Source organism: Phaenicophaeus curvirostris, chromosome 1 (assembly GCF_032191515.1).
Source record: "Phaenicophaeus curvirostris isolate KB17595 chromosome 1, BPBGC_Pcur_1.0, whole genome shotgun sequence".
In the NCBI taxonomy this organism is placed as follows: domain Eukaryota; kingdom Metazoa; phylum Chordata; class Aves; order Cuculiformes; family Cuculidae; genus Phaenicophaeus; species Phaenicophaeus curvirostris.
This window is the reverse complement of record NC_091392.1, coordinates 78,906,091-80,059,523: the sequence shown is the minus strand read 5'-3', so window position 1 is coordinate 80,059,523 and position 1,153,433 is coordinate 78,906,091. Positions and strand designations below refer to the sequence as shown.

Genomic DNA, 1,153,433 nt, shown 5'->3' with positions numbered 1-1,153,433 from the left:
AAAGAGAGCTGGTGACGCAAATACAGCGCCAACTAGCCAAGAGGCCAGAATCATGTTCTTGGCTTTCTCCCTCGACACTTTGAAGCTCAAGGGGTAGACAATAGTGTAGAATCGATCCACAGCTATTGAGAGGAGCACATATATCTGGACGCCAGGGGTGAGGTGCTGCATGTAGCGTATCAGCTTGCATATCACGCTTCCCAGTGTCCACCTGCCATAGGTAAACTGGAGCAACAGGAAGGGTGCGCTTGTGACACTGATGAGAAGGTCTGCACAAGCCATGGACACAACAAAATAGTTCGTAGTGGATTGTGTCCTTCTGCTCCTCTGGATCACAACGCAGACAAGGGAATTTCCAAAGACAGAAACCAGCCACAACACTCCCCAAACCATGCTGATTGCTGCGATTTCCCCCGGCCTCAGGTCATAGTGCAAGAGAGTGTGGTTCCTGCTTGAGCCGGGTACTGTGGGTGACTCTGTCTTCTCATAGCCAGCAGGCGGGCTGGAGATTTCTGGGGAGCTCTTGTTCTGCAGCAGGAGCAATAAGGTAGGGTGAACCAAAGGACTGCTGCTGTTATCCATGCTGTAGGCGAACATGGCCAAGTCTTTTGCTCAGGCTGCATAAAGAGAAAAGCGAGAAGGTTCTGTTTAACAAGTGTGCGCAAAGATCCTACTTTAACCAAGGGAAGATAATTCTAAGTAGTGTGCATCCAAGTGACAGTGATAGATTTCAGAGAAACACTCTATATGTGAGGTTAACTGGTGGAGCAGAGGCATTTCAGGTTAATTCAGATTTCTGTTAACAGAGCATGGAACCTCTGCCCACAGCTGTGTCCTGGGGAAGCCCTTGCTCAGCTATGGGAAGGGATGAAGTTGCCTTGTCTTGGCCTTGGGATATGTCAAATTTGGGAGCTCAGGAATCCTCTGTTGACGTGACCTGCTGCCACTGAGATAGTATCTATGGCCCAACCTATGTTTTTCCTCTGTGGGTAAGTTTCTTTTTGACAGCAGAAACTTACACTTCAGCATGATGAGTAATACTCCTAACAGCAACATGAGGGTGAAAAGCTCAGCATGTGCAGGGCTCTGTATGGGTCTAGGGTATGAGTTACTAGTGATTCTGTATCTTGCCACATGAGGTAGCTCCAATTCCTGTGTACCCATTTGCTGCATCGTTTATTGAAACATGTTTTAATTGTTAGTGAACTACTGTTCAACCTGCATGTATCAGATGCATAAGAAAATAATGATAAGTTCATTAGCCTCCCTCTGACTCGCAGGTCAATAAGACAGTATTTGAAATGGAAAAAGTAGAAGTAACATACAGCATATATGTGTGGCCTAATTACATTTTCATTTAACAACAATTCTTCTGTTTGATTTTCCCTTTTAACTTATATATCACTGATCTGAGTGAAACGATATTTTCTAGTAATTGTGAGTCTGCATGGATTCAGCAGCATCAAAATTTTCACTTTTTATTTTGAACATTTTAGAGTGGCAATCCTTTTAATACTGATGCAAGGACTTCCCGTATTGCTTTTTAAAATCCTAATCTTGTACGTTTGCCGGGGGAAAAGAAAGGATGTGAAATGACTTGTAATTGTCAAAGAGGTATTCCCTATGTTACATTTTCTGTTTTATAGACCTTAATTTGCAGTTTCAAGATCCAAACACTCAATTTTTAGAGCTATCCCTTTGGATTGATACCGAAGGAAACACACTCTTGTTAACTCTCCAATACAGATCTTCTACTTAGAGATGAAGCATGTCAGCCACAGGAACCACTTCATATAATCACTGCCAGATCTACTTTGCTGTTGCATGATGCCCTTATGGCATAGTTACTATGTACTTGCATGTTTACCATCTTGTCTGGAAACGTAGCATCCATTGCACTTTGAAGGGTAAAATCTACTAAACTTTGGAAGAGTAAAACCTAAACAACTCGGGTTCTTTGGCCTGGAGAAAAGGAAGCTGAGGGGGGCTTTGTCATTGTCTGTAACCACCTGAAAGGAGAGGTTGTAGAGAAATGGGTGTTGGTCTGTTCTCCCAAGTAACAAGTGACAGGATGAGAGGAAATGGCCTCAAGTGGTGTCAGGGTAGGTTCAGATTGGACCTCAGGAAAAATTTCTTCACCAAAAGGGTTCTCAGGCACTGGCATAGGTTGCCCAGGGAAGTGGTTGAGTCCCTATCCCTGGAGGTGTTTAAAGACAGATAGAGGAGGTGCTTGGAGATCTGGTTTAGTAGTGGACAGGTATGGCTGGACTCAATGATCTCAAAGGTCTTTTCCAACCAAATGACTCTATGATTCTAATAAGATATGCAAAGGAATGCAATAAATGTTATTTTTAATACTTAATTCAAAGAATAAACATTTCTTTCCCCAACCACTGCTTTTTGAAGATTAAGAAGACACATTACTTAACCTAGCACTAGCAGAGCTATTCAATGTATGTTATCTCTCTGCATCGTAACTGTAAAACACCAAGTAAGCTTCAGACCAGCAAATTATTTCAAAAGTGTTAAGCTGGTAATTTACTCCATGAACTTCTCTCTCTGACGAATACCTTGGGAATAGCTGCCAGACTGGAAGAGGAATGCTTTATCTAACTGAGTTTAATCAACATTAGAAGTGGGAGTAAATTGAATCAGAATGAGGAGGCTTCTGTCTGGGTGTTAGATGCTAGAAGGTGATGTTCATCTCTGCATAAATTCAAATTAACTACCCTGTGCATGCATCGTCCCAATGTAAAAACAGAGGAGCACAAAGCACAAAGTCTTTTAACCTCTATGTGTTTCTTGCTATGCAGAGACGACTATGTGCATATTGCGGCCATTTAGTACTTTCACTTCCCGGCGGAGGAATGTGGACACACATTTTATAAGCACACAGATTCCCTGCCCTGGTCTAGGGCTCATAAAAATGCTCAGCTGTCCTGTTTATCTTATGAAGGCTTTTCTGTTCTCTGGGCAGCTCTTCTGAGCAAAGTCTGAAAATCTCTTGAGGAGAAGTGTATTCTTTCTCACTCTCTGCATTACAATGCATGGGGATAGAAAATATCTGTCCCTCTTTTATCAGAATAAAATGTTTTGGATGGAGCAAAGCTTTCAAGATCCACATCCCTATCTCATGTACTGCTGCCCGCTTCCTGGCTCTACACAGCTGGTGGAGATTCCTGTTCTGCAGCATGGGTAGCTAAAGATGACTAGAAGTGTGGATAGGCTGTTTTGTGGATGAAACTTTCAGGGACAGTGTGGTCTCAGCTCAACTTAGGGTAAAAGCTTCTGAACTGAACTGATGATGTAAGTTGATATATGTTATTGCATCTTATATCAGCCTCTGAGAGAATAACTTGAACTGCAGGGTGAGATCATGGGAGCAGGTAATATGGACAGAATAAAATAAAGGAAGGAAACGTTCTTAATTTCCAGCACATCTAAAGAATATATGTTACGCTCGGCTACTGCATAAGCATGAATCTAAACAAGATTTTTCTGCTGTGTGCTTGAGGAAAGTAAAGGCAACCAGACAGTCACTTTGCCAACAACCTTCATTGACTCTTCCTGTTCTTACCTGATTATTTTAACAAGGTATTAAATCCACTTGCTGGAATTGGGGCCAATTTATCTTTTTTTTTTACTAGTTGCTTAAGGAAAAATTCTTTCTCCACTGTATCCCTTTAACAGAGCTTAGGAAGTGATAAGCCATGCAGTAACTACCTAGGCCAAGAACAGGGTGCACCTACTGCTTCTGGATCTGCCAGCTCATGTGAAGCAACTACTCTGACTGTGGACCTGTAGCACTGGGTCTGAGACCTGTCCAGGGGCAAATCCGTGGGGCATAATTTTGATGAGCAGTCAGGGTTCAAAAACATGCATAAGTCACAAGTTACTGCATATTGGCTGAGTCTTCTTAGAAGCAGCTCATTGTGGTGTTAAAGGTCCTGGGAGTAATGTTTTTTTCCTACTTTTGAATAAAATGATTTTTTCTCATGTATTGATGGTGAGTAAAGACTGACATGTAGGCAGTTACTGTAGCTCTATTGACCTGAGGTAGTTGCTAAGACACAATAATTTATTCATGCACCTAAGTCCTAAAAACACATCTATTCTCTGTTGGCAGTGGGAAGGAACAGTACCTGCCTATTCCCATCATCATGCTCTGGTTCAGAGGCAGGTAGTGGTAAAGTAAGAGCCAGATTTGCGCTCATTGCTACCCAGACAGACACCCTCACCTCATTGGCATCTGCAGAGCTAGGGAACAGGTGTAACTCTTCAATCAGGGCTTTGCTGAAGCACATGTAGAGTTTGAAGCTCTCAGATTTGTAGAGAGAATGACCTTTCTGGAGAGACAGGCAGGGTCACCTACAGCAGTTGGATCATCTGTATGGTCCAGGAGAGACATAGCCTTCCTTCCACAGACCTGGGCTGTCCCAAATGAATTGCTGGGTTTGCCATGACCTTTTGACAGTCTGATTTTTCTGTCTGGCTCCTCTCCTACTGTCGATGGTCTGGTCTAGCTAATCACTGGAGACACAAACAGCACAACGCTCTGTCTACTACCTCATGAGCATAGTGAGTGCAACACACTGTTTACAAACAGGTACACAGTGGGTTTGAGTCTCCTGTTGTAGACGTGGCTCTTTTTCCCCAAAGACCCTCAGAGTTTTAAATGTATCAGAGCTTTATTTTATCCTCCTACTGCTGTGACTAATAGGCAAACTTCTAGATTAGCACTGATCTAAAAAAGATAGCAGAACCCAGACTTATGCACACTGTGACCGTGGGGGCATGAAAAAGTGGGAGCAAGGAGAAGAGGGACCGACCTAATTACCAGCTCTGCTGTCAAAATGCATTACACCTACTTGAGTTGTCCAAGAAGACTGAGGAGAAGGTGGAAATATACTTTTGCAGGCTATTTAACTTCCTTAGGGGATTGAGTCTGTCGTTGGACATGACTAGGCTGTACTGATTCACAGCTTAAAAAATAGGTGCTTTCTCCCACACACTTACATTAATTTTTGGCAACACCAGCCATTGCCCACAACACAGCACGCTCTTCTGCTTGACACGAGGAACACAGTGCTTACCAGGGCGGGTTTGTCATGGTGGGTGTTGAGAGCTAAGTTGTGGTGAATCGCATGCTTGGCTGATTTCTCTTCCCATCACTTGGAAATGCTCACCCTCTCCCTGCCAGGTGTCCTCTCCCCCGCGGGGAAAACATGCCAGCAGCTTCAGTGAGGACTCTGGCAGTTTAGCTCTCCCTCTCACTAGCAGTGAGCACAAATTTTCCTCCTAGGAGAACTTCAGAGGCTTTTTGTGGCTTCTATGTAATAAGATCTTATAGAAATGAATTATTGATATCAAATCTTGTAAAAGCTACTTCCTCAGCACACAAGTAGTTAACATAGTAATAGGATTTTTTGCACTGATTCAAACATTTATGCTGGGATGTGAGAGTGCCTTGGCCCTTTTTTTAGTAATGTGGGTCTAGTTCTCCCATGACACAGGTTACCTGTGCCAGACATAGTGACAGAGAGTGGGATGGCACTGGTGTCTAATAATCATGCCAAGGACAGAGTTGCTGGCTATTGCTAAAAAAACCCCAAAAACTAAGCATATGATGAAGTCAGCTGTTGAGCATCTCTATATTCTGGAGGAAACCCTGGGGGAGGGTCAATGTCCTTACCTTGGCCAGGAACCTCCCAAGCAGCAATTCTCTCTCTGTGCAGCTGTGGACTCAGGCTACCATGTGGAACCTGTCCTCTACCAGCCTGAAGTTTCTGCAGATCTGTGGGTGACCCAAGCACAAGTGAAGCAAACAAAGAGTTGCCAGGAGCAACTGACCCCAACACAGAACATGGGACCTCTTCCCACAGCTGTCTCCTGGGGAAACCTTTGCTCAGCTCTGGAAAGGGACTCAGTTGCCTCAGTCTTGGGCTTGGGATGAGGCAAATTTGAGAGCACAGAAGTCCTCTGTTGACATGCCCTGCGGCTTTGCAGAGCTGTGGTGATTGCCAGAGGACTCCAACCCCTTGACTTTTGAAATGTCAGTGGCTCAGCTTACAGTGCATCCTTTCTATTTTTCCTCTTTTCCTTTCAAGTAGGTCCCCTTCTTTGCTTGCCAGACCCTTGCAGGCCTCCTTCATTCCATCCCCTGTACAGATGTGACCTTGCCTGGGCACTGGTAACACTTAACTTTCACGGCTTTGAGGCTCGGTACTGAATGTCACCAAATGGGTGAGCACAAGGCCAAAGAACAGGTTAGACCTGTGTTTCGAGGGGTTATACGGCTCTGTTAGCTGTGAAACTGCTAACTAGTCGGTGGCCCGTAGTTGAACTTGGGGGCCCCTCATTTTTTCCCTCTCTAAAGCAGCACAGAGCAACCACCCAGTGGCCTCATTGGTGACTCCCTCACCAATCCTACAACTAACACAATCTGTAATCCCTCTGCTTTTCAGAGGGTGTTTGTCACCTGCATGGATGCAAGCATGACCTCTGTATTTCTGGGTGAGCACCACGGTACAGATTCTGGGATCAAACTGCAGTGGGTCCTTTTTGGCAGTGTTGTACATCCTGTGGTACATGACAGTCGTACCAGGACAAGAAGGAGACAAGAAGGAATCTGTTGGTTGGTTTTGCATTGCAAGACTTTTGGTAGCAGGGCTGCTACAGGAGTGGCTGCTGCTGGAGGCTGCTGGAAGGCAGGGCTGTCTGTCTCCATGGAAGGCCGGCCTCCGGCCGAGGCCAAGCCAGCAATAAAAGTGGTAACAGCCCATTGGGGAAGGGGAGAAACCAGAGTAGGGGGCAGCAACAGCAGATGGAGAGAGAAGAGATGTGGGAGAAACAGCCCTGCAGATAGCAGATGTAGAGGAAGAACACTGCAGACATGCCAGGCAAATAGCAGTGCAGATAACACAAAGTTAGGTGGAGAAGAATGGAGAGAGAGCATCCCTTGCAGCTCCTGGAGGAGGTTATGGTCGAGCAGGCAGTCTCCATTGGCCTTCTTGGCCACGTGGGCACACTGCTGGCTCATGTTCAGTTGGCTGTCAACCAACACTCCCAAGTCCTTCTCCTCCAGGCAGCTTTCCAGCCAGACTTCTCCTAGTCTGTAGCACTGCATAGGATTGTTATGCCCCAAGTGCAGGACCCGGCATTTGGCTTTGTTGAATCTCATGCCGTTGGTCTCAACCCAGCTGTCCAATCTATTCAGATCCCTTTGCAGAGCCTCCCTATCTTCCAGCAGATCGACACTTCCACCCAGCTTAGTGTCATCCGCAAACTTGCTTTGGGTGCACTCAATGCCTTCATCCAGGTCATTGATAAAGATGCTGAACAGGACTGGACCCAGCAATGAGCCCTGGGGTGTCCTGAGCCCTTGCTTGCATTCCATCATTATTTTCTAGTAGCTTTGCCTCTTAGATAATTGCTAGTTTCTCAAACAGCTCCTGCTTGTCTTTCCCCTGCTTCCATTGCATCAATCTGCTCCCCTGGAGAGATCCTGCTGCCATCAGCTGCCCATAGGCTATTTGGGCTGCTGCCTCTGGCAGAGTGACAGGATGCACTGACAGTACATCCCACTAGTTTACAATCATCAGGATTACCTGTGACAGAATAATACCTGTGGATCCTGTAAACCAGATCGAAAAGAGCACGATGGACTGCTTTTCTTCCCTAAGTTCCCTTCTTGTCATGTTCTCATGATATTTCTTCTAGCAAGCCCAATCTTCTGTGTGTGTCTGTTCAGCCCTGGGATGTTTTGTTATGCAGGTGGCTAAACCCCAAAATTGTTATAGGGCTGTAGCACTCAAATAGTACTTTTTTTTTCCTGTTATTTTTTTTCCTAAAAGCTGCTGTTTCCTGTCTAACTCCAGTTCTCTGCAAACATGTCTTTGAGAAGACAGGAAATTAGCAGCCTGAAGAGCAAAAAGTATGAAGCCCTCTTTGAGGCATGTGTGGACAGCTAAGGGGTAGGTACCTACAGAGGAAGATGAATGATCACTTGGAAATGCTCACCCTCTCCCTGCCAGGTGTCCTCTCCCCCGCGGGGAAAACATGCCAGCAGCTTCAGTGAGGACTCTGGCAGTTTAGCTCTCCCTCTCACTAGCAGTGAGCGCAAATTTTCCTCCTAGGAGAACTTCAGAGGCTTTTTGTTGCTTCTATGTAATAAGATCTTATAGAAATGAATTATTGATATCAAATCTTGTAAAAGCTACTTCCTCAGCACACAAGTAGTTAACATAGTGACAGGATTTTTTGCACTGATTCAAACATTTATGCTGGGATGTGAGAGTGCCTTGGCCCTTTTTTAGTAATGTGGGTCTAGTTCTCCCATGACACAGGTTACCTGTGCCAGACATAGTGACAGAGAGTGGGATGGCACTGGTGTCTAATAATCATGCCAAGGACAGAGTTGCTGGCTATTGCTAAAAAAACCCCAAAAACTAAGCATATGATGAAGTCAGCTGTTGAGCATCTCTATATTCTGGAGGAAACCCTGGGGGAGGGTCAATGTCCTTACCTTGGCCAGGAACCTCCCAAGCAGCAATTCTCTCTCTGTGCAGCTGTGGACTCAGGCTACCATGTGGAACCTGTCCTCTACCAGCCTGAAGTTTCTGCAGATCTGTGGGTGACCCAAGCACAAGTGAAGCAAACAAAGAGTTGCCAGGAGCAACTGACCCCAACACAGAACATGGGACCTCTTCCCACAGCTGTCTCCTGGGGAAACCTTTGCTCAGCTCTGGAAAGGGACTCAGTTGCCTCAGTCTTGGGCTTGGGATGAGGCAAATTTGAGAGCACAGAAGTCCTCTGTTGACATGCCCTGCGGCTTTGCAGAGCTGTGGTGATTGCCAGAGGACTCCAACCCCTTGACTTTTGAAATGTCAGTGGCTCAGCTTACAGTGCATCCTTTCTATTTTTCCTCTTTTCCTTTCAAGTAGGTCCCCTTCTTTGCTTGCCAGACCCTTGCAGGCCTCCTTCATTCCATCCCCTGTACAGATGTGACCTTGCCTGGGCACTGGTAACACTTAACTTTCACGGCTTTGAGGCTCGGTACTGAATGTCACCAAATGGGTGAGCACAAGGCCAAAGAACAGGTTAGACCTGTGTTTCGAGGGGTTATACGGCTCTGTTAGCTGTGAAACTGCTAACTAGTCGGTGGCCCGTAGTTGAACTTGGGGGCCCCTCATTTTTTCCCTCTCTAAAGCAGCACAGAGCAACCACCCAGTGGCCTCATTGGTGACTCCCTCACCAATCCTACAACTAACACAATCTGTAATCCCTCTGCTTTTCAGAGGGTGTTTGTCACCTGCATGGATGCAAGCATGACCTCTGTATTTCTGGGTGAGCACCACGGTACAGATTCTGGGATCAAACTGCAGTGGGTCCTTTTTGGCAGTGTTGTACATCCTGTGGTACATGACAGTCGTACCAGGACAAGAAGGAGACAAGAAGGAATCTGTTGGTTGGTTTTGCATTGCAAGACTTTTGGTAGCAGGGCTGCTACAGGAGTGGCTGCTGCTGGAGGCTGCTGGAAGGCAGGGCTGTCTGTCTCCATGGAAGGCCGGCCTCCGGCCGAGGCCAAGCCAGCAATAAAAGTGGTAACAGCCCATTGGGGAAGGGGAGAAACCAGAGTAGGGGGCAGCAACAGCAGATGGAGAGAGAAGAGATGTGGGAGAAACAGCCCTGCAGATAGCAGATGTAGAGGAAGAACACTGCAGACATGCCAGGCAAATAGCAGTGCAGATAACACAAAGTTAGGTGGAGAAGAATGGAGAGAGAGCATCCCTTGCAGCTCCTGGAGGAGGTTATGGTCGAGCAGGCAGTCTCCATTGGCCTTCTTGGCCACGTGGGCACACTGCTGGCTCATGTTCAGTTGGCTGTCAACCAACACTCCCAAGTCCTTCTCCTCCAGGCAGCTTTCCAGCCAGACTTCTCCTAGTCTGTAGCACTGCATAGGATTGTTATGCCCCAAGTGCAGGACCCGGCATTTGGCTTTGTTGAATCTCATGCCGTTGGTCTCAACCCAGCTGTCCAATCTATTCAGATCCCTTTGCAGAGCCTCCCTATCTTCCAGCAGATCGACACTTCCACCCAGCTTAGTGTCATCCGCAAACTTGCTTTGGGTGCACTCAATGCCTTCATCCAGGTCATTGATAAAGATGCTGAACAGGACTGGACCCAGCAATGAGCCCTGGGGTGTCCTGAGCCCTTGCTTGCATTCCATCATTATTTTCTAGTAGCTTTGCCTCTTAGATAATTGCTAGTTTCTCAAACAGCTCCTGCTTGTCTTTCCCCTGCTTCCATTGCATCAATCTGCTCCCCTGGAGAGATCCTGCTGCCATCAGCTGCCCATAGGCTATTTGGGCTGCTGCCTCTGGCAGAGTGACAGGATGCACTGACAGTACATCCCACTAGTTTACAATCATCAGGATTACCTGTGACAGAATAATACCTGTGGATCCTGTAAACCAGATCGAAAAGAGCACGATGGACTGCTTTTCTTCCCTAAGTTCCCTTCTTGTCATGTTCTCATGATATTTCTTCTAGCAAGCCCAATCTTCTGTGTGTGTCTGTTCAGCCCTGGGATGTTTTGTTATGCAGGTGGCTAAACCCCAAAATTGTTATAGGGCTGTAGCACTCAAATAGTACTTTTTTTTTCCTGTTATTTTTTTTCCTAAAAGCTGCTGTTTCCTGTCTAACTCCAGTTCTCTGCAAACATGTCTTTGAGAAGACAGGAAATTAGCAGCCTGAAGAGCAAAAAGTATGAAGCCCTCTTTGAGGCATGTGTGGACAGCTAAGGGGTAGGTACCTACAGAGGAAGATGAATGATCACTTGGAAATGCTCACCCTCTCCCTGCCAGGTGTCCTCTCCCCCGCGGGGAAAACATGCCAGCAGCTTCAGTGAGGACTCTGGCAGTTTAGCTCTCCCTCTCACTAGCAGTGAGCGCAAATTTTCCTCCTAGGAGAACTTCAGAGGCTTTTTGTTGCTTCTATGTAATAAGATCTTATAGAAATGAATTATTGATATCAAATCTTGTAAAAGCTACTTCCTCAGCACACAAGTAGTTAACATAGTGACAGGATTTTTTGCACTGATTCAAACATTTATGCTGGGATGTGAGAGTGCCTTGGCCCTTTTTTAGTAATGTGGGTCTAGTTCTCCCATGACACAGGTTACCTGTGCCAGACATAGTGACAGAGAGTGGGATGGCACTGGTGTCTAATAATCATGCCAAGGACAGAGTTGCTGGCTATTGCTAAAAAAACCCCAAAAACTAAGCATATGATGAAGTCAGCTGTTGAGCATCTCTATGTTCTGGAGGAAACCCTGGGGGAGGGTCAATGTCCTTACCTTGGCCAGGAACCTCCCAAGCAGCAATTCTCTCTCTGTGCAGCTGTGGACTCAGGCTACCATGTGGAACCTGTCCTCCACCAGCCTGAAGTTTCTGCAGATCTGTGGGTGACCCAAGCACAAGTGAAGCAAACAAAGAGTTGCCAGGAGCAACTGACCCCAACACAGAACATGGGACCTCTTCCCACAGCTGTCTCCTGGGGAAACCTTTGCTCAGCTCTGGAAAGGGACTCAGTTGCCTCAGTCTTGGGCTTGGGATGAGGCAAATTTGAGAGCACAGAAGTCCTCTGTTGACATGCCCTGCGGCTTTGCAGAGCTGTGGTGATTGCCAGAGGACTCCAACCCCTTGACTTTTGAAATGTCAGTGGCTCAGCTTACAGTGCATCCTTTCTATTTTTCCTCTTTTCCTTTCAAGTAGGTCCCCTTCTTTGCTTGCCAGACCCTTGCAGGCCTCCTTCATTCCATCCCCTGTACAGATGTGACCTTGCCTGGGCACTGGTAACACTTAACTTTCACGGCTTTGAGGCTCGGTACTGAATGTCACCAAATGGGTGAGCACAAGGCCAAAGAACAGGTTAGACCTGTGTTTCGAGGGGTTATACGGCTCTGTTAGCTGTGAAACTGCTAACTAGTCGGTGGCCCGTAGTTGAACTTGGGGGCCCCTCATTTTTTCCCTCTCTAAAGCAGCACAGAGCAACCACCCAGTGGCCTCATTGGTGACTCCCTCACCAATCCTACAACTAACACAATCTGTAATCCCTCTGCTTTTCAGAGGGTGTTTGTCACCTGCACGGATGCAAGCATGACCTCTGTATTTCTGGGTGAGCACCACGGTACAGATTCTGGGATCAAACTGCAGTGGGTCCTTTTTGGCAGTGTTGTACATCCTGTGGTACATGACAGTCGTAACCAGGACAAGAAGGAGACAAGAAGGAATCTGTTGGTTGGTTTTGCATTGCAAGACTTTTGGTAGCAGGGCTGCTACAGGAGTGGCTGCTGCTGGAGGCTGCTGGAAGGCAGGGCTGTCTGTCTCCATGGAAGGCCGGCCTCCGGCCGAGGCCAAGCCAGCAATAAAAGTGGTAACAGCCCATTGGGGAAGGGGAGAAACCAGAGTAGGGGGCAGCAACAGCAGATGGAGAGAGAAGAGATGTGGGAGAAACAGCCCTGCAGATAGCAGATGTAGAGGAAGAACACTGCAGACATGCCAGGCAAATAGCAGTGCAGATAACACAAAGTTAGGTGGAGAAGAATGGAGAGAGAGCATCCCTTGCAGCTCCTGGAGGAGGTTATGGTCGAGCAGGCAGTCTCCATTGGCCTTCTTGGCCACGTGGGCACACTGCTGGCTCATGTTCAGTTGGCTGTCAACCAACACTCCCAAGTCCTTCTCCTCCAGGCAGCTTTCCAGCCAGACTTCTCCTAGTCTGTAGCACTGCATAGGATTGTTATGCCCCAAGTGCAGGACCCGGCATTTGGCTTTGTTGAATCTCATGCCGTTGGTCTCAACCCAGCTGTCCAATCTATTCAGATCCCTTTGCAGAGCCTCCCTATCTTCCAGCAGATCGACACTTCCACCCAGCTTAGTGTCATCCGCAAACTTGCTTTGGGTGCACTCAATGCCTTCATCCAGGTCATTGATAAAGATGCTGAACAGGACTGGACCCAGCAATGAGCCCTGGGGTGTCCTGAGCCCTTGCTTGCATTCCATCATTATTTTCTAGTAGCTTTGCCTCTTAGATAATTGCTAGTTTCTCAAACAGCTCCTGCTTGTCTTTCCCCTGCTTCCATTGCATCAATCTGCTCCCCTGGAGAGATCCTGCTGCCATCAGCTGCCCATAGGCTATTTGGGCTGCTGCCTCTGGCAGAGTGACAGGATGCACTGACAGTACATCCCACTAGTTTACAATCATCAGGATTACCTGTGACAGAATAATACCTGTGGATCCTGTAAACCAGATCGAAAAGAGCACGATGGACTGCTTTTCTTCCCTAAGTTCCCTTCTTGTCATGTTCTCATGATATTTCTTCTAGCAAGCCCAATCTTCTGTGTGTGTCTGTTCAGCCCTGGGATGTTTTGTTATGCAGGTGGCTAAACCCCAAAATTGTTATAGGGCTGTAGCACTCAAATAGTACTTTTTTTTTCCTGTTATTTTTTTTTCCTAAAAGCTGCTGTTTCCTGTCTAACTCCAGTTCTCTGCAAACATGTCTTTGAGAAGACAGGAAATTAGCAGCCTGAAGAGCAAAAAGTATGAAGCCCTCTTTGAGGCATGTGTGGACAGCTAAGGGGTAGGTACCTACAGAGGAAGATGAATGATCACTTGGAAATGCTCACCCTCTCCCTGCCAGGTGTCCTCTCCCCCGCGGGGAAAACATGCCAGCAGCTTCAGTGAGGACTCTGGCAGTTTAGCTCTCCCTCTCACTAGCAGTGAGCGCAAATTTTCCTCCTAGGAGAACTTCAGAGGCTTTTTGTTGCTTCTATGTAATAAGATCTTATAGAAATGAATTATTGATATCAAATCTTGTAAAAGCTACTTCCTCAGCACACAAGTAGTTAACATAGTGACAGGATTTTTTGCACTGATTCAAACATTTATGCTGGGATGTGAGAGTGCCTTGGCCCTTTTTTAGTAATGTGGGTCTAGTTCTCCCATGACACAGGTTACCTGTGCCAGACATAGTGACAGAGAGTGGGATGGCACTGGTGTCTAATAATCATGCCAAGGACAGAGTTGCTGGCTATTGCTAAAAAAACCCCAAAAACTAAGCATATGATGAAGTCAGCTGTTGAGCATCTCTATGTTCTGGAGGAAACCCTGGGGGAGGGTCAATGTCCTTACCTTGGCCAGGAACCTCCCAAGCAGCAATTCTCTCTCTGTGCAGCTGTGGACTCAGGCTACCATGTGGAACCTGTCCTCCACCAGCCTGAAGTTTCTGCAGATCTGTGGGTGACCCAAGCACAAGTGAAGCAAACAAAGAGTTGCCAGGAGCAACTGACCCCAACACAGAACATGGGACCTCTTCCCACAGCTGTCTCCTGGGGAAACCTTTGCTCAGCTCTGGAAAGGGACTCAGTTGCCTCAGTCTTGGGATGAGGCAAATTTGAGAGCACAGAAGTCCTCTGTTGACATGCCCCGCGGCTTTGCAGAGCTGTGGTGATTGCCAGAGGACTCCAACCCCTTGACTTTTGAAATGTCAGTGGCTCAGCTTACAGTGCATCCTTTCTATTTTTCCTCTTTTCCTTTCAAGTAGGTCCCCTTCTTTGCTTGCCAGACCCTTGCAGGCCTCCTTCATTCCATCCCCTGTACAGATGTGACCTTGCCTGGGCACTGGTAACACTTAACTTTCACGGCTTTGAGGCTCGGTACTGAATGTCACCAAATGGGTGAGCACAAGGCCAAAGAACAGGTTAGACCTGTGTTTTGAGGGGTTATACGGCTCTGTTAGCTGTGAAACTGCTAACTAGTTGGTGGCCTGTAGTTGAACTTGGGGGCCACTCATTTTTTCCCTCTCTAAAGCAGCACAGAGCAACCACCCAGTGGCCTCATTGGTGACTCCCTCACCAATCCTACAACTAACACAATCTGTAATCCCTCTGCTTTTCAGAGGGTGTTTGTCACCTGCATGGATGCAAGCATGACCTCTGTATTTCTGGGTGAGCACCACGGTACAGATTCTGGGATCAATCACGGTACAGATTCTGGGATCAATCACGGTACAGATTCTGGTACAGATTCTGTGTCTAATATACATGCCAAGGACAGAGTTGCTGGAGATTGCTGGGTGCTTCCAGGAGGACTTATCTAACAGGAATAAGTGGAGAAGACCTGGATGAGCAGTAGGAGAACATTCCCAAGAGCCTCCATCAGAGCATATGATCATTAGTGAGACCTAGTCTTCCTATCTGTGGTGGAGACGCTGGGAGGGCTGAAGGTCATGCAAAACCCACAGTTAAGTTTGAAGTGCCTGATGTAGAGATAATAATTGGAAGGGATGCCTCAGCAGAGCTAGGTTCAGGGAGGACAAAAGCAGGCTAGGAGAAGCCACTGAGGCAAGGTGCTGGTTTGCTGACTATCCATTAACCAGAGATGTCTCCTTGGGCAGGTTGCCGGCTGCAAGAATTGTTTTGGCTGCCTGTCAGAGGGGAAGTATAAGGAATGATAGAAGCTGCTGAAATGGAGAAATCCCGAACACTCAAGTGCTGTGTCATGTTTTGTTGCTGACAGAACTGTGTTTGTGGCGGGGAGAGGGAGCAGACTCTGCTTGTGGATATTAGGTGGTTATTCTGCACTGTCTGATTCAAACTGCTGTCTAAATTGCTGAACTCCTGAAGGAGGGTGCCTGGTGAGTTTGCAAAGGAAAATGAAGATGGACATCACATGGTGTGACCCAGAGGGGAAATTACACTGCACAGCTTTGCAAACAGCAGCTTCACAGAACTGCTGGGGAGTAAGTCTGCAAGCTCTTACTTTAAGCTGAGGAGCAGACCCCAAATGTATCTAAGGTACAGAAATTCCTCCCCTTACTGACTCATCTGAGACCAGGATGTTTAAAATAAACCCATAATTCAAGCTTCCAAAAATGCGTATTTAGACACCAAAATAAACATTAGCTTTTAAGGATGCTTCTCGGTTGGCATCCATGTTTTTCTGCAGACCAACCCACTTGTTTAAGTTATTAACAATGGCTTTAATAAAAAAATCTTCAAGAACTACATTTGAAAATCTTTGCCAGAAAATTGGCTATGAATCCTGCCTCATGCACACAAATGGCCTTTTGAAAACAGAACGCCGTTTTACTTCTCCATTACCCTGTACAGCCAACATACAGTTTGACATGGTGGAAACCAGCTGGATAAGTGAAAAATATTACTATGCATTCTTAGAGTGTATGTGCCTGAATTAGCAAAACCAGAACAGCCTTCTCGCCTCTCCTGGCAAAGAGTGCGGTGTTTCCCTAAGTAGTGACATCCAGGCACCTGAACACAAAAAGGGAGACAATGCTTTCTGGAAGGATGATTTCAAATTAATGGCTGAAAAATATAAAAGCAGGTATTTAAGTGCAATTACACAGGGAAGGAAGAAGCTGTTTGAACGTATCTAGAGAGGGCCCCCCCACCTTGATGGGCAGATTGGTCTGCTCCATCTCAGTAAAAGTAATTTTATACTTTTGTTGAACCGGTCATGTCAGGGCATTGCTTTAAGACAAATAAGTGGCATAATTTAAAAATAATGTATATAGACAGAATGTAGATTTGTGCCGAAAATATAGATAGCCATTCTGCAGCAATTCTACACATCTTTCTGCTTTCAGCAGAATCAGCTTAAAATTCAAGCCCTACAGAGTGTTGACTCCTGAGGAATGGACTCTCTTTGCTTAAAACCAAGGATTTTAAATGCACATAAGTGAATACACAGAAGATAATTTACTGGAAAAGATCTTGTTGCTTGCCTCTGCAGACAGAACTACCCCTTTAGCCGCAGCTACGTTCAGCACAGCACCTATCCATCCACATACCTGCTCCAGAGCATAATCCCAGAGGCGCCGATCTCATCCTTTGTCTGTAATTCCAAGGGAAGGCACCCCTGGGGAGGTGCCCATCATACTGGAAACCACGGAGTATATTCACATCTGCGGCTTTATAAATCTAGTTGAGAGGGAGGAACGGGGTATTCTACCCCTCTTCTTTGATGGAATAAAAAATGACGTTACGCAGGGCTGGCTGCTGCCCCCAGTTTCTTTCTGTCATGTGGGATGCGGATCACGTGTCCGTCCCTCCCTAGGACCCCTCGGCCACGGACCCTCCTCTCCCCGCCTCTTCCCCTCCCGTCCCCCCGCCCCGTCGGGGCCCGTCAGCACCACGGACAGCGGCGCCGGCCCCGCAGCCCCGACGGGGCGGACCCCGCGCCTTGGCCGAGGCGGAATCCCCGGGGTCCCCGCTCCTCCCGGCCCCTCGGCGGGCTCGGGCTGCCCGTGCTGACGTCCTGGTTGCTATGGAGAAGTGCGGCTGCTGGAGAGGATGCTTTTCTTCCACTCTGGTCGCCATGGGACCCTGCCAATTGAAAGAAACAGAGCTAATGAATAAGGAGAAGGGGATGGAGAGAATATTTAATTAGCTTCCTGTGGGAATTTGTGTTCCTTCTTTCTTTATTTTTTTTTCTTTTTTTTTTTTTTTTCATTAACCAAAAAAATAAAAAGAGAAATTGGACTGTCTGGTCTCTCCAGTCCCTTTTTTACTTTTTGTGGAATGGCACTGACAGCATTTCTTCATGTTCTGTGTGTCACACACACTTTATTAAGAAAGACAGAGTAATAACAACCCTCTCCAAATCTCAGGTAGCAGTCCTTCACAAATGTTTGTCCCACAGAAACAAAACAGCTCCCTAATTTATATTACATCGTAAGGGAGGAGCGTATCATTTTAGTCCTGACAAACTTTTCTGCCTGTGACCTAACCAAGGAAATTGTTTGGTACACGAATTTCTGCTATTTCAGGATTTCTCATTAGATTCACAGGCAAGGTGAACCAACAAAGGTTGACTTGAAGGCTGGATATTCTCCTTTGTTTTCCCTCATTTTTCAGTGGATAACTCGAGTATAGATTCATAATTTTTAATTAGATGTTACATCAATGGAGGAAAAATGCAATTGCTTATCGAAAGCTGTTTACAAGGAAGAACACAGAAATAAACTGGGTTTCTTTCAGATTACTTACTGCAGTTAGTTTCATTTCAAATGTATTCTATATATTCCACTACCTGAAAGGGGCCTACAAGAAAGCTGGGGAGGGACTGTTTACAAAGGTTTGTAGTGATAGGACTAGGGGGAATGGGCATAAAATGGAGAGGGGCAGATTTAGACTAGATATAAGGAGGAATTTTTTCACTGTGAGAGTGGTGAGGTTGCCCAGGGAAGTTGTGGCTTCCCCCCTCCACGGAAGTGTTCAAGGCCGGGTTGGACAATGCCTTGGGCAGCCTGATCTAGTGGGAGGTGTCCCTGCCCGTGGCAGGGGGGTTGGGACTAGATGATCTTTAAGGTCCCTTCCAACCCAAAGTATTCTATGATTTTTAAGCTACCTTGCACACAGTGGAGCAGGTATTCCAAGAATCAAGTCAGAAATACAGAATATGTTCTATGCAAAAAATGGTTTGAATAGATCAGGACTGTTTTGCCTAATTAGGAATGGGAAAGGTGTGGGCAAATTTGACAGAGTGAATAACATGAAGACTATCAAAACAGACTGTCCTTTCATCTTCCAATAGAAGAGCTTGCAGGGGGGGATCAGATGAAGGAACTTGGTTCAGAACACACAGAAAGGGTTGTTTCCTTGAAGTATAGGGGTAGCTTCATGGGGCTTCTTGTCAAAGGATGTTGTGGGTGCAGAATTTCATGTGAATATGAGGGGACATTGAACAAATGGAAAAGTGTTAAATAGATCTGAAATGTCCTAAACTGATAAGCCATATCACTTTCAGAAAATCGTCTGAGCTCAGAATATTTGGATGTTGGGAGAGCTCTTGGAGAAGGTATTGTACTGAAGTTCAGTGAAAGGTATTTTTATAACCAAGCCAATAATTTTATAAAGTACAGGGTGGGAGCGTGACTTTCCAAATACATCTACAATATATCCTTGCCCAGTCAGGGAATGGCAATAGTAATGGCAGCGTGACCATACACCAGCATTTCCAGCTATTTCAGACTCTGTATTTCAAACTTCACTGATTTTTCCTATTAGGTTTCTATTTTTTTACTGTTTTCCTCCCCATGATTGTCAGTGTCAGAAAAAGATAATCTTATTTTTCACCTTCTTTGAAATTTGGTGTCACTAACAGTAAGAAGGGGGAAGGAAGGTCATCTGGCAGCTGTGTTGATGGAGTGTTGCACAGGGACATGGAAACTACTGGACTGACTCACACCATTATTCCTCTAGTTTAGGGATGCTGCCTTTGGCAGTGGTAAATAAACGATGTTTTGGAAGAAGGCATAAAAATCTGAGAGTTGTTGAGGTAGCTCACTTTCTCCTTCTTGCCATGTAGACATAAGGATTAAAACTTGACATATGTAGTGATAGTTTCTCATGAGCTTAGCTCACATTGTTTACTCTAGTGGCTGCTGAATTAATCAAGCCTTTATAAAAGCCATGTAGATAATTTCAGTATTGATAAACTGGAAGAGGGATAAGGACGTACACCTCATTCAGCACCCCCAGAGAGCCTGAGACATAATTTATTATTTGAAGACTTCTTTCTTTGTGAAAACCCAAATGTTTTCTCAAGTTTGTCCTGAGTGCCTCAAATCAGATGTCAGTGGTTGCCAGAGCCACAGATGCTCTTGATTATTTTGGAGCTGTTTTCGCAGTGCAAAGTGATTTTCACTTGGCATTGGTCTGTTTTGAATTTTGCATTTGTGTGAACAAAGCTGGAAGTAAACATTGGATTCATTTTTTGATGCTTGTCACATTCCTGGTATTAAAGAATATTTTATTCCTGGTGTCTTCTGCATACTGAGACCATTATGCCTGAGGTACTTCAAGTGGGGCATATGGTGTCTGTGTTTGTACAGTCAGGCAGTGGAATAACAGTATGTGATTTATGAGCTGTGATCCATCCTGAGGCTTTCTATTTCACTCATTGGGGCCAGGCTCTGGAGCCTGGTACAGAAGGGTCACTAGCGTTGGAGGGCAGCTTAGATTGCACAAGAAAAATTTCAATGTTAAATTGCTGTCTTGTCTGATTCCTCAGACGTGCAGACCCGGATACATCATTTAACCTCTCTAGGTCAAATTCTGCTCCTAAGCCCTGGAGTTAACTGAGGGTAACTCCACTGAAGCCACGAGGCAAAGCCCAACCTGTTACTAGTCAACATGTACCTGCCTCGCTCTCATGGGGCTGAACATAGCTCAGGGATTTGAGAACTCAGTCCAGTGCATGAAGGACCCCATATTCTCTGAGAATGCTGCATTTCAACCTGGTTTTGTTTGAGGACTGGGATGGTGACTTGGTATACCTCAGACAGGATCCCTCAGGACTTTCAGGTCTAGAGTGAATTGTGCCCTTAAAGGATAGTCCATTAAGGACTGGGTTTTGTTAGATTTTCTCTGTTGTTTTCACCTGTTAAAATCCCAACAGTGGTTCAGAGAGTAGTGAGGAGTGGTGTCCCACAGCTGAGCTAAAGCCATAGCTCTCCTTAGTTCTGCTCAGACACCTGCAAGGTCTGAGCACAGATCCATAAAGAGAGAGTGAAATTCTGGCATAACAAGCTCTGGGGGCAACTTATCTCTGCTTGGTGTCGGAAACAGTAAGTTATCTGAAGGAAACATGACTCACTCTTATTTGTGTTCAGAAAAATGGGAGACTGTCTAGGTTTCCATTTAATCAAAGCTTAATAGGACCTAATTTTCTTTGTTCCCTCCCCAAACATTGCAAGCAAAGCAGCATTCACTGGCCCTGGAAGTTAATACACTGTATTATGCATTCTAATAGCTGACATTTCATGTGACCTACATCCACAGAGTGCAGCTAGGGTGAGTCAGATTTCTGTGTCTGTGTCTGCCACATCTTCTGCATTCTTAAATCAATGCATTTATTTGAAATGTAGGGAGGACTGATGCAGAAGCAGCAGCAAGGTGTGGACCTGCCTTAAGGAGGAGTTAATTTCCCTGGAGACACTGATGTTGTGCCTCTTACTCAAAAGCAATTTCCAATCACACAGTGATGTTAGAGTCAGTTCAGCAGGATCAGGACAGAAAGGATTTCTTACAATGCCAGTCAGGAGGCAGTGTGGTAAAGGATACTATGGCAAGCATAGAAAGCATGCATGATCCAATGCAAAAGAAAATGGAGTCACAATTTATTATTTTAATCTGATACACACTTCTGAATTTGAGTATGTTGTGTTTTATCCCCCCTAGACTAAATGGGAGATCCTTTATGGATTGTTTGGGTACCTACCTTTTTCTTAGCAGAGCAAAAAAAAAGAGCTTTTACTTCCCTGTTGCAGAGTTGGATTTTTTTTCTTTGCATTAATAGGAGAGAAGTGACAGAAATGATCTGTTGGAGATATGGAGTCAGAGAAACACAGCTTAGTTTAGGGCCATTGTATGGACCAGGACTGGTGGTGTGAGCTTGCCTTAAACCAAACCAAATCAAAACTATGCCCAAATCTATGGATTGCTTTGATCTGTATATTTTCAGATAAGAAGGCTGCTTCACTGCAGGCTTCCAAGGCTCTCCTTAGAAGAACTATTGCCATTATAATTTTAATACACTTTTGAACAGGCAGGATTGGTTTCTTACAGTGTTCGCCCAGCTTTATGCCAGCATTGCTCTGCTGGGCTGCAGAAATGTGAACTGGCTATACACCAACACTGTAAAACGTAATACTTTTCCTGAGAGCTGGTCCAATTTTACAGAAATGTGGTGGGTGAAGAGGATGTGGTCTTTAGCTGCTGGGTAACACACCTTAGTCAGACCAGGGCAGTTTCCAGCCCTGAAATATGTGCTACAGGTTGGCACAGCAGCACAAGGGTCTGCCCAGTTCAGTGCCATGGACAGATGTCCGAGGAGGACAGATATTTAAAGAAATATTCTTATCACAGAAGTGTCTTTTAGAATGCACAGACCCTCTGTAGCCACAAAAGTAACAAGCTAGCTACATCCTGCCAATCAGTATCCCTTAATCCTCAGCATCTTTCACCCAGCTAAGACTTTTACATAAAATTTTACTCAGTGAGCCAAAAATGATCTAGGCACTCCAGAAACCAAGCCTTACGCGCAGGCGATGAAGGTGACTAGTCCCTTCAGGGTTGAAGTGTCTTCTGGAAATGGGACGGTAGCTTTGCTTCTGACATAGGCCTTGCTGTGTTCAAGAGAGAAATGCATAAATATATTTTCAAAACCTGATGTGCTCTATTTTATGTTTGGGGAAAAAGAAGCAAAAGAAAGTGAAGTACAAGCAAGCTCCTAGCTGAACAATAGCTGGGAGCGGTTGGCTGTACAAGCAATTCCCTAGTAGAACATTAAGTTTAGCTATAGATAAGGTAGCGTGTTTATGGATGCAGAAACCGTAACAGAATGCTGCGTTCTTGATCATAGTGGTCGCACAAGATGTTAAAAGTAAAATAGCGTATGACAGGTAGTGATATATTAGCTTAAAGGGGGATGGATATTCAATATGCTTGTAACCATGGAACATATAATTATGTGTTTGATCAACCAATGAAATTATAATACAATGATGTAATCAAGTAGAAGAAAAGTATATAACCTGATTCTTTCTCAATAAAGATGGCCTTGCTTTATCAATCATATTGATTCGATCGCTTGGTCCCTCCCGTCCCGGCAGAGGTCAAGATATAAAGCATCCTTCCTACTTGACCTGGGCAAATAAAGAAATAGGTCATGTTACTTTTTTGAACAATCACTATTTTGGACTTCTTGAGTTTTCCCAGGAAAAAAATTGTGATTGAAAAGACTAAGTGTATAAACATGCCCATAAGCATTTTTACTTCTTCACGTCTAATACATTGGCTGTGTTCAGACAGTTTTTCCTAAAGTCCTTGCATTGGTATAGTCAGTGGCTTGTCTCTGCTCAGGTGAAAGAGAACCAGAGACTTCCCTACATTGCTTGAAATCACATAAGGCACCAAGGATTTTCTCATTTTAGTACTTCCTTTCTCATGCTGCCTTTTAAATGTGTAGACACTTGGCTGTATATGATAGAGTTTGATAGCAAATCTGGTGTAGGGCTTGGGAGTTCTGTATGCTGGAATTATCCTTGTTCACAAATCTCTGGTCAAGCCTCTTGCTGATGATGATGGCTGGAAAATCAAGTCCATCTGTTCTCTCCAGAAGATACAATAAATTAGCTTTAGCAGGGAAAATTCAACCAAGAAGTGCTACAGGCTTGTTTGCTTTCAACCTGATGACAGTCTCATTACAATCAATAAAGATACTTCCACTTACTTCAGTAAGGAAATAATTTCCTACTCTGAAATCGTCTGCTTGAGTTACACAAAGGAAGCAATGTCAAGCTTTTTCTTCAAGTTACTTATATAAATAACTTATTACAGGGTTAATAACTGATGACTCAATTCCTGTAGAGTCCATGAGGTCAAAGAGTTGCTTACGACAAGTGATAAAACACCCTTGACTGATGTTCTCACAGCACCCCTGATAAATGCTGATGACAGGTATATCACACTTATCCATCAGTCCTTTATGAGGTATTTATGAAAAACAAATTGTTATAAATCTTGACCAGCAAAAGAAGTAACTTCTGTGTCAGAAAGCTGTGCACAATGTTTGGATATGTAATCTGAAGGGCCACAGAAAACAGTGGCAGTAGGTGGTTGTTGTTATTTACTGTCTACAGTCAGTGTGCTTTTGAGACAGGGATGTTCAAAGGGGCCTGCTCCTTGTCCCAGCATTCTGTCTCAGAAGGTTGAATCATAGTGAATTTGACTGGAGTGGCTTATAAACCAGGAAAGAGATGTTGCCTCTGCGCACCAGAAACCTGCCAAAGCCGCACTTACATTTTCTTAGTGACACTCCATTGTAACTTTTCACATGACAAAACCCCACATCAGTTTTTCATGAAGGCTATTCAAGAATTCTCCCTCCCTTAAGGATGATTTTGTCTAAGAGCACATGCACGACGACTCAGAAAAAAGAAAATCAATGCTGCCCTCTTGCGGTCTTGGGCTTTCCATGCCAGGATGAAGCTGCACAAGTCCATTAGCCTCCGGCTGTTTTTTCTGCTCTGGAGGGAGAACTAAGAACCACCAGGCAGTGGGATTTCCACAGTGGGGTTATTCACACCTCCTTCCATTCTGGCTCCTAAATTAGGTGCCTGAGTTTGAAGTTCCACCTAGTAAATCAAAGTATGATAATAGCTTAACTGAGCTGTTCACCATCGCCCTTTGGAGGTTCGAACTCGACTTCTTGCCTTGAGTAGGTGGTGAGCTCCGGACTGGCAATGCAGAGGCAGCAGCCTGGTAGTCATTGGTACCAACACATCTGGGCGAACATCAATATGTGAGGTTATGCACATATGAGGGTAGAAATTGGCATCCCTTCCCCTCCCTAGCTTTGTAGTTGGGAAGGAAAACCAAGAGTCACAAGGAATCACTACAGAGGGCAAGACTGCCCTTGCAGGATCCAATTTTCTATTTTTTGACTGGATTTTAATGCTTATCAGATGTGAAGTTCATAGGAGGAATAATGAAGCCCAAGTGAGGTATTACTTATACTGAGAAATAGCTGAGCTTGTAAGTATGTTGGTGCTGAGGGACCATACTGAAAGCAGATTATAATATATTATATGCAGTTGGGGTTATAGTTAAGGCTGGTTTGAGGTTACCACCTTTGAAATAAAAATGGCATGTTAGCCACATGGCTGAATTGCTTGCTTTAAGAGCAGTGGATAAATCTATTATGTCCCAGCTTGCTGCTGGCAACTTTGTGCTGGGGCCACAAAATGAATTACTTGTCTCACTTCAGCAAGCCAGGTCTCACACTATCTCTTCCTCTAGGGGCTACGTATTCTGATGAAATTCAGTGTGTGTTTCATGATGATGATGCTATCCCTCTTCTTGCAAACCAGCATCATTTAGAAAACATCTGCCGATACCAGCATCGCTGCCCTTGGTTTGCAAATGAACCAAAGTTTTGCTGTAATGGTACAGCACTGGTTTGTGCTCGCTGGTGCTCTGGAGCAATGAAGTTATGGGAATTCTAAAATTCTCAGGAAAGGAAAATTGAGATGGATGTCTCCCCTATTGTTGTTAATACTGTCTGACCTTTTTTCCTGTACTTTCTTCTCTATGTCATTTCTCATGTGAACACTTCAGTGAAGAGGAGAGGAAGGAAGTGTCGTTAATGGGCCCTTTCATGAAATGGGGTAGGTTGGATGAATTTTTTTTTTTTCTGTAGAAGACTGTAGGTTTAATACTGCAGACTTTAATCTTTTAAAATGCTTAGTCCTCCCCTAAACTGAGAACTTGACCTAGAAATGATTCAGATGTAGGTCTCCATTTATAATTTTTACCCGTTCCCCCAGCATAGTCTAAACGTCTGGGCAACCCTGAGAGTGCTAAAAGCTTTCTTCCTATCTTTCAAAACTAAAACAACCACAGGATATCAGTAGTGGGGTAATAAGAAAAGGCCAGGTATTGTGAGACCTAAGTTAACATTGTAGGAACTGGCAAATCTGTCCTCTCACATACAGGCACTGGCTTTCTAGCAAAACTATGCCTGGCTGTGTCACATCTTGATGCGCAGCTATCTCCTGGGATGAAAGGGGTTACTTTTCATAAAAGTAGCCTCTGGATTATAGTGCTTATGCCTGAATGAGTGTTCTGCTTGTTTAAGGTTAAATCCCATCTTTCCACTTACACTGAACGGTACATTGTTTTCAGATGACATGCTGTACAAGTCTCCATAGATAGGAATGATGAATAACTGTATTGGAAGGAATTGAAAATGTTTTGTGTTTGGTGCTTCTGACAGAACATACATTTGTCCCAAGATACCAAAGAGTTAGGCTGCCAAAACACTGGGAATCAAGGGGAGAAGGACTCCTGGGTGTTAACATAAAGATATAGTCTTTTTAACACCAGGTGCTACTTAAACAATCTCTATGTTAGCCATTATAAAGTATGACAGCACTTTTCCTGTCTTACAGGGATGCCGAATCAGTCCTATGTATGCATTGACTGCCAGTGGCTTGGGGAAGATGTCTTTGGCCTGTAGTGCCTGAGAGCAGGGCATGGCTTTTGCGGGATAAATAACTGGTAGTGGGACAGTGGTGTGAAAGGACAGAGCTGTAAGAGAGGTGCCTTCAGGGGACTTCATATGTATATGAACATTCATATGTCTCTGAACATTTCAGCCTTTCATGATTGTTTAAATTTGTACCCTCTGAGGCTAAACATGTGGGGTGCTAATAGTTCAGAGGTGGGAAGTGTCTCATTGACAGTGTTTGACATTTTGTGGTGCCTTGGCAGCCAGGAGCCGTGTCCTTCCTCTCCTTCCTCTCCTTCACTTCATCCCTTCTTCCACAGTCACAAATGGCTGAGATTGGAAGGGGCCTGTGGTGATGAGCTGGTCCAGCCCCCTGCTCAATCAGGGCCACCTCGAGCAGGCTGCCTAGGGTAGTATCCAGTCAGGTTTTCCATATCTCTAAGGATGGAGACTCCAGAGCCTCCTCGGGCAGCCTGGCTTTGCCTACTCCTCTCCTTCCCCAGTCCCTGTGCACTCCTTGCTTCACTCAGTAGGTGTCAGCGAGCTCCAGCCAATGCTTCCAGGGCCACCAGCCTGCTTCCCGGGCATCCTGCTCGAGAAAACACTGGCAAAATACAGAGGAAATATGTGGCAAACAAATATGGGGTGGAGGATGGTGTGGAAACGGGATATTTGGTGAGTTTTTCCTCGATGAGTCAGCGCAACCTCACTGATGCTGGCTGTGCACCATGGAAAGATGCAAGAGGGTGTTTCGCCACTGATTAAAACACGCTGAGCTCCTAACTTCTATAGTACTCCAGGCAAATCTCCCAAGTGTTTTAGACAAATTCACCTCATCCTGACTTTACTAATACAGTGTTGTCTTTGGCACATGGCCTCATCTCATGGGCTATGGTTTGCCTGTCTATAAAATAAATCTGATAATCATCACCCACTGGTGTCCAAGGGCTACGCCACAAGTTACTTTTTTCACACTCAACTCAAACAATTAAAATTCAGTAGAAATGAAGATATTATGCCCTGGGATAGGGACAATTATCCAACTTCTGTGTTCTTACCCTCTTCGGATTGACTTGCAAAAAGATGACTTTGTCGACATACAAAGACAGCTGATAAATATAGTTAGGGAACAATGCTGCTTTGTATAAAGGAGCTGTGAAATCCATGGTGACTGTCTTTTGAGATCTAGACTAAATTATTGAATGGGTGCAGGAATAAGCAAGTTGCCCCACATAACTGCTCTGCACTGGAGGTGTCTGTATGCCGCAGGGTGGTTGGTGTAATTTGGTTGTGTAAAGCCTAGTTTCTGTAGTGGCGAGTTGATGAAATGTTGGTGACAGTGACAAACTGAGTTAGAGGTAGATGGAATTTTGTATCTGGCCCTGCCAGTGCTCTCCATCCTGCCTGTGGGGTATCAGGTACAGCTATGGCTGCTGGGAGATGAACTCTGGGGTCTGGACTAAAGAGAGCAATGAGAAGGTCTTCACTCTCCAGGGAGGAGACAACTTGTTTATATTGTGAGTGAGATGTAGTGTTGTGACACAATGTTCAAGCTAGTTACCCAGAGAAGGGAACTGAATATAGCTCTACTTCTTTTTAATGACTTGCGATGAGCCATGGTCTGAAAGCCCTGGGAACAGGAGGTCTAAACACTCCTTCAGTCTTTCGAATTAGGCATTAGAGAAATATAAGTCTCTCAGGAATACCACAGTAGGTGGTCTAACTATAGCCTTTAATCATTCTGTGCTTTGGCTCCCTTTAAGACAGAGATAGGGATACTTTGCAGCCATGCTGGCAGTATAAATAACTCAGGGAGGGTGGTATACTGCTATCTTGTTACTGTGGTGGCAAAACATATAGGCAGAACATTTCTATTAAATTTCCAGAGCTGCTTTCTAAACAAGAGAGTGTATATTTTGGAAACAGATTGAGAGAGGGGGGGAGACACAGAGGACTTGCTCAGCCTGGCTGTGAGACAGGGAATGGGTAAAGAGGCTGCTCATAGTCTGCCTTTCTGGTTATGGAGAGGTTGATGGGAAACCTGTCCAGCTCACAGACAGGCTTCTGCTGCGGCACTGAGCCCTGAAGGTCTGGAACTGAGGAACAGAAGTATCAGGAAACCTGTCAAAAAATACCAGGAATCCATTGTCTGCCTTAAGAACCTTCATCAAATAATAAAAGGTTGCAACATCTGGAGATGTATCCTTACATTTCTGAGCATGAGAGATGAGTACAGGTCATGGAAACTTTGGGGTCCTGCAGCAGTGCTTTTACAGGCAACAGCACTTTGGAGCTTTACTGAACAGTACTGTACCTTATAGAAGGCATAAGGATAGATCACTAAACTTGTGGGCACCAAATACTTGACTTAAGGAAAGAAAGGATCTAATTTGGGTTTTAATGTCTCAAATGGATTTCCTGACAACCTTGGACATGAGATTTTTCTTACAGAGATTATCTAGGTTATTTGGTAGAAATGGAAATCAGAAGACATGGGCATGGTTAAAGGAGGAAATGAGGAAGGGATGGTGTAACTGTAAGTTTTTTCATGGGTTGTGGGAAGACAAAAACGTATTTTGGGATATGGAAGACAGACTCTATTTTTAAAGTGAGGAAAATGACTGAACTTTGAAAAGCCATGATGTGAGAGGGATGGAAACGGAGGATATTTAGAAATATACGACTCTGAGACCAGGAAAGTACAGTTATGAATTAGATGTGTAGTCAAGTGCATATTAATGAAGCAGTGAGGAAACGAGATCTCTACGTATACAACAGGTGTTTCTTTCTTTTTATTTAACATGTTCCTGGGATAACTTGGAAAAACTACAAAGATGGTCCAAAAGAAAATTGCTGGTTCATATAAGGTTTTGGCTTCTAGCTGGAACAACACTTGTTTTGTTCTGCATCTGATACAGAACCCTCAAACTCGGACCTGAAAATGAAGGTTTGTTTTATCCCTGTCTTGGTTACTGCATCTCAGCAGTTAACTGTAGGAGTGTCTGAGAAGTTGCTGTCAGTTCCTCAGCCCAGACACTGAGGCTGGCTGAGCTAGCATCCTTCAGAGAATCTGCACCAATGATCTTTTTATGAAGGAGTTTGGAGATGTGTAAGTATTATAGTGTATACATACACACACATACTTATCTGAGGACAATTGTCCCCTGAGGTAAGCGCCTTTCTTCCCCAATGGTGGAGCAGGGTGAGAGGTCTTCGTCTGCCTCCTCCTTGGCCTGCCACCTGCCTAGAGGAAGAGACGAAGTTGCTGGAGGTGGGAAAATTTTAGAAACTATCTCTCTGTGCTGGAGCCAAAAGACATCAGTTATGTCGGGAGCTCAGCAGAGGGAGCCTTGGGTTCAATCCTGGAGCTGAGGAAGGGAGCAGACAATGCAATTCAGAAAGCAAAGGTTGCTTTTCTTTTCCTCTGAGGGCTTACTGCTCAGCCTGGGAATGGTGAGGTGACATCACATGGTTCCCCTGTGTGTGTGTATGAATATTTTATGTCACACATGCAGTTTTATGAAGTGCTTGGAGCCTGCCCCTGTGATGTTGTGCTCTGAAACTCGGCTCTCCCACTGCATCCCTGGGATAGCTGTCATTCTTCTGGCAAAAGGAAGCAGTGCAGGAGGAGAGCTCCATTTAGAGTTGGTCTGTGCGTCTCAACTTGTTTGCTTATTCAGTGTAGTTATAGTACGTTGAAACTGTCCAAATATCCTGCTGCCTGGCATTGGCTTTGCCACCAAAGAGCTGGTGTGGCCTGGCTAGAGCGAGAGATGTTTCCATTTTATGACAGCTCCCAAACAGCCTCCCCGTGTTAAATATTAACTTATTGTTGCTGATCATACGGATTATTTTCCTGTATCTCAAGCTCTCTTAACACAACGATGATATTTGGAGTGTAATGTGAGTTTCCTATACCTGGCTATTTCACTGTTAATTTTTTGATTGAAGAATCAAGTTTTTGGCTAAATGAGTATTTTTAGAAAATACCTGCTTTCTTCATGAAATATTTTTAGTCAAAACCTAACATTTCTTAACTTTTGTCTGAAAGGCTTTCATTTTGTGACAATCATTGTGTGAAAACATTTGCTCCTCAAGTTAACAGGTCCTTTTTCAACAACAATTAGGATTTTGTTTTGGAATCTTCCTGTTTTCCAAAGAGTTTTGTGTTTGAGCAGCCCATGTGCCAAACCCTAGTTCAACAAAAGCTGTTCATGTGCCAGGCCGCGAGGCATTGGAGAAGATGGATAGCAGTGGTGCCTTTGTGGCTGATCATTGTTCAGGAGACTAACTGTTAAGCAAATATGGCTTTAAAACAAAAACAGAAAAACTTTTTTTTTTTTTTTTTGGTGAATTATGTTGTGAAAAACCTTTCCTGCTTCTTCATCCCAGAACTTCAAGGTCTGAATTACTTTCAGGCAGACTTTGAGTAGATTTGGTTATTTTTCGTTTATGTGTCCATGACTTCATTGAGATAAGGCAGTTATTAAAAAGCTGTGTCCTCAGTGGGCAGGATGTGAAGCCCAAGACATCAGACATGATGTACCTGTGAGATCCCTTTCTGTTTTCCTCACTACTTACCTCTTTTTCTCTCTGCAGCGAATGAGGATTCCAACCCCTACAGAGTCCTGAATTGAGTTTTGATGTAATAACTTTGTAACTTCAGCTAAAACTGGTTTGCCTGTTCCAGCAGGTTAGACTGAAGAAAACAAGCCCCATTAAAAAATGTATTGGCCTGCCTATGATTTTAAGCACAATTCTAGCATATATTTTCATTTTCATTAAAACATGCCAGCTAGTAAAAGACTAGCTCTAAGAGAGACTTCAGATGAATCTCATCAAGTTAATACATTTTTTAACATGTCCTGCTCCATCATTTACAAAGACCCATTCGAGAACAAGCACTTATGCTTTCCAGAGATGCTGCCTGGTCTACTGGAGCACATGGGGCACTTCCTAGCTTCAGTCATCACTCCCTCTTGCAGAAACACAGAGTAATAAACCCAAGAAACAGCTTGAGAGCCTCTGTCTCATGTACAGACATGACCTAATCAAATAGGGCAGAATTTGCATCCTTCAGTAATAGCGTCCATGCAAATGTGGCTGCTTTGGTAGACAGATCTCCTTGCAGAGGTTTCACCCTTGATCAGAGAAAGTTACAGGCATGAACATCTTGGGCAAACCCTATTCTGTGAGGATGGTAAGTATTCCAAAGTGGAAGTGGGATGAAAGAGGGACCTTGAAACCCCTGCCTGATTCTCTTTAGAGGAATCTAATTTGATTTTTCCCACAGGCACACTAAATCTCCTCACCTGACCATGTCAGCTCTTCGAACTTGAACTGGCCAAGCTTATGGACCAAAATCTGCATGGTCACTCTTACCTGGGCTGACAGGCAGCTCATCCCCCAAATGAAGCTGACTTCGTGCTGTTCCTTTCTGAATATGGAGAACTGCCATGGATTTCTCCCACATAACATGTCAAGTTGGCACACTGAGTTGGGCTCCATGAGAAACAGAAGGAATGCAGAGGGGTTGTTTAGATAAACAGGAAGGAACGGCTTTTTTCCAAAATGCCTCCCAGGTGCTGTGCTCCTTCAGCAGAGGAGGTGGCTAAGACAGGATACATCTCTGTCAGCCCTTCTGCACCTGCACTCTCCTGATCTTCTAGTCCAGCTGATGTGTTTCACAGGGGCACCTTCGAATTTTGCCCATGTGAGTCCAAAATGTAAAGCTCTGGATGACTGACTTAGACAAATGTGCGTCCTTGACTTGAGAACTGATGACTTACATATCCCCTCAAATGCCTGTCCTGATGGACAGTGTCCCCAGGGCACTGTTTGCTTCTTGGCAGCACAGAGACATCTGCTTAAGAGCTTGGTGCAGATGCATCATAGTTTATTTCTTATAACAAACAACTGCAGACCTGCGCAGCATTTAATTAAGGCACACTAGCAAATCCTTCAAGCAAAGAAGGCCTCTACAGGCGACGCCTGCAACAGACAGTGCTCAGCATTTCTGAGTGGGCCAAGTTTTAACCAGAGTTGGTGCAGAAGGCATACAGCCCTGCTGCTTCGGTGTGAAGAGCACATGAAGTGATAGGAGTTTGGGTCCAGGGCTGTGGCAGTGTGGTCATCCAACTCTCAAACTAATAAGTTCTGCTCCAAAACTGACCCATAAATGACAGTCATAGAATCATAGAATCATGGAATCACCAGGTTGGAAAAGACCCATCGAATCATTGAGTCCAACCATTCCTATCAAATACTAAACCATGCCCCTCAGCACCTGATCCACCCATCCCTTAAACACCTCCAGGGAAGGTGACTCAACCACCTCCCTGGGCAGCCTGTTCCAGTGCCCAATGACCCCTCCCGTGAAATTTTTTTTCCTAATGTCCAGCCTGAACCTCCCCTGGCGGAGCTTGAGGCCATTCCCTCTTGTCCTGTCCCCTGTCACTTGGGAGAAGAGGCCAGCACCCTCCTCTCTACAACCTCCTTTCAGGTAGTTGTAGAGAGCAATGAGGTTTCCCCTCAGCCTCCTCTTCTCCAGGCTAAACAACCCCAGCTCTCTCAGCCGTTCCTCATAAGGCCTGTTCTCCAGCCCCTTCACCAGCTTCGTTGCTCTTCTCTGGACTCGCTCCAGAGCCTCAACATCCTTCCAGGAGTGAGGGGTCCAGAACTGAACACAATATTCGAGGAGCGGTCTCACCAGTGCCGAGTACAGAGGGAGAATAACCTCCCTTAACCTGCTGGTCACGCCGTTTCTGATACAATTTAGTAACTCATTTAGATGAGTTACTGTTGAGGACCCCTGAGCTGATGGAGATCAAACCAGTCCCTGGTTTGTGGAAAGTGTGAAGATGTGACCAACATCTCTAGAAGAACGGAGCATTTCAAAGTGAAATACCAACTGTCCAAATCCATTTCTTTAGCCATGCTGACTACCAAGGGTGAAGAGGATAGGCTTGAACCTCAGCTTCTTGCAGTGAAAACAGCCCCACTGGGCACCTGCGAGGGCTGGCAGGGCTCTTTTTCAGTTCCCCACCTTGGGAGAGAGGGCTTTTGCTTGAAGGAGGTTTGTGGTGGACATCCCAGCTGGGGCATCAGTATAGCATCAGCAAGGGAAGGGGAAACAGCTGGGAGGTGGATGCCACCTCTGAGGAATGGTGGTGAGAAGCTGTGAGACGTTGAGGGTGTTTGTCCAAGAGCCTGGTGGCTGCACTAAGCATAGCCTTTGGTGGGCTGTTTGTCAAACACCAGCCACTAATCAACAGCAATTACTATGTTTTCTACTGCTTCTGAACAATGTTCGTTGCAAACTGTGTTTTCTGCCATAATGTAAAAAGCAGATAGTTATTAGATGAAAAAAAAAAACCCAAACCCCAAAAAAGGGCTTTGCAGGGATTTTATGCTTTTCTTTTAAAGTTAACAGGTGTTCCTGGTCACCCTGCAAAACCTCAGTGAAAATATCTGCATACCACTGAAATGAAGCAACTCTAAACAAACCCTTGTGAAGAAAATCCTATCCTTTGCTTTGTTTTGTAGAAATGAATGGGCAGAAAAAGCTTCAGCTATGGGTTTTCACAATGATAGAGCAGGAGCTTTCACCACCACCCCAGTTTTGGATTGCATTTGATGCAGGCTCATGGAGACAGGGGACTTTTATTAGAGCTGCGTGAATAATCTACAGCAAGTAACTGAATGGAAGTGTTTGGCCTTTTTTGTGTTTGCAAACTATCTGTGAGCCTGCCTGGGTGTTCTTGAATGTGTTTGTTGTTTGAAATAATACTGCCCATAATTTCTGTGAATAATCATTTATTTGTAGCTTGCCTGCAAGCATTTAGACAGTCAAAAAGTCATTTCTGTTCCATGGTTACATGTGTGCAACCCTGAGATTTCCACCAAGAGTACCCACAGTCAGCAGTGGTAAATTCACTTTCTGTAAAAGCCTACTGAAATCTTTTTGGGAAATACATGTTCATCTACAATATTAATGGGAAAAAAAAGAAAACCAGGGGAAATGCAATTAATAAACAACACTTTGTATAGCATTAAAAAACATTTCCTATGATTCCTTCTATGGCTAAATGGTTGATTTAGATTCTTATGGTGCAGTCTGAAACCACTCAATCAGAAGTAAGTTTGCTTTGAGGGTTTCTTTAGCTGGATGCAGCCTCCCGGCCGTACAGCTCCAAAAGGGTATCTGAGTGTTGTGGTCCAGATCCGAGCCAACTCTGAACTCCAGAAACTGTATACTGAAATACCCAGGTCTCTGATTGCTGAAGAACAGTACAAAAGTGAAAAGAAGAGATCACTATTTGGTTTCTGAATGGGGCTATCCCTGACGTAAAAGATCACGCCAGCTGTCAGGTTGATGGTGTTCTCAGCACAGCCTGTTGCCTCATTTCTTCTCATAGCCACAGACTTGGACACCAGCACCATTAGCATGTCATTGAGCTGAGTTTAGCATAAATGACCACAGCTCACTGGTGCTTCTTGCCAGGCTTTTAAGAGAAGTGTGTGTACCCCTTCCAAGAGGAACCCAATGTACCAGGGACATTCCATGTGCTCATGGCACCAATGCAAAGACAAAGCACATGCCCCACAAGCTATCAGAGCTGCTGGGGATGCATCTGGATCAGCTGGGCAGGCATGTGGTGACACGGTTTTATAACCTCCTTGCCCTCCAAAAGATTCACATGTACCCAGTGCCTAGAGCACTCCAACCTCCGTCCTGTCACAGCCACATGACCAGTAGCAATGAAGTCTTCAGCCACCAATAAACTCTGCTAGCAGCTCTACAAGGATTTTCTGTGGTAAGAGCATCGGACTGCTTCCCACCTGCCCAGGCAAGACTAAGGGGGCTTTACGGAGGATGGTCCAGGAACAGGTCTTGTGTTCGTTTTCATCCACAGACCTGGCATACACATCCTGGTAACCTGGCATGGTTGGATGGTTTTGTGATAAAGACACCTTGAAGCATAAATTGTATGGTATAGTAAGGAAGAAATAGTTGATACCATACATAGGCTAAGCAACTCCACCTCAATTTGACAATATATTCAAGGGAAGAAGTAATGTTTTGCAAACAAAACAGTGCATGAATTCATTTTGGGTCTCTGAAAATTTTCTTCTTCAATTTAATATGTTTGCTGTTTACCGATTGCATTCTGAAAGAAATGTACTACAGAAAGGTTTTTTGGTTTTTTTGGGGTTTTTTTTTTTCCCCTGCAAATATTCCCCAGCTCCAAACCCTCTGTTTCCAAACAGCTCTTCTGTTTGTGTGGGCAGGCATTTTCAAAATACTAGATCTCTCTTGACATGCCAAAGGCAGGTTGGGACGCCAACTTTCTGTATCTATGTCATGAATACTCTAGGCAGATCTGTTCTCAGAATTGAGGCTGTCCTCTGTCTTGCATGCCAGAGGTCCTTAGAGCAATGGATTTTGTAGTATTTTAAAGCAATACTTGCTAATACCCTGTAACTTTCTGAAATGATGTGGTGTTAAATCAGCTTCACTGAAAATTTTTGTTGCCACTTCATTACCTCCTGGCTGCTTATGAAAATAATGAATAGCAGGAGATCAATAAATGACAGTTAAATCTAAAGTAATGTGAACAAAGGTGTGCATCTGGATTCAGGAAGTGAAATAGACTGTGACCTTGTACAACACATTTTATTCTCTTTCCCCTTCCAGCCTTTGTCTTTACCTCTTAAACCACGAATCTCCTGGGTTTCCTACAACAGATTAAGAAAAGGAAATTAAGTTTATTGTAATGGGAGGGGGGAGAAAAAAATAACCCAGTTCTTCCATTCTTTCACCCTTCCTGCTCTCTCCCCAGCACCTTGTTGGGCCCTTTCCTCCTCTTTCTTTGTCAAGCATTCCCTTCTGTCCTACTCCTCGCTGGAAATCCTTTACTACCCTTCTCTTCCTCCCATCCTTTTGTCTTTTTTTACCTTCCCCAGGAAGGTTTCAGAGGAGAAGGAGAGAATATTGGCCCATGCAACTTGTGGCCAGTACAGGCTGAAATGAGTGTTGAGCTGATGATGAGGCTCTGCTGTGGAAAACAAAAACAAAATTAAATTTTTCTCCTATTATTGACATTTTTCTGAGCGTATTGTTGTCTGTAGAGTGAAGTAAAGCCAGAATTTTTGCACTTTGTATACTGGAATGTTTTGACCAAAATTTGCCATCCTCGAGTTTATTTTTAGAGTTCTCCAATCAAGAAAAAAATTAAAAAGATTATTTAAAAGAATCTTTCCCACACAGGTCCCCCCTCCCCTTGGTTTTTTTGGGGGGTGGGAGGTTTGGTCAAAGAATTGATTTTCTGCTTGCACTAGTTCAATACAGTCTTCTTGTTTCTGAAGCCACTTTACAATATGTTGAAAAATGAGTCCAGAACCAGCTGAATTAATGCTTCACTCATGGTCATTTGTACCTTTTTAATTTCTCTTTACATTTTTTTGAGCTGTATTTGGTGGGAAGTGTTTTATAGGCTGATGTATCCCAGGCACTTCACAATTCTCTTTTAGTGCTGTGATATATCACTGACCTGTATAGCTACCTGGGGTACAATAGTGTGGTCACTTCATTTCCAGAACCTGAGGGGGCCCTACAAGAGAGGTGGGAAGGGACGATTTACAAAGGCTTATAGTGACTAGGGGAAATCAGCATAAACTGGAGAGGGGCAGATTTAGACTATACATAAGGAGGAAATTCTTCACGATAAGAGTGGTGAGGCACTGGCACAGGTTGCCCAGGGAAGTTGTGGCTGCCCCATCCCTGGAGGTGTTCAAGGCCAACTTGGATGGGGCCTTGGGTAGCCTGATCTAGTGGGAGGTGTACCTGCCCATGGCAGGGGGGTTGGAACTAGATGATCTTTAAGGTCCCTTCCAACCCAAACTATTCTAAGATTCTGTGATTTCACAGACAGATAACAGCTGATGATGGAGATTCATGTCTACAGCCACTGTGTGATCTGGGTGTCAAAGGAAAATATCTTTTGTAGCACCTCTTCCCAGCCAGTTAGTCTGAATGACCATCTGTCCTTTTGTCCTCTATATAATCTATACGGGGAGGATAATGGAGGTTTGGGATTTACCCCAGTGAGATAGGAAGAGTGCTTGAATTGAGGTGGAAAGAGGATACAGAGCTTGACCCAGTTCTTAAGGCATTAAGTCATCTCTGTTTCCAGCCAGGACAATCATGCCAGTGTCATTTTATTAAGAACTGAAATTCAAAGGATGAGCCAGCTGGCTTGCTTTAGTGCCCTATGGCATTAAGTTATAAGACTTCATTTGTGGTGATGCCACAATTAGGTCATAAGGAAGGTTAAATTCTGCTTCTTGGGTGTGTCAGAGACTTGGCCTGAGATGCTTGCAGGGTCTGGCAGCACCCATAGAAAGGTGTTAATGAGCTGGCAAAGTGGATAGCTGCCTGCTTCATTTTCACTAATGACAGTTGGTCACCGTGGTGCAACTCAGGAGAGGCTAGGACAGTTAGTTACAGAATAAGGTTTGATTATAATCCCTGCTAAAACTGAGTGTATTTCTTTCAGAGTGGATATACAAGACCTAAGAAGATTTTGCACGTATTCTGAAAATGTTCTTCATCCTTGTAAACTTAGGGCTTTGTGGTGTGATCTGGAAATATAATAAAAAGGGAATTGGGTGGCTTTGCACTCCTGTGACTCTAAAGCAACATTTAAACCTTATCCAATTCCAGTGTACTGTCACTGGCCCTTATAACATCATAAACTTTCCTTATATAAATCTGAAGATAACAAACTTATGTCTTAAGTTGTCACTGATTAGCTAGAGACACAGTCCTGGAGCAAAGTTTCAACAGATGGATAAGATGGTCAAGACCAACATGGTCAGTAGTCCTCATGGCTCTGCCTCCAGACTTCCTCCACACAGCCTGTCCCAGCATGAGTTTTTGTCAAGCGGACATTTAGGAAATGCCCAGCACAAGAAGAATCCAGCTTAATTGCTCATATCACAGTATTCCCACTGGTTGTATTTACACCTGGATAACAAGCTTTGCTATCCTTCTGGTAAAGGTGAGCATTCACATTAGTGTCTGACAGGCAAGAAGGGGGGAATTCAGGAGCAAAGACGTATTTGTCCAACTCCTAAAACTAAGGCTTTGTCTAGATAAGTGTGATCAGTTCCTTAGAGCTTACTATGACTGAATAGCCAAAAAAAAGGAGTACATTTTAACTTGTTCCCTCCCTCCTGAGTCAGATGTAAGGTTAAATTGGTATAGTTGAACCTGGTGACAAACTGGAGGAGTAGGAAGGCAGTGGTGATATAAAGACATGTTTACAAACCAAAGGAAGAGGTGTGACTTCTACATGTGCCAGTCGTATTTCCTGTATCACCAGTTTTCAGCTGCAGAGACAAGAAATCAAGTGCTGGAATGCTCTTTGTGAAGACCATACAGATCTTGTGTGCTGGCACTTCATGACTCTAGAAATATCATTGAGCTTGGCAGGACTGGCCTAAAACCAGCAGTACCTCAGACCAGAATGAAAGTTCATTGACCAAGTAGTGTGGAAGAATTTTGGCTGTGCTTTAATTTATTGTCTAGCATTGCTAGTAAAACTAGGTACATAAATCATTACGATTAATAAATATGTTATGTCCTTTTTTCCTATTTGCAAACTGTCTGAATGGTTTTCTCAACTGCATTTGTTATTCAGAATTTTTCAGTGAGTAATTTCTGGAGATAATTCTTGCATTTTTATCTTGTCTGGGAAGTTATGCTGTATTTGAGGTTGGAGCTGTTTTCATTGGAGACATAAATCTTTCTTTTGTTGTTTCAGAATCACATTTCCCATGCTACCATTTGCAATTACAGATATGAAACTTGCTTTCTTTGACTGCTCTTCAACATCCATTTATCACTGGATGTTTCAACTGCTGCTGAAATGCTAGTAAACTATCACCCTTACATTTGGGATTAAGCACTATACACAGAAGCATGAGTGTACTTGCACAGAAATTAAAATACTGAATGAGCATCTGACCTGTGAAGTTTCTTTTTTTATTTTTTTTAGAGTAGTTATAATTTGTGCATATGGTTTATATTTTGTCTGAGTGCAAAGCTGATGTACAACAGAAAGGTAAGGCCATCCATGGACTGTGAATTTTGATGGCATGTGTTGAAGTATATAGCATAACTCTTGCTGTTTGCTTGCCAGACACTTATGTGTCAACCTCTAATCAAAATGGCCTGTACAGGCACTAGACCTGAGAGACATCTCTGCTGACTAGAAAAGGCAGAAAGAAATAATTCATTATGGCAGCGAACCTTCAAACGGGGCATGTGTAATATAGTCATTTGAGCAATGCTGGTCCAGGTTCAGCAAGAGTGATGAGGAACAAGGCTAGCTGAACATCTGGTTCCCAGCTGGACGGCAGATGCTCCTTAAGGGCATCCTAGAAGACTGAGTCCCTGCAGATGGAGAGAAGGGGAAGTGGGTAGGAAAGTGAGTGGCTGTCTTCCTAGGCCAGTGCGCTAATCAACAGAATCACAGAATCACTAGATTGGAAAAGACCCATCGGATCATTGAGTCCAACCATTCCTACCAATCACTAAACCATGCCCCTCAACACCTCATCCAGTCGTCTAATTTGAAAGACCTCCAGGGAAGGTGAATCAACCACCTCCCTGGGCAGCCTGTTCCAGTGCCCAATGACCCCTCCCGTGAAATTTTTTTCCTAATGTTGAGCCTGAACCTCCCCTGGTGGAGCTTGAGGCCATTCCCTCTTGGCCTGCCCCCTGTCACATCGGATAAGAGGCCAGCTCCCTCCTCTCCACAACCTCCTTTCAGGTAGTTGTAGAGAGCAATGAGGTCTCCCCTCAGCCTCCTCTTCTCCAGGCTAAACAACCCCAGCTCTCTCAGCCGTTCCTCATAAGGCCTGTTCTCCAGCCCCTTCACCAGCTTCGTTGCTCTTCTCTGGACTCGCTCCAGAGCCTCAACATCCTTCCAGGAGTGAGGGGTCCAGAACTGAACACAATATTCGAGGAGCGGTCTCACCAGTGCCGAGTACAGGGGCAGAATAACTTCCCTGGACCTGCTGGTCACACCGTTTCTGATACAAGCCAAATGCCATTGGCCTTCTTGGCCACCTGGGCACACTGCTGGCTCATGTTCAGTCGCTGTCAATCAACACCCACAGGTCCTTCTCCTCCAAGCAGCTTTCTAGCCGCTCTTCCCCTAGTCTGTAGCACTGCATAGGGTTGTTGTGCCCCAAGTCCAGGACCTGGCATTTGGCCTTGTTAAACCTCATGCCATTGGATTCTGCCCAGCGGTCCAGCCTGTTCAAACCCCTTTCAGAGCCTCCCTACCCTCCAGCAGATCAACACTTCCACCCAGCTTAGTGTCATCTGCAAACTTGCTTTGGGTGCACTCAATGCCTTCATCCAGGTCATTGATAAAGACATTGAACAGGGCTGGACCCAGCACTGAGCCCTGGGGAGCAACACTTGTAACTGGCCTCCAGCTGGAGTTAACTCCGTTTACCACCATTCTCTGGGCCTGGCCATCCAACCAGTTTTCCACTCAGGAGAGTGTTTACCTGTCCAGTCCAGAGGCTGACAGTTTCTCAAGCAGAATGCTGTAAGAAACTGTGTCAAAGGCTTTACTGATGTCCACAAAGACCACATCCACAGCTTTTCCCTCATCCAGTAGGCAAGTCACTTTTTCATAGAACACGTTGTAAAGAACAGGGGTATAAAGAAGAAGGAAGAAGGCAGGAAGGTGAACATGGACCAATACTTCATACTTTAAAAGAAAGTGCTGACCACTACAGTCTTTTGGAGGGAGGAGAATCCTGAAAAATATGCTCTGAGAATGGTTACTAGGTCAAGAGCCCCAGGGAAAAGAGAAGGAGAAATATTTTGTTCCTTGATCGTAACTCGGCTTAGACACTAAGCTGCTCAGGCATCTTCAGGCATGCGGAAATGGACATTATTTGTCTCCGGGATCAAGCTCCAGCTGAGAAAATGTTTCTCCAGGAGATAGTTTTTGGAATTGGGTACTCAAATTCCCCTGAGATATCCCTGGTTGCAACCTCTTCAACCTAATCTGATGTAAGTGTAAGGCTTTGGGGCATGCTCCTCTGATGCGAGCGGAACATTTTCTATCATGAAAGGAGAATCTGGGATGGAAACATTGTTTGCAGGAAAACATCCTAGTGGAGGAACTTTGCCATTGTTGCTGGGATAGTGTTTTTGACTGGACTAATAAAAGGGAAATTTTCTACCAACCTTGAAGTCTAGAGCATTCACCTTGAATGAAGTAAAGGGTGGTAATTGGTGGAATAAGCACATCTGAACTCAAAAGTGAGCCAATGCATGCATGCAAAAACATTTGGCAATTGTTTAGTGGAACAACAACAGCCTTAATAGCACAGCATTAGGCAGAGGGCCAAGAGGCAAAAATATTTGTAAATAGGGTTTGCTAATTTTTTCCACTGGCAAACATGACAAAAGAGGGAGGAGGGAATTAGTGCTCTGAAGAGGCAGGCCTGGGAGCAGAGGTCCCTCTAGGTTTATGAACATAATCCCTCTGTAACCCACATCCCAAATGCAAATAAGTTTGTGTGTGTGTGTGTGTGTGTGTGTTTAGCAGAGGGATAGAAGGAAGATATGGTAAGGAGGCATTCCTCCCATTCAGAAACAGGAGCTGAAAGATCATCAGAAATATAAAGGGAATCTTCTTCCTCCTCAGAAACATGACAAAGCGTAATTGTGAAACTTATGCTGGTGGGCGATGATGAATATTTCTGCTTATGGACCTGTCCTTTTGGAGGCTCTCTCATGGTGTTGATGTTTGTGAGCTGCTGGAGTGGCCATGTCTGAAACTCAGCTCTCCTCTCTCCCCTACATGGCTTCCTACTGCTTTGACTGTATGAAAGAGTCACCATCTTAGAGATGTACTCTGAAGGGTGGTCAGATAAGATGATTTGGGACATCTGTAGCAGAACCAGACAGCAGCTGGGCCTGGATTTACCGTCACACCTTCACATGTTACTCTGAGTCACCTCTTCTGCAATCGCTTTTCATTTAGAAAGAAATTCTCCTCAGCAGATCCTGTATTCTGTGGCTGTTGCAGATGCTCATACCTGCATAGTGAAGTGGACCTATGGGTTGCTCACACACAAACACATGGAAGTCATTGGGGATGTCGCTTCTGTAGAAAACATGTTATTAGCCAGCCTTTGACTACAAAATAGTAGAGCTCTTCTTCCAGCTCATTTCTACTCACAAACAGAAGTCCTTTTCACAGGATTAGGGGCTGAAATTTGGGAAGAGCAGTAATTTGTCTCCCTTGTGACACTTGTGCATCAAATGAAAAGACCTACTTTTGAGTCCACGTCTTGCTCCTTGCCACAGTAAGAATAAGCTTGGCTGTGATACAAATTTTCTGCAGAAAAGAGCAGGCCATAAGGGCTATTTTGGACTTATGCAATGGCTGAATTGAATGGTCTCCTCAAATTCAACATCGTACTGTTAATGTTTCTTCTTGACCCTGAAGCGCAATAACTCGTCTCTCTGATCTACACACATTTCAGTATCCAAGTAGGTGATACTTGTATCTTTACTGAACTTAAACTGATGTGTTTTGAGATTCCCATCTGAGGCAGAGCTTATCTGTTTCAGTTTGGCTTTAGCTTAGCTAAAACTCAAACTCTGAATAATTTCTATCTAAACAGTGAAAAAGGGAGTTTTGCAACACAGACTGTTCATGTGGATAATATAAACTGTTACAAAACCCCACAGGTGATTAATGATAAACCTCCTGTTAATATTTACCTGACAGAAAGAAATAAAAAGCCATCTTAAATGTGACAAGCAAGAACTAATGGATGGTATACACAAATAATGCTAGCATTTCAGTAGTAGTATCTAAATCATGGTCTACTGTTCTCTCTCCCTCTGAAATAATCTGAGCTTTTTAAAGGAAAAAAAAAGAAAAGACACATTCAAGGCAAAGCTTACACATTGAGGAGTACTTTCAGAGTGGACTGTGAGTAGAGCAAGCACAAAATATGTTAAGCTAAAATTATCATGTGCTGGGTAAAAACTTCCCACTGGCATATTTAATTTTTCTACAAAATGTTTTGTAGCACAAAGTTTTTACTTGGATGGAGATAAGAAAATGAGCGACTGTGTAGAAAAGCTTTGGGTGTCCATCCTATTTAAAACCAAGCAATGGGCTGCATCCTTGCTGATGTACAGAAGGGAGGAGTGTGTTCTTAGGACAACTGGTCAGTTTGGTGAAGGTCCAGTCATGGATTTTTACATCTCCTTTTTAACTTCTGTGCTGCATGCCTGAAGACAACTCATCCAGCTGTGGGAGATTGAGCCAAATTCCCTTTCCAGTCCACTGATGCTGCATTGCAGCTAATGACACAGATGAGCATGCAGCTTATCTATGGAGGCGATCTGTGAGTCAGGTAGGAACCATGTGAGATAGCTGAAACACCTTTGGCCTACACTAAACTTCTCCTGTTCTTCCTCTGGCACATATTAGTCCTTGGCCAGTGAGGTGGTGATGTAGAATCAGTAGTGAGACGCTCAGTATTGTCTAGGTGCCTGCAGACTTGGGAGGCAGGAGCCTAGAACTTGGTTCCAGGAGTTTAAGAAATTGAACTTATTTATTAATGCATTTAATAAATATTGAAAGAGCAAAAGATCATGGGCTGACCCTCATGCAAAAGTTTTGTTCCTTGCAGAGAATACAGGAGGTTGTTTACAGGGAGCTTAAGAAGGAAGCCCCACAGCTCACTGCTTTTGTAGCTTGTTACTGAATCCCACTAGAAATAACTTGTGATTTATTTCAGCTGCATAATAATATTACAAAGTAATAAAAATAAAGGCATATTTCATGATGTCCTTCCATTGAATAGTATGCCCTGGCTGTCTACCAATGGCTCTACAGACCTACTGGCGCCTGTGTCAAGATTCTTTCTCTCAGCATGAGGAGAGGTATTCAATACCATGATAGAGTCCTATGTACTACCAGGTTATGCTGCACAATTTGTTTATGTTAAGCAAGTCATCTTTTCCTTCTCTTGGCCATTGCAGCTTTGTTATGCTAATAAATACCCTCTGTACTGGGACCCAATTTAAACAAAGACTTGACATAGTAACTTTTCTGGACACATCCAGAAAGGGACATCTGGGTCTCATCAGAGCCAAAGGTCTCTTCTCTCACCCTGCCATCTTCACAACATATCAGTGCTCTCAAGCACAGTTTTCTACAAGTCTCCAGTATGCATTTGTTATTTTCATTATTAGTTGAAAAAAACCCCAGGCAATTACTTTTCAGAAGACGAAAGGAAAAAGAGTTTTCAGCTGTAAAAGGACTGGAGAAAAAAATGAAGACAGGAATTACAATTGTGGGATAGAAATAATTTATGGTCACCTTTCTTCTTAAAGGATTCAGGAGTGTCTTACAAACTGGATACAGGTGACTTCCCCCAAAACTATAATGCTGCTATCTCTTAGGCAAAAGTGCAGCAGCTGTGCTTGCTCTCCTGCTGCACAAGCAGTGTATGTGCTGGATACCATCCCAAACAACAGTTCAGCAGGGGATGGCTGAGCAGGCAGAACTACTGTCCACCAATAGTTCAGAGTCTCAAGTCTCTTTCTACAATAAGTGCAAGGTCACGTGCTTGTTGGGATCTCCATTTTCTGTCTTTGCTGAGCTGTTTGGGCAGGAAGTTTTTCTCAGACAGTCTAAGTGAAGTAAACTACTATATAAGGGGTTTGGTTCATCTCTGACCCATAGATGGTTTCCCACATACCGAGTTACCAGCACCACTTTCTGTAGTGCTTGTGTTTTCCTTGACAGTTTCACATCTAAGGCTCCAGCAATGTTGACCTTGGTTAATTATTTCCAGAGGGAATGTATACATGTAGCATCCTCCCACACAAGCTGCACTGCCAGATGAATCCTAACCTGTTCCAGAGGTGGAGGAAAAGGAGCCTGGGGGCAGGAGAGCAGCTCTGCCTGCTTGCTGCTCTCTCTGAACAACCCCCTCATATATCATCTTGGCTCCTCTTGTTCTTAAATAGACCTCAAACTACGATTTTCTGTTTACTTACACTTTTAGTCTGAAAAGCCAAGTGAATCATTCTTCCATTTACAAACCAGTGGCCAGCACTGAAAATATTTTATTTATTTTTTTATCCTCTTCTTATAAAATATTGTTTATTTAGTCAAAGGAACAAAGCATAAATAATTACAGCAAAGTTTCCGCCAAGTATTTTTGATACACTTTAGAAAGTCTCCCATCTTATGAAGGATTGGATCCAGTCATCAGTCATGGAGCTGTTTTCTGAGAGGGAGAAAGAAATAAAATTCTTCGAAGTGCTACTGTCTTCTGGGTCTTCTGCTTCTCAGAGATGGTCCTGAGTGACAAGTTTTGTAACCTGGCTAGGCCAGGAAGCAAAGCCTCATGGCAGACAGTGTAGGCAGCCCCTCCTAACAAATCCAAAGTGTTTACTGAATCTGTGTGCTTAACTGAGACCTCATGCTCTCTTGCTTGCTTGATTTACCATGACAGTCTGCTATTAAATTCACCCAACATGTTAGCACAATGAGAATTTAATACTGTATTACATAATTATTACAGATTCTATAAAATTAAATATAAAAGGACATATCACTTTATACAGAATTAACATGTTGTTTCGGAGAAGCTTCCTTTGCAGTCAGTCCCCAGTCACAGTGACCTTGGTAAAAGGACAAAATGATAATAATGAACATATGCTGAAGCAAAGCATTTAATAGCTGATGTTTTCTTTATATCTCATATATCAGGAGAAGGAGAAGACAGAGAAGGAGAGTACAGCATTTTTCCCTTCCTACTTTGCATTTTACTGAAATTGCAGGTTGAGCCTGTTCTATGATAAAAATATAAACAAAATCCTGAGAGCTGGGGGTTGTGACTCCAGGAGATTGGCTGGCTACATGCAGGACCTAACCTTTAATCTGCCTTGATTGCTCCTCCAGGATCACTTTCAAAGGCTCTTTTTCTGCACCCTAATGTTCTGCCAATCATAATTTGTATTTCTGAATGTGTGAAAGAACTGTTTCCTGACACTGGTGGAAAAAGGGAGGAAAAATTTCTATTTAAAGTCAAAATAAATTTTTTGTTTTAAAGCCTACTATGAGAAAACAAAAGCCATTTCCATTTGGGCACAGTTCAGACATCTCTTTAAAAGTGATCACACACGGGAGGTGTTAACAAGCCATGTGCACAGGGTTACATTCTCTCTTCCATTCAAGTGTCAGTTTTGCTAGCTTGCAGTCAGAGGCAAATCAGTGTTCCATGGCTGAGCACATCAGAAAAGTATGATGTAATGGGCCCTGTGCTCAATCCATCCTTCATGCTGGTGATGGAGCCACTGTCTCATTGAGTTAATCACTGACATGAAAGACTTGCCTGGGAGGGGGCTTGGGAGGGGAGTGTATAACCCCCTCCATAGCTGAAGCTGAGAATTTTTCTTTCTTACCCAGCCACGGAAGCCTTGAGGAGGTGTTTGCCACTGCCGGGAAAAAGGCTCTGCGACGGGAATTGCATGCCAGCTCCCTGTTTGGAGGTGCTGGTTTATGTGTAGCAGCTCCCCACCACCACTCCGCTAATCTCTGTTACATATCTACAGACAAAACAGCTACTTGGCATTGTGTTGCGGATGTCTGCAACTTTTGCCAGGACGTTGAACAGGGGCCAGGAACTTGGGTGGAGACAGGAGCTAGAAGGTCATCTGGGGTTGCTGCTCTTTGTTGGAGCTAAATAACATTGTGAATGTATTAAGCCCCTTTCCACGCACTGATTTTTCTTTCTCAATGCCTTCAATAGTCTTTTTTTTTTTTTTTCCCTCACTGGGCTGGATTCATGTACAAATATGCAAGACAGAGCAGTCTGCTCATTTGCACTTAGCATAAACCCCTGAGTTTTGGGGATTTTTAGAGAAAAACGAACTAACATACTGCAAAAGTTTGCTATGTGAGAACAAGAACTTGGGTGCTTTGTCATTTCCTCTCTTTCAGACACCGATCAGACACTCACCTTCTCAAAACAATCGGATGATCTCATTATTGTTCCCTAAGAGAAGTTTAAAAAAAAAGAAAAAAGCTGGAGGTGGGCTGAAGCAAATTGTGGCATCTGGAACTGCGAAGTTGCTGCTGGATCCTACAGTCCTCTGAGCACGGGTCATGCTGCTGGGACGCCCTGGTGGGGACCGAAAAATGGCATGAGTAAGATTTGCATTTTATACAACTGATGTTATTAAATGAGTTCTGTGGCTGCATGGATGTATCTGTTTATTCTGACCTATGAGATGCATACACATATATTATTGAGTCGTTAGCATGAATCTCGTTCTTAAAACAGGCTACAGACGAAAGGAGGTTACTAATTCAGCAATCTGAATTATGTTTACTTCCCATATCAAATTACAGCAAAATAGTTACTGACTGACATGGAAATAGTAAACAATTTGCTCTCGGGAGAATCATGTTATATTCTTCTTTTTGACACTATGGCAAATGCATGGCTGGATGAGCATGTAGAATTCAGGGATGCATGGCAAAGCCTCCTCTTCACTGGTGAGACTAATGCACCTATGGCTACAGACAAGTGGTTTCTTCCTTTTTCATCAGGTATTCTTTCGCCTGTGAACATGTACTGTCTATTGAATTTTACCCATCCCTGAACCCCTGCCTGGACTACTGCAGTTATGGGAGATGTGTTGTTGACGTTGACATCACCAGGCTTTTTGGTGCTGGCAAATGACCCTGTTCTTCTCCAGGCCAGACAATTTAGATGTGAACATCCTCATTCTGTTATTCTTTCAGCCTGTGTTTTTTTTTAGCCAGCCCTTTCTCTGATAGCTAGTGTGCTGTAACACAAGGAAATCACAGCATGGCCCTAAAACATCACAGATATTCTCTGTGGTCACCTCTGATGAGTCTGGCATGATGTGTTTTAAGACAAGATGCAAACAAATGCCACTGGCCACTAGTAAAATCCCACATTGCCTCTAGCATTTCCCAAATTGCGTTCTGTGATGAACTCCCTCCTGGTCCTTGGCAGTCCCTGGAGAGCTTGTTCATACATCTGATACATCCTTTGCAAGGCCTCTCTCTCAGGAAGAACTTTGTGTTGCTTCCTTGGTACAGAAAAGGCAATAGAAGTGTTAAGCATTACCCGTCTGTTACTCCAGTTTGTCTCTGGAACAGGGTTAATTTGTATTGTGCAAAAAGGTCCTTGCGTGTAAGATGAAACTACATATGTATCTTTATAAATTTATAGATGGGTATTTGAATCCGTATACACAGTAAACAACGACATATGTATAAATGTTTTATTATTTACTAAAGAATAAATATATGGGTTTATTTTTAATTTATTCCCTGGAGTCTTGTTGGATGAAAGTTGTCATAACATAAAATACTTTATGCATGGCTGTATTTATCCAGACTGTGGCACCATTTTCCAGAGGCGTTATCTAATTCTAACATCTGAGAGAATCTTAGAATAAGATTTTGTGGTAACCATGAAGAACAAAGGGAGAAAGATTGTGGAAAGGTAAAAAGGCAGATCTTGATTTGCAGCAGGCAAGATGATAATTCCCCATAGTCTCTCAATCCTACATCCCCGCCTTTTTGTGCTGCTTTGCTGTTCAGTATGACTTCTTTCTTTCTAAAGGACAAGACAAGTTGTCTAGCCACAAAAATTTAAGCAATGCATTTACTGTGACTGAAGAAATGTGCTATGCTGCTTTGTTGCCTTTAAAAATTTACTTTAAAAATCTTTTGCAATATCACAGCAAAAGGTACATTCATGGAAGGGCAGCTGTAGCTTAATATACCTGTGCCATATACTATTTATCTCCACTGATTTACAGTTCTTAATAACCCTCTTGCCATTTTTTTCACTGAGAAACCAAGGTGAAGCTTGCCATGGAGGCAGGGGGAGGTAGACTTCTCCCCCCACCACTGCTTTTATCTGACCAGCACTGTCCCCACCATCCTGCAGGCAGACAAGTGAGTTGGTAACTGATGTATGTTTTTAAATTACCTACATTTTAAGAAAAAAGAAAGTTCACTGTAGGTTTTTTACTCTGACACTATAGGGAAATGCACTGAACCACACAAATTTTTCTTCAACATAAGTAAACTTGTGCTTGACAGGGGCTGGTGACATCTTAGTGCTCTTTTTACATGGCTCAAGCGCCTTATATATGTAAGACTCTCCATCCTTCATCTCCAGCTCTGTCCTTTTTCTCGTAGCCCAACACATTCTGTTTCACAAGCTCCCAAATTGCTAGCAAGATTCTGTGTGCACCCATCTACACAACTGTGACAGCGGTATATAAATGGGCTGTATAAAACTCGCAAAAGACACAGGTTTAGATAGCGTCCCTCGTTTCCCTTGAAGGAAGGCAGCGCCAGATGCTGCTGCCCACAACAGTATCACCGTGCTGCTCTGGGACCCAGACCAATGCCCCAACAGGCTGCTGGGAGCAAAGGGGAGTTGCTGGTGTTTCCCATTTATTCATGGAGTTCACTGCTTTCCTTGACATGTCAAAATGTACATCTCGTGGTTCTTGGCCATACAAAGAATCTGATACATGGCTAGTAAGGTCAGAAAGGTTGGCTGGTCCTTGGTACACACATTTTCTTAACACAACACATGGTTGGGAGGATCTCTGCACTGCGTCAATGAAACCATCTCTTCAGCATCATAGCGGGAAGAAGGGGGACAGATGGTCTCTATTACCCCATGTAACCAAACACAAGATGCAGATGATCCAAAATGATTAGAATGAGCATTTTCCTATCACAGAGTTTTAAAGAGATTTCGTTCATCACACACTTAGTGACATGGATCCAACTGAAGGATATATGAAATGATGATTTAAAAATACTAGTAATAAAGTTTTTCTGCTCGATATAAAGTTGTGATTTTAAAGTGTAATATGCTTGATTCTTTAAAAGCAGAAGCAAGCTTTATGCATCACCCTGATCCTGCGAATTTCCCTTTTCCAATGGAACCAGAAGAGTGTTTCTCCACTTTTTTCTTGCCAAGGACCACCTAAATTTTCAGGAAAATGAGTTGGCAGACCAATTATACCACCTCTGCCACAATGGCTTCATTTACAGCAGCATAACCCCAGGCTGATCTTTGTGTGTTTTCTCCCTTTTTCCTTCCCTGCTGCTGTGCTGTGAGAATGTGTGTGGGTTTTGTGTGTGAAAATATTTTTAAATAGAATGTGGATCCTCTCCCGAAATTTCAGGGACCACTAGAGGTCCCCATCCAGCACAAAACACTTGCCCAGGACTCTCCAACTGCCAGTTTACTTTGGCCCATCAGCGTTGCAGGGGGACAAACTGCTGTCTTTGGCCTCTTGCTGACGTAATTGCACGGGAAGAAATGTCACGTTTATACCAACCTGGGGAAAATATTTATTTAACAGGTGTGAACGTGTTGGTTTTACCCCGTGACCACTGAAGCTGCTCAGGGCTTTGGAATGCTCTTTGCCTTTACAGAAGGGACTGATGGGCAGCGTGACAGTTACTACCATATAAACACAGCTGATCACATGAACCCACCACTTCTCAACACCTCCTTATAAGAGAAAGGATGGCTTTGGAAAAGATCATCTGAAAGAGGGACCTAGAGAATCAGACTTTTAAATCCATATTTAGCTCCTGAGCTGGTATTTTTTTTTCAGAAGTGCTGTTCCTAAGTAACTCCTCCAGTTCAGTAGAAATCATTGTAATAAAAAAATCTGTGTGTTTGCATACCATATATTATAAATCACCTCATCTCCTATTGAAGCATGGCCACTTCTGGGTGAAAACACAGCAGATGTTTAACATGTCTTGTCACAGCAGCTCTCCGTAGCAGATTTCAGTGGGACAGGAAGAATGCCATGAAACTGCAAGAAGGATTTAGTTAGGCGAGACATAATTACCAAAGTTGGGCTATGTCCAGGACACTGGGGCAAACCTTCCTGCCTTGGCAAATTCGATTTTAACAACTTCAATTTCAAACACCTGATAGTCATATTTCTTTCCAAGGGAACAAATTGCTGTAAGTAAGAGACGCAGCATTTCCTAAGCAAAAAAAATCTCAGAAAATGAAGAAAGGAAAAAAAAAATGTTTCCTTTTATATGGTTTGTGATACCTCCATGGGAAACCATGAAATATCCACTGAAGAAACACCTTTTCTGCACTGTAGGTCAGCTTGGCTTATACTACCCCACAGCCCGAGCCAATATTTTGTGTACCGGAAGTGATGAATTGTAGAAAGTGGAACAGGCCAAGGATGTCAAGGGCAACAAGAAAAGCTTCTGTAGGTACATTGGTGATAAAAGGAAGACTAGGGAGAATATAAGCCCTCTCTGGAAGGAAATGAGAGACCTGGTTTCCCAGAATATGGAGAAGGCTGAGGTACTCAACAACTTTTTTGCCCCAGTCTTCAGTGGCAAGGCTTCAAGCCAGCTGCCAAAGTCACAGAAGACAAAGGCAGGGACCAGGAGAATGAAGAAACATCCATTTAGGAGAAGATCAGTTTCAAGGCCATCTAAAGAACCTGAAGGTGAACAAACCCATGGAACTTGTTGAAATGCATGTGCAGGTCCTGAGGGAACTGGTGGATGAAGTTGCTGTGCCACTATCCATCATATTTGAGAAGTCACGGCAGTCTGTTGAAGTTCTCATTGACTGGAAAAGGGGAAAAATATCCCCATTTTTTAAAAAAGAAAATAAGGAAGACCCAGAGAACTACAGGCTGGTCAGTCTCACCTCTGTGCCTGGCAGGATCACAGAGCAGATCCTCCTGGAAACTCTGCTGAGGCACATGGAAATTAAGGAGGTGATTGGTGACAGCCATCATGGCTTCACTAAAGGCAAACAATGCCTGACAAATTTTGTGGCCTTCTACGATGTGGCCACAGCATTAGTGGATAAGGTATGAGTAACTGACATCACCTATCCAGATTTGTGCAAAGCACTCAACGCTATGCCACATTACATCTTTGTCTCTAAAATGGAGAGACAGGGATTTGATGGATGGACCACTTGGTGGATAAGGAATTGGCTGGATGGTTGCACTCAAAGAGTTGAGGTCAATGGCTCAGTGTTCAAGTAGAGACTGGTGATGCACCGCATTTTGCAGGGGTTGGTCTTGGGACCAATGTTGTTTAACATCTTTGTCAGAGACATGGACAACGGGGTTGAGGGCACCCTCAGCAAGTTTGTTGATGACACCAAGCTGTCGACAAGCTGGAGGGAAAAAATGCCACCCAGAAGTACCTTGACAGCCTTGAGAGGTGGGTCTGTGTGAACCTCATGAAGTTCATCAAGGGCAGGTGCAATGTCCTGCACCTGTGTCAAAGAAATCCCAAGCACAAGTAAAGGATGGGCAGAGAATAGATTGAGAGTAGTCCTGAGGAGAAGGACTTGGGGGTGCTGGTGGATGAGAAGCTCAACATGAGCGAGCAATGTGTGCTTGCAGCCCAGAAAGCCAACCATATCCTGGCCTGCATCAAAAGAAGTGTGACCATTAAGGTGAAGTAGGGGATTCTCCCCCTCCACTGTGCTCTCATGAGACCCCACCTGGAGTATGATGTCCAGTTCTGGAGTCTTCAACAGAGGAAGGACATGGATGTGTTAGAGCTAGTCCAGAGGAGGGCCATGAAGATAATCTGAGGGCTGGAGCACTTCTCATATAAGGACAGGCTGAAAGAGTTGGATTTGTTTAGACTAGAGGAGAGAAGACTCTGGGTAGACCTTATAGCAGCCTTCCAGTGCTTAAAGGGGGCCTACAGGAAAGCTGGGGAGGAGCTCTTTATCAGGGAGTGCAGGGACAGGATGAGGGATAGCAATTTTAAAATGAAAGAGGGGAGATTTAGATTAGATATTAGGAAGAAATTTTTTACTGTAAGGGTGGTGAGGCACTGGAACCTGTTGTCCAGAGAAGTCGTGGATGCCGCATCCCTGGAAGTGTTCAAGCCAGGTTGGATGAGGCTTTGAGCAGCCTGATCTTGTGGAAGGTGTCCCTGCCCATGGCAGGGAGCTTGGAACTGGATGAATGATCTTTAAGGGTCCTCCCAACCCAAAATCTTTCTATGATTCTACAATCAGTGTAAAGAGGTCAGGTCAGAGCAGCACAGAAACAAAACAAGAATAACCTGCCTAAAAGGAAGAAAAATCAATTTTTTTTGCTATTAATACATACTTATGCACCAGTATTTATTGATCACATTATAAATATCCACATTCAACAACCAAATGTTTCAACACACCAGCTTGCTTATGTGGCATTCAACTGCGTCAACAGCTTTGCAACCAAAGCAAAATGAATACCTGAAAGAAAGCACCTTGTATAATGAAGAGGCTCTGAATCTTGGGAGGAATGTTGTTGACCCTGTCTACCCCTAAGATTTGCCACGTAAGCAGAGCAAATCACTTCTAACAACAGTTCACAGGCTTTGAAATAACATGTCCTGGTCCTGCTTTGGCACAAGTGGATGGAGTAAGTTACATTCTGAGTTCCTTTCCAGACAAACACTTTTGTAATATTAAGATCCACCCTCAAAGCTTATTATCAAGGATCCAAGGGATAATGGTAAAATAATAAAGCATCTACCATAGCAAGTTGAGAGCTTCTACAGGAAAGTATCCTACAGAAGGGTACTTCAGAACAGTTTGCAGAGGAGTTGCTTTAAGTAGAAGAGCTTGCTGTCCTTGTACTGCCCTGAAAATAACTAAAAGCACATGGAGAATCCCTTTTCCCAGCTTTTCCATTGAAGTGAAACAACCTTCTCCAGTTGCTGCTGAAAGGAATTTAATGAAATAATCCATCCTTGAGAGATTATTTCCACGTTTGTACAAAGTATAAAACAAGTGTCCTGGGACTTGCTCTGTCCCATTTTCAGCTCAGGTTGTGTTGCACATGGGACACATTTATCTTGGATGGAAAAAATCTGAACTACTGATTTCCCTAGCACATATGCTGGTCACACCGCGGTGTCAGCGGAAGGTAGGTTATGGCTGTTCAGTCACACGTGCAGCTTATATTCACAAAAGAGGAAGGAGGAGGGCTCAGGTTGATGTAGTTGTACCTACTTATCAGCATGCTGAAGTTACAGGACATTGTGGACTCCTGTTGCTGCTACCTCGTCTTTAGTGCCCAAAGTCTGAACACATCGCTTTGCTTCTCATTATGAGAATGTGCTGCTTTGAGTTTTGATGGGCAGCCATAGAACCCTGCAGCTCATCAGACTCACAGGTCAGCAAATAAAACCTAAACAGCTTTGTTACAGGATTAGGCTTGGTACATTCAACAAACTGTTTATGCCAGGGAATGAAGCAGATTAAGGCTTCAGTGTATGGCTTTTTCAATCAGGTCTGCTGCCTCATTTAAAGAACGGGAATGTTTTAGACACACCCACTATTAAGATTATATTATATTGCAGCTTTGCTACATACTGACATAACCCCTCATGCAAGCCATGTTAAACAAGGAAGTGCGATTTGCAAGTCGAACAAATTTAAGAAATATTCCATATTTTACTGTTTCTTCATCAGCATGGTAATGAAACACAGACATACTTTATTTGCCTTGGTGATGATGAAGCTCAGACACTAATCAGAGGTTTGTTGTTACTTTTGGCTGCCTCACACACAAGAATAGAGCATAAGCCATTTTTTCTTTATCTTTTAAACCCATGTATGTAGAAAGGAGGCAACGCATGGCTTAACAGAGTCTAGCCGCTTGACCATTTACTCTGTACAGTAAAAAGACTAGTGCAAAACACCTCAGCCCTCATTCTCTTCTCGTGTAAATGAGGGTGGTTCCACCACAGATCAGTGAGATGCAATATAGAGTAGACCAAGCACAATTACATCCTCTAGTAGATGTATATGAATTTCCCTTTGCAAACATTGGTATGAAAAAGGTATTTTCCACTCCTCTGCCTTCTTCTTTATCACTGTATTAACTTCATCTGCAAGTCTGCCATTTCAAAAAACATTAACAAATGTATAATCAGCAAGCAAAAAGAAATCACCTTGTCTAATGAGCAGAAAACCCTTTTCTACACTAGCACTGAGCTTCCATTCACAATCACAGCTAATTAAGATGCTAGAAACACTGACAGGCTGAATGTTCAGCCATGGTGTCCACCTTTCACTTTGAATATATTGAAATTCCACTCCAAGGCCACTATCCGCATTGGTATCCAAAACTGTTGCTGATAATTTAAACAATTGTTTTACAAATTCCTATGACATATTAGTGTCCCAATTACAAAGAATTTAAGGCAGATAATTATTTTTAAATGTACACTCAAGCACTGAGATGTTTTGGTATTAATGTAAAATAACCTCCACATGATCCTTTATTGTTTCTTTGGGACATCAGTACATTTACAGTCATTATTTCTCCTAATAAAGAGAAGCATCCCTTTTCCCCTTGAAACAAAGAGACTCAGTTATTTCATGACAACCTCATGCATGCTAGACTTCAGGCTGTGTATGCACAGCTTGTGCCGTCCTGGTCAGAAAGTAATTCTGCAAATAACCTTGGTACAAACCTCAGAGGTGCACAGTGACTTTGGTCTGCTTTAAAATCACAAACATACAGAGAAACAGAAACAGTTGTGCAATTTTTCTTAATAAGAAACACAGTTCCACCAGTTCTAGTCGAAGTTTAAAAATAAACCCAAACATACAAAAAGCCCAGTCCCACACCTTAAGGCTACATCTCAACGGGCTGAAAAGCATATAACGGACTGGCATGGCCCACAAACACACTGAAGGCTCTGCAAGCATGTAATGTGAAGTTGCCCCTTATTCTACTTCACTTGGGTTATAGCTCCTTTTGACATCAGCTGGAGCAAGGTTTGCTCCTAAATAAATCAAAAATTCAAGTGAGAAAACTGTATCTCATGACTCTTTTTTGCAGGTGGAAACAGGATCCAACCTCACAATTAGCCGAGTATCTTTATCTCGGCATACAGAAACAGACTAAAATCACTGTCTTGTACTGTTTGGGGGAAAATCAACCATTATTTATGTCCAAACACTTGTAGCTCTTAATTGGGAAAAAGAATCACACTAAACTCTCCTGGTGTGGCATGTAATGCAGGGTGTATGACTGACACACCACTTCTCATGTGTATACCTGACACACATAGTGTGCATGTTAATTTTTACCCTCTAAGAGAAAGCTTAGTTTGTTAAGATTTGAGACAAAGAGCAGTAGTCCATCATCATGTTGTTCTAAAACCCCAATATTTACAGAGCTCTTTCAAAAAAAGTTCCTTAAAAGTTGTGTGCATCTTAAGGCCATATGCAGCAGTGTAATTTAGAGCATACATTTTATAGGTTTTTTTTTCTAGCTTACATCTCTATTATCCCAATTGTCAGGGGAATAAAAAAGTAAAATAAAAAGTAGGTGATGGAAAAGCATAACAAATGCTATAGAAAAGCAGTCTATACAACACTAAGATTGTTGCTTGTGTGACATTTCAATGTTATTAATGCCTTTTTGCATCTTATAGAAAGATTAGTAGTATGAAAAAAAGCACAAAATGTCAACTAAACAATCTCCCTCATTCTTACTATGTTATTTGAAGGAGCTGGCATTTTAAAACTCTGTAGACAAATGGACAGCAAATTTATTCTTTGTTTTCACTTTGAAAACTCATATACCTAGAATAAAGGCTGGATTTGGCCCAGATGGGAACAGGAACGAAAAATACATGAATGTATCTGAAAATCTCTCCCTGTTACAACCAAATCCTTGTATTTGGGGCAGATATACAGGGCTAAAATGGCTGCTGATAGAAATGGAAACATTCTCCAATAATTTCAGCTTTCTCCACTGAAACCCCAGCGTTTGCACCCTAGTGCTATTACTTATGCCCTGAATAGCTGCAAGAACAAAACTCTGTATCCGATGAAAGAAACACAAAGAAAGAGGTGGGAATTGGTTCTAGTGTGTCATAGAACCATAGAATCACCAAGTTGGTGAGACCTTTGAGATCATCGTGTCCAACCATACCTATCTGCCACTAAAGCATATCCTTAAGTATCTAATCTACCCGTCTTTTAAATACCTCCAGGGATGGTGACTCAATCACCTCCCTGGGCAGCCTCTGCCAGTGCCTGATGACCCTTTTGGTGAAATTTTTTTTCCTAATGTCCAATCTGAACCTCCCCTGGCGCAGCTTGAGGCCATTCCCTCTTGTACCCTGTCACTTGGAAGACGAGGCCAGGTCCCTCCTCTCCACAACCTCCTTTTAGGTAGTTGTAGAGAGCAATGAGGTCCCCCCTCAGCCTCCTCTTCTCCAGGCTAAACAACCCCAGCTCCCTCAGCTGCTCCTCATAAGACTTGTTCTCCAGCCCCTTCACCAGCTTTGTCACTCTTCTCTGGACATTCTCCAGAGTCTCAACATCCTTCTCATAGTGAGGGGCCCAGAATTGAACACAGTATTCAAGGTGTGGTCTCACCAGTGCTGAGTGTAAGGGCAGAATAACCTCCCTGGACCTGCTGGTCACACCGTTTCTGACACAAGCCAAGATGCCATTGGCCTTCTTGGCCACCTGGGCACACTGCTGGCTCATGTTGTGTCAGCTGTCAATCAATATCCCCAGGTCCATGGTGAAACTCAGTGAGCTGTCCTTGCCAAAACCAAAGGGGTATGTAAAGATGGACAATATCAAAGGCCCCAACTGTACACTGACTCATCCAAGCATATCATTACATGTATAGTTGTTTTAACTATTTACCGCTTCCTCATGTACGATATTAAACTGCTAGCCTTAGCCAGCTTCTGTGATGTTCAGACTTGCTTACCAGTGGTTTATATAGCCAGTAATTTCTCAACAAAGTGATTCCAGTTTATTTGGCTTAACCCCATCCCAATGAAAGTTTTTCCTGTTTTTGCTGCTGCTGTCAAGAACACATCTCTGTGGGATGCCCCCACGTATCCGTAGCCTGCACACCTGGTTTTTGAATGTTGAGGAAGCTTGGCAGATGTTTCCAACCTCTCCCATGCAGAGCAATCCTGTGCTTGCCTTCAAGAAGTTGTCTTCTTTGCAGCAGCTTGCATATACGTTTTGACTCACTTTTTTGCCCATTAATCTGGAGAACAACACATAAACAGAACTAGGGTTAAGACACTGATAAGGGCTGCTTGTCAAGCAATCTCTAAAATCTCAATTTCTTATCAAAGAAGTAATTTAGACTTCTCGATAGCTCATGAATGAACAAAACTAATACCCTTAGCGTTTTCTGCATAAAGCTATGTAATACCAAGTAAAACAAAGGAAATGTGCGGGCTATAATCCAGCTAAGATCAAAAAGACTTTGGACGCTCTTATGTAAGTTGAGCAATGTGACATTTTGCTCCAACTTTTAGATCCATGGCTGCAGTGTCTTCCAGACAGAAATATTTTTTTTTCCTCCTTAAAAATAACTAAAATACTCTGTAAAAAGAACAACAGAAGACCTATATATATATGGGGTATTCAATTTCTGCTTATTAGATCAAACTGCAGATTCAAGGAGGACTGCATAAAACTTTGCACTGTCACTGAATTATAACTAATCCTTTGCTCAGACAGCAAGCACTGTGGCTCATGGAGAGAACACCCACTACATTTTCATACATATGTGTGACTGAATCTTTTGTTTCAGGTGCAAATTTAAATCAATCTTAACTACAGAACCATGATTAGAACATAGAAGTTTCCCTACGAGTTCTTTCTCTGCCTCTCAGCCTTGCAAAAAAACCCAACTAACAAACCATACTTTTTTACTTTTTTCAGGTAAATAAGGCAGAATTAGGTGAAATGGAAGCTAGATAGTTATTTATATTTACAGCTTATGGGATTTACCTCATGTAAATTGTCTGCATTCATATTAATTAATTCACTCCAATTTCAGCTGAGAATGTGGGCTCCACATTTAAACCTGAGGTTTCTATACAGTCAAGTTGGCAACAACTATCATGTCAGTATGAAGTCTTGGATTAATTTCAATACAGAACATTACTGGTGGGACAGCTGAAATTCTGTAGGCTTTCATAGTCAAGTTTGTGCAAGGAGATTCTTGCAACCAGCTTCCTTAAGGATAAATCTACATGGCACAGTGCAAAGGAGTGCAGCAGTACCTGAGCTAAAGTTAAATTTTTGGAGCAGGACATGATTTTGAGGAGAGAAGATTTCTTCTGGGAAGGATCTTGCACCGCTAACTCAGTAGAAAAGCAAATGCTGCTTTTATTATAACTCACAGTATTCTCTCAGAGAAGCAGCAGAGGAAAGGAATAGCAGTGATTAAAAAAAAGCTTACATTACCAGATGTAGGAAAGCCTGGCCACAGGGACCTAGGAGGGAAAGATTCTTGTTGGTTAAATATACCTATCCAAATATCTGCTTTCCTTTCCTTCCCTTCCCATAAACTATCTGCTTCAGAAGTAAGATCAGCTACTGAAAACATGGAGTTGTTACCAATTCTCTCTCTTTGACCTTTTGCAAAGGAGGCAAAGATGCATTAATATCTCCCAGGAGAGCCAAGATCTAAGTGTATCAGACTGAGGCCAGCCAAAATAAAATGGAAAAGACGAAGAGTGAAGAGCTGGCATAGTCTGCCAACTTTGACTACTGAAAAAAAAAATAAAAGAAAGGAAAAGGCAAAAAAGGCCTATAGCCTGTATCTGAGATACTTTGGAATCTGAGGTTGTTCCAGAAAACAGAGCAGAACCAGACTGGGTCTGCAACTAAAAAGGAGAGAATGGAGATGGAGTATTTTTGCATAAAAGGGTGGGGAGATAAAAGAAAAAATCTGCATTTGTACTGATGAGCTCTTTGTGTGCCTGAGAAGTCAAAGGCAGTAGGAAAACCTCTGCTTCTTCCACTTTGGAGGCACCAATGTCCACAAAATCCCATGGCTGTTTTTTAATACAGTTAATATTTTAATGCATTTCTTTAATGGGCCACAGCTGTCTTTGAAAGTCTAAATTAAATGCACATTGCTGGATCTTAATGTAAAGCATTACAAAGTTCCTTGTTGGCCAAAGCAGAATGCAGATAACTTGGTTAAAATCCAACTTCAGATCCTAATCCTAAACTAAACTTTCATTATGGAATGGCAGATGAGTGAATGAGTGGAAGCATGGGGTCAGACTGTATCAGTAGGTATGACTTTCCCTGGCTCAGTTGTGCCTGAATTAATTCAGTTATGCCCAGAGGAAAAACATTCCTGCAGCCAGACGGAAACTTCTAAAGCATCCTTCAGCTGGCAATAAGGAGGATGGATGTGTGTGTGTGTCTGTGAAAAAAGGACTGAGAGAGGGACTGATCTCCAGACTCACCAAAGAAAAAATTGCAAACTATTTTCTTGGTCCATCTTGTGCACCCAGATTCCCTGGGGGAGAAGTGTACTGTTGTTCGACTAAAGTGTTTTCTCTTACGAAAACACATGTGGGAAAGCATTAAAACTGTGTAGCATGGTATTCTGGTTTCCACATCCCCTGATGAAATGTTTCTTGCCTGGGGAAAACAAAAGGGAAGAAAAATATCCCCTGGAAATATCTGCATAATTTACTCCCACACACCTAGTAAGAGATTTACAATTGAACAGCAGTTCCCTCAAACCATCACAATGTTCTGCTCTGAATTACACTTCTGTACTCCTACTTGTAAATTATACTGTTAATTAGTTAATGGTTGTAAAGTGCTTTGGAGAATAAAAGGGCACTCATTAAATACTATTGTTCTGTACTCCAGTGTGCAATGTTCCACTCTTCATTAATCTCCAACCTCTTCCTGAACCTCTCGCTAGCAATTAAGTTTCATACCCTCAAACAGCAAATTAGTCTATTGTCTGACTTATTGAGATCAACACCACTGTTCATAAAAGTGTTTCCTGAAACCTTAGCTTCAATTATCTTCTAGGCAATCTCAAGCTGGAGTCTCACATCAAATTCCTGAAAGAAAATCCTTGGTCTTCATCTTGAAAACCTCAGTGTTGGATAAACCAAACTCTCAATATGTTCAAGGGAAATATAATATATGGGATTTTTTTTCAAACAAGCTCAAATCCCATTGAGAAGAGAAAAAGATGAGCTACATTTTCAGAAGGGATTAGCGTGCAGGATCCTGAAGACTTTCAAAAACATAAAGCTCTTTTCTGGGTGCTAAAACCCACTCCTGGGGGCAAGTCCTGGTGAGAGGCATTTGAAAAACTAGCCCCTTCTGACACCTGACCAAGTTTAAGATCCATCTGCCCTTAGAATTGCTGGATGGCTTCACTGAGTATAATAGCCAAGCTGAAGCTAGCAGGAGATCTGGATGCTTTCTCTGGTTACTGAACTTCCTCCTAAGGCCTAGCTGGCTGAGTTGTGTTCCTTATTGCATTTGGGAAAGGGTGCACACGGCCATACATATAAGCAAGCAAAAAACCAAAAAACCTCTCATCTGATGGGCAACCTTGTTTTCCTGTTGGATTCCTCCTTGAGAAATCACCTCACTACTTATCTTAGATTGCCTTCTTAAATGTCTAACCCTCCTAACCATACCAATTATCCTCCAGCAAGAAGCAGTCATTATCTTATTGCTCTGTGACAAATTCTAAACAGATCCCCTAGGCCAGAAGTGGGGGTTGTGGCACAGCACCTTTGAAAAATACAACCATTGATTTACAAGCATGCCCATTGGTTTAGAGTGTGCCTGCCTCCTCTTGCAGATGCTTCTTTGCAAGGTTGCACTTTCTTAAAGCAAGACTGGTTTCCAGGCCCACCAGAGAATTTCTAAGCAGCTGCTGTGACCATGTTTGATCATCTGAGCCACACCACATGTTCACATACCTGTCAAAGACATCTGTTTTCTTTTCTTTCCCTCAGAAATCTTCTTGCCCCCTCTTGTCTTGGAAGTTTTGAGATTCTCAGTCATCTGGTCAAAGTGGTGACTCTTGTCCTCCTTGCCCAAGGGGCAGTTCAAGTGCTGCAGGGGTCTCTGAGCATCTTCCACCATGCAGGTGTGGTAGAAGGTGGGCACCTTGTGACCCTTGAGCTCTTCCCACTGCAGCAGTCCCTCCAACAGCCTGTCCCAAAGGAAATCAAAGTTCCAGTTCTGCTGAGCCCCCTCAATGCTGTTTTGTAGCATGTGCTGGAAGTCCTGCTGCAGCTGTTCATTGTCTATGGGGCCAAAGAGATTCCTGCAGGCATGGGTGGTCGTCCCTGGTCTCCACTCCATCTTTTCTCCCTGGTGCCACCCTCCAGCGCATATAAACAGCAATGACTCCCTGCCAAGAACAGAAAGATCATCAATCACCCTTTGCAGGCTCAGTTTTTTGGGCACTGCATACTCTCTCAGGGGAGTGTAGTAGTAAACACAGATACTTTTGATCACACTATGGGATACCTTGCCTTATTTTGAAGGAAATCTATCCTGATCTCCAGTCCAGAGCGAGAATTCCCATCTATAGGATGTGTCTATAGAAGGATGCGGAAAGGTGAAATACCCTCACCTCTTTTGTGCATCCTTATTTCAGTGTACACTGAGTGAGGAATTGCCTTAAGGGCACAGAGCCACATGAGGAAGTGGACAAGGTCCCTTGTGGTAGTGCAGCAAAAGATAAAAAGCACAGAAGTGGTACTTAGGGAAAACAACCATGATTATCACCCTAAACAAAGGAAAGAGCCTGAAAAGGAGAACTTTCAGGACAGTGAAGGTTGAAGACAACGTGTGAAGTACAGAAAATATTTAATTTTGCAGTGGAGGTGGTATCTCTTTCCTGACCACTCCTATCACCATTTGTTCTGCAGTGTCAGGCTAGTTGGAAGCTAAAGATGTTCAGAGCAATCACCTGTTTCTTGCCTGATGTTTTAATTCTCTTTTCTTGAAGCAATTGATTGAGAAATGGTCCCAGTCACAGACAAAACCATTCTTTCCTACAATGGCAAATCCCATGCCAGCATCAGTAGGTGGATTTCCCATTTGGCAGGCTGGTGTGGGAACACAAGTGCTGGGGTTTGCAACCTCATCTGGGAGGTTAGAAGGGGACACGGCAAGATGGAAAAGAAAAATCAAGCATTTTGCAGATTTCATAGGCCCAGGAGGGCATAAATATTCCAAATACATTCACCCACTAATTTCTGCACCAGGTCTTTAATTTTTGGAAGAGCTTGAAAATAGATCTAAAAGGTTATTTAATTCATTCTCTGTATCCATAAAACTCAGTCCCTCTCACAAGCTGAAATGCATAGTAGAGACGGGCTAAGAAGAAACATCAGAGGAACATTAGCAAACTGCCAAATTCTGGATTTGTTGCACTATTGAATTCTGAAAGGCATAAAGAGTTTGGGGACAGAGCTGAGGTCAACTGATGGTTTATCTAGAGATCACACAGACAGCCAGAGCAGCAGAGGTCCTGCAGAATCTCAAGCTTTGGACTTGGTCTCCAAATCCTAGAGGGTGCTTCAGCTGTAGCAGACACAAACCCAGATGCAACTTGAATAATCACAACCTATATTATCTTTGCAGGGTTGTATCTAATCCGTGTGAACTCTGAGCTTCCCCTTGCAATCGCACCCTAAGTGCCTACTCTGAGAATGTCACTTAGTGGCTCCAGTATCAAGAGCTTGTCAGCAACAGGACAGTGCTGATGTCATGGAAGGGCAACTTAGATTGCTTAAAGAACCACTGTCAAAGGTATCAGCAAAAGTGGGTTTAATACGATGTTGTAAATGTGCCAGTTTAACAAAGGATCCAATGGAATTTACTAGAATCGAAATAGCAACTTAAAGGAAGATCCAAGAATGGCAAGGTTCACACAAGACTTATTGCAGGTTTTCCTAAATCAAATCACACACACATGAAGACACATAAATATCCAGACACACAGAGGTTAACCTGTGATAAAAATTCCCCTTATCTCAAGCTTAGTCAATTACTCACTCTTAATGTACCAACATTCCTCAATGGGCAATTGTTGAGCCTTGAGAAATCTGACTTTACCCTTATCCTTCACTGGATTTGGTAGCAGATGATCTTAGAATCCTTGCAAAATCTGACTTCTTCGTCAGCTTCTGTTAGTGGACAACCCTCGCAAAATCCTACCCTGAGAGGGATCCCAGCTCAGGGGGAGATGCTGGTCACAGCCCACTGTGATCCAGAAGAGCTCCAAGGGTCTTACAATTACCATTTACAGGATTGTGAGATGACTGACTTTGGTCAGTATTTTTCCATTCTGGATGCAACTCATGTTAAGTAACCACGGTACTTTCTACCAACCGTACAATTCCAGTACTTTCCAGCCTGTACAGTTCTGGTACCAGTCAGTTCTGGCTATAATCCATGCAGCAGGAGTCCCAGGTAAGGTCAGGGAGCGCCTAACCATCCCAGCTCTTGTCTCAGCTCACTGCACCAAGACAAAAACACAATGGAAGTTTTCTCCCAAGACATGCATGGCTTAACCTAAAATTGCAGAGTGGCCTGGAGGGAGAGGCTGCACCACCAGAGTTGGCATGTAGGTGGTTCTGTGCATAGCCTGCTGCAGAAAATACAGATACTGAGAGATATGGCTATGTCCTCCTATGTGGAAGATGTATGTCAGTTCTGAAGCTGATAGCACACTGATGGCAGAGGTCCAAAGAGGCGGATCGGCTCCCGCATCTGCTTGTAAATCTTATTCCTTGCTCCTAGCAGCTCTGAAGTGCATGGCCCCCAGCCGCAGTTAATTAAACCAGAGAGTGCCAGGTCTGGGTTGCCCTTCTGGTGATTTATTTCCAAATATTGGGTGTGGTTCTCTGGAAGCTGATGTCTCCCATGGAGCTCTAGGATGAGGAGGAGAGTAGCCCTGTTTGTTCTGGGACACTATCTGTGGCTGATCATTAGGGCTGATGGGACTAAAGTGCCTCCTAGGCCTCAGCCAGGTCCTTCTGGCAGTACCACACCATGCTGCGTGGTTCGTCCAGGATGAGCCTTCAATACTCAGATGCCAACAAAAGCAAAGCTAGTAGGTGCCCAGCAGATGCTCCTCGCTCCCTGCTGGGATTAGAAAAGGTGGGAAAGCACTTTTCCTGAGGAAAAGCAGCTGGAAACACAACAAAAAGGATAATCCTGTAGGTGGCATCCAGAATCCTCGAACTTCACATGGAACTTTTCCCTGGGCTGCATGTAGCCTCGCCTTTATCCAATAACAGTCACACCTCCATTGCTTTTTCATCTGATGTCAAGCCCTTGGCAGCTTAAACAGAGCTCATTCAAAGGCATTTGTGTCTTAGAAAAAGGCAAAAGTTCTTAGGAAAGGCTATTCAGTGTTTTGCAGGAAATATTCCTCTGCATTATAAACTTCCCTCATATATATTAGGAGGTGACTGTTTGATAATAGTGAACTAGGGTTAGGAGGAACGAAAGTATTTATCAAGCAATAATGGCCTTTCCTAACAGCACTTTTTAATATCAAATAGGAATGAAGTAGAAAAGAATCTGCCTTGTTCTGTTAATTATTATGGCTACTCCAGCACAGCCTGTGAATCCAGTGCCTTGTCTTTAAGACTGTCTGATTCCAGGTGTTTCAAGGGAAGACAAAAAGACTGCAGAGAGGGTAATTATAGAATAAGCTTTCCCTATGGAAAATTTTCTCCTAATGCTCTTAATTACATCATAAATCACAAATGCTTCTAACTCTTCTGGACTTACATCATATGTATACACTGCCTGTTGCCATTTCTGTTATTCATGATCATAACCAGGGTGAAATTCTGGCCTTACAGAAGTCAGTGCAAGTTTACGGCAGCGGAACCAAGATGTGGTCCCTCACTTTTTTCTGGACCCTTTCCAAGTCTTGACTCCAAAGCTGCACTGTCACTATTCCCACAGCCTAGTCTGAGCTTTGTGAGTGTCTTAAAATGAGACTGAAATGTTTCTGAAATGCAAACCCATTACTGCTAGGGTCCTTTCTTTCTTAACCCATGATTTCTGCCCCCCGCCCCCGAACAAATTGTGAGTCCTATTCTGTCAAACTCATAACTATCCACATGCACATTCTTACTGCAAGATGCAGCACAGATACTGAAGGCTGGAGCTCTGCACTGGCAGGGGCCACTTCTGTTTTCTCTCCCATTCTGTGCTACCTTGCATGCATTGAAGAGAAGCCCGAACTTCCTATGCTGTTCAGTGCTTGCTCCTTGTGTATATCTTCCAAAGCACTGGAGAGATGTCCCCTCCCATTTCTAAACTTCCTATATAAGCGTGAGTTAAAAAAACAGACGACAACAAGCAAGGGAATTAATGCTGCTGATATTTCATTTTCATTATTTCAGTGAAGGTCTGTTTCTGGAATAATTTTGACACTGAAAGTGGAATGGGGAGAACCTTTTTTGTTCTGTTTTCACTGCAGGTGTTCCTGTGCTAGTCCACCATTTCAGCGTCAAGGCTGGAGAAGGGGAGCTTTCTTTTTTAAAGTTTAATGGCAATTTCAGTTAAGAAAACCCACCTCTATATTGCAAAGTGTTTTTTTGTTGCCTTCATCTTTTAAGAAAGCTTCGTGTTTTAGGCATTTTTTTCTTGAGCTTGTTCCTTTGTGAAATCACAAACTATGAAACCATGTGTTTTGCTGGCAGCATTTGTTTTTGTTGTAGTTTAGGTAGAGTAGTTTCCTATGGGAGCAGTAATGCAACTCATGTTAGGGCTCGATGTGTTTCACAGAAAATTGAACTCTTTGGAAACAGAATTCTGTCTTTTCTTACTGGATTTTTTTTTCCAGGAAGCTCAAATTAATAATACAGTTTCTGGCATAGCTGAGTGTAGTCATGTGCCTTATCTTAGGCATGCGGACATGTTTGTGCCAAATGCTGTGACTCATCTTTTTAGCCATTTCGAATCATGACCTGAGGTTTCATAAGATTATGATGGCAATGCATGTTTAAGCATCACCACATCCTAAAGGTTCTGCTTTTTGTTTGCAATGTGCTTTTTACAGCAGGGATTACTCTCTAAAGGATTACTGTCAGAGTTGGTTTTGCCATCCATTCTGAATTTCTGAGATCACTTGCTCTTTGATGTCTCTGACTCTCATACACAACTACTACTTTACAATTAATTGACAGCAGGAGAAGACAACAGGATGGCACAAGGGCTTGCAGCAGGAAGAAGGCCATATGAATATGTTTCTCTTCCAGTTATGTGCTGATTGTATCCATTGGGATCAGCAGTTCGGGATGTGATGCTGCCTTTGTAGTTCTAGATGGGAAAAGTAGATTAAAAAAGGCAGGAGCACTGATACAGGTGATCTTTACAAAGATATTTTTTTCACAGTTGTGGCTCTGTAGAATTTTGAAGATACAGTGTTTGTATTTCAGGACATTATGTGACAGCTTAATCCAAAACCTGAAGAAAAATGAAGGATGATAGTGGGTTTGGTGGGAAAGGACTGTTGATTTAAGGCAAGTGTGATAAATGTGAAGAGTGACAGCTACGTTATTAATGTATCAGCTCTGGTCTCTGGGCAAAGCCAAGGGTTTGTATTTTCTTTAACTTGTAGCCTTTATGAAGTGCCAGTGAACCAAAAGACAAATTGCTTGCAGGACACCAATGCTCTCTAATAGGATATACCTTGAAAAATGTTACTGAGTAAGTTCCTATTTTCAATTAACTGTATAAATGAAAAGATAAATGGAGGCAGAAGAATCACTGCTCCATTATCTATTCACCTGTTCACTGGAGATTAATTTTCCAATAGGCTTAGGAGTATTGATGATAACATAAAAGCCAGACATTAACACTGGAAAAATTAAGGGCCAGACAATCTTTCACACTCCATTTATCCTCTTACACTGCATTTAAAATCCAGTCACAGAAACTAGACCCTATTAGATTTTGAGGACATGGGAAAACTGCAGATATTTCCCCCCTCTCCAACACAGAAAACAGGTTTTCCATTAGTTTTCATATCTGGAAGCTCCTTATCTGCTGAAATAAAGCTACTTTTACTTTCTAAGAATGAGAAAGATATTCTGTCTAATTTAGTTTGTGTACAGAAAATGTAGTCAAATATATTTCATGGCAAATACACCCTGTACTAGAGACGGAGCAGGCACGTGGCCTTTTGCCTGTTGATATACCCCTGAGCAAGGTGAGCAAGAACAAATATTGAAAGAGAAAAAACAAAGAGGAAGGTTACTGCTGTAAATATTAAAAATACTTAATGCAGAAGTAACATAGATGCTAGTCCAGAGAAAGTTGATACAATGTGGGAGAAATGAAAACCAGTTGGCTGTATGAAGAGGGAGACAGCTGCAGAAGTATAGCTGGAAGGCTCTGTTTTGGCAGAGCTTTCTCTGCAGGGAGGAGAAAGAGGATGGTTGTGGTGGGTGCTCTTTGTGAAAAGTGGTGGTGGTGTAGGTGGCTTCAGCTTGAAAGGGAGTGACTGCTCATGAGATGTTCAGGACCTCCAAATTGCAGTTTGTGGTGCTCAGAATTGTGTAGGCAGGACAACTCTGTGCTCTAGCTGGATTCAGTATTGCACAAGAGAGGCTGAGGAGGGCTAGGAGAGCAGGACAGACAATGAAAAGATGGGTTTCCAATAGAGAAATGTGGTATCAGCTGTCCGGTTACTGTCAGCAAATACAGCTCTCAACCCTGCCTGTGTTGAACATGCAGCTCAGGGGAGTAGTCATGTCTGTACCCACCCCCTGCGCTGTTGGAGAGGAGCTGGAGAACTAGGATGGTGTGTCTTTAAGAAGATACAGGCAATGTGCCAGAGCTGCTGACCAGGTTTGCTGGGCACTGTCAGGATGCGGCAAAGCAGAACATAGGTGGAAGTTGTCAAAACAAATTGGCATTTCTTTCCCTCCTGTGCTTCTCCACTGGTACTGTGCTGGGTGCTCCCTGGTGCCTCCCCACATGGTCTTGCAGGTTGGGAGAGCAAGGGAGGAGAATTCATGCAGCAATGGGAAAGGCCATTGGTCATGAACCTACACAGCCCTCCCTAGTGCTCTGTGGCAGGACAGCGGAGAATCAGTCAAATGAAGGCAAAAGTGCAAGACAATTTGCTGTTCAGTTCTAACCATGGCCACAGGGTTTCTCTTGGACAGTGAGTGTCTGAAGGGGATGCTTGGAGGTGCTCTGTGCCACCTCTGAATCAAGTTCTGGCGTTCTGTCTTTGGGCAGCAAAATTCAGTCATGCTTGCCTTTTGGACAGTTTTTTTTTCCTCAAGTAACAACCAGCAAGATTACAAAACAAAGCACGGTGAATTAATAGCATACTTCTGGAGAGAAATTCTTGAGCTATATATGATGTCATCTGCCTTCATTCACTCCCATGCAAAGGTGTCAAAGGTGTAAGCAGGAGATGGAAACAGTGCTCTTGACCCTTTGCTTTTATTCTCATTCCTTTTTTGGGCAGCAGGTGCTATGGTTGGTCTAAATCTAGGTACCTATAAGGTACACCATGTAAAAGAGAATGCAGCCTCTAAGTCTTGCTTGCTTGGCAGAGAGGGACCTGGGGGTATTGTTTGACAGCCAACTGAACATAAGCCAGCAGTGTGCCCAGGTGGGCAAGAAGGCCAGAAGCATCTTGGCTTGTATCAGAAATAGCATGGCTGGCAGGACCAGAGAAGTGATTTTGCCCCTGTACTCGGCACTGGTGAGGCTGTACCTCAAATACTGTGTTTAGATTTGGACCCCTCACTACAAGAAGGATGTTGAGGGGCTGCAGCATGTCCAGAGAAGGATAATGAAGCTGGTGAAGGGGCTGGAGAACAAGTCTTAAAGGAGGAGTGGCTGAGGGAAATGGGGTAGTTTAGCCTGGAGATGAGGAGGCTGAGGGGAGACCTTACCTCTGTCTACAACTACCTGAAAGGAGGTTGTAGCGAAGTGCGCGTTGGTCTCTTCTCCCAAGGGACAAGCAATAGGACAGCACGAAACAGTCTCAAGTTGTGCCAGAGAAGGTTCAGATTGGAGATTAGGAAAAATTTCTTCACCAAAAGGGTTCTCAGGCACTGGCAGAGGCTGCCCAGGGAGGTGGTTGGGTCACCATCCATGAAGGTATTTAAAAGATGGCTAGATGAAGTGCTTAGAGATATTGTTTAGTAGTGGACAAGTATGGTTGGTCTTGATGATCTCAAAGGTCTTTTCCAACCAAGTGATTCTATATGTAGAGAGAATGTAAGTTAGAGCATCTCAATGTCTCTAATGTTTATCTGGGAGGCCCGTGAGATTTGAGGAGTGCAAGGTGTCCAAGGTCTGTCCACTAGGGATGCAAGTCATGGTTATCCTATATCTTCTGCTGCTTACTCTCAAAAACAAGGACATGAACTTCTGGTGCATCACTCATTCCTGGTCACGTGCAGACCATAAGTGTTAGCTCCCTCCCTGGCTTGGCTTTATCATGGCCAGATTGCATACTCTGAGGTTGTGCTCTGCTGTGGTTTGGGGGACCACGTGCCAAGAGCCATTTCTGACCGCCATTGTGGATAGGAATGCATGATGTTTGGTGGCCTCCATGCAACACAGTTATTCATCTCTACCTCAACGAGCTTTGCGCCCTCAAGCACCTGTAAATGCTCTCATGACGTGCTCCAGGATTTCTAGCACCTCCCACTTTGAACTGAAAAATAAATAAATTGGAACTTAAGCCTACCTTACAGGGCTCAATGGGTAGCCGGGGCCAGACTCTAGACTACAGGGAGGTAGGCAGTGTGTGCTGCTTAGCCTCCTGATCAGAGAATGGCCCCTGACCCTGTTTCACTTAGTGTTGTAGATCTTGCCTGTGCCTCCACATCTCTCTTTTGGTAGCAATAAAGATGGGCTACACATACTCCAAATTTCACTCAAAGCAAAACGATGCCGTTCAATTATGATCAAGGATTTGTCAAACCAAAGGCTGCTTGAGCGAAGTTACCTGTAATAGCACAACCATGGCGGGGGACCATGGCGGGGCCTGCTTTTGGTCACCAAGTGGCTACTGCAGCTATGCTGGCTTGGGGGACATTACAAGGGCTTGAAGTACGTGTGCTTTAGCGTGGTGCCTGATGGCTAGCAGGTGGAAGAGCAAAGCTTTCCTCCTTACATAATGCTACATGATTAGGTGTGCAGTGGGTGTTTTATGACTTCTTCTGGAGCAGCTGGCACTGGCCACTATCTGAGACACGATGCTGGGCTGGGTGAAGCACTGGTCTGCCCCAGTGTTGCAATGCCGACACTGCTGTCTCCCTGGTGGGCTAGCGTTCTGTGATATCCTTCCAGCTGGTAATGTGCCCAGGACAGAGTTTTAGCACCATCCACCACTCATGCTGTTTGCAGTCTCAGTGTAGTGTTACTAAAAATAAAGCCATTTGAATGAAACAAGTGTTTGGAAATGAGCTGTCTCTCCCCCTCTGTCTTTCTGTCTCCCCCTAGGGGCGGCAGAGTGTGCAAAAGCAGAGGGAGGAGAGGAGCTTGGTGAAGGCTGGCCAGAGCTCAAGCCCTCCCTCTTTTTCCTTGTTGCTCGCCTTGGGGAAGCACAAGCAAATGCTCACAATGCATAGAACACAGTCACCAAAAAAACACCCTAACGGCTTCAACTGCAAAAATAGCTTTCAGGATCAGTTTCCCATCCCTTAACCCTTGCCTGACATGTTGAAAGGGAAGACAAGAGCCAGAAGCCAAACACAACATTAATCAGATTAGGACCTTTCTCGGGACTTCTTTATTTTTACTCCAGTTTCCCTGTTTCTGTTACTTACCTAATTTCTCCCAGGAGTGATGGTCCAGATAAATAGCCCGTAACATCCTTCACAGGGTAAATTTTCTAATCTCTGGCCCAAATGTTTGGTCCTAGCTCTGATTAGTCCTCAGCTGAAGCCATTAGCCAATTGGCTGGACAACTCTTCACACAGCTTACGCTTTCATCAGGGGCTGAAATAAGCCTGTACTGCCCAGGGGGGGCGGCAGACTTTTTCATCCTTTTCTCACATTACAGGCTCAGAAACAGCTCAACTGGGACAAGTTAAGTCTTGGGGGCAGGTGCATTGCTGCAGAAGTGTCAAAGAAGATTAAAAACAGGCACAGAAGTTTGACTGCTTGACTAAGCCCCAGAAGGAAAAGGGAAAGGAAAGGAGCTTTTTGTCTGAAGTAGCTTAGAAACTGTGAGCAAAGACATTGCTGCCTTTTCATTCCTACAGTGTGTGTGCAGGTTACAAGGCTGTGTGCGCATGCTCTGTAGTAAAAGAGAGAAGCATAGTAGCCATTTTTTTCCCCATAAGAGAAGAAAAAGGCACAACATTCATTCTAGTGCTTACACTAGAAAAGGTGATGGCAGTGGTGGTGGTATGAGTTTATGAGCACAGTTATTAAATGGAAATAACCATACCAATGCTTCCTTCCATGTTGTCCCTGAGCTCCCTGCCTGACAGTGCAGAAGAGATGGATGCAAAATGGCACCAGCATGATTTGCTTAAAAGACAGTGGGTGGGAGAAGGGAGTAAGGTTAGACTAGCCTGCTAGCATTTCAAACACATTAAGGCAGAGGCAAAGGCTGGAGCATTTCACGTTGCACATCGTGAGTAACAAGAAGCCAAAGACTGGGATACAGGATATACAAAAGGAAAGTTTAGTCTCTGTTTCAGGAAAGATGTTCTGTCAGCTGTTATATTGTTGACTAGTTTCCCAGGGGAAATCATGAGGACAGGATTTTTTAAAACCAATTGAGGCAAAGAATGAGAAAATCCACAAACAGAACCAGTTCCAAACTGGTCCCTGTATGAAAAACCGAGGTCTCTTCCCTTCTTTTCTGCTCTCTCTGGTTCTTGCTCCCCAGCTAATTCCTCCTCATTAACCCTTGTTTATACGAACAGGCACACTACAGTTGCTTGTTAACATGGTACATTTTCTTCCACTTCCCTCCTGCTCTGTACTTTCCATTCTTCTTCCTACGCTTGCTCCCTTGTCTTCTCCTCCCCTGCTACCTGCCCCCAGGGTCCGAGCTGGATGTCCTCCTACTTTTGGCTCCTCCTTTCCCCAAATGTTTTGTGAATTTCTTAACTGCATGGTGTGCCATGTTCACACAGTAGTGAGTCACTGTCCAGGAGACATGTTTTTTTCATCCCTATAGCTCCATTCACCTGGCTGAGAGTGAGGAAGACTGTTATCCATGTTTTGCTTCTGTGAGGAAGCTGAGAGATGGCCAAGAGAAGAGTTTTGAAGTGGCATGTTCAGGCCAGGAATGGGCTGGCTCAGTTATCTAGTATCCCATCCCAAATCCTTTCCACTGGCCTGTGGTTCCCGCACTCATGTCTGACCTATCCAGGAAAGTCTGTAATGCAAGAGCATTCCCAGTATGTTAGGGAGTACATAGGAAAAAACCACGATACTGAGGGAGATTAAACTTAGGTGTAATGCTGGAAACTTCCTACTTCCCTCTGGATTAAGCATTTAAACCATTGTTGCCATTTCTTTCAACAACTAAACAAGGCAGATGTAGCATTATTTACCAAGTAAGGAAGTCTCCATAAAACATTCCCCAGATTTGAAGTAATCATGTTTTTCAATGGAATATTAAAAAAAAAAAATTGGCACACAACATTTTCTCTTAAGTCCAGGCAAGAAGCACACATTTATTTCCAGTAGCAGCACACAGCGTACAGTCTGTAACTAGGTGAGAATGCTAAACAGACCCGATTTCCCTGCTGGCGTCTGAAAACAGGGATAAATTCCTTCACAGACAAAAGACAGATGGTACAGGCGTTGCTAAAATCCCAGCTTCCCGGAGTCAGAAAGCTATGCAAATTCAGAGATTCAGACTATGAAAGATTGTTAATTAATTATGATTTTCATTGGGATGTTGTCATGCTTTGCCAGTGGCACTGAGGTCTGGCAGAAAGTTTAGCCCTACGGGCAAGCGAAGTATTTCTGAGATGGTCTTAATTTATCCTTCGCTGTATGAATAACACACTTTTCTCTTGACGGGATAGAAGTCAGGCTTTTGTTGTTAACAGAGGTTGAAGATGCAGAAAAAATGATCAGAGAATAGACCGGGGCTTTTGACAGCTATTTTCTCCTGATACCCTTAACTAATTTGTGGGGAACGTGGGGGGATATCTGAATGGAAAATTGTTATGGGTTTGATATGTTTAGTGTAGCATGATTTGCTGCCTCTGCTTGTGAGCGCTGTGTCTCTGACACCCTACCTCATAGTGAAGCTGCTCCAGCATTGACCATTTGGGTTGGCATGGCTGCACACACCACATCTAAGCCCACATTTTGTTTTGGGCTTAGAGCTCTCCATATTCATCCTGTGACTGCTGCTCCAGTGCTGTACAGAGTACCCTTTGGGGTTTATTCCGTGGTGTGTGGTGGCAATCCATACCATGAAATGGACACTGAGGAACAGGTGAGGGGACACCCACAGCTTCTTGTGTGGGATGTGGCTTTTGGACATCTGTGCTGTACTGCCTGAGTATGGAACAAATAGTGTGAAGGGGATACAATGGTGAATGTGAGCAGGTTGTTAAACATGAAGCTGAATCAATGGAAAGCTGACTAGTGGCTAGGCTGAGGAAGAAGGAGGAGGACCAGTGAAAGCAGGAGCACAGAAAGAGAGTGGGAATAGAGATAGGAGATCTGGTTGTCTTGCTGGGAAACAGAGAGATGAGAGGTATGCCTCAGCTAACGAGGAAGAAAAGGCCTGGAGCAGGGAACCAGAAACTAGGAAGAGATATAACAGGACAGTGTAGGAAGGGGCTTATCTATAATTTTTTGCAAGAAATATCTTTCCAGGGAGCAGAGCCCCCTCAAACCTGGAAAGGAACCAGAGTTTCTGATTCTCCCCTGCTGACAAGTCTCTGTGAAACCTGAGGGCAGTACATCCATCTAGCTGTACTATAGGGACATGTTTTCAAGTACCTGATGCATAGCTAATGTTACAGAGGTGTCCTGGGCATCAGTCTTGGTGATGAGCCAGCATAGTTTTACCCAACCATACCCTATTTTCCACTTCAGACTGTCTCTCCCTTCTTGTCAGTCATGGTGTTTACATGCCTAGTGCTTAACGTTGACTTTAGCAATGTGCATTGTCCTTGTGCAATGATGCTTCGCTTTGGCTTATGTAGCTGGTTCTCATCCCACACTTCTCCACAGCTCAGAGTGCATCTCAGTTCAGCACTGCAGGCTCTCTCCTATTGCACCACCCTATATAGCATCTGCTGTGACCTCACACATGTAGTGTGCATATGTGAACCTGTAAACGTGGATTGCTGGGAGCAGTGGTCAGCAGTGCGTCCTGTAAAGGGATGTGCCAGAGTGTGGCTGCAGCACTACACCACAACTGAGGTGTTTGTTACAACCTGCAGGTGTGTTCCCGTCTTTGCAGTGGATATTGTCTACCTTGACTTCAGGAAGGCTCTTGATGTTGCCTTTCATAAGATCCTCATAAAAGAACCTGTTGAAGTGTAGGCTGGATGAGTAGACAGTAATGTGGACTGAAAAATATCCAGGTCCACAGGGTGGTGATCAGACACAAAAAGTCTATTTGGAGGTCCTAATGGAGTAATCCAGGGGTCAGTACTTGTACCAATACTATTCACCATAGTTAATGATGAGGATGATGGGGCACAGTGCACCCTCAGCAGGTTTGCAGGTTACACAGAATTGGGAGGAATGGCCAATACACCAGAGGGTTGCGCTGCCATACAGAGGGACCTGGACAGGCTGGAGAAATGGGCCTCCAGGAACCTCATGAAGTTCAACAACAGGAATTACAAAGTCCTGCACCTGGGGAAGAACAACCCCATACACCAATATATGCTGGGGGAAAAGCTGGAAAGCAGCTTTGAGAAAAGGATCTGGGGGTCCAGGTGGGCAACAAATTGAACGTGAGTCAACAGCATGCCTTGGCAGCTACGAAGGCTACTGGTATCCTGGGCTGTGTCAGGAAGAATGCTGCCAGCAGCTTGAAGGAGGCGATCCTTTCCTTTTATACAGCCCTGATGAGGTCACACTTGGAGTGCTGAGTCCAGCTCTGGGCTCCCCAGTACAAGACATGGACATGCTGGATAACGTCCAGCAAGGAGCCACTAAAATGATGAGGGAACTGGGATATCTCTCCAGTGAGAAAATGCTGAGAGAACTGGGACTGTTTAACCTGGAGAAGAGAAGGCTCCGGGGTGGACCTTATCAATGTGTATAAACACCCAAAGGGAGGGTACAAAGAGAAGCCTGGCTCCATCCAGGAGCAGAGGGAATATGCATAACACACAACATAGGAGTGTCTGTCTAAACATAAGGAAACACCATGAGGGTGACCGAGCACTGGCACAGGTTACCCACAGGGGTTGTGGAGTCTTCCTTCTTGGAAACATTCATAAGCCCTCTGGACGTGGTCCTGGGCAACTATCTCTGGCTTGAGCAGGAGGGTTGGAGCAAATAACTTACAGAGGTCCCTTCCAACCTCAACCAGTCTATGATTCTGTGACTCCTCAGGCTTTCGCATCTTCACATACTCCCCTCCTGAACTTTAGTTTTGTGGCCTCTCCTCATAGCATGACCGATTATGTCAGCTGGTCCTCTCCTCCCTCCTTTCCCAGAGCTGGACATGGCAGACTGAAGTACTTGAGAGGCCTTAAGTATCAAGGAAGACTCTTGAGAGGTCTGTAGTCAGATAGTTGAGTAGCAACAAGTACAAGTGAATGTTGCCAGTTATTTCTTTGTGTGACCAGCAGTGTTTCTGGAAAGGCATGTTTTACTTATGCATTGACTGATAAATCAGCATCCAATCCTGTTAAGGGCCATATCTGGAAAAACATTAATCAAACCAGCCAAGGTTGATTAAAAAGGACTTCCCAAAAGGCTTCTAAGTGCACATTTTTTATTGTCATAAGTGAGACATAAATATTCCCTTGATCTTCCCAGAAACTGTATTGAGATTTCTCCCTCATTTGATTTGAAATGAGCTTTTCTCTCATTTCTCACTAGTTTATTTTTTTTTGCTAGTACTGATGTGTTATTTTACAGTGTACCAAAGTGCTGAAAATTTATATGTAGCTCCTCAAATTTGTACAGATTACAGGATGGGGAAGGAGGTGGAGGAAGAAAATAAATTCTTTCACCACTTCTGCTTCTAATGCTGGAGGCTTCTTTCCAGTCAAAACAAGGCGATGTCAGGTTTACTTATCTTGCGGATCTTAAACACGTTGTTCTTCAGGCAAGAGACCTCACCCTCTCTGTGCAGTGCTGAACAGAGGCTTGAGCCTGCTGGCACGCTTGGAGACTGATGACTGTTGCTCCACTGGAGAGCCTTTACAGCATGAAAACAGTGGCTCATTGGCCACCTGCTTCCTCACAACCTATAAAGGAGGATTGTGGGTTACTGGTGTGTACTAGTTTCATGCAATGTGACTGCTGGGTCACATGTCACTGTTGTTTTCTTAGTTCCTTCCCTCTGTGTCCTGAAAGCTTTTCATTAGTCATCTAAGGGGGGGGGTAGGGTGGGGAGGAACTCTCAGCCCTCTCTATTCACATTCTCATGGTGAATTTTCCAGCCTGGATTTTTTTGCAGTCATGAAGAACCAGGTCAGGAAACCATGATTTGTAAAAAAATGGGTCATTTGGGCTTCCAGGTTTGTGGCTCACTTGATTTTGCTGGCAGACTGCACAGCAGTCTGTCTCGGTTCTGCTATGCAAGCCATGGCTGCTCAGCACTTCTGGAAAATTGGGTCACTTACTGTAAGAAGATCAAGAAACAGAATTATATTACTGATTTCTAACCCTCTAAGTTTAAAGAAAGGCTCTTTGTGGTTTTTGTGCGGGGCTCCTGACACGAAACAGACCCTGCTATTTGTAGCAAAATCATAAACATAGGCTTGACATGACATTGTTAGCCAAAGACCATGAGTTTTCCTCACAAGCTATCAGTGGCCATTTTTCTGGACTAGTAGATGTGAAAGGATAGAGATAACTTGCCCTTGTGTGAGTCTCAGACTCTGCCTGAATCCTTATTTATCTCGCCATTGGGCTGATTCCAGACCTTTACAGGTGACTGGTCATTAGAAATATTGTATAGTGAGTAAGGGGATGTTGTGCAGGGCCAGTCAAGCCCTTGATAGTCCCTGGTTCAGTCCAACTTACTTAGGCTCCTTTTGGTAGTCCCAGCTGTGGAGCTTGAAGCAGCTGGAGATCTTTAACCATATAAGGTCCTTGTTTGCACTTGCTGTGATATTCTTTCCTATTTTCCTATTCATTAGGAATATGATTTCCTATTCATTAGGAAAAAATTCTTCACAGAAAGGGTCATTGGGCACTGGAACAGGCTGCCCAGGGAGGTGGTTGAGTCACCTTCCCTGGAGGTGTTTAAGGCACGGGTGGACGAGGTGCTAAGGGGCATGGTTTAGTGTTTGATAGGAATGGTTGGACTTGATGATCCGGTGGGTCTCTTCCAACCTGGTTATTCTATGATTCTATGATTCTGGTTATTGCTATTATTAGTGCTGTGGCCATCCCACAAGGTGATCAGCTCATGTCTGAGTCCTAGCAGTTGGCTGGCATGGCCCTTGGAGGTAGTTTGGTTTCCCAAGGGAAACCAAGGGACTCTCTAAAGGGACTTCCAGAGAGGTGCCGAGGAATTGACATGAGAGCTTATTGGGGTATGGGTCTGGGATCAAGCAAAGAAATCAGATTCACAGTCATCTTAGTTGACTCTCACTTGGGTGTCACAACATAGAGCTTCAACACTGTAGCCAGAACTAAGTGGGATTTATTTGTTCTTGTTGTTGTTGTGATCCTACTTTTTGACCAAAGGTACTCTGTGTCTCTGTTTCCCTGTCATTCCTTACGTGTTGCTCTTCAGCCCTTCTTACAACTCTTCCATCTGTCTGGGATCTCCCCTGTTTGGTCTTGGCTTCACAAACACCCTAGTCTGAGATGCTGAGGTTTCAAGATAAACAGCAAAAGGAGGGAGTTAATCTCTGAATGGCAAAATTTCCATAGAGTTTTGTTTATCTTGGAATAAATCCTCTGGAAATTTCCCCTGGTTTCCACATTGCTAGAATTCTCTCTTCTCTGCATCCTCCCTCATTTTTTCATGTTTTATGACCTCCTTGCCCTCTCTTAAGTCTTCAAGGACTGAGGAGGTGGTGGCACCCTGTTGTGGCAGCAGGATGGAAGTTGGGTAGAGTGGGTCAGGGGGAATGAGGGTGCTGAGACCTGGTGCTGCTTGTGCTGCCAGTCAAGGGGAAGCAGTGGATTACAGGAGCAAAGTCCTGTCTGTTTGTTTTCATGCCTGTGCTCCTCTTGCACTAGCCTGGCTGTGTTTGGGGTATGGAAGTCATATAGTTCATAGTGCACTGTACCTCTGGGACAGCTTGGTGGGCCTGGTATGAGCTCATGAAATCCCTGCAGACCAATGCTGGGGTATCTCTGTCCTTTTGTCTTTCTGTTGTCCCCTCCCTGGATGTTTGCAGCTCACGTAGGCTTGGTATAACCATAGCTTACCTTTTTTTCTGTTTTTTTATCTAGGGAAATGTTTTCTTAAGTGGCTCACCCCTTGCCTTTATCCTGTCTTTGGGTGACATGTGCTCTTTGTGATAGGAGGGTGGTGGCCCCACTGTGAAGGTGTTTCCCTTCAGCCTCACCACTGCACCACACTAGCCCAACTGTACCCTCTCAGTGCCCATATGATTGAGTAGGGGCTGTGTCACTGGGAGAAAGGTGCTCATTGGCTCTTAAAATGGGGCATATTGTAAGACTGAAAGAAAATCAGCAGTACTTAACTCCTTGCCCTGCTGAGCCATAGCACTACAAAATATTCCCCAGGAAAGTCCCCATTAAACACTTGTGATCGTGTGGGGATTTATGTAGTTGGTGCATGAAATGAATGGCAGAAGAACATGTCTCTGCAGGATACCTGGCTGGCTGGTGTAATGTAAGGACAGAATGCAAAAGTGGAGCCCCATCCCTCACCAATTTCTCTTTACTAGTATGCCCAGGAGGGAAAACCAGCCATCTCCAAGGCACAGCTTTTTTCCCTGCAATCGCAGTATGTTTGACACGCTATATTTCCAATCCAAGTCTCTCATGCTAGGCTCTGAAATCCATTCCTGAACACCCATGCAAAAACCAATGTCTTGTCTGTGTGTGGTCTGAGACCAAACAGGGGAGGGATGGAAGGAGAGGACATTCAATACCCTAATTCAATAAGGTATTTTTATGAATTTTAAGGTATTTTTTAAAATTCAGATTTTAAAAAATGAATCCATACCCCTGCAGCGTGGCAATACCTCCCCTTTCCCTGGCCCAGGAGAGATTGTATCAGGCTGCCACAGGTGCTGGGGTGCTTTGATGGCACAGCCATCACCCAGGTGGGCAGGGAGCTGTGCCTGCACCCTGTCCACACTATGCCATGAGAGCAAGTAGTGACAGCACACAGCTAGCTGGTGTGCCAGACATCATGCCAGTAGGCTGGCATTGGCTCTCAATCCTCTCCACATTTAACCACTTCTTCACAGGTGATGACAAACTACTGCTGGATCCCCTCATCTCCTGTCCTACTACCCAGGACAAGACTTGGTTCCAGGTTACTCTGTGCATGCATTAGAAACTGGGACACAAACATGCATATGAACAGAAATAACATGCAGCTCCAGAGGCCTGTGTGAACCCTCTGAGACATAAATGGGGGCTGTGGCCATAAGCCTGCAATAAATTTGCTTGTAGTTTAGAACTTGTTAGTGAAGGAATATGCAGTTTCTCTGTATCCTCTGGGGCTTTCCTAGGAAGACAGGCAACTTCTACAGTGTACCAGCAATGCAACAGCAGCTGGCTTTTCTCTCTCTTCTGTACAGCAAACAACAATAAAGCAGCCCTCTTCCTTCCCTAGCTCCCAACGGGTGAGCACTGGGAATTGGTACAAAAGCCTCTGGGCTTCTTATTTGGCAAGGCTGTGCCTCTGCTTTTTAGAATTTGGGGGATGGGAAGGAGAAGGAGGCTCTGCTGGTTTTGTAGAGATGGGTTGTTGAGGATGGGTGCCTGCTGTGCACGCCATGGTATTCAGCTCAGAAAGGTGTGCTGTCTTGGCTGCCTAGCTTCCTTATCACATCTAGCAAAGCCCCAGCCTTGTAAAGTATTCCTACTAATATGCCATTCGGGGTACACGGGTTGTTCCCCTGACTTTAAGGAGAATGCTGTGTCTTTAAATACAGACAATCTGCTAACATGCTAGATGGCTTTGGGGCCCAAACAGTAAGCTCTGTCCTGCAGTATCACTCTGTGGTAGTGACTCCCATTGGAACCAGAAGCATCTGAAGGACCTTAGCACTCTGAGGGAAGAGGCTTCTTTTCCTATGTAAAGTCTAGAGGTTGCTTCCCCACTGCTGGGTTCACTTGAGAGACCTTGTTTGGACCCACTTCTGCTTCTCTGAAGCCTGTAGGCTCACGCTGCAGTGACTGTCCAGCCTGGCTGGAGCAATGCAATGGGGACTCATGGCCAGAGTCTATAAAGCAATGGGAAGCCCCTACATATTCTGGTTCTAAGCGCCAATTGCTGTATCATCCGTTATGGATACATTACAATAAGCTAAAGCCTTTCCATGATTCAGCAATAAATTATCTATGATCTTGGGAAAAGAAGGAAGACAATTTCAAAATCTGAAACGATAGTAAACCTCTTATTAACACTCTCCTTCAGGCTAGAATTGTTATTTGTTGTCATATTAAATGATACTGCTGTGTCCTACTGTAGCACATAGCTGCTTAGAAATTGCTTTAAAGAAAAAAGGAGAATGAGTTACAGATCCCAAAGTACAGATGTTCAGGCAGCAGAAATCATCTTTGATGTAAGTCCAGTGAATTGTACACCTATGCTGACCTTCTAGCCAACTAAATTCACTAGCACAGAAATAAATAACAATTCATCAGAATACTTAAATGGAAATACAACTAAACTAATTACTGTTAGAAATCTGTGGTGGAAAGTCACCCAAAACTGGTATGGCAATTGTGGTTGCCTATGATCTTTTTGAGAGTTAGGCACTCAGCTGTAATTCAGCAGGGCCTGTGCCCCTGGTTACCTGACTTTGTAGGCTTTAAAGATTTCATGTATTATGTAGTGAAGCTATACGAGCATTTGAATTCTGTGGACCACACTTCAATGGCAGCAAGGACAATAGTAGCAGCAGTGAGTAATTTTGTGTATCTGCCAAGATAAGTGCATATTCCAGTACCTGAAGGGGCCTAGGAGAAAGCTAGGGAGGGACTTTTTACAAAGGCTTGTAGTGATAGCACTAGGAGCAATGGCTATGAACTGGAGAGGGGCAGATTTAGACTAGATATAAGGAGGAACTTTGTCACAATGAGGGTGGTGAGGCTCTGGCACAGAGTGCCCAAGGAAGCTGTGGATGCCCCATCCCTGGAGGTGTTCAAGGCCAGACTGGTTGGGGCTTTGAGCAATCTGATCTAGTGGGAGGTGACCCTGCCCATGGCAGGGGTTTGGAACTGGATGATCTTTAAAGGTCACTTTCAACCCAAACTATTCTATGGTTCTATGATGTTGTTCCCTAGAGACACGATATATGAATGTAATACTTTATTGATACAGGGATGTAAAAAAGCAAGAAAATATCAGCATAACTGTTTCATTGAAGCCTGTTCTCATGGATTTGACAGAGAGGAGCTTTAGGCTAGTGCCAATTGCCACTGGAATTCCCACCAAAGGGAATGTACTCGCATCCAGCCACCCATAATGGGTATGGGATAGCAAAGGCTTTGCTCTGCATGAAGCTGTCACAGCTGAGGCAAATGCTGCTCTGGAGTTACCTGATTGATGACAGAAGTTAATGGGGGTTTTGGCATTGCATCTGCACATCTGCAATTTTGTCCATGACTTTAAAACACACCAAGGATCTTTGAAGCTGCAGGAATGGATTTTTTTTTTTTAATGTGTGTGGCAGGACTTCCTTATTCTCAGTGGATAAAGAGAGGAGAGTGCACCAGACCGACGCATGAGCTGCTTTCCTTTCTATTTGCGATTTTGAGAAAATCTATTTTCTTCTGGAAATTACACCATCTAATTCATTATATCAGATTGTTTTGTAGTGCCTGGTAACTTTTTTGTGCTAAGGGCTGAATTAGCTTATAATTTAATGGCTTAGTTCTGAGCCTTATTCTTTAGTAGTCTGAGTTTGTATTTTAAGCTCTGCTTAAACAAAGCTTTGCAGAGAAGGACAACAATTGCTGCAGTGGTCCATGGATAGCCCATGGTGGAAGTCAGGGTGGGTTATATTGTTTCAGATTTTAAGAAAAGGTAGCCAATGCAGCAGCCTTGATCGTGATACTGGAGGGAGCAATGCATAGGTGCCAGATCAACATGCTCTTTGTACTGGTATAGAAGATAATGACTTGGGCATTTCTGCTGCTGCAACAACAAGGACGAAGCTGAATTTTGTATGTGCTATGGAAAAAACTTTTGATATATGGATGAAAAAGCAGGGAGGAGGAATCTGTTAGCTCCTAGATGATGAGTTTGCATGATAGAGAGAGGGTTGGGATGGTCAGCTGCAGCAGAGAGCGGAGGGAGAGAGGTGAGTAAAGACAGGAGGCTTTTGGAGGAAGGAAAACATGCTTGATCTTAGCTATATTAAACCTGATTTGTGATGGAGAAGCATAGAAAGGATAGAAAGAGACATGAGGCTGGCATTGAGAGATAGTTATAGGATGGGGAGACCCATGGGGCCCTCCACTGAGGGACAGTGTGGGGCATGGCTCTGCTCCCCCAGTTATGCTCCTCCAGCCTTCCTCTTTCTACCACTGTTTCTATTGCCCTCAGCCTGGGGGGAATCACTCCTGGTTCTCCCTCCACACATTTGGCTCGGTCTCCACCTCTGCTCACTGACCTCCCCACCACTGATTGGGTATTTGCTCAGCAGGCAGTGATGCTGTTTAGGGGGAGTTTAGTTCCTGGAAGTGGGCAGGTGCCTAATTTCTTGGGGGTGGCAGGACGCCAGATCCCTTTGGGGCTGCTGGGCCTCTCCTTTTAGATAGGCTATGGGTAAATGGGAACATACTAGAGCAGCTAGAGTGATTTGTTCAAAATCTCTCCCAATCTGAAATTGAATTAGCATGAGATCTGCATTTTGTTTTGATTCTTAAGTACAAACAGCTGGAGTGAAGGAGGGGAAAAGAATAAAAAGAAGCTGCTTAATCAGCTCTGCTTTTGGGCAACTGCTTAGAGATCTCCCTGTAGGGCTGGGTTGCTCCTTCCCATGTACTAGCACCTCTTCCTGGAGTTTTTATTTGAGTTTGAAAATGTAGGTCAGTGATAGAGTGCAAGTCACACCACCCTGGAGTATGTAGGTCAGGCAAACTGTACCAAAGAAAAAAAAAAAAAGACATTTTTACAATTGCTTCCAGCGGGAAAAGGCCACACTGGGAATTTGGTTTTTGAATGAGATATCCTCTGCTGATCCAAGTGTCCCGGCTGGGATGCTCAGTAGTTTGCAGCCAAGAATAACACAAGGATCAGAGAAGGGGAAGGGCTGGGACAGAGAGGGCAGGGGGTCTGACCAGCTCATATGACCCTCTGTTAGAGACCTATAAAAAGGGCTGGTGCGAGCTTATTTTTCATGAGTTTTAATCCCTCCTTCTTATGATGCTGAGCCAAGGGTTTTTCTGGAGAATCTGAGTCACAAGGCTTGCAGCTGGAAAGAGAGGATTGATAGCAGTTCAGCAGGCACAACCATGTCTGGAGTGCTAGGAGGGGAGCAGCAAAGTTGTTGTTTTCAACACCACCACAGTTGCCTTTGAAGGAATGGGGAAGAGTGGGAGGAACACAGCAAAACTATTAGAAAGGGGAAGGTGGGGGTTGTCCTTATGTCACTGTTTCTGCTGCTGCTCTCAGGAACTGCTGGAGTGGAGGATTTTTACAAACAGGGTTGTGCATGTGTGCATGCATGTAGGGGAAGTCAGCTTTATGATTTCTTGGTAGGCTTAGCTGGAGGCACGTTTGGGAGCAAAGAGATCTCTTATGAAGTCTGGTGTCCTAGCTTGTTTTTGCCTGTCTTTGATTTTATTTGGAAACTGAGGGAAATAGGAGGGCTTTTTTTTTAATTAAAAAAAAGTAGTATTTGTGAAGGGTGGAGTAAAGAAAGATTTGGGAATGAAGAAGACTTGCCAGCCACCAAGGCAGACGAGTTTCTCTCCTCATCTCCAGACCATGCAGTATTTTATAGAGAGAGGGTTTTTTTGCTAGAGCTTGACTGCAGTCCTGTCCCTTCTGCTGCCAAGTCTGATATCTAAGCAGGAGAAGGGAGGAGCAGAAGGGATGCTTTTGCTCTGCCTCAGCCTCAGTGTATTCCCTCACGGTATGGGCTTGGCTTCCTTTAGTCAGGAGAACATTAAACCCATTTGGTATGAAACACAGTGCTCTTTCCCAGTCCAGCTGGGTTTTCATGTCTGTCAGTCAGTACTTCATTAGTGTGTTTTGTAGCAGATGCTGAGAAGCGACAAGAGGACCTATGTCCTGTTGTATCACTCTGTCTGCTCTTTCTGTCTGACAGTCTGGAACCTTATTTTCTATTACCCTTTTCCCAGGATAGGTGGCAAGCAAGGACTATTGGCATATTTAGATTTTGTTAACTCTAACAGGAGTTGCCTACACGTCCTCACTATGTGAATGGGAAGAACACCTTGGGTGTTAATCAGAATGTGTCTCTCTTCAATCCTCATTGCATACTGATAGGTACAGATGGCTCCTTTCTACTTCAGTTTTAATTGAGGGATCTGATGAGGGGTATCTCATGCTGTGCTGGGAAAGGGCAGTTACACAATGACACAGATCATTTTGGAGCCCTCTCTCTGGTAAGCTTAGCTTACAATAAGTGTGTCCCCGACAGGTACAGCACTTGGCTTCCCTGGTCACATTTGCATTGCTGTCACCTGAGCAGAGGAACTTTAGAAAGAAACAGGAAAGCACTTGCTGCAGCTATGTTTAGAAAAATTTTGGTTGTTTCATTCTTTTCTGGCACTTGAAGGAATTTGAATTCATATGGAGGAGGGAATTTAACTGGCTGTACCATTTTAGCTGCTTAAACAAGGTAAACCCCAGGCTGCAGGCTGTCTTCATTTCAAAGCAGGACCTCAGAATGCGTGTCAGTGCTTCTTGCACCGTACTAACCAGGCACAAGATACTTGGGCTGAAAGGGTAGTGCTGCCTCCTCCAGCAGGTCCAGGTCCAGGCTATCTGGACACCTGAAGGACCTGCAAAACAGTAAATGTCTGTGCTGCAGTGCTGGACTGCACACAACAGACTCTTAGCTCTGCCTATGAACGTGGCTCCTGCCCCTCAGCTCCTTGCCATTGCACACCTGCACAGCTGACCTCCCCGAAGTACCTTCAGTCCTGCAACTCAGCTGTGGTGCTGTTCTTATCCTGAGTCTTCCTTAACCTTACCTTGCTGTCATCTCTGAGCTTACCCTGTAACACTCTCAGTTCTACCCTGTAGCACTCCTCCCCCTTTTTCCTGGGCTTTACATGCTGTCCACTCTCCTTCCTACTGTTTTCCCCAGTAATCCCAGTCCTGGGCGCTTTGCACAGCTTGGCCCATATCCCCAAGATGAGACCTGTGCTGTGCTTCCTCCCACACTATCCCAGTCCTAAACCCCCACAGAGCTCTGTGTGACCCTGTAGCCCTCTTGCACTCCCCATTTTGAGTCCACCCATAACCTCTGCTAGCCCCCTTCAGCCCTCACTTGCATGACGTCTCCCTTGCTGTTCCCATTGGGGCAGACCCATGGGACCCATAAGCCCAGGACTTATTCAAACTAATTCATGACCTGTCTACTGTTCCTGCCTCTTGGTAAGGTTGAGACAGAGACAGTACAGTTTGCCTCATGGCAGAGAGGAATAAGGAACAACATAGTGTTCAGATGAAGAGTATTTTCCTAGGAGGGGAAGAGCCAATGGACTCCAGCTATTGGTGCTGGAACTGCTACTGTCTTTCTTGCTCTTTGTTTGATCTGTGCTTCGTAGCACTAGGAAGGATAAGGTAGTATTTTACATTCTTGGAACTTTTTAAAAGTTCAGTTGTATCTCATTCAGGATCCTGAACCAGGAGCAAAAGCAGCTGTGGCTGTGGAGCTTATTAACAGATGTTTTGGACTAGCTGTCCCAAATATCAAGTCTCAAGAGCTCAATCGGAGCTTTTACTCCTAGTTGCACCCTTACCTAACTAAATTCTCTTAAAAGGTGGACCAAAATAACTTCTGAAAATACTACATGGGCAAATAAATCACTGAGAGATTGTTTGGAAATGTTTACTTGTGGCCTTTGTTATGAGTCTGTGGCTAAATGAATCTGTCCCAAGATGTGCAGAGCTGATTGCTCTCTACAACTACCCGAAAGGAGGCTGTGGAGAGGAGGGAGCTGGCCTCTTCTCCCAAGTGACAGGGGACAGGACAAGAGGGAATGGCCTCAAGCTCTGCCAGGGGAGGTTTAGGCTGGACATTAGGAAAAAAATTTTTCACAGAAAGGGTCATTGGGCACTGGAACAGGCTGCCCAGGGATGTGGTTGAGTCACCTTCCCTGGAGGTGTTTAAGGGACGGGTGGACGAGGTGCTAAGGGGCATGGTTTAGTGTTTGATAGGAATGGTTGGACTTGATGATCCGATGGGTCTTTTCCAACCTGGTGATTCTATGATTCTATGATTGGCCTCTCTGATCTGTTATGCAAGTCAAGGGGAAAAACTGACCTGAATGTGATGGATTGATTCTGGTGTAAAGCTGACCTGAAAGTGAGTTAACATCCAAGCCTGCATCAATTTGCTTTCAGCTCCTGAATTTGCGTTAAAAAATAAACCAAGCAGAAATATCATGGAGGAAAGTAATACAAATTCTTCAGCTCTGAAGAAGCTGATGGCAGTACGGGGCAATACCATCCCCACCTCTATATGCATTTATATATTCATCTGCAAATACTCTTATCTTCCAGTGCAGTGTGTGAAATGATGGTGTTACATCAAGGCTGGACTGTCATGATACTCCAGCCACTTTATTGACAGATGACCCTGAAAGACCTGATTTTGGACTCTTAATGTTATCCAAGTGTCTTATGAAGTTCAGTGGAAGCAATCATTTGCTTATAAATGAACCACAAATACATGTCATCGTTGGCAAGCTTGGAGCCTGGTCACTTACCATAAGGAATGAAATTGGTCAGGGGAATCACATTCAAATCAGAACAGGGAACGGGTATATTACATCTGTTTCATACAAAGGTAGAAGAGTCCTACAATGCAAAGACTTGATTTTCCTGTGTTTTACTAAATCAAACTTATGGGTATCTTCAAGAGCAGTAAAGAAATCCCACAAGATCACATGGCAGTGGTGCCTCCAGCTGTGTGGTACAAGCAGTGGTGTGTCGATAGCTGGGAATCTTGCATTCTGGTATGGCTTTTTCCAGCATTATCTATAGTACCGCCTATATGTATTGCCATCATCATCTGCACTTCATACGCAGGATAATGGTATGAAAAGCCCCTGCTGTGCTACCCTGCCTAAGTGCATGAGCCATGCCCCTGGCTGTTGGGGGATGTGTGCCAAGATGTGAATGTCATGTCTGGAATCCTGTGCGCTGAACTTAACCTCATATCCTTCAAGTGTAGTAAATACTGATTTATACTACTGTAAAAGTGTGAAGAATCGGTTCGCTCATAGAAGGGCTGAAAATTTTAAGAAAACATGGGTTTTGCCATCAGCCTGGAAACAACATGATACAAACTTTCCTATAGCATTCTAGCATCTATAAAACAAGTTTTCAGTTTATCAGTGCAAATGGTTCTAAGCTTTCTGGGTTTGAAACCAGTTTCCTTTAGCAGAGTTTAGATCAGAGGTCTGCTATTTTACACCAAGTGCTGAGGTAACTGTAAAAGTGATAACTTTTTTCCAAATGCCAAAGACATTCAGGTTTGGTTGGAGTACTGAATAAAGCTTTTGGTTGATTTGACATAAACCAGGTAAATTGAAATGGTCTAAGAAGCCAGTCTTTCCTTGTCCATTTCTACTTGCCTGGAATGTGTTTGGACCCTCTCCTGCCAACAGATAATCATGCAGACCTGGGGGCTGGCAGCTCTGGCAGGGGACTGAAGAGCAGCTGCGGACAGGCTGTCGTAATCTCTTTTAACAAGCACGGCTGCAGCTATAAGAGAATGTGTGTACACAGCCTAAGGGCTGCAATTATTTAAGTACCCAAATATGTAAGTGGCAGCATCACTATGAGTGAGTTGGCCTCTTCAGAGGACAAAATAATGTCAGAAAAGTCATCTGAAATTACTCCTCACATCCATAGGTAAGGTGCAAGTCATGTTTATTTCTGAAGACACACAGACTCCTCAGGAGGTATTTGTGAGAGGGCAGAAGATGTCAAGCAAGGAGAAACTTCTGTGGGTTTTTTTTGTACTACATGGTAGTTCGTAGGCTTCACCAGGAGGTCATGGGTAACCAAAGCTCATCCAGAAAGTAATGCTGTTGTCTGTGAGCTGCTCTCACCAGACCAAGGGAGAGTCAAGAGGGAACCCACTTTTTTCTTCTTTTTGCCTATTAGTACAGAGGAAAACTCAAAATAATACTTCTTTTTCAAAGCAGCAGCCCATATCCTCCCTCTCTGCCCAGCTGGGCATATTCTTACTCTTAAACCTCTGCTGAAACTGTCTATTAGACAGATTTTCTCAACTCTTTCCTAACCAATTAACACATTAATTGCTCCATAGTAAGAATATCCTGATCCTTTCTACAGTCTTCCAGAGGTGCTCCTGCTCTTCCTTTCCTGGCTTCTGCAGTAGATTTGTCACCATGAGTTGGCTCTGTCCTGCTTCCTCCTCCTTGGGGTAAAGGTTAATGAAAGTGGCTTCATGCTTCTGTGTGAAGACCTTTGCAGAGCTTGGAGGGGCACATGCATGTTGCTTATGCTTCTGTGAGTCCTGAGTCTGCAGAATCAGCAAAGAAATGCCATGGAAACGACATTAAAGTGTCCTTTTATAACACCTTGCATTCCTTCTTCTCCTGTCTTCACTACCCCCCAGACTATGCAGCAATTTGTTGCACAACTAATGTGAGCAGATAACATGAGGTGTGTAACAGCAGCTGCCTTCTGGCATCTGTGAATACTTGGATGTTAGAAAGCAGCAGCCACTGTCCAGTGGTGTCATCCTTCTTTACATTTCTCTGCATTGACCTCAGTTGGATTCTTCCGGTTTTGAGTATTTCCACCCCAGGAACGTCTAGGGGTCTAACCAGCAGCTGGAACAGAAATTGAGTTTGTTATCACAGGATGCAAATCAAATAATTACACTCTCAACAGTGATAATAGTGATGTAAGAAAAATTACATATTATTAGGCTTCTCATCCTGCAATTGGCTCAGGATTGACCTTGTAAAGAGTATATCTCTATAAACACTCCTTTTTTTGACAACAACAAGACATAAGAACTCAAGTTCACTTGTTGTCAGCTCTCAGACAAGGCCTGCCTTCCTTCCTTCCTTCCTTCCTTCCTTCCTTCCTTCCTTCCTTCCTTCCTTCCTCCCTTCCCCAACTTTGAAAGGGGTGAGATGGCTGAAAAGATACAGATTCAGTTTCTGTCCAGGGAGGTGAGGTGAAGTACCCTTTCATGTCACTGTGATGAAATCACTAAGGTGTACATTAATCATAGAATCATAGAATAACCAGGTTGGAAGAGACCCACCAGATCATCGAGTCCAACCATTCCTATCAAACACTAAACCATGCCCCTTAGCACCTGGTCCGCGCCTTAAACACCTCCAGGGAAGGTGAATCAACCACCTCCCTGGGCAGCCTGTTCCAGTGTTCAATGACCCTTTCTGTGAAAAATTTTTTCCTAATGTCCAATCTGAACCTCTCCTGGCAGAGCTTGAGTCCATTCCCTCTTGTCCTATCGCCTGTCACTTGGGAGAAGAGGCCAGCTCCCTCCTCTCCACAACCTCCTTTCAGGTAGTTGTAGAGAGCAATGAGGTCTCCCTTCAGCCTCCTCTTCTCCAGGCTAAACAACCCCATCTCCCTCAGCTGCTCCTCGTAAGACTTGTTCCTCAGCTCCTTCACCAGCTTTGTCACTCTTCTCTGGACACTCTCCAGGGTCTCAACATCCTTCTCATAGTGAGGGGCCCAGAACTGAACACAGGATTCGAGGTGCTGAGTACAGTGGCAGAATGACTTCCTGGACCTGCTGGTCATGCTGTTTCTGATACAAGCCAAGATGCCATTGGCCTTCTTGGACACCTGGGCACACTGCTGGCTCATGTTCGGTCATCTGTCAATCAACACCCCCAGGTCCTTCTCCTCCAGGCAGCTCTCAAGCCAGACTACTCCTAGTCTGTAGCACTGCATAGGGTTGTTGTGCCCCAAGTCCAGGACCTAGCATTTGGCCTTGTTGAACCTCATGCCATTGGACTCTGCCCAGCGGTCCAGCCTGTTCAGATCCCTTTGCAGAACCTCCCTACCCTCCAGCAGATTGACACTTCCACCCAGCTTAGTGTTGTCCACAAACTTGCTAAGTGTGCACTCAATGCCTTCATCCAGGTCACTGATAAAGACATTGAACAGGGCTGGATCCAGCACTGAGCCCTGGGGAACCCCACTTGTCACTGGCCTCCAGCTGGATTTCACACCATTTACCACCACTCTCTGGGCTCGGCCATTCAACCAGTTTTCCACCCAGGAGAGTGTGCACCTGTCCAGGCCGGAGGTTGACAGTTTCTGAAGCAGAATGCTGTGGGAAACTGTGTCAAAGGCTTTACTGAAGTCCTGGAAGACCACATCCACAGCTTTTCCCTCATCCTGTAGTCGAGCCACTTTATCACAGAAGGCGATCAGGTTTGTTTGGCAAGACCTGCCTTTTGTGAATCCAAAACAGCCATCTTAAATAATTTTGATATTTTTCCTGTATAAGGCAACAATATTGAAACATCCTAGGTCTAATATTTCACGTTAGTATGAAAATTAGCTAAAAATGTGCATCTATTTTTTTTCTGCTAGCAGGCGCAATAGCAAGTTGAGAGTGTAGCTGACAGGATGATGCTTAAATGCCATGCAAACCAAGTTTTCCTTGGAAGTGAGTCGTGGCTGTTATGTATGAGATTTTTTTCAGTACTGTCCTGTGGGAAACAGGCTAACCCCATTTCAGGGAAAGTGAGACAGCAAGGTGATGAAAAGATGTCCCCACCAAGATGCTAGTGCCCAGGGAGGCTGGGAGCAGGGTGGGGAACCCAGCTGGGAAATAAGACTTTTAACTAGACCTCAGTCATCCTTTGTCTCAGAGGGAGATCTGGCCCTTCCACGTTTTGTATAAATTCAGTAATTAACAGCTTGTTTGTGAGTTTAAGGGGTTTGGTACTGGTGAAGGGAGTGATTACATGGTATTTCATATTTTCAAAACAATTTGTACTCACAATTTGTAAGGTATATTGAATTGTTTACAGCTTATCATTCAAAACAGACCAAATCCTTGAGGGATGGAAGTAAAGGGGGAAGGAAAGAGAAGAAAAATGTAAATAACTAAGTATCTTCATATTCGTCGAATCTAAAACTCTAATCCTGAACTACTTGGGGGAGGGATTCCATAAAGAAAAGGTGAGTTTTGCTTTAGCAGAGAAAACAGAGTTCTGATCTTTGACTTTGTGTAAATAAATGCAGGAGGGAACTTCCAGAATCAGCAGTAGTGGGCATTGTGGAGCTAAGTAATTTTCTGCGTTAGGAAGAAAATATCTAAATGTTCTAATTATAGCTACAGTTCAGCATACAAGGGAAATCCCCACTGTTACTCTTTAGTAGCTGCTGCTACAAGTTTCAGGGTCTGAACCATGACCTGCTTGTTAATTTATGTTTACTACAAGTCTGTCAAACTCAAAACTTTTCTGTTGGTGAAAAAATCCTTCCCTGCTGGGCCATTCCTTCTCTGTCTTGTATTGAGAAATATCTGCATTAGGAGCAGACTGAAGCTAGCCATTTCCATGAGTGCACTGGTGGCCTCAGAAAACTAGGGATCACAGGAATACTGATGATTTTGTTAATCTATTTGACACACAGAAAATCTCGAGAACTTCCTGGGGCACACAGACCTCTTGGCCATGTGTTTGAACAACTCATTCTGTGCCTCTGCTGAGCTTTTCTTGCTTTCCTCAAACTCTCTTTCACAGATGAATCACTTCAGCAGTAATGCCTGAGAGTTTCCAAGGTGGGGTCATCCACATTACAAAAATGTCCAGCTGCATCTTTCCTTCTTACATGAAAGTGCAAGTAGAAGCTGGGATGTGGGGCAAAAGGGCAGCCAAGGCACTGTGTTAATACTGGGAGAGACCGTGGTTCCAGCTGGATTCATGACTGCTGAAACTATGAAACCAAGAGGTACAGCTGAACACAGCTTCTCCATCTCCAGCATTTGGCCTGGACCAGGCCTTCCTGCTGCTCTTCAAGATCTGCCACGTACTGTCTTTGGCACCTGTGCTGGAGGTAGCTGACTCGCTGCTGAACAAGAGCCTTAGTTTCACATAGTTTGCAAGCAGGGCTTCTTTAATTGACTTCAGTGAGGTGCTGCTCATTTATGGAAGGTTAATTCTTTTCTTTCTCTTGCTGTTCTTGTTTGATGTGTACTGTGATGCTGCAGTTAGAGCACCATAGGAACAGGATGTGCCTTCATGTGCAGTAAGCATGTATGAAGCATGGTAGATATGGTAAGTAATTAAAGCAGAGTCTGCTGCTGTCCTGTAACCACATGGGATGGGTTCCTAGTTAACCAGGTCCTTAGCTTATAAGTCCTACGCAAGCTAGGACATCCATTTAAAGAGACATGTTAGTCTTGTAAAGAAATCTTGTTAGAAAAGAATTAACCATTTGGCTGGTCTAGCTAAGAAAACAATTTTTATTTTTTTGTCACACATATAAACCCTTATCAAGGACTTCAAATTAAATGAATTTGTTCCTTCCCCAAGCTGAAAAGATTACACGGAACCTCAAATGATTTAGGAGATCGTTCATGAATATGATTCAGCTTCTTAAATCTTGGTTTTGATTTAAACTTCTCCACCCAGCATCCATCTTCTCCTGGATGCAAGCATCTTTGTTTACCCTGCAACTACAGCTATTGTCTATCTAATTTTCCATAGAAATTCCCTCTTTTTCCATCTGAAATCTGAGGATTTAGTAGTACTAAGATCTCCAGATGCCTCTGAGCTTGGTTGGAGCAGTTGCTTGCTGCACATATGCTTGTCATTTCTGTGTGGTGCATATTCAGTAAATTCAGTGTGTCAGAGATCTTCTGGGTGTGCTGCTCACAGTATGTACATACATTTCTCTCAGCACAAATGTCCAAAAAATCCCTTAATCTGCCTTAATCTGAGCTGCGTAATGTCTAACTCCTGCCTGAGCCTCAGCACATCCAGAAATGAAGCAGAGCAGCATGGATATATTACAAAATATAGTACACCTTGTCTTCAAACCCATTACCAATGGAAGCCTCCTCCTCAAGTCCAGTGTTTAGCATACTGGAGGTTAAACTGGTTGAGATTTGTCCTAAATCTAGAGAAACATTAAGTTTCAGGAGGACGTCTCTTGTTAGAGCTATGCTACTGTACACCGGAGGATGCCAGATTCCTGCAGATGGAAAAAGAGCAAATAGAGATGGTTTCTGTAGCGTAATCCTTACAGTAGTTGGGAAGGAAAGCCCTTAATCCAGTTTATGCTCCTGTGCATTACTTCTACTCTACCCTTTATGTACCTTCCAGTACATTATTGGTGGATAATCTTAGTGATAGTCTTGGGGCTGGGATAAAGACCATAGGATTCACCAGTCATTACCCCAGAGCACTATTTCAATTCTTAGTTCTTTGGTGGTTAAATGAAAGTTTTGTATTGACATGGCTGTTTTGGAGAGGAAAAGATGCATGTTCAGAAAAGCCTAGAGAGGGTAGCTATTACTGCATTTCTGAAGGTGCAGTAGTTTTAACCCTGCCATGAAGACAACAATCATATCTGGGAGGTGCTCCTACCACTCACATTAGGGTCTATGGTCCTCTTTGTTAGAAAAAACAGTGGTGGCAGATGCTGCACTGAGTGATGATCCTGAGCTGGTGTATGGGTTTCACATACCTGTTGAGCAGATGCAGCAGATCTGCCTCCCAGGCCAGGCTCTGGAGCCTGACTGGACTCAAGGCAGTTGCCTGTGTTTGCTCAGCCACCTGTATCCAGGTGAGAACCAGAAGTGTAGATCGCTGAGGAGCTTGGCTGGTGGATAGCATGGTAGGGGAGAGAGGGGATTATGTAGTTTAAGATCCCAGTGCCTAAATTCTGTAAGCATTTTGGCCTACACTGTCTTTTCTGGTATAAAGATTCTACCATAGCTTTCCTCTATAGCACAGGCTATATGGAATATTTCCTGTACAACATACAGTATGTCTTTTCAAAGTACTTGTCCTATATATTGGTTCTAGTTGATCATGCGATTTATATTTTTCAAATGTCCTGTGTAAGCATATATATACATGTGCATGTATAAGGATGCACACACGCATGCATATATAAATTTGCATGTATATTAGTGCAAACACGCATACGTGTTTACATATGCAGGAGTAACTAGGAATTACTTATTTAAGTTGAATCTTTTATTACTCATCAGTAGCTAGTCAGCACAGACTGAGTGCTGGGAATCTCCTCAGCTGGAGGGACAGCTTTCTGACAACAGAAATTCCCTGCATGCTGCCAAACACAATTTCTCTGGAAAGTGTCCTGCATTTTTCACCACAGCAATCAATAACCTGTGGCCTGCTTCCATATTAGGGTTTTGTACTTCAGTTGTATCTCCATTGGATTTAAAGTTTGCACGACCACGTGTAATATTCAAGCAAACACAAAAGCTAATGGTATAAGCTCCACCTGGCCAAATTCAATATCCAATGCCTGTGTGAATGATGGCATTATTGTGTCAGGCAGAGTTTACAATGGAAATTCAGAGCAGCTACGGGTGGTTTGAAATCAGACAAAGAAAAGTCCGTTTACTCAGCGAGCTTACTAAAACATGATTGTAATTCAGTATCAGCTGATGATCGGTTCTTTTAGATAAGCAGCCATCTGTCATGCACCATGTGCTTTCAGTAAATAAGAGTCCTCTGTGGTCTGCTCCTGCCTTGGGATTCTCCCTGGATGTCTGCTCCACTCTTCTCTTGAGGTATGGCTGGTAAGTAGGCTGCAGTCTAGGCCCTGCTTTCAGGCTTCTTGGAGAAGAACCCCACAACACTTGCTGTGTGAGGAGTCAGGAGGATGGGGTTGTATTGGCCATGGAAAAGAAATTATTTGACTCAGTTGATGCAGGACTCCCTGCCCTCAATTCCTGTTACATGAGTACATACACTCCTGCACAGCAAAAGCAAAATGTGGTTTCTTAGGCATGTATACAATGGACCTAAATACCAGAACCAGACCTCCCTCTTCAAACCGTGATCCGCTGTTGCAAGACTCACACGGGTGTGATGGACCAGGGCTAAGGAGAATCTCCATCCTTTACTAAAGGAGGAAGATTGTGAGGATTTGGGCAAACATGATAACAATGGACAAGAAAAAGGCTGAGGTACTTAATACCTTCTTTACCTCAGTCTTTAATAGTTAGACCAGTTTTTCTCTAGGTACCCAGCCCCCTGAGCTGGAAGACATGGATGGGGAGCAGAATGGAGCCCCCCATAAAACAAGAGGAAATGGACAGTGAGCTGCTACACCACGTAGACAAACACAAATCTTGGGATTCACCCAAGGATACTGAAGGAGCTGTTGGAAGTGCTCTCTGAGCCACTTTCAGTCATGTAGCAACAGCCCTGAAAAACTGGGGAGGTCCCCATTGACTGGCAAATATGATGCGAGAAGGGCCAGAAGGAGGATCTGGGAAATTACAGGCCCATCAGCCTGACCTTGATGCCAAGGAAGGTTTATGGAGCAGATCATCTTGAGTGGCATCATGAAGCATGTACAGGACAACCAGGTGATCAGGCACAGTCATCATGGAAAGGCATGTCCTTCTTGATTAACCTCATCTCCTTCTATGACAAAGTGACCTGCTTAGCAGATGAGGGAAAGCTGGTGGATGTTGTTTACCTAGACTTTAGTAAAGCCTTTGACACCATTTCCCACAGCATTCTCCTAGAGATACTGGCTGCTCAAGGCTTGGGTGAGTGCTTGGCACTCTTTGCTGGGTTAAAAAATGACTGGATGGCTGGGCCCAAAGAATTGTGATGGATGCAGTTAAATCCAGTTGATGGCCAGACACAAGTGGAGTTACCAGGGCTGAGTGTATGGGCTGGTTGTGTTTAGTATCTTTATTAATCACCCAGATAAAGGGATCTAGTGCTCCTTCAGTGAGTTTGCAAGTGACACCAAGTTTGGGGGAGTGTTGATCTGCTAGAGGGAAGAAAGTCTTTGTAGAGGGATCTGGACAGGCTGGATTGGTGGGCTGAGGCCAACTGTATGGCATTCAATGAGGCTAATGGTTGAGTCCTGCACTTGAGTCAAAACAATCCCATGCAATGCTCCAGGCTTGGGAACGAGTAGCTGGAAATCTGCCTGGAGAAAAAGGACCTGGGGGTGTTGATCAACAGCTGGCTGAATATGAGCCAGCAGCATGCCCAGGTAACTAGAAGGCCAACAGCATCCTGGCTTCATAAATGGTGTGGCCAGCAGAAGTGGGGAAAGGTTTGTCCCGCTGTATTTGGTGCTGGTGAGGCCACATCTTGAATCCTGTGTTCAGTTTTGGGCCCTTCACTCCAACAAAGACACTGAGGTGCTGGAGCGTGTCCGAAGAAGAGCAACAAAGGTAGTGAAGGGTCTGGAAAACAGGTCTTAGGAGGAGCGGCTGAGGGAACTGGAGTTGTTTAGTCTGGAGAAGAGGAGGCTGAGGGGAGACCTTACTGCTCTCTGTAAATACCGGAAAGGAGGTTGTAGTGAGGCAGGTGTTGGTTTCTTCTACCAAGTAACAAGCGATTGACCAAGAAAAAATTGTTCTTAAATTGTACCAAGGGAGGCTTAGGCTAGATATTAGGAAACAATTCTTCATTGAAAGGGTCATCAAGCATTGGAACAGGCTGCCCAGGGAGGTGGTAGAGTCACCATCTCTGGAAGTATTTAGAAGACATGTAGATGTGATGCTTAGGGATGTGGTTCAGTGGAAGACTTGGCAGTGTTAGGTTTACAGCTGGATTTGCCCCAAAGTGGGGCAGAGCTATGGGACCGAAGTGCTGGGGGGCTGGGATAGAGGATGCTATGGGGCTGGCAAAGTACTCTTTTCTGCAAGAGATAATTAGAGAGTCTTACTTACGCAACAAGGTGCAGCTTCCAACATGAAATGAAGTCTTCCAGGGAGAGATCCTGGCCTCATGGATGGCAGACTGTGTGGGGAGTAGAGGCTTAACTGAGGGAGGGGGAAAGACTGACCATCCTTTTCAGAGCCCACCCCACCCCAGATCCCATTGAAGTTTTCTCCAGAAATTCTAACAGTATTCCTGTCTTTGAGGGCAGTGCTTTCTGAGTCTTCATGTCCAGAAGAAGTTGAATGCTATGGATCTCTCTTCATTGTTCAGCTTTACCAGATAGTGTGATATTCATTCCATGTTGAAGGATGGGTTGCTGATTTCAGCTGTTGAATAATTCAGGACTGAGCAGAATGCCTCTGTGGTAGCTGACAATATACTCAGAATTGCTTAACTGTGTCTTGTTTTTAGCTGGTGGATTATAGTTGACCTTTTCACGTGCTTGTTGTGGGGCATTTCAGGAACACAAGAGGAAGGTATGGCCTAGCTTCCAAGCTGTCTGCAGGTAGCTCCACCACCTGCAGCCCTGGAGACTTGCCTGCAGCAAGCTGCTCTTGGATGGCCAGCATGGAGCTGTGCACAGTTATGCTGCCAACGTGCAGCAGTATATCTTAGGGGATCATGAGTAAAGGGTCTTTCAGCAGCCAGTGTGTTGGACCTGCGTAGGACTGATGGATTAGGAAATAATGGTTGATCTTCTGGTGTGAGATCACAGTTCTAGAGAAGCAACTTCCCCCTGAGCTGCCCATGGCTAGTAGTTACTCCAGGCAGAAATTAGATCTCTCCTGTTGCCAAATAACTTTTGATGTGGCACTTGCTTTATACCTCCTAGTTTGTGATCCTGTCAGTCCACTGAGGATCCTTTCAGAAATAATAAATGCAAGCCCAGAAGACCCTTTTGGCAAGGCATAAGTTCTCAGAAAAGTCCTCTTTGTTCAGGAAGATTGTCTTTATGCTGGTGAGCGCCTCAGCCCCCGCCCCAGCACTGCTTTGCCCCTGTTACCATGTATTTGGGATACAGCAGAAACCTGAAACCTGAATGAGATGCAGGGAGATAATAGAACTGGTAGATAAAGTCAGCATCTACAGTGGCAATTTCCACAGGTAGAGTCTCTAAGGTCCTATTGCTTTTATGGTCATATGACAGAAGCCTCTCTACTTGTCTGGTTTTGAAACTTGCCCTAATGCAGCTGCAGTGGACAGGGGTGGGGAGACAAATCTCTTGTGTAGGCAAGAGGAAGGAAGGCTTAATTGCAAAGAGCATTAGATCTGGAGAGTTACTGGGTGACCTTGGAAAAGTCACTTAGATGTCTGAGTTTCTGTTCCCCATGAGTTACTGGGCGAGCAGGGCTGCCCTGCCTCACAGCAGTATTGTTAGGATAAATACTGTGAAGAGGTGGGTGTGGCACAGCATGCTGTAGAAAGGCCTAAAATCAAGTTGCCACACAAACTGGGTGCATCACGGTGTTTAGCTCTTCTACAGCATCTTTCTTGTGTGAATTCCAAATGACTTACCAGGTATCACTTTCTTTAATACTCAGACTACTTCTGTCAGTTGTTGGGACCCTTCTGCAGTGGAGATAATAGCCGGGCAGTGACTTTCCAAAGAAAGCAGGAGTGGATTCAATTTTCCTGAATCTTGATGCTGTCCCTTAAACACAGGAACTGCCTTTCTTAAACTTCAGACTCTTTGGTGTTTTGTTTCTTTTTGTTTGGTTGTGGGGTTTTTCGTTCATACCTTTTGAGGAGAGGAGAAGCAGTCTGGGTAGGTGTAGGCTCAAAGATTTTGTGAATCTTTTCACAAAAGTACAGCTTTTTACCTTTAGGATTTCACTGCAGAGCTATCTCAGACTTGAATCCTGATGTTGTCCCTGACCCCAAAGTTTCCACACATGGCCTCCCCCACCAAGTGTGACAGTATCTTCAGCCCTGGCTGGCAGGTTCAGGGAGGCTTTGTTGTTCTTATCATTTGCAGAGAAGATGAAGCCTTAATTACTAAAATCCTTACAGTCCCAAACTATCTTCCTTTGGTTTTCTGCAGAAAAGCAAGCATATTCCCCTCCCAAGTGCCTTGTAAAAAATAACAGAATGGATTAGTGTATTGTAGCTTGATCCATGGGCTAAATCCATAGAATCTGACTGACTTATATAGGAGAAAGAAAATTTGGGATCCACAAGCCTTTAGAGTCTGTTAGGGGGATCATGGTCCTGGGAGAGTCCATGCACTGCCACAGAAACACAGAATCTAAGGACTGATGAGGATGGAGGACATCTCTGGAGACCATCTAGTCCAGCTGCCCATCTCAGCATGGCCAGCTAGAGCAGGTTTTTGAGGCCACGTCCAGTTGGGTTTTGAATATTTCAAAAGGAGAAACTCTTTTGACTTTTTTAAGTTTAAACCTTCATGCTCAAAACCCCAAAACTGTAATCTGATTAATCAGAATTAAACATAATCATAAACTTGAGCTACTTTTGCAGTAAATCCCTATTTTAATTTATACTCAGCACAGGATGATAGTAGGCGAAATATTTTTTTGATGTATTAAAATAAATTTTGATATCTGGAAGCTGTAAGGAAACTACTGAGTGAATGTAGTTTGGCTTAAGCTGGTCTTCAGTGAATAACTAACTGGGTAGGTTGATGATCCATGGACTGGATGGTCGGGGAAAAAAACCCAAACTACTTCATCCTAGTTTCAAGCCCCTCAGAGAAGATGGCAGTGAGATGGTGAGGTGAGCTGCATTGCCATCCAGGAAAGGTGTAGCAGACCCTAATGATGCCACTCACTGGCAGCTCTGTCTAGGATTACAGTTACGCAGTATGTCATGAGGAGAAGAAAAACAAATGCTTTTTATATCTCCTCACCCATCTGCACTTCCTCCTTCTGGACCAGTACTGCAAACAAAATTATCAGAAGCATCACATTGGCAGTATTTTTAGTAAACAGCAAGAGACTCATGTGAACTTGTTCCTCCTTCTCCTTGTCCTTGACCTCTACACATAGAACAGATAGGAGGATTGTCTGAGCAGAACCTTTTGAGGTTCCCCTATTCCTGCTTTCCAGACAGAACAGCTTGACTCTAACACTGCAGGCCTAGAGATAACTGGAGAGACAACTGCTGTTTAGGTCAAGGGAATAATTTCTTCCCTGTGTGCTAAGTGCTTCACCAGGTTAGGATTCCTGGAGTTCCATAGATTGCCTTGCTGTTAGGTCATGAGTGGCTCAATACGCAATAGCTGGCAAAGGAAGATAAGGAAATTCAGAGGGGAATACAGAAAAAAATAGAAAGTGTGTTTATTAATAAAACATGTCCCCAAAGGTTCCTAAATTGTCCAAAAATAGGCACACACATTCCTAAGGACAGAGCAAATGTGGGTAATGAGATCCTCCTGCTACTGTTTGGGGAGAAATGGAGAGGGAGGTGCAAAATAAATTACAAAATGTATTTTCATTCAGTTCTCAGGCTTGGCTTAAGCAAGAAAACAACCATCAACTTTTATCCTGTGCCATCTCGAGAATGTTACTGTTGACATCTGTATTCAAAGAGTGCTTTGTGCTACCATCAGCTGAGGTCTTCCCCTAAGCCACACCAAAGGGAAAAGGTGACTGGACCAGTTCCTGCCTGGTGCTTCAGAAATGAACTACATCAGTCCCTGTAACCTCTCTCTTCATCTTTGTTTCCTATATTAACTTTTTCTTTTTTTTTTTCTGGTTTGAATTGCCACATAAACAGCACCTCTGGTTTTATAGTCACATTTGCACACCCAGTCGTAAGGCTTTTGATGCAGAGGGGCGCTGCTTGCCTCTGCCCCACCGTTACAAAAGGAAACATCAATTTAGTGGTCTTCACTTTCCTGCTTACCTTTCCGTTCCCCCATAGTTCAGAGTGACACCTAGCGCCTGGGACAACTTCTGCAGGGCTTTGCTCCTTTTGTCGTCCCCTACGGCACAAACACATGCTTTATATAGATAAGTGCCATGTTTTGACACAGAAATGTCATACCTGCACAGGAAACAGCCTTGGACTGGAGGAATTTATCAAGAGATGCTGAAGGAGGACCTTAACTTACAGCCTCATGCTCATCTACTGTCCAACATCCAGCTGCCTTTGAAGTTGATGGAGGGCTTTCTCTGATTTTAATGTGAATCAGGCTAGTGCTTAAATAAAGTACGATCTCCTCTCTCTTTTGGCCATGGTTTTCAAGGTACATCTTCCTGCATTTCATCAGAGATGTTTTCTGGAGTGAAACCTGTCTGTTTTATTTTGTGGAGGTGGTAAGTGTCCATAAATAGCAAACTTAGTCTGGGCTAAATTCATTACTGCTGTTTGTTGTATTTTTCATGTTCCTTTGTTTAATTGTTTGGAATAAAGCAAAACAAACCCCAAATGTAATTACTGAGTATTTCTTGACTTTTCACAAACTTCCTTTTTGAGTCATTGTTTGTATGCCCTCCCTGGGAACTTGGTTGTGATCTCTTCGACTTTCTTGCTGACATGGTCTGAAATATTTTGAAATCTGCAGGCTAATTTAATCAAGATATATTTCTAACTTTGCATTTGGCATCATAATAACTTTTAAAACATGCTATTGTTGAATGTCTTGGGTAAATTCTGAAATTAATGTTCCATCGCCTTCATCTGTGAAGTCCAAAAATTAGCATGGATTTTTCAGGATCTGTTTTGCATTCTTTTGAGATCATAGAATCATAGAATAACCAGGTTGGAAGAGACCCACTGGATCATCGAGTCCAACCATTCCTATCAAACACTAAACCATGCCCCTTAGCACCTCGTCCACCCGTGCCTTAAACACCTCCAGGGAAGGTGAATCAACCACCTCCCTGGGCAGCCTGTTCCAGTGCCCAATGACCCTTTCCGTGAAAAATTTTTTCCTAATGTCCAGCCTAAACCTCCCCTGGCGGAGCTTGAGGCCATTCCCTCTTGTCCTGTCCCCTGTCACTTGGGAGAAGAGGCCAGCACCCTCCTCTCTACAACCTCCTTTCAGGTAGTTGTAGAGAGCAATGAGGTCTCCCCTCAGCCTTCTCTTCTCCAGGCTAAACAACCCCAGCTCTCTCAGCCGTTCCTCATAAGACCTGCTCTCCAGCCCCCTCACCAGCTTTGTTGCTCTTCTCTGGACTCGCTCCAGAGCCTCAACATCCTTCTTGTGGTGAGGGGCCCAGAACTGAACACAGTATTCGAGGAGCGGTCTCACCAGTGCAGAGTACAGAGGGAGGATAACCTCCCTGGACCTGCTGGTCACACCGTTTCTGATACAAGCCAAGATGCCATTGGCCTTCTTGGCCACCTGGGCACACTGCTGGCTCATATTCAGTCGGCTGTCAACCAACACCCCCAGGTCCCTCTCCTCCAGGCAGCTTTCTAGACAGACTTCTCCTAGTCTGTAGCACTGCATAGGGTTGTTGTGCCCCAAGTGCAGGACCCGGCATTTGGCCTTGTTAAACCTCATGCCGTTGGACTCAGCCCAGTGGTCCAGCCTGTTCAGATCCCTTTGCAGAGCCTCCCTACCCTCCAGGAGATCAACACTTCCACCCAGCTTAGTGTCGTCCACAAACTTGCTAAGGGTGCACTCGATGCCTTCATCCAGGTCATTGATAAAGACATTGAACAGGGCTGGACCCAGCACTGAGCCCTGGGGAACCCCACTTGTCACTAGCCTCCAGCTGGATTTTGCACCATTTACCATCACTCTCTGGGCTTGGCCATCCAACCAGTTTTCCACCCAGGAGAGTGTGCGCCTGTCCAGGCCAGAGGCTGACAGTTTCTGAAGCAGAATGCTGTGGGAAACTGTGTCAAAGGCTTTACTGAAGTCCAGGAAGACCACATCCACAGCCTTCCCCTCATCCAGCAGCCGAGTGACTTTGTCATAGAAGGCAATCAGGTTAGTTTGGCAAGACCTGCCTTTTGTGAACCCATGTTGACTGGGCCTGATCACCTGGTTCTCTTGCATGTGCTTCATGATAGCACTCAAGATCACCTGTTCCATGACTTTCCCTGGCACTGAGGTCAGACTGACAGGCCTGTAGTTTCCTGGGTCCTCCCTGCGACCCTTTTTGTAGATGGGCACAACATCAGCCAGCCTCCAGTCCAGTGGGACTTCCCCAGTCTTCCAGGACTGTTGGAAGATTATGGAAAGGGGTTTGGCCAGCACATCCGCCAGCTCCTTCAATACTTCATGTACACAAATTAATTCTTCATGTACACAAATTAATTTAAAAATACATAAAGGAAAAAGCCATTTTTGTATGGGCAGAAGGAGCAGGGAGAGCTAGTTAGAGACTGATATTCTTTATGACTCTAATTTTCAAAAATTCTCAGAAGTGCTGTGCTCTATGGCCCTATGCCTCATCTGTTCTTCTAATGGCCATCCTCACATCAAGGGATCTTGCAAAGGGGTCTTCAAAGAACAATTATGAGTTTATAGAATCATAGAATCATTAGATTGGACCCTTAAGATCATCAAGTCCAGCTGTAAACCTAACACTGACAAATCTACCACTAAACCATGCCTCTAAGCATGTCTTTTAAAGTACCTCTAGGGACGATGACTCAACCAGTTCCCTGGGCAGTCTGTTCCAATGCTTGATGACCCTTTTGGTGAAGAATTTTTTCCGAATATCCAATCTAAACCTCCCCTGGCACAAATTGAGACCATTTCCTCTTGTCCTATCACTTGTTGCTCAGGAGAAGAGACTGACACCCATCCCGCTACAACCTCCTTTCAGGTAGTTGTAGGGAGCGATAAGGTCTCCCCTCTTCTCCAGACTAAACAACCCTAGTTCTCTCAACTGCTCCTGACAGGACTTGTTCAAGTAATGAGGGTGTCTTCATTCTGCAAGTATCCCTCTTGACTCAAGAAAGAATTAAAGACAGTGGAAAGATCTCAGTCATCCTTCCTGTTCAGGGGTTCTACAGGTCTCGTGTGGGCAGGGTGAGCAGTAATAATCACAGGTACACTTTAAAATTATTGGTCAAATCTTGCTAAGTGATATAGATGCAATGCTGGGAAAGGCTTACAGTTGGAAGACAGGAGTTATCCTGAAAGAAAGATGTCCCTGTGGAAAGCTGATAAGGACAGCACCCAGTTCCTGTCTGCAACAGATCTAGTTACCTGAACAGCGCCATTAACACAGTGCTGTGAGAGGACAGATATCCCAGAGGTGTCTTTTTTCTGATAGTGCTGGGCCATTTGTTCTCTTCATTGCACATTCCTCTCAGTGCCTCGTTTCTTTCTGTTTCTTTCCTGGGTCTGTTTGTATAATTGCAGCAGCAGTTATCTTCCACGTTTTCCTCACTTGCAGTATGTGCTATGTGTTGGGCAATGCTCTGCTTCATGCTCTCCTTAGGGTCTTCACTGGCCACCCCAAGCAACCACTGAGCCTCTGGAGGGCTTAATCTCTTCCTAAGAGACCTAACAGTTCATAGTCATTTACTGATGATGTGGGGTTACGTTTCTGGGCCGGGGAGTGTTTCTTGATTTCTTAGATTAGTTTTCTGTCATTTGAACTGTTACATGAGTGCCTTCAAGATATAATGTCAACATTGGGCTGGCAATCAACCACAAGGCCACTGCACATAACTTCTGGCTCTTCACAAAACTTGACAAGTCTAGATTATTGTAAGCCACATTCCTAGATTATTGCAAGTCACGTTCTTCTACCTCTTTTTCTTACTGATTTCTCATCCTGCATGATATTTCTTACAGTAAAGCACATCTGAACTTGTATAAGGATGGTAACCTAAGAATTCTATGAATAGCCAAATGTTATCACATTACTATGAATCCCCCTCCTCCAGACCGACAATAAATGCATGGTAAGGTATAGATTCTAGTAACACAAATTGACAACAATTGGGTTAGATTATTTTGTTTCTGTTTCCCCCCCCCCCCCCCGTGAATTATAGGTTGGTAGAGAAAGGACTTTAAATGACACAGCTCATGATGTGCAAACATGAAGTGTTTTATATTCCTGTCCTAAATTCCTTGGCATTAACCTATGAGGCTTTAAGAAACAAAAGCAACACTTAGTACCAGGGAAGTCAATCAGAGTTTGCTCTTTGCAACTGCATTTTTTTTTTATCCTGCACTTTTGCAATAAGCTGATTTCCAAGCTTACATTTGCTCCCCCAGATCTCTTTAATGACTTCGTGAGCAGGAGTGGAGGGAGTGCTGGGGGTGATTTAATTTAATACAAATTTGTGTTCTTTTTGGCTTTTATCAGATTCACTTTGAAATGGTACAGATGAAACATCTTACAATATCTGGATTTTCTTTCATTAATCATGTTTTACATTCATAGAAAAATAGATCTTGTATCAAGTAGTTCATGTTTATGTGCACTGCAAACTTAACTGAGTAGTCACTCTACACTTGTGCCTATGACACAGATTAAAAACACATCCAAAATACTTCAGGTCCTCTCTTAGTATCTTTTTTGGCATACCGAACCATGAAAGTCTTTTTAAACATGTTAGATTTGCCATACGTCTGGATACAGTTGTGGTTGCTCTATAGAAGCCTTGTTATGTAAATGGGTTGGCAGGGGTGGTGGAAGGAATTATGCTTCAAAATTAGGACAAGACCTGTAAATGCAAAATATTGAAATGAAGGTAAGGTATACTGCAGTCTGAGTACAAAGTATTCAGAAAAGATACTCAAGGAGGCTGTAGCTTACCTTGATCTGTTGTGAAGAGAGTCAGATGCAGATTCAAGAGGAATGGCAGGAGGCACAGCCATAGGGTGTTCATGATCTCCTTCCTTATCTGGCTGGTCCCCATGATAGAAGGAATTAACACACTCCCAGCAACACACTGCAATGTCTCTGGCTCCTCAGCCCCTCTAGGCAGGATTTGGAGAGGCAAAGGCTAAACAGTGCCATGCTGTTCCCTTCCTGGGTCTTCCCCTTAATCCTTGGAGTTGCGCTGTGCACCTGCCCTCTTCTCAGGTGACCAGAGGTAGCTACCAGCCCTAATGCTAGGAGCAGGGGAAGGAAAAACAGCTCTGTCTCTCAACCAAAGTCACTGGTCCATGGGGGTGTATGTGCACTTGAAGAGTAAAGCAGTAGCTCTGTGGTGCTGAGCAGGAGTTATAGGAGCACACCCAGAACCTGAGTGGGCTCTTGTGTGATCAGTGTGTTTTCAATGGATTTGCCATTTGACCAAAGGACACAAGAGGGAGTGCAAGTGGCAAGAAAAATTACTGGGGTGTAATAAGAATAATCTAAGTAAATTGGTGACCCAAATAGGCAGAGTAGTGGGACAAAGGTTGAAATTTGTTTCTTACAGCATGTGTTGGAGAGGAGGGAAGAGCTATGAATTGCTTTTACAAGTAAGAGTACAGCCTATGGTCAGAAGTGATTCATTTTGCCTTGGCTGTGAGGAGCAGAGATATATCTAAAGGGTCAGGTAAGTGGGTGTCTGCCTGTACTTGCCAGTTCTCACTGCTGTTACTCCCTCCCTCACGCCCTGGCCCTGGTCATATTGCCTCCTTGCCTCTGGCTTGATACCTAGATGAAAGCCAGTCCTTCAAGTTACAACTTTATCCCATACTCGGTGGTTAGAGTAAGAGCAAGTTGCACAGAAGTACTGGGCTGAGAAGAGTGTATGTAGAAGCTGAAGAGCAGCAAGGAGCAGCTTAGGCTAAATGTGCACTGAGGATATATTATCAGTGTCGCTGTGGAGAAACAGAGTGAAACATATTAGAGAAAAAGTGGTTCTGCTCTTCCCACCTCAGAAAAGATATGCAGAACTGGAAAATGTTCAGAGAAGGTTAGCAAAGGTGATCCAAGGCATGAGATGGCATCCCTATAAGCAACAAGTAGTTAAGCCATCTCTTTTAAGCTTCCCTAATTCTTCAGCCTGGGAGAGAATTGATAGAGGGCATCTGTGATAGAAGCCTATAAACTCAAGTATGTCTTGGATGGTGTGACTGTTGGAACAAGTTGCCCAGGGAAGTAGTGGAGTCTCCTTCCCTGCAGGTGTTCAAAAAATGTGTAGATGGTTTAGTAGGCACAGTAGTGTTGGGCTGACAGTTGGACTGGATGATCTTAGAAGTCTTTTCCAGTCTTAATGATTCTATGATTCTTCCAGTACAAAGCAAATAAATTGTCAGGAGGAAAGTTCAGAATAACCAAGGGTGAGCAGTTCTTCCCATCATGTGTAGTGAAGCCCTGGGACTCCTTGCCAGTGAATGTGGATGTTAAGAGTTTACATAGGCTCAGGTGGTGATTGAACAGGTTAGCTGAAGGGAAATCCATCCCAGGTTATTAAACACAAAACCACAGGAAATTCCTGAGTCTCAAACCATTTGAATTTGGGAGAACATTCTTGGGAAACAGTGTTATATGCTTAATTTGTTAGTATATTATTCGCTAGGCATTTGCTTCTAGCCAGTGTCAGAGACATGAAATTGGACTAGATGGACCTTTTGACTGACTGGTACACCCCTAGCCTCCCTGCAGTCATCATCAGCATGCCAGTGTGTAAATGCTTGCCAGAAATAGGAACATTCATCACAGAAAATTCTGCTAGCCTTTAAAAAACAGCATGCCCTGTGAAATTGGTCTAGATGGTCTCTAAAGTCTTCACCACCAACCGTTAGCATGATAAAGTGCATGCAAGTTTTTAACTCAAGTGGAATTATCAAAGAAGGTGAACAGCAAAGCTGGCAGTTGGATATTGAAACAAATGGACTGTTATACCTTTGCACATTTAGATGATTGCTTAACTGTTTCTTTTTAGTTTTCAGTGGGGCTTGGTGGTATGAACCCAGTACTCAAACTTGTTCATGTGGAATTCCCTCTGATAAATAACTTGATTTATCTGAGGTACTGTATTTAAAAACAAACAAACAAACAAACACACACACCCCAAAACTGAACTTAAATGTGTCATAGGAGGTGATCTTTCAAGTCCAAGTGAATCATCTTCCTTTAGAAAATTTTTCTGCTATTAGACTGATAGTCAACACATTTGGTCAATTTGCATGAGTTCAGACCCACATGAGTTCAGACTCCTTTCCAAGTGAGAGCTTTTCATCTGTCCTGGCAAGTCCTACTGGAAAGCAGGGGAATCTATTGGCCTTGTAGCAAGAGCCTTGTTCCCTCAGTGAATCTTTAAAGCCACTCCTTAGTTAGGTACCCCTGGCTACTAAAAGTGGAGATCTAACAGGTGAGTTAAGTCTTTCTGATGTGGGATATGCTGCATCAGTTCCACGCTGACATCAGTGATGGTCCCAATTTCAACTCATTGCCACCATTTCTCTTTTAAGCTTTCATAAGGCAGTGTGAACCATGTGCATCCTTAAAACATAATATTTAGGTCCAGTTGCTGTCAGTGTAATGTTAAGCATATGCACAATTGTTTTTCTTGATTGAAGGTTTTAAGGCTTTTATTCTGGTCTTAGGCATAGTTCATAGCCTGTTATGCATCCTTGTCACAAACCAGGAGCAGAAATTTGTTTTCCTACCTTTACAGGAAATCTAGCTCATGTGAAAGTGCTGAATATTTATAAATGGATAAGGCCTGTGAGCTTGGTCCAACGCCTTTAACCCCTGGCAAACCTTTTATTTCATAATGGGACTAAGAGGAGAAATTACTCTAATAGCTGTATGAAAGTAAATTAAAAGAGATACTAATTTGCAGTGGGTGTAAATGGGTGTGACTCTTTTGAAATAGATGAAACTGCCCTCCCTTTCACCAAGTCTGGATTTGCTCCACTCTCCTTCCCCACGCCTGTGGAAGAGCAGGTGCCCAGCTCAGCACAGAGCCTGGGTATGTGTCCTCAACTGTCAGTCTTCCCTTACCCTTTCTTTTTACCAAAACAAAAACAAGCCCAAAGGAATTTAAACCTGCTGGTTTTGTTCTATTAATAAACACAAACTGCAAACCTGCTTTTCTTGCTCTCTTGGTGAGGAGCGAAGGACAATATGTGGACAAGGAACCAAAGATGAGAGGCCACATTAAATAGGTAGTTGCACTTGTGGAGGTGGGGAAGGGTGGTTGGAAGGGTTAAATAGGCCTGCTTCGAAAGCAGTGGAGAAAAAAGAGCATGACAGTAAAAATATATTGAAAATAAAACCAAAACATAAAAAACTGGCTGCAAAGAAAGACTTGGGCAAAATCATTTCATGTGAAGAGTCATGCACACATATGGGATAAATTACTGAGAAAAGGCCTGGAAACAAAACATCTTAAATGTATATTTAAAAGCAAAAGAGCAAGAGGGAGAAGAAGAGACATGGGATGTTGCTAAAGCAATATGAGAGAGAGATGGTGTAGGAGACAGCAGGAAATGGCAACAAAATAGCTGCCTGCAAAAGTGCCAATGGAGCTGATGGTGTGCTGCTACTCTTGTTTATTGAAGATCTTTGCAAGACCTTTCTTACTGGATTTAACGTGGATGCACAGTGTGGTGGGTGAGGTCTATGCACCTGAGGACACCAGGAAGGAGCAGTGTGGAGGAGATGAGGTTAGTGGATGCCCCATCCCTGGAGGTGTTCAAGGCCAGGCTGGCTGGGGATTTGAGCAGCCTGGTTTGGTGGAAGGTGTTTCTGCCCATGGCAGAGGGCTTGGAACTGGATGAGGTCCCTTTCAACATTTAAGGTCCCTTCCAACCTTTAAGGTCCCTTCCAACCCAAACCATTCTGTGATTCTATGAAAATGGAAAAGAGAACTAAAACACCTGGTCCCTCATTTGGGGAATCCCTGCAAACTGCAAAGTGGGAGGAAGAAGTAAGATGAAGGGAGCAAGTACTCTTCAGAAAATATTCCCTTGGCTGCCACCCAGGAACACCTATGGGAACCTAAGGTACTTCTGGCGTGTGTGATGCTTGAAACAATCCTTATCTACACCGCAAAAATTAGAGATGTGCTGGTTATCTGCACATGTTGGCAAGGGTGGCTGTACTTGAGACTGTTCTAGTTCATATCTGTTCTGCTCTCTGCATTCCTCCATATTTCCAGTGAGATCTTCAGTGTGGCTGCTGAAACAGTGATGAACTTAGTATGTCCTTGTCTACACTTGAAGCTAATTCACATGCAGCCCTTGTTCAGCCCCTTCTGTTGCTGACACCTGTTGTCAGCAGTCAGTAATTTCGTTTTTAGGACAGCCTGCATTGCCCTGGAGCTCAGAAAAGGGCTTAAATTAGACTTAATTCTATTCAGATGTAGTTAGCAGTATTTAATTAGCGCAGTCCTGAAGCAAAAGTCAGTCTATTCCTTGGATCACTGGAGTGCAATCTGGACACTTTCCATATTGCTGCAGGAGTCTGGCCTTTATTATTTTTTTTTTTTAACTTTAGCCCAAGAAATGTGCTGGGGCTTTTCAAGCATTTTTGGAGTAGGGGCCACATTTTAATAGACAGATTCCTTTGCGGATGGCTTCCTGCTTGTTTGCAATTGCAAAATCTCACTGAGGAAATTACCATGATTGCAGACATGGGAATGTGACATTAGGAAAGCATTTAATGTATTCTCAGCATCTGTTACAGTATTACTACAAATGGAAACCTATGGGAGATGCCAGCACTATGGGTAGGATTCAGCTTGCTTGACTGACTGGAAGTTCACGTCCAGTCTGAAATAGACATAGAGGTGCTCTCTGTAGACAGTGAACAGACACAAGCATATCCAGAGCATGATTCACCTATCCTGAGTTGGAATCCAGAGGAAGAAGGATGACTTGTCCTCTGACAGTGCCCTATTTTGTAAGGAAGTGTGTAGTTTAGACTAACAACCCCATAGCAGGCAGCTAAAATTAAGTGACTTGAATTTTGTTCTCTGTGACCGCTGTGATCTTTGCAGACCACTGGAAACTGTCCCAGAAATGATGAGCCAATGCTAATTGCACCTCCATGGACTGTTAGCTGACTAACTACGAGATCTTCCACTTGCCAGAAGAGTTCAGTTTATTCCCAGAAAGTGGTGCAGGAGCTGGCAAGAAGATACTCTACAGGAATAAGAAGAAAGAGAAGTGTATCAGCAGTATCGAGAAAACCCCCAGTCTCCAGATTAAAAGCCTCAGCTGTGTAAATCAAGTAGAGAAGAATGCTCTAGGAGCTATTAATTTTAACTTTGCTGCTTTTTCATTCAGTTTCTTGCCTAGTTTCTCCTTTCTATGGAAATGCCTACACCATGTAGCTAAAACCTTATCCTCCTTGAAACCATTCATAAATGAAGGTTCAGACAAGACTACTGAACTGCCTTAGTGTCTTAGGGTCAGTTAGCCCTCCTCTGGTGAAGTATTTTCATTTTGCACACCATAATTAAGTATCAGAATGAAAAAAATAGACAGAAAAATATAGTATAGTATATATCAGTTAAAAAAAAATCTAAATTTCAGGTCCTTAACACAAAAAAACCCACAAAAGACAATGAAGAAGCCACAGGCTGGGTAACCCAGGAGAATATGTTGGGTGGGGTGCAGGTGGGATCTGAAATGGGGATGCTATATAAGCTCCATGCTGTGGGAGAGGATACAGCCATGATTTAAAGATGTTTTTCCTCCTCATTTCTGGAAAGGAAGAGTCTGGGTACCTTTGTGGCTGTGGGTCTTCAAATGAAATAATCTTTTATCTCCCCTGCAGCCCAGAGCTGCCCACTGAAATAGCACAGACTCAGTCAAGTTGGGCATCCCAAACAGCCTAGTTACTGCAATGCAGGGAGGTTTCACCTCCTTCATGTCCTCCTCCAATGGGTTTTCTGGCTTGCATAGAGCTTGGGACTTGTTGCAGTTTCATGGTTACCAGGACAGGTTGCAGCTGCCATGGGTGGTGACTATTGCAGGCCCTGAGAGCAGCAGGTCTCAGGCCATTGCTTTTCATCTCAGCCTTTCCTATTACTTGCCTAGTGTGCCTGCTCAGAGTGCTGGCTTCAGCAGACCTTCTCCTTAGACGTCCACCCACATCATGGAGGGCAGTGGGATCTAGCAACCTCGCAGCAAGTGAAACAGATCATTTTGCTTGTCTTGCATGGAAATACTAGCTTGACTACCCTCTGCAATGCAGTCTGTGAGGCAGGGACCTACTAAGGCCAGTTGGGCTGCAAAGCACTGGCTGGGGACTAGGCAGTCTTCTCCATGCTGGGCACTTGGGGCCATGCATAGATGCTACAGTGGCCAAAAGATTTGCTGCTTTCCCCTGCTCCAATATCTATTAACCTATGGGTCCTGCCAACGCAGGTGTTGGCGGGGCTGGACTGTGGACCAGAACTGGGAGCTACACTGAGTGTTAAAGAAGGCTTCTCTGTCCCTCCTTTATTACTAATTTAACTGGGGGCACTTCAGTGACCTAGCTTGAACTGCAGCTTGACAAACAGCCACATCCACTCCACTGAGGGGGAATGTGAAATCAGGGTGAAAATGCACAGCTGGAAGTGGTGATGGTGGTGAAAATATAACATTGACACAGATCCTAGAACTGTTTTTTAAAGAAAATAGCTTAGGCCAAGTTTTTAAGAAGTTAGCCTGAAGTGTGAGTAAATGTATTTTTTTTCAAATCACCAGTAGGGGACAAAAATCCTGCATCTTTGAATTTAATCTTCAAGTACTTCTGAGCCTTTTGGTTTGGGCTCCTACAAACACTCTGATGGGGCACTGCCACAGAAATCATCCTGCTCGCCTTCCTTCTTCTCCAAATCCTCATTCTGCTTCTCTATGACAAGTATTAGTGCAGCTGTATGCAGGGATAGGTTGGGCAAATAGTTCTGGGTCTGCTCCTGAGTTTAATGTCTCCTTTCCTTCCTCAGGGAAGACCACTTCTGGGCCTTCGTTTCCCTCTTCCTTGGTTGTGAAAGTGCAACTGTTTACAGCAGAGCTGCAAAATCATCTGGATTATTTCTCCCTCACAACCTTTTCTACTTCCTTTTCTTAAATTTTAAGTGTTATTTCAAAGACCTTGCTTAAAGTTGAGGTGGAAACAAGTGGCCAAGGGTGGCAATGAGTGGAAACCTATTGCATTTGGCTATGTGACGTTGTAGTGAAGTTGTGAATGGAACCATGCAGTGAATTGTAAGGTTTAACCATGACCTTCCAGGATGGGGACCAGGAGCTCAGCTGGGCTTTTGGGGCTGAAGACCATCCTTTTGCAGCCCCTCTGAAGCTGAGGAGTGGTCTGTACCTGTCTTCAGACCATACCATGCCATTCAGTCCCCCTGCAGGCTTTTGAGGGGCTCTGACAGGCTGTGGGGCATGCTGGCTTGTGGCAACTCACTTATGCAATATAAGCTGGATCTGCTTGCTGCTGCCAGATTACGGAAATCTGCAAATAATTGTGAAGTCTGCTGGTTTAATTGGATTGTGGTGTATTCACACAGATGGGCGAAGTCCTCCAGGCCAACATTTTCCACAATGACTTATCAGTCTCTATGCTTTAAGGTGCCCAATGTGAGACACCTTAAAAGCTATGGGTTTCCACAGATTTTTTTAAGAGAAGGACCCTTAAACTGAAGTAATCCAAACCATCAGTCACTCAGAAACCCCTTGCCCCAAAGACCTTGAGATGGGAGAATCTTTCATAGTAGCTTGATGTTAAGTCAAACTAAATCCATAAAAATAATACAAGGCATCTTAACACATCATTTGTTCAGCAGAAAAATTCAGAGTGAATGTGTATGTGTGCAGGCATTTATGCAGAAAGTATAATGAATAAACGAACATTTGTTTGGTAAGGGAAGGAGGAAAATAAAGACATTTTATTTCATGTGAGAGTCGGCTGTTGTTGTTGTTATTTTTTTTAATAAGGTACAAAATGTTACTGTGGAGCAGTGTCCCTGTGTGCTCTGGCCCTTTTCCAGGCCTAGAGCTAAGTACTTGCTGGGGAAAAGAAAGCATCGTACTTGACTTTCTGAAGTATAGGCTGTTAGTTCTTGTTAGAAGCTGAAAAGGAAAAGACTCAAATTACTTATTAATTAAATACAAACTCCGTAAAATTGTTCAGAAATAACCAGCCTCTGGGGCCCAAGCTACACATGCCCAATATTTGAATGTACAAAAGAAAACCAGTTTATTAGCATTATCATCAGCTTTTCCCACCAATTATTTGCCGGGAGACAAGAAAGCTGTAGTAGATATTGCTGTTCTCACAGAAAGATTCTACTAAATCACCCTTGCAAAAAGAAACATTTTGTAAGAAGAAACAAATGGCCATTGTAAAATGTTCTTAGGAGTGTTCACAGAAGGGGTTGTACCAACCTAAAATCAATTCAATTAAACCAAAACAGTTTTCACAGGAAGAGAAATTATATAGGTACATAATCTTGCCGAAATCATTATGGAGAATGTGACCTTGCAAGTCTGCACAACTGTAGTGAATTTGAAGTGTCCTAGTGCCGAAGTCACTCTTGAAAACAGGACTTCAGCACCTAGTTGCCTTTGTAACATCTTCCTAAGCCCTTCTCCAGGTGATATGTTCAGAGCTGAGGTCAGTCCTTCCCTGGACCAAACTGGACTTCAGTTCCCAGTATGAGCACTTCTCACTATTTTGCTGTGTGGATTAGCTTGCGGTCCTGAAGCCATGCTACTTCTTGAGAGTACTTCTTTCCTTTCAAGTAAGAAGAGTTCCTGGTACCTGTGGATAAGGAATAAGTCTCAAAAAGTAGAAGACATTAAAAAGAACCTCAACGAATATTCTTTCAGAAACCTCATCATTTTTAAAACCCCGAAGTGGTTTTGCACCCTCAGAGCCACTTACTCTAATATTAGAGTCCAACCTCTACCTCCCCACCAGGCACCCCTGAGAAGGCTCATTGCCAACCATCTTCTAGAGCATTAGAGACAGGTTTGCAAACGTATTTAGACACCTGAATGCCTTTGAGAAGTTGGCCCTGAGTTCTCGGCAGGCTTAATTTGGCCTGGCGGGTTGCTGACTAGCCTCTTTTGTTTGCAAGTGCTGAGAGTTGGGGTTTTTGTTTCTAACTCTTGGAATGACCAAACCAATTGCAGCAGAGTGAGGAAACCCAAAGGAAGGGTCTAGCAATGTCTAATAGTTTGCTCTGAAGACTTGCAAAGAGCCCACTGGCCCAAGAAGCTTTGGCTGCTCTCAGGTTCTTTAGGCTGTCTTGAAATGATGGGGTGCTATATGCTCAAAATATGTTCAGACACCCATACAGCCAGGTGAAGGCTTGGACTATTTTTTGGTAGTTTTGGTTGCTTTGGAAGGGTAAAGGAGTTCTCAGTGGTTGCACATGGCTTGCAAGCACTGGAGACCACTAGGAATAGAAGAACTTATTTCAGGACCTTACAGAGATCTGAAGAGCAGTTATTGAGTGACACCATATCTTTCGCTGCTTCTGTGATTTCCCACCTGTCTATTGCAAATTTGGAGTGGAGGACAATAGCAGAAAAGTAGAATTGCCTGGGCCTCACACAGTACCATCTATGTTTTCTTGCTGTTGTTCAAGTAAGCTATTAAATATAAACTACAATATTTGCAGTGCTAACTTTGTCCTTTGCAAACTAGAGATAACAAGGTGACAAATCTTTTAAAGTGATGCTTTCAGGTACCTGTCTTTGAATAAATGTCCCAGTTTAGCTGTTGGCAGCTAGAACAAAGGGAGTAACCAGGCAGCTTGCTAGAATCAAAAACAACAGCAGATTAGGCCTCTGCTCCAAGAAATGTTTTAACTCCTTAAGAGGGAAACTCAGAACAAACCCTGGTAAATACGAAGGTCTCTTTTTCCGTCTTTCTCACTAGCAACTGAAATCATGGTCCCAATGCATTTTGCACTGGGTTGAGTGAAATAATTTTTGCCTTTTGGCTTGCCAGCTTACTATAGTATTTTAGGCATGGTTGATTTAGATCAGCCATGAGCAGGGTTGGGGCGCCGATGGCAGCCTCTTGGTAACTTTGCTCAGCAGGCTGTTGCCCTGGCAGAAGTAACAGTGATGCAGATGAATGGTGATGGTGCGTTTCTGGGGAGGAACAAAGAGTTGTAAGTTCGGCTAGTGGCAACTGGGCAGCAAATTCTTAGAGGGCTGAGAAAAGGGGAGAATTATTTTTGAACCTGATATGCAGGTTGCTTATGAGATGATCAGCTTAGAGACAGTTCTTGGCTGTGGTTTCCCCCCTTACCCTCCAGGTGGTATCCTCCAAAAGACTGTTTGGTTGCAGTATGAGGTCACTGGGATGACAAGGTTTCTTTGTCTTGAAGTATCTGTCACCCACCTCATAATGATTTTCTTGTTGCCAGATGCTTGCAGAATACACTCCCAATTTTTTTTGTGTAATAATCATGTTACTGTAGGTTAATGACCTGGCTTTTGCATCCTGGAACCGTACAGTTCCCTTGCTGGGTTAATTAACACAAGCAAGATGTGGTGAGCTTGAAATGTAATTGGTACTGTTATATTTATAATTTCTCTGGCACTTAGAGACCTTGACTGAGATTGAAGTCCCATTGTATCCAGTGCTGTACAAACAGAGCATTTCTAACTGCTAAAAGTCTAAACAGATTAAGAAAAGGGTGAGAGTAGAAATGTAAGTGCCAAGAGTTGCAGCAATGTGCATAACATGACCCAGGGAAGCCAGAACCAGAACTCCAATCTCAAGCTGTGATAGTAATCAGTTACTTAATGCCACCACCTCTCTTAAAGAGTTTAGAAAGTAGCCAGACTAGTTCCTCTGTTTATATAAGGAAGATTTTTGTAGATCTCTTGATCCCAGGGCAATTAATATAGCCCGGAAGAGGAAAAGGGAGAGGGAGAAAGAGAGAGAGGGGGAGAAAGAGAGGAAGAGGGAGAAAGAGAAGGAGAGGGAGAGGGAGAGGGAGAGGGAGAGGGAAGTGGAAGAGGAAGAGGAAGCTGGGCTGGATTTTCATGAAAATAGCACCCAGCATGCCTAAAAGTGTAACAGATACAGATGTTTTTGTGTCAGGTTATTTTTTTGGTGAGCAATCTCTTCGTGGTCAGTTGTAAGCATCACATTTACATAGTTCTGCATTTCTGAAAAAGCCTATTGCATAAAGTTGGAATCCTACCAAATGAAAACAAAACACAACACTAACGAAAACAACTCTTCCAACAATGTTCAGTAACTGAGTTAGAGGTTAGTGCTGTATTCTAGAAAAAAAAAATAAAAATCCAGGCACCATATGATTTCATGCACTAAAAACTTTAAACATCTCAGAGGAACATAACATATGACATAGGGTGGTTTTATTTAAAATGGCTTTAAGAAATGGGGCCAGTGTCCCTACTAACAGATGAACCTTGTGCCAAGAGCGTTGCTGTACAATGTGTCATCACTTGGGAACCTAAAGAATTGCAGTTGAGAAAACATTGCTACAAAATATCATCCCCTTCCCAGAAAGGTTCACTTCAGGCTTTGTAGAAAAACAGAACAACTCATTTCCACTGAATATAATTAATCTGTTGAGAAACTTTTTAAAGGCGTGGGTTACTCTGCAAGTGGATGAAAAACTGTTTAATCTCATAGTAACAGTAATAGTTTATTACTATTACTACTTAGCTCTTCCATCATGCTATCCATACTCAGCTGGATTTACCAACACAAAGCAGTTAATCCTCACTGTACCCTGAGAAGGGGTAAAGTGATGTTGCGTGCTTTACAGGGTCTGTGCAGAGGTGCTTTCCTGGAGCTGGAGCTCCCTGAAGTACACTGCCTGAACAGGGCTGGTCTTCAGCCTGAGGTACAGCTGCTAATGACGCAAGGACCTTGCGTTTTACCGTAAAGGTCAACTACACAGTGAACTAGAGAGCTTTGTCCAATTTATTTGTACCTGAGAATATTTTATGTGGCTTGCATTGAGGGAGAGGGAGAGGGAGAGGGAGAGGGAGAGGGAGAGGGAGAGGGAGAGGGAGAGGAGGTTGTGGAGAGGAGGGAGCTGGCCTCTTCTCCCAAGTGACAGGGGACAGGACAAGAGGGAATGGCCTCAAGCTCTGCCAGGGGAGGTTCAGGCTTGACATAAGGAAAAAATTCTTCACCAAAAGGGTCATTAGGCAATGGAACGGTTTGCCTAGGGAGGTGGTTGACTCGCTTTCCCTGGAGGCATTTAAGGTGCGGGTGGATGAGGTACTGAGGAGCATGGTTTAGAGATTGGCAGGAATGGTTGGACTCGATGATCCAGTGGGTCTCTTCCAACCTGGTGATTCTATGATTCAAGGAAGAGGAAGAGGGGAGGGGATTAAATGGGAAGTCTAGCACAGATGGACTTATATTGGCTTGAAAATGCATTTGTTCATATGGTATGTTTTGTTAGGAGAAATTAGGCCAGTTTAGAGCAAGTAATCATTTTATTGATGTAAGCCTCATCACCACAATACTGTTGTTTGCTGAGATAGCTTAACATAAGTGTGTGTGCAAGCATATGTGTTTATTTTTAGGGACTGCATATGAACACTCCCTTCACTCCCTTCCTTTTTCCCGATGTGAAAATAGAGGAGTTGGTCACTCAGAGGGATGCATTGCTGCTGGCTGTGGGACTCTCTCAGCCTCCTCTTCTTCAAGAGCTGTTTAAGCTCTCTCTCATTTTGTACTTTGGGCAAAATAAAAAAAAATATAAAAAATAAAAGTGTTTTGAGCCATACCAGGAGATTCTTCCTCGAAATAATATCAGGGTCTCTTAGTCTTTAGCAAGTTGAGGGAAGGTGACAAGCAGAGACCTCCAGAGATAGAGTGCTAATCATTTAACCTGTATCTTCTCCAGACATAACTGTTTATACAACCTGCTCTATGGCACGGTAAGATCACCCAACCCCTTGCACCAGTGCAGAGAAGGTAGTTTTGATAGATTACACACTTTGAAAGACAAATCCCATTAAGGACATCCCTGAAACCATGCCCTCAGCAAGCACCCTCTCAAGGGCTTAAAATCCCCTGAACCAGACTTCGCAGCATCCAAGGCTTCTGCAAGTGTGTGATGGGGTCCAGACGCCTGGGCACAACTGCTCTCCACCTGCATCAAGTGAAACAGGGAGCAGAGCCCCCCAAAAGTGCAGGGCAGCAGGGATGAGAGCAGAGACCTTGCCGGGGTTACTGTCAAGCGGGACGCCGGGCGATGGCCTTATCTCTGTCCTTAGGCTCCCTCTAGAGTTTACATCAAACGAGCAAAAGGTCTTAAACTCTGCTTGGCTATACCCTCTCTCCCCCTGCCTCCTGCCAGTGCTGAACCTTCCTGGCAGCAGCAAGGGGGTTGCAGGCAGGGCAGACAGCAGGAGCAGCTCTCTGGCAGGGGTGCTGCCTGCTGAGCTGCTGCACCCTGCCCCTGCAGGGAGGGTTGTTGGTGCTGGATCGGGTGCTGGACACTGCTGGGTGATATCCCAGGGCCTTTGCAAGCTAAAATGGCACAGGCCTCTCTCTTCCCTGATGCACTCTGCTGTTGGACCACCCGGGGGCTCTAATCCTCTCCAGAAGGGAAGGGGTCCTGTTAAGCATGTTACGAACATCCCCAGAGCACTCAGGTGAATCCTCGGTGCCTGCACCTCAAATCGAATAGAAATTAGCGGTTTTTTCCTGAAAACCTGTAGGTACGGGGGAGGCGTGGCCAGCAGGTTGAGGAGGGGGTTTCTGCCCCTCTATTCCCGTCTTGTGAGACCTCATCTGGAGTACTGTGTCCAGTTCTGGCATACTCAACATAAGAAGGACATGGAGCTGTTGGAATGGGTCCAGAGGAGGCACTACAAAGACGATCAGAGGGCTGGAGCACCTCTGCTATGAGGACAGGCTGAGAGAGTTGAGGTTGTTCAGCCTGGAGAAGACAAGGCTCAGAGGAGACCTTATAGTGACCTTCCAGTACCTGAAGGGACTACAGGAAAGCTGGGGAGGGTCTGTTTACGAGGGTATGGTGTGATAGGATGAGGGGGAATGGCTACAAACTATAGAGGGGTAGATTTATACTAGACATAAGGAAGAATTTCTTCATTATGAGAGTGGTGAGGCACTGGAACAGGTTGCCCAGGGAAGCTGTGGATGCCCCATGCCTGGAGGTGTTCAAGGCCAGGCACCTTGGGCAGCCTGATCTAGTGGGAGGTGTCCCTGCCCATGGCAGGGTGGTTGGAACTGGATGGTCTTTAAGGTCCCTTCTGTGAGAATGGATATTAAAGAGATTCGTGTCAACATGACAGGAAATGGTGGCAATTGTGAAGTTATTAATGTTTATCCTCAAGTTTAAGTGTTTGACAAAATCTGAGATTTAGCATTTTTGCGGAGTTTAGCTGTATTGGATTTTGCAGACTGGTGTTGTGTGAGGATGGGGGGTGTCTGTGTTGGCGGAGCCTCGGGGAGGAGCTCTTGAGAGTCCCTGGGAGGGTCTGAGAGGGTCCGGGTGCACTAAGGGGAAGGAACATTCTCAAAGATGATTGCAATATTCATGAGACTAAATGAATATGCATGGGGGAACATTCTCGAAACTAAATGAACATGCATGGGGGAACATTCTCGAAGGTGATTGTAATATTCATGAGACTAAATGAATGTGCATGAAGGAACATTCTCGAAGGTGATGAGAAGAAATGTATAAAAAGGTGCGGCAAGCATGGTTTAGTGTGCGTGTTGGTAGAGCAGGAGCTTCCCACACACCCAGCGCTGTATTACCCAGCTCCCCATCCCTGGATAATAAAATACTTTGCTGCTGAATTGGCCTGGCAGTGTAGTCATTTATAACAGTTCCAACCCAAACTATTCTATGATTCTATGGGGAAACTGCATCATCTCAGTGACAGCTGAGGTGGTCAAGAAGTAAAGTTCAAGCCTCCAGCTTTCAAATGGGTGATACCATTCCCCTGCATCCTTCATACCCAGCTCTGGAAGATGTATCCTGTCAAGCAGCTCATGAATTATTGCCAATTTTCCCACTGTTTGCAAGGAAATGTCAAATATCTCGAAAAACCTAGATGCTTGATATGTGCAGTATAGATGTGCTTTGCTGGTTTACTTGACAGCCTTATAAAGTGCTGAGGGAGGCGGTGGCCAAAATGAGGACGGGAAGCTTGTCTGAGCGGTTCTGAAGGAAAGAAAACCAGCCAGCAGCTCTGCCAGTGGAAAAGCCCAAACAAGAAAGCGGAGCAGGGTACCGGGAGGAGAGGGGACAGGGTGTTCGGAGGCTATTAGAGGAGACAGGACATTCCTCGCACAGACCTCTACTCCTCCTTCCTTCCTGGGTCACTCCTCCAAGTTTTGGTTGGGATTTGGGGGAGGGGGAGACCTCGCACACCGCCTCCCCTCCGCAGCCCCGCTGCTGTGCCCCACTTTTGCAAGACGATGGCGCTCTGATCTTTCCAGATCTTTTACTGCGGAGCTCTCTAGGGGTTTTTTTTTTCTTTTTTTTTTTCTTTTTTTTTTTCTTTTTTTTTTTCTTCACGCTTCGCTGCTACTACGGGCGGGCGCCTGTCTCTCTCACGATTTGCTGCAGCCATCGGGGGTGCCTGACTGTAAACAAAACACTTTAGATCATGGCAAGGTCGCTGCAGACACAGCCTTTTTCTCCTTTGCAGCCGCAGCGATTTAAGGTGGATTGCTGAGACCGCACCGAGGGGAGGGGTGAAGGGGAAAGCCGAAAGGGATGGGGGTTACAGTCGGCCCCTACGGCCGTGGATGCCTCGGGGATGCGGATGCTCCCCCCACCCCCGCCGGCTTTAATTATTCATTTTCAATATATTTGTAAAGCATCCAGGGAGTTAGCTCCAGGCCCTTGTGCTAGGGGAAGTACAAACAGAACAATAACACAACAAATAAGGTTCTTGTCCTACAGTAACTTGCTTCTTCTTTTCCAAGCTCTCTTTGCTCTTTTCCACTGCAGTTCTGACTGGTTACCTGTGGGGCACCGTCTTCTAATATTCGGACCCCATTTTTTTTTTTCCTGGTATGTGTTTCACCTCTGGTACAATGACGTAATCGTCCCAACAAGGGGTTTGCCTTTCTTTTCTGGACTCAGGAGACAAGCAGTGACTCCTCCAGGGAGCGGACACTGCAAATTCCTCATCTAAGGAGTCAGCGGTGGGAGGTTCAGCAGGTTACGAGCAGGCAGGGCCCCGTCAGCAGGGTGAGCCCTAGGCATCTTCAGAGAGCCCCAGGACCTATTTTGTAGATGGCTTTCTTAGCATACAAGGACTATCTTGTGTAGATCAACAAAAACAAGCCAAGTGTCCTACACCTGACAGAGAAAATGAAGTTTGAAATTGCATTTCTTGCTGGTGGCTATGGAAGTTAAATACAGGAAAGCCTGGAAAAATGAATATGAAATCCTGCAAATAAAGCAGAAGAATAGGCCCTGCTTTGCCAGCTGACACAGTGCATTGTGGACTTGCAACTTCAAAAAAATGTTAGTTCCTGCAGACATGGGAACGTCTGCTTTAATTTTCTCTAAGTAAATTGCTAGAACCTGCAGTTGCTGAGAGGAGCTGGAAAACAACTTCTCAGTGCTAACACCCCTCCTTCCTCCCTCCTCCAGCAAACAAATAAAAATAAAATGGCTAATCTTTTATTTCACTCTTATGATTTTTAAACCAAATTCATTTGTATTCTTCTTTTTTTTTTCCTTGTGCACATCCTTTTTTTTGAACTTAGGTCTGGCAACACTGTGACTTCTTGGGCAACTGCTGTGAGCACAAGCTGCGGGTGCTACCTCGAGGTTGATGCGGGCAAGCAGACTGCTGTGGCTTGGGCTTGAGTGCTCTGTAATGGCTTTGTTCCCTCTCCAGTGGGTGCAGAGTTTAGTGGATGAGTTCGCAAGAGCAACTGCAGGGAAGGTTTCAGCGGCCCATCAAAACTGGAGACTCTGAACCAGAGTGAGTGTGCGTGTTTAAGTATAGCATAGGGTAAAATCTCAATACCTTCAAGGCCAAACCAGCTGACTCTTCTCTCAGCCAGTTAGACCCAGTTGTATCAAGATAGTCTGCTGCTGGCATGCCCCCTTCCCAGAAATAAAATTCAAAGAGAGTTGATCTGCTTGCAGAGGAGACCTGGCCAGATGAATTGGTGTGAAGGGCCTGCAACCCTCCAAAGATCCAGGCTTGGATTTGGGCCCCTGGAAAATTAAAAAATTTAAAAAATTAAAAAACTTCAGCACCTGCAAGGTCCTGCAACACACTGAGGGGGCTGCCCTGCCCAGTGAGGGAGAATGGCTGTGGAAGGATCTGGAGACAAGGAGGGTATAGCGGAGGACACTGCTTCTCTTCTCTCCACCACACCTGCTGCGGCTCTTCTAATAAAACCCAAATGCTTTTGTTTTCTTTCCCCTGCTTGCTGAGATCTGCAGGGGCTTTTCTAGAGCCATTTCTTCACCGAGGCCTTTCGCTGCTGAGAAAGCAGCAAGAGATGATCCTGCTTTCCCTCCCTCCTCTCCCCTTGAAGCCACTCTGCAGCCCATGAGCTCAGGGTGCTGTGGGGTTGGGGTGCCAGTCTCTCCTACGGATCCCGGGCACGGGGGGCAGCCCCCCAGCTCACTCCAAGCCTGCCCCCAGCTCCAGACCTTGGAGGGTGCTGCACTGCAAAATCAGAGCGATGGGAGACTCTTGTCACTGGAACGACTCAAAAATGTAACCAAACCACCATTATTCAAACGGTTTGGATGAGCAATGGGAGCCGCTACCTCGAGGTTGATGCAGGCAAACAGACTGCTGTGCCTTGGGCTTGAACGCTGTGTAATAGTTTTGTTCCTTCTCCAGTGTGTGCAGAGTTGAGTGGATGAGTTCACAAGAGCAACTGCAGGGAAGGTTTCAGTGGAGACCGAAAAAAAAACCTGGAGACGCTGAACCAGAGTGAGTGTATGTGTGAGGGTTATTTTTTGGTGGGGGGGAAAGGGGGGGAGGTAGTAGGCAGAAATCCCTTAGTGTGGATGAGGAAGATTGACCCTGGTCCCAGCAGCTGGAAGGGAGAGAGGGGAGGGGAGGGAAGAGAGGGGAGGGGAGGGAAGAGAGGGGAGGGGAGGGAAGAGAGGGGAGGGGAGGGGAGGGGAGGGGAGGGGAGGGGAGGGAAGGGGAGAGAGGGGAGAGAGGGGAGGGAGAGGGGAGGGAGAGGGGAGGGAGAGGGGAGGGAGAGGGGAGGGAGAGGGGAGGGAGGGGAGGGAGAGAGGGGAGGGAGAGGGGAGGGAGAGAGGGGAGGGAGAGAGGGGAGGGAGAGAGGGAAGGGAGGGGAGAGAGGACCCAGCCCGTCTCGGCGCAGCCCGGGCCACCTTTAGAGCCGGCGGCGGCGGCGAGGAAGGGCCGGTTCGACGGGGCGGCGCCCGGCGCCGCAACCAATGGCTCGCCCGGGCTGTTTAAATAGACTAGTCCTGTCAATCATTTTCTTCTTCGTCAGCCTCCCTTCAATCGCCATATTGGGCAACTGAGAAAAGGGCTCGTCTCCCCTTGTTTTTTTCCCGTCTCGCTTTTACTACGCGGCGGCGCGGCGAGGTCGCCCCCGAGCCCGTCAGCCCGGCGGGGCCGCGCGGAGCCGGATCCGCGGCCGCGGAGGCAGCGCAGCGCTCCTCCCCCGCCCGGGGCCGCTCGGCTCTCCTCCCCGGGCCGGCGCTTATGCGAGGGCGCCTCGCCGCCCCTTCTCCGCGGGCCGAGGGCGAGCGGGGCCGGCGAGCGGGGCAGCGCGGAGAGGAGGCGCGGAGCGGAGCCCCCCGAGCGCCGGGGAGTAGGAGGCGGCGAGGAGGAGGAGGAGGAGGAGAAGGAGGAGGAGGAGGAGGGGAGAGAGCAGCGAGCAAAACAACCGCCGCCAGAAGAAAAGAGGGTGGGGGGAGATGTCAAACGTCCGTATTTCTAATGGGAGCCCTACCCTGGAGCGCATGGAAGCCCGGCAGTCGGAGTACCCGAAGCCGTCAGCCTGCAGGAACCTCTTCGGGCCGGTGAATCACGAAGAGTTAAACAGGGACTTGATGAAGCACCGCCAGGAGATGGAGGAGGCATGCCAGAGGAAATGGAACTTCGATTTCCAGAATCACAAGCCGCTGGAAGGCAGGTACGAGTGGCAAGTCGTGGAGAAGGGGAGCTCGCCCGACTTCTACTTCAGACCCCCCAGGCTACTGAAAGTTGTCTGCAAGTCCGCCGGCCGCCAGAGCTTGGATGTAAACGGGAATTGCCAAACCGTGGTTTTTGTCGGTTCTCAGGGAATCTCAGAGGACACTCACTGTGTAGATCAAAAGACTGGTGTTTGTGAAAATGAGACGGACTTTGCAGAGCAGTGCACTGGGCAGAGGAAAAGACCTGCCACCGATGGTAAAGTACCCTTTCTTTAAGAATTGCGGCAGCGCTTCTCTCCGCCTGCCCTGCTCGGTGTCGGCGTTGGGGCTCCTTGCTGGGCACAGGCTCGGGGTGCTCCCCCTTTCCCCCGACCCCCGCCTCCTTTCGCCTAAAAAAAAAAAAAAATATGCCCAGGTGCTGTTTGCAGTCCCAGGGGGTCCCGCCTGAAACTTGGGGCTGGTAGATGGTTGGCAAGGAAAAGCCCTTACAGCGCGTATCCTCGCCCCGAGCCCTCGCCGCGGGGACCCGGCCTCCTGCCCGGCTGGGAGGAGGTGTCGGAGCGCTCAACGCGAAGCAAAACAGGGACGAGGATTTTAGCCGAAAACGAGGAACTTGGATCTCTTACCTAGAGAGAAGCCCTTCTCCCCTCCCCCCTGCTCGCATTCACGTAGCAGATAGCTGACAAGGGGATCCGGGAATACCCTCCCCCCCACCCCCAGCCCCATCTACCCCCGTTGGATGCTGAGCGATGGCAAGAAAATATTTTAATATCACTCTCCCCCCCCCTCCCCCCCCGTTTTTAATTTTCCCCTCTTAGATTCCTCTCCTCAAAATAAAAGAGCCAACACAACAGAAGAGGAGGTTTCAGAAGACTCTCCCAGTGCCAGTTCAGTGGAGCAAACACCCAAGAAATCAAGTCCAAGAAGACATCAAACGTAAACCGTTTAGGTAGGTTCCCTTTAGGGTCTGACGTTTAGGATGTTAATAAGGGAGAGAAAGGGTGACCGAGCCCGCTTTTGTACGGGGGCGGGGGGAGGGGGCTTCGGGCCCCTCTGGGCTAGTTGCGGGGTCTTTTTTTTTTTTTTTTCGGAGGGTGAGAGGCTTTCCCTAAGCGCCCAGGGAGGGGGGTGTGGTGGAGGGCGAGGCTGGGACGAGCAGGGCTGGAACCAAACGAGGGCGAAGCGGTGGGAGCCCCGGCGGGACCCGACCCCGGCTGCCCACCCTCCCTCCTCTGGTACCGGAGGCAGAGAAAGGCCCTTTTCCCAAGCACCGTGCGGGTGGAGAGACGGGGTTTGCAAGGCAGCTGGTGTTTTGATGACGGACGACGAGGGTTTTCGGAGGGGCTGCCGTGTGTGTTTGTGTCCCCGATGCTTTTTCACCTCCAGTGTCAGCGTTGCCGTCGCACTTAGGGGCGACCCCTCCCCCCCCAGGAGAAATAAGTCAAGAAGTTGGGCTTCAGGGGGAGTTGGGGCGCTTTGTCTAAAACCGGAGCTAGGCGCGATTGTTTCTTTATTTTTTTTTTTTTTTTGGTTGTTTTGGTTTGGTTTCAGACGTTGGCAAGGGGAAGAGAGCGGGTTAATGGGAGCTGGCTTGGATGTGGATGCTCCCCCCCACCCCCTTCTGGTTGTTGTTTTGTTTTAAGGCGAGGGCTGGGGCGGGGAGGGAGTTGGTGAATTGCGCCGGCGGTTTGGGAGCCGAGGTTAGGGAACGAGGTTTACAAACACGATTTGCGATTGTGCGGGAGGAAAAAAAAAAAAAAAAAAAAGAAGAAAAAAAAGATTAAGCTGTTAAAGCAGAAGTTGCAACAAATTAGTCCCGCTGGGGGCGAGCGGTGTGAAGCACGTCAGCATGCGTGGCCATGCAAATACCGCTGCTCCCGGCCGCTTGTTTGCGGGGGCGGGGGGGGGAAGAAGCCCTAGGCTGTACAGGAGGGATCCCACCGCCCTCCTTTTCCCCCTTCCGAGGGGCGAAAGGGGCCGGGGGGCTGCCGGTAGCGCGGGGGCCCCGCCCGGTGCCCGCCCCGGGATGCGGTGTTGGTTTGAACCGGTTGCGCTGTGGATCGCGTTTTCTTTTCGACGTTTTCTAATCGCTTTATGCCTCCCCGTCGTCTGTCTTATTTTTTTTTTCTTTTGTTTTTTAATATTTTCTTTTCCTTCCCCCCTCCCTCCCCGTTGCAGAGCGGAGGATGTGCGCGTCCTCGTTCATCGGGAGGCGATGAAGCGAGGAAGATGTAAAGTTGTAGTGGAAACGAAAATACATATCGCCGATCTCCGTGGGATGGAGGTCCTGTACAAGCACTGAAAAAAAAAACCAACAGCAGCAACAAAACAAAAAAAACAACAAAAAAAAGAAAACAATAACACTAAAATTTTTAGGCACTCTTAAAAGACCTGCCTCTAAAAGCATTGGATGTAGCATTGTGCAATTAGGTGTTTCCTTATTTGCTTCATTGTACTACCTGTGTATATAGTTTTTACTTTATGTAGCACATAAACCTTGTTGGGAGGGGGGAGGGAGTGGATGAGGGTGACCGTTTGGAACTTGCTTTCACAATCTAGCAAGCAAAGAAACGTATGAAGAGAAGCAGTGTAGGTTTTTTATTACTTAAAGATGTATTGTCCCTTTAAGTGGGTCCGTTGGGTTTTTCTACCCCCTTTTTTTTTTTCTTTCTAATGTACCAACGTTGTGACCCTGCTCAGAGCACATTATTACAGGCCGCTTGTGAAATTTCTTCCTGCTGCCTTAAACTGAAGAGGTGGGAGCTGTGATGATTCCATTATGTAGTAGCAAAAATCCCTCCTGCCCCCCTACCCTCAAATTCTAATAACAAATTTGAATGCCTGTAAAAGTCATGTAAAATCATCCCGTTGTTGCGTTGCCTGATTTCCTGGTTTTTGGGTTGTTTTATTTTTAACCTCATTTGGAGGGCGTTTGCTACGAATCTCAAATATTGTTTTCTCATCTGACCCACTTCCCAAAGTGTTTGTGTGTGAGGGAAAAGGGATACTACATCTTTAAACAGTATTTCTACATTGCCTGTGTACCTGTATGTAAAAATAAAAAAAAAAAAGTTTGAAGTGTACCTGTGTACATAACTCTGTAAAGACACTGAGAAATTATACTAACTTATTTATGTTAAAAGATTTTTTTTTTAATCTAGAAGACAATATTTTTCCCCATAAAGCCAAAGCGGCATGGTTTTGTGCATTTGTAAATGCTCTATTTGGTAGACTTTTTAGGGGGGTTTTTTTGGTTGTTTTTTTTTTCCTTGGTTTTTTTTTTTTTCTTTTTCTGATAATTAATATGGCTGTGCTTAAAGGATTGCGGACTGAGCCAATTTAATATTTTTTTTTTGTAATGTGTGGGAAAAAAAATCCAGATTGATATTGTTTCACATCAAGCAATCAATAAAGAAAACTGCCATATATGAGAAATATGTTCTTAATTAGTGTGTGTTTCAGCCTCCCTCAGCCTGGCACAGGAGGAAATAAAGCTCCTTGGAGAAATAACAGCAAGTTTCCTTTGGGTCTCTCTTCCTGTGTCCCCAGTGCAGGTGAAAGTATGTAACTCTCTTCACTCTTGGTGCCACGCTATCATTTCTTCTGTGTGATAACTGGGAATGATGTGCAAAGAAAGAAAAGAGTGGAATTCCCTCTTGTCACGATTTTTTTTCCTTTTTTTTTCCCCCTCTCTCTTTTTTTTTTTTTTTTTTTTGTGGAAAAATACGCAGCTCCAGCCCTTTCTCGTCCTTGGTCGTATAAGTTGTGAGCCTTAAAACTGGCGCCCACCTTCCTGGGCCGGACTGCAGCCCGCTCTGCGCTTAGAGAGCCACCAAACCTCCGCGCTTGCCCGCGAGCCGGGCCAGCGCCGCTCCACATTCCCGCATCCCACGGCTCCGCACGGAATCCCGGAGTCACCTTCTCCCACGACGGGCGTTTATTGCTTAACAAAGATGGCGCCTCGCGCACCCCCCGTCCCGGCAGATGCGAGCGCAGCCACCGGCGAGGCAGCAGCCTCTCCCCCTTCGCCACCGTCCCCCCTCCCCATACCCGAATCCCAGACCCGCCGCCGGGAGGGAGCGCATCACCGGCGCACCATCCAGGGAGTGCGGATCCTCCGCACCGCGGGGATCGCCCCCAGCCGAAGAAAGGGGATGGCACCGCGGAGAGGGGAGGGGGACGCGGATCCACCGCGGTGCGGAGAGCCCCGGGGGAAAACGCGGGTCCTCCGCACCGCGTGGGATGGTGACTTTGGGAGAAACGGGATGGCATCGCCAAGAGGGGGACACACACACGGATTCCCCGGGATCTCCCCCCCGACCCCTCCAACCCCGGAGAGTGGGGGGACACGGATCCCTCAGGGTGCGATAAGCCCCGGGGGGAAACGCGGATCCTCCGCACCGCGGGAGTCGTTCGCTTTAGGAGAGGTGGGATGGCACCGCGGAGGGGGGGTCGCCGGGGGTATCCCCGCGGTACCTAGAGCACCCGGAGGGGCGTAGCGGGGCGGGGGGGAGCATCTGCCCGTCCCCATCGCTGCTGCCACCGCCCTGCCCGGCCGGCAAGGTGCGGGCGTCCCCTCCCCGCTGCCCCCCCGCCAAGTAGTTTTCATCTCTAGGCTTTACGAGAAATAAATAAATACGTAAATTAATAAAACGGCGGGGTGGGGACACAACCCTCCGCGAGGCTCGCTCGCCTGTGTCCACCACCCCCTGCGCCCACCCCCCCCCCCAGCGGTGCAACACGATCCCGTTGTTTATCCCGCCGCGCCTGGGTTCGCCCTCGCTCCGAAACCTCCGCGAAAACACGGGGTTGAGCTGGGGAGGGACAGAAAAAGGGGAGCGACGGCCACCCCGCCCCCCGATCAATCTCAGCCCCCATCGTTTGGGGCAGACGGCGCTGGGGCCGAGGAGAGGGAAGGGGCACGGGCAGGGCTTGGGATGGACTTTTCCTCCGGCTGCAAAGGATCGCTGAGCACCCTGTCCTCCGCCCTCCCCCAGGGCGCTCCGGCATCCCAGCAGCCCCGCTCTGCCTCCCCCACGGGAGAGAGTTCTGGCGGGGTGCGGGAGGTGCATGCAATTCAGGCCGGGAAACGTGGAAAACCCTGGCTGAAACATTTCTTTTTTGGTGTTGTTTTTCTTTACACCCTCCCAACCCCCCCCAGCCCGAACAAAGTGATCACGATGGAAAATAAACAGCGGCACCTCCCCCTGGGCAGCCGGGCGGGACGGGAACAGCGACGGGAATGGGGGGGGGGAGCCCCCAGACCAGAGCCGAACGGGGGTGTGTGGGGACAGTCGTGGGTCCAGCTGATGCTCCATCTCGCAGGGGTTGCTCTACGCTTCGAACCCCCCTCCCCGCCGCGAGCGAGAAGCTGCAAACTCTACCGCGTTATTATTTTTAACACACATTTTTTTTTTTCCTCCCCGCTTCTGTTGTCGCGGCCGTTCACCTCCCTCCGCAGCCGCTTTCACCTGGATCGCGCCACCCTTCCCGCCCACCCCTCCCGGGCGATCCCGGGGGAATGAGCGGTGCCGGGAGGAAGGGGGGGGTGGGGGGGGATGGTCGAACACTCCCCGCCGGGGCGGGACCGCGCTCCAACCCGCCTTCTCTCCCGTTTTTGGGGGGGCGCGTTATGTTCCCCCTGGGGCGGGCGGCGGAGCCTCCGCGGGAGGAAGCGGAGCGGCGGCCGAGGGGATGGGGGGGATTTAAGGTGGCGCTGGGAACGGGGCCGAGCCGAGCGGGAGGAAGTTTTTAAATTTTATTTCACCCTCCCCTTCCTCCTTCTCCTCCTCCTCCTTTCTTTCTCGTCGTAGCGTTTCCTCCTCGGGCGGCTGGAGGCAACGTTGCCTCGCTAGTTCCCTCCGCCTGGTGCCGCTCCCCGAGCCCGGCGGGAGAGGGGAAAGAACGGGGGTGGGGAGGGGGGAGGGAGGCGGCCGCTCCTCCGTGCGCAGCGAACGGGGCTTTGGGGGCTGAGCCCCGCCCCGACTGATGCAATAGGAGCCGCCGCCCCGGCTGCCCCGCGGGAGCGCGCGGGACCGCTCCCTCCCTCTCTCTCCCTCTCTCTCCCTCTCTCCCTTCCTTCCCCCCTCGCTTCCTTCCCCATCTCACCCTCCCTCCCTGCCTTTCTCCGTTTCCCTCCTCTTTTTCCCCGTCTCCCCCTCCACTTCTTTTCCCCGTCTCCTTCCTCCCCTTCTTTTTCGCGTCTCCGCCTCCCCTTCTTTCTCCCGTCTCCCCCCCTTATTTTCCCCGTCTCGCCCCCTTCCGTCCCTATTCCCTGCCTCCCCCTCCCCTTCTTTTTCCCGTCTGCCCCCCCCTTCCATCGTTTTTCCCCGTCTTCCCCTCCTTTCCTCTTTTTTCCCTGTCTCTCCCACCTTCCCCCTCGCCTGGGGGTCAGAGCTTGCCCCATTCTGCACCCCCTCGACATGCTCTTGGTCGTGGTGTCCCCACATGCCACACTGGAAGCAGGGTGGGGGACACATTGGCCCTGGGGGAGGAGGTGGGTTATGGGGCAGGGACACAAGCTGGGCACGCTGTGTGATCTCTAAGGTTCCTTCCAACCCAAGCTGATCTATGAGTCTATGATTCCTCCAGCTCTCTTTTACCCTGGGAGCTTGACCCCCTCTTGGTGGGCACGGGGCAGCAGGGTATAGTGTCTCGCTGCCCCACACCTGCTGTGTCCCTGGGGAACTGGGACAGCCCCATGGGCAAGTGGGATGCGGGACAAACCAGGCACATGCTGGGCTGTGCACAGCGCGCAGGACCTACTGCAGAAAGGATTTGTTTTCCCTTGCATTAAGCTGTGTATCTCTGTTCCAGAGGAGAAGTATATGACCGGTTCCTTAGCAGGAATATTTTGGATGTGTGGCTGACATTTTTACTAGAGACATTTGGTTGGAAGAGAAAGTACTAACAATGTGTCCTTAAAGTCAAAATTCACACCCACTGGTTTTCAGATGTGGAACTACCTGACTCTTCCTCAAATGGGGAAGTTCTCTGGAAAATGAAGCTTTTTGACATACGTATCCATCTGTACATCTGAGTAGCTTCAGCTGAATGAAGCTGAAGGAGTGCTGAATTTCATTTGCAAAAGAAAACATTCCACTCCAGAAATGTCATCTTGTTTTGTTTCAACATCTTTCTATGGTATTTTAATATTCTCAACTTTTTGTTTTAAAAAGATTTTTTTTTCATTTAAAAAGTAAACTACCATTCTTTTGTTTGTTACTTTTTTTTCCTTTATAAAAAATACACACCAGAAGAAAATGTTCACAGTATAATGGCTTTAACAAAATGTCTGATCTGCAGCAAAATAATTGGATTATATTGTATGAATTGTTTTGCTCTGTCCCCAAGTGGGACCTTTTCTGCCTTGATTTTTACTGGAAAAACCTTGAGGACTTTCTGTTCTTTTTTTAATGTTGATTTTTTTTCCCCACCTCTGATGTTTCATTTACTTCCTGAGCTGAAAAAAGGCATTTTTCAGACTGGGCGGGTAGTATCTGCACTTGTGGTTTGCTGTGTTTCACCCAGGCTCAGCTACCTCCTCTATCCACGGAGCTTGTGTACCTTTCCTCTCCCTGCCTGATTTCTGCCTTCCCCACATCAATCACTGCAAGACTCAAAATTAGCGAAAAAACAGTGGTTTTTCTTCTTTAGTTTTTATTTTTTTTTAATTTAAAAAAATATTCCTAATTCACTTTAGTTAAAAGGCAGGCAAATGTATCTTTTCCTGTAATATATCATTGCTAATAATATAAACATAAAAATAATGTGATAACATATGAAAAGTGCAACTGCCTAAATATAACCCACCTTCACACTATCCACTCTTCGCCTGCTCCTGCCTGAAGGAAATGAGCAAAACCTGACAGCAGCTACAAAATTCCCCCCCAAAAGGTTACTAGTAATGCAAAACAAGCACTAAAATAAATGACTGGTGAAGGAGCTCTGCTTGCTCCAGAGCCTTGCTCCTGCTCCTCTCTCATCCTCTTCTCCCGGCTCCTTGGGTGCCGTGGCATAGGGGCACCAGCCCAGATGTGGTGAGATACATGGGCAAAAAGTCTTGGTCTAGCAACATGGACAAAAAATAGTGTTAAGGTGAAAGCAAAGCCAGGAGCTTTGCTTACTCCCAGGTGTCCCATGATAGATGGGAACCTTTGTGACTTGTTACAGGACTGACTTCCAGCCCCAAGCTGCCACTGCAGGAGGTGAAGTGTCCCAGCCTCAGAAGGTTTAAAGCCTGCAGATGCTTGTGTAGAACTGTGATAGGTACAAAGGAATGGATGTGTAGAGATTTTGCAGGGCACCTTCAGCTTCTCTAGGCCTAATGCACAGTCAAGATGGGATCTAACCAAACTACCAAACTTGCCTTTTTGCAAGGACCCAAAACATGTTCATATGTGTCTGTCTCCAATTGAGATATACTCAAGTTAAACAGATACAGCTGGTCTGCCTTTTTTTTTTCCTTATTTTTTTCAGCTTTCCCCTGCCCTGAAATGAAGGGTGCAGCTGTATGTCAGTGCAGTGTGGCTGCCCTGTGCATTACCACTGGAGAGAGGTCACCTCTGCTTTTTGCCCACTCCCTGCTGCTCCCACGCCCTGCTGTCTCTGAGGAGGGGGATTTGGAGTAACCCCTCCGGACTCCTCCCTTTCCCCAGCTGGGCCTGGCTGTGTGTACCCTCCCTGTCTTAATAAACCTTGTTTATCTGCAGCTTCTCCACAAGAAAAGGGCACAAGCTGTTTCTTTGCTGTTTATAGGATTGCATGAGGGCCACCTCGCAAGCCTCTAGGGGCAGTTCTCCGGGCCTGGATTTAGGAGAAGGGAGCGAAGCAGCTGCAGTGACACTTTATGTGGTGGGCTGCCACAGCTGGTGACACCGGTGCTGGTGCCGCTGTAGCAGAAGATGCCTGTTCATAGCCCAAGCTGCTCGTGGCCAGCTGCGTCTCGGCAGCTTGGCACCTGCCAGCCAGCTCTGGGTGGAAGCATGGAGCAACACACCTTGTGGTTTTGCGTTCCCTATCCACAAAGACAGGCTGTGCCAGTTCAAGCTTTTATACCTGGCCGTCCTACTATGCCTGCAGCTGTTTGGAGGAGCCAGCAGGCAGGAACATTAGTTTCGTTCCAATTTTATCCTTGGCCTCACATCTGAGACTTCAAGCAAGGATTCCAGTCGTGGGCAGACGCCCTATTTTGTGTGCTCCAGACGCTATTCCCACAAAGATCAAGCAGTCCTGTACATGGAGGCTAAAAAACAACTGTTGCCTGATAAAGCCCTTCTGTCATGACTGGCTCTACTCACATTGAAACCAGGGACCTACAAGTACAGAAAGGGCTTCTTACCACCCTACTACCTGGGCAGGCTGGAAGAGCTCTGCAAGCAGATGGCTGTGCCCTAGTAAGCACAGTTGCAGCTGTGACCCTCACTTTCCTTGGGGAGAGAAGCTAGAGGTCTCGGACTGACCATACTATAAATTTTTCCCGCCAGATGTGAACCCTGGAGTCAACACTGTAAGCTTGGTAACCTGGTAGACCACAAAGTTGGGGTTTTTATTTTTTTCATTCTGGAGTGAAGCAGTAAATTGTTCCCATACAAGCTGTTGGCTTCCTGCTGTATTTATTTCATTCTGGCTAGGGACTGGGGATCAGAAAGGAAGGCACACGCACAGGCAGACAAATATAGACAGATTTTAAAATTTTTTTTAATTGGTCGATTAGTGGAAGAGAGACCTCTACTGGCTCAGCTCAAAGAGGTGCTGCTGTACCTCAGGTACGGGGCTGGTCGTAGCCAAGGTCCACTGCTGGTGGGATTTGTCACTTGCTTTCACTTCACCTGCTTTGGAAATTTCCTCCTGAGTCACAGGCACTTGCCAAGTAAAGCTAAGAAGCAACCTTTCACATTTTCCCTTCTTTTCAAAAAATCCATCTTGTAGGGAGTCACTCAGTCACTCAGCAAATTAATTTGTGACAGTGCTCAATGTATGAAGTAAAGTAGCTTATTTCCTTTAGGAAGGAGTGAACCTTGGACACTGAAGCATGACAGAAAATTAGAGGCTTATTGGTCCTGGAGGACAAGGCAGTAGGATGTTTTCATCCACTCTATCTATTTCAGTTGCCTTTTATTCTCTTTCTGTTCTTTCTCCCAGCTGGTTATGTAGTACTGCAACAAGGATGGCTTCAGAAACCATCTCCCTTGGGTTGGTGCTGTTTAGCATCTTGCTTCTGCTGTCAGGCAGATGTTGGATAGATGTTGACTCCTACCTGGGCCAATAATCAGTGGATGCTTATCTTCATGAGTTTGGGAAAAGTTAATATATAGATATTTTTTTTCTAGCAAAGCTATCTTTACTGAACATAAGTAATGAAAAAGAGGGCTTGGTGCTTGCAAACAGGTGAAGCTGGGTGAGCCATGGTTATTTGTGGAGTGTAAGGCTTTTAAGTTGTAAGCTGCCTGACTGGCTGAAAGCAACAGAGGCAGTAGTTTCGCAGCTGAGTCTGTACTGCTTAGCCATTGGCTTAGGCATTTCTTTCCTTCCTCATCCAACGCTGTTCCTGGCATTGCTGGTGAAGTTTCTTGAGTAACTGCATTAGGGAATGGATCTGGCAGAGATCTCCCACCTTCTCTTCTTTGTTGTTTGTTTGCATGTTGGTTTTTTTTCCTTAGCTGGATCAATTTCTGATCTAGTTCATCATGTGGCTGCACTAACAACCCGACCAGCACAGTGGGTGGCAATGAGCAAGTTGGCAGCACTACCATGAAATTGCAGCTTGCAAGCCAGTAGTGTCTTCCTTGTGCTTTGCAATAAAGCAAAATCTAAAGCCTTGTGTGGGACAGCTGCCATCCATCCTACAGTGATGAAGTTCGCTAGAAGATATGCACAGACTGAGGAGTGAGAGGCTGGAAAGCAGCCCTGTGGAAAGGGATCTGGGGACGGCAAGTTGAACGTGAGCCAACAGTGTGCCCTGGCAGCCAAGAGGGCTAACCGTGTCCTGGGGCGCATGAAACACAGCGTTGCTAGCCAGTCGTGGGAGGTGATTGTCCCTCTCTACTCTGCACTGGTGTAGTTCCACCTTAAGTACTGTGTGCAGTTTTGGGTGCCACACTATAAAAAGGATACCAAGCTACTGGAGAGTGTCCAGTGGAGGCCACAAAACTGATGAAGGGTCTAGGTAGGAAGTTATATGAGGAGTGGCTAAAATCACTTGGTCTGTTCAGCCTGGAGAAGAGGAGACTGAGGGGAGACCTCATTGCAATTTACTGCTTCCTCACAAGGGGAGGAGGAGGAGCAGGCACTGATCTCTTCTCTCTGGTGACCAATGATAGGACCCAAAGGAATGGCAGGAGGATGAGCCGGGGAGGTTTAGGTTGGACATTAGGAAAAATTTCTTCACTCGGAGGGTGGTGGAGCACTGGAACAGCTCCCCAGGGAAGCAGTCATGGTACCAAGTTCAACAATATTCAAGAAGCATTTGGACAACACCCTCAGACATATGGTGTGAATTTTTGGGTTGTCCTGTGCAGGGATAGGAATTGGACTGATGATCCTTGTGGGTCCTTTCCAGCTCAGGTCATCCTATGATTCTGTGATAAAGTGCTGGGCAGCCTCTGGTAACCGCAGCGCAAGGCTCTGACTTCTGGCTTTCACCTCACATCTCTGGCCATTGACATCTGTTGATGGAATCTGCCCCTGAGATGATGGACCTGTGAGAAGGTACAAGTTCTAGCTGTCACCTGGTGGACAACCCTTCCCCCTGCATGTCTTGGACAGTTCAGTTTAGTAGGTGTTCTCACTGTATCTTTCCCAAAATATATCTGTAGCAAAACCACTTGCTTTCTTTCAAAAGACACTGGAAGAAGAAGTTGCTCTGTGGCCTTTATGCCCTTTCCTTCCACCCTCCCTGTCTGTTCCTCTTTTACCAGGCACCGAGTGGTGACAGCACCCACTATTTTGCAGATGTCAATTACCTTTTCTGCCTGCGGGGGACAAAAGACTCTTTTATCTCTGGAGAATGTTCTGGGTACCGAAGTCTTGGCTTGCCTGGGTTCTGCTATCCTTTTGAGCAGCTCCATCCTCCAAAAAAGAGTGAAGGATTTACTGTGTGTTGTCCAGAAGTCTTTTGGATGGGAGCTGGAACACGGGGCTCCTTGTTCTGAGTGTCCCAGATGCTAACTAGAGAAACCTGGGCTTTTTTTTGGTGTTTTATTTCTTTTTTTTTCCCTTTTCTTTCATCTTTCCTCTCTCTTTCCAGATCTTTGAGGTCCCAGTGGAAAGACAAGCTTGACAGACCTGATCCGTTGAGGTCCTAGGAGGTGGAAGGCTCCAAGCCCAACTAACCTCTCAGTAGCAAATTAACCACTCTGCTATGCTCATTTAAAATCTAACTTAAAAGCACACCCTTGCTTTCTAGAGCTTGCTGTTTATGTCTCCCTCCTGAAGCCATTTATTGCCCTATCTAATCTGCATTTCTACTACCTCATTTATTTGAAATAGCTCTCAGTGCCACCACATCATGTCCTAACTGTCACTTCCACCTTAAAAAGTGGCTCTAGTCTGAAAACAACACTGATGGTATTTTACTTAGCTATTCTGTTCAGCGGAAATAAGAAAGAGGGTCTCTGGGTTCATTTCATGGACAGCATTGAAGCAGGTTGCATGTCGCTCATTCATACCCAGTGGTTAGCAAGGGTATTGCAGAAGACTGCTGACTGACCACATTGTACTTAAGGAATCACTGCTTACTTCTAACAGAAACCTGCCCCGTGTTTCTGATCTGAGTGTCTTGGAATAGGGAGAGCTGCATCAAACTCATGACTTTTGCCATTATGTTCCAGATGCTTGATAGCTTGAACATTTCCTGTCTATAAAAAGTCTGAATTTCACTTTGAGGGTCATGTTCAATCCCCCTGCTTTTCAGATAGAATCATAGAATCACAGAATGGTTTGGGTTGGAAAGGACGTTCAAAGGTCATCTAGTCCAACCTTCCTGCCACGATGAGGGACGTCTTTCACTAGGTCAGGTTCCCAAGAACTGCCCCTGTCCAACCTCACCAAATACTTCTAGGACATCTAAAACCTCTCTGGGCAACCTGTGTAATTGTGTCATCGTGGTGCTTTATAAATAAGTGCCCTATCATTTCAGAGTTCAGAAGGACAAGGCGCATTCGTGGCAGCTCTACTGAGTCAGGAAACAGGCACGTGAAAGACAGAGCTGCTGTACTTCAGAGTACAAACTGGGTACAACAACAATAACCACCTGCTTTTAATTGAAGAGCCAGATACTTCTGGGAGGGTTTTTTTCTCCAGTCCATAGCTGTCCTGCATGGGTTTCATGTGAAGTCCTGAATGAGTATTGTCACTTTGAGTAAGAGTGCTTTGCGCTTGAGTTTCCATTGTCTCTTCAACTGCTAAGCATTTCAGTGCACCGAATTCCAGTTTCTGTAGACTCTGTGCCTTTTTAAAAGGAAAAAAAAAGAAAAAGTGAACAAACATTGTGTAACTCAGGAGAAGTTATGGACTGTAAAACAGGTACCCAAACTGGTATTTTGTCTGATGTGATGTTCTGGAAATCCCTTTTTTGTTAGGCCTTATCTGGGACTATCTTAGTGCTAAGGGTGCTGTGATGCTCTCTGGGAAAGCTCTGTAAGTGAAAAATGGTTTCTGTTCCTCTTAGCCCATGGAGAGCCTGATCAGAGTACCTCAAACCAAGTCTGTGAACCTCTGTGGCACTGAAGCTCTTCTTAGGGCATTTATTTGTAGAACAGAGGTTCTAAGTAACCATATGGAAATGCAGTGGCTGATTTAGGTATACTGTAACAAAGGATATGAGAGTACAGGGAGAGAGATGGTGGGATCCTATGAACTGGAAGTCTTTGATTAAATTGATTTTTTTTTATTTGTTATTTGGACAGTGAACAAAACCAGAGTAGGGAAATTACAAAACCCGTATGGAATGTAAATATAATATGGGGTTGGTTTTTTTTACTTTTTTTTGTTTTGCATTTTTCTTGAAGCATGATAAAAGTAAATTTCTCTCATATATGAAAAACCCTTTTCCATGTAAGACTGCACATGAGATGGTGGATTTTTTCCATGCTGCCGGAGTACCTTTCTGTCTGGAGATAGATACTTAATTGTCACATATGTCCTTTCAGTAATACTTGATGTAACTCAGGCTGGCAGTCTTGAAAGACCAAAAGAAACTGAGGACACCTGAATTATGCTGAAGAATCTGAATACACTTTCTGGGTTTTTTTTTTTTTTACACCAACCACAAAGAATTACAGCATTTCTTTGGCAATGGGCAAAACAGCAGTTTTCACTTTTCTGTTAGAGCCCCCCCAGAGTCTGGTTGCCTGCGATTTTGTCAGGATGCTCAGAATTTACAGATGGCCTTTGGTATTTTCTGTGGGATCTCAGCGGAGGTGGTTAATGCTCCATTTTTAATCTACACTGAAATGGATTAGGAATGAGAAATGGGCTTTTCCAAAGAAAGTGTAAAGGTTTCCCTTCTTTAAGAAAATTTACAGACTGCCCCTCCTGCCCCTTCTCCCTTAATTTGGGTTGTTTTTCTCTGCGGTCTGGGCCAGGAATCCTCTGAAGGCTGGCAGGAACTCTGGCTGAGGTTGGTTAGGCCACTGATTCTCCACTTCGCTTCAATTTGTTGACTCTTTGAAGAACAGCTGTTGCCTTTGAAGTAAACTTTTCTGGGCAAATGAGTATCAACAAATAGGGTGAGATTTTGGCTTCAGACAGACAGCAGCAAATTCCCTTCACAGAGGGGACTCTGCTGGCAGAAGGCTCACAAGATGGAGATTGAGCTGCTCCACCAGTGACTTCTCACTGAAAATGCCCAACAAGTGGCGATGAAGCAGAGGCATAACAGAGCTGCTCTGTGCTAACCTCCTGCTGGCCTGAAGTCCTTGGGAAGGGTTGACCTTGCTGCCCTGCCTGACACCAACCCCTCAATCTTTTTGCTGCCTCTCTGAGCTGATTTGGAGCTCAGGTAAGGGCAGAGTTTCAAGTCCAGGTTGATCTGCCTCCAGCGTAGGATGGTGTGGCATGTTACATAGGGTTTTTTTCTGTGTTAGTGTGAGATTATTAGGCAGGGCTGAGTCTTTCCAGAGAAGCATTGAGTTCTGCAAATGCTCAAATGTTCTTGTATTACCCTTCTGCTACCTTTTGTTCCTAGTCTTTTTTTCTTCTCATTCAGTAAGTCTTTTTATTCTCCGCAATATGTCCTAATTTTCTCTACACTTTTCATTCAACCTGCAACTGACTTCTGAATCCAAACCCACTCTTGCTGATGGATTGTGCTAATATTCATGGCTATTCCCAGTCACTCCCAAGGATCTAGCATGCATTCCCCCTGCACCTGAGTGACTGCCTTAAGCTAGAAGGAGGTGGCACCACCACTGCATGTCAGTGTACTGGAGACTGGGAGCCAGGGTCTCATTTGTCATGTTACGTGTCTAAATCCCAATTGTTTGTCCTTAAAACTCTGGGTCATCTGTTACCCATATGTGAAAGTTCTCTGAGTTTATCAGTACCTACTTTATGTTTGATGGTGCTAAGGTATCAAAGTATGCCTGGAAATACTGAGTTTGGCTGACTTGCTCCTGGGAGATCCTCCTGTAGGTATCCCTCTGTGTCACTCCTGGGAGATGCTGGACCAGTTAGGCATGATACCTTCACCCACCTATTGGAGGTTTATGGGGTGCTGCCACTGCTGGCCTCCTACTCAAAGAGAACATGCAGGGCTGGCTGCCTGCTTGCAAGAGGATGTCTTTCTACAGGACTAAATGATGAACCAGGCAAGATGACTTTCTCACTAGGATTTCTCTTTTGCCCAGGTCAGGCAGCTTCACCCTTCTGTACTTAAGCTTTGCATCTGCCACTGTAGGTGTGTAGTTCCCCTTTCGAATTATCGAGGAAGTGTACTGTGTTCAGACATCACAAATACTAATAGGGGGCATAGAATGGCAGTTTGGACACCTGAGTGAGGAAATTGTCTCTCTGTTATTTAGTTTGGTAGGATCATAAATTACTGAAATGACGGCTTTATAATATAAATTTTCAGGCAGGTTTGGGTATGGATGTATATAGCTGTATATCATACACTGTGCTGTGTACAGCAACCCTTTGGAAAGTGAAACCTGGAACCTGTCTGGTGGGTCTACTGATTTTTGGGTTTGCTTTGTACAGGGCAATTGCTAAAACAGACTTGTTTGTGGATGTCAGGTGGTTCACACTGCTGTGTTTTTATACAACATTTCACAAGCACTAGACTAAGAGAAACAGAGCAGTCCTCATGACCACTCAAATCTGTCTTGACTAAGCACACTATTGCTGATTAAAGTATATATGTATTGTTTTCAGCAGCTGTAATCCCTCTGCAGGCTTCAGGGTAATTTAATCTCTTGACATGACTGTGCAACTCCTGTTATTTTTAGGCACATACATTACAAGAAGAAAAGGTCTATTTAATCTGAAAACGTATTAGCAAGTTTTTCTGCTTTCACAAATCTGAACCAGGTACCGCAGGGAATAAACTGAAAGCTGTTAACATATGATTGCTATTTGATGGCCAGAATGAAGCAGTTTCATGCCCTCTCCTTACCAGCAGATACTGCAAAACCAGTTGCTATTCTTGAAGATTGTATCAGCAAAGATTAAAAATACATTGTAAATTCTGCAAAATCATACCCAGATTTTTTGCTGATACCAACTGTCTGCAGTCTGTATGTGCAGTGGACTGCTGGGCATGTGGGTGAGCTAGTGGGGATCAGGGAAGGGCCCGAAGTCCTCTCATGTTGATGACAATGATGGAGGTTGTGTGTTAGTACCCTCCTCTGATGATGATTGAGGACACTGAACTTGACTGGCTCCTGTCCCTGGTGTTGCAGCATAGAGGACTACCACTGCCTGCCGTCCTCTTCCTCCTAGCCTCCCAAGTCACTCAGGACAAGTGACAATGGAGCCTGTCAGGCAATAGGATAAAACTGGTGGCTGTGAAGGTGGCCCAAATGCTGGAGCTTAGGCTCTAAGTCTCCTCTTTGGCACAGCAGGAAGTTTCTGTATTGCTCACCATGGTTGCCGTGCAAAGCTGTTTTCCTCCCCGCCTCTAAAGGGGAGATGGGGTTACTAAAATAAAGCAGTTTCCTGAAAGAGGTGAGGATTTAATTTCCTTCTGAATATTCCAAACAGCATTATCCAACAGGTGTCGGGATATATGATGAAAACCAAGACGGAGTTTGTGTAGGCCGCCACTGACTCTTCTAGTTTAGCTGGGGTGACAAGGTGAAGTTATGTGTAGCAGGCTTTGCTCATGACCGCCCTTTTTGAGAATGAATGGGGGAAAGCAAAGGCGAGGAACAAATTGAGAAAAAACTGTAAACTTCTTCATTTCATGGGGTAGACTGTTGCAGCTACCAGAAGATTGTTGATTGTTTGTTGAAAAGCTTCACTAGCTGTGTTTGCTTTGGATACCATAAATCACTGGATCATCATAGGGACTGTGAGTCATGTTGCTCCTTGCAATGGAAAGCATGGATTCATTGCTATGGTGCTGTGCTCCTTGCTCAGGCGCACAGCAGGGTAGGCTGCCCCTTGGGAAATTCGGAAGGTGATGCAAGGAGGGAAGCGTGGAGGCCTTTCCCTCCAAAGAGTGCAGGAAAATGTTTCTGAAGTGTGTTTTGCTCTTCAGGCATCCATCCTTGGTTCTGGGGAGAGCTTTGCTGGAGACCTGAAAAAATGGGACATGGGAGTTCACGACTTCTTGTGTGCTTGTGTTGCTGTGGATACGGGGTTCTATTTTTGTGCCTCTTGCCTAAGTTTTGCCTGCATGCTACAACGCCTTAAATACATCTTGTGGATTTGGGGTCCTGGGTAGCTCAAAGCATTGAAGTTGCATCTTCTGTGCCCTCAGCAGGGGTTTTGAGCAGGCTGTTCTTGATGGCTTACCCACCACTGCCTCTTCCTTTGGCAGAATGAAGCCAAGTGGCAGTTTCATTCAGTCTATAGAGGACTGATGCCTTTTTCAGCGAGGTATGTTGAAGGTTCCTCTCTTTGACTCACAAGGAAAAGCCCTCAGTAGAAGAAAAGAAAATGCTAATAGCCATTGAAGGCACTGAGGGTCTAACATGCAGATCAGCATGGACCTACACTGCCTGGATACTAGTACTGATTTTGGCCCTAAATGCACAAAGCACACAAACTACCTTTGTTTCTCAGTTTTCTTTGGACCACTCCAGAATCAACCCTTCATTTTCTTTCTTCTGGAAGCGTAGACCTGCAATGTCTCCAGATGCGAGCATGAGTCAGGACTGTCACTGTGCATACTTAACAGAGGAGAAGTGCCTCTGTGTTACGTGGTGGTAAGCCATTAACTCCTTCCTTTACATTTGGGACAAGAAATTCTTTCCTTGCTGAGGGACAAATAAGTCTTTTGAACACCTTTGGTCTGCCGCACATTAACACATGCATTAGTGCTAACCAGTAAATAGTGGAATAAAAATAATAGTGTGGTTACAGGCCGTCTGAAATGAAGTTGTAGGCTCTACCAGTCCCCATGGGCTACAGGCTCCTGCCTCCTGTGAAAGAGCATGGGGCTAGTAAAGAGTCTGTGTGTGTGTGTTAAGAGAATAGATGTATTTAAGGAAATGGGGTTTAAATGAGAATTTAATTACTTGTTTTTGGCCTCATATCTGAGCAAGAATAACATGAAAACCTGAAATTAAGCACTTGTTGCATTCCAATACAGGGAAGAATGCCTCCAGTATTTGAAAATAGTTTGAAGATAAATAGAATTAATACTTAACATGTAAAAGAGGCAGCTAATGTTTTGACAGACAAGCCTCCTCCTCAGAGCCAAGAACACACATTACCTAAAGGAGGAAAATCCTCATTTGTACTGAAGGTTGCCAAGAGTCATAATTAAAGAAGAAAATTAGTCGAGGCAAGGATGGAATGAAGAGTAAAAAGATTCTTGCTCCTTAGATAACTGTGCAGGTGTTGCAGAAGGAGCACACACAATTCCAAAGATTTTCTTTTCTTGCTCTGTCCCTGTGTCCATCAAAACATTCATTGAAGGTTCTCTTACATTAAGAGTAAAAGTAGTAATGTCCCACTGAGCGAGTTGTTCTGCTGGAGGTAGAAATAAGCCTGCTTGCCATCTGTTGTGTAGAGTCTTTGATGTCTAATTAGGGACAAGGTGTATTTTTGCCATCTTAGTGAGTTCATCATGGGGGGCACCATTAAAGTTTCTTTTCTCTCTTTTGTCACCTGCTTGCACAAAATGTGAGAGTTCATACTAACTTGAATACAATTGCCCTTCTGTCACATTTGATGGAAATTTCCTGAGCAGTTGAAGAGTTTCTGAGAGGGTGAAGGGGAAGAGCAGGTAACTGGAGACATATGGACCCACCCACACACTTACGGTTGCATAAGACTCATTTCTGCAAGAAACTAGACTAAAATCTTGCAGAGGATTGGACCCGTTTATAGGAGAATTATTATTTTATATTATTAATGTAGCACTCTGGCAGCGGTTACCCCGATGTTCCCTAAAGACAGGGAAGAGTAGATAACAGCAGTGCCATGGCCAGAGAAATAGTTAACTTGAAAGGAAAAATTGAGATATTTTTCTGTTAGAGAAAAACAGTGTCTCACTTGGATATATAAAACACACAGCCTTCTCCACCTTATGTGCCTTTCATAGTGGCAAATGTGTAAATCTTTTCTTCCAGAAAGGAATCCAGATGCTCAGTAAGTTTAATTTGAGTGATGATAAAATAGCCAAATTTTCTCTGCCTGGAACATCTGCAGAAATGCCACTGAAAATTGCAGAATTCCTCCCATTTGAGGTTGGACCAAACCTCTTCTGAGGTTGGACCAAAAATACATTCAGCAGTCACAAGCTGTGTCATATTAATAGAAAGATTTTCTCTATAAAATGTCCACTACTCCTAGAGGCAGATTTGTACTATATAATCCACTGTTTTAAAGGCTAAGGACACCACCAAATGTGTCAGCCAGTCGAGATATCATAACAGATACATTACATAATCAATAGCACATGTTTTCTTCCTTTCTTTACCTATTAATGGATTTTTAAAGTAGAGAATTTGGCTGATATTGTTCCAATTGTGTTGGATGGGGGAACCCATCAGAAGAAAGATTAAGCAAAAGAACAGTTTTCAAATAATCAGTAGAAGGCTAGTGTTTAAGACTCATCAGTTCTTTCTTGTGCAGCATTTAGCAAGTGCACAGGAGCATCAGCTGTAGTTTCAGTTCTGCTTTCTGCAGTCTGACAATTTCATTAATTCTTTAGAAAAATGAATGTGCATACTACCAGAAGATATTCCAGCCTATTTTTTTAGTTCATCTCAGATTTGTAACATGTTTCTGTGCCAATGTCCATAAAACCGTCTCATTATCCTTTACTTCCTCCATTCTTCCAGATTCCGATTAGAGCATTCTTCTAATTTTGAATGGGATTAGGGCCAGAGGATGAGATAGTGAGTGATTTGGAGGCTCTGGAACGAGTCCAGAGAAGAGCAACAAAGCTGGTGAAGGGGCTGGAGAACAGGCCTTATGAGGAGTGGCTAAGAGAGCTGGGATTGTTTAGCCTGGAGAAGAGGAGGCTGAGGGGTGACCTCATTGCTCTCTACAACTACCTGAAAGGAGGTTGTAGAGAGGAGGGTGCTGGCCTCTTCTCCCAAGTGACAGGGGACAGGACAAGAGGGAATGGCCTCAAGCTCCACCAGGTGAGGTTTAGGCTAGACGTTAGGAAAATATTCTTTACAGAAAGGGTCATTGGGCACTGGAACAGGCTGCCCAGGGAGGTGGTTGAGTCACCTTCCCTGGAGGTGTTTAAGGCACGGGTGGATGAGGTGCTGAGGGATATGGTTTAGTGTTTAATAGGAACGGTTGGACTCGATGAGCCGGTGGGTCTCTTCCAACCTGGTTATTCTGTGATTCTGTGATTCTGTGATTCTGTGATTCTGTGATTTACATCAGTTGATGGGATATTTCCTGCTCTTACCACAATGGTTTTGTATAAATTAGTTATTTCATTATCAAGATAATGGAAGTTTGTGCCTGGCTTAGCTCTTTACACTAATTATTCTTCCTATCTATTACTTACTGAAGTATAGGTATTTTGGACTGAATTGAGAAACTTGGTGTTCATTCGTAGGGATAGTCCCATTGAATTAAAAAGCATACTTACTTGAATAGGGGTTTATCAGTGCAGCTTGGCTTAATTTCTGGTTTTGCAGTATTTCATGGTGTTAATATCTGATAACATCACACCATGTATGATAACACATTTTTAAAAGTGCATAGGAAAGAGAGTCAAGCACAAGAACATTTTTATTCTGTATTTCTTACCGTTGCAGTCTTGGCTTTGTCATCTTGACTTTCTGCTTAGGATTTATTGGATTTGCAGTTAAAGTTCTTAAATTATCATCATAGAATCATCAAATTACTGAATGGTTTGGGTTAGAAGAAATCTTAAAGATCATCTAGTTCCAAGCCCTCTGCCATGGTAAGGGATAACTTCCACTAGACCAGGTTGCTCAAAAGAAAAAGCGAAAGAGAAACCGAACACTCCAAAGCAAACCATTTCATCATGTGTTTTGTCTGCGTTATGTGAAGGTTCTTGCTGAGTCCCAGGCTAGTTTGTCAGCAGATTTCCCAGAACATATTTCCTAAGTCAGCCAGAGAGGCACTGGGGCAGAATTCTCTGGACTAGCCTCTCTCTAGAGTGATCCCTTGAAAGAAACATGCACCCTGGTAGATTTTTTTGTCAGCAGAAGTGAGACTCAGGGAACCAGTTCACATTCCAAAGGGACATACTCTTAAAGAGTAGTCCAACTCCTTTTGTGTTCTTGCAGCAGTGGTTGACCACCATTAATCTCCAACATAAGAAGGACATAGAACTGTTGGAATGGGTCTGGAGGAGGGCTATGAAGATGATCAGAGGGCTGGCGCACCTCTACTGTGAGGACAGGCTGAGAGAGTTGGGGTTGTCCAGCCTGAGAAGAGAAGGCTCCAGGGAGACATTATAGCAAACTTCCAGGGGCTACAAGAAAGCTGGGGAGGGACATTTTACAATGGCATGTAGTGACGAGATGAGCGGGAATGGCTTTAAATTGGAAGAGGGAAGATTTAGATTAGACATTAGGAAGAAATTCTTCATGATAAGGGTGCTGAGACACTGGTTGCCCAGGGACATTGTGGATGTCCCCTTCCTGGACGTGTTCAAGGCCAGGTTGGATGGGGCCTTGGGCAGCCTGGTCTGGTGGGAGGTGTCCCTGCCCATGGCAGGGGGGTTGGAACTGGGTGATCTTTAAGGTCCCTTCCAACCCAAACCATTCTATGGTTCTATGATTCCATTTGCTCTACAATGCTTGATAAAAGCAAAGACTAAGAATGCAAATAGGAAGGAGGTTAGTGGGCTTAGAGGCTTGGCTTCTCTAGGAATGGCTGGTTGCCAGCAACTGACCTTTTATTGAAGAGGCCAGAGCTTGGTAAGACAGTCCCCTTATAGTTTGTCCATCATTCCCCTCATGCTCTGATTCACATGAGACTTCTTCCTTCCTTCCATCATGGTTCAGGCTTGTGGATGATGCACACAGGTGGAGTTTTCAAGCTCTAAAAAGTCTCCACTCAGCCTGCCTGTACTGAAGTTTCTAGGAAGATTATAATGTGGCTGATTTGGACAAAATTGCACCAGGGCAGCAGGATGCCTGGTTTTGACTGCACGAATGCCATGTTCCTTTTCCAGTGTGTGGAGCCATTATAGGATCCCCCAAACACCTCTTTTCATATGTATAGTCTGTAACCGGGGCAAAATGTGTTTTTTTTCCCCTGGCTTTGTGCTGAGAAGGACTGAACCATTTTGCTGAAGCTTTCCCAAAAATCACTTAGCCTGGGGCAGACAGAATGCATGGAAAGAATCCAGCCTAAACAGCTGAAATTTGGCAAAGTTGAATGCAAACTGAAACACATTCTTCTCATGGAAAAGCTTTGGGTGACCTCTGACAGGCAGAATTCCCCACTCCACCTAGCTGAGACACATAGGCAAAGTATGCAGCTTACCATCTGCATTTGTCAGCTTGGGTGTGGGTTGTACTCTGAACAGCAGATTTTATGTATAAAAAAGATACACACTTCTCTATATACATGTTGCATAGCTCCCTGCTACGCAGGATTCCTGGCCCTAGGTCAGCTGCATCACTCTTATGATGTCATCCTGGCATACACCACCTCCAGCATTCTTCTCTGCCTGGGTGAATGGTCTAGTCTAGCACTGTTTTTTCTCGGATTTTTTTTTCCCTCCCCCACCCCCCAAGCTGGTTTCTGCCACTGCAGAATATCAAAGGCAGCCTAACACATTTGTCTCTGCTTTTCATTTTGTTTTACTACAGAAGTTAAAAAGAAAAACTTTGGGAAGGACTTTTGTCAGCACAAGTGAAGAAGCATCTATTTGCCAGGAAAATAGCCCATAAGTTTGTGCTTTCTGAGCTAGTAAATAGCTGCCATTGCCACCACTACCGTTTCTTTGGACATTTATTGTCGCCTGGGAGATGACTTGCTCCGACACTGTTACACACAAGGCTGGAGGATGACACTGGAGTGGGCATGGGAGACTGGACAAAATCATGTGTCTGTGACTCGCTAGAAGTCATTTCTTGCAATCTTTACTGAGACTGTATGTCCAACAGGCCATACCAAGCCCTTTAGGAAATCTGCCCTGTGTTACAGTTTCCTTGAAAGAAGAGTGGAAGGAGCAAATGGTGTGAGAACATTAGTTAGCAAAGCCTGTGAAACTGGTGCCTATGCCATGAGGATGGGACGTTTTCCTGTTCCTGCAAAAGTTGTGAAAGCAAAAACACTGCAATCCATTATCAGTGTTGTTACACAGTTAAAAACTGTCTATGTCCTTTTCCTAGAGAAATAACACTCAGCAAAGGCACCACAGGTGATCCTTGCACTGCATGTGCACAGTCAGAAGGTCCCTGTGGGAGGTTTAGCAGGACCTCCTGCAGTCAGGGGCAAGTCATTCTAGGAAATGGGCTTTACAAATATTTCCTCCTCTTTGCACAAGCACACACACCAACAACACAGGAAGAGTTGCTCTCGTTTCCGAATTTATGCCTGCTTGCTTCCCCATCTGGGCATCAGTGCTGATGGGTTCCCATGCCTCTCTGTGGTGCTCAACGGGCTCTGGCAGCTTTACATTGGGTGGTGTGGAGTAGGCACTGACACAGAGGATATGTAAGATGATTGATCGTAACAGTACCGAGAGACAAACACATCCATATTGGCAGTCAAAACAGACTGTTTTGGTGCCTGAGGCATTCCCCTGCTGTGATTTTGCAACAGGCCTTGCTTTGCTTCATGAGCTCATCCTCACGATGATCATTTGAGGTCTCGATTTATAATGCAGGAGTACCACAAAGCGTAACCAGTTGCCCTAGGTTGTTGGGAGCCAGTTGCCTGCAATACTGTCTGGTCTGGAGAGGAGAGTCCATCCCCTTAAATGGTCAGAGTGTGCTCTGCGATGTGACCTCCCCATTGCTGCCCAGGTTGGTCCCATCAGCCCTGCCTTGGACAACATGGCCTCTTTCCGTGTCCTGGTCCAGCACCACTGCTGAAGTGTCGCTGTAGAAGAAGACTGGGCAGAGAGTCTGGGCCAGGAGACACACACCTGCACTTGTCGTGTATGGTCTAAGGTCATAGGTCTCCAAGTGTGCATGAGGCTGTGAAACCCATGTCAAGAGCTGTGTAGGCATTTAAGGCATATTTATATATCATGTTCAGCGATGCTTTGTGGCCCTGTATGGCAATGAGGGAGGCAGGCACCTCCCACAGCAGTGCAGGTCCTGCTCCAAGGGTCAAAGATCTGTTGCCTCTAGGTTTTTTTTTTTTGAGTCTGTGGAAGAAATGTGTTGAGGGCCAGTCTCACCTGCTTTAGGCTGGCATTTTTTACCTACAATCTATTCTGTCTTCTTCCTTAGAAGTAAGGAACCACTGCATGAAATATGACAGAAAGAGGGATAATGGCACAAGTCTCAGAGAAATGATTTAGTGTAGCCTGATTTAATAACTCCACCACTGCCACACCTGGATGCAGGATAGCAAAGAGCACTTGCTGTTATTTTATCTCACTTTTCTTCTGCTCTGCCCATGGGACATGGCCTTTCTCAGAAGATGCTTCCTGCATGCCAGGCCCAGTGGGGGCAGCACCTGAGAAGACCACCCATGCAGTGGTGTAAATCAGCTGTGTAACTGAAATGAGCCATCCTGGCTTACACCATTTCCAAGTCCAACCCTGGAAGCAACCACACACTTTTAACATCCTTCCAGCCGCTGCTTCCACAAACACCCAAGACATGCAGTGTGAGGACCGTAGACACCTGCAAGCAGCATGGCCAGAAGGACACTTCATTTCAGCTTCCACTTAATTTCCTTTTTAGCAAGGAAATCTTTGTCTTGAAACAGAAGTTTCACAATGAAAGTACATTTACTGAGATAAGGTTTGTGGGAGAATTTTGCTTCGCATACTGCTGAAAACACAGCTAGCTTAGCATATTTCTAAGTATTTCCTTTCCTTCTTCAGCAAGGACAAGGGGGTGAAGTGTTATATGTGGAAAAGAAACATAATGTAGTTACTTATCCCCCTCCAGAAGGTCCTGGTGACAAGTACTTGAAGGACATAGAAGTAATTCCATGCCAGGGGTACCCAGGAGACCAGGTTTGGGAAACCTAACCCAGAAGCCTTTTATGAAGAAAGGAGAGACTGCAGGAAGAAAAGGCTTTTACATAGGAAGTAACAAATTAGCAGGACCAGAAGATTGTCTGGAGGGAGAGAGCAGGCAGGAGGGGGTGGCTGTTGCAGTTACAAATGACCTGAACAAGATGCTGAACTTTCCAGGAAGCCATTTGGGGTTAGCCACTAATCCCATCGCAGCCATGCCTCCATCCTGGAGGCAGTCTGGGTGCACAAGAGATGATATCCTTTCCCTGTAGGCCATTCATGCTCCTGCTTGTTGGCTGGGCCTGGCCAGATTATGTTGCTTGCTAATTGGGAAGCAAAGTAGTTTCCTACATAGTTTCCCCTCCCCATGCACTAGCAGTGAGGGTGGAAGTAGGGTGCTGGATTTCTTCCTTCCTTCTTGGGTCTGGGATCCTGGATCTGTGGCTGAGCCCATAAGGCCCTGGATGGAGAAGTAGCTGGGGGACAAATGAGGAAGCCGTGCGTTGAGCAAAAACCTTGTGCTATAGAAATTTTTTTTTCCAGAAAAACAGGGAAGGGGATGGGGGACACAGGACACCAGCTACCCAGTTGCAGCAGCAGTGTGTTGTCAATGTGATGCAAATAACTTCATGTAATTTGGGTCACGTTCAGGTTCACCCAGTTCTTGTGGCTAGAATTGAAACCAGGATGTCTTCACTTTTGCTCACAGCTCCCAATGCTCTCCTTCGTTGCTGCAACCCCAGAGCTTGTTTTGCAACAAGATTTCACTGCAATCCCAGAGATTTGTTTTCTTGTCTCTGGAGAGATGCTATTTCATGGAGCATATCATCAGCACATCATCAGCCTTAGTCAGCTAGGTAGTTACCATGTTTCCGTCCCCATTTTTGGTGGCTTTTTTTCTCCAAATGTTTTTTTTTGTTTTGTTTGTTGTTTTTTTTTTCGTTCTCCAGAAAGGTCTGATAGGATGTACTGGGAAATTCATGGGTGTGCCATGATGCTATGAGGTTGTGAAAGAAGAGGCTGGATGAGCTTGAGCAACCTAATTTAGTGGAAGGTGTTTCTGTCCATGACAGGGGCACTGGAACTGGAACTTTAAGGTCCCTTCTGACGCAAACCATTCTATGATTCTATGATTCTATGATTCTATGATTCTATGATTCTATGATTCTATGATTCTAGGAAAACTTGTTTTGTTCAATCGAAGTTGTTCACTCTCAAGTTGGGCTGACGTGGTCTATGGCACTCGTGCACATAGAAACCAGCCCCACAGCACCAAATTGTAATTGCTGAGGCACTGCTCTGTACAGCAGTTTGGACAGCTTTGAAATCAATAGCTTTACTTCTGGGAAATACAACAGATTTGAACAGGAAATGTACTGCCTTCTTGCACAAAACTTGACTTCTCCTCACTCCCTGCTTGCAGTGAGCCTATAAATGTTTTAAGTCACCTCACTGTTATCCTGTGTGGGGTCTTTGTTCCTTGCCTCTCCTGCTTATGTTGACCTAGACCCACTTCTCTTGCTGCACAGGCAGCATTAAATTCTGGGGGCACAGGGCAAAGGCAGAGCTTGGTCACTTCTTGCCTGCCCCCCTTGGAGGGTCTGACTTTTGCTGCTGCCTAATGTGGATTAGTGGGGCTCCCCTCTAGTTTCAGGCCCTGGGCAGTCACCTTAGTTGCTCTCTCCTAAATCTAATTCTGTTCTTCTTTGTCCAGATTATAATGCTCCCTGGAATTCATTTTAAATGCAGAGCAAGGTCAGGGGAGGCTTCAGGGCAAGATTGGATTCTGTTAGGACTAGGGCTGCACTAAAGGCACTTCAGGCCTGTTTAGTAGAATTGGCTGTTAAAATCATAGTGGTTTCCTGAGATGGCTGTTAAAAAATCAGTTTCAGCAAGCTCAGCTCCCTACAGCTACTGCCATCTCTCCTGGTACCCAGTTTCCCAGGCTGGGCTCTGTGCATGACTTTTTTCCCCGTCCATGCCCTCTCAGACCAAAATATCTCTGTTCCCAAGAATGGAGGGCCCAGTGCTTGCTAGTTCTTCATCCTTGCCCTGTCCTTCATGCTTCCTGGCCCTGGCCCTGACCCAACAGACAGTTCAACCTTCCTACATTCAACGCTCATTGAGCCATTTTGGTACATCGAGTAGGAGTGGCACATGGTGGAAAGGGTGCAGACCTCAAACTCTTACATTTCAAAATCACCTCTTGATTTGAAGGATCTGATCCTGCTTTATGGTCTCTCACACTTCTGTTAGGTGATTCAATCTCCTTTCACTTAAATGCAGCTGCTTCTAATGCAAAGTATGGCAATTGCTTTACACCGCACAGGATAACACTTTGGCAAAGGAGACCTAATGATTGTGCTTGTCTGAATCTGCAGAGGGAACTTAAGTTGAGGGAATGTAGTTATTAGAGTTTGGCCAGCACAGTGGGAGAAAACATCTGTACTCTTCTGACACGTGCTGTGAGATAATAACTTGCATACAGGGTAAAGCAGTCAGCATTAGGTAGGTCCCTATTCTGGATGTGCAGCATCCTGAGTAATATCCTGCTCTCTCCATATGTGGGGAACAGGGTTTTAATTCTTCATACAGGACAACTGCATGATTGAATGATTTCCCTTTACAGGCACTCATAAAAAGAGGTAGTGGTCTACTCTAATTTTGTAGGGTCCATGGGATAGCTGTTGGTAAGTCCTCCTGAAATGACTTCAGTTTCCTCGGCTTTGGTTGCACATCTAATTAGAGAAAAAAGCAAAAACTGGAATTTTGGAATTGTACAGCCTGAAGTAGTAAGGATGGAGAGGAGTAAGAATTTCTTCATTAGGGCTGATTCTCTTCCATTCTGCCCCAACTGAGACCCTAGGAGGTAAGGGGCTGAGTTTGGGTTTTGAGGTGGCAGTGCTCAAGATCCTAAGGTTCCAGTGGATGTGGTGGTAGATGATCCAGTCTGCTGGCCAAGCTGTGGCTGAAGTCATGACAGCTTCTTTGATTTCTCTGTTGTTTTGTATCATCCCTAACCCTTAAGCAGTCCCCAAACCAACTGGTGTGAGAATTTTGCCTTGTTGACCTTCTTTGGCCCTTCACAGTTATTTTTAAGTCCCCTAGAGATTATAAGCTCATCAGAGGAGAAAATCCTTTTTTTGTTGTTTTCACAGTGGCCAGCCTGAGAGGTGGTGAGATCTGTAACCTAACTTATATAGATGTGACTCATATCACAGTACATATGATAAATGAGTGTAGGTGATATTGATACCAGATTTGGTGCAATTTTGATCATCTTGGTCAGCTGTAGGATTAGCTTTGCCTGACAGCATTCATTCTTGGAGCCAGACTCCTCCTCAGCATGAACAATAGCATTAAATGATCTCTTAATATGTAAAAAAAAAGAATAAAAACTCATCCATGCTCACTGTCATCACTATAAAAGAAGTTAACTTTTTGACTGGATCACAGAATGGCTCTGAGAATGAGCAACTGTCTTTTTCTTATGAAGGAGGAAGTGCTGTGTTACTTGGAGGGAGCGAGGATGCTACGGAAAATGGCCCTAGTTCTTGGAAACCACACTATTGTTCTTTTCCCCAAAAAATTCAGGAAAATTCACGGGGATTTCCAAAGAGGAGAATTGTGGCTGCAAAGAATGGTGGCTGTTCCAAACAGATAAATCAATCTCCAAACACAGTGATCCTCAAGAGAAATCATGCTATTTTCTCCCAGCTGTCAGTGAGATAACTATTAGGATCTAAAGAAAAGTCTAATTCTTCTATGGGGAGGTTGTAGGCACTCCTTAAGCTAGGGAATGAGCCACCCAGTTTGGTCCATTTTCCTACTTTCAGCTCTTCAGACCTTCAAGGATCAGGTGAGTAGACAGCAGCAGGTTTAAATGCAGGATCCCGGCCACATGTGGAGACATGGCCCCATTGCTTGTGCTATCAGCCCACAACTGGTTGATTTTATCTTTGTTGCCTCTTGAGGGAACCATGCCTGATACATGAAACATCCCAGAGGGACAAGAAAACAAGTGCAGTTCTTCTATATCTGCCTAGAAATTGCTGAGCAATAGCAGCTCAGACCTTCAACACTTCTTGGAAGCTGCTTTCAGTTTCCAGGACTGCTTGTTCTTGGTGATCTGCTACATATCTCTGAGGCACACATCTCCTGTGCTGTATGTAAATCTGCAGCAATACATCCTAGATTCCTGTAAGCTCTTACCCCTGCCTTCAATTAATAGAAACCCCAAGTTCCTTTTCTAGCTTCCTCCAATGACCACAACTCACGTCATGAGAGAAGTCCTGCCTGCCATGCTGTCTGCCAGTGTGTGTGCATATGGTCTGCAGAACATGAATGCAGCAAACCACTTCACAGCATTGTTGTTTTCTTTTGCCTCTTTTTTTTTTTTCCTTCTTTCATTGGGAACTATTAAAGACTGAAAGCCTTTGCTAATAAAAGTCACACAGCTGCTGTTGCTGCAGATGAAATCCTAACATCACAACAGGGATTTCCAGGCAGGGATGCCCCCTTGCAAAGTGCACTGAAGAGGGCAACTCATTTTCAGGCTATGGAAAGTCATCACAAAGACATGTCACTGTGTGTTTAGCCACCAAACCTATAAATGAACTAGCCTTTAAGGCTGTTCTCTGCAGTCGGTGCAGGCTTGCAGTTCCTTCCCTCACCCTTATGCTGCCACTGAAGCTGCCCTTTGCACAAGCGCAGCTATGGTTTGGAGAAGTTTAATTCAGATGCCAATTCTGTGCTGAATGTGGGGATAATAGAGTTCATCGGAGGCTCACATCTGGCCTGTCAACAGCTGGCCATTTGTCTTCTAAGCTTTCAGCTGACTGATAATGAGATATTGTAATGAGAGTGCTGACACTATGGTGTGGCTCTGCTACAGGGCAAAGAGAAGAAAACCTCCATTATTGCTTTCTCCCTTCTCATAAACAGAGTAAAAATGCTGTTTAAATAGATACATACACATAAAAATTATTTTGCAGGTTAGAGAGTGGATCCTTCCAGAATGGTTGTTTGGGAGATGTGGCTAGCCATACTGCAGAAAAACATTTTCTGTTGGATCCAGCCATGCCACTTTGGATAGCCTTTGTAGAGTGGCAGGCACTCATCTTGGGCAGAAGTGTTTAAAGGGCAGAGGAAAGGTCAGTTTCCATGGAAGTCTCCATTTCTGGATTTCCTTCCCCTTTTCAGTACAAGCCAACATTTATCTGTAGGTTTCCAGAGGACAAGTCACTTCTGAACTAGTACATTTTGGTGCAAATATACCCTTAGTAGCAGCAGTAGAAACTTCATGTTATTCTGTCAGGATGCTAAAACCATCAACGTGCAGATATGCATGTAAGATTTCCAAGCCACAGGACTTTCAGCTCTTGTGTGTAATAATTTGTGCCATTTGCAGCAGGAGTTGCTTTAGGTGGCTGCTTGTACTAAAAGACTAGGGGCAGGAAGGCCTCTGTGGGAGTGAGAGAAGCTGTTATCCACTTCAAGGCCACCAGAGATTTTACAAAGCCTTCCTGAACTTCAGCACAGCTGGTGGCCTGCTTATTGCCCCAGGCATCATACATGCTCTGTTTGAATGATGAGGCATGAGTGGATTTATGCTAAGTGTCCTCTGCCTTTGTGGCTTGCAGCTTACTTTATCTTGGTGCTCAAAGCCTTATTTCACCTGCCAGTGGACTTCAACCACCCCGACCTATGCTGGAAAAGTAGCATGGCAAGATGTAGGCAATCCAGGAGACTCCTGGAGAGTATTGAAGATAATTTCTTAGTCCAGCTGATAGAGACCCCCACCCAAGGAGATTCAATACTGGACCTGATGGTCACTAATACAAGTAAACTCATCAGTGACATTAGGATTGGAGGCAGACTGGGCTGTAGTGATCATGCAGTGGTGGAGTTCAAGGTCCAGAGGGATATGGGACAGGCGAGGAATATAGTCAGGACCCTAAATTTTAGGAAAGCAGAATTCCAGCTCTTCAAGGAGTTACTCTGAAGGATCCCCTGGAACATGGTCCTCGGGGACAAGGGTGTGGAACAGAGCTCAATCCCTGTGTGTAGTAAATCAGGCAGGACATGGAAGAGACCAGTGTGGCTGAGTTGAGACCTGCTGGTTAAACTAAAGAAGAGGGACCTGCACAGGCAATGCAAGGGACAGGTAGCCTGGGACCTGTATAGAGATGCTGCCCGGTTGTGTAGGGGTGTCGTCAGCAAGGCCAAGGTGCAGCTGGAGCTGAACTTGGCAAGGGAAATAAAGACTAAAAAGAAGGGCTTCTACAGGTATGTCAATCAGAAAAGGAAGGTTAAAGAGAATGTACCCCCACTGATGGTAGGGAATGGTGACCTTGTATCAATAGATGAGGAGAAGGCTGAGGTGCTTAACTTTTGTGCCTCAGTCTTCACTGATAACTGCTCTCCTCACCCCTCCTGGGTCATGGGACAGCAAGATGGCGACAAGGGGGAGGTAAAACCCCTCCCACTGTTGAGGAGGATCAGGTTCGTGACCACCTGAGGAACCTGAACATTTATAAGTCTATGGGACCTGATGAGATGCATCCCAGAGTCCTGACGGAAATGGCAGATTTGGTTGCTAAGCCACTCTCCATGATAGTTGAAAAGTCATGGCAACTGGGAGAAGTTCCTGGTGACTGGAAGAAGGGTAACGTTGTGCCCATTTTTAAAAAGGGCAGAAAAGACAACCCTGGGAACCACCGACCTGTCAGCCTCACCTCTGTGCCTGGGAAGATCATGGAACAGATCATCCTAGAAGCTATGCTAAAGCACATGGAGGACATGGAGGTGATTAATGGCAGCCAGCATGGCTTCACCAGGGGCAAATCATGTCTGACCAACTTAGTGGCTCTCTATGATGGGATAACTGCAGCAGTGGACACAGGTAAACTGATGGATATGGTCTATCTAGACTTCTGTAAAGCCTTTGACACAGTCCCCCACAACATCCTTTTCTCTACATTGGAGAGATTTGGATTTGATGTGGCAACTATTTGGTGGATAAGTAATTGGTTGGATGGTCGTATTCAAAAAGTAGTGGTCAATGGCTTAAAGTCCAGATGGAGATCTGTGACAAGTGGTGTCCCTCAGGGGTCTGTACCAGGCCCAGTGCTGTTTAATATCTTCATCCAAGTTTGCAGATGACACCAAGCTGAGTAGTGTAGTTGCCACAGTGGAAGGATGGGATATCAACTAGAGGGACCTGGACAGGCTGGAGAAGTGGGCCTGTGAGAACCTCTTGAGGTTCAACAAGGGCAAGTACAAGGTCCTACACGTAGATCAGGGTAGTGCCCGTTTTCAGTACACGATGGGGGATGACGTGATCGAGAGCTGCCCAGCAGAGAAGCACTTGGGAGTGCTGGTTGATGAGAAGCTCAACATGAGTTGGCAATGTTCACTTGCAGCCTGGAAGTCCAACCGTGTCTAGGGCTGCATCAAAAGAAGCGTGGCTAGCAGGTTGAGAGAGGTGATTCTGCCCCTCTATTCCTCGCTTCTGATACCTCATCTGGAGTACTGTGTCCAGTTCTGGAATCCTTAACATAAGAAGGATATGGAGCTGTTGAAACAGGTCCAGAGGAGGGGTACAAAGGTGATCAGAGGGCTGGAGCATCTCCCATATGAGGACAGGCTGAGAGAATTGCGGTTGTTCAGCTCGGAGAAGAGATGGCTCCGACGACACCTCGTAGCAACCTGCCAGTACCTGAAAAAAGCCTACTAGAAAGCTGGAAAGGGACTGTTCATAAAGGCTTGTGGTGATAGGATGAGGGGAATGGGTATAAACTGGAGAGGGGCAGATACAAGGAAGAATTTCTTCACTATGAGAGTGGTGAGACACTGGAACAGGTTGCTCAGGGAAATTGTGGATGCCCCATCCCTGGAGGTGTTCAAGACCAGGTTGGATGGAGCCTTGGGCAGCCTGATCTAGTGGGAGGTGTCCCTGCCCATGGCAGGAAATGGATGATCTTTAAAATCCCTTCCAACTGAAACTATTCTATGATTCTATGGTTCTTTTGTTCACACAAAGATTTTAGTCTTACACCTGTACAAGGTGTAGTGTAAACTCCCATCCTATTCAAGCATCATTTGAACAGGGCCTTATTCAATTCTTGGCCTTTCTGTGGGTTTATGGGTGAAAAGGTAGAGGGAAGAGAGGACTAAGTGAAGAGGAGTAGTCATTGACTTCATTGGAAGTAAGCTTTATTGCTTGGCCAAAGACTACTTGTTCCCCTAATGATCACCTCCCTACTGGTGAAGTTCATTGCCTGAGTTCAAGCTAGACCTGACTGATCTCATTGCCATCTTCCATTGTTAGCACAAAAACCTCATGTACAACTTCAGAACAGCTATTACTTATCTACTTATTTATTTCTGGTTGTGTTGGCCTGGTTCAAAAAAATGGCTTATTAAAAAATATAGCTGGCTCTGTGGTTGCTGGTTCAAAGTTGCTTCCTGCAAGCTCTGCTCCCTGCCACTGCTGCTTTTTCACTGGAGAGATGGATTACATTTTCTTCTCTTGGTGAATGGTTTCTCTGCTCCCCAAGACTGCTCCAGCCTGGATGCAGAAGTAGCCCTTCCACCCACGGCTCCAGCTTTCTGGGCCCATTACAGCTTATCAGCTCAGCCTGCTCATGACCAAACCCCTGACAGTCCTAGATATTTTGATTCCCAGGGACTAGTTTCTGTTTTCCCAAAACCAGAGGGCTGCTCAGGTCAACACATGAGAGCTGAACGTAGAGATCTGCCACCTCTTTAGGCTTTGCTCTCCTGTTGAAGAAGAGGGCAGAGGTTTATTACATCTTCTTTTCAGCCTTTTAGACACAAGCTTCAGGCTGCTAACAAAGTGCTATTTGGCTTACTGCTAATCTGGCAGAGAGCGAGCCCTGTATCTCTTATTTACAGCTGTACTCCTAACTAGTTAGTAACAAAAATACACAATAAAATACAGCTTGTACTCAGATAGGTAGTGGCTAAAACTGTGCTGAGATACAGTAAGGTACAAAACCTCAAGACTCTGAGCCATGCTGAAGGTAAAACCCGCGGAATACAGAAAATTACCTCTACCCTGGGAAAATCAGAAATTTTAAGGTATTCTCCACGCAGAAAGCTGTGAAGCCTCTGTATATTGAAGAGGATGGAGCTTCACTCTTCCCCACTGTGGAAACTCCTGCCTAAAATACATAATTGTGATGACAAAGTCAGAAGATGCTTTATTTTTAAAATATGAATTTAAGAGGAGAGGTACATTTTTCCCTGTGTTTCAAAATATATGCCTATGATCTACCACCTTTTGATTTACTATTCTTCTCTCTGTTTTGTTGGGAGTTTGGTAGGAGGACAAAGTGAAGGCAGAAGGATCCAAACACTCATGCATGTTAACCTCACACTTTTGTTTTGCTTGGAGACCCAGAGTAGGTTTGTGGTAACATCCCAGACATTCTATGGCTAGATAGGTCTTACTCCTATCTCTCTCATCTTGCTTACTGTGACTTGGCTTTCAAGATATCTCAGACCCTTTTTTGCCAACATGAAGTGCCTTCTTGAGTTCTGTCCCATAGCCTTGCTGGGAATGGTGCTCATGGAGGCTAACAGAAAGCCAGTGTTAAGTCCTACTTCTGCCTCAGAGGACTTTGACCCATCTCTGCCAGGCGAATGTGGTGACATTTGGGTGCTCAAGACTGGGTTTTGTCAGCCCCAGAAATTGAAGCACTTTTATATCACCTTCAGCTAGTCTTCAGAACAGGAACTGGATGCCAGTTGTCTTATTCCTAAATGAGTACCCGACATACTAGGTTGCTGTTGGCACTAGCTTTTTTCTCATCTCACTTTTTTCTCTCTTTTTCCATCCCTGTGTGCAGCATGGATGCAGTGAAGTCTGTAACTCTGTGCTGTCAGTCCCATCATTCAGAAAACTTGCTGCTAAATTTTGCAGCTTGCTGGAGTGTCCTGACCTGCCTTTTGCATCTGGCACACCTTGCTGAACCCGGCTTCCCAGCTTAAGAACAAAGACTTTAGTTCTTCTTGAGGCCCTGCAGAATGTTGTCTAGGAGGCTGTGGGATGTGGTGATGTGTTGTGGTCTCTTGTTTTCTTAATTAAAAAAAAATGTTATTCTTTTTTATTCAAGAATTTTCCGAAGCACAAGCAAAACAAATGTTTTTATTTCTTTCTTAGTTCTCTGGTGTGCATGAGTGAGTCATGCTGGTAGAGAAGCTCGAGGCCAGTGCCATGTCAGATACTTACACTCAATGTGAGTGCTGCATTTAGATGCACCTTGTTGCTGCAAAAAAGATATAACTCCTCTTGCAAGTGAGCCAGAAAACATTTATCATGGATATTCAGAAAAAAATTATTTAAAAATTCTCTGCTGGCTAGATTTTTTCCTGTAGCTTTTAAATACAAGGAACCCTTTTTCATATAAAGTGACTATAATTCCTGAGAAGTGCATCCAGGCACCCGTCCATGCAGATAATCGTGCAGAGACCTGGGATGGTTTGAGTTCTCCAGATGGAAGTGTCTTTCGCTTGGAATGTGCTAGGGCCAGGGCCGTCCAGCAAGTCATTTCCACCTGATGGCAAGCTTTGCAAGCCTGTGTGAAATTACTTGGTTCTTCCACTGGTTGTTTTCCATAGATTCGGGTTTCCACACTGTGAAAGCTACAGCCACTAATAGCAGCGTTTAGCACAGTTTGGGTTCTGGCTGAGAGTCAGGCTTTGCTGTCCTGCTTAAACCAATGTTGGGCTGATATGTGGAGGCAGAGTGTCTTTAGGGATGCCCTTCTGGTAAAGAAGACAGCCATGGTGTCAGACCAGAATCAGATCATGCACTTGTGTCTGCCATGGTCTGACACCAGCCTGCTTTTGCAGAGGAATAAGGATTGGCTTTGAGGGACTTCAGTGCACCAAGTTCCCTGTTTTAAGTTTAGAGAAAAAGCAGAAAAGGACTCTGTGAGGTCTGATGAAGTTGGCTGTTTCAAGGCCAGCAGAAATGCTGCTCCCCCTGTCCCCTTTTAAGCTTTAGCAGTTGCTGTGGTTAGGGTAGAGATTTCACCCCTAATCTGGAAAGATGCTGTGTAAGTACGAATGCTGCCAGAAACAAAGCAAAGTGACATATAATAATAATTTGCTTTCCTCTGAATGAGGACCAAAGGCTCTGATGTTCTGTAAGGATAAGGAGGTATGTGAGGGAAAAACTCCAAACAATTACAGGGGAAAAACTCCAAACAATTACTGAGGAAAAATCCATGGAGGAATTAGAAAATGAACAGGAGATTAATTAAATGATCAGAAAGTTAGAAAAATAGAAAAACCAAAACCAGAGTATTTTTTCTTCTATCTTTACAACAGCTGTGTCAGTATCTCTCCTTTCTTTCTCCATAGCAGTGTGAGAACTTCAGCATCAGGCATCACATTTGAGATGAGAAGATAGCCTTCGATGAGAAAGCCTAGAATTATCCTCTGCAGACTATACAATTTCAAAGGGAATAGAGAAAAGATACTCCCCAGACAGGGCAATCGGGCACGGCTGGGCCAGGCCACCCAGGGAGGACATCCATTTTCCCCTTGCAGTCAATTCAGGGCTGCCTCCGGTGTCTGCCTCCGCAAAGATGGATGAAAGAGGTGCAGACCTGATGTACCCATCACATAACGTGTCTGCTTGTCCTAACAGGGCTGCTCCTGGTAAAGGTTGCTTTTCCCTAGCAGCAGCAGCTGGGCGAAGGCATTTCTGCCTTTTGTCAGCCTTAGGCAGAGATCAACTCATCCTGTGAGCTGGTGGTAATGCAGTGTTGGTTAGAAATGGGAGGCTTTCAGGAAGATGACATTAAAAAAACCCAGCAAAAATGGAGAAAAAACCTAAAGACCCTGGTGGGAAAGGTTGCAGGAAAAAGCCGGGTCTTATCCTGGGGAAACTTGCTTTGGCCTTTGTAATTGATGAGGCACATAAACACATTTCCTCCACTGTAGCCCATTGACTAACTTCAGAAAATGCCCCCTTCTTCAGTGCAATGTGTCCATCCTCCTTACAGCCCTTCTGGAGCCTTTCCTGTCCTACTGCAGGCCTCCTACTTATGCACAGTGAGTCTTTTGCATGGCCACTGTCCTTTCTTCTGTTTACCTGTGAACCTCTCCTTCTGCTGACTGTGACTGCTGCTGCCTCCTCTCTGTCTTTGCGGGAGGGTCTGTAGCCACAGCCAGAAGCATCTGCAAACCAATGGTGCTTTCTTCCCTTTCTCTACCCTGGGATTCGTGGGGTGGTAGCGGTGTCTCATTGCTCTGTGTGCAAGATGTGTCCTAGGATGCTCAAATGCCTGAGAGACACTGAGCTAGAACATCAGCCATCCAGAGGGCTTGCGTGGGTCTGCAGTTCTGGCACAAGCTCCAGCTGCCAAAGCCTTGCTGCAATGCTGTTTTCCCAACCCCTTCCACATTAGATAATGCCCTGAGACTTTGAAATCTGAGTCCAAACTATTGATTATTGAGAACTGTTCCAGCTACAGCTGCTACTCCCTCCCCTCCCCCCAGTCTTTTATTTCTTCTTCCTGGCACGGGCTTAGATGGGCACGCATAGTGCCATATATTCAATGACTTATGAGTTTTTAATTTCCTGTGGGAAATGTCTTATGGCCTGCAGGTAGGTGCTTTGTTATTTTTCCTTCCCTCTCCAGCCTCCCCCATTAGGCGTTTCCTTAGTTTTAGAGCTTTTCTGTGCCCTTAACTGCCCCTTTTGAGATCCTGAGCCCCTTTGGATCTCATTTACCCTGAGATGTGACTTGGCTGGTTTCAGTTGTGTTAGTACTCATTCACATCTTGGTAAATGAAAGGAAAACCAAAAGTCTCTTTGCTGTGTTTTCCTTGGTAAGTGTAAACCAGCCTACTTGTAATATTTGCAGTTCGGAAGAATTCAGTACCAGTGCATCCTTGCATGTAGTGATGCATCTAATCATCCATCTGGTATGCGAGACTCTGGATGGAGGGAGAGAGGTGAAATGGTCTGACCAGTGAAAACTTTAAGATTGCTATCTCCTGCCTGAAGAACAAAATAGGCCACGGCTTGTCCTGCCCATGTTACAGATGACACAGGCAGGGATATACAGGGTGTATGGTGCTGCTGTCGGCCATCAGCTGATCAAGGTGGACAGTCTGAATGTAAGAGGGACAATAGTGCTCTGAGACTGCGGTCTCCCGGCTTTGCACCAAGCCTGGAGGCTTGAGGATCAACAGGAGTGGAAGTTAGCTGTAAAAATAACTCTGGCATTTTGCAGTCTCTGCTTTCATTTCATTCCTGTGTTTGCAGTCTCTTAATTGCTTTGGACAGTTGATTTCCCCAAGAGGACAAATCTCAACCTTGTTGGGAGGTACAAAGGCAGCAAGCTGTAAAGTGTGACTGGGCTGCACTCACCAAAGGAGCAATGGGTGGACACGTGGGCATGTGAATGTATGTGTGTGCACTGTGTATTTGTATATCTCAGTGATTAAAATAGAGGGACGTGTATATACATAGTTATGTAGAGAGGCATCTATAAACATGTATACGTAGCTTGAGCTTTGAAATATGTCTCTTCCCCTCCCGTGTTTTTCCATCTGGGATTCCAAATGATACTCCTTTTTCATTTCACTCTATTCAACAGATTCCCTTGGCCTTTAGGATGTAGGATAGGACTTCATAAAATCATCCTTCCTGGGGACACTTGTGGTCCACAGGGCCTTTAAACATTATTTGTGAAGAAAATTTGTAACCATGCCCATCTTCAGTGTGTGCTCTGCTGCCTGCATGTTCCTTTCCAGCTGTCAGAGAGCCAAGAGTGTGTGTGCTCATGAGTCTGATCTGTCCATCAGAGTCCTGACACTGACCCCTCCAGCTATACTGATTGATTCCCCTGGCTCTACTTGGCATAGATGTGAGAACCAATGGCAGGTCTCTTTCACAGCCTGCAGCACTGGGGAGAGGCAGGAAAGGAAAACACAGCCAAGCAAGCAGCTGTGGCAACCTGTGGGGATGGGAGAGTCCAGCACCACAGGTACCAAGGAGGTGAGAGGGCAGTGTCTTGAGCCTGCACTGATATTAACTCTGTCCTTTTATGCATGTTATGCATTATGCTCCGTTCTTTTATCCTAATCCTGACATCCCATGTATTTAGCTCATTTTTTTAAGAACAGTTTGGAAACACTTAGTCTAGGTTGAGTAAAAGGCTGAAACGGCTAAGATTCCTTACCATTCGCAAACTCATTGCTTCGCATTGAGAAGAAATCAGAGCTTTTGCTGAAAACCAAAGCTTTTCTTTTTCTTTTCAGTTCTTCCTTGCTGATTTATTAACTGCCCCCGGCTTGTGTACCTGCACAGCCCCACGTTACATTTTGCAGGTGCTCAGCAGCTCTGTAAAAAGGCTGACTTTCAAATGAGCCCAGAGACTGAGCAGGTTCCACTGGCTTCACCTTATTGTAGCAGGGTTCCTGCTTCCACCTACCAGTCAGACCCACCAACATCAAAGGCACTGTGTAGATTTACACCAGATAAAAGCCTGGCCTACTCCTCTTGGGATACATCCATTCCCTGCCCACGTAATGCTACTTTCTCACCTGACCTGCTGTGGGTAGGAGTAGGGTGGGGACCATTGCTCAGCATGGCAGCCTCTGCTCCCATTCCCTCTCTGCTGGAGGAGCCCAGAGATGCAAGCGCTGCCTTAGCCCCGGGCCATGTCTACAAAGGGAATTTCACTTGCCGCCTTCTCCTCTGCAGGTAGCAGCTGCTGATGCTGCCATGGTTGCGGAGGCACGGGCATGTTTGGCTGCTGTTGCTCCTGCTCATGCCCTCTCCATGGAGGCTATCTGGGCAATTAATTCCACATACTGTGGACAGGCATAGTGGAGTCTTTTTCTGCACCTGTACAGTGAACTTTTTTGCAAGAACTTTTTGGACAGTAGCATTTTCCCTGTAGATTCATAGGAATCCAGCATAAAGTGTTCGGGCCCATTTTTTAACCTGAAAATTCCTGCAACTCTAGTCCCCTTGCATCATCCCTTGCATGTCCTGGGGTAAGGTAACTTGCTCTGCTGCCAGCTGGTCTGCAGTTCTTTCAGGGAAAACTGAGAGCTTTGCTCTCTGGGTCTCCTTTCCCAGGCACAGCGCACACCTGGATGCAGTCTCCTGGTTTTAAGTGAATTGGTTTGAAAAGCCTGGACTACACTGGGTTTCCTGTGAAATTAAATCTTGAAAAAAGAAATGGCTGCACCTTTTCCAAAAAGGCACTTCTGTCAGCAAAACCCAACTTGGAGTAGTAAAGCAGAATCTCTGTGTGGTATAACAGACTGCCTACAGGCTGGAAAGGTATGAGTTTGCACAGCTTAGCTTATATAAATCGAACAGCAAGTGCCAGCAAACTGCAGCCATATGAGAGAGCCTGAAAAGTTTGAAGTATTTCAGAACAAAGCTACTTTTATGATTTATACACTTGCCAGACAACCATCAAATTCTTTGCTGAAACTGGAGCTTCCCTGGTAGCACCACAAGGGCTGGCTGGCCTGCAAGGAATTCTTGGCATCAGAGCAGCTGTCCTAGAGTGGTACAAAGGGCGTTACCAGCGTGAGATGGAGCTATCAATAGGATATCTATCAGTGCAGGCAACAAATGGGCCACTGATCTTGGCCTCCTTTGCCTTGCTAGCCCCTGTGCATGTGATATACAGTGGTAACAACCCTCTCGACAACTCTCATAACATTTCTGTGCAAGGTGTGGTAGGCATTGAGTGGCTCCTATGCTTCATAATGAGCTCTTGATTGTTGAGCAAAGCCAAGTGTCTGGAACAAAGGGAGAAGCCTATGGGGTGTGATGTCCCTGTGCAGTCAGGCTTTGGGTTGCCCATGGGGTGCAGTGTACTCAGGGAGTGGGCAGGAGATGGTCACATGGGGCAGGATACTGGTGGCTACTGATGGTCCTTCCTGTCAGGATGGATCCAGCTGGCATGTGGGCGAGTGGTAGCAAGAGGACATCCCTAAGGACTGCCCCCCATGGGAGCTGTAATCCAAGGAAGATAGTCTGTGAGTCAGGCTTATATAGGTTTTGCTTGTTTTGTTTGTGTGGAGAGTTGAGCCAGGCTCTCAGCTTTCTTGTACTTCTATTCTCCTACGTGCCCAGCAAGGAAGCTCTTAGCTGTAACCTTTCTGAGGTACCATTTCTTCCTGTGTAAACTGGAGATTATAGTATTAATTACTTTGTAGCCACATGAAGCTTCTTTATGAAGACCACAGGAAAGGTGAGGATTCCTGAAATTTTGCCTGTTAAGAGAACTTTGGCCACCATGCCCACCTGAGTGTATGAATTAATGGCAGTAGATTGTGCTTCAGTGCTTCTCTGGAGGTGGGTAAGAAACACTACTCAGAGCCTTCACCTTAAGGTCTCTGCACTAGTGCTAAGCTTGTATGCACTGAGACATTATTTATTTAGAGAACAGCTCTTATTGCTGCTGTTTTGCCAGAAAACATCCTTTGGTTTCCGCTGGCCTCTGAGCCTGCAGCATTAGAGATTATTTTCCACATTTGTTTGCACATTGCACTCATTAATGCTTCCAGCAGAAGTCTGTGGGCACTAAAGCAAGGAGGCAGGGCACAAAATTAGTGGCAGGCAGGCAGAAGGATATGGCATGTGAAAGACTTGCAGGAATGTATTTGAATAGTACCATAGAAAAGATTTTTGGAGGTTTTGCAATGGTTGTAATGGTACACAGCCATCGTGGGGTCTAACCCATTAGCTACTGTGGGCTGACAGTTCAGATGTAGGTATTTCACCTAAAGTAAGGAGATTACATCTGCTTGAAAAGTTGCACAGGATGGGACTTCAGTTTCAGGCTGACAGTACCCAGGGATGTTCCGTACCCAACAAACTGTCACTGGAGAGTACCAGACAAATTCACAATGATATATAAACAGCGAATTTACTTTGGGCATGGACTTTGGTAAGCCTGGACAGTTCCTTCCTCTGGCTTTTCCTTACAAAGTGCACATCATGTGGAATTTCTATATCAACTGGAATGACTTATTTTGCAGGACTGGGATGGCAAGGATGTTTTATAGCAGACAGGGAAGAGCAGGAAACCTGTGCCAGAAGAGAAACATGTCAGATTCTTTTGATTGGAGTGGAGTGGGGGACTGGTCCCTTTGAAATAATGGATTTTGGCTCAGACTCCCAGTACATCTATTTTTTAGGGTGAGGCAAAGACGGAGGCCAGTTAATACATGGTGAAAGAACTGGTCCTTCCCATTAGGAACTGTTGGTTTTACCCTGCTCACCCTGTTTATTCGCAGGCAGCTGACTTGTCTTCTTTTTGGCTTTCTCTTCCCCCAGCTAATGTGGACTGGCCATCTCTTCCATTTAAACAGAATCCAGCAGTATTTTTATGCCAGGGAAAATATCAAAATGTTGCTCTGAAAGCCACAAAGGGTTCAGTTATTTCCTGGAGACGATATGAAGCCTATTGAATTGCAAGAGATGGTTATCGGCTCTTACTTGTGGACGAAAAGGGCTGGGAGTGAGTGGAATAGAAATCATTGTGCAGGCAGCTTTTGCCTATGAAAGTCATCCATCTCAGTTCATAAAATTAGGTTAGGCACAGAATGCAGGAAGAGAAAAAGGGGACTGAAAATCTTGGCACTTTCTAATACTTAAATCTTCTGCCCTGCACTGGGCCTGGACTCCAGGCTGATGGCTGTGAAAAACAAGAGTATGTTCAGCTCTGGAGAGTGGGAGAGGCAGGGATGTCTCCTGCAGTCCTCTTCACTGCTCCTGGAAAGCAGCAGCCTCTCAGTGGGGCAAAATGTGTTGACCACAGGGATTAGAGGGAGCTAATTAGCTGCCTGGGTGTTTTAGGTGGAGGAGAAATATCTGTTTTGAGAGAATAAGAGAGGAGGGCAGCAAGAAGTCATTTTAATGCCACTTTTTTAAGCTCACTTGCTTATTTTCCATAAGAGATGTCATTTTCTGATGATGAGAACCAGGAAATGTGTCTGGGAGATCATCGGGGAAAAAGTTTACATAGCATATGCTATACTGGTGAGCCTGGAAGTAAACAAGAGGCATGTGGAAGCATGTGTGCATAATACCTGTTGTACCGGACTGTCTTTGTGTGGGATTTCAAAATAGTTCAGAGACTTAATTGTGGTAAAAAAAGTAATTTTCAGTGTGTGGTATGGAGGAGCTGGGAGAAAGTGAGATTTGCTCTTTGAGACAGCCTCCTTAGCAAAGGCTGGGGAAGAAGAGTTGCCTTTATTTCACCAGTTAAAGCACCTGCATTTTGGCTATTCAGTAACAAAGTAATTTCCCTCCTGGAAGTTCAATTTTTATATATGGCTTTTGTAGAGTCAGCCAAAAATAGCATTTGTTAGGTAGCTGGGTAACAGAGTCTGGTACAAAGAGATCATAGCTTCTACAAAGAAGCCCAGATAAGAAACAGCTGATTCCAGAAGCATTGCCTGATATATAGCCCTTAATCCTATTACATCAGGCAGTGGCCTCTCCAGGTGTCTTTCAGTTTGCTGCTGTTTTGTATTTTAAACAGGCAGGATTTTCAGCTTGCTGCGTGGGAAGACACCTTTCTTTTTTAGGGAAGGAGGGGGGAAAACTAACTTAAGTGGTATGTGCATGTAGGTACTTACACAGTGTAGCAGCTGTTGTGGTCACAGCAGGGTTAAAGAGAAAGAGGAAGGTTCCTTTGTGGGCCAATAGGTGGGGATTTGAGCTCATTTTTCAAATTAAGAGTAACTAAGGAGAGAAAGCAATACCCTGATAAAGAGTCCAATATGGTGGGAGAGTCCATGAACAAGAAATACTGGCTGAGTTTGGCGTCAAGTAGTTTTTCTTGCAGAGGAATATGTATAAGGGTGGAAAACCAAGCAAACTTCCACTCCCACAGTGGCTCCAAGTTTGGAGAACCTCCTGGAACAGTCAGTGTCCCAGCCCAGAGGGGGTGAAGCAAAGGTGAAGCACGCTTGCCCTCTGTTGCTTTTACCATGGTCCAAGTCTTGGAGAGAAGCCCTCAGCTTTACTACTCAGAAATCAGTGGCATCAGGTAATCCTGGCAATGTCAGCCCAGAGGGGAGTTTTCCACCCAAACCAGACATATGTGTTCTAGTCTGGCCCTTGATGGATATTGTAAGATAGTATTTTTATTACCATACTTCCAGCACAGTCTGTAAAAGGGAGCAATATAATGGTTAGGCAAATGCCCTGCTGAGCTTGGCCACCAAATTAGAAGTCCATTGAAGTGTCAATGGTCACATTGAATTGGACCAGGTCCTGTCTCTAGCGTGTCTGAGACCTTATTGCCAGTCCACAGTGATCTGGTAAGATCCCTTCATGTGTTATTTTGATCATCCACTGGAGACAAGTCTTCAAGGGCATTCCCAGGCTCTGGAGATAGCTTTAGGCTTAACTTAGTTCCATTAAAACCGGTAGACTCTTCTGGCTATGCGGATGTACATGCTCCTCTGTCTTGCAAGTCTGTAACATAAAATCTTGAATTGTGGACATCTATGTAAAGCCAGTATTTTAAGTTGCTCCATCACTCTGTTTTACATTAGCTAGAGCTAGCCTTGAGCACAAGCTTTCCTCCCTAGCCAGACCCAGTCCTGTGAATGTTTTTGTGAGAGCCTCTGCAAGTGTCTGGAGCTACACTGTGGATTGTTAGTGACACTTTTAGGCTTGGGATGTAATTTCAAGCATTTTGTTGTTCACCAGAGAAAGCAGGGCATTTTTTGATTATGAAGATGTCCATTCTTCATTTATCTTCCTAGTTCAAGGTTTAATACAGCAAATGCTGAAAATGTATCTGTTGGTCTTCTCACTGCCTACCTCCGCACCCTCACTTCCTCCAGCTATTTGCTTTGAATTATTTGCTCAGGATTTGTTTTCCCTCTGACTTTACAAGTTTGCCTTGCACAGCAAAAAAAACCCCTGCTATTTTGTTCTCTATGGTATTTGGCAGGAAAACAGAATGAACACAAAGAAGAAAAGGATAATCATTGTTTTTTTCCTGATGATTTAGCACACAAGTGTTCTTTTTAGTGCTACTGTTGCTGCTGTGTTACAGCATCTTCTTTTCTTCCGCATGCCAAGAACTACTTGGAGAGAAGAAAACTGTGGAGAGAAGAAAACAGGGTGTCTCTTAACTGTGCTTTCCTGGGGCTGGCAGAAGGCTCTAAGCTGAGACCTGCCCATCCGCTTGGTGCTTGCTAGCAAAGCTCCCTTCAATGTTATTTTGATCCATGTGATGGAATTGGACAGAGTAGCTTTTGTGCAGTGATTTGCAAAACTCGCCTCTTTGCTGTTCTACTCCAGCAGAAGTTGAAACAGGTGTGCTGGAGTCACTGAACTCATTGTATTTTTGTCTTTTTTTTTTGTAGTTTGTGTTCCCATGCATTGTTTTGTTTTATGGCACTCCTTAATCTATGTTAAGGATAACCTTCTTCTCCTCAAGACATATTTAATGGTTGGTGAATGGTCCCCAGTGGCTTCTTCAAAATAACTTGGGAAGGACTGCTTTGACCCAGCAGGGTTGGTTGTTGGTTTGGGAGTGTATTTGAGCAGTTAGAGGCTCTAATTTGGCATGCATGCTTTCTGGTTTCATCCATGAGACTAGCCTCTCTTATGGTATTTTTGTTTTCTTCTTCCACCACCAGCTGATAAGAGGAGATGCACAGGCTGCACTGAACAAGAAGGCAATCCAGCAAGGCTGGTGAGATAAACTCTCCTAAGTGACACTTCTGAGGGCTAGAAGGAAGAAATCTAGGGTTACGTGCTGTTTGCTCCCCTTTCTTTGTCTAATGCTCTCAGTCATTCCCTATCCCATCCTGCTTGCATGACAGAAAATAAGGAGTCTCTCACCTTCCTCTTACTGCATAGTGGGTGGAAAAAGCTTGCTCACAGCCTGAAAGAAAAATTTTTCCACGACTAATTGGGCAAAAATATTGAATCTTTAGATTTTCCTCATATCTGATTTTTTACCTGCTCCTTGCTGCCTCTTCTATAATGTACCCCTCATGTGGAATGACTATTACCGAGTAGAGCAGTCCTGATGGGCTTGTAATAATGGCCTTGCCTGCAAACAACAGCTCCTCTTCTCATTTTGTTCTGCATCCACAAACAAGGGTGCTAGACTCCCAGCTGAAAGCCGGTGAGATAAGTCATCTCTCAATAACCTCTGTCTACCACTGGTGACTGAGACTGAGTGCTTAATTTAGAGGAGATGCCCATCTTTTAAATAGATGGCTTAAATTAGATGAGGCAAATCCCACCCACAAGGAAAATTTCTGATCAATTAAAACTCATGCAGTACTATGGAAATGTGTGCTGAATTTTCCATTGTTGAGATTTTAAAAAATATTGGGAAAATAAAATACCACATAACTGTATAATTTATAATAGCCTAAAACAACCTCGCAAACCACTGGCTAACTGAAAAAAAAAATCATCTTGCAGCTCTTGTGTGGTGGTGATTTCTCTATTTTTTCCCTGTCAAGATGCAGCTGTAATAACAAGGCATATGTGATTTTATTGTGACACCCTAATGTGTCAACCCTGAGAACTCAGGAGCAGGCCCATATAAGATAACTAGCTCGGCCTCACAATGATAAACATGTCAAGACAGAAAAATCAGTTCTTCCCTTACAAATGAGAGAAAGATGTCATGTAATGAGATGTCATGCTATGTTGGGATGAGCAACATTCCCACAATTAATCATACCAAATACATTATGTAGTAGTTGTTGCTTGAAGACAAAGGAGGAATAAATACTCATGTAAACATGCCAAATATGAACTCTCTACAGACGTTGATTGCCATGCCATATTTAGCTTGATGTAAAAGATGTAGAAGGTATGCTCTACATCAAGCAGAATGATACTTTGGAAAAGAGCTTACACTGTGTGGAGGCTGCAAGTAATGTGGCTGGCGTCTTTTCTAGGGTCCTCAGGAAACTGGACGTTGGGGGTTCCCCTACTGACAGCTAAGGATAATTTGCTATTTTCTTGAATTAGGGCTGTGCTGGGGCCCTGGTGAACAAGAGATGTTTGGCTGACAAAACAGTGGCTTAGAAACTGAAGGCGAGTTCAAAAGTTCCTAACAACACTTCCAAACAAGAACTTTGTGAATACAATGCAAAAGCAACCATGCAAATTTACTGGAATAAAAAAACCAAATTAGCTTCAAGCTGGGTTTGTGATTCCTCCCTGACTTGTATGTTTACTTTTCATTAATATTGATTCCTTCTGACCTTCAAGTGCCTCTTCTTCATTGTACATGCTCCACAGTGAATAACTTACTAGCAATAATATTAATAACAACAGAAAATGTTAAGTTCTCAATAGAGACTATTTCCGTGGAGAACTGTCACCTTGTGAATAAAGATTTTTTTGCAACAGGAAACCTCATTTGGGGACCAAAAGTAATATACTGTGTGACCTTTTATGTAGTAAAGATGAATGATATTGCATGAATTTTGATATCATAACAAATGGCTGACAAGCATTGCAGAGACATGCGATCCATCCTGAAAAAAACCTCAGACAAGAGATCAATACATAAGATTAGGAAGCCATAACCTCTAGGTGACCCATATAGAAACAAGAGCTAGCCTAAATTCAATGAGTAAAATGCTTGCTTAGGTCTAGTCAAAATGAAGAGGTTTTGCATTGACTTAATTTTTGCCTTTGACTTTTTTTACTGCTTCTCTTTGATTTCCTTGTCAGCAGCAAAGTTTCCATCCCCATCAGCAGGAATTTTTTGAGTGTGGTTGGAGAATGTTGCTGAAGACATTTGTCCTTTGGCATCTGGCAGGATTTCTGTAGCTGTGCTGATTCCTTCCAGTCCTTGGTCTGTTTATTTCAGCTGTCTTCCTCTGTCCTCATGGGACAGATGGGCAATGGCAGAGGTTGCTTCATCCTCTGTTTCTTAGAAGCCAATGTTCTCCCATAGGTACAATCAGAACCTAGACACCCAGCCTCCTGTGCTAAACACACAGCATGCCTAGAGTTACATGTAATATATCTAGGTCCTGCTATCCCTTTCCTGATTGATTTCTGCTATAGGGGCTACCTTGTTCAGTAAGTGAAATCATCCTAGAAGGAAAAAATGCCTTTTGCTCTATGTTTTCCATGGGGAAATAGAATAAGGAGTATGGAACAGCTTACTCTAAAATAGTGATGCTAGGAGTCTTTCTGCTCTTCCCAGAGTGAAATTTGTTTTTTTCTTTTTGTTTTAGTACTATGGAAAAAAATCTTCTTTCCAAAAGAAGCGGTTGAACACCAAAATCTTTTACAGTCCCCTCATAAAGCTGTAATAAAATTTACATGAGAGAAGAATTTGTCTTTGTTTATTTGGTGCCCTTTATACCCACTATTGCCTAGAGCTAACACATCTGACAGCAATGATGGGTCATGGATATGCAAGTAACAGTGCTGTAAAATCTTTCCCAAAATGACAGTTCTTGTGGTCTGATTTGTAAATACAAATGCCACAGTGTGGCATTTGTGGCATAGAAACTGACTCCTGTATTTTAAAAACTTAAGGCTCAAGGTTAAACTCGTGTTGAACATAGAAATCCATATTAGGTGTGATTTTTTTGGAAAGTGTCAGGAGACAAAGTGTGATGGATGCCCCACTTCCTCGGGCTCCTCAGAAGGATCCTTGCCCTCAGCTGCAATAGCAGCTACTGTGAGCTCCAAGTGTTTAAAAATCATATCGCTAAAGATGTGGATGGAGGGCTGAGATTTTCCAGAGCCTTTAGGAAGCGTTCTAATAGGCACTTAGGTTCATGCATTATTAAGATACTTTTGAAGCTTCTACCCAGGAGAGACTAACTTTAGGCACCCACTTTTGAGTTAGCCAGAGGGAAAACAAACCACTGATAAAAGTTAGACAGAGTCTGTTTTTTGTAAGTCTTCCCACAGTTATTTACACATCTGCATATTATCTTGTATTGGTCACTGTTTTTTGTAGTATTTGTATGTGTGGTTGGTTTGTGTTTTTTTTTTTTCTTACAATGCACCTACCACAAACCTCAATTCAAATGCAAACCAAACAACCAGGAAGTCACTAGCATGTTGGTACCCTATCCAAGGCGAAGGATGAGCATGTATGATTAAAGCAACGCTGTCTTGATACACAGATGCACAATGGGCTGTCTTAAGGTACCTGGCTCAGTTCTCATTGCATGGCAAGTTCACAGCTGCTCTATGAATATTGAAGGTGGTGTCATGAGTGCTCAATAACAGAGACACCGAAGCCAGTGAAGAAATCTGCTATTGCAGAAAAACTTGACTTCAACCTTTCCTCTTAACTAAGCTCCCCCCCGCCCCCGGCCTTTCCTTTACATTCTTTCAAGAATTGTGAGGCCCCAGAGACTTCAGGGAAAATTCACACAGCCCAGGTCATTTTACCAGTCTGTGCAGCCGTTCAGTCAGTAATAAACACTCTAGCGGGGCAATGATTATTGGAATAGTAGGGGGCATTCTAGCCAGCAAGCCACATGAAAATGATAGACAGTTGCTGAAATCAAGAGAACTACAAAGCAAACGAACAAAAGCATAAGTAAGTGAATCATTAGGCTGGGCTCAGAGATGTGACATACCAAGTGCTGTGCTTCCTATAAATTTGGTGAGTTGATTATTTACCATTGCAGGGCTTTTCAGAAAAGAAAATGAAAACTTCAGGAGGGCTCTTCAGTTCCAAGAAACAGCACCAAGAGAAACATACCCTTTGTGTCACAACAGCTGAGTTGGTATTGAAAGCATTGATACCAGTGAATGAGGCTAGAAGAGGCTTCAGACTCTCATTCCTATTAGGGTTTAAAAGCACTAGTGCCAGATCCTGCAGTTCTTGCTCAAGCAAAGCTCCCATTGATGTGTTCTTAATCTGGAAAAAGTCAACATGGTTATTTATGGAGCTGTAGTGCCTAGGGGCTCTAATAAAAACTGTGCTAGACATTGTACCTATATTTAGTAGCGCCAGTTCATGTCTCATAGAACTTGTGGTCTGCATAGACAAGACAGATAAAGCAGATATGGGATAGGAATTACTGTTATTCCTGTTTTACAGATGGGGAGTGAGGATTAGAGATTGCATGGGGATTTTCAAAGCCACATAGGGGTGCTGGATATTTATTTCCCATGCATTTTAAAAAGAACTGGATGTAAAGAGTCCTTGATTGTGTTGAAAGGCTCAGCCAAACACAGCCATCCCAGTTTTGGTGGGGTGACAGGAAGTCTGTGACGATGTGTAATCTAGACATTCCAGGCCAGTCTGCTCTGCCAGGAACATCCATTATTGGAGAGAGTTTGACTTGAGTTATGGCTGCAGGACCCTGACCTATGGACAATGGTTGCCATCAATGTATGAATATAAAAACAAATAGGTAGAAAACAGAATGAGAAAGAAATAGGAACCCACAGAACCTTGATTACTTTGAAACCTCCTTTGTCTTTGGTGCATGTGGCTGCCCTTTCTTGCCTTTTGTGGAAGCCAGCTGAAACCCACCAGGACTTGATTGCATTGCAGCTGGATACCTAAGCCCAGCCTTGTTAACTATAGAGAATGTTTTTAAGTGAAATTTGGCATCTAGGTCGATAGAAACCTAACCTGTCACGGGAATTTCCAGGCCAATGCCAATCACTATGTCTTGGAAAGAGACCAACAAGGCAGAGAAAAGAGCTTGGAAAATTGTAAAAAGTTCAGAAAAATCTTCATTTAGTGTTCTGATGCCTAGGAAATCTGCCTTACATTGACAGTCATCAGAAGCTCCATGTGTTTTACTTAAGGGAAGACTACCAAGTGATTTAGTAGAAATATCTGTGTGGGCAGTGGCTTTTGAAAAGAAGCAAGGTGATTTTTCTTAATTTATCTGATTATTTCCTGTAAGATTCTATGACTGAAAAGTGCCTCTGGACAAATTTGGGCACACAATCTTATTTATTTTAAGAAAGATTAATTTTACCACTAGAACAGCAGATTCTCTGTCACTGAAAAATTTGACAGCAAACCTAAATCTTTTCCCAAAGCCAAGGCCTTAACCAGGCAGAAGTGTTCATTTTGATCCAGGAGCCACTATTTGAGGAGCAAATGACAATGCTATGTAAGAGTGAGGCAGATGATCACTGCACTTTTTAAACTCACAAACTTGGAAAGTCAATTAGAAAAAGAATTTTATCAGATGTTGCCTTAAAAATTCCTGTAGCATTTCTTTAAGCTTGCATATTTCTCATCCTCATACAAAGGACTTCTTGGATTGGAGCTCTTGCAGCGTCCTGCAAATTTATTATCCAGACATTTCAGGCTAATGAAATCAGTCAATACATACCTAAATGTACTCAAATTAAGCCTGTCTTTTAAGTTTGGGTGATATCTAAAGAGGTCTCAAACACGAGTGTCTAATGCATTTGAGGTCACCGCGGGGCCTGATTTTCAGAAGCACTTAGTGTGTGGCCACCCTTCTTGTGCTGTTGGTGTCTCAGCACAGGTCAGCATCTCCTGTGCTGTGTTCTTTGGGAAAGTTGGTCTCATTCCTGGTCCTGAGCCCTCAGAAGAATGATCCCGTGATTTGCAGGTGCTTTTTCCCAATGGGATTCAGCTCTTAGCAAAAGTGTTGCGACTTAAGTGCTTGAGAATTACAGAGCCAATGAACTTCCATTTTACTCTCCATAGCTCCAAAAAATGCCTTTTGTCTTTAGTGGACAAGCCTTTCATCCTATACAAAATGAAAAGGCTGTATCTTGTCATATTAAAGCCTTTCCCCCTCTCTTCTGTTGGATCATCTGAAAGACAGAAGGGCAGAGGTTTGTTGCAGAGAGGGGAAAAATTCCCAGCATCCCCCAAAATGCCCACACAACACCCCATGAATATCGAGGGACAAGCAGGGACGCTGTGTACCGTCAGCTGCTGGGTTCCTCTCTGCTTGCCTCTTCCCCACCTGTTCCCAGGCCCCTCCGCAATTGTGAGATGGGATTTCAGCAAGTCCTGGGGAAGCGATCCGGGGGGTGGGGTCGGTGGGAGGCAGAGCACGACCAGCCGGGCTGACATATCTAGGATGAAATGTCCAGGTGCAGGGAGCAGGAACAAAAAAAAAAAAAAAAAGGAAAAAAAGAAAAGACTCTTGCGTGCGTGAACACAGATCAATAAAAAGTGTAATGCATCTTTCTTTAATTAAATCCCACCCTTGATTTCTCTGGGCAGCCCTGTCCGGCAGTGACCTCTGCCCGGCTTCATTTTGTTGACTGGCACAGCTGTTAGTAAATCACCTGCTGGTGTGCTCTCCAGGGCTTTAAAGGTCATCTGCCAGCGGCTGCTGGGGAGAGATAAAGAAGGAAAACAGAACCAAAAGTCTAAAAAAAAAGCACTTTATGAAAGCAAAGCCATTTGAGTGCTCTGTGTCCAACCTTTCTACTGTTTACTTTGCTGACACCTGGGAGTGGGAGGGCTTTTTACCCGTCCAGTTCCCCCTACTCTTTTACATTCATTTTTCCAAGTTTCCAGCTACTATAATCCTTTTGTTATAAGCTTTTCTTTCCTGTTAGAGAACCCATAACCTTACTTCAGCAGCACTGTGAGTCCCCAAGAGCTGTGCACAACTGCCATGGGAGAAGGCGATGCTGCCTAACTAGGGGGAGCAGAGGATCCCCTGCCCTAGCACCCTCATCCCCACTGCCCTGACCCTTGCTTCTGGTGCCACGCCACAGCATGGCTGGGTGTGCAGGACGGTGATGGTGGAAGGACGCAGACCACATTTCCCCTCTTCCTGGGGCTTGGCTGCCTGCACTCAAGGCTATCATGCTGCCTGGAGGTTGCCTCCATGTCCCCGCTTCTGCTCAGGAATTACTTTCAAACTGAGGGCCTCTCCCCATTGGTATCCTACTGAGCTATGCTGCAGCTGCATTGCAGTCATGTCCGTGCCATGTACCCAATTGATCTGAAGCCTGGCCCCATACCTTGACTTCCTACCTTGACCTCCCTTGTTCTTCACCACGGACTTGGCAGTTGATCTGGACTCTTGATTGAACCTGCTCTGCTAGTCTTGGTTAAGTCCTATGACACCAAGTCCTTGTTAGTGAGACCATGGTCTCTGTTGACCTTGTTATCACCCCAGTCACCTTCCCTCCTCATACCCCCTCACTCCTTGATCCAGGTTACTTTAGGAGAAGCCAGAAGAAGCTATGCAATCTCAGCTAGATGTTTTGTTTCCAGTGATCCATTGCTCCAGCACTGCAGTGCTTCTCCAAACCAGTCATAGATAAGGTATGCCTATTGAAGGGCAAACACATAACTTTACCTGAATAGGAGAGTGGATTGGGTGGAGGGGGGGGTACCCAGAGCAACTCTGTCCTGGGGTTATCATAGGTGACTTCTTGCCACAAGCCACTTCCTTAGCTATTTATGCTTGATGGGATAAGATGGTTTTATGCTCAATCAACAGTTCCATTGTCACACATTCCATTGTCATTGGAATGTTCAGTTCCATGCAAAATCTTGCCAATGAATGTTATTTTTACAAACTGGGTACATGGGTAAGGCCCAGATAATTTGGGAGCTTTTTTTCCCACCTGATAGTTACTGACATATTTTCAATAATTTGCCATTTAATTCAGCACTGAGCCTGCAGTAACCTCAGATTAGGATCCAAAGTCAGGTAGAATGTGCAGCTTCTGATACAATTTCATTTTCTTTTGCTTTGGATTCATTCATGTATTAAACTCAGAGGGAAGCGCAAGTATCTGGGAATCATCTCAAAGCAATACCATTCACAAAATCTATCATCACAGTCATTGGGCACCTCTACTATGTCTGTTTCTGTTTGCTTCCAAATACAAGCATTTTCTGTAGAATAAAAACTATTTTACTGTCTCTCATTGTAGTATATGGGTTTTACAGGCCACTGGAAAATTTTGACTCTGATTCAGAGCTTCAGTAAGGTCAATGGAACTATATCTCATTTTAATTTACCAAGTGATTATTGAGACGCATGGTAAGAGAGATTAAGCCAAATGAGTCTGTGGTTTAAGTCCATTAACTCCTTTAGACTCATACCTGCACTGAATTTAGCCTGTTTTGATCACTGACCCATGAAGTACATAACCTCTCAGTAGTCTTTGTCTGAGCAGCAATGTTCATTTTTGTCCCTGATACTCTTCCTTGTAAACTTCATGGAAAGAAATGGCTGTAGGCTGTGAGATGCAATCCTTTGGACTAAAGCTTGGTTTATGCTGGTGTTTATTGCTATTGCTTTCCTAATGAATGGATCTGGAAGGCTGGCTTAGCTTAGCTGTTGCATGGGAAATAATATGAGAACAAAGAAGAGAGGAAGCATCAGGACAGCAAAAAGGACGTATGTGGCTCTGAGAATGGAGACCTTGTTGGTGTCTTGTTGCACTCTGCTAGTCTCTGACCAAAGCAGTATCTATTTGGGTGTTTGCTAACTGGGCTGATGGAATCCAAGAGTGATGATGTTCATGGTGTAGTCAAAATCAAGAATTAGGGGCCGTACTGATGAGTCATAGTTGCTATTCCTAGCTCTTCCTGGCCTCCTGACCTGCTACCAAACAAAGGGAAAATTGTACTTACAGTACCAACCATCAGAAGCAGAAATGAGAAGAAAATCAGTAGTTGGCAGAATCATTTGTTTATCTTGGAAGAAAGGAGCTGTGTAGTGTTTCAGAAAGGAAAAAACTCTCAGAAAAAAATCCAAAAAAGAATGAGGACACTGCATTGGGCAATTGCTCTTCTGCTGCAGGAATAATACACAGGTGCTTCCTTTTCCCCACATCTTGATGATATAAAAACCAGTCTCTCCACCATGACCTTGGAGGGTCCTTCTGCTGATATGTAGGACGGGTCTGTCTCTGCATTAGAAATGGTAAAGAGTTTCTCTCTATAAGGAGAGCTGGATCATTTGTATCAAAATTCAGAAGCTACTAGCAAAGTCTTCCAAGTCACCAAACTTCAGGAGTGTAGTACCTTCATGTTACACTGTAGGATGATGACAAAGGGCAAGCTGTAGGCAGGGAGAAACTGACCCACTGTCTTTGCCTTGCTGTCACATTGCCTGTGGTGTCAGAGATGACTGAACTATGAGCTGGGCTAGCCTGAAGCGAAACATGGCTCGCTTGAAAAAGCAGAGGTCAGGAGATGCGGCAAGAGCCCACTCCTGTCCCTTCTGCAACTCAGCAACTCTGAATGTCTTGGCAGCTAGTAGTACTCATGGACATCCAGTGCTGCACTCATTCTGGTGTAAGCATTTCCATCTCTCAACGCATGCTTTGTTGAGCATTTGTTTTGTCTTTTGGCAAAGAAAACAGCCTTTTTGGTCAGAGTTGTCTATAACCTGAGATTCAGCCAGAGGCTACTTCATTTGAAACACCTAAGAATTTGCTTCTCTGTAGCTTGTTCCATAGGTAAAGTAGTTGAAAAATGTTACTAGACTATTTGATTATGTTTAGGCTTTCCTAACAACAGATGTGACAATGCAAGGTACATAGCAATAAAGAAGACAATCTGCATTTTAGATAAGAAATGCCTGATGGTAAATCTCAGGAAAATGCTTCTCAGGCATTATTCTTGAAATTTTGATTCATTGGTTAAAGAATGAACAAACTTTGCCAGTCTGATTGGACAGATGAGCTACAGTAGTTACATTAAACACAGAATTCAAAGTTCACCTTTCCTTTACCACTTGCCTTAAGTGTGTTCCTTCCACAGAGCTCTGCCCACCCAGAGGGACATCAAATAAAATCGTGAAGATGAGTTAAAATTCTGTTCACAAACCCACATGTACCAAATCCAAACCCCAAGATGAATGGGTGCTCAGCCAGGAATCTAAGCAGAGACATTGTACTTTCACGGAGTCATTCCAGAGCCCCAGGAAACTGTAAGGGCTAAAACCAACGCAGTAAGTATTTTGGCAAAACAGCTCGTTGTAGGGAGGATGCTCTTGCTGTTTTACTCTTTCATGTCTGACGGACGTTGTTGACTGTGTGATGGGGAGAGCACAAGAGAGAGCACATGCACATCGCCAGTACCAATTACTTGAATATAATCCAGAGCCTGAGGTTCTCTGGAGGTTAGGAAAGTCTGTTGTGTGCAATGGGAAAAGTTTAATGACTGTTAACAGGAGATTCAAAAAATTAATTAGACTCTTTTCTCTCTTTCAGTGTTCAATGTTTCCAGCTACCTTTGACTGTCCCTTGGCTAAGAAAAGTGCTTGTTTTAACTAAGAAAAGAGATTTCTCTTCACGCAGGCTGAGAGGAAATCAAGCCTTTTCCTTCCATGGAAGTAGAACAGTATCATCTTGTTTAGTTTTGCTGGCTGGGCTTTGCTTGAGCTAGAAATAATGCCTGAGAGAGATCATGGATCCTTTATGCTTTTCCTGGGCCACCACAATGATTTTAGCAGATCAGAATACCAAATAATGCAATTTTGCTGATTGATTTTATTCAGGCTATAGCATTTTAGTCCCTAAAACTTGCTTTTCTTTTTAAACATTGTTCAGATTGTTCAGAATAGTGCTGAACTAGCCCTACCATTTAGGGCTCCACAAGATACAGCACACCTTAAATATATTTATGAGTGCAGACCCTTCAGGGCTTAGGTTTTAAACATCAACAAGAAGAAAAAACTGCTTGAGGTACTGAGAAAAGAGGCACCAAAAGAATCCTGCTCTTTCTCAATAGCTAGTGAGCTGGGAGCTTAGTCATGGCCCTACAGAGGTGAGAGAGTTTCCACCACAGGCTCCTCTGGTGATGCCAGGACAAGGCAAGTGGAAGGATGACCTCCAAGACCACTAAATGGATCAAGCTCTGAGATTGGCAGCTGTGGCTGGAGAGCCTTTTCTTGCTTTTTACTCTCCAGAGATGGAGAGAGTGTTCACAGATTTCTGACCTGTGACACGTATTGTATATTTTAGGGGCATAGTTATCTTTTCTTAGGAATGAAAGCCCCCAGCTGATGAAAGCTGAACTTCTTATGTCCTTCACTGCTGCAGCCTTATCCTACACAGGACTTTAATCCCACACATCACTTCAGAAATATTGTCATTAAAGATGTAGGTATACATTTTGAGATAAGATTGGTTCGTGATAATATTACTGACTGTGTAATTATAGAAATGAGAAAATAATCCCCTCAGGCTTTGTTGTAATGACTTCTGAGCATCTTGCATCATCACAGGCAGACAGCAGGCTTCAGGATGCCATGCATTATTAAAAGGAATGTGGAAAATCTTGTTTTGGTTGGTGTTGACGTCTCTAGTAGGGGAGGACAACATGCATCTTCACAGTGAAATTGGATCAGGTAGAAAAACATGTGATCTTTTTGAAAATAAATAGCTAATCTTTTCTTCATCTCCTGTACTCTTGTCTTTTGATGCGTTGGTAAACTGCATTCCTGACAGCCGCCCCTGCTGATGCTGTGGCCTTGAGAGACATTGGCTGCCTGGTCTATTCCTCTGTTATGAAGTAAAAGTTGATGTGAGACCATTGCAGACCTGGCTGCACAGTGCAGGTAACTTCATTGGACAATGTTAGTTCATGGCATTATTACTATTTTACTGATGCCAGAACAGTTGCTGTAGGAATGAGCTTGCTAAATGTACTCTTTGGTCAGCAGCTGGGTGTGTGGTGTCTGTGCTGGACTCCCATAATGGAGAAATTAATAGGATGGACATCAGTGCACCATGTTAATAGAATTGCAGAGGAAAACACACAAATGAGCTTTTCTGGGAATTCTTTCTGTAATTTTGCCTGTTGTTAGAACTACCTCTGAGAGGGAACACTCGATATTGCACTAATTTTTTCAAAGAGTAATAAGGAAGACCCTGGGAATGGCTGACCAGTCAGTCCCACCTTAGTGCCCAGTAAGACCATTGAACAGACCCTCCTGGAAGTTATGTTGAAGCATATGGAAGACAAGGAGGTGATTAGAGACAGCCAACATGGCTTCACAAAAGGCAAATTGAGCCTAGCTAATCTAGTGGTCTTCTACAGTAGAGTGACTGCATCACTTGAGGAAAAGCAACAGATGTCATCTACCTGGACTTATTTAAGGTCTTTGATAGGCTCTCCCATCACATGCTTACCTCTAAACTGGAGTGATATGATGTAGTTGTGGTGCTTAGGGACATAGTTTAGTGGTGAACTCGGCAATGTTAAGGGTTGAACCTGATGATCTTAAAGGTCTTTTCCAACATAAATAATTCTATGATTCCATTGAAATGGAAACCAGTGAAGAGTGATGTCTCTCAAGGGTCTGTACTGGACCAATGATATTTAACATAGAATCATAGAATGGTTTGGGTTGGAAGGGACCATGAAAGTCATCTAGTCCAAAACCCCTGCAGTGAGCAGGGAAATCTTCAACTAGATCAGGTTGCTCAGAGTCCTATCCAACCTGACCTTGAACATTTCTGGGGATGGGGCATCCACTGCCTCTCTGGGCAATCTGTTCCAGTGTTTCACCACCCTCATTGTAATAAAATTTTTCCTAATATCTAGTCTAAACTTCTCCTTTTTTAGTTTAAGAAAGATCATTGCCCTTTGCTCTATTGCTACAGACCCTGCTAAAAAGTCTTTCTTAGAAGTCCCCCTTAAGTATTGAAAGGCTGCAATAAGGTCTCCTTGGAGTCTTCTCTTCTCCAAGCTGAATGACGCCAACTCTTTCAGCCTCTCTTCATAAAGGAGGTGTTCCAGGCCTTTGATCATTTTTGTGGCCCTCCTCTGGACCCGCTCCAACAGGTCCATGTCCCTTCTGTGCTCAGGGCTCCAGAGATGGACACAATATTCCAGGTGAGGTCTTACCAGAGGAGAGTAGAGGGGAAGAATCAACTCCCTTGACCTGCTGGCCATGCTTCTTTTGATCCAGCCCAGAATATGATCCTGAGCTCCATTGCTGACTTTTCATCCACCAGGATCCCCGGGTCCTTCTTCACATTAATTCTCATTAATCATAGAGATAGTGGGATTGAATGAACCCTCATTAAGCTTGTGGATGACATGAAGTTGAATGATGCAGTTGATACAGTTGAGGGAAGGGATGCCATGCAGAGGGACCTTGACTGGCTTCAGAAGTAGGCTCATGTGAACCTTATGAAAGTCAACGAGGCCAAGTGCAAGGTCCTGCACCTGGGTCGGGGCAATCCCCAATATCAGTACAGTCTAGGTGATGAATCGATTTGGAGCAGTCCTATGGAGAGGAACTTGAGCGTATAACAAGGATGTTGTGAGTTTCTACAGGGAGAAAATTAGAAGGGCAAAGCTCAGCTAGAACTTAATCTGGCTACTGACGTAAAAGACAGTAAAAATGTTTCTGTAAATACACTAGCAAGAAAAGGAGGGTCAAGGAAACTCTCCATCTTGTATTGGATATGAGAGGAAATATAATCACAAAGGATGAGGAAAAAGGTACTTAATGCCTTCTTTGCCGCAGTCTTTAATAGTAAGACCAGTTGTTCTCTGGGCACCCAGCTGCCTGAACTGGAAGACAGACAGATAGCAGAATGACGATCCCATAATCCAAGTGGAAATGGACAACTAGGTGATCAGGCACAGTCAGCATGGAAAGGGAGGTTCTGCTTGACTAACTCCTTCTATGATGAAGTGACCTGTCTAGTGGATGAGGGAAAGCTGGTGGATGTTGTTCGCCTAGACTTTAGTAAAGCCTTTGACACCATTTTCCACAGCATTCTCCTACAGAAACTGGCTGCTCATGGCTTGGATGGGTGCACTCTTTGCTAGGTAAAAAAAATGGCTGAATGGCTGGGCCCAGAGAATTGTGGTGGATGCAGTTAAATCCGGTTGATGGCCAGACGCAAGTGGAGTTACCAAGGCTGAGTGTATGGGCTGGTTGTGTTTAATAACTTTATTAATGAACAGGTCTTATGAGGAGCGGCTGAGAGAGCTGGGGTTGTTTAGCCTGGAGAAGAGGAGGCTGAGGGGAGAGCTCATTGCTCTCTATAACTACCCGAAAGGAGGTTGTAGAGAGGAAGGAGCTGGCCTCTTCTCCCAAGTGACGGGGGACAGGACAAGAGGGAATGGCCTCAAGCTCCGCCAGGGGAGGTTTAGGCTGGACATTAGGAAAAAATTCTTCACGGAAAGGGTCATTGGGCACTGGCAGAGGCTGCCCAGGGAGGTGGTTGAGTCACCTTCCCTGGAAGTGTTCAAGGCATGGGTGGACGAGGTGCTAAGGGGCATGGTTTAGTGTTTGATAGGAATGGTTGGACTCGATGATCCCGTGGGTCTCTTCCAACCTGGTTATTCTATGATTATATGATTCTATGATCTGGATGAAGGGATAGAGTGCTTCTTCTGTGAGTTTGCAAGTGACATCAAGTTGAGGGGAGCGTTGATCTGCTAGAGGGAAGAAAGTCTTTACAGAGGGATCTGGACAGGCCAGATCAATGGGCTGAGGCCAATTGTTGAAGAAGTCCAGTGCCAGGTTCTGCATTTGGGTCACAACAACCCAATACAATGCTACAGGCTTTGGGAAGAGTGGCTGGAAATCTGCCTGGAGGAAGAAGACCTGGGGGTGTTGGTCCACAGCCAGTCGAATATGAATCAACAGTTTGTCCAGATGGCTAAGAAGGCCAATAGCATCTTGGCCTGTAACAGCCATAGTGTGGCCAGCAGGGGTGGGGAAGTAATTGTCCCCTTGTTCTTGGTGCTGGTGAGGCTCCACTTTGAATACTGTGTTTAGTTTTCAGCCCCCACTGCAAGAAAGATATTGAACTGCTGGAATATGTCCAAAGAAGGACAACAAACCTGATGAAGTGCTTGGAGAAAAAGTCCTGTGAGGAGCAGTTGAGGGAATTGGGGCAGTTTAGTTTAGAGAAAAGGAGGCTGAGGGGAAACTTCATCACTGTTTACAACTACCTGAAAGGAGGTTGAAGGGATGTGGGTGTTGGTCTCTTTTCCCAAGTAAGAAGTGATAGGATGAGAGGAAATGGCCTCAAGTTGTGCCAGGGGAGGTTTAGACTGGATATTAGGAAAAATTGCTTCACTGAAAGAATTATCAAGCATTGGAACAAACTGCCCAAGGAAGTTGTTGAGTCACCATCCCTGGAGGTACTTAAAAGATCTGTAGATGTGGTACTTAGGGACATGGTTTAGTGGTGGAGTTGGCAGTGTTAGGTTAACAGTTGGACTTAATAATCTTAAAGGTCTTTTCCAACCTAAACAATTCTACAATTTTACCAGTGCCTGTAAAATTGGACATGAGCTGGCAGTGTAAGCTTGTAGCCCAGAAAGCCAATTGTATGCTAGGTAGTGTTAAAAGAAGTATGGCCAGGAGATTGAAGAAGGCGATTCTCCTTCTCTACTCTACACCTTGAGTACTGCAACCAGTTCTGGAGGCCCCCAGTACAAGAAAGACATGGATGAGAGCATGTCCAAAGGAGGGCCAAAAAAATGCTCAGAAGGCTGGAACACGTCTGCTGTGAAGAAAGGCTGAGAGAGCTGCGGTTATTCAGCCTGGCGAAGACAATGCTCCGGGGAGACCTTATTGTGGCCTTTCAATATATAAAGGAGCTTATAAGAAAGATGGGGACAGACTTCACCAGGGCCTGTAGTGACAGAACTAGGGATAAAGTTTTTCAACTGAAAGAGAGTAAGTTTAGACTGTACATAAGCAAGTTGTGGGTGCCACATCATTGGAAGTATTCAAGGTCAGGCGTCAGGCTGGATAGGGCTTTCAGTAACCTGGTCTAGTGGAAGATGGCCCTGCCCATGGCAGAGGGATTGGACTAGATGAACTTTAAATGTCCCTTCCAATACAAACCATTCTATAGTTCTAAGATACTCACAATTTAAAGAAAGTTAATGTGTAGGCAGAATTCTTCATATAAATAAGAATTCTTTACATCTTTGCTCTGTTCCTTTTAATTAACTTCAGAGAAGTCTGAGTTCTGAACAGGACCTCAACTAGTCATCTGCCAACCAGGATTTCACATAACTACTTAAATAATGACACATGTAAGAGTCAAACTTTCCTCTGCAGCTATGCTGCGTATTTATTTGCTAGAGGACCCCAGACTGTAAAAGTCAGGCAATTGAATCAAGAAAATAAACTGTTGGAGCATATAGTTTTAATGAAGAATTCAATTTCTTTCCAATCACATGCAAGAATTATGACAAGTTTCCTTAGAAGACACTCCTTTCCTTCCAGAAGACACTCTTGGTGGTGTTTCATCCAACAAATCCATACTTCAGTTAGCAAAGTTAGTAAAACCTGCCATGGTGCACCCGATGGTCTTCCAAAACTGTTCTTTGATGGACTAGATCATCTCATGACTCCATAGGACTTGTGACTGCTAGAAGTCTCATCAGAGTTTTGGAGTTTCCTGAAGCTCATGCCCACGCCTCTTTCCTACTCTTTCCATTTCATTCTTGGTTCGTACACAATAACGTAGATCTGATGCAGTTACTGTCTGCTTACTGCATGGTAAGGTCTGACAAAACCACATTGAATAGAAGTCAGTTCTTGCCTTGGAAAATCATAACTTGCGCTTGAATGTTTGCTGATAGCACATCTTGGTGGAGGGCCACTCAAAATACTCATGACATGCAAATGTATTAATATACAGTCTGTTCACTGTGCAAAAGCATCTCTGCTCACAGGAAGGGTCAGACAGACATGTTACCAGGTGGTCACATCAGTGCTTCTCCTGCATACTTTTACCCCTGGGTAATCAGAAAGATTTTGATAGATGGAAACTCTTGTCTTAGTTGTGGGTGTGGAGATTTGTAAGGCTAAGTTATGTTGCTTTAATTTTTTTCCATAAGTCTCATCATATACTTTGAATATGGGTGTTTCCCATCAGTATTCCTTCCTTACTGCAATTTGTTCAGGCCACACCCTATCTTTCCATCATGGCAATAGTGATGGTCGCGATTACGTGTTGATGGTATTGCCTGAACACGTAAGGCCACACTGCACTGTGTGCAGTTGCCAGCCATAAAGTGATCAGGCTCTGGCCTCACTTAAGGAAACTTGGGGAACTTTGTCTTGTGTTTAAAAAGACATATGCATGCACACATGCACACACACTTGCACACATTCTTATTTTCTGAAGGGCTTCTTCATACCTTTCTCCCACCCACTCTTCCCTTCTGACACTCTCTGCAGCTGACACCACTCATATTTTGTGTAACTGAGTTTTGCAGGGAAGGGTGCTTGTTTTCCAGACACTTTAGAGTAGTAGGTGTTACTGTATAGGTAGTGCCTTAACACTTTTATTGAGACTCATTAGTAAGTAAAAAACTGTTCCACAGTCCAAAAAACAGTGGCCATACACATCCTTTGCACACGTATCTGCAGTGCACCAGGAGGAAATTCCACCTCGTGATGGTCATAGATGTCCCTGAGCCCTTCAACTGAAAGCTGCACTCCACGTCTTCTACAGCAAAGAGACCTCCAGGGACAATTTTTTACCTGTGGCTGATGAAATGGTACCATACCTTTGATGTCTGGTTGCCCATTTAGCTGTGTGGCCAGTCAATGAGGCTATATGAAGGACTGTTACAGAAGCTCATGACCCTAACTGAAAGCCAGGAGCAAGTCAGTGCTCTGACAATAATTATTTACCATTTTCCCATGTTACATGCTGTATTTGGTCATGTTCAGTAACTCTGTAGTAATCAGACAAGATAGAACGATGGCTTGTCAGCTGATTTAATTAAAACCACATTGCCTTTTTTTTTATTGCCTTTCACACATCATTAATATTCTGTCTAAGACGTGCCTGCAATATGAAGATTGGAATCAGTCTCATTGTGCTCTTTCCTAGCTTGAATTCCCAGACACACAAACCTGGGAAAGAGTTTTAAAGGGACAGGTAATAGTCAGAAGCTAATTTGATTACATTGAAATGGACCAATCATTGGTTCAAATAAATGCTTATTAAGGGACCAGTCTTTCAGGTTGCTTTTAAATGCAGTGCAGGCTTTGCTTCCATGGATATGAGTGGGAATAGAATATATTTAGGATTTCCCAGGAATCAGGTCTTTGCTCTGCAGACTTCTGCTCATTCAAAAGGTTAGTTATGCAAATATATTACAAAAACTTTAGTAAACAACACTGCACCCATTTTAGCTTGGTTTATTATTTACATATTTAGCAACAGTGTTTTATCATCCCTTTTCTGGAGTGCCAGGAAAGATCCATTTCACAGTGACAGTATATCGACCAGCATATGCGCTTGACTTACAACCAGATTACAAGAAAAAAAAAGTCTAGCATTTAAAATTATATACAGCAGTTCATTTAAACAGTGATTAACTTTCATCAACAGTATGTGAATTTTTGTTTTCTTTAAATGCTGCCATTCTCAACCACGGCTGCAGCACCCTGTTACTCAGTGGCTTGAACTGAGCTTTACAGACAATTCACGGCCAATTACCATAAAGGTTTCTTATATTAAAATTAAGGCAACTGGAGTCAACAACTGCTGCTGAATGAAGGTAAAAGCTTGAGAAACATTTTGCATAACAGTCATTAGCGTAGCTGATAGCTATTACAGTGTTCTTGTGCAGTAAGCCTACGCAGATACTATCTCTCGCCTGTCTGTTCCAACATGCATCTCATCTCATTTGCAACCCTTTGCTTTAATTAGCTTAAGTCTTTGCTTCAGTCATTCATATGTCAACCAGCCTGTGTACACTTCCATATTTTTAATCACTAGCCTGTTGTCTTTACTTTGTCATTCACACTAGCATATAAATCTGCCCTTCTTATGATCCTCACTGCTTGGTAGAAGTCAAAACATGCTGTTTAATTTTCCCGTTCACTGATTTCCATTTGTTTCATGTTCAAATGCTGGCTCTTTTCCCCCTTTTGGGCATGCTATGAGCATTAAACTTCGTGATTAAATGCCAAAAAAACAGTCCTTTTCCCTTTCTGTGTCCATGAAAGGGTCATCCTACTCCTCACTCAGATGCTTACCTCAACAGCGCACCCTATGTGTATGCAGGCAGCCTAAATGGGGCGAGCTGCATGGGGGCAACCTGGGATGACAAAGGTTGGCTAATGATGGCTAATAAAACAGGTGCAAAACTTATGTGCTCTCCTAGGGTTGTGACTGGCTTCTTACTGTCTCTTCTCATTTTTGTTTCTTAAATTTAATCTACTACAACAGAATATTTCATTTCACCCATGACACAGCCGAATTCTGAGACACCAAGACTTAAAAATAACCAGATGTAAAAGAATGAGAGGGTGGCATATGGCTGTCCTCTGTCCCACTTTCAAATCTTGCAGTTCATTGAGGGAAATCTGAGGTTGTCTGTAGCTGTCTAACAGGTGGAGTGGCAGGCTCTGACATCTGTGCCTGTGGCTGATCCCCGACCTGAGCCTGCAGCATGTTCAGGATGTCATCTAGCTTCTGCTCCATCTGCATGACCTGTTAAGGAATCAGAAAGCAGACAAGCTGTCAAATGGTTGTGCATGCTTCTGGTGAAAGGCATTCACTGGCCAAAAGCTCTAGGAGCATAAAGCCTGGCAAGGGAGTGTTGGCGTCTGTGAACCACCAGCTCCTCCAAGTTATGTCTAGCCTGTTGCTCTAGGAAGACTGAATGACACGATGAAGTGACAGGGAAGGGTGTAAAGCCATGCGACGTGGCAGCAGAAGAACAGGACATTGCTGACCCGAGGACCTGAACACTTGAGTCAGCCTTTTTTTCTCTCAGCCTTTTCCCAGGGTTGCCAGCTTCTCTCAGTGATGATGCATCCTAAAAATATCTGCCCCGAAACTCTCATTCGCTCTTTGGTTTATCGTGAGTGTTTTTTCCCACTACCTCTCCCAGTGCTTCACCACCGTTAGTGGTAGAACATCATGCTTTCCATTACTGTCTTGGGAAATGAAACAGCTCCCCTCCCTTCACACTGTAAATAGATGTCTCTGTGATATATACTGCAGAGATCCTACCAGATATGGTGTTTATTCTCATGCATTGTTAGGAGAATAACCTCCTAAAAACCACATAATAACACCAATGATTTCATTAAAAATAAGAACAACTGCTCTATAAGAAGCTTGACGTGCTAACCCATCCTCTCATTTCTTTGCTTTCTAGCTAAAATTTATCATGCATAGTTCCTAGGCAGAGGAGTCTTTTCTAATTACTTTTAAGCAGAGAAAGGCAAATCTGTATTTTTTTAAAGGGACATCACTCCTACTGCTTTTTGAAATCCCAGCCTTTATCTAGGAGCACCAAGCAGGCATTATCTATCTGGTAGATAGATAATCTATCTATCTATCATATCTATCTATATGATCTTATGCTGGTAAGGCCTGCCCTCACTGCAAATGTGCACCTTAGCATCAGCCAGTGGGACAGGCTGGGGACTGTGGGCTGCTCTAGTTTTCTCTAAAGGCAGAACTATGGCCAGCATCATGTAAGCAACTGGGATTGCTTCTAATGATGGTTGAATACAGTACAGCTTTGTGTAATAGATGAGCCCATGAAAAGTGTGCATTTTGAAGAACATTGGATGGTTCACTTTACAATTATCTGCTGTGGAACTTGGAGCCTCTGAAAATTGTGATCTGTCCCAGTGGGTCGAATAAACTTTGATAGCAAGCCTTTTAAAGTGATATCAGATCTAAACTGAGCTTTCATTAAAAAAGGAGACAGAATAAAAGAGGGAGAGAGAAGGATTCCAGGTCTATTCTGTACTAAGATAACTTTGGAAACAGCCATTGGCAGCATGGACTGAAAGTTTAGCAGGCTGAGATTGCTTTAAAAAAAACAAGGCAAAGAAAATCACATTATCCATTTTCCCTTCCTCTGCCTTTTCTCACTCCAAGTGTTGGCTCCCCTGGGGGCCCCTCAGACCTCAAGGTACCAGGAGCTTATTCAAGTTATAGCATTTTTGGCAACCAGTATTCTCTCCTATTACAACCTGCTGGGGAAAGGAGGAGTGGAGTTTGTCTCCTGCCTCATGGAGGGAGAGATGTGTTTGTCTCTCTTTTGTTTCTACTTTCATGACTACTGTCTTCTAGAAGAAAAGCCTCTCTCCCTGTCTGTGCTTTGGTCTGCATGCAGAGTACCTGAGGCAGTATTTTCAGGCAGCAAGGAGAATGTATTTAGGGTACGGGTTAGACAACATAGCCCTTCACTATGATTTCTCCTCTAGTACTGTCAGGTGCATGCCTGAGCAGTGACCAGGGTGAGGAGGACACTGGAGGATGGGGTCTGCTCGCTGCAGCCCCACTGGGTATGGAGTGGTTGGTGCCAAGCCTGGCTTTGGATGAGTCACAGTCAAGCAACAACTCAAATAGATATTGACTGTATGCGGTTGAAGGGAAGGGAACCCAGCAGAGGCTCTGTCCGGCAGATGTGCAGCTAGTTTTCAGCCAGCCTGATCCCAAGCAGCCAGTAGCATCTCTGCCTTTTCCTATATCTAATGAGCTGCTGGGAGAGAGTGGTCAAACCTGCTGTGGCAGGTATCACTCTAGTGTCATCACCAACAGAAGCACTGACAGTACTCTCATTTTGGGCACAACAGCAACATATTCTGCTCACCATTAACTTGGTTGGAAGTCTGGAAGTCACTAGTGGTTTAAGGGTTAAGCAGAATGGGATTAATTTAAAAACCACAGCCCTTATTTTCTCCTCCATTCTTGAAAAGCCTGTTTGGCTGATGCTAGTAATGACTCAACAGAATATTTCTTAAGCAGAAATGTTGCACAGAGCAGAAACTAAAGCAGAACCAATATATTACAATATGGTAAAAAGAGGTGTAGGCAGGAAAATGGGACCAGGCAGATGAAAGATCTTTTGGGGTTTTCTTTTGTGAGGCTTTGTTGATTTTGATCTGCACACTTGATCTTAGATAAGCTGTGCCTGCGTATACCATATCATTTAAATTTGCTGTATTTCTCTCTATTTTGCCAACTCAGTGAAAGAACGTGACGGGGAGTAATTTTATGCACTTTTCTTTCCAGGAGAGGAGTAGGGTGGAGAATGTAAATATTCATTTGTAGGGAGGGAAAAAGAGAAATTCATACATAAAAGAGTAGATTACACTACACTTCTGTCAAACCTTCCATACAAGGAGCTGCAAATATTTCCTGAACAGTAACAAACAAAGCTGCTCATTTCTCCTGTCAACCATATATACAGGGTGATTTTAATGATAATTTTTGGGATTAGAAGCAGGACCCTGCAAAATTAAGTGACCTGTAAAAAGATGTGGTCAGTGGCAGATCTCTTCTAATCCTTAGATTTGTATTTTATGCACAGGCTCAAGTCACCTCTTTCTGGCTCCAGATGCTCTAAAAATGCCTTACTTTGAACATGCAACTAGAGAGGTAAAACTTTAGTCAGAAAAACAAATTCTTAAGTACCTTGTCAAATTGGAGCCTATTAAAAAGGGGTCAAATTTGGAGGCTGGTTAACTGTGATTAGGGAGAGATAAAAAGAGAATTGTGGTCACTTCAAAGCTTGGCTGAAGTCAGTAGGAGCACTTGCAGGGTTAGAAGGCTTTACACATGGGTGAAAAACCACCTAGCAGCTATTACTTTCCTTAAGCCCAAACAGAACAAGTTGCTTTTCTTGAGCAATACACCCAAGGAAGTGTGCGGGAAAAGGGTTAAATAGTGCAAAATGTTTTTTGGCTGAGTAAAGTGAGAAGCCATCCCAGGCTGGCGCAGAGTTTCCAGAGAGATGTGATATGCCTCTCGCAGGCTCGGTGGAGACAGGTGAGTTTGGCAGCTGTCCACAGGCAAATGGCAACAAAACTTCTGTTCTCCCACATTACAAAAGCGCTCCGGAGAAGATCTATGAAATTGTTAAAATGCTTTTATATCCTTTCAACTGTCCTGTAGAAAGGAGACTTGCAAAAACAGTTTTGAATAGTACACTATTGTTATTGGGGTTATGAGGTGAGCTGAAAGAGTGTTGAAAAGTATATTCATTTTAACATCCTCCCTGCAAAAAGGGGCTGGACTCCATGGTGACATTCTGGACTGTTAGACAAAGAAAGTGTCTTGCAACCAATCCCAGTGAGCCACAGCAAGCCATGAAGGGGAACTGTGTCAGTCAGCCTGTGGGACACACGGTGTCCCTGCCCTTCACCTTGAGCACCAGGTTGGCTTTCAATACCTATGTGCTATTTGAGGTTGCTTTTGAGCCTCTGCTTGTGAAAGTTGGTGTCTCAACCCTGTATCAAAAATTTTACCGTTGTGTGCTTCTGCTGCAGAAATGCCTTGCGGAGAAGAGGACACAAGGAATGGCAGAAGCATGAAAGAGGAGGGCTGGATCACGCTGGGGATTTGCCACATGCTGGATAGATTCCTAACAACTCTGAGACCTTTTTTTTCTGGCATGTTTAGCACATGCACACCATAAACAAAATGCATATGTGGAAAACTCGGGAGTAGCCACATGGTCTCCCTCAAATCCTCTCACTTTAAGCCAGAAAAATCCCTCCCCTCAGGTTGTGCCTATCTTTTTAAAATTATTTCTGGAGGCTGGGAAAGCCAGTATCAATTATATGCACAACACGCTGACTTGAACTATTTCCAGAGGAGTAGCAGAGGGGGAATATGGTCTACTGGAGCACTGAAGAAAATCTGTAAACCCACAGGCATGGTCATATGTTGATAAGTAAGTGGAGCTTTGTATCAAAAGCTTAAACCGTATGAATCAAATAAAGTTGCTGCCACCTCCTTAAGGGTCTGCTCTCTCCCTGCCCGTAGCAGTCCTGCATGAACTGATCAAAACGGCTTAGCTGCCTTTGTGCAGTTTTCTGGAACGTGTATTGGCTGCTGGTAGCAGGGATGCCGCACGAAATGGAGCAGGGAGAGAAGGCAGCCCAAATTTGTGTTACCAATTAAAATGTCATAAAGCAACAATAAGTTCTGCTGTTGGTTAAGCTGGATTGATTTTGGCTTCCTGTTTGCATCACTCAAGTCAGGAAAACTATGAAGCTGTGTCCACAGCCCAAGGTGTCACAGCAGGGATGAAGAGCCACTGCATTGTTGAGCCCCATCCCCTGCCATTGGAGCACCTGTATGATAGGTGCTTCGGTTCTGGAAGATCCACAAATATCCATGCTTCCTCTCCCCAGTATGCAACCCTCATCTTACAACAAACTGCAAACATAAGCATGGATGACAAAGAGCCACCTAAGCACAGTGGGCCATAGGAGGCAGGCAATGGCATTCCTAGAGTGTCTGCAAGGTTTTATGTGGTATTTTCCAGCTGTCACTGCAAAGTCAACCACATCTGGGGCCAGAGCTGCCATGACCAGCTGCCCCAGTTTGTGCAAACACAGCATCCCAGCCCAGCATTTCCAAACCGCCAGAGTCTTTAGCTCAGACCACCAAACAACCCTTCTCTCGCAGTGGCCCACCTCTGGGCTCACAGGCTTAATAGCACCTAGACATAACCCACTAGACCCTACCATTTCCTCTGTTTCCAGCCTTTGCTGCAGCTCCTGCAGCTCCCAAGGTAGCTAAAAAGAAGCTGGATCCACTTGCTGCAGCTCTGACTTAGAAACACTTGAGCTGAGGGCTCTAACATCAACTGCCTGGAAAAGAGCCCTCCACTGGTTAGGATTTATTTTGTATGAAGAGAAGAGCATAGTGAACCTTTGTCTGCCATGAGCTATTTTACCTGCTTGTACTTATTTCTGAATATTCCCAGATTGTTGTCTGTGATAGGTCACCTAAGTTCTAGTTCACAGCAGAAAGTGGTATCAATTTAGTAAAATCAGATATGATTTAGTTGAAAGAGTGCAATCCATTTTATGGATCCTTCAATTTCTGACTCATGTGACATTGATTTCGCTTAAGCTTGTTTTCCAGAAATTTGTCATTTTCTCATGTCTGTCATACAGTTTTTCTTCTCATACCAAATGGTGGACTGATTTGATTAGGTTCTATAAATCCTATGTTTAGCTTTATATCCATATAAGATGTTGCAGCTTCTCTCTGCCTATAGTTACATCAAATTATTAAAACGTATTACTTGGCTATTAAACAGTTCAAAGTCTGAATAGTTTATTTTAGAAATTACTTTACTTTTTAGCATGTCCTTGAGTGCATTTATTGTTGTCCATAGACTGCTGATTTTGGGAAGGGAAATCTTTTCTCTACAGGACTTCTTGAAAAACTACCTCTCTCTCTCACCTTGCATGTCTGCTGCTAGAAAAATTTCACTGAGGCAAAATGCTGAAGCCAATGAAGAATTCTTTTCTTCTTTTTAGTGTGGCCAGACATTGTGAATGTTGATACAGGCTGTTGGCAGCTGTCTGTGAGGAAGCAAATGGACATACCAGCTATTGAGTCCACAGCTCACTTGGCGAGATTTCTCTTGTGCAAGGTGCAGCTGTAGTGCAGCCTCTGTGAACCTGGTACAACAAAGTACTTATGGATGTGTTAGCTTGAAGCATGTGAGAAGTCTTGCTGAGTTCACCAAATATTTAAGTGCTTTGCTGGACTGGAGCCAGAATGGTCAACAGTTTGCAAGGCTATATCTTTAGGATAAGCTTTTGGAGCCTCTTGAAGTACTCACGCACACATGCACAGAAATATGTCTACACCACTATTTTTTTATGTTTTGAGGAACAATAATTGACATCTATGGTGGCATCCTTCATGAAATGACTTTGGCATTAATATTAGCAAAGAACTGGCAGCTTGTCTCTCCTCTTAAAACAACAATAAGAGGGCTTAGGTGATCAGGCACCCATTAACCAGCATAACCAGCTGTATTTGGAATTTGGAATTGTCCTGAAACAATGCTGTACCCCAAAGCAAGGTTGCTAGGTAGCATGTACACAGTGAAACATCTCATTGTGGTCTGTCAATGTCTTGTAGTCAACTATCTGCACTCTCTGCTCCAACACTGAGCTGTGCAGCTCCTCGTTTCATTCTCCTGAGGGTGTAAATAGCACAGAAAGACCAGCTTCAGCCAATGAGAGCTTTTGCCACCAACCTCAGAGGTCACATACTCAGAGGTACATGAGCAGCAGCTACACTAAATGCACTTCCATGACAACCTGTTGTTCTGGCAGACCCAATTCTCCATGAACAGCAAAAAATATATGAACCACCATACTGTCTTTTTTGATTTATTATGCATACCCCTTGGCAGATATCAGTTGTTTTTTTTCATTCCATGAAACTTATCTAGATAAGTCCATAATTTTCCAGGCCTCCCTTCCTTTATCCCAAACATCCCCACCCATTCTTAGGTCAGGTGTTACAACCTTTGGTGGCCTAGAATATAGTAATCTTTATTTTAAGTATAACTTCATTTGTTTTGGTTTCCATCTACCTTTCCTGTTTAAATGAAAACACAAAGGTCTATCCCCCTGCACTTTGTTCTTGGGGTATTTCCTGTCCTTACCATTTTGGTGAGCATTATATTTTTATATTTCCTATGCCACAGTTGCACTGATGGACCTCTGCAGTAGTGTCTGTGTTTGTGGTTGCTGTTTCTGGTGTAAGATGCCATTTTCTTAATCACTAAGCATCTCTCAAGAGTTCAGCCTTGGGTTTCTAAAGCAGGCCCAGTCAGCATGCAGGTTATATTAGTAATGTTAATGCTTTGTGGAAAATGTGATTATTTTAAAAAATTAATCCTGTCTTCATAAGTAAATGAGGTTTACCTGATGATGTATCTGTGTACAGGTTGCCACAGCAGCTCTGGAGTAAGGTGGCAGCTTCAGACAGATTTGCCAGAGGGACAGAGCCACAGAATCATATCACAGAATCACAGAATCACAGAATAACCAGGTTGGAAGAGACCCACCGGCTCATCGAGTCCAACCATTCCTATCAAACACTAAACCATATCCCTCAGCATCTCGTCCACCCGTGCCTTAAACACCTCCAGGGAAGGTGACTCAACCACCTCCCTGGGCAGCCTGTTCCAGTGCCCAATGACCCTTTCTGTAAAGAATTTTTTCCTAACGTCTAGCCTAAACCTCCCCTGTCGGAGCTTGAGGCCATTCCCTCTTGTCCTGTCCCCTGTCACTTGGAAGAAGAGGCCATCACCCTCCTCTCTACAACCTCCTTTCAGGTAGTTGTAGAGAGCAATGAGCTCTCCCCTCAGCCTCCTCTTCTCCAGGCTAAACAACCCCAGCTCTCTCAGCCGTTCCTCATAAGGCCTGTTCTCCAGCCCCTTCACCAGCTTTGTTGCTCTTCTCTGGACTCGTTCCAGAGCCTCAACATCCTTCTTGTGGTGAGGGGCCCAGAATTGAACACAGGATTCGAGGAGCGGTCTCACCAGTGCCGAGTACAGAGGGAGAATAACCTCCCTGGACCTGCTGGTCATGCCATTTCTGATACAAGCCAAGATGCCATTGGCCTTCTTGGCCACCTGGGCACACTGCTGGCTCCTATTCAGTCGGCTGTCAACCAACACCCCCAGGTCCCTCTCCTCCAGGCAGCTTTCTAGACAGACTTCTCCTAGTCTGTAGCACTGCATAGGGTTGTTGTGCCCCAAGTGCAGGACCCGGCATTTGGCCTTGTTAAACCTCATCCCATTGGACTCTGCCCAGCGGTCCAGCCTGTCCAGATCCCTTTGCAGAGCTTCTCTACCCTCCAGCAGATCGACACTTCCACCCAGCTTAGTGTCGTCCACAAACTTGCTAAGGGTGCACTCAATGCCTTCATCCAGGTCATTGATAAAGACATTGAACAGGGCTGGACCCAGTACTGAGCCCTGGGGAACCCCACTTGTCACTGGCCTCCAGCTGGATTTCACACCATTTACCACCACTCTCTGGGCCCGGCCATCCAACCAGTTTTCCACCCAGGAGAGTGTGCGCCTGTCCAGGCCAGAGGCTGACAGCTTCTCAAGCAGAATGCTGTGAGAAACTGTGTCAAAGGCTTTACTGAAGTCCAGGAAGACCACATCCACAGCCTTTCCCTCATCCAGCAGCCGAGTCACTTTGTCATAGAAGGCCATCAGGTTTGTTTGGCAAGACCTGCCTTTTGTGAACCCATGTTGATTGAGCCTGATCACCCGGTTCTCTTGCATGTGCTTCATGATAGCACTCAAGATCACCTGTTCCATGACTTTCCCTGGCACTGAGGTCAGACTGACAGGCCTGTAGTTTCCTGGATCCTCCCTGCGACCCTTCTTGAAGATGGGCACAACATCAGCCAGCCTCCAGTCCAGTGGGACTTCCCCAGTCTTCCAGGACTGTTGGAAGATGATGGAAAGGGGTTTGGCCAGCACATCTAATCATAGAATCACTAGGTTGGAAAAGACCTTTGAGATCATCAAGATCAACTGTACCTGTCCACTACTAAACCATATCCCTAAGCACCTCATCTACCTGTCTTTTAAATACCTTCAGGGATGGTGACCCAACCACCTCACTGGGCAGCCTATGCCAGTGCCTGAGAACCCTTTTGGTGAAGAAGTTTTTCCTAATGTCCAATCTGAACCTCCCCTGGCACAGCTTGAGTCCTTACAGATGAAATGTTTGCAGAGATTTCTGAAAGCCTGGCACTTGTGCAGAAGACAGACATCCAAATTAAGGCTTCACTGAAGGAAGGACAGAAGAGGAAGGCAAACTGTATTATTAGACTCCAGAGAATCCACACAGGATGCCCTGACCACAGGAAAAGCTTTATTCAGCTCTTGCCCCTTATTAGCCTTGGATAATCAACCACAAAATACAGAGCCACAGGAAACCAGGCAGCATGATTTCTACTGCTCCCAGAAGTACTTGTTTCTAGATGAAGAAATTCAAGTGGTGTCACTCTTTGAGTGACTTTCCACAGCAACTTTCCACAGCCAGCATTATGCAGCCGCATGTAGCTGCTGGATGTGCTTTAACTACTGAAGGAGTTTGTTTCATTTTAGCTATATGCACATGCACCTGTGTGACTGTTTGCAGGTAGTGCTTTGAAATGCTTGTTTTCTCCCCCTGATTTTCCCCCTGTAGGTAAATCAGCCTTTGCTGAACTCTCTTTCTCTTGATTTGCATATATAAATTGTTATTTTTGTTGATGCCAAACATTTCATTCTTCACTCCCCTCCAGATCCTACTCAGATCCTCCCTGTAATCTTGCCATCTCTCTTTGTGACATTGCTCTTCAGCCGCACCCTGGATGATGCACTGCCATTTCTCAGCTCATTATAATGTGTGGCTACAAGTCCTGCTGTAAAACTAGCATGGAAAGAAACAACACGCAAGAATAACAAAGCTAGTCCAGCCTCAGAGGTGGATATGCAGCTACTGTGAGTCATACCTTAATTTCACAATAAAGCAACCTTGGAACTTATGCTCCAAGATGCTCATTAATTTATTTTTTAAATCTCTAAACAATACTGGACAGAGAGAAACAAGGAGAAAATGCAGCCCTGAATATTTAAGTGGTGCCAAAGGAGTAATGAGAAAGAAGTGACCTTAGCTTTTCTCTAGATGGATGTGATAAGCTCAGCAGTTTAGATTGGTGTGAGGAACTCATTATTTGTGCCTTGCCTAAGCCTTTGAAGAGATGGTATTGAGTCTTCTACACTCTGATTGTTTTGCCTTTACTTTTGCTGTTTTGAGTTCCATTGAATCTCCTCCATGAGAACAAAATCTAACCCCACCGGTCTCTTGGTGAGGTAGACTTGACCAGTTCCTGTAATGAGGAGGATGCTTTGGGTTGTACTGCAGCTGCCTTGTTTCTTCTGAGCTTAGTTGCAAGGATTACATACAGATACTGAAATAAGTGGGCAAATTCCCTTAATGCAGGTGTACTAACTAACTAAACTAAACTAGCTAAACTAACATCTAGTCAGCACAGCTGGTGGACTGTGTATGACAAGGTAATTGTTATATGCCTTATCACAAGTATTGATATACAACTGCCCTCCACTGGCATTCAAAGACACACACATGAGCTTTACTTCAAACTATCAGTCCATCTTTTTCTTATAAATTGGCAAGAAAGGCAAAGAGAGAGGGAGTGTTATTATTGGGAGGAGCACAAGCATTATGGTGATGGCGATCTAGATAGCAAGACATGTAGGTACTAGAAAAGTTCCAGGCAGTTCTTGTAGGATTAGACTAGGACTTCATAAACCCAAGCTCCAGACTACTTCCCAGCACAGCCTTCTTGCACAGAGGACATGTCACTTTCTGGATGAGCCTCATCAATACTTGTTAACTGCATGAATCGAATAATCTGTCATTTCTTATCTTTCTGACATGAAATCACATGAAAGTGGGTAGGTTTGAGTCTTGGTACAGACCAGAAGACATTAGAAATTAGAAATCAGAAAAGTAGCCTAAAATGTGGACTGAAATGTTGGCTTTAGGAAGGAAAGAAGTTGTAATGAAAAAAAGATCAGTCCCTGTTGGAAGAGGACAGGAGGAGAGAAGAGGGTGGTGCTCCTTTGTCTTTCCTATTGTTGGGTCTTTGAGGATTGAAATGGACATGGCAGAGCAAGGCTGGAAGTTTTGCGTGTTGGCCATGCCAGGAAAAATAAATTAATCAGGAAGCAAAAGGATGATTGTCTAAGGATCAGAGAGTGTCACTGAGAGGCCACTGTCTGGGTTTCTATTTTCAGCTCTGCAAAAGAATCGTCATGCCACTTTAGCCAAACTCTGAAGTAAAATTACGGGCTGATATATGTGTAGCTTTGTGCTGATGTCAGGAAATCAAGTCTACAATGTGCCTTTCGTTGTTCCAGGGGAAGCTATGCCTGGAACATTTTGATGTGCCCTGTTTCAGTGAAAGTGATGATATGAGCTAAGTCTTAAGGGTCCCGGAAAGTGAAAACTGTACCTTTGTACTATGCACTGTTGAAAAAGGTGAATGAAAACTTTCCTCCTAATGTTTTCTCTACTCTGCAAGAGACATTCTCTAGGGTCACCTTTATATGTAACAAGTTCACTGAAACTCTCACACCCTTTGAAGGACGATACAGGCTTTCTTAACACATGCAATGCAGTTCGAGGAAGAAGCTACAGAAGCACTATGTAGTATTATATATTTAAATCACGAGGATTACAAAACACCATTGTTTGCTCATTAAAACACAGAAACCCAAAGCAAGTAAAATATTATCAGTGCTGATTGAGGATGTAGCAGTTCTTGATTCTTACTGATTGAAACATGCTTTGCTGAACTCTTTGGCTTTAGCCTGTCTGGCTTATCTATCATTTGATGGATTTTACTAGCTTGTTTGTATATACCAGGCCCAGTTAACGGCACTGCCACACACATATATGTCTAACGAATCCTTGAAAAAGCATGGTGAGTGGGTGGACTCTGGACTGTCTGGTCTGGTTTTGCAGCCACAGTGACCTGATGTTGAGGGTATCTGTCTGTCTGTTCAGTCATACCAAGCCACAGCATTCAGTCCCAGATCAGCAAAAGTCATGGGCAGAAACTGTGCAGGAAAAGCAACTACGCAGCAAGAACGGTTCATGACTTGAGCTGAGATTGCTCAGCACCTGGAAGGATCTGAGCAATACGTGGGGTGTGACAGCATAAATCAGTGCATAAACTTGCTATAGCTACATTAAATGAGGGTGTAGAACAGCAGAAGAGATTGCAGGGAGAATGAATTTGACTGCATTTGTCCCTTTCCTCTTTCCCAAGTTAGAGAATTTATTGCATAATACATTCTGTAGCTAAAGAGATGTCCCTGGGCACTTGAAATACTGACTGAGAAGAGGAGTCTCAGCAAAGCAGTTTTTCCAAATCCAGAAACTGAACGGTGGACACTTTTAGTTTCTCTTGTGCTTGAAAAATAACAGAGAATTTTTAAAAATCAGCATGGCTACATCCTTAGGGGAGACTCAAATAAAGCATTAATTAAAGAAAGGGAGGTTTCTTATTTGAACTCTGCTGAGCTAGATGGATTACCTATAAAAGCTGGCATTGACAGGACAGCTGTATGAAGAAGCCTGTGGCAAAAGTACCGGTGCCTTATACAAACAACAGAAGACAGGACGGGAGACGCAAAGCCATAATTGCCAGATAGGTTTCTTCATCATAAGGTATATGCTAAGTCAGCAGAAACCTGCTTCAGTTTTCTGTTGCAAGACACTGCATTGTTAATTAAGGGGAAAAAAAAGTTAGTTATACCTACTAATGCTCTTACAGCTCTTTAGCTTATACTGCAGGGAAAACTGCTGGAGAGAAGAGTATTGTAGATCTTGCTCAGAGAAACAATCATTTTTCTCTTGCATGTCTCTTCTTTTTCATGTATCATTGCGGAGAAAAAAACACAGCAATAAAAGAAACGTGTTAACATAAACATCACGGTGTAGAAATATGAGAATGGTCTGGTGAGATTTCACTGTCCTAGCATTTAGTAAAATAATTTAAACTAGTACTGCAGTTTAATTAAGATTTTGGATTACTGGCTTTTTGATGTTCTAGAGGTAAGCTATCTAGAGGGAAGCTATCTTACACAACTTTCTGCTGTCAGGGTAAACATCACTTTCAGGTCAATAAGCTAAACTTCAAGAAAATAAATACTTGCTGGGAATACTGAGAGCACCACAAATATAATTGACTAGCTTCACATCTACTTGATCTTTTATTACTCTTACTCACCATGAACTATGACTTTGATGTACAAACTTGATATAATCTATAATATATGTAAAATATATTTAAAAATGTCTGAATTATTTGATTTTCTACAGTGTTTCTTGTCCCTTCAAAGCAAGTTCGTTTAACTCCATAGAGAACTAGTGAGAAGGAAAATGAGATATCTGTTTTGTTGCTAATTAATACTTTAGAAAGCTTTCACTTTCATGTTCTAATGCATATTAAAAATCCCAGCTGTGACTGGTTGCTTGTCTTTCTGCATCAGCACAATGTAAACCAAAACTGACCATCGCCATGAATCCAAGGCTCTGTTTATGGCTGCCTGACCACTATGCTTGGCTCCCTTCTCTGTATACCCAACCCTGAAACCAGGATGAAAGATTGTGCTTAAGCTCTACTGCTGCTGAAAAGCATGGCCCTGCTAATCCCAGCTGCACCCTCCTGCCCTGCCTGTGCTACAAAGGGCCACAGTCCAGCCTAGGCTGGTCTCAGAGGCAAGCCCAGGAGAGCTGTACAGCACAGCAAAATCTACTCATGTAGGAGACCTGCCTCAAGAATAGGTCACATGGGCTTGGATACCTCCTCCTCTGTGCTTAAATGACTCTTCTACTGTTTGCAGTTTACACAGGAACAGGGGGAAAAAAAAGAAGCCCTAAGAGAATGGAGGCCATTTGCTGTGCTCCAGCTGAGGCACCATGCACTTAATCAAAAAAAGTTGGGGTTCTTTGCCCTGCTTTCCCTTAGAGCTGGTATAGTCAGATGGCATGTCCATGGTAAGGCATGCAACTACTTTTTCTCTTGAGGAAGTTGAGCTGAGGTTTTATTTACTGTTAATAAGGAAGTGGATTTTCTATCCTGCAAAAAGGTTAAAAATAAAATAAAACCCTGCAGACCCCTTAAACCATGCCAAACCTGCATAAAATGAAATAACTTCTTCACCACGACACCTAAATTTTTCATTATTTGCTAATTATTAGCAGAATACCAAATCACTGTGAACACATGCCCCCACAACTCTTCATTTTTAAAAACACTGAAATAACTCTATTCAAATCTTCACTTGGTTTTACATATTATTCCTAAAATGTCAATATGATTTTCTGTAATACAACAGATCCTGGAAATTTTGCCGGGGAAGAAGTCTTTCAATGTAAAAGCTCCTGCTAGCTCTAGTTCAAACACTTGTGACTTAGCATTTGCCAAAAGTGCACATGGTCATGTGCAGACGGACAGCGCAGGATACCCAGGAGCCAGGCTTGCTTGCACAGTCTAGCAAGAAGTCTGGTAGACCTGCAAGCCAGGAGCCAGGACCTCATAGATGTTGGGTGCTCTGGCAGGGGCACCAGGCCATAACTAGCACTGTGCCAAAGCCTATAATGGGTAGGTTAATTTTGGCACTCCGCTCCTCTCCTGATGAGGGGGGGACATGTTCATACTTCCTCTCTCCTTGCCAAAGCTACTGAGGTGTGTTTCGCTACCAGCCTGTTGCCCTTTATCACAGGCAAGGAGTAGCAGTGGCTTGATTACAAATACTCTAGTATGATGCATTTATTGGCAGCCAGCTATTATAAAGCTATCCTATATCCTGCTAGCCCCAGATGGAACCCTGTGTACGTCCCCTGGGTGCAGGTCTTTCCGAATCTGGGGAGGCTGTTACTCTGCCTGCATCTCTGATTTTGGCCCTTGTGCATGGTGTTGCCTCACTTACCATCGCATGCATAAGCATCGTCACTATTTTGGGGAAGGTGCCCTTCACTTCTATCGTCAGCCCTTAGAAGAGAGGTGATGGGGAGCAGGAACCACGTGCACAAGGGGGTAGCAGTGAAGGCTTGCACAAGTGTTCTGCCAGTCAAAACACCGTGCCACCCCCGAGACTCCTGCTCATTTTTCCTCACTCCATGGCCCCCCTCAAGGACTTGGGCGAGCAAGGTGAGGGATTACTAAGCTGAAAGTGGATGTGATGCTACCCCCTGAGGCAAAGCAAATGCCTTGGTGCAGGATTTTGGATGCTGTTCTGTTTATCCGCAGAAGTTGTGTACCACCAGTGAATGCAGCAATCTGAAATATGATTTTAAAGCTGGCTGTAACACTCATAAGTGGATCTACACAGGCAGCCAGAGAAGATTAAATCCTCTTGTTAGCCACAGGGAGCGTGGGGTGGCAATTAGTATGTTAAGCAGAGCTGAGAGACACTTTTGTCATGAAACCAAAAACTTGGCTAGCCCCCAAAATCTGCAAAGGTTCAAGAAACTTTCAATAAACCTGGATTGAGCCTTGGAAGATATATAATTTCAAGGAGGAACTATTAAAAACACCGTGGTTTGTGCACAATTTTGAGCCCAGACACAGTCACTCTTGGCACTTTGGGAGTTTTGCTTTGGGTTTTTTTGCATACAAATACAAAACACAATGTAGACTCAGCAGGGAGGAACTGATGCAAACCAAAACTGCTGAGTTTTGCACAGCTCTAATTATAATCTGGTTTTATTTATTATTGTTTGTACTGTGGTAGCAGTGCAGGTCTCCAACCAGCTTCAGGGCTGCGCTGTGGTAGGTGTTGTAAAGGCAGAAGAAGGAGGCAGGATCCCTGGCCTGAAGAGTTTGTAATCTAAATAAACAAAATAGATAAGGAATGAGGGAAAGACATAAAACACGTAATCAGAGTGACTAGGGGATGCTGGCAAGACAACTATTTTTTCTTAGCATCTGTCTCTCACCCATACATAAAATAGTATCTATTTACCCCATAAAGTCTTTTGGGTCAGGGCTGCATTTTCCAAATTGTGGAGGATGCAAGAAAGGAGTGGAGGAACAGAAGTGCTGAGAGGCAGTAGCAGGATCAGCAGTCCCCAGGGCAGCCCTGAAAGATTTCAGCAGTGAGCATGGGAAGGCAGAGGCAGGTGGTAGGCAGAGTATGAGGGGAGCAGGGAGTGAAAAATGGCACTCCCTAGCTCTGGTCATGTCAGAAAATCCACTACATGCACCAGATGACTTGGGACAAGTCACTGGACTGCTCTGGGCTGCAGTTTCCTCTAGGGTTGAGCAGGGCTAAAAATATTTCCCTATATGGCATAATTCTTCCTGGATGTAAACTGCTTTGAGATACTCAGGTGAAAGGTGCTAGAGGAATGCAAGGATTTATTTTTCATAAGCCTCCTCACATAGTGTTTTCACTGCCAAGTCAAGGCCTGAAGCCAGGAATTTTAGAGATGTATATATCTCTCACACCATCTATCTATCTATGTATCTATCTATGTATCTATCTATCTATGAATGTAAAAATTTATTTATGGAAGAGGCCAAGGTATATTTTTTAGAAGCAAACCCTTTATTTAGATTTCCCAAATCAACATATAGGAACTTAAATGAGCAGCCAGGTTTTAAATCAGGACACTTACTTCTTTAAAACTGGGTTGAGTAGTCTAGCTATAAGTTCTTACTTGAAAATGTTTAGCCATGAGCTAGCTGGAAATTTCATATCTTAAAAAAAGTTTGTAATGTCTAGTTGTTTTTTTTCTTCTTCTAGTATTTAGGTGAAGGTTTGGGCCAGTTATTTTATCCCAGTTATTCACCATTCTGCAGCTATTAATTAAAACAATGAGCTCTCTGAAGCTATTTCTCACAATGGGGAAGATTTATATCTTGAAACTGTTTTCTCACTGTGTCTGTTTTCTACACTGCATAAACATTCAAGTTTGTTATTGCAGCAATCACCAATGCAAGCTCTCAGAGCTCAGTGCCAGGCTTGTCGTATTTACTGTTTGTTAAGCCCCAGCTCCTGGGGTGAAGTGATCAGATGAGAACCTCAGCTAGCAGTTAAAAAATGCTTTAACTTTGCACTGGACCACAGGGCTGGGGAAGAAATGGGACAACATGAGTAGAATGGATAGTTGAGGGTCCAAACACCAGAAAGGTGGGCAAAAAAAAGAAAACCTCACCTTTATTATTATTATTTTTAAAGCCTAAGGACTCTTAGGTCAACCTCCCCTTATAATTTGGAAGGGATGGGGAGGACCAACTTATGACTTCTGACTGTCAAGGCATGGCTATCGTGGAGGTTACTATTGTCTTATGGCTGCGTGGTGGTTTGTCACTGGTTCCTCACTCCTCTGCTGAGCTGCATGTGTTTGTTATCACTCGGTGCTGGTCTCCTGCCACTTTTTGCCTTTTCAAACAACCTTACTGAGGTTAGTTTATGAAAATATACAGTGCAAGGAATTACATGGACTTGGCAAATGGAGACAATAGGTCAGTTTCTGGCCTTCCTAAATCTGACAGGATCCCTTCACCTTTCAAAAACAAGAAGGAAACCAGAACTATTAAAAAGTCTCAGCGGCCAAATAGTCACTCAGTCTATGACAGTGTAAAGCAAATGTAAACATTACATAATGAAATGCATTCTTTTTAAAACCCCTCTTTTCTCAGCAGTTAGGTGGGCTTTATATACAATGGGAAGATTCATTGCTGAAGGTAGCTCCAGCACATGAAACAAACCCCTACATATCACAGACTGAAATATCCACTTTATATGAAACAGCAACTTATGCATCGCCTTTACTTTGGGAAAACTCATTCAAGTCTCGTGATTTATGGAGGCTGTACTTCTCACTGCCTTGCCATGCCCACAAACCCTCTGGGGAGAGGCAAAAAATGTGTGCAGTGAAGGAACCTAGCTATTACTGGTGTAACTAAAGGACATAAATAACAGAAAACCAACATGAAGAACATAACAAAAACACAAGCAGGAGGAAAATGAGAATGGTTGTGTGAGGAAAAACAGCTATACAAGGTTGCGGTTTAAGACATGTGAAGGTCTGGTGTACATTGTTCACCAAGATACAAATGAGAGCTGGAGACACAAGCAGGGGTCCATAGCCAGCTCTGGCTGGACCCTGCACCCACCTATGCCTGCAAGTGTGGCAGTGAATGTGGAGAGCAACTCCCCTCTGCTTTTTCACCATCACAGCTCTTAGGAAAGGTCCTGTTGACAACCAAGGTAATGCTGTGGGTGTTTTCTACCCTGTTTTTTCTTCACATCGTGGGATCTGGGCTGGACATATTGGTTCTAAATGAATTGTCTGCTTACTGGGGGTTGGGTGCTTGGGCAGAAGAAAAGGATGGGAAGATGATACCAAAGCTTTACGCAAAACCTCCTGACTGTAGTCACAGGTGAACTGTGCTGCTCAAAGAAAGCAGATGAAAGAACAAATCATCCTCGACTTCCCCTCTCCCATTGAATGTATCCCTACTGCAGACAGTGAACTTACCAGATGACTGCAATAGGCCTGCAAACCAGTATAATATTCAGCTCATTGCTGCTGCACATTCTCCTTCCCTCGCCACCGTGGATGCTATATGTAGCACATAGTAATAACTTCTGTACACCAAAGGCAGAATGCATCCCAGAAGAGGCAGCAGGGAGGAACATGGTGTTTTCAGCCGGCTGAATGAACGGTCTATAGACATGTTGAAATTTATGTGGTTTACATTTATCCATGTATCCATATATACGGGTAGAATTCACACCTCTCTTTAGGGTGCAGTAAAATCTGAGTTCTAGTTCAAGGTGTGGCTTCAAGAATCAGGACAGCTACAACCAGCAACAGATACAAACAGGTACAGCTTGAAGGAGAGGTAAATCTCATCTTGCATGAATGAATAAATACCACAATACCTAGAAATCCAGCTGTTTACCAGAGAACCTTACATTAGGAATGTCTGTATATCTCCACTGGGACTAGTGCTAGGCATGCAATAATGAACTGGTATTGTCCTTTCTGTTTCATACATACTTTGTGAACTGGTGGAAGACAAATGCTGGACACATAAGTGCCGTCAGCTGCCCCAGTACACTTCAGGAACATAATTTGTTCTATTCCTGCTGTTAACTCAGCAACACACGCTGCCAATAAACCATAGTAATAGCTATGTCACAGGTCATCATGACTACAGAAGAGCAGGCTGCTTGCCAACATCAGACAACTTAGCCACCAGCAACAGACACTGTGGGATAGACAAATTCTCCTGGGCAATGGCAGCTCCTTTAGAATTGATGTCTTCTCTTACTGGGCTGTCCTGGGACTGAAGGGTTAAGGAACTTCTGGAACCGCAGCTGATCAGCTCAAGGGTGCAGGCTGATATAGTCCTACTCTTTTGTGCTTGCTGTTCTGGTCCAGAATGAGTCATCACCAGTCCACAGCTGCTAAACCTGTGTCAAGTGTCTTTACTCTGCATGTCTCAGCCTGTGTGAGCTGCTGGGCAAGGCCCACCATTGTCTTCTTAAGGTTACAAGGTAGGGCTGAAGTGGTCTCTAGTTAAATCATGACATACCCAGTGCTTATGCCTATGAGGGTAAAAAGCTTGAACAACTGGGTACCCATTGGAAGGAAGGACATGTCAAGCCAGAGCTTTCTGTTTTCACGGAATCACAGAATCACAGAATCACTAGGTTGGAAAAGACCTCCAGGATCATCAAGTCCAACCATTCCTATCAACCACTAAACCATGTCCCTGAGCACCTCACCTGTTTTATTACTCCTCTGCAGATTAATCAAGGGAAAAAGACAAGTATCCCACAGCAACTTGGAAAATATCTCAGTGCAATGCTTAAGTCTGAGGGATGCGTCCTCACAGAAAAGCCCATCACCTACTGCAGCCCTGTTGTTGGCACAATCATGCAATTAAACTTAAGCACCTCTTAATACTTTGGAGGCTTAAACTCAATAATGTCATGCCCAGACAAATTCTGCTGTAAAGACAAAGTCAAAGTGACTTAGGGAGATTTGTAGATTAAAATGGAAATGCCCTCACTGTACTGATTACTCGTGCCATTTTATTTTGTCCTTCACTTTTGAAGAGAACTGTTGTGTGAGCAAACAGAGCTTCAGTTTTCCTGTCGAAACTCCTGACGCCAGTGATCTTCCACTTACTTGCAAAGCGAAGCTATGTGTAAGTCATAGGGTCAATTTGTTTACCTTGCCTGTGGCAATAATTGGGTTCATCAGGTTAATTTCTGTAGTTGCTAAAAGGTCTTGAATTTTTTTTGTGGTGTCATATGGCTTTTGCCTTTTTTTCAAAGCAGAGGGTAACCATGGACTGTTCAAAAGATAATGAAGTAAACAACATTTTTCTGCATCAAACTCATTCTGCAAATTAATTCATTTGTATTTCTAGCTCTTTAAAGTGAAGGGAAGTAATACAGATGTGAGCAGTCATTTAAGGATTTTAAGGGTTATGGTTCACATAATCCAAAATAGACTCTGGGACTACTCATTCACAGAAAAGGAAGAAAAAAAGAACATGGAAATGCTGGTGTGTTGGGAAAAATGGGGAACTTTTTTAATTAAACAAAAATTATTTTACAGCTGCTAGTATTTATTTAAGCTCAAAGATGCTGGGCACATCCACCGTCCACACTGATCTGCTGTGAATTACTTCTTTGTTGCTGGTTCTAGCAAAGCTGATTTCATATTGCTAATTCATCTAATGGATTTGGACCATTCTTGTTATCCTTTCAGATAATGGACCATTGAGCTTGCAAGCAAGTTTGCTGTCTGCTGCCATCAGCTGATTTACTTTAGATGTGTAAAATTGAGTAGTTCTAGTTTTGGGGGTTTGTGTGTATAGGAAAAGTGAGAACTATGTGAAAATCAGAGCAGCTAAATACTCTTTTGGTCAACAACCAGCATGTCTTAAATGTTGTTAATAAGAACCAGTCCTGTATACAGGAAAGAGTTATTCCTGAGATAACTCTCTTAGTAATTTGCCATTAACCATGGCTATTGATTTTGCTGGCTGGCCATAGGCGAAATTGCTATTTAAAAAAATCCACAGTGGCAATAGCAGCAATGTACAATGTTCTTTGGTAGACACTGCAAGCCCCTTTAATGCAGGAAGCAATAGATTATAAACAAGTTTTATTTTAATCCCTACAGGACATATTGTGAGAGTCCAAGAATAAGATCTATTTTTCTCAAAGCACTTCAGAGAAAAAAGAGATCAGACAGTAAAAAAAACTGTTCCTGGCAAAACATCAAAACATTTCCCACAAGTTTATAGTTGTCCAATTGATCATCAAAGAAAAGAGTTTTGGTTGTTATTGGGGACTTAGTAGTGCCAAGAGGTGTTACTGATTCTGAGATGCCTGGTATTTTCAACTATGCCAGCAAAACGACTGCTGAGGGAACATAAGCAGTTGTTACTATGTGAAATGTGTTATCTCTGGGCTATTTGATGCATAAACTGGTCTTTCTGTGATCAAAACGTTTAGTGACATGCCCAATATTGGCAGCTATCATGCACAGAGAAGCTTCTATTTGCATATCCCACCACGCACACAAAAAGTAAGCATAAATATATTTCCTGTGAAAAAACTTAATGCGTAATTCTTAAAAGTACACAAGTTCATTCATTTCTACTGTGCTCACCATGAACACACCATATTTTTTCTTTTCATATTTTGTTTTTCACACTTTTTAAGGTAGGAAAATATCTTCCTCTGAAGTAATAAGAAATTCAGTGGCAGAGATAATTTGTGGCTTAGCTGTGAAGGAATCCAAGAAGCCAGTCTTATAATCTTCCATTTGTAATACTGTAAAGAACAGGAGCTCAAATTATGGGACATTGTCTTCTTGTGCTATATGCAAATGTAGAAAAAGAAGCCCTAACTCTATATATCTACATGGCTGAAGACTCCACATTAACTGTGCCACTGCATGAATCTAAATTTCTAGCTATATTAGCAAACAATCCAAGTAGAAATGCATAATTTACCAAAAATACAGTGCTTTCGCTTATTTAACTCCTGTCAAATTGATGAGGAAAATAAAGGTGAAACCGTGTTTATGCCTCTGTTAGCAGAGCTAACCAGAGTTTATGGCACCAGCTGGGAAGTGCAGACCTAAGGAAGTTGGCTTTCCTGTGGCATGGTTGCCTGGATTCCTAGGTTCTCTCGCATTCCTTTCTTCTCTCCGTTTCCATCTCCTGCCCCACTTGCTCTGCTGTCCCCAGGCTAATGACAAAGGGCTGATTGAACAGCAGTGGCCAAGGGACAGCTGCAAAGGAGCAGCTCCACTCTGCTCCCTGTGCTGAGTCACCAGCGGTAAGGGACAAATGCGAACGCCCCACAGGCTTGCTCAAAGCCATTGTGCATAATGGGCTGGGAGCTGGAGTTTCAGACTGAGCAGGGATTCAAAGAAAAGAAGCCAAATGCAGGAAGGAGTCTTCTGGCTCTAAATTAAACCCTCATTTGGAAGGTCAGCTGTGAATGCTTCAGATCTCCTAGACAGTCATGAGGTGAAGTTATGGCTGGGAAACCATCAGCCACTGCCAGGGCTGTGCAGGAGGGCTCCAGAGGGCTCTCTGCTGAAGAATGCTTCTGCCTGTGAGAAACAGTGTCTCTGGGAGGACAAGTGCATGTCTTTCGACATATCTTCCTTGATGTCTGCTTAGGCTTTAACTCAGATGATGCTATAAGGCCATTTCCATCTTCACACACAGCCTTGACATCCAAGCTGAGATAATTTGTGGTCCATATTTGCCCTTCACAGAGGCTAACAGTGTGTTTACTTCTCTGAGATGACAAAAGTGGTCACCTGAATGCTGATAAACTGCTAGCCAAAAAGTATGCAGGTCCTTTGCACTACTTTTCCCTCACCCTGGCTCCCCCAGCTTCCCTCCAACCCTCTGATGTCATCAGGGGAGAACCTCAGTTGCCAGCACAAAATAAATGCTCTCCTGGCAATACACAGCTGTTAATGAAACAGCACATGGAAGCTGATCCTTGTGCATGACTTTGTAGAGTTGCTGGAGTAACCATAACACCTGGGTTAACTCTGCAGCAAACTTTTCCACCACAGGGTACCTGTTGCCTTCCTGTCTGTCCCTACAGAACTCAGTCCTGGTCCTTGTCCCTCCTTACCTGGAAATGTTGATGCTAGATGGCTGTTTGGACTTACACACTGCTGTAGCTGGGTGGGAGCAGGATCTAATGCAGCTACATGGGGAAAGCCTGTAGGAAAGCTGCTCCCAGCGTAGCTGGCCTAGCCATGGAGAAAACCATTCCCACAACTGCTTTGTGCATAAGGGCTTCTGAGCCACTACCTGCCACAACTGACCCTAAATACATCCAAGCCAAAATACTGGTGGTCCCAACATTCAACATTTGTCACTTAAAGGTCATGGCTTCTCTAGGAACCATGCCGTTAGCAAGGCTGTGGCCCATCTCACTTCAGAAGACAGGAGATTTCAGGAAAGCTCAGCTCTGACAATGGGCAATGCTTCCTTGAGGCATTGCCAAAAATCTGATGAGTTATTATCTTTGCAAAGCTCCTCCTTCATAGCTGCCCTGGTGTTTCTATCATCTGCCACAAAGAGTGCTGCCATTTTGCTGCAGCAGTAAGAAGCCCTGGATGTTGAGATAGGAGCCAGAGTTTGGCAGGAGATCTGTGTGAGCAGGGAGTTAAAAAAAAAAAAACAAAGCCCAAGGTGGAAATGTGCCAGCAGGAAAATAACAGTGTACTGAGAAAGCGGCAGTGCAAAATTTATGAAAGAAATGGGGCAAGCCCTTCTCAAATGTGCGCCCTTACAAGAGTAAGGTAAAGGCAGATGATTTGCTGGGAAGTTAGCTTGCTTAGTAGGAAAGCCATTTCATGGTGTTCGCTGCTGTTAGGCATGCTTCATTCATGTAAATGGCATGAAGCAAACCTCAACTTTCAGAGCAAGAACATGTAGTTTTGCAGACTGCTGTGAATGCCGACCCTTTAAACTGATTTTAACTGTGCATCATCCTCAGTGAGTCAACCTGCATTCCTTGTGACTGAACGCCATGGAGAAATTCAGCCAGTGATTTTCACAAAACCGTTTTCTATGCAAATAACGTCTTTGCAAGTGTTCTAATGAGATTTTAGTTTGCTCTATGTCTACTTCCTTGTGTGCTAGAAATGGTGAACTACCCAGCTCTGGATACACAATAATAAAATAATAGAAGGCATGAAAAATTTTTCTGTTTTGACTGAACTCTACCACTTATGCTGATTTGTTTTCAGTGATGTAAAATGTAGCCAGAGTTTTCTACTTTCCTATAAAAAACAAAGTGCAGTTAATGCCCTAAATTTCCAGCCTTTGATTTTTTTTAAAGCTTTTCCTTGAAAGCATGGTTTTCTGAACTAAATGCTTTTCTAAGGAATTAAAAAGTCATTTTCAAAACGAATTTTTTCAAAAAGAAAGCTAGTAGAAAAATCAATAAAAATAAAGGATCCCTCTCCACTCTACTGTCTTATTCATAACTGCTACTTTTTCAGCAACAATGGCTTATAAAAGGCTGAATCCCAAGCATCTGTGACTTAAACCAGCAACATGGAACAAGAAAGTGTGTAATTACACTAGATTTGCACACTTTTTAAAGAGTCAAAACCTCTTGGCAATTTGCCACACCTTACAAGGTAGGAGAGGGCTCCACAGAGAGATTGCGGTGACTGCTGGTAAGATTGCTCAAACTCCCATCCACTGTGATGGGTGTCAGCTCATTATTTGCCCTGCCTTTCTGCTCGTGCTTTTAACACTTACGACACATTTTTTTTAACAGTTTTCTCATTTGCTTTTTCTAACAATGCAACCAGCTACAGTCTTCACGCTTCTGTTCACTACTTAAAATTACATTTTTATTTGCCCAGCAGAATTTTGAATATGATTTAATCCTTCCCTACCCTAGACCTGTCTTCTGTGTAACAGGAGTAATGTTTAGGATTCGATCTATACTCCACCCGTTGAATATAATCAAATTCACTGCAGGCTCTCATATGGTGTGAGGAGGAAACAAAAATTGGAGGGGAAAATAACAAGCCACTTCCCCCTGCCCCCAGCCCTTTTCTGGGACAGAACAGAGTGTTTTGTACTTCATTCTGCTGATTTGGCTGAAGTGCTGGCAATGGCTTTGCGTGCAGGTACAGTGACCTGCTGCTGCTAAATAATGCGGGGGAGCCCTTGACATTCTGGGGATGAAACTGCCCCGGGAAGAGCAAATGGATGTCTCACCCTGGCTTAGCCCAGGGGTACGGCTCCTCTCTGCCCCTCACCAGTCAGTGTTGCATGTTGGTGCATGCTGGGGTGTGTGTGTATTACTAGGGAAGTATTTAAAAAAATAAAAAAGGAAACATTTTCAGGGATGGCACAGAAAACAGCGCAAGAGTTGCTACAGCAGTGTGCATACGCTAGAGAGGAATCCCTTTCAGTTCCTCTTTTCTTCAGCTTTATTTAAAAAGGGTTTTGAAGCCTGGTTTAATTACGAAAACCAGCTCTCTAGACACCAAACAAAACGGCAGCCTAGCCTAAGTTGGCACCAGGACAGATGCATATTTTGCTCACTTCTCCATGCCAATCGGCTGTAGCTCATCCAGTATGTCAATCCAAGCTGGCTGTGTGAAATCCAAGTTTAGTGGCCTGAAAATATTCTGGTTTGGCTTTGTTTCATGTGATAAACAGCTTGCTCAGTCTATTTCTTCAACATTCAAAACAAAAATCACCTCCCCCCCTCCACCCTAAAGAACTAGCTACTACATGTTATGGTAATAGGCTTTCTTTCCATCTCACCCCAGTGCAGGATTTTCCTTTTCTGATCTGTATGCACTGACCATGAAACACTAGCAAAACGCACTGGTTTTTAATGATAGGTGTGATTCTGCTGGGCACTGAGCTCTGGTGAATGGGTTAAGACTGAAAGAACTGAGCCTTGCAACAGAAATGTTGAGGGGTGTTTAGTGTTTGCAGCTCTTCCAGCTCCTCTGAGCTACCTGGCCATCTCCTAGGTTCAGCTAAAACCAGGAGCGGGCAGCTGTGGGAGCAGGCAGGGCCCAGGGACAGTGGCTTTGCAAAGCCTGATCTGCTCAGGGCTTTTTTAGGGCCCAGTGGCTTCTTGGGGTTCGGTCCCCCCCCAGGTTTTGTCAGACAATGTACATAAGGCAAGAATAGGAAGCAGTATCAGGGAGGGTTTATCGTGATTTACCATTGATGCAAATTCTCTTCCCTCCCTTCCCCCCCTCTGCCATTTTAGTACAAATAAAGGGGCCCAGGCTCCCTAGTCAGCCAGCAGGACTGGAACTGCCAAAAGAAAACAAATCCAATGTGGGGAGGCTTTCCACAAGGCATGGCTTACTCAGTATTTCGGAGATGAGAAAATACCAAACAGCCTCTCGAATGCCAGTGATGGAATATGGTTTCCTTGATAATTAAATTCAAGCAAGGGGCCATCTCTCCTGGTTTTCTAATGGGTATTTCCACCCAAAGGAAATTGAGCATCTCTGAAATCCTGAAATCAGGTCTCTGCTTGCCAGCTTTTAAAGCAGAATCAGTGGCTTTCCACAGGGTACAGCTAAACCCCGTAGAGATGATTAATGAGTCACCTTTTCCAAAAGATTTGCAATTGACCGAATGTTTACTGGTATATTTAAGGGTCAGTGGAGAAGATAAAAAAATAGATAGAATGTGAAGGGATGAAATAGATACATAGCTTGTGAAAAAGGAGGTTAAAAATGTCAGTGAATCTGGAGGAATCCTTAGGATATCAAGAAATATCCCAAGCTGTCACCTTTCTCCTCCCATCTTCTTAGTGAGAAGTTATATGGTGTTCAAACAAAAGAAGAGCATGCTGCGTTTTAATTATCATACTTATGTACTTTATATGGGTACTTCACACACTGGAAGTGCTAAGCAAATATTAACTTTGACTCATATGAACCTTTGGTTTAAAACAAAGAAACCTGGGAGGTGTGGGGAAGCAAACATAGGGAGAAGAGACTCAATTTCAGGCATTTACCTCATCAGTGAGCCTGACTGTAGAAGAAGATACCATTGACTGTGGAGGTGAATCGAGGTGTACTAATGAGACCACAAAGTCATACGCGCTGTGCTACTGTATGCTTTTTGCCTTATATTTGCACTTAGAGACCTTAAGAACAGAAACTGAAGGACTGCAAGCAGCCTGTGTCTATCTTGATCCCCAGTATCTGGGCTTTCCTGAATATGCCTTTCCCTCTTCCAAAGTGCAAGGCAGGGAATGGTGTGGGGGTTGCATCTGTGTCAGGGCAGATTCTCAGTTAAACTTGTTAGGTTCGGTTAAAAACGAATCACTAGCAACACACTGGCTGGGACAGAGAGGTGTGCTTAGCCCCTTGCTTGGAAAAATGTCATCCTGCTCCTTGAAAATGGAGCATTTCTGAGACTTGGGTTATCCTCCTGCTGCCATGCTGCAGTGGAGGGGAGATGGCTGTGGGGAGCAGGAGGAGAAGGCAACCCAAGCAGCTGTGGGAAGCACCGTTCATGCACAAGCCCAGGAGACCTGCCAAACCCACCACCCAGCAGAGCCCCTTGCAGAACAGGCAGGGTTAATCCTGACTACAGCACACACTTCCCATTTCCCCTCCCCTAGCAAGAAGACAGCATATTTCCTCACAGGGATGACTTTACAGTTCTCTGAGCAACTCTTCTGGTGGCTAGGGGATTTTCTAGGTATCTGAGCTGGGAGTCTTTGAAAGCATGTGTTTTTTCCCACAGTCTTTTTCACACTTTTCAGCACTCTCAGTGTCTTGTGGGTTTGCATGCAGTTTAAATTGCTTCAGTGACGAACACGCAGATCCAATGGGCTTCTGTACTATCTGATTAGGATAACGGCGCTGAGGGTTAGGCTCCTAAAAGGCATCTATCTCCCTGTTTGCAGGCAGTTTTCAAGAAATGCACATCACCACATATATACACAGGTGAATTGAGAAAATGTCTGGTTGCTGAATGAGTCCAGTGGAGCTTTCATCTCTTGGGATAGATGATTCATGATATGCTGCATACTGAAGCTCATAGGCTTTTCATTCCTGTGCTGCTTTCCAGTAAAAAAGCAACATAATCTGATAGCTGAGGAGAAAAGAAGAGGAGGAAGAGGAACGAAGCAGCAGAAGAGCAAAGAAAGGGAAAAAGGAGGATGAGTGTTACATGCCACTGAAATCTTAGCAGAGGGACTTGGTATTAATTCACTGGAACTGGAAATTCTCTGCTCCTGCTTTCAGGGAGGGGATGGCAAAGACTGAGTGAGCAAAGATCAGCCCTGGATAGCAAGGGGTGGGGGTGCTGTGTCACTGTCCTGCAGACACCTTAGCCCAGTAAGGTGTAAGCAGCCTGGGATTGGAGGGCCAGTCCTTGGCATCAGGAAGGTGGAAACGAGAACACATCTTCTAGTGAATCATGTGACCCGCAAAGTTTAGGGCTGTGAACCCATCTCTGACACAGGAACTATTTGATACTAATCAAAAACAAAGGCAAAGGTAACCTGCTGTGATGAGTGCAGAAATACAGCTGCTGTGCTGGGTGCAGAAATACAGCTTTATTTAACAAGAGGCACAGACATCCAGAGCACAGAGAGGCTTACCAAACTGAGGCTTTTTCTGTCTAAGCAATACCTGGCAATTTTTTTTTGTCCAGATGCTGTCCATCCACAAAGACTGCCCCCCTTTTCTACTCTCAGGTTTCCCCCTAGGATTCAAATCTTTACACCTCTAAATGCAACTTGGCTTCCTTCCTACGAGGAGCGGGAGCTGTGGGAAAGGGCTTACACAGTGGCAATGCCTTGGTTCAGGAAGGAGAACAAACCTGCAAACCTTTTCAAGCCCAAACACCAGGGTGTTGGGCATTTACCATTATACAGGAGGGAGATTGTATGGAGATGGTGGGGAAGCTCAGCTGTCACCTATTGAAGGGGAGACAATGAAAACTCTGTATTGGGAGTGAATACACAGTTTACTGTCACTGAAACTGCACTAATCAGCCTGCAACCCAAAGGTGAACAGATTTTCATTAAAGTCTCTGAAACTGTGAGGGTTTTTAGTTTTATTTTTTTGCCACTTTTCAAGAGCATAACAAAAACACCCCTCTGGTTTTGAATCATTTGAGCCATAGAGCTTTTAGACTTTTCTCTGCAATCATATGGTCAAGGAAGGTCCTTCGTATTTTGAAAGAAAGCTGAGATTCTTGCACAACTGTTTCTCCCCAGGAGCTTGTGCTCTAGTCCGCGCTCTCAATGCCAACCCCAGTCTGCCAAGTACCTTGAGACTTGCAATTAAGTCTGTTGGCAATATCGTTGTGATGGTTGGCAACCCAGTTTCACTGGAGGAGCTCCCATTCCCATAGCTGAAGGATTTGGGTTCCCTCTCTATTTCACATCTGCAACGATGCAGAGGGCATAGTGTTCCTTCTTTGTATAATAATGTCTTATTTGCACAGTAATCTCAGCTGTGGAATGGAAATGTCTTCTCTGGCCCAAGTTGTGAGCTGCTAAAAATCTGGCAGACCCCATGCTAGAGGTGGCTGCATTTCAGTGACGGGAAAAGTGATTTTCATGTTGTTCTGGCACAGTTCTTGTAAACGGAACTTTTGTAATTTCATTTGAGATTCATGTGAGATTTTGCCTTCTCTAGGCCTATGGTACAGGACCATCAGTTTGTAAAACACTGGAAGAATGACTGAGAGGAAAGCTATAACGAGGTTTGTTTGCCAGAGATTCTTTCTGTCCTTATGTTTGGTTTCCCTTGAGATATTCAGAGTTGACTTTTGCAAATCACACTTGAATCTTTTTCAAAACTATCTGCACTCAATGGGACAAAACCCACTTGTACAGTTAAGTCACTGATGTGGATTTTGATATATTTACGTATGTAAATGATTATTTTCTTGATTACACAAGATAATGACTTTGACTGCTAATTAGGCGTGCCACCAGGTACAATTTAAAATCAGATCCTTTTCAAGCTTGAAGCTAATATTCAGCATGCGACTTCATAAACCAGCTTCTGCAGCTCTTTGCCCACTGCACTTGTGGGCTCTTATTTCTGCTTGCCCCAGTGTGGGCCCATGTAGCTGTCTGTATATCTACACAGGAAACTGGTAGAGGAAACTAATGCCAAGTGAAAGAGAATTCAGAACACACAAATGGTTATTTTTCAGCAGGATCAGTTCCCCGACCTGGTTCATCACACAGTCCCTTGAACAGCTCTGCTGGCACGATGCAGAAGGTTGTGCAAGGGTGACCAAGGTTTCCTCTGCTGATGCCTAGGAAGACAAAGCCCAGGTTGGTTCTCTGATGTTCCCATGATTTATTTCTGATGGTCTGTTTGCAAGGTCTCTTCCAAGGAAAGAGCTCACTATCAATGACTTCACAGAATATCTGAAGCAGCTCAGGCTGTCCTCAGGATGACACCCTGTTCTGGGCCCTCGACGGAGTCTGGCAGAACAAAGGAGGTAAGAACCTGTGGCAGCCCATTTCCTCCAGCTCTCGCTTGTACAAGTTAGACTACCAATACCATTAAGGACAGATTATCCCATAGTGGTGGCATATATAGTGATTTCCTAGTTGTTGTGTGAGATCTACTGTACAGTCTTGCAAGATCTCAAGGGAAAACCGTTTAGTTTCATTGAGCTTTTGCATTTCATCTTGTCCCTCTTCTTATACAATTCCAGTGAGAAGCTGAGTTTTTGCTGGTATAATAATACTAAAGAAAATAAACCCAAAGGAAATTAAACCACAAACAACTATATTCAAAAAACAAAGGGTCTGGCTGGTGCCCATGAAAACAAGGAAATTTAAAGATAAAGCAAACTGTCCTTACTTCACCCTGTTGCGCCTGAGGATGGTTGGGGTTTCCAAAGAAGACAAGTCATATCACGCCCCGCTTTGCCAGGGAGTGGCCAGCAAAGGGCTAAGCCCTCCCAGCAGATGAGCTGGACTTTCTCCCTGAACCTTTAATGGGAAAGTCATGCTGTAGCACTGAAACCCAGACGCTGAAATCTGAAAGCCCTCCTAGCCATGTGTGCGGCTGGGATGGATTAGGACTAAATGAAGCCCGGACTTGCTGACAGCATGTGGAATAAGAGAAAACGAATGTGATGCACTTCCCTTGAACTCCCTGATGGATCCCCAGCTCCCTGGAATTTCTGCCTGGCCAAGGAGGAGTAGCAACCAGCCAGCCTATGCCAGGGGATGCTGCTCATGGCCTGGGAAGGGTGGACTGCATCTCTAAAAGCTGATGTCTTAAAATGATGAGGCTATGGAGTGGCTAAGGCTTCAGCTTCTATACCTCATCAAGTCAGACGGAGGAAAATGGAAAGCGGCAATGCCAGAGCTGTTCAGAGGTTTCCTATCCTCTAGCATTGACATGGCTCACAGTGGTGGATGGCCTGGCCTGGTCTCCTAGACACAAATAAAGGCTAATGGTAGGACAACCATGCTCAGCCTGAATTGGCTTGTAGTGCTCAGAAGGCAGGCAGAGAAAAGAAGGGAGAATTAGTAAGCAACAAAATCCCAAATAAAGCAACTAACTTTTCATGATCATTTGTTAAGCAAATATTTGGCTTGATTAGTGTCTTTGCTGTTTTCATTCTGACAATGCTTGGCAGCATGGTCTTGCTTGAAGTTCATGTTAATGGCCTCTCTCAACCTTGTAAAATCTTGGAGAATATCTTGGAGAAGCAAGTTGTCCCCTTTTAATTTTATTCATATGTGATACTGGTTTTACAGCTACCACAGGCCTTCAGAGAAGCTAACTCTTGTCATTTCTATTCCTAAGTCATTGTTAAGTTAGCAAAATATTTTATTTGTTCTTGAATACTTTGAATATCAAAGGATTTCCTCTGTCCTCCTTCTGAGTCTATGTGGCCCTGGTGAATGCCTGTGCTTTCATTCATAGTGAAATTAAAAGGCATAGGCAGTGGCCTCGAGTGTGAAGATGTGCCAGATCATTGGGAAACAATATACCATACCCCTTCCATGACATCTGCATCCCTGAGAATGCTTCTTGCAGGTGTATGTCCTGCTACAGAGTAAAATGCACACATCTGATTTAGATGTTCACTTTGCTTGCTGAAATCTCATTCAACAAATGAGCTGCATGCTGCTTTTTTTTCTCTTCTTTTTTCGCACTGTCACATAAATTTAGGCTCTCCTAATTCCCATGTACTCACTTGGAACCCATCAATATTTTCTACCATGAAGTGAAAGGCAAGCAATAAAGTGCGTGAATAACCAATCCTTTCAGCTCTGCTATGTTTTAAAGACAGAAATTGTTTCCAAGTAATCAGAACATTTTGCTGACTTTTCTTTTTGATACAGTATGCCCTTTTCTACACAAGGAACCAGAGATGGATTCAGGTCTAAAAGCTGACTTAATTTATAACCACATTTCTTAAAGACAATTGGGTGCAAAGGCTACCTTCTCCTTGCAGCTCCATTGGCAGAGCCAGGTGCCCTGAAATCACAAGTTTTTTGGCAGTTTGAAGGGGAGATGGGAACCTACAGGCCAGCTCTGAGGGAGCATTCATTGCTTTGAAAAACCAAGCTCCCCCCTAGATTGCCAGCCAAGAGCTACTGGGGAACCTTGACTCCCAAGTGGAGTGGGAACATGGGGAGCTGAATTGGGCCTCCCACATCCCAGCTGACAGCCCTAATTTCAGACCTGTTGATTATTCTTGGGTCTGGCTTTCTTTTTTTGACATGAAACATTTCAAAAGGTCTCAGTTTCAGCTCTACATGAATGAGGGAAATTTGTGGAAGCTTGAAAACACTTGGCAGGATGGAAAAGCTCTTTCTGACCCATCTAAAGTCTTCTGTTTTCTTCTGGATGAGAGTAGTGGTTTTCAAGCTTATCTAATTTTTTTCCCAGTGGAAATGGAGACTCCTGCACAGTGAAGTCATGAGAATAGCTTGCTTTTCTCAGTTATCTTTTGTTGAGCCTTCAGAAGCTGTACACAGACCTCCCGGCACTGAATACTGTTGAACAAGAGTGACAAATGCCAATATCCAGTATGGGGGCTCCTATGTTCAGTTCCTGCCAGAAGATCTCTTATAGCATGTTCTTCAAATGTCTCTATATTTAAAACTACACCTGTTCTTATCTGGGCACTAATGAATCAATGCACCTACCCCTACCAGAATAATCTATAGCACCATTTAAAAGCCTCATTATTTGAGTTGCTGATGTCTAGTATCCTACTGGTTCTTACCAGCTGCTAAATAAGAACAACTTTTCCTTCTATTTCTAATCATATGTTTAACTGAAAGAATGTAGTGCTGCGTAAGCCATTTGGCAGTTGGACCTTACTAAGCACTGTTCAGTGATCAGGTCAAAATGGAGGAAGCTATTAGAAAGTTAGTTTCAACTGGACAAACACACAGATAATGCTGCTAAAAAGTGCTTCCTCTTGAAAGTACTTGTGTCCAGTGCCACTGTTTGCTAGACAGTTTGCAGTGTGTACTTTCCCAAAGGAATTCTCCTTCCAAGCCCAGTCTATGTACAGAAGCTGGCATGATGACTCAGTAGGGAGTGTGCACAACTGTATATATCACATCCATACAAACAGCCTTCAGATACTTGCTAGTAAACTAGCCTGCCAGCAAACATCACAACTGTATTTACCAAAAGGAGAAGAACTAACAGTATGGGATCTTTACATCTGTTTTACTCTGACATTAATACAACTGTCAGAGAGGCACAACACCAGTGTGTAAATTCTCTGCTTTGAGCCAGGGCTCCAGTTCACTTCACTAGTGGCTCTGACTCACCATCACACAGTGCCTGACTGCCTCTACAACTGGGTGATGGCTGTCTGCTTGGTATAGGATTAGGCAAGCACAGGTGGCACCACCTGCTGCAAAGTCCTCCTGGCCAGGTTTTCTTTGCTAATGACTCCTGACATTTAAGAACCTGCTCAGTTGCTGAAGGGGAAGTGGACAAGGGGACAATGAGCTTCTTGTAGTTGTTCAACAGTATCACTTGACTTTACCATTGACTGGCATTTGGCATAACGTGTTGGGCTGGATGCACATGGTGCAAGCAGTTGGCTGTGCCTCTCCAGAAAGGTGGCAGGAAGAGTTGCAGGTTTGTGTTGAACTATAACACAGAGCACAGCTTTCTCTTTGCCCCCAAATCCACCTTTCAGACAGTAATGTGAACTACTGCAGGTTCTGTCACAGCCACTATAGGTCACTGCAGTTTGGCTGCTGCTTTTCTTTATTCCTGTGTTTTCCTTATTGTGCCTTCTGTTCATTCAGATGAAGCACCTAAATAAGCACGATTCCTGTAGGATAACCCAGGACCTCCCTAGAGCAAAGATGCTACACACTAAAAGTGATGCCTTACTACCTTTGCCTGCAGCCTAAAGATTTAAGACAGTGGAGCCATCTATTGATAAAGCTACCAACAAGTGCCACTGTTACTGTCATTGCTTACCACAAATCCCAGGCCCATTTTGAGCAAGGGAACTGGCTATGGAGTCCAGCACTACCAGGTGACATCTCTAGAACCTGCAACTCTGATATCGTCATCTCATATTGTGATAGATGTGAATTGCTAATGGCATTTATAAAAAAATAAATTCCATGTGTATGCTAATCTAAAATCTTAGAGTTTCATTAATAACTTCACCTACATCATCCATCCTCTGTACCCTCTCCTCTGCAATCCCTCAAAGATACAAGAAATGGGAGCCCAGATGCCCTGAACCATCTTACGTGCCTGGCTGCTCTGCAACAGAATCTGGGTGTTCAGAGGATTGCTAGGTGAGTCTTTCATTTTTCCTATAACTCAGCTGCTTTGTATTTTTAACAAGGGCCCCGTTGTCTCATGCAAATGAATGCTTCCCGGTGTGCTCCTTAGGCATGTGCTCTATGGTTTGGCTTTAGCACTGAATAAAGTAAGTAATTACAAAAATCAAAGTGGATGTGCCATCCTCCAGCCCATGCAAAAGAAATCACTATTAGAGCAACCTGTCTTCTTGAGTCATGCCAAAATATGAGCAATGTCAGAAAGTCAGATATCTGTAGGCAGACCACAAAGCAAAGCACAAAATCTGTTGTATTGTAGTATATGACTGATATAACTTCTTGTACTGTGCCATCTTGGAGTGCCACAATTAAACCTGGTTAAGTAAAATTTAACTCTGTTGCTGTGGCAAGGGCCCCTTGGTACCTATATGAGGAGGTCCACAGATGAGGTATAGAGTACAAACACCTGAATGTCTGATCCAGCTCTAGGGAACTAAGAAGCAGATATCTCTCAGACTTCACCTGAAACAGGGCTGACTAATAAATTTATGCTTATTCATAACTTCAAGCTTCATCTGCAATTAGAAGAAAGTTCAAGTGACTTTCAGCCTACAGCCACAAAATGACAAGACTTTCCTGGTACATGTATGTGCACACACATTAGTGGGAAACACTGTAGATACAATTTTGTATCTAGTCCACGGTAAGCAAGGGTTTGACATTTTTGGAGGGCAATGTATATTCAATTTACAAATTCCAGAGGGTCCTTAAATGCTGAATATTAAGAACTCATTGTAACACCAAAGTCCTTGTCTACGTGAGCAATCTCGTACCATTCTTCAAAGTCTGTACTTTAGGCAGTTCACTTGGATTCAATTTGATTTCAGGTATGCCAATGGAGAACAAATGAATTTCATCAAAACCCCATCTCTTGCTTTAAAATTACAAAATGTTGTTTGCAATAATGATTGTAACTGCTGCGTTCGCTACAAGTCCTTTTCAGAACACAAGAACATTTTGATTTACTAGTAAACTTATTTGTAAGAGTCTAATAACAGTTTCATCTTGTAGGGCTATTTTTCAGATTTCTTTATTCCCTGAGAGCACATCCTGAAACAAATGCTCAAAACCTAAAATGCCATTGACTTTAAATATTCAGATTCATTTACTTCTCTGAATGTCATGTGGTGGAGAGACGAGACAGATTTTCTTGCCTCTGGCCCAGTCCTGTTTTCCTGATCTGAAGATGTCGGCATCTTGGCTTGGCATTTGTTTTATCTCATATGCAAAGATACTGTTCTGAACAGTACTTTCTTTTTCTGTTGTACCAAACAGCTGGATATTAAAAAGGAAAAATACTAGTGAAAAAGACATTTATTTTTTTCTGAAAAACAACAAACAGAACTAAATGTTGACCTACAGCCTCCAGCAGTCTAGTAGACTAGCAGCCCTGAGCTGCAGAACAGCCATCCTTTCTTCTTCTGTTTTTGCAGAACAGACAACTTTTCCAACCAAAACTCTGACATTCCCATGCATTCATACACTGACCTATCAAGCAACCCTGTTCTCTTCCAGGATGATTGTTCAAATTACTCAAAAATACCCAACACAAGTTAACGAAAATAGTGGCAATATTTGTAGCCCCTGATTCAGCTATTCAGTTTCTTCTACTGGTACTTACAAGTTATACTTGCCTGTACTGTAGTGTTTTTAAGAGTGCCATTAAATTAAAGTTGACATCTAATGTCAGGGAGGCAAGAGGAGGAAGAAAAGTTTTCTGCTATGACACAGAAGACTTAATTGCATAGAAGCAATGTGTGATTTTGAGTGCTCACATCCCTAATGCTACATTGACTTATTAATGTTCTTTCATTAACACATAGAATTAAAACCAAAAGCTTCCTTAAAATCTCAGCCATCTCTACACTATCGTGTGGTTCAAACCACAAAAAGTCATGAAAAGGAAATTTTGAGTCATGCAGCTTAATATGGCTATGTTGCAAACCCGACAGTCAATCAGACTTTAAAAAGTTAAGTGTTAGTCTTTTTTTGTTTTGGTTTTTTTTATTAAAAAACCTGGAACTTCCCTGAAATCAGGTGGCAATCCATTTTCTCCTGAAAGACCTCATTAAGGCCACCTCTTTAATCATAAATGGCTGCACGGGAGCTCCTGATTGCACAAGCACCCAGTGGGTTAAGACACTAACTGAGTAGGGGTCAGTTTTCTCCTATGCCTAGGGGATGAAAACCCACATCTCTAGGGGCCACTGCTCTCATAGCTGGGAAATAAATTGTGCCTCCATTGACTCCAGCTAAATGCATCTTTCTTTGCTGGTAGTCATGTGGTGTAGGGTGAGCAGAAAGGCTGGGAATGACCTTACCCTCTCAGGATAGCCCAGTGAGTGTGACACTTGGAGGGGAGAACTATATGCCTGACTCCCCATAAGAGCCGAAGTCAAATCCTCTGTATTTGGAGAAATACAGTAATTGTTTAAGTAGGAGTCATGCCACCACTGTCACCCTCTGGGCTCTGAAGGAAAGCCACACTGACCACAGCTTTTTATATAGAGCATCATTCAGTGGTCTTGCTCAGAGATTCTTGAATGAATCAAGTCATTTGTGTGAAATACATTGAAAAATGCCACATCTATGGTCATGATAGGGCTTAACTATGAGGCAGACACTGAGCAGCACAGTCCTGTCAAGACAGAAGCACTGCTGGGCACAATCAAAAGCACCAATGTAAGCACTTTCATACACTCCTGTGTACAAAGCTGTGGGTGCTGGCTCTAAGTTTTGAGTGGTAGGTGTAAAGTCTTATTTTGGGTACCTGATGATTTTTATAGCTCTAGATAAGCCAACAAAAAGCCCATTTAAATCCACAGTCACAACTATGTTAGTGACAAGGACAGGCAGTTAATATGGTCAGAATGCTTTGTATCAAGGAAGGAGTACTTACTTACACAAACACAGAAGTCCTAAGCACAGTGTCTACACCACTATCAGTGATGGCAGCAGCAGCCCCACTTGATTTCTATGATGTCCATTCAACCTCTTCCTGTCCATACTCCAGTCTCTGGTTCACCCATGTAACCATCCTGCACCCATGTAACCCCCTGCAAACTAGAGCCTTTAAACACACACCCTGATCTCCTCAACCATCTCATTTCATTGCTCACTCCAACCATGATCTTACACACCTAAAGCACAAGGCACCTTCCAGACCTCTGCTCCAGTCCTGCCTCTCAGACAAGGGCTCATACTAATGCCGTTGGACAGAACAGCACTAGTATTGGCAGTAGCAAATCAGATAGCTCATCAGATGCCAGAAAATGTGATATACTGATGTGTTCCCCTAAAACTTGCAAACCAATGGTACTGGAAACTCTTTCTACCATTCCTTAAGCTATTCCTAAGAAATGGTTTATGTACTCATTAGTGAGATGCCAGTCCTGGGATGGGACTCTCAGTGCTAACGATGAAATCAGCCTCAGGATCAAACAGTATCAGCTGTCCAACAGTGCTCAGCAACAATTGCACAGGAGTGCAAGGAAGGCAAATGAAGAGCACTATGTTCAACTGAAATTAAAGAGCTGTTGTAGACACCCTGATATATCAAGCCACTAATAATGGATAAATTCAGTGTAATGCGTTGTAAAAATCTGCCACTTCCAGATGTTTACAGCTAATTGTTGAGCTTGGGGGGAGGCAGGGGGACGGGGCTCATATGTAATTAATTAACAACTTAGCCCTCTTAGCATTCCGCTTACTTTCATTCTGATGAAATATCACATTGTAAACTGGATAGCAACGAAAGCACGTCAATTTTCAAATTGTTTAAATATATTAATCATACAAGCCAGGATAGATTTTAATTAATCATTTTTTAACTTGTGAGGTTGTGGGGGAGGGTTTAGCTGACAGAACTGCACAATGTCACTGCCTAAAGTCCCGGCTTGTTTAATGACTGTGTGAAATCAGAGGAAAAAAAAAATCTTTCAATTAGTGACCAGACTAAAATGTATTTTTACAGCTGCCAAGAATCTCATTGAAGATATAAACCAGAATCTAGAGGGATTCTGTGTATGTATGTGTTGCACTAAGATATCCTACTTACAACAGCACCAACATTAGTTTTGTTGGAGGCTGAATGGTGGAAAGGGAGGGTGAGGGCTTGGCAGCAATTGCACTCTGGCCAGTGCTGTGTTAAAACATCTAAACAAAATCATTTAGGGAAATCAGTTTAATGCCACAAGCCGCTCTTTTATTTAGCATGTGTGTAATGGCTATGAAGGGGATGGATTCCCTCCAGTGTTCCTGAGATGGTGGACAAGGATGGGCCTGGCCCATTGAAGAGATGTTTCTCCTATGAGTGAGCACAGGGACACATGGTGGTCTTTCAGCATCTGCATCTCTCTTCCCAACTTTACCACAGTTAGCTTAGGTCAAATGAAGGGATAGGTGAGCTTTGCTGCAGTGATCCTCTCTTTATGCTATAAAATCTTTTAAGGATCCTCTCCTATCCTCAAAAAGTCCCAAGAGTGGTTGATCGAAAAATGAGTGGGCAGTCAGGAGCTTGGGCACAGCACTTGGCTGGTGCAAGTTGTTTCAAGAGCTATAGGGAAACAGTCCAAAACTGAAACTTGGCACAGAGAGAACTCTGCTTATGCTACTATTGCTGTCTGAAAGCCAAATATTTAATGAAGCACCCAAACAGGTGATTTGGAAGTGACTTGGGGCTGGTAAGAGCTACCAGATTGCTAGGGCTGGGATCTGAAGCATCTTGCAAAGACTCAGCAACCCCCCTGCACCTGAAGGGTGAGGATCCATAATCAACTTATGCTGATCCAAAACTATGACAAAATAGGAGGCTGTCCTGACTTGGGCCATGACACAGAACCCTATATAATGTCATGTCCTCTGGGGTCAGTGTGTTTGCAGGGGGGGAGCCTTGCTGAACAGGATGGCAGATGCAGTAACACAGCAAATGTCCCTGTGTCTAGCCCAGCTGAACTTGAGATGTTCTCCGAGTAATGTTCCCTCCAATGTTTACCAATTATCTCATTTTTGTGCAGATTGGTGTTGACTGTCCTATACCCCACAGTCCAGACTGCAAAACAGAAGATGGCTATCACTGTCTTAGACTGCACCGTTGCTGTTCAAAATCATCGAGGCCACTATTGCATACACAGGAGAATTACCTTCTGTCTGCAGAAACCAACACAGGTATTAACAGTGTTGGTACTTTAAAGTCTTAGAATCATAGAATCATAGAATAACCAGGTTGGAAGAGACCCACCGGATCATCGAGTCCAACCATTCCTATCAAACACTAAACCAAAGTGAAGCTGTTTGTCTTTTAGTAGCTAGAATTGATGCATTAACCTACTGCCCACAGGTCTCTCATCAAGTGGGACTAATTTTCAGGCAGTAAAATTTTGTCTAAATCCAAACCTAATTGAAAGAATTGACTTTCCATGATCCATCCAAACACTGCCACCAAATTTTCTTTTATTTAAGCATTTTCTTTCTTAGTGGCCATATTTCCTTTTCATTCTGTCATGCAAGCTCCAAGAATGATCAAAGTCTCAAGCAGAATCCCAGCTGAAACTGGTTACGTGAAACTGGAGATAATAAAACATATTGTAAGACTCCTAATATAAGCAGCTCTCATAAAAAATGAGCAGTTGGGAAATATCTCTGCAAGTCCTCTTTTAAGTCCATTTGGTATATGTATTAAATGAGCTCTGAAGATCTAATGTCGTGATTCTTGAAAAGTACCGTAATGCTGTTTCCACTTAATGTAGAGATTTCCAGCAAATTATACAAATAAATAAATGGCTTCATGACATGTAGTAAATTCAGACTGAACAAGATGAAGATACCAGCGCAAAACAAAATACACAATAAAAGAATAGTCACAGATTATAAATCATAATTGTCCTTCAAAATCTCCCATCCAGAATTTTAAATTTCTTTTCTGATGCTCATGGCCTAATCCCTGTTCAAATTATCACTTGGAACTTGTAAAAAATTCTTGAGATGAATGCAAAAAAAAATATTAGCTTGTTCTATTAATTGTGTTAGAAAATACTATGAGACATTTGAAATATAACCTTTCAGATGAATGGAAATCAAACGTAGCCCTGTTCATTTACTTTTCATTTCTCTTACTTTTAACAAAAAAGATCAAAGAAATGAGAAATGGTTCTGGGAGAGCAATTAGCATTGTAACATGTTTTCCTGGAGAAAGTAATAGTTTAGATATTTTTCTGCAGATTGAATCTGATGCCCATTTGAAAAGTGGTCAGGAGCCATATGTCTGAAATCTTCAAGGAACATTAAGTCTAACAGGCTAAATGATGATGGTCCAGAGGATGCAGACTGGCTAAATGATGTCCATTCTTTGAAAACCTGGATACACTCCAGCTTGATGTCTGGCCTTAATGACTCTTTGGTATCTGCATCTATTGTTCAACAGAACAGCTTGAGGTGGGTAAAAGATTTTTGAGGAACTAAACCTAAGGCAGCAGCTCTTGGCCTTTTACAAACTGCTTCAAAGGCTTCCCAGGAAGCCCTGAAGATCAAGGTAAATGAAAAGATCAAGGAGAAAGGAATGAACTATCTCAGTCTGACCTGCCCTTTGGCCATGCTGTCTGGGAGGTGGCATGCTGAGGCTTTTAAGCCATCCTTCTATCAAATCCTGCAAGGGAGCACAAAGTCCATGGACCCATGAGTTCAGGTGGTGTTGCTTCTGCCTCTGTCAGCTTCATCAGCTGCCCTGTCATGGGGACCAGAGGATTTGAGAGGTCACATGCTGCTGCTGCGGAGTTGTACTCTTCCTTGACTACCCATTAAAAAGGCAAATATTCTTGAAGGTTTACCTATTTTTTACTGTCTTGGATGGAGGGAATGCCCAACTTCTAGAAGAAAATAGAACTCAGGATTAAGAAAATAGAACTCAGGATTAAGAAATAACTTGGAAGGATTCAGTTCAGGACTAGTTTCTGGAAGCCTTCAGTTCTATCAATTTGCAAACTCTGAAAGTAAATATAAAAAGAAATAATGTGGACAAGTGTAGTCCATGGCCTCCTTGACTCTATGCAGTCTGTAAAGAGTCATTTAAATGCTGGCAGCAGAGCCTCACCACTGCTGGTGGTCCCAGCTACTTTCCTACTTACAAGGGAAAAGAGGAAGAAGATATAAAGCTACTGAATGGCACAAAGAAAATTTTAGTGCAATATTCTGAAGGATGATTAGCTAGAACACGTTGCACAAGCTCAGCAAATACCTAAAATTCCCATCAGGCTGAATTTGATGATGAGAAGATCACCTTGAGAGCTGACAGACTCAACAAGTTTATGAAGTCCTAAGAGAATTTTAGAAAATATTATTAAGCCTTGGTGGAGGCAATCATGGGAACAGAAAAGGCAGCTCTGCTCATGTCTAAGGATAATCTTGCCTCCAAGAGTATGCTGTTCCAAACTACCTTAAATGCCTTTAGAGTATGCTGTTCTCTGTTTCTATTTTGCTTCACAATCACCCCCAAAATGAAAAGTACTTCAAAAGAAACACAAAAACTGATAAGCAAGTTCTACCAAGTGTACAACATCCAGCCTTCTGATTTGGACCAAACCAAGAAATGTGATGGTAATTTTTACTGTGCATGAAAACTGTTATTGTCATACCTTCAAAGCTCTTCAACCGGTTTTCTGTGTACTTAATCTGCTTTTTACATTTCACTAGAATACTCAAAATATATTACCAGTATGTCCATCCATTACAATAAATATGCAGTGTTTATGTTGGCATCTAAGGCACAATTATGCATTTGCTTGTTTGCTTTTTGAAGCACAAGTAAGCTATGCCAGTTTTCCTGATACTCAAAAATGAACAGAATGGGCAATTTTGATCCAATAAAATTTGACTGAGAGGGTTCTGAACAATTAAAAGGCTGTGCTCGTAGATGATAGAATGGAAATGGCATTCAATCTTAATTGCTGTGATTTGCTGGTGCACATCCATAATAAAACCTCTTTAGTTAGCTTTGATGGAAGATGCAAGTCTGTTACTCTGATGGAGTCTGTGGGTGCAACAAAAAGCCTTTGTCTCTTATGTGGAAGTGTCTCTAGAATCTTTTCTGACCAGCGCTAGCTCTATAAACTAAACTCTCCTCTAGTCTAAAAGCCTTCATGTGTCCATGGAAAATAATAGAAATGAAGGGGCATGGCCAAAAATCCTACCTTGCCCTGGGAAAGCATCTTGAGAAAGCTCACTACCTCTGGGCAGCACTTACTGGAATCCTCTCATAGAACAAATGAAGTCTGGGCTTATGGTAGCCCCAGATATGCCAGGCCTCATGAAGAGAAAATGAAAGAGCAGGCATGTTCTTTTTCCTTTTGGCAGAAAACAACAATGGTGAATTTTTCAGTACAAGATCTGTGCTGCCTCTGGTTCCCAAATCAGTTCACTTAAAGCCAGAATAGGTCTCTCTCCCCTCTTCTGCAATTGATAGTCCCTATGGGTCTTCCTTAAGTGAACTAGAAAACCAGCCTGTGGTTTCTCAATCCAGATTTCCCTTCCATGAGATGAAAGTTAAGAGCTGTTCAGGTCACGTGGGCTGTGTTTATTTTGCATTGCTATAGCAAGAAAGAGTGCTAGCATGCAGTGGGTGCTGTGCAAGCACAGCAGAAACACATGGGTGCTTGCTGTAGCATGACAAAGTAGTGCACAGCCCTGCAACTCTGGTGATCAACACTTTTTTGTTCCTTCAAGGAAAGCCATTTGGCCCTAGGAATAAAGGGTTAATTCCCCAAGTTTTTGGCAGCTGGGGAGGCACTGAGCCAACAGAAAATTGGGACGAGAAGCAGGACAACCAGCTCTTCGGAGTGGAAGGGGAAAGAGACTGCCAGTCCTTGCTATTTATGTCTATTTCTGCTTTATGTTCTGTTTTGAAATAAAACACACTATTACACCTCTGCAAACTACTGAGTTTTATAAGCCAGGCCCACAATACAGCCTAGGGTCTTGCAGAAACAAAGTCTATGGGCACACATACAAAGGCAAAAGATGATAGGCTGTGGTCTCAGCAGCTACTTGTGCTGGCAGGAGCAAGTACCTGCATAAAAGAAATACTAGGAAAACATCCATCTGATATACTTTCCAAAATGCAGCTTGATTCAGTCAAGGTTCTTTTCATGCTCAGCTCCTTTGTTTCAGTCCTACTACTGCTTGTTTTTCAAATTGACTATTTGCTGCAGGACTTTTGTTTTAATTTAGCAGGCAGCTGGAGCTTATTAAACATGATTTTTGTGGTAGTATTTTATATCAGTACTTGATAATGGCACACCTGTAAACACCCTCTATAACAAGCACCTTCAGGCACCAGTGGAATCCGCCTGCTGCAGTTGGTGTGTGGGGATGCTGGGTAACAACGGCACAGTAGCTTAAGCCAAAACTTTCTTCAATGTGTTTTCCCCCTACTGCCTAATCTCCCCTGACGTAATGTTGAAAGTTGTTACTTAGCTGCATAAAGAAAACCATCTGTCAACTATTTACCTGCCTACATGTGGGACCAGGTACCAGGAAGCTATTACTGCAACTCAAGGCAAATGCCTGGCTTCCAAGAAAGCAGAAATCCTATTGCAGTTGTCAGATTCAACTATTTATCTAGGGTAAGTCAATAAAAATCTGTTCTCTGACAGAGAACAACTGAGATTTCTCCAAATACCAGCTTTGACATCCAAGTCATGGCCAAGTAGCCCTTAAATGTCTTTTGAGAGCTCTTGGAAAAGGACATTTTTAGCAGCCATAAGTAAGTATTTAAGTGCACTTGTTGCTGAATAGATGTATGGAGATCGTTCGTTCTCATCTACAAAGTGTATCCTCCTTATATTGTGTAACAAAAATGCTGACATCTCATTTCTGGTCAGAATCCAGAGTGCTTCTGTTGTAAGTTAGAAAATTTTGTCCTCCTTCACTTTTCCTAGTATGAAGACTGGACTCTTCAGAAGCCCTCAGTGCTGAAGTTTAGTCCTGTTGTAGTCACTGTGAGTCTATTACTAATTTCAGCAGAAGTGGATTTTGAATAGAAGATCTGAATAGAGGCTACATGTACCTTGACTAAAACGCCTGGTTGTTTTTTTTATTATTATTATGTTTTGCCTCTCTTCCATCCTGCAAATAACAGGGAACTCTACCAAAAGTTTTCTAATTTTTTTTTGCTAATGTTACTTCACACTAGATATTTTCTGCTAGAGTTGGTAGACTTACTTGAGGTCTGTGGATTTCTTCTTGGGCTCCCTGGAGCTCAAGAAGAGAAAACCAGGGCTTCTTGTTTTAGGCTTGTGTGCTTGAATTTGCTGTAGCATAGTCTTTGGTGGACACTGGCCTCCTGAGTTCACAGCACAGGAAAAAGACTGAAAGCCAGTGTTTTAGACTACCCTTGTTTAAAATCAAAAGATATCTTTTGATAAACAGAGGTTCTGTCATTTAAGAATATAGCTCATGTTGTTAATGTTTTCATTTTTGTCGCGATTTCTTTTTTCCTTTGGTGATTTCTAGGGAGAAGGTAGCAGTCCTGAAACTGAATTGTCTAGATGGCTCTTTACTAACATCCTGGTCCAAGTTGGGTAAATCTGGTGGGGGTGCCTCACCTGAGACATAGTAAAAGCAAAAAAGCCTAGTTTTCAAGGAGTTTATTATATATTAGCAGCAATATTGCCAGATGTGGGGAGGGTTAAAAGCCTTGCTAATAGATAATTCCAGGCATGTGTTACTCTCTTCCCTGCAGAAGGAGGGAGAATCTCAAGGAATATACTCACTGTTCCTCCCCCTCCCAAAACAGATGGACTAATAGAACTGTTTCCTTGAATTACTACTTACTAGCAAATCATGGCAGTTATAACTTGAACTTCCAGAAATAACATGCTAAAGATTTTGTAGGAGATAAACTGGGATTACATTTGCTGTAAATACTCAGCATTCATGTAGCACTATGTCAGCTTCTGGAATAACTGTATGCTGGTGTTAACAGATGATCTTTTATTTGAGGATGTTCCATATTCTCAAGAAAAAAAAGAAAGAAGAGGAAAAAACTCACACACTTAGTGTTGGTTACAGTGAGATCAGTTAGGTCAGTGCTGAGCGTTTTTGGAAATCCCAGACAATGGAAGCTAAAATGCTTGTTGTGCTGTCTGGATAGGGAAAATGTGGAACCTATAGAAGCCTGAAGCAAAATAGCCAGCTTAAGGCAGCATTATCAGCAGCTGCTTTTTAGTCTTAAAAAGAAAGTGCTTTTTAAGGAGGTCTGTAGGGAATACTTCTATGACTAAGTGAACCCATAACAGTGTGCTGATGATGACTAAGTAAATGGAGATGGAGGAGAAGAGTTTGATGGCTCCCAAAGGAGTTACCATATTTCTTTCCAGGATTTCTTGGACAGAAGTATATGCCTGAGCTGTTTGTGATGCCTCCATAATGAGTTTGGTCCTTGTGAGACCTAGTACGCATGTACTGCTTCAATATTTTGGTGTGTGCAATAGGTCCAAAACACTCATCACAACTCAGACTCATTGGCTACACTTGTATTTACAACAGAGGGCTAAGAACAGGCACTTGATCATCCATACTGTTAAATTGCTATCATTGTGCGGATTCTCTCTGGGCCAACTGTTGCACTCTCAGACAATAGGTAGGCATAGAAACACTTCTCTGGTTTGGGAGGTAAAATAGTATAGGTGGAAACTCTGCTGAACCCTTTGGCGTAAGTATAGCACAACAGGCTCTGTCCTGTTTTGTTTTCATATTAAAAAGACGACAACTGTGGACAGATTGCAAAGCTGCGCTAGATTGCCTTTTGCTGCTTTACGGGGGGACTTCTCTGAGAAGTTCAGTGGGGGATGTCCTACGAAATTTTAGATTTTCCTGGGACAGAAAGAGAAATTTGGAAGAATTTGCATAAAGGCTATTCAGGATTTGTAACTTCCTTTCAGCAGTGTTCTTTTTAATGACATTTTTGCCAGCATCTGTGTTATTCTTGCATACAAGATGCTGAACAGTCAATGCAGCAATGAAGACAACACCACTTACTACAGCTTAGGCGTGAACTCTGTTTACAGTTTACAGTGCAAGGTTGCTCAGACCTAAGCACAGATGCTAGTGTGATCTAAATCCTCCTCTTTTTGGCTCTCAAATCACCTCTCCGACTCAGTACAGACTGTCTCTAAACCCATATTATTGTCAGTTTAGAACTTCTTTTTCTGAATGCTTAAGTTTTACCTGCAGTGGGAGCAGCTTGACAGCACAGTGGACTACTGTCAGGGACGCACATGCTGCAAATGCCATTGGAGGCAAGTCAGACCTTCCAAAGACGTTTTTGAAATATCATTTCCACAGCTTGTGTGGCTATTTGTTAAAAACAAATGGCATTTGGCTGCTCCTGGTTTCCAGACTCCCCCATTAGGTGGATCTAAAAATATGTGTCATCAGTTTAGTGTTGTATCCCCTTATGCACAACCTCTTCTCAGAAGGCCAGTCCCTTGAGATTTGTGAGATCAGAGGGAAACAAGACCCATCTGCAACCTGCTGATTAGCCAGTCATCAAAAGATTATGTTGTACAAAGGGAATGAGGGTAATGGGCCAGCTAAGTGCATGTATGGTAGTGAAAGCGCCAGTGCAACAAAAATAGGAAAGACCAGATGATGTGATTTCTGGGTAGGGCGGCTTTAAACTGACAAAAAAAGAAGGTGGGATTGTTGAGTGAGTCACTCCAGAATACCTGGCGTCAATATCAAGTCAATGGGTTCAGCCTGGTCTTGTGGTTTCCTTTCTTTCTGGGCACGGTTCTCCACAAGCCGGTGGAGCTGGTGGGTGTACGGTATTTGCAACTGCTTTATTTTCTCTGGGCTAAAAATACCCTGCAAACTTTGGTTTTATTTTTCGTTCCTGACAGCTGAGCCCTGGTCTGGAGGCAATGAATGTGTTGTCCCACTGTGAAAACATCTTAACAGGTGGAAAGGGCAAGGGAGGGTAGAAAGGGAGGGTGGAGAGTATGGTTTTAGACAGAAATCCTGCTTTCTTTCTAAAACCAGAATGAAAGTCCTGTAGGTTATTTTAAAACTAAAGCCTGTATTCCTATTCTCATCTATTTACTTATGTGAAAGAGCCTTTTGTTGAGAGACATCAGGGACAAAACAGTTATGCAGATGCCATCAGAAGAAAAATTGTGGGCAGTGTGCTGCTGTTTCTTCCAGACCGAAGCATTCTGCCAATAAACTTCATTTTTCACCTGTAACTTCTGTTATGCCAGCTGGAGTCTCCCATTCAGCTTTACCAAGTGCTTTCTTTTCTCTTTTTCTGAGAAAACTCTTTATGAAAACTATCCTAGTTCTGAGACTGCTCTATCAAAGTACCTCGATGCTAAGTGGTGATATTGTTTTTGTAAATATCCTTGTGCCTCAGTACATAAAAGGCTATCAAATAAGCTGAATTGTGTTAAATGTTATGTTTCCTGTTTTTTTTCAGCATGGAAATATTTTCCATTGAGAAGCATGATCCTGCCTGGTAAGACGCTCTTCATCCAAATCCTGTCTGGATTGCAAGTAAGTCTGCAAAGGCAACTAATCCATTCTGGTACTGTATGTCTTTATAGAAGCTTTTTTTAGAAAAGACAAGTAAGAATAAGAATCCAGAGACTTCTACTATACAGAATGTAGTCAATAAAGTTATTCAAAGTTTTACACAAAAGCACTCTCAGATTATTAGGGTAGAAACTTTAATCCACTGAGGTTTAGAAATGAGGAATTTCATAAGTAGCACCTGAATTTTTTTTTTTCTCTCCAAGTCTGTAGGGCTTTGTGGATTGTAAATCCTGCCAAAACACTTTTTCAAATAAATATTGGGAAGAAAAATAAAAAGAGGAGTAAAGGGAAGCCAAGCTGAAATCTGATAAACAGCCCCAAGATTTCAGACATGTCAGGGGTCACTGACTATTGCCCCAAATTCTCCCCTAGATGGTGGAAGTTAGCAAATAATCCTAAGCAGTGGGGAGGAAGAATGGTGCTGGAGAAGAACAAAACCATGCTGGTTTCACCTTTCCTACATCTGAGCCTTTGGATAGGCTTTGAATTCCCTTAGACGTGCCTCTAACTCTTTATAATTTTTCTGCATATGATCTAAGCAAGGGCTGGCTAAAAATCTCACCTGCCATTACTGAAGAACAGATCAGGGATGTGTGAGACCTGGATCTGCCTTGCCAGTACTTTTCTCTCTTTCAGCAAAGGCAGCTAGGCCAGTGGGTCAAGCACAGAAAGATGGGCACTATTGCTCTGGCAGGCAAGCACAGCTTGGAGCATGCTGAGCTTTTCTCCACAAGACTGTCACTTGGAGTGCACCAGATGCATCCCTGCAAACCTGCTATCAGATTAGTAACACAGATGAGTGATGTGTTTGTCCACTAGTCAAGCCTCAAGACTGTGCCTGTGCAGCTCTGCAGACATAGCAGGTTAGACACGAGCCCCACAAGTTGCTGCAGCTGCTTTCCAGCACTTGGCATGAGCATGACCAGGGAGAGCCTCCTGGAGGTGGGTACCAGGCTGGGGTAGCACAGTGCCCCTTGCCTGTGTGTGGCTTTCCTGCAGAATGCTCTTGGCTAAGGAAGTGAGCCACAGAAAAGGCATTCCTACGTGACAATTCATATGACGCCAGTTATGAGTTGTCCTGGTGAATTGTGATTCCTCCCTCTTCTTCTGAAGAATGTATGAGATTGGGAAGGAAGCAAAGGGATTGTGAGACCCTTGCAAAAAAAATAGCATTGAGACTATATGTTCTTCTTGTGGCTGCTTCTACCATTGTTATCATTCACGTGCCCTCTTTGGACAAAAGTAGAGAAAGGAGTGAGAGGTGGACTAGCAAACGTGAAGTATGCAATAACTGAATGCAAAGACACATCTAGTCTGTATGCAACGTTCATATAATGCAGACTGCTGCACATATCACCAATGCATATATAATACATTGTTTTTGCAGTAATGTTGGCATTAGACTGTGTTCTCATTCGAGTTGTCTGTATATCGAGTTGTCTGGTGAGACCGCTCCTCGAATACTGTGTTCAGTTCTGGGCCCCTCACCACAAGAAGGATGTTGAGGCTCTGGAGAGAGTCCAGAGAAGAGCAACAAAGCTGGTGAAAGGGCTGGAGAACAGGCCTTATGAGGAGCGGCTGAGAGAGCTGGGGTTGTTTAGCCTGGAGAAGAGGAGGCTGAGGGGTGACCTCATTGCTCTCTACAACTACCTGAAAGGACGTTGTAGAGAGGAGGGTGCTGGCCTCTTCTCCCAAGTGACAGGGGACAGGACAAGAGGGAATGGCCTCAAGCTCCACCAGGGGAGGTTTAGGCTAGACGTTAGGAAAAAATTCTTTACAGAAAGGGTCATTGGGCACTGGAACAGGCTGCCCAGGGAGGTGGTTGAGTCACCTTCCCTGGAGGTGTTTAAGGCACGGGTGGACGAGGTGCTGAGGGATATGGTTTAGTGTTTGGTAGGAACGGTTGGACTCGGTGATCCGGTGGGTCTCTTCCAACCTGGTTATTCTGTGATTCTGTGATTCTATTATGCCTGCACAGTAGGTATGGAGACAGAATAAGAAAGAAGCTGTTATGTACGGTCCTTCCCCTCCACTGGAAGATGATCTTGGTCCTCACAGTGGAAACTTATGTACTCCACTATTGTAGATCAGTGTTTTTCAGACTGCTTGCTGAGGCTGAGTGCACGATCTACAGTTGTCTTGGACAGCTATATTAACTGAAGGGCTCTCGGACTCATTAGTTTTATATCAGCCTAAATTCACTTCAGGACTGCCAAAGGCCTGCCAGTCCAGCATGATTGAGAACGGATGATTTAGGTTTGCTTAGGGTGCCATAACTACTTAAGGGTGAAGGAGAACATTTGTGAGAGCTCCTCAGATTGCTTCTGCTTCATGTAAAAGCATGTATCAGAGCAAAAGCAAGTTGGTAAGTGAGTGCTCCTGCTTTCAGAAGGCCAGTGGAGGTTGTTAGTGTTTATTCAGACTCCCCTACAGAGCGGTTTCACTAATGGCCATTAAAATGGCTTCAAAATAAGATCAAAAAAAGAAGAGTTGCAACAACCGGTTATGTCATCACCAACAGAGGTATTTTGATTTCATCCTGGTCAAATACTCACACTCAAATACTGAAAATACCATGATGTGGGGGCTGATGTTATAGAGAAAAACCATGAATCAGGAGTCAAGGAAATGTGGCATGGTCAAAGCTTGCTCCAAGTCATTTAGGGACAAACCAGAAGCAAGTGGCTAAGGGAGCAGAATGGAGAAAGACAGCTGGAGAAAGAAAACATGAAGAGGGAAAAATTGATTTTGCTGCCTGCCTGCTGGTTTCAAGGTTAAAGAGAAATGATGAAATCAAAGCACACATTAATTCTGGCTATTCAACCTAACTTAGTTTGCTAATGCTGCAAAACCACTGGTTCACTTTTATCTTAAAATTGAAAAGGTGTAATTCAAATCCTGTTCAAAGAGAATAATGAGATAGCCTGAAGACCATTACCTAAAACCCAGTTACAATTATATGTTATCTGTGTGGACTCAAGTTTTTATTAGCTTGCATTTGCCCTCCAGGGCATCAGACAAAGGTCATCTATTTGTTACGCTTTGGAGGAGAGCTAAAGTCAAGCTGTTTTGGACAGGGTTGAGGGCAGACTCTCATATCTCTCTGGGATTTCCTAGAGAGACGTAAGCATACGTGACTTATGCAGTGACTGACTTTACCCTGTGCATGCACTGCACCAGTGCTTTGCAAATGCATGGCTAGGCTACTCTGTGTTTTGCTGATAACCCTGCATGGGCCGTAGCAGAAGCTCTGACTTGGCTATAAAACTTACAATCTTACCCCAGAAAAATGGCCAAATTTTTATTTTTTGAGCTGAGCAAGATTTATGGACAGAAAAACTGGAATTGGGCATGGGGGAGAAGCTGGTGTGTGTGTATGTGTGTGTATATCCTGTTGGTTAAACAGCACATGCTCTTATGTGCTGGTGGCTGCCTGATAATCTTGTCTGAGTTACATATGCAATTGCTATCCGAGTACTTTATGGCTTATATGAAGCCAGCACAAATATGTTAAATCCAAGCATGTTCATAATAGATTAGGCAGTTGAAACTTGCTAGTTCTTACTTTGCCAATCATAAGCCCAGTCTCTCCCTCTGCAGCTGTGATTTAGTAGCAGGGCACTGTTTCGCAGTCTCAGATTACTAAATCTATGAGCACAAAATTAATTCCTGACATAACTCTGTTGAAATTTATGGATTGATTGATGCTGATGATTTGGTGTTGTTCTGTTAAACTGTCTTTGCTAAGACGTGTCATGGTATGTTTATTTGTGTGCTGTGGAGAATAAATTAAAATGTTGATTGAACTGCATTATAAGAAAAGGAAAATAATATCTTGGCTGTAGGTACTCTTTTGTATCTTTATTGTCTTTGATTCTTTATGGTCTTTAACTGACATCAAGAAGTTTGGATCAGAAAGTTACTCATTCATCTTCAAATCTTTATGCAATTGACCATGACAAGTTCACTAAGTGTGTGAATTCCCCAGTCTTCTGGAAAAAAAAAATAAGTTTACGTGGTAAACCAAACAGTAAGTAACAGTAAATTCCGAGGCTATTTCTGCCAGCCCTATAAAATTATTGTTTATCAACCATCTGATGCGTTTCCTTGCCAAAGGAAAAACAAATTTTGTGATGTTGTGTGTAATGTTAGATACCCATTGGGAAAGGACAGCTTTTAATAATAGATACCATTATAAGAAAAAAAAACACAAATCCCCATGTAAAATGCTGTACAGCAGAGAATGGTAGCTGAAGACTAAAGAAAAGGATACTCGGAGATGGAAAACCTGTTACTTCGACATCTAGTGCTAATGTAGCACATGTTGAAAATAAGTTCAGGTAATAAATGCTCTGGAAGGAGCTCTTTGCAATAAAAGTTTTAAGAAAAATAATGGAAAAGCGCAAGTCTGGTTTCAGATCCAGACAAAGCTTGAGGTCCATGGTTATTAAAGACAACTCCCCTAGCAGAGCTTTGCAGGTAACATGGAATGGTGTCACTGTCCTGTCACCATGCTGAGCTGAAATCTTACATGCTCTGGCTGATATGATCAAATTAATGTTGCTTCCACTCAGTTGCTGCTCCTCTGAAAGTACTGGGCCAAAGTCTCTGGGGTGGATGTAGAGTTTTTCTCATTGTTATTGAAGATTATTACATTTCCCATACCAGTCACATAGATCCCCATGGAGTAACAGCCAGAAGCAGAATCCTAAAATATCCCTCAAAAGGATGTATTCTGGTAAGTGCTGTGTGATTTTGAAGCACCCCAAGCCACAACTGTTATTTTATTTCTGCTAAAAATCATTCAAAAAACTCTGAGGAGGAACACAAACAAAAGGCGTGAAAGCCTAATCTTTGTCAGAGATCCAGACATTGACTGTATTGTAGTTTCAGCTCGGGCATGCCTGATATAAAACCAAGGAGGCAAATAAAATGGGAGCACTCAATGTGATCATTCAAAACTGGGATTTAACCCTTTTTCAGCCCAAGCAGTTGCAGCCTGGAGTGAATAGTGACCACGTATTTTGTAGAGGAGTTGTTTTTGTTTTTGTTTTAAAAAGAGGATTTAGATCAGCTGATTTTGAGCCAATAATGAAAACAGAGCTGCCAAATTTATCATTGTCCAGAAGATTTGTATGGGGCCAAAGGAGGTTGGTACAGAGAGATTAGAAGCAGATTATCAGCAAGCTTTTAGCTTTATCTGTTTCTAGAAGCAAATAATTAGCCTCAGACACAAACTTAGCTTTAAATAAGTATTGAAATATGAATTATTGATGTGAAAAGAGTGATTATAGGAATTGTTTATTCTGCTAGAAGAAATGTGTTCCCAGAGGAATTAATTTCAATTAATGCGGTTTCTTAACACTGCTACATTTTTGTCAGGAAAAGCCATTTTCAAGAAACTCGTTTAGATCCTTATTTCAAACCCTCAGTATAACTTGCCTGAAGAAGAACGGGAAAAAAGAGACAAAAGGACAGAAGGAACTGGATCATTTACCTTCTGGAGCTTTGTTATGAAACTGAGAAAATTGTTGGTAATGGCTTTTATAAGAGATAACGTGGATTGATTAGTCCCAGTTTCTGAACTGCATGTGACTCAAAAATCCTGACCAGAGCATAAGCTGACTGGATCCCAGCACGAGTACTGTGAAACATGTGTTGCGTAGCCAGGGCTTATCTTGCCCACGGAGAGATTGTGACCCAGGGAAATAAGTGTAATGTAATTGAGAAATGGCATTTGCTTGTGCTAGTGTGTCGTGTGTGGTCCTAAGTGCAGGTTGGTGATAACTTTGGAAATGAAGGGAATACCCATGGTTTGTCAGCAATATCCAATGTATATCAACGTAGGCAAAGTGAAAGAAAACTTTGTACATTGATTTTTATAAGACTACAAAGGATATATATATATATATACATATTTATATTGCTACAAATGATTTTTATAAGACAAATCTTTATGCTCTGGGTAGTCCTAACACCAAAGAGTAAGAAAGTAGGCCTTTTGATCTATATGATAGGCTTTTTTTCCAAACTTCAAAACTGATGACTGTGTCCTGGGAAAACACCTTGTTCGTACTATGCCTCCAGCACTGTTGTATTTTCCTCTGCCTCCCCATTCCAGGTGTCTTCAGCTGGTGAAAATTACATCGCCAGGTGAACACAAATACTTAGGAGGTCAGACCAGAAGTTAAGGCTGAGGTCTGCAGTATGTCTATGCCAGATCATCCCCAGCCTGCCCTTTTGTCAGGAATAGCTGAAAATGCCTTAAACAACAGACTTTGCTGTAGGGGTAGGACTGGCAGATGTGGAACCATCTCTTGTCGCAGAATGATAGACTCACTAGGTTGGAAAGGATCATCGAGTCCAACCATTCCTATCAATTACTAAACCATGTCCCTGAGCACCTCATCCACTTGTCTTTTAAACGCCTCCAGGGAAGGTGACTCAAACTTTTCCAAGATCCACAACCAAGGCTTTTAGTTCGTCATATGACAGTGTAGCTCCCTGTCCCTCTCTGGCAGCTAGGTCCTGGTTGATGACTTATGACTTACCTGCTGCTTCTGTCCTAGGCAGATTTAAATCCAGAGTTTACAGGTTTAGTTATTACCAAGAAATCCAGGACAATGCTACACCAAAAAAAAATCATTCTTCTCAATAAAATGCAAGTTAAACCCACAACTTTCTCCAAGTCATTTGATAAGCAAGAAGCTGCATTTTTTTCACAAGGGTGTCTTGATTCCTTTACTCAGTGCCATCACAGCCCTACCCCAGGGAAGATGACAGTTGTGTGCTTAGTGAGGTAGCAATGAATCAGCCCTTCCAGCAACTCCCAATGGAGGGTGGCCACTGGCCTCACAAGGCAGTGACTTCTGCAAGTGCATGGTGCCTGTTGGGATGGCGAGAGCTAACCTCGCAGCTTCACAGCATCCTAAAGAAAGAGGGCAACTGCTGTGAGCTGTGTGGAGGCTCAGTATGGTTTCCCCAAGGAGTGAAAATAAAACTGCATTTCTTAGTTATGGCAAAAGTGTTTACAAATCCATGCCCGAGTGTGTGTCTGTGGGGTGAATGAACACAAATGGGGCCTGGCGTATGCCAAATATATGAGCTGTTCTAAAAGTACAATGTATCATGGGCTCATTATTCATCAATGCTTCATCACACTGAGTTTATGGTGGCATTAAAACTGAAGAAAAAAAGATGTCATTTACATGAAACACTGGACACTCCCTCCACCCTTTGATTCCTTCAGTAAGCTGGAAGGAGGTTTGTGTGCGCATGAGAAAGTGTGCTATACAATGCCAGCCTTTATTCTCCTCTTGAATTACTCATACTATGCAGTATGTAGCAAAAAAAAAAAAAAAAAAAAGGGAAAAAATGTTTGGGGCCTATTTTGCTCTTAAGAAATAACACTGACATACTGAAGCAAAGCTACAGTGCAACTGAATGCATTGGTTGCTTCTGGCGTTTATTTTTTCTAGTGGTTTTATTAATGCTAGTATCTCTTTCTGTGCTTCGTGCTGAAGTTGTTACTTTCCTATGCACACAGGACAAGCCAAATTTCTTCCCCAGCCCCCTAAGTCCTGACCCGAACAAAGGAATGACTGTTGTCCCACTGCATGAGGTTCTGCAGGCTGTTAAGCAACTGAGGTGGAAAGCACCAGCAGGCTGAAAGGAGCTGGAGCTGGGCAAGGAGCTGGAAATTGTAGCCCATATCAGTGTAAGGAGTTGGGGCAAGGTGGAAAGCTTTATGTAAAAAAACCCTAATCTCGCTATAATGCAGTTGTCTAGCACTGGACTTGCAAGTTCAAGAGCTTCCTTCTCCAGGTTGGTTTTTCTTTTTTTTTAAACCTTCTTGGGTTTTGCTGCTGACATCCCGGCTACCACACAGAGCAAAGAGGAATATGGAAGGCTGAATTCAGTGGCCTTTCACCAGGACTATTTTGTTGCTGCCTCATAGGCAGGGGACCCACTGGAAGGACACAGAAGAGAGAATGGGGTTGTGTGCCTGCACGTTTACATCTTGTGTTGACATCCACCCTGAAGAATTCAGATGGGTGGGTGTTGATCATTTGACCACTCATTTTGGAGGCTGGTTAGTTTTTCAAAGTTAATTTCCTAAAATAGGCAAAACCCCAACTTGCTTTTTAAAATTATTTTTATTATTTTACTTTTGTAAAGGGGCAAAGTCTAATTTTACTACCTATAGCATTAGAGATCTAAGGTTCCTTCAAGCCCGTGCTCCAGCCTGACAGAACACAATAGACTGGACTGGCTCCAGAGGAGTTTGTTTAGTCCCGTGTACAATTATTACCTTGTAAACAGGATGCACCTTTAAGTTATAATTTAAATATGATAAATGGGCCAAACCCAAGAGTTTTATTATCCCAGGACATAGTTATTACCAACTTAACAGGAAACACCTGCAAGTTATTGTTATAATTAGAGATGGCTGAAAAATGGGGAAATAATTTTGTGGAAAAAAAATAGAATTATTCAGGTTATTGCCATTCTAAAAGGTTCAAATTAATCCATTTGGGTAGAATTTTATGCATCTTTTTAACTGAAATTACATTTTAATGTTCTTATTTGCAGAGAACCGTTAAACTTGTGCACTGAGAATGAGCTTTTGGACAAAGGAAGAGTACTAAAAGGAAATATGAAGCCATGTAACATTTAAAGTCTCATTGAGCAGTGATCAAAACTTTTGTTTAATGAAAAATGTTGTTACATTTTGTAGGCAATCTGTTGGTCAACAATTTTTGTTCCCTTAAAAACAGACAATTTTCAGTTGAAATAAGAAAATGTCAAGCTTTCCTGATTATTATTTTCCTGGAAAGTGTCTTAAGTTCTACTTTCTGCCCAAAGCTTTACAGCCTGTGTGCTCTGATGGTGGAAGATAAGCAGGCAGGAGGATTACTGCTCTGCCCCTCAGCAGTCCCTTTTGCTATGTGTGCGGCACTGCTTTTGTGATCATGTTCTAATGCACTGCGGTTAAAGAAAACTGCATTAGGAAAGGTATATTGCTTAAATGTTACAGGCACAGGTCCTCAGCCTTCATCACTGCAGCCTGACTCACACTAAGTACTTGTAGGGGACCTGAGTTCTACCCTCAGTCCTCACTCCAAGCCTCATTCATGCTCCCTGGTTTGGAAGTGGCTTTCTGTGTCCTGCCAGCGCAATAGGTGTCATCCCTCACCTCAAACACCATTTTGATTGTGAAGTCTTATAGGAGGCAAGGGTGAAGATCATACAATTTTTGCAAGGGACAGGGACAAAAGACCCTGGGATTGGGCGTCAGGATTTAGACAGTGAGAAAAGTGGTCTCAGCATTGGGAGGCATGAACTTTACTGTAAAAGGTTTTGGAATAGCTAAAGCACAGTGGTAAGAAGTCACAAAGCATTAGTTAGTGTAGTCACTATCTGATAGGTCTTTCTCAGAAACTTAGGGCTGAGGGTTTTTTTAAGTAAGTGTTCCATTTCAGAAAGTTCTAGAAAATCTTTTGAAGATTTTTACTTTATGGTTTTGAAACTTTTATTGTTTTACATTGTCGCTGATGTCATGAGAGCTGAAATAAACTATTTTATTTTATGAAGGGCATAGAGATTTATTATTCTCTTTTCCACATTAAATGTCTTCTGTGTATGCTGGGTGATAGAAGGACATGATATGCATTGTCTCAATGTTTGCTTTAAATGTTGCTGCTACATTAATGTGTCATTGTCAGAAGTTTCACAGGTTTATTAACCACAAATATGTGTGCATTTGAAATGACACCATTAGTCTAAACCTTATGGGGATGAAATGAGACATTTAGTGGCAATGGAAATAGTTTCCCAGCTTTTTGAATAAGGCTACTTTATATTAAGGAAACATTACTAAATTAATTAACACTGAAAATGCATAACAACTTTTTAATGAACAGATCATCAATCAGAATAGATTATTGTAGAGGCAAATCATTCACTTCTGACTTTTTAGTGATGAAGGTTTTGGTGCTGCAAAATTTTGAATTTAACAATACATTTTTTCAGAAGGAAAATGGGACTTGGCTGGTGAGCAGTTTCATGAAAAGTCTTTTAAAATAATGGAATATGTCTATAAGGGATAGTTTTGAAATTCTATGAGTCTCAGTAGATTTCTATAGGCTTGTGTAACTTCAATATGGGACTGGGGCTACCAAGCCTTGAGAAGGCTTTACAAATGTCAGCCAACATACACTTTCTATTCAATCTTCCTAGCCTACATTACAAAGAGTGTGTTTTATAAATGCACTTTTAATATAAAATTAAAATTACACTACACTAATTTAAAGCAGGATGCTGTTTGGACTAAAAAACTTCTTTTTGCCACACTAACAGAAAGACAACGACCAGAAAGCCAAGCTAATTGGAAACTTGTAAAAAAAAATGAAGTTGAGTTACCTACATCTTTTAATTCTTGCCATATTTAACTTGTTATTTCCCTTTAAATTCAGATTTGCCCTCTAAATGTGCAGGGTGAAATGTCTTATTACTTGCTCTTGTTATATTATACTTATTGGCCTCTTAGTTTTGCTACAACTGAATGGTGAATAAGAGAAGTGACTTGAACACATGCTGCTTCTCTTTTCTATGGTACCATCAGACTTTCCTATTGTGTGTGCATAAGTAGGAGAGGACCTGACTGAGTAATCAAAATGAGTCACTTTCTATCTTTAGTGAAATAACCCTCTGTTCAGCACTCCTCCTTGCCAAGTAGCAGGCAGCAATTGCAAGTAGGTAATTGCACTGCTAACACATGCCAAGGCTCAGATAAGAACCAATCTGGGTACATGCAGGGTATTAACAAATTCTCCAAGCACTGACTCTGCAGAATAAGATTCAGCATTTTCATCCAAGATAATATGCCCTAATTAACCAGTGCACGGTACTTTACATTAACTACAGGGCTTGAATAGAACTTTGGGAATGGGATAATGGAGGCTTATTAGGTTAATAAAGAATCATGTGTTCCAATGCTGACTTAAAAACATGATTAGACTTCCTTTAAAATAGGCCAAAGTATTTCAGATTTAATCACTCCCCTGGAGGTTATTGAAATTATGAAATACGTTTGGCAATCGATAAATGACATCATTTATGCTGTTCAGAAAATGAAAATGCTCTAAAGAAACACCAGGAGCTTTGGTGGCTAAAAGCCACCCTAAAACAACCTCAGAGACTGGATGCTGTTTGCCCAGTATTTGGGCAGAAAACATTTTATTACAAAACTGAGAAAGCATCTCTAATGCTGTATAAGATTTCTAAAACAGAAGGGAAACTATATCTGGTTTCATTAAGATTACTGGTTACTATTTCCTAAGAAGACTTCTCCTCTGGGTCTTTGGCCTTAATTTAGAAGCCATCCAAAATGTCTTCACTGAGAAACCTTGCTCAAACTTAAGAAATCCAGTGTATGCACTGGGATGAGGTTTGTTGGTCCACACTAGCTAAGTCTAGATATTCAGCAAGGGGATGCTTTGCCTGAAGTGGAGGACTTGCAGCTACTTGGATGAGTTAGTGGCATCTTACAAAATTGTTTCATACAACAGTGCTCCTTTCTTATTAAACTTTGAAAATATTATGTAGTTGCTTCAAATAATTCAGTGGGACAGTTTTGGATCATCCAGTCTATAACTTTGAGTATCTTCAGTGGCCCATTATCTGTAAACCACAACTACAGTGGTCTCCTTACTGGCCTATCCATGAGTCCATATGACAACTACCTGACATCACTGGAGGTGATGTGGCCTTCAGGTGGCCACAGATGTTGGGATATAGATGTCCAGGCACAGGAGGCTGATTTCAAAGCTTTGTGATAGATCTGTAGGACTTCTTGCATGGACACAAACTCTTTGAGGACTCAGTCCCATAGAATGTTGGAAATTTACTTTCTCTCATCAGCTTTCTCTTAGCAATATGAAACAACTGCTGGAGTAATTTGTCATTTGATGACACTGTCTAATTCCCTCCTCGAGTCTTTTGTTGTGACTGGATGACACAGTCGCATACAAAACATTAATTGCCTTTCTATTTGTTTGGGGTTTTTTTTTGAGTAAGTGATATTTCTTACATATACACCCTGAAATGTATTTAGCATGCTAGTAGTCTGTGCCATTACTCCTGCTTTTTATCAATTCAAATTTTTCTTAGCTGATTATGTTGCAACTGATGAGCCAAACACCCCAGGGCCTCACCATTAGGCAAAAATCTCACCTGAAATCAAAGGGACTTACAGCCTAGAGGGTGGGACTGTCTGTCATGAATATTGAAAAAACATCATCAAAACTAATCACACCATCAGACATGTAATCAGAAAAGCCAAATGTATTTTAGCCTTTTTAGTGGAAATAATATTTAAAAAGAAAAATACTGGAAGGGTGGGAACACATCTGAGGGAAGACTCTGCAAGTAAAAGCTGGCTCATGTGAATTTGGCTAATGTGAGTTTGGTACATTTACAGGGGACTGCTTCTAGGACTGGAGCCCAAAGAATTTAATCTTTACTTTGCAGAACTTCTCAGAATAATTTGAATTTTCTGATATTTTCAAAAATCAAATAAAGATCCAGTTTGGTTTTTTTTTTCAGTTTTTCTCCACCTATCACCCATCTTCGTTCATCTTAGCTGAAATTAAGGTCCAGTTGACCCATTACTAATACTTGAAAGACTGGAACTCTCAATGCATGAGAACAGAACACCTTAAACCAGTACATTTTCACAAGGCACAAACTGTTGTTTTTCTAAACCCCTCAGCTATTCAGTAAGTATCACAATGTTTCATTTCTACCTTCTCTAAAAAGTGTTACAGCAACTACATAGGACAAATCCAGACTTGTAGCAGGACTCCCACATACTTTGCACTGAACCCTTATTTCACTGGGTATCATAAAATTCAACCATTTGTAGTCAGAGCAGTTCCGAAACCCCCAGGTAAGAGATATGCAGAAAATACGTGAAGAACTGACAGACAGCACCTGAATACTAGGTGAATATTATCTGTGTATCTCTTCATATCCCTTCTTATCCCATTAAACAACATATGTCTGAACAAAGCTATCCTAAGTCAGGACATAGCCATTAGGAAAAATATTTCCCGAATTTTGTGCAATTTCTAGGATTACTTTAATAATTTGCAAGCTGGTAAGAGTTATACAGTCACGCAGTGCGATTCTGCTCTATATTGGCCGTACAGAATAATTAAGATAACAAAGCCCATAGCTGTCTTTTATTTACCTTAAATCACATTAGTATACAATGAGATAAGCAAGCAAATCTTGCTTTCATGTTCTGGAAACCTGTTTCCTGCTTTGATATATATGCACACTAGGAAACAGTAACTTAGATATGTTTAGAAGGTCATCTGTCAGCCACTTTGTTCATATAACAAGCAGTAGGATAGCATTTGCCTAGGAAGGGAGTGACTCTACCTGGCTGTTGCTGTTTCAAAAAAGGCACTGGAAAACATGGAGAAGTGCCACTGAGAGAAGGCACTGACCTTGCTCTCCTTTTTAGGCAAAAAATTAGGTTTATGCAGCCAGGTCATGTGTATTATTAACGCAGGCTGGAAATTTTTTTTTCCTTTTCCTGAATATGCTTGGTCATGTCAAGAACAAATGCTCCTTTACATATCTCTGTAGGTTGCCTCCTTAGGCCCCCCTTAGGTATTTTGCTGAGGACATTCATAATGGATTAAGACCTTTGTGTTCAGGTCAGTGAAGTAAAGCTGGACCTGCTCAGCCAGGTCTGGAGGGGGCAGGTGTCTTCATCTCAGGACTGATCTCCATAAGTTGATGCTAACCTTGATCTGCTGCTACTTGAATGCTACTACTACCTATGTTCAAGGCACCCAAAGCCCCTGAAAGTCTGTTCTGCTCACAAATGGTCAATGTGCCACTCATCTGTCACAAAAAGACCAAAGGAAGAATTAATCTTCATTGCATTAAGCTGAATTTCAGCCCAAATCCTCTCACTGTTGGGTGCATGTACTCTGCACATGTTCCTCCAGTGGGAACTGCATAAGAAGACCAGGCACATAATCTTTCCTTCAAGAAGACCAGGAACATGATCAAGATGGGAGAAGCCAAGTGGGTTGGTGAAAATTAAGTTGTGAGTAACCCAGTGATACCATGTCTGGGTACTGTGCAGGATGACTTGCTTTGGTTACATAGCTCTTGCTCCTTCAGTTGCTGTTCTTACAGCCATCAAGCTCTGCAGGACAAGTCATTTCCCCTCAGTGCCAGGAACAGGGTTGCTGAAGGGAGAAGTGCTGTAATAAGCAGGGATGGCCCTAGCCAGGAAAGAAGGCAGGCTCTCAGATGAACAGCAGTAGGCGAGGAAAGTAGGAAGGGTTAAGCAGTTTGAATAATCAGATTTGGTAGTGAGGCTAACAACACAAGTCACTTCATGCAGGGACTCTGTCAGCACATTGGCTGCACCTGTCCAGGAAAGGCTGGCATCAGCACCCCAGGGTTGATGCCAATTCCCTGCCCTGCCTGTCCCAAGGATGCTCACAGCTCCTTCCCTGCGTGGCTCAGGATGCTCACGGCTGCTTTCCTGTGTGCCCTACAATGCCTACAGCTCCTGCCTTGCACCCTGGGTCCCTCCTTGTCAACCCATTGTGTTGTCCTGATGTCAGGGACCAGGGGCTGGGAGAATTTCCTGTGCAGATGACATTCATGGCACACTTCCACCATCCCTCTAAAGAACAGTGACAGGTCTGGGTATGAACTGTGGCAGTTTCAGCTCAGAGAGTCTGATCTTAGTAGATGTAAGGAGAAACACACTCAATCAGGACTTTTCCAGAGGCAAGATTTTACCTTTTCCTGTCTGCAATCTTCATCCTGATTCTTTTCAGCTGTGGCCAAGTCAAACATCCCTAAGATTCAAGGCGGCTGCATTCAGCAAAGCCACAAGCAGCAATTTTTTAAAGATGCAACAAGTCTTTTGCCCCCTTTCAGTTGTGTGTCTGCACTTGGGCCCCTCTGTTTTTGAAAAGGTTCAGTTCTGGACATCTGGAGCTGTGCAGTGCCCCATGAGGAAAGCAACACATTTATGGCAAGTGTAAGAATAAATATTTACCAGAGTTCATCTGTAACAGCAGAACAGGAAAACTGTTTAAAAACAACAACAATAAAGAAACCAGCCAAGAAATAAAGGAGTGCTTAATCCCATTGGCTGCACTAATCTATTTTTACACTAGGAATAACAAACAGATTTGCAACGAATTGTACTTATTATTTTCAATACAGTAGCACTGAGGGCCCCTGTTCAAAAATCAGTCTGTCACTGACATTGCTTGATTTTATATTGAAAATATCATTTTATAGCCTATAATTCACAAAATAACCAAGTGCTGTGGTTTCACTCCCACTAAAATGCATTTAAAGGATCCCACTGACTTATGTGGGAGTTGGATCAGGCCCCATAGCAACTGCTTATGCTCAAATATTGCTGCTGCAAGTAGGGACAAGCTTTAGGTTTGTATGATGATGATTATATTTTAAATTTTATATGGGGAAGAGATATGTATTTTTGTTTCTTTATCAGAACTGCTTTTACCTTTATCTATTACTAGGCTCTAAGCTGACAGTCTATAGGTTAAGGGAGGAGTAAATGCCATTAGTGCCTCTGCCTAGGAGTAGACTCTGTATCAATGGGTGCCTCTGTTTGGGTTATACCAGGCTCAGGAGGAACAAAAGATCAATTGCTGCCTGGTTACATCCATTTTTTTTTGGAAATTTCACTGTGGAGAACAAGGGCTTGAGGAAGCAGATGCCTCTCAGGAGGGAAGAAAAGGAGCCAGGTGCTCAAGTCACCATGTAAACTTCAAAAAGACCTGTAGAGACAGAAGTCTTAGGGAAGATGGAAGGGGAGAGGGGCATATGCCTTTAGGGGAGGATCATGCTAAAACTGCAAGAATCTCATTGCAAGACTCAAAGGTAGAAAACGTAAGCCATGCAAATCTGAGATGACCTGAAATCTTGAGAAGATACTTACGTAATACACAAGGAACACTAGCCAACAATGAGGTAAGAGAAGCAGAATGTTACTAAGTAATGTGTCTTAGTTTACTCAGATATGTACAGACTTTATGTTGCTTTCCAGAAAAGAATAACAGACCTTTAACAAGTTTTAAAGATGATCCTTTTAAAGATGGTGAATATACCACAAGAAAGGGAGGATGTGGAATGCAGTACAGAAGATAAAATAGTCACCTAGCATGTCTTCTGTTTCCAGCAGTGGTCAGCAGCAGATATTTATGGGAGAGTGCAAAACTGAGGATGTGCAACATTATTCATTTCCTTTTTCGGCCTCCCATTTTGGGTAATCAGCTCTTTAGGGACTTCCTGAGCTGGATGTTCAATATGGACAGTCATGTCCTACTGATACAACTTACCAGCGTGATTTTATCTAGTGTTTCTTTGAACCTAGTTGAATATCACTCTCTTCTCCGTGCCATGGCAATAAGCTCTGCAAAGGTCCTGTATGGCACCCAATAAAACATAGAGCTTCTGTTCCCCTCACCCCCCTGACCTCCCCACCTGCTAATGTCATTTTTTTGTGCCCTGTCACTTGTTTTGTAAAAAAATAATGACTAATGATTAACTGCTGTCTCTGTCTTCCCATTTACGAATTTCTCCCCTCGATAATGTCTTTTCTGGATGGAGGGCTTCTAATCTATGCTGCTTATGTGTTGGAACTGTATGTGGGCATTCTCTAGCTCTCCAGCCTCCTGTGGAAAATTATATCGTAAATTGTAGTTATGTTTTTGGAAAGGGTGTTTTAGCAACTGATGAATCTGAGTATGCTGCCAGCAATCTGATGGCTGAGATGGCAGAACCTTGAGGCTTAGGTTACAGTTGCCTGACTAGTACACCTACGAATCTGGAGGAAGCACCTGACAGTTTCTCAGGTTTGATTTTTTTTTCAAGAAAGTAAGTGTCCATGTAAGCTGGTGATATTTATCTCCAGCCTAAGGAAAACCATGGCACATATATTTGATAATGACAAATTTAGTATTTGTGTGATTATGGGAAGACCTGTAAGACAAACATGTTATTAAAGATAAGGAGGTAATAATTTTCAATTTAGGTATTTAAAAATAACCCACTGGCTGCTAAACAATCCTCACTATTTGACTGTTTGAAGCACAACTATTCATCTACATAACAAAGACAGACAATTCAAAGAATGGGAAGACTGGGCCTTCCCCACCCTTTACAGCTGATCCACTGTCCCAGCCCTGGTTTTGTTCAACTCGAAAGTCTAACCTAAACCATTGACAGGACGCTGTGTGGAAAAAATATCTTGAAATAAACAGGCTTCTATATTTATACATGTTCTGCTGTGCTTATGATAAATATGATCAAGAAGATGCGTGTTTCTGGAAATAAAATAATTCTTCACAGAAATAAAGATTAAAACAAAACAAAAAGGCAATCCAGTGTTACAGCAGTGGTTGAAGGACAGAGGAGGGACGTAATCTGAGTTTTACTGAAAGGTTTCATAAACTGTGGAAGAACTTTGCAGGAGCGAAGCACAGAAATCTGGCACTATCCATCCAATAGTGGCTGAAGAACCTGGGATACACAGCTAATAAGCAAAAACTAACTTAGTCTACTGAGTCTGGTATTATTTTCTTGCCACACTGACATATTAATCTGTCCCACCATCTTTTCTTTCCTACTTTCTAATGCTAGCCACGTCTCAATGAGTTTACTTGTCTGCAGGGGCAGACAACTTTCTCTGTTGTGATCAGTTTTAATTACATGTTTTAACTGAAAATACGGATGCTCTGCTGAAGGACACAGTCATATTGTGAGTTGGTAAGCAGCAGATCTGGTATTTGGGGCATTTATTTCAATGTAAGTCAGCTACCTGAGTCACATCCACACGGGGAGACCAGAAAAATGAAATCTTGTCTCATTTTGTGCAGCAATGTAACCTTACTGGCTCGAATAACAGTTGTATGAAAAATATTTCAGGGCAGAAACTGAGCCAATATTAATGGAAAAGAATAATATCCCGCAAATTTAAGGTTACACAACTGTGTGGCAATGCAGACCACCTAGAAATGGACAGTACCAAAGAAACATAAGAGTAGGACACTAAGTCCACAAAGGGATTGATAAGGAGACTTTATTCCTTAACAAAATGATGCACTGTTAGCTGAATAGCTTCTTGCTGTTCCATCACGACTTAACTGTGACCTGTTTTGTCTTGGTGATAGCCAGATGTGACTCTGCTGAAGTCAACAGAATAACATCTGTATATGACCGCTCCCTTAAAGTGAAGCAAAGGCAATGTATTTCTGAACAATTGCAATAGTACTGTGACATGGTACCTTTTACATATTACTATAATGGTTCTTTTACAACTGCTCTCATCTTTTAGCATGCATATGTTTTATGATATAATTTTCCAGCTTCTGATGCACTGCATCTTACCTAGAAAGCAAACTGTCATGTTTTTAGCACTGAGAACAGACTAGTTTTACCGTCTGGGATTGCAGAATGCAAAGCAGAGGAAAAAAAGTAATGTGTGTCTGAACATCAGAAATATAAGATACAATACACAAACACAGAAGCAAGTAAGATGATATTCTATTCACTGAGGATGTGTTAAAGGGAGAAAGACAAAAGATGCCAGCTCAAACAAGCTCCTTTAGAAGACAATTGTTTCAAGACCAAGCTCTTGAGACTTCTCAAGAAAAAAAAGGAAAATATCCTCAAACAAAGAAAATACAGAGAAAATTAGTCTTGTACACATGTTAAATAACAGCACTTCCTTGAAATAAAAGGGTGTTTGGGAGAAATTAGAAAAGTCATCACTCCTAGGGCATTATTTCCAAGAGGTCCCAAACTTTATTGTAACTAAAGCTTAAATTACTCTCAGATGACTTCTCATCTTAAGGAAAAGCATGAGTTAAAATAGAATGGGAAAGCATAAACAAGTTGAAAGTCACAGCCTGGTAAATAACAACAAGTAGCGGTTGTAAAGGAATGTCTGCGGATTTCAAGGAGACATGGATTCATGCAGGATGTGAGTAACTCTCGTAGGCTTCCCAATATCTTTAAGTGGGCTCCCACTGATGTTATTGGTATCCTGTGGCAAGAGAATAGGACTAATATTTTTAGATTTCTTACGCTAGCTGTTTTCTGGAGTTGTTACAGTGCTAGTATATTTTTAGTGGGTCTTTCTATTAAATTGGAGAGCCTTTGCATTGTGTTGTGTCATACACAGCATGCGAACTTCCTGGAGCTCATCTGTTCGTTTGATCCTACCAGCCAGAATCACAGCAGAGCTGACTCATTGGTCATGAGTGTTTCTTCCTTAATAGGAACTCCTCAGGTAGGAAGAAACATGACAAACAGAGGATGGTAACAGCCATACTGAATCCAAGTCTGGCAATGATGACATCCACTGTGGATGGGAAGAATCTGAGCAATATCAGAGATATTGCAGATATTTCATGTATTTGCTTTCTGATATTCTGTAGTGATATTATCATAGAATCATAGAATAACCAGGTTGGAAGAGACCCACTGGATCATCGAGTCCAACCATTCCTATCAAACACTAAACCATGCCCCCCAGCACCTCGTCCACCCGTCCCTTAAACTTCTCCAGGGAAGGTGAATTAACCACCTCCCTGGGTAGCCTGTTCCAGTGCCCAATGACCCTTTCTGTGAAAAATTTTTTCCTAATGTCCAGCCTAAATCTCCCCTGGTGGAGCTTTGGCCATTCCCTCTTGTCCTGTCCCCTGTCACTTGGGAGAAGAGGCCAGCTCCCTCCTCTCTACAACCTCCTTTCAGGTAGTTGTAGAGAGCAATGAGGTCTCTCCCCTCAGCCTCCTCTTCTCCAGGCTAAACAACCCCAGCTCTCTCAGCCGTTCTTCATAAGGCCTGTTCTCCAGCCCCTTCACCAGTTTTGTTGCTCTTCTCTGGACTCGCTCCAGAGCCTCAACATCTTTCTTGTGGTGAGGGGCCCAGAACTGAACACAGGATTCAAGGAGCGGTCTCACCAGTGCCGAGTACAGAGGGAGAATAACCTCCCTGGACCTGCTGGCCACGCCATTTCTGATACAAGCCAAGATGCCATTGGCCTTCTTGGCCACCTGGGCACACTGCTGGCTCATGTTCAGTCGGCTGTCAATCAACACCCCCAGGTCCTTCTCCTCCAGGCAGCTTTCTAGACAGACTTCTCCTAGTCTGTAGCACTGCATAGGGTTGTTGTGCCCCAAGCGAAGGACCCAGCACTTGGTCTTGTTAAACCTCATGCCATTGGACTCAGCCCAGCGGTCCAGCCTGTTCAGATCCCTTTGCAGAGCCTCCCTACCCTCCAGCAGATCAACACTTCCACCCAGCTTAGTGTCGTCTGCAAACTTTGTCATTGATAAAGACATTGAACAGGGCTGGACCCAGCACTGAGCCCCATATCCTAAGCATATATTGCATACTTTGCAACTATAGTAATGTCACATTGCAGTGATGATAAATTTCTTGCTGGGTAGAGCTATCTGTGCTTACTGTGTAGAATACAGGGTTTGTTCAATAAACTGCAAGGCCTGATGCATATTTACAGCTCATAATTGAATATAACTTGACTAACAAGTTGATACAGAGAGGTCATTTCTAGGTGTTTTTTTCTGGTGTACATTTCTAGAAAAGACTGAAGGTCAGTTGTCCTTTGTAACATTTCTTTGACTTTCCTGTTATGATTGTTGTAAAATAACAAAAATATGATGCTCTACTAAATCTATATTTTTCTTGCACCTTCCTTTTTGTCATTAAATGCTTAATTCATGTTGTCAGTAACATATGCTAGCTGTCAGAAAATCCAGATATAATTATGAAATGCCCATGACAGACACACCCTTTCCCCACTCACTGCTGTATGCATAATCCTTCATGACAGCTGTTTAAGATGCACGGTAGCGACTTTATCCATAATGCCAGTATCTTATGTGAATTTGCTAAAAAAAATAATAACATGGTATTACTTTAAATGTTTTAACTAAATTATTCTGTATAATATTTTGCAAAGAGTTATAGAAGTTTAGCTTTATGCACCTCAACAGAATGTGCAAAATACTTATATTTGAGTTGGAGAGTCACACAATATATTTTAACATATTTTTGTTGCAGTTCTCTGTACTGGCCAATCCCCTCAACAAAGTGGTTCTCAAAGACTTTCAGTAGTTTGTGAAGAAATATGACTACTGTCTGAGAGGTATTTTCTCTTTTTTTTCTCCTTTTGTCTCCATTTTCTTTGTGTCTCCACATCTTTGTGTGTATGTGTGTGTGTCTGTGTGTACATCGCACTGCAAATATCTGTTAGTGAAAGAAGAGCTGAAGAAGAGCATTTCTTTACACTTGGAGCAGAAATGGATGATGTCCCAAGTAATGCAACACAATGAACTGCAATGCACAGACAGGAGAACAGTAAGTTGCCCTGGTTGTCTAAGATAACATTTTGGTTGGCTTGCAACAGTTGCGCTGTGGAAGCTCACAAGCTAAGATAGGCTGGGCCTTATTAATACTTGGATGGGATACCTCCGGACAGCGCTAAGATTCATTTCAGAAAGTTGCATTAGTGACTTCATAGCTGGCACTTTGAATTGGTGCTGTCTCAGTGTTTAGCATGTTCATAGGGATAAAATATTGCAAGAGAGAAATGGCTGTCTTTTCAACAACTTTGTACAGTCTTAACTCCAGCACAAAAAAGTAAGACCCAGGAGGTAAGACTGAGTGATTTAGTACTAAAAATGCACTGTTGCTAGCAATATGTATAGAGCTAGTTTACCTGTAGTGTTCTTGGCAAAGCCTTTGCTTGTGTTCTTTCTGCTGCTGAGCCACATTGTTACAGTGGACCTACTCTCCTTCACCACTTCCAGGCAAATACTCCTTGCTCTGCCCCACTCTATCTGAAAGCCAGCCCTACAAATCACAGAGATAATGCAGAAATGGCTAGACAGATCAATGAGGTGATGCAGCTGCATGATTTAATGATGCAAGTACAAGGGATGTAGTGGGGACTCACGGTTGGGAGCAAGGCAAGGCTGTTCTGCTGGGCACCCTCAACCACTCTCAGGCAATTGATAAAGTGGTGCCATGAAATCCCTCTGTGGTTTAGTTTTGAGAAGACATTCTGCTAGTCTTGTCCCAGGCCTTTCTGTTCAGTGTTTTTTCCACGAGCTGTCACAACCCCTCAAAGAATGGCTGCTAAGAGAATGAATGACAGGGCTTTGTTTATCTTTCATGCAAAGGGTGATGGCCTTCCACATAATAAAAGAACTGAAGTTTTCAATTGCCTTTTTTTCCTCAGAATCCAAATCCACTGAGAGTAAAGGACTCTCTTAAAAGCTCCTGCAACCTCTCTAAGGGCACTGCAGAGACTACCTGAGGCCCTGGTTGCAATGTGAGGTTACCACTTCACTCTTTCGAAACTTGTTGGGTTCCCCAAATGCTTGGTAAGGCACAGGAACTGTCTGCTGAGAGCCTTTTTCCTCCTTTGGGTTAATTTCTAGGGTAAAATCTGAAGCAGCCTGGCTTAATACCTGTCACCACAATAGGCGTGTACCTGTGCATACATATATATACCTATATGTATACATAAATATAAACATGTACACATACAAACTCTTCTGGCAAAAAAAAGGGGGGATGAGCTGTTAATTACAGAAGCAATTCTATCACTAGATGAAATATAAAACTTAGTGTCTTATTAAAAATATTTTATTATTATGTTTGTTCTGCTTTGATAGATGGCAGCTTCAACAAAAAGGAGGAAGAAAAAACAGAACTTTGCACCAGTGAGTGATAGGAATGGAAACATCTCTGTTCCTTCCAAATGTAATCTCCAGACTGGCCTTCCTTCACGCTCCTCTTTCAGGCAGAGATACGTTGGAAAGCATTTCACAGCTTCATCTGTTTTTTCTGTGCACAGGAGAGATTCCTGGTCTCAGCTGTGTAAATGTTTTAACGGAGATTCATGCTTGGCTATTCAGGTCATTGCTTTCAAGTCCGGCCCACACAGGCCAAAATGCATCTACATAAGCATAAGCTGTCCAAAATCCACACAGTATTTTTCATTTGAACACACCCATGGCACGTGCTTACTCAAAGTATAGGGTACAATGCCAAGCAGTAGATTTGTACGTTTGCCTTGTATGAACTTAGTATGACTTATAAAAAAAGATGCAATAGCTCTGTTGTATGCCTTTGCAAATCTTACTTGGCAGAAACCCATTCCAAAGAAGGAATCCAAGGAAACCAAACTCTCCCTTGTGTCTTAAGAAAGGACTAATCTAGTGCAGGAAGTGTTCTCGAAATATTTATTTTATATTCAGAATTACAATGTACTTCTTTCTAAATTCAAGTAATCCTCTTGCTCCTTTACTGGAAGAACGAAATAATTTTTTTTCTGCTGCTTTCACTTTATTGTATAAGGGTTTTAAGGACACCTTGAAACTCAACAGCAATTAAATGTTTAAGACACCTTAACTTACAGAAAGACCTACGAGGAGCGGTTGAGAGAGCTGGAGTTGTTTAGCCTGGAGAAGAGGAGGCTGAGGAGAGACCTCATTGCTCTCTATAACTGCCTGAAAGGAGGTTGTGGAGAGGAGGGTGCTGGCCTCTTCTCCCAAGTGACAAGAGACAGGACAAGAGGAAATGGCCTCAAGCTCTGCCAGGGGAGGTTTAGACTGAACATTAGGAAAAAATTGGGCACTGGAACAGGCTGCCCAGGGAAGTGGTTGAGTCACCTTCCCTGGAGATGTTTAAGGCACAGATGGACAAGGTGCTGAGGGGCATGGTTTAGTGATCGATAGGAACGGTTGGACTCCATGATCCGGTGGGTCTCTTCCAACCTGGTTATTCTATGATTCTTAAAAATCCACCCGAGGAAGTTGTAGAGAGGAGGATGCTGGCCTCTTCTCCCAGGTGACAGGGGACAGGACAAGAGGGAATGGCCAAAGCTCCACCAGGGGAGATTTAGGCTGGACATTAGGAAAAAATTTTTCACTGAAAGGGTCATTGGGCACTGGAACAGGCTACCCAGGGAGGTGGTTGATTCACCTTCCCTGGAGGTGTTTAAGGGACGGGTGGACGAGGTGCTGGGGGGCATGGTTTAGTGTTTGATAGGAATGGTTGGACTCGATGATCCAGTGGGTCTCTTCCAACCTGGTTATTCTATGATTCTATGATTATTCTATGATTCTAGGAATCTCTAGAGACAGGTTTAATTAATGCACAGATTTGCAGGGATTGTGTTCCCATGAATTCTCATTCTGCCTGCAACTCTCTGCAATGTCAAATGAAGATATCAATACCCAAGGCACACCACACTGTTGTGCCAAGACTCTCCTTTTATGACACTTCCCTAGAGATTTCATTCTAAAATTCAGTGTAGTCATAAAACCAGGAACTTGAGTACTATTTTTAATTAATTTAATGAGGAGGTCAGAAGTTTTTTTGTGATCCAGACTTGAAGAACTTCTGAACTCAGTGCCTTGATGTTCTGCTGTTTGACGTGTCCCGCGAGGGGCAAAAGTTCTCAGCACCCAGAATCTGTTTTTAGTATTTCAGTGGTTAATTCATTGCCACAAATACTTATCCTTGTTGCTTCAGACTGCAACGCTAACTGGTTGTTGGACACCCAGAGAAGGGTTCACTGTTTGCAACTGGTTTGGCTTATGGTTTTCCTGCAGCATTGGGCTCACAGACACTGGCTGCAGGCATATACAAGGAAAGCAGAAGGTTTTGCTACTGTCTGAGTGTCCCTAAGAAATAGAAATAGATAGCTCTTGCCTTGGTATAGGTGTATTTATCATTTTAAGTGTAAAAGAATATGCATATAATAAAAGTAACATAGTTCTGCAGCTGATTGTACAAAACAAGAGGAGGAGGGCTTCTGTCTTTCCCTAAGTCTGGGAAAACAAAAACAAAAAAATGAAGGTTCTAGGGCTGAGAGATTGGTGCACCTGTCTTAGACCAGCTCCATTTGTGTACAATTGTTATTGTCTCCATTGTCACAAATTCCCCCTTCTCTTTGCCAGCTACAGGAGGGAGGTGCTGCATATGAGCCTTACCACACAAGGAACATCACCATATCTGACTTCTAGCAAAGGAATGCTCTAACTGTGAAGCTACTTGACAAACTTCACATTTTCTTTTTCCAGCTTTGTAAATCTATATTGGTATTTTGTCCTAGTAATTCTTTCCAACAACATTTATCTCCACAGACTTGGGTTAAAGTTGGCAATATTTCTGGGACACAAAAGCCACCATTTTCAATAAATTAGTTTTGGCAAAGAAAAAAATCAAGTACTTCTCAGGTCTTGATCATGGTTGCTTTGGACTCTGGATAGCCCAAACGCAAATGCATTTATTTGCATCACTGTAAATAAACAAACTTCCTGCAGGAGGTAGAATAGCATTTGCTGTGCTGAAAAATGCTTAGTCAATCTCCTCCTCAAGGACATGTCTGCTTACTGTGCATCTTACCAGCCCCATTCATCACAGGTTTGCTTCAGGTGAGGGCAGGTGATTCACACAATGGGACAATTTAAAAGTCAGCTCACAGAAGACTAAAATTAAAACAATACAGAAGTTTTAAATACTTTTTCCATAAGTTTCTTTTCTCCTTACAAAATGATTAAGTTTTTTGTTGACACTTTATGAGATCTGTCATATTGCCCTAACCCCTTCAATTAAAAATCTCCCAAATGTCTTCAACTCACTATGCATCTGTAACAAGATATATTAATATGGTCTTAATGCTGGGATGGTTTCAAAGTCATATACCAGTGCAGATTATTAGACTGAATGAAAAATACATGATGTTTCAACTCAAAGCTGAGATATAAAAGGGGAATCTTGAATTGATGGAACATGGCTCATTGTAGTGCCAAATATTGTAGAGTACTCGAATTCTACTTAGTGTTACTTGAGTGATTTTATTTTTTTAACCTCAAATAAGTACCAGTTGCCACCTCTGCTCCAGAAAGATGTGGTTCCAGGACAATATTGAGTAGGTACAGGTTAGAGCTATACAGTCAAGTCCCTTTCACTATTTTGGCTAGCTTAAGGGGAAGCAATAAAGCCACACAATGATGCATAAAGTACAGCCCAGCTTGAATGAACAGGATCATTTTCATAAGCGAATTTGCTTCTGTGGAAACCTGAACAGGCATGCCTGCTGCTTATCCTCAACTAGTTACATATGAGTTAGAAGTGGTGAAAAAAAGCATGTAGTGGAAGCAGCTCTTTGTGGATGTTCTTACCTGGCACTAGGACTTGTTCAGATCTTGGCTAGAAATAGGCCAGATGTTTTCTTATTGTGGGACCTGGAGTGAAAAAAACACCTCCAGGTATTGCAACTGGATCCCAGGACTGTGTTTCATCCTACCAGTCAATATTTTTCTGAACTGGTTTGTTTGCCACTCTGTGCCTTCTACACTTTCTCACCTTTTGGCCTAAAGTGGGTTCGCCCCATTTTCCTCATGAGGTGCCTTACCTGGGGGGTTAATATTTTCCTGTTTCCCTTAGACACCTCACTTTGCACTAATAAGGTGTTTAAGTTTCTATCTGTATGCAAAGCTTCATATCAGAGTTTTTGAGTAGACAAAAAGTGTATCTTTTTCTAAGTTTTCAGCCACATCCTTTTAGTGTCTAATCAGTCTGTGTAATGCTGTCTTATAACAAGTGTCATAGCAAGTCCTTATGGTAAAAACTAACGATACATAAACACTGTGCTGGTTGCTGCAGACAGACTCACTTGTCCTAAACATTTTACTGAGCCAAGATTAGTGAAGTGTAAAAGGAAACATGAACTTCCTTATTATCAATAGGAAATAAAAAATGAAGAGTTATTTAGAGCTTTTCCCAAGTACAGACAGGAGGCCCATGTCACAGCTCCAGCTTCCTTAGCACTGGACCCATACTCTAGTCACCAAAACAATCCTTCTAGTTAATCTTTAAATGTGGTGTCTTCCTCTCCAGGGCAAGCCACTACCAGATGCTTCTGGTCTGATTGATATAACTACATCAATTTTCTTGTTAGATATGCTAGAAAAGGATGCAGATTATGTTCGACATCTTATAATTCTAGAAGTATCTTTTGTTAACTTCGATTTGATAATTCTTTTAGAAATATATAGTGAAGTGGTAATCTCGGGAGACAAGATTTGGTGGCAGAGATAATCTAAGATATTTGAAGCCTGTACCCTGCTTATTCCTACTCCCTGAAATGTGCCAGCAAAACACTTACTGTGACCCAGCTGTGAAGAAGGTCAGCGAATTTGGTAGATCTTCTTTCTTTTAAAATTTTAGAATAAGACAATTGATTCTCCTAGAGGTGAGAATGAGAGGTGTTACACTGGAAAACCTTGTTATACTGGAAAACCTTGTTGCTGCTGCATGCTCTCCAGTCTGAAACCTCTGATGCAGAAGGGAAATTATAGGAAATTTCATTTAATACCTGTGTTACATGCCCTGACCAACACTTATACCCGCAAAAGAAAAGTGAATATACAACTTGAAAACGAGTCACATTTAAATAAAACACCTAGGATGAATCCTGCCCCCCACTCTCCCCGCTGCTCCCCATGGTTTGTTGGGCTTTATCTTAAATTGAGCTGTGAATATTTCCATGCAACAAAACATCTATGAAAGCCCTGTGTTTTACTTATGATTACCATGCTACTTTGGAGAAGAGGATGCCAGGTGGATAGAACAGACTGCAGAACATATTTGAAGTTGACACGTTGTGTAGGATGTATAATATAACAAAAATAAAGCAAAAAGAAAGAATCATAGAATCATAAAATCATAGAATGGTTGGGGTTGGAAGAGACCTTGAAGTTCATCCAGTACCAAGCCCCCTACCATGGGCGGGGACATCTCCCACCAGACCAGGCAGCCCAAAGTCCCATTCAACCTGGCCGTGAATACTTCTAGGGATGGGGCAGCCACAGCTTCCCTGGGAAGTCTGTTCCACTGCCTCATTGTGAAGAATTTCCTCCTAATGTCTAATCCAAATCTTCCCTCTTCCACTTTAAAGCCATTTTCCCTTGTCCTATCATTACACACCTTTATAAAAAGTCCCTCCCCAGCTTTCCTGCAGCCCCCTTTGGGTACTGGAAGGTGGCTATAAGGTCTCCTCAGAGCCTTGTCTTCTCCAGGCTGAACAACATCAACTCTCTCAGCCTGTCCTTATAGCAGAGGTGCTCCAGCTCTCTGATCATCTTTGTAGCCCTCCTCTGGGCCTGTTCCAACATTATGTTGGGGATTCCAGAACTGGGCACAATACTCCAGGTGGGGTTTCACAAGAGCAGAGTAGAGGGGGAGAATCACTTCCTTTCCCCTGCTTGCCACACTTCTTTTTATGCAGCCCAGGATATGGTTGGCCTTCTGGGCTGTAAGAGTGCATTGCCAGCTCATGTCAAGCTTCTGATGAGTGATGAGTCAGCACTCCCAAGGCTTTCTCTACAGGGCTGCTCTCAATGACATTGTCCCCAAACCTGAACTGAAACTGCAGATTGCCTCGATTCAGGTGTAGGACCTTGCACTTGGCCTTGTTGAGCCTCATGAGGTTCACACAGGCCCAGTCCTCCAGCTTGTCCAGGTCCCTCTCGATGACATTGCATCCTTCTGGTGTGACAACCACACCACTCAGTTTGGTGTAATGTGCAAATTTTAGAGAAGCCTAGATGTACTTTATCACTCATATAGTGTAAATGAGTAAAATATTGTTAATTAATGAGGGTTATGATATGCTACAGGAGGAAGAAAGAAGAATATAAATCTGGTATAGGAACTAACACAGCCCATTCAACCAGTATTCACACTGCAAGCATGAAGCAAATGCTAGAACTGCTGATAAGGAAGCCCATGAGAGTTACTAGAGATCTTAGTGCAGGAGATAAACATCATAAAGAAAATAAACCAGTATTGTCTTTTATGTGTTAAAATATCCTAGGTCTATCTATACATACATCCTGTTTCTGACAGCATGCAGGAAGAGACAATGAAAGAGTTTTCTCTCCACATTGTACTTTCCCAGCAAACTGTGGCAAATGGTTGCAGTGATGTTGTCTGTCCACTTAATACACTTTGCTTTTGTTAATTTGTCTACATTACCATTTTGAGTCTGTTTATGCATAGCTGACTATCTTTCTATGGTGAGTTCAACGTGCTAGTCACAAGCATGGTACTCCATTTGATTAAGTTGATAACTGTTGTTTTCATTTGTTGTCCTCTCTCTCTTGTAAAACTGGAAGGAGAGAATGGGCTTTGCTCCTTCTTCCTCCTTATGTCATGTTTGATCTGATGGGCCCCCTCGAATGCCTCTTTGACAGGTTGAAGAGTCCTAGTTTAAAGTTGTACAGAAACACTCCATGCTTTTGACCATTCCTGCTCCCAAGCTGTTCTTACTTTCTAGTTCCATCATAGTCTTTCTAGAACTATATGTAAAATACTCGGTGTAGTGACACCAGGGATTTATATTGTAGCATAATGCAATACATCGTCTCTTCACTCTTAATTTCTCTCCCAGTAACTCCCAAATGCCTTTTTCACTGCTCTGGCCTCGGGTGGATTTTTAAGAATCATAGAATAACCAGGTTGGAAGAGACCCACCGGATCATGGAGTCCAACCGTTCCTATCGATCACTAAACCATGCCCCTCAGCACCTTGTCCATCTGTGCCTTAAACATCTCCAGGGAAGGTGACTCAACCACTTCCCTGGGCAGCCTGTTCCAGTGCCCAATTTTTTCCTAATGTTCAGTCTAAACCTCCCCTGGCAGAGCTTGAGGCCATTTCCTCTTGTCCTGTCTCTTGTCACTTGGGAGAAGAGGCCAGCACCCTCCTCTCCACAACCTCCTTTCAGGCAGTTATAGAGAGCAATGAGGTCTCTCCTCAGCCTCCTCTTCTCCAGGCTAAACAACCCCAGCTCTATAGAAACTATAGAAAAGAACTACAAGGTCTTCTCCATGAGTGCTAGCTGCTCAAGCAGGAATTTCCCAGTACAAACATTCTTAATGTTCGTTCTCCCCTCATTGTGTATTATTTTGCATTCACTAACTCTGAACTCAATTTACTATTTATTACAATGTCAGCTGATGCTCTGCGCATTCATTATAGTTCTGGAAGAACATATCTGTACTATGGAAGAGTTTTGTCTGTTGGAGCTCAAGTCTGTGTGAAATGAAATAAACAATGTAAAAGAGCCAGTGGTGTAAGGCGATTATATCAGCAACTATTAGTGAACACTGGGGATCTTCTTCTCTGCCTGCCATAGATGTTCAGAGGAGCCTGATGTCTCTACCACCCCAAAGCACTGCTTTGGTCCACACATACAGAACTGCTGTCCCAAACTGAAGTTACTGAAGACTTATCACCACTGATACAATGATACATTTTAATTTGTATGCCTACTTGTAGGACTCGTTCTGTGAAATATATTATTCATTGCATCAGAAGATAAACCTTTAACTATGTAACTGTTGCAATCCTTCAATGATTCCACTCAAAAAATACATAAGAGAAGCTGTGTATAGTGTTTGCCTCTGGTTCTTTTATGTAGTTAAAATACATGAGATTTATTCTCAGCTGTTAAACCAGCCCCCCTTTCTTATCTTCCTGACAACTACTTGCAACATCTGTCAATGCTTATTTAGGAGTGCACCAAGACACAAAGAGCTCTAGGACAATTATTCTGAGCTAAGTACACTATTGTCAGGATGCTTTTGTCTTGGCTTTGAAAAAAATACATTCAATGGGAATAAGATAAAACCATGTGACTTTTTTATGATTTAGAAAGTATATATTGGCAAAGGCTTGTCTCTAACAAATGCTGTTTCTTCTTTAAATGACATCGGGGAAAACCCCATCACAACTCTTTTCAACTATTGTAAGACAACAAGCTACTCTACCCAAATAACGTATGGCATATTTCTCATTTTAATCCACAGCATATTTCTTCGATAAACTTCAAAAAGTCCTCATAGACACAGGGGTACAACACTGACAGATAGAGGGCTCAGGGAAGTAAAATAAAAATTTTCCAGATATTTCAATGAGAACAGATCTTGTCAAAAGAAAGTAAAGGATAAGACAACAGAATTTCAGTGGATGGGGATAGGTGGTCCTTCTGCTGCCACAGAAAGCCTGATGTATCTGCTGACATTTACAAAAATTTGCATTTCCTTCAGAGATTTTTTGTGGTTTGTTTTGGGTTTTTTTTGGCATACTTACATGTTTAGGAAAAGTTCTGTTTTAATCCCTACTCAGTATTGAAAAACACAGAGGAAGGGCAACTTAATGCACTTTCAAATGGAAAGAAAATGCAATGCACAATTTATTCATTTTTTAATTTTTGAAAGCAGCTCATTAAATACTGTGAAAAATAGCAATTAAAAGCACAAATACAAGCAAGGAATTTCTGTTGAGCATCACAAAAGCCCCAGTCCTGCACGCATATATGTGGCAAATTCTGGGACTACCTACTGAAGTAACTGCAGCTGGCAGAGTTTACATGGCTGAAGCATATATTATTATGACAATGTTTTCAGAATCTACATGTTAGGGCATGTGTTTTACAGATGACATTTTTTTCACCTCTCTAAAGCCTAATTAAAATCTTAATGAAGTTGATGGAAAAGGTCCACATGCCCATTAAAAGTCAAATCAAATAGTAAGAAAAACTTACCACCCTCAGGTTGTCAGTGCAGCACCAAGTATCTGTTGTTTGGGTTTTCCTGTTTGGACACGTGTCTGATAGTGCTCGAGTAAAGCTATCTAGAGCTTGTAATCCAGTATAAATATTTCCACAGTGGGCCTAAAAAACTAATGGTGCATGCATGAAGCAACGTAGGGAGGTCATCTGCCTATGAATGGGCTGGTGGGGTGGTTGTGATGTGGGGAGGAAGAAGATGTGATCAAACCACCTTTTACTACCAAGTCACTGCAGGGAAACCTTTGAGAGGTGAAAGGGAAGAGGGTGACCATTGTGGCTGCATGCAACTTTGATCCAAGTTTGCATTTTCAAAGATAACTTGAACATCTCTCACATTACAAAGCAATTTGCAACACACATTTGCCTTTACACTGCTTTTTAAAGAGCAGGTTTTTCTCTTTGTCATACTGATAAAACACATACAGTTTTGGACAACCTTCCTTTCTTATGGACAAACCCCACATTGGTAAAGAACACTGCAACACACAACATCATGATGAAAACTTATGCTGAACAAAAGCAGTAAAACTGCTAATAATTATGGTTGCTCAGTAGGTATAAAACAGTTTCTCCTCCTTCCCTTCCCTCCAGCACCTTGGAGAATTAAAAAGAAGCCCAAACATCACAATGCAGTTTAGATGAAAATATTATTAGTTGAAGTAAGTATCTTTGATATTAAATTGCTTCACTTGCCCATTTTGTTAATTTACTGTAAGCGAGACTTAATCGGTGCCTGGCCAGGGCAGATTTCTGCTCAGACTTGTAATCTGAGTGGCTGTGAAAAACCTGTGAACACTTACATTTATATACACGTAAATAAAAGTATGATCATGTTATGAATTCAGTGACTAAAAGTTTCATGCCTTTGCGACCAGTTATCATGAAGAGCAGCCTGTAGTATTATTGCTAGACTCTAGTTGTGATGCTTTGCATGACAGCGCAGTGCTGCTACAAGTAGTAAAATTATCCTTGAGAAATCACGTCAAGGATTCACTGAGTAAGGTAACAGTCTTCTCTTCTTGGAGAACATGTATGACAACAAGTGAGGGGCAGAGGAATCATCTGATCCATTCATGCAGGTCTAAGCTTCCCTTTCCAGTATCCCCAAGGATCCAAGCTCTATGGCACTGCAAAGCACTTTGATGGGATGCCATATGAGACCTCATTTCTCTCTACCTGGAAGGAGGTTGTGGAGGGGAGGGTGCTGGCCTCTTCTCCCAAGTGACAGGGGACAGGCCAAGAGGAAATGGCCTCAAGCTCCACCAGGGGTGGTTTAGGCTGGACATTAAGAAAAAATTTTTCATGGAAAGGGTCATTGGGCACTGGAACAGGCTGCCCAGGCAGGTAGTTGAGTCACCTTCCCTAGAGGTGTTTAAGGGACAGGTGGACGAGGTGCTGAGGGGCATGGTTTAGTGTTTGATAGGAATGGGTGGACTCGATGATCCGGTGGGTCTCTTCCAACCTGGTTATTCTATGATTCTGTGTGGCAGGAGAGTTCAGGAAGCTTAGTTTTTTAGCTAAAAGTAAAAAGGAAGTATTGCTTGTACTATGGAGAAAAAGTTTATATTCTAGTAACTAGAATACTCTGAAATATGCCGTCGATGAGTCCATAATAACTATGTAATAATCCTCCTAATAGCCTTACGGGTCCCATAATATATTTTTTAGTTGTAACGTGAAATATGTGCCTATTTTGTGAAATGACTGACAATTTAAATAATTTTAGAAATTAGTCTCAAATGTGGAAGTAAGTGACTCTCTCATTCTGTAGAAATACATGTGAAGAAAAATAATGCCAATTTTTGAGAAATTATTTACATAGTAATTTTATCAAATGACTGGCTGAAATAATTATTTTGCAAAATGACTGGAAATTTTAGTCATTTTGCAAATGACTGATTTTGCAATATGAATAGAGCATACTTATGTGTTTGCAAGTGAAATTAATGCCCAAAGAAATGAGGGGCTAACAAGCAATCACTACTCCCTGAATTCACTCCTCAGCACTCTGAACTTCTTACACCCAGCTCCAGTAATGCATCTGTCTCTTGACCTGAGCTGTCCCTGATAGGTTAACTATAGGCTTGCTGGTAAGATGATTCTATATTGGATGTTCACTAAACAGAAGTCTGTAATTCTGTTTCACTTCTGCTCCAAGTAAATAGAAGAACAGATGTGTAAGTGCTGAGACAGAGACACAGCTTCTTTACTGCTTCTGCTAATCTGACCCAAATGTATTTTGCAGTTTAAAAAATTAGCAGAATGTCCAAATGCCAAAACTTCTACAACTAAATACGCAAACAATTACCAGGCTTGTGCAAATGTGTGGCTGTGTGAGCCTGTGGGTGTACACGTGCATGCTCACAGTAAATCCACACCCACGTGGACTGCCATTAATCACTTTGGGATATGTATTCCTGGCTCATGAGGATGCATTCAAAGAACAAATATTTGGGTTTGGAGTGCATTAAATGACATTAAAAAAAATGTTTCATGAGGGAGAACCTGAGAACCACACAATGGATTTTCTCTTCTAGGGTGTTAAATGACTGGTACAAGCTACTGAAGATGAGTGCCAAAATCCAAACTATGTGGAACAAAGTCCATCTCTTCTTGCACATACACACAATAAACAGGATCCCATTTATGACCAATGGCAGAAACTTGATTAAGTCCTTTTCCAGGAGAAGGGCTCTTCAGTCTTCAGGCCTCCCCACTTGCCCTGTCCTCAGTCATGACACTGTACTAGATCTCCTATGCCAGCTTGCTTAGTTCATCAATTGATGACATTATGAAAAAAACACAGCACATGTGGTGATCACCTGAAAGCATTTATACTGGAAGTTTTGATCCTTGCTAGCAGGCAACTGAAAAAGATTATAGACATCTAAAAATGAATATACACAATGGTATCTACCATGCAATTCTTCAGTAGTAGCTCAACAACTCTGGGAGAAACTCTGGGGAGACCTTATTGCCGCCTGACAATATTTAAAGGGGTCTTATAAAAATGTTGGGGACAAACTTATCAGCAGGGCCAGTTCCGATAAGATGAGAGGTAACAGTTTTAAACTAAAAAAGGGTAGATTCAGACTAGATATAAGGAAGAAATTTTTTACAATGAGGATGATGAAACACTAGAACAGGTTGCCCAGAGAGGTGGTAGATGCCCCATCCTCGGCAACATTCAAGGTCATGCTGGACAGGACTCTGAGCAACCTCATCTGACTGAAGATGTCTCTGCTAACTGCAGGGGGATTGGACTAGGTCCCTTCAAACCCTACCCATTCTATGATTCTATGATTCCATGATTCTATGATTTTATGATTCTATGATTCTATGATTCTATGATTCTATGATTCCTAGATTCTACTGATTGGACGAAAAAAGCAAAAGGTTCTACTATGCTCAGAGATAACCTCCATCTTCCTTTGGATGCAGGGTATTAAATCCTGCATTCCCTTAACTCCTCATCACTGCCCCGCTGCAGCATATCTCTTTTTTTAATCTGTAGCTAGCTGGAAAATGTTCATCAGAGCTGCATAGCTGCAGTTTGAAATGGGCCAAGGTTTATGGTAATGGCAAAAATGAAAAGTTGCCTGAGGCTGAAACAGTTCTTTGTCTTGAAACAGTCGTAGCCAGAAGGAGATATTTGCCTGCCATTTTAGTTGCTTTTTGTTTTGTTGTTACAGAAGCCCAAACATAAGGAAAATTCAGCTATTGCCTACATAGGAATAAAGAATAATTGAAAGGAGTTGCTTAAGCAAGGCTGGAAAACAAGGTTTCAGATTTCTAAGCCTTGTGTAATGTATGGTCCATGATGTTATGGCTACATTTCTCAAATGAAACTACTAGCAATTATCTCTTCACATGGTGGTCCCACCACCCAGAAGAAGGAGGACTTTCGTTATTTTACTATCGTCGGATAGTCTCACCTCCCAGTTTCAGGTGAGATATGCTCAGAGGACCAACTGAAAGTGTGACCCTGAATCTCCTCTGACTAACAACATATTCATACTGTGGAGTTCCTAATATGACTGCACTGTGAAAGAGAAATGATTCAGGCTTCAGGTATGAATTCAGAACAATTTCAACAAAAGATATCTTTGACTCCCAAAATATCACCTCTTTCTTCTTATTTAGTCATTTTCTCCCTAATCTGTACTTAGGTTGCACTGAAAGAAAGTCGTTCTGGAGAAATATCTGTTATCCAAACACAGATCTGACTTGGTGAGTTTTCTGAAGCAAACCTATACTTCAGTTGTGTCAGACACTCTAAACTAGAACATTAGTGTTATGAAGTTCCCTCCAAGTATTTGTTTTTAGGGAGAGGACAATCCAGAACTAGAGGAGACTGCCTTCATGAAAATGTAGTGGCTAACAAATCTCAAGCATATGTTAAGCCAAACTTGAACACCATGAATAGAAATCCACTTCTATTCTTTTCAGTCTGAATCATATTTTAAAATTTTATATATCACATCCATACATATGTAACGTACACGCACAAACACATGTATAGATTTTAGTATAACAGTAGAGATAGCACATACATGCATGGCTGAACTTCTGTGTGCGTGTATAATAGCTGCCAAATAAAGAGGACTTTTGATGGCTGATGTAAGCACATTGACCTGGATACAAAATAATGATGGTACAACTAAAGCAGTAAAGGAGCAATTTCTTCAGACCAAATTTACTCAACAGCTAGAAAAATGAATATACAACATTGAACAAACTGAAACAGTCTCAACCTTTGTTTCTTCCCAACTGCCATGACAATATTTGGAAACCACCTGTGAAACATACACAAGAACTGGCATTATTTCTTGGTTTTGCTACTTACTTTTCCTCAAAAAGGGACCTTCAGACCTGTGCACCTGGAGGACATCATATGCAGTAAAACAAAAAAAAGGAACCTATTCAGAACTACTTCTTTGCCTCCAACCCTAACAAGACTTCTTTGGGGATGTAAAAATTCAGTAATACTGAACTGCTGCTAGGGTAACCCAAATACAATATGTAGAATCCTTTTTCTAGCCTGTTATTTTATAATTTATCAAAATGTTTAAATGCTCCTTCACTTGGCTATTAAAAAAATATTATTAAAAGGAAGAAAGACACTTCAGAAGGCTTTGAGTTTTAATGCATTTCACAGAACACCCGGTCAGAGCATAATGAAGGTGCAAAAATCCTGCCAAGGGCTCAGTGAATGGATAAAGTGTTAGAGGTGCTGTGTGTTTTCAGAAGACGTCAGACAGTATAATTTCAAAATTAGGACAGGACACTTCTCCCTTTTCAGTCTGAAGGCCAAGTGTTAAAGCATATGGGCACACTGTGCTGGACAGACTGCATCCTTAAAGTTGTATTCAGGTGAGATGTTCGAGGGATGCAATGCATGGAAAACCGTAGACAAAGCTTGGGGTCGTTAAGTTAACCTGAAAGTTTCTGTTCCATACACAGGCTTCTCTTCTTTAAATGCTAAATGCTAGCCTATGTCTACCCCACCAAAAGAGTATATATTCTGATTTGTATGCATTTCAGAGTTCTTATGCGTTTTACTTAAAAGCAAGGAGACGAGTGCAAAACCAGGAGCCCATTCTCAGATATTGACAATATTAACTAAAAGTTGATGGAAGTGCACCCATTTTAAACCTGATATAGGAAGGAAAACAGAAAGTCTAGAGAGGAATGTACTCAAATCCTTATTTTGTGTTTGAAAATTTGGAAGATTGGTGAAGCCAAAATCCAGATATGGGTTTGGCAAGTGGCACAAATCCCAGCTTAAACCAATCAGGAACTTTGTACTCCCAAGTTCTGTTTCCAAATCTGCTGTTGGGCCTTGGGCATATCTTGAATCTGGGATGGATAAATAAATCATGAAACTAGGAGAAAAAATTTTTAACTTCCCTTATATGCAGTGAGATTGTTTTTATATTCAGTCATTCCTGATATCAGTCCCTGCAGACAGGATTTACAGCGGTCTGTTTCTTGGGAACTACTTTGACTGGCCATTGCACTTGCTGTTTTCTTTCTAGACAGCAGGGAATGCTGGTGTATGGAAGTAACTCTCCCTATCACATGCAGAAATGCATCTTCCTCAGTTAGAAAAGCACAGAGAACATTCCCTGCACAATCTGGAATTTATTTGTTTCTGGAACAGTGGTATTCAGACAAAATGCCAAACTGGTTTTCAAGCGCAGAATACTCTTACCTTAGACTACCCTGCTTTGCTAGGATTTCTAGTAGCCTTAAGGGAGGATGTCCTATTTTACTGCACTTGCTACTAGTGCTTCAGCCAAGAAGATTCTTCATGCTGCAGTCATAGAAAACCTACATTGTCTCCAAGGTGGAAGACTGGTCTTTAAGTTGCCAACCTCTATTCTCAGACATGTAAATAGTCCAAAGATCTCTCAGAGCTGCATCTAGCTGATTTTTAACGTCCCTTCCAACCCAAACCATTCTATGATTCCATAATACGAGAAAGCAAAGGTATTTATGTTCCATGATTATTTTCCCTTGTCAGACCCAGTGAGGACAACATACAGATGTACTTTAAGACTTCCAGTATTCTCAAGAGAGAAAGCCCTTTTTGATTGTTAAAGGCCCTTTCTGACACGAACCATTATGTGATTCTATGATTCTATTTAATTCATGATAGCTTCAAATAGCTGTAATAATGATAACTCAACCAGTTTCACTATTAGCTAAGCACCTTGCTGTTGGTTTCAGTGTTGGCTCTGCTTTTTACTGAAACTCCTCACATTATCTGGGAAGGAAGCCAAACAGCGCTGAAAGATCAGTTTATGCAAGATGGAGCTATTTATCAGCTTCATAACACAGGGCAGCAGGATACACACTGTCCTGACGTTTCATTCCCTGCGCTTTTCCCCTCTGAGGCTCTAACCTATCACTAACAATCCTCCCTGGGATATCTGGAGCACCTTTCCTGCCACAGCCACTGGAGAACGACTTTCCTACGTGCAGTCTACCTTCCTCTCCTTTTGCAGACTGCTTGCCAGCAACGGCAGATCTGTAAGTGCCAGATATGAAGGTTTCACAGGAGCTGAGGCTGGACTCCTGCCAGAGAAAAGCTCCTGAATCAAAAGCAAAAAAATATGTGTTGTTTTTGTTTCTTTTTTTTAAAATTTTCTCTCCCTGAATAGGCCACATTCGCACAGCCAAGCAATGACCCAGAAAGAATATAGTAATTGCTACTGCATATTGCTTTTTAACACTAAACTCCTATTCTGATGAAGGCAGTTAAGAAGAGTAGTTCCTGTAGAACTGCAGCCTTGATTTTCATAATAGGATACTGTATAAAGACAGGTTATTTTTAGAGACCTAGTTTATCTGGGAAATGTCAGATTGCAGCTGAAATATTACTTTCATGATCCATACACATGGATTTTTATGAATGGCTCTTAAGGGACACTTTTTGCTTTCAAGACAGTGTTTGGTGACATTTAAAATCATAATAGCAGCATTACGAGGAATAACCTGGCCCAAGAACCCTTTAAAGCCATGAGCATACGCAGCAGATGTGCAGCATCTGCATGTAGTAATAGTTTTTCCATTCACCAGAGTGTGCAGGCTCTGCACAAAATCTCATGGACAAAGCTGCACGGGGGCATAACCACCATATTAGTTGGGCTGCTTTGGCTGCCTCTCCACTGTTTCATGCTTCAACTGAGCAGACAGCCTGTGGAGAGAGCTCCTCTCGAAGTTTGCAAGCCTTCCTGGTACAGCTAAAACTTTGCAGCGGCTTTGCACCTTGACACTGCCCTGACCTCAGAAAAATGCCATTTATCCAACAGTTGAGCATTGCTGTCCCTCAGTGTCTGTCTTTCAGTGGAAAACACCTGAAAAGTTCAGTCTCTTTTGCATCAGGCAAACAGCCTACAGCAAGATCTGCACATATCCATCAGGACCCTGTCTGAGCCTGTATCTTTTTTCTCTTTCCTTTTTTTTTCTTTGTTTACTTTCCAGGATTTGTCTGAAGTGTTTCCAGTCTGACTTTACGCAGCTTCACTTCTGAACTGACCTTTTTTCCCCCGTATTTTTATTTTTTCCATGGGTAGCCTCACTTGTAACTTCCAGCATCTTAATGGCTAGGTCTGCTGACTTGCAGCGTCCCCAGGGAGTTAATTCAGTCAGCCTCTGTCTGTTGGTCTCTTCAAAGAGCTCCAGCTCAGAGCTATGGCAAGCTGGCAGCTTGCTCTGCTTTTAAATACATAACTGAATAAACTGAATGTCAGCACAGGAGAGCTGGTAAGGTGGTGAGTGAAGCTCTGGATTTGTGAACGAAAGAAGTGCAAGGGAGGGGAAAAGGATTTTGACAAAAATTCGCAGATACATCACAGGAAGCAACCCAAGGTTGGGAATGCAATCTGCAAGGTATTGAGATTATACAAATTTTATAATGAAATAGCAGAACTTTAAGATTTTCTTTTGGGTTTACTTGAATTGTGCCATTTTGTTTTGGGATGCATACCCCTTTAAACCTCTCCTTCCCTTATTTTTAAGCAAGTATGTGTTGATTTTTTTTTTTTAAAGGTCATCTTAGAGTAAAACAATGTTTCATTTCAGGACTGGTGAAAAGTAATATTTCAGCTTTCTATAAGCAACACAAATCCATCTTTAAAAATGTGAAATTTCTTTTTCTTGATAGTTTCAACACCCCCCCCACCACCCCCCCATTACTTTTGCTGGGACAGGTTCCTAAATTTGAACGGATTCATGAATAGTTTTAACTTTTCCACAACTCTTTTTGCGGTTGAATCCATGGAACACAGTAGCCATACGGTGCCAACAGCCCTTGTGCAGAAAAGCAGTTTCAAGGCTGAGCCATCATCCTGGTAGGACTCAGGAGGCCTGAGTAAAACATCTGACTCTGCTAACTGACTTCATGTTGGCCTTTACCCAAGGCCAAATTCTTAAAGATATTTTGGCAGGTTTTTTTTTAAGAGGTGCCAAAATAGGCTAGGCATCTAATACACACACTGACATAATTTCCTGACAACTACAGCTAGTGAAAACCCTGGGATGATGTAGGATGATATTGCTTCCCTTGCACTTCATCGCTCCATTGTGTTATGCTATATTCAGGGTGCAAAACCATAGAAACAGGTCACCCAGGGGAGCTGCTGGACTCTGGATGTGGCACCCAGATCAATAAGAAGCAATTGTGACCAGCCCCTGATCAGCTCATTACAATTAGTTGCTACATGACAAGCTGGCAACCCACTGCACTGATTAAGATGACAGCATAGAAAAAACATTGAGTTGAGGAAGGTATTACATAATACAGAAATGTTTTGGGGAAATGAGTCCAAACCAGACTCAAGGAAAAGCCAAAACATCAGAACAGGGGTTCTGTAAGCTTTCCTGGGTTGAGATCTGCCTGGGACAGCATGGGCAATCTTCATTCCATCCAAATTTTCCTCATGGTACCTGAGATACTATACTCCTTGGTTGCCCAGTTCACAGATAATTAACACACAGTTACAATTACTTATATTCATACAATTCTGGGATGGTCTTTTTACACCCTAAAAATTAAAGGTCATGGTTGCTCTGAGGGAAGGCACTTTCACTGTCAACATACAGGAGGGGAAGGTGAGAATAGTGTCAAAATAGACATTTGTCCAGGATCACGCTCAGCAACAGTACAGAGAAGAGCTTGTCACCCAGTACCAAAATTATTTTTTTCTTTTTATGACCTTGCACTTTTTGCCATGCTGATATTCCACACCTTTGCAACAGACTGTGAACTTCTCAGAGGAGGAACTGCCCTGTTGGCATCTCCTCATTGAGATTAGACCTATTGCTACAGGTATTGACACATCCAAGCTATCCGAAAGCTGCCCTACTCACCACAGCAAGCGGAGCAGCAGTGACACAAAGTTCTGTGTGTGTGGAGGAGGAGGTGCTGGAGCTGTGCTGGAGGAAGAAGCATTGGGTCTTGGACAAGGTCACAAATTTAACTTAAAGTTAGCTCAGATGCTGCAATCACATCTTTAGATTACACCTTAGACATAACTGCATGCACTTCACTGAATCCTTGTGTTGTTTAAAGCATTATATATATATATATATTACTATACACCTAAACTAACTTATATGCAGATTACATGAACTGGTTGTCCAAAGTGATGGCCTGACTTTTTCATTAGTATTGATCATCCTTTGCAGTTCCTGGGAATTACAAATTAAAGGATGAGAAGAGATGATTAATATGGCTGAGCTCTGAACAGCTAGACTTTTCAGAACTGACAAAATACATACTGTCTTTATTCAAAACTCACTTGTTGAATCAGTTACACTGACTTATAAATTCTTTTCATTAGTAAGGCCTCTTAATTTTTTTGTTCAACTATATTAACCAACATGCTAAATGTTCCCATCTTTGTAAAGGAAATCACATCTTTCTTAAAGCAAGAACTTGAATGTGAGGCTTCCATACCTTGGGGAGATGCTGCACTGATTTCTCCCTCCCTTGGCACAATGATCATGCTGGGCAAGGACTAACCTTGAGATGACCATGCCATCTCTGCTGAGCCAGATCCTGCACTCTTGAGCAGAAGTTCTGATGATCCAGTGGGTCTCTTCCAACCTATGATTCTATGAAATCTTCCCCATTAAATTTGCTGTCAGTGATAAATTCCAACAAAAGATCATGTTTGTGGTAAGTCAGTGTTTTGTTGAGCAAAGCATCATTTGCTGAAATATTCTTTATCCACTCCCTCTTCATCACTGCCCAGCCTTACAGTTCTCTGGGTCTGTGGAGGCAGGGACAGGTATGCAACCAATTCACTCCTCTGCTTCAGCTGCAACCCCAACCTGCAGGTCACTGCATGGTTGCACGCAGCTATGTCCTTCTCCAGCACAGAGTGGGGGGATTTTTCAGCAGAGAAGCTTATAAAGGTGCAATTCCTCCACAGTACTTGTGCCTTCACCAAATTTTTTTCTCTTCACCATGCTTTACAAACAGCAAGGCAATGGCACTATCCATATAAAGCACTAAGCTCACATGCTGCTGTAAAAAAACCTTAAGATATGAATTTCTAAGTGGAGTTTCCTACAGACCGTTTAAGAAAGGATTCTTGAAGGATGCATCCCATGCATACATAGAAGTTCCAGGTTGCTTGAGAAGAGAGCGAGTTCATAAAATAAATGCCTTTGTGGAAATTCCCTGCAAAATTGTCATCCATAAGAAACCTCCCTGGGTCAGGCACTTCTATGGATACTTGTTATCTTTGCTGACACTGCATGTGTTGGGCCAGTTCTGTAAATAAGGAGATGAAGTTTTCAGGCTGTTAACTTCTCACAAGCAGCCAATTCTCACTGAAAATACAAAATCTCTTCTCATAAAATGAACATAACTAATGAAGCATCTCTATTCTGACAAATGAGTGGACCACGCTGTCTTACAAAATGTAAGACATTTTCTAAATCCAAAAGGAATTGAGACAAAAGGGGAAGTAGAAAGAAAAGACTCTGAATGCTAAAGAATCATCTGCAAGTGAACAATAAAAATAAGCAAGTATTGTGCATTTTGGAAATGGGAACTGCAAGCCTGAGGGTTTTTTGTGCAATAACTTGTCATAGTGGCTTTACAAGTGTGTGTCTGCCAGTTTATTCATAGATGCTGCAAGAACGGTGTGCTTCCACAGCAGACTGTGCTGCAAGAAAGAAATATAGTTCACAGATAAGTAGTATTGTGTGGAGACAAAACACCCATCAAAAAACTGTGGGAACTTTGGGGTCTTTATAAAGCATGTTTTGGTGGGGAAAGACATGTATAACAACAAAGCTATCTTACTTGTAACAGTGTTTAACATTTCTCCTAACTCCATTAATACTATAATTCTTCCAGGAAGAAAGGTTGGCAAAGTTCATTTGGTTTTAATTAGAGGGGTGAAGTGAGAGGTGACTAGGGTTTGCAAACCAGTCAAATTGTTTTGAGAAACTAGTTTACAAGTTTTCCTCTTCTTATGATTTGTTCTCTTAAAAAAACTCTATCTGCTTAAGAAATCTTCTCTAGAATAAATTAATCCTGTGATAAGTATTAGGGATGAAAGTGGAAATTCAGGTGTACTAGAAATAATAATTTTAAAATTGTTTATCCCTGTCTCAGGTTTACATTCATACTTTATGAGCTCTTTCCAATGCATGTCTTCAGTGCCTATTACCAAAATATGCTCTTCTCAAACACAGGCCTGTTAAGCTGACAAGGAAAACAGGCGATCATCCACTTCATGATTTTCCTTACTGTGTTTTTTCACACTTTGTGAGATGGAAGCTGTGCTTCAGGAAGAGAGAAGTGTTTGCTTTGCTGTTTGGGACCTATTCGCCTGAGCAAAAAGAAAAAAACAGCCAGAAGAAATTTAGGTTCATTGCAATGGTCACAAAGAAGGCCATAAAGCGACTTTAACTAGAGTTCAACTCTTGGTCAATGAGATTCATGTTTGCATATATATTACTGAGCTGTGGGAGTCCTGCAGCAGGTGTTTTGTGGGGAAATGCTCAGCACCACAATGGCACCTGTGCCCATAAAGTCATCACCTACCACTCGAGACAGGCGCAGAGGCACTATGGGTCACGGAGACTCTCTTGACTGCTGCACGGTCAGGGGTTGGGCTCCTTCAATGGGTGAGTCGGTTGGGGAGGATTAATGGCAGAATTACTCTCTCCCCTTCTTGGGGCAACAACTACCAGCAATACGATTCTCTTCTCACCCCTGCCAACCCTGCTCAGACAATAGATAGATTTGGCTGCAGATGGCTAGTGAGCAGACTTAAAGTTGAACACCTGTGGACCAAATATGCACAGCTGCAGCATGCCAGGGCTGAACTACCTATTGTGCAAGCGATGCACATGCTGCCTGCGAGTGCCTGTGAAATGATGCAAGTTCAAAGACAGAGCCATTGGGGGTGGGGGAAAGAGAGGTTCCAGCAGAACCCAGTTATCTGCTTTTACTCAAATGCCTCCAAAAGTCTTTCTGTGGCAGAGGGCAGTGCAACGTATGGATGAATCCACTTAAAGCACTAATCAGACTACATGCCTAAAGAATTAAACATCTGCTGAGGATGTACTTGGTCATAGTTTGTGGTGTTGTTGCATTCAGTTTTTTGTGTTTATTTTGTTTTTGTGTAGGCATTTGCAAGAACAATTAATTCATGCAATGGCTTATTCTGTTACTGAACTAAGACAGAAAATACTAGGGAATCATTAAGTTGCTTCTTTGTGGGCTAATATCTGTAGTGTACTCCGACTATGCAAAATAAAATATACCTATTATTAGCCATAGTAGGTGAGTGTTATGCAGGATCTTATGGGTAGATGTTTCATGGAGCTCCTTTTCTTCACGGACCTCATATATCTGCTTAGTCCATTCTTCCTACCCAAGGATACACAAGGTTCAGCAACTTAAGAAGTGACCTATTAAAATTTGAAATACTCCTCAGAGATTTCAGCTCAGACTGCATGCTGAAAATTTAATTCCCACATATTTGTATCCCTAAAAATGACTTATTCACTAGATGTGCAGTCCAATCTGACTGGCTAAGCACTTTGGCCTTAGAACTTCTTCTAATCGTAGGTAAAGGCCCCTTAAGAAACTGCTTCACCCATGTTATCAGGTGCACCAAGATACTTGCACATGATTACTTCTAGAGATGTACTTTGCATTCCCAGTTCTACTAAAGATCCCTTAGAAACAGGTCATCACCTCCAGAATAGTATATTCTGTCAGCCTTTCTTCTTAGGGATGCTTAGAACCACCCAAGGAATAGGCTGGAGGCCTGCCAGCATTCCCATGGACCCTGTGATGTTTTACTAGGTATGTGAAAAGTTATGGGCTCTTGGGCCTCAAGAGAAAGATAGAGACAAGGCATGGGATGCAAGAATTGTCTTAATGACTACAGATGTCCCATGAATGTCAACTGGACAGTGTGGGACTGTCTATCTTTACACTCTTACTTCTGACCCTTAAAAAAGTTGCATGGACAAGCTGTCTGCTCCAGAGCACAACCATGAGTACAGCCATACTTTTTTCCTGATGGGAAACTGACCTCCAGACTTCTACATTTTTAAGTTAGCCTGAAAATGAAAATAACAATTTTGGATTTGTTTCAATTATCTATTATGTTTTTTAATATTTTCAGGAGAAAATGTGCATGAGGCTATTTTTCATAGTGCAAGATTTATATATTCAAAACAAAAGAAATTAAGAACTTAAACTTAGCATGATAAGGTGCTCTGGAGTGTCTGTGTTTATTATGTTCTCTGTTTGGCAGTGTGGCTCAGCATGCTTCAGTAAGAATTTGTGGCTTCTGGGAATCTGTCACTTCCAAAAACCAAACATCCTTGTTTGTCCTCCAAACTAGCTGACAACATAAAGAAAAATCACTATTCAGTCAATGTACCTCTACACTGATATGAATAAAAACTCTAAAATGGATATCCTATGCCAGTTTATGGGAGCTATTAAAAGAGTATTGATTTTTTTACTCTTACTGGGAAATGGACAGAGGCCACCAAACTCATTTCACAAAGCCTGCTACAAATCCTGTAGCGAGTAAAAGCTTTCAGTCATTCATGGCTGGATTTGAACTGGCAACCCCTTTGTAAAGCTGCTATAAACCTTCATCACTCTACCTCTCTCTCCGCAGCTTATACAGTCAGCAGATGTATGTATAGTAATGACTGTGATCTCTCATTTCATTTGTTTCTCCTAATTTATGATGTAATATCAGTTAGACAAGTTGGAAGTCAGGAAGGACAGTCACATCATCTATTCTGACCTCCCATGTAGCACAGCCTATGATATTTCACCTGGACACTGGTATAGTAAGCTCAAAGATGAAAGTGAGCTTACAGCACAAGTACACAGCAGATTAAACTATGTGCCACAGATGTAAAAGAGGAGAGATGAAAAGTCACTGCTGTTCAAGAACTCTTCAGTTTCAAAGACGAAGAGAGTTGAGAGAAGTTCAACTGATACCAGCAGACAAACCTAACTCTGTCATGTAGAAAGTGGGGAGAGTCCCCAAATCAAAAACAATGAAGCAAGAAAATCAAGAGTGAGAGCAGAACAGCAGCCAGAAATTTCTGCCAACCTGATCTGGAGGAAAATCATATCTTAGGTCAAGATATGGTGATCAGCAGAGCCCTGGATATGACAAGAAAGAACAGTGGCAGGAATACAGGAAATAAAACTCTGCATTGCAAGATGCTCCCCTCTTTCCTTCTCTCTTCAGCCTTCTGAGGAAGGCCAAAGGGGGGAAAAAAAAGGCTGCTTTGCATGGCTAATTTTAGATTTGCTTTTTATAAAGGTTTATAAGGGCACCCGGAGACATCGGGCGTGTGACAATGAGAAGTGATGAGTGTAATGTCATTTCAAGATGAGAAGATAAATCATGGGGAAAACCAGTCCTCAGAATGAGCCATGATATTAGGGCAGATTTCTTGAGCCCTGACTTTCCTGACTAGGAAACAACTGACTAATAAGGATCATGCATGGAATTAACCTACTGTTGGAGGGCAGTGGTGGGAGGGAATGACAGTTTTGGTTTGTTGCTTTTATTCTATCAGGGAAAAAGCATCACTGGAGAAAAGCCAGTCCAGACTCCATAGTTTTTAACAAATTAAGAATGGGACAAGACACAAGCACTGCAAGCAAATATAAAGATTAAAACTATATTTGGTGGAATTAGGCATCCTGTTTCATTCAACTATGTAAAAGTTTTAGGAAAAAAAATGCAGTGTCTTCCCTGGAATTATTAAGTGAAATATTAGAGCTTTTAACAGGTCAGGAACCTCAGCAATCACCTTTCTGTTGATTTACTTCTTCCATTTTCATATTAAAAGGACAGGTGCCCCAGCAACACTGTTTGTTGCTGCCAAACAGCATGGTGTGGCTTCACCTGTGCAACTAATTTTACTGATTTTAATGGGATTTCTAAAGCAAGAAAAATTGCATGCATGCTTAGTTATTTTTTTCAGGCTGAGTTTAAGGCTTTGCCTTCACAGAGTGCGATAAAGATTTCGTTTTACGTTTGCATTTGCCTTGTGCTTTCTTCCATTTATCCACATCAAACTATTGAATCTGAATCAAGAGGGACTTCAACAAGTAAAACCACAGTATGTGGGATGTATTTGGTAAGTGTATTCAAAGGAGTGAAGAGTGTAATGTTCGTGGCTGGTTCATACAGGTGTCTGTTCAGAATCACCTGCTAGGGAGGTGAGTCCCACTGCTCAGCATGTTCACTAGCCCTGAATGGTTCTTCATCTGCTATTTCCAAGTTTCCCCTTCTCGCCATTTCCTGAATATTGTGGATATAAACCCCACACCTATCTCCTGACTTTGTCTATGTAATGTATTTCTCTTTGACTTCATTGACTTCAGGGAAAATACACTCTTGTGGACATCATCATCAACTAACTCTTGTATTCTGAAAAACTACAAGGGAAAAATGCTTTTATTATTTAAAAAAGTAGGGAAAAAAAGGAAAATGACAGAAACATTAATATCAGAAAATGCTGGCATAAACTGAAGATTTTACAAGATTCTGGATATAAGTATAAAACTAAGGGTTTTTTTCTGTAATGATATCGCCTGCACATACAATGTGATTCATACAGCCCCTTTTGCACCAAACTCTCAATATTTTTCTACACACCATAGAGGCTTTGGTCTCCTTGCACAAGCAATGGGAGGGAGGGAGGAAAAAAATTAAGAGAGGCATGAAAAACAAGAAAATGCTGAAAGCTGTTTTAAAAAACAAAAAGAGAGAAGGATGCAAAGTGCTGGGAAAATGTCTTGAAAGAAAAAGTGTAGAAGCTTAAAGGAAAGAGGGAATTTGGCAAAATATGTACAAGTCAGAGACCAGCAAGGCAGGTATTCAGCTGAGGAAAACAAGTTAAGCTCCACTAAAGCAAGCAGAGCTGAAATGATTTCTAGCAGCTGAGAATCTATCCCATTTTGCTATATCAAAGAAATCAAAACCAGGAAACTTACTTTTTGGAGAAGCTAGAACTCCTGAATTAAGTAGGATTTAGAATTATAGACACCTCCCACTAGATCAGGCTGCCCAAGGCCCAATCCAACCTGGCCTTGAACACCTCCAGGGATGGGGCATCCACAACTTCCCTTGGCAACCCATTCCACTGCCTCACCACCCTCATCATGAAGAAATTCCTCCTTATGTCTAGTCTAAACGTGCCCTTCTACAGTTTATACCCATTGTCCCTAGTCCTATCACTAGCTATCACATTTACTGTCACATTTAGCTGGCTCCCAGAAAAAATCAGCAAGAACCCTGCTAAAGCCCACTGTTCTATACGTGCTATCCAATTAGACCCATTATATTTTATCAAGCTTGGTATTCATACACTCAGGATGGATCTTCAGGATGCCCAAGAGCATCCAAATGTGAAACCTGGGGTTCTGGATGCATCCAATTACAACAGGGAATATCTGAAGGCAGACTGGGATTTGCTCACTGCATCTACGCATTCAACATGTGTCACCCAACTTTTCTTAAGCCTTCATATTGGAATTACACAGCCCTTGAGTTTATCACAGCAGGCAGACAAGACAGCAATACATGCAGTACGTCACAGGCTCATGTTAAGAGTTGTTAGGCCAGACCATTAGAAGTCTTTAGAGAGATGCTAGCCCAGCTTTGAAGGACAAATGTATTTGATTTGATGCAGAACAAATCATAAATCACACAAACCAAGCCCCCATAATTAGGATTCCTGTAAAGCTGCCCTTTTTTGAAAAGCAGGAATATTCAAGGCTAAAGCCAGCCATGTCTTTTGGGATGGTGGGGGGACTCCAGAGTCCCCCCCCTACCACACACAGTCTCTCCTTGCTGCACCGTGGCAGCCCTGGACCCATCTGGCAATGCTCTGAAGTTTGGAAGAATCTTGAGAAGAGCAAAGTGCAGTGCCCCTCACAGCCTAGGGAGCTGTGCCAAGAACCAAGTTGGCTAGTCGTTTAGAGAGAAAAAATAATTTACAGCTGAATTGCAGAGGAGGAGCCAAGTTCCAAAGTGCACTGAAAGCTTGGCTGAAAAATTAGTAGTGCTGCTGCAGCAGCTGATATTTCCACTTGCGGCAAACAGCAGCAAAACTTGATGGCCACGTACTCAGGTAGCCAAAATGGACCTGCGCAGCCACCTGCCCAGTGGAAAAGGAGGTTGGGGTGTTGATGAGCAGCTGCCTGCATATGAGCCAGCAGTGTGCCCAGGTGGCCAAGAAGGACAACAGTATCCTGGCTTGTATCAGAAACAGTGTGGCCAGCAGGAGTAGGGAAGTGATTGTGCCCCTGTACTTGGCACTGGTGAGGCTGCACTTTGAATATTACATTCAGTTTTGGGCCGCCCAGTAAAAGAAAGTCATTGAGGTGCTGGAGTGTGTCCCAGAGCAATGAAGCTGGTGAAGGGTCTGGAGAACACGTTTTATGAGGAGCAGCTGTGGGAAGTGGGATTGTTTGGTCTGGAGGAGCCTGAGAGCAGACACTATCACCCTCTACAACTACCTGAAAGGAGGCTTTAGTGAGGTTGGTGTTGATCTCTTCTCCCAAGTGACCAGTGATAGGATGAGAGGGAATGGCCACAAGTTGCATCAGGGAAGGTTTAGATTGGATATTGAGAAAAATTTCTTTAGCAAAACCATGGTCAAGCATTGGAACAGGCTCCCCAGAAGTGGTGGAGTCACTTTCTTTGAAGGTGTTTAAAAAAAGCATGTAAATGTGGCACTTTGGGACACAGTTTAGTAGGTGCGGTAGTATTGGGCTGATGGTTGGACCTCATGATTTTAGAAGTCCTTACCAACCTTAACGATTCTATGATTCTGTGATTCACACTATAAGCTGTCACTGCAGGCACTGGGAATGGAGCGTGTGGTGCAGCTTTTCACCAAGACTACAGCTAAACATAGATGTCCTTGCTGATCTAAGTGGTGGGTGTGTGAAATGAAGAAAGAGATACTAGGAGCTGTAGTGCATTATATCTGATTGTAATACATGGACATGCTTCTTTGTATTAAATATGAGAATGATTGCAAGCAGGTCTTTTCCTGGAGGATAAGTGCAAATTCTCCATCTCCTGGAGAAGAGCCAATATTTCTCCCGGGCAAGCAACAGTGCATGGTACTACCATGTACCACATCTACATTTCAGTGTCTTTCTGACTCCTCCATGTCAGTACTTTAAATAGGAGAAGCATAGCTGAATTGTTATAGTCAGGAAAAAGTCTCCACAAATCTGGAATGAATGGAATCATCCAGGTTTTAGTATTTCTGAAGAGAACTCTGACACCCAGCCCTCCACATTGTGACTGTGGCCACTAGGATGTGAAGCTCTGGGAGCAATGGAAGGGAAAGATGTTGAAGACATGTCCCTAAATCAAGGGGAGATTTTAATGGTTTCCTGGGGAAAAACAAGAGCTGTTTCAATAACAACTCCCCCCTGGGATTTCAGAAAGGCACAACAAGAATCCCAGACCTATTTTTACTCTGTCCAGTGAATATCTCCGAAGAACTTTCAAACGCTTTATTTCACATTTTTTTTTCCTAGATTCTTTGTTACCTTAGAGGAGATGCACATTTTGGCAGTAAAATGCAGCACAATAAATGTTGCACATGTAATCTGACTTCCCATGTTTTGGGATATAAAAAGAGGATTTTAATCTGCCAAAGGTAAAAAAACCCAACACATTCTTGCATCTGGCTACTAAAAATAGATCCTGACTACCTACCTCATTCATTGCTTTCAAAATTTGGCGGGGGGCTGCACACACAGCCATCAATTGAAAAAGGTGTGTTAAGCCTGCTTGAAGGAAGTGGCTCATGAAATAAAACTTTACAGCCAAAAAGCTAAAAATAACACTTCAGTTATTCTCAAGTATCTGGCTTAATATTCTTTCTGTTATTCTTCTTATTCTGATGGTTCTTCCCATTATTTGTACAGCTGAGACAACGTTTCCAGGCAATCCACAAAGTTACTCAGAAAGCTCAAGTGGGACATGAGGTATCATACACTGTAATTTTGATTCTCGTTCACACTCACTACTGCTTCATTTACACCTATTTTTAAAGTCTCCTACATTTACAGAGATATAAAGGGTCTTTTTTGTTAACATTATCAGTTCCATTATGTATAATTATTATATTAGTATTAATTTAATTATAATCTCCCCTAATTAAGTTTTGGGGTTTTCCAAGAAGTACTCAGTTCTTAGTAAAATTCCACAGAAATCAAGAGAATAATAATGATTTTGGCCACTCCTATTATTTTTAATAATTTTTGTGCTACATGAAAGAAAATCTGAAGAGTGATACAGTACAAATTAAGTTACTTAAAACAGATTCTTTGTCAAGTGTATATGCAGGAATGCTCTTCACTTCTGCAGCCTTGCAAAAAAGGAGTTCTCAATGATAGTGACTTACTTTATAATTCACTAATTTATGATATTTTTCCTATGTAAAAATAAGAATATTAAAAGAATTTGCAGTATAAAGGCAAGGAATTTCTCCTTCAGAAACTCTGTTTTTTTTTCTTTAAGCACAGTTTTTTAGTTAGTAGTGTAGTTGCAAAGTTAATCCAAACAGGTTCTCATTGCCCATGACCCTCCTACACCTGATTTCATTTGACCAGAGTATCAGTTACTCTCTTGCCTTTCCTACTAATTGGGAAAAACAAACAAAAATAATGTTTAATGTAACGATATATATATTCTTGTAAATGAATTAATTTTCTGCCATGTAAGGTATTTTTCTACTTGAACACTGCACTACTATTTTATTTTAGAACGTCACTATAGATTAAAAAGGGGATATTTGAAACTGAGTAATGCTTCTTTTCTGTCCAGTTTTCATAATAATCCTTTTATTTCTCTGCTTTCTGCTCCATTCTCTGTCATCCCACCTTGCTCCGCCTTTTTTATGGCTGTTGCAAGTGTACATTCCCTTAACATGAGAATCTCTCTTAATGAAAGTTCACGAAGATTTTTCAAAGTATTATTTTTATAGGCATAGATCAGGTCCAAGAAGCATGCCTGTACATGTGGAGATTTTTGTTGCAAGACATAGCATGAGAGGTGTCGTATATTTGAAGGTAGTCGTAGGCTGGATTGAGCTCACCCCACATAATCCACTAACATTTCTGTTGCAACTGGTGATATAATTTCAAATGGGCTTTTGGTACTGGGAGCAAGGCTGATTCAGAACATGGTGAAATCAATTGGAGTCTCTTTACTGACTGCAGCCAACTTATGACCAAGTCCTTTAATAGCATCTGTAGAAGACAATCTCAAGGCACTCCAAAAACTAAAAACTAAACTCAAGTCCTAAAAACTCACAACCTTTTGATACGCAGCATGACTTTTAATAATAATTTTAATTTTTTTTTTCATAAATCCAGTGGGCGTGGCAGCCTACCTGCTCACTGAATGTTCCAAAGTTCTGCAAATTGCCCTCAGCATTTGTTTGTCTCACAAATATCATAATAGTCATTGTACCATTTTGACAGCTGAAAGCAGAGACCCCTTGAGTCAATGAAGTATTGCTGATGTGCCAGAGGCTGAAAAGCCTTTGCTTCACTTTGCCTTTTTATTCCTACTAAATTGCCATTCACATTTCAGCAAAATTAAATATCCTTCTGTTTAGGTGCCAGCAACTGATGGGAGCAGTAAAAGAAGTTAATTGAAAGCTATTGGCTGCAATACTCAAGCAAGATTTTTAAAAAAGTCATAGTTTCCTGAAAGTCCTGTAGCTCTGACACAGAGTTACTTAGGACTATAAAATATAAAAACTTCATGCTCTGTTCTTGGGATGTTCCATTGCATTGCCTCTTTTTTTCCACTTAAGCTACACATTTGACTTTATAGCAGTCTGTCGAAATTGCAGCTTATGTCAGGTGGCTCCTGATACTGTACAGCTCACTGTTCCTACTTGTCTCTATCTCACAAGAATAGCACAGGGCCAGGTATTGTCCACCCTCACCCACAGGGGAAAAGCCCTTCTCTCACAAGTATTCCTGTCTGTGGAGCAGATGACAGATCTTGTTGGGAGAAGAGGAGCCAGTGCCATGCCTAGAGCTGTGCACAATCTATGTCTAAGCAGCTGGCAGATGAGGAAGGAGACATGGGCAGCCTAGGGTGGGGAGCTGCAGCTGGGGAGAGGTACACATGGCTCCCACCAGCACGGAGGCTTCATTCTGGCTTGTTGCATCTGGCATGTAGGATGGAAAAGGTGGAGATTAATCCATAGAGCTGTGGAGAATAAATGTGAAGCACATGGGAAGCAGGAGGGAGAAACTAACAGGGGAGAATGAAGAACATAGTCCCTCTAGACCCCTTCCCAGTAAACTCAGAGCTGTCAGGCCTGTAAGATCCTACAATTAGCAGGCTGCTGCACCCTTGTGGAACATATCTGAAGCTGATTGTGCACAGCCGAGTATAGGACCCAACCCCCAACACTGCATCCCACTAGACTAAATGTTTAATTCAGGAAAGCACTACGTCCACCAGCAAAATTTTACAAGATCAGGTCCAAAGAAAGCAATTTTACTAGAAATAGTTCAAAACTACATATGAGGAACAGGAGCAGGCAAGTGTGTAGAATGGGAAGGAAATGCAGATGAGACCTAAACCTGTGTCCAAACCTATGAAATTCTGCAATATTTAGCAGCTGAGCAGTGGGTGACTGCTTTCAGGCCTCTTGTTACCTTTGCTTGCTACTGGTGTATCCCATGGCTCAGGAAGACACTTACGCTGATGGAGCCACCTCTTGTCTCTGCTCTGTGCTTTTGCCTCTAAATACAACCCCTTTAGTCACTGCAGGGTATTGAAACAAAAATACTTTATAAATCAAACCTACAGTTTAGTGTGGATACTCTTTCTTTCTTTCTTTGTTGTACTTCGCTAATCATAAACTCAGCTGGACCTGATCCCTCATTCTCCATATGTACAAGACTGTGGATTTGGGTTTTCCATGTAAAGTCCACCTTGAAGAGCCACACTGGTCCATGCAGTTCCTGGTGCTCCTACTCTGTTTTTGATGCTAGTCTGCATCAAATATTTCTGAGGAAAGCTCCACAAATGCTGCAAAAGGCAGCCCTGAGTGCTTTCGGTACTGTCTACAGGAATTATGACTGACCACATACATACACTAATCCCTTCTTTGTACAATGCTAAATTGTCACCTCAACAGCTTTATGTGGCCATGAATCTCACAGTCTAATTACATACCCTGTGAGAAAGTTCTTCCTTTCAGTAGTTTTGAACATGAAGCTTCTTGGTTTCATTGTCTCCTTTTCATAGTATTTTTAGACGGAATCCCAACTTGAGTAAATGGTTTCAAATCCCCAAATCAGCTTTTCACTTACAATATATACACACACTAGGAAAAGATTCCCCTTTTTTTCCTTCTGTGGCTTTCTTGCCATTTAAAGCAGTAAGTTCAAAACTGAATTTTGGGTCATTCTGTCAGTGATGTGTCTGCTGGACTATTTGTGCTCATACAAGCTGGACTATATAAGAGTTGTGTGTTTTTTTTAATTCAGTACTTGGCTAACTGAACAGAGTAGAAACAGGTACCAAACTTGGAACGGACTAATCTCTCGTCTAGGCACTTATCTGCAAGATTCTGATTTAAAGAAATTCTGTAAATACTTTGTCAAAATAGAGACAAAGAGACAAAGTCTCTTTGGCCTTCATACAGTGAAGACTCCTAGCATGTGGGTAAACCCACATGCATTTGCAAGTTTTGAATCAGAGCCAGCCACAGAATTAAACTTTTCAGAATACAAAAAGCTTTGATGCTGTCATTCAGTATCTGCAGCAAGAGCTGCATCAGCCATGAGTTTGCATGGCCCAAATGGCTGCCTGGCTGGGTTCTTTCTTACCAGTGGCTCTTCCTGATGGCAGGCAGCCTTGCAGCATAGCTTTAGCTGTACTTTGGACTTTGCATGGCCATATTTGTCTCCAGCTGGCTGTCACTGGAGCTGAAAAGCAGCAGCCCCTGGATGCTTATCCCTTCTGCCCACTCCACTTTTTGCTATATTGGAAATGTTTAGGTGGATTAAGGCGAAAAAAGGACCTCTCTGCTGCCTCTGAGCCAGACAGTTATGCTGTCTTTCTGGCTGCATTGAGCTCTCTGGGCTAGGAAAATCAGTGATAAAAAACACCCACTCAACAGATGCATGGTTTTAGAAATGTCACCTTCCTTCTCACTTCTCCCTCCCTATACAGAATTGAGAAAATCAAACAAGGGGCTAGTAAACATTGTGACAGGCCCATAACTCAAAATGTATGGAGTTTGTGCAGCAATCACATAGCACAATTAAGTTCTCTGTGAATGACATGTAGTGTTATTCTTAAAAAATATTATGAATACTTTGCATTCACTGTCATAAAAGCAAACTTACTGTGACTAGTTAAGCCAGTAGTGCTATTGTTTCGTACTTTGCTAGCATAGTCCAAGACATCTCTGTCACCAGAATCGAGGTTTACTGCTGAAGCACTTTAATATCTGGCCATTGCAGAAATACTGATTTCTCTTTGACCAGAATTCAGTCTGGTAGTTCAAGCTTTCTTTAGACTGGGCTGCTGCCAAGCAGATTATTTTTTTTCGGTTGTGTTTTCACCTTTTTTCATTATTAAGGAAGAATTAAAGCCTGGAAAATTTAGTTCCTGTGTCACTATAAATTATTAGGCAAAGATGGTTCTGAATTCTAGGCAATGAATGTGATCTCTGAAATATCTCAAAGGCTTCTGTAATACAGACATTTTGTTAAAATGTAATATATTCCATCAAAACCAGTTGCCAGAAGACCTGCAGTTTCAAGTAAGTGTCATAGATATTATGTCTCTAAGGAAGGACAGGGCAAAGAGATTTGACACTGAAACTTTCTCAAGTCTGCAGATGAGCTTGTTACCATTTTATCCATGATATAGTCTGTTAAAACCTTTTATTTAAGTATCAAGGGCACATCTCAATGACATACCAATTGAAGTTAGACAACTTGATACATAATTCCATTTCAAATTTATCACAGATATTTATCTAGTTATATTCCTATATCTCCTGGGAGTTCAAGATGATTTGATAGCCTCCTGGGATATGCATTGAAATATGAACAATATTACACTGAGAATTAAGATGGATAAGCTTGTTACTGTAAGGCAAATTCAAGTGTGAACTTGCAGCTGTAGAGTAACTCTTGTGCACATGTGGCAGCTTGTTTAGTTGTCCATACCTCAAATGATTGAAGATCAGTCAAATTAAGTGAAGGACTTTTCAAAAAAACAAAGACAAACTGCATAACCATTTGTACATAACCAGCAGCCACCGTGGATTTGTAAAATCATCTGAACAGGTCATTTACAAAGAAACAAGAAGATTTTTTGTCTTAATTAAACATAGCTCCTTTCAAATAAGTTTGTTTTAAATGATGTTAAGCTCATTCAAGTACGCTGCGACCTATTTCCCTTTTTGTCCGCAGAAAATACAGGCTCAGGTCTGGATGGACAACTATTGGTATTATGAGAGACAAAAAATTCCCTTTTATCAAGATGAGTTTCTAAAGAGACTGTATAGGGACGAGAAAGAGGAACTGACCATCTGTGACAATGGAAAAGCTTTGTATTATAAAACAAGGAGTGAGGGCTGGAGGAGATAGAGGTAGACTCACTATCTGGTCGAAGTCTACAGAGCACACATGGTACAGAGAGGTATTACAGCAGCTAAAAGAACAGGAGACAACAGATGGACAGAGCATGAGGATGAGAACAGCAGATAATAGTAATAGGTATGGTCAATGGGAAGTAGACAAGAAATTCCGCTTAGAAAGTACAAGATACATCTTGAAATGAAGATACTGGAACACCTGGTGCTAGACATCAAACTTATCATTTCAGGAATAATCAAACTTAGTCCAACTATGGCTGTAGTAGGGGTTTTGATCAAAACACAGTTGCTAGAAGTACTTGCTGTTCTCCCAAAACACACACAACAATAAAAGCCATGGGTAAACCTGCACACTGAGAGAAAGCTAACATGGATAAACAGAAATGGGCTACAGGCTGAAGCTGCGTTTTGATATGAATAAAGATCTATGCAATGCTAACAGTGACAGAAACATTTCTGCACACTATTCTATGTAGAGATACTGTAGTTTACCAGAAATACATTGGAGAAGAAATTCTAACAATAACATTGAAGAGCAGATGTCCCTTGCAGGGGTACCTGACAGATTTTTTTCACATCTACTCTTGTGGAACCAGCAAAAGGAGATGTTATCTTAGATTTGATTTTGGTGGATATTTGAGAAGATGATAGACAAGCTGTTCAGTGAAGTAACCTTAGTTTGAATGCTCATGATTCAAACCAACTTAAACTTAGGAGAAGGAAAAATAAACTAAAGCTGTAAATAATGATGGAAAAACTCTAATATGCTTTAGGAAACAGTTAGTGACCCAAACTGGTCTGAGGATTTCTAGGATTTGAATGTGGAGGAAATCTAGGCTATCTTTGAATTAAGGTGCACAGAGTTATCTGGATCTTCTGTTAGAATGGTGTTGGAGAAGGATTTCACAGCTAACTCTATCTCAAAACAGGACAGCAAAAATAATAACAGATACTCCTTATATGGAGAAAAGATCTGTCAAAGAAAAACTGCATCTTACAACCGGAGAAACACTAGGCTATTGTGAAAAATCCCTAGTCAACTTCTTCCAGAATATTCAACTGCCTCAAAACAAACAGCAAAGGACTCCTTAGGCATATAAATAGAAAGAGAAAAGGAAAAAGAAGTAAAAAACTTCTGTGCTAAAAAATACACATATGATAGAACAAAAACTTTGCCAGATTTTTAAGTAAGCACAACAGCATTAGTTGCAGTGCCAAAGGCAGGAGGGGAAAATGTACACAGATTTGGACAGCATAAAGAACATAAAGTATTTTCTAAATTTGCATGCTGAGTTTCTACCTTTCAGTGTGGTGTGATGGGTTAAAATCTTGTCCTGGACTGAGAGACAAGAAGTCTGGAGATAGTTGAATCTCTTTGTTTTACTTGGAGTGGGAAGGACCTTCAGGACTGAATAGCATATTACCTGATAGAAAACACTTCTCTTCAGAGATGGTAGCACCATCTATTCGACCTTAACCTTCAATAGTGTATCCCTGGAGTACAGATAAAAGGAGGCACCTTAAAAACAAGTTTCTTACGGGGAGAGCAGGGAGGAGGAGAAGCAGAGAAGAGATAGAGAAGCACAGGCAGAGAGGCATGCACAGATGCTGACATTTGTTCTGTGGGGGTTTTCAAGGCCCGTGAACAGTTGCTCTCTGATGGTCAAAGACCCCGCTAATAAGCTTTCTCACCTGAAAACTCTGCATCTTTATCAGATGATAAATGTATATCTATGGGAGAAATGTTATTTGGCCTAGCTGCAATATCATTCTGACTACTGATCCGTCCTGGTGGGCCTGTGTCAATTTGATTTTCTCTCTGCTTGGGCCATGCCGGGGCCATGCTGTGACAATCACAGCAGAAATTGTCAGCCAGGCCCATAATTACCGAAAATCGTAGGCAACTTCAAGAGTTCTATGAGGAGATTGTTGGGGCTGAGAGTCAAGTGAAAGATGTGTCTTTGTCACAAATGCACAATAGAGATTACCACATTGGAGGTAGAAGCAAAAACATTCCTGTGCTCTAGTGAAAGGATTAGCTTTTGGACTGATCTCTTCAACTATTTTCATGAATGGTCTTGGCACAATGATAGGAATGCACAGGAATGCATTCAACAAACTTCTTGATGAGAATTTGGGATATTGCCAGTATAGCAAAGGATGAAACTGTCATATATGAAGAAGTAACTATTAGAATAAGTGAATTACTATTTATGAACTAATGAAAACACTTTCTGGAAAAACTGGGAACTCTACAGTTGGAAATAACTTAGGAAAGCTTGAAAATGCTGGTCAATAAGGTATGACTGGGAGCCATGGTATGAGGCAGCTATGAAAATGATTGTTGTAATCCCACAATAACCATTTCCACTCAAACCAGGAAAGTGTTAGTGTTGCTGTAGAGGGCAGAGGCAACTTGTTCCAGAAAATCTTTTACTGTTCTATTCACCCACGATTAAAAGAGAGGAATTCAAAGTGGGACAAACATGCATATTCATTAACGATGCAGTTGCTGCATCATGGTGAACTAAATCCCACTTGGTCTCTCACCCTTTCTTGTGTTCATGCAACCATGTGGTGAACCACAACAAGAAAAGAAAAGAATTTTGAGGCAGAAATTACCCTTATAAAATTTGAGGATGTAGTACTTGTAGAACATGTAATACTTAAAGATACGTCATTTAATATCTTTTTTTAAGTGTTTTAATATATAAATGGATTTTAAGGGATATTTAGATCCCACTGTTTTAGTAAGAACTTCAGGTGTTCAGAGTACTAAAAAAGTGCCTTAGCTGCCATTTTCCCAAACCTGCTCAGCAGTTAACACATGGGCAAACTGTCAAAGAGCTGAACTTGTACCAAGGAACCAATTGGGTTTCCGTAAGTGCTCTGTACCTCCCAGGTTTTCTCTTCAGATGGAGGTGAAGCACTGGAAAGAGCTGAGTGGAGAAAATCTCTGACACTCTGGCCACTTCATACAGCTGTGCTGTGTGCCTTTATGAAAATCTGGCACTTCAGTACTGCAATAGCCTGCATGGGAACTCCTGGGTGATGATTTCTTATGAAAATCTGATGTTTTTCTGCTCTGCTGGGTTAACATGAGCATCAGTAGACCTTAAAGGCAGCATTCACATGATGCCTGTTTTCATACGACACATAAGAGTAGTGTGCACTAATATATCATATGCATCCGTGAAGTTGAATATTGGAGCACTACAGAAGAGAACAGCTCAGTAAAATCCTGTCCACAAAAGAATGGCATGTATTTCTGCCCAGGATATTTACACTTGCATTAAGAAAATGTGTAAAAAGGTTAATGTCCAGATCCACATAGGAACTTAAGTATTAAAAGTCCTTTCATTAGCAGCATAGGTGGGAACTGGTACTCATGCTCCATACAGCATATGCAGAGCGTATCGGGTTACAGATCAGTGTACTGATGAATAATACCAATCCTACTTCTCTGAGCATGGTCACTATATCTTAGGCACTTCCTGCCTGAATGAAGGCCACAGGGGCCCTGGCATTAGGATGTCATTCAAAATTGCTCCACACTGTCAGCTTAGGGAAAATCCTGAAAGGATTCATACTCCACATCTTCCTCCTCACGAACAGCATCTCAAAAACTGATCAGGAATCATTGCTACCCTTGCAAACACAAATCAGGTTTGGGGGACTCCTTTTATAAGATGTGATGGTGGTTGAAGAGTTAGGCAAGAATTAGCAGGTCTGTGATTGGTATCCCTTCAATTTGCTGCCTTTGAAAAGGATTGCCCATCACCTCATGCCATACAAGAGGATATGAAATGAAATGAAATACTTGGTTTGCAGCATGGAAAAAGCACTAAATATGGAACACAGGCTGTGGGACTGACTGCACAAGTCACTTATGATGCCAAAAGTCAGCAGACATTCAAAAGTGATTGGACAGGTACATGAAAGAGAGGTTGAGCATTTAATACAAAGTTAGCACGTCTGTCTTTCTTGGGAAGTGCCCTGAGACAGGTTGCTGGAGGGTAGGAAAATACTGTGGTGAAAACATGTTTGCTATGCACTGACACTCTTCCCCAGGCTTCTGCTACTAGGCTCTGCTGGAGAAAGGCCACAGGACCAGTTGGACCTTTGGTATGATTCTTATGTTCCTTTAGAGCATAATTTATCTAATTTATCACAAAGAAAACAGTAAAAGTTGTTGCTTCTTTTCCTCCCTAGAAAAAACCAGACTATATGGATATGTATGAACTTCAGACAACAAATAACATCAATAAACTAATGGGGAACTTTTAATAACAATTTGTTTGAGTAGGACAGCCACTTACAGTCACTTCTAACACCTGCAAAACTTTAGACAGATCTTTTCCCCCCTAAAAGTAAGTACCTACAGGCAGGCTTCTAATTCCATATTCAAGTATCTGTCTTTCATTCAGATGCAGCAAGAACACGACTATTTCTATTTTCTCTGTTTCTTCTGCCCAGTAACTAGTCAATTGCAACTGTATTTATAAGGTCTGGTCTGTATTAATAAAGTCTGGATGAATCCTGCCCCCTTAAGGATAATCCATAGTTAAAAGAATAACTTACTTTATTCAAAATTGGAGAATATAAAGATTTAAAAGTCTGAGCATTACATTCTAAACTGAAGATGGATAATGAGGGAGGAGGAAAAAATAAGATGGATATTAGATTGCAGAAAGAGGTTGGATGACTTTACCCCTCAAAGCTGATAATGACTCATCTGTTTTCTTCTCAACTTATGGAATAAAGCCGTTGCTTTAACACTGGTTAGTTGTGTACAACTTGCTTTCTTTAGTCAGATTGCGTATGAGAATGTATTCATGGAAAATAAACCACTCCTACAAATGAAACACATGTTTATAGCTTTGATGTTATCTTATGTTTCATAAATAGCATACCTTGCAAGCAAGCACTGACAAGATAAAACAAGTGTCCATAAAAACGTTTGGCCTGGGAAAATTCTGCTCCTGAATTTAAAAGCTACCTGTTTGTGTCCAGCACTGGACATAGACTTGCTAAAGCAGCACCAGCTGCACTTTCGAGACTGTCATTAAGCACCCATGTTAATGACTCATTTTTCAAGATGGTGCAACTCCATTGTAATCATTTGGGTAAATGCCAAGCTCTTTGTAAATGCTGACAACAGGCAGGACACGTTAGCTATTGGGTAACTTCTGAAAGTCTGTCTGCTGCTTAAGAGGTAGGTAGAGCTCATAGAGAAATGCAGTCCAATTTATGGGTTTTAAACAGTTGAAATGCTAGTTCTGTATATAAACATTAGTATGTGAGCATTGAGAATGTCTTTCTTTTCAGACACATTTTGTCAGTGCAATGATGGGAGTGTAAAGAATAAAGAAAATCAGACTGGCTTGCTTGCAGATGTTCTGTTGGATTTTTTCCTCCCTTGTTTGTGTTTTTCCTACTTTCAGACTAACTTTTAAACATTAGAGAGCTCTGAAATATATATGTTGAGGCACAGTAAAGTTACCTCATGCTTGCTGACCCATGCAATTTCTCTGCCTTAAACTGTTCATTGTAGCACTCAATGGAGACCTCTACACAGCAGCTGTGGTCCTGTCCGGCAAAATTTTCAGGTGCTGGACTACATTGTGATACCATAGCCTAAGTGCACCCTGCTGATGTATCTTAAAGTAGGATTTTCCCTAACACAGAGAGAAGTTTGTCTCAGGGTTCGCTCATAGTCATTCCCATAGATATTGAGCATGGTAGTACAAGCCTACGGCATGCCTGAGACTCAGCTAGAGGACTACTGTATAAACAATAGTAACAGTAATGCTATATGTTAGATATAACACCTGGTATTGCAACACGCCTATTCCCATTTTGTACATGTAGACCAAGCAGGCTGCTGTAATCTGAGAAGAAACATCTGGTTCACAAGCTTTCACTCGTTCTTTTCTAAACTGAAAAAACCCCAACCCTGAGCCCCGCCAAAACCCCACCCCTTCAAATGCCCACGGAAATGTCCAATAATTATCTGCCTTTTCAAAATTAGCAAAGATCACTTGGTTGTGATTAAGTTCATTTTCAAACCTGTTCCTCAGGAAATGCCACTATTCAATTCCAAGCAATTCTTAGGGTCAACCCACTTTGCATACAATAACAGAAAAATACATTTGCTCCAGTTGCTTTCTTGGCAGAATCTGTCATTTGAGTCTGTTTATTCTTTCCATCTCCCAAATTCCATTCAGATTTTGGTGTTTTGTAATCCTCCAGGTTGCCCTGTCTCTTTTTCATGCAAGAGATGTCAGGGAGAGAAGGAGCTTTAATGAAAGGATCATGGATCAGAGCCACAAAATGAATTTAAATACGGTCTTTGTTTTCTTATTTTGCAGCTGACCCACATGCATTATAAAACAGACTCTTCCATAACCACTACCCTATTAAAAAGATATTTAAAGCCTCAAATATTCTGCGTGTTTTAAATGGAATTTATTCCTTTGTTTGCATGCCTGTTTATTAACTAACATTGTGCAAGGTATTATATAAAACACAAAGGAGAACATGCCATTTTCTTCAAAGGTCTTGCAGTCAAAGCAGGCAGGCAAAATGCAGGAACAAATTCTGCAGCCCACAAAATGCTGAAAATTATGGCCGCAGCTTCCAAAGTAACTTAGACTACTGTATATTTGACTTTTTTTCTAAAAGGTCTGTATTGTGTTTGGTCATTTTCAGGGGGTGGGGATGGGATGATTGGCAGGTGCTGAAAATTAGGGACATATAGGAAGTCTTGAGCAGAATCACTAAAATCAAATGCGCCCCAAATACTCGATCACTTTTAAATGTTTGACACTGGATTTTTTTCCCCTTTTGTACATATTTTGATCTTCATATGTCGTTTTTATAATACACATTCATAATACTTTTATTATATGGGCTGATATCTGTGGAGGTCTCAAAAGTAATATGCTTTATCCAGAAGTAGTTTTTATTACAAATTAGCTTCATCTCAACCCAAAGGTCAATGCTAAACATTTTACAGGGTTTTTTTGTTTCATCTTTGAGTTAGAAGAGGACTTTGCCATGCCAAAAGAGAGATCCAGAGAGGAGGATAATATGATCTTATCAATCATTATACTTGGATTTTATATTTGAGTAACAGTACAGATCTTGAAGACTGAGCCAGTGGGCCTGACTCTTATCTACTATATATCTTATTCTACCTCTTACTTCATTTACCACTGAATCACTTAAGTGCAACCTCTCTTTCCAGGTTCCAGTTGTATCAGATTACTATATCTGCATAGTAGGTTTATATTAATAATGCACTTTCCTGAATTGTATTCAAGTCAACAAGGCAATTGTATCTGGAAAGACAATACAATGTATTTTCCTTCTGTTTTTTCATTTAATTAAATTGTACCATTGCTAAAACTATCTGCAACTCCCCCACTCCTCCTTCCCTAGTTTTGTATGATTAATGCTGGCAGAGCTTTGCCCTACAAAAGCAGCAAAAATACATATCACTTTTTATGCTTTCAACTCTCAGAGCACTGTCCAAACATGTCATATCTTTTCCTTTACAATGTAGATGTCACTCTCCTGTCCACATGACAACTGAAAACCCACTAGACTTAAAACAACATAAGGAACCCTTTTCAGATCAAAGGTCATTTTTAATAATATTTTTTTGTTGCTTTCTTTAAAAATGTTGTAAATTCTAAAGTCAAATGGGTATTTAAGGAGGGATCTATTTAGAGGAGAACTCTAAACTACCTCTTATCTGTAAGAGGGTTTTGCGGTGACCACCCCAGTCTTCCAGAGGCTGTGACAGACCGCCAGAGAAAGTACACGCTGATCATGCTGATCTCTGGCATTTCTAGTATTGGAAATAAAGGAAGTGTCAAGACCCCAAAGAAAATCAAAGAAAAAAATATTCTGACAGATACCTTTCAGATCTTCACCCTATGCACTACAACCTTTAGGGGAGGACACAATCACTGAAAAAAATTGTATTTTGAAGTTGCAGCATTAACTGTACTGTGAAAGAAAACTGGGTGATCATTGTGCTTCAAAAGTGATTTGCTTCTCTGCAGAATAGTTCTCTCCCCAATCATTTACTAGGAATCATTTACAGGGCTAGAACTATACAGAAATGTATTGTGTGCAGTAAAGGATTTTCTCGCTACAGGCAAGAAAGGTATTATTCTTCACAGCAGAAAAAGAACAGAATTTAAAATCTGGATTCCCAAATTGGACACTCATAGTTGTTTTCTTGTTGAAATGGACTGCTTTCCTGATAGACTGACAAGACCGCAGTTCTTACTGATTTTTTAAAAGATCAAGCTTTAATTTAGAAACCTTAATACAAAATTAGAAAGCTAACTTTAGATACCTGGGTTGGAAAACTGTTGGTGGTCTGTAAATATGATTACAACTCAGACAGTGGAATTAAAGTACCAAAGAAATAATTAGTATGTTATGCATACATCTGTTTGTCTATCTTGCTATACTTGCACACCCATACATCTCTGACTAATCTCTCCAGCACATTAAATCAGCACTGGGACCATGAAATACATCTGCCTTCACTTAACTCTGGCCCATTCTTTCTGAATGAATTTAGCTACCTAAGCATACTTCTTGCCTATCTAGTTGCTTTGAAATTGGAAAATAAATGATATATGATTCTATTTTGCCTATCCTTGGTTACGTCATTGAGAAGCTCCCCACCCATCTTGGCGCCATCTTTTCAAGACAGGAAGCACAAAATTGTGACCACATAGGGTAAAGGTGGTGCCCCAACAAAGCCACAAGTACTCTAAATTTAAGCCTACCATAAGAGCTTTGAAAATGATGACACACAAAGAAGGAGAAACTATGGGGAATGAAATACCTTAATTTTGAAAAACCACCATGATCCACCCAGTACTTTTAGGGCTTTGAGCTCTGAGGCACGAATTAACCACAGGCTGAGTTTTTAACCTACCAAACACAGGCACTCAGTCTTCATGATTTTGCAGCTGCTTAAAATGGGATGGATGTGTCTTACAAACATAAAATAGGCTCTCAACATGTCTATGTCTGTTTTAAAAACAAACAAACAAACCCAAACATACTAACAGGCCAGTAGGCTGGGCAGCTGCTTCAAAATATGCCTGGGATTCCCACAGGTGAACTGGTGACCCTTCATTCTGGAATGCAAAATTCAGGATACCATACTGGTATGTGACTTCAAAAGCCCAGAGCATCCTTGGTCTGAAAAAAAAGTGTTCTACGCTACTTCTTCTTGAGCTTGGCCCCCCACCCCTTAAAAGAAAAAAATGCACCTGAAAAAAACAGTATGAAAATCTTGGCCTGGAGTTTGAGATTTCAAAACTCTTGTGAATTGTCACGTTTCACAGTAGGGTGCTGACATTATATTTAACTTTGACTGTAATTTAATTAAATACATTTATTTTATCATTCATTATTTATTTGTATTCATTAGAAAATTATTGTTATTAATTAAGTGTTATTTGGACTTACCTTTCATTTGAATAATGCTCTTTAAATGACAAGCAAATGGTATGAGTTGCCTTCTCAAACACAATGCTATGCAGAACCAGCAGCGAGTGCAAAACTGTTATGTACATTTGGCTAAGTTTTTCCCTGAATTAGGGAAATGCTGACTAGCGTTTCTCTCCTCTGAAGGTATGTTTTAGGAAAAGTCTGCATGCTGGTGAATGTGAATATCACGTTAAATTGAAAATAAATCTACTTTCTTGAATCTACTTCCCCATAAAGCAGTCACAGCCTATACCGCTTTCCTTGGAGCAACATAGTGTTCTAATTTTGTGTTTGGGGTTCTAATAGTTTTTATTGTTTTTGGGTTTTGGGGGTTTTTTTTTTTTGTTTGTTTGTTTTTTGTGTGTGTACACTTGAAAGAGAGGGAAAAGTTCTAGGAATACTGGGACAGAGGAAATTCAAATGGAAATAAAAGATGTGGCAAGGCCCAGACGCATTTTACAGCCATCTGCATGTTACTGCACTTGCTCTGATGGCCAGAATTTGTTAAGGAGCTTGAGGCGTGTCTTGGCTGACAATGAGTCCACTGACTGGAGCCATTCAAAGTATTTATAAGTCCCACCTAGAAATCAAATTCCAAAATTTGTTACAAATATCAGCTCGATGTCCCTGGCATCTCTGAATACCAAATCTGAGGTGATTTCAGTAGCACCTGAGAAAAGCAGCTTTAGGCTAGTTCTCAAAGGTACCTTGAACCTCTCTGGTAGGGAGCACACTGCCCCAGGGATGTGCATTGCATTGTAACTGGGAGCCACAGAGCTGGTCTTGTCTTCCCACCCTCTCCCACTGCCACACTTGACCTCTTGTTCAATGTAGCTCAGTTGAGATGGGAAAACTTTTCTTTCCTGGTCCTTGGGCAGGCCCCAGCAGGTTTCTAGGTTCCTGAAAGGTCCCCAACCCAGCGTGTGAGTGAGGCACTTCTGGACAAGTTAGATGTTGAGGATGCCTGGAGATGACAGCATCCACCAACAAGGTAGGCAAGGCTGGCCAGCAAAGCAAAGTGGCTACACCCACTGCACCAGGCCATTGGGAATGGAAGGCCTTATGGTGCAAGCACAAACCCTGGCTTTGTGCACCAAAGTGCATGAAGTGGGAGCAGGAGTATGAAACTCGCCTGGCTTGCTGCTGAACTTGACTGACTAGGCAGGAGAAAAAATCCTCTACATACTGAGAAGTACCTTAAAACTGGATACTGGTATTTTTCAAAGGGATTTTTCTTTTCATTAGAAGCAGCCAGTTTAATCCCTCCTGACAAGACCAACTTTCTTTGTAACACTATATACTTTACAAGACATTGGATCTACAACAGACTGAGAAACTTAACTTTATGGAAGAAAAATCTCCAGTAGTCATCACAGAAAAAAGTTTGAGGATTTCATTCCAATTCTCTCTATCTACACAAAACTTCTTCCTCAGCAATTGTCACCTTTTTACTGAAATAAGGAGAGGAAGATCTAGTCCAAAAGTTTTAAAGAGAGTTTCTGTGTGTACTTGCATACATGCATCTGCAAACAAAAATTTTAAAGAAAATAACATCCAGAAACTATATTCATTATTGGCACATGGTATTACTCCATCCGTCACTGACAACAGAAGCAGGAACATCACAATCACAAGTCATCACAAATTCACTCGATTACTTTAAAATGCACTGTAAAATAATGTTTTTCATAGAAATGAAATGTGGGTAATCTTATTCAGTAGTCAAGAAGGTTGAAGAAGACTTGTGGTTGCAATCAGCCCAATACACTTACGGGATCTGTCAAACTGTAGAGGAGAAATTGAGCCCAACTCTGCCAGAGCCAGAGACACACTTCTGAAAAGATGGATAGGAGTATGGACAGGGCTCCAATTACAGAAATCTTATTGCCAAGACACAGTCTCTGCTTGAGATAATAAAGGGAGAATAGGGTGGCTTATTTTGTGTATTTTCAAATTTGGGACTCCTTTGCTCCTTTAAGGCATTTTAGTTCCCAAGGAGAGGCTTGTGACGGGAGCAGGTTTGTACACTGCGGGGGATGCCCTGGAGAGGCAACCTACCAGAAGCCTTCCAAGGGAGTATAGTTTGTCATTGCTCAAAAGCCTGACTTTTCTGGTTGCTGAATGAAAGGGAATACGCAAATAGGCAGAAACACTTACACAGATGTTCTTAAGACAACCTTTACAGACCCCTGTTCTTTCTTCTAACAACACATTTCTATTCTTTACCTTTCAATAACAGGGAAGTTCTCATTTCTGTGACTTCAATAAAGAATGATATTCTAACACCAAAATGCTGAATCCCCTCTAGTAAGGGGAGGTAGTTGAATCTTATACATCATCCCAGAGATGGACTGTTTTTCCTCTCTGCATTTTCTAAAGGCACAGTATACTATTAAGAGGCTTGTTTGCAGACATAAGGGCAATAATCTGAGTGGAGACAGTCAGTTCATGACCTCAAGTGCACCATTTACAAACCACACCTCAAGCCTTGCCCTCGTTCTTACTCCACCCTCTGCAGAAAAATCACACCACTCTAGTTTCATAGCTGTGGGAGGCTATTTACCCACTTAAGCTATGGTGCCGTCAGCAGCTTTAGGGAGAATTGTGTTAGACATTGTGGGATAGGTTAAAGAGAAAAATGACTTTCTTTTAGTATTACCTTGAGTGCTTCTTTCTTCACTCTTCATGTTTCTCTTTCCTAGCTTGACAGCATGTCTGAATGAGTTTGCATGGAGTTCATCAAGAACAGCATTATGACTAACATATTTTCATGGGTCACAGAACAACTTATATCAATCCAGCTAATTATCTCTTTTCTGTGGTCCTTCTTTTTGCATGAAATACTTATTCTTTTTTCTTATCTACTGGAATTTGTGATGTGCAGACAAAGACATACCACAAAGCAATGCATTATGAAAACCACAAGCCACTGATCTTTATTTGTTCACAAAAATATTCAAACTTTATTTCTCCTAGAGGATTAAAGAGGCAGACAGAGAAAAATGAAAGAAGATGAAGATAAGGCAGACTGAAAGAGAGAGAGCAAAGCTTTGCCCAGCATCTGGATCTGGCACTCACCCTATAGACAGTCATCTGAATATTACTTTCTACCTCCATGTTGCATTACTGGCATTTTAGGCTGATTCCCATCCATTTCCTGGCAGCTCCAAGAAGCCACAACCTGCCTGACGACACACGTTCTCCTATCAAGTAAATCTCTATCAGCCCTTGTAGGGCTAGGCAGCTGCTGGAGAGGAGTTGTGCTCTGTAACAGCTCCTCCAGGGTGATGGCAGAGCATTCTGAATCACAGAGCACAGGACTGTGGAACTGGAAGGTCATTCAGATTATTAATCGCCTATAGCAGGCTGACTGCATCCCTTTTCTTCCTGGTACATGTTTATCAAGTATATTCTTGAAGATCTCTACAACCCTTCAGGTAATCAAGTCCAGATCTTCATTTTGTATCTCATTAGAAAGTGAAGAGTACTGTAACTGCATATTATGTGCTACAGCTTATCTTACGTAGCATGCAAATAGAGGATGGAGAACCCTTTTCCTCATGTCTTTCATGAACTTATGGCATCGTGTTCCTCCTTCAGTCTTCAGTATTTCAGAATACATTATCAGAAATGAGTCATGTTTGTAGGTAATTTCTCTAAAATCTTTGATCATGCCCTCTGCTCTCCTCTTCTTTCTCCAATACCCTAAACTACAGCACTCAGGACAACACTCCAACCTGGACCTAAAGATTTATGAGTGCTAGAAGAAAGAGAGTGGAAGAAATATTTCACATGTCAGTCAATCTCTATCCCTGGATACACATCCCAGGCTGGCATTTGCCTGTGTTGAAAATCATGATATTGCTGGCATCGTGTTCAGACTGGATCCCATATACCACTTTTAAGCTTTTCTCAGCAGAATTTCTGTCTTCTTCATTCATTCCCACTCTTCATGCCTGCAGCTGATTACCACTAAGTATAGTCTCCAGCACTTGTTATTGCTGAAATGTGTCCTATATTTCAGCTTATTTCTATATGATCAATTTAAATTCCAATTCTGTCCTCCAGCACACTTGCAGTGCCTCCTAAATTTTCAGCTGCAAATTCGAGAAATGTGTTCTCCTCCTTCATCACCAAGATCTTTAATGTAAACATTGCATGGTATGAGATTTCTTTGGAACTCCCCAAATAATTTTCCACTAAATACAGTTTTTCACCTAGATTTCCAGCAACCCCTCTTTGTAGACATCTCCAGTCCACATTTCCTTTGCTGTGTTGATGAAAGCAGCCTGTGGGATGGAGTCAAAAGACCTGCTTATTGGCTACATGTCCTCCGGGCATACAGTATGGCAGCTAGCATCAGGCTGCATCAGTTAACACAGAGGACTGTGTTAAAGTGACTGCTGCTGCTGTGACGACCTTTGGATGCTTCCCTTTAAGCAGCTCAGCCACACCTGAAACGCAGAGCCTTTGTGTTTTACGATACTGTAAAACAAGACTCATAAGGAACATATGAAAAAAAAGGAGTTGCTACCTTTATGCTCATTTTGGATTGCAAGCAAGAGGCCAAACTTCAGCCCACAGTGGACAGTGGTGTGTACTTTCCGCTGTCATTGGTGGTGGGAAGCATGCAAGTATTTCAAAGCTTAATTTGGACAAGTTGCTTATGCATGTGCTTTCTTTCTCTTGATCTCTACAATGCAGAGAATCAGATATGATCCTGAAAAGCTCATTACCCAACACGTGGGGCAACTGATCCTCAATTGTTGTGGAACAAGGATATTTCTTGTTGTTGGCTTACATGTTTATTCACCTTTCAGACTTGTGATTTGAAGTTTTGTTAGCAAAATTAAAAAAAATACTATTCCAAATTAAGTGTCTGCATTTGAAATACTATAAATGTTTTACTAGTCCCAGATTTTCTTCAAAATATTTTTTTGCCTTTCATTGAAGACAATGATTTTCTGAGAAGGACTGATGTTGTATCCAGATCTTGCAAATAAGACTTTATTATTTTGTTCTGCTCCTGGCTGGCCATTTATCTCAGTGGAATTCCCACCTGCTTCTTCCAGGTGCTGCCAACACAGATTCATAGGAACTCTATTAACTTTTAAAGTGCCAGTTAATGTCATTCTAAGAAGCCGTTTGTTTTCATCTTACTGCCATCAGTTGAAAAAAAGCAGCAGTCCTCTTTTCAGCAGCTCATTAAATCTTATTAAAATACATGCCTGCAAAATAGGTAAATTAACTCCACAAATCCGCTGTGACAGTGTCCAGCCTGCCAGCCATTCTTTTTTTCTTTGTTTTAATGTCTTTTTCTTATTCTTTTCTTTCTTTTGTTTTCTTTTCTTTTCTTTTTAGTAGCAGCCTACCAGACTAGTAAGAATAGATACACAAGTGCCTCTCTCTCTCTCTTTCCCTCCAGCTTCATTTAATTTAACTAATTCATGCAAAAAAAGATTTGATTCTTCACTTTCTACATCAGGGTGACTCCAGTGACATTTTCATTTACAATAGCTCTAATAGAGAAAAATTAAGGCTCCAGACAGTCTATCTTTAGGCAAAGTATTTAAGTTAAACCTATCTAATGCTAGATGATCTACGTAATTCCACTATCTTTCACTTTTCTTACGTGCTGATAGGTATTACACCTGTCAGCCAGCAGAAAATTCACAAAAGAGCAGCTTGTGCGTCTCTAGTGTGCAAAGAACAAATAAGGGCCACTGATTTCCAAAGCAGCAGTTCTGATAAGAGTAGCTGATTAAGTGAAATCCAGATGGAACAAAAACCTGCCATCTGCCTTCCTGTTTTAATTTTTGTGGTAAATTCTGAAAGCCTGTATCTCTCGTTTATGCATATACACACATATGAATCATAGCTGCCGGGCAAATAGGGAGTACGTGAGCAGTATTAATTTGATAAAGCAAAACAAAACATGAAAAGAAAAATAATTCCTTGTGTTATTTTTAAAGGGACCTTTATCTTTTGTTTGAACTTCAAACAGAGCTAATGCCAAGTAACCCAATCTTAATTTACCATGAAAGGAACTAATATTGAGTCCTTCACAGAAATGATCCACAATCAGCATTCCCTGCAGGATCTTCGCAACAGTCAGCTGAGATGTTTTGTTGTTCTATTCTACTTGTGAATGTGCTTTACAATTAGAGGACATCCTATGTCCTCTACCTGCATCACCTTTCATCATTATCTCTGAAGGGGGACTCAAGATGAGAAACACAGTTGCTGCAAATGTTCCCTTCTGTGACTCCTTGGAGCAAAAGAGCATTTCACTCATCATGGGATTGCTCAGACCATTTGCAGCTTCTGAAATATTACTACTACCTAGCACTTGCTCACTTAAAATTCAAGCTTATCAGGAGACGAAAAAACATATGGCGGGGGAAGGGGACACATAGGTTTAGCACGAGCACAAGCAGGATCACTGTTGTGCTTGCAAAAAAGCTCCAAGATCTTGAGTCTTGGTTATACTGTTGTCCAGCATCTCACACCAGCACTGTGTATAGCTCCTCCACTATCTGTGGTCTGGACTAGGGATCTCCCTCTGGGAACAACTGTGATTGTTGTAGAACAATGTAGAAGCTGCTATCTATAACTGAATCATCACAGACCTGCTTGGTCTACCTTTATTCCTATCACTGCCTATGCTTCGGTTTGCATAACTGCATAGTTACCTGCTAGCTATAAACAAGAAGAAACCTTGTGAAACTCATTGTTTACATGTGAAGAAACACAATGGTATGGAAAGGAACATTATGCAGAATATCGTCCATAATATTTCACAGTTTAGGGCACTGAGATGTTTTGGCCAGAACCAAACATTCAGATTGAATTTTATTAAAATACATAAAGAAAAATGATTATATTTCTGTAATTTTAAATCTATCAATTTGACACTACAGAATCTTTGTCAGTTACACCAATTCCCCAATTAAAAGGAGAAAAAGACCACATCTGAAGACAACCTTTTGCAAGCTCCTTATGAAATGGCATGCAGCAAAGTTGTAACTGCAGATGAGTACGTAATTTGGAGCTGGATGAAATACTGAGTACCTCATGGATAATGCCTGAACTCAGTTGAAGGGAATGAACATCTCTCCCACTACAAGAGCACAACAATCCATTACTGCTTTTCATGTTTAACTCCTTAATGTAATTAAGATTATAGACCAAGCTGCACAATCTTTCCTTAGATGGAAAATTAAGTGGTTCATGTTTCAAGCTATTCTCTTTGCTGTGCTCAGTGCACAAAGCTCTTTCCTGGTAGCTGTGGTGGGCGGGTGTAACCTAGTAAGCAAGATGAGAAAAAGAGGCTCAGGCTTGCCATGCTGTTTAAACTCCAAGTTTAATTGTATCTGGTTGCTGAAATGCACGTTGCTTTTTAAAACAGTAAATAGAGACTGGCTGCTCAAACAGTAGCTGAAGAAGCCTGCTGACAGTTTCATCTAGTGACAGGAGCTAGTTTCAAAGAAGATTAGACACTGCTATTGAGAATATTCATTGAGAACTCACTCTTTCTGCCTGCAGATTACAAAGGTTTACCAGCAGTCTTGCTAACCTAAATGGATTGAGGTTGTTCTAATCACTCACTTTCAGCAGTTTCCTAATGTCTTCCGGACCCAATTTACTACCAGCTTGTTTTAGCTGCAACAAGTTGCAGAAAGGAATATGACTCTTTTAAGACTGATTTTAGCCCAGAAAACTACTCTAAGAAAGAGCTTCATCATATGTTAACTGGGATTTCCATTCAGTTCTAATTAGGCTGAATAAAAATGCCTCCAAACATACCTAACTTGCACGCAGTGGCAAAATGTTCAAGGCTTAAAATTTTAATTTATGTGTTTGGGTGGTTGCCTGATACTTCCAAAGTTTAATGAATCTGTCCTCACTTGGCAATTTGCCATTGGTGATCATGGAATTTGTGCATGGCCCTAGGTATTTATACATGTAAAATTGATAGTGTGTGAAATGCCTTATATTTGACAAAACATGGCTGGTTTATTTTCTCCTGAAATGACATAATTACTCCTGCAGGATATGTGGTCAGTTGAAGATTTGAAATTTTTCCTATTAAAGAGTCCTATTTATTATTTCTGACAGCCAATGTTTTATTTTTGTGAAAGATTCAGAGTCTGTTTAGTTAGTGCCTGCGTTTTGTTTAAGTCTCACACTGGAAGCTCCTTGGGACAGGGGCTATCTTTGTGTTGTAACACAATTGAAACAATAACTTTAAAAAACCCTATAAAAATGGGATTTTCCGTTAATGGTACAGATGGTGATTTGGTAAAAATACACAGAGAAATTAAAGCAAAGTAACACAAAAGCTAGTAAGAGTAAACACAACAAAAATCTTAGTCTAAGTCAAAAAAGAAAGGAACAAGAAACAACAAAAAGTTCATGGATGTTTATACAAAAAAGGAAAATTCTTTTATTATTCAAGCAGATCTTTTAAAATATCTTTTTTTTTTCCCCTTTCAAATACTATCATTGACATATTTAAGTAGAATTTCCACTCCTTTGCCAAAAACTACTTAAAAACTACAGTACTAAGAACAGGGCAGGAGAACAAAATCAGGAAGGCATGCATATGTGAAAATAAAATCCATCTAAAATCCTCTGGATATAGTCTGAGAGTTCAGCGCTGGTACAACAGTAAATCTTTTGAAGGTCTCCCAATTCAGCTACCGTTAAGAAAAAAGATGGTGTTGTCAACTCCTCCGACTTTTGTCACTCAAGCTAATACAAAAACTCACAGCACCTACACTTTCAGAGTCTGCTTTAAATGTAAACTTACTCAAGAAGGGTAGTTAGAAGGGTAACACAGTTGCACTGACAAATCTAGCAAGTCCAAAAGTTACTGTCTGTGCATTAAGCAGTCTCCTTCATACACTCTAAGAAAATAATCATTTAAAGGAAACACCTTTTAGAAATGGCATCTACCAGGCTAGTTTTTTTCATGATAGTTGCTAACCCTTACACAGGGCTAGTCTGGGCTTGTCCATGAATAATTAGCAGGTAAAAGTGTTAGTTTGTTCCAATGTTCATACACCACAACAGTGAGTTACATTACAGCAAATACTAGTTCTTAGTGTTCACAGTGTCTGTTATTTTCACTAAGTGTAGCAAAAGTGTTGTTCCTGTGTAGAACAAAGTTAAAAATAGTAGGTAGCGTCCTTCACTTGTCTTCTTTAGAGTATCAGGAAAGGCCTTATACATCAAAGGTTTGGAGCTGCTTTTTGAAACACTGCTCGCCTTCCTCCCTAATGCACTGCTTCCCGAGAGTTATAGAGCTCTCGATATTTTTAACAGCATATTTCTCCCACATCTTCCTTTTTCTCCACAGCTCCCATACTCCAGGAATCCTCTTCTTCTAGCTGAAGGATGCCCAAATTTGCTCAGAGCCTAGCAGTCATTTTTTTTTTGAAGGTTAGTTTGAGGGAGTACTGCTGCCTGATATGAAGATGCAGCTACGTGGGCTCAGCAAACTAAGCTCACTGGCCTCACATGTGCAGGCATCATAATTTCTCTGAAGAAACCAGGCAACATTTATAAGTTTAGACCAATGCTGATAACACTTTTTCCTATAGAGTATGTTCCTTATGGAAGAAGTTTGCTTTTTTAAGATAGAGACAGTTTATAGAGACTGTAGCTCCAGAAAAACTTTTGAAAAATCCAGGCAGGCTTTTTGATGAACTTCTTTACTTGTTGGCTTGACAGCCTGTGAAATGGGCCTGCCTGCTGCTGCTCTCCTCCTGGCCAAATCTGTTGCATCATTTGCTACCTCTCCTCTTGGAGGCTGTTCTTAAATTTCTGTTCAAGAAAAGTTAGCATTTTTCACTTTTTATTGTGACTTGCAGCAATTTTTCCCCTCAAAAAAAGAGATTTTCTTTTCCCTGATGTAAATTTGTCTGCATTACTCTACATTTGACTTTGTCTGAAAGTTTCTTTGCATCAACCTTAATGTGCTTGTGCTTCAATATCACGGTTTATCTTAGGAGCTTTCCAGCTTCAGTTTTTAGTTCAAAGTTCTCTGTCCCCAGAATACTTCAAATTTCTGTATTTGGCAAAGGTGTAGATTCTTCATGAATCTTTAGGATTCGGATTAACTGAAATTATTATTGTGAACTCAGCAACACTAATAATTTCTGTCCACTGAAGTCAATATTCTGAATTAATTTGGCCCTATTATCTATGAAATCTTTCTTTTTATACAGGTTCCATTACTGGAGTTAAGGTTTCACTTAGGCCAACACAAACTGGATGGGGATTATCTGTCCCCAACAGCTAAAAGTTATTTATTTGGCCCATTGTGTCAGCTTGGTTACCTTGACAGAAGGGCAACCCATTTTGGAACTGCAAATGGGCTGCAGAAGTCATATAACAATTTCATCCCCTGAACAGAGCTCAGAAATATGGACAAAACACACAGAAGGGGAAATTACTGGTGTTTCTAAGCTGTTTCTGTTAACACACTAAATAAATGATTTAAAACTTCAAGGCTTCTTGTCAGATCAAAATTTCACCTGAGCTAAATTACATGCAAGAGGAATATATAAGAAAGCTCAGCAACAGAGCTTGAAAGAATCCTTCAGTCAGTTCACAGAAGCATATGCAGACAGAAAAACATGTGCACACACAGATATATGTACATAAGCATGCACACCCTTCTTCAGGGTCCAGTTGTCATGCACATTTCTTTGAGGTTTTATGGGTCTCAGAAAACGCTACAGAAATTAAATGAGAATACAGTGAAGAGATACGCATTTTTCAGTTATTGTTTTTCATAAAGTGACATATTCACTTTCTGAATCAACATGCTTTTCACCTGAAGGGCCTATTATGAAGCAGGGAGGGAAGGGAAAAATAATGTTGATTAAAGGCAGTGAAGACTCAATAGTATTAAGTCAATTCAAAACTAAGTGATACTCAAACTGTGATGTTCATACATATTTCTGTGCAAATTTTGCCAAAGAAAGAAACAGTAATGCACTGGAATAGGTATTATTTGACAAACTGTACTGTACTGAGTGGCTGCACATTTGTATCTCTCATAAACTACTCTGACATAAAATAACTAGTGTTCCTCAAATATTTCAGTTTAGTAAAGAAGTTTCACTGCTGGGCACAGTTTTTTTTTCTTCTTTTTCTTCCCTCCCCCCTCTTTCTTTCTGAGTTTGATGATAGGATAAAACTTCAGTGATTAGCTTCGTTGCCGGCAACAAGACTGATTCTTTAATGTAGCTGCTCTGCTCCTTAGCTTTGTTTTCATTATTATTTGAATTGTGCCATAGATGACTAAGAGATAGTCAAAAGATCAAAGGTTTCCTTTGATGGTTTATATCATGGATCCCTGCTGTATTAAAAAGGAGCTCAGGTCAGGACATTCTTGTTCACACGCAGATCTGAACAAGGGGCTGCACAGGGTGATCAAACTGGATGAAGCTGAACACATCCATCAAAGGGCTGACCACACTGGCCCAAACAGAAGAGAAGGGTCTACCTCCATAACTATGACATTAACTAGTGACAGATGTCTCCCCGTGGCTGCTGCTTTGATGTGTCAGGACTAAGGAGAACCAGAGAAGACAGAGAGGTTACCCTTTCCACAGTACTCTAGAACTATTTCATTAAAAAAAAAAAATCATAACTCATAATGGGTAATTTCTAATATCAAAGTGTTTTTTTCTCTACACAAGAACACAGATAGGCCTATCTTGCATAACTGAGCTACGTGTGTGTCGAGTGAAAATATGTTTCTCTCACACAGTGCATTTAATCTTGCAGACATTTAGTAAATAATAATAAAAAAGTCATTATAACACCTCTGTGAAGTAAAGCACTATCTTGCACAGAAGGGAGATGGGGATATGAGGACCAAAAGGAAGGCCTAGACTACAGAAAGTAGGCTAGTGCAGCTTGTCCACTTCCATATTGAAACTTCTGTCTGTAGGCTAAAAACATTTTGTGTGTTTCTTTGTGTTTGTGAGAGAGGGTGATGATGCTTTTATACCATTTAGGATACATCAGGAGAAGATTGCTTCTGCAGCAGACCTGTCAAAACCCTTGTGTTAGCATGATACTTGTTTAATGAGCGTTAGCACTCCTCTTTTGCTAGGTGTCTCAACGGTGTGTGGAACAGAGTGACCGCCGCTCTCCTCCATGACTCATACACCAGTTATAGTAGCACGTCCTTATTTAGAAACCACTGCCCAGATACATCTTTGTTGTAATTTCATGGAACAGGCAAGAGACTGCAGTCTCAACTGTGTCAAGAGGGTATGAGGCCAAGAAAATCCTGTGCAAAAGAGAGCCTTTGCCAGTGCTTGATATGGTTATTTCGCTAAGCTGCTGTTGTCCAGAGCAACATGTTCTCTAGCACTGGACACTTGAACACTTCTGGGTCTCCCATCACATCAATAAAGGTGCCACTTCTCCTGCACTGATGAGAAACTTATTTGGATGGGGTGCCCTAAGAATCTATACCCATTTCTTGAGTAAAACAGAAGAAAACAACAACAAACACTTTTTTTAAGGTTTATGTTCTTAAAAATGTGAGAAAGCAACCTTCTCCATGTATCATCAGAACCAGCTTCTCCTACTACACAACAGGGAATACCAAGAGGCAAAAGACCTCATGGTCTGAATGTGCTTATGAGTAATGGAAAAATGCAATTCTTAATCCACAGGCTGCTTAAGGGAGCCTTTGCACTACTGTTGATATTATATGGATTAGCCACAGAGTTAACTTGACTTGAATTGCAAAAGCTTGACCGGCTTAGCTCAGATTTTAGCTGAGAAATTACCTGACATCATAATACACTTTTTTCCTCTCTTCTCAGGACAAAAGATATCCAGTTCCAGTAATAGATTTATTTCTCTGTCATTTTCAGTCTTTGGCTGGTGGAAAAGGAGAGGAGGACTTTTGCACATAGTGCATTACTTTCCAAGATGATAACTTTGTAAAAGCCAGTTAGGAATCATGTTTGGAAACACTTATTCACAGCAGTGAATGTTCATGTAATAGTTTTAGAATTGGTAGTGTGGATACTTGTGAAGTGGAAAAAAAGGCACAACTTAGTCTTGAAGAAGTGTTGTTTATAAAGAACCGTTTGCTGTAGGTCTCCTATTCAATTTCTCATCTGAAATGGAAGCATGTGCTTGACAGCTGAATCTACCAGAAATTTTAAATTAATATTCTCTATTTACTGATGATGTATTATGAAAAGTGAAGCTTGTAAGCGGTATTCCAGTACATAGTATTCTCATGAGCTGTTTTCTTGTTGAACTCTAGACACCAGAGTTACACTGCTGCTTGCAGAGGGAATGCCTGGCAAAAACATGAGGGCAAAAGCACATTTGTGTATGCACAGGCTATATCCCAGCCTGTCAACGACTTGAAATAACATGCAAATAGGTGCCAGTACATCTATCATTCTGTTTATTGTCTTTACTCACTTTCAGTTTGACTTCTTACGCAATTCTGGCTCTAAGCAGTTGACAAACACCCTTGGACTACTGGATTTTGTTTCCCACCAACATCACATCTTTATCTTTTGGAAAGGTTGATGAAATACAAACAGTACAAGAAAAGCTTTACTGGCAAGGACCTCTGTGTCTTGCTACACCAGAGCAACGTACTATGGTTGCTTTGTATCTATTGCATAAAGTTCGTCTGAGTGACAGTCTGACAAATGGTCTTTTTAGCACTGAAACTTAAACAAGGAGTAGATTGAATAAATCACAACCTGGACAGACTCAAAATGACATATCAGGACCATTTTTCAGTGGTCAGTTTCCTGATGGCTGAATTAACTGCAGTTTTATCTTGCTCTGTATTAGCTGTTTTACTTCACTTTCACCAAATTGCTTTCTTATCGTCATAAGCACTACCGAATTACTGTAAACTGCCAAAGTGGGAGAACTCTGCTATCCAGCCCATGGGTGCAAAACTTTGCTCAATCTTTTGGTAGGTTTAGGTGGGCTGTAAAAACAAACACATTTCCATGGTGGCCTCTTCATTCATTTCTTGTAGTTGCCAAGATGAGATCCGGAGAGAAGAGTGATGGAAAGACTTTGATATATTGACATGGACGAGCTGGAGGGCCTTGTAATTTCTCTTTTATGAGGGTAAGAAGTCTCACTGATGAGAGGTTTGAGAGGGTATGATATAAAATTCTGCAAGTTAGTGATGAACTGCATGTCTCAATAATTTCCAGTAGCAAAGGAAGTACAAGGCACCTAGTCAAGATCCACCAAATGATTTCACTGGTCAGTATGTGAGGGGAAAAAACCCCTAAAGAACAGAATAAGGAGCCCAAAGTAAACTCCACAGATTCTAAGAAATGCAACAACCCCCCTCATTTCTGAAAGGCAGAAATTGTTAGCCCTTCCTCCTTAACTTCTTTGCAGGAGAGCGCAGTGTCCTTTTACTCAGGAGATCAAAAACCATTGTCTAAAATTTATCTTCCCTTTCTGTAACTAAGAGTCACCATTGCACTAACTTTGTGATCAATACACATGCATTGGTTTTCTGATAATCACAGACCTATAACAACTGAATCCACTTGCCACTGCTGTTACTGGAACACAGAGAAAGACAGATGTGATTCAAGACAGCCTGAAAAGTATGCTGTGGTCCTATTCCACTACATGCTCCTGAAGCCACCAAAACCCTTCTCCTGAGAAACTCCAGATTTTCCTCAACTGTCCCTTTCAAAGAACCATTGAAAGCTACCTGATTTTAGGAAACAGAAGTTTGTGTCCCCAGCATCAACTCATGTCACTTCGCTTTAGCTGGAACACTACTTCTGCTTTGTTGCAGAAGCTCAGAGATAAGGGAAAACTATATATCCACAGGAAAAGATTATTTTTGCTTCAGTCAATGAGGTATTGGAATGCAGCAGGAATAACTAAGCAGGTCTGTGTGGATATGATTCATAAGCAGCTTACAAGAAGCTATTATTAAATATGTAAATAATAGCACAGTGCTGGCAAAATAAGACAACTAGAACAGGCAAGGATACAAGATTTATAGACTAATGCTTTACGTAAAGTCCCTGAACTATGCTTTCTAGGCTGGTTCTCCAACAATCTCATGCTTGTACTGGCAGTTCAGTCATATGGTGTCCACATTTTCCTGGGATCTGAAAATACAAAGTCACCATAAAAGCTCCAGAAGTGAATGGGACAGGATGTTCTTCACTCACTGCTGACATTTATCAATGACCACCAGGATCAGAGAGAAAGTGGATATTGAGAGTTAGGGCTACCTAGGCTGTTGATCTCCACTTGTATTACAGCACTGGTGACAGGCAAAGTCTTTTTCAATAGGTTTGTGAGTCATCAGGAAACAAAAGAATTAGAGTAAGATCTTGTTCTTCTGAAAGGTTTGTCCCCAGAGAGAGTGAAGAGTGGGATTGTGGGTGCTACATAGACTGCCCTCTTTGTAACACTTCACAATAAGTCTTCCTATGTATTGTCTAGCAGTACCTGGTTTTGAGCAACGGAAACTAAAATCCATCTGCTATGGATCAATTGAGCATTAGTAAAGCTGTGACCTCAGTAGACATTAATATACATTCTTAGTGAAAATTGTAGGTGTGTCTCTTTATACCAGTAAATTTTGAAACTCTGCTTAAAAATGAGTCAAGGAACCTATGTATAAACACTCAATTTATCTACTCTGGTTCAGGAAGGAAAAAATTAATATAATTTATGTAGACTACTTCCTTTCTATATATGAGGCTTTCTGAACTGCCTCTTATCAGCTTTTGAAACAGAGAGCATAAAATTAGCATCTTCTCACTATACTGATTTTAGAATGCAGGCACTTCCTCACCTTCAAGAGTTCTGGCCCTGAATGCAACTTCCACTGAGGGGCATGGCCACCTGAACACAAGGCCGGCATGGCATGGCTGTGCAGTCTTGGATCAGCCTGTTGGGAGAAATTGCCTGGCCTCCTTTGTGCACAAGCTGTATTTGCCCTCAGACCCTCACCCAAGGTGTCTGGCTGTGCTGAGGCTTTACCATGGTACTGTAGCTATCCCGACTCCTGCTGCTTCTTGACATCAGCTCGCTTCTCCTACTTTCCCTTTTTAATTTCAGGAGTGCAGCTTATTAAACTATGGTTGTGTTAGAATCAGACTTCGATGGCTTTGCAGAAAAATCACATCATATGCTGCATGAACTGACATTTCTACTTGCATTGCCATGTTCATTCAACAGCTTTATCCACACCTCCTGGTCTCCTGTGCAGACTGCAGATTCCAAACCTTCTCTATCATAACTTTTTTCTCCTGTTTGGCTTACATATTTAAGCAACTATCTTCTCAATTGCCTCCTTGAGAAATTTGTTTCACCCTCCTTACCATTCCCTGGATTGCCTTCTCCTTGGCCCCCTACCCACTACACAACTAATAAGCCATTAAAATCATAACAGCTTCATGTTTATTTCCTTCCATGGAAGCCTCACATCCATTGGAGAAGCCTGTGCATCTCTAGTGAGGTCAGCCTTAACACCTAGAAATCAGTGAGAGTGACCATAGTATTGTTTTCTAAGGTGACTTAAATGAAAAACTAATGTTCACACTAAAAAAGAAAAGGGGGGAAAAAAGAAAAGGGGGGAAAAAAGAAAAGGGGGGAAAAAAGAAAAGGGGGGAAAAAAGAAAAGGGGGGAAAAAAGAAAAGGGGGGAAAAAAGAAAAGGGGGGAAAAAAGAAAAGGGGGGAAAAAAGAAAAGGGGGGAAAAAAGAAAAGGGGGGAAAAAAGAAAAGGGGGGAAAAAAGAAAAGGGGGGAAAAAAGAAAAGGGGGGAAAAAAGAAAAGGGGGGAAAAAAGAAAAGGGGGGAAAAAAGAAAAGGGGGGAAAAAAGAAAAGGGGGGAAAAAAGAAAAGGGGGGAAAAAAGAAAAGGGGGGAAAAAAGAAAAGGGGGGAAAAAAGAAAAGGGGGGAAAAAAGAAAAGGGGGGAAAAAAGAAAAGGGGGGAAAAAAGAAAAGGGGGGAAAAAAGAAAAGGGGGGAAAAAAGAAAAGGGGGGAAAAAAGAAAAGGGGGGAAAAAAGAAAAGGGGGGAAAAAAGAAAAGGGGGGAAAAAAGAAAAGGGGGGAAAAAAGAAAAGGGGGGAAAAAAGAAAAGGGGGGAAAAAAGAAAAGGGGGGAAAAAAGAAAAGGGGGGAAAAAAGAAAAGGGGGGAAAAAAGAAAAGGGGGGAAAAAAGAAAAGGGGGGAAAAAAGAAAAGGGGGGAAAAAAGAAAAGGGGGGAAAAAAGAAAAGGGGGGAAAAAAGAAAAGGGGGGAAAAAAGAAAAGGGGGGAAAAAAGAAAAGGGGGGAAAAAAGAAAAGGGGGGAAAAAAGAAAAGGGGGGAAAAAAGAAAAGGGGGGAAAAAAGAAAAGGGGGGAAAAAAGAAAAGGGGGGAAAAAAGAAAAGGGGGGAAAAAAGAAAAGGGGGGAAAAAAGAAAAGGGGGGAAAAAAGAAAAGGGGGGAAAAAAGAAAAGGGGGGAAAAAAGAAAAGGGGGGAAAAAAGAAAAGGGGGGAAAAAAGAAAAGGGGGGAAAAAAGAAAAGGGGGGAAAAAAGAAAAGGGGGGAAAAAAGAAAAGGGGGGAAAAAAGAAAAGGGGGGAAAAAAGAAAAGGGGGGAAAAAAGAAAAGGGGGGAAAAAAGAAAAGGGGGGAAAAAAGAAAAGGGGGGAAAAAAGAAAAGGGGGAAAAAAAGAAAAGGGGGAAAAAAAGAAAAGGGGGGAAAAAAGAAAAGGGGGGAAAAAAGAAAAGGGGGGAAAAAAGAAAAGGGGGGAAAAAAGAAAAGGGGGAAAAAAAGAAAAGGGGGAAAAAAAGAAAAGGGGGAAAAAAAGAAAAGGGGGAAAAAAAGAAAAGGGGGAAAAAAAGAAAAGGGGGAAAAAAAGAAAAGGGGGAAAAAAAGAAAAGGGGGAAAAAAAGAAAAGGAAAAAAAAAGAAAAAAAAGGAAAAAAGCATGACCAAACTATCTAGTGGCAATGGTGCCAGCACATTGGGGATAGTATCTTCGGAAAACTTCTTTGATGTACTCAATTAGTGTCAGTCATGTGGCAGAAGGTCAAGCCACCATAGACCCACCTGAATTCATCCCCTTATTTAACATAACAGAAAATGGACAGGATGCAGAACAAAGAAAAATACTTGGGTGTTACCGTAGCTCTTTTCTGAATTTGCACATAGCAAGATAAAAAATTGACCATTGTTATGTGGGAAGGGTAGAAACAGTGTTACTATACAATTTTTAGACTCCAGTAACATGAAAGGAAATTTTCCTTCTCTTCTTCTTTTCCCTTTTGGAAAGCTGCATACCTGAATGGTTTAGATAGCGATGAACATTAAAACCCATGAGTAATATACACCCATTAATCTGTCCAACTGGGAGAGCCTGTGGCTGAAAATAGACAGTTGGGATTTACGTTAGCTGTCTGGTATAGAGTTGCATCAGGACCACAGAAGGTTGCTTGATTTGAAGTGTGTGTACTGAAGGCTCCCCACAGCAACATAGAGGAGGAGGGCTGTAGAGTTTCTGGCAAGTGGTTCCAGACAGACCCAAACCAGAAACAACACATGAAAAACTACGTGGGTTATCACTGAAAATAACATAGCTTGGAGGATCTTAAGGGTTCAAATGATTCCTAGATTACTGCAATGGCTGAAAAATTATTTTGTGACTTAAGAAAGGCCAGGAAAGATGACCAAGTAGGATCCAGCACTTGAATACCCATCTCAGGTTTTGGGTGAAATTCTCCCCACAGAATAAGGGGCCATAGTAATATTTCTCTCTTGAACATGCACATCTCCCTCTAACAGGCAGACTCTCCAGAGCTTCTCTGAATAAACCTAGGGTTATCAGATTAATTCCCTTAAAAAAGCTTTTGTTAAAGAAAGAGTAGAAGATCCTACAGGGTCTAAAAGGAAAGCTATGTTTTGTCCAGAAGTTCCAAGTATCAGAAATGTTTATTTTCTTAGTTTTGCATGCGTGGCAGCCTTCAGTTTAACTACATCTTTGGCAGCCCTTGCTAGCCTAGGAGAGCGTATCCAACCCTTAGAAATAATAGCTGCGCTTACTGGACAAGGATATAGTGCTGATTCATCTGTTTAACACTAAAAAAATGCCTATAGGCACAATTAGCCAAATTATTATCCCATTTAAGTGTTTCTACATGGCTTTGGCATTTTGTGCATATCCCTTTGGCCTGTGTATGTGTGACTAGTTTTCAATGGGTTGGAAGTTACTTTGCTTTTCCTCTAGTAACTGTGCATCTGAAATCCAGAGTTAGTACTAACTCTTACGCATTCTAACACGCCTCTGTGTAGACTCCCTTCATGCTGCAAATACTAAATCCACTTCAAGTATAGAAGTAACAGGCCCTGGAAGTGCACTATGAGTGACAAAGCATGGCACATAACAGTGGCAACACAATCCACTTCAGAGATTAAATGCACCCTGTGGCCCACTGAACAGAATATGATTTTGAGGTATGTCTGAAAAATAACTGAATGAACTCCATAGGATCTATTAGAAAGTGTATGAAAGTGTCACTAAATGACAATATCTGCTTTCCATAGGCTTGTTGTTGTTAAACCATCTTCTTTAAGGTATCTATGCTTTAAGACCCCAGCACAATGTCATGTGACGCTGCACCAGTTGTGTTTGGTGGTTTATGCATTGTCTTGAGATTACCTTTTTACATCTTAAAATAGTTGTCTCAAAACCTGGAAGGCATTAGAAGCAAAAAATTTCCTTTCAATTTTACATATGTAAATCCATAGACTTCTGTGGTTACAGAGCACCAATTTTTGAAAACTGCTCTTCCAATTATCTTCAGAATGACAGCTAATTACTTTCCCTCATCTCACAAGTACAATAGTCCTTGACTTAGCTACACTTTTGGGATAAGACAGGAAGAAATACGCAGAAATAAATTAAAAAATGATACAGCAAGATTATTACTTCCATTCATCCATCTAGAACATCCTGAGAGGATGACGAAAGGTCTTGGAAGTCTATAAATTTAAAGTACTAAAGACTTTCTCAGTGCAAACTTACATATGGATACAGAAAAAAATTAAGAGAGAAGGATGAATGCATCACTTCTTTTAACTACTTTAAGACTTCAAGGGTTCTGTGCTGATGCAACATTTAACCTGTTTGTCAGTATGCCTTGAGAATCAAAAAGTGTACCTGAAGGGAGGTGGTAAGCTTAGAATATGGAGAAGAGAGATGCATGGTTTGCTTTATTTTGAGCATATATGGTTCAGAAATCATAAAGGAAAAACTCTGTGACTACACATTCTTACCGTGGACCTTAAGTCGAAGTCAAAACTAAATGGACACAAAAGTTTCTACCCATAGCATTTGAAGGCACTGAGGACATTTTCAGAACTGTTGAGGTTTGTGGACGTCTACGTGGTGACTTTCTGGTTCAATAAATTATGCCATATAAAGAATCCAATTTAAAACTTAAAATGCCAACCTAATATAAAAGTCTCTTTATAATAACTCTGTAATTAACCAAATAGCTTTTTTCTTCAATTAAGAAATTTATTTAAATGTGATTACTGATTCGTAAGCATTCTAGCTCATAGCCGTCATGTTTTTATTTTGTTTGCCTGAATTTACACTAGAGGTCAATTGATTCTGATGAAATAAAAGTCACTGTAATTTTAAGTAACAGCATCTGTAAGACATCACACAATTTAGCTTTAAAGCATTTTAATCCACTTTCATATTTCTGTCTAATTTGCATTATTTTTCCTCAGGGTCTGTGTAGGCAAACCCTAAACACAATTCTAAATATATTTATGCTGGATATATGAGTTATCTCAGTTTTCCCCAGAGGAGCCAGGGGTGGGGGGGTGACACAGTATCAGAGCGCTTACTCTCAAGATGGGGAAAGGCAGAGAAGGGAGATCTCTATGTCTGGTTTTGGCATGGAAGACGAGCTATGTTTTCACTGTCCTGCCTTTTATTTGCTACTAGCATTTTTTTCTCATTGCAGCTGAAGCCCCTAACAAAAGGGAAAGAATGAAATGAGACAAAAAAGCATCTGCTCCGCATGGAATTGGGCCAGTCCAGTCAAGTTTAAAGACTGAATCATTTGAGGGGCATGAGACTGGCAATTTACTAATGACTACAACTTATTAAAAAGGCATGAAAAGCTCCCTAATTACATATTTGGATGCTAAGTAGCCATTCTAAGGTTCAGAGACAGCGGGACTTTCTCTTCCAGTCTTATCCCAGACCACACATTAAAGAAAACAGGCATCATAAAAGATCAGGCATTTTAAATGCTAGGAACTAAAATCTTGTACAAGAGTTAACGAAACTCTCACTTGAGGTTTTAGGCTAGTCTCTGGTTTAACTCTTATTGAAGGCTGCAAGTTTTTTTGTCATCTTACAGTATATTTTTAAATATGTAAAAATCTCCCTGAAATTACCATATATTCTAAATCTTTCAAGAGCAAAAATAGTACATTAATCCCAGCCCCATTTTCTACCCTATCAGGCTAAAATCACTGCATCATTAGATCTGAACATCTATTACACTGAAAAACTCAAACAAACCCTGGAAAGCTTATGGATACAAAGTCAGATAGTCAAAAGTTCAGAAGTGCGACACTTAACATTGACTATAGCCTTGATTCAGCATCTTTGTGGTTATTAATTATAAGGGAGTCTTTAGCTACACAATCATATACTCTTTTTTTTTTCCAGAGGAATGCTGCCTCATTTAGTGCAAAAGTTCAATGAAGATTCATGCAAGGAAATCTATTTACTATTTCTATTATACAAATTACTCAGTGCTTTTATTCATTGCACATCATCCAAAGCAAGCCCGAAATAGTAAATTATTAGTTTCCTTATAAATGACTTTTTTTTTTTTAAAATAATATACATGACAGACTGTTCCACAAACAGTCTGGATTTTATCTGCAAAAGACACTCTGGAAAGACAAAACTAGTGTCATTACAGGTCCCAGTTTTCCAGGCTTGACCCTTTTCCCCATCCATCCATGAAGTGAAGCCCATTTTTTTTCCTGGAAGTGATGGATTCATTGTGCATGCACCGTACAGCTGAATCACACAAACCTGCACATTGCACAAAGTCCAGTATAACCTGTATGTGTCAGGTTCACAATGTGTGAGCAAACCACGTGCCTACCCCACGGGTACAAACCAGTTTTTTCAGAGATATCCAACCCTAGGCTGAAGCACAGAGGCCCTCCATGCAGTGCACTCATATTCTCTGTTTTGCAGGAAAGGAAATGCTGTACAGAGAGTAACACTGTTGTCAGAAAAGGATAGTTTATTAAGTGCATTGCTACTGGTTACAAAACTTAAAATAAAATAAAAAATCCCCACCTAGCCAAGACACAAAGAAAAGAAAGTCAACAGCTGTCTCTGCAGCGAGCATTTAAGTACAACGTATGTGTAAACCCCAAACGAAATAAACAACTCTGAAGATGTATGAGCACCTACTGTACATTTATTTCTTATCCTAAAGTGACAATCACAGAACAGTAACTTCTTATGAAAACTACTAATCCTGTATGTAAAGTCCGCACAAACCTGGCTCTGCTCTTTGGACAGACATGCAGACAGGTAGTACACTTTCAAGGAAGAGAGAGAGACAAGATTTCTGTGGCCACTCACATGAGTAGCATCAAAAGCACAACTAATATTTCACCACAGCTGTAAGCAGGACCCATCTCATGTAATGTCAGCCATCTGGAAGACAGGTGTATAGCTGAAGTTGTCTTTCCAGATTCCCTCCACAAACAGTGGGCACAAGAAATTCCCAGGAATGCTCCCTGCCACTTGTTCTAGTTTAAGCGCAGGCTATACTAAAATCAGCTAAACTCTACAAAGCACAGTCTGTACAAGTTAACTAGAATTACTTAAATTAGGATCTTAAAGGCATTTGTTGGCTTTTTAAAAAACACAGAACAGTGAGTGCCTAAATTTCATATAATCCAAAAGAGCTCAACTCTCTCACTAATGCAATTCCATTTATGAAGAAGACAGTGACCCCACCAAGTTTGTTTGTTACGACATTATTTACCTTTAAAGTCTACCATCAAATGCAGAGCTAGGCACACTTAAATCCTGAGATGACATTGCAAATACAACTTGAAGCATGGTGGCTGCACTACTACCTTATTTCATTTAAAGGTCTTTGATGATGCCTGTGTTTATACTGAGCAAGACTGGCAAGCACTTTCTGAAAAACTGAATCTTTCTTTGCCACAAGGAGGGCCTCATTTTGTAAAAAAACCAAGAATAATCTAATAAAATATTGAAAATGGATTATTCTACACGGGAATAAAATCCCTCAGTGCCATAATCCCTTCTCCCAACACAAACATCTCTAAGGAGCCCTACAACCTCTTCCACAGAGACAACTTAGAAGCTGGAAGAGTACTAAGATAACTGGTAGGCAGTGTTCCATCTGAAAAGCTGTCACTGAAAATGTCTGCACTTCAGTTTTCTGAGAAATTCTAGACTTTGTCAGTCATGGGGGACACATGACACAGGTAGAGCAATGAGTTGGGGCTGAGCTCCAACTTAGTGCCTGTGAGTAGAGAGGATTCAAATAAAAAACTCAGTAATTCATTTGTAGCCAGGAAAAAATCTGAAGACCACACTTATTTTTCTGGAGAATGCTTCAGTAAGCTTGAACCAAAGCCACATACTATTAAACTAAGAGGCATAAACACCAAGTTCTGTTTCAGCTGGTAGAAGGACAATGAAGAAATAATAGTACAACTCACAAGTGTTGCAGGGAAAAAGGGTAAAGATTATAAAGGTATTTTTATTCTTGGCTGACATTTCTATTAAACCAAGCCAAAAATCACAAGAAAAAGAATAGCTGCTTTCCTTTATCCACATAAAAGGATTCTGTGCTGAGCAGGACTTAAGAAAAATGATCAGATTGTGATTATATAACCCTAGCATGAACTTGGTGACTAGTATAGTCATGTCAAATTAGGATGCATTATTCAAGCAACAGGGAAGGATGAAAGTGTTTACCATCAGATATAACCCCCCCCCTGCATTTCCCTTTATTCTAACCTGTTCTCTTCATTTTCCTTTGCTGGCTATGTTGGTGGGCTGGCTTACTTACTGTACCAGCTCTCCTTCAAAAACAGAGAAATTATCAGTAACAGATGGTGATGGTAACTGAAAAGAAAAGGGAAGACATCCAGTTATTATTTCTCCCATCCGCCTTTGCCAGAAGGTTCCATCTTCTCCCTATGTCAGGAATTTTGCTTATTTCTTATTTCTCTGGTCCCCAGACCTCTCCCTGTTCATTCCTCTTTTCCTTCATACCAGGGCTCCATTCTGAGGGTATTTTTTGCCAAGGGCTTTTAAAACGACATGATTCTCACTTTATTTGTCTTTTTTTTTTTTTTTAAACTGCTTTTCACTAAAAGACATAGCATTGTATCCATCAATGTGTAAAACACATTGTCACTTCTATTTGTTGATCACATTTCAAAAAATGAACAGGTAATGAAATGAAAGAAATAAATACCATTAAGCTGCATGGATGAAACACAAGCTGAGACTGAAACAGGCATAATTGATGTAAGTTTTTAGATGCAGTTTAACTATGTCTAATTAGTACCAAAGTAATTGCTATACTATTCAGGTACATTTTGCACTGAGCCATTCTTACTGCCTGAAAATTATTGACAAATTTAATATTTTGACCGCTTTACAGTCTTGAAAAACAAGTTTTAAGCCTTCAAACCTCACAAAACCAGATTGCAAAAGCCAGCATTGGTATTAGGAAGTGTACCTCCACAGAAGTTATTTGCAACCCATATGAATTTACTTTATGCATATGAAGATCACAGGGTCTGGAAAATTCAGCTAAATATTTTCAATAATATTTAATGACTCTTGAGTCAGTAAAGTCAGACTCTAAATCAGTCAATCAGTTATTAACAATGAAAGAGATAGTTATCTGCCTTGATATAATGAATAACGTGGACATTCAAACACAGAAGAAAATTTCTCTTTAACCTACTTTTATGCAATAGGAACTTGTAAGTAGAAATAAGCTTTTCAGTCTTTGAGATGTGTTACTCAGGTAACATGACTGCTTCGTTCTACAAGTGAGGTAAAAGACTTTTGATTGCATGGACCATCTCCCTCTTAGATGCCTTCAGAAGATTCGCTAGCTTACTAGTTAGTATATGACAGAAGTGATATAAAAATTTGCAACCCTTTTGAGGACAAGGATTGTGGTGAACAGGGACCATCATCATGTGTACAGAGGCCTGAGCCATAATACAGTTAAGAATATTGCAATACAAGCTTAGCTTTTCATAATCCTATTTTAACTTTCTTTGTTTTTTAGAATAATACATCCAGAAATCAGAACCACCAAACCAAAACATTATGGCTGAGATGAATCAACATTCACTCTTGCGCTCCTCTGCACTAATTCATCCTAACTGTCTGGCTTCTGCCCACGTACTCTAAAAAGAAAGAAAAGGTTTTCTTCAGGGAATGATTCAGAGCACTTAGCTTAGGTTCCTGCTTAAAATGATTCTGAGGACAGGCATCCCTCTCTTTTCTTGGACTCTGGTAAGGGTCTCATTTCCTAACTTACATGCACTCTCTGTTGGCACAGCATGCCTTTTCAAGAGGAAGAAGGATACGTGGAGCCACATGACAAAGAACATAGAGCACGCAGTCATCTTGTATAATTTTGAAAGATAGGGGATGCTTTCAGGCAAACCCACACCCTCTGAACAAGAAATTGTTTCACTGAGTGGAAACCTACCTAACCCTGAATTACTCAGAATTCTTTCTTTTGTATTGCACACCAACATTTAACATTTCATCACATCCTTCTCTAACAACAAGAGTAGAAATTGGCAGTTGTTCCTCCACCCAGAAAGTGTCTGTCATCTGTTCAGAAGACATTTCAACTTCATGCACACTTTTGTTTTCTTTCTTATTTACTCTGTAGAAGCTTTTTGTGCAGTCAGCAGCACATAGCAAACTTCTGCAGTTGGTTGCTTCAGAGAGAAATCATATCCTACAAGTGACAAAAGGCAGGGCAGTGGAATTTTAAGGCATGAGCCTTAAAGTGCATCTCTAGCTAGAGACACAACCCCTTATTGGCCAGGTCTAAAGAATACCTTACCCACAATCTCACGCTTCTCCTTCCCACTTTCCATATGCCTTTTTCTTTGTACTTGCAGTGCTTTTCTTAGCACCCTCTGACATTCCACCAGACTGACAGCTGAGCAGCACTCCACTAATATATTACCTGATTACATTAAGTACTTTCACATGTGGAATTTTGCACATCCAGTATTCAATCAGTGACAGTAACAAATAGAGTATTAATTAACAACAGAGTGATTAAAGACCTAGGATTCCGACATCTTCCTTGCATGGGGTATCTGTAAATCAGGGTACTTGAAAAAACAAGCTCTGTTCTTTCTCAGCTCATTGCCATTCGTTGAGTACCAACGATGTTAGCAAGGCAGAGCTGAAGCATTTGAATCAAGCTTTATTTTTTCAGAGGACTTAATGAATCATGAGCAGACCATTCATATCATGTGGTTTGCAGCAATAACGGCAATTTGATTAAGGAGTTTACTTGCTCCACAGTGTATGAAAGTCACTGTATCAGAAGGAACCCAATAGGTTACATGAGAAATATTTTTATTTCCGCCTCAGCATCCAATTTGATTATCTCATTATGTTTCACCATGCCTTGTCTAACTTAGAAATTTGCTTCTAGACCATTTCATTCTTCCTTTTTTGCTTACTGTTAAAAAACAGTGACAGGTTAGATGGAAGTTTCTTCTCCAACAGGACTTCAGTTCAATGATGAAGTTGATTAAAATGTCATACATGTAAAAAAAATATTTGCATTCAGTCAAAATCTGACAAATTAGTCATGGCTTGTCTAATCCATGTTCAGCTATAAAACATGATTTACCACATATGCTCTCCTAACAAAGGGTATCAGATTTCTTAGTGAATTCCCTCCATTTGACACTCTTATAATAAGCAAACATATATGGATTTCATTTTTTTCATTTCCTTTATGATAGAATATTTTGACCTGTTAATGTGTACACAAATCCTGGTAATCCTGAAAGCTGGTTGAGCTTTATTTTTCTTTCAAATAATATTTTCTCTATTCCTCCCCCACCACACGGCCAGTATTCCTTATGTTACACACATAGTTGTGCATATACAAGGGCATGCAAATAATGAAAATATTACACTGTCTAAAAGAAATCTGTGGAAATAGGCAGAAGACTGAGATTGTAAAAAGATATTTTGAAAATCAAAGTTATTAACACCCTAGTGGTTCTCGAAACTCCCCAGAGAAATAGCTAAAAAGGAATTCCCATTGTGGCAATAAAGGTTAAATTGTCAATGCCTAGGGACACTTAGAAATAGGTATTTCTGAAACTTTATTTTCCTTGGTGCTCCTACCAGGTAAAGACCGTATGAATCCTGGAATTACAGCCCTGTGGAAACCAAAGTGCTTTTGCATCTGTTAGGATCACTTTTGGTTATGTCTTCTATGTACAATGGCGATGTGAGACTTGGTTTGTGACATTATGAGCCAGCAGTGTGCCCAAGTGGCCAAGAAGGCCAATGGCATCTTGGCCTGTATCAGAAATGGCGTGGCCAGCAGGTCCAGGGAGGTTATTCTCCCTCTGTACTCGGCACTGGTGAGACTGCTGCTCGAATACTGTGTTCAGTTCTGGGCCCCTCACCACAAGAAGGATGTTGAGGCTCTGGAGCGAGTCCAGAGAAGAGCAACAAAGCTGGTAAAGGGGCTGGAGAACAGGCCTTATTAGGAACGGCTGAGAGAGCTGGGGTTGTTTAGCCTGGAGAAGAGGAGGCTGAGGGGAGATCTTATTGCTCGCTACAACTACCTGAAGGGAGGTTGTAGAGAGGAGAGTGCTGGCCTCTTCTCCCAAGTGACAGGGGACAGGACAAGAGGGAATGGCCTCAAGCTCCACCAGGGGAGGTTCACTGAAAGGGTCATTAGGCAATGGAATGGTCTGCCCAGGGAGGTGGTTGACTCGCCTTCCCTAGAGGTGTTTAAGGTGCGGGTGGATGAGGTATTGAGGGGCATGGTTTAGAGATTGGTGGGAATGGTTGGACTCGATGATGCGGTGGGTCTCTTCCAACCTGGTGATTCTATGATTCTATGATTCTATGATTAATGGGATCAAATGGTGATGCTTAATCCTACAGAGCAGGCAGTGATCATTTGGACAGTCTCTTGAACCTCCATGGCTCCTGTTAAGGTCTTGACCTTTATCTTGTTACAATAAAGTTTGCTAACCAAAAGCATCTTGTTTCTCTCTCTAAGTATTATATTAAACCAGATACATATTAGTTTCCCTGTCAGGTGATATCCGAACTAAGAATGTGACAAGCAAAAAGTGTCCATTTTATCCAGAAATACTGGTCTTCTTAGTGCTTCTAATTTTCAAAGGAAAAATAACAACCACATATCTCTCTATTTTTCAAGATAAACCATGCCTGAAACTAGATTTTTTTCTCTCAGGACATCTTGTGCTTGATGCTGTGATCAACTGTATTCCCAAAAATCTGTTATTTTGTAAAAAATAAAAAAAAAAACCCCACAACCAAACACAGTAATTGCAGTAGTTACTTGGCGGAACCCATTTGTGGCATTAGCACACTTGAAATCAAGCTATGAAAATGGTCATAGCAGAGAGCACGTCTTGCTGTAGCCCTTTCTGCAGGTAACGTCCCTAGCATATACACACCAAACCAAAACAATAGAAGGTATTAGAAGCTAACAATTAAATTGTGACTAAACAATGGGTTTTCTAAGGAAGTTGCTTAAAGTTTAAGACAACTCCTTCTCGAAATGTCTCTTCAACATGCAGAAGTTTAGTGCATGGAAAATTCCCAGACACAAAATAACCAGACAGGAAGCTACAGGTGAGGGAAGAAAGGGGGTGAGAAGCACAAGGATGGTTCAGTGAGGAGGACAAAGGGGCACCTGCCAAAATTAAGCTTAGCCAGAACATATCTGTAGTTCAGAAGTCAAGACAGCACTGTAGAATAAAGATTATGGGCAAAATTTATCCAAATAATGCTTTTGAGTGGTGAGAAAGATGAAGTAACCACCCTCCACAGCGTGTTATTTTCATGCCACAGAGGGTGAACAATAACATTTCAGAGCCCTGGGCACAGCCTGTATGCTGATCACCAGCTCTGTCCAGTCAGGTGTCCCCAAAGAGGGGTATTAGCCAGAGCAGTCACACACCTGTGCTTCTGGAGCAAGATCTGTTTAAGCTCCTGGGGAAACTTGGAGTTCAAATCAATCTGAGGATCTAAGACAAACTGTCCTTAACTGCAAGTGCCTATTCCCAGGAAGAGATAACACAAAGGATACTTTGCCAAGGCAATGAGCCTGAAAAGTAAAGAACCAGTGCTATTAACCTAATGTGCTTCAGGCACCTTGGTAGCACTGGGGCCAAAGAGCAAGGATTTAGAGCAAGCAATGAGGACAAGGCATTTGAGGAGCTGTGATACACCAAAAGATGTATTTGAGAGAAGAAGTTCTAATTCTTTTGATTTTGATGCTTATTGCAGGGGCAAGAAATGGCTTCATAGGTAGCTGAAAATACATTGTCTATGTGAGAGACACCAGCCATTGCCAGGTTCTACCTGAGCTCCTACCTGCACCAATAAACTCTAATCTGAGAATGAAAAATATAACCTGGCATACCTGTGCTTGACAGGTCCATCACTGACAGCTTAGCACATGCAGGCTTGATACTCAACAGCACAGCCAGTGTCCAGAAAGGCAGTTATGTCAGCTGTGCATCAACATCATCTCACCAGCTCTCCAGCAAAAATAAATCAGCTGTGACTGCCTCCCTCCCTCTTGAGCCACATGTTCCCAATGATTTCCTTTCTCCATCTCTTCTCCACTTTGATGGCAATGATAATGTTTTTCAATGCTTCTGCTCCATTTAGTTCTTCTTTTACCTACTCCTAGTGCTCTCCTTTTCTACCACCACCCACTCCTTATTTTCCCAGTTGCTTATCACCTCTTTTACGTTCTGCTCTCCTTGACTCAACCTGTCATTGCTACTGTCAGTTCTTCAGAACTTTTTCTCAGAGGACATCCAAAATACACATAGCCTTCTTTTCAGTGTTATGCTTACTTTACTTTGGCATCTTTATCTGACATTTCATTCACTTTTTTCTGGTAGTGTTATGTCTAATCAATGCAAAATGACAGTCATGTTAAAAAAAAAATCCTCATCTTAGAATCTAAGCCGTTTCAGGATAAAAATGAAATAAGTAAGAAAATAGCTTGAGGTCCCAGGAGTCACGGCAGACTGAGAGCTTAAACAGAAGCCTCATTTTTGTGCTGTGTGCTTTTTGTTCCTCCTTAAACTCCATAGGGCAAACTCCCTGATGTGGACAAAACACAGCATCTCATGATTGGCAGGTCAGAGCATCCTCTCCAAGAGTGCTCCACACCCACAGAAGTAGACAGCTGTCAAGTCACCTCTGAGAAGGAGCCCAATGAACATCTTAGATTTAGACCACTGTTTTCCAGCTGAGGGTCATGACCTCACATGGGCTAGGGTCAAGACAGGGTTCACATTAGGTCACAAAGTGTTAGAAAAAGCTAAAGAAATATTTAAGCTTAAGGATTTCTGACTGGTTTTCTCCCAGTTGTTGGGGGGAAGGGAAGGAGTGGAGTTGCACACAAACAGATGATCCAAGGGGGCTGATTCATAAATTCTGACTTGAAATACTGCAAATTCTACACCTTAAGTGTAGAAATGGTCTGCGTGCAGGGGGTTTGCTTTGTCTATGTACATTTTTATAATTTTTTTAACTTGTTTTATTTTTAACATATCATTTTGAAGCTAGCCAGAAGTCTGGAAAGGTTTCAGTAACCTCAGGAGACAGACTAAGGAACAAATGCAAGAGACACCAGCACGAGCATCCTAGTAATAGTACCTGGCTTTCATCAGATATTTTGAAAGCGTTCTTAACAGTGAAAGCATTTATACTACAACAGAATAAAAGGAGGTTTTCATTATTCACATTTTACTGAGAAGAACCTGGCTAGGTGACTTGCTCAATATCATGCAAAAGTTCTGTGTCAGAGTTGAAAGCTGAGTCCAAAATTGAATCCTTAATTAAGTTAATGCCCTCGCTGAAGGACTACTCTGTGCTTTGTCCTGAAAAAACACATTTTCAATCATATGGATGTCAGCAGCACCTATGTAATTAGAATTGTGCAATTACAGGAACATTGCAACAGACCTCAGGGTCATGAAAGGTGTGAGAGGAATTAATTCAATGACTGATTTTTTTTTTCACCTAACATAAATAATACAGATATAGCCATAGATAGTGTTTTACCAATATGATTTCACCCCTAAGGGAAATACTTGTAACATCTTGCCCACTCTTGATGATAAAGATCATATTTGGTGGCCTCTTTTTGTCCTTCAGGAGCAGGATAACACTCAAACAATGTCACCATAGACACTGTGGTTCCTCCTGATAGCAATGGTAATGAAATTGCCAAAGGTCTTCCTTATGTAAGCCACCCTGCAGCCTCCTTGCTGCTTACTGTACCTTTGGCTAACCTGAGATAGACTGAAATATGGAAACTGACATAGTGTGAGACAAGAGGCCATGTTTGGGGCATGTCTTACAGCAGTGAAGCCAAGCAGGATTTGTGAGGAGCTCCACTATGACCTCCCTCATGTGCACAACCCAGAGCAAGATATTCAGCACTGACCTTGTCTAGGAGACAGAACCTCTTCAACAGCATTTCTGAACATAGGCAGATTGCAATGGCAGCAACACTTACCCACAGGGGATCAGCTCACCGTGACCATAACTCCTTGAAGCAGGGACCAACCAGCACGAGAATGAGCCTGCATTGATTACATTTTTACATGTCAAGATACTTTCAGTTAGCTGATATTTGGCACTGGTTCATCAATCCAGATGCTGGCACAATTCTGTTTTCTTGTGTAGATAAGAACTTGGCCTCACCCATTACAAACTGATTTGTTAGCTGGGAAAAGATCATTTATTGCTTTCACATCATAGCTTCAGGTATCCTTGGATAAACTCTCTATACAATTAAATAGTTGATAGTTTTCAGCTTTTACAATTTCTTTGTTATGTGCATTCTTTATACTTTCCCACTTACTTGAAATATTTCCATATTTCTTTCCTTATTTTAGAGTGAAAACTCTTAGTAATTTCTTTCATGCCATTTCCTAGTCAAGAAATGAATCTTGAAAATATCTTCATAGATAAGGATAAGACTCTTACAAAATCACAGATTCTCCCATTGTTTTCCCTCTTGAGTTTGGGAAGCTCATCTGTTTACAATCATCACCTCTGCTTCTGCAGGGTAAGGTTGGGAAGCCTGGAACTTCCAAAAAAATATTTATACATGTGCTGGGTAGGGTGGAGTAGGAATGGATACAGACTGGGAATGTTTTGATTCCAGAGTTCTTAGAAAACTATTAACAGGATGATGAAAAAACTTGATCTCACATATCTGTTATGTTCCACTGGGCTATTTCACAAGGTATCTTCGTGCATGGCAATTATTAAGTCCCATCAAAATATCTGTAAAATTTTCACCTGCTAGAAGCAAAATCACTTTTCTTTGCCTAGACAAATATGGGGATAAAGGTGCTTAAAAATACCTGCCTAGAGACACTCTAGACTCCCTCATTATCCAAGTTCTCTTACTGTAGTAGACATGGCACAGGTTGTGCCAAAGACCTGTGACCTTCTGGAAAAAAGGCTAGAGGCCAGCTACAGTGTCCTAGGGCATCTTAAATGGCATTGCAAACTACTGTTTCTGCAGGAATCAAATCCCATATACCTTTCCCCCGCCTTTATTTAATAACAGAATGAAAAATATTATGGCTCTCCATTTCATCATTGTAAGTACTTGTGTGTGTGTACATTTATAAGCAACATTATGGCACTGCACAGCAGCGGCAGCTTGAAGAAAAATGATGGTGAGCAACACAGGCTTGCCTGGAAACAGAGAGAAACTCATTGGACTTCTTAACTGTTCATTTCCCAAGATCTGGATTTTTTTAAATGTGAAAGTTTGTTTAGAATGTGTAATATCAAGAGCTATGTGTTTGAAAAAGTCTTAATGTTGAGTTGTAGCTAATTGTTTATTCTGGAAGGTACTAGGAACATATATATGTATATAAGTATATAATTTGATGCATTTATATACATATATTACATATATTTAAATGTGGCAGCTCACCAGCAGAATCAGCTGAGTTGCAATCCTCTTCTAAAAGAGGGAGTACAGGTAAGCACAAGCTCTGTTAAATATCATATCTAGGCAGTCAAGATGGGGAAAAGTACAGTATAGCAATACAGGGATGGCAGGGACCAAAGGAAGTAACACTTTCAGCTCATGCCACTCTCTGTGCTGTGATTATGTATGAAATCTCCATTGTTACTCAGATGCACACCACTAATCTTCAGCAATTTGTAGTCAGAGCAAAAGGAGACTTCAGAGCTGCAGATTGCTACCTTCTGAGACACAGAAGCAACTTGAAGACAACTCCTAATGCTGCATGATATACAACACAGTAACAACCATGTGATTTTTGGGAGCCATGAACTGGATAAAATACATAAGACTTCAAGATATCTGAGTGGAGTAGTGAGTGGAATTACTTCAGATTTTCTTCAGATTTCTAGGCAAAATTATATTTGGAAGGAGATCTTGGCTCAGCACTTCTTTATTTTCCTTCATCTGGAAGCAGAGGTCTACTTGACTATCTTTGCTGGAGTCTAAACAGGATCTAAAAAGATCAATGATCAATTTCACAGATGGGCTAGTGTTTTTCTATGTTCTCTGCCTGCCTGATGCGCTCACAGGAACTGCACCAATAAGCAAGATCCTTCCAATAAGCAAGATATCAAAGGTAATCTTAAATTTTTCAACAATGAAAGAATCTCCAAACTCAACTATGTTGTAAAGTCTCACTTAATGAAGCTGCAAATGGAAGAAATAGTGTAATATACCCACTTTACAGAAGATGGGGTTGTTTTTGAAAGGTCTGACAGCCTCATTTCTGCAAAGAGTGGAACAAATACAATTATAAACACAGAAAATAAAGGCCTCTCAAATTGTTCTAGCCAAAGCCACATGTTTAAAATGAATTACAATGAGTGTTATTCTCAACCAGTAATTACCAGGATCTAGGCAATAAATAAATAACAACAACTTTAATTACAAATCTGTGACAAAACTCATGGATGGAACAGAAAAATGATGTCTGTAACTAATTAATTATCAAAAATTAAGACAAGAGAAAGACAGAATGAGATCATCTTTGAATACTGTGAGGAGTTAAACTGCAGCAAGGTTGAAAACAGTGACAAATCTAAATCAGTTTTCATGGGAATCACAATTGTTTGAAGGGCATACGACATGCATATCGCATAAACATTTCTGATATCTAATTGCAAAGAGCTCAGGACCAGGTATGGTGGTCTAAAATTACTGTTTCCTCATGTCTGCAGAACTGGATAGGCATATCCAATATATTGAATGTATGCTTCCATATAAAACCACAATTATCATTGTGCTCCAAGTCTGTAAACAAGAGTTATATAAATGGCACGATTTCATGCAATGTTTTATCTGAAGCAGCTGGCAGCCATGTACTTACCCACACTAACACATCTATCAACGACTCTAAGGCTTTTCAAATACAGGACTTGCATTACAGAAAATAAAACTATTTTAAACCTAAAATTATCTCTGCCTTCTCAGCTCTGTCCTTGGATTGGTCTGAGCAAGTGCTGGTCCTACATCTTGTACTGTAAAGCATACTAGTAGGCATCATTGCGATAGCACAGCTATCAAAAGGCATTGACCAAGTCAGGTAGCACTTGTTAACAGTGTGTGTGTTTCTTTTTAGAATGAATGTGGTTCTGGTGAGAGACATTCAATTGACATTTCACCTCTATTCGCCCACAGAACAAGGATGAAGAGATACAGGTAGCATTCATCCACAGCCTAATCTGCACCATCTCTGGAAATGGCAATGTCCAGTGCTCACCAAAGCCTCAGGAAAGTCTACCTCTGATTTCAGTGACTCTTGGTTTGGTCTGCAGTCACTCAGTTACTGAACCCTGCTACTCAAAATGGCAACAAGTTTGATGTAGGACCAACAGAAAATCAAAGGAGGCTGTGACTGCTAAATAATTCATGTCAAATAGGCTTCTCTGGGCTAGTGGAGCTTAATTTGACAACTAAAAGGCATTGATGCTTGAAGGTTTATCCATTCGTCTTTAAATATCCCAAACATATACCATGCTTTCTCTCTCCCCTGTGTTTTTCTTCTTACTATATGACCCATGGTTACAGTTAATTTCTTAGTGGACACAAGCCCAAATATTGCAGATTGCTGTAATGTTAAAACTGGCTCCACTGTGAGTGCTTGAAGTTGCTAATAAAAAATTTTAAGCCAAGTAATAAAATGCTGTTTTATTTGAGTAACCCAAAACTAAGCTCAAAACACAGAGAAGGGAGATTCCTGTCTCCTCCATAAAACTGCTCCACAGTTGTACTATCAAGGCAGATAAAGGGAACATATTTTACTCCCTATGTCTTCATTCTAGTAGGCCTTTTCGTTCTTAAAGAGAAAACACAATCAAACTTTTAATACCAGCCAAATCCAGCCATAAGGCAGCACAAGAAACTCTGGTTCATACTGCTGTTCTAGAATAATTTAAACTGTTCAAAAATTTTTCCATGGAACTTACAGCAGGGCAAGAAATTATTTTTCCATGAAAATATAATGATCAAAATGAAAAAAACCACATTTTTTTAAATTAAAAAATCAAATTCATTTTCCAACAGTCAACATCTCAACTGTCAAATTTGTGGTTAACAAAACTAGAATAACATTTTTCTACAGAACTTTGACAAACATCAACAGTTAATATAAAATTACCTAAGCTTGTAAAGCAAAGACAATAAGACACAGAGGAGTTGGTTGTTTACTAAAAATATTTCATAAGCTGTTCTTCAGACCTTGTCTGTGTCTCATTTCCATGTCTGTTAGAAACTTAAAAAGGAATGAGGAAGAAAGTGCTGCAAAGTTTCAGCAAAAAAGCCCTGATGACAGCTCAGGCCATGTGATAACTGTGCAGGTACTGCATGGTCTGTCATGTTTTGTCCAAGACAGAACCAATGCATAACAGAAGAGGAAACTGGGGCAGCACTGGGGAAACGCTAGAAGCAGCAGTTATGCAGAACTTAAGAGCTTTCCTGTTTTTTGCTACTTTTTCTTGCATGACGAAAGACATAGCTGTGTAAATCACCTCCTCAGTGGAAGAGCAAGTATCACAGTGTACTCTAGCCTCATGGCACAGTCAAGCTCTTGCAGGACAGTAAAATGAAATCTGTACAAAGCTGTTTTCACAACTCATTCTGCCACAGTGGATTTCTGGTTTTCTAAGTCAAATAATCTTTCTGTACTTTGAATTTCCTTTGAAATACACAAAGGATATCTTTAGCTCCTAGAAGTAAAACCAGGAAAAGCTATCTGTAAGATTTCTGACACTACCTAATTCCAGACAAGAGGAATAGATGAGACTTGTGTAAATCACTGGTAAGAACACTGTGTAGAAATGGGCCTTGGAGGGGAGTTTCTTCCTCAGGCAGAATCACCACTTGCAAAGCACAGTCTTGGCCTGAATACTTTTCTTTGGGGCTTCACGTTGCTGGGCTATTGCATTCCTAGCTCTGGGTCTCTTCCACCATAGAAATAGTTAATCATGCATAATTTGAGAAAGTACATCGTGGTTTAGTCTTCCTGTCTACTAGGGACAGTGTTTGGCAAGGAAAAAGATCTAGAGGTGAGGATCTCTGGATTGGGTGAACACGCACACATGCACTGAAAGAAGAAGGGGCTTTCAGAAAACGTCAGCTCTTGGGAGTAAGTTCTGGAAAGATTTCCAGGACTTGGAATCTGTCATGATTAAAACCAGTTGTTCTCTTTTTATCTTCTGTCAAACTTGAGAAGTGTAATGACAGCTCTTAAAGATCTCACTCTTCAAGGATTGGGAATGCTCAGAGTGGCACGTGAGCCAAAGAGAGTGAGTGAGATAAAAAAAATCAGGGGTGAAAGATCCCTGCTTCATATCACAGAAATGTGGGCATGCTTTCCTCTGCCTCCCAACTAATGATATAAAAATGCATCATCCTCAAATATGTTTGGTTTCAGAGTGAAAATCTAAAGGGCATCTATTGATATTAATATCACAAACATTGCACTGTGCTCCAAAATGAACTTTTTTGGCTCATACTGTGATATGTCAGATTAGCAAATAAGAGCACTCTGTTGTGTTAGCCTTTGATTGTCAGATGTGTATATGAATCACACACACACACTCACACACAAACAAATCTGTTTAGTGACGGCCTCCAAAACAGGGTCTTTGGAAAGGTTAGCCCTGCACCATACAGTTATATTTTTCACAGCATGACACACATTGTTGGTGAACTGAGGCTGTGATAAAATCGTGGAGGTGTAAAGTTTCACTAGCTGGATGGTAAAGAGCCGAGTCAGAGAGAGTGTAATGCGAGTCGAGAGCTGCACTCCAAATGAATGAACTTGTATTGTGGATCTGGTTGCAGCCGGCACACTGCCCTAATCCATCAACAGCAAGTTCACTTACAAACCAGCCTTTGTTTTTAATCCATGAGCCTTTTGGGATTCACTATAATCAAATGACCAGAGGAACACATAAGAGGAAAAAAAAGTTGCTACAGTGAAGTTTACTCTCTGCCACAAACTCTCCCTCAACACGCCCCCCCCCCCCTGCCCAGGTAATACAGATAACAGTATAATGCACAGCATTAAGCTTACAGGCCTTAAAATCTCCACAAGTTGAAAGTTAAGGCATGGCAAACCAGATCTTGTTACTTTCTGAGGGTGCTTCTCCAAGGCTTAATAAAGTTTTGACTACAAACCACTTGTGCTTGCAGCATGGACAGAGATTAGTGATGGACGAGCCATGGGGACTGCAATGGCTACAGCTCATTTGGAGTTTTCTCTTGTTTTGAACGAATGAAAAGAACATCCTGGATTTTGCAATTAAAATGTGGCAAGCTGAAATAACATATGTTCTTTGGCAAGGACGTGATATTAAGCTTTGGGGTGTGTCTATGTATATGTAAACAAAGACTTTTATTGAAAAATGAGTATGCCTTTTATTCTTTTTCAGCTTAGCACAAAGTATAAGCGAAGAGTAACCTCTAGGTTACTTGTCCTTGCAGAAGAGTAGGCCAAGCATCCATCAATACCCAACAGCCCACATCAGGATGGCAGAAATGGAGAAAGGGCACATTTCTCATGTTAGTGCAATAATATCATGTTTTCGACTCTTAAACCATAAGCCTGGCCTACTTCAACCACCCTATCTAATTACTGTCCCCTGCAGTCCCTCAAGATGGACCTAGAGGGTTAGGATGTGCAGCGTGCCTTATTCAGCACCATATGGCTGAGCTCCTCAACGTGTGTGTGTGTGTGCATGCAGCAGGGGAGCATAGGGGTGGCAGGGGAAGGTGGCAAAATGTGTACACCATGCCATTAAAGGAGTGACAGATGGTGATGAAAGTGCCATAAAACCATAAGCACTGACAACTCTTGGCTGTGACTGAAGCAGCTGCTGAGGTATCATGTTGTAAACAGCCCCCCATTGGACACCCCCCCCCTTGCAGTGCCTATCACAGAAACTGTCCTCTCTCCCAAGTGCTGCCCTGTCCTGCTATAAATACACCTCACCTGTGTCTCCCTCCAGCAGGAGATGCCACACAGTGAAAGGCAGGGGAAGGAGAGATACTACAAAAGGCTTATGGTTGGTCTGGAAGAAACACTTTTGCACACCAGGCAATCTAAGATGAGGATGAAAATGGGGAGAGAGTTACAAAGTCTCTCATGCCAGAGCACAGGCAGGAAGCTGATGCCACCAAGCAGTCACTATTCATTCCTTGGTATTTCTCCCTAGACATGTCTCCCAGTTGCACAGCCTGACTCCATACGTGGCCAGCTTTCTTAGTGACGCACCAGGAGAGCAGCATACGCCCTTAGCCTTCAGTTCTGCTGTCCAACTACAGAGAGCTCGCAGCCTCCTTTAGAGATTTCCTTCAGACCCCATGCAACCTCTCTTTATGTTTCATTCCCATCATGCTAAAGGGAGAAACATATGGGGTTTCCTCTCTATTAAAACTCCGGATGGCCATAAACTTGGAAACAAGCTCTCTGCTCTTAGGGAGCTCTTCTTTTAACCTGTAGTGAAGCTGACATTCCAAAGCCTCATCTCAGGAAAAACAATATTGGGGGCCAATGCTCCTGTGAGCCCATCTCAGGCATCTTTTTTTTTTCCTTATTTTTTTTCTTTTTTTTTTCTAATATACATACACACACAGTCAGTCAGGGTGGTTATGATAGCACATAATTTCTGCTGAAATTCCTGAGTCCCGCTCCACTCACCTACTTAGCTTTGTCAGAAATGGTGAGCTTTGATGAACAGAAGTATATAGGAAAGGGGCAGATCAGTTACTCCTCAAGTCTGACCTTTCAACACAGTTGGTGTGGCTGCACTCAGAGTAGGGAGGCAGCAGAGTCGTCTAAGAGCATTTTTGGTCATTCCTTTCAGAGCAACCTCAAAGACTGTCCAAAACAAGATGGCTCCCTCTGCTCCTGACAGAGCCTTGAGGCACAGTCCCTTCCTACAGAGACACTTGTTGGGGTGCATCTCTGTAGACTGAAGTCCCTGTGAGGGCACTGTCCTATCAGCTGTAAGTGGGTATCAGACCTGGCTGTGTCTTGTTTTGTCAGGTTAAACCCCAACATCCATCAGAGAAAGGGAAGCATCTAGAGTTTCTGAGTTGTCCATACTGTTTTTTTTCCCTAGTGTTATCTGACTGTTTAACACTAAAGCAATGCACAGCCATGCCATTTTTATTTAATCCATCAAAGTATCTACTCACAGTACAAGACAGTTGGCCGGGACTGCTGGCTGCCCCTTTCCCAGACACATAGGTCCCAGCGGTCTTGCTGTACATACTAAATTCTGCTCTATGGGATCTACCTAGGACTGCTGCTACGAAGAAATGAGATAGTTGGCTATTGTAGTGCTGCTTGCTGGACCAAACCTAGATCTATGGGAGTATTGTAGGACTGTTTCGTATCACTGTGAGTCTCCCACATGTACCTGTGTTGGGGGTGTTAGTTTAAGGATCATGACAGGATCCCAACTCTGATTAATTCTGAAGTACTTGAAGCACTTAGGTCCCTAATTTGCTTTGGTTTTGGTGAGGAGAGAAAGCCGAAGAGCTACTCCTGTTATATATAGTCTGAACCGCGTGTAGCATATGCCCCTTGCTAACCCAGCTCAAAATCTTTTGAGGATAGATACATAGAGAGTGCCCGCTTTCCTCTAAACACTGGGAAAGGAACCAGGAGCTTCTTCATTGTGGAAGTGCTGTATAACAAGCAGCACAGCCTGCTGGAAAAATTTAGCTGGACCACTTGTCACATGAAAAGCTCTGTTCTCACCAAACAAAACCACAAACTTAAAAAATGTGCTGAGTTCAAAGGAAATAGTAAGATATTATATCTTTTAAAATATTTATTTATTTATTTAAGGAAGCAATTTTCTACCAGCTGGATTCTGATCTTTCTTATTTCTTATTCTTTCATGACATAGTGGGAATAATGTACTAATAACGTGTAATTAGAATAGTTCAACACATTTGTTTTAAGTCTTTTTTTACTGAAGTAATCTTTAGTACGTAATGTTGAGGGAAACATCTTGTCTGCTTTTCTTGACGTATTTGATGTAATAAATAGGCTTGAGACATAGATCAAAATACAGATTTTGGGTAGGGGGAACTGGTCAGATGAAGTCTACTGATACATTTTAATGCATGGTTTCACTTTGACTCACTCCCTGTTTTCCACATTGCTTCTTACCTGTGCTGCAACTCTTGAAAAGTCCTTTCACCCCGGTGTGCCCTTCCTTTCCTTATGTTTACCTCATCTGGACTCTGTACAGATTAGCAGTTTATTCCAGCTTCCCTTTGGAAAGAACTCCACATGGCAAATGTGAAGTGAGCTTCCATTCGTACTAGAAGTAGTTCAGCTGCAGCAAAGCCTTGTCCAAGGCACCATCTTTTTTAGCAGCACCACTGAGCCCATGTAAATCTTCATGTGGCTGTTGCTTAGAAAGCATCTCAGTGTTTGGGCTTGCTCATTTTAAGTCACTTGCACTGTATGTCAGTCTGCCAAGAGACATATGGTCTCTTCACCATTGGATCTTTTGCAATCTGCTTGAACATGCCTCCCTTCTCTTCTATTTCCATGTCTTTCTTTGAATAAAGATTTTCAAACTTTGCCAATAAACACTATTTTTTTTCCTTTTTTTTTTTTTTTAATTTTTGGTATGGGTGTGGATTGCTGTGTAAAGAACTTAGGCCTCCTCACTTCGTACTTAGTATTCACCACTAGCTTCTGTGGCCACCTTATAAGTCATCTATGGAGTCACAGATCACAAGCTGAAAACTGCTATTTTGTGGTACTTGCATACTTAAGTCAACACTTAGCTATGAAAATGGTATTTTATATAGGAAAGCGTAGATAATCAGGCTGCAATGTTACAGATTTTCATTATTTTCAACATCTTTGTTCCTGAATCATGGTGTCAATACAAGGAAGTTTTTTTCCTCAAAATAAACATAAAGAAATCCCTTATGAGTGCTGAGGAATGTTTCCAACATGAACTCTGCATACTTCAATACCAGAAGACTTTGTAGAAAACAGTAATTCCTCTCCCCTTCCCCCTCATCCAGCCTACTCTAAGTATGTTAATTTCTAACCCACTTGGAGTGGGTTAGGCTTCATGATATTGGAGAAGCAAAGGAAAAAGGAAAAAAAGTTGCAGCATCACGATCAGGATATTGCAAATGATCTGTCATCTACTAGGATATGAGTCTAAAGAAAAGTGGTGACAGATACAGCCCTGGTCATAGTGCAGGAAGACATCAGTTCTTCAAGTGTTTGCTGTTATGAATCCAGGCATCTGGCAGAAAAACACTGAAGACTGATTTAGTATCTTAAAGGATATATTAATATGTTACTAGAGGCTTAGACTTACAAATGGATTTCTAAATTCCCTTTAGAGATTTGTGGGGTTTTTTCCTTAATTGATTTCTTTATTAATTACATTTTTTTTGTTATATCAAATTGTAGTATATGCCCATGCACCACCTGAACATGGATAAGCTAGATTAGGAAAATACACAAATACATGACTTACAGTTAAGTATCATCATCGAGCCTAACAGAAAACAGGTAATTTTGCAGACCTGTGTTTCCCTGAGTATAGGTACAGAGCCTCAGTTTGAAAAACAACTGATGTTTTGCTAAGGTAAGAAAGCTGAAATCAGATAGTGTTGGTTTATTACCTTGTTACTGATAAACAGGGACTGCTAGAACTTTTTAACAGTGATTCAGCCCAGCAGTCCTTTACTCATACAGGCTCTGTGTGTAAGTTTAGGTCCTTAAATGGTTGAACTATTCTTAGCCTTATGTGGTGAATACCCAGGAATGTTCATGGACAGAATATTAAGGACAGAAGATGGCCCAGACAGCAAAGGGAGATGGGATTTATAGAAAATTTGCTTTGATGATGTTGACTCCTAACTACTGCCTTTTGATGCTGCCCTAATATACCAAATCAGAATTAAACTTGCATTCCAGATGAACGATTGGGAATGAAAAACAAAAAGTATTTCCATTAAAGCCTATGGAACTAGATTCAAGCTGAGGATCTGGCCAGTTTTAAAACCAGGCTGTACCTCTTTAGCTAGGAATTCCCTGACTGAGAAACTCTCTAGCTACTTCCTAAACAATACCCTTCCTCTATAATTCTCTATAGGAAACACAGCATACCTGGTCCAAGTGCTATTTGTGGCTGCCACAATTATCACTGGATGCCACAAAGATGTTTTAGAATTGCAGCCATATTATATAGCCCACTGACTTGGGGAATTCTCTCTTCAAATATGCTCAGTGAACACAGAAATCCTCTACAAATACTGTCCTACAATTGTGCTTGCCTGTTATCAACAAAGCAAGAGAGAAGCTTGGCCAAGCAAAATAAATAAACTATGTAAGACAGAAAAAAAAAAAAAAAGAAATAAAAAGATATCTACAGTTAACCTAAAAAAACTAATCCAATGTTACATCACAGTGTAAAGTGGAGCCACATATAAATAATTACTACAACCATATATTAATTTATCTTGCTTAACTGTAATGAGAGGTGAATAAACTGCAATTGCATATAAATGTATTTTAGGAATGGATGGCAGGTATTTATGCACTGTTGTAGATCTTTGTGACTATCAGACTGTATATTTCTAGCAGAATATTATTTGTTTCATGGTAAGAATGAGCCTTTCCTGAACTTGCTTTTAAATCATTTTAATTACCAGAGCACTAAGTTAAACAATGCCTTTTGCAAGCTAAAGATGAAGAATAACTTGGTCTGTGTATTAGGGAGATACTTGACCTATCATTTCGCAGCCTGTCTGGGCTGGAACAGAGAAGCTATTAAAATAGCAGTATATAAATACATGATACTTTGAGGGCAGAATCTCAGGACTCCCTTTCCAAACAAAACCCAACCTACCAAGCAAAACCACTTCATCCATTTAAAGAAAGAGGGAAGGCAGGCTGCGTTTTTGTCTTATGATTAGACTGTAAGAACCAGCAACTACCACTGCTGGGAAGGGTAATGAGTGGTCTTTCATAATCACAGTCGACAGGGTTCTTCTCTTGAGCCTCAGAGCAATATGTAAGGCTACTGACTTAGGTGTGACACAGAGGGAATAGTGCCACCTACTGAAATAATTATTTTTAGCACTCGAATTTCTTTTCAACTAAGGTCTGAATATACTGATCAGTTTTAGATCTGCTCTGGTTCTTTTTACACGAATCTAAAAATGCAGAAGTATCTTGGTGTGAGCAAGTTCACTCCGTGATTTTTCCCAAACTAACTTATTTAGTTTTGGACAAATAGCCTTGAACTGAAAAGCTGAAATTAGTTGCTATAGGGACTGGAAATGGCTTTAAAAATCCTGACTTGAAAAGCTGAGTATCCTGTAATCTGGCCCTCTCTCTCTCTCTTTTTTTTTTAAAAAAGACAACTGTTTCTAAACCATGACAATAAAAAAATGCCCCCTCCCTCATATATAGGAATGTATATTATACTCCAGTCTAAAGAACAGCACTTTCTCTTTTCAGCTAGTGGAAGAAATACACAAATGCCTTGTCTTCAGATATTGATTAGTGTTGCTATGCACGGCCAAACAGCTATGTACAGTCACTTCACTGGTAGCTACTTATCAGCAATGAGTGAAGAGGTCCCTACAGTTTTCCTTAACTACTGCTTAGACTTAAACAGTTAATGTCTGTGAATCATCGTGAGAGGCTTGTTAAGAATGCTATAGGAACATGGTGACATAACAGTCATGCCATGTGCTGTAAACTGAATTTACAGTAGAATTATTAATTAACAACCGAAGTCATAAATTACAACAATAAAATGCTGCAATTCAAAAGTCATTTGAAGCGCCTTCCACAGAAGATCTAACTACCTCTGGATGCAGTTTCTGCTGACCCACCAGTAATTTTATTGCTGCAAAGGCAATGCAGTGTGTCATACCATGATAGATCTGGGCCTTTATGACATCCAGCTGCTTACTGTTATTGTTGGCTGTTGCAGAAGAACTGGAGATAGTACAGGTGTTCTGTGCTTTTAGAGTTGACTGTGCTAGAGAGAAATCTGGGATAAGCATAGGTTGAGGATATGCCTGCTTTGGTGAGTAAGCAGCCAGATGGTACACAGAAAAATGTCAAATAGGCTTCTCTTCAGCCCACATCAAAATTAATGGAGGACTATTTTATCAGGCTCCTCCTGGATAAGCAGAGAAAATGATCTATAAATAGAGATCTCTGCTAGCTGGCTAGTTGGTTTTTGTCTTATTTTTGCTGATCAGTGGAATGACTCCAATCTACTCAGTCTGATTACACACACCAAAACTATTAGTGTATATGTACTCATGTGTTCTGCAAGTTTAAAGCTAGTACCTGTGTCTGGGTCATAACTAAGAGTCATCTTCAGTCTATAGATGGAGAAATCAAGGTGTAGACCAACTGACCATTGCATCATCTTTATATGAAGCAATTTCTCCAAGGCTACACGATAAGTCTGGGAAAGAGCCTTATTCAGGACACAGGTGCTCCTCTATCTGAGGAGAACATTTGAATAATCAGTTAAAGCAGACAGGATAGTTCTTGCTAAACTCAAGCTCAGGTGAGTGGTATCTCTTTCCAGTATCAAGAAAGCAATTCAGAGCTAATCCTATGCCCCTGTTTTTATAAAAATACTTGTCAAATACAATGAGTAAATAAACAGCTGCCCCTGAGTTATTTACAGTGCTGTTAACTGGTATTTAGGCTTCAAAATTGATCACCAGAGTCAACAAATGGTTGAACAAACATATCTCTGGTTGAGTATTTGTATTTGAGATTAAGTACATATATACAACTGTGAATTCATGTGTTCAGCCAAACTATTCAAGCTAAGTTTGAAGAAACATCAGACTGTGTATTAAATGGCATTTTGGTCAAAAAGTAAAAAAAGTATTCATGTAAGTAACTTATACCTGCCCTCATCTCCTTGAATCTAAACTAAAAATTTATTTGGGACTCTTGTCAATATTTTATATTGAGCTTTGACTTGATCATCTTTTAGTGAGTTGCTGTTTGTTTCTGCATTTTAAATTCTTTCCCCTCTGCTGATATGGTATCTTGTCTAAAATCTTGATATCCTCTGAAAAGAGTAGTTCAATAGCAAAGATTCCCTCCTCAAATCTCTACATCACTGGGAAAACAAGGAAATAAGACAGTATGTATCCTTACTGGAGCTCCACTTGACCTCAGGAAAGTAGCATCAGGAAAAAATTAAGTGAGGGTCTTTTCTATTTCAGTCTTAATTTTCCATACTGCAAATAAATTTAACATCAGAAGTGTTTCAGGGGCTGACTTCGCTCATCTGCAGCCGTGCAGAGTGCAAGCGAGCGTGTATTCAGCCGGGTGGATACTAGGACTTTTCAGTAGGGACTTGAATAAACAACAGAGCCAAAAATAACCCAGTGGCAAACCCAAATGAAGGCAAACAGTTTGGCTTTTGCCTTCATGTTTACCTTTTTTATTAGCTTTTTCAAAACCTTCAAAGAGCCATAACAACCTGAGATCTGGTCTTTTCACAGTACATCCACCATCCAGGAACTGAAATACCAGAAGGAAATAAATTATTGCAGTATTTGGTCTTTACAAATCATACCTCCTAGATATTTTAAGATGATTGAGACTAAATCAGTCCAAACGTGAGAGAATTTGTGTGCCTCTCGGCGTATGAAGCTTTTACACATAAGGCAATATCTTGTTTTGGGGAAAAAAGTGCATTACACATTTAAGGAACCTGGAGAAACATTGCATGAGAAGATGTTTTTATTCCTTTTCATCTGCCCTCAGAGAGATGAGTCAGGTTAAGTGGGGGTTAGCAGGGCAGATGCTCTGCAAGTCTAATCCAGATTCCCAAAGTCCAATGACTTTGTGGTAAAGGCAGTTGTAGTGTGAAGAGGAAATGCCCACCTGCCTCTGTCTGCATCTGCCAGGGAGTGAGCAAACAGCCCCTGCAGACTTCTGTGTCTGTTCCTCCTTCATAGTCTTCTGACACAACTTGGAATCCAGACTAAGTTGTTAGCAACCAATTTTTACTTCTTCCTGGTAGATTTTTTTCACAGTTTACTTGGAAAGATTCTGTCTTCTTAGTCTAACTAGTGTTACTATGGAGTTAGCACCAGAATGTACCTCCTGCTGCTTATTATGTCTTTGGACTACAGCAGGAGCTGGTCAGGGGCAGAGGGTAGGTTTCCTGTGCTGCAAGATAGCAGCCTGTGTGGAGAGCAGGGGGGCAGTCCTATTGACATTTCCTACCCTGTAGATATCACTAACACTGTTAGTACCACTGGTATTGATGTGGTATCCTTGTTGGTTGTCTCACCACTGAGGCCAGTGCCTGGACACTTTCCATGCAGCCCTTCCAGGACGCAGAGTGGGTGGGGAAGCTGACAGTGCCAGAGACAGTCCTATATCCACAAAAAAAAAAAAAGAAAAAAAAAGAAAAAAAAGATCTAATTTTCTGTGGCTGCCAGTCTAGTACCTTTTGTCAGCATTAAACTTTCGTGAGATGAAAAAAGAGATTAAAATCAAAATCATTCTTCTGCTCTGTGTAAGAGATTTCAGGTGCAGGGGTTTGTGTCCTGAATAACAAGCTACTTGACCAGAGGCTGATTTTTAACAAAGCCATGTTCTTATGTTCAAAAAATCCCAAGCTGCATGCACTGTAGCTACACACCCTGCTTCACTCTGGGTCTATTTTAACAGGGTTTTAAAGCTATTTCACCTGAGTGTCTGCTGATTAGCATGCTGAGTTTTTTAAACCAATCCATTGAATTCACTTCCTTTCTGCATCCCCAGTGCCCATTCACCTATAGAAATATATAGACAAACAAGGCACAGGTGCAGAAAATTGGGCCTTTCCTGCTGTTTATTACAATGTTGACCTCAGGGATTTGTTGTGGGGGTGGTGGTGAGAAGGAAAAAAGAAGAAATATGTGCTTTGCAATAGTGTTCTGTTAAAATCCTACCTTCCTTTTCTTCTGAAGTTTAAAAAAAACCCTCCTAGCTGCCAACAAACACAGACACTGAATTATTAGGAGGTGAAGTGGGGGCAGAACTGTTTCTTTCGCATCTACAAAGGGACTTTGGATGAACTACTGCTGCCAGAAAGCCTGCTCTTCCCTCATCCTCTCCTCAGCTCTGCAGTTTGCCTTCTGATTATTCTTGGGCACAAGAAGTTTCTCTGCCATATCAGTGAGGTGCTTTGTGCTGAAAAGGCAAGCCTGGAGAGGTCTCCTCTTGAAAATGCATGGCCCTGATCCAAAACCAGACCACCCCACACTAGTGACTATGCTGCCTGAGGAACAGAGCAGAGATCCCCAGATGAAGTGAGCTTGGCCCATAGGAAGAGTTCAAACCTTTCTTGATGTAAACTGGAACAACTACTGAGTAGGTCAGATGTCAAAAATCACTTTGTTGACTGGATAGGGATAGTGAGTGGGTTAATGTCATCCAGTACTTACCTGGGGTCAAAGCAGCACATAGGAGCTGCAGCTGGAGAAGGATGTGCTGGAGAAATAATGCATGTAATGTTTCAGTTTCCTTCTCAATGTATGAAAGTGTTTTGAGACAATCTCTATAGCCTAGAAATTCTGCTCAATCTCAGTGGGTTATCTAGTAAGGGCTAGACCCTGATCCAAGAAGCTTACAGTTGGCTTAATAAACAGAGACACTGGATGGGAGAAAAGAGTATTATTCCCAAAATTAATAATGTGGATTCCATGTGAAGACATAATAAAAAGCTTGTTAGAGGTGGACCGAAAGTCATTCTCCTCTGGAAACTGAACTCATTTCTACTCAGTCCCAGCTTCATGCCTTAATCAGATGGCTGCTTTTCCCTAAAGCAAAGTACTTAGCCTCAGGCTCATACAGATTTAGATTGAGATTGCCAAGACTATTAAGGTGCTTAGGCCCTTTGGAAACTAATGTGCATCTGGTCAGACCATCCTGGAGGTAAAGGCTAATGCTTTGGTTAGTGAAGACAGGCCCCCTGTGTTTTCCTGTACATCTAAGCTATGAAGCTGACCTGCAGTAAGTGACCCAGTTCCCCAATTTCTGGTCTAAGTTTCATCTATTCTGTTTTCATAGGCCCTTTAGAACATGCATGAAGGCTTACAACAGGGCAACACCTTTTTAAGTGTCTATTTAGGAATATCAGTGGGGACTCATTTATTTTGTTGGAAAGTTCGTGCCAAGGAAGCCCTTTGAGAAACCTGGACTAATCCAGAGCACTTGGAAGCATGTTGCAAAATATGACTGAAAAGGTCTAGATAGCAGCTTGTGGAAGCCTTCTGTAAGGCTAGTCTTCAGTGATCAGCGATGTCTAAGTTATGACTATGATGACCTCAGCTGCTGAGTCACAAGTAGCGCATCCCTATTGGCTGTTACTTGATGTAACACTTCATTGGTAATAACTGGGAAGGGATCAGAGTATGGCCCTGCTTTTTTATGAATTCTCTCCTCTCTCAGCATCATATTTCTGGGACGTGATTAGTCACAGGGCCTTTGGCCTGATGCTTTACTATACAGTCATTCCATAGAAATGCTTACCTACGCCTTTGCCTCTAATAATCGTGACGAAAAACTCTTGATAACAAACTCTTTTAACACAATCAAGGACAGCTGGCACAACAGAGGATGGGTTTCAAGCAGTTTGAACTCCCCTGGGGTAATGTAGGGGGCCCCATTTTAATACTCATGACGGGTGGACTAGAAAATGAAGGTACTTTCATCCAAGGTGCAGTCTCCTATTACACTGCCTGTGGATATTGATGTCCATTCTTTATCAAGGGCAGCCCCACATCTGTGTTTGAGTCCAGCTTCATCTACAGACATGAGCTGGTGGTGAAGCACAGCCATAAGGTGAGCTTGATGGCGTCATGTAGACAGAAGGGGAATGAGCTACTAGGGTGATGAAAGTGCCATAGGACTGGGTGACCACAGAGGCCCTGCTGGGACCTGTCACAGGGATGGTGTGTGGGCATTCTGAGTTCAGGTTACCCTTATTTGGCGGGACATGCTTGCCACCACATCACAGGCATCTATACCCAAGATACTGTGTAGCCACAGATAAATGCCTGCAAAATATTTTCATTTCCATTTGTTTTGATTTTCTGGCATATGTCTTAGAATACCTGAAAGGCAAAGACTAATGATGTCAATATGCCAAAGGTGGTGTCAGTTAGGTGGTGTCAGGAGACCTCATTGCTCTCTACAACTACCTGAAAGGACGTTGTAGAGAGGAGGGTGATGGCCTCTTCTCCCAAGTGACAGGGGACAGGACAAGAGGGAATGGCCTCAAGCTCCGCCAGGGGAGGTTTAGGCTGGACATTAGGAAAAAATTTTTCACAGAAAGGGTCATTGGGCACTGGAACAGGCTGCCCAGGGAGGTGGTTGAGTCCCCTTCCCTGGAGGTGTTTAAGGCACAGGTGGACGAGGTGCGGGGGGGCATGGTTTAGTGTTTGATAGGAATGGTTGGACTCGATGATCCAGTGGGTCTCTTCCAACCTGGTTATTCTATGATTCTATGATTTATGCCTTCCCTGGTCTGGACATACTCACTTATTAAGAGATTTGTTTAAAAAACAATAAAATATATACAAGTTGCAAGATCTCCCCTCAGTCCCCTTGTGTTCATTTTGATGAACTAATCAAAACCCACAGTTTGCTTTATCTGTGTTATGAATTCAGACCATACTAGCTAACAAACCTCAGGTCATGAAAAATTAAGCAAGTCTTTTTCTGTAATACCGACAGGACTTAAAGTTAACTCCCAATATTAAATTCAGCTTAGCTCTTTTTCATGTAAAATCAATTGTTTGCACTTTTTCCCCCCATTTATTAAATTTTCTGAATTGGAATCATTACTGTAACTGAAAAGTCATGTTAAAGAACAAGTTATTACAAATAAACACCCTGGAATTTAATTCTAGAATTCATCACTTCATAAAACCATACACCATAAAACTGGCCATTCTGGGCCAAACACATGCTCCATGTAACCCAGTATCCCATCTGTTACTATGATTAAAAGCAGAAAGTGTAGAAGATAAAAATGATCTTTTCACCTGCTGTACCCTCCCACCTTCTAGTAAACAATGGTTTACAGACACCAAATTTTGCACTGGAATTACACAAATGTAATGCTTCCAATAAATCCAAAGTAAATTGCTGTTTGCTTACATTAAATCACTCAGTCTGATTTTATCACAGTATTTCCTTTTCAATTTCTTTAAAAAATTTTTCAAAGCAAATGTATATCTTTGTCCCCATTCCAAAGAACTAATTTGGAAATATTCTGTTCAAATTATGGTACCCAGGAAGAAAAAAAAGATGTTTATAGCTGGAAAAGAATCCTTAACTACAGACATGACTCAGTCTGTCAAGGTTGGGGGCACTGTGAATTTTCTCCCATCCTGTCCTGTCAAAACTATCTCGATGTTAGAATCTTTTCTCTCCTCCATGCCCCTCCCCCTCCCCCAAGGGTCTCTTTGGGTTGTTTCACATTCTTTCCTTGTTCTCCTTCCTTCTTGGTCCTTGTTATTAACTGTAATTTCATTTCCACTGTCTCTTTCTCAGCTACTTTTTATGAGAATGGAAATACAAACCCAATTTAAAACTTCAAACCAAAAGACACAATTTCAATTAGAAAACATGCAGGGCTTACCCTCACCCCATGTCCTTTCTAAACCGTTCTGTAAATGTCTATCAAGTCAGTTTGTTTCTCTATCAATCTGTGAAAAGTTAATACAATTTTGGGCCATTTTTGTTATTGGAAACAGCCCTGTAAAAATACCATATGGTCCACAGAGGCCTGCCCTTAAAACCCCAATAAATACAAATCACCCTAGAACTTATCATTGTAACGTCAAATATGTAGTTAATGTTGTAATCTCAAAAATCCTTCACAAAAAGAAAACAAACGATCTCCTTTTAAAACCCTGAGTTGTTGCTCTTGACTTCAGCTATTCATTCTATATTTCAAGAACACCAAAAAAAAGTGTTCCGGAAATACTTACCATTTCTGAGTCATCCCTTGCTATCCTAAATACCAGACTCTTCAAATTAGTGACTATCTTAAAAAGATTGATGTGATTTGTTCTCTTAGTTTCTTTCCTTTCAGTACAGTCTTTGGCATATCTCTTGGGACTCTCTTATTATCAAAGCTGCCTAACTATGGCTAATCTTTCTTGATAATTAATTTCCCATCTTCCTGTCACAGGCTGATTTGGCCATTCTGATTTGTACCTTTTCTAACTCTGAAACATTAATATTATTAATGGCACACAACACAGTATATTACATCCAGCTTATGCCTGATGTCAAGGTAGATTTTTCTGTTATTTATATACTATGTGTATACATCTGTCAACAAAGATTAAATTAAATATATTGCAGAACAGCATTATCGTCACTCACCTCCTCTGTAATGTATAGAAATTAATTTGCCCTGCATTGCTTATTTATACATATGTTTTTAAGATAACCAGAGTCTTCCCTAATTCTTTGTGATTTATAATAAAATAGAATAATAAGCTTCAAGCAAAAATATCTGTTCTCTCAACACACAAAAAAAGAGGTACTCAGGGTATTATGGGTATAGAGGGAAATGTGATCAGATAAACTGTACAAATTTACTACTTATCAGCAGTATTTCACTATTGAGTATCCAGAACTGTCCTCGTGTCAGGAGACATAGTAGAAAGCAGCCTGACTTCCAAATCACATTAAACTCTGGTACCAAACTAACTGCTCTTTCAGAGATGCTCAATAGCTTAGCTTTAAAAGTGAGTGGGAATTTTGGTGCCTCTCTCTCTGTGGTGTCTGTATGACATCTAATTTTTAAAACATTTTTTTGTCATAGGGTACCAACACAGAAATGTCAAAATAAAAAATTGCAACAATCAAAAAGTTGCTTTTGAATAATTTCCATCTTCATGGCTCCTCTGTCTTCTTGTAGTGTGGGTGAGTGGGAAAGAAAATCAATACTGTACATGGTATTTTCAATGACACGATCTTGGTCACTGACATTCTTTTTCCAATTTTAATTCTGCTCTTGGAGTAGATTAGTAACAGTAAAAGTCAAACAATTGTAGCATAACAATAAAATAAACCTTGTTTTTTGCAACCAACTACTCCTGCCTCTCTTTTAAGTTTTTCTTTTCCCTTGCACCTCTTCAACTGTTGGATTTGAGTCAGTGAGACAAAATAACATAAGTGTAACAACATTCGTACAAAAAAAATGCTTATGCTCTTTTTCCTTCATTTCCAGAGAGTATTGCACAAGCACTATGAATGACAGGAAAGCAAACCACTTTAAAATGCATTTGAGATTCTGGTCTGTGAGTGCTTCTGCTCTTACCTAACTGAAAAATAGAAACAGTGCCAGATGATTCAGCTAATAGATGCCAAATTGAAAAAGCTATTTGGGTTCAATGCAAAAACAGTTCTAAAAGTTCACTGTAGGACAAATCAGAAGACTAATTGCATATATAAAGAATTCACTGTTTACTCAGGTAAACTAAACAAGTAAAAGAAAGATTAGAGACATTCATTGCAGTGAATGCCCAGGAGATTCAGTCTCTGGAGGCTTTTGGGAGAATTCCCAGGTAGTCTGAATGCTACGTGACTGCCTCTGTACCTCTATCATGTTACTTGTGCAAAAAGCACACCCACATTGATGTTCAGTGCAAAGAGAGAGTGTGCCAAAGATTGCGTAAGTGCTGAGGGAAGGACTGGTGAGGGTTGCTTAATACTACTTTTGTTTCTGTTCTTGGAGCTGTCCTGAGTAGAGCTCTTAAGGTATGATGCAGGCCAGACTCCTAACCCTAATGTGTTAAATACATTGTCCGCTTTGGATTGTTCACTTAGCTTCAGCAAATACCTTGTATTTTTTCCTGCCTGAGTACAATTAAAATTGCAGGATATTTGCCAGACAGGCTGAGACTCTTTCACCACTTTAAGCACCCCTTTGCAGTATTGTGAAAAAATATCAATCAAATTCTCTCTGTTTCACCTATAAACAGTGTATTTTAACAGTCTTTATGGGTTCATTTGGAGGCAGCTTAATACACAGACACATATAGTGATCTATACTGATATCTCTGTCAGACTGCACTTTCATTCACAAAGAAATCATAAAGGAAAACTGAAGAAGAGACTTATGAAGAATAGATGCCTAGTGTGAAGATGCCCCAGGCACAGAAAATAAATAGATAAATAAATAAATAAATAAGGAAAGAAGAATAAATTTGTCCAGAGACCAGAATAACAATATGCTTCATAGGGATATCAGTTCTGAAAACATTAAAGAACGTATTTTCCCAGTAAGTTCATACTCAAATTTCTGTACCCTTATAGTTGCGACCTTGTGCAAAAGAAAAAGACCTTAATTATACTATATACATCTATTCAAATATAGTCCATGGTCAGAAATAGAAGCAAAACATGGACAATTTATATTTTACCAATATCATCTTTGAGATAAAGTTGATAATGCTTTTTAAAATACATTAAAGACTGCAACTTGCATTATCTTTTCTCATCACATACCCATTTCCTGGTTTTCAGGATAAAAATTTTAAATTCACTTTTGCCCTGCCAGTTATGACGAAGTGCACTCCTTAGTAAAAAAAATACTGCAAAATCTTTTCTATTGGTACTGAATTGTAACTGTGTTACTTAGTGTAGTTCCTGTCCTCTTCTTTTTCCAATGAGCATTTCTTTGCTTGCAGCTTGGCCTGTACTATTTCTGTTAAATTAGAAGCACTTTTGGTTTCTCTGAAACTAAATCCCTTAGTGCTATAAAGCAGTATGCCTATATATGACAACAAATACAGTAGGGGCCCTTCTATTTCAAAGTTTTTTTTAACATAACGACATTTAATGTCACTGTTACACATTTTGTGAAAAGTCCATCCAGAAAACATGAAATTGGCAGTTCAGGAAAAAAAAAAGGTTGTCAGGAAAATTTAGTTGCTTCAAAACCCACTCTAACAGCTGCAAAGTATTAATTCAGTGTCTTTTAATAGATTCCTCTATGGGTGAGCAAGTCACAGAATACTTTTGTATCTGCATGCATTTACACTTTCAACACACTCTTTTTAGTTCTTTGCATGAAGCCTTCTAGGGTTGTTTTCAAAAAACTACCTCAGCAAAATAGTCAAGAATTTAAGAGCAGGGGGGTTTTCCCCTTACAGTTTTTGGAAACTGTAATTTTAGCACTTGTATATAAAAACTCACACGAGCTAGAACTGCACCTGTACACAAGCAAGAAAATAAATCATATAATTTAGTTTGCCCAAGAAAGTATAATTCACCAACACAGCTCAGATAGACAATCTTTCAAGTGAATGCACAGATTATAAGTTATCTGCCAAATAACACATTTATCTTAGGATAACTTAAGAACTATTTTGTGTTCTGTAAACACAATTATTTTCTTCTGTTATCTAAACCCCATATATTCACATTCATCACACTTTCGTTGAAAGAAAATCCCCCGATGATATGGCTGCAAGGAGTATCTGCAAAGGGAAGTTTAGTGCCCCTTCCCCAGCTTCCTCTCCCTCTCCTCACTCCTGATTTCTGCTCTCTTTTCTCTCAAAGGCTTCTCTGCCTCTGTCTCTGATTATCACATGGACTTATTTATTACAGAAGGGTAACTCTGATGACTTTCTTAGCAGATTTGTTGTGTGAGTTACTCATTCACAACAGAGAGTACCATGACAGCAGAGAATACTTATCATGACTTAAAGAAGGACCCATTTCTGTGGAAGTTATCCCAATACACACTTTGATGGGAAATGAAGAATTCTGAGCCTGCAAAGCCTTTGTGTAACAAGTGCCCCTCAAGCCTGTGAGAACTGCATGTGTGAACAGCTCGCTGGGCTGGGCATGCATGTGGCTGTACTGGCTTGGGGTTGCTGCAATTCAAAGTCCATCCTGAAGTACTTAGCAGGGATGGTGTTAAGCAGCTCTATTTCGAGGTCCTGTCGTGAAAACATTTCAAACATTCATATGTTTGTGACTGTGTTTACAGGATACTGGAAATATGTCTGCCAGACATATCAGTATGCTGCCGAAGAAAACAGCTTCCTGTGCACTTCTCACATCTATTGACACTCCTGCTGGCTCCTTGCGATTGATTGTCCGGTTATTACTCATGTGCGTGGTTGTGGCTGGGGCCTCACTGGTCCTGCAACCATCAGGATAGGTGTTGTACAGATAAAGAACAAAAAGGCTATATCTTAATCTCAAGAGTGAATTGTCTAGTATTTTTATCCTCCTGGCTGGTCTCCTCCTGAATCTTTATACTGTAATGCCACAGTAAAGTCAATGCTAAATTTACTGGCAGTAAAGGAACAGACAGAAAACTGTCTGACAGAAGTAAGGAGAAGGTGAATATCCCTTCCCTGCCAGCTGGAAGGAGAATTTTATTCTGAGGTAAGATAAGGAAGTGATAATTTGCTACTTGTGTACAATCCACGAATGACTACTTTCTTTAACAAAGACAAATCCTACAGTTGAGTAGCATTCCCTCTGCCTAAGGGTTCCATATACTATAACTATTTGTTTGCTTTTTTTTTCTTACTGCTCCTTGTGCTGTGCAGTAAATGCCACCACTAATGAGATAATATCAGTGTGTTTGAGAGCAGACTGACCCTGCTGTTTTCAAGCAGTTTCAACTTCTCGACAGTCAGGAGCCTGCCTAATGTTTTGTGGCTGCCTCTGGTCACTGACATGGTACAAACTGCCTTATCTCCCTGTGTGAGGCAGGTCATTGCCAAACCCACAGCTACTTGACTGGGGAAGAAGGCAGGCTACAGTGATTCAAGCACATAGCCTGAGCCAAGCAGAGAGGTTATAACAAATAGCCTAAAATAGCTCCAGTCTGAATATGTTTTAATTGTTGTCTGTATGTCAACAGATGACATGCATTGTCAACGGTGCTAAGTATGATTCAAGAATCTCACTAAAGTATTTTACAGTAAAAACCCCATTGTTTAAGATTTCTGCAACTTGGGCACTTTCTCAAATATCCTCCTTTACTTTTTACAAAGCCCTTTCAATAACCCTTTTTGTGTCAATGTAGAGCTAAGCTCACAAATCAACAGTTCTATTTTTAGTCCCAATATTACACTTCCTCCCAGAATGCTCATAGGACGATGCCATGCATTTTACCACCAATCCTTGCCAAGTTCCCTGAGGACTCACTCACCAAGCCCATGATTAGCAAGAAAGTGGAGAGAAAGTAACAGAAATTCAAGCAGTGTTAGCTCTCTACCCTCTCATCATCAGGACTGCTGGTGTGGAGCAATTAGTTGTGAGATCAGATATCCATCAAAATGGAGTAATGTCTGGGCAGCTGACCACCTGGGATGTCACACAAATGAGCCCAGGAGAATTTGTGGCTTATGAATGTGGCCTAATGCACATGTAAACTACAGCTGGCCTACGTTTCCCAGGGAGCCCAGTTCATCCAGAGATCCCCCAACTGTGCCCACACTTGTCAAGGTTCATCCATCTGTGACTTCCCAGCCTCATGACTCACCGTGTGTGAGCAGCATGACTCAAATGCCAAATTTCTTTCCAGGATTTCCCATTTACATGACTTTACAGAGCACCAGACAAAGTCTCAGATATGCGTTGCTCAACCCTTCATTGGTTGCTTCTGGTGCTGCTCAGCTTCTCAGCTCTTTATGGGAACAGAGGGTCCTTCTGTGGGACTCCTCAGAGAGCATGGGGAACTTGAGCATGAGTAAGGATGGCACAATAAGACCCTACTTCTTTTTACATTCTCCTATGTGTTAGCAGTGTGCCTTGTTGTATAACTGGGGCTTTGACATGCTTGTGATGAACAATGAAGCAATATGCTGGAGTAAATACTAAGTTGCTTCTGACCTCTACATAAGGGAGATACTGACATTACAGACAACAAAAGCAGATCAAAACTTGCTGAAACAATCAGCTTCCACATCCAGTGTCACAAGGGCACCACTATATTATTTAAGGCTGAAGTTTTGCTCTTAAAGGAGCATCCTTCTTCCATTTAACTCATCTGGAGGTACATTTTCTTAGCCAGAAGTATATGCTGATCATATGTACAAGAATTTTTAATCTCTTACTCCGTCTGGAAAGCCTGAAATACAAAACTGTACCTTAAATGAGTTTTTACCTCCCTCAGTACTTTGCTGTTTGCGTTCCTTTGATAACAAGGAGCTGAATACTAGTGATGTTCACTGTTTCAGCAACTGGAAACCAGTTATGAATAGAAATATTATTATGAAAAGAACAAACCAACCAAACAAAAAAAGAGCCAAGGCAACTATCATATCAAGTTATATGGAGTTTCTAGTACAGGGTTATTGTCACGTGTGCTTTGAAAGAACTGAGAATTTCACCTGTGCCATGCCTGTGCCAGTAAATGAAGGGACCCTCACTTTATAGATATGGCACTTGGGTATGGAAAAATTAATGGATCCACTCATGGTATCCTTCTCTCTCTCTCTAGTCATAATCCACCTGTTTTTACCAAAAGACATTAATTTGGTCTTGTTATACTCATTCAAAGGCATTGTTATATGTCATTCAAAGCAAGAAAAATATGCCAGCATGAGGCCACAGGGCACTGGTGTGAAGGTCTAGGAGAGTGCAGGTCCAAATCCATGCTCAGTGCTGACCCTCTGTTTGCCTACGGCCCAGTCACTTGAGCTTGCTAGAAAATCCTATACCTCACTACCCCTCATGAGGGTGCTTAGGACTAAAATAAAGGGTGTAGGTATATGTTCACACCACAGCCCTGGCTATCTCTGGTATTGTTTCCTGGCACACCCATCCCTGGCACTGAGGCTCCTTGTGGTAGGGTAACACACCTGTGAGATGGGACTCTGAGAGGAAGCCCAGGGCTGTGTGTTTCCTGCTGGGGAGGAACAGTGAAATTGTTTTGAGTCAGCTGCAGGCAGAGAGTGGCCTTTCTTCTCTGTTTGAGACACCACTAGCTGCTACTTATAGAGCTCATGGTCTTGTTGGGGAAACTGTAATGGCAGCCCCCTCTCACCGTGGCAGTGAGGCACTTACTGCTCTCCAAGGAGGGAGAGCTCCACCTTCTTTGTGATATTTTCACCGTGCTCCGTGCTCTTTGTCAAGCACAACTTGTTGCTTTGATGAGTGGTGCTTCGGTCCTCCATTTCCCACTGGAATTGCTCCTCTTGAATCTCATAATTTAGAGCCATATTCAATAAAATCTATGCCTACCTGTAACAGTGGAGAAACCTAAGCCCTGAGAAACAGACTAAATATTGGGCCAGGAGTCCTCTGTGCTGAAATTCACTGAGTGTCCCTGACTAAACACCAGAAAACCAGTCACTAAATTGTCATGAGCAAAATAAATGGTATTGTCAACTCACATATCTTGGACACTCAGCTGAGACCCAGATCTCAGCACAGATAGAAGATGTAAGTGAGGCACAGTGTGCTCAGGATGATTGTATTCTCCCTTTGTGTAATGTTAAAGAGTTTTCTTTTCACTGATGTGTCCTGTGTAGAGAGCTTACTGAAGCGACACTGATTTTTAAAAAGCCAACAAATTATTTTAAAGGTTTCCTTTTTTCCTCCATGTTTGTACCAAAAAAGAGATTGCTTTCCTAGACAACAGTAAGTAGAAAACAGCACAAAGCATGATAAGGCACAACAACCTTTTTAGTATGACTGGAAAAGAGCATTCTTTACTGCTCATCAAAGGTACAGCAGTACCAGATGATGAGATGATTGTAACCTACAGGAAAATAACAGCCAGGTCAGAAATTTATTCTCCTGTTTAAAGAATTCAAGTAAATAACTTTCATTAACAGCTTTTAAATCACATTTATATTAACAAAATGAGAAGTTTATGTCAAATTCCAAATCACAGTTCACCACAAATAAATAGGAGGAATTAAAAAAAATCTGTCAGTAGAAGCAAAGCTGAATTAACCTGATGGCACAGTCCTAAATGAATGTACTTCTCAATACATTCTTCTTTGAAAGAGAAAGGAAGAGAGCAAGAGAGAATTCAAACTATTTAATGTGGGCTTAAGCAACTGTAAAAGCATAGTAAGAGCTTGTATTTTTTCTGGCACAGCCTTCTGTCATAATCCCATTGCATACTTACAAATGTATTTTTAAATTGCTCAGCTTCTGTCAACAGATTCATTCACGACTATGTTACTTAAAAGGTGAATACAAAATTCACAGAGCTTGCAACGCCTACTCTGACTGACACAGCTATAATGAAGGATCACTACCTCACCCCTTCCCAAGTGAAGATGGAGTCAGACACAACAGATACCAAAGAAAAAGAAGACAATCTCTGCATTCAGCTCCATCATGCCATGATGGTGTCAAATATACTTCAAGATTAATTTCCACTGAAAAGAAACTGACCAAAAAGAAATGTTTACCTCACCTGACTTTGCATAGGTAAATATCACTGCATCCAATGTAAAGAGCTATATTTAGAAATGCATCATCCTTACCACGAAACTAAATAGGCTTAGTTAAACCAAAACAGTCCTGGGCCTAACTCTGTCACCAGTGAGACCGATGATGTCAATAGGAGCTCCACCCGCTTCACTGAGCTCAAAGCCAGATGCGGAAACTAAACCCTCGCTCACCCCCATTTACCCCATGGTGGGGTAAATCCTCCCCTCCAGCCTGAACAGAGAGAGGAGGGCTTCTGAAGCCATATGAAGTCACACCAATTATTTTAAAAGGAGTAGCATTTTTTTAAAAAAAATCTTATACAAGCAGTGGTAAACCTCAGTGGTCTGGGTTTCAGACAACAGAAAATCCCTTTGACAAGTAGTAAACACACTAAAAATAGTACTTGGTTCTTTTTAAAGCCAGCTTAAAATAATTCTCTTTGCTTTTTGTATCCTGTTTTGCAGCTGCATATGAAGGTGCCCAGCAATCTTTTACCAGAAATAAAAATGACTAAGACCTTATTCTGCTGCTTGCTGTGGAGACTAATGCAAACAGAGAAGATCAAAGGACAAGTGAGTAAGAACTACATACTCAAGAGCAAAATTGCAGTCTGTGAGGAATGTCTACATCTCATAGTGAGACTGAGGTACCAAATGTATCTGGGAACAGAAAAATACTTACATTAATGTCCTGAGCAACCAAACCAGAAAGGACAAGGATTAATTAGACCTAAATGTCCTCCAATTCACATCAGCAAGAATTAGTCCAGGAAAGGGTGTGATCATATTCTGCATCACTTCCATCTGATTAAAGAATGCCATCCCCCAAGCACTCTTCCTATCAAGGTCTCAGCTATTGCTGGGAAGATGTCACCCTCTGCTAATGAGAGAGAGAAAGGATATTTTTCTTTCTACATCAGGCATGAGGAATAGGACCAATCTCATCTCCTTTACTCTTGAGCTAGACATCTAGACTACCTTAGCAGTCAATGGAGAGAAACAAGTACTTCCAGAGAAAGGCTCATCTGACTTGGATCAGACACGTGCTTTAGTACAAATTATACCTCAAAAATGTTTGGGGTTTTTTTTTTTTTCCTACATCGGCATTACAGGGAGCTAGCTCAGACTCAAATTTATATTTGATAAATTCTATCCTACATTGGTTAATTCCCTGCCTTGCTCCAATAAAGGATGCCATCTGCAAAATCACTATGATTTATTTAATCACCTATATTTTATAGGTGCTCAGAGCATGTATGAAATCAACATCTGTCCTGTATTAATTGTGGAAGACAAACCCAGTCACTGCACTGGCTTTTCTGGACATGGACCTGAAAACTACTTCACCTTGCTCCTTCAGCTTTGGCGGTGAGAGAAAAACTTATCATCACCTTGTGACAGCCCCCAAATCTAGCTTCTGGTTAGTTATAATGGAGAAATCCATTTCCACATCTCTGTTCTGGTGTCAGTGGCTTAAACGAACATTACGTGTGCACTCTTTAAAATATTCCTTTCTTTGCATCCTGCTAGCCCCTGCTTTCAGTCACAGATGGTGACCCTCAGAGGACTGAATAACTTTTTTTCCTCATCAGTCTGGGTGATATTCAGCCATCTTCAGGCCAAGGAGGATTCTGGTCTAAGAACAGGTTAATATATGCTTTTGAAAAATTTAGTTATTTTGGAACATATATTAGTATGTACATTTCATAGAATCATAGAATCACCAGGTTGGAAAAGACCCACCAGATCATCAAGTCAAACCATTCCCATCAATAACTAAATCATGCCCCTTAGTGCCTCATCCACCCGTCCCTTAAACACTTCCACGGAAGGTGACTCAACCACCTCCCTGGGCCCAATGACCCTTTCTGTGAAAATTTTGTTTGTAATGTTGAGCCTGAACCTCCCCTGACGGAGCCTGAGGCCATTCCCTCTTGTCCTGTCCCCTGTCACTTGGGAGAAGAGGCTAGCACCCTCCTCTCTACAACCTCCTTTCAGGTAGTTGTAGAGAGCAATGAGGTCTCCCCTCAGCCTCCTCTTCTCCAGGCTAAACAACCCCAGCTCTCTCAGCCGTTCCTCATAAGGCCTGTTCTCCAGCCCCTTCATCAGCTTTGTTGCTCTTCTCTGGACTCGCTCCAGAGCCTCAACATCCTTCTTGTGGTGAGAGGCCCAGAACTGAACACAGGATTCAAGGAGTGGTCTCACCAGTGCTGAGTACAGAGGGAGAATAACTTCCCTGTACCTGCTGGCCACACCATTTCTGATACAAGCCAAGATGCCATTGGCCTTCTTGGCCACCTGGGCACACTGCTGGCCCATGTTCAGTCGGCTGTCACCAACACTCCCAGGTCCTTCTCCTCCAGGCAGCTTTCCAGACGTCTCCTAGTCTGTAGCACTGCATAGGGTTGTTGTGCCCCAAGTGAGCACGCGGCATTTGGCCTTGTTAAACCTCATGCTATTGGTCTCAGCCCAGCGGTCCAGCCTGTTCAGATCCCTTTGGAGCCTCCCTACCCTCCAGCAGATCAACACTTCCACCCAGCTTAGTATCATCCGCGAACTTGCTAAGGGTACACTCAATGCCTTCATCCAAGTCATTGATAAAGACATTGAACAGGGCTGGAGCCAGCACTGAGCCCTGGGCAACACCACTTCTAACTGGCCTCCAGCTGGATTTAACATCATTAACCACCACTCTCTGGGCTTGGCCATCCAACCAGTTTTCCACCCAGGAGAGTGTGCGCCTGTCCAGGCCAGAGGCTGACAGTTTCTCAAGCAGAATGCTGTGAGAAACTGTGTCAAAGACCTTACTCAAGTCCAAGAAGACTACATCCACAGCCTTTCCCTCATCCAGCAGCCAAGTCACTTTGTCATAGAAGGTGATCAGGTTAGTTTGGCAAGACCTGCCTTTTGTGAATCCTTGTTGACTGGGCCTGATCACCTGGTTCTCTTGCATGTGCCTCATGATGGCACTCCAGATCACCTGTTCCATGACTTTCACTGGCACTGAGGTCAGACTGACAGTCCTGTAGTTCCCTGGATCCTCCCTGCAACTCTTCTTGTAGATGGGCACAACGTCAGCCAGCCTCCAGTCCAGTGGGACTTCCCCAGTCTTCCAGGACTGCTGGAAGATGATGGAAAGGGGCTTGGCAAGCACATCCGCCAGCTCCCTCAATACTCTTGGGTGGATCCCATCCGGCCCCATTGACTTGTGGGTGTCTAGCTGGGCAAGCAAGTCTCTAACTGCCTCCTCTTGGATCGTGGGAGCCTCATTCTGCTCCTCTATCTCCTGGGTTTGTACACAGAGGGAACAACTTTCCTTACTATTAAAGACTAAAGCAAAGAAGGCATTAAGTACCTCAGCCTTGTCCTCATCCCCTGTCACTGTTGTTCCTTCTGCATCCAATAGGGACTGTATATTCTCCCTAGTCCTCCTTTTATTGTTAATGTATTTATAGAAAGATTTTTTATTATTTTTCACAGACTTGGCCAATCTGATTTCTAGTTGGGCCTTAGCCCTCCTGATTTTTTCTCTGCATGATCTCACTTCCCTCCTGTAGTCCGCCCAAGACACCTGTCCCTTCTTCCAAAGCTCATAGACATTTCTTTTCTTTTTGATACCTCTCAAGATCTCCCTACTCAACCAGGCTCTTTTTTTCCCCTGCCAGCTCTTTTTCCGGAACATTGGTATGGCTTTCTCCTTAGCTGCTAGGATTTCCTTTTTGAAGAGTGCCCAGCCCTTGTGGGCTCCCTTGCCCTTAAGGACTGTGATAAAACATTTAATAAAACATCCTATATGTTTTGAGAGTTTGGCATATGTTGGTCCTATTTTCCTTTCACTTTGAAGTTGTTGCTTTGGTTTTTTTAGAATTCTATAATTTTGAAAATTTTCTTTTTCACTTTGACTTAGCAGAGATTCCACCACACAGAGGGATTCTGTGATCATCATCTTCTAATTCAGTTACTGATTATCTCCAAAGTATACTTGTATTGCATTGCAGTATCTCCAGTACAGCATAGCTATACTTAGCTACTCCATATCTAAAACCTGTTGTGTTCTTTAGTTTTCAGCTCACTAAAATTCATTTCAGCTTTTCTACTGAAAAAAAAAAGCAATGTTTCCATGGTCATAAAAGTAGTACTGGGAGACAAAAAGCCTTTGAACTTTTGGCACAGTAGTTTGGTTTTTAATATTTTCCTTGTGCATAAATTTAAAAGAAAAATATACTGTTTATAGGAGCCTTCAGCTAAGAAGGTAAACAAAGCTTCTTTTAAATATAACTCCCCAGGCAACTGTGATGCAGATTACAAAACAAGGATGGGAACTTACTAATGTGATACTTACTGTGCAATGTGCAATCACACATTTTCAATAAACAGCAAAATTATCATAAAAGCCAAGATCAGCGCCTTTATGAGGTGCCTGGTGTCATGGTCTGTATCTCAGACTTTCCCTGAATGCTGAAAACACTTTGGAAATAACACTGGTTTCAGCTACTGCATGCCGTGGATGTAAAATACAAAACCTCAAGCAGACATTTTATATGATTTTTCTGAAGAAATCTGTTTAGAAACAAACCATTATCCTTAGCCAGGACTGCTTAGTTCCATGTGACATGTGTACGTGCTTGAACGTCATTCAAATTTCCTGTGCATTTTTTATGAACAGACACAGGCTTTTGTTATCCAAGATATTAAATGCTGGAAAGATAAGAACTGAAAAGGAATAATGGATTTTAGTTTTTGAAGGAAAAACTTAGAATGAATACTAAACATGCTTGGAAGATATGCTTTAATTACTACTTTACTGATTAAAAAAATCTCACAACATACCTGTTGGAACTTTGCATTTTAAATGCTCTTTCTTTAGCTTGAAAAGAAGAAATAGCACAGTGAGCTGCCCCCTTAGCTCAGACCTCCCTTCTATTTCTATCTCTATCTGAACATCACAACCAGGGAGCAAGAGAGTTAAGAGTCCTGCACATCTTGCCTCTCTTTTGAGTTCATTACTCCTGCATCCCTCCACACTGGCTCACTTGCTGGGGTATCAATCACATTCTGGTTCCTCCCACCTTCTCCCTGAGTACTCTAAGGCCTGTAGTTGTCTGCAAAACATGACCACTGCCTCCTCCAGTTATGCCTTAAGAGAAAATGGCCCTGAGCTCAGAGTTGCTGCTGTGTGGGAGGTATTCTCCGAGAACTCTGCCAGCACCTGCCCCAGAGATTTAAGGGATGGGGAAGCCCCTTACTCCATGAATTCCGAGTGATTCTAGGCACTAGACAGATGCCTAGATATTCAGCCTGGCCAAAGCAGCACCCCTGTCAACCATATACAACAGCAGAATTTTGGGCATCTAAGTACATTTTCACAATTAAATCTAGGTGTTCTTGATGGCAAGATATTTTGTCTTTTCTCTGCAGAACTCATGGTCTGGATGAGTTGAACACACAGTTAACCCTAGACCACTGTTGTCATTTTTAAGATGGGGTGTTAAACTATGTGCCTACAGAAGAAAAGATGAGGGACAGAAGCAATGGAGGCAATCACCGTCTCCTGCTGCCAACTTTCTGAATGACTACTGGTGTTTAACTTCTGTCATGCATTCTCCTTTATAAGGAAATAAGGAAGGGCCCATGCTGAGATATCTGAATGCATATCTTTTGATAGAGCAAAATACTAGCACTAAAGCTGTTCCAACTTTCCTCTTCATCTAGCAGTTACTGAAGCACAAACATGTAATCACTGGAAATGCTATAATTAAACATAAATCTCTGCTTCAAACCAAAAGGGCACAGAGCATTCATTTCTGTGTGACTGAAAGGCTGGAACAAGAGCACAACTATTAGTGAATCTACCTTTGAATCAATTTCTGCCAGTGTGTTGGGCTTGCTTTTTTCGTCTAACCACAAATTTGTACCTGTATGGTTAGCCAAAAACTGCATGTTATTTACCAACATCAGCACTAAAACTCAAGGATCTGGCAATGCTCCATCTTGGAACTAAAGAGCTGATACTGTATGCTTACTTTAAGAAACATCACAACTATGCCTGAAAATAGTGCTTCTTGTAGAACACCACATATAAGAAGTTGAGATGAAATAGAGATTTTATCCATGAAATTGCTTTGGGGTTGTGAGAAGTTGAATTCTCTCAAACAAAAGGCCAGATTTTACAAAGCATTTCACCCCTCTGCTCCCACTGAAGTATCTCGAATATCATCATCTTGAGTGCTATCACACAGCGCACACAAGACAACCAGGTGATAAGACGCAGTCAACATGGGTTTATGAAAGGCAGATCCGGCCAAACTAACTTGATCTCCTTCTATGACAAGGTGTCCCATTTAATGGATGAGGGAAAGGCTGTGGATGTAGTGGACAAGGCATTTGGTAAAGTCTTTAACACAGTTTCTCACAGTATTCTACTTGAGAGACTGGCTTCTGGTGGCCTGGACAGGTGCACCCTCTGCTGGATTAAAAACTGAATGGATGGCTGGGCCCCAAAGGGAGTTAACTCAAGCTGGAGGGTTGTCACAAGTGGTGTCCACAGGACTCGGTGCTCAGTCCAGTCCTGTTCAATATCTTTATCAATTATCTGGATGAGGGGATAGAGTTTACCCTTAGTAAAGTAAACTCCTTAGCTAGGAGGAAGTGTTGATCTGCTGGAGGGTAGGTAGGTTGTACAGAGGCATCTGGACAGGCTGAATTGGTGGGCTGAGACCAGTGGTATGAGATCCAACAAAGCCAAGTGTAGAGTCCTGCACTTGGGTCACAACCCCATGCAGCGCTACAGTGTTGGGGAAGAATGGCTAGAAAGCTGCTTGGCAGAGATGAACCTGAGGTGTTGGTTGACAGCTGGCTGAACAGAGCCAGCAGTGTGCCCAAGTGGCCAGGATGTCAATGGTGTCTTGGCCTGTAACAGAAACAGCATGGCCACCAGGACCAGGGAAGTGATTCTGCCCCTGTACTTAGCACTGGAGAGGCTACACCTCAAATACTGAGTTCAGTTTTGAGCCCCTCGCTACAAGAAAGACTTGATTGAGGTCCTGGAGCATTTCCACAGAAGGACAATGAAGCTGATAAAGGGTCTGGAGAACAAATCTTATGAGGAGCAGCTGAGGGAACTGGGGTTGTTTAGCCTGGAGCAAAGGAGGCTGAGGGGACACCATATCACTGTCTACAACTGCCTGAAAGGAGGTTGTAGAGAGTTGGGCGTTGGTCTCTTCTCCCAAGTGACACGTGATAGGAAGAGTGGGAATGGCCTCAAGTTGCTCCAGGGGAGGTTCAGATTAGACATTAGGAAAAATTTCTTCAACAAAAGCTTTATCAAGCACTGGAACAGGCTGTCCAGGGAGGTGGTTGAGTCACCATCCCTGGAGGTGTTCAAAAGATAGGTAGATGAAGTGCTCAGTGATATGTTTTAGTAGTGGATAGGTATAGTTGGACTCGATGATTTGAAAGGTCTTTTCCAACATAGTGATTCTATGATTCTATGAAGTATCTACTGGGGTTAGTTTAAAAACCCTCCCTTCACCTTGATACCTGACCAACTGAATATTTTGAACAAAAGACATCAGTAAGAATATTGCATTTTTGCTTCATGTTTTAATACAAAGATACTGCAGGAGAAATGCTGATTGTAGCACAGCTCTGGTTTTGCTATAATTAAAGTAGGAAAGCCCTAAAATTTAGGCTGAAATTGAGCTGGTTTTTAAGTGCCTAAAAACCCTGGAAACTTATTTAGCTTACACTACAATGTGCTGGCTTCATGGACAAGGTTGAAATAATATGAGTAGGGTGCTCCCAAAATCCAGTCTTCACTCCAAATCAATTTCCCTCATATCTTGTCTTCAAAGGGCAGGTTTGATTTATGTTTGGATAATTCTGAATGTCCCAGAGTTCAAACCATGGCTCAACTGCTCTTTACCTGAACTTCTTGATTCCATCTATTGGAAAAAAATAATAAAACTATTATAAGTGGCACTTAGTGTGTGAACACTCTCAGTCTAAATCAGACAGCAAGGTTTATAAACACAACACCGGGGTAAGTTTTCCAGCCAGCCTTGCGGTGGAACCTGCCTGGTCCAAGGTTAGATAACATGAAATGTAGCCAGGCCCAGAAAGCTCAATAAAAGACATAAGCGATGAACCTCTGGCAGATAGCTACAACCAACTCCTGCTGGGGAAGCTGGGTTTTTGCTGGGTAGATGTAATACATTTGCAAGAGGAAAGGAAAGTATATATGTGAATGCTCACTGGATGGCTCTTGGGGTGGTAGAATTGAGAGGAGGAAGGGCACTGAGTGTTGTAAAAACATAGAGATGTGTAGCCCCAGGGAGGGACTGTTGAGGTTGGAAAGCAGGAGTGCATAAAGAGATGGTGGGAGAGAAACTGGAGGAAGACAAAGTGGTTGGTAAAGTCAGCAAACATAAGGAGCCTGACAGTAGTGTATTCTTCCCTTTTAAGTGTCCTACGACCTAAGAAAGATGACAGTGAAAAGGGAACAGTCTGAACTCCAAGATATGCCAAGATAAGACATACATTGTTTCTCCATCAAGCAGAGAGGTGACTGCAATGAAAGGGAAGGGATGGCTGAAACATCTTTTTCTAAATTCTGTCAAAATACTCCTCTGACTTTGTTTAAAATAGAGGAGAAAAACCCAAAGCAAATTGAACCCAAATGCAGATTCAAGCTTGCCTACCGATAACACATGCAGTTTTGGACCAACAGACTCAATAAAATCTACCACAGTGAACTCATTTGGTAAACATGCCAGTAATTCCCAGGAACTGTGACTTCCAGGGGGGTCACAGTTAAGGCATTTTGGAAAGCCATGAAAAATTACTGGACAATTTTAACCCTGTGTTAACAAAGATATTTTGTTTTTTGGTCATTGAATTAGCTACTAAGGGATTTGCTTTAACTGTGTCAGAGTACATTTTGGAGAGGAGTTTCAGAGGAAACTATTTCTAAGGAAAACTCTCTCAGGTTGAAGCACTCTGCAGAACACTAGAGATCGAGCAGTGTGATCAACATAAGATACGGAAGAGTTCAGAGTGAGTGAGTGCAGCTGCAGTTTTCTGTACCTGCCCATCCATAGAATCATAGCAACATAGAATGGTTTGGACTGAAAGGGACCTAAGGATTGCCTTTCACTTTTCTTTTTTTTCTGGAGGAGAAGAAATCCATGCATAGAGAGGATCTCAGCATTGTATGGACCTCTGTTTTATACACAGTAAACTTAGATATAGACTATGAAATCAGGATAGCTGTGTATTTTCTGAACAGGATACTTGGAGATGAAATATCCCCCAGATCTCCGTAAGCTGCATCTAACCATGGCATCTGATTCTTTGGAGAAGCAAGGAGAATTATTGCCTAAAAATATCCTGAATCCTGCAGGTTAACATGGCTTAATGTGAGTTGTCTTTTTGATTAGGGCATCATCCTCTAACAAAAAAAGCCCAAGCCCAAGCCAGCAATGTATTTTTAAACAGAAACTTTAGAATATTTTTTTTTCAGTCAGTCTTCTGGATTACAGAAAACATAAAGAGCTGATTTGTTTATACTGGTCTTGTTCTACTTTAGGGTGTTCCTTTAGCTACTGAGCTACATACTACCTTGCCTGGAGCCCCTTCAACTTTCACCATGTTTTTACACTTATTGTTTGGTTGTTCAGAGACAGCTTTCAGTTGCAGAGTGTAAAGTTGAAGTATCTTGTCTTTGGCAGGCTTATCCTCAATTTGACAGAAATCTTAGTCTCATGGCATTGAAAGAGTTCTTGCTTGTCTTAGGAGGCATAACTTCTGAGAGGAAAACAGGGTCTACCATCTGGGTCAGATAAAAAGATGTCTCACAGAGAGGTGATGGCATTGTTAATGGACAGTTATAAGGGATGACCTAGCTATAGCAGAACTTCTTTCTAAATCCATCATTTAGTGGTTAGGCCGAGGCCCTGAGGCATGAAGAGGCAAGAGGCATACGTCTGGTTTTGAGAAAATGCTAAATAATGTGTTCTAGATACCCATAATGTATGTAATCCTGCAAAACGCTTCCACTTGATAATCTATGTGGCACTGACTCCCACAGATGTGATGGGGAAATAAAGAACATGCTTAAACTACCTTTAATTTTATTAATTATTTCATTTCATTGCATAATCCAGTCAACATACAAAACCACACAATTAATTATGTAAATGGGGTATTTGTTTGATTTTTTTAATGATTATTTAATTATGCTTTCAGACACAAGATTCTGCTTCTCAAAACCACAAAACTCAGTCTTGCTGCTGTGCCCAACCAAGACAGAGATCCAAGTTACAGAAATCAACTCTTTACCCATAGAGGCATAGGAACTAAAAAAGTACTCACGTAAATTCATATCACAAAATTTCTCACAACTGGACACATGCAAATAAAAGTAAAGCAACATTTATGGCATTATAAACACTGAATAAATTAGAAAATTAGCTAGCAATGAACTTGACTCATTACAGAAAGTGTATGATCTATGTCTGTATATATTTATAGCTACACACACAGAATATATATTTAGCAAAATTGTGTCTTACCAGAAGAAAGTGCTAACATTCATCTCAGCTTGAGATGTCTATTAAAAACTGAGAGAGACAGAAAGAAAGCACTGTTCTAATGAAGTACTGAGCATATGATTTCTAAACTGCTTTGCCATGCTGTCTCTGAGGTTAAGATCCTGGGATTATAGGTATTTATAGAGTGTTGGTTTACTATCATGAAGAATGTTACTTTTCTCTGGGTGAATCAAAGTATTTTTCACTTACACCAGCTATATAAAGAGTACAGACAATTAGCCAAAAAAAAAAAAAAAAAAGTTTGGGAACTTTACCTCCACCCAGTTCTCATAAAATTTTAACATATCATTTATGTTTTTTCCTGCAGACTATCAAGGAGAGACAAGTGTACTTTCTTTGCAGTTCCTGCCCATGACCCTGTACTGCCTCAGTCCTAATTCTCTTCCTCAGTAGGAAAAACTCTAATACTTTTCAGCACTGGTACAGCTCTACTGGCTGCAGCAGTAATGGAATCTGAAACACAAGAAGGTGAAGAGTTGCGTTACACAGCACTGCACACCATGTGTGCTACCAGACTTGCACTGGGGTGGAAACATGCAGCCATTCTTTCCCAGGACTTGTCCCTGCCAGAAAATGACATCATGCTAGGACACAAGAAGAAACAAGGCACCAAACACTGTTTGGAGCTTGATTACAGATGACGTGGCTAGGATGCATCTCCTTTGATGTGTGAAAGCTGTGTGAAAGTTGTGTGTCTACTTTAAACCAGTTGGGCTTTTTCCACATGTGACAGAAAAAGGGGTACTTTAAAGGAAGAGCCACCTTATCCACTTCTGGATAGGCTGAACAGCCTTTCCAAGGAAATTCTTGTGCTCAATCAACTGGTTTAACTGGGACTTCTGTCATTGCAGTGAAAGCTTCAACAGCTGCTTGCAGGAGCTCAGCTCCATGAGCTGTGACCAGGAGCTTTCACAGACCAGTCAGGTTTCTTGGCTGTCATGTCACTCAGGTGAGAGCCAGGCTCCAGGCCACTCTGGACTCAAAGAAATGTAAATGCGTTGTATTGGCCATCTCCCTGAAGCACATTTAAATATCCAGAAATGGTATAGAGCAGTTTCAAATATCTATTTTTTCATACTGATAACATCTATCATACTCACAAGATATAACACCTACTTACCCCAAAATATGACGTTTTTTTTTTCTGTTACACAACTGAAATCTAAAGAGTTACCTCTCTACACGTAAAAAGGCTAAACAGTTGTTTTGCAAATATACCTGGTCTCCCTAAACTCTGCAAATACAAAAGCTATTTTTCAGGGGCTACCATATTCAGTAAGAAGTTAAATTTCAAGCTACTTCTTTTGGCAAGGGGCCAAACTGTTCACACACAGCAGCATCATTTTCCCAAGGCTTTTGAGTCTGCCTTTGGAAAGGGCAACAATTTTTTCCCTACATGTAAGGGACCCTTCTGAAAACTTGGGGTCAAACAGATTTGTTACTATGATCAAAGCTGAAATTGCCAATTTTGACAGTTTTACTGAGCAGAATGCAGCTTGCTACTAGCAAAGGCTTTTATGAGTGAAACGTGAATCTCACAAAAAGTGCCTTTATGCAGCCTATGAAGGAAAGAGTCCAAACTAAAATAGTCCATTGATATTAAACACACATAAAGCTTTATGATACTGGCTGCATGCCCTAAAGACCATAGAGAAGATAAAAATCAAAAGCTGATGGGCATCATGCCTTCCTGCAAGGCTTTACATTCTACATAAGTATGGTTAGGAAAGGGAGTAAGGTGGTGTTTTATTAAAACCCCTAGAAAAGATGGAAGATATTGTTGGAAGGTAATTATGTTGTTTGCATTAGTTGTTTACGCTCCCTGTCTCCCCCCTCCTTTGAGAATTAAGAGCGATTCAGACGGCTTATACTGCCACAACCTTACTGACAAATTGAGCTAAAGACTACTTTTCTTAGCCGTTTTTATAAAATTGGTTGAAAACATTTTTTTCATTGTCTTTTAAATCAGATTTTACTCTGACAGACCAGTGAAACATCATACTTTACCTTTTGATGTCATCCTTGTTGTTCACTAGGGATCAAGAATAATGTCCTAAACAGGCCATGGGCAGAGACCACAGCCTAAACCAACTACGAACATCAGAACAAATGCCTCCATGAAGGAAGTGAATGAAACAACCAATTGATATTTTCCAAGAGACAAAAAACCAAACTGAACCAGAACCAACCAACCAACTCTCAGACATCTCATACACAGGAAACTAAAAAGACAAGCTCATGGACCTGACTCTATGCTTTAGGCTTTTTTATTTTATCAGGGAGGTTATGTTAATGAACATATTATGAGCAATGTTTCTGTCTCTGAAAATTTCTGTTTAATGAAATTCCCTGGAGGTGTTTAAGGCATGGGTGGACGAGGTGCTAAGGGGCATGGTTTAATGGATAGGAATTATTAGGGTAGGATAGGAATTATTAGGGTAGGATAGGAATGGTTGGACTCGATGATCCGGTGGGTCTCTTCCAACCTAGTTATGATTCTATGATTCTATGGTAATTTGAGGTAAAAAACATGAAGGGAGGGGAAGTCCCTCTTTTGACACAAACATCATAACGAAGAAATCCAAGTCAGAAAAGCTACCCTCTCCTCTTAAAATGACAAAATCATGTGAAGTCAGATTCTGCAGGACAGTACACCTGTGTTGTCATAAGCTCGTAAGTAATTGCAGAGAATTTCCTGATTTGCCCTTGGAAACCCTGTCATTTGTCTTTTAAAGGGTATTTGGGAGGCTTGTTTCCTTTCCCTATACTCTTATGTGGGATTTGGTTAAGGTATGTACAAGATTTTCCAGGATCTTTAAATGAGAAAACTTTGATCAAGTTCCAGCTGACTCTCTTCATTTAAAATCCTCCCGTATCTTTTTGGAATTTGCTTTGTTTTTTTCCCTGCCTGTTCCCAGAGTTTCTGGTGAGTGCCTGGTCATGGCTTGGCATCTGGCAGAGGCTGGTGTGCAGACATCTGCCAGAAGATTTATCAACAATCTTTAGAGTTGCAGTCATTGTAATTTTTAAATGGGATTTTCTTCCGAAGCCACCGGAGATTTTCATTGGAACATTTTTTTTTTTTCCACACTGGATGGCTGCAATAGAAATATGTTCCACACATGCTCAAATAAAATATCTACTTTATAACTCCTCCTGAGCCTTCACGAAATGACACATCTTATGGGAAGCACATGAAAGAATATTTTGGCATTTATTCTTGACATGAATTCAGTTGTTGTATGAAGAGAGCTGAGAGTGAACACCTTTGCTGAGCTGTCTAAACACCCACCAGAAAAACTCAACCAAGAAACTATTGTCTATTGTCCAAATGCAGTGCTGGCAGCCACATGCCTCCACCAGTCATTGCTAGTGGGTCACATTTTTTTCCAACAGATATGTACAGCACCTCTTTTCCTTAGGATTTTTCACAAAAGTTCAACATGGTTACTAGGATGCTACAAAATAATTTCTTACTTCTGGTATCTGTTTCTGTATTACATTAAAAAAATCCAACTGAATCCCAACTTTTTTAACTGAAGAGCAACACAAATAAATCTAAACAAACCACAGAACATCAAAAAATGAAGAAACAAAATATCACCACCACGCCTATAATTAATTCCTCAAAAAGGAAAAGTAGCAAAAGGGATTTAATTACCACCATTGATATTGGAGGCAACCTGATCAAAAACTCTTTCAGCTGTATGTAGCTATGAAAATATGAAAAAGAAGGAATGATATATTGGATGAGATGTTAAAGACTATACATTAAACAAACAATGTAACCAGCTTCACACAGAGACATGCAGTCTGACAAGAGGGCCCATTTAGGAAAGTCAAAATGAAGGGGCGGGTGGGGGAATCAAAAGATCTGCGACATATTTTTCTAGTTTATTTTCCCCTATTTTCCTCTCTGCACTAACAGTTTTTAAGAGGCTAAAGATATTCAAAGTGAAATGTCACCATTCTTAGAAGCTTAAATAAACTATTTATTAGCAGTAGACTAAGTACTCTGGAGACATTTATTTGCCCTGGCAATAATATTTATAAATGACCTACAATGTATTATGACATTGTGTTATAGCAGTAGCATTGCTGTGAGGATTTAGTTCCAAAGAGCAAGTGCACTTAGAGGGGGAAAAGATTTCTACTCTGGACCAGCTAAGTGTGCAGGCATCACTTGGGAGAAGATGAAAAGACCATAAGTACAGTGTTTTCTTTGATACTAGCAATAAATAAATAAAGAAGCAATAAATAAATAAATCATTCAGCTCAGAAAGAAGTGGAGCCATTTTATGGTTCCCATCAAATGAGCGTCTGCTGGTTGAAACGGAGAGGTCTAAATGCACCGTGGCTGAAACAGGCAGTTGAGTTCCTCAGCCACAGAATGATGAAGGCTGTGAGAGTACCAGAAGAGGAACACAGGTACCTATTGAACACAGGGAGGCATGGGCTGCTCTTTACTTTTCCTTTTTTGACCAATGTACCGAGGCAGGAATGACAACAGAAAACTAGCAATTAGGTATTCCAAACAGGACTGCTATTTTAAGAACAGCAAACTTCATTAATGGTTTTGGGGTGGAGAATGGGGAGGGTTTAGAAGTAAAACACGTGCACAGACAAACTTGTAAAATTCATATTATTCAAACACTAATAAATACTATATTTGAGCACTTCTCCCAAAGGACATAGAACTCAAAATCTAGTTTGTTGTAAACTGTAAAGCTATTCATGTTTGTGATGAGATATTTGTCCTCCACCACAGGTCAGGTTAAAAAGTTTATATCTAAAGAAAGCTGGATGAGAAAGAAAGTACCTGTAAAGGGGATGCTGAATTCTATTCTTTCCTTCTTATAATATGTTTGCTTTATTCCAACTGTGATTATGATGTAGAGGTATAAATCTGACACAATGATACAGAAACCCCAACAACCCCAGCACCTATGGTACTTCTATTATAGGCTGTGAGGCTGCTGCAGTAGACTTCAGTGCAGTAGACTTTAAACAACATGTTTTTAAGTTTCCTTTATGTTCAAATTTTGACCTGGATTTTATAGGTTGTGCTTTTTTTTTTTCTTGGAGGGGGGAGGGGTGCAGTTGTTTTGTTGTTTTTTTAATGACCTCTACATCTTTGTGCCAAAAATGTTAAAATACAAAAACTAGAAACCTCTGCTGAGATGTGGTTAGGAGCAGGTCCCAACAACGTGCAAATCATGGAGTGTGTCATGATTTTCATCTCAACAAGTACATAAAGCTTTAGCTCCTCTAGGGAGTGGCCCTGGGCATGAACCTCTACAAACTTGGCCCAGGTTTCCTGTTTATAACTGAATAAGGTGTTTTGCCTAGTCTGCAAAACAAGCACAGAACTACCCACTGCTGATCTTTAGCATGTCCTTCTAAGTCACACTTCTCACACAGCCATCTGCTCTCCTGTAGTTATTTGTCAGTCCCATGTGAGTGTAAGGAGGTAGGACAGAAGAACGTTTTTCTTCCGCAGAAACGATGATGAGTGAAACTGCAGAAAGTGAAGTATAAGACTTTTGCTAAGGCAGCAAAACAGACATTCAGAATCATGGGACCTCCTACAAAATTTCATTGGGATTCTTCTTACTTGACTCCTTGTCTTTAAGCTCTTGTGCTAAATCCCCCTGAGCGTTCAGGATTTTCCCTGTGCAATCTCTAGACACTGTCATGTAACCACAAATCAGACCATGGTACAACCCAATGAGCTGGGCTTGCAGTAAAGCCCCAGCTAAGAAGGACGTGTGCAATCATTTGTCCCCACCCATCTTTCATGGACACTGCCCATAGAGAGAAATCAGACATGTCTTTTGAACATCAGTGTTATCCATGTTTTATATTTGTGCTGGTGAGTTCTGGCTACTTGCAGGTGCCTCGCGGCAGGTGAGACCTGTGTGCCAAGCTGTGTGCTGGGGATGAAATGGGGAGCAGATATGACATGGGTGGAAACATGCTGCCCCATAGTGCCCCACCCAGGAGCATACCTACACCTGCAGTGCAAGGCTGCAGCCGTTCTCTTACATCTTGATTTCAAATGGAAATGTCAATGGTCGGAGATTTAGAGATCAGACTGGCACATCAAATCTTGTACCTGGAGCTTGACAGATGCCTCCACAGTGTCCCAGGAATGAAAAAGACTCAGGCCAAGCCTGGGGAGAGCATAAGGTGAGGTTTCAAGAGTCCAGCTTAACATGTCTGAGACTTAAGCAGATTCTTCCTAGCACAGACCAAGGGACAGTCAGCAAGAGCAAAGACCTATCTGCTCTAGAAAACAACAGGCTTTTTTTTTTTTTGCTAAATAAATTTTAGCAGATCAGTAGTAATGCCCTCTAAACTTTATATTCAAGAGACAAAATTATATCCTTCAATTTCCATTTTTTTTTCTTAACCTCTTCTCCTCCCCCAACTAATCTTAACTTGCTGCTTAGTACCTTTCATGTCCTTGTGCTGGGTCTCTGTGCAGATAGGAGGTGCATTTACACCGTTACAATGAAGACATGAAAAAGAATCTTAAGTTTAGGTCGATATATTAGAAGGCACGATACAAGATACATTTTGTTCATTGCTGAATTCAACCTGGTCCACTCTGCTGGCTTATTCTAGTTAAATGCACATGTCAACATATAAAAAGTTATTTCAGCCTGCAGCATTTCATTACTCAAGCCAAGCCAAATGAACACAGGAATAGCAACAGTATGCATGCCAAGGAAAATGAACTTTTTTTTCCTCCTACTGTGACATATTTGGAGGCAGCCAATTATACATTAAAAAAAATCATGAATGAGCAGTGTAAATTTGGAGCCATAACTTAAAGTGAAGTATTCCTTTAAATATGAAATTAATATAATCATGACATTTTAATAGTTTTTCATGGTTCTGCATTCTTCTATGAGGACTCATTCTAAGTAAACCTATATGCTATATAAAAAGACCACAATAAGCTTTTCCCACTAGTAAAATTGCTACTTTTATGATTTTTACATATGTGGGAGTTTTTACACACATAAACAGAATATGGCCACTTATGGGATCTATAGATTCCATTGGGGGCATGTTAAGGGACTAACGCGTGCACTGAATTTGTTGGCATGTTTTACAGTGTCTAGATTTTTCTCTCCTGTGCTATTTTGTATATTTCCTGCCCTGACATAAATGACCTAATTAACAAGAAATTCTAATAAGTATTCATAGGGGTTATTTTTATTTCAGAATCTGAACTTTTCTGGATACAGCTTACTTCTGTTTTGTGACCTCTCTATGTATGCAGAGCCTTGGAGGAGGAGAGAGGAAGAAAAACAAAAATGAAATAAAATTCTGCTCATACAAGGGAGTTTTCTGCTGAATGACATAAACATTACTCCCGTCAGCCTGAGCTATGGTCAGCCTGCCCAACCAACCATCTAGCAAAACTAAGTAAATGCAGAAAAGATATTTTGGGGATTGAAAATTACCTTCCAAATACAAGCACTTTGGTTTTGCTTTCCAAGCCAAAGAAGGAAATCACACAGCAGCATATGGAGTACTCTGTTCCCTACATATTAAAGTTATGCTAGCTTTACAGCAGTTCCTGTCAACATTCAGTGCCTTACCCTCAAATAGTTATGTTTTACCATAGGACCAGAAGTCTATTTTTGCAATCTCAATCACGGGCAAAAACTTCATTGCAACTCTAGGGTCTGATCCACTTGTACTGAGCCATATACGAACAGTTATCCTGTAACTGGGGCTGGAAATAAATGTTGCTTTCAGCTTGGGAATGCTGTTTTGTTTTGTTTTGTGTTTTGTTTTTCTTCTTGAAAGTGAGTTCAGGAAATGCTACAGAAGGAAAGCTTAGAGTAGCTAGGAAAGGACCAGTCAAAAATAATAACAAGATTCAGTATTTACAGAGCACTGAAAATGCTTTGTAGACTCTAAAAAATGGAGGCTGAAATGCTTAAAACATAAAAGATACTGAGGAAAAAAAGATGCAAATGTAAAAATACAGAATTTAAATTACAGCTATATATTTGTATACACATCCATACAACTGCACACCCAGTTAACATATACAATAACTACACCCAAAAATGTTGTCTAAGGTAGAGTCACAGAATCACAGAATCACAGAATAACCAGGTTGGAAGAGACCCACCGGATCATCGAGTCCAACCGTTCCCATCAAACACTAAACCATATCCCTCAGCACCTCGTCCACCCGTGCCTTAAACACCTCCAGGGAAGGTGACTCAACCACCTCCCTGGGCAGCCTGTTCCAGTGCCCAATGACCCTTTCTGTAAAGAATTTTTTCCTAACGTTTAGCCTAAACCTCCCCTGGTGGAGCTTGAGGCCATTCCCTCTTGTCCTGTCCCCTGTCACTTGGGAGAAGAGGCCAGCACCCTCCTCTCTACAACGTCCTTTCAGGTAGTTGTAGAGAGCAATGAGGTCACCCCTCAGCCTCCTCTTCTCCAGGCTAAACAACCCCAGCTCTCTCAGCCGCTCCTCATAAGGCCTGTTCTCCAGCCCCTTCACCAGCTTTGTTGCTCTTCTCTGGACTCGTTCCAGAGCCCCACCATCCTTCTTATGGTGAGGGGCCCAGAACTGAACACAGTCATGCAAGTCTGTAAGACCAGGCTCAAATTAAATCTGGCCTGAAGCATGATTTGGATGCTGAAAATTCTCTATGAAAATCTGATTTGTTTGCAGCTTCTAAATCCAGCAAGAGTAACTCCACGTTTCACCTCCACCCTTCTCTGTCAGAGCTAAGGGGGGCCAGAAATGCATATCCTCAGGACGTTAGTGTGGTCTTTTCTACCTAGTCTTTTCTACCTAGATTTCTGAAGATGAATATCCAATTTATGTGATAATCATACCTACAAATTTGGCTTTATGGTGAGCATAGTCCTTGGATACAGTCCTTTTGCCTTTCAAAAAAATGAAGTGGCTTGCCCAAACTAATTTCAGATATGTGTGGTGGTGCTGGGAAAAGAGTACTGTGCTTCAGTTTCTGGGTATTCATCAAGGACTACCCAGACTACCCCGGACTACTACAGATTTTTGAAACAAAAGCAGAGAAAACAGCCATTTCTTGTGTTTGATTGCAACTACTGAAGCAAACCAAACACTGCACAAAGATGTTAATGCTCTTTGTATGGCATCTACTCAATCTTGTTATAGGTTTAGCCTTTCACAGGCAAGAAGACTCGCTGCTTGTGGCTTTAGAAACTCTCCAGATACAGACAGTGACAAGCTGTGCGAAGCGTGGAAAGGCTGCAGCTGTTAAGCACCTTGAAAGTCAGCAACAAAACTAACATTAACAGGCAGCTCATGGGAAGGCAGAGTAGGAAATTTAAAGAATGTTAATGTGTTTTGAGTTGCTGCAAAAGAACATGAGCTTTTGCTGCCTCCTACGGTACGTCCTCATGGCAGTGCCTGCTGCTGAGGAGATACCTGAACTCATGTTAAACTGCCAAACTGTAGTGCAGCTGACAATGTATGTAATGGTGAGAGAGATGTCAGGGTGCTATAGATTTGAGCAATTACTTGACTTTTCAGCTGCTTTTCTGTCATCCCCAGACAGTGAGTAGCAATATATACCAGTGTCTGCTAGAGTTATTTACAATCAGTACACCTAGGTTGTCTTAAAATACTGGCATTTTAAGTACACACTATGTAATCTATGTACATCCTACTTCTCTTTTGAGTTTTGAAGCTTCAGGATTCCAGCTTTTCACACGTACCTTCATGGAGAGGGCTAGAAATGAGCAATTTTAAGAATGCTCACATAATTGCATGTCTCCAGATACCAAAGCCTTAAGAAATGTAGAGTAGTAGTAGGATTATGATATTATCACAGAGCTGATGGCCTGCACATTTTGCTCCTGAAGAGGCAGGAAATCTGTATGGCTGTATGATGTATCCTGAATCCAGATCGGAATCTGATTAGACATTTAACCTGGCCAGGCAGCAGAGAGCACAGCCCTGTACTAGTCCACAAAAGACATTGCTTTGGCCACTGTTGGTACTGGTTAAACTTGCTTTATGTGCCACAGAATCATAGAATCACTAGGTTGGAAAAGACCTTTGAGATCATTGTGTCCAACTGTACCTGTCCACTACTAAACCACATCCCTATGCACTTAATCTACTCTTCTTTTAAATACCTCCAGGGATGATGACTCAACCACCTCCCTGGACAGCCTGTGCCAGTGGATGATAACCCTTGTGGTGAAGAAATTTTTCCTAATGTCTAATCTGAACCTCCCCTGGAGCAACTTGAGGCCATTCCCACTCTTCCTATCACTTGGAAGAAGAGACCAACGCCCAACTCTCTACAACCTCCTTTCAGGCAGTTGTAGACAGTGATATGGTGTCCCCTCAGCCTCCTTTGCTCCAGGCTAAACAACCCCAGTTCCCTCAGCTGCTCCTCATAAGATTTGTTCTCCAGACCCTTCATCAGCTACATTGTCCTTCTGTGGAAATGCTCCAGGACCTCAATCAAGTCTTTCTTGTAGCGAGGGGCTCAAAACTGAACTCAGTATTTGAGGTGTAGCCTCTCCAGTGCTAAGTACAGGGGCAGAATCACTTCCCTGGTCTCGGTGGCCATGCTGTTTCTGTTACAGGCCAAGACACCATTGACATTCCTGGCCACTTGGCACACTTCCCCAGTCAGCCTGGACTGCTGGTAGATGATGTAAAGGGGTTTGGTGAACACCTCTGCCAGCTCCCTTAATACCATTTGGTGGATCCCATCTGGCCCCACAGACTTGTGAGTATCTAACTGGCCAGGCAGATCTCTAACCATTTTCTCTTGGATCAAGGAAGCTTTCTACTCTCCCTCCCTGTCTTCTGGCTCAGGAGGTTGAGTACCCAGAGAATATCTTACCTAACTATTAAAGACTGAGGCAAAGAAGCCACTAAGTACCTCAGCTTTATCCTCGTCCTTTGTCACTTCTGTTCCCCCTAAATCCAGTAAAGGATGGAGATTCTTCTTGGCTCTCCTTTTGGTGTTAATGTATTTGTAAAAAAATTTTTATTATCTTTCACAGAATTGGCCAATTAAAGTTCTAGTTAGGCTTTAGACCTTCCAATATTCACTCTGCATGATTCCACTTAATTCTTGTAGTCCTCCTGAGATGCCTGCTCCTTCTTCCAAAGCTCGTATACTTTCCTCTTTTTTCTGACATCCACCCAGATCTCTTTGCTCAGCCAAGCCATCTTTTTCCCCTGTCACCTCATTTATCAGGATGTGGGGATGGCCTGCTCTTGCTCCACCAGGATTTCCTTCTTGAAGAGTGTCCAGCTTTCTTGGGCTTCTTTGCCCTTTAGGACTACCCTCCCAAGGAACTTTATCAAACAGTCCTCTAAACAGTCCAAAGTCTGCTCTCTGGAAGTCCATGGTGGTTGTTCTGTTGACCTCTCCTTACTTCTCCAAGAACTGAGAATTCTATCATTGCTGCATGGTTCACTTCTTGAAAAAAAACCAAAAACCAAACCAAACTCTTTCTGCATCAGTTATAGCCTCCTATGTTTGTTAGCAGTTTTAGAAGAGAAATTATGATTGAATTTTCAGTACTTACAGTTGTTTAGATTTAAAAAAAACAAACTGCAAGACACTGTCATGATCCATATACTTGCTTTAACTGAGAGCTGCACGTCTCAGAAACAAACACAGACCTGACAATTAGATACTTAATTATGCCCCCTAAACATTAGCAAGGTCTATTCACAGTCATAACCTTTCCACAGAAAGCCATTTTAAACTACAGAAAAACATTTGCTTATAGTCATAGAATCATAGAATCACAGAATCATAGAACAGTTAGGGTTGGAAGGGACCTTAAAGATCATCTAGTTCCAACCGCCCTGCCATGGGCAGGGACACGTCCCTCTAGATCAAGCTGCCCAAGGCTCCATCCAACCTGGCCTTGAAAACCTCCAGGGATGGGGCATCCACAACTTCCCTTGGCAACCTGTTCCAGTGCCTCACTACTGTCATGGTGAAGAAATACTTCCTAATGTCTAGTCTAAATCTGCCACTCTCCAGTTTATACCCATTCCCCCTTTTCCTATCACCACAAGCATTTATGAACAGTCCCTCTCCAGCTTTCCTGTAGGTTCCTTTCAGGTACTGGAAGGTCACTATAAGATCTCCTTGGAGCCTTCTCTTCTCCAGGCTGAACAAGCTCAACTCCCGCAGCCTGTCCTCATATGGGAGGTGCTCCAGCCCTCTGATCATCATTATAGCCCTCCTCTGGCCTGTTACCACAGTTCCATATCCTTCTTATAATGAGGATTCTAGAACTGGACACAGTACTCCAGCTGAAGTCTCACAAGAGAGTAATAGAGGGGCAGAATCTCTTCCCTCGACTTCCTGGCCACGTTTCTTTTGATGCAGCCCAGGATGTGGGCTTATTGCCGGCTCATGTCAACCTTCCCATCAATCAGGACCCCCAAGTCCTTCTCTGCAGGCCTGCTGTCAATCACATTGTTCCCCATCCTGTACTGAAACAGTGAATTTTCCTGACCCAGATGTAGGACCTCGCACTCCGCCTTGTTGAACCTCATGAGTTTTCCTGCTACATAAAATGTAAAACTATTACAAATTGTTGTGAACAACAGCCTAGTGGTAAATACAAGGAGGAAAGAGTTTCTTAGTATCTTGACATTTTAAATCTCTCTCCCTTACTTCATAAGACTTTATATAAAATCCTTTATATGAATATACTTAGAGTGAAAATTTTCTTCCCTGAATACCACCAACATGTCAGGGCAAGTCGCCACAGTACTCCAGTGAATCTTGGTGAGATTTTTCATTTGGCTCAGTTTTTTTTTCTCCCTTTTACAGAGCTGTGACATTCTGTAACTTGCCTTGTACAGCAGTACTTCATACTGCTTATTATACATAATCCATTGCAAACACCCACAGACTAGTAATAGCAATTAAGACACAATCTATTCTTCTGGTTCATCCCTTAGCATCTAATACTGGCCATTAGCAGCAAAAGAATAGCTCCAGGACTAAAAAGATGTCTGGTCTGATTCAGCAGCACAGTTCTTGCATGAAATATAAATCCAGATGCTAGTCTGTAAGCCATTTGAATTCTATAAATATGAGGTTTTCCAGTGTACTTCCCCTGATCAAGAGGAATTAGAGGTCAATAGTACATGCAATTCAAGTAATACAAAAACTATCTTTTAAATTAATGATATGAAAAATGTGGTACATGAAATAACCACAGCAATTCTGAAGTAAAGAATATGCGAGGAAAATTAACCTCTTTCCTACAGGAAAATTTCTCTGTGAATTTATCATGATGCTGGAATGTTTTCCATTCAGAAACAGAATGAAATAATAACAATTTTTAGAAAATTCATTAGGGAAAACATAGTTCAACTGAAACACTCAGAAATATCAAAATATTTCACTCCAATACTGATTTTCCAAAAATGTCTTGCAACCTCCAGCCATAAGCTAAGAAGAGCTACAAAATCTGTTTGTGTGAACAGCTTTGTAAATGAAATTGTTTAACATCAGCAACAATTGAAGGACATAAAAACTGTTCAAATGAAATTTCTTTCCATCAGAAAAATAAAAATTTCTTAAAAGATTTTCATACGTTTAATGGTTTAATGTATTTATCATTCTTACCTTTTTATATCTAAATAAGACAGAAAAATCATTGAAATACTCAGTTTTCACAGTTCTAAAGGAAGGCATGTTTAGGGGGCACTAGGATGACCAATCATTTAAAAAAATATGTTAATTTAGAATCACAGAATCACAGAATCACAGAATCACAGAATAACCAGGTTGGAAGAGACCCACCGGATCACCGAGTCCAACCGTTCCTACCAAACACTAAACCATATCCCTCAGCACCTCGTCCACCCGTGCCTTAAACACCTCCAGGGAAGGTGACTCAACCACCTCCCTGGGCAGCCTGTTCCAGTGCCCAATGACCCCTTCTGTAAAGAATTTTTTCCTAACGTCTAGCCTAAACCTGCCCTGGCGGAGCTTGAGGCCATTCCCTCTTGTCCTGTCCCCTGTCACCTGGGAGAAGAGGCCAGCACCCTCCTCTCTACAACCTCCTTTCAGGTAGTTGTAGAGAGCAAAGAGGTCACCCCTCAGCCTCCTCTTCTCCAGGCTAAACAACCCCAGCTCTCTCAGCCGCTCCTCATAAGGCCTGTTCTCCAGCCCCTTTACCAGCTTTGTTGCTCTTCTCTGGACTCTCTCCAGAGCCTCAACATCCTTCTTGTGGTGAGGGGCCCAGAACTGAACACAGTATTCGAGGAGCGGTCTCACCAGTGCCGAGTACAGAGGGAGGATAACCTCCCTGGACCTGCTGGTCACGCCGTTTCTGATACAAGCCAAGATGCCATTGGCCTTCTTGGCCACCTGGGCACACTGCTGGCTCCTATTCAGTCGGCTGTCAACCAACACCCCCAGGTCCCTCTCCTCCAGGCAGCTTTCTAGACAGACTTCTCCCAGTCTGTAGCACTGCATAGGGTTGTTGTGCCCCAAGTGCAGGACCCGGCATTTGGCCTTGTTAAACCTCATGCCATTGGACTCTGCCCAGCGGTCCAGCCTGTTCAGATCCCTTTGCAGAGCCTCCCTACCCTCCAGCAGATCCACACTTCCACCCAGCTTAGTGTCGTCCGCAAACTTGCTAAGGGTGCACTCGATGCCTTCATCCAGATCATTGATGAAGACATTGAACAGGGCTGGAGCCAGCACTGAGCCCTGGGGAACCCCACTTGTCACTGGCCTCCAGCTGGATTTCACACCATTTACCACCACTCTCTGGGCCCGGCCATCCAACCAGTTTTCCACCCAGAAGAGTGTGCGCCTGTCCAGCCCAGAGGCTGACAGTTTCTCAAGCAGAACGCTGTGAGAAACTGTGTCAAAGGCTTTGCTGAAGTCCAGGAAGACCACATCCACAGCCTTTCCCTCATCCAGTAGCCGGGTCACTTTGTCATAGAAGGCGATCAGGTTAGTCTGGCAAGACCTGCCTTTTGTGAACCCATGTTGACTGGGCCTGATCACCCGGTTCTCTTGCATGTGCCTCATGATAGCACTCAAGATCACCTGTTCCATGACTTTCACTGGCACTGAGGTCAGACTGACAGGCCTGTAGTTTCCTGGGTCCTCCCTGCGGCCCTTTTTGTAGATGGGCACAACATCAGCCAGCCTCCAGTCCAGTGGGACTTCCCCAGTCTTCCAGGACTGTTGGAAGATGATGGAAAGGGGTTTGGCAAGCACATCCGCCAGCTCCTTCAGTACCCTAGGGTGAATCCCGTCCGGCCCCATAGACTTGTGGATGTCCAGTCGGGCTAGCAAGTCTCTGACCACTCCTCTTGGATCATGGGAGCCTCATTATGCTCCTCTAGCTCCTGGGTTTGTACACAGACGGAACAACCCTCCTTATGACTAAAGACTGAGGCAAAGAAGGCATTAAGTACCTCAGCCTTTTCCTCATCCCCTGTTACTGTTGTTCCTTCTGTGTCCAATAGGGACTCTATGGTCTCCCTAGTCCGCCTTTTATTATTTATATACTTGTAGAAAGATTTTTTGTTATCTTTCACTGACTTGGCCAATCCAATTTCTAGCTGAGCCTTAGCCCTTCTGATTTTTTCCCTACACAATCTCACTTCCCTCCTGTAGTCCACCCAAGAGGCCTGTCCCTTCTTCCAGAGGCCATAAACTTTTCTTCTTGATATCCCTCAAGATCTCTCTGTTCAACCAAGCTGGCTTTCTCCCCTGCCGGCTTTTTTTCCGGACCACGGGGATGGTTTTCTCCTGAGCTGCTAGGACCACCCCTTTGAAGAGCTCCCAGCCCTCCTGGGCTCCCTTGCCCTTGAGTACTGTCTCCCATGAGACTTCACCAATCAGCCTGCTGAAGAGATCAAAGTCTGCCCTCTGGAAATTTAATGTTACCGTCTTGCTAACCACCCTCTTCACTTCACCTAGAACAGAAAATTTTATAATCTCATGGTCGCTTAGTCCTAGGCGTCCACCTACCGCCACATCCCCTACAAGGCCTTCTCTGTTCACCAACAGGAGGTCCAGGAGGGCACCTTCCCTGGTTGGTTCATTCACCAACTGTGCAAGGAAGTTGTCTCCCACGCACTCCAGGAACCTCCTAGACTGCTTCCTTTCTGCTGTGTTGTACACCCAGCAGATATCAGGCAGATTGAAGTCTCCCACCAGAACGAGAGGCATCGATCTAGAGATTGACCGCAGCTGTTTATAGAAGAGCTCATCAGCTGCTTCTCCTTGGTTGGGTGGTCTGTAACAGACTCCCATCACAAAATCTACCTTATTAAAAATTGTAAAAGCTAGAAGTAAAATACTTATAACTAATCTGATTGCTGTCATTCTTCAGAAGTTTAGCTCAAAGCTTTCTGTGGGAGTATTCAACTTTTTATCAAAAAATATGGTCAAAATCTCCAAAACACTATTAAGGCAAAAATATATTTTTTCACTCAGCAACAGTACGTAAATTGCTTCATTGCTTCACAGGTAATTTCCTATACATCTATGGCCAGAGCCTCTGACACCTGAGAAGAGCCATGCAAACGCTTCGGTCTTTTCTTCTAGGAGCCATGGGATTAACAGTGTCTGTCCTATACCCATTTCAGGTGCTGTGAAGGTTTTGGTGGAGAACAGGAGGAGACAGACAGGCTCCTTCAGCCACAGCTTTTTTTTCATCAACATTGCCATTTCGAGGACTTTCTCCCTGCAGGTTAAACGTCCTGGGAATATCAATACGGATTAGACTTCCAACATTGTAACAGCTCATGAAAGATTCCCTTTCCCAAAGGCACCATTATTTACTCGCAGCCTTAACTCACTGTACTGTTTCTACCTTTCTTGGTATTCACAGTTAAACCAGGTTAACTCTCCTCAAGGAGTGTTACAGTAGTACATCTTCTACAAGTGACTCTCCTTGTTTCTTATTAAATCTAAGGTAGCTGCAAACCGATTTCAGGCTGCTACGCAGCATATGACCATGAGCCCCTGCCTCCTCCTCTGCCAGCATGCTGCAGGGTGTCACAGGCAGCGTTTGCTGGGTGATTGTGATTCCACTAGAACAGTTCTAGCCAAGAGGAGCAGGAAAGCAATGAGATTGCCCCAATTGCCTAATCATGGCAATCCATGAGACAGCCACAAATGAGATCAAACTAGTCAAGCCGGATCCTAATCAACAGTCACTGCAATCACTGGGGAGAAAACACTGCCCTCTACATGCTCATTTATTGAGCTTTGGAATTATTTAATATTTTATTTATGGTGGTGAATTGCATCCTGGCAAATGTTCACTGTGCGAAACTCTGCTCCCTCACACATTAAAAATCAGGACCTGATCCATGTGAAAGCCTCCTGCTGTGTTCATGATATTTTGGATCAGGCTGCTGGGTCTCAAGACTGGCAGATAATCTTCCATTTCTGTCCAATTTTCTAATTTTCTCGCTCAAATTTAGAAGAAGCTCAAGTGTTTTCTATCAACATTTTTACATTTACTTTTGGGAGAATCTTCACAGTGGGTTAGGTTACCATAATATAGAAAGATGATCCACATTGATGTGAATTTTCCAAAAATTCTTAGCCTGAGGCAGACATCTGCCTTGGAAAATTTCAGCCCAGTTGGCTAAAGATTGGCAAAAATGTAAACAACTTAAAATAGAGTTTTATAATGGAAAGTGATGTACAACCCTAATAACAGGAGTTTGCTACTGAGTACCACAAAATATAAGGCTCATAACAAGAACCACGAAGAAAGAATTCAGGCAGAATTCTTTCAGATATGTTTCAGCATATATAATCTATCTCTTCTCTCCTTTTCTTGAAAGGCATATCAGAGTTAGCTCTTATTTTTGTCTGAACCTTCAGACATTACCGTCACAACCAGGCAGCTCAAAACCAGCCCTGCCCTCTCAATCTTATTAAACTAGGTTTATCTGAGAAACAAAAATCCATCCTGGATAGTCAAAAGAAGTCCAGTCTGCAATTGTTAAGAACTCAGCTAACAAAGTAGAAAAACTGTGCAGGTTAGATCTAATCATTAAACCAGCATTATGTGGTTTTCAGATTAAAAGCCTGGCTTGATTTTTAAGTAGGAGAACACATGCACGACTTCAGTTCTACAGTACTGTAAATCCCTAGCAAAACACAAAGATTCAGTTAGGCATAATAAATGAAAAACATGCCTTCACCCAGATCAATCCTAAAATTTTTGAGTTCCATTTTTGCTTTCTCCTCATCTCTGTCAGTTCACTCCTACTGAGTAATGACAAGATGGAATCTTGTTAAAAGCCATATAGAAAAATTACTGCATTTTACACCTGTGTTAATCTTGAGTTGTGGGGGTTTTGTTTTGTTTATTTTTAAATAGTTAATAGCCTAAAAAAAAAAATCTAATGACTTCATAGGTGTGGTGCAGAATCAATGGATTTGGGCTGGACTGCTGTGGAGGAAATGAGACTAGGTTTGCCTTTGTTTACTGGCATCCTATTTGAAATACACATTCACAGCATCTCTACCTGTGAAGCTCCTGTCTATCTCCTTGAATTGAAAATGGCAAGCTCCAAGAACACGTAAACCAAGCAATACACCTCCTTCACATGATATACTAGCAACTGCAAGTCACTCTAGCTATATTAATATTTGACTCATGCATCTGTCTTGAGAAGGATTTACTCTAAAAAATCATCAGCTTTCATGCATATCAGCAAAATACAGAGGACCAAGATGAAATGTATTTTCAACTCATGAGAAGGAATGGCAGTGCAACTTGGTTAGCTACTTCTAAGATATATCATCCTGATTTAGTAGCTAAGAAAATCCACATGTTCAACTGCAAAAAGCCTTCAGAAAAGCTATTATGGAATGCCTCAGTCTTTAAGGAACTGGGTGTAAAAAGCTCGCAAACACCTTAGTGCCAAAATACGTTTTTGTTAACAAATACATTTGTTGGGTTTATTTCGGACATATTCTTAAAACCTCAAAAATGTAGCACGCTTGTTTTGCAACTGACTCATTATGCACCAATTTTCAACTTTTTTTCCATTTTTTTTTTTAATGCAGTACAGTTATGTCCATCACCCCACCCATACATTAGAGATTTATAATGGAAATTGTGACAGGGCATCACTATAGCAGTGCTTGCAGGCATTGTCATGATAAATTATTTATTATTTAATGACTCGTGATGTAATCACAGCAGGAATCAGATTCACTATCATCCATCTCCCCTTCATTGTCCAGGAGGAATAAGATGATAGGGAAATATCACTCTTCTCTGAGTCCATCTTTTTATTTCCTAGCTTTAAAATGAGTATTTAAATTGGTAAAGAGAGTTTACCACCACAATCCAACCTCTACATTTGTTTATGTTGGATGCCACTTTTGTTCTGGCTTGCATTACTCAGATAGATAAAGCTCAGAAGGGTTCTGCAGTAAACTGCCCTGTTTTCTCTTAGTGTTTTTGCCTTTTTTTAAATGCTACCAAATGGTTGCTTTTGGCTTCCAGCATTATCACATGTTGTCTATAAATATGGAAATAGTTATGGTAATATGGACATAAATAATAACTGTAAATACCACATAAAGAAGACTGCCATATAATTATAAAAATACCTAATAGATTTCTTTTTCAAAGACAACACAGCTGTCCCTTCTAACCTTTCATTTGTAGATTCTTTTCTCTCCTGTTTTTATTTATAGTTTGCCGTGCAGTTTAACATAGCACACTACAATTCTTGTTTCTGATTTTGAAAAGAAAATGAAAGAATACTCATTTCATCATAAAGAAGCGTTAGTTTACAGTTTTGAAAAGAAACAATGCCAGCTCTAGAACATCATCTTGGAAACAATCTCCCTCTTAATAGATTTCAAAAGAATCTGTCAATAGCTACATACCACAATTTAAAATTAAACCCTGCTATCAAATTCAAGAAAGGGTCGGCCAAATGGCAAACAGCACGTGTTGGGAAAGAAGCTCCATTCTTTCCTCTAAACATCTTGGAGTTTTTATTGAACGAACCACAACAGGTTATTATGCTGATCCTAACCAAACAAGTTTTTTATACCCTACTCAGGAGAAAACAGGTTGAAAAGTGTTACGGGTAAACTTACACTATGCACTATGCCGTGTTCCATGTTAATGAAAAGCGTGAAGCCTTACACAGCACTGATGCTGCTGAAAAGGGTTTACATATTTCCTGGAATGATGTTCCAGACATCATGTCCCAGATGTTCCAGAACCATGCATTTCATCCCTTTGCAGTCAGCTTTACAGTGCCTAAAAGCAAAGTGGTACAAATGTATTTCAAGTTTGCATTATGCTGGATTTGCACGGTGCTTCATCCTACATAAACTCATTCTTAGCTCTTCCTTGTTACTTTAAACTTCTATACAGAGCCTGGACAGACACAGAAGAGAGACTGCAGAAAACAATGCTCGCTGCTCGTGCCACATGAATCGAAAGCTGTTATCTTTGAATCTTTGAAACATTTTTGCCTCAAACCTTTTATCTATCACCAAGCAACCACTTCAGAGATCTGTGTCTATGCCCTTCTATGCAGCAAATCCCACATTTTAACAAAAATCATAACAAGCTTCAAAAAGGAATAAAGTTTATCTTAACCAGCAGAAATGTACAATTCTATCTCCCTAATTTTATAAAAAGAGTAAATATGGCTTTATGTAGAACAGCATATAACTCTGAATAGGTGAATTGCATTCTGATTTCCTTTTGGAGAAACAATTTCAAGAAATGAACTGGAAAATGCCAGTGGGAAAGATCAGTCTGGGCTAGAGGTACGCTAATAGCTTATCAATACATATTTTCAAGCAGATGAAACATTCAAATCTATACTGCTTTTTTATCTACAACAACTGGCCTTTGTCCAAAAATGTGTCATTTTATCAGATGTGTCACTCAGCTGGGAGGCTGCTGTGACTATACTAGCTGAATGAATGTTAAAGTGATTTCTCCAGGGGAAAGAGGCTGATCCCAAGGGTTTTCTAGTTCCAAGAGGGAGATCATTTTTCATCACCAGCTGGAGCCTGATGTCAGACATGCCCTTGCTTCATTTATTCTCCTCAGAGGTTGAAACCTAGCTTGTCCTTCCTGACTTCAATATTGTTTCATATTTGGGCGCATAGCAGCTACTACACTGTGAACTATGGGAAAATAGTTTAGGGGAAGTGGTTTGACAGCAGGATGCGGTCGATTCTATTGTCCTATTAAAATATAGATATCTGGGAAGCTTAACTTTGTTTTCATTATGTAAACATATGTATTTTATCTTAATGTGCCCAAAAGAGGGAAATACAAAAAAAAAAACCCAACCAAAAACAAAACCCAACAAACTCACACCACCAAAATCCAAAACAAACCAACACAACAAATGTTAGCCCTTTATGTGTAGTGTGTCTATTTTCTTGGCAGTAATGTGAGAATAAAGCCCCATACACCTAAAACAAAGATATTTTGTACTGAAAGAACAAATGCCCTTGGTTACATTAGACTCTGTTCTTTTATTTTAAATTCATAGTTTGGTCTGAGAACAAAAAGGAAACTGCAATGATTGAATATCTTTCATAGAGTCATCTTATGAAAATATTTTGACATATTTTTATACTCTTCTATTTGTTTTCTCCAGAACAATAGCTAGAGAGATAGAAATCACCAGTTCCCACACACTATGTGATCTGTTAAAACACTATAGTTTAATTCTTCAGATGAAATAGCAGCTAGGTCTTTCCCCCACAAAAGGTCTGAGCATGTGAAAACTGTATTTAGATCATGCCTAAATTATATTAAGGTGGTTATACTATTGTTTTGTTGTTTTTGGTTTTTTTAACTTGCATGACTCTTGTTCCGAGAACATTGTGAATCCCTGCTATACACTGGTGATCACATGCTTACAATAGACTTTGAACACGAGAAGGTGAACCGATGTTGCTTCTTCATCTATAAGTTCTTACGTCAAGACAGTCTTGATGAAAATAATCTTTTTGAATCAGCTAAAGTTCGATTTTCTAACAGGTTTAAGGTGTAAAGTCAGAGCATAAGCAGATATCTGTGACAGAAATAATTCACTACAGCTTTTACTGTATACATTGACATCTCTTGTAATGTTCCCCTTCTCACACCAAGATTCAGTACTCTATAAAGTTTTGAAATAAAAAAATTATCAAGTACACACCATATTGTACTAAGGCTGGACCAATACCAGTTGTTAATAACTTTCTGACCTCTCTTCTTCATAAAGATGAAGCAGTCAGGAGACCACGAAGAACTGCTTCCAGAACCATTCACGATATTAGTAATATTTCTCATACAAAGTAATCAAAATGTTATTATATATGCTTTTTGTTGCTAGATTTGCAAATCTGTATTGTGGGTTTCTCTATATATGCATATTAAAGAAATCAGAATGAACTAGCAGTGTGAATTCACAGACTATACAGAGGGTAGTCAGTAATATATCTCTTTTGAAGTGAATTCAGCTAATCTGAACGAAAGCCATTTTCACTTAGAATGACCATGTCTGCACAAGTGTCCAATCTGCTTTAAAAGGTCACTTAGATAATTTGTCTTTACATCTGAAGCTGACTCTCTGACACTGTCCAAGAAAGCTAAAAGACAAAGAAAACTTGTCCTTTGACACTGCATCATTACTTATTTCCAATGCTGTTTTAGCAATGTTCATAAAATATCAAGCAACAGAGGGAGGAATTGTATTTGTTTAATTTCAATTCCTGATTTATGGCAAGATGCACAATGCTTCTTAAGAATAATGAAAGATTTGCTTGCTCTTTCCATCTCACCTCATTTCTCCAGCAAAAAGCAAAAAGAAAATTTGCATGAAAAATTTGATTAAGACAAGGATACAAATAGGCAATGGTTACATTAAATTCTGATTGACTTCTGTCTTAGCTGTTACATCATACCACATACCAAAGCTAATGCACTGCTACTGTCCGCAGAAAGCACACTCTTTCAGGGACACTAGTTTAGGGGCAGGTAAGAGAACTGACCAAAAAGCTATTGGAGAAATATATTCCTAGTTTTAAGCAAACTTGTTCTTTTGTTATCACTTCAGTGGGAAAAGCTCTTGAGGTTGTTCAGAGTCGTCCTAAAAAAATAGAGTTTCACTGAGCCTTTAGGCATACTTCTAAATAACTCTAATTAATAACAAACATGAACATATTTTGGAGAGAAGACAGTGGTTGAGGGGCAGAACTGATGCAAGTATAACTGCACAGGAGAAAAGAATGCAGTAATGAACTTCAAGATTATTAACTGCAATATCAACTGCTGTTATCCACAAAGGCTCCTGCTAGCAGCATTTCCGTTTAACTCACTAATTCTGGCATGAAGAACACCTTGTCAGTTCATGATATTCATCTAGGTGATGTGTGTTTTGACTTCAATGCAGAAGTAATCCCTTTTAAAATCAAGACCTAAATCTGTACGAGAGGTAAATGGTTAATGTTGAACATCATGCACATTATACTTCATGAAATACCTTACAAAAATTGAGGTATTACTCTATATTATAGTGCCCTGTAATTCTGAAGTAAATCATGCCAAGATACTATCTTGTATGTCTGTAGATCAGATACCAGTATTCAGAAAAAAAAAAAGCTTTCATGCACTTACCTTATCCTCCAGCCGCATCAGTCTGGCTCCTATAGTACAGTACCCTTTGTCTACCCCTTTTTCTAAATAAAGAAGAATAAAAATGGGACATTCATTAGGTGGAGAATAAACTCAAATGAAGAATTATATCTTTGGTATTTAAAGCAAAAAAGAGTAGCAGGCAGTAGTAGTAGGGTAGTATAAATATCATGAACATAACAAGAAAGAGTTTCTTCATGGTGTTCAGAAACGAAAGTTGAAGAGAAGGGGGTTAGTTTGTCTAGTTAACAATACTAAGCTAGTCTAAAGGGCAACCTGGGCTTTGGCAGAGGTATTCTGTGGCCATAAAGGACTATAGATAGTGTCTGAGGTAACTTGGTTCCTTCTTTAATTATCCCAATTAACTGCAGGTAGTCAGACGGAATAGGGATGCTCCCATTCTGAACATCACTAACATGAGCAATGTACACTTTGTGTATATAAAGAAACCAGAATGGTTTTCAGCTGAGGTTGTAGATGTAGGAGACAGCACTGTCCAGGGGTTTAAGGGCTGGAGTGGCAGAAACCTAGCTCCTCTCTGTAAATGACTGACACCGGGAAAAGCCCTTGCATCTCCATCCTCATTTTCTCCTCATAGTCTTCATGATAACTGGTTATTCAAGCCCAGTAGTCCAATTTGTTTCACTTACTCACTGAAAATGGTGTGACTGGGAACCAAGATTGAAAACTGTGCAAAGGGGGATCTGTTCCTTGTGTTTACATGACCAGTTGCAAAGCAATGCCATAGATTGAGTGTTATTTCACATGAAATGAAGCACAACAAAAGACATTCTAAGCTATGAGAAAATAATCACAAGAAAAAAACATCCCCAACACTGAAGTAATTTAAACAGAATTTGGACACATTTTTCTCAACTAACTCTTTTTTTCCAGTCCAGGCTGGGGTAATTACTCATTGTTTGTCCATAAATTATTCCACTTTTATGAGTGGTCAAACTTTGTTTTTTACAGCTACCTAAGTCCACTTAGTCTAAGGCATGAGTACAATGTGAAATGCTTACTGGAAGGCTGGCTAAAATGTTAATTTATAGCGTATTAGCATCCACAATAGCTGCCCATATGTGTGCTCATTCTGCAAGGAACTGACATTCTTGCATTTCTCAGTGAATGGTACTTGCTTTACCACCATCATTAGCAGTGTATGTATGTGCTAATATGTTTAGTGACATATTTGTACCAACCAAGTAACATTCATCAGAGAACCTGGAGAAGCAAATACTACATGGAGAGAAAATTCTAAGACTACTCAAGGACACTGTGCAGGGACAGAAAACAAATAACACAGCCTGACTCATACATGTGTGCTGTTTATCATTCATTATTCCACAACCACAAAACCGCTCTGAAAATATAAGTGACTGAGGGTCAATTTTGTCTATGTTTAATTCTCTACCTAAAATGAAATAACTGACTCTGCATTCTACTCTCTAGTTAGTAAAACTGTAGACACATCTTTCAAACTATATACCAGAAAAGGTTTGCCCTTAAGGATTTCTAAATTGGGATGTGATTTGAACAGCAATGGGTAGGTAGTGTTTTTGTTTGGGACTAAAAGCAAAACACCCCCCAAATCTGAAGAAATATTCCAATAAGCTTTTTATTATTATTATTATTTTTCTTAGAAAGATGAATTTCCTCACCAGCTTTAATTACATCCAAAAAAGACATCCCAAAAGAACCAAAGCAAGTTATCAATGTTTCCTATTTTAGTTATTCTCAAATGTGATGTAGAAGAAAAAATAAGAAAAGAGCAAGCAGATAAACAGTTAGAAGCTACTTTGTGGCACATGGCACTCCTAACAGATGAAGCGAAAAGAATGATACACATATATGTGCACCTGTGCCATGTCCACCGCTTTATTGGCATGCAGGCTGTCTAAGTCAAAAAAGGCTGCAGTCTTTCCCGTTTATTATTAGCCTGCATTTAAATCAGCATTCAGCTCTAATTTACATGCGTTTTCCTCTAATAAAGACCATCTTTGAAAGTAAATGGTGTGTGTATACAATGTGAAGAGCATTGTGGCAAGAAAGGTAGGCAGAAGTTCAGATAATGTAGCTCTAGTACATTTGATTTCTATCTCATGTTTATGCCTTCACTAGTCTTTTCAAGATATACGATTTCAGACATCCTAGATTACATTGTTTGCTTTTACATAGTTGAAAAGATTGCATGGCTGACTATAAATCTCAATTGCTTTGCAACCCAAACCAACTTTCTTTTAGTATGAAAGTTTTTCTGTTCTTTGTGTTGATTTGCAATAAAACAGATAGACAGCCCAGCAATTCAGTATCTTTGTGCGTGTGTGTGTGTGTGTGTGTGTGTATATATGTGAACAGCACAGATACAAAAAAAACATGCATGATCACCATGTAATGAAATACTGTTATTTATAACTGGATGAAAATATATATGGACAATTGGAAATGGAAAAAAAATAACTTGAAAAAGCTTGTATCAGATAGTTGGTATAATAGAAACCTGTAATTTTATATTCTTAAACTTGAATCACATAAAAATAGTATATAAACAATAGCAATATACTTCAGGAGAACTGAATAGTTGTTGGGTCATCTAGTTCATTTCTCATCTTTATTAATATGTAAATTTCTTCCCTTGAAGTATTTGCTTTCCTGAGTATACATACTATACTACTTTCAGAGCAACACGATCCTATATTTATTTCCTAGCGTTTTCATAAGGGTCGCATATCTCTTTCTCTAGTAAACAACAGATGCCTCTTGTAAAAAAAGTTAAAAACTTAGAATCATAGAATGGTTTGAGTTGGAAGGGACCTTAAAGATCATCTAGTTCCAACCCCCCTGCCATTGGCAGGGACACCTCCCACTAGATCAGGCTGCCCAAGGTCCCGTCCAACTTGGCCTTGAACACCTCCAGGCATGGAGCATCCATAGGTTCTCTGGGCAACCTATGCCAGTGCCTCAACACCCTCATCGTGAAGAAATTCCTCTTAATGTCTAGTCTAAATCTGCCCCTCTCCAGTTTATACCCATTGACCCTAGTCCTATCACTACAAGCCTTTGTAAAGTCCCTCTCTAGCTTTCCTGTTTGCCCCCTTCAGGTACCTCAGGTCTCCTCAGAGCCTTCTCCAGGCTGAACAACCCCAACTTTCTCAGCCTGTCCTCATATGGGAGAGCTGCCCCAGCCCTCTGATAATCTTTGTAGCCCTCCTCTGGACCTGTTCCAACAGTTCCATCTCCTTCTTATGTTCAAGATTCCACAACTGGACACAGTACTCCAGGTGAGGTCTCACAAGAGAGGAATAAAGGGGTAGAATTACTTCCCTTGACCTGCTGGCCACGCTTCTTTCGATTCAACCCAAGACAGTTTGCTTTCTGGGCTGTAAGCGCGCATTGCCAGCCCATGTTGAGCTTCTCATCAATCAGCATACTCAAGTCCTTCTCTGCAGGCCTGCTCTCAAGCACATTGTTCCCCATCCTGTACTGAAACCGTGGATTTTCATGACCCAGGTGTAGGACCTCACACTTGGCCTTGTGGAACCTCATGAAGTTCGCACAGGCCCACTTCTCCAACTTGTCCATGTCCCTCTGGATGACATCCCATCCTTCCACTGTGGCAACTGCACCACTCAGCGTGGTGTCATCAGCCACCTTGCTGAGGGTGCACTCAATCTTGCTGCCTATATTATTGATGAAGATATTAAACAGCACTGGTCCCAGTATGGACCCGAGGGACACCACTTTTCATGGATCGCCATCTGGACATTGACCACTACACTCTGAATGCCACCATTCAACCAATTTGTTATCCACTGAACAGTCCACCCATCAAATCCATATCTCTACAATGTAGAGAGAAGGATCTTGTGGGGGACCATGTCAAAGGCATCTGTTGGTTTACCCATGTCCACTGCTGTGGTTACCCCATCCTAGAAAGCCGCTTCTAAGTATTCCCCACACCAGTTGAGGAAACAAGAAAAGCCATCTCCAACTCTTTCTCCAAATGGAAACACATGATATAAAAGACATATTATTCATTATTCATATTTGTTTTCTTTTTCAAAACCCCCCCAGCAATTACCATATGAAATAAGTAAGAGAAAAAGAGAAAATCAAATGAAGGACAGCACCATAAGCTTATTTTTTACCCAGTGTTCTCCATCACATCATTTTAAGAAAACAAAGGTTTTTATTTTGGTCAGAAGAAGTACTTACGGGGACCATTAAGACAGTGGAAGAATTGCAGCCAGATGGTCTGAAAATGAGAAAAGCTGGAAATGATCTTCCCTACTTCTACAGAGCAAGAGTCCTTCCTCGATTACTTTTGTGATGTATACAGCTAGAAGTAAACTCAAAAATTTTAAAAATTGTCTGAAAGCCATTAACTTTTTTAAGCAGAAATTGTGGAATTAGAGCACTGTGATACCTAGGATACTTCAGAATGCTAAAGACATCACAAATCCTCAACAAATTATATTAAGTTCAGTACTGTGACTACAGAAAGCTTGAAAACACAAGAGAGGTCACTGTCCTCTTCTTGCTAATCCAGTGCAACTACAACTTTCTGGACCTACACTTGCTTTACTTCTATAAAAGCTCTACGTAGGAAAAAATGATGAGCTCTCAGCAAGATTTAGATTCTTATGTTTATAACAAGATACACATCTGAAAACGCAAGTCAAGACTCCTCTTTTAAACTCAGGTTCCACAAAATAGAAAATAAGCTGTATATATATTGAATTTGATCCCACTTCTGCCCTTCCTCCATAAAGTGTTTACGGCAGGATTTAGATGCGCACTTGCTATACTATTTATAAAATAATTCATATACCAAATGCAAAATGAAAAGTAAGCTTCTTGATTAATTTTTTGTTAAGAGCAGAATTCAACACTGTTCGGAGAACAATAAATTAGCTGCAGGTTCCAAGTCCTCAAAGCAGGACATGTTATATTTTGCTGGCTCTTTGCATTGAGGTAGATCAACCCCAGAAATGGAATTAATTTTTAGGGACAAGACTGTGAACACCTGACAGTTACATAAAATGTCCTAGTTGGCTTTATTTTTTATCATGTTCCCATGGATTTTGTCTCTTGGAAGGCTGGAATAAATCATTCCTTGCAGAGATAGGGGTACGTGTCATTTCAAATATTAATTGACTCAAAAATATAAAAATTAAACTACACGTATTTATTATGCTTTAAAACATATTGTGATCCAATTTATTCTTAACATCTGGGAAGGAAATAGCATCAGAAAGCTTAGGTAGCATTTAATGGAAATAAAAGCAAACAATGGAACTGTCAAAATTTCACAAGAAAGCCTGTTTCTCCAGGGATTCCCACCTGTGTTATGTAGACCCAAGAGATTCAGATGAACTGCAGATAAGCATCAATCTTTTGTGTACTTTTCTGAAATCAAACACTGGATCTTTTGTTTTACGTTGGCATCATTCCCCAATTTTGGCCTTGAAAGCTATAGTAAATCTCAAAAACTGCATTCAAAATCAATTAACTCCATCATGTGTAGCAAAGGGCAAATATTATAGTCTTCTTATTTGTATCATTACATAAGTGTCTGCTTTGTTAATTCAAGACATTTTATTAACGTGTGATTTGCCTTTATATCAACAATTTCAGTTATTAAGGGGTTTGTTTAATGTTACAGGAACCTTTATTCCTCTTACAAAATCGCATTGCCTTCAACACTAAGACAGGCTTTCAATGAAACTAAGACACAGTCTTCTGGGTATACCCATAAAAATGAGATTCAAGTCTTTGGTAAATTTATTCATTATCATAATGTTCTAAACCCACTCCTGATATTAGGAGTTTCAAAGAAAGCTGCCAAGACCAAACAAAGCAAAAAGGGAGGATTCTGCAGAATATGTGAAATCATGAAAAATTGTTATTACAAAATATCACAAATGTTAAAAGTTAACAGGGGAAACGAGGCAAGCTTGTTAAGGACAAACCAGTTAGGAGTACTAAATACACAGAAACAGTGTCAGGAAATCTCTGATCTGCAAACGGCTGAAAGCTTACAGGAAGGTTAGAGGCTTGTGTATGCCCTTTTATACAATTCCAAAAGCACCTTGCTTTTGGCTCCATCTGAGTCAGGACTGGTCTGACCCAGCATGGCTTTTATTCTGCTCTTGTATCCTTATCTTGTTTTAACACAGCTTTTAGTGCTTTTTATCTTTGAGAAAAGAACTTCAAAAATAACAATAATTGCTTCCAGTGAATTCAGATTCTGGATTTTGTGACATCATTCACTTTTGAAAGGTAATAATACTATAGGCATACTGCAATTACTTAATATAATATTATCAAAGTTGACAACATGGTTTCAGTAACAGCCTGATTCAAAAGCCACTGAGGTCACTGGAAAGACTCCCATTCATTTCAATGTGTTTAGAATCAGACCTTAAGATTCTTTGAATGGGAGCATAATAAAACAGGAAGAAAAAAAAAGGATCTGGAAAGGAAAATTCTTATGTATTTCTCCTTGGTGGTTTACTTTTCTTTGCATTGTCATTTTTGCTTGCCATCGATACAAAAATAACAGAGTCTGGAGGACACACGCATATTGTTTACAAATGCTTTTTAGCAATGCCTTTGAACTGGAAAAAGTATATTGCATTGAAAATGCATTTTCAGTATAAAATAAGCCAGCTATTCTGAAGAAAACTCAGGAATAAGTCTATTTTCCAGAGAGGCAGCACAGTGCAAGAGTCTGTTTCCACCCAAAACAGATGAATACTATAACCAGTCATCACTGTTCATCACTTGATTATTGGTAGGTTGCATAATACCAGCACTAATCATAAACTAACCCTAGTTTTAGTTCTGCAGACCATTTATCTGGAAACATTTATCTTATTTTTGGAATGTCTAGATAAAATAACTACTAGATTGAATAACTTCTGGTTTTGGTCTTGCAAACCCATAACTAAACTTCCCAGGTTTTGCATCCTGAACAACTATTTTACCTTTCCCAGCCAGAATTAATTCAGTCCATTTGAGCGCAGAACCATATGTCTTCGCAAGAGGTACAACATTGTAAAGTAGGCATGCTGTGGAGGCAGTCATTATTCTTAGCAGGCCCACCATGGTTTTACATCTAAGGTGTCTCAAAGCAGTTATTCAGCAATAATGTTGCAAAGAAAGACTGACAAGGGAAGATAATTGCATGGACATGTATGCTGCAGTCTTCTCCAGAGCACAGATTATGGCTTTCCCAAATATCTCTGAGGTCCTACAATTCTCTCCCCAGTAAAACTATCTATACCAAACTCTGAAGATGAGCCTCAACATAAGAAGGATATGGAACTGCGGGAATGGGTCCAGAGGAGGGCTACAAAGATGATCAGAGGGCTGGAGCCCCTCTGCTATGAGGACAGGCTAAGAAAGGGTTGTTCAGCCTGGAGAAGAGAGGGCTCCAAGGAGACTTTGTAGTGACCTTCCACTACCTGAAGGGGGCTACAAGAAAGCTCGAGCTGTACCTTTTACAAGGGCATGTAGTAATAGGACTAGAGGGAATGACTATAAATTGGAGGGGGGAAGATTTAGGCTAAACATTAGGGGGAATAATTTCTTTTGATGCAGCCCAGAATACGCTTGGCCTTCTGGGCGGTGAGCGTGCATTTCTTGCTCATGTCAAGCTTCTTATCAACTAGCACCCCCTTCTCTGCAGGGCAGCTCTCAATCACATCATCCCCTGTCCTGTACTGAAACTGTGGATTAACCTGACACAAGTGTAGGACCTTGCACTTGGCCTTGCTGAACCTCATGAAGTTCACACAGGCCCACTTCTCCAGCCTGTCCAGGTCCCGCTGGATGACATCCTGTCCTTCTGCTGTGACAATGGCATCACTCAGCTTGTTGTCATCTGCAAACTCGCTGAGGGTGCACATGATCTCACTGTCTATATCATTGATGAAGATATTAAACAGCACTGGTCCCAATACAGTCCCCTGAGGGACACCACTTGTCATGGATCTCCATCTGGACTTCGAGTCATTGACCACTACTCTCTGCTTTCTCTCTCATTTTCAGCTTAAATGTATTTATGGCCAGTTCACAAATATTTGTTCTTCAGTTTGCACTGTCCCTTCCCCTACATATTTCTTTTTCCTTCCAGGTAATTATTCCCCTTGCAGAATTAACAGACATCCCTTTCCAGGTGTTTGTTATGCCAGGTTAAAAGAAGCAAACTCCTGCTTGCCACTAACGGAATAGGTGCTTGTTTTCATTAGCCATTCTAGTATTTCTTCCCTATTTCTGCTGCAGTTAGGTTTTCCAAAAGATGTGTAATCAGAATTTTGTACAAGATGCCACATAAGGCATTTCCCAAGTCATGTACAAAGACCTGTACATTTCCCTGTATGTCTTTAAAATTTCTCTCCTGATCCTAGGATCAGACTATATTTTTCATGTATATATCACAGAATTTTCTTACATTCAGTTGGCATTTGCTTCCAATTAATTATCATACCAGGGCTTTCTTTTTCATAAAAAATGCCAGACTGTTCACCACTATAAGCATCTAGGAGACTTTTTAAAATTAGTTTCCTTGCGGCTGATCTTGCATTTTTTATGACTGAATTTCATAGAATCATAGAATCATAGAAGAGACTCCAGGTTGGAAGAGACCCACCGGATCATCGAGTCCAACCATTCTTATCAAACTCTAAACCATGCCCCTTAGCACCTCGTCCATCCGTGCCTTAAACACCTCCATGGAAGGTGAATCAACCACCTCCCTGGGCAGCCTGTTCCAGTGCCCAATGACCCTTTCTGTAAAGAATTTTTTCCTAATGTCCAGCCTAAATCTCCCCTGGTGGAGCTTGAGGCCATTCCCTCTTGTCCTGTCCCCTGTCACTTGGAAGAAGAGGCCATCACCCTCCTCTCTACAACCTCCTTTCATACCACTTCTATCACTCTTGCTTTCAAGGCTCTCTCAATTCTTCCTGAAGGATACCTTTGATCTTCTTTTGAGCTTTCCAAAACTAAAACCCATGCACTGTTCAGAATAGAAGAAATTTTTTACAGTGGAATCAATGTATATTCTAACACCAGCACAAAGGATTTAGAAAGAATATTTGGGTTTGAAAATTTTCCAGCATTATGTTTCCTACTTACCATGAACTAATAAAAATATAAAAAGATAGTTCTTTATTTCCAGTTACTCCACTACCATGTCAACACAAGGTATTTATCTTTCCACAGTAATTCCAGGGCTTATTAAAAGAATTCCATATTCATGCATAATTGGATAGATTATAAATACATATACTGTAGCCATGGCTAATTTCACAAAGCTATGAACTAAAAATTTTACATAAAATGCAGCCACTATACCTGGAAGAAAAAGGCCTGGCTTTCCCAAAGAATGGTCCAATCTGAAAAGAAAACAGAGAATTGCCATTGAACTCTGTTACCAGTAAAAGCATAGGAACATCATTTACATTAAAATTTACAAAGCAAGTAAAAACATGAGACTAGAATGACTTTCTACAGATACTGTCAGCAGTTTAGTTCCTTAGAGTTATTTTTCCAAAATCAACCCATATTATTATCCTTATTTTCATGAGTACTAATATTTTATTTCTTAGGCTTTCATGTTGTAACTAAAACATAGTTCTCCTGTGTTATAGGTAATCTAATAACAAAGAATACACAAACAGGATGGCTTCTTAATAACATTTGCAAATATTGCTTGAATATCATGCAGGCAGATTTAATATCGATACATTATATATGTTGACACAGTAGATTCTATTCAAGAGGATTTTTATTTTTTTTAATATAAGTGCTGGAGGAGCTCAGTCTTGTGCCCTAGTCCACAGTGTTAATTTGTAAAGAGAAAAGCACTTTGCACTGAATCAGAAAAGAATAGTTTTATGGCAAAATATTTCAGCTCAAATCCCCAAACTCACAGAAAGCATGTGCAAGCAGGAATGTGGGAAACGAAAAGTTCCTGAAAGAGAGGGTGGCACAAGCAAACCAGATTTCTCTGTGGAAATGTGGAAAAACACAGAGAAGAGATGGAAAGGCAAAACACTATTTGAAAAGGTTTTATTTTCTAGAAAGAGGGCAGAAAAGCTTGCTTTATACTATAAATTTCACAGCATGCACATTAATTTCTTTTAATTTCACTTGGAGGAGGGCAGGAGGATAAAGTATAATCATAAACTCAGCCATAAAAAGGGTTAAAAATGACTCCAAGTTAAATCCTCTAGATATTGTGCTCCCTGTTGTGCTTGCAATTTTGGACAATTACTGTTCATTAAGTGCACATCTCTCCTAAAGCCAGCTGGCACCAGAGAAATCAAATATTTAATGAGGTAGACAGGGCCTACCTTCTTTGAAGTTCTTTTATCCGAACCATCATATTGAGGTGTCCTTGTGAGTACTGTTCTATCACATCGCGTACGTCATAGGGTTTCCGAGCTTGCTGCAGAAGGATTCATACATGAAATTGAAAGGTAAGCATAGTTTAAACTTGATTTTTATTTCAGACAGGCCTTCATTGTATTTTTTATCTCCCAGAGGTTATTTGCTTGCCATTTTGCAACAGTTGTTGCAGTGAATAAAAAATATGTAGGAATTGCAGAACTGCATATTTATTCTGGAGATGGAGCCAAATGATTCCCATTACTGTCAGCTAGAGTCATGTCTCCATGCTACTTCACACTTAGTAAAATATTAGACCTTCACAATGTACTTAAAATACACAAACCAAATTTTCTAAACCAAGATGTATAATTTATTTAGGACTACCATGTGTGATATTTCTTAGTTCATTCCAAAACCAGATGTTAATCAATGTTAGAGAACTGAACTACAGAGATAGGGCCAAATCCTAACACTTGGACCCAGAATCAAATGCCTCTAAAGAGTAAAGATATCTGGTGACAAAAATAATATTGTTTAAGTAACTTGGAGGACAGATGTTTTGCATAAGTCTGAAGAATACTGCATGTAGATTTTGTTTGCACTTCTTTGCCTTTAATGACACCCACTAGGTCAGAGAAGAAGGTGCAATTCAAATAAATAAAAAAAGAACAGATAAAAAATGTAAGAGTGCTAAAGCCTGCTGTCTGCCCAGCTTTATTCCCATTCTAATGAGAATCCAGTTCTGGTTTCATGCTGTTACTACTAAGGCAGAATTTTGAAACAAGTCTAGAGAATTTGTATAAAGTGATGTGATTATAAAAAATGTAGCATGGTAGAATTTTATTGCATATAATTAATGTGTGTGTGTGTCTGAACAAACACAAACCACGTCCTTTTGAAAATACCAGCATTTTTAGAGCCATACCAATCTGTATGAGAAATGTGAGGAAAGATGTCTCTTTTTTGGCTCCGAGTCAAGAAAAGAAGAAAAAAAAAAGAAAGAAAAACTGCAAATCTAGTAATTGGAAAATACTGAAAACAGCTCATTAGTCATCTTGTTGTCTGTTTCCACTCTGTCACAGCTTCAGCCAGAGCCATTAGCATGCACCACTGCACACACGCATTGAACACCTACAGTATGTGCTGGAGTCATGCTTGGAAGGCAGCCACAGGATCCTAGAAATTTCAAATGAAAGCATGGAACTGGAATGGAAACAAATCCTGTGAAATGAATGAAGAAGCAAAAGTTCTTCGTGATAATATGCCTTCCTTGCACTCAACCATCAGCACTTACCTGCATTACTACTTTCAGAAGAGTTCATGGCTTTGGTAATCTGTGTGTACATTTGTGAGCATTTGTGAGAAGAGATAGTTTTGCGGGGGCGGGAGGTTTCAGCTTTCAGTTTATCGCCTTTTTTTTTTTTCCTCCTCAGCTTCACTTTTTGCAGACGCTGACACATCACTATTTCTGGCCAGAAAAGCAGCCTATTGTCTTCACCCAGAGAAACAGTGCCAGTATTACTCTTTAGATTGACTAGCAGGGGTGCTTTGAGAGCATTTTGGCTAAATCCTCTGCCCTTTCCTTTAGACACTCTCTATTTAAATATGATGCATGGCGCAGAGCCTAGATGTGCTGGGGATTTTTCCCCACCTCCCTCCTTTCTCCCCCATGGGCTACTATGTGCGTAATTAATTCTACTCATTCCCAATGACATTTGTTTTCTCCCTCAAAATAAGCCCTCTATCTGTTATCTCTTCTATCAAATCATCAGCTCTAAACTCTATAGATGCTAAGTACTATATACTGCAGTCTGCCTTAGTCCTCTCTAAAGCATAGTAAAAAAAACTCTCCAAAATTCTCCTCTACTCTTTTCCCATAAAGCTTTAGATCTGAGGATCTTACGTCCTGCCAAACTTCAGCACAATCTCTTGTCATGTTTTTATTATGAAATGCTAGTACAATACAACTTAAGGAGGGAGGTAATGGGATTCCAGGGAGGTTTGGTAAATGTAGAACTTGATTAACTCAACTTTCATTCTGTCCATAATCCCAAATCCTAGCCATTTGGGCTCTGCATTCTGTACCCAGCATGCTTAGAGCTCCTAATGCAAAACTCAAAATAATATCACCCAGCTTTGAACTTCCAAAATCTAATTAGCATGGGGAATCCTATAAGCTATATTTCATGGTCCCAAGAAAGAAAAAGCCAGAAAATAATTCCTTCTTCTTCGCTATCATGATCACCAACTTACAGAACACTCTCCATAGACTGAATCAAAGTTCAGTTTTTAAAGTTTAGCATGATTGTCATTGGCTGACAGCTTTGGTGGCTAGAAATATCCTAATTTTTATACTAACTTATTTATATACTGATTATATTTTCCAGAAATGGTCTCTTTAATTTTGTTTCTTTCCCTTAGCTTTTACCTCTCTGGTTTTACTACAACATAGTCCTGCTCTCCTGTTGTTTGTTGAGTTAAATAAGCTGTCTTTTCCTAGACTTCTTTCATAAGGTCATCTGAAGACATCTTTCTGTATGAGCTTGGGAAATGTATGTGCTAGTCTGTCAGCCCTAATTCAGAGTCTTTTGAGTGCTGTGAGTTTATATCAGACTTCTATTGCTTGCAATTAAGGGCTCAGCTCTAATCAAACTTGCTTGAAATTTAGGTTTTTGCTTTATGTTTTTATAATCTTTACAAAAGGATTATGGAAGTTGATTAACTTGTAGTGGACCCTCTTGGACGAAAAAACCCATGAACTTTTCGATGGAAATAACAGGGCCCTTGAGAAGCATATGGGTGATGAGAATGGTGCTATCAGAATCATATTCCAAACAAGTTTTATCATAACAAGCCATAGTACGCAGGCAAAATAAGGTAGTTTTTCCAAAGTAGCACACTTACTTTGACCACTTTGTAACCTGACTGAGAAATTTCACTTAAGACATCACAAAGACAGCAAATTTCAAGAGAGCAGATGCTCCAATACTTCAGTTTCCAAAAATAAGATCTCTCTATGATGTCCCATTCTGGGAAACTATTTGGAAATCTGGACCTCTAATGTGAAAGCAATTTTACATGTCTTAGCACTCATTAGTAAGGTCTATTGATCTATAAGCCATGCATAGCAGACAATTAGTTGAACATTCTCTAAACAGTTGTGAGGTGATCAGTATAGCCAGTAACAGTATTTTAGCAGACACTCCAACATTTTTCTTCGCTGCTGCTCGTAGATGAGTAAGAAGTTAATATATTGTCAATACAGTAAAGAAAACAAACAAACAAAGCAAGCCCCAGCAAAAGAGAGAAGTGAAAAATAACTATGCTGACTCCACAAATTCTAGGTTTCCATGTTGTAATACACCCATGGGTAGTTAACAATTTTACCCATGCTATGAAAAAATCCACATAGGGCTAGCGTGGGGCCAAGAGCCTAAACAGTACCTATGACTTATTACAACCGTATGCACAAAGATAAATTCACTCCCAGAGCACTTTCAATGTCATATGCTTAAGCCTACAAATTGTACTTATGGTTAATGGTGCTGCTTACCTGAAATTTTCTTCTGGCTACAAAATACTGCATTCTCCTGATGACTTTTACAGCTGTTCGGTGTGCTTCAGTTAATCTGCCAAGAAAGACAAACACAGACATGCACCAGTTGGGGAAAAAATAGTAGGAAAAGTATCTTAATGGAAGATGTTGACTCTAAAAATTAAAATCTACAAATATGTTTTATGTCTATAAGGCAAAATTGTAGCATACACAATATAGCATAGCACATATATATATACAATATAGCATATATATATGGAGCATGCACACATACACTGTGTGTATGTATATTTTGTTCTGTTCCTTTACCCTCTCGTATATTGATGTTCTAAGTATAAAAACTGATAAGTGAGACAATGAAAGCAGGTGTACAAAGGTAGTACATGTGGAGGGGATTAGACAGAATTACTGTCAGTGCATACAAGTGGCATCAGTTTGAAGAATGTGAAATGTTTTTAGAGCCATGACTGCACTCCTTATTTTGCATTTATTGAGTGTTTGCCCATGAGCTCTATTGCACAAAAATGAAGTCCTTTAAATAGTACTTTGAATTCTCTAGGAAAGAAAGTAAAACTGAAGTATCCCATTACAAACAATAAAATTAATAGAACATGGTCTCAGCATGTGGCTGTCAGTATTCGTGTTCAAACACAGAACTGGACGTATTATAACTTAACAATATCACTTCACCCAGAGGTTATTCTGTTTGAAGAACATTAGTTATGCCAAGTGGCTGACAATTAATTACCACACCCTATTACTTACAATAAATTTTAGAGGGGTAGAGAGGAAGAAAGAAGATAGTATTTACAAAAGCAAGTATTTTATTTAAGGACTGACTCCTTCCCCATGGACTTCTTCATTCATTCAAAATGAGAGAAATAAAGAAAATAAAATTTTTCTTCCAAGGAAGCAGCTTTGTTAGGAATTCTATGTTCTATACAGTCATCATCTTTGCCATGTGATGATAATCCTAGGAAAGCTTGACAGCAGATTTTTCAAGTCATCCGAAAACACAACCTGCCACCTTTTCCCACTGTAAGAGAAATATTGGCTAGGCCACCTACTTGGATGTCCCAGTTAAGAGATAGGTCATTAAAAGTGGAAATACCACAGTGTACCATTTCAAAGTGGACTAAATAAAAATCTGAATGATTACGAACTGTATTTTAAGAACTAGCATCGTTTTTCATTTCTATAATTTATCTTTGATAAAATTAGTGCTTCTGATTGGGTGAGATACCACAGTCATGGGAACACGGTTTTTACAATAAGCTTCCAGTAGCTATTTCTTCCTTTTTCTATTTCAAGTACCAGTTTAATACTAAATACATGCACAAATATGTGTGAAACTCAGGTGCCTATACTACATAAGTCCTCACACTTCATATATCTATGCATACCCATCCATATGCATCCATATATACACACTCACACATGCAAACACATAGAAGGCAATACATGGTGAGCAGGTTCAAGAACTTCTTACATACCATGAGCAGCACTGCTAAGTACAATTCTTTTCATTTGTGTAAACCCATCAAAGGGATTTCAGAAGTGTCACAGACAGCCTACCAGTAGTTTAGCCTACAGAACCTTTATTGAGGTGAAAGAAAAGCTCTCAGCTTGACACTCAGGGCCCCAGCTGAGCTCCTGTGGCCAGTAACTAGAATGGAGACAACATTCTGCTTGTAAATGGTACGTATTTGACAGAGAAATCTTTGCCTGTCAAGGAGTACAAGTAACACTTAGATGTATTTTTATAACCAAAACAGAATCACAATTTAATGTGGTTGACTGTTTCTAAACATCTTCAGAGATTTTTAGCTGATTTTCATTGTTTCCTGGAACTGACATCCAGAATGGATAATTACACCTCTGACTGGCCAGGCTGCATTTATCCCCATATTTAGCCCAATATATTTATCCTGTTAAGCCTTATATTTTAGCCCAAAACCTTGGATTATACAAAACCCTTTCAGCCTTAAGGGTGTCAGCCTATTACATGCCAGAAGCAGCCAACAGGAGAGAGCAGAAAGCCAGAGGTGCCTTAAATCATGTTTCAGTAATGCTCAATAGAAACACAAGAGTGCTTGCAGTGAATCTCCTAGATATTCTGAGATGCACAACTCATGAAATAACAACCCAGAGGGTTTGTGGTGAACACCATACTTGCACACTCTCTACATAGCATTTTCTAATGATAGAAGACAGAAACAGACAGATCTTCACAGATATTATGGTGCCTAACTCCCACGGAGGTGAAAATTTAACTATCATAGTTTTGTCTCCCAAATGAAGTCAGTAGGATCTGAGCACTTGCTTTAAGTAGGAACATGGGTTTGTGGGTGACCACATCTCGGCCGCTAGGAAAGCAACCAAGCTCTCCTGCCTCTCTGCAGCAGAGGGCAGTGGGACACCCACACGCACTAGGAGATGCTCTCCAGTACATTACAAAAAAACCCATTCAAATTATTTAAAAGCTTTACCCATAAACCCAAGCATAAACTTGGGGTGGTACTATTGGTTGGGTTGGGTTTTTTTGTGCATGTTTTGCTCAAAAGCATATGATTAGAGTTTTATGACAGACTATGGCACTTTTCCCCATCTTTCAATGTAAGAAATAGGTAAGCAGGTTTTGTTAAAAGCTTTCTATAGAGGAGAACAAAATGACATTTGAACATGAGTGATCAGGATCTTTGAAAGTTATGAGCACATAAAAAAAATTAATAATGGAAGCTTGTAACATGTGTAACTATAATGGATACCACAAAATGTCTACAGAAATGAAACGCTTGGATCCATAAATGCTACTGACATCATCTATATCTTCAAGTATGACACAAACCTTGCACCCATTTGCAAAACAGCACATGTCCCTTACCTTTCTGTTTAACCAATTGCACAGCAGGATGCTAATTTTTAAAAGCAGTCAAACCTATCTTTAATTACAATGAGTCTTTCCTCATTTGGTTTATGGACTCCTGGTCTGTCACATCACCATGGTAGGGCAGGGAAAAAAAGCAGCAGGTGGAGGTCCTGGAATATGTATGTTAACAAGTAGTCCCCACTCTGATCCAACCTTGAGTAACTCTCCAGCAACCATTCTAGAGGGTGAGGGGGGAAAGGTGCCCTTCTTCACTAGCTGACTTGACCTTCCCCTCTGCAGGTTTCGAGTATGCTTATGTGGCTGCAAAGCCTGGCGGGATGGCTGTGTGCCAAGGAGCTATTGCAGCCCTAGGTTTGGTCCTCTGCTCGCAGCTTGGAGTACTGTGAAAAGTCACTACTTTTAGCTTAAAACATGCATTTAAGACTTTTTTTTTAAAAAAACTGCAGAAAGGCAGTAGCCTAGAGCCAAAGAAGCCAAACTTTTTGGTTGAAAATAATTGAACCAGAGAAGGAAAGAGAAATACTGAATCCAAAGCAACTCTGGAACCTATCCATAGAGATGTTTTTCTTTTATTTTTATACACCACTATGTTTGTTAAAGCTTATGTTGGCCAGTTCAGATCTATTCTGTTTCTTTTTCTTTTTTATGGAGCCTGATAACTTTCATCTTAATGTGCTTTGGAACAGCTGGGGCATATTTAAGTGAAAAACAGATATGGAAACGGACACTAAACCCAGGTCAAGTTACAACTATTTCAGACCATGATGAGATGCAGCTTAAGTCTCAAAAAAACACTCTTATCAGTTTGATGCACCTTTCAGTCCAGAAGCATTACTTAATCATGAGTTCCCTTCCATGGGGAAGGACTTCATTCAGGCTCTGCTGCAGGATGGCTGTGCTTTAGGATGGCTGCAGATAGTGGAACATGCATTCCAGACCAGTTTTCCCGCCATTTATTCAGGTGTCATGAATTAGAAGAGTTATTCAGTGTAATGTAACCACTTTAATCATGAACTGTGGAAAAGAAAGGCCACTTCAGCAATGTCAATTATAGCCCTCTGTTTGCAGAACTGGTTTGAGGATACACGCTTAACAGTACTTGTATTACTACTGAGCTTCATACATTAGGTTTTGATTTCTTAGCAGGAAGACACATATAAAGTCACACTAACTCTATTTTAATACTGGATAATGTTGTAATTCCTGCACAGAGCAACATAAAGCACCATCTAAATTGCAGTTGTTCACTTGACATTAGTTTCTATGTCAGCACAAACAGTGACTAGGTCAGTGATGACAACTGAAATGTAAAGAAGCTATTTGAAAAGCTCAGCCCTCCATACACCTTTTTTGTTTTCCCATCTTAGTAGGTAAGATATAAAGCAAGACTTATTTGCACTTAAGGAATTACCAACATCAATACAAAACATAAGATGTTGGCATCACAGGGTACTATTTGTCTCCAGATGCACATAACACAGGACCACTCATTTTCAGGGGCAAGATATTTCATTAAACTGCACATTTCCTCTTTCACTGAAGGAAAATATTTCACAGAATCACAGAATCACAGAATAACCAGGTTGGAAGAGACCCACCGGATCATCGAGTCCAACCGTTCCTATCAAACACTAAACCATATCCCTCAGCACCTCGTCCACCCGTGCCTTAAACACCTCATTATGCTCCTCTAGCTCCTGGGTTTGTACACAGACGGAACGACCCTCCTTACAACTAAAGACTGAGGCAAAGAAGGCATTAAGTACCTCAGCCTTTTCCTCATCCCCTGTCACTGTTGTTCCTTCTGTGTCCAATAAGGACTATATGGTCTCCCTAGTCCTCCTTTTATTATTTATATATTTGTAGAAAGATTTTTTGTTATCTTTCACAGACTTGGCCAATCCAATTTCTAGCTGAGCTTTAGCCCTCCTGATTTTTTCCCTACACAATCTCACTTCCCTCCTGTAGTCCGCCCAAGAGGCCTGAGATTTAGCAGAGATGAATACAACCTCTATTTAAATGTAGCTAAACTGTATAATTATCCTGTCATATGGAAAGCATGCAGCAATTAGTTGTTGGGGGAGAAGAAGAGTGGGAAAATTGAAATCATAAAAGACATAAAATTAGAGAGTTTATTAGAGACTGGTGCAGTAGTTAGTTCATATGCAGACACACGCACTATGAGGCCTTATATTCACGGAGACAAGTGGTGAAGAGCGATGATTCTTTTCACAAGAACCATAAGAAAAAAGAAGCATATATGTGTTTAAAATACTGAGGGAAGCTGTAATGTCCAAATGAAAAAATTATCTTCCAACCAATAAATAAAAATAAAATTAGCATTGCCTTCAGCTAAGTATGCCAGACAAATCGCCTTGAGCCTTTTAAACCGCTCATATTAAGAGAAGGTTGCTGCTTGAATCTGAAATGCAAACACCTAGTAATGTCAGGCAATGATTCTGATTCCAGAGCTCATCCAAATCCAGGAGTGGCAGAGAAGTACAACATAAAAATAATAGAAGAGGTTTCTAGTCTTATAACATTTCACAGAATCACAGAATCACAGAATAACCAGGTTGGAAGAGACCCACCGGCTCATCGAGTCCAACCGTTCCTATCAAACACTAAACCATATCCCTCAGCACCTCATCCACCCGTGCCTTAAACACCTCCAGGGAAGGTGACTCAACCACCTCCCTGGGCAGCCCGTTCCAGTGCCCAATGACCCTTTCTGTAAAGAATTTTTTCCTCACGTCTAGCCTAAACCTCCCCTTGCAAAGAACAGAAACTTCTGGAGAATCTCCATCACTTAGATGATGGAAATTTTATAACATGCCGTTTCCACTGAAACCTGAGAGAATATTTCAGAAAATGTTGGCATAACTTTATTTTTCCTTTTATTCCTAACCACAATCCCACTTTAAACCTACTCTCATCTCTGTCCTAAACATATCCTTATCTGAACCTTTTCTTTCCAAGCTTGTGTTTGGCTCAAAACTATAAGTGAATTAGTATTGGCTTCTCACAAAACAGAGCAGCTTGGAGGCCTATTTGTCTTCACCAAGCTCTACTGACAGCCCCAATTTATGATGCAGTGCTGCAGATTCTGCAGTTCCCTCCCCAGCAGGTAGAGTCACAGGCAAAGTAGATAAGAATATAAGTGACATCTTCATGTGGAACTGGATTTTGGCATAGAATCACAGATCATAGAATGGTTTGGGCTGGAAGGTATTTTAAAAATCATCTAGATTCAACCCCACTGCCATGGGTAGGGACACCTCCCACTAGATAAGGTGGTCATTTTGCTGAAGATTTTGTGATATTTGCTCTGTCCATTCATCCATCAACAAATACACCGCTGCCACTCTGAATCCATTCCAGAATGCAATTGCCTCTGCTTCTACTTGCATCTCTAACCTGTCCTTCCCTGAAATGAATGAGAAAGAAAGCAGATTTTGTACAGTGCTGCTCCCAAGGACAGAAGACAGCACAGGAACAGAAGAACAGCTCTGAGGACAAACACTGTTGAAAAAGGAAGAATGAAGATATTATTTATGGGGAGTAACTCACAAGACAATATATTGGCAGAGGAAACACTGCTGGAAGAAGAAGAGGGTAGGGTGTTTTGTTGATGTTGTCTGTGAACAAAATAAAAAAGCAGTAGAAAGCTCCTGAAAATAATCAGAGGTAGACGTAACATGCTCACTGAATGTGATTTAATGAGGAAGAAAGCCCCTTGAACTTTGAGTTGTTTTTCTCAGCCCTAGACAGTTGGAGTTTTCAGTTACAAGTTTTTTCAGTAATATTACAAAGTGGGTTTATTGAGAAACTGAGAGAAAAGCTCAGTGTTGGTTCCTTGCTAATTAAAATGCATAATTAAAATGAGTAATTAAGCTTACTACAAAATGCTCCTGTGTCTGGGACCCCAACTGCCCTTGAACAACAGCTCATCAGCTGAACTGTCTCTGAGAACTAAAGTAACTATTAGATATTTTAGTTACATCTTCCCTCTATTTTTTGTTGGCAGCAAAATAAAAGTGCCTGGTCTCTTTTCTGCCATTTTATTTCTTCTGTTTTTCCTGCTGTGTCAGAAATAACAAGATGATGTCATAGGGATGTCTTTTCAGTGTGGAAATGAAACACAGATTTCCTTTTTTTTTCTTTTTTTCTTTTACCCCAAGCAAACATCTTCTAGAAATTGTCACAATAACTTCCTGTATTGGCGCTGTACCATCACTATTTCTGGTCCCAACATAGGTGAAACACTCATTTCCACACCAGTTCTCTTTTGCTTAGAAAACAGACTAGCCACAACAACTTTCTTACGAGGTTGACAAATGCTAACAGACAATGACACATTTTTCCCCTACATATTAAATTTTCTGATCCTAGCAGACAAAGGTATTTTTTTCACTCTCTAAGATTTAGTCTTCATCAATTTGCCTTTTAAAGAACACCAACAGAACTGAATGCTTAGCTAGTAAAAGGCACCAAAAAGACAGTCATCACTAAGCCCAAGCAACCTCCCAGCAGAGAAGATGCCTTCCAGGAATCCAAATAGCATTCACAATGGTGCTGGTGTAGCTAGAATGAGATAGCCTTATTTGATGGGCTATGGTTTGCTCACTTTTAAAAATGCCACAACCCAAATTAATGAACTTTATGACTTCATTTTCCTCTTCACTGTATTCAGCATTTATGGGAACAACGTGGTGTTGTTAATATACACCAATGACTGAGCACTGTATTTATGCCTCAATGATTTTCTGTCATGAGAATATAATGCTTGGCAAAGACTGATTCTCTGAAATACCAGTTTGTTTGGGGTCATTAATCTTAATTCCTATCTTGCCTGAATAGGAACTGGATAGCAGTCAAGTCAGGGAATAGTTCTGAGAATTAAAACTTCAATGGCTTTTGGGCTGCCCAAGGCTTTACGTTTCTTTTAAAAAGTAAGTAATTAATTAATCTGCCCCAAGCACTAGGGAGAGATGCTGTGGAATTAAGAAAATACTTCTTCTGGGTTTAAAAAAAACCCCAAAAGCAGTGGCTTTTGGCAGGACCTTTCCTTAGTAGCTCTAGCGATTTAGTAGTTACAGCAGGGGCTATAGAAACATATCTCCTGGGTTCCTGAACTGATTGATTTAACTGGCTTCTGTCTCTCTGGGCGATCTTGTGCAATTCCTTCTACCTGGCTGTGCTCTAGTTTATATGTCTATAAAGTAAGTGCAAAACCTGTCAAAGTCATGAAGGTGTACATGAAGCTAACTTCATTGAGGATTTTAAGGCAATTGGCAATCCCAAATGAAGAGGTGTTTTATCATAGTATGAGTCAGCAGAAAAAAAAGTAGCATAAACATCTTTTTCCTTATAACGATGATAATGAAAAAGGGAGACTGATCTGCAGGCTTGAGATAAACTGCCATATCACTGCCCCCTAAGCAGAGGCTGTTTTCCAAAGCCTTCTCCCCTCTCCACCTTCACAAACTGCACCTCCTCTTCTGAGCACCTGAGCAATCTGTTTGGGAATTAGCTCCCCGTTCACCAGATACTCAGCAATGCAAGACATCTAAAGCCAAACAGGACCATTAGATCAAGAATGTGACCAAATCAACAGTGCAGGGGATTGCATTTCACTCAGCTGCCCTTGCCCTGAGCCAAAAACCTTGTGTAGGACTAAAGTAACTTTCCAGAAAGGCATCTGGCTTTGATATAAAGACCTTTATATACTGTTAAAAAGTGCCTTATTTTTTATTCAAATTTGTCAGCATTCAGCCTCCAGGCTATTCTCTCCAACAGAAGTAGCAGCAGTTTCAGCCTTTTCCAGCCCAGTCTTTCTCCCAGGGACCTTCAACAGTGCTAGATTCACCACCTCTGGCCTGGCAGGGAAACTAGGCTCTGGCGCAGGGAAGAGAGTACCACTCCCTTCAGAACTGCAGGAAGAGAGTGAAATCCTGAAACATGCTTATCATTATTTTTTTTGTCTGTGGTTTAAGTCATGCTATCAGTAATCATAGAGATTCATAATAGAAATGCGTAGGCAGACAGGAAAGCAGAATGAAGTGGAAGTGTCAGAAAGGGGAAAAAAACAGCACTAAAAGCCCTATGAGGACGGCAGGTGCTTGTGGGAGCTAGACCATCAACATCACAGCACAGTTCTGTGCAGCCATTTGCATTGTCCAATTCAGGAACACAAAGGACAGCATACAGTCAGGAGCTGCCTCCACTAGACTGAATAAAGGACTCCAGGTTCAAAGAGGTGATGGTGGGGAAACACAGAACAGGACTGGAGTCTTAAAACATCCTGATAAGGAGATAGAGGACAGAGGATAAATCCTAAACAGAGGTGGGAAAGCATGGAGAGGTAAAAGATTGTAATTACTGTCAGCTCCCATAGACAATAAAGGTTTGTTAGCATCCGATTGCCATTCTGAGGAGATCCCAGCAGAGACGATGAAGACTGAACAGAGCGTTACTTGGCCATCCACACAACTGCAAGAAATCCTGAGCACCAGGATACCTGTAGTTGGGCTACAGGCAGGGTGGACAGACTGCTTGGATACGCACAACTTTGTATTTCTGAGTATGTGATCATGACAGTGTGAATCACTGAAACCAACTGTTTAAAAATAAAATCACCTGGCCTTCCCCAAATGTGTTTTATCAAGTTTTTGTACACAACATTCAGTTCATATTAGCAGAAAATATTCTCAAAAGCTAGCTCTAAAATTGACTTAGTATCTGATCACCTTCATATTTGCTTTTCAAAGGTCTTGTCAAAACCACACATATTCTCACCATGGTCTTGCATACTCCCATTATCAAGTCACAGCCTCGTTTTGATCTCCAACACCAGTTTCGACAAACTCATGTACCAAGAAAAAAATATTGCTTTGCCATTAGAGGAACTGACATTTCAAAACCAGACAAAAATCATGATCTTCCTTCTTCTAAAATTTTAGTGTCCATAAACTATTTTGCAGGCAAGGGTAATGATACTTGTAGAACCTCACAAGGAACTTTGTGTGGCCACAGACACTTATATTTCTACCCTGTATTTTGTGTTACGAGCATGCATAAAAATCTTGCAGGCCGAACTTGCCTAGTATTGAAAATATGCAGTGCTTACCAACAGTTTATTACAAAAATAAATTTCTTGCTAAAAGTTGCAAGTATCACTTGTGCAAAACTATCACTGTAGCCAGAAGTTTTGCTGAGCTACTTATTTCAAGAGATTTCACTTGCTTGTTGAGAATCTACTTTCTGTTCAAAGACTGTGCATTTTTTCTTTACCTTCAGGAAAAGATGCTATCTTTTGGCATTTTTTTCTGGCAGACCTTTAGTTCAGCAAGTTGATGAACAGAAGGAAAGTGTTCATATACCAATTGCTCATGACTTACTATTAAAGAACAGGAAAAATTCTTTTTTCAAAGTAAGTGAGGAAATCTGTGTCTTCGTGCTCTGGGGAATTCTGATTTTCCTGTCTTTGTTTCCATCCTAACTCACAGGAAAAATATTTTAAAAGTCATTATGAAACAAAAGATTCTGAAAGCATTTGAGCCTGAAATGATAATACGTCTCATTTTGTCCCATTGTAATACACATTTGTTTCCAAAAAGGAAATATTTTATCCTCTTAAAAAAAAATCATGCATTTTAACAGGTTTATGCCCTTTTTCCTCACAGTAACTGGAACTCTGCCCTGAAGACATATACTGTACTTCATCATCTAGTGCAGAATGAAGACCACATACCTTTAAGAAAGACTCTGTTAAAGAATGGCATATCCAAACTGTGACTCCCATGAAACAGCAGACTATGTTGGACAGATCTAGTTCAAATATTGGTACAGACTTAACTTTGACAATTTTCCACTAATCACAATGTTCCAAACTCTGTCTGAATCAAATTAATTTTGGTTTAACTCCTTCTATTATAAAATCAAATTAGTAGAACTCTCTCTCCCTTTCAAAGTTTTCTCATGGAAAAACTCTATTTTGAAGAATTTTTTGAAGAAAAAAGAAAAGAAAGATCATGAGCTCTCTGTTCCCTGGAAGTTATTAGCAAATGAAGATCTCATAAAAGTAAAAGATATCCATATAGTATTGTGTACATATGAAGTGATCTTAATTAACAGGATAATGGCTACTATCCCCAGTGCTTCAAAGTCTCACCCTACTGGGTCTTGGGGTTTTTGTGTGTGTTGTTTGGTTTTTTTTTTTAATTCAGTCTTGAGGATGCCAGTACTGTAATCAAAAGAGTTTCTAAATAATTATGCACTCATTTAGATGGCTAGCCACCTGAATTGCTGTAATTAGAACACTTAATACAAGCAATTAATTATGTCAGCAATGATGAAGGCTGTTTTTAAGATCTAGTTATAGAAATATGTTCAAACAAAAAAAACAACCCAAACAAAAGGGATCTTTCTTTCATTTGACACATTGCCACTGATTGTTCTCTGATGGCAATCTGAGAACTCCTCTTGGAAGTTCGTGTAAGAATGAAATAAAAAATGTGAAGAACGCTATCAAGACTCTCACTGAAGTGGAATTTATTTTTTTTATCCAAGGAACGGACATAAAGATGTTGCCTCTAATTAGCTTTATCTTGCCCTTGGGCAATTGGCTTTATTCTAGATCAGAAGGAACTTACACGAGGCAGCAGCTCAAGTATTCATGTACTCAAGCCCAAAATTTCAGTTCTAAAAATTTAAAATAGGTCATGACCATCTGTCATGAAATATGGACATGCTTCTGCTTTTCCATTGTACTTCTGGTATACAGAAGTTTCCCAGTATTCTCCCATCCTCCAACAAGTCCTCACAATATTGATCTGGCTTGATAATGAATTACAGGCTTAGTCTACTAAAAGTTCATAAACTTATAAACTCCAACCCCACTCCAGGATAGCCTTACACAATTTATCTTTTTGCTTGGAAATTATGGAAAAAGAAATTATGCAAAATCTGTGGTTTGGCATGAATTTGAAGCAAAACCACTTGAAACACTGCAATTTAAAGTGAATTTACTTTGACAATTTCAGTTTGCCCAAACCTGAAACTCAAAGCAAACCTCAGGGCAGAAGCTTAAACCAGAACAGATAGAAACCAACAAACATTTGCAAAACAGTCCACGAATCAAAACTACTTAACTTCACATGACATGAAGCAGTGGCTGACAAATCTGGAATCATGCAGGAACATTTTTTTGAACACAATCTACATCATTGGGATTTAACACAATGACGTTTTTTCTTTCTTATTACCAGCCTTCTCAGCCATGAAACCCAACTATTCTCAGCTTTTAAGCCCCCTCTCCCCATCTTAAAATTTATATTATCATCACTTCAATCTTTCTCAGGCACACAGTATATAATACAATTTTCAAGCTTTATGCTGAGGGAACTATAAGGGAAATAAAGCCATTTTATACTACTCAAAAATATTTGAGTCCAACCCTGTTCAATGTTTTTATCAATGACCTGAATGAAGGCATTGAGTGCACCCTTAGCAAGTTTGCAGATGACACTAAGCTGCGTGGAAGTGTGGATCTGCTGGAGGGTAGGGAGGCTCTGCAAAAGGATCTGAACAGGCTGGACCACTGGGCAGAGACCAATGGCATGAGGTTTAACAAGGCCAAATGCCAGGTCCTGCACTTGGAGCACAACAACCCTATGCAGTGCTACAGACTAGGAGAAGTTTGGCTAAAAAGTGGCCCCGAGGAGAAGGAACTTTGTGTGTTGGTTGACAGCCATCTGAAAACGAGCCAGCAGTGTGCCCAGGTGGCCAAGAAGGCCAATGGCATCTTGGCTTGTATCAGAAACAGCGTGACCAGCAGGTCCAGGGAGGTTTTTCTGCCCCTGTGCTCAGCACTGGTGAGACCGCACCTTGAATCCTGTGTTCAGTTCTGGTCCTCTCACCACAAGAAGGACGTTGAGGTCCTGAGGCATGTCCTGAGAAGAGTGATGAAGCTGGTGAAGGGGCTGGAGAACAAGTCTTATGAGGAGTGGCTGAGGGAACTGGGGTTGTTTAGCCTAGAGAAGAGAAGGCCGAGGGGAGAGAGACCTTATTGCTCTCTACAACTATGTGAAAGGAGGTTGTGGAGAGGAGGGACCTGGCCTCTTCTCCTAAGTGACTGGTCTCCCAAGTGACAAGTGACAGGACAAGAGGAAATGGCCTCAAGTTCTGCCAGGGGAGGTTCAGGTTGGACATCAGAAAAAAAATTTTCACAGAAAGCGTCATTGGGCACTGAAACAGGCTGCCCAGGGATGTGGTTGAGTCACCGTCCCTGGAGGTATTTAAAAGATGGGTGGATGAGGTGCTGAGGGGCATTGTTTAGTGGTTTATAGGAATGGTTGGACTCGATGATTCTGTGATAACTTTACATTTGTTTTCAGTATAATACTCACATGTGGCTAACAACCTGGTGAACCAGTTGAGTCTGAGTGATAGCTGATAATTTCCCTGAATTATATAGTACCACAAGTGATAATCAAGTTAACCTGATACTATCACTTATCTAAAGCAAAATACCTTTCTTCAAAGGAACAGATCCAGGCAATTGGTTCATAAATACCAGGGTTCGTTGGTTGGTTTTAATTTTCCCTGCTTTTCTATGTGGCAACTTTTGGTCAGAAAGATGAACAGTTTCAACCACAAAGTCTCTAAAGCATCTCTTTCTCTATTACAAAAAGAGTGCTTGTCTCCCCAGGTGCTCAGGGGGAATCGCTCAGTTTTATCTACAGCATGATACATTCCATTCTGTTACTGGCTACTAAAACTGGCCATGTATACCTCAATACTTTACACTTGTTAGGCTTCTTAACTTGTACAGATCATGCAAAGAATTTTCTTGAGCTCTACATACATAAAACTATCCTTGTATGTTAGGACATGTCTATGCTATATCTGTTATTCCTGAGCATTTGCACTCTAGAAGCCATTCATGACAGAATGAGTAATATTCTGCTCAGCATATTGAATTACATATTTTCAATGCACCGTGAATTTTATAAAGTAATATGGGCAAGCACACAATTATTTGCAAATTCAGAAGGTAAGAACCGAGATATAGCTGGGAAAATATTCACAGGGGTGATTTTATCCAATAAACCATCACATAAAATAACCATACATCTAGGATTTTTTTAATGTCCTTTTTAAAACATCTTATTTCTAACACCTTTCTCTTTCTCCAATTTTTTCCTCACTTATGGGGAAGACAGTCTTGGCATCTAAGACTCTGCCACTCTCCTCTTGGGCAGGCTTGCCTCGCTTTACATGGAATAAATAAATATTTACACCAAGCCAAAGAACTCTAAGCAATTCTATAGCCTCATGGTTAAGGTATTCACTGGCCAATGGGGTAAGGCTGTTTAAGTCCCTGTCTTGTTGGCTATTTCCTTTGAGAGTGGAAAAGCATGAATGGGATTCTGACTCTTGGCCTCCAAACCCAGCATATTCTGTGATCTGGTAATGAGGCATGCTTCTGGAACAATATGCTCAGATCCCTTCAAACTGAGGAAAGAATTGAATCCCAGCCTCTCACGATGTGGAACCATGTTGTTAAATGATAGGACACCTTTTCTAGAAGCTTCATGATCCTAATCTTCTGATATTTTTGCATGTCTACGGGAGAAAAAGGTTTCTTTTTGAGTCAAATAAAGAATTTAATACAAAAGGAAATACAGATATGTTACAGACTATGAAGGCTGATGAAAACTCTTTTTGCATTACTGAACCACTGGAAATGCAGAATAAGTTTTAAAAAATATAATATCTTTGCATACTGTTTTTCAAACAGCTGAGGTCATATTATGGAACTACAGTTTTCTGTTCCTGGCAGCCCCAGAAGTGAACCCTGAAACTGTCTAGGCACCTCTCCTGCATCTTCAAAAATGCTTCACCTTTTCAGCCATAACTTGCTGATCCATATTACTCATTTTATTCACAAGAAAACTGGACACTTTGGAGATGCACATAGATGTGTACAAATAAACACACTTAATTCACTTCCACAAATGAAGCTGAATGGTTTGGTAGCTTTCAGACAACAGTATGATATGCATTAAAGTATATATACAATTCTAGGTTATGAGCATAAATATGGAAAAATACAAACCTGATTTATAAACTCAAAATAATCTCACCAGTGATTTAGCTATAGTTTTAATAGCAGAAAAATGACTAATTTAAGGTTAAGAGTAATTTAGTTTTGACTGATTTGGCAAGTCTTTGTTCTTCAGGTCATGTAAGTGTTGAGTAAATTATAAACCTGTAATTCTATCCAGAGGTCAAGGGACTTCAGAATTGATTTGATATATTGGTCTCCTGGAAAGTTCTTCCAAGGCCAGTACCCTCTAAACTGTGTTTATGAGTTGACTGCATTAATAACTAATAGAGTCATATAATATTAGCAGTAGTGATATTAACCCTTTCAAATAAGAGTATGCTTAAATGCAGTATTTTAAATGAGCAGTAGAAAAATCAGATATAGCTGTGAGAAGGCAAATTTCTACAAGGTACTGAAAAAGTAAAATGAATGTTGCTCAGGGACATGGTTTAGTGACAGACAGGAATGGTTGGACTCAATGATCCTGGAGGTCTTTTCCAACTAAGTGATTCTATGATTCTATAACAAGGTGTAGACAACTGACTTCAGGAGCAAAATCAGGCTGTAACATAAACACTATTTGGGATAACCCTGGGTTTGTGAAGCACAACCTATTACCTTGATATCTTATATGGGGGAGGAATAAAACCCCAACAACTCACTAGCAACTACTCTAACAGAATGTACGAGAAGCATAAAAATAAAATCAGCAACTGCTGTGTCACAGCTGCTCCTTTAATGCAGATTTTCCTCTGCAATGCAACTTTGCTTTTCAACTTCTGCTGTTGAAAAACTGAGACAGCAAGTAAACTGAGATGTTTTCCATACAAGATTTAAGTGTGCATTATAGCAGCACTTACTAATTTTGAACGTTTTTAAGTTTCCAAATGGAAGTAATCACACTACTAAAAAAATACATTGTAAAGTCCAGGTACACAGCCTGGACGATTCCTTCATCACCAGGCAAACATTAAAATTAATGGTCCTCTAAGTGTTTAGGGTTATTTCTTTTACCCAACGTCACAGTCCTGAACTCATTAGTAAGATGTATATTCAGATTAGCCTGTTCAGTTCTGATTTAAAAGAAACTCAACATCAATCAGAATCTGAAGTCTTGAAATCATTAGGAATAACCTAGTGTTACCCTGTAGCAGTCCTGTGAAAAATTATAAGGGGGTTCCCCCCACCTCCAAGGCTGTAGATTTTGTGTCAATATGAGTATCTCCTGGTATCTATGGAGTACCAAGAGATGTTTGTTCTGAGCAGTCCTTGGCTATCTCCTTCCACTGCTTTCAAATTCCTAGAAAAAGCACTAACTTTTCTGTATACTTTTACATTTACAGTGACTCCTGTATAAAAATCCAACAAGTGGTTAGATTAACGATCAATAAACACACACCAAGGTTAAAGAAATATCAGCATCAGAATTAAAACTGCAATCACTCTTTACCGCAGTGGATGACAGCATTTGACCTGGTCACACAGTAGGAACCAATTTGCAGAAAAAGAATCATAGCTACTTGGTAAATAACACAACACAACCATACCCAAAGACCACAGAATGTTGTAGAATACATTAAAGTAGCCTTTCTCCTGAAACTTCAAAGGACCTTTCAACAAGTTTTTAATGGATATTAAAAACACAGGCCCAAATTCAGATGGGTGTTTCACAATCAGCTTAGGTCAAGCTTTGGCCATGCCTCCTGAGTGGCGGCAGTGTTACTCCCTGCATGGTCAGCAGATTTCACTGCTGCACACCAACTCAGGTCAGCCCATGGGTTTGTCAGAAAACCAGCCCTGAAGGGGAAGAAAAAAGAGCATTTTCTCTTGGATATATTCCCTGAGCAAAATCACCTTTCGAGGGCAGATGACAGCAGTGCATGGCGGAGGTGGAGGGGGAAAGGAGGAAGAAGTGGTTTGCAGTAGCTCAGATGTAGACCAGTTCAAGCTGTCAAGATATGTACCCACTGTCCTAGGACTCAAGGTCCACCTGCCAAATTTGATGACAAACATTTTTTGTGTCCAAACATGCATTTTCACACTGGGTAAATACCAAGAATGCTAGCACATAGCAAAATGCTCTTGAATGACTGACCAGTCATAATCAGCATTACTTTATGATGGTCATCGCTATTTCAGGGCCTTGAGAACACTAAGAGCCTCAGCAATGCTGACCAGCCTCCCCTGGACCTCCCCTCGCCTTTGCCCAAGGGCTCAGGAGCCCAATTTCAGGCCAGACCCTACCAGAACTATGCTGTGGGTGCATTTCTTTCTGGCCCTGTCTCCTGGATAAACCTTGAGCTCACATTGTAGTCTTGTCCCCAGACCTGTCTCTGATCCCATATATTTGGGTCCTGGACCTGGCTCTTTCCTTGCCTGTGGCTGTCCATGGATCCAGCATTATCCCCTAGTTCTGCCTGCTATTTGGACCCCAAAGAGCTGCACCTTGTCAGTGAGGGCATTGCTTGCATGGGAGTCACACATGGATTCCAGCTCACCCTCTCTTAGGGAGCAGCCAGACCTTGCTTCTCTGTGACACACTATACTCGCACAACCTAACTGGGTTGTAAGGTGGTAGGACAGCAAATTCTTTTGCTTGGCTTTCTTAACACATTGTTCTTACTCTTATTGTGTACAGCCATGACCCTGCTCATTCTCAGTCGTCTACTAGTAATGTACAACAGTTATGTCAAAACTCTACCAAAATATCTTATTTTATTTTAAGGCAGTTGCCCCTCCCTCCTGAGGCTGATTAAGCCAATTCACTGCATTGCCCTGGCAGAAACTATTCAGGGGGTTTGTTGACTGCGCTTGGGCTGATGATCTAATTGGCTCAGAACAGTATCACATGAGGATCAGGAGAGGAGGAAAGGGGTGTGCAAATGGAGCAGGACCTGCCTGTCAGCAGTGGTGAGCTGTTATGTTGGCTCAGACTTAGTCTCGCCTATTATTTCAGCTTGGTGACTCTATATGCTACAAGAGGCCCTTGACAGCTTGTGAAAAAACAGGTGAATTTTGGCAGGCTTGAGAACCAAGTGTTGTCTCATAACTGCATCTGACAGGGAAGAAGGGAAAATTAGCAGTGAAAACATCCAGCACTGATTTGAGAATGAGAGTACTTTAAGTGGCTATCTGCAAACTCACTCATCTAAGTAGTATTTACCTTACATAGAAATGGATGGTAGGACTCATCTTGTGCTGAACTCATGGCTGCTGGCAAGTTGCTAGGTCAGGGTCAGAAGAACCTAGACTCAGGTTTAGCTTTTAACCACATCAGGAGGAGATGGGTGAGGACTTGAGTCAAGGACTCAGAGCCGGGTTTAACTTGCATCGCAAACCTCCCCTCAAATACCCAGTGAGTAGCAGTCTATGACTGTTCCCTGTGAAAAGCAATAGGTTTGAATGGATTATGAGTGGGAGAGATGATTTACTGAGTAAAGACAAAGGTTATCTCCTATAACATGCAGAGTTCCTACAGTTGCAGTCACTGACTTTATCTGATCTCCATCAACAGAATCTCCTTAGTCCCATATCTAGGTTTTTTTGTGTATCAGCACTACCAAATAAAATTTCAGTTTGCTAATATTTATCAGCTGTGTTTTAAATGAAAGGTATTTTCTTGGAGATAAAGAAAGAAAATTCTCTTTTCTCCCTTCTCCTATTCTAAATACTATATACTATATGGAGATTACATGCTGTATTGTATATTTTCTATAAAAACATTACTTTTTAAACTTCCCTGGGACTATGTATATAAATATTTGTACATGAAATTATATGGTAGGCTTTGAAATTTATGCTATACATTTCTGTTAATGTTCTAAAAATATTTGTTCAGGCAAATTAAATTGCAGTCAAATATTTTACTATGGATCAGTCAAAGGTTCTCCCAACTTTATCTTCCTAAAAAATAATATTTCAAGCTATAAAACAGAGTTCCATTTCAGATATTTAAAGGCAAATTTAATCAGCTTGATTTGATTAATACCAAGTAGTTTAACGCTTTTTTAATCACTGAAGTTTAAGGTGAAATGAAGTTAAGATGTAAGCATTTTCTTTGCTTACACATATGATTTAATTTTATTTTCTAGAAACTTACACTGTTAGAGGGAAATTATCTATGATGTGGTACAAAGCGGGTTATGCACATATTTCCTATTGGTGTTAACAATAATGAGAGCAGGGTGTGCTGCCCAGCACACAAAGCTTCAAATACACATATTATTAATAAATCTGACTCCTCACAAACCAGCAAATCAGTGCAGTATTCAGAATGATGTGTGGAAAGACACATTTTTGAACATAGTCCTTCGGGTGTCCCAAACACTTAATCAGAATCTCAGCAGCCATCTGATGACTCCCAAAGGCTTACCACCCACGGTGGAAGCCTCCTGTGTAGCTGAGTGAGAGCCCTGTTCTGCACCACCACCTCTGTTCACACAGAACTCCCTTTAGTGTCAGCCTCAAGAAGGCTGAGAACAGCTCTCAAATCATATACACAATTTCAACAGTTTTCTTAGGCAGCATGTGGGGGAAGAGACTGTGTGTCTTCATGAAAAGCTGTTTTACCCTCTCCTTCCTCTTCTAAATCTTCACCAAAAGACTTATATTCAGGTGAGCTTGAATCACTACCAGCTCAAACTTAGTTTCACCACGTGCTCAGCATACCCGCAGACACCTCTTTAGCAAACCTCACACCTAACTCACAGCATTTTGTTCCCTTTGGCCGGATCTCAGCTTCCATGACAGTACACTCCTTATCATATGACTGCATCTCCCACTCTTTCCTGTCCATTTTGCCTGGCCTTAACCACCTCCAAAAGTCATCTGCTTGTTCCCCAGTCTTCTGTGTAGGTCTGCACTTCAGAAACTCTTCATATCTGGTTGCTAATCTCTCTCCAAAGGTGTCAGTCATGCAGATGCTAAGTAGCCACCCAGCTACAACTGGATATTTCAGATAATGGGTACCAGGGGATTAGCACAGAGGAATTCATGGTTTGTGGACATAGACTCAAGTATAGGAACTTACACCAGCACTTTAGTAATCCCCAATAATCTTCAAGTTGCACCCAAATAATTTATCCCCTCACAGCATTATCGTGTTGCCCAGCAGATGGAAATAGCTTTTCTTCCTTTCGTTCCTGTCAGCAGCAAGCAACAACTCAATGTATATTGGGTTCATGTGAGCTCTACATCATCTTTTTTGGGGGTAAGACATACTTTTATTCTTCTTTTAAGATTTAGAACTACTTTATTGTAGTTCACCCGTTCTGGTGTTCAGCCACATAACAGTTTTACAGTAGTCATAAATCAAGGATAAGATGCCACTGTGTGATCACTGTTACACTAAATTTTTGCTTATTAAACAACAGCAAATATATCCCAGAAATAAAAATTATTGACAAAATATTTAAAAATAATTTTAGGATGGTAGCATCAATCAAGAAAGATTAGGAAATCAATCAACAAAGATTACCCTCATAAACTCAGTTTAAGCCCAATTTAAGCCTCTATGCATATACATTATGATAGGATTGCTTGAGTTTTCAAAATGAGTAAAAATATATTCAGCTATTACCTACTGCACTATATTCAGCAGAAAATGGAGAAAGTTCATGTTACAATGTATTCATTTATACAGTCTCCTGATTTAGCTTACCTTTTGCAACAATATTCAGGTGACTGCAATTTCCATGGGTTTTTTTATGTAAAGAAAATACAGTGCAGAACAATTGTGTCACAGTAGGGAAGCTTCAGTTATTCTACTCATTTAAAATCTGGGTCACTGCACAGCCATTAAAATAATCCTAAACCAAACAGGCTGTCTGTTCTTACAGCTGAAGAAAGGTGGTAGGAAAATAAACTGCCTGGGTTGAACTAACAAAGGTGGGAGACTGAAACACTTGAAGAAGGACTAGCGGTATATTTCAACTACTAACCAGCTTTAGCTCTAAAGGAAAACCTAAAGCAACCAAGGAGGTGCCTTCCTTCACGCACGGTAGTAAGTTCCAAAGTCAGCTCCAAGAAAACTGAAAACTTTGTTTTTTAAAAGTCTAATGTGCAAATGTAAGAGTAAACTTTATACCAAATTGACAGGCTAGCAATTAAGATAAATGCCTGTGCAGCTTTCCCAGTGATCTTGCCTACTTTAGGTTTTTTCTGCCTTCAAAGGCCTAAATTTTGTCCAGAAAGCTGAACGCAAACTAAATGAACAAAAGAAGTTGCAACGAACTGAAGATTATATATTATCTCATTATATGAAAAGCCAAAAGTATTGAAGAAGAAACTTAGTACAAAAATTTTCTACTTATATTTTTAGACCCGCAGAAGTCAAGACAGCTCAAATCAAGAGTTCCCAGAGAAACTTAAAACTGGGGCTTTTCTTTACATAGATACACATGCTCACAGTTTGCAAAGTTAAGCCATGGTGCTAAACAGAGATAGAGTGCATCAGAAATTTAGAATATAAACTTTTAACTTTCTCAGACATTAAGGACCAGGTCCACAATAGCAAATTGGAACAGGAGGCAGTCAAAAAGCTGAAAATCATCATTAAATAGATACATGCAAAATTATCTGCAGTCTGTGCGATATCATAGCAAAACACTCTGTGATCCCAGTAAAAAAAGTACTCTCTTGAACACTCAACTAGGATTCTTCTAGAAAACCAACAAAATAGCTAATGAAATTGTACCTGTGAACAACAAAATCCTACTGGGGATACTAAGTAATACTGAAGATGGTTCAAAACCAGACAATATAAGTTATAATAATTTAACACTACAAGTTAGATACATTCAGTTATATAAAATCAGCTCATCTACCTTACCAAAACAGTGCCACTGGTCACAGCTGTATGCATTGAATTTAGAGTAAGGATAGAACGAGGCAAAGTTGAGTCAGTGGCACTACCTGGAAATTGTGCAACAGGCATCAGCAGTAGCAAAACATTATTATCTATAAGAAATGGCAATTTACTAAAGAAAGGCTTCCCTTTTGATGAAGCTGGGTTTTAGTGACAAAAATAAAGTCACTTTTACAGTTTGTTAACAGTGGTACACAAGACCAGAGATCAGCTTTGTGGCAAGCAATTCACCAGTGCACTACACACAAATCCAAGTAAGGGCAACATTACAACTGTAGATGTTTAAGAAAATTTCAGTCACCGTATGAGAAGTATATGTAAGAGAATTTGAAAGGGCAGCAGAAGGACCATATTCTTTCCAAAAAACTACTAATGAACTGCTGTGTGGCCTCAGGCAAAACCACTTCATTTTTCCATGCTTCTGCTTCCTTTCCTACTGGGTCTATTTAGACTAGGAGTGCTTTAGGGGTAGCGACTGTCTCTCACTTTCTATTTATACAGTGTCTAGCAGAGCAAGCCTGATCTCACATGAGATCTATAGACAATATTGCATTACAAAAAATAACAATAGTAACAATGAAGATGTAACTGAATTAGACAAATATAAGAGGGATTAGATTTACTCATGAGATTTATTGAATCTTTTATTAAGGAGTCTACTACAACAGTCAATTTTAATTCATAGTTAGTATAGCAGGCAAAACTGACAGTGAAAATATGTCAATTATGCAAACTGAAGGCTGAAGATCAACTCTGGATCTGTAAAACGACCAACAGTTAGCCTGTTACAGCTGATTTTTGTTATGTGTAGTATAGCATTTTTTTTTATCATTTTCAAAATGGGAAGATGTTTAACAGATTTGAGAGGCAGAAAACAGTTATCAGTGCCTGTTAGTGAAAATTCACCCAGTTGTCCCTCATAATGATACCTATAGTTTCATTAACCTTCACCTTCAAGAGTATCTTCTTTATTTCTCCAGCTCTAGCACAGTGCTACAGGTTTGGGGAAGAGTAGGTGGAAAGCTGCCTGGCAGAGAAGGACCTGGGGGTGTTGACTGATAGCCAACTGAACATGAGCCATCAGTGTGCCCATGTGGCCAAGAAGGCCAGTAGCATCTTGGCTTGTCTCAGAAACAGTGTGGTCAGCAGGACCAGGGAAGTGATTGCCCACCTGTACTTGGCACTGGTGAGGTCACACCTCAAATACTGTGTTCAGTTTCGAGTTCCTCACAACAAGAAAGACATTGAGGTCCTGGGGTTGTCTACCGAAGGACAACGAAGTTGGTGAAAGGTCTGGAGAACAAATCCTATGAGGAGCAGTTGAGGGAACTGGGGTTGTTTAGCTTGGAGAAAAGGAGGCTGAGGCAAGACCTTGTCATTGTGTATCTGAAAGGAGGTTGTAGAGAGGTGGGTGTTGGTCTTTTCACCCAAGTGATAGGTAACAGAACGAGAGGGAATGGCCTAAAGCTGCACCAGGGGAGGTTCAGATTGGGCATTAGGAAATCTTTGTTCATGGAAAGGGTTATCAAGCACTGGAACAGGCTACCCAGGGACGTGATTGAGTCACCATCCCTGGAGGTGTTCAAAAGAAGGGTAGATGAAGTGCCTAGGGATGTGATTTAGTAGTAGTAGACAGGTGCAGTTGCACATGAGGATCTCAACGGTCTTTTCCAACCTAGGAGTTCTAGGATTCTATGAAATATGTGCAATGACTTTTCACCATTAGCCTGGATTTCATTTCAAAGGAGGTTCTCATTTCAATCCTGTCTAAACTACTCATATGCTGAAGTCCATAAGAATGTTAACTGCAGCAGTTTTTAGCTTCTTCCCTGAGAAGATTACAAGAAGAAAGAAGACTCTACTGCTGCCCGTGGAACTATCCAATTATTTTTTCATGTTGAGGAAAAATGCAGTCTCAGAAGGAGGCAGTGATAGTAAGCAAACAGATTAAGTGGCTTTGCTGGAAATATTTATCCTTTCTTCCTAAAATACATTTTAGGATGATATGATGAAGTACACAAAATAATATCCCTCGAAATGAGAGGTAAAGAAAGGTATCATTCATATTTCTCTGTTGGGAACATTTCTGGAGACATCTTATACCTGCAATAGTGTATTCCATTTCAAAGGCAAGTATTTGTTCTTTAAAAGTAACCTCTGCTAATGGATACAAACCTAGCATGGAAGCAAAATCACTTTGATCTCCCTTTCAAAATGTTTTTGGGATTTATCCATTTCTAGGGAATGGGTTTCTTGTATTGATTATACCCCTTGATCAACAAAGCTAAATCTTAGAATTTTAGACCTACAGTATGATTTGTATTGATACAGCCCCAAATATGCCTTCACTATCTAAGTATTCCAATGATTTCTAGGTCCTTTTCTATCCTATTTTAATTCACACAGTTATCAACAGAAGCACTTCAGTCCCTAACATCAGTCACTTCTATATAAGGTTTTATAAGCAATTATCAATAAGTTTTATAAACATGAAACAATGCAGAAACTGCACAATTACAATTTTAAAAAATACTGTGCATAGTGTCAAAAGTTACCATTTTTTTTTGTTTGTTTTTTGCATAATGTGAATGAATATTTGAAATGATGGATATCTGTAGCTTTTCATACTACCATGAACATTACTACCATGGACAAAGTTCTCTATAAATTCAGATAAAATTACTAGAACACAGAAATTAAAGTCTGAAATACTCTGGACTTTCAATGCAGTTTGATGAGGAAGTTTATATTCCTTGCTATACAGAATTCTAAAATCTTAGGGAAACAAACTGAAAAATACTCCACTATTTGGAATTTGTTTGCTTTGTATTCTTTCATTACAACTAATTATTTTTCTTGCACTGCTGTTTTGTCTGTATTTACACAAGCCAGAACTGAAGTGCTATAATCAGTGAGCTTTTTATCTTTGTAAGATCTTTTGGTATAAACATTTTTCCCACAGACTTAACCTAGTATGCTGAATTTTTAAGGACTTAAAGAACAAAGGCAATAAAGAACAATGCAGATTTCAAACTCAACTGATAACACATTAAATACCTAGCACAAAAGCAATAATTTTGTGTGCATTGAAGAGCCAGAGAAAATCACACTGTATAAAAAAATTACAGCCCATAAGGCAGATGCCAGAGTCTGGACTCCTACTTTTATATAGTTTACAAAGGTCAAACTGAGCCCAAAAGGAAAGTGTACAAAATGAAGCATTGTACTAGCAGTTTAAAAGGTGAGAATTCAGTTATGGTTTATCTTTGTTTTGCTTTCTAGTCTTAGAGCTATTGTTATTAGCTTCTAACCCATGTATAATAACAAATACTCATCCAAGAGAAATATTAACAATAATAAATATTAGATTGCACAATAATTTTATTAATCCAATAAAAAACCAAACTATAACTGTCCAATACACTGTGTATTATGACTTAAAAAGAAAATAGAGTAATTAGATTATATATTTTAAACATTACTGAATATATGACCAAGTCATAAACTATACATCAAGACTAAGATCTGACTTTCCTTGTTCTTGATTCAGATTTTGACAACAGCGTTAAGCAAACACAAAGTTTGACTTCAGATCTGAATTTTGCTGAAACAAGTAGGTACTGAGTTCTTTCTGAAGCCCACTTTGAGTTATCACACAAACTGAGCCTTCTGTCCTTGATGAATGATCTGTATTATATTTAAAATCCATTTTATTATTTGGTCTAGACAGATGAAGTCACATTTATTCAACCTGGACTGAACATAACTGTATGAAGTCTTCTCAAAAATGTAATAACACACAAGTACTGGCTAGAAGACTGACTGGTAGAAGCAAACTAGTCCATGGCTTAATTTTGAATTGTCACATTTACAACTTTGAGCTAAAGAACATATTTACCGTGTCTGCTGAACAGGAATGTAAATTCTAGGAAATGCCCACACGAATAATTGGGCACTAACAGATGTGAATGTTTAAGGAATTTGCATTTGGGGGGAAAAAACATGGTGAAGTGAGCTCTCAGGACTGTAAAAAAAAATAAGAATATGAATGAAACTGCCAGGACTATAAAAAAAAAAAAGAACATGAATAAACTAGAAAGCAATATTATATTTCTTAATGTTTTGGAAGAAAAGAGGAAGCAGAAAAAACTTAAGGTGCAATTTTTGCATTTTATAAGGGGATGCAGGTGGTTGAGCACATCCTTGAAACTAACCAACATTAGGCAAAGAAAGAAAGCAACCTCACAGCTTCTACTAGCTAATGTTGCACTTAAGATGCTGTTACCAAAACCTCCCCCCATCTCTAAGAGGCGGGAAATGGGGCTACTACTGGATTTGCTCTCGCCCACTGTGCACACCACCATTTCCCAACATGTGCAAGAGGAAACGTGCTAGTTCTAATCAAAGACAGGAGCACTAGTGCTGTGTGCACGTAGTCTCTCAGCACTGACATATGTTGACTTCAACTGCAGAATGCCTTTCTACCACACTGTAGAGACACTTGACTTCCTATTGGGGAAGTGCAGCTTTCTTTCCTAACAATAGGCCAACTGGTTTTCATAACGGAGATAAACGCTCCCTGCTGTGAATTGTAATAGAAAAACATGTCAAACAACCAACAATAAAAAGAAGCACAGCCAAAAGACTGGCTTTTCCTGTTTTTATGTGCAGTGCAGAGGAAACCAAGCATGTGAACTGCACTTGGCTCCTTACAAGTCAAAATATCACTTCTTTTAAATAAGAAAAGGAAAATGCAACTCCTTTCTGATCCTGTTTTCACTGTGAAGTGCAGACATGAAAACTGAACCCATTAGCACTTATATGCCAGAGGTTATTATGAAACCTCTGAATGTGAAACTCTGATGTTTTGTTTAAAAAGAGAAATGGTTCTACAGTTAGGATTTTCCCAGCTTTCTGAAAGCTGTTATAGCTATGAGTGATAAGAGACATCCAGCCACCATTCTGATGATCCAATGATATTTTTTAGTTTTATGTTCTTTGCTTTCGCTGACAAAAGATCACTTCCTTAAAAAAACCTCCACTTTTATCCCATCATTGGTACACTGTCACCTGCCTACATGTTTCTCCTCTTCTTTGTCTTATTTTTTCCCTGAGTAACTTTTATAGCCCACTAGTTTTATTCTGACATTTCTCATTAATTAGTTCTGTCAAACTGCACTAAGTCTGCAATGAAAATCACTGTTCCTACACCTTTACCTTGTCCATTTGGCATGTTTGCAACATATCTTCTCATTTCTTACTGTCCTTCTCATCTGCTTAAAGTGGAAGAAACCAATAATGAGGACCTTTCAGTGAGTATGGATGATTCTGCAAATTACTGGTAATATTATATCTTCTCACTTTGGATTGCAAAAGGTGGTAACATGATTTTGGTGATAGTCATTTGATCTCTTTAAACTCACATGCACACATCTCCATGGCTTAAAGCCCTAGTTTATTGTACACTTCTGGTAATGGTGGATGGCCAGGTATCTAGAGTTACATTTGGAGACTGAACAGCTGCCTATGTTGCCAAGAGTCATTTTGACAGGGCTGAACTTTTGGCAGACCTGCTTTGACAGGAATGAACACAACTGTGGTTAGTACCTTTGTTCTTTCCTCAGAGATATATTCTTTTCTCTTTTTCTGTTCCTCTCTTTTGTCATCTGTACCAGACTCCTAGAAAGAAATATTGGTGCATGTCCCAGGCACACTAAACTTCATACACAGCAGACCTTTAGTATTTTACTTGTAAGCATTACAAGGAACACCTGTGCACACAGAAAAAATCTGATACCTCCCGGTCTCAAATACCTAAACAACTATGCAACATGTGTATTTTGGGTGTATTTGACTCATTGCACCTATAGAATGAATGTTTGCTTGGGATATGAGGAACTTCTAAGACACAGGTGTTGGAACGCTGAGGAAGTTGCCTCTTCTTTCATTTTTCTCAAGGTATCCACATCACTGGCAGGTGACTAGGCTGGATAGACTTCTGATCCAGTGTGTTCTCAGGGCTTCAGCAGCCCTGTTAGTGTGAATCAGGCTGATGAGAGAGGGTGATAGAAGATCTAAATCTTCTTAGGCCCCTCTGATGTATAGCATTTCATCTAGCCTATGTGGTAGATTTTCTTAACTATGATTCTACTGCAATAGACTATTGCTGTTTGCTTTTAAACAAAGCATATCAAAATGGAAAACAGTGACCTCAACTAATGTTGCTTTGTGTACTGTATATTAATACTCCATTGCTCCACACATAAAGCCAGCACTTCACACCTCAAAGTTATTGTTATCTTAATCACAAACCCTTAATCTCCTACAGGGTAAGATGATTCCTCATTCACTTGCATGGACTCTGTGTTTAGAAATGTTAGATATTCATAGAAGTTGTGCTATTCTAGATAGACACAAATTGGGAGATTAGAAACAATAGATTAGAGAATGCAATATGTTTGTAACTGAAATAAGGTTGATTAGACTGTGGCTGGTTCGTGAATGGAATGGGAGAGGTCATGGAAAAAAGCAATGGAGAAGAGTCAGAATGAGAGGCCTTGAATGTGTGGTTATCAGGAAGGCTGCTTCCACCCTGCTCTGGTTTCTGTTAATAAGACCACAGCTTGGAACCCATCTGAAGACTCTGAGTTACAAATGCGTTAAGGTACATTAGCTACAAAGAACCTTAGAGCCATGACATTATCAGATATGCTGGACAAAGAACAGATTCTCACAGCAGCCAGAGAAAGCAAACAATTAATTACAAGAATAGCCTGTCCACATGTTGTTCTTTCCAGACCAGTACCTAACCAATACTAAACATTCAAAAGGCATAAATTAGATTTTAAAATGCTCCTAACCAAGGGACATGCTGAAACTGACTTCAATTTGATATAGAATTAAGTATTCTACAAAGGACAGTCATACAGTTTGGACAGAGTGTGGAGAAAGAAAGAAATAATACGCTTGGATGCATAATGATAATCAGGATCTTTGTGACATTGGAGAAGATCCAGGAAAAGGAGCAGACGCTGGTGGATCTCTTGAGCCACTCTACTTGGGCTGAGGTGGGATGGGGGAAAGAATGGGAAAGAACACAGCACAACTTATACTTGACTGAATTTCTCTCTCCTCAAGTAACAACTCTCAGATCTTACATACGGTATCTTAGAATTAATGTGATATTTAGGACAAACTTTTTACATCATTAGATCAAATGCTAAAGACTGCTAGTATTGTTAGTAGGTCCACCTGATCTCACAGTTATATTGGTCAATATTACTTACATTCATGTTCACACACTAGATTTCTGACCTTTGGAATGAAAATCACTGTCTTTCTGAGGTTTTCTGGCATATCAGAAAGGCAGTGAGTGATGTGCTGTAATGGTTGGATAGTTCGCATCCACCACTAATAAAGGGATGGAAGAGTTTTTTTTCCAGGTAGAAATGATGACTTTTTTGTTCCTAGTGATCATCAGTCCTTATTACCATGTTCTACTGAATAAGGGCCAGACATGTAAGCTGTAAGAAATGGTATCACTTGGAAGGATGTTGTTATCTATACCATGAAATTTAGTTTGTAATTTTTTAATTCGGTGAATAGATGTAAGTAAATGTTCCTTTGCAAAGGAGTGGAAATAAGCCCCTGACTGTTAAATTATACTTAAGAATAGAAATGGAAATTCAGTGAGAAAAAAGAAAAGGAGAAGCTGCTAATTTGGCTAGTACTTGAATGCCAATAAAGAGGAAAACTGAAACTTGAGATATTTTAAAACTATCAAATTTTAACAGTCAAATTTAAGCAGCTGCTTAGGACTTTATTATTAAGAAATCTTAAAGCTGAATGTAGTAGAGATGTATACTAACGCAGGTTGCCCATGACTCCCTTTCTGCCAGAACTTGCCGGCAATGTACATGAGTGTGTTGAAATAAATCATGACATTGGTGCAGTCTGCACAGGTGGATATCTTCCACAGAACATGACCAATACCATGTGCACCACTGCTGGACAAAGGAAAGAGGAGTCATTTAACCTGCTGTGAAACTGGTCCTAGGTATATGCTCTGCAGAGCTGGTCCATGAGGTTTAATATTTTGCCAATTTTAATCACTTGCATATCTCTTATTAGTAATTACATTCTGATTCATATTTGCAGAGATGTTTTCTTTCCTATCCCATGTTTGAACTACTTCAGTGAACAGAGTAAAAAACATACCTACAAAGGAAAAGAAAAAAGGGAAAGAGACAGCTCCTAGAAACAATCATGTAGAGTCACTTGTTCAGGCTCAGACATGCTCAGTCCCAGTTTCATGCAAATGAATAAAATTATTGCATGCAGTGGCATTTCCTACAAAGCTAGATTGGTGTTTGATGGATAAAGGCTTGAGCCTTGTAACTATAAATTACCTATTAATGAATAAAAGCCTTCTAAGAAAAAGTAAATAAATAAATAAATAAATAAAGTGAAAAATAACCTTTATATCATATTTTTTCCCTCATTTTTAAGACATATTTTTATATGAATGTATTAACTGTCAAATAGTTCTGATGATTAATACTGGACTGAGAAGCATCATTTGCAAGGGTTTAACTAGTTCTGTTACAAAACATGTTTGTTACAAAGGATATAAATGCTTACAAAATCTTTTCTATGTTTTTACGAGAGCCACGTGCAATATGTGGCCTTATTTTACTGTATATCTACACTATTACTATCACTATCACTATCACTATCACTATTACTATTACTATTACTATTACTATTACTATTACTATTACTATTACTATTATTTACTTAATATCCCAGTCTGTCAGAGTTGTGGCTCTATATGGGTCTGACAACAGTGCAGTTACACTGTCTGCATTCTTCCCCTTTTCACAGTGGAACCACAGAAAAAATGTTTATCATTCACCGTGGAGTGACAGTTGCTATGTCTTTATTTTAGTTCACATGAGTTATCTATGCTCTATACTATTTTCTGTTATATGTAAATTTGCATTCTATTTTGTCGTCTCAGATCAAAAGAAAAAATTGCAAAATCTGCTGATATCTGTGCTGGAAGGACTACCTGTAGCCAAGGATATAGTCTGTAGTTCAGCAAAACACTTACAGACAAGAATAACCTCTTTGTTACTCACCAAAGCAATTTATTTAAGTATACAGTTAAGCATTATGCTAAAATGGCTGGAATTATTATTATTTGGTGCTAAAACTGTGTTTAATTGTATTTCTTGCCTTGGCAATCAGGGAATTAAAGGATGATGTGGCAGCTATAGCTATAGTTAAAACTACTGGTGAAAAATTACGAAAAAAACAGTTGTTTTCTCAGCCTCTTTTTCTTCTGAATGGTGAGCAGAATAAACTGTGCTGTGATGGCAGACAAACAATTGAAAAAAAATGTGCTTGTAACCTAGTACACCATTTTGTGTTTTCAAATGGAGAGAGAGACTTAATGTTTTAGCTCTACTTACAAACTGACATTATACACCATTTGTAGTGAACTTATAAGTGCATATTTAACTTATTTAAATCAGTCTCTCATTAACAACACATTCAAAAATAGAATCCTTGTATTAATAATATGAATGCATTATAACTATGCCAATGTTCCTTTTTCAGTACTGTATTCTGTCACAGATTGTATCTCTTTTTGCTCTCACCATCTTCTGAATACAGGCTTGCCTTTGAAAGAAAGGTGAGCAGACAAGTGACTTCCTATTTTCTGTTTTACTTCTGTCACGTGGTCAGTTTTGCCATCCTATGTGTCAAACTAGACACTCAGTCTTCTTGGTATGGAAGAAGTTTCCAAGATAGCAGTTGATCAACATTTGCACTCTGTGAGAGATTCTCTTATGGCTATTTGGATCCAATCTCACTTGCTGTATACAGTCTTAAGCCCTGCTCATTTAACAGAGATCAGTCATACTATGACTACATATTCCTATTGAGAGTACAAGATTGTGCATGGGCAAAAGAATCATAGAAGTATTAAGTTGGAAAAGACCTTCGAGATCAGCAACTCCAACCATACCTGTCTATTACTAAATCATGTCCCCAAACACCTTATCTACCCGCCTTTTAAACACCATCAGGAATGGTGACTCAACCACCTCCCTGGACAGCCATAACACCAGTTCTTGATAACCCTTTCTGTGAAGAAAGTTTTCCTAATACCCAATCTAAACTTCCCCTGATGCAACTTAAGGCCATTCCCTCTTACCCTACCACCTATCACCTGTGAGAAGAGACCAACATCCACCTCTCTGCAACTCCCTTCTAGATACTTGTAGAGAGCAATGAGGTCTCCCCCCAGCCCCCTCTCTTCCAGGCTAAACAACCCCAGTTCCCTCAGCCACTCTTCATAAGACTTACTCTCCAGAGCTGTCACCAGCTTTGTTGTCCTTCTGTGGACATGCTCCAGGATCTCAATGTCTTTCTTGTAGTGAGGGGCCCCAAAATGAACACACGATTTGAGGTGCGGCCTCACCAGTGCCGAGTGCAGGGGGAGAATAACTTCCCTGGTCCTGCTGGCCACACCATTTCCAATACAAGCCAAGATGCCTTTGGCTTTCTTGGACACCTGGGCACACTGTTGGATCATGTTCATTTGGCTGTTGACAAACACCCCTAGGTCCTTCTCTGCCAGGCATCTTTACAGCCACTCTTCCCCAAGCCTGTAGCACTGTACGGGGTTTTTGTGTCCCAAGTGCAGGACTCGCAGCCCTTTTGCTCCTTACTGGTTCTGCACTGAAGAACCATGAGCTTATTCAGATTTATCACGGAAAGTACTCAATCTGAAAAGAAAAAAAAACATGCAAAAAAGAATTATTTCCATAAAGAGAAACAAGCAAGGATAGGAAAGGCAATAAAAGCCAGATGAGTTGTTTTTCAGATGTTTTTCCCTTGACAGTGAAGGAATTTGCACTAAAGTGCACAGGAGAGCAGAAGCAAGAACTTCAAGCATTTATCACATGGTTCAAGCCATGAGAAACAAGGGGACTGTAAGAATTTTGATGAGTAAGGAGCAAAGTGAATTACAGAGAATCTGTCACTATGTTAGACAACTGCAACACCAGTAATTCTAAAACAAGTAGTTTACTTTTGACATTTGGCTATGCCTAAAAAAGAAGTCTACTCCTGGAGCCCCTCACATTTCTAGGTGGAAAGGATCATTTGGAATGCATCAAGGAATATCTACCAGACTATCACATTTCTTCAACTGCCGCCTCAGTGAACTATTTCAGTGGGACAATAATATATTGTTATACTGAATATTGTTACAGGATCTGGAGCCCTCAGTCACAAAATGGTGCCCCTGTGCTAGGGTCCAGGAGTGCATTTCAGCTGTTGGACTGGAGGAATTTGTGATGTCTAGCAATGCAGTTATGTGCACACACTGACATTTGCAGTGCAAGAGTTTATTGTTGATGGCAGTGAGTAGGAGAGGAAGGAAGGGAAAAAAATCCACCTCAAGCACAATGCAGACCAGAATGAAATGAAAAGTCAGATACACCCCTCAAGCGGGATAGAAGATGAGATCAATCTTGTCTTTTCTCTGTAACTTTTTTGTTTTTAAATCTAAATTTGGGAAAATATTCTATCAATTTTTCTAAGGACACCGACTTAGTATCCTGTCATAAAATATTGTATTTAGATTTGCTCACGGAATAGCAGAGAATATTTTACATTACCTATTCCAACAGAGCAATAATCTCAAATATATCCTCTCACTGCTTTAATGATGCCAATACTATTTTATGTTTATGTTGTTATTCTTATAGCAGATTGTTCACCAAATACTTAATGTGCCTGTTGCTCATAAAACTGGATTTCAGTATTTCAAGTATGACAGGATACAACAGCATGTTTTTAACATCTTAATGGATAAGTAAACACAAAATATGTAGTAAAATACCTAGTCTTCAGGGGACTTAAGTACCAACCGTGAAGTTGCAGTTCTTTTTCCTTATTATATAAATGAAATTAAATTTTCCTGGAGGTAAATGCTTGCTACTGAGCAAAGAGGGAATCAACACAATCTAGGAGAGTGTACTACAAAACTTGAATATTTCCCAAACTGTTTTTCTCAGGGGAAGGGAGAGAAGGAGGAAAGAGAAGAAGGGGAAGCTATTTAACCAGCTCTAGACCTAGCCATACAATTCTTAACTCTGTTTCTTTTTAATTATATTCTCCCCTGAAGTAACTTTCTCATTTTATTTTGATGAACATGTCAGACATACTCACAAAACCCTGGTATTGCTAGAAGAAAAATCTTCCTACAAGATGTGGTAAACCTTATGCTTTCTTTAACCTATATTACTGGAAATTACAATGACTTTATTTAAGTACGTATGGGTAATCTCATAAGTAGTGCTAATGCATTATTGTAAGAGTTGGAAGACTACAGCCAGATACCGAAGACCTCAGTCGGTGTGTTAGCTATTGCTCTGAGCCCTGAAGGAATCTATACAGTGACTTCTTCTCCTGTTATCTGCAGACTTTTTGGAGTCTCTTTAGCCTGGGAGTTTGGTAAACCCAAATCTCTCAAGATCCTCTGAAAACTCAGTTTTGCCTCATTTTTCATATAACAATGCAAAACCCACTCACTCTTGCAGTTTGTGATACCATCTCTCTTCCGTATGTAGAATGCTGTCTTAAGACTCAAGAGGAACAGGCTTTAGAAAGAATTATTTCCTGTATTAAGGGGTAAATAGAATGCGTGATAAACAGTAGGGGTAATAGCATTTCAGCTAGAGCAAGGCAGGCACAAACTTCTCCCACGCATCCCTGCCAATGCCAATGACCTGTTTCACCTCTTGTTATTGCAGTCCTTGGTCTCTGTGTAATTCTGCCAAAACACCTCAGTCCTGACCTCTGACACCCTTTACTATTCTAGTCTTGGGGCTCCGAAAAGGTTCTGCCAAGACCTCCATTCTGACCTGCACCAAGATCCCTGCTATTTCTCTCCCTGAGCCACAGTGCAGCTTTGTGTGAAGGCCACTCCAGTGCCCTGCAGTACCTTCTGCTATCTTTTCACTCCTGGGCCCCTCTATAGCTCTGTAAATAAGCCTCCATCCTGACCTGCAGCAACCCTTGCTATTAGGATCCAGGGGTCTTTTCTGAGTAGAGCCTGCCAATCATTCCAGACCACTGCCTAGGGGCACTGGGGAGGGGGGAGGGAATTTTTCTTCCTTTTCTTTTTTTTTGATGGGGAGGTAGGGAGAGAAGGGAGGGAAAGGGCTGTTTTTAAAGCTTAATAGAATCAATGAAGAATTTAAAAAACACAGTTTAACATGTTATGATAACAAAGGCTTTACTCTGGTTCACTGCAGCAAAAGCACATGAAATGACACTTTTCTACTTGTGAGAACACAATGTGGACTGAAATAGAAGGAAAGAGCACATATGAAAGGATTAGTCAGAAGCAAAGATCTTGATAGTCAAAAGAAAAACATAAATTTCTTTGCATGTAATTGGAGGTACAGCCGTGCACAGCTTAGTTCTGCTTCCTGATAGCATTTGCTACCAGTTTTCAATATTCAGTATTTTTGCTCTTCCCCACCTTTTCATTTCCTTGCTTGCAAGGGCTGTAACCCAGCAAAAGCTGATGAGTGCTGAGTCTCACTGGGCTCAAAGGGATTGGTTCGCACATCTAATATTACTTATGAGTGAAAGGACCAGCAAATTACTGAGGACTAAACCCATTAAATATTTGAGATAGAGATTTGTAATTTTGCCTGTAGAACTCCATACAAAGAGGCATCAATTGTAATGCTGTCTTCAATCATATTCATGTAGATTTTGTACTTTAGATGCATAAATATACATTTAGTAAAGAGATAACTCTTGTGACTCCACAGTTTAGGATGCAGATGAGGCTTTTTTTTTCAAAGTCTTTTGTAGATACTTGCCCTGCAGTCTTAAAATCTTATCTTTCTCAATTTGGATTTCTTTTTCCTCTGATAAGTATCAGCAAGTATAATATTTATTCTGTGTTCACTTCATACAGCTGTTGCACCCTCTTTTCTTGCTTCTGAAACAATGGAGGTTTTGTGCAATGTCACTCTTCATGCTTACTCTTCCCTTCAATATGCTCAATACTTTTGGTTTCATTATATCACCAGAAAAAATAATTTGCTGGTAGTTTTCTATTTTTTAAAAAAAATCTTTACCTGTGTACATTTAGGAAGGAAGATGAAAGTTGTTACTTGCTTTGTTATTTCAGAATTCATTAAACGTTTGCACTTCCCATATTTAGGTCAAGCCTGTAGGTTGACATTACTATGATACATTTGCTGACTGGCCTATCTGACGACTTGCTAGAAGCATAATATATATTTCCAGGATAACTTTTGAGTCTACAACATGATGCACCAGCTGGAAAATAATTTCAAACATGCTGGAATACTGTTGGCTTGAACAAAAAAAAAGATAAATGTTTCACATATCTGTGAAACTACTTTTTAAAATAAAATTTATGTTTTTTTGTAAATCAAACAATCACAGAATCATTTATGTTGGAAAAGATCTTTAAGATTATCAAGCCCAACCACAAACCTGACACTGCCATGCCCACCACTAAACCATGTCCCTAAGTGCCACGTCTACATTTCTTTTAAATACCTCTTGGGAGAGTAACATCACCGCTTCCCTGGGCAGCCTATACCAGTGCTTGACAACCCTTTTGATGATGTAATGTTATCTAAAATCTAATGTAAACTTCTGCTGGCACAACCTGAAGCCATTTCATCTCATCCTATTGCTTGTTAGTCAGGAGAGGAGACCACCATCTGCCTCACTACAGCCTTCTTTCAGGTAGTTATAAAGAGTGCTAATAAACAAGAATCTGTTCAAAATTTGAGTAAAAATGCTCACATTAGTTTTGTTAATGTTAATCAACACAAATCTCAAAAAAACCCCAAACCTATTTGGGTTTAATTTAGCCAAAAGAAAGAAATTCAACCTGATTTCAGGAACAATTTCAGTTCAATCAAAAGGACGTATAATCTGAAATATTTAATGAGACATAGTTACAAATGATCTTCCAGTACTTAGACAGTAATTCTAGCTGTGGCTTAGGTTCACTTCGAGTTCATAGGTCATCTGCATCGAAACTTCAGGGTCCTGCATAAATCATCACTGAAAAAAGTGGCCTCTGCCAGTCACTGAACATTAATTTGTTCTGCCCTCAAATCCTGCTCTCCAGTGGCTGCCTGGGGAAAGCAGTCATTAATTTTCACCACCTGCTCCACACCTCAAATTGTCCTTCCTGGTGTGATCAGCACCAGGACAGCCTCTGGTCTGTCCCAAGAAAGAATCAGAAGAGAAGTCATAGGACAGCCAGTCGACAGGCCACTGAATTAAGATGTATGCCATATTCTGTTCAGAAGAGGGAACTTATTAACTTCATAGTGCTGCAACTCTTTTGAACCCTGATCATAAGTGAGGAAAGGCAACATGATAAGAATAACATATGGTAGGAAAAGACTATTTTCTAGATGGAAATTTTCTGAGACTTTCTGACTGTACCTTAATTGATTCTAACCTCCATATTTCATTTTAGACTACCATATATGAACAAGAATTTATTTTTCGGAACAGAATATATCCCTGAACAGCTTGTATAGGGTTTTATGGGGACATCAGAACTGACTCAGAAAAATTATTTTTCAAATATAGCCTAGGTAAGGGAAAATACAGATGTCAGAAAATTCTGGAATTCTTTATTGCATAAGGACATAAAAAAAATGCAGAGACAGACATGACATAAATGTGGTCAAGCATTATAAATTAATTCTGTTAAAAAAGGTCTAATTAAATTGCCACATCTTAAACAGTATTTTGAGATGGCAAGGTGGCAAGAAAGATAGCAAGAAAACAAAACAGATCAAAGACTAGATGTGAGATATTTATGGCATATATTCTAAAACACAACGCTTTGAATTCTCAGGATTAGATTTTCATTTTACAACCAGAGGCCCAACCTGGACAGGGTAATAAGGAAGAGAGCCTTTATAGAGAAAGTACTCTTTCAATGCCGGTTAAAGTACCTCCAGGAATAATCAATGATTTCTAGCCTCAGTGACCTGTCCACTTATGTCTTACATGCTGTCCCTCACCACACCATGCTCAGCAACTCCAAGCACATTTAATCAGCTTTCTGAGACAGCTTCAGGGAGTTGGACCATGGGTTGTATCAAATCATTGCAGTGAGAGGCGAAGAAGTATGATTTCTCGCATTCACTCCTCCCTTCCTCCTGTATCATCAGGTACTGCCTGATCCACAGTCTGCAAATGAAAGAATGCAAATGAAACTTAACCTTGCTCTTCCTCCACTGGAGGAACTCATGAGAGTTTTATTTGCTAGAAAACTCTTCCTCTGTGCCCTAGTTCTCCTTCAGCACAGAGATCTTCTCACAATAATCTCACGAGCTTCATACTGTGTATTGATCTACACAACACTGTCTGAAACATCTTTACCTCATTTCTGCTGCAGGAATAGTAACAAATGCAAAGATCATGGCGGGGACTGAAGAGAGCCCACTGAGAACTGCGGTTTCTGCAGGGTGCTCTCTGCCACCTTACCAAAGGCAAGACACTAAGTAACTTAATCTACTTTATGCAGATTTGATGCATGTAAAGGTCCCAGAAATTTGGTTGCTATAGGGTTTCAGTGGTGAAAAATACGACATCTCTTGAGACTTTCATTTCAAAACACAAGTAAGGAGAAAACAATAAAGTTATACTAATATTATAGGTGCATATGAAGAACAAATGTGACCTGACTGTTCATCAGAACATTAACTTAACACTGTCTTAAATCTGTGTTGCATTACCTTCCAAAAGCACACAGTGAGAATGTAGGTACAGATATGTGTAAGCTGTTTTTTAAACAGGCTAATGCTGCCTTTACTTTCCTCACCAGGGTTTGTAGTGGCCGTAACATAAACCTTATTGAGCACAATCAACATGGGAGAAGAGGATGGGGGAAGGGAGGAGGAAAATCAGTTGTGCTAGGGATTGTGTGACTAACAAAGTATTGAATTTCTGGTTTTCACAATGAAACACTCCAGGACAAATGAGGTGCTGAAGCGGGATTTATAATTCATTGAGTAACAGGATTTTGTACTGTTTAGCAGGATTAGGCATGTTAGAGAAAGACCTATTTATTTCAGTTTGACAATGGATGAGAAAAGTTTATAGTGCTCTTTGTTGTTATTTTAAGCAATTTACAGGATTACTTAGTACTGGAGGCCCTGTGCTCCCTCTATCTGTAATGTGTCACAGTAATGGTGATATTTGTATAATTGCATTTTTCTCCATACAGTTTCAGAATTGCAGCAATTGAGGGATCAAAGGTGTGAGGGTTAGTGGAGCGGAGGAAGGAGGGAAGGGATGTCAGGAGAGAAAAAGTAGAAACCAATTAAAACACACCCTTATTAGGAGCATGACCTCAGTGACCACAGCCCTCCAAGTCTTTGGGACAGCATGCTCTGTGACTTAATGATTTGATTCAGAGGGTTTATGCTAAAATGCTGACTGTGCTTTCTCCAACGATGTCTGCCAGAGACATGGCAAGGGACTAAAACCTCTTTTGCAAAGTGGATGGGGGGAGGAAGAAGTTGTTTTTCACTAAAACTCAGGATGGGATTTCCTGTTATGGACATTATTATTTTGTTCCTTCCTGAACCTCTCTTTAAAAAAAAGAAAAAAGACAAAACAAAAAAGCTATGCATCTTTCTTAGTTTTTACTTTCTTAATATTCTATGGGTTTCATGCAGTTATTTACTTCTGTTGGCAAATGGGGAAACAAAACTATCAGCACATCCAAGGTAAGATTTCAGAACAAAAGACATGTGCAGAGAAAGTAGGACTTTTCCCAGCAGTGCTCATTCTAAAGTATATGCATGAAATGGCAGTTGTGTCAGGAAAGTGCTTGGGTCAGGAAAGAGAAGCTCAGATCCCAGTTTATCCCTTGGGGATAAGAAATATAGCTTAATTAAACCAGTGTTACATCCTTTTTCATAACAAAGTTGTTAATCGTGGCCATTTTCTTTCTGAATTTAAATGTCTAAAGCAGTTTAAAAAATTAGATCCTTTTTCCCCAGAAACACAGATGGTCAAACTATACCACCAATTAGTTTAAAGAATTCCTTTTGAAATCTGCAGAGATTACATAATGCACAGCTCTAGGTAATTTTAACCCAGAAAATAAGCCACAGTGGCATGATCACTTTGCTCTCAAAACCCTAGAGCTCTGCTGTAAGCAACAGAATGACCATTTTCCTTCTGGCAACCCCATTATTACTGAAGAAACTGGAAAACTAGGTGCCTAAAATAGGATGACTTTCTGTTGAACATTGAATTAAAAATATGATATGCAGAAAATAAAAAGATTTTCATTTGTCTTAGTAGACCAACCACAAGCCTATTTACAGTAGGAAAAAATGGCTAATGGAAAATAACAGTAACCTTTAAAATCCTTATTCTACAGGTTAAAATTTTTATGCTATGGAGTAAAGCGTTCTCATAATTTAACTACCGATACCCGTTCTGCTTGCAGAACAGAATGCCAACTGCACTGGATGCCTTCCTGATTTCCCTTTCTACTTAGAGGAACAGGAAAACAAATAGAAAAATCCTCCAATGATCAGAACAGGTTTTATGCATGTAGCTCTTTTAAGCCACATCTCAGAAAGGGATTACACTTTCTTGGTCTCCACGAAAAGAACAAAATTAGGCAGGAACTCATTGTACTTAGAGCAGCAATAATAAAAATCTGCAAGTTATCACAGTTAGAAAGTAGATGCTAAATATATGACAATGCTAATCATCCTGTGGAAGAATTAATTAAAAAACAGTCTCTTGAAAATTATTCATTAGTACAGGCAAAGACAGAACAGAGGGGGGTCAATAATCTAACAAAGTGGCCATTAGCAGCAGTTTAATACTTGGCTTTGACTGGATTCTTTCTAGGCTCCAAAACAATAGGTTACCCAGCAATGTTTAATAAAGATATGGTCATAAAAATATATTTATGCTCTCTGGTGACAAACACTTACTCAAAAGATGGGACCAATTATTTTGGACCACAACACTGGTAGACAGAATCATATTTTCTGCCCAGAAGATCTTTTATTGAGATGTGAAATCCTTATTCAAATAGCAATTATGCTTCACAGGATTCCTGGGATGTGATTATGCCAGATTTTAAAAGTAGTCTGTCTGCTACCCTTGTCAGAAAGAAGTACCCAAAACAGAATCACAGAATTACAGAATCATAGAATCATAAAACCATGGAACAGTTTAGGTCAGAAGGGACTTTAAAGATCATGCAGTTCCAACCCCCTGCCATGGGCAGGGACACCTTGCACCGGACCAGGCTCCCCAGGGCACCATCCAACCTGGCCTTGGACTCCTCCAGGCATGGAGCGGCCACATCTTCCCTGGGCAACCTGTTCCAATGCCTCACCTCTCTCATTGTGAAGAAGTTCCTCCTTATGTCTAGGAGGGACTATATTGCACAAAAAAACCCAAACAAACAAGTAAAAAGCAAATTTGGGCACTTATTCTGAAAGTGCTTGTTTACAGGTGTGAGATTTACTTCATGGGAAGTTTCATGGTACTTTATGCCTTTCTTCTCAGAACCTCACGCCACTGGCAGTAAGGCATTATGTAAGAATTAATGCTTTCTTATAGGGAAATGTCCAGTTCTCAGGGCTGTAGACAAACTTGTGGTAATGTTGTCTGAGATTCAAAACTTGGAATGAAATGTGGAAGAATTTAAAATTAAACATAATAATGTAATGCTTGGTGATTTTTGAGGTTTCATTTGTGTAGTTTTAGAATGCCTTGGAATGGCAATATTGGCTGAGATTTTGGCTGTGTTGCTCATTAGATACTATAGAAGTTCTTTAAGTAAATTATGAGAGGTAGAAAAGCTGCAATTAGTTATTGTTCTACTGTTTCTGTGCATCAACCTAAAATTATATTCAAAATCCAAACTGAAAACCAGTCCTGCAACATCATATTTCATTAAATGCCAATTTAGAAGTCACACTGTGAGATTAGTTTTTTACATTTTAGATTTTTAATCTATTTCAGCATGTAGAAAACTATTATTATTCTATACTTGATGCTCTGAGAAATGCTTACATATCATATTTCTTTTTATTGACCCATTTTGACCACTAAGTAAAAGCAGTTAATGAGCAGAAAATGAAATCCATCAAAATTAAACTGAAGAATAACCCTAAACAATTGTTCACTTTAAGTCTATTTGTGTTGTCAGTGGTTTATGCTGAAAAGCAGACTGAGAGGCCACACCTGAAACATATTTCAATGCAGTTGTTAGGAACAGCAATTATAACTAACACAGACACGTTCCAACAGAGTGTTAGAATTCTGTGAAATGTGCTTAGATGACGACTACGGGGATTTCCAGACTTTACACAGAGGACTTAATCAGAAATGAGCTGATGTATGTATGCTAGGCAACTGCACTGGAAAACTATTGATTCATTCATTGTCTTTTGCATCATTATACCCGGAAATACATTTTAATGCACTGATTCTACCGTAGAATCATAGGATCACTAAGTTGGAAAAGACCTTTGAGATCATCGAGTCCAATCATACCTGTCCACTACTAAATCCTATCCTTAAGCACTTCACTGCCCATCCTTTAAATACCTCCAGGGACAGTGACTCAACCACCTGGGCAGCTTGCATTATATTACAATATTTTGGATAGCTATCCTATTTAAAAGATAATTTGGGATACCAGCTCATGAAACTTTGTTCTTCCTACTGATACGCATCTCATCAGCAATCCAAAGCCTTAAAGACCAATCTTCCTAGGATCAGAAGATACATACTGTTAAAGGTTTTTAAATTAACTAGTTCAGAACTCATTTTTGTGCCTTCAGCTTTTAGCTTTGTTGAGCTCATGTCACATTTTTCAGGATTGTTTTCTTTATAATCATTTTACCTGAAATACACTTGAAAAGTCAACAACAGGAGCTACAACCTAACATATTTAATCCCAATTTATGTACACGTATTCCCTTAGTAGAGTATCAAATATTGCCCAGGTCATAATAAAATTACAAAACCATCATGCACCACAGTGCAATGCAGCCTAACCTGTGGAGCTTTTTAAATTAGTAATTTTCAGCCTATGATATGCAAGTATTTCACTGTCCTGAACTACTTCTTAAGAATCTGTAGAGGAAAGAAAGCCTATTATCAATAAATTCAAATTTGTTCTGCAGAGCTCTGCCCTTCCACTAAAATGAAATACTACATAAACAAACCCCCATACTCTCTAGGGTCTTCAAAAGCCATTGGGAATGAAAACTACTGTGCTAGATTAGATTTGGATCTGAAATGAAAACTAATGCATGGCTTTGCACTCTTCACCTTCATCTGGAGACTGTAAATCTAATCCATTAAGACAAATTTCCTAGAAATAAATTATTTAAAGACCTTATGAGTATATTTCCTATTTTAGAAGTGTAGTATCTTTAGTTGCCCTAAGTCAAACCTCAATTACAGAAGCAGATTCCATTATTTTACTCATGCACAGCAGTATTTGGCCAATCCTCTATAAAAAAGACACTGCTATTTTTAAAAAGCACACTGTAAGATGTTATAACTTGGAGTAAGCAAAACATAAAGTATCATTGCATTTAGTAAAGCTCAGTATCAGATACTTTATTTTAATGATAAAACAGTAATGAAATAGGGTGCAAAAGTTTCAGTTAGTTCTGCTGAGATAATGTAATATTCATACTTCTCTGAGCCACTAGTCCCCAAGGATTAGTTCTGATAGCTACAAGCTGCAGTACTTGTTCAAAATATTTGCCAAAAAACCTAGGGTTTCAGTTCTGCAAACTCAAAACACCTGTTTATACAGTCAAAGCAAATTCATTAGAAACTAAAATCTACTGCAAGGCAACATGAGATTAAAATGCTGATTCAGAAAAGTATCTCTAGTTTTAGGAAGTAAACCAGGACAGGATTTTGAAAAGAACATTGACCACAGCTTAGAAAAAAAACAGAGTATACTTTAAACAAGGATATTGGATGGTATTTGTACTAAATAACTGCTATCTTCTTTCAAGAGATGTAAAACACTAACTTTCTACGGTTATTACAAGTAATTTAAAGACTGACAATGATACAAAGTATGCGTAAATTCTCTTCTCCACTACTGAGGAAAAATAATGAAAACAATGACACAGCCATGGTAAAAGAGCACAATCCTGTGTGTGCAATTTGCCAAGACAACATGGTGACACGTCCTGCATGCTCTACATCAGAGCTGAGAGTTCTGCAACAAGAGATGGCATTATTTTATCAAAGAATAATAGAATCATAGAATCACCAGGTTGGAAAAGACCCATTGAGTCCAACCATTTCTATCAAATACTAAACCATGCCCCTCAGCGCCTCGTCCACCCGTTCCTTAAATACCTCCAGGGAAGGTGACTCAACTACATCCCTGGGCAGCCTGTACCAGCGCCCAATGACCCTTTCCATGAAAAATTTTTTCCTAATGTTGAGCCTAAATCTCCCCTGGTGGAGTTTGAAGTCATTCCCTCTTGTCCTGTCCCCTGTCACTTGGGAGAAGAGGCCAGCTCCCTCTTCTCTACAACCTCCTATCAGGTAGTTGTAGAAAGCAATGAGGTCTCCCCTCAGCCTCCTCTTCTCCAGGCTAAACAACCCCAGCTCTCTCAGCCGTTCCTCATAAGGCCTGTTCTCCAGCCCCTTCTCCAGCCTCATTGCTCTTCTCTGGACTCGCTCCTCAAGATCCTTCTTGTGGTGAGGGGCCCAGAACTGAACACAGGATTCAAGGAGCGGTCTCACCAGTGCTGAGTACAGAGGGAGAATAACCTCCCTGGACCTGCTGGCCACACTGTTTCTGATACAAGCCAAGATGCCATTGGCCTTCTTGGCCACCTGGGCACACTGCTGGCTCATGTTCAGTCGGTTGTCAACCAACACCCCCAGTTCCCTCTCCTCCAGGCAGCTTTCTAGACAGACTTCTCCTAGTCTGTAGCACTGCATAGGGTTGTTGTGCCCCAAGTGCAGGTCACAGCATTTGGCCTTGTTAAACCTCATGCTGAGCAAAAGGCTCATTTCTGTGATGCCTTGAACACCTTAACTCTATTAGAATCTTGGTTGGCATAAGTTTGGTAGGCAATTAACACCAAAAGAGCAGGCAGCTCTGGGACTGCAATAATATGTTCATGAGTCAATTCCTTTCCTATGAAACAGAGTTGGTATTTACTCTTTTTTGTCATACATCAGACCTACAGTCCTTGGTTTTCCATTATGCCTAACACACTAACACCTCGATGTTCACTAAACCAAATGGTAAACAATCTAATATGATCCCTATTGAAGAGCATGTATTTACTATATTATTTTTTTTCACTGGTTACACAGCAGAGTGTTTAGAAGTGAACATTTGAGTACCTAAGCGCAGCTTAAACAGCACTGACACATGTTTGTTCTTTCCATCTCTTGGAAACCTGAAGTAGGATATTTTTTCTAATGGCAGCTTCCAGACATCAAGTTTCTTTAAGATGTCAGCTTAGGTACCAAATATCATTAGTAATTTTTTAAAATGTTAGTATTTTTTGCTGTGGCACTGGATGTAGTTGAATCCACCCAGGAAGAAATCTGATTCGCTGCTTAAATTAAATACACTGTTTTTCTGCAGTAAAGACACTGAACATTAGACTGTCCTTTCTAAGTGCAACAAATGCTTATCCATTTAGTAAAATGTAATTCTTTGACCTTCTTTCCCCTTAGGAATCATAATTCTTTATTAACCAACCAAGAGACATTGCTGTCATGTAGCATTTAAAGAAAAAGATCTGAAGAAAACCATTGCATATGCAAATGGTTGCATATTACAGCCTCTAGAAAAGAGAGAATGTCATGCATACTGGAAAACACGCAATTCCTACTACACAGAGTTTATAGAGGTAACATTATGAAATGGAATGCATCACAACATTATTTGCAACAAGAGAAAAGAAGATCTCATGATCTGAGGCAACATTTTTGGCTTTGCAAAAGAGAGCATTCATGCATTGCAAGGATCACACTCCTTCCAAATTAAATAATCAATGTACCTCATTCAGAATGGTGTAACCACTGTTTCTGCTTTATCTTTTTCATGTTTAAAAACACTGAAACTTCACTGTGAGTTTTTTGTGGAAAGAAGGTTGTTCGATTCTGAGGAAAACAGTGTGCTATTGCATTATGGCAGATGTATGATAACCTTTAAAATAATTCAATATAGAAATTCATACCAAAATAAAGGCATTTAAAAGAGGAATTAGAAAGGGTATGGTTATAAAATATCGTATTTCTTTTATTGCTTCTGATTTATTCCTAGCTCTGATTGGTTCATTTTTTTTTCCCAAAATGCAAAAAGCACTTGTGTAACTCTGACCTTTATTTCTCTTGGGGAGAACTATCAAGAGACATTCTTACTACTGTTCACAATGTAACTAATCTGGCTAAGGGTCTAATATTTTCACTGAAATACTTATATGCATATAAGCTTTCATATAAGCATAATTGTACCACTGTAAAGGTTCCTTATACTGTTAAAGCGGTAATTCCCTTACATGTATATGAACGCGCACATCTCTGAATCTACATGTGGATTGTTTATACTAAACTACTATATCAGCCAAGTTAAACTATTTAACCATATGAATTGGGACCATTGTTTTCTCAGATTTCATGGCATCAAACTAAATAGCCATGAGAGTGAGAGAATAAATTCTTATGTCACTTCTCAGTGACTGTTCTGAGCACCACCTCTCCATCCCTCCAGATTATTTTTACACGTGTGGTACTGCACTGAATACATCTTCCTGATACTGGGCTGCTTTTCATTTCAGACTTTAGGCACTAGTGTTATTGTACTAAATTCAATTTATAGAGTTATGTATCTGAATATTGCCAGGGTTAACGTGCCAAGCTAGCAAACAACTTGCGACAGAAATTGGTCCCATGGTATAGTGCAAATCTGGCAGTGAATATCATATGAGAACCTGTACAGAATGGAAAACTGAATTTTATATTTTACAACTACAGCAAAGTCCAGCTGAGGAAACAGCTATCAGGAGAAAATTATCCAATAATGTTTTTAGAGCTATATTTATTAGAAACAAGCATTGTCTTATTGCTGTCCACATACAGTATAGTGAACTACTATTTTAAATATAGCAAGAAATTTGAGATTTTTTCAGTAATGATTTTCTTGTTTTAGATAAAGATATGTATGTGCAGAATGAATCTCTTGCCAGCTCTGTTTTATGTGCATGCATGGTTTGAAACACAACAGCAACTTGTGCTGTGTCTCTGAACTGAGGAATAGCAAGAGATCTTTCAGGGTCTTAATTTAGAAAATTGCAGGAGTCATACAAACTCCCCATGCAGAACTAAGTGTTGTTCCACAGCATCATCTACCAGTCCACTTTTGGTGTGAAGACAAAGATGGATGCAACAGTGAAGCAAGGGATAAAGTGGGTGCATAATTCTGCTCTCCAAAACTAATTACAGAATCTTTCTTGCTTTATTCCTCATCCTAGATGAGGTATTTTCCCAGTGTGCCAAAGAACAAAGTCAAAGCCATGTACCCTTGGGCTATCAGCTCTACACCTGAGTACCACCTTCTTTTGACTTGGTTCAGCAAAACTAGAAACCTCTTGGCAGTGTCTTTTGCACTTTAAATAGCATGGTCTCTTTGTCTCCATAATCTGTTTCACAGTCTGGAGGTTAGGTGCTGACAGACTTAACAAGCTACAATTTGCCCTGTCTGCTGATGAAGCAGGGAGCTGGTTTCATGCACTTAGCTGTGCTATTCTGGAGATATATTCATATTACTTGGAATGAATGCGGGAAGATACTTCTTTCTCACATAAAGCCATTTAAAGCTTGGTAGATACAAATCTCCTTGCAATCACTTGGTTCTAAACCATTCCTTCACTGTTGCTTGTACCTCCAAAACAAAGCCAGATGATTCATCCTCCAAACCTGTCTTGTTATGTGTAAGCACATTTTTCTGATAAGGTAAATTACAGAACAAAGGGAAATGCACTGCTTCAACTCTCCCTCCCCCTTTTAATTATCAGTGGCTGGAGACACAATTAATTTTGGAATTAAGACTGTCTGCTTTCATAAAAACATATCCTTCCATGTCTGGCTACGCTTTTTTTTTTCTCTGAGCAATGTTAGTAATTATCTTCTGGGTCGCCTCTCACTTGTCAATAGGGTGTCTGTGTGCAGCGCTGTTTCTGCAGTGTTTATAATAACAGGCTGTTTGTGGCACAATATGGCATAGCCAGGAAGCTGACAGAGCGAGAGAGAAAAAAGAAAATCAAAATACTTCAGCAGGGTTGTAGAGGCTGATATTACAGAGTAATTACACGTCATACAACCTAGTAACATCTTTGAAACACAGGACCTCCTAATGAGCATGATAAAACTTAAAGCAATTGTTTCCAGTCTTGAATATGGCATGATTATAAAACAACAGAACCCCACCTCTGAGCTAACTAAATCCTTGACTAAAGGGATTTCACAAGCTTCAAACCTTAGAAAATACTGCAACTAGCGACTCTGCATGATCCTAAGGAAAGGCACACAGAAGATTCAGGAACATATGGCGATGCAGATATGGAAAAAACCTGCACATGTCAGAAAGAGAGGGGATTTTTTATTGCTAAAATGTGCTGTGTTGATAACTTTGGAGACTGGAGTTCTCCCCATAAAATTTCTCCTCAGATAGGAAGGAACCACATCTAAGGCAGGTGGTAATAGGATGATTTTGCCTCCATATGTTTGACTTCGGTCTTTGATTTCCCCTTGAGAGTACCCAAGGCTGACTGTCACAGTAGCCTGGCCATGTGAATAAGGTCCAAAAATGAAGACTAGGACTGGAATCATAATATGTTCAAGTAAGCTGGATGTGTGTTGTAAACTGTTAATATGAGACAGACTCAGATCAGGATCCTATCAATGAAAATCTAACAACCTGCTGCTACTGGCCAGCCAACCCTTTTCTCTCTTGCTTTAATCTCAGAAATGCCACTGCTATATCCTGATTGCGCCTCTCTGAATTGTAGATTCAGTGGCATTTTTTTGCCTTTGAATAAGGACAGAAGAAGGAACATTTTCAGAAGACAGACAAATAACAAGCACATCCTGCTCATGCTGGGAGCTGAAGCAATACAGGTCCCAAATTAAAAAATTCTTCTTTCCTGGAAAAAAAGGATTTGGCTCGCCTAGGAATTCCATAAATTAACCAGCACTTCAACATCACAATACCATTCCTTAATTTCAGTTTGCAATACAGTAATTAAGTGTACATCACCTGCCTGTAACACAAAGTTTCTAGAAATACTAGTTCATTCAATGCTACTCATGATTTTGTGATCTTACTTTGCATCCTTATTGTTTCTTCATAGTTGAATTTCTAGCAGGCTATCTAATAAATCACTCCAGTATTGATAGCTCCACTTTAAACTGATGAGTTTCTCTCTCTTTCTCTTAGATGCTTATGTACTGGAAAACAACCCAAGGGCAAGTTAAAATTATAAAAGAATATGGTAATGCAAATGTATCTCCTGTCTTCCTTCAGAAAGTTTAGATTATTTACCTTGCATAGAACCTGAGTTTAGTTTTGGAGATCATAGAATCATAGAATTGCTAAGGTTGGAAAAGACCTCTAGGATTATCAAATCCAACCATCTACAAAATACCAGTATGTCTACTAAACTATGCCCTCATCCTGTAGGTGGGTCACCTGGTCATAGAAGGAGATCAGGTTGGTCAAACAGGATCTGCCTTTTGTGACCCCATGCTGGTTGGGTCTGATCTCCAGTTGGCCTGCATTTGCCTGGTGGGTGCATTCAAAATGAACCACTCCGTAATCTTTTCTGGTCTCGAGGTCAGGCTGACAGGCTCATAGTTCCCCAGACCCTCCTTTCAGCACTTCTTGTAGATAGGTGGCCCACCAGCAATCCTCCAGTCATCTGGGACCCCACCTCTTGGCCAGAACTGCTGATAAATGATGGAGAGTGGCTTAGCAATCTCCTCTACCATCTCTCTCAGTACTTTTGGTTGGATCCCATCTGGTGTCATAGAATTGTGTGTGTCCAGGTGGATACTCCGTGTGACAGGCACTCAGCCTGCAAAGATGGCAGATAGGGACATCTGACTGTGACACCTGGAGCTTGGCTATCCTAAGTGACAGCCAGCACAGAGGGATTGCCAGAAAATGGCTGGAACGTCAAGGCAATACAAGCAACAAAGCAAACAAGAAATTTCCATTTCAGCTTCCCACATCATGTCTTTAGTTGTGGTATTTCAGTCAGTTCTTGTGTTCTCAGTGATTTATATTACCTATAGTCTGGCCATGGCTAAAGGGGAGTGTGTGAGTGTGTGTGTTTTTATTAACTGCAGTGAGAACTTCATTAAAGTTCAGTGACAGAGAGCAGAAGGCGAGCACTTACAGCTGAAAACAAGTTTGGGGTTATTGCATGGTGGACATGGTAACTGTTCTTTACATTTTGATATGGGACAGTTTTAGAACCTCATGGGCAGTGAAAACCAGGAACAGAACACACATTTTGTACTCAACTGCTTACACTACAAATGCATTGCAACACTAGTAGAAAAGTATTGGAAAATTTGAAGAGGAATTTGCCTTAAGAAGCAAAGGCTCAAAGGGATCTTATCAATGCATATGGGAATGCATATACCTGATGGGAAGGTATAAAGAAAATGGAACCATACCCATCCCAGTGGTGTCCGGTAAAGGTATAAAAGGCAATGGGCACAAACTCACAGCGTAATCTATTTCAACACAAGGAAAAAATTTTTATTGAGGCTAGTTGAACCAGGCATATGTTATCTGGAGAAGTTGTGGAGCCTCCATCCTTGGAGAGATTCACAAACCAGCTAGAGGAGGTGCTGGCCAGCCTGCCCTAGCTGACTCTGCATTGTGTGAAGGCTGGACTAGATTATATTGAGGTCTCTTCCAGCCACAAGTATTTTGTAATAGCTGAATGATGGGCAAATCTGAGGTAACTATCTCAGAGTCTGATGAGACAGATGAATTTGACATTTCCATCAGAAGCATCATGGAATCTTACATACTCTACAGAGTCAAGGACTCCATTTAAAAGCTATCAAAAAGGATCATGTGAATCACATTGTTTCATCCAGCACCTTTCTGAATGGGAGCTGCTTGACCAAAAGAAAGCATTCTACCTCATTCATCTTCCAGTTTTCACAGTGCTGCTCTTCTCTCCAAAGGCTGTGTATCCAGGACCTATCCATGTTAACATGAAATATTTAACTCGTAAGAAATGCCTGGCCCATCTGGGTCCCTGGTGGAACAGGTCCAGAGGAGGGCCATGAAGGGGATCAGAGGACAGGATCACTTCCCCTATGAGGACAGGCTGAGAGAGTTGGGCTTATTAGGCCTAGAGAAAAGAAAAGAAAAGAAAAGAAAAGAAAAGAAAAGAAAAGAAAAGAAAAGAAAAGAAAAGAAAAGAAAAGAAAAGAAAAGAAAAGAAAAGAGAAAAGAAAAGGAAAGAAGGCTCCAGAGATACCTTTAAGCAGTCTTCCAGTACTTAAAAAGGTACTACAGGAAAGTTGGGGAGGGGGCCTTTATCAGGGAGTGTATTGACAAGACAAGAGGTAACACTTAACCTTAAAAAGGGTAGATTTAGATTAGATATTAGGAAGAAATCCTTCACCATCAGTGTCATGAGGCACTGGAACAGGTTGTCCAAAGAAGTTGTGATGCCTCCTCCCTGGAAATGTTCAAGGCCAGTCTGGGTGAGGCTTTGAGGAACCTGATCGAGTGGAATGTGTCCCTGCCCATGGCAGGGGGGTTGTAACTATGTAATCTTTAAGGTCCTTTCCAACCCAAATTATTCTATGATTCTATGATTCTATTCTATGGTATCTACAAAGTCTATTGCTACTTGATATTTACCAATCATTCAAATCAAAGCAAAGAGGAAAAAAAGTTCAATAAAGGAGTACGCATAAACATAGAAAACAATGACACAATAATAAAGTAAATAATTCAGTCTTCCTGCCCCTTTACTAACTAAACATTGTCATGAAAAACCTCACTATGTTTCTTTACAAAAAACATCATTTTCTTATGTTTTCACATCTCTAATTTAAGCTTATGATTTGAGGCCACTAAGTCATTGCTGTCCTTCTGAGTTGCCATTCACCCATCCTCCTCTAATTATTTCCCTAAATCCAGCTGAATGGGGGCCATCTTTGCTATGAACTTTGAAATTAAGATTTTACTTGATTTTTATGAAAGCACATGTATTACATTGAACAAATCTTTGTCTTGAATTAATAGTCTCTGAAGGAAAAAATAAGATACCAGAAGTTGCTATAATACATTATCAATAAAAATATTCTTTATCAGAATTATGATGCTTTATTTGATTTCTGATTACTCACTTGCAATTGATTGTACCCTGCTTCTCAAAAACCTTTCTGCAAGAAGGCAGTGGTGTCATAGAAAAGCTTGCTCTCCTTGGGCTGTGCCTAACAGACAAACTAAAAATAGCTGGCATGGAGTGCAAATGGTTTTAATAATTACAGAGAAAAAAAATACTCTCCATATCCCTGAGTAACTGTACACACATGTGTGTAATTGCCAAAGTGCTTAACATTGCAATGTAAACACTTTCCAGTTGCTTCCAACGATATAGTCCTCTTACTAATCATTCCAACCTGAAATTATTACTGTAGTTGATGATAATTTGGCTGCTGCTACTAAAATCTTTCAGTTATATCTGTAAACTACCTTCTTTAGCAAGAGTATCCCAACTTCCTCATAAAAACTGTGTGGTACCTCAGTTAATCACAACTTACACTTTGTATTGAAGACATTAAAATGTAAAAAAAAAATATAAAAGAATAATGCCAAAAATGTATTCCACCAGGTCAGCACTGAAAAACTGAATGGAAAAAAAATTGTTTTACCTGATGAAAACTGTCATGCTTAATATATAGCACCTTCTATTGCATCATACCTCAAAATAAATGGAGGATTATAAATGCCAAGCTGAAATGGAACAATGTCTTGCCTTAACATCAGAGCTTAATTAGCCCAAGGGAGAACAAACAATTGGGCAGATTCCTCCTGCAACTGATTATTACCTCTCATTATTTCAGGCTGTCTTCAAGGACATGTCACAGAGCAATGGAAAACAATCAGAGAAAAGTTTTACATCAGTGAGAGTGAATGCAAGTCTTGCCAATGCAAGTCTTGATTTAATTTCATAGGACAACGCAGGTTATTTAAATTCTAGCACAGTAAGATGTCAAATGTAGACAGTGCAGTTCGAAGAAGTCAACCAAATAAAATATAAGTGGAACGGGACACTTCAAAAAAAAGTGAGAGGAAGAGTTTTACCAGGAGCAGCAATCATTGCAACCTTAAATAGTTTTATGTTTACCCAAAATATTGTATTTGCTAATGTATGGAAATACATTTCACAAAGAAAGTACATTTTTTAGGCACCGAGACAGGCAGAAGAGTAAAAAAGTTACTTTCATAAATAATTACATAAAAGCATCTGGCCTCGTACCTGTAGTAACAAGGAACCACATCTACTTGCCAAAGATGTTCCTTCTGATGAATAAAATATAATACAACTGTTATTTTTGTATTGACAAAACTATTTGTTTTCTGTTACTCCAGTTATGTATTGATGTGACTCACTGCTACAACAAATTTTTGGAAAAACAGTTGAAAAAAATGCAATCTAGTTCAGTGACTAATTTTAAGCAAAAGGACACTGATTAGCCTAGCTAAATGCAACTGTAAATCCTCAACCAATGAGCGTGGAGAATACTTCTTCAGCATCAAGTCCAATGCTATTCAGGCACAGAAGAGATTCTCTGTGACTGGATGGTCTGCCTACAGATTACTGAAATTTCTGATATTTTCATCACTAAGTGATTCAGGCTTTGCATATGAAGATCAGCTCAAAGACAAACGACGTGCCCATTGAGAGTCCTGCTTTAGCTCCACTGGTATCACAAAGTATGAAAGAATGGTTACTATGCCACATTTACAGGCCCAAGCTGCATTATCTGAGCTTTGAATACATGAAGAAAAATGAGCAAAGCAATGATATAATTTACAAAACTCAGCAATATTATACAATTATTAAGGCTAAGAATGAATTTTAGAGCCAAATACCAGAGCCTTCACCAGAGGTGAAGGAAAATCTACAGTGCAATTACTCAAGCAGCAGTTTGTTCAGGCCACCAGGAGTAATACCTTTAGCTTCTGCAAATATATCATGGGAACTTGAAACACAAGAACTCTGCTTTATTTTCAACTCTTGGGCAAATATCCTACATTGTTAGTCAACAGGAGATTTTTGAATAAATCAAGTTTACCTATACTGGTCTTTTAGAAGACCAATAAGCAAGAGCTGCGATAGCTAATCCTAGATGATATCAAAGGAATTTCAGTTCAGTTCAATCCTTTTAATTTGCAACCTTTGGCGTTCAGCCAAATAGTTGTGACTTAATAGGATCTGCAAGTTAAAATTAAAATCCTGCATGCCTGTCTGTTTTAGTTCTTATCCCACACTTCCTCTTTGGGTAAAACAATCCATTATTACTGCTGTATCCAGAGTCTATATTTTGTCTCTGGTCTCCTGTAACTTGTGGCAACCCCTTCTTAAGAACGACCCAAACAGGCTATACTATAACTACTTGGGAATACTTATATATTCTTTTAAGTCTCCAAAGAACTTTGGTTCAGGATCTTAGAAGCAAAAAAGAGACAATGCACAACCTCAGCATACACAGAGACTGAGCCTTGGAGATACATGGAAGACATTATACACTGTGTGCTTGAAAATAGTAAAAAGCACCTTAGAGAAAGCACAGGACTGAAAGGTCCAATTTAGAATTGATTTGGTGGGGTTTTTGGGGTTTTTTTGGGGTTTTCTTTGGGTTTTTTTTGGTTTAAGATACTTCATTCCCACACTTCAAATAATAAAGTATAAGATTTTGATACCTTTCAGCTGAGGAATTAGAAATAACAAACAAGTGCTGTGTTTGTATTTCACTTTCATTATATGGAAAGGAAAAAATTGTGTTGTGTAGCATAGGCTAGCACTTACAAAAAAATACTTATTTGCACTATAACTACTGAGGACTTCTCTGAAAGACATTAGAGGTAATAGTTTCAACCACAGACCAACTGTGAATTTTTCCTTCACTTTTTCATTACATTCCTTTTCTTCTTTTGGGATTTTATTTCCTTCATCTTATTCCCCTCTTCACAAGGTGGGGGGACGACAAACAAGCCAAGCCAAATGTTTTAAACAATAAAACATGTAGCAAGTTCACTATTTGGCAGTACCTTTTCAGTTTGCACCATGAATACACACTGTGTATCGTACTGCAACTCTCTCAGCTTTGCAGACTTGGGAATCACTCTGCATTTGTAAACCAATAAAAATAAATATACATGAATTTAAAAATGGGTCCCTTCACTCTCAGAAGAGCTTGTAACTGAAATACTTTTCCGCTTTGTACTCTCCAGTAAACAAAACAAAGATCAGTTATAAATTGAGAAGTGCTGAGACTCATGTTTCAAAAAACTTGCGGTTCAGTAGTTCTTCAGTATACATGCAACATTTATTATTCCCCATGAATGCTGTGTAAGGAAAAATTCAGCAAATGTGTTAGAAGTTCTTATTTTAAGATTATCCTAGGGGTAAAATAATAAATTTTTATCCTTGGTTACTTTTCTGCTTTAGTGGAGTGCTCCCACTGTGATCTGCACAAGACATTTCACAAGACATTTATCTACAACAGAAAGGAACAGAAAGAAATTCAGGCAGAGTGATTAAACCTGATGTCTCCTTTCTACAGACACGTGCACAGGCTTAATCAATCTGACGCCAGCAGTCTCCACTTTCACATTGCCTGCTGGCTTCATGCCTGACAGATTCCACCTACTGTACATCTTTGTAGGCAGAATAAAGATGTGAGATAGAGAAATTGAAGAGAGCCAACAGAGCAGACTGCATAAATTGCATGTCACTAGTCTAAGCTGCATGAGGCTCTGATCTCTGTGACTATTGCTGTCTCAGCCACCCTGCAGTGCAAATAGAGTGTTTATGAAGAGTGTATGTTTGCTTTTGAAAGCCAAAGCTTGCAAAAAGTTAGGCTACTCTGCTTTTTTCCAAACCGTGAATGGTAATGCTTTCAACATTAAAGAGTCTGCCTCTGTTAAGTGTTGAGTTGCCCATCTACACATACTATATTAGTCAAATAGGAAACATATTGTGGTAATAGAGCTTCTTATGAAAATTTTACTAATACATCTTAGGCACACTGACATAAGAGGATTCTTTTAAGCAACACCTATTAGACTTGCTATATGAAAGTAATGACTGTTTCAGCCCAGAATCTTCCTCAAGGGTAAAAAACAAACCAAAACCCTGTAACTAAATCCCTAGCATTCCCTCTCCCCAGTGAAAAGTGCCAATAATGTTGCAATTTGAAATCCACTACGAAAAACAGTTAGCATAATAAATTACTCTGGGCTTTATAATTCTTCACTGAGGGTAATATTGGGTTCTCCCCCAAATTAAAGCATCCCTTGAGGATAAAATGCCAGGACAGTAAGTATTATTTTTTAAGAGAGAAGTCTGACCTGCCAGCTGTCTTAAACCGAAATCCAGGAAAAAAATCCCATTTCTTCTTCCTGGCCATGTATAATTTAATATTTAAAGGCCACCATATTAGTGCACAAGATGCAAAGAAAGGCACTGAAGAAAATGAATGACTGTGGGAAACTTTAAATAGCTCAGATAATATATCCTGGGATTGATTTATAACCTAAAAAGCTTAAAAAAAAAAAGAAAATTCCAACAGTCAGAATAACAGATAAGTAAGAAAATTACAACAAGAGAAATTCCAAATGTGTATCTGACATTAAAAAGCATTCCTTTATAATGATATAAATTACAGAGCTATGTTTCACTAATTGCAATAAATCTCTGTATGATGGATCTATTGGGAAAAACCATATTGACAACAAAAGATCGCAGACCAAGCTGTTACAGGTCAGCCATATTCCCAATTGTGTGGGTCAGCATCAGGGAATTCTAATTTGCTACAGTTTCATAATAAAAATTGTAATAAAATACTGAACGAGAAAAGTTATTTTCAAACACATATGTAATAAATTGTAAATATCTTTATGGCTGGGAATTTCCCTTTCATTTCATGAGAGAACATGGGCACGTGAGTGTGATCTATGCTTGATGATAAAATATATGGGGTGCCCTTAATTCAGGAAAAGTGGGATAAAGTAAAAGGTTTCTGAGAATTATAGACCTTCACAAACAATGCTGGTATAAAAGAGATCATTTACTCAAACACAAGAGGAGAAAGATAAGAACAACAGGGTGTCTTTACCCCAGTGTTTTTATAGTGGTCATATGGAAAGAGCGGGATGGACAAACCTGTCCTAATAAAACCCAACAAAAGGTTCATTTGAATTCTGTCTGTTAGGATTTCATAAATATTACAAAGGACAATGTCAAAGTGTGTACTGTAGACCTAAAAAACTGACACCATGTCATCTGTACCCGTGTTCTGCTCTTATGAGTAGGCAGTCAAGAAGATTCTCGTAAATAAAAGTATTCTTCCTACACTTCTAGCTGAGAGAGGACAGATACCCAGGGAAAAATGTGACATGTAAACGTCTATGACTGGGATGCCTACCCACCACCACAGACAACTCAAGCATCCTCTGAGTCTTCTTAAAGGTACCTTTCTGGAGTGCTAGTGGTTTTTTTCATACTAAGAGAAATATACTTTCAAAACTATTCCATTTTTAATAAAATGCTAATATCATCCATTAGGTTTGACCACTGCATATTCCAGCAGACTAAAGAATGCAGGAAGGCATAAAATTCCACCTAAAATATTTTGAATGCCAAATTACACTATATGCAAACAAGAAATAAAGCTATTTCCTTACTTTTTTTCTCAGGTCTCAGTAACACAGCTGACTCCTACAATTTACAAATTCCTATTTCTGCCTGATGCTACCATTGAGTAATAGTCCCGGATTTGAGACACTGGAATATATTTTATGTTACCCATAAAATATCTCTGCTAAAGACATTGATCCAATTGAGAGTTACCACAACTGGATCAAGTGGGAAAGCACAAGCACAAAAAGCAAGAGAGTTTCAAGTTTCCACTGATGTTTTCAATAATTAGATGAACAGGAAGCTAAATCTCAAAAACCAAAATCATTTCTGTTTAAAGAATGATGCTGTCACCTTGTTAACAGGCCTTCAGGACACTGCTTTTGTGTAAGGAGGAGGAGAGAATGTTTTCTTTCTAGTTAAGAACTGGGGAGTCACTACCATTGGGGCTGCCTAGAAGTAATCACTACATGCATCCTTCTGCTTTCTTTAAGGTTTATTACCCTTTGCTCCTGAGACACCCTTTTACTCGCTATTCTTGTTGGTCAAATCCTTTCATAACTAGCTCAAAATATATCATGGAAAGGCAGAGACCCTGCTCTGGATCCCTCCAACCCCTTCTCTGTGGAATCAAGACAGTTTCACTTGGATCTGCATCACCCCACAGCAGCCAAGATTTAAGTCTGGCATGTCTGAAAGCTTTCTCAGTTATGAAAATTCTTCCTTAAAAATAACAAACAAAAGGGAGGGAGAAAGAAAGCTCACTGAGCAGCAGAAACAAAATACCTAAGTAAAACAGGCTCAAGGCTGAGGCATGTGATTTAATTAGGGGGGTGTATTTAGGCTAACAGGAAATGCCACCGATAAGAAATTAAGGACTAAATGGACAAGAGATTTCAAATTCTTTGATGGGCCTGTGAGGCAGAAGTCCTCTAACAGTCTGTGCTCCAACCATAGTTAATTATGGATTTATATATGTGTAGGAAAAGCTTGATAGTTATCTGTTATAAGCTTAAATTGGAGAGAGACAATCTGAGGTCAGAGAAGTTGTTAGTCTGCTACAGAGAGCTTCTGTGAATCCAGAAAAATGAGGAGGTCGAGGCAGACAAAGAAACTCCAAACCCACTACCCCTTGCTTCCCAAGCTGAAGTAGCACTCTCTTCATTATCCTTACTTCCTAGCTGCATGCAAAAATCAAGGTATTTTCCTTTTATGATATTTTAATAGTATTAATGTTACTTCACCTTTTCTATTCAAAATACTTTAAGAACCGATTTGTTACTATGCTGACATGAAGTCACAAATAAAGTAGTCAGCTAGTTTCTGGAGATGGAGATTGTCTTTCTCATATGCAGAAAAAAGGGTGCTTGGAGACCAAAAGCAATGCTTCTCACACATGCAAGCAGCCAGTGTGCTACCTGGCTGAGCTTCTACTACTCTGCCAAGGGATGGGGGTCATAGTTTAAGAGAGATCCAGCTGTGACAGAAAAGTCCTAAAAAAGCTCTGTAGGTAGAGGACTGAATGCCAGTTTGCTATGTTGTCATAAACATGAGGTATCTATGAATGAACAAATTATTTACCCTGGGGCTCTCTAATTTAATTTGCTATACACATTTTAAATCAAATTAAAAATCTTGCCTTTCCAAAAAGTTACTTTACTGTGTTTTCAAAGATGCAGTTTGATCAGCTGAGTTTGATTTCACCAGAGGCCTACATCATACACATTGTGCCTGCCAAACCTTTATGAAAAAACACTGTATATATGCGCCTGTTCTAAAAGGGGGGGAAAAAAACAAACCAAAACTGGCATTCCTGGCTTCAGATGTTTGATACTCCGCACAGTTTGAAGTATAATTCACTTGCACACTGAGAGATTTTAAATCCAAGCAGGTCTCTCAGACTTCACGCAAAGGTCTGAGAATACACAGATCCCAATCTGGAATGACACAGTCCTTGCTGCATACAAATCCCAAAGCATTGCACCACAGGAACTGAAGCATGGGCTTCAGGCTTGCCTGAGAGCACCAAGAGCTTCTCTGAGACATGCTGTTGTGCAAGCCACATGTGACTACATAGTTGCTTCTTATCTTAGGATCTGCACTTGATGGAGACTCTGTGTAGATGAAAATTTTTGTCCATGAACTTCAGAGAAATGATGGGTAGTTTTCAAGGGAGGAAGTTAAACAAAACTAGTAACAAAATTTCTGTTACCTTATTTTTTTTCTGTTTGGCCAACATTTTTAATAGGCTGCCCAGTGCAGGGCAGAAAGTACCTTTAATGACACAGATGTAACAAAAGAAATGACATTAAACTATTTTTTGACATACAGTATTATTTCTGTTTCCAGAGTTATTACTTCATTGTCTGGTTTCTTCTTGAAACTTCAGTTCCTGAGACCATATAATTGCCTTTATAAAATACTAAAAAAGGCTGAAGATCAAATAATATATGTGCCAGTGAAGTGCATGCCACAAAGAGAAGATGCCCATGGATACTAGTTAATTCAGCCTCTAAACTGCTAGGATTCGAGTCAGCTCTGATCCAAAAGCTCTTTGACTAATGTAATGCTGAACAGCAACATGGAAGGGCTCACAGACTGGGTTCAACACTGTTCTTGCCATTCAATTTATTACACATAGAAACTGTACTACGTTCTATCACTATTTAGAGCTATGAGTGCTTGGAACACATTGTGATTTTGGTAATGGTAATGCAAAATTCTGAAGTGCCAAGGCTGAATACTCAGGCAATACTAGGACCAAATTCCTACTCTTGCCTAAATAAAGAAAAACTTGCGGAGGCAGATTTCTGTTTCATGCTGAGCTTAGGGATGTTTATGTTGAGGATAAGTACTGCCCTGCCATAGGAACCAGACTGCCTGCATATCCGCCACTACAGGGAAGACAAAAGTGTGGCCACTGTGACTCATTCAGTCCTTTTTGTCTGGCTTGTATCTGTGCACAACAACCTTAATTATTGGCAGCTGGAAGGGGTGGTTTGATTAGAAAGTGCAGGGGAGCAGAATATAAAGTTTTCCTCTGCAGATCCCTGCTAATTGCTCTTCAGAATTTTCATTTCCAAAGGGAAAAGTGGTGCACTTCTCTTTCCCTTTTAGTGAAAGCCACAATTTCAATTTGAGTTATGAGTGGGATAAAATAGATCTTTACATAAGCAGGTGAGTAGAAATAACTGAAGAGCCTAGTTTTATGAACCAAAAATTTCAGAGCAGTGAGACTGCAAGAATATGTGCTTCCATTAGAAACATGTGTGCTGAATATTAGGCAAAATACTTTTGTTACCAATACTGCCAGACACTTAAAATCAACCTATCATATTAAGATCATTAAGCTAAATGAGGATGATGCTAAAGACACAATTCCTAACATGAACAAGTATTTTTGTAACCTATAAGCCTAGATTCTTATTTCCCTGTGGCAAGCTGTTTATATAACAAGGGAAAATATTTCATTTCAGGAAATATCTAGGCTTATAAAAGTCTTCAACTGAGACTTATATTAAATGTTGATTTCATCTGTCACTAAGAAACTATACCAAGGTTTGTATGAATCTATTTATAAACCCTATAATTCTCATGATTGATAGCATTTAAAATTTAGTCAATTTAAAGCATTTCACAATTCTTTTGAGAATGGTAAGAGTGAATAACGTTAATCAAATACCTGCTTCTACCTTTGATTTAGAGAAATCCATGCCAAGCTAGGTGTGTTCTGTTGCATTGTGGACTGTGGTACTTCTTTTTTGGATGAAAGAGATGTCATCAGTAATAAAACACATTTGTAAAGATATCTGGATTTTTTTTGTGCCAGGAACCAACACCAGATTTCCACCACTCTTAAGACAAGTATATAATATGTTGCTTCTGATCTTTTTACTGGATTTGTATTTCATTACACATCTGAATACTCCCAGTACCAGTATGCACTTCTGACACTCAACCACAGAAACAGAACAAACAAAACTCAAAACAAAGAGGTTTTAACCAAAAAACCTGTGCTACTTCCTGGAGCAATTAATATTTCCTGCATGATTTCTCAGTCAAGTAATGATCAGATTTAGCTTTACTTAGCTTGTGATACCTGATAAACCACAGTCAATGGTGCAGTACTGATCTTAGATAAGGAAACTTTAGTTTTTGGTGCAATCACAGAATCACAGAATAACCAGGTTGGAAGAGACCCACCAGATCATCGAGTCCAACCATTCCTATCAAACACTAAACCATGCCCCTCAGCGCCTCGTCCACCCGTTCCTTAAATACCTCCAGGGAAGGTGACTCAACTACATCCCTGGGCAGCCTGTACCAGCGCCCAATGACCCTTTCCATGAAAAATTTTTTCCTAATGTTGAGCCTAAATCTCCCCTGGTGGAGTTTGAAGTCATTCCCTCTTGTCCTGTCCCCTGTCACTTGGGAGAAGAGGCCAGCTCCCTCTTCTCTACAACCTCCTATCAGGTAGTTGTAGAAAGCAATGAGGTCTCCCCTCAGCCTCCTCTTCTCAAGGCTAAACAACCCCAGGTCTCTCAGCCGTTCCTCATGAGGCCTGTTCTCCAGCCCCTTCACCCACTTCATTGCTCTACTCTGGACTTGCTCCAGAGCCTCAACATCCTTCTTGTGGTGAGGGGCCCAGAACTGAACACAGGATTCAAGGAGCAGTCTCACCAGTGCCAAGTACAGAGGGAGAATAACCTCCTTGGACCTGCTGGTCACACCGTTTCTGATACAAGCCAAGATGCCATTGGCCTTCTTGGCCACCTGGGCACACTGCTGGCTCATGTTCAGTCGGTTGTCAACCAACACCCCCAGGTCCCTCTCCTCCAGGCAGCTTTCTAGACAGACTTCTCCTAGTCTGTAGCACTGCATAGGGTTGTTGTGCCCCAAGTGCAGGACCCGGCACTTGGCCTTGTTAAACCTCATGCCATTGGACTCAGCCCAGCGGTCCAGCCTGTTCAGATCCCTTTGCAGAGCCTCCCTACCCTCCAGCAGACCAACACTTCCACCTGGCTTTGTGTCGTCTGCAAACTTGCTAAGGGATGTCCTTTTCTTTAGTACATCTATGACTAAAGAAAACAAGAGCAAAGAAAAGCGACTAAAAGTGTTTTACAGTTGAGTGAGAATGAAAAATCTTAACCTCTAGTACATTGTTCTGGAAAAGTTATATACCAGCGACAACCAGGCTTGTAATAAATTCACAATAGCATTAATACCAAGAGATGGTGCCTACTGTTATTGTAAACCAAAAATGCTAAAAAGTAGCACACACAAATTCTGAGAAATTGAATAAAAATTACAGATGAATTTACAGAACTTATTTGGCTTTGTTCTACCATACACTGTTCTCCCATTTAATTAAGAAAAAAAGCCAGAGTGCAGTTGGTGAGTCAAGTCTTTGATCTCACTTAAATCTTCAAGGTAATCTTGTCATCATAGTATTTTCTTATGACTGTTCTAATTTCTGAGTTATGATATTATGATTTTTGCTGCTTTAAGCCATCCTTTCAAAACATATATTTGGATTATCTATAGGTTATAAACAGTTGCTCAAATTTAGGAAATGTCTGTGCAATTGTAACCAAGCAAATTATTTCTTGCAGAAATATGTTTTAATTAAAAATAGAAATATCTGTAATCCAGCCCATCATGAGAAAGAACGATTAGCATAAAAACTGGTATATGGATAGAAGTTTTATGATTAAGATTGCATGGTATTTCCCTTTACAATATTGTAGTTTTATTTACTTGCAACTTTGACAAATTTGCAAAAATTATTCAATAGTTTTTGAGAATTTCAGGAGAAAATAAACATTTCTGCCCATGTAACAAACAAAAGTACTTTTTTTTAAAAGGATCCCTCTGTCCAGTCAGTGTCACTCAAAAAATCTAATAGTTCTCTAGTTGAAAGCAAAAAGCAAATTCTTGACAGAACCTTCTCAATATTGTCTGCATTGTGGTTTTTGCTGCTTCCAAGAAAACATCCGAATTTGACCCAGCTATAAGTCTCTGAAAGGCCTGAGTTTACACTTGCTTAGATTTCTTACAGCTCAACAGCTCAATGATCTAATGACTGTGTTTTTATCAAGCAGACAGTATTCCTACTGAAGCACACAGATCATGCAGGTAAATCTTTATCCAACATAAGACCAGAAAAAACAGCACTAACTGCAAATGGAGAATTCTTAAGTAACTTAAGGGGAACATCCTAACCCAGCAGAAACACCATTTATAATGCACTATGCTGTTTGGATTTAACAACTATAGAATAGGAATGTATACAGATAGAGCAATAGATATACAGTTACACAAGAATAATTTTGGAAAGATGCAGAGTCCAGAAAAATGCAATTATTTGCTATTGCTTATACTCTTTCACAAACCTAACCTTCACTAAGGAAGTTTAACCGCACACAATCATATAGCTCAGGCACACCAAATCTTCCGAAATATGCAACCGTTCCCCACACCATATCTCAGAAATTAACAGTTATATTAGCTACCTAATAAGGACCTTCTTAGTGCACTCACCCACAATATTAACTACCATTACTTTACCATTAATAATTATCTATTCAGTTCGTAGATAGATATGTGTATTTTAGTCTTCCTGTAAAATCTGGTGAACAAGCAATCACCCCTTAAATTGTTCATATTAAATGATGGTGTTGCTGAAGATCTTAAGAGTTCCACATATTGAGCTTTACACTTAAAAAACCTCTTCCCTGCCAAATCAAACCTCACTGGAGAAACCATCCCTGTTTTACTTTTAAAACATGAGTGCAGTTCTGAAAGTCAAACCAGATTTTAGTTGATGTGGAATGAAGACAAAATGGTGCTATTAGCATTTGGTCACTTGGTACCAGCATCTCCCCAGGGTATGAATAATTAAGAGTCAGACACTCAGAGACACTTGGATCACTTCCAAGTGTTTCTGTACTTCAATAAAGCCTGTAGACTTTTAGATATCTATAAGCATCATTATTATATTCCTCTTTGTCATAGGTAACTGATTTTAAGTTTCTAACAAAATGATCACTGTTGCTTAATTATTCTCAGATTTTGTGCATTTTAATAGCATGCTGAAACTTTTAAGATCACCTCCAACCTGGTGTAATTTGTCAGCTTCAGCATGACAAATGTCACAATCAGGTCAGCGTTATAAGACAAACTCAACACTATAAATATTTGATTTTAAAATCCTCATCTAAATACATATTTTAATGAAAATGTCAGAGCCATTTACTAATTCAGAACCAATTATTCAGAATTACAGCTTTAAAATGTTGAGGTTAAAAGACTGTATATTTCTTCCTACAAAAAATCAAACTGATCGTTTTCTTTCTCTAGCTGAACATGACATGGACGCAAAATATTTCAAACAGCTACCAGTATAGAAATAGTTTCGGCAATACATTTCAATGACTTTATCTAGGCCATTAGGAGCTAGATCACATTACTGTAAATTTCCAAGCTATAGAAAAATGTCATGCATTTAAGAAGCTTAAATGCTTAAGAGCTCATTCTTTCACAAGTCAGTATTTGTCAATTATTGCCTGAAGTTTTAATGCATTTAGTGATACCACACTCTTAATGAAAAATCATTAATGAATGCAAATTCATTTTTTCTTGAAGGGGGTCATAATTTAGTACCCTTCTTATATTTTTTTCTCTTTATTAAAGATGGTGCAACAATACAAATCCTAATGCATCTAGTTTACATAGACTGTAGTTTTCCTAGGGAATAGAATGTGAAGTATTTGGGGGTCTCTTGCCCCTACAGAAGTATGGTAACAATCTCCCATTTTCCTTCTGGAATGTGGTCAGTTTTCAACAATAAAGTGTGATGTAAGCAATTTATTACTTTTATGGGCCTGTTCCACTGCTATATACAAGGATGCACCTTCTGTTCACACTATGTTAAAAGTACGGTCCTAATGTTGAAATAGAGCAAGTCTTCTGGACTAGGAAACCTATACCTGCCACATAGCCAAAACAGTGGGCAAGCAGCCACACTGAGCTGCAATAAGCAGAATCACCCTGAAGGCTGGAAGATAGGACAGTTTCCTAGTCTAACCTGTCATTCAAACTACATCAAGTTTCTCAGGGCCTTGCTCACTTGAGAAACGAATGTCTCTAGGGATGGAGATTGCACATCTTTTATGGATGCCTGTCCCAGGGCTCAAGCACCCTAACTATGAAGAGCTTCTTCCTCCAGCATATTTGGAAATTCCTTTGGGCAAGTTGCCTGCTGCGTCTCGGTTTTTTTTTGTTGTGCACCTCCAAGAAGTGTTTGGCTATACCCACACAGTGATTTCTCTTAGCATCCTAAACAACTTCTGGTCAGCAGTTAAAACAGCCATTTCATATCTAATGCCATTTACATTACTATCAGGACAGTCAACACATATGTATGCTACAAAATGTGATATTCAGGGATATTTGCACTCCTGTCATGAAACACAGATGCTGCATGAGGTTACTCTAACGATACCACTTGAGGCAGACACTACTTGAATTGAAAGCTCATTCCCTTCAAATCAAGTTTCACAAAAGGTTATTTTTTAGTAAAGCAATTCCGTGAAATTAGCCCAGTAAAAAAGAACTCTGCTTAAATGAAACTTCCTTTGACACTGGAGTATGTGGAGGTCATATACAGATCTCTTTCTAAATGTGTGTGCTTGGGGGGCGTGAACGGTAAAATATAGGCATTTCCACTGTAACTGAGGACAGACAAAAATATTTATTATGAGCATCAGCTGCATAGACAGATACAGCAACATCACTTTTGTAGCCTCAGAAAAGGAACTGCCAGTATACCAGTCTGACTATAAAACTAAAACTTCATCCAAAGTAAGGGAGGCTGATCTTCCCTTCCATTAATGTTTGCTTATTTTTAGGATATGTAAGTCTTCAGTAAGACATACTTTAGTTGTTTTCACTTAACCGATGTATTTCTACCACTCCATCCATGTCTTGTTTCATATATGTTATAATGAGAGTTCATGAGGGCCCAACATAAGAAATATACCTTCAATTACTAAGTGAAAGGAACTAGAAAAACTCCACATTGTCTTAAAAAGAATATTTTTGCCTCCAACAGCTGCAAATTTTCAACTGAAGTAATGCTGGAAGACAGTATCATAGTAATGCTTTTATCAGCTTACATGAATAACTACTCCTACAAGCTGCGATTAGGCTGTTGCAGTGTAGGTGTGCTGGCAAGAGGATTAGTGGAAGCAGCTGGTATTTGGAAAAGACACGTCTGCAGACAGCTGTTTGAGTCAGACATTTCAGTTTCATTAGCTAGCCTATGCCAGATTTTTTTTTTTTAAATAAAGAACGGTTTATGACAAAGTTAAAAAAACCTAAATTATAATAAACTGTGATAGCTAATTTGATTAAACAAGAACTGGCTATGATAAATGTTTAGTTACAGAAGTAAAAAAGAAAATAATATAGTATGCTTTCTGAAATATATTTATATTAATTTTGAACATAAAATATTTTCCAGAGAATTATAAATCAGAGACCCAATCAGCAGAAACAAAAATGAAGAAAACATTTATATATAGTAATTGTCATCTTTGAAACACTGCAGTCACAGCATATCTTACCCTAAGAGCACAAAAAGCAGGCAAGACTGTAGTCTTCTTATCTGCAGTGCTAGCAGGGATCATGCATACACCTTTTTGCTCCTGTATAAAGGTCCAAAAGCCATTTTGCACATTTCCGTCATAACTCTCAGCATTATAAGTTTAACTCTCTTTCCTAAAGCATACCAAAAGCTAAATTGAAGAACCATTTTAAATAAATAAAGAACAATTCACTACTGCAAGTGTATTCTTTAAAAATGCAGTTATGTGTCTCTCTACGGGATGAATTTGGCAGTCTAAATCAGTGTATTCAACTTCATTGCTCTCATCAGGACTGAACATCTTTTTTTTAATGTCAGCATCAAGGTCTCCTTATATTTCAAGACCACAATATTTAACTGTGGTTAAGGTACTGTACTAAATTATTGCTTTGTGCCATAGCTGAAATCTGCTTTGATATTTTGAGAAAGACAATTACTCTTATCTAGAAAATCACTTTATGATCCACTTAAGGAATTGGTCTAAAATTTTTGTCCTACCATTGTCACAGATCAAATATCAAAACCACGCAATATATCAGAAGAAGGCTAGTGGTTTAATTAGGTTATGTTCTGAGATTGCCAAAAGGATGGATGGAAAATATGATTTTGACATGACCTCTTCAAAAGAAAGCCATGACACTGAACTCACTGAGAATCGACACTGAGATGAGAGTAGTAATAAAACAGTATCAAAGTTTACTTGCTTTATTCAGCAATGCAAAATTTAGTTTACTGGAAGCCTTAGCGGGACAATACCGACAGTAAAATACACGTCTGAATTGTTGTCCCTTGAGGAGTCTCGGCACTGTAAAATATTAGAAGAACAGCCAAACTATCATAATGTGGCAATCATAATTCAAGACTGAATCAGAAACATAAACTTTAGACTACAATCATATCATCTTCTGTAGGTGATTGATTTAGGTATCATGGCAACCAAGATATACCCAGCCCCGGAAAGGTATTTCAAAGAAGTGCTCAAAACAGTCTGGAGACAGAGCGTATCCAGTTAATTTGCCACAGGGGCTGAGTATGACAGCTCACTCAGTACTTGAAAGGATACTCTTGAACTGATTATTGTGCATTCCTGTATGGCAAACAGTCTTCAAACATCTGCTGATTCTCACCAGTTCTTAAATTGACATGAAACAATTTGATTCTGGTAGGAGAGCCAATGCCAAAGTGTCGGCAGGTTCTGAAGATGATCATTATTGGTACTTCCCCCAGCTAATCCTACCAATCTGGCTAGGAATATGACATGAAAACTTTCTCCTTCCACCAGTTCACACAACATGCAGGGCAGATTGGTGCTTAGATGTATGTGAAGAGAATGACAATCTACCAAATAGAGCCACTGCAGATCACTCACTGCAGTGATCACGATCTAGCAGTGACAAAGCCCTGAAGATAAAGACACCTGTTTTTTGTCAAGCATTATACAGCAGTCTTGGATTTTTACAATCAAAATATATAAAATCATGTCCAGCAGAGATGTAGTATACAATTCTTATAGATTTGTTATGTCTTGAGTACTGACATATTACCTAAGCACCAAGTAGATGGAAGTTTCCTCTACATTCAGAAAAAAATGAGGCTGTTGGCATGAAGAACACAGAAAAAAAAAAAAATCTGTTGTTCTATTTTGTTAAACCTTTACCTACAAACAAACACCAGCAAGTTTGTTGTATTTCTGTGATTATCCTGAGAATCGATGGCTACGTTCCAGTGTGTTTTCCCAAGCATCTGTATTATAAATATGTTTCCTTTGAATACACGCACAGAGAGATCATAAGGGCTGCTCCAGCATTCCCATGGGAAAGTTTAAACTCGTGAACCAATTGTTTTCATTGGTTGTGCTAAATTGCAGTTCAATTTTTTTTTAAACTAAGTGCAATTCACAACCCACATTATTACTGCTATTTTGTAAAAAATATGTGGATTCAAGAAAGTAAAAATGGAATTAGTCCTAAGGGTTTGTAGTTAATGGTTGAGGGCCATAGAGCAGCATTGTTATTGGTTCACAGATGGATAGCTAAAGCACTTACTCTGAAGGCTAGCAGTGGTTAAATGTTTAAACAAACAACTTCTAGAAGTAATTGACAGATCAATCACGTTTACTTCTGGATAATATCAACTCTCTCAATTCCAGTATTTCTGTCGGTCTTTGCAGATCCTGCTGGTAATGGATTTGTTATTTTCTGAGGCACTTGGATCCCTTATTATCAGTCAGCCTAATCATTTTTATGGCTTTGTTGGCAATCTATGTTATCATATTGAAGTATTATCTCCATTTTGTATACCATCAGGTAAATATCAGTGGGGTTTTATGTTTACTTGGAAATAAAATAATATGATGCTTGAAAGGCTAACCCAATTCTTAGCTCTCTGTTGTAAGGAAATTAAAGTGATCATACACTCTGCATAATTTTACATCTTTGTCAGCTTTCCACCTTAATATGTCTGAGATAGACTACTGAAGCCAGTTTGACAGAGGACTAACGATCAATTACATTTTGTTCTAATAAACTTAATGAAAGAAAGAGGCAAAGGAGATAAATAAAAGGGCCCCTATTAGTGGTGCCCCAGGAACAGGAAAGACTGCAATATAAGCTTCCTTTTTATTAGACACTAGAGAATCCAGGCACACAAGGGGCCCTGTAAATATCCCAACTGTAGGAAAACCTTCAATTGGAACTTTGATTTTACTGGGCATCAGAGTCCAACCACGAAACTCAAATCCATAGGAAACCAGGCTTCATTAGTTTCACCACTCACAGGCAATATGTTAATAGATAGAGATGTATCACAGATTTCATTCTATTTTATTCCCAATCATGTGTACATGCAAATGTCAATACATACAATCAGCATGCACACAGCCCACAGGAGATACTGTCTACTTGCAAGAACAAAGCACTACAAATTAGGAAACTTTGGCACTCTTTCCGATTCTTTTGCAAGGTTTCAATGTGTGATCTCAGGAAAAAATTAAACATCCCCATGGCTCTGGCTTCCTTTATCCATATATATTTATCTTTATATAGAACTTTCTAATTCCCAGCTAAAAAGTGCTTTATGAAAGAGAGGAAGTTTGGTAGTGCTACTAATACGAGTTTGCTCATTTTCCTAACAAACACACCTGACTCTCAGACATCTGTATGATAATATTAATTTTTATTTCTACAGCAATTTAATTTCTGTAGCTGTTGAAGGCCTATCTCAAACACAAAATAATAACAAAACCAAACAAAAACCCAAACAACAACAACTCCCCTCCTCTCAGGTTTCTGCCTTGTTTGACCTCTATGCCAGAATGTTTGAATCCCAAGATCCTTTCTACTCAACTTTGCCCATCAGTGTTTTGTGTTCACCTCTACAAGTCCACATCCTCCAAGTCCAAACTCCCTCTATTCCACACACCTTCTCAGTGTCTCAAGGCTCTGGTCTCCCAAAACCATGAAATTCTGGATTTCCTGTTTGATCTCTCCCAACCTGGGAATCCCCTGTATTTCCCTCATTCTCACCAACTTTCTTTCCTCCCCCTATCCCAGCTGTCCCTACTATTTGAGAAGCCAGTCCAGCACAGCAAAAGAACCACCATTACTAGAGAGGGATGGGATGCATCTTCTTCTGAGCACCATTTCCATCCTCAGCAGGCATAACATCTCTACAGAGACGTGCAGCAGGCTCACAGTGGCCACTGGCACCCCTTACGTATCTTGGAGGCATTTAGTTCATGACAGTCACAAGGGCAGGAGGTCCTGCCTTGCACACAGCTAAATAAATTAAGCTAAGGATCTCTACATATGGCCCGGTAGGCAGCCAGACGCCCCCCTTGCATAAGGTGAGCATAGATGAAATGGCAGCTTTTGGTCTGACATAGTCAGAACAAGATCTGATAAAATAACAGTTTATATGAATTTGGATACCAGGATCTTCTCTAACTAAAACTGCAGCCTGTGCTGTGACAGCCAAAAGCACTGGCTAGAGATTTTAAGAAGAGGTGTCTAGTGGACCCAAAGCCACACTAAGCCTAAAACTTGTACTTCTAGCATACTTCTTTCCAGCAATAGCTGGAATAAATGGACTTTATTGTAACTTTCTCCTACATGAAAGTAAAGAGGGATGCACATTAAATTTCTTCACCTCACACATCTCCAGCATGCAGAAAAATCTATAGGATACAGATGAGTGTGTCAGAAGCTCCTGTTTCTTTTCTTTCTCCTTTATAAAAGAACTGATTTATCAAACTGTGGGGCTTCCTATTTTGGTTTCCAGAGTGAGAATGACTTATTTTATTTGACATACTTTCAGCAGACCGTACTATACCTAGCTAGAAAGGTTATCCAAATCAAATCTATTGTCTATACTGAAAGGCAAAGGTCACTGTGAATGCATCAGAAGAGTATTATTATTGCGACCCCTACACAACCTAGTTAGTCAAGTCATGTTTTAAAGGACACATGAGACAGGTTGCAAAAGAAAGCAAACAATGTTTTCAGGGTTTTGATTTAAACCATCAATTGCTCTTCAACAATGCACTCCAAAATAGAGCAGCTCAACTGAATCATATGTAGTGTCACTGTATATTTATAATAAAATAGTTCTGGTGGAATCTAACTTGGAAACAGATAATATTATGGATAGAATGATGTTTCAAGCCTCTCCTTGGCTCCATCTGAGCTACATATACCTTGTAAAAACATCTTTACAAACACAAGAAAGGATTCGAATGTTGCTGCAGCATTTTGTTAAAAAGTAGTAGCCACTGCAACTGCCAAAAAGAACTGTCTTGGCAAGGGTAATTTATTGGTGCCTTTTTTATCCTTCTTTAATCACAGTCAATCTCTGGGAAAAGCTCACTGTGAGGAAAAATGTGCTTAGAGATCAAAATGCAACATGGACTTGATTTCAGTTATTTGGCCTTCGCACTACTAAACAGATGGGCAAAAACAAAAATAAGAGGCTCACGTTCAGTTTTTCATTAGTCATAACATTAATTGACCTTTCCTCTTCTCACAAGATAATATCCTAACAAACTTGGGAGAATGTAGGTATGACCTGAGTAGGTGCACAAACACAGAGAAAATGATGGTCAATGTGGACTCACTCTACATGGGATTTAGGTGTGTGTTGCACAACACAGTAGATCTATCATGTACAATGTCTGCCCACTGTCTTGTAAGGCTATTACTAATGCCCTTGTTTCAAATGAGGGATTGCACTTCCCTGGCTCATGCCTTAAGACAGCAGGGGTCATGTTGCTTCAAATGACAAGAGTTAGAATCATAGAATAGTTTGGGTTGGAAAGGACCTTCAAGATCATTTGGGTCCAGCCTCCCTACCATGGCAGGAACATGTCCCACCAGATCAGGCTGCCTAAGGCCCTATCCAATCTGGCCTTGAATATATCCAGGGATAGGGCAGCCACAACCACCCTGGGCAACCTGTGCCAGTGCCTCAACACTCCCATCGTGAAGAAATTCCTCCTTATGTTTAGTCTAAATCTACTCCTCTCCAGTTTACAGCCATTGTCCCTAGTCCTATCACTACAAGGCTTTGTAAACAGTCCTTCCTCATCTTTCTTTTAGCCCCTTCAGGTACTGGAAGGTTGCTATAAGGTCTTCCCAGAGCCATTTTCTTCTCCAGGCTGAACAACCCCAAGTCTCTCAGCCTGTCAGTTCCTCATAAAAATCAAATAATTCTGGACTAGAGAGGGAAAGGAATGATTCTGAATTTACTCTTAGAACATAATGAATTTTAATGTTTAGATAATACTTGATTGTAGAAACACCGTTTTTTGGGGGTTTTTTGCTGTGAACTACTTGCAGGATGAACATTTAAAATTCTATCTTTTCTAGCACTTCTTAATAAATGTAATGCTTCACAATTTTTATGTAATGAAGACTTTTATCATAGGAGGAGGAAATTATTTTAAAATGCCTTCATATTGCAACTTGTATGACCAATACAAGAACAAATAATCCAGGTCAAATAATAGAAGGAAAACAGAGTTCAATAAATATTGTTCTCAAACCACCAAAGGGTAATTACAAAGAACCATTAAACTTACAATATTACAACAGCATAATTTTTAAACAGATAGGCAGAAGTACAAGTTATAAAATAAAACTTTATTTTTGCAACTTAATTTTTTTCTTGTTCTTTTGTTAAAGCTGTAGTCAAAATTCTTCTCAGGAGTGTCTCCATGTAATGCAAGGGAGTTACAGTAGGGGGTATATTTAAGTTTCTGGAAAGTAATCATTTCAAAAGTCCTAATATGACAACAAGAGCTTTACAAAGCTAAATAATTTTATGTCTCAAATGCCTTTCTCTACCATTTTTCCAGCCCCTTTGAAGAGACATACCCAATTAAAATGCAACGCAGTTTAATGGACTATAAAAAGTGTAGCAATATATTAGAAGTCACATAGACAACTTTTACTATAAAGGCAGACAATTATGCAAGAGTCTTATGAAAATAACTCTCTTCAAAAATGAAAAGAAAAAAAAGAAAGGGTATTTTCAGAATTATCTTCTTAAAGGATCTGCTGAGGCAGCTGTTGAAGAGAAGTGGATTCTACATCCTAAGAAACACTGAAGCAAAGGATTTACTATGCAAATCAAAGCTGTGAGACACAAACCCTTTCAAAATGAATGCCATCTCAAAAACTCTAAAAAAGCAGGTCTTGGATATCTTAAAACATCTCTTTGTGCTAAAGACTCTTCTCTTAAGGGCCAATTTTAAAATCAAATCACTAGCTTTTTTTCAGGGAGCCAACATAAAGAAGCAGAGTGGTAATTTGATTAGAGCTACTCAACCCAGTGAGGCAGGCATGCATTCTCAGCTCTCTCCAGTGCAGCGGTGGAGCTGAGCTGCAGGCCCAACTAAGAATTACAATAAGAGAGTCCTGTGGTCACCAGGGCATGTGTACTGCCTTTGAGAGGTCATCCCAGGATACACATGGGCGAAGTCTGTGCAAACTGAACAGCTCTAAGAGGGATTTCAGCAGCACTGACAGTTTTCCATGGGAAAGGTGTGGTCAAGCGTAACACCGTGTTTCGTAAGTTAGCTCACTGCTTCTCAGCATAACCCTTTGAAAAGGTGGGGAGAAGCAAGAGAAAAAAACAGCTGACTCACTCCTTTCCCTTCCTCTGCCCTTTCAAACTCCACCTCTCTTGCACAGTTCTGAGCCATTCCGCTATCATCATAATATTGATTTATAATTTACACCAACCAAGAAGCCAGGAAATAGGCTTATTGGCACATCCACTTTGTCTGCCTGTTCTACAAGCACTGTCGATGGAAGCACATAACTAACAGGAAGTGTTCCAGTGTTATGACTATGACAGAAAAAGCAAGGGTTTACTTAAAGTAACATTGGCAAAGCCACTATTAATATGGTGCATAGTCATTTAATGAGGTAATCTCTACACCATCATAGCCCTTTTCTGTTTGCCCTGAGACTGACGTCTGACCTCAGCAGCCACCAGAGAGGAAAACAAAAAGTCCATGACAACACAGCTAATAACATACAAAACCCAACTGTTTGTGTTGGTCTTTTATTGACAAAGGTTACACTGCAGCTGACTTCCACTACAGAAGTTATAACAACAAACCAAACACAACCTAGACACAGGCTGAATGGATGTTATGACAGAGTAACAGAACTGAATAATGACTTTAACAGTTCATCGGAATTATTCTTTCTGGCAGTGGTAATATATCTGCTCAACTCCAGGCTACTGTTATGATTTTGTATTGTTGGGTATTTGCAAACTGCCTATCATTACCGTGTGAACAAAAGCCACAGTCTTTCCAATGCAATGGGTAACCACTCTGCCCACTGATAGCTCTTTGTATAAAACCGATAATTGATGTGTTGAAATGTTCCGAAAGCCCTTTATTATATTTTACTGCTCAGGGCCAACATAAAATCAGAGGAGAACTTCAGCAAAACCCAAAAGGTCTGCTGGGGCAGCAAGTGCTAACGGCATTTTTTAGTACAGTGTATAAATAACCCCCCAATTTCCTCCGGTAAGCACATATGGCAAAAGGAGCATGCGAAGCTTGTTTCACACAACTTTTGTGTTGCCTTAGAATAATTAATTAAATAAAAGTTTCCAGAGCTCTAGCTAATGCAAATCTGTACCTTACATTTGCTTTGGCAGCTGGACACCAATATTATGTTACCAAAGCAATTTGAACTTTAATATAGAATGAGTGAACTGAGGGAATAATGCTAAAAGATGAAAGATGAGAGGAATAAGATGCTGTTAAATTTCCACAACATGATTAGAGAGATATACTGTTTTGCCTTTCTTTCCAGTAAGGTCTCCAGATTTCTGTATCAATATGAGACCATCTGTGTGAAAATAAACATAGTGCTAAAGTGCTTACAAACTAACATTTAATCTCCATCTTATCCGGCTATGTTTTCCTTCACAAAATTTGCTGCTTTGAGTTGACCACATGTAATTAATTTTTAGCTGCTATGACTTAATGAGCTAATTCAGGTTACTGAGATCCCCATCTGGATTCACTATACGTGCTTTCTCAGCCGTTGTCATCTAAACACTGCTGGTTTAGTTACAGTACCATAAATACTGTGCATGTGTACAATACAGGAATAAGAATTGCATTGGAGGAGTGCAACAGTAGACAATAAGGTAAGTGGTGCATCATTGGCTGAAGGAAAAACCTCAGCTGACTCCCTGCATCACCGCTATGCTGACCATGCTGTACCAAAATTTTAACATCCATTGTCATCATTCAAACTTCCTTTCTGCATTGAGAAGCATTGACATTTCAACCCTACATAAATATACCCTAACGAGACTGCTGCTTGTATCAAGTAAAGCTTATGTATTTCTTTTATTTCACACTTTTAAGTGATCTTGGATAGCAAGAAAACCAGAAAGAATTAAATTTTTTTTATGAACAGTTTCTGGTGGCCAAAGGCAGTTTGACATGCATTTCTATAGCTATCAATATTCATAAATCTCAATTTTTAAACAAAAGCCTCTCAGTTCAATTTATTTAGCTGACACAAAACATTTTAGATTAATTAATCTCAACATAAATATATAATTCCCATTACAATAGAGGAGGTCCAGTTCAGATCCTATTTGTATTAGGCTTTCTGCATCTCACATAATAAATTCCAGTTGTGTAACTCTATGATGCACTACAAAGGAGACTTAAAGGGCAAACCATTTTACAGCAGAAATAGTCTTCTGGTCAGCTCAGACATCAGGAGTCATAGGGAGCATGGATTTCAGGTCTCAGAGGGAAGTGTACTGATTGAAAAAGGTAAGTTGTTTTCAAATTAAATGCTTGCAATCGACTAAACTAAATTCTGATGTCTACTAAACTGACCTGAAACAATATACTGCAATTTGGGTTTCCTGTTGTGTTCTGGCACTATTTCATACATTTGCATGGAAAAAGCAGACTTTATAGACACTGGATTTTCAACCAGACAATGATTTTCCAACAGGACCCGCCAGTAACCGAAATCTATTTAATAATTCAGTGCATACAATACATTCTCCCCTATTGCACTCCACACTCCCCTCCAAAGGCAACAAAAAAAAAACCAACAAAACCAAGAAAACTAAACTGAAGAGGTCAAAAAACACAATACTGACAAATTATAAGGGTAAGAGGCATGTAAATTACACCAGATATTATGTGGCTCCCTTAGATTTCTAAGTTCTGTTTCCAAGGTCCCCTATAATTTCTTCCTTCAATTAACTAGCAGACACAGACAATGACTGTTCTTAAACAATCATTCATCATATCAGGCTGTGGCTCCAAGGAAATTTGCCACAAGGAATCAATTCTTGTTTTCCTTTTTCTGGACATCTCACCAAAGACAGCTTTATATCACAGGTTAGTGTGAAAATCGGAAATACTGTTAGCCATGAAGAAGCACGACTGATGAGCCAGTTGGTGTTAGTTTACTAGTAACCTTTGCTTGGTGGGTGCTGAGTGGATCAGGCCTTGACCAGTCATAAAGTGGTAACTAAACGGAGTCCAGCTCACTAATATAAGTGATACCCCACAGAAAAGAGGAATATAACAGTAAACACATGGTTACATACCTCTAAGTATTAATTCTTTTAAATTGCAGCACAATGAGGTATTAGAAGCTCAGCTTCCCTATGAGTAAGATAGCCTTCCAAATATGAAGCAAGTAAAAACGTCACTGCAAGGTTTAGCTCTTGCATCCATTGATTACGTGAAATCTCCGTATGTAAATATGCAACTCCTATAGCAATGACTCTAAAACCTGGTGACAATTTGTAACAGTGGAATTAATTGTTTCACTGCGCACAGATAAGTCTGGTTGCAGGTGGAAGGATGGAAGCAATCTGGCACAGAGAGGCTAAGGGAAAGAAAACACAGATTACATGTCTCTTTCTTTGTGCTTCCACTTTCTCCATTTACACACAGAGGTTTAAAGTAACTTTTGCCCAAAAACCAGCAGAGAAAAAGGAGGCTCACAATGCTCAAATTATCAAAAATCTATCAATAATAAAAATTAAAAAATAACAAAATGAAACAGCTTAACCTATCACATAGGCTGTGCAAAGCAGCAACTAATATCTCCTTACTAGTAAAATCCTTGAGCTTTGCCCAGGAGCTGACTCTTTCCAACACAGTAACTTGAAAGAAGCTGAAAGGTAAAGTTTCATCTTGGTGGCAAATAGAGCATAACAGCAAACACCTAAGATTTAGCTATAATGCCAGTCTTCCAGGCAGAAGTGAAATGTGAAATCTTTTAAATATTTTTTTACCTTCTCTAAAGTGAGGTTCAGGCTTCATCTCACATTAACTTTAAACATCCTTTTAAACTTCTTTTGCTTCAATAACCTTTGTAGACTTTATATCCAGCTTGCCTAACCCAAGGGAGAAATGTCCTAACCCAATGCATTTGTATAAAAATATTATGGTTGAGTAGCTCAGTTTCCCAGTGATATAAATTGGCAGTAGCATTTACAAGTTTTGCAAATTTTAACAAAAAAATAAGTCTTATTGTGCCAAAAAAATACTTATGCCTCGAATTATAAAACAGATTTAGTTTAGTCTGAGGAAGCACGTGGAAACAGCACATTATACCAGAAAAGCTTGCAAATAAGCCATTTACAGGATAACTTCTGTATGAGAGAGTTGCTTCATGTTAAAAAGGGAGAATGGAAGGTTATTTTCTGTCTTGAGATACTGCAGCACCAAGTAAAGAGTTTAGGCTATTTCAAAGGCTTTCAGATACTCCTTTGAGTGGAGTATACCTGACATTGTTCCTGTGATGCCAGTAAACTTAAAAATAAGTGTATTAGAGCCCATGAGCAGAGAAAAGGAGTAAACTATGCCAAGGATTCTGAAAATGTCACTGATTTGAGGTATTTTGGTTACTGACTGCCCATCCAAATATTCCCAAAACATGACATGGCATCTGAAATCTGCATATTCCTAAAGGTTGTGGAGCTTAACAAGGGCATATTAGAACACAGATGTATGCTTCCAAAGTAACTTGCCTTAAAGCACGGCCCTGCCTAGCAATTAATACTCTGTAATGTGGCAGAAAGAAAAAGTGCTTTGTAGTTTGTATCTTTTTTGGGGTACAGGGTAGCTATGCTAAAAAAACCTCCACACATAAAGGATAGACAGCAGAGTGTTGAGATGGTTCTGCCAACTCTCTTTCCCGCATAGTGAATTTCCCACTAAATGCCTGACAAGCTCTAAAATTAAAAAAAAAAAAAAAAGGGAGAAAATAAAAGGAGAGATTAGCATCCATTGTAGCAAAAACTGGATACTTTTGATAATCTCAGACCTCAGAATATTCATTAGATTGAAGAAACACAACACAGAGCAAACTGTCACTGTTTGCCACTAGAGAAGTAAACTATAGTTTGCACCTACAAGTCAGTCTTTATCTTTCTGCAACATACGACAGGATTCAAATAAATCTGGACTTCTGCTGTGTGAAACAGGAAGAAACCTTCCCTCTGGCAATTCAAGCCACATGTTCCCCTTCAGCTAGAGTGCTTTACAATAGGGTGGAAAACCGTTTACCACCTATTCTCTTTCCGTTCTCCTTCTTCTTTTCATTTGATGGAAGAACAACTTCAGCAATAATTGCAATATTCTATTTCTGTGTCACTCAAATAAATCAGTTGTTCAGGTCAAGTTGAATGCAAACGTGCCAGGACAACATTGACTGGAGGTATGAATAGATTCTCCCTGACATGTGCTTCCACACAAGCATCTACTTTGTAAGATCAGGGACCTCCCTGTGTACCACTGGACAAAAATAACAGACAGACAGGTTATACTCAGCACACCAAGGCATTCAGGTTGAATATTTTATGGGTAAACAACTTTTCTGTTGGATTTGTTGGGTTCTTTGCATTTTTTTAAACTGTCCAGTTAACAACACTTGTTATGAGCCCAAAACTGCAGCACTGAAATAAATGGGAATTTGATCATGAGCTTCAAAGAAGTTTGATTGGGACATGGTAGTAACTGGGAATTACATTGTAAAATACACGCATGTATAAAAGCACCTCTATAAGGGGAACACTGTAGTGTTAAAGTAAAGCCTTTCAGAAATGAGTGAATACTCCTTAAGAATACGCATTACACCATAACCTGAAGCAAACATCCTATTGGAAAATATTAAGTGATCCTGCAACTAAAGACAGGGTTCTAAACATGAAGTTAGACATAATGTGAAACTCCAACTTCTGAATTACTGTATTTGAACCACTGATGTCTTTTTAATGGCAGTTTCACATGAAATAACTACGCATCTTCAATTAACATATGTATGAAAACATTTGTAAAACGCACACAAATAACATTAGTTTGATGCAGCTGCCCAGATTCATCACACCAATAAAAAGCTAAAGCCCATGCAGTAAAGAGATAACTGGAAGAATTTCAAATTAAAAACATTTGGGGACTCCATGCAATAAAGGTGTATGGGAAAAGTCTCTTTTAGAAAGGTAGCATTTTTATATGCTTGTACAGTTCTGACCACAGTGGATACTGGAGTGCAGTGCACCAATGTTATAGCAAATAGGAATTATAGAAATAGAACATAATGGAAACTATATATCATATCTGACTTGAATATGCTTTGTATTACACAATGGACTCAAGAGATGTAATATTTTTGCTTCAAATATAGCATTACTGGGTAATATGTTGAAAAGAAATGCACAGCATTTATAAGCTCATAATGACATTTAAAAAACTGATATCAGATCGCATGGCAATTGTGAGAACAACCTGAGAATCCCACGAGAACACACTTCACTACGAAAAAGAATCAAGCACATTTCATTGCTTTTGTTTGAGTCTCTGCAGAGCTTCTACAATGTGAAAGCTCATTTGAAAACAGAACAAAATGTGTTCAGGAAACACTTCTCAAATAAGTAACGTGTATGAAAAAGAAATCATAATAAGGACAACACTGTAAATAATCATACTGAAACTGAGAAAATTACTAGGTGGCACTAGAAGAATGACTTAGAAGTACTAAAGTAGAATATAGATTCATTTTTATGTCCTTCAGAATCCTTCATTTGGTTTTGCTCGCAGTCTGCAAGTGCAGTTCTCAGGTACTTGGACAAAAGGTGTGTCACAGGCTGCAGATATGTCAGGTCCTTGTGACAGGACTGTATTGTTTCAATGAGAATCAAAAGAAGCTTGTGTTTGGTGATAGCAGCTTTAGCCCTGCCATTACTTAATATAGGGAACTGGACACCCTTCTCTTTATTATACAAAATGTGTGTTACAACAAAGGGTCTACCATGTTTTCAAAAGAACTGTATTGACGCATTGGATAATGTTACCTCTAGATGGTGTAACCTAGACCGTACATGAATTTGAAGACCGAAGCATGTGGAAGTAAAATAAGCAGGCTTGACTTAGAAATACTGTCAGACTGAGCAACTGAGTTTTATTACCAGTGAATAATAAAGTGCCTTATTTAACACTTGGAGAATTTACCACCAACAGTATGGAAAATTTATCACCAAGTTTCATGTATGTCCCATCCCTAACAGTAAAAAAAAAAATAACACATTACAAGAAGGGGAGTACAATTCAGAAAGAAGATATCATCTTAATTTCGAGGGGAGGAGCCACAGTTCCTCAGTCACCACAGTCTCTATTAGTGACTTAATGTGTGACTTTTCCAAGGCCTCTCTTTGTCAGCTTCACTTTGAAAGGAACAGTCAGTCAAACAAAAGGGACATGTACATCTTTTACCATGCATTAAAAGGTAAAAACCCAACTTGTTACAAAAATACAAACATGAAACTTTGAAATGACCTACCATTTTCTTTTATTCTCATATTTGGTCAAAAACAAACAACACTCAAATGAAAGAAAAACTCTCTCATGACAATTCGACCTTTTCAATGACTTTGGAAAGATCATATTTGAGGGCACCTACTTGGGGCAGGGTGATGTGCATGTGGAGAGAAGGAGGGTGAATTTTCCAAACCCCTTTGCAATGTGGCTGTGAATGACATGGTAAGATGCGAAGTTTTACAAGTCTTCTCTGCTGGACTTGCCTGGAAGAGTGATCAAAGGGACCACTGCAGGACAAACTGCAGCTAATGATAGCTTCTTAGTGTCTGACCACCCTCAAGTGTCTCAGCACTGTGAGCAATAGCTGCCCAAAACCAGTGTTAAAAAGGTCTTTGCTTCTGAGATAGTAGCACCTCCTGCTGAGCTCTGCTCTCTTGACTGACGTAAGCAGGAAGTATTCATTTCTTTACTGTTAGGTTAGATGCAATGAATATGCAGCTGGAAGCTGCCAGTTGGAATTGGTGTACAGTATAAATGATAAAATTTGTTTTTTATGGCAGAAGACTAAATAACTTAGGTGGGGAGGAGAAACATCCATTTTCAAAGTGTAATACTAGTTCATCCAATAAGACTCTGACATCCTTACACTATAAAGGAGAAAAATGGGTTCGGAGATGGTACTGATGAAAGCAATTTCCATACACAGTTACTGGAGACCCTAAAATTCCCATGTCATTTTGGTTTTGCTTGTATTCCTACCCTTCTTAGTTTTGACTGAGCTGACCATCAATGAGAATATATGTGGACTAGGCAAATATAAGCATAAAAGGAGTTTACCTCTTAATGTGTGGAATTTATTTTGCATTCAAATACATGTAATTTTATTTGGATGAAGAATTATCAAAGTGAAGCAATGTGGTCCTGTAGTTTTCCAAGCTGATTATGGTTGGCCATGACATGCAAACATACTCGATTCTCATATAATAACTGGGGTGAACTGGTCCTTTAGAAACCAGGAAGGTTGGACTTTGAAATTCTATTTCACTTTTTCTTACGTTTTAAGAGAAGGCCGGTTGTTCTCTGAATGAGTTAGATTTTTAAAAATTCTGACCACTGTTTTCCTGTTGCTTCTTTTAATTAATGGCATCATACCAGTCCCCAAATAATTAAAAAACAATCACGCACCCAAAAACTAGAAGAATATAATCACTTCTGCCCTTCCAGAACAAGATTTCCCATTCTGGTGCTACCAGGGCATCAGAATTCATTTTGCCACAATTCTTTGATAAAATACCACAAGCATCACCATGATTCAGCTAGCAACTTCGGTATCATTCAAGTTAAAAAAAAATAAGAAATAAAAATCTTCTGTCTCTGTGGCCTGACACTCCTTAAATCAAAACTTGTAAGGGTAAGTAGTTACCTTCATGATCTGACATTAATTTAAAATATTGATATTAAAATTAATTTATAGCATTATTCTTGGCTAGGTGTTGATTGGTGAAACATTGATGCTAGATATACTCCTTGTGAATTTCAGAATATCTCAGTGAACAATGACTGAAGTAAATATTAAACAATTCACTGTACAAGATAACATTCAGTACAGTATGATGCTATTGAATTAATTTATCTCAAATGAAAACTCTTATGCTAATCTCAGTTAGTCTGCAGATCCATTAGGCACAGAAGATGATGTCAGTAAAAATATCTTGAGGCTGAAATCTTGGATATATAAATCAGTGGATATTAATAATTTATCAGATATAAATGGTAAGTACACACTGAAAAATTATGTACCAGAGTACAAAAAAAAGTTAAGAGACTGTCTAAATTGTCTGTTTTACTATATTTACTAATGCTAATTCAAATTGTCTGTTTAAATATGTTTACTAATGCTATTTCAAATACAAGTCATGAAAGAAAAACAAATAAACAAGCACACACATTGAATCAATAAAAATAGTTAAAGTGTTTTCTTGGTTATTTTCTAAATCACCAGTGAGAACATTGGAAACCCTCTTAGATTCTTCTCAGACCATCATTCACAGCAGTACTCGAAATGTAACAAATCATTCCCAGCAGGAAGCTCCCTCGCACATCTTCCCACAAGTATTTTGCACTCTGTTTTGTATTTTCATGTAAGACAAAACCAAAGTAAAATATATTATTAAATATGATGACCGGACTTTCTCCAAGATATTTTGAGAACTGCTACCCTTTAATTAAGTTTCAGCCTTTAACTGGCACCAGATTCTGGATGTTATGCTAACATATAAGTGTCATAATTTTATTTCAAGAAGATCCATTCACAAATCCTTTGTCTGGTAATACTGGAGTTGATGTGAAATAGGTATTACACCAAAACTAGATTTTAAAATGTCTGACTAAAATTACTTTGCCACCAAGGCTCTCAATTTTCAATATCTTTTGACAGTATTTGCTAACAGAAATAATGGATGGGGAAGACCAACATGAATACTTTGCACTTAAAGTTTGGATATCAGAAATACATTTATTTTAAGAGCCTGGATTGAAAGGTATGTGTATTAGAAAGTTTCCTATCTGTCAGGTTAACGAAAAGAAAAAAAAAATCGTATATCCCTCATTCAAGCTATAAGTAGACCGTTTTCTTAAGTCATCACTTCAAAAATTATAAAAGTGAATTCAGGAGTATAATGAGTTTCAAAGTAGATTTAAAGGCAAATAATATATGCAACTGTTCATCCAGACATACAGTAGCACAGGTTAGACACAAATCATGGGCCTGAGTTTCAGAAAGGATCTGATTTTCTATTTTCAGTCATGAGTCAGACTGCACACTGAGAATGATTTGTTCTGGGGGTTTGATTATCACTCAGGTCGTCTTCCTTAGTGTTTCTGCTTTGGAAGTCACATGGTTACTGACAGAAGTGGAACACTAGCCCAGAGAGACCACTGTTTTGAATTTGTGTGGCAAAATATTTGTACTCTTATTTGGCTGGGAGATGAAGACAAAGGCCAAAGTATAATTTTTTTACTAGTGTTTGAATGAATATCCACTAAAAAAATCCACAGTGAGGTTGTGAGAAGGGGAAGCCAAACCCAGAATTCAAAAGGTGTAGTGGGTAAACCAATGAAAGGAATTCTTTCTGATTTCCTAAAACACGTAAAGCTGAGGAAGAGGAAATCAACATAGTAAAAGCACAACTAAGAGCACAAAAGTGAGCATATGAATTGTTTAATCTATGATTGTTCCCTTCTGCCATCACAGAAAAGGCACTGCATAAGAACACATGAAAAAAAAGCCAGCAAGCATTGATAGTAGGCCTCAACTTTTTCTTTTAGAACAACTTCATGGCACAGAATCTTTGAGAAACACTAGATTAAATAGCAATCTACTCTCTTGAAAAAGATAATGTTTCACCAGTTCAGACAAAAGTACCTATTTCTTTGCTCACCTGTCACTGTGTAGCTTTAACATAAAACCAAAACCCTCCACACACAAAAACTCACAAAGCAGAAGTGCATATCATGTACACATGTCAGGAAGAGGTGGCATGATTACCAGATGTTTAGGTCCATCTTAGTAATCAGATACCATGCAGACCTGAATAATAGGTAAAGAACTGTTTCCCCAATAATGACATACGCTTCCTTGAAAGACGACAGATTAGTTCAGCTGTGGTGAAAGTGATTCATCACTTCATAATGACAAAGCAGAAGCCTCATGAGGAACACGCTGCTTTCCCGGTTCCTTATTTTTCCATGGGTGAAGAACAAAGTGGCACCAATGAATTATTAATTACAGAGATCTTTTTACATGTAGGATGGTAAATTATTGTGCTTTGCTAACAATAGTTGTTTCTAAGCAAGACCTCTGAAATATTTTAGTAATTTTCTTCATGTTATATACAAAGATTTGAGAGATTAATTGTCCAGATGTTTCCTTGGGTTTTGTTCTCTCTTTCTCACATAATAAAAATCTTTCAGCACATTTTTTTTCTAATAAACCCACAATCCATCTGTTATACTTTGCTGGAGACATAAAACAGCACTACATGTGTGTTACAATCATTCCAAAATGTAAATCTTCACCATTTTCTTTTACAAATAAGGTGAAAGATTCCATTTTTATTTGTTAGGTAATGTCTTGATACGTTTCCCTCTGCCCTAGAACACTAACTCTGTTCATTAATACCTTCACCTTTGCTGCTAACGTCATGCGCTAATATCTTCAAATCCCAAGTCAGACCATCAAGTAATTCTGACTCTTTCACAACAGAAACTATGGAAAAATACAGCAGAGAGAGTCTTTAAGTTATCTTCTACTTAAATACAGCAGAACTTCTTTAGAACAGTTTAGAACTTAACCTTTCTCAGGATGTCATGAATAAAATGAATAATGATAGTATGCATTTTATTCACTGAAAGCAAGGTACAAAGTCTGCTAAACTTAGTGGAAAGTACTTCTCTGGCTTCAATTGACTTTGAATCCCTCTGAAAGTGGCTTGTGAATATGTGGGGAAACTGCACCAGGACACTCATGGAAGAGGTGATGCTAGATAGGGATATGAAGCCAAAAGTGCAGAGGTACTGCATCCATTTTTGGGGCCCTCCAAAGGAAAACATTGATAAACTTGAGTGAGTTCAGCAGAGGTTCACTTTGGAAGGAGTGGCAGGGGCGAGGGAGAAGGTGTCATTTGAGAAGAATCTGATGGAATAGGCCTCCTGCCCAAAGTTCTTAAATCATCACCTGAAGTGGAAGCTTAGAATCTCGTTTCTTCAAGAAAAAGCTGGCCAAAAGGTGTGTGGGAGACTGAACTGTAGTGACCAAAGGGAAGGTGAGAGTATCAGTAGTTGGCAGACGTGTGGTGTTGGGGAAATGTCCAGAGCAGGTACTGACCAGGAAGATGCAGAAGTACTTAGCAGCTGTAGCTGATGTGGGAGACTAAATGGAAAACTTCAGTGGGATCTGACTTCTAGTAAGCCATGGGACAAGTAATTGGAAGAAAAAGGGAAGCAGATATATGCGGGATAAAGCTCAATGTGAGAATGAACCAGGACTACAAAGTGCCATCTATTCAAATCAACATTTTTACCTAGGACCTTGAGTTCCAGCTGGGTATAGGTACACATGCCCTGTAGGAACACAGAGAGGACTTACAGGTACATGTATTTAAATTTGCCCTTTCTCTGCTGTTGTAAATGCATGGACCTGGGCTTGTTCATCAAATGAGAAAAGCTAGCCTTCCCCATACACAGAGTGGTATAAAATAACAAAACAGGATGCTCATCTAAGTAAAACAAACCATTCGCATTAATCAGTAAAAAATAACAAATAATAACAATTTAGAAAAATGTTTATGTAAACACTATTTCATGTATGCCAAAAAGATGATAAAAATACAGTTAACATTTAAAAGCACTCTAAGGTGGTTTAGTGTTTGATGGGAACGGTTGGACTCGATGATCCGGTGGGTCTCTTCCAACCTGGTTATTCTGTGATTCTGTGATTCTGTGTAGGCAGTGAGGGAGCTATCTGGATTTGAAGAAGGGGTGAGAAAATGAGAATGAAGGATCAAGCTGAGTCAAAGCCCAGAAGCAAGAATTAATATACAGCTCAGAGCTCAGGCTGATTCTCCTTTTTGAGGCATCAGTATTTTGGGCTCATGATGACGTGCTTTAAATGGCAATGTTAGCACATTGTCTCTCCTCAATTGTCTCTCCTCAATTGCACCACAATGCAAACACTGCAACCTGACATCAAGGTGCCAGACTGACCATGACCACTTTGTGGCATTCAGTGTTTTCAATCAACAGAGGCAGTTCTGAATTTTTTTGAAGCTGAGTACTATTGCACATTTGAACATTAAAAAAACAGGAACACCCCCCTGCCCAAAACAGGCCCAAAATTTTCAATGAGATATGCTATTTTTTTAAAGTAACAAAGACTATCATTCACACCCCCACTCTTATCACTGTAAGCTACTTATTGTCTTGGCCAGCATGTAGCATGTGCTGAAATCAAACAATCTTCATTCAGAATGGGAAGAACAAAGAAAGGAAGAAAAGCATTTGAAAAAAAGGCATTCAAAATGACAAGTCTCACCCGTTAATGTCTGTACTGCTGCTAAAATTCATAAGTTAGCACAAAAATCTTAATTTAGGTATGCTGACACAAATTCAATCTTTATATGTTATTATAGATTTAACACTACATAAATGCTTACAAAAAAAAGTAGCTGAAAGCTGGATATTGCCATCTCTGTCATCTTACCCCAGCTTTTGGTATTTCTGAAGGGTTGCTGTAATGTTAGCTTTTTAATAATGCTTAATAAACATTTAGCAACATCTATTATACATGGTGGGTACAATATGCAGAGCTGGGTGGGGTCATCCTTTATAGCAATTCACCATATGGCATCCCTATGAATGTGGCCCCAATAAAAGTAATCTATTGAATCTGAATTACTTATTCTGCTACTGTAGTATTAAATTACCCTCCTTCCTCTTCCCCCATTCACTTACACTATGAGTAATTCACCTGTCTATCTCATGCTGCAGTTATCATGTTCTCCAGCTGCTTGAATCATCAGGATTTAATAAACGCTATTACATTATTCAACTTGCATTTGGTTTGCGGAGTGTAAGCAGAGAAAGGAACAAAATGAGAAAGGAACAAAATACATGGGTTAGCATTTAAAGGATCAACCTAAGGGACTGAAACCTATGCCCTTCTCTCAGCTGCCACTCCTATAAGGAGGCTACAGAACTTTCACCTAACTAAAGATTACTGGGTTAGAGTAAATTATTAGAATTCAATCACCACTTTCTTTCACCTTTTCCATTTGTGTGTAGAGCATCTAATTTCACTGAAGAGGCAAAATAAGGGGCTGCATCTGTCCTGAGGTCCTTGAAAGTGATCAGAGGAACAAACGGCCTCTCCATATATGATCTACTTGTAAAGCAGATAATTTACTCCCCTTAAATTTGAGCTTACGTAAAACTACATGAAAATCACCTGTTTCACGGACAGTGTCTTTAATAAAGTCTCAATTCCTGTCTTCTGTCCCCTACATTCTCCTTTCCATTGTAACAGTATCTTAGTTTTAGTGTCTTTCTGTCATACAAAAGACAGAATCATTGTGGCTGGTCTGGATCTACATACGTTTCTCAAGGACCATATGCCTGTATGGACAGGCTGTTTAACAGACAGATTTTATTTTTCATTAGTAGAGGCTTTAATTTCAAGGTCCCTTTTCCACCCACGGCAGACCTGCACAAGACATGCAAGACCATAGTTGTCAGTTTGGGTTGAAATTTACTATGGATTCAAAGTCTTGATGAAAAAATGCTAACAGATGAAAGACTGATCTCACCTAAGATTTATTGCTCTAGAAAGGCAGTCTAACTGATATTTGTATTAATAGTGGCTCAGGATATGTTACCTAGGTGTGTGCCTCCCTACTTTTTTCTGTAGAAAACAGAAACAGAAAATGTTTCATTTCAATATATACACAAATAAAATAAATCTCTCGATAGCAGGCTTATTAATAATTTTAGATATACAAAAAAATTAGAAGACAAAAAAAATCTATCAGACTAAAGCCTCTTCTAAAATATGAGAAAAAGTTTAAACCATAAAAAGATAAAAATGTTCAGTTACCCAGGTGTCTCAATTCCAAATCTTAATAATAATAAAATTAACAAGGCAATATAGAACAGCTGTATCATTGCTATTCTTAGTATTTTTTTTCCCTCTACTCACTAAGTCATAGCACGTTCAATCTTAGGTAGTGAATTTTTAAATGTTTAAATAGTATAGAATTTAATCTAGGGGAGAGATTCAAATTAAATCAGTGCCTGCAAGATCAGCGGCTCAGATAATGAGCATTTTATGGCAGCAACCTTATTCTATTTATTTGTATTGCTCAGTCACTAACATACTTTTGGGCACTACAAGATGTTAATCTGAATATATATTAAAAGATACTGGGAAACAGCATCTGGATGGCCAGGAAATTTTAGTTAACAGAAGCATAAATATAAGACTTTTAGAACCATCACACCAATCACATTGCTTGTGTGTCAGAACACTTTCTCTGCTCTCTGCTTTGTTTGCGTGGCTAATCATTTCTGGGCTGAGATGGTCTAACTTCTTTGTACAATATGCAATATCAGTCACTAAGCACAGTAGCAAAAAGAATTACTATCTATTAGTGGAAGGCTACTCTACATACAGACTTCTTGTGACACTTCAGTGAGTATTTTATGTGTATGTCACTGATATATCATCATTCTTGTGGGGTTTGGGTTCAGAGCAAAAGATAGTTTTTCATATCTGTGCACGTTTAATACAATGACCTCTCGCCTATGCAGACTTCCATATTTTTATAATGCATTAAACCAAAATAATAGCAATAAGACCTTTCTTTCTTATAGATATAGTATTTCTAGAGGAAAACTTCTTTCTGGAACATATAAAAGTACCGAGGAGTTATGAGATCCCATAGAAAGGCTGCTTGCTAAAACAAATGACTTGATTGCCAATAAATTCTATGGGGCATGATATCTCGTAAAGAAGTCAGCAGAACTAAAGCAGCATGCTTGACTATTGCTTTGTATTTTAAAAAGAAAAGAAAAGCAGCAACACAATCAGGCGACAAAAAATATAAAATGTTTCCTAATGTTTGTGCAACATAACCATGCAGGTACACAGATGAGAGAAGAAAATATGTAGCCTATAGAAGAAACAGTTAAGCCAACTTGAAACTGTGATCTGTAAATGTGTGTCCCAGTATAATAGGACTTTTAAATGTTGACATATATGGTGGGCAAAGTGATACAAGAAAAAAAACAGCAGAAATGCTGGAAAATATATGACAAATAATGCCTTTTGCTGAACCAGCAGAAGCAACAATGGGAATTTTTGCCACTTAAATTCCGCCATGTGGGTGCAGGCGAAGTCTCACACTAGAAATGAAGACTGGGCTTGCATGGGAAACAGAGAGGCCACTGATGAGGGGAAAAAAGTGCTGAGACACTGCTATTTTAGCTGAAGCACTGACAACAGAATTGTCCCTGGGAAGTTTGTCTGCTGGTTTTGCTATTTTTATTCCAAGCAAACAGGAACTGAGTATACTGTATATTCAGGGTAATAGCTACATGATCCATGTAGGATGAACGATGCACTATAGACACTGCACTGATTCCTCTTTTCACATGAGTAGAAGGGGCAATGGGAGAAGTGCTGTATAAGCGTTCACAGATAACAAATGCTTTCCCCATCAATTGCTGGCAGCACACAATGTGGTTGCTCAACTTCGACAGTAGTGCTGCACTTTATGGCAGGGTGCATATGCAGAAGAAAGCAATGATGAAAACTGTTAGGGATGCTGCAGATCACATCCAGGACGTGTACTCTGGTCACTTTAACATTCTGTGCACTGTTAATACAACTAGATAGTGGAAAAAGAATTGTCAAGAGAGTGTTTCATGCACAGGAGAAAGTAATGAAAAGGCTATTGCATTTATTGGGTTTTTTTATGTGCTACAACGGTATGTTCAGAGAACCTCCTCCACATTCCTTAGTGAAGCAGACATGTTACATGACTAAACTCAAAGGGGACTTTCTATCTTGCTTTGACCAAGAATTTTAGTTTTCATTTTGCCCAGCTTTGATATAGATGTTATGGGAAAACACAAGAGAAAATTAAAGAATTCATTAGAAAGCACAACTAAGGATTAATACACTTGCACAATAGTGAGATAACTGTTTGCAGCATACATGTGCATGTTGCTGATGTATCATACTAAAAAAGGAAGGCCAGAAATGCATCAAAATCACTTGATACTGGTTTCATGTAGTGTAGAGCATGAACAGAGCATGAACTCACAAAGTTTAGAACCTCTTTCCTTCTCCTCTATCCTGCCTAATCTGGAAATGAACAATCTTCTTTCCAATTTTTTTTTTTTTTGGTTTTGGTTTTTCCATTCCTAGAAATGTGGCAAATAAGCCACGCAGATGAAACAAAAATGTTACTCCCTGGCACACTGCACCTCAGAAATGTGTCATTAAAATTAAAACGGATCAACAGATTCTCTCAGCCAGACTCTGAGGACATCCCTAGTGTCCTTTCTGCCAGACTTAGGAAGCTTAACCAAAGTTGCAATACAAAAACTCAGGCATTTCTCTAGTGGGAGTAGCTCCTGTACTACTAATTGGTTCCAGATCTCCGCTTTCCTCAAAGAAGGTAAGTTAGAACAGACAGAAGGTGTAACTATTTTTTCACTAGTCAAGACTCCAAGTTTGCAAAGTCTTGAGCGCCAACTGTGAGACTTAGTCCCCCAGTTACTTTTCACTGGTCTTTTCTGTGAAATCATGTGGCAAACTCTGATGTGGTCCACAAACCAGCTGACCCTGGCCCAGGGGATTATCAAAAGGGAGAGAAGCTGTGTTACTACACTGTGGATAGAAAATATTTAAAATGAATGTTAATGTAGTGACATAGATCTACTACTAAAAGCAGAACAGCCTGATAAGCATGATGATAAATGATAGTATTAAGTTTCAAAACAAATGAAGGTTTATCCCATAATGTAAAGGAAGCATGATATAAATAAGCCAGAGTAATTTAGATGTACAGTAATTGCCAGTGGTATACATGATTCTGTGTATTTTTTTTGTTTAAAACTAGGTTTACTTAAAATAATCTCTTGTTTAATTATTATTTTTCTCTAAAGAGAAGTATTAACATTCTGATTTGATCACTGCCCTTTCCAATCAGAGGAAGGAGTTGAGCCAAGAAAAAAAGCAGTGTTCCCTACTTATGAGTCCATATAAAGGAAATATCTCTTAATGCTGTATCAGCATATTGGGCAAAAACAGAGGTAATAATCAGTAAACAGATGTCAGAGAAAATACATTTAAAGTCAGTGAAGTATACTAAATCAGCCACAAGATCAATCTGAAGCCTTTGTAGTAGTCAGGACCTAGAAAGTTAAGAAAACTACTGGCACTTGTGCCAGGTTCAGCATTGACAGGGGACTTGGCTTTTCTCCATGGTTGTGACAATAACACTTTGAAAAGAAGTTTCTCAGAAGGCTCTGCCTCAAAAAAGTCTGCCTCAAGTCACTGACGTAGATTGCAGAAGTCCACCACTAAAAGAAAACTCTAAGAGCTTCATTTGGGTTTCGATGGGTTAGAGGGATAAGATTTTTGCTTCTTGATCTCAGGGTTGATGTTTTGAAGACTAGACTCATGCATCTTCAGTCAGGTTGGTTTGTACTGCTTACTCTCTCCCAAAAATCTTGGACTTGAAATCGCTCTGTGCTATCCCACATCCATCTCTACATGAACAATGGAAACACGGACAAGATGCAGGGAAAGCAGAAGCTTGTAAAACACCAGGAAGCACTCATTCTTCACTGGAGCAGTCCTTGCAGAACAACAGAAATGGACTGTCAAGCTGGTCAAGCATAGTGGATCATGTAAAAAAAAAAAAAAAAAAAATACTTGTAGGTCACACTCGATGATCCAGTGGGTCCTTTCCAACCTAGTGATTCTATGATTCTATGTTACACAACCATATTTCTCCATTCTACTCAGGCATGCTACAAATTGCTGCCTTCCACTCACTGAAGTACATAACCAAGAACATCTGTGAAAAGTTGACAACTAAAAGCCTGAAACTAAGCTATTTTGTCAGTAGCATGTTACAATCAATATTCAAGGACAGAAAATAATTTAAAGATGCTGTTATGATGTCACTTAAATATACCATAAGCTAAAAGAGAGACATAATTAGATTCAGAACAAACCTGTAATTTTTTATGCTAACTTTACATCTCCTTCAAGATTTAAATGTAAAACAAGTTTCCAAAATTATTCCTTCTATCCTAATATTATGGTATTTGACATAAGAATACAATAGATACTTTCTGTTCTGTTACATGTCCTTCGTGACAAATGGAAGCACCATTTCTGCCTTGCTTGAAGTACCCACTATATTCTACTCTGTTCATGCCTGATTCTCAAAGCAAGTGGTTTCATACTTTTTCTATCATGGCATGTAAAAGCATGACACATGGTTTTGAAAACTACTCTGTGTTCAGAAGATCTGTGGATGGTGGATACCTTTTTACAAGCTGCCAAAGACCCTGATGACACAATCATACATCATTATAAATCTGACACAGCTCTTACTCCTCAACAAATTTAGGTTTGTTTTTTGATTTGTGGGGAAATAAAACTACCATCTGGGTAAGACTTGGCTCAAAGGGATTAGTGAACAGACACTAAATTGGCAACCTCAGTCCTGAAGAGCTCCAGCAGTGAGGACTCAGAGAATAAATGTGTGTTCAGAAATGGTGCCAGATCAAGCTAAGCTTAGGCTGCCATGAAAATATGAGAGAGAGGTTGTATAACATTTAAAAGTGCTTTCTTCAAAAATAAAACCTAAAAATGACCAGTTAAACAAAAAAACCAACATTTCCATTGACTCCAGTGTGAAATTACTCTGCATTAACAAGCAATGAAAAATATTTTGGATACTTAGCGTGTTTTTTTAAAAATGTAGTTCTTCCTGAGGACTGCAACTATTAGAGCAAAATTGCATTTCACAGTTTATAAGCTATAAGAACACAAACAGCAGACTGCTTCCAGTATCCTGGCACACACATTAAGTTATAGTATTACAATTTCCAAACTTAGCTAATGTCTTCAATATATGTGTTGGTTGTATCAGCAGGATAATCCTCCCTGTGTAACTAATGGCACTATTTAAGGAATCCTGGCACACAATTCTTTAGTAATAATCACTTCATTTTGTCAATGACTTCAGTTACAAAAAAAAAAAAGAAAAAAGAAAAATCATAGCTTTCCAAGATCTACTTATTTTTACAGAGCATGAAAATTAAATTAACAGTTTTACTCTACCCTACATAAACTCTTTTATCTGCTTGGAAAAAGTGCTGTTCCAAACTGTTGCACCATTTACGTGTCCCACGTTTGGCTTCAAATGTCTGTAGTTTGCATATTTGGACTCGTGATATTTCTACTGCATGCCAATCTTCTTCTAGTACCAGTGAGATAGCTGTCAGTGAGAGGTTTGGCATGCTTAAGACTCTGCTTCACTACCCAAGATTGCAGAAATATAAAAGATACAGACAGGCTCATAAATCATGTGAAGGAAGAAAACATTTGTATTACACTAGAAGCCCAATAACACTGCTGAACTTGAGAATCTGGCAGCCTTCATGTTATAAGAGAATTTTCAGAGGCTATAAACATTCACACTGGACTGAAACTTGGCATGAAGCGATGCCATTTAACTGATCCACATTCTACCGTAAACTCTGTTTCTCATTCGAAGGCAGTGATGGTACGCAGCACTCTATTCATAACAGATTTGCAAGGCTTGTGCCACTGCTACAGCAAACTCTAGTGGCTACTTAAAAGCAGAGCTCTGGGGAAAGGAGTTCTTGCACTCGTGTAAGGAAAATTAACTGTGATTTACTGCAGGCTTTGCAGTCCCATTTTTCTTCTTTACCAAAAAAAAAACTCCAAACCAAACAACCCTTAAGTAACGCCTCTTCCCTCTAGATAGACTCATAGGTAACACCGCACACTAAATCGGCTTCTGGGCATATCCAGTTAAGTTTTACAAAGTGCCAGTTTTACCACCTTCTGATTAGCTCTAAACTACTGCATCAAGCCAGTACTGAATTTGAAGATACAGGTGCCTCTCTAATGTATAGGGCAGCATACACAATTTAAGGCACCTACATTACACTTTCTTGGAAAGTTAAGCAGAGCTTTCTTTACAAGATGCTTGGCAGGATGATGTTTCTACTACAATGATTCAGTGCATTTCTAAGGCATATGAATACAGACTGTTTGGCACTGCAGACTCATCACAAAATGCATAATCTGCTTCATTTTTAAACAAGTATGATTTATATGAATGATCTTAGTTCCCTTATATCTAACTATGAAGATTTCTGAAGCTTGTTAAGACTATGTTTTAAAGTAAAAGTGATCTCAGGGACAGCTATTCCCAAAACTCTGATACACAGGATTTATTCCAAAATCAACAGTGGCAGATGATTCTTTTTTCCTGCCTTTTCCTGCCAACAGACCAATTTGGCTAGTGCAGTATAAAAACACCTCTAAAAACTGAAAAGTGAGAAGCTTTGCCTTTTTTTTTTCTTTAATTTTACAATCCAGAGACTGAAAATGTTTTCCTTCTTCCCTTCCTTGCTGTTTATTAATCTCTAAACTAGATATAGCGAAAGTTTCTAGTCAAAGATAACCTTGGCCAAAGGCATCAGTTGACTATATGAAAGTCTAAACCAAGATGTTGCTGTGTCTGTACAAGTTGATAGGCTGAGTCCGTCAGATTCAATATATTGTCATCAAGATTGACATTCCATGCTGAGAGATGGAATCTGGGGGAAAACACAAATTGCTGATTATGTCCATTGTTCTTTTTTCAATCAAAAGAATTTGGGTTCAGGTTCCTATTGAGAAAAAGCAATATTTTTAAACATTTGTTTCTGTCAGTAAAGAGAATGTACAATGCAGTTATGTATAAAGACAATAGATCTCCTAGTACAACATAAAACAATGCGTTTACTATAGTCCTAAGCATTTTGCAATGGACTGAAGCTACGATTTAAAATTTATCTTTCTATTCCCTTGCACTTGGAGCTTTAAACTACCTTTCCTTACTTTGCAAATTATTAATATTAACTGTTTGACTAGAGGTTGGCTTACTTATTAATATTGAGTTTGAGGGCAGAATTTTATAAGCGATCAAGTCCATCGCTTGCAGGCATACAAGTTTAATAATTTTTTGTTGTGAAATGTGATTTAATTGGATTTAAAAGAATAGGGCTTTCCTTTAGGAATCAAAGTTCTCTTTTATAAACAAGTAATATGTATAATAATTTCAGACATTGAAATCTTAGCGGAGGTTCTGTAACACCACTGTCCACAAAATGTGATGATACTTCACAATGGCCACAGAACACTCCTAAAAATCTACCACATCTTTAAGTACAGTTTAAAATAAAACATATTTCATTTGTGATTGCTATCTCATCTTGAGATTCAGAACATAATTCAGACTGCATGAAATATGTCTTTCCTCTGTTTATTAGAAGTTATGAAACTAGACAGGAAACAAATATTACTATTTTGAAGAGCTTGCCCAGAACAGTCTATGACTTCTGAATACTCATGATATGTAAGAGGAGTAACATGAGTTTAAATACACTATTATAATCTTTCATTTTAGAACTCAATAAGCAGATAACTAGAAGTTAATTATATTTTCCAAACAAGCAAGTTTGAGGCAATGCCACGGATGAACTGAAGCAAGCAGAAAATTATGAGAAAAAGAGACATGTCATGACACACTGCACACAAATATGCAGACCTGGCCAGCCATGTGGTCATACTTTATGCTGGCAACAGTAAGAATTAGAGGACAGATTCCAAGGTGTCAAAGGCATCTTTTTCTTACTGTAAGCTACATGCAAGTCAGTTCATTTCAGCTTTAAACCTAGTGCACAGCACTAGATTGCAGAAAGCTGTAATTTAGTTGGGTATGCAGTGACATAGAGCTGGGCTGAGTACGCAGTTCTTTTGTGTAAATGTATGAGATGACTGCTTAGTCTTTTATTCTTGTGAGAGAAAAGACAGTTTTCCTTTCATTCTAGACAACTTCTGTATCATTGGAAACTGAATGACTCTCAGAAAGGGAGATTTGAAGCAAGTTAACCATATGTTAAGAAGACAACAGAGATTTTTTTCAACTATCTCCTCAATGGAGGCCAAACTAAGGTTATTGAGTCTGCACAGAAAGGCAAATAATCACAGCTACATAAAAACAGACTTAAAAAATAAACAGAAGACTAGGTTACCTACCAATTAAGTGAAGCAAGCTATTACATATAAAACACTTGGAAGAAACTAGATCTAGTTCTTGAAAACAGAAAAGGATCATAAGCTGAAATACAGACAGAAGTGTTCTGATGGCAAATCCAAAAAAGCCCCCAAAATTCTATATTGAGAGATTTTATTTCTAAATTTGACTTCATGTCCTGGCAGCTGAAACACTACTTTCTTGCTAAATCATGTTTTTCAACAAGTAAAAGACAACAAAGAAACATGAAGCTGACTATACTAATTCCACTCTCTAAGCTGAAAAGAGCCAACAAAGACCCACAGAGCATCAATAACAAAGAATATAAGTCAACTAAAAACATCAGTTTCTTTTAAAAAGGTCTTAGCTTTTCTTTTAATCATGTTCCTTTTTGGTTTTAACCCTGAACTTATTATTTATTAACACATGGCATGGAAATCATCTTGCTACATAAATGGACTTCAATGCTAAAAATTAGTGAATTGATGATTTCTCTTCCAGGACACAAGTTCTTAACTTACGGCACAGTGGGGAGAGGGGGCATCAGTGACGAGACATCTGACACCTATCTACTGAAGTGACTGGGAAAAAGGAAGGGTAAAATTGCTGAAAACAACATTCCCAGCTGCAAGAAAATGAGACTTGATAGACTGCATATTTGGGCCTCTAAAGAGAAGAAGAAAAAATGACTTCCTAAAACAAAGGAAAAATAATATACACATATATATGCATGGAAAGTGTATAGTAAATGAAACGTGTTCTCATGCACTGCAAGATACTTATTTTTCTGACTTTCAACTGTTCAAGTTTGCCCCTGCTTAGCCACAAGAGGCAGGAAACCTTGTAGCATTAGTATTTTCTTTGAGGATATTTTGGGGCAAATTTCAGGAAGAAAAAGGACTGTAAAAACAGATTCATCACAGTAGAAAACTGGCTGATTTTTTTTCAGCTATTACACAGATAGCCAACAATTTAGCATGTATTATTTATTACATTGTACATACTAATACATTAGCTAGAAATTTATATCTGTACACAACTGTTAGTGAAAAACCAAGCTGCTGTTGGCTTCTAACAAAGTCTTTTTCAGCTGCAGTGTGAGCTTGCCTCACTGTTACTTAAAAATGGATTAATTTTGCATGGTTTTAATTGCTATGGAACCTCCAAAATCTCAATCACTTTGTCTATACAAGCATCAAATAGAGCAGATCTCTTCCTAATTACCTGTTGTCCAAATGGGCAGTAAATATCTCCTCAGTATAGAATGGCTATGCTTTCCTTTGATTTTGTCTGTTTAGTCCCTGTCTCGACCCACAGCACAGCAACTTGATGCACTGCAGTGGCAGGCAGGCTCTGCCCGTTGAGCCACATAAAGTATTGCGAAGTTGAACCATCCCTCCTGTAACGGAACTGTGCTCCTGGGTAACCCACAACCCTTGTGCATTCAGAGGTGAGTCAACATTGTAAGCTGAGACTGACCTCCTGGGTGGACACCCAGCTCACCTAGGCCTACTCTGAAGCTGTGAAATCCTGTGATGGCAAATGTGATTTCTCATCCATGAAATGCTCACCAGTACTTCTGAGGTACTTGGATTGCATCTCAGCTATGCAAAGAATATGTGTTTGTAGTCCCATGAAGACTGGCTACCATTGGGATACATTAATATGTCACATAGGAGACAAGGCAATAGGATTGCCTCTAATAAAGGAGCACGGCACAACAGAAGAAAAGAATGTGGTAGAAAATAGCAGCTGGCAATGGCTTGAAACCAATATAGGCATCGCTGCCACTGCAGAGATTGCAGCACACACAATGAAAATGAATAAAAGAGATTCCAGAAAATATACCACACACAATTTGTATTCTATTTACATCCTCCATTTGACATATGTTTGCCCTTTTGGACCAGCTCCCTGGAGCGTAATGCGACAGGTTTCTTGGAAGCTGATACTAGTACTTGCAATGTCTTTGACAGAGAGCACCACTCAAGAATTTACCAGATGTCCTAGGATGCAATGAAAAAGTGTCAGGGCAATCAAAACACTTCAAAGTAAAAAGTAAGGTGATAGCTAAATATAAAAAAAGAGAAGCAGTTGAGAGATGTATGAGAGCCCAGAATGGGAGAGGAGAGAAAATACATTGCTATATTTTTTCCTTTAAAACAGGCAAGCCACCCCACCTAGTGCAGACTTATTAATTCCAATCATTTCTACCAGATGAAGTTCCACATGGCTTCAGAACTGGATCATTCCAATTCAGATACCTTCTTGTCGGTCGTCAGGAGGAGATTCCTCCAACACTTTATTTGGTAGCATTTTAAAAATGAGCACTGAAAGGAAAGAATGGGCCTAAGAGTTGCCCCACCCTGAAACCCAGATATTGCTGGGAGTTGTGTCTTCCTCTGCTGTGTAACACTGATATACTCTTGTAGGTGGGTGGGTATCTTACTGTAGGGCTCTCAGTTGCTGAAATAAAACACGATCTAGTATAGCACCAGAAATATAGCATTTGCAAACTACTTCCTCTCTAAATGTCACAACTTCAATAAAGCTGTGAGCACCTACAGCTACCTTTGGCTCTGTTCCCCCAGGGAACAACAAGGTTTAGTAATCAGATGAGGAAAATGAACTGTCTCCAATCTTAAGGTTCCCTTCTATTCCTTTTCGTAATCAGAGAAGTAAAAATAGGGAGGTCTTAAACACAATTGGCAAGGGCAGCTAAAATGCCATGGTTACTGGATTTATTTTTTTGATAAAATTGCATAACATGCATCAATGTATGGAACTAAATTTCAAAACATTCACACTTAGTTGACTGAAATTTTCTAAATAGAAATTTTCAGTCATCTAACCATGAATATTTTGAGAAAGAGCAGAAGAAAAAAGTGCTTTACATTTCAAAAAACTTATGCAAAAGCCAGTCACAATGCCAATTAACAAAATTTTTGCACTAGTGTCACCCCATCCTGGACCTGGTTAGGGCTTCAGAAATACATCTAATTCCTAAAGCAGAGGCTTTATACAAGTGGCATTTCTCTCAGCTTCCTTTCAAAGACCTTCAGTACAATCCAGTTCAGAGCATCTATGATCGGAAATTTATTAATGAGATTTCTACTAAATCCATCTTGCTATAGTAGATGTTATATTTTAAATCTTGTCTGTCAAGAAAATGGAGCGCATAGCACTTCCTTTCTCCTTATACAAGTTTTGTGTGTACTTTAAAAACCTCATAGTCATTGTCAAGCTTTCCTTCTCTACATAGACAAACAGGATTCTCACAGGCCGTGTTGTCTACCTCGATGATCATTTTCATTGCTCCCCAGTGAAGTCTTTCTTAGTTTATTAATTTCTTTCTTGAAATGCATTGCCCAGAACTGGACACAGTACTCCCACTGAGGCCTTGTGGGATTACTTTCTGTGCTTTGAAAGTTACATTCCTGTTTATACACACCAAGGTGGTATTTGCTTTCTTGCAATAGCATGACACTGCTGACTAATGCTCTGCTTGTGTGCTGAAATAACATCTGCACCTTTTTCTATGAAGCTGCTGCTGATCCACACCCTTTACTTGTGCACTTCATTACTCGTGCATTTGAGCATAAGTGTGAACTTTGTCCCCAACAATTTTCATCTTGTTTTTTTCCTCAATAATTTTCCCCATCTTATAAGATAATTCAGTGTTACCTCATAGTCTACCCTACCCACAGCAACTTACTCTCAGCGAAGGATTTTCCAAGCAGTTATGTAGATCTGCACAACAGTACCCTCCTGTGGGCCACATTTCCTGAACTTATCTGTGTCACAAGAGATGATATCATTTGAAAATGTTGCTAAAATCAGGAGAAGACTGCATTTTTCCTTCTGCTGAAAGCAAACCACCAAGTATTTTCCTAAAGAGGTGTGCTCTTCCCTTGATGATTTCAGAATAGTTTGAATCTCAGGTAGCTATTTGCCTCACTGATGTAAAAGCCATGCACCACAGCTGTTCTTTGTACATTTGTACAGGCCACCGAGAGAAATGCCGTTTTGACAAAGTCTTAACTTACTTTGCTGGATGTTTATTGCTATTTGTGCACTGTTGCTTTTGAAAAATTGCAATTCAACCTTGAATGAAAGTCTTTTTTTTTTCCAGCACTAAAACTAATTAGCACTGGCAGTGAGAAACAATGGTTTTGTTATCACTGACACACATTTCTAATTGCCTTGCCTCAACTAAACTCCTGATGTCATGCACAACACTAAAGGAAAGTGTCCTGAATTTCAAAGAACTGATGTAAAGACATGGTAGGCTTATTTCAGATGTGATAGAAATGTTACAAAAGAGTACATAACTGTTGTTAGAAACCTGGACAGAATTCACATTTCACCGCTTTTACTGAGCAGAGGCCTAAGACATACATAAGAAAATGACGTATTTGTTCTTTAGGAGGTAAAATAAATAGATAACTTATTGTTCCACTGATAACACTAAGATTCTAGAGGTCACTCTCTCTTCATATATCTGGTCACACAAATGAATATATACAAGTTCGCTGGAAGCCTTTTATAAAGTATTCTCAATAAAACCAAGAAATTTTAAGAAGAATGACAAATGTTTGAGTAGTCACACACTGACACAGTGTAAGTGTTCTGCATTCCTTTGGCCATTTTTAGTAGTTAAAATATTTTAGAATTAAAAATACATGAAAGGAAAAGTCAGTCAAGTTTTTGAAAGAAGTCAAATACGCTACTGTAAAGTAACTACAACACTGACAATACATTTCTGTATTCCATATTTGAATAAAACCTTCACTACCCAAGAAATATTCCATTTTTCTGTTTAAATAAAAAAGCCTGGGCATGAAAGGTAACCCACCATTCACTAGTGCTGTGTAATCATGCTTAGATTAAAAACTACACTGTAGCATGAAAGCTGTAATAAAATCTGTCACTTTTGATGAAAAAAACCTGATTTCTAGTTGACAAGTCCATTTCTAAAGATAGAAATCTTTATCTCTGTATGTAGCACAAAGAATCCCTAGACAGCATTCCTGACTATCATTTGACCATAAAGTTCTTGTTTTCAAACATCTTCCCCTTTGCTGCCTCTCCAGGATTATTCTGTTTTAATGACAGATGTGTCACTTGCACACAACTGGCCACAAAGACTTTAATTTTGGTGAAAATAAAATGAAATCTTAGGATATCTTCTAACCAATATGTACAAAGACATACTTTTATTTTGTAAGAAGTGATATTTTGCAAGGCAGAAAACCACAGTGTAGCACAGCCAAACTGATGATGACACATTGCTAATGCTTGTCCAGGAGCTATTCAAAAGATACAAGTAACAAAAAAAAGGGTGTAATTATTCCCAATACCTCACCCCAAATACTAGTTGTATTAATCAGCACTTGGCATGTCATAAATGCAAGGAAAAAACAGAGTTCAAAATAAAAGGAACCGGTATTAAAAATTAGTTTGAACTTCAAATGATTAGGAAACTGCATTGCATAGTGTATTGTTTTAAGAAAAGTGAATTAGAGTAAATTAAAAAAAAAGCCATGAATGTGTGCATAAGTAAAAATAAAACCATTTCAGTTGTTATTTGCAATCTCAAATCCTGAGTTAACTATTTTTCAAGTACATTAACTTAAGATGCAAATTGGTAAAAGCTTAGATGCCTGTTTGGAGGTCTAAAATGAACAGGAAAATTCAATTTGAAAAAAAAATCCTGAAAATTTGACAGATAAAGCAGGAAAAAAAATAAACAACTACTTTTCTCTGTGGACATAGGTTCCTCTTTCAATCAGCTGGTGTGCTAACTAGGTTCATATATTGATATCTCACTAAACCGTACTTAACATCAAACCACTACAGTTGAGAGCTGGCTGAAATCACAACTAGATTCTATATAGATGCAGTTAAAAAAAAAATCAACTGAACATTTTCTGCACTACAAATGAACTTGAATCTCTGGTCTATTTTGACTTTAACAACAGATGTCTAAAATTAATTATCTAGTATGAAAATAGCCTTAACTGAAGGAGCCTGACTGAGTCCATGGTTTTGATCTCTGGGAATTAATTTTGATTTGCATACTCAATTTTCAAATTTCCAAATTGCAGCACAACTTTTAACATGGAGTTCTCTTTGTTCAGACTCTTATTCCATTCCCCTTTTTGCAAAGGCATAATTCTACTGGAGAATTTAACACAAAAAAGCTCAAGAAACATTATATTTAAGTTCATTGCACCATCCTAACTCTTTTTTTGTGCATATGGAGTATGAGGCAGACTTAATTTCACAGTCACGTATCTCAAATGCAATATGTTGGAATTTTCTCTTTCCAAAAAAAGAGGGATGTTTTTCTTTTCCTGGCCTAATTGCATGGATTTACAGATTGGGTTTTATATGCCTTTTTGTTTTCCAAAGGATTTATGACTGCTAATTATGAAAGATGCTAAATTACAAAATTATACCAAGCAGAAAATGGATGTGGCATGAAATAAAGACCTCAAAAAAAGCTTTACATGACTGGTGTTATATTAATATAGGATGGTGATGAGATGAAAGAGTCTGGTGGTATGTCGTTGTGAATATATAAATTGCTGCATCCATGTATGGCAGCTTTAAAAATGTCTTCTATCCAAATTCTGGTGACAAGGTTCTGTAATCAACAGCACAAGTTATAAGAACTTATCTTCAGAGATCCAAATATCCGAAGAGAAATATATTATCACCATCTTGAAGCATATGCACCTCATGAACCGTACAGCGTACTATAAACATGCTGTGTTAAAGCTTATTTTTCCATTAATTTTGAGATTCTTTCCCAATTTATCTATCAGGCTTTCAAGGCCCAGGCCTATAGTTTCATCATAAATTAGTCAGAAGAGCCTCTTACAGACAGGCCTCAATTTATTAATATTTGGCTGGGGCAGACAGAGCTCCCAACTCATAACAAAGAAGTTCAACTATCTGAATTCCTGCAATGCTAAAACTGAGGGCCAAGCATAAAAATGAGTAGGAGATCAGTTCAAAAGAAATTTTTTAAATCTTCATTACAAGAGGAAGGGGAAGGTGAACTTCTGAAACTTGCTGCTAGATGAGGCTGTGGAGGTCCAACATAACAGCAGGTTCGAAAATAGACTATATTAAATAGAGAGCTGGTTCATAAGCAGATATAAAAGATACTTAAACACATGCACACACATCCCCCATTGCTAAAAAAAGGGAGGAGGTAATTTTCTAACATTTTTAATACAGGAGTTCTGAATGGTGGGGTACCACAAAGGCAAAGGATTACAGAAAGTAGCCAGAATACTTGTGTGCTGTCTAAGCAGAATCTCTTGCTGCCACTCTTGCCTTTCTCAGAAGATGCAGTGCTAGGCTGGATAGTCTGACCTACTACAGAATTTCTAATATTATCTACTCATTACTGGTACCCTTTGTGGGACAGAAACAGAATACTGAAGGGCCCCTTGGAGACTTCAGTTTCTTTTTCTCCCTAGGGGACAGAAGCTTGCCAATGAGAAAATGATCTTTACCTTTTATCTGCACCAAATATGAATTGTTACAAAATTAGCCATTCTTCTGTTGTGTCTTGATACTAGTCTTCAGAAATACTAGTGTCTTTACTCCAGCTGTGAATCAACAATGGAGTAAATGAAGTTAAACAACCGTAGTTGCCCCACCAAGTCATACAGTTTAGCTAGATGGAGGAAAAGCTAAGCAGATGGAGATCCTGAAGTTGGAATGATAGGTCCCATACATTCACTCAAGGATTAAAAGTTTTAGTGACCTTTTGGGGGATTAGATGATGGAAGAGGTTACAGCACAAGAGGCAAGTTTTATTAGGGATTTGGAAAGAGCAACTGAAAAACATTTGTAATTCCATTCATCTCTCCTTACGCTCTCTCTGTAGTAAGGCTGAGGTAGAGAAGGAGAAGGACTTGACATCCGGGGTGTTTTTCCCTATTGTAGAAGCTCTTGAGTGGGAGATCACATCTGACAACTACATGTATCTGGACCTTGCCCTGCTCTACTGGAAGATAAATTCTGAAAAGATATCATTCCACACACTTGTGGAAAAAGCAGTTCTGGAGATCTCTTGTCCTTTGAGCCTTCTATTGAAGTTCTGAATTTTAACCGCTGGATTTGCTTTGCTCGCTGACTACTAGATACTGTGTCCCACCATGAATTTCTACACCTAATGAGGACTAAAACAAAATCATTTTTAAGGATTATGCACAGTACATGTCCCAATCAATAATTCAAGAGAATGTGTTTATGCACAGATGATCACTGATCTGTCATGCATACATTCACTCGCTCTTTTCTGCCTCAAGCAGGTCATCATTTAATCCTGCAGTTCAAGGAAATATTTCTTCTTCTTTATTGGAGCTGGATATGGGGACAGGGTAAAGCTAAACAATAAAAAAAATGTTTGCAGAGGAAGCCAGGAAAACAGAAACTCTACGATTATTGTAAGAATGTGCAATCACATTTGCAGCAAAATGAAGAAAGAATTGGAGGCGAGGTGACAATCTGTACTAGCCAGAAGAGAAAGTCAGTCTGGAACTGTTGAAAAACCTTCCAACACTGTTGTATTGAATGTAAAGTTACATTTTCCAGGCACACTTACTCTAGGAAATTATTGCAATAACACCAAGAAAGGTCTCCTTGGGAAGATCCTTACCATACCCACAAACGTATATTAAATTATATCAGATCACAAACATTTGTAAGAAATGACACAAATGAGTAATTAGAGAAAGTGTCAAGTGTTACTTTTGGTATGACCGCTATGAACTGAATGTAATGTAATTTCACTCCTACTGTTTGTAATATGCTCCCAGCCCTGATTAGTGCTGAGTGACCTGACATGCTTCAGCATTCACTAAATTTCTAGTATGATGATTAATTTCTAAACATTTCTGAGTTAGTTTTACTGCCCATTTGACTAAAAAAATGTGTCACTTGTGTGCAAAGTTCACTCTCCCCAAAACAGATTTTGGATTTTTTTTTTTATTTCTTTTTTTTTAGTGCATCTTCCCCGTAGGTGTAAGTTCTGGCTTTCAACCTCTTCTGTCTAATAAAGAAACTGAAATCAGGCTTCCTACTTTATGAATGTTTAAATCAGTAATCTGTAATATAAAAAGTGGGTACTGTTGTTTCTCTTTCAATAGAAAAATATGTAATCTGTCTATGCTTCTTAAAACTTATCTTTCATCATTTGATCATAAAAGTTGATTCCAGACTGAAAAGAAATGTATTCTTGTACATCAGAGTTAGACTCAACAGGGTGTTGGAATACAAGATTTTGCCTTGACTTGCTCAGTCATATCTTCATTCAAAGTGGTTGGACGTTATGAATCTTATTCTGAGTCACTAAATGTTGTCCTGTGGTGGCTGAACTGACCATCAGTGCTAGACTAAAAGCCTCTTTCATCTAGAGACTTAAGCTTTGACAATTTCCTCCCTAACCAATTCAAACAAAAATTCAGTCAAAACTCGCTTATTTATCCACAGTACGAACTTCCTATTTTGCATTTTTTTAAAAATAAACGCTATTTTTCAAAGCACAAGTTTTCTCCACAATCAAAAAGCAGCACTTGTTTCATCGACAATGCAATGACACTCTCCTCCGGGGAGATAATCTGTTTGCAATATATTCTGTTCTCCAGTGTTATGTATATAACATCTACCTAGTTCACAGGAAATTTGCTTCCTGCATTCTATAATCCCACTACCAATATATTCTTCATATTCTAAGTAACACCAATAATAAAAACTGCTTAAGTAAATTTTACATTCGATTTTTGAGTAAAGACTCATCTCTCAAAATACAAAAATGGAATGTACAAAATTGATAGAAAATATTCTAGTCCACATATATGGAAATTTGGGACCCTTCATACATTATTCAGTAGATGGAAGAGAAGGAAGAAGAACCTGGAAAGGATAGGGGAAAAATATTATTTCTGCACTGTTTTGTAAAATTAACTATTTCAAGATGCTTAACTTTATTTCAGAACAATTTGTGTTGGATGGGTTCTCTTATGAAGAGAAATTGGCTGCAAATTAAAATTTTGCCTGTTGCTTTTGAAAAAGAAATGCTGAGAGTGCTTATAAAGTAGAGCCACCTTCTTTCCCCTTTTACTGATCTGAAAATGAGTCACATTTCAAATGCTTATTCCTATGTATCATCCAGAGAAGACCACCCAAATTTATCACATTTTGAGCAAACTTTCAGTTCTTCAAACCTTCAGTACTCCTCTCCACTTATCCCCTCCCCCCGACCTAATCCATTTGGCTCTCAAATACAAGCCTTAAGTGGGACAAAGAGCCACATGCCCCAGCTTCTTTAAAAACACAAAAGGAGGGGGGGAAAAAGCCCCTATAACCTCAAGGTGCATTTATTCAAAAAGATTGGTAAAATCTTTTGGTTTCCACCAAAAACAGAACGCCCCACCTCCCTCCCCCTCCCCCCCCTCCAAAAGTCCAGCATTATAAGCCCTGCCACAGACTTTAGCTTTAACTAATCTCAACAGCTAGTATAATTCTGAGGCAGGAACATTTTCAATTACTGGAAATCATCAGATGACAGTTGCAAAACTGCAGTTACATCTTATTCCTGTGTATTATTATTTCAGAAATATACATATGACAACCAGGCAATTAAGACGAGTTAAACTTTAAAAAACACAACCAAAACATTATATTCCACTATATTGTGTTTTCCTTTCCAATAAATGCCTATATTGTATTCCCAAATCTTTTCATACCAAGCAAAAGATTTATTTATGTTTTCTGCTTTCCTGCTAGAACATACACTGAACTGCCAGTAAATTCATCAAAAGCCATTTCCTCTATTTGTTGAGTTTTCTTCTTGACTCAGGTTTTCCCATTTACTTGGATTCTGTGATAGCAATTTAAAACAGATTTGGTACTTGAAAAAAAAATAAATAAGAGTAGCAATTTTAAAGTTTTTATCTGGTATATTCTGTTTTCCCAAAGTAGGATTGCTGGGATTGTTTTCTCTCTAATGTGAAGTAAGAAACTAATATTTCAATACTTGCTTCAGGTGATCTGATATAAATCTGGTAAACCTCTACATCAAGAAACCACAAATACTCGAAATCAGAAAGTGCTACTGTAAAATTTAGGCCAAGACACTGCAAATGAAGCACTGCTTAATACTGAAGACACATATCCTTGTTACCCTCAGAAAGCTACCAAGTTACCCTCAGAAAGTTAAAGAGTTAGAAGGGCTCAAATCATCTCAAACATTTTGTTTCAAGTTAAAATAAATGTTTACAAAATAAAATTCATAAATAAAACAATCTTCCACTCAGTTTCCAGAAAAAGATACTATTCTTATGCTAACCTTAAATATCTGTTTACTCCAAGATCATGAATTACGCTTTAGATCTTCTCACATCATTATGTTTTGAGTTGGGTTTTTTTGGATACACGATAGAAAACCAAAGCAGTGTATTTCTTTCTCATTGAATCCACCTGACACCTCAGCACTTCATCACAGAAATCTGATTCGAATTACATCTGCTACAAAGCATAAATAAACACGGAAATGGGCACTATACTTTCTTCACAGGAGAATTTTCGAATTTATAGGAACATGGCACAAGGGTGTACTCTCGCTCACTACTGAAGGTTTCCTTTCTACCCTGGCTGTGGACCACACAGAAAGTTACACTTTCAACATACAAGGCTTTTTAATTCTTAAAACAAAATACAGGAATAAAGGTTATTAAGGAAATAGAGTCTGAATATTTTGAGAGAGTATTTAAAAGGAGATCTTGTGATCCTGTCACAACATCTTTAATAAACTCATATGTAATTCCAAATATTGCCAAAAGAATGTAAGAGAAGTAGAAAAGGAACTGAATGGCAAATAAGGATGATAACAGGTAGTGGAAATTGTGTATAAAAAGTAAAAGCAGAGACTAGAAAACACCTCCTTAGCTGGAAAGAAAGATTATGAGGGTCTAAATGATAGGTCTATATAAAACTATAGATAGTTTTAGGAAAACAGAATAGCAATCATTGTTCAGTGTTAAATACATAACAAGAACAAGAAGCAGACAGTGAAATTATCAAACAATGGTTAAACAGGGTCATAAAAGTCGTTGTCGTGAATGTTTTCGGAAAGGCCCAAATAGGAATGGAATAAAAAGGGCAAATTTCAGAAAATAGCTCCATTAGTAACATCAAGCATTACTACTCATATACAAACTCTGGCTCAAGCCGTGAGCCATAAATTGCTGATAGCGTAAGTAGTACAGGAGGAAGGGTAACGTTTTATTCTCCCTACTGCTTCTTTGGTTCCCTAGGGGCCAGTTCCTGGTCATATTTGAAGACAGCATACTGAGTTAGTGGGGCCTTTGGTCTAATCTATTAGGACCATACCTAGGTTCTTAAATAACAAGGTTCTTAACAAGTCTGAGCCCACAACAAAAGGCTATTTTGAAACTCAGAGAAGACTATCCTTTCCACTCCCTGTAACATCAGCTGGCAAATCCAGTGCATACCCTTAGTATGGAGAACATCAACCTTTGGGTGACACAGGAATACAACAATGCAGGATATTAGGCATCTGAGCCTTCACTGTGTGGTTTCCCTGAAGAATGGACTCAGTTGGATGTACCAGTAGCAGAAACAACATTTAACTCAAACATTAGCTGATCTTTGCTCCACATGCAACTGTTTCATCGGAATTTAATTTCAGTCATCTGACAACCTGCTAAAACACATTCATGTTTCATTGGACAGATTTGGAGGGTTTGGTCCTCTAATGGGTTATTTTATCTATTTCTATATAACATATTGAGACAAGTCTGATACGACTGCCCATAAACAATTCTCTAGTACGTTTCATGTGTTGGTTCACACACACTTTCACTGCAGAAGGTTGGGACTAGTTTATCCATTTCCTAACTATTTTCTGTTTTGATCAATCTAATCTAAAATATGTCTGGTACTGACCAGGGAGAAGAGAATCTATGTATCTACATTTGCTATAAGATTTAATCAATGAGTTCCTAAGTGACTGCTCAAAAAAATCGAGAATAATCTCTAAAATCCCTTCTAAGCACCAAAAATAATAATGTGAAACAAGTGCTTAGTGCATTCTGTTTAAAATATAATCAGATACATTTCAATCATTGCCTACAAAGGATATCACTACTCATTTAGATAGGACCACTGGAATGTTGCTTACTATAATTATTAATGAAAACGTAATGCAAAGAACTCATAAATCTAAACAGTATCAAATATCTATCTGGTAGTTCTATTGGTAACTAATTTGCTCTCTGTTCTTGAAAGTAAAATTGTATTCATGTAACGAAACTTCTGTGCCTGTCTCCACAGGCCAATAGCAGAATACAAATCCAATTTGTTAAATTCTTCAAGTCACATCATTCAGCAGCCCAGATAAAATAATCTGAGATAGTGCTTTGAAAAATTACTGTCAAGAAGTGTCTGAGACGAATATGCTGTCAGAAAGAACACTTATCCACTTGAAGCTTTTCTTCCCTACTTCCTTGTATAGGCTTCAAGAAAGTTACACCCATTTGCCATCATGCTCTTTATGACAATCTTTCTGTGTCATGGCAACAGGCCTGCATTTATGGAACTGTCTGCAGCTCTGCCTGCAGGAGATGTGCCCTTTGACCCTGTGGGACAGAGGCAGATTTGTGGGTCTTGGTCTTCATGGACTTTAAACTCATTTCTACAGATGGTTTACTGCAGAGCTACTTGGAAACAAATTTCTCTGAAGTCCAGTACATAATGAATTGCTCTTGGTTTTAGCTTCTTGCCCTATGCTCTCCTCCTCTCCCCTCCCCTGCACAGCACATCATTTGCTGCAGCCTAGTTGTAAAATATTCTAGGAGCTTCATTTTTCCTCTACAACACAACATGTTTGAAAGCAAACTTTAATGCCTGCTTTTTTTTTTTTCCCTTCCTTACAGGAGAAAACACCAAAAGACATGTATAATTTTTGTGTCTTACACATTCTGTATTCAGCTTCCAAGTGGGATGAGAATAACTTGGCGTGACTAGCGATTCACATCCAAAATGAATTACAATATTTGAGGAAATTTTCACACTTTCCAAAAGTGCTTTACCACACAATCCTTTGAAAGATTCATCAGAAACATCAAGCAATTGTCAAACAATGTAATGCCAGGAATATCATATCAAATTTGTGGTCTCACAGACTTAATAAAAGTTCTTCTAAATGGACAGCACTATACATTCATAAAGTAACTTTCCAAAAGTGCTTTACCACACAATCCTTTGAAAGATTCATCAGAAACATCAAGCAATTGTCAAACAATGTAATGCCAGGAATATCATATCAAATTTGTGGTCTCACAGACTTAATAAAAGTTCTTCTAAATGGACAGCACTATACATTCATAAAGTCATAAAATCTACTGAAAATAAAGAGTAATGAAAATTCACTGAAGAGCTTTTTCCACACTTGTTTATCCTGAATCACTTCCATTGTTGTTTTCCAAGAAGGTCACACAGAACCATGACCTCAGAATTCAGTGTAAAACTGACATTTTAATATAGGCTGAATGGGATAAATTAACTATACACGAATTGTAATGGGCTAAAAGTACTCAAAAGAGGACAATGTTTGAATTGTTCAGCAATTTATCAATGTTTTAACCTTTTATATTAAGGCTACCATAGGTAATGACTTATCAACTAATACTGTATCTTTGCAGCAGATAGCATTTTCCTATTACTGTCTCTCTAAAAAAAAAAATTACAATACTTATTTGGCAAAAAATTTATAAATGCTAAACTTAGGGTAGATAAAAGAGTTAAGGAATTACTTCACTGACAGAAACCGAAACCTGATACCAAGTTTTTTTAAATACTATTATAAAAAAATGAAAGTGATAGTAATAGAAAACTAAGATATTTCATTTCAAGTTGATTTTACCACATATTCACTTTTTTGCAGATTGTTAGATGAACCCATGTTTTGGCAAATTTTACAACAATAGGCATAGACAATTTTTACTTTATTATAAACTACAATAAGTATTGTACTGAAAAGCACCTGTGAGCAGGGCTTCCATGGAAATGCACTTAAACATGAGAGTTCAGAACTTTAACATTTCTATTTAAAAGACATATTATCATCCAGCCAGGCTTCTCCCAGTCTGTATCACTTCTTAGGGTTGTTGTGCCCCAAGTGCAGGACCTGGCATTTGGCCATGAGGTTTAACAAGGCCGAATGCCGGGTCCTGCACTTGGGGCACAACAACCCTGTGCAGTGCTACAGACTGGGAGAAGCCTGGCTGGAAAGCTGCCTGGAGGAGAAGGACCTGGGGGTGTTGGTTGACAACCGACTGAACATGAGCCAGCAGTGTGCCCAGGTGGCCAAGAAGGCCAACTGCATCCTGGCCTGTATCAGAAATGGTGTGACCAGCAGGTCCAGGGAGGTTATTCTCCCTCTGTACTCGGCACTGGTGAGACCGCACCTCGAATCCTGTGTTCAGTTCTGGGCCCCTCACCACAAGAAGGATGTTGAGGTTCTGGAGCGAGTCCAGAGAAGAGCAACGAAGCTGGTGAAGGGGCTGGAGAATAAGTCTTACGAGGAGCGACTGAGAAAGCTGGGGTTGTTTAGCCTGGAGAAGAGTAGGCTGAGGGGAGACCTTATTGCTCTCTACAAATACCTGAAGGGAGGTTGTGGAGAGGAGGGTGCTGGCCTCTTCTCCCAAGTGACAGGGGACAGGACAAGAGGGAATGGCCTCAAGCTCCACCAGGGGAGGTTCAGGCTCGACATAAGGAAAAAGATCTTCACTGAAAGGGTCATTAGGCATGGAGCGGTCTGTCCAGGGAGGTGGTTGACTCGCCTTCCCTGGAGGTGTTTAAGGTGCGGGTGGATGAGGTACTGAGGGACATAGTTTAGAGATGGGTGGGAATGGTTGGACCCGATGATCCGGTGGGTCTCTTCCAACCTGGTGATTCTATGATTCTATTATTCTATGATAGTGAAATATGTAGCATTTCAAGATAGTACTAAAAGTTCAAGCAAGTACTTGACTTTCACTGAATGAATTGAAAAAAAGTAATATTGTTTTGTTTATAAGTTTATATTTTGAATTTTTTATTTTTATTTAAATGACTATGCTTATATGAAAACATAATGTTACAACCCCTCTGTGATGTTAAGAAGTCTAAGTTACACAAATAGTGAATAGATAAACAAGTAGAAGAAATTAAGGAAGAGCTGCGCAACAATAGAAATTGCATATATGAATTTTTTCATCTCAATTTTACTGATGTGTCAGTCATCAGAAAAACCCCAAAACTCCGCACCTTTTGACTGAAATAATGGGGTTTTTTTGTCTTTCTATAGTTTGCATAGCAATAGACCCATTCCCTATAACACAAAAGCTAACAATGAAATGTTCCATGCATGTTATAGTCATGTGAGAGTAAGGTAATGTAAAAACAACATGAAATTTAAGTTTCTTATTTTTTCTTATTAGCCTAACAGCCAAATGGCTAAATTCCTCTATTAGCCAAATAACTGTAACATCAAAGCATTAGCACACTGCAAACTAGAAAGGAAACTAGTGCTTGGATTCCCTTAGTGTTTAATTCCTTTAATTCCTTTAATTCCTATGGTAATGGTAGAAAAATAAATCCTGTTTTTACCACAAAAATACCCATTTCTGATGAGCCATGGAACCTGTCTCTCCTCCATTAATACAAGTTGGTTAATATTATGATGTTATTCTTTAACTAGACATAAACTGATCATTTTTGTTGAGTGAGTTTTCAGTTGTCCCAATTCTGTGGTCCGAGTTTACCAGATATCTGAGCGACTATTATAGTCAACTTCAGAAAAAGAATAGGAATTAATAGATAGGGCCAAGACAAGTTCTCTTGTCTCAGTAGCAGGCTAACGTATTTTGGCCTGCAGCAACAGGGAGCCTAAATGAAATCTTAATGATAATTACCAATGGGAGACAAAACCTTTTCAAAGAGGGAAGCAGGAGGCAGAGAATGGGATTCAGAAATAAATTCATTGGGTCACATAAGAAGCCTAGGGAAGGAAAAAATACCAGGTTTTGTTGTAAGCTGTTACTGGTGTTACTGTGGAGCCACTCCAACTGTAGAGAATACAAGATAAGCTGGGATGATTCAACAATGCAGAAGACAAGTTATAGCCTTCAGAACAGCAATGCTGGAAAACCTCAAAAACCTGAACTGACCTAAAAAAGGCACTAGACTGCTAACAAAACCACTTAAAGTTAGAACATATAAGATTATTTTTTGTCTAGATTTAGACATTTCCAGTGAGTCAATAGTGATAGTGGGTTTGAATCTATCAAAAGTACATATATTTGTGGGAGAAAGTACACGATATGCTGCTTTCCATCACCTATTTTCTGAACTAACAAACTGCAAGGTAGAAGGAATTTTTTCCATGCAGTACTGAATCCTGGGGACACCACTTGAGACCAGTGTCCAACTGGATTTAACTCCATTTACCACCACTCTTTGGGCCAAGCCACCCAGGCAGTTTTTAAATCAGGAGAAGGTGCATCTCTCCAGGCCAACAGTACCCACTTTCTCAAGCAGAATACTGTGAGAAACGGTGTTAAAGGCTTTACTGAAGGCCAGGTAGACTACCCACAGCCTTGTGCATTAGCAGGCCATTTGTGAAAAATAATTTGATCATATGAGAAAGCTCAAGTCAGGAAAACATCTTTTTTTTACCATATTTCAAACAGAGTAGCATTTCAACTTATAAAACCCATTTCTGAACTGAAACCTAACCAGGACAGAGACCTAAACCATATTCTCAAAATAATTTTCTAATAGCACTTGTTTTAAAACTGAAGTAAAAACAAACTAATGGATACCAGCTTCTATTAAAATAATAATTATTCTCAAAATAAGTTTTTAATAGCACGTGTTTTAAAACTGAAGTAAAAACTAATGGATACCAGCTTGTCTTAAAAAAAGGTTCCGCATAACCACTTCTTAGGTAAAATACAGCATGAATTACTTCTTTTTGTTGGCTTCAGTTTATTTACTTTTGCTTCAGAAATTAACTTCAACAATTTTATATGACACATTGTTGTACAACTACTATTGAAATGAATTAGAAAAATAAATCTTTTATTATAATACTAATATTTTGTTTGCTTCTTTCTTTCCATTGTTTTTTTTCATGTAAGTTAGTGAAACATTTTCTATTGATACCTAAAAGCTGGTGAGTTACATATGAAAATACTTCCACACTTCATGTTGAAAAGTGACTTCCAAGTTAAACTAGTAAACTGAAAATCTAATTCAGCCTTTCATATTCAGGAACTGTAGTGTATTGCCTGAGTGAGGAGTGAAACATCAAACAGTTATATATGCTTATTAAGGAATGATATGTTTAGCATATTGGAATCTGTTTTGCACTTTTATTTTATTTATTTCTGATTTTACAGTAAAACGGCCAAGATTTCCTGAATTCACTCATAGAAGAAAAGCAGTAGTAAGCTGAAAAAAAAAAGAGTGCCTGCAAAGGGAGCTTATTCAGGAATAGTTTATTGAGAATATTCCATGCACAGACAGGAATCATGAAGGCCTCTGTTTACTCACACAGATTGTCCTGCTGTTATATGAAACCTAAAGTGTTAAAGAATCTGACTGCAATTTCTTCTGGAAGATATTGAGAATCACACTCTGTCCTGAGGTGGTAATTAGGTGATATTGACACATGCTGCAAATGATGTGTACATGTGACCTGTGCCTCAAAATATGAAAAAATGGGAAAGTTCAGAATAAATTTTCTGTGTTTCAAGGAGAATGTCAACACAATCATTACTTAATGTCTCTATAATTAATTCTACGTGCAGGCACTATCCAGGAAAGATCCTTGTGGGGCTGGGAGAGAAGAAGCATGTCAATGCAATTGCACCAATCTCTGTTTGAGATAGCTGAGCATTATTGCAGATTAAACTACATTAATTGCTGTTAATAGAAAATCCTGTGCAATTTACATCAGAAAATATGAGCAGTGGCTTTTAAGCTTATCTTTTACACTAAACCAAATGTTTTATCAGCCTTTTCAGCCTTTAGGAACCAACTTTTGGCAAGTTAATATGTATACACATACGTTTCTATATATATGCATGTATACACTTGCTATACAAAAGGAAAATCCTATTTTAATATGAACAATGATCTCTACAAATGCTCATTTTCTTTTTCTACACAGCTCACAAACACATCAGCCTCTAAATAGAACAACCATACAAACATCAATTAACTTTAGAAAAAGTTGCACTACATGTTCTAATACATATTTTAGACTTCCATAATCACAAATATGACAGTCTTGATTGCCATTACAAACTGATAGTACTTCATATCAACTTTCATCTGGATTAGACAACTGCTCAGTCAACACTTAATCTAAATTCCTTCCAATCCATAGTACTCATTCCCAAATCACCAGTCAGCTTCCTTGGATACAATGTAAAACAATTTTTTTTTCCTTCAAATTGTCTTTCTTTTGTCCTTTCTTTCTTGTCAAATTGTCCTTGAGAAGGACAAATGAATAATCTGGAAGAGTATTACAGTGTATCTTCTTTAAACAACAGTGATTACTTGTATTGATTTCTTTAGGGTATAAAGGCAGTTCTCACTTCTTTTACTCACAACTGTTACACCCAGGGGAGAGCAAAATCAAATATTATAAGCAACCCTAATTCTGAGCCTGTATGAAAATAGAAGACAGAGGGCAATATCTTTATATAGACTATATTAAGATCAGAGCAACAAAAATACTAATATTACTAGGAAGATGAAAATATATAAGAATTCACAGTGCAAAACAAGAAAAACTGATAAAGAGAAAATGTAGGACCATAACAGAGGTGATAATAAAATTTTTTTGAAAAAAATCTTGAGTAAAGTTATGGCTTTTCTTCGTTCATGTCTTTCTTTCCAACACGGAAGTGTGTGCAGCCAGTGCACGTATCCTAGGATAATGCAGAATAACTTTTCATGGCAACAGCACCCCTGCAGCTTAAGAGTGCAGTTAAGGTTTGGGTATAGCATTGATAGGAGGGGAGCAGCAGAAGGATGACATTTGCTTTGGTTTAAGCATCCCTATCTCAGATCTTATGACATGGGACTGTTCCCACAGAATGAAGCTGCCTGGATGGGGAAGAGGCAGCATAGATCTTCATCCACATGCAGCCAAATTACATCTCCTCTCTGCAGACCTTCCATGGTTCGGAAAGTGCCAGAAAGAAAATGTAGAGCTGCACAGCAGCTGGAGGGCTAAGTTCTGCTAGGACATCAAGAAAATGAGGCCTAAGTTCTCTTTTCATCCATGCTGCATCAGAATAATCTGCACTTAGACACAATAACAAATGAAGGACGTCTGTTTTGATGTATTTCCAGCATTTCAGACCAACAGCAAATAATTTTCTTATTGGTAAATTCTGTTATTGATTGGATATCAAGTTTAGAAACTCAAAATCTGGCTTAGAAAGAAAAGAAAACAACGGGGCTCATATTGTAATGTAGAAGGACATGTAAGCTTCATATTGAAATACACGCATGTACTTATAAGAGTCAGACATTAAATATTGCCTAGCAATCACATTTGTTAATAACATTCTATGTTTATTCATACATTTACATTTTTCTTAGTTGCTGAACCAGCACAAGGAGGCAGGACTTTCAGACAGCTTTTTTACTGCACTCTAGCTAGGGTGAGAGTAAAATATCTAGTTGCAGGGGTGATGGAATGTAGTATAAACTTCAGGATATGGTTAAAATTGGAGAAAATCAGGAGGACTGAGACAAAACAATTTTCATCCATACAACACTACTGATCACTAGATTGTCACCAAACATGTAAAAATGGAATGACCAACGCCATTCAGGACAAAAAGTATGTGGATTAGCAGAGACAGACCTTTCTCAGGCTTAATTAATCACTCCTAAAACAATACGGTATGCACCAAGGAACATTTTTTTGAAGAATATGTCCTTTTACATCAATGTTCTGCATGTGGCACAATGTCCTGTTTTGTTTTCCAAATAGCATTAGTGTCCTAAGAATACTGAGGTAAACATTTCTCTGGACTGTGTTTAAGCATTATACATGTTCAGGTAAGCTTCCAGCCATAAACAATTTAAACTGAAAAGAAAATCACTTCCAGTGATGAACACATAAGGAAAACTATTCTATCCAGCTACATTTTGTCTATATTTACATTAGGACATTGGGCAGCAAAAAACAATTAGATCTGTTAAGAGATTTTCTGCTAGGGAACTAACATATGTACCTTATGCATGTCAGGTTTTTACCTCTAGCTAGATCTAGCCTAGACTTGTAACTAAAGGTCTGTCCACAGTTAGGATGCATCTTGTTTAACCTCATAAAAAAAATAAAATCCATTTGCACACTCAGATACTACTATACAATACATAATGAAGTGCAGTAGATCAGGGCACTTCAAATTGCACACCTAAGATGAATTGAAATGCTAATGAAGAAACACCTTTTCTTACAGGCTGGGGATCCCACAGACCTACACAAGGCATGGCACTGGTTGAATATGCAAAATAATCAACTGCACTCTCTATGGGTCAGCATGTTTTAGGCCTTCAAACAATGATGTCATATCTTTAAATTTGAATAATTATCATTCTTAAGCAACTGTTGACTAGTTGACTATTTCATTAATCTGGTTATATATATCACACCTTTGCATACTAGTTGGGTTATTGTCATAAGATGTACAGGGAATTGCAGCTAAGGTAGTAGCCAATCAGCTTTAAATTCACTCAGTCTGTATGAAAGGTAACTAAAGGCACAAAAGGGGAATGAAATACCAGGTGAGGAATATTATTCTTTCACCTAGACTTTGATGCTTCCCTGAAATGACAGGCTAGTGCACCACAGACACTCTCAAAATGACTTATGTTTTCTAATGAGAGCTGGCAACCCATACTTCCGAGTATTTCAGCAAATAAGTGGCAAGCCAAAGATTCATTCCACTTATCAGGTAGGAAGATGGTGGCTATGACAGAAGTCTTTATGCAATGGGAACTAAATTATTAAGTTTTAACCACTGTCTATAGTGCACCTGTAAGCAAACAGAAGTTCTGAAAGAAACAATTTATAAGCCTAGAAAACAAATGCAAAGAAAACCAGGAAATGGTTCCATAATAAGGAATAGTGATCATTGAGTTAGCATAGGCAACTGATTGAATTGCTTGATGAACTGAGAACAAAATCTACAAATTTTGTAAAATAAGAAATTCCTAGCTACACATTATGTAGAATAGCCATTATGAACAAGGAGTGAACAAAAGTCAATATCAATCTCAAATATCAAGATGAACATGCTAGCTGACTTGTGTTTATTTATCATATCAATTGACAAGGACGGGGGTGGGGGTGGCTGGAAACAGACTCATCATCATAATCCTGTCTTTACTGAAATGGCCAATCACAGCATGCCATTATCCCCAGCCTCATGATACTCATTTCTAACAAAAGGGCCACAAAATTACAGAAAGAAGTTTGTTGCTCTTTCAGGGAAGGTAGTAGAAAAGATAAACCTACACGCCTTTCACCTGCAAAAGGTTCCATTTTAATCTGCTTCAGGTCATGAAAGATGTGAGCTTAGTGGTTCAAATGTTCTTGTCAATGAGGTACCACACAGCTCAGCCTAAAAGGCACAGATAAAAACCTAAACCACCAAAGTTTTTGACAAAATAACCGAAGTGTGTTTATCAAATTCTCTAAGGAAACTCACACAGCAGTGGTGTCCTACTCTGTAGTTCTGGCAGTAGTTTCAGATCCAGGCATACCTTCAGTGCCTGCAGATTTAATGGTGAAGGTGTGCTCAACTACAAGTCACTTTCTATCTCCATGAGATGGATCTCATATTTGTAATTCAAAAGTTTATGTCAGAAGAAAGTCATAGAGTTCTGATTGTTATTTTAGGCATAAATAGTTCATTGGACTCCACAAATGCCACCCTGCAATACGACAAAATCACACCGCCTTTGTGACTTTAATCATAACTATTTCAGGAACAGGATTTTGACTATGTGATCTCAAGTGTAGGGCACAGGGTATTTTCTAAATTTGGAAGAGGCTTTCACATGGCATTTTTTAAAAGCCTACATAAATTTTTCTTGCCTGCTATCACTTAGTGAAAACTGCTGACAGAAGTATCTTTCTGAGCAGTTTCTCAGAATTATTTTCAACCATGGAAAGTATGATACTAAGAGACACTTCTTCGTAATGCTGAAAAATTCTGTCAGAAGAAAATCAAGGTTTATTTATCTCAATTAATAAATGGAGTCAAACAGCAAAAGAAGCTCCTTTTTTTTCTCTATTCTAATTCTAAACCAAAATGAATACTAATGTAATAGTGCTACATCAAACACTGTGATGAATATACACTGGCAAAGGCTTGGTTGTATGATGACAGCACTCCCCCAGTGAATAAGTGCACAGTGCATTGTCCCTTCTAGAGCTCAACTTCAAAGCCCTTGAAAATCTCTTTTGAGTTTTGAACCTTCCAGATCAAAGCCTTGGAGTGCATTTATACTTTTTGGATCAGATGAAGGCAGTCAGTAAGACAGCCGTGATTTAAAGGATAAATCACTTCAGAACAATGTCTATGATCATTCTCTATGGCGTTACACTTGAAACTAGATTTAGAAATTAATACCACACAGGCACATATTCTGTTTCAGGAAAACTGAGGCAAAATCACATTATTTTATTTTTAACCTTCTGAGTGGAATTTACCTTGCTATTTTCCAAGTTTGTTTACAAAATAATTGCCCACATAGGTCTAAGCCCAATGTCTTGATAGCTCTTGATAGCAATACCAATAGAATTTTCTGAGTTTGCATAAGGGATTGGTTTTGAGTAATTTGCAAAAAAATTGGTTATGATTAGGTTAAGTAAAGACTGTAAGACAAGTTTGGAGGGAGGGGTATATCTGCAGGGAAATCTGAAGAGATAAATCAATTAATAGGCTTAAAAAATCAGTTCACACAGTGATTTTAACTAATTAAACTTCTAGAATATAAAATTATTTAATAAAATCCAAACTTTATAGTAAATGAAGACTCTTTCGTTTCTCCTATCAATGATGTCAAATACAACTGTCTCATATGCACCCCACAGCAATGAGAAGAAAATGCTCCGTGCGTGTATGCCTCAAAAAATTCAGTGTGTTCAGACTAGTTTTGAATAACTGATCAATACAGAGAAACACCGCTGTACTCACAAAAAAATATGTGTTTCTGATTTGATGCCAGTCAAATAAAATCAAGACTTGGCTGAAGCCAAGGAACAGCAGAGTTTGCTTCCATATGAACAACACAAGGATTTAGAGAGATTTCATATTTTGATTTGACCAACAAAAATATTGGAAACAGATGATGCTGTGGTACTGGAAAGTTTTAGGGAATTTTGCCCTATGTTTCAATTGTATGAGTTAGGCTAAGCAATGACACTACCCTTCCCTTCCAAAATCCACCTTGGGCAGTCTCTTACAACTACAATAATATGTATACTCCATATATATATAAACTCTTCTCCTGTCTTCAATTAAGGCTATAGAAATAACTATACTGCATTAGAGAGGGATTTTAGAAATTTTTATTGCATAGATATAGATGGAAGCAGAGTTAGGGCAATCCTAAACTCGCATGTGTGAGTCCAGATTCTGCGAAGAGCTGATGTTAATTACCAGGACAAGATCTTGCTTTATGGAGAGACGTAAACAACAGGTCAATCTATGGCCACTGATCACATGAACTACCTACTCTCTAAATAATTATAAACACTGAGAAGAGTCCACTTAGCTTGTCAACATTTATACAGCTCAGCTGCTCTGGCCAATTTTTGTTGTTCTTTTAAGGTTGTCCTCTCCGATGCAGAAATTATGTAAGGATACAGAAGGATTTATACAACAGAAGCAGCACAGAAAACAAGTTACCCACAAGCAGTGGATGTCCTGCATAACCACTGGAAAATTACTTTTATGTATTTCTTCTACTTCTCCTAAGTGTTCCAGGTGTATTGCTAGAACACACTGTAGTCACCTAGCCAGGAAATTACAAATGCACAGCTGACAACCTCTGGGACAAAACATTTTAACTTTTAGCCAGCCATTAAAATTTGTTGTTTGACTAAATGAAGACTGGGAATCAGTAATGAAAATATGGGGTGTCCAAGAAGCAGCACAGACCCCAGAACATCTGAAAATTGAACACCTTCCTAACAAAGCAGACAGAAAACTCAACTTTCCTAAAGTCTTCTAGTTCCACTCCTATTATTCCTGGGCAAAGAAACAACCCTAGCTGCAGAGCACAGAAGCAAAAGCTGAATCATCTAGCCACAACCCTGAATTTGTTCAACTTTCCATAATTACACAACCTGGAATTTAAAACAGTTTTGAAGAACCCTGCTTCTCAAGAACACAGAATGAGGAGAAAGGAAAGGAGAGGAAAGGACAAGAGGAAGAGCCATCTCTACAGTTGCTTCCTCAGATTTCCTTGCAGGGAATCTAAACATTCGTGCCTGAGGACAACAACTAATGTCAGTTAAACTATTTTCCTACAAAATACTTTAATTTTAGCTAATTGCTTTCAATTATAATTGTGTTTTAATCATATAAATATTTTACTTTTATGACATCTACACTTGGATAGCAAAATCTGTATAAAATCTATCAGAAATCCATGGGCATAGCCACCAGAAAAGAAGAAATATTAATTACTATTTTATTATTAATTACTGTAGCATGCTCAGGCACACTATTCCTAAAATGTAATGGGGAAAGATACACATCATCCTTGTTCTAAAAATTTCTTAACAGGGAAATTTAAACTAAGAAAAAAAAAATTTGTACTTTGCACCCAGCAACAAGCCATAAAAAGAGCATTCTTTTTCTTGTATACTTGCCACCCCAAAACCTTTCCTCTTCTCAGTTAAGTTAGGTGCCTAGCTATACTTTTTGTTGCCCTTCATCCATCCCAAGGATAGGTCTGAGAGTTAGAAATCTTTTAAGATGAACACTAGTCTTTAAAATAATAAAATACTGTGTAACAGCAAAATGTATGCTATCAACTGAGAAGAATGCAAAAAGCCACTACTATATCAAAGGCCTTATAATGTATTGCAAGAATTAAGAAAACATTGGAACTTCACTCAGGTAATGAAAAACTTTAATATAAATCCTGAACATATATAAGCCAATGCTGATATGCTGGATTATAAAACAGCAAAGTTTCAAAGGATCATATTTTCTATTCTGTCATTTAATACATAGAGTATCTTATTTCAAAAAGGAATGGAAAACATCAACAACTCAAAGCCAGGATCTCTGGAAAAACAAAACAAACCCAACCCAAAACCAAAACCCCCTCTATGGAATCTGGTTTGGTGGCAAGAAAGCTACTCCACCAGACTATGAAAACATGACATGTACATTAACCCATAGTTCACTCAGAATAAGTGGGGGAAAAAAGGTACAGTGCAACTGTATCTATGCAGAGCCCTTTATTGCTCAGAATGTCAATGGAGTACAAAATAAGGCTAACCCTTCAGTACAAACTATCGTCCAAGAATAATTTTTAACTCTGAAAAGGAAAATTAATTACTCAAAGGATTACCAGAAAGCTCAGTACGTTTTGCTGTTTTGCTGTGTAGAAAGAGGGGTGTTAATCCAGTGCTAAAATAGATTTACATCTGTTTATAGTTTATCTACTAGAAATGATGAAGGCTAAAGTAGTTCCAAATAGATGCTGAGCACCCCTACCCTTTCCCTTTCCCTTCTCTTACGTCAACAATGGTGACTAGATAGATTAAAAAAAAAAAAAAAAGACTGAAAAGAAGTTTTGGAAATATTTTTACAGCTTTCTGAAGAGAATTCTTTCACCAAAAAAAGTATTGCATTTTTTTTCAGTGCTGAAAAAATAAACTAACTCCCCATCTGATGGTAAACTGAGAAATATTGTACCAGAAGTTTTTTGGCAAATTAATAGTAATTCTTTGTAGGTCCAAAACCAGAAGCTGAAACTAGAAATGTGAATACCTTTCTTTTATCTTCCTATGAAGTTCACAAATAAATCACTGTCTATTTGATTGTAAAGCAGATAATGGTCTTGCGTGAGCAAATGGGATAGTGATTTAGAAAGTGACTTCATGAATTCAAAGTGAACAGGTATATCCCTGAATGATTCAGAATCCTAGAGAGGGCTATTAAGTACACTGTACACTTGTCCTGATTTTATTATGATCTTCTCTAAGCATCTGATCACAGATGGCGACAGAAGCTGGACAGGCCTTTAGTTTGTTAGGAACTGCTACTGTTCCGTTCACAAGGATGTTGCCCTACGTTCTTTCATGATGCATGAGCCCACACACCGCCCTAGGAGCAGAAAATCCAGTTACATACATTAATTTACTGTGTTTTCCTCTTCCTGCTGCATGTCTCATTCCATTTAGCAAACTTTTGCAGTGCCAGACTACTTGAAGATGTTGACATCTGATCTACAAATATCTGTTTTTATCTGAATTAGCATCATGTGATAAACTCTGCATATTAACACTACTATTACAACTCTATTTCAGAAATAACTGACCTTGCAAGCTGGAACATAAGCGTGAAGTTAACTGTTTGTGTAAGCACCAGAGCAATAAGGCATCTGAAATGTCAGCACAGATCTTACAGACAGGAGAAAAGATCTATTAGAGACTTTCACCCTTCAGAAACAGCAGCCAGGAGCCAGGTGGGATACCTTAGTGTCTCAAATGACAACAGATACTTATGTTTAGGTAACAACATCCCACCCTGAATGAGAGAACTACGGAAGTTTGACATGCAAACAGCCTTCTTGTGCATCTACTCTGTACACATTCATGAAACTGTAGCCAGACGAATAAAGAATGCATTCCTAATTGCTACCAATTTGAAATAAGCAGCTTACTGAAACAGTTTTGTTTCAGTCTTGCCAAGGTATCACTTTGACAGGAGAACAGATGTCTTTTTTTTTTTCATTTTTCCTAGATATTTTATATTTCATTACATACATCATTACAGAATTCTAAAATATTTAATGTATTCTGAAGCATAAGCAAAATGTCTGCTACTGAATTATCAACCATCTCTGATTATTATGCTTCTGGGTGAAATGACTGAATTAATATCGCAAAGACAATCATAAATCTGGCATGTCCTGGTTTCCAAACACTTGCCTCTTCAAGTTCGTGACTTTAATGTGGTCTTTCTAATGAATATTACTTATGCTTATAGCATCAATAATGTTCTACTTACTTCATCAACAAGTTAAGTCATGACCCCTGTCTGCTTCAGACTGTCAGTGGGATTGAGACCTAAAATATTAAATATCAAAAAGTACAGCTCTGTGCATAAAAATCCTTCTTTAACTCTGAGATAAACAACAGACTGCATAGTTGCTGAGACCAGCTGCTAGTGAGTCATGACCACATAGTCAGGCCTTTATATTACAGTTTGATGATGTACAGAAAACATGAGAAAAGAGAAAACTTTAACACTGGTCAACGACGATTAGAGTATTCAATGTAGCTTTTTCATTATAAGACAAAATATAACACATATGCATGTATATGTGTGCATACGTACAGTCATTATTATTATTAAATCCTTCCTGGGAAGTTAACCCTAAATATGAGCCTTTGAAAACTACAAAAATGTGTCCTATGTTTTCCTATTTGAAGTCTATGATTTCTCCTGCATTGCTATACATACCGTCACCAATCTTACTCACACTGAATACCTAGCAGCCCATGTTGCATGATATTTAAAAACTCTGGGCAAATCTATGATTCTATGACTCCACCCTGCAATGGTGTCTGCAGAGTCAACCTGGACGTGACTCCCAGAGGCAAGTAGGGGAACAGTTCAGCCTTAGCCAGGACCTGTACTTGCCATCACAGAATCTCTTGGAGTATTATCAACTACTTGCACAGGAGAAGAGGCAAAGTTTCCTCCCATCTGAGAAAAAAAAATGGAAAATGCAGCATACTAGTAACATATTACGTCCACAGAAAATGTGTTTGGATTGCAGGAGCATTAAGTACCATAGTAATATTCCAAAGAGTAGGAGGCATTCATAATGAAACTGCTTCACCTTTACAACACCTCCCACACCTTTGTAAAAAGCACCTACTTTTCATGTTAATATACCTTAAGTTTATTTAGAAGTAGAAATAGATGGAAGCAAACACAGTTGAGAGCTGACTTCTAAAAACTCAGCCTGAATGGCTGATGGAGACTTTCTGTGTCTCCATCCACCAGCTGGCTAAGTATCACATACAAAGAAAGTGCACAAATAAGTAAAGAAAATAAAATTTCCATACAATAGCATTTCTGTGATTAATTCTGATGCTAAGTACAACATTTAGTATGCTAGCCCCAAACATATCTGCAAACACTAGAATTCATGAAACAATGCCTTTGTTTAGAACTGCTCTGTGTGGATTATCTGCACTCTAACAAGGATTGCATTTGCACTGTAAGCTTTTTCCTCCTTGGAGGGCAAGTCCTTTGCATTTCTCTCCACTATCTGACTTCCAGTATTCATGACTCCTCTAGGAATTTAAGACTTCTCAGCCTTTTCCTCCTCTATAAAATGTGACTGAGCTTGATCAGAAGGTTCGAGAGTCATTGCTGAGGACTGAAGGAGAAAGAGGGAGGGGTAGGGAAGAGGAGACTGACAAAAACAGGGACACAGAGGATGATCTCATAAACATTGTCTCCTTGGGAAAAGATGAAAGTACGATTGGTACAGTTCAACCATGAGACATAAGAGTTGGATTAGAGTAATGCCTTTTTCTCATTCTTTCACATCCCACAAATATGGGATTGTCATATAAACAAAATTCTGATTCTAGCTTCTAAAAAAAAATATTAAATCAATGTTAGTAACTAGAATGTGTATGTAGGGGCTACAGAGCACAAAAGCAGTCCACTCTCACCTCGCAGACCATATCTGTCAGCTCAGCAAACAAATGAAAATCAACTCTGCTTACTTATACACACAGGTTGAACAGAATGGTGAGTGATCTTTGCAAAGACGAAGATCAAAGAGGGAAAGGCCAGTGCGCATGCATAAACTGTTTTCATCAAACCTCTATAATGCAGTCATAGCAAAACAGATTTTCTTAAGATGTATGACCTGGGATTATGATCCTTCCAAAGCTCTAAAATCCTGTGGGGGGAAAGGGATTAGAAATATTTATTTAAAAAAAAAAAAAGCTAGCAACTTAAAATACAACGTATATTTCTAAGCATGCATAAATGGTAAAGTACTTTTCACAGCCAGAAAAACGTATTTAAATGGGCATAATTTTTCAGGAGAATGTTTCATCCACAAAGCAATAGAAGTGGGTAGTTTCAATCTAAATGAAAGCACTTTGCAAAGCTATAAATATCTTAAAAAATGAGAGTGAGAATTGAATCCCTCTTCACTCTAGGTATTGCTCCATACACCATCTTTAATTATGCAGGCACATTTAAAGACAGATATTAAAAAAAAAATAATTGACAAACAGCAAGAAATGCAGGACCGGAGTCAGAAAAAGTCAAATCTTACACTTCAATGTCTACTGAACAGAAAACAACAGCTTTCTCAGTTTTTGATGCTGACCACATGTGAAAATCCAGCTTAAATAAACAAACAAGAAAAAGAAGTAAGAATGCCAAGCTTACTCTATTTTGATCAAGCCAGGTTTTAAAGCCTAAATTTCAGAGAAGAAAGGAAAAAAAAAAGTTTAGATTATTACATGAGGATGCTGAGGAACTGTAGACAGTTTTCAGGAAATCATTAAACCAAGTATTAATACTAGAGCTGAGTTTTGGCTTTATGTATTCTGAATGCACAAATCTATCTAACTTTTAATATTTTATCAAAGGAACAATTTACATTTCCAAGCATAGTACTGTCATAATTTTAGGTGTTACATACCTATGAAACAATGGAATATTTTGTATACAATGTTTGTTGGCTTTCATCATTTCTATTAAGAGATGCATCCATAGTGTAAATAGGTCCATATGTATACAACCATCACTTTGGAAGCTCTGTTCCAAAGATTATGTTTTGTGGCAGTTTTGTGAGAAACCACAATGAACTGAAACCAGAAGATCTCTAAAGGTTATGTTCATAGCAGTTGTGATACGGGAAGTTTCTCAGTCTCAGGAAAAAAGATCTCTGACAAAATAAAAACATGTCCACTCTAATGTCCTACCTGCTCTGTCATTTACTGAGGATGTAATAGGAGACCCAGGTTCAGCTGCACTTCCTGCTGAATATTGTGGTGGGACTTAGAACTTAGCTTCCCATAGTCGTATTGAATAATATTCATTCTTCAGGAAACACTCACACAGACGTTTTTCTAACAAATAGTCCTACTGCACCTTTTTCAGTCATCCAAAGTTCCCTTTCTTTTTGAGTCAACCTGCTTTCTGTATTTCTTCTCAATCTTAGAAGCTAAGATACAATAAAGATTCAGTCTTCCCTGCAGCACGTCTTGTCAATCATCTGGCCTACCTACTCTGCATATCATAGTCCATTTATTCCAAGAAAAGATTGGCAACATCATTAACTGAAGAACATATTACATATTGCTTCACCATTTACCTGAAAAAAAAGAATCCTTTGAGCAAACCTTGTCATACTCTTCACAAACCGATGCTTACGTAAAGTTAAAAGGTTACTAGAGAAGCGTGTTGAAAAATGCATGTGAGGAAGTATTTTTTACTATTATTAACTTATTTGCAGCTATAATATAAAATGTAATTGGACCAGTATATCAGGTGCACAACAGAAAACTTATCCAGCTGCTTGCACTTCCAGATGGGTTGCTTTAGAGTCTTCCTTCACCAGCAGACTCTGGTGCTCTGCATCCATTTAGCTGCTAACGTATCTGGGTCATGGTTCTGCTAAGGAAAGCAGAGCAGGTTTTGGATTCAGCTTGAGTTCTGTTGTAAACTGGCGCACATACATGGAAAGGGGTGCTGGCTGAAGAAACCACAATTAAAACTGTTAAACTGAGCTACTTAAACCAGTTAGGAACTCAAGGCATGATTCTGCTATGTCCCACTGCAAAAAAGCACCTCAGTTCCTTCTGCCTTCCTTCCCTCCTATATTATACCTCTCTTTTGATGTGGTGTGCCTCATTTTGAACCTCATTATTAGCTCTTTGAAGCAAGAACCACATTCTCCCATAAGTTCATAAAGCACACAGAACAGCTGAACTTGCAGGGATGTTTCCAATAACTGCTAAGTCATTTAGATAGCATTCTTCCAAAAAGACCGAGAGTGATGGCAGCCATGTGTTGAGCAATGCTCTCCCAACCAGTAAATAAGGAACCCAGAGGTTGCATGAAGTCAACTTCCCAGAAAGACCACAACAATCAAACTTGGTTTGTTCGCTCCAAGGAGGCAAAAATCCAACATCTGCACTATTAATATTGAAAAAAAGCCTCCTCCTGTTTTATCTTGGAGTGCCTGTGGTCCACTTATGTTGACACATAACAAAAGGGCAATAAACAGCAAAGTTTACTGATTTTACTACTGCAGTTTGTAATGCTGGGGGCTAACAAATAGGTAATAAGACAGGTTTCCAGTTGTATTTCTTAGGGTACTGCTACACACTAACTCAGAGAAATGGTGACCCAAGAACCATTACTAAACACATTTGCACTTTTTATTGTTGTGCTTACATGGAGATTTATGTAGGGGTTTTACAAACCTAAAGTGGTTGTGATAATTTATGACCACAAGATATTGCTTATAGAACAATTTTGAAACGTCTAGGTACAGACTGCCAAAACCTATAAAATCTAGTTCTGAAATCTTGAAGAAAAGAGCAAGAGGCTCTTCAGTTTGTGCATTAAACCACATCTGTGTGCAACATACAGTAGAGTACTTTAATGCTAAATGATTTGAAGATGAACAACCTATACAGAAAAAAAAATTAAAAAAACCCTTTCCAAACTTTCACAATTGATGCTTAATACCACATGGAAGAAGCCTGTGCCAGACTTATAAGTTATTGTTTTAATAAATCCAAGAACATTTCTCTTTAGAAAACCTCCTTATTAGACACCCACATCCAACCTTCAAAATCTCCTACTGTCATTAAGTATTATGTATTAAGTATTATTAAGTATAGCCTTTCCCAATTTTAATTCAACAACTCTGTTTCTATCATAAACCATGCTTTCCACCACACAGTACATGAAAATCAGGCTCACAATGGGTAACTGAGGCCTTGGAACCAAGATGCAACACTTTAATAAACCACAAATTAGTTAAATTGACAGGATTTCCCAATGATAACATTCTTAAAAAACATTAAATTGGTATGTAAAAACTGTGGCTTACTTCTAAACTACATCAGCAAAAGGTCAATAAGGATTTACAGCTTCATAACAAAACAAAGGGTATGTATGTCATCTTGTCCTGCTACTTGCAAGGAGGAAGGTCAGTGTGAAAATATTTCTAATTCATAAGTATTAAAAAGAAAACAACAACAACAAAAAAATCATAGCTAATAAGATGAACTACTTATAAATTACAACATGTAATAAGGGATGGCAGACACAGTTAAAAAAATTCCCCTAATTTATTTTTACTCTGGTGGTCAGCAGAGCAGGGACAGCGGAAAAGTGAGTGCAGCAAAGTGTGGCATTCCAACCTCATTCCTACCTTAATAGGCTTGTTGGGGGCCCCCTGTTTGCAGCTGGCAAAACTCCAGAAAATTCCCCACAATATATGTCTTAGCAGGCTCAGCAGGAGATCTTGCAAATAGTCTTCACCCACTCAAAGCCTTAATTTCAGACCATAGGGGACTGCTAGAACTATGATATTTTCAACATACAATCTAGGGACACAGCAGCTAATCAACTAGTAGCTCTGTAGAGAAGATACAGTTTTGAATCTCTTCCACTTTATTGACTCTTTATTGCAGAAACGCTTCTTTTTTTCCCCTTAGAAGAGGAGAAAAAAAATTCTTTACAGGATTAGTGATTGTATGTGTATATACACAATGTTTACTCATGTAAAGCCTTCTCTTCTAAAAGCTTTAGGAGCAGTAAATAATTAACTAAAAAACTGCTCAATAAGCTGCTTCTTTCTTTATAAATTTACAAAAAAAAGCAGTCTCTAGAGGAATTAAGAAAAAAAAACCCATAAATAAATACAGCAACAGTTATTTTTCCCTACGTTGCCAAATATTACAAATGCTTAGTTTAAGAATAAGGTGGTGTGATATTACTTATTTGAGAAGAAACAAAATTCCATGGAGAATAATTTAATTATCAGCTTCTGAATTACAGTTATACATACACAAGTTAAAATTTTTTGGTTATATAGGGTAGATCACCCACTATGTAATGACCACTTCAATCTTACACAGCTTTTAGGCATCATAAAATCTATCTTGACCTTCATTTCTCACATTTTTCAGTCTGGCAGATTGATTATTCTAAAAATAGGTAAGGGCTTATAAATCAAAACAAAGAATGTGACTTTTCAAAGTAGAAACGACATGGAGAATATTACTATCTACCAGACTTCACAGTTTCGGTAAACCATTGTAACATCGAAGCACTAAACGTTATTATCAATCGTAAGCTGCAAGTTCTTTGCTAGAAACCAAAATTTCCTCAAGTACAATAAAAAGAAATAGAAAGAGAAAAGTGATGTGAGTAGTCCATACATACTCTCAATGTCACTAACATGTAAGAGAAAAAAACAGAGCATCATCTTTACTTGGTATTCATTATCAATTTAGCTAAGTAGCTGAAGCATCTGTATTTTGAAAGAGAACAAAAAGAAAGGAAATCTTATCCAGGAAGAAATAAAGCAGACTGCAACTACACACGAACAAGAAAAATGTTAAATATGCTCACGAGATGGTGTATGTAATTATTTGCTGGTTAGTTACTAGGAATCAGATTTAAATCTGTACAGAAAAAGAACTTTTACATAATAAACACAGAAATTGCAGTCAGTTGAATTTCACACATTTGGGCTCACTGAGCCTGCATTTTGTATCTTTAAGGAAATCAAATGCAGGGAATACATTTGTACCTATGTCCTTGGGTGACCAGAAAGGAAATACTGGAGAACACTGTAGGACCCTTGTTTGACAACTATTTGAGGAAGCTGAAACTTATCATTTTACCTTCTACATGTGAGAACTTTGAAACAGGCCAGGATCCACTTATCGTAAGCACTAATGATAGCGTTGCCTCAACTCTGCCAAATGATATATGAACATAATATATTAACATGATATTATTTTGCCTGTTGGATTGGCATAAAAATTCCTTCACCTGTGAAGAAAACTGAAGCAAGTTCGGCATGTAGTAAATTTCATCCAATCCAATATAGAGGAGCTATCCTGAAGTCAAAACCTTAAGCTATGCCAAGCCCTGACTCTCCAATAGCAATGATGTGGGCAATACGTCAAACCTGTTTGCCTAACACCAGTTCCCACTTAGAAAAGGTTTGCTCAGCTTTGCTTACATTGATTACATTTATCAATGCAATTCTGAACCCCATTGAACCAGCAGTGATTATTCTGTAATCAAACAAAAGACAGCACTTTGATAGCAAAACCAACAGTGGATGAAAAATCAGAGAAAATATATAATAAAGCAGAGCCACCCTTTTAATATAGGCTTGGGTATCAGTAACGGGCTGTTGCCCACAACAATGCCCTCTCCAGTAGTGCCCTACAAAGTCTCAGTGTCACGGAAGAGTAAACTCAGCTATCAGATAGATAGTACTATTTATACTGCAGTAAAAGATGTAGACACAGTCCAAGTGGAAGAAACTACAGTTTCTGGCCTGCACGTATTATTACTTGATTATTTACAGGCCAGAGAAGCAGGCCTGTGAGAACCTCATGAGGTTCAACAAGGCCAAGTGTAAGGTTCTACATCTGGGTCAGGACAACCCCCGATTTCAGTACAGGATGGGGCATGATGTGATTGGGAGCAGCTCTGCAGAGAAGGACTTGGGGGTGCCGATTGGTGAGAAGCTTGACATGAGCCAGCAACCTGCGTTCACAGCCCAGAAGGTCAACAGTATCCTGGGCTGCATCAAAAAAAACATGGCCAGCAGGTCGAGGGAGGAGATTCTGCACCTCTATTCCTCTCTTGTGAGACCTCAGCTGGAATATTGTGCCCAGTTCTGGAATCCTCAACACAGGAAGGGTATGGAACTGTTGGAATGGGTCCAGAGAAGGACTACAAGAATGATCAGAGAGCTGGAGCACCTCCCATATGAGGACAGGCTAAGAGAGTTGGGCTTATTCAGCTTGGAGAAGAGAAGGCTCCGAGGAGACTTTATAGCAACCTTCCAGTACCTGAAGGGAGCTACAGAAAGCTGGAGAGAGACTTTTTTACAAGTGATAGGGCTAGGGGTAATGGGTATGAACTGAAGAGGGGCAGATTTAGGCTAGACATAAGGAAGAATTTCCTCACTATGAGAGTAGTGAGGCACTAGCACAGGTTGCCCAAGGAAGCTGATGATGCCCCATGCCTGGAGGCGTTCAGGGCCAGGTTGGATGGGGCCTTGGGCAGCCTGATCTAGTGGGACTCGCCCCTGCCCATGGCATGGGGGTTGGAACTAGATGATCTTTAAGGTCCCTTCCAGCCCAAACTATTCTATGATTCCATGATGGACAAAATATGGAGTACAAAGGGCAGGCCCAAAGTGTTACAATGTGAAATCAGCTCCACCAGGGTAATGGTTAACACATGCTCAGTTATAAACTTTCATTAAGCATAGACAGGATGAATTCTCAGTTATCTACCTATTTCCCAGAGAAATGTAGCTAGAAGGAAAGCAGTTCACTCTGGATACTGGTCAGATGCACTGGCAGAAATGATATTATCTAAATTGTCCTGTTAATAGACCACCATTGGGTCTAGCCCTTTACCAGGACAATGTTTGTCAATTGAAGTCTTTGGGACACTTCACCAATTCCACATGAGTTCAAAGAGCATGAAAAAAATGTCTTTTTTTTTTCTTCCCTCCAGATCTACAGAAAAAAATATCTATTTCTTTTCAGTTTTGTCACTATGGTCCATGGTTTTACCATCACAGCTCAGACCATTATAATGTTCTGCCCAAAATAAGACTTTTTACTCTTGCCAGTGCTGAGCACCCAGCAGTGCAATTCACTCCCCTTCCAGCTGATATTAAACAAAATCCTCAGTTGCTGAATCTAGATGTCTGAGACAGGCGAGGCTGCTGCACCTCCATGCCTGTAGGTTCGACAGGTAGAGGTGTACTCCCAGGAGGTAAGCACGCACATATGTAGAACAAATACATATGCATCACATGGTCAGTCACAAAAATCAACGCAGACAGAAACACTCAGTATTCGTGAAAATAGCAGCAAGTACTTTTGTTCCTCTTGCTAGCTGATCAAGATGAAGGTCCATTATAGGAAAACATATATGGATATATATAATATGGGTCTCTCCAGTAGCTGCGTTGGACATACAAGCCCTTAAATCCCCCAGCCCACTCCAGCTGCAGGCAATGGTCACCCTTCCACACACCAACAGATGCACAAACACATTATAGATTCCTCCAGTAACTGTGTTTGACAGTCGGCCTACTCAGTAATTAGTCCTTGAACCTTCTCATCTCCAGTTGTCTCACTCAGAGGCACATATGTGTATGCTTACTCGAACCTCAAGCCCTACGGTCTCCCTCATAAATGTCCTGATTCCTAGATCTGCAAACTCGGGCCCTCTAGCCTCTACCTAGCTTCTTGAGCCTACTCACTGTCTAGTCTGGCTTCGTATTGTCTGTCAGTCAGAGTGATCTGAAAATCCCCATTTGCAGCAATTGCAGGTTCAACACATGTACAGCCCCTGTAACTCACGGTCTGACTCCAGTTGCTGACCTCTCTATGGACACTTGCACATAGAATAAAGAGTCTCTGTAAAAAAGAGTGGAGTTTAACAAGCATACAGGACAGACTGCTGATCAGGCAGAGGGCATGGCTAGACAAGTACTAACAATTAAGTATCTGCATGTGACCAGCCCTTTTTCTCCCCTTTTCTATTTTCCCCACTTCCTTTCCGAAGCTCCTTGAGCTATTCCTTTCTCTACCTTTATTTCCTCCACCAAATATCACATAGTAAGTTTTGTATGGTCCCATGATTTCTCATCCCTTGCACCCCGTAATGAGTTCTATACCCCCAGGCAGTGACCCCCACAGCCTGCGATGTTACGTGAAGAGATATTCCCTTTGACTCGCCTTCATGGGTCATGCAGAACCATGGGGCTGATGCTTCCCTCTGACAGCCCTGGGAGGGCCTGGGACAGGTACTCCTTCCTCTGTGTTATAGGGGTGATCCTGCCTGCCACTGTGTCCATTAGCATGAAGAAGAGACTTTTATCATATAACCTAACAGGTATAAATGTTTAGCAGCAATATCTGCTAAGCAGCTGTAAATCTCCCTCCAAAAATTTAACAGGCAAATATCTTAATGTTTAAGACCAAATGTAAACTGCAGAGGGGTAAGGAAGCTTGTGGGCAGAAAGTCTGTCTTCCTTAAATTTGACTACAGCTCCAGGAACTACATAATCCCTTCTCAAGCCCTGCAAAGTGGCTTCAGTCCCTTTGCCTGCACACACAAAGCTAATGAGCACACTTAAAGCTTGAGGCTTACCTAGTCCTGGTACTTGGAAATGTGGGATATGTAAAACTCCCCCAACAAACCCAGGTTGCAGTGCTGAGCAGGCTCAGCCTCCTAAGCCCATTGCATTCAAAAGAAAGCTGCTTTGTTTATACAAATTTGTCTTTCAAAATTTTTCCTCAACAATCTGGAGAAATTTAAATCAGTAGAAAATTCAGGCAAAGTTACAGATTTCAGTGCACAGAAAGTGTAACTTTTGGTATCTCATAACACAGAACAGACGTTCTTTAAACTGCAAACAAAGGCTAGTGGTTGTTTTGTAAAAGGAAAAAAAAACACTGTAATAGGTCAAGATTTTCTGGAGAAGAGGATTCTCAATAGAATATCCAGCCACAGCTGCCTTGTCTACCTGTAAGTGATGTTTGAGAAATCACTAAACACTGTACAAAACCACGAGGAATGACTGTGAGTGGGTTGCTGGGCTGCAGCTGAGTAGCAGAAAGACTAAGTACAGCCAGGACGCTTAAATCTAGGTAAATAATTTCCAAACTCATAAGTCATCACAGTGTTCTAGGCAGCTAAGACCACTAGAAATGCAAGCAGAATATATAACTTTCTTGCATCCCAACAGCAAACAGAAGCAATAACTGGAAGAACAGCAGCTTTTACTATCGCCAGCTTCCAGAGAAGCCAGATCTTTATTTCCTTAAGGATCCCTTCCTTTCTTTCTCAGCAAGATGCTTGTGAAGATGTGCTCTCCTTCCTTCCCTCCTCCATAAAATATTCAGCAACAGGATAAGGGGAAAAGGGGGAGGAAAAAAGGAGTTACAATGAAAAAAAAACCCCTCCGGACTACATTCTGTAATCAAATACCCTCCAAGTTCTGCTCCAGGCTAGCCTATTAATTTCTCCCGTTGTCGGCTATTCCACCCAGCAGAAAAGAGCTGTTATTGTGCTCTGCACAGGTGCATAGAAAGGCTCCTAAAGAGAACTCCCAATGAACACAAGGCATAAACAAACTCAAGTGTGGTCTTCTCTTCAAGAAAATAATTCAGCCAATGTGAAACTCCCTCCTTGTAATAAATTAGCTCCTAAGAGTATTCAAAAGCTAACCTTTGACCTCCTCCCGTATTATTCTCATGACCACCAGTGGGAGAGGAGGTCAAGTTGGTCAGTTCTTCTCACCAGTCACTGATGCCTCTTTAGCAAAGAAGGGGTGGGGGAGGAGGAAAAAGAGAAAGAAAAAGTGAGAGAGGGGGGAGAAAAATCAAATTTGCTTCTCCATTGAGACATAGGCTTAGTAAGTAAACCAAGGAGGCCCAAGCCTCCCCCGGCAGGCGTCCAATTTTACAACACATTTGTAAGCGTGCTGCTGTCTAAATATACTCAACACAGAGGAATTCCACACCATGGCTACAGCAAACGGGCCAGCACTCTGCAGCCAGCGCTGCAGGATTTTTCAGCATTCGGTCTGCAAGCTAAAACCATGGAAAGCTAATGGAAAGGCCACAACTAGCAGCTTGTTTTGGCCGCCTCACATACATTAGGCTTGTCTCCTGATTGAAAGCATATGAAGAAGGTTAGGGTGCTAAAAATAGAATAATTTGTGGCACATTCCACCTACCCATGGCTGGCACATGGTAAGTTCATTCACAGTCGCAAGACATTCCTCACCAATCTGTTCTGACATTTTTCACTTAGTGGGTAGTAATTGTTAGAATAACGATAACTAGATAATATATAGTATCAGATAGTCTTTGTTAATAAAACCACATGTTAATTTGCTTCCTGTGTCACACGCAGTTTCATAGGAGACCCCTCTTTTGATAGTCTGGATAGTTACAGAACTCCTGGTAAACAGAGCTCTTTGGAAAGTATTCCAGCTATCTGTAGTTGACCAGCATGTGATTTATTTTGCCAGCATATGCATCAGGCTGGACTGTGAAAAGAACCCAATTTAATTTTCATTTGGAGTACAAAAGATGTTCCTTAGTTTCAATACCTTCCATTGCCTAGATACTTCTCTGTCACCTATGCACTTCACAACACTGAGGGGAAAGATTGGGACTTTCAGCAAAGAACTATATTGAATATTTGCCCTTACAGAACAAAATAAATCTGAAAGTCCACTTCATTGCTTCCTAGCAAAGATGAGCATTTTAATCTCTACATTCAATGGTATATATGCCTACTTCGCAAATCATCACCGCTCTATCCTATTTTCTTCTTTGTAACTCCATGATGATGTCTTCTGAGAAACTGCTTTACAATCATTCAATAAAATTATAAACAAGTGAACACTTGTCCATAAAATAAACCTAAATTATGTAATTCCATTCTATTTTAAAATATAATACAATTAAGTGGAGAAAGCTGAGCATACTAAAGGTAAGAGAACAAAAAAAGTCAAGAAAATTTACTGCAGATAGATTAATATAAATGTGAGTTTTTTACAATGTCGTTATATTTGTCATATAATTCATACGGAAAATTATATTCTGGGGACAGAAAAAAATAAACAGCGTGCATCTTTTATTTCAGTTTTTAATTTGCACAAGTCTTGTAATGAGTTCACATTAAATTTAAACAATTTTTTCTATCCTTGTTTTATAGTCCACAGTTCTTCCCACTCTTGTAGAATACCACTGTGCAAGTCTAATTTATAATCTACATAACTGCCATACATGGAAAATTTTGTATAATACATACTCTTTTTAAGAAATTTCTGTGAAATTAAAGTGACTTTTACCTAATATGTTAGCAAATCAATCAATCTAGTCTGAAATACCACATTCATTCTAACATCAATTAGTACAGCTATTATTTAATAGCCTTAAAATATTTATTTTCTTTTTTTTCTCTTTGGAAATAATGCAAGAGTATAAATATATGCTGTTGACTCAGACATGTGACTAATCCCAAACCAAACTTTGATATCTTTTCCAAGACAGCAAAGAAAAACTGATAGTAACATCATACATAGCTACCATAAATGACCTGTACAAGTTGTGATGGCAGTTCGTAAATGTTAAAAATCAAACACAAGTCACATCAGAGTCCAAAAGCACAGAATTTCCTACTTCACTAACATGGTAATTGGCAGACCTAAGCACCAGCTTAATTTTCAGAACCTGAATATTTAACAATAAAAAGGTAGCTGTGATAACTGAAATAGGAAACTATTCCAGTGCGAGGCTTAATGTTCTTTAATGGTCTGTGTAAAACAAGCAGCATGAATGTGTATCAGCTCTCAACAGATAATTTACAATAAAAGACCATTATAAAGGGCTGTGCTTGTATCAAGGTGTCAAACAATACAGGTTCTAAAGCTTCACAAAGTCTAACATATCCAGGTTAGTCCCTTTTCCTACTTTTCACCAGGAGCAGAGCTGTTTACACTAGCCATCCATAATCAGGATGACTTTTGGTTCAAGCTGAGGGACTGAAGAATAAGAGAATTGATAGAGTTTTGAGCAGTATCTTGCCAGGCTGAATGAGAAGGGTCAAGCTTTCCCACTTTCCAAGCACATTTTGGTGTCTAGCAGTACACAGGTACATGGCAAAGAACATGCACAGACATCCTTCAGCAAATACACAATCCTTTTCAAAATAGTTTTTGTCATTTTAGTGGGGCTATTCACAGTCTCAGATAAAGCTCTTCATGCAGAGCTTGGCACCACCAGGAAAAGGAACTGGTATTAGATGAGGCAATGTGAAGGGTTCAGAACAGTCTGCAAAGGGCAACACATCTCCTGCACTTCAGCTCCAACCAGTAGATACTCAAGATGCTGAAAGCCACAAATAGTTGCTGGCACAGAACAATGAACAAATTGCACCACACAAGGCAGAATTTGAAATCATGCACAGACCTATCTGGACTGTAGACTGAAGGGAAAAGCTTCTCCATATTCCCCCCTAATAAACTTATTAAGGGGAGATACTGGGTTTCTTCAAGTTCATTTGGGGAATACTTTGTGGCTCCTGCTTCATGATAATAGGTATTAATCATGAGATCTGTAAGGCCATTAATATTCATTAATGTCACTATAACCCAATGAGTGCCCAAGGAGGACTCTCCTCTCTCAGCTCCTGCTATGATCTCTCTGGGAACAGTGTAAGCCTGCAGGATGGAATTGAAATACCAGCGCAGTAGCTATCCTTTTTCTAACTTCATCTGAATCCCACTCATAAAATATTGCTCAATGCATAAGAACAAGGAGTAATAAAAATGTACATAAAACACATACATTTTTAGCCATTAACACACAAGAGAAAACTGTTACCCATGCTCATACATGCAAAGGAGATCTGGGAATTCATACAAAGTCAGTGTGTCAGAAAAGGAGTTAAATAGCAAAAAAAAGATGAAGAGCTCTGATAAATACATAGAAAGCTCAGGGCAGGTAAAGCCAATGTTCTAATATTTATAAGAATTTTTTGCAATACAAGTGGATAAAAGCTTGCCTACATTGACACAGTGAATTTTCTGGATGGCCACAGACCTGAAGCCAGAGGGTTGCCAAGCATCCTCTCCTGTAGCACTGCATTTTGATCTGGGGTTCAGAGTCTTTATTCTGTGCAGCTCAAGCACAAACGTGCTGCTGTTTTCAGGGAGTTGTTAGGTTTACTGTAAGTGCTTTAGGGGGAAAAAAAAAAAAAACAACCCCCCCCAAAAAATCCCACAAACTAGTATGAAAAAGAATCAGATACATTCCTGTAATGTTTTGAAAGCATTGTAAAGCAGTACTAAATTCAGCCTCAACTTATTCTTGGCTGATACTACAGTATTTGGCAGGGACTCACACACCCATGACGACACCAAACCGAAGAACAACAAAATAAAAGAAGTGTGCAGTTAAGCTAGCTAACACTCAAACAGGATGAAACTTACCCATGTGAGATAAGAGGGCCACCAATCTCCTCTAAGCATCACTGAAGACTTCAAAATAAAATTGGAGCAGCATAATGGGATTTCATCCTGCCTACTACCAATTTCTCTCTCCTGTATTCAGAATACAATATATTAAGACATGGGGGCTTTGCCACATGCCAAACAAAGGTAGAAGTCTTCAACATGCTATAGTCCCCGTGTTGTGTCACAGAAAGCCAACAGGATTAACTTGCAGAAAAACCCTCAGATTTTGTCCAGACATGTGATGCACAAAAGTGCAGGCACAATTTTCTAAAATCTGAGGGTCATTTCTAGTGCCACACTACAAAAATAGACAAATCCTTTATTTAAGACGACACTGTTCCTTGTGATTCCTTCTGTAGATTCTTCTTTTTATAATAAAAATAGTTTTAACATAATTTAATTTACTTTATATTCAAATACATGGTGAACTGAGTCTTCAACACGTTTCAGGGACTAGTTAAAACAATTTTGAAGGCTTTGCCCTGGAAGTATAAAACTAAAACAGTTCAAAAGTTAAAGAGCTTTAAAAGTTTAGTTTAAACTTGATGACAGATTCATAATTATTTGAGGTTTGTATTAAAATTAGGATTAAAAGTATTTAATCTTAATCTATTTATAGAAAATGAGCTCACGTGAAAAACATTCAATCCATTTCTGGATAAAACACAGTAACTTCAGCAAAGTGTTATTTTACTAAGTATAGCTGTATATGATTAGTGAGTGTATTAAACTAAACCACGTAAAGTTTCTCTATATTGTCAAAATTACTCATCATATTTTAAAATTGTACAAAGATTTTAAAAACCTGCTAGATTTACAGTGCAGAACTCATATGGTTGAGTGAACATGATGTGTTTTAGCCTCCATGAGACCAATTCATTAAAAATAAGGAACTCTACCTGAAAATGATTCAACACTATAGTGTTATACACTATAGCATAAAATTAATTAGATTGATACCAATCTAGATTGATTGATTTTTTAGATTGATTTTGCATAATTTTCAGATTTACTACTTTTATAGTGATTTTCAAAATGAAGAAATTAATATTACACATTTTAAACAATGCCATGGAAAGAATGCTCCTCACTGACAAACTATTTACCATATCTAGACCAAATTTAGGTATACTTTTGGTTTCACTGAAGATGTAGAAAAAGAAAGAAAAAAATCCTAAGAAAGCAGTCCTGACTACTTAGAGGTTAAGGATGAGCAGCAGATGTTTCTTCCAAACAGTGAAATTTTTCAAGATTTTTATTATTAAATCATCCACAAGTGGAATAAAATCTCCAAAAGTGTTGTGAAGCATAACTGGAAAAAATCAGTCTATTTTATGTATATGTTGGCTTTTTTCTTCATTTAAATTTGTTTACAGCCCTTTAAGATCTTTAAATGAAAAAAAAAACAAATAAAACCTGAAATTTAGTTTCCGAATGAAATAAAACCATTTAACAAAAAGATGATCCTTAATTCTTTTAAATATTAAGAGATTTAGCAATCTGCAAAGAGAAACAATGTATGAAATACGTAGTCTATATTTTAGGTCATGGTTTAGAAAAGGAAAATGAAGAGTAGTTTTTCTTGATTTAAAGCTCTTTTAAGTCACAACTGAACCATGGCATGTTTTCATATATACCATCATGGATTAAATTCACAATACAACCAATATTTGCCCTCCATTCACTCACTCAGTACAGATACTCAGATGAAGGACTGATCTCGTGATTCATGCCATTTTGTCTGAGACTGATGCAGCTTTGCCACACACGTACAGATGTGCTTCTGGTCAAGTAAAGGAGCTGCACATACCTGCTCCCCTGTCATGTAACCTAGAGGCCCATTGCTTTACAGCTGGTCTAACTCAGAAGCTTCAATTCTTCAGTTCTAGGTAAATTCAGACCTGTTGTCACACAGCTCCTTCATAATCTCAGACTCTGAATTACATCTCTTTCACTTTTCAAAGAGATAGTCTTTCCCTTTGCCAGTCTTTTATAACTACCTGGTCCTTTCAGACAAACTTAAGGATAGGACTCATTCCTCTCTCCCAGCCACAGCACTAGAAATAAAAACAACAAGTGTCATTTATTGAATGTGCAAAAATTTAAAAAATTATATAAATACATTTCTCAAAACCACACTATTTTTCAGAAAATAATTATTAGCTATTTCTGAAATTTCCATCATACTTAACTTTGCCAATATATAATAATAAAACAGAATTTTGCCCGGGTTTACAAACAGATTTTCAAAAGCCTCTGCAAGAGGGAATCAGGACAAATAGTTTTTGCTCTGAAGTATCAGTGAAGCCTGTCCCTGTTTATGAATGAGTTTAGAATCCAGTGAACTAGAAAACAACTGTGCCGTAACAATCTGAACTAGAAAGAAGACAAATATGCTCTATTCTGGGCCACCATACTCTCTATATAATGTTATGCAGTGTTTAACTGCAAATATCTCTGTTACAATTAAGTATAAAGACTGCTTTATTTTCTGAACTTCATAGGATTTTTATACATGCTTTTTCTTCCACTGCGGAGTTGTTCTTTTTAGAAGTGTTTGTAGGCAATTGGTTTTAAAAAGGCTCCAGGGGGCTTTTCCCTACTGTGTTAAGCTGTTTTGATATTCTTTTACAAGCACAGTCTTAAAGTTGTTCTCCCAGATGCATTGTCTTACTAATCAGCTTTATGAGGTTCAAGGTCGCCATTCAACATTAATTATTCATTGTACAATTCACAGCTGGTGATGATGCTTAAAATGGCAAATAATAAGCATGTTCAAAAATACACTCATCATCTTCTCCATAAAGATTCAGAAGCTTTCAGAAGAAATAAGAAAATAGAAGAAAAAAAGAGATAAGATTAGTATGGTGCTATGGAAAGCATGCACTAAGATCATCTCCAAAAACATCTGTGGCTTTGTTATATTTATACAGACATTTTAAGTTATCTCAAAATTAACTGCAATAGAAAAAAAGGCAGGTTGTGGCCAGTGGTATCAAAACAGTCCAAGATTTAAGCTAAGGCAGCTATAGCAAAATCACAAAGAAAAAACTGGATGGTTAAAATACATTGTTCAAAGATTTAAAAAGTCAAAATGCTTGCAAAAAGAATTATCCTTGAATGAAAACTCATAGCATGGAAAGAAGGTATAAATATCTTACATTTATGGTAGTCCTTGTATGTGTTTTAAATCTGCACGGTGTTAATTTTAGAAAGGTTTTTTCTTCTTTAGGCAAGCCAAGACTTGTCACATGTTGACAGTGGCAGGAATGACATCATCCACAAAAAAATAAGCCTTTTTTAAAGGGATATTTAGATTTTGGCAAACTGGTGTGGGCAAGCTGCTACAACAGACTCTGCCATCTCTCTCCTCCACTGTACACATTCCTTAACTTATTAAAAATTCAAGAACAGTTGAGGCTTTGAAACAGAGAGGAACCAGAGCCAAAAATCTCCTATTCTAATTATACTCAGACCCTTCCATACACATTCTTACAAACATAGCACTTCTCTGTGTACAATATACTTGCTTAGCTGAATGTTTTTTTAATGATAGTACCATATTAAAGACCTTCTGTTTTCTTTTCTGATGTCCTGTTTTACAGTTAAAATACAAAATACTTGCTGCCTCCACTCAATCACACTTCTACAACTACTTGATGTCTCCTGATAGTACTGCAGCAATTATTTTTATCTGCAGCTGGAATGTTTTTCTTTCCTCTGCATGTTAATTTCTCCATTTGTTTAGACAAAATATGTTTAGCTGGTTTAAAAAATATGGTTAAAAAAGCGCAGATCACTGCCAGATGTTATTTAATACTGTCAGGCTGCTGCTTTGTGTCCAGAAAGTGGGTCCTGTGATGATTCTCTTGTCAATAACTGCTGAGCTGACGTTTAACAAATGGATCTGATTCAACACAAATATTGAAACTGATACCTTAATTCTGGCACAAATGTATTGTTTAGCTTCTTTTCAAATACAAGAGATAGCTTGGTTAATCTTTTAAACACTACCAGATTCTAAATGCTTGCAGTTATGTATGTGCATGTCAATGAGTACGTGCGTTCACAAAACCTTATTCAGTAATCAAGTATATTTATTTTCATTAATGATTGTTTATGATAGCTTAGGAAATACTGAAGTAAGCTTTAACTACGTATAATACTAGTCGCATGCTACATTTCTTAAGAAGTGAATGCTTAAAGCACAAAATTATGTTGCCAACAAAGTAGGCAGTCAAATTAACCATATAAATACACTTCTGAAATTAACCAAATTTCTTTTTTCCAGCTCCATTTTACACAGGAATGAAGCATATGAAAACATAATTTGAGTGGACAGACTGTAATTGTTTAAAAAACATCATTAAAAATGTGAACTGTTGTGTCTTTTACATCCATGGTAAATCATAAAAATTCTGCATTTTTAACTTGTTTCATCAACATGGTTTAATCTACAGGCAAAACTAACTATGGCACTTCTCCCCTCCCTCTCTGAAATATATACACTTCCAAAATGCTCTCTAAAATAAGCATAGACAGGTTGCAAGATTGCAAATTTAAAATCTCAGCTATCAAATTTTCCATTCTTCTTTTTCTATTTAGAGTTCTTTCATCTGTTATATGGCATCGAGTAGCATCACTAACACCCCACCATGCTCTTGTCAAGAAAGCTAAGCTTGCATTTTCAGAAAAGAATATGGGCAAAAACCCAGCTGCATCAGCATGTATTTCAAATGCAAACACTGATGACTCTCAATTGTAGGAGAACGAAATAGCTTCATTTCAGAAGAGCACCTCTCTACCTCCCAGTCTTGCACTGCTTTTCACTTAACAGATTCAGAAAATCTGTGCCTCCCTTACCCGCACAGTGTAATACATTAGGCTGTGTGTAACTCCTGACCCTTTAGCACTAGGTATCAATTTCTCTGACATTAAATTGGAATCAAAAAGGAAGCATTAAGTTGTAGCCCGCTATTGCAGTCACTCAACAAAAGTGTTTCATTAAAAAAAGACTTGAAAAACTTTCCTGCATTTTTTATACATTTGCAATGTATAGTGGACTATGCCGTGACCAATGTGCAACTTAACCTTTCTAGTTCAGTTTTTTCAGTTTTCCTTTTAATTTCTGTTGACATAAAAGGCATTAAGTGTCTGACTTCAAAGAACAACCAGCGTGGATTTTCACTGTTCAACATGGTGGTCTTTACTCAAATGGCTGCTTCTTTTGTGTTTCTTTTTTTTCTTCCATCAGCTTACTACATAAACATTATGATGTCAGCCTCCATGTCTCTCTATTTACTCTTATAAAAAAATTATACAACCTTATATAAATTGGTCGGGTAGCCAAATATAATACATATGTCCAGCGTATGTTTCATTTCTGTAAAAATGTAAAATCATGTTTCCAAAATTATTTGTACTCATGTCAAACATTATTCCAAAAACTTAAAACCAACTAAGAATTACAGTTTTACTAGCAATTACACTTTCAAACCTAAAAGTAAATGGGAAATGTAAAAGAACTTTAACTACTTTTCCAAATTTTACACCAGACTGTCACTCTAAAAATGAAAAGAAACTCAGCCACTCTCTAATCAAATTTAAGTATTTTTTTTCTATATTTATCATATTAATCATGTTTAGGATATACAGGTCTAAAATGTTGCTCCCTTGAGTAGAACAAGAGTTAAAAACAGAAGACACTTGATTGCAAAGGCTGATATACAAAACAGCCCCAACCACTGCTACTGCTGAGTGTTATGGATATAAGCTGTCACTCATTCACATGCTGGACCAGCTGGTATGCATTAATGGGACACTCCTAAACTTAATAGAGATGTATTAATTTACACTCTTTAGGAATCTGGGACAGATTTTTGGACCACTGAATACACAGCAGCAAGCAACTCCTCTGCAATAATTACAGATGAAGCACTCTGTCCTACGTTCAGGCTGGATACATCTCATGGATTATAATGCATATGTATCATGTCTTCCTTCCACAAAAATCAATATAATGCACATCCACAGAACAATCACCTCAGTCTACCTGGGTCATAGGTTAAACAGGACATTGTGGAGTTGCCCTGCAACCAGGGTGCATAGTTATCAGAGCTCAATCTCAAAGATCACTTCTTAAGTGATAATCTACAGGGTGCAGAACTATCTCTCCTGTTGCATATCTGTAAATCCAGGATATATTTCTCATGCTGTTGGTGTTTGTTCTTCTACCATATGCACATAGCACTGTGTGTTGGAATGTTGGCAGCATTGTGCATTCAACACTGATGGTTTGAGTAGATAATGATACGTATCCTGAATTCTGACTGCAAATTTCTGGACAAGCTTAAGCTGAGGGACAGGAAAATTTTCACAATTCCAACCAAAGAAAAGCACTGCAATATCATCAAGTACCATAGAACATCTTGCACTTTAGGAAAAAGAGCACACAGGACTTAAAGATGGAACAAACTTTTTTCCAAGGTAATCCCACTTGTCAGCATGCTTTCTACTGCTGAGGAACCAGAATAGGTCCCATGATACTTTACTACTTGGAGATTGCTGTTGTGGAAAAAGGTACTTGGTTTTGTGCCACCTTCTCTTCCCCATCCTGCACTGGTGGCCAGTATAGCCCCTTCCCAGACATGACAGGCTCTTCCTGGCCTTGCATCTGCAGCTACATTCTTGCTCCCTGCAGCTGACATGTAGAGGGGCAAGGTAAGCAACAGGAAAAACAGGTAGGGCTACAGTACAGCTGAATTGTGCGTACCAGGGCCAGATTTTTGGCAGAAGGTCAGTACCACAACACAGTAACAACAGAGCAGTATTTCCTATGAATAATTTGGAAATACTGTTTGATGCTGCTTACATTTATAGGAGTATTTGCAGATTTAATCAAAGAAAACAAGAAAAACATAAATGCTGTGGGCAATGAAGACAAGCATTCTACTTCTCTGAAGCATCTTCAGGGAATCTGGTCTACTGTTTCTAGAAATGAATTTTGAGATTACTTAAGCAGTCTGAGGGGTCACATGGAAAAAAAACTGCTCTTCATGAGCTGATATGACCCTAACTAGTATGAATGTTACTTGGACAATGTAGGGCAAATGGGGACCAATATAATATGTAGATGATTAGGGACAGACTTTTTAGCAGGGCCTGTCATGATAGGACAAGGACTAACAGTTTTAAATTAAAAGAGGTTAAATTCATACTAGATATAAAGAAGAGATTTTTTAAAATTAGGGTGGCAAAACAGTGGCAGAGGTTGCTCAGAGTGGTGGTAGGCGTCCCATTCTTGGAAACATTCAAGGTCAGGTTGGACAGTGCTGTGGGCCATCTGATCTACTGAAAGATGTCCCCTGCTCATTGCAGGTAGGTTGGACTAGATGACCTGTTACAACCCTTTAAAACTCAAACCATCCTATGATCCTATGATATTGTATGAGTCTAGTTACTTTTATTTCCAGTAGCTTTAGACCAAACAAAAGGAAAAGATACAGACCTGCTGTTGAGAATTAGAAAGAAAACTCCCTTATAACTGTTTCCCACTGCTGAATAGCTGTCTCCTCAAAGTGTGGAGGAAAGGGGGTAGAAATATAGAAAGAATACACTGTGCCATCCTCAAGCAAACATAAAGACATCCTCCACTAAAAAAAAAAAAAAAAGAGAAGAGTGATTGTCTTAGGGGATTCCCTTCTAAAAGGGACAGAGGGACCCATCTGCAGACCGGACCCACTCCACAGGGAGGTCTGCTGTTTACCTAGGGCAACAGTGAAGGATGTAAGTAGAAAACTTCCTTCCTTGGTCAAGGAGACAGATTATTACCCTCTAGTAGTATTTCAAATCGGCAATGATGACACACAGTGCAGAAAGCTAAAAGCCATCAAGAGAGACTCCAGGGCTCTGGGGCATAAGTAGTGTTTAGCTCCATTCCAACACTAAGGAATGAGGAGCAAGAGGTCAAAATGAAGCACTTGATTAATACCTGGCTCCAAGCCTGGTGTGAGGAGAGAGGCTTTGGATTCTTTGATCATGGGGTGGCTTACACACCCCCAAGCTTTCTTACTAGGGGTGAGGCACACTTGCCTCCTCGGGGGACTGAAGTCCTTACTAAAAATCTAACTAGGCTCATAAACAGAGCTTTAAACTAGATGTGAAGGGGGAGGGGGATGAGACCAGGCTCGTCGGGAGGGAGCCTGTAAGTGGAACTCCAGTGAATAATAGATGGTGTGCTGGCAAGGACCGCCAGTATGTCACCACAGAGCAAGTAGGTGTGAGTACATCTGGTGATGGTAGGGATGAAACTGGCACTGAGGTGTCAGGTATTTCAAGGACCAGTCAGTCATGAATGAACTTTATTCCCTTTATAAGGGCTGAAGGTTCACCAGCCCAGCTGAAGTGCATTTACACCAATGCACGAAGCATGGGTAACAAGGAGGAGTCGGAAGCTGTCGTAGGGCAATGTCACTGCCATCACAGAAACATGGTAGGATGACTCATATAACTGGAGTGCAGCTATGGCGGGGTATAAACTTTTCAGGTGAGACAGGAAAGGTATGAGAGGAGTCAGAGTAGCCCTCTATGTTAGAGAGTACTTTGATACCCTTGAGCTCGATTACGGCGAGGATGGGACTGAGTGCCTGTGCGTTAAAATCAGAGGAGCCCACAAGAAGGCGGATATTGCGATAGGAATCTGTTATAGATCACCCAGCCAAGAAGAAGCAGCTGATGAGCTCTTTTATAAAAAACTGGAGATAGTCTCAAGATCGCTACCTCTTGTCCTCATGGGAGACTTCAGTCTTCCAGATATCTGCTGGAAGTACAATACAGCAGAAAGGAAGCAGTCTAGGAGGTTCCTGGAGTGCACGGAAGACAACTTCCTTGCACAGCTGGTGAGCAAACCGACAAGGGAAGGTGCCCTCCTGGACCTGCTGTTCATGAACAGAGAAGGCCTTGTGGGGGATGTGACAGTTGGAGGACGCCTGGGACAAAGCGATCATGAGATGATTGGTTTTTCAGTTCTAGGTGAGGTGAAAGGGGCGATTAGCAGAACAGTCACATTAAACTTCCAGAGGGCAGACTTTGGACTGTTCAGTAGGCTGGTTGGCAAAGTCCCATGGGAGACAGTCCTTAAGGGCAAGGGAGCCCATGAGGGCTGGGCGATCTTCAAAAAGGAAATCCTAGCAGCTCAGGAGAAATCCATCCCCATGTTCCGGAAAAGGAGCCAGCGGGGGAAAAAAACAGCTTGGTTGAGTAGGGAGATCTTGAGAGATGTCAAAAAAAAGAGGAGGGTCTACAAGCTTTGGAAGAAGGGACAGGTGTCTTGGGTGAACTACAGGGAGGAAGGGAGATCGTGCAGAGAAAAAATCAGGAGGGTTAAGGCCCAACTAGAAATCAAATCGGCTAAGTCTGTGAAAGACAATAAAAAATCTTTCTATTAATACATTAACAATAAAAGGAGGAAAAGGGAGGATATTCAGTCCCTGTTGGATGCAGAAGGAACAACAGTGACAGGGGATGAGGACAAGGCTGAGGTCCTTAATGCCTTCTTTGCCTCAGTCTTCAATAGTAAGGTAGGCTGCCTTCACCTTTGAGTAAACAGAAAGCTCAGCCTGAGAAATAAATTGGAGTCAAAGTTGGGAACAGAACCCAGGAAATAAGCAGACTTTTTTTGTGCTTTAACAAGAAGAGAAAATATTTCTCAAGTTGAAAGTTAGCATGACTTTTCCTCTACTCCTCTTTAGGAATCAAGGCAGTAAAACAGACTTGTGTTTGGCCATGGGAACTTTTTACTGCTCCAACTCAGTTTTATAGCAGTGTTTGCTAGCTGCAACAGTTAGGAAAAGATAATACTCAATACCATGTCCATATTGTTTTATTCTTCATTGAATATTAAATGCAAATCTGTATCCACAATAACATAACAGAGAAGGAAGTAGAAAAACAAATTGAAATATAGATGCATGGAGAGAGTTATTACCCGCTACCTACAAAGAGCAGGACACATTAAAAATAAAGCCAGGGTGAAAACACAAGGTAACTTTCACCTGAAGACATTTCCTAAAGATGTAACACAGTGGTCTATATAGAGCATTTGAGTGATTTATTGCATGAATCAGTATACAGATTTCATAAGCATGTGCTGGTGAACCTATCAGATATAGAAGACTTACTATATCACTCACCCCAAAGGCATGTGTTCTGGTCTATAAGGCCTTTAAAGATAAGAAAGAAAGAAAAACTGAGGTCTTGTTTTTCTTGATACTTCTCTGCCACTGTCACTTCCCTACAGAGATCAAGAATAATACAGAAAATGTAAACCCTATGATAAATATCTTCCCTTCCTCCATCCATTTTTTCCAACTCCTGGAGGCTTTTTATCAGTTGGTACAGAATTGTATCCCACAAAATGAGTTGTTTTACTGAGTAACATTAAAACTGTTCTAATTACTGAAGGAAGTGAAAAGTCACCCAAACAAACCTATTTGGTCTGCTAATTTTACTTGGAGTTTCTGAAGTGACTTAATGCAGCTTCTTTTTAAAGGCTTGTTGAAAAAAACAGCAACTTCCTGTGTTTATTTTCTCCTCTTCTTACTTGAAAAAAAGTGTCTCTGATTTGTGGCAGCAAGTGTGATCTACATGATAGAAAGTTTTACAACCAGGGGTTTTAGTTGCAGTGGCCAATGGAGAAATAAGACCTTCTGAGTATTATTATCATCATAGACTTAAATATTATCACAGGCATGTCAAATGATTATCATTTATGGATATAAAAAGAATAATCTCAAAATTGAATTAATAGGAACATTGTATAATAACTTGTGATCTACTTTTTGGCCTAAAGTTTTGCCTTAAACTCGACTCAATTTATTCAGCTGAGGAGAATGGAAACTCACATGGTATTTCTTATCTTGCAAGAACTGTGACAATCAGTAGTAGGACTTTAAGTTTTTAAATTAAAATAGCAGTAAGAGTAGAACCTTCACATGCTTATCTTATTGAAAAGGGTAAGCATAGAAGCCAAGTGGACTAGATTGTAAGACAGATTCCAGTATGCTTTTTTACCGCTTTGACTTTAAGTCAGAATATGCACATTTGTAAATGAAACAGTTATTATTTAAAATGGTCTCTTTGCCAGGAAGTACAGCCAGGTAATGAGACATTTCAGGGACAAATTTTAACTGCAGCAATCAAGTTACAATCAATGGGGAGAAAAAGTAGAAACATGTAGATATTAAGAAAATCCTGTCAAATTGTGCAAGTTTGCCAAATGCACAATTTTGTGATGAAATATAATGATTTGCCCAACATTAAATTAAATTAAATTCAGAAAAAATAAATTCTGAAAAATAATATATTTTCAGAAGAGGGGAGAATAGGAGAGAGGAGGAAAGCTCTCTAGAATTTGACTCAAAAAATCAAAACTGAAAGTGTTAGAATTTCATGTAAAGAAAGACACTGTCACACTGTCAGAAGTAAGTATCAATGCAAAAGGAAAAGTTAGCTGACAGAGACCAGAGATTTAGTCCCACATGTATCCTATAAAATCTCAAAATCTTCTGACAAAGCCTTCTTGCAGGGTACATATTGTACTGTACTATCCTTTTCTTGACCCTCAGCAAGTGCTAGAATAGGATTTGTTACAGACCTGCAACAGAAATTTTCTTTACCTACAAAGTTTATATGAAGATTATTACATAGGCTGCCTGTACACAGAATGGCATCTCACTATCACAGAACATCTTTCAGAGCCTATTTTTCATAGAGCACTTAAATATGTTACTATATGCTTAGTGAATATGCTACATAAATAGAAAGCAACACTATGAATGATCTCTTCATGTGATGCCATTGGTAATACACACAACCCATTTTTTAAAGCCTTTGTAGTCCAGATTACCAACTTGATGCTCAAGAAAGCAAAAAATTCCAAGGGATCTTTAACAGATACTTGCTTGGAGGGAGAGATGAAGAAATGGCCTCAGTATAAAATTGTCCTCCCATAAGAATGCTCCCAAGAAGACCACATCCTCCAGTCACAGCTGTAAGCATGAACTTGGGTCTCCATCAAGTATCAGGTGTTAAACCTCCATAGCTGCAACTAGCCTAAGAAAGATCCTTCGAATCACATTTAAGACACAAAGCCATGAATAAGGCAAAGACAAAACTGTTTATAAAATTCAAGATTTGCATATAATAATAACTAATACATTTAAAATTGTAATGACAGTCAATTTAGTATATTAACTGAGCTCTGACTTTCTTTCATCAATCTGTCTCTAGAAAAGATTTATATTATTTTTCCCTACTCTATGATATGTAAACCCTACCAATATTGAGAGAGAATAAGAGAGCAGTACATTACTCATATTTAGTAAACCCAATTTTATGACAAAAGGAAGACTATGCTTGCACCCTGGCTAAGACAAATTCTCCAAGTCTATTTAATCTCTTTTCCCTACCTAACACTAAAGAAGCATAGAACTTCACTGTCAAAGTTCTCAAGCTTCTGAACCAGTATACTACTTTTCCAAAACTCACAAGCTTGAAAGAGAAAACATTCACAACCCTAGAATTCAAAGTGGTAAAATCAATGCATGAAAGAAACTTCAATGTGCTTGTTTGCTACTAGCAAGAAACCAGAAACAGAGATTCTACATAAAGCACTCCTGTAGTATTCTGATTCCCACAAGAAACTCCACATTTTGTTGCCTTTTCAGTTTGCAAAGTCACAGTTAGCTTGAGTTACACCTACTTGAGGGAAAACAAGCCGTTCATTTATTACAAGGATCAAGCTACATAAATCTGCAGATGCTGCACTTACCACCCACAGACTCCTAATACATGCATACAGGTAAGTACTCATTAAACCAGTGCCTAATGTTTAGGAAGCACAACAGCACTGACAGTTTTACTGTACATAACACTGCCCACAGTCACTACATAAAGTCTGCCAGGAAAACATGTTGAAATTCTAACAATACAGTCTTTAGTGAGGAAGAATCTCCTTTGATATGAACACCTGATTCTAAAGCCTTCAAATGCCTACAGTTTCTATGACTGCTAAACAGAGAGCATAATTTACTTCATCTATTGTTTGGCTCTCTGTTTTTGGAGTAAGCTGGTAGCCTGTTGCTGACTATTTCTGTTGGAAATTTCACTCTACTCTTTCTGTAGAAAAAGCAAGGAAGTCATGCCTAGATTTGTTGCTATTGTGGGTCTACAGAGTCAAATTGATTTCTCTGCACACAAGCTCAGCACCTTTGTGCATTGCCGGCAGAAATCTCCCCTGTTTCCCCAGCTCATAAAGCATTGTAGCATCACTCTTAGGGAAATACTGAAAATGGCTTTCCTGTGGAACGCCTGCCCAAGAAGTCTAAGTTACATCAAATAAGGCACAAGCACCAATTCCCTACTGCTACTTTGAAGTAAGAAAAAAAAAGAGAGAAAAGGCAGGGATGGGGGGAGAAAAGACCAAGAGGAATTTGTCTCACAGCCACAAAAAGCCCTGCAAAATGCACAACTTTGCAAAACCTGACATGAGAAACTTGTCTGGGAATGTGATGCTTGCACATAAAGGTAACAGATTCAGAATTAACTTAAACACAGTTTTGCCATGAAAGCTTTACAAATCTTCAGACACGAATATATTTGGCAAAGTTGCATGCAAATACAACACGCTTGGGTTCACTTGAAATTCATCATACCCAACGCAAGAAAAATCCTATCCACAGAAAACAGGGAATAAATAAGAAACATGTACATACTTGAACTTCAAAACAAAGCAACAATTTAAATTTACACACAGACACACTGAACTACAGTAAACAGAAATCAGTAGCAACAGTGGTTGTAAGTCTGGTGAAATACAGGAGCTGAAGGGATTTGTAGAGAAGTTAGCACTGTGCTGGTGAAGGTGCTGGATAACAGGCTTTATGAGGAATGGCTGAGAGAGCTGGGGTTGTTTAGGCTAGAGAAGAGGGGGCTGAGGGGAGACCTCATTGCTCTCTACAACTACCTAAAAGGAAGTTGTGGAGAGGAGGGAGCTGGCCTCTTCTCCCAAGTGACAGGAGACAGGACAAGAAGTAATGGCCTCAAGCTCCGCCAGGGGTGGTTCAGGCTGAACATTAGGAAAAAATTTTTCACAGAAAGGGTCATTGGGCACTGGAACAGGCTGCCCAGGGAGGTGGTTGAGTTACCTTCCCTGGAGGTGTTTAAGTGACGGGTGGATGAGGTGCTGAGGGGCATGGTTTAGTGTTTGATAGGAATGGTTGGACTCGATGATCCTGGGGGTCTTTTCCAATCTGGTGATTCTATGATTATTGTCTAATAGCTTCTGGTTAAGATTCATGCAACATCTCTGGTTTTAATACCTACCATCTGTGCAAAACTTGAAATGTATCAGACCTACATATCTTCAAGATACAGAAAAAAATGAATTATGTAACTACTGGTCACCTGCCCAAAGTCCTTTCTGCCTTATAAGAAACACAAGATTCTGTTCATGGAAAGATATCCGATCTGTAACATTTTGATTGGTGAGGCAAAGAAGGAAAGGATTTTCTGCAGTCACTTTAGAAAATATTAAATCATTGACAGACACCTTTGAAAATCTGTTGTGCCTTAATTTATATTTTCAAGGGCTAAGAAAAAGAAATAAGAGTTCTGGTACTTCTCAGACATAAATAGAGCTTCCTCCTGCCTATTGCTCATGAGTCTAACAGTTGTTCAACTTTTAGGGCAGAGATGGGAGAAAGAGGAATCCTACCTCTGCAAAACCTATGGACTCAAACTAAAAAGAAACCAATTTCTCCTTTTCCTAACCCCCTTTTTTGCTTTTGTTTGTTTGTTCTGGATTTCATCAGTCTTTTTTTCATCCTGGTGAATCATGTCTCTGTCACAGCTGATTCCGTTTATCTATCCCGGGAGAAAACAAAAGCTAAAAATAACTCTTTTGGGGGTTCTGTTGGTTTTCGCACGAGAAGGGACTGAATATTTTCATTCCAAGCTTGTGCATCAATGTTTTGCTTTATCTTTGCCAGGGTTGATTTAACTAGTACCATGTTACAAAAAGAAAAAGAATGCATTTGCTGTCCGGAAAATTCCAAGTTGGGACAAATGAAAAAAGAAAACTATCTTAACATCCAAGCTAGTACTAAAGAAATTTATTTTTAAGTAGGAGCTTTTTTCCCCAAAAGCACTTTGCCATTTCTTGTAATGAAAAACAATGAAATACACAAATTCTATCAGGCTACAGTATTTTTTTTTAAAAGATTCTTTTGTCTTACTTTAAAAGATTCTAACCATGTAAAAGTAATCACTAAGTTTAAAATATCATTGCAATCAATCAACAGTCTCATACAGTGGAAGGAATTTCATCTGGGCTAGGTTGCAAAACATTAATTGCTAAGATGCCCAGTGCTTCTTTTTCCCCATTTGTGTTAGACATAACTGACTAGCTTATTATGAACACATGCCCATGAGAAGCATTTTAATGCATGTGGCTCACTCAATGAAATGCATTAGGTGTATCTACTCTGGGCAACAAGAAGGTTTTGGGCTATGTCTAGTACATTTGCAGAGGGAAAATTCAGGTCAGTATGACATTTCATTCATTTCATCCATATAATTCTAACCACAAAAATAAGATGTTAATTGTTGTGATAATTGCTTATGCAGCAACTGGGTTCAAGAGAGTTTTTTCACAAGAACTCATGCTAGTTATAACCAAAACTCAGATTTTCAGAAATCTCATGTGATTAGATTACAGATGAACACTTCAGGCTGTTTTCTATATAATGCAAGTGCCCTGAAAAGTTAGGTTCTAGAAAAATCAAGCTCAGTCCTTAGCCTGAAAAATATACATTCAAAACCAAAATACATATTGCATGCACCAGAAAAGGTAGTAGTCTTCTACAGCATCTTAAAGAACATATGGTGGTTAAAGTAAAGACAACAAGGAACTATTAACTGCATCTTCTGATGGTTTATGCATGCTAGTCTGAGTCATTAGAGCATAACTTAGATATACAGAAGGACAAGGTGAGCAATGGTCCCAGGAGCTTAACCCCAGTGTATCAGATGACTGACCTTTTATCCTAGTTTTGTCTATTCCATGCTAACTGCTTATGCCAAGCACCATTTGCTTAGGGTGGAGGCAGTAGTGCAGGCAGAATAAACCTCTAGAGGGCCTGCCAACTTAGCTGTGGAAGATGAGGAAATTTGGGCAGGTAGCTACACTGACCTTTGTGGTACTACTAAAGCACTGCTGGCAGTACGCAGACTTCTGATTTCAAGTCACCTCATAACATGATCCAAATCACAGTTGCTGGCTAGCTCACTGTAAAAGAAGCATGAGTGTGACTGAAATGACATATATTTTAAAAAAAAACCCAACAGCAACAACAATAAAACTGTGCTACATTTAAAATGGCAGTCTAATATTCTTTTTCAAACTTGAACCAGATTAGTGACTGTGACATACACGGTCGTCTTCCAAGGGAATGCAAATAAGTTCTAAGGAATCCACCAAGAAAGACAGATTTCCAAGCACTAAAACAGTCCATAAGCAAAAGGTATATCTTTACGGATCATTAAAAGTTGGTATTTAAAAAAAAAAACAAGGTACTTGGTCAGATTTGGTTTTCCTGTTTCCAGACCTATCAGAAAATTCAGAAAGTCATAGGCAACGAACCACAGTAAATTAAGTATCATAGCCTAGACTTTAGGGAAGCAGACCAAGGTGGCAGCATTTGCACATTCTACAAATTAAACCTTGAGTTCTCTCTGTGCTGAACACATCTAAAGGCAATGTCATGAAGTATAAAAGGATTTCTGAAAATAATATTCATCAAACAACAAAAAGTTCCTTCTGTAAGTCACTTGGCAAAACTGCCCATGATATCACCACATTCCAGGCTTCTTACACTGACTGAGCTGGAATCATTTAAGTTCATGAACTCCTGCCTCTCACAGCCACTCCTAGTACAGTTATTCTAACTGGGGCCACAATGTGCTTTTCAGAATGTTCCAAATCTAACCTTGAAGTGAATATGTGCTTCTTGAGAAGGAATAGCTTGTTCTTCCTGCCATCTCTCAGTACTGTGATTGCTCTGTTCTGTATTACACATTATGATATGTGAAGCAGCAGTGTTTTCAGATGTTTCATCGAACATGAATCTAGTAGGGATGCAGTGACTACAGCTTCACCGAGTTGTGGTTGTTGTGGTTGTTCAGCTGCAAGCCATCTTGTAATTCAAAATGAAAATGAGTAGCAGAAGAAAAGGCAGAACAAAGTGTTACCTTGTAGAGATAGCATTAAAAAAATATTGACCAAATACAGAATTTTATCACCATAGCCAAGTCAATTGCATTTACAAGGCAAGTACATTTAAAGTGTACTTGTTTAATAACAAAAAAAAATTGCCATTCCAGTTATTCAGGCATAACTGTTCCAGGTTCAAAAAGGATTTGCTGTTGTATCACCAGTGGGCCAAAATATTACCTTACTGACTTTTCTCTTACAAATCATTTAGAAGAGCCTTTTCAGAAAGTTGACCATACCATTTATGTGGCCATATGAAAAGTGAAAGGAGAGGGACAAGAAATGTAAAAATTGAAGTTAAGAAGAATAGCTCCATAAATCTTGCAAGCCCACATGGAGGAAAAAAAAAAAAATCTGTCTTCATTATATTCTCAAAAGCTCCCAAGATAATAAAGAATTTCTTTACTTCTTTTTCATTCTTAGTCTCTTTTACTGGGTCTTTTGCAAGTGTATAACCAGATAAGTGATCTGTATAGTATTTAGTGCTAAGAAAAAGGAGAAGATGGAACCACAGAGGCAGGAGTAGAGCAAGATGAGCTGGAAAAAAAAAAACACCAAAAAAACCCTTTTGAGTCAGCAGGGTCTTACATTTCTTTAAATTGATTGTGAAACCTCAGCCATGAAAGCGAGAAACAGTCAAGACTTGTGTAAAATATCAGTAAGAAAACCTGGAAAGGAGTTACAGAAAGAAAATTAAGTACTTGGTGAGAAACAGAGGGAGCTACTCACAATTTTGAGAAACAGCCTTGATGGTAGGTTCTTGGTTTCAATAGTGCTTCTACTTTTTGATGAGACTATCTTTTTAGAAAAACGTACATCAAAATTCCCAACAATTTGGTGCCCTAAGTTATTCAAGTACTTCTGGAGACTCCTTAGCATGATAGGTTTTTTTTACTTGCAGGAATTACTTTTCTTTAGCCACACCTTCCACAAAACTAGACAGAGAAAGCTTCATGTATCATTTTTTTTCTTCTAAAGTATAAAAAGGAAAGAAGAAAATCTGATCCAAAATCGTCCTTCTCATGTAAATTCTGTAAGAAACATGTGGAAGCTAAAAAAAAAACAAACCACAAACAAACAAAAACAACCACCCAAACAAAAAAAAACCAAAATAAGTACACCTCTGGTTTTTTATCATTCTTTGTCCAAAGTGTCCTACCTTTCATTTATCTCTACTATAATTCACCTGCAATTGCACTCCCTACTCCTCTTGTTTACTGAGACTCAGCAGAATTTTCTTAAAAGCCTTTTTGTCTCCAGTTACTAAATGACTGCTTTTTTTAACAGGTCATTTTACTTCCCTTCTCTGTTCCTGTTTTAGTCCTCCTGTATCATGTTTCTTAATCCAGTTCTAAATGACAAAGTAGCAATATTAAAAATGATGTGGAAGTTACACTGGCCTGTGTTTTATTTCAAAAGTTATCATTGTTAATTGAAAAATTCCAGAGGAAGAGTAAGCTTGTGCTCCAAAGAACAGAGCAGTTTGCTTTCAACCTCCCTTTGCAATGGAAAGAATTCATCTTCACAAAGATAAACAGGCATTTGTATACAACTGGTAAAAACACCAGCTTGTTTGCGTTTTCCTGGGTGTATTATCCAATGATTTTTTTAAAATGCTGTTTTCAATCTGAAAACCTCACAGTGTGTCGCACGAATCTGGGAGTTTGAAGCAACCTCATTGCAATTCTGAAATAAATAGTCCATACATTTTTGAATTGGAAAAATGAAGTGGAGATTGAACTTCTCAGCCATGGAATAATCAAACTGAGTAATATATTAAATGAAGATCAGCAAGTATGCTACTCTTCTACAGGTGCTACAGAAGCTGCCGTACTTTTCAAAGTATTTAACATGATTGTATGATATGGCTTGTATAACCAGCGTAGTAAGTTTGGACATTAGTAGAGAACTTTAACCACCATGATAGATTATAAGAATTTACATTCTTCCTTTAGCATGGCTAAGGAACCCACATAGTATAGCTGAAAATCTCACTAATTAGCTTAATTCTTTTCTTTAAGGAGCTTAAAGAACCAAGCAATGATATGTAATGTCTACAGGGCATTTCTTCATTTAAGAAAAAATAAATGCACAAGCAAAATCAGACTTAATTTTTCAGTCAGGTGGCCATATGTCCCCTTAATTCGCAAAGTTCCAATCTCATTTTTGTTGGCAAATCAACAAAAAATGGTCTATCCTTCTGCAGTCATTCACTTGACTTTTTGCCAATGCATTAAAGCATTCTTCCCCCAAAAGAAAACACATCACCAGCATCACATACTACTCCCCTGAAAATACAGTACAACATTACATGTATACTTTTGACAGAAGTACTTTTGACAGAAGTACTTTTGGAAAAGATCATTCTCTGCAGCAGTTAGACAATAAAAGCTTTTTCATGCCAAAGAGATACTGTTTAAAATACGTGCTGCTGACTAAGAACAGACAGACATAAGCCTTCCTTAAGATAATGTTCATTTCTTGTCTTTATAACCAAAAAAAAAAGATTTTACTGTATATAGGTACAAGTCTGGATAAATCCACACTCATTTAGTTCTGTAATTCCCAGCCCTCAAAAACTTCTTAATCTATCAGTATTCAAAAGTTTTCTGTTTGTAGTTCAAAGCAGAAAAACTATTTTTATAACACTTTCTCATGCCAGAATTTTCTTCTTTTCTTGTCTCAACTAATATTCCTTTAGCCAAAATTTAACCTTCCATTTTTGAAGATGATTGCCATCAAGCAACATAAAGATAAGTCACGAGATTAAAGTTAAAAACTAAAATGCTAAGGATCCTGTAGCAATGATTAATGCCAGAACAATTTTTACTATACTTTGCTTTTAAAGACAGAAATTGCCTTTTGATTTGTTCCATAGTTATTATGCAAAATGGCACATGCAAAGAGGAAAAAACATGAGATCTGCAGAAAATGGAAGTTGACAGAACGTTACAACAAACATGAAAAGTATTACTTGGTTAAGCAGTGATCAAGCATTATGTTTATATGTCCATAACCATTTGAAGGAAATAAAGATAAGGTCTGTTAGTTTCTTATTCAAAACTATCAGATGGGTTTTAAGATAGGGAAGATTAAAACTGACTACCAGGATATCTCCTTGATAGAAAAACATATGTTCATGAGTCTTATACTCAGTATCACTGAGGATTGGGGGAAAAAAAAAAAAAAGTATATTCCAAGAATGTCAAAGAAGAAATTACACAATGCAAAACTAGTTTTCCTGTTTGTGATTTGAACTTTATGGATTTTATTTGTACAAAAGGTGACTTTGCACAGGTTGCTGTGCAGTAGTCGAAATCCCTTTGCACAGCAAGTCCTCTTTGAAGTCATACCTTTGTAGCACAGATATAAGCAAACACAGGATCCTCAGAGCCTGCCTACATAGTAACCACAATTAACAGACTGTAGTTCACAGCCATCCAGCACCAGCTCACCTGTAAACACCATGGTTTACAACTCACCTTATAATCTGGGCCCAGAGTCTGCATGTATAAGTTTCTCCATTGCACTCTGAGAACAAGTCAAACTAATATCCCATTGTCAAGTAATTTCTCAGATTTCTCCCTGACTCCGTAGAGTTTCCTTGTTGCCTTTGGTAGCGCAACTACAGATTTCACCTGCCAGAGCACAGCTGGTTGCTAGTCCAGGACAGGCTAGCTGTGTTTAAATAAAAACAACTCTAAGGAGAACTAACAGTGTAAACTAAAAGACCTTGAACTTAAATTGCTTCCTTCACTTTCCTACTCCCTGATAAACTGAGGCATTTTAAACTAGGTAGATAAGGAGGCTGTGGCTACTGCTGTGAAGGATATTTCTAAAATAAAGGTGGTCACCCAACTGAATCATCAGACAATTCTGTACTATTTCTTTGTTACCAAACAAGGATACTGAAACTAATGAACAAGCAGAAAATCCCTACCCAGAGAGAACTATAACTGCTGTCAAATACTTAGATTAACCTTGCTCAAACAGTGCTAGAAGAAAAGCCAGCTCAGAAAAGAATTGGTGAGGGGAATGGTGATGTCTTGAACAGCAAATTCTATAACGAGCTCATGTCTCTTGAAGTAGAATAAGCACTTACTGAAGTAGATAAGCACTTACTGAGCAAGGAAGAGGCAAAGATTAAATAACCTTGGTCACAGCTCCAGTTTTTCATTAACTCATGCATTAAAGCACCACGATTTCTCTGCTAAAATCAGAGATTTTAGAAACATTCATCATTGGTGCTCAAGTAATACAATTCAAAAAGAGGAAAACTTTATAATGCTATGATGATTTTTTACTCTGTGGCTATCATCTTATATGTAACAATATCTCAGATAAAAGACCAAAGCAGTAAGTTAAGAGCATACACATTTTGGTTTTTTTATTCCAAATTTAGTTACAGGGACTGTGAAATAGGCTATCACAAAGTCTTTAATCCAAACATCAAAAATAAGACTCACATTTTGAGTACTAGAGGACTCAAAACTTTACGATATACCTATGAACATTCCAAAATAACTTCAAGGTATTTTACATTCATCTATTGGGATGTTTGTTTCTCACATCAAATAAACCAACTAGAAAATTCTGCTAATCCATCGCTAGGTGTCTATTGAAGGTGAAGAAAGCTGCCCTTGCAAACAAGCACTTAAATTTTATTTTACCCTAGGCCACCCACAGTGTGTTTACTCATCACACACAGAGACTTGCTGTAAAGCAAGCAGAGGATAATTCTGACTTAATTTTCAGGTTTTAATACTATGCATGAGTGATAAAATTAAATTGAAACTCCAAGTAAATATGCAAAGGTTCAAGAACACAGGTTGATTAAGAGATTTCACAACTAGGTAAACAAACAAAAGAAATGTATAACAGTATAACATAACACCACAGAGAAGAGAGACCTCTGTAAGGCACAGTCATAGACTCTGTTTCACAAAATTCCAATAGCTACCTACATGATTATGTCTCTAAACCTATGTTTAATCAACTGCATAAAGGCCTGACTGCTCATTGTAGCAAATGAATAAATTTGAAGGAAATGAGGATACCCCCTGTATCCTAGTTTATCGATTATATTTCCACAGCAGGGACCTGCTGCAATGCTGCTGAAGAGATTTGTTGATAACAAAAGATGAATACTTTCCTCCCAGTTATCCAGATGCAAGACATTCTTCCTGAGAAAAGTTTAACACCCTATTAGGATGCATAAACTCAGATTCTTGACACAATAGGGAGACCAAAATCAGACTACACAGACTACTCCCAACCCACAAAAAAAAAAAAAAAAAGGAAGAGGTGAAACCAGAGGGGCTAAAGTGGTGTTGAGGTGGTTATAGATGACAAAAGGAGCTGGGAGGAGCCAGAGCAAGGAGCCAGAGCCAGGAGCATCTTGCTGAAGCGGTCAGCAAGATGTGCAAAGAAGCTCTGGGGAAGAGTGAGGGTCCCTTCATCCTGAAACAAGCTGCTGCTGTTTTCCCTGCATCTCTTCTGGTTTTTGTGGCTTTGGCCTTTTTTTGGGTTGGTTTTTTTTTTTCAGGCAAGAGCCCTGTCTCCTATCCGCTGCTCTACCACAATCAACAGAACCTGCACTTGCCACCTAACACTACACCTTATGAATCCCCCAATCCTTAGGAACAGCCATTGTTCCTGTGCTTCCAGTGTTGCTAGGAGAAAAGAGGAAAAACAGAAGAAGGCGGCAAAAGCACAGCCCATTCCTTCTGCTGAGACATGAAATTTCATCTTGCAAAGCAATTCTCCCTCACTGACAACAGCAATGCTGTATAGAAGCAGCAGGGATAACTAGCTTCATAAATTGTACGTTACTTTATTTAGGCCTAATCTTGGGTTTCCTTGCATGAGGGACCAAACAAAGTCAAAACTCTCAAGGTACCACAGCATTTCCTTGGCTAGCAAGTTCTGCTCGCCCAGTACCTGTTTAAGTTAAACACTAACAGGATCATTTTCTAAATTAAAACTAAGCAGAGCTTGGCAAGTGGCTGACATAAGATTAATAGAAGCATTTCACTCAAAGCTAGACATGAAAGATTATGCATACCTATCAAATTAAAATTTTTCCCGCATTATAAAGAAAAAATTTTGTTAAGATGAAAAAGTATTATTCCACAAATAACGAAATTCTGAGATGAGGAGATCTAAGATTTCCTGCAACCATATCCTAGAAAGAGTAAGAAAAGAACGAAATATAGGAAGAGTACATGCTTTAATTATCTGAAACACCTGGTAAAAGCTGCAAGTTTCATACACTTCAGTTTAGAAGTATTTTCTTTAAATAAGCTATCGCTAAGTAAGCACAGCAACATGTGGAAACCTCTGGCAAAGTTGTGTCCAAGAAAATCAATACTACAGAGAAATGTTACAGGAACCATTGGAGGGGATCCTTCGGTAGCAGCTGCTGAAGTAAAAGAAATCAGCATAAGAACAGTTTATTAGCTCTTCAAGCTTTGTTTTCAAACATTTTTTAATACTAATGAGCACCACATATATTGTAGACAGATGACTAAATAAAAATGCCATCAAGATTATCTATTCTGGCTAGTCTTTGGGTGTAGGCAGCCTAACTAACGTAAACCAGATAAGATAAGTATCAGTAACTTATGAAAAATGCCATTACAGCATGCTAGAAGCAAAACAACCATGTGAAATGAGAGGAACAGAACTCAATATAGCGTGCAATGACTGTAAGCTTCAGTGCCCACATACTAAGCTTTCTGTACTGTAATGGTCTGATACATTCATTTTGACCCAGAGACCAGAGATAAATTGTCTTAGCAATACAAACAAACAGCTAAGCAATTAGGGCAAAGTTTCTGGAGAACATAGTGATAACATCAAAAAGCATTGTTGGGTGATGGGGAAAAACAGCCCTGGAGATAGAGGGTTTAATCTGAAGTAAAAGGGAGAGTATAATTGCTTCTCCAAATTATAGTGCACTAAAAAACACAGACCAGCAACCGGCACTGGTATTCGTCTGGCATCTATTTCAGTGTATCCAACCTGAAAAGTAACTTTCATTGTCCCATTTGGAGTTAATCAAGTTTTGCCTATAAGAAGAAAGATTATACATGTGCAGCTGTGAAAGTGTCAGAGCTGAGAAACCCATGAGGAACCCTGAGGTTTAAAAGAATTTGTTACTTGAATTTCCTTTAAGAAATTTATTAAAATAAAGTTTCCAAGCACTGAGGTGAACACAGCAGTCAAATGACCCAAGCAACAAAATTATCCATCAGCTTTTACGTATCAGCCCCACTTTAGGGGGTCAAATAGGTCACAATGAAGAACATTAACTGCAGCAGTGTCTATTACCTCCCTGGAACAGAAATAGAGTCAGCCATTATTTAACGTAAGTTGATTTAAAAATGCGTATTTGGTTATTGATTTGAAACTTTGCACAAAATGATATCTACATAGGAGCAAAACATTATATAAATTTAGAAATGTGTGAAGTATACCAGTTCGAGATGCCAGCTCAGTGAAAAGATATTACATTTGATTTTGGTGCAAAAAATTGCAATATGGAGGATGTACTTGCACATGGTACTTTTACTGTGGCTGAATGACCAGCAGTCTCAGTGTTCACCTAAGGAATGAAATTGTTATTGTTTGTAAAAGCATAATGGAGATGCATACATTTTGAAAGTTACAAAATTCAAGCATTTTATAGAGAAAGGTGGATTTGGAGCTGTCATAAATGACACAATTTTAACTCTATTCCATATAACAGGAGCAGCTTCAATAATTCAGCAACATTATCTGAACTCCAATGTAATTTAATGCACTGAAAGTAGGCACGTGTCTTGCTACGTTGTGCACTAAGTTGTAGCATACAAAAATCTATAAAATTCACACAAAATATGCTTTTCCTTATTGAAACATAAATAATTGTTCTTTACTGGTAATTCCAGAAAAAGATTGTACAGAGATTAGCAAATAAGGCAAGATTGCAACACCTCTTTCTAAACATCAAATTAACTCTTAAAAACACAGAAGAAAAGTCTTCATTCTTTTATGTTAGGGTAAGGGGACAGTCTACCTGGTTATGGGGTAAAAATAAATTAGAAATCCCAGGGATTTTTTTTTGTTCAAACTCCAGTATGAAACATCATAACCAAATCATGCCATTTTAATTTATGATAGATATATTATTTCACAGGTTATTTGGAAGGTTTGAAAATAAATTTGCATAACATTTTTTAACTATGAAATACCAAAGAAAACACCCACTATGTTCCCTAACTACACAATTGCTCTCTGTATCTGTAATAAAGTTTTCTTTCCTATCTCTCTTCTTCCTCTAATGTATTCATCACAACCTATCAATTAACAACACTGAGCTCCCTTAACTTTCACTTCCAGTTTCTGCATTTTTCTCTGCTTGATACTGCCTTAGAAATAATATCAGTAGGAGGAACAAGTCAGACAGTTAACAGCCCTTTTTTAAGAAAGTAGGCTGTGGAGATGAACTTCAACTATTATAGAAGGCAGGATTTCTGACTTGCAAGGATGCGCTGTAAAAAGAATGCTCAGAAAGATAGCAGTGTAACACTCAGATAATGTTGAAGTAAAACGTATACCCCCTGCCTAAGGGGGAATGTTAGTTTTCTAAGCCAGCTCTCCCCTTCACTGCGACAACTTGAACTCTTGGGGAAACAAATTCTGTCTTCATGTCTTCAAGCTTTTCTCCATTCTTTTTTCCCCTCCATAATTGCTTATATAGTCTGGACAGGCAGGAGTGGGTTTTTGATTTGATTTGATATGTGGGCTGCCTTATTTTCTATCACAGGAGGAGCACAAGGAATTAACATCAGAGCGAAACATGGAGGACAAGAGTTATAGGAAATTCCTAAAGTATTTTTTCTATTCAATACTGCCAATAAAAAACCACAGGGTATGACATGACTTATGGATAGACTAGACCAAGTCAGGAATGACCTGTGTATCTTAGTAGCAGATACCATGAAGTCGTATCACCATACTTTTCCTTTCCTTCAACACACTTTACACAAACAACACAACAAACACAGTGAAGTGCCTGTTACTAGGATCGGTGCATGCATGCAATTCTTATATGTCAAATTTAGTCCCACATAGAAACAAAAAATGAAGTTAAATTTATGACAAAATCATAAAATAGATAAATGAACAAGCTAAGGACTTAATTTTATTTTGTTTAATGATGACAGACTGAAGTGATCTGATGTGAAGGTTTATACTGTCATCTGCAACAAAGAATGCGCTTTAATGTTACATCTTTTAAACTTGCTCCATAGATGCATAAAAATGCAGTTATCAATATTGTTAAGTGTCATGGATTTTGATGGGTACAACTCTGAGCTGCAATATGAATCGTTAACTGAAAACCTCAACAAATTATGAAGGCCAGGAAAGTCCTTTATAAAATGATTCCTCCCTTTACTAGCTTCTTCCTCACTGAAAGTCAAAATTGAAGATTATGAATGCAATCTAGCTCTCTGCATCGTTTTCAATTACAAATGAAAAGTTGCCTTATTTCCATTCTTTAACTTGCTACTGAGATAAATAATTTCAGAGTAAAATAAAGCCACAAATGTGAGTCTTTTAATTTGATCTGAAAATAGAGACATACTTTGTAAATTCTCTTGTACAAGGCACCTAAGTGTGGCCATACATACAAGTTATCTCACTGCCTTCATGAAAAATTTGATCTCTACTCTAAAATTTGATTAATTTCTTTGAAAACTCATTAAGAAATATTATATGAAGCACTATGGTTTTGTAAAAGCTTGTTTCCAAAACAACCTTTTATTTCAGACTTTTCCATCAGATCTGAACCATTTGTTGAATACAAGCTTACATGATATATGCCCTTAGTTATATTTTGACAACCTTTAGTGGGCTGTTACAACAGTGTTTTTGAGAAAAGAAAGCATAACCACAATAGCAAGTTGAGCCTTTAGGGGTTAGTTAGGTTTCTTGTTAAACTGGTGTTCAAAAGTATACATAGCGTTTTTTCTTCAGTGTGGCAATTTGCCAGTTTAACACTGGGGAGATTCAAGTGCTTATAAACTAAGTTTATATGTAAGTTTGTTGAAATGACAAATCATATTTCGAAAACTGGAAGTGGACTTTCTGTCTCTCAATGCATTATAGTGCAGTGCCCTCCACTGGCCAAGTGCCCTCACTTGAAAATAAAACAGCAAAATTCTCTGAAAACTACACTTTAGACTAAAAGCCAAGAAAGAACCTCCAATAAAACCTCAGGAGCAGTGTCAAGTTCTTTGAACATGTTACTGTGTAATGGCACCAATTTATGCTAATGCCAGCCTTGCTTTCATATTACATCGTAATAAAAATACTTCGGGTGCTGAAATAAATCCTGAATAAAGCCTTTTTAAAAAGTTCAAAATTAGAGATGACAGTGTAAAAATAGGTGGTATGAAAAAAACGTAACTTAAGACAAGTCCTTATAATGGTAAAAAGCCTACAATCAGATTAGCAATTACTACTGCCGGTTGACTTTTCACTCCTTTACATTTTTCAGTTCAGAAGTGACAGACTCTCACCTAAATTTCTCTTTGAAACAATTAATAATGCTTTTGAATACACTGGAGAGAACTAGTTGTGTAAGTGCTACCTATATTAGATGTATGAAAGAGGGAGGATTAATAAGCAGCAAGAGCCAACAATACAATGAAAAAGCTGGGGAAAAAAATATATAAATGCCCTCCCTTTGTGTTATTGTGGGTTGTCCACTTATTAGATTTTTATCTCTCTCTCTGACTTCGTTTTCTGTTTGTTTTAAAAATATGGATGAAATTCAGATATGGTGATGGTAGGCAAATTATAACATCTCCAGGAATATTTTATACCCTAACTAACCTTGCTGCTGTCACTTGGCCAACCCTCTCCTCTTGAATGAGGTTACCTCTCATAATTCAACTATATCCACTTGCTGGTTGATGGACAGTATTGCTTCACAACTTCCTCTGATGCCCGTGTTAGCTTACTGACAATATGGGCAATATTCACATGTTGCATCAAGTGTTTGATCATGCTTTCAAAAATTAATGACATTATTTAAAAATAATCCATGACTATGTACAAATGGGCAACAAGTGGTACAATAGATCTAGCTGATGGTTAAGGACCCTATCTGTCCCTGTATTACTAATAAAAGTGCTGTTAGTGAGTTTGCAATAGATAAAGTTATCCTACACAAGATTACTGTCTAATTACCAGATGTAGTGATATTCAATGGGATAAAGTGAACTGTTTCTTTAATAAGACTAAACAATAAGTTATAGGAAGGAGTCATGACAAAAATAAAGACAAATTTTGTTTGCACAAACAGATCAAAACCACAGAAAGATTGAAGATTGGAGGAGAGGGACCTGGGGGTGTTGGTTGACAACCGACTGAATATGAGCCAGCAGTGTGCCCAGGTGGCCAAAAAAAGGCCAATGGCATCTTGGCTTGGATCAGAAACGGTGTGACCAGCAGGTCCAGGGAGGTTATCCTCCCTCTGTACTCGGCACTGGTGAGACCACTCCTCGAATCCTGTGTTCAGTTCTGGGCCCCTCACCACAAGAAGGATGGTGAGGCTCTGGAGAGAGTCCAGAGAAGAGCAACAAAGCTGATGAAGGGGCTGGAGAACAGGCCTTATGAGGAGCGGCTGAGAGAGCTGGGGTTGTTTAGCCTGGAGAAGAGGAGGCTGAGGGGAGACCTCATTGCTCTCTACAACTACCTGAAAGGACGTTGTAGAGAGGAGGGTGCTGGCCTCTTCTCCCAAGTGACAGGGGACAGGACAAGAGGGAATGGCCTCAAGCTCCACCAGGGGAGGTTTAGGCTAGACGTTAGGAAAAAATTCTTTACAGAAAGGGTCATTGGGCACTGGAACAGGCTGCCCAGGGAGGTGGTTGAGTCACCTTCCCTGGAGGTGTTTAAGGCACGGGTGGATGAGGTGCTGAGGGATATGGTTTAGTGTTTGATGGGAACGGTTGGACTCGATGATCCGGTGGGTCTCTTCCAACCTGGTTATTCTGTGATTCTGTGATTCTGAAGACATTTTTTATTTTAAGAGGTACACATTTGGATTTTCAAGCAAAGCCAAAGAAGATGGACATAAAAATATTCAGAAGTCCTTGATAAAAACCTTCACTGCCATCTACAGATGGAAGAACCAGCTAGGAGGGTGAAAAAGCTGAAAGATGGATTTAAGGTTCTTTTTAATCAAATGCTGACCAATAACTTAGAAAGGGTCACACAGCATTGTTTTATTGGAGCACATCTAACATAAGCTTTAAGACTTAGTATAAATTCTATAGTTTGTTCCATTCATATCTATCCACCTCATGATAAACTACTTCCACTAGAAAAAAAGAAAACCCAACAAAGAAAACCCAACACTAATCCTACATTTTTTAAGGAGCTAGAAGTCAAGACTAATCATGAAGCATCTTTAACTATAATAGCATGGATTACTAGCAATGGAGGAATTTTCTTCTCTAGTGAACAGCAGTTCTGTGTCCCCTCAACCTCTGTAGACCCTAGTTCTGGTGAAGTAGGGAGCAGTTTTTCTGTTCTGTTCTTCCAGACAGCCTGGAGCAAGAATAAATACAGACAAGAATCTTTCTTTGCCTCATTAAGCCTCAACCCTCAGAGAAGATTCTGTTCCTCATCGAAGAATAATTTCTGACACTCCTTTTTTATCAGGATTCCTCAAAGCCAAAAACAAGGCACTCAGTCATCCTCACCCTTAGAGTTTCAGTTTTTCCTGTTAGAAGGAAGGGCTATACTGCAGACCTTGAGCCTTTGCAGCCATTGCTTTACCACAGAACTATCTTTTCACCCCTCCTCAGTGTTTTTATACGGCTTATGGAAATCAGCCATTTCCTCTTTTTTCTTCTTTTTTTCTTTAAAAAAGCTGATATTCCCACTTCCTCTGATTGTGCAATAACCACATACTAATGCTGGGTTGTTCTGTTAATCATTTTGCAGATAAGATCTCCCTCGTACAATCTAAGAGCTATTTATCATACCCTGAGCTTAAGAGAAAACAATCTGAGGTCAGAACAGTGAATATCTGGTTGCTTCAGCCTTCAAAGCTCTTCTACTACACCATTTTGAAACCTCAAACTGAAATAGTGAGCCATTTCCACAGCCACATTACACATAATACATATGAATGTAGCAGGAATACATAAACACTTTCTAAACCTTTGCATTAAATTGTTTTAGCCAGAACTGTAGTAAACCCACAGTTTCTTAACATAATTTGACTCTGTTGTGGACAGGGCCTCAGAAAGAGGAGCAACTGTTGGTCTGGTTAAAAGTAATTGAAACCCACTTTTCCAGGGGGAGCAGGTGTACCTATCACCTTCTTGGCAGTCTGTTCCAGCTGAAGAGTTATTACTACAGGTGTTCAGCTGACAGCAGTTACCACTGACCACGGTCATTGTATGCAGATCTCATCATCTAAAGGCTTCCTCCCAAGAGAACTGATGTGATGACTGCCGAACTGCAGTATTACACTGCTTTCTGCTAAGAGACCAACTGACATTTACCTTTACGTGACCTTAGTGAGCTATGAAATGTGTACTCAACCACAGTTGCTTAACCATGCTGACATATAGACTTTCTAACTTTTGCTTTTCCTTACAGTGTAAAGAGCTTTGAACACCACAGCTTTAAACCACAGAACTCTAAAAAACAAAAACAGGATATCTGCTTCTAAAGCTGGTGCTGTGTAATTTTTCCTGAGTCCGTGCTATGTGAGACCAGGTTCGTGCAATCTTTCAATACAGTCTATTGGCCAAATTCTCTTTCCTGCTGGAAGGTTAACCTTGGTGCATATGACAGAAAATATTTTCACGGCCAAGGACTGTTGTCATCACAATATGCACAACAGGACCAGCTAGAGATTAAAATAATTAAAGCTTAAAGTTATGTTCAGTGGTCCTCTTTACTCTTTCAAAGCTCCAGTGCAGCTATGAAAAAAACAGAAGACAAACGCTATTTGCACAATTCAACATGGGAACAATTACAGCACAAAAGCAAATCATATAATCGTAGACACTCCACCCCCTCACTGCTACCTAGTAAGGCATACCAAGTTCCTGAAAGTGGCAGAACCTTTGCTCCTTCCTTTCCTGAATCTCTTTTCCCCCTTAAATGATCAATAGGCACTGGATAGATAGCATCATCCAGATTACTGGGGTCTGAAACATGAAACAGAGGACCAATAGATATAAGTCCTCTGTAAAGACAGAAGCATACAAAAAAAAAAAAAAGAAGAAGAGGAAGAGGAACAAGTAGAGGACTCAAGGCCATCTGAAACTCAGCAGCTTCCACACCAACTCCAAAACCTTATGTTACAAGACTCCCTATGTGCTGGGGACTTTCCTAGTCCTGTACTCATACCCACTAGGCACCCATCTCCCTTCTAAAATCCTCTACGCTACACTGCATTCTCCTCATACAAAAGTTTGTTTCCATTTACAGAGGACTTCAGCAAGCTGCTCGCTTATACCTATCATTTTAACTGCTGTTTTTCTTTAGAAGAACAGGAGTGGGGTTTGATACTGCAAGAGCATATTAGTGCAAGTCTATAGGACTTTTAGTTGACTGTCTTGTCAGTCTAGCCACATATTCACCCCCAAGGCTGTCTCAGGCTTATTCAACTTTGGACACACCTCAGAAGCAGCCAGTATAAAACAACAAAGCTCCACTTAGGTGAGCAACCATGTGAAATGTTTACCCCCGAGAGGGTGGGCCAGAGATATTCAAGAAGAATTCCAGACAATCATAGAATTGTATCTTGAAAATTCTGCTTTTGTTCCTTAGCTCAGGACAGTTGCATTTTTCCCCATTTTTGACCAGATTACTGAGGAAAAAAAAATCACCTCAAGTATCTAAAGGATCCAAAGCAGCTATATTTCTAAAGAAAAGTATCTTCAGCTCAAATTGCAAGCTTGCTATTATCACCTTTCACCAGGACAGCATACCTTCTCTAAGCTTGCATGGATCACTAACATCAGAAATTCCATACCAGATGTATTAACTGCTGAAACCTGGGCAGCGCTGCAACCCTCTGAACTGATCTGCCTTCACTGAAGATATATTCTTAAATGGCAGCTTCACCAGTTTCTAACCAATCTTATAAGTTTTGCCAAGTAACTACCTTAGTTACTGTGAGACTAATGCACATGCATAGATAGATGCAACAGACATTCATCCAAGGTAGCATGGCTCAAGGGTAGGAACTCCATTCTTCTGGGACAATATCTGCCTTCCCACACAATGAAGAGAGCTTTGAAGACAGTATGGCCAAAATTCAATGTTATTGTCAGCAGCCAATATTCCTTCTATCATCCATCGAGGAGACAGGATTTCAGAAGGATCTGCTGTTTACATTATGGAGAAATAACCCTGAAAACATTGAAGTATCAACATAACAGCTTACAAAGTTTAAAAAATTACCAGTTGCTGACTTTGGAATGAAGGCAAGTAATACTTTCCCTTTTGGCAGCTTGACATAGTCAAGATTGACTTCACAAAGAAGTGCTCAGTGTGAAAATGTTGTCATTGTCCAGAGGAGAAGGAACATGGGGGTGCTGATTGACAGCCAACTGAACATGAGCCAGCAGTGTGCCCAGGTGGCCAAGAAGGCCAATAGCATCTTGGCTTGTATCACAAACAGCAGGTCCAGGGAGGTTATTCTCCCCCTGTACACGGCACTCGTGAGACTGCACCTCAAATACTGTGTTCAGTTCTGGGCCCCTCACCACAAGAAGGATGGTGAGCCTCTGGAGCATGTGCAGAGAAGAACGACGAAGCTGGTGAAGGGGCTGGAGAACAAATGTTATGAGGAGTGGCTGAGAGAGCTGGGGTTGTTTAGCCTTGAGAAGAGGAGGCTGAGGGAAGACCTTATTGTTCTCTACAACTACCTTAAAGGAGGTTGTGGAGAGGAGGGAGCTGGCCTCTTCTCCCAAGTGACAGGGGACAGGACAAGAGGGAATGGCCTCAAGCTCCACCAGGGGAGGTTCAAGCTAGACAGCAGAAAACAATTTTTCACAGAAAGGGTCACTGGGCACTGGAACAGGCTGCCCAGGGAGGTGGTTGAGTCACCATCCCTGGAGGTATTTAAAAGACGGGTGGATGAGGTGCTAAAGGGCATGGTTTAGTGATTGATAGGAATGGTTGGACTCAATGATCCCATGTGTCTTTTCCAACCGAGTAATTCTGTAGCATACTATCATTAACTATTAGGTTAAATCAACGTTTTCACTTATGTTACAAACTAGGAAGGTTCATCACCTATATATACATGTTTGGCTGAATTCTAGTCTTTGAAAAAATTTGACTGTATTGTGAGTTTAGAATGAAGATTTGTCATAGCAGTTATCAAATGCATGTTATTCCTAAATCAGAAAAAAACACTTCACATTAAATCATTCACTCTAAAGGGGAAGCTGGGGGTGGGGGATGAAATCTAACTGGTACTTAACGCCAGATCATGAAACATCATCTATGGGAACAAGGAGAATAACTGTTTATTCTAACCAAATAAGCAAGCAGAACAAAAGTGGCTCTTTTACGAGAAAAAAAAAAAACAAACAAACACAAAAAAAACAAAGAAACAAAAAAAATCCTATCACAAATTCAAAGGCCCAGTAGCAAAAGGAACATGTTACTAAGGGAAAAGCAAGAGCCATGCTGTTTTAGAAAGCTCACATACCAAAGTAAGTATATAACACGTGAAGACTTACCTGCTTTCATTTCTGCTAAAAGACAAGACAAGTAATCACTCTAAGTATATCTAATATTCATGTAGAAGGCATATGCATATTGGGGAAATACAGTGTTAATGACATCATGAGCTTGTGCCAGCTGTACCATACCTTTAGGCCATATCACTGATAACTCAATAATTCTATTCACCAGCATTGGTTGTAACAGGTTTTGCTGTGAGGTAAAGCCCTAGTATGATACCTGGATGCTCTAGCCCATCCAGATATTGCTGTATGCTTTAATGCTCTGAAATTTACTTTGAAATTTACTCCAGAATCCCCATCACTAGTACTAGAATTGTACATTACAGGACAAAAATATGAAGGCTAGTCAAGAGCCTGTCAAAACATGATATGGAGGTGTCCTTCATGAAGATACGATTATGCTTATTTCAAGAAACTGATGTTTGCTAAACCAAGTACGACAGCATGAGAGGTCATTGAACAGATGCAGTGACCTCATTGACAGTAGAGACCTGCTGTTCTGGCCAATCCAGATATCTTCAATATCTCCTTAGTAATTCTACCTTCATAGTTATGGAACATCATTCCCTTACAAGTTTGCCTACTTTATCAAGATATTACACATTATAAAACCTTTCTATTTCCAGGCTGTATCTACAAATTACTTTCTCATTTATGTTTCTAATCAATTCATACATTATTCATATTACAAGTTCTTTAGAGCTCAAACCGATTCAGAATTCTACATAGTATAAAGCTACATATGAAACAATCTCAGGAACTGTCAGCCACCTTAAAAAGTAAAACAACAGAGACAGCAAGACAGCAATCCACCACACATTTTCTGAGTGTCTGACTTGTTCCATTAAACTTAAAGGTAAACTGGTATTTCGTAGAAATGTTCACATATAGTTAAATAAGATGAAACTCGTAACCACTTCAAGTTCAGCCAGTGAAAGAATAATACTTGTGTTCAGTGACAAGTCTCTCTCATCATTAATGAACCTTTATATTACCAATTAAAAATTCATTACTCCACTTACTGTGCCACGCTGGATACAGCTGGCAGTGGTGACTCTTCTGACACAAATTCAATGTCATCAGTGAAGCTGTTTGCTCGTGACATTTCTTGGGTACTCCCTTCTAAATGCCTTCTCACTGCACAAACAATTCAAAGAAATCATAGAAACAACAGATCAGACAACATATACAAGCTATTAGCCTTTGCTTAACATATTGTGCAGTAGATCAAGAGATTGTTCTAATAAGATACAAGGTTTTCTTTTTTATCAGAATAAAAGTTAAAGCTCAGTTCATGTGCCATGCAAATATAACGATGCACGTATACATAGCTTATAAATAAATACACAGAAAGCTCTTACAAAAAGGTCTGTCTTCTTGAGGACAGTCACCTTGTAAAAAGAAATTCACCATATCCACAATTTCTTTGGTCCTGACAACAGAAACAATCTGATTACCATTTCCTCAGTTAACCCTATTTTATATGTTTGCTTTAATTTCCCTAAAACTCTTCTTCAAAATTTATTGCTATATCACAAAAAGAGCACTCTTGTCTGAAGCATTCAATCTGGTCAATATATTCACCCACATTCAAAAGTTCTCCCATGGACTAGGAAAGAACCTCAGGTGTTAGAATGCAGCCAGCTCAGCAGAGTAACCATAACAGATACAAAATTGTACTATAGCTCTGCTTATATTCCAAGCATAAGAAAGCTGCAAATTTTGCGATAGATTGGTTAGGCACATGATGGCCAATGAATGAAGGTAGTTCATTCAGAGCCTGCAAAAAAATAGAGAAGTGCAGCTAGCCCTGCACCTGATGAAAGCTAAGCATGAAAACAGGAAAGTCTGCAGTCTCAACACTCGTTTCCATCAAGTACAGGGTTGTGTTGTATACATGTACACATCTTTGAGTTCAGCTTCATCAGTACTTACAATTAGTTTCTCCTGTAGGCTCTTTTCAGAATCTTTTCCTGTATTTATTTTGTGACAATGCTATGAAGCACATCTAGATTAAATTGCTGTGATCTGGTACAGCATTTTTTTTTTCATGACTACTAGCGATGCTAACAGCCTCTAAGGAATATCCCTATCTATTTTAACTCTGATCATTCTTAAAAGCTTGGTGCATACAGTTAGTCCTCAGCTAGTAAAGTCTGACTTGGAAAATGCATAGGATGATGCATATAAATTCAAGGGATGAAAAAAAAAATGTTTGCAGGGGGGAAATCGCTAAAATTAAGTATCAAAAAAAACAAGTAACATGAGTGGTGTTACTTGTAAGAAAGGGAAAAAAAATTACATTACATAGGAGAAAGCTTGTGTCCCAGAAAACTAAATTGTTGACATCTCAAGTTAATTCTATAGCACTGCTTTGGCTGGACTGCATTCAAGCCAAGTATTAAAAAGCATATAACAACAGAGCTTACTGTTCAAAGAGACATAGCATAAATGGCAAAGAACTTGATTTTGCTAGACCTGCCAGTTCTTCACTTGTTCTAATACGACATTTTTTCTGTAAAAGTATGTAGCCTTATTTCTGGAAAAAGTCTTCAGACGTGTAGATCCAATATTTGCAGTATTCCTTTGGGAAGCACACACAAGTTCAGGAACATGGTCCTTCAATCTCTAAAGAAGTAACCTCGCACATGATCAAATCTGCAAAATTAAGCCAGGGGAGTTTTGGCTTCAACTTCTGCTGAAGGTTTTATTCATAGAAACCCAGCAGAATTTGAGAGTCAGCCAAAGGCAGAGTTAAGTCATTCTCCCCATGTAAGGCATAGTCAAGGTAAACAAAAACATTGTATTACTATTAATTCCTACTACATAGTGGACTGCTGGGATGGTAGGAGAAGGACCTAGTTAATTCATGGGACATTGCTATAAAGCACAGAATAGATATTAAAATTACTGCAATGCATTTGTCATGATAAGAATTAGGATCATATTTTATTTCTATAATTTTAAAGGTTTGGTCCATTTTGCCATATCAAATTTACCTCTGTCTTATCACACTGCTGTTTACAATCTGCATCCATGGGTTCTTAAAAAAGCCCACAATACCCTAACTGTTTACATTTGGCTTGCTAACTTCTTCGCTGGGAAGTATTCACTACTACAGTGGCTCTTTGCTCCATAACAGGATAGTTACGAGAAAAGAGGGACAACTGTAGTGTGCCAGTTCTGAAACTTTCACTTTGTTGTTATTCAGGTCTGTGGTTCCTCTGCTGAGTGCTGCAGAGCAGCTCTGCTGTTGCTGCAGGGTGCACCTGCAACCCCTGCTTCTCTGACCATGGAACCTCCACAGAGATACTGTGGAACATAATCCCAGGCTTAATGGCTTCAACTAGTGTTTAGTTACCTTCACAAGCCTGGCAAGTTTCTGTTCCCTCTTTGTACGGAGTAAAAAAACATGCGAACTTTCTGTTTGGCGAAGACTTTGCCATGATTATCTGTGAGTCTCATCACACAAGCAGTGCGCGTACATTTCATTTCTACAAGCACTTTGAAATAGACAATGATGTGATTATGTACTTAAAACAAACAGGAGTTCCATAACGTATACTCCATAGATCATTTTATTAATAGAATTGAAGATTCAACTTAGCCCTATAAAACACAAGTACATTAGTACTTGGATCATGTCGCAAAGATTGCTTTCCCCTCCCCATGCTTCCTGTGTGGTCAGATCTGTGGACAGAACAATTTTTGCTGGTTTGGTTACAGACTAGCTTTGTCTCAAAAACCTGCCTCTAGCGCACACAAATATTGAGATATGAGAGCTTTTTCTAGACATTCTGCTCTTAAATATCAAGTTGGAGAGGAAATCAGACCTCTGAATCTCATAATATTTGGGTGATGATATTATAAGACTCCCTACTACTCTCAGAGTTACTTGACTCAACTCAGAGTCAGTTCAGGCTCATGTTTTGTGAAGTATTAGGCCATCACAAGAGAAAAGCTGTTTTATCCTTATGACCCTAATAATGCTATTTAACACTACAACCCTTTGCACTTTTATCACTCATCAATGCTGTGTGTTGCTGCTTTAATACATAAACCCATTAATAATGTTTTCTGGTCCATGCATCCAAACATTAATGACGATGGTAAACAAATAACATATCCTTCATTCTACATATTTTCTGTCCTTAAGGTAACTGTCAGAGTCATGAGCAGTTATTGTCTTATTTGAAACATTCTCCTTGGAGCCAACTCAGTTAACTTTCTGAAGTAAACTGTCACTTTCCCTGAGTGAACTTCCAAAACTCATTTAGACAGCAAGATTCAGTCATAAATCAGAATTCCTAAAATGACACAAAAAGGAACAAAACACTTTTTGAATGTCAAGAAGCCGTAAGATTCTGATCAGTGATGTAATTAATAATAATCATCATTCATGGAAATACTTCCAATCTGAGAAAATGTGGAGCATTAAAATATATTCAACACATTGCAGTGATGCTTTCCAGAAATAAAACTCAAAGTTGTAAGGTCCAGCTACTACGTACAGTAAGTTTGTAAGAGCTGCAGCTCAAGCCAGAACAACTGTAACTTCCCTCTGTATATTTATTTTAATAAGCTTTCCTTTTGTAAACTGACTTTATGGGAATGCATGCCTAATTTTTGTTACTACAGAACAGCAAGAAGGGAAGGCAAAGAAATAGGAAGGGGAAAGGGAAGCGAAGCCATACTTCCTTTCCATGTATTACTATTCACAGTATGAAGGAGGTGTACCTATTCAGTTATAAAATATTTAATATTTTTTGAGCATGAACAGTTGGAAATAGCAAGTTCAAAATAGAGAATAGTATCTACTACAACACTATAAATACCAGTGAATGGCATAAGCCAAAGAATCCATGAAAAAAATCAATTCATTAAATGAAACAGCAAAAGGAAAGCTAAGTTTCAGTACTTTTATTCTTTTTCTTCAATTTCAGTTTCTAAAATGGTAACAATATATAATAAACACATCCAAATATAACCCAGGGATATTTTCATAGGGCTCCTTAGCTTTATCTAACCTTAGATTCCCTATCCATATTATACTAACTTAAGTCTTTGTAATATTTGTAGAAAGTGAACTCCCAATTTACAACTGCAGTAGAAAATATGACTACTCACAGTTCCCATTACCATGGCCATCCTCAAATATGCAATGCCTACCAATACCAGGATAAAACAACCAGGAAGATTTTGCACTATCCTCTTCTCCAATAAGATTGGGGGTGGCGGTGGGGAGGGCAGGGAGTGGGGAAAAAAAAGCAGGTATCTTCTATTGCAAGTGACTCCAACTTATCCCTTTTATTAGGAGCTTTTTATCAAACTCGCCAAAGAAAAACCCAAACACTAATTTAAAGATCATTCATACCATTCCCACACAGTCTAGTTTACAAAAGTCAGCAGAGAACCGCAGTGGCTATTTAGGTTATATAGAAGTGTACCCACATTCGCTAGTCCAAGGAATACAAATAAGAGAGAACTTGAATGAAAGGAGGTATTTGGCAAATTCAGCTGGGAAAACACAGACACATGGATAGAAATGGATAGTAAAATTGAAACAGTTTAACATAAAACTGTTCCCGTGACACAAATATTTATTCCTCAAATCATTAAGTAATAGATTGTGTGACAACAATGCCAAGCATCTGGCACCAGGGAAGGTGACAGGAAGATGAATAAAGATGACCAGGAAAAACGTAGAGTTGCATGTACAAACAGAATGGAGAACAGCCAGACAGGACAAAGAGGGGAACTCAAGCCAATCTTCAACCACAGCAGTAGAAAGATTCATGTGTAGAGAACGCTGATGTTGGTTGGTTTTAACCTTCACCCAATTCAATTATTCTTTTTCTTTCTTAGGACATGGACTTCTTGTTATTGCCAGAAAAGTTATTCTACATAGGATAACTCTTAATTAAATAACTTGTGTGAGAAAAGTAACAAGATAGCATTTTGCTAAATGCATTTTATCACTATTATATGCCCAGCAAGAATTCGTATAAACAGTAAGCTGACAACAGAAGCAATAAATCTGTAAGTGGCCTCTTAATAATATACACAGTTAAAATGGAAATATACTCCCGATTTTTTTTTCTGCTGAATTTATTTTGGAATTGCCATATCAAAATTATTATGACATCATCATGCCCACTCCAAGTCACAATCAAACTTTTCTTTATTAACAAAATCAACTGAAATATTAAAATGAAGAACAAATTCCATCTGTAAATTTAACTACACGCTTAACAATGTGAAACAAAGCAAGTTTATCAGCTTATTTACAGTGAGATCAATTGACTAGTTTTGGTTTTGTTTTTTTTGTTTTTTTGGGTTTTTTTTAAGTTGCCTAAACCTAATTTCCAGTACAAGATACATTCAGGAAAATATCCTAAATTCCATATCCACTTCAATAAAAATCTTCTCTGCACACTTCGGTGACAGATCATTTCGCTTACACTACTTCATTTAAACCTTTTCACTTTAAAGACTATGTGTACAATATGCACTATTGGCAACATAGCACTAGTAAAAATGAAAAACTTCTTAGTTTTTGTCCATTCCCACTCTACGATACATCTAAGCCAAACCCCTCTGCTTTCCCTACAGCCAATGTTAAAAGTAAAAAGGAGGCATATCTGAAGAGTGACCATCTCAGGCAATAGTATTATACTTATTATAATGCACATCTATTAATTCCATAGCAAGGTAGGTGGGATCAATACAACCTAAAAGTTGACAATAACAGTTGACTGCTTTCCAACTTTCAGATTAGAAGTTGCTAAAACTCTCTCTCATCATACCAGGCTACACTACTCAATGCAAAAAAAGAAAATCTATGAATAAACACATGATTTTTTTTTTTTTTTTTTTTTTTAAGTTTACCTGTAAGGCTGCATCTTGACAGAAAAGCCATAGGATGACTGCTTCCTTTACCCACAGAGAGGAAATAAATTACCTGTGATATCACAGCATTACTTTTCTTTTTTGTAGCAGGAACTCATGTTACCTCACTGACTAAAACACAATATTTTTAAAGCTGCACAGAGGCACAAACTGGCTTGAAGCATAGACAGAGAGATTTTCAAATCCTTACTTTCTTTGGACAAAAAAAGAAAATCGGTGGCTTATGAAAAACAAGGCACTTAGAAGTCCCTGACATCTGACCACCAGCCTGCTTTAAAGACCTGTTCAACTTCCTATTATTACTCATCTCAGCAGCCAACTGGTATTCAAGCTTATCTGAGCAGCTATGTTGAAAGAAGATATCAAAATATACTGTCATAGTCTCAGTAACTGCTTTTTTTGTTACATTATGAAAGCTTTTCTTCATTAATATTGTGGAATTAAAGTGTCAGGAGCATACTCTGTTCTAGCCCAAATAAGACAACGCTATTTTTATTTTAGTTTTCTGTAAAAATGCTAAAAATCTGAGCATCTGAATCTGGGATTTTAAACCCTCACTAGGTACTCAAATGTAAGCCACCTGCAAATGCCAAATACTCAAACTGTCCCACACACAACCCGAAGAGCTGAGTGCCCAATACAGTTAAAGTGACTTTGCTTTTTTTATGTACCTAATTTAGAGTCTAATTTAGGGTCATTAGAGACATGGTCGAAACTGCAATTCTTGTACATATTCCCTGAATTTGATTCTGTTACCAGAAGATTTGCAGAATCAGACCCCAGTGAATTAAACAGTAGCTTTCTAGCAGAACAGAACTAAAATACCATCTGAAAAAGTGAATTGAGGAATAAGAAGAAAATTGTATTTGCTGCAAACATATTGCTAAGTATGTGCACAAAGTGCCACGTGGTCTTGCTGCTGTACTTAGTTACATGTTTAGCCACAAGTGTTTTAGATAAGCTTGAACATCTGGTTTCCTGTGTATCTTATTTGAAACAATCAGCACTCAAAATGCACTAATGCTGACTTTATTTGTTGTACATTCTTTTGTTTAGATAACCCTGCAGGCCAAATTACATCCTGACTTACACCCCAAGGAACCATAATCACTCATTACACGTCTAATGGGACAGCACAGAGATGTAAATGAATACCAACACATAATTCAAAATCACAAGGGTATGTAGTACTAGAAAACATGAAGAAAGAAACCAGTGAAACACTTTTGAATGCATGTGAAGATGCAGTTACCTACTTATGAACAGCATCATAAATCTAGGTCTTCCTAAGAAAAGTACTTTTAGCACAAAATCAAACTTTTATCTTTAAATGAAACACATTGACCTAGAATATTTAGTTGAATAATTTGTGTGAAATAACTTGTAGAATGAGTAAATGTCCATACCATTGAACCTATGTGATATTTGGCATTGACAAGTAAGTTTGCTGATAGATTCAGAGACGTGTTTAGGGACAAACTACACAAAGAGTTGCAAGTACCTCCTCATACACAGATATGACCTACCAGAAGGGAATCAGAGATTAATGGAGCATAGTACAAAGCATGCAGTGTCAGTGCCACTATCTGCTCAGACAGCAAGCTATTACTTCTATAGCACTCAATTCAGTTCCTTTCAAAAGGCTTAAGTTCAGAAAGAATTTTTCTTGACCAATTTAATCTGAGCAAATTAATTATTTTTTAAATTACTATTGATTATCCTCAGATAGAAGTACTTACGATCAATTAAAAGCATGAAAACATGGGGCAAAATGACAAAGAAGAGCTACTAATCTATTTTAATTTTTACATCTCTGGTTTTATTATGCCCAGATTGTTTTCCAGTTTTCCTAGAATGACACACAATAGAAAGCTAGAGGAAGCTGTTTGCAGTTACATGTCTGAATAACAAGCTAAAATTTGTTCCCAAAAAATGGCAGATGCGATTGTTGTTTGTTTTTTTCTAACAGCAAAATGTAGCTAGCTGTGAGTGAGCTGTAGTCATTCTGCTATTGTTACTTAATCATACTTCATGTTGGACAATAATATAAGTATTTAACACATGGCTAGGCTAGTTATGCAATCCAAGTGCTTGGATGCTTTCCTCTCTGGCCTCCTGCCTTTCACAGGAGAAAAGAAACAGCATTTCAGGAATACACACAACTGCCAGACAGATACCTTTTCCCCATGCATACGCATAATATACTCTTAGAAGATCTACTTGTTGCAACAAAATTTACCTCTACGGACTTTTGTTCTCCATCTGAACCAAATAGACTAGAAGACTCCAAAGACAAGTAAGCCAGAGAAACAGAAGGACTATAAGTGAACCCTAAAATAATCTCTCATACTCAATCTGAATCATTCATAGATATCTCCCTTCTCTTAAGATACAGTCTTTACACATTTATCTCAGGCAGCAAGCCCTTCCTATGTTTCTACATAAATATAGAAGTATGCATCTTTAGTACCTGTTCTCTCTTGGTCTTTCTTCCTGTGGGGAAGGAGGCGGGGGGTGGGGGGAAAGGTCATCTTTCTTATGAAAATTAATTTCTCTGAAACACAAAAGCAGCAGGCTTCCAAACTCAGTCAAACGGATGTGGCTGATACCAATGGTAATAAGGGGTAACGTCTGGCAAAGAAATTGGAAAACAGATTTCCTTGGTTGGTTTGGGAAGAGAAGCATTCAAAGAAAGCCACATAGTGAATTCCACAGAGGATACAGTTCAGCTAATAAGTTGTGCCACATGGCAGTAGCAGGAGGATTGTGCCAGCAGGACAAATACACTAAGTGACATCAACAGGGAAAAGAACATTTGCCCAAAGAACAGAACCTACCTCTTTACCTAAAGACTTCCCAACCCTTAGGGTTATCCTTCTTCAAGTGAAGAGAGCAGGTACCTCATCTCCTCAAACACCTCCCAGAAAAAAATAACTATCTTGGGACATGTTTTAAACATGTTTATGTTGCTAACTCCATAATCAAGAGGAAATCCCTATATATCTTTCTCCTCCCATTTCTCTTTCTTCGCAGGTTTACTAGCTTAACGCTACACATTTTTCTATTAGATATTCCAATAGCTAGGTAAATCTACAGCTTTCTGCAGAGTAACTCCAACTGGCCATAGTAGTTTGCCATTAACACTCAGTGGCTGAAACAGCACATAAGAAGTCACTGACATATATCGTCAGCAGTGAGCTACTTCTCCTGCCCACATTAGGCCAAAACACTGCAACAAGTAGTCCAAGAGGAATGCAGAGCGGACACCTCTGGGAAAGCATCTAACAAGACAAGTTGAATTCAAATGACTTCAAGAAAACAATGTTTTTCAATATTCCACAGGAGGGTATTTTAAGTAATTTCAACTTTTAAAAGTATCTCTCTTAACTGAAGCCTTATTGTCTTTATTTTGTTTACCCGACACCATCCTTGCAGCCACAGATATTTTGAACTCTTTTTTTAGAGTTGGAGATACCATCTACAGCTTGTGAATACATACAGAGATCAGCCCTGTGTGATTAAATTCAAGTCACCAACACTAATGCATTTCACTTTTTAAGGCTTTTAATACTTTACTGTCAGTTCAGTTATTCTGAAGAACAAAACACACAGTAGTCAGAACAGTCAAGAAAAATAAGACAAAAATAGCTGCAAAAATGATCCTTCACTGTTCAGATTTTTTTTTTTAAAGGACAAGGAGAACTTGACCTTAAACTGAAACAACTAATAGCCAGTGAAATGTAACTTGGCAGCTTGCTAGCTCTGCAGGGAGAGGCCTTAACACATACAAACTCATAGGATTACACATAGGGAATGTATTATGTAATATAAATATATAGAGTTACTTTCCATTATGGGATTCAGAACTGCCATTATAGTAAAAATGTTTATTTTAAAAAGGAAGTACAGTTTTAGTGTTGCCATTAAAGAAAATAAACCAGTCTAAAAATGTTTTTATTTTTCAAGACTGTTAATGGTCAAAGAATACAAATTGCAATGACAGTAAAATCAGAGACATCTTCTGAATTGTTATCAATGTTTTGACTCACAAGAATACAAAACATAACTATTGTCATTACAGTGAAATATGCCATAATTGTTTTCTGGTCTAATGCAGTTCTTTGCCTCACAAAATGGGATCCTTTTAGAGCAATTGCCCTTGACTAGCAGTTTATAATTAACTCAAGACATACAGAGCTGTTACCAATCTGCTTATTCTGAATTGACTGGTAAAAATCTTAGAATCATAGAATAGTTAGGGTTAGAAGGTACCTTAAAGATCATCCAGTTCCAACCCCCCTGTGATGGGCAGCGACACCTCCCACCAGACGAGGCTGCCCAAGGCCCCATCCAACCTGGCCTTGAACACCTCCAGGGATGGGGCAGCCACAACTTCCCTGGGCAACCTGTGCCAGTGCCTCACCACTCTCACAGTAAAGAAATTCCTCCTTATGTCTCGTCTAAATCTGTCCCTCTCCAATTTGAAGCCATTGCCCCTAGTCCTATCACTACATGCCTTTAAAGTAAATCTCAATACTACAGGAAATAATTGCCACATTTGCCCTAAAATTCAAAGCAAGTTCAGCACGTCAATCTGTTACTAAGTCAAAACTGTTCCTACCTAAATCATCAGCTGTTATTATCTTGTTCATTCCAGGTGAAAACAAACAATATTTTGTGAGAGTGTTCCCTTCCTATTTCAAATACTTATTTGCCAATTGTTGAATGTGAAGATATTTTAGGTAGGGTAATAATTAGAGGAAAAATCTAAATTCCAACTGTTAAAAAAATAGATCTTCAAATCATGGAATTTGAACAGTGACATCTTATAAGATCAAAACACCCTCATAATAAAATACCCTCCCAGAAATGCTGCAAACCTATTCATCAGAGTTATTAAAATACTTTAATTCATAGGGTCTTCAACCACGTCCTTCAAATCTCAATTGGTATGTATATTCACTATTAATGCTACGTTCTCACTTTCTCATATTGTTTATTCAGAATTTGCATTATGAAATATTTAAAATACTTTTAGGTTCTTCTTAAATTTATTTTAATAATAAAGAAGTTCCTGAGGTTTTGCTCCTACAAATAAAACATGACAATCCAATTTTTTAAGATTCAAATTATTAGCTCTAGAAGACACGGCATCATTAGAATTCTATACCCCCAACAGCAGCCAAAAAATTGTACATGACAAGAAAACAAAGATACAACTTTAAGTTGACAATACTCTCAGTGAGAGACCTAAAGACTTTCTTTACTGATGACACTTTGAAAGCACATTTGAATATGTCCTGTAGTTGTTGAAGCTTAGGACAACCTTGATTCTCCTCTGGCATCAGGCCATGATTTTTCTTGGAAAAAAAATAGATCAGTGACAGTGAGAACCACACTGACAGACATAATGAGATGTACAGCTCTACTGTATGTCTTTCCTTTCTCTCCACTAAAGAAGGTGTGTGCAAAAGCATGAAAAGCTCACTCTTAGGCACACCTTGTACTTAAAGCTTAACTGACCCACTCTCCTCACAAAACACATTCCATGGAGCAGACTGTTGCTCTTCAAGAGATGTGCAATGAATCCCTGGAAGGCAGAGAAGGGAGAGTTCACTGCTAGTGCCAAGATTGCCAAATACAATGGTCAGGGTCAGTACATCACATTATGAACTGGTTGCAGATTCTACCAACCTCAAAGAGAAATATGGATAAGTGACTTGACTTATACAAATCACAACAGGTAAGTATTTTCTTACCCCACCAGCCCCATCACAAGGCTTTGGTTCCATCCATGCTTCTTCAAGCCACATTACTGAGGACTGAGACAGAAATTTATCTTTGCTATATGTGAAAGTGACATGGCTCAGCTCTCAATCTCAATGCCATTAATCTCACGATTTATCAGAGCAAACATTTTCATTTATATATAAAGCAGCAGGGGAAAAAACAACTCCCATGATACTGTCTTGACTTCCAACTAAACTTTTTTCTCTTAACTGAAAAGAAAAAAAAATTCAGCAATATTATTTACCCTGGAATAGTTTGTTCAGTTGCAAAAGTAACTTAGATGAGATGACTTAAACCGAAGAGAGCCATTCCACAAAAATCCTTTCATTTTTTTCATGACTAAGACATTGGTTCCTTTGGAGAGTCTCACAGGAAAAAAAGCCACATTTTAGCATTTGAGATGGGACACATCTGCACTACTACAGGGAGGACATGCAAAGATAAGATGTCCTATCTCCCTGCAGCATAGTTTCTTCAGATGGCTGGCAGAGAAGCTAACAAAACAAATGTTGGAAAAAAATTTCTGACAACTCCACCTTATGTAAAAAAGAATTGCATGACCCAGTCACAGTAGCATCTAACTGAAGGGAGAGAGAGAAGACTGTAGATGTGTGACTGCACACATGAAATGGAAACACTAAGGTACATTCAGTGCTCGAATAGGGAGATATTGAGATGAAGGAGGTAGGAGGTCTCCTTAGCAAGATTTATTCTGAATTAAACTGTTTGAAATATAAAAACAGCAAACTTGCTCAAATTAAACTTATTTGCAGAAAGTGCTACTGACACAGACTTGACGGACCCTAACCTAAACTGCTGTGCTCTTCATTTATAAGAGGTTCAAGAAGTATTTTACCTCAGGCTGCTTCCACTCCAGATAATCCATGTCCAAGTTTGGTGAAAATTAATGTATTTATTTAACTAGCACAAAATATCTTTACTCCTTTAAGGGGACTTAAACAGAAGATAGCAAATAACATAAGTTGAGGATCTTTACCAGGTAAACTAATTCCTTATAAAAGCCTCTACTATCTTATCAAAGTAGATCTCTATCAGCTAAAACTGAGGTCATTCATTTGACATTTGAATAGGCCTACTGTTTTATGAATACAATTTTATCAGTGCAACTGCAGAACTTCCAGAGATACTGTTTCTTAAAATCTTACTTAACAGTGATATTTTACTATGCTAAGGTAAGTTTGCTTGTATTCTTGCACATACTTTCTGCACCCCAGGCTGCCTAAACTCATCCTCATAAACTTTAAGCTGCCCTGTGTACACCAAAGTCTAGTGCATGCTCTCTCTTTTTTACAAATTTATAGAAACATCAGCCAATCTGAGTCTTTCAAATAAACAGCAAGAGAAACTTCTAGATTTCTACCTAGGGCTGCCGGCACACACTTGCTTAACAATGGCTCACTCAGCACAAACTAATCTAGGATAGATTCAGGTCAACCTGACCTGAAATGGCTCTTAAAATTGAGTTAGTACAACCAGGTCTAGAGTATCCCATTGCCATGGTCTGATTCACCCCATTAAAAATCCACTAGCAACAAATACTGGCTTTATGCTGCTTAAGATTTTTTTTTTTTTTTTGAAAACTGGAATCATGTTCTGAGAACTCAGCATAACATAATACTTAAAGGAACACAAACGTACTCAAAGGGTCAGAATCCAGTTGCAGTTTACGTAGCCACGAGGCAAATTCAGGACCAGGTTGTGTGCAAGTCAGAATTCCTGGAATTAGTTATCAGAACTGTATAACAGATGTTTGCCCCATAATTCACATTCAAATATGAAAAAATATTCTTCTACAGAGGAGTTTCCAAGTCCACACCAACTACACACAGCTCTCTTGTTGGTGAGACCACATGCTACAGACCACAGTAAGAATGAAAAAAAGGAAACCCAGGGAGGTTTTTTCTTTGACAGTGGATTGCCACTGCTGGAAGATGTTTAGCATCAATTAAAGAAATAATACATCATTTTAAAAGCCATCAGTGCTGCTTTATATTTCCAAGCTGGCTGCTTTTCTGCTGTGTTGGGCAGTGCTGTATGTTTTCATAACGAGACAGGAGGGCGCTGTGGGAGTCTCACCCACATTAATGGCAGGAAAAGCGAGAGTACTGCCTAACAGAGGGGCAAAGCAGAGAAGGGGGTGTCCAAGGTGTTCATCAACCCTTTCACCCTACTCCCTCTATGGACCCTACCCCAGAGGAATTTCCATAGAAATTACTGCCAAGGCAGTACATTCACTGCAAATTTCTCTGCAGGAGAACACTAAGGAGGATCTTTTCACAGACACACATTTACTCACTTACTGTTTCAAAAGAGGTTAATTTAAATATAAATGTTCCCCAGCAAGCATCCAGGATTTATATTAAAAATTTTGCCAACATCTCTTGTAAAGAAGGAATGTATTGCTGACACAAAACATTGCTTAAATGCATGTTATTTTTCCACATATCTCCCACTGAGTGGCTTTTTAACAATTTCTAGAGTTTTATCCAGTCCAATTCAGTGATTCTTTTAGCTTTACATAACAGGAAAGTCAGCTGAAAAGCAGCTCACTATGAAAGTCCAACGCCCTAATTCTGCAAGAAAGACTAAGAATTTTAAGCAAAACCACTCATAGGTAAAAGCTTTTCACATCCTCAAAGTTTTATCATAATCCAATGTGATATTCCATTAAAAAAGTAACAAGGTAAAATTGTTTCATCTGCTGTAGTCAAGCAATGCTAAAGAGATAAGAATTTGGCCCAATTTTAATCAATACAAATAAGCAGTCTTACTCACTTAGAAATTTATTAACTCTGATCAATAGATTTCATGCAACAGCTGCACAAAATCAATGAACAACATAACCTATACAGAACATCGCAAATGTTTGCTCATTAGGAAATTACCGTTGCTTCCTCTTTTCTTTCCAAAAAGATAAAATTATTGCAAAAGATTGTTTAGCCAAGTATTTCAATGCGTAAGGTGCACTAGTTGTATGTACATAGCAGATTACGGGACACTCCAAATTGAAAGGCAATCAGTTCCAGATGTTTTCCACTAATTAAATTTAGCCCAAGCAAGGTTAAATAAATGACAAGCAGCTGCTTTTTTTTTTTTTGCAATAGTAATGGGAAATACTTCTAGAGTTCTCACTGCTTCTAACTGGCAGACATACAGTGCAGTACCTATTTTCCAATGTTTTCATGATTAAAAGTGTCTGGGGACAGTTTTACCTCCAGCCTGCAAGACATTGTGCAGATCATAACTAACAGGAAGTGGCTCAAAAATAGAAATACCTCTTTGGAATGCCTCAGTTATGCACATCCCCAAGACAGTCACTTTCATTGTATTTTCTGCTTTCTGCTGGAGTAAGTAAAAAAAGATAGGAAAAAGTGTCACTAGATCAGATTATAGCTCAGTGCAATACCAGCATCACCCTAACAACTCATCACTCCGTTTCAAAAAGGACAGTAAAGTGCATTGATTTCAGATGCCACATTTGTAAGAACAGTAGAAAGAATATGACAGCCAGGAACAGATGCAGGAGGTATAAGTTCATAATTACCCAGGTGTGAAGATTCGCAACGTAATGGCAAATATGACCACTTAAAATGTGGGTATTACCTAGGTAGCCCTCTCTGAAGGGTTGTTGAATCTTTACTTTCAAAAAAGAGATTGACTTAAATGCATCAGTTTTTACCATGTAAAAAGGTTGAAACAAAGCTTTATTTCCTAGATTTCTCTCCTTCCATTTACACTCAGACATGCAATGTTTTTTTATATAACTCGTAGGATTAAACCAACAAAAAGGTGTAAAAGTCCCTTGTGTGTATTTTTCATCACAGGACTTATTCCTGGTGGTGCATGGAAGCCCTTTTCAAAGCACAAGAGTGAAAGCAATGATTTCCGTGGATCTGTGGGGCAGTGCAAATCTGGAAAGAACACCATGCATTCCTGTATATCAAAACTATTTTCTAAGCATCTTTTATGAGACTGCAAAAGCACATGCTATGTAGAGAGACATGTCAAGCAAACTAAAATTGTTTAAGAGTTGGCTAACATCTAGGCTTCTGAATGGAAAGCAAAACCAAAAAAGAAAAATTAATTTTTTCTCCACCATTTTTAAATAAGTGGCACTGTCACATATATATGCACAGACGCATGCACCAAGGAATGGGAGTTTATTTTACTTCTAATTCTGGAATCTTTTCCGCCTTCCCAGCTGACTTGCAGTGTAAAATATTTAAAATGCATACTTTTCAAGCCATATTAAGCCCTATATTCAAGATGAAAAGTAGATATACTAGCACTTATTCCTCTTTTTAAGTAGAATTAGTAAAAAAGCTTTTTCTCTTTTAACATGGTGCCCTGATCTCCCACAATAACATTCTGTCATTCTCATCAGAAAGAACAACTTCTTGTGGCTAAGAGGTAGCTTTACATTCTGGATTAAATCATATATTATTTTCCCCATAGAGCATTCAATACATTTACTGAAAAAAATAAGCTTCTCTTCTTGCAAAAGCTGGCATTCCTAATTACCTCTTCACCTTGTTTATGCTAAAAATAAACAAACAAGTAGGCTTATGTTTAATACTGCATTGACTAAGAGCATTCTTCACTTCTGTAATGCTGTGTCAGTCTAAAACCACTTCATAAACAATTAAGACTCACAATATCTCTGTAACAGAGAAAAGACATTCATTTAACAGATGACGCAACTGAAGCACAGTAAGTTAATTGTCCACCCAAGGCCACTTAGCAAATCAGTAACAGAGCTAGGAACATAATCCAGGAACCCTGACTCATGCAACACTCCTCCTCAACAGGAGACAAGCTTTTTATATATGGCTTCAATACCAAAACAAGATTTCCCTTGCAGTATAACAGTGTTCTGCTCTGTGCTGGAGTTTTGTCATTTTCTACCACTTTTGTTTTAAAAGTCTCTACCTGCCTGTGCCACTTCTTTTGTGGAAAAGAGTTAGAGGCAAAAGCTGATGATCCTTCTTTCCAAAATCATACACAAGCATGCATACACCCACAAAAAAAAAATTTAAAAATGCCTTTCTTCAAAATATAAGTACCTACTTCTCACCAAAGGTGAGAAGGCTCTGAGATGGCTTAAAAAGGCCCTTCCTTTCATACAGTCAGTAGTGAACACTAATTGAGATCTTCACAACACTAATTTCTCTGCTGTAACTACTAACCCAAGTCCTGGTTGGCTGTTCCTCCCCCCCTGCCCCTTTCCATTTTCTCATTCATTGGGTCACATGGAGATATACCTTGCATTTTGAAATTAAATTATTGCTGTTTGGAGTTTGGTCTTTGGCATGTTAGCCCACATATTCTGTGTTACGGGCTGCACTGGAGTAAAACTTACTACCCCACCGAAGTATTAAAAAAAAAAAAAAAGAGATGATACTCTCAAGCAGCACTGGTGAAAAAAAAAAACCAAAAAAACCCCACCAATAAATTGTATAGCACATGTTCATTTTTGTTTTTAAAGTCAAATTTCACAGACTGTTTCCCCCAGATACTCCTACTTATATATTAGTTTCTCACTCTCTGCTGCACAATCTGCATTATAATATTAAAGTTACAGACTAATTAGAACAGAATTAGAAAATCATGCCAAGCCCTCTGTAAAAAAGGGAAACCTTAAATCCCAAAGCACATATTATTTTTTCCCACCCTATCTCAAAGGTTGCCCTGACTTCCCAAAAATAATCTGATCATATAACCTCCAGAAGGTCGTCTACTGCAGTGCTGTGTTCTGCTTAAAAAGGCTCTGCCTACAAAAGCTCATTTGAGTGCAATGCATCCCCCAGTGCTATGCAGTGAGAGAGCTATCTTTTCCCTACTGTAGCATTATGTACCATAAACAACTGGTTAATAGACCAGACATCATGTCAGGCAGCTGCCTTTGTACTCAATATCAAGTGTGGAGGTAGATCACTGCAGTGAATTAGCGAGATACAAGATCAGCGGTGGAACATCAGACAGGAGCCAAATTCATGAGCGTTGCTACCCCTGTGGGAGGCTCACAGGCTGTCTCCCAAGTACTCTCAGCCACTTCTAAGTTGATAACAACCACATACTAAATAAAAATTCCACTCTAGTCCACGATCTGACCTACTGATAGGCTTATTCATTAGCACCAAGTCTCTCTAAATAGATTTCTCAGCTGAGCAGGGAACAACTGGCAACTATTTTGTTAACGCTCATATTCCTACAAGTTTTCATCCCTATTACAGTAGCCTACACTAATTTTCTAATCCACATCCTGTGTTTACACACATGTAAAGACAAGACAGCAACAAGTGACTAAAGTCAGTAAACTCTTCCGCCTCTGCTATAATACACTTTGCCACACGACAGAAAAACACCACACATGATCTGAAGTGATTGCTCTTGAACAATTCATCTTAACTTCTACTAGTTTTCTTCCTACTCTGTTTTTTTGCAAGTAGTTTGACCACTCCAACATTCATCTAGGAAATGGAAATTCCTCCTTCCTTTCCTTTCAAACCATTGTGTACCATTTCATAGACTCATGCATCTCACTAGTCTATCAGTCCTCTTAGTGGCTCTCAGGCTGTTTCCGATCGCTCCCTAACTCCTCAGCCATTTACTTTGCAAGCCCGACTTCAGCGTTTCTTTCCTAGCCCTTTCTCTCCTGTTCTGACTTGATTTGCTGCTCACTGAGCCATTGACCAAATAAGTAACACAAATGTAGTACCAATTTTGGCAAATACAATGTTAATTTCCAATGAAAAGAGCCTCAGCTATTTCCCAACCCCCTTACTTTCTTTATACTTCACGTTTAACAACTGGGCCAACATTCCATTCTGCATAGATTTTCATCTCAAGTTCAGGCCATTAAGAAAATCACAATTTACCCAGATTGTTGCTATCTTTCCTATATTTTGGAAAAGTTCCAGTTTGGGATATTCATGTGAATTCACTAAGGAGCTCCTATGTCTTCTGAAATCTCCTGTTGTTCCACATCAGCACTGCTAGTAACTGGGTCTGAGGTTTGTATCGAGTTTGCAAGGCCTAAAGAACAAGGCTTATCAGGTTTGCTCTGTTCAAACTTGTTTTCATTTGACATTCAGTGGTATAGCTGCTCCAGCAATTTTTCTAATTGACCAAGTGTCTATATCTAACTTGGTTTACTTCGCTTATCTTTGGGTTGTACTACTACGGTCTCATATCTATAGTAGTAACAGCAGTTATTCCAGTAAAATAAGATATTTACAACCAAATAATGACATCATTTATTGAAATACAGGCTGGGTAGAATATCAGAGATGTTGATAAGTAGAAACATAGGATGCAGTGCATAGGAGTACAGGCATGAGATAAGAGATGGGGCATAAGCTTGGCACTATAGACCCCACAGCAATGAAGAAAACTGGTTTTAAGTGTTAACACAGAAATATTATCTCATATATATAAAGGGGAATGTATATGGTAAATTCGGATGAAAACTGGAGCTGCACACAGATGAAGAAATATTTTAAAGTGTGTCAGGAAATATTTATAAGTGACCCTACATGTCTCCCAGGAAAAGCAGGAGAAACCGCCACCTTGGACATAATATTTCTTCTTGTGAAGGACACTATTTCAACAACTTATTGTAATGCTTACCCTTCTCCCCTTACAGCAAATTAAACCTTAGGACCCAGAGGAGCAGTGGAAAGATGAACGTAAAGGCTAGGAAAATAGGCAGATGTTAAGAAGCTTGTGTTTCTGTATTAATTGTATTTTTACTATTATTGAAACTTTTTACATATAAAAAAAAATTGTATTTCAAATTTTTTTCCAACAATTAGATATGTACTAACAGTGACTAGATTTCAACATTTCTGTTATCCTAGCACTAAATTCTAGTTGAAGTTCCACTTGCCTAGAAAACTGAGCATAACACTTATTCTTGCTTCCTACCGTGTCCTATTTATTAACTCTTGAGTTTCGATTCTTGGTCTAATAACTATTTCACTTCTCCCCAAGGCTGGCTAAGTCTATCATTTTACAGTTATTCTTCAACATGTGTTTTGTATTTTTGACCAAACCTCTAGCAGTACAACTCAAAGGTAGAACAGTTTCTCACTTCCATGCATCACCTTTTGCACCAAAGCTTCTGAAGACCTATCTGAATAGGTTTTTACAACTTCTTCCTCCAGACACAGATGTTGGAGGCAAAACCCATGAGGGCCTTTCCTGTGAGAAGATTCTAATGTTTGCTTAAACATGACAAAAGGAAAAATTACGTCCTGTCTTCATCATCAACAGTTAGATTCTCCCTTGGCACCTCTATGACAAGGGTCTTGAAATTTAGTTCCTTCCTTATCTTGGCCAGAGGCTTACACAGCAAGACTATCACTATGCAGATTCTGGATCTGAGAGCAAAAGTTATTAAGATCACAACAGTGAAACAGCTTAGCAAAAACCACACCAGTTTGTCAGGTCTATTTAATGTAATTTTTAAAATGTGTGTCTTTGTTTTATTACTAGGCAACAAGTTGATTCATAAATGTAATTTCTTTACTTCTCAAATTCTCTACATTTTTAAGGTATTAAGAGTTATCTAAAATATTAATTTTTGGCAACAAAACATCCTGTTCTAGGGTATGCCCACCTCTGAAATGGATAATTATATTTTTTCCCCACTGCAGTGCTGATGGGATCTTTTCTTCCCAGGTCCTTGCCCAAAACCACCATTACATTACACTTTGATCATGCAATATAAACCACAGAATTGACTGAATATTCTTGCTCAGTACAGACAGGCCCAAAACAGCAAGGACTGAAAACTTTCTAGTAAAGGGATACAAGTAGGTTTCCACAATTACTCACAGGGAAGTACCATTACCATAGAATCATAGAATAACCAGGTTGGAAGAGACCCACCGGATCATCGAGTCCAACCACTCCTATCCAACACTAAACCATGCCCCTCAGCACCTCATCCACCCATGCCTTAAACACCTCCAGGGAAGGTGACTCAACCACCTCCCTGGGCAGCCTGTTCCAGTGCCCAATGACCCTTTCCGTGAAAAACTTTTTCCTAATGTCGAGTCTAAATCTCCCCTGGCGGAGCTTGAGGCCATTCCCTCTTGTGCTGTCCCCAGTCACTGGGGAGAAGAGGCCAACACTCTCCTCTCTACAACCTCCCTTCAGGTAGTTATAAAGAGCAATGAGGTCTCCCCTCAGCCTCCTCTTCTCCAGGCTAAACAACCCCAGCTCTCTCAGCCGTTCCTCATAAGGCCTGTTCTCCAGCCCCTTCACCAGCTTTGTTGCTCTTCTCTGGACTCGCTCCAGAGCCTCAACATCCTTCTTGTGGTGAGGGGCCCAGAACTGAACACAGGATTCGAGGAGCGGTCTCACCAGTGCCGAGTACAGAGGGAGAATAACCTCCCTGGACCTGCTGGTCATGCCGTTTCTGATCCAAGCCAAGATGCCATTGGCCTTCTTGAACACCTGGGCACACTGCTGGCCCATGTTCAGTCGGCTGTCAACCAACACCCCCAGGTCCCTCTCCTCCAGGCAGCTTTCTAGACAGACTTCTCCTAGTCTGTAGCACTGCATAGGGTTGTTGTGCCCCAAGCGAAGGACCCACCATTTGGCCTTGTCATTTGACTCTGCCCAGCAGTCCAGCCTGTCCAGATCCCTTTGCAGAGCCTCCCTACCCTCCATCAGATCAACACTTCCACCCAGCTTAGTATTGTCTGCAAACTTGCTAAGGGTGCACTCAATGCCTTCATCCAGGTCATTGATAAAGACATTGAACTGGGCTGGACTGAGCCCTGGGGAACCCCACTTGTAACTGGCCTCCTGCTGGATTTAATGCCATTTACCACCACTCTCTGGGCCCGGCCATTCAACCAGTTTTCCACCCAGGAGAGTGTGCGCCTGTCCAGTCCAGAGGCTGACAGTTTCTCAAGCAGAATGCTGTGAGAAACTGTGTCAAAGGCTTCACCAAAGTCCAGGAAGACCACATCCACAGCCTTTCCCTCATCCAGCAGCCTAGTCACTTTGTCATAGAAGGCAATCAGGTTAGTTTGGATTAGTACCTAATGTCCTGAATTAACTGACAAAATTAGAAGTTTAACAGTCCTATGCTGAATATAGATTCCTACTGCAAAACCACCAGCATCTGCTAAACTTACCTTAAGAGCATGAGATTTTTCAGGAGTGTGGTACCTGGATACCTTCTCTGCTAATACAGAGCACATCTTTATATTTATGCTTTTCTGACTTACTGACAGTTATGCAGACCATTGAAAGCTTTGGTGTTTGCTTTATTCTGTTAATGTTAGCCACATGTTTTTTCTCACCTTTCACTCAGCTTGTCAGCACTGGAATCTATGAATCGACTTAAAATGTTTTCTTCTCTATATGTACTGCAGATTGTAATCCATCTGCACTGCAGAGGGAAAGCAGCCCATTTTCCCCAATGATAATGCAACCAGTTTTCAGGAACAATCAACCAATTACTCGATAGATGAATTCCTGCAATGTCAGTCTCCAAACTAGCATTAGAGATAGAATAAATCAACTTTAATATTAATTACATATTTTACATAAGAGGGCTTACAAAGGTATTCTAGGGGTCAGTGATAAATACAGGTATCTACCAACCTGGAGAAAAGTTACTCTAGTGCAGTTTTTCTTTAAATATGGGGGGAGGCAGAAAGAAGTATTTCAGCATGCAAGAAACTCCAGAAATGAAATAGAAAAGCATACTGATGAATAGGGAATTTTGGTTTTACCCCAGCAGAGATTTATCACTGCGAGTCTTGTGACTTTGACAAATTTGGCAGTAATGAGTTGTGTATACAACCTACAATAACTGACAAAGAATAATATATTCCATCTGCTGCAGATGTCCCAGGAGACTGACCTTCAAGGTCCAAAAACTTTCACATTTTTATAATTTTTTCCTCTCCAATGAAAAGCATTATGAAACAACTATTCAGTTCATTTTCAGAAGAATAAATTGCCACAAATAGCTGTTATTTAACAATGAAACTCAAGTTCATGTAAAAGCATTCAGTTACATTGAAGCGTTACTTGTTTTTCTTCTATTTGTATCAGTCTTCATGACCTGTCGCCCACTCTTGCTATCCTGAAGAACTACAGTCTTGATAGTTAAGTGCCTTCTTTTAATCTTACAAGAACATTAAAGATGCCAAAGAGTTTATACATGTCTTGTCAGCCCTATAACAGACCTGGCTATAGGGGAATGTGTACGCAATTGTTGACAGAAGTACAAGTAACTAGACATTTCAAGGTAATAGCCATAATTGTTTTCCATAAACCCCGATGAGGATGAAATCACCAAGGTTTTTAAATCATTACACGAAACAAACTATACACCCTAGTATAAAAGAGTTCCTCAGTCGAAGCAATAGATATCCATGAAAATAATACACCGCACCAGGTTACCTTCAGCACTGCAGTTATTTTCCAGAATTGTTTTTATTCTATTCACATTCGCTTTAGCTGTTCCTTTTTAATTTCTTTCTAAATAGCTTCCTCATTTTGAGATGGCTGTTTTCAAACAAGGAAACTATTACTGTAGAAGACTTTTGGCCTTTCCAATCCTGCAAGGATGGTCAAGTTCCTAGGGTTACAGAGCACTACATTAGTCACACAAGCTGATGCAGGGTGCAGAAGTAAGGAACTGTTTCCTATTACATTACCAAGTGTTTGTTTCAAGATTCCATCATTTATGACATGCACAGATTCAGTTTCTACATAATGCAGTCTCCAATGCTTGTTTCTTATTACACCAACAGGTACGTCATAAACCTTAATAATGAGCATATCTATAGGCTTTATAAGGCTTTCCGTTTCTCAAACCTTCTTTATATAGCAGAAGAAAGAATTTTTGCCTAGCTTTGAAAGATATATCTCCTAAGCAAGTTTTGAGTAAACCTAGAGGATGCTGGGTGGATATGAATACGTGAAGAAGATATCCTAAGAAAAACCTTATTTTCATAAGAAAAGGTGTGCTCACACAATGAAGTTGCTGAATTAAGGAAAACCTCTCCTTTATCAAGGAAAGATTATCTTAATTTCAGTCTATTTCTGCTCAGGACAAGGAATTCTCCAAGTGGGACTGTTATTCTCTCATCTGTGCATGCCAGACATTTGTTTCAGGACTCCTTAGATCCTCTCTCACATTTGACTGGAGCAGCAGAATAGCAGAGCTGTTTTAAAGCAATACCTCTGTTCCTTCTGGATCAGGCCTATAAATGTGATCTAATTTAACCTCGAAGTTTGCCATCACCTGTGAAATATCCAGTCCAAACAACCAATGAGTAAAATATTCTACTATAGCAACACTGAAATAGGAGCTGGTATGGCCCTTTTCAATTACCTTTAATTATTTTCTCTGTCTGTTCTACTTTAAGCTTTATAAGAGAGGAAAAAAAATACCCCCATTTACAGACTTGAAGCCTAGTACTTCCACTTCCCAAGAATAGAAGTCTATTAATTCTGGCAAGAAGAACCTCACTGAATGAAATCAAGTATAAACATTTGAGAGGTGTCAAGAGTGTCCAGTCAATTGAGCAACTGAGTTGGTCAACTACATTCCTGGAAGGTTTGCAACAGAAGGAATAAATCAGAAAACCAAATGAAGTGTGACTTATCCCTGACACTGCTAGTCAAAATGTGAAAGAAAATGAAAAATAGATAAAAGTGAATCGTTGAGGAAGTAATACACACGGTTGTCTTTGAGAACAAGAATAAATTAGATCAGCTACAATAAAAGAGTAATGAAAAAAGCATTTTCTGAAAAAGTTGTAAAAATTCATTCATTTTCCTCTGTAACCAGGCTGTCAGGCAGAAGGTGATATAGGCTTGTCTTTTTGATCTTCTTCCTCTGATGCACAGAACTCTGTTCAGACTAACTATGAACATTTAAGAAACATAGCCTTTGTGAATAAATGTGCATTGGCAGTTATGAATACAGGTGACATTGTCCTCAGCATCTTAATCTTCAGTACTGTTAGAACAACACTTTGCTGCTTTTATCTGTAAACAGCTGATACCACAATACCAAAACACACACAAAATCAGTTATTACACAGTCAGCAAGGGAAGTTCACAGCTCAAATAAACTTGCCGAGAATGAACATGCTGTTCGGTTAAGAGACATCTTGTTAAAGCAGGAACTTTAAATCACATACTTCATTCTCTTTCGCAGAACTGTGAAAGCACTGGAAATATCAAAGAAAAATTTAAATACCACCATTGCCAAAAAGCATTCTGACCTCAAAGTGAAGAGAAGCAAGACTGATATGAGACTGTAAAAGGAAGGAAGAACATGAGGGGTAATGAAAATCTCTGAGTGGAAGAAAAACCTCTCCCTCCCACAATGGCAGTTCATGGCTATCAGTTATGCAAAGCAGAGGCTTGAAGGGCTTTCTGAACCCATGTCTCAGTCAGATGCTCCTACCCCTTACAGATCCCTCTATATGCCACAGATCTTAGCTCTCTGCTATCGCACACCTGACTGACTGCTCTGGCATGGATGACATGGGTTGCATTGACAATACAGTCTAGCACCTCTCTAAAGTCATAGAAATCCAGTGAAAGTCCTAGCTTTGATTGTGTTCAATACAGAAGACACTACATATTCCCTCTGGGGACAAAATATTTTAAGTACTTTTTATTAAAGAAATCATCTTGTCAAAACTGCAGCCATACTGTCTCTGGGCTGAAATTATGTGTCAGCTTCAATGTCACATAAGAATAGCAATTTTATACATAGTTGATGCTCAGATTTATCAAAGATAGATGAAAACCTAACCCATAGCATCATGTAACGTCACTTTGACGACAGCAAACGTCTTTGGACACCTCTCTTGGCAAGGCTTTGCATGCCCCTAGGTACGGAACATGGCTTCCTCACAGTCTGAGGAGTGATCTGCCCGCAAGCTGAAGATTTAGCAGATATAGAACTACCAAAATTTTCTCCAACCCCATCAGACAGAAGTGACCTCCACAAAGGCGGAAAAATAAGTTTCAGAAAAACCTCAGTTTATAGTAAGCAATACCATTTCACACCCACATTCCCACTACAAATTTACTTAAAAAAAAAAAAGACTCCTAAAAACAAAGCAGTATCTTAGCTCAGCAGTGAATTTCAGCCAGTTTTCAGGCTGAAATGTATCAGCCAGTAAAAGAAGCACAGTATTTTAAACACAGAAAGACAAAACTCACTTATCAAAACCTCTTTGCTGACATAGGCGTTAAGTAGCTGTTCTAATCACTACTTCTTTGCACAATGTTTAAGAGGGTGCTGTAAAAAATAAACTATTTTTCCTGTTTTATTTTTCGTCCTTCAGGCTCCATGTGAGGTAAAGTTTAAAGGTAGAGTATATCTGAGGAAGGATAATTATAAAAACAGAATTAACAATACACCCAAAATCTTAATTGTGTTAACTGTGGTAATCAATCCAATCTCTTTGGTATTCACACGACATGAATCCAAAGACTTTCTTTCACTTGTACCCCCCGATTTTGTTATGCAGTTGTCATTGGTTTGAGGCATCTTGATTTAGTGATTAGTTTAAAATAATTTTTTCATAGAAATTTTACCTTTATCAGTACAATTCACTAACATTGTCTCTTAAAAAATGCTATAACTGTATGTAAGTGAAAGTAAATTACCTCCTGGTTCACCAATGTAGAAAGACACATTTTTTTTGTCATCTTGTTCATCAATGTGATCGTAAGTGATCTGTGGAATAGACAAGGTATTCTCTCCTGGGTTTATTACAGGTGCAGAACCATTACCACAGCCTAGTTTCCCTTTTCTTTTGTGTCTTCTAGCCTGTTATAGTAGAAAACCAGAAAAATACACATGAACTTCAGTATAGAGAAAACTACTTTTTTTTTGTTCCTTTAAAGAATGAAATTGCAATACAATTAAAGTGTTACATTTGTTGTTACCATTTAATGTGTAACTGGTAAGCAAAACCCAAGTCTTAATTAAAATTTCCAAACTGAGTCCAGAACTCAAAGTACCCAAAATACTAATCATTTGAGTATACAGTAGCTTGGCTGTAATATCTTTCTAAATCTCTAACTAAACATAACCATAGATTTTGAATTATAAAAAGGCTACACAGTGTCTTGCTTAACTAAATTTTAAAAAAATATTCATCTTTTACCAAAAATACTTTATTAGGCACACCAGGAGAAGATAAATTCTTCCTTCTGCCTCTAAAGTTGAAGTTATTCTGATTTTAGGAGTCTAAGTGGCAAAAGTTTGTACACAAGAACAAAAAATGAAGGTTTAAATTCAAGTGGTTCCAAGCAAGGTTGCTCTTCATCTGCTTATGTGACTAGAAGTGACCAACATAACAGCTACTTATATATTGACTACATGGCCTGTGGTTTCTGCCTTCAAGATGCTGCCACCACCTAGCTGTATAAATACTGCTTATCATAACATGGTGTTCATTTCCATTCTTCATAACTACCTACCTTTTGGCTCAAGTCCTACTTGGTTCTACTACTCACACACCTCAAAATAGAAGTGAGAGGCATACTTCAACTTGCCTGATGTTCCAGTAACCTTCAGACAAGGAACCAAAATCTAGAGCTACTCCACTAAATCATGGAGAGTACTCTGGCCTCCAATGTGACCACTAAGCAATTACAGATAAGCATCATCAAAGAGAACAATCATTCACACATATCAACACAAACAGCTGCAGGCTCAATACATTCACAAATGGCACAATGCTACTTGGTCCAAGTCAACTAACTATTTTATTAGAGTCTGCATTCAGACCTTTAGAATTCATTCTTCTGTTGAGCTCTGCAGTATTTAAACAAAAACTTGCTCAATATTAATCAAACAAGACAAAATAAAAATGATAGAAATTAGCATTTACTGTGGACAGTGGATGTACTATCATGTGTTAAAATGTTTCTAAGCATAAAGATAATCCATAAAGATTATGGACTCTCATCCTAGGAAAATAAACTAGGAACTCTCTGGAGAACAAAATGCTACAGCGTACACAAAATTATCAGTATACATGTAAGTCTTTAAAATAAGAGGCTAGGTAGAGAAATAAAGAACTGGTCTCCTTTGATAAGAGAAAAGGATCCATTAGTAAAAGATCAAAGAACCATTACTGTATCCTTGAATTAGCATCAGCAGTTCACAGGGAAGTTTTGGTTTAATATATTAAGGAAACCCCACCCACAAGAGAAAATAGAAGAAATATACTGAAGTACTCAATGCTAAAAACTGTATATTATTTCCAGTTTTCCCCACCATGGACTGCTTGCTGTTCAGCAACACAAACTACCCAGCCTTACTTCATCGTAAACCCTTTCCTCCTTGTTCTTCTTCCTCTAGTTATGAAGAGGCTAGATTCATGGTAAAGTTACACTGCTCAGTACTGAGTGGATTGCACTAATAGCACACTAAAACATGCAAATGCACACAGATGGTCCTGATACAGCTTTCTGCATGTGCTGTGGGAACATTGTACTGCAATTATCTGCTGGGCAACAGCTATCAGTGGAATTTCACTGCCTAAAACCAGGTCAATAGCCATCTTAGAAACCCTGCGTAAGATCAGCCACAGACCCGGTCCTTTCCACTAGAGATGCTGAAGGACAGGCAAGCTTGCCAATGAGACTGCATAACTACATTTAGGCAATCCCACCTGTTTAGACAAACGCTTTCATTTTACTGGAGCCACAGCTTGGGTATTTGCCTATATATTTTTTTTTATTTTCACTTTTTTACACACAGTCCCAAATAAAAGTACCATGTAGAGAAATGCTTTAGCAAGACAAGCACATCTACTGTCAGTCCCATGTTGAATGTGAACAGAAATTTTTAAAATAGCTTTCTCCTTCCTTGATGGGAAAGTGTCATCATTGACTTACACTACCTTTTCAGAAGGAGAATTCAAAGGGGATAAAATAATGGAGAATGAACCCCTGTCAGACCACAAGGGCAAATTTAAATTCTCCTGTCCCTGAGGAATATTTTAAGTAAAATTACACTAATAGTGCTGTGTCATGAGGAAAACAATCAAATGTCCCAAGACAAATGGCCTACAGCTTTCCAAATGCTTTGGATACTTCATAAGGACTTTGGAAATTTACCCTAATTAGATTAAAAGCAAGAACAGAACACAGCTCTGCCAACTCACTCTCACCTGTTTTCTCAAACTAGGGCTAGATGGCGCTGGCGGTTTTTTTGGATTAAGCACCGGTGATGTAACGTAGATCTTCCATGTTGCAGTAGAACTGCAAGATTTCTCTGCTGCATAGCACCGCCACAGAGTCTATAATAAAAACCCCAAAACAATAATTTCAGTGAATAAGTAGTCACAGTTGTTCTGCAGGACAGGTACATCAGATTTTGCTGCAAACCAAAATGATAGAAAAATCTTCAAACAATGTAAACATGCTGCAAAGTGTTCTGACTGCAATCGCTGTGCTATATCACATAACACCATACCTAGTAAATCACACTTTTCCCTGTATATAACTGTGGCAACTGTAATTTGCACCGGGAAACAGAGTAAGCACACAGTGATTGTAAGGACGCTCCATGTAGCATTCTCCCAGGGAGCTGGAATCTTAACACTGCCCACAGTAAGCAAAACAAGACAACCCCGCTAAAACTGAACCCCCCATAAACCTCACATAATGCTGCTGCTTCCCTTTTTCTGCAGCGTGTCACACTTCATTATTTGTGCATCATGCTATCACGTTCTTCACACAAAATTCTTTATACAGAATGCTGTACCAGGACATTTCTCTGAACAGAGGTGCATGTATATGCATGTATACACAAGTTATAGATTTATAATAAAGCCTCGTAATGGTGATTCTTAGTACTTGTAACTACTAGGCTATGTTCCCCATTCAATACTCTAAGCATTTTACTGTTAGGGGCCTTACTTGAATTAAAGACGCTGCAGCTGGGATTTGTCTATTGAAATGCTTCTGACGTTGCTTCTGCTGTACTTTCAGGGCAAAACCAGACCCCAGAATACCCTATATAAAAGCAGAGTTACCCATCAGATTTTAATATGGCTTTGCATATCTAAACCTAATATTTAGCATATAAAACAAACATTTCATAAAAGACTATCCTCATTTTGTAAAAGACTATCCTAGAAAAAGATAATCTCTGAATTTTCAAATGTCCAGAGTGACATAAATAAATTTATTCCAACAAATAAATCTGAAATTTAGCATGTTGACATTAGCATCATGTAACTTCAATAAAGAGCATGCATTTACTACTGTGAGCTAGATGTAACATTAGTAAGTGACATTCACAGAGTCTGTCACATTCCAAAAGCAACCCTCCATAATGGTGGTAGAAGCGGATGCCAATGTCACACAACTGATCTACAGCTGTTCTCTGCAGTTGTTCTTAACTCCTTGTCCCCCACCCTCCCCAAAAAAAACCCAAACCACAACAACAAACAAACAAAAAAAAAGGCTCTCGCAATTAAACCAGCAACCATTTTTTCTGGGCAAACTGTGCAAAGAAGCCAAAGATATACTTTATAATTTCAGTATTTTCATTAAAACTGATAGTTACTGAAGAGACAGTTTTCTAACTGTTTTGATGTTCTCTTTATTTAAGGATCAAAAAAACCCAAAGAAGCTTTATAGCACAGGAAAGCACATGCAGTTCCTAGACCTCCGCTTCATGATAGCATTCAGTAGCATTCCTCTCCATGCAGGGCCTCAAATTCTTATGTTATCAAAAAATAGCAGAAATGAAGGAAGTTTCACCTCTAGCAAGCTGATAAAAAAGCCCTCTCCATTTTCCTCACAGAAGAGCTTCAGTTCTTTGAGTAGTGCAAGTTATTTTTACTTCTCTTCTAAGCCCTACACCTAAAACCTAAAATTATTGCAGTAAAAATACAGCAGTTTCACTCCTGTCTGTGCACAGGCACACAAATTGACACTTGAGGATATGTGTGTGCGTGTGTGTTCTGAAGTAGCATCCAACCCCACTACTTCCTACCAAAGCCATCAATTTCAAGACACCTAATTGCAAACCCAAATCAGACAGACACTTAAAAAAAAAGTGAACCAGTCTTACTTACCGCTGGTAGAGCAAAGAAAGATATAGCAAATACTGAAAAACAGGAAGCTACTGTCTTCCCAATCCACGTCTGGGGAACTTTATCGCCATAACCAATTGTTGTGACCGTTACCTAGGTCAGAAACAAACATCTGATTCACTGTAATGCAGTACCAGCTTTTCCTCCAAAACATGGAAAAACAAAGAAAAAAACCAAAAAAACAGTAAATAGAGTTGAACTAGAGACCAGCTTTCTTCCAGCATAGCACTGAGCTTGACTTGAGGCCCTGGGTGTGAGTAGAAGACACGGGTGATGCTGATTAAGGTTATAAGTCCAATTAGCACCCTCAGGGCCCTGATAACAGCTTCCCCTCTCAGCAAGGCATGTCCTTATACAGTTCTAGGATCAATATCTCTGTGGGGATCTCAGTAGCTTTTTCGACGGCACCACAGAGCCAGAATAGGGGCAGCAAACAAGAAAGGATCATTGCATAAACAACTCAGGACTTGAGGAGGGCAGGCCCCCCTGAAAAGCCATAGAGGTAAGGAGGGCTTGAGTGGGACAGAGGTTTTGGGCTGCTCCTGATGAGCCCCAGCAGGCTCATCAGTGGGGATCTGAGTCCCGGTGAAGGCTGGTCCATCAGAACTGTTAGTGAAGTAACAATAGCCAGCTGCTCCCCAACAGAAGGTGATCGCAAGGTCAGATCCCAAGGGAAGCCAGGGGGATCCCACAGCTGGCCAGACAGGGGCCTCACAACCCTGATTTCCACCCCACAGCGGGATAGACTTACAGGCAGTGGCCATCTCCAACAAGTGTCTGAATATCAAGGTGCTAAGTCAAGCATAGAAGTCAGTACATAGGCTGAGCTCCATATCACCAGATTATAGGTGAGATGGAGAACAGCACTACTTGAGCACAGATCAGGCAGGGAAAAAGTATCCAAGGCTGAACCTAAATAGAGAATCCACCCCCCTCCCCCCACCTCCACACCCCCCCTCGGCTTTGGGTGTTGGGGATGGCCCCAAGGGTGGCTGGCCAGAGCCATTAAGTGCTTTTTAGCATACTCAGAGACTTGGCACTGCCTTAAGATGGTATGACAAAGATGACTTGCACTCCTGAGAAGTGGAAAGCTGCTGGAGAAGAAATGAAGAATTCTGTCACCAATACCAGTCACTGGGGAAAGTTTTAAATAGAAAAAATGTACTTTTGTTTGGGAGTACCAGCCCTACATCCAGTCCCACACTGTTCACTTTGCCTTGAATGGTAGCAGAAATACAGCCAAAATAGACTTAAAAGAGTATGTAAATTTACACTGACTACAAAAGAGGAAGTGGAAATAGGGCCTTTTATGGGAAAAGTTGCTGACAAATAGGCTTCTCAGAAAAATTTATCAGCATTAAAAGCATGGGAAGAATATATTTCCTCCTACACTAAGAGCAGTTCTACAAAGAGCTGGAAGGAAGGTTTCCAGGTTTCCAAAATGACCAACTACTATTAAAATGAGTTTTTCCTATTTAAAAAAAATAATAATAATTTTTTGTTTATTCATTATTAATACCTCACTGGATGAAGTCAACTTTGCAGTACCTATATCCTACAATGACTATTGTTATTTTGAACTGCAAACTGCTCTCAGCAGGAGCCCTGTCTTGCAGGGTGTTTGTCCAGATTTAATGTGGCTGGCCCACAAAGTGACTTGGGTGCTGTGTACTACCAGCAGTAGAAACAGATGGGTTTGCCAGCCCCCAAAATTAAATCAGACCCCCCAAAATTCAACTTTGAAATGCAGTAAGTGTTAGTGGGAAGTGGAGAAAGTTAAAGCAGAGTTTCTTTAACACCACTTCAGCTCCTCAGTGCACCCAGATGACCCCTTAAAGTCTTGGATTTTTCCTTCCTTTTCCTCTTTCTTTTCTTATGAAAGGCTTCTTGGTATTTTGTGAGATATTTTTTTCTTTTTGAGTTCTCGAGCACTCAGGATTTAAAAACAAACTGAAGTAATGTTGAGCTGCCTTAGCGTTACTATGGAAGACAGCATGAAAGCTGTAACCACAGAAAAGATTATTTTCCATCTCTACAGCAGTCATTTGGCTGGCAGATTCCTGCAGGTGCCTGAATATTTCTCAGAAAGCTTTTACCTTAAGAGTGTTCCTTCTTGGTAATCTAATGTTTACATTGAAGTATGTGGAAAGGATTACAAGTAATTACAAATAATGTAATTTTCTGGCTTCCTTAAACACAACCAGAATCTTTTTCTATTTGTATATCCAAAAGTTATTGGTTATCTGCTCAAAGAATGTTTAATAACTAGGTTTTTGAAAATTACACTTCCTTCTTTATACAGATTTACTATGTCACATTCCTGCTGGTATGCACATGCTGTAACACAAACACTGAAAACATATATGTAGACTTCAAAAAAGACAGAACTCTAATTCTAATTTAGAACAAGTCAACTCACATGCTTTAAGATAGGCAGGTGTCTTGAAGTTTAAAGAGTAGGAACTGCACACCTCAAAAAACATTAAATATAAAGGGGTTCGAGTTGCTATGTCTGGCACGGAAATATACTACTGGAAATTCTGAGCAATTGATCCCAAGTACTTCTGCCAGATAACATCAACTTACTGGAGCAACTATTTAACTCATGTTCAATGGTACAGAATAATCCATTTTGAAGCAAAAGCAATAAGTTTTACCGACAGCAAGAGATCAGTATGGAAGCCTACTACATGCCCTTATTCTTTCCTCAAGGAAAAGATACCCAGAAAGGACAGAAAACTGTTGTGACATGGGTTGCAGTTCTGGCAGACTGACTGCTCTTGGATATTCTTTTGCATGTATTCTAACATGCTATATCTCCTGAAAATTGCTTCATGTAAAATACCACAAGCCTTTGATACACCTTTGCAGTTTAATCTGTGCGGCTGCCCAATCTGGGTGAAACAACCTTGCAGTTAACTGGAGTGGGTGAATGTAGTTAGCAATTAATTCCAACTCTCATTGATTCTTTATCTTCCCTTTTCTTCATATTTAAACCTTTCAGGTCATTTGTATCAAGTTGAGCAAGCTTGCACTTTCTACTTAAAGGAAAATGTTGCCCACAATCCACTCTGTGGTTTTTGTCAGACACATAATACTTTCAAATAATTGCTATGAAGATTTTTTCCTAGGGTTCAGTTTTGAAAGGCAAAAGTGAAATCAAGTTTCACTCCTCAGTAACTCCACATCTGTGTTTCTATATTACAGAAGATTTGAAAAGAAAAAGAAACCAATTCACTTTGTCCTTTGTCACTGTTCCCAGCTGTGAACTGCACCTGCACCGTGACTCACTAATGCTGAAGAGGCCTAGACGTCTGGAAAGCTTAAACAATTTCAACAGTGTTCTTCATGTGCCTCACACAGCTAGAGAAAGACAAAGCTGATTTTATCTTGCTATTACACAAAACAAGTCAAGTTTTGGAAAACAACAACAAAACCCTTTGAATACTTTACACTTCAAAATATAGATACCAAGTCATCTATCTCAACAAGTTAAAGAACATTTTAAACTTATATGTTGGTCTTCAAAACTAAAGTCCTTTTAAATTCCTTAAGTCCAAGATATTAATCAAATAATGCCTGTATAAAAACATCCTGAATTTTTTTGTCCTTACTTTTTTACTCTTTATGCAAATCAAGGCCCTAGCTTCTAGCATATAAAAATATGTTGTAATCCATATCCAAACATTCAATGAAACTCATAAAGCAAGCTCTGGATAATTAGAGCTAAAAAATATAAAAAAGAAGAAACAGTAGAGAAAGTACACTGGCCTCACATGGAAATTCTATTACATGCAGGAATAACACACGCATGAATACACATGGACAGAACTGGATGCTAAAAACCATAGCTAGTTCTCAGACTTATTGCTGAAAATCTTTTTTTTGTTTGTTTGTTTTTTACTGGTCCTTCTTCCCTGAAGTTTGAGGAAGTGTTCTCCTTCCCTCCCATTCAGGTCTGAATTTGGGCATTTCTGAATTTGGGCATTTCTAGCCTTTTGCCGCCACAGGCCTAAGAGTTACTTTATGAAACACCGAAGATATTGTGCAGCAAAACCATGAATCACCATCTTTTAATAACTTCAAATTACATTAACACATCCTTTCTAACAAACTATATGCTTTCCATTTCTTTCATTGGTGTCATTCTAATTCCCATGGTACTACAAGCCTCTCAGGAACATCATTATACTTGAAAAATTTATGAAATATTTCTCACAGACTTAGTTGCACTAGTACAAGCTTTTGTAGGAGGCCCTAACGCTACTGAATTCCTACAAGAAGCCCTATTTTTAATAAGGTGTACTTCACAGACTATTCAAGCCAGACCCTTAGTTAAAAGAGAAACAGTAGCTGTGTCCAACTTTGTTAAGTCATTTGAACACTAGTATTCGAGCTGAACTGTTCAAATAAGAGCAGAATAAGTGAGCCTGTGTACTGGTTTGTTTTCTTAAAGTAGACATGGGGTGTCTTTCATAGCATCAATTGCACCCTAATTGTTTTACTTTTGTTTTTAAAATATAGCCCAATCTGTGCTTCTGGAATATTTATTCCTTTCCTCCACTAGCTTATCTCCTGACTATAACCATGAGGTTTTATGTTCTGTCTGTTGAGAACTTTAACAAGTGATTGTTGTATGGGCTAGTTCATGGTTTCATTTCTTCCTAGAACATTAGATAATCAAGTCCATCCAGCCATTTAGTGTTTTTTATTATTTTTTTACTAGATTCTTCTTGGTTTGTACTATTTTGCACAGCCACAGGTGATACTCTGCAAATGAGATTAATACTGACAACCTAATGACAGGAATTTAATATATGAAATATTTTTATACAGAATTACTTTAAAAGTGGTGGCACAGGGTACATGTAATATAATCTATATTTCTGTATACTTCATTGAAGTTGAGGCTTATGGAGCATCCAAGTTAAAGATTAGAAACATGTATCTATTAGGAACTTTTTGTCTGTCTTCCCAGACTTATTCACCAGTTTATTTGGATGCAAATAAATAATTGGCCCAATAACTACATAGGCAGTTTTCAAGTCCATCATCTAAGCACAAATCCAGTTTATTCTGTTTCAAATCATTCTAAAAATATATCCTTCTTTCTTTGGAAGTTGATAGCTCTGCATCTGTTCCAGCTGCCTCATTTTTCTCTGCCACTAACACTGATGTGAGGAGTCTCCTTGGGTTTTACAATGAGCCAACTCATAAAATAAGAGTTTCTGTAGTGGAGCGAAGACACCACAAGAGAAGATATTGTTCGTGCAAGAACTAAAAAGAAGGGAAAGCATGAGTTACAGTGAGAAACATCATGAGGAGAGTTGTATGAAAGGAGTGTAGAAACAATCTGGTCTCTTATTCTATTCATAGCTTTCTATTCTGTTTTCAGCTAATTCTGGGCATACGCACAATAATCTTCACAATCTCTTCTAATCCCAGTTCTCCTCTTAGTGATATTTTTTTCTTTATTTTATCGACAATTTGCACTGCCTCTGACTGATGATCGATGTCCAGAGTAGATGGTGAATCTGTGAAGCTTTGCCAGCTGCTTTAGATGGAGTCATTTACCTTTACAGTGAATCATGGAATTATTAAAAATAAACTGGAACCTAATAACTGCATCGAGGTGTGCATTATTCATGAAAAACTGAGATTTAAACAAAAAGAATTAAAAAAAAATAGCTATTAACTCAACTTCCACAGATACAATACACTTCTAAAGTTATACACATTTTGCAAATAATTTAGTAGAGTTTAAAAGAAGTGATATAGGTTTCAGAGGATAGTTTTTAAATATGGATTTAAATATGGATTTCGATGTGGACTTTTTGCATTTGCAAACATTCAATGTCCTTTGCGAAGGATTTTCTATCCTCACAATAAATTTTAATACCAAAATAATAATTGTATTTAATATATTTTTCTTGTATCATTCTTAAAAGGTTGTAAAGCCTCCCTAAAGAAATGCATTCTGGAAAGAAATAAATGCCAGTATCTTTAAGAAGATCACAACAGAAAAGCTTGTGAATTAAGTTTGCTCATGCATTTTGTTGATGAAAACTTACCACACCCCACCAAAGGGCATCAGCATAGCTGGAGAAACCTGTCTTTCCATCCTCATCAACTGCATCCTTCTCAGCAAGATAAACAAAATAGGATGAAAAGATTAATCCCAAGAATCCAATGTACAGTGTGGTTATGAGTTCCTATTAAAAGAGAAAGCAAAGAAGTACGTAAAGTCTACATCATATATATTCCATGGTGGTAAAACATCATAAATATGGGGGGGGTGGTTTCCATCACAGTAAAAAAATAACAATAATTTGTATTTCAAGTATGACAATTACTTCCAGTAAAACAGGTAGTTCAGGGATCTGGTTTTTATTCAAATAAGACTACCTAATTCAAGGAGAAGCCAGCATTTGTACAAAATTGTTTGAACAGCTAAACATAGGATGGGACACTTCTCCTGCTTTACATCTTGTGAATGGGAATCATTTAATTTAACTGTCCACTCAAAATACCAACTGTTAATATGTTTTAAATATAGTAAGACAGCTTTAGAAATGCACTTTATGAAAAGTATGCTAAAATAACAGCTAACAAATAATGACGATGTCTTGTCATTATGACCATACCTAAGAAATGAATTTGTGTATCTGATATTTAGATTGCTTAAAACTCAGTAATGGTGCCCTAAGAGTTTCATGTTAGGATAAGGTAAAACATCATAAACTAAAATATGCTCGGTTGGTGTAACCTCTACTTCAGCCCTGAGAAAGAAAGACTGAGGCTAGGGACTTTTGTTAAGGTGTGAGACAGTGTGCTTGTGAATGCACTTGCTTTTGATAGATTTTTGGATAAGAAAGTTGTGATGGGAAAATAGCTTATTTTAATGACTTAAGATAGTGCTTCAATAGTTAACACATATTGTATTCCTTTGTTTGTTTGGTTGGTTTTTTTTGCACATAGCCATCTTAATTATGAAACATTGTAGTACTACATCTTCATTGGAATCTTGTTAAATTTGTGACAGAGTTATTTTTCTTTCCTTGGATCTCAACCAATACTGGAATTAGAATACTCCCATGAGATACATTTAAAATTAAAGCCTGTATAAGAAGGATTGCCTCCACTTTTAAAATATGGTAGGTTTCCACAAATTTTCTGCAACATTCTACCCACACTTCTTCAGGAATTTGTGAGGGAAGGTTCAGGTATTATCCTCATATTTCCTTCAGATATTTTTTTCTTCTTTTCATTTCCATTTTAGACCTTACTGGGAATACACAGTTCTGGTAGTTGGTAAGTCCTTTCAGTAGCAGGAACTATACATACTCCTCCTCCTGCTACAGCACTAATTAAAATCTCGGTTCAGCAAGATTTTAGGCAAACTTGGCACAAAGCAAAGTTTTTTCTCTAATTATTTCATAATTACCTAAATAATGAATTTTTATAGTATTCAGTTTTGCCCATGGGTAAGTCTTTTAGCCTAAGACTTAACTTTTTGCAGGGTTGTTAGCTAAACAAAGTAGCTGAAAGAGGAAATAAAACTGTTTTTCAGTAGTTCAGATTTCTATGCTGGTTACCATTCTTATCTTTTTCTCTAACAGTAATTGTAGATACATAGTGTATGGAATACTCCTGTGTTAAATGCTGGCTTTTTGAAAAGTGGGCAGAAAAACATACTTTTCAGAAGTGTCTTATGAGATTTCTTTCAAAGAGGTTGAAATATCAACAGACCTATTCTGATTATTTCACCATTGGCACCTCTCAGATCTGGTCCTTTTTCATCTAAGGACTGAACTCTTGTTAAGTAAAGCCCAGATTCAAATGTATTTGCCTTAGACTTATTCTAAATGTCACTCCATGTTACATATGTATCAAGAGACAAAATACTATGTGATTATTTTTAACTATTAAGAACAATGGCAGCAATCTAACGCATACTGCATTTCAGAGGAAGCTCAGAAGATTTTAAAATAATATGTGCTTCAAGAAATACACAGAGTGGTGTCTAGCAATGCCAAATAGCATGAATTGATGCATGATCTCAAAGCAAAGAGGAATTTGCAGAAATCCAGCCTTAAAACTTCACATTGATATGAATTTTTATTGGGTAAGAGCTTAAGAATAAAGATTGCTGCCCAATACAAATGTCCATTCTCAGCAAGGGAATTTCAGATACATCTATGCAAAGGAAACAGAAGAAAGAACAAAAAATAAATATGCAAAAAGGTAAACTTGAATATTTGAGAGACTTGAGTCAACAGTGTTTGGTTTTTTTAACTTAGACAGATTTCTATTTTCAGTTACAATAAGGACCACACAATATGTAATTTGACACTTAGGAAAAATAAATCAGATCCCCAAATCCACAGCTTATCAGTAACTCCCTCTTCACAAAGCAAAGTGAGGAATAAGTAAAGCTAATTGAAAGGCTTACAAGCTGGAGCTGGACTGGCTAACACAGTTTTTCAGTTACCCACATGATTTTTCCATGTCTTTCCATCACCACATGTGAAATTGACTCACGTTTTGTTGCTTTTGGCGAGAAATGCTTATAAAAGCTCAACCTGCTGAAAATAGAAGAGCATCCTAGCCAAAATGGGCCTGAGTGAGCTAATACAGCTATATGTAAAATTCAAAAACACATGGAAATAATTGATGACAACTTTAGTAAGCTCTTCTGGGCCTACAGAGGTTAACGTGCTTATTATTTTCACAGGTCACAAAGGTGAATTTCTCGCATTGTTGAAGTCTTTAAGGGTTTAGGGTCCCATATTTCTGAAAGAGTGAAAAACTCAACAAATAAATGAGGACCTTGTACTCTGCCTGTAAAGAAAAAGCAGCTGAAGTGGTTTTGTTTTGGGGTTTTTTTGAAACAAAAATTTCTTTAAGAGACTGGACAGGAATAAAGGTTCCATTTTCCCTTCCACTTGGTACGATGCTAGGGTTTCAGCTACACTTGTCCAATGTCAATACAGAACTGCGTGTTTAATTTCTTTTTTATTAATGTGTTAGTGGGTGATCTGCTTTGACAAGTACTACAGATCTGTAGAGTTTTATATATCATCATAATCACTTCTTTGGATTAGCAGAAATTCAGGTGCATTTATTCATAAATTCACCTCTCCAAGAGTATTTTTTTTTCCTTTTAAATCACTGAACTTATTTATGTTTGTGACACTTAAGACTTAAGTGTTATATTTTGGGGGTGGCATTTCCAGAATCTTGACTAAAATTCTGAACACCTACAGGAAGAAATTCTCTCTAACACCTCTGTCAGTAAGGTTAGCACATGTTGAGAAAGTATATTTGGATACCAGCTCTGCCCTATCTAGATATTCAGGCAATGCAACCATAATAAATGAAGACCACACAGACTTGGAGGATTAAAAGTCATCCTGTCATACTGGATGAAAGCAGTCTTTATATTAGAGCACTTCAGCATGCATCAATGCTGCACAGCCATCGTGACATAGAATTCCCAAAAGTACTGGGGTGGGGGGAATAAAGGAAATAAAAGTAACTTTTAATATTAAATTAATATTTTGGATTATGTACTTCTCATTTGCTGGCCCAGAACAACTATTTTCTAAATTGCAAATGAAGCAATGTCTGTGTGGAAAGCTATAACTATTTGTCAATATCTGGAGAATAAATCTACACTCATAGAGAATCACCCTTACAAGTGTGATGTAAATACTCATAGAACAGTATTACCCATCCACAGTACATTCTGACTTGCAAGATTTAAGGCCAATAATAAAAGTTGATTATTACATTCATAAAGCTAAGTCAGCTTTTCTTCAATAGATTCCATGAAGCCCCCAAAAGACCCTTTCATCTAGAATTTTTCTGAAGCTTGCACTAAAACGTGTAAGTTTTTCCTGCTTGATGACCTTCTATACAGAGTAACTGTTTCAAGATTTAGTGGACATACAACTATTCAGGGCCAAGTTTACCTCTGAGACTACAGCTTTGAAAAAGTAACTTTTCTTGCATATTATCATAACATAGTTAGTATTTTTTATTTATGGAATGAATTAGAAAAATCCTTTTTCAGTCAGTGAAAATAGGATGATATAAATAATTGATTTGTTCCATCAAGGCTTTTCCACTTCTATTTATCTTTCCACAGAACACCAAAGCTGGGAAAACATCTGTGAAGACAGTGGACAGTATTTGCAATATGAAAGGCAGCCCACATAACTGCATTTAATAAATTATATTGAAGGATAACATCAAAGAGCACAACAGTTAACTTAAAAAAAATACTGATGCTGATACCCTGTTAGCCACCGACCTGAAGTACAGAATAGTGCTCCCATTTTAAAAATAGAAAGGAACACATGATCGACTTTTAAAATATTTTTGTTCTTGCAAAGGTAAATGTTATTTTGAATCAGACTGTGATTTGAAGGCCATGAAAAAAAATATACTGAAGTAAACAAAATACTGGGTGTCTTTAAAGATCTAGTACCTGACGATGTATGAAAACAACTGATCCTAATAGTCGCCAGGTGCCACCCTGTCGATCTACATGAAGCATACGAAGTATCTGGAGAAACCGTATCCCCCTGTAAGAAAAACAGGACATTAAAAAAACTAATAAATGAGGAAAACAGTGCTCTATCTATACATGGTTGACTATGTTCACCAAAATACTGCTGTATCAGAGAACTGTGATGGCATTGCCGCTGGCTAGGGTTGCATCTTAGGCTTCAGGCCTCTTAGTAGACTGTATGCTTAAACCACACTTCATTATATTCAAATATATTCAGAAATATTGACGAGGACAACAAGTTATAAGAAAAAAGAAAATCCTCTAAAATATATTTCAAACTCAGAGGAAACTTGCATATTTTACTTAATTATGACTCTGAAATACTTCCTTTCTGAGCAAAGTCAGTGCTTTGAGCTTTGCTAACAAAAATATGAGCAAACTTTTTTCTCTATTTGCCAAACACAGAATGTGAATCAAACATGGTATTACTGAAGTCCTTTTTGTGTAAGCTTTAGAAAACCTCTAATTGGAAATACTTACATTCCTATGTGATTTTAGGACAATAACTGAATAATAAACTCCAAATATTTTAAGCGAAAGAAAAATAACTATCTATATGTTTTTTAGCTGAATGTTGTTCAATGGAAACATATATTTCTAGTCACCCTTTTGACAATGAACTTTGTTTTCCTACACCAATCTTACTGTCCTATCACTGAAACAAAAGAGTGAAGGGTGGGAAAGGATGAATGTTGAATTTACCTATGTGAATTTTTACTAGAAGTAGTTTTATCTCTTTTTATCTATCCTTAAAATTTTCTGTTGTCGTTATTGTTATTTTTTTAATTCAATCTTCTTATTTCAGTTCCACTGAGGCTGCATTTTTCTGTGTTACACCAGCAGGCAGGAAACTCAGCATGGGGCCATCCTCAATCATTGTTCTTATTCAGAATGTGAAGTCATACTGTCTTCTGAAAGGCCCAACTTTTCCTTTACTCAGAAGCAGGTTCTCTGAGCTTTCACAGTTGATGGTCAAATTATGAAATGCTTGTCATTCTTTTGGAAAGAACACAAGCATTCTGAGTATCAAATCACATATCAGTGACTGGGCATATGGACACCATGGTTGGTTTTACTTTTTTGCTATGACATTGAAATAATGATCAATTAAATATATTATAAATATAAATATTATAATAATATATAAATATATATTATAAATATAAATGTCATAGCTGGAAACTATGAAATATCCACTTAACACCTGTTAATGAGTCCAAGAACAATTACAAGACTACCAAATACATGAGAACCAATAGAGTTACATGACACTAAGCTGGGTGAAAGTGTCGATTTGCTGGAGGGTAGGGAGGCTCTGCAAAGGGATCTGAACAGGCTGGACCGCTGGGCTGAGTCCAATGGCATGAGGTTTAACAAGGCCAAATGCCGGGTCCTGCACTTGGGGCACAACAACCCTATGCAGTGCTACAGACTAGGAGAAGTCTGTCTAGAAAGCTGCCTGGAGGAGAGGGACCTGGGGGTGTTGGTTGACAGCCGACTGAACATGAGCCAGCAGTGTGCCCAGGTGGCCAAGAAGGCCAATGGCATCTTGGCTTGTATCAGAAACGGTGTGACCAGCAGGTCCAGGGAGGTTATTCTCCCTCTGTACTCGGCACTGGTGAGACCGCTCCTCGAATCCTGTGTTCAGTTCTGGGCCCCTCACCACAAGAAAGATGTTGAGGCTCTGGAGCGAGTCCAGAGAAGAGCAACAAAGCTGGTGAAGGGGCTGGAGAACAAGTCTTATGAGGAACGGCTGAGAGAGCTGGGGTTGTTTAGCCTGGAGAAGAGGAGGCTGAGGGGAGACCTCATTGCTCTTTATAACTATCTGAAAGGAGGTTGTAGAGAGGAGGGTGATGGCCTCTTCTCCCAAGTGACAGGGGACAGGACAAGAGGGAATGGCCTCAAGCTCTGCCAGGGGAGATTTAGGCTGGACATTAGGAAAAAATTTTTCACAGAAAGGGTCATTGGGCACTGGAACAGGCTGCCCAGGGAGGTGGTTGAGTCACCTTCCCTGGAGGTGTTTAAGGCACGGGTGGATGAGGTGCTAAGGGGCATGGTTTAGTGTTTGATAGGAATGGTTGGACTCGATGATCCGGTTGGTCTCTTCCAACCTGGTGATTCTATGCTTCTATGATTCTATGATTTGTTGCTTATATCAGGACAGGAGAGAGTTATATGTAGCTCCCCTGTACAATTATTAGACACACCTCTTAATGTCTCACCTCTTAATGACCCACTGGAAGTTCTTGATTTTCCTGGTTTTTTTATCTGAGATGGTTATGTCTATGTTACTGCCAAGTGCTGACATGCATGTTATAGTTTGTCAGTTTTACAAATAAAGATTTAAGAAACAAGATAGTGAACAAGAAACTCCAGATATGCAGCCTCTGAAAAACCAAAACCTATTTCCTCTGAAAACAGAAAATATATTGGCTGGAAAGAAGACCAATTTTATCAATTTGGTAAACTTAAAACTGTAAAGATAAAAATCTGTAGGACTCTACTGTGAACTCTGCAGTGCTACTAGATCTCAGTTTCACTGGTTGAAAAAGCCAACCTGTCATACCTGGTGGGTTTGGAGCCTGCAACTTCATTCTACAAGAAATCAACCTAAAATGTGTGACCCATGGTTTCTGGGATTGCTGGGACTTAGGGAAGGTCCAAAGAGGACCGTAGGAGTATATCTCAAAAGCAACAAAAGCAAAGGTAAGCATGTGAGATTCATTCCTTCTTAATTCAAAAGCAGCACCTATAATCACAGTTCTAATGAAACTTGATGGGACTAAGACTTGCCTGATCCAGACAGGTTTTCAGTGGGACAATAACAACATTGCAGAGATATGGGTTAAGTTTCTCTGGCAGCATTCTGAGCTGTATGACACTGGCTGTATAATTTAACAGTAGGAAAGGCTGCACTGAGCCCAAAGCTACCTGGATTCATATATAAACATACAGTGGGCTTTTTCTTTACAGTTCTTCCTACATGTCTACTTAAATTAAGCAAAATCTTTGGAATTTTCACATTCATCCTCCTCTTCTCCTGTATGAGTTTATAAATGACATGCATGTTGCCTGTATGAGTCTTTATCATCATGTAAAGATTAATGTTCTGCAGTAAAACTTACCTTAAAAATACTTTATACATGTAGTTCCCTCCAGTGTTTGTCTACACAGGTACACAGTTTAGACAGTACTGTACTTTCTCACTTCCAAGTGATTAGACTGCATTGGAAATTAGAGGCTTGTAACAGAACAGAACATGCAGCACATTTTGCAAGTTAAGCTAGAAGAAGTGGGAAGTACACCTCCTCTGCTTATCATTCCTTTCTTCTATTCACACACTTTACTTCCCAAAACAAGCTTGCAGTATTTGATGCAAGCTGAACAAACACTGTAGACATCAAGTGTTTCTGGTTCATGTATGGCAGGAGTTACTTGTGCCAAAAAAAATCCACTAGAACATGATTACTCTTTAAACAAAGTAATTATTTGTACTCAAATAGTAGTGAGTTGAGTTCTGTCTAGATTGCTTCTTACATAACCCAATGTTCCGTAATTATCTTTTGTCTCAAAAAGAGATCTCTTTGATGTTTTATTTATGACATGGTGTTGCTTTATTTTTTTTCCTCTTCACTTCAACATTCCCAACATTTTTCATATGCCTTGTTTCTGCACTCTTGTTTCCCAACCAGTGACGAAGCAAAATAACACAGTCTTCTGCTGTCAAGTGTTTCGATATAAAAACTTTCCCCTTATTAGAAATATTACATGTCCATCTAATTTGGAAATTGGGAGATTAGATATACATCTAATATAACTCTGCAGTTGTGAAGAGCTACAGTCACTAGAAGAACATACCTAATTGCAGAGGTGGCAAACACCTGTCCATTAGATCCTATGCTCAGAACAATAATTGAGGCTACTACCACAATTAGATCTGTAAAAAAAAAAAAAAGTATTAAATGTTAGCTCTCAGCACTGAAACACACAACAAACTGACTGAGGAAAGGACTTCAAAAAAAGAAATTAAGTTAGCTGAAATCTGGTGGGCAGTAAGTTAATATAATAGTTTCATATCAAAAAAACCAACTACTGCAGTTTCTTCCATGATTGAATTAATGGAAATGTTAAAGACCCTGCAACTTGCTACAAAAGCAACAAAGGTAAAAGCATGTGTACACCCTAGAAATGAATCCACGTTTTGGCTCAGGGCTCTTGATTTAAGAGGGAAAGTAAGGGTTTGCTTCAATCAATAATGGAATGCATAAAGTCAAGTATCACATGCGGACACACACACACACACTTAGTTTAAACAATTGTATCAAAGCTATAAAGCCAAGCTTTCAAAGTTTAGGAACTGTCAGAAAGAGATTGCCTAAGAGGAATCATTGTTGTTGGTTACTTTGTGATAATCATATGAAAAAACAATTGTTTCCAGAGTTGCATTTTTTCTACAGTTTACACAGTTCCAGCATTATACAATTCAAATGATGAATTGTTTTCACAGTGCCAACATCCCTTATTTTCTTTTACCCTAGTTCAGTGAAAGGTCTATTGCTTTTGGTTATTGAACCCTACTCTAACATTTTGAGAAGACATTTTTCAATTTCCTCATAGGTATTTCTGTGGTAATCCTCTTTAGAGCATCTAAATGCTTCACTTTCAAATTCTAACCAGAAAATAAAGGATAATGTTATAAATGGGTGGCAAATATACACAGAATGAGGAAAAGTTTTGGAAAATTTTCCTTGCCAGTTCTAAACAAGCGGTACTTTATTCTTCAGAGAACTTAACATTATACAGCTCTTAAGAAAAAAAAGGGGAAAAGACCCCAAAACAACACAAAAACCAGTGTCTGCTTACTTCACTTGCAGCTGTGACAGCTCAAAACCTCTATAACCCAACTTCAAAGTCTTCATCTGGACATCCAGAAAATGAGGCACACTTGTGAAAACTAATTTAAATAACTACAACAGAGTTTCTGAGTGATGCCCAGGCAAGATGCAGGATACAATCCAACTTCAGAAGCAACAACAGTTTCCTTTAACAAGGGTAACTTTTTTCCTCTCCTTTAAACATTCCTTTAAACATTCTCCTGCCTCATTCACTGCTATGTAGTTGCTGAAAGAAATATTGCAGCAGTTCTAAACCCAACAGTTTCCTTCACCCTCTGACTTGGATTAATTTCCAGTAACAGTCTGATTTTTACTGTAAAAGTAGGATTCCTCACAAAGGGATAGCACTCAATCAATTTAAAGACTGTCCTAAAATAATTGTACATTTATGAAGATGAAAATAAATATAGAGAGGGATAAGTTAAGACTATAGAAAGAGCTTTGATTTTGAGCTAATCTAACTTTTGAGCATCTGACCTTCCAATTTTTTTATGCTCTTCCTTTATCACATATATATGTGAATATACATTTGTAAACACTCAGAATTTAGGGAGGGTTTTCTTCCCATCACATCATAATATAGATCTTTGCCCTCAAGCAGATGATGCACTTGATGCCCTTACTGAATCATCAGACATAAAAATATCCATCCAATGAACAGCACTGAAGGCGGAAAAGACCTCAGTTAGGTAATTAGTTTCAATCAGGCAGTGACAGTAACAGATTTTTCATCTGTACTTTCCACTTTTCTGAAAGTGTGTTCTACATGGCAGAGGTATTTCCTTTTTTCACCCAGACACATTCTTCTTTGTGGCCAGCAGGTCAACGGAGGTGATTCTGCACGTCTATTCCTCTCTTGTTAGACCTTATCTGGGGTACTGTGTCCAGTTCTGGAATCCTCAACACAAGGAGGATATGGAACTGTTGGAATGGATCCAGAGGAGGGCTACAAATATGAGGAAAGACTGAGAGAGTTGGGCTTGTTCAGTATGGAGAAGAGAAGGCTCTGAGGAGATCTCATAGCAACCTTCCAGTACCTGAAAGGGGCCTATGAGAAAGCTGGGGAGGGACTTTTTTACAAAGGCTTGTAGTGATAGGACGAGGGGGAATGGGTATAAACTGGAGAGAGGCAGATTTAGGGTAGGCATAAGGAAGAATTTCTTAACTATGAGAGTGGTGAGGCACTGGAACTGGCAGCTGTGGCTGCCCCACCCCTGGCGGTGTTCAAGGCCAGGTTGGATGGGGCATTGGGCAGCCTGTTCTGGTTGGAGGTGTTCCTGCCCATTGCAAAGGGTTGGAATCACATTGTCTTTAAGGTCTCTTCCAACCCAAACTATTCTATGATTCTATTTCTGCTTCTCTATTCCTCAATTTCATTCCAGTTTCCAGTCTTCAGGCTTCTCATATTAATCCCTGTTTACTGGTACAAAGTCCTAATTTACACTCTAGTTCTTCAGCATATCTTTCTGCCCTTACAGTGCCAACTTTCAATCCCCTACAACTTCTATTTTCAGCCCCTACAATGTTCAACCTCCTGCTTGCTTGTCAGTCTCTATACATACTTCTCCCTTACATCAGCATTCATCCTCCTTCCATTTCACTGAGCTTGTATGTCCCAGTCCATTCCTCCTACCTCATTACTTCACCTTGGCATTTGAGCCTGATATTATATTTTCCCTTTCCACGTGTCCCGGGCAGTTTCAGGAAGAGCACTACAAAACCAAAATCAACAGATTTTCCACTTCAAGCTCCAGCAGTGCTGCTCAGAGAAACACGAAATTTGAATTGTGCAGCTCACTGCAGATTGAATCCTTGAAGAATATAAAAGCACTCACTAGCAGTGTGTTTTAAGCATAACAAGCTACCAATTTTTCAGAGGCTTTTTAGTCAGCCAGCTTGGAGTTGATTTTGAGTGACAAACAAAAACCTATTTTCTTATTAAGTTTCAGGTATCTGCTTCAAAGTGTGGGATTATCAGTGCTTCTTTATTAAAAAAAAAATCACCACAACTACCTTTTTCAAGAACAGCTTAAATATTTTGCATGAAATGTTTACATAAGAATCAAACTAAAGCAAACACTTGGCATGGAAAATATTAGGCTAAAGAACCAATGTCTGTTTAAATAACTTTTTCAACTCTAACAAGCATTATTATTTAGACTAGCATTACATTAGTATTTACGTTAGTTTTTAAAATGAAAGAGTCAGGAAGCTTTGGTAATTCTAAAAATTGAATTCCAGTAATTTATGAACACTGATCTGTGGACATGTTTCTCAAACTTTCTACTTTACTTACGTGTTTGCAAACATGTCTGCTTATACAGGAGGTGCAGAGAGACAAAAATGACAACGTGTCTTCTATACAATATACGCAATACTTATATAGATGACAGGCCTATATATCTCACAATCCCAGCAGTTTAGTATGTTTAGTACATAAAAGCCTAATTAGGCTAGGATTTTCAGAAGCATTTCGCTCCTAACCTAACCCTACAGAAACACTTGACATTTTAGATGAAATTTTAAAAGAACATTCAAGAAAAAGTGTGTCCTATGTTAAAATTTTCCTTCCCCAGTTATAGACGTTGCATGTCAACATGCTGTTTTATGCAGCATGGAATGCAATAACATTATAAAAATTTAGAAAAGAAACCAATAACTAGGCTTGACTTCTCAATCTCTTTCTGGTAATAGGCACAAAAATAATTTTTATTTATGATTAAGGAGGGGAAAAAAAGGAAAGAGAATAGGAGAAACTAAAGGAGTTAAAAATTGCTACCCAAGTAGAACTTCCTAAGAATCAATCCAAATTTTAATGTGGACAAAAAATGTAACAAGTCTCTCTGATATCAGACATTTCAATGATATTTTCTGATTTTCAAAATAAATACTTCTCTCCCAATGCAAATGTAAAATGAACACCTACTATTTTACATTCTGTTCTAAACCTTTAACTTATTTTTCTTATGTTTTTATTTTATTCTTGTTGATTTGAATATGATAGGATGTCAGTATGATTCTACCACTAGTGGCAAATGTACTTCTAAAGTTTAGCTATCTGGATTAGTGCAAACACAGTTCTACCTGCATTTCATATGTAAAAACAAATCCTGACTTTAAATGTCTTGTGTTCTTAGGGGAATTTTAAATGTAAAAACAGTACTGATACCTTTGAATGCCCAACCAGCACTAGTCATTCTTAGCTTTACTTAAAAAAAACACTGTACTTTCTCCAAAGGCTACATGAACAGAAAAGCTTACCTTGGTGGATAAACAATACCAGTTCAGAGAACCACTATCAGGTTGAAATCACAGTTTAATAGAACTGCTGCATATCCTCATGTACCTCTGTCCTCTAATATATCTACCTAAGAAGCAGTTCTTATTTGAAAAAGAAGTCAAGAATGTGATTTCCTAATCACAAAAAAGAAAAAGTTACCCATAACCTTCATGGTTCAATCATGAAACAGCTGAAGAATTTGTTTTTATGTAATGAAACACTTCTTTCTCAATAACCCAAAATTGAGTACAGTATCTTATCACATTATTCACTACCGACATCCAGATGTATAATACGTTATATGAATATGTTGCTTCCTGAGTTTTTGTATCAAGATTCATAAAGTCACAGATGGTTAAGGAAAGACCAGCTCATTCTCTCTCCTTTTTACCTCTCCCTCTTTGCTCTGTTTAAAACTCAATGAGTTGATGTTTGAGTAACATAAAATTCACACCTCTACAGGAGTCTACACAAAATCACAGGCTTAAAACAGAAATAATGATTTTATGGTCTACCTTAATTTTGTCCAAACATCACCTTTTATTAATCCCTCACTGTTCCTCAGGTTCTATGAGTCACCTTCCCTGCTAAACTCACTCCTACTTCAGAGATGCTACCCAAAATAGTCCCTTGAACCATCTAAAATGGCTTAACTTTAGTATTGCCCAGGGGGATTTTTCCTGAAATACGGTTCACACATTTCCATGGTATTCCCAATTTCTACTCACCTTTGTGTTTGCTTTCTACAGCAGACCTTAGAAAAAATTACTGTGTTCAAAATCTTGACAATTTTCTCCATTTACACAAGCGAATTTAGTAAACATTTCTTCACTTTACAGTTTTGCCTTTTGCAAGCTGATGTCTGCCTGTGTCTCACAGACACATTTTAAATGTTCAGTACTAGGAATCCAAAAGAAGAAATAATTGCATAGATTCACAAATCAGATAAATACTTGAGTGATAGACACAGCTCAGAACTCCAAGATGGTCTTGGCAATAGTTGACAACTTTATTTTAAAATGGATTATAACAGCAAAATTAAGGAAAAAAAAAAGTTTAAATCTTACCGATAATTGATATTGGCTTTCTGGCAAACCTTATTCTTCCCTGGAAGCCAACATACTTACTCCTGCAGCCTGCAGACCACAATCGGACCACATATTCAGCGCCAAAAAACACAACCAGAACTATTTCCTATCAGAATTAAAAGGACAAAATATCAGAATTTTTTTCCATAAAAGACAGACTACAGTTTGTATATCTAATTTGTTCCCATGCCTCATAGAATCATAGAATCATAGAATCATAGAATCATAGAATCATAGAATCATAGAATAGTTTGGGTTGGAAGGGACCTTGAAGATCATCTAGTTCCAACCACCCTGCCATGGGCAGGGACACCTCCCACTAGATCAGGCTGCCCAATGCCCCATCCAACCTGGCCTTGAACACCGCCAGGGATGGGGCATCTACAGCTTCCTTGGGCAACCTGTTCCAGTGCCTCACCACTCTCATCATGAAGAAATTCCTCCTTATGCCTACCCTAAATCTGCCCAGCTCCAGTTTATACTCATTCCCCCTCATCCTATCACTACAAGCTTTCTCATAGGCCCCCTTCAGGTACTGGAAGGTTGCTATGAGATCTCCTCAGAGCCTTCTCTTCTCCATACTGAACAACCCCAAATCTCTCAGCCTGTCCACATACAGAAGGTGCTCCAGCCCTCTGATCATCTTTGTAGTCCTCCTCTGGACCCACTCCAACAATTCCATATTCTTCTTATGTTGGGGAACTGGACACAGTACAGCAGGAGGGGCCTCACAAGAGAGGAACAGAGGTGCAGAATCACCTCCCTTGACCTGCTGGCCACGCTTCTTTTGATGCAGCCCAGGATACGGTTTGCCTTCTGGGCGGTGAGTGCACATTGCTGGCTCATGTTGAGCTCCTCATCAACCAGCACCCCCAAGTCCTCCCTCTTGAGACAAGTGTACTCCATCTGTCACTAGCAGGCCTGGTGTAATGTAGACTGACTCCTGATCAAAAAAACCCAAAATTCTGCAGGTAGCACTAGCCTCAGAGCAAGGTACTGATCTGCTGGGTCTTACTGTTTCTTCCCTCATCATTGCCTGCAACTGGAAGCATAGAGGAGTACACTAGTTGTGCTCCTGATCTCCTAAGCAGTTGTCCCAAAGCCCTGAAGTCTCTTTAGATTGTCCTTGGACTTCTTATTGCAACTTCATTGGTGCCTATCTAAAGACTCAATAATGGAGAATAATCCAAGGGTTGTAACAATAGTAGTAAGTTTTTCTTCACATCTTTATACCAGGCCCCAGGGAAGCGGCAGACATCCCTAAGAAGTGGGTCTAGTCTCTCAGAAGAGGGACAATGACCTATCTTTTTTTTCTTTATGGAAACAGTTTTGATGCAGGGCACAGGCCCACTTGACCTTCATGACACCTCAAACCTAGATGAACCATTGTCCTTGTTAGTGTTTGTTTCCACATGCAAAGCCTTATACATATTATGGAAGGGAATTTGGGAAGATGCAGTAGTCACAGAGAAGCTGCACCTGCTGCACCAAGCAGGAACTTGTCACCATTCACCCCTATCCCTTAGGTCACCGCATTCAACCAGGTGGAGAGATGACACAGAATCTTCCATATGGCAACGGGTATAAACTGGAGAGGGACAGATTTGGATTGGACATAAGGAGGGATTTCTTCACCATGAGAGGAATGAGGCACTGGCACAGGTTGCCCAGGGAAGCTGTGGCTGACTCATCCCTGGAGATGTTCAAGGCCAGGTTGGATAGGGTGTTTGACAGCCTGATCTAGCAGGATATCCGGGACCATGGCGGGGGGGTGGAACTGGATGACCTTTAAGGTCCCTTCCAACCCAAACTGTTCTATAATTCATACCACACATCCTGCCTGCCTGACAGGCCTGTTTCAGGGAAGATATGGTGCTACTCCAGTAGTCTAGCTCTCTCTCAGACTCCCTGATACTCCTCAACCTACTCACCACCTCCCAGAGGTCTTTTACTAAGCTAAGGAGTTTCTTTACCTGAGCACAACCCTCACTGGTATGTTCACTACTGCCATCTAGTACCGGTGTAAGTAAGGGTAGGGGACACCCTGCAGCCTGACACTTGGGTGTCACTATATTCCTGTCAGAGCTCTGTATGGGAAACTGTGTGGGTGCAGAGTTTAGAAAGTACATGACTCTCTGTGAGGTGGATACCATTGCTCCCTGGTCAACTCTGGCAGAGCTACCGCACCCTTCTACTCAAACTGTCATGCCATGCCCTGGTCCCTAGTGCTCCCTAGGGGTTTCTTATGGGGACAGGGGACCTTGGCCCCACCCCAGTCTTGTCAGCCACTGTCGCATGCACTGCAGGCTCCTGGTGGGCCTCTCCACTCTCCTGCGGTTTTCCCAGTTCAGGCCCTCCACCATAAACCACACTGGAGCACCCCACTGCAGATTGTGCTGGCATCGAAGCTGTTTGCCTCAGTGACAGAGGTGAACAGATTATATATAGCATATAAAATAAAACATTTATCTATAATTTAATATTGCATCCCTCTATAGCACTGCATCATAAGGCCCTAGTCCATAACCAAGGATCAATATACTTTTTAGGTACTTTTAATGAAGAGAGATTAGTAAAGGATCACAACATGGACAAGTTTGTTGACATCTTTGTTCCTTCCCTCCTTCCTTATTTTCCTCCGCTATCGCAATGTGCCAGCACAACCAAAATGCAGCTTCTAGGCTTTGTTCCAACCCAAACTGTATTCAGTAACTCAGAGCCACCAAACACCTACTATATAAATTACAGCTTTGGAAAATATTTTTATTTTAACTTGAACATGCTTGCAATCTGCACCTGGGGAATTCTAAAGCACCCAAACAGTGAACACACTTAAATCACCATTTTCACTGAATAACAATACCAATATGTCTTTAAAACTGACATTTTCAACAGCTGAAAAGAGGCCAAGATATTTCAAAGCTGAAAAACATATAAGAAAAACTCTACAATAATAAGCAAAACATCACAGCAATTTTGATTTTTAACAATATTAGGTTAACATTTCTGTATTCACTTCTACCTCCTTGTTTTGCCTGGAATGAAAACCAAGAAAATACGCACAGTCTTCCTCTGTTTTCACAGCACTTTCAGACTGACTAAAACCAAGGATTAGCAGAAAGCTAAGAAAGTTTACAGCAAAATTCCAAGGCAGAAGCACAAGAAAATACATAGAAAATTAGCTCCACAAGTTTGATTTTTTTGAATTAATTTATTATCTAGAGCTTTTACAAGTAATACTTCTAAGTTTGTGCTCTGTCTGAAATCTAAATACAAACATTTATTCAATCATAACAGTCAAAGCAAACTTCAAGAAAAACCTTCAAAGAAAACAATTCTTGTATTCCAAGGATCTTGCAAAATGCACTCTCTCTTATTAAATTGTCCACATTTTTAGCAGGTTCCTAGTGTCATGTCAGCACTTGTCTTCAAGCCTCTTCTTAAGGATCTCATTTCCACCAAAGGAAGCAGAACACTATCTATGTGGACCTAATAGACCAGTAGAAGGAATGACACTGATGCTTTGATGATACTGTGAAGTCATGAGCACTTCTTTTTGTAATTTGGCAGAAAGCTAGTACCAAAGGTTGAAATGAAAGAACGTTCCTGAAGCAAACAGTTCCATGTCCTTATCTGCAGACTAAAATGGCTGAGCTCCACTCAGCTCCACCTCAGGAATACATGTTTTCACAGTCTTAGAGGAAGAAATGCAATCAGAAAGCATAACTTACATGGCTTTGTTGGTAACTCACCCTTTGACAAGGGAAGATGTCCATAGAAATTTGAATGAAAACAACTATGCCATTCAACTACATCAAAAGCATACTTCTGACACTGAGAGACAGTTTATTCAATGTCGGTCCTAACAGACAACACTTATGGCAGTAGAAGAATAATTTCTACAGAAACTGCTTATTAGAATCACTGGTTCAGTTCGGTAAAAAATAATATAGAAAGGAGACAAGGAGAGAAGTGCTGAGAAAACAAAACCCTCTTAGATTTAAGTCATTCCTTGATTATCGCCTAAGGGTACTTTTAAAACCTGAAATTAAAACCATATCTGGCCTAAGGATACTTTATTCTCAAGGAAAATTCTAGAAGCTAGGTGTTTATTTCAGCTACTACCAAGAACCCATCATGGTTACACCTGGCAAATCTTGCACAGTGTGTGGAAAGGGATAATAAATTGTTGACAAGATGAAGGAAGAGGAAAGAACCTACTAATTACTGATCACAGTTCATTTTGTCCTGGACAGGTGTCCACATTACCAAAACCTCAGCAATTAAAAACTTGTTGGCAGCCTCAGACAGGCCAAAGACCAAAAGAGCATGGAAACTGGATAAATATCACAGCTTCACAGCTCTATAGGTAATCCCCCTAATAAAAACACAAAAAAAAAGAAAAAAGGAGGAAGATTATTGTTGTGTATACTTCTAGTAAAAGACAGAAGACATCCATTTCCAGGACTGTCAAGGCTGATCAAGCTTCACCTCAATAAATTCACCTTTAAAAATTCCCTAGCCTGCTTTCTTTTCCTTCTATGCATATAAATACTTTTCAGAACCTTAAATTTGTTGTCTCGCATTTACTTTCTGGTAAAGAAAAGAAAAAAAAAAACTAGCAATTTTGTGGCAAGTCAGAAAAAATACAAAACATGAACCAGAAAATGATCTGAAAAAAAAATTGCAAATTAAATAGTATGCCAGATATGCTCCTAATTGGCATCCACCTCCATGTCAGACTGAGACCTTTCTCCATCACCTTTCTGAAATTTACTAGAACACTTCCTTTCAAAATGTTATTATACTCACAAGGATCCTACACAACATTTATAATTAGGCTCCCAGCAGTATTTTTCCCCTTCTTCTGCAAGTGGTGAGGGAAGAAATACATGCTGGAGGATACTAAGCAGATTTCATAAACCTAGAAAGCCATTTGGCATCAACAGAAAGACAGGGATGAACTCCTCTAATGAAATCAAACCCAAAAATAATAAGTAGGAACTATTACCTCAAAAAAGTAAGAGTCACATCAAGCTTGATCAATACAGTGCTGATAAATACTATTGGCTACTCTAGCAGTCAGCCTTGAGTATCAGCCTTCCATTTTTCTCAGCAACCCTTCTCTGAACTCCTATGAGTAAAGAGAGGGAGAGCAAAGCTGCATATACTTTGAACAGAACAGTTGCAATAAACTGGCAGGACATTTGCCATGACCCATTGAAGGATCACTAGACAGATGTGGAAAAACACAGAGCATCATCAGTATCAGCAGCTCCATTATTCTGTGCTTGTCCCTGTAGTCTGGGGAAAAAAACCCTAAAACATACACCTATAATACTCTTTTCCCAGATATGTGGAAGCTCTTAAACTTATGTCATCTTTGCATCTTTTTTCCTAGGCCTAGACACTGTGGAAGTCTTCTGTTTTCACCACAAAATAAACCATAAAACCATAATCACATTTATGCTATTCTTAGTATAATTTTGTTTTATGAATTTTATTAAAACCATGAAAAAATAAGTTTAAAGGGAAATACGTATGCAAATAATCCATATCTAATTCAATCAGTCAAATAAATTCTCATGGAAAAGCCTTCAACTTTTATCCAGGAATGCCATTGATTATCAAACAGAAAAATGTACACATTAGCACAGAAAATCAAATGTGTCTAAATGAAATACATACACCCAGAATTTACAATATATTCCAGTATGGTTATGGATAACTTCACAAGGTAAGCAGGAGAAGGGAAGGAGTTCAGCTGGCATGATTAAAGTGCACACATGAAAAAGACAAGTATTTTCTCAGCTGCAGCTGTGTTTTAGGTGGAGAGCACACACAAGGCTCTCTTCACTTTTTTTATTGGAATATTTAGGTGTTAGGGTAAAAGGGGGAAGTGCGATGGCTAAGTGAATAGTGTGTGCTCATGAAGATTCAATCAAGGAATGGCAGCTCAAAATAATGAAGCCTCAGAAGCAGGCATAAAGGCTTAATAGTCCAAATGTTTGCACACGTGTACTTATGTCCAAAACTTCATCTGATAACCTGTCTTCAAGGTTTTCCAGTCCTTAGAGTTGAAAATGGCAATTTAGTGACCAGTTTAGCTTAATAGTTACTCAAATGTTACGAAAACCTACTGATACTGAAAATACTTATTTCCTACCACCATGCTTGCTCTTATACACATGACAAATATCATATGTGAAAATATAATAGTCAATATATGGAAGAAAAGGTTTCAAATGCTGCTAAGTGTTCTACAGTATCATTTACTTATTCAGAAATACGTCTCTTAGATGAAACCAATGCACTTAATGTTTAAGAGTCTGTTGTTTGGATACAAACGGATTTGTGTAACACTTCTTAAAAAAATACTTCCATGCACTTTTAATAAATATGCTGAATTTGCTGACTTCATATCAGGAGTATCTTTATCTTTCAGTTTATTGACATTTGCTGTTTCCTGTACAAAATGAAGTTGTACACTAATGAGGGAAGCACATGGTGCTCTACTCACATTACATGTGACAACTACCATTCAGGTGAGTTGTGTAAGTCAGAGAGGAAGATGGACTTTTTAATTCTGACTAGGCAGGCTCTTTTGGAGCAAGACTTTTATCTAGAATTGCTTAATTCAGAAAGATACCACTGAAGCAAACCAAATCAAATAGTGAATCAAGAAGATTCAAGAAGTTAGTGCCTCAAGTTCTTAAATTCTCTATAGATCCACCAACAGCCCACATGACCCTTCCCATTCCCCAAAAGCATGTCTTGAAGCCTGACCTCTAATAGGAGGGGAAGGGTTTAGCTTTGCTCCTGGAGTGGAATCTAACCAATGTGAATATCTACTTTAGAATTGTAAATAGTTGTATCCATGTTTCGTAACCTTTCGACTGGGGAGAGTCTCAAAATTCTAAGCAGAGGAATTGGAAAAATTCTGCGTGCACCTCTTCACCTTTCTCTCACTCCCAAGGAAGAAATGCTATGCTAGTCTCTTGGGCCTCATTATGAAACCACTTTACAAAACTCAATAGAGCTAGAGTAAGAAGTGAGTAAAAATTGACCAAGGGCATTATGAGGTAGCCCTTTGTTAATTCATCTCAGCCATACTTACCACATAAGTATTTATATTTTGCATAGTTGAAAATCACACAGCAATCATCCAGCACAACATGTTCTGTACTGCATCAGGGCAAACCACAAAGTAATGTAAACCTCAAGAATAATTGTACTATAATTCATATTTAGAAGCCTGATGGTTGCATTTGATTCCAGAAAGACTATGGCAGTTCAGCAAGATCACTTACCAGAGAACTTAAACTTATGGAATGTGTTGAAAGACTTGTGGACTCAAATTTTTTTTCCTCATATGCTTAATTTATGAAATAATATTCCATATCTATTTTAATAATGTTTTATCTTGTAATGATATAATATTCCTGATCTATTTTTTCATCTTCCCACAGATAAACAAGAAGCTCAGAAAGAAACAGGATTTCTTATTATTATTTTCTGTCTCACAGGTTTACAAAGAATAAAAGAATAGAGCAAAAACTTTTGATTTATCTTTCAGTTATTTTTATTCAGATATATTCTAGACTAACATGGTCCGACTCTTCCATAGTATAAAAGATATAGTGTGGGATTTTTACTGACACAGTTCCTTTAAGGGAATGGACACCTCATTAACACCTGCTGTTACACAGGCAATGAAGTCTACACAAACATCACAAAATGCCAATAAAAATTATGGGGCCTGCTCTGTATGCTATATTCTGTAAGAAATCCATTATCATATCTAAGAAATGATCTGGTGTGGCCAGCAGAAGTACCCATGCACCTCAGGTATTAGACCATCAACATATCATTTTATAAAACAGACCTGGAGAAGGCCGTAAGTGCTAATGCCATGGGGCAAAGCACAGATTTAGTGTTATAAATTAACATGAAAGTGGGAAATGTATAAAAATTCACCATTTTTACTTTCTAACACCAATCGCTTTGATGGGATGGAGAAAATTTCCTCAAACTTGTTAGAATATATACACTTCACCGTTAATCATGGAGATAACCAAATTAAGTTTATATACCATGTAGCCTTAATTGTACTCTGCTAATAGATTAAAGATGACACAGCATTTCATTGAAAGACTGCATAGCTTGGATGGGAGAAGGTTCAAAATCAGAGACAAAAATAAAGAAACAAGAGAGCCCCTCCACTGCAGACACAAAGAGTATGTCCTCTTTCTAAAACATACACTTGGAAAATGGTGTCACCAATTCACTACTTTCAAAAGAACAAAAGCCATCCCGAGGTACAGTTCAGAGCAGAGTTAACAGAGCAGTTAAATACACACAGGTTTTAGCCAGCTTACACAAGCCAACTGTCACTTCGTACTCTAAACTCTGGGTACTCTGAGAAGCCTAGTCCATGTATACAGCAGGAGCATGTGTTCTTGGCATATGATGCAGAAGAAATCATTGTAGAGAGCCAAAACCAAGCAGGAGCTTCAGGGAAGAGACAGCATGATGTGACCCATCTGAAGCCTAGACCTCTTTCATGAGGTCCTTCCCTTACAACCTGACTCCTAAATACAGCCACAGCATAAGCAGCTCATGTGGGAGCTCCTAAATCTTACATCTCAGCCTTTTCTCCAACAGGATTTGCAAACAGAGAAATGTTAACAAAAGGTACATGATAAATATAGTCACCACATGCTAAATAAAGTCACTACATGAGGATTTCTAGCAACCAAGCAATGTGAGAGGGCAGTGAGGGTCTATAACAGAGACAAGCGAGGATCCTGAGAATACAGTCTTTACGGTATTCTGTACCCTCTAGTACTGTACCGCTGTGAACTACTGGTATTAATGTGTTTGGAAGGTATGCTGCTGCTTCTACTAGCAAAGAAACATGTCAGAGGAAGGCAGATGCATAAAGTCTTTCTCTCAAAGGAAGAGGTACTATAGGACCTGAGCTCATCTAGAAAAAGCACAGGAATCTAGGATCCAGTACTGCTGAAACAGGGAAGGTGATCCCAGATAAATGTGATCCCACACGAAGCATTAAGATGATCTATCTTGTTTATGGCTATACCACAGAAATCTTCTAGGACAGCAGATGTCCTCGATAAAGTCTTATCACATAAGCCTGAGAAAACCACACTAGGAAACAACCCATCAGGAGAATACGGCTAGAATCTAGTGAACCCTGGTGAAAGCAAAGAAAAGACTCAGAAGCCCTTTACCTGTTTTAAAATATAACAGATTTGCAAGAAAGTCTTCCTTTTTGCATTGAAAACTGACCACTATCAGAGATACAGTAATGAAATAACTAGGCTTTTGGTCCAATCCAGTATCAATTCCTACATACTTTTGCCGTTAGCACTTAGCATGAAAATGTTGCAGTGATTTCACACTTGGATTAAGCGCTCTGAATGGGAAAGTGCATTAAGATAAGCAATGCCTCCTGTCACCCCTTCATTCCATTTGCCATGACCACAACATTAAATACATCATGGCTTAAAAGCAGAAACTAAATTTAACAAAGTTGAATCAATACACTTTATAGCAAAAACATTCTGTTTTCACAAAGTCAAAAACATTCTTGGTATTCTTATATTTCAGAAGTATTTCACACCAAGATATTAAAACCACGAAAAATTTCCCCTTCACCTACAACACTGTCGTTATACAAATTGATGATTTATTGTGTTCTTAACCCTTAGTGTGTAAAAACATCATGCACACAATAAAAATAATATTTAGTTCTTGGTTTTAGAACAGCACAATTAGTGAAAATACTACAAAGAGCTAAGACACTCTCCTTTTGAAATGCCTTTTACAATAAAAATAAAAAATTGTCTTTTGTAAACTACCATGGTGACCTCTCCTGGTAGAAAAATATATGAAACCTACTAACCACGATACTACTCAATGAGATTGATCCTCAAAGGAGGAATTACACCTGGCTCACTTTATAGTTTATTTTTTAATGCCATATCCATAAAGATCTAGATGTCATTTACAGATCAAAACTGACACGCAAATTACTGAATCATTAAGAAGACATTACAGCTTCCTGCTGTTTAGGTAAAAGTGTGTATTAGATGTTCTGGCCACTTTTTTAAACTTATTTTTCAATAGAATTGATTTTGAATAAGATAAAATTATAACTGTATATATAAGGGAATTAACATTTGGGACAAAGTGGAAGGATAAAATGTTACCTAGATGGGACACAGTGAAGGAAGCCTGAAAAGAATATATGGATATAAGCATACATATTTTGCTGAAAACATAGTATTTTTTACCTTTTCTGGTATGATCTTTTTAAATAAAAAAAATTATTTCCATAGGAACTTTAAGTAAAAACACTTTTTTTTTCCTTTTTAATCTCAGTCACTTAGCTACCGTGACCTTGGACAACTTCAAGGTTTCTCTATTGACATGCAAAAAGTCTATGCTAATTTATTAGCAACTCTTCGAAAAAAGCTCAAGACATTCTTCACTTTGAACAATCACCATACTAATGAATGAAAATATATAAATTTTTCATGTAATATGAACACACACCTGAAGGAAAGCTTTATACATCAAGACAGAAATGTCCTTGTAAGGGACCCAGACAAGAAAGTGGCTGAAGAAGCATAATTTTAAACACTACAGTAATCACATTTTAGAGGATCATTCTTAGAACAAGGAGTAGAAAAGGAAGGCCTACTCAGAAGTTACAAAGATTAAAAGTCAAGAGAACAGTTAAGCAAGGAAAACTGTTGTAATGAAAGACGTCCCAAGAAATTAGAACTGATTTGATTGACCTGTTGAACTAGCATGGCAAGTTTCAGAAAGTGAAAGCAGAAAGAAGTAAAATGGCTAAAACTTTGGAAAATATGTTTAATGGAAACGACCAGTGACAGGAATCCAAGATAATGATAAAAGTGCATATATTTATTTAAAGAACAAGTAGATTTAAACCAACTCCGCTATTTCAAAGCTAACATTATCTTCTTTCAATTATTTATTAACAAATCATCTGTAAATACATCAGTGAACAACTGAAGTATGAAATTACTTCATGCAGATAGGGTTTCCAAAAAAAAAAATACTACTATGTCTGTTCTCTTCATTACTCAGAATATGCATTTTGAAAGAATTTGACGTCTAAAGAAGAATAATGGGCAACACATTAAGGATGTGAGAACAAAAAGACAACTGTCATGTTTTGCCTTCTTCAAGATGAACACTCCTCAAAAGCCAGGTTCCTGTCAGAAAAGTGCATGGGGACACAGCTCTGCAGATCAGGCAGGAATCACAAACACATTCTGTACTCAGTCACAAGGTATTAAGGAGCACTTATGAAAACCATCGGCAAGGCAACAGATAAACACAAGTAATAATTAGGAGCCAATTCTGTCAAAGATAGAAATTGAATAGTGTTGACTCAAGATTTAAGTATTGACTATAGGAAATCCCATAATCACTACTCTTGACTTCTATTTGAAAGAAGCTATTAAAAAGACAAGTGAACCCTGACAAATGCTTCCATGAGTGCCAAAAGCTACTGGAGAGTAACTAAGTGGAGGGGAGGGGGGAAAGCACTGTTTAGCAGGTACATACACCATGGTTACACATCCTCTGGTATTCAAGCATGGACTGATAATTTGTGAGGCTGTATCCCAAGTCCATAAACACCTGGGCAGGATTATTTCAAAGTCTTGTTTTTAGCACACAATAGGGTAAGTTCTCCTGTTTCAACAGTTGCAGTTGCAGAATTGCCCATAATCATCCCTCACATTGCTGTTTTGGCTCAATATGCTCTTGGTTCTGCCAATTTGTTCTGGTCATCACACTGGAGGATTTCTTAGGACAGTACCTGCTTCAATATTTAGGGCATGAAATACTGGAAGAAATGCACAGGGACCTCAGACAGGGGACTTAAAAGAGGCATGACAGACTTCTTCCAGAAGACGGGTATTAAACACTATTGCACGAAATCATGATGTGACAAAAAGCCACTAAAGGTGACATCTTGGTGGGAGTGTGTTACAGACCACATGAACAGGGTAAGAAGGCAGCCAAAGTCTTCCTTAAACAACTCAAGAAACTTTATTGAGCAGCCTATTTAGCTACTAGAAACAAGAAACCTCACCACTCTATAAAAAAGAACTAATTCAATTAGCTCTAAAAGCAACCTTTCAAGTGTTGTAATTGAAGTGAACTTGTTTCAGAGAAAACTCTAAGACTCGCAGTTTAAGACAAATGCTTTCTAGGCAAATGAATCTACAGTAGCCAGCAGAACAGCTAACCTCTGCACTGGCCATTTCTAGGAATGAAGCTCAGGAAACAGCAGGGAGGAAAATAAACTCCAAACAGCTATCCTCCAGGGTAAGGCTGCAACACAAGGTGGCCAAGAACTTGTTCCAGCAGTGCCAGCGACTATGCATGATTCATTTCTTAGATGATGACATCACTTAAAAATAGCTGGTCATGCTACGTGGGCACTAATGTGGATCTTGCATCTGTCTTGATTTAGTTATTTTTTGTCCAACAACAATGTGTCTGCACATGCACATACCAGCTACAAAAAATAGAATTAGCTAAGCATTGGACCCTTGCCAGTATTACTGTTTTGGTTGGTGGTTATACTAACCTAAAATCACTCTACATCCTCTGGTAAGTATGAGAAGACTACATATGATTGACAAAATACTACACTCTTCTTGACTCTAATTATGGCTTAAAGGACAAGCAATATTTGTTACAAGACTAACATTAAAAAAAATCCCAAAATAACTCAGGAATCCTAATGATGGCTTAGTCAATTGCATGCAAAAGCTGCATATATTTTCGCAGACTAAGCCACAGGAAAACAAATAAGTAATTGGTATTTATTTTCAAACCAGATGGAAAACCAAAATCCATCACATCAGAAGCCACCACTTAGGAAAAGAAACTAGAATAAGACTACTGAGATTATCACACAGAGATCAAAGGATTTGAATTGCTAAAATACAGATAATGTGAGCAACTGTTTAGAAGTGATTTATTCATTTTTTATTCAAGGATAGTTCATGTCTATTCCTAACTTTCTACAGATGAAGAGGGGAAGGGGGAAACAGAGAAGGAGCATTGTCTAGAGTCTTCATGCAAATTGTTTGTACTTTTATTTCCCATCTACTACAAATTAAGACCTAAAAATATTGTATGTATGCTGCAATAGTTTACAGGTGGTTGCTGGATGTGATCTCACATTTTTAAGAGACTTAATAGCTCAGGTCTGGTAACATAGTTCAGGTATATTTCATATGTAAATCAACCACTTAGTCCAGCGATAAAAAAATCATTCCTTAGCTACCGTGAAAACAATAAGCAACCTTTCTATACATACAAGTGAGCAGATTTTTCGATAAACAACTGTTTTTTAAATTATTAGTTAGGATCCTAACAGCACAAGAATATTAGGTAAGCAACACAATGTCTATGCTTTTGCAAAATCTCAGCTACAGAACTTGATGTATGCAGAAAAAGGATCTGACCCCCTAATGGATTGCTAACAGCAACAACAGTTAACAAGTATCAAATTCAAAGCCAAATCACTGATGCCTAGAAGTGTGTTAGAAGCTCCTCCTGTTATACATAGCAACAAACTAGCCTGAGAGAAATGACTTGCCCGTGGTTCTAGGTCAATTTTTGCATTAAGACTTATAAGAGCTACGTTCTAAAAATGCATTTCTGCCTATAGGGTATCCTGTTCTACACTGCATATGACTGATGAATACCAGTTGTCCTCTATAAGGGCTGCAGAGTACAATTTCATACCTTATGAAAGCAAGTATATAAACCTGTTCTTCTATCAAGTACTCTCACAGTTTACAGATCTAGAAAATAATCATCACCTTTAAAGTATCACCTTCCTTTAGTGAAAGCAGGAAATACCTAAAAAGTCCTGGTAGCATGTTTTGCATGAGGATTTTTAACAGTTATCTCCCTTATTCACCTAAAGCAACTTAGATTTCGTCAAAATAACTACAGCCTTTCCCAAAAAAAGTTCACTTACCATCCAGAAGAGCATTCCAGTAGCAAATTCAGCATAACGCTCTATAGTGGACAGTACACTAAATATTAAACAAATCAGCACCAAAAGAAATCTGTAAAAAGAAAACAGTGTTAAGTGACCCTTCAAGTTGAACTGTATATCTAGTTTTAGTTCTCTTATTCATCTAATATTTTTCATCAAAAGTACGTTTTGTTTAATCAGTTGATTCTTAGGTGAATATAATTATTTTGCATTCAATAACTACTAAGATATATGGAATAAAAATGACAGAAAGGCTGAACAGTTAAATCAATAGGCAAAACACATTATCAGGTATAATTTCCCATAGAAGCTTGTCAGTGAATATTTAACGTTTCACATTTCACTGATTCATATAAAACTTATGTGCTGCTGCAGGAGAAAGGTATTATAATTGATAACGTATTAATTGAAGTAGAATTAGACATATGACTGGAGTGAGGAAGAGTAACTTCAATGATAAATGTTTCATTAAAAACATTCCTTAAATCATAACATACATGAATACAGAAGAAACAGCTACTACCATTCTATTTATAGTATCACCATTCACATCAAGAAAAAAAAAGCAGAAATCTCATGCCCCCCAAAATGGTTTTTTTTTTAAAAAAAAAAGCAAAATTGAACAGTCATGAGGACTGGAAAACAAAATATGCTTTTGAATCCTAGTTGATTAAATGCTTAAAAGCTGGCAGAATACCCATAACTTTGATGCATACATCTAAGCAATCTTTCCACCATGTTTATTATAATGCTTAGAGGCAATTTTTTACAGTACTTTTTTGGTTTCATCACCTTAATAAACATTTTTAATTGTTTTCAGTACAAATCAAAGTTTAGGATTTAAAGCATTACTCCCATTTAACACAAAGCAGAAAATGGTCTTCTTTTTTTAAAAAAAATATAATGGGAATATAATAGAAAAAGAATTGTATAAATAGAGTAAAGTTCATGCGAAGAATGATTTTACCATGCCATATAATAGGAGAATAATTAAGTAAACCAGTCTATAAACTGTAACATTTGTGAGCTCTTGCAAGTCGCTTTTATTCCCAGCGCTCAGTTGCTACAACAAATCACAGTAAATATGCAGTCAGTTCCCTGCCTAGCTTGTCTAGCACTGCTAATGGACCTTGTTATTAGCACCCTGCTCTACCCACTGTACTTGGGTACCATGCATGACCCTGTTGGTGAAGATACTGTCCTCATGACATTCAAGCCTCTGCTCCTGGTTTGCTCTCTCTCATGAAGTAGCCCTGACCTTGCTGCACCCTGACAAACCCATAGGAAAGAGCAGTAGAAAAACACTGTTGTGCAGTCACAGGGAGAAATGGTCACATACCACCTTATAACAGCTCACAATGCCCATCACCTTCATGGAAGAGTTTTTAAGGATTGAGTAAAACCTGTGCTGAATATACAGAAAGTTAAGATCAGAGATGGGTGAGGGTGGAGGTTTAACGTTTTTGACTCTTTGTGGTGGTCTGGGTTTTTTTTTTTCAATAACCAAATCAGTGATCAGAAGTTTGTGTTGTTAGACAACAAATCCCGCTGAATTCCCTGGTTTGAGACTGCTCAGCCTGTGACTCGGGCTCCTAGCCAGATGGTTTGGGTGTTGTACTGAGAGGTGGAAGATGTGGGTATGAATCTCCTCAGTCTCAGAAGGGTGTTAAGCCTAAAGCACATGCTTTAGCTCTAAAGCAGAAGCAGCAGGAGCCCGTCGTTAGCACCAAGTAGAAAGACTGGGCCAAATACCGGAGAATGATTTTAGGTACCTAGTTGTAAAGAGGCAGCTTCAGCTTGCAAATCCTGTTCTTACCTATGCATACTGTTCAGGGCTCTTGGTTGTATCCCAAGGGTCTGACATCTTTATCTACTGCTAGAATTAATAAATAAATAAAAATTATACTGCATTGATTTCCAAGGGGGAATTTGGAACTGTTCAGTGTTTTTTCTGAAAACGTCTCAAAGGTGACTTAACACACCTGAATAAGCAAGCTTTTCAAGCCTAACCCCTCAAAGGTTTAGGATGCCTTCAGCAAACCTCTCCTGATGCCTAGCTGCTGTCTACTTGTCTTGAGTTCTGTCCCTGAGTATGTTCTGCACTGGCCTTTCATAGGTGAGAGCCAGCTGGTAAAGGCCTGAGGCAGGACTGTGTAAAAGAGCAAGCCAAACCTGCACTGGGGGATTGAAGGAGAGAAGGAGCCAGCAGGAAAACATGGTTATTATGGTTACTGAAAACTAAAATCTGATTTCTCTGCCTTTATTATATATCCAGGAAGCTGTTTCACCACTTTCGATGGTATTAGCAAAGAAAAATGTGTTTGTGATGGGCATCTTAATGATTTCTAGTCCTTCATTAATGGCAAATACTGGGGGTTGAAATGTCTTCAGAAAAAAAACACAGCTGCTGAAAAGAGATCCAGATAACACATCTTAGTAAAAGCTAGCAGTGCTTGTAGCTAAGGACAGATTTTAGCCATGTTCTCATGACTTACAAGTTATTCAGCCCACCACGCAATGCTGCTACTTCTTTCACTTCAACATATACAAGTTGCTGAGCATATTATTCAGCAGTTTTGCTTCCAGTCCCAAATGTGTACCTCTCTGAAAATGGTGGTATGTTATAGAGGGTACAGAAATCTGTCCAAGTCATCATGAAAAAAAGATCCGTCGCTTTAACGAGCCGCTCCACTGATCAAAGACAAACCAGCCAGCAGAGGGGGCAGAAGTCCCATTTTCTTCCCTTTGGCAGCACTCTGGCGAGTGAAGCTCCAAAAAAGAAAAGCAGACCGAAGTGTTGAGAAGAGATACTGAAACATAAACCAGCCTTTGTCAAGTGGAAAAGAGCAAGATCATAAGGAGATTGCAGAGTAAATCTATTGCCAGGATCCAATGCTAGAAAAGTCTAGGCATAGGATTATGTAAAACTTCAGCCTTTCCTTTAAATAGTAGCATTGTTTTCCACATAAAGAAAATGCAGATATAAAAGCAAGGTAACCAGCTTTATAAGATTCTTCTTTTCTTACTGAATTTATTATGAGAAGCGTACACTAGTATAGAGAAGTCCTCACAGGCTCCGAGTGCCCCAGCCGGTTGGATGCTGTGCTCTATCAGGTAGTTTCTTTATCCAGGTGGCTTTTACTTCCTATTAGCAATTGTAGTGATGGGTAAATGGAGAAAGACACAAAGATGAACAGACTTGTCGATACATCAGGATAGTGTCCACAGTACATAGAACCTGTTTCTCTTGGAGCTCAGACCATCCTCCTGTCAATAGTCACAGGAATTTTGCTGGTCCTTAAATAACATCAAACAACCCAAATATAAATTTACCAAATACTTCTGGAAATTAGTGAGTCTGTTTGTTCTCATCTTTTTTATGAGACTGATCTTCAACTCCAATCATTATTACAGACCTTATGCATGTATAGAGGTATTGAAACCTTCCTCTGAATACAGCCTCTAAATTTCTTCCAGATCCCTGCCGGTTCTCCTTTCAAAATCCCTTTGTCTTCTTTTAGTGCCCTCACTAGTAATAAATAAAAAGCCAGGGATAACTCACATTCTTAATATTGTCTATCAAGACACTGAGGATGACAGAGCACTTTATACCTTTTCCACTGTAAGTTAAGCAAAGACAAGAACTGGATATTCTTATTAACCCCGCGGATATTATCATTACATCTTCAACAGCATTTCCTATTAGGCCTCAGAAAAAATAACCAAATCTGTAAACTTAAAAAAAAAAAAAATTGAGAAAAACTTGATGCCAGTATGTGTGTGCTTAAGGATGTATAAGGGAGGACAATTGTTGCTGTTTATTCACTAAGTAACCTAAAACTGTCCAAAGGCTGCTAATACAGCCCGCAAGTTTTGTCACTTCCAGCTAATTGTTGCTTCACTCCTATATTTGTGTCTGGAGATACTCTCTTTTTCCACTTCCAGAACACACAAGGACCCTTTAAACTCACTCAATTTATGGCAGTAAGTATTCTGGCCAGTGAGTGTCACTCCTTCCCAGTGAATAACAAAGGCATCATTTTGCTAGGACAGGACAGGCTGGACATTCTAAGGATAAAGTATTACATCCTCAGATAAAATGAATTTATTTGAAATGTAGAATCACTGCTGATCACTTTTGGTCATAAAAGATCAACAAATGCTTTTTGCAAGAGGGAAGGGTTAGCTTCACAGCACCTGGATATAGTCCAGTTTCAATAAATTCCTTTCCAAAATCCAAATTGCAATATAAAACCTTCAAGGAAATGTCAAGAAGAAAGTTCTTCTCTTTGTACACTACACAATTAACAACTTTGAGCACTGAAGTATCCACATCTAGTGATCGTGTTTGTCACTTCTGTCAACTGTATGGCACAATGGAATGATACGTATAAAGTATATGAAAGGTAAAGTTAGCAGTGAAGACACACTTGAGACTGGCATTCAAAGTAAGGCAAGGACAGTATCAGCGTTAAGAAGCATTAGACTACCGTACTGCGTTATTCCAAGACAGCTCAAAGTAAGGACAGATGGGCTTGAGACTCTTGACCTTGATCCCGAAAAATGAGAAACCATTACAGGCTGTTTATTGGAACCTGGAAGAATAACAGGCCTGGCACGGAAATGTTATGTAATGTCAGAAAGCCTGATATTCAGCCTGAACGCACCAGGAGACTTTGGCAAGTAACATCATGATGGAGAAATGAGAGGCTTCTTTGTCCAAGTGATAAAAAGCAGTGCTAGGCAGCGGCAAAAGCAACTGAACAGTAAGCATTAGGGCAGCTCAGACGAGGTGAGCCTGGGTTAAGTTGCAGTGAGACCAAAGTCAAAGATAACTGCAGACTAATGAGTGAGTAAAGACATCAATTCCTCACAATTACCAACCAATAAGCCATGAATTGATAGTAAAGATGTTGTTCCAGTAATCTCCAATCACAGCATAGCTCTGACACAGAAACAATAGGTTTAGAAAGAAAACTGTACAATAACTGGTACAGAATTGGAGACACGTGCTCCAGGTACTTTGTTGCATAGCTCAGCAGCAAATGGCAGTGGCAGCATTCTTGCAAGTAGTTTGTCACTGAAGAAAACCGTGCTTTATGAAGAAAAATAATTATCTTCTTATTGAGCCCACCTTGGCTGAAAGATGCAGCCATCAAGTGTCCTCGGTTGTAAAGTCAAAACCAACATCAGTGATTTTTCCCTTTTAAGTGATGGGAGGACCATATTTATTCTCCAGTAAGGCAATTTATGTGGGGAGAAAAGCAGTATTAATAGATATCAAAACTGCTAATAATTACTAAGACAACTGTAAAGGCCCTGTGGACACCGTTCTCAGTCTGAATGGCAAATTAAGCTTGTTTTTTGCAAAAGGAGCAGCCAGCAACACACAATGCAACTGGTAAAATAGATTAATTGGGAGGTGGTCTATCAACTCCAAGGCACCTGGGGTGAGTCAAAGACCTTACAGCCTGATGTTGCTTCAGATTAAAACAGACCCCTTCAAAAGCACAGACTGAGCTCCCTGCCTTTTCTGACAACACAGGTAGCCTTGCCAAGGGCCAATCAACACACACAAATTGACTCAGACCCCACCCCACCAAGAGGTGCAAAAACGTTTTCAAGAGGTATAAAGTTGATACATGAAAAACCTTTTCTTTGAGGTAGAAAAAATTACCATTTTATGTGATGGATGGGTCAACTGACCTGGACCAAGGTCCTTTGGACCTTTCTCCACCAAGAAGAAACGTCTTGTTAAGAATTGCTCTCCTGACTCTGTCAGATGTCTCCCTGGAAAAATAACGACTAATGAGCTTTTACTGCTACTTGCTTTATATCTAATTGTTAACTGGTTATAAGTGTTTAAGGGATAATGCAGCAGTGAATTTATCAAGGCAATTCCAAATTTGTTTTACTCTGTCACTTGACTTAAATTACTTAGTACACCCAGCACTGCGAAATTGTCTCTCCGAGGGCTTTGCAGCAAGCAGCTGCTGGCCATCCCATCTCAGGCTGCAAACCACACATATTAACTCTGTAAACACCACTCTCCAAGGAGACTCTCACAGGTAACTGGATTCTGACTTGTGGCAAAAACACACATAAGCACGCACACATAACCTTTCAGTCAAATTGTCCGTCAAGTCTGAGATTTTTAATCTTGTGACTGGACAGGAGGGCCTCCTTAGCCACCTGTCAGAACCTCACCTGTTTAACATGATGATGCCTCATCATCCACTTTCTACTAGCAATCTACTCCTGGGCTGCAGCCACGGAACAAAGGCAGACAGAATATTAAGGGAAGCAGATTTTGTTTACTAAATTACTTTGCGGGAAGTTTCAGTACCTCATCAACTGGCAGGGCTATGGACCAGATTAACATTCCTGGGAACTGGTGAACAACATGCATGAAGCCTAAACAAAAGCATTTTCAAGTCCTCCTACAAAAGCAGACCTTTGGAAGTGCAGGGAAGTGCAGGGACGCGCCTTGACAAGAATAGGGCTGTTCTTACAGCTCTGAGTGCATTGATAGGCTGTATTTGCTCTGGTCAGCCTTTTGGTACATTCAGCGCCCTTGCAACATGTGTGATTACTCCCCAAATTCACCTCAGGGCATGTCTATACAAACATTACCGAAGCTGAAACAGCTATGCCTGAGCTAGCTTTGAATTGGCTAGCCTGGGAACTGCTGATGGCACAGTATCTCAGCACCCGTTAGCTGCCTAAAATGCTAGATGTGCTTTCTGGTCTGCTGTAGTAGAAGATTCTGATCTAGCTAGTTTAAAGTGAAAGCATGTATGCTGTCGTGTCCTGCAGCAACACTTCCTCAGGCAGCAGCTCAGGAATCCTACAGCCCAATAGCTGCGCAGTCTTGTCAGATGTTCAACAAAGCAGCATTTCTGCACCCAAGATTCTCTTCACAACTAGCCTTTCCCTTCACATCTCTTGCTGCTACCTGCTTGCTTGCTTGCACCTTCTCTACCACCACCCGACCAGCACATTTTGTGTCCTCTGTATTCCCTGTGTTGTCCCACAGAACCAAAGAGAGAAGCTAGAGCTACACACCAGGTTACAGGGGAAGCAAGCAGAACAAAGCAACAGTGAAGGCTAAGGGAGCTCACAAGACAACATACTGATGCAGAGCACAAGCTTCCTCCTTGCTCTGGGCAAAGCAAAGTGAGATTCTGAGCTAGTACTCAGACAACAGCAGGATGGCTTACACGAGTTCAGTGTTACTAGCTTGAGAAAAGGAGAAAAGCAGGATGAAAGCCTGAAAAATAATCACTAACTGTGGAAATTAATAACTTAAGCAACAGCACCATTTTTGCAGCTGTGTTCCGCAGTTCTTTGTATGTGGAACAAACCACTTGGCATTAACAACTCTATTTTATTGTCCATTACATTTCAGGTGCCATTGGGAAGTACTGTTCATTATTATCTAAATTTCATTCTTTCCATGAATAATACGAAGAAAAAAATAGTTCAGCAGGCATACACAGCATTAGTTATTACACAGAAGATCCACAATAGAGAAAAAGTGTCTTTTTTTTCTTTTTTCTAGTGTGTATAATCTCAGTAAAAGGCTGTATCTGTCTTTCCAGTACTATCAATCAGCTGGAAGTAATGAACAAACCAAGAATCTCAGTTCTACTGCTCAGGTATATACTTAATACATGATAATTTTCTGTTGGCTTCCTCCAGGCTCTGACAGTCTTATACCATCCTGTTTTGATTCCCAAGACAGGATTCTCTGAGTGCCAAAGATGCCTCAAACCAAGGCCTTAGCAATACAAAGAACTCCTTTTTAATCACAACTCCCCAAAATTCTGGAAGCCTCCTCCACTAGTGATGCTTTAAGTTTCAAGCACATCCTGTCTTCTTTTTTCTAAGAAATCTCAAACAGTGGAGCTAGACCTGAGGTGCTCTAGTAATTTTGCTGTACAGTCTTTTGGCTGCTGCAGCCTGTCATCTCCATGATGATAGAAATGTCTGCTGAAGTAAGTGGGAAAGGCAAATACCTCATTACTAGTCCTCACAACCAACCTGAAAGTAAATCTTCCCATTCTTTATTTGAAGTGTTTAGAAACTGAACTTGAAACAGATAAAGGATAGTTTCTGGTATTATCAGCCCATCTCAGATAGGCCGAAGGTGGCAAAAGTAACAGGAGTATTTTAAGGTAGATATGAAAACATATACAGAAAACAAAGTGGTGCTGTTCCAGTATATAATTTCCCTTTTACTTAACACAGGTAGCAGTTAATGAGTGGACACAACCTTAGTGTGAAGAAGCTGGGACTGCTCTCCCCTCTCACTGTATATAAGTGTCCTGAAAAGGAAGGCAGGAAAGAGTTGGAACTGACACCTTGAGTTGCCATTTGGGATCCATGGTTTACATAGCAGCCCCAGAGACAGCTTTTAGCCACTGCTGGCAATGCCCCTGCCATAGCAGTGCAGCTGTTTATACTCTCAACACACATTACAGGCTGATGGAAAGAAGCCACATGCTTGAGCTGAGTGAGTATGTGGTATCTGTGTTATGACAAAAGTGCTGGAGACAAGTAGCGGAAACAAAGGTCAAGTCCTCCCTGCACCCAAGTAAAACCACTCCCATAGAAATAAACAATCCTCTTTCACCTTTTTCTCTAATACAGGGGAACAGCATTTCCTTGTCCCTCTGATATCTTTGAACAAGCAGTCAGTGCATACTGCCTTCGTATTTTTTTTAAAGTTACTACCCCGTCATTGAGCCATGCACCAGAATGCAGGTTAGTTTTGACAAGCCTAAACAGAAATAGCTTAATTGCCAACTGACCTGCAAAATCCAACAAGGTACAGCTCTATTTCACCTTAGGCAATCGGGAATCTTCCTTGTGGACTGCTCTTAACAGCCTCTGGTATGCTAAACATAGCTCTAACCAATGACCTTTTTAAGCATGCTCGATTAAAAATTCTTGGGTGAACACAAGATTCCCTATAAAGAGCAAAACAACAGTTGAATATCTGGTACCACATGCAAACCTTTAACAAGGATCATCATTAAATAGCATTGGTTTGTCTTTAGGTCTCACTTTATGTTTTCATTTGAGAAAGAAGATCTTCCTCCAAATGCAATGGCAACCAGTGTACTTGTTAGCAAGTGACAATCAGATCCTGGGTCTCCCTAAATATGTCTGATTAGATTTCTGGGATACTTACAGGTAGGGTAAGTAGATCAGTGTGAGTTTAACATAGTGGCCTTGGGGTGAAAGGATTTAAAGTTTGTCATGTGGCAATTTCCCTTGCCCCACCAGCTGCCAGTTTAGCTGCCTCATGTTCCCTGTTAACCATACTCTCTCCTGCAAAGGGCAGTTCCTTGTGCTGCAAAGGGGGAGAAAACAGGTTGTGACTGTTTACTTGCTTGCAAGTAGTTATTTAAACCAACAGAGAACAATCTCACTTGTTGATGGCTGTTCACTTCCTAAGGGGAAAGAGCTAATAAGGAAGACACATAAATAATTGCTAACTAATAAATGTGGTCTACTCCTTCCTAGTCTAAAAGAACAGAGGCGTTGATTTCAGTCCTCTTTGAGTCTTTTTGTGATTCCTGAGGATGTCAAGCCATAGTCTGAGCTATTACTTCAGCAAATACTGTTTTCCTTTTCTACTATATATCTGCTATATATAGATTAGTATTTCCTCTTAAAACATCTGGCCTTCTTTCCCTTCAAATTTTTACTTTTCTGAAGACAGAAACTTACCCCTACTCACCTATTTGCAGGCTATTCTTCACTCTTTCTTTAAAAAAGAAAAAAGGGAAAAAAAAGAGGTTTACTTATCAGATGAAGGAGAATTTCTCATTTGGATTTCGATTCTCAGTGCAGCTCACACCCTCAGAAGACTTGAGGGACCAGGCTTCCCCAAGAGATACTTGCTAACACACACTAAATTTTAGTATATCTTAATTTCTCCTAAACTCCTTAAGCGTCATGCATACAAAAAAAACCCCAAAAACCACAACAACAAAAAAAACCAAAAACCAAACCACCAGCAAACGTGCTTTTTAATTAACGTTTTTAAACCACCACCCTTAAATCTGTTTCATGTGTTAACAAATTCAAATACACAGTACTGGTGCACTGGACAGTTGATCAAACAAGGTTAAAGGTTAAATCATGTGTGCCTCTCTGTGTCCCAGTCTTCCTAAGCATTTTGGAGAGTAGCTAGTGCAACTGTAAACATGTTTCTGTTGCTATTGTAGCCAGGGACAAGTTCTGTTTAACAGATTAATTGGCCATGAGCATGCTCTACTGAAGTCTACAAACACTTGGAACCACTAGGTAACAACAACTTTGAGAGCAAAAAGATGTCAAGCACTTTATCAAGGGTGACCTCTTTCAAGGTCGTGCTATAATAATCTCATTTTCCATGGACGACAAGCCTAATGAAAGCTCTTAAAGGAGAAGTATTAATCATTCCTCCTCCTATTTACATCAAATAATGCCATTTCTAGCAAAGAATCTCTGGATATGGGTTTTTTTTGTGTTTATCTACTGCAGATAAGTGTAGTTGAAGTGTTGATATATGAGACTCTTGTGGAATGTTGTCTCTTGAACAACAAAAAAGGGATGGGTGAGGAGGGGACAAACTTATTAACTGGTAGACAGAGATATACTCCTTGGCAACCAAATACAAAATAGTAGCTTTGTGGCCTTTTTGTCTTGCCAAATTGAATTGACTCTGGAAAGTCTTGTTTAGAGAATAAAACATTTCTAGAAAACTATAAGCCCTATAGCGAAAGAAAAGTCAACAAAAATTATTACAGAAAAAGCTATTGAAACCTACAACCTATAGAATTTAGATGTCTTGACCATGGACTGCTGATGTTTTTAATGCAATCAGATATGTCTTTGCCCTGCTGTACTCCTTCTTCAAAACTGAGCTGCTGTGGCCAGCTTCACTATTTCAAAGCCCTTCAGCTAGATATTCACAAATGGCCTACATAAGTCTCCAGTTCAAATCATATTCCAAACCTGGTTTTTTAATTTCTTAGGTTTTGTGGGTTTTTGTTTGTTTTTTTTTTATCATATCTACTGTTTTCTCCAGTAAGATGCGTAGCCAAGATGTTCTGTTCTACTAACATACGCTAGGACAGAAGAAATGCAGTTACTTCAGGTGGAGTTAAATTACAAGAAAAATAGATTGGATTGAGACCAGTATGTCCAATAAATCTATTTGCAATAACACTCACTGGGGCTTCAGCCTTTCCTTGATGACAGACTACAGAGTTGTCCAGTGGACATCGATAGTTTTAAGGCAGTTGTTAAGTAGAATAAATGAGCTTAGCCAACAGAAAGTTCTTTGAAGGCTCCAGAGGCATTAAGTGCTTTTTATTTTAAGTGGTTATTTTGTGGCAGGAAAATTAAGGAGAGCATTTCCATTTTTTCATGCTATAAAAGTCCAAGATATTCTCATTCCCAAGTGCATGAAGCATTTCACTTTCTTCTAAATGGGACTACACTGTCTTATGTTGAATAGCCATGTGCTTCTAGAGGATGTTCCTGGCAGTCTCAATAAAACCTCATTGTTGGTGCATAAATACTTTTATTATCCAAAGGAGTTTCTGACTAAATCAAAGAGAAGGTTGCCCATGTGCCTTTGAAGTCAGTTTTGATGTCCCTCAGTTCTCTTATAGATCTCTTTCCGGACTCTTGAGGCTTGATGTTTTGTTGAAAGGTCTTGCACTTACACATATGTGATCACAAAAAAATTAGAGTTGTTTGGAAATTTTGGTAAAGGAACAATTTTTCTTCTGAAAATACCAATATGTTAAAATTAGAAAGTAGTCTGGGAACATGTCAGTTTCAGCAGAACTGGAGAAGGAGATCAGACACGTTTTGATGGAAGCTTGCCTAGCTTGGATTTCACTAACAGGCAGCCTGCCTGGCAGCAAGTTTGAGCATATCTGACTTTGTTTTGCCTCAGAATAAAGCATTTTCAGAGTTTTGAACCCCTAACCAAATGAAACTTTGATCTATTACATGGGTATACTGAGGATATCTGTTTTCAGTTTTTACTTCAGCTCCTTTTAGGCTGCATCCAGAAACGCCTGATAGCCCCATTGCATGTAACATCAAGTTTCCCAGCTGGCTCCAATCAGAAGTAATTAGCTAATATTCCTACAACACCAGAATTTTAAAAGTAATTTACAAATACACACTGCTATTCTGTTTTTCTTGAGTCCATTCACTCCCATATGTATATATTACTACAAACCAGTTTGAATCAATAGCTAATTCCAATGTTGTTCAAATCTCAGCATGAGCCACACATCATACAAAAAGATCTCTCACTTCAAACAAACTTTCTGAATTAAATGCCAAGGATAGGTTACTTTTAAAAACATTCACAGCTTCTACTAGCAATGAGCACTTCACATTTCTAAAGCATTTAAGAGACTAATATATTTGCTGCTCTTTAAAGAGCACTAAGATTTGGATTTCTCGTTTTCTCTGAGTTTAGCTGGTAGTGGTCCAGAACTGACAAATTACATTCATGCATCCTTTACAATCACTAGAAAAAACACTGGTCTTTCAGAAACTCTTTTTCTCAGTGCCCTGCCATTCGTAGGATTTAAGCTCCCCAATTCAACCAAGTGCCTGTATCTTCCACTAAGGTCTGTACTTCTGTGTTTGTATTTTGTCCTCTTATCTCCATATGTCTTGTTACCAAAATGTCTGGATGTCCTTTCCTCACCTGGACACACGACATAAGTTTCCAGTTTGATTCTGTATCACTAGGACTTTCTAGAAGAGACCTAATCAGTTCTTTAAACATGATGAAAACAGTTCATCATCATCATGACTTCACAATCAGTGTTCATGATTCTGATACATTTATCACCAACCTTGAGCATGAGACAAAAAAAATCTGTAGGTTTTGGCATGCCATCAATGACACATCTCCGCAGGGACAGGAAACTACTGCCACCTTTTCCAAAGTAACACCAACCTCTTTGTAGTACTCACATAAAATAACATTTCTTAGGTTCAGTACCCAAAAAGGAAAATAATAAATGCAAATAATGATGCTGTGACTATACACCCAGAATAAGTTAATGCCAGCTTGATTATCATGAAGACATCTGAAACACTTTTTCTTGAATTTGATACCATCTGGGTCCACAAATTAATGAGTAATTGTAATGCTAACATGAAGAAATAACTTTTTATTTTGCTGGTTTCTGTAAGAATGATGTTTTTCCACAAAAGCATAACCAAATTCCATCCATAACACCATATCAATGCCACACTACATTATTCATTTTCGTTACAGAAACAAATTGTTTCACTATAGAAAGAACATTAGCCTGTGGGGATATTAATGCATATTCATTACACAGACTATTACAAAACAGAGCTTCTAGAATAATTTGGATTGAATTTCTTACATAAATGACGGAAAGAAGTCATCAATAATTTCAAAAACTGAAAATAAAACTTATGTAGCACTTGGCTTTTTGCCCTGTGGTTAGGTTATTCTGTGCCTAAAGTGAAGTACACTCAGATCAAAGCTCTTCCTTAGGAATTTTCATAGCATCTCTCTCCTGAGAAGACTCTTTGGTGGCAAAAAATCTAACTGAACTCTAACTGAAGTGTTTTAATCTTTACGATTATTAATTTCTCTCCTCTACCCAAATGTTTACTTTAGGAAAACATGAAGAAACTTAGTATCTCCAACGCATCTCATCATTGTCAATACTAGCTGAAACTTGCCAACTGGCTCAAGAGTTTTTGGTAAGGCACTTTCAGACAGACTCATTCAGTGTGGTTGCATAAAACTCATTTCCTTAGGAAAAGAATCTAAAAAATTATAACTGTCCCCATGTATTTTTAGAACATCTCAATCCTGGAACTTTACTAAGTCCTAAAGATAATTCTATTTAATATTAGTGCACCTCCATTAGCAACTTAGCGGTTCCACCATATAATCCAGTTGAACGTGGAACCCTAAGCAATAAGAGGAACTTTTCATTTTAACAAAATTAATAGTTGATAAGTTTCTCCCCGGTAACACTGCTCATCTTTTGGTACCTTAAGTTTATAATCATACTCAAGACATTGGATTTGTACCTCTCTGTTTTTAGTACATGTTGTAGATGAAGAGTAGCTACTGCAGTTCTAAAATTGGAAAAATGGTCAGTTCAATTTCTGCATAAAATATCCAAATAAATAACTGTTATGCTGGCAAGAAATAGCCTGAACACAGTAGTAGTAGTAGTAGTAGTAATAATAGTAATAATAATAACAAGCCCTAACTTACGCTTATAAAAGCACATCATGTCCAGACCTAAGCTGTGACATCAAGGTCAAAACCAGGATCTCTAAATCAGTCATATGCTCATAAGTACTCTGAACTTACATCACTGGAAAAAAGAAAAATATCTGCTTGCATTCTAGAGATAATTGTGGGAAGGACAGAAATGGGAATATGATGTTCGCTTTGAGATAAACAGTTATAAATTATGAGCTATAGGCTCAATTTACAGATAAAAAGAGAAGCAGGAGAAGACTATGCCAACTTAATTGCTACATATATTCAGTTTCACTGAGAAATGCTACACTCAAAGAACTGGAAGACATGCAGCAGGTGCCCCACAGTCATGAAAAAAAAACCAACTATGCCCTTATATTTTTTCCTTTTAATGTTCTCTGCATCAGTAGCAGTTGTTTAAAAAAAACCAAAAAAACAAAAAAACACCCCAATCTATCAGCTAGCAGTGGCTAATACCTTCTTCAAATGCATTAACAGAACAACACTACAGTATGTTTTACATGAAGCTGAGGGAATTGAAAAGATTAAGCAAAGTTTGAAGATGAACAATAATAAGAGAAAATTGCTATTTTTAATTTGTTCCAATAGTTTGAAATCTCTTTTTTAATTTTTCATGGTGACACAGCCTTCAATACATATAATCTTTTCTAAAGGAAAGAACCCTTACCTGGCCAGCCACCATTTTACAAATACGTTCTTGATCTTCTGTACTTTCATCCTAAAGTTGTAAGTTAGCAATATTACTGATATTGTTCATATTTTTGCAAGAAGCATGTACTTTTAAGTTACCCAACAGTGATCCCTTAGATGAGTTCTTTTCAACAAGCTACCAGGAACAAATGTGTGCCTCTATGAAGAGAAGGTGTAACAAAGCACACTTGGGGCATGTTTTTGCATGCAACCAAGCCAACACCACAGTTCTCTGGTGCAGAAAAGGAGAGCTTTCCCTTATCCCATCCCAGTTTTGGCCAACTGGTTAGTGCTGGTTCCAGCATTATCAAATCATTTGCTGACATGCTTTAGCTCCCTAAGGTATCAAAAGCTACTCACTTTCTTGCTGAGCTAGATTTCTGCCATTACAGCAAGCTGACTTAGCGCAGGAGGGCTACAGTGAGTGCTATAAGCAGCTCTCATTATGCAGGAAAAATGTGTAGGCAGGAGAGAAGGGAGGGTAAGAGAGGGAACGCTATCCTTTTGGTATTGGTAAAATATCATGCCAGCACTTGTGAAACCATACTCTAGAGAGAACATTCTCCTTATCTTTCCCATACAGTAAGAGACAGGCAGCATTCTCTGGGAAAGATTCAGAGCAATAGATGTTATTCTCTTTCAGTCACCATTTGGAGGAGTTGTTTCCCCATAAATCATAAGGTAGCCTAGAGAGCAGATTTTGTTGCTAGGCAAACTCTGCATTTGTGAAATGTTTTGCAGTCAAACCAGGTGGTCTGCAGTTTTTGCCAAATGATTTGCAGTGTTACTTTGCAATTATTTCATACAATTTTATATGACATTTAACAGGAGATTATGATCCACTAGGAGCACTAAGAGAATAATAGTGAACAGTACTTCAAGATGCTGAATGTGTATTACTAACTTAACAGAAGACCATCTACTTTTTCCTGTTGGGCTAGGTTTCTGCTGGCTTCATAACTTGAATTGGCTCAGTGATCCAAGGATATCCAAGGACAACTAGAGCTGAATGGACAGGGCAGATAAGGGTAGTATAACTAGAAGTGGTCTGTTGGCAATGGGCTGTTAGATCAGCTCACCCCATCCCACGGGAAGTTATGGGATATAAAAGCCAGTCAAACTTTTAAATGTGAACAAGGTCTAATACTCATTTAACAAGTGGCCAAACCGGCATAATGTAACCTGGAACAGCTGCAAGTTCTCACTTAAATTTTCACAGTGTTGCACGACAAGAAAGTGGCAGGCCTGAGAACAAAATCTAAGAATCCCTCTCATGGGCCTCCCTCTTGCCTTAGACTTGCCTCCCTTTTCAATCAGCCTGTGGTTTCTCTACTGACTGCCAGCAAGCCTTCCAGCTGTGCTAACTCCAGTAGTGATGCTGACATCCATTCACTAAGGACTGGACTGAGACCAACAGCTCCTTTTGTATCTCCCCATAGTCATTACTACTTCTTCACTATTGACTTGGATGAGATTCAAACTAGTTGCCTATGGGTGAAAGGTTCCTTCTGTCATGAATTCCACGCTCTCTCTTTCCCCTAGCTTCCAGCTGTCATCTCCTATCCCTTCTTCCTCCCAGTGTCTGTCTCTAAGCTTTTTGACCATTTTCAGCTGTCCTGCAGCTCCAGCTCCTTGTGCCTATCCAGTCTTCTGGTCTCCAAAAGCTGATGGTCCTTATTTCTTTGTCCTTCCTGCTTAAGTTTGCGTCTCCATGTTCTTGAATTAGCTCACTCTTATACTGCTTTTCTTCTGGTTTCAGCATCACTGGCACAAGTCTCAGTTTCTATAACACAATCAAGTCTCTTTTTCTCAAGCTCTCTTCTGTCCCCATTTTACCAGACTCAGTGCAGCCATTTGTATCTGCTTCCTCACTTCTAGTTCAAGTGTTACCCACACAAGTTCCCCCTCAGATTCTAGCTTTTAACTTAAAAATTCAACACCCAGCCAACAGCAGCTTAAAAGACCAAAACTAGAAGTTGATGGATGCTCCAGAGAAATATAAAAGAGAACAAGGAAGTTGGATTGCAGTGAGTAAAAACAACAGGGTGTATCTGAGGGGAAAGGTACCATGGATCCACCTTTTTTGCTGAGACATACAGCAAGTTATCTTCAGTGCAAATCCAGTTGTGTTTTGTTCTTTTTTTCCTAGACCTGAGCCAATGCAGCTGTGAAGCACGGCTCCACTGTGATGAGAACACAACCTTAGGCTGACACATGGTAGCCTCTATCACTCACACTCAGAACAAATTAAGGTATGACAGCAAGCAGTCACCTGCTCACCCCAAACACAAGTGAAACCTTACAGTTCTACTATCGTCAGTTACTACTTCTGCGTGTGAGCACACATGGGTGCATATATAGCAATCCTTTTCTTTCAATAGGCTTGAGTTGCACCTTCTTAATTTTGGTTCTGTGCCTCTACAAACACAGCAGAAGAGACAGTGCATCTCCACCCTTTGGCTACGTCCAAGGTGGCCTGCAAAGGCTTGGCAGTGTAAAATTCCCCAGCACAATTACATTCTAGCACTGTGAGCACATAGTTTGGATTCTGGTTTTGGTTTATGAACGTTGCTACTTAGTGTCTAAATGGGGACAATAATCTTATTACCAGGAAAACTGTCTGGCTTCACTTGTCCCCACTCAGTTCATACATACACGAACACAATATTTTAATCAAATTCTAGAGTATAAATGAGCCATTCCAGTTGCAATTATATATATGTTTCAGAAAATTGAACCCATTACATGAATAAGGCTTCATTTACAATTACATGATTTAAATGTCTGGATTTGCAAGTTATTTCATTACCATACATAACTCATCATCAATACATATGGTACTACTCATTCAAAAAAAAAAGATATTAAGGTATAATCTGCTTATTTTGACATGTAGGTGTGATTTAAACGAGTGCACAGCTGAGTTTAGAAATCAAATTAAAACCAGGCATACATTTCTTTTTCTGGACTGAGGACCACATGGCAAACAGCAAGACTCTAACACACATTCATATTCAATACCCTGAAGCTCTTAAATAGCTGCAAGAACTGGTTGGTTAAGATAAATGCACCATTATTGCACGTCACAGCTGTTTCTCAAGCCCTTATCTTTTTCTAATTTGTCAGTGGAATTCTCTACCTCGTTCTCAGGGGTTTCAGGAGTTAAGTATTTCACAGCACTTCCAGTGCAGCTAAAAAGTACTTAAGTGAGAAGGTTTTCAGGATTGGGAGAGGGAATTCTAAAGCAAATCCACTGTCTTCAAACATTTTGGTTTGAAACCATGATTTTTGCCTATTTTTACTAAAATAACGCAAATTCCAGATTTAATTAGGCAAAAATAGTTCTGTTTAACATACGTTATGAAGTTCTTTAAGAAGCACGAGTTTACTCCCTTGAAAGCAACTTGAATTATCAGGCATACAACAAATGTTACATAAAATTGAGATTATTTTGGTAATTCCAGAATGCAACAGGAAGGTCACCTCCTGGAGCACTTGCTGTTCCCTCACTCTGCCTATTTCCTGGAAAGTTAGGTTCTTTCTAGCAGAATTGGCTCCAGATCAGAACAGATTCCAGTCCCTCTTGGATAGAAGCTTCCCACAAGTTTGAGAGTGATGTGGTCTTTGTGGCATATGAAGGATGATGACAATGAAGGGACACCGAACATCCAGCTCCCCCAGGCTACACAAACTCCAGCTACATGCTTGGAAGACTGGATTTGTTATGAAAATACTCATCATCATCAGATCAACTCTACATAAATCACCCCAAAACCACAGATATAACATGGGAATGTTTTTTTTTTAAATAAATTATAGGCTGTTCTCTATATAAAATTGACTGTATTTTAGATTAGCACTACATAACTTTAACAATGTTTAACATTAATAATACTTAGTGTTGTATAATATGTTCCCAAACAAAATTCTGATGTAAGTGAACACACCATATAGTTATTGGGATAATTATTAGGACAAAGACACTTAAGAGAAAATGCTTTCCAAAACTATGTTTAAAAAGTTTCCTTTCAAGCAATCTCAAAGAAAAAACTTTTAAAAGAGGTCAATTTACATAGTCTTTCATTTAAGTTAGCAATCCTTGTACTCTGAAAAAAAAAGAAGAGTTTTTTTTAGTAATAGCAATAATTTCTTCAATTTTCTAGTATGGGGGGGATGGTGGTGGTGGTGTATAGACTTGCATTTCTTTATTTTATTTTAATGCCTACTGCAGGAGTACATATTAAAGGTCAACCTTAGCCCTAGATGAAAGCAATGCAGATGAAATGAGGGGTGACCTCATTGCTCTCTACAACTACTTGAAAGGACGTTGTAGAGAGGAGGGTGCTGGCCTCTTCTCCCAAGTGACAGGGGACAGGACAAGAGGGAATGGCTTCAAGCTCCGCCAGGGGAGGTTTAGGCTAGACGTTAGGAAAAAATTCTTTACAGAAAGGGTCATTGGGCACTGGAACAGGCTGCCCAGGGAGGTGGTTGAGTCACCTTCCCTGGAGGTGTTTAAGGCACGGGTGGACGAGGTGCTGAGGGATATGGTTTAGTGTTTGGTAGGAACGGTTGGACTCGGTGATCCGGTGGGTCTCTTCCAACCTGGTTATTCTGTGATTCTGTGATTCTGTGAAACAAATGCATTTTACCAAGATTAGTAAGCCCTAACCTCAAATAGGCTTCAATCATGAGTCTTCACATATTTAAATCTACATCTGTTTGAGCCCTAGGAATTACTGTACTCTATAAGCATAGTCCTTGAAAGAGGCTCTATCCTTTTACTTTGAAAAAATAAATCATGTGTCAAAATGAAGCAAAAAATCCTTTTAAAAAAATCCATATATGATTTCAAGGCGTGAAAGGAAGCAAATATTATTCAGACTATCTATTTTATGCCAAATAGAAGCATTATTATAATTACCAACTCTTTCTCTGAGCAGTTCCTGAATGCCATAACTGATATTTTTTTCCAAAATGCAGTCAAGCCATAGAACAGCATGTATGAGGCAAACAGAATAGTTTCAACACTCCACATTGAAGTACACCTGCCAATTTTACAATAAATCAAGGACTTTTTGCTCAGTTTTCATTCAATATAGCCAGTAAAACTTCCTCTTGCCTCAGTGAAAGCACAATTGTACCCGTTCTATAGCTAAGATGACAAATTATCATTTGAATTGGCGTTCACAATAGTAATTGAAGTCTTGCTAAATTTAACAGATACCATAAGCAGCTCAAACCAGTAGTAGCTGTATTAATATATTAACCACTGTTTTACAAGAGTAAATGGAAGCCTTAATTTCCTCCTTGCATGCTCTCTATACATGGTATAATGAAAAATGTTGCTAAAGTTGCACTCCTGTGTTTACAAGTGTAAATTAATTCAAATTTGTAAGGACATGGTTAAATCTTTGTCCAACAAATTACTTGATTTGGCATCTCAAAATTAGTAGACTTATAAAAATGTGACTTGCCTCATCACAGCTAAGCCTTTCACATTGCATGCTAAAAACTGCAGCTTCTGAACAATGTAAATCAGCGAAGACAGCAGTAAAAACTGCCATGAGCATATAGGACTTTCCCTCAGGAATATCAAATATACAATGTTCATCTTTTAATACAGCTATCAGATAAAGAATACAAAGCTCTCCTTTGGAAAGGTAATGGATATAGCAGCTGGTCCTTTGAGAAACTGGGTTACCCATTGCTTTTAAAGATTACGCAAAGATGTATGTACTTACACTGTGAAATGATAGATAAAACACTTCCATCCACTGGGCCTCTCCAGAAAGTTGTAGACATCTCCTTGTGTACTGGTTTTAGTTAGATAACGGCTATGGAAACACTTTGTTGTACAGGCCCTACGGACTTCACCTGCTGTCAAGTCTGCAGCCTTTGTGCCTTCCTCAGGGCTGTGGGGAATTCCCGATCCAGGATTCTCCAGGGTTTCTGGATCCAGCGCCACAGAAGAATACTGAATATTGCTTATGCTCCCTCTGACTTCCAGCAATGCTGCAGATTTCCTGTTTCCATTTGGACTGCTAAGCTGGGAAGTGGAGCATTGAATCTTTTCACATGGGTGATGCATTGGGTGCCCAACAGCTTCACTGCTATCACAGGACATTCTGTAACAATGCACAGGTATTGCTAACCCTGATCAATATTTCAAATTATAAAGAAGGAATTGCATGTCTTCCCTGCCTTGCCCTGGGTGTTCTCCAGCAGCTGATGACTTTCCACTGCTGTCAAGGACCTTCTCTGCGACACAAGCATGAGCTGTCAGCCTGTCACTTCCTGTCACTCACAGCCTCTGAAATTAAATCAGAAAAACATATTAGACAATGACACATGCTAGATACCAGAAGTAACAGGAGACTGTCAAAAAGAAAGAGGTTAAGACTTCTGGAGGAAGGTAGAATGTTAAGATTTAAAGTTACATTTGTTAGGAAGGATGCTTAAAACTGTTACAATAGTGCAACACCTATAGAGCAGCAGAATTGTCTTGAGAGCTGATGCTCTGATATTTTAAGCTGAGCAGCTCCTGAAGTGTCCCAATTAGAGGTGGGGCTGTGAAAATTTCCTGGAATTCATAAACTTTCTATTGCCTGAAACACACCTGACTGAGGTTTTGAACTTCAATGCATAGATGCCAAGTGTCAATAACAGAAAGATTTTTTAGACCTGAATAAATTATTTCAGTCACCTCATGGAACCTCATGCAGTCCACGGTACTCAGGAACATTTTTTTTCAAGTGTACAAAGAAGGATGTCATTGATGGTAACTCTTACTGAGAGGCTAATGTTATTGCAAGGGAAAAGATCAAAGAACTCACTCTTGATTTTCTTCAAGCCATTTAATGTTTGCTTCTAGCTCTGCTAGTCTCAAGCTAATACCTAGAGAAAGCAGAACAGAAAATAAGGATCTTGTAGATCAATATATATTTCATGGAGCAGACTTAAATTTCTCTTACTACACAAATACAAGCAGCAATACCAAACATTCTGTGAGATTGAGAGCAGCTGTCTTTCTGAAATGTCATTTTCTACTGGCTCATTTCTTACACACTGTCATGAGAATCTTGCTCATTTAAAATGCTTAGCTGAAATGAAAATATGAAAATATTATTAAAATGAGAATATTAAGTGTCATAAAAGGTGCCTTTAACTTTAAAGTACTACTGATGTTAATGTCAAGATTATGTCTCTAATGTCATATTTTAATATATTGTGTTATCCACAATACAATGCTCGCATGCCTAGGAGTTACAGCTGACTGCTCCCCTGTCAGAACAGACTCACACAGCCAATTTTTTTTTGTTCTTGCTCAAAGATCCTCTTGTGTAGTGGATGAGCTACCATTGTAGTTCATCTGAACAAAGCGCTATAAGATACTCCACAAAATATTTACATGGAGTGGTGGACTTGTTCCAATGTACTCATTTCTTAACACTGGTCATAGTAAGGTGGACCAATGCATTTTGCATTAGTTCTAGAGCAGGCAGAGAAATATTTCCTTTCCCTTATCACTTGTCTTACCAACAAAAAACTGCAGGGACCAAACACGAAAGTTAAAACACAAAGCCCTTCATCCAAGTGAATCTGCAATAAGAACATGAGAAATATCTATCAGAACTACACTCCCTCTGTATTATTCATACTAGAGTAATTATATATATTAGGCTACCTAGGCAAGTGCTTATAAGAAATGCTGGCTACAGAGCAGTTGCAACCTGAAACACTTTCATTAGCCTGCTTAATCAAAACAAGGGATCCACACAGACAGACAGACAGACATACACTACAGAAAAACATGAAACCAGCTGGCCTACCTTCTCTTATTGCATATCCTTCTAGTCCTCTTCTTTGCTGCTACCTCAGCTCCACACAGCACACTCCCTAGATAGGTGCAGGGGGAAGGAGAGGAGCTGCTGCCTGACTCTGCCCTCAACTTATCAAGCACCACCCTGAGTGAAGCAGGGTCCCTCCCTTTTATCTGCCTTATATGGCTACCCTTGGGAAAGGCAGAGAAAGTTTTGACAGTTTCATAGAGGAGTTACTTCTGCTTCTTCCTGTTGTCAAAACCAGCAATCACAAGCAACAGCTTAATTTTGTTGAAGATTGTCCTCCTTTCCCTACCAGCCCTTTTCTTATCTGCATACACTTAATTACAATGGGTTAAAAGTGAGATTTTTCTTACTGCGCATCTTTTAAGAAACTAAATTAGGTGTTGCTTGTAGCTAGAAGGCTCTGCAACAGGCTTTCATATTGACTCAATCTAAACAGGCAGCTTCAGTTGTTTGGATTTTGCCATCAAAGTTTTGGAAAAAACAAAAGCAGCACTTCATTATGCTACATTAAGTAATGGAAAATAGGAGTTCTATGTCGTTGTTGCCTTTCTGAACTGCAGCTCATTTTTTTACTAATTTGGGAGGAAGAGAATCCCAAACATAAACATTCCAGCATCGAAGTCCTCATTTTATTGTTGAACTTTCTAGTCAGGAAGGAGAAATTGAGTACCACTGCTTCTCTCTTTTTCTCCCTTTTGTAACAGAAAGCAGACCATTGTCCGAAACACCGGCATTCTGAACATGAGTTGCTTACTGCTTTTCCACAATCTTGCAGCTGAGAATGAAACAGAAGTAACTGTGTCATGATTTGTTTTGGCAGCGGGATAATGTTGCCATTGTACACGGCATTCAACTTTTATCGTAAATTGTTCATGAGGCTGAGACTTCTCATTCTTTGCAATAATTATCCCAGAAAGTTACTTTCTTGATCAGTATTATTTCTACTTAAATGAATGTTCTTAGTTCTTTTCTTCTTCTGATTAATATAGTCAGATCTGTCTTGCGTTTTTACTTCTCTAAAAATCAACACCTTCAAAACATTGTCCTTGGACGCTATGTGACTTTCAGTTCATTATCGTACACAGAACTGAATACAGTATTCCAAACAGTACTCTACATGAGCCGTTGAAGAGGACTAATATCTGGCAGTGGCCATAGAAATCTTTCTCTACATTGTTCAGGCTTCTTCCTTGAGATGCTTTCTGTATCAATTAATACCTTCTCTGCTGCGTTAACTTTTCCAGATTGTAATTTCCTAAATGCAAAATTTGCTTGTTCTCACCTCTGACCTCTCCTGAATATAATTATTCAAGCTTTAAATAGCTAGCTGAATGAAGTACGCAGAGGGAAAAATCATCAAAAAAAAAATATTCAGCCATCATTATCTTGGATATTTTAAGGTTTAAAATCCATTAGATTGGAGGGAAAAGTAGTACCTGGCTTTATTGCAAGCATAGAAATGCAGCATAATAGCAGTCAGTCTGAAACTACTGCAGAAACAGAACTCAGAACATCTGAGACATATTTGTTGAGGTAGATAAGTTAAATAAATCTTGCAAAGAAAAGATAATGATTTACTGTTAATATTTTATTAGATTGAACTGTGGAAGACATTATCTCATTCCTTCACCTCCTCCTCCTGCTCCCCAAAATGTATTATATCATACCTTCGGGTCAAAGTCTAGAAAGGTAATTATTCACTTAACTGATTTATGACTTATTAGAAATGGAAATGCATGGTTTCAGGAACAGCTGAAGTTTTAATTGGGAAAATTATATACACATATAACACCCTGCAACAGCATATACACAAAAGTGTGGTTTTTATGGCTGGGTTCATGTCTCATCTCATGTTTAATCTGGATGTGCCTGACACAGCCCACAAGCTCAGAGCATATCTATCCCATGCTGGCAGCACTGTATCTAGCACCAGGCACAGCAAGCATGACAATTTATAACCAAAAGGCGAAGATGGGGAGGCACTGGGAAATGTCTCGGTTTAAGAGGCAGACTTGAATGCCTTCTTGATATGGAGACGCTTTTCAGATTACCCTAAACACAAGGAAAAAGACATTTTTCCATTGATATCACCATCACTGCCTCCTCCAGGGGTGGTATTTTGGAAAAAAAAGAAGTGTTAATCAATCATGCAAGCAATATAAATAATATGGCAAATAAATGCTAGAAAAGATTTTGAATGGTAAATAATAGCTGAGACTTCAGAAATATTCCTGCACTCCCCCATTCATTTAAAATTCCATTCTCAGGACCTTAGCTTTCTGCATACAGTGCTCTTAAACACCCACTTTAGGTTTCTGAATTCCACTTCCAGAATTAAGTGCTTAAAAGTTGGACACTGCTGAATGCTATGTACCATTCTGGTTTGGCTACAGAATCCTTTTTTTAGCAGCTATCATGTCGGAGCGCAAATTCACCACATTGCATGGCTTGAACTGGTGGTGCTTACGTTGCCTGTAAGAAGCAAAATGCCAACTCTAGCTTTCTGCTTGAGCTCTCCAACCTGATGAGCCAACAGCCTTACAATTGAGTTCACATCAAAGCTTTTTATGGGTAACAAGGGATCTTGGAACTAAATGTAGGTTTGAACCCCAGGTTCACATTAACACTTCCCCCTGCACTTTTAGTTTTTGAACTGCAGATTGAAAATGGAGTAATACCTGTATTGCAAATACCTTAGGTAGTTCAGTTGTTTGTAGGGCATTTTGCAATCTAATGTGCACCACGAATTCTTCTTTTTAAAGACCTGCTAAAGATAAATTAAGATTTTTACGACTTACATATTGTGATATTGGAAGGATGGCACATAAAACCCCAGCAGACTGTGACACTGGGCTTCCATTCACTCTCAAAAGTTGGTCAAGTAAAAAAAAGTTATAGCATTTTATGACATGGAGGAGGAGCTGAAATGCTAAATTGCTTTTTATGCATGTTGGCTCTACTCCTTTACATTAGTTTTAATATAGATAGTCTACAAGGCTGCCTGCTTGATCCACAGTAGTATTGAATAATTCTGTGAATCACATTGACAAGATGGAATTGCTTTAAGAAATTAAGACGGATTTCCTCAGTTATGCAGATGCTTTTCTCTCCATTCAAGCTGAAAATAAAATGTGTTCCTGAACAGAAAATGCAAGTTTTTCAAGGAATGCCTGAAATTAGTGTCTGCTGTGATGTGAAAAATGTGTCATTCTCCTATAAACTAAGGTAGATCTTATAGTTTAAAACATGGATGCTATGCTGACTCTAATCGAGCAAATTTTATCCACCTGATGGAAATATTAATTCATTAATTCACATGATCATTATAGGGGGAAATAGTATCAACTTCCAGATCAGTTTGTCTGTCTCCACCAAATCCATCCTTTTCAGTTTTTGAAATTTCATCAGAATTGCAAGCATACTGACTGAAATTTTCTTTTGGAAGTCTTCGTCTAGTTCTGGTTTTGACAGTTTGGTTTAAAAGATTTTGACCATAAAGACAGGAAAAATAGCTAGTTCTTTTAAAATAAAAAACACTGGCAACAGGCATATAGTGATCCTGAACTGAAAGCAACTATATGATATTTCACATTTTGCTTACGCTGTTTCAGTCGTCTTTTCTGTTACCCTCACCATCCACCATATGCAGGCGAACTCTGCTGTTTAATGCAATGAAAAGGGAAGAACTACTGGCTGCAGTCATAGGTACAACAATGCTATTAAATGTTCCATGTTTAAAGCATGGGGAAACATGGCAAAGATGCAGCTCAAAGGGAAGGGTGAGAAGGATATTAACGCAAAGTATCTGTTGACAAAAAGTGCCTTCATTCAAAGGATGCAGTCTTCATTCTGGAAATAAGAGGAGTACTGTATATACACAATAGTATTTCCCTGCTGCAATTCCCGTAGCTGTCCTCGGCTTACAGGAATGACAAGAGAGGGGAAGTGCAACAGCATGTAGACTGAAAGCACGGTTCAATTTATTCCCTCCCGTCGCCCACCCAGCGTGGTGCACAGGATTCAGCACCCTGGAGAGTGCAAAGAGCTCACACCCAGCAAGCCCCCACCTCCCCTCCCAGTCCCTGCCCGCCCTGAAAATCACAGAAACCCACCAGCAATTTATTAAGAGGCATCCTTAATCATCTTAAACTCCAGCAGAGCTGTACAAAGCAGTCAACGTGCAGAAGAGCTCCCAGCTCACACCTCCCACAAGCAGGCAAGGTGCACGTATGAAGTTTTCTTCAGTTAGTCCTGGTAATGAAGGGAAATTCTGTTTCCAAAATGGTTCTTCTTCAGACTGGGAAACTGAGCAAGCATCTAGATTAACACTTGTGAGGTCCCATCCTCATTTCTATTTACTCTCAAATCAGTGATTTACTTCATTAAAAGCTATGGGCTGGTGTGCCCTTGTACAAGGTGAGTACCAGAAATCCTGAATGGTTGTTCTTTAAGTTGGTGCTGTCTGGTTGTCACTCATGGCTATGTGTGGGATCATCGCTTTGTCAGAGACGTCAGGCAAAAGATGGACATGAGTCATTCCAGTCAGGGGAAACCTCACCATCTCTTCAGGCACTATCAGACAGTCTGCCTCCTGCCTTGCAAAATCAGCCACAACAGGCAACTGCCTGTTCCACTTACCTTTCAACCGAATTTAGTAACAATAAGTCCATGCAAAGGCCAGGTGGGGCATATATGATAACAGTGTACGAGGTCTTACAAGGTTTCTGTCCAGCGAGAACAAATACAAACATTAAGCTTTTCACCAAGATGAAATCCAGGAACAAAATGACACCTGTCTTCCTTTGGACTAGTATTATGAATAACTCATCTTCTAAGGGACTATTTCCTAAGCAGACTTCAAAACTTTAAAGGTCACTACTTATAAATGGCAGATAAATCTTCACATCATAAAGATACGAGAAGAGTGAATGCCTCCTAAGATTGTATATTTACCTCCTTAACTTGCCAAATTTATAACTGTCCTACGGTTGAGGATTAGGAGAGAAAAGCAACAGAAAGAATTTTACTTACAGTTAGCTCTTTGCTTTTGTGCAATTTCCCTTTTATGTCACCAGTTAAGTAAAACATCTACTTCTAACTCAAAACTGTTCTTATTTCACAAAATACCTTAGGCATTAATTACCTTAAAGACCTTAGATATCACCAGAGGACCAACATAATATTTTTAGGCAAGATTTCATATTCATTATACCTGGAGGTATGTGGTAGTAGGAGTGAATCTATAAGTCCATTTGTTCTCACACAAAATATCAGAATTTTCTAATTCTTTATTTATGAACTTTTCTCTCGACAACAGTGGTCCAATACTCATCTCTTATTAAATGCACGCATTTTCATTTTTTTCTTACTTCATTTTCAACAAGGACGTCGTGTGTTTAGCTTATCTTCTTTTAATTTTTCATATGAAAAATCTTAGATAGGCAAATTACTTCTGTGTATTAAGTACCATTCCAGTCTTTCAGGATGAATTTAACTTTTGCATGAAGAATACATGCTACATGCCTATTTTCTTAGCTTAATGTCCTGTTGGTACTTTATGCTCTCTCCCACTACAAGAACAGGGGGAGATAAAAGCTGGACAATTAGGGGAAAGTGTTGACAAAGAAGTATATTTTCTTCTGTAGGAAGGAACTGTGAAAAGTATTCAATTCCATGATTTTTGCACCACAGTTCAGCTGCACTAATTTCTATTAAGCAGATACTGTGTTAATGCCATGTGGACTATGTATGTGCTATGGAAGTATACATCCCTTTCACTTGCACAGGGCAGTGATATGTTTGGTTAATAGTTTTCTAGTAAAGAAAAGGTTGGTCCCAGCAAAACAAGACCTGATATTCAGGGGTTCCAGAGATCCATAGCAGAAAGGAAATAACTCTGGGATGTCATGGTTTCAGGCATTATTGTTCTTGACTTCACTGGGCAGAGTGAGGAAATAAATGTGACAGAAGTATGCAACCTTGTTAATTATACTGTCATTTCAGTAGGCTTTTGGAAAGAAGGGAATTGTTAAATTGCAATATTGAGAATAAGGAGAATTTTATATCACAAGAGTGCATTTTCTAACTCGGCACTATAAGCTGATAAAGTAAATGTAATTTCTTGAAGGGCAGCATCATTGGGTTCTGATCCTGTTTGCCATTTTAGGCACTATTGTATATCAAGCAATAATTATAAGTAACTTAGAGTGATTTTTTACAATGTTGAAGCTAAATTCTGCTGATCTCGTGTTACTCTGCCTGAACAATAAAGAAGAGCTTGATTTACAGTTTAAGCTGTGCTTGGTCTTTAAGTTTAGTGTTCTTTACTAGGTAAGCAGAATTCTTAAACTAACTATAATCATAGTATATCTTCATAGAAATCCACAGTATTTTTAATACCTGGATAAATAACAATAAAACTACTAAATAAATTGTATGAACTAAATTAAACTGCTACCACATACGACATGGTATCTGTTTATATGCTTATTTGCATAAAAGGGAGACAAAAATTACCGCTTGAAGTATAGTACCTATTCGAATTGATGAGGTATCAGATAGCAGTCATGGAGAGCCTTCAAATAATAAGAAACAATATAAATTCTTGCACAGTGAACCTCAACTGTTACTTGATTCCTATCTTCAATTATATTAATTGTCCTAGCGTTGTTTTATTGGGTTTCTTTAAACCATTAGTGATGCAAAGGAGGAGAAGGATACTGTTATTGGTACTGAGGTTGTAACAGAATACCATTACATGTAGATACTTATTACAAGTATATTTGAAAAGATCAATCAAAATATAACTATTGCTTGAGCAGACACTTTTTTACATAAGAGCTGTGTGTTATAATTGAGAAGAGTGTGGAAAGATGACAATTATCTTTTAAGGATAAGTGCAGTCGTACATTTCTACATTTACATGTATAAGTTTAGTCAATTAAGACATTCTGCTAATTTTAGGTAAAGATTTCCACAAAGCTGTTTCCTGTAGGCTGTAGGTTCTTTTATACAACCTTTAATTGATTATCAAGCTGGTATTAAAAAGAAGTAAGCTAAACTTGAAATTCTTAATGTGGCAGGTCCATGTTACCTTCACTTTCTGTACTAACCTGGAATCTGAGGCAGTAACTCTTCTGAAATTATACTCTTCATTCCCAATATGGAGGGTATCCTCAGCAAGAAATCCATTTCTTACTTCCAACTCCTGTACATGTTTAAGACAACTGTCTTTTACTTTCTCTGGTAGGTTTAAATACTTTACTGCTTCCAGAATACAAAACACGCAATGCACACGTGCAACACGACCAGCAAGTCAGGCTTCAGTATTCATTCTGCATAGATTTAAAGAGCGTGTTCACAGACAGGCTGGCCAAGAGTCTTCCCACTGTGTTCCAAACAAATTCACCAAGGTTATCTTAGCTTTAGTACAGGCAGAAGGATACATAGCTACCTGGTAACTTCCCTGTGCACTCAGAATGTTAGTAAGGGGTGGAATTCAATCATAGAAGTAGACTCCCTCTTTCACCAGTAAATTTTGCTTATTGAATGATCAGTGTGAAATTGAATCTGACTGGGAAAATCAAAGAGAAACCATAATAACTTTTTGAGAGAGATGAAAGAGCCCTTGTAAGTGCTGTGTTTTTTTCACTACGACGATGTGAAGAGAAATTGCAAAAATGTAAAAAGGAAAATAGTAAAAACATAATCTATGATTTAACTATATACAGTGAACACACACTTATCTAACATGTCCAATACTTTTCGGGTAGCTGAGTTTCTAAATAACATGTCTGCTCTTTCCTATATACTGTTTTTATGCAAAACCATGCTTTCAAATAAACATGAAGTGGCTTCAGTTGTACTGTCAGTGGAAATGCTTTTCAAATCGTGTGTGCATCTCAAAATAAGAGAAGAACACTTTCATGCTAAAGAAGTATACAAAGAATGCACCCTGAGGTAAATTTCTAAGACAGGTCTGTTGATTTCATGTTAAAGTACACGTAAATAGATAACTATAGCAGTAGTGTTATAGTTATCTGTTTAATCTTAACTAGTTTTGCTGTAATATAATTAAGTTATTGCTCATGAAAAAAACATTCAGGTTAAGCATTTAATTATAAGAATATATATTACACTTTTCTTTTTTTTAGATTTCTGGAAAAGATTACTAAGATGAAAAAAGATTAAATAAAAAAATAATCACAAAATACTGATAGAGTAGTGACATCTGTCAAAAATAGTTGTAAGTAGCAGCTGTAATAAACAGCAACAAAGCATGTCATATTTGTAGCAATTTTTGATAATCAGTGATGGTGCACATAAAAACTGAAAAATACTGTACTTGTATTCTTAGTTTTGCATGTTTAGTTTTGTCTCATGGTCACTGGTAAGAAAACTGGATCTTTATTATTGTTTCTATCACACCTTTTTTTCTTTTACTCTTCAATGTTAAAAATAACAATATGTTCTCGAGTGTTATGGGGTTAATAATGATGAGAAAAATGGACTTATGTCCTCGGAGAAAAATAACCTTAAACAGCAGCGAATATTTAAGAACTCAAATATCTTGTCATGCAAACACCATATAATTAAAATCCAGGAAAACATAAGAAATACATTGTTTCCTTTGCACTTACTAATAATAGTGCTGGCAGGATTTTCTCTGCTTTTCTTTTATAAGAAATCAGCTTTGACCATGTGGACTGGATTTTTTAGGTACACATCCATTGGGGAAGCCAACCAAGATGGAATGGAGAAAGAGTCCTGACAGAGGATTTCAAGCAAACCTTGGTTGCAGAGATCCTTCTCTTTCCAGTGCATTTCCTAGCCTATCCATGTAATTATTACTGCAGCAACAGCAGCTTACAAAAAAGTGATAACACATGATGATGAATCACCTTAATATGGTGAGCTCAGCAAAGATACTTTGGATCTGAGGCACTTCAGTCCAGTCTTGTCTACCTTTGGGAAATCTAAGGCTCTGTTTAGCTTTGCTGAGTCAAAGCAACCTAAAAAGAAAACTGTGATAAGACATAATTGGAGCTTTTTAAAAGTAGAAAAGAAGTTGCTTTGATAGTAAGGATTCTGGGAGAAGCTGCAATTCTTGAGAGCTGTTTATTCTAGCAATTAGAACATCCCATAAATGTTTCTTTAAAAAAACCCCTTCTGTCGTAAACAATTTGATTTTCACTTTCTTGAGTCAAATCTAACACAAGCAGCAGTGTGTTGAACACAGACCATTGTACTGAAAGCTGATGTTTAAACAATAATTGTGACTAACTAGATTTGTTTGAGGGGGAAAAAGAGCATGAAAAATTTGAAGAGGATTTTAATAACTTTTGATACTGCAACCTAACACGTGCAAGTGACCTATGCTGAAGTCTTGAAATAGGACCTCCTAGCTAACACATAACACCTGCAGCTGGATCTTTTTCTATTACCAGTACAACATGCTTCCAACAACAAAAGATTCTTCTTAAGTTACCCTAATGTGGAAAATAAGATAAAATTCAGAGTGCATTCTAAGTAAGAACGTTCTAGTGAGAACATACAGCAAGGACATCAGAAGGTTAGTAAGGCTGCCTAAGTCTTCACTAAGTATCTGTGAAGTCACTAACTATATTAAGTGTTAAGGTAAACCAAAGGGCGTTTATCGAACTTTACATATTAAGACCATCCTCTGTTGTGTCTCTGTGTGCATAAACCGACTTACAAGGTTTCTGTCACAAGGATATAGATAGGAGCACAGGTGTGCATAAACACAGAGTGTTTCTCTTGACCTTGAAAATGATACATCTTTGTGAAGGCAATAGGGTGTCTATGGCAAACATTATGAAAGTGAAGATGCAATTTTCATTGGAAAAGAAGTTATTATTTGTAAGTGATATTTCTGAATGTATTACATCATATTTAGAGCAATTTTATATATCCCATGTGTGTAGCATAAAAAATATATATTGTCTGTCTGTGGAGGTGTGTCTGGGCATCTTGCCACTAGTAACATTCAAGTTTGTATTTCAGGATAGATTCAACCTCTCCTGCACTCAGGCCTAAATCCTCATCTGGATGCCTAGCTCTCTTTTATCTCTGAACATTTTAGCTTCAGAATTAACTTCTTGAGAATTTAATGATTTATAGATTTAATTTTCAATTCAATCTTAGCTTGGATTAATTATCAGACACTGTTATTAAGAATTTACTCACATTTTGTTTTGTCTTTTTTCCACCTGCTCTTAGCAATGGGATGAATATTCTATAATTCAGAATTTGTAAAACTAACAAATACCTTTTGGAAACCGGTAATTGAAAGGTTGTATTGTAATTGGCATTGCAAAAAGGCACTATCTATCATTCATAAGAATGCGTTCCGACCAACAATTGTGTTAAAGTGGATAAAGTCGTTTTGAGATGCTATATGAATAATGAAACGCTAAAACACATCACCAGCATGTTGTAATTTGAAACAGATTAAAACCAAGAACTCTTGAGCCTGGCCAGGGATACAAGTAGATTGCTACAAAAAAAAAAATAAAAAAATCCTGACATATGCACCTAACAACTTCAGGGAAGCAGAAAGCAGTGAAACTTAAGAAAAGGAGCACTAGCTAGTCAAGATTTACATACATGGCATCATGATCCTTTTGTTTCCATGTGACTGGGCTGCGCACATTTGTGTTTTGTTGAAGAAATCCAAGGAGTTTCACTTACAAGGGTCCCTGGAAGATCCTGTCCCTGCTTGGGGGATACAAAGAGGATGCAGGGACTGAGAAACTGTATTTTTACCTGTGAAAGGAAAAAAACTGTGTTCTGGAAAAAGCCATCCTCAGAAATCCCCATCCCATTCACCTCTCCAGGTTTTGATACCAAAAATACCAGCAAATAAATTCTCTTAAAACTTGTTTAGGAGTTCTAGAAAGCAAGAACCTTTAATCAGGCCTGGGCAACATGAGGAATGATCTCTATTGATCATCTGCAATGAGACAAAAGCTGGTTACAGAATACATTTCCCACTTACATGCTTATGTATACATTTTCCCAGAAATCTTATGCATGTTCTATTACTTTCCAAAACTCATTTTAATGTTTTCATAAACTCCACAACAATCAAAACTCTTGCTAATTTGGAACTTCGGAGCCAGCTCTGCCTGACCTTGCATTTGAGATAAGGAAAGGCTGCAAACAGAGGTGGTTACAGAAGAAGACACATCTGTTCAGCACAGGCCAGACTGAACACAAGACATTATCATCTCCAAAGAATTAACAGCATACAGACAAAAAGCCCACTGTTTGAAGGAAAACATGCTATCAGAGGGAAATTCAGTCTAACTTTCAAAAGACAAACCAAAAACCAAAACAACAAAACCAATTACTTATATGAAACTTAACTCTACTTTAGCGTAAATCAAAAACATCCCACTCTTTGTAATGATACCAAAAATGCCAGCAAATCGACTCTCCAAGACTCATTTTAGAGTTTTAGAAAGCAAGTACTCTCTATCAGGCCTGGGCAACATGAGGAGCTACCTCCATCAAGCGTGTGCGCAGTGAGACCAGAGCTGGGGCAGAATAATTTCCCACTCATATGCACCTGGATAAACTTTTTCAGAAATCTTATGCATATTCTATTATTACACACGGAGTAATTTTAATTAATTTTAATGTTATTATGAATTTCACAACAGTGAAAACTCTCGCTAACTTGGAGCTGGCTCCAGCTCTCTGCTTGACCTTGGATTGGAGATAGAGAAAGGCTGCAGAGGGGGTTCCAGAAGACACGTCTGTTCAGCACAGACCACACTGAACACAAGATGTTTTCATCTCCAAAGATTGAAGGAAAAACACCGTTTTAAAGAAAACGTGTTCTTAGATGGACATTCTGTCTAACTTTGAAAACAAAAAGAAAAGAAATTCAATTGCTTGGGTGAACTCTCCTTTAGCTTAAATAAAACGCAATAGCGACCCCCCTGCTCTGTACCAGTAACGGCTTCTGCGGAAGCGTGTCCCGCGCCGGCTTCCGTCCTCGGGGCTGGGGGCGGGGCGGGCGCGCGCCGGGCCGGTGATGGCGGTGGCCTCAGGGCGGTGGGTCGCGCTGTCCCGGCCTCTCCTTGGGGCCGCGGCTCTGTCCTCCGCCGTGCCCGCCGGGGAAGGGCAGCCGAGGGAAGGTGAGAGCGGCTCGGGCTCGGGCCGGGCTAGACTGGACTGGACTGGGCCGTACCGGCGCCTTCACAGAGTGAGCTGAGATGGGAGAGACCCGCAGGGGTCATAGAATGGTTCGGGTTGGAAGGGACCTTAAAGCCCATCCAGTCCCAGCCCCACTGTGATCGGCAGGGACACCTCCCACTAGATCAGGCTGCCCAGGGCCCCATCCAACCTGGCCTTGAACACCTCCAGGGATGGGGCAGCCACGACTTCCCTGGGCAACCTGTGCAAGTGTGCCCCCACCCTCATTGTGAAGGAATTATGGTCTAGCCTAAATCTGCCCCTCTCTAGCTTAAAGCCGTTCCGCCTAGTCCTATCACTACATCCCTTTGTAAGCTGTCCCTCCCCAGCTTTCTTTTGGGCCCCTTTCAGGTGCTGGAAGACGGATCATGGAGTCCAACTATTGTTCTTGCATAGGACTGATACAAGAAGTAGTTACTATTACAAAAAGTGGAATATTTTGATTCAAGCTAAAGTAGAGTTAAGATTTATCTAAGCAATAGTGTATTGTGGAAGTTAGACCGAATGATCCTCTGATAGCACCTTTTTTTTAAAAGAATGTTTTTCCAGACAGTGTTCATTTTTTTGAAGATGAAAAGAGCTTGTGGTCAGTGTGATGTGTGCTGAACAGATGTGCCTTTTTCTGTAATGCCCTGTTTGCAGCCTTTCTCAAATGCAAGGTCAGGCAGAGCTGGAGCTAGCTCCAAATTAGCAAGAGTTTTGACTGTTGTGAAGTTCAAAATAACATTAAGATTGGACCTTTGAGAGTAATAGAATATGCATAAGATTTCTGGGGAAAATTCTCCATAGGCATGTAAATGGGATATCTGTTATCCTATCCCAGCAGTGTCTCACTGCATACACTTGATAGAGATGTCTCCTCATGTTGCCTAAGCCTGAGGATCCTTGTTTTCTAAAACTCCAGAAGAAGTCTTGAAGTTTATTTGCCATTGTTTTTGGTATCAGGATAACACCAAAATTCATACTGTCTGTCTGAAGGCATTGTCCAGATGCTTCTTGAATATTGTTAGGTTTGGCACCATGACCGTTTCCCTTGGGGGGAACAGTTCCAGTATCCACCACCCTCTGAGTGAAGAACCTTTTCATAATATTCATAATATCCATCATAAACCTATTTGTCTAAAGGACAAGTGGGCATTTACCATCTGGAGGTTCAGGAGCAGGCTGGACTACTGAAAGGACCCTTAGGTCCCCCTCTAATCTGCTCTTATGAGACCCACCTGAAGTCTTGTGTCCAGTTCTGGAATCTAAAAAAATCTCTAAAAAAGAAGGATATGTGACTATTAGAAAGGGTCCAGGGTAGGGTTACAAAGATGATCACAGAAATGGAGAGGAGAGCCTCCTGCTATGAGGAGAGGCTGAGAGAGTTGGGGTTGTTTAGCCTAGAGAAGAGAAGACTCCAGGGAGCTCCTGTAGCAGCCTTCCAGTACTTGAAGGGGCTACAGGAAAGCTGGGGAGGGACTTTTCACAAGGGCATGGAGTGATAGGATGAGGGGAAATGGCTTTAAATTGGAGGAGGCAAGATGTAGATTAGACATAAAGAAGAAATTCTTCACAATGAGGGTGGTGAGGCACTGGCCCAGGTTGCCCAGGGAAGTTGTGGCTGCACCATCCCTGGAGGTGTTCAAGGCCAGGTTGGATGGAGCCTTGAGGAACCTGATCCAGTAGGAGGTTGCCTGTGGTTGGGGGATTGGTACTGGATGATCTTAAAAGTCCCTTCCAACTCAAACCATTCTAGGATTCTGTAAGAACTGATGTCCGATGCTGGGGCCCATGGCACTGCAGGCATTAAAAGTATTCTGACCTGAAATCGTAGGTGTTCATAGTAGAAGTGATAAAATTGGAATGAAGGAAGTATGTCTGTGAAAGCACCACAACAATGACAGATTAAGAGGTAAAAGAGTGCTGTGTATTAGCTGTTGCAGAGCCCCATGTGTATTCTTCAGTTCAAATTTTGATATATAAAAAAAGAGGAAGGACAGAATTGGTTCCATAAAATATGTGGCTAAGGGAAACAGAAGAACAGTGAAATTCACAAGTTTTCCCACAGCTTTAGTGGGTTACGGTTGTAAGAAAAGATAATGAGACAAAAAGAACACAAAACCACTCCAAAATACTGTTCAGTGTTTTTTTGCTAAAGACATGCGCTTATGTGGTAACAATTCAACCAAACAAAAAAACCCCAAGTTCGAACAGGAAACTTGAAAATAAATGTCATTAGCTTCACCTTCATTAGTCTGTTATTAAAGGCCATGTTGTTTTTGTGTTGTTTTTTGTTTTGAGGGGGATTGAGAGAGATTAAATTAGAGTTTTTGGAGGGGGGGGAAATGAAGACACGAAAGTGAAGATCTCCATTTAGGTTAATAATCTAGTGGTGTTTGGTATCTTTGTGAATTTTTCTCTTTTTCACACTGAGTCCCTCACCATAGCTCCAACTGATGTCTGCTGGCTAAAAAGGTGAGCCAAATGGTGGCTCAAGGCTGCTCAAAGGGACTAAACTTGCTGTCTGTTACATCCTCTCTGGGACTGCTCAAAAAGCCAGATTTTGTGCTAGAAAACAAACCCATCCATTTGTTTCCCCATCCCCAAGCTCAAGAAGAAAAATAGCTCAATGTGCTAACCACTTATACAGCGGTTACATGAGCTTGACAGTGGCCCAGAAGAGGGTGTGAAGATGGGCTGTCAGAAGGAAGAGATGGAGCCCTGGGATTCACCTTGTGGTACTATTAAATGTTAGATTTAGCTGTGTTTTACTGCTGGTGGAGAGCGGTTTGTGATTTAACAGCAGTGTGGGAAAGAGAAGGGGAAGCACAGTTATGAAGGCAAAAATGTACTTTCACTTATCTCTTTTTTCTTTCCTCCTGTATCGTGCTGGAATAAGTCATGCTAGCAAAATGCATTTGGGCATATAATCACTAAATTACTGTTAAAGTGTTTCTACAATAGATCCAGACAGAATGGCTTTCGAGCTTTTTTTATATTAGGTTTAAAAAAAGTAACTGAGCAATCTATGTTATGAGTATCTGATCTTCCCTTTCTTCTACATGAAGATGGGCATAAAAAGCATACGGGATTATGCTGCTTTTTTTTTTTTCTCCCACAAAACTATGTAATAGTTTGTATGGAAAATGTTTCTTTTCCTTTTAGCTTCAACAAGGAGAAGAGGCAGGACACCACAGTTCGTAAGATCAGTAAGTACTGAAACCGTCTGCACTTAAGGTGGTTTGAAAAAGTTCACGAAGAACCCCTTCTGCAATCAAAACCTGTGACTATAAAAGAATCGGCACCTAGCTACTTTTATCTCCCAGCTGCTTTCAGTCTTGTGTTCTCATAATGGCAAAAACATTAACAATAACAAGCTAACAGTTAGCTTGTGTTGACACCATGTACTGCAGGTCTTAAAAATAACTTAAATTGCATTTAAAATAAAACCAGGTATTTTAATATTGTTTTCAGTATGAATTTATGGGTTTTGTAGTGGTTGCTTTCTGGCATAATTAGAAAATGTGATATTGTGCATAAGCGAAATTGTACTTGTGCTGCAGAATTAAAACTGATAGATGAACTTGTAAGCACTGAGCATTATATCTTACTTATTCCACACAAATTTCAGAAGTAGTATATTATGTGTTATGATTTTTAAGGGCAAATAGTAAAAGTGGACCTGGCACATATTAAACTTTTGCTTACCTTCCAAGAGCAGATTTAGTTCAGACTTTCAGAATTCAAAACTCATTTTGTTGCCCCCATCAGATGCTTAGGCACTTTAGGAAATAGAATTTGCAATTAAATGCTCGTTTGATTCCCCTTCCCCCAATGGTGGTTTATCACAACACAAGAAGATGGATCCAGCCTTCTTTCTAAAGTGCTTCTCTTCAAGGATTTCTGGAATAAAATGCAGTTGTAGATTGGGAAAGACCTGTTATGCAAGCTTTGAGAGGTTTATCTTTTAAAATTCCTTTACAAACGAGTGCTGACTTTTGATGTCTTGAAATTTCTAGCTGTTGGAATTGAAATAGCTTGTTTGTGTTGCACCTGTTTTGTCTCACAAAACAGTGTATCTCCCATCAAATGTTTATAATTCTTGATTTATTAGCAAGCCCCTCCCAGAACTGAGAGAATGGCTGTTGATCAGGACTGGACCAGTGTTTATCCAACAGCAGCTGCATTTAAACCGGCCTCTGTGCCTCTCCCAATTCGAATGGGTTACCCAGTGAAGAGAGGAGTACCTCCACCAAAAGAGGGCAACTTGGAACTTATAAAGGTAAGCCACATGCCGTTGGTGTGTGGTAACTTCTAAAATTATTTAGTTTAAAATTATTTAAATTTATTTAATTTAAAATTATTATTATTCACCACTATTATTGTACTTCCTTGATTGGAATGTTTGTATTGGATACTGTTTTCCAGTATGAAATAGGATAATACTCTATTTAATTTCTAAATAAAAATAATAAGAAATACAAATGTTAATGACTAACCGCATCAGGAGACTTTTTCAGTAACGCCAGTCATTTGTGAGCAGACAAGAAGCTGTTATTTTGGTAACTCCTAATATGTCTGTTTCAGATTCCCAATTTTTTGCATCTTACACCTCCTGCAATTAAGAAACACTGTGCAGCTCTTAAAGGTGAGGTTTTCTTTGTTTTGTCTGGCTTTCACTAGTATTTTATGCTTTCAGTTGTGTGCTGTTGCATATGTGGATTGTTGCTGTGCTGAGTCATACAGGTGGTAGGCAAATATATCATAGGAGGTTTTCAGTAAGACTACTCTTAACTTTCCATTAGGACCTGCTTGTACTGGAAAATTTATGGTTTAGTATCTTAAGGAAGATGAGTGATGAATGTGACTCAATTCTCAGAAGATTATCTGTGATTAAGCCAGGGTTCAACCAGTAGTCATTCTGGCATGCATTTTAAAATGTTAATATGTGAAACCCTATGTGTGAGCTCTTGGTCTTCAGCAGACTTTGCATCTCCACCAGCCAGCAAGCCAGTAAGGAGAATCTAATGAAGAGGTGGAGTCACAAGGGAGCAGGGAGGGATAATATCATAGAATCATTTAGGTTGGAAAAGACCTTTCAGATCATTGAGTCCAACTGTTAAGCTAACACTACCGTGCCACCACTAAACTATGACACTAAGCACCACATCTACGTGCCTTTTAAATGCCTTCAGGGATGATGACTCAACCACTTCCCTGAGTAGCCCGTTCCAGTGCTTGACAATCCTTTTGGTGAAGTAATCACTCTCTTGAAGCCCAGGCTGTAGTTCCACTGTCTTGCTTACTTCTATCCGGATTTTGGATACCACAGTTCCACAACCACAGTTAACAGGGATTCCCATAATCTTTGTGTTCTTCCTTGGAGTTGTCCAGCCTGGAGAAGAGAAGGCCTTGGGAGGACCTTGTTGTCACCTTTCAGTATATAAATGGGGCTTATAAGAAAGATGAGGAGAGACTTTTTACTAAGGCCTGTAGTGGCAGGACAGGGGGCAATGGTTTTAAACTGGAAAAGGGTAGATATTTAGATTGGATGTACAGAAGACATTTTTTACAGTGGAGGTGGTGAGACAGTGGAAGAACTTGCCCAGAGAAGCTGTGGATGCCCTGTTGTTGTATGTATTCAAGGTTAGGCTGGATGGTGCTTTGGGCAACCTGATCTAGTGAAAGATGTCCCTGCACATGGCAGGATGGTTGGACTAAATTATCTTTGAAGGTCCCTTCCAACTCAAACCATTCTATGATTCTATGTGGCAATTGTGAGGCCACATCTGGAGTAGTGGAGTACCGTATACTGTTTTGGGGAGCTCCATAAAAAGAGGTTGGAATGCTGGAGGAAGTATAGCAGAGACCCTGCTGTTATCTAAATGAGTATGGTTTCTGTAAATAGTACTTTTAAGAAAGATACATTGTAGCAAATCTGAGGGAAAAAATCCCAACCAACAGGTACAACTTGGAGTGTTTTTATTTTACAGATTTCTGCACTGAATGGCCAAGTGCTTTGGACAGTGATGAGAAATGTGAACAGCATTTTCCAATAGAAATTGAAACAATAGATTATGTTTCTGCAGGGGCATCTATTCGTAATCCCAAAGCAAGAGTGGTGACTTTAAGAGTAAGTAGTATTTTTGGTAAACAGCCTTTATTTCAAAAACCCAAATGCTTGGCTTTCTTTTTAAAACATGCAAGTATGATATGTTATAAGGAAATGAGGGAAACGGTTTACTGTGTGTCTCCATAAAAATGCAGTGAATTTCCTTAATTATATTGCAGCATGTTAGAACTGAGGTTTTAAGGTGGATGTGGTAATAAAGTTAGAATTATGCTATGGCTTTTGAACATGCCTTTGGAAATGAGATTTGAACCTATCTTAAGAGTAGCAGCTGCAGTGGGGTCAGTGATGGTTGTGTTCTTACTCTGTCAATGTAGACGTTAAAATACTGCATGCTGCTACACGCTCATAACACCTGTACAACTTCTAATCACAGCAACTTTGAATGGTAGTGGTTCATTTTGTCTGTAAGTCTCCACTTTCCCTTTATGTTGTAAAACCGCTTAGGCTGTAGCTTAATTTGATTTCTCGTTGAGTTAAACATGCATTTCACACTGCTGTTCGCAATAACTTCACCATCCCCTTGTAGTCATTGTATACTAGAGGTTGGCCTCTTGTCTAATGCAAATCCATAATCAAAAGCAAGTTTATGCAAATTTGTATGCATTAGAAATAAAAGGAAATTGAGTGTATCTATGAGAGTAGATGCCCCTGACTTCGTGGTGGGTTAGGAAGCGTGCACAGGAGGCATATGTTGCACCCTCTTGCTCTCATATTCCATTATCTTGGATGGAATAATAACTCGTGCTTGCAGGTCAATACTGTGCTTGGTGTCAGGGGTAGGGGTAAGAGTTCAGCTACTCAAATGGTCTGGAGTCTCTTCCCATTGAAAACAGCAGATGGTGAGTGCATGTGAATTTCTCGCTTTCTAAATTGTGTAGCGTATTGCTAGATATAAATGTCTTCCATTAAGTGTGGCTGTTGAGACACAAGATGCTGGACTGGGGGCTGGCTGTGCTGCAGTGGAGAGGACAATTAAAATGATACACAAATAAGCATGTGTGTATTATGCAATCTACATCTGTCGATTAATGTTAACTGGCCATGATATACCTCCACATAATGCCTTACAAGTATTGTACATGTATGTTAAAAAAGGAGAAGTTGGAGTGGGAAACAAAAATGGAACCTCTGTCCATATGTGTTTTCAGTTACTGGGGTTCTGATCCCAGACTTCATTAATAAATGCTTTCTCTGATTAATACTCTGACAACAGTTTCTGCCCAGGGATGGGGAAGAGAAGGATTTAAAGGTGAAAGCAGAAGGCATTGGGTCAGGTAGTGGCAGAGTTTGAATGAATGAGAGAGCATTTACTAGGCACTCTGTTACAGACTGTGATAAACTGTCGGGTGGATCTTTGTGATAAGATTTCCTTTTTTCAAAGTTAAACCTTTTAAATCTTAATTTAAAAATTATGCGTTTTTTTTCTAGCAAGTATCATTTTCTAGCAAGCACGGGAGATGCTAATTTTTCATTTCTCTTGTAGGCCAATGCCAGTATTGCTTGTCATGAAATTTTTCTTGGTCTGTTCCCAAGTGGAATTGTCTACATTGTGCCAGACAACATAGTAGTACAGGATGTAAACTTAGACTTTTTTTTTAAATCAACTGCTGATCTTTATGGAGCTCTGACTCTTCTAAAATTCAGATTTAAATTGTCCACGACATTCCAGCTAACAGTTACAAGCTGTCCAATTGCTGTCCCATTCTGAAGCAAGTAACCATGTAAATATGTTTCACCTTAAAGTGACCGGATTAGTAAAAACAACAGTTTTTTGTGATCCTGCAATATAGACAGCAGACCAGATAGCTTTTTATTTTTTATGGGAAAAAGCAAATCATGTAGAATAAAATCATAGCTCTTCTAAGAGTAAATTTCAGATGATCGCACTGTGTGAAGGCAGTGTGATACTGCTATGATAATGCCTTCATTTTAAGAGAATGCAAAAAGTACTAATCAGTGAAATTGGTTTGCATTTTTGATTCAGGCTAGCAAATGCTGGACATCTGGGCTGGAGTGTCCCATTAAGTTTAGATAGTCATGATCATAAAGTGTTTACATGCACTTGCAGTTGTATGCTTGCCAGAAAGTTCTGTCTGAAACCCTTTAGAGTTTGGAGCATTCTTTCTTTCTGTGGGTGTTAGAGAAAGACAATGTTAAGAAAATGTGTTTTACAAAAAGGTGTTTCTCATTGGTTTGGGTAAGCATTGCCGAACAGCAATGAAGGCAGGTTGTTCTGTAAGGGTAGTGACCTCTTCAAAAAGGATGCCGCTGATACCTGAGCAAGATGAGCAGGATAGGTCTGATAATAGTGATCTTGACCATCCAACAGCCCAATAATCACCTGACAAGTTCATAATGATAAGGCAAGTTTAAAGTTGAAGGGGGAAGACAAGTAAGTGGATCAGGATTATGTCTGGTGACAGTAACTAGAATCAGTCAAAAGTCTGGTGATTGCCAGTCCAATCCATAGCAATGCAGTGAGTGAGGTTAGGCCAGGAAGTCAAGGATATTTATCAGTGTTGGGTCAGTGTGAGCTATGGCCAGGTCCAGACATAGTTGCACTGTGCCTGAGACAGGGACTTGAGTGCCTCAGCTTAGCTTCAGCTTTTCAGTAAAGGTGGAACAGGCCCATCTTCTCATAGCTCCTTTTTTTGTCAGCGCTGATTTAAGGCTATGTGGCTGCACTCTGTGGAAGAACACTGTATATAATATAACGTTGAGTGCAAGCTGCCAAGACCGTTACAAGGGGATGCTGTGTGCATAAGACATCTTGCAAGTATAGTGCTTTCAAAAGTGTTTGTTCATGGTCATTTTATATCACACGAAGAGTGGTGCTGTTTTCTTGCACCTTCACCACTGGCTTAAAGGCTTGATGCATCTAACAGATCTGATAGAATTAGACTTGGCAAAATGTGAGTTAGGGAACAAAGCTAGGTGAACTCCTGCTCACGATTACTGTAGGCGTGCATAGTAAATGAGCATGAAATTACTTAAAATAGAGACATTTTTCATGTAATCTATGGATTAATGAATGTGTGGGATATTTTTCAAAATTAGAAGTTTCAGTATTGAAATGCTGTTGGCTCCTCCCATGTCATATTTAGGTTTAGTATTTCAGTTTTCTGGCTTTACTAGTAGGTTTTTTCTTTCCATGTACTACTTTTTTTGCATATACTCTGTGCAACTTCAAATTTCCTCCAACTGTTGCTAGTATTTTGATGCAGGTTTCTTGATTTTTAAGCAGTTCTTAGTACAGCGCAGTAGAAGGAATATAGAAGGAAAACAAACGCTGGACAAATTATTAAGAGACTACTATTATATCTTAATTTTTTTAATATTCCTCAGTAAATCTCAGTAGAAACTCATGTTTTCATCACCATATATATTTAGACCATTAAGCTTCACAGACTTCTTATTTGTGTAAACAGGTAGCTAAAACCAGCTTGTGTTACTTTTCATACTTGTTATTGCATTTAGAAACTGGCCTCAGACTAACTTCTTACGGGGTTCTCAAAATAAATACTAGTTATTTGTTGTATATCTTATATTTTGGGGTTATCTGGTATTGGAGGGGAAGACAATCCATTCATGATATTTGTTTTTGATTATGTGATACCAGACAGTTCTGGTCTGTTATATTGTTATCTGTTTTGCATTTTTGCATACTTCTGTTAACTTCTGTAATATGTCTGAGAATTCTGATTTGATGTCTGTTGAATTGATGTCTTTCCTCCTCTTTTGGGTGCTTGTAAAAAATGTCTTTCATATATCTTAATGTTAACCTTACTGACTGCATTTGAAACAGAAATACCAAAGAAAGATTTATTTTTCCAAATGAAGTACACATGAATATGAAATACAGCTACAAACTAACCGGAAAATTCTTTTTTCCCCTGAAAAAGCATTTGAGTAGAAATATTATTCTCCAGCCCCTGTGGTATTTGGATGGAAAAAAAATTATTGTTTGAGTATTCAGCTTATACTTTCCTTGTGTTAAGACTTCTGGCATGTTGTACAATCGGGAGAAATCTGCAAATGCATACTTAATAGCTGTCCTTGTAATTCTTGATAAAAGATATGCCTAACTATTTCAAAATATTTTCAGGGTGCAGGAATTGGATTTGTCCAAGTAATTCAAGGTGTTTTCTCTTGTACTTGAAGGTTAAACTTTCTAACCTGAATTTGGATGAGCATGCAAAGAAGAAGCTCATTAAACTTGTAGGAGAGCGGTACTGTGAGGATACAGATATACTCACAATTACAACGGACAGGTACGGTTACAAGAAGGGGAAAAAATGTCTGTACCAATGTCACAGTAAAGAAAGGAATGAGTGTCTTCCAGTAATATCAGTTACTTCTTGGTAAATTATTGTATTTTTAAGGTTAAAATATGACTGAAACACACCAGTCAAACTTATTATTTGTTAAGTATTGTTACTTATTGAAGCTCTGTATTTAGAAGTCTCAAATGTGATTTTTAAAGTAGTGGTCATGTTTCCTAGCAGAACCCGTGGGTTCTGTTAGTTTTAACAATGATCTGAAGGGTTGCGGGCAAGAAGAATTACATCAGTGACCAGACATTTCTCAATGTTTTTGTGTTCTAGATATAAACAAATCACAGCAGTTATTTACAGTTATGTTCAGAAGGCTACATAAGAGAAATGTGTTTTCTGTGTTGAATTCTGAGGCGTTTAAGAGAATACTAGATATTCCTAAATTCACAATACACTTTAATTTGCAGTTGCTTTCAGTGGCTGGGAAAACATTATTGATAGTCTTTTCTCTTTGCATGATTTCATTGTAATTCTTTTTCAGCTCTTATATTTCCTCTCCTTCAGTATGATATACTGTTTTATTCCACATAAAATTAATACAGAATGGATAAAATTGTGCATACCTTTCTCAACTAGACTTGGAAATTGGGGCGCTTTACTGGGACCAGTTGTATTATCAGCAGTTTCATTTCCCTAGCAAGACTTGACTGTGGCAAAAGCATCAGGGAAGCCGAAAGGAGCTTACCCTCTAGAGCATCTGTGAATGGTCTCATGCTCTGTTCCAGAAGAAACTCATAATATGCCTGTTATTTCATTTTATTTTTTAGTAAATTCTAGGGCCCAAGCTCTGAGTGTTATCCATTTATTTAATGCTGGACTTTCCAGGCTGATATTTATACTACTTTTTAAGTGAGGCTTTTTTACTATGAAAGAAATAAGAGCCGAAAGCTTGATTGAGTCCTTTTAAAGTTTATTTGCTGCAATAATCATGGTCCATAGTTGTTCAGATGGGTGTTTTTAAGGGTGTCTCAGATGTAGTCTCACATTATTCAACTTGTTCGGCATAAAAAAGGGAGTAAGGCAGCCTGCAGGAATATGTGAGTATTAGAAGAGACAGGAGGGTATGGTTGGTCAGCATGAGAAAGACATTAATGTAATCAAATTCTCAACAGAAGATTTTGATGACTAGTTTTAAGAAATACACTGTTTTTGTAGGACTATGTTGTATCCCAACAAGTATTTTCATGTTGATCCTGTTTTGGCTTATGGCTACATTGGCTTAAACTTTTCTTCTAAAGTCGTTGGCTACATCTCCTGTTCTGAACTGTATTTCATGGTTATTATCACCAGTCATCCTGCTCTCTTCAGGTCCAGGGTGAAAAAATATATTGGATTCTAAGGGAGTTCAGGCTTAATATATGTTGGATTTCACTTTGGCACAGAGGACAAATAAACTTTTAATGTTTTTGTAAACTCTTGCATTTTCTACATTTTCCTACTGACTTGCAAATGCCCATTCTTACATATTCTTAATACTCATCCTTTAGTGTTGCTGTTCTTGATTATGTGTAATGCAGAAATGTGTGTGAATGCACATTTCTCTAAGATTCCCTACATTACAAATCAGAAAATTTGACTGTAAGTTTGTAAATGGCTTGATTTCAAAAAGACTAGCTTTGTTTATGGTTTTTTAGGTGTCCTCTGAGAAGACAGAACTATGATTATGGCATACATCTCCTCACAGTTTTGTACCATGAATCTTGGGTAAGCAACTGTGAATAACTCACACTCTCTAACACGTTCTCTCATAACTTATTAGAAGTTCTCTGACTGTGCCCAGCTTAAAGTAAATTATCTTCCTCTTCCACTTCACTTTCCTTCAAATGCAACCAAGATAAGTTGCTTATGTTTGACTCTTAATTCCACGGTTGATTTAGAGTGTATTTCTTTAACTTTACAAGTGTTATTCTGTTGTTTATCTGTGTATTTTGCTATTTTCTCTAGTTATTGACCTTAATAAGAGATTCTTACTGGGTACCTTGCTTCTCACAACAAACCTGAAACTGACTCTGACTCTATTGGAAAACATGTTAATTTTCAGGATTCGTAAATGTACCTTTAGTCTGGCATCATGCTGGACTGCCTATGCATAATATTCAAATGTGAATTGAGTGCATCCAGAGAAATGGTGTATTCTGTGATTATCACACGTTATCTATGCATTTTTGACAGTGATCGTATTTAAAGACAAAACAAGCCTATCCCAAAAGAGCAGAGGGATCTGTTACTGGCTTTAAAGCTATGAAAACTAACATACAGCACAGTATCTACAATTAGCCTGATTCTGACCTTGGATCTGTTACTTCGAATCTGTCTTTTCTTGGTGTCTTTCCGGGCTATGGTAGAACATGTCTGCAATTTGGAAGTATTCGACTTCTTAAATGCTCTCACAAGACTTGACTCAAGCTGGAAGGAGTGAGGACTCAGGCTGCTTTTCTGAGGTCCTTTTTGCTCAGAAAAGGGATGTCCTCCCCACCTTCTGTTAGGTTTAGGATTTCATTGCATCAGAGTTAGTGTCCTGTGAAATATATACTTTTTTTTTAACTCTTCAGATAAATATTTCTGCCAACGTGAGTGTAATGTAAACTTTTCTATAGCATATTTGGAATTTTTCTCAGCACTTTGTTCTGTTAAAAGATTTTACATTTGAAATATCCAGTGTAAATAAGTTTAAAGATTCTATTCCAATTTATCAATAATTTACTACAATTCTTAAATAGTCCTCTAACCATGCAAGATATCTTCAGACCACAGATCTTTCTTCTAGAGTGAAATCATTAGACTTGTTTCCTGTGTTGTTGTGATTAATTGTGTTGGTTATAGGTATCACCACCAATAATTTTACAGTCATTTTTTACAGAAAACAAGTTAGCGATCTGAAATGAAATCATTGCTGAAAACCCGTAGTTTGAGTAACTTCACTTTGTGTAAATGTAATGTATCGTATGTTACATTGTTTGACACTGTGAAAGCCTTCATCACCAGTGTATTTCCATACTTAGACTCTTAAATAAGTTGTAGCTGAGTAGCTACCAAATTTCACCTTAGTGTTTTTAGTTGTTCTATAGTATTTAAATTAAATCTCCATATTTAGCACTTTTATGATTTTCAGCGTTCTTAGTTTTGATCATTACAGGGATGATAAAATAATAAAAACCAGAGTAAAGAGGATGAGCTGTATTTCGTTTTCGCTGCAGGTTGCCTTGATGGATACGCTTTGCATCTAATTAAATTCAGCGCATGACATCTTAAAAGATACATTTACTTTAGATTTCAGGTGCTTTGTACATGTGGGTATTTTTGTCCCCAGCAGCATTACATCACATTAGAAATCTTAAATTAATGACAGATCAGCTTCCAGTATTAAGCAATGACAAGAGAGCTAGACACTCCTCCCTTTATTAATTCCAGACAAACAACACATCTGTCCTTTGCTCTAGCATTACTTAGTGATGGAAGACAGGGCTATACGATATTGCTACATGAGTGTTCTGTGTGTATTGAATATGCAGAAGTCTCTTACCCTTTTATTACCTTTCAACTTCCACATTAATATTTGATGAGTTCATCAATCAGTTGTAATTGTCTTTGATTTCCATGAAAAATTAATGGTCTTCTGAGACATGGGTTTTTTTTATTTTGTGTGATGTTTTGTTTTGTGTTGTTTCTTTTTTTTTCCATGATCAGTGATAATATTTTTAATAACTTGCTGGAAGGTAGTTTGGATATGTTTTGTAAACCATAACCAAACAATGTATGGTTTCTTTTACTTTGTAGGAACTTTAATATTGGAGGGAGATGGATGGGGTCTGGCTTTCATGTAAACAGTAACATCAATACTGTTTCAGAACTAACTGCAAGGTTTGATGACTCTCCCAGCAGAGTAGTACCGCACTGTTTTCGTGTATGTCTTTGATGGAATTCAGTAAAAACATGAAGGCAGTGTTTCTTTCCTGCTAAGTGAAGAGAAGGCTGGCTGCATGTAGATTTTGCCCTCAATCCTGAAAACTTTGCCTACTATCTCTCTGAGCATGGCATAAGTCTATAATTTATGTTAATAACTGGATTACTGAATTTTGTGAACCAGCAACCATATGAATATATAAAAGGAAAAACTGTTTGTGGATATACATCAGGAAATGTAATTTTAATTGTGATTATATTTTAAATGCCAGTGATACATAATACTCTTATTACAGTTATGAACTAAAGCATCCAAACAGTTTGGGAATCTGAAACCTTTTTAAAAGCATGATGGTTCTTTGTGGTTTTGTCAGATATGTAGTGATCCATGTGCTATGAAGTTCTATTTTGTATAGTTGCTTTCCAGCAAAAAGTTATTCAAGTAATGAGCATGAGGGGTTTAATTCTGGCTCATCTGTCTCATTGTATGCCTACTTAGGAGACAGAATGTATCACTGTGTCAGCAGTAGCTTCTGTATCATAAATTTTCTTGAATGCTTTTCCAGTTTTGACTTCAACAAAAACCAAGGGCATCCACAGCTCATTAATTCTTTTGCTCTTGCAATTAGAGGACTCAGGTGTAATTATTATAGTTTGCAAGAATCTTTGTTGTAATGAAGTAACAGCTGGAATACACAACAGGTGCGTGCAGACAAAATAGGAAGGAAAGAGGGGAGGATTACCAACAATTGGCATAGATGTTGCTCTGTCTCAAGGCCTTGAATATTTTGTTAAGAATGGATTTCTTTCTTGGATTGCTGTGTGGGGAAGAGAGGTTATTTTGCATTTCAATAAATGAATAATAGGTTATCCAAATTAAATTAGGAAAACTGGTTTCTGAGACATACAGCCAAAGCAAGTGAAACATGCTGATAAGTTAATGCACTGGCTAGCATTTTTGTCTCCTTTAACCTGCTAGCAATTGATGGATGATGCAAGAAGACAGATTAGCCAGACTGTGAAAGGCTTTTATGATATGTTGCAGGATTGAACCTGACATAAAGAGGCTTTCAGAGGAATTTCAGGGGTTTTCGATAATCACGTGTGTCAGAAGAGCTCCTTTGTAGAAGAAGTGGGATACTACTGGGCAGCCTTTGGGGCTACATAAGCCCTACAAATTGGTAGTTAAAAGTAGTATTGCATTTGAAACTGTGTTGTCTTTCCTGTCTTCTCAAGTTCACGAAGAAATGCTATCAATGCAAAATTCTGCAAAAGTGTAGGGTGCTCAGGACTTTTCAGGATTGTGTTAGACTTTACCAAAACATAATGTAGAGTTACCAGTTGATATTTGATCTGTATTTAAACAAATAACTCTCTTTTATTTTGAAGAAAGAAATGTGATTATTTGCCTTCATTCTCTAGAATGCATTCCCATAGCAGATAATACTACCCTTGCTGTTGGCAAAGGGAACCTATAGTGCTTGTTCTTTTTTTTGGAAGGGAAAAAATAGTAAAATCTTGCTTGTTTGTTTTAATAGAGGAAGTGAAGGAAGAGAGGAGGAAAACCCTGAATTCATTGTCTGGTTCTTGATCTATCATAGGTTCACATGAGATAGACTGTAAAGCAGAATGCCTATGGGAAGCTGTTCAGAATATTGGCAGCATATTGGTGGATTGAGTAAGATAACATGCTGTTTCCTGAAATGGATCTGGGTAGTGGAAGCAGTATTAACTGGGGGTCTATATATTGTGTTCTTGGTTCAACCTATTTGAATTACAGGGTGCGTAATGAGGCTGCCTAAATCTCATGGAGAGCTCAACTTAGCTGTAGTCTTTGTCACTTAGAGATGCATAAGAAGCAAGACCTGTACCTTGAGATCCCAGATGAATTCATTTTTTACCTTAGTTTTCTTAAGTGCAGGTAGATATCAGGCCCACGAGTTCAAGTATCTTTAAAACACTCAGATTTTAAAACTTAAAAATGGTGATTAATTTTCTTATTTTAAAATACTTTGGGATCTTTTGCTTCCTGTTTAATAGTTTTCAGGCCATTAGTAAAATATTGGTGTTTAGTTAGCTTTTAGAATGTATTCAATAGATACCTGACTTGGTAAGAATTGAAATTTTCTTCTTTGGACTTTTTCTGTCTTTCCTTTCAAATTATCTCCCAGGACTGTGCCTGGATTGAATAAATGAATGAAAGGGTGGCATGTAATGGGTAGATTGTTGAACAACAGCTCAATCAGTTGATTTTTACGGAACAGGTGATCTTGAGTGCTATCATGAAGCACATGCAAGGGAACCAGGTGATCAGGCCCAGTCAACACAAGGTTAACGAAAGGCAGGTCTTGCCAAACAAACCTAATCGCCTACTATGACAAAGTTTCTCAACTACTGGATGAGGGAAAGGCTGTGGATGTGGTCTTCCTGGACTTTGGTGAAGCTTTTGACACAGTTTCTCACAGCATTCTGCTTCGGCAACTGTCAGCCTCTGGCCTGGACAGGCGCACGCTCTCCTGCATGGAAAACTGGTTGGATGGCTGGGCCCAGAGAGTGGTAGTAAATGGAGTTAACTCCAGCAGGAGGCCAGTTACAAGTGATGTTCCCCAGGGCTCAGTGCTGGGTCCAGCCCTGTTCAATGTCTTTATCAATGACCTGGATGAAGGCATTGAGTACACCCTTAGCAGGTTTGCAGATGACACTGAGCTGGGTGGAAGTGTTTATCTGCTGGAGGGTAGGGAGTCTCTGCAAAGGGACCCAAACAGGCTGGACCACTGGGCTGAGTCCAATGGCATGAGGTTTAATAAGGCCAAAATCTGGGTCCTGCACTTGGAGCACAACAACCCTATGCAGTGCTACAGACTAGGAGAAGTCTGGCTAGAAAGCTGCCTGGAGGAGAAGGACCTGGGGGTACTGGTTGACAGCTGACTGAACATGAGCCAGCAGTGTGCCCAGGTGGCCAAGAAGGCCAATGGCATTTGGCTTGTATCAGAAACGGCGTGACCAGCAGGTCCAGGGAGGTTATTCTCCTTCTGTACTCGGCACTGGTGAGACCACTCCTTGAATCCTGTGTTCAGTTCTGGGCCCCTCACCACAAGAAGGATGTTGAGGCTCTGGAACAAGTCCAGAGAAGCTGGTGAAGGGACTGGAGAACAGGCCTTACGAGGAACAGCTGAGGGAGCTGGGGTTGTTTAGCCTGGAGAAGAGGAGGCTGAGGGGAGACCTCATTGCTCTCTACAACTACCTGAAAGGAGGTTGTAGAGAGGAGGGTGCTGGCCTCTTCTCCCAAGTGACAGGGGACAGGACAAGGGGGAATGGCCTCAAGTTCTGCCAGGGGAGGTTCAGGCTTGACATCAGGAAAAAATTTTCATGGAAAGGGTCATTGAGCACTGGAACAGGCTACCCAGGGAGGTGGTTGAGTCACCTTCCCTGGAGGTGTTCAAGAGACAGGTGGATGAGGTGCTGAGGGGCGTGGTTTAGTAATTGATGGGAATGGTTGGACTCAATGATCCAGTGGGTCCTTTCCAACCTAGTGATTCTATGATTTCTGCTACCTTTAAATGATGACTTCTTGAATGCTGCAACACTTCTCTAAACCTGAATGTATTTCTATGGTAGTGGTTTTTTAAAAGTAAGAGTTTGCTGCCCTCAAGTGGTTAGAAGATCATGAGCTGATTTCATCATACTTTGTTCGGATTAATAGTTTATCACTAGAAAGTAAAGTTCTGTTATGAGTTAGAAGCAGGAAGGAGAAACAAGTGGAACAGCTGAAGAATCTGCGAAAGACAGTGAGAAGGAAATAACTCTCAGTTGCTTTAAGCCAGTCAAGACTACAAAAAGTTGCAGCATTTTTCCATGGTCCAATTCCACATGATTTTCAGTATACACAAGCGCAAGGTGCTGGGCAGTGGAATATATCATTCTGCATTACACAGCTGAGATCTTGAAAGACTAGTGAAAAGTTGTCTTTGCATTTTCTTTTCTCCGGTGTATTTCTTAAAATAAAAGGTCTAACCTAACTTACGAAGAATAACAGTTGCGTAATGCTGTACATACTTTTAAACTTTCTTTTGTTTTTTCTAGTAGTGTAGTTGTAGGAGTCTGATAAAAAAGATTCAAGACTTAAAAAGAGCAGTAAGGAAGAAGGAATGTAGAAGTAGGGATAAATGGAAAATGGCTACTGAATATGTACAGTAATAGCCAGAGGATCTTATTGGTGCATCTCTTTGCATTGTGTTTGCATTGTAGATAATAATAGTAGTTCAAATGAAAAGACAGGGATGTTGAAGCAGAAAGGTGAGGGAAAGAATAAAGCAAAGAATGGACAGACAGGGTGGCAGTAGAGGCTTAACTTAAATTTATCTGTGAATGCCAAAGCTCTGTATTTTGAATGAATTTGAGGATGGTGTTACACATAGTGTTCCTTCTTAAGTATAGCATTCAACTGCAAGGCACTGGTGAGGTGAGGAATATTTGTATGGATGTTCTGAGCATTCAGATGTTATGACACATGGGTTGTAGGGTTAAAATGGGAGGTAGAGGGAGAAGCTTTTAAGTCTTAGTGAAACTCTCTCCCTAGGCAGAAGAAAATTCAAGATTCCTTGAACTGAAAAGAAGGGCCATAGCTCAGTGATTTGTGCATGTGCCTGGGAGAGACAGATTTAGAGCTCTTGGCACTGTCTAGTATAACTGAAGACTGCTTAGCATTAATCTCCTGACTTTGAGATCTCAGAATAATGAAGTGTGATATAATTGTGCCCTTCCTACAATAGAGTTCTTTCTTAGTATGTCATTATATATGGTTTAAGTAACACAAATTGAGGCTGAAGTAAATGTGGTCCCCAAATGTTGTAATATATACTTTGTTTTGAAATATGTATTAAATTTCTTTGTGCACTCACCAGTGTTCAAAATCTAACAACTTGAAAGAGTTTTCCCTGTTAACGTGAGTCAGAAAAGATAAAGCTAAGTGGCATACTAGATGTTAAATTTAATAAACTTGTCTCTGAAGATCTGAATTCAAACATTTAAAACTGAAGGAAAGAATTTTGCTGACAAGAAATGTGTATTGCAGTGAAAGAAGGTTAAACTTTTTTTTAAATCTCTTGCTCAGAACCACAAAGGATAAACATTCAAGCAAAATGTTGAATTAAAAATTGTTTTTGTACTATTCCAGACTGTAGTAAGCTACTTACCATACCTTCTGTTTAAATGTTTATAGGTCTTGGAGAAACAAGGCTCCTGATCAATGCATAAATATAACTTTTAAAGTTGTTTGATCTTCAGTCTAAATGTTGGGGAGAAATGATGCCTTATTGGGATAGATATTAACAAAATGAACAGAAAATCATCAAAGATTTCGTCCTTTGATATCACTGATGTTTCTTGGCGAGATCAGAATCTTTTCTGTTCATCATTCAGAAACCAAACTGAGCTAGATAAGTATATACCTTTTGATTGACCTTTTCAGAGGCAGAGTGTTTCTAGAAAATACGGCCACTTCAGCACAGAGAAATAAGGTGTTTCATTCCTGAAAGTGGTTATCTGGTTGGAGGTGACTACTGATGACTTTTACATTTGTGACTGAAACAGAGATTAGGTCTGTGAGTATCATTAAGTCTGAGAATCATAGAATCACCAGGTTGGAAGAGACCCACCGGATCATGGAGTCCAACCATTCCTATCAAACACTAAACCATGCCCCTCAGCACCTCTTATGCTTAAAGAGCATCTCTTACGTCCAGTATTATTCCTTGAGGCAGAGTTTTGTTTGTTCTTCTCTGGTTGTTCTCCTTTTCTGTTTTACATTTGTACCTTACTGGAATGTTTAGTCCTTACAGTTTTTTTTCCTAATTTTCCTTGGTAGTCTGGAGGTCTTACCAACCTTGTGTCATTGCCATGTCCTAGATAATAATGTTCTTCTCATTCAGAAGAATATTCAACCTATTCTGCATCGCCAAGCAATTAATTTTTTTATCCAATCAGATACAAGTATGTTTTGCCTCTTTGCAAACTTTTGTTGATACTTCTTTTTAAGTAGTTAAACAAATAGCTTGAAGGTATACTATATCCAAAGAGATAAGTACATGATTATTGTACCACACAGAGTATCTTTTATTTCAATGCAGTACTAAGAAATAAGAGTATTTATTCCAGGCAACAGAGACTTTGAAATTTGACTTTAAGAGCTTTCCTTTCCCTCAGAAAAAAATCCACTAAAATAATTGGTCTTTGCTAAACAGCATTTCATTTTCAACTGTTCAAACTATTTACAAGAAAATTGAATAACTTGAGTCATGTTTTTAATTTCCTTGAAGATTTCTGTGTGCCACTTACACATTCTAGTTGAAGTATCTTCCCCAAAAGAAACACTAGAGAATTGACAATTGTAATCCTGCCTGTGGCAGCAAAATTACGGAAATTAAACTGTTGAAAAACCTAAAGAAAAATTATGATGAAACCTCCCAAAATACTGGCTCAAAGTTTCACATACCAGATTTGCTTTGAAATAAAACCTTATGCTGTTTATAGCATTAAATAAATAATTCTATAGATTTGCATTAGGATGTGTAAAAAAAAAGAACAAAAACCCCAGTCACTCTTCTGTGCCTCGTCTTTTGACTTCATATGAAAAGTAGTTTTCTGGTGATTTTTATTTTTCGTGACAGTTGTTATTGGAAATGTTGGTAAGAGAAACAGTTGAAATTAGCACCTGAGTGCATCTTCAGCCAAGCTGGTTAATAGTCACTGAGGTTCTGCCTAACGTGTGATAGAATGAAGCCATTGTTTTTAGTGAATTCATTGAAGAAACATACATTCTTGGTTTTTAACCTCATTTGCTAAGCGGTGATTCTAGAAAAAGGTATACAATGCTGCACTTGTACTCCAATTTTCACAGTTTATTCTCATAAAAGACTTATGCAGTGTTTACTAACATTTTAATTTTGCAGAGGACAAAAATAATCAACAAAACTGAGTGACGAAGACCTAATTTTTGAAGTTTCTTTCATTATGTCATTAGTTTTCTTCATAACACTTCAAATTTAAACTACAATACTCGTAACATTTCCACTATTCAGAGTTCATGGATGCTTGTCTACTAATGGTGCTTTTTCAAATGAAAATATAATTCCAGATTCACTTTTTCTCTTGCAATAAATCTGTTTGGAAAGGTATTTAAGTTCCATTCAATGAAGTTATTTTGCAGAAATCTGGTTTCTGTTCAGTTTCCTGTTTGTGATGTATGTCTGGACCTGTGTACACTAGGATAACTTTTCATTTTGAGTCATGGCCACCAACATAGCTGCAGTGGATACAGGCTTCTTGTAGCAGGGCTGAGGAATGGCTTTTGAGATCTCCTCCTACTGTCAAATCCCTTCCTGTCTCCCTGCCCCCAGAAGTCAGATTTTATTTTAAATTCCATTTTGACACACCATTCTGCTGGGAAGGATTCCAAGAACTAAATGTTTAACAGTTTGCTTGGCCTCATTTAAATTCTTCTTGCTGCGTATGTCTCATAAGAGATAGGGAGTTCTTAATCTGTTTATCAGTGTGCATCTCTGAAATCCTGTAAGTTAATGTGTGCAGAGAAGAATTTTCCTGAAGAGATAAAAGTAATAACTGTAATTAGTCCTTGTTGTCCCTGCTATAACTTAAAGGTATTTAAAAGCCTCACAGTGATTTTTTTGTTTGAGCTTTAAACATGAATTTGGTCCACAGAGTGACAAGGGGTGGTACTCATATTCCCTTACTCTTAAGAAACACTATCCCTGTGAGAGAAGCTTTTGCTTTAAAATTCTTTTCAAGTCTAGGAAAAAAGTGTCTTGGATAGCCATTATGCAGGTAAAGAAGGGATATGTAAAACAGGATGATGTAGTTTATTTAAAAGTATGTGAATCTCCACATTGAATTTGCAGTATATTTTCCAATATACAAGGAATACTTTACTCTGCCCACTTGTTCTGTTACTGGTTTAGCAATGCACGTTACAGTCTGTCCTTCCTCACTGCCCCAATGCTGAATGAGGTTCTTTTAGTTCTGTGTTGCATTGTGTGCAGGTTTTAATGTCAGTCATATGAACCTTTTAGCACTGTTAATCACTGTTTCTGACTAAACATTTTGGCTCAGAGATTTAAAAGACAAGAGATCTCATTTACTACATGCAAGATGCAGCATTTGTTAAAGTGTTTTTAAATTCATATCAACAGACCCAAGCACACAAGGCTGTAGGGGAAAAAAAAAAATCTTTGGTCATAATTAATGGTTATTAAATATTATGGTTTGTCTGCAGCAACCTTGTTTACTAGTGGACAGAATACCACAAAATAAACAAAAACCCCAACCACATCATCTCCCTCCCACCAAAAAGAAAAGAACTAAACCACCCAACCAAAAAACCCCAACCCTCCTATGATTGCTAGGTTTATTATATTCTACATACAGCTAAAAATTTACTGAAGAGCCCTTTCTGGCAAGGGATTTTTATTTAAAAAAAAAAAGAAAGAAAAGGAAAGAAATCTATGCAATGCAAATACTTTTCTATAATGTTTCTTTGAACTTACTCCCAGAGAAATATATTAACATGATTTCTACAATGACTGTAAAAAAAACATGACATCAAAAATAAACTAAAAAAAATTCAAATTGTGATACTTGTATGTCATTGAGATAATATAAGGATACTGTATATTGTTTATTGTAAAGTACTAAATAAATCTGCAATATTTAAAAATACAGATATCTCTACAAAGCACATATATTTACAAAAGTACAATAAAAATAAATATTTATAATTGGCAAGTTATAACATTGAAATATTTCGTAAAGAGTCTGCGGAGCTAGACGAGGGCCTACTAAATCAGCGAAACAACAGATGCACAAGCCAAGTGTTGATGTCTTCTGTCTGGGTTCAAGTTTTGATCCTCCCTAATCTTGCAACACCAATTAGGTACAAATTAGCACCTCATGGATAGAGAATCTTTTGAGGAGCAGTTTGTTTTGCAGGAAGTGGAAATGGATTAATTAGTAGTGACTCACAAGGAAAAGCACAAGTAAAACATTTCCCAAATGGTGAAGGGTTGCTGTCTCTCATCATAGACTACTTTGTATGAGCTATCTTACTTTGCATCTTATAGCCAATGCAAACATAGCAAAATCATATGGTAGGGACATAATAACTAGGTGGCTACATCCAAAGCTTGAGCGCTTAGTGTTATTTGAAGTTATTACTTTTACAAGGTTTTTTTGTTACTCATTATGTATAATCCTTAAGCGTTTGCTTCTTATTCTGACTTGTCCAGTTTTATCTGCCAGGTATATAAAGAACTTGGTAAGTGGGAGGAAAGAAACTCATTTGCACAGAAAATGTACGGCATATGGGCCCCTTTTGAACTTTTAGGCTTGAGTTACAAGCCTTGGATTTTAGAGGAGGGGATGTATCGTTCATGATGAAAGTTATTTTTAAAGTAAACTGGTATGAGAGAATTTTTTTCACATTATTATAGCTTTCACTCTTGAGTAGTTTTTAAGATTATATATCTTTTCTTCCAGAAAACTGAGATGTGGGAGAGTGAGAAGAGTGAGGAAGACATGGAAGAATATATCTGGGAAAATAGTCGCTCTCAGAAAAATGCCTTGGATACATTACTGCGAATAAAAGTCTCAGAGAATGTCAGTAATGTAACTGAGGAAGAGCTTCTTGCATCAGAAGTGGTTAACGATTACAGAAACTCTGTAATTGCACTTAAAAATGAAGGTGAAACAGAAGTTAACATGTCTCGGTATAAGGAATCTGTGAAAAAACTATTGAATGTAAAAGCATGACCATGAAAGCAGACTCTGCAGGTACATCTTATTATTATGGAAATATTAAACTATGGTAATATTTCTGTATGATATAGATGCATAATTATTCAGAATCTTCACCAATAAAATGATGAGTTAATTTCAATAGTAATCAGATTTTTCATTACCACTGGATTTTCTTGTAAACATAATTTTCCTGTCCATTAATCTTGTTCTTTGAATAAAGTATTTTTTGAGTCATGTTAGTGACTTGAACATTCTATTTTCTGCTTTCTTAGCTTGGGAGTTCCTCTGCTCAGTCACATTCTGACTTCTCACACAACCTTTGGCATATAACTTAGAGCAACAACGTCAAAACCAACAAAATTACTTAGGCTTCAAGTTCCAGTAATTAAAAGTATCAAAGGGCTCTAAACTTCCTCAACACTTCTCAAATGTCACTCAGGTTTTTCTTTATCTGTACTCCCTGTCTGTAAAACAAAGATAATGTTGCTTAAGAAGTTTAACTTCTAGAGAGGTGTTAAAGCGCACTGAGTAAGTAGTGTGAGGTTCTCGGTTGTCGTTAGGGCTAACAAACACCCTAAGTAAAAATACCTGTCTCTAAAATGATGGGATGAAATAAGGTGGAAAATGGTATAGTAGTGGAAAGGTGAAGTAGCAATTATTTACAAGATATCAAAGTACATGGTAAAGGAAGAATGATCAGAGTTGCTGAAAGTGAGATGATGATTAATGAGGTGAGTATGTAGCTTAAACAGATTTGTAGAACCCAGCTTGGTGCTGCGAAGCACAGAGAAAGAAATTATATGGCTATTTATGTTATATTTGGTAATTTGTGTTTGAAAGGAGTTGATTTGAAACACAAATCACAGACAACTCTTATTGATTTCTCATGACAAAGAAAAGAAAACCCTTAAAAATGTCAACTTGGAAGGACATAAATAGCTCTTTATTTTATTGTACCTTCTTGGCTTACTAAGATTTCAGCTTAGATAGAAAGTCTTCATTTTCTGGAAGGAGCAGAGGGAGTTTTTATTTATCAGACTTAAGGATTCTGCATACTTATCACTGTGGCCCTGGCAGCAACTCTTTTGAGAGGAAATGATGTAACAATAAGGAGATTGAGAAATTTAAAATTGAAATAAATTCTTAGAGGAATTGATTTCTGCAGTGTGTTCTGTATGGCTGGACATGCTCACTGGTAGAACTTATTTTTCATTTTGCGTTTACATACAGCCAAGAGTGCATGTATTCCCATTTTCAAAGCATCGTCAGTTCTGGAAGGATTTTTCTCAGATAGAGATTATTTTCAAGTGTCAGGAGGTTGAATGTAACACAGCTTTTTACTCCCTATGAGAATTTGCTGGGTCTGTAGTTAAGACTGATAATGCTCTTCCTGTAATCCCAATTTTGCACTCAACAGCTTGGTTATTTACTGTTCCTTCCTCTTAGATTTGCATTAATGTGAAGTTTTAGTAGACGCTTAATATGGGGAAAGTTTTGGTTGTTATTCCTTTATTCAAGGATAATGGGGGTAATATTTAAAATTCTCATTTGAAATGGTACATCTGTGTAATCCCTAATCTTTTTTAAACAGCCATGAAACCAAAATTACTGAGGAAGTAATTGCAATTTGAGTCAGAGGATGGTATGGGTGGTGGAGTTTTGCCTGGTTTTATTCCAAAGGCAGTTTGGTTCTAATATGTACACAAGAGAAATTTGTTTTCTTAATTAGCATTGTCGGTGCTTGCATAAGGACTGGCATACTAGCAAGCATGTGTAACTAATTTCTGTTGTGCAGTGGCATGTCTTGTACCAGACTGTCATGAGTAATGCCCAGAATGTTTTGGGAAACCTAAAATCCCATAAGCTCATTTTGCTCCATAATGTTGTTCATGCATATTGAGGACATACAAGCACCTGGTAAAATCCTCTCTGCACCAGAAACTTCTGTTTTTTCTTTGCTCTGCATAGACTTTAAATGGACCTAAGCAGAACTGTGTGTGAAAGTCATAATTAAAATAATGATTGGTTTTATTAATAATAATGACTGATAGAACAACACAGAAAGGGAAATTAATTTTTCATTCGATGATATTAGCATATGATTAGCTTCACACCTAATTCATGGAAGACCTAAAATGCACAGGCTTCTATAGTTCCTGCAGAAGTGTTGAAGCCTAGTCCATGTAAATTCTATCAATGTCTCAAGAAATGCAAGCAGGATAAAATGTGGCCAATTCCCAAGTGTCAAGATATTCAAATGCCTCTACCAACATTAGATTATCCCTCCTGGTCAAGAACAATGTTGGAGCTAATTCACTATGTTTCCTAACTACATTTACCCTGAGAAATTGTCAGAGATACCAGTTTTTCAGTAGGTATCTCGCCTAATGACTCTATGGCTATAAAACACTTCGCCAGCTGGCCTTAGAAATCTGCAAGTTTGACTTCCAACCGTGATTTTCAATGTCATCTTCATTCCCTTTCCTTTCTAGGAAATATAGGAGCAAAATAAAAACCTTTCTAATCCTTTAAGTGTCCATTCAAGCTTCTAGAGTCAAAGGCAATATAAATTTCAGTGTTACTTGTGATTTTTACTGATGGTTTGTATGTTACAGTACTGAACTTGTGTGGTGCAGTGGATCAAAGGTAGTCTGAATTATATTTTGACCTCTTTCTCATCTTGGTTGTTTCTCCTGTTTTTCTGCTTCTCCCTCCAAGGTGTTAGTGTTAGAAGGTAGCAGTATTTTTCTGTGATTATGTAGAATACCTAGAACACTGGGGTCATAACCACAGTGGGAGTCTTCTAAACCTTGATGTGTAATATAATGTGGTTTTATGAACTAAACTATCCATCTTTATTTTCCTGTTGCAGACCATCTCACTGGAAACCTGCACTGAATTTCAAACCCCAAAGAGTTAAAGAGTAATAGATATAGCTTAAGCAACTCTGCAGCACAGTAATAAGTACATCGTTAGCAATGGTCTCTTATTAATGTATCATGTACTGTAATGTAAAGGCATGACTCTATAGTATGTATCCCTCTACGTACCTGTGTGTATGCACATTCCTCTGTGACATGGAAGTGCTCTTATTACTTTTAAATAGAAATGTAAATAGAAGACCCTTAAACCAAGAAGCAGGCTAGGCCTCCTCACTGCATATATTTGGAAGCAAGGAGGAACAAAAACCCTCACATAATCTAGAAGCATTGGCTATATACATAGGTAATTCTTCTGCTGGTATTTACTGGCCAAGAGGAACATGGAGCTAGTTCATTGCAGCCTTGACCTCAGGCAACTCTGTCCATCATAGATTGAAACTTGAGCAGGAAGGCTACTATATGTACTTATTTGCGGTCACTGTTCTAACCTCCAAGTAGCAGATGTCTCATTTCAAACACAAACACTTGCCTCCGCAAACTGGAAAAGTTAGTTTCTCACTGCAAGGAAAAATAAGCTGTCTCCAGTGGAAAAAAAAAACTTGCACAAGTTAAGTTCTTGGCCATCTGGAATAGCTGTGATGCATAGTTTCACTGGTGCTGTTGAGGAGACTAATCCTTTTATCTCTCATATAAACATACCAAAGAAAGGTTGAGATCTAGTGCTTGGTCAGGCTGAAAAAGAACTTGCATTGTCAGTATTCTGGTTAATTTTTTGCATCTAGAAACTACTGTAATCACTGGCATAAGATGTCTTTAGTAAACACTGTGCTAAGGTGTGAAGTGAAACATTCAAAGTGTCTTTGAATAGTTTCTTGAGGTTGTTCGTCAATGTTGTATCACACTTTTGCCCTTTAAAGAAGGGCTCTCAGGCACTAAGCATGTCAGATAAGACAAGAAGACTTGTACAGAGACATAATTCAGACTTTGGCAAGGAGAGGAGATGTTAAAACTACTTGTAACTTCACCAAGCCCTAAGATCTGAATGTGACTGGCTGTGTGTGAAGGCTTCGTAAACTTCTGCAGATAGGTCTTCAGGGAACTAATCTATACTCCTGACTAGAGTTGATACTATTTGCCCTGTTTTCATGCTACAAATGCAAGTAAGGCATAAAGGGGCAGTTGCCTAAAAAGGGATATGCTCTGAACAAACCATCATTCTACTTGCTTTTTTTTTCCCCTCATATTTAAATTGCATGCATTTATTTTCTTGTGCATCTCCTAGTCTGTAATAAAATAGCCTTGCTACTGTGCTTTATAAAACCATTTTTTCCTACCTGTTTTTTCTCTATATGCCAATAAGCCAAGACAACTCTCCAGAACATAGTCTTCGACATTCTAGTCATTCCATCCTGCCTGTGAAGCATTTTTGTGTGGGACAGATATAAAGTTTCACTTCTGTCTCATTTTCCTTTTATGGTTAGTATTGAGGTCCTAGTTCCATTATATGATTCTACAGAACATAATATTGAGGGTAAGCATCAAAGGAGCATCAAAGTGCTATTAAGTGCACTTCGTAGTTACTAATCTGGAGATGAAGATACCATGGATGTCAGGTATGACTGACTTGTTGCGGATCACACAACTGATCAATGATCGGATGGAAGTTACTTTTCTGAGAGGAGAAGGAGGTGAAAAACCCACTTGCTTTAAAGCTAGTATATTACCTATCTTTCCATTACAATTAATGCCTTCTTGGAGAGATTTGTGTGTGTCATGTCCAGTGAAAGGCTTTCTTTACTAGTCTTCATTTGTAGGTATACAACATCCCCCATGTAAGAATAGCAAGTTCTCACTTTTTCAGTAGTTTATGATTCTATGATTTTTTCCTCTTTTTTTTTTAGAAAAATCTATTCTGCTAGTAGTATCTGTCTCTTATAACTAGCTTTTCTCCCTTTTGCTCAATTCAAGCTGCTATGGAGGGTCATTTATAGCAAATGAAGTGTTAAATGTGCTGGAAGAAGCCTACCACTATTGACTTTTCAGCACTCTGCACTATCTGCAGATGTTTGGGGGGGCATTTAGGTATCAGCCCAGCCTGTACAGGAAAAGCAGGATAAGAATGGATATTAATGCATAATATTTGTCTGAAAGCAGTGATATCATAATTGTACAGGAGGAAGAGAGAGAGGATGTCCTGTATTCATTTCCTATGTCTCCTGTCTTGAATGTTACCTATTATCATATGGGTACTACAAGATACCTATTCTGCAAGAGCTCTTCTGCCTTAGATGTCCAATGATCTTGCTTATGTGGCTTCAAGTTCAGCAGTAGGTTATAAGTATGTACTATGTATTTAAGCATCTTCCCCTATTTTATATGCATGATTAAATGAGTTGAATCAGAAATGCACTTTTCTCAGTATTATAAATTAATGGATAAAAGACACTTTTACAATACTGCCACCTCAAACTGTTAAACAATTCTGCAAATTTTATTATGTGAAGCAGGATGAAGAGGTGATGTGCAATCTCTTTTCTTTAAAACCTGGAAAATGGAAAAAAATGTTTACATTCATATTTTTTAAAAAATCCAGAGTATGAAATAACTAAAAATAATACAAAGTGCATATGCCTCTGTAACTGAAGATAATATTCAGCAATGTTTGGAAAAACTCTAGGCTAAGAAAAATAAAATGTATTATCCAACTGAAACTATGGAGGAATTTTTAGGTGGACAACATAATTTTTCTATTCGAATTGGACTAAGCTCTCTGCATGTGAATTCCTTATCCTAAAAAAATATATGCAATTATTAAGCAATAATAATTATAGGATATTCCCTGGGTGTTAGGATAAATTATATTTGGAAAGCAACACTGCAAGGTCTTGAAAATAAAGTTTTTGTGGTTTGAAATGCCTTAATTTCTTAAGTAACATCTTCTCTTTGTCTGGGAGCTATTCAACCTGTAATGTAATCACAAGCGGAATTTTAATGGCTCTATTCAGCCTGAAGAAAGGCATCAGGGTGCAGACCTACTACTCTTACAAAGTATTTTTCTGAGTTTAGGTTTTAGGCTTTTTAACTCTTAATCATATAAAAACTTAGTGTTCCTTGAAGTGCAGTTTTTGCTGAGCTTTTCTGTGGCAATGAACATATACTTAACCCTTTTGATCTTTTTCGCCATTTTAGACAAAGACAATTTCATAAAACATTTATATATTACAGTATTATGCTGGATATTTATTCATGTGGTAGCAAATAGGCAAGCAGAAAGTTAACACGCTGTATTTCAGATCTGCTTTTGATATATCTTTACATCTTAGTTGTAAGTTGGTTTTGAAATGTGTTTTCCTTGGTTATGTGATTTTAAAACGTATGGGGGAGAAAACATAATTTAAAAAGCAAATAGATGTGACATCCTCCTCTGCAAAGATGCAGCTCGAGGGTGTGTTAGATTATTGAAAAATGAAAGCAGGTAGAAGAGAGGATTTATATACGGTGACAGTGGGAGGTGTCCTTGCCCACGGCAGTGAGATTGGAATTGGATGATCTTTAAGTTCCCTTCCAACCCAAACCAGCCTGTGACATTGCTGGCTGAAGTGTTTTGTGGGAGGAATCCTTTGACAAAATGTGCTTGTAATCAGTACTGAGATGAGCAGTAGCATAACTAAACTTGGAACGTGTGGTTAATCAGTTTGTTTATTTAATACATTTGATCAGGTAGTCATGATGTGCGAAGCACTGCATGTTGGCCGTGGTAAGGATCTAAACATTAACTCCACAAACTTTTTGTTTTCTGATTAAGACTTTGTAAATGAAAATCAATTATGCCTGCTTGTGTCTTAAATAGAAAGGTGCTCCACTGTGCCATGAACAGTTCCTTCAGAATTTGGTTGGTAGAGCACTGTATCAAAAGGAACCCAAACCACATAGTCTGCAGCTGCTAGTTCAGAAAAGATCATACTGATGGTCTTGGTGCACATCACCATTTCCAGTGTAAGTTGTGATGAAAGGATATAAAGCACATCGCAGTAATCTACAGGCTGAGAAACACAATTCCTTCTCTGTCATACATGTGCCTTTATTTCCTGAAGAAGTGAGTCAGAACTGAGACTTTTCCATTCTGGGCTCAAATCCATGAAGACTACCTTCAGATGAAGAGCACCTGAGAAATAGGTTCTTTGTTTACAATATCACCATATTCAGTCTTTGATACAATATAGAGTATCTTGGTTTCTTTCTCCTAGTTCCTTTCCTTTTGGTGTTAAAAACCTGTAATACAATACATGTTAACTTCCTCTTAACTCAGAACAGCCCTTGAAATTGTTAGTGATATTTAAACTATGTACTACATTCAGCCATACGATGAATTAGTGCAATTTGATGATAAAAAATCAGCATCTTCAAATTTGAAGTACATCATGCAGTGGGCACATCTCTAAAGTTTGTATGATTTTACATGTAAGTGTGAAAAAAAAACCAGATCATACCTCAGTCTAATTTTTCTAGCTAAAATAGAAAGAATTGCTTTTGTGTTATTCCAACTGATTAAATAACCCCACTCCTTTAAAATGTTGTTATCCTGTGTCAGTCTCTCTTCTATTACATAAAAATAAGCATACAAGGTCAATCAAATACTATAAAACAGGGTGTAGTTTTTTTAACGTAGTTCCCTAAGCTACAGTGCTTATCTGTGTGAGCTAAAATATAATTTTAGGGAGGTCTTTTCCTCTCAAACCAACCTGTTCAGCTCTAATTAGGTACTCATGTGGCCTTACATCATCGCTGTAACCTTGGAAGATTGCATATCTCACTAGTTTTAAAATCATTTTATGCCACACAGACATGTGACAATCAGTTTTATTTTTGTTGTTTCCTTTTCAAACATTTACACTTGTCTGTGAAATAGAAACTTCTTACAACAAGTAAAGAACATGAGAAATTCTAAAACATCAACAAGTTTAAAAGACGAAGAACAATCCTGGTTACTGTTGAAAATGTTTGCTTTGCTGAGCAAACTTCCTGACTAAGGTAGGGCAAGGAAATACCTTGCTACCTTGTTAATCTAGTTGCTTGATTCATATTCAGGAGAAGCACTTTTCTGAATAGGATAAACAGAATGAGGAAACAAAAAAAAGAATTTTTTATTTAAAAACTAACTTCTGGAGCTTTCCAAACATTTTGTCTATCACTGTACAACATACATTAAATGACTGTTCCTAGTTTAAAAAGCTCATGGTGTAAAGGATAAATCTGAGTAAGCAAGAAAAAGAAAGTCAAAGAAGACAACACAGATTAATGCTAATTGCAAGGCATGAACAAATGTTAGACACATTTGTGTTTCCTTTGCAGTAACAGAATGGGTTTGTCGGTGCATTACAGAACAACTAACTTTAAAAAAGCAGTTAAGTCTGAAGGTGCTTCTGCAGAGCCTTGAAAAACATTTGAAGTGGGTGTTTTCAGAAAATTGAAGTGAGGAGTGAGGTAGAAGTAAAGCATAAAGATAGCATGATCAGATTTTTGGGTATGAGTTAAGGGAGTTCAATAGTTTGGGGGACTTGGGTTTTTCTTTAGAAAGAGTGCTGGGTAAATAGTTTTGTCTCAGTATTAGGGAAAAATGAGGAAAAAGGTAAATCTACAATTTGGAAAAAAATTGACAGCTTTTATGGAAACAATGAGATCTGAGACAATGAATGGTTAATTACAGTTAAATGATTTTATGATACTATAAACTTCAGTTAGTTTACTGTTTACACTTAATTTTCTCAAGTTAGTTCAAAGTCAGGGGAAAGGATACATACAGCTGCAGTGAGTCTGCATGGTATGCTGTTTGTTAGGCATTTGTCTGGGTCAGATTATGAACCAAAATGCTCTCAAATACTTCTGAGCATGCAGGGGGAGCTATGAGTGTGCACTTCTTACCTAAAGAGACAGGGGAATTGTGTTTTATCTGTCGAGTATTAAATTACAACCTAAAGATTCTGAAAACATCAGTGAAAAAAGTATCTTTGGTTCCATAAAGAAATAAGCTTGTATGTACAATTGACTTTTAAAAAGCTGTTTGTTCCAAAACAAGGATGGTGACAGTATTTTACAGATTACCTTTGACAGTAGTATATTTTATGAATTGTCTTGACATGGTTGTTCTCCTTACGGGCTTATACTGACCCCTCCTATTTCTGCCATGCCCTGCTGTGAAAGCAACAGTACAGCAGCAAAGGAAGATGAGAGAAGAACAAAGAACAACAGGAATCAACCAGACACCCAAAGCTGCAGTTCCCCAAGCAGATGCCTCATTATCTGAAGTGTAATTCCTACCACTGTAGCCTTTGGTTTCATTTAAGTGTTGCTTACTGCTGTTTATACGAGGAGGAGTGTGCATGTGGGATAATACCTCGGCAGACTTGGATATCAAAGTTGAGTGTACAGTCTTCTTGTCTGAGCTGGTGATTGACCTAGTGGTTACTGAAGTGGTGCTTGTCCTCTTAGCAAAATGGTCATCCAGTGGAAAGCTTTCTGACCAGGAATAAGTAGTAACTTCAGGGTTTTTGACCGTCAGGCTTGTGCTGGGGATGTGAGTATGGGCTGTTAAGCTGTTGCTACTGGTAGAAGACGGAGCTTGGAGCAGAAGAGAACTTGATGTGGCATTATGATGCTGACATCCTTCCCGCTCAGTGGTCTTTGTGCTGTTTTGCCATTCATATTTACTTGGTGAGGAGTGAGTATTTGGCTCTTTGGATGTCAGTTTTTCAAAAATAAGAAGATCTGGATCAATCCCTATTAAAGCATAAACAATGTTAGTTTATGTGATAAAAAGCTCATCAGCACAGTCACATTATTTGAACCTAAATAGTAATCATTAACCTTCTGGACTGAGAGTGTCACTGCCTAGATTTATGGGACACCTTATGGGATGCAAGGGAAGTGCATTTTGGGAAAATCTTGAAAGCAGGGTATATCTTCAATGTCCTTTCTCAAATACTGAATGGAAGAAAGAAGGAAAGTATTCTTAGGAGTAGGTACACTGATGAAAAAGGAAAGAAGTCTTGTGATTTGTTAGCACTGCACGTTACTTCAGAAGATCTTTCAGGTCAGCAACTGACCTAGCATAGCCTTAACATCTCCTACAGCTGCTATGTTTTCAGCCTTCATAAATAAAATGCTTGGTTACCTGTTGTGATATTGTACAAAATGACATTGATTCTAGCCTTTAGTATGCAACTTTCCAATGCCGGGCAAGACATGTGCAGGCAATTCATATTCTCATTAATAGCTCCATGGTAGAACACTGCCAGATTACAGGAAACTGTAATATAAAAGTAATAAACTTGACCTTAACAGTATAATGAACATTTCATTTTGCTTGTTATTATATTATTTAATATTAGAAGATTATTAATACTGGGCAGCTCAATAGACTTTAAATTTGTGGTTCTCTCATTATTCTGCAAACTAATTAAGCACGTAGTTAGTAAAGTATAATAGAACTACTTATAACAGTATTCTTATTTTAAGAAGAAGGAATAGAGTAGACATCTGAATTCTAAATATACCTCTTACTAAGTCATAAAATGGGTTGAGTTGGAAGGCGCCTTAAAGATCATCTAATTCCAACCCCACTGCCATGGGCAGGGATACCTCCCACCAGACCAGGCAGCTCAAGGCCTCATCCAACCTGGCCTTGAACACCTCCAGGGACGGGGAAGCCACAACCTACCTGGGCAATCTGTGCCAGTGCCTCACCACTCTCATTGTGAAGAAATTCCTCTTCATGTCTAGCCTAAATCTTCCTCTCTCCAATTTAAAGCCATTGCCCCTAGTCCTATCACTACAGGCCTTTATAAAAAGTCCCTCCTCAGCTTTCTTGTAGCCCCCTTCAGGTACTGGAATGTCACTATAAGGTCTCCTTGGAGCCTTGTCTTCTCCAGGCTGAACAACCCCAACTCTCTCAGCCTGTCCTTTTATGGGAGGAGCTCCAGCATAATTCATTTACTAATTCATTCAAGTCAATGTCATAATGAAAATTTTAATATATGCCACAATCTTGATAATTAACACTCACCATTCCTCAGAAGGCAGCACGTTCTGCTGCACTGTTGGGGTGAGGCTTCTGCATATATCTTCAGCACCTGGGCACCCCTCTTCTGAGATTCCTGTAGGTCAATCAGAAGACCTGGGAAGCGTCGGATCCAGCAGTTTTTGTAAAATGTCGTGGGTGAGCAGAGAGAGTCTGACTCCAGAGCTAAACCGAGGACCAACAACACTTCTGCTATTGCCACCAGCAGAACCATCTCTTCAATGTAATGGGCTTAGTTGGCGTGCTTTTTCCTCCACAGATGTACTAAAGTTTGGACCAGCATCTTAAGAGACAATCTCTTGGGTGGTGAGGATGCTGCCAAGTTTGCCAGGGACATAAGCCAGGCGACGTTTTTTCCAAACAACTCCCATGATGCTGTTTGGTCAGCTGCTGGAAGGAAGTAGCAATTTTATGAGCTATATACAATTGTAATAGTTATTATTGCTGTTCTTTAAATTATTTGGTTGCTCTTAGTTATTCAGAGAACCTGCTTCTATGATCTCAAGCTTATGTTTCTTCTTCTTCTAAGACCAAACTAAGCAGAAAGCCTTAATATGTGATGGATAACTGTTAGTTCAGCTTATTTTTTCACCTCAGCTCTGAATGCATGTGGTATGGTCAGTTGTGAGCAGGTAGATCTGCCAATTTGTTCAGGCACGCTCTCACATTTGACAGAAAAGAAACAGCTCATTTTCATTTCCTAGCACTTTTTTAATTATCTGATGGCTGTAAATAGAGTTTCCTTCTTTACTAACAAACTTAACTACATAATTCTGTCTGCCAGCCAGACGTGGAACTTTGTTCCTCTTCCCTACACTGTTTTGATTGCAAGAATAATACAATTTTATTTGCAAAAGATCTAGAAATAGGCAAGTATGACTGAGAAAAGCTACATTTATGTCCAGACTAGGCAGGTAATTGAAGTCCTGCCCCTAATCTTCCATAAATTCAAGAATATTGAACAGTCTGTACTGGTTCTTCTTGTTATGTTTAAGCTTGGAAAAGGCCTGTGAGAGTGCAAGAAAGAAAATATAGTTGGCATATAGGGAGGCATTTTTTCAAGCACCTGTTCTGAAACCTGAAACTCCCAAGTGTTTTGTTTCTTAAAAGGACCCAGTCTGATCCCTGATTCCCAGTTATGCAAGCCTTTCATACAGAAAGGCTTTAAAATATTTCATTTGAGTTCCATTTAAACTCAATGGATTATTCAGTGAGTTTAAGAGTAGAAATATGGTTGTCTGCAATAAAAAAATGTGTATTGAATACATGAAAGTATTTTAGATGGCATTTTTCCCCCTAAAGTTTAGAATCAAGGAATTTCCCCAGTCATACATGAAGAGTAGATCAGTGACGTGGGGGCAGGGAGGCCTCAAACTCATTTTAATTCTTTAGTCATCATACTTGGTATTTGTTTTGCAAAACAAGGCACCCAGTTTATATATGAGATGACATGTATACAATTTTGTTCCTCAGTTCATTAAAAGATAATTGAGCTCAGAGCAGGTTAACTCCTGTTGATCTAACAGCAAGACCAAAGACTTTATTTATTCAGTGGAACTACTGGCTATAATTAGGAGGATACCAAATAAAAGCGTTTATATTCAGATTGTATGTCCGTTGTGAGGAATATGTGAATTAAATAATAAGAAATTCATAAGTGCGTAATTCTTTTAGCCTCTGTCCTGAAAACCTGATCTTGGTACTTGAGTTGCTTTATTTAGTTTTGGTAGTTTGATTTTTGTAAATTTTTTGTTTCAGCTTTTCAAATATTCCAAGGCATCACTTGATGTGGGTCACACTCAAAATTTTGAATATATATGCCTATTTATATATATGTGTGTGTGTGTATATATATATGCCTGTATATTTGCATTACTTCCAGCATTTAGCATGAATTTTGGATTTATTTTATCCTGTAAGACTTGCATGCAAAAATGTTGATTCCTGATTGTTTCCCTACACCTGCTCGTCCCATGTCTCCAAGAAATCTAGAAGATTCTGAATAACTTGGGGAAGCGTGCAATAAGAATGTTAAACTGATACAAAACAAGTATTTATATTGGATATAGCTGAGTATGTCTTTAGTCTATTGAAATAAATAGGATTATTTGCCACAAGAAAAAAATTTTATAAATAGGTACGTATAATAATATAAGTTTACACTGTCTCAGCTCCTCTGTTCTTATACGTTTGATGCCTTGCAAAGCGTATGTCCAATTAACAAATAAGTTTACTTCTTCCTTTCCAGGAAAAAAATACCCAAAACCAACAACAAAGGACTAGCTCTGTGACCTATTTCAGTTTAATGGACCTATAATACCATACAATTTTTTCAATTTCAGCGGGGCTCTGTCCAGACATTAAGATAAAGTGCAAGAGTGGATGTGACCACACCTGAACATCTAAACACCTTTCAGACCATTCCATAAGCCTTTCTCTGTTTTAAATAAAGCAACAAATTTTGAAATACCCGCTGCTTCCACTGAGGCAGTCACCAGACACAGCAAGTGTGAGTACTCACTGTGCGTAATGTTTACTTACGTATTTGCAAAATTGGGCTTGGGTAACCAGTCACGTTTTGCAGAATCTCTGTTTTTAATATTTATTTTAAATCTCTTCTTTGTTTGCCACTGTTTGTCAATAGAGATTTTGCTAGTCTTTCTCAGCACCTTCATGCTTTCATATTCTATTCTTCTGCTGTACGCTTCAACCAAGCAGCCTTTTTTTCCTTTTCATTACTTGTCATTGTTCCTCCCTCCTCTGTTTCTGAATGAATTAAAAGAGCAGGAATAGCTGTGGAGAAACTTTTTAGGTAATGAAATCTAAAGAGATTGAAATAAATAAATAAATGGCTGCTGTAGGCAATTTCCTTTAAAAACTGAGACATTCTCTCTTAAATTTCAGAGTCTTCTGCCAGCGTCCCCAGAATTTCACATTTTTTTTACAAAGTTTCATGCTGAAGTTTTAAATCACAAACACTTTGTAAGAAGAAAATACCCGAGTCTTACCTGCAAACCAGTGACCGACTGTTCCATGTGTGCTGCAAGGAGGGATCAAGAGACTTTTACTGTTCGTAGGAGTCTCTGGCCAGTATCAGACCAGCACTTCATGTTATTCGGTAATTCTTTTCATCGGTCTTCTCAAATTTCTTCCTGGAAAACAAAAAGGCAGTTACCTGTTTTCCATGGAATATGAATGTCTTTGTAGACCTTTCAGTAAAAGAGATAAATATATACATGTCACAAAGGAAGAGAATGATCATTTTAATCATTGTTGTTATAAGCAGAAACAGTACCTCAACTTTTCCACCTGGGCTGGCAGTGATAATGGCACAATCCAAGAGCTTCCTAGCAGAAAGGAGTCATCATCAGTTATTAACTCTTTTTTGGCCAAATATAAACAAAACTAGATGCTTTTCTATATATTTTGATATTTGTAGCTATACTTAAATTACATAGAATATACGGTTCTATTAGTCAGAATACATAAAGACCAGAAGGATCTATAGTACAGGAAACTGTTCCTGAAAAGGACTATAAACACCAAAGCTTTGCTTCTGTAGTCAGATCAGCTGTCTAAGACTATGCTACACATTTACTTTGTTCATGGCTTATCTGTGGTCCACACTGTAATTGTCCTGTGCTTCTCTGCTGAATGTCTTGAAGCCCCCTGTCAAACCTGGAGCCAGGATGAGGGTCAATATTCTGGGTCCAGCTGAAGTTTAAGCATTTATGCTGTTTGAACAGCTAGGGGAGAGGGTGGTATTGGTTGCTGCATCCAAGTCAAGGCTAGTGGCTGTCTTGGACGGTTTCTCCTTTCTTCTGCTCTGTAAGTTATGGCTAAACCAATGTGCTCTCATTAGGACACATCCCTCAGATAAATCCCTCAGATAAATGCAGAGGGGACAGTTGGGCCTCCTGTCTGAGTCTTCCTTTTCCCAAGCAGATTAGGTGAGAAAAGGGAGAGATACTTCCTGAGGCCCAGATAGGTCAAATAAATGCTCCTTGGTGCTGCTATGATGATGCAGAAGTATGCAGCAAATGACTGCTGCTAGCACAGACCCAGCCTGCTGCAGGCATGGGAGATGACCAGTGCTAACATCTCTGCTACACATAAAGTTAAATATTAGCTTTAATCACCTGTGTTTTAGATTGTCTCTGACAGAGCAGTTGAAAGATGACAACTACCAGCTGAAAAGAAGCAGCCTGCAGTTTCTCATGTGAGTTGTGAACCTGCCTATGTCCTCATTTGAACATTACTAAGCATATTTAATCAAATGAGCAGCATAATCCCATGCAACATCAACCCTAATAACCTCTGCTGAACTCAATGGAGCTCACTGCCTGTGTTGTGTTCCATGTGAATAAATTGAATTGCAGACTTTTGTTAAAATCATCTTTATCTCATTTTTACTTAGATATGTACATGTGTTTTCCCTTTATTACAGGAGTGTTAAGGTCAAGATTTTACCTAAACTGAGTATTTTGATAATGCCAGAATATGACACTGTAACTCTATTATAGTATAACAGTTATAAAATGCTGATGTCATCAATCATGAAATAATGAAATGTAAGTACTTTGGAAAAAATATCAAAGCAAATCTTTTTGACATTACTGAAACACTGTGCGTCATTTTCTCCTTTAAAATTTACTTGAAATCAAAACATTTTTGCAAAATGTCTTAAGTCCAACAAAACAGCAGTTTTTTAGAGAACTGTTTTGTCAAAAACAGCTCTTAGCAGTCAGATTTTGGTTTAGAGCAATGCATCAAGTTTTTAATGAATCTGACCTTCTCCAAGGTTTGAGACAGTTGGGTCCAAGCTTCTGGTTTCAGCCCCATCCCAGCAACATGGTAAAAAGAGGTGAAACATCACAGTGTCTGTTCCTGCAACTTTGTGCAAACTATTTTTTAAATCCTTCTTTCACCGTGGCTGCCAGGCCCTGAGATTCTCTTAGAGCTTGGCTTCAAACTAATTTTGGTAAAACCTCTGCATGAAGGCTGGAATCTGTGTTCAAACAAAGTGCAACAGATGTCTTAGATAGATGAGATTCATACAAATATAGATCTGCTTGCATACATATAAACTTGAGCCTAGGTATATAACAAAAGACACAATGTTTAGCAAACACGCTAATGAATGTATGCTGATTTATGACAGAACTGGAAACTAGGCAAAGGGGGTGAAGTTTTAATATTGTGATAAATTTTATACAGCTGGATACTTAGTGAAAGTCTTCCACGTGGGTTATCACTTACCTTACGTAGTTATTATGTACTAAAATTTAGGTCTGCCTGTTCGCACCAGGATTTAAACTATATGCTGTTACAGAAACACCCACTTTACTCTAATCTAGACAGAGCTACTCAAGAAAATTCAGATGGGGATGCATGATGCATTTGCGCAGAACAAACATCCCTAACAGGAGGTTCAGCAGCAGGCAGAGCACTCCAACACCCTGACCCCCATTCAGGTTTTGCCACTTCTTTCACCTGAGAGAGTTTCAAGGAAATTCCTTAGTGGATTATTGGTGTATAACACTGAACATATGAATGCCGTTGTAATGATTTACATGCTTATGCCTCCATTCTGCTGCCTGATGACCAAACTCTTATCATAACAGAATCCCCACTAGCACACAGACTACTGTAACAGCCTTCCTAGCCCAGAGAGAGCTTGGTAGCACACACTTCAGTTTTAATCACTCATTAAATCTGACTAAAGCAAGGATAAGTTAAATATTTTACAATAAATAATCAGTATTTTAAAAAATCTGCTCCATGTATATTTCAGTAATGTTACAACATACATTTGTTGTAAGAAATAAATATTAAATATTACACTGAAAGCAGAAAAATTAGACAGAAAATAATAGGGATTAAAGTCTATAAACAAGTGCCATTAGAAATAGGAGACTTGTTTTTTTAATGGCATTGGGTAAGAAGTGTTTGTTTGGCTGCAAATCTGAAAAAAAAAGAGAAAAAAAGAAACTGCCTTTATTTAGCAGCATGTCCTTCAGCAATGATAGAGATTTCACTTGAAATCAAATTATGCTCCAGTCAGTTCCTCTGAGAAATGCCAAGATCCTTTAGAACACTGATGTTTTTAATGCTGAAATACTGCAGGATATTTCCTATGTTCCATAGATGCTTACTTTGTATCCTGTGACAAGGAAAATACTAAACAATGGCTGCAGTTGGTGAATCATTTCCAAAAGTCTAATTCCTTTCTTGAGTAATTCCACTATTACTCAATACACAGTTCCCTGGCAGTACAGTAGAATTCCCTGGCGTTTCAGAGGGAAGAATGTGGCACTTTATATTTTATATTAGATAGCATGTATATTTTAAATATCCCTTGATTCTGTTCCAGTTCACATTTGAGACTAGTAAGGCTGAAAGGAATTCAACTTTTCCTTTGTTTTTGCCCTTTATGTGATCCTTTCCTTAGAGCAATCACGTTGATATTACTTTCTGGTTCTCATATATTATCCAGTGATTCTGTGTTGAATCAAGAGAAAGTTTGCCTAAAACACACACAAAACCACTGTAGTCTTCCTTTAGGCACTGTACTGATGCTTAAAGGTTTGGTTCTCCTCCGCAGCAGAATTTTTGTGTGATTTTGGCTTAGGCTCACAAAAAAAATCAGGCTGTATTTCACGTATTTATAAACCAGATTTCCTGCTGAGAAAAGCATTTGCCATTCTGATTATCAGTCACTGGTACTTCTGTTATCCCCTTTGTTGTGTCTTGTGACCTCACAAGACTGGAGATGCGTTTAATTTACCATACGAAGCCACTGAGTGATTCACTGGGGAAAAACAAGCAGCCATGTTTTTCTAAGTAAAACTAAGCATTGTTAAATACTTGAAGTGAATCTAAACTGTAAGCAGGCTTCAGTGTTAGCACACAGAGCAGGTTTGCACTAGCCCTATATACACGCTTTGCCAGTCAGGAAGTGTGAGCTGTGCTCCATGCAAAGCAGAAAGACTCCTACTTCTGTCTCATTATCTCTGGCTTTCTTTTTCCTGTCTTTGTGGCAGTAGCTCCTCCTGACTCTCTGTTTCCTTGGTTTTGCTAAGCTAGGAAAGTCAGAGGGCTATAGAAACGAATGCCCAGACAGAGAAAGGGTTAGAAGCTTAGGTTTTCCATATCATGGTTGAACGGTCTATTACAATGCAGCTGCTGTACAAAAGAGAGTCTTCCATTTCCAAGTCTTTCTAAAAGAAAAAAGTGATACCTCCTCTGGCTCGGAAATAATTCAGGCATTAACTACAAGAAAATAGTTCAGGCACCAAGCACAGGAAAGAATGTCTAGACTGTGAATCCCAAGCAGAAACGGCCATCTCAAGTCTAGAGAGCCCTTATTGACACTCTCTGGTGCCTTCCTGCTGCATTTGTTGGGACTTGAGAATCCTTTTCCTTGATACAAATTTCTCTCTCGGACACTGCAGAGAGAGACCTGAAGTATCTACTTGAAGATTTTGCTACAGCAGCCAATGTCTAAAAGTAGCTTGAAAAGCTGAGCATAGTTACCCTTGTCTTCTTCTCTGTGTAAATGTCTTGTTCTTCACAGTATGTTCTTTTGTCACACATTTATTAAAAATCTACCATAATGCAAATTTGTTTTCATGTTGTTTCATGCTTCAGTATGTTCTTAAGGAGTGATAGGTGGTCTTTCGGATTTGTTCCAAAGATCATACAAGTCTATTACGGCTCTTAACTGCAGATTTTGACTTTGTAGCTTTAACGCTAGCATTTATTTTTATAGCTCTTACTCTCGAGATCAACCAAGATGATTGCTGGAGAAACAGCAAGACCTGTTCTTTGATTCCAGCATGATAATATGCATTATTGCTCTTAGCAAAAAGCAGCATAGCTATAGACCAGGAAACAGATGAAATTATCTGTACAAATATGGAACAAAAAGGCAGACGTGGCTTTGGTGCATTTGCAGTGTAAATACTACATAAACACACCATACACATTGACTGATTAGCATAGTAAAAAACCAAAGCAACTGCCCTGTCAGCAGGCTCTGACTTAGTACAATTGCCCAGTCCTAATCCTGGATAAAGCACAGATAGCTGACGATCAGCCTAGTAAAAACAGCTGGTTGAATAAACAAATTCAGGCTTTTTGCAAAAGTGGCCATTCAACAAAGAGTACTGTTGACCCCTTTCGCGTATGACAGCTCCTAATTAAAGCTATAGAAGCCAGTGCTCTCAAAAGTTTGCTAGCAGGAAGAAGGTACTTACTAATACATGACAAAATTGATCCAGTCTACTAAAAACCTCATGGACTAAAAGGAAGAAGGGCTTGAAATTCTTGGCAGAGTTCAGGTGCAGGCACATAGACAACAGAATAAATATTCCATCTATCCAGGCTGCAGTGTCAACACAGAGGGAACAGAACTTATCATGACTACGTCACTCATCAACTAGGAGCTAACTTACCAATGCTTCAAACATAGGAGACTCCAAAACAAATGTCTAAAGATGGCAAGCATACCACCGTGTTTGCAATCACACTGCATTCTAACAGGGTTGCTTAATGGCCATGACAAACACAGGCTTTCTGTTTACCTCTAAACTATGAATTATTACAATTACTTGAAATGTCTGCCTCTGGAAATTAAAGTAAAAGAAGGAAATATGGGCTGGACTCCTCCTGAAGTGGTAAGACACTTGATGTGTATGATGAGGTTTAGGCTGGACATTAGGAAAAAATTCTTCACTGAAAGGGTCACTGGGCACTGGAACAGGCTACCCAGGGAGGTGGTTGAGTCACCTTCCCTGGAGGTGTTTAAGGCACGGGTGGATGAGGTGCTGAGGGGCATGGTTTAGTGATTGATAGGAATGGTTGGACTCGATGATCCGGTGGGTCTCTTCCAACCTGGTTATTCTATGATTCTATGATTTTTTCAAGGCTGAAACTGAGGCAGAAAAGAAAAAAAAATCAAACAATGCCCAGGTTCAAGCTTCATCTAGGTTTAAGAAATTAAAAAAGCCAAATGATGCAGTGCTTCATCAAGAACAGATGACAAGAATGTGGAATTTGAGAATTAATTAAACATTGAGAGGAAAAGACAGAGGCACACAGAACAAGTAAGCAGTGACAGTCACTAGTGGTAAAGAGAGAACGACCCAGCTGTGGACTGAGGCTGTTGAACTGGTTGAAATCCTATGTAAATGGATTTCAGGACATGAAATGGGCCCTTCAAAAGCAAGATGATGAGAATGCTTTCAAGTGAGGTGGAAAACAAAAATGCACAGAAATCGACCTCATCTTAACAAATGGTTTTACAGAAGTTAGGAGAAGAGAACACCTATAACTCTGAGATTGATATTTATCTCATCTGTCTGGGTGAGCGTTAAGCTGAAGATTGACAAAACAGTGAGACAGGATCATTTCACAGATGAAATGCTAGAAAGTAAAATAAAAAAAGAAATAAAAGTAACAGCCTAATGCTACTCTGAAAAGTTTTAATAGTTGGGGGAAATGATCCCTTCTGATTGGTGGAAATAGGGAGTTGTCTGAAAACTAAGCAATCTGTAATATCGAGGGATGAGTCACATAACTGCTGAAGTGAAAGATTTTCTATAGTCAGCAATACTTGGGTTGAAAAAAACTCTTTGTAAACATAAAAATATAAAATAGATTTTTAAAATCTTATTTATTAAGCCTCATCATATAAGAACCCAGAGGATGGAATATTTCCTCATCTGTTCGCAGTGGGTTTTCTTCTTAAAAGGACTGTGATCACATTTCAAGAATGTAACAGGGCAAACAGCAAAACATTTATCTATGCCTGAGATGCTCGGCTGTTAATTTGCTCATTCCTTGTTCACGTCAAACAAACTCAGGGCTTCCTATTAATTCATTCACTCCCACAAATAACACAGATATCCTATTCCAGGAACTTACTTCAGGTATGGAAGATAAATAGTAGCACAGCAGGTTATATGGTTGGTATCTTTATATGCCAGACTGGGAGCTGAGACACTGAGGGACTTAGGCAGGAGGGATGATGAAGGTCATCGTTGAGTTAGGTATCATTCCTGAATCCTACTATTGCACTGGATGTGCAAGACGATCTTTTGTGTTGTTTTGTTTTGGTTTTTTTATTGGATGCCACAGTGTCAAGATTCCGCGGCCCGCGTTGACTGCAGCGCTCCCTCCTCCTCCCTGCCTATTGGCGAATGCATCTACACATACCGCATTTTTTTCCCTTGCGCGTGCGGTTCGAGAACATTCCTCCTCTCCAGGGACATTTATGGCAAGAGGTTCGACCGCAGGCACAGCCCGATCCAGGCAGCGCCGGGGCGGGGCAGAGGGAGGCAGGGGAACCGCTGCGCATTTTCCCTCTGTTTGTGCAGCCGAGTCCTCGCCTCGCACAGCGACGTCCCCAGCTCAGAGCCGGGCGCTCGACGTTTCCTTTTTAGGGCTTTTTTTTTTTTTCTTTCGTTTCCTTTCTCTGTTTTTTTTTTTTCCCCTTCTTCGCTCCTCGCAGGGCAGGACCGGCGGCAGCGCCACCCCCGTCCCTCCCTGCGCGGAGGAGGAGCCGGGGCTGAGCCGCGGCCGGGGCAGGGGGTGAGCCATGTCCCTGTCGGGGCGGCAGGGTGGGGAGGAGGAGCGGGGGGAGTGGGGCGGAGGGGATGGGGACAAGGACGGGGAGGAGGTGGTGCAGATCCGGCTCGGGGACAAGTGCTACCCGGTGTGCAAGAGGAAGCTGATCGAGCAGAGTGACTATTTCCGAGCCCTGTACCGCTCGGGCATGCGGGAGGCAGGGCAGGGGCAGCGGGAGCAGCTGCTACGCGGGGGGCTGAGCGCTCTGGGGCTGGAGCTGGTGCTGGACTTCATCAACACCTCGTGCCTGGCCAGGCTGGAGCGGGAGGAGGAGGGCGAGGAGGACCCGCCTTTGCTGGAGGAGCTGGTGGAGGCGGCTTCCTACCTGCAGGTCACCCCCTTGCTCCGCCTGCTCCTCTCCCAGGTGAGGGTGGGCAACTGCTTCGAGCTGCACCGCCTGGCGCAGGTGTACGGTCTCCAGGACCTGCACGATGCCTGTCTGGACTTCATGGCCTCCCATTACCATCAAGTGCTTCGGAGGCCCGATGCCCGGCCGCATCTCCTCCTGCCCCAAGCTCTCCAGCAGCACTTGAAGGAGAGGCGGATGAGGGGCACGGCCACCCTTGTGGCCATCGGGGACTTCATGGGTGCCTCCTCCCTGGGCCGTCACCCTCAGGCGGAAGCCCCTTGGTCTATGCTGAGGTACGATGAAGAAGCGCAGAGGTGGCTCCCCTTGGCCAACAACCTGCCCCCCGATCTGGTGAACGTCCGAGGCTACGGGTCGGCGATGCTGGACAACTACCTGTTCATCGTCGGGGGCTACAGGATCACCAGCCAGGAGATTTCAGCTGCCCACTGTTACAACCCTTGCCTGAATGAATGGAGTCAGCTGGCTTCCATGAACCAGAAGAGGTAACTCCTGCTCCCCGCAGTACACATGCAAACATGTATATTGTCAAAATAGACCCCGTTGAGTCACGTGCTGTTGACCGGACTGAGTGTTAGGAAAAGTGATTCAGGCCTGTCTGAGCCGTGAATCACCCGTGTCTCTTCCATCATGTGGTGGTGGGAAGGACTGTGGCACTTGTCGATGGCTTGGCACATGCCGTCGGATAGGTGTGGCAAACCTTGTCTTTACTGGCACAACACCGTGGCCTCTTGTGCTTAAGGGCCCCCTCTACGTGCTGCGGGGAACTGCCATCGCAAGGGAAGGGTGCGGAGGATGTGGGACTTTGTTGGGTAAATGCTGATAGCTAAGGCCTCAGCTGTGGGAGAACATGAGCTAGACATCAAAGGAGGAGGACCGTGCTACAGCTTTCCACTGTGTGGGATCATTCACCTTGGTGTGAAATGGTGGTGGGCTCCCACTTTTCATTTAAATTGCAGTATACAAAGAGCCAATCTCTCCATACAGTTGTCTTGTTGGTAGTAGAAATTGCCCCTAACATAACAAGTATAAAAAAAAAAAGATAAAATTCTTCTTTGCTTTCTTAGTGGAATATTTTAACTCCAAAACTGTAAGTGACAAGTTTTCCTTCTCTTGGAATTATAGGATGGTTTGAGTTGGAAGGAACCTTAAAATCATCCAGTTCTGACCCTCCTGCCATGGGCGGGGACACCTCCCACTGGATGAGGTTCCTTATGGCCTCATCTAACATAGTATTGAACGCCTCCAGGGATGGGGCTTCCACGAGTTCTCTGGACTGCTCTTAGTGGGGATGTGGAGTCTATTAGAGCTAGAGATGACTGAAAAATTTTAGTTGGAGCAATTTCTCATTGATTAGTACTTCCATAAAAATCTGAATGGTTAGTAGGCCTGCATTTCAATGAAGTATTCTCCAGAAAAAAATGGCAGCAGAATTGTGAGAAATTTCACACTTTATCAGAATATTTTCATCTGGGCGACTTTCATTATTTTGACTGTTTTGCTTTTCTTCGTAACCTTTAGAACTGTTTGTTTTAAAATTTGTGTTTAAGTTAGTATTCTGAAAGGCTTGTGTAATTTGTGTTTGAAAGAATAATAGAGAGCAGGCCTTGTGGGAGACCCAAGAGGAGAAGCCATTGCCCTGGCCAAGGTTGTGGCTGCTCTACTTTAATCACTCTGCAGAGTTATCAAAACAAAGCCTTTTACTTCATTGAAACAAGAGGGTTCTGTTTATTCACTATGAACTTCCTCATTATTTCCATTTTAGATAAAGTGCTTAAATTTTTATCTTCTCTGCCTGAATCAGAACTAAAACAAAGAGGACAAAATGCAATGTGTAATGGAAATTTTCTTCTTCATCCAGTAAATTCAAGGTTCATCCAGAGACTCCATAAATGCTTTGTATCTGGGTAGTAAAACTTTAGTCTGTTCCAGTGATCTCGCCACCTTTTTTTTTTTTTTAGTTCTTGTGGTGGTGTGAGAATTTCACTGAAAGGACTGCCTTCATAATCAGTCATCAAAATTGATGGGAAACCCAGGATAATTCTGGCTTCTTGGAAAGGTAGTGTGAAAAACAGCATCTATAAAGTGAGAGTTCAGCTTTTAAATACTGCAAACACCTCTTCTTGCGGACATGTTTCTTAGAGACTGGGCCTGTAAGCAGCCTTCACCGAGATGCCTGTGGGACCTGCGATGTTTTAGATGGCCTCACTTTGGCAGTCTTGCCTACGTGAGCATGATTGAGAGCACGTTGTCCTCTGTAGGAAGGGATGATAGGGTCAGCTCACACAGTGTCTCCTGTGGAAATTAACTTAAACATAGATTTCCCACTTGTATCGAGTTTGGTGGTTTTGGCACTGCTTTCTGTGATGTGTATAGCAAAACAGATGTTATTATGTGTGATGCTTCTGAAGCATGGTAAATGAAGACTTTAAAAACTTTTTTTTAAGGCCCTTCTTTCACCTTATGTGATCTAGATCAGCCTTTCCAGCCCCAACAATTTCCTCTTGTTCTAGGATATATAATAATTATGTTGGAAATAAACATGTGGATGTTTCGTCCTTATATTACTATTTTTACCTGTACTAGCATACCAACTTAATCTTTAGACCCATCACAGGTCACAGCAAAGTATTCCTCAGCATAGAATTTCACGTTGACAATTTATGGCAGAAAAGTAGCATGTGAATGGCATTTTTTGAATAGTCTCTATTCTTATATGTCATGGTAGTTACTACAGGTCAAAAAGAACCCAGAATTATGTCTGTCTCTAGACTACAAGGTAGTATCAAGTGAGCATGTTGCTCCCTGAGTGATAAGCAAGGGATGTATTTTCATGGAAAATCTGCTTTTCATGGAAACTTCATGAAACATGCTTTTGACTTCAACATCTTTGTGGCTCTCGACTCTGAAGTTGTTATTTATTATTTTTTCTGTCTGACATAACATTCCAGCTCTTTGATGACCAGCTTGACATTTAGTGGCCTCAACACAAGAAGGCTATAAGAGCCAAGAGCAAGGAAATTTTTAGAAATGGAGAGTTTGCATTGAACTGGAACAGCCTGTCTGTCAGAGAGATGTGCTACAATTAGATCTGCACTTTGCTCAACCTTGCATTTTTAGTTTGTTATGTTGTAGTAGAATACGCACATTCATAGATGTGTAGAATAGATAGTCCCAACTTACTTCTAAACAGAAAACAAAAGCCATGAGATGCAAACTGAATATTTAGCAGTTGTCCTGGTTTAGGTTGTAGCCGTTAGCTTTCTTTCTAGAGGTAAAGGTCTTATTGCTCTAGTTTCAAATTTATTCATGTAGAATCATAGAATCATTTGGTCGGAAAAGACCTTTGAGAGCATTAACTACTAAATCATGTCCCCAAGCACATCATCTACTGCCTTTTAAACACCTCCAGGGATGGTGACTCAACCATCTCCCTGGGCAGCCAGAACACCAGTGCTTGGTAACCCTTTCTGTGAAGAAATTTTTCCTATTGTCCAATCTAAACTTCCCCTGATGCACCTTAAGGCCGTTCCCCCTTGTCCTATCACCTATCACTTGGGAGAGGAGACCAACACCCACCTCCCTGCAACCTTCGTTTGGGTAGTTGTAGAGATCAATAAGGTCTCCCCTCAGCCTCCTTTTCTCCAGCCTAAACAACCCCAGTTCCCTTAACCGCTCATTGTAATACTTGTTCTCCAGACCCTTCACCGTCTTCGTTGCTCTTCTCTGGATGCACTCCAGGAGCTTAGTGTCTTTCTTACAGTGTAGAGCCCAAAACTGAACACAGTATTCAAGGCGCGACCTCACCAGTGCAGAGTATAGAGGCAGAATCACTTCCCTGGTCCTGCTGGCCAAGCTGTTTCCGATACAATCCAAGATGCTATTGGCCTTCTTGGCCACCTGGGCAGACTGTTGGCTCGTGTTCAGCCGCGGTTCAGCTACTGTTGACCAACACCCCCACATCCTTGTCTGCCAGGCAGCTTTCCAGCCACTTCTCCCCAAGCCTGTAGCACTGCATGGAGTTTTTGTGTCCCAAGTGGAGGGCTTTGCACTTGGCCTTGTTGAACTTCATCCCATTGGCTTCAGCCCATCAATCCAGCCTGTTCAGATCCCTCTGTAGAGCCTCTCTACCCTCCAGCAGATCAACACTTCTTTCCAGTTTAGTGCTGTCTAAAAAGTTCCTAAGGCTGCACTTGATTCCCCCATCCAGCTTATTGATAAAGAGACTTGAACAGGACTGAACCCAGCACTGAGCCCTGGGGACACCACTTGTGACTGGCCCCCAGCTGGCTTGAACTCCATTTATTGCCACTCTTTTGGCTTGGCCATCCAGCCAGTTTTTAAACCTATTTCACAATAGGTAACGCCTTTGATACCCATATAATTATTGTGATACCGATATAAGCTTGAGAAAGTGTTATTGCCTATTCAGGCATACATAAAGGAAATAAAATAATTTGCTCAGGCTTGTATTGGAAGTCTGTGACTGAGCATGGAATTTCCCATTATCTGAGGGCTAAATCTGGCACCAGTCACAAATAGTCCAAAAAAGAGATACCAGTTTCTAGACCTTTTAATTCTAGAGATATTACTGTACTTGGAATAGTTTCTTCAGTGAACTCCTCATAGTATAAACTCCATGTAAATGTTGCCCAAGACCGCTTGTGGTCTTTGGATATGAGAAGGTAACAGGGCGCTTTACAGACTATTCAAGTAATGCCCTTCAATGCATTTTCATAGTTTTCTTTTAATTTATGACATCAGTTGAAATTTGCTAGTTAAAAATAATATAGGATTTCTACTGCATGTGCCAGTTACAGCTGTATATTCCATTTTAATTTTCCTTCAAAACCTTCCTGTTCATGGCAGGTAACTCTTCCAGGCTTGGAAGACCCTTGTAAGCCCCTGGCTGGAATGATACACATGCATGTGGAACATGGGTTTTGTGAGCAATCTGTGCCTGAACTGCTGGCACTCTGAGGACTCTTACAGGAGTATAGGAGAGGATGCTCCTGGGGATTGGTAGTGATTTATGAGACCTTCTCTTTCCACATTTTGATTATTGTTTTTCACTCAAAATTCCTCTGTGTTGGGGGAAAATAGACTTTTCAAAAATTTTTAAGTTAGGAATATTCACATCACATTTATCACAAATGTGTCACACAATTCCGGAGCTAAAGGTTGGATGCAGTGTGCTCTGCAGACTCATATAAGGAATGTAGAAAAAGTGGTTCATGCAAGAAAATGTAAAATGTTGTGTAATTGTCTTCATAACTGTGCTTTCATGATTCTTTGTCTCTGTTGTAGATGATTTAACTCTAGAATAAGGAAGCCAACTGATTTTTGAGAAATTTTAAGGTTAAATTTGATCACTGGGCAGGAAAGAATCACAGGTTAGTTAGTCCAAACCTCCTGTTGTACAGCAGGACCAAGATTACCTTGCAAATACATGTCTAACTTGTTCTCAAAATCCTCCAACAACGTAGATTCCAACCTTCTTCCTCCCAGATAATTCATTCCTGTGTTTACTCCTCTGATCTGGGAGTCCTCTCTAATTTGGTTTATGCTAACTTTTTCTTGTTGTATACTAAATTAATCATATCTGTCAGTGAACGTGAAGAAAACTTGCTGACCTCTTTATGGCCACTTTCATAGTGATCTTCTACACATACATCTGTGGCTGTTAACACACTCCAGAACAATGTACAAGTTGTTGCATGTTGTCTGATAATCAGAAAGCTATGCACTCTGACCCCTGGATGCTTTGCATCTGTGTGTTAGGTTATTCTTTATTTGTACATGTAGTATTTTGCATTTGTCCTTATTGAAAGAAAAATGTTGTAGTTCAAAACTACAAAAAATCATAAAACCCCAGAGCTCGCACTTTCAGAGGAAGTAAGGGACATGAGAAAAATAGCTCACACCAGTCTCATCCCAGAAAGGAGGGTAGTCACTCAGCTTAGCACTCAGAAAGTACTTTTGATCCCCCAAGTTTAGATAACTTGCTGGTTGTGAGTAGAGTTACATGGCCATTGACTCTGATGGACTGTTCAAATCCATTGTTTCCAAGTTGCAGTCCATGGAACAGTTGTTAGTTGTGGAGAGCTGGCAGGTTGCTCAGTGTTAGCTTTCCTTGTTTCCAGCTGCTCCAACACATTAAAAGAGTGTAAAAATACACTAAATATTTCCTAAGGTTCACTTTCCATAAAAACACCTGCTGTTATTGGCATGGGAAGGTGAATGGCTGAAGTTTTTCATAACATACAGAGCCATTGTCCAGGCTTCCATATAAAGTGTGCTGATGGATACTTACAGCTATTTTTGAGTAAAATGAACCTTATAGCTAATGAGTTCCATAAATCTGAGGTTTTAACAGGTGTTGGACGTGGTTAAATGACTGACACAAATATATGTGGCCTCCTGGAATAATTGAAGTTGAAAGTTGTGCTATATATCTTTGACTGGATAGGCTTCCCTGTGCTGCAGGAAACAATTCACTGATACAAAGGCCACACAAAAATTGGATAAATTACCTCCATTCAGATAAAATACTAGGAAGCTACAATTAAAGGGTAACTAGAGAAGCATGTGTCAATCAGGAAACCTGATTTTTTTAATGTTCTGACATTACACACTTAATTCATATCCTCTGTGGCAGAATTTGTATTGTGTTTATGAAGTGGCTAGAAGAACAGGGAAATACTGTCTGCGTGCATGTGAACTCATAAGCCGAAAGTCCTGCACCATCTCCATTATAGGCACGGTTACAGACTTTCTATATACTTTAAAGGATTGCTTGGACAGTGCATTTACATTTTGTGGGTTCATCCATCTGTTAGTCTGTGGGTTTGGGTTTTTTTTTCACCCTAACTTCTAGAACAGGTACATTGCTTTGAAAATCATAGTGTTCTGTGAGTAATTATTCTCCTTTCATACCCGCTATTGATTACCATGTTATTTCAGATTCTCTTAAGATGGAAAATATAATTGCTATAGAGGAGAGGTGGAGTGACCTAATCTTAAATGTCAGCATAAATAAATAAATAAATAAATAGCTATATATTCCTTCAAAGGAGCATTTTACTTTCCAGATCTGTATCAGGATGACAAGAACGAAATGATTCCATCTGGAAACAAATTCTTTTTCCAAATATATTTAATAAAAAGAAATTGCAGGGCAATCTGCTGTTAGGCAGGGTTCATTTTGTCCAGACAAAATCCTGCAAAACTTACTTAGCAGTAAGTTTTGAATCTTGGATTCACGCAGAATGAAACTCACTTTGCTGCTCAGCAGGCCAATGCAAATCTAAAGCATCACTTAAGTTTTACAGACATAAAGCGGTTCCCCATTCGGCTTTATGCTGAGCTGGAGCACTCCAGTGACTTTTGCACATCTGCTTAATTGGGATACTGTGTGGTAAAGTCTTGATTTTACTCAGCAGTAGAGAAGAAACAATCTTCCTACGCAATGAGACACTTACCTGTAAGTCAGACTCTTATTGAAGAGAAGAAGAGCTTGTCTTTTTATTACACCGGCCTCCACATCTGGGAGGAATAGCTGAGCAAGCAAGACCTCCAACTTCAATCCCTCTGATTTTTTCCTGCAAACTTGCACCTTTAACAGCCACTGACCATTTGGTTTTGCCTGTATTATCTTTAAAATGTAAGATACAAGGCTTCTTGCACTTCAGTAGTTAAAAAGTTGCCCTTGGCCGAGCATAATAGAACAGAATAAGAAATAAAAGAACAGGGAGTGCAATGTATTTTATTTAAGTATGGGTGGAACAATAATTTACAGATATATCTTGGTTTAGTGGGATGGAGGGTGTACTTAGTAGTTTAAATTAATGCTGAATAACATACAGGAGGTTCTCTCTTCCTTCTTTTGCAGAACATGACTCAATGTGTACCACTTTGAATTTCTGTTTATTAGGATTATTAAAGAGACTTTGTATTACAGGCTAAGATGAGTACATATTCTTAGGCATTCATCAAATCTTGTTCGAAATTTCTGCAATTTTAACTAAAATAATATCCTTGACTGTGTGTATACAAAATATGATTTCTCTGCTAAAAGTACTTTACTAAAAGCCGCATGAAATCATCTGCTGCACACACAATTTACCTAAACATTTACAGCTCAAACTCTGACAGATTGAAATCCAAAATAAAGTATTCATCAGTTTCGGCATCAATATCATTAACATCTGGAATGTCATTGCTGTTCTAAGTAATTACAGTGTTAATTACAGGATTTTGGACTTGTACAATGGAGTTCAGATGCTCAAATATATGAAGTGATGGTACAAGTTGTAAGTGGTGATGAATATATTGAAGCCTGGATAAGAAGAACTTTCTCTCTTTTATTGTTCTGTGCATCTATATAACCTATTTCAATGTTGCAATCTTTTCTTTCAGGTCCAATTTTAAACTTTTAGCTGTAAATGGAAAGCTCTATGCCATCGGTGGTCAATCACTTTCCAATGTGGAGTGCTATAACCCAGAAAATGACTGGTGGAATTTTGTAGCATCCATGCCAAACCCTCTTGCAGAATTCTCAGCTTGTGAGTGCAAGGGCAAGATCTACGTTATTGGAGGATACACTACACGAGGTAGAAAGCTTGTTTTACTTTTTTTGCTTTTTTTAACCTGATTTGTTCTAAGGCCCAGATAATTTTCTTCCCTTTTTCAGGAAATCTTTTGAACTGATGTAGAAAGCTGTATCATACTTAATAAAACATATAGAAATAAATCACTGGTAGAAAATAATGGACAAAGGAGACAAAAAATATCTCTGTCATAGAGGAACCAGATTTTTTTTTTTTCAGGGCCTACATGGACCTGCGACTGTTATTCTGAGAGAAAAGACTGATGTGTGTTTTGGCACCTAGACTAGGCCTCCTTCTTTAGATTTTGATTACACAGTAGAGAGATCTTAACAGATACACTTTGTTTATTTTTAAATACCTGTTTTAGACCGTCAGAAGGAAAAATATGAAGAAAACATCTACCTGCATTAGTATTTCTTATGTATTTATGGATGTTGTGATCCTTTCACTATAGCCTTTCAGTGTTTGACATGCAAATTCAAACTATGGGTAAGATTTTCATTGTTGGAATAACTTAATTGAATAGTTAAGCAAAAGCTTAAGCAAGATCCAACATTTTTTACTTACTTCCTCTCTGTACCGTGCTGTCTGGGTATACCATACAGAGGGAAGGTTTGAAGTTGCATTCTCTCCTGAAAGTTTCTTTTTTCTTTATCCAGTGGAAAGCAAGAGTTCCCATCTGACCATTCCTTAAGTGCATAGTGCCATTCCTTGTAAGGAATACCATTCTCTCAGCATTTTAGAATTCTTTTTCTTTTTTTCATCTCAAATGTTTAGTGTTTACCAGGTTTTCCTAAATGTAAATTCCTTTCTCTAGGCCTTTGCCCACCTAGTTTGAACGTAGTAGTTTTAAACCTTTTTCCAGATGGAGAATAAAATAGGAAGGGAGATTAGATTTTACGGAATACTGCAGTCAAAGCTAAACTGACATTAGAGCAAGCTGTCCCTTCTAGTGTCTGAGCAGATTTTTGCTCTGCGCCATTATAAGGCTTATATATGAGACACTTCCACCCTTCATGATCATAGTCACAATGGTGACCTTCAAAAGCATTTTGTTTGGTCTGTTCTGACCCACAACCTAGTGGCTGAGGACAACAAAAGGTATTGGCATGCCTATGTCCATATGGAGGGCTACACGATGGTGTGCTCTGCAGTCCTAGTCCTTTGCTCATCTCCACTAAAGGACCTGTATGTCAGACCCAAAGGAAAGCATCCTTTGAGACAACAGAAAACAAGGAGAACAACAGAAAGTAATGGGAAGACTTGTCTCCAGAGACAGGAGTTAGGCTTTTTGTCATGTTTTTCTGGAGAATGATAAAGAATAGGTAAGAATAAAAAGCTCTGTTGTTTAGTAGTGCTAGTAGATTAACTCCTGCATCCCCTGTGCTTTGCAAGTTCCTCTTCTGGTGTTTGTACTGCTCTTTCTTCAGGCTGCCTGGTCATGGATAGAGAGATCAGCATGTTGCTGATGCAGATCCTGTTCCCTTGAAATTCATTAATAAAGTGCACCTGTTCAGGATTGCTGCCCTATGTTGAGCTCCTCATTTGGTACTTATTGCATGTGGTTTCAGTGGAAGAAGGATAGTCAGTAACTTACCTCTTGCTTCTTCCACACCTCAAGGGATTGCCACTGACTTTCTGGGCTCTGTCTTTTCCTAGGACTTTTTCTAAAGGCTGCTTTTAGTGTAAATGGCATAGTAAAACAGTATAAAGTAAGCAGTTAGACTTGTGTTTAAATCAAAAACCATCCAGGGCAGTGAATGCCTGTGCTTGTCGTAAATAAAAATTCTTTCCTCAGTGAGGGTCTAGAATCGGTTTTTCTGTAAAACCTTGGCTTAGGACAATTACTAGACTTAGAAACCAGAATTGCTGCAATTACACTGATGATTTCCAAGTTTTATCTTCCAAGGTAGGCAGATGTTGGAGGTTGTTAAGGCATAACTATCTGAGAGGTGGTGAGATTAATTTACTGTTTCACTACATTCACTAAATAAAATATTAGCAACTTGCACCTTTCTAATCGTGCTGCTAATGCACTTCATTCATGACAATCCGTTTATATTTATGGTTGTTTATATTTGTGCCCTTACATAACTTGTCAGTATGTCACCATCTGCTGTTCCACTTGAGAGTTCATCTGGAGATCGTCATGCAGGATAGACTTGTAATATGGAACAGATTTTATTAAAAGAACAGGCTGAAGTCTGCAAAGCTGTTGCCGCTTGTCACTTGAATTTGGATTTAAGTTCAGGTCTCCAAAGGTTGAAACTGAATTTACTAGCTAACGAGTCCTGTGCATTCTATGTTAATTTAGTGAAGCCTTGGACACAGCCAAGGTCTCCACTCCACCATAAATCAGAGTAGTATTGTAACAATTCCACAGAATAGCAGTATTGCAAACACATGCATCTACTAAGTTGTAACTGAAGTATAGATAATGGTTTCAGCTTTTCTCTGTGCCTGTCTGATGCTGGAGCATAGTGTCGCTGGTGCTTAAATTATTTTAAATTATTTTGACAATGTGTGTTTCTCTCTTTATAAGGTTCTGAATATGTGCCCTTAAGTCATCCATGCCACTTGATGAAATGTAACTAGCTTTATGAGTTTTATTCCATAAAACTGTGATTTATTTAAAGTTAAGCTTGGATGGTCAGTCATCACTTGGCAGCTATTAATGAAGTGTACTGTGTTCATGACAGTTTGAGTCATCTGTGATCACTGTTAAACAGCAGAATATTGCTCCATTTCCCTTTACATAAAAATTTCTTACATATCAATCGAAGACAAAATTAAAAACATAAGTTAGAAGGTAGGGATTATTCTCTAAAATCTGCATCCTCAGACCATTTATGTCATGTAACGTGCCAGAAGCAGCTTAATTTTTCCCTCTGCAAAGGAATGGAATATTCAGACTTAATTGTCAAGGGCAGAAAGTTACAGTTCTCAGCAGTCAATATTTATTCCCTGGTCTGCTAGTTTTGCACTGTTACACATTAGCCACCTGTAATCATGGCTTATACAATTTGTAGGGAAGAATCTTCCTTCATGAGTACTTTCTAATATATTTATTTGTAAATATCTCTCCTCTTGTTTCAGATAGGAATATGAACATTTTGCAGTACTGTCCCACTTCTGATTCCTGGACCAACTTTGAACTTTGTGATGTCCATGTTCGCAAACAACAGATGCTGTCTGTTGAAGAAACTATATATCTGGTAGGGGGTTGTATTCATGAACTTGGACAGAACCAGAAATCCAGCCAAAATGAGGATATGTTAACTGTGCAGTCTTACAACATTGCTACCAAAGAATGGCTCTACCTCAAAGAGAACACATCAAAATCGGGTCTCAACTTGACGTGCACTCTCCACAATGATGGAGTCTATATATTGAGTAGGGATATTACTTTATCTACAAGCTTGGAGCACCGTGTTTTTCTTAAGTATAATATATTTACGGATAGTTGGGAGTCACTAAGACGCTTTCCAGCCTTTGGACAAAACATGCTGATCTGTTCTATGTATTTGCCTGATGTGCAGGAAGTGTAACAGCATCAGGTTTTTCTTTGCAGCTCATTTATCATTCTTGGAAGAAATATTGCTCCCTCTAAATAACTCCAGTTTCAGAATGTAACATGATTGCATAATGTAGGCATAAAAACATGATTCTATTCCTTAAAAAAGTTGCAAAATCCAATATTAAAGAGAAATGCTTCCAGAAGCCGTTTTAGGATTTAAGTTTAAAAATTGTATGGTTTTGGATTGAAATTTCACCAGGTATTGTTTGCAATTTAAGCATAAAATTATTGTGTTGGTAAATGATAAAGGAATTCCAAAGGCAAAACTGTTCAATCTAGTTTTAATCTTCATTTTAATAGACAGCATAGAAGATAAGCAAAGAACATAAATAATAAAAGTGGAAATAATTCAGTAAAGTAAATAATAAGGCTAAGGAAAATCACAAAGAGAATCATTTATTTTAAAATGCAGCTCTTACTCAAACTGTGTCCTGCTAAATGCACAATGTTCAAAATGGTTTATATTATCACAATTTTACATCTTTTATGATTAAAAGTGAGATTCTCCAAGGTGCCATCAATTGGGGTACCACCACAAGAAATAAGAACTTCCCCTGAATTTCTTGTAATTAAATGCTTTGTCAGGGTCTGGAAGGAATTGCCTTCTCCCAGTTCCTGCCTATTGCCTGAGATTATAATCATGATTGGCCCCTTTACTTTTTGCACCTGACAAGTTCATAGGCATCTTCTGAAGGCAGCTACCCAGGTGTGGAATGTGTGTCCTCATGAGAGGAAAAGGAGAAGATCTGGGTCACCATGGGATGGTTTCACTGCAGTTGCTGTTAGGGAAGAGATAATCAGGTTAGATGTGCTGAACACATTGTAGGGATGCTGTTTCTGCACCAAGTGTTTCTCCACATGAGAAGACAAGAGATTTAATTCACCTGAACATATTCCTACTATGTGGAGTTGTGTTCTTTAGCTTGGAATTCAGGAATCTGAATCTTCTTTTGAAGATACATACCTGTTACATAGAGGAGGAGGAGGCAGCAATGTTTCCCTAAAAGTTCTTTTGACTCCCTGTTTCTCCATGAATTTGCATGAAATCAGTGATGACTAAAACAGGTATCAGACTCAAAGTGCCTTGCCAATTATTTCTCATACATTCAGTCCTTAGGTGTGTAATTTTTGTGCATCTGATCATGCGTAGCAGCCTGAACAGAAAATCCCAGAAAACTGGTCCATACTCAAACTCAGGATGTTTGAGTTTGAACAGTTTTAGGATACAGGTACTTTGGATATCCAAGGTTTACCTTCTGGGTGGATTTTTTGTAGCCTGGCTCAGTATGTTACACTTTATGCCCGAATAGTATCTGCCATTCAACTGTATGCATGAATTTGATGAGTTAAGCCTGTGAGTATTCCTTTGAAAACAAGGTACTGAGCAGCGGTTCTCTTCTGACAGTATTATTAGACCAAACAATGGCTCTCCTGCACTGAGGAAAAAAAGGTGACTTTCATAAGATTTTTTTTTCAGAATTGCTTTAGAATAAATATAAGCAGTGTGTCAGTCTCTGGTGATAAATTACATCAGTGACATTATTTTACCTGCTTCCCTTCCTTTCTTTTCATTTTCAGATTTAGTACCCTACAGTCAACTCCGATCAATACTGGTGGAGGGAGTCACATCTGAGTTGCAATTTGTCTTGCTTAGCAAGTCAGCTGTGAAAACCCATCACTCAGGTTTGCAGGTGTGTTGTATCTAAGGAGGGCTTTCAAACCCATTCATTTCTTAATGCAGTCATCATTCCAAAAGCTGTGACATCATCTTTTAGATGTGATCACAAGGCCTTTCCACACTGGGTCTAATTACATGTTGGTTTCAGCTTCCAGCGGTCAGGTGGAAATCTGGAGAACCTGCTCATATGTAGAAGAGAAAAGCAGCTGAGATTGTAAATAACCAGACTTTTATGCCAGTCCGTAGTGCTAATTCCTCACATACTGACATCTAACAGTACTACAGTCACAAACCATAACTGATGTTTAGTGGGAGATCAGACTGTAATAATTTAAAGGCACTGTATTACTGCAGGCTGAAATAAATATCATTTTCTTAGACAAAATTTATTACAGAAAAGTATGCAATGTGGGTGGTCCCCATACCTCAGGGAAAAACCCAAGCACCATAGTAGTTGTGCCATGCTTTATTCATTTCCTTTCTGTCACTTTAATATAGTCAGCCTATGCCCTTTGAGGAAAGGAAAACTGGTTGAGAGTCACTAACAGAGGATAATTGAAAAGCTGCTTTTTAGCCAATAGAATGTTCTTCAGGAATTCAAGGTGCTCTCTTGCCTTTGGTGGTGGGAGGAAAAGCTTTGTCCTTAACTGACGGACAAATAAGAATCTTCTGAATGACAACAACACCAGCATAGACAAAGGTCCTTGCAGTCTGATCAACTGCAAATGCCTGATATTGCTTCTAACTCGCTGTGTGGGCTTGGAGGGAATCACTCTACCTTCTTTCATTTTCATTCACAAATGTAACACATGAGTAGAAATGTTTATCGTGTGGGAACACAAGTCATTTGCTTGGTGTAGTAATGTAGTGTTTGTAAGACATCTTGAGTATGTGAAGAAGTACATATATTATATTGTTGTAACTGTTTACTTGGTTATTAAAGTGGCAGGACAGAAGGCAGCCAGTAATCTCATTTTGGTCTCTATTAAATCACCTTCATTTTGAACTGATGGCTATTTCCAGTCTGTTTCTTTCTTTTTCTTTTTAGTACCTAATAGCTTGTAGTCCTTCTAAGTTTCTTAGTCTTGGTGTTCTCAAGTGTGTATCTAAGTGCAAAACTGCTGCTTTCCTGCTATGTCTGGGTTATCCGATGTTTACATATCCACTATTAATCATTTCTGTCTCATGGACTGATTTGACTTGATACTGACCAGTGAAAGCAGACCATAGTAAGGAATGATCCCAAGTTGAAAGAAAGAACAACAGACAAAACAACAGCCTCCAAAGTCTTGAGGGAGGAATAGATGAAAAACTGGGAACATTATTCTCTTCTGATAAAGTAGAGAAGCATGTAAGGTTGCTCACATCAAGACTAAGAGAGAGCATAATAGTGTTTTCCTTTGTGGGAAAGGTTTGTGGTTTTCAATGTGAAAGAGTTGTGTGGGTCTTAAATTTAGTCTCCCTGGCCAGTTTCCATAGGTTTCCCTTTCTGCCTCGTCGGCTGACCTTTCTTGGGCTTAGTAGCTATGTTTTCCATCCTTGGAAGATTTTGCCTTTCTACATCAGTATCCTGTTTTCCTAAAATTATATGGTAGCTGTCTGGTTGGTCTTTTCTACTTGTTAGCCTGCTTTTCACACTGATGTGTGTCTGTCAATCGTCGTAATGAAAAATAAAGTAATTTGTTCAATTTTGGGCCCTTGGAAGAGAGGTGTACGAAGCTACAAATGTTTTGTTTCATTTAATCTTTCTTTCAGTGAGAAATGATGCTACAGCAGACATTCAGCTTGTGGAAAATGATCTGCGTCAGTTTTGTGATAGAGAAAGGAATGCACAGAGTATAATGACAACATTTAGCACGTAACTTGCTCGAAGCCTTACAGAAGCAGAAATTACTCATCTCTGTTGTCCCTGAAAGGTAAGATATATGCTGTAAATGGTGTTTAAGCAGAGATGATCCTTGGAGTATCTGCCAGTATTACAAATGAATTTATAAGTAGTTACTTAGAGTCCTCCTCAGAGGGCAGAAGCCATCAGCATCCATGGTACATCATATTGATTTTGCATTTACAGTCATGACCAAAGGGTGGCTCCCCATCCCCACAATAAGTCCTAGAGTCTGTAACAAATACTGTAAGATACAGAAAGTTTAACCGTCTTTCTCTCAATATTAGCACAGCCATTCTTGGAGTATGTTTTCTGTCTAATCAACTTAGAGCCTGTTTCAGTGTAATGTGTCTTGTTTCCCTGAAAGGAGAGTGGTGATTGGGAAAGGAGTCTGGATTTTGTGAACTGATAGGGATCATGCCTTTGCTGCTTTAAAATTGTTATCCTGATTATATCTGGTATGTGGATTTTTTTCTAAAAGTATTGACATTACCAGTAAATAACATGTTGTTATGTACTATGAATATCTGTATTTTCTAAAATAAGTTTCAGTTTATTGTAATTAGAAGAGTTAAGCATGTTTCATTTGTGAAATACAAGTTGTCTCTTATAAAAGAAATTGCTGCAAATACTCTGTTTTTCTAGTGGAAGGCAGATTAGATAGTGTCCAGTTTCAGAGTATCCAGTTATATGATGGCTACATCTCTTCAACTCATATGTGCTTCAGCAGAAAAGATGTTCAGCACCTGAGAAAAGACACTTCCTGTTTGTTAGTACTCATACCATTATTTAAGATTCAGCAGTGAATGCAAACTCTCTGAATCCTCCTTCATGCACTCAATTTTTCAGATGAAATTTATGGTTATTTGATCTGTTGTTGATTTTCCACTCCCTGATATTTTCCAGATGTTTTAAGGGTGTGCCTTGTGATAAGACACTCTCTATAAATTTTCAGAAATTAAAATAGTTTGTTCTGTCTTTTGCCTATGAAGATTTTACCCAGCCACAGATCTGTCACTTTTCTTCCAGCATGTTGCTCTAATGCAGCCCCACGTTTGCCCTGATCACCATATTATCTTTTATGTGCACTCCAAACTGGTAGCACTCTCACATGAGGCTAAGCTGACTGTATGATAGCCTATGTTATACTACAAATACCCAGTTCCCTTCCCAGGACAAAACTTTAATGTACTGCTTCTACTATACATAACTCAACTTATGAGACTCTGTCAGTCCACAAATGACCGCAGAAATCAGATTTCTGATGCAACTGTCAACCTCCTCTATGGTGGAAGCTGCCTGTCTCTTTTGGAGTTATACCCAACTCTTCCTGTTCAAGATTCCTCTAAACAAGGAAAAGTCAAGTGATGGAAGACCCCTATTGTAGGGAATTCCTGGTAATACTGCACTTCGAAATAAAATCAACTGCTATGAAGGCTTTTATCTTCCCATTCCTCCACTTTGGCCCATTGACCAAAGCCAAGGATATGTATGTCCATCCATATCTTGTGTGTTCTCTTTTTTCCTTACATAATGTTTTTCAAGCAAAGATATAATTTTTCTCCATTCACCTTCTATAATTAGGAAAACCTAAAATCCTTTTTCCGTGAATCCTCCGATTTTAATTTCTTGCATCTTCAAAATGACTTAGCCTATAAACTTTCTGGTTTGCTTTTATTGGTCATGCTTTGAAAAATTATTCTGTAAAATTTTGAGTACTTTCTTGTAAATAGTGAGTATTCACAATATAAGGGATTTATGCAATCTAAAGGCAGGAATATCTTATCTATAGCTCTTCAAGGATGCAACTTCAACTATGCAAGGTTTGAAATGTAAAACATGGCGTTGCTTAGTCTGCTTTGGAACACTGACTAATGTCAAGATTTGCTGTTCACTGGGGTGAAAAAGTTTTAACAGTGTTTTGAGAAGTGATATTAGAAGGACTCTGGTTTAATCTTTGGATATTGTTACCACAACTTTCTTTTCCTAATAGGGATATTATATATGTCTGGTATCAGATTGTATTTCCTTTTTAGTTCATTGTAAGGGAAATTTTGCCCTTTTACAGGTAGAGCCTCACTTTACTGTGAAGACTAGAGCTGTGTAATTTGACAATGTGTATTATGGAGTTGTAAATAATCAGTTGATGATAACTGCTTTGAAGCCCGTGAAAACATTATTTTGGGTGGTAGAGTTGGAGATTAAGTCAGAAAACAGATGCTTAGAAACAGCCACTCTCTAACCTCTAGGCATAAGCAATTTTCAAATGCAGAAGCAAGCAGAAAAAAATTTAAAAGGTTTACAATAACAACTCCTTCTTCCCTCTTCACATCTCCCTCTCTGCAACTCAAAGCCTTTCAACCACAATAATTTGTGGGAAGGCATCTGTGCATTTGGAAGGAAATGGTAGTAGTGAGGTAGGAATGCACTGCTTGGGCAGGTGATCCCTTATCAGAACTACAACTTGGCAGACCAAGAATCCTTTCTTCAGCTTTTCTGGATGATGGTCTGACTGACATTTATGACTCTTTAATGACAACATACAAATAATGACAGGTGAGGCAGGGAGAGGAATTACAGAAGCCCTATTGTGTATCTAATAACAAACACACAATAGACTTGTAGAGAGACTTGCTTTTTAATAGGGCCTGATCTAAAGCCTTTTGATGTTAATAAAAAGACCTAGCTTTGAATTATGTACATATTTCAGTGAATTAGTTAATTTTGAATGAATCTGAAGAGATATTAACTATTCAATTGGCTGCTGAAAGAAGAGGCATAGACTGAAGACTTGGAGAATCTTGTTAGTGTGATCTCTGATACGCCCCACCTGGGGTTTTTTTGTTGCATTTCATGTGAAGGTGTCCATTTCTGTTAACACAAGTCTTTCAAATATACTGGCTCTAAAGTAGTTGGAGAATGATGTTTTCCTAAGAATGTCTGGGGAAAGGTGAACATCACTGCAATTATGTTGCTGGGGAGTCACTGAGGGGGATTGCTGATACTTCGTGACTGAACAGCAAAGCACTGTTATGTGTCCTTGTCTACGTTTTCTTTTACCAGGAAATGTGATGGATTGAAATGTTTTATTTTAGTTTATGGTGCTGTGAGCAATGTATCTGCACAAAAAAAAAAAAAAAAAAGAATTTAGGCATTTGGATCCTTCTCTCACATGTTGTAATAATGTCATATCCCCAAAAATACAGAATACGGTCATGTGGAGCAGACAAGCATCATTCCTGTTTTATATTGTCAGTATATGCAAATACAAAGGATTTATTTGCACAGGGATTGAAACTTTGGTTGGTATTCCATGCAAGGTGAAACAGCTCCAGGAACCACTTGAGAGCGAAGCACCTCAGGACTAGTAGTGAGTTGAAATCCCTTGAACACAAATCTCTTACGTCATGGCAATTTTGTAGGTAAACATAGTCCCTTCTCTCTTCAGTTTGTATGTGTAACTGGTTTTTGTTATTTGCTTAAGCCAAAGGTTTTTTTTGCAGGCTTTATTTGGGATAATCAAACAGTGTTTTTCCAGAAAATATTTTCCCAAAGCTATCTACATGTAACACCCCAACAGGATGCTCAAGCTTGAGTTTCCTATATATTAGTTCCCTTGGTTTTTTTTCTGAATCTTTTTCAGTTATTTGAGTATTCAAATTAATCTTGTTGTGTCCTAATGTTGTGTCCTCTGAGTGCTTGCAAAGCAGCTTATGAAACAAAAGTTTCTCTCTGTTATCAGCCCAGTATAATTGTACCCATCTATGGGGAACTGGGCATGGGCTTTAGTGGCATTCTGGTTTCAGTAGGGCAGTTGTTCGGAGTGTCCTGAACCTACTGTTCCAGATTAGTCGTAAAGGCTGTCTAAATTTTCAGGACTGTTGTTGACCAGTGTGGCCATAATGCCCCTAGAAAATCCCCTCTCTGAGTAGCATAACACAGTAGTGACTGTGATATTGTTTGATATTGTGATATTGGTTGATCTGTCTGCCCACCGATGCCTTCAAATCAGAGCAATTTTCTTCTGCCAGCTGCATTGCATAAAAAAATCCACTCTCTATATGGCCCCTGAAGTCCAGAATAAACATACAGGAACATAAACTCTTTCACCCCTGCTGGCCCCAGCACTCAGCAGACTCCTCACCCCTCCAACGGTCAATAGAAGTCAAAAAAAAAGTGGCAAATACTTCTACCCCACCTGCAATCAGAGACCCTTAAGTCACTGGCAGCCAGAAAAATCACTTATTTTCTGCCAGACTGTCTTCACCAAAGGGAGGCTTTAACTCGGAACTGTCTCCCTTGGCTTCAAGCATCTCAGTCACATTAATAGCTGGATACCCTGTCAAGCTCTTCCCTGCCAGTCTAACACCTACTTCCTTCAGGTGCTGCAGGGTGGGACATATTAGGAACTCAGCAGCCCATTAATTCTTTCCTGATTTCTGTGGGAGGTCTTAACAGAAGTTCAGAATTTTCTTCAGAGGCAGCAAGTTTGGGATTTGAGTTCCACCCTCTGTAGAAGGCATGGACCATGAAAAGTAGTATTAAAATTGGGCATTTTATCAACATTAAAGTGCACTAACACTTTAAATGCAAATGAAGGCAAAGGTCAAGAAAATTGAATTGGAGTACAGAGTACACTGGTAATTGCAGTGTTCACAAGTATGTATGGCAATTGCAACTCAATAGGCAAAAGCACAGGCTTAGAAAAAAGGCAAAACAGTTTTTCAGCATGGTCTACAATGCCTTAAGCACTGAGGCATTAAATTTTGGGCACTTTAGAATGAATTCCAATGTATTTTAAGATCAGTGCTTACGTACCTTATGAAAGTATTTCTAAATAGGCATCTAGAAATTATAGTCAGTCACTCTAAGATGTTTCTGTAAATTTTACTAAGCCACTTTCTGTCTCTTCGTCTTCTGAATGCTTCTGTCTCTTCGTCTTCTGAATGCTTCGCAACTTTGAAAGCACTGTTGGCTCAGCGGAACAAATTTGATTGCTTAGGCGTCCCTCAAGTTGTGTTACCTGGACAGAAATAGTGAGGGACTTGCCTTACTTCCTGTGTGGAAGTGCAGTTCTTCCAGTTCGTGTCTCCACAGCTTTTGTACAACGTATTCTAGATAAGAGATTGCAAAATATATTGTATTTGTACTGTCCAATAAGAGCTATTGAACAGTGATCAGTAAATAAGAATAGCATGATGCAGGAAAACCACTCAGCATTGATTTAGTTAAGCATTAAGCTAAGCAACAGAGAGGGAGTGCATACTGAAAGGAAAAGACAGACATAGAAGCAGAAGTACCTGGAAATAAAGGATCTATGTCTGTACAACAGAGTGATAAACAGACTTTTGCTTTTGGTTGCACACTCCTTTTGTGCTGGTGTCTGCCTACCTATCTGCCCATTTTGAACTTTCTTTACGTTAGTGTTTGTTTTATCAAATTCTGAGGTATCTTTTCATTTTTCACTCTTTATTTTCCTGTCCCATCTCCTATGTTTTCTGTGGCAGGGAAATTCCTTGCATGTTATAGATGATATTGGGAAGAGGCGGCAGCCTTGCACTCCTGTGTCCATTATTTTCTGACAGCAGTAGCTGTTAGGGCATATTTAGGACCCAAAGTTCTTTATTGGACTTTTTAGCATTATTCACTTAAAACTGCCATTCTATTGGAAGGAGTAATCTATTAATTTGTGACTCATCTGCAGAACAAGTATCAGTTTTGATGTCATGTATTATGATACTGATGAAACCCCAGAATTGGCAACAGTTGCAAAAAATAATTTAGTTTATAGTTTGCTACTAAGACCTGGCAGGCTTGTAGAATATTGAAGAATATTTTTTTTGGTGACTTCAGAAAAGCTATTTCCCGGGTTTGTGACATCACAGGTCTTCATGGTTTGCAGATGAGCTATATGAATATGGACAACTATTGAGTGCCCACAGCAGAAGTCTCAGGCTGAATCATACTGATTTGCAGCACGGAGTGTTTTTTTAGAGCAGTAAAAAGTGACTGGATGGGGGAAACAAAGAAATATTTCCTTTCCTATAACCCTGTGAGTGTTTCACAGTGAATTTTTCCAAGTAGTTGACAGTTTAATCTCTGCTGGGTCAAATGGGTTTGGGGTTTCTTGGTATGAAGACATGTTACTCAGCAGGCTCAGACAGGAATTACTGCCTTGGTAGAAGCAGTCTGGTTAAGTTAGGAGTGAAAGTTCCATTATCTGCATGCATTTAAACCAGAGCTGCTTGGCCGTGGCACCAAGGTACATTTTGTGTCAGAATCTGTGATATCTTCAGCTGTTCAGTTGGTGAGAGTCTGTAGGAAGGTTGTGGTTTCATTGCATTTGGTCTGTGCATATGTGTATAAATGAGGCTGTGTACACATTTATCCAGACCCTTGCTCCAAAAATCTTTCTTACACGTTATCTTTGCAAAACTTTTGTTTTAACTTTAAAGGAAGTTTAGCCTAAAATGGATCTAGAGCTCCCATTTCCATGTAGCTGCTCTCACTCAAACTGGTTTTGAATGTCTAATTACAATCTTAACTCTTCCAGCACATAAAAATACAGAGCAACTAAAATAATTTTACCATTTGAAATAAAAAAACCTTATAAATTCTCTAATTTTATATGGATCTATACCCTGGGTAAGATGGATTTAACGACTTCTTAATGATGCATGTACTCTACCCCATAAAAACTTACTATTCCAAATGTGGTTTTGATACAAACTCCCATTTATCAAATATTATTAAAATTCCATACTTTGCATTGTGTAAGAACATTTCAAAAAGTAAAACTTAAATGCCTTATAAACCTGACACGCTTATTCCACCATTTTAGTATACCGCTTTTGAGAAGTATACCATGCATCCCATGAACAGTTGTCATATAATACATTTCCTTTAGTAAATATTTAAGTAGCTTTGTAACCTGTTCCAACACAGGTGTAGACTTCCCCGTGGGTGGGGTGAAAAGAAGATGTTGCTAGGTGTTGCTGTGCTAAATGCTATACCAAGTGCACAACCTGCTTTTGCAATAGTAATGCATCTGTTATCTAGAATAAACACATGGTATGAAACAAAAATTTCCAGTGAGTGGGAGTTTATTTTCATTGTATGCTTATGCAGTTCTTGACCATGACAGAAATCTCCTTTCTTAGGCTTGTCAGCAACAGTAAAAATTCCCTGTTTAGAGAGAGAGGCAAACTGCACTAAACCACACCAACAGAGCTGGAAGGCGCAGATTTGCTGAACAGAGTATGACCTGGCCTCTCAAATCGCATGTTCCCAAGGCAATACGTTGTTGGCACTTTTGGCAGTGGTGTTAGCAATGTTGTGACTGCATCCTGGTCTTAACTACGTGTCTATTTTGCCTGTCCTGCGTTTCCATTTCACCTCTTATATTTAAAGATAGGACTGTGATTTCCCTCACCTAAAGATACATATATTGCATGAAGCATGTTTATTACTGGACTGTACAGTCTTCAAAGGAAATTCAGAGGTCAGTTCTTGTTAGCTGTGGAAGATGGGAAATTGACTTTGCTTTCCTTTCTAGTCAAAATATCCCAAAGATTAGAGATCACTTACAAAAATATAATGCTTTTGCATGGGACTTCTTCATGATGTCATTATAGGCTTGTGATAGCAGCACTCAAGTAAGACACAATAACAACACACATACACGTGATCACACTCTGTTTAACTTTTACATTTATTTTGCTTTTGCCTCCAGCATTTCTTCTCTCTGATGCTTTATGATTTGAAAGCATTCCCAATGAGTTCTGGCATCCTTGCCATTTTGTGTTCCCTTACTGGCTTGCTGGTGGAGTCCCTTTAATGTGAAGCTGATCAGGTTGTTTTGAACTCTTTATGGCAATGAATTGGATGTGAAATAATACATTAAGGTATCCCAGAACTGACACAAGGTCCTATCAGTTTCTTGAAGAAACAACTTTCATTTGTCACTTCTTAAAGCAATTTGTCTATGAGTAAGCACATTAAGAAATTCCCCTTGTACCTCCAAAGGCTCTCAGGGTCTTTTAGTCATTAAAAGCCTTGAGAAGCTGTGCTTTACTTTTTGCATATTTAGAACAACTTTCAAGAAATACAAGAAAACCAACATTTTGACTAATTATTTGATGTCTGGTAACTGTGTGGTTAACTGAGGCAACATGGTATAAATATCTTCAAGTTTCTTGGTTCAGTTTTAAAAAAGAGATTATTTCTTTCAACCTCCTTCCCTAATGGTTACAGAAATTTACTCTTAACTCACACACCAACAAAAACCACTCTGATTCAGTGTAAAGAGCACTATCAATGCCTAAGAAATGTTAAGGAAACAAGATTAATGTTATTTTTTCAAGTAGAAATTTGTGCTTTTAAACAACTTGAAGGACCTACCTACCCTAGAAAACTCTATGGTGCTTAAACAGATGGAGAATGTGGTTAATTCCAGGCTGTATCTTCTTTTTGTCTCTTGGCTCATGTTTTCACAGTTTTCTCATGAATACCGTAATTAAAATAAGTTGTTTCTGTGAACAACATCTTCTGCCACCACTACATAGTAGTGAAGCTGTGATATTGTTTGGCAGAATTTAACTTACAGTGTGTAAGCAAACATTTTAAAGCAGGCAAATATTGTCTCACAGGAGGATATGAGTTGGCTGAAGATTATGTTAAATATTAATTTGGAAATGTGCCCCAAATTCTGATCTCCTTACTGCCTCATTAGCATTTTTAACACATTTCAAATTATTCCTAAATCCAGATAATACGTGGTGATTTATGATAACTGTACAAACAGTACATCCTGCAATAACCTATTTAAGATCTTAATCTTGAAGTATAAATTTTTTAGACAAATTCTGTTAAGATACAAATGCAAGAATGGACTTCACTTTTATGGAACCATAGGCTTCTCTTTATTTTGCTGCTTCTCTACAGTAACACATACAAAAAAAAATTGATGAGTAGATGAAAATATTGAAGAACAGTGCAGACAAAAGTTATCCCAGGTGCCATCACGATAGTAATTTCTCAGTAGATACATGGCTCTAGGATGTACAGTGGAAGCCAGCACACTGAGAAGGCAGTAGCAGCTTCATTGGAGAGGCTCTTTGGGCGTTTCTGTAGCTCAGCAAGAGCATCGTGAGACATCTGTGCAGGAAAAGAACTAGCCAGATGTGGCTCACAGTAATCACCATGACTGGGATCAGATAGGTGAGAATAATCTGTGTAATAAGAATTGAATAGTGTTGTTGATAGAACACTGACTTAGCAGGATGTTCTGTTTTGATACGGTACGAGGAGCGGCTGAGAGAGCTGGGGTTGTTCAGCCTGGAGAAGAGGAGGCTGAGGGGAGACCTCATTGCTCTCTATAACTACCTGAAAGGAGGTTGTACACAGGAGGGAGCTGGCCTCTTCTCCCAAGTGACGGGGGACAGGACAAGAGGGAATGGCCTCAAGCTCCACCAGGGGAGGTTTAGGCTGGACATTAGGAAAAAATTCTTCACTGAAAGGGTCATTGGGCACTGGAACAGGCTGCCCAGGGAGGTGGTTGAGTCCCCTTCCCTGGAGGTGTTTAAGGCACGGGTGGACGAGGTGCTGAGGGGCATGGTTTAGTGTTTGATAGGAATGGTTGGACTTGATGATCCGGTGGGTCTCTTCCAGCCTGGTTATTCTATGATTCTATGATTCTATGATTCTATGATTGTGGCTTCAAATCGCAATGATTCTAGCTATGATTCCATGCTATGATTTGTACGTAGCAATAGGAGTCACATATAGCAAGAGTAGTAGCATGAAGAGGCAGGATTATCAACTACTGTATCCTAAAGGTTTGCAGTAACAGGATTTGTGAGAAGAGAGGTGACTTGTCGTCACACGTGATCCTGCTGTAGAGCAGGATGACTGTTGAAGGAAAACAGAAGCATGTAAAAGGAGGTTCATGGAGATATTTGCTGAGCTTAGTCTTTCTGTGTTGTGGAAAGTGGTAGCTATAAACATGCTTCTGTGGTGAGGATTACATGGTTGCTTTGAAGTCATCCTTTACTGCCACCTTTCTCACATTGTCAGTAGTCAGTACAGCTTTGGAAAGTGCCACACTGCCAGCACAAGAAAGGTGTTGATGCTGCGGCATGACTGGGTGCTTGAAAGTGTGTTCTGCAGAAGCCAAGGTTTCTGCCAAAATTGTGTGTGTACAACCACAGCCTGTGGTCCAAGAGTATCAAGATTTTGGTGGCAATCCTGGCTTACAGACCTCACCGCATGTTCCTGCCTTTGTGCCACAGTACACTACCCACTTGGTCATGCTAATATATCACTCGCATAGCTGTGCTACAAACCTGGTCAGAGAATCTTAAAAAGAAACTGCAAAGAAAAAGGGACATGTGAAGGGGTTGCTGATTTGAAAGATGGCTGGCTAGTTTTGTCTGAGGTTGTAGCTCTCTGAAGTGAAGTCTGGAAGCAAAACTAGCTTGAAGTTTTACATCTCTCCACTTCTCTTACCTTATAGCTCCTCTGTATTTTTCCTGTGGTGCCTTGTCCCCTCAGTCATGTCAGCACAGCTGTTTATGCAGCCAGACATGCCAGCTGGAGTGCAGGCTTTCTTCATGCTCTGAATGTACTAAAACCGAATAATAAGTTAATTGACCTTTGTTAATGGCTCCTTATTGGAACAAAAGACATTGGTATCTCCTGTCAAACCACACAATGATTTGAAATCTTTGTCCCATCGGTTCAGACTGCAGAGAATCCCTACCTTGCATCTGCTCCTGACTTGAATCTTGGGATCCTGCAAGTCTGCTAGTAAAACCTCCCCTCCTGTTTCTCATCCACACACAGCAAAAGCTGCGTGTCTTGCTGCTGTGTGTGGATGAGGGCTGGCATCCATATTCCTAAACTGCAGTGGGGGCTTTTCAGTCACAGTAGAGGCTGTGCAATAGGTGAGGAGTGTGCTTTGTTAATGTTGATGAGCTGGGTAGCGAGTATACCATGGACTTACTCAGTTAAAACTTGTATATTTAGCTAGCAAGTGTCCTGCTTTGCTTCCTTTGACTTGAGTGGGGCAGCTCCTATGGGCAGTGCTCATGCAGGTGAGGGTACTACCCCTTGTGCCACCCACTGCTCCGTTCAGTTACCCAGTTCAGAGTGTCTTGTTTTTCTCGCTCCAGCTTTCCACCTCCAGTTTTATGCTTTCTCTGAAGGCAGTGCCTCAGTCTGCCCCACACATTTCCAGGTTTATTCCTCGTTGCAGTTGGTCTCACCAAGTAGGAAAGTATGAATTTGCAACCTTGTGGTTATTTTTATATAAGAATGTCTTAATACATCGTGGATGTTTGAGTCTAGCTTTCGATGTTTTTCAAACGATGTCTGTATTTTGATTTTTAATTTGCCTCCGAGCAAGACTGTCTACAAACACTGGCCAAATCTGCCTATCTGGGACCTGGAAGGGGTCCCTGGAGAAAGCACTTCAAGTCATTTATTCAGCACTGGCTGCTTTTACGTTTGGCTTGAAGTGTGACAACTTTCCACCAGACCTGCAGCATAGTAAAGCACATCCTCTCTATGACAGCAGTACAGCCAAGGAACTAGCAGGTTGCAGGAGTGAATGCTATAAAACAGATGTTATTAGTGGGCTTCACCAAGGGTGGGAGGCTGAGTACAGTAGCCCTATTACAGGCTCCAAGGTGGGCCACAAGATTGCTGTCTTATAAGCAAGCTGCGCCTGCAGTATTTGGCTCAGCATCGCATCCTGAAAATTCCAGTGCTGAGAAGCACTTTTGCGCTATGAGTAAACTGCAAGCTAGATTTGAAAGGAAAGATTTTGATTAAAATCAGCATTTCAGAGCCTTCAGCTGGCAGCTGGTGTGGTGCTAAGGATGGACCTCGTCGGAGACTCCTATAGTAAAGAGGCCCCATGTCTAAGTGTTTAAAACCAGGTTCCATCCAGTTGTGATGGTGTTTTTTAAGAGAGGAAAAAAAAATATTGCTGTATATTTACACATAGGGACAGATTCTGCTCCCATTAAAACCAATGGCAGTGTTCCCGTTGATTTCCATGGGTGCCTGCCTCAAAATGTTTGAAGAGTAAATATATTCTTCTGGGTGGGAAACCAGGATAGAAATCCCTCTCACAGCCTGCTCCCAGCACTGCAAATGTCAGCGTTTTTCAGGGCTAGGCTCAGAAATGTTACTTCCAATTTTAAAATCCTTTTAAACTTCAACCTCTATATGTGGCCTTACTTCACATACGTCAATCAGAAGCAACAGCCAGTATTATATTAGCCTATGTTTACCTCTATTTTCCTATATCTTTATAAATATCAAGTATATCAGAGTAGTTGAGAAGTGTAATATTTGATACAAGCATTTGCTCCCCAAGTGCTTTTAATCAAACACTAAATCATGATGTGTTTTAGTTTCATTGACACTAGATGAGCTTATCTAGTATGGATTTCTTAGTGCTATGATTCATGCTCTGTTTACATTTGTCAAAGTGTGTGCATGGCAATGGGCATGTATTTTCTGCCTGTCTCCTCACCTCTGTCTTGACTGAAAGCTTTAGACATTCATGGTCATTTGGGATTTTTAGGGATGTCTCACACAGAATTTATAGAAAACAACATATAAAAAATAGATCTCTAGCTTCTCCCTAGAAATTGGCGACAAAAACCTTCCTTTAACTGTATCTCTGAAAGCTTCTTAATGCAGAGCATTCTCTTATAAACTGTCGGCTTCAGTTTGAACGTGTAATTTATATATAGATTCCTGTTTCTGGTAGTTTTGAGAGTTGTATACAGTCAAATAAAATTATACAGAGCCAAAACTTCTGGAAAATTACTGTCAACCTGTATCAACATTTGCATCAGTAGCTTTTGGTATTACTTGGTGCATGGTCTACATCCAAGCTTTGGAAATGGGTATGGGGTCTGTGTGTTCAATGTGCAGCTATCTGTGCTGTCTGTGGAAGGCTGCTCCTCTTTGGCAGTCAGTGCTTTCTAAGAATATAACTACATGCTGGACAGCCTTCATATACCAAACTTCTTGGTCTGAGTTTCTTCTGTGTTTTGGACTGTGCAGTAAGAGGGCACAACGACTGTCCAGAAAGGAGGAAGAAACAGATGAGCAATGGTCTTTGATTGCCAACGTAATAAGAGGGAAAAAAAAAAGAAAAAGAGAGAGAAGAAGGAATAAAAGGAAAGAAAAAGGAGAGGAATAATTAGAGAAATAAAAGGGAAGTACAAAACCCAAGAAACCAGTTCAGCCAAGGTGCCTATTCTAATAACACTCATGTATCAACGCATTCTTAAAACACACACAGCAGATAGTAAATTGTTCCACCTTGGAAATGTTAACCTTGGAAATAGTTTTGAAAAAGTACCTCGCTTTTTTTTTTTTTTTTTGTGCATGTGTGCTAATGGAATATTTAACAAAGTTTTGAGCCTGTGCAGGCATTCTTAAGTAGCTTGTGCCCATTACTTGTAGAGTAAAATCAGTCAAACACCGGCGTAAAGCCAAGAATTCGCAGGCCTTTCCTGGTTAACTGCAATCAATTTGGCCACGAGATTTTATGTCTGAAGGAGCCACTCTGATAAAATAACAAGATTGTTGGTGGTATACCTATTTTCACACGTTGATCTTCTCTTGTGAGAGAGGAGTGTCACTTATGCTGAAAGATTATAGATCTTATGGAAAGCTTCCAAAGAAAGAGTGAAGCACAGAATAAAATACAGTGGAGGAGTAGAGGCTTTCATTGCCCACTGTGCCTTCTAGGTCAGATTTTACCCATGTTGGGATAGCTGAGTTGTGTGCAAGAATGATAACAGCCAAAGTTGAGACAGAGAAGCCTCTGCTTCCCTGAGCTTTTGGTGTGCTAAATAGTAGAGGGTTCCCCTCATGGGTGCTCACAGACTCCTGCCCTGCTCATTCACAAGAGACAATCCAGGGAGCATAGCCTCTGCTTGCTTTCTCAACACAAACGTGAAGGAAAGCTTTCTGAGATAAATAAATTGAGTGCCATACATCTTAATATGTATAGGTCTTTCATGTAAGTTGTTAAAAACGTATGCCAAACGTATGGTAGATAATAGATCCATTGATGAATGACCAGAGGTGGAATTGGCTGAGCTGGGTTCTCTTGTAGGTTCTCTCTCTGAGTGGCTGTGTGGGGTTAAGAAAGTTTCTGAGCATTGGAGCCCATATTTGTGACAGCCCTTCTCCTAGTAAAGCCCTTAAGGGCGTGGAGGTAAAAGTCACTACATACAAAGGGTGTCAATGACTGAGGGACCTATCCTTCTATGTCACCCTTTAAGAAAATCTGAGTTTTTTTGTTTTCTGCTGTTCTTGTCTTTTCTTGACTTTTTCCTCTGCTGTGCAGTTTCTTCTGCTGCTGAATGCAGAGTGTTTTTCAGTGGTGTCTCATCACTGTGTTGGCTAATAAGTGCACTGTAGTAATTTCCTGATGTCCTTGATACTGTGGGTGGTGGTTCCTTTGTGTGAGATCAGATGACAGTCAGTATACCAGTATGAGGCAGACTGTTGCTGTTAAGGTGACATTTTGATAGCTTAAAAAAAAAGGTATATGTGTGTTAAACTACACAAATAATGGGGTTTTTTTTGTTTTGCTGTGATACTGAAAATGTGATCCAGTTTTAGGACTGCCTGGAATGCTTTACTTTTAACTGCTTTTTATCAAATTCTGCCTTTTCGAAAAGTTAAAAAAACCTGTATTGAAATAAAACTTTGAAAACTTTTCAGTGAGTGTCAGCACAAAACATTTCAGCTTTCCTTCATTTTAATCTTTTTTAGTCAGAAGTATTTGTGAAATCCAGCACAACTTCATGAATGGTTTCAGCCTTCCCAGAACTACATAGTTCTGTGAACAAGCTTCGCCAAAAGGCCAAGAAATCAATCTACACGGTTTTATTTATAAACAAAAATTTTAAGAATTCATCATTGTTTTACCAAGCTTATTTTGCAGACCTGTCACTTACTGAATAAATTGGATTAATTTTAAGGCTTGTAGTGTGTTGGTTCAAAATAATGAAAACAAAAATCCAGAATTTTTCTCATAGTTTTGAATTTGGTTTCAGTTGTGGTAATTTGTGGCTATTTGTAGTCTATGTTCCTGTGGACATTTCTACACTTCTGTACAGTCCTTCACAACTGAGAGGCCTTTAGACTTACGTAACGTAGGTTCATGTTTTGCTTCCCTGTTTTCTGTTTCTCAAGCATTTAACTTTCCTGACTGTGCCCACAAAATGGTGACAATTCTGCGAGGTCACGAGGGAACACTAAAAAATCTCTAAGGGAAAGGCAATTGGATTAATGCTATGGATTAGAATATACTTGTGCTTGACTGATTTTCCAATACCTTCATTAACACTGGTGTTGATAACATGGCTTTTATAGATTTTATAACCACAAATGCAGCATGGAATGAAGCAAATAGGTCATTAATCCCTTAAAAGTACAATTTAATGCAATGCTTCATGACAGGAAGTGAACAGGATAATAAAACCTTTACTGTTTTAAGCCACACTTAATATTTTTACGGCACAGTTGGCTTGACAAAATACTCTTTGTGAGTCATTACTTCAAAGCAAGGTCCTGGGGACCAATTAAATTTGTGTGTGCAACCCTCATGCATAACTGCATGTAAGCATGAGGTATTTCAAAATATCTCTTTCAAGTAATAAGAGTCATACCAAGATGAAGTAAAAGAGACCTTTTGCTTCAAGCGTTTTAATTTAATATGCCCATGTGTGGAGACACCCTTGGGGAATGAGAAATTGATTTTCATTCTTTGCATAGATCCTGCAGTAATTCACACTGTCAAAATGGTCCATGGAATTTGTCTTCCAAAAATAATGTCCTTGACAGACAAACAGTAGCATGAGAGATTGTCTTAGATTTCAAGTTTGATATTGAAAGAAACCAGAATGCCCCTGTGATGGCTGATTAAAAAGTGAGAAACACAAAAGTAAATGTTTTGCATTTTGTTTACAATTTCTGGGCCAACAGAATTGGATTAAGGACAAATATGAGGAATGGAGAATCTTCTATTCTAGTTTAATCTATGCCAATAACCTGCTGTTTGACCAGGAAATGTATTTAATCTCCCTATTTCCACTTTGAATGACTTGGAAATATGTCTGTGTTGTTTTGGGGTTGCTGATGTTATCACATGACTAATGTGGATGCTCTCATCTGAATGGCATAGTGAGCATTTTTGAGTGAATTTTGTAGCCTTTTGGAGAATCAGCTTGAGTAAAAACTCCTTATAATTAAAATGATGGCTTTCATACTGGAACAAGTACACCCACTATTTTTTTTTTCCTTGAGGATCACCTGGATAGAATTTCATTCATTACTCTGAAAACAGTGGGCATGTAATGATAATTTGTTGCTGGAGGAATGAGAAAGCAACTCTATGATTTTCATGTAAGCAAAGAATAAACATTAGATGAGCTGTACTTACTGACAGAGACCACATGATTGTGGAAGAATCACTCTACTATACAAGGATTTAATGTTTTCATTGTTCACAATAGCAAGAGATAATCTGTTTATGAATAGACTTGCAATGAAATATTGATAGATATTGGAACAAATTTTGCTCCCAGACAAAAAATGGGGGCTCAACAGGCAATAATGGATCAGAGGTGACAACAAAATCTGTATTTCACGGATCCTAGTCTAGGCTCTGTTTACAGGATTCTAATATCACAGATACTACTTTTTCCTTAAAAAAAAAAACCACAAAAAACAAACCAATGAAAACCCTACAGTACCAAAAAAAAAAATCCAAATATTGAATTGTTTCAAGATACAGCCACTTCTTCCCACCAGGTAATACCTTCTCAGCCACTGACGCTCTTCCTTTTTCTTTCAGAATTGTCTCGGATTTTGATTGTGCAGTTTGTTTGAGAGCTGGGTTGGTGAATCAGGACTGAAGATCTGATGTACTACTGTATCAGATCATAGGATTTTTATGTGTTAGTATCCTGACAAGTTCATAAGAAATGTGCTATTAAGAAGGAATAGAGTTGTAAAGAAAATCTACTTGCAAGAGTGGTAGAAATTTGAGATGCAGATGCAAATGACAGAGTTCATATGAGAATCTTTACATTTCTGTTTTCTATCTAGGAAACATTTTTGCAAGAGTGTTTCTATGAACAACTAACTTTATTTTTTTCACCTTTGTCCTCCTCACACTTCCACATTATCTCTCCCTTCTTTGCTTTATCCTGTGTCTCCATATAATGCTCTAGAAACATCTTGGGAGCTTGAAAGTAGACAGCTGTGGTTTAGCAATGGCTCATTTGAAGATTTCTGAATCCAGGGAGATTCAACATGTGTGAAAGTTTCAAATCCCATCTTAGGACTCCAAGTATTGTTAAATGTCTGAGGTTAGAAATAGTGGAAAAAGAGTAAATAGATGTGGAGCTGCAAGTCAAGTCTTAACACCCTTTCTTTTCCCTCTCCCTGCAAACTTCCCTCATGCACTGTTGTTATATGAGTAGGTCTCTTTCTCCCGCCACAGCCCCCCTCTGAGCGGGAAAGTGGATCTATAAAAACTAATAGAAATGAGTGGGGAAAAAAACCCAACCAATTCTTGATCTTCAGACTCAGAGACTTTGACTGAGAGCCAAATATTTCAAACAGCAGCCCTTTCATAAACAGGGGAGCTAGAACTAGATCTGTTGGGTATGCAGTGTGACCACATAACGCTCAGCACATGTCAACATAACTGATAACAAAATTGTACCTCTCAACCTCCCATACAGCTTAACTTTGGCAGGTTGCCAGTCTCTCAGTCCTAATTAACACGCTGCCATGCTATATCTGGGAAGTTTAAGCCACAGCTTTATTTACTGCACAATTAACGGGTAAACACGACTTAATAATAAATTAAACATTCAGCATTTAAGTTAAATTAAACATAAGCATTTAAGTTAAAAATCCTTTTAGGAGCCCTTTTGACCTCAAGTATCCAAGCAGACCTCTTGTAATGTGGAATGCACTGCCTATTCCACCAAGGGACATCGAGACTCTCTGTGACACTATAGGTTTCCATCCCTGAACAAATTAAAACCAACATAAATTTCATAGACATTCTTGTATGTGGGTCTCATCTCAGCATCAGAGTTCTTCTGGGCTAAATCTGTATCTGATGGCATTGGAGCACTGGCTTCAGCGAGGATCCCCAAGTTGCAGGAGACCTCTTTATTGTTCTTGGCTCTCAGTAACAGTGCTGTGGCCCATGCTGATCCTTCAACTTTGATGTAAACATAGCAGCTTAGTCCACATCTTGTGTACAAACATGTTAACTTTAATAAACTAATCACTCATCAATTTTGGCATCCATGTACTCTTTGTTTATCATGCTTGGAGCTTCAGATGATATCTGGCTTACTCAGTTTTATTTTTAAGTACTGTAGAAATCCACCAATATAAAGTGACTTCAGCAGCAAATTTCTTTTTGCTTAAAAGAACTGATGTGGTGCCTCAGTACCCAATTTATGGTTTATCTCACACCCAAACAGATGTGTAATCCTTTCATGTACACTAGATATTATACCAGGTTTTGGGATCAATCTTTTATCTCTGTGAAAGGGAGACAGTACGAAGGAAATTGTGTTGTAGTGTGGTGGCCCATCACAGCACCTGCTCTGTGCTGGACTATTTACATACTCAGAGTTAGGCAGCCATTTCTCATCTCCAGAATGAAGAAATTTACGTATCACTTGTTGTATAGGCACCACGTTTTGATAACAACCGGCCACCACCACCACTAGATGTACAGCAGGCTTGCTGGTACATGTGTAGAAATAGATCCCTGAAAAAGATAAGAGGAGAAAAAAGCTTTCCTTTTCTGGAGGCAGAATGGCTTGTCATAGAGTAGTATTATTTCCTGAAATTTATTACTTTTCAATATGGCAATCTTTTTCAATATTGTGCGGAGAAACACAAGGCAATTGTCTAGCCCTCATCTACTTGAATTCCTGATCTTCTAATATTGTCTTTGCTACCAGCACATGGTTTCTGCCATTGCATCAAATGCTAGGCTGGCAGTTTTACCTCTTCCACCCCTGATTCAGGCTGCAGTGCAGAGAATCTTTGGCAGGAAAGGAGGTGAAGTAAAGAAGGAAGTTGCTGTTATCGACCAGAGTGGGTCAATAAAGAAATTTAAACACCTATTTACATATATTACTGTATTTTACAATCTGTAAACTGTGGTAGAGGATAAAACTGATAAAGAGAGAAAGAAAATTGTTTGTATTTTGTTGCTGGAAAATGCTATTTATTAAAAGTTTTGATGCTGTTTCTAATATCTCATTTTTTCATAGTCATGTGTATCTTTCCTAGATACCAAAAATGCCACATCTTCTACAGCGTAAGACTTATTTAAGAACATGTGGTAAGATAAGTCAATGAATAGGAGCTGGTGCATCCAGTGCAGTATGAGGGGGGAGAGCAGAGTACGGTTACTGTGAACTGTCAGGAAGCTGTGCAGTTTAGATGTGCAGAGATGAGCAAAATGGTCTGTGTATGTAGGGTGCATTCCTCCCCAACTCCCCTTCCTGATCCTTTGAGCTTCTAACCCTTTAAGAGAGGTGTTTGCTTTTTTGATACAGAGCATGGTAGAGGCTGATACAGAGTGGGAGGAATTGCAGCATAAAAGAAGATTTGTGGATCTGAGACTGGCCAATTAATTGACAAAATTCCTATGCCCTCCTACTCACTGCTCCTGCTGCCGCGCATGGTGTTTACCACCTGTTTGGGTATGCCCTGTGACATAAAAGGTAACCATTCAGCATTAAACTGCTTCAGATCTACATTCAGCTAGTCATGTGATACTGTCTTATAAGGATGAGATTGAATGATGAATTAGTAGCCTAATCTTTTATTCCAGCCCTGCAATTTACTTGCTTGCACTGAAAGGGAAACCAGTTACTCTGACTTCCACGCTCCTCAGCTTTCCTGCCTGTAAAGCGGAGCTAGTGGTGCTTATCAAGTAAACATGACTGGCTTGTAGTCTTCATTGTATTTGGAGAAAACTTTGGTTTCTCGGACTTAAGATCCCATTGGAAGCGTCAAGTTGTATTAATGTAAAGAGAGTATGGTGTTTTTTTGCTTCCTCTTAATGTGTTATTCACTTCTTGGCTTCAGGAATAATATGCACATCCTCATGTGCGTCTATGCCAATGCTCAATATTGTGTGTGCCAAGATACATTATAGTGTCTGTATTTACTATGTACAGCCTACATACCGCTTTTGTGAGTAAGTATGGCAGCAACATAGTAGGGGAAGGTGGGGGGAGTATCTGTGTGTCTGTATATAAGATCATATATTTGTATAAAGTGTGTGTCTGTGGGCTTCAGAGACTGAGGGGAGTCTGTGGTTCAGACAGTCTGCCTGTTTTTTTTCTTTTTTTCTCTGAAGGCAGCAAAACTGTTGATATGATTTTTTTTTTTTACAGGAGTTTTTTGTGTTTTGAGTTAATACATTTCCCTCACATCAGATCTTGCCAAACATCATTTACTTACTCGCACTGTGAAAGCAGGTTACGCAAAGGCAGCACCATTCCATGTTGTTGTCTCTTCTTCCAAATTGCCAGAGACTTGCTGTAATAAGGTTCCTAGTTAAAAACAACAGAATAACAGCAGGGGCAGAAAAGTTGAGCAAAAATGCCTGTGCTTATGCTACATGTGCACTTAAGTATTTAGCTGAGCTAGTGCCAAGGTTGTGAGTTTATACAGCAGAAATACTGCTACTGATGTGCTCTGGGTAACTGTGACCCTGTAACTTCATTTGTGAATTGAGTCCAGAGTGATAGTTCTGTTCAATATTCCCACTGGTAAAATGAGGCTTTAATCATGGTGCAAATGAGAGAACAAGAGGAGTTTCACACAGACTACTCTACAATTAAGTACAGAATTTTCATTCATGAGTCTAATGTTTGTGATTTTTTTTTTCTCCCAGAAATGAAATGCCTGCCTGTACAAGAAAGTACAATTCAAAGGAAGTGAACTGTTCCTGACTGCTGGAGGTTATAAGTAATGACCTCTTTTTTTTTCCCCCAACCTCTTTTTTCTTTTTTTGTTCTTAACAACTAGCAAGATTTCTCAGTGGAAATAAGCTATTTAGTCTATGTATAGATCGTTCATCAGAGGGATTGAAATACATTCTTCACAAACATGCCATTAATAACAAAATTTTTGGTGGTGAATAAAACAAAGGATATTACACATTGCCAGTCAGGAAATTGATTTATCTTGCTTTGGTTGGTTGTCTGCTTTAAGAAATATCACAAATATTCAAAGTGTTTTGCATAGCTGGTGTCCTGTGTTTTGCCGTACCAATATCTCTGCTAGACTATATTTTGGCATCTTTCTCTTGACCTCAAGTCAGCAAGGGAACAACTACTTTCAATGAAGTATGTTTAACCAATTAAGTTATATGCTTTATATGTATATACTTGTACAGGCATATAAGTGTATATATGTAGTTATTCATACCTTTGTTTACATATTTTGATGAATTGGACTGAAAATCTTATTTTTGTCTGCAAAAAGGACCACACTGAAGAGTGTATTCACTGACTTTGTATATAGTCTTGAAGAACGAATTACTGCTGCTTCTTAGAGTAGAACTTAAGAGAACTTGTGCTACTGGACCTTATATTTTTCCCATTGAAATCAATGGCTTAAGATAATTAAAACTGGATTTATGGACTTGCAAGACAGCTCGCAGACCTGTGCAGTCAAAGTATTGCCCCTACAAGTGGAACGCAGTTTGTCTGGGTCCACAAGGCTAGCTGGCACATTCTCAGATAAGTTTAACTCAATGGTTAAAAAAATATGCAGTCTGTAATATAGCCATAGAGGCATGATATAAGGCATCTTATGCTAATAGGCACTTTTAAAACCACCTTTCAGAGCTGTGTGAACATATCCAACAAGCATCAGTAGGCTAATGATGATGATTCCACTCTAAGTATTTATAAATTTTCAAACTATGTCTTGAAAGATAGAAAGTACTTAAGTTACATCCCGAAAATGAAGTTTAACAGCCTTGTTACACTAGATTTATTAATGTCCAGATTTGGCTTGAGTTTTGTTTGTTGTTGGTTTTTTTCCTAAGCTTACTGAAAACAATGATACATACAAGCAAAATTTGGAAATTCCTTACTGTGGCTGATTTTGAGTTCATTGAGCAGAAAATGTCTGATCAGAACATACACGGAAAAAAGTTTTGTGTGGCTTTTTTTTTTGTTTTCAGTGCTAACATAAATAAACTGTTCAACTGATTTTTGTATAAACTTTCCAAAAAAAATCTCAGGCATGGAAAATTTCAGCCCAAAATGAAGTTTATTTGAGAAAATTATAAGCAACAGAAAAAGACAGTTAGAATGGAAATCTGAACTCCTCATTAACTAGAGCTAAGCGCCAACTTAAATGCCAGGCTTTTTTTCTGTTAATATTCGGTTTAAAGTTACATACAGGTTTGGAAGAGCTTAGCTCTTTTTCACCCCTTTTTATTGCTATCACTGACAGGAGGTCTACCTTACACAGCAAAAAGTATGGATAAAACTCAGTAAAATACTTCGCAGCCTAAACAATGGCATACTCTGTTCTTAACCCTTAGATGGGGCAGAAACCTGCATGGCCTTATCTCTGAAAAAGATGGCATGTAACGTTTTGAGCACATGTCATACTTTTCATCTGGAAATCTCAGCACCTTTAAGAAAGCGAGGAGACAGATGTTATTTGACTGCTTTTACTCTTTCTCTAACTAAATGAGGAGATTGCTGTCGTCTAATGGATAGGACCTGCAGCTAACTCCTTAGGAAGCAGCTAACTCCATCCCTGGCTCTGCTGCAAATTCCCTGTGTAATCTCTGCCAAACTTTTTCTTCCTCTGTTCCTTCCTATGGAAAATTCTTCTCAGTTCAGAGGGGTATTTTTTGGGGGGGGATGCAGGATGAGGAGTTGCTTTACCAGATTGGAGTCTGTTTTGCTTCTCGAAGGGTAGCCAATTCAGGTCTGAGATTGACAGTGAATATCTCCATTGCAGTTCCTAAAAGAATGTTCTCTTTTCCCACTGATTTATATTTTGTATACATTTTATACTTTCTACTTTTAAAAAAACTCCCTGCTCTGTCTTTGTTTCCAAATTTTTAGTCCAAAAGCTCTTTATTAGATACACAGAAAAAGGGATCCAAGCAAAGCACTTGTAAGAACTTTTTATTTCAAAAGTGCCTATTGCAAATATTCAGAAAACATTCAAGTCGTTGTTGAGATTGCACTGAGTATGGAAGTGCACACTTCTCTTATTTTTAAATTATTAAGATGGTTAACTTTTCTGTACCTGTGAGGAAGCAAGTGGCACCTGAAAGAGCAGGGCTGCAGCTCTGGTACTGCAGGTCAGAAACAGAGATCCTTGACTCTTAAAAGGAGTCAGTGAAAAGATTTATGTGAAGCACTGACAGTGTTCAGGAACATGCATGCAAACTAAATGTCAAGGTGCCTACATACTAAGAGCATAATTAGGCAGCCTAAATCCCAAGAGTGCTTGTGCCTAGTGTTTCCTATCAGCTGTTTTTTGACATCTGCATCCTTAGCTTACCTCAGTCCTCTGAACCATACTTTAGAGGTGCTTTCTCCCCTGAGTAAGAATAGGAACCTAAGGGAGCTACAGGCTGTCAGAATGTGGTCCTCAGGCCCTGGTCATGTTCTCACTAAATGATATCAAATCCTTCACTGTCATCACTGAAAGATGAAGTACATTCTGTTCTGTTCATAGTAATAGTTAGTTAAGATTTACAAAACCATAAGCTATTGATTGACATTTCTAATAAATTCAGATTCCTTAGACAAAAATTACCCACCATGGGTTAGACACATTTCTACATTTCTGAAAATGCTCTGAAAATGTTAGCCTTTTCTTCACTAGCATGCCTTTCTTCAAGGAGTTCTAATTACATGGAAAGCTTGGAAGTGTTGTAACAAGATACATTTTGCTGTTTCCATTTTTCAGTAACATGGAAAAAAATACAATCTAATGAGGAAAACATTTATTTTGGTCCAGGATTCTTTCAGCTGCCTGATGCTCTTTCCTTCTGCTTTCTTCTAGAGTATATGGTTTTTCAAACTGGCAAAATGTATGTGGACATGAGCTGAATGTATTTTTAATCTTAAATTCAGTAGCAAGCTTTAAGTTACTGAACAACAATGCCTGCATGAAGAAAAAAATATCTCTGCACAGTAGGAAGTTATAATAAGATAATTACTGACTTTCTTGAGTAGATTGGGATCTGCTTTCAAATAGGGTCCAGCATTTTCTGAAGTAGCAATACTTCTGATATGAACACTTAGTTTGTACACAATCTACAACTCAGATTACAGCCTTTCTTGTGAAACAGTGCAAAGCCCCCATAATTAAATACATTTTTGATGTATTTTTTCCAAGTAATAGTAACTGCTTGAGCAGTGTGACAGCACAACATGTCATCAAGTTTAATATAACCTGTATTAGGAAATTACATGCAATTCTATGCTGCAAGATTTATTCTGATTATGGTGGGCCTGGAATAATAAGAAAGATACAAGCTCAGTCTAACCATGTAGTGCTTAGATACTTACACGGACCACAGCAGCTCTCTTCCTCATGTATTGCAAATCCTCTGTTCATTTTTCCCCTGCAGGGAGCCCTCATGTAAATATTGTTAGAAGGGAGCTGTTCACAACTGTTCACAGAAATGCTGTGTTTGTGGCTACTCTAAGAAATGCTCACAAATTTCAGCTAGCACGATATTGTTCTGTGACAGGCAATTTCTAAACATACACATTTGAGATATTTCCGTGCTCTGACCAGAAAAATACCAACTGAATCCAGCTCTGTATCTTCATGGAAGGGCTCCTCACAAAGGCATTCCATCCACTTTCAAGTCCACCTGGGCACACAGTTTCTTTGCTGATGATTTATGCAACATGATATGTTCACTACAGGTATTTTTTTCTGGTGATGAAAAGAGCTCAGAGTGACAGAGAGCTTCTTTTTTTTTTTTTGTCTTCTAGGAGATGCTGATTTTGTCTGTTAGCTTGGAGCTTCATCCTCCCATCAGTCAGTTACCAGTACTGCTGCTAATTCAGCCTCTTGCAGATGGTGAGCCCACGTGTCATGAGTGACTGAAAGGCAGAAAGGAAAGAGGTGATCTTTCCAGAGCGCAAGAATGAGGTGGGATCTGGCAATGAAACTCTTAAGAATGGCTTTATGCTTGTAAACTGGGGCTGGGCTCTGTGCTGTAGGTCAAGGATCAGGGAATGGCTCAGTGTCTCTTCTTTTTCTCCCTGTCATTCCTAGCCCTCTAGTCCAAAGCTATGCTGCTTTAAGAGGCTGAGAAGTTGAATCTACTGCTTTTGCAAATAGTGCTGTCCTCCCACATGAACACTCTTAACTTTTGTCTTGGGAGGATAGGAAGCAGTGGTGAGTGCTCTGACCTTTACAGGCTTTTAGCAACACAGTTTTTGCTCATTCCTTCATTGCCCTCACTCTTTCCCAGATGAGGGGACATGCCCCAGGGCACAATTAGAAATGATGCGTGGAGAAGGAACACAGTAAAACAAAGTAAACTGCCATGAATTTTAGAAAGAGTACTCGCAAAAAGTAACCTAGCTCTGAGGCTTATTAGGGGATATCTTCCATTTCTTAAAGAGACTAGCTTTTAGATGATTCAAAATCTAGTCATTTAAAAATCCTAGTAAGTATCTGACTGGTGGTTCAGGTACTTGACCACTTTTTAAAATCTGGACATCAGAGCTTTCTTTCCAAACAGATTTTGGGGCAATTTATCTTAAGTTCAAACCATCACTAGCCATTGTTTTGCTGTTAAGTGTAAGAGAAGGATATGTCCACTGCTCATAACTGCCAGATAACCTCTCAAAAAGCTTATGTAAAGATGAAGAAAAATAATTATATAGGGTTAAAACATGGCTACAATGCTGTTGCTGTTAATGTGGGTGACCAAATGCATGAAACCAAAGTGTAAGGTGCCTGTTTTTCCTAGTGAGGGTCTGAAGCTGAAACTCCATCAGTGTAGGAATGAAGCCAAGTAATATGACAAGTGAAATGTTGTGGTTCTGGGAATTTCTAGCAGGCTTATGGCTTACGTGTATTTCATGTGAAAGCATGTCATGTGCCTGTCCTGGCTGATCTTGTATACAGCTGTTGAACAAAACTATGTGGAAGAAAGCTTGCATGCTAATCTCTCTTATATGTGAGCCAAATAGAGGTGTTTTCTTTTCAGTCCAGGATATGTTAATTGTTTAGGCTGGGCAAGAAAGCACTTTCAGCAAAAGGCTTGTGCTCTGAGGAATAGCAGTTTCTCCCTTAGAAAACTTAATTTTTAATATGTCTTTTGGTTCTAGATAGGGCAATTGGTAGTGTATATTATTGCTAACTATTATGACATCAGACAGCTAGACGCCAACGAGAAAAGCAGCATCCTTTTCTACAGGAAAGAGATGCTTAAAGTTCTGTAAGGTGTATTGCAGTTTTGTTTGCATATATGAGTTTGGTAGGGTGTTAAGAGGTAATAACAGGATCATCAACACAAGGAAAACAATTCAACCTTTAACTGATGTATGCTCTTTTTCATTCTTGCAACGTGCTTTCATTTCACTGAAATTTAGCATGCTAGTCATGATAATTGAGATTCTACTCTCTACCTATAAACTTGTTCTTTTCTCCATCATCAATATTTCTCAGAAGTGAGTAATTGAAAATTGCAGAGGCACATTTATTACTTACTTTGCTTGTAAGGAATCTCTGATTCCTGATGTGATATAGATTATATATAGAATTGCAAATGTAATATTCAAGACACTGCCAGAGTTTGTGTCTGTGCAGCTTCAGACCATCAGCATGGCTTGAACCCTTGAACTCTTATTAGTGAAAGCATGAATCCTGTCAGATGGAAATAAAGGGCTAGACTTGTAATGAGGTAGTTTATAGTTTGAGCTTTTTTTGCTGATCATGCAAAAATGATCAAAAAAAGATGGCAATAAGACATTTAAAATGAGGATCATGCTTTCTCTTTGAGCTTCTGCAAAAGTCAGAAAGTACATGGAGATTGGAACTTCTGCTGTTCCTGGTTTTTAGGGAAAGCTAGTGATGTTTTGAAACCCTTTCAAAAATGTCTACTTACAATGGCTTCAAGTGATGTCAAAAGTGTTAGGAAGCTGTTTCAATGGGAAGTTTAAGGAGGAAGTCAGATCTAATGGATAGGGAAGAACATTCCAGTGGATGTTATAGTTTGGTGACCTTTTTTAAACAATAAATAATTAATCCTAAAAGTTTTGAGCTGTTATACTAGTTAAAAATAAAAAGGCATTTTCTTGAGCAGTTGAACATTGAGAAGCCCTGTTTTCTTATGTTAAATTCTTCCATGACTTTCACCTGCAAGTTTTTTGTGGTTTTTGACATCAAGAGATAAACATCATTCAAGAGTGCCCCAACTGTGCTGATCAGGGTGATGCATTAAGAAGGTGTTTCTCTTGGCCAACAAGTGTGACAGTCTGTTTTTATACAGCATCAATTTTAAGAAGTCTTACTTAAGAAAACAGAAAGAAGAACTGAAAAGAAATTTTGTCCGTGACATTTTCTTCCTTCTTCGTCTCTATTTGTGCTGTGTAAATACTCCACGAAACCATTGTTTGATATGACCTTGAATGGGTTATCAACCTTTGATAAATTGTTTTGGGGTTTTATTTTTGAGGAATCTGCACAGTTAAAGAAAAAAGATATTCCTAGGGAATTCCCTAGGAAGATCTCTCTGTCATGTTATGGGATATGTTTCTTATACTGTTACAAGATGAAATGAGGGGCTCCCCTGGCAAATATAAAAGTTATGTGACAACTCATCTATTTTTAGATGATTTAAATCAGTGAAGAGGGAAAAACATTTGTTTCCAAGACTGTAATTTTCCAGATGACACCATTTTATTGCCCGGTGCCATACCATGAGAAAGAGAATTCTTGTGGCTTTTGAACTGGAAATCCTGTAGGAATGCTATTTCTGGCATTTATTTGCTGTGAAGCCAGGCACACATGGAGAGCAGACAGACTGACCAGATACAGTTTGTGGTATTAAGGCATTTAGAAAAGTCCCTGCTGCACAGCCCTTTTCCAGTATGCAAAGTGTTGAGTGAAGTTGAAAAATTATCAATGAAGATCAAATAGAAAGCCATGATCTGATCAGACAGACAGACTTTCTCACTACTAATATATTCCTTCCTCCTGCAAAAAATGCCATTTTGAAAATTTGACTTTTCTGTCTTCGTACATTGAAGCTAAAAAAATAATTATTGTTAATGAACAAGGTACTAGTACAAAGTGGGACTGAAGATTGAGTGCACAGATATTTTTTTATTTACCTGAATACCACCTGTGAGCCTGCAAAAAAAGTATTGATTGAGGAATGAACACAAAAGTAGGTAGCTCAGGTCCATTCTTTGGTAACCTTCCAAAGTAGGCAGTCATAGTGAATTCAGTACGGCTACCCATGCAAGAAGAGTTTTTGCGTAGATAAGTGCTTATGGGAGGTATCCTTCCATAGCTTAAAGAATTTGTACTTTTAGATACTTTTTTTATTCAGTTAAATAGAGTAGGCTGGATTTTTCTTTTAAAAAAAACAATTTAAAAAGTATGCTCTGAAATTTTCTTGAATATAGTTGTGTCTCTCCACAGCCTCTCTCATAGGAGCTGCTTTAATATGATGGTCTGCCTGAACGGAGCAAAAACCCTAGTAAATATGGTGCATTCCTCTTTAAAAAGTATATTTATTTAGTAAGTTTAGAAACCACTCTGAGGTTAGGTTACAGCTATTGGGATTAGAGGGCGTCTCGTGGGCAGCTCAGACATCAAGCTATAGGTCCATGGAGTGAAGCTGAGCTGTTTCTAGCCTGATGTCTGAATTATGAATTAGGTTCATTCTAATTCCAATGGGGTAAACCTCAGAGCAGTTTATATACTTATGGCTAAGTGCTCCTAAAATACAGGCTATTTATTTAAAACATACATGTAAAATATAATATCTAAAAAAGATGTCTGCCCTAGCGATGATGGAGCAGAGCAACCCAGCCAAATAAAATCTGAATTCCAACTTTGGAGTCCTGTGGAATGGGATGGCACAGCTGGCTTTATGCCATACACTGATACTTCCAGCTAGGCCAGATCCCTGCTTAGCTCAGGGTGAACTGGAACAGCCACAAAGACAAATTAATTTGCCTCAGCCCAAGGCACTTGCCTCTTCCTCAGTCATACCTGTCATGCCAAGCTGGGAGAGCCCTGGGCTATGATGCCCTCCCTTGGACACTCAGGAAAGTTTCTTAGGCCAAGAATACTCTGCAGGGTTGGCTTCTCTCACTTTCTGTCGCTGGAGTTGTGCAAAGAAGCTGTAATCTACTTTTTAGTCTAGTTTGATATTTGGGGAGTAGAATGGAGCTGGATATTTGGACAGAAAGCCCAGGATTTATTAATAGCATCAACAACTACTTCCATCTGGAGCCACCCTAGTCTCTGAGCTCATTCTAGCAGCAGTGCCAGCTAGTGAACCTCTCACCTTAATTATATGTCTTTGACCCCTATTGCTAGCAATCAGGTAGCTGTGCCAAGCTGCAGTCTACAGCTGGCTTTTTCACAGGACACTCCTGACTGGCTGCTTTGTGGGGAAGACAGTCAGTGAGGGCTTCTGCAGGAAGCTAAGCTGCCCCTTCCTCTATTCATTTTGCTCAGGCTACCAAAGAATTTAAAGGAGTGACAGCATGTGATGTTATTTTTCTGGGATGGGAGTGGAACAGAAACTACTCGTCATTTTAGGAGAGCTGAGCTGGCTCCATCATTATGCAAAAAAATGAGTCAGTTTACACTCAGGTTCTCTCTTCCCTCCTCACCATCTTCCTTTAATTTCCATTCCAGGAAACAAATGGGACAAAATACCTCTCAAGTAACAACTTTTCCCTTGGCATTGAGTGAGGTGTAGAGAAATCTTCTGGAAACTACCATTCTCAGGTTTGGTCAGAAGGTGAAGATCTGTTGCAGATGCAGAAGCAGTAGATGTGTAGTGGACACAATAGGCAGATTTCTTTGGCCACTGAAGAATTTTCATAGGGCTGAAGGAGTGCGTAATTAATTCATGTGGGGATCCTGTGGCCAAAGATCATTTTATACAAATTTGCAGGAGTTGGCAAAACTAAATGTCACGATCAAGCTAGCAGGAGTTAAAAACTGAACGTGGTCAAATCCTGCTGTTATTGCTTTCTGTTTTCAAAGAAACTAAATCTCTCCATTTTGCATGGCAGCAGAGTGCTTACCTATAGTTTTTGGATTCCTGAAATTGACCATACAGCACTGAATATGAGTGAGTCTAATGAGAATATTGGAATAAGTCCTCTCTCTCAGCTGCCTAAATCTATTCAGAGATGCTTAGGAGACAATATTTCATCTGGCAGAACTGAATTTGGGGCTGGGCTTCACTCAGTATAGGAGCAAGAAGTGGAGAGCTTCCAGTGCACTGGTGGGACATAAGCACTGATAAGCACGAAGGTGATGTCAATGAAGGGGTTTGGAAAATGAGATAAAAGCAATGGAAGATCTAAATAGTGGATCTCCATTGAGCCCTCAGCTGTTCTTTTGTCTGTGATTCTAGTTGTCGTCCACCTTTGGGCACTGTCGTATGTGTCTATATTATCAACAACCTTTCATTGAGCCACAACATTCAACTAGGAGGGAAGTAATGGCCAGGTCATACTAAAGCCTGTTATTCAGTTGCAATCCAAGTGCTGGAGAGAGATTACATCTAGAATTGTTTGACTTTTTGTGTGCTCTCTACCAAGAGTATTTAGGCAATAGTGGCTTTCTACGATGGGATGACTGCATCAGTGGACACAGTAAAAGCAATAGATGTAATCTACCTGGACTTCTGTAAAGGCTTCAACACAGTCCCTCACAACATGTTTGTCATAGTTCTCTCTAAATTGGAGCAAGATGGATTTGATGGGCAGACTGTTCAGTGGATAAGGAATTGGTTGGATGGCCGCATTCAGAAAGTAGTGGTCAACAGCTCAATGTCCAGATGGAGATCCATGTCAAGTGGTATCCATCAAGGGTCTGTACTAGGATCAGTGCCATTTAATATTTTCATCAATAATATAGACAACGGGATTGAGCACACCCTCAGCAAGTTTGCAGATGACACCAAGCTGAGTGGTGCACTTGTCACACTAGAAGAATGGGATGTCATCCAAACAGACCTAGAGAAGCTGGAGAGGTGGGCCTGTGTAAACCTCATGAGGTTCTACAAGGCCAAGTTCAAGGTCCTACACCTGGGTCAGGGCAATCCGCAGTTTCAGTACAGGATGGGGGATGGCATGATTGAGAGCAGCCCTGCAGAGAAGGACTTGGTGTTGCTGATTGATGAGAAGCTTGACATGATCTGGCAATAGGCGCTCACAGCCGAGAAGCCAAACTGTATCCTGGGCTGCATCAAAAGATGTCTTGCCAGCAGGTCCCCCTCTACTCCACTCTGGTGGAGTATTGTGTCCAACTCTGGAATCCCCAACATAAGAAGGATATGGAACTGTTGGAATGGGTCCAGAGGAGGGATACAGGGATGATCAGCAGGTTGGAGCACCTCTGCTATGAGGACAGGCTGAGAGAATTTGGCTTGTTCAGCCTGGCGAAGAAAAGATGCTTAAGAGACCTTATAGTGGCCATCCAGTACCTGAAGGGGACCTACAAGAAAGCTGAGGGGGACATTTACAAGGGCATGTAGTGATAGGACGAGGGGGAGTGGCTTTAAATTGGAAGGGGGAAGATTTAAATTAGACGTTGGGAAGAAATTCTTCACAATGAGTGTAGTGAGACACTGAAACAGGTTGTCCAAGGAAGTTGTGGATGTTCCCTCCCTAGAAATGTTCAAGGCCAGGTTGGGTGGGGCCTTGAGCAGCCTGGTCTTGTGGGAGGTGAAGCTGCCCATGGGAGGGGGTGGTGGAACTAGATGATCTTTAAGGTCCCTTTCAGCCCAAACCATTCTGTGAATCTATGAATAAGTTTGGGACAGATGAGTGTGTCTTTTTGTTTCCCTTTGTTTTGATAAGCTGTCCGTCTGTCCTCAGAACTAACTGGATTAGCCTCTGGGTTACTTCAGAGGAGGTAAAGGAGATCTTTGAGGTATGGTGGCACAGAACAGACATGATAGCTTGCTAAGGGCTCAGATGATGTGCCTGCAATGTGTAAGAACCAGCTGCATGCCTGGAATGTTATTTTCTTTTCCTGATGACCAATATTTGTGGCTAGAGGAAAAATTCTCCAGGAAACTGTCATAGGAGAATATGCATCTGTCAGTAAGAGCAGAATTACAGAAAAAAAATAATAAATCTTGTTGTAGCAGATTAAATACCTATCAAGTGACAACAAAAGTTTATTTTCCTCGAGCAAAAGTAATGGATATATTTAAGACATAATCCTACCCTCAAGTGTTTTAATTCTGACGACACTTCTTTTTAAGGAGAGTGGCCAAAATGGAAAAGTGTAGACTAATGGAAACAATGTCATAAAGTAGAGAGCATTTCTACAAGGTAGGTTGACACCTAAATTAGCTAAGAAGGCTTGAAACAAGATGGAAAAAAATATTAAAAGGGAAGAAAAAGATTTGCTGTGGGTCAATGTTGTTGTTATATGAGGAGTGTTTTGCCATCTATGTTATCACAGCCAAATAAGATACAAAAGATAAGAGAATTAGATCTTGTTTGTTTAATTTTACTTTCCCAGTCTTTTGACTGGCTAATCAAGAAAACTCCAGGCTCAGATGGGACCTCAAACCCACTTGTGATTTCTCTTTGCCTCCACATTTTACTTGAAAATTTGCTTTCTTAAGCTTGCAACTCATCCTGTGCTCTTGACAGAAAAAAAAAAAAGGACAATGTGATGGATTCAGGCTTCCATGTCATTTGGCCTCTTGGTGTTGTTATTGCAGGCATTGCTTATCTGTACAGGATAGAAAACATGCCAATACACTTACATATTCTTCCACGCAAATGGCCAAAATCACAGTTCTGTACAGATGTATGGAATGCCGATATGACCAGACTTGCTTGTAAACCTTCTTGATTTCATTTGTAAGGAGATAATTTTTTTCCTAATCAAATATTTGCAGGTTATTAAAATCACCCAGCAAGCTAATGAGGCCTACAGTGTGTTTCTATGTGATTCCTAGTGTATTTTCTCAACCAAGCAAAACCAAAGTTGTGTAGCTCCAGGAGTACATGGAGCGGGGGAGAATGTGTGCTTTAAAGAAGTACAGTTACTTTTGTGCTGCTTTCTTGCTCCTGGTGGAAAAAAATATAACTTTCATACTGGCTCACACTACTATAAGATTACTCTGCAACCCTCCATGCTGAATATGGTGTGATGTAAATACGGCTGCTTATGTACAAACTGAATTTTTTTTTCATCATAAATCAGTTAGGCTATGTTATATTTCAGGTCTATGGATTTAATAAAACAAGAGGCTTTAAGGTTGGACATCGTTCTGAAGAGCTTAATTTAAGTTCCTGAAATGTAGTCTTCCCTCTCTACTGATATGAGAGTTTATTTGCCTGTATCACATGGTGCAAGCAGTAGGATTCAATTCTCTGTCTTCAACAAAGGGGGAGGAAATTACATGGAAGAACTGGAGAAGGACACTCATACACAAAAAAAAAAGACAAGGACAAAAACACATAACCATGAGCATGTTGGTTGGAATGAAGTTCTTTCAGGTTCTCTCATGACGTTCAGACTTTCAGCTTCCTCCATTCAAAAACTGAACATGACAGGTAGACCAAAATTATATAATTTTGGGGTGATGAATCTAAAATTGAAACTTCCTCCATAAGAAGTAACTGAAAACCTCTCTGTCTAATGTTTTGAGACAGTCCGGAAGACATTTCATAAAGCAAGCTTCCATGGCTCATTCCTTTATGTTGATTACTCATATTTTCCCTTTGTATTAATGTTTTTCTAAATGCATTTCATTCAACGCAGTGTTTCTCTGGCAACAAATGGAAGCTCACTGTTAAATAGCTAGCATTGCTTTGATGATTTTATTACTCCAGTGCCCATTTTCATAGCAGAATCCCCCAAAGACCTAACACAGCCTGTTCCTTGTGTCAAAATTTTCAGAACATTGAGCTTTAAAAGCACACAGTTTTCAACAGCAGAAAAATGAGTGCTTCATCCCATGCAAGTGTTTGAACTTTGAGAAAAGTTCTTAACTTGTACAGTGGCAAGGCCAAGGAAAACTAAAAATCTTGGTAAAATTTTTATCACGCACATGTGCAAAGACATTTTAGGATAGCTAAGAGCTGTCTGCTTAGGGCACGTGTGTGGGTTGGCAGAGAATGACTTAGCAGAGGTTTAAATACAGTTTTTTATATCCCAACTGACAGCCCCAATCCCTAGGCTATCATCTACGTTGAAGTTATTTGGTCAGCCTCTTGCGTGTCTTTCCCCTGTCCCATGTTAGTGTGGTACTTGGTTTTCCTCATTCCTAGGCAGTCTAATCTCTGGCACATGGTAAGAGGGTTTCCATGTTATTTTTTTTTTTCATACAGCAAAAAAGAAGCTTTAAAGCTTTAAAAAGGAGTCATTTTAATATCTTTCAGGCTTAATATCTTTTCAGTCAGGTCCTGACTATACAGTGGCTGGCTAGATCCAACACTCCGGAGTTGTTCTTTTTTCTGCTTTACTGAGACTTAGATACAGATTATTTTGGATGTTTGCTGTACGTGAGTCTATTGGAAGTTCTGTAGCTTAGTCTTTCTGTTATGTCAGAGCAGTCTTACTTATTTAAATAATAAGTATTTTTTCAATGAAACAAGGTTTTGACCCATATTCCATGCATCAAATTACTGAAACTAAACTTTGCATAAAATTCCTTTTAAAATTTAGAAGTGAGTTTGTGATATAAGTTTATTCTAAATTAACTAGTTCCCATTAAGAATTCTGGTTTTATGAATCTGGTATTTTTAACATTAAAATGTATAGTAAAAAAGCATAATAATGGATGTTTGTGTTTTCTGCAGACTCATACAAGGTGAACATCCTGACCTGAGCAATGAAGGAGCAGGAGTTGCTGTACTGAAGAACCTGACATACAGATTCTAAGTTTTAAATCACCATTGCAATGCTGCTTCTTATGCAAATAGGTTTAGTTATACTGATTATTTGGGAGTTGATTTGCCTCTGAAAGAAAAATACATTTGTGATAGTATCCTGACTTGTTTATGATAGAGGGAATATAGAGGGAATAAACCAGATTTCAGGTGTTCTTTAAAATGAGAATTCTTCCAACATATCATTGTGTTTAGTCTAGCCCACTAAACCAAGTTATAAAAATTCTTTGGAAATAAGGGTAGGCCACTCCAGAAAATCCAGTTGACATTCCTTGTCATTTCTCACATCCATCCAAGATGGCTGGAACCTTAAGGTTATTAAGAGAGCTGGCAGGGGTGCTCACCAAACCCCTTCCATAATCTACCAGCAGTCCTGTCAGACTGGGGAAGTTCCATTGGACTGGAGGCTGGCTGATGTTATATCCATTTATGTGAGGGGCCGGAGAGAGGATCCAGGAAACTACAGACCTGTCAGTCTGCCCTCAGTGCGAAGGAAGGTCATGGAACAGGTCATCTTGGGTGCCATCTCACAGCACATGCAGAACAAACAGGTGATCAGGCCCACTAAGCATGGGTTTATGAAGGGCAGGTCCTGCCAAACTAACCTGATCTCCCTTCTATGACGAGGTGAGCTGCTTAATGGGTGAGGGAAAGGCTATGGATGTAGTGTACCTGGACTTTAGTAAAGCCTTTGATGGTGTCTCACAGTATCCTACTTGAGAAACTGGCTTCCACTGGCCTGGACAGGCACACCTTCTGCTGGGTTAGAATCTGGCTGGTTGGCCAGGCCCAAAGAGTGATGGTAAATGGAGTTAACTCCAGCTGGAGGCTGGTCACAAGTGGTGTCCCCCAGGGTTCGATGCCGGGTCCTGTCCTGTTCAGTATCTTTGTCAGTGACCTGGATGAGGGGATCGAATGCACCCATAGGAAATATGCAGATGACACTAAACTGGGAGGAAGTGTCGACCTGCTGGAAGGTAGGGAGGCCCTACAGAGGGACCTGAACAGGCTGGACCAATAGGCTGAGACCAATGGGATGAGGTTTAACAAGGCCAAGTGTAGAGTCCAGCACTTCGGACACAAAACCCCTGTGCAGTGCTACGGACTAGGAGAGGAGTGGCTGCGTGGCCAGCAGCACCAGTGACTGTGCCCCTGTATTCGGTGTTAGTGAGACCACACCTTGAATACTGTGTTCAGTTTGAGGCCCTTCACCATAAGAAAGACATTGAGGTGCTAGAGCCTGTCCAGAGAAGGGCAACAAAGCTGCAGAAGGGTCTGGAGAACAAGTCTTACGAGGGAACTGGGGTTGTTTAGCCTTGAGAAGAGGAGGCTGAGGGGAGACCTTGTCACTGTCTACAACTTCCTGAAAAGAGGTTGTAGCAAGGTGGGTGTTGGTCTCTTCTAGCAAGTGATAGGTGATAGAGTGAGAAGGAATGGCCTCAAATTGCTCTGGGGGAGGTTCAGATTGGACATTAGGAAAAGTTTTTCACCAAAATGTTATCAGGCACTGGCACAGGCTACCCAGGGAGGTGGTTGAGTCACCGACCCTGGAGGTCTTTAAAAGACAGGTAGATGAAGTGCTTAGGGATGTGATTTATTAGCGTACAGATACAGTCGCACATGATGATCTCAAAAGTCTTTTCCAACCTAGGGATTCTATGATTCTGTGATTCTATTATTCTATGATTCAACCCTTGCCTCCTTAGTTTAAAACATCCTTGCCATTCGGAGCTCTTGGTTACCTGGCCAGCTGTGAATCTGCTAGGATGAGAGCTGACTGGGTGGTAATTAACTGGACACTTCCATTTATCTCTTCATGCTGGATCAACATGGTAAAATGAAGACTGCATGTTTAAAGCACTTGAAAGGCAGTAAACTTTAAAGTGGCATCTAATCAACTTGTGGAATTTGTTGCTGTGGGACATGGAGGGAAACCATTTGAAAGGCAGGGTAGGATTAAGCACTTGAATAGAAATGATACTTGCAGTTAACTTGTGAAGTTTAAGTATTATGAGGTTTATCAGTTCTTTTGCTTCTGGGCATGAACTGCCACCTCAGCTTATGAAAGAACTTGTTTCTGCTCTCACTTATTGCTCTGAGCGTTTTGTGAGATGCTTTCACAGGGTGTGGGGCACTGAGTAAATTGGTGCCGGTGGGGAGGACAGCAAACCAGAAGGGTCAATAAACCTACTGTGAAGCAGGGACTGCCACACTGGGTTTGATGCCCCTGCTTCTGGGGGAATCCATAGCCCCTGTGGGGGACAAGAAGTGCAGCCAGTGGGCTGCCTTATACTAAACCTGGCTCACAGAAAATTGTCAAGGCTGGGAAGTGATATATCATCCAGTCACTGTGTGGCCACTCTCATACAAAATATAAGCCTTCCATTATGTATGTGTGTTTTCTGCCACATGAATATCTTAAAAAGAATTAAATCCTCTGACCATTTGGTCTGAGATCACATTTACCTGGACTTTCTGTCCTTTTGGTAAAGAAAAGCTAGAAAATGTGACTTGAACATTCCTTCCTTTTTAAAACTTCTTCCATATGTCTCTTCACAGACAGAGGTAATACATATGCATGTTGTGGCTAGAAGTGAATGCACGGGCATTAACTACAGCAGCAGGTGTTTGGGGGATTGTTCACCTCTAGAATATTTGCACAACACCATTTAAACAATTAGCTGTTTGCCCTCAAGGACTGGGGTTTATGAAATGGAACGCTTTACAGCAAGGGTAGTTCTGACTGTTAGATGAGGGATTTTCTTCTCAGGCTTGAAGATTAAAACTTTAAATGCCCGATTGTACTGAACTGGAAGTTTGAATTTAGACTGCAAAACTATGTTTAGGCTGCAAGAGGGCAGAGAGACCATACTGTTGGTAAAATTGTTATGTTAGAAATCAGGGTTAAAAGTAATTCTCTTCAGGCAGAGATATGGTGTCTTCAGATAAGCTTGCAGGAGTATCTGATGGTCTTATCTCACAGAGTTTTTGAAAAAGGAGAACATTCTGACTGCTTTGAATGTTTAACATAACCACAAGCGTAACTAAGAGGTCTAGCTGAACCCAAACAAAAGCAAGCAATGCTATTCCTCCTGTTGGCTTCAAGGAGCCAGTCAAGGTGTTAGATATGCTGATCTCCATGACCAGGATAAAGGGTTGTAGAACCCAATCTAAATGCTTCTTTTATTTCCAGACTTATGCACATTTCTGTTCTTTATTCACAGCTTTATACTTAATAGGACAAGGTGTTAGAGATGCCTCGAAATACGCTATCTCTCCTATTGATTTGGGTGTCTGTTGCTAGGTTCCTTCATATACACTACTGCATTCTTGGGTACAGATAGTTGGACAAGAATTAGCTATCTACATGACAACTACGACCTGGAAATTTAATATATTGATCTACTGACCTTACCAGTCCCTTGAGAGACCATCCTTTTAAGACTCTGTGTGCTGAGGTGAGTTGAGCAATGGGACAGAGCACTACCAGATTACGAAAGGACAGTAATTCCCTCGTGTTACAAGCTCTATAGCCAAGTTACAGTGGTCAGGGCCTTAAATGCACCAAAACCTCTCCTTTGCCCTACTAAGACTTACCCAGGGCCACCATCCATGCAGCCGCTGCCCATTAAAACATGAGCTCCATTAAGCACAGTCCTAGGCCATCATAGTTCCTGAGAGATGTTCCAGCTGTGCCTGTCTCTTCCTGTCCTGCTTTGCTGACTGGATTTCCAGGATTTCCAGGCCTATGTTGTAGCCCTTCTCCTGATCCCGTCTCTAGTTTGAGTTACAACATTGGTAGCCTTGTCTCTGGTTCTGTCTCCTCCTATCTTGATGAGATGACTTAACTTCCTGGAAGGACCCTAGACTGTGTAGGTAGTCTTGTCTCCAGCTCTGTCTCCAGAGACTGTTGTGTTGTGCAGTAAAAATGGAATAATTCAAAGTACATTTGGCATTGTGCTGTAGTTCTGAGAATATTACTTGGTATAGTAAAAGTCAGAGAGGTAGGGAGAGAGAATTGCAGCTGTGTTGATATGCTGGTTAATGTACTGTAGACTAATTTATTTGTTGTGGACTTCACAATGGCATCTAGCTTCATTGTACCTATTACTCTAGTTCAGGTTTGTAGCTAAACAATGTCCTAATTCTAGTTCTGTGCTAGAAGGGCAGCTTATAAACCCTTGTCAGACAACATACAAACTCCTTCTTCCTTCCTGTGAAACCTCCTGGGGCTTAGCATGTGTGGGGGTGGTAAAAAAAGGGACGGAGAAGAGGAGGAAGGGTGAGAGGTGCAAACATCCATTGCCAGCAGAACCTGATGGAGAAAAAGGCTGTGATGGTAAATGATGCATTTTATGGCAGAGAGGAAATGCCTTCATTCCATGAGCTGTGGCCACTTAATGAGCACCCTTGCCAGGGTTCTGGCTACCTGAGGAGGAGGGGTTGGGTCCCTGACTGTATGTGGCCAGATGAGAAGTCTGCAAGCTGGGAGGTGGTGTCCCTGGTGGATGTAAAATACTTACAGGTGCTTCCTGCTGCCTGGCTCCAGCTCTTATGTTGGGAGGCGGAAGAGCTGTGAGCAGATGATGTAGTTGTGTCTGGAAGTTCTCAGGTGGCAGATCACTCCTTAGAGACTGTCGCGGCAAGTATTGATCAGCGCAGTGATCTGAGTCCTGAGCTGCAGAAGACTGGGAAGTGTAATAGGGTGTACTTTTCTTACCTGGAAAAAAAAAAAACCAAGGGCAAGAAATGGTTGCAGGTTTTTGTCTGTGGAACTGCTTGCAAGTTTTTGTCTGTGGAATTGCTTGCTGTTGTCCTTTCATGTTATCTGAAACACACTTTGAACCTTATATTGAAACAGAACTTTTTGACTCTTTATTTGAATGCATGCCCAGGGGAAGGTCTCAAAGCTCTGCAGGGAAGATCTGTGTCATGATAGCTCTTAAGAAGAAAAGGAGGCATGCGCCAGATCTAATAAAGTTTGTAAACAGAACTCTAACCCTTTTACAAGAAGAACGTTTTCTGTCAGCCTACAGGGCTTTTTTTCTCGGTTTTCTTCATTATATTTATAGCTTGCTCTAGTTTAATTTTTCTTGGCCATCAGGCAAGTAAGCAAATCTTTTCTCTCCTGATCCTAAGGTGGAGTTTGTTTATAGTTATACAAGATCTGTAATTACATAGTAGTGTGATTCCCCCAAAACACCCCCTAGCCTCCACTCCCCAAATTCATATAGGGCTTTTTTTCCACAAGGCTGAACACACTTTCAGAGTTTCTAGGCAAAGCTGTTTTGTGTATACATGATTTTCCCTCCCATGTCAACCCTTCCTTCACAAAAAAGAAAAGAATGGAAAAGATAAGAAGACAGGGCAGCTGGGAAACCTTAGACCAAAGGTAGAACGGATTTCAAAACATTGTGATCTAAAAATAATAATTCTGTTTTCCCCTTCTTCTTTTTCTCTCCCCTGTCCCGTTCTTCTTAATGTAATTCATTTTCTCTAAAGAAAACTTGAATTTTGGGAATATATGAACCATGTAACACTTCAGTGACATTGAGTTTATTTGCAACATGCAGTTCTGATTTTAAAAATTGGAAACTGGGATAAGAGCGAACTTGAGACTATTGTGACTTGTACAACTTGATGTAATACTGCACATACATGTACACACATGCATGTATGGCAAAAGGAGTAACAAGGCTTTCGTGTCCATTTCAGTTTGTGTCAGGAATCAGATGCTTTTATGGATATCACAATAATTATTAAATACTTTGGCTTTGTGGACTTAATTTTATCTCTCAAAGGACAGTTCCTACTGAACTTTCTGGGTCTACCCTTCTTGTAAGTAGATCAGAGATTTTCAGTTGTGTGAATTACTTTGAAGGACTTGGGTTGTTGGTTGTTTTTTTTAAACTTTCATTGGTGTTTTCAAAAGCAAAAAGAATCTTGCACCTTTTTGAGTGCCACTCTGCTGCAGGTAAAGAATGTAACAGCTTGTGAGAGTGCAGCTAGAGCCAATAATAATTTGACTGACATGTCTTGGCACTGAAATGCCTGTTAAAACTCAGTCTGTCCTTTCAAGATGGAGATTTTAATGCTGGGCACTTCTTTGAGCTGAAAATTCACTTTCTTTATAGATCTAAATATCGTGCATCTATGCTTTGTTCAGGGTTTAGGCTGAAGAAAGATTCTCAGAATAATCTAATATTTCTATTGATGATAAAATAAATCCCTCAAGGACACGAAATTTCTAAGCCATGGAAGTTTCCAAGCCCAGTACGTACTGCAAACAAGTTTCCATATGTAACACACTGTACTTTTCCATACAGGATCCCAAAGATTCCTTGGAAAACCACAGAAGAGAGTTGACTGTGATAACCTGGTAACAGCTTTAGGAAAAAATATATTTACTTTTGAGAATTTAGGAAATATAGCAATTTTCAGTAAGGGTTAACTGTGGATTCTAGGAATAAGAAAGTTCATCACAGGAACAAATATCTTTAGATATTCGAGGGGCATAATTTCAATAGCAAATAAGCCAGCTGTATTCAGAAAAGTTTGACAATGTACATACTCTTGCTTCACGGACAGGCAACTTCTTTGATTTTAAGTAAGATATGCACACTTTTAAGCCAGTTGCAGAGTAGAATCACTGATATTCTTTCCATGGATTTGAGAGAGTTCCAGTAGGTGGGAGGTTAGCTCTCCTACCTACACTGCCAGTAACCAGAAGAGGTTTTTTTAAAGAGCTGTTTATTACATGGTATGGTAGAGCAAATTTTTTCAATACAACCCCCTGTCTCCTGCAGCTTGTAGTGCTAACACAGGTCTGGTGGAATCTGAGTGGATTTTAAAGCAGTATTTTAAATGTGCTATCTGTTTGTTTTGCTGTTACACACAATGCAATAAAAGCTTTCATTAGCACTTAGAAAATTCTGTACGTGTGAGAGACCATGACATTTGTTTGGGACAGACTCTCATGTTGAATTTCTGCAGAATTACAGATATTTTGTCACAGAAGGTACTGTACATGTGTAGGCGAATGTCTACATGTAGGCATTGGTATTATAAAAACATTGATAGTACAAATACTCTCACTGCTTTCATTATCTGCTCTGTGGCTGTAGCATTTTACCTGTAGTTGAATGGCTTCATCATCTGAATGGTGAATCTAAAGGTTTCTACAAGTGCTTTCCAATTCTGTATCAGCAAGGATGAAAAAAATCCATTTAATCCTGGTAACTGCACCACCACTGTGCTTTTTTTTTTCAGAATAGAGAGGCATGTAAAAATTTGGCTTGAGATCTTGCCTTCCTAGATCTCTTTGCTACAAAGTTCTTGACACAGAGTTGACATGTCACTATGGTGAACAGTCACATCCTTGTAGATCACCAGAGAATTGGCATCTCACAGCTGTGCAGTGGATTTTATCCCTCTCCTTGTTGAGAAGTCAAATGAAATTATTTAGGAGAGTCCAGATTTAGCATCCAGTTTTTGGAATCAAGCCAAGCTAGCTAATTTGTATGTACCTGGACAGTTCCTACTGAAGTTTGTGAGTCTACCCTTTTTGTATGTGAATCAGAGATTTTCAGTTGTGGGAATTAAATCAGAGTTGGGTTGTTGGTTTGGTTTGATTTTGGCTGGTTTTTTTTCCCGTCCTTTTCTAGATAAGTGTGACAGAATTCTCCTAAGGCTAATACAAGGGGATGTATTTGTCTCCAGCAGCACCTGTAGAAGTAAACCAGGGGAATTGGGCCCCAGGATTAGATAATAAAGTGGCCGCTGCTGGTATGAAAATCCTACATACATAAGGGCTTCTCATCAGTCTGCTGTGGAGCCTACAAAGGACTTAGCTTCTTACAATGGGAGATGGTGGTGGGGTGGCTGCAATTCTGAATCAAATGGTCAGGCATGAAAGACAGCACAGAGCACAGACAAATCTCTTTGAGTAGGGAACCTTCATTTTCTACATCCACCAATTTGTCAAAACCCACATTTACGGAGCAGAGAATTACAATTGTTCTCCCACAGCAGCCCACGGGAGCTGCAGTAGCCAAATACAAGCTACCTCACTGCTCTGCAATCTTCAGTGCCCTAGAATAACAGCATAAAGAACACTGAAACCATCTTCTTGATTTCAATGAATTTAATTATCTTTCACATAGTTTTAGTTCTAGTTGCACTCTGGCATTTCTGCATGTTTTTTTCCTAAAACAATAATAATAACTTTTGAAATTCATTGCATCTAAACAAACTTCCCTTGAGCTAAATATTAACTTACTTTTCCTTTCCACTACATAACTTAACAAAAAGTTACAACAAGTATGTGTACTGTACACTGTACAGATTCATGTGGATTAAAAATCTTGCTTGTCAGGCAGGTAGGTTTTAAAATATTTCTTGGAATGGCCCAAAAGTACATTTATATAGGAAAGGAGTAAAATGTAGTGCAATGAAAGCTGGGCTAAGTGCAATGAAAGCTAGGAAAAAACGTTTTAAGAAGCCACCGATAATGTGAGGCTTATGATTTCTTTCAAAGAAGTCAGGCCAGATTGCTCCTAAAACAACCTGAGCTTCTGGCTATTTCATCCTTGTGGAGATCTGTGGGGTCTGTGAGGTTCCAGCTTAGTCACCTCACACTGTGGTTATAACTGTCCTACCGATATTCCTTTGACAGTTTCACAGGGTAGGGGAGGATATATCCTGACATATTTTTTCAGGAAAGGTGCTAGAAATCTATTAGCGTAGCTTCGTGCCACTGAGTTTCCACTGCATGACCACTTTTTTCCATTGGTGATTATTCCAGGGTTGCGTTGGGAACCATCTCTGGGGTTTGAGTGGTGTGAATGAGGGCAAAATGGTCTTCATCATGTGTGAAACTCCAGTTACCTGTCATTTAACTTGACAATAAAGTGAATAGAAGTTGTGTGTCTGCAGCCAGCAGTGCTGTGGGAACTACACCTCTCTCACTTCAAGTATGAAAGAGCGAGCTTGTCAAGGGGATTGAGACACGGACTTCAGTCTAATGGATGAAAGACCCTTTATTGTGTTAGTTTTCACTTTATATACCTTTTCGGGTTACACATCCGGTTATGCACAAGCTGTTCACACGCTTATTTACAGTTTTTTATTGGTTAAAAGTACTTGCTCACGTGCCTATTGCTAACATATTATTGGCTAAATAAATAACTGTGCATGTTTCTAAACAAGTTACACTAAAATTAACCATGTTGACATTTTTCCCCTTTGTTTTTCTCTTTGCCACTTCCTCTTTCCACCGAGCCAGGGCTGTTTCAAGGTTACTCAACATCAACAAGGTTTATTTCATCAAGTCCTTCTCTTTCATAAAATGCCTCCACACAAGCTCATCCAGGTGTACCTGGCCGCAGTATTGAAGACAGTATCTTAAGGGGTCATAATGGGCTCCATTTACAGTCAGGATCAAATCGGTGTAAATAATGATGCCTAGGGCATAATCCTTCCCATGCAAAGCCAGATGACTAAAATAGGTCTCTAAAAGTACCACCTGCTCTTCACAATTTATCAAGGGAGCTCGGAGTGACTCATTTGGCTACAGAATGAAATCTGAAGTGTAAAGAATGAAAGCCCCACCTAAACTCTGCTGCTGTTCATAGGCACTATGAATGTGAATTGCAAAATTCAGCATCTGTGTCTCTCCCTAATATGGAGCATATGCTAGCAAAACCAGAATTGATAGCATTTATTGTTGATGATTTGACTTCTGCCATTAAGTAGATGACTTACCTACAATTTTTTTTTAGTTTGTCTAGATTCTGTACACTTGAGGTCTTTTGAGGATTTTAATTCTGCATTTCATTTGTGATGAGGAGAAAGGCAGACACATCGAATATATGAAGACCTGAAAGTTTCCCAGGCTCTGTTTAAAAAAAGAGTCAGATCTCTAAGAAACTGGGTGACATAGATATATAAATACTTCTTAGGTGTCAGGGATCTGTTTTGCAAAGCAGCAGTGGGAATATGCAGGTGGCATTTCTATTACTGCTACTGAGGTAGAAGCAGCTACAAAGTGAGTCTGTTGAGATCGCTGCCTTCCTGAGAATAGAGGGAAAGAACATGTATGTTTTCTGATTGGATTGGGTGGTGAAGGAAGACATCCTCAAGACACCTCAATTTTAGGATCAGAAATCTGTAATGAAACTCACCAAATGACAGCCAACATTCAAACCTTTATCTTTGCTTAAACACCTGTTGGTTTTTCAGCATGAAATATATCCTGGGTGCTGAGTTTTCCTCAGTACTATTTCTGCAGTTTCAGAGGCTTCACCTTTCCTCCAGTGATGTATTTGAGAGATTGGAGCACATCTCTCCGCTGTCTCTCCAGAGATGTACCTCTCTTTAGGAAAAAAAAAAAAAAGAAGAAAAACACTGAACCTTCTTTCTTCCACACTAAAAGACCTTTGTCCCAAACCACACATGTAGATTTTAAACAGAAAATAATATGAAAGCACAGTGCTTCCTTTATAGCAGACCTTATGTGCCTTATGCAGCTTTCTGAGTTCCTGTGTCCATGGATTTATGATGTGCTCTACACTTTCCACATTCTCAGTGTTGTTTTCCCACATTTGAAGGAGAAATGATCAAGAGATTTGTGCTGGAGTGAAATTTATTCTGTCTTAAGCCGTGTAAAGGTTCCAAATTCACCACAGCATGGAAAATAGAAATGCTGTAAGCATTTTGGGCCCTTCCCAGGCATGCAGACACCATGTTTTCTGTAGAAATGAACATTATATTCTTCCAATTACTGTTCTTGTCAGAACTGCTTCTGCTTGTGATAGATCAGGTAAATATGAACTGAGCATATGTTACAATGCCTAGGGGGTCACTTCTGCATGGGAAAATAGGCCCCAACCCAGTGAAATGTTGCACTACTCTGCAGAACAGGGAGGCTGAGTGGCCTTCCTGGTCATTCAAAGTAAATTACTGGGGTGGACAATCAGCACTGCTAGGGCTTTACAGTTTGGAAACTGTAATTTAATATTTTTTAAAAATGCTTCAAAAACATACTAGGACTGTGGCAAATGGGGCCATGCTGTCCAGTTTCCTCTGCATGAGCTAAAAAACTCTTGAGTGACTATAGAGACACAGGTGCTGAAGCCACGTCCCCCTATGCAGACACTGTAACAAGGCCCCTAATTCCACAGCAATTCCTAATAGCAGCACTGCTAGATGTGCCTCCCTCTGGCTTAGCAAGGAGCCACCTCTCTAACTCCTAAGTAACCTGAATTATTGCTTGGAAATGCTGTTCCTGTCCCCACTGTTGAGGAATACTTTAATTCTGCTGAAATTCCTCAGCGGTTTGCCAACTGCTCTTTCCATGGAACAAAAACCAAAAAACCCAAGCGGAAGTAATGAATGATTTTCTTCTTACTCCAACATTGACAAAACAGACACGTAAAAATAAAGTAAAACCACGCTTACAATTACCCTTTCCTTAGATCACCCATTAACTAGGTAACCAGCTAAAGATGCTTATGTAGCAAAGATCAATTATTACTCAAGATTCCTGAGCATTACTTACGTAGAAAGGAATCAAGACTTGATGAAGAACTTCTCCTTATGTATCTATTTGGTCCTTAAACAAGTAGCTCCAGCTTGAAAAGCCTTTTGTAATTCATAACGTAATTAGGATGCCAATTTTTAATGCTGCTATTAAAAATCTACTGACCTCCCTTGGCTAATTTTAGAAATATCTTTGTCTTTTTGGCATGGCTAGATAGATCTATTTTCTGATCAGAGAATAAACATAACCTGTTAATGACTGTGCTAGTGTTTAACAGGCTACAGATCTATTTATAGTAATAAAGAAAATCTTCCTGCCTGGAATCATCAAACATATGCTGATGTTCAAACATTTGTATATGTTGTATACAAAAGCCTATAATTTAAAAAGACATATAAATAGATAACCATACTTAAGTATCTTCTCTGTGTTTGCATAATACGCCTAATTCATTATTATCTCTCAAATCCGGTCAGAACATGAAAGCAATCAATCAAATATGAGGTGAGAATTGGTCTGGGGAATAAACATGTCTTACTTTGGCTTGAAGGGATGTTGCGATTTGCAGCCTAATATTTTCCCTGTTCTGTTCCATTCCTTTTCCTTTTTTGTTATTCTACGGGGATTTTTAGCCTACTGTTACTGGCAGCTGCAGCGAAGAGTTTAATACAATGTAGTTTTAATCTAGCCGTATTCTAAGCAAATGCTAGGTAAGTGCCTCTGGCTGCACATGCCATGGTCGAAGATGAAGATTCCTTGATCTACCCAGCAGAACTATGCTGGATAGAATAATTAGCTGAGTGTAGTGGAGCCTGATGATATCAAATACACATTTTTTTAAAAATTTGTTTTTATTCCAGCATCTATTAATACTAATAAACTGTTGAGATACTGAAGAAACCTATTCTAAATATGGGTTTATGTTGTCAGCTGGTGATTGTGTTAACTGATAAATATTTCTTACTGGGTCTCATTGCTCCTTGAAGTTTCCCATAAACAAAAACAAAGCCTGAGAATCAGACGATCACAGAGTGTTAACCCAGGGCCTCTACAGCCCACTTAGATCCTGCTTAAGCACTGGGCTTCCAAATCTTACTCTAATGGAACAACTCACAACATCAAAGGAATAAGTGTCACTCTTGTGAACCTTAGTTGCTTTCGATCCTTGCTACGCAATGAGCTGTGCTAGGCCATGCTCAAATGCAAGTTCTGTCAATGCCGGTTCTGCTCTATTGCTTTCAAACTGAGCAGCAGCATGTTTCTCACTCCTGGCCTCTTGCTTCCAAGGCCAGCAGAAGCTGCAGAGGCAGCATATTTGACTCCCTACGGAAGGATGTAATGCTTTGTTTGGTTTGAATCTCTCACTTCATCCTCTAGCCAATGAGCAGTCATCATGGTCAGACTCTGAAGGGAATTTTCTCAAGGTCTTCTTGGAGGAAAGATGATGGCAATGGCAGTGATCTGGCAAGGAGGGATAGACATGTCTCAGAAACCAACATGGCTCAACCACACCTACCCACAAAGAAAAAAAAATATATATGAATGGTAAAATTAGGGCTGGAAATAAGTAGTGTAATGCTATGAGCACCATTGCATCACAAAAGAGAGCTAGAGGAACTTGCAGGGTAAAGGCACGTACTGGGATCTGCATAGAAGGAAAAGAGATTTTGGAACAAGTTAGGAAGGTAAGATCAGCTGGAAAAAAAACGTGCTGCATTACCAGTTACTCTAGCACCTTGCAGCAGATGGCACTGTGGAATTCCCAAGGGCCAGTACAGTTTATGAAACAGGAAGCAGGGGTAATGGAAAAATCTTTCTTTTCTTTTATAAGGGATGTGAGCAAGGACATTAGAAGTAAGAATTAACCTAGTAAGTATTGATTAAAAAAAACAGAATACATGTACTTCTTAAAAAAAGATAAACCACACAAACACAGAAAACGTTAAAGGGAAATAGCCTTAAAAGCAGAAACTGAATGGGAAGCAGAGATTTTTTTTGTCTATCATATAGGCACTAAAACCACCATATAGGTCTCAGCAATTTGTATATGGAACAGAAAACTACTGTATTGTAATTAAGATCAAGAGATAAATGGGCAAAACTACTCCATGACAGGTTTCCAGCTGGACCACAATGCTACAGTCTCAGGCCTATGAGGTTCTGGAACCCAAGGAAACATTATCTGCCAGACCAAAGGGCTTTACAGAGCTAAGTATGTAAAGGATAGATAGTTTAGATATCTATGACAGAACTGGCAGCGTTACCTGTTCATGTAAGACCTGTTCATGTAAGACTTCAAGCTCTGCCAGGGGAGGTTTAGGCTGAACATTAGGAAAAAATTTTTCACAGAAAGGGTCATTAGGCACTGGAACAGGCTGCCCAGGGAGGTGGTTGAGTCACCTTCCCTGGAGGTGTTTAAGGGACGGGTGGACAAGGTGCTAAGAGGCATGGTTTCGTATCTGATAGGAATGGTTGGACTCAGTGATCCGGTGGGTCTTTTCCAACCTGGTGGTTCTGTGATTCTATGACCTCACTTTTAGTAGATTTTGAATTTACTGAATTGTAATAATTACAATTTATATCCTCAACACCACAGGTCTGGCTCAATGCACGTGATATTTTCTGAGTTTTATTGTATACACAGTGACTAGTAGATGTGGGGAATCAGGAAGCTGTGTCAAGCTGGCTTTTTCATAAAGCCCAATACCTCTTCAGTACCTTATTTTGGTATTTCATTGCAATAATTCCCCTTAACAAATATTCCTTTTATGCATGAATGCCATAATTTTGCATACAAATCAAGGACATGTAATTGCCCTGACATTTTCAAAAACTAATTTTCAATGCAGGATTTTAATTTGCTCAGTGTAATCAATCTGGTTTTAAAGTCCTATACAACAGATTTCCTGCAACATCCATAAGAAACTTTTCTGCAGCTTTTTTGATTGCCATGATTTTTTTCCTTACCTGTGTTTCTGAAAATAAAATGGGTCCTTAAAAAGAAAATCTCATTTTATTTATTAGTGGTTTGATGTGGTTGATAAGTTTGCCTGTGGAGAATATAATCTCTACTGCAAGGAACCTGGCATATCAGAGCAGACAATACAATATTTCTTTGTGCAGAACCATGTCTACAGGTTTCCATTTCTGACAAAATGGGAGAGATTTACAATGGGGCCTTTTTTTATCAGTATTATGACAAATTAATGAATTATTGTGGTTAGGCCTTTCAGAGTTGGAGTTTTTAAAAGTGTGTCATTGATCAAGAATATCCAGCTCCTGCTATTTTGTTTACAGCTCAGAGGGTAAAGGAGGAACAACAGGTCCTAAGACTTGTGGCTGGATTAATCAAGCCTTGGGTGTCCCAACTGAATAAATAATAATAATTAAAAAAGAAAAACACAGAGAAAAAAACTTTGTGACCCTTTGCAAAACTCATCTCCTACTTGAACAATTGCAGTTGGAAAAGGATTAATAGACTGAGCATTGCTTTTTAAGGAAACCATCATCTGTCTGTCTGAAATCCCTCTCCATGCTGTAATAGCTATTAACAGCATCTCTTACTGTAAACACTATTTTTCTATCTTTATTTGTTGTTTGTATATTTTGTATATATAGAAGTTCTGGTATATAATTAGCTCTGGAGTATCTTGAGATACTTGACCATTTTTCATACTAGTTATGTGACAAAGCAATTGATGGAGCAATAGAAAATATTCTTTCTCCTCATTCTTTTGTTTTTTAAAGAAATGTTCACCATAGGACCAAGGGCAACTCCTTTGGCAAGCTCGTCTGTGCATTCTGAATATTTATTTAGTGTCATTGTTTAGTACTGAATTCTCTGATTAATCTTCAGCGACAGTAACTTCAAGAAAAAACTACGCAGCTTCCAAAAGTCTGTGGGCAAATTCATGGCAGAAAAATCTACTAAGACTATTAAATCCAAAACCAGAAAGTCCCTAAACTGCAAATTGCTGGAAGTTGGAAGGGTGTTCCAAGGAAGTATCACTGTATCTTTTGCTTGTAATTTTCCCTGGGCAACTACTTTTGGCCAGTGTTGGAGACGAGGTACTGAGCCAGACAGATCTTTGGTCTGACTCAGTACAGTTAAAATTTTACAAAAGTGTCATGAGAGAGACATGAGACATGGCAGATGCAGGGGTGCAGGTGAAGAAGTGCTGGTTTTGTTTCAGGTAACTTGTCCTTGTTTTGCTTTTCTTTCTTTTTTCTTTCTTTCATATTTGGTTTTGTTGAGTTTCGTTGGTTGTTTTTGGTTTGGTTTGGTTTTTTTTAACACGTAATTAATATGCTATGTTTTGCTGTGAAAAGCCATTTAGCTTCATTGTTTTGCCAGAGTTGGCCTTTGCAAATTTAACGTAACTGCAGATGCTGTGGGGAGAGAGAAATCTCTCTATCCCTGGAGGAATTAAAGCTCTCAGTGAGAAGTCACTGCTCTGATCCTTTGTGTAACCACAGTGTTGTTGCTGAGCTCCTGCTCTCTATTAGCCTCCCGTGCAGTCTAGGGTTTAACTTGGCAGAACTCAAGGTTTTCAGAGAAATTGGTTCAGCTCTTTAACCATCACGTCTACCAGCCCACATGCAAAATCCTTAAATATCAAAAGTCACGGATACTTTGAAAGCACATGAAAATCCATGACTCATGTGACAGCTGTGACAAAAAAGCAGTCTTTCTTATTGCCCTTTTGTTTATGGTCTTTCAGCCAATTTCCTGTCTGACAGTATAGAAGTCAACTGTCAAATAAATGAGTAAATTGCAATATCAATACCTTGAAATCTTTCCTAATACTTGGACATGGTTTTCACTGCATTTTCTTCATCTGTAGATCTTTTAAAGTACAGAAGAATAAAAGAAGAAAAGTTATTGTTTCCCTGAAAGGACTCTATGTTTATTGTATTTATTTATGTTTTTAAGAGTTATTTTTGCACACCTGGTACTCAGATATTTATACATAAATATTTTAACATTCTTTCTTTTAAATCCATTAAATATGAATGTCAGTCTCCAATCAGTAGCATAATGGTGGATTAAAAGAAAACTGCGAGGGCTGTCAGCATTTGTAAAAAGCTTGAGAAAATGTCAGTTCATTAACAAATTCTATAATCACAGATTTTGAGATCTCACCCAGTTATTGAAAGGTCATTTTAATTTGGCGTATATCTATGCAGCCCAAAGAGGAATTTCTGCCTTCCTGCCCTCCTTTGCACCCTTGGCTACAGCATTTTTCTGCCTCTCTTGTGCTGGCACTAGCACTATTCTTCAGCCTGATCTTTCTGCCACATGGCTGCATAAACTCTAGCAGGGGAACAAGAATGAGTGTGGGCAGGACCGTTTCTCCAGCACAGCACAAAGCAGTGTCTAATTAAAGTGGGCATGTAACCATGACCCCAGTTCTTGTCTCTTCCATCAAGTGCTGTGTGCTGAGTGGTTTATCTGGGTTGTTCCTGTGTCAGCTGAGGAAGGTTATACACGGGAAGAAGCAGATGTTAAAATATGAGTAGGAGACAGCCTCATAGTTCCTGCCTAAGCCGAAGATAAGCTGAAGTCTCCAGGTGCCTACACAGACATCAGGTAGCTGTGGAGTACATGCAGCACAAGTGTGCTGCACTTCTGTAGTACTGATATCACCAAAACATCGAATTTGCTGATATCTACAGTCAGTGAACCATTTAAATGGCTGCCAAGGACCATTATTTGGACAATAAGCTGAGCCTGATAAGGCCAGTTGCAGCTGTTATCTGGAAAGGGGATGAGGGCAGAAAGTGAAGGCCCCCTAGTACATGCTGTACTGGAAGGTTATAGCTGTGGGCTAGTGCCTTCTCTCTTCTATTCTCCCTGACTTCTGACACCTATTAATAACGCTCACCAGGAAAACCAAGGAGTGGTGACCTCTTGGAAGGTTTATCAGCCAAAGGAAAGCAAGGACTGTGAGAAAGAGGAGGCCCATCAAGACACCAGTGCTAATTCAGGTTCCAGCAGAAGAGCAGGACTGCTGTCACTGTCTGCTCCTTGAACCACAAAGGAAGGATGAAACATGGCTTCTGGTGGTAACTCCAAATCTTTTCCATATATGTCATCTCCAGGTTGGCCAAACACCTTTTGTTTTCAAATCCTCATCTAAAAGCAGTGACATGACTAGATCTTACCCAGAAACAATGGGTAGATATTCTGGGCATTCAAACGCAGCCCAAAGCATTGCAGAAGCCTCACACAAACACAGACATTAAAAAAAATTACAAGACACATGATCAAATGAAAAACCTACATGTTCCTATGAAATAGATTTACTGGGGTCGGGGAGGACTCATCCAAGCCCATATAGGTTTTAATTATTCTGTTGAGCTCAGTCATAACAGTAATAGTGATAGCCATGATCATTCCCTGCCCCTGAACACAGGCTAGTCAATAATGTCCCATGAGTAGGGGCATAAAAGGCAATTAGGGCTGTAGAGGCATGAGCATGGTCTACAACAAGCTTTCAGCAAGGCAAGTGACAGAATCTGTCTGGTTGAATGGGTTGATTAAAATGTGATAGTCTAGAAAGTAAAAGAATTGCATTCCCTTTATAGAACCTGAAAGACCTGAAATCAGAAGATATTTAGCCAGAAGAAAACCTAGGAGCCATACTCCTTACTCCTGACTCACCTAACAGCCTCTATATGCTATGGATGATTTTCTGAGCATTTGCAGTTTTGTTCTAATTACGGGCTGAAATTGTTACATCCTGATGGTTACCGGTGATGCTTTTCCTTCCTTCCTCTTTGTTTAAATAGCACTATTGATTTTACACTTTTTCCATTACACCTCCTCATTATTTCATAGATATCAGCAATTCTGTCTGTTGACTAGTTAACTTGCTTCTACACCTAATAATGGGTGCTGTGTAGTGCTTTTGAGGAACAGCTTACAGGCATGTTTTCTTGTCATTTCTATATTTACACTTGCTTTTTGCCATGGTTTCCAACTTAACACATTACTTGTCATACTCTTATTAAAGAAGGTTTTGTAATGTCATTTTTGACATTTCACCCTCAATACTATTGCTTCTTAACTTCTCTTTTTAAAATGTAGTTGTTCCCTTTCTTGGATTACTGTAGTTTTCTTCCTCTTATATGTTTTTTTCCCCCTCATTTTGTGTCTTGGTGAAATGTTCTTATCTGCTAGAGAAATGAAGACAAAATGCAATTTTCCAGTTTTCATTGCAACATATTTTAGAATCGTATCTTTGAGCAATCCCTCCTGAAGACCTGTTGGCTGGTTTCTGGTTTTGACTTCTTTTTTGGAGAAATTGTAACCTGTTGGGCCTTAATTATAATGGCTCCAAGATTCTCCAGCTGCCTTGGATTTTACTATTTCCTCTTGCTATATTTCTTCCACTACTCCACCTCCTCTTTGCCTCCAACTCTTCTGCTCTTCTTCTGATGAACTGAATTAAAACGTTCACTAGCAGAAATTATGGTGTGCAGCTGTGCACACCATTTGCTGATTCCAGATTCTTTCCCTCTGTTTATGCTTTCCACACAGATTGTTGCTGCCACTGGAAAAACAAATTAAATAAAACTGGCTCCTGGTTTACTGGTGAGACTAGTGGTAAACAAGCTGGGGAATGTTGAAGCTGTATAATAGCTTTAAAAAATGAAATTAAATAAAAAGTCCAGCTGCAGTGAACCGTTTAGCACAAATACCTAGAAAGTGTCACGAAGGTGAGGCGTCCCAAAGGGAGATGACTGTGGGTTGATTTTTATTGAGCCTAACAAGCTTTGGTGTCTTACTCCAGGTTAGGAAGCTAACAGGTTGACTTGGAAGCCCTGGGAAGGATAACTTGCTCTTTCTAAAAGGCCAAGATTTCTAGTAAAGGATTGATTTCCATTCTCCTATTCTCAGCAAACCATTTTGCTTGCTTGTTAGTTAATGAGTATGGAGAATAAGGGGAAACATTCCCTCCTTGGTGTTAAGATACACATATGGGTCTGCTGAGATATCTGAAGTCTGGAACCTAACTGGCAGAATGCTGGGTTTCTTCCAATGTGTGTTGCCAGCTGCATGTGAATATGCATCCCTGAAATTCTAGCGTTTGGCAGCCATCAAGATCTGCAAACATAAAAGTATTCGTTCTTGGATCTACCTATATGTTTATAACTTGCTTCCCCCAACTGTGTGTGAGAGTCCAAAACCAAAGAATCCCCAAATACCCTTTATATGCTCTCTGGCTTTCACTCCCACACACTCTTGTACGTGCATGTGCATGCATGCATAGTTATTAGTCAAAAATACATGCAGACATACACAGAAAACAAGGCAGAAAGGAAAGCTGCTTTTGAAGGGACATCATTCGCAAGATGTAGCATTTACAGCTTCATTTTCACTCTTGGATTTGATTGCAGATATTTCACTTTTTTCCTCCTTTTATAAGCTACCAGAAACTTGAGGAGGGCAACAAGGTGGATTAAGGGCACAGCAAAAATTGGTCTGTGAGAGAGATTATGGTGTGGGAAACTAGCAAAGAGGGGGCCTCTGAAGGGAAAAGAAAAAAAACAAAAAAAAAACCCCAAACCCCAAAAAACCAAACCCGAACATATAGCTTTTTGGATTCTTATTCCAAATGAACTTGCAAACCTCTTCTCCTGTGGGTCCAGCCAAGTGATTTCAGCCATTGCAAGTGATGATTGCCGCGCATACCTCTGTCACAGAGGCAGCAGGCATTGCTGGAGAAATGTGGGATTTAACAGCTGGCTGGGGGAAGGGTGGAAAAAGCAGAAAATGACCCCCTACATTTGAAAGGCGTGATGTTTCTTGCCTTGTCCCCCTCGCCCCCACAACATTTCCTTCCCTCCCTCCTACACACACATTAATGAAATGAATAAGGATTTCAAGCTATGCATTTCTTGGAAGTAGGTTGGAGAGCCAGTGACACTGTAACCAATGTGTGAATCTCCTTTTAGGAACAAGTCCCATGTGCTGTGTATAGCTCTGGGGCGCAAAAGCCTTGCTGCCAGCCAGGATAGAGGTGAAGCATCTACAGCCTTTGGTTAAAGTTCCCTCAGTGCTAGGAAAAACAGTATTTCTGAAAGCAGAATGTTTATGTATGTACAATATAACATAACTTCATTTTTTATCAACGATCCTATTCACAGAGCATGAAGCTAGGAGGCACTGAGCAGGGCAGGACACTTCACAGTCAAATTGAAGACAGTAAACACATACAGGAGATAAAAGTTGGAGATTCTTTGGAGAGAAACCTGGTCAGAATTCAAGTTTTTTATGTGAATAGGAGCCTCGTCTCCTGCCTTGCTTCTGCAGCCAGTGCCGCCAAGTTCCAGTAAATTCAGACTGGAGATGCAGTCTCTTCTTTTGCCCTTTCAGCCCCTGTAGCCATCAGCACCACCTCAAATGGGTGGCTGGGGCACTGGAGGTCCTGCTTTCATCTGACTCATTCTCCTTTCTGTCACAGTGACCTCCAGTGGTTCCCTTCATTTATGTACGGCATTATGTGTCCTAAAGAAATTGGGCTTTTCCCCCTCTTTTTTATTTTCCCTTTAAAACATCCACAGATAAAACTGTGTTGAAGGTGAGAAATGAGACTGCATCAGCTTTTAAATCAAATTACTGTTGTTGCTTCTGAGGGCACTGGATTCCTCCTTGACAAAAATGCAGGAAAGGCATGCATCTGTGAGACTGGTGAAATAATTAGCTGGTGAAACAGAACCATTATTTGTGACTATTAAATGAATGAGTAAAACTGTTCTGAGATCTGCCAAAATGCTCACATAGAAAAATCAGACTGCTCAAGGGGAGGGAGGGGGTTAGAGGCTTGGAAAAACTGATTTTCTCAAGTTTGAAGCCGGTCAGGGAAGATGGGGGGAGGGGAAGGGACTAACTTCATCTCTGAGGTGGTCCCACTTTCAAGAATTTTGTGAGCCCTCTTTCTGGAAGTGGTTCTCTTTATACATTCAGACTTGGCTGGCAGCGGTCACCTTGCTTGGCCTTCCCTTATTTAAAGAAACAGCTGCATATGTCAGTGTTTTTGTTGCTATGACTTTGTACCTCGTGCCAGAAGCTCTGAAGCTATAAGCCTGCTCACCTTATATGTACAGCATATAAATCTGTACTCTTAAAGAGGGCCAATGGGATGTTCCTACAGGCTGGGAATGAAAGGAAGGGTATCAGAGGCTAGGACTAAGACACATCTGTACGCGAAGAAGAGACAGATCATTGTATACTGGAAAAGGAATTGTGTTGAAAATGAGTCAAATACTTTCAAATTCCAAGGGGCCCTTGGGAATATATATATATATATATATATTTTTATGCAGGCAAAACTACCAGGGAACTCAGTGGAAAGTTTTCCTGATTGAGGGCAGTTGGGTATAGCCTTATAGCATCCATCTGCCACCTGCCCAAGACCAACAAAAAAAGTCTGGGCATTAAAGAAAAGGATCGTGCATGAATTTATGGTTTGTTGTTGAAAACAGTGCCAGGGTAAATTAACACAGAAGTTTTGTTGCTTGAATGAGCCCGTAGTGTTCACTTTTGTCCTGAGGTAATTATGCATCTCACCTGCTATGACATCTTCCTCATTCTTGCTAGTCCTGTCTACTAGCAGAAGGGAAAATATTGGTGAAACAGTATAACTCCCAGGAGTCCAGTGTGAGATCAACCTCTGGCTTATGTGCTAGCTACTGAAATTTCTTTCTAGTCAGATGAAGAGCCTGCCATTGGACAAGCTGAGTCCACCAGTACACATGAGGCAGATGATGAGCGGGTGAGCACAGTGTGCAGCACAGCGTCTGATGCGTGTGCACTGGGATAACTGCTGCTAACATCAACAGAAGCTCTGCGGGTGTTTATAGTGCATCCAGACACGCATTCCTTTCACAGTACCTAACAGCTATTGTATATACCACTGTAGATTGTTCCTTGTAATCCTACCTAAGCTCTGACAAATAAGACCACATCATGGACTTCTCTTTCACAGCTTCAGGCAACTTGCCAATGTGCAGCCTTTCCTCTTAATAAATTAAAATCACCTAGGATGAGCCACACATTTTCTTGAGGTCTTTTACTCTGAGAATTTTAATTAGATCCTTATAGTTGTTTTTCATTATGCATGCATAGGTTCTTACTACAACACTATGTAAATAATAACATTCACATCAAATTGTTCATGTAAGTGTGTTCTAAATTTACTAGTGATTTTGGACTGCAAGACTCATGCTTGTTATGTCTGTCTCTGTTGATCTCTGGCTGCTGGCTTTTTTTATAAGTGTGACTATTAATGGTCCCAGTAGGTTGATCTTTGTCTGATAAAAATGTCTCTTAAATGGATTAAATTTAAATGACAGTTCATCTGTAGTTAGAGCTGCTCTTAACTCCAAGTATTTACCCCATGTCATCTTATCATTATCTGAATAACTCAAATACAGTCATAGTGATTGTGATGTATTTATTTAAAGTTCTTGTTCTCCTGCCAATTCTGAGCCTCTGAAACTGAGCAAAGCTGGGAGCTTTGGAGCTGCATAGCCCTGTGGAGTCCTGACATGAGAGTAAGTGAAAAAAGATCAGTGGATTTCATTAACGTGGATAGCATTTTCTGCATCTTATTTCATGATTCGGTGTTTCAAATACAAACAAATCTACTCTGTCCTGTGAGCAACTTCCTGTAGCCATTGCACAACATCTAGGCTAATGGAGAAGGGGTCTTTTAAAGAACAGCCTTTCTGTTTCTTTCACACTTAAAAAAACTCCAAAGTTTTGTCAAGTTCTTATACTGGTGCCAATTTCTCACTGACTGTCGCTCAAGTATTTATCAGTAATGCTGTCCTGCACTGCCCAGTTGTACTGAGAGGTGAGCTTTCAGATCTTCCCAGCCTCTGCTGGTGGCTCTGCCCTTGTTCTTCCCAGGATTACATTGCCTTTGCAAAGGCGCACTTTCACAGTGGTTTTTTTTTTGTCTATCCAGCAAACACATAGGACCTCTCTGTGATGCATACTTGCAATACTGAGCACTCACGTATGTGAGCAACCCCTCTGTGGTCAAGGAGACCATACAAACCTTGCTTGCAGATTGATTGTGAGCAATCCTGTGGGACTCATATTAGGGTGTAAGATTCAAACTGCTTGAGGCTGTAAAGCAGTCCTGTCAACTCAAGGTACATTTAAACTAACTTCTCAGTATAGTTTGTGAGTTACAAGAAGGCTTGTCCTTCATCTCTTGTGATTTCATATGTGTGAGTGGAATGTCATCACTACACAATGAGAAGACTCATTATCCCCAGAAGGATGATGAGCCCATTTTGTCTTAAGAAAAGTTTATTAAGTCTATGTTCTTTCCTGGTAATTCTGTCTTGGTTATTATTGGAACAGGAACTGAAGCGATGCAAAAGGTAGAAAGGCAAAGAATCTATTTACAGACACTTCTTGCTTGCTGGCACTGAAAAGTGTAGACATTTTAAGTAGGTACAGCAAAGCATTAAATCTTTCCATGTTTTGTCTCAGAATTGCAAAAGTAGACTGGCCTAAAAGTCTGTCTGAGGAATTGGTTACTAATACCCCCAGTTTTCTTGTTGATATGTCACTGTTCCTATGAGCCCCAGCCTGGATGAGAGGGCCTTTGGGGCAGTTCACACTGAGGGCTGATCTGGTTGCTGGACTGAACCACTGACATAGTGGTACACAGCTACTCTTCCTTCTTATTGGGAAAATAAATGGTCTTATTTGGACCAGAGTTTAGCTATACTTGGTGATTTATATGCCTGTGTATTTCCACATCTTTTCAGGTTCTAGAGGGTAAAAAAGGGCAAGAACAAGTTTCTGAACACAGGTAAAGTGACTAGCAGTGTGAAGACTTGAAATGTTATCAGAGTAGGTCTTCTTCACTCCTCTGGTGAAGCAAAAAGATGGAAAATTTCGATGCATACAGGAAAACTCTGGCTACAAGGTGGGGTATTTTTTTCCTTTGTCTTGCCCTAGTTTTCTGTTCAAATGATCCAGATCTTATAAAATGTAGTTCTAATGGCACTAATCCACACAAATCCCTCCTGCCTCTAACATGCTTGTACAGGCACAGTCACAGCAAGTAAGGTTGTTCCAGTATCTTGCAGCTAATGAAGGATTTTCATCAGTGCATATGTAGACCTTGTAGTTCTGTTGGGGAAAAAAAGGTCTTTAAATTTTCTGAAGTTTACCTTCAGGGAAGCTTGTGCCCAACAAAAAGAGTGGTATTCAATGTGGTTTCTGAAGTCCAAATATCTTCTAGTGTAACAGCGCAACCAATAAGATGCAAAAGAGGCTCACTTGTATTGTCAGAGAACAGGATCCAGCCATTGGAAAGGGCCAGTCCATGGCATATGCATTGCAAGCCACTCTATTGGATCAGTAACTCATTTGAAAGGAGGGGCATGGAGAGGGTTAGATCATGGATATTTTCCACAGTACATTAGTTAACATGAATTATAGGAAAAAGTTATTTTAGTTGTGAAGAGAACAGTCCAAGAAACCAATTAAAAGAGTGGACTCTAGGGGGTATATAATCAAAGAATTATGTGTGAAGTTCAGTGTGTAACAGCTGAAGTCAATGTCTAGAGGGGCATCGTAGTGGATGGGTGACGAGAAACTGTCTTCAAGAATCATCACCTTTATCTGGGTGAACACTGAAACCTATGGCTTACTATCTGATGACTGTATTCGTAGCCTGAGTGAAAGAACTGGGATAACCAACCATGAAACACTACCCTGCCACCAAACCCAACCAAAAGAAACAGGGTGCAGGAACAGGCTATACGATGTTTTTCCTTTCTGCACCAAGTCTGACCCCATTTTGAATAACAACAGGGATAAAGAAGTAAAATGACTTAACTAAGGAGTCCCAGCACTCCTGATGTTAAAATTGGGAGCAAATGCACATGCCTCTTTCCCTGCTTTGTTCACGAAGCTCTTTCTCACAGAAACCAGTGGTGGTCTCAGTAGAGCATAAAATGTATTCTTTTTGGTGAGTTTATTGCTCACATGACCTGACTTCTCATGCTTTTCATTTCATTTTTATAATGGAAGGTATCATGACATGATGCTTAAAAGGTAGTTTGTGCTTCTTCTACTTGTATCTGTTCTGTAATTAAATAAAGACCTTCAGACTCCAAAGAAACTATTCCAGTACCTTTTTTCTGTGGTAAATTATGACCAAATAACAAAATGTTTTAAACTCTCGAAGACTGTAACTAAATACAGCCAGCATTCCCCTTCTTTCTGAATTACAGCAAGAGAGCCAAATTCTCTGTGGTGGCTCAGGAGATCAAGGGCACTTACTCATAAATGAACACGCATGCTTACTACACTGTAGGTACATTGTATTGGGAATAGTGCTGTCCACATGTTGAGATGGTGAATGTCTAAAACTAAGCCAAACAGTTCCTGTTCCTGAAATCCCTTCCTTGAGAGCATAGAGTCATTTCATAGTATAGGTGTAAACTACATTGGCTTTTTCTGGTGTGTCTTGAAAGCCAAATGAATGTCTGTATTTACAAAGGACCACGAAACAAATTCTGTGAGTAGAACTCTACTGTTAGTAAGTGATCACTGCCAAGTGTGCAGAGCCTGAAAAGGTCTGTTATTGAGGTCCAGCACAGGGTTGCTGCTGTGAAGACTTGTCATCATTTGATGTCTCTAAAAAGCTTTTAAGTTCTGTAGTAAACATGGTGACTACTCTAAAACCAGAGCAGCAATGGGGTGCCAAATGTTCTGCTTGGAGATCTTGGGCAGTAACAACACTTCTGGCTGTGTTAGCTGGATCTGAGAAGCAAGACAGCTGCTCAGTGAATTTCTGAGATAGCCCACCATCTCCTGGTCTGATACTGTAGCTTCTTTATTTTGTAATTTGGACTCATCTTTGACCTCCCAAGCTGAATATTTGTAAACTGTGTTTTAGAAAATTTCACCCAAAACAGTCATACCAATTTTAAATGCAAAACAAGGAAAATACATTATATTACCCATGTTAAAAATATTCTGGAATTTATTCTGGAATTTATTCTGCGAGGCCCTAGCACCTTTGTGACTCAGGGGAAAAAAATGGAAATTTTGAAGTGCATCCCCTGCATTGTGAATGCTCTTTTTTTCACCTTAAAGAACACCTGACCATGTTGTAATCCTCTGAAAAGCCACACTGATTTAATGAAGGCTCTTTTATCAGCAAAAGCCTTCATCACTGAGCATTGTGCAACTCCTGTGCAGGACTGGACTTCTAGTGCACATCACTTACAACTAAAGGTATTGCACCACCCTCCACCTCCCATGTTCACCCAGAAGTGCAGACCCTGTCAAATGAGCAGCTGAAAGGGTAAAGGCAGACTTTCCCCACCGTGCTTGCTTACGCAGGACATTGGGATAAGGTACTGAGATAGGGAAATATAAGGCAACGGTGAGGAAGAAGCCTCCTTGGTTGGTTTTCCTGCTGGCAGGTGGATAGAAAGCAGGAGGAAGCTCAGCATAGCTGCTGAGAGGAGAGTATAACCCACCTAGGTTACAGAGCCTAGAGAAACACAAGAACAGTGACTGTGCACCAGGATGCAGAAGAGGGACTTGCGGAGCCAGGAAACTGGTGAAGGAAGCTGACATGGGTGAGGTGAGGTCTGGGATTAACTGATCAAAGAGGAGGGAAGGTAGAGTATAGATGGGGATGATGGGCCCAGGAGAAACAGAGATGAAAGGGCTTGGGTGTGGAGAGGGAAGGAGGAGTGAGTAGATGGATGGTGACAGAAATGGTGGGAGCAGAAGCAGGAAGTCAAGGAGCATGCAGGGCAACTGACATCGGATGAAAAGACAAGAGCTGGATTTTGGTTTCAGAACAGGAAAAGGAATGAGGTGTGGATGGGAAAGCAGAAATGGTAGGATAAAGAAAGAAAGAAAAGAAAGTAGGTGGCAGAAGTAAGAACTGTAACGTCTGATTGTGCAGTCCTAGCCCTGACTGTAACATGGGATCAAACAAGCCAAATGAAATTTGTGTGAGCAATCTGCCTTCTAGTACTTCCAAATTCTTGAAGTGCCTTGTTATCCATAATGCTGTCCATATTAGGTATGTTTAGGTGTGCATATATGCCATGTAGAACATGAAGTGGACAGACATACATGACTGTATAAATACAGTCTTCCAAGAGGCCATACAATGCAAAGACTGAAGCTCCAACACCTTTTATTTTTCTCCTTTTACATTTTACATTACGTATACCAGAAAATATCAAAGGAAGTACTTTTTACTGCAGTGTCTCTGAGACAAGTTGAATCATTTGGGTTGAAATGTCTGAGAAATCAAAATATCTGGAAAATTTTTAGTCCCCCACAGCTAGGAAGTCAAAGCTGCTGTAGTTTGTTGCAAATAAGTTTTCAGGATTTATTTTCCTTGCGAAGCTGAGAGCTTAAAAAAACCTGCATTCAACTTTGGAGAGTTAAACCCAGAGGTCTGTAGCAGTGACTTTCAAACCACAGTCTGTGATCCACAGGATCCATAGAGAGCTTTTATAAGGCCCGTGTAAAGGTATTTAGGAAAAACTTGACTTTTGCTCTAAAATCAAATTTTATATATAGAAATGAGGAAAAAAGGTTACAAGTCCTAAATGGTCAGTGTAAAGATATGAAGGAGACAGGAGACACTTCAAAATCAGGCATCCTCTTATGAAGTGACCAGTTCTACAGAGCCAAGGTTTAGCATTTGGGTATATAGTTTTATTTCATGTTCTTTGGGCCCCCTGTCTGCTGAAGATCATCTTTTCTGAGGAAGACAAATTTCCCCTCCCTACTGTAGCTTTAGTTTTTAGTTCCAGCTGGGTTATGCTGGTAATCTTGAGATACAAAATTATCTTCTGAATATATTGCAGTCAACTTCAGTTGTCAAGCATTAGCTGGATGCTATAAATAGGCAAAAAGTACAAGGAGGCCAAGTTGAAAATGTGCAGGAACCATGCCTTTTTTTTCTTTAAGGCAACCCTGAAGCTGTGATACATTTCATCATGTATAATATTTTTCATCTGAAAAGATATGCATGTGCTTTGTGGCTGTAGTAATTAACTGTACATAATGAAGCGCAGAATTTCACACTTTGAAGACGTGGTTGGGGGAGGATGGGTAAGTTTTTCTCAAGTTTTTTGCTTTTAGTCCTTTCTTGGAGGTAGCTTTCTGCAAGATTGGGTAGAAAGCAGAAACACATCTGTTTTATATTATATGATGGCTGTACTTTGGCAATGGAAAAGATGGCACTTCAAAAAAAAGAAAGAAGAATAAAAAAGAAAAGCTTGGCAACTACAGAATGGAGCAACAATTACAAGAACTATCTTAAAATTCCCAGGATTTGTAATTTATTTTTCCACGCTCGCATTTTTCTGATGTTGCTGATGTTAAAGGAGTGAGGCAGAGGAAATTCAGTAGGGTTTTACAAAGTACACATATCTCCGTGAAACAATCTCGTTTGTTCAGGTTGCCCCCACAGCAGCTGCTGTGATTAACATGTGGGTGGTAGCAAGAGAGACAGGAAGCAGGACTCATATGTTCACTTTAAAGAAAAGTGATAGGAGATCATGATTTTTTCTGTTGTTTTCCTCAGCCAGTGACCATGAAATAATGAAGATGGTCTCTCCCTTAGCTGCAGCTGTCTATGAGTGTAAAGCACAAGTAAAATTAATGCAGATGTGAGGCAACTTTGTGGTGAGAAAAGTTACTCAAGCAATGCAACAGTACCTGCTGCAGTTTCCACTTTTTCTATTCCTTTATACATTAACTCAGGAAACACTCTTCTCCCTCCCCCAATCATAGTAACATAATGTGGTCCCCAAGTACAAAGAGCTGAGACTCTGCTCATGTGGTAGATAGTTTCATCTTTTAGTAAAGTTGGTGGAAGCCAAGGATGCTGAGCATCTGTCTATATTTGAACAAGGCTATGGGGTGTGACATGTGAGCACCTTCCAAGAGTGTAGTAAGTGATGCATCCCATGGGGCTGCTTTTTGCATTCTCTCATTTGGAGAATGTCATGCTTCAGCCTTTGCAGGGCTGTGGGCTGGAAAGGCTGGGAATCATGCTTTCTCTGCAGCAGGGTCTGAGCTCTATGACGGTACCCCTAGGTCATTCAGCAACTTAGCCGACTTGAAATAAAGCACTGGAACAAAATATGTTCTAAGTGATTTTTAAGTAAAAGCTAATGTGAAAATGTGGGAGTCTGAACCAACGTAAACACATTAAATATAAAATTATTTTCAAATGTAGTAAAGAAAAAGAATACTATTCCTGCTCTTGAAATTCCCAAAGGACACATTTTCCCCTCTGAGTCATCATTTAATTAGATTATATTTTATTAGACATTCTTTACAAATTTTAAAATACTGCTATTATACATGCACAAAGGAAAATAATTTTGAACAACTGTATGTAGGCATTCATTGAAGTCGACCACAAAACAGCAACATTTTATGTCAGTTATCAATGTACTCGATATGTATATCTAAAGTGCATTATGTTACAAAAAATATGGAAAGTCAGCAGCACCAAGATACGTTCACAAAATAAATACACCAGTCAACAAAATAAATTATGGTAAATGTGAGAATAATAATTGATTTAGCCTTAGCCAAAAAAAAAAAAAAAAAAAAAAAAAGAAAATTCACAATAACCAAATGTGCAGTTTCAGAGAGCAATGGGGGAAAAGGTTTTATTCTGAGCATTTACAATATTTACAGGTAATAAATATTTTAATACTTCCCATATGTTCACTATTACAGAATACTGCAATATGTCTTCCAAAAATTTCTTGCTGAAAATGTCAGCGCCTCCTGCAAAGAAAAAAAGAACAGAAAAAAAATAGAAAAATTAATTTTAATTTCAAGTACTTGGACATAAAATTAATAGCAAGAGTGCCACAGACTATAACAGGTATGCCTTGCTAGTGAACATTTAAAATAATAGGGCCTGTTTAACAACGCTACAGTTTTAGACAGCTTTTCAAGCCCTCTGCCATGTTTTCTTCAGTGCAATCAGCTAGCACTAGGAAGACCTACAGTTTGTCACAACAGTGAAGCCATCTCTTCCACTATATTTTACACTTGGAGAAATAGGAAGGGCCTTTCTTTGGAGCTTTATGCAAGAAGATTCCTGAGTGTTATGGGTAGAAAAATTGTATCAGCCTATAGTGTTAAGAGCTAAAAAGATGGAGAAATTTACTCTGAAGATAAGAAAAAAGTCCTTATTGAACACTGTCAATCATGTGCCTGCTGTGTTAACTGCTTGGGTGTGATGTCAGGCTTCTTATTAAAACACTCCCACAGGCCTTATTTCATCTATCTTTCCCACATTTATCTTTCCCCTTGTTAGACAAGGGGCTGTTTATCTTAGAGGTATATACATTTCTGTGCTGTCATGTACATAAGTACCTGCAGTACTCAGGCAGTAAAGTCCGCTCAGGTCTTGAAGTGAACATACCCTTGACAACATGTCTCTTTAGGTGCCTGAATGGATGAAAAGACTATAATCTTGAAACTCTCCCTCTGCGAGTCAAAATCTTGGTCCTGAGAGAAAACAAGCATCTTGCTGTGTTAAGCGCCTGACTCCCACAGCATTCAGTCAAAGCTGACACAGTCAGCTCTATACAGCTCTAAGATTTGGGAGTTTTCTAAGGAATGCTGGCAGCCTGGTGTGAGTTTTGTACTCCTCCCTTCCTTGTGAAGGAATGAGGACAAAAGCAGAGCCTGCTCCTGTCAGTGTACTACTTATACTAAATATTATTTTATTTCTTAGCAGTACTACAGGAAATGCTGAAGGGTTGGACTTTTTTCCCTTCTGTCCCTGTGAACAGCACATTTCTGTAATGGATGTTTGTTCCCTGGGAAACAACTATAGGGTAGAATATGAAGTTATTGGATGGAGCAGGATTCTCTCCCCTGTTCCTGGATGGAAGACTGAAGCTATGGGTTATGTTCCACATGGCAGACGTGTGTGGGTGTAAGATACAAAAAAAAGGAAATCCTTGAAAGCTGAAGAGGTTGGGGTTTTTTTATGTGCACACTGAAAATGAGACTACATTTAACATTAGGGAGCCTCATTTGAAATGTTTCTTAGGAAATTATGTAATAACATCTTCATTGAATTGGAATGGGAGTATAGCTGGAATGTCCATTAGAAAGAATTTTTTAAGTGCCTGGAATGGAAACACTAGCATGGTGCTCCTTAGTAATTAACTAGTAATATTAGGGTGTATTCAGTCTATATTGCAGTATGTACAATAATGGTACATAATTCATACAGCGTGACTGCATGTGTGTGTCTGCACTACACAGGCCTATTTTTAACAGGGTAACATTTTCAATTTGGCTTTGATTTTAGGCTTTGTTTTAGAGTTTAATCTAAGCCACATCTTGACAATGGACTCTGTATCAATGGCTACTTGCAAGCTGCTTTCTGTGATTTGATTCTAGATTTTGCAACACTGGCTTCTTTTATGAGACACTTCCAGTAGTAAGTCAAGAGATCTAGAGATTATATTATTTTTGTTTTTTTTCTAATCTAAACGCAAATTCTGGGGCTGAGATTGGGTGGAAGGAATTGGCTTAAGGATTTTCTTTCAGTGTGTTGAGCAGAAAAGAAGAACAAAGAAACAATGAAAAGCACACTGTAAAGTTTATCTTTGCATCTCCTTGACATTTGCCATTGTGCATTGTGCTTATCTGCTTCTTCACTGCAAAATAATGATGCTTCTTCTAAGCTGCAGCTAGCCTTAGGGATGCTACAAAAGCATCTTCCTTGTCCCCCACCCGCAGATAGAGTAGAAGCTCCTCATTCAGCTCAGTCCAGCTGACGAATCAACCTCATTTAGAAGTGGTCATCCCCCCAATCTAAAATGTGCTTGCTCACCTGGAGCCCACAATCACATAGAAAATTGCACTGAACATGACTCCCCCCCATCTAAAGTGCATGAAAGTATCTGAAACTTGCTCTCATTTAAAGTTTAGAAATTATATCTTTTGCGAGCCTACTGGGATAACTACAGTCTCTTCTACTAGCAGTTTCTTAAGAGATGAACCAACATGGTATGCTCAGTACTTGTGAAGGAGGAGTTTTGTTTTCCTGTTTTATGGTTTCTCTTTGTTTAATCATCTCCAAATCATCTACCTTTAGCAATCTGGACTCTGCAGTAAAGCTGGCTTCCTTTGGTCATCCAACCATACTTGAAACAGAAAGGCTGAACTAGGAAAATTAGCAGGGTTGTACCTGTCATTCTTTTACATATCCCATTGGATATAAAACCAAAGACACAGTAGTGAGAAAAGAAAATAACAGCTGAAATTCTCCAGCATGGTTTTTCCTTACATTCAAGATTTCTCTATGTTTTGAGATGGGAGATGGGTCCTATTTATTGGCCATCACAGTTCCTTAATAGCTATTGAAACGTCAGGCATCTCCTGACCAGAATCCTGAAGCATTCCCTTCCTAAGGCACTGAGACAAACCAGCCTCTCCTCCTTCGCTGTTGACTGCTGCAGACATGCTAACTAGGTCATGGTCATGGACATGAATGCTGGTATCTCCTGTAGATGAGAGCAGAAGTTGAGGCGATGGAGCACATTGTGAAGTGTGGCCTGCAAAGCTTAATTTAAGACTGTATTTTAGTAAATCCTGCAGCTAAAGTCTCTGTTCTAAGGGATTATTTACATCTCTGACAAAGTGAAGGGGAAGGGGATAGAAAAGGGTGGGTTTTTCTGTCATTGAAAATGCAAACATTTAAGGACAATTGAGGAGCAGAGCCCCTGACTTTGTCTGCAAGCCTGCAGACTTCCACTCAAGCTGAGATGACTGCAAGCAGATGAGTTGCTTGGGGCACTTAGGCTGAAGTCTCCAGCTCACCACTGCCCTGAAAAGTTTGTTATCGTACATGAAGAAAGCACATCTCTCTCCAAAAGCAATGCTAAACATTTTTCAGCACCAATGTGATTGTTTCAAGAGCTGGCAGAAAGATGCAGCTGAATTAAAAAGTTCTAATGGCAGGGAAAATTTTATGCTGAAAGGCTGGTCTGCATTGTTTGCAGATATTACTAAGAGAGAACTTTTCTGTGTTCTCCCCTAAGGTTAAACAGTAAAATGAAAAACTGTAAAGTAAGGGTGGGAAAATTGCCAAAAAGGGGAGGCGTTGAGAGGGAGGAAAGGAAACTTCACCATTTTATAGATGGAGAGACTTAAAATAAAATTCAAAGCTTTCAATCTGCTGAGGCCCAAGTGTGAGACCAAGATCTGATGTGAGAGACACTGTGGTTAAAACAGTAAAAGAAATAATAATGGCTATCATGTGCTTTCTTTTTGCAGAATTAACTCTACCTACTACTCATTCAGCTTCTCGAGGCTCATTTTGGCAATAAGTAGTTTACTTCAATTGTTTGTCATAGAAAAAAAAAAAGACTTTGTCACCAGTGCAAAGTGGAAAGGGCACTTACCTCCAGAAAGTACCTTGAGACTCTGCCTGCTTGAAAAGCCATTGCCCATTTATGAGCATAAAGGTGTGCTATTATTCTAGGTTTGAGTGAGGCCTTACAGAAGGGTAACAATTTCAGCAAATATATGGTATGTCCCTGAAAAGAATACTAGCAGAATTACCTTAAAGTGTGACTATGTGTAGTGACAGAGTTGTCCAAGGATGGGCTCTCGGTCATGCTGCTTCCATACATGCCAGAATTTAGCCAAGCTGAGCGAGCTCGTCTCTTTTTCTTCTCTTGTTCCTTACGTTTTCCAGGCTTTGCTTTCTTTTTCTTCCCTGATACCTTCAGGGGCTGCTCCTTGTAGGTCTGTGATTTGTTTGTCTCCTGAGTTAGGTATCTGCCCTCATCTTCACTACCAAACCGGACAGGGTAGTTCTTTGTGTTGGTAGCAGGCTTGGGGTTAGGTGAAACCTCTGAAGTTGCATGGATTTCTGCAGTGTTGACACCTTCAATTAAATTTTGAAGGAATATTCTTCTTCGCAAATCTTGGATTGACTTGCCTTTGTCATGCAATAGCTGGTGCTCTGATACAGCCCGTTTGCTAAAGAAAGAAGAGAGGAGGAGGGAATCATTTAGAATTTGGTTATTGGCCAGTACTAGGCAGAGCTCCTCTCTCATCTGACAGAGGTGATCATAATGACTGTATACCAGCTCTCAGATTTGGAGACATCCAGTTAAGCCAGACTGCTGGAGCAAGTCCTGCTTCTCAGAGTAGCTGCTCCCTATAGAGAAGGGAAAGACCTAAGCGGGTAATAATTCTCAGCTGACTGATCACACATCACTAGACCTGGAGTTGGATTAGTCACTGCTCTGTTCTAGGGAAACATTGCAACTCTTAATATATCACACTTCAGAGAGTTAAAGCAGGAAGGCAGTTGTCAGAGACAGAAAAACTAAAGGGTCAGATAATGGAGCACTGCAGTCAAGCAAGAGAGGTAATAACAAGTAGTTATACTGAAGCCGGAAGCAGTGTTTATACAGCATCATTCTAATAATTTCATTCTGCTCAGTCATGTATTTTAAAAACATAAATAAATACATAAAAGCGCATTTCATTTCTAAATTTAAATAAGTGCAATTGCAGGAGTGTAATGGAAAAACGTTTGAATTTGAATGCCTAAACCATAGCCACTTCAGTCTATAATGAGCTATCCAGAGAGGCAGCAGCCTGAGCATCAGCAGAGTTGAGCCTTAGTCACTTCTGTTGATTTTACTGCTTGGCCACTTGTGTCTAATTATTGTTTTAGATGCCTTTCTAGTATTCCTTTAAGCATGAACTTTCGGGCACAGATTTCTTGTCTTCTGTGCTCTCTAACTTTTATGCTAGTCCTCTTCCATAGATCTTCTTCAAGAGCATCCCAGTTTATTTGAGTGGGTCTCTGGTACTTTTCCAGAGTTCATGACCTTTCATGACCAGTAATCTCTGTCTTGTTTTTGAGGAACTGGGATATGGTTAGCTCTCTGTCTTTTAGAGATGTTGTACTGGCAGAGAAGGTATGAAATATTGAAGAAAGAAGAGGTAAGTGGCACCTGGATAATAAATAACCGTGAGAAAATATATGCTTTTTCCTTGATGTGGGATAGACACACAGCTGCACTGCAAACCACAGAAAGAGTGCAAGCTGGGATTTTAGCTGTGTTCCCATGAATGCTATAATACAGTTTATCCTTCCAATTGCCCTACTTTAGTGTGCTGAGATTGGCTATGTGTCCTCTCATCTTGCATCAGGGTACCGCATGTGACTGGATTCTTACTGGCCAAAGAAAATGAATTCACTGCCTTGCTTGTAGTATAATTGCTTGGTCAGTTAGTGGGATAACTGCATGTGGGTGAAATGGGAGAAGATATAACTGCAAGTGGATATTCTTTCCTTCCACCCCACCCCTAAATATCCTGCTATGCTACCAGGTTTCAAAATGTAGTGGATAAAGAGAGCATGCTAAATGACTGGGAGCATTCTGCAGTTTACCTTCCTGATGCCTTTCAGCCTAGTTCTTCAGATTTGTGATCTGATCAACAGCAGAGCTATTTGAAATTAGCAACTTCAAATAACATTGGTTTAAGAGCATCCTCTTTACTTTTTGTCTTTGTAGAACTGCACTTTTTGAGTGTTGGGTTCAAGTGGTATTACTTGGCATTAAAATTCAAACAGCAGCTTCCCCCCATTCCACAGAAAGACTGAAAGATGACTGTTGTTCTTTTGCAAAGTCATACAGTAGGGATACTTGCTTAAAATCCAGCCTAGATACACACAGGTTTGTAAGCACAAATTTGACCAAACATTGCCTGTTTTAAGCACCCCCAAATCAGTTTTGGGTGACTTCAGGCTTTAGAGCAAGTATTTTGTCATTCAACTCAATGTGGCTAAGGAAAAATGCCATGTGATAATACACAGCTGAACCGATACTGTTTCTTTCTCTTCAGCAGAGCTATGACCATTAAGATAAGCTCAAGATCTCCCTGAGGAGAATTTTTTTGACCAGTGCATTCCTTGAAGCTCTCCAATAGCCATCTCTAATGACCTTCTCATTAAGGTCAGTCTGATAATAAGTACACTAATAAAACTAGCACCTTGGACTCTCCCGAGTAGCATCCTTCTGTGTTGCTTGTCAAGCTGTCCACTGTAGTTCACATTACACTCCTTGCTTCAGTAATTTATTTTCCCAGGATAGTTGCATGGGAAATGCAGTTCTCCTTTCATTCTTCTAGTTTATAAAAAAACATACAAAAAACTTAGGGCTTTACTGAGTCTAAAACACATCTCATACGATGAGCAAAACTTTCCTACTGCCTCTTGTAAAATACAAGGATAATTCCTTTTATCACAGACAACCTAAAAGCTGCCTTAATCCTGTAATGTGTATTTGGTCAATCTAGCCACTGTGACAAAACCTTGAATCGCTGAAGTCTCTTATTAAAGTTCTCTTGATTGAAAAGCTATTCCATTGTACAGAGCTGAAACCTAAAGAAATGGTTCCAGTACATACAAGGCAGTCAAAGAGCATTACAAGACTTATATCTTGTGTGAGTATGCATTTCCAAAATAATGCAGCGATTGATGTGTGAGGAGTTAGTGTGCCAAAGAGGGTGGGTTTCTGTTTAAATGTCTGTATGATATTTAGCAGCTAGTCTGGCCCCAAATAACATTCTGCTATTCCAGATCATTGTATAACATTACGTAGTGTTACATTTCACATGACTTTTATTACTCAGCCAGACTTAAGGATTACATTTTACCTACCAATTTCCTTTGTATGCTGTAGATTAAAAATCTTCTAAAAACAAAGAAGATGTGGTAGATACATATCTCTCTGACCTTCTGCCTCAGTTATTCAAACAACTCCTCTACTTGTAAATCAGGGGAAAATACTTGCTCAAGAAGGCTGATGTAAGAAGTGCTTCATAGTGGAGATATCAACAATATCTCACCCACACACAGAGTAGGAAGGCAATGGAAACTGGAATGATTGCATTTGCATACTGGGTACAGTATGTAAAAAAATATTAGGCTGTTAGGGTTAGGATGACCCATTAGAGGTCCCACCCACCCTTCCACAAAATTCACTTCTCATTCAAGGAAAAAAATAGTCTGACCTCAAACCAAGTGCAGTAAGTGCTAAGATTACATGTAGAAGGCACTTTTGAAAGAAGGATGTTGATGTTTTGTATTTGATGGGAGTATGCAAGCTAATTACTGTATCCAAGTACACTATGCACATACGAGACTTATTGTCTCGTTAGGGGGAAAACAGTAGAAATCCATGACTTGTGACTATTACAACTTCATGCACTTCCAGATATGCTGTTCTTTTCAGGAAGATTCTTCATTTTTTACCGCACCGCCCCTCCCCCTGCCTTGATATCTAGCCTCACTGAGAGGCAACATGCTTCAAGCAACAAATTTCTGTCTCAGAGTTGCTCTTATTTAACCATTGTTAGCCCTGATTATTCACATTTGGTCTGATCACAAGTTCCACAAAATAAGTGGAAAGGATTCAGTCAGCTCTCCATCTGGATTTTGTGAGACTGAGTGCTCTTGCCGCTGGCTCCAAAGGGAGTGAAAGCTGCTCAACCTATCTCAGGCTTAGGAAAAATATTTTGAACAGATCTGGGGACATGATGCTGTAGTGTCTGGGCACGCTGATAAAAATATCTAATTTCACTTTGAGGCATTACTGGGTTTCTCAGAAGTTCTTTAGTAGCTAAAGCATTTCTATAACAAATAATACGTTTGGCAATCTTTTCTTGGGACACTTTGATATTGCTTTCCATGAGAGATTTGCCTCAGTAAAGTCTGTAGAACCAGGCCTATGTGATTTTTATTATTTTAGCATGCTAAAATAATGTGCTTCAGTATTCTCATCCATTGCTGGTTTAAGCATTTCACCGAAAAAAAAAATATCTCTGGGTCTACATGAGTTATTAACCATTAGCTCTAGGAATGGTTTGTGGTGATATTAAAACAGGACACATGTTTGAGTGTGGTGTCTGTGTTTGTGCTGTACCCACAAACAAAACTACATGAATGCCACTAACTGACAGCTAACTCATTTCTGGTGTGTGTTTTACATGCCATAGCAAAGAAGGAGCAGAGAAATGCACTTCAACTCTAGCTTACACTTTATCCCCCCTCTTGTTTCCCGTCTGTTAGGACAGAATGAGGATGTTGGGAAGACCACTAACATTTTTAAACGAGTGTTAGAAGAACACCAGCTTCACATAAGAGAATGAGTATTTCTTAGAAAATCTAAGTTTATTAAAACCAACTTTGGCTTAGATCCAGGTCAGAGTTTCTTAGCCAAGGAAATGCAGCATTTGACTGTGTTGCAATTATTTTCATATTCTTTGTTTCTGAAACTGAAGTTTAGTTCCTCTATAACCCAAGAAAAGCAAATGCTCTCAAATGAAAGAAATAGCTCAATAATAGTTTACAGGAGTACAAAACAGCAAACCATTAATGGACTGGGAAAAAGACACTGTAGCATTATCAGCAATAATACGTTCTACACAATTTGCTGTGGGAGATTTGTAATAGCTGTCTCGCTGGTGCCAAAGTTTAGGTGTGTCTTAAGTAACTTCACCTGGAGGATTTATTTTTCTTTTTGTTGCTTAAATGGCAGAGGAAGTGCTATTTGGAGATCTTGTCCTTATGTGTATAATAAAAGAGTTACAGGGAAATCCATCTGAAATAGTTTGCTGTCACATTTCCCTATAAGATGTGATTGGATTTTCCAATTGTCTTTCTCCAGCTTGACTTCCTTTTGCATTTAGTAACAATACACCCCTCCACACTATGAATTAAGTGTTTCTTCCTTAGAAAATCTGATGCAAGTCCAGGGAAAGCCAGCGAGTTAGTTATGTGAGACAGCTTCTCCTACATCAGCTCAGTGGCTTCTCTTGTGCACTTTGCTTAGGCAATATTAGTACAAACCATGATGATTATTTTGGAAGGAGCAAAAAGTTCCTTTCCTGAACAGACTCTCTTAAGTTACATTATCATTTATCAAAAAACATACTTCTGCCTCCAAGTCTGATACTGACTCCCTTTGGATTTTTTTATTATTTTTTTTCCCTGGCAGAAATCCAAATAAATTGTTCAGTATTTCAGTTTCATGATTGCCCCCACTACAGCGTGTTTCCTCTGCCCTTATCAATATTGGCTCCATGCCAGTGCTGGCGAAGTGTATGGTACTTAACTGCACGCACAGCGGTTCGATCGAACGGGATGCTCCCTCCTAGCCCCCCAGCCCCAGGGCGCAGAAAGGTGCATGGGCAGCAGCACACGCTGCACAAGCACAGCCTCATAGCTGCTCCCCACGGAACCAGAGACCCTCAGCTTTAATATCTCCTTCTGGAGTGCTTTGTGAGTTCAGACAGGTGGAAAGCGCCCTTTCCCCTGCCCCGAACTCCCACTACCTATCCCTTAGACTACACCGGCGAGCATCTGGGGCAGGTAACCCCGGCGCTGCTCGGCTGCAGAACGGCGCTGGGAGCGCTTGCTGGAGGCTGCAGTCCCCGGCAGCCTCTGCCCCCCCTTCCCCAGCCCGCATCGTCACCGAAGCGAGGGAAAATAACCCAGAAATATCAAGAAAAAAAAAAAGAGAGAGAGAGAGAAACTCACAGTCTGCGGCTGATCCCCTCTACTGATCTCCCGCAGGAGGGCACGGAATAACTCAGCAGAAAGACTGCGAAACTCCACTGCTGGAAGAGTCTAGTGAACATTGTATCTTCCGGGTCTTGAAACCTGCAAGAAAAAGAAGATCGGTCCCATCAGTCCCGAGGGACACGCGCCACCGCCGTCCTCAAGCGGTCCCAGCTTTCGGCTTTCCCAGCTTCGAAGCTGTGAAGGCAAAACAAACTTTCTGGGCTCCCGGCAGCGGCTCGCTTCTTCCAAACTTCGCTCTGTCTCACTCCTTTCCTTGCTGTCTGTCTCTCCCTCCCTTTTTCCCTTCCTCTCTCCGTCTCCCGCTGCCCGGAGGCAAGATCTCTCTCTCAATATTAGTTGAAAAAAAAAAATAACCTAGCTCATACTCGAATCGGGTTAGAGAGACCGTCCGTTTTTCTCCTTGAGCCGTGTTCAATTTTAGTCTGCTAAGCTGCTGTCTCAGGGCTTTATGGTACAGGAGAAGACATCCTTGCAGATAAGGGAAGATTCCTCAGAGCCCGCTCAGCTACCCTCTTTGTAAACATACGCGCGGACACACACACACGCGGATTTAGGCGGGGGGGATTTATCTATACATCTGTCTTTAAATATACCTCGAAAATAAATTTTTTTTAAAAAAAAAAAGTCAGGTTCGCGTCCTCTGCTTCCGGAAAGTTGTGTCCACAATTCTGACAAGGAAAGTGAACTCGAGCAAAGGGCAGCCCGGCCGGAGAGCCCGAGGGGTCTAGGAGCAGCGGTGGCCCCGGGGAGGCTGAGGGGCTGGGGAGCGTGCTGGGCTCCGCAGGTTGGATTGGGCTGGAGGAGCCCGCGATGTTCACACGCTCCGGAGCCGCTTCTGGGAGACCTGCGGGAGGACGCAGGGTTTTGCAAAGAGATGGCGCCCTAGGAACATGTGGGGAGAGAGCGAGAGGTGAGAGCCCGGGCGGGATACTCACAGCCAAAAAGGAGACTAGAAATCGGCGCTTCCAGGGACAGGAATCAAAAAGGAGCGAAGAAAGGGAAACACCCGACGGCACATGCACTCAGCAGACCCTAAGGACTCCGGCCAAGCTCTTCGCATCTTCTGCAGCCAGGCTTTTCTCTCTCTCTCTTTCTCTCTCTCCCCTTCTCCACCTCTCCCTTTTTGTGTTTACCCCTAGGTCAGCGCCTCCCCTGCAGCAGCGCAGTGGAAAGGGCGATCTCCCCCAATCCGTGGGGGCACTTTCCAGATCCAGCCCGGGATCGCGGCTGCCTTTCCTCTCACACACCTACCGTTGTTCGTCGCGGTTCCCCTGTTAGCTGGAGGGCTGATTCCTAATGATGTTAATTGTACGCTACTCAGGGGGAGGGGGGAGGGCTGAGGGAAGGACTCGCAGTCTATGAACACAGGCTCTCCTGGCCAAAAAAGTAAATTAGTGGAAAGTTTTCTCCTCCTCTCTCTCCCTCTCTCTCTCTCTCTCTCTCTTCGCCCTCCGTCAGCCTGGCCAGGGCGCTGTGTCAGGTTGCGCTGCCGCAGCCGGTGGCCGGGAGGGCGGCCAGCGCCCCGCAGCCTGGAGGGACCGGACCCCGCGCCCCCCCGACGGAGGGGACCAGATTTTTCCATCACACTCATATAAAACAAAAAAAAAAAAACCACCCCAAAGGTAACACAATCCGCGCCTTTCTCCAGCCCAGCTTGCGCAGGAAAGCGCCCCCGCCTCTTACGGAGGAGAAAGCCCCGAGGGTTTGGTGTGCCCCTCGCCCCCACCTCCCGGCGGCTTTTCCGAAGGGAAGCGCTTCGCAAGCCAATCTCCTCTCTGACTGCAAAGGATGGGCTCTCCAGCACGCTGGGGCCCTGCCCAGGCGGGCAGAGAGGAACACCTGGGGACGCTGGCTCCGTCCCGGGAGCATCCCGGGACCCCTCAGCCCTCCGCGGGCGCCGCCGCTGCCCCCAGGGACGGAGGGGGCTCCTCTTTCTGCCCCCGAGCCTGACTGACGGCAAATGCTTTCCGAACACCCTCACAAGCCACAACAAAACCCCGAGGTGTGCCGGCTGGTCGCTCCTTCTCATCCTTCTCCCGCACTGAGGAGCCCTTTCTGGAGAAAGCGAGGCATTTTTCTACCTGCAGGTTATTTTGCGTTCAACGACACTTGCTGCCACAATATAAAAGCCCGGCTCCTGAGCCAAGTTTCATACCACATAGGCAAATAAAACCAAAAACATAAGAGCTGAAACAGAAATCATACTGAAAACATTAAATCGTTTATGCTGTAAATAAATTCCCTGAACACCTGGTAGGCTGTAAATTAAAATGTATAGCTAATAGGCTCCTTTGATTTACACTACCCTTTCGAATAATTAAAAATAATTGTGACATCCCCTGAAAACAGCCTCCACGCACTCACAGGTCTATTGCTCATGTTAAAGGTAAAGCGTCCATCCAATATTTTTAGAATTTCCTTTCCCCCAGAAATAAAATAATAAAAAAACACCCAACCCTTACAGACTCAGGAAAAATAAATAGCCTTTATAAACTTGGAATACTGAAGTTTCTTCACATTTTATTACTTCACCTTTTCCTTGAGTTACAGCCTTCTGCTTCTCAGCGATCACTCTGGCCAACAGTGGTTGATCTTCTCAGCAATCGCTTCCAAAACTATGTTCTATGCTTAAGAAAAAAAAAAAAAAAAGAAGTGAAACAAATAAAAGAAAGTAATACTTGTAAAAAGAAATCCAGCTCTACAGAATTTTTATTCTGCCTGCAACAGATTGGTGCTAAATAAATGGGTGTTAAAAGCAGGTGCTTTTCTCCCTTGCTGCTCTTTTTATTATGAAGAACAGGAGCTTCTCCTAATATATATATAGTGGGGGAGACACTTCACTATTGCTTTTATTGAAAAATCCAAACTTGTGACATCACTAACCACCTTCCTATGGTTGAGTTTGCCTCATCCGTGCCTCAGTGGGCTTGGGGGGGGAGGGGGGAGGGGAAGTGGGGGGGAGAGAGAGAAGAAAAAACATATACAGCCCAACTATGGCTTTGCTAATATGGCAGGAACTGAGCAGTGCCCAACCCGTTTAGGAGGCTTTACTATCATACCATGATACTATGCACCTCTGCCCCCCCCTCACCCCCCCCCCGGGGATGCCTGTTTGTCATCTGCTACAACCGGCGCAGCGCTTTTTCTCCCACCACCTACACAAATGCTTAACCCGTGAGCAAAGTCCTGCTGATACCTAGCCTCACCGCAAGCCTGAGCTCTGCTCCGTGGCGGGATGGGGCGAAAAATCCCCTCTGTCAGGTTTTAAACCCTCCCTTCCTCGCCAGACGGTGCCCGGAGAAGCAGTTCCTGGGAGGGACCCTCTGTCACCTGTGGCATCTCATCACGGCCGTCCCTCCAGGCCACCTCCGGGTGTCCCCTGGTCTCTGGGGGTGAGAGAATGAGGATGGACTAGAGGGAGGACCGGCGGAGCGATGCTTTGGCACGGGTGCGGGGAGGGGAATCGCGATTCCCCTCCCCGCACCCGTGCCAAAGCATCCTCCGCGCACAGGGCACTCCCGGGCGCGGCTGGTTCTGGGTCTAGGAGCAGGTAAAAGGAACAATTTTCTCGGAGTTTCACCTGTCCGCGCCTCGGTTACGGCGAGGCTCCCCGCCAAGGCGAGGTGCTTGCGGCGGCTGGTTGTTTTCCCAGCCGGGACGCACGGAGGGTTTGGCGTTTGGTCGGTCCTGGAAAAAAAGCTGCAGCCGCGGGGAGATGATGCAAAACCCCTGTGTTTGCCCTTCTGGTTAAGTCCTCCCTGACTCGACAAAACAAGCCTTATCGTTTTAGGTTTTCTGCCTCCCCTTTCTTCCCTCTTCCCTCCTCAAAGACAATGAGATTTTGGAGGGATGCCGTGCTTGGCATCTGCCTCCTTTTCCCCTACGTATAAACAGGCATAAATCAGCTTTCCTACGAGGAAGTTGACCCGGGAGCTTGGCTAGTAAGATACGTGCCAAACCTGGAAAAAGGACTTAATTCTCGAGCAGGGAATAGGGCCAGGGGCTGTGGGAGAGTGGGCGACCGTGCTCCCCATAAACGTAGGTCAGGAGCGAACCTTTCCCCTGAAACAGAAGCCGACAACTGGGACAGCTTCATTAATTGGGGAGGAGTTGCCACTGCTACCTCAGAGAGACTGAAGGAAGTAATGACTATCTCCCATGCCCGGTGCTCAGAGACAGGCTAAATCTTCAGCTCTGCAAACTTCCCATCCTTCACCTTTGTGAAGTTCCGCCTCTCCCTCCTCCCTCTTGTTTTATTCACAATAAAACATCTTCGTCATTTCCCCTCGCGGATTTCTATAACCTCAGTTGCACTCGTCCAGGGCTTCGGTTCAGACGGGGAGTTTAACCTCCCCAGTCTTCCCAGGGTGGAAAAAATGGTGTTCAGCAAAAAAGAAAAAAAAAGGAAAAAACCCCATGGGCGTTATGACTGCTTAAGAGTCTGGCAGTAAGGGAAGAGAGCAGCAGAACAGCGATTGCTGGACTCCTCGTGAGAGGACCAGGAATGTCTGAGACTTGCACAAACCCTGTAACCCAGCAAGATCCGCGGCGAGCACATCCCTCCGCAGCCCATTCTAGCACATACTCCTGCTTGCCCGCAGCTTAGCCCTGTGGTGTTCTGCTGTCCCGTAAAGGTTGCTTTCCTCCCCTCTGACTCTCCCGGGGCTGTCAGGGATGAGAAACTCCTTAGTCCACGTCTGACGCGGTGTAATCTTCTAATTGGTTGAAAATATTTCTTGGGGAGAAAGAGAAAACCGGTTTTTTCCCTCCCCATCAGCAAGACCCAGTCGTTTTGTGGCACTCCATCTGCACACACTAATCTCTTTTATTAAACAATGATAGAGTAGCTGAGCAGAGCTGCCTCTCCCACCCGACGCTCCCCAAGTTCAGCAACTGACACAACGCGCGGTTTATTTGTACAACATGCATTTAATTTAATGCATTCAGGGCATGGGGGGGAATAATAAAAAAAATCTGTATGAAAGCAAAGAGGCTTTTGCCAAAATCTTCCGTCTGGTTCTCAGAATCCAGTAGACACCGAAAGGAATAATTTTCAGGGTGGAGGGCGAGGAGCCGGTGTTTGATACACCGAGGCTGTCGCTGCTGGCGGCGGGGCGGGCGCCGGCCCCGGGGAGCCCCGAGAGCTGTCCATGGTGGAGCCGACCCGGCCCCGCGCCGCCGGCACAGCCCAGCCCAGCCCAGCCCAACCCCAGCCCAACCCCAGCCCAGCCCAGCCCAGCCCAGCCCAGCCCAGCCCAACCCCAGCCCAGCCCAGCCCAACCCCAGCCCAACCCCAGCCCAGCCCAGCCCAGCCCAGCCCAGCCCAGCCCAGCCTTTCCCAGCCTCAGCCCCATCCCATCCCATCCCATCCCATCCCATCCCATCCCATCCCATCCCATCCCATCCCGTCCCGTCCCGTCCCGTCCTGTCACGTCCCGTCCCATCCCTTCCCAGCCCAGCCCAGCCCAGCCTGATCCCGACCAGATGAGGAGTGGGGTCTCAGGCTAATTGTACCAGCTCTCTCTCCTTGCCTTCTCATAAGATACACCCAATGCATGCCCTTTTCCTACTCACAAAGCCGCCTTTCTACTAATGAAGCCTCCACTTGAATCCTAATCTGTAGGTTAGTAACCTGAAAGAAAAAGCCAACTCCTTTAGACCCCTGTTGAAGGGAAACTTACAAACATACTCACTCCAAATGTTTATATCACTTGAAATGCTAATAGCAACTATGATTGTAATTTAGCCTCCAGAAAAGGAGGCTTGGGGGAGACCTTACCACTGTCTACAACTGCCTGAAAGGAGGTTGTAGAGAGGTGGGTGTTGGTCTCTTCTCCCAAGGGACATGCAATGGGATGAGAGGGAATAGCCTCAAGCTGCGCCAGGGAAGGTTTGGATCGGCCATTAGGAAAAATTTCTTCACTGAAAGGGTTATTAAGCACTGGAACAGGCTTCCTGGGAGGTGGTTGAGTCCCCATCCCTGGGGGTGTTTAAAAGACAGGTAGAGGAGATCCTCAGGGATATGATTTAGTAGTGGACAGGGATGGTTTGGCTCTGAAACTTTAAGCTATTAACCCACCTCTCTCTAGTCTTGAATTCAGCTTTAAATATCTCTTAACAATGATTGAGTTATTTCATTCGTTCCATTATTTTTTATTTTTCACTGAATATCCATTAAATACCAACAGGAACAAACGTGTCTGGTCTATTTAACTTACACAAAACTATTACCAAGCTGGGCTGGCTGCAGAACAAGAATTCATTTTAAAGGAGGGGTCTGTGGGGGAGAAGCTTTGCAATTTGTCTTTGCACTATGTTGGAACAAAATCCAGCACTTTAGACATTTTTTTCAGAAAGGAGACAGCCTCACCTCCTGCCTTGGAATAGCTTAGTGGTTAGTGTACTCATCTAGGATGTGGGACACCAGAGTTCAAGTCCTTCCCTTTTCTGATTCAGAGACCTAATTCCCAGACTGTTGGCTTCTCTGAGTTCCACCCCAGACCTAAAAAACCTTTCAAATTACATTTGTGATGAATTGATACTTTCTAATGGGTGAAAAATGAATGTTTAGTTAAGGAAAAATTCCTATCTGAGAGTTATGCTGAACAGCATGGGTTTTTTGGTTAAACAAGGAGAAGACCAGACTGTCATCATGCAACAATGTAAGGAAACTCAAAGTTGTCAAAAGAAACAATGTGCTGGGGAAAATGAAGAAATCTCTTTTTTTGGTGACACACAGGGATAATGTGCTTAAGACATACCATGTTTAGCTTCAGGCCTGCAGGTTATTTTGAAAAAAGGAGGAGTCTCTCCTTCCCTATGGGCCCATGGTGCTAGTATCATTAAAGTATGCTTAGCTTAGATTTAGTTTTGCCTGAGGTTTTTTTTTTATTATTATTTCCTTAGCAACTGAAACACAAGAGACAGTTACACCTAGGGCTGTATCTAGCCTTGCTTGATTTTCCAGCTCAGAAGACAGGCTGCATTTCTGTACCTGGGCTGATAGAAATAACTTACTTTGTTGAACTTTGAAGTCACACTGATGAATCTGGACAGCAAGGTACTGCGACATGCTTTGCCATGAGCACAGCCTTAATTTGCTAGCATTTCTTAAAGTCATATATTTGTTTAATGCCTTTTATTTTTTATTAATCTAATTATTTCTTGTAATCTCCTTTCATACCACATTAATTATACATTATCATATCTGTAATTTCTAGTGGAACAATCTGCATATTCCAACTTTTTCCAGAAGTCATGGGGTCTGGTCCAGCTCTTACTGAAGCCAAAATTATTCTCTTAATTCACTTTATTTGGATGGTGATCAGCATCTTACATGGCCGCCCTGCCTCCAAATTTTGATTGATCTTTGATTTTACAGTGTGGTTACTTTTTCAGACATGACATACCATAGAGGATGAGGTCTAAATTGTAATAAACAAAGTGAAATAATGACCTGACTTGCTTTGAACGGGCCACGCATAGTGAAATGTAGCCCATGATATGCTGCATAATCACCTTGGACAGCAGGAGATATGAGCAAGTGCATTTTTAGAGGAGCTTTAGCTGATCCTTGCAGGTTAGGATTCTAAAATTACTAGTTTATCAAATATGGAATTCAATTAACCTGAAGGAATAAATAAGGATCAACTATAAAAATTATATATTAGCTGTTTTTTGTTTATCCCAAGATGATTAAACTGCTTCTTATATCATTCTAACACCTTGTTCTACAATGAGATTAGATTAGCTTCTCCTTCATCTCACTCTGTGTGTTTGGTCTGACCTACCATTAGTGCCCTCCAAATTGATCTTCAAGCTAATTTTTGTTTCTTAAGAATATTGATGGTCTTATTTCTACCAGGAGATGAAAGTGTAAAAGTGGCAAAAAAGTCAGTAAAATGATATTTGGCTTTAGCAAGCCAAGGTGGCAAAGTCTAATTTTCTGCTAAAAATCATAAAGTAGTTAGAATTTTGGCTCCAAGTAGGACTGGACATTGACAGTCAGAACTCTTGGGTCCTGATCATAGAATCATAGAATCATAGAATAACCAGGTTGGAAGAGACCAACCGGATCATCGAGTCCAACCATTCCTATCAAACACTAAACCATGCCCCTTAGCACCTCATCCACCCATGCCTTAAACACCTCCAGGGAAGGTGACTCAACCACCTCCCTGGGCAGCCTGTTCCAGTGCCCAATGACCCTTTCTGTAAAGAATTTTTTCCTAATGTCCAGCCTAAACCTCCCCTGGCGGAGCTTGAGGCCATTCCCTCTTGTCCTGTCCCCTGTCACTTGGGGAAGAGGCCAACACCCTCCTCTCTACAACCTCCTTTCAGGTAGTTATAGAGAGCAATGAGGTCTCCCCTCAGCCTCCTCTTCTCCAGGCTAAACAACCCCAGCTCTCTAAGCCGCTCCTCATAAGGCCTGTTCTCCAGCCCCCTCACCAGCTTCGTTGCTCTTCTCTGGACTCGCTCCAGAGCCTCAACATCCTTCTTGTGGTGAGGGGCCCAGAACTGAACACAGTATTCGAGGTGCGGTCTCACCAGTGCCCTTAGTGAAATCACTCTGTCTTCCAGGTCTTTCGGACGGCTTGGGTATTATACAGGTTCTTGAGCAGGCAAATGAGGGAATGACATGAGAGGGTTTTGTATGACTCAGGGGTGGCCTCTGTAGTCATAACACATGTTAAAACAAAGGAAGCTATAGTTAGTGCAGGCTGAGAGTAGCTCCAGGAGGGATCTGTATGTTGCTGTGCTGGCAGAACTGACATCCAAGATTGACAAAAGGAGGCTGTAGACATAATTCCAATCTGTAGATCAGAGTAACAGCTAGGGATTGGTTTCTATTTTATGAGAAATATTTAAATAACTCAATTACTTTGAGGACTACCAGGTTAGAAACAAAATCTTTAAGTGTTTTTCCCATCTTTGTCCAGTCAGAGTATTGCACTTGCTGTTTTGCTAACTGTACCCTTCTTGTTTCCAGCCCTGAGCGATGTGTTGATTTCGAAATTATGCATACACACAGAAAATTCTCCTGGCCATCCCACAGAGTTAAGTCATTCAGGGCATGTGGCTATTCCAGTCTTTTTCAGAGATCCCCTCAGACCCTAGTCATTGCAGAAATTCCTCACATGTGCCCAGACCTGACAGAGCTCTTCCTCACTTTATTATTTTCCATTTTTGAAAGCACAGCACTAAAACTTCTGCAAGAACCTTGTGCCAGGACCAGCAGAACAGAAAAACTGACATTAAAACAGAGGGATACTATTTGTATGGAGAGAAAGAGCTTACAGGACTCAGGGGGGAATGTCAGACCTGATTAAATCTGTATGGTTTTTCATCAACAATCCATGGAGCCACAGGCATGAATAGGGAAAAATTGTGCAACAGGTGGTGAGGCTTATCAGATAGTTACTTATCCCTATTACCTCTGAGATGCTTTTATCCTCTTTTCACCAAATATCACTGGTTTTGCAATATCAGGCCACAAGGTAATCAGTGATGGCCTGTCCTGTTCACAAAGGCAGGGTTTGTTAGGCTCATAATTTCTGTAGTCGCACTCACTGTCAGATAGTGGCAGACTCCCTCAACAACCTCTTTGAGGACACACTCAAAACTCCTTTCATGAAACAAACCACTGCGCAGCAAGCATGCAGTGTTGGATCGGTGTAAGGGAGAAAGGGAAACAAACTTTATTTCAGTGACTACAGATATCAGAAATATCTGCAACGCATGCTGTGAAGGCCATCTGCACACTGTGCAATCTGTCCTCCCAACAGATTCAGAGCAGGTGTTTTTTAATCAAGGTTTCCAGGTGCTTGTTTATGAAATACTTTGTTTTGAGGGACACATGCACAGTCTGAGGAGGAGTGTGATATCTGTGTAGTCCTCTGGAAATCTGTGCTTATTAGTAAGTAGTGATGATGTGCTTGTCAACACCTATAGGAAAGCCAATTTGTACTAAATTATTTAAACCCTGCTCAAACAATGATGATCTTATTTAAGTTGCAGGTGCTCAGCTTCAGGCCCAGGCTTGTGTAAGCTATTTATGTATGTCTCAAAAAAGAAAAAACACGCATGTAAGAATACACAAAACAGTGTCTTTGTTAAATTTTAGGGCCTTTTTCCAAAAACACACAAAGGCCGAGTTAACACAGTCTTGATAAGTTTTGTCAAGCATTGGGACCTTCAAGATACTGTGTATGTTCCACAGAACTTTTACATGATGCATAGGATCTACAGGCTGCAAGTGAGCATAGAGTCTTTGGTGCTGTACTGTTACATGATGCTATTCTGTTCTGTGGTACAAAACCAGCTTATGCTTAACAACCCAGTTAAGGCACAAGTTGCAACAGGGAGACAAAACCAGCAAGTAGAGAGAGGACAAATAGGATAACAACAAACCCAATCCTTGTATCAGTCCAGCCTGCTGACTATAAAGCAGTAACTGCTAGACATCAAGGCAGAAGTAAAGCTTCAGGTGGAATTTAATGGTGTATAAGGAAGTGGCTTTACTGGTGTTAGGGACACAAGGAGACAAACCAGAGGGGTGTGAGTTACATATGGATGAACAGGCAGGGAAAGCTGGTAGTGCTAGTAGAGTGAGGATGACAATGCATCAAGAACTGAACAATCAGCTAAGGCATAGTTCAGTTGTGAATGAATTTAAAGGGAAGAATGAAAGGTGGAGGGTATTTTGTCTTTAGAAGGGAGTGGGTAGCAGAAAGCCAAGAATGGTATAAATTGTAGGACTGAAGTAACTAGCAAAAAGGATGATTTGGGCAGTTTTTGAGGCAACAGGTGATGAACGCCTTGCAATAGCTAAGGGGTTAGTGAAGCACTTTTGTGAAGGCTTTTGTACTTAGTACACATTCTAGAGATATTGAAAGAGGAAAATAAATTTGAATATAAGCCAAGTGTTGGAAGCATCAAAGTGTCTCAAATGCAACCCCCCCACCCCCAGATCAAAATCCATAACCATGAACTCAAGGGACTGTAGGTTTAATAAGACTCTTATCAACAGGGAGAAACAGTGAAAAAAGAGTGTGGGTTGGAAATCTTAACTGTGTTTATCTTAAGCTCAAACCTATACAAGTGAGAGATAGAATAAAGGGTGGAATCGGATAGAGGCAATTTCATGTCTTATCATCCTAAATATAGTTTGAGAGTGAATAAAGATTCTGTGTTTAGGGAGGCTTCATACTGTGGGTCTTGGTCCAGTATTCAGCTCTCAGCTATTATGGTAATGTAAACACATAACAGAGAAAGGGTTCAATGACAGCACAGTGTAAAGCACAAAGAAAGGGAAGAGGAAGAAGGGGAAAGATCATAGAATAGTTTGGGTTGGAAGGGATCTTAGAGATCATCTAGTTCCAACCTTCCTGCCATGGGCAGAGACACCTCCCGCTAGCTCAGGCTGCCCAAGGCCCCATCCAACCTGGCCTTGAACACCTCCAGGGATGGGGCAGCCACAACTTCCCTGGGAAGCCTTTTCCAGTGCCTCACTGCTCTCATGATGAAGAAATTCTTTCTTATGTCTTATCTAAATCTGCCCCCTCCAGTTTATACCCAATGCTCCTCGTCCTATCAAGCCTTTGTAAACAGTCCCTCCCCAGCTTTCTTGTAGGCTCCTTTCAGGTACTGGAAGGTCGCTATAAGATCTCCTCAGAGCCTTCTCTTCTCCAGGCTGAACAAACCCAACTCTTTCAGGCTGTCCTCATAGGGAAGGTGCTTCAACCCTCTGATCATCTTTGTAGCCTTCCTCTGGACCCATTCCAACAGCTCCATATCCTTCTTATGTTGAGGATTCCAGAACTGGGCACAGTACTCCAGATGAGGTCTCACAAGAGAGGAACAGAAGGGCAGAAACACTTCCCTTGACCTGCTGGCCACACTTCTTTTGATGCAGCCCAGGATACGGTTGGCCTTCTGGCATGTGAGTGCACATTATCAGCTCATGTTGAGCTTCTCATCAGTCAGCACCCCGAAGTCCTTCTCTGCAGGGCTGCTCTCAATCACATCATCCCCCATCCTGTATTGAAACCTCAGATTGCCCCAACCCAGGTGCAGGACCTTGAACTTGGCCCTGTTGAACCTCATGAGGTTCACACAGGCCCATTTCTCCAGCTTGTCCAGGTCCCTCTGGATGACATCCTGTCCTTCAGGTGTGGCAACTATACTATTCAGCTCGGTGTCATCAGCAAATTTGCTGAGGGTGCACTTGATCTCGCTGTGTATATCATTGATGAAAGTATTAAACAGCACTGGTCCCAGTATGGACCCCTGAGGGACATCACTTGTCATGCATCTCCATCTGGAATTCGAGCCATTGACCACTACTCTCTGAATACCACCATCCAATCAGTTTCTTGTCCACTGAACTCTGGAGTTCTTCTGGATAAGGCTCAAAATAGACAAGCAAAGAAACATAATGAAACACAATGTCTAGAGCAATGTGGAATTTAAACAGGGTGTTGCTGAATAGAAGTGAGCAGTTTATGAAGATGAGGATAAAGGAGGGGATTTGGGACTTAGCCAAGTGAAAGAAGTTGGAAACTTCTCTGAGAGTTGTCTTAGTCAAAAGAAGAGGTTAGAAGTCAAACTAGAGACAGCTGTGAATACTGTTGGTAAGAAGGATTCTAGGGTTTTTTTTTGGTGGTAAAAGAGGCATGTCTCCTCTTCTGAGGGGAGAATGTTGTCAGACAAGCGTTGTTTAAAGACAGGAAGAACTACAGAATGTTTAAACAATGCTGTGGCTTTCTCTGTCTTATTTCATCCCAATAGTGTGACAGGAATATTTTCCCAAGTGCAAAATTCACAGGTATGTAATTTTGCTTGTATATCCTAATTCCTATAATGAATTTCAATCAATTTCAGTTGCATTACAACACAGCATAGTTCATTCTTCCTGTTCCTGAACTCCTACCTTAGTATAAAAACTGTGTCTTTTCTCTCTATCTTAAAATCCTTCAGGTCAAACATTGTCCTTTATGGATGTCTCACTTTTTGTAGTTAGTTTGCCTCCTACAGCTGGTTTATGATTTGATCACCAAGATTTTCTCTCCTGGCCTATTTATTTTTGCGTACAGTTTGATTTATTATGGTTATTTTAGAAACATCTTATGCTCTACGTTACCTTCTTAAGTAATTCACATGGAAGATACTGAGTCTTTCAGTTTGCTCCAAAGAATGAAACCAAATCAGCCAGTTCACTGAACTGAAACCATTCTCTCAAATCCCAGTTACAGGTGAGTGCTTAATCTGTCGTATGTACGGGAAGGCTCTCTGAGAATATTGGTCAGGGTCACACATGAAGTTTTTCTGCATTTCTGTAACTATTTCCAGCATCTTGCTGGAAGCACTTTCTAAATAATGTGATCACATCCTTAAGTACAAAAATTTCATGTGCAGAGTTCCATGAAAACACTCCTTTGTGAAAAAATACTGGGTTTTTTTCCCCCAATAGCTTTTACGTAAGTTTCATTCTAAGTTTCATTGTGTTGTCACGAGGCATGTGAACACAGTGCTCAGCCATAAACATAATGACAGACTTTGGAACAAACTGTATTAATGTTTATTTATTTATAGGAACTCATTTATTTTGCTTTATTCATCATGCTACTATGATTTTTAACTCTTTTTTTTTGTCATCACAGAACAGATAAATTCCATCTTTCGGTGAACTGTGAAAGGCAATGAATGACTGTTTACTGAAACAAAATATAACACTGGAGTTGGCCTTCTTGGAATAAAGAATCAGGTAATATATTTTATGTGAGAGATTCATAAAAGCATTCCAATTGTTGATCTTTGACTTGCTTCACATATTCTCTGTCTTTCTAATGTACTGCAGAATAAAGCACAGATAACATTATTCTAGCTCTATGAGTAGAAACAGTTTTCCCCAAGACCACTTTTGACATCAGGGGTTATAATCTATTTTTATTTATATGTAAACATCCATTTCTGTAAAAGAGTTTGTTTTAAAAGATGAAGCTATGCATATTTAAATCAAGAAAGATTAATAATTTAATTATTATTTATGGCATTGACAACAGGTTGATTACTTAATAAAAAAATTATCAAAATAAAAAATAGTAATTATAGGAAATACAGCAAGGTTCACATGTACAGTAAATGCTTGACTAAAAAGAAAGAAGTCTATTGAGATGGTTTCCTTGCTAATCAGAAGCATGGCAAATTTTCAGGCTCAGGAAATTCATTTAGGTTTCAGCAAGGCAGCCATTTATAGATATATCATTAAATTTATTTTTTTTTGCAAAAGCAATAACAGAATCTTTGGTTATAATATGGCAGAATAAGAAGATAAGAGAAAATGTACAAATTGCTGCACCTAGAAATCTATTTGTGATTAGAATTTATGACTTCAGAATTTAAGAATATTTTTTCTAAGACTTCTATATGACTACCTGTTTGCAAAGTAATGTGAAGTGTTTGGAGATGTATCATTTGAGCTGCTGACATAATTAATGATTTCATTAAAAGCATGAAAGAAGGGTCTTGTATTTCTCTGGCATTAGCAAGCCAAGTTCATGTCCGAACTCTAATAACCAAAGTTGCTTTTGCTGATCTAGACTGTTGGTCCTCTTGTTGTAAAACAAAAATTTAAAAGCCAAATATTATACTGGGCTGTGATACTTCCCGACATGTCAGGAGTGTGACATGTTTTAAATATGAGCAGCTACTATGGATTACAGGCTGACGGAAAACTTACTAACATTTCATATAACAATGCAAATGAAATAAATGTAAACAGGATAATGTGTTTGCAGAAGTTCAAAGGAAACCAATTTAAAAATTACCACTTATCCCTCCCCATTTTCATATAAGATCTTTGCCTAGGTGGTCCGCACTCCAGAATTAATGTTGATCCTTGAAAATTTATGGCAATCCTTAGAAAACTGCTGTAGGATTTATTCAGAATAAATTATGTATTTGTGACAGTGCCCTTTCAGTTATGCCCTGACTGACTTTTCATCTCATGAGAGCTGGGCTAACATCCTGAATAAGCTGAAATGATGTTGGTTTCTTCATCTTGATACCTAATGAATAATAAAGATACGGCTGCTACAAATACCGTACTTTATAGTCCAGAGAAGTGGAACAGAAAGTGTGCTTAAAGCCAGATTTTTGCACTAGACCATGAGAAAACAAAGCGCGTAGGAAGAACAAATAGCCAAACTGACTTCACAGAGACTACTCAGCTGCTTAAGTCAAGGAAAGCTACCGAGCTTTTCTGGTTCAGAACCAAGCACAACAGGGGCTAAAATACTAAGAGAGCTGGAACCTGCCAGGATTGAGTGGCATTGCAGGACTACATGGAAAACTTCTAGTGCATGCTTAGCCTCAAACAGTATTAACGTTTTCAATGAACATTAAGGTCACACAATGGCCTGTTATCAATCTATACTGTAAATTTGTTAATTTTGTAAAGAAGTCAGTTCTTTGATGATGTTACAGTTATGAAACCAATGACACAAACTGGCCTAAGCATATCTTTAGCATTTCGCCTGTCAAGAGTGTTTTTTAAACCATCATTCACATGTTAAAGCGTGCACACATATCAAACCTAAGGAAAATGTGAAACTATTCACAAATTAAGGGGGAGAATGACCCCATGCCATAAATTCAGAAGTATTTTGCTGATTCACATTAACGTGTGTGGTAGCTTCATCTCTTCATCAACTTGAGGATATTACTTTGCAATGAAAATGAAAGGAAAACATCATAGCACTCTGTTTATATATATAATTTTATAGGGCCTACACCTATTCAGACCCTGATATCTAAAGGTTTCAGCAAGGATGAAAATAACCATATTAGGTCAGAATCAAGGTGTAGCTACCCCATTGGATTGCCTGGGGCAGGGCCCAGAAGCAGACACACTGGCTGATATGGAGTGAATCATCTCCAGTTAAATGATCCTGTCTGTCATTAATCACTGGTTTAGAGTGTGACTGGAGGATGCATTTGTACCATCATTTTGAATAGCCACCAGTAGATGTATTCTTCCTGAGTTTTACTGAAACCTTTTGTGACTTTGGTTACTGTGCTGGCCTCCGTAACATCCTGTGGTGGACTTACACAGCTTAATTATTATGTTGCGTGAAAAAATACTTCCTTTTGTTTGTTTTCAATGTGAAGGCAACTGAATTCTTCCTAATTTTTTATGTTATGAGAAATAGGGAATAATCATTTTCTGCTCATCTTCTCTTTGCTATTCATAATTTTGTTGACCCTATTAGATTTCTTCTCTGGCATCTTTTTCCAGCAGGGAAGTTCTAGTCCATTTAATTTCTTTTCCTGTGCAAGCCTTTCCTTAATTTAAGTTGTTTTTCTTAGAATATTTACACTCTCTATCCTTTCTGCTTCTACTGTATCATTATTAATACAGCAGAATTAGAATTAAAAATATATCCAAACCCATGCAAACTTTCCATGTGAGAATATGCAGAACTCAGATTGCTTTTCCCTCACATATTTATAGTATTTTTTTTCCATGGTATTGTTGAGCTACTCGATATTGTTCTGCAGCTGTTTTGCCTTTTGTCCTGAACGGTTTGTATGTATTCTGTCCTACTGTAGTATTTATAAAGAAAACATAAAATTATATTTCCTCTCTAAGCAACCCCAAAAGATGGCAAGTACAATTATTTTATTTCTTTGCTATGTCCAAATAAGAGAAGGAAAAAAAGAGAAAGCATAAAATAAGTCTACAAGTTCTTTGTGTAATTTTAAAAGCTGTTGAAGAACCATCACCAGGCATTACCTTTAGAAGATAATTCAGAATACAAAATCCATATTTAGTTACCTTTCCTTGGAAGTCCTCTTCCTAAATGTCTGTCTCAGCTTTTGCTTGGCTGTTTGCTTGTATGTGTATGCATGTGCTTGTGCTTTTGTGTGTGTGTGTGTGTGTGTATGCTGGGGTGTGTGTGAGCTCATTCATCTTGTGCTAGGGTTAATAAGATATGAAGTCATTCATTCTTGAGAAAGGGTTTTGTGGTCTGGCTAGAGGAAAAAATCCATATTCAGCATTTTAATCTGTCTCTTGCTAGGGAAAGCTCAACTTTCTTGAGAAGCCCACTTATCACAGAAAGATCTGGGCATGGAATGAAGTGTTATACTTCAGGTTACTCAATCTTAATCCTTTGAATTTATGGGACTGATATATAAAAAAAGAAAATATGATTATTCATATCTACATATGCGGTGTTTTTCTATTCGTAGCTTCTGGCTTGTTAGAGTGGGAATCAATTACACCATTTACTTGAGTTGTCTCATGAAATTTGTAGGATTATTTGGTAGCATTATTCATGTCAGTAGGTGTTGCAGAAATCTTTACATGTATCCACATGAAAATGTTACAGTTTTGGTTGTGATTTTTAGCCATATGAGTGCAAGACTTTACTTTGGCCACATGGGAAGCATGTGAGTTGAGAGTGGAAACATACTTAAATGATATTTGCCCAGTATAAAACTGAGCTAAAGAAGAAATAATCTTCTAGTAGGAAGTGGGCACAGGGTGTTTATTCCAAAAGTTTTAAGCAATAGAAAATCCAAGATTAAAAGTGTGTATAGAAAGAGAGGACTCTGGACTGATCTGGTTAGTTAGAAAGGGCTGGCAAGGGGTTATGAAACCTCATGTCTGGGACTGCATCTTGTGGTAGAGAAACATTTACCACAGCAACCAGTGTGTACTGGAGGGAGCAGAAAGTCCTTTCTCTTTCCCTTCTTTCTCTCAGAAAATCCACTTTAAATGAACTTTATCTTTAACTGTCCAAAATGCTAAACTGTACTTCTGTAAACTGCATGTCTGCATGTAGAAAGTGTCAGTTGTGAGGTTTTCCCGATTTCTCCTAGTATCACTTACCTAGTAGTATATAGTACTGGCGAGCAGGAAGATGTGTGACTATAATGTATGATTAATTAATAAAAACTTAAAACAAAACTGACATTTAAGAAGGTAAACAGAAAAAAAAAGGCTTTTACCATCATCATCAGGTTCTGACTACGTGCTTCTTTACATTTACTCTGACTTCAGAGTTGCACTGCAATTGCAATAGGCTCCCTTTTCAATTGACACATCCAAAAAGAAACACCTCATGTAACCGCATGCTGAGTCAGTACTAATGTTTAATGGAAAAATAGTAGTTGTCACCCTTTAGGTATTAAAACAATAGCTGAAGCATTAATCATTCTACATTTAATGCAGAGATGAACAAGCCTTTTCCCTAAGGTTAAATATATTTGTTTGCACGTTATTTCCATGCCATAACTGATTCAGTTATGCTACACTCAGGCTGCTAGATGGAAAGAATGAATTTCGAATTATAAAAGTGACTGGTTTTTTTATGTTGTGAAACCATATATAATGTGTATTTTAACAAATTGTTTCTTTTGGGTTTTTTTTATTTGGTAGGTTCAGGTTTTCTTTTATTTTGTTGTACACAATTCCACAAGAATTACATTATATATTCTATTCTTGAAGAATAATTTATCCTGTAGGAACAGCTACAGCATACAAGGATTTTTCATCTTTCCAGAACAACCTTCTTCCAGGAACTTTCAAAATACTTTGCAGACTTAAAATATAACTTGCACATCTTCACATAGTTTGATTTGAAGTACAAGGTATTACTTCCATTAGCTTTGATGGTTCTGTCTCAGATCCTGTAACTTTGCTCATTCTTAAAATTGTATGGAATAGAAAAGCATTTCAAGACTATGTGGCAGTATTTGGTAATTTTTCAAGAAAATAAACACAGAAAAAGAATATAACACTAATCAATAGCTGCAGTGCAATTAAAATGCAATATCTCAAGATAAATTTGAGTAGGACATGAACGTTATCTTCCCCTAGTCTATGTACAAATGCTGTGGGATTTTATATAGCAAAAGGTCTTAGCTCTACATTGCCAAATCTTTGTGCAGCCTTCGTTTGGTGTATACTGGGTAAAAGAGTAGTTCAGGAAGATTATATTAACATGGCCCTTTGGGAAAAAAGTTTGGAATATTGCCTTAAAATAATTAATACATAAGCATTCCTGGGAAATGAATAAACCGTAATGCCTGAGGTAATCCTAATAGTCTCAGCTAGAATAGGAATTGTTATTTGTCTTGTTTGCAGTCTTGTTTGCAGCATTCTTCCCTTTTGTTAGATAGGCCAAGGAATTTCAGAAGGCCTTGCAAGATTTGTTTGAAACTGTGCTTATAAAGCATGCTGAGTTTGAGACTTTTATAAAAATGGTTCTAGAGATGACATGGAAACCATAGGAATAGAGTTTTCCCATCCCCTGCCAAAGCAAGCCACTGTTACTTCTGTCTTGTTGGAATGCTTTGTGTTCAACTCCTACTGTGAACAACTGCAAAATCCTACTGCAGGCTATCATCATATCTAGAAATCTTAGCTAAGCCAGATGTAGCACTCAATTACTATAACTTCTGTTATAACAACTCCATAACTGACTCTGCAGTTGGAAAAACACAATTGAAGTCCTAGAGCTCCAAAGTTTTGAAGACAGTAGCAGACAAGCAGTGCGTGCCAGAGTGCTGGGCCTGGGAGCACTCTAAGCACAACCACAGCGCTTGTTTGGATGTTGGGAATACAAAGGCTAGAAAACTTTATGTAGGCTGAAGGTGGATGTGAGTCCCCAAGGCTGTGCTAGGATGCTTGGCTGCATGGCTAATTGAGCTAAAATCAGCAGTTCTGCCTAGTTCAGAGCAGACCAGGTTTCAAACTTGCTTCCCACTTTCTTAAGCGTAGGCGTTGTGCCTGGTTCATGATGCCTTGAGGGTTTGCCACTGCCTCCACCTTCCATCAGTGATACGAATGCCTCACAGTTCACTGCTTTCTAGTAATCTTATGCTCTCCTATTTCTCCCTATCACTCTGTTGCTGCTCTGGGGTCTACCTTTAAGTACAAAAATGTAAACCAATGAATGGAGTTATGACCACATACATAACCTAAGGAGATATGCTATATTCCCTTAATCTATTTTCTTTTCTTTCCCTTTTTATTTATTTCCTTTTTTGTGTATTAGATCCAAGTTTGTTTAGTGTATTAGGTTCCCTAATACCTCCTTGGGATGAGCACAAGCTAACTTGTTTTCCAGATTGACAAAAGCTTTCTATGAGAAAATAGAATTTTTTCCCTGACATTAAGGTTTGCAGTACATAGGTTTACACCAGGCTGTTCTCTACCTTTGGAAGCCTTCAGATGGCACCTTCTATCATTTAGTATACAATTTCACATTACTTGTAGGCCTTTATTTAATAAATATGACAACGACAAAAAGGCTTTACTCTGGCAGTCCTGTCTCATTCTCCATTGATAAAATCTGACCTTCAGACACAACACCACAAGCCATTTATAACTGAGTGTCATCATACAGAAACGGGTCACTCAGTTCATTAAAATAAGGTCGTTCCCTCTATGTATTGGCTATTTGAGGGAGATGTACGGTGTGTTCTACTTCTTTAAGTTAATTTTCCATTGAAATGATGTCTTTGCCAATGAGCCTTCACGTTCCTTTCATTTCAATCTCTTTTCTTCATTAACTGCTCCAGCACTCCGGCTCTTACATCTCAATAACTTATTCTTTCTTTCTTGTTGCCTGATGTAGCTACCACCATACTATGTCCCCACATTGGCCTTTGTAATCCTCTATCTATTATGCTGAGTCCCCTTGGTGGACTGCAGAGCTGTTTTGTCTGTACCAGCCTAAGAAATAGCCATTCATCTTTATGTTGTAGGCGCAGCATAAAGGCAAGCACATCAAATATCTGGGGGTATTAGCTAGTTGCCAAAATAACTCTGGGCTCTGGAAAATACAGTAAAAAGATGGTGATTTTCAACACCTCTATTATTTGTCCAAATCTGAATTTATTAACAGTACCAGTGAAAGGCATGACACTGGCCCTAAGGCAATCCCTGTTTCTGCCAGTTTTCAAAGGCAAACAATAGCAGTGTTAACGTTATTCAAAAATTGATTGCAATAATCTTATAATGGAAAGCATTAGGCAACTTTCATACAGGGGCTTGTGCCAGCTCTCACTACAGTAACCATCTTCTCTGCCTCACCATGCCCAGGCACTACAGGATCAGATTCAAGGTAAAGTGTCAACTGCAGTCTGATTTTTTGCTCTTTCAGCTTTTCTCACATGTTCATTCTGGTTAACCAAGGGGTCCAATCTTGAGGAGAAAAGCAGGGAGACAGGGATGTTTGGGACAGTTACAGGTCAGCACCTCAGAAGAACAGGTACTAGTGGGACATGTGGAATAAGATAACCTTGCAGAGAAAGCAGCTTCAAAAACAGCTGTGCAGTGTGCTTGGTGTTTCCTTTTGTGAATGAGTTCTCCTCTTTGGCCTCATTAGGAGAGGATGACTATCACGTTTCATTGAATTGTCATTAATTTATCTTGCTTTTACTATATGACTGGATTCTCTCCTCGATTATTTAAAAATCTGCCTGTTGTTTTGAATTGCTTCCTATCAGGTATAAGACTAGGGTGCCAGTCTGGGTCAAATGGGTGGAGAAAGGAGATTAGGTAAAAACAAATCCACTGTACTTGAGTGTCTCCTCAATGAACAAAAAAGACTCCATAGTACATATGGTGAATGATCAGGGTCTCTTCACTGTTTTGATTGAGGATGAGTTTCACTGGAGAGCTGGCCATAGTCTTTAAGTTTCTATTTATTACTCTCATCTAATTTAATGACAGGAAATGAGTAATGAAATTCAGCAGTGACAGGCTGCTTATTTAGGCCAAGTGATTTGCAGCTGAACTGAAAGGGGCCTAATCCACTACTTTACCAAGAGATTTGTTCACTTGATTGCTAATACACATTCAAACAGATAAATATAAAAGCTTTTATGACAACTTTAAAATATTACTGGGAGGCAGTACTAGCAGGTGCTAACTCTTTAGACTCTACTGTAGTGGGTTCTGATAGACACATCCATTGCCACCAGTGGCAATGAGATGCTGCGTATAAGCTGGCCAGAAAGGATTTGTGGCAAGATGGGCAGAGCTGAGTTAGCAATATTTACTACTCCTCATAAATTCCAAGTAAAACATGCACACCTGCTGAGATAATGTCTAAAATGGTGATTTTAAGTTTGTTCCCATACTCCCTCATCACACAATGATGGGGAAGGAGGAACAGAAGAAGCCAGATGAAGTGAGAATTTTTTTTTTTTAATTTAACTATGAAGGGATTGCCTGGAGGTATTTTCAGTTACAACCTGAGGTTCCAGTTTAATTGATGTGATGTCATAAAATAAATAGAATAAATTTATGATTTTAAGGTCTTTCAGTCTTGCTGTCGGTGGGTGGTAGGTATCTACATTACAAAGACCATCAAGACTGGCACCTCTCTTGGCAGTGTCAGCTAGAAACAGTATTAATTTGGCATGGGACAACACTGTTCTTCAAGGTGGTCTCTTCAGGTGATGGCTTCAGCGCCACTTTTTATTCATGAGAGGGTGTAACGGGGGTGGCACAGGAGGCAAAAAGGATTATCAGTGCCTTACCAGAACCTGTGCACGTGTCACTGAAAACTCTCTTCTCCTTTGTTGTTAAACTGGTACCTCTCATCCCTCTGAGCAAGCTGATAAAATTTTAAGGAAGATACTTGCATGTTTGCTTTTAATGTCAGGGTGTTTTTCAAGTACTTAAAGGGCCCCTTGTACAAAAGCAATGGTGAGATCAGAAGGATTTGTTCTGCCATGGTCCCCATGCTGAAGGATCGTGCTGTCTGCTGTTACTGTAGAATTAGTACTGGAGGGATCATGGCCATTGGGGAGCATAGCAAAGCAAAATATTGAAAGGGGCTTGGGTCCACAGAGAAGAAGTGATACCAAGGAAATGAGTTGGTCTCAGAATAAGGTGGATTGTCTAAGAAGAGAGCTGACAAGCAATCTGCTGAAGTTGCAGTTAAGCCTTGAAAGGGCACAGCTTTGTCTAGAAGGACTATAGCCAGCACATACATCTGGAAATGTAAGACATGCAGATGTCTAAAGGCACAATTACACAGATAATAGGGTTTATTACATTATTACTCCAAATAAGGGTCTGCAGTTCCAGATGTTGCAAACGTAATAGCATGCTACTGGTGCTCTGCATCCCTGTGAAACATTTGCCAATATCCTCAATCCAGACGTACAGGGTGAAGTCCAAAGCTGCTTTTCTGTTTTGTTTTGGTTTGGTTTTTTCTTTATTTTTTTTGGCAAGTAGAAAAATCTACACCTTCAAGGGGAGGAGAATTTTCCAGTAGTAATCCTCAGTCTGCTGGGTTTTAGGTTATGGAAATGCTGTGATAACAGATGGTGAGTAAGGAGAGGGAAACCATTTCAACTAACACTTGGTGTCTTAATGAGGGTATGTTTGAAAATATTTGTCTAAGCATGCCATTTTTTCTATGCTGAAAAAAATTACTCTTAAGCAACACATAGCACAAGAATTTTATGTAGCTTTATTACATGAAAGTTCTTTGCCCAGGCAAGCATGATTGTAAGGAAAACTTTGTCTGCCCATGTTCATTCATGGATACCTGTGACTATATACATTGCTATTGCTAAATATAAACTGTGTCCTAACAGAAATCTTGATCTAAATTGCTGGTGGAGACAGAGGGTTTATGTGGTCTGGGACATTACTCACTGTTCAAAAAAAACCTTATGGAAAGGCTCAGAATTAATAATTGACTGAAGAAACAACTGGCATAATTATGCCAGGCCTGCACTGTTATTTTATGCTTTCTCAATGCAACTGGGATCTATAGGATTCCGGTGAATGTTGCCATGACTGTTTCAGCACAGAAGTACATGCCAGTTGCTAGCTTCATTTATTTTTGTTATAATCGCTGTTACCCACACTTTGAACAAAAGAAAATTAAGACTGGGAGATAGTAAATCCTAGGTCTCAGTTATACTGTGCATCCTCTCATATCTTTCTGTGGTTAGTTTGTGAAGAATCCTGTTGGAATGTCAATTACAACTTCTTTTAAAATTTGCACAATTTAAAAAAAATCAGCAGGAAAAGAAAAACACTGTGTGAGAGTTTTGTTGCACTATGCTATTGCTAAATTTTTTTATGTCTAGGTCAATGGATACATGTTGAGTCTTGATTTCTGCTAAGGTATTTATTGGCTTTCAGAAGAGATTATTATTTTTTTTCTAGTAGGTGGAAATGGGGTGCCTCTGGCCATGGTCCACCCACACAAATATCTGTGAGAATTATTTTATTTATTCTTTTTTTGCCACACCTCTTCTGAATTCTGTTCTTGTTTTCTCAAGTCTTCGTATTTGCATCAACAAATTGCTCTTGAAATTCTGCTTTGTTGCCACATTTAAGAATTAATCAATGCAGATTTCCTTTAATGTTTGGTGTTTGTTAGAGTTACAAATGTACATGTGTTTGCATGTAAATATGAAAGTAAATGTATGAAGAAAACCATTTTATTATTAGTATATGTAAAATGCAGTGAATTGAACTGCTAACATTAAGAAAGGAATTAATATCTGTGCTGAAAGTCAGAATGAGGCTCATGCAACACCAGAGTCTCAAAACCAGGCCTAAGGTAGAAATTAAATGCAATTAAAAAATATAAATAAATATATAATAAAAATTCAGAAATATTTCCTTGTTTGCAATCAGTTGCACTGGGCTAATCAGAACTCAATCTCTAAGTTTTCTGGCAGGTTATATTCTAAGGCAATACTTTGTAGAAAAATGTGTTAAAGTAATTATTTCTTCTACAACACCATGGAAGGCTGAATGGGTACTCCTCCACATGACTAGCCTTCACCAGTAAAAGCATATGTGATGTTTAATTGACTGAGGAAAAATGAAGAAGGTGCCTATACGCTATTTGTATTCCAGGCAGAAGCTCTGCTATCAAAATGACATTGTGTTTTCACATCAGGAAGCCACCCTTTCCTTAGAGACTGATAAATGCTTTATCCTTCATTTTGACTCCCAGACAGTGCAAAGCCTTGGTACATGTACTGATTTTAAAAGAATAAGATACAAGAGAGCTAGAGAAAATTGCTGTTGGGATCTACAAATAGATATACATGAAAATAAACATCAAATCAGATGAGATCTGAAGCTTTACAGATTTACATCTCATCTTGACTGGAATTCTAGTCATGTATTTGCATCCCCAGTTTTTCTCCCCTCTTCCTTTTCCCCTCCTCTCTACATCTTTTTCCCTCCCAAATTTTTCCCTTTTCCCTCCTTCTTGCTTCCCCTCTCCCCCTTCTCTCTTTCCTCTTCAGCTCTTTTCTCACCCTTCTTCCATACCCCACCTTATTCTTCCTTTCCTCCACTTTCTCTTCCTTTTATAATTTGTTACTTTCCCCTTTCCATCCCATTTTTTCTCTCTTTTTTTGACATTTCTTTTTTCTTTGAAGTTCGGCATGACTTAGGACCAGTTCAGGACTCTAGTCCTCAGGAAACTCTGCCCAATGTTTCTCTTCCACTGGTAATGCTTTATTGCATTTACTGCAGAGTTTATGTCAAAGGAAATGGACAGTGAATACTTCTATTGGGGTGATGGTGTCCACTCTGATTTATATGGACATATTAGCAGACTTGACCAAAGGAAACATTCAACTTCCTGTCTCATGGTAGGGTGGAGCATTCATGTTTGACTTAGTTCAAAGAGTGATCAAAAGCAAAATTTAGGATGCTGGAAAAGTGTCCTGCTTGGTTCCTAGACAAGTCTGTCACCGCTGAGTTTCAACCTTTTCAGCAAGTGTGGAGCAGTAATGAAAGGCATAAAAAAGAACTATTGGCAGGTTATCTTCTGTGAAAAGGTGTTGCCTATTTTCAGACTAGAAGATAAATTCCTGTTCATATTGGATTTGAATATTTAATGAAACTTAAATGGATTGTGTTGGTCCATTGCACAGATATGCATTTCACCCAAGTTTTGTTAGATCATTTTTGCTAAACAGAAATATAATTTGAAGGACATTTACCAGATTTCTAGACCAGGGGTTACTATTTGGACTCTATGAGATAAAAATAATATCATTATTGTGTTACAGATATATGGACATGTTTGGCTTTCAGATATATAAGAGCTAATTCAAAATAGCTTTTAAAAGTATGTAAATGAGGAGAGCCTTTGCTCTAGTCAGGCATCACAAAGGCAGTGTGCTGTGGTCATGGCAGAGACACGAATGTGGTCATTTTAAACTGCAGAAGCTGGGGTCAAAACAAGTCTTACTTTGCAAAGAGGGGGTTGAGTCAGTATTGCTTCCATGTGAAGGCTTCAGTCATGTTTCCACTGCAGTTTCACTAGCTGAGATCTACCATCTACTGTAATGGACACTTTCCCAGGTATGAAATGTGTTTACATTTGTGGTTAATTTCAGAGCAACATGAAACCTTTTTATTTAATTAAATTAACATTTATTCTTTTAAGTGAGACATAATGTGCATTCTCCCTTTATATTCATTCTTTGCCTTAGGCAATTTGGATAACATTGTTAGGTTACTAGAAAAGATTAGCTTCATGTAGCACTGTGCCAGCTTTGCAAAATGTATTCTTTTGTATCTTTTCAACTTGAGTTTGCTTGGTAGAGTGAATAAAACATAACCTGTAGGCTAGAATACATTTAATTGCCATCTATCATATTTCAAGGGAGCTCAATCAAATAACTTATTTCCTTATGCATTAAGTATGTTTTTTAACCTATTAAATCCTTAAAACAGATTTATCCTAACTGTATAGTGTGATATAAATAAAACAAAGTAGAAAACCTTTTTTAATTTCATGCCTTCTATCTTTTTTTTTTTCCCCCCTCTATGAGAATATGTTGATAAAATAAGACTTGACCAATTTGGTACACATTGAACTCAAGACTTGAAGGGGAAAAGTAGGCTTAAGGGATGATTTGATTAGGCAGAGTTCTGATTTATTGCATGTTTGTTATCCTTTTACTATTTTATGTTTTCCATTTCCCACCATATAAAAGATAGCAAAATGGGTTTGCTGTCAGTCTTTCACTTAATCTCAGTCAAAGCAGGTGGAGTTGCCCATTTCCTTGAATGAATAAAACAACATTAATCTATGCTTCACACTCTGCTTCATTAAATGTACCCCTGTGCAGTCTAAAGGAACAAACCCACTGTGGGAATGGCACACTTTTTTTTTTCTGGCTTAGCAAGCTAAGAAAATGAGATCCTGATCTGAGTGGCAAGGTGTACTGTTTTTTTCCTAGGGTTTTGTAACTGGGAGAACACAACCAACACTGTGGCCAGTCATGAAAGAACCCTTTAAAACAAAGGCTTGAAAACTATTCTCCAGCTTTCTCAGTGTTCAAGTGGCTGTAATATAGATTGAAGGGATAGCATGTTTTGAAATAATCTAGTTCCCCCTTAAATTTGCCACTGTGAGAGTAGCCTTCAAAAATCTCTTGCAAGTTTTTGAGCATCATGGTAGCTATTTCTTAAGATGTGGCTGAAGCCATTGCTATTCTGAATGAGCACAGGATTGTGGTATGGGAAATTTCATAACTGATGTAACTTCACTTTGGGATGTGTAATGAGTGGGATTTCTAGATAATACATTTCCTGTAATATTAAGTAAGTGCTGCTTGCAACTGGATGAATATAATTTCAGGGATTTTGCTCCCTTCCCAGATTTATTGTTCATCTTCATCCTCTGACACTGACACTGCCTTTTGTCAGCCTGTCCGTCCAAAAAAATAAAATAAACTTCGCTTCATCTACATATTCACCGTTTATTGCTATCTCATCTTTCTGTATGGTATTTGGAGGTAGTACTTAAGTCTAAGAATGAACAAATTTTGGGGCTTGAACTGTTGGTTAATGAAGACACTTAATTCTGAGCTGTAGGTGTATTATTCAAAAGAAGCAACTACTTTGCTGCAGACTTCCTTTCCACTCAGTTGCGAGGGGCAAATTCTGCATCCATTCTCCTACTAATTGTATGAACTAAACACCAAACTTCTCTCCAAGGAGTCACTGGGAAAATATCTTTTACCCTAGGAGAGTTTTCAGGTTAAACACACACAGAGCTGGTGGACAGTTATATGATACTACTTACTTTGTTGATAATGAGAAAAGCTGACCTAATGAAATGAACTTTCCATGAAACTACATCAGTTGTGAAGAAATCGGAGTTTGGAAAACATTATCAGAAATTTGAAGAAGAATAAAAAAGGAGATTGGAAGGATGAGACTCCTTGGACCATGTTGCTACTACCAGAGACAGATGGTTCAGGCTCCAGAGCTTGATCTCAAGTAGGCAAGGTAGTGGTCTGTCCCTGGATCTTGCAGTCTCCATGTGAAATTCATGACTACTGAGCAAAACAGTTTCTTTTCAAAAGATACTGGAGAAGTTCCCAGAGCTATCCTATTGAAACTCAGAACAAGAAAAGAAGCAAAGGAGAGAGGAAGGGAGGGAAGGAACAGAGAAAATTGATTGGAATGCAGGACAGATCAGATGTTTCCTCCCTGCCTGATTTCTATACAAGTATCTCTCAATAAGGGTTTATGCTTGGAGACATAATGTGTGACAGGTCTTTTTCCAAGTAAAATTTCTTGACTCTTCCTTCTCTCATCTACCAAATCATCTTCTAAGGTCTAGGAGTGAATGAAGCTATACTGCAAAAATCAACGTATACCAGGATAGACTAAAGTAAGGTAGTACATATCTGTTGTGCATTCCTTCCTGTCTGAAAGGTTTCTGGAGATTCCTTTGAGCAACTGTTCACTAAACTTGATCTACTATAATTAAAATTTCTCTTATTGACCCTAAATGACCTCTGTCCTGAAAAGAGCAAACCATTATGGAACTCATTTAGCCGCACTGTACTAAAACACTTTTAAAGAGAGAAAGCAGATTTAGAATCATAGAATCATAGAATCACCAGGTTGGAAAAGACCTATCAGATCATTGAGTCCAACCATTCCTATCAAATACTAAACTATGCCCCTCAGCACCTCGTCCACCCGTCCTTTAAACACCTCCAGGGAAGGTGACTCAATCACCTCCCTGGGCAGCCACTCCTCATGAGACTTGTTCTCCAGCCCCTTCACCAGCTTCGTTGCTCTTCTCTGGACTCGTTCCAGAGCCTCAACATCCTTCTTGTGGTGAGGGGCCCAGAACTGAACACAGGATTCGAGGAGCGGTCTCACCAGTGCCGAGTACAGAGGGAGAATAACCTCCCTGGACCTGCTGGTCACACCGTTTCTGATACAAGCCAAGATGCCATTGGCCTTCTTGGCCACCTGGGCCACTGCTGGCTCATGTTCAGTCGGCTGTCAACCAACACCCCCAGGTCCTTCTCCTCCAGGCAGCTTTCTAGCCAGACTTCTCCTAGTCTGTAGCACTGCATAGGGTTGTTGTGCCCCAAGTGCAGGACCCGGCATTTGGCCTTGTTAAACCTCATCCCACTGGCCTCAGCCCAGTGGTCCAGCATGTTCAGATCCCTTTGCAGAGCCTCCCTACCCTCCAGCAGATCCACGCTTCCACCCGGTCTGCAAACTTGCTAAGGGTGCACTCGATGCCTTCATCCAGATCATTGATAAAGACATTGAACAGGGCTGGACCCAGCACTAAGCCCTGGGTAACTCCGCTTGTAACTGGCCGCCAGCTGGATTTAACACCATTTACCACCACTCTCTGGGCCCGGCCATCCAACCAGTTTTCCACCCAGGAAAGTGTGCGCCTGTCCAGTCTAGAGGCTGACAGTATCTCAAGCGGAATGCTGTGAGAAACTTGGTCAAAGGCTTTACTGAAGTCCAGGAAGACCACATCCACAGCCTTTCCCTCATCCAGTAGTCAAGTCATTTTGTCATAGAATCATAGAATAACCAGGTTGGAAGAGAACCACCGGATCATCGACTCCAACCATTCCTATCAAACACTAAATCATGCCCCTCAGCACCTCATCCACCCGTGCCTTAAACACCTCCAGGGAAAGCGACTCAACCACCTCCCTGGACAGCCTGTTCCAGTGTCCAATGACACTTTCTGTGAAAAATTTTTTCCTAATGTCGAGCCAAAATCTCCCCTGGAGGAGCTTGAGGCCATTTCCTCTTGTCCTGTCCCCTGTCACTTGGGAGAAGAGGCCAGCACCCTCCTCTCTACAACCTCCTTTCAGGTAGTTATAGAGAGCAATGAGGTCTCCCCTCAGCCTCCTCTTCTCCAGGCTAAACAACCCCAGCTCTCTCAGCCGTTCCTCATAAGGCCTGTTCTCCAGCCCCTTCACCAGCTTTGTTGTTCTTCTCTGGACTCACTTCAGAGCCTCAACATCCTTCTTGTGGTGAGGGGCCCAGAACTGAACACAGTATTCGAGGAGCTGTCTCACCAGTGCCGAGTACAGAGGGAGAATAACCTCCCTGGACCTGCTGGTCGCGCTGTTTCTGATACAAGCCAAGATGCCATTGGCCTTCTTGGCCACCTGGGCACACTGCTGGCTCATGTTCAGTCGGCTGTCAGCCAACACCCCCAGGTCCCTCTCCTCCTGGCAGCATTCAAGGCAGACTCCTCCTAGTCTGTAGCACTGCATAGGGTTGTTGTGCCCCAAGTGAGGACCCGGCATTTTGCCTTGTTAAACCTCATATCATAGAAGGCGATCAGGTTTGTTTGGCAAGACCTGCCTTTTGTGAACCCATGTTGACTGGGCCTGATCACCCGGTTCTCTTGCATGTGCTTCATGATAGCACTCAAGATCACCTGTTCCATGACTTTCCTTGGCACTGAAGTCATACTGGCAGACATCATTAGTATTCACCAAGGTTCAGATAAACTGTCATTGTAGTTGATTTTTTTCCTCTTTTCATATTTCTCTGAAAACAATCTCAAAACAAGACCCAGGCTAACAGATTTTTTCAATCTATGAAGGGAGGTACTGAACAGAAACTTTAATAACCTCAGTCCTGTTCCTGAAACACAGGAAGTGGAGACATAAGGGCTCAGAGAATATTTGCTGTCGTTGTGCCCTTTTGTTTTATTCTTTGTCTTGTCACTAAAAGTTACAAGCAATTCAGTACATTCTTTTCATGCTGAAGGTCTGATTTTACTCTCAGCTCTCTCTCAGCTCTTCTTCTTTGCCCTCATAAACTTTACCAACCCATGTGTAAAAACTTAAAAAAAAAAAATAAAGCATAGACTAACCAGTTTCCTGAGATGGGTTATAGTACACGAACATTTCTTACGGGTTTGTGAAATATATTTAGCTGCATGTTGAAATCTGTGGCCTCTAACTAGTTGCAAAGTGAAAATTCTGCATATAAACTTTGATATATTCTGTGCTTCCAAAAGCTGGAGGTGCAGTATTCTAAAAAAAATTTTTATTTTTAAACAAAACCATTCTTTAGTATAATTCAATAACTGATACTAACACGATGCAGCTGGAAATTCTTAGTCCTACTGTCTAAATTGCTAAAATTACTGTGGAAGGAAATCGAAATAGGAAGTGAAGACCTAAAATGTCACCGAAGAAAAGATCAGATCAGTAGTAAGTTGGAATGCAATTAATTAGCTGGATGAAGAATAAGTGCTCATGAAAAAGCGACACAGATTATACTAAGCTGCAGGTTTGCAAACAACAGTTGTAAAGATGGCATGCCAGGGAAATGGGAAACATCTTACACCTAGTCTGGCAAGAGATGGATTAAAACAAATATATATTTAGTTGTAGAGTTTCCAGAAGAATCAGTCTCCAGAGGGATGCTGCTTGAGTTTGCACATGTTGAAACTTATTGGACTACATTTTCAAAATACTCAACATTTCATGTTACAGAACTTAAGAAAATTTCACCTATAGTACATCAGCTTCCTGTAAATCAGCTGTGTGTATGATTATTTTTGTAAAGTATTTGCATATATGCTATGTTCAAGTACACAGGTGAAGTTTGAGGTTGGATCAGGGAGAAGTAGCAAAATAATCCCAGCTGAATAATTACAAAAATTGGTACATTTGTGCACAAATTATGAAAATTAACTTTTAAAAAGCCTCAAAATGTATTTTTTTCTTCTATTTTGGGCATATAATGCCCTAGATATTGTAAATACTGATGAAACTCAAGAGTAGAATAAAATAGCATAGCTCTTTCAGGCTAGGAAATTTTGGGTTATTTTTAGAGGAATTTTACTTACATTGGGTTTAGTCTTTATTTTGTTTTATTTTTGAGCCCATACATAGTTAAAATAAACAATGGTGTGTTTCATTGTGATGCTGGGAAATTCCCTCTTCCAAAAGTTATAAAGTTCCCTTATCTAGCCCTGGAGGGATATGATTTATCAAACTTTGAGATAATTAAATGTTTATATGTGTGTACGTGTGTGTATATATATATATAAGAACATATAGGTACAAAAACCTGCAACAGAACCTTGCCCAAGATGAGCCTCCTACAAGAATATCAGAACTTTTTGTGGTTTCAATCTTCTACATTAAGGAAGATGGATTAGTTTGTTGGGAGCAAATTATGTGGCTGAAATGAAATTAGTGTATCTATTGCAACAGCTTTCAAAATAGGAGAGAAAATTCTTCAGGATATTTTCTGAAGAATGAAATAAAGCTGACCCCAGAAAGGATCATAGAGGCACTATAGATAATACATTACAGATTGAAAATAAGACAGTAATAATCCAATTGCAAAAAAGGCAGAAGTCCTACTTCGTTATATGAGCCAGGTTATTACATTTCTTGCTCTCTTTAGCTCTATACATGTAGAGAAAGTCCACAGGACAGCAACAAAAATGATTGGGCCTTTAGAAAAATGCCATGCAAAAGAAAATGGAATCAATTGTCGACAGAAAAAATATGAGGCAACTTAATTAGTTACATAAAAAGGCTGCTACAAAGGAAAAAAGAAAGAATTTGTTTTCTTATGTCTATGACAGATAGGATTGAAATAGGCCAAACAGGTGGGAGGAGTGTTTGATCTGAATATTAGGAAAAATCTTTCCAATGTTAAGAAGATTTGCTTATGGAGGTTACAGGTTATGAGAAGAGATTGTTGACACCTTAGTCAAGGTTAGATTGTCAGCTCCTGTCTTGGGTAGCCAGACAGAGTATATAACCCCCTGAGGCCTCTCTCAGAATTGTTTTTGTATGATTTTACTAATGTTTTGATGTATAATCCCCTGACAATTTTCTATAAAATGCTTTATAGTGAGTTGGTCCCAGGTAGTGAAAGGGGCCTTCATTTATGAGTTACTCAATTATGATCTACTTTCAATATACCAGACATACACAAATTTCCATGCACAGACTTATTGTACTTTCTTTATAGAAGTTTCAGTGTACTTCAAGACATTATAGAATAGGTTTAATAAATGTGCTTATTCAGAGCAGAAAGCAGGAGGGCAAGTCAGCTAAGATGCTGTCTTTATAATAAAACTTTGACTAGAGAATAGTTAGTTTATAGATATAATACAGTGTTCCTGTGCAACTGACCATATGTGTTTCCATTGACTTCCCTAAGATTCAGCCGAGTTAAACTTTCTGATACATCTGTCTGTAAAAACATCTCCATGCATGCATGATTCTGTTAACACTCGGTAATTTGATAGTAATGTGCTCTTTTCTTCTTGCCTATGGGACATGAATATTGTCCCATAGTTTGAGGCATTGTCATACCTACTTTTTGGTCCCCACGAGACTCATGATTATTAGTTTCCTTGAGCTGGAATGATATAAAAACTTAAAGAAGTTACCTTTTTATTTTATTTAATGGAAAACATCCAGAAGTTCTCCTTTGAGGACAGCGTTAAAAGGCTAGTTTTGGCTAATAGGTTTCTAGGACTGAAAAATGGGTGCGTATGGATTCAACTCTTGTATTACTGAAGAAAGGAGAGATATTAAAACCTCTTTCCTAATTTTTAGTGTGAGAATTTCCTTCTGGTATCATGTTTTAACAGAGTCCCACATGATTTTCAGATCAGAAGTCACAAGCATAATTAGCATGAGATCCAGAGTGCAAAAAAATCACTGCTTCACTGCTTCACTAAGATCAGATCTGCATGCCAGGCTATTAACTGCAATCAGAAGTAGGAAATGTATGACTGCAGCAGCTAGACAGAGTTTGGATAACCAGAGTGACTTCGTTTGCATCATACATGATAAATTCATTGGAGATACAGGTGGCATGTCAAGGCCTTGTTACTCTGAATGTAAGCACATACATTTCTTTCTTTCTTTGAAAGCTACAGCTGGGTTTATCTACATGGTATCTTCCAGGCTGAGGAGAGTCTACTTGGGCTGCTTTGTCAGCCACCATGAAACTTCCATTAGATCATCTGGGAGAGAGTTGTTATTAGCTGTGGCACAGTAACTTTATCTCCAGATCAGCAGTGACCACATTCTGGTAACTCACTGCTGCTGGTCGGGGTAGCTCAGAGGGTAAGCAGGCTGGGCTGGTGGTTGGACAAGGCACATGTGATCCTGGCTCTTGTCTGCATACTGAGTGTCATGTTCACTTTCCCACCACATTAGACTAGGGCACTGTTAAAAAAAAAAAAAAAAAAAAGAAAAGAAAGATTGCTCAAAGGATCAAAGAAGTGGTAAACTATATCTAACACTTGCTGTGGAAAGGCACAGAAGGTGAATGCATGGTTTCACAGTCTGAGTAATAGTTTATTGAGGTGTACCTAAATGATAGGGTAGATTTGTATAACTACAAGCTTGCCCTTCAGATCTTGTCTTCCTTTAGCTGAGAAGATTTCCTCAGAGGGCAAAAGATCTGAGTTTGGTATGAAAGCAATTGTTCATTGTGTGGTTTCTTTATTGTCTGTTGGCATGAATCAGAGCCAAGCTTCCTTGCGCTTGCTGGGCAACCAATGACTATACTATTGTGTTTTCACCAGTCAAGGAGAATTTTCATAACCCTTGGTGTGCTAGATATTTATGTGTGAAATCCGATTTTAATCTGTCTCTCTAAACATACTAACATCTCTAGCTAGCCTTTAGGGCATTAACGCCTGAGGTAATGTCTGGATTTGATGCCACTCCCCTCCATTGCTCCCTGCTTCCTCTTTCACACAAACAGTTCTTGGCTCAGCAATGAGTCTAGGCCCTTGACCTCATGAGCTTATTTTATTCTTGAAAGAGCTTCCATTTCTTTTTGCTTGTACTGAACACCACCAATGCACCTGCAGAAGAATATTTAAGTTAGTCTGAGATGATCTTGTAGGCCCACAGTGGCATCTCTATCTGAGAAGAAAAAGCCTTTGGGTACCTCATAGAATTCCAGCGTGCCAAGTGCCAATGTTCTGCCAAGACTACATGATGACTAAAGCTGGTTTCAAAGTGTTTGATGTCCATAAAAGGGTTAATCAGCTCACTTAAAATGCTAGATATATGCTGATTGGCTTTAAGGAGTAAGATGTTTGGCCAACCTAACCATAGCGAGAAAACACAGCAAACTACTATTGTAGGTCTAATATACCTCCAAAGTAGCAATTCTTGCTATGTAGTGTTTTTGAAAAGCCAGGTCTAAGGACAGCTGTGTAGTCGGTCTGAAGCTACCAACCCTCTGTTGAAATTTGTGAAGGGTAAGTAACAACAAAGATTCCTAGCCTATCCACACATACTGGTCCAGCCAAAATATATTTCTGCTTGTTATTTGTCTCCTGTTGAGCTCAAAGGCAAACATACAGATGGGAAATCTCCACTTCTGAATGATTTAAAAGAATGGATTTCTAATTCTAGCATTTTGTACAAGATATTTCTATTTTTGACAAATATGCAGGTGGTATTGCTTTATTACATCACCTAACTTGCAAGTCTGGCTATTTAATTACTGTTGTACCTGCACAAGCATCAGGCTTTGTGGATCTACAAGATGTTGACTGAAACTTGGGCACATTGTGCTAATTAAGCCATTGCTCTTCTTGTAGGGAGAGGTTAGATTGTTTCTAATGAATCTAAGTCCTTCTGTCGTAACAAACGGTGCCCAGTCTTGCACACATATGTTGTAATACCTTATCAACACCCTTTCATTAGTGTATGAAAATCATAGAATGTAGAAAGGTTTATCTGGCTTCTGTTGTGTAATTTAACACTGATGAGCAGAAGTGCATTTCACCACCATACCTTAGGGAGGGCAGCAGAGAGGAGCTGATGTTGAGATTGTTGAATTTGGTCCATCTCTCCAGACATAAAGTCTCCTCTGTTTTAGAATGGGTAGACTATAAAAGTTTAACTCTTTCAAAGAATAACTGAATGTTAGAAATGTAATCAGCAAAATGCAGTGTATAAGAACCAACAATTAGATATCGCTGCTTTTAACTGACCCACAATAAAAGGCTTCAAGACTGCATTATGAGCCATGAAGGAGTTCAGATTTGCTTCAGGAGTAAAAATACAGTGAAGATAGTTACTAGACATCCTTAAGTTCTCTGGAGTAGTGTTACCTATAAGGGAGATAATGTCAAAAGCCTTGCTGAAGTCAAGGTAGACAAAATCCACTGCTGTCTCTTCATCTACTCGGCCGGTCAAGCCACCGCAGAAGGCTATCAGATTGGTCAAGCATGATTTCCCCTTGATGAATACATGTTGAACACTTCTGATAATCTTATTTTCCTTCAGATGCTTAGAGATCCCTTTTTCAGGGATGGTGAGGCTGACTGAACTGTCATTTCCTGGGTCCTCCTTCTTGCCATTTTTGAACACAGAAGTGACACTGGCTTTCCTCCCATTCTCAGGGACCTCTACTGTTCTCCATGATCTTTCAAAGGTGATGGAGAGTAGCTTAGCAATAACATCTGCCAACTTCCTCAGCATTTGTGGCTACATCCCATCAGGCCCCGTGTATTTGTGGGTGTTTGGTTTGCCTAAATGATCTCCAACCAGATCCTCCTTAAACAATGGAAAGTCTTCCTTTCTCCAGACTTTCTCTCTTACCTCCAGAGTTTGGGGTTCCTGAGGGCCAGGCTTAGCAGTAAAGAATGAAGCAAATAAGACATTGAGCAACTATGCTTTCTCTCTAGCCTTCATGACCAGGGCACCCACCTCATTCAGCATTTTCCCTAGCCTTCCTTGTTACTGACGTAGCTGAAGAAGCCCTCATTGTTGTCTTTTATGTCCCTTGCCAGATTTAATTGCAAATGGGCCTTATCCCCCCGTGTTGCATCCCTGTATAATCTGACAGCATTTCTATGTTTCCTCCCAAGTGACCAGGGCCTTTTCCCACATTCTGTAAACTTTCTTCTTCCATTTGAATATCTACAGAAGCTCCTTGCTCATCCATGCAGGTCTCCTGACTCCTTTTCCTGATTTCTTACACCAAATAGGAATTGTTTGAGACTGCTGAAGAGCTGAATGTGCTAAATGGCAAGATACTGTCCTGATGAACAGCACTCACATGCCGACCTGCTGGTGTGTGACCACCAAGATGTTAATAAATACAGCAAAATCTATTGGCAATGCCCAGCTGCCATGCCTCTGATCTGTATGAGCATGCCTGTGGGGTTATATTCATATCCTAGATATGTAACTGCAACCACTGGGACAGAGTGAATGTCAGCTTGGTGGCAGTGCTTTGAACAATGCAGTTGTGCTTTTGACGTCTCTCTTTGAGAGAGCAGACTTTTTGGAAGAAGCCAGCACAGCACACTGAGATGCTGGTACCCCTATTTGATCTTCTGTGAAGCCTCTAACTTCTTCAGTGTGCTTTCTCAGTGCCAGTGTCCTGTTGCAGTGTACTAAGGTAACAAGAGCACTGTAAATGCTTAAAAACAACACTGCATGGGGCTTCTCGTAACGGGTTATGCAGTAAATCTAGCAGCTGAAGACAAAGGTGATTACTAAGTATGAGTGCCAGGAGGTCTGTGTTCAGTGTATTGCAAGGACTTAGAGGGCTGTAGCTACTCCCAACGGCAACTCAGCTTTGAGGCAGCGTTTTCACGCCTGAAGCTCACTCAGGGACAGAGCCCACCAGAGTCAGGTTGGAAACATTCACTAAGACAACTCTAGCAGAAGTGGCCAGACACAGCCACTGTGTCTGGGCCACAAATCAAAAACCATGCTGATAAATCAGATGATCCAGAGAGGAGACAGAAGAATTATGTAGTGTGAGTAGAAAGGATCTCATATTGCTCAGTTTAACAAAATGAATACTATAGAAAGATTTGTTAACAGATTATAAACTCCTACAGGGAGACAAGAAATTTGCTAATAGAAAGAACATGCTCCTGGAGACAGCATTTTAATGTGATGAAGGTGAGTACAAATGAAGTCTGAAAATTGAGTGTGAATTTTGGATACAGTATATAAAATATACAAATATATATACGGATAGAATTGTGTGAAACATTTCTTAATCATCAGTCAAAAGTCATTACAAAGAGAGAAAGAGATGGATATTGCTCTGTCATTCCTCATTTCACATGACTACTTGAAATATCAATACTATAGCATCTCTGTTCTTATCGGACTCTGGAATTCAATAGAAAGAAATGGAATATGCTTGCTAAAATTGTCTAAAGATTTATATTCTCATTAACTTCACATAAGCTTTGCCACTAACAGGAAAAGAATGTGTTTACCAGATATGTTTCCTTCAGTACATTGCCTTTAGGAAATTTAAGTGTCTACTCCAAACAAATTTATAATTTATAGAAGAAGCTGATTGCTCTACAGTATGAAACTGAAAGTTACATTTCATTAAAACAAGTTGGCTGTTCTGGGAGAGTGACTGTTACAATCACAAAAAGCTGCAGTAGCATTGGTCTGCTCTAACAGCTATTAGATTTTGCAGCATTTACAGGTACCATTTGCCAGTGATTAAGAGACATTTTCATGAATCTTGCATATAACTTGAAAACTTTTAACTTGAAAACTTTTATTAGTCAGAACTATTTCAAAAGGCTTACATATTGTAACAATGACGTCTTATGACCCTAGACAACACATTAGGCTTTTCCATGAGAGTGACATTTATTAATCTTAAGAATGAATCAAGATATATTCTTATATTCCGTATCTTATGCACAGTCTTGTGACATGTGACATGGAACACATTAAAAAATTGTCTTTCTCCTTAGAAGATCTGATCATATAATTGTATTCTTTGTGAGGTATTTTCTTTGCATGGAGACACCTATTAACTTGAATGGCAAAACCAATTTCCCCTGACACCTTCCCCCATGGAGGCATATCAAGAGCTCTTGGCCACCTGCATAGATCTGATTGCAGTACTGGGATCTTGGTTCTGCTACTTCGATTTACGTTTTTACTAAAATGAAGATTCATTATTTCACATTCCAGACTTTTCAAAATCCTGTCAAGTATTCAGCCGATTAACAGGTATACCAACCTGTAATCATTTCAGACCAGTTGCAAGATTTCCTCAGTTAAAGTAAAAAAAGCTTTGGAGGCAGGGAAGAAAGAAGCATTTATATCATTCCTGTAAAATTTCTGAGGAATTACCATCTGAGAGGTAATCACAAATACTGGGCTTCCCCTTAAGAATATAAATTGATTATGCTGACACATAAAATTGAGTGTTATGGCTGTTACTGTTTATGTTCTATGTGGAGGATTATATATTGCATATTATATAGGATTCTAGTCTATATTCCTGTTGTCCTGTATATGCTTAAAGCAGAAGAAAGAACCACAGCCTTTTCAGGTAGTTTATCTGTGCCAGGAAATCTGTTGATCTTTCAACCCATATATTTCTTGTTCTACAACAATAAGCACAATTACTGTACTAAATTGTGGCTGGTATAGATGGCATTTATTATACACTGAGCTTAGTATAAAGAAAATAAACCATACAGATTAAAAGTAACGCCAAAGAAATTCTACCTAAGAAATACACAAACAAATACTACACAATCTTTTCCCTTTGACCCAATTCCTATTTGGATTGCCTCCCCATGCGAGACTGTGCTTGTCCCAAATAGACAAAATCCATGCCATATGTAATAAACATGTTGAAAAAAACTTACCTCAACTGAAGGAAACCAAGAATGTGCTGAAAGCTATTTCACTAAATAAATAATGTCTCAATTACACCTGTTAACATCAAAGGAGAAAGCAAATTATCAGACAATTCTAAAAACATTCTTAACACCTTCCATTATTTTGTTGTTTAGCAAGGAAAGTAAACAGCACCTTTACAAAAGAAATACCGTGTACAACTAAACACAAAGAAACAATTCAAAGGGGTTTTTAAAGACATCTAATAATGTATCAGAAAATGTTTGTTTGGAATGCATTTTATGTCTATTTTTAACATTTTATAAGTAGAAACCAAGCATAGTGGCTCTTCATCCACTAAGGATCCTCTTTGGCTTTATCACAATAAGAACAATAAGATCTTTATAGGTGCAGAAATGTTCCCTGCAGACCAATGTCTTTATTATTTATTTCCACTAATGTTAAGCCAGATTATTTTGGCATCTGTTTTCCACAAAATACAGGAGTTTAGTAGGCAGCATTACCAAATTATGGATTTAGCTCACTTGACCTCTATTCTGTCCATCTTCCCACTACTTGCTTATCTTCTTTTCTTCTCTTTGTCTTTTATTTTATCTCTGAGCTATATGCAAGATCCCCTGGAATTTAAATTTGATAAAAGTGGTATCCCTTCACAACAGCTGAGTGCAGTCAAGCAGGCTGAATGAACCTTCCGTACCCCAAATACACAGAACAAAGCAACTTGAAAATTGCCATGTGGTCAGGATTTCTACCCAACTACTTTTGAAATGCTAGGCAAACAAAAGCAATATTTAATGCCAGAGCTGATGTTGCATCACAAGTCATTGGGAAGCTATTTAGTGCTTTTCCCACCCTCTATTTGTTGTTAAAGAGTGGGATTAAGTGTTGCATCTTCATGCATGCAAGCACACATAAACTCATCCTTTTCTTATTATCCTAATATTTCTATCATTCACAGTATGATTGAAAATTTCCTGGAAAGATAAATCTGGATGTAGGGAGGTGCCTTTTGTGGGTTCCAAAAATGTCAGTTTACATTTGGTTGATTTATAATTATGGAACAAACATTTTTCAGCCCACAGTTTGAGTAGTACTGGAGGTTTGTTTTGTTTTGGGTTTTTTGGGGGAGAAACTGAGAACTTCAAAACTCTTCAGTGCTACATTGAGCAGCACCAAGCATGCCCTATTGTGGTGTTTTACATCCCTATCTTAGCAAAGTCCAGACTCTGTGGCTGCATGAAAAACAGTCCCTCTCTTTCCTTCTGTGTGTATGCAATGCAGAGTGCTGACAAATATTCAGCAGTAGAGATTACAGTGATTTTCCATCTTTCTGTGTGAGTGGAAGAGTGATGAGAGAATTAGGCCGTGCTGGCACTTGAACCCAGAAACCTCTTAAAATGTTAGTGTTGCCACCTGCTTATGTCACCTCAATAAGAAGAGAAGTAAGACTTTTAGAGATGTCTCTTCTGAGAAAAAAAAAATCCCTCTTTTGCTGTGGTACATTGCCCAGAGAGAAAAGAACAGCTGTTTGAAGGTGCTGAGAGGTATGGTATAGTAGAAATAGTCCCAGAAGAGGCAGGTTTGTAGGGAAAGGACAGATGAAATGTTCAAAAGCACATAATAGATTGTGAATCCAAGTCATAAATATTATTTAGTGCATGGTTCTGTAGTTTATCTTATGACTCTAAACTAATCATGAGGATAACACCATTCATATATTTATGCATAAGACATATATACTATTTGCATAGATACATGTAATACTTTCACAAACAAGACCTTATTTGCACATAAATATCCTGTTATTTTTTAAAATACTCTGGTCTTTTTTGGTATTATTAGTAGAAAGATTACAGAGGAATGAATATATGTTCCTCACCATTGGAACAGCTTAATCTTTGCTGTTTACAACTTTTGCACACTTGTATAAACCAGCTGGTATCAAATTTAAAAGGAAATTGTATCAATGCCTGAGAAAAATCAAAATAGATGCTCATTACATTTGTCTAAGATAAAATTAACTGAACCTGTCATATTTTGTGGGCAAATCTTCTAACATCTGCAGAACAAAGCAAATGCACTTAATTCACTACAGCTTTGGGGGTTTTTTTTATAGGTCAGGTATGGCCTCTCAGGGCTATTGTGCTCCATTTGAAAAGCTTAGAGTAAGTCTGAAAACAAAAAAGCTGGAAATGTTTATTTTTGTGGCCTGAGATAATCATCCTTCCTGAATTTCAGTTATTCTAATTTAAGGTTTACACTTGGATGGAATAACCAGACTTGGCACAAATAATTCATATGCAGCTGGAAGGGGGAAAAGGAACTCATGCAGGGAATTAATGAATTTAACTGTTACCTCCTGAGATGATTGGAGACGAACCTCTGCCTTAAATATATCAGCCTCAGAAGACAGACATGCCTATGTGTATCCAGAGGAGACGTGTCTTCATTGCTGAACAGTTTGGCTTGATTGGAGAAATTGATATTTCTGCCATACAACAGAAAAATACACTGTCAGGTCCATCTCAACACCTGCTATTAGTAATTCTTCATGTCTAAATTTTCTAAGCAATACAATAGCTCAAATGTTTATCTCTTATTAGGTATCTAACCACTCCCTCCCACCCTTATGCCAAATCTGGGGTGGTATCACTGTGGCTGAGTTCACACAGGGAACTCAAAAACACTGAGGTGAAACAACAAAAGGTGAAACCTTGATTTCAGAGAGCCTTTCCATATAGCCTTTCATAGCAGAATATACTGCAGTTAGTAAACTGCATCAGAAGGGACTGGATATACAGACCACAGGGTGGGTGAAAATCTGCTAGAACTAGTGTGCTCGCAAGGCAGTGGTGGGAAGTTTGAAGATCAACAGATGGCTGATTATTGGGGCTGATATTGTTCCACATCTTCATCAACGGGCAGGCTGACAGGATGGAGTGTGCCCCTAGAAAGTCCATAGATGACACCAAATTGCAGGAGCGGGTAATGTGGTGGAGAGGAGGGCTGCCACTCAGCACTGTGTCAACACAAAATGGCAGAGAGAAACCTCATGAAGCTCAACAAATACAAATGAAGATGATTGCAACTGGGATGGGATAACTCCATGCCTCAGTACAGGCTGGGAATCACTAGCCAGAAAGCTGGTCTGCAGAAAAGGTCTGAGATGTCCTGATGGTGAGTTAAGTTGAACCTGATTCAGCAATGTTTCCTCATGATGAAGAAAGTCAAACACATCCAGGGCTGTATTAGTGAGACTGCTGCTAATGGGCCAAAAGAAATTATCCATCTCTTTTACCTAGCCCATGTGAGGCTGCTCCTGAAGTACCGTGTCCCATTTTTGTCTTCTTGTGAAGAAAGAATGATGGCACACTTCAGTTAGTCTGTGGAGCATATGATGTATGATAGCTGCTATGTCAGCTGAATTTGTTCACCTTTGAGAAGGAAAGGTGAAGTGGAGGACAGTATCTCTTTTTTGTCTTCAGTTACCCAAAGGAAGATTATAGAGAAAACAGAACTAGACACTTCTTAGACTCGTGCAGTGAAATGCAATGGATTTCAGCAAAGGATGTTCTGGTTAGACATAAGAAAAATGTATTCACTTGAGAGAAGCACAACACTGGAAAAGGTATCCACAGAGGCTGTTGGATTTCCTTAAATTTTTAAAACTTGGTCAGACCAGGCCCTCAGCAACTTGATCTAGCTTAAAAACAGGCCCTGCTTTGAGCAGGAGATTAGTCTAGAAACTTGGAAAGGTTTCTTCCAGCCTCAACTGTCCTGACTCATGGAAGTGGCTCAGGGTTACTGCTACACAGTTCTTTGGGAATTTCCCAACCTCCTCTTCTTTATCTTCACATCTCCCAAATATCTTCCACAATTAAAACAGCCTCACATTTGGAGAGGGCAACGTCAATTCAAGAGATCTGAAGTCAGGTATTTCATACACCATTGAGATCTCAGAAATGGGAGCTATATTTTTGATCTTATTCACAAATTTCTTACAATTCATAGAGCATTACATCATCAACACTTTATCCAATCATACATGCCATATAGTTTTTTTAATACTTTGAAAAAAAAAATGTCTTCAAATCTGTAGTTACACAGACCAGATTGGTTTTCATTGTTTTGGGGAAAGGAAGAAGGCTGCTGCAAAAGATATAATTGATACAAGGCTGCTTCATGAGGAGTTAATATCCTTGGGGAAAGCCAGAGAGGGTCACAAGAGAGGTGACTCCACTTGAAATTATCTTTTGAGTCAGTTTGCAGAGCTAGTCCCATTATAGTTTGACCAATAAGCTGCACACAGAGAGCAGTCAGATCAGTGAACCTGTAATTCCCATGTATGCCTTGAAACTTGAGAAGGAACCTCCATCCTAGGCTGATAAGACAGCACCTACTGGAGTCCTCTAAACATCTTTTGTTATTATTATCCACATTGCCTTTTACTGTGTCATCATTTGTAGGAATTTCAAGGAATTACATATGTGCTTACAGTGTGGTAGTTTATGACTTAACTTGCTGCTGGATCTGCTTGGCTAGACTCTTTTACCTCACTGAATCTCTATGGTTGTATAGTACTACCCCTGGGCAGAGATTTTCAGGAGTGGGGCCTACCCATAAACCTTCAACATGCGTGAAGCTGAACAGACCTTTATGGATTTTTGTTTTGAAAGAAATATCAGTAAGGTTTTTAAAAATTATTTTGCATGATGTTCATTCCTAATATGAACTAAGTGTAAATAAAATAGTTCTTTAAGTACAATCTATGCTAGGTATTGGATTTAGTTCTATTTTTATATTTCTCTTAGTTTTGAAGCAGAACGATTGGGGTTTATTAAACAAACAGCCCTTCAGGGCTCTTATCTGCTAATTAGACACATAACTTAAAGCTATAAAAGTGGTTTCTTGGAACCACTGTTGCAAAGGGGTGACACAATTTAATTCTGTGCTTGTCATGAATCCTTGAAGCAATATATAACATTTTATCCCAGGATGTTTAAACTGCACATTATTGTCATCAGTAAAAACAATTATAAGTAGACCTGCTTATTCGTGTTAAACCGTAATATAATTATAAAATGATTTCACAGAATCACAGAATAACCAGGTTGGAAGAGACCCACCGGATCATCGAGTCCAACCGTTCCTATCAAATACTAAACCATGTCCCTCAGCACCTCATCCACCCGTGCCTTAAACACCTCCAGGGAAGGTGAATCAACCACCTCCCTGGGCAGCCTGTTCCAGTGCCCAATGACCCTTTCTGTGAAAAATTTTTTCCTAATGTCCAGCCTAAATCTCCCCTGGCGGAGCTTGAGGCTATTTCCTCTTGTCCAGTCCCCTGTCACTTGGGAGAAGAGACCAACACCCTCCTCTCTACAACCTCCTTTCAGGTAGTTGTAGAGAGCAATGAGGTCTCCCCTCAGCCTCCTCTTCTCCAGGCTAAACAACCCCAGCTCTCTTAGCCGTTCCTCATAAGGCCTGTTCTCCAGCCCCCTCACCAGCTTTGTTGCTCTTCTCTGGACTCACTCCAGAGCCTCAACATCCTTCTTGTGGTGAGGGGCCCAGATTTCAGATTTGGACAATGCAATTTAGATTGTCAATGTGACAATCAACCAGCAGATGAATCAGGAATTCAAGGAGGAAAGGAATCTAAAACAGCATTTAAAGACATCTATTAGTCTATCAAAAGACTAGAGAGCTTTCATCTCTGTTTTGATACTTCCTTTCTTATATCAAGCACTGCTGCACAATTATTTGGGAGCCCACAAGAAATTATTCAAGTTCCAGTACAAGGTTGTTTGTATCATAAATAAATTTATGCATGCTGAAATCAGGTAGTTTCTCCACAGGTAGCCTCAGAAAAAACAAGTTTAATGAGCAAGGGGAATACATGACTCATTTACTCTTTCAATGTGATCTGTTGTGGCAAATGTCAGGTGCAGTGTGAAAATAATGGTGAGAAAGTGTATGCTTCCACTCCCCTTCTCACACAGCTCCTGTGAACAAACAGATCTCTACACTGCTGGGACTTCTCAGGTTTTCTTCTTTCACTGGGAATCAGTTTCACCATGTGGCAATATCAGTGCTTAAATTCCCTAAAGCAGATAGTGTTGCTGAAAGTTTCACCCTAAGGTGCTCCTAAGCACAGTATCATAGTTTCTCTGCTCAGGGGATACCTGTCACTCAATAAAAACAGAACCTGAGTGTGTTGCCACTGCTATGACAGAGTGCTTCAGTCCATTGTTAATGGGCTTCTACCGATGCAAATGGAGTGTTTTCCCAAGACTCCTGGCAAACAGTGAACAACTGATTTGAAATATTTCATCCTTTGGATACCAGTGTCACCTGAAAGGAAGACACTAGAAATAAATCCTGAAAGGAAGAAGAACCCTTTAATTCATTATATCTAGGGTCAGAGTCAAGGCAAAAATACGAGATGGAAGCAGGATTCAGAAAGTACCAAAGTCAGGTGTCAAAAGACAAAGTGTGAAAGTATAGGAGAAGACAAAAGCTACAGGTGGAGGCGCGAAACACCAGAAAGCTAAGGAACAACATAGTCTGCTCCAAAAGTTACCTGTGCTTAGGCTGTGGTTACCAACAGCCAAGCTGAAAAGAGCAATTCTTTGATCCTGGCTGATGAAACCCAGCTAGTGGGAACTGAGGCCAAACAGATACCTGAAGTCAAGTCACAGTAGAGCAGGCTCCTAGTTTAAGGGCATAGCTTAATCCAACATTTGAGGTAAAGTGCAGAATTTGAGAGGCTGAGTCAATGGCTAGCCAGTTGCACTGTGCTTTGGTGCAGATTCTATTCAAGCATTTTGCTACTCTGTTTCTCCATTAAGAATCAGATTTTGAAGACAATGTGAATACCAGTTCAGTATTCCCCAACCAGCAATAGAAAGGATTTCATTCTTTTCCATGGACTTTGGATCAGGTTCATGAGACTTTTAAGAGCTCAGTCTGTTGGGTGACAGTGAATCATTTTCTTTCTTATGCTAACAGGCGCATCCTTTACTTTGGCAGAATGGCTGCTGCTGCTGTTTTTCAAAGATCTTGGGAAACCAAATGACAGGAAGTAAGCATTAGACATGGTGATTTTTCTGTGCTGAATTAGGGCTGGGCATTCATTTTTACCTTTGAGAAATCTTTGATCTGGTGTTCAGTTTTCTTTGCCCTTGATGGGTAATAAACTGAGCCTGTGTCAGGCAGTCACAAATGGGCTGTTACCCGTACTATAAGTTGCTTATCTATTTCCAGTAGGCGTCATGGTCATTTGTCTTCCTCAGACTCCTAAAAATCTGTTATAACATGGGAACAGAGGGAGAAAGAATATTATAGGTGAGCACTTTAGGCCATATTATAAACTATGTGGTAATTTGGACTGCTGCATTTACAGCTGAACTCTACTAGATGACACATACAGAATGAATCATAAAATGCCTGAGTCTGCACACCCTTCTTACTGCAGTGAGCTTGGGGCAAGAAGGGGCAAAGGGATTAAGTACTCTTTTGTCTCCTTCCTCAAGAGACCAAATCAAAGATCCGCCTCCTGCTTTACGGGTTTCTTTTTTTTTTGCCACAGCTCACTTGAGTCCACAAGTTCACTGTGTGTCGTTTTATATATATTTATTCATGTGTTACATTTAGCTACATATTTATGCACACACACACATACTTATAGAAACAATATATGTATAATCACTTCCATGGTTTCAACATCATCTGTATATCACAGAATCACAGAATCACAGAATAACCAGGTTGGAAGAGACCCACCGGATCACCGAGTCCAACCGTTCCTATCAAACACTAAACCATATCCCTCAGCACCTTGTCCACCCGTGCCTTAAACACCTCCAGGGAAGGTGAATCAACCACCTCCCTGGGCAGCCTGTTCCAGTGCCCAATGACCCTTTCTGTAAAGAATTTTTTCCTAATGTCCAGCCTAAACCTCCCCTGGCGGAGCTTGAGGCCATTCCCTCTTGTCCTGTCCCCGGTCACTGGGGAGAAGAGGCCAGCACCCTCCTCTCTACAACCTCCTTTCAGGTAGTTGTAGAGAGCAATGAGGTCTCCCCTCAGCCTCCTCTTCTCCAGGCTAAACAACCCCAGCTCTCTAAGCCGCTCCTCATAAGGCCTGTTCTCCAGCCCCTTCACCAGCTTTGTTGCTCTTCTCTGGACTCACTCCAGAGCCTCAACATCCTTCTTGTGGTGAGGGGCCCAGAACTGAACACAGTATTCGAGGAGTGGTCTCACCAGTGCTGAGTACAGAGGGAGGATAACCTCCAGATGTGTGACCAGTGTTACAGGGAATATCGCCATATGACTGCAAGGGAGTGAGCTGCCATTGCTGCAAGTAAGCTGCTAGTGAAAGCTACCGCTTGCCTTCCCAAAAGCTTACGTCACAAAATGATAACAAGGGAGACAGAGCTCAGTCGACTTTTCTGAAATGCTGTTGTTGCCCTTTCACTGAACTCTTTGCTGTACTTGACTTACTGTCAGTGCTACACTATTAAGAAACAGGGTGTGCATGTTGCATCCAGAAATCTTTCGTAAACACTCATCTATCATGGCTTCTTAAGGAGGAAAATATGCTTTTGCCATTGCCCCTGGCACCTTGGAACAACAGTGCACACTGTTTTGTTCTCTGACCTCTGCTGGGCCTAGCTGCATGTAGAGCTTAGCAAAAACAAAATACAGTTCAGTCTAGAGCATTTCCCATGGGCTCTTTTCCTTTTTTCTCTTTTTGTGAATTGTTACTGACAATGTTTCTCCATGAGTGAACATTTCCAGCTTTCCTGGAAAAAAAGTCTTATTCAAAAAAAAGTCTTATTCAGCTTTTTCCTGCAAGTCTCTTTGAGACAGGAGGATGAAAATAAACACATTTCTGATGGGTGAATGGATGTCTTAGAAATTTGTAGTAGGATGTTAGAGATTTCTTCTCTGTTCTTCCCTGTTTTCAGTCCAGGCTAGACTTCTGTTGCATACGTAGCAATTATCTTCTGCAAAGGGAGAGGACATTACTGTCCAAGAGTACTATTTTATTTCACAGCCTACGGAACACACTTCAAATATTCTTTTGAAAACATGAACTTCAGTCTTTGAATTACTCCAAATCTAAATGAAAGCCTGGGAACAATGAGGGTAAATCTCTTTGACTGAAAAAAGCACTGGGGTGAAAAGCTGAAATCTTGATCTTAGCGAAAAGGACGCCATACACCCCCTGAAGGAGCTTCTACCCTATTCTGCTTCTTCCACCCTGGTACCACTAGCTGCCATCAGAAGTTGATTGCAATGGACAATTACAGCTTCTCCCAAAGAAGGAAAAGCTAATTCTGAGAATCCAGTGAGGTCAGTTTATACCCCTATATATTCCCAGTAAGCCCTGTCTGAGGCTCTTTCCCAGGGACTTAGTTGGTCTAGCCCAGTGACAGCTGCTTCTTTTATCATCTTTTTTTTTTTTTTTATATATATTACACTTCCATTTAACATTGCTCTCTTGTCAGTTTTAATCACTCTTTTCTTTTGAGGGGCTGTTTTCTGAAAGGGGCTAAAGAATTTACTCTCCAGGCTAAAAGAAACCTGCATTGAAAAGGAGCTAAAAAGAAGTGTATTACCCTGAAAGCAAATTTTGGTTTGGGTTTGCTGTCTGGAAATGGGGTAGCAGAAATGGAGGTAAGTACCTTATTGGAATTAGCCATTAGCCTCTCCACTTCCCCTCTTACAAGAAGACAGAATGCTACCTGGCAACAATTGCAAAAGATGGGTGGGGATTCCCTTCCACAACAGTAAAAGGGATTATTACTGGTTCCTTTTTAATTAGCCATTGGACATCTATTTCACAACTCAGCCTCTCTCCAGTGGCATGAAGTAGAGTTGGGGTCATGTGAGTGCCGCTGTTCTTTCTCTCTTTTCTGTTCTTCTGAAAGCCCATGGACACCCATACAGAGCGTCATCAACCAGTCAGAATGGAATAATTCTCTAAAAAAAAAGTTAACCCTAATGATGTGTACTCAATTCTAAGATAAAAAACTTACGCTGTAATTGCAAGTCAGTGCTTGAGCAGATTAGGTTCACAAGCAAGAGTTTCTAGCTGTTCAATAGTATTCAGTTCTGTACCTACAGAAATTATTCTAAATTTCTGTGCCAGCAGAAAAACAGGAAAGTTGAGAAGAAAAACAAAAGGCCAGGAAACCTTCTGAGGAGACAAGTCAGTAGAGGCGGAGGTAGCTAACAAGAAGATAAGAATCTAGGGCAATGTTTAGTTAAGGTTAGATATATTGGTTTTATTTGTAAAGGCAGGCTAATTTTGTGTCAGAATGACCCAGAATTGCAGAGACTTTTCCGTCTTGGTACTAAGGGGCTATATTTCCTGCAATTTTTATGTATTAGAGTACTTGTGTTAGAGTACCTTCTCCTGCATAAAATAAGTTTTATGTAAATAAATGTTTGAGATTGGAGCTGGATTGCTCTGTTTTCAAAGCGCTGACAATGCACCAATTATTATATTATTATTAGTGATAAAAATTATTATTATTAATAATAAATGTTAAATTATTAATTATTATGATCTTTCAAAGCATATTTTCTACATCGTCATTCAGAAGAAGTCCCAGTAAACTTCAAAATTATTACCTTATTAAAGCCAACATCAAATACATGCTTCTTCAGTTTTGATTCAAAAACCAAATCAGATTCTAGTTTCTGAATATAAATGAGAAGCTGATTCCATAATCATGAAGCATAAATATGAAAGGCTTCAGTCACCAAATGTTTTCAATTTATATTTAGGACAAGGTAATAAATCAGACTCTAACCTCAAAATATATCTGGAAACATAAAATTGAAGTCAATTGTGAGGATATTCTGGAGTAATGTGAAGAACCAGAGAGGTAAACAAAAATACTTTGAAAATATCAGTATACAACATTACTGCTAACTAATGAAAGGTTTTCAGGTCCAGGGTGTTTTATTTCAAGACTTTCCCAGACTTTTTTTTTCTTTGCTTTACAATAAAATAACTGTACTTACTTATGCAATCTAGCAGTCTACAGTATTGTATCAGTACATGAACTCAAATTGTTTGCAGGGTACCAGTTATGAGAATTTTCTTAAACCAGCACACGAAGATTTGAGGTCTAAATGCTACTGATAATATCTGTGACGAGTGGTCACAAACTACAACTAATGACCTGTCCCAACAGTGTCATTATAAAAATTGCAGGGTGATACTTTACAAATGGCATCTTCTGTGGTCTCTCTACATCCTATGGCATAAGTAGATTTTAGCTATTATTTAAGAATTAATTTCCAATCTCAGCTGAGGCAAGCAGAGAACCTTCATCTACACCTCCCTTATGGTCGTAATTGTATCTTAGACACAGAATGCACCCTTGCTTTTCCATTGTTCACTGACAATGAAAAAACTTCTCTTTAATTTGTTTAGTTTTTTTCTTTACAGTTCTCCAAAGGAAGAATTGCATGCCAAATACTGCTGTCAGTCTGGTGAAACTGTGGGTTTGATCACATGAAAATTGAAAGTGTTTCTCTTTTCAGTTGATTAAATGATTAAGTACAGACTTCTTTAACAGAGCAGTCAGCGTAACTCAGCCATAAAGCATAACTCAGCCATAAACTCAGCATGGAGCACTGTGTTCACCATGCTCTAAATTGCAGACAAACAGTTTATGGTTTGTCACATTTGGCAATCCTTGTACAGAAAGAAGGCCAGCCTTAAGCTGAAAGAAAATAGGTGCTTTAACCAAAATTTGGAAACAACTGGTAGGAAAAGAGGTTGTGCAAATATGCATTAATAACATTCAGCTTCATTTCTCATTTTACTGGCTTTAGTTTTATGCATCACCATAACTACCCCTTCCAGTCAAGTTACCATCTGTAAACAGTGTAATGTAAACAATGTCATGATTTTTGTATTATGCAATTAGATTACATTTCTAACATATTCAGTTAATACTATGCATTGGTGAAGCAGAAGGAGTGAGGAAGGTGATCTTGGAACATCTTGACTCTACTATTTTACTCTTATAAATTTCCCTGTCTCAGGTGACACAGACCTCATGTTTTTTTCCACCTCTCTACCTTCTGCCAACATTTTGGAAGCTGACAGTTGTGACTTTTTTCAGAAAAGTAGTTCACTTTGACTTTCTGCAAACATTTAGTATTAAAAAAAAAAAAAAATCATGCCAAACTACTCAGACAGATATATGGTTCCTTTTCCATAACTCTTGGGGTTTGAGGCTTCTAGAAAAGCTCCATAGAACCAGGAAAACAACTTGTGATGAATCTCACAAACTTCTAGGAAAAGATACATCTTCACACCTAGTGATTACATATAGCTCAGCCACATCTTCTCTAGGATGATCTAGATTAAGAGGTCTTCGTGGCAGCACAAAACTCTGCTGTCACAGCTGAATACATGGAACCATCCTTTTAAAGCAGGTCATTGTATCATAACCTAAATGGCAGTGAGCAGTAAAAACAAAGTGCCAAAAAAAAAAGCAGTAGTAACATGAATGGCAGATGTATACAGTTTGGGTATGGTTTTGCTTTATAATCTAAGGAAGAGTCATTTCATAATCCATTGGTGGTGTCTGACTCTTCAATGGCAGCTAATGTACCTGTTGGTTAAAATTATGACACTCCAGTAAAGCCTTGTGACAATTAAAGATTGAAGTGTCACTGATCAGAATTCAGCAGCTTCTTTATATACTATACTTACCTTAAAAAGTTGAAATATTCTTGACTTGATCAAATCTTATCTCTACAAAGCACTGAAAATCTGCATGGCATAAAATTGCCACAAGAATAACCTTTCTGGAAAGTCTTATCTCTACTTAAGTAGAATATAGATTGAAGGCAGAATTACTGATTTTATTTTTCTTGGTTTATTTAAAACAATTACTGTAGAGGTTATGATAAACACTGCTTTTCAGTTTCTGTGACCATATGACCAGGATTAAGAGGTATTATCTACCCTAGAATGTGGGCTGGCATTGCAGTGTATCAGCTGTTAAATGATGTAAGGAGCTCCCAGGCTGTATGAAGTGTTTCACTAGCTGACAGGTATTTACAGCTGTATTGAGTATGAAAAGCAACAGATAAGGAAATCAGGAGCCAAGATAGGACAAGGAGAGGTCTCCAGTTTTTCTGCTAGCCTCTTTGCTGGCTTTAAATCCAGAGAAACTCTTTTGCAGGTACAACAGCAGCATTTGGATGCATACGAGAAAGCAGTGGATTTCTGAGGACAAAGAGCCTATAAAAGCTGTGTTTTTCTACCATATGTTTTACCTTCGACCTACCAGTGGACGTAGATTCAAAGTTCTCTTCTTGCATTGGGGATATAGAAGCTAATATGTGAAAAGCTGTAATATTTCAATAATCTGAATAGTAGCGTTTGCGCTATCTACCTGTCATATATGTTAGAAAACACTTCTTGACATAGAAATACATTCTTTGCTTATACACAGAGAATGAGAAGAAAAGCTCCATAACTGACCATCTCCCTCACACTATCTATTTTTAAAGCATTTTATAGGTGCTTATAGTATTATGGGTGCCATCCTGATTTTACTGACAGAAGTAAATAAATTCCCATTTCAGTAGCTTCAGAGAGTTTTGAATGTTACATGTATAATATACATTGCATAAATCAGAACAGCTTTTGTTCAGAGAGCATTTATAGATTTCAAACTTTTATTTTTTTCCCAGTAATTGTTTTTGTAGTTGTTTCTGTTTCATGGAGAATTTTCACATTTATTTTCTGATCCAAATCAGAATAAAGTCAAACAGCTTTGATAATTTCTCACTGGTAATATTTGCCAATGTCCATCATGTAGAACTGCTACACAGCAAGAAACCAATGTTGTCCAAGATTCAGACACTGGAGAGATTAAAATAATGACTCCATAGTTTCCCTATTTCGTGTAAGGCACTGCATTTTACTTAAAGATAAAAGATTTTTTAGTGCTGTATATATAATTCTTCTATAGAAAGGTGTGCATGTGTATATATAAATGACTACATTAAAAATATAGGTAATACAAGCACATAATCACTGGACTCATACATGTTAAATTAGATTTGCTTATTTTGACAATCTATTCTAGAAGAGATAACAGAAATTCAAAAAAGAGAAGGAGCAAAAATGAGGAAAACTCTCCAGATAATTTTTGGAGTTAACTGATTTTATTTAAGTATAATAACTCTTTGCTAAACAGTTTTTGAATTGTTTAAATAGTAAAAGGTATTTTAACAAACATTGTGTCTTTTGCAGATGCAGATTCTTCTAGCTTGCTACACACTTCTAAGTGAAATCTCTAATAACACAGGCTAGAATGAAAAAAGTGTTATTTAGTAACGCATCTGCATTAAAACAGCTTCTGGACAGTGAATTTATCCCCAACATAAGAAGGATATGGAACTGTTGGTCCAGAGGAGGGCCAAAAAGATGATCCAAGGGATGGAGAACCTCTGCTACAAGGACAGGCTGAGAGAGTTGGGGCTGGAGAAGAGAAGGCTCTGGGGAGACCTTATAGTGACCTTTCAGTACCTGAAGGGGCTACAGGAAAGCTGGGGAAGGACTTTTTACTAGGAAATGTAGTGATAGGACAAGGAGGAATGGCTTTAAAATAGAGGGGGGAAGATTTCTATTAGATATTAGGAAGAAGTTCTTCATGATGAGGGTGGTGAGGAACTGGCACAAGTTTTCCAGGGAAGCTGTGTATGTCCCATACCTGGAGGTGTTCAAGGCCAGGCTGGATGAGGCTTGGAGCAACCTGATCCAATGGAAGGTGTCCCTGCCCATGGCAGAGGGGGTGGTACTGGATGATCTTTAAGGTCCCTTCCAACCCAAACCATTCTATGATTTCTGTGATTTCTGTGATTACTGTCAATACTTTATGATATCACTGATGCTTTTGAGAGAAAATTGGTCATAGAAAGATTTCAGCATTGGCAGCTAAAGCAGAGCTTCAAAGGGATCCAACTGTATACTGCTGAATTCCATATAAAGATTTCTACTCTTCTTTTTTTTTTTTGAATTCTGAACAAAACTCTATTCAAATTTGGCATTGTTTCTTCCATATGTGATGCAGATGACAGAACAGCCCATGGAAGTTTCAAAGTTGAGAGCATTGCTGCATCTGCTTAATTTGCTATGCAATTGAGCATAGACAAGTAGTAAGTATCATAGAATCACGGAATCACAGAATGGTTTGGCTTGGAAAGGACATTAAAGATCACCTAGTTCCAACCCCGTGCTGCATACAGGGACACCTTCTACTGGATCAGGTTGCTCCAAGCTTCATCGAGCCTGGCCTTGAACACCTCCAGTTATGGGGCTTCCACAGCTTCTCTGGGAAACCTGAGCCAGTGCCTCACTACCTTCATAGTAAAAATTGCTTCCTAATATCTAATCTAAATTTCCTCTCTTTCAGCTTGTCCTGTCACTGCACTTAGCTCTTTAGCTCTTTGCTGGTATGTGTTTTGTTATGACTTATTTGAAAACAAAGCTTTCCCTTTTATCCAACAAGTGAAGCACATGGATCACTGAGGGAGAAAAGTTTTATTCGATGTTTGTAATTTTCTGCTTTCAGTTTTATTTTTGATACTATTTTGCTTCTTAAAAATCTTCATTAGGTTTTACAAACTGGGCTACTTGGTTCAGCTAACTTGCTGCTTAGAGCAGTCATTGTGGATGACATAATAAGGTACCTTTCTTTATCAGTCTTCAGTATTCCTGTAGAGGGAAGAAATAAAATGAGATGAAGAAGCAAGTGGCAAAATAAAAATGTGTATCATTGTGGTGCCCATCCAACTGCTCTCTCACTACTCATCCTCAGAAGACATGGGGAGCAGATAAGATAAAAAGAGTTGTGTGTTGAGATAAATACAGAGAGAGCATTTCTCAAGTATTGCCAATTGGTAAAACAGACTAGACTCAGAGAAAATGAATGCAGTTTATTGCAAATAAAAATTCAGTGGAGTGATAAGAAATAAAGACAAAAAAACCAACACAGTCTCCCTTTTTTTCCCAGGCTCAACTTCACTGCTTCAGGCCCAACTCCTCTATCCTCCCTTAGTAGTATCTCACACTTATTTCTCTCTCACCTCACACTGTCCCAAGTGAATTTTTGCCTTTTCAAACCATGTTTTCTGAGCGGTGCCACCAGCTTGGCTGACGTGCTCAGCCTTGCACTGTGGTGGGCAGCCCCATGTCTCCTCTCAGAGAGCAGTCCTTCAGCTCCCCTGTTGCCAAAACCTTGCCATGCAAACCCAGTGCAATTACGAAGATAAGGAAAGCTCACCGTAGTTTAGAAAAAGTGAGCTTCTCATTCAGACACAGTTTTTCCTACTTGCAAATTACATGTGGAAAACTTCCTTCCAAGTCAGAGGTTACAAGCTGCCCTCACAATGCACTCTCCCAGTCCTCTGAATCACTCATGTATTGTGCCACAAGTAAAGTGCTTGAGAGAGGCAGCAAGGCATAAGGCAACAGAGAGCTTGGGAGGATGGTCATTAGGCACTGTCACAACCCAAGAAACTTCACACCAGAATTGTTACATGAACCATCTCTAATTCATAGTCAGGAAAGTGAGCACATCTAGCTGAAAATCCCATGATAATCCAGCCTTCTGGGCACAGGGACAGCATGAACTGACTCCCTGCTCACCTGACTTGCCTCATATACCTCCTAACTAAAACTGGAGCCATGCAAGGCCACCCTGGATGTTTCTGATAACTCCTCAGACCTTTTGTAGGCAGAAAAAGCAATCATGCTATGTGTAAAAAGAATGTAACAGACAGAACTGCTTTCTAAAGACTGCCTTAATCTTCTGTAGCCATTTAAAGCATCCAAGTAAGAAAAGTGAAGGCATTTACATTTGTTATGACTACTGTCATCTTGCTTTGCCAAATGGAGTCTAGTATACTGTACAAGAGCTATGACAAGAGGTTGCTATGCATCCTCTTACCTCATTTCAGACTCTTGTTCAGGTACTTGTTTTCCCTTTTTGCACCTCCTCCTTCTTCATCTTTTCTCAGGCTTCTTTTGAAGGCTTTCCTCATCTCTTCACTTTAGTGCATGGCCTAGTTATTTCCTGGGTTCTTTTACCTGGTATTGTCTTTGTTTTGAGCTTTGACTTCTTCCTAGGAATTATACTTCTCTTGCTCTTATTTGACTATTTTCTGGCAAAACTTTTCTCTTTTCCAGCCTTTATTGCTGTATGTTCCAGCCTCCACTACCTGGACAGCTTGGCAGTGGCGGCAGCAGCAGTAGATGAAAAACAGGCATCAAACATACTCACCCTATATGGTCCCACTTGTATGACGGTTATGATGTTTACCCCACCATTGCTGTAGGCTAGTCAGCATTTGTGTTTACCCCAGACAGTTGGTCTAAAAGGAAAGCAAAACAAACCCCAGGCACTATAAATCAGATTAATACAACAGGAGTGTTTCTCATCTTGTTTATGTCAGTTGTACAAAATTGACGTAAATGTGGTCGCTCCTCGTTTACCTGGTTGTTTGTGCAGTTTGAGTAAGTTCTGTGAAAATGAACTGTCATGGAAGAATAAGGTGAGTTTAAGCTTAATCCCCGATTCCAGTATTACACCAGTATAATGCCTCTGGAATCAGTGGTATTGCTCTACAATAAGAATGTAGTAAGCTGAGGGAAAAGAAATTCTGTTTTGTTGCCTCTGAGAATTTTCAGAGTCTGCCTGATATGGCATGAGTCAAAAATATTTTGTTATTCACTGCTTTTTCTAATTATCTGATTTGTCTCCAGTCCATTTTGTGGTGTTGGCCAGGCACTTGATCTGAGTCAAATTTTCCATACAATCCACACTGCTTTATGTTTCAGTGTTTTTTTCTGCTGCCTTAAAACCAGAACAGAAGAGCTGGTTAGGCATGTACAAACCTGCCTGATGAAAAGACTTGTTTTTCCTTTTCCCTCACCCCTTCTTTTCCATTTAATATTAGTGCAAAGATGAAACAGTTTAACTAGCAGCGTCGTTAGAATTTTGAAATGGGGAAAGCGATTAGCAGATCATCAATTTGTTCACTTGCCAGTGGACCACTTAATCCACACGAGTCATCTTAAATAAAGAAACCAGTCACTGGGAGATACTGTGGTATAGGCTTTATATTGTTTTGAGGAAAGCATCCATTTAAAGCTGAAGAGATACTTGGAGTTGAAAAACAAATCTAGTTGCAGAAAAGCATATGAGAAACACGAACTGGAATGAATAAGCAACAAATTCTCCTATTCCTCATCACTCGTCCAAGATCCTGCTTCTGTTCTTCCCATTATATACTTGATGCTGGCATTGTTTTACCCACCCATTGCTGCATTTGAAGGAAGGATGTTCACTTCTGAAGCATAGGCAAAATTTCATCTACAAGTTGCTTGCTGTCAATTATATGCAGCACAGTCTGGATCTGTGACAGACAATTCAGTGCAAGGAGGGTATTACTTGGTCTGGGTAAAATGATAGTTTCACTGAATTTTCTGAGCACGGGGTAGGCCTGGGATGCATCATTGAATAGTTTGGGTTGGAAGGGGCCTTAAAGATCATCTAGTTCCAACCCTCCTGCCATGGGCAGGGGCATCCCACTAGATCACGTTACCCAAGGCCCCATCCAACCTGGCCTTGAACACGTCCAGGGATGGGACAACCACAGCTTCCTTGGCAACCTGTGCCAATGTCTCACCACTCTCATGGTGAAGAAATTCTTCCTTACGTCTAGTCTAAATCTGTCCTTCTCCAGTTTATACCCATTACCCTTTGTCCTATCCCCACAAGCCTTTATGAATAGTCCCTCTTCAGCTTTCTTGTAGTCCCTTTCAGGTACTGGAAAGTCGCTATAAGATCTCCTTGGAGCCTTCTCTTCTCCAGGCTGAACAAGCACAACTCTCTCAGCCTGTCCTCATAGGGAAGGTGCTCAAACCCTCGAATCATATTTGTACTCCTCCTCTGGACCCATTTCAACAGCTCCATATCCTTCTTATGTTGAGGATTCCAGAACAGGACACAGTACTCCAGATGAGGTCTCACAAGAGAGGAATAGAGGTGCAGAATCACCTCCCTCAGCCTGCTGGCCACACTTCTTTTGATGCAGCCCAGGATACGGTTGGCCTTCTGGGCTGTGAGCGCACATTGCCGGCTCATGTCAAGCTTCTCATCAACCAGCACCCCCAAGTCCTTCTCTGCAGGGCATCTCTTAATCATGTCATCACCCATCATATACTGAAAATAGGGATTGCCCCTACCAAGATGTAGGACCTTGCACTTGGCCTTGCGGAAGCTCATGAGGTTCTCATAGACCAGCTTCTCCAGCCTGTCCATGTCCCTCTGGATGACATCGTGTCCTTCCAGTGTGGCAGCTACACCACTCAGCTTGGTGTTATCGGCAAACTTGCTGAGGGTGCACTCAATCTCACTGTCAATATTGTCATAGTACTGACTCCCAAGGGACACAACTAGTCATGGATCCCCATCTGGACTTCGAGCCATTCACCACAACTCTCTGAATACAACCCTCTTACCAGTTTCTTATCCACCATATCGTCCACCCATCAAATCCATATCTCTCCAATTTAGAGAGAAGGATGTTGTGGAGGACCGTGTCAAAGGCTTTACAGAAGTCTAGACAGATCACATCTGTTGGTTTACCCATATCCTCTGCTATGGTCAACCCATCGTAGAAAGCCACTAGGTTGGTCAGACAGGATTTGCCCCTGGTGAAGCTATGATGGCTGCCATTAATCACCCCCATGTCCTCGACATGCTTTAGCATAGCTTCTAGGAGGATCTGTTCCATGATCTTCCCAGGCACAGAAGTGAGGCTGACAGGTCTGACTTTTTTAAAAATGGGCACAATTTTACCCTTCTTCCAGTCAACAGGGACTTCTCCTAATTGCCATGACTTTTCAAATATCATGGAGAGTGGCTTGGCAACCACATTTGCCAATTCCCTCAGGACTCTGGGATGCATTTCATCAGGTCCCAAAGACTCATAAATGTTCAGGATCCTCAAGTGGTCATGAACCTGGTCCTCCTCTACAGTGGGAGGGGGTTTATCCCCCTGGTCACTATCTTGTCATCCCATCACCCAGGAGGGGTGAGCAGAGCAGTTATCAGTGGAGACGGAGGCAAAAAGTTGTTGAGTACCTCAGCCTTCTCCTCATCTGTTGATTCAAGGTCACCATTCCTAACCATCAGTGAGGGTATGTTCTCTTTGACCGTCCTCTTCTGATCGACATAACTGAATCATTGCAAGTATTGATTCAGTTAACCTTATTTCCTACTGAAGAGCACAGCTATAGTTATGTGGCTCCCAGGCTTGCTATGTTGTCTTACTTAGTGAAAATATGCATAACCACCTGCTTTGGTTTACAAGCCATGGTTGAAGGAGCTCCATTGATGAAATTGTAGCTTTTAAACAAAAAATGAACAGATTCTTTCCTATGCATTATAGTAAAAAAGATCAGTGTTGCTGGCATTGCTAGAAAATCCCCACTGCTGTTGGACATGGATATCATAGATTATCAGAAGCCTGGATTTAAAAATTCCTGTGCTAAACTGGCTTTTCCTGAAATTTCCATTTCACTAGGAACCCAGTAGCTACTGTTACACTTCACTTCCTTTTATGTTTTTGAATATGTCATCTGTTGTGTGCTGCTTTTGTCTTATCCAGGGTCAAAGATATCAAAACAAACCAAATGTTTCTGAAGTTGAAAAAACATCAAAATTCTGGTCCAGGAGAAACCCTTTTTTTTTTTTCAAGACACCAAACAGTTCTGAGTGTTATATCTGGCCTTAAATGCTCTGTTTTAATTTTATGCTTTTCAACTAAAATCTTGTTCTTGCTCTGACTGATGTCAGCTGAAACAAAGTTCCAAGTAAAACGCCCTTTACAGTGCTATTTTAGGGCTGAGGCCATTCTTTCTCTCTTCACTTCATCTTTCCATTTTCCTGATGCAATCCTTAGTCTGGCCTTGGGCTCACCTCACGGACTTTAAAAAAACCAAACAAAAAAAAAGTAAAACCAGAGGGACTCTTCAAACCTCAATTTTTTTCTTTCAGAATAGGTTGAAAACCTAGTGATTAGCTTCCACTGAAATAGCTTTTCTGATTCCTAAGCTTAGAAATATTGGAATAATTGAAAGGCCCGGTGTCAGTTATATGTCTTCTTTTTAATTTTTCCATTGAGTCTATAACTCAATCTGGCAATGGAGAAGTCTACAAAAGAAACACTGCAGAGGGAGGAAGTAGCCCAGTAAGGCTTGGCAAGTACCTTCAAAGAGTAACTGTTCTTCCAATTTTGATCACTATAGACACAGACAAACACATATTAGCGTATTGCCTTATCTAGGATTTTTCTGATGACCAGAGAGGGTGCTTAGGGGGTAATATCTCACCAAAATGACTCACTTCTTTTTACAGCAATTAATCTTACATGTTTGGTTTTACAACGCTTTACAGTTGGCCTCACCAAAGTGCCAGAAGGTCATATTGCTTGTTCAAGGTCACCAAATGACTCAGAAGATTAAGTGAAAATTGAACTCAGAGGACCACCCTGCTTTACAGCTTTTGTTTTAGGGATTCAACCTACACAGCTTCTCTGGTATTTCATACATTCCATTAATCCCACTGGCTATCAGCCATAAAGATATTGCAGAAAGATTCAATACATGTAAACTTGTGCAGTGATATATAACTTCAAGTTGATGGAAAAAAACATTGGACAAGCATGATTTAGTTCCTCTGAATTAAAAACATCTTTTAGGTCCATTGCTCAAAAATAAAAGAAGATGAGAACACTGTTTTTGGCTTTTCCTGCATTTATTTACATGAATAATATGAATCTTTCATTGTATTTCACTTTTGCACTAACCACACATACTCAAAATCCCATGTTTTCATATCCAACTTCTCAACTTACTCCTATCTAAAACCGAAATTAGTAGCTTGACTGTTATGACTGCTCTCCTGTTGACGTCCTTTGGATGCAGAAGAGATAAACTCCAAATTTCAGGATCAGGTACTTAGGTGCAGGTTTTCTATTTGTAAAAATTGAGAGCTAGATATGTGATGTATTTCTTAGTCCATTGATAGAGCGAGCAAGGAAAACTTTCATCTAAGAACTTGCTGTCTATGCAGTTGTGAAAGTCTTGTAAAAGCGACCAACTGCCTCATTTTAGAGCACATCATATTCTAAAGAAATTGTATTTGGAAGTGGAAGTGTTAAGAAGCATCTACTTGTTACTAAATTTCATTACAGTAGTAAGTGACCCTTGTGAAACAGTAACAGGATAAAGCCCCATGCTTCTGTAGCAAGGTTTGCAAGGATGTCCCAGAACACTTCAAGGTTGTTAATTAGCAAGAAAAGTCCTTTGACTTCTTAACACAAGCACTAAGTGTCTCCCTCACTTGCCATTTTGAATAAACTCTCTAAATAGTCATTGTATCATGTGGATTAAAGATATCTGTCTCCAGTCTGAGGTTCATGTTTCACTTCACACATCCCTCAGTAACACCAAGTCTAGCCTCTTTCTTTCAGAAACTTCGGTGAGAATCTCCCAAAACTGAGTATTTTACTGCAATTTCCATTATTTTAAGCCTTTTTGCTCTGGGTTTTGTGTGAGTTCCTGGAAACTAGTCAGTTCAGATGTTTTCTGAGGCTGTTTGCTGCTTTATTTCATTCCATAAGAAATACTCCCTTCAGCCAATGGTGGTAATCAGCTTCTGGAGACTTATTCATTGAGTTATTCTTACCTTGGGGTGTTCTTGATGCATAGTGAGAGGGCAAGGAAAATAGTACAAAGAGCATTTTAAACATTTTGAAGGGAATGAAGGTGGTTACTTGTTAGCCAGAAAAGGGAGTCTCTGTTTGTCATATAGGCACTCTATGTCTATACAAATGAAATAGATAATTTGACAGTGGATGCTGGTCAGGATTGACAGCAGAGTTCCGAGATTTTATAGTACTACTGAAATGTATATTAAAATGTTTCCTCTAAATTTATGCTGGCTATCAGTATTTAGCATGCCCTCTAGGAAGCTTCATTGCTTCCCACATCTCCATGAAGAAACACTGCCATTTCCTCTTCACCAAAAATCTCTGCATAGAGCCCCAGCTTCATCAGTAAATCAGATATGCCTAGAGGGCAATAGGCAAAGCTCTGAGGAGGAACAGACTCAAAAAAAAGTCTATGATCCTCCTTACTTATTTGTGCACAAGTGCTGTGGGAGTGTGGTGTGCAGTGAAAATTTCACTCTCAAAAGCATAAATAAAATTGTGCAAATCTACCAGGCAATATTGCACCCTTTATAGCTCTCTGTAGGAGTCACAGAGTACAGCCTACCATGTGATGTCAGTCAATTAAAGGGAACAGACTTGAAGATAGTGGCTGTCATGAAGCCCTGGCTAGGAATTTATGAAGTTGGGGCAGAGCCTCAACCTTCAGTACTGTGGATTTCAGTTCTCTGCTCCATTAATTCTCTCTGCCTCTTCCTACCCCTTCTGCCTTCTTTTTTAGCACCTAGGTGCCCTGGGAGATGCTTACATGATCATCTGCTTTGTACAAACATTTTTTTTTAAATGGAGCCAGTTGCAAGATTATCTTTAATGATTTTCTTGAGTGCATGAAAATGAAAACAACACTTGCTTAGAGATGGTTTTCTACAACAAAGCAAGTGCTTGTTAGAAATATCACGGCTGAAAAATGAACAATTTAGAAGAGCTGGGCTTACCTGCAGGTGGAGGTTTCCAGGTTTACTGTGAAAGACTGCAAGAGTATTTATCCATTCATGGCTTTACTTGACTTTTTTAGATTTCGTTTCTTGATAGGTCTGGAAAAATGTCTTACTGGCCAAAAAATCTGTACTTAATTAGACATAAATAACCAAGCAGACAGGATGTCTATTTCCTCACGGAGATACTATGGTTTATAGGTTCTGCCCCAATCCAAACAAGTCTACAATTATTTTCTTGTGACACTCTTGTTTAAGATGCTCTGAATAATATGGAAGTCCTTTTTGTGTACACCAATCATGAAAGAAGACTTGTCAAGTTATAGGCTTGTTAGATGTTTCAGTATTGGATGGTGTTGAATCCTGTTTGAAAAATATCTTGTCTTATTTTATTTTATAGAAGTTTATGTCATTTAAAAGTATTTAAATGTAACCATGCCTATGTGTGCAGGCTTAAGGGCAAAATCAGTGGAGCAGGGCCCTCTCACAGGCTGCCAGAGTTAGTGAGGCTGTGCACCACCCACCGGTAAACTGCAAGTCTGGGAGAGAGAGAGATGGGGAATGGCAGCAGGTTCCTGTCCAGAGAAGGAAACCCGCTCCCCCCACCCAAACAACTAACCCCCAGATGCCCCTGGGGAACAAATATGAGGTGCTGCAGATGCACCCCATCCCTAAGGATGAAGAGGACTGCACCCACAGCCTGGAAACATTTCCAAAGCTTCGCCATTCTGAGACAGCCGTAAAAACATCCTCTGTAAAAAAGAAGAGGAGGGTGATTGTCTTGGAGGATTCCCTTCTTAAAGGAACGGAGGGTCCCATCTGCAGACCGGACCGCTCCAAAGGGAGGTCTGCTGCTTGCTGGGAGCATCAGTAAGGGACGTTACTAGAAAACTTCTGTCCCTGGTCAAGGACATAGATTACTACCCGCTCTTAGTATCTCAAGTTGGCAATGAGGACATGGAGCATAGGAAGCCTAAAGCTGTTAAGAGGGACTTCAGGGCTCCAGGGAGAATGATTGAGGGCTCTGGGGCACAGGTAGTAGTTAGCTCCATTCCAGTACTAAGGAATGAGGAGCAAGAAGTGAGGAAGAAGAAATTGATTAATGACTGGCTCATGGACTGGTGTGAAAAGAGGGGCTTCAGGTTCTTTGATCAAGGGGAGGCCCACGCACCCCTAGGCTTTCTTACCAGGGATGGGACATGCCTGTCTCCTAAAGGGACTAAAGCCCTCTCTAAAAATCTAGTTAAGCTCATAAATCGAGCTTTAAACTAGATGGGGGGGGGGGTGGGATGGAGGCCAGGCCAGATGGGAGTGAGCCTGGAGGTGGGACTTCAGTGTCAAAGGGGTGGTGTGCTGTCAAGGACCGCCAATATATCACCACTAAGCATGAGGGGGCGAGTGCACCTGGGGATGGTAAGCAGGAGACTGGCACGGTGGCCTTAGTGAACCCAAGGACCACTGAATTGGGAAGAAACCCTATTACGAGGGCTGTAGGTTCACCAGCCCAGCTGAAGTGCATTTACACCAATGCACGCAGCATGGGAAATAAGAAGGAGGTGTTGGAAGCTGTGGTAGGGCAAGGAGACTATGATGTCGTTGCCATTGCGGAGACATGGTGGGATGACTCGTATAACTAGAGTGTACCCAAGGTCGGGTATAAACTCTTCAGGACAGGAGGGCAGAAGAGGAGGCGGGGTAGCCCTCTGTATTTGAGAGAGCTTTGATACCCTTGAGCTGGATTATGGTCAGGAAGGGACTGAGTGCCTGTGGGTAAAAATCAGAGGAGCCCACGGGCAGGCAGATATTGTGATGTGAGTCTGCTATAGACCACCCAGCCAAGAAGAAGCAGCTGATGAGCTCTTCTACAAACAACTGAGAGTAGTCTCAAGTTTGTTACCTCTAGTCCTCGTGGGAGACTTCAATTTCCCGGATATTGGCTGGGAGTATAATACAGCAGAAAGAAAGCAGTCCCGGAGGTTCCTGGAGCGTGTGGAAGACAATTTCCTCACACAGCTGGTGAGTGAACCAACAAGAGACAGCACCCTCCTGGACCTACTGTTTGTGAACAGAGAAGGCCTTGTGGGGGATGTGAGGGTTCGAGGATGCCTAGGGCAAAGCGATCATGAGATGATAGAGTTCTCAGTGCAGAGTGAGATGAAGAAGGAGGTTAGCAGAACAGTCGCGCTAAACTTTCAGAGAGCAGACTTTGGACTGTTCAGAAGGCTGGTCGGAAAAGTCCCATGGGAGGCGCTCCTTAAGGGCAAGGGAGTCCATGAGGGCTGAGCACTCTTCAAAAAGGAACTCCTAGCAGCTCAGGAGAAAGCTGTCCCCATGTTCCAGAAAAGTAACCGGCAGGGTAAGAAACCAGCGTGGTTGAGTAGGGAGGTCCTGAAAGACATCAATAAGAAGAGGAAGGTCTATGAGCTTTGGAGGAAGAGGCAGGCATCCTGGGTGGACTATAGGGAGGAAGCATGAACGTGCAGGGAAAAAATCAGGAGGGCTAAGGCCCAACTAGAAATCAGATTGGCCAAGTCTGTGAAAGACAATAAAAAATCTTTCTACAAATATATCAACAGTAAAAGGAGGACTAGGGAGAATCTCCAGTCCCTACTAGATGCAGAGGGAACAACAGTAACAGGGGATGAAGACAAGACTGAAGTACTCAATGCCTACTTTGCTTCAGTCTTTAATAGTAAGGAAAGTTGTTCCCTCTGTCTACAACCCCAGGGGTTGGAGGAGCAGAACGAGGTTCCCACAATCCAAGAGGAGGTGGTTAGAGACTTGCTTGCCCGGCTAGACGTCTACAAGTCTATGGGGCCGGATGGAGTCCACCCAAGAGTTTTGAGGGAACTGGTGGATGTGCTTGCCAAACCCCTTTCCATCATCTCCCAGAGGTCCTGGAAGACTGGGGAGGTACCACTGGACTGGAGGCTGGCTGATGTCGTGCCCACCTATAAGAAGGGGCACAAGGTGGATCTGGGGAAATACAGGCCTGTCGGTACCAGGGAAAGTCATGGAGCAGGTGATCTTGAGTGCTATCACGAAGCACTTGCAAGAGAGCTGTGTGATCAGGCCCAGTCAACATGGGTTCACAAAAGGCAGGTCTTGCCAAACTAACCTGATCTCCTTCTATGACCAAGTGACTAGACTCTTGGATGAGGGAAAGGCTGTGGATGTAGTCTTCTTGGACTTTAGTAAAGCCTTTGATACAGTTTCTCATAGCATCAGCCTCTGGACTGGACAGGCGCACACTCTCCTGGGTGGAAAACTGGTTGAATGACCCAGCCCACTGAGTGGTGGTAAATGGAGTTTACTCCAGCTAGAGGCCAGTGACAAGTGGGGTTCCCCAGGGCTCAGTGCAGGGTCCAGCCCTGTTCAATGTCTTTACCAATGACCTGGATGAAGGCATTGAGTGCACCCTTAGCAAGTTTGCAGACGACACTAAGCTGGGTGGAAGTGTGGATCTGCTGGAGGGTAGGGAGGCTCTGTGAAGGGATCAGAACAAGCTGGACCACTGGGCTGAGGCTGATTCTATGATTCTATGATCTGATAATGACTCTATAGAAGTGCTCCCACACCAAATTTTTTCTGTGTTCTAAGCAGTGGCTTTATTTCCCTGTTTATTGGGTTCAGTCCAAATATCCAGTGACTGGAAGCTTTTTAGGACAAAGGTTCTGTGTTCATGAAGTATCTCATAGAAAGGACCATCAGCAAGCTGCTGTACTAGAATAGCTAATGAATAATAACATCTGCAGCCAAAAAAGGAGATGAGGTCTTACAAGGGATGTTGATTCTCCTCACTTAAATTTAGGAGTTGTATGGGAAAACTAAAATTTGTACCCCAAAGAAGCGCTTTAGGTTACTTTAGGACTCTAAGCACTTGTCAGAAAATCATGGAATTTCACTATTTTTTTTTCATTCTGTGGAGAAAGAGTTCAGCCAGGCAGCACCCATCCCCTTCAAGCAAAGAAGGAAATAGTTGTGGGTTAGAGACTGGCACTGTTTATTAAATATTAAATGCAAATTAAGGTTTGCAGCATGACTTACATGGCATGACAGCTATAAATAATCTGCTGGGGGCAGCTTGTTCATGTTTTCAGTCCTTTCTTGTGATTCCACGGATCTTCCCACTACTGGGATTTCTTGCATCTCGTATTTACTCTACTTTTTCTCCTCATTGTATCCTAGGATTATGTCACTGTTATAATATCCTTTCAGTCTCTACTGTTCTGATTTCACTCGTCATCCCATAGAGCTGAGATAGAGCAAGTAGTATATTCCATGATCATTATGAAGGGAAAACAAGGACTAAAAAACCCTTGAAGAATAAGCCAATGTTCAAGGTGCTGCAACAGGAACTCTTGAAAATCTGATCCATGCCAGGACATGTGGAAACAAAGATGCAAGTCTTACTCAGGTATCATCCCGCTTTTTCACTACTATAAACATATCTGAACTAGACTTGTAGTTAAAAATAAAAAAAAACCTGAAATCACCACATGACATTGCTTGCATTGTTTCTTAAGAACAATCACCTCCCTTAAACTATAATCACGTATTCAGTGTTTCCTACCTGAAATCATGGCTATAGGTATGTCCAAAGCAAGTTTTCTAGACTATGTTGGACCCCTCTCTATATCCCATGCTGAAATGCACAAATACATCATTTGTTGACTTATGTTGTCAGTCTGTGGCACATGGCTGGACTACAGTCAGGACTTGAAGAAGGCCTGTTTTCACAGCTGCTCTTCAATTCATCCTTCTATTGGGGTAGTCAGTAAGATTAGAACTCAAGTAATTAGTGAAGGAGATAAGAGTCTCATGTCTTCTTTCATCTTACATCTGCCTGGTGGGGCCAAGAGGAGATCTCTGCAAGTTATGGAGTAGAAAGGATGTGCATGTGGAAGAGTTCTGGTCTCTCAGTGGTTCTTGTCAGACATATTTGGGGACTTTTGGGACTTTTTCTTCATAATACATTTTTCTGCAGGTAGCAAAAAAAATAGTTAAGCCCATTTACTATGTTACATTCATGTCCACTTCTACTGACACCAGATGACTTCAGTAGAAAGCTAAGCCTTCAGTTATTGATGATGAACTAGCCCTCCACAAGGCAGCAGATAGTCTGGTAATGTCTGGGCTGAGTAATGCTCTCTCTCCATATATTTTTTAGATCTAATGTCTAGTATGTCTGAGGACATATTCAGTATCACAGAAGTATTTACATTTTCTTAACATCTCCAATTTTTACTATCTTTCTTTTTTCCAGAAAAAGAGCTAATTGATGGTATGTGAAAATACAATCGCTACCCTGTCTAACCACTCTAGATCCTCCAATGCCCTTTATCATCAGGGAAGGAAAGGTGGGAGAAGGGTAGAACTTTTAACCATGTTGGTTCGGACAAAGAAGGAAAAAATACAGCTATCCATATACTAGTGGTCTTTATAGTTCTTAACTTAATAATGTCAGTGCAGATGAATGATGCTTTTCTCCAAAAAAGAAGTGTGCTCTAAAGTAACTCAAGATTATTTCATGAGTTAGTGTATTGCAAGCTACTGCTCTGAAAGACCTACCTCTGTGATATGTCTAAATTCTAGTATATTCTCTGCTACAGGCAAGATAAGTGACATGAAGAAAACAGCCCCAGTGGTAACATTATTGGAAAGCAGATTCCTGTTCAAACAAGCTAGAGATTAATAAGATAGATTTCTAGTGACTACACTCATCTCTGGCTTTTGTCTTCCTTCAGTGTAAAATAGAAGATAGATAGTTTGATAGAGTAAAGTCTGGCAAAGGTAAACAGTAATGACGGAGCAAAGGAGTCATAACATTCTCCTGATGAAGCCCGGATGCCTGAATAGTGAAATACAGAGAAATGTTGATTAAGATGACTGCCAAGCTTCCCATAGACTGCCGGCAGTAGCTATACTGTCGTCTCAAAAGCATACAATGAAGTCAGTTCAGGTATTCCTTTTCTCTGCACAAACTTCTAAAAAATGTAATTCTTCTTTCTCACAGAGGAATGTTCCATTTTAATTCCTCTTTGACAGACTGTGTAAATGTTACCTGCTATCCCATGTTTTGCAAAGCAAAAGGCATGTTAATCATAGTGACTTTCTTAAGGCTAAAGTTTTTGCTACCAATTTCCGTATTTTACAGTCATCCTGGGAAATCCAGATCTATCATTTAATGAAAATGCCATTTTCTGTCTTTACAATTTACAAATCAAATTACAAACTTTCTGTGTCTGTGCTTCAAAATAAACTGTGTTATGTCTATTTTAAATAAGTAGTAGATTGCTTCTTTCCAGTTAAATATAATATACAATATTTGCCAGAATGCAGCCTGCACAATTGTCTTTCCAAAGCATATCTCATGATATAGAGGAACAGCACCTCAAGTTGCAAAGTAGTAGTTCACTGTTTTGAAAAGCCAAATTGTTGTGCAATTTTTACAGCTATAAAGGAAAAAAAAGTTTTAAAAATTATCAAGGAATTTTCTGGAGAAAAAAATATTGGATAAAGTGCCAAAGCAATGTAGGCAGAGATAATGATCTAGTAACTCAGAATCCATTCTCAATGGAAAAAACCAACACATTTGAATCATCTTGACTTGATCTTCAAATGACATATTAGGTAACCTTTTTTCTTTGTTGATAGACATTTGTAGTGTGAGGGGGAGGATATTTCCCTATCCAAGTCATTTATACAAGCATAAAAGCCATCTTGTGCCATAGGCTAGACTGACTCAGCATTAATATAGATGTTAAAAGACACTTCTTCCTTGCCCTGTAGTAGCCATTTTCATGCTGAAACTATCAATCCTTTTATCATGTAGTTAGTCTTTCAATACATTGCATTATGAACAAAGAAAAATATGGAGAATATTCCTGTTAGGCTGATTAGCAAGCAGGGTATTCTTCATCAAGTGACATGCTACAGGTACAAACTAATATGACTAATTGCTTAACATTAAGCAGAAGCTGAATGTTAGAAATTCTTTATGTAGAACCTTTGAATTCAAATTTGAGCCATGTTTGTAAGAGCTACACCAAATGATGTTACTTCTGTGTGTGAGGTTCACATCACACCTTAACAAGGCTGCAAATGAATCTGTAACTCACTCACACACACACACACACACGATGATTTAAATATTATTTGTTTTGGGGAAAATAAGACTCTTGACCTGCAAATATCTCTATATTTGTATAAACCTCTGGGATGCTGGATCTGGGATCAGTTAATGTAAATGAATCAAACTCACGTACTTGAAGCTGAGCATGCAAAGAAATATTTACAGCCCTAAAGTCTAAGGTATCGGTGTTTTGTTTGGTTTGGTTTGGTTTGAAGTGGTGTAATTAGCCAAAAGTTCAGAGCACACACTGGGGAGTGTAAAAGGGACAAAGATACCTGAATTCCACTGAATTAGAGCTGGAACACCTTTAAAAATGCAGTAAGGAGAAACTTCCTGATGCCCATTTATTCACACTGAACTATACTTTATTTTGCAGTAGTTCCCCTGACTTCTCAACATTAGGATTATAGAACATAGACTAGAGAGGTCACATGGATTTCTATTCAGCACATCAGAAAAGAAAGAAACAGGAATGAGATCTTCATGCAGCCTGGCCTAAATATTAAGCTCTGCAAGAATATCTCTACTGTGTGAGTTCTCTTACATTACTCTAGTTGGTCTGTATCAGAGACTGTGGTAATTCAGGAAGTACACATTTCCCAGATTTCTTGGGCATGCAGTTTTGAAATTTTAGGGGAAAAAAATGTAGTAGTATTTCCAGAGAAATCTGCATGGTTTCCTCTGAAATGTTTCAGTAATTCTGTTTCCAATATTAGATGAAACCAGGAAGCACAAATGCTTGCAAAAACAGGGATCAACAAGGGAAATATGGAAATTAATTGCTCAGTGTTCATAGGAGAACTGAGTCTATGCTCAGATCTCATAACAACTGTTTGATACTCAAATTACAAGCGTAACGTACATGTTGCTCTTGGGATTATTTTCCATCGGAGTAAAAACAGCAGTGCATTCAAAGAACAGCTGTAAATTTTGATGCCATAGTAAAAAAAAACTTTTGATTTCAATAAAAATTGAGCAACTTTCTACAAGGCATACCTTAAAATTGCTCCAGTTTTGCAAGAGGTTTCTCATTTGGTCTTAGCTTGCAGTCACCTGCATGACATTCTTTTCAGACTTGTATTTGGTACCTTGCAAACACATTTGATAAGGCAAGAGACAAGCTAACCTAGGAAGAGAAGAGAAATAGAAAACTCAGTTAATAAAATAAAATGAAAACATAATCTGAAACAGATTTAAATATATGCAAGTTACAACAGACTCCTTAGACATGTATATCTTCTATGCATACAAGAAAAGATTTTAAACTGATGTTCAATTTGCCAGTTTATCGCAAGGGTGCTATTTTGACTAGTATTAAACAGTCTTGACTGATGACCTCTCTAATTTGTTTGGTGCAAACACTTTCTTTCAACATAAGACACTTTTTTTTTAACCATTCACTTATTTGAGAGAAAGATCAATTGTGGCCTGTGCAGACAATCCTGCTTTTTAATTGTGTTAAGGTTTTTCTGCATCTGCTAGACAATACGTGAGAGCATTTGATGATGAGAGCTTCGATTAACCTTGAAATGTATAATCTGGTTCCCAGGCTTGGGTCTAAAGTGTTTTTGGCTCTCCTTTCAAACATAATTTGCCAAAAGGCAATTACTAGGGAGCTGCAAAAGACCTCACCTTATGGATTTTAAATTCACTTTCTTTTTTAATGTATCAGGAATCTGAGCATGCTGCCTCCTGCTTCTTATCAGTTAAATACATGCAGTGATACCTGAAAAAGAAACTATGAATGCTGCAATTGTAGTTTATTAGAAGTCGTCATTATAGGGATTGTCTTTAAAAGCAAATGCTGCCAAGCAAATAGCCAAGGCTGTTTGTTGACTCCGGATTTAATAATTGTCTTATTTATATCCAACATACTAGGAAAAATATTGTTATTCAGGTGGATTATGTAAAGTATGAGGAATGAAATAATTTAAAAAAACCACAACTACTTCTAAGCTATTTGTTTGAGATTAGTTGATTCAGTGGTAACAATAGAATTCCATTATTGTCCAATCTCTTCAACTCTTCTAGGTGACATCAGTGTACAGGTCTTTGTAGAGAGAACTTTTTAACAAAGGACAACAGGAGAAGACATTTTCCTGACTTGCTTGTAGTTAACAAGGAGCCTGCCCTGCTTGCTCAAGATTTTTGTCACACAGTGCCTCTCTCAGCAGCTGGCTGGCAGCAGAGCAACACAGAACATGTGCACTGTCACTCATGTTTTGTCCCAACACTTTGAAATTCTCTGAGAGTCTGTGCAACAAAGCAGGGCAGGAGGGTGATGTCCTGACTTCCGCATTTTATCCTATCTGGGTTGTGTCTGTTAAGGGAAATTTTGTGTTCCTGACTGTCAGTGAGCCATCTTTTGTCAGCACTAATCAGCCCTGGAAACAATGGGAAGTATACAGTGTGTTAAGACTTGCATAGGTATCTGATGCAATCTAAATGTGAGACAGTCCTGTTGCATTACCTAATATGTTTAAACCAATGTCCTATAACCCATATTTTTATTCTGGGGAATTGATGATTGAAGTAGCTGTTCATTACATACACAATATATCTTCAGGGGGTAATCCAACAAAAGGACCTTTTAAGCTGACATATTTAATATACATTCTTCTTACTTGAGGATACCAAGGATACTGAGTGGTGCTCCAGCAAACGGAAACTTCTGCAGACCAGGGATGAACCTTGGCCTGTCAGGATAATTCTCAGAAGTGCTCACAGAGGTTTTAGCATAAATAAGAACCAAATCTTTATTTTGAGCATCAGCTGAGAAGGGCACGAGATTTTTGATAACTTAAAATAAAACATATCAAAATATGTCACACATTTTGAATGGTTTTCTTGGTTTTTGGATTTTTTTTTTTTAAGAGGAGAAATAGCAGATTAAAAAATAACCGTCTGGATATACATGGCTGTGAAATGGAATGTTTAAAACATTCACCCACCCTTTATTAATATGCTTATGAAAGACCTTAATTTTGCAATGTTCCTATCTGGAATCAGCACTTTACTTTTTGTGTAGAGAGGATTAAACAAAAAACAAACCAAAAACCCAACAAATTAGGTATTTGATCATGGAGACAAAAAGAGCAGAGAAAATAGTGTGTGTGCGCACAGTACAATTATATTATCAAGGCTTTCTGTAATGTTATTATAGGCTGTTCCAAGTTACCATGTATGAAAACAAACCACACTGATTCCAAGCCCCAAAATGAGAGAAGTTAGGGAAACATAATCAGTGCAGCTGTGGCAACAATACTATTGTTGAAGTACAGGGAAATTTCACAAATAGTGAGTAAGAAGTCAAGAAGGAAATAGTTGCAGTGAAAATCATTGCTAGAAAACATGAAAGCAACTCCTTTTTTCCCATCCCATCCCATCTCATCCACCCTGTGCAAAGATTATCCATGGAAAGGGAAAAAAGGGTGAGGTTGTGGGTGGTGTCCTACATTAGGCCATAGCACACAAAAAGTATGCGTCCTTTTTTCTCTTGGAAGAAGACGAGGGGAAAAAAAAAGAGCCTGGAATATCTCTTGGAAGAGATCCTGTACTTTCAGGTGCCATTTGTGGACCATGCATTGTATGAAATATGTCTGTTAAAACAAGACTAAAAGAGATAAATTACATTCAACAATCCATCATAGCCATTGCTTGAAGCATGAGAGATATTTCTGAGTTGGTTGTAAGCTGCCTAGCTGTAAGAACTAGCAGCACTTCAGTTTCTATGCCAGCAATGTGTAACATAGGGCAACAAATATTTCAACAAACACTAATTTATCTAATGCTTCTTATTGACAAAGTGACAGATGCCTTAGTCAAGAAAAGAAATGCCATGGAGTCAACAGCTGTGCTTTGGCGTTATGTTAAGAACTCCAGTGGCATTGTGTCTGCTTGTCATCATTGCAGAAGGATCACTCAAAGTCCCTGATGCCCTGATAAATACCATTTCAAAAGAAGTTGACAGTGCAACAGTCCTTAGGATAAGAGGCGAGGCTTTAACCAACATGTTTTAAACTGCTTTCATGAGCCATTCAGTGATGTGATAGGTGAAAGCAAGAGAGACAAAACTTGACTAGTATATCACCCAAATTTACAATAAATAAAAGATAATTTTCCATCTGCAGGGAAATTTACTTAACATGAACTGCAAACATATGAAATGTGAAAGCAGGTGTTTCCTGATACCACACAAACTATAGGAATATGAAGAAGAGGTTCCTAGTCTGGCCAATTTTTACCTTACAGTTTTTAACAGTGTTTGGATCATACATTTCAGTTGAAAGCATTTCAAGATTGTAGCTCAGGAGTATGGCAGTGCTGCTGTTCTTCTCTGCCAAGATAAAAGAGAGATTTTTGTTGTTTCTTTTGAAGTTCAGATTCCATTAAGCACCAATATAATGTTCACATTTTGGAAAAAGAGGTTCTTCTGAATGGGCAAGAAGCGTAACATGACTTGCATGGCATAACTTATTTCCATGACATTTAGTTAATCCCTTTAGAGGTTTGCTTCGAATACATGTGTTTGGTATAGCTAGGAAACTATTTTGAGAAAATGTGCATACTAATGAGTGACAGTGAAATTTTAAAAGAACGGTGACCATTTCTTCAGATTATTCTGATATGATCTGGGTATTCCTGGCCAGATCCTTCAGTTGAGAAGTGCAATGTCAGTTCAACATTAGAAACTGAAAGGCTGAATTAACTTTATCCGGTAGTCAGGAAGAGGGATTCTCCATTACGAATACTGCATCTCTTAGCAACAAAGATACCATCATCCTCATCTAGCATCTTATATTTTGCAGAATCAGGTAAGTTCCCCTCCCTAACCCCTCAATTTACAAACTCCAATAAAATAATTTCACCCCTTTGTGACTGTTCTTTCTCTCCACTACCTTCAGCATGTTCTCTGCCTTCTCCCTGCCAAAAATATTTCCTGTCCCCTAGACATATAAACTGGCAGAGAAGAGGTTAGGTCAGCTGTGAGAGTATTTCCATGGAATCAATTAAAGCTTTCTGGCAGCAGGAAGGGAGACACTGTGGGATGTGATGGGACTCACTTCACATAGAGTTTTGACCTCATCCAGTTTCTAAAAGTGGTCTTTGACCTCCAGCCCGGCACCTCCATTGCTACTACTTCCTAAAACTTTTGAACTCACAGTTCCCAGACAGACCAGGTGTGCAACAAGAACTTTTTGCCTCCCTTTGGTACTGGAAATTGTTTGGGGTTTAGTGGAATCCCAGAGAAAAAATTAAGGCAGCTTATTTTTCTGACATGGATATAAATGGTTTAGGTCCAGACAAAGCATCAATACAGTTATTGCCAACTACTAAAACCAAATAAATCAGCTCTAATGGAGTAGCATTCCTGACTCTGTTTCTGAATTAGATTAGTACATTTTGAGAGCATTTGAAAGAATTCAGCCGGACAGGGAAAAAGAATTGTTTCCCTAACATAATTTACTTGGAATTTTAAAGTGCTTTTGACAGAACACCTCACAAGAGGCTAGTAAGGAAACTAAGAAGTTGTAAGGAGGGACATGTAGTTAAGTTTTGATCACAAAATGGCTAAGAGAAAGCAGAACAGACTGAAATGATCAGTTTTGAATATGGCAGTGGGTTAGCAGCAGAACACTGTAAGACTAACAAAACTTCACTGTGTTCAATAATGTTCTGGAAAGGGCTTGATCAGTGTGGTGGCAGGATCTGCCATGGAATAATTTTTTTAGGAAGTAACATTTTTTTAACTGAGCAGTTATTGAAGTTAGTCAAGACAAACTTAGGCAATTAGGCAGCACAATGGTAGAGGAAGTTCATGATGGAAAATTCAAAATAAAGTGTGCTGGAAGGATATTACTAATACACATTGTTGGATTTTGAATTAACAGTAACCACCCAAGAAAATGACCTGTGTGTCACATTGGGGAGCTTAATAAAAACATCTGCTTAATGTGGAAAGGCAACCAAAAGTGAACAAAATGTTACCGTGAATAAAGAAAGGGGTGAGGTCCCACAGAACCTGCTTTGGCCAAGACTGCCCAGGATGTACAGTGAATCAGTACACTTTTTCTCTCTGCTGCGCAATTTCTAGGATGAGTCGGCAGGTCCCCTGGAGAGGAGCAAAGTGTTGAGTACTTTTGACACTGCTTTCCGTTCTCTACTCCCAGCTTTCTCCAGAAGGCCTTCCTGTTACTGGGAACCAGATGTTCATAGACTTCTGCTGTTGGAAAGAAACTGAGTTCATGAAGCAAGTTCACTGAAATATAGCCATTTATCAACATACAGCATTTCAAAAAAGATTAATAATACTAAATTAACTTAAAAATAAAAATACATAATCAGGTAAGGAGAATTATTAAGTTCAATTGTGTCGAAAATTAATCTAGATGCAATGGCTAATGCTTGCAATCACAGAATTCAACATTTATTTTGTTTTAATTCTCAAACGAGACCATAATTAAGCAGTCTGTAGACTCAAAAGCCAGGAATACTTACTATTTTGTGATGAAAAAAGATTATTTACCGGAGGGTGGCAGGGCTTAGTAATCTCTAAAAGCCTAAATTAAATACATTAAGGACCCACCATATCCAATTAAACATCAGGTTTTGTGGGGGGGAGTTCTTTGCACCTCCATATGAACATAATCCCATAATGGCAGAACATTCCATTGCCTCTAACTTAACACACTATCATCCAGCATGTAAAATTTTATTCTCTTTGCAGTGAAGTGATACAAGTTGAGGACTGGAAGGACTGATAGAACCAACCCTGCTCAAACTTACAGCATGAGGCTGAAATCAAACTTTTGTTACACCTACTTGAAAATGCATTTTTATTCCTTATATAATCCACTTCACAGCATAGAAAGTGTTCTGTATATGTCTGAAAACGGATAAACCAAAATAGTGCTGAAAAGTAGTAAACTAAGAAAACAGTGGATCAAAAACCATAGGAAAAAAATACCAAAACCAAGCCCTAAGATCATCCATTTACAGATCTTGTGGGAAATAAAGATGCACTGGGAAGAGAACCAGTAGCTAAATTCTTTCATTTGCTAGGATTGGTTTTTGCTAGTCATATAGGTCAGGTTCAGGTATCCGGAGAGACACTCCAAAATATTTTGTTCCTTTAGCGAGGAAAGACAGGCATAGGGAAGGAAGATGTTTGAATATGTGGAGAGGAGAAGAACAATGGTTAAGTTGTGAGAGCTTGGAGTAGGAAGTAGAATTGAACTGGCCTTTGACAGGATGGAAAGAGGCACTGGGAGATATTGGTGAGGTCTGGGCATAGAAGAAGAAATCGATAAGCAGTAATTCTCATCAACTTGGAACTGCCTGAAGCTACAACTGAAGTGCTTAGCAGGAAAGCTGGACATAGCCATTCCCAATCTACTGCATGCAGACAAGCAAGAGTGAGGGGAAAAAGAAGAGCTGGACAACTGTCCAGTGGATATTGGCTGGGTCTTTTGGTAGCCATATAAGGAAATTAAGTCTGGGGTAAAATAATCCCAGGGGAAGACAAAGAGATCAGAAAGAAGAAACTGCAGAAGGTAGTCCTGAGTGGAACCAGAAATTATCAGACATTATGTTCTTAATTTGGTAGAAAAATGTATTGCTTCTGATTGCACTGGTTCACCTAGACAATGGTTAGTCATCCTGCCATCAATTACTCTCAGTTTATGTGGGACAAAGCAGTACAGTGGATCTAGATTCCAATCCCTCTGACATTTTACATGCTGCCAGAATACAGTACTTTTTTTCCAGTCCATTTCCTAAAAACTTCAGAAGAAATAAAACATTACATGAGAATTATGCATTACAGTCATAATGTCAAATGTTAACATTTGTGAAAAGCCCAAACTAAAATTATTTATGCAACTTGAATTTTACCACCAAGTAAGTAGTGACAATGCCATCTTTTAGTTACATAGTTGAAAAGTTCTTCATACTCAAGATCCCATTTTTTTCACTATAATAAGGCAACCTTAGCTGTAGTAGAAGTCTAAGGCATAGAGAGTTGCAAGGCAGAGAACTTAGTGTAAGAAAAATATCTTCACAGCTATCTTCCCATGTAATAACAGACAGCTCACTTAAATATGTCTTTCCCAGATGATCAGTAAGCATATCCTCCATGTGTCTGTCTTAAACCTGATTCATAGAAATGCTTGAAGCTCAGGACCCACATTTGACACGTATTAGACCTGTGCTTTGAGCACATTAATCAGTAGATAATTCTTTTTGTTCTGAAAAGATCTAATCTTAGGCATCTGATCCACACAATTAGTGGAACTTCTGGATTTGAGATCTTTGTGCTTGTGTTCTCTACCAATAGTACTGTGTTCCCTGAGACTATCTTCAGAAAATAATACCAGAAATATTTACGCAGCATTCAGAAATAGTAGACATGAATTTTAAATAAAATGTCAGAGAGAAATGAGCAGTTCTGGCTTTACATCATGGATCCAACAGTCTGCAATAATCAAGGCATGAAATCACATACTGAAAAAAACCCCATTATAGAGGTTCCATGCCTGTTCATTTACTGAAGACGGTCCACTTTGTGTACTCAATAAGACAGAGATTTCCCCAGAGAAAACAAAAAAACTACATGGTCTTTAATCTTATGATCTCAATAGGTATACAAATGGTGATCCAAAATTCTGATAGTCCCTTAGTTTGAGTACTTTATGATTTTATAATCCTACATGATCTTTTAAGCCTTTTATGTAATTTTACTTGTCCAAGATATGTTTAGTAATTGGTTTTGTAACAAAGAACATTGGACGCTTGATGCTGAGAGGCTTGATGAACTCTCAACCTATTATTTTCATTCTTTTTTTCAATAAAATCAAAGCAGAGCCTGTGGCAAAGAAAATTCCTAAATTTTAACTTATCTCAGAGCTCCTTGATCCTTCTCAGTCTCTTTATTTTCATGGATATGGGATGGAAATTGCACGGTTCCATTGATCTGATGAATTGTGACTGCATGTCTATGGTAATACAGCTAGATTTCTCTTCCAAGTCTCACTGGCTTTCATATTATACAACAGGCATGAACACTGCTTTTGTATTGCTGCTTTCTCTCCTGATTTGCTTTCCCCAAAATGTCTTGTGTGAAATTCACTTCCTTCCCCTTAGGGCACTATGATAGGGGCTATATTGGAGATCTACATTGTCATCTTTCCTGTTCAATGTGTTTTTGAGACTACTGGGTGAGTGGGAGTAATAGGATCCAGATATTGTTTCTAGGATATTATCACAATTTAATCACTCCCCTAACAATCAGTGCAGTAGTGTCTTGCCAAAAGTCTAGGGAAATTTGCAGAAGAATAGAATCTTGCTGATTCATCCAGTGCAACTGATGGCATGGTTGGGCATAGTAACTGAAATGTAAAACCACTAAATCCTTCATTGTTTCACTGTTTCTTATTTATGTTTGCAAATCTGCGGTTACATTGGATATCAGCTGCTCCCTGATCATCTAGAAGAAGCTACCAAAAATGCTGTCTTGTCTGTGCTGGGAACATTACCATTAACTGCAAAATTTTCTGTTAGAATCCTTGCTTTCATACTTCAGGACTGGATTACTTCAAAGTGAACTATGTGGAGTGCAATCCAAAATCCTATAAAAAAGAATACTAGAAGAAGAACTCCTGTTGTTAGCAGCAATACATGCACCTGGTGTCCCTTGCTGTGGAATGGTTCCTAATTGGAATATAAGAAATTGGGTTTTGCTCTAGGGTATCAGTAGTGAATCCTGAATGCCAAGATTCTTGCAGCCTGACTAAACACATTGCCTTCTTGTGCTATCTCATCAAAGGTTGTCTCAATAGAAATACTCTAAATCCTTCTTGACTTGAAAGACAGAAGGCTAGCCATAGAGTATCCTCTGCTAGCATGATTCACCTTTGGAATGACCTGGTATCCTCTTTTATTGACCTCCATAGTATGCTAGAAATCATATTCAGCTGGCTGCCAAAGGAGTAGAATTTTGAGGGAGATTTGGGATTCCAATTTTATTTTGTAACACATGGCAGGGAGAGCAAGAAACTTCAGAGTTTTCCCTTTCTGCTTTTCTATGAGTCTTTTTAAACACAAATGTTAAAAGATACCTGGGAAACCTGACCTGTGTCAATACATGAGCATCGTTGGACAATGTAAGGTTCAAAACCAGCCTCATATTGCAACTCTGTGAAAAGGTGAAAGAAATCCTTCTATAGGGAGAAAACACCACTGCAGAGATTTTTTCTTTTCTATCACTTCTTTCTTTGGATCAATAAAACCCTGCATAGTTATGAGAAACTACACTTGTTATTTCATCACTTATGAGCAATGTAGTAATATCAAACTCATGTTTATGAAATTGTTACATCCCTTCAACATCTGTTTCCAATATATATGAGAACTAGGTTTATCTTTCTTGTCTAGTGCAGTCTGGTAGTTTTACTTAGGATTAAAATATCTCTTGAATATACTGTTTTGCTTATCTGCTCTGAAGTTTTTGACCAGTACAATGAAGCTCACCTGAAAATGATACCTTCGTGTTCTGTATCTTAGGAAGAAAAACATCTTTATAAACTTAGTCAAGTTCATCACACTGATTGAAAAGAATATTTAAGTACAATCCTTTCTACACCTTTTCTTCTGCTATTTTCCTTTATTATGAATATACCATCAGAATCCATTTCATAGTGGCTGAATAAATTTTCCTAGCTATATTTCCTGTCACACTATGAATCAGCATTTTTAACCCTAGGTTAACCTTGTACAAATATGTAAGTACAGATTTGTCACTTCCTGTAGAATTATTTCAAAGCAAATGATATGTTGTAGAAACTAATGCAGGCTGGATGGTCTGAGGTAAATTGAACAGGTCTGATCATGTGAGATTTTATACTGAAAGTTAAAAAAACCCAAACAAACCCTTTTACTTTCAAAAATTTCATTAATTTTACACTAGCTTTCTCTACCCAAGTAAAGTTTTTAAATAATGTATTCATGTGGATACAGTCTTCCTTTCCTATCCTATCCCACTCTTTTTTTTTCTTTTTTCTTACTAGCCTTATTGTTAGTATGTGTTTGTCAGACTGGCTATAAGTGGAAAGGAAAAGGATTTTCTTCAGCATGACTTCTGCCTGCCAGCACAAATATAGGCCTGAGGTTGGAAAGGCAATTTAAGTGATTTCAAAAAAGCAATCAAGGACAACCAATGTATTAATTGGTGAAGGTTGTATAAGAAAATTCAAAAAGTAGGTGATCAGTGACAAAAGGAGTAAGACTGAGTTTGATTCAACATACTGTAACACACCAACATGATTACTTTTGTAACCACCTGGGATACGTTCTGACAGCTTTTCCTAGTTTTTATTCACTCCTCACCTAGGCAAAATTCCCACTAACTACTCTCCCACGGTATTTTTTCTGACTAATATTTAAGTATATTACATTTATGTAATCTTGTATGGATCACACAGAACATAATCTTACTCATTTAGCTTCAGGAAACTGCATTTCATATTCTGAGAGGGGCAGAGCTGTTGCAGTCTAAACATGAAAAAGGATTAGAAACTTTATTGCATTCATTACTATTTCTCTGTTCGACTTTATACTTCCTTACACAACATTTCTTTTAAAATGAAGACCTGCTTTCATTACACCATTCTGACAAATAAGTATGTAACCATATGATGGCAGCAATATGCTTAAATATGTTGATTCCATTATGCACTATGTGTTAACTTGTCTAAAAAAGAAGGATACAACTCAAATCAGTGTTCAAAGAGTAAGACTTGCAGCAGTGAAACATCACATTCAAACTGAAGCTTTCACAATTTTTTACTGCAAAATAAGGATTAGCTACAATTTTAGTTGCTGAGTACAAGTTTACTGACTCCAGTCACTCATTTCAAAGCCATTTTTATCTCTTTAAAGCAGGAGATAAGCATTTAACAATAAAATTTGCCTTACATTTATACAGTTCCAAGAGATCTTCAGGGGAGTTATATATACGCAGAAAAGGACTAATAGTTTTATTTCTTCATTATTAGATGTACATTGTAACCACGGTATCTGTACTAGATGCCATGGAATTACCTATGTGCTTCCCATTCCACAAAAACTAAAGGAAAATTATAAGGTGCAACAATATTAAGCTCAGATGATCTAGAGTGAGAAGATGTGGAAATTTTAATAGAATTTACCCAGTTTACCCAGATATCTCCAAAAATTATTTTTTAACAGCTGGTGAAAGTGAATGAAGACCAAATTCAAGGGAGAATGGAAGGAGAATTTATAAATGTGCCATATTTAATAAGTTGTTTACAATTATTTACCAGACAATTCTTAAATTACAGAGGGTATGAAAAACAGCAGTATATAAAATCTGTGTGGACACACAATCATGTCTATAAAGGTTGGATAAATAATTTTACCATTGGCCTAGAACATTTTTCTTTGCCATTACTTGAAACTATAACATTTTCTCAGCTTGGGAAGTATTTATTTGGCTTCTTCAGTGGTTGAATCATGGCTATCTACCCTGTGCACAAGAGAAGTATTTTAAGACTGAAAGTATAAAAGAATAGCAGAGATACTATCTGGCAGGATAAGAGGACACTGGAAACCTGTTCTCTTATCTATCTGATAGTAATTTATACTAAGATGATTCCCAGCTGAAGTTTTACTGAAAATATAGTGAGCATACACTTCTATCCAGCATATCTGAGCTCCTAAGATTTCACTGGGGAGGAGTGTTGCAGGGAAAGGAAGTGGCATGCCTGTAACTTGGACAATGAGATGTTCTTTAGGTAACTGCAGATATTATCAGTCAAGGGAATGTCTAAACAAAACTTTGGCTCCCTCTAGACTTTAATTTAGACTAAATGTGAGTGTAAAGCAGAAGCTGGGGGGGAGGGGGTCAATCCACTGGCACCTGCCATATAACTCCAAATAGGCCTAAAGGGGAATAGTTGTGTTTAAACAACTTTAAAGAAATTGGATTATACACTTTGCAATTCTTTCTCTTTGTTTCTTCTAACTCGCTCTCTCAGCCTTTTTTGACCAATCCATTACCAGTTTGTAGCGTTATTAAACCAGGAACAATATTTAAAAAACAAACAAACAAAAATCCTAACATACTTCCACAAATCTGATTTCATGAAAGAGTAATGAAGCAATTTTTAGTCAACAGATTAAACAGATTACAGTAGATTTTAGTAATCTAAGAATGTAAGAATACTATTTCTCATCCAGACATCCTAATAATTTCTGGAAACAGCTTTGTTTTTAAGTTTCATCTATTTGTGTTAGGAGAAGCTATATGGAAAAGACCAATGGTGTTTAGAAGAAGAGGCAAGTATCCATTTGATCTATATGGGTCTGTGAATTAAGAAAATCAAATACAATTTTATTTCTTTTAACAGATGGTTTCTTAAAGATCATTTTGAGAACGCATCTGTACTGTCTAATTTCATGGTCATGAAAAAACATACTTCACGAAGAAATGGAGAAGAGGAAAATTTTGTGGCTTACTTAATTAAAAGTCAAAAAGGTCCTGAAGACTATGTTATATCTTGCCCTTGACAAACATACTTCTATGTATTTATCAGCAACTGAACACTGAGTATATATTGAATGCCAAAGATGTCTAGTTATTTACCAGCAGGTTCCACCAAATGAAAAATACTAAAATAATATGATTTTCTTTAAAAGAAATGAGTAGGGACTTTCAGAGAACCTAAATGATTTTCAGTAAAACTTTCAAAATTTATTTGTACAAGTTTCACAAATTATTGTTTAGTATCAATGTGAGTTTACAAGCAAACGGATACTCAGTTAAGTCCTGTAAAATTTCTCATTTTGTAACCTCTTTCACACCAATGTTTTTTCTTCACGTAAGAAAGGGAGATATATAATTTTTCAACTTCCATTCTTCTTGTAGTACTTACTGATTTGATTCTGCAAGTTGCAGCTCAAAAGATAAGAGCTCAAAGTCTTTCTAAAGGAGCTGTACTTGCATGGAAGAAATATCTTGAAGGAAATGTGGACTTGTAAATCCATTCCCCAGTTATGCCTAAACCTCATCCATTGGCACCCTCAGCTTTTTTTTTCGTGAGACTTATCCCTTAATTTGAAAAATATAGGCAGCATTGCCTTACTGTACAGAATGTTCTGAGAACAGATCTTGAACATGATCCGATCCCATGAGGATAAGCTTTAAAAAAGAAAACAAAATATTGCACCTAAGCAATTTCCTCTAATTATCACAGTCCCATTTTATTCAGATTTCAAAGCTACCACCATGAGTAGTCTCTGAACAATTAATGCTTTATCAGATAATGCCATGTATCAAATAAAACTGGAAAAGGCAGGACTGGAGACTCTGCAGAGTACCCAAGGGACCAGACTGCAGCAATGTTTGGTGTATTTTCTTCCATTAGATCTTTTAGTCAGTCATTCTTGATCATCAGCTAATTTTCTCCCAACTTCTACAAATCTTCACCTTTGCCTATTTGGAAATCACAGAATTGATAACCAGCCCATTGACATTGTTGGACTTCAGCACGTAAAAGAAATTTGTTTAAACAGAGGCCAGTAGTACTATCAGAACTGAATAAAACCTATATAATAAAGTAAAGCAATTTCACTGGCATGTCACCAAACATTCACTTCCACACTTAACTAAGACTTAATGGGTGCTTCCACTATATTCCAATTTTTCCTTTGTGTCTTGACCTTTTCTCCTTAGAATATTACCTCTAATTTTCAGTCATTTACCATATGAGATAAAATCCACGGAGTTCATACAAGACTTAGAGTTTCTGCTGCTTCTGTTTTCATTTTATTTAGGTTTATTTTTCTAAACCACATGTTACCTTATACCTTGCCAATGCAATTCATTTGGAAAAAACATATTAATTCAAACAATGTTTGTTTGGAGGAACTCTGTGATAGCTTTCAGCTGGCTAAACACACTTAGATAGCATCCTGTTTGTTTCTAAGACAGAACTGAAAGGCTGATATGCTTACCAAGTGACAGCTTTGATGCAATATCCATACAGTCCTACATTACTGGTGATAGCTTTTTCTCAGGAGTCCTTCAAGGGCCAAAGTTCATGCAGTTCATGTTTATATCCAGCTAAAACCTCAACTAAAATATATGCAGACAAATGATACATTCTGAAGCTCTATGGAAGCTATTCAGACGCACCTTCTATGTAGATAACAGTGGGCTAAGTAGATAATTCCATGGCAAATTAGCTCTACTGCTGTTTATTTTGGTAGAAAGAAGTTGCTAAAATTGGTTTCATGCATCCAAAATGAAATGTAATTTGATAACACGCCCACTGAAAATATAAAGCAGGTTCAGAAAAGGAAACAGCAATTCAGACTTGTTTTAAAGCATTTCATAAACTGCTCGATTATTTTTCCAAGGGAAACAAAAAGTTAAATGTGCCATATGCAAAACCCAATGAAATTCAGTGTGCTTCTAAAAAGAACTTGAAACCCTAGTAGTTGAATATAATGATTCATAATCATGTTTTTATAGTGTTTTTCTCTTTTACCGCTCCATGAAAGAAACAATCAAGTAAAGTAGTTACATCCAAATGAATGTTAAATGCAGTATGAATAACATGTATGACTCTTCAGTATAATATCCTTTCTGCTTCCTTAAAAAAAAAAGAAGTTATTTTACTAGTATTGCAGAAGCATATTTTATGATCTATTTTAATTAAAGTCGACCCCCCAAGGGCTTTGTTACAGAATAGTCTAAGAATAAAAATACCTTTGTTATGGCACACCCACATCCAATATTTGCTGTTCTAGCTGTCTGCAAGAATAGCACTCCTTCAAAGCAATTTGTAAGGGAAACACATCTAACAGTATATGAACTTTTTAAAGTGTAGCTAGACACAATCATTACAGCTCTACATTATTTGCTGCTAAAACATTGATGGTTCGTTTTGATCAGGGAAGCATAATCAGCTGGTCACTAATTAATCATAATGTTATCTGTGTTACATGCTGTTTAAGAAAACTAATTATAGAAACACAGAAGTTCTAGTGTCATTAGCCACCACTTGTCTTACAAATGTCTTAGAATTCTTTGACTGGGAAAGATCTTTGAGATCATTGAGTCCCACTGTACCTGTCCACTATTAAACCACATCCTTGAGCACCTTGACCACCCATCTTTTACACCTCTCCAGGGATGGAGACTCCACCACCTCCCTGGGCAGCCTCTGCCTAGCGCCTAAAAACCCTTTTGGTGAAGAAACTCTTCCTGATATCCACTCTAAACCTCCCCTAGTGCAACTTGAGGCCATTTCCTCTCATTCTATTACTTGTTGCTCAGGAGAAGAGACCAGCACCCACCTCACCACAGCCTCCTTTCTGGGAGGTGCAGAGTGCAATGAGGTCTCCCCTCAGCTTCCCCTTCTCCAGGCTAAGCAGCCCCAAAATAGGTCTTATCCTATTAATAAGTCTTGCAGGAGACGAGCATCTTTTGGAGGATTGTAGGTAAGGCCTCTTTCAACTACCTGGCTCTGTAATCTTTTTTTTTTCTAAAAAAAGTTACATTGTGTATAAGTCATGTAAACAATATAGAAAATGAGTAATTTGAAGAATCTTCCATTTCAGTAGAGTAAGATTATTACCTACTTCTGGAAACAGTATGACATTTCTCACTATAAAAGCCTACCTTATGTCTTTGACCGTTATCTGGGAATGTCTCTATTATGACTATCATAACTAGAGAATTCCCCTCCTTTCAAAGCCTGCTAAGAAGCCACGATTGTCACAAAAAACATTTCACAAACAGACACTGTCTGATTCATGAGGGTTTTCTTCTCTCATTTATGATTCTTTTGGTTTGCCAAAGAATCATAAATGGCAGCGTTGATGTAGTCCCACAATTTGTTTCAAAAGAATTTGCTTAATGAATGTCTTTTTTTAAAAAAAAAAGAAAAAATATGTAACTTTTGACTGAAGAGAAACTTCAGTCAAACCTCAGGATATTTATTGGAGAAAAGCCAAAACCAACCCACCCTAAACAAAATGGAATCTCTGAGAACAAATCCCTTCCCAAAACTAGGAACGGGTTTGGTCTTGTGTTTCTGAAGCTGGAGAGATTCTATCAGTACCACATAATTACTCTCATAGCTTTTTACAATACCTGCCATAACAAAGCAATAGACCTGAAATGTGTCAGTGGACTTCAGAAGGACAGTCATCCTCTAAATAAAGGATGTTTTCTGTCAGTAGCCTCTGTTCTGGAGCATAAACTTTCTTGATCCCATGGGATACATCTGCACTGTCATGTTTGCACAATCTCGAGTTTAAAATTGACTTCCTGTAACACCTACATATTAGTGCATGTACAGACTCAACTTTAGCATATGCCAGCTTGCTCACTGGCAGAGAAACTCTGTGCTGGCGAAGGAACAAGAATAGGGGATTGAGATGTGATTTAAGCTTCAGCTCTGTTGTTACAGAAGGCAATGGGCATGGCTGAATTAAGTTGCCTTTGTTCCAGTCCTCTGAAAGCTTGCCATGTCCTTCTGTCATGACTCAATACCAACATAATCTCAGTGTTCTACAGCAGATCTCTTGGGCATGAAACAGACTTTTTCTTCCTTGGTGAGTCGTCATACAATTACGCAGCAATTAGGTGATATGGGTTAGTAAATAACAGTATAGAAGGGAATTTACGGGCCTAGGAGAAAAATAAAATTTCTGGAAATAGTTAAAGGAAGTTTTCTTCTCACAAAACTCTAACCAGCATGCAAAAAAGGCCACAGAGGAAATATGACTACCATCTGGATGCAGCAGGAGTACACAACTACAAGATTAAAACCAGAAGAATTTATATTCGTACATACAGAACCTCAACTAGCCCTGCAGGGACATGCATGCCTGTTTCGTGACAAGCAGACTGAATCCAGCATACATGAACTAATGCTCGAGTGCCTGTGATTCACTTGCATGACTGCAAGAGAAATAGGCAAGTGAGGCCACAGCCTCCATGGTGCATGCAAGGTGTGAGGCTGTAGGACATCAGCCCCTAACCTACGAGATAGAAAGTTGATTTTGGAAATCCCCTTGCCACCTATAAGTACCTTATACATGCTTCAGTTGCAGACCATTACTGAAGGACTTGTAGATAAATTTGGCTGACTACACAGGCATAATGTAGATATTTGCAGTGGTAAGCACAAATGGAGGGCCTGTCACGAAAGATGCAGCACATACAGAATGAGTGGCAAGTCCAAGCTCCTACTGTGAAAACTCTGTAACTCTTTGAGCCTAGGATGAGTCTAAACATAAGCTATCAGGGCAGTTTGTGCACAACTTCAGAGACCTTTGCAGGTCTTTCATATTTCTGAGAAACACACAAAAATATAGGCATATATAGGGTAAAGTACAAAAGGGTAAAGTACCAAAGAACAGGTAATCATACTATAGAATACAGTTCTTTCAACTACTATCTGATGAAAATTCCTGTTTTACATGCCTTTGCTAATTTCCTTGTTATGTGCCTGAAAATGAATTTTCTATACTTCCAGATAGAACACCATTATTAAATAGAAATCTTCACAAAGTAAATCTACGTGAATGGAAAATATATAGTAATGGAAGTCACATTTTACTTTATAAATATGTGTTTAAAATATGTACAAGAACATGTATAATAATATTATCAGAATTTTAAAATATATAGGCACTCTTCTTAGTGTGAATTGAGTTTATCCCCACCATGTGTACAGAAGGTGAAAAGTTAGGTGGTAGCAAGTCTTACAGCTTCTGGAGTCAGTCTTGTTTCTAGACACACGTGTGTGTGTCATTTAACTGTTACAACGCTAGCCAATACATGCTGATTTTAGAAAGTATGTGCACACAACTGTGGGCAAGACTGAACAGTGACTTTTCAATTTGAAGTTTCTTCATACAAATGCAAACACTTTTTGCAATCTGATTCTAATTAACAATAGAGTCATTCATTCTTTAACAAATGAGCAGAAATCCCCTTCCTTTAGCAATACACAGATATTTGATAGTAACTAAATATTTGAGGTGATTACATGTGACAGGATCTAATTCTGTCGTACTTAGGATTCAAGTCCTGTTTCTATCTCAGCTATAGGCCACAAAACCACTATGCTGTATTACTTGCTCAGGGGCATTGGAATAAGAAATCTTCCATCCACAGCTGCAAAGAAAGCAGTGGAGCCATTTTGTCACAATTAAGAAAACTTCAGGGTTGCCTTAACGCTTAGCTCATAAACTATGTAACTGAAAAGTACCTACTGAACATCAGCAGTGGCAGTTAGTGTTGTCTTTTCATGACCCAAGTTCACTATTATATGAAACTTCTCAGAGATTCCATTAGTTCCAATTAATAAAAACAGATTTGCATGAAAGTGCCCCTCAACCCACTGGCAACACTCTTGTTAATACAGCCCAGCATGCAGTTGGTCTTTTCCCCGGAAGAGACTACTGTTGGTTTACCTTCAATTTGTTGTCCACCATGACTCCTAGGTCTTTTCAGCACAACTGCTTCTACAAGGCTCTATTTTAAGACTAGAGGCAAGAGTGCAGTACCATGATTTTTTTTTTTTCAGACAACTACTAACAGAGTGTTTACTTTGTGCTGGAGAGCGCCCAAAGAAGAACAACAACAAAGCTGGTGAAGGGTCTAGAGAACAAGTTGTATAAGGAGTGGCTGAGGGAACTAGGGCTATTTAGTCTGGAGAAAAGGAGGCTGAAGGTAGACCTTATTGCTCTCTACAACTATCTGAAAGGAGGTTGTAGTGATATGGGTGTCAGTCTCTTTTCCCAACTAACAAGTGATAAGACAAGAGAAATGGTCTCAAGTTGAGCCAGAGGAGGTTTAGACTGGATATTAGGAAAAAATTCTTTATTTATAAGGTTGTCAAGAGTTGGAAAAGGCTGTTCAGGGAAGTGGGAGAGTCACAATCCTTGGAGGTGTTTAAAAAAGATGTAGACATGGTGCTTACAGATATGGTTTAGCAGTGCACTTGTAGTGTTAGGTTAACAGATGGAGTCAATGATCATAAAGGTGTTTTCCAACCTGAATGATTCTATGATTGTATGAATAGTTTTATCTAACAGTGGGGTATATTAGGTGCAATACTTGGCAGACATCTTCCAATTTAGTTTCATTCAAAAGGAATGGAGCTTGTGTTCCAAGATGATTTCACGATATGAGTAGAAGTAATGTCAGTGGGGACAATTAAGAGATTCACTTATAAAGTACACACTTGATCTATACTGAAATGGTAATACAGACACACCTATAGGATCCTTCTCAGAACCCTGAGGGAGTAGAAATCCCATGATCTTGACCAGGTCCTGGATACAAACTTTGTAGCTTGAAATACAGTCCATGAGACTCACTAAAGCCTGAAAAACTTGAACAGGATCTCAGATTTTGGTATGGAAGACCCTAATGATTTTTGTCCCTAGCAAAGTACTTTTCTCTGTAATGACACAACCTTAAAATTCCATTCAAGTCAGAGAAGTAGCAAGTTCTCATCTGGAGGGCTGCTCTCAATCCCTTCATCCCCCAGCCTGTATTGATACCTACCCATGAGCAGGGCTTTGCACTTGTTGAACTTCATAAGGTTCACATGAGCCCAGTTCTCAAGGTTTTACAGGTCCTTCTGATGGCATCCTACCCCTCAGGAGGGTTAAACACACCGCTCAGCTTGGAGCCATCTGCAGATTTGCTGAGAGTGCATTTGATTCCACTGTCTATGTCATTGATGATGATACTAAACAGTGCTGGTCCTCAAGGGACACCACTCATCACAGATCTCCATCCAGACACTAAGATGTTGATCACTACTGTTGGGATGCAACCATTTAAGAAATTTCTGATCCTCTGAAAAGTCCACCCATCACATCCTTATCTCTCAAATTTAGAGAAGGACGTTAAGGGTGTCCACATCAAAGGTCTCACTGAAGTCCAGGCAGATGACATCTGCAGCTCTTGCCTTGTCCATTGATGAAGTCACTCCATCATAGAAAGCTACTAGATTGAGTAGGCAGGACTTGCCCTTGGTTAAGCACTGCTGGCTCTCTCAGATCACCTTTCTGTTATTGATGTGCCTTAAGATAGCTTCTAGGATGATCTGTTGATCTGTTCCGAGATCTTCCTAGGCACAGAGGTGAGGCTGACAGGTTGCTAATTCTCACAGTCATCCTTCCTAACCTTTTTAAAAACATGTTCAATGTTTCTTTTTTTTCCTCAGTCACTTAATATATAATCTGGAAATGTTGATGGGGTCATTGTCAAGTTGTAGGGTTATTACTGTTCTGGAAGTCCATATTGCATAAACTAGCACTGCAGGAAGCAGTGATTCCCTTGAAGCCCTAGTATTGTATAGTCTTAGACACGCTTTTTCATGAGATATGGAGGCTGCTTAACCAATACATAGGTAATACCAGGAGAGTCCTTCTGAGATTCTTAGCCTATCCTTCCACTCTAGCATTCTAGAAATCTTGAGAACATCACTATGTCACCATACCCACGTCTCACATACTCTAGATTTTCCATATTTATAGGCAATCTGCCAAAACTAAAGCATACTCCTATGGAAATGCCTGGCTAGAGAGTTCTAACATTTTAAATATCAGTAATATCTAACAATAGCAAAGAGCAAGGTTCCTCAGAGAACAATAAGAGAATCTAAGAGAAATATAAACACCAAAGAAAATCGAAATTTGAAACATGGCTGTTGCATCTGCATATGAGATATAGCAGGGAACATGCACAGCAGGCAAATTTGTCCTCAGATTAATGCTGCTGTGTAGTGTGAGTAAAACTGCTTGAACTTTGTGGTCAATCAGCATTGCTGTTTCAGAAAATCAGTGACATCACTGTATAACATTCTGCTCACCTTCATTTCTGTTTCCTGTGCAGAAAACTCCTGGCTTCCCTCCTGCTACTTCCTCCTACTCTTGCCTATCTGTCCTTGAGAAGGAAGGAAACTTTACAGAACTCACTGGAGGGGAAAAAAAATCTTTGTCATTACTGTAAGAAGGCTGTGACTTGGCATAGGATGTATCAGATTGGACTCCCTCTGCTTTCCTTGGTAATGAGTGGTTTGTACTGATCTCAGACTTCACAAGAAAGAGAATAGACAATGGAGCTCAGTTCATTATGTTCTAACGTCTGCAGCAATACTTTTCCTCAGTTGCTTCATAAATTTTATCTTCTCTGGCACAACTTTTTTAACACTTATTTGCTTTCTGCTTTTCAAGTGTACAAAACTGACAGATGAGGATAACAGATAATACATTTTTCCAGAGCTTTATAGCGGAACAGCAGAAAATGAGAGGACAGATAAGCATGGGAAAATGTGGAATTTCTTTCCCTGGAGGTTTTCAAGGTCAGATTTGATAAAGCTCTGGCCTGCCTACTCTGAAATTGATGTTAATCCTGACCCGAGCAGGAGGTTGGACTAGGTATCTCCTGAGGTCCCTTCAAACCTCAATTCTTCTGATGATAGCTGAGGAAAAGTTCAAGTTTGCTTTCCCCACATAGTACCACAGAAACCAGACAGAATGGTTAAGAGTGACATAATTGACAATAGTGGGACTATGATATTGATGGCAATAAGCTTCACTACAAATAAAGTTGTGCAGTGACAAGAAGTACTCTTGAAAGGACCACAGAAGCATAAACTGAGTTGCTTCCCTGCCCCCAGCCCCCCGAGGCTGTGCAATGACACAGCAATGGATCCACAATACAGAGAAAGGGTCAAGTCAGACTGAGAATCAGAGGGGAAAACATTGAAAGATAGTATTTTCAGATATCAAAAAAGTTGCTCAGCAGATAATTTGTACATATGATTTCCACTTTACTATGTCCTTCATCTAATAATTAGTCACATAAATAAATTACACAAAGTGTAATATTAAAAAGTATAAGCACTAAAGATGAATATGAAAGACATTTAGCAACATAGTCTGGTTGAAATCTACATGGTATCAGGGTTGCCACAACTTGTTTAGTGGTATTTTGACAAAAGTATTTGAAAGATGATGCTTCTATATGACCTGCACTTGTCAGAAGAATCCTGCATTATCCACTGTATAGCTGCTCCAGTTTTCCAGTTATAGAAACTATTGACCTGTCTTTGCTTATTGAGTGAAGATTATATTATCAAGATACATCTCAAAATAAAGTCTCAAACCCCCCTTCCTTATATGTACTACAGGGACTTTAAATTGATCAAACCTGAAAATGTTTCCAACTAAATTACTTGCCACTACTTAGATTGTTTAGGATTTATTTCTTAGTCAATTAAACTGGAATCAGTGTAATCTTTTATTTTTGTCTTATTGACATTTTTGTCTTACTTATACGTTATTTTGGTTTCCTGACTGAGACAAATAGAAAACGTAATAATTTCTTGAACTATTTTATATTGTTAAATTTATAAAATACTTCCAGTAAGTAGATTTTGGCAACACATGGGGCTCGTCCTCCTAAAATGTTAACATAGTCATTGTATTATTCAAACATTTTAAAAAAAAATGAACTGCTAGCCTGAGTGTGTACTTAGTACGTAATAGAAAACTGTCTTGGCCAAACAATTGCCTCAATACAGAAAGAGAGAGAGTACATAGAACTTTACTGGATACTTTGTGCTTGTTCCAACTGTTTGCAGAAGGCATTAGCCCAATGGTAATTTGCTACTCATTGTGCAAGGACTAGATAACTCATTTCACCTCAATTTATTATTGCATCTTTGAAAACCATGTCATAGAATAGAACCATAAACATAACACTGACAAGTCCACTACTAAACCAAATTTCTAAGCACCACATCTACATGTGTTTTGAATACCTCCAAGGATGGTGACTTCCCCACTTCCTTGGGCAGCCTGTTCCAGTGCTCAACAACTCTGTTAGTGAAGAAATTTTTCGTCATATCCAGTCTAAACTTCTCCTGATGCAACTTGAGGCCATTTCCCGACTTCCCATCACTTGTTGCTTGGGAGAGGAGAACAACATTGACCTCATTACAGAGTCCTTTCTGATAGTTTTACAGAGCTTGTCAGAAACAAGCAAAGAGATAATTTTTCTACCTAATGTATAGGACAACTTCCTTTAATATACCTTTGATACAGGCTATCACATAATTTAAAAATGCTTTCCAAGGTCTTGCATTTAGATTACTCCAGTTTAAGGGTAGTTCCATGTGCCATGTAGTACATGGTAAGGATTTAACTGATTTTAAAATAATTGGATTGATTGGATTAAGCAGTGGATGATAACAATTATCACCAGATCATAGTTCAGAAGATTCTATACTAACTATCTGTGTGAAAGCCATTAAAAGAAAATATGGTAATACAATGTTCTTGTGTACTAAAAGGAGAAAAATATCATTCAGGTGCAGTTATCTTAAATGCCATATCTGGCCAATGAAATGGATTAAAAATCAGTTACAAATGTAATTTAGTGTGTTTAGCAATTCTTCCAGACTATTAGTTTCTGTGTCTAAATATTTGTTTGTTGGTCATTGAGTAAAAGGGCCATGCATACAGCAGGATGAGTGACTGGGGATAATAAAACAGTCTAAACAGGGAATTCTATCAGGTCCACAAGGTACGTAAAATTAGAAAACCAAAAACTAGTTTCTTAATAATTTCTGATAATAATCTGTCATGTTGTGTCGAAATTATGTAAACTTACTTTCATAAGTACAGTCCTCTAAGTACTTTTTTTCTTTTGTTATTTGTGTTTCTCCAAAAATGAGTACCTTAAAAATGTAATTGTAGAATATAATTTAACTTTTCAAATTCTTTACATGTAGAGATTTATTTTTTTAACATCCAAGCATATAAAATACCTTTGGCAGATTATAAGTAGAGGTTTATTTCTAACATTATCTTTGCAATTTTTGAGGATAAGATGCAAGCATTCTTAGTTTATTGTGTAGCAAACATTTTAACTTCTGTTCTTGTAATTAAAACACTTGCCAAATGGTCAACAGGGTTTAGCTTGATAGATGCATCAAAAGAAATGTGGCTAGCAGGTCAAGAGGTGATTCTCCCCTCTACTCTCCTCTCATGAGACCCCACCTAGAGTACTGCATCCAGCTCTGAGGTCCTCAGCATAAAAAAGACATGGACCTGCTCAGAGCAGGTCCCAAGGAGATGAAGATGATCGTGGAGCTGGAGCACCTCCTCTATTAGGATAGGCTGAGAGAGTTGGGCTTGTTTAGCCTAGAGAAGAGAAGGCTCTGGAAAGACCTTGTTGTGGCCTTTCAGTACTTGAAGGGGGCTGCCAGGAAAATGAGGAGGAACTCAATCAGGGAGGCAGTAAGAGGATGGGAGTTAATGGTTTTAGATTGAAAGAGGGTGGATTTACATTAGACATTATAAAGGAATTCCTTACTGTGGGGGTGGTGAGACATGGACACAGGTTCCCAGAGAAGCTGTGGATGCTCCCTCCCTGGAAATCATAGAATCATAGAATTATAGAATCACCAGGTTGAAAGAGACCCACCGGATCATCAAGTCAAACCATTCCCACCAATCTCTAAACCATGCCCCTCAGTACCTCATCCACCCGCACCTTAAACACCTCCAGGGAAGGCAAGTCAACCACCTCCCTGGGCAGACCGTTCCATTGCCTAATGACCCTTTCAGTGAAGAATTTTTTCCTTATGCCGAGCCTGAACTGGATGAGGCTTTGAGCAGCCTTATCTGGTGGGAGGTCTCCCTGCCTATTGGTAGGGGGTTTGTAAATAGATGATCTTTGGGGTCCCTTCCAACCTAAATAATTACGTGATTCTATTCTATGATTCTATGATTTAAAGAAAAAAGGACAAATCAAGATAAGAAAATTAAACACAGGATAATACCAAATCTTAATGTGTTTAACAGCCAATTGTTCCACTGGAAGCAGTAAGAGATGGAAGCTCTTACAACCTACTCATCAACTGCCTAAAGAACAGGGTTATTTTTTAAAAAAAGAAAAATAAGGAATGTCTTCTTATAATAATTTCCCCAATGTTATAATGTATTTTATATATGTAGAAAAGCCTTCAGTTCTACTTGTATTCACTTGCTTGTCAAGCACTTTCTTTGCTAAACTTTCACATTGTCAAACATTCCATGCTTCTTCTATTTTCAATAAAAATATCTAGTCAAACTATCATTTTATGTTTTAGTTAAACTTTTGCATAGCAGCTAGATTACTTTGGAGTGCTTCTAATGGAAGAGCAAGCTCCAGTCGATGGACAAATAATCATGATTTGGACAGTAATACCCTGTTTGGTTTACAATTATTACTACAAAGCTATCCCGTAGAAGGGATTATCATGTAGTTGCACAACGAGAAGATGCAGTTTATACAAAACATTTTCTCTGTGCATGTCATGAGTTTTCTGTATCAGACAGTAATACAAGAAATAATAATTTCAGGTGTTCATTCCACATTTTCGTTCTTTCCATAATGAAACACAACTACATGGGTTACATAAGTTCCTGACTAAACCATTTCAATTGATGGCATTAAAGCTGCTTTAACTAATAAAATAGAGGTTAATCTACCTAAGACTGAAAGAGAAATGTAACTATCCTTTGCTACATTTCAGTTATTTGTATTTTTCAATAAATTATTCTGAACTCTAATATGAACTAATCCTTACTGTAGCCATTTTGGAAGTGGTTGACCAGCAAAAATAATTGATTGCTTCTAATTCCAGAGTCAAATTGTTCTCCCTCAACTTTAGTGTGAAGAGACACTAAAAATATACCTTCATTTAGGAAACAGGATTGGAACAGAAATCTGTTTTCCTTTTTGTATTATAATTTCAGACTCAATCTTTGACTATATCTAGACATGGCTACATAAAACCAGACTGGAATTCCTTCAGGGCTCCCATTTGGTGCAATTTCCTAACACTGTTGGGTTACTGCTGAAGAAAGGAATGGCCAGTCCCCTCTGACTGCCAGTGGAAAGAATGCCATTCCCTATGTAATAGCTGTCCAACAATAACGGATGCAGCCACTATGGCTGACAAAGTCCAGGACTCAAGAAAATTATGCACACTTTTTAAAGAGAGATGATTGTGTAATTTTTGTCCCAGAACATTTCCCGATGATTGTCTACATTTGTCTCAAGAATAGCAATGTCATAGTTGATTATAAATAACTCCAGGATTGTGAAGAGGTTAGTCTGAAGGTTTTAATGGGAGATACTAACGAACTTCATTGGAATAATTTCTAGAGTTCATCTGCAATACAATTAGGTCTTACTGCAAGCTATTTTTAAGAGTGGATATTAAATTACTCATAAGGAATGATGTGCTAATATGCTGACCAATCTGATGCAGCACCTTGCTCCAGAAAATCTAGTGAGAGTGATTCCAGGACTGACAAATGTGGTACCGCATCTGGTTCAGCTACTGTACTAGATTTATATTTTTGCACTATAAGACGTACGGTTCCAAGTAGCTATCCCAAAACAACAGTATTTGTCCTTGTTTACAGAATCTTGTTTTTGCTCAGTAGTAGTCTTTCAGCTCAGCCCAGCTAAGTAATTGAGACAGTTGCTCACTCAAGTTCTCTGAAAAATTCTGTGCCTAGTTTTCAGTTGTTTGGCCATCCACCAGAGATTTCTGAGACTGCGTTGATTAAAATTTTGCAAACCACTTCTGTGATTTGAGGTAGGGGAGAGTAGGATATGAAATCTTGCCAAAGAGCCTAAGGTCAATAATGATTATAGGCTAGATACACAGTTTATTGGGTAACATTTAAGAAAGTACTTGATGCTGTAAAGAATACTTGTGCTATGTCATGTGAATGATTCTGAAGACTGTATCTTTTCATATTCTTCAGTAGTAAGGACAGAATTTAAATCTATAGTAAAACTGCAAGTGAAAGTAAGTTTCCCGGATGCCTCACAGGACATTTTTGCTTACACTGCAAGCCCTGGCTTTTCGCAGTTTAGAGAGAACCATGCCAGTTCCTGCTCAGGGGAAGGATTGAGTGCATGACTTCCTACATTACTTAATGTCTGTATCAAGTCATTGCTTGATACACCAAACTTCTTATTATAAATTTTATCAGTAATTTTAGCAAAACATAAATAAACCATTAAAATCCTTATAAAAAAAAGCTCTACCTTTCAAATATTGGTACTCTGAGTAGAGGTACTAAAAGTAAGTGAAGTGGCATGATTAACTGCTTTTTCATTCCTTGAGGTAGTCTCCAGAAAATCATGTTGATGGGGTAAATCCAGTAGTGTCACAAAGCCTTTGCTTTCCTTCTAATGTCTTTATTAAAAATTAAAATAAATACAGGAAAACAACAGCACAGCAAAAACTTAGGAAATAAACAAAAAGCTTTATGAAAACTTTTGCTGCATTGAATCTATCTCCTACTAGGGATGACCCAACACATGCTTAACTTTATGTACTTTGGCAACATTATGGAGAAGGTACTGATTACACTGGATATGAAATTATGTTTTAGAATGATCCCTAGAAATCTTGAATACTGAAGTTCTAAGAAAGCCAAGTGCAAAAATAGAATTATTTTCAAATTGCAATACTTTTGTCCTCAGAAACTATTTGTTTTGGGTAAAGTTCAGAGCTCTTGAACTTGGTGTTGAGAGAATTTATGGACCTTGTTTGTCCACTCTTCCGAATCCTCAGAAAATGTGTGTACATTAGCTACCAGCTGAAGAATACAGACCTAGTTCTTGTTGATGAGGTTTGACTGATTTAAAGTGCTGCAAGTATTCTTGTGCTGGCTTTAAAAAGGAACTCTTGGACATTTCCCTCACAACTTAACCAAACTCCCAGCACTTGCGCAGTTTTCCATGATTAACTAGGTGATTTCTTTGTGCAATATTGTTTTCTCTAGAATTTCTATGAACTCAAGTATTTATTTATTTTAACATTAACTAAGGGAAACTAAAATACTGTAGGAAAATACCACTCAAAGTAAGAGCAATTTTCATTAATTGCTCTTGCAGATGTATGCAAAAACTGATTTAAAAAGAATTGCTCTTGTGAATCAAAAATAGGTCTTAAACTTTCTAACATGATTTTCACAAAGAAGTCTCCAGTGTAGCATTGCTCCTTATACAAATGCACTTAACATACAAATCAATTAAATTGGGAAAAACGGTAACTGAAGAATAGATCACTGATTGCAAATTCACAAGTACTTCCATAGGATTTAAAAACCAGCAGGGCTAAATATTTAAAACAAACCCACACAATCCAGAAAAACACCATCACCTAGTACAGTGTCTATTGAGAGGCATAAAAGCTGTAATGACTAGACAAAGTTGGTAAAGCAGATACTACTAATTCACTGCATGCACAGGATTGCGTGAATTAAGATGGCAGGTACAGTATAATACTTTATCACAATGCCTACTTGATGAACTCAGAGAAAACTTTACATTTCTGCCTATAACTGCCTAAAGAATTTGCCAATAGACAGATTGTACAAACGGGGAAAATACTTTACAACTTGGCATCTGGGTTCTGTTATTGTCATCCAAAAGGAGAAATATATTAAAATAGGTCGGGAAAAAATATGTACTCTATAGCAGGCTTTTTAAATGTCTATTTTCTAGTAAATTTTCTTGAAAGGAAATCATAATGAATTCTATACCATGCTTTTTCCTATAAAACCTTAAAAGGCAAACAAGTATGCTTTGTCTGTGGTTTTTTCAGTGGGTAGAGAAGGGTGGCAGAATTTTTCTAAGCCGGCAGATTGTGGTCCAGCAACAAATATGCTTTTTGCTTCGTTTCCAGTTGTGGTAATACAAGTGAAGACTGAACTAGGTGGTGATGGGAGTAGTGACCTTGACATGGGAGAACTCAGGGATTTAAATTGATGAAACAGACTAAATTATTCTACACGATGGCTAGTTTCAGGGTTGACACTGTATTTTCTTCTCCTATCCATTCAAACTGTTTGGATCTTGCTCCTAATATTGACCACAGGAATGAGAGACTATTTTGGTTCTTATCATGGAAACAATAGTTTGCTAGCAAGATGAACTTGGTCTATTTTTTCCTGCTCATCGCCAAACAACTGATCATAAAGACTTTAGATGCTCTAAGCCTTGACTGTATTTTAAAATATTGAATGGCACAGTATTAAGAAGTGCTAACCTTTCACATAAAAAAGCTTATCGTCTTATGTCTCCTTGTCTCAATCTGCTTCAAATAAGGCAAGCAAATATTTTTTGTTGCCATGGTTATATCACTAGTCTCCCTCAGAAAGGCAGTCAGCTCTTTAGGTTAATGATTGCATTTAATAGTGGTAAATCAATCCTTAACTACTTTATAAATCACACATGTTCAACAGAGTTTTTTCCTGTTTCTCTACAGAGATTTAAAAAAAGCATACAGTCCAATAACATTACAAACATTGTTTGATTTGGAAGACCCACAAATATGACTGGCTTCATACCACACAAACTGCTATACTGAAGGGTGGTATTACCCACTTATTTATAACCACCTAATGTTACCATGTAAGGCTGAATCAATTAAAAAAAAAAAAGTTCCAGAACTGACAGGAATCTCTATAAACTTTGCTCTCTAGGAGACATAACAATAACATTCATCCCAAATTAAGAAGGTTTTGGTCTTAGATTGGTTCAAACTATTTTGGGTGCAATTATACTGGACTTTCTGTTTTTCAGTAATCTAAGTATTACAAAAGGTCTTATTTCATAAAACTCTAGAGAGAAACACAGTTGAAGTTGAGTACAGCTACCAAACATAAACAATCAACGTTTACAAATTGCTACATTCAATCTAAAGTCAAAATATAAGCCTCCTATACAGCTTCTACTTCCTGATTCCTTTTAAAAGCTCTAATCATTGTATAGCTTGCAATGCTTCCTCCTCTTGCTTTTTCTTTACTTGCTGAATTTACATTTACTAAACTGTCCATTTCAGGCTTCAGGGAATGAGTCTGAGTGTGAGACAAATAGATTTTCTTGTTTCCTTATGTTTTTTCATCCTTTAATTTCCCATAATATGGTGACTGTCAGAAATCAGTACTGCTCTGGAAGAATGCCACCAATTTATGCTGATGGTCTGCCCAAATCAGGAATTCTATGAACTGAGGTGTTAGACATTAAGAAATCTTTTTGTTCTATTTCCTTGGTCTGCATTAAAATAGGAAATACTCCTAACATGGACATTATCCAGGGAGATTTTAAAAAATTGACTGATGAGAACCTTGAGATAGGTCAGCTGAAGCAGAAGTTGAAGGACATTCATCAACAGCAGCACATTTCAAGGGCTACAGTGTGGCAACCCAGCAGGGAAGATGATTATCAAAACAAAACCGCATCAGACCCCAAGGAAACCATAAAATACAGATATTTAGAAAATTATAGACTTAAGGGACTTTTCCCACTTGAGTTGATTTAGGAAGAAAAAATAAGCAACCAGATATAGAGGCCTGTGTTACAAAAATCTAAATTGTGCAGAATTGATGTTGAAATTGATTTTTGGACAAGCTAAACATTGTCGTACATGAAAAACCTTACCATTTATTTTCTTTTTGGAACAGTTTTAGTATACTAGGGGCATTTTCCTCTTGTGATGCTGATATGTGAATTAAGGATAGAAGATACTTTTGCGTACTGTTTCAAGAAATTTCAAGCACTTTAAAAAAGAAACATACATTTAATAGTTCATTAATTTTTCTAGCTTAATGCTAGTTCAATATACATGCAGATAGAAACTGCATAGCAAATTTTTACAGATATTAAAAAAGTCTTAAAATATTAGTGACTGTTTAGATTGTAGGCTTCAGATACTGATTATTATGTACATTTATATATTACTGAGTACCTACTTAACAAAATCAAAGATTAATTTTAATCAGTCTTTTTCAGTCATTGAGACAATGGCATTAGTGGTGTCATTCTCTTATCCCAGAGAAAACTGAGTAACTACACATCATTTCTCATTGATGCATATTACTTGTCATTAAAATAGTATTGAAAAATATTGAGATACAATATTAATGTAATCGTTTTAGTGGGAAATCAAGCAAAAAGTCAATTTTTTCCCTCATCTACCAAATTCTGCCACAGAAAAAACTGAAAGACATTTGATAATGGTCACTGTAAACCATTAAACTCAGGAAAAATTAAAAAAAAATATAATAAGCAAGGCATTTACTGTTACTGATTTTCAAAATGGAGAAAATGAGCTAATTAGACAAGTCTGCATTTTGAAGGGACATTTTCCCTTACATAAGAAGAAAAGTATCAAGTTAAGTATATGATATACTAATTCTCATAACCCAAAAGATACAGCTGTGCTTTAAAAACAGAGTGAAAATGTAATTACCTAATTTAGCTTGGTAAGAACTACTTTTTCTTGGCTTTTTGCCCAGAATATGCTTATTCCTTCTGCAAAAACAGTATGGCAAACTATAAAAAAGAAATGGAATATGTTGCAGAGGTGAAAGAGAATACATTCATCACAAACATAACTTACTTTAGGATTATCACCTAAGAATCAGTAATAGAAATTTACATGAATCTGTACAAAATGTACAAATTACCTTAATGATAAAAAAACCAAAAACTTCCATTTATTGACAAAGCAGGAGCAGGCAGTCCTGGCCTGATGACATGTTTGAACACCATTCTGGGAAGGATCTCCTGAAGTCCTGAGAACTGGAATTTTCATTTTTAATATTATAGAAACCAATGAGATAACTACTGACTAAAACTTTACAGAACTACTTGAATGTCCACATTGTAATATAGAATATTCAAAAAGTTCTTGTAAAATTATTTTTTCCCCCTTGTACTTCCAAGAAGAAACCCTACCATCTGACTGGCCTATATAATGGTTGTTAGCTGGGATAATACTGCAGTGGAAAATAAACTAATGCAGAATACAAGTGTTTTATGCTTTCTAACATACAGCACTACTTGCAAAATGACTGATAAAGATACGTTACTACCAGAAAAAATTCATGTTCTGTCCTCACCTTTGGGTACACTTCAGGCAGGTGCAGTGGGACGTGTAACCTGAGCCACTGGCAATTTCTGTTTCTGCGTGTAGTAGAGAGTATGAAAATTACTGAAGTCTATTCTTCTAGGGCTATAACACTAAATCTTTTTAATCCACATCTAATGCACTGTTCATTAAATATCTATTCTATTAGATACAGAAAGCTGTTTTTGCAAAGAAATTGTTCAGTGGTGAAAATAACCAGTTGTTTCCCCATTTCATCACACTGTGGTATGTCATTCACAACTTGGATGCTCTGCCTTAGTTTTTGCCACTCTACACCATGTCCTACCAGCACCTTACAGCAACTGCAGAGAGGACTGCCCGAAAGCTTATGTCATCCTTCTGAACAGACCAAGGGGTGATTTGATTTTAATTGTCCAGTCCATTCTTGATTCATTTTCTGTGATGACCGAGAAGGGTGACAGGTGGTGTTAACTAAACATGCCACTGCTGCTTGAGGCCAAAGCCTGAGGCAACAACCCTAAGGTCTGCGTGCAGGCAGGTTAAGCAACCACATTTTGGCAGCAGAAGCAAAGGCTAAGAGGCAAAGGCTCCATACATCTAAGTTGGAAGGTCTTGATACAAGATGTTGCTTGTTCCATACAAGAGTTTTTTCTTGAAGTTTGAAAATGACCATGCTAGAGTTGTGGTTAGGCATTTACCCGGAAACAACGTTGTAATCTTAGAATCATAGAATCGTTTGGGTTGGAAGGGACCTTAAAGTACATCTAGGTTCCAATCCCCTTGACATGGACAGGGACATCTCCCACCAGACCAGGCTGCCCAATGATCCGTCCAGCTTGGCCTTGAACACCTCCAGGGATGGGGCAGCCACAACTTCCCTGGGAAACCTGTTGCAGTGCCTCACCATTCTCATCGTGAAGAAATTCTTCCTTATGTCTAGTCTAAATTTGTCCTTCTCCAGTTTATAGCCATTGCCCCTAGTCCTATCACCACAAATCTTTGTAAAAAGTCCCTCCCCAGCTTTCTTGTAGCCCCTTTCAGGTACTGGAAGGTTGCTATAAGATCTCCTTGGAACCTTCTCTTCTCCAGGCTGAACAAGCCCAACTCTCTCAGCCTGTCCTCATAGGGAAGGTGACCCTTATCTTGATGCTGGTGTTCAATAAACAATAAACTAATTCTTTCATGAATTTACATCTCAGGGATGTTCTCCACAGCGTAACAAGTCTGTGTCCCAGCTCTCTCTCCCTTTCCCTTGTGCCATCTTCTCCAAGCAATGTGTACAGTACTGTAACTATCAAAAGTTCAGCTTCAAGCATTATGTGCAGCATCTAATGGATTTGGAGGCAGCACACATTGATCTGGTTTGACCTTCATCCTTTGCCTAGCTGGCCAGAGTGTCCCTGCTTGAAGGTTCAGCGCACTTTGCTTTCGCTGCAGCCTGCTGTTAGTGAGGCGCTAGTTTGGTTTATCTCTTAGCACTTTGCTTGTGTGGTAATTGTAAGAACAGAGCATTATTAAATCCTTTACCCTTACACTGACTTTGGCTGATATGAGCTGATAAGGCCTGCGGTTAATATTTGTGGTCAGGGAGTTTGGTTGAAGAAGCTTTACGCCTTAGCTTAAATAAAAGGAAGAAAATGGTTTGGTAATAGGGTTTGGACTATTCAAAACTATTACAAGCAGTTCTGTGTATGTCTTTGAATACTTGCAAGTGCTGAAGTTGCACAGGTGTCAGCATGTGTTCAACTCGCTCCGGAACCATGCCTCTTTGGAGGATGCCTCAGCTTTGAACAGATGCCACAGCACGAGGGTTGGAACTGGATGACATTTAGGAACCATCCAACCCAAACCATTTGATGATTCCAAGATCCAGGTGCCGGCACCAGTCCGTGATTTCAGTGGTATTGGGTTTCCATGACCGGCCCAGTAAAGGTGGATAAGGTGCTCAGATGGCCAGGAAGCTGTGTGAGGATAACCAGTCACTCCCTGAGGCACCCATGGGATTGGTGCGCTGTGCCGGCGCGGCATTTCTGTGTCTGTGCCTCCCTCGCCCCTCTCCCCACCTCCCCATGCATGCTGACACATACAGGTGTGTGTACACACAGACACACACAAACATGCACAGACACACGCATACACCTGCATTTATGCACATGCACGCGCACACACACACATAAGCACACACAAACATGCATAAACCCGCATATACACCTGCACACTTGCACATATGCTCATGCACACATGCACTCACACACATGCAGACATCCCACGCACTTGCACACACACAGCACATGCAGACGCACACACATGCACAGATCCACCCCCCACGCATATATGCACATGCACACAGATGCACAGACACATGCACATACACATACATGTGTGAACACACACATACATGCACACACACGCACACTCACACACACATATACATGCAGACACCCCCCTGCATACCCACCCAAGCACAAGCGCACAACTTGCACACAAAGCACATGCAAACGCCCACACATATACGCACGTGCATATACACACGTGCATACACACCTGCACATACACCCAGATACGCATGCAGGCCCCCTCATGCAAAACGCACACACCTGCACACACGTGTAAGCATATGCAGACCCGCACACATGCACACCCCCATACACACCCGCACATGCATACAGATGCACCCTCACACCTGCACACCCACCACACGCACGCACACTCCACACACCCGCACACGTGGACACGCACACCCGCACAGGCACACGCACCATCACCCACCCACATCTGCACATGCAGACGCGCGCCCGCCCACGCGCCCACGCACACAGATGCACGTGCACACACACCGCACGCGCGCACAGACACGCGCACCCGCAGGCGCGCGCACCCGCACGGCCGCACGTACGCTCTCCCCTCCCCACCCCCCCCCGCCCAACCCGCAGGCGCGCACACACACTCACACGCACGGGCGCGCGGTGCCGGCCCCACGTGACTCGCGCGGTGCCGGTATGCGCGGGAGGGGTGGGGGAGCGCGCGCGCAATCCACATCCGGGTGAGGCGGCGCGCGTTGGACGGCGGTGGCGGCGGCCGCCGGGAGCGAGAGCCCCCTCGAAATTGACACATCGCATCCCGGCGGCGGGGCTGCGCGGAGAGCGGGGACGGGGAGGAGCCGCCGCCTTCTTTCTCGTCGTCCTCGTCCCACCCGCGCCGAAGGAGGCGGGCGCTGCCCCCCGGTGCGGGTGGCTGTCTCTGCCCGGCCTGCCGCTCTCCGGCTCCCGCAGCCTCCGCGTGTCCGTGTGCCGCGGTGGCTGCTCCAGGGACGTGTCCAAGAGTGGCTCCCAAAGTGGGTTTTAGGAATAGTTTAGAGGAACGACAGGAGGCTGCCTGCCCTGCACCACAACATTGATATTCCTGTCAACTGGAAGGAGAACCTTGTGAGTTGTTCTCTAGCCCAGAGGTTTGGAAATCTTGACGTTTCTGTGCCCATTTCGGCAGAGACATCTCTGCTCCTCCACTGAGGCCGAAGTGTGCGTGGCCATAAACATTGTCCAGAATCTTAAGCTGTGAGGAAATAGCCAGTGTGATTTTTCAGAAGGATCTGTGTGCTGATACCTGTTAGTACAAGAGGAGTGAGATGTTGAAGTATTTCTGAAAATCTATCTGAAAGAGGTGTCTAGATTTTCTATAAATCTGGTCTTATATATAACCTGTAAAAATATTTTGAGTCTTCTCATCAGTATAATAGGGTTGACTATATCCTCTTGATACTTAGCACCTGAGCTTAACCCTTGGCTCTGGGATGCTCCCTTGATGAACTCTCCCTGCAGTGTTGGTTCTTCTCAGCAGACTATAGTTCATCTTGTAAGCAGTTTTCCTTTCCTGTCTCAGCAGTTTTTTTTGCTTATCAACTACACGCTTGAATACATTTCTTGCCATCTTACTGGAGCAGTTAGGTAGTTTTTGTCTAAGTGCTTAAACACTTCTTTCTGTACACTCACTTAATTGTTTTTGTTCTCAGCACTTTCTGGCTGCTTTGTTTTCTCCTAGTCTTCAGATTTTTCTCTTCTGCATACATTTCTTAAAGTTAGGACTTTGTTCTGAGTGCTGCCATATCCATGGCTTGAATGTCTAAGTAACTTGGTGCTAGGGTTCTAGTACTTTGTTTTTCTTTAGGGATGTCACTTTCTCTGTCACTAATAGAGGAAGTAGAATGCTGTTTTCAGAGTTTGCAGAGTAAACAATATCCATTAACAAGGGCAGCAGCGAACTCTATGCTGGTAGGATTTGAAATAAAAAAAATCATAGCAGTGTTTAAACGGGTGTTAATCTGGATGCTTAATGAATAGTGGATAATCCCAGAGCCTTTTCCAGAACCTCCTAAAGAGATCCTTGAGAATCTGATGTGAATGTTTTTTACGCTGATTTGAAAGGAATATTTAAATACAGGAGACTAGGGGAGTAACTTATGTGCTGTGTGCTTCAACGCGTCTTTGTGAACAGCTTCAACAGAAATGCTTTCTGCTGTTAGTCTGGGACATCACAGCCTCCATATGCTGATTCCTTCTGTCTTAAAGATGATATGGCATTTTACTGTAGCTCATCTGAGGAGGTAGGTGGATTTTGTACACGCCAGATTGAGACAGTGGATGTTGAAATAGAGTCTGTCACCTTTGCATGTGTTTTTATCCAAACTTTTATTCTGACTATTGCTATTTTACAAAGTTGAAGGCTTCCTTCCAGTTTAATTATACCTAGACATAGGAATGATGGAAAAATGAGTGTACCTGGTGACACATTTGCATCTGTGGCGTTCATACATAAATCTCCACAAGGCTTTTCAGAAATATTGATCATTCAGTGCCTCACTAGAACTCTCAATGCAGTTTAAGTACTTTTGCATTTCGTTATGTGCTCCGTGGTTACTTTGTGCATGTCTTTGAACACTATGGACTGTTAGACCAGCTCCTTCGTGTTTTTTTTCCGAGTGACACAACTACTGCCAGAGCTTCGTGAAGAATATACGTTGTCTAGACAATGTTAGCTGTTTATGTGGTGTCAGGCTGACATTCTGATTGATGATAGCTACATAGACTTGTAGGTGCCAAAATGCAGTTATGCTATAATGCATATTTCTGGTCCAGAGGAACAATTGATTGCAATCTTAAGGGCAATAACTGGCATTCTCCAAATGTTTACAGAACTGCTAAGACATCTAAGTATGGTGTGTATCTGAGCAGTTGGCTTGATTCCTCCTGGCTTACTGCAAACCAACTCCCAGGAAAGCTTGCAGTACAAAATGGAAAAAAAGATTGTGTTATGATGGAAATAAGCTTTTTGTGAATTTTCAAATGTAAAGTTCTCAATACCTTCTTGCCCACATTCATTTGAGTCAATTCAGGTTCAGAAGGTGGTTGTTTCAGTCTTATGTATCTGTGTTTTGTAATCCCATGGTGTCCATTTGTGCAGTTTTTGATGCTTGAAAGCACTTACAGGAAAGTTCTTTCTGCTTATGTAAAACATTTTTGTTATAATAAGGAAGGAAAAATCTGTTTTTAAACCAATCTTGATACTTCTTCATCTATGTTATTTCTTTTGTATAGCATTTTTCCCTAGGACATTAGATGTTTCAGGCTGCAGGCAGTGTAAATTTAAAGTTATACAAACTAAATCTACTTTTAAGTGTATTGTAGGTGATAGGTTATCAAAAAAACATCATAGAATCATAGAATCACCAGGTTGGAAGAGACCCACCGGATCATCGAGTCCAACCATTCCTATCAAACACTAAACCATGCCCCTTAGCATCTCATCCACCCGTGCCTTAAACACCTCCAGGGAAGGTGAATCAACCACCTCCCTGGGCAGACCGTTCCAGTGCACAATGACCCTTTCTGTGAAAAATTTTTTCCTAATGTCGAGCCAAAATCTCCCCTGGCGGAGCTTGAGGCCATTCCCTCTTGTCCTGTCCCCTGTCACTTGGGAGAAGAGGCCAGCATCCTCCTCTCTACAATCTCCTTTCAGGTGGTTGTAGAGAGCAATGAGGTCTCCCCTAAGCCTCCTCTTCTCCAGGCTAAACAAATTGTTAGAAGGTGACTTTCATACACTGTATTTTAATATGTTACCTTTCACTACTTTGTTACTTTGATATAATTATTTATAAAAATAATAATGCATCAGAAATTCAAGGTGGGTTTTTTTTTCCATTTTGATTATCTCATGCTTCTAAAGACTTAAGATTTATGTGGAAATAACCCTTGTTTGTGTTAGTAAAAATAAATTTTTAAGTTGAATTTAGCTTTTCTGAAAAGTCCTATTGCAACTTTAATTTTCTTCTAACCCTTTGTGTCCCTTAAGCAGTGGTGCCCGCTCTTCAGACCTGATTCTCTAGAAGTAGTGCTATTTTTAGTGAAAGGAATTAAGTGATTTGTAATTTTCTTCACATAGAATAACATAGTATGTAGACTGTCTTAATGTACAGTAGGATTAATATTCTTTCTTCCTGAAGTTGTTGGTATTGACCAATGGGAAGGATTTTGCATTTCTGGCATAGCAGACTTTTTTTGCCTTTACATTGTTCAGCTGACAGATTTATTTTTGGAGTGACTGAAATGACGTCGGGGGGTTCTGTTCTCTCTTTTGGTGAAGCTGAGGCTTAAAAATTTAAATTCCATTACAGGGGAAGGTTGGAGAAGCAGAGTCATGTACCCATAGATTTCTTTTTAAGCAATCACAGAAGTATTTTTGAATTACAAGGATGTAAATGAAATTTATTACTTTACAAGTACTTGTTTAAGTGGTGATGGATATTCCTAAAGAGGTTTTTAGAGATGGCATTTTGATAGAATTCTGCAATTTTTCAGTAGCTGGATGTGGCATCTGTCTGCCTTAGTTTGTTGGCATTCACGAGGCTAATATTTCCTTTTGATCAAACTGTTACAGATTCTCTCTAGTAAAACTTCCAAGCCTTTGGAAGACAGCTAGAGGAATAGACGTAATATTTATAAAGGTGTTTTGGATCCTCAGAAAGAAAAATGTTTCTTGTGTCTGTATAATGCCTATATAAGAAAAGCAGTCTGCTATTTGTCATAAAAGTGATAATTCAGTCTTTTTATGTCTTTCAGAGGAGAATCTGGAAATGGCTTTAGTTTAAGTTGCTAATATCAGTTGATACAAAATATCTTTTGTTATATTTGCGCAAAGTTCTAAGTTTTAGTTTTAAGAAGATCAGGAATGTCCAAAGTATAGTGCTAACTTAATAAAACAAAGATCTAAAGGCAGTTTATGGAATACTGATTTTAAAAACCTCCACTTACTGAAACTGATACAGGATTAAATTCCAATTTTTAAGTTTCCCACTGGCAACTCTTATAGTAGTTACAGAAGGTAAAGTTTTCACTTACTCAGCACTTTTCTTGACAAAGAACCAGATTTTTATGTTTTAGCTAATTTTTGTGAATCTCCGTATCATATAACATATGGCATTATAATACACTAATATTAATTAGTCAGAGAAGTTTTGAGGTGCAGTGAAACATAAGTCATGTCTTGTCCAATTCTTCCACCTTTAGAATCTAGGAACGTTGCTTCTCTTGTTTTAATGCAGTTCTTCTGGAAAAGGTGGTAAGGTTTTTGTGCACATACATAAACTAATTTTATGTGACTATGCAACAATAATGGTTAGGGCTTTTTGTTTGTTTGTTTCAGGAGAACAAAAAGCAGTTGGTACTGATGATTAGATAGCTTGTAGTCTGTTGAGTAGAGTTGGAAACTGGCACTAAGGGCTGACAGTATTTTTTCTTTGGAAACAAAAGGTATAGGATGTGGTAATGGCAAACTTAGTTTGTGGTACAGAACATTCAAACCCTAATTCTTCCAGTTAAAAAATGGGTTATTTCAAGGCTGTAGCCCTGAGTCTTATTACTAGACCTGTTCCTTTTCCTTCAATGGACTTAACAAATCACATTAAATGCCATTTTACTTCTGTAAAAGCAGTTTATGGTGGCATTATCACAGAGAATATCAGTGTTAAAGTGTGCTTGTTGGTTGTGTTTCAGTTTGCGTGTACGCTGAAGAATTGTACACTCCTCATGAAGTATCTCTTTCTTAAGAGCTGTTGTGTGCAAACACAGCTATGCCAAGGCATTATAGACTTTTGATTTGAATAGAAGCAGAAAAATAAGACAATTTAAGTCATCTGTTTCAAGTGATTATAATGAAAATGTAATGAAAATTTCATACTTACTTCAGTATAAATATTGTGAGCTGGAAGGCATGTCCTGTGTGGAGCAGCCTAGAGCTCTTGATTTGTCTAGTTTGGAGAAAAGGAGTCTGAGGGGTGATCTCATTGCTTTCTGCAGCTTCCTAAGGAGGGGAAGTAAAGAGTGAGCGACAGAATGTGTGGGAATGGTTCAAAACTGCATCGGGGAGGTTTAGAGTGGATGTTAGGAAGCATTTCATTACCAAGAGGGTAATGGAATTTGCATTTAACAGTCTGTGGAGATAGGAGAAAGTATTAGCAGGATCATGTTTTCATTGTGTTTGTGCAAGTCCTGTTCTGAAAATAAAGGGGCTCGAGTCTTTCTAATTTGTTTTGCTTCCCAAGTTGATTATTTTTTTATTTCTGATGCTCATTGAGGTTTTATAATATGGTGGTGATGAAGATGTTCTCAGTATTTAAAATGAGATATATATGTATACTCTCAGCAGTAACATTTACCTGCTTTCTTATGGAACAGAATGAAAGAATTTGTATATGAGTTTAATACATTTATTGTATTCAGAAGTGAGAACAGGTTGTAATATAATTTATAATTAAGATTTCCAGATTGGATTGTATCAGTTGTTGAGACACGTCTTTATCTTCTTTAGTATACTTTTTGCCTAGTTTGGTACAGCAGTCCTTGTTTGGAATGCATGGATTTCAGAACGGCAGTGTTTTTAGCTGAGATCTTTGAAAGTTAATTTTGATTACTTTTCCACATTAGATTTGTGACTACTATGTGAGCAGTACTAAGAAAATGGAAAGAGTTTGATCTGTGATGTGGTTGGAGCTTATGGGCAATGACAGTCCTGTTTTAAAAAAATATCTTTCATATGGTAGGTGAAACTTTCTGTGCTTCGCTTTTAGAGGAGTTACAGTCTGACTTTTGAGGGAAGTGTTTGCTAAGGTAGGAATGACTTTAGATAATGTATTCATTGCTGAAGGCTTCCCTTTTTTTTTTTTGTTTTTGTTTTAAGGCAAATTCTGTAAGACAATGAACTTATGGTTTCTTATTAAAAAGAAAGGCAAGACAGACTGCATGCATTCTGTTTTGTTATCAGAAACCCTTGGTTCTTATTTGGTGTCCGAAGTTTCCTAACAGTGTTGCAGCTTATTTGTTTTCTACTAAAAATGTTCAGAATTACATTCTCTAGGAGTTGAGGGTAGGGCAAATCGGAATGCCTTGGGGACATAGTGATGGGGTCCAGAATCAATCACTTCAAAATCAGTCATCCAAATTCAGTCCAGTTGATTAGTAGGCAAATTATTGTGTGTAAAATGAGCTATGGAGTTGTCTAGGTCATACACACTGGCTTGGTCAGTATCTGTAAGATGAGTTTCAGGACTCGCTGTTCAGTGTTCTTTACTTTTGAGTTGAGTTGTTTTAGTTGGGGGGGGGGCAGCAGTGTTTGAAGTAGTCATTTCCTTATGGCCATGTTGTGGGAGTTGGGTACATGATTATTTGGGCAGATGTGATATAGCAGCTAGGACTAAGATTGTTTTTTTACTGTCTTTTTGTGTATATTTTTGATGAAGAACTCCAGGCACACCTGATGTAAGACAGCAACTAAACCTGCTGACAAAGAAAAGAGCGATTTCTGAATGATTTTTTTTCAGTAAGATAAAGATCATGTGTCCTCAAACATCTTAAGCTAAGAGGTAAGGGGAAAAAATACACTGCATAGCCTTCTCTAATTAGAGAAAACTGTGAGGACAGTTGATGCCCCTTTGAAAGGTGTTTTATTCCTTTTACTCTTTAACCATCAGCAAATTTCAGTTTTAGTTCATGATGGCTTCTCTCTTGACCCAATTGCAAAAAGTGAACCTAGCCCTGAAAGCAAGAAATAAACAAATAAAATCCCTTCACCTGAGAAGCAAAAGCTAACAACCCATTGCAGCAACTTCATAAACAATTTGAACTAAATACATGAGCTTATGAAGGCATTCTCTGTGGCAGTGTGTTACAAGCCTTAAAATTAGAATTTCATCAGTAATAGTTTGTCTCATTCCCTGAGGTTTATATTCAATTGAAATAATTCAAGGTAAACCAGTCTTTGTTCCATTCATACATTGGTTAGATTTCTGTTTTCCACTGGGGTGTAAAGTCAGGTGAAAAGGAGGTGATAGAAAACCACTCTGATCTTCTGGGTATGGTTTTAGCTATAACGGGTGAAAAGTAGGGAGCTAAATACATTGAGTGATAATAGGCCTGTTAGGAAAAGAAAACAAAACTGCCTGTGGGTGAAATAAGTAACTATTGACCTAAGCTGAAAGGGGGAAAGGAAGGACATTAACCACTTTTTTTTTTTTTTTTAATCTAACACACTCATTTACACATTATGTTTCTTCGCAGCAATTTTCTGATGGTGTCTGCAAGGGAGTGGCAGTGCTTTTTGATAATGTGTCTATGCAACGTTAGTGTATTGTCCATGCTATGTTAGTGTATTGTTTGTTGTGTTGCTGGGCTGCTGTTGAGGCTGGACAGAGGATGCTGGTCAACACAGTATTACTGCTGCAGTTACAACTTTTTTTCCTGATGTTCTCCAAAAGGTTAGTCCAAGGAGCAAGCTTTTTTTATTTTTAGGTCTGTGTAGTCAGGCTGAATATGAGGGTATTATTTTTAGTCTCCTTGCCCTTGCAGTAGAGGGAAGTTGTAAGTGATTGCTGATTTAATAAGTTTCTGGTTGTGATGGTATCTGCAAAGTATGAGCTGTGAAGAACAGTATAACTAGTTTAAGTTGCTGTGTATCATGCTTTATCATCTGCTTCCTACAGGTGTATATATCTGAGTGTAGTCCATTGAAAGGCACATGACAGCTGTGCCATGCTACAAGAAGTGTAGCTGGTATATAACAGAATCTGTTACTGAGCATTACATAAAGTTTTTAGGTGTTGAAGAGATGAATAATTCTGATTATGTTTGCTAGAAGACATTCCTTGGTATAATAGTTGGTGAAACTTCTATTCAGAGTGCTGTCTAGGTCAGAGAAGTAATTGAATTTTGGTTTTATGGAAGTTACCTGTGAGAATAAGTGTATGTGAGAGAGTAGGTGATAATGGATGACACTGATTAATTGAGCTAGGCTGCAGGTGAGATTTGAAGATTCAAAATACAAAGCTTCCAAAGGTTTGGAAATGACTTTGTGATGATAGGTTGTTGGAGGTACTTGGGGGACCAAACAAATTTGAACTTTACATACTTATTCATTGCTAGTCAGTTCTCTTCCAGGCCAATAATAAGGTGGCTTTTTATACAAAAGAAAATAGCACTGGCTGTGCTTTTCTGAGAAACTTCTGAGTTAATTTGCACCTAGGCTGTGTCATGGATGTGGCAGGGAGTCCTTAGCTCAGTTGGCAGTGGTAATGGTGAACTTAGATTGAGGTACAAAACTGCTAAACCAAAACTGAAGTGCTTTGAATATTGATTTAAAGTCCATACTAACCATATACTTTTGAAATAGTCTGTATGTCTTTGTAAATATGTATATATGCCCTTGACAAGTAAAGACAACTGCTAAAGGCAGTCTTGAGCCACGCCTCTTCTGCTTTCCTTTAGAGGTCCCGTTGACTAGCTTATTTTCAATAGTTTCAAAGCCAAAGTATTCGGCAGGCTGCTTACATGCTGTGCTTGATATTGATTGTATTTACTTTAGTTTTTGCTACAATGTAATTTCTTACGCAGAATTGATTGTTTAGTAAATAAGAAGGTGGTGTTGAGCCATGCTGCCAACACAGGAGTCTGCTTTTAATCCAAAGAATTATTTGGCTGTATATCAGTTTAAAACACAATAAATTGTAAGGAGAAAAATAGGAAGGAACTGTTTTAAGGTATTTTAGTTATAGCTGAAGTCTTCATACAATGGGGACACCAATAAGTACATGTTATTGTAATTAGGAAAATATTGATTGGAGTTTGATGTGTTTAAAACCTGTAATTTAGTACTATGAAATGATTTTGTTGCTTACAGTGGTTTCTGTACATGCTCTAGAAGTTCTGTTAGCTTGTGAATAAATAAGTATGCTAACTAACTGTTAAATATACTAAACAATGTACTAAAAAATAAGTTCATTCTGTGTCTCCCTAAGGTTTTTGAATAAAGTAAATGTTGCCAAAACTTGGTCTTGTAGTTCTTTACAGTTGAATTTTTCCTCATTAAATAATTTGCCAGAACACCCTGCTAGAACGGATTTTGTTTATCTTGAGGTGGGTCTTGATGGGAAGATTGGAATTGCATTACTTTGAATCTGTTTTAGTATCCTTTTTTGTTAATTAATTTCACTTAAATATCTTCGATTTATCACAGAACATAGGCCAGTGTTTTTTTTTTATTCTTATTTCTAAGGAAAAGACACCCGCAGTCAACTTATTTTCACTAGGCTTACCCGTTTTTTCAAGACTTCAACAACACTGCTGTGTGTTGCAGTTCTTGAGTTTAGCGTGTGCATAGATAGAAATTAACTGGGAATTCTGTCTGTGAGGGTTACAGTTCAGTGTAGTTTTAGATGGAAGCCAAAATATTTTAGGTTACACTTGTCAGTTAAGCTTTTAAAGGTACTTTCCATGGGGTGCAACTTCTGAAGTAATGCAGAGTGTTCCAATTAGTTTGGAAGCTGCTGGAGGAAAAATCACTATCTTGGCCTGATAAGCTGGAGAAAAGTTGTACTCTAGTTTCAAGTGCTGGTACTCAGTGAAGTCTTGTGGCCTGTGACATGTTCTGCTGGTGGGTTTTCAAGTATTTCTCATTTCTATGTTACGTCCGAAAATTTTAAGCATTTTGGTTTTTGGTTTTTTTCCTTTTGTTTTGTGGATGAGTTCTTGCACACTTGATTAGCAGTGATGCATAGTAACTTTGTAAAGTGACTGTGGAAGGGGTCTGAGAAACTAGATTAAAAAATATTTTTATTTAAAAGATACAGTTTACTTAAAAGTTATTCATACAGGAATCTAATAATAATTACTGTGTGATTAATGTTGAATTGAGATATTGCTACTCCAGGATCAGATTAATTTTATGATTAAAAGGTAAAAGTAGTTTCTATTTTAGGACTTCCACAAATATTTTTTTTCTAGTGAATGAATGCTTCAGAAGTGTGATACAACTGTCTAACTTTATTGATGTTGAATATACCTAATATTTGGTAGCGTTATCCTTACGAATACATGCATGAACTTCTTTTAATGTTTATAAAGAGGCCTAACTTGTCCCTTGTTGGCATTGAAAGAGCAATATTGGTTAAAGAACCGCATTTTCTTTAGAAGGTGAAGGAACAGAAATTAACGTGTTTGAAAATTTCAAAAATAGAGGCAAATTATGTTTGGAAACTATTATATCTAAATTGACTGTGTGCCCTGAAGACTTTGGTATGCATGGATCCTTTTTGTTTTACTATCTGAAAATAAGTGTGCGCTCTTTGTCTCTTTATGTATATATGTATACACACACATACATATGTATGTTGCCCCAGTGGTACATAGAGTTGAACAATGCTGTTGGTTTGGGTTTGTTTGTTAGTTTTTGGATTTTTAATTATAGAAAGCAGAAAATAGGTTATTGTGATGTATACTGTATTAAAGACGTGTTTTAGCAAAATGAATGCATATCAAATTTTAGTAAAGAATACTGAGTAGCAAGAGTGCTCAAAAAGTTATAAAAAAATTAAGTGGCTTTTTATTACTGCTGATATACATGCTATGTGTAAAACAGACTCAGTAATGAAGTGATTAATTTTCTAACATACCTGAATTATTTTTCATAAAAAAGTTGTAAAAACATAACACAATTTTATTTAGAATAATTGTTTTCACGTAGCAGCTATGCTTAGGTTGTTCAGATTTGCTCAAAGTTTAAAATACACTGTGATCTGATTACAGTGTCTAGTTTAAAAGCCTAAATAATAAATAAGATTTTTTATTCTTCAAAGTTGAAAATATGTTTAATTATAAGTCAACATTGATTGCATGGAAAAATGCGCACATCTGTATGTAACCTGATTAAACTAGAAGTTGCTATGGGTCATCTGGAATTAGTGAAATTGATAGCTGGTTGTACATGTTTTCCTGCAAGGGCTACTGTATAGTTCTTGTTTCTTAATCCAGTACTGGTTCCTTCATTAGATGGGAACTATAGAACCACAAGTTAAATAAAAAGGGAGAGAAGGGTCAAAGACGACCAAATGTTTGCATACTTTTTAGTTACAGTCCTCTGGCCGACTGCACCTCCCGTTCAATATCCTGGTTACATTTAGCCAGACTGTGTTCGGGGCTGCTGCCATTAAATACACTAGACTTGAATTTCCTAAAATTTCAGTTAGAAAGAGGATTTTCTTTGGTCTTACGTAGTCTTATGATCGTAATTTTCCATACAGGTTGTGCACTCAGCAATATTTGTCCTTGGAAAATAGTCATTTGATTATAGAAGTAGCTAGCTTAACATACTACTCATCATGAGTAAAGAAAATCAAGTTGTCATTTTTCTGTTAGTATTTTTTTAACAATCTGATATTTTTGAAAATTACTGGATTAGGTGAAGTTGTCATAGAATCATAGAATCATAGAATAACCAGGTTGGAAGAGACCCACCGGATCATCGAGTCCAACCATTCCTATCAAACACTAAACCATGCCCCTCAGCACCTCGTCCACCCATGCCTGAAACACCTCCAGGGAAGGTGAATCAACCACCTCCCTGGACAGCCTGTTTTAGTGCCCAGTGACCCTTTCTGTGAAGAATTTTTTCCTAATGTCCAGCCTAATTCTCATAATTTTTTTTCTTAAAGTCTCTACAGAAAATTATAGTAATTACCTGAAACTTTTAATTGTTAAATGCGTGGAGTTTTTTGTTATTATTGAGTGTAAGCATAGGGTATTAATTGTTATCGTTCAAACATTCAGGCTTTTTCTTGCTGACTTTAGTCAAGCAAAATATGTCTTCGTTGGGAATTTTGCTGACTAAAGACTATGTAATTGTCCAGTAATTAATGTAGTTAAAAGATATCAATCTACACATAGTTTACTCTTTGTAACTTGAATGTTTTGCCTGTTTTCTCAGCATTGCCAGAAGGGATCACTTCTGCATAGTAATTTTTGGATAAATTTCAGTAGTTCACTTTGAACAGTGCCAGTTTCAAAAGCTGCTCAACTCTGTGAATATATAAAGTCCTTGTTAATTTAAATAATTCCATGAATTTTTAAGTATGTTATATACAAGTTCACTACAGTTTGTTATTAATTTGTTCGTGTATGTCTATTTTGCATGTACAGTAGTTTTATACTTTAGGATGAATATGTTAGGCATGCATTTATTTCCAGTCTAACAAAGGTCTTGGATGATATACAAAATTGTGATTTAAAATAAGTTACGTGAGAGAAAGAACAGTTATTTCCATTAGACTGGGAAGATGAGCATTTTGTATTTGGCACAGTCTGTGATGAGTGGAGGCCTGCCTGCATGTGTTGCCTGTACTTCATAAACTTTGTGCATCCTATTTATTCTATCTACATCTTAGCTGTGAGACAATGTATACTTTATGAATTACCTGTTTTTCATGTCTGTTTATGCTAGTGTAATATGGGGGTGGATATCCTTATTCCTCTAATACCACATTGCCATCCATGTAAAGGGAAGTGCTGCAGTAGGTAGGGGCATCCTGAAAGTGATCAAGGTCTGCTTGGTGGCATAGCAGAATGTCTTTTTTTTTTCTGCTGTTTCTGGAAGGATCTGCTCCTTGTGTTATGATGATATTTTAGCTGCTAATAGAATTGAGAAGTTGTACAGATCTGGAAAAGAAAGTAATTGGGTTTGTGCTTCTATGGTATGCCTGGCATGCTCCCTGCCTAGCTTTGTAGGCTAGCTAGGGAAGAGACAAATTCAATGGATTATAGAATGGATGGGGAATTTGGCTGGTATCTTGTTGTCTTTTCATTTGTTTGTTTGGGGGTAGGGGAAGTTTAACTCCTTTTGAATGAGAAATAATTTTTGCTTAATTTTTGACTAATGAGTAATATTCTTGATACTAATGGCCACATCATGTACTTGGTACTTAGTACTTGTATGTTCTGGTGAATTGCTGGATATGGGACCTCTTAGAAAATATCCTTCTTTTTCTGAAATGGGATGGGTAGTGCCTACCCATCTTTCTCAAATGCTTTGGAACTAGAGGAGAAGAGCATTCTAGAAATGTGTAGTAGGTATAAAGAATCAACTTTTAGAAAGAAACTATTTTAAAGCATTGTCTTCTGATTGAAAAGAGAAGGACTGAAGTGTTGAGCCCTAATTCCATTTTCGTTCTGGCCTGGTCTGTGGTATCTGCCCCCGGCTTCCTCCTCATATTACAAAGGCATCAATGGCAATCAACCTTTTCCTTGAGAAGTAAATGTATTTTTCTTGATTGCAACAGAGAACATACAATTATGATAATATCCATTTGGTCAAAGGTCATGTGATGAAAGTGTTGTGTTACATGCTTAGGAGTAGACCAAAAATCAAGAAAAAGGAAAGATAATGTACACAGACATTTTGGCAGCAATCTTTTCTGTTGGAAAGCAAATCAGCTTTTTTGTTCAAGGATTGGGAGTTGGACAATGGGAAATTTTTCCAGTTTGATTCATAAGTCATATGAAAACGAATTTAAAATGACATCTTGAGTTACTTCTCCATGAATGGAAACTTCTGTTTAAGAGAGAATGAAAAAATCAAATTCATCTGCCTTGTGTGTGAACAGAAAGTCAAATCTTCTTTTCAAGTATCAGTAAAGGGAGGAAAGGGTATAATGATAATACGTTCTTTCTGTGTGGGAAGGAGTAATGCTTGGTCATTTCCGCTTATAAGCAGTATATTCAGAGCTTGCAGAGCAAAGGATTATTTTTTTTTTTAAAATGACCAGTGATGTTTTAGTTCAGTGTTTGGATTAAACTTTCACAGAACCTGAATTACCAGTAAGTAGTCAAGGAAGAGTGGGGGGAGAATATTATTAGATTTAATTAAGGTGTTCTGTTTCAAGACCAGTAACCGAGGCACGTAAAATGACTAAGACTTGAAAATCTCAGGCATTGTTTTTATTCTTTTTGATAGTATTTCATGTCAGAGAAATAGATTTATATCTTCTTCGTTCCAGGGTTTCAGTGAAGCAGAGGTGGAGTTCTATGATTGGAAAAGAGAGTCTTACCATCTGTTAGGAGACATAGAGTAATAATAAAGGAATCCCTTTTATTTTTATTTAGCATAATTGGTATTAAATTCTGTTTTGCATTTTGGAGTTCCCATGTGCTAGTGATTTTTTTTTTTTGAGGGAATTCATCGTACCTGTCAGTTTCTCTTATCAGAAAGTTAGAGTAACGCTCTGTAAATTCTGACATTTTACAGGTTTTGCATATGTCTATACACAAGCTAAAGGAAAACAATATTCTTTTCATAATGTTTAAATATCAAGTTTACTGAACATCCCTTATATTTAGACCTTTACTATTTTATTTTATTTTGTAATTAAGAGAAAAGGCCTCATTTTAACTCCTTACCAAGGTAATCTATTGATTTCTTTAAAGCTTTTTTTTTTTGTTGTTGCCTGAAAGACGTTTTTCAGGTGAAAGTAGTTTTGATTTTTGGAATTAGTGATTAAGCACCAGGTTTTCATAGGGAGTATGTCATGCTAAAAATCTAGTATTATCCTGTTTCTTGGGCTTTTGGATTTTTTTTCCTATGAATGCTGTATCCTTTATTAATATGTAAGGGCTTGTGCGCTCTTCTGTTAGTACTAATAACATTTATTTGTACAAGTTACTACACATCCATATAAGCTTATATTCAAAGACTTACGTTTTGTTTGACATGTTATATTTAACTGTGGGGTGAAGAGTCCACAGCATCTGTGGGCAGCCTGTTCCAATGTCTGGTTGGAATTTTCGCTCTTCTGACTTCTGTCCTGTAGGTCTTGTCCTAACTCTGGAAGCAATCTGGCCCTGTCTTTTAGAGGATTGTGTCAAATTTTATGGTCTCTAGTACAATAAGAATCCTTTAAATATGAGGGGGTTTAGCCTACCTTGGTCACTTTTGCTTATGCATTTGCATGACTGTTGGTATCTCATCTTTGTAACCTAGTTAGCAGATGACAAGTCATGCTTTTCTTAACTTTTTTAATAGCATTTCAGACATTTTTACTCTTATTAGTTAGTACTTTTCAGATGAGGATGTGACCTGTAAGTAGTATTTTATTCTAGTTTCTTTAATAGTGACTATACCCAGCTAAAGAGATTTGGTTTATGATTTTATTCAGTTGTTGAAAATTTTGCCATGCTTACCTATAAAAGGTATAATTATTGGTGTTTAATTGTATCCTGTGGTTTGTTGTTCTTCTAGAAATGCTTTTTTAAACAGAATTTGAAAAGGCAGTTATAGAAGTCTTGCAGATAGCATAAGATGTTTTAGTTCCATGAAACAGATACAAATGCTTTGGCTTTTGCTGCTACTGTTCTATTACATCCAGCACTGTTACATGTAGGTAGTGTTATTTTAAAATTAACTTGGGACACTAAGTATGAAATATCATATCATAGGATAAAGATTCTTACATGGTTCTTACATGATTTTCTCTTTCAAGGGGTGTCTCCTGAGAAAAGAACTAAGTTGTAAAATATTTATTATTGCTTGTTTTAGGTTTATTTTTGCTGTGTTAGTTTTTGGGGTTTTTTTAATTTCTTAAATTCACTTTAGGAATTGTTAGACAAGTTAGCTATTGACATTCATTTTCTGCTTTGTGCAAATCAGTCCCTGACTTTATTGTCACATTCCTTAGTGTGCTGTTCGCATCTGTTAGCATTGAAACCTTCAGGAGACTCCTCAGAATAAATGGATAAATTGATAAATGAGAAAGGTAAATAGTAAAAGAAAATTACCTGCACAGCTGCTCTAGTGCTTGACTGCTGTCACCTTGCTAGACTGGAGTCTCAGTCCTTGCAGATATTTTAAACTTGACTGTATGTGGCCTTAAAGATCCAGATATGGTGCCTGAGGTGACCTTGCCTTCTGGTAGCATTGTATCAGGTGTCCTACCGAGATGCTTCTTGAACTAAATTTATTCTGTAATTCCTTGAGTATATTCAATTGTGTTGTTTTGCTCGGGCTTTGGAAAAGAATTGCTTACGAGGGGCCAGGCTCACATTTTTCTGACAGTTGAATCAAGTATGATATAAGCAACTACTACTGTCAAATTGGTGATGTTTTGTATCCATTTGCCTTTTTTCTTTTCTTTTTATTGAAAAGGTATTTTATTTAGTAAGTAAATAGTGGCATTGAAATGAACCTACCTTACTTCCCAGGAGAAGATTGCTGTGATGTGATCTGTGTTGCCATCTTTTTCCCCATAACCTTGAAGTCTCTTCCTTTAATATGTGATTGGGCATGCTTTTTTGCTGTATGCTCAAATACAGGTGCTACGTGCCATATTATTGTGCCATTCATTATGGGAACTGATATGCGTATTGCTTTGTGGTGGCTGGGATTTCCTGCTCATCCTATTATATGACCGAATGCACACTGTAACATGATGTAGAATGTTAGCATTTTGATGATGCTCAGTTTTGGCTGTCATGACAGGGGTAGGGCATACAGGGGTGGTATTGTGTGTTTGGTTAAAAGATAAAAGTGCAGTTGTTTGAGTAAAGAAGTGAAATGCTAATATATAAGTATCAGCCTCGTATCTTACATGTTGCAGGTTCTCAGTACCCTGATCTAACCACCTTCAACAACTAATGCAGACAGACTTAAACTTGAATAGCTGCAGTGATTTAGATGCTCTACTTCAAGAATAAAAAAAAGGCTTTCTTTTTCTGATGTAGCATGAGATCAAAGTTTGTATGTATATTAAGAGATATGGATGTGATATGCATTTGGCAATGGTTCGTGGTTCAAATAATATTAAATTATGTTTTCCAAAGTGCTTAATGTTTCTTTTTCTTTAAACTTTGAAGCAGTATTTCCCTTGTGATTAAAAATGACTTCAGAAACCCCAAAAATGACCCAAACTAAAGCTGAGAACCTTAAACCTCCCACCTTTCTAGAGGCAGAAAACTTCATTGAATTTCCAAATTTTTTCAGGCATTTCATTACCTGAAATGACAGAAGGCTTGTATATCTGTTTTTTTTCATAAAAGGTCTTCCTAGCGTTTACCTGTGGTTCTAGCTAGAAACCTTAAAGGTATCTCATTTAAAAAAATTATAGCTTATCCAAGATTTGTTCATGAGCAGACACCTGGAAGTAGCATACTACTTAATAGTTGAAGAATTTTGAATGTCTCTGAGGAAACAATTAGCCTAGTTTCTTTTTATATTATTTTATTTTTGGTGCAAACTCTTAATTTCTTAGGGAAGTCTAGTTAGTTTTGTTACTTTCAAGATTATTTTTTTTAAGATCATGTTTATCATAATTACTGATACAGTCTGGTTTGGCAAACTGGGTGACAGTCTGAAGTTTCCATCCAGTCTCATGTCCTTGTGGTCTTGTGATGTTAGCCCCTGCTCAATTGTATACTTTCCTTGTTAGATACAGATGATAAATGCTGAAAATATAATGCAGAATTTAGGAGCTGTTAAGAGCTTTCCCATTAAAAAATGATACACAATACTCCTTTTCTGTACCAAGAGTGTAAATTATGTTCACTTAATGGTTTATTATTTAATGAGTGTTGACTGTACTATCTTTGTGGGAAAATTTTGCATTCAATTTTATTGTGTAGTCAGATGCTTTAATAATAAAGTCTGTAGAAGCTTTTCATTGCACACAAGATAGTGCTGTGAGGCAAATTACAGAATTGGAAGTTAGAAAATTAACACTAAAAGGATTGAATTCTGCATTGATTTGAAGGATTGAGAATTACCACATCATATTGGTTAATTCTTTTGGAAGAAAACTGAAGAAAGATCACTGACATGTCAGTGCTTCATTACAGCTACCATTTTTAGAAGTTGTTACCTGACAGATAGGCTAGAAGAATTAGCCTTACTGCTAGGAGGTGAATTTGAATGCCTCCATCTCAAAAAAAAAAATAATTAATTTAATTTTAATTTTTGTTTTGATAGTGGTCTTTGGTAATGTTTATATTGTTTTTCAGACCACTTAAATCCTGGCCATAATAAATGAAAAGTATTCCTCTGCATATGGTCCAGGTATTATTAAACAGGTTACTTTGAGATCTCAGCACTAAAGCAGGAGTGAACTGAGAAATGTAAGGATTTGTTGGTTTTTTGTTGGGATTTTTTTCCGAAAATTTTACAGGTGCTCTAAAACTAATTTAGTTACCTTTATGCTGAACATTCATCTGGTTTTTGTTGGGATATGTATCCTTTGCGATACATGTATTTTGTAATAAAAAAAAATTCTAACCAATGACTTAGTAACTACTGTAAGTTGAGATGCCACATGCTTATCATGCAGCTGTAGTTTGTACAGATCAGGAGAAGTCACTATCAGCTGGATAAAAAGAAGAAAGTTTGTTCCTATTTTAAAATTGCTAAGAGGTGCATGGAGGTTTGGCAGAAGAGCCATGAGGAGTAGTGTATGTGGACTGGTTAGAACTTTGTGAAACAGAAGTTTATTATCTGTTCGGCACTTTTATCACAGAGGTATTGCCAGCATGTATGCTTTCTAAATGACTGGTTGGTTTTTTTTTTTGGCTTTATTTTATTTATTTTTTTATTAATCTCATACTTATCTTGGATAGGCTTTTTGGAGCCTGCAGCTTTGGCCAAAGATCTATTCTTCACATAATATGGTATAGTATGTCCAATGAAGAAAATGCTAATAAGTCTGTCCAGATTGAACACATTGAATGAGTCACTCAGTAAGCATAAATGTGTAAGTAAAACTGCTATGTTGTCATAGGTAGGAGTTAACCATGGACAGTGTTTGCCAGAAAAACAGATGCAGCAGCCCCACCCTTAGCCAACTCCATGCTTTCTGTTCTGATAAAACAAACAGCAGTATGCTCTATAAGTTTTCCCTTTAAAATGTACAAAATTCTGCAAGTAATTTAGCTACTTACTCAAAATTACAGGGCAACTAATGTATTGTCCCGTTGAATGTACCTGGCAAAATTAGTTGTCTTTATTGCTGAGCCAAATTTATTTGATTTATCAAGTAATAGATCAGGATTTGATTAATTTGAATTCTTACTGACTGGAGGTAGACTTCTAAGTGAATGAAGAACCCTGCTTGGGGTTTCTACCATTTTTGCCTTTTGGATATGAAAAATACCAGGATTTCTGGTGGGATAATAACATCCCTTTTCCTCCTAACAGTTGGAATGGGTAAAAGGGGCTTTTTTCCTAGCTTACATTTTTCAATCTTATTCCTTGTGAATGGTTCCTGATATTCCTGTATATAAAAACATGATTTGGGTATGTCTGTTAGGTAAGTGCATTTCACAGAATTCTCATGACCTATGTTAAGCTGATGGTCAGGCTTTGATGACTGCAATTTGTGTGGGAAGGCTTGCAGGCATCCCAGATATGCAAAGCTATTTGTGTTTGAATATTGATCATGCAGTGTTATCAGTTTTAGAGAAGGAAGTCTTGATGGACCTGATCTGAATGCAGGGTTGATCCTGCTTTGAGCAGGACTTCCAACTGGAATTCAGACCTGCTGGTCTGAATTCTGGCCTAAATTACTGTGTGATTTGATGACTACAAAATTGTTGATAAAATCTACTGAAAATGCAGTGTCTTCCTTATTTGTGATCCATGAAAACTTTCCTTCTTTTCACAAGGATGTGACTGGACAGCTTCTCTAGTCTTTTAGGACATGACTGTCTTGAGAACTGTAATGTTTTGGAAATAGCCTGGGCTGGATGACGTATGGTGTCTTTTCCAACCATAACTTCTATGAATCTGTAATTTTGAGGTTGGCTTCTTGTTGCCCAATTTTACAGTTACTTAATTCCAGTATGAGACATATTTTAAGAGACCACATTTAGTCATGGTAAGACTGTGTGGGTAGTTTCATTTTTTTTGGTGCTGTTTTTTAAATCCTTCTGTAGATTGTCAGCACTTAATGTGTTCTTTCCTATTCCGGTGCCACAAATAATGTTCCTAGTCTGCGAGGGAATAAAAGTCTGATTACCCATTTTGGAATCGATGATTGATTAAAAAATGCTACTCACAAAATTGTGCAGTTCTGTCTGAGATGTTAGGCTAGTTCTAGTGTACTAGAAATGCATTTCCATCACCAGAATAAGAGGTGGAATTGAGTAATTGTTTATTTGATCTTATTTTTAGCATTGTTAACTGATAACTTGATAGTGAATTATTCAAACAATCTAAATACGTGCACATGTATTTAGAGGGCTATGAAAGACTCCTAGCTAAAAATAGACTTGATTAATTTTCTTTCCAAACACTTCTTAAAACATTGGCGTGACTCTGTTCCCTTCTCCTTGCAGTAAGCACCATTTAATTCTCATGCAAGAGAATTCTCATCTTTTTTGGAAGGACATCTCCTAGTAAGAGCTCTTGCGCTAACAGTCTTTGAGGAGAACATCTCAGTCTTTGAGTTTAAGTGCCTCGTGACAGTGTCCCTCAAGACTTAATCCATGCTTTCTGTCCTAATTTGCCGCCTGTTAACTGTGATAGATGTCAAGTTTGTTAGTTTCATTCTGTGTGGGTTTTTTTGTTTTTAAACAGATCAGGGTTTCTTTTTGGTGGTCTAGAAACTTGGCTTTGTCTTTGAAAACAGAGGTGGGAGCATGTGTACGAGTATTTATTATACATATACAACTATCACACAGTCCTTCCTAGCTGGTTGACAGTCACTTAGCCCACAATTTCTGTGGGATCTCTGAAGAATTGAAATTGGAGCTGTTAGACCTAGAAACACCATTGATGCTACTTAGACTTGCTTGGGGTCTCTCTCTTTTATTGCATTTGGATGATAAATAATCCATAGATTAATCATGCTGTTAGAGCCAGGAAATGTCTGTGTTAGAATCTGTGGAGTATGGTAATCTTAGGTCAAAATAGTCTTGAGATCATTACCAGACTTATGAAGACTGTAAATGAAATGTAATTACAAAACTGATGCATTCAATAACATGTTGTTCTCCCCACTGTTTTTCTGCCCTACATCCTTCTTCTCTATCAAAAGTTATTGTTATTTTATGTATGCATAGATTCTTACAAATTTTCTTGTAGGGGTTTATGTTGCCTTCTAGAAATCCTCACTAGTATTTAACATTTTGCCTATAGAGGCTTCTGTCAGTGCCTTATGTCAGTGCTGCATTTGATGATAAAATATAATTAAATCACTTCTTAGAACATTATTTTTAATATTTTATAGATATTTTTGTTTACTCTTTGTTTTATTGTTTTTTTAAAGCCTCTCTATAGTATGCCTTTCCAAAATCGCTTTAATTACTGTTGCACTACTCTGAATTTGTTTTATTTTGTCTTTTTAAAGACAATGCTGAATATGGAATGTACTTTCTCCAGTTGAGACATAGCCAGTTCAGAGATGATGAGAATAATGTCTTGCTCATCAGGGAGAAAACCTGCTTTGGTCCTTTGAAGTTACTTTGGGTAGAGCCTGTAGGATCTGTTCATGTGATACGTAGTGTATAGGTAAAATACCTATTTGCCTTTCTCAAGCTGCTCTTCCTCCAGCTGATTGCTCTGATTGCTACTTGAGTGCTGCATTTTGAAGTATCTATGTAGATGACCAATCTGTTTCAGATGATGTTCAATAGTAGGTAGTGTGTATACATTGACATTCTCAGGTTTGTGCAATGCTGTCTGCTTCAGCAGTGGTGTTCTGTCTATACAACTTCCATTGCTATTATTTGTGTGTCAATGTGTTATTTTTTTGAGTTATGTATTAATGTTCTGAATGTTAGTGGAATGCATGAGTATTTGACTAGCATTGATGGGAACAGTACCCAGCTACCTTCTTTCTCTCTTAAAAAATAAAACAGCACAAACCCCAACCAACAGAAAACCAACAAAATCCTTAGCAGTCCTAAAAAGATATTTAGTCCTTATACCACATGCAAATATTGGACAATACTATTCTTTAATTTAACCGAATCTGTCTGCTTACACTGTGACAGTGGTGATTTAAACTGTGTTAATCAAGAAGAACTTGGAAATTAATATATTAAACTTTAGAAATTTCCTCCAAAACCTTTGAATTCTGTATTCAGAGTATTTTCACAATATTTCTCGGGCATGTAGTCTATTTTAACTGAAGTCAATTAACTCTACAAACATTTTGACACTCTATAAGACGTGAATGTTTTTTAGATTATCCTTCAGTCACATATCAGAATGATATATCTGTTTTTTTAAGTACTTAGACATGGCTATTCAGAGAACGGCATTGTGTCTTGAGTTACTTTCATTAGCTGAGTAAGTTATTCTGCATTTTTTTGAAAGGAACTGCAGTTTAACTATAAATATATCAAAATGCCACAGAATTCAGGGCTACAACTCAAAAATGCTGATCAGTTTGTAAAATCTAAATCAGTCCCTCCATGAAACCTAGGGAAGGACCTCTGTGGTAGCAGAAAACTTTCCAGAAATTCACCACAGTCTTTTTCTAAGTTGCAGATTGTGCTGATGTTGCCAGACAGCTAAGAAGAGATGAGAAAAGCAGGAAACCTTTTTTGGATTTAATCACAGTGCTGATTTGGAAAAGCAACTTAACAATGGAAAATATTTTTGTATTTTAAATCATAAATGCAACACTACAAGTAGAATGGTAGATTGTGATTGCATTAAAGTGGATCATCTCCATTACTGATGAAGAAAAAGAATCTTCATTTTAGAGTCCGATGGTCAGAAATCCAACTTCCTGGACTTACATATATATGCATACTAGGTTATTTGCTGTTTTCAGTACCATTTGTTGTGGTAGCAGGGTAGACTGCTATAGTTGAGACCAATAGATACAGCTTTAAAGTTCCATCTTTCTGTTTTCCTATCTTGGAAAGCTTTATATGCATTCTTATTTTCAAAAGGTATTCGACAAACTGATGTGCAGTGCTTGTAATTTCCCTTGAAGATACTAAATTTCAATGTAAAATACTAAAATACCCTTTTTTTCCTCATGTATCTGTATTGGTAAAAAAGTGCATCTTAAGAGAGATCTTGCAGTTCTAGCCCTTGTATCCTCCATGTGAAGAAGTTCTTATTAGGTCCCTTGATCTTTTTGTTGAACTTGTTAGGAAGACTTCAAATAACCTGTCAAGATAGGTACTTGAATGAAAAACTGAATACTCGTTTCTAAATGAGAAGGTGATGAGGTTATCAAGATGAGCTTGGTAGTAGTTGTATCCAAGTGCAGGTCTCTACTCATCTCTCATGTAACTGAAGTAAAAATACATGAGGCATTTTGTCTTTGACTCCAAGGTGGTTGTAAAATCGGCATGTTTATTTTATGAGACTGGCTAATAAAATATACTCATTTTCTTGCAGTGTAGAACATTGTATCACTTCATACTGCTGGGCTTTTAGGACTTGACCGCAGTGACTTGTTCCACCCAAGTGTGTCCTGTAAAATGAAACCATACCATTTGTTTTACAAAGTATTTATTGCTGTTTTATGAGTAAAGAGGATGTAACAGTTTAATGGTTTTGTCTTTTAATCAAGATTTCTGCTATGTTGTAGAACTCTTTGAAAGATGGATGACGATGACTTTGGAGGATTTGAGGTATGTTATTTGGATTTTGAAAGGTAAATTAAATTTGAAATGTAACTTTTCAACTTCTCATAGGAATTCATAGCTTTTCTGTAAAACATATTATATATATATTTTGTCTTTCTAGGCAGCAGAGAGCTACGAGTGTGGAAATGGTGAAAAGCAGACTACATCCCCTGCTATTGCCTGGGCAGCGTTTCCTACAGGTATTGATAAATTTGCTATAAAAATTCTTAATACTGTATTCCTGTCCTGCTGTATTCACTGTAAGTCTTAGTACCCAGAATGGCATACATGCGCAATAAAAGAATGGGCAGTAGTGAAAACCTAGCATAAGAATGTTCCTGAGTAATTATTTTGGGAAGATGCACTCCTCAAAGTTAAACTTCCTTGAGGAATGAAGAAATACAATTTATCCAGTTCAAAGGCTGTTTGGCCTTTCATGGGAAGAGGAATTGAAGCTTTTTCACTCAAAGGATGTTCCTGCTTTTCAGTATGGAAAGTTTGTTGCAAATAATGGGAAAGCAAAGGAAAAACAAACTTAGGAATAGGACTGGAAAATGTTGCAGAATTCTTTGACTGTAATAATGTCTTGAAGTTACTTTAGGGATATATAGGTGGAATGGATTTTATTTAAACAGTTTTTTGAAGTTAGAAAGCATATTACACATCCTTTATCTCAAGGAAAAGCTGAAACATTGTAGAGCTACTTCTGTTGAGTTATATAAATGCCTGGTGCCTGTCTGGACTTTAAGAAATTAATGGAAGCTCATTGATAGTCGAAAAATGTACAGTATTAGTTGTGGCAATTGATTTTGTTACAGGAATTTGGATTTCACTGCTTTCACAAAAAGAAACATCCCTTTACCAGCATTAGAAGGGGGGAAAAAACCAAACTCGCATTTTATTCTTTGGTCGGGAACTAAAGATTTATGCTTGTTATTATATTATTGTGCTGAATAAATTATGGCACCTAATTATTGCTTTAAAAATAAGACAGGAATTTGTCTTAATATGAGCTTTCCATAAATCGTGGTTTTTCAAATGTGAGTATTTAATTATGGCACTGCTGGCTTTCATTCGTTACAGAATAATTAGTTTTATTTGTCACTGAAATAAAACATAACAAGGAAACTGTTTTCTCAAATAACTTTATTATTTGCCTTTTCATGTTGGCTGTTATTCAAAAATACTCCTTAAATTCACTAGCTTATTTGAATGTGTTAGGCACTGCACAGCTATATTGGATTTAATTTATCTCATGAATTCTATTTTAAATCTAATAAGGTGTGTAGAATTTAAATGATTTGTAAGTGGCACAAGTCTTAGGTTGTACTGAGGTATTTTAAGTATTTCAAAATTAAAAGAAAAACTTTGCATTCAGAGTATTTTTATACTGTAAAATCTTCATGTGACTTTTTCATGCAAATGCTGCTGTGAATAAATTAACTTATTGTAAGAGGCAAGATTTTAATAGGATTGATCAAAATGCTTATTAGACATTGACTTGTAAGTTAATGTGTCTAGTAAGGGAAATAACTAAATTGTCAGCCCAGTATTACTTGTGTATAATTGTTCTTATCTTACCTTAGAAATTCATCAGTTGATAAGGTTTGCTGAAAAATGTGGGAAGTTCAAAATTATTGTGGTGTGATTGAGATGATTTTGATAAATTTGGAGTGTGATACCATTATATACAGCTAAAATTTGGGAAACTTGTGGAGGAGGACCTATGTTACTCATCTCATCAATTCCCTACATTTCTGATGTTGGTAACATATAAAAGGTTATAAAACAAAACACTGAAATCTTGCAGTATTTCTCAGTGTGCAAGAAGAAATTAGAAATTATTTCTAATGCCCCATTGAGCAGTTTTGCCCTTTGAAAGTTGTGTTGGGCTACTTACTATCTTTTCGAACCGTGATTTCACTTTTTCAGTACACCTACAGTATGATAAAATGCTTATTGCATCATGCAGATAGTCATTTCTATGCAATACTTTGAATTGGAAAATGGTTATTAATTGTGGTTGCTGGTTCAGAAAAGGAGAAAAATCAGAATTTATACAACAAAAATATTGTACCATTTTTCTTCCTTCTACCAGGTCAGTTACCAGAGAGCATGCACCTCTTCTAGCAGTATCACACTATAGGAAGACACTGGTTTGATTTTGAATGGTGAAAGTGATAAGAAATTTATTTCTTTTTTCTCTCATGCTTGCAAGTTGAAATTAGAATCCAAAATACTGGGTGCTAAGTAAACAAGGAAATAGAAAGTAGGGCTGATCGGAACACCTTGGCTCTGTGAGGTGGCTCTTTATAGGTATGAAGAAATGAGTGAGTGATTAAAGAAAAATAATGAGCATTTGTGCGGTTCTGTTACTTAGTTGTCTTTGCTACTACTGTAACCAAAGTCTAAAGAACTTAACTTTGTATTAGGTCAGTTCTGTTTGACTGTTTAGCTGAGGTAGAAACAAGTAATCCTTCTTACTTAATGTCATTATATATGTGATGGATTTTATTTTTTTCTTTCCAGCCTTAAGATAGGGAAGTACTAAAAAGAATCACTACTGGATGCTCAGTTTCTGGACCTTGGTGAAATTTGAGGGTATCCACTGATATTTGAAGGATATTAGAGTGGATATGTGAGGGATCTACCCAAACATCTTAGCTTGGATTCAGTAAATGTGTTGAGTAAAATGTATTTGTAAAGTTGAAAAAGAGGAAAATCTGTTTGAAAAACCACCAACTAAATGCTCTGGAAATAAAAAGCTGTTTTGAAAAAATGAGATCTTTCTAAGAGCAGTAATGGAGTACTAAGTCTTGTGTTTAAAACTCAGACTTGAATGTAGTTCAGAACACAAAACAAATATTTAAGTTTTTAACAACTTAAATTATGGAATATTCTAGTGCCTTATCGCTAGTCCACCTGGTTCCCAGAAGAGACTCAAAGAGGCTGGCTGTATTAATTTATTATGGCTGGCCAGAAAACCGATGATATTTTCATGGTTTGTTATTGTAAGGCACTTTTCAGGATCTTTTGGTCTTTGGTCTTTCATAAACTAGCCTTTTTGAGGGGAAAAAAAATTGTAATGGTTATGTTGTTCTCAAATAATTTTGTTTATTGAACATTAATATTAATATTTAAACGGTGCTGGTTTTTAATACAGTGGCCAAATCTAACTGTGAATGTGGTGTTACTGACTTCAGAGATGTTAGTCGAAGTAACTTGATACATCTTTTTACTTAAGAAAGTCACTCTCAAATATTTAAGACTCTAGAATGGTCCTAGCAACAGAAAAGTAAGATACATCAATGAAAGAAATAATTGTTAGTAAGATAGTTTTGCTTTATTTCTTCTTTAGATGCTTAATAGTGGAAGCACATTGTTATGCAACTTAAAAGTTACATTTTAAGAGCAGTATCAGTTCGTAATTCAGTAAGTGTGTATTGGAATATTGAAGTGCCTACTTTATTTATTTGTTTTAAGGTTTGGGGTTTTTTTGTTCCTGAAGAAGAGATGTAGAAACTAAATATTCTTTCATTTCTTTAGGTTCCAGGTTGTGTATTTTATTACCTGTAAGGAGGATCTTGAAATTTAGCACTGTGCTTGCATGCCAACAGATTCTGGTGGCTCTGCTTTTCTAAGGTTATAATATGTCTGTTACTGATAGTGAGTAGTAAGAACAGGATCTGGATCTCTATATGCTGTGTCAGTGTTTATTTTTCATAGGAATTCTTCTCTGAACATCAGAAAGAGCTCATGTAATGGAGTGGATGGAAAAACAAGCAGTTACTCACCAAAGGAGGACTGTTCTGGCTATGAAGGAGCATCATGATTCTATCTGTTCTAATTGAAACAGAAGTTCTTACAAAAGTTCTTAAAAATGAGATGCTTTTTCAGTGAAATGAAGACAGAATTCCAATCTGGGAACGGGTTGGAAATGCAGTCTGAGTGGGCTTTTCTGATCCAAGCTGTGCAGTTGCTTGCCAAGTTCACGGTAGTGTTAACTGTGGATGAGGTGGGGATCTTTTTTTAGCTTCCTTTTGTGAAAGAATGAGCTTTATGCTATTGCTTTCAGTTCCTATTCTCCAATTATAGATTTTGAATAAGTTGCTTAGTTTTAATGAAATCGTTCATAGTCTTAGTTAACTAAACGTCTTTCTTTTAATCAGAAACTGAGTAGTGATAGAGCTTGATCTGGTGCTTCACCAGAGACAAGGAAGGTTTTGCATCCAGTCACTGTAGATGCTATAGAAGCTGTCTGGTGTTGAAACACATTTGGAGATTTAGAAGAGCTATAACGTACAGATACCATCTAGGACCATGGGAGGTAACAGAACTAAAAGAACTAGGGGACAAGTAGGCAACTATATGGAAGCCAGATCTAAAGCAGAAACATTATACTTTCACTGTTTTACATGACCAAGACAACCTACATTTATTTAATGGAAATTTAATCAGTTCGGTCCATGAGCTGGAGATGTGTTCAGATCCCAAAAAACTCAGTTCGGCTTCTAGAGTAAGCTTGAGTAGCTTCTTTTTTGTCCGTTAGTCGATTAGTTGTATTGTCTCTGCTGACTGTAATGCTCACTTAGACATGTAAGTTTATATATCATTGTGGAGCCATGTTACATTACCAAGTGTCATTGGTTTGGCTGCTCAAAGGGTAACGCTTTAATTTTCTTGTGTTCTTTGACCACATACATTAGAAAAATAGCTAGTTTTTTTTAGGAATGATTTCTGTGTTTTGTATTGTGTCAGTATGCTTAGTTTCTGTAAGAAGATCTGGAGGTAGCATATATGATTTTTAAGTTCTTGATTTACCTTTTGGATTAATTTGGCTGAGTTTTATTTTTGGTCTGATAATGAGAGTTCTTAGGACCTGCTTGAATAAGAGAACATCCTTCAAATTACTGAGAAGATTTTTGTCCTTATTCTAAAATTCTTTCATTAACAATGCAGATTGTATGTAAGCTAAGCCTATATTTTGAGTTTCAACAAAATTCAGTATTTCTGCAGTGTTGAAAGAGCAGATGTTTTGAAGTCTATAGAACGTAATATGGGGTGATCTGTACTGGTGTGCAGACATGAATGGACCATGGTTTGCATGGTTTGAAAGGTGTTGTTTACAATTGTTGTCTTAAAGTGGTTGGTTTTAGTTGTTTCTTTTCATGATAAATTTTGATCATCTGCAGAATATGAACATCTTGACTTGGGAGGGGGGTTGGTGGGGTGGGAAGCAGCAGTAGGAAGCGAATATATCCCTAAGGAAATTGGGGTGAACTGGTTTCATTCCTTGCTGTGATTGACCAGGGTTCAAAGGTCTTTGTTGATAATTTAATTCCAGAATTGTCTTCATTTTCATTCACTAACACTTCCATTACCTGGGATATGCTGCTTTGAAAATGAGGCATACGACCTTTCAGATGGTTAAAAGATTGTCTTGCTGCATGTTTGTTAGATTACATACCACCTCCTCTTTCACTTCCCTTGTAGTTGCCAAACAGGTTTAAAAGGCAGTCATATTAAGTGAATATTTTTAGCAATTTTCTGGGAAACAAATTCGTTTTTTTAAAAAAACCCAACAAAACAAAAATTAAAAAAAAAAAATCCCACAAGCAAAAATACCTCACAACACAATTGTTCAGAATGAGTTCTCAGCTTTTTTATGTTGTGTAGTCGTTGAATACTAAAAGATGTTTTTCTGAGGTTCACCTAAATGTTTGCAGTGTTGTAAACTTTTGGTAGCTGTATGTACAGTTTTACTTAAATAAGAAGTTAGGAAATAAAATTAGTACTTCCAGATGGCCTTAGGTTTAAGGTGTTGAAATAGTATATGTAATTGCTTATTTTCTAGAATATTTTGGCTTTGGAAGAATAAAATATGGGGAAGAGCTTTCTGCTCGAAACTAAAAAATCATCCTGAAAGCACATTAGAGTGTTTGTTCTTCCTCTCCTTGTGTTGATGTACTGCTGTAAATTGGTATTTGTAGAGCAGCAGTTAAGTGATTCCTGTTGATAGGAGGATTTTCATGCTTATTGAAGTCAACAGAAATTGCAGAGAAATTGCAACTTCAGCATTATGTGGATGTTTACCTGTTGATCTTAATTCCAATTACACTCTTGAAATTTACATTGGCTTACATTTTGCTTGGTTTGAAGTCTGTATTCCACAACAAATGTGGAAATAAACTTCATTCTGGCAAGCTGGTGATCTACAGATACAGTGATTTAAGGGTTTGGTTTTGAAAAGGGAAAATTACTAATGGAACTACTAAAACCCCTACAGCTTTGAAGAATGCTGTGCATGTCCTCCAAGACTTTTACAACACTTGTTATGAGTATATGAGGTGTAAGTTTATGTCTGTTACTGTATCCCTCCACTCATTCTTTAAGCAATTTAACCCTTTCTAATTAGCTATTTACATTGAGCTGAATGCCGTGTAGGTACAGGAAATAGTTGTCTATTTTAAACTAAATTTTTTTGCTTTTTGTTTGACAGGAACAAATTTTTTTTTTTACAGATTCTGTTCTTCTTTCATAAATTAAATTGTTTTCCACTGATAATCATAGGTTAATTTTTTTTGGTGGTTGTTACTTTTGTATTTTAGAATGCATTTGACATATCCTATTGTGCAGTAATTTGCTGTGAATTGGCAAAAGTAAATTGGTTGATGTCTGTAAATACAGTCACCTTCAACTTATTTTTCCCTAAGCTAGCTTATTCAGCATCGTGCATGGTTTTGTCACTTTTTAAATACAAACCTGTGATCAAATATTCTTAATATTGGGCAGTCAAAGGGTCAGAAATTATTAGATTTAATTTTAATAAAATCGCTCCTGCTTACCGTGCCTTAGTTTTCAAAATGGAACAATTTTAGAACCCCTGAAACAAAAACTTGCATCTAATAAAACTACCTGACTGGAGTAGAAAAGCAACACCTACTGAATTACAGGTATATTAAAAGTTATAAGGCTCAAGAAGGTTGAAATAAAATACAAATATAAGTCATTGCAGAACTGTTTCATTATGATAACTAAGGCATGGTGAGCAGGAGCGATTTGAGGGGTCATCTTCATAGGCAAATTTTGAGCTGAACTAAAATGGCAATGTAATTTCACCAGTATATACACAAGAGGAATGAATTAAGAGAGCTTGAATTACGGACATAGTATGTGTAATTCTAGGAATGTCTAATTTATGAATCTTTAACATTGCTGAAAGTGAAAAGAAATTTTTGTGAAAAAGATATTCGAATGATGCCTTGGAGAGTTGCCACCTTTCTCGTCTTCTGCAGGGTCATGTATTTAGTTGAATGATTTTAAACCACAATGTTCAGAGGTGGTCACCAGTTGTTGCTTCTCATTTCCTAGGCTTTATTTTGACAACTTAAGAGGTGTTCTTTTTCTTTCTATTTTTTCTTCTCCCTCAAAATCATAAGCATCATTACTATAACTGAAAGCTCAATTTGATTATAGAAGGTTCCACATAAAACTGTATTATATGAAATATGAAGTCTTACATCTAGTATTCGATACCCTAAAATATGTGAATACCTTAAGCTTTAATCTCTGTTACTCTCCATTCCTCATCTGTATTCAGACCTTTTCTTTTTTCTGCTTTTGTGATCAATTATTTATGTGGGAGCTATGCCTATACTATAGTGAACAACACCAAAAAAAGGAATGCTAACACCACAAGGATCAGTGTCATGCTAAGTTTTTCCTTATGAGTTGACAGTTTTATTCAGAGAAACAGCTTGTCTGCACAGTCAGAATTGCTGTGTATTTTATTTTAGTTGGTTTTCCATCTGCTGGAAGTTGATTTCAAAGTGAAATTCAGGGTATTAAGTGATAGCATAAAATTGAAACTTTACTGTTTATTTTAGAAGCACAAAGGTCTTCTCTGTTGTCTCATTGTCATTTGAACTAACAGTAGATAATTGTTATAGGTAGCTGCCTTTGTAAGCAGACATTTGGAGAGATAAGGAAGAGATTAATAGAATAATTTGGTCGGTTTCACAGATGTCTTATATATGTAAAGGAAACTGAATTACCTAGCCTGATTCCTGTTCTGTTTACTAAAGTACTGTCCTTTAGGCTTTTTATCCAAGCTTCCATTTTTCCCACTCAGCTGTTCTTTTCCTGCCTAATGTCCGAGTCTACTATTGCTGTGGTTAGCATGCTGACATTTTTCTATCTTGTGGTCTATTTTCTTTTTTTTTCAGATGAGATTTGCTTATTCCTCTACATTAGCTTGAATCCCAGAACTGGAAGATAAAGGAGATGGGACATGGAGTGCCTGGAATCAAGGATTAAAAAAATTTGATAATTTAATGTCTATTTGAATACTTCATCATACTGTGTATGTGTTTTCTGTTTTTATTTCTTTAATTAGTGTCTGAAGTCCATGTACCTCCTGACATTTTTCTGGAGCACTCTGGGCTCACTCCTTGCCTGGTTCCTTCTGACTCATTCACTTTATCAAGTGATAATGTGGCAACAGCTATTCCAACAGACAACTGTGTTACTAACCCAGCTGTTCTTGAAGAACAGGTAAACCCACAATTTTTCTGTTTCAGTATGGCAACATGATGTAGTAAACGTCATAGCATTGTATCTTTTCTGTGCAAGCTTAGATTGAATTGCCTTTTAAAATCAAAAGGTGACCTTTGGATTTGTGTGATACAAACTTTGAAGTAAAATAATTTTTAAATTGTGTTTAAATTCAATCGCTGAGTGACACCATACTACTTTACCATGGACTGCAAGAGAGAGAAGTGTGCTAAAGAATTATTAAGTGTTAAAGGCATGCTGATGGTGCTAGGCATAAAAGTAGGAAACAGCAGCAGGAAGGCTAACTGAATAAATGTATTACTGTTAAAGCTGTGAAGGTTATGGCTGTTCATATGTGTCACATATGTATGTTTTCTCAAGTGGTTTAAGGAATAGTTAAGAATTAAATAGTTATCTGATTTTAATGAAATTAAATGTAGTTTTATTTTCTTATGTTTTACTTCATCCCCCCAATACTTTTAAAGTTGATTTTAATTTTATATTTTTCAATGCAGTCCTAGTTGTGTGATCCTGATGTCTTGTTATGGCTGAAGTCCTCCTGAAAGCTAACCTTAGCTTCTTTTGTGTGTGTGGGGTGTTAGTTTTTAACTAAACGATTGGGTATGCAAGGGAGGGCAAAGAATTTCTACCTGGAGATTAGCGCAAGAATGCAATATTGGTGTGGACACAAATTAAATAGATGTATCCTCCCAAGTGAATCTTTATTGTCTTTGATTGCTGTAAAACCTATTTGATCAAGCTTTTTGACAGTCAAGTTCCTTGTTCCAGCATGTATAGTATAGTACTATACTATAGTACTTGGATTAGGAAGTGCCCTTGTCTTTCTCTGAACCAATCAAATTGTGGGCTAGTTGGCAACTCTTACATCCATTTCCAGCACTTACTTGGTTTATTCATCTTCAGGTAGTCTCATGAAGTCCCAGGGCTACTCATGGTGAAAGCTAAATTTCAGAATTAAGTCATATATCCGTAAACTGACCATTTAAACGCTCAAATTTAGAGCTATTTAAGCAACTTGTACAAAATAATTGTTTTGATTAGACTGACTTTTGCTGGTTTTCCTTTCAGCAGCATCTACCTGTTCACACTTCCAGAAATACTATGGCTAGTAGAGCTCTAATAGTTCGGTCTTAGTAATGAATTCGTTACTGTTTTGTATTTGTTCCCAGCCTAATGTTGTTGAGAAAGTCTATAAAAGGTGAAGAAGAGACGTGCCCAAATGCAAGTAGTGGCTAAACTAATGCCTAAGAAATTTTCTTAGAAATCCAAAAAATTGTGTTGTGCGTGGTATTTTTTGTTTTTGTTTTTCTTTAGAGTGGAGTGCATTTGCTTTCTTTTTTTGACTGATGCCAGCCAAGATAATTTTCTGTATTAAAAGACCTTCATCTGCTTCTCTGACAATGTTAAGTAAATTTCTGTTACCGGCAGAATGATCAAAATATGCTTTTCTTCAGCCACAACAGACCCTGCCCTTTTTGATCTTGGCTAACAGTGAAATGTGAATAACCTGTACCCTTTCTTATTTGAGCTAGGCCAGCAATTTCAGCTTGTGTGTTCTCTTGTAAATAGCACTTTGGACCTTCCAGAAAATTAAGGCTTAGGTGTATTTTTTAAAACTAAGGAATCTTTTTGTTAGGTAATCTTACAAAAAACAACAAATACAGTTCATTACTTCTGAATAATTATGTGTGCAAATTCTAGTTATAGCCCATGTTGCAATCTTTCTCATCTTAACCTGGTCAGTTTCTGACAGAACCATGGTTCCATAAACTCTTTTTAATGCAGAAAGTAATACAGTTCAAAGAATACAGCACTACCAAGTGTTACTAAAGAGAGAAAAGGAATTGAGAGGAGGTCCTTCAATATTATTTTGAAATGGAGATCAGGCTTTGCTCTTTTGTATAAAGCTGAAGGAAAATGGTGGACACAAAACTACAGTAACATATTCTCACACCTGTTAAAGGAGAATGTTAGAACTGCATTCTTCTATATTTGTGTCTCCAGAGTCTCTTGAGGTTTCACGTCAAAAAGCCTTCAGCTTTTCAGGTTCCAACATCAGTTTTTGGCAATGCCAGACTATAATCCTGAGTAATATTCGGAAGTAGAATTAGCTCATCTAGCTCCTCATAGATTCTTACACATAAGGAATTCAGAGTAAAAACTGTCCTTTTCTTGCTCACTGTTTTGTCTGTGGGATCTCAGATATCCATGTACAGTCAAGATCTCAGCTGTTTTTGTTTCTTTCTTTCTTTCTTTGAATTCTCTGAGAGCTACTTTATCTATTGAAAAGTCAGTCTATTACTTGAGTGAATAAAAGGTGTTAAGGGAATGGATTAAATCAGATCAGTCAAACCTCTCATTAAATACTTTAAGATGTTCCTTTCACCACCCATACCCAAATCTCAAGTGCTTTTGTCTTTCAAATTGTTGCTGAAAATGTTGTAGCTGAAATTAATTTACCAGCTTTTTACTCTGAGTTACTTTGCTGTAATATAAACAAGATTTTGCCTTTTTTAATTTATTTATTTATTTTTTAAAAAGGAAAAAAAAAGCTTTGGCTTTTGTTAATTATATCATAAAATGCCTCAGCTTGGGTGTTTTTTTTTTTGTTTTGTTTTCCTGAAAACATGGGCTTATTATCAATGTTTCATCTGGTTTGGGTTGTGTATTCTAGAAACCTCCATTTTAGTTTTTGTAGTTCTGCAGTTCGCTGAAATAGCATTAACTACATGTTGTAAACATGTCCCAATTTCTCTTATTCTGTTGGTCTGGCCTTAAGATGAGATATTTATTTTTACACAAAAATTTTTATTCCTTTTCCATGGCTACTGCTTGCTGTCTGCATTGGGTGAAAACATGGAGTGACTAATCCAAGGAGAGTTTATTTCCCTGTAAGCCTTATGCTTTGAGACAGATGATTCAGTTTCACTTCTGTCTCTTTTGACCTGTTTTGAGTATTTTGACTTCATTGGAAAGTGAGGTATCTGTGCCACCTTCCTTCCTAAAGCCTTCATGTAAAATATTCTTAAAAAACAATTCTTTAAAAGGATTGATATGAATCCTTCTGGAATTACTAGCTACTGCTCCATTGTTGGAGCTTTCATCTTGGCTGGCAGATCCTACCTATGAGAGCATGCCTGGCCAATTTCAGAGAAGTGTGGTTTCAAAAAAGCAACCTTAGTATTTATAGTTCTTAAGTTCTGCAATGTCATCTGGAAATGAAATTTGACTTGACTGGAGTGTTAAATGCCCTTTACCATATCCTTTACCATTTTGTTTCTTTTATGAATTAGATTCAAGCAGATATTCCAGTTGCTTCTTTGAATGTAACTGAAGACAAGACTTCAGTTACATCACCCGTTGCTTTGGCTGATGCTGAGACACAGAGAACAAATGAACCAAAGAGCTACATTCAACAAGCTGTTGCAAACCTGGAAATCAAGCTTTGCACTGCTGAAGAAGAAAAATTAAAAAGTAAAAAGGTACGAATAGGGTTTTTTTAATGAAAATGTTTGACATTTATATAGGATTTAAATATAGCTGGAGCTGGCAGAGATTTGCAATAAATTTTTTTTTAGAAATTAGCCAAATTCCAGAGACATCACCCAGATTTAGCTAATATACTGTGTTTTTTTTTAACTGTGCCTATTTTTGGCTGCTTGTTTTTTCTGAAGCTTCAGGAAAAAAAAAATTCCTAGTCTAAAAGGAGGAGGGAAATAAAAAAAAACCAGATTTTTTTTCATAACAAGAAGCCATATCATTAGAAGATATAGTGGTCCCCCAGTGTTTTTGGAGTGAATGTATGGTATGGTCACTGAAGAGGAAAGTGTCTTTGGCTATCTTTATGAATTTAATGCTTGTTTTGTTGTTTTTTTTTTTTTTTCCTGGGAGCTCTGTTAACTGTTTTCATATTCCTTCTGACCTAAATATGATAGACATGAATGTGATAGAGTATCAAGCAGGGCTGTGCCTTTAGTTATGTGCCTGACTTTAGCAAAAGGTCACTGAGGCATGGGAGAGTAGGAGTAATTTTAATATGAACTATTCTTAATATTGTTCCTTGCTATCAAGCTGTACCAGGGAAGGAGGAAATGTCGTGTTAGAAATGAAAATGAGGATAGGGCTGAGTAACTAGATTCAGAGATGTGGTCTGGAATGGGTTTATTTTACTAGGAATTAAGTGTATGGAGGAGAGCTGGAAGGGAAGCATGAATACAGACTCTAAGAGGAGTTACATTGAGAGCTAGGCTCTGAATTGAGGAAGTGTTACGCAATCAGTTCCTTGAGTCAAAGGCTTTTAATCTCAAAAACTGTTTTTATTATTTCATCCAAAAGCAGGATTGAACTAAGCAGACCTGCTCTTGCTGTCCTCCTTATGACCTTCTCACTTATGCCTTTGTTTGAATAACTGTTCAGTGATCTGGCAGGTCATTTGTTTCTATGCTGGCTTCCTGCATGGCTGCAGAAATAGTAGTTCTTGAGTGTCTTAAAAGGTGCCAGCAGCTTATGTATAGTAGGAATGAGTTTGGTAGGAGCAACAGCTGCATTAAGGAAAAAGAAGTTTCCAGCTCTTCGAATAATTTTGAAGTTTATTGTCAGTACCATCGTTCTCCTTCCTCTCTATTGGTTCATGTTGGGCAGGCATCTAGATGGGCTCCATGCAAGATAGGAGTATTTTAAAGTTTTATTCATTTTGGAGATGTAGATAAGAGATCGTTAGGGCTGTATGTAATGAGATTTCTGACTTTTTAGTGAAACCATTTGCCAAGATACTTTTAATCTATCTTTCTGCATTTGAAGAGCCGCATAACAAGCTATTAAAGATATGGAAATAAGTAGGATGGCGTAGTTCCAGTTGGAAGGGACCTACAACATTAAATTGGTCCAACTGCCTGAGCACTTCAGGGCTTACCAAAAGTTATAACATGTCGAGGGCATTATCCAAAGGCCTCTTAAACATGAACAGGCTTAGGGCATCAACCATCTCTCTCTAGGAAGCCCGTTGCAGTGTTTAACCACCCTCTTTGTAAAGATATGCTTCCTCATGTCAAATTTGAACCTCCCCTGGTGCAGCTTTGAACCATTTCCCACAAGTCCTGTTGCTGGATCCCAGGGAGAAAAGATCAGTTCTTCCTTCACTCCACCTCCTCAGGAAGCTGCAGAGAGCAATGTGGATACCCCTCAATCACCTTTTCTCCAAACTAGACAAGCCTGGTGACCTTAGCTGCTCCTCAAAGGATGTGTCTTCCAGTACATGTCTTTGATTTTAAATACCTTATACTCCTTGCAAATAGGCAATCAAAGTTTTCTTGCACAACCCTTTATCTGTGTATATTATAATAGCAAATTTTCAGTTTTCAGAAATTGAATTAGTTGGAATGATAACTGAATCTGTATTTTCGCAATTTTCAAAAGTATGTAACTTCATGTATTTTATTTTATTTTGTAAACTATAGGAACTAGAATATTTACTGGAAAAATATAGTATTCTAGAAATGGATTTCTTGAAGGAAAAAAAAGAAAAAGTAATTTCACATCAAGATCATTACAAGGCTCTCCAGGTAATTTTGGTCTAGTAGTATCATATTTTTCTTTTTAGGGGCGGTGAGGAGGGGTTGCATGGAGTATATTTATGTCCAACAAATATTCTGTCAAGAATCTATATGCCTGATCCAAAGCCTTTTGAATTTAAAGGATTTATAAGGTCTTTAGATCAGAGTCCCATGTTTGAAACTAGTGGCAACATAGGCTTAATAGCCCACTTGCACAAGTGCATTATTATGACTGAAATCACTTATCCTTATTATGATCTGTTTCATGGAACAGATGAAAAGAACACTTTGCACAGTAGATGTGTGTTTAACAGTGTGATTTAGCATGCTGTAGGGTAGTTGTGGCTAATTATTTGTAAAGTGTTAGCTGATGTGAATATGGAATACTTCGCATTTCATAATAAAAAAACCTGTGTAATTAGACACTAGACAATGGAATTAAAATTGTTTCCATTGCAAAAATCGACATTGTTCAGTCTTCTTCCAGTGATGTAGCAGGGCAAACTAAACATTATAGATTTACAACATTTCAAAAGTTTCTTCTTGGTAATTCAACTTCACTTCAATTTTTTTGGTACACTGGATGATTTTTAAGTAAGTAGCACATGCATTTTTTCGTGTTTGTACTTTGGGGTTGCTGTAATAATTTGTATTGAATTCTTGGTTACACCACTTCCTAGAACTGATGGTAGTATAATCATCAAATTTTATTTCTTGTATATGTGTGTAACATCCTACTCAACGAAAGAAATGTTTGCTTCGCTATGTTATAAAAATAGATTTTGCTTTAAAAGCTTCTGATTTGTGGACCGGCTAAAATTAGTGATCATAAACTCTTGGCAATGTAATTAGTAAGTTTTATTTTTTAATACATTCATGATGCTCTTCAGAAATATTTAAGTAGTGGAAATGTTACTGAGATTTGCAGGTATCAGTCTGTCTGTATTATAACTCTTTGAGTCAGGTCAGTTTTCAAGATTGAATGAAAGGGTCATAATGTTTAACTTAATTTGCAGAAAAAACCTCTTGTACTTTCTCTTGTCTTCCTCTTGTTTTTTACTATTACTGTAAGTAATAATAAAATTAGCTTTAAAAATCAAGATTGAACAGAATGTATAGTATTTTCACATTCTTAATGTTGTTTCTATGTAAAGGGACAGCAACATAAACAAATCACTATCAGCTAGTATTGTAGAGATCTGGATATTTAATGCAATTTAATGCAATTCCTGCATTCTCACTTTGCTGTTTGTAGTATATAAGAGGCAGAATAACATAATGTAATTCTAATTTCTTTGCATACAAAATGTAGCTGCATTTAAATTGCTATGGGAGGAGTAATTTTAGTTTTCTTGACTTGTGTGCAGTGTTGCAACTATAAAGTTGTATAAATGCAACGTTAGCCTTATAATTCCTTGCTTATTTAGACAGGAAGGAAATATGCAAATAGTATGTCTGATTTTTATATAGTTATGTGTCAGGTTTTTTTTTTTCCTTTTTTTAAATCCCAGTTTGTAATATAGTGAAAGGCAATTGATAGTGAAATGAATACTCCTGTTTAGTAGGGGATATTCTCGTATCTGCAAAACAGAGAGGGAACATTTAATTTGAAAAGGGAAATTAGTGCCTGGGTTCTGCTGCTCTGGGTTGGAACTTAATTCTTTGGATAGATTTTTGAGCTGATAAGTCTTCGGATGTTTGGTCTATCTACAGACAACTGTTTGATGATTCACTAAGAACTGGATCATGCTTTTCCCCTGCTATTTCTTTGATTTACCACAGAGTCACATTTGAAGTAATACTGCACTGCTTCTGGAAAATTGTAGTTGCAGTTGTACACACTTTTTCCCATCATCAATGCTTTCTGGAACTTAAGCAGGCTGTTTTGTTTTTTTTTTAAAGAACAATATAGCTGATGTGGTGTGATCCTTCTTTTTGAAATAGGCTCATTTCTTTTGGCAGCTGACATCTGTTCTTCTGACTTAATAAATCTATAGTTGTTTTGAAAGCACCAAGAATGTTTTCTTTTGGAATCCTTTGTTTCTGTTCCACCTTCTTTTAGGGAAAGGTTTTAAAATATGTATTGAAAAAGTGACTTCAATGTACTTACTTTGTTTAGCAATTTTCCTGTTGTTGCAAAAAGTCATGATTAAAAATGGATTGGCTTAGTACTATCATTTCATTTTAAATTAGGGTTTTGTGTGTAAAAAAGCAGGTCACATAGACTCTCTGTTTAAATGATATTTTGCAAAGGTGAGAGAGGAAGCTTATCCTGAAAAAAACATTGACAGATAAGTGCGTAGTGATCCAAAGAAATTTGACTAGGTCATGCAGAAACACCTAACTGGGATTAAATGACACGGTAACCCAAGGACACTCATTGCTAGTATTTATTTGTTAGTTTGTTTATTTACTTCTGTAACTGTTGAATTTTTTTGAGTACCTGTGCAAATGTCACATCTAAATTATAAAGCTTCAAATTATGAGGAAAAGACTTAAAGCACAATTAAGTAAAGAAAGGAAAAGATAAGCTTGAGAGTTTGGACTACTTTCTTCCCTCCTAATACTGAGGGATGAGGGTTTTGTAAAATTCTGACTAATATTGCCTGTTAATTTTGGGACTTTTATATATCGGGCCTCTATATCACACTCACATAAAACAGAGTGCATACTTGGTTGTCTCTGTCTCCCTGTTTTTGGAGATTATGCTTCAAAGCTTTAAAATACTTCATGAAGAATATCAGAATGAAGACTTCATGTTAATGCTACATTCTTCCTACAATTTTGCCTTTGAGTAGAATTGTACAAGCAGTGATTTTTATGTACTTAAGATTTAGGACTGAACATAATATGAATCTTAAAAATTATACCTAATACATGTAAAAATTTGCTTGTATTCATAAGGTATTGAAAAAGGAATGTTAAATAGAGTGGCTTAATGTGGTGATGCCTTATTTTGCCTTATTTTGCCTGATTTTGTATGTCCTTTTTATTTTTTCCTCTAAGATTTTTTCCATCTAAAATGATGTTCCCTAACTGTTGCCCCTCCACCACGTTAATGTGGTTTCTTGCTTTCGGATTGAATTAAGCTTCATAATAATTCATAATGTATCTTAAAGTCTTTGATTTTGGAATCAATGTCATAGTAGTGTCAAAATTAATGAAATAAATGGCTGAATAAGTAAATACTAGCTCTACTGCTTACATGCTAAACTGCCTATAATGACAAGAATCTTTCTTGGAGGAGAGTTGGCATTACACTTTTGTGATTCCAGGAATAAGAAATAAGGTAACTACCTTTGACTTGATGTCAAAATTCAGTTTTACAATGATGACAGAAGATGTTCCAGAAGTAAATAAGGATGTTGACTGTTAAAAAGGGTAAAGTGCTTTGGAGAACTGTAATTTTGAGGGCTGAAATTTCAGTGGTATTCCAAGAAGAAGGGATGACAGCAGTTAAGTGAATAGAAGGTACTAGTAGGGATTAAGGAGTGAAAAGTTCTTATAAGTTAATCATAGATATCACCCCTTCTCACTACTCCCAGTGTGATCTTTTCCAAGGGCTAGTACTTCTCCTAAGAGACCTTGTCCTGTACTGGTGATGCCACATGGTGCTAGTCTGGGCACAGAATCTCTGGTGCTCATAGGATCCAGATGACTGAGTTAGGACTGACTTTTAGTTTGCGTGTTTCCTAAGGCATATCTTCTTTCTCAGTTCCCTGCATCGTTGGATTTTTATCCCCTCCTCCTTCTCTGTTTTTATTCACTTTTCTATTACCCACTTGTTCCTGTTGCTTACCTAATGGATTAACTCAGGCCTTCTGTCTGCCTTCACCTCTTCTTTTCTTTTCCAGTGTTGACAACTGGGAGGTATAATTTTGCCTTTAATATGGGTACTAACCAGCCTTTGAGAGGAAAACAAACTGGGATCTTTAACTTCCCAAACTTCTGTTTTCTTGTTGATAAAGGAAGGCTGTCCATTTCTGGCCAGTGCTAGATCTCCAATATGCTGTCTGTATCGTGAGGAGTCTCAGTGACTGAAACCTGAGTGCACATGAGAGAAATCTGAAATGCCTGTCTTCCTTGATTAATAGGCCTCTTCATGCTGACAGTAGGAATTGCTTATTTGCAACGCAAATTTACACGCACATGATCACAGAGAGAAAGCCTCCTGTTTGGAAGACCCCTGTATTGTGCTTTTAATGTACATAAGCAATCATGACCTTATACTAACATTTATTTCCTAAAGTAATTTCAAGAAGCAGTCTTGCAGTTAACTGTCTAGCAAAGCAAGCTCTGGGCAGAACTTGCAGTTGAAGTGACAGGGTGAAATGATCATGTTTAGAAATGCTAGTTGGCCATATGAATAAATTTTACATCCTGTATTGGAAGATACAACATTTTTCTTAGGGTGGGAGCTGGGGGTAGCTCTTCAGAGAAAAAACTAATGATAGTGATGGAAGATAACATCTAAGAATTTGTCTGTTGCCATTATATTGAACTAAAATAAATTAGAACGTGCTCTTCAAACTGCAGTTCACCTTTGAAATTAATTTTGTATCATTTTGACTGCAAAGGTTATCTCCATTCCAGAGAAACTGATGAAGGAGGCTTAACAGATTTACCTTCATTTGCAAGATAAGTATACCTTGATGTATTTATTACAACAAGTCTATGAACTTGGTAATTGAAAGGAAGAAAATATTTGCTTTTCTGAGATATTTTTCCTCCCAACACCTCTATATGAATTTAAGAGAAAAAGTTATTGTTTTCCTTTACTCAAATGAGATAAGAATGTATAAGAATGCTTGTGGCAAAAAAAAACCCCACATAGCTGTAGCCTGTTATATGCTACAGTTTCAATTAGATTTTAAGTAATTTTGCTTTAACTTCAAGTCACATTAGGGAGGGAGGGTTGAGAGTACAGATGATCACAGGTTGTGAAACGAATTTTTCTCTTCTTGACCTGGCTCTGGAGATTTAATGATGATGACATATCTGAATTGTGTAAACAGTACCATACTGCTTTGCTGTCTTTCCTATTTCTGTTTCTGAACTATTGCAGTGGATTAAACATAGCTGCTTCTGTGCTTGCATACTGGCTGTGTTGAACAAGTTTAATGATGTATTTGTTTTGCCATGTATGTACGCTTGAAATAAAATAGGCAGTTTTATTAAAATCTACCTGAGATTTTAAATGGGAATTTATTAACTATTTCACATAATCTTCACAAATCTCTCATATTTGCAAAAAATCTTGTATTTCTTAATGGAAACTGGAGTCTTACAGTTGATTCAGTCTTGACCTATATCCAAAGAGTTACATACAGTCAACAGCTCAGTGTCAAATGGAAACTAGTAAAAAGTGGTGCCCCTCAGGCGTTCTTACTAGGACCAATAGATATGTAAACAACAAGCTGAAACAAAAGGAAAATACTGACCTGCAACTAAACAGGAGAGATGAATTACTCACCAACAATGCTGAAAAGGCAGAGGTTCTTAATGCTTTCTTAACACTTGTCTTTACCAGCACTGTTGGGCCCCAGGCCTTGGGCACAAAAGTCCAGGTTGTTGCAAACACAGGACCGTAAGTGATCTGGATTGTGGGATCTGGTGATACAAAACTGTATGGGAAAGTCTTCAGAAGGGAGAGCCACCCTGCCGGAAGACCTGGATAGACTGGAAGAGTGGGCTAACAAGACCCTTCTGAAATTGAACAAAGACAAATGTAAGGTCTTTCACCTGGGAAAACATAATTCAGGATTGCAGCACACTCTGGGATCTACCTGGCTGGGGAACAGATCTGTGAAAAGGAATATGGAGGCCCTGGTGGACAAGAAGCTCAATATGAGTGAACAGTGTGCTTCTGTCACAAAGTCAACAGGATGCTGACTTGTATGAACAATGGCATTTATTCAGCACTTGTCTGGCCACACCTCGAATACTGTGTTCAGTTTTGGTCTCTACTATACAAAAAAAATGTGGGCAGGCTGCAGAGGGTCCAGAGAAGGGCTGCAAAGATGATCAAGATACTGAGGAAAGGCTGAGAGAACTGGATTTATTCAACCTTGAGGGGGAAAAGGCTCAGGGGTGACCTTATCACCAAGCTCCAGTATTTAAAGGGTGGCTACAAAGAAGATGGAGGGTTCTTTTTTACATAATATGCTGGGCGCAGGTATTCAGCCAGTTTGAAGTTCACCTCACTGTCCACTATCTAACCCACATGTCATGAGCTTGTTTGTAAGGATGGTCTGGGAAACAGTGTCCAAACTCTTGCTAAAGCAGGAGTGAACAACATTCTCCACTCTTACAGTAGGAGGTTATTAGGTTGGTGAAGCATAATTTTCATTTGTAAATCCATGCTTACTATGCCTTCTTGTATTTCATGTGTCTGGAAATGGTTTCTGGGATCAGTTGGTTGACAGCCGACTGAACATGAGCCAGCAGTGTGCCCAGGTGGCCAAGAAGGCCAATGGCATCTTCGCTTGTATCAGAAATGGCGTGACCAGCAGGTCCAGGGAGGTTATTCTCCCTCTGTACTTGGCACTGGTGGGACTGCACCTCAAATCCTGTGTTCAGTTCTGGGCTCCTCCCCACAAGAAGGATATTGAGGCTCTGGAGTGAGTCCAGAGAAGAGCAATGAAGCTGGTGAAGGGGCTGGTGAACAGGCCTTATGAGGAATGGCTGAGAGAGCTGGGGTTGTTTAGCCTGGAGAAGAGGAGGCTGAGGGGAGACCTCATTGCTCTCTGTAACTACCTAAAAGGAAGTTGTAGAGAGGAGGGCGCTGGCCTCTTCTCCTAAGTGACAGGGGACAGGACAAGAGGGAATGGCCTCAAACTCCACCAGGGGAGGTTTAGGCTGGACATTAGGAAAAAAGTTTTTCACAGAAAGGGTGATTGGGCACTGGAACAGGCTGCCCAGGGAGGTGGTTGAGTCCCCTTCCCTGGAGGTGTTTAAGGGACAGGTGGATGAGGTGCTGAGGGGTGTGGTTTAGTGTTTGATAGGAATGGTTGGACTCGATGATCTGATGGGTCTTTTCCAACCTGGTGATTCTATGATTCTATGATTGTCTTCCTGAGGAATGAGATGAGGCTGATGGGCCTGTAGTTCCCCAGATACTCTTTCCTGCCCTTCTTGAGGACAGGCATAACATTTGTTTTCTTCCAGTCCTTAGGAACCTCCCCTGATCATGAAAATATTTCAAAGATAGCTGAGAGTGGCCTTAAAATAACATTAGCCAGCTCCATCCGTGCTTGTGCTTGCATCCTGTTAAGGCACCATAGACTTGTTTAAGTCTGCTTTGTTTTAATGTTCCCACTGAGGGTTTAAGTCTTCCTTGATGCAGACTTCCCGTTGGGTCTCAGAGGCCTGGGTTGCTTGAAGGCCAGTCGTGTCTGGAAAAACCGAGGCAAGAAAAGAAATTTCCCTTCAGCAGTTTAAATAGACTGGTGAGTTCTTCATGTAGCCCTTCATGTCCCTGGCCAGATTCAAAATTGAATGGGCTTTGGTTTTCCTAACCCCATCCCTACACACTTGGAAAGCAGATCTGTGTTTCTCTTGGGTCACCTGCTCCTGCTTCCACCTTCTACATAATTCCTTTTTTCTACAGAGTTTAGCAAGGAGCTTCTTGTTTATCCATGTAGACCTCCTTTGTCTGGTTTCCTGCTTATCGTGATGGGCGATTCTAGAGCTAGGAGGATATAATCTTAGAATAGCAACCTGCTCTCTTGAAGCCCTCTTTCTGGGGTTGCATTCCATGAGATTCTTCCAAGCAGACCCCCAAAGATACCAAAGTCTTCTCTCCTGAAGTCCAGTATTGTGATCCTGCTTTTTGCTCTGCTCCTTTGCCTTTCCTGAACTCCGTTTCATGGTCACTACAGCCAAGGCAGGCTGCCACTGGTCTTCACATCCCCAGACAGTCCTTCCATCTTTTTAAGTTACCAGTGTGCCCCAGGAATCTCACACATTGCTTGTGCCTTGCTGTATATTGTTCCTCCAGCACATACTGTGGTGGATAATGTCCTTCGTAGTACTAGGGCCTGTGAATGGGCTTCTTCTCATTGTCTGGAGAAGGCTTCTACATCATCTTCCTGTAGACCGTCTGGTCTATAGCAGACAGACACAGCGATGTCCATTAAGCTAATATGTCTGCTAATTCTGACCCATAAGTTTTGGACTGATCACCTAACCCAGAACATCTCCACATATTCCAACTCTTCTCTTGCATAAAAGGCAGCACCCTGTTATTGCCTTTGTGGTCTTTCCTTCCAGAAGAGTGCATTTATTATTCTGGAAAAAGTGTTCTGCAGCAGATTGGAAACGGGTCTTAGAGGTAGGTGTTTTTTGTAGCTGGAGTGCTAGAAAATGTATGGGGTTTTGTACAAAACTAATATATGACTTACATCCTGTTAAATACCATCTTCTAAGAAAATATTTAGGTTGGTTTTTAGTGCAGACATAGAGGAGACAAAATGCTAATAACGAAAAATAGGTGTGAAAAAAAATTATCTACTGTACCTGCAACTAAATTTGTAAAGGAGATTCCAGGAAATTTCACAGGTCACAGCAGGGTTTAAAATTGTGGGATACTGAAAATGGGGAATGTTAGAAAAGGCACTTTCACGGCAAGCGCTGCATCTTTCTGCTGAACTGTTAAAGGTATTTATGGCTATGGCAACAGTCCCTTGCCCACCTCTTTTTCAAGTGCGTGCCAGATACCTTATGTTTATTTCTTTACCTTTTAATTTTTTTTCTAATGTCACTTTATGTACTCTTCTTTCAAACAATCATTTTAATTCAAAGTCTCTATTTTATTAAAAATTTCAAACCTATTTATCTTTTGGCTTGGGTTTTTTTTTTACCCCGGTTTTGATGTCTTCTTTCCTCTAAATAATTTTTCCACACTTTGAGGAAAATTAACTTTTTATTTCTGTTAGGAAAAGATTCTGCTCCCTTGCCTTTCTGTCTTCCTCTTAAATTCTTTTCCAATTAATTATTTTATTATCTTGTTTCAGAATGATTGGTTAAGAGTGGTTATCAGACTAAGCATGCTAGATTTCTTTTAATGATATGGTGTGTTCAAACATACCTCTACTATGCTATTGCACTGTTACTTAACACCTTTGAATGCCTAACTTGCCTTGTGCTATAGTATTGAGCTGCACTCATATAGCATGCCTAGCATTTGTTCTTTTACAGTTATGTCTCCTTTTTACTCTCTGATTTTAAAGACATGCGAGAAATTTTGCTTAGACAACTTTCATTTTTCTACTGTGTAAGTAAAAATATTTTTTGAAAACAAGATTCCTGTCCTGACTACTTTCTAACTGGCCTGACCTGTTTTATCCTAGATTTATTTGAAGCTATTGAGTAATTTACATTCAGTGTGTCACAAGTCCCTCACAGCTACTGCACATCTCTATTTGTGAATTCACAGTGCGTGTGTTCAGGATGATTTGTCTTTTTCATTTTTCTATTTAATATGGAAATTCTAATTAGAGGTGGTTGTAAAATGTCAAAATATATTTTAACACTGGTAAAGTGGAGTTCTTTACCACCAAGCTTGTCTCATCAAGATTTTCACTGGATCTAGCTTTTGTGGAAATAGTATATTGTCGGATTATTGGGGGTGTGTGGAAATGTGCAAAATGTACTCAAAATAAAGAAACCTGTGTAGAGTAGAAATGAGATAATTGTACTGTTAAGGCAATGCTTCTACATTGATTATCTGTTACTTGGCGTGCACTTTCTTAAAAAATGAGAGGAACAGTACCAAAGCAAGTCCATGTCTCTGGATCCACTTGAGTCCTGTTCATTAGTTCATTAGTTCCTGAACATTAGTTCAGTGTAAGGCATCTGAGACAGTATAATTATTGTGAGTACTTGACTATTGGTCACCATCAAAATACTAAATCTTAGCCACTATTAGTCAAAAGTAGTCAATACTTCTAACAGCTTGTCTGCATTACATGTTTATATACTTGGGGTAAACAAGATGCATGGCAAATATTAGGATGATATTTTGGGAACAATTTTGAAGAATTGTCCCTTCATTGGCCTTGAACTTCTAAATCGTCTTGTTTGGTTCATAGTTCTTTAATAAACTAGGAATGGCTGCAGAATACAGTTTACTGCATTGGTGAAAATTTTATTGACTAATTACTTAAAAACTATTACTTAAAAACTTTTCAAATTACTTCTTCAATCAGTTTTACATTTTATTTATATATAGTGCACACTAAGTGTTGGAACAATTTGACCAGTTGAAATGTATCATTTGTCAAGTATTAAATAACTTTATTTGTAGAAATATATTCTAATCTAAATAATTCGTACAGTAGAGATTAATACATAAGTAAGAAACACTCGTGACTTTCATGTTAAAGTTAAATTTATTCATGCATTCTGTCTTAATTTGGAAACTTCCTTATTAATCATGCCTTTAAGATTTAGGATCTTGTTACCTAAGTGAACTGCCAAAATCTTAATATGTAGGCAGCATGCATGGCATCTTAATTTTGACAAAAACTAGTGTTGTAGAAGACTGCAGAGTTGTGTTAAGAGGTCATTTCCATACAGCTACTGATGTTGGGAAAACAGTTACAGTGGTAAAGTACCAGTTATTACAGTGATCACAGCAGAACATAAATTTAGCAAGATTACATTATCAAGGTTTTAAAACTAACACCTGATTGTGAGAAACTTTGAAGTAATGTTTGGGAAAGAGATAAGGGAATACTGAAGTCAGCTCTAATTTTATACCAACATAACTGGGTTGCTATCCCATCTTTTTCTTTGTCTTCAAATATAAATATGTGTTTGTAAGGCCAAAGCAGTTTTCTAGTGTTTATTCTTACACTGATGATTTTTATTCTGCTTTTAGATAACCCTAGTGACAATAACTACTTTTAGTTAATTCACTGCTACTGTCCTTAAAATACAAAACAAAAACAAACCACAGAAGAAGTCCACTTAGAAATTTTGCTACTTAGACGTGTATAGTGTTTTCCTCTCTTTAAAGGCATAAAAGGTCCAAAATATTATGTGGTATTTAAAATAATCTTGTACTTAGATACACTTTTTTACTTTTCTTGACGAAAGTTTTATCATTCAAAGAAAACTGATATTAATGAGAGCTACAACATCCGTTCTTAAACCTGAAGGATGTTGAGATAAAACAGACTTTCCTAGTCATATGCAATTCATTAAAAATAAACTTACAACTTATTGTATTATGAGGCAGACATTATTTTGGGTTTGGATGTGAGCTACAAGTCTAAGCATCCTCAAGCAAATAATTGTATAGGATGATGAACATTAATTTTCATAAATAAATATCATAATGATATTTAAACATTAATCAGACTTAAGTTTTCATATTTAAAAAAATAATCCAAGATACTGTGATAAAGGACTGAGAGCAATTTTTTGTTTATTTTTTTATTATAATACATTTCTACATATTAAGAGTAATTTCAGCTAGTAATTCTGCACTTAATGTAGTTCCTTTTTATGTATGGACAACGATCGAAGTTCCCGTGCTAGGTTTTCAAAGGGTTGAGGCTGTAGTCTGCGTTCTGAGATAAGTATATAGTAAGAAGTGAGTTTGTCATTGAAAGGCAAATTTCCATTCATCTGCTAGGTGGAGAGTTTGAAACAAGTCTAGGTAACTTCAGAGAAGCTAAATGCGTAAAAAAATTGTTTGAGCTAATAATCAAGAAGGAATGAAAAATATTCTGGACCTCCCTTGTATTCAAACTATATAACCGGAAAAGTATTGTTTATGATTGTAGAGCCTTCATGATAGTCATAAAGAAGAAAAAACAATAGCCATTTCCATCTTGATGAACTAAGCCATAATTTCAGGCAGTGTTTCAGCTTGTTGCCTGTTTTGTGGTACTGTCATAATTTTGTTAACAAACAAATGAACCGAGAAAAAAATTATTTGTACTATTTAAATCTACTAAGAAGATAGTTTTACTATTACAGTTCCAAGATAGAGTAATTTTTGTAATGACTTACTTTTGGAAGGAGTACTTAATCTCATGCTTTTTATTTAACAGTTGTCACAGTTGAATTGTGCTAAATAATTTTGCTTGAACACAAGAAACTCTGTACTAGATTAGGAAGAGGGTAGCTGTTTCTAAGGAAATTTTGCTTTCCTTTCTAACTTCTTGAGTCTTCCAGTGTTTCTTTGGTATTTTTCAGTATTATCACTTCCACTGGATCTGCTTCATTTGGAAACTTCCATCTTGTAAGCAGAGACAAATGTAATTCTGGTCACTAGAGGAGAACAATTCTTGGATTTGAAATGCAGTGTGATCATATCTCTGTCACCTGGAAATTCCATTATCTGCACAGAATCCCCCAATGACAAGCCAGAAAGCAGTTACATGTGGCTGGAGTGGTGACAAGTTGCTTCATTGAATGGGACTTGCACCCATGACTTTGAAAGATTAATTTTTGCCTTATATCACTTTACTGCATGCATTGTTATTGTTTTAAGCTAGATTAAGCAGGTCTTAGATATTATACGTATTTTGCATAATATTTGATGAGAGGGCTTTCGCAAGGATGAGGGTCTGATGGCACTTGCCTCCCTCCTTGCATCAAGATTGTCTGTCTTTACTTGTGTATTCTTTTAAGAACTGAATATTCATTAAATAAAAATAGCAGCTCTTTCAGATGTGTTGCAATTCTGTTGAAACTATTTCATAAACTTTCAACACATTGCTATTCTGTCACTACCACCTGAATTGCTTTATCAAATACCAATCACTGCCATAGCTGATGAATCTTCAGTTGCACAACAGAAACCCAATAGTATTTTATTTAAAGAAGAAACATTTTTTCATGTATTTTATATTTTTAATCTCTGCTGCACTACCTTAGGTTTTTAAATGTGGTCTTCAGTCTTTAAAAGAGCTTTACATATGCTTAAAAAGTTAGAACCCCTTTGCTTCTCTGTCTCATATTTTCAGCAACAGGAGTGTTCTTGCTGTTATTATTTTGTCCTATTCTTTGGTTTTTGGGAGGAAAGTGTGATCCCTGTTTTTTGCTTTTGGGGGGAACAGGAGGTACTTTGGGTGCCTTTTTTTTAGATTTTTTGTTGGTTTTTGGGCAAAAATTAAAGGTTAAAGAAGGGAGCTGTGGAGAAGACTTAGTGTTTTTCAGAGAAAAAATTTTGAAGGTGAGAATCATGGTTTTACCATTGTTGGAAGGAAGAGGGCAGTGGAGGAGGGGAAAGATTGTATTCTAGAAAAAATGTAGTGTCAAATTGAGAAAGATCTGATGAATGGGTGTTAGATACAGTAATGGAAAAGTCAATCACTGCCTCAAAGGTATGCGTATGCAAATCTTGGATAGGAGTACAGTTCTCAAGAGACAATGGGAAAAGGAAAGACTAAGAATACAGAAATCATATTTTATCCATGTTAATTCTGTTTGTATTACTTTATTTTTGTTCCTTGTTTGTGTAGGACAGAAATTCTTCGCATATCAGCATACAGCTTTAACTGAAGGAAATGTCAGCTGAAGGCCGGACTTAACCTAATTTTCAAACTTCTTCCCCAACTTCATATTTCGTCTTTCAATTAATGCTCTGCTTTTCTGCTTTCAGGAAGACTTACTTCTGTTATGAAAGAAATGGTATTGTTTCTCAAAGAGTCTTTCTCAGTTTATTTTTTTAAGTCTTGATGTCATCTGGGCTCCAAAGTAGAGTGGTCGGGGGGGGATAGGGCATTTTTTTGTATTGCTTTGTTAGAAATACTGTACAACTGGAGCAACATTGATGACAGGGAACTAGAGGCTGTGGTCATCTTTGCTAGTCAAGCCAAAATTCTGAAAGGCAGACTTGGGAACTAATGCTGTCATCTCTTCTTGTCTGTCTTACATGTTGTTTGCGGAGCAAGACTGTCTTCTCTCACTTATCATTTTAACATTATTTATTTTTAAGAAGTGAGAGTTTAGTTACGTCAGAAATGGCAAGTGGTAAAAGATATAACTAAAACCAGACTCCCACTCATCAAGCAACACAAAACATGAATCTGTTTTCAGGGGTCCATGTCAAATGTGCATATGTAAATACGTGCGATCTGGCAAACACGCAGCAGGAACTATTATGTGCAGAGACCAATGTATGACGTTGTTAAAATAACTGTAGTGTGTTGGGGTACTTTGTGTGGCTCAATCTCTGGTATGGGTGATGGATGTCAGCTCATTAGAAAGTCAAGGAGGGTGAGGAAGTGAGGTTGCCATTTATAAAAATGAGCAGCTTCAGACCACAATGCATAGGAGAGCACAGACCACAGAGCATACAGGTTTAGTCAGGTGATGAAAGAGATGACTGTCACTCTCACTTCTGTATCAACTCAGGAGACTGAGGGAAGTCTCTGATTGTTGAAGAAAGACGATGTATAGATCTACAGGTTTGCCAGCCTTTTGGTCCTTGGGAAAATAATGGTGGCAACCATTTCTAGGCACATGAAGGAGGAGATTGGGAAGGGGAAACATGGATTTACCAAAAGATAAATTGTGTCTGACCAACCTGATTGCCTTCTGTGATGAAATGCCTAGACTATGGATGAGAGGAATGCAGTGAACATCTTGTGAATATCTTGACCTTAACCTAGAGAAGAGAAGGCTTAGGGGTAGCCTAATAGAGGTTTGTCCAATACCTGCAATGTTGTCAGATCAATGGAGCCAGACAGGCTTTATGGAGATGCATAGCAGGAGGATGAGTGATCATAAATTGAAACACAGAAAGTTGCAACTTTGCATAAGGAAAAAAATATATTTTTTTATGAAGATAAGCATTGGAATGTTTTAACCACTAACATTGTGAAACCTCAATTCTTGGAGGTTCTCAAGGTCTCATTGGACAAGAACCTGAACAATCTGGTCTGAATTCAGTGTTGATCTTGCTTTCAGCAGGAGGTTCAATCAGATGACATCCAGAGGTCCCTTCCAACCAGAATGATTGTATGATTTGGCGACCTAACACTTCAGTCATAAACTGAGAAAAATAAATAGCCCAGTCATAGTCACTAAGGTCATAACTGAAATCCAGGGATACTCCCTGGGCTGAATTATTTGGAATATTCTACTCTAATTTTGCCTACCTCTTTGCCAACTGAAAGACGTTAGCAATTAAGGGCAGGGCCAGGAATGCCTAAACCAAAAATCTGATAGTACAGTATTTGAAATGTTGCACTAATCAGAATATTAGTTACTGTAAACCTAAATCACTGTTTCATGGAGTATAACATTTTTGATGTTTTTAAATATAACTGCTTTGTTAGAATACTATACAACATATCTGTTCTGTGTGAGGTGTATAATAGGCATAATATAGTCATTCAGAATGTGGAAACACATGTCTTTTGCTAAGATACACAAATGAGAACATCTAGTAAAATCTGTGTTTGGGTACGTTTTTCTGGATTGCGGGAGATGCTTCCTTTGAATTGGAATTTTTCTGAGATTAGGCAATGAAGCTTTTCTTTTAAAAGCCATAGTAGTACTGTTGTATCTTAAAATAAGGCAGAAAGTAGTTCCACTTTCTTGATGTACTTTGTTGTTGTCTCTGGTGAACAGGTAACTCGTGTCTCTGGATTGTATTTTGTTTTTTGTTTTTTCCTACATGCTTAGATTACTTATGAGTCTGTCAGGTATGTAAAGGAAATAACCAGTTTTGTCTAGAAGTTTACAATTTGATAGCAGTTCTCTGGATGCAAGGAAAATGCTGGAGTAAGTTGCAGATGCAGTTTTCATTGTCTGTGGGAAACAAGCCAGCAAAAGAAGCATTTGCAGCCCTGTATAAATATAGCAACCGCTTTGCATTGGAGATGCTTAGCTTGTACTGTGACAGGAGAACAGCTGTTGGTCAGCTGGTTTTCAGATAGCATGTCTGATTTGGAATGTTTTCAGTGTTCCAAAAAGTATTTACTTATCAGAAAAGGAGTGAAGATTGGAAGAAGAGGTAAGTATTATCACTGTTTGCTTCCTGAGCTTTGTATCAAGAGGCAGCCAAAGAAAATAGTTCAGATAGTGAAAATGAAAAGGAGATTCACATATAAGGATGTGACAACTTTTTCTGTTGATCTAGTAGTAAGTAGAATTATTTACATTATAACTCAACTGATTTTCTATACTGCAAAAACAAAGAAGGAAGAAACAATTTTCTTGTATTACATTGGAAGAATTTCAGAGATATGTTAATCTTGCATACAATGATGCCTTGAGTTGCTACTTTATAACTTTTAGAATTAAATCTTAAAAGTTTTTATTCATTCTTAAGTGGAATTTGTGACTCTGTACTTTTGAAGATACTGGAATGAGTGTCAAGTTTCTTTTTAGTCATATTGGGTTTTTAAACATACATGAAAAGATGAAAGCTATCCTTCAGGAATGTGCTATGAACATCATTATGTCGTATGAATAGTGCAACGTTATGAAAATCTAATATGCGTTATTTCAATTAATTATATTTCTAAAACATATGTAGATGACTTCTTGAAGTTTAACAAAGCTGCAGATGGAAATGCTACCAGGTTTTGGCACAGAAGGTATCTTGAGATCAGTTATAATTTTCTTAATATGAATGGGGTGCTTTCAGTTATTATTCACTGTGAGGTTTTGAGTTTCATATGTTTGAAACTAGAAATTAAGGGTTGTATCCAGAAAAAATTTTGGAAAAGAGCATATATGCTGTAGTGAACTGTAGACAGCAAATCCTTTGGAAGAGTTCACCTGTGAAAAGTCCATGAATTTGCAGCACTCCACTGCTGTTTATTTTGTAATACAATAGCAAGTTCTTTTTAGTACTTTCAATGGAAATGTTTTGAGGAAAAATAAGTGTCTTCATGATTAGTAACTAGTACATTAGGGCTTGGCAAATATGATTGTGATCCGCAGAATGGCTGAGGTTGGAAGACGCCTCTGGAGTTAATTTACTCCAGTGCCTGCTCAAGCAGGGCTAGCTAGAGCCAGTTGCCCAGGACCATGTCCAGACAGTCTTTGAATGTCTCCAAGAAGGGAGACTCCACCCCATCTCTGGAGAACCTGTGCCTATGCTTCATCACCCTTTCAGTAAACAAGTGTTTCCTGACATTCAGAGGGAGCCTCCAGTGTTTCACATTGTGCCCATTGCTTCTTGTACTGTTATGTGCATCACTGAACAGAGCCTGTCTCCATCCTCTTTGTACTCGTCCTTCAGGTATTTATTAATAAGATCCCCTGAACCTTCTTTTCTCTAGGCTAAACAGTCCCAACACTCTCACGTGAAAGCCTGTTCTGTCATCATACTTATGACCCTTAGTTGGACACTCTTCAATATGTCCATGTAGGTTTTTTTTGTACTGGGGAACCCAGAGCCTGACCCAGTGCTCCAGATATGGCCTCACCAGTGCTGTGTAGAAGGAAAGAATCACTTCTCTTGACTTCAGTGCAGTACTTTGCCTAAGGCAGGCCAGGTTATGATTGGTCACCTTTGTGGCAAAGGCATGTGTCTGGCTCATGTTCAGTTTCTTGTCCACTGACACCCGCAGGTCCTTTTCTGCAAAGCTGCTTTCCAAATGAATGATCCCTCACATAAACTGGTACATGGAGTTGTACCTCCCCAGGTGCAGGACGTGGCACTTTCCCTTGTTGAACTAATATTCTTGACAAGCCATTACTCCAGCCTGCCAAGTCCCTCTGGATGGCAGCTTGACCCACGGGAATATAAATCACTCCTCCCAGTTTTGTGTCATCTGCAAACTTGCTGTGGGTACACTCTGCCCCATCATTCTGATCATTAATGAAGGTGTTAAGCAGGATCAGAGCCAGCATTTACCCTATGGGGGTACCTGCTAGTTTCTAGCCTCCAGCTGTAGACTTCATGTCACTGATTGCCACCTTCTGGGCCTGGCAGTTGAGCCAGTTTTTAATCCTCCTCATTGTCTTCTTATGCACCCCACACTCAACACCTTCTCTAGGAGGATCGTATGGGAGACAGTGTCAAAAGCCTTACTGGAGTTCAGGTAGACAATGTCCACTGTTCTCCTCTTGTCGACCAAGCCAGTCATTTCACCATAGAAGGTGATCAAGTTGGTCAAGCATGACTTCCGCTTTGTGAAGACATTCTGACTACTGCTGGTGACTTTCTTGTCCATCCTGTACCTGGAGATGGTTTCTAGGATTAGCTGTTCCATCACCTTCTCAGGTATTGAGGTGAGGCTGACCAGTAGTTCTTTGGATGTTTGTTCCTGCCCTTTTTGAAGATAGGAGTGATATCTTACATCCAGTCCTCAGGCACTTTTTCCAGCCATGATCAGTGTAAGAGTATTGAGAGGGACCTCACAATGACATTAGCCGGCTCCCTCAGTGCCTGCAGGTGCATCCCATCAGGCCTTATGGGCTTAATTATGTTTAGTTTTCTTCAGTAGTCCTTGACCTGATCCTCTCCTGCTAAGGGTAAGTTGTCCTTGCTCCAGGCTTTCCCCTGGTCTCTGGGATGCCTGAAGGCTGGTCTTGTTACTAAAGGCATTCAACACCTCAGCCTTTTGCTCTACCCTTCCTTTTGTCATCTCTGTTTCTATAAGCTTTTCGTGCTGTCTTTGACATTCTTTGCCTAGTTCAATTCCAAGTAGGCTTTGGCTTTCCTAACCTCATCCCTGCATGCCCACACAGTGCTTCTGTATTCCTCCCAGGTTACATGTGCTTGCTTCCGATCTGTGCGTGCTTCCTTTGCAGTTTGAGTTTTGCCAGAAGCTCCTTGCCTGCATCCTGGCAGTTCTGCTTGACTTCCTATTTCTTGCTCTAATCCAATCTTTTGCAGTTGTGTTTTGTCCTTTTGCAGTCTGCAGGTCAGTTTTCTGTCTAGAAGGATAGTTCCGTTTGTAGAAGGAAAACTCTCCATGTGTAGTTCTTTTGCACCTATTTATATATAGTAATATACTATACTTTAATAATAACCATAAATGCTAATATATTTATAAATATATATAGTATGTAAAATTGCATTGGCTATTACACCTTTGTTATAAGTAGCTATTGATAACAGCTGGCAACCCTTTCTAAGTTAGTATTTTTTTCTTTATGAACAGTGGTGGGATTTAATTTAATTTGAAGACTAATTCTGACAATGTCCCAATATATAAATTCATGCCATGCTTACTCTTTTGTTGAATGGAAGCTTTCTGTTTTGTCACCTTCCCTGGGATTGTTCTCTTGATTGTTCCTTCTTCTTTGCTTTCTCTTTGCTATTGTGTCCTGTCATTATGTGGGGAAGTAGGAAAGCATCAGTGACATAAGATGCCCTGGTACAGTTGTAGCTCTATCCCAAGGAATTAACTATAAAGTGTTTTAGAAACCTGAAGGGAGTCAGAGAAACCATCCTGAGCCAAATATACTGTGATATTTACTATATCATACAGTTGTGCTAGCCATATGTGTAGCAAAATGAAGAACATTTGGGATCAGTTAACAGATTGTTCTGCATGTGAGTTAACTCTTGGTTTTTTGTGTTTAACATCCTCCTTGGTGGAGAATCTCTATTTACAACTTGTAGAATAAATGAGCAGATTCAAACTGTAGTTGTTCTTTATTTAACATTAATGTCTTAAATGTGACATGTTAGAGATCCATGTTATACGATACAAATGCTTGAAGAATTTTGTTACATGTCATATGGGAACTATAATTTTGTTTCAGTACTGGGCATATACAGGTTATTCCATACAATTTCCTTTACATAGTTTTTCACATTTAATCTGTCATAATGCCTCCCGACAGACTGGTCCGTTCACACTTGTTCAGCTCAGTTCTAACTCAGCAGCACGTGTCCTAACCACTGTGTTAGGAAGTTGCTCATGAAAGTTTGTTCACTACCTCACTTCATTTTTCACAGCTAAGACTTCTGTTCTTGTATACTCCAGATAGCAATGATATTTACTTGCATAAAATAAATTGCATTGCCTCCTTGGTTCCTGTTGTGACCTTGAGGTTGCGCATACTGTATGTTCTTTTGGTTATATAGGGAAATCTGAAATTTTTCTTTCCTTCCTATAAAAAACGTTTGTTCTCATCTTTAGGTTCTCAGCTGTATCTTCTACCAGGATGTTGGTGGTATGTCTTAGATGAAAATATTTGCTTTGATATAGACCTGGAGGCAATCTTGTGTCTTAATTCTAGAAAGCTCACATTCTTATTTCACATAATGACCATTATGTTCACATAATGACCATTATATTATCTTATTTCAAATAATGACCAATCTGTATTTTATATACAATAGCACACTCTAGTGTGTATATTAATTAGCCTTTATGGACTGGTTGTCATCATGTTTAACTCAATTTTTCTCTGATTTAGTTCTGTTGTATTCAGTACTATTATTTTTTCTCTATACTTGTGTGAATTGGAAGAAAACTTTAAATGAGAATTTACTAGTTTCTTAGCAGAATCATTGTGATGCTAGATGTTATTTATTATTTTTTGAAATGATGCTTTGAAAGAAAAAAGAGCTGATATTTTTTTCTGAGAGAAGAGAATCATAGAATAGTTTCAGTTGGAAGGGGCCTTAAAGATCATTGAGTTCAACCCCTAGCAATGGGCAGGGACACCTCCCACCAGACCAGGCTGCTCAAGGCCCCATCCAACCTGGCCTTGAACACCTCCAGGTATGGGGCAACCTGTGCCAGTGCCTCACCACTCTCATAGTGAAGAAATTCCTCCTTATGTTTACTCTAAATCTGCCTCTGTCCAGTTTATAGCCATTCCCCCTTGCCCTATCACTATAAGCCTTTGTAAACAGTTCCTCCCCAGCTTTTTTGTAGATCCTTCAGGTACTGGAATCTTCACATAGTGGAGGAATTGAGTCCAATTTGAAGAGTCTTACTTCTGTAATTGTATACACCAAAACTCTGCAAGATGGATTTCAAATTTGCCTTCTAATTTTGTTGACTGCAGGGAACTGCAGTTTACCTTTTTGCTTTAGTGTAGAAATAAGGAGGGAAGAGAGTGCATCGCTTTCTAAGGTCTTGGCTCATACTTGCCACTAATTCTGAAGATATCACAGCCTTACAGAAGACAGGAAGTCAGCATCAACTCAGAGAAATGGCTTGCACTTTATATATAGTAATATATATTAACATATCTTAACAGTTGTTACAGAAACATTTGCACAGTTAAAATGTGGGTGCTTTGTATTAACTTACTGTTTTATTGGCATGTTTTTCCTGACTTTCTTTAAACAGGGTTTATGGAGAAGTAATGTAAAATGTAAAAAGCACAAAATATCAGTTGACCCTAAAATACAGGTTTTTATTTTATGGATTGTACTTGATTATATGTGAAGGTGGGCCAAACAACTGAGATCTTTTAATGAATTGATTATATTTCTTCTATCATTTCTTCCCCCATACAAATGCGATCTCATAGTGCTGCTGTGCAGGGCTGGCTTTTGTTTTATCTGTGTATTAATGCTCTGATCTTTTTTTCGTAATATAAATTGTGATTATTGATAACATAATAAAAAAAGAGGAAGAGTTAAATCAAATTTATTTTGCTCTGATCGTGTGAAAAATCAGTGGGGGAAAAAATACCTGCGGAGAAAATGTCACAAATTCAGTAGCAACTGAAGTAACTTTGGGCATTTTTGGTGTAAATTATGCCCACTATAGAACTGGAATTGTGTTATTATTATGGTGTTTACCTTTGTGGGCTAATTATTATCAAGCGATACTTCGATATGTAGCTGTTTGCTTCCTTTTCAGGTGACTGTGGTCCTAATTTGCAATATCAAGTCTCTCTTTTTTTTTCTGCTGTTTTTGATGCATGTTAGGAGCACTGGCAAAAAAAAATAAATTCTAAGCATTCACTCTTAATAATGAGAAGAATTGTGACATCTTTGAATTAGATAACAAGAAAGTGTGAGACACTGAGTACCTTTTCTCTCCCCTTCTTATATGGGCTATTACAGTATGTGTGGCACGTGCAGGCATGTCAGAGGGGAAGCTTCATAGTGAATCTGTGCAGAGTCTGTGATTGGCATGCACTTTTCCCCAACAATTCACAACATTTTGCCTCTTAAAAAAGTTAGCAGAAATACATATCAATTTAAGGGTAAGTAAATATAATGAAATAAAATAAGGTTGAGGTCTTCGCTCTCTCTTCTTCCTCCATGAGATCTCACAAATCATCTTACTGCAGCTTTTACATAGATCTCATGCTTGATTCCTCTTTTAATAGTACAGCAAATAAAAAAAAAGCCATTTAATAGCAATTTTGAATATTACATTTTAATTTCCGGTCAACACCAATCAGAACTTTTCATAGGGCTTCTCTTTTCTTTCTTACAAGCAGAGGAATAATTCTAAGAGTAATTATTCATTTGACTCATTTTCCAATGGAAACTATGTGTTTTATTAAAACTCCTATGACCTGGTGTACTAGCTGATTTAAGAGCAGAACCCTGAAGCAAAGAGTGAGGAAGGAGGGAAGATTTTTCACCATGTTACTAATTGATGATTTGAAAAAGTGGGGCTGCTTATTGATAAGTGTGAAATGCTGATGAGAATCTAGTAAGATGTTCATGTTGCAAACTCATATAGGAGACACAGGCAAGTATTTTTATGTAAAGGCAAAAGTATTAGAATGTTCCTGTCCATGTTATTTTTACATAATACTATAAATGAAATAAAAAGTAATGGTAGGGCTTTATTTGAAATATATATTCAATTTGTCATGCAAAACCACTGTTCTGGGAACCTCAAGATTAAAAAAAAGAGGAAAAAGGAGCCATGTAAGGAAAAGGAGAAGGGTGTGCCCTGGTTAAGAAGGTGAATCTAGTCCATTTAAATATTTTTATTATTGTAGGGGTAAATAACATTTACTAAGAGAGTGATTTGGAAGTTCTGCCATCCACAGGTATACCAGGAAACCAGAAAAATCAGAGTAACAAAGAATTTTTTTTTTAAAGAATCATTTAGAATAATCTGGGGGTAACAAAGTAAAATTGAGAAATAAAGAAAATTAACTTTAATATTAGCACCAACTTGTATTAAGCATATATATGTATAATGTCTAAAAAGCCAGGATGCACTGCAGTTCTTCATGAAAGGTACCAAAACATGAGGAAAATAATTGGTCTCTAATCTCCTAATTATAATTGTTACGTTGAATGCATATGTTGTATATAATCTTTCCATGTTTTTGTACAGGAGAAGCATAAGCAGGAGTTAGAAGACATGAGAAAAGCTGGACATGAAGCTTTGAGTATTATTGTTGAAGAATTCAAGGTAAATGAGTTGCCAAGATAACAGAATTTCCAAATAATATTATTACAATAGTATATATTAAGTATGGACCACAGGTGGTCTACTTGTTCTGGTTGCTCAACCTCTTTTACTTTAAGTCTGTCTTTTTTATTGCTTAAAATTGAGATAGTCTAGCCTCAGATATTGCATGATATATTTTCTCACTGTGCAGCTTGGGAAGCTTCATATAAAGTGGGTTAGCATTTTTCAGTAACAAAACCTAAAATCAGAGTAAAACAAAAAAGCTCAAATCAATTGTGGTAAACTTTGGGTTTGATTATTTATCACACATCCACATTTTGATCTTCCTCAGTCTCAACAAACTGCACTTACAGGAGAGCAACCTTGCAGAGCAATTCAGCAGGTTTTTATCTGCAGAGCACTAAGAGAACGTGTTAAGGATGAAGTAAGGCTGAATCTATTCTTCTCTCATGTTGTTCCTAGTTCCTCTCAGTTCCTAAGATGAAAGAACTGGATGCTATCATGGAGGATAAATCTCTCTTTTATGTTGACTCTTATGGAAACTTCCTAGTAAGAAATGCAAAAAACTGAGATGCACAAAACAAAAAATTAATCCTAACTTCAAGAGGAGCAGTAGGTAAAGCTAAGAATCGTAATTAGGCTTAAAGAAGCAAAGAAGATCTGACAGGGGTGAAAAAACCTTGATAATGGGAAATGGAAAAGAAGGCTGTTTTTGAGAATGAGAAAGGAGAAATAACACCTTGTAGGCAATAGTGAGCTGGGAAAACAAATCTGTGTAATTAGTGAAGGGGAAGTTGAAATTTTAATTAGCAACTGTAATTTGTGATCAAGGAATGATCTTGGATGGAGGGCAAGAAGGCCCAGTTGTGGAATGGTTTAAACTTGCTGGTTGCAGGAATGCCAGAAAGAGAAGGACTTGTGTAAAGGAGTGAGGTTTCCCTTGGCAGTGAGATAAGAAATCATAGAATTGTAGAATCACGAGGATGGAAAAGACCCATTGGATCATCGAGTCCAACCATTCCCATCAATTACTAAACCATGCCCCTTAGCACCTCGTCCACCCATGCCTTAAACACCTCCAGGGAAGGGGACTCAACCACCTCCCTGGGTAGCCTGTTCCAGTGCCAATGACCCTTTCTGTGAAAAATTTTTTCCTCATGTTTAGCCTGAACCTCCCCTGGTGGAGTTTGAGGCCATTCCCTCTCGTCCTGTCCCCTGTCACTTGGGAGAAGAGGCCAGCTCCCTCCTCTTCACAACTTCCTTTCAGGTAGTTATAGAGAGCAATGAGGTCTCCCCTCAGCCTCCTCTTCTCCAGGCTAAAGAGAGGCTTCTCCCAGCTCTCTCAGCCGTTCCTCATAAGGCCTGTTCTCCAGCCCCTTCACCAGCTTCATTGCTCTTCTCTGGACTTGCTCCAGAGCCTCAACCTCCTTCTTGTGGTGAGGGGCCCAGAGCTGAACACAGTATTCTGGTGAGTATATACTCACCAGTGCTGAGTACACAGAGGGAATAACCTCCCTGGACCTGCTGGCAACACCATTTCTGATACAAGCGAAGATGCCATTGGCCTTCTTGGCCACCTGGGCACACTGCTGGCTCATGTTCAGTCAGTTGTCAATCAACACCCCCAGGTCCTTCTCCTCCAGGCAGCTTTCCAGCCAGACTTCTCCTAGTCTGTATCACTGCATAGGGTTGTTGTGCCCCAAGTGCAGGACCCAGCATTTGGCCTTGTTAGACCTCATGCCATTGGTCTCAGCCCAGTGGTCCAGCCTGTTCAGATCCCAAGACCAAACCCTCTGAATTCCTCCCTTTGTAGTGACTGGTCCTTTTTAATATGGCAATAGTAACAAAAATGGAGCTTACATAAGAAGTCAAATACTGAATTATCTAATTTCAAGAGTCTGTCTATACCAAACCCCTTAGAATTATTGCAGTTGTTTTTGGAATATTAGCTTGCTAAATGTTCTGGGGAATCCATTAATGGAGACCATTTAACACTTCATAGCAAAAACCCTCAAAAACCTTGGCCATTGTTAAGCATCTCACATTCTTATCTTCCTTTCAACAAATAAATCCTCTACAGCGCAGTCACAAAATTTTTATTAAAAAACATGGGAAAACAAATAAAAAATGAACTTAGTGTTCTCTGTAGGCCAAGTTTCCCCTTCTCATGTTTACCTAATTTTGTTTCATTTCTGTCTTTCATGTCATTATTTTTTTAAACTTCTATCCCTGGTAATTAACTATGGTAAGGAAAAGTAAATGTAGATCTTGGAAATGATGCTTGTGGGATCATGTCACATTCTAGCATATTTACCACAAGCAACATAAGGATTTTTTCCTCTGCTATTTAATCAGAATTTTGTTCTGAAATTGTCATAGTTCTGTAAATAGGTGAGTTATGACTTTTAATCTGTTATGTTTATATTTCTCATCATATAAAATATCCTCTAATGTAAGCTTTAAAGAATATGAAGTTACAGGCAAGTGTATTTGTTTGATGGTATTTATTTACTTAGATTATGTTAGGCATTTATTAGTCTTCAGAAAGACAGCTTGTGTGAATCAGATATGTGTTTCCTTTTAGGGAAATTAACAAAGATACAAAGTCTTTTCCAGTCTTTTCTGTAGTAAGAGCTTTATCTATCAGTTGTCAGTGTTAGGTGGCTGGTTTTTTTCAGCTTTCCAGAATGTAAGAATAGACAGATTTGCAACGTATGGAGTTTGTGGGGGCAATCAGATTCTTTCAAAAATATTTTTGTCAAGAATAGTCTTCTGAACTGAAATGGTACCCTCTAATAAACAAAGGAAAACTTAAACTTCTTTTGTCATGAAATCTTTTATCTGGAATCAGGATATCTTTTGTCTAGACATAGTTTATCCCTAGTGCGGACGGAAAACTCTTCAACTGTGGCCTGGCTTTGAAAGGCCTGGTGCATGAATAAAAGGATAAATGCAAAAGTTGTTGCAAGGGCTTGTATTTCACTTCCAACTTCTTCTATACTTGTCCATTTATAAGCTGTGCTAGAATTCAAATGGGCCCTGAATATAATACAATATTGGGTTTTGTCATAGAACTGATGGCTAGAAAAGGAGAGATAATATCTTGTCATTTTTACAATATAGGAGTACTCATGTACAAGGGTATTGGGACTATAAAAATCTTTGTAGAGAATTCTGATAAAAGCAAAGTACAGTCAAATCTCAATCTTCGGAAGATCTGTCTATCAAAAAATATTTTATTATTGATAAAAGTATCTCAACTGAAATTGTTATAACACTTCTCAAAAAACCACATTGCCTTATTCTTGTGTATGACTTGGATGTCTTTTACGTTATGTATTTGAAACACCTGACTAAAATGCAATTCACCCTGTAAACAGGACAGCTGTTAATGAAACAGTAAAGCTTCTTGATATTCTGGTGCACATCAAAATGTATTTGACCTTTTGTAGAGATTAACTTGTGAGAAGAATTTTCCACAGGAAATGCTTTTAGACTTAATATGTAAATTTTCACAGCATGAGTGTTGTTTAAAGCTTTGGTAGGCACACTATGACTATGAGTGGAAACAATTCAGGAAATTCAATTCAATATTTTGTTTCATTTGATTTAGAACCTTCTTCATTGTAAATTACAGGTTGCCAGTGACCTAAGAAGAAGTTTAGTTGATTGTTTTTTTTTTTTCATTCGCTTCTACAAAAATGCCCTTTATTCCATAGCACCTAGGTGGGCATGTTTCATTTTCACATATAAGGGTTCTCACCTGAATATAACCTGATCATGAAAATATGCAGTATCTTGGACTGAACTGGATAAGTTTATTCTGTTGAAAAAGAAGTTTTCAAAAATCTTTTAAAGAATTGTATTTATATAGTATACGTATTAGCTAATAACTGATTTATAACCCAACCAGTCAGACAGCACATTTTATTGAGTTAATTTATCTTCAACAAGGATCAGTAAAGAATTTTGATTGTGTGCTCTTCTGTTTAATCGTCCAACAATTCGTTAACTGTATTTTGCGCTTAAATAAAATAGAGAAAGGATGCTGGATGAGATTAATTACTGTCTAGTGCTGTGAAGCATAGGAAACCTTATATGGACTCACACCAGAGCCTCAACATCCTTCTTGTGGGGAGGGGCCCAGAGCTGAACACAGTATTCGAGGTACAGTCTCACCAGTGCCGAGTACAGAGGGAGAATAACCTCTGTGGACCTGCTGGCAACACCGTTTCTGATCCAAGCCAAGATGCCATTGGCCTTCTTGGCCACCTGGGCACACTGCTGGCTCATGTTCAGTCGGCTGTCAACCAACACCCGCAGGTCCTTCTCCTCCAGGCAGCTTTCTAACCAGACTTCTGCTAGTCTGTAGCACTGCATAGGGTTGTTGTGCCTCAAGTGCAGGACCTGGCATTTGGCCTTGTTAAGCCTCATGCTATTGGTCTCAGCCCAGCAGTCCAGCCTGTTCAGATCCCTTTGCAGAGCCTCCCTACCCTCCATCAGATCCATGCTTCCACTCAGCTTAGTATCGTCTGCAAACTTCCTAAGGGTGCACTCCTGCCTTTGTCCAGGTCATTGATAAAGACATTGAACAGGGCTGGACCCAGCACTGAGCCCTGGGGAACCCCACTTGTATGTGGGGTTGCCTTTCCCTTATCCAGTAGGCAAGTCATTTTGTCATAGAAGGTTAGTTTGGCAGGAATTGCCTTCCATGAACCCATGTTGACTGGGCCTGATCACGCAGTTCCCTTGCATGTGCTTCATGATAGCACTCCAGATCACTTGTTCCATGACTTTCCCTGGCACTGAGGTCAGACTGACAGGCCTGTAGTATCATGGGTCCTCCCTCTGACCCTTCTTGTAGACAGGAACAACATCGGTCAGCCAGGACTGCTGGAAGATGATGGAAAGGTTTTTGGCATGCACAGCCGTCAGCTCCCTCAATACTCTTAGGTGGATCCCATCTGGCCTCATAGACTTGTGGATGTCTAGCTGGGCAAGCAAGTCTCTAACTACCTCCTCTTGAATCATGGGAACTCTATTCTGCTCCTCTAACTCCTGGGTATGTACACACAGGTAACAACTTTACTTACTGTTAAAGACTGAGGCAAAGAAGGCATTAAGTACCTCAGCCTTGTCCTTATCCTTTGTCACAGTTGTTCCCTTTGCATCCAATAGGGACTGAATGTTCTCCCTGGTCCTCCTTTTATTGTTAATGTATTTATAGATAGATTTTTTTGTTATCTTTCACCGACTTGGCCAATCTGAGCTCTAGTTGATTTTTTCTCTGCACAATCTCACTTCCTCCCTGTAGTCCACCCAAGATGCCTGTCCCTTCTTCCAAAGCTCATAGGCATTTCTCTTCTTTCTGATGTCCCTCAAGATCTCCCTGCTCAACCAAGCTGTTCCTGCCCACCCCCCCCCGCCGCTCCTTTTCCAGAACATGGGGATGGCTTCCTCCTGAGCTGCTAGGATTTCCTTTTTGAAGAGCTCCCAGCCCTCATGGGCTCCCTTGCCCTTAAGGACCGTCTCCCATGGGATTTTACCAACCAGCCTTCTGAACAGTCCGTCTCCCCTCTCCACAGTTTAATGTGATTGTTCTGCTAACCCCCCTCCTCACCTCACCTAGAACTGAAAATTCTGCTGTCTCATGATTGCTCTGTCCCAGCTGTCCTCCAACCATCATATCCCCCACAAGGCCTTCTCTGTTCACGTCCAGGAGGGCGCCTTCCCTTGTTGGCTCACTCACCAGTTGTGTGAGGAAGTTGTCTTCCATGCACTCCAGGAACCTCCTAGACTGCTTCCTTTCTGCTGTATTGTACTTCCAGCAGACATCCGGAAGATTGAAGTCTCCCACAAGGACAAGATCTGTCGATCTTGAAACTTCTCCCGGTTGTTAATAGAAGAGCTCATCAGCTTCTTCTTGGCTGGTTGGTCTGTAACAGACTCCCATCACAATATCTGCCTTCTTGTGGGCTTCTCTGATTTTAACCCACAGGCACTCGATCCCATCATCACCGTAATCAAGCTCGAGGGTATCAAATCTCTCTCTAACATAGAGGGCTACTCTGCCTCCTCTCCTACCCTTCCTGTCCCACCTGAAGAGTTTATACCCTGCCATAGCTGCACTCCAGTTATACGAGTCGTCCCGCCACAATGGCAACTACGTCGTAGTCTCCTTGCCCTACAATAACTTCCAATTCCTCTTGCTTATTGCCCATGGCTGCGTGCATTGCTGTAAATGCACTTCAGCTGGGCTGGTGTACCCTCAGCTCTCATGAAGGGAATAGTGTTCATTCCCAGTTGACTGGTCCTTGGAATATCTAACCTCTCAGTGCCAGTTTCATCCTTACTGTTGCCAGATATACTCACGTCCACTCGCTCTGTGGTGACATAATGGTGGTCCTTGCCAGCACACCATGTCTCGGGCACCGGAGTTCCAGTTCCAGGCTCACTCCTGACTAGCCTGGCTTTGTCCCCCTCCCTCTTCACATCTAGTTTTATGAACCCTGCTAGATTTTTAGTCAGGACTTTAGTACCCCCAGGAGATAAGCATACCCCATCCCTAGTAAGGAAGTCTGGAGATACGTGGCCCAGTCCATGATCAAAGAAACCAAAGTTTTGCTCCTCACACCAGGTTCGGAGCCAGGTGTTAATCAACTGATTCTTTTTGATCTCTTGCTCTTCATTCCTTAGTGTTGGAAGGGAGCTAAATGCTGCTTGTGCCCCAGAGCCCTCCACCGTTTTTCCCAGAGCCCTCAAGTCCCTCTTAATTTCTCTCAGCTTCCTCTGCTGTGTGTCATTGTTGCCAATTTGAAATACTAGCAGAGGGTAATAATCTGTAGCTTTCACCAAGGAATGAAGTTTTCTAGTGATGTCTTTCACTGCGGCCCCAGGTAGGCAGCACACCTCCCTGTGGAGTGGGTCTAGTAAAAAATACGGAATGCTTCACCAATTTGCATGTCATGTGTCTATGTTTTTTAAACGTTTCATATGTTTAAGGCAGTCTGTTAACTTTAGTTGTCACTAGGTATTTTTGTTTTTAAAGATGACTTATTTTGGCCATCCTGACTCGCCAATTTTGAATTTAAAAAGGTGCTTGATTTACTTATATTCAGTTACTTAAGGAAGGTAATGATGCTTGGGCAGGGGAAAGAAACCAGAGAGGATCTTTTTCTGGACTGAATAGAGATTTTGATGCAGTGCTTTTAAGTAACATTACAGAACATAATACAGCAACGTGTACATCATAGTGCATGATACATACGGATGTTTCACATGAGTTGGTTTAACATTTCAAACACTTCACATATGAGAAATTGGGACTTTTTTGCATGGATTTGATTTGCTTTTGTCATGTTTTTCAGTAGAGATGAGAGGGAATAGTAAGTTCTGCTCTTTATTTTTTTCTCTTGCCTTTTGTTTTTTCCTGACTTTTTTTTTTCCTCTCATAAAAAGAGGGAGTTCACAGAAAGAGATTTGGCATTTTTGTTACTGTTATGGAATTTGGGATGGATTTGGGGGTAACAGTCTGTATTTTGGCTGTTGAATTCAAGAAGGATTTTCGTAAGTTCTAGCATTTGGCCACACAATAAATCCTGTTCTGGGCAAGCAGCTGTGATTTCTATTGCCAGTAGACTTAAGACAGTGTGCACTAGGGCTGGACTGATAGGTTTATATTATAAATGGACAGTAGTATCTGTGCTATGGTTTTGGCAAAATTTTAATTATTGCAGTTCTGCCTTTCCAAGACTGAGGACAAATTTTATGAAGTATCTAGTACATAACACAACTTGTAGAAATGCAGAATAAAATTTTGTGATTATTTGTATTTTATGATCTTTAAACTTTTCTTCTCAGATTGGGCACAGTACAGTTTTTTTAGTCTCTAGCCTATATACAGTGATGCGGTCCTGTAGTGTTCCCTTAATACATGTAATGTGTTGTCAATTATAGTCCAGAACTACTTAATTCTCCAACCACTGCTAAAGCCTGTAATAGAGTAATTAAGATGTGTATTCCCTTAAGGACACTCCAAGGTGAAACAATGAACAGAAGACATAAGACAATTTGGTGATGGAACATGTGCTTTGGAAATATGAATTATTTCCAAGTGGCAGAGCAGGAAATAGAAGGCAGAACGTTTAAATTACCTTATCATATAAATAAACCATAGAGTTTACAGACACCAGAGCATGCTCCTCACCCCTCAAAAGGCCTACAGGGTTCTAACTCATTCTGCAATTCTGCTATGATTTTGTTATTACTTGCATCGTAAAGGATGCTTCACTGACACGAATCCAGAAATGACAGTATTAAAATAACAACTGTAATCAACAGATCTTTGATGTTTTAGAACTTAGAAATTTTGGCTTCATCTGTAGAGGTTCAAGAGCTATTGCCCTGTTCTCTGAGAAAGGAAAATCAGGACTGAGGCAGAGTGCAGACTCCTAATTTTCCTTTTTGGTTGAATTCCATTCTTTCTAGTTTTGATAAAATGACAGGAGCATATAATCATTTCTTTAATTTAATTTTACAACTGTACATCAGAATGTAATCCATCTGATACTTGATAGATTTTGGGGAGAGACATAAAGGTTTGGTAGTCTATATCTGACCAATAGTTTCTTGCCACTTCTTTAAGTCATTCTAAGTTCCTATAATGAAACTGAGGATCCTGAGCTAAATTAATTGTTAAACTATGAGGTATTTTATTCTTGTTCCAGTTTGGGTTTTTTTACCAAATAAAACCCACTGGCTGCCTTAAGTCAGTGTAATTTTCAGAAGTGATTCTGGTTTTAGAGGAATTAAATATAGATGTGTTAATATTGCACCATTTTCTTCCACTGATAACTTTCTCAGTGTTGCTTTATACTATTATTTCCCTTTTTCTGATCTGCAAGCCAAAACAGCCATAGATTAATGTCTGAGGCTTAAAACTTAACCAGATTTTAGCTTTGATTAGCTAAGAAGATTATGCCAAGTTGAAAATGAATTATAACTGAACCAAAACTATTAAAACAATGTCAGTGTAGACATTAATTCTTGGTTTTCTTATTTAATGTTTTTTTGCCCAGTTGGTAATGGTGAAAGTGTAATATGAGATATGAGAAAGAAGGAAATCTTAAAAGGCCATGCAAATATGTTTGTCTAATTACTTGGAGCTGTGGTGATATTTTTCTTCTTTTTTCAGGAGTTGGAGAAAAGATGTTACTATTCTTATTTTATAATACCTAAATATATTTTGGTTATTTACTTCATGACTCTTATAAATTCTGACTTTGTTTGATTAGTGAAAAGGCATTCGTTCAGTCAATGATGTTCTTACGATCATAACTATGCTATGCAGTTCATTGCTATATTCATGCATGGCTTTTTATTTGAATTTTAAGAAAACTGAGTTAAGTAGTTGTTTATCTAAGGTACCACAGCCCTTTAAACTGTTCCCTGACACGATGACTTACATAAGGAGTTGGGAGACAGAAAATTTTTTGAAAGCGAAGGAAATTACAAATGGGAAAAGAAGATGTAGTAACTCCCTCAAGAAGATGATTGTTTAGTTGCCTGTAGTAAAGACCTAGAAGTCAAGCTCAGTTCTTGTTAAAAGCAGATGTAGTTAGGTCTTGTGAAGTGTGTTCTGCTGAGGAAGGAAAAAAAAAAAGGCAAGAAGCAGGAAGGACTAGTTGATAAATAAATTAATTGATAAGAAAATCCTGAGAATCTGAACCCTCACCTCCCTCTATGACAATAAGAAGTGTAGACTGAGACAACAAATGTGGTAGGACTGTAAAACCAGAACCACATCAAAACTGATGCCTATTGCCATTGCAGTCCTGAAACAAGTTGTTGGTACAGGGTGACCAAGGAAGTTTATTGCAGAATGTATAGGAGAAATGAATTACCGTGAGCACCCCTTTGACTTCATGCAACAGATGCCATAGGCTATATTCCACCATAACATTACTTGAAGTGATTTAATGAGCTATTAAAAGGAGACTGCTTCAAGAGTACCAGCTTGGTAGTAGGTCAGTGGCCACAGATTTATGGAACATATGGCCACCAGGATAATTGTGTAATTAATTAAGGAATAAAGTGGTGTTTCAGTAGTTATAAGTAGTTGCCCAGAATAGCAATTTGTCAAAAGGCAAAAGAGTTACAGATGCCTATCATCAAGCAGCTAAATGTATGTTTTAGTTGGGTAAATTAGTTAATTAGGAAATTAGTTTCTTTAATTAGTAGTTTCAGCAGTTGACTATCTTGAAATTTGCAATAGCTTTGGATGGATATCATGCATCTATGATGTATTTATGCTGTGAAGAAACCTTAAATGTTGGTTGTGTTCAGATAAAGAAGAAAATGGCCTCATTTTTTTTCCTCCATGTTTTCTTTTTTCTTATTTTTACAATTTTTGAAATACATTGTTTTGTGACATCTTTTTGTTCATATTTACTTTTTCTAGTCAATTTGAGCCAGGCAGATGTAGAATATACACAATGAACATACTAGTGTCTTAAGCAACAACTGCTTGTTAAAGTTAATTTTCATGTTTGGCTGTATTTTATTTAGAAAATTGTCTTATTTCTGATAATTTCGTAACTATGGAACATGATTTCAATGACAAATGAAGATACGTTTGTCTAGTCACACCAATTCTCTGTGACCCTTCTTTGTTCATACTTCAGAAGAGTATACTTGCTGTTTTATGGAAGTACCTCATCTGACAGTACTGACAATTACGATCAGTCTTGAGCATAAAAATTTTTTCATGAGAATAAAAACATTCTACACTTGGAAATAAATTAGAGCACAGCATTCTATTTGGATTGTAATTGTATCTTTAAACCATAAGGTTCTGAGAATCTTCAGATTCCTTTTGAAAGGAGAAGTCTTATTTTCATAATAAGGAGTTATTGCTGTTTCAGGGTATTATGTGACCCACTTCATCTTCTTTTAAGTGACTTGAAAAGATTAGAGCCTTGGCAGAAATATTTTTTTTCTGTATTATAAAGGCCTATTTGACTTTCTGATCTGCTCTCTCCATAGGAAATAAAAATTTTTGCCTGGAGGCTTTTTTATGGCACAACATGGAAGCTATCTCTGAAATACTGTGCCACATAGTGGGATTTTTCTCTCTGTGTCCTTACTCGGTAAACTAGTGGAATAGTCAAATACAGGATCAGTTCTGTGGTACTTATTTAAACTACACTAGCAGTGTCTTTTCTATCAAAGAAAGGCCTTTGGTTTTGATTGTGGAATTTTACATATTTTCTAAAGAAAATAATAAAATATTTAACAACCTCTACATGCCATCCAACAAATGACAGTTATTTTCCTGGAAACTGAAAGTTCTTTATACTAATTATATCGAATTTTAGAGTTGCCAGTTACATTTGCAAAGCAGAATGTATCAAGTGACTCAGCTCTTGGTGTGAGCAAGAAGCTAACTGAGAAATGGCTCTGCATTAATGACCATTTCATTCCTGTTCTCCCTAAGATCGGAATTTAGGTTTTTATTTTTTTTTTTATGTTGTGCTAGTTATATGAAACAATTCTTGTCACAATAATTTAGGCAAAAAAACTCCATGCCTGAAAGTACAGACTTAGTTTTTGCTGGTGATATGTGGCAACTGTAGTTGATACACAGTAGGATTTAGCATATAAAGTTTCACGTGCAGAAGTTATAATTGCTTGAGAGTTAAGTTTCTAATTGCCTGAATTTATATCAATGAAAGAACTAAATTTAGTTGGAAAAAAGTTGACTTTTTTAAAAACAAACTTATGACTAGCTGAATCTCCTGCAAACACTAGTAAATGTGTTCTTGCACTTTGATTAAAGTATACGTTAAGCGCCTTTTATTTTACCTTTTACATTCCTGGACCTGTGCTGAAAATGATCATAGCGTGGCATTACTGAAGAACACTGATTTTGCCTTGGGGCTAATTAGTGGAAAATTTAGAAAGGTAGTTCAAAAATTGTCAGAAGGAGGTTTTTGTATAATTTTTTTTCAGGGTTCAAAATTGTATTTAATGTGTGTTATGTTCCATGAAGTAAATATATCTCTAAAGTAATGATTGTTTGAAAGATGGCATTTTTTTCTTTGTCTGCATTTGGACCAAAGGTCTGTTTTCTATTTATAGAAAACTTGTCTGTTTTAACTTACACAGTAATTTCAACTACTACACTATATTGATTACTAGCTAAAAATAGTTTGCTACGTTGTGTATAAATAGCTGAATTAATATTTAGAAAGTGACATAAATATTTTATAATATTCGGCCAAAAGACTTGCATAGCTTGAGTTAAGTAAATCCTGCGTTAAAATACCATCATTGTTTAAGGAAGCCTGAGTGCAATTCCTCAAATGGTAATTTGGTTTTTCACATGTGTTTTATTTTTTTTTATTCTCTTTTTTTTTAATTCACATGCTGCAAATTCTGCAGGCTTCAGTCAGGTGTGTGTGAATACACATGAATTCATGCACATGTGCTCACACCCAGAGTTCGTAATTTTATCATCTTTTTATTACTGTCTTTGACTTTACACACTTTGACTTCCACTGCTTCACATTTGAGTGTGAACTTTCGGGGGGGGGCTATCTTTTATGTTTTAAATTACTCAGAGTTTCCATCTGCTTTTACTTGCCTTGTGGTTGTGAAGATCATGCTTGGCCCATGGGATCTTACACTGTGCCGAGAGGATGTGGAGTTTTGTCAGCCAGGGAAATATGTCTGGCTTTTTTTTTTTTTTTTTCAGCAGCTTTCATATGCTTCTCTTCTTGTGTGGTCCCACTAAACTGAGTATATTTGACAGAAATACTCTCTCTCTCTCTTTCTCTTTCTGTCTTCAGTGTGCTTCTCTCTTTTAAGGACTCTGTGTATGAGAAATCTGAGATCAAAAAATTTTAGTCCTGACTGAAAACAAGGTAGTGTTACATAGAAATGTACTTTAATAGTTGCACATTCTAAATTTATAACAGCATTCCACATTCTGGTTAAACGCAAATATTGGTAGATCTGCATTTAACAGTAAACATCCCAGTTATGTCTTCGTTGAATATTCTGTGCTTTCTTTTTGCAGGCACTGCTACAATCTACAGTTCAACAGCAAGAAGCAGCTATTGAAAAACAGTATGTACTAGCAATTGAAAAACATTCTCACAAATGTGAAGAACTTCTTAATGCTCAGGTATGGGTGTGCACATACAGAAATGTTCGTGGTTTTATTTTAGTTTCAATTCTTTTCTGTTTGAAAGAATATGTCATCACCAAAGAAAACAATCATTTTCATCTTATGTCCTCAGCATGGCAGTAAACACAAGTATTTAAAAATCCAAAACAGGTAATGATTCATCAGCTGTTGAGATCAAAGATGCTCCATAGTGTTTAAAACGCAGATTCACAAAGACTGAGAAAAAGTCTCAGAGGAAATTAGTACTTACACCTTTAACAGCTGCCATTTGCTGTAATCTTGGAGAAAGCATGCAATTATTTCTAATTTATGAGTTAAATGCAGGGTTTGATTGTATGGGATTTGCACAAATTTTTGTCCAAATTCTTTGATGCTTCTTTGGTGGTAGACACAAACATCTGTTTCCAAAACTATTTTTATTTCATAGAAATCTTACATAAAAAATTAAAAAACTAACTAGAAGGAATTATGTAATATACAGAAACATGTATACATAAGTGGGCATTTACTGGCTCATTTAACTTGACAAGGAAAAGCACACTGCACAGCAAGTATTTGGAATCACACCAATTACTGATGAGTGAACAGTGTAAACCTGATTTGTTATTGAAAATACCCTGGTTTAATTTACTTACATCTCTTGAATCAAAATAGTAATGAATTTTAGTGTGTAAGTTTAAAGAGAAAAGTGAATTTGTTAATAGCATCCTGAAGTTGTTTTCATTGCGATTAACAGTATTAACAGTTACCTTTTAGATATTGTTAGCAACAGTTCTACCAAACATATGAAGGATAATAGTTTGTTTTCTAAATCTTTGTGGGGTATATTACACTTAAATACATGAAGAGTCCACTTGGATGTATTCCATTATTTGCAACATTTTTTATGACCATTTCACAGTTCTGATGTTATCAAATAGCACTTAATGCAAACATGTATTAAATAAATAAGTATCTGCATAAACAATGTGAAGGATAGATGTAATAGTTTGGAGAAATCAATTCCATCATGAATGAGGAACTTATTGCATAGAACTACAGTTACTTAATGCTTAACATAAAGCTCTGCCTAAAAAACAAGTAAATATCAATTTGTTTTGTGTTTCTGAAATGAACATATTGTTTACCGACTTGGTATTGTTTTCTGAATGTTAAATAGAAGTGAATCGCACAAAGTCTGGAAGCAGATTGAGCAAAAATGTTGTGCCCATGGTATGTTACATTTGCACTGCAAGCCAAAAGGTGGGGAAAGAAATGTGAAAACATGTTCAAGAGGTTCAGATTTACCTGGGGAGAACCCAAAAATGTAAGGGACTTCCCTGGAGGTGTTTAAGGCACGGGTGGACGAGGTGCTAAGGGGCATGGTTTAGTGTTTTATAGGAATGGTTGGACTCGATGATCCGGTGGGTCTCTTCCAACCTGATTATTCTATGATTCTATGATTCTTAGTTGTAGGACAGGAGAGTACTTAAGACATGATACAGTGCCCAGTTCAGATCATGTGTACACTTAGTGCAATTTAATGCTCCTTTTGCATCCCAGAAATGGGTTACATTTTGTTTACAAACGTCCAAGTCATTTGTCATTCAGCTCAAATCAAGTTTTACCGCATTTATTTGTAATGTAAAACTGGAATTTTGAGGCCTAATCTAGACAACAAGAGAGAGTGCTTATTGTAGAACTAATGCATTTAATAAAAAAAGATTTATACTGGCAGATTTTGTTCACTCATAAATCATTGTTGGAAGAGATCTGAGAAATATGTATTAGGTTTTTACTCTTTTTTGAATATATTTATTCTTAAATGTAAGCTTTGGTGTTATTTTCTTTTTGTGCTAACAGTTAAGATTGCTGAAATGATTTGTAATGTTTATACACCAAGTTGATAAACATTCTATGTTATGGGATTGTACGTCCATATCCATCTTTACATGGATAGTTCTGAGTATCTATAACACTGTAACAAATTTTTTGTTGTGCAGCAGTAATTGCACAATGGAAATATGCAAATGTGTTCTGTGCACAATCCCTTCTAATATTCATGCCTTACAAAAAGTATTTTGCTTTCAGACTTTTAAGCCCCCATAAAACTTTAACCCATGTAGTTTTTTTGTCCTCGTTAGCCATTTCTTCTACATTTTCTGCTGTTTTATGTTAAGTTCCACAAAAGCAAGATTATCTTATCTATTAACTCCTTTCCTAATCCCATTTTCCCTTTAATTCCCATATCCTCAAACACCCCCAACCCCTCCACAATGAAAATGTCTCTTTGAGAAGGAGGAAAGGTTGTTTTTCTATACTTGTTTTTAACCTATGGTTAGAGTTTACTTAAGGTTCTGATTTTGAAGCTATATTTTATCAGTGTTGTGCCCGTGAATGGAGGTGCGTGTTAAAAGTTTGTCTAGAGAGGTACCATACTGCTGATACAGTCAGTGCACAAGGCCGTGACTTCCAGGATAGGGGAAGATGTGAAAGGCCTAAGTCAGTTCTAACTCAGTTTTCTGCTAGACAGATTTCTGCAATTAATCTTTGATAGTTAAACGTGAGGTTTTGCAGCATACTGGCAAGCTATGGGTAACATCATTGTCATCTACAGGAGGGCACTATCGACCCATCAACAGTTCTGTATCTTGTTTCAGGTCTGTTGGCTATCTTTTCACTGTACTCTTCTAGATCTAAGTCCAAAGGTTTAAGACATGGGTAAAGTTACAGAAAATTCTCCAAAGTAAAATTCTGAGCTATTTTCTATTCTGGCTCTTCTGACAGATGCTTTTCCCACTAATCCTAAATTAAGGAAGTTCTGGTCTGTTTTCAAGTTTATTTTCATCTTCTTGTAGTTCAATATACTCTTCGATGGACTGTACTGAACTGCCTCTTGGTGAAGCGTCTCTCTGTATTAATTGTTATCACTATCCATTGCTTTTGAAACAAACACTTGAGGAATGATCTTTAACACTGAACAGGACAATGGCAATTCTTCTATTCTGTACCAGGAATCAGACACATCATATACCGAATATCTGGGAAAGAAATGCATGTCAGTTGTCCATTTTCAGTGTTTGCAGATATTGGAGAAAAACACACATCGGTTTATTATGAGTTGGAAAATCACATATTTCGTCCTTATCTTTTTCTGAGACACAAGCATATTCAATGTTGCCTCCTGAAACTGAACACAGACTTTGATCCTGTGTTTTAATTAGTATGTTGTATGAAAATAATTACCAAAAATATGATCAACAAACTTTTTAATAGAAATTTCTATTACTCTGAATATGAAGACACATGTAACAACAGGTTAATAAAAGTGCTTCTGTGTAGTCAGGTATTGGTGAATGCTAGAAGTGCGGTGCCATATGGGGTAGAATAATATTTATCTGGTAAAGTATGAATTTTAAAAACAAAACTCAAAACTCTAAACCAAACCAGACATCTGACAGGAAAACTTATCCCTCTGAGATTACTGACAAATCACTGCTATCCAGAAGGACCCTGACAGGCTTGAGAGGTGGGCCTGTGCTAACCTAAGGTCCTGCACCTGGGTTGGGACCAGGTGGAGAATGGATTGAAAGTGGACTTGAAGAGAAGGACTTGGAGGTGCCGGTGGGTGAGAAGCTCAGCATGAGCCCACAATGTGTGCTTGCCGGCCAGAAAGCCAACTGTATCCTGGGCTGCATCAGAAGAAGTTTGATCAGCAGGTCAAGTGAGTTGACTGCTCTCATGAGATCTCACCTGGAATACTGCATTCAGGTCTGGAGTCCTCAGCACAGAAAAAACATGGATCAATTATATCGAGTCCATAGGAGAGTCACAAAGATTCTAGAGGGCTGGGGCACCTCCCATACAAGGAAAGGCTGAGAGAGTTGGACTCGTTTAGCCTAGAGAAGTGAAGGCTCTGGGGAGACTATAATTATAGCACCCTTCCTGTACTTAAAAGGGTCCTACAGGAAAGCTGGGAAGGGGCTCTTTATCAGGGAGTGCAGGGATAGGATGAAGGGTAACTCTTTTAAGATGAAAGAGAGGAGGTTTATATTGGATATTAAGAAGAAATTTTTTCTTCTGAGGATGGTGAGACACTGGCACAGGTTGCCCAGGGAAGTTGTGGCTGCCCCATCCCCGGAGGTGCTGAAGACCAGGTTGAATGAGGCTTCAAGCAACCTGATCCACTGGGGGGTGTCTCTGCCCATGGCAAGGGGGTTGGAACTGGATGATCTTTAAGGTTTCTTCCAATCCAAACCATTCTGTGAATCTACGATTATATGGAAGCATTAGGCACATTGCTTTTCTAGATGTATCCAGAAGAACTTTGGAATAAAGGAAGAGCACTGAGACTTAAGGCGTCACTCTGCCCTTTTTAACAGGAAAGAGCAGCATTTTTTTATATGTGTATTTCAGGTTCATTAAATGTATCTCGTAGAGAAATACTGTTTCATCACTGAGATCTGTAACTAAGCAATTCCCTGGGCTGAATGCTGGATGCAGCTAGGAGAGGCAGGTATCACTGGCAATATTCTGCTGTTCCATACTTCTGTATTTGGAATAGTATCTTTCAGCTTTCCCCGTTTTCCACTGTTTGAATAGAAGTAGCCTATTCAAACATCAAACTAGATTTTTCTTCTGAAAATAGAGGCTGACACAGAGACTGAGTAACTTTAAAAAGCACAGACCATAAATGGCGCCATAAAAAAGATGGAGCAATAAATATCTCTATAATAAATAAAAGTTTTTGCTATTTAGGGCTAGGATATTCTAAGGAGATTTGTTATTAAGATTGCTAGACCATAAGCACGATAATAAAAAAGGACTGAGCTGTTTTCAGAGGAAGCCCTAGAAATGATGATTTATCAGAAATTTCACTCACTATTCAATCCAATTAGATCATGTTAAAAATCTGGGGGTTGAATTATAAAATGATCAATGATCTGTGTATTGAAGTAAATTAAAATCTTAAATGCCTCCAGCAAATCACCTCATTTGTGAGAAAACATTTGCCCTTTGTTCCTTACTTTGGTGATCTGCTTCCTCACGGTCTTCAACACAGTGTGAAGCAGGCATTCTTAGATGGAGAGGGATTAAAGTGTATGTGAAGTGAGGCTCAGATCGCTCATTTCTGCGTTTAAATTATGACATGACAATATTCCTCTTTTTCTCTATGTCTTCCTGAGGCAACAGTATCAAAGTGGTACAACTGCATGTTCTGTGTAGTGTTTTCATGCTTGGAAGTAATTAAGGGGTGTGTATGTTGCTGTGGTCTTTAATTATGTTAGTCTACATATTTTCCATTTTGATTAATGCAAAAGAAGAATACATACAGACAGGAATAGAAGTCTTTAATACTGTAGTTCAGTTGCATGCATCTTCCCTTCGTGGGCTGGTCTTCTTTTGTTCTACTCAGTAAACGCTTAAGGATGTGCCTTAGGGTTGTATGGCCTGCAGTTTTGCTTTGTATAAAGTGTATTATGCTGAATTTTTTTCCACGGTTTAAGAAGCCAAAGGAGCTGCTAGTGCAGTTGCTGAGACAGAACAGACCAGGAAGTGTCACACAAAAAGGAAAGAACTCGGTTAAATGTTTTTTCTGCATATTTGCATGTTGATATTTTTGGTGATGATTTTCAACGAAGCTATGAAACGAATCTTGCAGTGTAGATGCAACAAACAAACAGGTGGAATTAACTCTGTGTCCTTAATTCTTCTTCCACTCTACGTTGCCGTGATGTTAGCTGTCATTTGTATGATAAATAGCAGTTCAAAATCTTTTGCATGGTGGATGAACTCGTGTTCTTCTTTAGAGATGTGCTCAGAGGTGTACTGGTTTAGCTTCAGTTTGCAAACAGGTTGCTGGAAGGTGTGTCAGAATAGAAGTTCCATTTGGTAGAACTCAGTGAAGTGTATGATGATTCCAGCTTGTGGAAAAGCAGAAAACTAGTGTGATGATAGTAATGAGCTGCTTACCCTCTCCAATATTTGAAAGATGTGTTCTGCGTAGCCTTATGTGAAGAGTTCCAGTAAGTCCCCCAACAATTCTTAAAATGCCAACTGTAAAAAGTACTTGTTCTGCATAGCAAGTGATTGTATGCCAGAGAAAATGTTTATTTCATTCAGCAACTTAGTTCTACAGTCAGGAAGTACAATATTCCATTTTTTCAGATCTTGTTTTTGTATCTACTCATAATGTGCAGCATGTTTGTATAATAATGCTTATTTTATGAACATTGATTATTTATTTTTCTCCTCTTGTAAGCCAAAGAGATTCTATGTTTTTCCCATCTGATGGTAGTAATTGTGAAATCTGTTCATGTCTGATCTTGAAGGGAGCATATGCAAACTAGATTCTTAAAGAATTTTGAATATTTGCAATTTTAGCAGATGTTAGCCAGTTTTTCAGTGAGAGTAGTAGATACTTGAATAATCCTGAAGGCTTGCATGCTGAAGAAAGGAAGACTGGGGGGACATAACATTTCTGGTTCGTTAATCCAATAGGTTTGGAAATTCTTGAGAGTATTTATCCTATCCTTTTCTTTATTAGAATTTCTCAGGTCTTCTTTATTCTCTGGTAGCTCCTTATTATGTAAAGAGGGGAAAAAGTATTAGAAACCCATTGTCAATTTGAGTAATTTATTCCTAAATTCATAATACCTCCTTCATTTGTGCTTATATAGAAAGAATTAGTATGAAAAGATTAAGAATCAGATTTTTTTTGTGCTTGGAAGGCTTTTATTTGCTTGTTTGTTTTCCTTAAATCCTGAAAAAGTTTGTTTTATCCTTGCTTAGTGTTTTGGTTTTGTATATGTTGACTTTGTATGCAGTATTGCCTAGTATTTATCTCCCAAAGGAAGCGTTACATTGCTGAGATCCAAAAAGGCATATCTGTTTTTTGGAAAAATGTGAATCCTCAACAGAGTCTTGTAGCTTCATTTGAATCTGCCAGCTATTGCAGCCTAGTTAGAAGATGATTTTTGCACTGTTAATTCAGCTAGGATACTTTCAGAGTGTCAACCAAAAATCCTGTTTGGAAATTGCATTTGGTTCCTTGAATTTGTCAAGTTCCACTTGGACATAGCTCTTATAGGGTGATTTTTGTTTTCTGCCTTTTTCTTATATTAACAAGTTTCCTTTAAATCTTCAGTATTTGTTGTGACTTTATATAATCAACTCTTGTCAGCACTGAACAACTAAGTAATATAGTATGATTTTTCTCCTCAATTATATTTTCTGTCAGTTATTGTAGAAAAATGTTGTTTCCCTTTGTTTTGCTATCTTCCATTACTGAACATTTTGCTGTTTATAATGCTCATATTTTAGGAGTTATTTTTCCTGATTCCTTGAGAAATACAGGCTGTGAGATGAGTTAAACCTCGAAAACAGGAAAGCTAGTTAATATATTTTTTTTCCTTTATATTTTTAGTGAAGTTCCTTATCTCAGTATCCTTAGGATCTTGAAGTTTGTGGTTTTTTTAATAGTCTCCATTACAATGTACACTTTCCGAGGAAAATATTTTCACTATTAGATGACTTTGCATAGATTCCTACTTTACTTATGAAAATAGTGAAACACATATGCAGCAAAATGTTTTAAGCTTAATTTCAGCCTCTGATGTGCTTCAAATTATACAATTTACATACTGTCTGTATGCTGCTGAATAGAACCCTGAGTATGAGTATATGCTTAGTTATTTTATTACCATTATAATTTTTTCTATGTTTTCATTGTTTTAACTTTTCTGGTTTAATAATGTTTTGCTGATTCTTGAGCTTTCTCTTAGAAAAATCTTGCTGCCTTGTTAGCCATTTGGACCTCAAACTGGCAAAAGATACAGTTCAACCATACAGTAATAAGTTATAATTTGAGGAAGTGGAAATATGTAACAGATGTTGGAATTCTTCGGACAGATTTTCCACCTTGTGCTGCCAAACACTCAGATGCCACAGATAGTGAGGACAGTGTAGGAAACCAGTTACGATTACCAGATCTTGTCATTTGACTTAAGCATAGTTTAGCAGTGGTGAAGAAGAGGTGCAGTGTAAAAGAATATGCTGTTAAATATAGCTAGCCTTTCTACAGGAGCAGAAAACTATTATTAGTGTTTTAATAAGGCTACCTTTTTCCTTAAGTTAATATTTTGAATAGGATATTGAAAAGGACATTTTGATAACATTACAAAACCATGATGCTGCAACTGTGTATTTTTGTTATGTCATCGCCCTCTCACATAGATCATGTTTTCCATGCCCTATAGTATTTCTTCTTACTCTTAGATTCTTCAGGAGAGACAGAAATAAAAATAGAACTGGTTAAAAAGATTTCTTGTTAAAATAGAGGAACAGATTTGAAACAGTGAATTGTTAAAAAGCCCAGTCCAGTGGTTTATTATTCCTGTCGATGAACGAAGTGCTGAAACATATACTGAATGTTTCTAAAGATAATTTTTCCCAAATCTCAAGGACAGGAATTGGTCTATATCCGTATGTAATGTAGGTACAAGAAGCCAAAGATCTGCATATGAGAGTTAAAGTCTTATGCCTGTGTTTTGTCTGTTAAACTGCTGACTACAGTGACGGTTTCTTAGATTAAAAAATTAATAAGATTTTTGTTACGAGAAAAACTGGTCATTCACTGAGGATTAGAGGTATGTATATTTTAATATAGTGTGTTTTTTCTGAATGATGCTATTAGAATGATCCAAGTGTCATTTAATTAGTGTGTGAAAATTGTTTCCTCACATGAAAGATCTGTGGAAGTTTGAAATATCATTATTTTGTTGCAGTGATACCACAAATAATCCGAGCTCATTTTCTTCTCCTTAGTATTAGGCTATTCATATTAACTTGGGTTGTTCTGTGATGTTGTTTGCCAGTTTGTTTTTCAATTATTATCTAAATGACTACTTTCACATAATTAACAAAATAAATTTATCAATATTGGATTTGGTGATCTGTGCATGATGATTTACTCAATATCTACTCAAGATTTACTCATATTTGCAGGAATCAATCTGCAAAAACAAATAGGATGCCGTTTAGTTATAGCAAAAGAATTGCATTCTCGTCTCTGGATGAAATCCTCTACTCTTTTCATTTTAAATGAAACAGTACATGGTAAAGGAAGAAACTATCTGTATTTTTAAAAAGCCTTTCAGTTCATGCAAGACACCCTGTTTGCCATTTTCCTTTAAATTTGCACTTTAGGATTAATAGGACTATACAAGGAATTAAAACTTACTATATTAGAATTAGTTAATAATAGCTTTAATACAGTGTTCCAGCTGTAAAATAGCTCATATCCTGCATAATTTCATCCACTTCATGAATTATTATAATATATACTTTGTAATCCTTCAAAAGATGCTTACCTGAAGAAAAATGCCATGATTCCTCAGAAATAAACTTAATATATAAAAATAACAAAAAAGACCGACTAGTTGCTATTGTGATTAAATCTGTTTACAATTCTCTGTGACTCACATTCCAGGAAAAAAAGAAATATTTTTTTGATTTCTTTTTTACAGGAATCAAGAAAAACCACAGGACCTCTGTATTTATATTTGAATCTACATCAAACAATTTTCATTTGGAACCATTGCCTAGAGAATTTCTTGCAGGGAGGAAAACATTATAACCTATTTTTGAATGCCTTTTGTTTTAAGTTGATTTTCAGAAGACTCTTCTTTGACCCTCTCTTGCTGTTTTCCAGATTGTAGGGTGGAAGTACTAGTATTTCTCTCTGCTTTGGAATAACATTTTTTTAGAAAAGTTAGGTTTTTTCTTTTATTGGGAAACACTTTCTTGTGTTTCATTGGGCCATCATGTCCCACTACAACTTGCTCTTCAGAATTATTAGGCATCATAATTTTGCACTCTTAACCGTATGCTCCCTGCCTAAGAAGTAAAAAGAAGCAAACTATAGCTTGTCACAAACAGGGCTGGATAAGGCTCTAGGTCTATGGAAGTTAGTTCAGACAAAGTGGTACATTAAAGAGATATACTATTTGTTGGAGCTAAACTAAAGGGTTTTCTTATTTAGCTGAGTATCTCTGTATAGTGTTCTTAAGTCTATTGTGCCTTATAGATAACATGCACAGTGTGAATGTGCAGCCTAGCAAACTTAAGCTAGCTGAAAACTTTCTTTTTGCAGTAAAGTAGAGCTTTCACTGAGATTTATTTTGGTCTCACATTGATTCACCCACCATATTTCCAGGTCAGGGCATTTTTTTTTAATTTTTTTTTTTTTTAAATTGTAGGCAAAACTTTTCATCAGTTCCAGTTTTGCACTTTAGCCCAGAGTCAGTGAGGTATATTTGTTCAATAACAGCTGGATAATTTGATTCAAATCTGACTATAAGACAGCATTCATAGCTTAGGTGCTTTTTCCAAACGTAAGGCTCTCTAAGTATGTCTCCATCGTAACTTTCAGAGGGAAACTGAAGTAGACAACTATTTTTCCCAGGACTGTTAGTTCTGATGAACTCATTAGCCTGCTTACAGGAGTCTGATCACTCCTTGAAAGTTTTTTTTCAGTTTACTCATTGAAGCGTGGACAATATCCTTTTCACAGGTACAATTACCAGGAGACCTCCAACTTTGATATCCAGATAAAGCTTAAGAGAAAGCAGCCTCTGCAATGCTTGAGAATCAAATTTCAGTGTATAAATAGCTCCGAGTGATGCCTTAAATCTCAGTGCTCTTCCTTTACTCTAAAGTTGTTCTGGATACATCTAGAAAAGTAATGTGCCAATTGTTTCTATATAATCATAGAATCACAGAATGGTTTGGATTGGAGGGAACTTTAAAGGTCATCCAGTTCGAAACCCCTGCCATAGGCAGGGACACCTTCCACTGGATCAGGTTGTTCAAAGCCTCATCCAACCTGGTCTTGAACACTTATAGGGACAGGGCATGCATGACTTCTCTGGACAACCTGTTTCAGTGCCTCACCACCCTCAGAGAAAAAAAAATTCTACTTAAAATCCAAACTAAATCTCCCTTCTTTCATCTTAAAATGGTTCCCCCTCATCGTGTCCCTGCACTCCCTGATAAAGAGCCCTTCCTCAGCTTTCCTGTAGCCCCCTTTAAGTACTGGAAGGGTGCTATAATTATGGTCTCCCCAGAGCCTCCTCTCCCTCTCCCTCTCCCTCTCCCTCTCCCTCTCCCTCTCCCTCTCCCTCTCCCTCTCCCTCTCCCTCTCCCTCTCCCTCTCCCTCTCCCTCTCCTCGGCCAGGTATAAAATCTGTAGCGCAATAAACAGTTCTTCAAGGTATTTCTCTAGGACTAGTACAAGAGAATTTGCTTTACTGGGTTGTATGGACAGCTGTTGCAACGTTTGTGATGATGTCTGAACTTTTGGAAGTTCAGATACGAAAGTAACCATTTATGGAAGGATTATACTGTATGAATAAACATTTACACTAAAATAGGAAAAGACATGCCAAGGGATTAATGAGATGCTTAGATTCTTGAATTTATAAATTTTATGTTTCCATGGGAAATGGGTAGGCTATATAATGTAAAAGAAGTTGCATTGAAACATGATGGATGTCATGAGCTCTTATTTGGAAAGCATTCTAAATGTGCTCACAAATAGTAACCTCTAGTATCTTGAAAAATAGGAACTAATGTGTTCTTATACAGAGATACAATTATTTTCTTACTGAATTTCTGTGGATTCCATAAAACTCTAAATGTGTAGATTTTCTAATATATCTATTTTCTCCTAAGCTCAATCAAGGTAATCATACTGTAAATTGCAGTTACAGCAGCCTTCATTATTATGATAACTGTTTGCTTATTAGGCAACCTTTTTTTTGTTGAAGTGGCAGGCAAAAGCAAAATACTGTATTTTAGAGAATTCTCTTTTTGCTTCTAGAAGCAGCAATCTGATTTATCTTATAGCGCTTTCTGTATTTCCATTTTTTTGGTATGCTGTATCTCTGTAAAAATGATATGTCCAGACGTTGTTAAACTCCTCATTACTATAGCACCAAGTGGAGTAACATTTCCATGTTTTGTACAAAGTGTTCATCTCTGGATTTAGTTTTGTGTGGCTCTTTGCAGTGGAGGAGATACATTTTCACTTCAGAGAGGTATTAAAGATCAGAACTTTTCAAGTTTCTGCATGATATAAAAATTTTCGTCCTGATACTTTTCAGGATTGTAGGTCTCTTTCAGATTTAAAGTAAACTGTTGTGCAGTGAGGTTAGGATCATGCAGAAGGCTGTAGTCATGAAGTTATTTAATCTGCTGGGAGAATAAACTTATTGTTTCCGTTCGTCATGTATACATGTTCTATATTGTATTAATGCAAATGTCAGCATTGCTTCAGGACTTCCAGGATGGATTTGAATGTATTCTTGCACATATATGTAAAGTAAAATGTCTAAAAAGGCCCTGAAGCTTAAAGGCTCAAAATTGTAGTCCTGTGGAGGGTATTGTAGAATACATCTGGTATCTGGCCCATTACAGCAGCTTGAAATATGCGCAGTCTTTGAAGCTAACCTAGAAATCTGATGGTCAGAGTCAAACTGTCATTAACTGCTTCCAAGTCTTACACTAGAAATTCTAATCTTGCTGAACAAGTTGACTGCTATTCTATTGTAGGTTTTTTAAAGAGTGAGTGATTTTCTCTAATGACCTGTCCTCAGTAACTCCCTCACTGATTGACTGAAGCAAATAGGTTTTCAGACTTTCAATTTATCATGGAATTGTAGAATAGTTTGGGTTGGAAGGGACCTTAAAGATCATCCAGTTTCAACACCCCTGCCATGGGCAGGGACATGTCCCACTAGATCAGGCTGCCCAAGGTCCCATCCAGCCTGGCCTTGAACACCTCCAGGGATGGGGCATCCACAGCCTCACTGGCCAGGCTGTGTCAGTGCCTCACTACTCTCATCATGAAGAAATTCCTCCGTATTTCCAGTCTGAATCTGCCCCTCTCCAGTTGATACTCATTGCCCCTAGTCTTATCTATCTCTACAAGTCTTTGTAAACAGTCCCTCTCCAGCTTTCTTACAGGCCCCCTTCAGGTACTTTATGCTAGTAAACTTTGATTTGTGACATTTGACTGATGAAGTATGTGTGTGCGTTTGTATTCTATTGTGCCATTTTTTTTTCAAATGGAAGTGAAATAACAGATATGTAATCTGTGCAGTCGGTCAATGAAGAGTCACAGGCATCATTTAACTTAAGTCCACTTATTGTTTCACGTTTGAGTTACTGGGAAGAAATCATTTCTATAAATGTTCTGATAGTTAAAGCTAATGTCTGAATATATGAAGTCCATAAGTTACACATCATTAAGTATAACCATAATGTGAATTTCACCACTCCTCCCACAGGTGTTTTCTATTAGAATATGTCTGCTACATTCAGACCTATTTTAAGTAAATTCACAAGGAAATGCCTCCTTGCGTGTTTATCCTGGAACGGCAGATAGGTGTTTTATTTTATGGAGCAGTCTAAAAGTTTTCTATTATATTCTTCAAATGAAAAAATATTTTTTAGAACATAGTATTGCAATTTGGTAATGTATTTCTAACTGCTGTTAGAGGCAATTATAATTGAAGCATAAAATTTATGAAATAGAAATGACTGTTTCTTAGAAATGCTGGTGAAAGGGGTATTTGCCTGCTTAAGTGTTTGTGTAAAAATTATGTTCATTATATACACTTCTATTAATATAAAACTGTGCTGTTATGCTTTCGTTTTGGTGATCTTGTAAAATATTTTAATATATTGATACTGATTAATGTTATAATATGTCATCTCTTAAACAGCATGTAAAAAAGGGTACTGACTTGCTAGCAATCATTTCATAACAAATATCAAACATCAGTAATTTCCAGTAATAATCTTTAGTTTTGGAACACAGCATAGCCGTTCCAGACATAATTCACATCTTTCAAATGCATTACTCAGTTTAGTGAAAAACAGATAAATGGGTTGTGATTAAGAACAGTGACAAAGTATGTATGTCTAGATACAGACTACCTGGTCATTTTACTTGCCCCTGAAAAAAATCTTTAGGATTACAAGAAAAACAGAAGAAAGCAGCTTTCTCTTTTGCTCTCATTTCCTGGATTTCATATTCTTGGTATCACAAATGTCTGAAAAAAATGCATTTCCCTTCTGCCATTTGTATGTATAACTGAGAGGTAGCAGAAGCGTAATTTAAGTTCTGCAGCTGTTTAAATGAAATGTTTAAAGTGTGGTGTTGCTTAGACCATCTTCATAACTTTTGTAATTGTCACTTTTATGTGGCGATTTTTTTTTTGACAACTTCTTTCCTAATACTCTTCAGACTGAGGAAATATTAAATAATCAGGAATCTAAATATTTCTTACTATTGTAATTCTTTTACCTGATGTAAAATCAATTGAAGTTGTATGTCACTTGATTGAATCTACATTTTAAATAATTTGTAAGCAACTGACAAGCCTAAGTGTATTGGATAAGTTATTTTTGTCTGTTTTACTAGTAGACTGTGACTACAATAATATGAATGTTTTCTCCAATAGCATCAGCGACTTCTTGACATTTTGGAAGCAGAAAAGGAAGTGTTGTCAGACAAGATAGAGGAAGCTTTGATGCAGCAGTCACAAAACCACAAGGTATTGCTTTTATTTACTGAAAAAAAAGAGGTCTGATCTGCACCATGGAGTTCATTGGGAATCATCCTGTCACAGTTATTGACAGGAAGAGGAAGCTTTCTCAAGCACTTTGACCATTTGAAATTATATTCAGCCACTCCTCTATTGTATATTGCAGTTTAATTTTTCTTAACATTCACAGGACGTGCTTGACAAATGTTTGGATGAAGAAAGACAAAGAAGTAAGGAGGCTGTGGCAGCTGCTGCAAAGGTATCTCTTGATAAGTACTAGACATGCAATGTGGATTCCATGTGTATTATTACAAATCCCAAGTTCAGCAAATCATTTCATAACAGAATTTGTCAAACTCTGTGTTCTCATGTGTGTTTAAAAGAAGCTGGTACTATAAATCATGAATATATCTTCTATTTCCTATATCTTAGTACAGATGGTATGTAAATTCTATCTAAGCCTCTGAATTAGTTTATAATTAAAAGCCATAATAATGCAGTTCAATTTCTGGTGTTACCTAAATATCTGGTTTCGTACATCTTGATTTGGAGAGCTAGGTGATACGGTCAACTAATGATCTTAATAAGACAATTGGCATTGTATCTTATTTAACCTTTGTTAAATACAGTCATTTTCGATGACGACAGAACTATTTTATAAATTGTGTAAAAATTTGGACATTTTATCTGATTTTCTTTATTCATTTAAGTTGATGTTTGACAGAAGTGAGTATTAACTTTTTAAAATATTATTTCTTCTGTCTGTTTCCTGCGCTCAATGATGACAGTAATTTTGTAAATGCTAAGCTATTTTTCATTTCGAATACTGATGTAGAATCCAGTATAAAAATTCAGTTGGATGTAATGATCTGGGAAATCTAGTGATGCAAGTTACCCAGCACAGTTGGTTAGGCTATATTATCATTTCTTGTGTATCTTCATATGTGCACATAAACACTAGTTGAGATCTCTCTGAGTAACACTTAGTAACATCAGAAACATCTGTTGCGTCATTGATATCTAGGGAAAAATTTGTGTATAATAAAATATCTTCATTTAATAGAGCAACTTCTAGCTCACATTTTTATTAGATTTTATAAATGTCTAAATAAAAAATCAAGTCTGAGTGTATTACAAGAAACAGCTTTATTTATAGATGTGTGTATTTGAGGAATCCGGTATCTTTTGCTATTTATAACTTCACTTGACCAATTTTGTAATCACCACCAAAAGGCGTTGGAATGACCTGTTAGTTTATTAAAACTGAAGCAAGTGTGTTGTTTGTTTTGAACTTCAGCCTACCATTATTTATTTGTAGATATGCAATGATTCCCTTGCTGAGAAATCAATTTGTGTAGCTTGGCGTATGTATAATTGTCCTTGTTATTTCAAATTCAGTGTGTGTCTTCTGATGATATGTAATGAGTGAATATAAACATTGGGGAAAAAAGGGTTGAAACAGTACTTCTTGTAGAATGCATAGCTAAGGAGCTTTGGGAGGGAAGATGAACGTGTGTAAGTATGTGTTGGCTACTTTACCATAGAAAGTGCTCAGTCTGGTTTTGGGCTCTAGATACCAGTAGATAAGAGCAGGAATAACTCATATATGGAAATATCAAGCAGTGTCGCGAGTCCTAATCTTACGTGGCTTCTACTGCATGTTATTTTTGTTGGCATTAAGTAAACAAGTTATGATATACTGTGTTTTCAGTAGGTGAGAATTTAAGATCCATGCTTGCAACATGCGTTTTCTTTCTCTGACTACAAAGTCATTGTCCAATGGTGATACCTGCTTGGTAGCACCTTAAGATAAATTTAAGTTCATAGTTCAGAAGTGAAAATATTCACATCCCATATCTTGTCAGCTCATAGATCTCATTCAAAGCAATATATATGATTTAGGAACCCACATTGGGTATTTTAGTCATTTACTTGTGCTTGATTTATTTCAAAGGCTGAGAAAGAAGTAGTGCAGGAGGCTGTTATGAAAGCAGTAGAGGAGGAAAGGAGAAAAATGGAGAAGATTCATGCTGAAGAGAGAAAAATGTGGGAAGAAGAACGTGACAGACATAAAGAAAAGATTGCCCAGGCTGTTCAGGAAGCCATGCAAGACCAGAGAAAACATAATCAAGTTAGTATATTTTAACCTTCTATGAACCTGCTTTGTGTACTTTATTTTTATTTTGAATTTCTTCCTAATGTTGTAGTAGAGTTTCTTGTGACTCCTGTCATTCATCACTGCACCTAGTTGATATTTGCAATGCATAGCAATCCTGTTAGCTTATCTTCATCTAGACTATGTGTATGAAGAGAAGTTGGCACATGCAGAACAGAATTCCTGCAACCTTTTCAGGGATATATATTGAAATGAGATGAATCATGCCTTGTAAATGCCTGGTTTTGTCCACTTACTTCAAAAGGCGCTCAAGATGACTAGTTCAGATACTGCCATTTACGTTGTGTAGACAGTTTAGGTGACTTCTTTTCTATTTTTTGTACATATGGAAAAGAAAAGATTTTACATTTCTTTTTTTATTCTTCCGGAATTCCCTTATCTCTCTTAGAAAAAAGATATTATTCTAAGACAAAAAATAGAATAGGTGCAGAATAAAGAGGGGGTTATGAAAACAGGAAACCTAAACCAGTAATGAAACAGAAGTGTTTTCAAGAGTTTTACTTATTAGAAGGGTGCTTCTGTAAAGATAATTGTTTGTCACAGAACACAAATTGAGAGGGTCATTCCCAACTTTGCTTTTAACAGTTGTCGGAATTAGTTTAAACATGTTGTTACAGCAGTTAAATTGCTCTACCAAAATCTAAATTTTGTAGTCTCTGGTGCTGGAAATATGTAGGGCAACAGTGTGTAAATTCACTGATTTCTTGGTGACATACTTGGGTGTTGTTGTCTGAAGAACTTTAAAAAAGGTATGTTTTGTTCAGGTTTTGTAATCTGATATTACTAAATTTTTTTTATTTCCCAAACAGCAACAACAAAGACCTTTAGAATTTGAAGTAAATTAGCATATCACAGATGTTTAAAAATCAACTCTTTGTAAACGTACCCTGTTTCCCTTTCCAGCATTAAAATACAATTATTAACCTCATACCTAATCAACTACACAGGTCGGGTTTGGATGCTAAGCCATTATTATGCTCAATGGTGCATGTCCACAATGAGAACTAGTACCTGTGGTGTAGACGATTTGTTAATAGGAGCGAGAGCAATATAGTAGTTTACTACAGTAAAGAAAAAGGCAGCAATTTTATAGCTTGTGGAACATGAAGAATTTACTAGGAAGACAACTATGGTAATAAAGGTTGAGATTTATGATGAATGCTGAAGATTTTTAGTGAAGGAGTCCTGTAGCTGGATGTATGAGGTCAGCCAGGGTTCTGTATTTATGGATTTGAGGAGCACGTAAAATGTCCCGAGGTGGGAGAATGGCAGATTAAGTTGATGAGGTGACTCAGGGTAGGTTTACTGTCCCTGTGGAGTGTACTGCCAGAGATTCTTTTTGTTGCAGTTGCCTTTAAAGTTGTCAGAGGACAGGATTAGAAATAGTTTAATATTCACAGATGTATTCTTTCAGGCTAAGTCTTAAAGATACTGAGATGTCAGTGTTTTTCTGAGGAAGAAATTCAGGCCTTTCAAAAAGATATTTTTTTCAGCTCTAGCTGATGAGTTGATCAAGTCATGGGTAGTGTTGTAGCATCTGGTGGTGTACTTGCTTTGGTGAGTAGCACTGAGGTAGTGGAGAGTGTTGCGATTAATTCTCCTATAAATTTCTTGCTCTTGTTGTAGTCATGTGGCATTAGTTAATTCCATCTTTTTAATACTGCATAGCTCTGACAACTTGAATAGTAACAGGAAGAATTTCTCTTATTGTTTTATAATATATGATAGTTTCTCTTTTGAGTTAGATTCATTTTTCAGATACCTAATCTATTTTCAATTAAGGAAAATCTTGAGATTTCCAAAATTCTCTCACATAAATGTATAGCATATTTGAAGTTACACTTTTTTATCTGACTAATGAGGACAAATTCTTTGGGGAGAATGGCCTTGTTTCTTACATTAATTTTCACTTGTTACTTCTACCAATAACTTGCCTGCTTCCTTTAGGCCATTGCTATTATAAATATACGACAACTACTGAAATTCTCTGTCTGACAACAAAAATAGTCCTTCAGAGCTAATGTGCCAACTGATAGCTTATATACAGTGTCAGATGTGCCTGGCTGAGCAATAAACAACACTTGGGACTACAAGCACTTTGTGTACGGACATTAATTTTTTGGGGTAGAGCCATCCACTCAGAAGTTGGGGGCTTTTTTTAATATTTTTAAAATTTTAATATTTTTAAAATTTCTCTTTCAAGAGCTATTGACTTTCTTGCAATTATTATTTAGACATCATAATCAGTCAAGTCAGCTCTGTGATGGTAAAAAGAAAACCTGCAGTCTAACATTTTAGTCAATGAAATGTAAAACTGTGGCCAAGTAATACTTGCCTCATTTAATTCTTCATGCTATGCTTTATAATTCTTCATGCTTCCTGCTTCAGAGTTGTCACCTGATACTATTATTATGTTTAATACCAAGTGATAAAACAACTGAGTGTAGTTGCATGTAAGCGGGTATGCAAAATAATCTTTTGGTATCAGAGATATAAAAAGAGCTTTAGGAGCAGTACTGTTATTTCAAGAAAGAGATCTTACTTTCTGACTAATGCATGATTTTCAGAACATAATACTGTGAAAGAGAAGCTTGACTTGTTTTCAGAGTAATCTTTCTTGTCTTAGTTTATCTTCTTCAGTTTATCACCAGAGCAAATAATCTGTGAGAAATCTGTGAGAATCTGGGAGAAAGAAAAGATATTTTTACGAGTATATTTACTTCTCGTTTTCTTTTTTAGTCTTCTATCACATTAGTAATTGTCATAGAAACATGGATTCAAATTTAATTTTCTTCTTTTGTAAGTTAATACAAAGAAATTTGCTTAACTGATTTTAACTAAAACAAAGAAATTAATCATAGTATTGAAGAGAGGGAATTTTGCTTCACTAATACCGTAAGTCTGCAAAATTGAAAGATCAAAAAGGGTCAGTGTAGTCTTCTGTAACTAGGTGTTGTGGAGTGGCTTCCAGTTGCGTCATCGATAAGTAACTCTAGGAATAATTAATGGAAAAATTTAAAGATGTTCAAAATGTTATAATTTTCTTTGAGATACAAGCCTACTGAATGACTTCGGTGGCTTAAATATATTTAGGTCTGTGTCCCACTTAAATAAGAAAAAAAACAGAAATTGAGACCCCAAATTTCACAGCCAAACTGGACCTCAAAGGAATTGTGAATCTGATAGTAGAAGCTGGGGTACAGTGCCAGCAGACACCAAGAATCATAAGCAAGAACCTACCACCCTGACTTTAAGAAAAATAATTTCGGCCAAATGGCTGTAAATTGAGAAGCGAAAAGACCCACATAAATGTAAAACACTAAAAAGTAAAACTAGATGATCTGTTAGGGAAGAGGGTCACTGTTAAATGCATGAGTCAAGAGTTGGTAAACTAGATGGGAAAGATGTAGTTGAAACACTGCAGGAGCATTGTGTATCTGTAAAACGTTTAATGAAAATGAGGGAAAATACATTTCTGTGTCATAATGGCATGAATTTGTTGGCTTCTCCTTTGTGTTCTAGACCAGAAAATACGTTTAAGTTTTGATTCTTTGTTTTAAAGGAGGAAACCACTATCCACTAATTTTGTTTATAAAATAAAAAGGGGAGGAGGGCTCATGGGTTTTTTTTAACACGTGCACTAGAAGAACCTTGTAGAACTCAGTTATATATGAAAAAGCTGAATCAGGTGGTGAGATTACCCTTCACCTTCTAAATAATTTGTTTAAAAGATGAGAAGATGAATGCTTACTGGACAGGGATGTAAAACTTTTTAAGACTCTTTTTTTTTTGTTTTTGTGGCACAGTGGGACAGGCAGGAGAACCATAGTAGGTGCCAGTCTTTCTACTTTTTAGATATTCATGCTTGATGAAGCTTTGCCCTAAAAAATTCGTTTTCCTCAGTTAGATGCATGTGGAGTCTGCAGATAAGGAGATGTGACCTCCATATAAGACTTATTTAATGCTACCAAGGAAATTGAGGACATTTTAATAAATAACGCATAATTAATATCAAATATTTTGTTACCACATATAAGCAGAATGCAGATAAACTTACAGCGAACTAAGACATACCGAGTTAACATTTCACTTGGTGGAGTAGCCTTGGCATACCCCATTCTCCTTTTTTTTTTAAAGAAATTTAAAGAATAAAATAACATGCAAATTGCACTTGTTTTCATGAAAGCATTGACTTTTCTAGTGACCTGGGGGCTTTTTTTTGAGGTTTAAGAAGGCCAAATGCCGGGTCCTGCACTTGGGGCGCAACAACCCTATGCAGTGCTACAGACTAAGAGAAGTCTGTCTAGAAAGCTGCCTGGAGGAGAAGGACCTGGGGGTTTTGGTTGACAGCCGACTGAACATGAGCCAGCAGTGTGCCCAGGTGGCCAAGAAGGCCAATGGCATCTTGGCTTGGATCAGAAACGGCGTGACCAGCAGGTCCAGGGAGGTTATTCTCCCTCTGTACTCGGCACTGGTGAGACCGCTCCTTGAATCCTGTGTTCAATTCTGGGCCCCTCACCGCAAGAAGGATGTTGAGGCTCTGGAACGAGTCCAGAGAAGAGCAACAAAGCTGGTGAAGGGGCTGGAGAGCAGGTCTTACGAGGAGCGGCTGAGAGAGCTGGGGTTGTTTAGCGTGGAGAAGAGGAGGCTGAGGGGAGACCTCATTGCTCTCTACAACTACCTGAAAGGAGGTTATAGAGAGGAGGGTGCTGGCCTCTTCTCCCAAGTGACAGGGGACAGGACAAGAGGGAATGGCCTCAAGCTCCGCCAGGGGAGGTTTAGGCTGGACATTAGGAAAAAATTTTTCACAGAAAGGGTGATTGGGCACTGGAACAGGCTGCCCAGGGAGGTGGTTGAGTCCCCTTCCCTGGAGGTGTTTAAGGCATGGGTGGAAGAGGTGCTGAGGGACATGGTTTAGTGTTTGATAGGAATGGTTGGACTCGATGATCCGGTGGGTCTCTTCCAACCTGGTGATTCTATGATTCTTTACTTAGAGACATGGGATTTTTGATTTTATTGAAGATAAGTCTTCAAAGACGACTATAACTCTCAGAGGATAAATGAAATATATTACATCACCAAGGAAATGGTAAAAGTTTTTCTAGAGCACTGTCTCAAGAGGCTGTAGGGTATCAGAGCTCCAAAAGACTTTACTTTTGGTTGACACTGGCATCATCTTCAGGCTTTTTACATGTATAATCCAGGTGCTTAGTGCTTTAGTGAAAGAAATGTTTTTATTATTTTTCAGAAGAGGATTCCTAGTTTTGGGGAAATGGGTTTTATATTTTAAATCAGGGAGAATAAGCTCTACTTGAAAGAAATGGGTAGTCTTTTGAATAAAGATAGTGTTCATTTGCATAATAAACTCATGATCCTTTTACAACACGTTGAAAAGTCATTACAAATGAGTAACTCATGTTCATCAGTCTAGATGTAGCCTGGCATGTCTCCAGTGCTTTTTTTTTTTTTTTTTTCTCTTTTTGATATATTGTATGGGGAATTTTACACTGACAACATCCCTGCAAGGAGAGTTTCATATGTCTGGTAGTTGTCAGTCTTGACAGGAATGCTTTGTAAAGTTCTTCCACTAGAATGTGTTTTTCTGGAATGCTTATTTGAATAATGAAGTGGTTGCCCTCTAGATAAGGAGAAACTCTAACAGGTAATTGAGCTGAAGCAGAATTTTACCCCAGAATTCACAATTGCAATAAAGATCCTGCGGTACAACTATAAACTTCAGTGAAAAAGAAATGGACAGTGCTCTCCATTGTTGTCTTCTTTCTGCTTGGTTTTTACTTCTTGAAAAAACTAAAATCCAAAAATTCTTTGGGGATATGGGATGATGAGATCTGTACAATTTTGGATAAAATAGAAGGATGATATATTGTATTTATAATTAGTGGACATTGCAATGTAGCTATAGCAGTAGCTATAGTAGTTATAACACTATCTTGCCCAAAGCTCTCTGCATGGTACTCATTTTACAAAGCTAAATACTCAGTTATATAAAGAAGGTGAAGGGAGAGTAAAAGAAGCTAAAGACAATTTATGCACCTCAATTTTTATTTTACAGAAAATTTGTTAAAAGTAAAATAAAAACTGGCAGCTGCAAGGTGAGCCCGGGAAGTCTAGATCTGTGTCATGGTTGAAATTAATTACTTTTCGAAAGCACTCGAAGCAAAGAATCACCTTTGTCATTTCCTGAAGACTTAAATTTAAAATGCTGTGTATAATATACTGCAGTTTACACTAATTCTCAAGAGAGAAAGATCCTGAGCTCCTCATTGCCATAATCCACACAGCAGATACATTAGGCACTCAAGTGATCCGAAGGCTGCAAATAATTAGCAAAAAAAGACTTTAATTTATTAAAAGCACTAACATAAACTCTGCTTCTTCTTGGACATGAGCAAAAGCACTAAGGCAAAATGATCTTACCAATGGGAAAGTATTTCAGGAAAACTGAGGGTGCAGTATTTCATTCAGCCAAGCCACAACTGAGATATACTGAGATAAAAAAAGAAAAAATATTTTTGCAAGAAAAGTTATCTAAAAGGCTTATGGAAAAAAAAAAAGTGAACTTTCCAATAGTATTTTCTGAATAAATCTGTAAGCATTCAAGGCAACTGAATATGTTCAGTCTCATGAGGTTTCATGTGGTGGTGGTCTTCACGAAACAATAAAGTTATAATTTATTTTCTTGGAAAGTATTGAAAAAATAACTGGAAAACATCTAAACGGTTGGAAAAATTTGTTTCTTTTGTACTGTATGGACTTAGAAGTATGTTTAATATTTTCCCATGAATTTACAAACACTGGGATATATCATTGCTTAGAAGGTAAAAACAAAATGGTGCTTAATCCTAAAAAATGAAAGGCTATTTACCTGCTACATTATTATCACTTTCTTGGTATTCTTGCTCATCTGATTAAGGGACTGTTTCTGTTGATAGTTTTGGCAAGCCTGCATCAATTTTGAATTGAATGTCTTAAGGATTTCCACATGTAAGTGACAAAAGATATGTAAGTAAAAAAATGAAGGCAATGGCTCTATGCTTAGAGAACTGGTTTTTGTTTCTTTGCTACTATTGCTTAACTTAACTGTTAAAATTTTAACAAAAATTGTTATTAGTCTAAATATTTTTCCTTGTTGACGTGTATTTGCGAAGGCTGGAAGAACTAATGAATAAAAATTGTCTAAAAAGTTGTTTCCCACTCTAGCTTCCAGTCAGATTTATGAGCTGTAGAATGGCCCTTTTTTAGCCCTGTAATCTGTAAAATATAATTCCTTTTTTTCTTGTGCAGTACGTGTATAATGAATGTTGCAGAGGTTAATATGAAGAAAAAAGAAAATATCTGAGGGTTATACGTTTGTCTTATCTTTCTCTTGTCCAATAGGACTACTTTTGCAGATAGGTTCTGTAACTTATTTTTTTAGGTGTCGAAAGTATGTGATTTTGGTTTTTTGGCACCATTGTTTTCTTACCTTAGAAAAACAGTGAACATTGAGCGCAAGTGCTTGCCCTTTTCCTGATGTTGAAATCTGTGAATGATTTTCATAATGTGAATCTACTTATATTTCATTTTCTGTTCACTGTACAGAGTATTCTTCACAATTGTCCTTGAAGAATTTTTCTCCTTTGATCTCCTGTAATCTTTCTGTCCTGTTTGTTCATCATGCATACACTTTTTCCTTAACTGGTTATGTGTAAACACACATGCAACTGCTATACCCATGATGACAGTGCAAATCTCTCCTGCCAGTTGAGGTGACGTGCTACATGGTATTATGATATTCCCTACAACTTAGTTATGAAATCATCATACTGTTAGTAACACAGAATGTTTTTACAATGATCTGTGCCTCCTGTGTCTTCTGCACTTGCATCTTTTTTCTGTGTAATTCAACAGATAATTTGGCAATTTGTCTTCATAGGACATCTTTTCCAATTTCTATTGCCTTTGCCACATTGGTCAACTTTCAGTGGGAGTGTTTACTTATATTTCCCTCAAAAGTTTATCTAACCATTATTTTAAGTTTCAATCTCTTCTTATTTTTCCACTTTCTTGATGAAACATTAGTATGTCCAGTGTTTATGGAGACCGTGGTGATTCCATAAGCACACAGCAAAGCAATTTTTGTTAAAAAAAAAAAAAAGGTGTATAATCTTCAGCGTGTATCAGGGAGCACGCAGCTTAGTAGCACTGATTGGAAAGAGATCCCTGCCATTAGAAGCATTTTTAAAATGCTTGCAAAGTCTGGAAAAGGAGTAGTCCACTGGATGCAGACTTTAACCATGTCTGACTTCAGAAGTAGTTCGTAGTAGTTTATAACCACAGACATTATAATTTGAGGGTTATTATTTTCTGAAAAACCACTAACATTGCAGTCTGTGGTTGCATTTCCTAGATAAAATTTAGTACTGCCACCTGATCCTTGTGTGGAAACAAAAGAATTTTCCTATAAAATTGCAAACCAACATATGGCTTTTTTTTTTTTAAATACAGACTGGAGTTCTCCAGTATATACAGTATGCTGTTTTTTTGTGTCTATCTTCCAGCAGATCTATATATTATGATTATATGATTGTGATTCCTAGTACATGGTTTAATATGATTTGCAGGATCTGGCACTTGACTTTGTTGCATCTCATAGAATTGACCTCCGCCCATCTATCCAGCCTATCCAGATCCTTCTCTACAGCCTTCCTACCCTCAAGCAGATCAACACTCCTGCCTACGTTAGTGTTGGACATGACCTCAAACTTACTGATCATGCACTTGATCCCCCCCATCCAGATCATGATAAAGATACTGAACAAAACTGGCCCCGATATGGAGTCCTGAGGAACAGCACTTGTGACTGGACACCAACTGGATTAAATTCCATTTACCACAATTCTCTGGGCACAGCCATACAGACAGTTATTTTACCCAGCAAAAAGTACACACATCCAAACCATGAGCAGCCAGTTTTTCCCAGAGAATTTTGTGGGAAACAGTGTCAAAAGCTTCACCAAAGTAAAGCTCTGTTAACTATATTCTCGTAAGATTAAACTTAAAATGTGGTATGGCAATTGTTCTCACTCAAATTTTGAATCATCCACTGTGTAATCAGAAAATCTATATAAGACTAAATAAAACAGAGGGATTAAAGAACTGGCAATAGCTATTCAACATAGTAGCTATTCCTGGTACCTTTAGGAATATTGGAGTTTTGGACTATCCCCTGGTTCAGGATTATTAAAATTTTTCTGAACTGCTGAGTGATGGGGATGTATAGAAAAGCAAATATTTATGCTGTTGAGTGAGGCTTTGCAAAACAATGAGACACTTGACTGAATTCTTATATCTTCCATTTTTTTTAATAGCTCAGGAAGTTAAGATCTCCTTATTATAAAATCCTTACTTTGTAAGTGTTATGACAAAGGGCAAATAACAAAAGTTAAAGCACCTTCGTATAGGTGCTTTTGTTACCTGTGGTAAAACAAATAAGGGTATACAATGTTAGAATTTTTTTTTCTCATTTGTTGCTCTTGAAATAACTATTGATAACGAAGAGTAAAAACTAGTATAGTTATGGTATGCATTGCTTATTGCCTTAGCAGGATGTTATAGAACTTTGTTTTCACTGTTATCCATAACTATATATTCTTCAGAGAAATACTTGTTATAACTTTGGGAACTTGCCATTGTAAATGGAAGAAATTCTTTCTAATTTTATTTTTTTCTTTTAATCGTGGAGTAATAAGATAGCCTTACATAAAAGTATTGCAAGTGGTTTCTGCTTTCTTGCATTTTTAATAGACTTGTAGAATTTAATTGTATTTTTATTTAGACTTGTGTTCATACAATGTTTCAAGTAGCATTATATCAAGTAAAGTTAACATATGTTAATTGATTGTAAATATTTTATTGATGTGAAATGTTCTACATATTAAGATATAGTACCTTACTAGTTCTGTAATTTGCTTTTAAGAGCTTAATGGAGTAAGTGATGGGGGTCTTTCCATTCTAATACAAGATGCTATTTTGGGATGTTGTGACAAATTAAGATGGCATAAGAATATAATTACATCATATACAGCATGTTTCTGTAATGCGTATATTTCTGCTACTTGTACTGGTAGTCTTGCCAGACTTCTGTACAGAAAGAGACCTTTGTCTCTGGATTTTTCTTCGGTAAACTGAATTAGAATAGTAAAAAATAATCATGTTTCAGAACAATGGGTTTTGTATTTGCTGTGTTCCAGAACAGTGGGGACTACATATTTGTGCATTTCCGATTTAAGACTTTAGACTTGCTTTTTTTTTGTTAAGATAGCAAAAGTACAGTTTTACAGAAACTGTTAAGTTTTGTCTGAAGAGGAGTAAATAATTAACAGTAAGAAATAACACTTTCTTTCAGTTGAGACATTTCGACTGAAGAGTCTTTAAAGAAAAATGTGGGGTGTGGTCCAATGCAGTGGTGGTGTTCTTCATTTTGTTCTCTAATAACATATGGTAAAATGCCACTCATACATATGGATGTATTACATAACTTCATAAGTATCTCCTACTTCTAAAACCTTAGAATTTCACCTGTTCTTCAGAGTGAATCCATTCAAAACCATCGAAAGAACCAAGAATGCATAAGTTAGCATTCTGAGATTCTGTATTTAAATCAGGTGTCACTGTAAATGTTTCTTAAAGTAGTAAACAAAGCGATAAAAGAGTTAAAGTTCTATATCTCAGACTTAAGGAGAGCCATATAACTTTACATATGTTAGTGATTTTTGCCATATCAATAAGTACGGTTCTTTAGCAGAGTACTTGAAATTTAATGAAGTACAGCAGTGAAGTAATGTATTTCTTCTAAGCCTGACAGCATATGTACAAGGTAGATTGTAGTCATTTTGACAGTAGCCTGAAAACCTGTGAATAATTAAATCCAAAAGAAAAAAAATAAAACTGTCCTTGATTTTTTTCTTACTGAAGTGGTGGAATAAATGTTTTTAGTTTTACTTTCTGTGTACAAATTGTGTTGCTTAGTAGGCATTATTCTGATTTAATATTTACTTACTAATGGATGATGTATCGTATCCGAGTTTGAAGTAGTTTTATGTCTTTGGCCCTTGGGCAGTAGAGATCTAGAGGCTGAGGGAGGGAGCCAAATTGTAAATACATGTCATTAAATATCTGTATTACTCTGCAGCCAAGCAAACCTATGGACAAATCTTTTCAGCATCTGCTAGTAACACAGTATTATGTCTAATCAGCAAACAGTAATTAAAGGAAGATGGTCCATGTATATTTACTTCTCATATTCAAAATGTTTTGATTGAAAAAAAACCCTATATGTGAAGAAATAGATGAAAAGTTCTGGTGTATTTCTTTTTGAACCATTCTTTTCCCCCATTATTTCCATTTTTTTTATTTTCCTTTTCTTTTTTTTCCATGGCTGCATTGCTTTGAGTTTTGTGAAAGTCTGCACTTACAGAAAAATTGAGATTCTTCTTTGCCATGTGCTGCCTTCCTAAACCTCCCTCAGAGTAGCTGCAGCATGGCCTCAGTGGCTATCTGGTTTGCTTACCCGTTTTTTTTCACTATGGATTGGATCCTCAGTTCGTCCGTCTCTGTGATCCATGGCTGTGGTGCAGTAACAGGATAGATTAATTTTGACCTCTTGAAAAAAATAATGTAACAACATTATTTTTTAAGTATTGCAACAGTTACCAGTTTTTTTCTCCAATTTTCACGCATGTAGTTTTGAAGAACTGTGGATCTTCTTGCCAAAAAATACCCCCAAACCTTCCATTTTCTGAAGAAGTTTGACTTCTGAATAGCTACAAAGAGAAAAATATGCTTTTTTTTATTTTTTAAAAAGAAAAATAAATTTCACCCTATGAAATTGTATTTACAGCTTACTGTTTATGGTAAATATGAATGTACTGAGTAAGCTTGATGATGCTCTTAATGAAAGTGTGTCACAAATCCCTACTTCATTCTGCAGGCACAGTGTTTGTGCTACTTCCATTTTGAATATTTAGCCCAAAAGCACTAGAACTGCAAAGGCCACTACGTGATTTCTGATACACTCTTGGTCTCCCTCTAAATATCCCCTCCGAATCATTTAATCTTATGTGATTATTTTGACTGGACACTTTGTACTTTTCTTAAAGTGCTATAGTTTTGTATGGTTTGTTTTCAGACATCTTACGTTTGTCACTTTGTTTTTCTGAATTTTGGAAGACAAACACTTGGCTAAAGAATGTTATAATTTATTTCATGTGTGTCTTTGGGAAGCTGGGACTTAGTTTTGATGCAGTGACTTTGGTCCTGGAAGTTGTTTCCTGAGCTGATAGCTTTCACAGATAAGTTGTGCTAGAGATGAAAGAGGTTTGTTTTATAAGAAATGGTTCCTCGCTTTCTCTATTGTGATGCATTTCTAGTACTGAATCAAATTTGATGTAGGGTAGTGCTAATTTGGGGGTGAGAAGGTATCCGTTGTTGCTTTTTACTGCTGTGTATGGAATACCCCTGGCAGTTCCCAAGGTTTGGACAAATTTATTGTTATTTGGACTCTGCTTACTGTAGTATTAGAACAGCCCTTACAAAAGTTCTGAACAGCTGTGCAATACGGAGAAAAGGAGGCTGAGGGGCAATCTCATTGCTCTCTACAGCTTCCTGAAGAGGGAAAGTGGAGAGGAAGGTCCTGACCTTTTCTTTCTGGGGTCCAGCGACAGGACACATGGGAATGGCTCAAAGCTGAGTCAGGGAAGATTTAGACTGGACATTAGAAAGCATATATTTAGTGTAACTGTCTCTGAGAAGGGAGTGTGGTCATGATAAAATTTTAGTATGAAGAAAAGGGGTGACCTGTATTACATTTGTGAAATGCTTTTAGTATTTACACTTGTGTGTTTTCCTTTCAAAAAGGAAATTGTCAAGGAAGCATTAATGGAGGAGCAAAAACGAAGTGAAAAGGCAATCGAAGAAGCAGTGAGAAGGACAAGAGAGGAACTGATGGAATATATTAAAGAGCAGAAAAGGGTGAGTTACGAGTGGAATGGTTTCACTTCACGCAGTGAGAAATTGATAAAGTTTGCTAATCCCAAAGCCTATCTTAAAATACACAAGAAAACAAAATCAGGGGGTATGTCTTCAGATTTGACATTCACTTTTTCACAAAGGTTGATACTATGATATATTTCTTCGTATATATTTATACAATTTTAAGTTCATCACAAACTGAGAAGCAGAAATGAATACATTGGTTGAAACTGACAGTGTTTCTTATTACAGTAACTTAATGATGGGGCAGAAATGCCATCTGTCACATTAAAATTGCGATCCAAGTTCAGTTCATTCAAAGCATTCCAGTGTCAGTAACAGATGTTATTTTATGTTCACAACTGAACTTTATTGGGCAGTTTGAATGCACACGAAGGTCATTAACTTTTTCCTCTCAATCCGTATTATATGACAGTTTGAAAATATATTGGTAATTTATTGCGCATGATTTATAACCATTCATGTTATGAAATGTAATGTTCTGAAACTCGGTTTCAGGTATTCTGTTAATGCTATAATACTTGCAATTTAATACTTGTGTATAAATGGTATAATATTACTTAAGAGACTTTGATTCACATTTAGAAGGAGGAAAAAAAATAACATACTTCTTCTCTTTGAGGCTCTTCTAATAAATAAGTGAACAAACCAAAAAGTAATTAAATCCCCCTCTTTCATATGGCAGTAGCATCCTGAGATCAAATTTCAGTTATTTCAATATTCTCATTAAACAAAATCACTAAGCTTGAGAAATATTGAGATTGTTGTAAATAGAATCATAGAATGGTGCAGGTTGGAAGGGACCTCAGAGATCGTCTGATCCATACATGGTCCAACCCCTCTGCCATGGGCAAGGACACCTACTAGATCAGGTTCCACAAAGCCCCATCCAATCTGGCCTTGAACACTTCCAGGAATGGGTCATACACAGCCTCTCTGGACAACCACTGCCTCACTACCCTAGTAGTAAATAATTTTTTCCTCATATCTAATATCAATCTATGTTCTTTCAGTTTATAGCCATTACCCCTTGTGCTATCAGTACATGCCCTTGTAAAAAGTTCCTCTCCAGGATTCTTGCAGAGCCCCTTTAAGGAGTGGAAGGCTGCTGTAAGGACTTCCTGGAGCCTTCTCTCTCCAGGCTGAACAACCTCAACTCTCTCAGCCTTTCCTCACAGGAGGGGTGCTCTAGCCCTCTGGTTGTCTTTGTGGGCCTCATCTGGACCCACTTCAACAGGCCCATGTCTTTCCTGTTCTGAAGGCTCCAGAGCTTGATGTAGTGCTGTAGTAGGTGGGGGATGTAGGTGCTTGATGTAGTAGGTGGGGGATCTCACAAGAACAGAGTAGAGGGGCATAATCACCTTCCGTCACCCTGCTGGCTGTGATTCTTTTGATGCAGCCCAGGATACAATCGGCCTTCTGGGCTGTGAGCACATACTGTTAGCTTACGTGAAGGAGGTAGAAATAACGTGTTTGGCCTACTCTATTCCCTACTTCATAGTATTATGGGAAATAGGATTTAACTCCAGAAATTTCACTCTGCTAATAGTTAAGATTAGTACAGGATGAGCTCTTTTCCATTATACTCCATGTGGAGAATTTTGCATTTGATAGTATGGTTCTCATTGACAATAACATTTAAACAAATGTCCAGGGAAGACACGTTCTATAAGGATGCTTGAGCTTAATTACATCTGAAGTTTGTCATTTACAAAGGATAAGCTGTGGGTAAAATGAAAAGAGGTCTACTATTAAAATAGCTTGTGTCATAAATAAATTGGTCACTAGGACGACTAGTGCAGATCATCTAGTTCATCTAATGCAGACTCTTCACTGCTGATAGCTGGATCACGCCAGCTTGAATTGACAGTAACTTCCTGCAGGAGCTTCAATACCAACTAATCTGTCCTTAATGTCTTAGACTTCCATTTGCATCAGGAATGGAGACTTTCACATTCTTACCACCTGCACTCACAGCTGGAACTCATTGCTGTTATTCTATTGTCTAACTGCTGTTAGTCTGTCTCGTCCTTGTGAACTTTCCACAAATAAGTAAAAGAATGAATATGTTGTCTTAAAAGAAACAAAATCCTTTTTGGTTAATCCAGTAGGAGCATAATTTCCATTAATTCCTGAGACTTTTTTGAATATCAAAATAATTCAGTCTACTTTTTTCCCTTATTGATCAGTTGACATACATTTCCATTCATTAAAAAAAACAATACATAAGGACAGTTAGCTTTTTCTGGCATAATATTTCTAAAGTCTGTCTCTATTCAAGTTGAGAGGGGAAGATTTTTTTAACTCCAAATCATCTGGCATAATAACTTGTCTATGATTACATAAGAGACAGAGTAAATGGTCCTTGGTCAAAGTCCGTGCACCTGTCAGAGTAATAAATGCACTTTATGGACTGTGCTAAGAAGTAGCAGCTTTGGAAGGAATTCCTAGAAAGAACTCAGGGGAAATTGCCTTGCAATCCTGACTGAGATTCAGGGATGTTTTTCCTTTTGAGTGATAAGGGGAGTCCCAGTTACACACTCTCAAAGGTAGTGTATAATATAGATATTTCGTTATTATTTTGACAGTAAGTATGTAGAGTCCTTCAAGCCATGAGACATGGGCACATCAGTATTTGTACTTCATTATCAGTGGTCAAATGCTTCAGGAGAAGACTCGTAAACAGATTCTTATCCAGCTTATTTTTAATAATATAAAGTACATTTCATCATGTTAGATGTAGCGTGTACCAGTTTTCAGAGCAGTTTGAAACTTACTTAATTATTTATTTGAATAAGTCTCTCTTTTAGTAAATATATGATAGTTGTGATATCAGGTTAAGAAAATCAGTTGCATACTTGGTCTGTTATGTATTACTACAAGTATTTTAAAATATTAATGAGCATTTACAGTTGTATTTGTGCCTGGATTCTTAGACAAATTTCTGCAACAGTTAGTAAAAGTAGGATCTGACAATCCCACAAATTTTGCAGGACATCATAAATGTAGTCCAGCATTTTACTGTACTACATTTGATAGTAAATATTTACCTTGAGTTGAAAAGAATTGATCATGAATGAGTCTTTTTAAAAATAGATTATTCTGATAAATATTGCAGGAATCATTGAAAGTAAGCCATAGAAATCTCACAGTTCTGAAACTTCAGATATATATTCTAACTAGCCTACTCCTAAAGTAGTGGTTACTTTTGAGAGCTAAGATGCCGTAAGACTTAAGTATTCAGACACTTACTCAACCACAAATCCAGTATATCGGCAACCTATGTACAGTTTCATATGTGGGAAATATGCATGGGATTATTTGAATAGGCAGAAAATTACTTAGCTAAAAGCAAGTAATTGACCTTCTTTTGTCTCTACACAACACTTTTCAACCGTTTTCTTTCTTGATTAGTAACCTTTCAGTGGGAATTCTTTAGACTGAGGAAAACAAATGCCCTGCCTTTGATCAAGTTCTTATCTAAATAATGTCATACATATAATTTTTTTCCATACCTAGGGTGATTATAGATCCACTGTATTTCAAAGCTTTTCACAGATAAATAACTTAGAGATAAACTAAGTAGTTTTACATATAACGTGTTTTACATTATTTCCCACAAATTAGTCACATTCAATATTGGTGAAACAAAAAGTGACTTATAGTCTCTTTGTCCATATTTTCTCATACAAATAAAATTCAATGCATTTTTTTAAATACTTGAATTATAGGTTGGTAAATTTAAAATTAAGGAGGGGAAATGGAGTAATGTGACAGTATCATTATACTGAAATGCTCATCGTAAGACAAGAACCAATGTAACTTGCCGTGTGTTCAAGCTAGACGAAGTCTGTAAAGCTAGAGAAGAATGTGTTGGCATTTCTTCACCTTTGAGTATAGGATACCGCAAGCTGAAACAACAACAAAAAAGAAACTGATGGCAACATACGTGTTCATACAATAAATGAAAGATGGGTAATTAATTTTAGTTTTGCCTTTTTCATACTTCAGATATAATCCTAAGGGCAAATCTGAGCTAGAACTCAATCCGGCCACTGTTGTAAGAGAAAACAAAAAATGTTTTTATGAAAACATTGACAACAATAAGAAAGCCAAGGAGAATATCCATCTTTTAACGGATTGGGGGGGTAGGGGGAAAGGGATGGGAACATTGCCACCAAAGATGAGGAAAAGGCTGAAGTACTTACTGCTTTCTTTGTCTCAGTCTTTAATAATTAGACCAGTTATCCCCAGGGTATTCAGCCCTCTGAGCTGGAAGGCAGAGACAGAGAGCAGAATAAACCCCCAATAATCCAGGAGGAAGCAGTTAATGCCCTGCTGTGCCACCTGGACACTCACTAGTCTATGGCTGAGGATGGGGTCCACCCAAAAATACCGAGGGAGCTGGCAGAGGAGCTTACCAAGCCACTGTCCATCATTTATAAGCAGTCCTGGTTAAGAGGGGAGATACCAGGTGACTGGAGGCTTGCCAGTGTGACACTCATCTAAAAGAACACCCAGAAAGTGGATCTGGGGAACTACAGGCCTGTCAGCCTGACCTTGGTACCAGTGAAGAATATGGAGCAGTTCATCTCGAGTGCACTCACCAAGGGATTAGGCCCAACCATCATGTTTTCGACAAAAGCATGTCTTACTTAACCAGCTTGATCTCCCTCTGTGACCTGGTGATCTGTCTAGTAGATGAGGGAAAGGCTGTGGATGTTATTTACCTGGACTTTAGTAAAGCCTTTGACACTGTCTCCCACAGCATTCTCCTAGAGAAGCTGGTTGTCCTTGGCTTAGGCACGTGTACTTCTTGCTCAGTTAAAAACTGGCTGCATGGCCAAGCCCATAGAGTTGTGGTGAGCGAAGTTAAATCCACTTGGTGGCCAGTCACAAGTGGTGTCCCCCAGGGCTCAGTGATGGGGCCAGTTCTGTTTAATATCTCTATCAATGATCTGTATGAGGGGATTGAGTGCTCCCTCAGTAAGTTTGGGGCTGTGTCTAACACCAGGTTGAGTGTGAGTATCCAGAGTCTATCCATTTTGATGTAAGCTCAGGATTCACTAACTCATTTGTCAGTATTGTCTTTCTGTTGCCTGATGTTCATAATCCTATAAACTCTGCCCCTTCATGTTGTCTCCGGTCATCTGACTGCTCTGAAAACTTTAAGAGCCCGAAGATACGATAAAGCACATAGATCTGCCTTTGAGGCACATTGTGCCTGTTACTGATTAGGCTGGGGAGTATCTACCAGCTTTTTTCATGAATTCTTTAAAAATTCTAGTGCTTGGGTTTTTTACTGAATGTATGTGAAGGGATTCCACCCTATTAAGTAGAACTGCTCTGTTTATTTTAAATATTGTGAGTTTTATTTTGCTGAAATATCATGCTGATGTGGTAATATACATTTGTGCTTCTGTGTGTCAATCCTTAGCTTTGTCCCAAAGTGCAAGAATTTTCACATTTGTTATTTGCTTCTGTGTGCAATGTAATTACAAGATTGATTTGAAATTTTGGAGTTATGTTAAAAATATTCTAAATATGTAGGTGGAAGGACAAGCAAAGTATGTTAGTCATTTGTTTATGCTCTATCTCCTGTCACTGATCTGTGAAGTGAAGAAAACAAGGTGCAACCTGCACCAGATGCACCAATCTATGAAGCTGTAGAATGAAGGGTAGGAATTGTTGTAAGGTAGGAAAGGTGAATTTCCAGAATCCATTGGTCTGAGAGAAGCCAAGCCAGCTGATATACAGGACTAACAGTTAAATTCTAAAGAGGAAATAAGCCTGAAAATAAACTGTATAATAGCAGGAATATTGTATCTGAATAAAATAAAATCTGTATTGAAGCATATTGATTTCCCCTGCTGCTTAATCTTATTTTGAAGTTATGACAGCATTCCTAAAGGCCAAGTTTTGACCTTTTCTTGTATTCACAATGTGGAACTACAGATTTTTCTTTTCATGCAGTTGAATTTAGTGCATGCTGTTCTGTGAAGACAATTCCTGAGATGATTTATTTAATTAATTTTCTGATAGAGAGCAAGAAAAGCAATCTAAAAAACAATTTTTAAATAATTCAAAATCTCTGAAAAAATTGAAGTCAGCAAATTTCAGTCTATTCAGTGTTTTCAGTTGAAATAGTTGAGAACTTTAATGCCAACAACTAGTAAATGGAGATTTTTTTTTTTTAATATTTCAGCTAGGTAGTCACACAACACTTCTGTGTTTCTAGCAGGTGAAACGGATCCAACCACATTCCAGCAATGAAACATACTAGGAAGTAATAAGAATTAGAGAATAGAATATTTCAGGAAGGGACCTACAATGACCTCCTAGTCCACCTGCCTCTAGTCTAACTGCCAATACATTCCTTTGCTAGTTTCTGTGAGGCTTTATATACCACAACTACAGATAAAATAAAGGAAAGGATAAGCATTCAATACATTATTAATATTATAATAATAGCTTCTGTGTACTTTTTTTTTTCCTTTCCTGTTGGTTGCATATACTAGTATCATTAAACTTATCATGAGCAAAAGCTCTGCTGTACAGTACCTGGGGTAAGAACTCATGCTGTATTTCTCTGCAATAAGTATTAAAGTAATTTACCTGTTGCCTTTTGGTCTAGTTGTCCAAATGGATTATCCACTGGGAAATATCCTCACAGGCCTGATCCGGCAGAAGGATGTTGACATACTTTATGTATTGTAATTGACTCTGTTTACTTCAGATGGCATGAACTGTAAAATTCTGGAATAAAAGTTATTTCAGTATCAGACAGTGTATAAGTGGTCTCATACTCAATTCACTGCTAAATGTATAATGCTTAAATTGCTACTAGTCTCAAACTACAATGTAAGCTTGGTAAGTTCCAGGAAAAGACCACTTACAGTTTTGTGTGCAGGTATGATACAATTATTGTTAAATCTGTTGATTCTAAGGAAGTTGTATCACATTTTAAGATTGATGACTGTAATGCAAGCAGGCATCATTTCTCTGGCAGTATTGTATATTTCACAAACAAGCAAAGACCAATTCAGTTCTGTCTCAAAATTGGAAAATACCAGATGAGTCCAATAAAAAAATCTGGGGTAAAATGATTGCCTGTACAAGTCTACAGATTTTTTTCAGGGTTTGTTTTTCAGTTGTTTTGGTTTCGTTGTTTTCTTTTTTAGCTACAAATTCCTGATGAAGATTAGCAAACTTAAAATCGTGTAGAGAAATGGAGGAACAGTAGGAAATATGAAATTATTTTTCAAGGTCAACTCAAACCATGTATTCTGACAAGTATAAAGTGAATGTTCTAAAACAGTCTAACCCACTACATCTCAAGATTCAAAAGAGAACTTTAAGTTTCTATCACAGCCTCTCATTCATCTTTCATCAGTGAGAACTGAAGCAGGAATGCATACCTTACTCATACACCACAAAAACTGCCCCAGCAATTCAGTCATTATTGACTAAAATGTGATATTTCACAAGTCCAGTATTTGTTTAAAACACATGCAGTGAAGGTTGGGGGGATTCAGTTCATTCTCTGTCAGAGTCTCTGATTTTGCACACTGGCTTCTGAAAGCTATTTTATTTATAACTAGATTTTCTGAAATAGGAATTTTATAAAGGTGGAATGGACTTTTGGGGTTATCAAACTGATCTTTTGCTGCTATAAATAATTCCTTTCACAGGCAGTTGTAGAAGTGTCATTTTGAAGCACTTAGAATAATGATTTTCCAGTTTATGGCATGAGCTGCAATAGGAATCAGTCACTTCATGAATTTGCCATTCAAACAGAGATACTGTCCAAAGTGGGATGTTCCTTGGCAACGCGGACCCTTTTTTTTTTTGCCTAAATTTTCTAGCCTATTACTCTGGTCACAAGTTCAACCACTTCTCACTTTGGCTTCTTTACTTCTTACTTCAATAGAGGGTCATTGAGTCATAGCAGTGCTATTATTACTTTCCCAATGGTTGGTAGTTCTGACCATTGTATATGTCTGTAAAAGGAGACAAAATAAAATTGTAGTAATAATTTTATGTTAGTTCCTTCTGCATCCATACAAAGCAATTAAAATGTGGTCCCAGAGTTGAGATGTTTTTCCTTTCTAAGTTTTCTTCTCTTCTGCAGTGTGGCTTTAGTGTAATTATTCATTATTTTTTGCATATGGAATTGTTTGGAAATTCTTTCTGTAATCGTCAGTTAAGAGTTTTTATGACCCCTGGAAAATGAGCCAGCGGGGCAAAAAAACAGCTTTGCTGAGCAGATCTGAGTGAATCTCAGGAAAAAGAGGAAAGTATATGAGCTTTGAAAGAAGGGGCAAGCATCTTGGGAGGGCTACAGGGATAAAGTGAGGTCATGTAGAGAGAAAATCAGAAAGGCTAAAGCCCAATCAGAACTTAGATTGGCCAGTTCTGTGAAAGATAATAAAAACTTTCTACAAATATTAGCAACAAAAGGAGGGCCAAGGAGAATCTCCATCCTTTACTGGACACAGCGGGGACATTAGTGAAAAAGGATGAGGATAAGGCTGAGGTACTTAATGCCTTCTTTGCCTCAGTCTTTAACAGTAAGGTAAGATGTTCTCTGAATACTCAGCCTCCTGAGCCAGAAGACAGGGAAGGAGAACAGAACAAAGCTCCCATGGCTAGAGACCTGCTGGCTAGTTAGACATTCACAAGTCTATGGGGACAGATGGGATCCACCCGAGAGTATTAAGGGAGCTGGCAGAGGTGCTTGCCAAAGCCCTTTCTATCACCTACCCGCAGTCCTGCCTGACTGGGGAAGTTCCACTTGACTGGAGGTTGGTAAATGTTTTGCCCATTTACGAGAAGGGCTGGAGAGAGGATCCAGGGAACTACAGACCTGTCAGTCTGACCTCGGAGTCAGAGAAGGTCATGGAGCGGGTGATCTTGGGTGCCATCACACACCACATGTAAGACAACCAGGCAATCAAGCCCAGTCAAGATGGGTTTCTGAAAGACAGGTCCTGCCAAACTAACCCGATTGCCTTCTATGACAAGGTGACCTGCTTGATCAGAAGGAAAGGCTGTGGAAGTAGTGTAGCTGGACATTAGTAAAGCCTTTGACAGAATATTTCACAGTATCCTACTTGAGAAACTGGCTTCCACTGGCCTGGACAGGTGCATCCTCTGCTGGGTTAAAAACTGGCTGGATGGTCGCGCAAAGAGTGATGGTAAATGGAGTTAAATCCAGCTGGAGGCTGGTCACAAGTTGTGTCCCCAGGGCTCGATGCTGGGTCCAGTCCTCTTCCAGATCTTTATCAATGACCTGGATGAGGGGATTGAGTGCACCCTCAGCAGATTTGCAGACAACACTAAACTGGGAGGAAGTATCAATCTGCTAGAGGGTAGGGAGGCTCTACAGAGGGATCTGACCAGTCTGGACCAGTGGGCTGAGGCCAATGGGATGACGTTTAACAAGGCCAAGTGTAGAGTCCAGCACTTGGGGCACATAACCCCTGTGCAGCACTACAGACTAGGGGAGGAGTGGCTGGAAAGCTGCCTGGCAGAGAAGGACCTGGGGGTGTTGGTTGACAACCAACTGAACATGAGCCGGCAGTGTGCCCAGATGGCTAAGAAGGCCAACAGCATCTTGGCTTGTATCAGAAACGGTGTGGCCATTAGGACCAGGGAAGTGATTCTCCCCCTGCACTCGGCACCGGTGAGGCTGCACCTCAGATACTGTCTTCAGTTTTGTGTCTCTCACTATAAGAAAGTCACTGAGGTGCTGGAGTGTGTGCAGAGAAGAGCAATGAAGTTGGTGAGGGGGCTAGAGAACAAGTCTTATGAGGAGTGGCTGAGGGAACTGGGGTCGTTTAGCCTTGAGAAGAGGAGGCTGAGGGGAAACCTTATCACTGTCTACAACTGCATGAAAGAGGTTGTAGAGAGGTGGGTGCTGGTCTCTTTTCCCAAGTGATAGGAAAAGAGGGAATGGCTTTAAGCTGCGCCAAGGGAAGTTCAGATTGGACATTAGGAAAAATTTCTTCACTGAAAGCATTCTCAGGCACTGGGACAGTATGCCCAGGGAGGTGGTTGAGTCACTATCCCTGGAGGTATTTAAAAGACGAATAGATTTAAGTGCTTAGGGATATGGTTTAGTAGTGGACAGGTACAGTTGGACTTGATGATCTCAAAGGTTTTCTCCAACCTAGGGATTCTATGATTCCTTTTTGCATAAGGAGCTTTATCCAGTAGCCCTTTAAATAAATAGTAAAAGTCCCATTTGATTTTAGTGTGAATATAAGTGCCTCAAAAATGCCAGCTTTAACCGGGAACATAGAACTTTGAAGTTGAATTTTCCTAGTTACTTTATAGGATTTCTTACTCTTTGGGTTATCCATTTTGATAGTTTTACTGTGAGTATTTAAAAGTAAAAATTGCCTGTGATACACATGCCTTTAGCATATCATCCAGGCCAGGAAAGTCAAATGTTACTTTAGGGCATTTCTGAGAACATTTTTAGGAAAAAAAAAATAATAAGTGTCAAAAGCTTATAATTTTGAGAGACATTTTTAGATATGTTTCCTTGGAATACATTTGTTTTCATGAAACATACGTTTCATGTCTAATATATTGTTAGACAGTGTAAAGGAGATTTACTTCAAAATAGAAGATAGCATCTCTGTCCAACTCTCTGAAACTGTGTTAGGAAGGGTTAACATAAATGTTGCTATGAATTCAATAATTTTTATCCCTCTTTCAGGGGAAGTGCCATAGAAGGATAAGGTGAATATTGATATTATTCCAAGTTGTTTATCTCACTGCTGTCATCTCTTTTTGGTCAGCAGCTGCAGCAATACATAGAGCTTGCTGTAGTTATCCCTGTTGTTTTCCTCTCCATGCTATTCATGCTGGGGATCCTACAAGCTATATAGCGCCATGTGTTAACCGTTCTTTTAGGTGAAAAATAATTAAGATTTTTTTTTGGGTATAAAATACCTCCCAGGAGGCAGTTTCAAAATTACTTCTATTATAAGCTTGGTGCCACAAATGAAAAAAAATTACAATTCCTTTTTGAGATGCCCAAGTTGCACTGAAGGCAGCCTTACTCAGAGAAAAATACACAGTGCTCTATTGAGCTTTGAAGGGCAAAGAAAGAAGGAGGGGCAGTAAAATTGTTCTGTTATGATAGCAAGAGATGGACTCAAGGAGTATTTATGCCTGAAGGTTATCTTCTCCCTGCAGAACAGTCACTGCTCTTCTGGGCTCCTGACTCAGGACATCAGTTTGTTTAGATGTTGCCAGCTTCAAGTTGCTGTGTAATACTGACTTAAGTGAATGTATGTTTGTCAGAGGAGACAAACAGAATATAGAGACCAGAATGCCACCCAGAGTTAAAACTGAGATTTAGTTCATCCTAGGATCTACCATTCCGTGTTGCATGAGAAACTTCAAGCATATCACCATCATACTTGCTTCTTTTCTGTATGTATCCCTCTCTGCCAGTGGTTACCTCAAAGTAAACTGGGTATCACAACTCCTAAAACATCTCCTTTGTCAGTGAAGATGAAGAGCTGGGAAAGGAAGAATTTAACTGATACTTTGCGCAGCAGTTAATCACTCTTTTAACTCACACTGAACTGAGGAAAGTAAGACAATTTGCCTTCCACTATCCTGTTGTTCCTTCACTTGTGTTTAGTTAGTGAAAAGTGGGTGAACTGAGAGAACCAGCACAGCGCTTCAAGTTGCTCTTACAAATGTGCTTCATTTTTATTCACCTTAGGGGTTACTTACAAGTAGATATGAAACTCTCAAATAGGAATGTGATTTTTCATGTTGACAGTGTCCTTTTAAACTGTCCAGAATCTGAGTAAGGCTGAAGTCAGTAAAAATAAAAAACAAAATATTTCCAGGTGTCTTAAAAGATTCTAATGATCAAAGCAGTGAATTGGTCACTACTGTACTTCAAACTAAGATCTGTTTCTAATTACATGTTGTTAGAAAGGTCAGGAAATTCTTTGCTTTGCTTCATATTTTTTTTAAACTTGGATAGTGTTCAGGCAGCTTCTACATAATCTGCAAATGTCATTTGTCTTTCGTTAAAAACCATGTATTGTTAATTCTTAAAATCACAGATATGTTAGGAAGTTTTGTGGGATGGTCTACAAAAGTATTCTGTTGTCCAGTTCCAGTATTTTTGTTGTCAGTGTTAAAGATTGAAAGTTGTTTATAAATCTCGTAGTTCAGCAATTTACTGCCAGTTCATTGCTATTGAGTGCTTTAAAAAAATATTCATTCAGTATGTTATATGTTGCATGTTTATAGCAGACAAAAATGCAGTACTCTAATACTGTGCCTATTATTTATGTGCTTTTACATGTTTTTGACTATGATCTGTGCAAAGAAAAAAATTAATTCTTGTAGTCGGCATACATAGGAGAAAACCAGTCACAAGAGAGAAAGTTTTCTACCAAATAAATCTTGTATTTAAAGAAATTTTCTAAATAACAAAGATTTACTTCATGAGATAAATACCAAGAGTAATCATTTCTTATACTTGTAGTTAGTGAACTATTACCCATGTAGCAAGCCAGCAAGTAAATATTAATTTTTCCTGTTTACATTTACATTCATCTTCCTTCAGGAAAATTTTATACATGTTTTCTCACAACAGAACTAATTACATTAGGCAGTCACATTTTGTCTGCTACATTGTACACAACTCTCATTGACTTCAAAGGGCATATTTTAGCCAACAGGGGAAAGCTGATGTTTTAGGACTTGGCTTATCATTTGAATGACAGACTTGGTTTTATGCAGCCCATTTTTCCCTGAAAGACACAGACATTTGTCATAACTACACTCCCATCCCAGTTTAAGGGAAAAAAGCTGGGAGCAAAGATATAACCATTGTCATGAACTTCACTCTACTACTGTGTGTTCCCATATGATTTGTGCAGCTGTACTTTATAATCTTTAGAAGAATACATAACTAAACACTGTGTTTCTCTGACTAATATTTACCAAAATTTAAGTGCATTCTTCAGAACTGTGACTATCCAAATTAGATATTTTTTTTGTTTAGTATTTCATAGATAATTTTTTCCAGTATTGGGGAAACTAAGGACCTATTTCAACAACAGTATTCTGTTTATATTTAAGAATCGCTGACAAGCTTATCTAAGACATGCCTGTCTTACTGTAAAGCGAAGAAAAAGCTGGCCAGTTTCTCTTCTGGCTTTGTATAGAAGCTGTTCCTTTAGTTTGATAATAATACAATTACTTTTTGAAATCAGAATTCTGGGACTACTTCCTGCTTCTCTGACCAGGTGTGCGGATTTGTCCAGGCAGCAGATGCATGAGAGGTGACCTCTGTCGGGGCTTGGTATGTGCTAGGACAGTCAGTGTAGATATTTACTACATAACTAGAAGAACTGGTAGTTCTTTATAGGAATTCTGTGTATTAGTACATAGATTTTTTTTTTGCTGTTTTCTGAAAAAGTCTTGGAATGTTTGGAAAATACTAGTTTAATAGTATTATTAATAACACACATTTATAGAGCATCAGCTTATATTGGGCTGTACCTTAGAGTGCAGGTCAGCAGGTCATATATTTGCCCAGTTTCAGTGGGATTATTCTGGAATTAAACAGGTATATAATTATTATTTGAAGAGGGACTCGTGCATTTCATTTTGTGCTTGCATGAATTGTAGTCACAATGCTTTTCAAAGTTAAGAAGAACAGTGATGAAGTTACAGCCGATACAGCAGGAAATAGCTATGAGTAAGTCAGATTAATGCTGCTGGTTTCCTCCATGAGCTATTCATGTGTATCAGAGTTATTTTTAAAAGCATCTTAAAGTTGTGGAGTGTATTTTGTGTGTGTATTTTGTCTGAAGAAAATTAGATGTTTGTTTTACCCTTTTGAGTAGTCTTCTATCTAGGACACGGGGTTTTGGGGATTCATAATGGTACAAAATCCCATTTCAGTTTTCTTGAAATTCTTGAATGTGTTACATTTCATATTTACCGATTTGATTTATCATGAATGCACTTCTAAAGCTAATTTCTCCCCTGCCCCCTTTGACTTTGTAGAGCAACTAAAAAGCCTATGAAATCTATCTTGAAAGCACTTTTACCAATATAGAATGTGGAAGGTGATCTGTGTTGGAACTACTGTAGCCCTTCATATCCATGTAGATTTTTCCCCAAATACGTGAAGTATTCACTGTGTTCACAGATAATATCTTTATTGTATTCATTCAAATCAGAAATACATGGGTGGCTGGATGTTCTGCAAAGATATCTACCTTCTCGACTCCCACTACCTGGCTAATATTGGAGTCATAGATTTATAAAAGAGTGTGTAGTAGCAGTTCAGACTTGTTGTTTGATGGCACTGTAGATACTCATTTTAATGCTTGTAGGACAGAGAAAATTTAAATGACCTAGAGTTCTAGAGGAGTCTAGTATTGAGAAGTATCTAATATTTTCAAAACAAAACTGAAATATTCTCTATATAAATAAACATCGAAACCAAAGGATCAATTACATGTTTTTTTAATGTTTCTCCGTGTGTACTGTCACATCATCTATTCTGAAATATAAGTAAGGTTGTTATAGAAAGGATAGTTCTATGAATACTGTTTCTGGACCTGCAAGTCTTACTTTTGCTGTTTAACACGGAGAATTTCCCCAATAAAAAAAAAAATCATCTAACAGTGCAGAAAGGAAATGTATAAGAAGAAAGAGGATTTCTTTACAAAAGCAATAAAGGAAACAGGCTAAGACCAAAAAAAAATCATAGAAATGGAGGAGGACATTCCATGTAGAAAACTTATCATGTATTTAGTGTTCGGATTTCAGGTCTTGACTTCAGAAACTGAAACATTTGATTTTATTAAATGTTAAATTAACAAAAGAAAATAAGGGCTTTTTTAATGATAGTGTCTATTAAGGGTAGAGATGTGCCGAAGAACATACAAAGACTCTAAAGTCAAATATAAATGACCAGATATTGTCATGGTTATGTCAAACATTATCTTGTTTTAAATTTGTACCTTAAACTTCTGTTGCAAAAAGTAGCTTAATCTGTGGATTGGGGCTACTGTATATGGCTTTTAATTTCTAATTATGAGCTTATTCAGAAAAGCAGGACACTGCCTGTATTACGTAAAATTTATTTATTTATTTTTGTGACTTTATTATGTAAGATTTGCATACCTTTGGTGTTCCTTTTAACTATGAAACAAGTTATTACAAGTATTTGCAATTCTGATTTTGCAGTTTTAGCTTTGTTTAGATTGAGGACCAAAGAATTAAGCAAAGTTAATTCACTTTTATTAGTAAAGTAAATGAAATGGAGAAACGTCATGGAAGGACTTAAAACTGAAAAGAAATGATGGTATTTCTGGTGATAATAACCAAATACCTTACATGAAAAATCACTCTCAAAATAATCTTTAGAGATATTAAGTATACATGCCCATTCACTTTTCATTTGTAGATTAGAATTTCAGATATCCTTACCTGTTATTTCATTTCAGACTCCCTGGGGAAGAGTGTGTCTGCCTTATTAGCACATACTGACACAGGCCAGAGTTTTCTAGGGAATTTTCTAAGGACTAAGCTATTTTTGGAAATAACAGCCAACAGTTAAAAAATAATTTGACATAGTGAAGATGGTAAGATTTTTTGACAAGACAATTCAAACTTTTTCAGAAGGAGATATGGAGAAAGGTGCCTCTGTCTACAAAGTTCATAATTCCTTAGTATTTTAATGAAAATTTTGTGATGAAATTTAATAACTTGCATTAAGTTATTCAAGTTAAAGACTGCAAAACAATGCTTAAACTTAACTGTAAACATTCTCACTGTTGAGAAGAGGTAGCAAATTCCTTTGGGTTTAAATTTTCTGAGGGACTGTCTGTAATTCACTCCTAAAGGCTGGATGTACAAGAAGATATCTGTGCCTCTACATAGTTGTTCCGTTATTCATCCATCAAAATCATAATTGAAAATGGTCAATGAAGTTTTTCTTAAACAAATCAGACTAAAAGTTCTCCCTTCACATATTTTAGTGCTGCAGTTATTTCTTTACAATAGTGGAAAATATGGCTCAGTATATTGGGTAGAAATCTAGAGTGTATCATAATCTCATATTCTTCAAGTGACCACTGTGGATTAGCATTGGAACATTTCCTAATGCATCCTCTTGCATGTCCTGGCACACTCTTTCCTCTGTTTCCTTGATAAATCAGTGAATTCATATTCTTCAAATTTTCCATTTCTCCAGTGGCAGGTAAGCTATCTTTAATCACTGCTTTGAGTCACATTTATAGTCTACTCTTTGAGTCAGCTTAATTTGCAACCCAGATTCCTGTCTAGGAGAAGTGTGTTAGAGCAGTGGTTATATAAGATGTTCCATATATCCCACATAGATTCAAACTGCCGTTTTTCCCACGTAGGATAGTATCTGTGTGCCATTTGGCATTACAGAAGCTGAGGTAGGATAGGGAGGGCTGACCTCATTCTTTCTGGGCAAGAGATCCTAATTCCTTACCTGGGACAGAAGATACATTGTACATTTTATGTCGTACGCTCAATCCATCTATGTTGTGACATTACATGAGGCTTCTGCTGGCATAGCACACTGTTACCTTGAAGGTAGTGTGTTTAGGTAAAGAAGGTGGGAATAAAAAAGACAAAGAGATCCTCCTATGAAACCTTTCGGTATCAGGGTTATGATAATTGTCTGTCTTAGCACTGTGAATAGGAAGGACCCTTCTTAAAACACTTGTGTTACAGATTGGTGATTTTCAGTTATTGATCCATTTCTATTAAGTGACTTGCCAAATCATGCATCGCAACTGGAGAATTTATTTTTGAGCTCCTGAAAGTACAAATGCCCTTCAGTGTTATCCAGTTATTATCAGAATTTTGATTTGTGTTATTGTTTTGCAAATGTGCTTAATTTCAAGCATCAAGGATAGCTTTCTTCTGGAGGTTTATTATTTGAAGGCAAGTGCAAGAGGGGGAGGTTATTAAAATTGGTTTCTTTTAAGTCATTAATCTCAAAAGTGATTTTTTTTTTAATGCTTGCTATATTTTAATGTGACTTAGAACAAAATAGGGTGTCATTACCATTCTTGTTCCTGAATGTTTGGCTTGGCATTTGATGCAAGGCCTCAATTGCAGGCTGAAGTGCCAGCAACCGAAGCTGAAAACAGGACTGCGGTGGGCAAACTCAAGATTTAATTTCAGAAAGAGTGTTTATATTTTCCCTGGGGCCACATTAATGAGAGTCCAAACCCTAAATGTTACCACCAACACATTTTAACAGACCAGTTTCCCAGTTTTTAAAGTGTGGTGTCACCTTGAGTATTTTTCTTTTAACTTTTTCCCCTTCTTCTGAGTTTAAAAGAAAAGCAATAAAGCTATATCATTTTTGGCTAGATTCAGTGTCATGTCTGGGCAACACAAAGTTCTGTGTAGTGCAACAGTCACATTTAAAAACATTTAATCCTATCTTCTATTTCTCTATCAACTATTTTAATAATTCAACTTTAAGTTACCAATGCAAAATTTCATGTTCCTACAGAACACATCACTATCTGGTATATGCATAGGGGTTGTAGGGGTCCACATATTGATGTCGTGAATCAGCCTGATGTCAGAACATCTGTGCTTTGCCTAGGATGAACTTGTGACCATCAGGTCAGTGCCAAGAGAGACACTGGTGGTGGGGTCACTGAGAGTTCCTTAGCTCAGTTTCCTGTTCCTTGAGCTGGCCCTGTTTTGTGGCTTTAATAGGATTAAAGAAACATTTACATTGAGGCTTTAGGAGAATTTTCACACTGCTGCTTTACCCAACTCAAAGAGCAGTATAAAACCAAAGAATTAAGGAAGGGATTTATGGAAAGTTGTAGTGTAAGATGAGTTGGTGCACCTGGCTCTCCTTTTTCTTCTCTGTGCATAAGACATCCTGAAGCAGAGTACTGCATGTGATACAGAAGTGAGCTTGGCATTTTTTCCTGAATTTTTAAGTCTCTCTAAGCTTTGAAATTATTTTTTTCAAAATATTAAAAAAAATTGTAGTAGGAGGAATATTTTGATCTATAGATCATATTAGACATTTTTTCTTCAGGGAGGGTCTGATGGCATTTTACTGCCACATTTCAATACTGAAACATCATGCATTTAAGAGAACTTTAAAGTTCCTGGAAATTTAAAAATGGAAAGGGGGAAAAATACAATTCTACTTGCTTAGGTTCATTAAAATCCAGAGGAAATTGTTAAATAACCAAAATTATAATTTTCAAATTCCTTGAGTAATCATTTATGCTGATGAAAGCCATTTAGCTTTTTGCAATTACGTTAGGGTAAAAATTACATAGCTTGAATTTCTTTAATTAATTTAACACTGTTTCTTATAGCCCTTTGTGCCTCACTGTATAAATTAACAAAGACTGAGATTATGCCTGTACTCTTCAGTCAGGTAAGATTCCAGTTGAAAATGGAATCAAGTGGCGTTATTGCTGAGAAAATATTGTGCTGTCAAAGTTAAAAAGGGACTAATTATAATGTTCTACAGTGAGATGACTGGTTACTACCCTATTTCAAAACTACTCATGTGATTCAGATGTATTGTGGTTTTAATCCAATGTATATCATTATAATTACTGTGGGAGTTATATCAACTTTAGATTTGGTTTGTAATCACATAGTAATTTGATTTCTTCTATGGATATAAACTTTTCATGTTAATAAAGGTTTGCCGTATACACTGTACAAATTTCACCCAGGTGTATCCATCAGGGGATCATGATGATGTTTTTCACACCATTAGGCAATTAAGCAGTGCCTGAGATCCAGTGAAATGCAACATCTGTCATCCAGGGTCCCTCTATTCTGCAAATATTTGATAAGGAGACAGAATTCTATATTTCTGTTGTCCATTAGAAAGGCTGCATATGACAGGAGGAAGTGATGCACGCTTATACACCTCCTGTCTGCTCTAAGTGAGGATCCTCTGTATTCCTGATTCGTCCTTCAGTGTTCAATAATTGAACAGTATTTTACATTGTGCTTCTGGAAATCCGAGCATTATGACTGGGTAATTTGTTTTGAGATTGGTTAGTTTGCATTTGTACAATTTTCTCATGATCTGTTTTGAGATCAAGTAGATAAAAAAGTTGAAGTTCTTAATTCAGTGTGTGGTATCGCTCTTTTTTAATGCAATTTGGGGCTCTTGTCCATAGGCATTTTCATGAGATTTATATTGACTAAGAGAAGCTAATTAAAAAAAACCTAGAAAAAGCTATGTATCCTTATGTCTGAATGAAAATGAATACCTTTATTTTAACATCTTAGTGAGAAAGTCATGTCAGCTGAATTTTGGAGATTTGTGTGTTTGTTTATATTTCACATTATTGTATTATATATTGTATACTATATATAAATTATATGATATATAATTTAATATTTTACTAGACTGAATAAGTGAATGCTTTGAGGAGGAGGACTTGGTGAAGATTTTGTCAGCCTTATTAAACTAAAACCGCTATTAATTGCTGTCTTTTTCTTTGAAATTCATCTATACACTTCTAACCAAATTTGTATTACAATGATTCCTATTTCACTGACATTTCTTACTTTAGAATATTTTAGTATGTATAATTAGGTATTTTGGTTACACAGCAGCAGTTATAAATTTTCTTTTTTAGGTTAGTGTAATCACATTACTTTGTACTATATGCAAGTTTTTATCAGTTTAATATGGTCAACTTGGATTAATTAAAGCTAAGCAAATCATCTGCAATTTTATTTTCTTAGTACCAGGCTGACTTCTTGGATGTTATAATTCTCTGTTGTACCATTCTCTTGACACTAAGGGGATCCTAAAGAGTCTTAGAAAGTTAGTGATGGATGTGCTCCGCAGAGGCATTTTGTCATGCATCTACAAGGTTGTCTAAGTACAAAAGAGAAGAGGCAATTGTTCCACTCTGGTTGACTTAATTGCAACGTTCTCAGTGCAGAAACCAGAAGTGGATCAGGTCTCTTCCATCCTAGATTTCTGTGATAACATTTTAATTACATTGAAATTGAGCCTTAAAGAGACACTGACAAAATACAGAAGACCCTTTTTTCCATTGTGTTTCCATGATGTTGAAGAACAGTCTTGTGACCTCTGGACTTGTGTTGTGAGGATCCAGAACTCACGCACATCTTCATTAAAATGACAAAAGAAACAAACAAAACCCCGCACTTGTGCTATGTAGAATTTTTCTATCCATGTACCAGGATAGAAGTCTACAGTAATTGCAAGGCATTACTTAGCATTGTATTGGCTGTACAGTTTTGAAAGGGAATTAATTTTTTCTTTTGTTCAGTCCACAATTGATAATGTGCATAAGGATTGTTTATTCTGTTCCTAAATGTGTTTTGGTACTGTTGAGGAATATTCAGAGTTCAGTGTTTGAGCATTTTATACTGCATCTCATTTACATCAGAGTCATTTAATGTAGACGTATTCCAACTTCAGTAGTTTTATCTGCGTACTTTTTTCCTTGAGTTTTTTAGCTGGGAAATTACTGGGAACATTTTAGAACTGGTTATATGCAGACATTTTCAAGCTACTTTTATCACTAATCTTGCAGCTTCTTTGCTCTGGTATGACTTTTTCTTTTACTATTTTTACCCTTCTGCTGAAGTTTGATTGAAAAAAATTTATGGAAAAGTTGGTTTTACCATATGTCTTTTCATTAATCTTTTCTGTGATTATTTCCTGCAATTGGATACGTGCAGCAAAGCCTGTGGGATCAAAATTTGAGACTTAAGTTGCCTGTGAAGCTAGAGAAACATGTAGAGCAAATTTTCTTACCTACAGCAGTTGAAAGATTAGATAGATGAAGCAACACAATCTGGTTTCCTGATTACTTTTTGTATTCAAGTCAGCTTGAATAATAAAAAGACTAAGTAGTCTTTACCCATGTTTTAGTCATTTAGCAAGGTGCTTCAGTGACGTAAATATATGTATATATAGTTAATATGTATATATGTTATTTTTCTGCTTTGGCTGCAGACTACTGACTCATATTATTTAGTTAGGGGTATTTTTCTCTCCCTTGCTCCCCCTTCTTCCCAGCTTAGCAATGTTTTTTTGTCTTAATTTTTTTAATAGCGTAAAATAAGATACTGCGAAGGTAAAAACTTTCTATTCTATTCTATTCTATTCTATTCTATTCTATTCTATTCTATTCTATTCTATTCTATTCTATTCTATTCTATTCTATTCTATTCTATTCTATTCTATTCTATGTTCTTGATGCTTTCATTTCACTCCATAGCCTTAATACAAATCTGCATCTGGAAAAGAAGCAGAATAGCTAGTCTAGTAACCAAAGGAAGCTGCTTTGGGGAATATACTATACATGTGTTGTTGAGAAGTCTGTGCTGACTGGCAGTTGCAGAAGTAATTTGGAGCTGTGTAGAGCAAAAAAAGCCTGCAGATTATTATATTCTACTGGAGATTTTTTTTCTTCCTCCTTTAGAATCTTCTGCCTGTGACGTTATAAGTCATGACCTGCTAAGAGCCATGGGTACTCAATCTGTTTATGCTTTGGAACAAGGAATTCTTGTCTTCAATGACATTATTGTAGCTGCAGGTTTATGAAGTGCTTCTCGAGCAACTCGTCCTGAATGTTGCTGCAGTACTTTGGCTTCAAATTCCAAACTGAGGCTTTCAGTAAAATGTGTCTATCAGTAAAAAGCATTAGCAAAAGTGGCAGTCCTCTCAGTAATGAAGAATTCCAGTAGTAAGCATAATCTCAAAAATCTGAACAGTAGCAAGTTAATTTTCAGAACCTTAATGCTTAATTACTTATTTTAATGCATACATATATTGCTTACCATGGTCTTAACACTAAATTTATCACAGATTCATTGGAGGCTGCTTTTTCCTTGTCGAATTTCTTAATATGAATCCATTAACTTTAATCTACAATGGTAATTTTAGAAAGATAAGTGTATTTTGTATGATATAATCTTTGCCTATGCCTTCAGGTACATACTGTTTCATCTTGTCACATCTTATAATTAAAGTTCCATGAAAACTGAAAACCTGACTGTTAAATGCAAAACTAAGAGGTAGGATTTTCTTCTCAAGCTGCTTCAGTATGTACCAAACTCCAGTGTGTTGTCAGGGGACACTGCTTTAGACATAACTAGAGGCATAAAGTATTACAATTCCCCAGGAAGCTCCAGGTAATCATGATGTAAGTCTAGTCTCCTTGACACCTCAGTACAATAATTATGGTGTGACTCTTTATGTTATTTTAGTTAAAGCTTTGTATGTAACATGGTTTTTCACCTCCCAGCATTGAACAGTGATTGTTCATGATGTGTATTATTAACCATCTGTTATAGTTCTTCTTAGAGGCAAGGAAATTGTACTCCTAGTGAATCTTCTGTTAATGGAGAATCACATTAGATATAGCTAGAAAGCACTCATGGCAATGGAATTGCACTTATGCAACTGGATTTACCCTGTGGTTGACCAATCATGCACATTTTTAGGGTAGTTTTTTCAGTTTAAGTCCACTGCAAACAAATAAGATGGAATGATTATTTCTATTTTAAATACTTACTACCTCACAGTATAAAATACATTCTCAGAGTAATGAAAAATATCATTCTTATTACTGCTTGCTGCTTGCTTTCCAGTAAGAGTTAATCCAGTCGTGTAGATACCATCTTTGTACTGCAAGGCAATTCTGTGGATATGACTCAACATGACCCTATCAGATAACTTTATTTTTAACTTGGTTGGATAACAATAGCAGTTCATTTATGTAGGAAATTTGCTGTTGCTTTTAACTAAACATATTTACCCCAAATTAATTTGGAACATGTATGTGTACTGACAAACAAAGCAGGTCTTTGGTTTTATTCAATTTCAGCACCTAACCCTGCCACTCAAAGCTTTTCAGGAAGCATAGTCTGATAGTCTTCAGGCACTTTCCTGGAGAGATGGTAATTTGTGGTTATGAAGCTCCACAGAAGCCCTAAGTAATCTCTGCCAAGTCATTTGTAGCCATATTAAAACAGCATCTGTTGGTGCCCATGACTGACTTGAAAACAATTCAAGATTAAAAAAACTGTTAAGCACTTTACCCTCGATGAGGGCTCATGATCCGACAAGCCTGGATAGAAAGTAGTCTGAGGCACTTAGAAATCCATATATATATGTGTGTGTATATATAGTTCCTTTTTCCACATCACAGGAAGTGATCTGATGAATTTGGCCCTTTGTTACATTGCGATTAATCTACTTGGTGCTTGTTTTGTGAGGACTGTAAGCTAGCGTATATTAAAGGCTATACAGACACTTGCCAGAACACTGCTGATTCCATGCTGGGTAGAAGCAGATCGTGTTCAAGGTAGACATGCAGCGTAGATTCATTCACATGACTCCATCTGTAAAACAATAATTACAGCACACACAGAAGTATAATGAGAGTTAAGGGGCTGGGTATTAACAGGGCTAAATAAAAGTATTTTTAATAAATAAAGGATGATCGATATCTCTGGGATTTGTGTCTATCTCAAGTAATTTATTGCTCTTACTTTTTTGTTCTCACAACCAGTAGAAAATATTTTGCCCAGAGGAAAATATGAATTAGACCTGTGTGGCATAACATGTGGAAAGTTGGATTTATTTGAAGTCAGCCCAGTCTAAGCCAGTGTTAATCAACCTGTAGTCTATAAAACATTAGAAGCAATATGCAAAGTAATTCCCAGTTCTTCTTTTTTATTGATTCAAATAAATACTTTGTTTAAGTACCAAATTTAATTGTTTTGTTATTGAATTTAGTAGTGGAACTGATCTTTGCTCTCCTAATTTTTAAGTAGTGTATTTATTACTCTTCAATCATGAAACAAGAGAAGGAAACAAGGTAGTGGGGTAGGTGAGGGGTTTATTTGTTAGAAAGTGAAGCTGGATGTATTGACACTGAAGATAGTATGTGTTTTAGTAAAGGTTTCCTCATAAGGGGAAACCAGAAATGGCAGAGTGCACTTTGTTTCAATGCCTATAAATAAAAGTGAATTTACCAGCTTTACAATTCCCTTTTGTTTTCATGGCCGCATTAGAAATTCCTGTGTTCTTGGAAAGAACAGCCAAAGAGTGTGCATATTGGTAGTTGCACAGTGAAATGTCACTTCTCAACAGTGAGGAGGAAGAAAAAGATTAGTATTAAAAAATTTGACTTTCTTCTTATATTTAAACAGCATTTTCCACACATCAGACAGTAATCCATAAGAAAGACGCTTGTTTTCTACAAGTTTGCAAAAGCTTTTGATTTAAAACCTTTAAAAATCGATGAGATTTCTGCAGAATATGCATGGGTAACTTTACTAGTAGGAGAGGTGTCTTCAGCTTCAGGGCCTCAGTTTGCAAGATTGTATACACAAGTGCCTTTCATTGTATGAGATATTTAGATGCTTAAGTACTGTTCGCATAAATTTCTCTGTTTGTCATAAGTTTATTAAATCCGATTGCTAGACCAATCAACAATTGTAGCAATTATGTAACTGTATATTTAGTATGTGGCAATAGTCCATAAATAATGTGGTCAAGGACTCCTATTAAGTCGGTAAGTCACCCTAGATGTTGCTTGTGTGTTTGTATGGGTAAATAATTCCATTATTGTTTTTGTGGGTTTAGATAATGCCCATTTTCCTCCATCTACAGTGGTCTGAGAGGGTGTTGCAACCATTTTCAGTTCATTTATGCTCTCACTTGCGTTTCATTGACTGAAAGTGAATTTCTTTCTCTTATTTATGTGAAGTTAGTAGTTTTTTGCATTCCTGTGCCCAGGTGGGAGATAGTGGAGATTCTGGGAGGGTTGACAAGGTGTTTTCCCACCACCTTCAGCAGACTAGGCAAATGTGTTTTAAAGATGTGTCCAACATATGGTATTATTTTAACGGTTTCACTGATCAAGTTCAGAGCATAAAATCCTTAAGGTTTAGAAGTTGCAGAATTATTTATTTAAGGAGAAAGAAACATTTTCACATGGCAATATAATTTATTGAACATCACTCTTTCCTAGAGGTTCACTCTTGAGCACCGATGGCATTCTAATGTGTAGCAGATACTGTATAAATTACAGCCATGAAGAACCTTGGTTTTATATCCTTAGTAAGTGTTATCATAGAAATTCACAGGTGGACAGACAAAAATGTCCTCTTCTGGGATTAACTCTAAAATAAGAACTGCTACACATATGTACCATATGGATCTGTTTTCCTTCTCATCCATATATAAGTAAGAGGAAGTAATTCATTGTTTCTTCATCTAACTCTCAGATTTGCAGGTTTGTCAAGGTAATAATTTTTTTATATGGTCTGTTTAATATGCTGGGGAATTTTTTAAAGCCTTCTGTTGAATCTGTGGGGAGTTCATGTTAGTGCACTGGGAAAGAGTTCTGAGCCCGTAGTTTTACTAGAAAATATAAACACATAGCTGAACTTCTGCAACTACGGAATTTTTCAGAATCGTGTCAGCCTCATTCACTAGTGTGGTTTAGTTGGTGGGGGTAGGAACAACGAGATGTATACATCATAAAATTGAACCAAACAAACCCCTCATCTCTGGCTTTTCCTCAAACAGTGCTGTCTGCCAATCAAAATACAAGAAGATTTTATGCATCTGTAATTAGACTGTTATGTTCTGCTGAATGCTGGGATTGTTAACCAATATCCAGTATAGCATATGCACAGAATCCTAACACTAAGTTGCAGTAGTCCATTTCAATCGATTATTGCACACCATGAATGAAGGCAAGAAGAGCCTGAAAAAGCAAGATTTTAATATTACAAGAAAACCCATAGTTTTTCAGGAATAATTTTTCCCAAAAATATTTAGAAGCTGCCTATGGATTCAAAATGCAGTCATTTATTACACTTAATTTTGGAACATTTATGGTCTCTATGAATGTTGTATTTTATAACGCAGACTGATGCTAAAATGCTTTAAAGAAAGTATTATATATGTATTATATATATTTTTATATATTTATATGCTTACTATATATATTTACAGATCTACATATAATTAGGCAAAGTAGAAATAACTAAACATGAATTCAATTGCAACATGAATGGTTGACTCTAAGGAAGCAGTTGTGTTACGTCTGGATTAACTGTTCCATGAACAACCCAGTATATTTTTAACATCTTACTATAGCTTTGTGGAATGAGTTCCTGCGCAGGGGAAGAGTGCCACTGGCAGAATTTTTTAGTATATTATTTACGTGCATGAACAAATCAAGACTCATAATAGTTCTTCCTTATACTTAGATAAAGTATGTTTCTGATTCCATTGATTTCAAAGGGACTTCATTTTTTTCCTCCAGTCCTTAATTATTAAGTACATAAATATTTATAAAAGCAGTCTTTCATCATCAATGCTTTTGACTACTATTCTGTTCTCCATGGACACATCCATCTAAGTGTTGATCAAACAGTGCTAAATTAGAATTATAAAGCATAGAATAAAAATAAAATTTATTCAAGAGTCTTTTCATGGAAGAATGCAAGTTGACTTTATTATTAGTTTAAGCTTATATTAGTTTTCTGCAAAGGTGAGGACATTTATCAAAAGGTGAGGAAATTATCAAAAAATCATAATTTGAAGTGCATTTATCATGATTCTTTAATTTAAATTTACAGTTTTTTTTCAAAAAAGTTCTTTAACTACTAAATGCTCATAATACAGAACTATGTAGAAAAAGTAAGAAATAGAAATTAGTTTTAGTTAGTTTGCAAACAGCGAGCACAGAAAGCTTATATATATTTATGAATAATGAAAACACATAGAAAAATGAAAACTAAATAAAATAAGATAAACTTTGACAAATGTTAAAACAAAATTCTAGTTGCTTTTACCTAGAATGTTTAAATGTCTCCTTTCTAGGGACAGGAAATATGTTGGATTACTCATATTACTCGTCCTTTGAAAAAAATGTAATTATGCCATTATGACATATGTAAGTAATTGCTTGTGGTTAATCAATATTCAACTTCAAAGAATTACCATGGCAATTAGTCCTATTCAGCAGCTAACAAGCAGCTACTTACAAAAACACTAAATAAATGAAAAGCCTTTATAGCAGCCTCACTAACATAGACTTGCCAAACTCAATCTTCAGAACACATTCTCTTACGCATCGATCTTTGTTTTCAATTCTTCAAAACATTCATTTTGCTTTTGAAACTTCTTGTCTTTGCATGAACATGATTTTCTTTAAGTGACAAGGATTTGAAGTCTTCCCCCTCTTTATAAATGAATACAAGCCTATAATATTGTGCTAGAATGTTTTCTTGATGCACTGCTTTACCTGAGTTTTATAAGAAATCAGCCGACTCAAAAGCTGATTTCTGATTTTACAGTCTTGTAGGGAAACTGCTCTGCTTCATTGAATTATAATGACATGATTATTTTTTATTTATTTTACAGCGTACGTGTGTGTGATCAACAAAAAAATACCAGTGATATAAGTAAAATCAAAATGTTTTTACTCAACATCTTTGATCTTTTTTAATCTTGTTCAATGTATTTGTTGCATCTTATGATAAAAAGAAGGTTGTAACTCATGTTAGCATTATACAGGCAGAATAGTGAGATGAACTGCATTTCCATACATTAATCATCAGACTAGCCTTTGAAGTAGAGGTAAATTGTTCAAGATACATTTATATAAATGTAGCTACCATTTTCAACAGCTACAAATATATTTTATATTGGAAAACAGTATTGTCTGGGAAACAGTTTTGAAGAATACACTTTTAAACATATTAATGTTTATACAAAAATAAAGTAGAAGAGCCATATGTAACATTAATTTTGCTTTCTTCACTTTCTGGATGTACTTCAGGCTACAGTGAGATTAGTAATGAAACATTACTTCTACTGAGATCATAATATCATCCTTAAATGTTATGTGCTAAAGCTAAAATTATGTTTTTCCATAAGGTATTTTATTAGTTACTATTAATGGATAATATAATTCTGGCATATTGTAGTTATGGTAGTGCAGGGTGAGATGAAGAAGGAGGTTAGCAGAACAGTCGTGCTCAACTTTCAGAGAGCAGACTTTGGACTGTTCAGAAGGCTGGTCGGAAAAGTCCCATGGGAGGCGCTCCTTAAGGGCAAGGGAGTCCATGAGGGCTGAGCACTCTTCAAAAAGGAAGTCCTAGCAGCTCAGGAGAAAGCTGTCCCCATGTTCTGGAAAAGTAACCGGTGGGGTAAGAAACCAGCGTGGTTGAGTAGGGAGGTCCTGAGAGACATCAATAGGAAGAAGAAGGTCTATGAGCTTTGGAGGAAGGGGCAGGCATCCTGGGTGGACTATAGGGAGGAAGCGAGAACGTGCAGGGGAAGAGGGCTAAGGCCCAACTAGAAATCAGATTGGCCAAGTCTGTGAAAGACAATAAAAAATCTTTCTACAAATATATCAACAGTAAAAGGAGGACTAGGGAGAATCTCCAGTCCCTACTAGATGCAGAGGGAACAACAGTAACAGGGGATGAAGACAAGACTGAAGTACTCAATGCCTACTTTGCTTCAATCTTTAATAGTAAGGAAAGTTGTTCCCTCTGTCTACAACCCCAGGGTTTGGAGGAGCAGAACGAGGTTCCCACAATCCAAGAGGAGGTGGTTAGAGACTTGCTTGCCCGCCTAGACGTCTACAAGTCTATGGGGCCGGATGGAGTCCACCCAAGAGTTTTGAGGGAACTGGTGGATGTGCTTGCCAAACCCCTTTCCATCATTTTCCAACAGTCCTGGAAGACTGGGGAGGTACCACTGGACTGGAGGCTGGCTGATGTCGTGCCCACCTATAAGAAGGGGCACAAGGCGGATCCGGGGAACTACAGGCCTGTCAGTCTGACCTCAGTACCAGGGAAAGTCATGGAGCAGGTGATCTTGAGTGCTATCACGAAGCACTTGCAAGAGAGCTGGGTGATCAGGCCCAGTCAACATGGGTTCACAAAAGGCAGGTCTTGCCAAACTAACCTGATCTCCTTCTATGACCAAGTGACTAGACTCTTGGATGAGGGAAAGGCTGTGGATGTAGTCTTCTTGGACTTTAGTAAAGCCTTTGATACAGTTTCTCATAGCATTCTGCTTCGGAAACTGTCAGCCTCTGCACTGGACAAGTGCACACTCTCCTGGGTGGAAAACTGGTTGAATGACCAGGTTCAGAGAGTGGTGGTAAATGGAGTTTACTCCAGCTGGAGGCCAGTGACAAGTGGTGTTCCCCAGGGCTCAGTGCGGGGTCCAGCCCTGTTCAATGTCTTTACCAATGACCTGGATGAAGGCATTGAGTGCACCCTTAGAAGTTTGCAGACGACACTAAGCTGGGTGGAAGTGTGGATCTGCTGGAGGGTAGGGAGGCTCTGTGAAGGGATCTAAACAGGCTGGACTGCTGGGCAGGGACCAATGGCATGAGGTTTAACAAGGCCAAATGCTGGGTCCTGCACTTGGGGCACAACAACCCTATGCAGTGCTACAGACTGGGAGAAGCCTAGCTGGAAGGCTGCCAGGAGAAGGACCTGGGAGTGTTGGTCGACAGCCGACTGAATATGAGCCAGCAGTGTGCCCAGGTGGCCAAGAAGGCCAATGGCATCTTGGCTTGGATCAGAAACGGCGTGACCAGCAGGTCCAGGGAGGTTATTCTCCCTCTGTACTCGGCACTGGTGAGACCGCTCCTTGAATCCTGTGTTCAATTCTGGGCCCCTCACCACAAGAAGGATGTTGAGGCTCTGGAGCGAGTCCAGAGAAGAGCAACAAAGCTGGTGAAGGGGCTGGAGAACAGGCCTTATGAGGAGCGACTGAGAGAGCTGGGGTTGTTTAGCGTGGAGAAGAGGAGGCTGAGGGGAGACCTCATTGCTCTCTACAACTACCTGAAAGGAGGTTGTAGAGAGGAGGGTGCTGGCCTCTTCTCCCAAGTGACAGGGGACAGGACAAGAGGGAATGGCCTCAAGCTCCACCAGGGGAGGTTTAGGCTGGACATAAGGAAAAAATTCTTCACTGAAAGGGTCATTAGGCAATGGAACAGTCTGCCCAGGGAGGTGGTTGAGTCCCCTTCCCTGGAGGTGTTTAAGGCATGGGTGGATGAGGTGCTGAGGGGCATGGTTTAGAGATTGGTGGGAATGGTTGGACTCTGTGATCCAGTGGGTTTCTTCCAACCTCGTGATTCTATGATTTGTAGAGTTCTGGCTGTTTCTTTTCTAGCATTTTGAAATGCTGAATGGATTGGAGAATAATCAGTAGAAGAAGTTAAGCACATGCCATCAAATTATACCTGCTTCTGGGTAGATAATGGAAGGGGAAAATATGGAGAATGCGCATGCTCAGTTATTTGTGTAAGAAACTGGTTTTTACTTTAGTCATTGGCTACATAGACTTTCATTCTATTTTACAGAAAAAAAGCTAAGAAGATATAGAGCTAAAAACAATTATTAACTTTAGTTTGAACAACGTATTTATGAAATGATACTGGGGAAGATGGATTGACTCAAAGTAAAATAGAGCAGCCTGGGATGAAACCAGTCACCTGATGGCAGTATTCAGCACAGTTATGTGTGAGCCTTTCTTTTTATTTTCCAAGTCAAATTCTTGCATCCAAAGATAGGAGTTCTGCTGAGGCCTATGCCTCCCTTCAGGGCATGCATTGTGTGGCTCAAAGGCACTTCATTCTGGGTGGTCTTAGAATACAACCGAGGTGGGACCCCACAGAGAGTCTCATCCAGTCATCTTTGGCTAGAAGGATGGTGGAATCACACTTATACCTCCAAAGTGGATGGAAGGTTTAAGCAGAAGGGAAAAAACCAGCAGTGAATGTGTTAGAATGTCCTGCAAGAATCAGTTCATTTTTTGAAAATTAATATGCCTCAATAATTGTGGAGTTCAGGAGTGGTATAGACCCTATAGAGTTCAGGAACTGCTTTTCCAAGTCTTGCATAGTCAGTTCCTAGTAGGTTCCATATGAGTACATAGAGAGGCAACCTCTGGTTCTTAAAAAATATATATATCTGTACAGTGTTAAAGAGATACTGCTGAGTAACTTGGATCAAGTTCAGGAACATTAAAACTTTGAGCTAATTAAAGCTGTGCCAGTAGAACATGGTGTACAGAATTGTGAACTGTGAACTGGATAAATTTCATATGGTGGCAGAGAAGCATTGCTTAGTGATATCTACAGTGGTGCTGTGATGTACAAGATTGTCTTCCTATGTGGTAGAAGTGGACCAACATGGTGCATTTTTCAGTATATATAACAGTTGAGTTGGTTTGGTTGTGCAAATGCTCCATCCCTAATACGTTATTCATACTGACTCCATTTGCATATGAGTCATATTCACTTTGAATTTGCCAGATGTCCATTTGTGTTTGTTTAAATAGTGAGATCATTCCATGAAGTGAACGGGACCTAAAAATATAGAGGGAAGACTGTTTAGAAAAACAAGATTTTAAATGCCTTACTTACATATTTTCATATCTCATGGTATATTATGCAAGAAGAAGCACAACAGTGTTGAGGCACTATTTTTAAAATAAATGTGTCCATTGCCAATATTTCATTAAATGATACATTGTATAGCAAAGCTTTATTGGATTTTATTTCCTGATCACTTTCTTCATTAATGGGAATGTTCTCCTTCTGAATACGTTCAAATATACCATTTTCAAAGCCAGCATCATTTTGCCGCTACTTGTTTTGTGTTATGTGAACATTCCAAGTCTTTTCACAGTGTTCTGTCATTTACTGCAGCTTGGAAGACTTTTAAAATGTACTCCTCAAGGCAAATCTTGTACAGAAACTGAGCAGACAAGGGGCAACTGAATTCTGAACTTTTATGTTATTGAATTTACATAAACTTTTAACAAGCAATAAACTTTTCTTATGTACAGAGGGAGACTAACAACTAACCACTTGAGTTCAACAAAGACTCCTAAAATGTGTACTTAATTCATTTGAGACTTTTAAAATCTTTCTCAAGCTTGAAGAAATTCTGGTTTGTTCACATTGCAGCCAATCAGAACACACATTAAACCGTTGTATTAGTACTTGATGAAATAAATTTAACTGTATACGGTTTGAAATTGCTGTCTTAGTAAAGAATGTTAACAAAAGCTTATCAGAACACACATCTGACCAGCTACTTTGATCTCTTTAAAGTAGACTCTACGAGGAAAGGCTGCTATAGAAAAGAAAAGGGAGAGTTTAGACAAAGCTCTTGGTCAAGGCTCAATAAAGATCTGTCTAGGAGTACAGATGATATACTATGCAATAAAAGGAAATCATTGAAAACCAGTTTCATGGTAAGGTCCTCTAACTGATGTATCTACCAGAATCAACATAATTTGATCATATAATAAGTTTAGAGAAAGAGGTTTCTCATGTTCTTTCTTAAGACCTAACAGATGATTTTATGTGCATTGCACTATATCTGCCCCTTTCCCAGAGGAATATGGGTCACAAGCACAAAAACATCTGCAAGCTTCCTTGTGAAAAATGTATGTTAAATATTGGACCAGAGAAGAGGAAGGTGGCAAGATTTCTTTCAAATCAGAAGAAATGCACCACCACGACAGTGGGTTTATGTTGTTCATTTGTTGAAACTGTCTTTTCTAAATACAGCTTCTTTAGAGTTTAGTTTGCTTGTTTAATGTCTTTAATTTTCTTGTCAGTAGCAGCTGTTACTTAAATATATCAAGAGCAGGCTTTTCTGAAATTTATTTGAACTAGATTTGCTTTAAAATCTGTCGTAAATCAGCGGGCTAGGTTCACATCAAGATATAAATGGAGCACTAATGTCTGCTTTTGTTATGAGATGCAAAAATTTGCACAACTCCTGGAAATCCTAGAATCGTAGAATCATAGAATAGTTTGGGTTGGAAGGGACCTTAAAGATCTTCCAGTTCCAACTCCCCTACCATGGGCAAGGATACGTCCCACTAGACCAGGCTGCCCAAGGCCCCATCCAGCCTGGCCTTGAACACCTCCAGGGATGGGGCATCCGCAATTTCCCTTGGCAACCTTTTTCAGTGCCTCACCACTCTCATAGTGAAGAAATTCCTCCTTATGTCTAGTCTAAATCTGCCCCTCTCCAGTTTATACCCATTGCACCTAGTCCCATCAGTACAAGCCTTTGTAAAAAATCCCTCCCCAGCTTTCTTGTAGCTCTTTCAGCTACTGGAAGGTTGCTATAAGATGTCCTCAAAGTAATCTCTTCTCTGGACTGAACAACCCCAACTCTCTCAGCCTGTCCTCGTGTGGGCTGTGCTCCAGTCTGGAGAAGTGCAAGCAGACATATTACTAAAGGAGAGTTTTATGATTGTGTGGCTTCTAGAAAATATGTGTGTGTTCTGCTTGTGACTAGATTTGACCTGTTCATCTCTGTTGAAACACAATGCCAAAATATTCAAACAACCAGAGCCTGGTTTTGAACATCAGAGGAACATAAAGAGCAGCAACGCACAGGGTCACGAAATGTTTCCCTTTGTGTATTCAATCACAGAGCTGCAGCTAAACCAGGTGCTAATTTTCACACAGAAGTGGGATAGTATCACTAATTTTGCCTTGCATTCTGTATTAATATATTTTTTACCTGTTATAAACCAAAATATCCATTCAAGTGATTGTTAGAGCAACTAACTGGACTGCTGAATGATGAGCATATATGTGCAGAGAAATACCAGAGAATTAGAGTTTTTCTTGGAAGGCATAATTAAAGATGTGGGTGCTAGCTACATGAAGCATGATATATTTAAAAAAATAAATACAGCCATTTGCAGATGGTTGCTAACAGTCTGCTAGGCTAGTTGCTGTAGTCTGCTAGGGCTTCATGGTCTTACATTAGCGTTTTGCTGGTGTGGCAGAGTTCAAGACATTGCCTGTGGATGTGTGCACAACAGTTTGACAAAAATGCAGAGCTGGGCTTCTTCTAAATTGCATTACTTCCTTTGTCTTCAGTGGCATAACTTTTATGTCTCACTAGTCTTGTACCAGTACCTTTCAGTCTCACCGTGTGTCATTGTTAATTTGCATTTAGTTGAATTTGCAGCTGATTGAAGTACAGTCAGGTTGAAAACATCTCTCAACTGTGATATTATCTATTTGACATTTGAACTTTAAAATTCAAATGAAAGGAATTCTCCAGTGCATTTTATTCATTAATGTTATGATATTAAGAAAATACCTTTTTGTGAACTGTATTTTTACATCACTTACATGGCATAACCTATTAAATCTTGTTACTGTGTTCTTGCCTTTTTTGGTGAGGAAGAAAGGGCCATTGTCTTTATTGCAAGTAAGTATAAAATTCACATTATTTGACAGTAGGGGACTCCAATAAAATGTTGGAATAAGCAAAGCAGGCAGAAAATATTACCACATTTCCTCTGGGAACTATTTAAACATACTCGTATTTAATTTAACGGTAGATTTTTAATTCTTGAATATGCAGGTGTATGCAGTATTCATATTAAAGCAGAGGCAGTATGCAATGGCTGCAATTTTAAGAGATGCTGTGGGGATTTACCTAGTGTGGCAACTAGACTGTTAAGCATTTTCCAATTTCTTGTGTAGAATTTGACAGCTGATGGAAAGTTACTTTTACCCTTATGGACATTTTATTTTGAAGAAACTCATATACTTCATTAAAAACTTGTTACTAAATTACACACGTAGAAGTTACTCAAGTTCTTTGTCATTGTTACATTTTTGCTGTTGAATAGCATTGAATTTTTGCTGGCAAACCCTAGCATTTATTTCCAGGTTTTCTTAAGGTTGATTTTATTTTTTTTTTATTTATTTCAACAGCTTGATCAAGTTGTCCGTCAGAGAAGTCTGTATAGTTTGGAACTTTTCCTGTCATGTGCACAGAAACAGTTAAGCGTTTTATTAAAAGAAGAGTCAACCACTACGGAGGAAAACACAAAGAATGACATTTTCAGTACCCCTGATACAGTGTGATTTGTGAAGCTGCAAAGCTCAATCCAGGAAATGACAAAAAAAATCTAATCATTTGGGATTGTATCATTGATTCAAGATTGATCTGAAACTATGCTTGATAGAAGTATTTGTGGATAGTGTTCATTTATTTATTTAGTTAGTTTACTATTATTATCAGATTACAAATGTGGGAGGGGAAAAAATCCCTGAAAAAAATTATTTTTATCTATGATTTTTCTTTCCTTATATTTTCTAGTAACCCATGATTGAAGTTATAGACAACTGCAGCAATGATGAAAACATTTCCATGTTATGTCTGTTTTAAATTTGGCATCATGTGTTCATGTACTTTATAAATATTTTTGATATTTAAAAAAATAGAGAAACCATTTAATTCAGTATAGATTGAATATAGATTTTGTCTTTCCAAAATATGTGTCTAAATGCATTGCCTCAGGTTGCCTGAGGAGCTTATTATTTCTTACTAATTTTCATGTGTAACAGAAAAATCAGTACTGAAACATAAGGGTGTTGACAGGCATTTCTTTAGTTATTTACCAACAGCTCTAGTTGTAGTAATGGAAAAAAACCTGAAAACTAAACAGTGCATCTTTTTAGAGTGCAAAATTTTGCCATAACCGATGTATAGTGTGTATTTAATTTCTGTTTTACAAAGCTAGAAAGTAATTTTGTCATGAAAGTACGATTAATGTGACTGACCTCAGTTTCAGGAAGATGATGTGTGTAATTATGTGGAGACTGATACTGCACTGCCTCAGTGGAATTTCTGACAGAATAAGGAGAGCAGCTTGCTGACCTCAGAAGCCCTTTCTAAACGCATTGAAGGAAGTAGAAAAACTCCCCACTGACATTATTGGACTTTGGATCAAGTTGTAGGTCTTTCTAGTCTTCTTTATGGTGGCATGGAGGGCCATTTCTGTGCCTACACTTTATTGATTGTAGATTCGGGGCCTTAGTTATAACAGAGAATCAAATACAGGAAAATAAATGTTTGTGCTTAGGAATGTAAATAAACTGAGAATGATATCTCTTATGATGAGCTTGTGATTCATTGGGGGACTTGTGGATATTTTTTACTGTGTTTCTTCCTATTCAGTGGTGGGGTTGGGGCTTTTTGAGCTGTTTTTTTGCATCAGCAGTCACTTTTCATAAAGAGCTTTTTTGTGGCAATAAGGGAACACCAAGTGGTTAATATATATTTGGCATTATGAAATATATATTGCAGAGAGTATAGGTTTTTATTTAAATATTTTTCTGTGCTTCATTTTTGTAATCAAAACCAAAGATTTTGTCTTCTGTATGCAAAGGTTCACAGAAGAAGTAAATAATGCTGTGTGAGGTAATGACCTCAAAATGGAAGAAAATCTAGTCTTCTTTTTGGGTATTTCTTGACTGACTGATCAGTTATCATTTCTTCTAGCAGACAAAAAAATACTTTAGTATTAATGAGTCTCCTACTTATCATTCCTAAGCCGGTGGAATTCTTGTGTTTCTTAACTGCACCAAAGATGGCACAGATATCCACATAGGATTTTGTGGAAAGTTGAGGCAGTGTAAAATGAAATCGATTTTCTCACAATCTATGTCAAATTATGGAAATGTGGTATGAGCAGATTCCTAGATGAACTTCAACATTCTTCTTTTTACTTCTAGGTCCGTACATGGAATAGTATTCCTTTTTACTAAATGCTTCAAAGTGTTTCCCATCAAAGCCAGAGCCTTAGTGGTATATCAGCATTCTCCTGCTAAAGAGTTTTGTATTCTGGCAATAAGTAAAAGCACTTGTTGGAGAAGAAGTGATTGGAGTCAGTAAGATTTCACTGGCAGCTATGGTGTATCTTTCCCATTAGAACAGCTATGGTGTATCTTTCCATCATGTGTTGTTTAATCTCAGCTTTTAAATATTGTGGTTGGCACAGAGAACTGTAGGTACTTTTTCTTACCTTAGACAGTTTGAGTCCTTTAATCTTGCTCTCTACCCTTCAAGCAAAACTGCAGAATTAGACCACAGACATACAAGACCAGTTGGATTACATTCAAAATTCCCGAGTTTCAGGGAAGGAATTTAGTTATCCAGCAGAAAAAGATATATCCAGTATGCATGCTTTGGAATACGCAATAACCTCCGTCATCTGCGCATCACATCCAGAGTTTTAAAGCTAAATTTTATTTTTCATTATTTCTGCCTAAACATAAGAGAACACAGTTTGTGCAGGTGGGGAAGAGAGAAGTCAGGGAGAAGTTTACAAAACCCAGTCTAGCTCATGACTTCATAATTATTATATTTTTATTCCTGCATACAAACTGAAGAATGATATATAAGAGAAAAGCCATTGCAGTAGAACTTTGTCTGCCTCTGAAGCATGGCAAGACTTATATGTAATGGGAGGAAGAAGAAGCCCTAGAACTAATTCTTATAGTCAAAATGCAAGAACTAAAATGTTCAAGCTACTGATTTTGGAGTCTAGGACATCACTAAAGCTCGTATAATCTACGTGCCTTGTATGTATATGATTGTATCCCTTATATTGGAAATAAACCATAAATCTTGTTACGTAAAGATGCATTTAAAACAATCATTTGTGTGTATTAAATGTTACCTAAAAGACAGGGTAACAGTAGATCCAGTGTCTTTCATTGCTGTCAAGCCCATTCTATTTTAACACTTCTGCTTGATGGTCTAGAACAAAGACTATCAGCACAATGGGATTTGTAACCAATAGTTTAGAAAGTTAATACTGAATATTCTGATACACATTTGTGTCATATTTCTGTATGTTTCTATTTGCTCCCTCTCTGCTTCCATGACAGAATTCTAGATTAGCTCTGAGACTATGTGCTTATAAGTTATTTACAAAGAAGAAATCATTTGCCACACACTTTTTGTATGCTGTCTGTAGTTAAGGTATGGGAATATTTGAGTTTTTCCCTTGCTCTAAGAATCTCATTAACAAATGACAATTGAATTCCTTGAAGTATTGAATTCTTTCACTCCATCGTAAGAGGCAGAACAAAGAAAAAGCAGTAGTCATTCCAGGGGCTGAGATCACACTTATGTTTTGAGATTTTTTTGCATCTTTACATTGGCATCTGATCAAAAGTCACTTCATGTCTTGCCAGCTCAGTAAATGGCAATTTTAATTCCCGACTGTCTGAAATTATCCATGTAGACATGACCTTAAAGGGCCTAATTCCTCTCCACACTGAAATTCCCTTACAGGACTCTACACTCTCCTTTCCACTGTGTATTTTTTATATCCACATATTTGAGTTTACAGATGGAGGGAATATGTGATAAAATTTCATTTTGTTTCCTAGCAGGAAATAGCCACTGATAAAAGTTATTCATCAAGGGGATGATATAATTTATACTCACTTTCAGACCATGTATAGTGACAATGCAGTTATTAAATGGAATCAGCACGTCCATTAAATGTTAATACTGCTGTTTAATTTGGGTCACATTTGAACAGGTGAGCATCATGGGGAAGCCAGCTGAGTTGCACTCTTTTTGGCTCAAGTTTTGTATTTGCCTTTGAAAGCGTATGCTTCATTAGCTAAAGGAAAGCGCTGAGGTGTGTAAACCTCTCATTGTAGACATCGCCTAAGTTGCCTACTACATCACTTGCCATAGTGATGTAGTAGCTAAAAATGCCCTCATCAAGCTAACTTATATGTGGAGGAAAAGGTCAATCTTGCTTTATGGTGTATACATTTCTGTGGGAAGCATTGCTAGCATTACATTATAAAGAAAGTAATGACCCCAAAGTGGCGAGATCCAACTGTAGGTGCTGGTGACAGCACAGATTTAGCAACACAAAATAAAGATTACTGATTTTTTTGATTGATCTTGTTTATTGTATAGTGTGTGTTCTAAATTTGTTGTATCACCTTTCAGTGGTAAGGCATGCCTGTCACGATAATAGTTATTATTATCCTGTGCTAATAACAATAACTACAATTTCCTGTGATAAATATGGTATCAGTAATTTATCCACATCCTAAATGTTGTGTAAGTAGAGCAATTTCACTATGCGTCAGAGATTCACATTTGTTTACGTTGCCTGTAATTCCTCATACTTCAGACTTACAAAACCAGCATTTTTTAGATGCTTTCCGTTGTCTGGCTTGGATAATAAGATATACAGTTGGCAAGTTTTAACAGGTTGACAGTAAACACTAGTTAAAAAATGAAATGTTTTTTAATACACATATCCTAAATCAATTTTCCACAAAATGCTGCAAATTTATCTCTCTCTCTTTTTTTTTCCAGCTTTGGTAACATATCTGTATGAGTAGTCATTGATGTTTATTCTCTTTCTTCAAGTTAAAATATTTTGTCTTCTCACAAACACCAAAGGGATTTGCACTTCTCTGAGTTTAAGATGAAGCTTGTCTTAACTGATCCACTTTTCAATGTAATGGTGGGAGGCCCTTCAGCCAAGGGAGCAAAAGAATTGTTTTTGCTGAGTGAACTTTGAAAGATGTTTCAGTTCTTATACTACTACCAAATTAGGGCATCAGTTAAGACTTCATATGGATCTTGCTACATAAATTTTCTGAAAGCTAGCTGGTCATGATGTTATGCGGCCAATCTCTATTTTCATGGCAATAATTTTAAGAATTCCATTACTTAAGCATGCCGCTCTTTTATTGTGACCATAGATTACATATTTAGAGAGTGAGTGTGAAGTTCTTGCTTCCAGGAGGTCAGCAGGAATTCTGCTGTTATTTATTTCCAGTTCAAAATTTCATCCTTCCTGACATCTTTTGCTACAATGAATATAATACACAGAGCTTTGCCTTTATAGAGTTCTGGATATGTACTGAGAACTTATTTCAAGAGCTGTTTTCATGATCAATTCTATGAAGAAAATGTCAGCATTTGTTCTGTTCATGGTGTAGTGGAGAATGGAGATGACCTGTTGGCTGAGGCATTGACGAGGGGATATGTGTGTCTCATTATTACTATACCACTGCTAAGTAGAATGTATTTCATATTCTTGATGCAATCAGTTGCTTCTTCCTTGGTACATAGGAGCTAATAGTGGATAATATTCCCTGCTGAATTGCCATGAAAAACACATTTGGTTATATCAACAAAATCACTATCACAAAGATATAAATGAGTCCATTTTAGTATGAAGCTTGGCAGTAGTGTAAACATGAAGGTAAATGTGTGGTGCCAGTATTTGTTTTATATTCCTTTGACTGCTAGTTTTACGTGACAAAGAAAATGAGGTCACTATGAAATGCTCCATCTCCTGCAAATTCAACTGGCTGATGTATTTCACAGCTGGACAGTATTTTGATAAATAGCTGGGTGAATCTTAGTAAGTTTGTCAGGGTTAAACAGTCGTACAGATGAGGGCATCTTGCTTTTTTTCTGGATTATTTTCAGAATGAGTCAAAAATGGTCCTGGAGTGTCAGCAGTCAAGGATTTCAGCAGTTGCCTGAATACAAAAGACCTGCATTTGATCTGTTTGAATCAATAACATTGATGTTGGAAAGCATGATTATTTCAGAAAACTGTTGATGTAGAATTTTCCAACTCCTGTGTCTTTAAGCGTCTTTTGCGTATTTTTCATGTTTTTTAACCTAGGACGAAAGGGACGGTGTTTTCATAAATTTTTATTAGCATGATGGTGAAACAAAAGGAGGAGTTCTAAGCTCCTAAGGAGCTCTGTAACGAGTTGTAAGAGAGAGAAAAGACATGATTTCATAGAGTAGAGGGGGATGACAGATTCAAATGATAAGTGCAGACCAGGGGTTCTGAATCCTTTAAAGAGTACTTTTCCTACAGCCTTTTCAGATGTAAACAGCAAAATGAGTCAAGAAAAAAAGAAAGGTGAAGATTCGTATATCTGCTGTGCAGTTTAAAGAGTAATTGGTTTCAGAATTCAGAGCTTCTCAAGCTTAACAGTGCTTTCTGTCAGGACCTAATCAGTTTAACCAGAAGGTCTCATCTCTTAGAAAATAATATTGCACGAGAATCAGCTCAAAATGAAGTCTAGCTTTGTAAAGCTTAAAAGCTTTGCAGGGTTGACATGTTGAGACCCAAATGCATTTGTATTGACATTAGTATAATACAAATGTCAATAGAGTTTCCTGGACAAAATGTTTTGGGAACTTCTTTAGAGCAATGGTGCTCACTAGGGATAAAACTGTCACACAACAGTGAACATACTCTTGCTTGATTGTTACTCAAATATTAAAGAAAAAATGTATGTGCATAATGGAGAAGTATTTAAATATAAATAAAATGGAAAGGGATAAATATAAATAAAATGGAAAGGAATCCAGGTGTTATGTTCAAGAATAATATATCATCTATTCATCTTCTTGGGAATAAGAAGTGTGTTTAGGTCTCAGACAAAATAATTTTTCGTTTGCAGAGATAGGAATAAAAATTCCTGTAAGCTCAAGACAGCAGTGGAGAAGATCTACAAAAGGCTGATAAGTTAAAAATTTCTTGAATGAAAAGACTACTCAGAAGAATACAAATAACTGTAAGCAGGACCAGCACCAAATTGTACTCAATTTGATTATATCCTTATGTAATATAAATATCAGCTATAATGTGTATGTGCAGTTTACAAGACAATTTTGCTTCAAAAAATTCTTCAGAGTGAGTTGAAGGAAGGCATGTTGAGGTCATCCGCCACTGTATTTAAGAAGGATTCAAATGGGTGGTTGCTTTGTTTATTCTATGTCAGGGCCAAATGTTAGTACCTATCCTGATGCATAAGCATCCAGAAGTGCCTGCTGGTTTTCAGAGAGCAATCATATAGCACAACTGTATGTCTGTACCAAGTAGATGTTTTAATCATATTTTTCCTGTTGATTAAATTTCAATAAATCAAGTAAGTGGATAAAAGTCTCTTAAGTACCTTGTACAGTGTTGGTGTCATGAATAATTTAATTACAGTTGCCCTCAGGACAAAGCTCAGAAATGTCAACCAAAACTTTTTTTAAAAAGTTTTCTGCGTTCTAGTCAGAATCAATTCATACTTTCTATTCTTTCTGTTGCTGACCTCAGTGAAATGGATACTGTTTTTCTTTAAATAAGACAAAACTGGACTGGCAGATTTGCTTGGTTTTATTAAGAAAGCCTGTTGGTCAGTAATTTTTTTGTACTGCTCTGAAAAATACATATTATTATGAAAGAGTCAGAAATCAACTGGAACAGATGTGTTCTTGCTGACTTGCAAGTTGAAGTTTATTAGTGGAATTTACTCCTGCTGTTAATCAACATGGCTAGGATCTTGCTCATTGTTTCTAGCTAATGTCTTGCCTTCTTGACAATGGAGCTTTGAAAATCAACTACACCACCCTCAAAAAGGGCTTTCTGACAAGGAAAGAACTTTCCATCCTGGTGCCCAGCTGGGGACACTGCTCCCATCTCCAAAGATGTCATCTTGCCCGTTTCTTTCACTAGATCTATCAGCCTGCTCAGAATGTGTTTTGAGCCTTGGAGGGAAATTTTTTGTCACACTTACAGAGTGGCAATACATCTTGTACTCAGCAGTGATTCGTGACATGCTGTGTATTGACATTTTAACATTAAATTTTATATAGCTGCCTCTTGTGCATTGTATTAAAGATGCTTCAGAGACTATACTGAAAAGAAACTGTCTGTAGGAAAAGATCTTGAATCTTTTTTTCTGTTTCATTAGTGAAAACTGCTGGTATACATCTTTGCACAGTGGAGGAGATTGTTAGTACAGGAAGACTTTCAGCTCTCTTAATAAAAGGTATTATATGTATCTTACTGTGCCTTCAAGCAGGAGTAATGTGCCCTTAGCATTTAAAATTGGCTGATGAGATAGAATTACTCAGAGGACTGGGTTTCATTCTTCTCCTCAATTCAACATGTAAGTGCTTGATAATACCATAAAATCCTAAATAGTCAAACATTATCATCAAATATTCCAACATCTTCAGATATTTTTGAAAGTAATAGACTGCTTTTAGTCATTTTAATAATAAATAAATAAGATCTTTTAGTGTGCCTTACAGTTTTTAACTCCTTACCATTCAAGCTTTCCCACAGAAATGCAAGTGCTGGAAAGCCTTTTATCCCCTGTATAAGATCTAAGATTTACAGTGTCCCAAAAGGTAAGGTATTAAGGAAAACATCAAATATTGTAAATTTATGATAAAGTCACCAGCAGAGAAGCAATGGTTGGGGTGAGTCAGTGGTTCACCTGAAGCAGGGTGTCACACTATTGCCCTGCTTCTCTTGTCCAGTTGTTAACTTCAGTGCCATGTTCATAATTTCACTTGCCCCTCAGGGTGATGATTTGTGGTTAGTTCTCAGGTTGGGTTTACACCAATGCTGTCTTTTTGTGATCTTACAGTCTTCTGTTACTAATGAGAAAAGATAAGCATCACATTATTCTGTGACGTTGCCCTACATTTCATAACCTCAAAACTCTTGACAAACATTTTAAACATTTTTTATTTAGATTACTCAGACAGATAGGGACTGCTCTACTTTCTTACAAGTTCTACCTCTGTAGAATACTAGTAGGAAACTAGAAGGGCTTAACTTTGAAAAAAAAATCATAAATCCCAGCTCAATCTGAGTTGGTAGACTGCTTCTGCTGTGATCACTGGAGCAGTAGCCTGTATGTTTAGAGTGTGGAGTCTTCACTAGTTCTTGTTGACAGTCTGCAACAAATGCAACTGAAGTAATTCAGACCCTGAATTAATCACTCCCACATTATTTGGCTTATTACATGCCAAACTGACAAGCTGCTAGGCAGCGTGGGTACAGATAAGGCAAAAATGTGGAAAATGACAACTGCTCTGTGTGTCTAATTTTTGTTAATGATCCTGTTTCTTCACATTAGAAAGTCCAAGTCTTACCTCATTCTGATACACAAGAAAATATGATAAAATGTGCAGAGCTGATATGATCAAAACATATTGTCAATGAGTACTGCTGAGGAAAGATGATAATTCTTTTCCCTATTGATCACCATGTGGATCTATCTAAACTAAGGTTAAAAATAAAGAACATAAGTAGAAGTGTTTAATCATAAGTCCTCAGCAGAGACTGAAATTTTTAAAGCATGTTGGGTCCTCAGAGAAGTTCACTAAAGCAAAGACAATGCAATGGGCTTTGACTCATCAGAGCACACTGAATACAGTGTTTTCCTGTCAATTGACTGGAAAACTAAAAGAAAAATGGCTGGTTCTCATTGTATAAATCAAGACCAAAGGTCAGCTTGTGTTTGTGTATGGAAAAGGGGGAAAATCTGTGGCAGAATAATGATCCATCAGCAATGTAGGAAGTGCTTATTTAGTACTGTAAATAAATAATTATTTGATAGTGAAATAAGACTGAATTAATAATATTCAGTGGAAGACTCTTCTCTCCAACCCTGTGATGTTTGACGTGTAAGACATTGGAAATTGAATAGATGGCCTTACTGGGAAGTCTTGGTTTATTGTGATGTCAAGAAGTCCTGCTGCTATGCATTTCTCAAGGGAAGCAGCATTGCAGAGAGCAGAAGGAAGGTACCACAAATAGCCCATCATCATTAGGAATCTTACTGGGACATTAAAAAAACTAGATAAACTCGCTTAGAACAGTCAGGCTTTCATTCAAGAAAGGCCAAAACACTGCATGGGCGGTAAGATGTGACGAAAAGAAGACTGAGAGACAGCTCTGTGGGCAACAAGCCCAAAAGAAAGAAGGGAAGGAGGAGCTTCAGGCACCAGAGCAGATATTGCCCTGCAGCCCATGGAGGACCACATGCTGGAGCAGATGGATACTTTCTGAAGGAACTGGAGCTTGTGGAGAGCCCATACTGGAGCGGGTTTCTCCTGAAGGACTGCAGCCCATGGAGAAGACCCACACTGGAGCAGGGGAGCAGTGTGAAGTGGAAGGAGCACCAGGGAGGAGCTATTACAGATTGACACCATAAACCGCTGTTCCTCACTCTCCTGCACTGCTTAGTAGGGAGGGTCTAGAGGGCTTGGGAATGAAGGAGTGAAGTTGAGCCTGGGGAAGAAAATGGAGGAGGGAGAAGAAGTTGATTAAATTTTGTCTTTGATTCTCACCATCCAGCTGGATTTTAATCAGCAATAAATCATTTCCAAGTCAAGTCTGCTTTGCCTACTGATGGCAAGATGATCTTCTATTTACCTTGACCTGTGAGCCAAGATCAGCCTACCAGACATACACTTACACTGGGGCCTTTGTGACTCCAGTCAGGGATGGAAAGCCAGTCTGAGTCTCCCATAGTTCTTACCTTATGTTGTTATTTTATCAGCAAGAACTATAAGTGTAAGAACAAAGGAAAGAAAGAGAACGAGCATAGTCTAGAGGAAGAGGCTGATGTGCAGCACCAGTCATGAGGAGGACCGCTTTCAGGTCAGAAGTCCTTTCTTCCAATGCATGCATTTTCTTATGAGAGACCCAGCAGTGTGAGACAATGGCAAAGAGAAAGTTGGGTGAACTCAGCTAGCACTGAGATACTCCATCCTGAAGGTTAGAACACTGGATGAGAGAAGATAAGATAAGGGAACGGCAAAGCAGGTGATAAGAGAAGAATGAGTAAGCATTGGGAGCTGGCACCAGAGAAGTCAGCAAAGTGGGGACTGAACTAAACGAAGAGTGCGATGGTGTGATAATGAAGACCACAAACAAAGATATCAGTGACCAATGCTGAAAAGAATGAAAATGGTGGTTACTGAGAGAAAGTCTTGACAGGACTAATAAGAAAGAAAAAACAAACAGTGACCATTCAGATGTAGAGCTAGGGTTGGGATGGGGGCAGGGAGGCAGGGGATTAGGAAAAGAGAATGAACTGCTGTGTAATATTTGCCTCCACACACGCACTATTAAAGTTGGAGAGTGGTGCTGAAAGAGATTTAAATAGAGCTGATTTCCTGAGCTTGTAATGAGTCCATGCACTTTGGGTTTGGCTGATTTTTTTTCCCATTTTTGTTTCTCTCTCTCTTTTTTTTTTTTCCACAGAAAGAAGAAATAACATTTTCAAACCAACTGTAGCTCTGCTCCAAATCAGTTTTAAGATTCTAGTTTGGGAATGACAGGATCAAATTCTCACAAGCCTTCTCAGGAGATTATGGCCCTGAAAAGATTAAGATATTTCTGCTGTCTTGATCTGGATCCAGAAATTCTTTCCACTTCTGAATCTGCTTTCCAGCCAGAGCTGCTAAGGTGTATTTGAATCAGTAGATTAGACTCCAAGAAGTTGTTTTTCTCTCTCCTTTGTCCTCTTCTCTCCTCCTATGTCCTAAATCCCACCACTCGCCAAAGCTTCACTCCCTCCTGTCTCTACCTTGCTGCCAAAATAAAGGAAAACAAAAACCTCACAGCTCACTCTCCTTTTTTTAATAAGATCAGATGTTGAGGCTTTGGGTTTTTGACGCATGTCTATATGAGGTAAAAACCACTCAGGTTTTTTCTTTCCAGTCTTAAAACCTGATGTTTCTTTGGGTTTGTGGTAAAAACAGATTAATGTCCTCATGTATTCCCAATAACAAACATGTTAATTTCTTTTTCTTTTGCAGTCAGTTTTTGCATTGATTCTGCAGGATCACACAGCCTACTGGGCTGGTTGAATATCTGGTCTTAAACTAACATACGTTTTACTAGGTTCTTAAGAGATCCTGCTGACTTCTCTTTTCTGCTGTGTTTTTGGATTGCCATGGTATGATGCTGTCAAACAGAAATATCATTGTCTGTCTGATTTTCTTTTCATCTACTGTCAAAATACTTCACAAAGGGGCACTCAGCTTTAAAGACAGGAAGCACAAATACATACACACACGCAAAGACACATTCACCCATCACAGATATTGTCACAATGACCTAATCAAGCATTCCATTTAGGAAGCTGTAGTTGAAGGCAGAGGAGGAGTTTTGCAAATCAAAACTTGACTGCAGATTTGCTTGAGCAGTGAGCCACTTGAGTAGTCATAAGCCAATAAATTTGCACCTCAGTTTACTGCGCTGTAAAAATAAAGTGGCACTGAAATGTTTACAAGTTGAAACATTATTCTGGGAACATACTGAAGTGTTTTCTACTTCAGGTGACTATTGATAACCATCATTTTGACTGCATCTCACAAATTCTTATTCAGAAATCTGCCATTCCCAGCAGCCCAGCTCTTGGAGCTTTCCTCCTTTTTCATCATCTCAGTTTGCTTGTATGGGACTTTGTGGCTGTTTTCTTTACACTGGGAAATCTGAAGCACAACACAAGCACAGAGCAAAAAGTTTTGCCAATGACTGCTAAGAAAGGTAAAACTGTCAGGATTTTTTTATGAAACATATTCTCCATCAGGAGATCTGTGCCTTCTATTTATGGGGGTGGGAGAGGTAGGTTATATGGGGATGTAGTGATTAAATGTTAGCTTTGTGTCTTGTTTTTGGCCTGCTAGGAGCTATGTATCATGGTGATACATAAACAAGAAGTGACCAATTATTCATGTGAAAAGAGGTTTCATGAATCACAGGAAAACAGTAAATGATGTGGAAAAGCACATTTCACACTCTTTTCAGGATATAATTATGACAACTTGGAATCGCTGTAATAACTGTTCACAACATTTTTAATAAGATTTGGGGATGGGTGGGAGAAGGGGTTCTGACAGTACTGGAATGATTTGCAACAAACCCTTTCTTCTGTTTTTTTTGAGGAGCAAAAAAGCCTTCTTTAACTGTGTGCTCTGGTATGGCTCATTGAAGTACGTGCCAAGTGTGTAAACAAAACCCTGGCAGAACTGGCAAGCCTGCAGAAAGTCAAGCCCTAAAGTGTGTGTTGTTTGTTAGCAGAAGCTCTAGCGGAACACCAAGGGAATGGTGGGTGCAGTGCCACCAGTTAGCTGAAGATGAAATAACTATTTAAGCAACACAGCATCTCTGTCCACAGGAGTGTTTTTTGCTTCTTTGGTGGTACATTGTAAGGGAGGAGTTTTTCCAAGTACAGAGGAGGAATCCACTCCTAACAAGCAACTTGCATTGCACAGGTTGTTCCTTCCTAGAGGGAGTTAAGTTCAAACCTCCTGCACTGAGAGTCCACTGGTATAGATGCCATACCACACTTCTGGCCTGATCTTGCAAGTGACTCTGCCTACAGACGGAATTATGCTGAAGCAGAGTCCCTTTGACCTCATTCAGTCTCTAAGACGGCATGTATACCCAGTAGCCCCAGAGAAGGCAGTAAGGCTAGGGAACTAATGATGGCAAGTAGCTTTTAGGTAGCAAATAAATGTTTTTCCTTTTGCTTTTAATGATATCACACCAGTCATAGATCATACTAGCCTTCACTGCTTGGCTTCAGGATCTGCTACAAAAATCCATCATCTATTTTGTCCCATGTATTATACATCTACCTAGTAATAACAGGCAGCCTCACCAAACTGTGCAGCAGAAATGAGAAAGCAACATCTCCAGCAGTGTCAGAACAGTTTGGTTTTCATGCACTTTATTGGTTTAGTGTTGTGTTCATCACTAAGATTGCTGTGCCTGTCTGAAACCCTTTGTAACAGACTGCAATGTCTGAGGAACTTTATCTATCTGCCACTTGGAAAGCCAGGCAGCAAATGTGACATTGCCAAGTTCATGGTTCTGAAGGTATCACTCCACAGACTTGATGAGAAAAAACAGATATCCCATAACAAGGGCTTTAATAACACCTTTCCGTTAGCACCTAGAACCCACAAGAATGAGGTCAGAATGGGCAGGAACCTCATCATTTGACATACAGTGGTAAAGAGAAAAGGAATTATTTTTAGTCTTATATCAGAATGTCACGAGTAAGTAATACACGCTTTCTGGATCTGGGAGCCCTCACAGCGAAAAGTTCATGTGCAGAGATGAAGGTATAGACAGGATAATCAGAAAGTAGCCAAAGCACAAGAATCTTGCTTTCAGACTTCCTTATGAGGCCACGCTTGTTTCTTATTGCTTTGTGCTTTGGATAGCTAGCCATGATTTTGAACAGCAGGGATAAAGCTCCTCCTGTCAAAGGAGATTAATTGAGAGTTCTTAGAGTTCTTATTTTATAGTGACTTTGCCCAGGATTCAATGATTGTACAGGGTGCCAGTAAGTAGACTAGAGAATCAGGCCTGTGATGTGACTTCCTTTGAGCTGAGAGCAGATGTTGAGAAGGAGCAAGAGGAGGGACTGGCTTTTGCTGGAGGGGAGGAGTCCTGCTGCTAAAAACACTCCCCACATCAGTAGGGCTGGCCATTAAGTCATGTCACAAGTAGGATGAAAAAGAGCCAAGATGCCCACCAGTCCCTACATTACTTTTTGTTCTTATCACTATTCATCAGGTGCCATGTCGCATTTAATATTTTCCATCTGCTGTTGGCCAGTATGGTCTGGTACTGCTGAACAGCAGAAACCTGTTGATTCTGGACTGCTAACTACTACTGGCTGGCACACCAAACCGTAGGGTGACTTAACTGTGGTGGAAGACAGACGGAATTGTTTCCAATGTACACCTAAGGAGGCCCTCAGTAAAGCAAACATTGATTTTGGAGAAAGGATTTTTTATTTTTTTTACCTGTCTGCTGCCAGCAGGCTGTAAATAGGATCCCTATATTTTCCCCTGTTGATGCAAACCCACATTGGAGCTCATCAGGAGACTTTAAGCCAACAGAAGTTTCTGAGTGTTGCTAGAAGCCACACACACCTCAAACCAGATGAAGTCCATACCAGTTGTCACAGACTGCTTACAAACAGTGAAGGTACTGCAGGCAACACTGCAGCCCACGGGTGGCCTGTGACTGCTAGTTCACTGGGTTCATCTTGCCTTCATGGACTAACTCTCTCTATTATAAATCATATAGGTATGAGTTGCTTCCTGAAGCAACTTGTTTGCTTTATTTATTTGGAAAATCTCAGTAACTGCACTCACCACAGCTTCTTTTTCTCCTGCTGAACTTGCCATAACCGAGGCTTGCTCAAGAATGTTTAGTTTTAACAGCGTGTGATTTCCCCTCGTGATTTCTGAACCACATACTGAATAGATGTACTTGTTAAGTGTGGTAAATACATTTCCAGATAAACTAATGGTATCTCAGAAACAACCCACTTCTCTAGAGACAGAATGCCATGTATTTGAGGCACCATCAGAATAAAAAAGACCTGGATATTCTGTCTCATTCTCCCCTGCTCCCAGTTTTAAGATCAGGAAACAGAAAACAACCTATTTTTAGTACAATCACACAGTCACTCTGGGTATTATTTATATTTAAATTAAAACCAGCTTTTAGGCCTTTAGCTAACCCAGAACACTAATATTATTTAAGGGGGAAGAAGAAAAGGTTTGAAATAGCTAAATAATTAGTTTGAACCTGGCATCACACACTGAGAGGAAACAACAGCACCCTGTGATGGCTACTTGCTTTAGAAAGTTGGAAGGAAAAGAAACCCGGTCAGGTGTGTTACGCATTCATATAAAAGTAGCTACCAGAGGATGGTTTACCAAATTAACGTGTCTGCTTTGTGGCAGAGCAACAGTTAAAACGTTGCTAGGGCTGAGTCAAATGCCCAGCGGTGCCTGTTTGGAACATTTTCCTTTGAGTCACTTTGTTTGAAATGTAATAGATGGCTGGTCGATCTGTTGTTAAAGCCTCTGTAGTTGTTGCCTGGAGTATTATTCCAAAATGTTTACTCCACAGAGGTGTCTCATGAGCGGTACCTCTTACTCATATCTGTCACTTTTTTAGGAGGGGTAATTTGAACTTACTCTGTTTTGTTGTTCACATCTCACAGATGTTCAGGCAAGCAGGGGTGTTTCCTTCAGTCACCCTGCACTGCATATGCTTCCAAGGTGAATTCAGGGCCAAATTTAAAAGCAAATGAAGTGAACAGAAAGACAAATCAAAGTCCAGTATAATCAGAATAAAAAAGGTATTTCCAGTACAACCAAAGGCCCTGTGAAGAAGTGAAAGGCTCAATGTTTCTTCTGACTGGTCAGTGAGAGGTCCAGATCCTGTAGGAAATGTTGTCATGGAACTCAGTGAGTGAGGAGCCTTGACATAGCAATCACTGATATTCCTGAAATCCAAGATTCATGAGGTGTAAATACGCTTTAGTGGAGTTTTGGAAAAGTCTGGTATATATCTGAGGCAAAGGAGGCTTTATGTGATTTATCACTTGCTAGATCTTTACACAGCCATCCACTGTGGTCCTTAAACAGCCAGTACACTCCTGCCCCAAACTCCATGCAGTCCAAAACTGAAGGGGAGTTGGAAGGAGCACAGGGCTGGTGTGTTTGGCTTAAAACTTCAGGCTGCCTGTCCTGCCAAATCCTTTTGGTAAGTGATGGTAAAATGGGGCTTGTACTGGTGCACAGTGCCTTTTTAAACTGAGGAAAAGAAGAGTTCCCAGAAGCACAGGAGGTATCAAGACCTGGCATGGTCCGTGACCTACACGGAGGTAGGTATCATCCCAAATCAGCTTTCAGAGAAGCTTTGATTTGCATTTTATACCAGGAGATATGTTTGATTAGCTGTCCTTTTGAGACAGTAAATTATTGGGGAAGGTAATAGTCCCTTTCCCAATGGAAAATACATAAATTGCTCTATGTGATTCTTTTTCTTTTTTTTGAGTCTTTTAAAATGTTTTGCATTCTTTATGCTGCTGTCTAGGTTCTAATCTTGATAATGTAGATAACATAAAAACACTGTCACAACCTTTGCAGGTGTAGTGAATACCAATATCACACTCAACCTACTCTGTCAGAGTTACAGTGTGAGCTTGACAGGGGGCGTAACCTGGTTCATCTGACAAACGCTCTCATATTGTTTGCTCCAAGGCCTGTTAGAGTTATGAGCTGCCTGTGTTACAGGAGATTATGAATTAGAGTTGGTTTACCCAGGGACTCTGGAGAGTAAACAGGAAGTCCTCACATGAAAATATACTGGAAAGCATCAGTGGGAAAATGTTGGGATCTCTCCTGCTGCCTGCTTTGAGAGTAATGAGGTGATGCAGCCTTCCTGGAAAAGGGAGATATGAGTCCCCTGGCAGTATCCCAGGGTCACACCATGAGGCCATGCCTGCAACACAGGACTACAACCTCTGGTACTTTGCCTCTGCGCATAAAGTTGGGAATTATAATGGAGTCTGATAGTGGGCAAAGAACTTGTGTGAAACCTGTGCCTTGGCAAGACCTGTGATCAGTGATGAAGCACCCTGATATCCTGAAAAATCCACACATGAAGTGAAATGGTTGTCTGCTTGGGAGGATTGAGTGGTTGAAAGGGTCTTGTGTTGGAGGGTGTGCTAAAAGGATGAACATTTCCCAATCTGTTAATCAACTTCTCCTTGGCTTCTTCTTTCCACCCCCCCACCCCTCTGATCCCTTACCTCTTTTTAAAATCAAATAATCAAGTAAATACAGAAAACACGTGTGCTGTCAAGTCTGTGTTTTAGTGAAAGGTCTAGCAATTAACAGGAAGCAGTTGTGACCTCATCTGGCAATGCATAAAAGCTGGTTCTAAAAATGGAGTTTAAACCAGTGACATTTAATTGGCAGCTGCCAGAGAAAGACACATACAATCTTTTTTTAAGTATAACCTGATTGTCAGCATGAAAGAATCTGGAGATGTTTTGACATATTTACATTATGTAATGGAAGTGTTAAATAGGAACTGAGAATTCAACTTTTTTTTTAAAACCCCCACTCTATATTTACATACCCAGACAAAATTTAATACTACAGTAATGCCCTAATCCTCTTTTCCTTTCCATAGTTATGTCACATGTCTCTGTTGTTTACATCCCAGTCAATTTATGCTAGCTGGTGGTTGAAGTCAATTACTTCATTGTCCTTTTTTGTGTAAAAGTAACAGTAAAATTTTAAATTACAGACTTATTAATGAAACATCTGAAGCTTCCAAGAATCATTAGCAGGCAAGATGGAAAGATGTACACTACGCATGCTGCAGGATGTACACTACGCATGCTGCAGGATTACTTACCATGTTGTGTATACTCAGGGAAAAAATGTCAGAAAATGTGGGTAACATCGTTTGGAGCATAAATCTGACATTCTGTAAGAATATGCAATGGAGAAAATAGCTTGGGGGTTGGCTGATCTATACTCAAGGCTGAGCCTGGGTTGTTAGAGTGAGAAGAACGTGGATCTCTTTCATCGTTATGTCCTTTCAGCTTTAACTGGTGCTTACTTAGAGGTAGGAATGAGTTTGTGTGACATTTACAACAGCCTAAATAAATGATTCACTAAATTATTCTGGCCCAACTGTTCTTTTGAATTGGTGTCTTCATTGAGTATAATCAGAGGGCAAAACAATTTAACATTCTTCTGTTTCCAGTCTTAATCACTGCCATCTCCGCATGCCTTCACCTAGGTGGGAGCTTCAAAAGATAACCCATTAATGACTTTGTGTTTGGGAGGTCCTTCCTTAGAGTTCATCTTGTCCCAGAATTGGGAACAGTGAAAAGAGGCTATTGTGTTTTGTCATTTAGGGAATGGTTCAGGGTATGAAAGCTTGAGTTTTGAATCAGCAAGGATAAAGAGCAGTAGCAAAATCTTACTTGTTTTTCTTTTATAGCTGTATATCACTAGTATCTCCATAAATTATTTTGATATCTTTATTGCCATCACTTTTTTTTTTTTAAGGTGGAATCTAAAGAGTGATCTCATGTCCAGAGATAAATTCAGATCTTCTTGAGTATTGATTCTCAAACTGTGGGCAGGTGTTTGTTCAAAGGGCCATGGAAAGTGCATAAAACATCTATGCCCTTATGCTATAGAAACCACGGGTTAAAAATGAAGGGCTTACTGTTGCCCAAAAATCTCAGCAAGAGATAAAATGGTTGAGGTAGTTGTATGGGCAAGGGAGAAAACCCCTCTTAGAAGCAGAAATAAAATGCTTAGCATACAAGATCGCAAAGTAGGGAAAAACTGCAGGTGGTGGTGGAACTCCCATTCATTTCTAGGCTTTAACCTCAAATCTTCTCTGAGGAAGAAGAAACCGTGAGAATTCAAAATTAGACATAATATACTCCTACTTGCAGAGAACATTTTAGTAAGGAGTTTGATCTACGGACCTTTGTTGCAGTGCATAGATTTTTACTCAGTTTGAAAATGAATACAATCAAGGCAGAAAGTGCAAATACGAAAGGTTATGGATGATATTATGGAATGATGCCTAAAACTTGCCTAAAGTATCTGCCTGCTTTGCATAAATGTGTTTTCAGATTCAACTTCCAGCTGAAGTCTTCAGTGTTGATCCAAATTAGAAGTTACAAAACAATTTTTAAAGGCACATCCTTCTTCATTCCATCTCTGTTCCTTGGTTGTGTTTGAAAAATTTTCACTCTTGGAGGATGTCTGAGAGTAGAACTTTTAAAATCAGTATTTCTCAGCAGTCCCTGTGGAGGGATATTCTGGTGGGCGTCTTTGAAAGAGACCCTCTTTCAAAGGGTGAGTGTTGAGGAAGAATCATAAACGCACCCATAGCAACAGAGAATTCACAAATTTTTCTTTTTTTACAGAGGCATCAAGTCTTTGCTCAGTCTGATTAAACAGTGCTATTAGTGAAAGGACTGGGAATTTCCTAAAAACATCAGCAGAAAGTAAGCATCCGGTTATAAACTTACACACCCTCAGTCAATAATGAGTGTGACGTTAAAACCTGACAGTTAGACTTTGAAGCCTTCTTTCCATGTTGCCTGAAAGAAACAGGAAAATTGCATGCCACTATTTTACCATTCATATGGAAAAACATTGTTGTCCAATGTTGGTTTGGAATTTCCCACATTCCAGCTTCTTCTTATTGCTCTTGTCTTATCATTATGCACCCCCAAGAAGTCTGACACCATCTTCTCTAAACTCTGTGATCAGATAGTTGCAGACAGCAGTAAGGTCTCCCCTTCATTTTTTCTTCTCCAGGCTGGACAGACCAAGCTCTCTCAGCCTGCCTTTGTGCTCCAGCCCTGTTGCCAGCTTTGTGGCTACCCATTGAACTTGAGCTCGTATGTCAATATTCTTCTACCTGGAATACCCAAACTGGACACAGTAATCCAGATATGGCCTTACAAGTGTGAGATGAAGGAAAAGAATTTCTCCACACCTGCTAGGTACATTCCTCCTAATGAAGCCCAGGACACTGCTGGCTTTCTTTGCCTCAAGGGCATGGTGCTCCTTCATGTTCAGCCTGCTGTATGCTATGATAGCCAGATGCTGTTCTGTAGATGTTTCACAACAGTCAGCCACCACTTTGCATCATTGCATGAAGGTATTCCATCCATGATGGACCTTGGCTTGTTCTTGCTGAACCTCGTCAACTTCTTGACAGCCCATTTCTTCAGCCTATTCCTGCTGTTCCAGTCCTCTAGGATATGAACGGCTCCTCCCAGTTTGGTGTCATATACAAACTTTCTGAGAGTATACTCCATCCCATCATCCAGGTTACTGATGAAGACACTAAACAGTATGGTCCAAGTACTGATACCTGAGGGATGTCCCTAGTTACTGGTCACAAGCTGGACTTCACGTCACTGAACCCAAGTCTTTGAGGATGATAATCCAGCCGATTTTTCACCCCACTGATCTAGCCTATCTGAAATTCTTACCAGTCATGATGATTAGAAGACTACAGAAGGTCTTCTGAAAAATCAAGGCATTTAACATCTCTCTCCCTTCTCTCATCCACGTTGTCAGGCAACTCATCACAGAAAACACTGAAGCTTGTCAGGCATCATCTTCCCTTGGTAAATCCATGCTGGTTCTCTGTGATCACCTTCTCAACCTACATGTGATTTGAGGTGGTTTCTAAGAGCATTTGCTCCACAACTTTCCTGAGGAATGGGGTTATGATGGCCGTCTTTGACCTTTCTTACCCTCTTTAGTGTTAGTGCCACATGTGCCTTTTTCCAGGCTTTAGGAATCTTCCCGCATGCCATAACCTTTCAAAGGTGATAGAAGTAAGCCCTTCAATGACATCAGCCAGCTTCTTTAGCACCTTCAGATGCCCCCTTTCTGGTCTGATGGACATGTGCATGTCCATTTGGGTGAAGTGATCCCCAAGTCTTTTTCTTGTGGGTTCTCCTTTATATACACGGACTGTATTTGGAGGATCAGAAACTTGGAAGACCTAAAGGCAAGCCTTACAAGTTAAACACGAGCTACAGAACACACCTTTTCCCTTTGCATGTCGCTAGGTCCTTTAATCCAACGAGTAATGGATCCATGCGGCTTTCGTTCCACCAACGAACATGTAGAAACTGCTGATTTGTATCCTCCTTGCTACTCTCACCTCCAGCTGAACTTTGGCTTTGGCCTGACTGCATTTGTTCTCGTGCAGCTCATGTGGACATGGCATGTGTAATCTTACTATTTTGCTGTTTTCCATTGACAGGTTTTTCTGTTTACATTAGCAGTGCCATCAGGCTACATTGAGCCTTCAGAAATAGAAGAAAAAAGCCTGTTGTGGTTCAGTTAATTGAGGGATGGTTAAACAGCAACCCATTTTAAATAGTAAGGTATTAGTTTTGGTCTCTTCTTATTTGCCTCAAGGTGTTGAATATGTTCATCAGTCAAGCCACGTGGAGGACTTTTCTCCTGACTGATGGCAAGGAATAAAATGCAGTTCGTAACAGGTGCTGTCAGAATGCTTTAATTTACATGAGCTGTTGTGAAAATGCGGCTTTATTGGTTTGGTCCTTGAACCACCTGGATAACACCTGAAGTGGGCCTGAGCACACAGAAGCTGACGCCTTTTAACAAATTCATCTTCTGGCCTGCAGTCCATAATCCAGTGTCCTTTGCAGTCCAGCTCTGAGTCAGTCAAATAAAGAAATTTCCCCTGCTGTGACCGAAGTCCTGCTTTGAAACAGCTCTGTACATTCTTAGAAAGGAAGAGGGATCAACATGCTTTCTCTTGGAGGGAGTGAGCTGCTTGACAGAACAAGGAACTGGCTTGGAATAGCAGATGAAAGGATATTATAATGTGTCAGTAAGGCAAAGGAGACCCCAGGCAGCTCTGATTTAGGCTCAGCTGTTAATCAAATATTCTGGAGGAAATCCAAGCCTCTAGAGCTTGAACAGAAATAGAAAAGGCTGTTTCATATTATACAAACACATAAAGCTGTGCTAAAGAGGAAATCCAACCAGAATAGGGTTTTTCTCCCTATCCGGCCTGTAGCTTGTGCTGGAGCAGTAAAAAGGCATAGAGTGCTAGGCACCCTTCTGGAATAGTTTACATGTTAACCAGCAGCATGAGTATAGATAGAGAGATGGGAGGGATTCTTTATCAGGGAGTGTAGGGATAGGATAATGGGTAATGGTTTTAAGCTGAAAGAAGGGAGATTTATTTTGGATATTAGAAGAAAAGGAAGAAATCTTTTATTATGATGGTGGTGAGACATTGGAATGGGTTGCCTATAAAGGTCATGGATGGCCGTGCCTGGAAGTGTTCAAGGCCAGATTGGATAAGACTTAAGCAACCTGATCCAGTGGGAGGTGTCCCTGCCCAAGGCAGGGCGGTTGGAATGGTCTTTAAGGTCCTTCCAAGTCAAACCGTTCTATGATTCTAAACACTCTATGGGTATTCTGCTTGAAAATCCCTTTGCATTGTAGTCATTGATATGAGTGTTGCTTAGGCTAATTGTCACTTAGTGCTCCTCCATATTCATAGTCTTCATCCAAAACCCATCAAAGATGATGTAAAGATTCTCTTTGACTTTAATTGTCTTTGAATCAAGCCTATAAAACAACCTGACATCTGGAGTGCATAGTCAAACCTTAATGCCTTTTTTTCCCTAGGGCTTTGGAACAACAGTCCAACATCTGGGAACCTTCCCTTTCCTGGTGTTCCCCATTTGGTATATATATTTTAACAGACTAAAAAGCATAAGCTGCAGGCCAATTGGATCGTCACTTGCTAGGTTAGTTCAGTTTCTGCTACAAATAAGAACATCAAATAATTCTTTCCAGACCTTACTTTCATGCTGAGAAACTGAGACAGACCGTGTAGCAGAGGCTGGGTAAATCAGGTCTCCTATTGTTGAAGGGAGAAATATTGGATAATCCAGAGAATAAAGAAAGAAGTGGAATTATTATTATTATTTTTGAAAGGGTAATTGCAGCTTATCTATTCGAACAAATAAGAAAAAAAAGTCTGTTGCCGAGTCAATACACCTGACACCAACAAAAGGGTTGAGGTGGTTTGCCTAGCATAAACAGTGCATGCCGTTTTGGGCTTTCGTCCTTTTTACTCTGCACTCCAACAACTCTGAGAATAGGAAACCACCACTTTCATCCACGAAAGCCTGACCACACATGCTCACAGCAGGAATTTTACAGGGTTTGTCTTTCAGGGAAGTGGCAAACACTGCCTCCTTGCATAACAGCAGTGGTTAAAGGGAAAAGGAAGGAGTCTGAACAACTTAGGCAAGCCTGGGCTGAATCGCACAGACTGAAAGTGACCATTGAAAAATAAAACATCCACTTGGAGAAGAAGATGGGAGGCTGAGTAGCCTCCTGTCAGATGCAGCAGGGATAGGGAGGTGAAGGCAAAGAGAAAGGGAGTTTCCCCAGCCCCAAAACTGGGGTGGTTAAGGCTGAAGAGAATTGAAAGATAGTTCCAAGGCAAGCATAAGGCTAGAGAGAGAATACCTGTATAGCCCTTTCCTTTATTAATACTCTTGTCTTCATGCTATGAACCTTTTGGTGAAGTGAGACTGGCCTGATAATTTGATCCAACGGTGCTCGCAAGTCTTCAGAAGGAAATGGCTTACAGGTTGGACAATGGGATCACTATCATGAAATCATGACTTGTCACAAAATATTTGGTCATTAAGTTTCCATTCATGGTCTCTGAGACAGCTTTCAGGCCACAGCAAAAAAAAATATCTGAAGTGTGGCTTACCACAAACACTCCTTGAAATCCCAACTAGCCATCTGGCACTTTCTCTACCTCACTTCTCATGTCTCCAAGCCACTCATCTATCTGCTGATCATGTCAGGCATGAACAGAATCCAGAATTCTCTCCATCTGGATTTTTGCATATGATTTTTAGAAATACTCCAAAACAGACTGTGTTTCTTCTCTTTGTTTTTGTTTCTACTTTGTTATTTTTTCCATGTCCAGATGCAGAGCTTAGATGTTACTGTGGTTGTTTTTCTCACAATGGCACTCTCATAACTAATCTCTACACTTTTGAAGCATCAGTGCCTGGTTTAGGATGCATCAAGATCTCAGGATTAGAATATTTATGTGCAAAACTGTGCCTGCAGTTAAGGAAGCAGCATAGAAATCCCCGCCGTAAACTTCTCTTTATGCAAGGATTTGCACAGAGTGCCAAGCCAGAATCAAATGAGTTTCTTAAAGACTTAGATTTTCCCATGTTTTCTGTTACTGAAAGGTCATGATGTTTTTTAAAGGTCTTTGCTGTTCCAGGGTTGGTTTCTTTTCCTGCAGCAACCTGTAGGGAAGTCATAATGCAGTGTTTATGATGACAACCCTTTCGTGCTGTGGAAAGAATTTTAATGTAATGAATTTCACCTTATGTTTGGAGAGATGGTCTTGAGCTGGAATCTCACAATCACACAATCCCAAACTAGGTGGAATTTTAATCCCCAAATGAACTTACATTTTGGGCACAAAACCTCTGTTTTCAACCTTCGTCTTCTACTCTTTGAAGTAGTTTAGATCTTTGATTCTCTGCCTCAAATGCCTGTCTATTGATGGCTGCAATGGCAGAACAAATGGGAAGGAAAAGGCAGGAAATGTGGAGATAAACTGAACCCCTAAATGGAAAAAGTCGTAAGAAAATCTATGAAATAGCGATCAGCAGTGAAGGTTGTATTTTTCTCTCTGTCCAATCTATCCAAGTACTTCTCTTTGCAAAGTTCACTGGTAAAGAATTTGCTTTCTATGTAGATTGTCATTTTACCTACTGACTAGGATCTTTCTTAATGACATAGATTTTAACACCCTACAATGCCATTTTTTAGGCTCAAAACCTGCCAGTGACTTAAGGAAGGATTGTAACATCTCCCCTTTACAAATGGGGAAACGACAATGTGGAGAAATTAAACAACTGACCTAAGGTCACAGTAGAAGACTGTGGCAGAGGAAAGACTCACTGTCTCTGTCTCTCTGTACAAATGCCTGAATGATGATGCTGTCTAAGACATACACTGGCATCTAAGAGATATGCTACTGTTCATGGGGAAGGTACACTTTGCTTCTCACCATGAGGTACCAAGCAATCCTGAGTATCAGTCAAGTCCATAATGGAGAATTATAGTGTACCATGCTGAGAGAGAAAATATTTTTTCTGACTTTAAGTAGTTAAAAGTTGTTTTTTAACCTGGAAGGCGGAAGCTCTGTAGTCTTAATACCTTGTTCTTACTTTTGGCTCTATGGTAACTGCTTATCTTCCTCAATAGTACACTGTGACCCCGAGCTCCCCAAGGAATTACGTTGTATTTAACAGCAAAGGGTTTAATTTCATATTCAGTGGATGTCTTCTTGTCCCTGTATCCTGAGAATACATCAACATTATTCTTCATCATTCAGTTTTTGACTGTGTACATGTGTGCCTACCTTATGTTTACAGATCTTTTCATCAAACTAGCCTCTCTTACAGTTCACACAGCAGCTGGTCCTGAATCTCTAATCTCCACTGTTGCCTTCTGCTCAGAAGCACACACACTGACAAAAAGAATGATCTGATAGGCTGCTTCTCAAAATGCATTCTCTTTCTCCACTCAGACACACATATACACCCTTGGCTCCCAGGCCACTCAACGGATAACCTACTTTGTGATACTCCCTAGTGATCACACGCTGATATGCACACCTTCAGCTGCTGCACTTGCCAGCACCATGCATACACAAGCCCTCTGCCCCAGGCCCTCTGCCCTGTGGTCTCCTCTCCAGTAACTGACACTTGGATCTCCATACATACATGTGCACACAGATTAGTCTGCCATATATTAGTGGAGTTTATTAAGAAGACAGTACAGGTTGTGATAATTAGGCAGAGGACATGATCAGACAAGCGTACTGAAAAGCAACAGTTTACACACGACCAGTACCTTTTGCCTCCTTTTTTTCCCTATCCTCCATACTTCCTTCTTCCCAAACTACCTTGATGTCTCCCTTTTCCAGCTTTCATTTCCTCCACTAAACATCCATTACTAAATTTTCTACAATCCAAAAATGCTCATCCCCTGCATGCTGTAAAGTGTCCCATACCCCAGGCAGTGATACCCTTGTCTGTGAGATGGCCTGGAGTCCCAGCTGATTCATCTTAATGATTGCCAGTGATGGTCAATGCTGTTAATGTTCCCCTATGGTGGCCCTGGTAGGAGCCAGGGTGTGGGATAATTTCTCTGACTAGGTTTTTGAGGTGCCCCCACCTGACAGTGCACCTCCTTTCTCTTTCATATGTGTGGAGATGTGCTACTGATTGGGCTGATGACTCCTAGGATAGTGGCCATATCAGCATATTAGTTGGGTTCCCCTACCTGCCTTTGCCTCTTTTTTTGCCTTCGTGTGTGTGGAGTTGAGCTTTTATCACATAATTCCCCTACCTGCCTATGCCTCTTTGTTTGCCTTCGTGTGTGTGGAGCTGAGCTTTTATCACATAAGCCAACAAGAGGAATAAAACTTTTGCAGTGTTACCTCTTGCTTTAAAGCAGTTAACAGATCTAGTGTGTGAAATACTTCTATGACTATACATCCTGCTCTGTCTCTTGAGCGATTTTGTCTCTTTACCCGGTGTTATGGAGGCTATTGTCATACTATACATAGCTAAAATTCTGATAGCTTGTGCCAGGGGAAGGCCATTTACAGACAGACATGGCACCATCTGTCCTTTGATAAAACCTAAGCCAAAACAATGGCTCTCCACCCCAGACATAATCAACATTGTTATTTCATGTCTTTGTATACTGCGTGTATACTTCGTATACACAGCAATACAGTTGGGACAGGGTAAAGTGTATACAGTGTCTGCATTTTGCTCATTTCCAGAGTGTAGGCACTTCAAGGTCACAGATACAGGTTCAGATTCTTGTCCTAATAGCACTGTGTGTCTCTTTCACAATGAAAACATTATTTTGATAAGCATTTTTTTTTATCCTGTCTCAGCCTTTTGCATTGCTGGAATAGGATACATCAAGATCACTGGGATCTTGTTCTTTATCTAAAATTTTAGTTTTCTGATGTGCCTCCACTGTAGAGTAGTTAATTACTGAATAGAAAAAAGTGTGTGAAACCAGTGGTTAATCATGCTCGCATTGAAATGAATTTTATGTTGCTTTAATTTTAAATTTTCCCCTTCCCTGCTTTTTGTTCCTAGAATATGGTATTCATATAGAACTCAAGTGACCTTTTGTTTATTTGGATTTTTTTTTCTCCCTGTAAAATAGTGTATAAATTTCTGTTTTTTTCGACTGTTTTTAGAAAAGTAGTTGATATATTCTGGTGTCCCTGGCATGTTACATAAGTTTCAGATCTGAGCACAAAGACTCACATTTTGCAAAAATAAATGCATTCTCCTTCAACTCACATCCATGGGATAGCCCAGATGTATGGTACTATGTTTAGTGTGCACTAATATAACAAGTAGCTGAGCAACTCATGACCATATTACTAAAGCATTACTGCTTAACACACTCCATTGATGCATCAATTAAGTTCATTAGAGTTGGCCCTTCAAATGATTGTGAGTGCTTCCTTGTACAGAATGTTCCTTGCCTGCCTTTGGCGAGGGAGGCCAGCCAGAGGAACTTACTGTTTATTTTTGAACCCATGTAAAAGTAGACCAGCAGCAGACACCTCCTGCTGCAGGCTAGACCTGACAAAGAGGTCATCTTTGTTGCACATGGCTAAAGAATCACATCCCCTGCTGAAGAGCAGGGTTATTTTTAGAAACAGGCTAGAACTCTTCATTCTTGAAATTATTTTAATTTCCGTCTGAAGAGTCAGACTTCATGGCTAGGGAAAAGAAAAAAAAAATCTGCTAGGCTACAGGGCCAGTGTGAGCCACAGTTCTGTGTAAAAAGAAACCTGATGAAATTGCTTTTTGTGGTGCTGACAGAATTCTGTCCTGGCAGCACTGATGTGCTAATCACTGTAGGCTGACAAAGAGCCATTGCCCAAGAGCAGCTCATAATGATCATGTAAATTTTACTTAAGTATATATGATTACAAGAAATTGCCCAAAAGTTTAACAGACATTGTGCTACCCTGTTTATAGAACAGTATAGATTTACAGGCTCTATTTTTCTACCATAAATGAAAGCCTTAGGGCTTGGGAGGGGGGAGGCAGAGGAAAGGAAATGTTTTGGCTTCACAGTGTATAACTGCCTATGGGATAATTTTAATGTACATTAAAACCTCATTCAGGTCACAGATATAGTGAGTATAAACAATGCAGTGGGGCACCTTCCTCATCTAAGTCTTCCACATCTCCTAGTCTGCAGACTGCACTTCAGTGGATGGTCTCTTCTGGAGACAGAAAAACTCTGTTCCTGTGTCCCGCAACAAGAAAAGTGAGTTTTTCAGAGGTTTTAAAGGCCATACAGGAAAATGAGAAACTACTCTGACTCTTATGTAGTGCAAGCTACAATATCTCACCCAGAAATTTCTACTTCAAGGCCAGAGCTCTTGATGGTGGATCCCAGGTACTCAGGTCTGTTGGAGTTCAAGTTCTTAGCTGGGAAAGAAAGATCCACAATCCCAATGGATGATTTACTGCCCTGTTAAAAGGGCAAGCTCCTTGCCTGGATTATGTCTAGCTACAGCTTATCACTGAATCTTATTTACATCTTCTTCTGCTGGATTAGAAAGCTATCTATTATCTGAAATTATTTTCAGTGATATTTCCAATGAGACATATATTTGCAATCTCAGGTCATTTGCACAGCTCTTTCTAAGTGGTTTCTGCTTTTTCTATGTTCTTCTAGCAGAGTACACATTAAATTTGATAGATGACACCCAGACAGCTCTCCCTGGTGCCAGATAGAGGGGTAATATTCCTTTTCTTTTTCTAGTCAATAGTGTCCTTCTTTTGTAACCAAAAATTACATCTAGAAAGACAATCTCAACATCTCACCAGAACTCACAAATTATCATTTGCTAGAATCCTCAAGTTTCTCAGAGCTACTAATTTGCAGTACTTGCCTATCTTAAAGGCATGATCTCCATTTTTCCATGGGGGTTTAAAATCCACAAGTCTTAAGTGAGCCCACTTTACATCTGATGTGTAAATTTGTATTAATACAATCTCTTTCTGATACCACATGTTGTTCCAATAGCTTTTAATGTACATATTTCTTAATTTTGATGCCAATGTTTGAGATCTCTGATAAAGACACCAAGTAACATTCAGCCAGGAAAAGGAACCTGTGGGATACCAGTAGAAACAGTACTGTATGATAATCCTCCTTTTTACAAGAACTGCTGTAATCTGTTAACCTTTGATATATTTAACATGAGCTAAATTGATGTTCACTTTTGCTACCATTATTTACTTTAATTTTCAGATGAAAAACCAAGTCACACAGGACTGTATCAAATACTTTAGAGAGTGCTAATAATATATTATATCTACACAATACATATTGTACACATCTGCTTCTCGTTCATCAGGCTTGATAACTTACCAACCCCATTCAGCATTAGGATGTTCCAACCTCATCTCCAAGTGATCTGTAGTGCTGCAGAACAAATAACTGAGTGTGATTTACTCCTAATAACCCCTTAATGGAAGTGCCTTCATATAGTTATATGAGAGTGCTATGCTGATTTAGCAAAAGGTAGGTGGGATTCGGGAAAGAGTCACAGGACCATCAGGCAGAAGAGATGAGCTGGGACAGTGGTATGCTGCAAAGACAATAGCAGACATAGTCTAAGTAACCTCTGGGGAGGTGTTAGAAAATGAATGAAAGCAGAATCTGAAGCAGCTCTGGACTCAATCACCCTGGCACAGTCTGGAGGCGGATGGTCCTCATCAGCAAGCTCAAATCACTATGTGACTTTAATTGGACATCTCAGCCACCGCTTTCACTGGCACAAGGTTGATCTACTTAAAAATAAAATAACAGGCAATCTATGTGTTCTCATCTAAAAAAAAAAAATTGTAAACAATATTAAAAAAATAGGCAGAAAGAGCTCTGTAGAGTAGAGTTATTGCAAAATAAGCAACTAGTGGCAAAGAATAACGTGGTTATTGTACACTTGCACAGTCATCAGGGAAAAGTTATTATTTCCTTTCAATTTTCTCTAGAATTTATACTGGAAGAATCACATTCTTCCTTGGTGCATTTCTACAGAAGTTTCCTCAAAGATTAATTTAATATTAGCAGACTTTCAAAGAGGAATGAGACTCCAATGTCACAGAATGAAAATTGTGGTTTGATGTTGCAATAGTTAGGTTCTTGCATTGCAAGTACTGTTATCAGTTAGGTTTGACATTTCCTTTATGTGTGTATACTTTGCTTATTTTTTTGCTACATGTGCACATGCGTGTGGGTGCAATAACCTTTTATACTCATATTCATAGCCTGGTTCTCCTGACTGCTGATTATTGGAATGATTTCTAAATTAGGGAGGAACTCTAGCTCAAAGAAGAAGCAGGTCTTGTTTCCTGTTTATATTTTAACCAGCTATGTATATGTAGCACTCAGAAATATCCACGTGCTGTTGTGCTAGACATTAGACATGATATATTTGTAAAATATTCCTTCTTGAACCATGCAGCTGAAAGAAGTGAAAAATGTCCTAAATGGATACCTTAAAATCTATGACACTGTTTGCAAGCTGGCCTGAGGATAAAAAATATTACTAGAACGTGAAATGAAATTAGAGGCAATTGCTTCCTTTCATTTGCAGATCGTGTGACCTAAAAGAACTCCTGCATTAGGTAGCAGAAGCAGCTGAACATTGATGCAATACCTCTTCTACTTTTTTGCTGTTCTTCTTCACCTCTTATACTTTTTTGCTGCTTACTTTTTTGCAACTCTTCTACAGTTTTGCTGTTCTTTGTACTGAAAACTAACAAACAGGAATTTCTGGAGAAGGAAAACATTCTACAGCACGGTGTCTTTTCAAGGAAGATTCTGCTTTTACTTCATGTTTATAATTTCCTTCATTAGTCGACTGAAGGAGAAATACAACTAAATGATACAAAAGATTTTATTTTTATGAGGAATTTTAAGTGTTCATAGATTCAAGAAGTGATATTTATGTACAGGAAAATGATTCCTGCATACTTTAAAGCTTTTGGAAGCTCATTAATGATCTTTAATTTTGAAAACTTTGGCAATATCTACAAATGAACATGTGATTGGAGTAAATCAGAGGAAATAAATTGAAAAAAATTGGAAGATGCCTTAACTGTTACCTACGTTTTAGGGAAAACCTTGTTATCAGCAAGGTATATAATATGAGAAATGATGTTTAGGTTTTCTTTTGTGTCAAAGTCATGTATCTCCTCTAAGCACTTCTACAGTCAGTGAAAGGAGACACAAGCTGCTCGAAGATAATTGACCACACTTATTTTAGAAACCTATCTCAGGAGGACTGTATCAGCATCTGGAAGTTTCCAATTACCCCTTTGATTAGAGAGATCATAGAGACAAAATGACTCATTTATGTATACCCAACAGATGATTTCTTGCCAAAAGTGAGTTATTAGTAGCGATTAAGCCTTTTAAGGCTGATGGGTTTTTTTCTGTCTTTTCATTAGTTTGATACCAATCCCTCTTTCTTTGCATTGGCCAGGGTCATTTACAGGCACACAAGACATCAACTGCTGCAGTTGGCTTCTTGTATGTTGTTTTGGAAGGTGCAACAATTATACTCCTAAAATAAAAGAGACAGTATTTATAAGCCAGAATACACAAGGGAAATCCACTTTCCTTGAAAGGCTTGGCTGCTGCTCAGTTGTCTCTTGACATAGTTACATAAAAGACCTACTTTATTTTTCCATTTTCTGAGTTAAAAGAGCTTTGGAGAAAATGTACGGTGGCACTACTAAATGCATGGGGCTGGACTCCCAGTGAGACTTGAATGACACTCAGAAATTTAAATTCTAACATAGGATTTGTTTTGTGGGGGGTAGAAAAAACAAACTGATTAAGATAGTAGCCAAGGATTCAGGAGATATGGATTCATTTCCTATATACTACCTATATGACACTGGGAAAATCACTCAATTTTTGTATATCAGTTTCCTGTGGTAAAAGTTTCTTGATGTCTGTGAAGACAAACAGAGTAAGATGGGTGCAAAGAAACCAGAGTCCATACATCTGCTGAAGAAAAGTAAAGAGTATCTAATCAAGTGATATTTCCTCATTCAGACATTTGATTTATAACAAAGCAATTTAAAAGGATACTTTTCCCAAACTTCCAAAGCCGAGGCAAAGATTAAACTCTCACTTGAACTCTGCTCCCCCCACACCAATAGTTCAGGCTGCCAAAGGTCACTAGAACAAAGCAAATCATAAAGCAAACTCTCCCTGACCTTCTCATCAACAGAGATGACCCACTTACCTCACCTGTATCTTGTAAGAAATATCCCATTACCCTGAAAAAAAAAGACCCTTTCTTAAAAGATGGCTGTTGCAATAAATCCAAGAGACAGAGACTAACTAGTCTGAATCAAAAGGAGCAACAATTTCCCAAGCAAAACAGTCATTGCATAATCCGGCACCACCACTTTCCTTTCTTCTGGGCCAATGAAGCGCACAGTCAGAAACTCATGCTGATTTCAACAGCTTGAGGATGTAACAGAAAGATGCAGTCTCTCATGTGGGGAAGTACAGGGCTAAATAGGATCTGATTAGCTCAGTATGCTGAACAGAAACCCTTGGATACAGTCCAAAATCTGATCAGTTTTACTGACATTTTTCTTAGTTTTCATCTCTTTCAAGTCATATATGAGGTAAACTCACTATATTTAAACCATTTTAATGGCATTTGAATATTTCACATAAGTTATCTCTCCCTAACATGATATGCAATTTACTTATTTTTTTAGGAGAGACAAACACTGACTTTGCCACTTGCTCAGATGTCTCTTTCCTTTTCAAAATATTTACAACTAATTATCTTTCACAGAATATAATTGATGATGATGTTCGAAGGTGAAATAAACTGTTCTTTGCTTGGCTTTCAGATTGCATACTTATGGCAGTAAACGTGAATCTTAATCAAACATATGCTTTTCCAAACCTAAAATCTACTTCTCTAAAGTTAACTCCCTTCATATGAAAAGAGATATATTGCTTCTTCAGGTGACTGATTTTATTGAAACAAGTAGGACCATGCCATGGGAGCCAGGGGTGGTGGAGAACAGACAGCCTAACATAACATACCTTCTGATATGTCCTCCTACCTCAGACTGAATACTCGAGTTTGTCAAGTGACCTGGATTATGTGACTGAAGATTTCATGCGTTCTATTTCAAGTTTCAATTAAACCTGAAGGTTGAACTACCTCTGCATCTCTCTTCCTAGCATGAGATTGTTTTCCTTTTCAGTAAAAGGCAGAGGGAAGATCCAGAAAGATCTGAGCCCTGATGGAAAAGCTGCTCTTTGGCAACATTTGAATATACCAAGAGAATGAGCACTAAGGATAAAGTGAATCTTCTCTCAGGAAAATGTGTAGCATTGAAGGGTGCACACACAAGGGACTGTCAACTGGTTCGAGAATTGTGAAACTGGGACAGGGCTGATGAAACATCAGAGGCTGTGGATCACCACACATAGGGTTGAGCAGAAAGAACTGCTACTAGGTTGATGTTACACTGGAGATGAAGTAGTACACCTTGTTTCTGAGCCACTAATTTCCAAATCAGATGTGGTTTTGAACTACATTTTGCAATAAATTTGACCACTACACTTCCAATGGAACGTGGGTAAACTTGAATTAAAATACCTGTCCAAAACCTGGAAAACTGGGTTTATTGCTTGATTTTTCTCAGATTCTGTGTATAGTCTATGTCATGTCGTAGATTCATCTTTATGTCACTTTGCAAACAGGCATTAGTTATATTCTTCTACTTTAGAGAGATTAAACAGGATAAATCCATAAAATCAAAGGGCTTCAGAAGGGTAAATAGATTAAACAATAATGAAATTAACTAATATTTCTAAATACCGGGGGGAAAAGCATTGAGGCACTATGAATTATTAATTATGATATCGTTTCCCAGGAGAAGCAATCAGGCTTCTATTAACCAGGGAATTAACTGTTTGTCTCACCTACTTTAGAGGCTACAGAATTGGAGAAAAGTCCTCAGCTGGCAAATAGAAAGACCTGGAACATTTTAGTCTCTGTGCATGTCTAACTTCATTGATATAATCCTGTAATTTATTAGGTCTGGGAGAATGGATCTGGATACAATAAGGAATGACCTTCCTTTAATTTCCAGTGAATCCAAAGCCTTTTCACAGAATTCTGGTTAACTGTTTCCCCTCTTATTTCGATTTCCCACGCCTCTTGACTTCCAGGCTATGCTTGTGACCGGAAGCCAAAATGCCATGAGAAAAAGCTCTTCCTGTGGTAATTTTAACACTGCCAAGCATAAGCCCTACAAACCACATGGGAAAGTTTATTCACATGTAATTCACTGCCCAAAAATATCCAAAAGGTTTGGGATAAGAATCCAACCTTTAAACATTAATAGAAACCAAACTTCTCAAATATTTCAGAGTCAGCCCTTTCAATAGTTTTTATCCAGAAGTAAAAAGCACTTCCATTAAGCATTTTACATGTTTATTGGGGATGCCAAACCCATGAATCAAATAATTTATTAAATGTATTCATATGCTTAGTGTAGTTCAGTACATTCAGTGTTTTAAGCAGTGTATTTTTTATCTATTTTGCACAGTGCTTCTAGGTGCCAGTGAGATCCTGCAGATTTATGTATTCTGAAGACTGTTACTGCATGAACTCCATTCAGTCTCAAGACAAATCTGATATCCCTCAGCATTGTCTATACGGTAATGTCACATCTTCCTTCCTAGAGAATCCAGGTTGCTTTTCAAGTTCATCTGACCACTTAGGAATGGCTGTACTGAAGTTCATCTGAGACAGCTCAGCAAGGCCCTAGTCTCCAACAGTGGTCATAAATAGATGCCAAACTGTAGCCAAGCCAAGAAAAAATTGCACCAAACTTTCTCCAAATGCTCTTCCAGTTGCTATTTCCACCTTAACAGAGCTCCTGAGTCTAATGCATTTTGTCCAATTAGTAACAGAGTTCTCTGTGTGCTTGTCCAGTCTTCTTCTGAACCCATGATCTGTGAGTTGATTTGAACCCTTTACATCAATGATCCTCTTTGACCAGGATTTCCATGCATCTATTGCTCCTGGAATGAGGACTAACACAGAAAGCAGTACTGACTTTACACTGCAACTGGCTACAGTGTGTTGCTCAATATTGTTACCTATTCTTGAAGCTTCCTGTACATTTGCAGTTATATTCAGATGTGAGAATCTCAGACACAACTAAACAGCACTCACTTTAAAGAATATACCTAATGTAGATGCACTGTAATTACCTTTAGGTAGTCAGCATGGATGCTGTTACCACGGCACCTGCAATGGCAAGGACTGTATCACAGGCTGGTAAAAGATAAAAAGCAAACAAACCCCATTCTGTTTAAATAATCCACTGATAGCTCATCAGAAGCACTGGCATGCCAGTACTAGATGACTAGCTGTTTTCAAGCTAACTAGTTGCAGATGCAGTTCTGGTAGCACCTGTTCAACAGTTCTGCTCAGAAATAGCTGGTTTAAGCAAGTGATAGAGTTTTCTTGGAACCAATCCCAAGCCAGTAAATTAATTATCAGATGAACCAAAGAACATGATTAACTTTATTGTATCCTAGTTCAAGTGCAAAGTCCTCCGCTTTCATTTGTGTTCTGTAACAGCAACTCTTTATTGAAAACAAAAGGATAGAAAGTACATTATTTATTAACAGGCTGAGAGAGTTGGGGTTGTTCAGCCTGGCAAAGAGAAGGCTCCCAGGAGACACTATAGTGGCCTTCCAGTACCTGAAGGGGCTACAAGAAAGCTGGGGAAGGACTTTTTATGAAGGCTTGTAGCGAAGAGGGAATGGACTTAAGCCCACCAGGGGAGGTTCAGGCTTGACATCAGGAAAAAATATTTCACGGAAAGGGTCATTGGCACAGGTTGCCCAGGGAAGTTGTGGACACCCCATCCCTGGAGGTGTTCAAGGTCAGATTGGATGGGGCCTTGGGCAGCCTGGTCTAGTGGGAGGTGTCCCAGCCCATGGCAGGGTGTTGGAACTGGATGATCTCTAACGTCCCTTCCAACCCAAACTATTCGATGAATCTGTTTCAGTTTTGTCTATTCCATGCTGTAGGAGCACTAGATAGTGTTCTTCAGGAGGACTTATTCCCATTATCTTGCACAGAATGATGTCAGCACCTATTAATAAATATATATTTTTCAGAAGCCTAGGAAATATACAAATGGCCTCACGTATCCCTATTCCCTAATCCATTCTTTGGTTGCATATGTACAAAATGTTTCTCCTTGACATAGTTTTACCTGGATTTCTGTGAAGATGATTTTCTTTCACTTGGCATATTTGCACTGATTCCCAGTTTTAGGTGCATGTAGCTGTTCCAAGGCAGTGGCTAATTTGGGAAAGCTGCCGAGTGCATTGCTGAGATTCTCTCCTTCTTCTGCTGGGGATGACACGTTCTTTCCTTTCTCTCCCCCTTTTCCCTCTTCATGTTCTTTTACCAAGTGGATTGCAGCTTTAGAATTATGCAGTTCTTATTTCAAATGAATCTGTAAGGTTTTAGTTTTCATTTCCCAGTTCTCTGTGACCATGCTTCTCATCCTACTCCTATGTCACTTCTTGGGAAAGCCCAGAACATTGACTCCTACTCTATTCCTTAATCAATGCATTATTTCTGGTTCAAGATTTTCAAGATTTTCACCACAATTTTTATGTTATGTATTAATTTATTTATTCATATTGCTGGACTCCAAATTTCCAGCCTGCTGTGAGCCTTCCACAGGGAAAATACATGACATATTTGATATCTACAAAACTACTTCTAAATACTTCCATCCTTCTCTCTCTCTCTCTTCTCTCCACTAGCACCTTCTGTCAGGTTTTGACATGCATCTATGTGGCAGGAATGAGGGATTGCCATTACAGGAAATAAAAAAATGTATGTGAAACATAATTAATGTGTTATATTACTGAAATCAGTGACTTTTCATGAAGAGTCTATCCAGTTTCACTCAACGTGAATGCAACATCTGAACATACGTAGCAAACATCCAATTAAAGGCAAGCTGTGATATAGCCAAGGTGTCAGGGTAAGTATATCTAACTGCAACCTCTAAAGGCTTGTAGCCATAGACTAGGACATGCATCTACCAGTAGCCAAAGGCAACTACAACAAAAATTTTGCTTTTCTAAAGACAGTACTCTCAATGTTTTGTATTCACAGTTTGACAATGAAAGAATCAACTAATATTTGACATAATAAAGAATAAGGGGCTTGGATTGGCTTTTGTCACTTCAGTAGTTACTGGAAAACAGGCAATGTCCCTGAGAGACTGTGACAGTGAAAAGCCTTTTCAGCCAGGCTCTCTAGGCTCTTGAATGAGGAGAGAAATCTAATTAGTTATTGTAACTTTATCTGTAAGCGAGATTAGAAAGGGAGGCAAATCCCCACTTGCTAATATTCATAATCTCTGTGTGTCTTTAAAACATCTGACAACACCATGGTTCAAGGTTGAATAAGGTGGGGAAGGGTGCCATCTGCTGAGTGGCTAACCCTACTCCTTGCCTCATCTTGATTCAGCTATTTCATCAAGTTTAGACCAACTATGCTGCAGAGATCTTAAAATGATACCAGTGCCAACCTGAATGCAGAAACAGAAGAAAACCCATCGTTTCTAACAGTTACACTTCACAGAGAGCAGGGAAGGGGATCAGGTCATCAGCATATTCTGGAGATCTGTCATATCTGCTCAAATGGAACAATCACACTTTGCTATCCAACTCTTGCCTTCCTGGAACTGTCAATGCTAGTACTGGGAGAATTAGTCATTTTGAAGTGAATTTCTGGTTGTAATACCCTTAGCAATAATTAAGGCTTGTGTTTCTGTGTGAGAAAGGGATCTAAGGCTCTTGAGGACCAGTCTGAGCTGCAAGCTATTGCCTCACTCTTCCAACACCTCCATGTCAACCGTCAGGGAAAAGATCTACTCAGTAAGCAATGACTATGCCAAATATTAAACGTATGCCTGCCTAGCCCTGCTCCTCATTACTTTTATGGTTTTGTTTCCCACCCCTATCCTTCTTGGACTCGTAGCCAACTGGCTTTTAGGAGTGAGGGGTAAAGTAGAAGGGTTAATTGCTGCAAAGGTAGAAGGGTTAATTTCTGCAACAATAACAGGCCCTCCTCCTTTTCATTTTGGTTTAGCTTTTTTTTTCAACCTTGCTTGGGGCTTTCTTTTTTAATCTACTTTCTAAACTGTCTGGTGCTGATAGATGTATTTACCAATAATGATGAACACATGGTTTGTGCTGCCTAGGTGTTATACATCCATGCATTTCACAGGAACATATTGTTTTAGGTAAGTGATGAAGCTTCCCTCCCCCTCCACCCTACCCAGTTTGTGGGAGTTTCCTGAATCAAATACCCTTTTCCCTGAGGTTCTCTGTTCTTGGCCACATGCACTAAAAGAAGGTAATATATATATAAAAGCTTTCCTGGTTATATGCCCTCTAACTGTATCATTGTGAGAGCTTCATTTAAAGCCACATGTTTTATTAATATTTAATGATAATTAGACACACTCTGAGACTGCCTTCATTCTGAAAATGCAACAGGTTTTTCCTGCTCTGCCAATGGACCACTTCTTAATGTTGCAAAAAGAGACAGCCAGCATCACGTCTTCTTTCCTAGCAGATTATTTTGGACTAATGCAAGAAAAATTATTCCTAATATTAGGATTAAAATGGATAGGCAGGTGAATTAAACTGATCAGGTGATTTCATGTTTGCTGCACTGTGAATGTAAAAGAGGTACAATCAGGACCTTGAAAGCAAGACTTTTTTGACCAACACAGTAGCTTGTATGTTTCTTTCAGAATCCATCAAATGTTTTAATAAGTCATCCTCTGAAAGGGACGATATCTTTTTAAATGCTCCACATTCTGTTACCATCTCATCAGTGAAAGTGTGGATTTTTGTAGTGACAAGTGAAGGTAGAAATATAAAAATAACTATGTGCATTCTTACCCAGAGTAACATGAAGCCCATTCACCCAATTAAGAAGAAAAACAATTAGTACAATAACACCAATAGCCTTAATAAATTCAGCATGCACAAAATGGTTAAAAATGGGGGGAAGATTTACTCTTCTGGGTTGTCAGGTCTGTTTTGAGAAGGTGTTAAGAAAGTACCGTTCTAAATTACTTGGCAGCTGTCAAAAGTATTCTTGAATAATTTGGACTGGCGTCTAACAGGGAGTGTTTCTTTCTGTGTAGGTAAGCATGGAAAAATAAATGAAAAGCTTAACAGTGATACCGCAGAGTATATCTCCAAGCCCACATCAGAGGAGAGAAAGAACTGCTAAGGTGGGAAAAAAATTCACTATGGACGTTGCTGACTGTGATTTTTGTCATGTGTTCGAATGGCTTAGAGCTGTAGAACAAGGCTGCAGTTGTCAGGGTATGAGGTCCTGCTGCTTCAGACGTGTCAAATTATTACTCCTCAGCTGGAAGAAACAGAACCACTGTGCCAGAAGCCTGTAGATTTTGGCCCATGTCTTATCCACTGCTGGCACATGTTCTTTGTTGTTTTTAAATGTAAAAAAAAAAAAAAGTTTTAAATCCCATTTAAAGAGGTGAGATTGTTGTTGAGATTGTTGTTATCAAATGAGTGAAAACTGAATGCAATCACACCAGCCACAAGACTAGCCATGGAACTTGTCACCTCTAGGCTGCCTGATTCTCTTCTTGTTCAGGTGAGAAAAACTGGAAGTTGCTTCCATCTGATGCATGGGGTTGGCCTACCATCTTTGAAACGTCTCCATTCAGGTCATCAGTAAAACATACTGAAACAAGAGATGACTTGCACAAGTGTTTCTCTTTTTGTCAGTTCTGTAGGTAAGAGGAGGACTTGGCTGTCTGGTTAAGCAACATGTATATTCAAACTGAAAGGCCTTTTCTGAACTCAGCACTGGAATTATCACTGTTTCAAACTTATGATAAAAGGAAGATTTCTCTACTGAATCTTGCCATTTATGAGTCAACTCCTGAGGTCATCTAACTGCATAGCAATAACAGCTTTTGGAAATTATTCCCAGTCATCTTTAAAAAATCCATTGACAGATGAACCTCCAATGAAATTAGTCTAGGTACTGTTAAAGCACTTCTCACCTTATGGTCTGTGCAATTTAACTCACCCACTAACCTAGCCTTTGATCAATAAGAGGCCAGACAAATAAGGTTTTACACTCCCAACTCATTCAGTATCATTAAGAGAAGCTTTAATGAACTTTCCATTTTGTGGTAGGTTGACCCCAGCTGGAAGGCAAAACTCTACCCAGTTATTCTCTCACTCCTCCACAGCAGGATAGAGAGGAGAATCAAGAAGGGCAAAAGTGAGAAAAGAAGTTTGTGGGTCGAGAGAAATGCATTTTACTAAGGGAAAGGGAAAAAATATTGAAAAGGAAACAAGTTGTGCAAAAGCAGTCACTCAATCCCAGCAGACTGATGTCCAGTCAGCCTTGGACCAGCTCTTCTTTTGGAAAAAATTCCCTCAAATTTTATTGCTGACCACGATGTCATATAGCACAGACTATTCCTTCAGTCAATTTGGGTCACCTGCTATAGCCATGTCACTGTCCCAGGCTCTTGGCCACTCCCCAGCCTCCTCGCTAGGTGTGAAGAGAGAGAAAGAGAGATGAGCCTTGAGGCTGTGCAAGGGCTGTTCAGCAACAGCTAAAACACTGGTGTGTTATCAATACTTTTTCAGTCACTAGTCTAAAGCACTGCACCAGATGGGCTGCTCAAAAGAAAATCAACTCCACCCCCACCATACCCTGTATGCATATCTAAAAATATGTCCAGAGATCAATCAAGAGTACCCTTGTTAAGTGGTAAACTTAGGATACTGTTCATTCTCACTAGACTTTCAACATGAAGAGCAAGCTTTCTAAAGAAGGGTTTTGGGAGCTTTTCACTTTGACTTCTTGTTCCAGCCTGGAAATTCAGAGATGTGATATTGATATGAGTCTGACTTTTAGGTTAAGTTTCAGGCCTATACTCTCATTAATCAAATGAATACACTCATACCCTGCTATACTGAATAAAAAAAGATGGCTTTCTTTTAACAAAATCTAAGGGCCAGCAGGCAGGAGTTTTTCCCTGTTTTCTGCCATCCATGCTTTTGTGGCACATAACCCATTTTAAAATGTTGCTTTGTCACACCAGCTATGGGAAGGGGAAGGAATTCTCCTCTGCAATCCATTGGTTTCACTGTAGAGAAGGCAAATTAATTTAAAATTCCCTTGAGGTAGGTCTGCTAGAGTCATGAATTAAATATTATTTTATTATAGTGAAATTTTTGAGGCTTTTACCTAAGTTTTACTCAGCATGCCCTGTTTCAGCTCTTACAGTCCTAGAATGGTCCAAGAGGGACAATAGTCCAGGAGTGAAGGTAAGGGGATTGTTTACTGTTTGACTTAATCTGAGCCAAAGATTTACTTAAAGAATTTTGCCTTTCTAGAATTGTCTTTGAAAGTGCTGCAGTGAATGGGATTTTCTCTCAATTTGTTGCATCTCTTCTCTCCAGCTTCCATTCTTAATGAGATTTGGGCTTGAAAACAGGTGTTTAGATCATACTTCCAACTTCCACACTCAGGCTCCCTGTTTCTGACAGCTCCTCACTCAGGAAAGTCTTTGCTGCTTCCATACATCTGCTCCTGTCTGAAAACTGGCCAGAGACACCCCAATTTTTCTCATTGCTGGCATTCCACATCTAGAAGTCAGACACGTCCATTTGTAATGAAAGGGAGATTTTTCACATTCTGTCCTTGTCTTACAGGCAGCTTGTGCCAGCACCATTTCATGCTCAGAATAAGCCATAAATCAAGAGGGGAAGCCTTTTTAGATGATAACTGACTGTGTTATGTATTTTCTTGGAAATGCTTTATTATTTTGAGCAATGAAGCTGGTGAAGGGGCTGGAGAACAGGTCTTATGAGGAACGGCTGAGAGAGCTGGGGTTGTTTAGCCTGGAGAAGAGGAGGCTGAGGGGAGACCTCATTGCTCTCTATAACTACCTGAAAGGAGGTTGTGGAGAGGAGGGTGCTGGCCTCCTCTCCCAAGTGACAGGGGATAGGACAAGAGGGAATGGCCTCAAGCTCCGCCAGGAGAGATTTAGGCTGGACATTAGGAAAAAAATTTTTCACAGAAAGGGTGATTGGGCACTGGAACAGGCTGCCCAGGGAGGTGGTTGAGTCCCCTTCCCTGGAGGTGTTTAAGGCACGGGTGAACGAGGTGCTAAGGGGCATGGTTTAGAGATTGGCAGGAATGGTTGGACTCGATGATCCGGTGGGTCTCTTCCAACCTGGTTACTCTATGATTCTATGATTTTCAAAAATTGAGTTTAAGAAATGCAGAGAGTGGAGGCAGTGTTTCACTTGACATTACACAGAGCACAACTTCTACAGCTACTAAAGAGACATTAATAAATAAAAAACACAGACAGGGTAAGGCTTATTAAAAATTGCATCTTCCACTGTCTAAACATGAGTTTAATATGAGTCAATGGTGTTTTCACAGCTTGGTTCATAGCTTGGCCATGGTGGTGGTCCATTAAAGAAATATATAAACAATTAACATGTCCCTCCAGGTTGCAGAAAGGAGGTCTGCTTTGTGTCATTTTGTGGCTCTGTAGCTACAGAAAGAGACCCATTACAGTGTGTTCTATGATCAGGAACATCTAACTATACAGCCTTGAATGTCTGCACGACTGACTCTTTTGTCTATAAAATTCCCTCTCTAGAGCTCTAATCTTGCCACCTTTCCATCATGCCTGCTCTTCAATACACTTTCACAAGAAAGTATGTGGATTAATTCCATGAGTTTTCATCTGGTAACACCAAGACAGAGCACCCCGGTTGGCTAGAAACAATTCTGTGATAGCATGAAAGGAAGAGAGAGAACATAGAGGGGAGGGAGGGATTAACGGCCCTCCCAAGGAGCAACCAACCTGATGAATAACTATGAATGAGTCTCCTACCTGAAACATTAGTGCTTAGATATACCCAACAGAAAATCGGTGCTCTCTCCCTCACCCAAGAGCAGTAATATCTCATCCTCAAGCTTGTGGCCATGCCAGCTCAGAGTTCAGATCCATACATTTATCTGTTTGAAATACACATTTTTTACACCTTAATTCAGTTCTTTCTTAGAATGAGTTGTACTTCCCAGAAAAAAAACTAGCTAACATATGAAGGGTTCATGGATGACTGCATGTTGGCATAAAGGAAAACAGGGTCAAGCAAATACAGGGCAGCTGAAGTCTGACTTGACCCTAAACAGCCCTGGGAGCAATATCGTTTAAACCAGGTCCCTTCTATGCTGTACACAGGTGCATCTGAGTCCATCTTCAGAATTGTGTGTTTGTTTTCATCATTGCATTCCCAATGCTTTTTAAATTCAGCTAAGAAATCATGAATTGAGCATAGACATGGAGTAGGAGTCTTAAGCATTTGAATTTTCCTCTAAGTTTCCTGACAATGTTTAGAAAAAACCCTTCTGAGGAAAGAGACACATTATGATCTACTCCCTCTGTTTTAACACAAAGGAATTTAATCATGAGATGTAAGGCTCTTGGAAGTGAGGCTTTCTTTGTATCACTCTGCACGAAGTTACCTTCTCCTATATGTCTGAACAAACAGCATGCTGTGAATTGTTTTATTATTCCTTTGAGAACAATCTCTAATAACATAATTTAGTCTTTCCTAATGTTGGTGGCACATCCACGTGACACTTTGAATTTTCTTCAATTCATTTGTTGCTTAGCTGTTCTGTAAATCTACACCTATAAATGGCTTAGATAGCTGGTCCCTTTTAGAAGTTGAAATTTGATAGTTGAAATTTGATCTTTGTTGTCTAGTTTTAATTGCATACATAAGTCACATGGCATCCTTTGGTCTCCAGTAGGTCTGTACTGAATGAGCATTATGAATTCATTTTAAATTCATTCAGCCTGTCTGAATTACAAATTTGCTTCTTACGAATACTCTCTTAAGAGTTCCTTAAAATTTATTGAGAGTGTTCCTGGCAGCAGCTTGTGTTCATATGGATACTCGTGTGAAAGGAACAAAAATGGGCAGCACTACAACCAACACAAATGCTTTCATCTGCATAAATACAACTTATTTCAGGTTTCAATTACTACACTACTCTATTACAATCCAGAAGCTCCTGGTTTCCACTGCTGTACAACATTAGACAATGACAAGATTCTTGCCCCAAAGATGTTACATTTTCCAACATATGTCTGTAAATCTGTTTTATTGCCTTTAGACCACAAGGACCATGAGTCTCTACAATGACATTACTGTAACAGAACAAGGAATCTGTCCAAGAAAGTTAGAAACAAAGATCTATGTCTATACAGACTACTAGAGACACTACTCTTATTTACTGAAGATCTTATCTTTTCATAGGACTTTGGCTGGAATAACTACAGAAGAAAAATGCTTCTTCAAAGACTGTTTCTGAGCCACTCTGGCTTAGGGTCTTTTCTTTCAACTAATTATTAAATTTTAGAAGTGTATAAATTTTACTGGGATGCAAGTATCTTTTCTTTCAGAATGATATCTACTTTAAGATATTCCAGTATTATATAATAATTTTTATCACTGTCAACTAATTTTCTTCTGTAAATGAAACTTCTTTGTATCAGAACTCGACCCTAAGGCTTTAAACCATTTACCTTTCTGTAAATAATCTGTAATTGTAGGTCATTGTTGAAAATACTTCTTGAAGAGCTATTTTATGGATTAAAGTGCTGAGAATTTAAGGAACAAGGAGGGTCAAGACCTAAATTAGGGTCAATTCTTACAGCCTTTTCATACTCTTAACTCCATTTGTTTCTGTAGAATAAATACGTGAGAAATGGATTAAAAGACTTGGTCCTAGTGATCTAATGATTTATCCTCCTATAAAATAGTTGATACATACAAGTATCAAAGGTCAAAATTAAAATGACGTAAGTACTGCTTTGGTGTAGTTCCTTGGATGTTTTTCAGGGGGTTTTCATCATTATTTACTACCCATCTTTCTCCATTTTGCCTGAGTTTGAAAATTGCGTCACAACCAACATTGAAGATGATTTCACTGCAAGTATAGACAAATGCAAACCATATTCAATGTTTATCCTGGAACACAGTTGTATATGATCTTATCAACACTTTCATCTAAAGAGCAGCCAGCTGTCAGCTGTGTTCATTTTGATGCCAACAGAGAGAGGCAGATAACTTTTTTGCTCTAGAAGAGACTTTGATTAGATTTTTCTAACACTCTTCCCATATTCTGATTTTATTTCAGAACCCAAAACCTTGAAATAGGATTTAATATAATGTCATAAAACCAATAGTATTTTAATAACACAAATTTTTAAAGAAAGTCTTGATTTAATTCATTTCCTAGACTTACCATATTCTTTACTAATTCATCAGAACTATCTGAGAAACATGCTGAAATGCATGAAAACATTGATAGGTGATCCTCCTCTCATGAAGATGAAAGATCAAGATTTGTTTTGGTATTTGGGTGGCTTGAATGTTACAACTGACATTTGTATTGTTGCCAGGAGGAGGAATAAGTTATCTTGGCACACACCAGGAGGGGTTCAGAATTGCTTATTTTACAAGAAAAGACAGAAAGTTTATGTAAAGGTCCTCAGGCAGAGACATGAGTATGACTTGGGGTGTAATAACCTCAGGCCAAATTACAGAATGCAGCATAAAGCAAAATCTCAGTCACTGAAGAACTCTTAAGAAAGCAGTGGAAAACATAAAGACAGACCAAGCATCTGAAATACCCCATGAATATCAGTAGGTTCTCCATCTTTTGTCTAAAGTCAACATCAGGAGTGTTACCTGAATCCCAAGTTCATTCTTTCTACTACCGGATCACATCCATCCCAAGAAAAAGCAGGAAATTAGGTACTAGAAAAGTAACTTTAACTCTGTTCTCACAAATGTCTTTATTCAAATAAAAGTTGTGTTACAATTCTCCATAAAACATACAAATTTGGGACTAACATGCCAACCTTTGAAACACAGTATTATGCAAAGGAGGAAAAAGAAAAGAATGACATCTTCAGATAGCAGTAGTCAAACTATTGACCTTAGTTGGGAGCTTTGTGGCTTTTGTTGTTCTTGTGTCACTATCCCACTATTATTTAAATGTCACATCGTTTTCTTTCGTATTGAAGGAGGAAGGTGTTTGATTGTCAGGCTTTTCATGTTGTTTGGAACTTGGAATGTTTTTCCCCTCTTCATTCTGCCAGGCTAGTAAAGAAGAAGAATTAGTTGATGAGTATTGTGTATTTGTTGGCAAAGTATCTCAAGAATATTAAACGAAACTACCATTTTTTTCCAAATATTTTCTCAGTTTGTTCAAGATACAAGGATGCTAGAAGTTGGACTGCATGGCTGCTAAAACACTGTCCTCCTACTCAATCAAATTCCTGTGTCAACTCTACCAATGAAATATATTTTGCTATCAAACCACACAGCCCAAAGTGAACAGAATTGTCAACCTTATGCACTGCAAGCATTATAGGAAACCAAATATTTTCAGTGACAGTATGTAAGGGTAATTAAGGTTAATTATCTGCAACTACAGAGGTTTGCTACTGGCACAACAATCTGCTTCCACAAAAAACTGAAATTCATTTGATCTTTCTGTGTTTTGAAAGCATGGGTAATTCAGCTTTTCTCATGCCCAGAGCCAGTGGAGTAAAAGTATTTACAGTTTTTAATTCAGTAAAAACTGTGAATGCCTGGTGGGCTTACATCAGAAATCTAACGTTTGGACTACTGTGGCGCAAAAAAAAATTTGCAGATGGTAAAATTATTATGATTTCTTATTGCAAGAAATTCTGTGGGTTTCCTGTTATTCTTCAAGACTGGTAATTACCTCTATTTCACTCAGGGGAGGGATAACAGTGGGTCTTTGGGCTCTAGACCAAACATCCACTAGAAGCACAAATTCGATGAGGTGCAGCAACTGGAAATGTGACAGGGCAAAGCAGTCTTGGTCATCATGTCTGGTGAGGCCATATCAATGCTTTAAGCAAAATACACTCCTTGCAAAACAAAATGGGGAAAAAGGCCTGAAAGGGTAAAAAGCAGTATTCCTTCCTGGCGAAAATATTTGATATTCACAAAGTATTTCTAAGAGTGACAAATATTTTTTTTCATTAGATGGGAGAGCATCAAATCATAGTAATCAAAGGGACAAAGAAATCTACCAGGAGGTAGAAGAATTCAGATCAAATGGCAGTTCCACTATAAAGCCTCTGCGATGCAGGCATCTTGAATGCCATATTGTCACATATGGAGGCAGCTGCAATGTGTTTACAGTATTGGAAATAACTGTATTCTTGTCCTGTCAGGGTGATCACAGAGTCATAGAATCATGGGATCATAGAATAGTTTAGGTTGGAAGGGACATTAAAGACTATTTAGTTCCAAATTCCCTGCACCATCTACTGGATCAAGTTGCTTAAAGTCACGTCCAGCTTTGCCTTGCCCATGACTTCTCAATATCTAATCTAAATCTCCCCTCTTTCAGCTTAAAACCACTACCCCTCATCCTATCACTGATCTCCCTAACAAAGAGCCTCTTCCCAGCTGTCTCTTAGGCCCCCTTTAAATACTGGAAGGCTGCAATAAGGGATGATTATATCCATCTACAAGAACAAGGAATCATATACATAACGGGCTGAAGCACTAAGTGGCTTTAACCCAGACATCATTACTTCTGCAGTGGGTTTTTTTGTCATGATGGGCTGTGAGAAAGTGTAAAAACCAAGTGTCATTTTTTTAATTCTTCTCCTATAAATTGTTGGTACATGTGTTTTTTTAATTGAATCAAGATGGAATTTGTGTAAGCAGACCTATTCCAAGGGCGGGGGGCGGGGGGGAGGGCGTGCGGGACACACACCCAAATGTTGTTTCTTTGAAGGAAATTTATCTGTTTTTTCTGCAGGCTAAACACAATGGCTAAAATCATGGCTTGATAATGGCTTAGAAAGAGTACAAATGGTCCATCAGTTTTTTCCTTTGGAAACAGCCATGGCTGGACCTATGAGTACTCCTAGAGATACACCTGTGTTGGACGACCATAGTGCAGGAGATATCTCCTTAATATTCTGTACAGAGCAGTTTTTACAATCTGATTTACTCTGTCTCCAAAATGATACACATGCGAAGTATCACCACTTTATTTGAAATGACACCAGCTGCAACAGTTCATTGGAAAAATGTATTAAAGTGAATTAATTTATTAATACATTAAATTAATGAACAAAGTAGCAATGCCATTTTTTTCCCTACACTCTATCAATATTCTGATAGCAGAAGAGATTTGCCAAGTCACGTTAGGGTTATATAAAAACCTGCTAGGTAGAATCACTTTGGAAATGAAAATATGTCAGCATGTTGTCCATAGTCAGTTCCTAGAGGGTCTTAAATTCAGGCAAAGGGATGACAGTTTTTCATAAACTGGGTGTCTAAAACTGAGATTGGAAAAGAAGATGCCTCAGTTGGACCAGTACCTCAGGAAGGGTTCACACACTTAGAGCTTCATCTTAAAAGCATCTCCATGAGAAAGGGACAAGTCCTGACTGCCTGCTCCCAGCGAAGGCAGCCCATGCTCTGATGAGGAAGATCGTTTCTGGGCCCTACACCTTTCTGGCTTGACCAAAAGCAAAAACCTTTCTCCTGTAACAGGACTTGCTGATGAAGAGTGTTTTTCATTTTGAAAATTAGCTGGTATTTTGGCATTTGATTTAGTTTCATGCCAGAGAGCCTGAAAATCTTTTGAATTTATTTTTCTTTTCCTATACAAAGAGCTACCCCCCAAGTAACTGATAGCTAATTAAACACAGAAATTACTGCAGCTCAGAGGAGGACTTTTTAGTTTGTTGGAAAGAATGATTTCACACAAGATATGGTAGATCCCAGCTGATTCCTTCCTCCCGTGTAACTTGCAGGATCTTGTTTGACATTGGAGTCTGACATTATGTCTTTGTCTGAAAACAGAACCTGAATCTGTCCTTATGCCTTCTAAATCCTGCCTGGTTTTGTCCACTTACTTACTTTTGCCAGATATTCTATTCTAGAATCTGGAAAAATTTTCACCAAAGCCAATATGGTTTCAATGTGTAGCTATTTGTCAACAAAAAAGGTATTTCATTGTCAAATCATTTGCTATTTCTGTTCAGCTATCTCTGAGAGGAAATTCTGGGGGCCTGTCTCTCTCCAAGAGCAGCTCTTTGTCTTTTCCCTTGTAGTGATGATTTCAATCAAGATTCTCACATCTTGTGTTGCTATTAAATCTGGTTACAATATGATATTTGAGATGATGTAAACACCTGCTGATGAACTACAATCCACTTCGCAAGGTGACAGTTCCTTCCAGATAATATAAAATAAATATTTTAGAGGCTTTTTACCTGATGACCAGGCTGCAGCTGCAAAGATCTCTAATTGTGTGCTTAGACCATCTGTCCTGGTTCATCTAATCCTTTCCAGGCACTGCAAATGGAAGTAAAGCCTGGTATTCTTCATCAAGTGTCTTCAGATTTTCTTCTTACAAAATGCACTCTTGAAGGCAGTGTGTATTTTTAATTTAGCTCTTCTGACTTATGCCTTAAATAATATAAAATTATTACTATAAAATTATTAGATATATAATAATACATATCAATATTATATAGTAATAATGGCCAAGAGATTATTCCGCTCTCTCTCCTTGCTTCTTTGATTTAGATGCCTTTGGTTGAAACTACTACAATCACCTGGCAGCAGGAGTTTATATGACAGTCTCTATTTGCTTAAATACAAGTTGTGATAGTTTTGTCTTCAAAGGACAAGAAGGAGAACCTTTCTCATTCAAATCAAGTGACTCTTAAAGTCGACAGCTGTATCAGGTAGCATTCAAGTTTTATTTAATAATACATTAACTTATTGTGCATCTAAATATAGTGATAATGAAGGTGTAGCCCGTTGTTCTGTCATCTGTAGAGACTGCAATGCCTATTTATAAGCATGAGAAAAACTTCATGTTAGATGCGAATAACAGAAATTGCCCCAGCAACTCCATTTGAACTCCTAACCCCATTATGTGTCCAGTCCTGTCTGTGTTTGCTTGCTCATGAGACTTCCTTGCATGATTCTAGAGGGATACTGTGTGCAGCTCTATCTCCACTTTTGCTTCTGTTCTCATCTTGCTATTTTTGAGTTGGGGGTGGATGGACTTGACTCATCTCCTCATCTTGCCTTGCCTTAGGCTGTTGATGGACACTGTTACCAGCACCCCGCTCTGACCTGCTTCTTTAGACGCTCTGGAACTGTGCTCTGGTTGGTCAGGGTGCCTTCACTGCCTGTCCTGCTGTTGACCCCGGCTCCTCACTTGTTCTCCTTTGTAGAGCAGCCCCAGTCTTAGTGATACTGGAAACCAAGACCTTTCACTCTGCTAGCAATGTTTTGTCATAGAAACAGAAGAAAACACCACAAATGGCTGGTGAAGGTCTGTTCACTTTTTTTTTTTATATATATTTACTAGCTGTGGTACTACATAAAGAGTAAAGAGTTCTGTTATTCATTATATTGTGGTTTGACACATCATCTTGGTCTTTTAGATCTTTTATGTTCTGAGACAACGCCAACATATGATCTCACCTTTTTAGAGGGAGGGGGTTTCTTAATGTAGTCCTTGAAAACCCACTAGGTTCCTGCACACCTGGTGTAAATCAAGTAGTTCCATCAGAGCTATTAGGGCTGTGCCAACCTGCGCCACTTAAGAATATGCCCAATGTAGGGACAAATTCCTTTTGTGCCAGTTCCTTCTGTGAAGGATACTTATCAAGAGATCTACAGTAGATTCTGAAGACGAAACAAGAAGGTTACTAGATTGTCATGGGGCACCTTTAGACCCTGAGTCTTCTTTAGACCCTGAATGTCCTTGTCCTGTAGCTCTTGTAATGATTTGTACCTACTGTAGGACAAATATAAAATGATACAAACATAAGGATATACATGTGTGTGTGTGTGTGTGTGCATGTGTTTGTGCTTTGTGTGTTTGTGCTCTGTGTGTGTGTGTTCTCAAAGTTCCCTTTGCAGCATTACAAAAGATTGCATCAGAGGGAGAGCAACTGAACCTAATAAAATCAGTGCCGGCATGATGCAGATGGTTAGACTAGACAACAAACAAATAGACTCTTAAAAATGAGTTAGCTGTTTGTTAGACATGAGTGATACTGGTCAGAAAACTGTAAGCAGCTAAAAGTACCATCCTCTTCTGAACATGTTGCAAGCTGAAGTATACCCTCTCCCTGGCTTCTGGCTTTTAACTAACTACCACAAGGACAGAGCCCAGCTATTCTTCTCAAGATTAACTGTTCTTGGAGGATTCCTCTGCTACAGCTGCAAGTTCCCACAGTTTGAACAACACACTCTAAATCCTCTTATATCATGCTTGGAATAAATAAGGTCTGCCTGCCAGAGTGAGTCAGCAATAAATACTATCTCTGTACTATTTTGTGAGCAGCTGGCTAGAGGGTGGCATGCCACAAGCCCTCTCTGTCTGTGAGTAGGGTCCCAGAAACTGCCATGTTCTTGGTGGTTCAGTTAACTTCCAACGGTATCTGGAGTCTGTTATTGCTGTTTTTCATTTGCTATGTGCTTCTGGGTTGAGAAACTCCCACAATGTCATAACCAGCAATCCTTGCAGTTCACAGATCTCATGAGATTTCCTTTTTTTTCTTCCCTGATCTCATGCGATTCCCCACCCAGTTTTTCCACATCCAAATGATCCAGATAATTTGCACAAGAACTGACAGTTCTGAGTGCTTATCCACAATCACAAGACTGTTTTTCATATTCATCCATTATTATAATATCAGGTATGTTTACAGACTTGAGTGAGTAAATGAAACCATTATCTGTCAAATAGCTATTCATTTAATTTCAAAAGTGTATTTCAGCTCCTTCGTTATATACTTCTATGCACTTTTTTGTTTGAGCTTTCCTGGAAGAATCCTCATGGAAATGTGTTTTCATATTTTTTTTAATTCTGAACTCTGAATCCTTAATTGCACAGCCAACAGCACGGTGACTTTTCAATTTTCCATTCAACCACACCCGTTTGTAGTATCTATTGTCAATGATGAGCTACCTAAGTGCACATGGCAGTGATGTACTCATCCAGTGCAGTAATAGTCTAATGATGATATTCACAAATGTTTTGACTTCAAGCAGAGATGAGGATTTTGCAAGCTGTTTTCAGGCATCTTGAAAAATATAAAGAAGGACATTGACTGAAGAGTTGATTGCAATTTCCACAGTGAGCTCAAATGTCTGCCTTCACTTTGGTGACAAAAAAGTAACATTTCTGACCTCCTTAAGAAAACGAAGAGCTGTAGCTTTATCTTGAAAACGGTGCCTGAAGTTGCAAGCCCTGAAGAAGTCAATGATGCTTAGGGTCTTCTGTCTGTGTCCCACAGGCATTTTCCACAGTGTCAAAATCAATTTAAGCCATTCCTCACCCTTCCTTCCAACACTAGTTTCTCATTTCCACTCCCTGATTGCACTCTCAATTGTTCTAGCACAATTACTTGTGGACTTACTTGATTGATTCTTTTTAACAACTCCTTTTTTGCCTGATGGATTATTTCCAGTCTGCAGCTTTTCCCTAGTTTAGTTCCTCTGTTTCATGATGACCCTGCTGCAGTGGGGGGGTGGGTTTGAGGTGGGAGCATAAAGGCAGTAAGAAAAAGTAAAGGCAAGCTGAGCAAGTTCCTGCTTTGCTGCTAAGAAGAAATCTAATGTGGCAATGGTTTAAGGAACTGGAACTAATCTTTGGTCATTTCTAGACACATTGTGGGAAGGGTAGGTGCAATTTTACTATTCATCGGTATAAAATCACTGCTTAAGTTGTATTTTAGGTTTGGACACTACTTCCCAAGGTAAGGAAGGCAGTGAAAGGCAATGCTGCATTGGACATTTGTAGAAGAACAGAAAAGCATAACCTTCAGTATGAGAGCTTTGGATCTAACTCAAACATTGTCTGCTTAGGACGCACAGTGAGTCTAATTCATGCTTGCTGCAAGTAGTTTATGGTACTCAATCATACTGAATCCTGCACCTTGTGTCAAAGTGTTAGATGAGTATTCTGGAATACAGGCAAGAATAAATTAAGAATTGCTGTTGAGAATATACTTCTTCACTCACCTGTTCTTACTCAAGTCTGTGGCAAAATTTCTTTTGTCTTTGATATTAGAGGAGATGGACTTAGTGTTTTTTGTTGTTTTCTATTGAGTTTTGGTGGGGCTTTTTTTACAGATTTTTTTCCTTCATTGGCTAAGGTCTTCCAGCTTTCCTTATCTGACCCAGCCTTCAGAGTCTTAAACTATCTGCCCGGCACAAAAGAGTCTTCTTCAGGGCTCCAGAGGACAAGTGAAATATTTCAAGTTTACCTTTTGGAGGAATGGGGTGGGCAGGAGCAATTCCTTCAAGATGAAGATACACCAATGCACGCAGCATGGGTAATAAGAAGGAAGAACTGGAAGCTGTCTTAGGGCAAGGAGCCTATGATGTCATTGCTATCACAGAAACGTGGTGGGATGACTCGTATAACTGGAGTGCAGCTATGGTGGGGTACAAACTCTTCAGGTGGGATAGGAAGGGTAGGAGAGGAGGCAGGGTAGCCCTCTTTGTAAGGGAGGACTTGGACACCATTGAGATGGATTGTGGCAATGAGGAGATTGAGTGCCTGTGGGTTAAAATCAGAGGAGCCCATTAGAAGGTAGATTTTGTGATGGGAGTCTGTTACAGACCACCCAGCCAAGGAGAAGCAGCTGATGAGCTCTTCTATAAACAGCTGGGGTTAATCTCTAGATCAACACCTCTTGTTCTTGTGGGAGACTTCAATCTTCCAGATGTCTGCTGGAAGTACAATAGAGCAGAAAGGAAGCAGTCTAGGAGGTTCCTGAAGTGCGTGGAAGACAACTTCCTTGCACAGCTGGTGAATGAACCAACAAGGGAAGGTGCCCTCCTGGACCTGCTGTTTGTGAACAGAGAAGGCCTTGTGGGAGATGTGGCAGTAGGAGGACACCTAGGACTAAGCAATCATGAGATGATAGGTTTTTCAGTTCTAGGTGAAGTGAAGAGGGTGGTTAGCAGGACAGTAGCACTTAATTTCCAGAGGGCAGACTTTGAACTCTTCAGAAGGCTGGTTGGCAAAGTCTCATGGGAGACAGTACTTAAGGGCAAGGGAGCCCATGAGGGCTAGGAGCTCTTCAAAAAGGAAATCCTAGCAGCTCAGGAGAAAGCCATCCCCATGTTCCGGAAAAAAAGCCAACAAGGGAAAAAAAACAGCTTGGTTGAACAGAGAGATCTTGAGTGATATCAAGAAGAGGAATGTTTATGGGATCTGGAAGAGGGGACAGGCCTCTTGGGTGGACTACAGGAGGGAAGTGAGATTGTGTAGAGAAAAAATCAGAAAGGCTAAGGCTCAACTAGAAATCAGATTGGCAAAGTCTGTGAAAGATAACAAAAAATCCTTCTATAAATATATAAATAATAAAAGGAGGACTAGGGAGACCATACAGTCCCTATTGGACACAGAAGGAAAAACAGTGACAGGGGATGAGGAAAAGGCTGAGGTACTTAATGCCTTCTTTGCCTCAGACTTTAATTGTAAAGAAAGTTGTTCACTCTGTCTACAAAGCCAGGAGCTAGAGGAACAAAATGAGGCTCCCATGATCTAAAAGGAGGTGGTCAGAGCCTTGCTTGCCCGACTAGACACCCACAAGTCTATGGGGCTGTATGGGATTCATCCAAGGGTACTGAAGGAGCTGGCGGATGTGCTGGCTAAACCCCTTTCCATCAACTTCCAACAGTTCTGGAAGACTGGGGAAGTTCCACTGGACTGGAGGCTGGCTGATGTTGTGCCCATCTACAAGAAGGGTCGCAGGGAGGACCCAAAAAACTACAGGCCTGTCAGTCTGACCTCAGTGCCAGGGAAAGTCATGGAACAGGTGATCCTGAGTGCTATCGTGAAGCACATGCAAGAGAACCGGGTGATCAGGCCCAGTCAACACGGGTTCACAAAAGGCACGTCTTGCCAAACTAACCTGATTGCCTTCTGTGATAAAGTGACTCACAACTGGACGAGGGAAAGGCTGTGGATGTGGTCTTCCTGGACTTCAGTAAAGCCTTTGACACAGTTTCTCACAGCATTCTGCTTTGGAAACTGTCAGCCTCTGCACTGGACAAGCGCACACTCTCCTGGGTGGAAAACTGGTTGGATGGCCGGGCCCAGAGAGTGGTGCTAAATAGTGTTAAATCCAGCTGGAGGCCAGTTACAAGTGGGGTTCCCCAGGGCTCAGTGCTGGGTCCAGCCCAGTTCAATGTCTTTATCAATGACCTGGACAAAGGCAGGAGTGCACCCTTAGCAAGTTTGCAGACGACACTAAGCTGGGTGGAAGTGTGGATCTGCTGGAGGGTAGGGAGGCCCTGCAAAGGGATCTGAACAGGCTGGACCGCTGGGTGGAGACCAGTGGGATGAGGTTTAACAAGGCCAAATGCTGGGTCCTGCAGTTGGGGCACAACAACCCTATGCAGTGCTACAGACTAGGAGAAGTCTGTCTAGAAACCTGCCCGGAGGAGAGGGACCTGGGAGTGTTGGTCGACAGCCAACTGAATATGAGCCAGCAGTGTGCCCAGGTGGCCAAGAAGGCCAATGGCATCTTGGCTTGGATCAGAAATGGCGTGACCAGCAGGTCCAGGGAGGTTATTCTCCCTCTGTACTCGGCACTGGTGAGACCGCTCCTCGAATACTGTGTTCAGTTCTGGGCCCCTCACCACAAGAAGGATGTTGAGGCTCTGGAGCAAGTCCAGAGAAGAGCAATGAAGCTGGTGAAGGGGCTGGAGAACAGGTCTTATGAGGAACGGCTGAGAGAGCTGGGGTTGTTTAGCCTGGAGAAGAGGAGGCTGAGGGGAGACCTCATTGCTCTCTATAACTACCTGAAAGGAGGTTGTAGAGAGGAGGGTGTTGGCCTCTTCCCCAACTGACAGGGGACAGGACAAGAGGGAATAGCCTCAAGCTCCGCCAGGGGAGGTTTAGGCTGGACATTAGGAAAAAATTTTTCACGGAAAGGGTCATTGGGCAGTGGAACAGTCTGCCGAGGGAGGTGGTTAAGTCACCTTCCCTGGAGGTGTTTAAGGCACGGGTGAACGAGGTGCTAAGGGGAATGATTTTGTGTTTGATAGGAATGGTTCGACTCAGTGATCCGATGGGTCTTTTCCAACCTGGTTATTCTATGATTCTATGATTCTATGATTCTATGATTCTATACGTATCTAATATGTCTGGCTCGTAGATTGCTGGATTGTGAGTCTTTCCTTATGGTAGGACAGTATTCCTACTGTATCTTTTATATTCATTTATGCAAGGTCATAGCAGTATTTTATAACCATGGTGATCAAACGAGGAAGTCATGCAAGGCATCATGAAGCAGTAAAGACAGTCTGCTCTTTAAGGAGCTAAGAATCACAGCAAGGTAGACAGGGGCACAGATCTCACGAGCAAGGGAGCTGCACCACCATACACAAACAACTCCAGTGACAGTAACCACAGACAGCCAACAGTACTGATAAAAAATGCATAGTGATGATGTACGTCTGAGATCAAGCCAGAAAGTCAAATCAATAGATGGGAGTAAGAGCCACAATTTAAACTGAACACAGGTGTACCAGCAACACGACTCAGGTGAGTGCAAGGGCCTAAGCATAAAAGTGGCCCCTGAGCAAAGGAGGGGCATAACCCCACAGGGACAAATAGCTCTTTCTCCAAAGCTGTTTTTTCACAGCCATCTTAACCAGTGGATACCATGGCCATGCCATATCAGAGAGCTAGCTGTGAGCCCAGGCAGCAAAACTCATTGTGATGGGGGGGGGTAGGCTCAGGGACCTCATGCGTGGTTTTGTGGGAGCTGTGGCCTTACTTTATCAAACCAAGTGATGAGGCAAAGAGAACAAGTGTGCATGATTTCGAGTTCATCAGCTTTTCTATCCACCCACTGCATCTCATGTCACCTTGTCTCATTTCTTTCTACTCATGTGATTGATCGTTGCAACGCTGCTATTGAATAGCATATTCCAGTATGAGATTATTATGGTATTATGAGATCTCAAAACATTTGGTATTGAAACTTGATCAAGAACCAAGGGTTGTTAATCCTGTAGGAGCTTTTACATATGAAAAGAATAAAGAAAACCATTCATCTCTCCGTTTCTCAATTAAAGGGTGTAATCAATGGGGAACATGCCAGTTGCCTCGTTGAAAGATACATTCCTGTTTATGACAGCAGAAGAGACATAAAAATTTTCACAGTCCTTGGCATACATTCTATGTGGGTCTTGGCACCCAAGGCAATGCCATTTCACCCAGAAAACATCTGTTTCCACCACTGTTCAGTGTGGTAACTATGAACGCTACTCAGGGATAATTTTGGAATAAATCTTTACTATTTTCTCTTGAAAAAGAACTTTCAAAAAGAAAGATAATCTCTTGCTTCAGTCAAATGTTCAAATTAAAAACAAAAAAAGATGTACTTATTCCCAGTGTGAACTCTTTGAGAAGCACAAAGTTCTAATTGTTGGAGTGGGAAAATCAACTATTTAAGAAATGTAAAAACCCGCTTTTTATTTCAGGTTTGAAACATAGTGTTTCTCTTAGCCAGGACACACAAATTTTAGCTTTACCTTCTAGGGTTTGGCATCTTGTGTATCCTGGCAATTAGTTTGGCCTCTACAGTAAAATTCTGGGCCTGAGCTTGATTAAGAGAACATTTATGAATAACATCCTCAGAAAAATCAAGGCCGTGGCCAGGACCAGGCCACAGTGGCAGTAAAGTAAGTATGCTCTATGGATAAGCTGTTCTGTAAAATAGAAGAGCCAGGCAGTTCATAACTCTTTACATTGATAGCAGTCATCACTCTTCTTTCACAACTTTCTAAGCCCAATTGGAAATTCCTGAAATTTCATTTCACTTCTTTTATGTACACATGCGAATTTCAGTGGAAAACACCAGACACGGTGGCATATTTATGAATATGATGCTATTGACATGATGGATGAATCATGGTTTTGCATAAGGAGAGAAAGGCCAGCATATTTAATCCCCATAAAAATAGAAGCCTGCAGAAAAGTTTATTACCCACATAGGGCCAGATCTTCGTGCCCTTAATCCCACTGATACGACTGAGCAGAAAATATTGCCAGTCTTGTAAGCAGTCTTTCAAACTCTGCTAGCCATTTACAGAAAAAGTTACCAGCGCCCTTTTTAATCCTTCATCAACCTGGCTACTTAGCTGGTTACTGGGACACCAGGCAGGCTGAAGTGATTTGTACCATAAAGAATTGGTTTATTGAATAAAAAAAGCCTGAGAGTTCCCAGTGGGACACTGGCTGCACTCTGCACCAGTCCTCAAATCAGCACGACTGTGCAGCGCATGGTAAGGGTGCTGATGCTTACCAGATCCATGTGCTTACAGAACTGTGTCACCTTAAACCAGGATCACTGGCAAATACCTTCCACAGAGGCAATAGTAAAGTTGCTATTTCTGCTCATTAGCTGAAGAGACCTTTGCTGTATCAGAGGTGAGGGAGCCCTTCTCAGGCATTAATGAGTAACGTTTGGTGACAGTTCTTATACTGTGCCCTGTACAGCTGGTCCTTCTAACTTCTGGCAGAAGGTAGAACAGATCTTGATAATGCCCTCCTGAAAATATAAAATCCACCTAGAACGAAATGCTCATCAGGAGATGCGCTACATCATAATATATAATACACAAACAACAATATACATTAAAGATGTGGTGTTTGTGCCCTACCTTTTGCTGGGTTTGTGTTAGGAATCTTTCATGTAGTGGTTGTCTAGAGTCTTTTGATGCTTATTAAAAAGAAATGGTCACTCTCAAGAGATGCTTAGAATTCATGTCTGAGCTAAGAGGGCTCTGGAGTGTATATAGCTGTTTGCCTACACAAAGGCATGGCATTTCGACTAGGCAGCTTACTTCTAAAACCTGAGGAAAGAATTCCACCCTTACCATGGAAGACAGAATGAAGTCACATATCAGGAGGTATACTTAAACAAACTGTATGGACTAGGATTAAAACAGGTAGGTTTTTTTCACCTGTTATTCAATATACCACAAAAAGGAAGTGCTGTAGCTCACTATAGCATTGAGTAGGAGGTGACTGATGTCTGTGATGATCCTGTACCATCTAACATACAGAAGTTTCATTTTCATAGTCAGAGGGCCAAAAAATATCTCAGGGCTGTTCATGAAGTTTTACAGACTCACCCATACCCAAACGTTGTCTGCCAGAATTGCTTCCTTTCTTCAGGCACTCCCTTTTAGACTTCAAAATGTGGTCAAGTCCCGAGTTTCTTCTGTCATTATCCTGTGACTACTTCCAAGAAGAGTGAGAGGTTATACTGGTCCTAGATACACACACATCTCTGTACTTGTCAACAAGTCAGATCTTTCTATGAGCAGATGGAATTTCTAGCTTTCTAGTAAGCACTTCTGAGACTTGTCTCAGATCTGCTCTTGTGACTTTCTAATTCTCTAGTGGCCACCAAAGCAAAGCAAGTGAGATGACTCTTCTAAGCCAGACAGAAGAGTTGACAAAGGTAGCATTGACAGTATGGGTGGAGCGTGTCAGAAACAAGGGATGTTTTCAAGATGTCTGGAAAACAGACTTGCTAAGGGACTCTATCCATAGTTCATTACTAGGCTGCTCAACAGCACTTCAAGGGGAGCACAGGCCTTGTACGCTGCAAAAGCGGTGGAGTATCAGAGAAGCATCATTCCCCAGTGTCATGAAATCATAATGTGTGTCAAGGGAAAAAATAGTTAATTCAGTCTTTCTGCAAATCTTTTATTGTACACGATGGGGTAACAATACTCCTTTGCACAGTGTGACATGGTTCTCAGCATCACATTAGGAATGTTGCAAACAGAAGAATGGTTAAGACATGAAAAACACACCTCTATAGCCGAAACTGACATGTTTTTCACTTTCATCTGCCAGTAAATTTTGATTCCCACTTAATTAATCTTTTCTCACTGTGAAGACATTTGCCAGGAGAAAATTGTTCTAGGCAGTGTAGTTAAAAGCGTGCCATTCTCTTCAGAAGGCACGTATTCTGTACAGTCCATTGAGTCAGCATGGAAGTTATCTGGTTTCATTATTTTCTCCTTCCTGTTTCTAAGAATTTTGTGCAAGTGCTTTAACAAATATTCACAAGGGTTTTTCTCCTACTTCAGATGAGATTTTCTAATGAAGAAAATATTGTTCTAAGTATGTAGGACTTTTCAGTAATTATTCTTGTAATCTCTTTCTTCTTATAACTCCAGACTCTAAGGCCACCTCTATCCACACTGGTATGACTTTCAATATTCCGTACCAAACTATAGGAACTATCCCATCAGGTCTTGAGTTAAAAGTCTGAATGCATTCTTTCAAATACACTTGGGGCATTTATGTGCCTGACTTAATAAAATTGAGTGTAACTTCTATGACAGTTTTCTGTGTAGCTTGTACAACTCTTACTGGATTTATATACATGTATGTGTATGCATATTTAATTTGGGAGAGCTTGTTTTCAAAAAGTTCTTTTCTTATAAAGAAGTACTAGCTTCTTCAGAAGAGACGTTTGACATCAAAGGTATTAGGTACATCACTCACTGCCACCTTTTTACAAAGGCTTGTAGTGATAGGACAAAGGGCAATGGGTATAAACTGGAGAGGGGCAGATTTAGACTAGACATAAGGAAGAATTTCTTCACCAAGAGAGTGGTGAGGCACTGGAACAGGTTGTCCAGGGAAGTTCTGGATGCCCTATCCCTGGAAGTGTTCAAGGCCAGGTTGGATGGGGCCTTGGGCAGCTTGATCTATGGCAGGGGGGTTGGAACTAGGTGATCTTTAAGGTCCTTTCCAACCCAAACTATTCTATGATTCTGTAATTCTATATAAAATAAGGCTTGTTTAAGTACAACTCTGATGTTGTAAATTAAGTGGAAAATTTGGTCTCCTTACCGCTAAGACCAGTCACTGAAATTGTTTCACACACAAGCTGTGTTTACCTAGACTTCTTTCCAACAAGTACGGATTACGACTTTTCATTAAAATGTAAGTTGCAGACAAACTAATCATTCAAAACACACCAAAATGTTGTATGTAAAAAAGTAGAGTTGCCTAGAATTGCAAAGGATATTGTTTATGTTAATTTTATTTTTTAATTTTGGAAAAGTTTCAATCAAAAACTTTTAAATTTTAAATACAGAAAATTTTCAATAGAAACTGTTTTAAGTTGTACGAAAACTATTTTCAGGGGGATGTACTGAGGCAAGATATCTCACTTGCTTTTTTGATGTCATCCTTGATGGATGGCTTCATTCTCTGTAAGCAATGCAGTGTTGGACACTCAGAAAGTAGTTCCTGTTTTAGAAGAATTAGGTAAGAAGGCTACTTCCAGCGTCATCTGATGGGTTTTTTCATATAACTATATAGGTGAGTGCATATTTCATTTTCTTCAGCCATAAAAGAGCTTGAAAATATGAGTTCAGAAGGCTTAAAAAAAGGCAGTAACATTGATCCCCAAACATACTGTTAGAAAAATTTTTGGTACCTAACGGTTTTTCAGGCAAGATTGAGATTCAGGAATCTAGCTCAAGATTGTTAACCTTCAATTTCAGCACCTCCCAACATATTCACATACTCATTTGCTTGCAAACCATTCCCTAACCTTGTTTGTGGTTTAAAGGTTAATAATAATTATAAAATACTAATGTTACCAAAGATCTATTTTGAAATAAAGGTTGATTAATAAATTATGACTCACTATTATCTAAACTTTGAGAGTAATGTATAGACTAATTTCTTTTTTTTTTCAATCCTCAAAGCTACATTTATCACTTGTATGCTTGGAGGACAAGCCAGTTCCTTAAAAATGCTAATTTTGTGACATTGTACCAGATTCAGTTGCCCTTCTTGGATTAAAATACAAATACTCAGTAACTCAGGTCCAGTCCAGCTCAGGTTGTTGCTGACAGTAAACTTAACACCATTTTTTGTCATTGTTTTCTCCTCTGAGAGGTACTTACTCTGACAACCTCATCTAGTGGAAGATGTCCTTCCCTACAGCAGAAGGATATTTAAATGTCCTTTCCAACCAAAACCATTCTGATTCTATGCCTATATGGACATAGCTCTTGACACATCTTAGCATAGTTGCAATAATGCGTACATAACTCATTCATGTGGCAGATAATGCTCTAATGTTAACAATCCAGTTCCCCTCATTGCTATCTTCAGTGTTTTTGAGACAGGGGTTTGGGTTTTTTCCCTTTTAAGTAGAGGAGGGATGAAGGATTCAAAAAGTACCAAGCAAAGATATTAAAACAACTGGCCACAGCAAAAAGTAATCTTCAGCAGTTTTAAAGATCATAGATTAGATTGATGTGAGACTATTCTACTTTTCTCTTATTTCTCTCCCTGTCTGTGAGAGGCAGGCAGGCCTTGTCCCAGGTTTTGAGAGATGGCATCAGTTCTACCAGTTCTGGACAGAAGGATGAGGGGAATTCTGGAGTGCAGGGCTGCTATTTTCAAGAACTTGAATTTCCCATCTATGCCAGGCCTGGATGGGAAAGAAAGATGGAAAACTACTATATGCAAATGAGTTAATTTCCACAGAACATGAAATGACAGAACTACAGAATAAGAAAAGAAATAATGTCGCTGTTCCTTTCTGCTTACAACTCATGACCTTGCCTGCTCCATTTGTGCATTGCAGTCATAATCCCACTATTGTTCAGACTGGAAAGGAATCGGGAGGTGACCTAATCCAATCCCCCACTCAAAGCAAAATCAGCACTGAACTAAGATAAGGCTGCTTAAAGCTTTGTCCAATTGGATCTTGATATCCTCCAAGGATGGATATACCACAGCATCTTTGAGCAGCTGTTCCATGATCAGTCATCCTTATCATGATTTTTTTACCTTATACACAACTTAAACCACAGTTGCTTCTGTTTGTAACCTCTGTTACTCATTCCTCCACTGTGTACCTTCGTAAAGTCTTGTCTTCATTTCCTGAATAACTTCCTTGTAGATATGGGAAATTATGAGGATTTCCCTCTTCCCACCAAGCCTTCTGTTCTCCAAACTAAATAAGCCATGCTCACTCAGCCTTTCCTCACAGCTGATGGGTCTCAGCTCCATGACTATCTTGGTGACCTTCAACTGGACTTGCTGAAGTTTATACCTAACTTTCTTGTTTGAAGAGGTAGGGTGGTGTGGGGGCAAATCTGGGTGCAGTATTTTGGGTGTGGTCAAACAGGTGCTGAGTACAGGGCAATAATCACTTCTCTCAATGAACTGACTATGTTCCTGTTGGTATCAGCCTTTATGGCTGCCCGAGTGCTATGCTGATTCCATCTACTCTTATGTCTTTCAGGGCTTCAAGATCCTTTTCAACTTCTACCCATTCAATCAGTCCTCTGACTGTACAATTACATGGAGTTTGTCCCTCCCATATGCAGGACCTCAAAATGGTCCCGCTTGAATTTCATAAGGTTCCTGTCAGCCCATTCCTCCAGCCGAATTATGCCCTGCATGATGATTATATTGAATGTCCTCAACCAGTCTGGTGAGGCTCCATCCCCTCTTCTCCTTTAGGTCACTGTTAAATAGTTAGGTGCTGTGACTCGAACACCTTGTGTTTTCCAAATAAATTAGAATCTACACACCGTACTGGACTTCTAAGGGAACTAGAGACCTTTACATGTCTTACGACATGCATGCCAGTCATAAGGCACTTACAGAGAATAAAGTAAGGTATATGATGGATAGACATTTCATTCACAAAACCAGAGCACCTGAGTCCTTCATATAAAATTATCCCCCCTGCAGGCATTCTTGCTGGAATCTCAAGAGACTGAGTGGCATTTGAAGAGTTAAATGTAATGAGGTCTTGGTATTTCTACCCCTAAATGTTTCCATATAGTAAGTCAAAACTTTCTTCAAGCATTGAGGTTTTCTTCAAACCAGGTTTTCTATGTGGTAAAAGCTTTGCCCTTTTTCATGTCCCTTGAGTTTTGTACCATATCAACATTTCACTACAAAAAAAAAAGATTAAAAGTCAGAAAATGGCAAGTGAACCCAAGACTATGAGTGAAATGCTTTATTGTGAAATTCAGTATTAATTTGTGACAGCTTACGACTGTAAAATCCTCTAGAAAAAGGCAGTTGTTCCTGAGTGAATTTAATCATGTTGATGTCCTCTTAAATATTTACAAACTCTATTCCATGAAGTTCTAGAAAGAACTTTGCACTCATCAACTAGTGGCAAAGGGGAAGAAGAGCCAGAGAGACCACTTTATTCAGGTAAGATTTTGTCTGGAATTCCTCTGGTGACACATGAAACTTGACCAAATCTTAGAATTGCTTGGATGATAAAACGATGAAAAGGAGTTCTTCAGTCTCTCTTTATTTTGTTAATTTAAGTAAAATTTTTAAAATAAAGGGTAGACATGTGGCTTGCATAATCTATTTCTCAAAGTGAGGACTTCAACTCCAGGCTGCAGTCACATATCTGAGCTCTGGCGAGAGAATAAATTTGATATACAGCCCATACTCAGCGTATCTTGTCTAGAATCTCTAGGTAGCTCCCTTAGCATGTAATCTTCTCCCCTTAGCATGTAATCTTCTTAGATGGCTAAAAGAAACACCCATGTTTCCCTTTAGGAGTCAAGGTACTGTAACGTAGACACCAAGTTCTTTATTGGATCTAGGTCTTGCATACTTGCTTGACTGTAAGAACATCCCTGATTCAGCTGAGACAGAAGTTTTACAGATGCTATAGCTGAGCAGGAATAATTCAATGAATGGAAGTACATTACTTCTTCCATAGCTCTTTGGCAGAAATTTGCACTAGTACAATCAGTGAACATAGTCATGCAAGTCCGTCTTTGCACTGGTGTGCAGTAAAATAGTGGTAAACACATCCAGCACTAGTGGAGCTCAGTTTTGAGTTCTCACTAAGCCTGTTTAGCATCAGTACAATAGAAGAGGAGACAATGAAGAGTATCTTAAAGACAGTCCTCAAATTACTGTCTATTTTGTAGAAATTTCTTCAGTAGTGAAGAGCTGTCATTGTAGACCTGTGCTATCCACTGATGCACAGTAAGCCCACTGGGATGCTTCCTCCTCTCTAGATAAACATGCTGGATGAACAGTGGCATTCTTTCTTCCCCTTCTTCCCCAGTTTGCATATAAGGATTGACAAAAAGTGAAGCACTAAACAGCAGAGTTAAAAATAGTAGCTAAGGCCACAGGGGAACAGACTCAAAGAGTGGGGCAAGGTGGAGGTTAGAAGCAGGGTATTTAGCAGACTTCACATAAAGCCTGGTTGCTCATCTGCCAGAAGCTACAGGTGCAGTACACAATCAATAGCCAGCATCAAATCCCTGCAGAAGGTGTTTATCTTGAAAACTCTTCTATGTTTCTTATCAATACTGAGTTTTTACTAAGGAAAGTATCTTTGAAACTTATCTTTCCCGAGACCACTGCAATGGTTTTGAAGGGCAAATACCCCAAAAAAAGAAGATACCCATTTACTTGCTCTAATCTTGTCATTCAGAGTTTCAGTCATACCTTTTAAAAAGTTTCATTCCTTAGTCTTTGCAAGGGCACCGGTGGCAATTCATTCTCTTCTGGTCTCTGCTCATGGTACTCTGACTGATCTCTTGGGAACAGAAACAATTCAGCTCAAGAGTCTGGGTTTAGTATGAGGGGATTTGCGTGACATTTAATAAGCAACAATATATAGAAGATTACTCAGTGGTCTCTTGTGTTTTAAATTTTCTAAACATGGGAATATCTAATCAAGTTTATCCAGGTTTCCAATCCCAAAATTGTGTTATTGTATCAATTAATAATAGTGACAGGGTTGTTATTTTTATATATATGTACTTTGTATACATCTTGCTAAATTCTTTGTTTCAAGCACTTCCTGTAGCAATGACCGATTATATGTTCTGCTAAAAAGTGTTTACTTACACTATATTTAAGTGAATCACCTTTTAACTTCCCTGAATGCAACTATTATCCCTTTCACAACACCTGCTATATTGTATAATCTTCTCTTGTCCCTTGCTATTTATTTCTTCTCTAAAGTGAAGAAATCCTTTCTTTTTCACTGATTTTCTGAACCTGGAAAATATCTGGTATCTTTTCTGAAGAAGAATTGATCATAGATAAGACCACATGTGATAAAAGTGGCTTTATACCAATTTCTGCATTATTTATTCCATGTTGTCTAATAGCTAAACAATGCTCCCTCTTGCTTTCAGGGAAAAAGAAACAAAAATCACATGTACTCATTTAAAAGCAGAGCAAAGCAGATGGAATATTTGAATAGCCCTAACCATTATGCTTCAGTGTTAGAATTTTTGGGCTGCCTTTCATTGGGTTCACCCATGGCTTTAGTGTCCCAAGCTGTCAGTCTGCAGGGTCGTGCCAACCCATAAAGAATCTTAAACATTGCTTTTTAGATTTAATTTATGTTTCTTTGTTTGCAGAGAAACTTCTGTTCCTAAGATTCAAATAGAGTTTGAAGCTGCTTCCATCCTTACAGCACACTGCTTCCCTACAAAAGAAATTGTAGAAAAAAATTCTATCCTAATAGTGTTCATCTAGGGGAGATGAGATGTCAAAGCTGATTCTCATTCTTTTAAATAGTGGCAGCTATGAAGTTGTTGGGGAAGCAAAGACCTTTCTGATTTACTGTGGGGGTTTTAAAGTGTTGTCAGCTTACAGTTCAGTCTAGACTGTGTGTAACACAGGACTGGAACACTGTACAAGTAAATTTTTATTCCTTTTTTGTATATATTTGGCTTGAGGTTTTGGAGTTTGTTTGCTTTTTTCACCCTCAGGTACTTACGTTATAGATCAATAACTGATAGATGGAAGTGGTATTAATCTGACACCAAGGCATTGATCTGGGATTTGAAACTACATGCATCTCCTTTCCTTACCAGAGCTTGGAACATGCGCTTATGCAGAAATAGGGGTGTCGGGTCCTACATGTGCCTCTGCAGGAGAAATATCTGTATATATGTTAAAGTACTTCTAGACAGCAGACACACAGGACCTGGCAGTGTTGGTCGACAGCCGACTGAACATGAGCCAGCAGTGTGCCCAGGTGGCCTGTATCAGAAATGGCGTGACGAGCAGGTCCAGGGAGGTTATTCTCCCTCTGTACCCGGCACTGGTGAGACCGCTCCTTGAATACTGTGTTCAGTTCTGGGCCCCTAACGACAAGAAGGATGTTGAGGCTCTGGAGTGAGTCCAGAGAAGAGCAACAAAGCTGGTGAAGGGGCTGGAGAACAAGTCTTATGAGGAGCGACTGAGAGAGCTGGGGTTGTTTAGCCTGGAGAAGAGGAGGCTGAGGGGAGACCTCATTGCTGTCTATAACTACCTGAAGGCAGGTTGTGGTGAGGAGGGTGCTGGCCTCTTCTCCCAAGTGACGGGGGACAGGACAAGAGGGAATGGCCTCAAGCTCCACCAGGGGAGGTTCAGGCTTGACATAAGGAAAAAATTTTTCACAGAAAGGGTCATTAGGCAATGGAACAATTAGGCAATGCCCAGGGAGGTGGTTGACTTGCCTTCCCTGGAAGTGTTTAAGGTGCGGGTGGATGAGGTACTGAGGGGCATGGTTTAGAGATTGGTGGGAATGGTTGGACTTGATGATCCGGTGGGTCTCTTCCAATCTGGTGATTCTATGATTCTATGATTCTATGACTCTAAACTCTTCATTGATCACCCTGGCAGCCACCTCAGAAGTCTGAGAGAAACTTAAACAGACAAGTAAATATAGTTATGCGTATCTTAGGTGAAAAGAAAACCCACTGTATCTGCAGAGTTGACTCATCAGTGCATCTGTGCATGACTCTGTAGTTTGGATTCATTTAATACTGATCTTAAAGGCTTCTGCGATAGGGCAGTTTAGATTCATTTAATACTCATCTTAAAGGCTTCTGTGATAGGGTTATTTTCAGGCTGATTTTCTAAAGAAATAGTGTTATTGTGAATATATGATCTGTCCACCTATTCTTTTCTAGTAATTTTTGAACTCACTGCCCTGTCTCAGCTCATATTTGCCAGTGGGGTAGAAGTGAAGATAAGTGTCTGTGAATTTTCATGTCAAGGGGTTGCAGAGTGGAGGAAGAAGATTCAGCTTAGTGCTGAGGAAAAGGCAGTTATAACTTAGTTCCTTATCTACCTGAAAAAGTACAAACCAGCTAAGCAGGCAGCACATGCCTTGCCCTTAAACAGTTAGGACCACTGCCCCAGCCAACTACAAAGGCATGGAGCATGCCACCACAGAGAGAGGAAGTAGGGTAGGTGTTATGGATGTGATACGGAGGAAAGGGGAATATGGGAAGAGGGGACAGGGTACAAATCCATAGGAAATCAAGCATCCAAAGACATTCTGCTCTTTTTGTTGTTTCTTTTTTCACCTGGTATTATCAAAACCTCTTTTGGTAAGAGCAAGGGCAAGGAGAGAGAAAAGTATAGCAGGTGCTAACTTAAAACTTATAAAACAGGGAAGCAGAGCCAAGACTGTTGCCTGTGGCAATGAAGATCCTGGACAGAAAGAAAACAGCTGCCCTGCAAGCTACAGGTCTGTTTGTGTGTGAATGTGAGAGAGGGTACTATTGCAAGCCTTCTATTTATTTTGTAGGACTTAATACCTCTGCTGTGTATTTGGGGCCCACCAAAAAGCAGTTAATACTACCCATGAACTCTACTCTTTCTTAGGGGTGAAGTAAGGACAGACTTTCAGTCAGACCTTACCGTGGTTTCCAGCTTTAGTGGGTTTCATTCGGTCCCTTGTTGTTTAGTGGAGGGGATTTTATTTTTCCTGTGGTTTGAATATTTAAGGAATGTACTTTAACATACTATTGTAATTTCAATTGGTTTGCATGTTAGCCTGATTATATAAACCATTTCTTTTTGCCTTCAAATGCAAGGAAGTTTGTTACACAGCATGTGAGATTTAGCCCCTCAATTTTATTTGTAGCTGTAGGGAGGATGGGGCCGGGGGGGGAAATATTGTGCAAAGCAACAAGAGATTCTTAGTGAGATATGATGATAAGTGTCACATTGTTGGAGGGAAGGAATCAGAGCACTGGTCTGAAGCACAGGAAAATCTTTGGATCCTCTCACAAGCCCCTTTTGCACCCTTTGTTCATGCAGGTGTCTGCAGTGGCAACCTCTGCACCAGAGGCTCCCAGTTTCACTGGGTAGTTCAGCCAGGATATTTCTGAATACCCAACACTTCAGCCAGATGTTTATCTAACTCTGTGAATAACATTAGTTAACTCCTCAGCTGGGGCTTACTCCTGTCTGGTGTTAGAATGCTGCTGCAGCTTGACAATGCAATTGCACCTGTGTTTGTATTCAGCACGAGTTGGGCCATGACGGTGTAGATAGCTCATCAGCCTGATGGCATAAATATTCTTGGGTGTATGGCGCAGCCTTGCAGCATTTGGATGGCCAAGAAAATGTGTGTAGCTCTAGCTGCTTCCATGGCTTTGTGCAGATATACAGAAGATGAGGATCTAACCCAGAAATATCAACTTTCTTACCCCTTTTCATCCCCATAGTCACACACAAAATACCTTTTTTTATTGTTTTAGGAAGAAACACTTCTCAGGATCCCCTTTATTAACAAATATTACAATACTACAATAATTTTTCCATTATGCTGACATATTTCTCTGTGGGAACTGCAAGCAAAAGAGCTCTGCCAAATATATTCTGCTTTTTCTTCTTTTTTTAACATATGTTGTCTTGAATCAGCAAGCAGTCTCATATGCCCAAACATGATTAAAAACCATATAAGTTAAGTCTTTCTGATCTGAGTGCATGTTATAAAAGCCACTGTGAGCCAACGGGAATTTTACAGTCTTAATTTTGTGTGGTCCTTCTTTGGAGAGCATTAGGCATAAAGTTGTCATACTGGAGCTCTAATGGGTGCACTCAGTAGGTGTGATTTATGGGACTTGTTGCCTTGTGAGAATGAAGTCATGTAGTGTATCAGGGTTGCCCGTTAAATGAAGCAATTAAATTTTGTCATCTTTCTTCCAAAGGTGCCCTGATCTGCAGTAAGAATAAGCATGGGATAAGAAAAAATGGGGGTCAGAGAGAAAGGTGATTTGATTCCATCTGTTGATGAACACTTACAACACTTTTTTTGAAGTCTTTAATTTAATTTCATTTGCTGAAACCTAGTGCCACGTCTGGAGGCAAACAGCACATCTTTTACTTGCCAGTTCTATTTATATGCCTGTGAAGTAGATCATTGTAATGAATACAGATGGGTAATAACTACAAAGTTATTGCATAGTTTTTCAAAATTTTATGATTGCCTCTCCTACTTCCTCTTAGAATAATGGCTCCACTGTACAGCCTGCAGACCATTCACTATATCTGTCGCACATTTTACCACTTCAGCAAATTTTAATTTATTGGAGACACACTAGAAGTGGTAGGTAAACAATCTACAGAAAGAATCCAATTTATAAGACAAGGAAGACTTGAACCAGTATTAAGTTGCTTCGGAGATCTCTTGGTGAATGCAAGCATATATGATTTTTGGTCTTTCTGACTTGGCAGCAAAGGGCAGTCTGTGTGTGTGGGGAGGAAGTCAACTGAAAGCCACCCACTGCTAGCTTTACAGAACATAGAACAGGTTTGTAATAGGATGTCTAGTAGGATGGAAAGTGTTTTTGTACAATTTGCAGGTTTAAACCTGCTTCAGGGAAGGCTTCAGACCTGCTATGAGAAATTAAATTCTCTTTCACAGTGATGAAGCAGGCTTAGTTTTGCCACCCTGATGCTAGCTGGTACTCTTGACCTGTGACTGTCATATTATTTTCCACCCCCTCTAGTCCAATCCGTTCTACTTCCACTTCTGAAATAATGAAATGAAGCCCTTTTCCCTAAGCTGTGATTACAAATAAACTAACTTATGAAAGTATGATCCATCTCCCATTTAGTCAATGGAAGTCTTTGAGTTGTTAAAATGAGTATTGGATGTGTCCCTAAACCAACTGTGTTTTAAGACTGGCCACACTGAAGCTGATGGCAAAGAAAAACTGGAATTTCAGCCTAGTGTTGATGCATCATCTACTCTGCTGGCAAACATTATCACAAGATCTGCTTCCCCTTGAAGGTAAAGCTAAGTGCTTTTGAACTATATGTAGGTTTTCTCAGTCTCACTGCTGAAACCGGTTCCAGCTCATGTCTGCAATACTCAGGACCACCAATAATGAACTGTATGAATGCCACTTAAGCTGGTCTTTGAACTATGTTTTGGGACTGGCTTATGATTACTTAGGTTGTTAAAACCAAAATCCTTTGACCTAAATATTCAGACATGTATTGCATTTTGAATATCCAGCTAGAAATTTGTCAGAGGCACTTGATTTTCAGAAGGGTCCCTGCATGTAAAAATCATGAATTCTCTAATTGCTTCGTCATCTATAATAAAAATTTGGATACATCAGTCATTTTGGCAACTGAAACACCCTTTCATTTATCAATTTTTTAAGTACACAACACCAATAAACATTTACACCATATGAGTTTGCTTTGGGGTCGTACTCCCATTCATCTTTCTTTGGTTGACCTTTCTAAATAAAACTACGAGGATCGATAACTGTTATGGTGGCAAAAGTTGTTCTGTAATGGATTTTTGCCATTGTTATGTGCTTTTTATTCAAATCTGGAATACAAAAGACCATTTTTCTTTTTTTTTCATAATTTTGTGGTATTTCATTTGTTTTCTACAATTATAATAAATTTGACATTTGTTACCCACTCTGAATAAAGGGCATCTGTTGTATTTTGTTCGCCTTTCTCTGAAGCATAAGAACTCTGACTGCTAGATGAATTGTCTCAAGAAACCACAACTCCATAACACTATTGTGAAGAGCTAAAATGTTGTTTGCTGTATTTTTTTTCATTCTGATCAACAGTTTTAAATTAGGAGAAGAACTGAAGCTATCTGTCTCATGGTCTCTCAGCAGCCTCCCGTCCTCTGACTGGAATCTTTTAGTCTTCAGCCTGAATTAAGCATAGAGCAGAGGAGGGTAAATCTGGATAACCTTTACTTCTGCTCCAAATGCTGAAACATATATTATTATCAGCATTTCAAATCATGAGTTTCCCTTTCACATGTAGAAACCGTTTCCTTCATGTTAGGTCACAAGCATCTTAGATTCCAGTCTCCTCAAAAGATTTTACCCTTCTTTTCCCTCTTTCTCTATTTTTTTAATACTTTGGCATAGTCAGTTCTTTCACCATATGGAACCACTTCTACCTCTTTATCCACTGTACACACTTTCCCACTCAACATGATGACATGTGACCACTCAACTCATAAACAGGAGTTAGGGAAACAGAGGTTAAGCCACGGGCACCAAAAGTGGTTTTGAGTCTGCAAATGTGGAAAAAGTGGGATAATCCACAAGCATGTGGTTTGTTGCCATCTGCCTCATGCTCTCAATGTATAAGCACATTCACCAGGAGTTTACAATTGAAGGGATACAATGTTTTTTTCCTGGTAAAATACTGTGCATGTTGGCTTGAAAAGCATGCTTGCTTCCCTTCTCGTGGTGAGATTACAGGTACTGCACACTGCTATTACGGTTAAATTTTTTCAATAAAGATCTCACACAGGCCAGGATACTTAACACAACTCTGTTAGATCGTGATGGATTATCTATAACCCTATATCTATCTTCTTCCTCCTGTAGCCCCATCTAGTGGTTTGCTTCATCTGTACATCTGCCATATCACCTATCTACACACGTATGTGAATGGGAAATGTTTAAAGAAAGGCACATGTATATAACAAAATACACGTAAACAAATGCATAACTTCACCCACATGCACATAGTATAGTGCGGATTTTAAAAGGTGTTTAGCACCACTTAAGCATTATTCTGGTGACTGGCAGCTGCCACACACAGACAACAAATTTACCCAGCAGCATCAAGGAGGGTAGCGTAGTCTATAAGGTGCATGTAAAATGCCATCCCCTTGGTGTACGTACTGGGCACAACTCCAGCCTACTCAGTAAGTGCCATCATCAGCTGGGAGTGCTTCAAATCTGGCCAGCAAGGCTGAAAGCTCAGAGGCTGTCTGCTCCACTGCTGCATGGACTCATCTCAAAAAGGCCCTGACTTTTTAGAAAGCTCATGCCCAGTTGATCATGACTGGCTCCAAGATGTCACAGGGATTATATCTCTATGAAAAGGAATGAAAGTTGATGTTTACCAAAATGGTATAACACATATACCAAAATGGTATAACACATACCAAGAAGGGAAAAGAAGGATGGCTGAACACAGAAGTAGCTCCCCAGCTTTGGCACATTGATTTTTCTTTGCTGTATATGTCCACCCCACAAATGAACACTCAGAGATGAGTGCTTCTTTCTTAACTCTTTTTGTTCTTTTATTCTTTCATTAATTTAGAGTTTTCATCAATAATAGGCTTAAGGTGATTAAACAATGGAACAAAACTGGCTAAGATGGTAAGGGAATATCAGAACTAGATATTGTGTTTAAGGTTTGACTCAGAAAATGATAATAGATCCTATGAAAACCTGGTGAAACCACCCCACTGCCCAAGTTCTGCTTTTGGGAAGCAATACTTGGCACCTTTTTCTGAAAAATCAATCTTCAGCTTTGTACCTCACCTCCTTTGGCTGGGTCTCACTGGCCCTAGGAGCATCTGTCAGTGCCAGACCCTGGTGCTTCATATTCTGGTCCTCAGTAAGCATCTCAGCTGAGACACTTCACCACAGCCACTTATTCGGATGGATGAGTTAATTGGAAGCAGGAGGGGAAAGTCTGTGTGAGACATTTGAGGCAAGGAGAACTTTATCAAAGAAATACTGTGTACTCGAATACTGTGTTCAGTTCTGGGCCCCTCACCACAAGAAGGATGTTGAGGCTCTGGGGCGAGTCCAGAGAAGAGCAACAAAGCTGGTGAGGGGGCTGGAGAACAGGTCTTATGAGGAACGGCTGAGAGAGCTGGGGTTGTTTAGCCTGGAGAAGAGGAGGCTGAGGCGAGACCTCATTGCTGTCTATAACTACCTGAAAGGAGGTTGTAGAGAGGAGGGTGTTGGCCTCTTCTCCCAAGTGACGGGGGACAGGACAAGAGGGAATGGCCTCAAGCTCCACCAGGGGAGGTTCAGGCTGAACATTAGGAAAAAATTTTCACAAAAAGGGTCATTGGGCACTGGAACAGTCTGCCCAGGGAGGTGGTTGAGTCCCCTTCCCTGGAGGTGTTTAAGGCACGGGTGGACGAGGTGCTAAGGGGCATGGTTTAGTGTTTGATAGGAATGGTTGGACTCGGTGATCCGGTGGGTCTCTTCCAACCTGGTTATTCTATGAGTCTATGAAATACTAGACCAAAAAATTTGTTGAAAAATACAGTGCTGGCTTAAATGCCTGATTTTTTTGTGAAACCTGGCACCAGAAGTGTTAGCAACAGAGTATCTGGGCAAACTACAATCAGGGCTGTAATTAACTCTAGAGACTGCAATTAGCCAAGAGCTCCTCCAGGGTCTGGGGGACACATAACACAAGGCTGTCTTAGCAGCACAGTTCAGGTAATCAGTCCTGCCAGCCACACTTCTGTTGTGTGGGTGACACGCTACATGCTGCTCAAATTTCATGTGCTTTCATCACACTTTGTGAGGTACCCTGTCTTTTCACAGTACAAAGGTCTAATGAACCAGGGAGCTTGTAAGCTGCAGTTTCTAAGTTTGGGGCTCAGGTCTGCTGCTTGCAGACTTCATCCAGGTCATTTTACTGTCTGTGTCATAGTCTCCCACCTGCAGAAAACAGTATTAATAATTATAACTACCTCATGGTACTAAATTGCAACTTAATTAATGGTTTGCAAAGCACTTTGAAATGCACACTTGAAATAGGCAAAGGATAATTAACATCACATATTTATTTAGTGAGCTTTCCTTGCCAGGCACAATCTTCCTAAAATTTCCCCTTGCAATAACTGTTTGCACTGCTCTAGGAAAAACAAAGCGGTTCAGCCAGTATGTTTTATGTGGGAAGATGTTTTGCTGCATGAATCAGATGGTTGAAACTTGAAGAGAGCAGCTGCCAAGATGAGGGGCAGACATGTTACTAAACAGGGGGAGCAGATGAACAGATGTACAAGTGTTCATATTCCTTCAGTGGAGTGTGTATTGTACCAGGCAGTCTTAATGACACAACTACAAGGCTGTTGATTCACTTCTGAGCCTGGCCAAAACAGCCCCCTGTTCTTCTGCAGAACTGCTGTTTGTGTCTTGTGGGTAGATGTGGGCATCAGCTAGACAGCAAGGTCTTCAGAGCTGACCTGTTACTCTGAGAGATTTCATACTTTCCCTTCACCGTGCTTTCCAAATTTTGCTAAAGACGGAATGATAACTTCAAGACCAGGGCAGGAAAAATCTTAAATCTGAATCACTCTTGCCATAGAGAAGCTTGTATTTCTGCTCAGGAAAAGTCATGCATTCAGATAGCTGCCACACTAAGTTGCACTCTGTCGTCATACAATAGCTGTGGTACAAATACACAAGGAGGGAAGCAGCCCCCAAAAAGCAAATGAAGCATCACACAAGAAAACAGAGCCTACCTAGGAGTCTTTGCAGGCTTCTGGTTTCTAGGTGTACCTGCAGCGTTGAAAAGAAGGCTAAGTGTAAGGTTTGGCTTGAATGATGAACAAATAATTTCCAGTAAGAAGCTGCTTGTTCTCGGACAGGACTGTGCAAACTGAATTTAGGTCTAAATTTTTGTTGACCATGGACCATGGACCATGACCATGGACAGGTCATGGTAACTCACTCCAGAAAGGAATGTCTGACATTTTCACAACAACCTGCTGATGCTCTGTCTTTTATCACCTCTTCTACCCTGAGTTGAGATTGGGAGAAAACACTCAAAAAGTTCCTACAACATTTCCCTGGCATTATGAGTGAGAAATGGGAAGTTGCCTAAAGCAAGCAGGCTTTGCCTAGTTAGTCTGTACAATAATAAATACAGATGCTTGCTCTTGAGGCATGTTGTGAAATCCTGCTTCTTGATGGGGACAGAGGCTTAGGAAAAATTGTAACTGCATTTCACTGCTACCCTGGGTTCAGGAGCTCAGTTCCGTAGGTCAGGCCTTGAAAAATGGTAAACAGGAAAATAAGCCCAGTGAGCCCTCTGTGTGTGTGCTCATACTTCCGAGCAACTCTTTGAAAGAGATCACATCATTGAAGAAAAGCACATGTTGAAAAGGCTACTTGGAGACTTCTGGATACACTAGAACTGTTTCATTACATGGATGATTTTTGTTTGCTTGTGTCAGCATTGCAAACCTGAAACTTTCATAAAAAGTGAGTCAGCACCCTTAAAATAAGGAATTTACGTTAAAAATCATTACACTTATTAAATAAATAAATAAATATAG

General features: G+C 39.8%; 8 protein-coding genes across 19 annotated transcripts in view; 4 read left to right on the top strand and 4 right to left on the bottom strand.

The window, feature by feature from the left end:
• Positions 1 to 17,084, bottom strand: part of LOC138724566 (probable G-protein coupled receptor 19) — a 17,897-nt gene extending 813 nt beyond the window's left edge. Inside the window, exons 1-2 of the mRNA XM_069864646.1 lie at positions 16,868 to 17,084; positions 1 to 617 (exon numbers count right to left, since the gene is read on the bottom strand). The exon at positions 1 to 617 is cut by the window's left edge and continues 813 nt beyond it. Of these exons, the coding sequence (XP_069720747.1) occupies positions 1 to 597 (597 nt within the window). The 5' untranslated portion in view covers positions 598 to 617; positions 16,868 to 17,084. The remainder of the gene's footprint in view (positions 618 to 16,867) is intronic.
• A 108,965-nt stretch (positions 17,085 to 126,049) lies between these two features.
• CDKN1B (cyclin dependent kinase inhibitor 1B) lies at positions 126,050 to 129,810 on the top strand. Its single transcript, XM_069863327.1, has 3 exons — positions 126,050 to 126,631; positions 127,194 to 127,324; positions 128,554 to 129,810. Exons 1-2 carry the CDS (start codon positions 126,157 to 126,159, stop codon positions 127,313 to 127,315), a joined length of 597 nt encoding a protein of 198 aa, XP_069719428.1. The 5' UTR covers positions 126,050 to 126,156; the 3' UTR covers positions 127,316 to 127,324; positions 128,554 to 129,810.
• A 60,770-nt stretch (positions 129,811 to 190,580) lies between these two features.
• On the bottom strand, positions 190,581 to 680,812 carry LOC138724210 (potassium voltage-gated channel subfamily KQT member 1-like). Of its 2 annotated transcripts, none has more exons than XM_069864071.1 (17): positions 680,705 to 680,812; positions 678,617 to 679,185; positions 657,854 to 657,944; positions 643,771 to 643,897; positions 638,387 to 638,465; positions 634,445 to 634,541; positions 630,024 to 630,164; positions 623,935 to 624,045; positions 622,769 to 622,864; positions 622,018 to 622,146; positions 619,499 to 619,661; positions 593,134 to 593,248; positions 416,525 to 416,600; positions 412,935 to 413,029; positions 411,934 to 411,974; positions 402,556 to 402,617; positions 190,581 to 192,566 (listed from the first exon to the last, which is right to left on the bottom strand). In XM_069864071.1, exons 2-17 carry the CDS (start codon positions 678,997 to 678,999, stop codon positions 192,426 to 192,428), a joined length of 1,947 nt encoding a protein of 648 aa, XP_069720172.1. In that variant the 5' UTR covers positions 679,000 to 679,185; positions 680,705 to 680,812; the 3' UTR covers positions 190,581 to 192,425. The 2 variants fall into 2 exon arrangements, with proteins under 2 accessions (XP_069720172.1, XP_069720180.1); XM_069864079.1 differs by lacking the exon at positions 190,581 to 192,566 and adding an exon at positions 379,117 to 379,332.
• Positions 680,813 to 692,761: 11,949 nt separating this feature from the next.
• On the top strand, positions 692,762 to 717,251 carry MRPS35 (mitochondrial ribosomal protein S35). Its single transcript, XM_069864936.1, has 8 exons — positions 692,762 to 692,886; positions 696,092 to 696,135; positions 697,041 to 697,208; positions 697,514 to 697,574; positions 698,920 to 699,059; positions 703,221 to 703,330; positions 705,028 to 705,097; positions 716,846 to 717,251. Exons 1-8 carry the CDS (start codon positions 692,784 to 692,786, stop codon positions 717,116 to 717,118), a joined length of 969 nt encoding a protein of 322 aa, XP_069721037.1. The 5' UTR covers positions 692,762 to 692,783; the 3' UTR covers positions 717,119 to 717,251.
• Positions 717,252 to 725,723: 8,472 nt separating this feature from the next.
• MANSC4 (MANSC domain containing 4) lies at positions 725,724 to 732,978 on the bottom strand. 4 transcript variants are annotated; one of them, XM_069864844.1, is made up of 5 exons: positions 732,857 to 732,978; positions 731,074 to 731,217; positions 728,051 to 728,455; positions 727,160 to 727,294; positions 725,724 to 726,765 (listed from the first exon to the last, which is right to left on the bottom strand). In XM_069864844.1, exons 3-5 carry the CDS (start codon positions 728,277 to 728,279, stop codon positions 726,080 to 726,082), a joined length of 1,050 nt encoding a protein of 349 aa, XP_069720945.1. In that variant the 5' UTR covers positions 728,280 to 728,455; positions 731,074 to 731,217; positions 732,857 to 732,978; the 3' UTR covers positions 725,724 to 726,079. The 4 variants fall into 4 exon arrangements, with proteins under 4 accessions (XP_069720945.1, XP_069720955.1, XP_069720965.1 ...); XM_069864854.1 differs by having other exon boundaries at positions 728,051 to 728,141; XM_069864864.1 differs by lacking the exon at positions 732,857 to 732,978 and adding an exon at positions 731,361 to 731,444 and having other exon boundaries at positions 728,051 to 728,141.
• A 5,687-nt stretch (positions 732,979 to 738,665) lies between these two features.
• Positions 738,666 to 755,335, top strand: KLHL42 (kelch like family member 42). Its single transcript, XM_069864278.1, has 3 exons — positions 738,666 to 739,546; positions 747,480 to 747,673; positions 750,767 to 755,335. The coding sequence occupies exons 1-3, from the start codon at positions 738,666 to 738,668 to the stop codon at positions 751,216 to 751,218; spliced, it is 1,527 nt and encodes a 508-aa protein (XP_069720379.1). The 3' UTR covers positions 751,219 to 755,335.
• A 64,622-nt stretch (positions 755,336 to 819,957) lies between these two features.
• Positions 819,958 to 832,886, bottom strand: PTHLH (parathyroid hormone like hormone). 3 transcript variants are annotated; one of them, XM_069849871.1, is made up of 4 exons: positions 832,786 to 832,886; positions 830,209 to 830,331; positions 824,205 to 824,627; positions 819,958 to 820,397 (listed from the first exon to the last, which is right to left on the bottom strand). In XM_069849871.1, the coding sequence occupies exons 2-4, from the start codon at positions 830,307 to 830,309 to the stop codon at positions 820,388 to 820,390; spliced, it is 534 nt and encodes a 177-aa protein (XP_069705972.1). In that variant the 5' UTR covers positions 830,310 to 830,331; positions 832,786 to 832,886; the 3' UTR covers positions 819,958 to 820,387. The 3 variants fall into 3 exon arrangements, with proteins under 3 accessions (XP_069705972.1, XP_069705974.1, XP_069705973.1); XM_069849873.1 differs by lacking the exon at positions 832,786 to 832,886 and adding an exon at positions 831,505 to 831,565; XM_069849872.1 differs by lacking the exon at positions 832,786 to 832,886 and adding an exon at positions 831,189 to 831,258.
• Positions 832,887 to 937,189: 104,303 nt separating this feature from the next.
• Positions 937,190 to 1,087,844, top strand: CCDC91 (coiled-coil domain containing 91). 6 transcript variants are annotated; one of them, XM_069864538.1, is made up of 13 exons: positions 937,190 to 937,206; positions 961,060 to 961,102; positions 961,218 to 961,296; positions 969,492 to 969,649; positions 972,964 to 973,152; positions 975,127 to 975,231; positions 998,424 to 998,501; positions 1,011,580 to 1,011,687; positions 1,026,198 to 1,026,290; positions 1,026,472 to 1,026,540; positions 1,028,236 to 1,028,412; positions 1,041,376 to 1,041,489; positions 1,087,508 to 1,087,844. In XM_069864538.1, the coding sequence occupies exons 2-13, from the start codon at positions 961,073 to 961,075 to the stop codon at positions 1,087,538 to 1,087,540; spliced, it is 1,233 nt and encodes a 410-aa protein (XP_069720639.1). In that variant the 5' UTR covers positions 937,190 to 937,206; positions 961,060 to 961,072; the 3' UTR covers positions 1,087,541 to 1,087,844. The 6 variants fall into 6 exon arrangements, with proteins under 6 accessions (XP_069720639.1, XP_069720647.1, XP_069720602.1 ...); XM_069864546.1 differs by lacking the exon at positions 1,087,508 to 1,087,844 and adding an exon at positions 1,082,913 to 1,083,328; XM_069864501.1 differs by lacking the exon at positions 1,087,508 to 1,087,844 and adding an exon at positions 1,076,364 to 1,077,846.
• The last annotated feature ends 65,589 nt before the right edge of the window (positions 1,087,845 to 1,153,433 follow it).

Excerpts from the sequence above, each read along its gene's own strand:
- CDKN1B (XM_069863327.1), top strand. The coding sequence starts at position 126,157 with ATGTCAAACGTCCGTATTTCTAATGGGAGCCCTACCCTGGAGCGCATG. Across the intron at positions 126,632-127,193 it reads GAAAAGACCTGCCACCGATG|ATTCCTCTCCTCAAAATAAA; the intron begins GTAAAGTACCCT and ends TTCCCCTCTTAG.
- LOC138724210 (XM_069864071.1), bottom strand. The coding sequence starts at position 678,999 with ATGTCCTGTGATAGCAGTGAAGCTGTTGGGCACCCAATGCATCACCCA. Across the intron at positions 416,601-593,133 it reads GCTGTATCCAGCGTGGCACA|ATTAACTGAAGCACACCGAA; the intron begins GTAAGTGGAGTA and ends CTTTCTTGGCAG. Across the intron at positions 411,975-412,934 it reads ATAAAAGAACTTCAAAGAAG|ATTGGACCATTCTTTGGGAA; the intron begins GTAGGCCCTGTC and ends TTTTCTTTTCAG.
- MRPS35 (XM_069864936.1), top strand. The coding sequence starts at position 692,784 with ATGGCGGTGGCCTCAGGGCGGTGGGTCGCGCTGTCCCGGCCTCTCCTT. Across the intron at positions 692,887-696,091 it reads GGAAGGGCAGCCGAGGGAAG|CTTCAACAAGGAGAAGAGGC; the intron begins GTGAGAGCGGCT and ends TTTTCCTTTTAG. Across the intron at positions 703,331-705,027 it reads CTCACAATTACAACGGACAG|GTGTCCTCTGAGAAGACAGA; the intron begins GTACGGTTACAA and ends ATGGTTTTTTAG.
- MANSC4 (XM_069864844.1), bottom strand. The coding sequence starts at position 728,279 with ATGGTTCTGCTGGTGGCAATAGCAGAAGTGTTGTTGGTCCTCGGTTTA. Across the intron at positions 727,295-728,050 it reads GTGCTGCCTTCTGAGGAATG|TTTCCTGTAATCTGGCAGTG; the intron begins GTGAGTGTTAAT and ends TTTATATTACAG. Across the intron at positions 726,766-727,159 it reads TTTGTACAATATCACAACAG|GGATTGATCCAGATCTTCTT; the intron begins GTAACCAAGCAT and ends ATGCTTTAATAG.
- KLHL42 (XM_069864278.1), top strand. The coding sequence starts at position 738,666 with ATGTCCCTGTCGGGGCGGCAGGGTGGGGAGGAGGAGCGGGGGGAGTGG. Across the intron at positions 739,547-747,479 it reads GCTTCCATGAACCAGAAGAG|GTCCAATTTTAAACTTTTAG; the intron begins GTAACTCCTGCT and ends CTTTTCTTTCAG. Across the intron at positions 747,674-750,766 it reads TGGAGGATACACTACACGAG|ATAGGAATATGAACATTTTG; the intron begins GTAGAAAGCTTG and ends CTCTTGTTTCAG.
- PTHLH (XM_069849871.1), bottom strand. The coding sequence starts at position 830,309 with ATGTTCACTAGACTCTTCCAGCAGTGGAGTTTCGCAGTCTTTCTGCTG. Across the intron at positions 824,628-830,208 it reads GAGGGGATCAGCCGCAGACT|CAAACGGGCTGTATCAGAGC; the intron begins GTGAGTTTCTCT and ends TTCTTTCTTTAG.
- CCDC91 (XM_069864501.1), top strand. The coding sequence starts at position 961,073 with ATGGATGACGATGACTTTGGAGGATTTGAG. Across the intron at positions 961,103-961,217 it reads ATGACTTTGGAGGATTTGAG|GCAGCAGAGAGCTACGAGTG; the intron begins GTATGTTATTTG and ends TTGTCTTTCTAG. Across the intron at positions 998,502-1,011,579 it reads TTATTGTTGAAGAATTCAAG|GCACTGCTACAATCTACAGT; the intron begins GTAAATGAGTTG and ends TTCTTTTTGCAG.